This window comes from Homo sapiens, chromosome 15 (genome assembly GCF_000001405.40).
Source record: "Homo sapiens chromosome 15, GRCh38.p14 Primary Assembly".
In the NCBI taxonomy this organism is placed as follows: Eukaryota; Metazoa; Chordata; class Mammalia; order Primates; family Hominidae; genus Homo; species Homo sapiens.
The window spans coordinates 83,276,875-84,270,066 of record NC_000015.10 but is presented as its reverse complement, the minus strand read 5'-3'; the positions used below and the strand labels follow the sequence as shown (position 1 = coordinate 84,270,066).

Here is a 993,192-nt window from a genome sequence, read left to right as displayed (position 1 = left end):
GAATTCAGTCCAAAAATGTTTGCTCGAGCCCATTAAAATGAATGTATAAGAAAATTCACCTCTGGGGTGGCAGTGATTAACTTAATATACATCCAGCTATTAAAAATGATGATGCCAGGATATATTTACTGCCACAGAAATATGCCCAAAATATAGTAAGTGACAAAAGACTACATATTGTGATTCTACTTTTTAAAAGGTTTATGTGCAGAAAAACATATAAAAAGCAACAAACCAGAATGTTTTGAGTGGCAAATTTAAGATTTTTCTTAATATTTGTCATCTAAATTATTACAAAAAGAATGATTTCCTTTATAATGAGGGAGAACTGTTATTTTCATTTTTTAATTTAAATCTCTTTTCTTTTTCTGATTTTTTTCTCCTGTATGTATCCCATGTAGGCTAGAATCCCTGCCTCTTGAGGTAAATCAGCCCATTTTTGGGAAGTGCGCTACAGAAAGCTGCCCCAGCTTCCTTTTAAGAGACCTGGAGACATTTTTGTTTCAAATTGTTTTATTGTTCTCAGATTAGCCTAACTGGGAGGCACCCCCCAGTAGGGGCAGACTGACACCTCATACTGCCAGGTACTCCTCTGAGACAAAACTTCCAGAGGAACAATCAGGCAGCAGCATTTGCAGTTCACCAATATCCGCTGTTCTGCAGCCAACGCTGCTGACACCCAGGCAAACAGGGTCTGAAGTGGACCTCCAGTAAACTCCAACAGACCTGCAGCTGAGGGTCCTGACTGTTAGAAGGAAAACTAACAAACAGAAAAGGACATCTACACCAAAAACCCATCTGTACGTCACCATCATCAAAGACCAAAGGTAGATAAAACCACAAAGATGGGGAAAAAACAGAGCAGAAAAACCGGAAACTCCAAAAATCAGAGCGCCTCTTCTCCTCCAAAGGAATGTAGCTCCTCACCAGCAATGGAACAAAGCTGGGTGGAGAATGACTTTGACGAGGTGAGAGAGGAAGGCTTCAGAAGATCAAACTACTCCGAGCTAAAGGAGGAAGTTCGAACCAATGGCAAAGAAGTTAAAAACTTTGAAAAAAAATTAGACAAACGGATAACTAGAATAACCAATGTAGAGAAGTCCTTAAAGGACCTGATGCAGCTGAAAACCCTGGCATGAGAACTACGTGATGAATGCACAAGCCTCAGTAGCCAATTCAATCAACTGGAAGAAAAGGTATCAGTGACTGAAGATCAAATGAATGAAATGAAGTGAGAAGAGAAGTTTAGGGAAAAAAGAATAAAAAGAAATGAACAAAGCCTCCAAGAAATATGGGACTATGTGAAAAGACCAAATCTACATCTGATTGGTGTACCTGAAAGTGACGGTGAGAATGGAGGCAAGTTGGAAAACACTCTGCAGGATATTATCCAGGAGAACTTCCCCAATCTAGCAAGGCAGGCTAACATTCAAATTCAGGAAATACAGAGGATGCCACAAAGATACTCCTCAAGAAGAGCAATTCCAAGACACATAATTGTCAGATTCACCAAAGTTAAAATGAAGGAAAAAATGTTAAGGGCAGTCAGAGAGAAAGGTTGGGTTACCCACAAAGGGAAGCCCATCAGACTAACAGCTGATCTCTCTGCAGAAACTCTACAAGCCAGAAGAGAGTGGGGGCCAATATTCAACATTCTTAAAGAAAAGAATTTTCAACCCAGAATTTCATATCCAGCCAAATTAAGCTTCATACATGAAGGAGAAATAAAATACTTTACAGACAAGCAAATGCTGAGAGATTCTGTCACCACCAGGCCTGCCCTAAAAGAGCTCCTGAAGGAAGCACTAAACATAGAAAGGAACAACTGGTACCAGCCAATGCAAAAACATGCCAAATTGTAAAGACCATCGAGGCTAGGAAGAAACTGCATCAACTAATGGGCAAAATAACCAGCTAACATCATAATGACAGGATCAAATTCACACATAACAATATTAACCTTAAATGTAAATGGGCTAAATGCCCCAATTAAAAGACACAGACTGGCAAATTGGATAAAGAGTCAAGACCCATCAGTGTGCTGCATTCAGGAAACCCATCTAACATGCAGAGACACACATACGCTCAAAATAAAGGGATGGAGGAAGATCTACCAAACAAATGGAAAACAAAAAAAAGGCAGGAGTTGCAATCCTAGTCTCTGATAAAACAGACTTTAAACCAACAAAGATCAAAAGAGACAAAGAAGGCCACTACATAATGGTAAAGGAATCAATTCAACAAGAAGAGCTAACTATCCTAAATATATATGCACCCAATACAGGAACACCCAGATTCATAAAGCAAGTCCTTAGAGACCTACAAAGAGACTTAGACCCCCATACAATAATAATGGGAGACTTTAACACCCCACTGTCAACATTAGACAGATCAATGAGACAGAAAGTTAACAAGGATATCCAGGAACTGAACTCAGCTCTGCACCAAGTGGACCTAATAGACATCTACAGAACTCTCCACCCCAAATCAACAGAATATACATTCTTTTCAGCACCACACGTACTCCAAAGTTGACCACATAGTTGGAAGTAAAGCACTCCTCAGCAAATGTAAAGGAATAGAAATTGTAACAAACTGTCTCTCAGACCACAGTGCAATCAAACTAGAACTCAGGATTAAGAAACTCACTCAAAACCACTCAACTACATGGAAACTAAACAACCTGCTCCTGAATGACTACTGGGTACATAACGAAATGAAGGCAGAAATAAAGATGTTCTTTGAAACCAACAAGAACAAAGACAAAACATACCAGAATCTCTGGGACACATTCAAAGCAGTGTGTAGAGGGAAATTTATAGCACTAAATGCCCACAAGAGAAAGCAGGAAAGATCTAAAATTGACACCCTCACATCACAATTAAAAGAACTAGAGAAGCAAGAGCAAACACATTCAAAAGCTAGCAGAAGTCAAGAAATAAGTAAGATCAGAGCAGAACTGAAGGAAATAGAGACACAAAAAAACCCTTCAAAAAATCAATGAATCCAGGAGCTGGTTTTTGGAAAAGATCAACAAAATTGATAGACTGCTAGCAAGACTAATAAAGAAGAAAAGAGAGAAGAATCAAATAGACGCAATAAAAAATGATAAAGGGGATATCACCACCGATCCCACAGAAATACAAACTACCATCAGAGAATACTATAAACATCTCTATGCAAATAAACTAGAAAACCTAGAAGAAATGGATAAATTCCTGGACACATACACCCTCCCAAGACTAAACCAGGAAGAAGTTGAATCTCAGAATAGACCAATAACAGGCTCTGAAATTGAGGCAATAATTAATAGCTTACCAACCAAAAAAAGTCCAGGACCAGACGGATTCAAAGCCGAATTCTACCTGAGGTACAAGAAGGAGCTGGTACCATTCCTTCTGAAACTATTCCAATCAACAGAAAAAGAGGGAATCCTCCTTAACTCATTTTATGAGGCCAGCATCATTCTGATATCAAAGCCTGGCAGAGACACAACAAAAAAAGAGAATTTTAGACCAATATCCTTGATGAATATTGATGCAAAAATCCTCAATAAAATACTGGCAAACTGAGTCCAGCAGCACATCAAAAAGCTTATCCACCATGATCAAGTGGCCTTAATCCCTGGGATGCAAGGCTGGTTCAACATACGCAAATCAATAAACGTAATCCAGCATATAAACAGAACCAATGACAAAAACAACATGATTATCTCAATAGATGCAGAAAAAGCCTTCGACACAATTCAACAACCCTTCATGCTAAAAACTCTCAATAAATTAGGTATTGATGGGACGTATTTCAAAATAATAAGAGCTATCTATGACAAACCCACAGCCAATATCATACTGAATGGGCAAAAACGGGAAGTATTCCCTGTGAAAACTGGCACAAGACAGGGATGCCCTCTCTCACCACTCCTATTCAACATAGTGTTGGAAGTTCTGGCCAGGGCAATCAGGCAGGAGAAGGAAATAAAGGGTATTCAATTAGGAAAAGAGGAAGTCAAATTGTCCCTGTTTGCAGATGACATGATTGTATATTTAGAAAACCCCATTGTCTCAGCCCAAAATCTCCTTAAGCTGATAGGCAACTTCAGCAAACTCTCAGGATACAAAACCAATGTGCAAAAAACACAAGCATTCTTTTACACCAATAAAAGACAAACAGAGAGCCAAATCATGAGTGAACTCCCATTCACAATTGCTTCAAAGAGTATAAAATACCCAGGAATCCAACTTACAAGGGATGTGAAGGACCTCTTCAAGGAGAACTACAAACCACTGCTCAATGAAATAAAAGAGGATACAAACAAATGGAAGAACATTCCATGCTCATGGGTAAGAAGAATCAATATCATGAAAATGGCTATACTGCCCAAGGTAATTTATAGATTCAATGCCATCCCCATCAAGCTACCAATGACTTTCTTCACAGAATTGGAAAAAACTACTTTAAAGTTCATATGGAACCAAAAAAGAGCCTGCATCGCCAAGTCAATCCTAAGCCAAAAGAACAAAGCTGGAGGCATCACACTATGTGACTTCAAACTATACTACAAGGCTACAGTAACCAAAACAGCATGGTACTGGTACCAAAACAGAGATATAGACCAATGGAACAGAATGGAGCCCTCAGAAATAATGCCACTTATCTACAACTATCTGATCTTTGACAAACTTGACAAAAACAAGAAATGGGGAAAGGATTCCCTATTTAAGAAATGGTGCTGGGAAAACTGGCTAGCCATATGTAGAAAGCTGAAACTGGATCCCTTCCTTATACCTTAGACAAAAATTAGTTCAAGTTGGATTAAAGACTTAAATGTTAGACCTAAAACCATAAAAACCCTAGAAGAAAACCTAGGCAATACCATTCAGGACATAGGCATGGGCAAGGACTTCATGTCTAAAACACCAAAAGCAATGGCAACAAAAGCCAAAATTGACACATGGGATCTAATTAAACTAAAGAGCTTCTGCACAGCACAAGAAACTACCATCAGAGTGAACAGGCAACCTACAGAATGGGAGAAAATTTTTGCAATCTACTCATCTGACAAAGGGCTAATATCCAGAATCTACAAAGAACTCAAACAAATGTACAAGAAACAAACAAACAACCCCATCAACAAGTGGGCAAAGGATTTGAACAGACACTTCTCAAAAGAAGACATTTATGCAGCCAAAAGACACATGAAAAAATGCTCATCATCATTGGCCATCAGAGAAATGCAAATGAAAACCACAATGAGATACAATCTCACACCAGTTAGAATGGCAATCATTAAAAAGTCAGGAAACAACAGGTGCTGGAGAGGATTTGGAGAAATAGGAATGCTTTTACATTGTTGGTGGGGCTGTAAACTAGTTCAACCATTGTGGAAGTCAGTGTGGTGATTCCTCAGGGATCTAGAACTAGAAATACCATTTGACCCAGCCATCCCATTACTGGGTATATACCTAGAGGATTATAAAACATGCTGCTATAAAGACACATGCACACGTATGTTTATTGCAGCGCTATTCGTGATAGCAAAGACTTGGAGCCAACCCAAATGTCCAACAATGATAGAGTGGATTAAGAAAATGTGGCACATACACACCATGGAATACTATGCAGCCATAAAAAATGATGAGTTCATGTCCTTTGTAGGGACATGGATGAAGTTAGAAAGCATCATTCTCAGCAAACTATCGCAAGGACAAAAAACCAAACACCGCATATTCTCACTCATAGGTGGGAATTGAACAATGAGAACACATGGACACAGGAAAGGGAACATCACACACTGGGGCCTGTTGTGGGGTGGGGGGAGTGGGGAGGGATAGCATTAGGAGATATACCTAATTTTAAATGAAGAGTTAATGGGTGCAGCACATCAAAATGACACACGTATACATAAGTAACAAACCTGCACGTTGTGCATATGTACCCTAAAACTTAAAGTATAATAAAAAATAAATTTAAAAAACTTGTGCAATAAAGTCAAACAGCACCCAAAGAAAATGTATACCATTACAGGTTTGTTTAAAAAGCAATTTAAATTACATTGATCCACTAAACTAGAAAAAGCAAAATAAACAAAAAGGGGAAATAATTAAGACATAAGGAAAATGTGAGAAAAAAACTCACTAAATTTAAAAAATAAAACTAAAGGAGGATTCTTTCAAAAGCCTAAGATAATGAAACAGTCACGCCTCTGATAAGTGATCAAGATAAAGAAACCTTTGAAGAGAAAAGGGCATATAGCCACATGTGAATATGATGCAAAAAGTGAAAACTTTACACATCTTTACAACACCTTAGAAGTATGGGAGAAGTGTTCATTTCTTTTAAGAATCTACAGTTACGAAAACTAACTGAAGAAATGGAAAATCTGGAGACCAATACGCAGAAGAAGGAAAAAGACAGACTCATCCTCCAAATTGGACATTTATTTAAACCAGGGTTTGTCAGCCTCAGCAATATTGATATCTTGGGCCAGACAATTCTTTGTGAGGGTTCTCCTGGTGTGTTGTGGGACATTTAGTAACATCCCCTCTACCCACGGAATGCCAATAAGACCTCCCGACCGTGACCAGTTGTGACCACAAAAATGTCTCCAGATATTTCCAAATGTCCCATGGGAGGCAAAATATTCCTGCAGTTGAAAACTACTGTGTAAACTAGATCTACATCCTAGGTCTTAGGAAAAAGATGTAAAGCTTCCCGAGTTAGCCCTGCACACCGTTGATACTGAAATGAAATACGAAACTGAAAGGAAACAAACAAAACTATAATCTTATTTAATACAGAAATAAAAATGCAAAAATAAAATATTACCATAGCCATTCTAACAGTGTTTATTATAGGAATGCAAGGATGATTCGAAATTAGGAAAATTTCATCAGGTAATTCACAAATTATATTTCTCCATAGAATTGTAGGCACAATCATGAAAAACAAGGTAGCTCTATATGCATTAAGTCCACGTGATATTCAGTGAAAAACACAAGTTGCAGATGTCTTACAGAAAAAAACTGAACACTGAACACATATTTCCACCATCTGCTCTTTGTCCTGAGGCTCCACTAGAAATACAGTGAAGAATAAACAATATATAAACACACAATTACAAAAAAAAGAAATGGGGTTACCCACAGAAGAGAATTCACCTCCATTAGAAAATGACAGTAAATGGAAAATGGTTAATTAATGGAGCAAAGCAAAGCAAAGTGGAGGTCAGGGGGACACCGATAACAAGGAAGCTAATTTGTCCCACAGCAACCTGGAAAGGTTCTAGACTCAGACACCAGGTACCCCCGAGAGTGGGACTGACAGGCAAGACTGAAAACAGAGATTAACCAAAAGCCTATATAGAGAACACATTTTCCAGGCCCTGAAACACACTGCTCTCCCCCATCTCCTTAAGCAGAACCCAAGCAAACATATCTACCTCAGACAAGAGAATGTAGATTTCACCTCCAGAGAAATGGAGTAGTTCCAGCCATCATTTATGATTGCACTGGGAGATAAGATAGGGGGGTAGAGGATGACAATTAGGAATCAGCATACATTCCCCCTAAAAGCTATCAGTTGGCAAGTCTTGGCCATGAAGAACTCCCAATTTTTTATTTCTATTTTTATTTATTTTTTTATATATTTATTTATTTATTTATGTTTTTGAGACAGGGTCTTGCTCTTTCACCCAGGCTGGAATGCAGGAATGCAGCAGGATGATCACAGCCCACTTCAGCCTCAACATCCCAGGCTCAAGTGATCCTCCTGCCTCAGCCTGCCAAGTGCTGGGACTACGGGTTGGTGTCACCAGACCTGGCTATTTTTTAAATTTATTTTTTGTGAAGGTGGGGTCTCACTATGTTGCCCCAACTAGTCTTAAGCTCCTGGGCTCAAGTGATCCTCCCACGTCAGTCTCCCAAAGCACTGAAATTGTAGGTATGAGCCACCACGTCCAGCCTCCCAGTCTTTTAGTACCTCTCTCAAATATGAATGAACAAAAAAGGGAATTAAAAAGAACATACAGGCTGGGCACGGTGGCTCATGCCTTTAATCCCAGCACTTTAGAAGGCCAAGGTGGGTGGATCACCTGAGGTCAGGAATTCAAAACCAGCCTGACTAACATGGAGAAACCCTGTCTCTACTAAAAATACAAAAATTAGCCGGGCATGGTGGCACATGCCTGTAAACCCAGCTACTCAGGAGGCTGAGGCAGGAGGATCACTTGAACCCAGGAGGTTGTGGTGAGCCGAGATCACACCACTGCACTCCATCCTGGGTAACAAGTGCAAAACTCCGTCTCAAAAAAAAAAAAAAAAAAAAAGACTACAAATGATAAGCAACATAGAATAGATATTTAAGGAAAGGTTTTAAAAAGAAAAATAAGACCAAAATAAACTAAGAAAAAAATTTATTAAAGAACAAAGAGATGCTAGGGAGAAGACAAAAGAGTATCCAAATCACTTCATAAAGACACTTGTGAATATATTACATGAATAAAACAAAAATAGAATATGAATAAGGAATAATCAGAGAAGAAAAAGTTCTTAGAACTCAGGGTTCATCTTGGGAGTTGGTCCCCAGTGAGCCACACCTCCCAGCATCATGTCCTTGGACAGTCCCATCCCACAGTGAATCTGGGTTGGCCCCAAGATTCACTTTAACCTACAGAATTAGGTAGAAATGACACTGGACCTGTTCCAGGTCTAAGCCTTAAGAACACCTGGCAGCTCCACATCTGCGCTTCTAGTAGCCAAAATAAGTACTGACTAATCTCTCGGGGAAAGAGAAGCCATATGATGAGGCCAGAGAGGAAGGCCACATGAAGAAACACCAAAGCAGGTGACCTGTGGGTGAAGAAGCCGTCTCAGACATTCCACTGCAGCTGAGCATCCAGATGACCAGTGCCTGACACCATCTAACCGCACAGTGAGAGATGCCAAACGAGACCAGCAGAAAAACTGTCCAGCTATCCTCAGTTAACCCATACAGTAGTGACAGGTAGACAAATGTATAGTTTTATGCCATTAAGTTTTGGGAAAATTGGTTAAGCAACAATAAATAACCAAAACAAAACTTAACGTTGATTGTCCAAATAAAATTTCCTAAAAGTCAAAATATAAGAAAAATATTCCAGAACTTAAAATTTTTTTAAAAATTAGAAATAATGTGACATACAAGTCTCAAGACAAGAGGACTAAAATCCAATTAACAGACACTTCAGAATGAACAAATAAAGTGGAAAAGAGAAAGTTAACAAAAATATGACAAGATTCAAGATTCCAACTTTGAAAGAGCCGATCCATAGGCCTATCCATTCGGTATACCCAGCACAGTGAATGAAAAAAGACACACACTAAGTACAATGTTGTGCTATTTCAGCTCACCAAGGAAAAGACAAACTCCTAAAAGCTTCCAGAGAGAAAGTCATGCATGAATGAGTGAAACTCAGGATGGCATGAGGCTTCACCACCATGACTGGTTAGAAGACAACAGCACAGACTTTGAAATTCTAAGGTAAAATTATCCTCAACCTAGAAATACATAATCAACCAAACTATCAATCAAGTGTGAGGGTAGACTATGACAAAAGTGAATAGTGATGGGGATGGGCTAAGCACCAGGCACTGTTCTAAATGGTTTACATGTACCAACTCATTTAATCCTCATAGCTCCCTAGAAACATAGGTACTAATACTATTACCGGTTCCCCCATTTTGCAAATGGAAATTGATGCATAGAGCAATTAGGGAATCTGCCCAAGGGCATACAGCTAATAAGTAGTAGAACCAAGATTCAAATCTATCTCAGACTGGCTCCAAAACCCAAACACTGGATTGTATTTTTTCAGAAGCCAGAGATCAGAAAATATACCACTCCATGCTTTCTCAGGGTTTTACTTGAGGACATAGTCAGGTAAAATGACAAAGGGAAAAGCCAAGAAAGATGACATGGGATCCAGGAAACAATGGATGTACTCTAGGCGAGCAGATGAGAAAAACCTCAAGATGACATGTGCACAGCCAACCCGAAGAACAACCTGCCAAAATGGGCACAGAGGAGCCAAAGGCTTTGGAAGAGAAGGAGATCTCACAGAAAGGGCTACAACAGAATTTTTTAAATTAAAAATTACTATTATGAGGAAGACACTGCAAAACAAAAAGTTTGAGGGATGGGAGGAAGAAACTGAGATCACAGGGAAAATTGTAAGAGACATTCAGAAGGACAGGTCTTAGAAATTTACTAGTTTGGGGGGGCGGTCAGAGAACAGTTGTATATAAAAGAATATTAAGACAGTTCCCAGGTTTAGGCATATGTGACTAGATAGAGTGCTAGGAGATGGATACGTGAAAATTTAAATATCATCATTTTGAACACCCATGTCACTCCAAGCGAGATTCCCTAACATATATGATATGCAGACAGATATATGGGTTTGAAACTCCGGAGATGAATACAAATTTAGGAGTCCCTGGAACACAGGTCATGACTTAAGTAATGGGAGTCAAAGATTACTCAGAGAAAGCACAGAATGAGAAGAGAAGAAAGAAGTAGGACAAGGAAGAAGAGATCGGAGGAGACCAAGGCAGGGTGATAAGATCAAAACAGGAGAAAAGAATCCGATAGAAGTCTCATTCGATTATCATGTCCCTTCCCAGAGGACAGAGACATGCCTTTTTTGTCTTTTATACCCAATTATCACAGGTCCTGGTGCAGCAGACACACAGTTTTTTTTTTAATTGTGTTGTACTATTCACAGTTTCCTTTATCCACCAGGGGAGAAAAAAGTAAGTATAAAGAAGCACAGACACAGATGTTTTTACACTGTGTACTAAAGGGGTCAGATTATACACAATATTTTATGCCTTACTTTTTTACTTAATATATCTTAGAAGTTTGCACATGCTCTTATGGAAAGACTGGCTGCATTTTTTGGTCCACAACAGAACAACAGAATATTCTATTATAAAATTGTACACTATAATTTTTATTTAACCAACTCTTTATTGGTGGACATTAAGAATGGAGGAATGTTTCAACAAAGGAACAATCAACAGTATCAAAATACTGCAGAGGGGTCAATTTGGGGACTAAGAGGGGAGCCACTGGATTTGACAACTAGGAGATAAATTTTAGTGCAACGATGAAGGCAGAATCCAGATTATAATGAGCTCAGTGAAAAAAGGTGAAGACATGTAGCTTATTCTCTCAAGAAACTAGGCTATGATAAACTGGCAGAGGCTCTAAGAGTGGGAGGTGAGTTGTTTTCTCCTTCATGTAAATATATTTACTTTTTTAAACACTAGGCCCAGTTTTATATCCTACTTCATTTAACTTTATGAACATACTTATGTATGTATGCATGTATGTATGTCATGTAATGTTTTAGACACTGAAAAATAACTCATTTCTGCTATTATAAAACTGGTATCTTTAGATGTTCAGATGCAACTTCCTAAAAGGAGGTAGCAGTAATGGAGCTATGTCTATCAGTCTTTCCCATCAACCCCCTTGCTGGAGATGTAAACATGTGTCCATCAAGCCTTTAATTTTTACCTCTTATCTTCATGGCTCTCCACACAAAACTTAACTCTTTTTTTTTCTATTTGTATATGTATATTTACATGTATATGTATATTTATATGTATATGTATATCGAGAGAGAGAGAGAGAGAGAAAGAGTCTTGCTATGTTTCCCAGGCTGATCTCAAACTCCTGGGCTCAAGCAATCCTCCCACCTTGGCCTCGCAAAGTGCTGGGATTACAGGCATGAACCACTGTGCCCAGCTGCAGCCTGAACTCTTAAAATATCTTCAAACCAATATTCTTCTGTTCTAATTTTTAAGAATAGATGTGTTTAAACCAACTGTAACTTATTTTGACAAAAATTGGAGTTAAGACTCAGACTTCCTCAAATAGTTCTCCTAAAACCATTTACAGAATAATTTCTCTTTTCAGTATTAAGTTAAAATACCACCTCTTCCTTACACTAAATTCTCATTTGCATGACTCTGGTTCTAAACTTCCATTGACTTTATCTGTCTGGCCCAGGGCTAGTCCACAATATTTTATTTAATATCTGGTTGAAAGAGTCTATACTTTATTAATTTTTATTATTTATTCTTCTAAACTAACTTTAGAGTCGTTTTTGTCAAGTGTCAAAAATAAATCTGCTGGAATTTGTGCTGAAATTTGTGTATATATATATACACACTATATATGATATAAAATGTATATATACAATTTATATATATATATAATATGAAATGTATATATACAATTTATATATAAATATATATATAATATGAAATGTATATACATATATATATATATACACACACACACACACACACACACACTTTTTTTCTGCTTTTTTTTTTTTTTTTTTTTTTGAGACAGGGTCTCACTCTGTCACCTAGGCTGGAGTTCACAGGCATGATCTCGGCTCACTGCAACCTCTGCCTCCCAGGCTCAAGTGATCCTCCCACCTCAGCCTCATAAGTAGTTGGAACTACAAGTGTGTGCCACAGACACCCAGCTAATTGTCATCTACCTGCCTCAGCTTTCCAAACTTTTGGGATTACAGGTATGAGCCACTGTGCCCAGCAGAAATTACATTTACAAATTAATATGAAGACATGGTGATAACTAACATATTTATAACATGAAATCTGCTCATCCAGGAACATAGAATGCAAATCTTTCATTCCACTCAGCAAAATTTTGTCCTGTCCTTGATAAAAGTCCTGCACATCTAAGTTTATTCCTAGGTATTTAATTTTTGCTGAAATACCTGAAAAAATACTTCATCACTATATCTTCTATGTGATTATAAATAACATTTAGGAAGGCTATTGATTTTTATATAAAAGAGCTTTTAACCAGTAATCTTAAAAATTGTTTTTTTCAGTTGGTTCCTTTGGATATTTTTAGGTAAACAATCATGTCAACTGAAAATAATGATTGTTATTTTTCTATATAGACTACGACATCATGGGAAAATACAGTAAATACTTTTTAAAAGAATATAAAAGGGCTGGGCACAGTGGCTCACGCCTGTAATCCCAACACTTTGGGAGGCTGAGGCGGGAGGATCACGAGGTCAGGAGATTGAGACCATCGTGGCTAACATGGTGAAACCCCATCTCTACTAAAAAATACAAAAAATTAGCCAGGCATGGTGGTGGGCACCTGTAGTCCCAGCTACTGGGGAGGCTGAGGCAGTAGAATGGTGTGAACCTGGGAGGGGGAGCTTACAGTGAGCCGAGATTATGCCACTGCACTCCAGTCTGGGTGACAGAGCAAGACTGTCTCAAAAAAAAAAAAAAAGAAAAGAATATAAAACTATAGAGAATACGACCTCAACTATTTAAACATATGTATAAGGGTTATGTATTTTACTAGCAAAGAAAAAATATATACTGGTAGAAAATGGCCATCATGTCAACTGTCAATAGTGGTTATATTAGGTAGAGAATTTATGGGAGACTAATTTTTTTCTTTTTGCTTTTCTGTACTTTACTAATTTTCTCAACAATGGTTGCTTGTGAGTTTTATAATAAAAAAAGTTTTAAAAATTTTTCCAACATGGAAAGTTATATTTCTTTATAAACTAAGAACAAAAACAAAACTTCCTATTTGAATACCTTTGACTTTTACTGCAGACTTACAGACCCTTGAAAGAAAAGGCAATTCCCTCCCAGTAGTTTTGGTGTCATTCTCCCCATCTCTCCCTTCACTTCCACCTTGGTCTTCTTTCTACTTCCCACCTTGGCTAGTGGTCTCCACCCAAAATGCTTGCTTGGCTTAATGGTTAGAATTCAGGGAAAAAGAGATCCCAAATTGCTAATCTAAACTAAGGTTATACATGTGGGAAATAATAAAGAGAAACCAGGTAGTAAATAAGATTTGGAGGACTTAAAATACCCAGACTTTAATTCCTCTAAGTTTATAGTTATTAATCATGTTTTTTATCATATTATCTCTTAACATTTAATTTCTAAATATAATGTTTATAAGGAAAAGAGAAAACAGCTTGGCTTCTTTCCTCACCGAATTGTTGTTCTTAGCATCTTCTAGACATTCCAAAACTGATGTCAGATTTGGCTCATCAGAGTCCACAAACCATATCGGTGAAGAAGATGAATAGGATTCCTGTTTAACCCAGAGACACCTATGTTAAATGTTTACATACAGACTAACCCAAATATGCAATTAAACCACACCACTAAATGGCAAGATGACCATGGATTTAAACAAAATGTATGGGGGAAAAGGCAACACGTTTAAACCCATGTGAGGAGCTGGACTTCTGAGACAGCCATTCTCCTTGCATAGCACTGTCTGCTGCTACAGCTCATAGAAGTCAACAATTTTCTTCAACACTGGTAGGCAGCCTCTAAACGGCCCTGATCACCCTCACCTCCTGCCATTCACACCCTTGTAAAATTCCACCCCTGGACCTAGTGACTCACTTCTAACAAAGAGAATACAGCAAAAGTAATAACATCACTTCTGAGGTGAGGCTACAAGGAGACTACGATGCCTGCCTTGGTCACCCTTCTCCTGCTCTTTCCATTGCTCCCTCTGATGGAAGCCAGTTGCCATGTGATGAGGTGCCCTATGGAGAGGCCCACGTGACAAGGTATTGTAAAAGGCCTCTGACCAATAGCCATCTAGAAACGGAGGCCCAGTCCAGCAGCCTCTGAGATGAATCCTGCCAACCTGAGCTTGGAGACAGATTCTCTCCCTATCCTGCCTTGGGATGATCACAGCCACCACCAACACCTTCACTGCCTGGTGAGAGGCCAAGCCAGTGAACCCAAGGTAAACTGGACAGAATCCTGACCCACAGAAACTGTGAGATAATGTTTGTTGTTTTAAGCTGCTCAATTTGTTACAGAGCAATAGATAACTAATTCAAACACCATAAAATTCGTACATTTTATTCTATCACACAAACCAAGTAATACGAATAAATGCATTATACATATATTTTTGGGACACAATTACATGTGATTTTTTAAAAAGCTAATGAACTAAGCATTATGCACTTTCACCCACTAATAGACATTTACTCTGTTGCATTGTACTGTCTTCTATTAGAAATTGGCGAAAAGCAATTGTTATTATATATTAGCTTCAGAAGAACTAGGTTCAAGTCAAGGAAAACCAAGAAAACCAGAAAACCATGAAAACCACGGAAAACCAGAAAAACAAGTTGGCCGGGTGCGGTGGCTCACGCCTGCAATCTGGGCACTTTGGGAGACTAAGGTGGGTGGATCACGAGGCAGGAGATTGAGACATCCTGGCTAACATGGTGAAACCCTGTCTCTACCAAAATAAAAACAACTAGCCAGGCATGGTGGCTCATGCCTATAGTCCCAGCCACTCAAGAGGCTGAGGCAGCGGAATCGCTTGAACCCGGGAGGCAGAGGTTTCAGTGAGCTGAGATGCGCCACTGCACTCCAGCCTGGTGACAGAGCAAGACTCCATCTCAAAAAAAAAAAAATAAGTAAATAAAATAAAAAGGAAAAGAAAAACAAGTTGTATTGAAGGAGGACATCATTAACAGTCTATCTCTTCAATAATGATTTATTTCACTATTCTCATTCTTCTCATTCCTCTCTTACAGTGTCCCAAATCTTTTTACAGGCTAAAAGAAACTCTTCAGAATGAATCCTATTCTTTTTGTTTCGTTTTGTTTTTGAGACAGAGTCTCGCTCTGTCACCCAGGCTGGATGCAGTGGCACGATCTCAGATCACGGCAAGCTCCACCTCCTGGGTTCATGCCATTCTCCTGCATTAGCCTCCAGAGTAGCTGGGACTATAGGCACCTGCCACCACGTCCGGCTTATTTTTTGTTTTTTAGTAGAGACGGGGTTTCACTGTGTTAGCCAGGGTGGTCTCGATCTCCTGATCTCCTGATCCACCTGCCTCAGCCTCCCAAAGTGCTGGGATTACAGGTGTGAGCCACCGTGCCTGGCCCAATGCTATTCTTAAAGAATACCACTTACTGACTATTGCATTTTCTTCTTCAAATTCTTCAGCATACATTGGGAATACACCATATGGACCATTTTTAAATTTTTAGTTTGGGTTTTTTTTTTGGCTAAAGAAAATGCAACTAGATTTACGACCTCATTCTATTAGGTTAGTATTTGTCTAGTAAACTTCAGCATAAGCAAAGTAGAATACATGTTGCTGCTCTGGACTGAAACCCCTCAAAACCATATTTTAAAAACTACAAAAACATTAACTGAAATCAAGTTTTTAAAAATCTTGTAGATGAAAAGATATGATATATAGTAGGTTTAAGTACCTATTTCAGTGGTTCCCAAAGTGCAGCCCTCAGACCCCCAGGTCCAAACTGTTTTGACAGGAATACTAACATGGTGACATTTGCTGTAAGGGTGCAGATGCAATGGTGGGTAAAAATGCTGGTACTTTAGCATAAATAAAGGCAGTAACACCAAACTACTAGTAGTCATGGTATGACTACTGTGCACGGGAAAGGTTTAAAGGTGTAAAAAGGAAGGGAGGGCTGGGCACGGTGTCTCACGCCTGTAATCCCAGCACTTTGGAAGGCCAAGGCGGGCAGATCACCTGAGGTCAAGAGTTTGAGAGCAGCCTGGCCAACACGGTGAAAGCCCGTCTCTACTAAAAATACAAAAATTAGCTGGACATGGTGGTTGCATGACTGCAGTCCCAGCTACTTGGCAGGCTGAGGCAGGAGGATTGATTGAGCCCAGAAGGTTGAGGCTACAGTGAGCTGTGATCATGCTACTGCACTCCAGCCTGGGTGACAGAACAAGGCCGTCTCAAAAATAAAAACAATGTCTATGATGAAGCAGTGAAAAATTTACATCTTAATCCTTGAATATATCTTTTTAATATTTCAAGTGATGAAATGGGAAGTATACATGAGCACACCTACAGACTGTCAGAGAAAAAACCCTCATGAGACTAAGTCATGAAGTGAATTAACCACTTTAATGGAATATCATTTTTATTCCAAAAGATGGCTGACAAAAAATGTTATTTCAGCTTGGGTTTTGGGAGACATTTTCTCAAAAAAGGAGATTCTGTTATTTCAAGGAAAACAACAGACAGGCCATAATAAATTTCAACAATAAAATTGCTAATACTAAAACTCAAGCTTTTGAACAAAAAATTAGAATTTTAGAAAACTTATATCCACCATCGCTTTCCAAAAGTATTCTGATGAGACTGATGGTGATATTGATGAGTGTATTTTGATATTGTACAATCAAATGTATCAACATATAGAAGATCTCAGTGAACCATTATTTTTGAACTGAACTGAACAATGCATGATGTTATAATACCATGCAAGGGTAAAAGATCCAAAGTTCAAGAAAAATCAATTTTTGATGGAGTATCAAAAAAGAAGCCAAGGCAACATGGCAAAACTCTGTCTCTACAAAAAATACAAACAATTAGCTAGGTGGGGTAGTACACATCTGTAGTCCCAGCTACTCTGGAGGCTGAGGTGGGAGGATCACCTGAGTCCCCAGACACTGAGGCTCCAGTGAGCCGTGATCATACTACTGCATTCCAGCCTGGGAGACAAAGACCCAATCTCAAAAAAAAAAAAAAAAAAAAAAAGAAATATCCATAATGATCTAAAATGGCTATCTGTATCAGATTGGCCTTTGTTCACATTTTTTCAAGCAAATATCACACAATAAATTGAATGGAAATGCAAATGACGTATCAAACATCAACGAAATTTGCAAAAGGTGTAAGATTGTACTACTTTGGGTTTAGAAATTTTCTTTTCATAAAAGCATTTATAACAAAATTTGGTGAGCTTTTAAAGAATATTCTAAATATTTCTGATTTAATTTCTAGTGATAAATACCAATAGATATAACCTATATACAGAAAAGCTCCTTGGGCCCTCAATATACTTTTAAGAGTGTAAAGGAATCCTGACCCCAAAACTTTGAGAACTGCTGCCTTCCCCTCCACTTTCTTCCTTCCCTAGAATTTCTTCCTTGGAAGAAACATTCCTTTGCCATTCTATGTTAACTTACACAGTTCTATTGAGGCCAGTTTTGCTACCTCTCTCCCATCTTTCCACATCCCGCTCTTGACACAAAACCTGACCAAAGGACTCTACCCGCCCACCTCATTTCCAGTGATTAGCTCTCAGGTGGGCTAAGCCAAGAAAATCTGGGTTTTCCCTGAGACTAGACCTCTCTTTCTGGGAGATATGGAATCACAGGGACAAGATTGGCCACCTAGGGATAGTCAGAATTCATCTTGCCTAAATGGGAAGAGGTTAGGCAAGTTTCTAGAATGCCAGACTGCTTTCTAGAAAGTCAAAGTTAATTATACTTTCTGCCATGACTGTGAGAATGCCCATTTCATTGCACACTTTCTGACATTTTTACCAATCTGATAAATAAAAGCTGGTACCTAGAAGAAAAAAAGGCTGGGTGTGGTGGCTCATGCCTGCAATCCCAGCACTTTGGGAGGCCAAGGTGAGTGGATCACCCGAGGTCAGGAGTTCCAGAACAGCCTGGCCAACATGGTGAAACCCCATCTCTACTAAAAATAGAACAATTAGCCAGGCATGGTGGCAGCCACCTGTAATCCCAACTACTCAGGAGGCTGAGGCAGGAGAATCACTTGAACCTGGGAGGCGGAGGTTTTAGTGAGCCAAGATCATGCCATTGCACTCCAGCCTGGGTGACAAGAGTGAGACTTCGTCTCAAAAAAATGTTTTTTTCCATACAATATAATTTGTTCCATCTCTAGAAACCAATTCAGCAATGAGAACTGAAAGCGACCACAGGGAAGGTTTCAAAGATTTAGCTCTACCTATTGATGTCTAAAGCATTAGTTAAGGTAGAAAACACACACACACACACACACACACACAAACACAAACACTCACTCACTCACTCCTATGTATTCAGTACCAGAAAACGCGAATGACTAGATGGTATAGTCATCCAACACAAAGCACACAATAACTGAAGGCACTGTAGATGAGTAACTTATGACACGGATCTACAATATTGTTGAGTGAAAAAGCAGGTTACAAAAAAAATCTGATTTTTTAAGGGAGAGGGAACACACACAAGCAAAGGAGAAAAGAGATGAGCAGATGATGGGAAAGATACAAAATTCTGACAGTGGTACATTCTGAGTGGTAGAATTATTGGTATTATGTTCTAGTTTTGCCTAAAAATTTTCTAAATTTCTTAAGAAGTTTTTGTTATCCATATTATAAAATATCCATCACCCCAGGAAACTTAACCTTGAGCACAAACTCTACAACATGTTCAATGTTTTCAGTTTAATATTTAAGAAACAATCTATTTTGAAAGACATCTAAAATGATGACCAATATTTAAACCTATGCATTAATATTTTTCAATAGTATGCTTTATATTTTGTAATTTTGATAAGTTTAAGTTTTAGATCCATCTTGAAAAGATAAGTTTTCTATTTGTCTTTAAAATATTACCTATAATATGCCTGTTTTTAAACAGTGAATGATGCTCAAAAATCACAATATAAATTCAGGCAGTGTTCCTTCCATGGAATGTTTAAGTGTTCCTAACACTGTTCTTCTTCACCGATTATGAAAACACAGAACAATTATCTAAGCATCTGATTATTCAGGTCCTTTGTTTCTCCTCCATTCTGTTAGTTTTATACTAATTTCAAGGCCCGTGAGGATGAAGTTGTCTGTGACAGCTACCACAAAGGTTACCATCAGCAGACAAATTTCCAGCAAGTTTATCACCACTACCATCCCCACCATAAAACTGTCTCAATCAAGGGCAACACAATTCAAGGTTAGCCAAGACAACCTCTTTACCTGTCACTGCTTAAGAAAAGGATGTTTTGGTCTTATTTAGAAATAACTTTCTGTATCTATTTTTCTCCATAATTCCACTGAGACCAATGTGTGCCCCTATCTCAAGCACCAGCAAGCAAAACTGCCTGCTAGTATGTTCAGTTTTTGTATCTTTCCAAATGTAGGGCACAGCTATCTTTTGATATCATAATTTTTTGAAAACTGACGCACAAACTTCTTATTGAAAGTTCAGCCGGGCGCGGTAGCTCACGCCTGTAATCCCAGCACTTTGGGAGGCCGATGCAGGCAGATCACGAGGTCAGGAATTCAAGACCAGCCTGGCCAACATGGTGAAACCTGTCCCTACTAAAACTGCAAAAATTAGCCAGGTGCGGTGGCAGGTGCCTGTAATCCCAGCTACTCAGGAGGCTGAGGCAGGAGAATTGCTTGAACCTGGGCAGCAGAGGTTCCAGTGAGGCAAGATCGCACCACTGTACTCTGGCCTGGGTGATAGAGTGAGACTCCATCTCAAAATAAAAAATAAAAAAAAGAATTTCAGATATACAGCAGTTGTAATTCTTCTGAAGGCTGCTTATGGGACACATTACTTTCATACTTTGCTGTTCGATAAATGTGGGGTGGAGAATAAAGTAAATTGACAGAATTACCATATAAAATAAAATTCGAAGTCCTCTGACAACAAAAGAAACTTAAAATACACACACACACACACACACACACACACACACACACACACACACACACACAGACACACACGGTTTTCCCTGCTAATCATTTTACAACAACCACGTAGCTAACCCAGAGCCCACAAAAGCAGAGTCAAAATTCTAACACTTGGTAAAATAAAAATGCACATATATCCCTGTCATCTAAAAAAAATGCTTAAGTATTCAAAGACAGACAGCAGTTATAGCTACTGAGAACATCATTGTAAGCAAACTGAGGCAGAGAAAACAAACGTGCTGATGAGGATTTGAAACACCTAAGCTGCAGAAACCCACTAGGTGGTTTCCTAGGTTCCGAGTTGGCATTATCTTTCAGAACGATCTTCTAGAAGAGATCACATAACACTGTTACAAAGGATCTGGAGAAAGGGACCCTGGCTTCATCACTCTGGCTCTCCAGTCATGCTTTACATTTTCACTTCTTACACTCTCTTTCATAGGAAGTCAATTTACAGGCCTCCATCAAGCCCTTAGAGACCTTTTTGTACTATCCATGACAAGTTCTTGATGTTATGTCTGCACTTCTGACAAATTCTTAGCAGTTAACTTACAAGGCAGTTAAGATTTTTGTTCAAGCACAATATAGCTAGAATAGGCTCATACGTTCAATAAAACAAATATTTACCAAGCATTTATTGAGTGGAAGATAAAAAGCACAAAGCATAATTATATTCTCCCCTGCCACCATAAAAAAATTTTTTAAAGCCTTATAGAATAAGGCATAACATGACCAAAGCAAAAATAGTGAGGACTAAAGAGGGGAGGAAGGGGAAATATCAGCATGAATTAAATATGACCCAGAAGAGCCTTGATGGTCAGACACGTAAAGACAAATTGGGTAGGGTTAGGGGGTGGCTGTCAGGGGCACATTCTACAGGGGAAAAATAGATGATACAGAAGCCTGAAAGGAAAAGCGGGCAGAGCACCTGGACAGGACTCTTACCTGCCGCATCCAGGGTACAATGCGCCTTTCCAGAACACAGCAGCGACCCGGGGTAGAGGGATCGCTCAAACAGCACCAGAGGCTGCATTCCAACTTTTCCTCCATCAACGAGTCCGTTTTCATTGTTAGTTTCTCCTTAAACACGATTGGCTGAACATGCGGGAACAAGGAAAACCTGACTGAAGAACGAGGCATTTAAGCTTAAGGGCCTTGGATCCGGGCGCGGTGGCTCAGGCCTGTAATCCCAGAACTTTGGGAGGCAGAGATGGGTCATTTGAGGTCAGGAGTTTGAGACCAGCCTGGCCACCATGGTGAAACCCACTCTCTACTAAACAACACAAAAGTTAGCCTTCCTCTTCTGCTTTTCCCAGCAGGAAAGGCCCAGCCTCACCTATGCAACCTGCAGCCCCCCGCCAACCAGTTGAGGCTCCCCTCTTAGACTTATATGTCTATGGCCAGTGCCATCTGGCTACCTGCCCTCCCTGCCTTCCCTAGGGTCCCTCAGAGGACCCTGGGTTTTCTGATGGCCCAGAGGGGCCTCTGGCGACCACTCCAGCCAGCCATCCCTTATAGCTCCACCATTTTGGTTCAGGCAGTGTTCCTTCTCTATCAGGCCTGGTGGCTGTTGGATGGGGCTCTCCAAGCAAGAGGTGGCCCTGGGCCAGTGGGTTGGAAGACATGGGGACCACAGAAGAGGGAAGCCCGAGGGAGCTGGCATTGGTCTGAACTGTGGGTGGATGGGTGGATTGCCTGGGTTCCATGAGACAGGCCAGCGTGTGTGGGGTAGGGAGGGCCGCCGCAGTCCCCAGGCACTACCTATGAAGCTCCAGCTTCTCCCTCCATCTCCCTCCCCTTTTCCTTCCAGCCCCTCTTTTCCAGGAACCTTGCCACGCCCACACGTACGCCCTCCCCTCCCCGGCCCTCCACAGCTGCTGCAGCGCACCCATACTCTGCACTTGCCTCACCAGCTCTGGCTTTTCTCTAACCCGTTTTCTCTCTGCTTTCTCTCCAACTGCCAGCTGATCGGGTCAGGCAAGTCCATCCCATCCAGGGAGCCCCAGGCCCCACTTCGACGTCTAAACAGATCCCTCTTCCCAGAGACCTCCCTTTCCAAGCCTGCCTGGGCGGGTGTCCTGTGACTTGACAGTGGCTCCCCCAGCCCCAAAGCCAGCCCCCTTCATCTGTGACTTAGTCTGTTGTAGTGGTGAGCTGACACGTCCAGGTGTGACCGTTGCTGAAAACTTGTGCCTCCTCTGTGGTATGCCCCTGCCCTGTTCTATAGCTATAAATTCTCACACACACATACACAAACACACACACACACACACACACACACACATATATACATATATACACGTGGCCAACTGCCTCACCTCTAGCACTGGGAATCAGTCCCCGTGCTGTGCTTGTGGAGTCTTGTAGCCCAGCAAGAGGAAGCTGTCTCCTGACATCGCCCCTCCAAAGTGCACCACCTCCAGTGAGCTTCCGGGACATGCGCGGCCTGTGGAGAGCCAGCCCCCGCCATCCCTCCCGCCCTTCTGGCCAAGCATGGCGGTGCTGTGCAGGCAGCTGTGTGGCCTGACAGTCTCTACCAGTCCTGCTGTCCCTCGGCTGAGAAACCCATTTCTGGATGACAGAGAATGTGTCCTCTGCTGGCTGTGTTCTCTATGGAGCTCAGGGGATGGAAAAGGCCAAGCCATTTTTAGGGTGTTGTTGGGAACAGTGAAAAGGTCACACCCTTTTCAAGGGACACTTTTCCTGGAAAGTCCCTGGAGCTCAGCTGGCTCTTATCCTGTGAAGCCGGCTCTGGCCACTAGGGGACAGGGCCCTGAACTCAGCCTGGAAGGAGCCTGTGGGGCAGCCGGCACTCTGGAGGGACAGACAGGCCACCTGGTGCAGACAGGAACGGGAGGAGGGGGATGGAACGGAAGACACCTGGGGTGGATGGAAGTCAGTGCCCTTGGGCACTGGTATCTGTCTTCCCTGCCACAGCTAGATCAGGCTTCTCAACCTGTTGACTGTCAGGGCCGGACTGTACTCCGTAGGTGCCATGGCAGTCCCCGTGAAATCCACCAGGTGTCACCAGGCAGCATACAGGTAACAGGCCTGGAAGATTCCCCACAGCCCAGCTGGACATGCTGAAACACTCTGGGGCTCCTCGTTGAGTGGGACAAACTGCAGGACCCAGTGAGGGAAACGGGAACATAACAGGCCGAGCAGTATGGCTAAATCCATTTATTCCAAAATCAAAAGCAAAACAACAACAAACCAAAAACAGGAGTCCCATCACCAGGGAGCCATGACCCCATCCCCGCCTCCTTCCTCGCTCCTATGCTAGCAATAAATAAGTTTCCCAGCCGCGAATAATTATAAGAACCTCTTCCTCATATGCCAGCTGCAACCTCCGCTAGGTACGATACAGAATGTTACACAGCTACAGTATGTACACGGGGGAAGGGGGGCCACCCCCAGCAGCCTGTGCCCTGGCCTGGTCTACAGTTAACTCCACTGTCCCGCCTCAGCTGCCTCTCTGAGTAAGAAGATGGGAGCCCCCCTGAGGGAAAAGTTGCTTTGGTGAGAGTAAGAAGGCCGTCAGACCTCCTCCAAACAAACCAACTCCACCAACCTCTGGCTCTTAAATAACAAACATCATCATCCAGAAATGTAAGGACTCAGCCTTGGTCAAGGTGGTAAAGGGTCTGTTTGTCTCCCTCCATTAGACAAGGGTCTTGTCTTGCTACCCTAATGGTAAAGGGCTGACTGGGGAGGGGTTGTAGGGACATGGTGGGGGTGAAGACTCCAGACCCACTTCTCCAGGCTTATGCTGACAGGGGCCTGCTTTTATTTATTTTTATTTTTATCCCATGACTTTTTTTAAATCCTGTAACTAATTTTTCATAACTTTTTAAAATAACTTTTCATAAAACTTTTTTTTTACTTTTTTTCCACAACTTTTTTTTGCCACTTTTCCACAGTATTTTTTTATCCTGTAACTTTTTCATCCCACAACTTTAATTTCTGTTAACTTTTTTAGTTTGTGTTCTTTTAATAAACACACTTACATAGTTACAATTTTGTAAGAATAAAAACCGATTACCTCATGCCAAGCATGCCGAGAATTTGCAGAGTCTCAATACCCAATACTATAGTTTTCAAGACACACAAAATTTTTAGGCAAAACAGCACCTTGAAACAATTTAATAATGTATTACATTACAGTAGCATCACAGAAGCAGTCAATAATGCCACTTTAGACAAAAATCAGTATTTCCATTATGCATTCTGTGTATAAGAATTCATAAATCGGTAAAAGTCATTCTAAGAAAACTTGGCAAATACAGCTTTGGACTGGAATTGGCATTTCTTTGTCTACTTTTCCTTCCCCTAGATTCTTTGTTTTAAACTACAGTATTCATATTTTAAAATGTTTTAAATTATTTTAAGACGTTAATATAGCAGTTACATTTTTGAATAGTTATTTGAAAGTGACTGTAAGATAAAGTTTTAGAGAATCTATTATGGATAGGGTTGATTTACATTTTCACATTTTCTAAAAATCAGCTTTGGTTTTAGAACTGATTGTTTTTCATTTTGGGAAAACCTACCAGGTTTAATCAATTACTTTAAAAATAATTATCATATTTTGCAGTCTTTAAATAGGTGTTTTGATTCTTTACTCCCTAGAGAAATTCAAATTTATTCAGTTGAAGTCACATTTTAAAATTCTATGTTCCTGCTGAACTCTAACCTTCTAATGTTGCCTTCTAAGCAAATTAAAGGCTGCCTTATACTGAATGAGGTAGAGAACAAATACTTGGCTGAATGAGGTACTGCAAAAGACTGCATGCACTTTGAAGAAAGACTTGAGTTATTGTCATAGGATTTCCATTCTCTTTAGCTTTTTCTTAAACATATGACAAAATACCTACACAAAGAGTCGTATTTGAATTAATATAGTATATTTATTTTTCAGACTGACATTCATCTTAAATATGCCAGTATGTGATTTAATCCACAGGTACCTGATGAACACATTATTGTCAGATTGGTTACAGTTGCTAAACGCTATCTGAAGGTCATTCCTATTCATTTATACGTGTCAGGGTAAAAGTGAAGCGATTTGAACTATAAAAATACCTTTGAAATAATTTATCAATGTATTAGATAAGCTCAGTTTCAGAATGATAAACAAAAACTGTTAGACCAAATAACGTGGCTAATTAACAGTGGTACGATTTCTAGCCCGAGGGTTTAAAATGGAGTTAAAGTAAGTGTCTTTAAACTGAACTCAAAGAATGCAAAAGCGGCAAGTTCAGACAAGGCAAGAACAGGACCTTTAGTCCATTTTAAGCCATAAATATTACACAAAATATGCCTCTAACTGAAACTGAGAGGTATAAAAACATATTTCACTCTTCGTAAAGAACTTTGTGAGGAAATATAACTCTGTGATTGTATAGACACTTTCCTCATGACACTTTGACAGTCACAAACAGTAGATTGCGCTGCAGTTTGTAAACATTTTACGTTGCATAAACTGCTCCTTGATTTTCAAATGTAGTATAATACTGTCTACTAAAACTCCTTTTTGTTTCAACTAAGTACTCTCACATATATTAGTTTATAATAATGTTTGTTATTATTTTTAAAGTGTTCTCCATTCAAGGAAAAGAAGTAAATTCCTATGTCAGATGGTTGAAGACTAGCTATTAGCCAGAGAGGTCTAGATGGTAAAATCCATCTTCTAGCCTCAAATAAGCTCCATGAACACAGAGGAATGCCAGGTGTCACACAGCTTTCCTTCACTCGAATTCATTCTTGACTAGAGCCTGTATATGCCTGTTCCAGGGGCATTTAAACTCTTAAAGGATTTCTTCTGATCTTTACTAAATACATTAAGGAGAACGCCAACCAGTGCCCTTTTGTGTACTGGGACATGTAGTCATGTGATTAAAACAGGGAACATGAACGCTGACTTTAAAATGTATTGTAGATATAAATGCTCTCAGCTAGAAAAGGTTTTCCACATCCACAGTCATGATGGGAGCCTTTCATTCCTCAGAAATAATCCCTTTTCAGGTCATCAAAAAAGAGTACAACTGCCACAGCTCATGAGGCAGTATCTTCATGAGCCCAGAGCACATACAAATCCTAAGGGAACTACCGTAGTACAGCGCTCATTCTTGGCACCGGAACAAATGAAACATATTCTATCCTGCACACACCTGCCAAAGCAGGCCACTTTCCTCTTCTGGGAGATTTAAAAACCTCCCCAAAATGTTATTACTCCCATCCCCAATACACAGAAAAAGGGGGAAAGGCTGTTTCCAGTGCTCCACCTTTAAACAACTGTAAATGTCAGTACTCACAGTGGCATATTACAAAGTAATAGACCGCGCACTTGAGGGCAAACTGCATATTGAGCTAATGAAGAGCTCACTGTGATTAGGATTCGATCAAACATAACAGCAGAACATAAGGAAATTTTATCTGAATTCCGTAATGAATATACAGGCTGTACTAACATTCAAAAAGCATGGCAGCCTATCCCAAACCAGCAAGAACAGTTGTGTGCATACAGTGGGTCTTTGTGTGTTTGAACTCCCACCACATAAGGGCAAACTCGATATGCATGCTAACGTCCTATAATTATCAAATTAAAAAAATGCTAAAAGATGCCAGAGTGAACATGAGAGAAACACCCACTCTCATTTAACTTTTTACAAATAAATTTAAATTATAAATTAGAAACACAAATAAATTTAAACTATAAATTAGAAACACAAATAAATTTAAACTATAAATTAGAAACACAAATAAATTTAAACTATAAATTAGAAACACAAATAAACATAAGTGGCTCTAACATTCAAATGAAGTAAATGAATTGTGTAGGATATTAACCCCTTAAATGTTTTGTTTTTTTTTTTCAATTCCTTGACCCGCTCTTAGATGATGGTGATGTTTAGCTCCCTGTTCTCCGCAGCCCGAAAAGAATGGCATGCAGCCTCTCCTGCTCCTCCTGCCGCCTCTCCTGTACCAACAGCTTCTCCACTCAAGCCTGGGTGCTCCTGGGGAGTCCTGCATTAGAGGAAGCAGCTGCTGGATCTGCTGTGCAGTGGGGTTGTCATGGGGGAGAACCCTCCCTGTCCTCTCCCGGTGCAGCCTCCATGCTATCAGTGAGGCTCAGCCCACTAAGATCTTCAGAGAGAGGGAGGGGGGTGGGAATCTGGGCACAGTGCGAGCCTCCCCTGCTCCTGCCTGCCCACCCCGCCTGAGGGCTCTACTCACCACCCTGCTTGTCCGCACATCCAAGCTCCTTGTGGGACTGGGGCTCCAGCTACTGGTCTGGCTGCTGCTGCAGACTCGGAGCCTCTTGGCTCTTCAGCTCCACCTGCCGGAAGACCCTGGGCATGAGGACATGTGGTGGCTGGCTTCCAGATTCCTGGCCCATTAATAGGGTAGCGAGGACACTGTGGGGCTCTGTGGCCTGCCCAGGCCCCTGGCCCCTTGCTCCAGGCCTAAGAGACTGTCTCCCTTGCCTAGAACCCCATGCCTCCTTCCCTAGCATCAAATCTCACGCCCTTTTTCCCAGCATTTAAACTGTAGGCCACAGACTGGTGGAAAAGCAGGCGGAGCCAACCACCATCTGCTAAGTGTGCTACATGCCTAATGTTTCCACGTATTATCTCATTTAATCCTCAGCACCTCTGCAAGGAAAAGGCTAACTTCCTTTTGAAGTTAAAGAAACAGAGACTTAGAGATGCAAAGTAGTTGAATTATGACCAGTGGAACCGAGGCCGGAATCCAGTTTGAATCTAAGGAGTCTTTTTTGTTTGTCTGTTTTGTTTTGTTTTGAGAGAGTGTCACTCTGTGTCCCAGGCTGCAGTGCAGTGGTGCAATCTCAGCTCACTGCAACCTTCATCTCCCGGGCTCAAGTGATTCTCGTGTCTCAGCCTCCTGAGTAGCTGGGATTACAGGCATGCACCACCAGGCCCGGCTAATTATTATTATTTTTTTTAATTTTAGTAGAGATGAGCTTTCACCATGTTGGCCATGTTGGTCTCAAACTCCTGACCTCAAGTGATTGTCCTGCCTCAGCCTCCCAAAGTGCTGGGATTGCAGGCGTGAGCCACCACACCCGACATAAGGAGCCTCTTATACCACTGTCTCTTCCTCTGTGATTGGGGGGCTCCATGCCTCTAGCTGGGATGATGATGTCCAGACCTGGGAGGACCCCAGGGCTACCCACCTCTAAAAGTCAGAGGGCAGGAAGCAAGAAACAGTCATAGGACTGCCCCGGAGGGTGCTGGGGTCACCTGTCCCCAGGCTGCAGCTGCCTGTGGCCTGGCACCTCCCCTCCCCAGAGGCTGGTGCCCGCCTCCCACATCTTCTTGGATGGGTCGGAGGTTACAGTCTCTTTCAGCTCACCCGACTTCTTCAGCTCCTTTACTTGCTGCTCCAACTGCAGTGTGCTCTTGTTCTCGTTGTTCTGGACAGAGAGAAGCAATCAGTGGCCACCCACTAAAACTGGAGACCCCAGAACTTAGTGTCTGCCTCCCATGGCACCGGGAAGGGTGGAGGCAGGTTAGAAAAATATCCCCTCTCTCCCACAGCCATCAGAGCAGGGCTCTGGCTCACAGATGCCTTTAGAAGTACCATTTCATGTGAAGGCTACAATGCCCCATTTTACAGGTGGGGAAACAAAGGCCTTGAGGGCTAGGGAAGAGGGCAGCCTCCCCAGGTGGGGCAACGCACCAGCTCCTCGAAGCCGCTGCGTGGCTCGGCCCGCTGCTCGTACAGGGCTTCCCACCCCAGCTCCAGCATCCTCTCCAGCTCCCGCAGCCTCTCCAGCTCCCGCAGCCTCTCCAGCTCCTGCAGAGTCTCCTGCTGCCACAGCCTCTCATCCTGTTGCCGAAGCCTCTCCTGCTCCAGGAGCTCCTCCACCTCATCCAGGAGCTCCTCCACCTCGTCCAGCAGCCTCTCCCTCTCCAGCAGCCTCTCCTGCTCCTCCTGCCGCCTCTCCTGTTCTAACAGCTTCTCCACCTCTTCCAGCAGCCTCTCCCTCTCCAGCAGCCTCTCCTGCTCCTCCTGCTGCCTCTCCTGTTCTAACAGCTTCTCCACCTCTTCCAGCAGCCTCTCCCTCTCCAGCAGCCTCTCCTGCTCCTCCTGCCGCCTCTCCTGTTCTAACAGCTTCTCCACCTCTTCCAGCAGCCTCTCCTGCCCTGGCAGCTTCTCCTGTTCACACAGCCTCTCCTCCTGTTCACGTAGCCTCTCCTCCTGTTCACACAGCCTCTCCTCCTGTTCACGTAGCCTCTCCTCCTGTTCACACAGCCTCTCCTCCTGTTCACGTAGCCTCTCCTCCTGTTCATGTAGCCTCTCCTCCTGTTCACGTAGCCTCTCCTCCTGTTCACATAGCCTCTCCTCCTGTTCACACAGCCTCTCCTCATGTTCACGTAGCCTCTCCTCCTGTTCACACAGCCTCTCCTCCTGTTCACGTAGCCTCTCCTCCTGTTCATGTAGCCTATCCTCCTGTTCACGTAGCCTCTCCTCCTGTTCACGTAGCCTCTCCTCCTGTTCACGTAGCCTCTCCTCCTGTCTCCTGTTCAGGAGACTCAACATCTGATTGTTTTCCACCTCAGCCTGGAGCTGTCTTCCCACACTCTCTAGCTCCTTCCTTAGGTGGTTGGTCTCATCTTGTAGCTGCTCTACCTTAGATGGCCCTGCTGGGGGCTCTGGGGCCAGGGGTTCAGCTGAGAAAGGAAGCAGACAATAAGGGCCTCTGGATTCTCAAAAAAAAAAAAAAAATCCTCCCTTCGGTGCACAGCTCCTCCTCTCAGGCTTCCCAAACTTGGCCTCACTGCTAATGACTCCTCACACCCGGATGGTAGCCAGTCTTCCAAGTCACTTTCAGATAGAGAGCACTGTGGGTGGTTGACAATGGGCACTCCTCCCTCTTTACTGATGGGGACACTGAGGCTCATGGAGATGACAAGACTTGTCCTCCCCTGGCACAGACCTCTTTCCCTCTGCCTCAAAGCCCTTCCATCCACCCACCTCCCTGGGGCATTCTAAGTCACCCCCACAGCCCTCTAATGCCAGTCCAGCTGCCAGGTCATGCCAGCCCCATCTTACCCGTCTGGTTTTTGAGTTTGAACAAGCTCCTCCCAAGCTTCTGTACCAGATGTATCTCATGCTTCTTCTCCTCCTTAGATGTGCGAACCTGCCCAAAGCAAAGGGGGAAAAGGGCCCTGGAGGGAGGGGCTGGTGAACCTCCAGAGACAGAGTTTGAGAAGGGCCCACCCCCCTTCTGCCAGTTTGTGATTTAGAAACGTGCATTCATTCAATAAACATTTACTGAGCATGTACAGGCCAGGTACAGTTCTTCATAGCAGAGATATAAAACAGCAAAGGACAGACAGGAGCCCTTGGCCCTGAGGTTTCCATTCTAGGGGCCTTTAAATCTCTGACTTTCAGAGCTAACCGAGACCTTTGATACTCTCTACCTCCTCCAGAAACACGAGCATAAAGAGGAGAGATGGCTTGTCCAGACTCAAAAAGCAAATTAGGGACTGAGGCAGGGCAGAAATATGGACCCCTGACAACCAGTCAGGCTAGTGCTTCCCAGAGAGGTGACAACCCCAGGGCATGTGTGGCAAGGACTAGAGCAGGGGTGTCTGGAGAAGAGAGAGTCAGCAAAGAGGGCAGTGCAGAAGACCCATGCTGCATGTTCTGTGCTCTGGGGTCCCTCCAGGTGAGACCTGGGTGCCCAGCTCCCCATTTGCCCTTGGCATCAGGGGCCCCTAGCTCCTTTCTTCAGGGCCCCAAGAGGAAACTGGAGTCCAGGATTGACCAGCTGTAATCAGGGGACCCCACTGGACTCTTACCAGTGAATTGATGTTTTCAGTGAGTTGACTGATTATTGCGGAGCTTGAATCCAGGGCCACTGCTAGTTCTTGGTACTGGCTCTGAGGTGCATGCAGAGAGAAGGAGTTGGAGGAAGATTGTGGGGAGGGGTAGAGAGAATAATCATTAGGGCTGGTGGGGGTGTGTGGGCTGCCTCAGCTGGCAGAGGGGCAACAAGCCCCTGCTGTGGGAGGAGGTTGGAGGGCTGGCCTGCAGGGTCACTGCACCTCGGCCCAGGGCCTCTTACCTCCAGATCCTCCAGGGTAGTAGAGGATGCACGGCCCTCCCCGTAGATACCTGTTGCTGACTGCAAGAGATGAGAGTGCACATGGAGATGTTCTGTCCCCCCTCACTGTCTAAGCCCTCTGACTTCCTTTCTTCCCCCATCAACTGGCAAAAGCTTCTTTTCTGCCTATCTTGGACCCTTTTTCCCATAACTCCTTTGTGCCAACTTCTCTCGTGGTTCTTATCTCCCCACCATCCCACCCTGGGGCCCTTTCAGTGACTCCTAAAGGGACAGCCTGATGGCAAGTGGCTCTTCTCATTGGCCTGGCTTCCCCTTGAGACTGGGGATGAGGAAAATCAAACAGCAACGACCATTTCCTCGGTGTCCTGGGTGTTTGCAGCAGGCCATGTACTAAGGATTCACATAAAAGCAACAATAACGAATCTCATTTAAACTTCACAAATGGAAGTCAAAAAATACCACCTCTATTATACAGATGTGAAAAGAGAGGCCCAAAGACCTCAAGCAACTTGCCCTAAATCATATGCTAATCAATCCCTAATCAATTCTTAGCAGATGGAGAGGCAGGATTCAAATCCAGAATTCTTAACCAGTACCCAACAGTCCATCTACAATCTTAACAATTACCCTCTACTGCCCCTTGGGCCCCCTGTCCCCAGGACCCTGGCCCGCCGAGACTCACATCCCCAGGTGAGTGGTAACCACCAGAAGTGGCTGTGTCAGGGCTACTGCCATTGATTTTCTTTTTCCTGTTAGCTCCTGCTGGAATGCCAGGGCTCTTCCTCTGCCAATATGCTTTTAACTGTGGGAAAGAAGAGCGGTAACACTCATGAGAATGATCAGCCCCTACAGCCACATCCTCCTTTACAGTTTTGACAAAATACCCTTATATACCATCTGATGTAATGCCACCAACAACTGTACAAGGTGTTGTCACAATCACTTAGTGACTGAGAGGGATTGATATCATGGATAGAAAAAAAAAAAAAAGAAAGATCAAAAAAGGCAATACTGGAACTTAAACTCAGTCCTCTGACTCCAAGCTCTGGGGTTTTGCCATGAATCAGCAGCTTCCAGGGACCAAAACCAGGGGCAGAGGTAGAAAAGTAAACATTAAGCAGGCAGGAACTGTAGGCCGTGTGGTTTAGAGTCATACATCCTCACAGGTCTGCTAGCGTGAAGAAGCGTACCAGTACCTCTCACACTTTCATATCAATGTGTCCTCATGGCAGAAGGCAGCTTTTCTATTAAATCTGGGAATTTATCAGAAAGAGGACAACCCAAGCCTCATTTCAGAGCGAAGTCTGGTATACGCTTGGAAACCTATGTGTCTGTCATCCCTAAGTACATTAATGCATTTTCTCAAGAGAATCAAGGGAAAATGATGCTTCAGAAAGATGTCCCACATTTATCCTGTGGCACTCAAAGTACCCCAGGTTGAGACGATATGAGGAAGATTCAAGCTGTCAAGTTCAGTTTCCCAAGATCTATTCCACAGAAGATGAGCAAATCTCACTTCAGAGGCCACTGACTGAAGGGCAGTCTGGTCCCAGAACCGTGGAGAACTCAGAAAAAAATGTTAAAGTCTCTCTGGAAAGTAGAAGCCTGGGAAAAAACCAAACCAAACCCATTCTCCCATTGCCACCCAGAGATACTGTGAACATTTTGAGCTCACAGGGGAAGTGTAGGCTTTTCCCACTGTCAATGTCTATGTTAAGGGAGTAAGGCAGCCTGAAACCTCTTGCTCCTAGGTCCCATAGTCTCCACTCCCCTTCCAGCTGGAAATTTGTGCTGCAACCAGAGGAACCAGAAATGGGGTGAGAAAACTTAGGGGACTGGGTTGTAAGATCAAAGGCCGGTCTTGCAGCAGTAATGACAGTTCCTAGGGGCACTGTGACATCATTGCATTCCACTCCTCCCAGGGGAGGGGACCACATCAGCGCGATGCCCGAGTCGCTGCTCCACGATGGGGGAGGGAAACACACGGTTTCGACCCAGGTCCTCAGAGACGCCAGCCCAAGAAGCCTAGGGAGGTCGAGCTTGGGGCAGCAGGAGGGGAGGGCAGAGTCTGCAGTAGGGAGCCCCGGGAGTCACCAGCCCAAAGCCACCCAGGGATGACTGGTGAGGGCAGGGCCTGGGGCTGGGGGACCCAGGTCCTGGGAGACGCAAGCCCAAAGAGCCCAGGGAGGTTGGGCTTGGGGTGGCAGGAGGTGAGGGCTGATTATGGAGCAGGGAGCCCCAGGAGTCACCTGCCCAAAGTCACCCTGGGGTGATTGGCAAGGGCAGGGACTGGGCTGCTTGCTGAAGGGGTGGGGCTGACTGACTAGGCTTTGGTTGGGGGAGCCCAGAGGGGCTGGGGTTGGGGGGCCCCATCTGGTATGCCTCAGGAGTGGTATGGACTCTGGCACAGGTCTTGTCATCGGAGGGGATCTGTGGCTGGGTTGGGGGCCATGACCTGGTGTGTTTTACCTTTTTCTTGGCTGCGGCCAATTTCCCCTGTTGTGTTTTTTCTGACATCGCGGGGTGGGGAGGGAAGCGGGGTTGGGGCCACATCAGCGAAATACCAGTGAGCACTGCTCAATGCCTCCAGTCACCTACCAGGCAGCTGTGCAACTGAGCCACAGGTGGCGTAACCAGGGCACCAATGGAACGCAGAATAGGGGCGCGGCCTTAAGGCTCCAAGCCCATTGGTCAGTGAGAAAGATGAAAGGGAAAGGAGGCGTGGCCAGGCAGCAGCATGTCCAGAGGGACCTGTGGCATCATAAGGAAAGCTGCCCATGCAACCGCTGTCCCCGCCCACTCAGAGAAAGGGGAGGGGCCGCCCACTCTGGGAGAGGGGAAGGGCTGGGTTTTGCTTTAAAACTTTTAAAACTGTAAAAAATAAACTTTAAAAAATATATGTGTATATACTTTATATATATGTGTGTCTGTGTGTGTGTATCTATGTGTTCCTCCAGAGCTGTCTTCATTATGCAGCTTCTGTGCAAAGTCTGTGATTTTGGCCTATATTTTTCATCTTCAAATGGAGTACAAGAATTACCAGTATTACCTTAACTGAGATATAGATCCTATAAAAATGGAAAATCCATAGCATGCTTGATGATTAATGAAGCCGACTATAGTATCCGACATTCCAATAAGACAAAATAATCACAACAATTTCTCTTTTTTGGAAAAATGTTTGTCTTACTCTCCTACATTATTGTTAAGATTTCTTTTAAAAACAAGAAACATGTCTAATATCTTTAAAAACACAAAGCTTTTGGGCCGGGTGCAGTGGCTCACGCCTGTAATGCCATCACTTTGGGAGGCCGAGGTGGGTGGATTGCCTGAGGTCAGGAGTTCGAGACCAGCCTGGCCAACATGATGAAACCCTGTCTCTACTAAAAATACAAAAACTAGCCAGGCGTGGTTGCGGGTGCCTGTAATCCCAGCTATTTGGGAGGCTGAGGCAGGAGAATCACTGGAACCCAGGAGATGGAGGTTGCAGTGAGCCAAGCTCACGCCACTGCACTCCAGCCTGGGCGACAGAGCAAGACTCCATCTCAAAAGAAATAAAATAAAATACAAAATAAGTAAGAACACAAAGCTTTCAATTTAATAACCACTTAAAGCTCTTTACTGGTTTAAGAGAATTACAAGGCCCATTTTTCTAGAATCACCTGGCCTCTCTAAGCCTTGCAAATGAAGCTGAATTTCTCACTTGATACTTGGCTCTCACTTGCAGTCATGAAAACCAAGAATTTGTTATGTCACTGTGTATTGCTTGTTACCTGAAATCCACACTAGGCTGGGATCAAGGGTTGAATCTTTCATGATTTTCTCCATAACCTGTGTGCTTCTTATCCCACACCAAACTAAGCTTTTTTTCTAGAGCTCTGCAACTTACAGTTAGTATATGAGAGCAGTTCTCAAAAATGTAGTCTCTGGACTAGCAGCTCCAGCAGCACCTGGGAACTTCTTATAAATACACATCCTCCGGCCCCACCCTGGACCTGATGAATCAGAAACTCTGGAGTAGGGCTCAGCAATCTGTGCTGCAGTAATCCCTCCAGGTGTTCAAGAACCTCTGGCATACAGCAGGTAGAAAAATGTGTTTCCTTCTGTAGGTCCAAAACCAGGGATACTATATGTTTTCTCTATATGAAACAATGACGTGCAATTAAAAGACATAAATCTCCTTCCTGCTCCCACCTTCCAGCCAATGTGTTTTATTTTTATGAGTTAAATAAGAAAACAATCAGAGATTTCGTCTAAATCGCATATTTACAGGTATCAGTTCTCATCCAGCCTGATCTTATCCAATATCATTTATATTCTCTTACATGTGAAGTTTTAGAGAAGGATCTTCACAATGTAAGACTCAGGCACACTAGCAGTTCTGTAATAAAACACCAAGTAGATCAGAATGTCCAAACTTACTGGAGAAGAAAAGTGGAATCATTGGCTATATTTTCAAATTGCAATAAACAGGATATTAAAGTTTTGAATTTTTTTCACCTTCATCCTTCCACGTTAATAGAATTAAGCCAAAATACTTGTCTTCCAAAGCCTCTAGCCAGGCAAAATTTTACTATATTACTTCTTGCTTTTCAATGGCTATAAAGCAGACTCCTGGTAGGCACATTTGGTATACCTGCAAAGATGAAGAACTAAACAGTTCCATCTGTTCAATACTGAAACAAAAGTCCTGCAAACCTCGGATGGTGAGTGTAATACTTCAGCACTAGCACCAAAGCCTCAAATATGAAAAGATACCAAGAACACCACTAGCAAACAAAACTAAACTCTCGGCTGGGAGCTCTAGTTCATGCCGTAATCCCAGCACTTTGGCAAGCAAAGGTGGGAGGATTACTTGAAGCCAGGAATTCAAGACCAGCCTTGGCAGCATAGTGAATTCACACCTCTACAGAAAGTTTTTAAAATTAGCTGGGTGTGGCAGCACACTTCCTGGGGCAGATGTGCCATTGCTGGAAACTTCTCTATGGAGAGTACCAAGTACTTCTACCTGTAGCATTTTCCCTGGCTGGAATCCTGCAATTATCACAGTAGCCCGAGATCCAAGAAGGCAGAGCAGGAGCATCCTGTCCCCTCCCCAGCAGGTGCAAGGGAGGCTGGGGGGTGAGGCACAAGCCCGTGGGAGGGTGAGGAGCAGGAGGGATGCATGGTGAGCCTCTGTTGACTGCTTGCTGCCTCAGCTGGAAGGTCAGGACCAAATGTCTATTACAGGTTAAATTACAGAAGTATTTCAGATTTTGGATTTTTTTCAGATTTTGGAATTCGAAAATCTGAAATCCAAAATGCTCCAATGAGCATTTCCTTTGAATCTGGCCTTCGAACATCATGTCGGCACTCAAACAGTTTTGGATTTTGAAGCATTTCAGATTTTGGATTTTCGGATGAGGGATGCTGTATTATCTTCTGAATGAGGCCACTCATTCAGGAAAGCCCAGAGCTTGGGGACGTGGAGCTGCAGACCAAAGAGGTGATTTCTGTAGTGGCTTTCAGTGCGGAAGGGCCTACAAAGTGGTTTAAAGCAAGCCACAAAATAGGAAACCCAATATTTAGCTAATGGAACTCTGATAAAACCTGCTCAAGCTGTCTGTCTCTACTAATTCAGATGGAGCCAAGCCAAAGCATCATTATTATTTTAAAAAGGCACCAATCCCTCTGCAAAAGCACTGAATTATATCATGATACAATCATCAATTGTACCATGAATCACCATCAGCGGTGGTCTTTTAGGGATATGAAGAAGGGGTTTTCACAATACATCGCATGACACACCATCTTCCAAATCTCTAAACATTTCTCTCCACAGCCCAGTCCTCTCCATAGTTGTCCAAATCCCTCCCTCTTTTCTCTTGTTGTCTCCAAAACTCAAAACCATGCTCTGACTTTCTATATCCTGCCCTCCCCTTCTTGGACCATCTGGGAAGCCCCCTGCTTCCCCAGGGTGTCCCCTCCTCCCCTTCTGGGATCAGTCATCTTTCCTCAAATGGACCAGTTCGGCCTCTCTTAGTTTCTCCAACTCTGCATCTCAACCTTTCTCCCTTCACTACACAATAATGTCCAGGAGGCAAAGAGCCCACAAACCTGGGAACCTCCCTTTCCAGAAGGGAGGTTCTGGAATGACTACAAATATTTGGTTATGATTTTCTTCCCTGCCACGCCTGTTTTCATGGGCAGTGCTGAGCCCCGGTCCTGGCAGAGCTCAGAACCAGGCTCTCATGAGCTGGGGCAAGTGGGGCCTAGGGAACCTCTGGGTTGAGGACCTTGCACCCCACTCTGCAGCTGCCCTGCTGATTTGGCTCATGCAACCTCTCCTCCTGGGCTCAAGTGATCCTTCTACATCGGTCTCCCAAGTAGCTGGGATTTGGGCTACCACGTTTGGCTAATTTTTGTATCTTTTATACAGATGGGGTTTCACCTGTAGCCCAGGCTGGTCTCGAACTCCTGGGCTCTAGTGATCTACCCTCCTCAGCCTCCCAAAGTGCTGGGATTACAGGTGTGAGCCACTGCGCCCGGCCTTGTGCCAGCTTTTAAATATCAACAAGGACAAATTAGAGAACAGTGGAAGAGGGTGAGCAGCATGATGAGGTGATACAGAAATAATTTCACATGAAGAACTGGGCATGCCTGGCTTTTTTTTTTTTTTAAGCTATTCTGGGTTGGATGCTGAGGCTCACACCTGTAAGCCTGTAATCCCAGCACTTTGGGAGGCCGAGGTGGGTGGATCACCTGAAGTCAGGAGTTTGAGACCAGCCTGGCCAACATGGTGAAACCCTGTCTCTACTAAAAATACAAAAAATTAGCTGGAATTGGTGGCATGTGCCTGTAATTCCAGCTACTCGGGCAGCTGAGGCAGGAGAATCGCTTGAACCTGGGAGGCGGAGGTTGCAGTGAGCTGATATCGTGCCATTGCACTCCAGCCTGGGCAACAAGAGTGAAACTCTGCCTCAAAAAAAAAAAAAAAAAAAAGAAAGAAAGAAAAGAAAATATATCTATGCACCAGAGCTCAACACTAGGTTAGGAGCATTTCTGAGATTTGGAGCTATTCAACCATGGAAGTTCCTGGCACATACATCAGGTATTCACAATACCCTTTCTCAGGTGTTTGGTCACTGCTAGTGAGCCTGCCTGGATCAGTGTTTCCCAAATGGCAGTCATTTGCATCTTTGCATTTTTTTGGGGGGGGGGTTGTGGGGGTATATACCATACCAGATTTTTTAAAAATTGACATTAAAAATACATGTATAAAATGTGTAAAGTGCACTAATCTAAAGTGCACTGGATGTATTTTTTATTGATGTACATACTTTTGTTATCCATCACCCAGGTCAAAATACAGAATCAGCACCACAGAGGGTTCCCTCCTCCTCCTTCCCAGCCAATAATCTTCTCCTCCTACCTAACCAACTGTTCTTACTTCAATCACTGTCAACTAGTATTTTACATTCTTGAACTGCATATAAAGTGTCTCAAGTTTCACTTAACACTTTTCTTGAAATACACTTGTTTTTTGCCACTTTTTATTTGACCTAAGAAGTAACATTAATGAAACAATGATTTGACGTGATAGGCATTTCCCTCCTAATGAGCACTAAAACACTTAACTATTTGAAAAAAGAAGTTTCTCCGTGTACCAGCTAATATATTCTCCTCGGCCGCCGTTGGTACACGGACCACATTTTGTTTCTCAAAGCAATCCGATGATTTCTGAGGTCCTTTGCAGCTTGAACACGGAACGACTGTGGTGATCGAGTAGCCAAAAGTTCACGGAATGCACTGTCACAATTGTGATTCCGCCATAGCGCCGTGCATCCATCCAACACTTGTTTAATACCTATATTTAATACCTAATACCTTAGACTGTCCTAGGCTGTGGACACAGAAGACTAAACCCCACTTCCTGAGTTGAAGTGGGGGAAATAGAGGAGTAAATCATTTCACGATGTGTGGTTAAATGCTACAGCTCAGGTAACCACGAGCACACAGAGAAAGGGCAGTTTCTAGAAACAGGGCGGAGAGGAGACCGTGAGTGGGCATTTCCCAGAGCAGTCTCTGCCAGCCACCCTGCTGTGATCACTTTGCCACAGAGCAGCCCCGGCGGTCAACCTCAGCCTCCCTTAGCAACCTGAGCGCCCCGCCCAGGTGCCTTACTATTGGTCTCGTGGAGCGGGATGGGCAGCTCTGCCGTGCAATCCCAGCTCGCAGCCCTTGCTCCGCGTGTACTCACGGGAGGACTCGCAGACGTTACTGCCCTCTTGCGTGCCCCGGCCACCCCCGGGCGGCTTGTAGCCGGTGCGCGGGGTGGCTGGGGCTACGTGCAGAGCTGTCGCGGAGCCGGAACAGCAGCGGTGAAGCCCCTCGGCTCGGCCGAGACCGCCGTGCCCATTGCTCGCCTCGGTTGCCGCCGCTTTAGCCGCAGCCGCTGCTGCCGCCGCCGGGGGAGAGGCAGCCTATTGTCTTTCTCCGCGGCGAAGGTGAGGAGCTGTCTCGGCTCGGCCCGCGGGGGAGCCCCGGGAGCCGCACGGTGAGAGCGCAACTTAGTTGGCGGAGTTGGGGGAAGTTTTGTGATTTGAGGAGGGGTCGGGGTGCGGAGCGCGGCCCGTCCCCTGCGGCCGCTCGGTGGGGCGGGCCCCAGAGGAGGGTCGGGGGCTGCGCGGGGCTTCAGGGGCGGGCGGCACGGATGGGTAGCCGGGCGGCGCGGGGACCTCAGCTTTGCGGACCCCTCCTCCCTGCGCATCACCCTTCTCCCGCATTGTCTGCTTGGGGCTCGGCGCGCCTCCCACTCCGCAGCCCAACTTGGGGGCCGTCGCCGCTTTCCGGATGGGGGGCGCGCCCGGCGGCGGATGGCCCCGAACCCTTGCCCCGGGTCCCCGGGTTGGCGCCGCTGGGGCGGACTCACTCCTCCCCTGGGGCGGGCGGCCGCGGTGTGGAGTCCGCGCCGCGAACAAGTGCTGCGGGCGCGAGGGAGCGGTTCCCCGGGGCCGACGCGGACGGTAAACCTGTCCGGCGGCGCCCGCCTGCTGGGGCCTCTCCGCTGTTTCTCGCGGGCGCGGCCCGGCTGAAACTGCGACCGTCGGAGGCGAGCGGCCCTCTGGGACCCGTGCAGCCGGTCCACCTTGCAGCTATACTTTGAGACTAAACATTTTTTTTTTTTTTTTTTGCAAAGGCAAACCGGTATGTGAAGTTGAAAAAAGCAAAAACCCTCAAATTTTCCTTCTTTCTTCTTTTTTTTTTTTTTTAAATCAAGAAAGGGGGTAGATAGGTTTGTTTTGTTTTGGAAATAGTTTTTATAGCAGAGTGATACCGTCACATTTAATGATCCTACTGTGAATTCAAGAATTCACGATGAAAGTTGGATTGAGCGGTATTTTGGTGTTCATTCTTTGCTGATACTCATTAATGAAGTTAGTTGGAGAATTTATTGCTTCAGTACAGTAAAAACCAGTGTGCCTTTTTTTTTGTTACTACTCCCCCCTCCCCGCATTGTTTTATTTTTCGAAGAAGCACTTTATTCAGTTTTTCTAAGCCACGGGATTGCCCAGATGAGGACCAACGGTGCAGTTCTTGAAAGGTCATTATTGGCAAGTTTGTGAGGGAGCTAAGATGAGTTGAGATAAACCAGTGTTACTGTTCTTGTATTCTGTCGTGGACTCTTGGGGATTTGCAGGCTGCATTAAGTACAAGTCTGGTCCAGTTTTGGGTGCACGTATTCCACTGAATTTGGTTCGTCTGGCTTATTATATGAACATGATTCTGTTTCACTTCCCCAGATGGAACTAGCTTAAATGTCTATCATTTATAGTGACAAATGATCAAAATGGCTAGAGTGTCATTTATTAACTTCAGTTGTAGTCCTTTACCTTACCTTCTGCTAAATGAAAAAGAAAAATTTGACAAATACTGTGTGCGTCAGTTTGCTCTGAGTGATTTCTCGTGCTAAGTGAGTCCTTTGGAGAAGCGTTCCTGGGCTTTTCTGGTTTGGTGGGCCTTGTGTTATAAAACCAATTTTCTTCACCTGATGAAGCTAAAGACAAATTTTCTTCAGGCACAGGCATTGCCCTTTTAAACTACAGAGCCACTTGTAGGATTCACAATACTCACTCAATGGCTTCCCTTCCTGGCAGTGTGGTTTTGTGTGTGTGTGTGATTGTGGGGAAGGAGGCTGACAGAGGTTGGAAGGGATTGTCAGGGAGGGACATCATGTAAGCAAGTACTAACAACATAACGTGACGAGGGCACCAGTTGCTTTCCTTCTGTGGGCGGTGATGGCATGTTATACTGTAGGTACTATTGTTGTAGGATTTCTCACAGTTCGTTTGCCTTGACTAAATGGTAACTGCACACATACTATACTATAAATGGACTCCTCCTCTAGTCCTTTAACTCCTTGAGGGCTGTGATAGACCTTATTTAACTTTGTACCCTCTTTGCCAGTGGTTTTAACATAGTGCAGGCACGGTATGTGTTTGAATTGGGTAAATTACTTTTACTGCCTAGTGGTAGCTGGTGTACACAGGAGAGGGCCACCAACTCTGGGGACTTGTCCAAAATGACAATTCACTTGCAGATCTCTGATGAAATTTACTTTAAAAGGACTTCTAACCTTTTTTTTAATCTGTCGGTTATTTTTTGAAAAGAAGTGGGGCTTAACTAGTGCTCTAAGGATTTTAACAAGAGATTCCGATTTAGAAATCTGTTCCCCCTTTTGGTGAAATTCTTATTTTTTTTAGAGTCAGAATCTTCACTGTTGCCCAGTTGTCTTCCTGGGACCCAAGCCGTCCTCCCACCTCAGCCTCCCACAGTACTGGAATTACAGGCGTGAGCCACCCCACCCAGCTGGTGAAATTATTAAAATTGTAGTGAAAACTCTGCCTCCATTGTGAAATTGGAAAAAAATTAGAAATTTTAGAAAAAAGTACGCCCTTTGGAGCTAGGTAGAGTTCAGATCCCCACATTTCCATTGAGTAGTTGCATAGCCTCTCAGAGCTTCAGCTTCCTACTCCTTAAGGGTTAGTAACATGCTTTGCAGTGTTGTTAGGAATCAGTGAAACTGTGTGAGATACTTAACTGCAGTATCTAACATGGAGTAGGTAGCTATTTCCTGGTAGCTGTAATGATAATAATTTTGATACGTTTTTACATGACTTAAGCATTCTGAAAAGTCTGATGCTTCTGAGTATGGAGGCTTAGCTATTTCTTTCATAAAGAAGGGGCCCTGAGACTTGTGAGTCTTATCCAAATGCGTTTCTTCAAAGGTGTCAGATGAACTGAAGGATAATGGAAACAATAGCAAATTTATCTTCTCAGTCACCTGTGAGTCTTCCTTTGAGAGTGGGACTTGCAGAGTACTTGGTAGGGTAGAGCTCTTTGTGACTATGCTATTTAGGAAATGGTGAGAGATGGATTGTTTTCAGTACATCAGTCATAAGAGGATATGAGTGAGTTCCAACTTTCCTTATTTTACCTTAGTCTTGACAAATAACAAGTATGGATTATGTCTGTATTTCTCAGACTTGTTTAAGGTAGAACTGGACTGGGTGTTAACAGTGTTAGTTCAGCAGAGACATGAGCAAATCACTCACTTCCCCTTCAAGATAACACTTTAAAGGTGCCACCATTTGCAGAAGAAAGCAGTGATTTAAAGCAGCTATACTAGCACAGTTTAGAATACTTACACTAGCTGATGGAGTAGATACATTCTAGAAATATTTACCTGTAGTGGGAGTTGAACAGTGAGAACACACGGACACAGGGAGTGGGGAACATCACACACTGGGGCCTGTTGGGGGTTGGGGGGCTAGGGGAGGGATAGCATTAGGAGAAATACCTAGTGTAGATGACGAGTTGATGGGTGCAGCAAACCACCATGGCACGTGTGTACCTATGCAACAAACCTGCACGTTCTGCACATATACCCCAGAACTTAAAGTATAATAATAAGAAAGAAAAATAAATATTTACCTGTTAAGGACATTTCTGTGTATTTTATTCCATCTTTCCAATAGTTTTCTTATGAAGAGATTATAGTTAACCTTTGAACTTAACAGATTGAGAGGGTAAACCTTTAAAAAATATATTTGGTCACACTTACAGACTGAGGGTAAAAACATTCCTGACAAAGCTAGGCGAAGACACTTGGACTTTTTTTTTTTTTTGAGACGGAGTCTCGCTCTGTCACCCAGGCTGGAGTGCAGTAGCACGATCTTGGCTCACTGCAACCTCTGCTTCCCCGGTTGAAGCGAATCTTCTGCCTCTCCCGAGTAGCTGGGACTACAGGCACACGCCACCATGCCTGACTAATTTTTGTATTTTTAGTAGAGACGGGGTTTCACCATATTGACCAGGCTGGTCTTGAACTCCTGACCTCGTGATCCACCCACCTCAGCCTCCTAAAGTGCTGGGATTACAGGCATGAGCCACTGCACCCGGCTGAAACTTGGACTTTTGATGTTTCCTTCTTTTAAAGTTAACATCTAGCACTTGAATAGACTTGGTTATTACTGATGGGGACAGGCATCCATTTGGAAGTAGCTTCCCTCTCTCTCTCTTTCCCAGGTTAGGCTGTCTTATTGCTGTAAATGGGGAGAGAAGAGAAAGCCGTGGGTGGAAGAAAGTGTTTCATGGCCTGGTGCGGTGGCTCATGCCTGTAATCCCAGCACTTTGGGAGGCCGAGGCGGGTGGATCACTTGAGTTCAGGAGTTCAAGACCAGCCTGGCCAACATGGTGAAACCCCGTTTCTACTAAAAACAGAAAAATTAGCTGGGCATGGTGGCGGGCACCTGTAATCCCAGCTACTTGGGAGGCTGAGGCAGGAGAATCACTTGAACCCAGGAGATGGAGGTTGCAGTGAGCCGAGATTGCACCACTTCACTCCAGCCTGGTCGACAGAGCGAGACCTTGTCTCAAAAAAAAAAAAAAAAGTGTCCCACTCAGTTGCCCAGGCTGAAACGCAGTGGCAGGATCACTGCTCACTGCAGCCTTGAACCAAGCGATTATCCCACCTCAGCCTCCCAAGTAGCTGGGATCACATGCATGCACCGCCATGCCTGGCTAATTTTTTTATTTTTGTAGAGACAGGGTCTCTCTATGTTGCCCAGCCTGGTCTCAAACTCCCGGGATGAAGCAATCCTCCCACCATGGTCTCCCAAAGTGTAGGGCTTACAGGCGTGAGAGCCTGCTGGGGTTTTTGATTGACATTGCATTGAAACTGGAAATCAGTTAGGAGGCAACTGACATTTTAATAATGAGCCATGAACATGGTATATCTATTTATTTAGACCTTCTTAGATTTTTCGTCAGTGTTTTGTAGTTTTTAGCAGTTGGATCTTGCTTGTATTTTGTAATCTTACACATTTATTTCATGTTTGTGGTACTGTTGTGAATGATACTTCTCAATTTCCAGTTGGTGATTGCTAGTATATAGGAAGGTGATTTTATGTTATATGCTGACCTTGGATTCTACAACCTTGCTAAACTCATTTTTAGTACTAGAAGCTTTTTTGTAGATTTTTGGAATTTTGTGCATAGACAGTAATGTCACTGGCAAATAAGGGCAGTTTAATTTCTTTGTTTTCACTTTGTATGCTTTTATTTCCTTTTTTTTTTTTGAGACGGAGTTTCTCTCTTGTTGCCCAGTAAATTAGCCCATGTAAATATTTCTGTTTGTATCTCTTGAAAGTAAAGACTCTTTTAACCATGGATGAGTGTCTTGATCAAATCAACATGGCTTGTTCATGTCGATACCATTTGCTCAGAGGGGAAAGATTAAGGGAAAAATGGGGTTGGATTTGAAATGCCAGGACCTGTCTACTGGGTTTGTGATTTGTTATTCTCTAAAGTTGTAGCTCTTAAAACAAAGAAAGGAGTGAGTTTGGCCTATTCATTAACTTTTACTCTTTAGACAGTTCAAATGTTTATTGAGTTCTTCTACAGGGCGAGCCCTGCCTTCTTCATGCTTACCAAGAAGCATTTTTACGCGGTTTCTCTAATGTTTGGGTGAACGGTACCTCACTAAGTTGTTTTTCACGCACGTGCGTGCTCGTTCCTGAAGAGTCCTGTCCAGGTGCTCTGCCCGCTTTTCCTTTCAGGCTTCTGTATCAGCTGCCGTTTCCCTATAGAACGTGCCCTGACCTCCACCCCTTAACCCTAACCAATTTGCCTTTACATGTCTGACCATCCATCAAGGCTCTTTTGGGTCATATTCAGTCCATGTTGATATTTCCCCTTCCTCCCTTCTTTAGTCCTTACTATTTTTGCTTTGGTCATGTTTTCTTACACTGTATTCTGTAAGCCTGTTTAATTTTTTTATGGTGGCAGGGGAAAATATTTTATAATTATGCTTTGTGCTTTTTATCTTCCACTCAATAAATGCTTGGTAAATATTTGTTTTATTGAATGTATGAGCCTATTCTAGCTATATTGTGCTTGAACAAAAATCTTAACTGCCTTGTAAGTTAACTGCTAAGAATTTGTCAAAAGTGCAGAGATAACATCAAGAGCTTGTCATGGATAGTACAAAAAGGTCTCTAAGGGCTTGATGGAAGTCTGTAAATTGACTTCCTATGAAAGAGAGTGTAAGAAGTGAAAAAAAGCAAAACAGAGTAGATGTTTTACTCTGTTTGCCAAGGGATTTGTGCTATTTTTTTCCTGTTTTATAAATTTGTCCTAATCTTAAATAATGAAGGGAAAAGAGCACTCTTTTTCAACCAAGGAATCCTTTTTATACTTCTTTTCTGTGAAGCCATGTTATGAAAGATTGTTATACAAACTTAAGTATAGTTTTTCCATCTTCAGTAACAGACCTGATTGCCATCTAGTTACTGGTTCTGATCACACAAGAATGCAAAGCAGCTTGTTCTAATAACTTGTGCAGGCCTATTGGGAACTAGTATATGGCTTTGAGTCCTTTTGAAGTATTTAACATAATTTGGCAATTCCATTACGCCTTTTATGGACTTCTTGGCATCTATGAACTCTTGGTAGGGAATCACTGTTTTAGAATGAAAAATGTCTCCCAGAAGTAAATTAGCCGGTAAACAAATGAAACTTCATTTTTTATATGACTTGTAGAGCATAAATTATTACTCTTTCTGCATAAGTGGCTGCTTTCTAGGCTGCTTTTAGCGAGATTGTTAGAAACAAATGATTGGTGCTGTGAGGAAGAAGCAGCACTCAGGCAAAAAAGTTTTCTCAGCAAGACAATTTGCTTCTGCAAGTATGCTGCTTGCATTAGTCATGATTGCAAGAGCACACCAAACGGGGTGGAGCAGGGGTTCTTATCCCTAATGCACTCCCTACCTCTGTGTCATTCCAACATGGGCTGGGGTAGGACTGCACAATCTTAGCTGACTCAGCTGGATATTGTGAATATTTTCTCTAATAAGAAAGGGAGGGGGAATGTGAGTTACAGATTGGGGCTGGTAGGAAGAGTTGTTTACAAGGCAGGTTACTAAGCAGGTAACTAAGCTGGTAAGTAGGGTCGAGAAGGTACAGGGAAATTGTTCTTAGGAACAGAGAACAAGGAAGTTGAACAAGTTAAACCTTTGAAGAGGAACTTACTGTACCTAACAATTCCCCCCTCTTAATTTTTGTAATTCTTCCTCTTCAAACTTTTTTAGCATGTCTTTGCTTTGCTGTTCTGCTTGGTTTTCTAGAAGGAAAAGCTTATCTGAATAGGGTGGAGGAGAGCTAAGAGAGGTTTTGGTAAGTTCTGTGTCTATGAGTCTTTGCAGTAGTCCACAAATGTATGGTATGATACAGCATCCAACAAGAATAAGCACACCTATAACGATTGCAAGAGAAGTAAATATTGAGGACATTAAGCCTTTCCATTTTCCAGACCATTTCTCCATTAAACTTGTAAAGGGATCATTTATTCCAGAATTGCTTGCTAACTCATTGGATAAGGAGGTTAGGTCCTGCAAAGCTTTTGTTACTGTTCCGTCAGGGGCTGTGTTATTAGGAATAAAAGTACATCATTGGACTCCAATCATGACACAGACACCACCTTTTTCTGCTAGCATCGTATCTAGGGCTATCCTGTTTTCCCAGACTATTTAGTTAATGGGACCTAATTGGGAGGCTGTTCCCTTAATGGCATGTCTTGTGTAGTTAACAAACCTTTGTTGGTTGTAATAAATGTAGTTTATCCGATCTACATTTTTATTTACAGTTGACCACCAAAACAGCACAGATTCAAATCCTGAAGCTGTTTGATTTCGGGCCTTAAATTTATCTGGTACCCCTCGTGGAACTCCAGTAGCATCTTTATAAACGTGGGAGTCAAAGGACCCATGAAGGTCACTTCTTCTCTTCTGATTTTCTCTTCTATTATGTTAATGGAATGCTAGGGTGAAAGGGATGGCCAGTTGGACTAGAGCACAAGTACCACTCCAGTTACTTGGCAGAGTGTCCAGTAAGGGTCCACCACAATACCACCATACGTATGCTCGAGGATGAACAAGGGCAGACTGACTGGTAAGCTCTTGGGAGAGTTTAAGTTCACCGCATCCCTTTAGGTCTTCATGAAATGCCAAGTTTTCCCCTTGTTGTGAGAGACCCGAGGTAAAAATTGGTGTCAATAGATGGAGGCTGGATGGCCCTCAGGGACTGACCTGCAGGGTGTTGGACTTTAGGGAATAGCAGAGAGAGAGCTTGGCAAGATTCATTACCCCAGGCTGTGGGGTCTTGGAGAAGAGCTACCATACAGCTCATGCCCAGTTGGCTGGAAGACCATCCGAGTGGAAAGGGGACAACCTGGGCCTCTGGCCTACTGTGCGCACAAGTGTAACAGTTGCTTTTGTTTAGAGTGCGGACAGAATATTTAATCCATTCTAACCAAGCATTTGCATCTTGGTACCCTGTCTCAGTTGCTATGGTTTGTTTCAAATTTTTAACTTCTACAATGGCTTACCTTGATTTTATCCTTGGTTGAAGGAAGAACAGCGGTTTCGTTGAGAGAGAGTGTAGAAGGAGGTGGAGGAGGTGAGAAAGTAATGAAATGCATTTCAAAGGATTCTATAAGATGTGTCCCTGCTATTTTGGCTCCTATGCCGTATAAGCGACTTAAAGTAGGTTTAGGGTTGGCAGAAGTGGGGATAAGAATAGAAATTTGCACTGGATTACATTGGTTATACTGGCAGTCAGGGGGTGGGGAATGTTTCCTTTAACAAAGCAAACATGGTTTTAGAGACTTACAACTGCCTGTTGACAAAGCCCTGATGTTCAGTTGTCCACATAATATCATTCCAGCTGTGGCAGGCCTGTTTCCCTACATTTCTTAAGGAACAAGAGTCGTAATGGGGGAGGCTTTTGTCTGAAAGGGACGGAGATACTTCTCTGAGGCTGAGAGTTGCTTTTGACTTTGGAGATCTCCACAGGATATAACAAGGCAAGCATCAAAGGTAATAGTTTGGGGTGAGCTCGACCTAGTTACATTAATAACGAGAGGACTAGCAATAGAAGGGGAAAAGAAATATAGCATAAGAGGATCAAACCCGTTTTAGCTTTAACTTGGTTGGAATTGGCCCTGAAATAGCTGTCCATGATTCTGGAGTGGGTGGTGCTCTTTTGACTCAGGTATGGTGAGTCCATTCTTTTTCAGTGGTGTGGACGGCTGTCTCAGTCATTAGAAACACTAGATAATGTCCCTCCCAGGTGGGCTTGAGCTTCCTTTCTTTCTGACCTTTGATGAGAATGTGGTCACTGTCCGGGCTGGTGGTGGTGAACTGGAAATTCAAGGGGTGGTGTATGTGCCAAGAGGCCTTTAGTCCTAAGGAAAGAGAAAGTGGAGGATAGACCAAGTATATAGTTCTTGAGAAACAGATCTTTTGTTTCGAACGAGGAATGTCAGCAGTGGAGTGTAGATAAGGCAACTCATACAGCATTTCATAAGGAGGTGAGCCGACATCTTTCCTAGGGGCAGTTTGGAATCTTCACAAGACCATGGGGAGGCATTTAGTCCATGGCAACCGAGTCTCTAGGACTAATTTGGTTAGGTGGTTTTTCAGAGTCTGATTCATTCTTTCTACTCTTCCTGATGAAGGTGGGTGCCAGGGGTTATGGTAGTCCCATGTTATATCTAGTACTTGGGCTAGTTTCTTAAGAACATGTGCAGTGAAATGAGTCCTGTTGTCTGAATCAGCATTTTCTATTAATCCAAACCTGGGTATAATATTTTCAACTAATGCCTTGAGTACATTACTAGCAGTTGCACTTGAAAAGGGAATAGCTTCTACCCAATGAGTAAGGTGATCTATCACTAATAAATATTTTAAGTGACCAATTGGGGGCATTTCGGCATAATCAATTTGGACAATTTGGAACAGCCTTAATCCTGGATTTCTCCCTCCAACAGGTGGTTTTCTGAGGATCTGCTTATTAGTCTTCTTACATACTAGGCAACTATCTGTAACTTGTCTTGCCAAAATGTAAATTCCTATACATCTGTAGACCCCGAGGACTGCATCACACTTAGCTTGAGGTCCCTAATGAGTCCCTTGATGCAGATGAAAGAGGATTTCCCTCATGAGGGGTTTGGATAACATTTCTCTTTGGTCTGGTGACACCCATTTCCCTTCTGAATTTTCTTTGGCTCCTATTTTTATTAATTTTTCCTTTTCAGCGGGAGAAAAGATGGGGACTGCAGTCGAGGGAGGAAGGCAAGGGGCTAAGTGAAAAACAGGCATTTTCAGAGGAAACGGCAGTGTGTTTGGCTATTTGATCTGCTAGGTTATTCCTTCCGCTTTGAAAAGAAAGACCTTTCTGATGTCCTGGAACATGGACAATAGCTATTCTGGCAGCTGCAGGTTATCTAATACTTGGGTGATTAATTCTTTGTGGCCCAGGTCTTGGCCTTTGCTATTAATAAGATCTCGTTCAGTCCAAATTTTTCCAAAGGTGTGAGCTGCCCCAAAGGCATACTTGGAATCAGTATAAATAGTCCGTTCTTGGTTTTGCAAGTGCTTTAAGGCTTGATTTAATGCAAACAATTCATTCACATGTTTGGGCAGACCAATTATTTGGCAGGCTTCCTGACTCTACTTCTTCAAGTGCCTCCCCATCTACTACTGAGTACCTATTACGCCTTTTTCCTTCAATTACTTGGGAAGAGCCATCTATAAAGAAGCCCTGCCCCGTTTTGTAAGGGGTCTCTCTTAAATCAGGCCTAACTTTTGTATGATCATTAAATCTAAACACTCATGCTCAGGTCTCTTTAGATTTGAATCTCCAGTCAGGAAACCTCTGGGTTAAGTGAATTATCAGTGGTTAGTGTTAAATCATCTCTTTCTAACAGGATAGCTTCATACTTTAAAATTCTCAAGTCAGTAAGCCACCTTCCTGCCTTTTAATTTAAGATGGCTCTAACCTGATGGGGCATGTTTACAACTAACTTTCCCCCAAAGGTTAGTTTTCTGCTTTCTTTAGTTAACAAGGCGGTAGCTGCAATGGATTGAAACATTCAGGCCATCCACAGGTTACTGGATCTAAAACTTTTGATAGGAGATCCATGGGTTGCTGGTGACCTCCGTGTTCTTGGGTAAGGACCCCTAAAGCTACCCCCTTATTTATGTTAACAGAAAGGTGAAATGGCTTTTCTAGGGAAGGCAAAGCTAAAACAGAGGCAGTTATAAGCAGATGTTTTAGCTCCTCAACCTGGTGGAGTTCTTCAGAAGTCCAGAGGAGAGGGTCAGGCTTTTCTTGGGTGATTTTTAGGTAGAGAGGCTTTATGACAAGGGCATATGAGTCAATCCATAAGCGGCAATATCCGGCTATCCCTAGGAATTTTCTGAGTTCTTGTTTAGTCTTAGGCAAAGGTATGGATACAATCCCTTCAACCCTCTCAGGCCCTATCCTTCGTTTGCCGTTACTTATTAAGTGTCCTAGGTATTTAACTTCAGGCTCTATGAATTGAAGCTTTCTCTTTGAAACCCATAGCCCCTCTCCTTACAAATGGTTAAGGATATGGATGGAGAAAGCAGATACCTTTTCTATAGCCTAACCGGATATTAATAAGTCATCTACGTACTGGAGCAGACATATACATTTTGGGGTATAAACTTGTTCTAACACTTGTTCTAGAATTTGACCAAAGAGATTAGGGGAATCTGTGAAGCCCGGGGGTAGAGCTGTCTATCGATACTGTTGCTGTCATCCAGAATGGGGATCTTCCCATTCGAAAGCAAAAATGTCTCAGCTGTCCTCATCCAAGGAGCATGCTCAAAAGGCATCTTTTAAACCTATTACTGTAAACCATTGATGTTCATATGGAATTTTACTGAGAATGGTTTAAGGATTAGGGACAACAGGATGGGTAGTCTAGACTGTCTGGTTGATGGCCCAGAGGTCTTATGCTAGTCGACATGACCTATCTGGTTTCTTCACAGGCAGTATTGGGGTGTTATAAGGGGACATACAGGGTTCAAGGAGCCCATCCTTGATGAGGCTTTCAATTACAGGTTTCAGGCCTATTCTGCCTTCTAAAGGAATAGGATATTGCTTTCTTCTTACTATTTCTCCAGGGGTTTTTAACTTTATATGTATAGGGGGAATTTGGAGTTTTCCCCAATTTCCTTCCCTTGCCCAAACATCAGGATGAATGTATGTTTCTTCTGCAGTGGTGAGCAGGTTTAATGAAGTGTAGAATCCTTCTGAGCCAATATGTAAACCTATACCTAATTTTAACATTAAGTTTCTTCCTAATAGATTAGTTCCTGCCTCTGAAATTAACAAAAATTCAACATTAGCTGAGCAGTTTTTACATCTAATTTCTGTTTCTTTTAAAATTTTTAGTTTGATTCCCTCTCCTTTTACCCCTGAGACTACAAGCTCCTCTGAGGACCAGGTTATATTGTGGGGGAAGGTAACAAACAGAGGAGCAGGCTGCTCCTGAGTCTACTAAAAAGGTCATAAGCTCAGATTTGGGTTCCACTTCTAAATTTATCAAGGGCTCTTGGTGGGATTCAAGGTAAAAGAGACAGAGCCCCTAACCCCCCTATTCCTCCTCAAAGGTCGTAAGTGGGACGACTTCTCTTTCTGATTTTAATTTGGGACAATACCTCTTGAAGTGGCCTACTTTCTCACAATTGAAGCATTGATTCTGTCTCTTCTATTTTTGGGTTTCTCGGCTTTGCCTCCTTATGTTCTTTATATGGCTTAGGAAGTGGGGGCCTAGGATCTTTATAGGTTTTGGCTCTCGGGAGGCTTTGTTTGGGAGTGTGTGGGTCTCTGGGTAACAGAGAGTAATACTGGTGTGTTTTATCCTTTGGGGCCCCCTGTTGGAAGGTGGATAACATAATTTTCATTTTTTCTTTTTGCTTCTCCTCATCCCTCCTTACACACACTTTCTGAGCTTCTCTAAGAAGCTCGTTCGTGGGATGGTCCTTCCAATTTCCTATCTTTTGTAATTTCCTTGTGATATCTGGCTGTTAGTAACAAAATGAAGCTTTAACATTCACTGCCTAAGAGGATCTTCTAAATCTAGGCCAGCATATTTTCTCATTTGTTCTTTCAACCTGTCTAAAAGTTCGATAGGCCCTTCATCTTTCCTTTGTTGTATGTCGAATGCTCGAGTAAGATTTTGGGTTCGGAGTACTGACTCCCGAATCCCTTTTATTATCATTTCCCTAAGTTCTTGCGTATCCTCTTCAGTGGGCTGCGTTATTATTGTCCCAGCAGGGGTCTTGGTTGGGGAATTTTTGATCCGCTGCATGAATGTTTTGGCCAGGAGGGTGTTCATGTTCCCAGGCTACCATAGCAGCTCTACAGATGATGCTTCTTTCTTCCCCTGAGAAAAGGATGCCTAGGATGGACATTAACTCAGCCCAAGTATATATAACTGTGGTCCTAGAAATTGGTTAATTCGATCTGCTATTCCACTGGAGTTGTCTAATAGTGTGGCTTGAACTCTGTTTTTAGGTTTTGGACCTCCGAGCTGGTTAAAGGAGCATTTACAAAGTGAATACCTCCTCCTCGTAGGGACACCTCTCTTCAGGGGAAGAGAGGTGGAGCTAATTCTCCCGAGGTAGAGGGGAAGGGGAAGTTCTGAATATCCCTTTTACATTGCTCTATCTCACATTGAAGTCCTTTCAGGGAAGAGTACTTAGGGTGATAGTGAGCAGGCTGTTGGGACAATTCCCAAGAGGCAGGGTTATAAAGAGGGGGAACAATGTGGGTAGGAGAAGGGTCTGGGACAACTGCCTCTGCTTGAGGGGGAGGGAGGTTAGGGGTATTGGACGGGGGAAGGTGGTGGAGGAAGTTCCATGTGTTGGTGAGCTGTCTAGGAACAGGGACCTTATCTTTCTCAGAGGAGTTAATTTCTGACTTGCTTTTCAGGATTGATTCCTGAGTCCAAATGAAACAACAATATTTTATCATTTGCTGCTTTTTCTTGTATTTAGTCCTTTCACTCTCTTTCCATATTTTAGCATAAGCCCTAGGGGACTATCAGGAGGAATGTTATTGTTGCTAGCTTTATCCTTTTTCTCCCCTGCATTACTTGAGGTATTTCCCATCTTGAAAAGGGATTGGGGTGAGGCTCAATTTCCCCTACTAGAAATTTCTTCCCAGTTACGAGAGGTTTGTATAAGGCTCAACCTCTCCTACTGGAGATTTCTCACCTTTCCTTTCCTTTCCTTTCCTTTCCTTTCCTAGAGGCTCAACCCCCCTGCTGGAGGTTTCTTGCACTTTTCTCCTTTCGCTTCATCCTTCTCTGGCTGCTTCCCTCACGGGAACGTTGGTTTCCTCTTAGCAATGGCTGTTTCAGTAGAAACCCCTGACCCAGACTCCTTTACAGAAGGGCTACCTTAAGCTGTATAAGGTGACCACAGAACTGCAGATCTGGACTGAACACTTGCTTTGCACTCAATTGTGAGTCTCAACACACACTTTCAATCTCCAAGATATCCCAACCACCAAGAAAATACTTTGTCGCTCTTGTGATGTTTCTTACATTGGTCTGTGCACATAGTTACCTGGTCACCATGGTATGTGAGGATCCTTTTCTCTTAAGTTGTTGGTCTGTTCCTTTCCAGACTGCTGAGAGTCCGGGTTTATTCATCACACTGGGTGGGTCCTGATCCCTCACCATGAGGCCACCTCAATGAGGCAGTGGGATGCTTCTCCTCACTATTGGTGACTGGAGACCCTTTTCTCAGAGGAGAATGGGAATTCCGGACGAGCCCCCAGATTGTTAGAAACAAATGATCAGGCTGGGCGCAGTGGCTCGCCCCTGTAATCCCAGCACTTTGGGAGGCCGAGGTGGGCGGATCATGAAGTCAGGAGATCGAGACCATCCTGGCTAACATGGTGAAATGCCGTCTCTACTAAAAAAAAAAAAATACAAAAAAATTAGCTGGGCGCAGTGGTGGGTGCCTGTAGTCCCGGCTACTCAGGAGGCTGAGGCAGGAGAATGGCGTGAACCTGGGAGGTGGAGCTTGCAGTGAGCTGAGATCAAGCCACTGTGCTCCACCCTGGGCAACAGAGCGAAACTCTGTCTCAAAAAAAAAAAAAAAAAAAAGAAAGAAAAAAGAAACAAATGATCAGTGCTGCAAGGAAGAACCAGCACTCAGGAAAAAAAGTTTTCTCAGCAAGACAACTTACTTCTGCAAAAGAGTGCTGTTTGCATTAGTCACGAATGCAAGAGCACACCGAGCGGGATAGAGCAGGAGTTTATATCCCTAACGCAGTCCCTACCTCTCTGTCATTCCCACATGGGCTGGAGTCGGACTACACAATCTAAGCAGACTTGATTTGCTATCGCGAATATTCTCCCTAATAAGGAAGGGAGAGGGAATGTGAGTTACAGGTTGGGACTGATGGGAAGAGTTGTTTACAAGGCAGGTAACTGAGCAGATAACTAAGCAGGTAAATAGGGGTGAGAAGGTACAGGGAAATTGTTCTTAGGAACAAAGAACAAGGAAGTTGAACAGGTTAAACCTTTGAAGAGGAACTTACTGTACCTAATAAGTTTTTTTGATTGGCTAATTAAATGTCTATTCATTATTGCCAAAAAGTGCCTACCCCAACAACAAGATACCAAATTTTAGAAAATGTTGGAGCTCTCTCTGAATCTAGGAGGAAGTGAGTAGTTTAGCTTTTATTTAGTAGTTAGGACCTTAAGTAAATCACTTTTTTTACTGTGTTTCTGTATAACATAGATAATATTTTTTGCCCTGCAAGAGAGCATATAGAGGAAAGCTCTTTGGCAGCGATACTGTGCCCTATGAATAAAAAAGTGATGGTGTCATTTGTGGCTGAATAACAGTTTATTTTGAGAATGCTTTATAACAGCTTTTCATGGGAAATAAAGCAATGCTGTTAACTTCATCTTGCATTTTTCTCATTTTTACTATGATTAAAAGGTAGTCAGCTTGTACAAAGGAAAGAAACAAGCCTTGACTCAGGAGCCTAGGACTTTTTCTTTGGTTTGCCCTCCTGGAACAGATTACCTTTCCAAATTGAATTTGTGGAGGAGCATTGGGAAATATCAGAAATGTCATATTAAGCACCTCAGTGGTACTTTTAATAGAGGAGTTATTCAGAAATTATACTAGGCAGATAGAGAGGGTAAGGAGGCCTCAGTAAGGCTTTCCCTTTTAATAGAAACAACTCCAGAAACATTTCTTTTTCTTTTCTTTTTATCTTTTTTTTGGAGACGGAATCTCGCTCTGTCACCCAGGCTGGAGTGCAGTGGTGTGATCTCAGCTCACTGCAGCCTCTGCCTCCCAGGTTCAAGTGAATCTCCTGCCTCAGCCTCCTGAGTAGCTGGGACTACAGGCTGCCAAGCTTTGATATGCAAATGCCAGCGCTTAGAAACTGTGTCCATTCAACATGGAGATTCCCACCCTCTTCTTCTAGTCACCACCTCAAGGTGACACCTCCAGATGACCCCATGTGTGCAGGACAACATGGTGACCTACATTTGCATATTAAAAGGCTAGGGTGGGAGGGCCACGTTTTTCTCGGGCTACATGAATGACCTGCCTGGTCAAACCAATGCCCTGGGCCCTGTGCAAATCAGACACCACCTCCTCCAGCCTCCCAATATAACCGAGTACTGTTCTGCCACACACGGGGCTTTTTCTCTGTTCAGACCCCCTTTTTCTGTACCGCAGGGAGCCTTTCTTCTTTCTTGTCTATTAAACTTTCTGCTCCTTAAAACCACTCCTGTGTGTCCATGTCGTTTAACTGGCGTGAGACAAAGGACCCCGATGTTTCTCCCGTTTTCAGAGCCATATCACTTTGAGTCCAGAGGAATTATTTTCATTTATCTGACCAATTTATAATATAGGGTCAAATTCCTAGTGGTTATCCTCCCTCATCCCCATTTTTATACCCTTCCTTGAAAGGAACAGGTATATGAAGAGGAGACAGGTTTCCCTTTTGTGAATAGTATATCCCTTAGTATCTTGAATTTTTTTTGGTGGGGGTGGGGGGAGTTAAACTTACTTAGACCTGGTAAAGGGCAGTATTTGATAAATGTCAGCTAGTTTAGGGTTAGGGAATTGAGTTGAATGGAGATAGTCACTGCCAAATGTAAAGCATGACTGGAGAGCCACAGTGATGAAGCCAGGGTCCCTTTCTCCAGATCCTTTGTAACAGTGTTATGTGATCTCTTCTAGAAGATTGTTCTGAAAGATAATGCCAACTCGGAACCTAGGAAACCATCCAGTGGGTTTCTGCAGCTTAGGTGGTTCAAATCCTCATCAGCACGTTTGTTTTCTCTGCCTCAGTTTGCTTACAGTGATGTTCTCAGTAGCTGTAATTGCTGTCTTTGAATACTTAAGCATTTTTTTTTAGCTCACAGGGGTATGTGTGCATTTTTCTTTTACCAAGTGTTAGAACTTTGACTCTGCTTTTGTGGGCTCTGGTTTAGCAACTTGGTTGTTTAGTTGTAAAATGATTAGTAGGGAAAACCGTGTGTGTGTGTGTGTGTGTGTGTGTGTATTTTAAGTTTCTTTTGTTCTCAGAGCACTTAGAATTTTATATGGAAATTCTATCAGTTTACTTGATTCTCCACCCCACATTTCTTAAACAGCAAAGTATGAAGGTAATGTGTCCCATAACCAGCCTTCAGAAGAATTACAGCTGCTGTGTCTCTGAACTTTCAAGAAGTTTGTGCATCAATTTTCAAAAAATTATGAAATCCTTGAAGATAGCTGTGTTCTACATTTGGAAAGATACAAAAACTGAACCTTCTAGCAGGCAGTTTTGCTTGCTGGTGCTTGAGATAGAGCCACACATTGGTCTCAGTGGATTTATGGAGAAAAATAGGTACAGAAAGTTATTTCTAAATAAGACCAAAAATCCTTTTCTTAAGCAGTGACAGGTAAAGAGGTTGTCTTGGCTAATATTGAATTGTGTTGCCCTTGATTGAGACAGTTTTATGGTGGGGATGGTAGTGGTGATAAACTTGTTTGAAATTTGTCCACCTATAGTAACCTTTGTGGTAGCTGTCACAGACAGCTTCATCCTCACAGGCCCTAAAATTACTATAAAACTAATAGATTGGAGGAGAAACAAAGGACCTGAATAATTAGATGCTTAGATAATTGTTCTGTGTTTTCATAACAAGTGAAAAAGAGCAGTGTTAGAAGTACTTAAACTTTCCATGTAAGGAGCACTGCCTGAATTTATATTGTGATTTTAGAGCATCATTCACTGTTTAAAAACAGGCATATTGTGGGTCATATTTTAAAGACAAACAGAAAACTTATCTTTTCAAGATGGATCTAAAGCTTAACCTTATCAAAATTACAAAATGTGAAGGATATGATTGAAAAATATTAATGCATAGGTTTAAATATTGGTCATCATTTTAGATGTCTTTCAAAATAGGTTGTCTCTTAAATATTAAACTGAACAAACATTGAACTTGTTGTAGAGTTTGTGCTCAAGGTTAAGTTTCCTGGGGTGATGGATATTTGATAATATGGATAACAAAAAGTTCTTAAGAAATTTAGAAAATTTTTAGGCAAAACTAGAAAATAATACTGATAATTCTACCACTCAGAATGTACCACTATCAGAATTTTGTATCTTTCAGTCATCTGCTCATCTCTTTTCTCCTTTGCTTGTATGTGTTCCCTCTCCCTTAAAAAATCAGATTTTTTTTTGTAATCTGCATTTTCACTCAATATTGTAGATCTGTGTCATAAGTTACTCCTCTACAGTGCCTTCAGTTATTGTGTGCTTTGTGTTGGATGACTGTACCATCTAGTCTTTCGTGTTTCCTGGTACTGACTACATAGGGGTGAGTGTGTGTGTGTGTGTGTGTGTGTGTGTGTGTGTGTGTGTATATTTTTTTTCTACCTTAACTAATGCTTTGGACATCATCAACAGGTAGAGCTAAATCCTTGAAACCTTCCAAGTGGTGGCTTTCAGTTATTGCTGAATTGGTTTTTAGAGATGGAACAAATTATATTGTATGGAAACTTTTTTTTTTTTTTTGAGACAAAGTCTCACCTTGTCACCCAGGCTGGAGGGCAATGGCATGATCTTGGCTCACTAAAACCTCCACCTCCCAGGTTCAAGTGATTCTCTTGCCTCAGCCTCCCGAGTAGTTGGGATTACAGGGGCCTGCCACCATGCCCGGCTAATGTTTGTGTTTTTACTAGAGATGGGGTTTCATCATGTTGGCCAGGCTTGTCTCGAACTCCTGACCTCAGGTGATCCACTCACCTTGGTCTCCCAAAGTACTGGGATTACAGGCATGAGCCACCATACCCAGCCTTTTTTTCTTCTAGGTACCAGCTTTTATTTATCAGATTGGTATAAATGTTAGAAAGCGTGCAATGAAATGGGCATTTTCACAGTCGTGGCAGAAAGTATAATTATCTTTGACTTTCTAGAAAGCAGTCTGGCATTCTAGAAACTTGCCTAACCTCTTCCCATTTAGACAAGATGAGTTCTGACAGGGCCAGCCTTGTCCCTGTGATTCCGTATCTCCCAGAAAGAGAGGTCTAGTGTCAGGGAAAACCCAGATTTTCTTGGCTTAGCCCACCTGACAGCTAATCACTGGAAATGGGGTGGGCCGGTAGAGTCCTTTGGTCAGGTTTTGTGTCAAGAGAGGGATGTGGAAAGATGGGAGAGAGGTAGCAAAACTGGCCTCAATGGAACTATGTAAGTTAACATAGAATGGCAAAGGAATGTTTCTTCCAAGGAAGAAATTCTAGGGAAGGAATAAAGTGGAGGGGAAGGCAGCAGTTCTCAAAGTTTTGGGGTCAGGATTCCTTTACACTCTTAAAAGTATATTGAGGGCCCAAGGAGCTTTTGTGTATGTAGGTTATATCTATTGGTATTTATCACTAGAAATTAAATCAGAAATACTTAAAATATTCCTTAAAAGCTCACAAAATATTGTTATAAATGCTTTTATGATAAGAAAATTTCTAAACCCAAGGTAGTACAGTCTTACGTCCTTTGCAAATTTCTTTGATGTTTGATATGTCATTTGTACCTGCATTCAATTTATTGTGTGATATTTGCTTGAAAAAATGTGAACAAAGGACAGTCTCATACAGATAGGCATTTCAGATCATTATGGATATTTCTTTTTGCTTTCTTTCTTTTTTTTTTTTTTGAGATGGGGTCTTTCTCTGTCTCCCAGGCTGGAATGCAGTGCTATGATCACGGCTCACTGGAGCCTCATTCTCTGGGGACTCAGGTGATCCTCCCACCTCAGCCTCCAGAGTAGCTGGGACTACAGGTGTGTACTACCCCACCTTGCTAATTTTTTGTATTTTTTGTAGAGATAGGGTTTTGCCATAGGTATTCAAATAGAAAGTTTTGTTTTTGTTTTAGTATATAAAGAAATATAACTTTCCATGTTGGAAAAATTTTTAAAACCTTTTTTTAATTTTAAAACTCATAAGCAACCATTGTTGAGAAAATTGGTAAAGTACAGAAAAGATAAAAGAAAAAAATTAAAGTCTCCCATAATTTCTCTATCTAATATAACCACTATTGACTGTTGACATGATGGTCATTTTCTACCAGTATATAGTTTTTCTTTGCTATTAAAATACATAACCCTTACACATATGCTTAATAGTTGAGGTCATATTCTCTATAGTTTTATATTCTTTTTTTTTTTTTTTTTTTTTTTGAGACAGAGTCTTGCTCTGTCACCCAGGCTGGAGTGCAGTGCCGTGATCTCGGCTCACTGCAAGCTCCACCTCCTGGGTTCCCACCATTCTCCTGCCTCAGCCTCCCCAGTAGCTGGGACTACAGGCGCCCGCCACCATTCCCGGCTAATTTTTTGTATTTTTTAGTAGAGATGGGGTTTCACCGTGTTAGCCAGGATGGTCTCGATCTCCTGACCTCATGGTCTGCCCACCTTGGCCTCCCAAAGTGCTGGGATTACAGGCGTGAGCCACTGTGCCTGGCCCTTTTATATTCTTTTAAAAAGTATTTACTGTATTTTCCTGTGATGTCATAGTCTTTATAGAAAATTTATCATTATTTTCAGTTGACATGATTGTTTACCTAAAAATATCCAAAGGAACCAACTGAGAAAAACAATTTTTAAGATTACTGGTTAAAAGTTCTTTTATATAAAAATCAATAGCCTTCCCCAGTGTTAGCTATAATCACGTAGAAGATATAGTGATGAAGTATTTTTTCAGGTATTTCAGCAAAAATTAAATACCTAGGAATAAACTTAGATGTGCAGGACTTTTATCAAGGACAGGACAAAATTTTGCTGAGTGGAATGAAAGATTTGCATTCTATGTTCCTGGATGAGCAGATTTCATGTTATAAATATGTTAGTTATCACCATGTCTTCATATTAATTTGTAAATGTAATTTCTGCTGGGCACAGTGGCTCATACCTGTAATCCAAACAGTTTGGGAAGCTGAGGCGGGTAGATGACAATTAGCTGGGTGTCTGTGGCACACACTTGTATTTCCAACTACTTCTGAGGCTGAGGTGGGAGGAGCACTTGAGCCTGGGAGGCAGAGGTTGCAGTGAGCCGAGATCATGCCTCTGAACTCCAGCCTAGGTGACAGAGTGAGACCCTGTCTCAAAAAAAAAAAAAAGAACTAGAAAAGTGTGTGTGTGTATATATATATATATTTCATATTTTATAAATATTTATATATATAAATTGTATATATACATTTTATATTTTATATATAGTGTGTGTGTATTATATATATACACACACACACAAATTTCAGTACAAATTCTGGCAGATTTATTTTTGACACTTGACAAAACGACTCTAAAATTTGTTTAGAAGAATAAGTAATAAAAAGTAATAAAGTATAGACTCTTTCAACCAGATAGTAAATAAAATATTGTGGACTATCCCTGGGCCAGACAGATAAAGGCAATGGAAGTTTAGAACCAGAGTCATGCAAACGAGAATTTAGTATAAGGAAAAGGTGGTATTTTAACTTAATACTGAAAAGATAGATTATTCTGTAAATGGTTTTAGGAGAACTATTTGAGGAAGTCTGAGTCTTAACTCCAATTTTTGTCAAAATAAGTTAGTTGGTTTAAACACATCTATTCTTAAAAATTAGAACAGAAGAATATTGGTTTGAAGATATTTTAAGAGTTAAGGCTGAGGCTGGGCACAGTGGTTCACGCCTGTAATCCCAGCACTTTGCGAGGCCAAGGTGGGAGGATTGCTTGAGCCCAGGAGTTTGAGATCAGCCTGGGCAACACAGCAAGACTCTTTCTCTCTCTCTCTCTCTCGATATAGATATACATATAAATATACGTATACAAATAGAAAAAAAAAAGAGTTAAGTTTTGTATGGAGAGCCATGAAGATAAGAGGTAAAAATTAAAGGCTTGATGGACACATGTTTACATCTCCATCAAGGGGGTTGATGGGAAAGAATGATAGACATAGCTCCATTACTGCTACCTCCTTTTAGGAAGTTGCTTCTGAACATCTAAAGATATCAGTTTTATAATAGAAATGAGTTATTTTTCAGTGTCTAAAACATCACATGAGATACATACATACATGCATACATACATAAATATGTTCATAAAGTTAAATGAAATAGGATATAAAATTGGGCCTAGTGTTTAAAAGGTAAATATATTTACATGAAGGAGAAAACAACTCACCTCCCACTCTTAGAGCCTCTGCCAGTTTATCATAGCCTAGTTTCTTGAGAGAATAAGCTACATGTCTTCACCTTTTTTCACTGAGCTCATTATACTCTGGATTCTGCCTTCATCGTTGCACTAAAATTTATCTCCTAGTTGTCAAATCCAGTGGCTCCCCTCTTAGTCCCCAAATTGACCCCTCTGCAGTATTTTGATACTGTTGATTGTTCCTTTGTTGAAACATTCCTCCATTCTTAATGTCCACCAATAAAGAGTTGGTTAAATAAAAATTATAGTGTGCCGTTTTATAATAGAATATTCTGTTGTTCTGTTGTGGACCAAAAAATGCAGCCAGTCTTTCCATAAGAGCACGTGCAAACTTCTAAGATATATTAAGTAAAAAAGTAAGGCATAAAATATTGTGTATAATCTGACCCCTTTAGTACACAGTGTAAAAACATCTGTGTCTGTGCTTCTTTATACTTACTTTTTTCTCCCCTGGTGAATACAGGAAACTGTGAATAGTACAACACAATTAAAAAAAAAAAAACTGTGTGTCTGCTGCACCAGGACCTGTGATAATTGGGTATAAAAGACAAAAAAGACATGTCCCTGTCCTCTGGGAAGGGACATGATAATCAAATGAGACTTCTGTCGGATTCTTTTCTCCTGTTTTGATCTTATCACCCTTTCTTGGTCTCCTCCGATCTCTTCTTCCTTGTCCTACTTCTTCTCTTCTCATTCTGTGCTTTCTCTGAGTAATCTTTGACTCCCATTACTTAAGTCATGACCTGTGTTCCAGGGACTCCTAAATTTGTATTCATCTCCAGAGTTTCAAACCCATATATCTGTCTGTATATCATATATTTAGGGAATCTCACTTGGAGTGACATGGGTGTTCAAAATGATGATATTTAAATTTTCACGTATCCATCTCCTAGCACTCTATCTAGTCACATATGCCTAAACCTGGGAACTGTCTTAATATTCTTTTATATACACCTGTTCTGACCTCCCCCCAAAACTAGTAAATTTCTAAGACCTGTCCTTCTGAATGTCTCTTACAATTTTTCCTGTGATCTCAGTTTCTTCCTCCCATCCCTCAAATGCTTTGTGTGTGTGTGTGGTGGGGGAAGAGAGTAAAATTGAAATTTGTGGAAAACGTACTAGCCTGTCTGTCTGTCTTTCGAGGTGAAGTCTCCCTCTTGTCCCCCTGGCTGGAGTGCAATGGCACAATCTTGGCTTACTGCAACCTCCATCTCCTGGGTTCAAGCAATTCTCCTGCCTCAGCCTCCTGAGTAGCTGGGATTACAGGCACCTGCCACCATGCCCAGCTAATTTTTGTGTTTTTAGTAGAGATGGGGTTTCATCATGTTGGCCAGGCTGGTCTCGAACTCCTGACCTCAGGTGATCCACCCGCCTTGGCCTCCCAAATTGCTGGGATTACAGGTGTGAGCCACCATGCCTGGCCACTACCCTGTCTTGTTGCTTGGTATGACTCCACTACCCTGCTGCCTCTCTCCCCGTACAGCAGCATAATTTAGGAATCAGAGAGACTGAGGAGGATATATATTATTAGGTGCACTGGCCCAGTCAGATTAACATCTAAAGGACTGAGCCCTGAACAAAGAGTCAGGTTACCTTTTAAGCATTTTGTGTCGGTCATTATGCCGACAAGGTGTCCGCACTAAGTTCAGTATCAGTATGGTGACCTCCTGGGAACAGGGGGCCATCGGGTTGCCTAAGGATGGGAGAACTGGCTCAGGTCAGAAGGGGAGCAGGTCAGAATTCCTGCGCCAATCGGTAGTGGGACTGTGCCTGGGCAATATAGCAAGATCTTGGTTCTTAAAATTCAAAATAAAGAACAGCTCATTCCCCTCTGGGGAGGGGCTGGCTCAAGGTTACACAGTGAGTGTGGGGGCAGAGGCGGGCCCACTGTACCTCCCTTGTTGGGTTGTCTGAGGACCCCTCTGGCCACCCCCCACAGGAGATGGAGGAGGACATCTGGACAGTGAGCAGGAGGCGCCTCGGCCCATGCCGAACATCCCAGGGGACCTGGAGAGCCGGGAGGCCATGGTGAGCCTGACTTTCCCTGCCCCTACTTTGCCACCTTCCTCTGTGGTCCCTCCGAAACCCCCTTATGTTCTTGGTTTCCCCGCCTTCTGACTTCTGTGGACTTTCACTCCTCCTGGGAGCCAGTGGTCAGACACCATTTCACCTGTGACCAACAGGTGCACTCTGTGAGGCCCGAAAGGAAGGGGCTATGCTCCATCTGCCTGCCCCAGTTGTTATGTGTATACCCCTACAAGAATACTCACCTCTTGTCTTCAGGTGGCATTTTTCAACTCCGCTGGAGCCAGTGCCCAGGAGGAACAAAGGGTGTGCTGCCAGCCCCTGGCTCACCCAGTGGCCTCGTCCCAGAAGAAGCCAGAGGTAGCGGCCCCAGCCCCAGAGAGTGGGGGTGAGTCTGTGTTTGGGGAGACCCACCGGGCCCTGCAGGGGGCCATGGAGAAGCTGCAGGTGAGTAGGTCCTGGCATGGGCCAACAAGGGGGGCGGTGGGGCAGGACAAGGCAGGTGACTCCTGACATGTGACCCCATTATTTTGGCTCCACAGCGACTTTATGGAAGGAGAAGGTGGACCTGAAGGAGCGGGTAGAGAAACTAGAGCTTCAATTCATCCACCTCTCAGGACAGACAGACACCATAGTGAGCGAGAGGCTAGGGCACCGCTGGGGGGAGCTGCCAGGCCATCCGAGGGGCCCCAGCATCTGAGCCATGTCCTCCTGCAGGAAAGTACATCAGCCAGGGGGCAGTGTCAGAGACGCAGCACTGGGAGAGGAGGACATCGTCAGGCTGGCCCAGGACCAGGAGGAGATGAAGGTAGGGTGTGCAACATCTCGGTGGGGGTGGGGGTGGAGGTGGGGGTGAACGTGCGTGCCGGCACCGGCATGGCAGCTAACACCCCTTCCTCCAGGTGAACCTGCAGGAGCTGCGGGGCAGGTGTTGCAGCTTGTGGGCGACCACAAGGAGGGGCATGGCAAATTTTGACCATTGCCCAGAACCCTGCTGATGAGCCCACTCTAGGAGCCCCAGTAGCCCAGGAGCTTGGGTGTGCTGACGAGCAGGGTGGTGAGTAGAGCCCTCAGGTGGGGTGGGCAGGCAGGAGCAGGGGAGGCTCGCACTGTGCTCAGATTCCCACCCCCCTCCCTCTCTCTGAAGATCTTTGTGAGGTGAGCCTCACTGATAGCGTGGAGGCTGCACCAGGAGAGGACAGGGAGGGTTCTCCCCACGACAACCCCACTGCACAGCAGATCCAGCAGCTGCTTCCTGTAATGCAGGACTCCCCAGGAGCACCCAGGCATGGGCAGCAACCCCTGCATGCCATTCTTTTTGGGCTCCCGAGAACAGGGAGATAAACACCACCATCATCTGAGAGCCGGGAAGGGGAAGGCGTAGGTGTGGGCGTGGCAAGGTTCCTGGAAAAGAGGGGCTGGAAGGGAAAGGGGAGGAAGATGGAGGGAGAAGCTAGAGCTTCATAGGTAGTGCCTGGGGGCTGTGGCAGCCCTCCCCACCCCACACACACTGGCCTCTCTCATGGCACCCAGGCAGTCCACCCACAGTTCAGACCAATGCTCAACCCCCCCGGCTTCCCTCTTCTGTGGTCACCCCATCTTCCAACCCACTGGCCCAGGGCCACCTCTTGCTTGGGGAGCCCCACCCAACAGCCACCAAGCCTGACAGAAGGAACACTGCTTGAACCAAAATGGTGAAGCTATAAGGGATGGCGGGCTGGAGTGAGCGCCAGAGGCCCCTCTCTGGGCAGTCAGAAAGCCCAGGGTCCACTGAAGGGACCCTGGGGAAGGCAGGGAGGGCAGGTAGCTAGATGCCACTGCCCGTAGACTTATAAGTCTAAGAGGGGAGCCTCAACTGGTTGGCGGGGGGCTGCAGGTTGCATAGGTGAGGCTGGGCCCTTCCTGCTGGGAAAAGCAGAAGAGGGAGACTCCGTGGCAGGAAAGGCAGGTGGGCTCGCTAGGCGGAGCTCAGCTGGGCCAGCAAGCACTGTGGTCTCCTTGGCTGAATAGCACAGGTGACCCCTAGGAGCAACAGGCCAAGGTCCGTGAGTCTGCTGGCTGGCAGTAGTGCTTCAGTAGCGCTGGCCAGGGACCCAGCCTTCAGTCACACGCTAGCAGCTGTGATGGTACCTGGGAAGGAGGGAAGGGGGCTGTGTGTCCTTGCATGGCCTATGAAGTGTGTTGTGGGATAACCGTGTGTATTGAACTCTCAGGCTTTTATCCTAGATCACCACTGGATTGCTGACAGATAGAGGAGGTGGGACCCTGACTATCACCCCTAATCTGCAGTGGATTTGGCTCTCGGCACTCCCAGGCTGGGAGCTGGATACCTGCCCTGGCAGCATGGCTCAGACTGCATGACAGGTACGGCGTGCCCAGGATGATGTGCCCAGGCCTCTGGCCGCCTGAGTCCAGCCCCCCACACAACCCCCTCCAAGCTCCCAGCCCCTACACCATAAACCATGAGCTCTGTGCCCTCTCTGATGGTTCCACATCTGCCACCTTCGGCATGGAGCCTGTTGTAAGAGCCCCCAGGCTCAGCCATGGAGACCTTGAGCAGTGGCACTGAGTCCTGTGGCTGGCAGGGAGGGAAGTGAGACAGCCAGCAGCACAAGGACAGAAAGAGGAAAGAGCAAGTCTGCAGCTCTAGAAGGGAGGGGCAGGCAGCCTGGCTCTGAGGCTCCAGGTATGCCCCCTGTGTGGAGCTGGGGCAGCGGGGCAGGCAGACCATTCATGCAGCAGGCAGTGAGGCATGTACCTACCATGGCTGATGCTCCTCAGGGGCCACTGATAGTGATTCTGAAAGACAGCATCAAATCACATGGCAGGTCCCATGCATGGGTGGGGCAGGCCTGGGGGTGGCGGACACACGCACACGCCAGATTGTGCACACACATGCTGTGAGGCCCCACGGCCCGCATGCACACTCTAACACATGCCCACAAACAACACGCATACGTCGCCCTCTCCGCCACCTCCCGGTGCCCAGCACCCTCACCGGCCGGCACGTGCCGCATGGATCTGGGGCGTGCAGCCACTCGGCACACTGAAGCACATGCGTGGGCAGAGTCACAACACAGATGCTCACCCGCACACAGAGGCATTTGCACCAGCTCCCTGCACACTCGTGCCTGGCGTGCTCAGAGGACCACCCATGCTGCTCAGGGAGACAGGGCTTGCTCACTAATGTCCGGCTGTCATTTCTCCACCTAAGAGCCTTCCATGGCTCCCTACTGCCTACAGCATTGAATCCCAACAAGTCATACTCTTTGGACTTTGAAGGTTCTCCACCCTGTGCCCCACCCTCCCCACAGAGCTCTTCATTCTGTCTCTGTTCCCTGCTTTGGCCAGTGGCTATCCTCATTGTGACCCACACTACACCTCTGCCCACACTGCAGCTCTTTACCCAGTTACCCTCCAGTTCCTCACAACGTATGCCTATCTCCGTCATGCCCCGGACTGCATTGAAGCCAGGCTGCCTTGAAGAAGCTCTCCCAGACTGCCCTTTTCCCCAAGGCAGGGTCATGATTTGCCAAAGGTTTCGTGTGTGTGTTAGCAAGACTGGAGTCAGAGCAGGCATCAAACTTTACATCCCATATGTCACACCTCACCATAGACCTGGGTGCCAAATAGCCTGAAGAGTCTGAACTCACGTTGGCAGTTAGGAAAGTGCTCCTACAGACGCATCTACGGTTAACATAGCATCCCTATGGCCACTGTCTCCCTTGATCCCCACAGCCATTCTAGGAGAAAGGCAGAATGTCATAATTTGCTAAAAGGGATGCTGAGGCTCTGGGAGGGAAAGGGACTTGCCTAAAGCCCCAGGGTGAAGCAGCATCTCTGGACTCCCAGTCCAGTGATCTTGCCCAATACTTTGCTGCTTGCCTATACCCCTCTAACTTGGTCAACAGCACATCACAGGGCAAGCCCCAATCCCTGCTTCATTTTTATATATGGGCGCTGGTCCCACAGCCCCACTCTCCAGCCATTTGGAAACAAAAACAGATGCTATTGTTCTTCCTTAGAGAACGTGGCCAGTGGAGACGGCACACTGGAAATCAGAGTGAATGTTCTTGAAAGAGGGTCACGGGTCAACAAGGCCCAGCCAAAGGATGCAGTAGAACCATTTTCCTTAGAAATCTTTGGGAGTGAAGTAGGCTTCAGCCACTCCCATCCCTGCCCTTGCGGCTACCACTACCCCATTAGTTTAGACAGGGTCGGGCGGGGAGGGGTGTGGAGAAGAAATGAGCTTGCCTGTGGCCCCCAGGCTCCCTCTGTCCTAGCTCAGGTCTGGGTGCCATTCTTTACACTCGTGTGCTCGCTCACGCACACATCACACACCTTGCTGGTCACACAGTCACAGACTCGCCTCTGCTCCTGTGGTCCAGTGGCCGGACACCCCCTGGGATGGCTCAAAGGAGTCAGGACTTGGAAGTGGGGACATCAGGGTAGCTGAAGGAAATCCACACACCCAGAGCATCTCGGAGTTCAGACTCTCAGACCTGAAGTAGGCGCCCCCGGGACTGGGCTAGGAGTTGGACGGAATGGAGGATGGAGGACAGCGAGAAGAAAGGAAGAGAAATGCAAAGTGTGGGCAGCCGCCAAGAGTGAAAATAGAGGGAAGTGTCATGCAAGTGCTGGACAGAAGGCGGCAGGTGGGACGAGCCCCACAGCCCCCTCCTCAAAAACGACCACCTCCAGGACTCAGTGATCCCTGGGGGGCAGGCTCTGCCAGCCCTCGGCCACACGTGGCTCCGGCACCCATGGTCCCAGTGCCTTGGATGGAGACGGCCAGTTCTGGCGGCCAGATGTGGTGCTCTGGAATCCAGTCCCATTTCCTTCCTGGCCACGCCTGTCCAGCGGCCTCTTTGGCTGCATTCAGCCCCTACTTACCTGGGGACCCCGGCTGGGGCACAAGAGCACCAGGGGGGTAGGGCCCAAAGGGATCAGGGGAAGCCTCTGGCCTGGAGGGTATGGGGCACACTTCCCCAAGGGCGGACCCAGCAGGAGGAAGCCCAGGAGCTGGGTCCTGCCGCCCAGGAGCTGGGCCCTGCCACCCAGGCCGGGCTAGGGACATGGCAGGGCCTGGGCATCCTGGCGCTGGACTTGGGCGACCTGGGAGGCACAGGGAGGGGAGAGATGGGCGGCCCCGCCCCAGCGCAGTGCCGGCCACACCCATGCACTGAAGCTCCTCCCTGCCACACCCCAAGGCGGTTGCCGGAGCTTAAGCCCCGCCCCCAGCAGCGAGAACATCCCACCCCTCCCCCCCCCCCCCCCGCAGCCAGTGCTCCTTGTCAAGCTCCCCCCGTCACTCCAGGTGGGAGCCACCCCGGTGAGGGGGTGTGCCACTTGTCCCCAGGGCACTCCTCTGGGCATCCCGGGTGGGGGATTTTGGGGCCGTGGGGGGCAGTCTCTGGTACCTGTGTGCGTCAGGGATGCTCTGCACCTGCAACCAGGTGTCGTCCACGGGCGGGGGCATGGTAACAGTGGTCCTGTTGATGTCACCGATGATGCTGAGCGCCTCCTTCAGCGCGTGGTGCATGTGCAGCATCTCGTCGTGCTGCTGTGCCTGCTCTGCCAACTCCTCCATCAGTGTGTTCTGGTTCCCACATGAGTACATATTGGCCAGCGGCTCCGAGATGATGAACTCCGGGGTCTGAGAGTGGGCAAACAGGGAAGAAGGTTGGGACCTGGTGCCTGTGCCGCCCTGGCTGCCTTGCTGGGCCCTTCTGGGACTGTGCGCTGGACTTGGAGCCCCTTGGAGTATGGCTTTTCACACGGGCTTCTATACCGCTTCGACTGGAAGATCCACCTCCCCACTGCCTTTTCTCACTCAGATGGGGACACCGAGGTCCAGAGGAAAAGACACCTGTCAAATGTCACAGATCTGGGAGGGGACTTAAGACCTATCATGCCAAGAGGACACCTGTCTACTCAGTTTTTTTTTGGTGGGGCGGGGGGCGGTGATAGGGTCTCGCTCTGTCACCAGGCTGGAGTACAGTGATGACTGCTCACTGCAGCCTCCACCTCCTGGGCTCAAAGTGATCCTCCAACGTCAGCCTCTCGAGTAGCTAGGACTACAGGCACATGCCACCACCAAGCCCAGCTATTTTTAAAATTTTTGTGTGGAGACAAGGTCTCACTATGTGGCCCAGGCTGGTCTCGAACTCCTGGGCTCAAGTGATCCTCCTGCCTCGGCCTCCAGGAGTGGGAGTTGGAGTTGATACCTGGATACAGGAGCTCTGTGGGTGGGAGTGAGGCAAAACACAGGGTCCTGAGGTCTGGGGACCAAGCAATGTCCTCTGGTGAAAAAAATCCTGGACTTGCTGGCAGAAGTTTTGCCTCTTACTTGCCATGTGCTCTGAATACATTTACCTGCCCTCTGGGAGCTTCAGTTTTCTTATCTGAAAAATGAGGACACCTGACCCCTTCCCTACCCAGTTCAGTGTTGTGGGACAGGGTTGCTGTCAAGACAATACCCAGTCCTGCCCTCCTCCCTGAGTGGGCCAGGTAGCCCATGTAGCCTCTTCCCGGCTTTCCTGGGTGGCACTGTCAGCTTGGTGCCCATTCAATCTAGTCCTTCATCTTGCTGGAGCATGGGGAAGCTCTGAGTAACATGGGACTATAGAGTGCAAGAGGGTTGCTGATGGTCTGCGTCCTGTGCCCTCCTCATTCCTGGGCATTCTTGACAAAGGCTCCCAGCAAGTGAGGGTACGCAGCAGCTGTAGACACCAACCTGATGAATATCTCATTGTGGGAAGGGCACCATAGCAGGAGTGGAGCTCCAGGGAAATACAGAACCGAGGTCTGGGAGGTGCTGATGTGAGAGGCCCAAGAAACCTCGGCTTTGCACTTGCTGAGTACCATCTGCACCTCTCAGGAGGGAGAGCGCCAGGCTCAGGAGGTCCTTGCCGAAGCAAGGGAGCTTGAAAAGGGGGCTGGGGTGGGCTCTGCCATTTTCAAGGGCTGACAGGGGTCCCCTCTGGAGGTACTTGGGGCAGTGCTGCGGGCCGTGGCTCCTGAGTGACAGAGTCAGCTCTGCGCCCCACAAGACCGCTCCCTGCCCAGAACTCACTGTGATCATGTGCTGGGTCCAGATGCTCACGCAGCCTCCTGATGGGGGCATCAGGTGTGCTGCCTGCCCAGGACGGCCCACAAGAGTCTGCCCTGCCCTGCCCTGCTATGGAACAACTCCCATTCTGCCTTTGGGGAGAGGTGTTCATTTAAACCATGACTGGGCTGGCCCCCATGGCACAATTACCACAGAGAGTCTGCCACTACCCATGGCTGAGAGCTCTAGTTCTTCTCTGAAGCCACCAGGACAGATGAACAGTGGCTTCCCCCTTTTGGCCGACTCAGCTGCCTTTCATCAGCTCATCTGCTCCTAGGATCCACTCTTCCTCTGGCTGGCACCTGATCTGAGCCCGAGGCTCACACCTCTGCCCACAGGCCCCAGCAGCTGCTTCACCTCCGACTCCATCCCCCACCAAGCACTGCCCCTCACCAGCTACTGGGGTGCCACTAGTGCCCCTACATGGTTCTCCCTCTCCAGACCCTTGGGTCCAGCTCTAGCTTCCTTTGGGAAGCCACACCCCAAGACCCCAGCCCTGCTCTAGGGCCCTGTATCCCCGACTTCCTGCATTCTTCTCCCTCCTTCTGGGAACATGAACTTGCCCTGCCAGCCTGATGACGCCTAGAGGGCAGGACACCAGGTCCTGGACCATGGCAGGCCTGGGAGTGTCTGCTGCCGGTGATGCTGGAGCTGGTGCCCATGTCCACATGATGTCCATGGCACAGTGGCCACCTGAGGCTGGGCGCATCTGAGTGGTGGCTGCAGAGTGGGGCCCTTACCTCTGCCTGAGTGAAGTTCACCAGGTCCTCCCCTGTGCTGTCATGCTGGGCGTGGAAGAGCCGGCCTAGCTGGAGGCCCCGCACCACATGGTAGAGCAGGAGCTGGGGGTCGGTGCCTGCTGGCTCTGAGGCTCTGGCTGCTGAGTGGCTGGACGGACTCTGCCAGAGGCAAAAGGGGCCATCAGCCTTTGTGATCCAGGCCGAGGCCTGTGGCTGCAGAGAGGCAGTGTGACCCTGGCATGCCACCCTCAGCTCTGCCCCAGCCCCCTGCACCCAGGAATGCCCACAATCAGCACACCCACCTGGGCAGTCAGTGTCTGGCTGCCCTCCAGCGAGTGAAGCACTTGCTTCTGGGCCGTCACTCAGAAGCTAAGTGTCTGGAGGAAGTATGTTCACCGTCAGAGAGGCCAAAGTGGATGCCTCTGTCCAGGGCCCCTGGGGACAAGGGTGTTGGGTCCAGCTGGCCTGAACTGGCTCCCCACCTCAGGGTGCCCCCGTGGGCAGCAGAAACCTGGGGCTCGGCCCTCAGCACCCACCTCTGTGTGAGAACAGCACGAGCCCACCATCCAGCTGGGTCTGCATGAAGCTGCGCACCTCAGTGCCCGGCACCGCCCACCGCACTACCCACCCATTGCTGGGCTGCTTAATGGTGTACACCAGGTCCTTGGGCCCAGAGTAACCATCCATGCTCCTCAGAGCCTCTGTAGGGATGGGCACGGTGGCCCCCTCCCACGTCTGGGGACACAGGCCTGTGAAGGTTCTGCCCTGCCACACTTACCCACCCCTTCCTCCCCGGCCCTGGGCTGCCACCAGGGCTCCAACCCCACTGAGGCTCAGGCCCTCAGGTGGCATCAAGGCTGGCGCTGCTGTGGCTCCCCTGCACAAATGGCCTCCCTGCATTCACCTTCCCTGTCACCCCAGGGAAGGCCACCCTCCAGGCCCAGCATCCCTGCTCTTCATCTGTCCTAGTCCTGTGTGTCCCTCAAGACCAGCTTGTGTACCCAACCCAGGAAGGCCCTAGCTCTTACCCTCACCAAGTTCTCACCCCCAGAAACCCCCAGCGCTGACCAACAGTGCTCCTTAATCTGTCTCACTGGTGGGGCAGCAGTCTCCTTTCAGACCCTCCATGTGTGCCTGGCAGGGGCTGGGCACAGGTGGGAACAGTGATTTTAGAAACGAGCACTCCTTCCAGCTAAGGGAGGGGTGGGAGGCGCAGAGAGCTGAAGCCTGATGGTTGGCACTGTCCTGCAGCACAGAAGCAGTGCTGGGATGGGCCCAGGTGCTTCCAGAGCAGTTACGGGCCCTCCTCGTGTTGGGCAAAGGGGGCCCCTTTTCAGGCCTCCCACTAGCAAGCAGAACAGGCACCCGTTCCTGAGGTCCTGGTACCAGTCTTGCTGGGTCAATTACTTGTGGGCAGTGCTGCAGTGGGACTCACATGCCCAGAAAACAGCCCTCTGGCATTCCTGGGCTTCCTCCCCTGGCCGCAGGGAGCCCTCAGGCCGAGCCTTGGCAAGAGGGGCCATACTGTGGGAGGCAGGGCCCCATCACTGGGCTCCCGGAACAAACACGGGTAGATGGCACCACCTGGTGGCCGCACTGCCACAGAGCCATCCCAGCCTGTGGTTCCAGGGTGCTGTGTCCCACTCTTCTGTGGCCTCCGCACCATGAGGCCACCCCCTACAGGCACATCCTAGACCACCAAAGCCCCCCGGTGCCCCATGTCAGAGACAGCCCAAGTCAGCCCTCTTGCGGAACCTTCAGTGGCTTCTGCTGACTGGGGAGGACGCGCCCCAGAAGCTGGGGTTCAAAGCCCTGCCACTTGGGCTTAGTAAAGCCATGCCCTTTCTGTTCCACCAGAACTACTTTTGCAATCATGGAGAAGTTCCATCCCATGTCTGGGCCTCAACTTCCACCTTTGCCAAATGGGGGCCCTGCTCTGCTGTGGACAAGGGGCAGGAGTTTGGGAAGCCAAGCTGAGGCCTTCACTTGCTGGGGTGAAGGTGGGAAGCTTAACGGTCCCACCCTGACGCCAGCCCTTAAGGGCTTGTAAGTGATTCTTTCAGGTGTTCTGGTCCTAAGCCACAGGAGAAGGAACAGCAGAGCCACCCATGGCTGCTCAGAAGTCTGCCTGCCGTACTTGCAAATGTCCAATAACAAAACCTCCCGCCTGTGTTCTATTTCAGCACAATCTCACATCTCTCCTTCCAACAACTGCGTGAGGCACACAGTAGTGTCCTCATTTTGCAGAGGAGGAAACTGAGGCTCAGAGGGGGGGAGATCTGTGCCGGGAAGTAGGGGACATTGGCCTCTTTCTCAAAGCAGACATTGGGGGTGGTCCCAGGAATATGCTCACCTGCAGGCCTGAGTTTGTATGAGGTCGGGGGTTGGCCATTGACAGGCAGGATGGTGACAGTGAAGGCCACAGGATGGCTCTGGCGGTCCATCTCAGAGGCATTAGCCATCAGGACAAAACCGTCAGTGTCTTGCTCCCATCGTGCAGGTACTGGATCAGATGCTCTTCCACCTAGGGGCAGGCCCAGGGCTGGCAGTCAGACCCCAGCAGCACCCTTCATGTTCTGCCTTTGGGTGCAGGAAGAGACTGACCCTTTTAGGGCCTCAGCTTCCATTGGTGGAAAATGGGGACCATAAGTTCTGGTTCCCAGAGGAGTTGTGAGGAAGAAAGGGGATATTTTATTTTATTTTGAGACAGAGTCTCTCGCTCTGTTGCCCAGGCTGGAGTGCAGTGGTGTGATCTCGGCTCACTGCAACCTCTGCCTCCCAGATTCAAGCGATTCTCCTGCCTCAGCCTCCTGAGTAGCTGGGACTACAGGTGCGGGCCACCACACCCGGCTAATTTTTTGTATTTTTAGTAGAAACAGGGTTTCACCGTGTTAGCCAGGATGGTCTTGATCTCCTGACCTCCTGATCTGCCCACCTCGGCCTCCCAAAGTCCTGGAATTACAGGCATGAGCCACAGCGCCCAGCCCGAGATACAGCATCTAAAGCATAGGTCTTTCTGAAATGTGACTCCCTGTCTCCTCTCTGTATAACCCCTGGACTGGGAGTCCCCGGGGCTCCCTCCACTCTGCCCCCAGAGCTGGGCTGCAGCCCCTGGGCCTCTCTCACAGCCGTACCTCTCTCCAGCAGAAGGTGCTGAGGGTCCTGGCTTGAGGCCCATCCTCCTTCTGCAGGGCCCCATGCCGGGGTGGCTCCAGCACCTGCAGGCCAAGGCCCGGGAGAGTGGGGAAGTAGGACCTGGCAACGCGGAGCAGTGGAGGGGCCAGGGTGCAGCTGCGACTGTGCCCCCTCTACTGCTGAAGTTTTGTGCCCCCAGTGGGGATGACAGCAGGCAGCACCTCCAGCTCCACGTGACGTCCTCAAGGGGAGCACCCAGGCCGAGGCCACATCCAGCGAGAAGGCATGGCTCCGGGCCTCAGGGCGGGAGTGCAGGTAGAGGATCCTGCCTGTGTCCACTGCCTCTTGGGAGAAGCTCTGCACGGGGTCCAGGCTGGGTGGCTCATCTGCCAAGATGCCACGCAGCACCATCACCAGGTAGCCGGCACTCGGTGGGCTCTTCACTGAGAAAACGATGTCTGCTGGCGGCACTGCCTCCTGGGCTACCTGGTTAACAGAGGTCATGAGGACTCACAAGGGAATGCGCAGAGGGGTCTCAGAGGGGCCCACTGTGGCCCTAAGCAGCCAGAACAGCCTTGATCTTGCTCCACTTATTTCCCCAGATACCACTGCTCATTTAGTGACACACACACATGTGGGTTCACACACACAGCAGCCAGACATGCAGCTGGTCATATTTTTTGTTTTTTTGAGACAGGGTCTCACTCTGTCACCCAGGCTGGAGTGCTGTGGTGTGATCACAGCTCCCTGCAGCCTCAACGTCCTAGGCTCAAGGGCTCAGCCTCCCAAGTAGCTGGGACCACAGTCATGTGCCACCATGCCTGGCTAATTTTTAAATGTTTTGTGTAGAGATGGGGTTTCACTGGGTTGCCCCAGCTGGTCACATGTTAATACCCACCCCACACATGGTTACGGGGTGTCGGTCACACAGCTTGAGATGCACTCCCTCAGGGAAGTGCATAATCACATGTCCCCAGACTCAGTGACACAGACATATGAGTTCATCAGATGCCGATGCAGTCACACAGGTACAGGTACACATGCGTGTGTGCACACGCACACAGGCCCCCTGCTCAGGATCTGTTCAGGCCTGTGGCTGGTTTGCTGGCAGCATCCTCCCCAACCCCTGCTATTACCACCCAGGACCATCAGAGGGTGCCCTGCCCCACCCCACCCCACCCCTCCTAGAGGCACAGGCACCCCCAGCACAGGCCCTACAGAGCTCACACCCCAAAGGCCACATGGGCTCCCTCACCTGATGGGCCATCCACAAGAGGCTAAACTGCCTCCAAACTCACATTCCTGTTTTGTGCCTTCGGCCGGAATGTTCCTTTTGCATGGAATACCACTCCCCATTCTCTGCTCCTAATGGCCTGTACTCTTCAGAGCCCGGCCCAAACACTGCCTCCTCCCATGAGGCCTTCCTGATGCCAGATCTGCTGGCTCACCATGGGCCCCAAGCTCCAGATGCAGACCAGAAGGGTCTCCGAAATAAGCAGTGTGGAAGAGTAAGGCTGAGAGCGGGCAAGGACTGGCCTGAGGTCACAGGGCATGTCAGATCTCTGGAAGGCCCGTGGCTGCTCTGTGAGGTTCCTGGGTAAGCAGAAGCCCTTGACAGACCCTCCTGGTCCTGGTCTGGGCTCTGAGAAGAGAGCAGGCTACACAGGGGTCTGAGAGGCAGCGGCCTGTCTCCACGGCCAGCAATCCCAAAAGTTCAGGACCCGTGATGCCCTCCCAGGGAACTGACTGCAATGCAGATTCTCGGGCTCCACTTCAGAGATTCTGTAGGGCTGGGTGGCGTCCAGGAATCTGCATGCTCAGCCATGCCATGGACATGAGTGGGCACCAGCTCTAGAGGCACACACCACTCCCAGGAGGATGGGTGTACAGCAAGCTCCCCAGAAACTCTTGGGAACACAACATATATGGGAGCATATCTGAGGCACGTGCACACACGCAAGCTGGGACCACCACAGGTACAGCCCAAGTCACATGTGTTCCCGGCATGGAGGCTGGGAGGAAGGCCCTCTACCTGGTCCACACCCCGCTCACCACCTCCAGCTCCTCACCTCCAGCTGGTCCCTTCTGATCTCAGCTGCCTCTCCCTGGAAGATGTAGATCTTCTTGTGCTGGGCCAGCTTCAGTGGGGCTACTGGGCCCTCTAGGGCAATGGTCACTTGTAGGGTGGCATCTGTGTGCACTGGTCCCACATCCATTGAGAAGGCCAGGGTGTTGCAGGAGCTGAGGCTGCCATTGTGGCCATAGGGAACAGCCCCAACCAGCAGGTCCTGCTGAGAGAAGGCTGTGGCTGGCTGAGTGGCTTGGAGCAACTGTCCCCAGTGAGGGCTGTCTGTGACGTGGTAGTGGGCCTCATCCCTACTGCAGATGTTGAGGTTGGTGCCCAGGTGGAGCTCGGCCATGTTGATGGTACCCTGGCCTCCTTGAGGAACCATGAGGCCGGAGCCATTGGCCACACAGAGGTAAGGCTCCAAGGCCTGCACCTCCAGCACCGTGATGGCCTGGTGCTGCCCATCGGACACCTGCAGCGGGATCCAGCCGTGGTCAGCCTGAGTGTGTGAACAGGACTCGCCTCTTCCTGAGGCCCCTCCTGGATGAAGCGGCAGATGGGCTGCATGGGCTCATCCGTGGCCATGATACTGCCAGAGAGGAGGTCCTGGTGGGTCAGCACCAGCTGGGCCTCAGCAAAGCCCGAATCAGCATTGCTGAAGGCCATGTTGTCTGTAGTCAGCAGCCGCCACCTACCCCAGGCCACATGGAAGACGCAGCTGATGGTCTGCATAGGGGCGTGGTCATTCACAGGCTGGATGGCCACTCAGAAGACACCCCATACCTCCTCCCAGGCCACGTCACCACTGCTCTGGTCCTGGTGGCAGCAGGAAATGGGATATCATCTTCTGTGATCTCGGAGTCATCATGCTGCTAGACCAGCTGGCCATGCATCAGGTCTCCATTGGTGAAGGATGTCACCATAGTGATCTTGTCCTGTGTCCCACGCCAAGTCAACCTCCCATGGCGGGGCTGCTCCATGACCTCATAGAGGTACCTGGCACTGTTGAGACTCTTGATGAAGAGCTGGTCAGCAGAGAGGACACACTCACCACCCTCGGGCACCATGAGGACAGGCATGTCTGGGTCACCGCCAATATGGATGGAGAAGGTACAGAGTGGGGAGAAATATGGTGGAGCTGTGACATGGAAACAGAAGGTGTCCTCCACTGCCACTGAGGCACGTGCCATGGCCCCATAGGTCACCTCTGCAGCCTGTACGTCATCCTGGGTGAAGCCCTGACCGTCTGACATCATCGTGCCCTGTAGTTGAAGGTTGCCTTTCCTGGGAGCCTGAACCACCTCACAGTGGAAGGTTGGGGGGCTTGGGCCTGCCTCCTCCAGGGTGGCCTCCAGGTGGGCTGTGGTGAGGGCCTCCTGCTGGGTGTTCTGAGTGTGCAGTGGCTCCAGCTGCAGCATCCACACAGTGGCTCTCTGGATGGTCACTAGGAAGGACAGATTGCTCAGGATTTCCCAGCTCACCTGCACCTGCAGATCCAGGTTCTCCACGGTGTCCTCGGTGTAGTGCTGTGGGTCAGTGCTCAGGTATCTCACGTGGCCCTGCTCCACATCCTGCTGGTGGAACGCCTGTGTGACCCACCACTCAGCATCCTCCACCCCACCAGCCCCCTGCTTCTGCAGCTCCCTGAACGGCAGGCCTCCGGTGACATGGAACAGCACGGTCACATCCTGCCCCACGGCGCTGGTCTCCACCAACAGGTTGGTAGGCAAGATGGGCATGGCAGAGCCCTGGGCCAGATGCAGCCCTGTGCTGCGGTGGATTTGTATGGCCAGCTGGACAGCCACCACCTTCAGCATGGCCGGGGGGCTGGCCTGCAGTCCATTGCTGACCCGGAATGTCAAGTCCTGTGTAGGGCCACCGCAGTGGACATAGACTAGGCTGCCGGCCTCCAACTCCCAGCAGGAGAACTCAGTCACCGGCTCCCCAGGCTGGTCTCGGTGCTCCACGGGGAGGCCAGAGGGGGTGCCAAGGAGCTGGAAGGTGAGGCCCTCACAGGTAGAGTCCAGGTCATAGGCCTGGAGAACCTCAGGCCCCAGAGGCTTGTGTGTGTGTTCCAGGATCACCATAAGGCTGCCATGTGGGAAGATGATGTGGGGTGGGTCATTGACAGGGTTGACCTGGATGGGCAGGAGGTCTGTTTGGCCCCTCCGCAGGCATGAGGGCATAGGCACCCAAGCCATCACTGACACCTCCAGCACCAGCTGGTCAGAGGTGTCCTCAGGGCCATCGTGGATGAAGTGGGCCTTGCAGTTCACCACGTCCAGAAGGGTGAACATTTTTCATGCCTGGGCACCCAGGACATCCAGCTCGAGCTCGCTGTAGTGTGCCCCTCAGGTCACGCTGAACAGCACCTGGGATTTACGCAGTTCAGCCTCCATCAGTGCCAGCATGGGCTGCACATGCCACCACTCAAGCCAGGCTGTGCCACCCTCGGTCACCACCACTGCACTGATAGCAGCTGGATGAAATTGGCAAAGACAGGAGGTAGCCCTGGCTCAGGCACGCATGGCTCAGCTAGCTCCACGGACAGCCAAGCCTCGGGAGCCAGGGTGGAGAAAGCTTCATAATGGCCATAGGCATTGTCCTCATACTCCTCCACCTCCTCCAGTCTGCAGCCAGCCACCATGTTGTGCGTCAGCAAGGCTTCCCACAGCCCCTGCCTCTAGCCATTGACACTGAGGTCTTCCATGCAGCCAGCCCAGCAGGGAGGCATTGGCAGCCCCTGGTGTCAGGCCTGAGCGGTGTTCCTGGAGGTGACGAGAGGCCTCTGCACCAGCTCCCCAAGAAGGAGACTGTCACGTGGCTCCAGGTAGCTGAGGACTCCTCGGTTCAAAGTACATGTGGGGTACTGGTCCATGGAGATTTCTAGCTGGTGAATGTTGATGTGGATGCTGACCTTGTGGGGCTGTGCGTCAGTCACAGGCACACTGTTGAGGAGCAATACAGTACCCTGGCCCTTCTCAACCATGGACCACAGGTGGCCCTCAAATATGTCCACATGGATGAAGTCCCCATGCCAGCCTGCTGCCTGGAAGGCCAAGGGTGCCTGCCAGCTCTGTGTGGTGAGTGTAAACTCCAGGGTTCCTTCATCCTGAGTGCCCCAGGCAGGCAAGGCAGCCAGAGAGTGGGACCCAGAGAAGCCCAGGGCCACATCGTCATTGGCAGAAAACTCTTCAGCACAGCCCTCATGCTTATTGGGGGTCAGAGGCTGGAGGAGTCTGCGGCCATTGAGAGCGGCTGCATGGAGGCAACCCCTCAGGGGATGGCTGGTTCCCCTCAGGTAGGGCAGGCCAAGTCTCCCAGTGCTCCCAACAAAGAGCCCATAGGGGACTTCTAGGGGGGCTCCCAGGACTACAGAGGAGGCATTCAGAAACCCATTGACTGACAATGTGGGCCAGTCCTCTGAGACAGTCAGAACTGTGGTGTGGGGGACGGAGTCACTCAGTAGAATTTCTGCTGGGGTCTGCAGCCTCAGCTCCTCCTGGCCCAGGACAAGCCTGACCTGAGGAGAGACGGGGAATGGGAGATGGGGGGCAGCACTTTGAATCCATCATTTCCCTTATAAAAGCACAGTGGGTTCCCCACAGGGGGCCCCAGAGCAGAAAACCTAGGACAAGGGCCTCTGGTGCCACTCCTCTTGCCTTCCTGCCATCTCTTTATTCATCCTCCAAACACTCACCAAAGGAAACTCTGGGCCAGGCCTGGATGGGCTCTGGGGACCCTGGTGTGAATCAGATGTGGTCCTTGCCCACAAGGAACTGACATATAGCAAGATGCTCTTCTAGAAACCCAACCTGTATTTTTAAATTCTCCTCCTCTTTCCTTGAGTGAGAAGCACCAGAAATATTGTCTTGGAATCTAGATTTCACCCCTGGAATAATGGGTAACTGAGAATCCGTTGATCAGTCCCCCTAAGTTTGGCAAAGTTTCTCGAGGTCACTGAAGGAAGCCAGGCTAACTGTTCAGGGACAGGGAGCCCAGGCAGATGCTCTGTGTTCTGGAAAAAAAAAAAAAAAAAAAGCTGCCTGACCTGTGGTGGAGGAATATCTCAAGGAGAGATGAAGGACATAGTTCTGTCACCATGACATTGACACAAGAAATGGCTCTGGTATGGTGCTCCCAGATGCTAGAATAGGTGATGGCAGAGTATGGGAACTGCAGAACCAGAACACTAAGAACCATGATCTTGGAGTCCTGGTATGGTGCATCTCTGTAGGGATGTGGCATCACTACCTGCACAGCTCAGCAGCCATCAGCACCAGACTGCACCACATAGGTGTTCAACAGTGACACCTTGTGGCAATGAGCAGCAATGACAGCAGCAGACTGACCAAGCCCTAGTCCTCTTCCCACTGGGGTGTGGAAAGAGATGGCTGCCCCAAATTTGTTAATTTGTTTTTTTTTTTCCTTCTAAAATAGAGATGGGGTCTCATTGTGTGGCTCAGGCCAGTCTTGAACTCCTAGGCTCAAGTGATCTTTCCACCTTGGTCTCCCAAAGTGGTGGGATTATAGGCATAAGCCACTGCACCCAGCCTGCCCCAAATTTGGACTAAGACCCTGGGTTCTTAAACTCTTCCTGGTATGGGGTAAGACTCAAGTAGGAGCCACAAGACTCCTTGATAATAAAGCTTGTGGTGTCTTGAAGGATGAAATGGAAAAATGAAGCTGAGGCAGTACTGGTGCTGTTACTCTCATGGACAGACAGTGGTGCTGCAGATAAATTGGTGCAGTGCCACCAGGATGCGCAGGGGTCATGGGGGCCCAGGAGGGGGTCTCGCCGAGGAGGAGGGGATGCCCACACTGAAACTTCAAGGAGAGACTAGAGTTCGGCAGGTACAGGGAATGGGTGGGTCACACACCTGGCAGGAGGAGTGTGATGACCAAAGGCCTGGCTGCAAGTGACCATAAGATGGCCAGGAACTGAAAGCAGTTCAGTGTAGTCAGAGCACAAAGGGCCAGTGAGGGCTTGTGGTGGGAAACATGGTTGGAAGGAGCCGGTGGGCAGAGCCAGTTCATGAAGGATTTACCATTTCTGAGCTGCTGCTGCCCATCCCACAGTGGAGAACTTGAGACCCCAAGAAAAGTGACTTACACAAGGTCAACAGCCAGCTGGGGTTCACTCAAAGCTAGACAAGGAATCTCGCCCCAATCCCAGGGGGACGTCACTCACCTGCAGGTGTCCAGAGTAGAGCTGCAGCAGGAGGTGGTCAGCTGGGCCTGCTGCCAGGAGAAGGAGGGCTTCGGGTTGGGACATGGAGAACTGCAGCTGCAGGTCTATGTCAGTCAGAGCCATGGCCACAGTCACCTCCAGGTGGTTCTAACCAAAGAAGGAAGCTGTGTGAGAGAGGGAGCTGTGGTCAAGGCTCAGATTCTTGCCTGGAGGAGGCGAGGTGCTGCAGGGAGGGATGGGTGGGTTGCAGAAAGGGGTCCGTGCTGGTGCACCCTCATGGTTCTGCCATACGGTGCTGCCTCTGAGCACTGCCCAGATCCCAGCATTTCCTTGGTCCTGGCACCAGAAGGCACAGCCTCACCTTGTGTCCAGCCCAGACCTTGACTTGGCAGGAGGTCAGACCCAGAAATTCCCAGCAACTCAGGTCTCCTCCTTGGAGGTTCCTGGAGCCAGAGGCCTCTGCCAGCTCTGACTCACCTCCCCTGGGCCCCAGAGGAGTCTCCCTCCCAGGTCTGGCTCCCCGACCTGGCCCAAAGGGAAACATCACTGGCCTGATCACCTGGCTTGGTGGTCACAGCCCCGAGGAATGGAGTTTCTGGAGAATCACCCCCAGGCCAGATCGATCCCTGCTCAGATTCCTTCTCCTAAGTGCCCTTGTGCTTGGGCTCCTGTGCAGCACCTGCTGTGCCATGCCCCACCTCCATGGGTTGGCTGGGGCCACGGCTGGGATCTGGGGGTGATGTCACTGCAGCCCACCTATCCCTGCTTCTCCCTCAGGCCATTCTTCCAGCTGCCATTGAGGGTGGGGGCAGGAGCTTATTGGCCTGAGTTTGCCAAGGAGTAAAGGCTCTCAGGCCAGATGGGGACCATATGCAGTGTCAAACCAAAGTGGGCCCACACTTCCTCCACTACCCCTGCTGTTGCTTCCTGCTAGAGAGCTATTCACAGTCCCCGCTGAGCAGTCAGATCCGGCCCCATTGTTTCCACCGTGGCCAAGGAACCAGGGATGAGAACAGCTCAGCTCCCAACCTCCCCAGGCCACCACTCAGTCTGAGGCTGAAGACAGGGCCTAGAAGGGGCTGAGGGTCTGCTGAGCAGGCCAAAGAGGGCCTCCCCAGGCAGAAGGCCATGTCTGGGCTTGCCTGGGGTTAGTGGTTCTTATGCAGGGCCTGTTCTGTCCCACAGTGTGACTCCTCCTCTTTTGAGTTGCTGCTTCCTCCAGGCAGTTTCCCCAAATTAGCCTCCCTGACTTCCAACCCGATGCCATAATTTCTGGTCTATGCCTTTTGTGGTGATAAGAGCCAAATATAACTTTAACTTTGCCTGCAGATGTCCAGGGCTGGGGGGCAGACAAACACAGGTTAAAAACTGTGATTCATCCCTGTTGGGTTTCCCTCAAACCCCAAGAACAAGCACAGGCTGATGGCCTTGATGGGGTGATCCAGCACCGACCTCACATGCACTGGTCCCTAGCCAGCCTGAGCCAGCTGCCATCTGCTCGAGGAAGTAGCTTCAGCCATTGGAGGAGTTGGAAGTTTGTACACCCTCAGGGCAGCCAGCCCCACCTGGAGGGATATCCAGGAAAGATCCCGTAAGAGCCCCTCGGGTTGAGTTAAATCCCCTCTAGTTATCCCCTCCTCCTGCCAGCACTGCTGGCAACACCAGCACCTTGGCTGGGAAGCTAAGGGAATCAAGTAAGCCCCGCAGACCATATGCGCTGGGGTGGCCCAGCAGTCTCAGCAGGCACAGCACAGCTTGGTGCCAGCAAGAGACAGACCAGGGAACTGCAGGTGGTGGCCAGCTACTGGGGTGCCTTATCTGCAAAGACATTGATTCCTAAGAGCAAAACACAGCACACTAAAGTGAGGGTGGCCATAGCACAAGGGGTGGGGGCACATGGCCCTGCAGGATGGAGCCACCACAGTCACCGGCTGGAACGGCTCACAGCAGCTGCCAGGAGCCAACTGTTGAATTTTCAGGAATTTTGAGAGGCAGGTGATACTGCCCACAGTGGGAATATTTATACCAGGAAAAGAGGCAAATACTGAAAATCAGGGTTCCCTCTCCCCAAGAAAGCCCTTTGCGAAACATTTACCTACCCAGCACCCACGGGGAAGGGGGCACATCTCCCTGTGCCTACCCACCTGTGTTAATCAGGGTTCCCTAGAGGGACAGAACTAATAGGAGATATAGACAGATATAGATATAGATAATAGATATAGATATAGATAATAGATATAGATATAGATATAGATAGATATATAAAGGGGAGTTTATGAAGTATTAACTTACACAATCACAAGGTCCCACAATAGGCTGTCTGCAAGTTTGAGGAGCAAGGAGAGCCAATCCGAGTCTCAAAACTGAAGAACCTGGAGTCCGATGTTAGAGGGCAGGAAGTGTCCAGCATGGGAGAAAGATGTAGGCTGGGAAGCTAGGCCAATCTTACCTTTTCATGTTTTTCTGCCTGCTTTATATTCGCTAGCAGCTGATTAGAAAGATGGTACCCACCAGTATTAAAGGTGGGTCTGCCTTCCCCAGCCCACTGACTCAAATGTTTATCTCCTTTTACAATGCCCTCACAGACACTTCCAGTAGGTCAATACTTTGCAGCCTTCACCCCAATCAAGTTGACACTCAGTATTAACTGTCACACCACCCTTGCACTAAAGGTATACATACACCCACTAGGGCATGGTCAACGTCAGAGATCTGGGCCAGACAGGAACTGAAGTAGATGGTTGGCCCTAACCACTGAACCACCTGCCTGCGGCCTCCTCCCATCAGAAGAGAGTAGAGCCTGTTTGGCCAGAGTGGAATGGTGGCAGAAAGCAGAGGTACTTTCCGGAGCGCTGGGGTCTGAATGGGTCCATTGAGGCTGGGCCCTGCTGCTTCCTGTAGGGCTGAGTGGGAGAGGCTCACAGAGGCTGCCTTGTGCAGCTGGAGCGCATAGCCAGGGAGGCCCCCACTCCAACAGAGGCCTCTGAGGCCTTGCTGGCCGGGGCTTTGGAAACTCTGACAGCGCTGCTTCCCTCACCTCCTGATCTCCTTTTTCTGCCCCTCTTACACTCTCTGAGGGGCTGCAGTTGCAAGAATCCAGAATCTCTGTCTTGGAGGTAGTGGGGGGGGGGGGCAGTTGAAGAGGGGCTTTGAATGGAGAGGGTCTGCACAATAAAGATGTAATAAGCTAGGAGTCAATCCAGAGGACTTCCTGGAGGAGGTGATGGTGGTGTAGAGTCACAGAGAGGGAGGAACAGGCAGTCTCAGAGGACAGCAGCAAGGCCAAGTGAGAGACTGGCAGAGGTATACAGGTCCCCGTTGGCTGGGGTGAGGAGGGTTTCTGCTCCCTCACCCCCCAGAGCCTCTGGCTTATCACAGGATAAAAGCCAGCTAAGCTCCAGGGGCTTTCCAGGAAAAGTGTCTCTTGGAAAGGGTGTGACCTTTTCATCGGTCCTGACAGCACCCTAGAAATAGCTTGGCCTTTTCCCTCCCCTGAGCTCCACAGAGAACACAGCCAGCAGAAGACACATTCCCTGTCATCCAGAAATGGGTTTGATTCTCAGCTGAGGGACAGCAGGACTGGTAGAGACTGTCAGGCCACACAGCTACCTACAGAGCACCCCCATGCTTGGTCGGGGGTGGGAGGGATGGCAGGGTCTGGCTGTCCACAGGCCGGGCATGACAGTGGGGCGCACTGGAAGTGGCGCACTTTGGAGGGGCAATGTCAGGGAAGAGCTTCCTCTTGTTGGGCCACAAGACTCCACAAGGACAGCACGGTGACTGATTCCCAACGCTAGAGGCGAGGCAATCGGTCATGTGTAGGTGTGTGTGTGTGTGTGTGTGTGTGTGTGTGTGTGTGTATACACACACATATGTGTGTATATATATATGAGGGTGTGTGTATACATAATTTATTTATTTAGATGGAGTCTTGCTCTGCCACCCAGGCTGGACCTCAGTGGTGCGATCTCGACTCACTGAAACCTCTGCCTCCTGGGTTCAAGCAATTCTCCTGCCTCAGCCTGCCGAGTAGCTGGGACTACAGTCACCTGCCACCACACCGGGCTAATTTTTGTATTTTTAGTAGAGATGAGGTTTCACCATATTGGCCAGGCTGGTCTCAAACTCCTGACCTTGTGATCTGCCTGCCTCGGCCTCCCAAAGTGCTGGGATTACAGGTGTGAGCCACAGCACCCAGCTATTTATAGATATTTATAGAATATGACCTCAACTATTTAAACATATCTGTAAGGGTATAAGTACTTTGATAACAAAGAAGCAATACATACTGATAGAAACTAGCTATCATGTCAACAGTAGTTATATTAGGTAGAGAAATTATGTGAGATTTTTATTTTTTTATATTTTACTAATCTTCTCAATAATGGTTGCTTATAAGTTTTATAATCAAGAAAAAAAGGTTTCTAAAGTTTTTGCAAAATGGAAAGTTATGCTTCTTTATATACTAAAGACAAAAACAAACTTCCTATTTGAATACCTTTGACTTTTACTGCAGACTTACAGACCCTTGAAAGAAAAGGCAATCCCCTCCCACTAGTTTTGGTGTCATTCTCCCCATCTCTCCCTTCACTTCCACCTTGGTCTTCTTTCTACTTCCCACCTTGGCTAGTGGTCTCCACCCAAAATGCTTGCTTGGCTTAATGGTTAGAATTCAGGGAAAAAGAGATCCCGAATTGCTAATCTAAACTAAGATTATACATGTGGGAAATAATAAAGAGAAACCAGGTAGTAAATAAGATTTGGAGGACTTAAAATACCCAGACTTTAATTCCTCTAAGATTACAGTTGTTAATCATGTTTTTATATAATATTATCACTTAACATTTAATTTCTAAATATAATGTTCATGAGGAAAAGAGAAAATAGCTTGGTTTCTTTCCTCACCGAACTGTTCTCCTTAGTATCTTCTAGACGTTCCAGAACTGATGTCAGATTTGGCTCATCAGAGTCCACAGACCATATCGGTGAAGAAGATGAATAGGATTCCTGTTTAACCCAGAGACACCTATGTTAAATGTTTACATACAGACTAACCCAAATATGCAATTAAACCACACCACTAAATGGCAAGATGACCATGGATTTAAACAAAATGTATCAGGGGGAAAAGGCAACACGTTTAAACCCATGTGAGGAGCTGGACTTCTGAGACAGCCATTCTCCTTGCATAGCACTGTCTGCTGCTACAGCTCATAGAAGTCAACAATTTTCTTCAACACTGGTAGGCAGCCTTTAAATGGCCCTGATCACCCTCACCTCCTGCCATTCACACCCTTGTAAAATTCCACCCCTGGACCTAGTGACTCACTTCTAACAAAGAGAATACAGCAAAAGTAACATCGCTTCTGAGGTGAGGCTACAAGGAGACTACGATGCCTGCCTTGGTCACCCTTCTCCTGCTCTTTCCATTGCTCCCTCTGATGGAAGCCAGTTGCCATGTGATGAGGTGCCCTATGGAGAGGCCCACGTGACAAGGTATTGTAAAAGGCCTCTGACCAATGGCCATCTAGAAACGGAGGCCCAGTCCAGCAGCCTCTGAGATGAATCCTGCCAACCTGATCTTGGAGACAGATTCTCTCCCTATCCTGCCTTGGGATGATCACAGCCACCACCAACACCTTCACTGCCTGGTGAGAGGCCAAGCCAGTGAACCCAAGGTAAACTGGACAGAATCCTGACCCACAGAAACTGAGATAATGTTTGTTATTTTAAGCTGCTCAGTTTGTTACAGAGCAATAGATAACTAACTCAAACACCATAAAATTCTAATATTTTATTCTATCACACAAACCAGGTAATACCAAGTAAATGCCATTACTATACATATATTTTTGTAACACAATTACATGTGATTTTTTAAAAAAGCTAATGAACTATGCATTATGTGCTTTCACCCACTAACAGACATTTCTGCTGTTACTTTGTACTGTTCTCTATTATAAATTGGGGGAAAACCATTATTATTATATATTAGCTTCAGAATAACTAGGTTGAAGTCACAGAAAACAATTTTGCACAAACAACTTTAGGCAACACTGCTTTGAAAACTGTAATCTGAATTAAAGCTGAAGCCACAGAAACCAAATATTTACTGAAGGTTCCTTTTTAAGAAAAACAAGATGGGCCGGGCACGGTGGCTCGCGCCTCTAATCTCAGCACTTTGGGAGGCCGAGGTGGGCGGATCACGAGGTCAGGAGATCGAGACCGTCCTGGCTAACACGGAGAAACCCCATCTCTACTAAAAAAATACAAAAAAATTAGCTGGGCGCGCTGGCGGGTGCCTGTAGTCCCAGCTACTCAGGAGGCTGAGGCAGGGGAATCACTTGAACCCGGGAGGCAGAGGTTTCAGTGGGCTGAGATGTCCACTGCACTCCAGGCTGGCGATAGAGCAAGACTCCATCTCAAAAAACAAAAAAAAAAAAAAAAAGAAAAACAAGTTGTATTGATGGAGGACATCATTAACAGTATATCTCTTCAATAATGGTTTATTTTACTATTCTCATTCTTCTCATTCCTCTCTTACTGTGTTCCAAATCTCTTTACAGGCTAAAAGAAACTCTTCAGAATTACTCCTACAGGCTAAAAGAAACTCCAGAATTACTCCTATTCTTTTTTTTCTTTTTTTGTTTTTTTTTTTGAGACCGAGTTTCGCTCCTGTTGCCCAGGCTGGAATGCAGTGGCACGATCTCAGCTCATCACAACCTCCACCTCCCGGGTTCAAGCAATTCTCCTGCCTCAGCCTTCCTGAGTAGCTGGGATTACAGGCACGTGCCATCATGCCCCACTAATTTTGTATTTTTAGTAGAGACGGGGTTTCTCCATGTTGGTCAGGCTGGTCTCGAACCCCTGATCTCAGATGATCCGCCCACCTCGGCCTCCCAAAGTGTTGGAATTACAGGCGTGAGCCACTGCGCCCAGCCAATCCTATTCTTAAAGAACACCACTTACTGAGTATTGCATTTTCTTCTATAAATTCTTCAGCATACACTGAGAATACACCATATGGACTATTTTTACGCTTTTAATTTTGGGTTTTTTTTATTTTGGCTAAGGAAATTGCAATTAGATTTAGGACTTCATTCTGTTAGGTTAGTATTTTCTAGTAAACTTCAGCGTAAGCAAAATAAAATATGTGTTGTTGCTCTGGACTGAAACCCCTCAAAACCATATTTTAAAAATTACAAAAAAAAAATTAACTGAAATCAAGTTTTTAAAAACCTTGTAGATGAAAAGATATGATATCTAGTACGTCTAAGTACCTATTTCAATGGTTCCCAAAGTGCGGCCCTCAGACCCCCAAGTCCAAACTATTTTGACAGGAATATTAACATGGTGACATTTGCTGTAAGTGTGCAAATACAATGGTGGGTAAAAATGCTGGTACTTTAGCACAAACAAAGGCAGTAACACCAAACTACTACTAGTAGTCATGGTATTCTTCACTATGAACAGGAAAGGTTTAAAAAGGAAGGGTGGGTGGGGCATGGTGGCCTACGCCTGTAATCCCAGTGCGTCGGGAGGCTGAGGTCGACGGATCACCTAAGGTCAGGAGTTTGAGACCAGCTTGGCCAACATGGTGAAACCCCATCTCTACTAAAAATACAAAAATTAGCTCGGTGTGGTGGTGCATGCCTGTATTCCCAAATACTTAGGAGGCTGAGGCAGGAGAATCACTTGAACCTGGGAGGCAGAGGTTGCCTTGAGCTGAAATTGCACCTATGTAACTCCAGACTGGGCAACAGAGCAAAACTCCGTCTTCAAAAATAAAAATAAAAAGGAAGGGCAACAAAAGGTTAGTTTCATTTAAGAATGTCTATGATAAGGTTGGGAATTTTGGCTCATGTCTGTAATTCCAGCACTTTGGAAGGCCCAGGCAGGGGGATCCCTTGAGCCCGGGAGTTCAAGACCTGCATGGGCAACCTGGTGAAACCTCATCTCTACAAAAAATACAAAAATTAGCTGAACACAGTGGCTGCATGCCTGTAGTCCCAGCGTCTTGGAAGGCTGAGGCAGGAGGATTGACTGAACCCAGAAAGTTGAGGCTGCAGTGAGCTGTGACTACGCTACTGCACTCCAGCCTCAGCGACAGAACAAGGCCATATCTCAAAAATTAAAAAAAAAAAAATGTCTATGATGAAGCAGTGAATATTTTACTATATCTAAATCCTTGAATATATCTTTTTAATATTTCAAGTGATGAAATGGGAAGTATACATGAGCATTCCTACAGGCTGCCTGAGAAAAAAACCCTTGAGTGACTAAGTCATGAAGTGAATTAACCACTTTAATGGAATACCATTTTTACTTGAAAGGCTGACTGACAAAAAATGTTATTTTAACTCGCATTTCTGGCAGATATTTTCTCAAAACATGAGATTCTGTCATTTCAAGGAAAACAACAGACAGGCTATAATAAAATTCAATAACAAAATTACTAATAAAATTCAAGCTTTTGAACAAAAAATTAGAATTTTAGAAAACTTATGTCCACCATCACTTTCCAAAAGTATTCTGATGAGATTGATGGTGGTATTGATGAATGTATTTTGATACTGTACAATCAAATGTATCAACATGTAGAAGATCCTAGTGAACCACTATTTTATAAGTGACCAATGCACGATGTTGTAATATCATGCAAGGGTGGAAGATCCAAAGTTCAAGAAAAACCAAGATTTGATGGAGTATCAAAAAAGAAGCCTAGGCAACATGGCAAAACCCTGTCTCTACAAAAAATACAAAAAGTTAGCCAAATGTGGTGGTACACACCTGTAGTCCCAGCTACTCCGGAGGCTGAGGTGGGAGGATCACCTGAGTCCCCGGAGACTGAGGCTGCAGTGAGCTGTGATCACACCACTACCTTCCAGCCTGGGCAACAGGGCAAGACCTCATCTCAAAAAATATATATATATCCACAATGATCTAAAATGTTATCTGTATGAGATTGGTCTTTGTTCACATTTTTTCAAGAAAATATCACACAATAAATTGAATGCAGAAGCAAACTGACATATCAATTTGCTAATGACATGTCAAACATCATGCAAATGACATATCAAACATCAAAAAAATTTGCAAAAGGTGTAAGATTGTACTACTTTGGGTTTAGAAATTTTCTTTTCATAAAAGCATTTATAACAATATGTGGTGAGCTTTTAAAGAATATTTTAAATATTTCTGATTTAATTTCTAGTGATAAATACCAATAGATATACCCTACATAAACCAAAGCTCCTTGGGCCCTCAATGTATTTTTAAGAGTGTAAAGGAATCCTGACCCCAAAACTTGGAGAACTGCTGCCTTCCCCTCCACTTTCTTGCTTCCCTAGAATTTCTTCCTTGGAAGAAACATCCTTTTGCCATTCTATATTAACTTACATAGTTCCACTGAGGCAAGTTTTGCTACCTCCCTCCCATCTTTCCACCTCTCTCTCAACACAAAGCCTGACCAAAGGATTCTACCAGCCCACCCCATTTCCAGTGATTAGCTGTCAGGTGGGCTAAGCCAAACAAATCTGGGTTTTCCCTGAGACTAGACCTCTCTTTCTGGGAGAGATGGAATCACAGGGACAAGGTTGGCCACCTTGGGGTAGTGAGAATTCATCCTGCCTAAACAGGGAGAATTCAAACAAGTTTCTAGAAAGCCAAACTACTTTCTAGAAAGTCAAAGATAATTATATTTTTTGCCATGACTGTAAGAATGCCCATTTCATTGCACACTTTCTAACATTTTTACCAATCTGATAAATAAAAGCTGGTACTGAGATGAAAAAAAGGCTGGGCACAGTGGCTCACACCTGTATTTCCAACACTTTGGGAGGCTGAAGTGGGCAAATCACCTGAGGTCAGGAGTTCAAGACCAGCCTGGCCAACATGGTGAAACTCCGTCTCTACTAAAAATACAAAAATTAGCCAGGCATGGTGGCATGCGCCTGTAATCTCAGCTACTCGGGAGGCTGAGGCAGGAGAATTGCTTGAACCCAGGAGGTGGAGGTTGCAGTGAGATCACGCCATTGCACTCCAGCCTGGGCGACAAGAACAAGACTTCATCTCAAAAAAAAAGAAAAAAAAAGTTCCCATACAATATAATTTCTTCCATCTCTGGAAACAAATTCAGCAATGAGAACTGAAAGTCACCACGTGGAAGGTTTCAAGGATTTACGTCTACCTACTGATGTCTAAAGCATTAGTTAAGTTACAAAAAAATACGCACACACACACGCACGCACACACACACATACCCGTATGTATTCAGTACCAGAAAACATGACTGACTACATGGTAAAGTCATCCAACAGAAAGCACACAATAACTGAAGGCAATGTAGAGGAGTAAGTTATAACATGGATCTACAATACTGTTGAGTGAAAAAGCAGATTACAAACAAATATCTGATTTTTAAGGGAGAGGAAACATATATAAGCACAGGAGAAAAGAGGTGAGCAGATGACTGGAAAGATACAAATTTCTGACAGTGGCACCTTCTGAGTGGTAGAATTACATAGGTAATATTTTCTAGTTTTGCCTAAAAGTTTTCTAAATTTCTTAAAATAAGAAGGTTTTGTTTTCCATATTACAAAATATCCATCACCCCAGGAAATTTAACCTTCGGCACAAACTCTACATGTTCAAAGTTTGTTCAGTTGAATATTTAAGAGACAATCTATTTTGAAAGACATTTAAAATGACCAATATTTAAACCTATGCATTAATATTTTTCAATCACGTTTTAAATTTTGTAATTTTGATAAGTTTTAGATCCATCTTGAAAAGATAAATTTTCTGTTTGTCTTTAAAATATTACCTACAATATGCCTGTTTTTATACAGTTAATGGTGCTCAAAAATCGCAATATAAATTCAGGCAGTGTTCCTTCTATAGAATGTGTAAGTGCTTCTAATACTGCTCTTTTTCACCAGTTATGAAAACACGGAACAATTATCTAAGCATCTAATTATTCAGGTCCTTTGTTTCTCCTCCATTCTGTTAGTTTTATACTAATTTCAAGGCCTGTGAAGATGAAGTTGTCTGTGACAGCTACCACAAAGGTTACTATAAGCAGACAAATTTCCAGCAAGTTTATCACCACTACCATCCCACCATAAAACTGTCTCAATCAAGGGCAACACAATTCAAGGTTAGTCAAGACAACCTCTTTACCTGTCACTGCTTAAGAAAAGGATTTTTTGGTCTTATTTAGAAATAACTTTATCTATTTTTCTCCATAATTCCACTGAGACCAATGTGTGCCTCTATCTCAAGCACCAGCAAGCAAAACTGCCTGCCAGTATGTTCAGTTTTTGTATCTTTCCAAATGTAGGGCACAGCTATCTTTTGATATCATAATTTTTTGAAAACTGATGCACAAACTTCTTCTTGAAAGTTCAGCCAGGTGCGGTAGCTCACACCTGTAATCCCAGCACTTTGGGAGGCTGAGGCAGGCTGATCACGAGGTCAGGAATTCAAGACCAGCCTGGCCAACATGGTGAAACCTGTCTCTACTAAAGCTACAAAAATTAGCCAGGTGCGGTGGCAGGTGCCTGTAATCCCAGCTACTCAGGAGGCTGAGGCAGGAGAATTGCTTGAACCTGGGCAGCAGAGGTTCCAGTGAGCCAAGATTGCACCACTGTACTCCAGCTTGGGTGATAGAGTGAGACTCCATCTCAAAATAAAAAATAAAAAAAAGAATTTCAGATATACAGCAGCTGTAATTCTTCTGAAGGCTGCTTATGGGACACATTACTTTCATAATTTGCTGTTCAATAAATGTGGGGTGGAGAATAAAGTAAATTGACAGAATTACCATATAAAATAAAATTCTAAGTCCTCTGACAACAAAAGAAACCACACACACACACACACACACACACACACACACACACACACACACACACACAGCTTTCCCTGCTAATCATTTTACAACAACCAAGTAGCTAACCCAGAGCCCACAAAAGCAGAGTAAAAATTCTAACACTTGGTAAAATAAAAATGCACATATATCCCTGTCATCTAAAAAAAAATGCTTACATATTCAAAGACAGCAATTGTAGCTACTGAGAACATCATTGTAAGCAAACTGAGGCAGAGAAAACAAACGTGCTGATGAGGATTTGAAACACCTAAGCTGCAGAAACCCACTGGATGGTTTCCTAGGTTCCGAGTTAGCATTATCTTTCAGAACGATCTTCTAGAAGAGATCACATAACACTGTTACAAAGGATCTGGAGAAAGGGACCCTGGCTTCATCACTCTGGCTCTCCAGTCATGCTTTACATTTTCACTTCTTACACTCTCTTTCATAGGAAGTCAATTTACAGGCCTCCATCAAGCCCTTAGAGACCTTTTTGTACTATCCATGACAAGTTCTTGATGTTATGTCTGCACTTCTGACAAATTCTTAGCAGTTAACTTACAAGGCAGTTAAGGTTTTTGTTCAAGCACAATATAGCTAGAATAGGGTCATACATTCAATAAAACAAATATTTACCAAGCATTTATTGAGTGGAAGATAAAAAGCACAAAGCATAATTATAAAACATTCTCCCCTGCCACCATAAAAATTTTTTTTAAAGCCTTACAGAATACAGCATAACATAACCAAAGCAAAAATAGTGAGGACTAAAGAGGGGAGGAAGGGGAAATATCAGCATGAATTAAATATGACCCAGAAGAGCCTTGATGGTCAGACACGTAAAGACAAATTGGGTAGGGTTAGGGGGTGGCTGTCAGGGGCACATTCTACAGGGGAAAAACAGCTGATACAGAAGCCTGAAAGAAAAAGCGGGCAGAGCACCTGGACAGGACTCTTACCTGCTGCATCCAGGGTACAATGCGCCTTTCCAGAACACAGCAGCGACCCGGGATAGAGGGATCGCTCAAACAGCACCAGAGGCTGCATTCCAACTTTTCCTCCATCAACGAGTCCGTTTTCATTGTTAGTTTCTCCTTAAACACGATTGGCTGAACATGCGGGAACAAGGAAAACCTGACTGAAGAACGAGGCATTTAAGCTTAAGGGCCTTGGATCTGGGCGCGGTGGCTCAGGCCTGTAATCCCAGAACTCTGGGAGGCAGAGATGGGTCATTTGAGGTCAGGAGTTCGAGACCAGCCTGGCCAACATGATGAAACCCCGTCTCTACTAAACAACACAAAAGTTAGCCAGGCGTGGTGGCGGGCTCCCGTAATCCCAGCTACTCGGGAGGCTGAGGCAGGAGAATCGCTTGAACCCACAGACTGTCAAGAGATGGAGGCTGCAGTATGCCGAGATCGCTCCACTGCACTCCAGCCTGGGCGACAGAGTGAGACTCCATCTCAAGAAGCGCCTGCCACCATGCCCGGCTAATTTTTGTATTTTTAGTAGAGACAGGGTTTTACCATGTTGGCCAGGCTGGTCTAGAACTCCTGACCTCAGGAGATCCAGCTGCCTCAGTCTCCCATAGTGCTGGGATTACAGGAATGAGCACTGCGCCCGGCCAAAAAACCGAAAATCTTAAAGGCCTTTCCCCTTCCCTCACTGGGCTCAAACAACAGCGGGAGCCGCCCTGCCACTCCCCGTCGCGGTCCAGGGGAGCAGGCTAGCTGACTGAGGGCGATCATGGGCCCCAAAAGGTCTGCGGGCGACGCGGGCTCCCACCTCAGGGCGCAGCGACTGGGGCGAGAGGTGCCGGCAGCCCCCAAGCCAGCCCCGCGGCAAGGAGCCAGAGAGACGCGCCCTCCCCCTCCTCCCACGCAAGCCTCACACAGCGGGGCGGGCCAGACGCGGGAGAAAGGGGCGCGCTCGCCCCGCCTGGGGAACCGGGGCCTCTCCCGGGCAGGCTCGCCTTTGTCCCGGGACTCTGGGCGCCTCCTCTCCGCCCTCGCCCTGCCCCGTGAGGCCGCCACTGGGCGCCTCACCGTGATGTTGCAGTGGAGCGTGAGCTGCGGCGGCGGCTCCTGGTTCTTGTGGAAGATAGAGGCCAACAACTTCAGCTTGGCCTTGAACCCTCACACGGACATTTTACTCTCACCTCTGGCGGGAGGGGCGCGGAAGGTGAGCCCGTCGGGAGCCGCTGTCACGGCCGCAACCACCCGCGGGACCTCTCGGCGGCGCTCTCCCAGCTCCGCCTCTCCCTGATGCCTCAACTCTAGTCGGAGTAGGGCTGGAAAATGGCAAGGGGCACCGAGGCCTCTGCGGGGAGCTGTGTGGCGGCCTGGGCGGCTGCTCCCCTTGTAACAGACTCCACCGACAGGAGGCGCTGCTCCTGTCAAGCCGCAGCTTAAAAGGGCAACAGCACCACAGCCCCCGCTATCGCCTGGGAAAGGGCTGCCCCTACCCCGCTCCCGTCCCTCTCGCCCCTCACACCCGTCGCCCCTCACCCCTCAACCCGCGCGCCCCCTGCGCACCCGTTTCGGCGGCTGCAGGAGTCCAGAGCATGCGCGCGCTTCCGGCTGCCCCTCCTGGCCTTGACCCAGCACTGCTGGACCCATCTGGTCCGTTCTTCACACTCGCGGACTGGAGGCTCCGGGCAGCACAACCACCAACTCGTGTGTGTGTTGGGGTGGGGGTGGGGGGCAGAAAACCACCAACTCGTGTGTGTGTGTGTGTGTGTGTGTGTGTGTGTGTGTGTGTGTGTGTGTGTGTGTGTCTCCCAAGGGAACAGCACTGCTGAGTTCAGGCTATCAGCTCATGGACTGTCAGCAAAATACAGTCACAAGAAGGCTATGTGCTGTTTTGTCTCTTGCAGTGACGTCATGTTGCTCATGTTTTATGTTTTTCAGAGTTCATTAGTTTCTGTTTGCTCTCAGTTAATATCCAGCTCAATAGATTGTGTAAGTAGAATACCCCCAAACTGAAAGTCACCTACATAAAATATAGTGAAAAATATGTCACCCACTTAAACTATAGTTGAAAATATGTACTCATTAGTTTTGTGTAGCCAACACTGGATAATGGGTAAGGGGAAAGGATCCCAGGGCTAGACTGCCTGGGTTCAAGTTCCGATTTCCTGCTGGCTGTGAAATACTTGACAGCGTTCAGCCTCTGTTTCTTTTCTTTTTTTTTTTTTTAGCTTAATCCCAAATATGATAGTAAGTCTCAGTTTCTTGATCTGAAAAACAGAAATTATTCAATGACAGTCTATGTGAAAACTTTAAAGTTTTCAAAGCCACTATCTAGCTTAGGAAAGTCCTCAGCTTTAGGGGTTAAAGTTTTTAAAACCACTGCCTGGTTCAGGAAAGCCCTCAGCTGTAGCCATTATTAGCTATGATTATTATTGTGGTGGCTACACATACATTAATGAGGCAGGAAAATGCTCAAGGATAACAAGCAAGTATCCAGATTATCTCATCAGACCAAGACAGATGCATATGCATGCATGATCATGTTTTAGCTCAGAGCCATTTGTCTAAAAGGCTCTTGAACTCAGAGGCCCAGGAGTATCAACTTTGCTTTGCAGTGGAGCCATCGCTTTTGTTAATCAATGAAATTGACATAATGCTCTTCTTTTTTTTTTCCTTTTTAGCACCAACCATGTGCCTAGAGCTAACTGTGTTAAGAAGAGCATGCTTCAAGTGGCTGGAGTGAGCAATTCAACTTGTGGAGGAATGAGAAGTGACAGTGTTGAGACAAGCAACATAAAACCCCAGGGTAAGGTAGAAATCACTGAAAGTCAGGCAAAGGAACTGGCGTCCAGTAATGAGTCAGGCTTTGCCAGCCTCTGGCCCTACAGATGGCTCTTTGCAGAGGAAAAAATTAAGCCAGGCCCGAGGGCACAGATCCTAAGGGAATGCTGGCAGCTCTAGGCTGTCTATGAGAGTCCAGAGATGCTGCTTCACCCTGGGGCTTTAGGCAAGTCCCTTTCCCTCCCAGAGCCTCAGCATCCCTTCTAGCAAATGACGTTCTGCCTTTCTCCTAGGATGGCTGTGGGGATCAAGGGAGACAGTGGCCATAGGGATACTATGTTAACTGCAGATGCGGCTGTAGGAGCACTTTGCTAACTTCCAACGTGAGTTCAGACTCTTCAGGCTATTTGGCACCCAGATCTATGGTGAGGTGTGACATATGGGATGTAAAGTTTGATGCCTGCTCCGACTCCAGTCTTGCTAACACACACGAAACCTTTGGTAAATCATGACCCTGCCTTGGGGAAAAGGGCAGTCTGGGAGAGCTTCTTCAAGGCAGCCTGGCTTCAATGCAGTCTGGGGCATGACTGAGATAGGCATACGTGGTGAGGAACTGGAGGGCAACTGGGTAAAGAGCTGCAGTGTGGGCAGAGGTGTAGTGTGGGTCACATCGCGGATAGCCACTGGCCAAAGCAGGGAACAGAGACAGAATGAGGAAGAGCTCTGTGGGGAGGGTGGGGCACAGGGTGGAGAACCTTCAAAGTCCAAAGAGTATGACTTGTTGGGATTCAACGCTGTAGGCAGTAGGGAGCCATGGAAGGCTCTTAGGTGGAGAAATGACAGCCGGACATTAGTGAGCAAGCCCTGTCTCCCTGAGCAGCATGGGTGGTCCTCTGAGCACGCCAGGCACGAGTGTGCAGGGAGCTGGTGCAAATGCCTCTGTGTGCGGGTGAGCATCTGTGTTGTGACTCTGCCCACGCATGTGCTTCAGCGTGCCGAGTGGCTGCACGCCCCAGATCCATGCGGCACGTGCCGGCCGGTGAGGGTGCTGGGCATTGGGAGGTGGCGGGGAGGGCGACGTATGCGTGTTGTTTGTGGGCATGTGTTAGAGTGTGCATGCGGGCCGTGGGGCCTCACAGCATGTGTGTGCACACTCCGGCATGTGCGTGTGTCCCCCACCCCCAGGCCTGCCCCACCCATGCATGTGACCTGCCATGTGATTTGAAGCTGTCTTTCAGAATCACTATCAGTGGCCCCTGAGGAGCGTCAGCCATGGTAGGTACATGCCTCACTGCCTGCTGCATGAATGGTCTGCCTGCCCCGCTGCCCCAGCTCCACACAGGGGGCATACCTGGAGCCTCAGAGCCAGGCTCCCTGCCCCTCCCTTCTGGAGCTGCAGACTTGCTCTTTCCTCTTTCTGTCCTTGTGCTGCTGGCTGTCTCACTTTGCTCCCTGTGAGCCATGGGACTCAGTGCCACTGCTCAAGGTCTCCATGGCTGAGCCTGGGGGCTCTTACAACAGGCTCCATGCCCAAGGTGGCAGTTGTGGAACCATCAGAGAGGGCACAGAGCTCATGGTTTATGGTGTAGGGGCTGGGAGCTTGGAGGGGGTTGTGTGGGGGGCTGGACTCAGGCGGCCAGAGGCCTGGGAACATCATCCTGGGCACGCCGTACCTGTCACGCAGTCTGAGTCATGCTGCCAGGGCAGGTATCCAGCTCCCAGCCTGGGAGTGCCAAGAGCCAAATCCACGGCAGATTAGGGGTGATAGTCACGGTCCCACGTCCTCTATCTGTCAGCAATCCAGTGGTGATCTAGGATAAAAGCCTGAGAGTCCTATACACGCGGTCATCCCACAACACACTTCATAGGCCATGGAAGGACACACAGCCCCCTTCCCTCCCTCCCAGGTACCATGATAGCTGCTAGCGTGCGACTGAAGGCAGGGTCCCTGGCCCCTGCTGAAGCACTACTGCTGGCCAGCAGGCTCACGCACCTTGGCCTGTTGCTTCTAGGGGTTGCCTGTGCTATTCAGCCAATAGTGCTGCTGGCCCAGCTGAGCTCCGCCTAGAGAGCTCACTTCCCTTTCCTGCCACGGAGTCTCCCTCTTCTGCTTTTCCCAGCAGGAAGGGCCCAGCCTCACCTATGTAACCTGCAGCCCCCCGCCAACCAGTTAAGGCTCCCCTCTTAGACTTAGAAGTCTATGGCCAATGGCATCCGGCTACCTGCCCTCCCTGCCTTCCCCAGGGTTCCTCAGAGGACCCTGGGCTTTCTGATGGCCCAGAGGGGCCTCTGGCATTCACTCCAGCCAGCCATCCCTTATAGCTCCACCATTTTGGTTCAATCAGTGTTCCTTCTCTATCAGGTCTGGTGGCTGTTGGATGGGGCTCTCCAAGCAAGAGGTGGCCCTGGGCCAGTGCGTTGGAAGACATGGGGACCACAGAAGAGGGAAGCCCGAGGGAGCTGGCATTGGTCTGAACTGTGGGTGGATGGGTGGATTGCCTGGGTTCCATGAGACAGGCCAGCGTGTGTGGGGTAGGGAGGGCCGCCGCAGTCCCCAGGCACTACCTATGAAGCTCCAGCTTCTCCCTCCATCTCCCTCCCCTTTCCCTTCCAGCCCCTCTTTTCCAGGAACCTTGCCACGCCCACACCTACGCCCTCCCCTCCCCGGCCCTCCACAGCTGCTGCAGCGCACCCATACTCTGCACTTGCCTCACCAGCTCTGGCTTTTCTCTAACCCGTTTTCTCTCTGCTTTCTCTCCAACTGCCAGCTGATCGGGTCAGGCAAGTCCATCCCGTCCTGAGAGCCCCAGGCCCCACTTCGACCTCTAAACACATCCCTCCTCTTCTCAGAGACCTCCCTTTCCAAGCCTGCCTGGGCGGGTGTCCTGTGACTTGACAGTGGCTCCCCCAGCCCCAAAGCCAGCCCCCTTCTTCTGTGACTTAGTCTGTTGTAGTGGTGAGCTGACACGTCCAGGTGTGACCGTTGCTGAAAACTTGTGCCCCCTCTGTGGTATGCCCCTGCCCTGTTCTATAAATAGCTATAAATTCTCTCTCTCACACACACACACACACACACACACACACACACATATATACATATATATACGTGGCCAACTGCCTCACCTCTAGCACTGGGAATCAGTCCCGTGCTGTGCTTGTGGAATCTTGTAGCCCAGCAAGAGGAAGCTGTCTCCTGACATCGCCCCTCCAAAGTGCACCACCTCCAGTGAGCTTCCGGGACATGCGCGGCCTGTGGACAGCCAGCCCCCGCCATCCCTCCCGCCCTTCTGGCCAAGCATGGCGGTGCTGTGCAGGCAGCTGTGTGGCCTGACAGTCTCTACCAGTCCTGCTGTCCCTTGGCTGAGAAACCCATTTCTGGATGACAGAGAATGTGTCCTCTGCTGGCTGTGTTCTCTATGGAGCTCAGGGGATGGAAAAGGCCAAGCCATTTTTAGGGTGCTGTTGGGAGCAGTGAAAAGGTCACACCCTTTTCAAGGGACACTTTTCCTGGAAAGTCCCTGGAGCTTAGCTGGCTCTTACCCTGTGAAGCCAGCTCTGGCCACTAAGGGACAGGGCCCTGAACTCAGCCTGGAGGGAACCTGCGGGGCAGCCGGCACTCTGGAGGGACAGACAGGCCACCCGGTGCAGACAGGAGAGGGAGGCAGGGGGACAGAACGGAAGACACCTGGGGTGGATGGAAGTCAGTGCCCTTGGGCACTGGTATCTGTCTTCCCTGCCACAGCTAGATCAGGCTTCTCAACCAGTTGGCTGTCAGGGCCAGAGTGTACTCCGTAGGCGCCATGGCAGTCCCCATGAAATCCACCAGGTGTCACCAGGCAGCATACAGGTAACAGGCCTGGAAGGTCCCCAACAGCCCAGCTGGACATGCTGAGACACTCTGGGGCTCCTCATTCAGTGGGACAAACTGCAGGACCCAGTGAGGGAAATGGGAACATACCAGGCCGAGCAGTATGGCTAAATCCATTTATTCCAAAATCAAAAGCAAAAAACAAAAAACAAAAAACAGGAGTCCCATCACCAGGCAGCCATGACCCCATCCCCGCCTGCTTCCTCGCTCCTATGCTAGCAATAAATAAGTTTCCCAGCCGCGAATAATTATAAGAACCTCTTCCTCATATGCCAGCTGCAACCTCCGCTAGGTACGATACAGAATGTTACACAGCTACAGTATGTACACGGGGGAAGGGGGGCCACCCCCAGCAGCCTGTGCCCTGGCCTGGTCTACAGTTAACTCCACTGTCCCGCCTCAGCTGCCTCTCTGAGTAAGAAGATGGGAGCCCCCCTGAGGGAAAAGTTGCTTTGGTGAGAGTAAGAAGGCCGTCAGACCTCCTCCAAACAAACCAACTCCACCAACCTCTGGCTCTTAAATAACAAACATCATCATCCAGAAATGTAAGGACTCAGCCTTGGTCAAGGTGGTAAAGGGTCTGTTTGTCTCCCTCCATTAGACAAGGGTCTTGTCTTGCTACCCTAATGGTAAAGGGCTGACTGGGGAGGGGTTGTAGGGACATGGTGGGGGTGAAGACTCCAGACCCACTTCTCCAGGCTTATGCTGACAGGGGCCTGCTTTTATTTATTTTTATTTTTATCCCATGACTTTTTTTAAATCCTGTAACTAATTTTTCATAACTTTTTAAAATAACTTTTCATAAAACTTTTTTTTTACTTTTTTTCCACAACTTTTTTTTGCCACTTTTCCACAGTATTTTTTTATCCTGTAACTTTTTCATCCCACAACTTTAATTTCTGTTAACTTTTTTAGTTTGTGTTCTTTTAATAAACACACTTACATAGTTACAATTTTGTAAGAATAAAAACCGATTACCTCATGCCAAGCATGCCGAGAATTTGCAGAGTCTCAATACCCAATACTATAGTTTTCAAGACACACAAAATTTTTAGGCAAAACAGCACCTTGAAACAATTTAATAATGTATTACATTACAGTAGCATCACAGCAGCAGTCAATAATGCCACTTTAGACAAAAATCAGTATTTCCATTATGCATTCTGTTTATAAGAATTCATAAATCGGTAAAAGTCATTCTAAGAAAACTTGGCAAATACAGCTTTGGACTGGAATTGGCATTTCTTTGTCTACTTTTCCTTCCCCTAGATTCTTTGTTTTAAACTACAGTATTCATATTTTAAAATGTTTTAAATTATTTTAAGATGTTAATATAGCAGTTACATTTTTGAATAGTTATTTGAAAGTGACTGTAAGATAAAGTTTTAGAGAATCTATTATGGATAGGGTTGATTTACATTTTCACATTTTCTAAAAATCAGCTTTGGTTTTAGAACTGATTGTTTTTCATTTTGGGAAAACCTACCAGGTTTAATCAATTACTTTAAAAATAATTATCATATTTTGCAGTCTTTAAATAGGTGTTTTGATTCTTTACTCCCTACAGAAATTCAAATTTATTCAGTTGAAGTCACATTTTAAAATTCTATGTTCCTGCTGAACTCTAACCTTCTAATGTTGCCTTCTAAGCAAATTAAAGGCTGCCTTATACTGAATGAGGTAGAGAACAAATACTTGGCTGAATGAGGTACTGCAAAAGACTGCATGCACTTTGAAGAAAGACTTGAGTTATTGTCATAGGATTTCCATTCTCTTTAGCTTTTTCTTAAACATATGACAAAATACCTACACAAAGAGTCGTATTTGAATTAATATAGTATATTTATTTTTCAGACTGACATTCATCTTAAATATGCCAGTATGTGATTTAATCCACAGGTACCTGATGAACACATTATTGTCAGATTGGTTACAGTTGCTAAACGCTATCTGAAGGTCATTCCTAGTCATTTATACGTGTCAGGGTAAAAGTGAAGCGATTTGAACTATAAAAATACCTTTGAAATAATTTATCAATGTATTAGATAAGCTCAGTTTCAGAATGATAAACAAAAACTGTTAGACCAAATAATGTGCTACTGGCAACCCAGGTGCCAATGCAGGGAGAGCCCAGCCGGGCAGCCCTCAGCAGGGACAGTGTATTAGTCTGTTTTCATACTGCTATAAAGAACTGCACGAGACTGGATAGCTTGTAAAAGAAAAAGGTTTAATTGACTCACAGTTCAGCATGTCTGGGGAGGTGTCAGGAAACTTACAATCACAGCGGAAGGTGAAGGGGAAGCAAGGAAACTTCACGAGGTGGCAGGAAGGAGAAGTGCTGAACAAGTAGGAAAAGCCCCTTATAAAACCATCAGATCTCATGAGAACTCACTCACTGTCATGAGAACAGCATGGGGGAAACCCTTCCCATGATCCACCAATTACGTCCACCTGGTCTCTCCCTTGACAGGTGGGGAAAATGGGGATAATTCAAGATGAGATTTGGGTGGAGACACAAAGCCTAATTATATCACACAAGGACCCCCCATCATCCATAACCAAGCCCTACTGTGTCCCTGGCCTCTCTTCCCCACCTCCGTCCTCTGCTCCCTCTGAGGCTGAGGAAAAGGAGCAGGCTGGTCACCTTGGGTGAGGCCAGGCACCTCAAGCCTCAATTGCCCTGCCTCTCCTCCCTGTAGTTCCACCCCAAGAGTGCTGGGCCCTGCCCACTGGGATGTGTCCTCCAAGGCCTTGCCTGAGTCTGGCCCTGCCTCCTTCAGGAGTGTGTGAGCCCCTGGGCCAGGCTAGAGGCCACCTCCAGGGAACTGTGGCAGAGGCAGGAGCCTGGAGAAAAGGAGGGGGAGAGGAGGCCCGTGGGCAGATGCTGGGCCGCCAGACCTCTGAGAGGGGCCTGAGCCAGTGCTCACGCCTGGGTCTGAGAGTCCCCTGTAGGACTCCATATGGGGCCAGATGGCAGGATATGACAACAGGGTGTAAGTCAGGCACCAGACCTTGAGTCTGCAGAGGCCCAGACAGGACCAGGCGCTTGCTCAAGATACCACAGAAGGTCTGGCTGCTCCAGGGGAAGGGAAGCCTGGTGTCTGTAGGGAAAAGAAAGAGAGATCAGACTGTTACTGTGTCTATGTAGAAAAGGAAGACATAAGAAACCTCATTTTGATTTGTACCCTGAATAATTGTTTTGAGATGTTCATTTGTAACTTTAGTTTCAACCCTGTGTTTACAGAAACACGTGTTGTATAGAATTAAGGTTTAAGGGATCTAGGGCTGTGTAGAATGTGTCTTGTTAATAATATGTTTACGGGCAGTATTTTTGGTAAAAATTATTGTCATTTTTCATTTTTGATTAACCAGGGGCACAATACACTGCGGAAAGCCGCAGGGACCTCTGCCCAAGAAAGTCTGGGTATTGTCCAAGGCTTTTCCCCACTGAGACGGTCTGAGATACGGCCTCATGGGAAGGGAAAGACCTGACCGTCTTCCAGTCCGACACCCATAAAGGGTCTGTGTTGAGGAGGATTAGTAAGAGGAAGGCCTCCATCTCTTGTATGCCCCTGGGAACGGAGTGTCTCGGTGTAAAACCCGATTGTACATTCGTTTTATTTTGAGATAGGAGAAAACCGCCCTGTGGCTGGAGGCGAGATATGTTGGCGGCAATGTTGTTCTGTTACTTTTTACTACACTGAGATGTTTGGGTGGAGAGAAGTATAAATCTGGCCTATGCATACATTTACGCATAGTAAAAAAAAAATTTTTTTTAATTTTATTTTTATGGATAGGGTGATTTTAAGTTTTTATAAATTTGGTTTAGTTTTTTAGTTAAATTATTATTATAGGCTGGATTAATGGGCCAGATGGATGGGGCCTGCGAACACGAGTGAGTTTGGCCCATAGAATTACAATATAATTGGTTTTGAGGGGCCTAGTTTATAATAGTTTTGAATTTATTGTTTTGTAGTATTATTGTAGTATTAGTTATACATTTTTTTAAACTAAGACTTTTGGATCTTTTGATTTTTTAGGGGCAAGGTTTTTTTTTAGGTTTAGATTTTAATGATTTTTGAAAAGAAGAGTTTTGTAAATTATTTGTGGTTTGAGTGACATTTTACTTACTATGTGACAAGTAAATTTATTGGTATTGATAGTAGGTACTTTTACTAATTTTGGGTTGTAGGTATTAAATATTTTGGTGTCTTTTTTAGGCAAATAGGATAATAATATTTAATGGAAATATTTATATTATTATTATTTTTAGGTTGGGCAGGGCAACGATTATTTGTGGGGCCTGGTACCCATGTATTATTAATATATATTTTAATAGGATTATTTATTTATGTGACTGTTTGAATTAAGGGTGGGAAAGGTACATAGGCTTAGTATAATTAGTTGTAGTTGTTTTTGTAGACATGGGGATACTTACTATTGTTGATATAATTATTAAAGCCATAAACAGTATTTTTTTGGAGTTTGTGTCACTTTTGTGTTTTTTTGGGTTTTTTTTTAGTTAACTGTGTTAGTTTTTTTAATTGTGTTTAAGTTGGTGGCTTTGTTTTTTTGGTGGACGGCGACTTTGTTTTTTTTGATGTTATTATTTTATTTGGTGAGTTAATGATGCTTGATTGTGGTGTTTGTATTTTTGTGGAGGTGGGTTTTTGTATTTTTAATGGGTTTATTGTAGAATTTGAAATGTTTAGTGGGTATTTAAACAGGAAGTTGATTTTTTTTTTTTTGGTGAAACACAAGTAAAGCTTTTTTTAATGTTTTTATTTTTTATGTTTTTTAAATTAAATTAGTTTTTTTATGTGGGTTTTTTTATTAGTAAAATGTTGTTTTGTAGAAGTAGTGGTCTGATTTTTATATATGTTAAAAAAGTTTAGAGTGTTAGATTAAGTTGTATTGGGGGAGTGTTATGCTTTTTATTCTTTAATTGAGTTTTGAGTGTTAGTTTTTTAAATTATGGTTTGTATTTGGGAATTATAGGGGATTTTTGTTGTATGTGTAATTTTTTGTTGATTTAAGAATTTTTGAAATGTTTTATTACACTATTTTGGCCTATTATTTAATTTTTTTGGAACTTTTATGACAGTAAAACAAGATAATAAATGTTTTTTAATATGGGAAGTACTTTTGTTTGGTAGGTTGTTTATATAAAATGTGAATAAGTATTAACTGTTGTATGGACAAATGACAATTTTTCAAATGAAGGTACATGTGTGATATTTATTTGTCATAACGAATTAGGACATAGACTTTTGGGATTAACTTTTGTTTTTTGAGTGGGCAGGTGTAGAATTTGACACTGGGTGTAATGTTGTACAATATTTTTTGTTTTTATGTGATATTAAATTTATTTTTTAGTTTTGTTGTATTTATATGAGTTAAGGCATGAAGTTTTTGTGTTTTTATGAATGTAGATGATACTAGTAAATTAGTTTGTTTGTTTTAGTTAAAGGCCTTGGTAAATTAGTGTGTGTTTGAATATGAGTAATATAAAATGGGAAATTTTTTTTTTTACCGTTTGTTGTAACAAATTAAATAGTTGGTTTAACTGATTATATTTGATATTTGATTAGGGCTGTTTTAACTTTTTTTGTAGTTTGTATTATATATGTAGAATTTGATACAATGTTAATAGGCTGATTAAAATTTTGTAATATTGTAATGACAGTAGCTAATTTTGTTTTTTGAGTTAAGTGACATTGAGTTTTAATGACTTGTTTTTTTGGTCTGGTGTAAGTTGTTTTTTTATTGTTGGAACTATTAGTAAACACCGTTAGAGTATTTTTTAAAGGTTTATGTTTGGTAATTTTAGGTAAAATTTAAGTAGTCAATTTTAAAAACTGGAAGATTTTTGTTTTTGGGTAATGATTGTCAATAATTTTTTATAAAATTAGTAAGACCAATTTGTTATATTCCAGAATTGATAAAGGCTTGTTTAATTTGTTTTTTGTTTAAAGGAACAATTATTTTATTTGGGTTATTTTTATATAATTTTATTATTTGTAGTTTTGTCTAATTAATGTAGTCATTTGATTTAAGTACAATGTAAGTCTTAATTGTGCTATAAGGAAGGAAGGACCACTTCATAAGATTTGTATTTTGAACAATAATGTCTGTTGGAGAATGTGTAGTAGTAAAAATTAAAAGTTGGAGTGGGGCTAAGTGATTCATTTTATTTATTTGGGTTGACTGAACTTTTTTTAATTAATTTTTTTAGTTGTCTTTGGAGTTAATGTTCATTATTTAATTTTGGATTTTTTTTTAAGATAGAGAACAAATTTGACATGGCATAAGTAGGGATGTCTAGAGTTGGCCGAGTTTAATATTTTTTAGTAATTTTTGAAAGTTATTTAATGTTTTTAATGTTTAATTTTTATTTTTTGTGGTTTTTTTTAACTTACATTTTTAAGTAATGGAAAGGATTAGAGGTTTGAATTTTATTAGATATTATTGTCAGTCTTGTGTTGGTAACCTTTGCTTGTAGAAATGTGTAATAGTTAATTTGTTTTTGTTTTTGTAGTATACAAAATATTATTAATATAATGAATAACAGTTTGAAAACTTGTGTTTAACTGGTTGAAGAGTTTGAGTTACAAAAAAGTTTGACAAATAGTTGGACTATTAAGTATTTTTTGACGTAACACTTTTTACTGAAACCTGGTGGCTGGTTTTTTATTATTTATGGCTGGTATAGTAAAAGTAAATTTTTTTAAATTTTGTTTTGTCAGAAGAATGGTAAAAAAGTAATCTTTTAGATTAATTATAATTAAAGGCCAATTTTGGGGGATTATGGCCTGAGAGGGCAACTCAGGTTGGAGACTCTCCATGGGTTGAATTACGGCATTAATGCTTTTAAGTTGGTTAGTATGTGTCATTTGTTGGATTTTTTTTTTTTTGAATTATAAACATAGGAGAATTTTAAGGCGAAAATGAAGGCTCAATTTTTTTTTAAATTTTTTTGTTAATAAGTGTAAAGTTTTTAGTTTGTGTTTTGGTAGTGGCCACTGATTTACTTATATAGGTTTTTTTGTTTTTTAAGTTAATGGAATGGGTTTTGGAGGCTTTACAGTGGCCACTTTTAAAAAGGATACTTTATTTTTTTTTAATTTTTTTTAGTCTTAATTGAGACTTCAGTGTCTTTTTTTTTTTTTTTAGTTTTTTGTCAGGGAGATATTTCATTTTAGTCACGATTTTTTGACTTGTGGGGCTGTATAGGAAGGCTGGGATAGGGCAGGGATGGAGCTTGGAGGAGGGCTAGAGCTCTGAGGGGGAGGATCAGAGGGGCTTCCTGGAGAAGGAAGACACAGGAGGGGTCCCCAAGGTAGGGGTGTTCAGACAGGCTTAGAAGGGGAGGGCCACGAGCAGGACAGGCTCAGGCAAGGCAGGAGGTGGCCGGAGTCAGACCTCCTGATGGGGGTGTGTGGGAACTTCCGACCAGAGCCCGTGAAGGCCCCACTGATTGGAGAGTCCACTACTGACCTCCCCCTCCACCCAGGACAGAACCGAAACCAGTGCCAGCCTCATCCTGGCGGGAAATTCCTGTTATCCTAACATTCGGGTGAGGTTGGTCTGGGCCCCCTCCCTCCACCTCAGACTGGGGCCTGCAAGTCAGGGTCCTGTTTCACCCACAGTCATCCCAGGGCAGGGGTGGAGCCCCACCCCACCCTGGGCCCCAGCAAGCAGCCCTGAGCCAGATTTCCCCAGGTTCCAGCCTCCGTCAGCACAGAGCGGGCTCTTTGTAGAGGGCTCTCTGCAGCGGCGGGCTGGCTCAGGGGTGCCAGCACGGTTGGCAGTGTTCTCAGCTTTTCGCTCTTGCAGGGAGTGGTTCTCCCACCCAGCATGCTCCGGTGACCAGGGTGACCTGAGCAGCTGTGACTATCCTGTCAGCTGAGCCGCCAGGTGGTCACAGGAGAGGAGGCTGTGGCAGGCTCTCCCTCTGTCTCCCACAGCCCTGCTGCCCCTGGGCCACTCTGGCACCCCCGTCATGGGAACCGAGGGTAATGGTGGGGTAGCCCAGTGGACTTCATAGCCTAGACTGCACCATGTACATGGTACTTCATGGGAGGTAAGGAACATGCTGGAGCCAGCAGGCCCACCTGCCTCAGCCCCTCAAAGAAGGACCCCCCAAGAGGAGGGTGGGTCAGGCATAAGTCACCATCATAAAGAGGAATTTGTGAAACTCCAATGTTTTCGGGGGCTCAGCCCGCGCTGGGGAGGGAAACTGTCTGCTTGCAGGCTGGGTGCTTTGCATGTAAATGGGTCCTGCCGTTCTTCGGCTCCACAGAGGGAGAGATGCGCACTGTGTGGATAGGGCTCCTCGTGGTTTTTTTGTTTTTTGTTTTTTTGGGACGATTCTTGCACTGTTGCCCAGGCTGGAGTGCAGTGGTGCGATCTCAGCTCACTGCAAGCTCTGCCTCCGGGGTTCATGCCATTCTCCTGCCTCAGCCTCCCAAGTAGCTGGGACTACAGGCGCCCGCCGCCATGCCCGTCTACTTTCTTGTATTCTTAGTAGAGATGGGGTTTCACCGTGTTAGCCAGCATGGTCTCATCTCCTGACCTCGTGATCCGCCCGCCTTGGCCTCCCAAAGTGCTGGGATTACAGGCGTGAGCCACCACACCTGGCTGGCTCCTCGTGTTTTAAGAGAACTTTAAAATGCAGAATTTGTGGTGGAATCTCCCAGGTTTTAAATGTTGACAACCAGGTCAAATTTCAAAAGAACGTGTGGTTTAAACAAAACACATCCAGGAACCATACTGTGCGCCAGGAGATGGAAGCAAGGCATCCATGGTGCGGCCCAATTTTCCAGTGCTTCCTCAGCCCCGTATCAGCCTGTGCACCTGTGGGAACCCCGGCATGCCAGACGGGGGAAGCAGGCCTCAGGACCCCAGATCCCCAAAGACAAGGCACCACACTTTATGGCTCCTCCAGCATTTTCCAAAGGGTGGTCCAGAGAAACTTGTTCCTGGAGTTATTCATAGACATTCCTTATTTAGAGCCAAAACACTCTGGGAACCTCGGAGTTAAATAAATCAAAACAGACTTCTTTACTCCAGAACCTCTGGGAGCCTTTCACCTGTTACAGTGCCTTGTGAGTATCCGGGAGGCAGAGGCTGTGCAGTGCTTCCCAAACCAATTCCACATGGAACCCATTTTCAAGGCATACCTGTTAATTCCAGAAAGACGCTACTGCCCCATAGAATGCGGTTCTAGAAGTGGAGCTCAACACACCACTCCACCCATTTCACAGACTCAGCCATCCCAGGGTGGTGGGAGCCCAGGCTGGGGTAGGGAGGGGCAGAGGAGCTGCCAGACTGTCAGACGCTGGTCAGGAGGACAGCAGCAGCACCCAGGAGGAGCAGACTGAAGGAGCCAGACCCCCTAGGAGGCCCCTGCTGTCATCCAGGGGACAGGGAAGGGGTGGAGCCAGGCCTGAGGCAGGGAGGTGGGTGCAGAGTGGATGCCTCCCAGGGAGATTTTACAAGTGGAAGGAACAGTCAGAACTTGGTGACTGGAAGGCTGTGTGGAGTGTAGGGGAGGGAGGAGGCGAGGAAGAGACCGGGTGAGGGCTAAATGGGCAGAGCTCAGATGGAGACTCTGGGACCCAGGGGAGGGGTGCTCAGAGCCCAGGCTGGGGACCAGTTCCCTCCACCTCCCCTGACCCACAGCCCATCTCAGGGAGCTAGGCTCAAGCAAACTTCAGCCACCTGGAGTTCCCATGGCGACCACGGGAGAGGAGCCCCAGAGGACCTGGGCAAGCAGGAGGAGGAGAAGCAGGTCAGGGCACCAGGGGCTCAAAACCCGACCACCCACTTTTTGGTTAATCCCCACTGCTCTGAGCATTCTCACTAAACAAGTTAGGCTGGTGGTTAGTAGTCAGCTCTTCCCACCCTGCTACCGAGCCGGGCCTTTGTTCCGGTGGTTCTATTCTCTCTGGGATGTTTCCAGCAACCCTGGAACCAACCACACATTAAAATCTCACCTTGTGGCGCAAGTCAAATATCCCCCGCTACATGAAGCATCCCCAACTCCTCAGCCAGAGCTGAGTTCTCCCTTCCCTGCGCACCTCATGCTCCTTAGAGCCTGGTATTCGGGCATCTGAGGAGTCTATGTCTCCCCTATGAGACCCTCAGCTCCTCCAGAACAGGGTCTCAGTCCTGTTCGTCTGGTTCCCCCATAAGCCCAGCCTGGTGCTGGGCATACAGCAGGCATTGGTGCAGCCTGGGCGGGGTAGGTGGAGCCGAGGCAAGGGTCGACTGTGAGCAGGGCTGCTGATGCCATCTCAGTTGCTAGTTTGCCTGTGGTTGAGGCCCCTGCCTGCTTCCCACCCTGAACTAAGGAAGACTGCCTCACCCCCAGGTCCCCATGGCTCCTGGTTGCCCTGCAGAAGGCAATGAGTATCTGACCCCAGAGGCCAAGCCTAGGACATGCAGAACCTCTGGCCTGATCATAAACAACTCAGGCCAGACTGTCACCCTAATAACTTGGGGGACCCTGAGCTATGGGGGAACAGAACCCCAAGGAAGATGAAGAAGCCCATGAGAAGGGAGGAGAGAGCAGAGGAGACCCTGGGGAGCAGCCAGTGGGGAGAGGCCCCTGTTACCACTGCCACTGGAGGCCTGGCTGCGCACACATGACCCAGAGAACAGATTCGGGGAAGACCATTCCATTTAACTGGCAAAGTGGGATCATTCCCGCAGAGGGGAAAAGAGCTTTTCCTGCCACCCAGAGCCAAGGTGGGGCCCCCTCCAGGAAGAAGTGAGGAATAAGGGCTTTAGAGCCATTTTGAGGAGCATCCTGGGAGTTCCAGGACGGCCAGGCTGCTGAGGTGATGGGGGAAGGGCTGGGAGGAGGAGGCAGATCCAGAGATGCCCTGAGCTGGAGCCCACAGCCTGCACTCACTGCTGTGCTCCTGGAACTGCCACTGAGCTGATGCTGGAACCGCTGAGAGGCACGTGTCTTGCAGGTGCTGGAGCCTGCCAGCACCTCCTCTTGGAAGAACTGAACCAGGAGCAGCATGCAAGGGGGTGTGGAGAATGTGCCCCGCAGACGTCTATCCTGCCACCCAGATGGCACAGAAGGGCCAGTGTGGGGCCCAGAGCCAACAGCAAAGTCACCCGGGGAAGACCCAGAGACTCCACTGTGGCCTGCGCCCTTGCACCTGACGCGAGGACTAGGACAGACAGGAGAGCCTAGCAGCGGGGGAGCGGGGGCTGGCGGCTGCAGCACCTCTCACTTTCTGCAGCCACAGGAGAGCAGCCGGCGAAGGCTGCGGCTGACCAGGCAGTTGGCCTGTGGCTGTCCATCCAGGCACCTGGATGCCCTGACCTGTGGGTGTTTCTGGCAGAACAGGCCTGGAGGGCAGGGCCCGGGCAGGCATCACTCACTGTGAGGACTCTGCCTCAGAGAGCCCCTGTTGACAATGGGGGAGGGAAACATGAGAGAGGCAGGCAAGGAATAGGAGGCGCGGTTCTGCTACCCCCACCTCAGCCTCAGCCCTCCCTTCACGGAGCACCGCCCCGGCCCCTCCCCACCAATGCCACCTGATCCCAGCCCCTGCTCTGTGCAGGGCCCTGGGCCACTCAACCTGGCGTGTTCATGATTCAATGCCTGCATCCCACACAAACAGGTTCCACCCTCGGCCCAGGCAGCAGGTGGCTGTCCAGCCCCTGCCTCCCAGTGCAGCCTCCTGCTCAGGGCAGGGAAGCCCAGCCTCCATTTCCTGGGAAAAGGAGGCTTGGGCACCCTGGAAGGGAGAACGCTCCACACCCCCCAATAGAGGCTGGTGGCTTTCTGCTGTGGGAAGGTGAGTGCCCTGAACACAGAGTCCCAACCCAAAGAGAAAGATGCCCCTCAGCATGTGAAGGTGGCAGGGATCAGGGTGCTCAAGTCCCAGCTCCAGCTCTGGGAGGAAAGGCAGGGAATTGCCTTGGGGCCTCCATTTGTCTACTCATCGAGAATGAGCACATTCCTTAGACGGTGGAAGGTTCTGGATAAGCCAGCATAGGGCAAGACCCATGTCCTCTCAGGAGGATGTCAGAGAGAGAGCTGCCTGCCAGCGGGCCGTGACCTCCACCCCAGGTCCTGCTGCTTTCCCTCCAGGCTGAGGGCTTTGGGTGTGCTGGGCTGCGGCCAGACTCTTGGAGGCCACCATTGGCCATGTGCCTCTCCTCTCTGGCTTCTGGCCTGCTCCAGAGTGGACCCGGGTCTTGCCCCATGCTGGCTTATCCAGACCCTTCTACCATCTGTTTCCCTTGGGTGAGTTCTTAAGGGCAGGACCTAGGGTGTCATCTCTGCTTCGCAGCCTGGAAGTGCCCATGGGCAGGAATGGAATGCCTCTGATTTTATCCAAGTGCACCAGGGCTGGGTACACACCAGGCCTGACACAGATGTGGTTCCATCCCTCCCAAGCAAGGAGATGCTGGAGGAGGAGAAGGCGGGAGAGGCCCCAAAGGCCTAGGACGGAGCAGACCTAGGAATGACACACCCTGCCTTGCCCCACCTCACCCCAGGCGGTGGATCCCAAGGAGCCACTTCTCCAGGAGAAGGGATCCAGGTGGCCACTGGCGGTCATGAAGCCATCTGGAAAAGCCTCTTGACGGCCAAGTGCAAGTGCCCAAGCCCCCGCAGGTAGCAGAGCCGGTAAATTACGGCTGAGGGCTGCACACCCTCCCTTCTGTATTTATATCTGCCTTGGTGCCTGACAATGGATATTTATGTATTTTCAATATTCAGGGCAAACGCTCCATCACTCCATGCTCACGGCTGCAGCACACGACACCAGCCCCACAGCAACTTTCCTCTTTCACCTGGTTTGCCCACTCAGGGCCCCAGAAGGGAGACCCCCACCCCCATCTGCAGGCCCACATGACTCAGGGGAGTAGAAGGAAGAAAGGGACCAGGCCAGCCTCCCTGCGGAGCCTAAGGGCCCTCTCAGAGACAGGGCCGGTCCCCCTGCTTTATAAACCAGCAGCCGAGGCTCAGAGAGGTGGGGTGCCTGGGCGGGGTCACACAGCATCCTCTCTAGGCCAGGGTTCCTCGCTCACACCCCAGGCGAGTTGCCTCCCTCCTGACCAGGGAGAGTTACAGAGCCTGGCTGCCTTTCCTGACCCTCTGACCTTTTTTTGTTTCTCTTGTTCTTTCTAGCGTCCTCTCTGTGTGTCTCTGGGTCTGACTCTCACCATCCTGGCCCCTCTCACATCCTTCACCATCTCTGGCTTAGTGTCTCCCCCTCTCTCTCACTGCCCCCCATCTCCCTGTTTCACTCCCACCCGGCCCCACCTCCCCTCTCTCCTGGCTCACATCCTCCCTCCCTCTCAGAACCCCTGTCCTTGTCCACCTCCATCTCCCTGACTCTGTCTCAAGGCTGAGGTCAGGGCAGGGGTGGGAGGAGCTGTCCTGGTGCCCAGCAGGGGCCTCCCTGGGCAGCTGTGTTGCCCCTGCCCTGCACTTGTGATAGGAGAGCCCCCAGGGCCCTAAGCCAATGCAGGCACAGAGCAGAAGTGGGACTGAGCGTGGGAGGTTCGGGGTTGGGGGGCAGGTTTCCACTCGGTGGGAGCAGGTGAAAGACGTGTGTGCCCCATCCCCAGAGCTGTGTGTAGGGGGCACTGCGGGTGGACTTCTGCACCAGCCCCACCACTTGACCTTGAACGATCCGTCTGGTTCTGGGATCGGGGCTGAGTGATGAGGTCCCTGGGCCTGCCGTAAGCTGAAAAGGTTAATGCCTCTGGGCCCGGGGTCCCTCAGCCTCCTCACTGCCCACATCGGTTCCTCCCCACTTCACCTTCACCCTCCTGCTGCCCCTCTCCCCTCTCCTCTCCTCTCTGTCATTTCATTCCTCTCTCCCTCCTCCTCTCCCTTTCTCCCTCGGCTGGGAATGAGAAGAATTAATTAAATGTGTCCTCAGCTCCGGTCTCCTCACTTCCTCCAGGGAATTAGCCACTCCCTGCTCCTTGGGCCTTGTTAGATTCCAAGAAAAAAATAACTGGTGTGTGCTCTGCACGCATGTACGTGTGCACGTGGGCATCCCTGCACACACAGTGGTATGCCCCGGGCTGGTCTGCATGTTTGTTGACACGTACTCATGTGTGTACAATTCCATGCACACTCCGGAGTCTGGAGACAGGACTGTATGTGTGAATACACACGTGCATCTCCTAGGGTGCATGTGCACCTGTGTTCCATATGGGTCTCTATACGTGTGCACTGTGGGGCTTCACACCGAAAACCACCCCTGTGTGTACACGTCTCTGTTGGATCCGTGTGCTTGCACTGTGTGTTTGGGGAGTTGCGCGTTACTGTGCAAGTCTGTGTTGTGTGTGTGTGCGCTAGACTTATGTGCACACCTCTATTAATGCAATATGTGTGTCCATGCATGTGAGCATGTCTGTGTGTCTCTGTGTGTGTGTGCAGTGTACACGCACCCTTGCCACCCTACACACACATCTCCTTCCTGGCTCCCTTGAGCTAGCAGCCTTGTCCCCAACAGGAGGCCCATCATGCCGCATCTCTGGAGTGATGGCAGTGGTGGCAGTGGCAGTATGGGTGTCAGGAGGCTGCAGGTGGGCAGGTGGAGGTGGCGCAGGGGAAGGTGCTTGCTAATGAGGCCACCTTCCTTGCCAGCCTGAGAGCTGGTACCACTAATGATCTCTTCAGTAAGCAGCTCCCTGGGGAAGGGCTGCTGCCACAGCCCTGCTCTCTCTCTCCCCTGGGACCCTCCTTTCCCCACTTCCCCAAATGCTGAGGCGCTGCAGGAGCCATGAGCATGAAGATAAAGCACAGACAGAGCCAGGGGCCAGTGCCTGGTCCCACCAGGACCCAGGAGACCGTCCGCCTGCCCGTCAGCCTGCCACCAGGAAGCCCACCTTCCAATGAACCCTCTGTGTTAGGGCACAGTCTCCAAAAGGCCTCTGAGAGTCCACTTGTGCTTCTGGAGGAAGGGGCCCTGCACACCGCAGACAGGGAGTGTGCTTCTGTAAAAGGAGCACTCAGCTGGGAGTCAGGTGGGCTGGCCACTAATCCCAGCGCTGTGTGACTTCGGGCAGGCCCTGTACCTCTCTGGACCTTGGTTTCCTTATCTGTAAAATGGGGGAAGGCTAGAATGGCTAGTAAATGCTCAGCTCTGTGAACCATCTGAACCTGTTTTGTATCACCAGTAAGGAATCACCCATAATGGGGGGAAGACTAGAGCCACTCTAAACCTAAAACAGGATTAGATGGTATACGGAGCTGAGCATTTGCTATTTTAACTTTGTGTTTACTTTCATGGATATATTTCATGTGTATATTTTCACATATATGTGTATATGTATATGTCTGGGTGAGCATGTATGTGCACATGTGTATGTGTATATGTATATGTGTGCGGGTATTTGACTAGTATATCAGACCCTGATTTCTCAAATATGGCTAAAGAAGAGGGTAAATCACACACTTAAATTTTAAAGGTAAGCTGATTTTTAAAAAACACTAAGTAAAGAAGAATTCCAGTGGCATCTGAGTGTGGCAAAAGTCCTGATGAAAGGTGACAAATGGCTGCCTCCCTGGACTGAGTGTCCCTGTCCCCTTCCTGCCTAAGGGACAGTGGATTCGGGGCCCCGGCCTCCCTGGAATGAGAGATGCACAGACTGGGCCCTGATCTCCCACCGTGTCCTCACAGCCCCAAGACAGAATGCCATGGGGATTGGCAGGTGACCATGCTGTGAAGTTCATGGAGCCAACCCTCTGGGCCACAGGCCCCACGAGATCTCTGAGGCCACAGAGTGTGTCCACATAGGTGACCTCCAGGGTGATTCAGGCCAGGGCACAGGAATGGCCTAGGCAGAGGTGGCCTGGGCCTGGGCAGAGGTGGCTCAGGCTGAGCCTGAGGCATCCTGGGGGCTCAGCACTGCATATCCTCGGAGAGGCCATCTGAGACTGCTGGGCCCATGAAGAGGCTTCTTCCCAATACCCACCTGTCCTGCCCAGGAGAGAACAGCCAGCCCCACAGCCCCAAATGTCTCTGTCCTCCAAGAGGCCGGATGTGAATCAAAGGAATTTAAAGCCCGGCCTGGTGTGGGATTTATGAGTCTGCCTCCAGCCAGGACTGGCGGGGGAGTGGCCACTGTCAGCCCCCCATTGCCACTGATGGATGAGGCTGTTTCCTGCAAGACAAACTCCCCTCTGTGATAGGCAGCGGAGGGAGAAGCATCCGGGCCCTAGGGCCAGCCCCATACTTGTCCCAAAGCCAGATCGCTCATGCCTTCCCTTGGACCTGCCCAAGATGGGACATACCACACTCAAAGCCAGAATGGATCTCTGAGGTAGCCCAGAACACACACACACACACACACACACACACACACACGCACACACACGCATGCACATACATAAAACAGGATTAGATGGTACACGAAGCTGAGCATTTGCTATTTTAACTTTGTGTTTACTTTCATATTTCAAATTTTAAAAGTAAGCTGATTTTTAAAAAACGCACACACACAGTACACAGATGAGGAACCAGGGTCCAGAGAGGAATGGGCCTTGCCTGAAGTCACCCAGCAGCACAGTGGTGAAGCTGAGACCCCAGCCCACAAGCCCCCTGGACTGGTCATTTCAGTGTCCGGTCACAGTGGACTGTCATATGGCCACAGGGGTAGTTTTCACCTCCAAATGCGGGCACCTCTCCAGAGAAGAGACAGATCTGGGTTTGAGTCCCTGCCCCAGCACTCTGTGTGTAAAAGTCATAACCTCTCTGTGCCCATTTCCTCACCTGAAAAATAGGGCTCAAAATAACCCCAACTTAACAAGGTTCTTACGAGGTTCAAGTGAGAGGACGCAGGTAGAGCCGCAGGACAGAGTGGGCCCCTGACACATGCTTCCTGAGTGGTGATGATGGTTCTCCACCATCTCTCATGCCTGAAGGGGCTCAAGGCAGGTGGTTCAGTGGTTAGGGCCAACTGTCTACTTCAGTTCCTGCCTGGCCCAGAGCCCTGACGTTGACCATAATAAGGAGCTGGCAAGTAGAATCATAATAAGGGATTTTACTTTTGTTCCAAATATATATTCCAGGTCTTGAGTAATCTAAGTGATAATACTGATTAATAGGAGTATCTATTATACATGTGTTATGTATGTGTATTATTCATAGATATATAATACATGTATATCTGGATTTATTATATGTGTATATATACATATATATGTACGCATGCAAATTAACTTTAATATCTACAAAACACTTAAAAATGGATATTAGATCACAAGTACAACCTCAACAATGCCCCCAAAATATATATACTGTGCAGGCATTATTTTATTCTCCGTTTCTCCTTGATTTTTTTTCCATCTCATTGGCATCCCTACTGTAATCAAAAAAAGGAGAGTTTTTTTTGTCAAGAAATTGCTTAAAATTCCTTTCCATTGCCTCAGATATTTAAAGAAAACTCACAGTTTTCTTTGTCCCATCTTTTCTCCTTGGCTACTTCCCTACTTTTCCTTACAAATATTATGCATTATTCACATTGCAGTAAGTTACACCCATTCACTGTAAAAAAGAACAATACAACACACCCTGAAACCTTTGGGGCTACTAATTTCTAAAAAGGTTACTTCAAGCAGTAAAGTTTTCTTTTATAAAAAAGAAAGTTTAAAGTTTCATCACTCAAATGTAGCCTATCCAAAACACCTGGAAATGATTTCAAAGTTTCAAAGTCACTATTCTGATAGGTATTACTTCCAACCTAACCATTACTGGCCTTTGAAATATAGAAGCTAAAAGCAGACTGCACGGATCAAATACTATAGATAAAAGCATTTTGAAAAGCGTACCGTACTATGGAAACATAAGGTGGTAGTATTAAAAATGGATTTGGACATGAAATCCCAAACTCATTAATTTCAGTGATGCCTTAGTGCTTGGATGAGGGCAGAAAATAGTGAGACTTTCATCCAGATCCAGTTCAGCATCTTACTGGGATCATTTCAGGCCAGTCAGCTTTAATCAAATTACACTCCATCCATACATGATTAGAAACAAACTGAGGTTTTGGTCAAGTGCCACAGTTTTTCACTCAGGGCCATCATGCTCACTTTCTTGGAAGACACTTGGAAATTATGTGATCAAATCTGAAAGTAACTTTTCAAGAGGTGTGTGTGGTCTTTCTGACAAAGAAGAGCTTTATATTTGCGACTGAGTTAAAATCTCTGGCTGTAACTAATTAGTTAGTGATAAAATAACAGCAATGAACATGGAATACAAGCTAGAAGAAATCTTAGACTTTAAAACACGTTAACAGAATAAAACTTATAATATCACTCTCGTCTATCAAATATAGCCAAGAATATGGAAGAAAAAGAATTGTTAAAGATATACCTAGTAGGAATTTTTAAAAAACATCTGCTGAGACAAAGAAGCTGGGCATACTGTATGTAAAAGTAAAATTACAGGCCAGGCGTGGTGGCTCATGCCTGTAGTCCCAGCACTTTGGGAAGCTGAGGTGGGCAGATCATTTGAGGTCAGGAGTTCGAGACAAGCCTGGCAAACATTGCAAAACCCCGTCTCTACTAAAAATACAAAAATTAGCCCGGCGTGGTGGAGGGTGACTGTAATCCCAGCTACTTGGGAGGCTGAGGCAAGAGAATCGCTTGAACCCAGGAGGTGGAGGTTGCAGTGAGCCGAGATCGTGCCACTGCACTCCAGCCTGGGCGACAAGAGTGAAATTTCATCTCAAAAAAAAAAAAAAAAGTAAAAATACAGTAAGTAAAATCAGGTGTTTTGAAAACATATGGAACCTACTGAAATAATTAAAATATAAGCAGAGGAAGCATATTTTCCTTTAGCAGTGACAAAAATTAGAATTATTCATGGATAACCAATTCTTAGTAATCATGCAGTCATAGCTCACTGCTTTATGCTTAACTAAGTGCTTTAATAAACATTACATTATTTGGGTTTCACAACACCATGAGGTGGAAAGCCCTTGTGAACTTATAAAGAGAATAGCAACAGTAATGAATTTGAAATACAACAAAAGAGAATGTGAGAAATTGCCCAGGGACAGAGATTATACACACTCATAGTACAGTGGCTCTTGACACCACGTAAGCAAGAGCTCAATACATATCTGTTGAACTGCACCAAACTGATAATACATTCAATACCACTTTTATTAAAAAAAAAAAAAAGAAGAAAGAGAGGTAGGAAAAAAAAGTACAAAAGCACGTGTGTGAGGGGAGCACTATAGGAAAAACTATGGAAGGCTATAAGGTGATTTGTGATCAATGGTTGTATCAGAGAAGTGGTGGCAAAGATGAGGAGACTGTTATTTGGATACTTCTTTATTGTCTGGATTTTCACAATAAGCATGTATAACTTTTGAAATTCAAATGAGTGAAACCAAAATAAAAATCTACCAGCTAAATTTGTTAACAAAGAATGGGTATTGCTTTTAAAACACAAAAAATCAAATTACGTACTTTTTTAAAATGTAAGATAAAACACCCTAGGATTATGCTACAGTTTGTGACTACTGGATCCTGAAAATGGAACAGTTAATGATCAAATATACTTGACAGAGATCTTGGTGGAGAAAGAAATTTGGATTCCATTAATACATACTGAGCACCACCATCAGGTATTAGACACTGTATTAAGCAGCTATGCAGTAACTTAGGACTTAGAAAGTACCTGAACTCAATTCATGCACATCCTTCCTTATCTATAACCAATTATATCCCCTTCCAGCTTTATAGATAAGCAACCCCTATACTTTGAACACAAAGTCAAAGATAACTATTTTCTAGTTATCAAAGGCTTCTATTCATGAGAGTCCATGGCATTATTACATTTAAGAACAGTTAACTTGTCTTTATTTTGCCTAAGCTTGGAGGCACTTAGCTAGAATAAAATTTGGCAAAACAAAAAGATGACTCATTTTGTCAGGCACTGTAAACTGCCTATCAGAGGACAAGGTGTATTTTGCAACTTAAATTCTGAAAAAGGTCATTCTTCCCTCCTCTGGCTCGTAAGTGATTGACTGTTAGGGACTACACCTAGCTTTCTATTATATGTCTCCTTTAAATTAAGAGGACAAATCTATTATTTGGAAATACACATGGCTCAATCAATTGAATGTGCTTACAAAAATCTTCAACCTCTTTCAAGAACTCTTTACATGCCGTGCAAACTATTGTTGCATTTGGGCTCTCCCACCCAACTCGCCGCCTTCACTCTCCTCATTCTGGAAAACAGTGCTGTCACTAACATGGTGGGCAGCCACAGTGGCTGAACCAGGCTACTCTCTGTCTGTCTTTGCTTGGCACTGGAAAATTCCTTTGTCTTTATACTTAGCAGTAGTGTAATCTTAGAGAAAGAACTTTAATTGAAGAAGACTTTACTGAAAACTCACTTGGGAGTCCCTAGGTGAGTTTAAAACAGATCATTGAAATCTTTTCCACAGTTGGGTTTGGTCAGTAGTGCCATTGGGCGGATTGGATCTTCAGCCCAAGCACAATCCCAGTTCCTTTATCGGGAGGTATCTATACCATTCTAGACTGGACCAAATTTCGCTCTTCATTTTGATAAAACCAAACTGCTTCCTAAGATTCATTCCATAAATATTTCTTGAGTACTTTGTCCAAAGCAGATTACTAAATACTGCCAGAGACACAAAAATGAATCCGGCGCCATTCTCAAATAACTTATAATGTCTAAGTCTTAAATTGGTAGGACACAAAGGAGAACATTTCAGTACTGACTTACATTTAAAGAATGATCTGAAAAACACAAAAAGCAGCTATTAATAGAAATAAAATAGGATATACCTTCCAAAACATCAGAGAATTTAAAAATGCAGAAAAGTATAGTCAAAAATGCACTTACAGAATTATTAAAATCAAAGCATAAAATAATCAAGGACAGAATATATCAGTGATAATAAGGGTGACCACATAGAACTCATCATCCAAGCTAGGATTTTGAACAGTGAAAGGCGACACTATTAATAACTTCTCCAAGATGACAGGCATAAACCAGGATGTCCTCAGCAACCCAGGTTATGAGGCCTCCCTAGTTACGAAAATAAATAGCTTGCTTTCCTCAAAAAGAGAGATGAAGTTAATGGGTTCAAATGCTCAGCTTCTCTACTTTCCCACAGTCCTGTTTTCGGAATCTAGTAATCAATGAGGCAAAGAAAACAAAATAGAATACACAAAAAATTTCTATGATGAATACAAAGAACAAAACTATGGATCTGCTGTATTTTAAAATAAATTTAAACTTGGTAATGATTCGTGACCTTGGGAAATACTGTATTTTTATATCATGTATTGTTGAATATCAATACATTCAAATTATCATTATAATTATACAGTAAACTGTCACTTTCTACCTGTTTGGGCTTTTCTTAAAGACAATTTTATATTTTAGCACAGGTTTAACGAACTTTGTTTCAGTTATAAATTTGTCTAATCTCATAAGGGGAAAATTTTCAAATGTATTATACAAAAAACTCTGGATGTATCTGAATTATGTAGAAATCAGACTTTAATGAGCCAAACTCAAATCCAGAAAACACTCAAAGTTACTCTAAGGAGTGAAGATATTTAGAAAGACCTAAGTAAGACTAATGTTCTGTTACCCACAAACTCTTAGAGCTGTGTTTTCAGGCTGTGAACAGTGCTAGTGTATCTCATGTCTGGGCAGATTAATATATCTACTAATGAAAAACACACACCCAACCTCGTTGCCTACTCCAAGTTCTACACCTCTAAACTGATGTAGGCCCTTGGAAGAAATTAATTCTTGGGGAACACAGTGAACATTAGAATCAACGAAGATGTACACAAGCTGGTGGCCACATCCTAGAAACTCAAGTTTCCTAATAAGCTGGACCTCCAGTCTCTCTTTGTGATTTGCTGTCCCTCAATTTTCCCATATGTAACCGAGAAGCTAAATGCCAAAAAACTAATGAGTAACTGTAAGAATATCTCCTAGAACTTCCACAGACTCCATTTTCCTCCTGCTCAAACTTCTATTCCATTTCTGTGCTCAGAAACAGCACCTGGGAGGGGAGCACACAGTCATTCATTTATTCATTCCCACCCACACTTGAACATGCATCCTAGTAAAGTGCACCCAGGCTCAATGTCAGAGATATGCCTGAAGAATGAGGACCCTTGCCCCAGGAGCTCCGAGACACTAACTGAAAACACAAACAATGTAAAGGAATCAATGTTCTAAGAGAGATCTATTAAAAGAAGTATAGGAACTCAAAGGAAGGAAAGAGCCAGATGTATCTGTCTGACGCAGTTGGGGAAGGCTTCCAAGAGGTGACATTTGAGCTGGCAACGAAGGGAGAAAGAACACTTGAGGAGAAGAGACAGCGTGTACCGAGACACAGAGGCATGAAAATCGTGGTATATTCACGAGTGCTGAGAACTGAAGCACAGGAAGATCAGAAGAAGCAGACAGTGAAGCGTCTCTTTCCAAACTGAGCAGAACTGACAAATCCTCACTGTCAGCTTCTCTCTTCCTTTTGAGGAGCCCAGCTATTTCTCTGCCTGTCCTTTCCAGTGGTTTTGCCCCTTACAAAGGGAAAGACCTGGGTTCTATCAACTCTCAAACTATCAGCTGCCCAAGCTTGGAGGAGACCCAGCCTCTCTGTGAGTCTCACATTCTTTATTTATAGGAGAAAGGGCCTACAGAACCTATGAAACTCAAGGGTTCTATATGCACAGTGTCAAAAATCATTAGAGCATATTTTCATTTTTAATAATCATAGTAAGTGAGGAGAATCAGTAACAGTATTTCAAATAATCTCAGCTCTACAACTACACAGAAAATAAACTTATAGCTAATATAGCAAAATATAGCAATGGCTGGGATAGTGTAATTTGTTGAGCAAGTCAAAACCCTTTCAGTTTTTTAATATGCAAAATGAAGAGAAATTTACCACCAAAGTTTGTTTCAAGGCTTAAGAAAACAAACAAAACTGACTCAGGGAACATCTGACATGCAGTTGGTACTAAATAAACGTTGGTTAAATCTAATTTGATATATCTTCCAAGTGCATTAATAATTGTGGCATCGGCCAGGAGCGGTGGTTCGCGCCTGTAATCCCAACACTTTGGGAGCCCAGCCTGGCCAACATAGTGAAACCCTGTCTCTACTAAAAATACAAAAATTAGCTGGGCGTGGTGGTGGGTGCCTGTAATCCCAGCTACTTGGGAGGCTGAAGCAGGAAAATTGCTTGAACCCAGGAGCCAGAGACTGCAGTGAGCTGAAGTCGCACCACTGCACTCCAGCCTGGGTGACAGAGAGCGAAACTCAGTCACACACACACACAAATTGTGGCATCACTGTTAGTATCAGTTAACAAAATATATGCAAATATGGTGAAACCGATTACGTAAACTGTTTAGAAAGTGAAAATTTACTATTGTTTTAGAAAAATTGAAGACTTGTGGTTTTGAAGAAAAACAACCATTATACAATAAATCTACTAATTGCTTCTTTTGTTTAGAGCTAAAAAAAAAAAAAGTTCCTCTTTCCCTCCTACCCCTACCCCCAGGGGACATAAAATTTACCTTTGATTTCCAAAGCATATCAGATTTTCAGATTTTTTCCAGCCATTACAGAGTCAAATAATAAGACAAATTCAGATACAACAGTGAAGGAATAACAACTTTTACCTCAATTCTACACTTGAATCAATAGACTCAAATCCTTTGAAATATGATCATCAATGCAATTATGTGCTGAACTGCTAAATTAACAGTCATCTGGGAAACATAAAACAAAACTAGTGACAATGTGCTTCTAATTGCATGGGGGTTCAGGATATTAGTGATATTTTATATTCTGCTTCATTGTTCACTAAACAGCATATATTTTCATAATAATGCTTTTTCCAACTACAAACAACCAAAGGAGCCATAACTCAATTTCCAAGATGAAGAGAAAACAAAAATAAAAGAAAAGATATACAATTGAAACAATGCCTTTAGTAGTTGGAAGAGAGGTAGGAGGGGCAGGAGAATGAAAAAAAAAAGGCAAAAATAAATTTAAATGACTGCTTTGAAGTCATTCTTCAGGTTGAAACAGCAGGCTAAATCAATTTCAACTCCTGTATATTAATGATTCAGTCATCTCTAAGCCTCCAATAATAAAAAGTGCCTGCCTGCCTGCCTGCCTGCCTACCTGCTGCCTGCCCTACCTACCAACCTGCCTGCCTGCCATGTGTAAGACTCTGGGCTAGGCAGGGGGATATAGTCTATAACCTACACTGAGGAGGCCTGGGTTGTGTTAACGAAACTGTAGCACAGTGAAGCACAAAATCTACTCAGCATTCATATGCCCTTCACCCTGAGGCTCTTTATAAACAGAGTTACAGGCTACACGTTTTACACACGAGCACTAGTGTGGACAGAGCACAGGCTCACGCATGCGCTCACATTGAAACTGCACTCAATTCCGCTCTGATTTGACGAAATTCTGTGGGAAAGACTGCCCCCTTGTGTTCATCTCAGTGCAGTTGTGACCCTGCTAGAGCTGGAACATCTGGCTGCAGATGCATTTTACCATCCAATGATGGCTTCAGAGAGGGGACTTCAGCCTGCTCAACCTCTACCCAAAATCAAGGCCAGTGTAAACGAGAAAGTGCCAATGCTTCTGAGCTCGTTCAAGTCCAAGAAAGTCATTCTGGACCTCTCCTGAGGCACAGCCAAGTGAGCTAGTCCTCATGGATCCAATCAGGATAACTGTTTTGTTTTGTTTTGTGTAAAAAACAAAAAACTCCTGCTTATGAGAAGAGATCTTTGGAAGGATGGAATTCCTCTATGTCAAATGGCCTCTGGACCTCTGGCTGTCTGAATGTCACTTAAAGCAATCCACAGATAGAGAAGAGGGCACAGAGGGTACTGAAAACAGCAACGTAACTAAGAAATACAGGAAAACCCAAGACATGGGCAGTGGAAAAGGTGAGGAAGGATCTTGGAAAACCAACTAGGAGAGAAAGGAAGGCCATAGAGATTCATCTACCTCAACTTCCTTCTACACAGATGCAGATTCAGGTCTGGAAATTCCCACAAAGTGGCCAACTTGCCAGAGCTCCCACTGGTAAAATCCAGTGCTGCTTCTCCTACCAGAGGATGCCTTATTTACTAGTTTGCGATCAACTGTGAAGCACCTATAAATAATTTGGAAGACTAAGCACCCAGTATGAGAAACCTAACCTAGTGATCAATATAGAACCAAACAGTAAGCACAAAATAAATGGGAGTAAATGATTAGGGTACAAAATTAAGCCAATAAAGGTTTCATTTTTCAGAGGAAAAAAATAGTTCACTGCATATTTTAAAAAAAACCTGTTTTCTTTTCTTTTTAAAAAACTTTGGATCCTGAGAAAGGAAGGCTTATAAAAGACACCTTATATTCCTTCCTCCCTCTCTCACATCCCTCCACCTCCAAATCCCAACTCCAAAAACAGGTACAATTAGGGAGAGGCTATGTCAATGCAGGAAAAGGTCTTATCCAAAAGCCAAAAACTTTGAAAAATGGAACTAGATTAAAGGCCACCCAGGTATATTAGAATTAATTTATGACACTAAGATAGCAGTTGGTTGCTCCAGAAGTTGAGAGAGAGAGAGGGAGAAAGAGAGAGAGATCCTGGGCTTCACAAATATCCGAGAGTAAGAAGGCCAAGGGCAGAAGTCTTTGTCTCAGGGAAGACCCTCAGGCAAAAGTAGTTCTGGCTGCTGCCTTCTGGCTCAATTGGAGACAGCTAGGACTGCGGCCGGCAAAATAAGACCTTGTATGAAAATGGAAAAGGCCGCTCCCTCAAAAGAGACTAGTGCTGGGATGATTTTAACTGTTTCAAATCATTTATTTGGTAATAATAAAGAAACCAGAACAACATAATGCTGGGTTTAAGCTGCAGTCCCAGCTTTAGCTCCCTAGTGAACTTATTTAAATTCACACACATGAATTTATTTCTTACTATGTATGCATGTATTATGCATAGATAGAAGTCTGGAAGAATACACCGATAACACCTGTAGGAGTCAGCCCTAGGAAGGCAACTTGCTTAGCTTTTTCTATATAATTACCTTTACAGTAAAAGAGTGGTCATAATTTACTTCTGTAAATAAGACGTCTTAACATAGACATTTAATGTATCGCAGGAGATAAAATCATTTCAAGTTCCTATAGAATAAATGTTTAAAAATAGCCCCCAATTATTAAAGCTAAAAGTGACAGAACCAGATTCAAAAATGAATTATTGATACCCTCAAAATCAAACAATACAGGCTGGCAAATACATCAGAATAGAAAACAGCATCCAGAAACAAACTACAGTATGTGTGGGAAACGTGGTAGTGAAACAGCGGGGAAGGAAGCAGGGGCAGGGGCAAGTTTATCTGATATACTGTGCTGGCACAACACCTATGCATCGGGAAAAAAACAAACCTGAATACCCAGCTTATGCGTTACCTGGGTCATGCCCTAGAAAGGCTTAGCCAGGCACATGAGAGTTATAGAACGTAAAACATTCAAAGAAAAACGCAAGGAAGAGTACAAATGCCAAAATAAATGGTAGAAAATAAGAGAATTTTTTTAAAAAAGAGAGAAAGCAGTAGTGGAGCTTAAGTCTATACAGCACACCTATGAGAATACTATACAAAATAACAACTTTAGGCAGAGGCAATTGAGTCTTGCCTTCCCTTGGGAGCAACCTTAGCTCAGGAGACTGGAAACCGGCTCCAAGCAGCTTCTGGGGGGTAATCTTGGCTTTACAAAAGCCTAGGACAATGTTCTCCCCTCCTGTTGACTGGACCATGGCACAGAGAAAAGGACAGAAAGATACTCAGAATATTTCTGCTTCTCTAACATCAAACGGCCTCGCCTTTTTCAGTCCAGGACATACCTGGGAGCCTCCCAGAACACAGTGAGGGCAGGAAGAACCAGTTAGTTTCAGTGTACTATCTGAGCTAAACAAAAAATCCCCAGTGATAACATCATCTTGGCTCTGGGAGTTGAATAATCCGAACACATTAAAACATCACTACCCTGATATTCTTTAATAAGAAATGTTCAGACCAAGAAAGTATTTTGCTTTCATCTAAAATTCCAGTAGATTTATACCGAAAAGCCAATGTGTTCACTTCTTTTTTTTTTCTGAGACGGAGTCTTGCTCTGTTGCCCAGACTGGAGTGTGGTGGCATGATCTTGGCTCACTGCAAGCTCCGCCTCCCAGGCTCACGCCATTCTCCTGCCTCGGCCTCCCAAGTAGCTGTGACTACAGGCACCCGCCACCATGCCTGGCTAATTTTTTGTATTTTTAATAGAGACAGGGTTTCACTGTGTTAGCCAGGATGGTCTACATCTCCTCACCTCGTGATCCACCCATCTCGGCCTCCCAAAGTGCTGGGATTACAGGCGTGAGCCACAGCGCCCGGCTGCCAATGTGTTCACTTCTAAAGAAATATTTCTATACTTTCTATCTCCCTTATGTACTTGAGATTTTTTTTTTTAAGACAGTGTTCCACTCTGTCACCCAGGCCAGGGTACAGTGGCACGATCACAGCTCACTGTAGCTCCAACCTCTTGGGCTCAAGCAATCTTCCACCTGGGTAGCTGAGACTACATGCAAGTGCCACCATGCCTGTTTTTTTATTTTTCTATTGTTTGTAGAAACGGGGTCTCACTATGTTGCCCAGGCTGCCTGAGAATATTTTAAACTTTGAAGAAATAAATGATGAACACTAAATAGCTTCTGGCTGCTCATGTATTCCCTCGCCTAAGCTTATTAAGTGATTAATTGATTCATGCATTCAACCAATATACACTGAACACTCAAGAGATCTTCACCAGGAATAATTAAGTGTGAAGATTTGGGAGGCCCAGTCCTTAGGGAATTTGCAGTTAGTCCTCTCTAAATCAGCAGGTCTGGGTGTTAGGAAGGTAAAAGCTCTGTGCTCATCTACAAAGGAGAGGGGGACTTTCTTCCCTAAGCAAAGATAACTAACTCTCCTCACTCCATGTATAAAACCAGAAAAAGGCCAAGTATTTTTTTAAAAGACCATAATGTATTTTATTCCAGGAAGAATCTACGTGCTTTCAACCCCCTACTGCTCTTAATATAATTCTGGAGGTTCAGTTGAGGATTTTCCTTGTAAATGATATCTTAAAAATATATATATATATATCCTTTTATTTTAATAAAACAAATTATACTGCAATTGTGTGGGCTGCTTTGTATTTGTGAACCATTATTTTGTCAGAATATCATTTTAGAAGAACATATGCCCATTTTTATAGTTAATAACTTCTTGCAAAAAAAAAAAAAAAGAACTCAAACTTTCACTCTGAATCTACCCCACACAGCTAATGGCTTTGTTGAACAGGCATATGGCTTGTCAGAGAAGAATCTGGGACAATATGGTTACTACTGTTTCCTTCTCCACTTTGTCTGTAAGCTTGTATTAATACATATGCCTCCCAGTAGAAAACTCTCTCCCTCCTCCTACTTTAAGCCACAGGTTCTGCATCAGCCACTCCTCCTTCTCCAAAATGTCTACTTGCGGAGTCACACTCCAACCCGAATCTGGAGTGGGGCTCCAACATCAATGTTGACAATTCAGGAGTTTTAAGGATTCACTCCTTTTGCCTTGGTTCTCAGAAAAACTAATTCCCTCTATCACCTGTGCAATTTCAAACTTCCTCTTAAAAGCTATCAAAAAGTTTTGAATCTTTGCAACACTGAATAGGAATGGAGAGGGAAAGTCAGAGTTTCAGCAACAGACAGTGAATCTGATTTCTTTTCTACATATATTGCTGGAGGACGTCTTTCAGATCAACTTCACTAGAACAAAAGAGTACTTTAGTACTTTTCCCCCAGAAAAGTACTCTTTTCCTACTTTTCTAGTAGCCTACTTAAATTCTCTGGATAAAAAAAGAACTGCATTTAAATAAATGACATATTTTTTAAAAGTGGAAAGCATTCTTTAATCTTCATAATTAAGTGCTTCACTTACCATTTTCTTTCTTTATGTGTGACTTTGGAGGTCTATTTATTAATGATAATACTTCCCAAGGAAATCAATGATAACAATGACGTTGCTTAATTAACATTTTGCCTTTTGATTTTTTTTTAAACAAAATAATGTGCATCATCCCACTGGATCTTCAGAGCTGCCTTCCATGATCCTCAGCTCACAAATAAGAAACCAAGGATCGGTGAGGCAGAAGAGAGGATCAGAGAGGTTGAAGAGAGGATCAGAGAGGATCAGAGAGGTTGAAGAGAAGATCAGAGAGGCCTGTTGCCCCGGGCTACAAGGCTAAAAAGTTAGCTGAACTAGAAATTTAACCCAAAATATTCTATTTCCAAATTAAACACTTTTTACCTCTCCACTCAATTATATGGGATAAATTCTACAAGACAGCATCAACAATGTCAAGGAAATATACTAATATTATTCCTTAAATTTTTAAAGAAAAAATTAGATAATATTTAAGATATAAAAAAAGGTAAGGCCAGGTGTGGTGGCTTATGCCTGTAATCCCAGCACTTTGGGAGGCCGAGGCGGGTGGATCACGAGGTTAAGAGATTGAGACCATCCTGGCCAACATGGTGAAACGCCGTCTTTACTAAAAATACAAAAATTAGCTGGGCGTGGTGGCGGGCGCCTGTAGTCCCAGCTACCAGGGAGGCTGAAGCAGGAGAATCGCTTGAACCCGGGAGGCGGAAGTTACAGTGAGCCAAGATTGCGCCACTGCACTCCAGCCTGGCGAGAGAGCAAGACTGCGTCTCAAAAAAAAAAAAAAAAAAGGTAAAAGAAAACTAAAACAGACAATATAGGCCCACTACTCATCTTAAGGAACAGACCTTAACCAATATTTGTGTACTTCTCTGCAATCATGTCCTCTCTCAAGATACCCATTATCTTGTACTTGCTGTTTATCTCTCTGTGCATTTATTTTTATTACATATATATCTGTTCTTAAACAATATACAGCACTTACATGGTTTCATTTTTGGATTTTTTTTTTTTTTTTTGAGAAGGAGTCTCACTCTGTCGCCCAGGCTGGAGTTCAGTGGCGCGATCTTGGCTCACTGCAATCTCCACCTCCAGGTTTCAAACAATTCTCTGCCTCAGCCTCCCGAGTAGCTGGGACTACAGGCATCCGCCACCACGCCCGGCTAATTTTTGTATTTTTAGTAGAGACGGGGTTTCACCATGTTGGCCAGGCTATTCTTGAACTCCTGACCTCACAGTCTGCCCCCCTCGGCCTCCCAAAGCACTGGGATTACAGGCGTGAGCCACCACGCCCAGCCATATATTTTTAACCTTTATATAAATTGTCTGCAACTTGCTTGTTTTTAAAATTAATTATATTTGTGAGACTGACTGAAGTTGATACATATAATGTACTTCATTCATTTTCACGAATGTATAATATTCCATTGTGCACCATAATCTACTTATCCATTCTTCTGCCAATGGATATTTAGGGTGCTTCCCTTTTTCTGCTTTCATAAACAGTGCTACTATAAATATCTTTGTACATGTCTCTTTGTTCAAGAGTGTACTTAAAGCTCCTCTAAGATACACACCTAGAAGTGGGATTGCTACACCCTGTTGTCAAGTATTTTTTAAAGTGGTTATATCAATTTACAACAACAGTTTACAAATGTTTTCACTGCTCCATATCTGTAACACAGAACATTGTCAGATTTTAACATTTCTGTCATTTTAATGGTTATGAAAGGACATCTCACCGAGATTTTAAAATGCATTTCCTTGATTACTTCACATCTAATGTCTGCCACATGTCATGTTTCAGGTCATACTAGAAACATGTTTCTCTATCCAATATCACCTTTCTCCTAATCATATACTTTACATTTTCTGGAAAGACCGAAAGACCTGCCAAGTCTTTATAATAACTGCCACTACTCAAAATTCATACTTACTGTTATAACTGAAAATCACCTTTCCCCCAAGCTATCTTCATAGTCTTTAAAAAAATACCTTTCTTTTTGGAAATTAAAAAAAAATCTACTTAACCAATTTACCCCTGCCTTACAACTTGCACTCCAATCAGACTGTATCAATTTACGGGCATAAGAGAGTATATTTCCACCTTCTTCAAAACCCTTTTGACAATCACTTGCTTTTCTGTTGGAAAAAATCAAATCTGAACTTATCAACAAGAAGACCATTGTGTGAACCATCAAGGATATCTTCCCAACCTGCATGAAACCATATAAATGTCAAATTATTTCCCCATTCTGTCATGTGCTAAAAAATACTAAGAATAGAGGTCAAATGTCTCACTATCTGTTCCTTGAGCATGACCTTTGCTTGGCTCATTACCGCCCACCTACTCTTTCCTCCTTCCTATATCTGACATTTGACCTGCTAGTGTCTTATTAGTTTAGCTAAATTCCAGGCTCTGGCCTCTCTGGCCTGCCCAGTGTTCTCATGACAACTATGCTGATAAATACTCAACTCACGAAGTATGTTTCCAGCATATCTTTGGAAGAGAATATGATCTGCAGTCTATTCATTATTATGTGCAAGTTCTAAATACAATTGTTCACTTTTTCAACTACTGTACCTGAAATAGGATTAGTAGGGCCAAAACCACAGATGGAAATGAAGAAATTGCAACAAGCCTATCAGCTGAGTTTGCAGGAGGTGGCTCTATGGCAGGGCAGACTGTCCCCTCTTTCCCAACAAGAAGCAAGAGGACCTAATGCTTGAGAGAAGATGGTCTCACAAGCATTTTCTCCAAGCTTGTAACTAGGGAAGCCTCCAATCATGAATAGCCTATAGTCCCTCTGGCACTTTACTCAAAACAGTCTTATATTTCAATGTCTATGTAATGCTCACTGGACTCCCTATCTCTACTTCTTCCCAGAACCTCATTACCGTCCAATTTAGTCAAGGTATAATCTAATGATTTGCTAGCAAATGCTCGTTGTGGCTTTTCCATGCATCTACCAGTTTTCGGAATCTTATTCTGTCCCAAACCTTCCTTCTTCTTAACAGATTGTTATGTTTTCTACATTGTTGAGTTGGGAGAGACTATAAACCTTGTATTATTAATCATTTAAGTTTTTCACTGCATCTTTTATTTTTCCTCTTTTCCTACCTCTTTTCCACTGATACAACAAGTATAATCAAACTCCAGTAAATACAAAGACACACACACACACACACACACACACTCCTTTGACTCAACTATTCCTTCAAACTGTTAATCCATTTTGCTCCTTCTTTAACTGACAAATTTCAAAAAAACTGTTCCAATTATCTCTTATTTCATCTTCCCTAATTATCTGGTCTCTACATTGTTAAATGTCATTTAAGAGTAAAAGAGGAATGTACTCTTTGAAGATGGAGGGGAAGGTAATTCCCATCAAAGAATCCTTTGTTCTTATATAATATCTACAGCAGCAATGGGCTTATTAGTAGATAAACAGTCATTAGATTATGAAACTGTATTAATCTATGTATTCAAAAGAACTTAGTCATTGCCAATTACTTCAGACAGTGAAAATGAGAATTAATGGACACATCTTAAGTTGTAAAATAAGCATTTTATCAACCTGTATGCTAACAATCTGATCTGGGTGATAGACAAGGGAACTCCCACCTTCCCATAACCTGCTCAGCAGCTTCAAGAGCTAAAGAAATCAGTGGCTTGTCACATCTGTAAAAGGCAACTGTAATCCACTGGTTGCAAAGCGTTGAATAAGAGTACACATAAAAATATGATAAACAGAATATAGCGTATCAAATCAAAGAAATTCAGTCCAAATTTTACTAAGATTCAGACCATAAATGATTTCCTTTGAGAAGAAAACAAATCAAATCTAAATTAAAAATTAAAATATAAAATCATCTATGATAAGCAGGAACCAAGACTTAAAGATAATACATAATATACTAGAAGACTGTAATATATAAAGAATGGGGTCTTTAAGGGTAGAAGGAAAGATACAATGTAACAAATCATCAGTAAGACATCAAGAGAAAAGGAAAAAACTCAAGCAATATGGAAACAAAGAGTTTAAATAAACTAAAGATACAGAAGTAGATAAATATCTCATCTGAATAAATATTATTTTGGGACCATGAAAAGTTACTTAATCTTTGTGTCAATTTTCCCATCTGTGAAATGTATGTATCTCACCTGGCAGGGAATAAAGAAGATAATCACGTCCAAAAATTTAGTATAATTTCTAGCACATAGTAAGCCCTGATATTAATTATTGTCATGAGTATTGTCAGTATTAATACTGGTCTCCATTACAAATAAACTGGATAGTCAATCTGATTATCTGTGAGCATGAAGTACCAAAACTGACATAAGAAACAGTAAAAAGAACCTGAAAGGGACAATAACAATGAACAACTAACCAAATATAGCTGATTTCATAGATGCTAATATCCAAAATTTTAGGGACCAGAAAATTCCTATGCCATTTAAACAGAATAGATAACAATAAAACCATCCCCTAATTTGTGATTTGTTTCATGCAACTAATATAATGCTGATATCAAAACTCCACAAATACAAATATACACAAAAAACTACAGACCAAACTTACAAATATAAACATTTCACTAAACTACTGACAAACTGAGTTCACTGCTCAATAACATACTTGAAATACACTCACCTAATACTGTATTCCAGAAATAAAAACTGGCTTAATATTAGGAAATGTGTTAATATGATTCATGGCATAAGTGGATCAAAAAAAAAACACCTCATATGTGTCACCTGAAAGATGTAGAACAGACCATTCACTATCTACCCACATTTTAAAAATTAACCTAGTAAATAGAAAAAGGAGGATACTTCCTTTTCATTATAAAAAGTAGACATAATCTCAGGTTAACATACACACATACACACACACACACACACACACACACACACCATATATAGATAACATGTATATATAAATTCCTCTAACTTAACAAATGAAACAAAGATTCTTATTGCAGCGCTATTTAACACTGTTCTGAAAGTTGCAGCAAATGCATTTAAACGAAGGCAGGGAAAGCTATATTCAGAGAAGGGATTGTCTCCAAGAGAAAAATATACAGGTTAAAAAACAGTATACAAAGTATGATTTTTTAAATAAAAAAAATGCTACTGAAGTGCATACTTTTAAAAATAGTTAAGACGGTAAACTTTATGTTGTTTTCTTACCACAATTTTTAAAAATATGCACATATATGGACAGAAAAAGACTGATGGTTACCCCTATAGGTAGCAATAACTCTTATTTGGCGTATCTGCATTTTCAAAGTTGAGAATAACTGACTTTTTTTTTTTTTTCTTTTTTTTTGAGAAGGAGTTTCACTCTTGTCATCCAGGCTGGAGTGCAATGGCACGGTCTCGGCTCATTGCAACCTCTGCCTCCCCTGGGTTCAAGCAATTCTCCTGCCTCAGCCTCCTGAGTAGCTGGGATTACAGGCACCCACCACCACGGCCAGCTAATTTTCTATTTCCAGTAGAGACGAGGTTTCACCATGTTGGCCAGGCTGGTCTTGAACTCCTGGCCTCAGGTGATCCACCCGCCTCCGCCTCCCAAAGTGCTGGGATTACAGGCATGAGCCACAGCACCCGGCCTTATCTGCATTTTCAAATGCACCAATATTATGGCTTGCACTATACTGAAAGTTATCTTTTAAAAAGAACTTTAAAATGTTAACTCTATACAAAACTACATAAAATAACAAAAATTTATAATAAAGAAATAAAACAAGAAAACACAAATATACAAAACTGAAAATGAAAAAGATAAAGTTTACCAGATGGAAAGAATCAAGTATTTTATGCACCAAGCCCAGTTAGTTTTACAAGTGAACTATTTCAAAACTTTTGAAGAAAAGGTAATTCTTACATCATATACACATTTCTCAAGAGCAACACTATACAATACGGTAACCACTAGCCACACATAGTTATTAAGCACTTGAAATATGGCTAGTGCAACTGATGGGTAAACTTTTAATGTTATTTGATTTCAATCTATTTAAATTTAAGTAAGTGAATGTACCTAGTGGCTACCAAATGGAGAGTGCAGCTGTAGAGGGTAAAAAAATGAAAGCTTCCCATTTTGGTATTATGATACCAAGAAAATAATGGCCATTTTAACTTATAATGCAAGAAAAGTCTGGATAAAATGCTAGTGTATTGAACCTAACAGAGGTTGAAAAGAATATGCAATGATCGAGTGCTGTTTTTTTTACGTAGGAATTCAAGGATGCCTTAATAATCAGGAAATTAAATATAATTCATGATATCAATTACAGCAAGAAGAAAAACTCTATAACTTTGTCTTCAGATGCTAAGAATGCATCAATAAAATTCAGTATCCATTCCTGATTATTAAAAAAAAAATAACTTTCCCAGCACAATAAATAAGAGACACCATGAATCGACAGGCATCAGCAAACCTGAAACTAAAACACCAGAAGTATTCCCATTAAAGTCTGGAAGGAACTAGACAAAATAGCAACTGTAATTATTATTATGTACCATATTCTTATAAGCAATATGAAAATAAAAAGAAATATGACACACAACTATTAGGAAAAAAGAGAATAAAATCATTATTATCTGTAAAAGAAAAGCCATTAAAATCAGTTGAAACTCTTAAAACTAAGAAATGACTATTAGGTTTTCACTCATTAAAATAGATTATCTCTAAATGGAAATGTTGATAATAAAGTACATTTAAAAGAAATTCACTAGTAAGTGAATTAAAAACATTATAAAAGTATCATAAAGTCTTAAGAACTGAATACTACACTAAGCTTTCCCTTGAAATAAATTACATCAAATTTGCTAGTAAAAACCCTTCAAAGGTTTCTGACTCCTAGATTACCCCACGTGACTAAGGATTCTCACACACACACACACACACACACACACACACACACACACACAGATTATCAACACTGACTTCCTATCAACCCAGCAACCAACCATGGCAGACCTAAAACCAGTTCAGAAAAAGGCTAATTAAAATTTATTATTTTCCTCATGCTGTGAAAAGAAGAATATCATGTTTCCTCTCAGAATATGTCCTTGAACTTTTAAAGATTTAACCATATGGAAGAGATCTAAAGGAGTATATGAAAAGCCTAAAGATTTGGAATCCTAATTCAATTTCCCCTCACATTTTAATAGGAGCCTGCAGCAAACATTTATTTTTAGAGATATTCTTAGTAGGGAAAAGAACAAAAGGCTATTGTGTGCTAAACATGGTGAGGTCTCTCTGGTCCCATCTATACCAACTTTATAAACATCAGGTTAGAATTAAATAACTTTAAACTTTAAATCAACTATTTCCAGACCACAAAATCTATTCTACACTTATCAGCACATATAAGTTCTCTAAGTGACTTATAGCTGAGTTCAAATGTGAAATCTGCATTTTTCAAGTGCCAATAAAAGAACTTTCCTTTGGACTTTGACTGAATAATGCTGAATTGTCCAAGAATGCCATGTAATGTTTTCATTTCCTTTTCCAACAAAAATTTTCATCTGCACTTGATAAATTTACTGACTCCGTATCATTTATGATGAAAAGCATATGGGTACCAATCATATTGGTCTCCACTATTTTCCTATTACATAGGAATTACAACTTTTTAACAAAAGTAAAAATGACGAAGTTTACAGGCGTGCCCTGATCACTATGAACATCTCTTTATATGTGTCCTGTCATGAGTCTGTTAAAATGCAAAAGGAAACAAGAAATTACCTACGATTAGCAATGTGGTCGTTTTAAAACATATCCACAAATACTTTGACATGCCTCCCATCAAAAGGCAGAGTCAGTTCCCTCCCTTTGAACATGGGCCAGCTGCAGTGACTCACTTCTAATAAACAGAATGTGGCAGAAGTGGGGCTGAAGGCTTTGAAGGCTAGGTCATAAAAGGTGATATACCTTCCTCCTGGCTCTCCCTGTTGGGTCGCTCACCTGTAAAACTTAGCCACCATGCTGCAAGGAAGCCAAGCAGCCATATGGAAAGGCCTTAGTTCTACTCCCAAACAAGGTTCCAGACAACAACTGGCATCAGCCCCCAGACATGTGCTTGAAATACCCTCCATATGACTTTAGACTCCAGGCTTTGGGCCGTCTCAATAGACAGCACGTGGGGCCAGGCGTGGTGGCTCACACCTGTAATCCCAGCATTCTGAGAGGCCAAGGAGGGTGAATCACCTGAGGTCAAGAGTTTGAGACCAGCCTGACCAACATGGTGAAACCCTGTCTCTGCTAAAAATACAGGTGGTGGGCATGGTGGTGGGTGCCTGTAATCCCAGCTACTCGGGAGGCTGAAGCTGGAGAATCACTTGAACCCAAGAGGCAGACGTTGCAGTGAGCCGAGATTGCTCCACTGCACTCCAGCCTGGGTGACAAGAGGGAAACTCTGTCTCAAAAAAAAAAAAAAAATAGACACCACATAGAAGAGATAAGCTATTCCCACCAAACCACGCCTGAATGGCAGATGCTTGAAAAAATAAGGACCATCTTTATTTTAAGTCACTAGACTTTGAGTGTTTTATTATGCAACAACAGGTAATTGGAGCATATAGATTATTTCAGCCCAATGCAGCCATCTTATTCTTTCCATTTCAAAACTACCTGAGAAGACAAATCTGTTTCAAAGAAAAATAAAAACGTGCTGACATACCTGGTCACCATCAACTCACCCTAGAAAGCCAAAAGCTGGAACCCCAGCATTTATTACCTGTAGCTGGCAGCTAGCCTTCTCTTGGGCAGTTTTCTTCTTACCCCTTAATATACCAGACTCTCTGGCCTCTTCTGTCCTGTCTTAAACTTACTCCTAGCTTTGAAAAGTTGCTTTTAATAAACACCCTGGCTTGAGACTGCTGCTACTGCTAACATATGCTACATACTTTTAATCAAGGAACAAGTAAAATTTGCCTAAAAAAGTAATTCTATGACTTTGAGGCAGGTAACCAGTTCAAGATGTTTTAATGACGCCATTAAAATGGGTTATCAATCAACCCAGATAATCATATCAAAACATTTACTCTTCCTCCTAATAAACACTAGGGAGGGAAATATCCTAATTACTCAAATAAGGTTTTTCTTTAAGAAACACAGCCTAAATGTTAAAAGCTAGAAGCAATCTTGAAGATAATCTAGTTTAGAACTTTTTTCAAGCAAAATCCAAGGAAGATCTTCATGACTTAAGTAAAAAATGTCTACCTCACTCCATCTCCACCTAGGATGTCAACCTGCCATCATATAATGACAATTTGAAACTTCAATTCTGTTTGTATTTTACCAAAAAAATTACAAATACAATTTTGTTAGTATTTTATAGCTACAGCAATAAAATGTACTCCATGCAATGTTATTTAATGTTTTATCTTTAAAGTTTAGGATTATGACAAATCCCGGTTAAGATAAACAAAAGTATCCCTGGGAATCCACAGTCTTCTCATAAAAAATTAAAAGTGGCTGTTCTATTTCTATCATAAGAAGTATTAGTAATCATTGCCCTAGTCCAAATCATTTGGGAAACAAGCCCAGTAAGGTTACATAACTGGCCTGAGGCCATAAAACTAGTTAGTGGCAAAACTATGGCCAGAATTTTGGTATACTCATGCTTTCTAGTCATGCAGGGGACTCAATCAGATTTCAATTAATAAAAGAAAAACAATTACTATATGTTTCAATTCAAAAAGCCCCATCAAAGTGGCCGCTGCATTCCAATTCCTTCAATGTTACACTCAAAATCCTTCTGGTGGACTATCTTTCTCTTTAATGTAAAGAAAACAGAACCTTAATGGAGGCACCTCAGGCATCACCAGGTGAATGGAAGGCGAATGCAGCTAAGAGTGTGGACTGGCTATTCAAAAGCCATTCACAACCCCAATATCTTTTGCCTTAACTACAGAGGCTGGAAGAGTAAAACACTCAATCCCAGGCCTCCCCGGCAGGTAGGAGTGGACATATGACAAAATTACAAAAATGAGCATATATACAGAAGTCACTAGAGAGGCATTTCTTTCCAAATAAAAACATTAATCCTGTTAGAAGGTCTTGACCCTTGTGCTCTCTTCCTGCGAGGAATGTGGGTATGATTTTCAGAGATATAAGGCCATCTTGCTTCTACGGGGACAAAAGCCACATGCTGAGCCACTGGCTCCCTGATGACACAGAAGAGTCATGACACCAAGCCTGGACTGTCCACCCTTGGGCTTTCTACTGAGTGAAGTTTAAGACTATGCAGTTGGTTTTCTGGTTACTTGCAGCTAAATACAATCCTAACTCTTATAGGAAATAAATCTGGCTTTTCCTTTTCTATCCAAACAAAGTGGTTGTCCATCTGGCTTAGTCTTATATAAGTAAATTTGGTAAACAAAGATTTAGTCACCTTCATCCTTACCCCATGTTATGCTACCATCTCACTTTTTTAAAAGGTCAATAAAAGAAGTCAAGGTATATCTCTTCTCCAAGAATAAATGAAAAATTTTAGCTTATAGTAAGTTTGTCTCCCTGTACCATATGGCAGAGCTGAGGCTGCCTTGGGAAGCAGAAGAGAGAAGTGGTTTCTCTCCTTATACACCACTTAACCTCAGTCCTGGACAGCATCTAGAAATTCAGCAACAGAAAGAAAAAAGAAAACCAGAAACTAATGTATCCCTCATTCTCATCCCGTACTAGGGAAACAACACAAACACCACGCCTTAATTAGAGAAGATCGTATAAAAACCATTCACTCAGCAGAATACCTTTTCTTTCCCTTGAGCATCATGCTGGAGATCTTATACTTCATGTTCCATTTAATTTGAGCAATACAGTAATCTCAAGGAAGGCTTATGAACAAAAGTAGGGTGTTTTCCATTCTTCCAATGTCCTTTCTAATAAAGTTGACTGTGGCAGCTTAATAAGGTATATCAATTGTTAAGGTTAAACAGCATTTTCCAAAGGGATGGAAGAAAATAGGTAACACCGATGAGAAGCTAAGCATTCTACAAATTTCATGCCAAAAAATTAAATAAAGAAAAGAATATATCTCTGTAGGTGAACGGCAACATGCTTTGGCAAATTTCTTGGATTCAAGTCTATAAAATCCAGACAAACCATTAGCTATTCTGGACCAACAGACTAGACCTTTTTAAAAAAGTTAAACCTTTTTCTAAAAAGCGGAGAATTCCCAAACCAAGCAATCACTCAATAAATAGCTCTATAGCTGACAATGACCTTAAGGTTCAGAATCTAACAGTACAATGGGATACAGTATTCTATAATACACTCTGGATGCAAGAGAAATTTCTTAATCTGAGTCTTTAAGGTTGCACTAAGAAACTGAAAAAGTGAATTCTGCAAATGAGGGGCAGAAGTCAAACAAGTGACAACACTAAGGAGATGAAGAATAATATTTACAGATATAAACTGACAATCAACTAATCTTAGCAAAGCAATACTCAAAGGATAAAAGCAATGAGTTTAAATAGACCTTTACATCAGAATAGTTTCCAACAATTTAGAATCTAATCTGTAGAACCAGAAATGCCTTAGTCATCTAGATTGACTTTATGTGAACAGGAATTTCTCCTCTCACTCTGAAATAGATGGAACTCCAGCTTAGGCTAGAGCATTTACAAATTACTTAAGCAATACATTTTAAAAACAGAACTACTATAATTCACAGCAAGTAACTGATCTCCATGTTAGTTACTCAAATGTACTAAGTTAAAGATACCAGAAAAAAAAACTATCAATCTAAAGAATAAAGTTATTCCCTTCAAAAATTTCACTAAATTTTCAGTGACATGTTAGATAATCTCCTAGAATGGAGTAAGGATAAAATAAACAGCATCACCCTACCTAGCACATTTCCTGGAGGTACCTCCTCTAGATATTCCAGTTCCCTTCCCATCAGAAGATACAGGTTTTCCAGAGCACAGTATGCCATGTGGGGGACTTGGGGGAGGCCATCTGGTGGAGCTGAGAAGCCTAATGGTACCTGGGCAAAGAAAAATGATTGAAGACAAGTTAGGAGGCATTTGGAAGCATTAACTGGTATTTGTAAAGTTATTTTTATTCATCAGTAAGATATGGTATAGCAACATTTCATGTAAACCTGAAATATGAACATTTGAAATGGTGTGATAAAATATGCCTCACTTTATGAATAAAATTTGAAATACTGAAACTTCTCAAATACTAAAAAATTGTCTAGATTCCCATTTAATCATAAGCTTTATGGCTAAGTAACATAAATTCTGTTGTGACCTGGTATTGTCACTTTAGCTGATCCTCACAGTCCCTGGTTATTTATGTGAACCATGTCATACACCAGTTCTGGTGACTACTGTGCTATCATTTGAAAACTCATTATTACTATTATCCTTTCAAGTTGTTTTATTTATAATGTTCTTCAAGTATTCAACAAGGGCTGGTGCTAGTGCCAAGTAACATATAAAAATAACTTTGGAAGGGTAGTTAGATGTGATAAAAATGCCAAAAAAAAAAAAAGGCCTAACTGCTATTATATGCTATATTGTTCATATGGAAGAGCATGCTGTGATATATTAGGAACACTAATGAGAGGACAGAGTACATTTACAGCAAAAATATACAAGTACAAGTACATTAGATTTATTAGCTCCCCGTACATCATATTTATTCTTATGGAACTATTGTCTCAAATGATTCAAATTTTGTATTGTGTGACGTTTTCAGAAATATATCCACCATATAAATGCAAGTATCCAGAAAGCATTTCAATTAACCAATCAACCTATCTTTGGTGCTCATAGGCCTGGGGTGCTGCCCTAATGCTATGAAGAGAAAAAATGGCTGACATACAACATAAACAAAGATGATTAACATCACAAGCATAGGGTGACCAACAAAAAGGTAGTATAGGCAAGTAAATTCATAAAGGTTCAGAGTAAGGAGAGGCCCCTGTGCTAGGGTAGACTCTAGAAACTTCATGAAAATGATGACCTTTCAGGCACATGTTACATCTAAATGTATGTGTTCTGCTAAAATGACAACTCTCAAAGTAGCTCTAAAGATGGGCTGGAGGGATAGAAAAATTATAAGAACTGAATAGAAAGAAATGGAATTATCTACACAATATGACCATCCACTTAAAACAAGCTACAGATAAATTATAATTAGTGAGACAGCTTAGCAAGGTGGCAAAAATGCAAGATCAATATAAAAAAGTTAATTACACTTCTATAATTAGGAATAGAAAATGCATAAATAAATAGCAATAAATAGAAAATATGTAAATTTAAAACGATTTTTAGAATAGCAACAAAATATAAGATAGTGGGTAATAAATCTAATAACAATGATCAAAACTCTTTATAAATAAAACTATAAAACTTCATGAAAGACATTTAAAATGACCTAAATGAATAAATAAACCTAATACTTTAATGGATGGAAAGATGCTGTATTATAAAATGTTGATTCATGCCAAATAGGTGTATGGACATAAAGTAATTCCAATCGAAGCCTCAACAGGGCTTTTCATAGAAGCTGACAAGCTGACCATAAACTTGATATATAGGAGCAAATAGGAACAAACAAGACACTAACAAACAAAAACATGGTAAAGGGATTTGGTCTTTTTGATGTCAAACATTGAAAAATGAAGAAAGCATCGAACAGAGACAGTTAGAGACAAACAGAAAAAATAAAATTAGTCCAGAAACAGATCTATGTACATAGGTAATAATCTGATTTCTGAAAGAGTGGACAAAGCAAATTAGTGGATAAAGATAGACTACTCAATAATGTTGGAACAGCTGGACATTTATATGAGGAAAAAATGAACTTGGATCCCTTCTTCACAAACATTGAATCAAATATTTATACGTGAAAGGTAAAATATTAAACTTCAGAAGGAAACATAAGAGAAAGTTTTGTGACTTCAATATAGACTTAATATCAATTTTAAGATTTAAAAAGCAAAACCCATAAAATAATGATAATTTGACTATATTTAAATTAAGAACTTCTGCCTATTAAAGGGTACCAAATGGAAAGTAAAAACAAGCTTTACACTGGAGAAGAAATCTGCAAAATTCAAAACTGACAAGGAATTAGTATCCAGAATATACAAAAGACATCTGAAAAGCAGTATTTAAAACAATAAAGAAGCATAACAGAAAAACAGGGAAATGACTCCAAGAACTATTAATATCTTCACATGAGAACACAAGATTGATCAATAAATGCATTAAAAGAGTAATAAGAAAAATGTAAACTAAAACTCCAAAACACCATATCATACCCATCAGACCGGCACAAATCAAAAGCCTAACAAAACCAAATTTTGGTGAGCATGTGGAACAACTGGAACTGTTAAACACTCCTATTGGGAGTGTAAATCACAGCTACTTCAGAAAATAAATTGGAATTATCTTGTTAAGCAGATTACCAAGGCAACTCTGCTATAGGTATATTCCCTAGAATTTCTTGTAAATGTGCATAAGGAGATATATACAAAAATAATCAAGGTAGCATTGCTTAGATTTGAAAAAAAAAAACAACGAAAACAGCAAATATATAGTGACCAAAAAACTGTATAAATAAAACATACATTTAAGTAAAGGAATCCTATGCCACACTGAACAATAAACGAGCTACGGGAGGAGGCATTAACACAGATTAATCTCACAATGTTAAGTTAAAAAAAGGCAAGTTGTAGAATAACTACAGTAAAATTCCATTTATACAAAGTTTCAAAAGCATGCAAATGTGACAATATTCTTTAGAAATACATACACAGGTTGTAAAACTATAAAGAAAAACAAGAGATGTGGCAGACAGACTAAAGGTGCCCCTCCCATGATGCCTGCTTCCCGGTGTTCACACCTTTGTTTAGAAACCTCCTTCCCGAGTGTAAGTGGGACCTGTGACTTGCTTCTTCTAACAAACAGAATACAGCAAAGGTGATGAGATGTCACACTGTGATTCTATACCATCATACAGGACTCTGTCTTGCTAGGAGACTCCTTCCACTCTCCTATATGGCTTGATGAAGTAAGCCTCCAAGTTGGGAAGGTCCACATGACAAGAAACTGTAGGTGGCCTCTAGGAGGTGAGGGCAGCCAATGGCCAGAAAAAATCTGTGACTCTCAGTACTACAGGTGCAAATATATGAATTCTGACAACAACCTTTAGTGAGCTTGGAAGCAGATTCTTCATCAGTCAGTCCTCCAGATGAGAATGCACCCTGGCCAACATTCTGATTGTGGCTTTGTGAGACACTAAGGAGAAGATGCGGCTAAGCCATGTCTGGTTTTCTAACCCATAGAAACTGTGAGATGACAAAATGTGTAATGTTTCAAGCTGCTACATTTGTTGTAATCTGTAATATGCAGTAACAGAAAACTAACACAAAAGATGAACACAAATTCTAGGTAGAGGTTACTTTGAGGGTAGGTCTGAAATATTTCAGTTTTTTTTTAATCAGTTGGAATTAGGTTTTATGGTGCTCTGATTACTGAAATAAGAAGCCATTTGAGCTGTCAATGTATTGTATCATTCCTGCTTAAGATGTGAGACACATAAGCAACTGATTTCAACCTGTAGCAAAGACACATTATGCAGAGATAAATTGGATTGTTCATGGAATTTGTAATGCTAAATAAATCAATGTTTCACTAAATAACAATTTCTTGCTCATTTACCTTCACAAAAAAAGAAAAAAATTAACTGATACTTGCCCCTTACTGATAAACAGCAAACTATCAATTATGTCCAAGCCAAGATAATCATAGATGAGTTTTTATACATATCACTTTCAGACTCCCATAAAACATAACCCTATACACACCAAGTGCTGCGATCTTTCTTGCTAAATTAGAACATGCCATAGCTCAACAAGGACTGCTTCACTGCCACGCAGCAATGCACTCTCCAAGGATTAAACTGCTAAAACTCATGGAATAAGCATTCAAGGCAAAGAAAAACTGATGGCAGAGACTTACTTCAACTGCTACCTCCTTCTCTCTCACTTGTAGCCAAGTACCACAGCTTCCCTGGTTTATCTACAGACAGGCTGCTTCCTGCACAGAGAGGAGCATGTGTTTTTGTGCTCATGATGCTCCACGGTGCCAGCTGACAATTTCCTAGCTTACTGCTTTGTGCTGATCCAGACTGGCTACTTGGACCTCTGGCACTGTCTTCATCCTATGACCTCTATTATTTAATTATGATATAATTACATTGTATATATCTTGCTTACTTCCAAAAATGTTCTGAGACATCTCTAGCCTGTGATCTCTGTTTTGCCCCTTGGTTCAGGCATTTTTAGATGCTGCCTGCTCATCTACTTACAGACCCTCCTGTCCAGACTCAGGGTCTGTGTGCCATGCAACTCCTGCCTATTCCCTGCTCACTGCCCACACCTTTGGCCTGAGCCAGCTAGTTTTTGGATCTTCCTATTTCTCAGAGATTGGCCATTGCCCTGGCTCCAGCATGACATCTGCTCTTATCAGTTATTTTCTCTAACCACAAGGTGATTCTTGCCTAGAAGAGAAAAGCCTTATAATTAAATAAGGCCTGAAAATTTGGTCCACATATTGATTTGGTTTCCTAAATGCTACTAATTGAGACATATATGACAAATGTTATCAAAGCAACACAAAAGGAGATACACAGTCACTCAAGTGTGCCTTTCCAGAGACAAACTAAATCTACCAACAAGATGATCACCAGTCCCAACAAAATGTGAAAAGATATCAGACCCTTGAGAAACAATATATAAATATTTTACTTTCAATTCTTACCCTTCGTAAAAACTCAAGAGGACTGTATTTGGGCCCCAAGACAAAAATTTTCTTTCCTCTTCGAGCCACACCACTGAACACCCGAGCAAATGCAATAGAAGACTCTTGGTTGTTTTCTTCCTGGAGCACAGGTTTGGGGGTCATACTTTCCACCTGTTGCTCGTCACCTGACAGAAACAAAAAGATAATTAGTGCCAAGAATGCCCTCTTAATTCAAGAACTGTCTGGAAACACAGAAGGAAGAGCGAATATGATATGTTTGGTCTAGTTTCAGAAAAAAAAAAAAGAAAACAAAATACCAAGAATGAAAAGAATATTAATAAAAACTATGATTAAAGCTTAAAAAGCTCAAGAACTAAAGGATGAGTGTCCCAAGTTAAGCAAAAATGCAAACACTTTGCAACAGAGCCTACTTAGGAAAGCTATACCTCTTGGCTCCTCTCCTTTTGGACATGTTTCAATGGCACTCCCATCTTGGGTGGGCTCCAAGGGTGCCTGTCCCTGCGCTGCTGCAAGCTTCTCTGCATGCCTTTGTCTTGCACGCTCACGTCTCTGAGCAATTTCTTCTTGAGTGAGAGGCCTACAGGATATCACAAATATGTTATCATCTGGCAGCATCAAGCATCTCTCAGTTTATCCAAGTAGGGAAACAGCAAGTACTGACGTGGCTGGGTAAGATGAAGATTGGTCCCAGCTCCATTCCAGGCAGTTTTCTCTGAGTCCTCTCCCTGTCTGTAGCAATAAGAGAGGGCCTATCAGCCTCTCTCTAATAATGCTGTGTCCCAACTATTCTGAGCTTATGAACCGACATGCAAGAGCCCAAGTCCCCATCGGGAGCAATGTACAATAGTATGGAACCTTTCTCAGATACCTATATTCCTTCTGGAAAAGGCAAAGAACAGGAAGAAGGAAGGGAAACAGTGACAGATACTAGGGTTTGGAACGACTCTGGCAGGTAAACAAGCATAAGGCCTCAATAACTGGGGTTCAAGAGGAAGGGTTCAAGGTCAGGATGAGTACTGGCAATTCATCAGGACTAGAAGGTCAAACTGAAATATCAGCCACTGTGTTAGACCTAAGAAGTACCATCACAGAAAAGGCAGTGTGTGGGTATGTATGTGTGGTTTTCCATGGGGGTGAGAATGAGAAGGGGTGGGGGAGGTAATTAAGCTCTTTTTCCTAAAGAACTACCCTCATGTCTGTCAGGACACAGAAAAGGTATTTAGAGTTTTAATACTAAAAAGGTGTTGACAAAAGGGGAACACTAAGTCGAATACAAATTCTGTTTGGGAGTTTGGGTTTGGAAGGTAGAAACCAGGCAGGTAGACTGTTTCCTAGGACTTGGCTCCCTTCCCATGTAGGGGTCCTTATGAACCTACCTGCATGCTCAACCCCAACACATGAACAAGACCAAACCCTGTCCTAAGGCTGATAGATTAACAGCATCTTTTGCCCTATACTCTGGGACTGAGCATCAAAGCACTCAGGCTAATCTTCTGGTCCTAACTTTATGCTCCAGCTCTGGAAGCTGGACAACTCTTCATGGTCCCAACACTTTGTGCCTCTCTCCTGTGTTTTCCATCACCTTTAATATTATGATTCCTGCTTTATTTCCCAATCTCAGACTTCACACCTAACTGATAACCTTCATCCCCACTTTGCCATGCCATATTCCCCTCCTCTCTCCGTAAGCACTGGAAGCCATGCAGGTAGCTATTCTGCCTACTTGCCTTCCAAATGGCCACAGACCCTTAGGGCTCCTGATGCAAAGCGGCCTAACTCCTTCTACCTTTCTATTTCATGTAAGCTAACCTGCAAGGTGACTGCTTAAATCATTGACTGTCCACTGCTATACTCTTCAGATATCCGCCTGCTGGACAAGACTTCTCTAGTCCTAGTGTCCAGGACTAGACACTACTTCTGCCTTCCTTAGCACCTGTCCCTCAAAATCAATGAGTTTAGTTCCAAGAGTAGGCCCTTCCACTCACACCCACTCTGCTGCAGGTCACTGGGCTGTGCAATAGAATACAAAAATATGAGAAACAATCCTTGAGTCTAGCTTGGTCAGGTGTCTCGTCAGGCAATCAAAATTGCTGGCACTAGGTGGCCACACTACCACTGCAAGAGACAAGCTCCTCATTATAGGAAGCTCTAAATGTCAGAACTTTCAAATATAGAATGAACTCTGCTTCCTCACAATCTCTAGCCATGGCTGCAGTTCTCTCCTCTGGAGCAACATCTAACAAACCTACTTCCCTCTCCTTTCCTTTGAATCACCAGCATTCATGCCTTCCCCACCTTCCTTCTCTTCCCCAGGCTGAGCACTCTAGCCGTTCCTTCAACCAATCCTTTGACAACTTTCCTTGTTTCTAGACTTTTGCTAAAAACTCACATGAATATCTGAAAAGTGTGAATTAAAATATAAATGCAGAACACATTTTTATTATTAGAGTAGGAAGGAAAAAATACCAGAGGTACCTGCTAGCATCTAAAGAGAAATGGTCTCTTCCAACAGGTTTATCATGATTATCCAGAGACTGTTAATCACTTTACATATATTATAGCACATAATTTATCACAACAATTAAATGAAGTAGATATCATATTCCTATTCTACATATAAGAAAAGGGAGACTGAAAACTTAAGTAACTCGACCCAAAGTCACATAGATATTAAATGGAGGAGCCATAATTCAAATCCAGATCTGTATGGCTCTAAAGTCTATGCTCATTATCACCAGGTTATGTCTTTCCTTCAAGAGGAATTAAAGATGATAACATCATCATCTTAAGTAAATGTGATTTCACTTTAGTTTTAGTGAAAAAAGAAGTGTATTTGTTCACCTTGCAGATTAAATCCTCACCTGCCTAAGTTCATGAAGTGATCTGGAATAATCAGCATGTACAGTCATTAAGTAAGCATCAACTGTATAGATGCCTGCTGTCTATCTATGTATCTACTCATCCACCCATTGAACAACTACTGTGTGCCACGCATTGCTATGGGCACTGGGAATGATGGTAGAGGGGAACAAAGCAGATAGTAATCAGCAAGCATGTGTAAAAAGTACCCACTGTGTATCCAGTATTTGTTGAGAATAAAGAAATTTAATTACAAGAAAATGGGGCCCTACTAGTGAGGAAACAGTTGTGAGTGTTAAGTTATTTAGGCTATAGTTAAACTAACCATGGATGTTACTTCCTGAAGGGACAATAGTCACTAATACTGAGATGAAGGAGACCAGAGGTGAGAATGTTGACTGAAGATTCAAATGTCAGGTTGGAAGGTGAATTTGAAGAAGCAAAGAAAAGAGGCAAGAACACAAGAACAGAGGAGAAAGTCCTGTAACAGTCCCACACTTCATTTACAACCACAGCGGCACTGTTGAGCAGTGAGTAAAGGTCAGTGTTTTCATCAAGTTAGGGAAAAATTTTTTAGGGTTTGTGGGTGCCGAATCCTGTTTCCTGCCTTACTTTTCTCCCTGGCACATATCACTAATACATTGTACTCTATACTAAAGGAAAATAATACTCTGCTATTCCTGGCTTGTATATCTAATACAATGGAGATGAAAATGCTATCAAACCAAATTTCAATGATACATTTCCCCACATTTTACAAATAAAACTTAAATGAAAACAAGTCAGCTAGAAGATAGAAAAGAACAAACTAATGATGATGACCTTACCCAGGTATACCTGAAAACACTATATTATGATGTAACAATTGTTGAACCTGATATACTGGTTAAAAACCAATGACAAAAATAAAATCAGTAAAAAAACTTCATGGAATAGAATGGATTGCACTATCAGAAATATACTAAAATCAGAAAAGCATATGATGAATTATTAAGAAAAACATTCACAGAAAATGTAATTAATAGTAGAGGCATAATAATACTATTATTCATCAGCAAGAAATGGAGGATGGGTAGAGCTAGGAATTTTAAATGCTATAAATACATGTATTTCAAATATTAACAGCAAGTTTTCCAATTCTCTGATATTCCCTATGATTCTACCAGAATCTCTCAGATACTCCCAATGGCCAAAAAAATCCAATATCCTAAACTTGTTACTACAAGAAATTGTTACTACATGTAGCACTGAAATATTATCTGGGAGTAGCCTAGATACACAATTAGACATTCATTCATTCCATTATTCACTCATTTACTTACTCAGCCACTCATTCACCCATTCACTGACCTGTTACTCCCCCATTCGGATATTCACTCATTCATTCTTCATCTACTCACCCATCTATTCCTTTACTTATCCCCAGGGCAAAAATTATTGAATACACTTAATGTCCAAATCACTAGGGAAGTACTAAAAAACAACACATAACCTTTCCCCTGAAGGACAAACAGAATTTTATCAGAGGAAAAGAAGCCTTCTCAGATGGAGGAACAGCACAAGTACAGATAGGACATTTGTTCAGACACTAGTATATTAGAGAAACAGAAATAAAAATCTAGTGGAAACATGGTTTGGGGTCAGGTCACGGTGGGTCGGAAATGCCATAAGACAGGTCAAGTTTATTTCACGGGCTGATGATCTGACCTTCAGTCACTCACATATCATTTTCATGATTTCTGCTATATCTGCATATTATTTATTTAATACTTATTTAAATGCACAAACATTTTTAACTCAATAAAACTTCAAAATCTCATCACTGTAAAAGCTTTATCACTTGACATACACAGGCAATACACACAAATACACATTAAAATAAATATGACAACTAATTAAATTAAAACTTATTTCCCTAAGTACCACTGAAATCATCGCCAACACTTTACACTTGAATCAAAACTGCTCAAGACAGTGAGAATCATTAAGGGTTTTTGAGCAAGAGACATATCTTCATAGCTGAGTCTTATAAAGATCACTCTAAAGAAAGAATGGCAAGTGGATCAGTGGAACTAAAGATGGGGCAGGAGAACCAGCTAGGAGGTTGCTGCAACAACATCCACAAGAGATGATCAGAATCTAAACTAGCGGGGGAAGCAGTAGAGACAGAAGGAGGGGAACACACATAAAAAACAGGAAATGTAGAAGAGACAGATTCCCCAAGACTCTGGAACTTGAGGAATATCCCTCTCCTACACTCATCACACCTGTGCACACATAATACACACAAGGAAGCAGAGATCCTCATACATTCATAATTACTGAGGTAGGCAGAATTAGATGAGACAAGGCAGGCTTAGATTAGAACTCGCCTGACATGTTCAATAAAAGTTAATTGTTGCTACTACTGCTAACATACTCTTCAAACTTACATCACTTCAATTCAATATTCCAGAGCTGATTTCAACAACTTTCTCCTACAGAGGTATTGCAAAAGGATATACTACTGTATAAATTGTATGTTACCCTGGGGGTTGGCTTGATATGAATTCTGGGTTGAGGAGGAAAAGCATTATCCGTGCCCCCACTACCCACGGCCCAACTGCATCCCACCAAACATACACCATATTCCTAGCCCAGCCCAACTTTCCCCTTTCCCTTACCTTGGCTTATTCTGAGGCAAGGCCTTAGCATCAACTGCAAACATTTTGGAAACAAACATGATAACTGGAGCAGTGTCCTCACTTCCACATTTCATAAAAGCTAAACAAATAGGAAGTAAAAATGTCACTATTTTTCCCATTATTAAAAAAACAGATTTTTCTGGAAAACAATTAAATGTTTAGAACATGGCATCATCGATATACACCAGAAGTCCATAACTTTTTCCAACTAAGATAAAAATTTTAATTAGAAAAGGGTAAGATTGCTAGGAAAGAATAGCAGAGCAAGAGCAAACAGACTTGGCAGAAATAAGAAAAGAAAAGCAAGCAAATTTGACAGGGTGAGGGATCTCATATGAAAGCTAAAGCTATGCAATGAGGTTAACCACCTACCATAAGCACTAATACATTTTTCACTGTCAAGTACAGAAAAGACAGAATTGAGGAATGTTACCAAAGGCCAACAATCAACAAGGTAGCTTGTCATCACGATATATAAAAATCAATAGCTTTTCCAATCCCCCACAATAACAAATTAGAAAATAAAATGGACAAAAATACTGTATTATGATATTAACAAATTCTTAGAAATAAATTAAGATTCAATACTATTAAAATGCCAATTATCCCTAAATACATAAATTTTAACACAATTTCATATTAACATATGAACATTTTCCTTAACCTATATTGGAGGTAAAAAAACCATTGATTAATGAAATTTTTAAAAACAACTCCATCACCTCACATTAAAATAATTTGTATACAAAGAATTCAACAGTAAAATATAAACAAGAAAAAAGAAAACCACAGGAAGTAAGAATCAAACATGTATCAGAAGTCTTGCCAGTGGAAGCTTTGAATGAGGAACAGAATGACATGCCCTGACTTATACCTTAAGAGGATCGCTCTGTTTTGTCTGCAATATTGAGAAAACACTAACTGGAATCAACAAGCACGGATACTAGTTATTTTTTGTTGTTGTTGTCGCTGTTTGTTTGTTTTTTGACACAGAGTCTCACTCTGTCACCCAGGCTGGAGTGCAATGGTGTGATCTCGGCTCACTGCAACCTCTGCCTCCCAGGTTCAAGTGATTCTTCCGCCTCAGCCTCCCGAGTAGCTGGGACTACAAGCGCATACCACCACACCCAGCTAATTTTTGTATTTTTAGTAGAGTCGGGGTTTCACCATGTTGGCCAGGATGGTCTCAAGCTCTTGACCTCATGATCCACCAGCCTCAGCCTCCCAAAGTACTGGTATTACAGGCGTGGGCCACTGTGCCCAGCCCGGCCGGGATACTAGTTGTTAAACAATTAAAATAACCAGGTGAGAGATGGTGGTTTCTTGGCCCAGGGAGGCAGAAGTGAAAACATTGGGAAATAGTTGAATTCTGTATTTAAGAGGAAGAATAAACAGGATTTGGTGATGAACTGGATGTTGGAGTGTGAGATAAATATAAGGGCCATAGATGACTCCAAGGTTTTTGGACTGAGTAAATGAAAAGATTGAGGTCCCCCTAACTGAGATGGAAATGACTAGGTGAGCAGGCTTGGGGATAAGATAAAAAGTCCAGTTTGGGATATGTTCAGTTGAGATGCTTCTTAGACAACACAGTGTAGAGGGAGTTCTAGATATCAGTCCAGAGTCCAGAAAACAGACATGCTCTCAAGATACATAACTGTAGGAATTATGAGTATGTAGTTGTCATTTAAAGTCTTGAGATTGGACGAGATTATCAAAAGAGGGACTGAAGGTAAAATAGATGAGGATCAAAGACTTGAACCTTGCTTGGGGCACCCCAAAGTTAAAAAGCCAGGGAGATGAGGAGGAATCACAAAAAGAGATTATTAAGGATAAGCAGCCAGGGAGACACGAAGAAAAGCAGAAGCAAGGTAACGGAAGCAATGGAAGCCTAGAAGTCAAGGGAAGAAAGTGTTTCAAGGAGGAGGAGTGATCAACTGTGTCAAATGCTAGTGACAGATCTAGTCCTATGAAGACTGAAAACTGGCCATTAGATTTAATGAACCAAAAGTCAATAGTGATGCCAAGAACAACAGCGTAGTGGTTTGAGGGTAGGGTTACAAAAGCAATAGAACTGGAGGAAAAGAATTAGAGATAAGAAAATACATAGAGGCAAATTTCATGGAACGTACAAAGCCCAGAATGGGAGCTTCTTTTCTCATGAGAAGCATGTGTACAAGAAGTCGCTGGTCTCACCCTACTGGCTGAGCAAAATGGCTGTGACAAGAAAATCTTTGGGGTGAGGGTGGGAGGCAAAACTGGTGAAATGGTCATTTGTGAAACTGTTCATCTGTGGAAGTGGACATTTGGCAAATTGGCCATTTAGCAAACTAGCATTCAGCAAATTGGCCTAGAGCAGCCAGGATGGAGGACAGTCAATGACATGGTATATTCCAACAGGTCCATCTTTCCTCACCTGCTTTCAGTGCTTGAGTTTCTGGTGGAAGAGAGTCAAAAGTTTGTGATCCTGTGCACATCAGTCTCTCCATTCTCTGGGCTGTAATATCAAGGGGACAAGGAAGTTTCTGACATACCATAGCTGAAGTCTGTTGTTTAGGACTCAAAACCTTGAGCCAGTGCCTCCCCAAGGCGAAGATTCACTGTATGCTCTAAATATGGAGGTAACAAAGTCTGTCCATACACAAAATGCATGTGTTATATGGCAACACTGCTTTATGCATCACATCTCAAAACATGCATACAATTTCAGGGAGTTCACAAACTCCTTAAAGTTCAGAAAGGATCCTCATTGAACAGGTACTTTAACACTGAGGCCCATGGAACAAATGAGAACAGAGCTTAGCAGGTTGGCTACAGGTGACCTTGAAATGAAACAGTTATCTAACACAAACATCTAAATCATCTACTTATATTTAAATCTCAGTGTAAACATTTCTATTTTTACAGATTACTAAACAAACACAAAAGAACTGTCTTTCTAAAGAAGTTCATTAGTAATGTTAAAACAAATTAGTATTAGTGTATTAATTATTAAAGTATTTAATACAGTTTCATGGTAGAACACTAAATAAGCAGAGAAGACTTATTTTGGATTGAATGTTATTTCCAGAGAATTTCTTGGTTGCCATAATGCATTGTTTTTTCTAGCTTTATCAAAACTATTTCATTAAAAACCATTAGAATAAAGGATACCAAGAGCAGCATGGGGTATGGGTAGCCACTGACTGCAAATGGCGTTGATCTGAACTTTAGGGTCTGAATGTCGTGCCTCCCAGGCTCCAATTTTTAATCCTAAAGAAGTCACTATATTATCAATTTTGTCTTTGTCCCTATAGTAAATACAAGATTGGAGGGGGAAAAAGTCATACGCATATATAAACAGGCAGTGGGAGAAAGGAACCCAACATTATTCGGCATATTTTTACCCTAATGTGTTACTTTTTCAAAAAAAGCTAAAAATGATTGAAGGGAATCCTGCCACAGAAAAAGCCTCCTCAAGCTCTACTCTTACACTTTCAAGTGAATCCTTCTTTAAGATTTCCCAGGAAGTACTTCTCCACAATCTCCTCAAGCAAGCTATATCAAGTGGTAAAGCAGCCTTACAAATAAGTGCCAACAAGTTATTATTCCACCTCAGGAACAACTTAGAAAATAAATGCACTAAAGCAAACTTGTATCAGACAAGTTATTTCCCAAGTTCCCCATTAATGATCCTAGCTATCAAGCACCTTTTCTACTTTAATAACTATTTTTTAAACCTGGGTTTGGATAAACAAAAGCCCAATGTTTCTTTCCATCCTTTTATCTCTTCTCCTCAGCACTCTATAAAATATTGCTATCCTGTCCCTCCAGTATTGCCCTTTAGCTGGATTACATAGACTTCTTTAAATTGCTTCCAAGCCCTGTAATCAGCTCATCTGTAGAAGCTCTGTTCACTTTCTCAGTCCATCTCAGCTTTCTGAAGTATGACTCATCAAACTGGAAAGTGAGACAAATTATACTGCCTAAAGATGCCTAAAGGTAAACAATGTTAAAAGAGTCTTACTTTTTCAAGACAGCATCATACAAACTCCATAGATTTTCCAGGATCAACTGTACAAATAAAAGTTTCTTTCCTTTGGCCTGTACAAAAGAATATACGGGCTTAAGTTCCTGACATTTAATAGGCATTTGTATATTCCTTCTTGACATGCTTTTATTATCAATATGTTTCATTTCTACTTGAAAATATTTATTCAAAAATAAAGTAGATGAAAGTAGTTATAAGAATGCACTAAACTGCCAATAATCCACAATTAATAATAATCCACTGTTCTTTACTCTGGGAACCATAGACTTTACAAGTGATATGACCATTCGTGGGTCATATTACCATGGTTGCCATCAAACAAATACACACAGCACACAAGCCAAGAGCTAAAACTTCACTCTGCACATGTAGCCTCTTTCCATGGACTTCAGTCTAAAATTATGTTAGAAGAAACATAAAGCATTCTTAAGTATATTTCTAAAAGTTCGCAAGGATAGGAAAATTTTGAAAACCCAAAAAAACCCATCATTTCTCTTACCAAACTATGCAAAAAGTTAATAGCAAGAGCACCTTGAGGGGTATACGCTCCCATATACATGAGGTGGGATATATTAATAAATTGATACCTCCTTTCTGAAGAACTACTGGCAACAGTATTAAGAAATTAAAAGTCATTGGCTTAGAATGCTCAGTTTAAAAAAAAAGCATCATGAAGACATAAAACTTTTGCACAAAGACGTCTATTGTAACCCTACTTACAATATCAAAGCATTTGAAAAAAACTATTTCCAATCTTCAGAATGATTACATAAATGATAGTGCTCTCACAAAATAAAATAACAGGGTGCTTACTGAATTATTTCATAGAATCATAACTATCCTGTGAGATAAGTGCTATTATCTCAATTTTACAGATGAAATAACTGAGATAAAAGTCATAGAGCCAATAAGTGGTGGAGCCAAAATTCAAACAGAGTCAACTCTCAAGGCATGCTCTTTCCCACTTAGCTATATTCACTCCCTTTGAAATATATTGTTTATAAAAAAGCTTTTAATGGCAAGGGAAGATGTTCATGATATGACAAAAGCAAAAGGGCAGCTACGTTGTATAAACAGCATATCTCAACTGAGGGATGTATATATCTATGTAAAAAGGATGAAAGAAATTACAAACATCTACTAGCAGTGCTGGCTTCGATTTTTTTGTTTGCTGTGGCTTTATACTTGTGAGTACTTTCTCAAAAGCAATGTATATTATGATTTTCAATGAGAATAAATTTATGAAATCCTGGTTTTTACGTTAAAAAATAAAGCTCCAAGAAAAGTATCCTTTGAGGGTATATGACAGCATTCCTACACCACCTCTATCTATAGAAGGGGTTTCAGGGAGCACCCACCTCTCCCGATCTACACTGCACGATGACCAGCATGCAGTGAGATAAGGCCTCAGCTGAGACTAGAAGGACAGTGTGAACCATACAGGGATGTCTAAAAGAGACATCTCTTTATGGTGACAGATAATTGATAGTTAATCTCTTCACTAGTAAATGTGTCAATTATCTGTATGAAAATGATCCTTATGCCATAATTCATTTACAATAAATGTTATTTTATTGTTAATATTGCCAAACCTCTCTTTTCATTCATATTTGGTTGACATATCTGAGCCAAAGCTTTGTATGTAGCTTCTGTCCATTATGCTTTATGTTTATCTCTTTTATTTAGCAAACTTCTGGATTTATTTTTTTAATAAAATTTCCTTTCTAAAAAATATCTCCTTAGTAGGGGATTTCATACATTTATTGGTACAATCATTTATTGGTACAACTGTTTTGATCAGTTAGATTTCTAGTGTGGTTTCTTTTCTTCCGGGATTTTTTTAAAATATTGATTTGTGTTACCAGACTGTACTACACATTCTTTTATATTTTACAATGACATGTCAGATAAATATCCCGCTCTTAATTCTGGAAGTGGTAAACTTAAAGATTTTCATAAATAAACACTCCCAAAACCTCTATCAAAATCATAAATTATAGTAAGACACTTGCCCATTTGCTTAAGCTAGGCTTTTCTGGTCCATCATATAAAATATTCACACATGTGTACACATACGGGTACACAAATCTTTCAAAATCTTGTTTCTTGTCCTTTTCATTCTTTTTTATCCCGTAGTTACTACAAAATTTGCTTAACGTCAACCCATTCCACATTACTGCTAATGCTTTTATTTATTTTTGCCATTAATTAGTTACAATTTTTAAACACTGACAATTTCTAGCACTTCTCCATTCTTGAATTCTATTTTAATTCATTTCCTCTACAGAGTAACTGCAAACAAGATTCTAAGAGACGTGCAGAAAGATTTATATTCCAAGACTACTGATCTATTTGTTGCCTATCTTGCTGAATGACAACTCAGTCAAGTATGAAATTACTGAGCCACACACCCTTTTGCCCTCCAAGCTACCCAGTGGATTAATGTTAACTACTGAATTCTAAGACACAGTTATACAAAGACAAGTATATTTAATACAAAGGGCTTTTCATTGTCTCTTCTCTCCTGTCCCTCTTCTATAAGGTTGAGGACTCAGTTCTATGTATCTAAAACAAGAACTTGGATTCTTGATGCTACCCATCCAAGTCAATGTGCTTCTGCTTTTCAGCACAGACTCTCCCAGATTAACATCAATTAACAGGATAGATTTCGGGAGAAGACCTAGGTTCAGCCTCTAGTCACACTTCTTAATCCTTTCCCACTGCAGAGTTTATAGAATCTTCTTGCGAATTCTGGAATGTGCTCATTATCCACCTTTTGTGACACATGCAGCTGTCAACTTGGCCTATTCACTGACATTTTAGAGGAAAATGGGAAGCAAAAAAAGTCTCTGGTGCTTTCATTTCCACCACTACTTTCCCATAGATTCACATATCAACTTGTTGAGAACAGACACTAGCCAATCTCTAAATCTGACCTTGTCTAATACAGGGGAACATTCATTTATTGGCTGATAGTATCTAAAAATGTCAAAAGTAAGGGCTATGTAAATTACCCTTATTCTATCCATTCAACTTCCTCCCCATTCCTTTTCCTTCCACAATAAACCTCCCCCAGTTTGTGTGATTTAGACTAAAATTAGCATAAAACATTAAATTACTTATGAAAATCACTGTAAGAAAGGGACAAGCCTCCCACCTTGTGGCTTACTAGCAGAATGCTCACAAATCAGGAAATCAACAAGTATGACCCTATTATACGACTGAATGAATCACTGTGAATGAATCTGAAGAAAGTCTTGAAATCATCTTAGCCCAATATTCTTGTTTTTTCCGATAAGTAAACTGAGGCCTAGAAAGGTGATAATGACAATCCATCAACAATATATGAAAGTGCAAATTCTCAGCAGGTTCACAATTTCTATTTTCATCATATATGCATTACTTCAATTTATTTAGCTCTAGTATCATCTTTCGGGCATCAAATGGACTAAGATATCTATAATTTATTACAAACAGAAAATTATGATATTATATTACACTGCCCTGCCCAAGACAAAATCTGGTCAAAGGGAAATTGGAGAACAAGTTCCTGTAAAAAGGAAAATACATTTTAAAAAACGGAGCCAGAGATTTGTTAGGCTACTCCCAAGCCTTGCATTCTAGTCAGCTCCTGATCCTTTCTTTCTTTCCAATTCTAAGTCATACTGATATAAATTTCATGAAGAGACTCTGTTTTCTCCTAGTGCATCATTTCTAGTTCTATGATCCCTGCAAATTACATGCAATATCAAGCCCCAACTAAAGTAAAGGTCATTATGGTCCCACTATTATTTATCCAAACCACAGACATTTATCTCAAAGTAATAATCTTTTAACTACATTTGGATTTTTTGATTCCACAAGTCAGAAATTGTTGTAGTTGAAAAATGTGATCAATTATCTACTCCATTCTGAAATCCAAGGTCACTGTTAACACGGCCTCAGCATGTACAAATTCGGGAGAGGCAATAAGAAGAAATAAGGATCCTTATACCCCATAGGGAAGACCCCAGAGAAGAACCATGTCAAGAAAACACAGGCTTCAGACTCAGGCAGACTTTAATCTTAATATCAACTCTGCCTCTTAGCAGCTGAGTGATGTTGAACAAAAGTTACTTAATGTTCTTGAGACTTAGATAATAAATACTAATATCTATTTCAAAAGAGTGTTGTCAGAGTTTTTGGTGAAATAATTTAAATAAAGTGACTAACTCAATATTTAGCATACATACATCCTCAATAAAGCTAGACTAACTTTTGCTACTGTTGGTATCAAAGTTGATATAAATATAGTTGTTCATCTATGTATAAATAACTTTAAGAAGATAAACAAAAACTAACAGAAAATAAACTGATCTAAGGAATACAGTGGGATCCTTTTGTGGTATACATTTGAATTTATTCAAGAATAAAGTTAAAGTTAAAAATCAATTGTATATAAAATCTATAAAGAAATGCAAGACTGGCTCAATATTAAAAAACATCAATCAATGTAATATACCATATTAACAAGCTAAAGAAGAAAAATCATACAAATGTATTAATACAGAAAAGGTATGTGACAAAACTTGACACATTCATAATAATGACTTTCAAAAAAATAAGAATATTAAGGGACTTCCTCAACTTGATAAAGGACATCTAAAAACAGCCTGCAGCCCTAACATTATTTCTAATGGTGAAAGGCTTAATGCTTTCCTCCTAAGACCGAAAACAAGGCAAAGATGTCCACTCTCATCAATGTCAGTCATATAGTGCTGGAAATTCTAGCCAGTGCAATCAGCAAAAGAGAAAACAGCATGCAGATAGAAAAGGAAAAAAAATACAACAATTCCTGTTTGCAGACATGATTGTCTCATAGCAAATTCCAAAATATCTACAAAGGACTTCAAGTGAGTTCAGCAAGGTGACAGTATACAAGATCAACATACAAAAATTAATTGTATTTCTATATACTAGATGAATGTGTCAACACCAAAATTAAAAATATCATTTATAATCATTTCAGAAAAATGAAAAATTAAGTGTAAATCTAACTCAACATGCATAGCACTTATATGCTGAAAACTATAAAATGCTCATAAAAGAATTTTTAAAAATTTTAAATAAATGGAGAGGCATAGTGTTCATGGAATAGAAAAGATTCAACTTAGCAAATATATCAAAATTCTCTCCAAATTAACAGGTTTACCAAGCAATTTCCGTCAAAATCCTAGCAAAATGTTTTTTCAGATATAGGTAAGATTACTATAAAATTTACATGGAAAGGCAAAGGCCTTGAGCAGCAAGAGTAATTTTGAAAAATAAAAATATTGTGGACAGAAATAATCTACCTGATTTCAAGACTTATTATGTAGCTACACTAACCAAAATTATGTGGTACTGTTGGAAAGACAGACACACAGATTAATGGAACAGAACAAAACACTCAGAAGCAGACCCACACAAGTATGCCCAGCAAAAAATTGTGCATTTTGACAAAGGCACAAAAGCAATTCTATGGAGAAGAGATAACCTTTTCAACAAAGGGTTCTAGAGTAAATGGAAATCCATAGGCCCTCTCCCCCCACAAAAGAAAACCTCAACACAAGCCTCACACTTTATACAAAAGTTAACTCAAAATGGGTCATGGACTTAAATGTAAAAGGTAAAACTAAAACTTTTAGAAAAAAATGAGAGACAGTTTTTAGGATCTAGAGCTAGGCAAAGAGTTCTTCAACTTGACTCTAAAATCAAGATCCATAAAAAGAAAAGATGATAAAGGAAACTTCAGCCAAATTAAAAACTTTGCTCACTTTGATGGCTGGGCACGGTGGCTCATGCCTGTAATCCCAGCACTTTGGGAGGCTGAGGCAGGAAGATCACCTGAGGTCAGGAGTTCGAGACAAGTCTGGCCAACATGCTGAAACCTCGTCTCTACTAAAAGAAACACAAAAATTAGTGGGGAATGGTGGTGCACACCTGTAGTCCCAGCTACTCAGGAGGCTGAGGCAGGAGAATCGCTTGAACCTGGGAGGCGGAGGTTGCAGTGAGCCAAGATTGCGTCACTGCACTCCAGCCTGGGCAACAGGGCAAGACTCTGTCTCAAAAAACAAAAACCAAAACAAACAAACAAACAAAAAAACTTTGCTCACTTTGAAAGACCCTGTTAGAGTATATGAAGTCAAACTATAGACTGGGAGAAAATATTTGCAAAGCACAAAGGACTAGCGTTTAGAATAGAAAAAATCTCTCAAAACCCAGGAGTACCAAAAAAACACAATAAGAAAATGGGAAAGGATGTGAAAAGACTTTTCACCCAAGAGGACCTACAGATGACAAATCAACACATGAAAAGATGTTCAAGGTAAACCAGCTGTTAGGAAAACGCAAATTAAAACCACAATATCATATTAGTACACACCCAAAAGAACTGCTAAAATGAAAACAGTGACAACACCAAACGTGAACATTTGGAGAAACTGGATCACTCACGCATGCATTGCTGGTGAGAATATAAAATGGTACAGTCCGTCTGGAAACAGTTTGGTAGTTTCTTTAAAAACTAAACATACAACTACCATATGACCCAGCAACTGCACTCCTGGGCATTTATTCAAGAGAAATGAAACTTATGTTCACACAAACACCTACATACGAATGTTTACAGCAGCTTTACTCATAATGGCCCAAAAAGGAAAAAAAAAACAACACCAGATGTCCTTTAATGGGTGAGTAGTTAAACTGGGGTACATCCACACCATGGAATACTACTGAGCAACAGAAAGGAACCAACTACAGTATTAATGCATGCAATAACTTGGATAAGTCTCTAGAGAATCATGCTAAGTGAAAAAAGTCAATCCAAAAAATATTACGTATTTTTTTGGTTCCATGTCTATAATATACTGTTTTGATTCCATTTCTGTAATACCCTTGAAATGAGAAATTTGGAGATAAGATAAACGGTTGTCAGGGGTTAAAAAGGGTTTGAGGGTGGAAAGGAAGTAGCTGTGGCAATATAAGGGCAACGTGAGGGAGCCTTGTGGTGATAGAAATGTTTTGTATATTGATGGCAAATGGCAAAGTCCTGCTTGGTTATTGTACTACAGTTCTACAAAATGTTATCATGGATAGGAGGCAGTTACTGGGTAAAGGGCACCAGAGAACTCTCTGTATTATCTCTTACAACTGTAGGTGAATCTATAGTGATCTCAAAATAAAAAGTTTCACTAAAAAAAACCAATTGCATATAAAATCTGCAAAGAGATTTAATCAGATTCCAACAGACTTACCCAAAGCCCCACCCATCTATTGCACTGGTAAACACCACATTTCCCTGTTCTGGAGAGGAGTAAAGGTGAGAATCATCTGTGTCCTCCAAGCCAGTGCTCCAGTCATATACTTGCTCTCCTTGTTCAGAATTTGGATTCGCTTGGGATTCAGTCTCCCTCTCTGCTCTTTCTTCTAGGACTTTAGAAGTAAAAAGAGTCCCTGTGAGCGCATTAATCTAGGAGAGATGGTGAAATGGCAGAGCGTCATTCAGATGCTCAGCATGCTCACGGCAGGAGAAACACTGTTTAACCTGTGTTAGGGCTAGAATCATCAGTCAGTTTGGGCTCATTAAGCATACACGAATGGAGGTGACATTCACAATCAGTGAATAACTTAGATGTATCCATCCTTCCTAAACTCAGCGTAACTAAATTATAAGGTTTTTGGAAGGTTATTTTGTGATTATTATTATTAGTTTAATGTAAATGTTAGTGTGTCATATCCTTAATTTGTTTTTCAGTGCTGAGGCCTAGTATCACAAAGTACTCATGATTTCCAACCCCACAATCCTAGTTTGTAACCTTAGTCCACTGCCTTGCCCATCTTTCACATTGGTTGTCTGAAATGTGCACTACTCTCTTCAGGCCCTCTTCCCAAATCCTAATCCTCAACTACTTTCACTCCCAAATAGGCAGTAATCTTATGTCCTACCTCAGAAAGAAAATGGAACCTATTACTCGGATTTCCTTCAAGTGCCCCACATCCCAATCTACAAGCTCACTTATGTCTGCAAATACCACCGACCTTTCTCCTGCCAATGCAGGGCAGGAGTTATTTTACCTGTTCCTATTTCTACAGGGAATGATATCCATCCATCATTCTTTTTCACTGTTCTACTTTTATTGTTTCCTGCCTTTAGCAAATAAATATACTCAAGTTGCTCTCATCAATGCTTTCCACTGTCTTGAGGAAGAAATTTCAAACTCCTATGCATGGCATACAAGGTTCATCAACATCTAAATCCATATCCTTTTTCCCATCTCTTGTCACTGTTTAACATGATCTAATTAATCGGCTATAAAACAATTTGCAGCTCCTTAAATGAAACATTGTACTGTGCTTTTTCTTGCCTTTATGACTTTGCCTGTCATATTCTTCCTCTTTTGAATGTCCTTTTCCTAACTGCCTACCTGGCAAACACCTACTTTACTTCCATCTCAAGGTTTCCATTCTACGATTTCTAACTCATTCTTCCCTCTTGACCCAGATTGGGTTAGATGGCCCTTATCTATGCTGTCATATCACACCCGGGGCTTATCTCATTGTTCTCCAAATAGCTCTTTGTTTGTCTCCCCTACTATACTGTGAGCTCCTTGAAAATAGGGATTCTGACCTGTCCATTTTACATTCACAATCCCTAGTGCACAATGGACATTCGATAATTCATTTATTCAACGTATATCTATGAAATATTTGCTGAATAAATAAATGAATGAATGCTTGGGTAAAATTTCCTCTAACGACAGGTAATAAAATACTATAGACAGGTAATAAGATCTTAATATTGCTTCATTTTGGAACCAAGATACAATGTTTTAAACAAGACAGCCTGTTGTCCAAGCTTTATATGATGGGTGCTTCCAAGAGATGGAAGGGACTACTGAGAACATGCTTATTCTGTTGCCTCTGTTGTAGAATAACACCAACATGTATGAATCTGAAGTGGAAAAGTTCACTTTTCTGTAGCAATGGTTCATACCCAGCTCAGTAACTTCCTTACAACTCTTCTTCGAGGCTAAATTTTTTAGATACTAACAATTAAAATACCTGTTCTAAAATACTCTTAAGGTGAGAATAGGCCTCTTGTGGGGTAAATTTCAGTTCCACTATCAAGTGATCTATCTTATTAATCACTAAAACTGGATGGATGCTTTCAAGCCAAGCTTGTCACAGAACTGCCTGTGTCTAATAAAAACAGAAAGAAAAATGTAAAACTCATGATTTGAAATAATTAGAGCACATTAGAAAATATTGATTAATAACCACTCTAGACTATGCCAGCCACACAAAGGTATTCAATAGGCATTCACAAAGTATGTATACAGCACAGTAGCAAAGGACTATAGACAAGAAATCATCATTGCCTTTATGCAACTGACAGTTAAGAAGGATAAATAAGGCTGGGCATGGTGGCTCACACCTGTATCTCAGCACTCTGGGAGGCTGAGGCAGGTGGATCGCTTGAGGCCAGGAGATCAAGACTAGCCTGACCAACATGGCGAAATCCCGTCTCTACTAAAAATACAGAAATTAGCCAGGCATGATGACACATGCCTGTAATGCCAGTTTATGTGGAGGTTGAGGCATAAAAATCACTTGAACCCAGGAGGTGGAGGTTGCAGTAAACTGAGATCGCACCACCGCACTAAAGCCTGGGTGACAGAGCAAGACTCTGTCTCAAAACAAAAACAAAAACAAAGTATGTTAAATTAAAGTCATCATCTCTAAGATCCCTTCAGAACTCTGGTGATTTAACTCCTTCACAGACTGGAACGTTACCAAATGTGAAATATAAAACCAATGTTGTGATTGTCAGTGAAATGCCTAAAGTCAGTCAGTTCCCCCTCTTTCCTCACCCTTAACCATTTAAGTATTTTCTCACCACAATCCATTACCTGTGGACAGACTCCTTCCACAGCATCTACCACAATGATGCATCCATCACAAATGCGAACAGCGGTTGATACGTCTGAGGAAAAGTCCATGTGTCCTGGAGAGTCTATCAGATTAATCAGGTACTCCTCATTACCTAAAATACAATTTGTAAACACACATTTTCAGTTGTGCAGGTATACAATGTTCTTCCTCAGGCATTCTAGAATAAGAAAGCTGAAAGCTTCTAAGAAAAAACTGAGCAGAGCTAAAGGAGTCAAACACTCAGTCAAGAGCTATCATTCCAACTTTTCCCACTGATGGGACTACTGATTCCAAATAGCATCTATATAAAATGTTAAAGGACTTTAATATTCTAATAGTTACCACTTAAGAGCTTAGTAGGAGCCAGCCACTGTGATACTCACTTTTAATGTGCTAATCACATATTATTGAATCCTTACAATATCCCTGTGAGATACATATTACTATTCTCCTTTTACAGTTTAGGAAATTGAAACTGAAAGAAATCAATGCCCAAGAACCTGACAGTAAAAGCTGTTCAAAGGAACAACAAAGCAGTTGGCCAAGTTCTTCCCTACAATTTATCAAAGAGCAGTGTATGAATCGGCTCAATCAAGATTTAGATTTAGACTCAGTTCTACAAAATATGTAGATTTAGACTTAATGCTACAAAAGATTTAGACTCAATTCTACCACAACTTAAGGAGCAGTTACTATGTGCCAAGCAGTGCACTATGTGCTCTCCCATTAATATCTCCTTCAATAGTCTCAACAGACAAATGTATTAAACTTATAGTAGGGTGATGGCACATCCTGAGTTGTCTGGTTTTAGCACTGAAATTCCTACATCCAATCAAAGCCCTTAGTCCCAGGCAAACAAGAAAAAAAAAGATCATCTTAGGTTATAAAGAGTTATCATTAAACATAACTTAGTATACCATGCAGAAAATTAGTTAATACTTTAGAATTCTGTACTCATTCCCCATTATTGATAAATTTGATATAATTCTCTTTTAAAGGCAGAATAACTATTAGAATGCTCAAAGATATACTTTACTTTTGCTCCTCCCCTTAACTCAGTGTTTATCAACTTGAATGCACTCAAGAATGACTACAGGGTTGAGTATCCTTTATCTGAAATCCAAAATGCTCCAATGAGCATTTCCTTTTTGTGCCATGTTGGTATTTGAAGAGTTTTGAATTTTGGAGCATTTCAGATTTTGGATTTTCAGATTTGGGATGCTCAACCTGCAATTTATGGGCCATTTAAAGGATTTTCCCCCAATATAATTTTAATGACTTCGCTTGTGCCCTAGGTGATACTGATGATAAACACCACCACAACAATAACCACAACCAGCGCTTAACATCTGTGGACTGCCTATTCATGGCTGGCATTGTTCTAAGCATAATACAGAAATTATCTGATGTTTACTTACAACAATCCCCTGTAGTAGTTACAACTATTAGCCCAATTTTATATAGCAGGTAACTAAGGCACAGAAAAGTTAAGTATTTTTCTCAAGGACATCCAGCTAGAATCCAATTCTGAGGTTGACTAAGATCACACAATTCAAAATGATAGAGCATAAGTTCAAATCCACTTAACTCCAAAGACCATACCTCTAACCACTACACTCAGAAGGCAGTAACTTTCACCTCACATGCCAAGATTCCACTGCTAATGAATTCCTAAAACACTGGGTGAAGCATTCCCAAGTGTACTGAGGCTCAGTGGGAAAGACTGCCATCAGTTAGCAACAGACTGCCTTCTTCAGTACCACTCCTCCCCGCTGCCTCCTGGTCTTTTCATGCAAACTGCTTTATGAGGAACCATTGCTCTGCTGAAACCACCAGAGAAGGCTCCAACCAGAGAAGACCATGGAGATATCCAGTGAAAATCCAAGAAGTCAAATAACCAGAGCCCTGGAGCAATGGCCCACTGGACCTCAATCGAGCCTTTCACTGTCAGATCTCACACCAGTTCTCCTAGTCAACATTTTCGATAAGTATCGTGATCTCAACCAAGTACACCAGAGAAAAAGGAGCATGTCTAGTAGTGGTCTAGGGTCCTATCATACAAAATTAAAGCTGTGAGATTCTTAGAATCACTCAGCATTTTCTCAGCCTAAGCCTTTATTCCATAGAAAAACATGCTAACGCCCTCAAAAGGTAAGAGACTGACCCAAGGTCCCAAAAGAAGCAAGCCAGAAATACACCCAGGGCTATCGAACCATCTTAGTCACTTCTCGGGTCTTAGATTCCTTCATACTTTGCAACTGGGGAAACAACACTTGCCTATTCATCTGGCTAAACTCCAGACTTTAGAGTGGGAGAACTTCAAGCACTTTTCCATCCTTTGTGATACGACCGGGACCTGATACTGAAGTTTCAGAGACTGGGTCTCCAGTCAAGTTCTTTACAGAGTCTAAAAATGCACTCGTACAGACATTTCAGGCTTCCTATACAACAGTGCTCTTACCTTTTATTGGAGTTACAGACCTTTTAGGGAATAGTCAGAAAAACGAATACCTATCTACTTATCTATGCTCCCCTAAGTACGCGTCCATTTCCAGATTCTTTGAAATTCATTCAGGAAGGGCAGGTTCAGATCTAGAGAGGAACTGAAAGCTAATGATACACCAAGTGTTTCCACCTGAAAATCTACATCCTCAAAACTAAGTGTCTGATCAAATAATACAGCTGACAAATACAGCCAGCCTTGGAGCTCACATCACACATACATACTAAAGGTTCAGAGAAGCCCTGTGAGAAGTCTGTCCAACTCTGTTTAACCTGGAGTTTCTCAAATGTATTCAATGGTGAGAAAGAGGAAATGCCATGGTCAGTTACACAGCTGACAAAGGCTTGGCTCTGAGCCAGGCCTCCCAATTCCTCTTTCAACGCCTTTTTCATCTTAACCCTTTCCAAACAACTTTAACCTAAATTTCAAAGGTTGGGGAAAGAAGTCCCATATCCATTAGAGAAAAAAAGTCCACAAGCACAGCTCTTCTGCTGTGACTTCAGCCACATTATGTCTCTTTAAAAAATGCCATTTACCACTTTTGTGTATGTGTGATCAAATTAAAAAATACATAAAAACAATTACAGGGCTTATCATGCTAGATATTATTATTATTGCTAGTGGAAATTATTTAAAAAGTAGAAAATGCATAACACTTTTCAGGAGACAAAATTTTTTAAGCATGCTAAATGATCTTTCTGATTTGTAACAAAGTCCTGAAGCTACATATTGAACTAATCCCTGCAACAGCATTCAGGGACAGAATGCTGCTGCTTTACTTCCCAGGCATTCCAAACTAAACTGCTTCATTTCAAGGCACAGATCTAATCAGTCAAGCAACAATTCAATCTTTTTATATTCCAGGGAACTGAAAAAAAAATTGGAAGACCTGAAGTTAATTATGGGAGATATCTTCCAGACAATTTCTGCTGCTAATAGGGAGTTATGGGAAAAGAATTGCTCCCTTGCCCATGGTTTTAAAGTGCCATGGATAATTGTCTCACAGAAGGTGCACATTTGTCACTAGGACCTGCCAAAACATCTCTGTATTCAGTAAAACTTCATGTAAGGAGTTTAGTGTTCAACTTCCAAAACACTGGAAATGTTCACTAACGCATACATAGAAACCTGACGAGAGAAAACTTTCCATAAAATAAAAAAGAAACACTGAAGTTATGGAAGAAGATCTGAACCTCCTGAAAGTGTCCTTTATGTTTCAGTGTATGGTAGAGTATTTTGCCTGACAACGAAAATAACAGAAATACAGGCAGAACCTGAGTTATCTGAAGACATGTTCCTAAATTCCTTATGTATGAACTTATAACTATTATATACATAAGTTGTACACCAACTGTAACCAAAAGTCTCCCTCCACAGGAAATACCACTTTTATTTTTTAATTTTTTTTAAGATACGGGGTTTCACTGTAACATTCAGGCTGGATGCAGTGGCACAATCATAGCTCACTGCAGCCTCAAACTCCTGGGCTCAAGCGATCCTCCTGCCTCAGCCTCCAGAGTAGCAGGGACTGCAGGCACACAAGGGTAATTTTTATTTTATTTTTTGTAGAGATGGGGTTTCACTGTGTTGCCCCGGCAGGTCTCAAACTCCTGTCCTTAAGTGATCCTTCTGCCTCGGTCTCCCAAAGTGCCGGGATTACAGATGTGAGCCACTGAACCTGGTTACCTTTTATATCTTAATACTATGTTTTTACATTTTAAATCAATGTATAACTTTGTAAGTTATAAATCAACTAATATGGCTTATTTGACAGAATTGTAAAGCACAACTATAAAGCTGATACAGGTAACAGGATAACTATCTTTATGAGAAGACTGCCACAAGGAGAGGTGAAGGGTGGTTGACTCTGATGGTATGTGTCAAAACTGAGATGGGGTCAGGCACAGTGGCTCACACCAATAATCCAAGTGCTTTGGAAGGCCAAAACAGGAGGATCACTTGAGCCAAGACCAGCCTGGACAACATAACAAGACCGTCATCTCTATAAGAAATTTAAAAAATTAGCCAGGCATGGTGGCACATGCCTGTAGTCTTAGCTACTTGGGAGGCTGAGGCAGGAGGACTGCTTGAGTCTAGAAGTTCTGGGCTGCAGTGAGCTATGATCACCACTGCACTCCAGCCTGGGTGATAGAATGAGACTCTTGTCTTAAAAAAAAAAAAAAAAAGTGACAGGGGTTAGGAAAATGAGAGGAAAAATGATCTAGAAACAACTATGAATAGCAAACTGATTAAGTTTTCTTTTGCTGCACAAACCCAACCCGAAGACCTCTCCAGACCTTCCTCCAACATGAAACTAGACCACGTACAGAGCACTTCTGATTACATTTGGCCTCACCCGCTTTTGGTTTTTCTCAGTATGATGCCAGTCCACACCTGCCACCCAGTACTGTGGCCACACCCTGAACTCTGACATCACTGAGAACTTCTCCACCTTTGAAGGCCTGCTGTGTAGATAGTAAATCTAATAATTACACATCCACATTGTCTTGATTCCTTTGATCATTGGCAGTTTTGCTTGGAAGGGTATAAGAATAAGAACCAGAATAAGAAACCCTGGAGTAAAAAAAAGGTTGACACTTACTTATAATATCTCTATGCCTAGCATTACCCTGGAGAGTCATAGATCAAGGATCAATTTCACACTGCTAATGCACGTCATTAGTATAAGGTGCGGGTCATATCATCAGAGTAATTGAGAGAGTAATTGTAGTATAACTTTGACTAAGAAGCGGGAAGAGGAAACATGCAGAGGAATGTGGGGCTGAAAGAAGGATTTATGTATTTTTTAAGACAAGACAGACTTGAGCATGATTAAAAGCTGATGGTTACAAGCCAGTACAGAGGGACAGGTGGAAGATACTGAAGAAAAGATCATAAACAGAAGGTAAGTCCAGAGCACAGGTTTTTGCCAGTGACAGGAGGCAAACAAAAATGCCCATACCATTACGTTTTGAGGTACAGTGGCAAGCAGGTGAGAGTTCTTCTCTTTTCTGTGAAATAGAAAGTAAGAATGTCTGCTGAGATTGTGGAGGAGGGGATGACAGGTAGGCTGAAGGAGACCAGAAGGTTTAAAATAGCTGCTGGGAAGAGTAAGCAAGACCTAATAGAGAGAGAGATGGGAAATCTGCCAGCAGTCTGGAGGACCACTTGAGAACCTAGCCCAAATACAAGGATGAAGACGTGTAGAGAATTAACTTTATCAAGGGTTAAAGTTTTATTGGGAAAAATATGACAGAAAGTCAAGAACCAAAGAGACTGAAGATGCTGGGAAGACTGTCAGTGAAATGACAAATCTGGGCTGTATGAGGCAGGAAGTGAATGAAGAAAGAGGCTGATGGGAGTCAAAAAACTAGAGAACATTATGAAGTCAAAGAATGGGTAACTCATTAGTCAGGTGAAAGAAAGAAAGCTGGGAGAATCAAAGATTGTAGAGAAGGAAGTATTTAAATTTGAAATGTCAAAGATGAATAGCTCAAGGTGATGCTAAAATCCAGAAAGTAGTCATGACAACGGGTAGGTGAAGTGGAGAACCAATGTTGTTGAGAGGATAAGCTGTTGAAGAAGTCATTCTCAGGGATGGTAAAAGCCACCTTAGAAGATTCAGGTGAAAAGAACAATTATGAGGCTGGGTGCCAAAGTCACTAATGAACAGGAAACATCACCAGGAGCTGACAATGACTGGAAAGGTGAATAATTGGATGGTCTGAGTCTTGAAAGGAGAAGTTTGAAAACAAGGGTAGAAGAATTAACTTTTGTAATCAGATCTGGGAACAAAAAGAATGGCAATCCCATATGCTAACCCAGAGATACGTGGAACATGAACGAAGGAGTAGCATTCACTTGGAAAAGGTACAAGGCAGGCAATGTCATCAGAAGACAGCCAGGCAGAAGGGGGAAACGTCAATAAAAAGACATTGAGGATGTAGCGATGTTTGTTTCCCTTGGAATGTTTTCACAGTAAGTTTTGGTAAGGAGGGGAATAATGGGAGATTGAAAGAGGCTGACAGAATCACAGAGAAACATGGGGAAGAGACTATAAGAGGGCCAGATCATGTGGCTTGCATCGTGGGCAGTGACTGAAGACCACAGGGATGTAGGTAGTGTTGGCCACAAGACGTCCATAGCAATCACTAGTGGAAAGGAGATACTCAAGCCTCAGGAGGAATTTCCTCTAGTTGTGGCCTGACTTCCAAGAGACTAATGGTCCAAGTGAATACGCTGGAAATGTGGGTTCTAGGACTACTACCACATGCTAGAAATTACTCTGTCCTTGGGAAAGTGTCTTCACCTCTCTGAACTCCATTTTTGCACATGTGTAAAATCAGAGTAATACCCATCACAGAGTTGCTGTGAAGATAAAACAAAATCAGGCATACGGGACACCTAGCTCAGAAGTGAACTATCGTGTACCTAGTTTCTTACGCCTGGCATCAACTGAATACTTCACAAAGTAAAGCATTCATTGTCTGACGAGAACAAAATCTACCCTTCAGTCAAATGAGGGGTAATGGAACTCTTCCCTCCCAGCCTCATTCTGGAAAGAATAAGGCAAGTTAGGACCATGGGTAAACATTCACACAGCCAGAAGGAAAGGGAAGCTACTGCCTCTGAATAAGAGATGACTTTCTGCTACATGCTGGCCTTGTCTGTAATTAGATGGCATGAGTCAGTGTCTCCATGGCCTAGTCTTTGGAGTATAAAACCAGAGAGCCACAGAGCTGAAATCAACACATGCGTAAATCCTCCTTCTGCCCACAACCACTAACCCTAACAGAGGTATTTACAAAGTGATCAACTTGCATATGGACCTCTTTGCAGAAGGCTGCTATATCCTTGGTCTCCACGTTTAGAGGACAACCTCACTGCATATGGCTGACTCTTGGGTGAATCCCAAGTGTACCACTAGTCTATTAGCTAGACTATATGCCTGAGGTTACTAACTAAAAGCTCATAAGCTAAAGCCCACTGCAGTGTGTTCTACATGGTGTTTTACAATTTTTAAATAAGTTGCCGTCATTTTGAAACTTGGAAGATTTTACCAAAAATCTTGATGCCAACTTTTCTTGAAAAAAAAAAAAATTCCCACAGGGTATCAATCAATCAAGTGGAGCTGAATGATACTGGCCTTTATCCAGGAATTGGGGGAGGTATTCCATGAGTGGGCATAATTCACTCTCTAGTCCTTAACAGCCCCACCCAAACTGCCTCACTTATGCAGAGGTGTCAACACCATGTCAGCAATAATATTGTACTTAATAATCACATCTGACAGGTGTTAGAATAAGTAAGCTATTTGCGGGGGAAATAAAGTCAGATATTTACCTCACAGTGTGTGCATACACATACAACTTGCATTAAATATAAAAATTGAAAATATAAAATAACTGGCGGTAAACTGACAGTGATTTCTCTTCCATTTTTGTGTTTTACTGTATATTCTATAACACATACTAAATTTTCTATAGTAAATATGAACTTGGGCCAGGTATGGTGGCTCACACTTGTAATCCCAAAACTTTAGGAAATGGGTACAAGGCTTGCATCCAGGAGGTTGAGACCAGTCTGGGCAACATAGCAAGATCTCATCTCTACAAAAAAATTGAAATATATGTGTATATATATATAAATTGAAATAGATATACATATACACAATATATACTATATATGCAATATATATATACACGTGTGTATGTATGTATATAAACTTGTAAATTTATTTAAAATATTTTAAAAGATGAATTAGATAAAAACTTCAAAAGTTCAGCAACAGCAGTATTTGCTCAGGTATAAAAAATGGCTATACAGTAGAAATGACAGCAGTATTCCTTTTGATGAATTTCAAATTATTAACCCATGTGAATCTATTTCTGTCTTCTATATCTCAATTCTAGGCTAAAGGATTCAAAGACATTACATCCCCTTAGGATATTTTACAGAACGTATATTGTTAGGAATACTTCCTAACAAGATAAATGTGTGGTATTCTTGTGGGTAGGACACAAAGAGAGGTAAGAAACAGGCAAATAACAAGATTTAATAATATGATCCCAACATTTGTAGCAAATTTTGGTCACAAACGTCAAGATAATAGAGGCTCCATTTTCTCAAAGAATAATTAGGTTCCTGGAAAATGCTGAGATAGTGTATGACCTTGATGGTTTTCAGCATCACTTCTATAATGTGCAGGATTTATCTGTTTACCTTAAACTAGAATAAGACCCTATATTTCAACCCAAATAAATATTTGAAAATACTTTTGAAAGCTCGTTAAATTAAGAGAACCAGAGAAAGAGTTTAACTTGCATTTAGTACACAGATTCTCAAATAAGAGGGGATTCAAAGTGGGTGAGAAGGAGGGGAAGGCATGGTATAAATAAAAGTCACCTGTGGAGTTTCTTCAATCATCAGGTTTCCCTCTTTTTCTCCCATCTAGGTTCCCCTTCAGACGTCCCACCTTCAGAACAGGAAATACCCCATTCTGGAGAATCAGTACTAAGATACAGATAAAAACATATCTCATCTCTCAAGTGCTCTGAGAGGATATGTCCCAGTCAACATTCCTAACTTCTATCCCCATAAGGCTCTGCACTGTCAAGTGTGATGACTGCTCGGCCCAAATTCCCTTCTAGGCAGTAATCCCATGCTCACAAGAAACATGTTTGACACTTTGTGACTCCACTCCGATCACCACTGATTGGATTAGGAGGTGACTAACCAACCCAAGCGCAGCCAATCCATAGGTGCAACCTCTGTGATGGGCTGGCATGAAAAGATAAGCAGAGCCGCATCCTGCTCTTGAGCCTGTGTGCTCAGAAACACAAGAGATTGAAGCAGTAGGCAACAGAAATAAGGTGAAAACAGACAGGATAATAGGGTAAGAAGTCAGGGCAAGGTGAATGTACAAAGATGAAGACATGACAGTAGGCAAAAGCTATGAGACAGAGAAAAGACATACAGGATAATAGTGGAGATACAAACAGACACCCAAATCCAAGGACAACAGTGGAGTTCCAGAGGCAGGATCCATAAACTTTTACTGATGTGGTCTCTAGAGCTATCTTGGATCCAGAATGAAAATCTGGCTCCAATTTTTATGAGACGTCACTCCAATAAGACTCCTGTTTTTCCATTTTCATGAATATTATTTCCAATCTCATTTCACACATATGCTTTCAATAAGCTATCTCACCCCAACCCAAGCTAGCTTGTCTCTGGTCTGTGCAATCAAGAAAGCATACCTGGCCAGGTGCAGTGGCTCCCGACTGTAATCCCAGCACTTTGGGAGGCCAAGTCGGGCAGATCACCTGAGGTCAGGAGTTCGAGACCAGCGTGGACAACATGGTGAAACCCCATCTCTACTAAAAATACAAAAATTAGCTAGGCGTGGTGGCATGCACCTGTAATCCCAGCTACCCAGGAGGCTGAGGCAGGAGAATCACTGGAACCCAGGAGGCAGAGGCTTTAGCGTGCAGAGACTGCGCCACTGCATTCCAGCCTAGGTGACAGAGCAAAAAAAAAAAAAAAAAAAAAAAAAAAAAAAAAAAAAAAAAAAAAGTGAGCCGGGTGCGGTGGCTCACGCCTGTAATCCCAGCACTTTGGGAGGCCGAGGCGGGTGGATCATGAGGTCAGGAGATCGAGACCATCCTGGCTAACATGGTGAAACCCCGACACTACTAAAAATACAAAAAAAAAAAAAAATTAGCCAGGCATGGTGGCGGGTGCCTGTAGTCCCAGCTGTTTGGGAGGCTGAGGCAGGAGAATGGTGTGAATCTGGGAGGTGGAGGTTGCAGTGAGCCAAGACTGCACCACTGCACTCCAGCCTGGGCAACAGAGCGAGACTCTGTCTCAAAAAAAAAAAAAAAAAGGGTACCTAAAATAATCTGTGAGCAGCCAGGGTCACAGAGCTCAACCAAACAGAGTTCAGACCACTCAATTCCCAGGGTCCTATAGCAAATTCTCCTACAATACTACACCAGAAAGACAAATGTGAATTGGAACAGGTGAATTTTATGGTATATAAATTAAACCTTAATAAAGTGGTTAAAGGGGTCAGGAGAGGGGGACTATAGACAAAGTATAGAGCAGAAAAACTAAAACTGACCCCAGAGGAATCTTCAAATAAAAGCACACTAATAATCTGAGTAAAGAAGAAAGCAGCCTTCAAATCTCTTGAAGTCTATAAAATGAGATAAGAAATGAATAGACCCTCAACCCCATTCTCTGGATCACAGGATGAGAACATACCCTTTAAAATGTGAGAATTGTTTTTTTAAAAAAATGAAGTGTTACTTTAAACATTAAACATTGAGAATTCATGTGCCTAAGAGCTTCAAAACTGGTTTGGTACAAAAGCCATGCCCCACAGAGTACATCTTTTGGTGGCAGTGCCAAAGATATGACACTTGTGAAGGATGAACCACAGGTAAGTCCATTAGGGAAATAAAATTTATCTTTATTATTTTCTTCTAATTACAAAAATATACATTTTGTGTAAAATTTTCAAATACCACAAAAATAAATATTTTGAAAAGTGCAAGTTTTCCATAATCATAGCCCCTGCAGAGAGCTACTGTTAAGGGTTTGGTATGTATCCTTCCAGACACCTTTATCTGCATATATAATATATTTTTATTATCCAAACACATTCATATCTTACAAAAATACTCTGCAATTTGTTTTCTGTCTCTGAACATACCATTTTCCCCTGTACAATAACATATATATTAAACATTTGTTTTAACAGCTGCACAGTATTTCACCGCTTGGATGTATCAGTTTATTGAACCATTCTCCTATTGACATTCAGGTTGTTGGTATTTTTTTCACGAATACAAACTTTTTAGTGAATATCAGTGACATGTATCTCACACACTTACATGAATATTTCTGTCAGATAAATTCCTAGAAGTGTTACTATCAAAGTAGCATCCTCATTTGAGGATAGCAAGCTGGTACTGATCATGGCAGTCTACTTTTAAGTAAATAAGACTCCAAATCTAACATGCAGGCCAGGCCATGAGGCAGAATAGAAAGGCTGAACCAGCTAAAGTCCTAGGGCTCCTGACTTTCCTTGTGAAGGAATCCATATAATCACCTGGTGGAGGGGGCAGGTGTGAATTGCCAGTTCTTCTGCCCTCAAACCAGTCAGAGGTTTCCATCTGCATCCAAGCCTGGACAGCCTAACTCTGACAACAGGTCATGTGGAGACGCCAGAATAAAATATGTGGAATATAAGCAAAGAAACTGAGGCATGCAATTAATTCAGAAAGACAGAGGAGGACATGAAAGATGCAAAGCTGTGTTTCTTTAAAACAGACTGACTTACCTGTTGCATAATGTAGGGAAATGGCACTGGATTTCATAGTGATCCCTCGGATCTGTTCATCTTCTCTGCTGTCCATGTACCTTAACTGGAAAAATGCAACATATGCATCTTCACTTCCCAAAGAATTAAAATGTAACATTAAAATTTGCTAATTTAGATTTTTGTTTTAAATACTTAAATTTTTTATTTTTATTTATTTTTGTAGTGACGGGGTCTCGCTATGTGGCCTGCACTAGTCTCGAACTCCTAGCCTCAAGTGATCCTCCCACCTTGGCCTCCCAAAGAGCTGAGATAACAGATGTGAACCACCATGCCCAGGCAATACTTAAATTTTAAACTATACAGCGTCTCTTTTTTTTTTTTTTTTTTTTTTTTTTTTGAGACAGAGTCTTATGCTGCTGTCCAGACTGGAGTGCAGTAGCGCAATCTCGGCTCACTGCAACCTCTGCTTCCCAGGTTCAAGTGATTCTCCTGCCTCAGCCTCCCAAGTAGCAGAGATTACAGGCATGTGCCACTACACCTGGCTAATTTTTGTATTTTTAGTAGAGACAGGGTTTCACCGTGTTGGTCAGGCTGGTCTTGAACTCCTGACCTCAGGTGATCCACCCACCTCAGTCTCCCAAAGTACTGGCATTACAGGCATTAGCCACCTCGCCTGGCCCTCTCTCTTTTTTTAAAGATGATGAGGGGATGGAGAAGTGAAGTTAGTTGGCGGGAAGGGAACATGACAAATGAAAAACATTACCACTAGGAACTCATAAATGTATTCAACTACTGCATACCCTCCCCAGAGTGTTGCTCATCCAACTATCAGCCATGAATGATGGGGCAGGTCAAGAACAACTTACAGACAGTAGCATTTGGGGGAATTCTTTCTAAACATCAATAACACAGCCATTCTTTTCCTATTTATAAGCTGTTTGACAAATTCTGAGCAGAGACTGAAACAGAGGTCTCTAGAGGCAAGAGAAGTGTCTTTACCCCTTTCCCAAATTAACAGATTTTGAATATATCTTTTTTTAAAAAAGAATACAGTAGAAAATATTTGTAATATGACCATTTAATTGATAATTTTCCCAGTGATACCCACCAATGAGTGTCTACATCTCATTTTCTAGGCCTTGCAGTGCATCAGTACTGACAGTGGTGTCGTTTAAATGAAGATCCCATCCCTTTCCAACTCCTTAGCCCTAAGCACCAGACTAACCTCCTCCTCCTTTCTCCAGAATGATTTTCCCTTACCCTTCCTCCATTCTCTCCACTGTCAAACTTTTGAAAAATTCTTAACCTGTCTATTTTCTCCTTTCTTTCATTCAAAAGCACCAAGAATTATCGGTTGATATGAACTGCCACATTTATTCATCCACATTAATTCTGAAATTTTCAGAAAGGCTTCCATTTCCACAGCTCTGGCAAAATCAAAGTCCTAAAAGCTATCAATGACCTCTGGCCAAACGCAATAATCATTCTCAATCCTCATTTTTCTTGATTCCAGTGCAACATGACAGTTACCCTTTGTGTGCATGTGTGTTACATGCATATGTGAAATTCTTCCAAGAGTCTGAAACCTCTTAATTTACCTCCATCTCTCCTCAGATCCCACTGCTGGTTTCCCTTCACCTCTCCAACCTCTCCATCAGTCCTTCCTTCAAAAAGTCTCAGTCCCTTGTCAGTCTTCTATAATGTACGTTTTTAAGCACTGAGTTGGTATGAAACATGTGTAATACATAAATAACAACACAATGAACCCCTGTGTATGCACCATCCCATTTCAAAAGGAAAAAAAAGTTTGTTACTTTTGAAGTACCCTGTGCTCCTGGCTTATAGGTAACCACTATCTTGAATTTTATCTTGTTCATTTCCTTATTTTCTTTATAATTTTTAAAAATGAGTGTGTCACTAAGCAATATATCATGTAGAGTGGCAAGTTTTAAGCCTTCTATAAGAATCATACTTAATATATTATACTGTCATGTTTTATTTGTTCAATATTGTTTTCCTGAGATTCAGCCATATTGATGTAATTCATTCATTTTTATTACCGTAGGACTTCACCTCACAAATCTACCAGACCCATTCGTCCATTGCATTACTGATGGACATGGAGACCAATTCCAGTTTTTTGTAACTATTACTGTGCTGATATGAACAGTTGTTGGTCTCTTGTACACTCCCTACCAGTAGAATTTCTGAGTTATTAAATCTGCACATCCTCAACCTAACTTGATATTTCCAAATTATTTTCCAAATAGTTGGACTGATCCACGGTGGAATAGTGCTTTTTTTGATACATAACTTCAACAGCTGATATTGCTGGACTTTATTTTTTAAGATGGGTGATAAATAGCATCTCATGGTTTTAATTTACATTTCCCCTATTATTAATGGGATTAAGTATCCCTTTATAAGTTTCTTGTATTGGCCATTTAACATTCCTTTTCTGTGAACTGCCTATATAAGGCTTTTGTCCACCTTTCTACTGGTTGTAATAAAGATTTATTTTGTTTTGGATAGGAGTTATTTATAATCTCTGAATATTAGTCCTTTGTCAATTATATGTGTGTTATTAATATTTTTCACAGTTACCAGGCTTGTTTTTTCCATTTCTTTCTGGCATCTTTGATAAATATGTTCTTAATTTTAAGTAGTTTATTAACCTTTCATAAAATTGTTTGCACATTTTTGTCTTAAGAAATCTTCCTTTAAGGTCATAAAAATATTAGCCCATATTATTTTCTAAAAGCTTTACAGTTTTGCTTTTAAATATAAGTATCTTAACTGTGCAATTGATTTGTGTGTGGTGTTAAGTAGAGGTCCAATTTTTTTTTCCACATGGATAACCAATTGCCCAAGAACCATTTGAAAGGTTCATCTTTTTCCCACAGATCTGAAATGCCAGCCTACTATTCTAGGCCTACTATTCTGAGCCATCAGTCAATTTCATGCCTCAGCCGATTCCAGGCCACAGGTTACAATACATCAATACATTCATAATACGTCTTAGTTTTCTCCAATATCTTATAGGTTTTGTTGTTATTGTTGTTGTTTTTGTTGTTTTTGAAGAGATGGGGTCTTGTGCTATCCACCAGGCTGGAGTGCAGTTGCTGTCACAGCTCACTGCAGCCTCAAACTCCTGGGTTCATGCAATTGTCCTGCCTCAGCTTCCTAAGTAGCTGGGATTATAGGCCTGAGCCACCATGCCCAGCACAGGTACATTTTTTATGCTATTTAAATGGTTTAATGTATTTAAATTTCTGTATATTATCTATTTATTGCTCATGTATTCTTTTCAATGGTTTTCATATCCTGAAACCTGCCAAATTGTTACTAATATCCTAGCAATTTATCTACATTTCTTCTTCCTGTCCAAAATTCACACTTTTAATTTTTCTTTCCAGCTTTATCACTGCAACTAGAACCTCCAGTACAATGTAAAGTAGAAGTTATAACACAATGAGCAGAAGGGTGTGACGGCCATACTTGCCTTATTCCTGGCTATGAATAGAAAAGTTTTAACACTTCATCATTAAGCTCAATCTTCATTGTAGGTTTTTTACAAATATCCCACATCAGATTACAGAGGTTCTCTTCTGTAACTACATTGCAAAGAGGTTTTATCACAATAGATATTGAATTTTACTATGTCTTCTATATCTGTTGACATGATCATGATTTTCTTCCTTTAATCCGTTAATATAGTGAAATTACATGTTAAACCAATCTTGAATTCCTTGGGATAAACTCGATTTGGATATGAATAATCATCTTTTTATACTATGCTGAATTCTGTTTGTTAACGAGGATGATAATTTTTGCATCCATAATCACAAGGTTGGTATGCAATTCTCCTGTCTTGTATTATCCTTAACAGACTTTTGGTATCAAAGTTATGCTATCTTCATATGATTTGGAGAATACTGCCGATTGTTGGGTTTTTCTCTGCTATATTTTGCAACGGTTTAAGTAGGACTGAAATTATTTGTTCTTTGAATGTTTGGCAGAACTAGAGAGTTAAACCATCTGGGTCTTTTCTTTATGGAAAGATTTTTAACAGCCAATTCAATTTCTTAAATGACTATAGAATAATTCAAGTTTCCTATTTCTTCTTGACTCCACTTTAGCAAGTTATGTTTTCCAGACATTTTTCCATTTTAGCACTTTTAAGTTTACTGGCATAAAGTTGTTCATTATATCCTATTATTACCGTATTCACTTCTGTAGCATTTTTCTTTCTGGGTATCACTTATTTCTGCCTCCTCTCTTTTCTTCTTGATCATCTTGCTGGTGTTTTGCCAGTTGTGTTACCCTTCTTTAAAGTCATTCATTCAAAAGTATTTATTTATATATACTATGCTTTGTATATGTCCAAAGTACAGTGAGCCACATTGGGAACATTAGCAGGTCAAAAGTGTCAAATGTTCCTCAACAATGTCAATGAAAAGCAAAACAAAAAAGTTTTCTAGTCAAGACAATCAAAAATTGTCTATATTGCTAGTAATTGTTTACATTAATAAACTTTATATTTTTAGAGCAACTTTAAGTTCACGGAAGAATCGACTGAAGTTTCCCACATACTCTCTCTTCCCACCAACACATAGTTTCCCCATTATATCTATATTGTATTAGTATATAATGTGATACATTTGTTACAACTGATGAACCAATATGGATGCATTATGATTAATTAAAGTCCATAGTTCACATTAGGGTTCACTCTTCATTAGTTATGTTAATCTTATCCAAAAACAAACTGTGGCTTCACTGATCCTTTCTATAAAATGTCTGTTTACTATTTCAGTAATTCATGCTTTATTATTTCCTTTCATCTACTTTAGAGTTATTATACTTTCTCTAAATTCTCAAGTGGGGAAAATATAAGCATTTCATTATTTCACTCAACCTAGTTTTTTTCAGCCTCCTCTAGATAGTATCTTGGGCCAGCTTCCCTCCCAACCCACACATCAATTCCCAAATCGACCTTCAAGTCTACTGGATCTACTCTGTGGATTCAATTTTGCTTCTCCATCTCCTCTTCTCTCTATTCTCTGTCACCTGATAAACCCTGTTGTTCATATCCTAAATTCATTATAGAAATGAATATATTTTTATTTTTCTACTGCCAAGTAAATTATTCCAAGCCCTTTCAACTCATAGCTACAAATAAAGATCTCTTTATCTCCTCAAACACTATTTTCAGGCTATGTATGGTGGCTGACACCTGTAATTCCAGCGCTTTAGGAAGTCAAGGCAGGAGGATTGCTTGAGCCCAGGAGTTCAAGATAAGCCTGGGGGAACATGGCAGAACCCTGTCTCTACAAAAAAAATTAGCCAGGTGTGGTGGCGTGCACCTGTAGTCCCTAGTACCCGAGAGGCTGAGGTGGGAGGATCACCTGAGCTCAAGAGGGCGAGGTTGCAGTGAGCCGTGCATGATCACACCACTGCACTCTAGCCTGGGCAACAGAGTGAGATCCTGTCTCAAAAACAAAAACCAAAAAACCCATTCTTTTCATTATTTTCATCACAATCTTCAGGCATAAGCAGCTTTCCTTTGATACTTAGGTTAACTTTTAAGGTCTTCTATCATCTTATACATTCTCCCTGCCAGTGTGTTTTCTCTCTCATTAGTCTCTAGGCAAATGCTCCACTCAAAGCACAACACACAAATTAGCCTTTATCCATGTTATTTCCCACCACCTGATAGCTTTTCTGTCTTCTCCTCAAACCACCCAATTCGTTCACCTACAAAGAATCTTTTGCTGTGAAATCTTCCACAATTGGGTATCATTTGCTTGTTGCAAAAACTCACTTTTGCACTTACAAAATATTAATATAAAGCAATACAAACAATATAGAAGTAACTGTTTTTCTTGCCAGCAATTTTATCTTGCAAAATGGATTGGCAGCTTTTATATGCAAGAACTATATTTTATACCCTTTTGGATCGCTAAAGAACACAGAAAATAGTTCATCACATTGTTGACAGCTAATACTGAAATGCAACGAGTATTTATAAAATAATAACATACCTTGCCTGCTAGGTGGCTGGAGATGATTCCATTGCTAGATATAAGACAGTCAGCCAGAGTAGTTTTTCCTGTTAAAACAGCAACATCGATTCAAATCTATGTCTTTTTAAAAAGGGGTCATGGGATGGATCATACCTATAGATTTAAAATCTGGTCATAACAATTGGTTTAGTAAAGATTTTCTATTTACCTATGCTAGGTGAAAAAGACAAAAGAGTTTGATTAGACTCTTGAACAGACTATCATCTGGAAGGACACAGATGCTAGCACTCTCTAATGCTGGAATCTTATCTCCAACCCTGTGGATCTAATCAACCTCATCTGAAAGTTGTCAAGCAACTTTTCTTAAAGTAGAGAATTTTTCTTAAATTGAGGCAGACTTTATACAGAGAAAAACACACTTTTCCGTGATAGGGCAAACCACCAAACCAATCAAAATATAGAATACCTGATGAGTTTTACACAGTTACTATAATTTGTCCTCTAAGAATTTGATCAAGTTTATCACAATTACTACATCAATTATCCCATATCCAGAACCATGACCATGTTTATCAAATTAAGCCCCTGACAGCACAGAATGACAAAATGCAGTAATTTTTTTTTCTCTGAAACGCATACTGGGTAAAACATCATCAATAAACAATTGAACATACTCTTCTGCCATACTTCCCCATGCATGGCCTCAGCTGGAATTTGCTAGTTAAACTGTCTCAAGAAAACACTTATTTATCAAAGAAATTCAGGAACTTTACCCATATCTCTTACTGTTTGTAATATAGCCCGTGGAGGCCATAAACTATAACAACCAATGAAACCTAGTATCCAAATCTAAACATAGGAATCTACTTTATAGCAAAAGAATCTTTGTATATATTTATAGTTACCTTTATTAAACAGACTACATACAACTAAACTCTATGCAATTTTGTGTGGTATAAACAGGTGATTCTGTTTAAAGAATGTTATGGGTATGCATAATTACTACAACTGGGTTGGAGTAAGCAAATGAGGGTTTTTTCCTTCAAGATAAGTCTTTATTGCACTTTAGGAACTTCAGCAAAGCTATGCAATCTCTGTATAGTTCAAACCAGAGACCAATGAGTAGGAGAACTGAAGATATTTAACACTGTGTTATCTGTCTGCCATGTAAATATGTATTAGCATATAATCCTAGAGCATCACTTTCCTGCAACCCAATAAAGCCGAATTTATTCTAAGTACATCAAGTATATACTTCCCTAGGAAATAATTATCAAGCAAGCAGGAACTTTGCTTTACTCACAGCGGTATCCCTAGGACCAGAACAATGCTTTGTCATATAGAAGACCTTCAGAAAATACTTGTTGAATGAATCACAGGTTTTCTAGGATAGTACCAGTTTAACATAATTTTAAACAATACATTTAAAGTAATTTGTTACACCCCACTGACTTTCCACTTGATTAAATTCATAAAGAAAAAAAACCCTTTTATCAGCCTTCACATTCTCAAAATGTGAGCAGTAAAATTATAAAAACTCATGGAGGCAGGGGTTACTCACTGGATTTGTACTAAAACTCATTCTCAGCTGGCTTCACTTGTAAAGTGATCCACTATCTGTCTGTCTTTCAGTTTCCATACTCACATCACTTCAGCTCTTCTATCAATGACAACAGCCACCTATCCTCTGACTTTGGATCCATCCTAAGCATGTCCACCAGTCTAATCTTTCTCATGTTTTATTTGATTACATCAGTCCTGCTCCATGTTTCCCCTCAAAGGTTCCCTACTGCCTAATAGTAGACGTTAATAATCGTTTTCATGGTGAAGCATTTGTTCCCCCTCAAAGGTTCCCTACTGCCTAATAGTAGACGTTAATAATCGTTTTCATGGTGAAGCATTTATGTTCCCTCTCATTATTATCACATTTAATCCTATAGCCTATAAAGTGGGTATAGTTTTCATCCTGTTTTACAGATGCTGTATAATGAAGCTCAGGAAGGCAAAGTACGTAACTTGAAAATGGAGATCTGAACTCAGGTTGTCTAACTTCAGAGCTGGAGCACTTAACTCTTAGCCTAGTTCCTATGAAATATGACTCAGCCTGCTTCTTCACCTCGCCGACTAGTCCTTCACCTTTAGGATGGTAAATAGACTTTATTTCACATGCCCATCCCAATCACTTTGCTATGGCTACCTAAACTACGAAGGGGTTTGAAGAGGAGGCTTAGCACGAGGGAGCGCTATGGGGTTACAGCAGTATCGGTCAGAAGCACACACACCACGCGTTGGCTATCTCTGCCTTTCCCAGATGCTGGGCTTTGACCACTTACATTTCCTTCACCCCTTGATGACACATTCCCACTTGTAATGTTTATCTCCATTTGTCATCTTGAGCCACCTTCAAGTGTCATCTCTAATATTAATTATGTTGTGAGGCCTTTTCTTAATCCCTCATTTCTCAATCCTCTAGTTCTCCCGACATTAGAGTCTACTTTTTTCTCATGTTTGTCTCATTTTCCTCTGCTCCCCCTTAAATCCTCCTCTACAGCTCCAGCCTGGGCAACAAGAGGGAAATTCCGTCCTCCCCCAACAAAAAAAACCTCCTCTACAGCTGGGCTGGTGCCCTACTCATAAATCTCCACGTTCTGACATACTTGGCAAAATATCTTGAACTTAACAGACGTTTGATAAATATCTGATGAATTAAACAGGATTGCATACCACAGACTCTAAAGACGTTATGTTAAGGCTACAGACATTTTATACGTAAAGCCATTTCGAAAACAAAAAATTCAAGTTCTGGTTTAAAAAACAACATGACATAATATATAGAAGAATGCTACTCACTAGGTAACCGTGTTCATTTCAAATGCCTTATAGCAAAGCAGGCTTCCCTAACATCACAGAAAACTTTTAAAGGAAAGACTTGCTTCTTAGCAAACACCACTCTCAGCTGCCCACAGCTTCACTCCACTGAGGCATACAGAGACACACCTCCCTTATTTATCAAAATAAGCCATTTAAAAAGTATTCTTACCACGGTCAACATGAGCCAAAACACAAATATTCCTGATGTTGGCAGTGTTTTTCTGGAGTTGAATCATCTTATCCAAACTGTTGAGCACCATGATTATTTCCTGTGTCAAAAAATTAAATATGTATTACAAATGGCCCAGAGGCTAAAGGTTGGGGCAAAAGAAAAAAATAATAATAAACGCTGGGAGGTGGCAAGGCTTCTCAAACCCCTTAAACCAAGAACCCAGTGAATGTTTATTGATGAGATAGACCACCAAGGCCTAAGTCCAGTTCGAGCACTAAAGTCAGTATCCTACCACGATTATACTTAAGGAGTTTGCTCATCCTTCCGGATCCGAAGGCTGCGATGAATCACTCAGCTCGTGGGGGCTGGGTGCACAGTGACACCAGTAACCCTGCCGGTGGAGGAGTACTCCAGTAAACATCTCCAGGCCAATGACCACGTACAGGAAGGGTTGCATCCAGGAGGGAGAGAAAATGCTGAAGAAGATGCTCCCTTTCTCTCTTCAGTCTTCCCTCAAGTCCCTCATTCTGACATTCTCGCTCGTCCTCGCGCGAGGTCAAATACCCAGCTTTATTCCTGCCCATAGAGCCCCAACAAAGTTTTGGGTCACGTGCTTACTATCCAAGCAGGTGCACTGTCGGTCTTTCATTCCTTTCTAAATAAAAAGGAAAAACCTCTACACTACATGCCCTTCATTTCTGCAGGGTCCCGGATTCGTTCTATTTGAGGATCCCGGGTCTACACAGGCGACCGCCTCGGCCCCAGACTGGAAGCGACACTCCAGGGACCAAAGCTTCCAGCCCGCGCTCGGCCCCAGCCCCTGTTTCCGCCTCAGAGCCGCAGCGAGCAGGGTCCTGCGGCACCGCCCAGAGACTGGCCTAGGAGGTTCCAGCCCCCAGCGCCAGCACACACTCACCGGCTGCAGCAGCCCCACCAGCCCTGCTCCTTCTCCCGGGTCCCGGCCACACCAAGAGCTTCGGAAACGCCGAGAACTCTGCGGGTCCAGAACGCCCGCGCGGACGCTTCTCTTACGGCGCCGGAAGCCGGCGCCGAGTCTGTCACCGGGCATCCCTCTGTTGCCTTGACGACGGCGGGCGCTGTAAGAGTGGAGAAGCTGCAGGTGCTGAGGCGCGGTGAAAGAAACCCTGGGAGCCAAGAGCACGAGGAGCTGGTGTCTGTGTCACATTTGTACTTGCGGGTAAGAAACCGCTGGTGTAGCGGCGGGCCAGGGCTTGGGAGCCGACCTAGGGCCTAGGTGCACGGAGCGGGCTCCTCGGGAACCCTGAGAGTGGCCGTCCCCCGGAGATGAAGGGACGAGGGCGCAGCGACTTCCGCACTTATCCCGCCCCACGAATACTCGCTCCGCACCCGCCGGCTACCCGGGGATAAAACGTTTGTTCGTAGCCCCTGAGACTCCCAATCAAGGATGCAAAGTAAAATGCCACCCGGGCCAGGTAAATAATATATGTGAAGCAGCGACGGGATATAACGCTGGTGAGTAGTGGGATGTGATCCGACTGGGAGAGTGCATTTCCACCCCATAATCCCCCACCACAAAGATGAGAAAGAACAGTGCTCAAGGCCCTGAGTCTGCAACCCATATCACATTTTCTTTCATCTGCACCTTTCTATCCTCCCAGCCAGACCATATTCCCATTCCCGTCCAGGCAGCAGTTCTTTGGGATCCGCCTGACTGAAAGGCAGTACAGTAGTCCCCACCCTGAAACCTAGAATCCAACTGTGAGTCCTGCCTAACAACCTTCCATCACCTATGAACACAGTCTTCTCCTTACTTAGCTTCAGCTGACCCAGGGATTAGATCATTATTTGCTAAATAAATATGAACGTGTCAATCCCTTTGTATTTGTAATCCTCTTCAAAGAAAACACCTTCATGTTGATGGAAAGCAGTTTTTTTGATAGTCTCATAATAAACACAGTTTGTAATTAGACGTAGATTAAAATATCAACAAATTAACTTTGGGTGTATGAATCTGCAGACTGGGGTGCAGGAGAAAATTTTTACTTTTTTTCTAATTCATATTCAACGTAAGTTCCTTTAACTGTTAGGAAATTCAGTCTTCATTATGTTGAGGGCTACCCTTAGAATGGTGTGATTTTACTTTTTGTTTGTTTGTTTTTGGTTGTGTTTTTTTTTGTTTTTTAAGGGTTTTGTCTTTATTTTCTGATAATGCAATAAATAAATACACATGAGGTGTCATAAAAATTTGAGCAAAAATATCTATAATATTGTAAAACGCCTTCATAATTCTATCTTCCACAGATAACAAATGTTCTTTAAGACTTGTTTTACATATGCATTGATTTTTTTCTTTTATTTTCTTTTTTTTTTTTTTGAGACAGAGTCTTGCTCTGTTGCCAGGCTGGAGTGCAGTGGCACAATCTCGGCTCACTGCAATCTCTGCCTCCTGGGTTCAAGCAATTATCCTGCCTCAGCCTCTCGAGTAGCTGGGATTACAGGCACGCGCCACCGCACCCAACTAATTTTTGTATTTTTAGTAGAGACGGGGTTTCACCATGTTGGCCTCTATCTCCTGACCTCATGATCTGCCTGCTTCGGCCTCCCAAAGTACTGGGATTACAGTCATGAACCACTGCACCCAGCCTGCATAGATTTTTTTTTTTAACAAAAAAGGAGAATATTCTGAGCATACTATTCTTTTTTTTTATTCCTTTGAAGGTTTTTTTTTTTATTATTATTATACTTTAAGTTCTAGGGTAAATGTGCACAATGTGCAGGTTTGTTACATAGGTATACATGTGCCATGTTGGTTTGCTGCACCCATTAACTCATCATTTACATTAGGTATTTCTCCTAATGCTATCCATTCCCCTGCCCCCACCCCATGACAGGCCCTTGTGTGTGATGTTCCCCGCCCTGTGTCCAAGTGTTCTCATTGTTCAATTCCCACCTATGAGTGACAGCATGCAGTATTTGGTTTTCTGCCTTTGTGATAGTTTTCTCAGGATGATGGTTTCCAGCTTCATCCATGTCCCTTCAAAGGACATGAACTCATCCTTTTTTATGGCTGCATAGTATTCCATGGTGTATATGTGCCACATTTTCTTAATCCAGTCTATCATTGATAGACATTTAGGTTGGTTCCAAGTTTTTGCTATCGTGAATAGTGCCACAATAAACATATGTGTGCATGTGTCTTTATAGTAGCATGATTTATAATTCTTTGGATATATACCCAGTAATGGGATTGCTGGGTAAAATGGTATTTCTAGTTCTAGATCCTTGAGGAATCGCCACACTGTCTTCCACAATGGTTGAACTAGTTTACAATCCCACCAACAGTGTAAAAGCATTCCTATTTCTCCACATCCTCTCTAGCACCTGTTGTTTCCCGACTTTTTAATGATCGCCGTTCTAATTGGTGTGAGATGGTATCTCATTGTGGTTTTGATTTGCATTTCTTTGATGACCAGTGATGATGAGCATTTTTTCATGTGTCTGTTGGCTGCATAAATGTCTCCTTTTGAGAAGTGTCTGTTCATATCATTTGCCCAATTTTTAATGGGATTGTTTGTTTTCTTGTAAATGTAAGTTCTTTGTAGATTCTGGATAGCCCTTTGTCAGATGGGTAGATTGCAAAAATTTTCCCCATTCTATAGGTTACCTGTTCACTCTGATGGTAGTTTGTTTTGCTGTGCAGAAGCTCTTTAGTTTAATTAGATCTCATTTGTCTATTTTGGTTTTTGTTGCTATTGCTTTTGGTGTTTTAGTCATGAAGTCCTTGCCCATGCCTATGTCCTGAATGGTATTGCCTAGGTTTTCTTCCAGGGTTTTTATGGTTTTAGGTCTAACATTTAAGTCTTTAATCCAACTTGAATTAATTTTTGTATAAGGTGTAAAGAAGGGATCCAGTTTCAGCTTTCTACATATGGCTAGCCAGTTTTCCCAGCACCATTTCTTAAATGGGGAATCCTTTCCCCATTTCTTGTTTTTGTCAGGGTTGTCAAAGATCAGATAGTTGTAGGTGTGTGGTATTATTTCTGAGGGCTCTGTTCTTTTTGTTTTGTTTTGTTTTGTTTTTTGAGACGGAGTCTCGATCTGTCACCCAGGCTGGAGTGCAGTGGCGCAATCTCGGCTCACTGCAACTCCGCCTCCTGGGTTCACGCCATTCTCCTGCCTCAGCCTCCCGAGTAGCTGAGACTACAGGAGCCCACCACCACGCCCGGCTAATTTTTTGTATTTTTAGTAGAGATGGGGTTTCACCGTGGTCTCGATCTCCTGACCTCGTGATCCACTCGCCTTGGCCTCCCAAAGTGCTGGGATTACAGGCGTGAGCCACCACACCCAGCTGGCTCTGTTCTTTTCTGTTGGTCTATCTCTCTGTTTTGGTACCAGTACCATGGTGTTTTGGTTGATGTAGCCTTGTAGTATAGTTTGAAGTCAGATAATGTGATGCCTCCAGCTTTGTTCTTTTTGTTTAGGATTGTCTTGTCAATGCAGGCTCTTTTTTGGTTCCATATGAACTTTAAAGTAGTTTTTTCCAATTCTGTGAAGAAAGTCATTGGTAGCTTGATGGGGTGGCATTGAATCTATAAATTACCTTGGGCAGTATGGCCATTTTCACGATATTGATTCTTCCTATCCATGAGCATAGAATGTTCTTCCATTTGTTTGTGTCCTCTTTTATTTCATTGAGCAGTGGTTTGTAGTTCTCCTTGAAGAAGTCCTTCACATCCCTTGTAAGTTGGATTCCTGGGTATTTTATACTCTTTGTAGCAATTGTGAATGGGAGTTTACTCATGATTTGGCTCTCTGTTTGTCTGTTATTGGTGTATAGGAATGCTTGTGATTTTTGCACATTGATTTTGTATCCTGAGACTTTGCTGAAATTGCTTATCAGCTTAAGGAGATTTTGGGCTGAGACGATGGGGTTTTCTAAATATACAATCATGTCATCTGCAAACAGGGACAATTTGACTTCCTCTTTTCCTAATTGAATATGCTTTATTTCTTTCTCTTGCCTGATTGCCCTGGCCAGAACTTCCAACACTGTGTTGAATAGGAGTGGTGAGAGAGGGCATCCCTGTCTTGTGCCAGTTTTCACAGGGAATGCTTCCAGTTTTTGCCCATTCAGTATGATATTGGCTGTGGGTTTGTCATAAGTAGCTCCTATTGTTTTGAGATACATTCCATCATTACCTAGTTTATTGAGAGTTTTTAGCATGAAAGGCTGTTGAATTTTGTCAGAGGCCTTTTCTGCATCTATTGAGATAATCATGTTGTTTTTGTCGTTGGTTCTGTTTATATGATGGATTACGTTTATTGATTTGCATATGTTGAACTAGTCTTGCATCCCAGGAATGAAGCCAACTTGATCATGGTGGATAAGTTTTCTAATGTGCTGCTGGATTCGGTTTGCCAGTATTTTATTGAGGATTTTTGCATCAATGTTCATCAAGGTATTGGTCTAAAATTCTCTTTTTTTGTTGTGTCTCTGCCAGGCTTTGGTATCAGGATGATGCTGGCTTCATAAAATGAGTTAGGGAGGATTCCCTGTTTTTCTATTGATTGGAATAGTTTCAGAAGGAATTGGACCAGCTCCTCATTGTACCTCAGGTATAATTCGGCTGTGAATCCATCTGGTCCTGGACTTTTCTTGGTTGGTAAGCTATTAATTATTGCCTCAATTTCAGAGCCTGTTATTGGTCTATTCAGAGATTCAACTTCATCCTGGTTTAGTCTTGGGAGGGTGTATGTGTCCAGGAATTTATCCATTTCTTCTAGATTTTCTAGTTTATTTGCATAGAGCTGTTTATAGTATTCTCTGATGGTAGTTTGTATTTCTGTGGGATCTGTGGTGATATCCCCTTTATCATTTTTTATTGTGTCTATTTGATTCTTCTCTCTTTTCTTCTTTATTAGTCTTGCTAGCGGTCTATCAATTTTGTTTATCTTTTCAAAAAACCAGCTCCTGGATTCATTGATTTTTTGAAGGGTTTTTTTGTGTCTCTATCTCCTTCAGTTTTGCTCTGATCTTAGTTATTTCTGGTCTTCTGCTAGCTTTTGAATGTGTTTCCTCTTGCTTGTCTAGTGCTTTTAATTGTGATGTTAGGGTGTCGATTTTAGGTCTTTCCTGCTTTCTCTTGTGGGCATTTAGTGGTATAAATTTCCCTCTACATACTGCTTTAAATGTGTCCCAGAGATTCTGGTATGTTGTGTCTTTGTTCTCATTGGTTTCAAATAACATCTTTATTTCTGCTTTAATTTCATTATTTACCTAGTAGTCATTCAGGAACAGGTTGTTCAGTTTCCATGTAGTTGTGTAGTTTTGAGTGAGTTTCTTAATCCTGAGTTCTAATTTGATTGTCCTGTGGTCTGAGAGAGTTTGTTATGATTTCTGTTCTTTTACATTTGCTGAGGAGTGCTTTACTTCCAACTATGGGGTCAATTTTGGAATAAGTGTGATGTGGTGCTGAGAAGAATGTATATTCTGCTGATCTGGGGTGGAGAGTTCTGTAGATGTCTATTAGGTCTGCTTGGTGCAGAGCTGAGTTCAAGTCCTGTATATCCTTGTTAACCTTCTGTCTTGTTGATCTGTCTAAAATATTGACAGTGGGGTGTTAAAGTATCCAGTTATTATTGTCTGGGAGTCTTTAAGTCTCTTTGTAGGTCTCTAAGGACTTGCTTTATGAATCTGGGTGATCCTGCATTGGGTGCATATATATTTAGGATAGTTACCTCTTCTTGTTGAATTGATTCCTTTACCATTATGTAATGGCCGTCTTTGTCTCTTTTGATCTTTGTTGGTTTAAAGTCTGTTTTATCAGAGACTAGGACTGCAACCCCTGCTTTTTTTTTTTTTTGCTTTCCATTTGCTTATTTGATCTTCCTCCATCCCTTTATTTTAAGCCTATGTGTGTTTCTGCACGCGAGATGGGTCTCCTGAATACAGCACACTGATGGGTCTTGACTCTATCCAATTTGCCAGTCTGTGTCTTTTAATTGGGGCATTTAGCCCATTTACATTTAAGGTTAATATTGTTATGTGTGAATTTGATCCTGTCATTATGATGTTAGCTGGTTATTTTGCCTGTTAGTTGATGCAGTTTCTTCCTAGCATCAATGGTATTTACAATTTGGCATGTTTTTGCAGTGGCTGGTACCAGTTGTTCCTTTCCATGTTTAGTGCTTCCTTCAGGAGCTCTTGTAAGGCAGGCCTGGTGGTGACAAAAATCTCTCAATATTTGCTTGTCTGTAAAGGATTTTATTTCTCATTCACTTATGAAGCTTAGTTTGGCTGGATATGAAATTCTGGGTTCAAAATTCTTTCCTATAAGTATGTTGAATATTGGCCCCCGCTCTCTTCTGGCTTGTAGAGTTTCTACCGAGAGATCTGCTATTAGTCTGATGGACTTTCCTTTGTGGGTAACCTGACCTTTCTCTCTGGCTGCCCTTAACATTTTTTCCTTCATTTCAACCTTGGTGAATCTGACAATTATGTGCCTTGGGGTTGCTCTTCTCCAGGAGTATCTTTGTGGTGTTTTCTGTATTTCCTGAATTCGAATGTTGGCCTGCCTTGCTAGGTTGGGGATAATATCCTAGATAACATCCTGAAGAGTGTTTTCCAACTTGGTTCCATTCTCCCAGTCACTTTCAGGTACACCAATCAAACGTAGATTTGGTCTTTTCACATAGTCCCACATTTCTTGGAGGCTTTGTTTCTTTTCACTCTTTTTTCTCTAAACTTCTCCTCTCACTTTATTTCATTAATTTGATCTTCAATCACTGATACCCTTTCTTCCACTTGATCGAATTGGCTACTGAAGCTTGTGCATGCATCACGTAGTTCTCGTGCCATGGTTTTCAGCTCCATCAGGTCATTTAAGGTCTTCTCTACACAGTTTATTCTAGTTAGCCATTTGTCTAATCTTTTTTCTAGGTTTTTAGCTTCCTTGCAATGGCTTCGAACATCCTCCTTTAGCTCGGAGAAGTTTGTTATTACCGGTCTTCTGAAGCCTCCTTCTGTCAGCTCGTCAAAGTCATTCTCCATCCAGCTTTGTTCCATTACTAGTGAGGAACTGCGATCCTTTGGAGGAGAAGAGGCACTCTGGTTTTTAGAATTTTCAGCTTTTCTGCTCTGGTTTCTCCCCATCTTTGTGGTTTTATCTACCTTTGGTCTTTGATGCTGGTGACCTACAGGTGGGATTTTGGTGTGGATGTCCTTTTTGTTGATGTTGATGCTATTCCTTTCTGTTTGTTAGTTTTCCTTCTAAGAGTCAGGTCCCTCAGCTGCAGGTCTGTTGGAGTTTGCTGGAGGTCCACTCCAGACCCTGTTTGCCTGGGTATCACCAGTGGAGGCTCAGTTGGAAATGCAGAAATCACCATCTTCTGTGTGGATCACGCTGCGAGCTGCAGACCGGAGCTGTTCCTATTCGACCATTTTGGAACGGAAAACCCTGAGCATACTATTCTACAATCCAGTTTTTTACTATTTACAATCTCACCATCTTCCAGTGACCATGCATAAAGGCCACCCTCATTCTCTTAAATAACTCTACTGTATACTATTAGCTTATGTGATATATTGGTCAAGGTTCTTAGTTATGGATAACATAATCTCCTCTTGTTAGTTTAGGCAAAAGGGAATTTATTAAGGAGTATATATATAGTTCACCTGGAAGAACTTAAGAAATCATTTTCAAAATAAGCTTCCACAAAAATTTTACCACAGACCAGGACTGACAAGGGAGCCACTGCCTCTGCCATAATCAGAAACTTGCAACAGAGCTGTAGAGTCCAGAATCACTCGTCTCTTCCAAGGTCAAGAAGCTGCCAAGTTAGGAAACCAGCTTGCAAATCAAGATGCCACCTAACAACTTCTAGCTCCAATCTCTTGTTGCCTCTATTACATTCCATGCAAGCAAAATAAATGTTGTGCTTTGACTCTCTCCTTATGTAGCTCTCTTCTGAATCAAAGTATCATGTGAATACATATAGTAGGTGAAACCTAAATTGTATGTGGAACCTTTCTGCAAGAGCATGGGAAATTCCCTATTAGCTTTTCAGCTTCTATAGTGTAACAAGACACTAAATTGTTTGAGACACTTAATAGTTGTGTTTCTACCACATAGGGATAGACCATTATTTATTGATTGTTTTTATAAACACCATTACAGAGGAAACAGTTTTTTTTTTCAGTAAAGCTCTAGAATTTAGAAATTGTGAGTTTATTGGAGGTCTCTGATTAAAATGCAATTACAACACAAAATGTTTTTTAAGGTTAATCATCTTTCAGTTTGTTTTTTGCACAGGCGACATCCTTGTCCACGTGGAACCACAAGGATTTATGAAAATTCTGGGGTGTTTTGCCCTACAACTGAATATTTGGAAAAATATCCTATGTATAACAATGTTCTTCCACCTCAGAGTCTTAAACCCAAGCAAGAAATTCGAGCATGCCGTGGTAAAATGGAAGGAATAACTACATTTAAGTAAACATTTAGTAACTATTTGCTTTACTTATTTTTCTCGCAACTATTCTGGTGTCAATAAAATTTTCTAGCTATTTAATTACTGTTTCATTGATTTAAGTTGAACCAATCTAATAAGTAAGAGACTAGTTAAGTCACAACTTGAAAAAAACAGAAAAATGAGAATTAGGTTGACAAAGTGTGAGAAGAAAAAAGGGATATAAAAAGTTCTATTTTTTTTAACTTCCTAAAATATCTCATATTTATCTATTTTCCACTGTTTGTCACCACCACCTAGAGCAGGGTGTCCAATCTTTTGGCTTCCCTGGGCCACACTGGAAGAAGACTTGTCTTGGGCTACACGTAAAATACAATAACACCAACCATAGCTGATGAGCAAAAAAAAAAAAAAATCACACACAAAAAATCTCATAATGTTTTAAGAAAGTTTACGAATTTGTATTGGACCTCATTCAAAGCCATCCTGGGCCACACGCAGCCCATATGCCGCAGGTTGGACAAGCTTGGCCTAGAGGAATGCAGTCACTTTCTAAGTATCATATGTGAATCTACTCTAGTTTTTGCAGTTTGATCTGTTTTCAATACTTCAGCCTGCCCAAATGCAAACCAAATCCTATCACTTTTCTGCTTAAAATACTCTTAAACTTTCCCATTGTGTTTAACACAAACCAGAATCCTTACCAAAACCATGTAGAGGCATGGTTTGCTCACTACTTACTTCTCTAATTCATTTTCACTGTAGCGTCCTTTTCACTCTTTTATGCTCCATCCCATGGGCCATTTTTCATGTCTTTGAAAAGTGCCAGGTTTCCTTGTCTCAGGGTCTTCCAAGATACTATTTTCCCTACCTGCAATTTTCCTTCCCTCTCCTAGCTAATGCTCATTCAATCTGCAGATCTCAACTAAATTATCACTTGAAAAAGCCTTCTCTGACACTTTTCAGATTAGGTAAAAGTCTTCTATGTAAGCTCCCAAAGCACCTTCCTGTTATTTATCATTAGATTAGTTTCAGTGTTTCATGAAAGCAGAAACTAAGTCTATTGTTATCTCAGCATTCTATTTTTAGAAAAGGAATACAATGCCTACTAGCACATAGTAGGTACCCAATATTTTGTTCAGTGAGTGATGAACAAAAATCCTCTTAAGTCTATACTTTTCATTTGGACTTACCTTTTTTGATCTCTCTGTATATTGTCAGTTAGGTGGATTAAGTATTATATTTACTTATTATTTTATTTAAACTGTTAATGTATGTATTGTATTCAAGGTACAATCTTGGTGTTAAGTATAAAAATGTCAGTAAGTTTGTGAACCCCAAATATCTGAGATAGGTCTCGGTTTATTTAGAAAGTTTATTTTGCCAAGGTTGAGGGCGCATGCCGGTGACACAGCCTCAGGAGGTACCAATAATATGTGCCCAAGGTGTTCAGAGCACAGTCTGGTTTTATACGTTTTAGGGAAACACACATCAGTCAACATATATGTAAGATGAATATTGGTTCTTCCGGAAAGGCGGGACAACTCGAAGCTGGGAGGGATCTTGCAGGTCATAGGTAGATAAGAGACAAATGGTTGCATTCTTTTGAGTTTCTGATGAGCCTCTCCAAAGGAAGCAATCAGATATGCATTTATCTCAGTGAGCAGAGGGGTGACTTTGAATAGAATGGGAGACAGGTTTGCCCTAAACATTTCCCAGCTTGACTTTTCCCCTTAGCTTAGTGATTTTGGGGCCCCAAGATGTATTTTCCTTTCACAAGTTGAAGTTCCTGCTTTCAAGGAACTCAGACATATTTCTATAATTTGGAGTTTTAAAAATGCTCTGTAATAGCTTTAGATTTTGATGTTAGCCATTTTCATTTCATTTCAGATGTAGCTCATTCCTATTTAGCAAAGGTGGAGACTTTCAAACTTTTAGTCTAGTATTTATATTTTTAACATTTCAGGCATTCCTTGCAGTAATAATAGTTTGGTGACTCTAGTTACTAGTATAGGGGTATGGCTCTTCCACAGATGGAAGATTTTACTTAGTCCTCAGATTTTGGTATGCAGTAGTGCCATCTAGAAGTGTTAAAATTGCAGACTCCAGAGCTCCATCTAAAAGAGCCAGTAAATAGAGTGGGTCTCAGGAAACTGCATTTTTAACCAGCATTGGTGGTGATTCTGTTGCCACTGATTCAGTGCAGCAGGTCAGGAACTGGACTGCTCACTGAGGATGACATGGAACATAAAACAGAGAGGGTCTTTGCTTTACTGTTGTTTATAGTCTTGTGGGAAAGTCCAGAAATAAAAATATCAGATAAATAACTAAGATAATTATGGATTATGATAAATGAGATGAATAAATTGAATAACTGGTTGAGATTGATGAAATGGGAATGGTTCTTTTGTCTTCACTTTAATTTATTAATATTTCTTTCCTGATGCCTTAATGGTTCATATTAGAGATTTGAAATAAATTTTACAATATTTGTATTTATTGAACAAAGATTTTGCTTTTAACCAGTTCTAAATGTAGAAATTGAGAAAATTTAACCTGCCATATCTTTCTTTTAAAAGGCAGTTGCTTTTCAATTCTGGATTTCCCCTATTGTCTTATTCAAGCAAGCTTTAATAGTTAAAAAAAAAAAAAAAAAGAAAGCAATGTCCCAAAGGTCCAAAATGCCAATAAAACTAAAATATTCTTTTCTTAAATTTTCTTCTCTTCACTTAGTAAGACATTGGATCTTTTCTTTGTATTTTCACTGGGAAACTAGCAGTATCTCTAAGTCATAATCTAGGAGCTTGAAACTCTTGCTTGACTCCCTCATGTTGACTGTGTTGACTAAGCAGTAGAAAATGGATTTATCCCTACAAACAAAGAAGCTTTCTGTACCTTTGTATAGTACAGGAAGTGACTGTGTAAAGAGGTGTCTGAACTTGTACAAGATTTTGGATCCTTTATAGCAGTACAATTGTAGCTCACTTAGATGACTGCCAGAGTTGGCAGGAAGCCTGCCCTGAACGAGTAGGATTCTAGACACATCAAATGTTTCAGGATATATCAGATGAATAAGACTGCATTCACCCTCTATTACTACTCCATAGAAAGCGGCTTTGGGTTTGGAGGTATACTTTCTAACACTTGTCTAACCAGAGAAACTGAGAGTTCTAAGCTTTTGCTTTGCTTTTCCCTTCCTGATTCTCTCACTTCCTGACTGCATTTTAGCCCATTCCCCTCTAGCTTGTATTTGGAAAGAGCAAAGAACAACTCACGTGTCTTGAGAAGCAGAGGTATGTGACTTTTACTACTCTTCATCCATTAAATAAAAAGTTATTAAGCATTTATTAAGCATCAAGCACTATAATAGACACCTGGGATACAGCGGTGACCAAAAGCAGTCATGATCTCTCTATTGACAGATATTACAATCTATTAGAAATGGCAATCAAAAACATTACTCAAAATAACTCTAAAATTGCAACAGTGATAAAATCTGTGAAGGACAGGCACAGGTACCTTGACAGCCAGAACAAGAGTTTGACTTTATCAGGGGAATGAGAAAAATGAGTCAAAACCTGAAGGATGTTAAATTAACTGGATTAAGAGGGGGAAGGAAATGCATTCCAAGCAGAGAGAGAGAGAGTAGCATGTAGCAGGAAGGAGCATGGGAAGGAGAAAATTATCAAAGAAAGCCAGCTGGAGCAGAGAAAGCAAGAGGAAGCACAGTGAGAGTTGAGGCTAGTGAAGAAGGCCAGGCAGAGCCTTTAAACCATGTTCCATGTTGTCTATGTCCTTACAGTAATAAGCCATGAAGGTTTCTTTTCTGGCTTGTTTTTTTTGGTGGAGGGTGGAGTTGGGGAGGAAGGGAGGTAAGGAAGCGGCTAGGGAGAGGAGGGCAAGAATGACCTGATCAGATTTACATGGGAAAGAATTACTTCAGGTGCCATGTGGAGAAAAGACTGGAGGGAGAACTAGAGTGGATGTGGGTAAATGAGTTTCAAATTTATTAAAGAGATTCAAATAAGCTCTTGCAAAAACTGCATATTATGGTAGTGGCCGATGTGGAGAAAAGTGGTTAGATTTGAGAGATATTTATGAGGCAAAATTGACAGTAGTTGATGATGGACTAGATAGGGGAGAGAATTGAGGTATAAAGGGTGAGTCCTAGATTTCTGACTATGAGTCTGAAACGATGGTGATAGCGTTCACTTAAATAGAGAAAAAGCAAAAAGGACCACATTTATTGAGGGGAAATAGCGAGTTGATTTGGGACATATTAAGTTTTGAGTTGTCATTGAATATCCAAGAGACCATCGGAGATACTGGTATGGAGCTCAGAGAAGAGGTCTAAGCTGAGATGTAAATTTGAGGGTTATTTCGATCTAGGTAGTAATCTAAGCTGTGGGAGTAGAAGAGTTATCCTCAGGAGTGAACAGTGGATGAGAAGAAGAATGTGTAGGTAGGTCCAAGTCTTGAGGAACGCTAACATGTATTTAATGACTGAGTAGAGGTAGATGAAGGTGCATAGGAGACTGGAAAGAAATAATCAGGAAGTCGGGAAGAGAAAGTTTCCTAGAAACAGACAGTGTGGACAATAATGTCAATTACTGTCGGAGAGGTCAAGTAAGATGAGGACTAAAAATGTTCGATGAATTTAATCACATGGAAGACACTGTGAACCTTAGAGCTGTATTAGGGAAGTGGCAGTGCTGGAAACCAGACTGAAATGGATTGGAGCAGGTGAGAAAACAGTTAATTAGTCTAAGAAGTTATGTTGTGAATAGAAGAATTCAGTGAGGGTTTTGGGTTTCTTTGGGAAACTTACAGACATACGCAGCAAATATTGATTAACACAAGATAGTTTAATCACAAAATGAGTCATGTGCCAATAGAGTCCAGAAGAAAAAAGCAATCCATGAAGTCTTGTGGTAGTAATAGTAGTGGCTACCATATTGATCTTACCATGTACCAAGCAGTTTCCGGCATCACACTTTGTGATTTCATATTATATTACAAAGCTATAGTAACCAAAATAATAGGTAGTACTGGCATAAAAATAGACATATAGATCAATGAAACAGAATAGAAAACCCAGAATAAACCCAAGCATATTACAGCCAGCTAATTTTTGACAAGGGTGCCAAGAATACACAATGGAGGAAGAATAGTCTTTTCAATAGTGTTGGCTTGCATGCACATAGGCCACAGACCCTATAAAGCAACTACACAATCGAGACTACAAAGGAACTATGTATGACCGGAACAAAACCCCACATATCTATCTATCTATCTATATCTATATATAGATATAGATATTTTTTGAGACAGAGTCTCACTCTGTCACCCAAGCTAGAGTGCAGTGGCACAATCTCAGCTCACTGCAACCTCTGCCTCCCGGGTTCAAGCAATTCTCCTGTATCAGCCTCCTGAGTAGCTGGGACTACAGGCACCCACCACCATGCCCAGCTAATTTTTGTATTTTTAGTAGAGACCATATTGGTCAGGCTGGTCTTGAACTCCTGACTTCAGGTGATCTGCCCGCCTCGGCCTCCCAAAGTGCTGGGATTACAGGCGTGAGCCACCATGCCTGGCCCCCACGTATCAATATTAACCTTGAATGTAAATGGCCTAAATGCTCTTCTTAAAAGACCCAGAGTGGCAAATTGGATTAAAAAAAAAAAAAAAAAAAAACCACCCTTCCTTCTGCTGTCTTTGAGAGACCCATCTCACATGCAGCAACACCCATAGGCTCAAAGTAGAAGATGGAGAAAGATCTACCACACAAATAGAAAACAAAAAAAGCAGGAGTTGTTATTTTTGTATCAGATAAAATTGACTTTAAACCAACAACAGTAAAAAGGGGCAAAGAAGGGCGTTAATTACATAATAATAAAGAGTGCAGTTCAATGAGAACACCTAACTATCCTAAATGTATTATATATGCACTCAGATTTATAAAACAAATGTTTCTAGACCTAAGAAAAGACTTTGACAGTCACACTAAAACAGTGGGAGACTTCAACACCCCACTGACAGCATTAGACAGATCATCAAAACAGAAAACTAAGAAATTCTGGACTTAAATTCAACACTTGACCAATTGGACAATAGAGATCTACAGAATACTCCACCTAACAACCCCAGAATATACATTCTTCTCATCTTCACATGGAACATACCCTAAGTTTGACCACATTCTCAGTCATAAAGCAAGTCTTGATAAATTCAAAAACATTGAAATAATACAATTTATCTTCTCAGACCACAGTAGAATAAAAATAGAAATCAGTACCAAGAGGAAATCTCAAAACCACACAAATACATGGAAACTAAACAACTTGCTCCTGACTGACTTTTGGGTAAACAATGAAATTAAGGCAGAAATTTAAAAAGTATTTGAGGCCAGGCATGGTGGCTCATGCTGTAATCCCAACACTCTGGGAGGCCGAGGTGGGTGAATCACGAGATCAGGAGCTCGGGACCAGCCTGGCCAACATGGTAAAACGCTGTCTCTACTAAAAATACAAAAAAGTAGTTGGGCATGGTGGCGGGCGCCTGTAATCCCAGCTACTTGGGAGGCTGAGGCAGGAGAATCGCTTGAGCCCGGGAGGCAGAGGTTGCAGTGAGCCGAGATTGTGCCACTGCACTCTAGTCTGGGCAACAGTGCAAGACTCCATCTCAAAAAAAAAAAAGTATTTGAAATAAATAAAAATAGAGACACAACATACCAAAACTACTGGGATGTGGCAAAAGCAAGGGTAAGAGGAAAGTTTATAGTGCTAAATGCCTACATCAAAAAGATAGAAATATCTCAAATTAACAACCTAACCTAGCAACCAAAAGTACTAGCAAAATAAGAACAAACTAAACCAAAAGCTAGCAGAAGAAATAATTAAAATCAGAGCAGAACTGAATGAAATTGAGACCCCCAAAACCGTACAAAGGATCAATGAAGCAAAAAGTTCACTTTTTGAAAAGATAAACAAGATTATAGACCAGTAGCTAGATTAACAAAAAAAAGGCATCCAAATAAGCACAATCAAAAGTGACATCACAACTGATCCCACAGAAATACAAAAGATCCTCAGAGAATATTATGAACCACACAAACTAGAAATTCTAGAGGAAATGGATAAATTCCTGGAAACACAAATTCCCAAGATTGAATCAGGAAGAAAGAGAAATCCTGAACAGATCAATAACAAGTAAGGAAATTGAATCAGTAGTAAGAAACCTACCAACCAAAAATAAATAAATAAATAAATAAAATAAAACAGCCCTGGACCAAATGTGTTCACAACTGAATTCTACCAGACATACAAAGAACAGCTGGTACCAATCCTACTGAAAGTATTCCAGAAAATTGAGGAAGAGGGACTCCTTTCTGACTCATTCTATGAAACTAGTATGGTTCTGATACCAAAATCTGACAAAAACACAAAAAAGAAAACTACATTTTCCCTGAACACAGATGAAAAAATCCTCAAAAAATACTAGCACACCAAATCCAGCAGCAAATCAAAAAGTTAATTCACCACAGTCAAGTGGGTTTTATTCTTGGGATGCAAGGATGGTCCAACATATGCAAATCAATAAATGTGATTCACCACATAAATAGAATTTAAAACAAAAATCATATGATCATCTCAATAGATGCAGAAAAAGCATTTGATAACATTCAACATCCCTTCATGATAGAAACTCTCAACAAACTAGGCACTGAAGGAACATACCTCAAAATAATAAGAGCCATCTATGAGAAACCCACAGCCAACATCATACTGAATGGACAAAAATCTGGACACATTCCCTTTGAGAACTGGAACAAGACAAGGATGCCCACTCGTATCACTCATATTCAACATAGTATTGGAAGTGCTAGCCAAAGCAATCAGGCAAGAGAAAGAAAAGGCATCCAAATAGAAAAAGAGGAAGTCAAATTCTCTCTCTTGGCTGACAGTATAATTTATACCTAAGAAACCCTAAAGATCCTGCCAAAAGACTCCTAGACCTAATAAACGACTTCAGCAAAGTCTCAGGATACAAAATCAATATACAAAAGTCAGTAGCATTTCTATACACCAATAATGTTCAAGCTGAGAACCAAATCAAGAACATAATTCCATTTACAGTAGCCACACACACTCACAGTACCTGGGCATACATCTAACCAAGGAGGTGAAAGATCTCCACAAGGAGAAAGAAATCATAGACTACACAAATGGAAAAGCATTCCGTGATCATGGATAGGAAGATTCAATATCACTAAAATGTCTACTACCCAAAGCAATCTATCAAATTAGCAATATCACTTTTTTGCAGAATTAGAGAAAAACGATTCTAAAATTTATATGGAACCCAAAAAGAGCCTGAATAGCCAAGGCAATCCTAAACAAAAAGAATAAAGCCAGAGGCATTACATCTCCCAACTTCAAACTATACTACAAAGCTGCAGTAACCAAAACAGCATGGTACTGGTACAAAAATAGACACGTAGACCAATGGAACAGAATGGAGACCTCTGAAATTAATCCAGACACCTACAACCACCTAATTGTCAACAAAACTGGCAAAAATTAACAATGGGGAAAGGACTCCCTATTCCATAAATGATGCTGGAAAAACTGGCCAACCATATGCAGAAGGATGAAACTGGACACCTACTTCTCACTATATACAAAAATTAACTCAAGATGGATTAAAAGCTTAAATGTAAGACCTCAAACTATAAAAATCCTGAAAGAAAACCTAGGAAATACTCTTCTAGACATTGCCTTAGGCAAAAAATTTATATCTTAAGTGCTCAAAAGCAAATGCAATAAAAATTGATAAAATGGGACTTAATTAAATTAAAGAGCTTCTGCAAAGGAAAAGAAACTATCAACAACATAACAAACAAGCTACATAATAGGAGAAAATATTCACAAGCTATGCATCCAACAAAGGATTAATATCCAGAACCTATAAGGAAGTTAAATAAATCAACAAGAAAAAATAACATTAAAAGGTGGGCAAAGGACATGAAAAAATTCTCAACATCACTAACGATCAGATGAAAACCACATGAGTTACCATCTCAAACCAGTTAGAATGGCATTCAGCCAAGCAATCCCATTACTGGGTATATACCCAAAGGAAAATAAATCATTCTATCTGCACTTGTACGTTCACTGTAGCACTTTTCACAATAGCAAAGACATGGAATCAACCCAGGTGCCCATCAATGGTGGATCAGATAAAGGAAATGCAGTATGTATATACCATGGAATACCATGCAGCCATAAAAATATGAAATGTTATTTGCAAGAACAAGGATACAACTGGAGGTCATTATTCTAAGTAATTTAACACAGAAACAGAAAACCAAATACTGCATGTTCACACTTGTAAGTGGGAGCTAAACTTTAGGTATACATGGACACAAAGATGGAAACAATAAACACTGGAGATTCCAAAAGGAGAAAGGGAGAGGAGGGTGCAAAGGTTAAACAACTACCTGTTGGGTACTGTGTTCACTAATTGGATGATGGAATAATTAGAAAGCTAAACCTCAGCATCACATAATATACCCAAGTAACAAACCTTCACATATAATCCCTGAATCTGAAATTAAATGAAATAAATGGTATTGGGAAAACTGAATATCCACATGTGAAAGAATGAAATTGGAGTCTTTTCTTATTCCATACACAAAAACCAATTCAAAGTGAATTGAAGACTTAAACACAAGACCTCAAACCATAAAATTCCTAGAAGAAAACATGGGGAATTTCTTTGACTTTGACCTTGCCAATGGTTTTTTGGATATGACTCCGAAAGCACAGGCAACAAAAACAAAAATAGACGAATGGATTACACCAAACTAAAAAGTGTCTGTACAGCAAGCAAACAATCAACAAAAAAAATGCAACTTATGAATTGGTAGAAAATATGAGCAAACCATGTATCACATAAAGGGTCAATATTAAAAAAAATAAGGAACTTACCCAACTTAATAGCAAAAAAAAAAGTGGATTAAAAATTGACCAAAATACCTGAGTAAACATTTTTCCAAAGAAGACATACAAATGGCCAATAGATACATGAAAAGGTACTCAACATCACCAATCACCAGATAAATGCAAATCAAAACCACAACCACAATGAGATATGATGTCTATTATAGAAAAGATAAAAGATTACAGGTGTTAGGATATGGAGAAAAAGGAATCCTTGTACACTGTTGGTGGGAATGTAAACTTGTATAGCCATATGGAAAACAATATGAAGTTTTCTCAAAAATTAAAAATGGAACTTTCATATGATCCAGCAACTTCCCCTCTGGTGTATACCCAAAGGAAATGAAATCAGTATCTTGAAGAAATAGCTGTACTCTTATTTATTGCAGCATTATTCACAATAACCTAGATAAGAAACAACGTAAATGTGCATCGATCAATGAATAAATAAATGTGATGTGTAAATATATGTCTGAATATATATATAGTACACATATATTCCATTATATATTATGTAATAATATATATAATAATAATGTATACATCTAAAAGAGTTGAATACATAGAAGCACAGGATAGAATGATGGTAACCAGGGGCAGGGAAGTGGGGGAAATTGGGAAATATTGGGCAAGAGGTACAAAGTTGAAGTTGTATAGGATGAATAAATCTAGAGATCTAATGTACAGCATCATGACTCTAGTTAATAATACTGTACTGTATACTGGAAATCTGCTGAGAGTATATTTCAGGTGCTCTCACCACACACATGCACACACATGCATACACACACAAAGGTGACTGTGAGGAGATGGATATGTTTTTCACTTTAGTAATCATTTTACTGTGTGTGTATATATAAAACCTCATGTAAATCTTAAATATATACAATTTTTATTTAAAAATAAAATATGGACTATATAAAAAGAAACTTTATAATTGTGAATTTAAAAAAACAATAGCATGAAAAATGAAGTTGCCATACTATATGAGATATCATGAGGGGAAGACATAATTCACTGGAAAATTAGTGGAACAAACAGTACTTCAAGAATTTATACTTGGTGAGTTATCACTTCAGGCCAGGCTGGGAATGCATCAGAGACTAGTAAGTACTGACATATAGAAACAGGAGGAACTTTCTAAAAACTGGTATGAAATGAGTAAAAAAGCATAGAACCAAAAAATAAAAGTTATTCAGTACACATGGTGAGGACCAGAAGGTTTCAGGGATGAGAGATTGGGGTGTAATTCTATAAAGGTAGACTGAGATCAGTTTGGGAAGAACCTTGATTGCCAGGCTGAGGGGCTTGACATAAGTATAGATTTTTAAAAATCTTCTTTTAAGGGCACCAGACAGCTGTAGAAGCAAAAAACTAAAACTTCAGAGAGATAGGAGCCCTTCCTCAGTGAGTTGATATGGCCAGCCATTTACTTCTCTGGGAACACTTGTCAAGTCTAGGCCTATGCTGAGGATTGAGCTTGGCATAAGCAGAGAAACTCTAGTAGGGGAAAGAGAAAGCAGTGGAACACTTGAATGTGGGCTGATAGGACTAACTGAAATCTAGAAGAGCCCTAGATACATGGCTGGTTTTCAATGTGAGACATTCACTGCGTGTTTGCAGGGAAGGGAGTGTGGTGTGCTGAGAGGCTGGGCCAGAAAAATCCCACAGGAATATCCCACAGTCTTATTTGAGAGTAAATGCTTAGAAGAGAGTTCCACTAGAATGAGGGCCTTACTACAAACACACCTCAAGCCTTGTTCTTGAGACATTTGAAACTAGAGTAAGACTATGTCTAACTAAAGGTGCCATTGAGCCCTAATCTAGCTCAGACTCTGGTAAGAATGAGGTGATCTGCCCTGTATTTTACCATAGGAAAGAACAAATTGTCTCTGTTGAAAATAACACTGATTTTAGTTTTTATGATTCTCTTATACACAACATCTAGCATATAGTAAAATGTTATGAGGCCTATGAAGAACCAGGAAATATTTGAAGAGATAATGGTCAAGACTTTTCCAAAATTGATGAAAGAATCAGCCCACAGATTCAAGAAGCTCAGCAAACTCCAAAATAAACACATAGGAAACCACCCTAGACAACTATTGTCAAACTTCGGAAAACCAGGTAAAGATAAAGTCTTAAAAGTAGCAAGTGAAAAACTATACGTTATCTACAAAAAGAAAAAGTTATATCTGACTTTTAAACAGAATGATACATGACTTTTCAACAGAAGCTCTGGAAGTTAAATGACAGTGAAATGACACTTTAAAAGTGCTAAAGGTGCCAGAAGGATCTAGAATTTTAAAGCCAGCAAATCTGAGAATTATATATCTAGCAAAAATGCCCTTTAAAAATTTAAGCAAAGTAAAAATGTTTTCAGACAAAAAAGAAAAAGCTGAGATGCCTACTACAAATGTATTAAAGGGAATTGTTTAGTTAAAAGGAAACTTACTCCAGATAGAAGCATGAAATGCAGGAAGGAATGAAGCACACAGAAAGGGTAAATATGTGGGTAAATATAAAAGAATATTGACAACTGGAAGTCAAAATTACTATATTATGTTTTTACACAAATATGAAAGTAAAATATGTTAGAACAGTGGCACAAAAGGCAAGAGGAGTTAAATAGAATTAAATTGCTTACAGGTTCTTCCATGGTAGACGTGGTAAAAATGTCCATTTAAGTTTGAGCCAGAAAAATCTCATGACAAGTCAAAAATTCATTTTTATTTTTAAAACATAGAAAGATAAAATTCTAATAGTAAAGTAGAATAATAAAAATGCCATTTAGTAATACAAAAGAAGGCAGGAAATAAGGGGTATGGGAACAAAGAAGGGAAAAATCAAAAGCAAATAGCAATACAGTCAACTTAAGCCCAGCTAGATCATTACATTAAGTGTAAATGAACAAAATATTTTGATTAAAACTCAAAGAGTGATTTTTCACACATTAAAAAGATATTATTTTTAAAAATATGCCAATAATTTACAACTTACATAAAATGGATAAATTTTTTGAAAAATGCAATTTACCAAAAGTAACCCAAGAAGAAATAAAAATTCAAAATAGCCCTATATCTGTAAAGGAAATTGAATTTGTAGAATTGAAGGTGTAATTTTAAACCTCACCATAAAGAATTCCAGAATTTTCAGATTCTGTGTAGGATGCAGGAAGTCAGAAAGATTATGTCCCCAACATAACAATAAGAAAAAGCCAGATAATCTACAAAATCATAAATGTGTATGAATCCTTTAGAAACCTGAGATCACAGGTTAACCAATTAGCCTGACATTAAGGAAAAACAACTTCCACCCAGTTGAGACAGGAGGCAAGCACTGTTTCACCCAAAGCAGGGCATGGAATGAAGACTAGCTGTTACAAAAGTGGATAAAATAATTCATTTACATCTTTAGTTGCTAAAGACTTGAGTGTGAACTACTGTGAGAGTATAGAAGCTCTGAGAACTTCAGACACTAAAGGGGGAGTTCAAAACCACTCATAGACTCTTCCCTATGGATGTTCACTCTGTGATCATCAGAAAGATTGGGAGAAAGGCTGGAGGCCACAGAAAGTTTCCTTTGTAGTGCGGGCATGGAGAGAAGAATGGTTGTTGTTGCGAAAGAAAAAAATAGCAGGAAGCTCCATTTGAATGACTCTAACCTACAGAACAAAAGCATTAATCCACTGCGGGAGAGACATCACTCTGACAACCCCAATGAATAGCTGAAGATGTATTGTACCTTGAGGAAAGATAAAGGAAAAACAACAACAAGAAGCAAAATAAAACCAAACCTTGAACATGAAGAAAGAACAGGAAACTGTCTCGGGACCAACAATTAGAGACCTACTACATCAAGTGAAGGAGCAGGTGCACTGAGAGAGCCCTGCTTCTGAGGCCCGGGGGCACAGGGACTGCCTAAGACTGAAGCTGAACCAGGACAACAGAGAAACCACCACACACTCACCCTCCATTTCCCAAACACAAAATTCTAAATGTGTATGCCCTTAACACTTGAGCTTCAAATACACAAAACATAAACTTATAGTACTAACATAAGAAATGTAAAAACATGCATTTGTAGTTGGAGACTTCAACACTCTCTTTAAGTAATCTATAGAATATAGACAGGAAATGAATAAGGATATAAAGACCTGAAAAACACTATCAACAGTTGTCCAAATTGACATTTGCAAAGCACTTCTGTCAACAATAACAGAATACACATTCTTTTCAAGTGCACATGAAATGTTCATTCAGATAAACTATATTCGGAGCCATAAAACAAACCTTAACAAATATAAAAGAATTGAAAGCATGCAATGTGTGGTTTTGATCATAACAGAATTGAATTAAACATCAATAATAGAAAAAAAGTGGGAAAATCCCCCAATATTTGGAAATTACACAGCAAATTTCTAAATAACGAATGGTTTTAAGCAAAAGTAAAAGAAATTAGAAAGTATTTTGAATTTAATGAAAATATAGTATACCAAAATCTGAGAGATGCATCTAAAGCAATACTTTGAGGAAAATTTATAGCATTTAAGGTTCATATTAGAAAAGAAAGTCTTAAATCAACAGTCTAAACCTTCATTGTATGAAACTAGAAAAATAAGAGCAAATTAAATCCAAAGCAAAGTAGAAGGAAATAAATGAGGATAACAGCAGCAATCAATAAATTTGAAAACAGAAAAACAATGAAACCAAAAATTGGTTCTATTAAAAGATAATAAAGTTGATAAACCAAAAGAGAGAAGACACCAATTACAAATATCAAGAATGAAAGAGAATAGCACTACAGACCTTATAGACGTTTATTTTACATTGTGGCCTCTTCTTTTTTCTTTTTCTTATTTTTGACAATTTTATCAGGTTGCCATTCATTCCATGTTTGCTTCAAGAAGGAAGACATTAATATTTAGAAGGTAATATCAACAGTATTTGAAAACTACTTGAAAAGGAGAGAAGGAAATGAGGGAGAAAAAGTCAATTAAACGGAACCTTAGCCTGACTTGCCAAATTCACAACAGAAACTTTGTAGGTATGTTATTTTCTGGGGAACGTGAGTCTGAGTGAGATAATTAATTGGGGCATGCTAAGTTTTCATTTATCTGAGGGACATCCAAATAAAGATGTCTAGTAGGTGGATAAATATGTGGGTTGGTGTTTGAAGGGAGGTCTGAAGTAGAGATTCAAGTTTGGGAGTCACCACCTTACAGGTAGTATTAAAACCATGGGAGTAGATTGGTGATATGTAGATTGAAAAAGCTGAGGCCAAGGATGATGTCCCCTGACTTTCTAAAAGTAGTTTCCAATTCCTTGGTACCACAAGACACCACAGGGAGCAGTCCCAAGTACCAGGAAAAAGAGCTAGCATAAGCAACTCAAGACTTTTGTCCTCAAAGAAGAACCTAGAACAGCTCACTATATTAAAATGGGGTTGGAGCTGTGTATACAAATAGTGGGCAAGTGCATTCAGACACTTCTTGGACTTAAACCTGTTCAGAAGAGAATAAACTTTCTATCCAGATTTTAGTGGCTAGACATAAAAAGTGAGCTGAGGAAACATCTAACAAGGGCAATAGTGGAGCTGCCACATAACCAAACTGTATTTTTAGACGTGGACAGCATTGTTTGTTTTCTTGTTTGTTTTTTCCATAAGTATCATAAAACACTAAAAACAGATGATAAAGATTATGATGTTTTAAAGATGCTGCTAGAATGTTATCAAATATTCCATAACAGATAATAAATATTCCAGGCATATGAGCATAGGCATATTTATAGGGAGAAAATCAATTTTCTGCAATTATGTAGAACTTACATTCATACTATTGTATGCTATCACATCCATCTCTCAGTGTCCAAATTCTTGCTTCCATTTTGAAAACCAAAGCTGGTTTGGTGAGGGAGAAATATTCTCTTCTGTTTACTCTCTTATAATGAAAATCTTTTTTCTCTTGTGTGGTAGCAAGAATTCTCCCTATATGATTGTGTGGAACTATAAACCTTCGATAACATCTCTGATTCCTTTTAGTTAGTGAAAAATAGTGTTATACTTTTATACTTTAGTCTGCAAAGAAGAGAGATTCCCTCATGATACCTCAAGAAAAAAAGGCTCTGGTAAAGCTTCATGTGAACTGAAAATGGAAAGCTATCAGGTGCCCAGGGAGCTTGAAGGAAGAGCTTTTCCCTTCATCTCCGCAATGAGCTACATGATTTCTCTCACAGCATCTTCACTTCCCTTCACTCATCTGCTCTGATTGCTGCTTTACTAACTGGCCACCTCTGCCTAGTTATCATTTCTGTTTCTTTAAAGGTCTGTTTTGAATGTAACTTCAGCTTTCCATAGTTCTTCAGCTCTACTTCCTGGCATCCTTTTCAATTCTCCCATTTCTATCTCACTCATTATTTTCAATTTTAGGTTTACAAGAATAAGAATGCTTGATCTAGCTCATCTTTTCTGTCAGTTTGTCTTAAAGGTCTCTGCTAGCCTAAAGGTCGCCTATTCTTGAGTCAGGTGCAGTCTCTCATCCAGACATCAGTAACTTAATCATTTAGTCCAAAACTTGGCCATTTTGGCAAAAATGGCTAAGCATTTTTTCTCTTCAAAGAAGATATCCACATAATAAGTTTTCAAAGTTTGGCCTTTCCTGTAAATATTGCATAGACTTTAGTCCAGATTTTAGTACGTTATCTTGTGTAATAAATTTCTACCTTTTATAAATTAACTTTTGGTATTTAGAAATATATATTTTGGCGTGAAGTCTATTCTATGATATTTCCTAGCTTACTATCTTCCTCATGGAGAAATAGAAAACACAAATAATCCTTAGTTGAAATATAAACATTTTAGTTTTAGTGAAGTGTACCATTACCAACTTGTAATGGTGTTACAAGTCATCATTCTGTATACACTAGCGTGACCCAAAATGCTCCACAGTCTAGGTAAACTACAGGAAGTAAGCTTAAGGTTATTTAACTTCCAAACCCCAGATCTCTGCTCTGATGGTCACTTGAAATTCTACAATTTCAAACACCTCTGAAGACATTCAGTTAAGGCCTCTGGCCTCTAGATGGCCCTCTATCTTTTGGGAATGCCTTAAAGTCCATTTCATGAGGGAAAGTTGAAGCCAGTGATCTTTCTGGGATAGCACAAGTTACCCTGTATCTTTGCTCAAGGAATTCTTTCTGTAGGCTTCCTAGAGGATACCAGAATTAAATTTTTCTCCCCTTTGAAGAGTCTCTCCAAAGCAAGGAGTAATACCTGTATTACTTTTGCCCACCCATGAAGGGCACTTGATTTTATTTCAAGCCCTGGCTTTTAGACGTACCTTAGCATTTTGTGAGTTGTAATTAAAATCCCAACCTCTTCCTAGGAATACAACCATAATCTCCTAAACTCTGTCCTCACCTCCAACACAGTCCTTTTGGCTTTCAAGAACTATCCACAATCAGGCTCAGATGTGCTTTTCCTTTGTTATGTAATCAGATGAATCTGAAAGTGGAAAGTTACATGTATTAAAGTGAGGAGATGGGTAGAGGAAGGTGGAAATGAAGAAAAAGAACAAATCTGAAAGGAATCAGAGAAACTGTATTCTGATACTATTGTTTAGATTTCTAAAGGAAATGGAAAGATGTTTGGCAATGAGAGAAGTCAGTTATGATTTTTAGAAGATGGTTGTTTTCTTCAGCATTTAAAACTGTTTTTGCTTTGATATAATTTTGAAGACGATTATAAAGCTTGGGACCTTCGTAAAAGTGAACTTTATAAGCCAGAACGAACTTACCACCCCCCTACTGTGAAATTTGGAAATTCAACTACATTCCAGGATGACTTTGTTCCTCAGGAGATAAAGCCTAGGCAAAGCTTTAAACCCTTCTCTGTGGTCAAACGTTCTACAGCCCCTTTTAATGGTATTACAAGTAATCGCCTTGATTATATACCTCATCAGCTTGAACTCAAGTTTGAAAGGCCAAAAGAAGTTTACAAACCAACTGACCAACGCTTTGAGGATTTCACAACTCACCGGTATGACTTTTGGGGTCTTATTTGGTGAAACTGCAAAACTCTGCAGACCTGTACACACCAGAGTGACCCAGAATGCTCGGTTTGAAGGAAGCACTGAATTCCGTGAAAGTTTTCAACCATGGGAAATCCCACGACCGGAGGTCAAGAAAGTACCAGAGTATGTGCCTCCTACAGGTAGCATGCTGTTAAACAGCACAAGCCATCTTGACTATGTTCCGTATCAGGCCAACCGTGTTGTTCCCATCAGGCCAGTTTCTCGTAGAAGAAGTAACAGTTTTCCTTTCCAAGGAAAAAGCACCATGAAAGATTTTCCAGCATGGGAAAGTTGTCGTCAAGGACTTATTAAGAAGCAGCAGCAGATTCCCAACCCATCTGGAAAATTTGATGGTTTGAGCACTTTCAGATCTCACTATTTGCAACATGAATTGATTCCAACAGAGAGTTGCAAACCTTTAAATATTGCTTTTAAGAGTTCTGTTCCATTTGATGATGTAACCATGTACTCTGTAGAGTACACACCGAAAAAACAGGAAATTTGCCCAGCTAGCTATCCCTCTCCTCCAGGTTATATTTTTGAAAATACAAATTCCCAAGGTCATAAATTCTTCTGCAAGATTACTCCCGCAGTGAAGGCCTTCTAATAACCAAATTGTGCTTAAAAGGAAGCTACTAATAAGTTGTTGGTTTTCCAAGAGAAAACTCAATTTTTGTAGTGAAAAAAATTTATGATATAATAAATCTTTTTTGTTTGTTTGTTTTTGAGAGGGAGTCTCGCTCTGTTGCCCAGGCTGGAGTGCAGTGGTGCAATCTCAGCTCACTGCAAGCTCCGCCTCCTGGGTTCATGCCATTCTTCTGCCTCAGCCTCCCGAGTAGCTGGGACTACAGGTGCCCGCCACCACACACGGCTAATTTTTTGTATTTTTAGTAGAGATGGGGTTTCACTGTGTTAGCCAGGATGGTCTCAATCTCCTGACCTCGTGATCTGCCCGCCTTGGCCTCCCAAAGTGCTGGGTTAACAGGCATGAGCCACTGCACCCGGCCGATATAATAAATCATTTTTTATATTTTTAAACAAGAAAATTGGAAAATGTATCATAAATCAGAATCTTAAAACCATTTTGTATTGATATTTTAACCAAGATTGTTCTTTAATATGCATTTTGGAAGGTTGAATAATATAGATTCCCATACGTACCATTTTAATACTCAACATACTGCTTAGTAGCTTGTCCCCAGTCTATCATTTGTAATTCTGTTTATAATTATGGCAATTGTATGGTTATTCACATAGCAGCTGTCATTTATCAAGCACATCAGGATTATCTAGAACAACATTGAAAATGATACATGGATTCCTCTTCCAAGGCAACAGGATTCATTTTACTCAGACTTCACGGCATCTACATAGCATCCACTGAGTCAAGTTTTGGTTGGTGGTATACAGACTGCTGCACTGCTCCTCACCATGTTCAAGTTAGTAAGAGCCATTGTGGTGTGGCAAGGAAAGGCTCTGTGTGCTGGGAATCGAAGGACTTGAGTTCAAGTTCTGACTAATAATTATTATTATTTTTAGAGACAGGGTCTCACTGTCACCCATGCTGGAGTCCAGTGGCATGATCATGGCTTACTGCAGCCTCAGCCTCCTGAGCTCAAGTGATCCTCCTGCCTCAGCCTCCCAAGTAGCTGGGACTACAAGGGTGTGCCACCACACCCAGCTATTTTTTTAATATACTTTGTAGAGATAGGTTCTTGCTATATTGGCCAGGCTGCTTTTGAATCCTGCCTTGGCTTCCCAAAGCAGTGGGATTACAGGCATGAGACACTATACCCAGCCTAAGTTCAAGTTCTAATAATATAGATTTCTATTTGTACTACCTTAGGCAGTGACTCATATCTCTGAGACTCAGTGTCTTTGTTTGTAAAATGATGTCTGTTTTCAAAAACGTTTGTTTTGAGCATCAGACTATATGGTACATTTTAATCCTTAAAGTAAAAGTATAAATGTAGGGGATTGTTAAAAAAAATCACTCAGTCTCTTTTTGTACTTGTTTTCTCCTTTTCAAATTAGGATAATTACTTACCCAATCCTCATTTTCTGGCCTGTATCAAGGATTGTAAAATAACCTAATTTGTTTTGAGCTATGAGTAGTATGTGAGGAGTCTTGTCCTTTAAAACTTCATGAGCACCTGAGAAATTCTTAACAGAGAATGGAAAGCTTGGAATGGGGTAAATACAGTGGTTTGAATAACAGTATTTGCAGAAAGGAAAAAGTATTATTTGCTAGGGTAGTTTTAGGAAGACTGACAGCTCTGAAGAAATCTTTAGGGTAAATGTAGGTAATTTTGCACCTAATTGCCAGGCCAAGTCACTGTTTAGAGGAAGAACCAGCCCCAGCAGGGGGCATAATCACCTGGTTCACCTCTTCCGGTGTGAAGATAAGTGATAAGGTAAAGAATGATGCCAGTAAGTATAGTAGAAACACTCTATTGCATTTATAAATGCTAAAAATTTCTGAATGAATTAAACTCTTATTGGGTGGTTTCTTTTTTTAAAAAAATTAAATAATTGCATTATGGGAGAATATGATTTATTTTAGCATAAAGTGAATTTTAGTCTTTTATGGCTTCAGAATTATTTTAAAATGTATTTTATTGAAAATCATTAATATTTGGTTATTTTAATTGTTCAAAAGTAACTTGTTCTTATTTACATTTATTAGTAAAAGTATGGTGTGTGAAACTTTATATTTCTATGCAACATTAATAAAATCAATAAAAGGAACAGATTTTCAAGATTTCTGTACCTATTTTTTTTTAAAGACAGCATTTTAATAAAGTCCTGTCTAGGTTAACCTATACATAAGTAGATGTTCTTATTTTTAAATACAAAACAATAATGTATAACCAGAATTAAAAATAAGGAAATACTACAGCACTCTGTCATCCCGTCCCATATTCCGATGCTGGATATTCAAATCCCTTCATAATTTAATGGGGGTGGTCTCCTCCCTGGACAAAGGTCACCCTTAATAAGACATCTACTAGAGTTTCCAGAGGCAAATTGCCATCATAAGGATTGAAGATGAATAATGGCATTTCCCCATAATCTAACACTCAGTATAACAGGTGTGAAAATAATAGAGATTGAAACAGAGAACAATGTAAGACATTCAGCCTAGGAGTTCAGGAAAGTCTGCCTTAGGGAGAGGATAGACAGGTGAGCTGAATCTTGAAAGATAAGTAGGAAATTGCCAGATCAAGAAAAATGGGAAGGTGGGAACAGCATAAAAATAGTTACAGAGGGACCCTCTATCTCTGTGAAAGAGTTAAAGGGACTTCCAAGCTATGTTGGTGGAAAGCTAGCAATCCCTGAGTCATTCTCCTGTTAGGCCTCCTTGAAATACTATGCAGGAACACACACAAAAAAACATTTTAACAGGGCTGGAAACTAGTAATATTACTTAGCAATCTGCCAGATTCCACTACGCCAAACTTGGATAAATCTAATGAAGAAAGGAGGAAAATTCAGAGAGAAAAGTCGGTAGATTTCTACCCCAGCCCCATCCCATTCCCACCCTATCTCTCTGGAAACCCTTGTTGTGTAAAACGAGACCACAGACTGAAATTAGAAATAAAGGCTTTATGATTTATAAAAACTGCACAGACAATGTAAGGAGTGAACCCTAACCTACACTATGGACTTTGAGTGATAATGTGTCCATGTAAGTTCCTCAACTATAACAAATGTACCACTCTGGCTGGGGGTGTTGATAGTGAGGAAGGCTGTGCATGTGTGTGGGGAGGGGCATATAGGAACTCTGTACTTTCCACTCAGTTTTGCTGTGAACCTAAAACTGCTCAAATAAATAAAGTCTATTTTGAAAGTTTTCTTAAAAGCCCTTCAAGGCAGGAGGGAGGTGTTCAGTCAGAGGCTGGGAAACCCACATCCCAGCTTCTGAATATCTCACATTTGCAGGTTTGCTTCTATACAAAACTATAATCTAAGGCCTTCTCTGAGAATCGCTGTGTGAGAAGATCCTCATGATACTCAGGAAGCAGAGGGGAGACCTCTGAAAGTTAAACAGAGTCGAGGAAGTGAACCTTGCAATCATGAGTGAGTAACTTCAAAAACGCTGTTTAAAAACATGCTGATAACATGCTTTTGAAAGGGTTGCGGTGTCCAGTGAAACATCAGGACTCTTTCATTTTGTTCAGGTTTTTGCTTTTTTTCCCTGTCATTCAATGCTCTTTTGCATGCAAGTGCAGATTTTCACCCTGTATCAGACACAGGACTTTCATCAATACTATCCCTCCCCAGCCTTCTCATAAACACAGCACACAGCTTGATAGATGCTCTCTAGGGTGGCCAGGGGCATTTCTCCATCCCATCCAATATCTGTGTTAAAACTTCTTTTTCTTTTCTTTTTTTTTTTTTTTTTGAGATGGAGTCTTGCTGTGTCACCCAGGCTGGAGTGCAGTGGTGCGATCTCAGTTCACTGCAACCTCTGCCTCTTGGGTTCAAGCGATTCTCCTGCCTCAGCCCCAAGTAGCTGGGACTGCAGGTGCATGCCACCATGCTCGGCTAATTTTTGTACTGTTAGTAGAGATGGGGTTTTGCCATGTTGGTCAGGCTGGTCTCAAACTCCTGGCCTCAAGCAATCCAACTGCCTCGGCCTCCCAAAGTGCTGGGATTACAGGCGCGAGCCACCGCACGTGGCCAAGACTTCTTTAATTGTAGCCATCATGGAACTATAATGACTAAGAAGGAAATGTGGCTGGGAGTTGCTTACAGACAGTAAGCAAGCAATAGCAAAACCAAAGCAAACCAAACCCAACCACAAAAACATAGGTAAAAGTTCTAAACAGATACTTCACCAAAAAAGATATACAGATAGTGTCTTAATTTGCTAAGACTACTATGAAAAGTACACAAACAGGGTGGCTTAAACAATAGAAATGTATTATCTCTCAGTTCCAGAGACCACAGATCCCAAGATCAAGGTGTTGGCAGGGCTGGTTTTGAGGCTGTGTGGGAAAATCGGTTCTGTTTTTTTGTCCTAGCTTCTGGTGGTTTGCTGGTGATCTTTGGTGTTCTTTGGCTTGTAGAGCTCTGTCTTTATCCTCACACAGCATCCTCCCTGTGTGCATGCGTCTGTTTCCAAATTTCCCCTTTTTATAAGGACATCAGTCACATTGTATTAAGGCCCATCCTGATAACCTCACCTTAACTTGATCTTTTGCAATGACCCCATTTTCCAATAAGATTATATTCATAGGTAGTGAGGGTTAGAATTTCATTTTTGGAGGAGACACAATTCAACCAGAAAAGACAGTGAAGAAGCACATGAAAAGATGCTTAACATCAATAGTCATTATGGAAGTTCAAATTAAAACTGCACTAAGGTACCACTACATACCTACTGGAATGGCTTAAAGAAAAACAAAAACAAACAAAAAAACCACCGCACACACCAACCTGATAATACCACATACTAGCAAGGGTCTGGGACAACAGGAACACTCACATATTGTTCATTAGAATGAAAATGGTACAGCTACTTTGGAAATCAGTTTAACAGTTTCTTATAAACATGCACATATCATATGACCCAGCAAACTCACCTCTAGGTGTTCTTCAAAGAGAAGTGAAAATGTAGGTTTATGCAAAAATGTGTATATGAACGTTTATAGAACTTTATCTATAATCACCCCAAACTGGAAACAACCCACAGGTCTTTCAACTGGTAAATGAGTGAACATCTATCCATATATAAAGCCAGTTCAAGGAACAAACAACATTTTGTTGTTTCAACATTTGTTGATTCACCCAACAGCATGCATGGAACTTAAATGTATTTTGGTAAGTGAAAAAAGCAAGACCCAAAAGACTACATGTTATATTATTCAATTTGTATAAATTTCTGGAAAAGGCAAAACTGTAGGGACAGAAAATAGTAAGTGATTGCTAGGGGTGGGGGTAGAAGCAATTGACTACAAAGAAGCAGGACAAAAGAATGTGGGGTGGAGTGGAACTAAGAAACTGGTGGTAGATATACAACTCTGCATTTGTCAAAACCATTAGAAACCACCAAGTTAATTTTACAGTATGTAAATTATGAAAACTGACACCCAGGATGTGGCATTGAGAAGAAAGGAGATTACCTAAGTGATTTTGGACAAGTGATCATATTGGCTACTATAAAGCTAAAGACAAAAATAATTGTATATGAACATTGTACTCTAGTTTTTAATTTTTTTCTCTGACAGAGGTATGTGTTATCAATTCTAAACTATGAGTATAATAAGGTTGAACTGAGAAAATATAGTGTAAATAATGAGAGCCAGGCTTCTATCAGAGAAATAAGTTACAAATAAGAAAAAGATGCAGACAGCACCATTCACAATAGCAAAGTTATGGAATCAACCAAATGCCCATCAATGATACTCTGGATAAAGAAAATGTCATACATATACACCATGGAATACTATGCAGCCATAAAAAGGAATGAGATCATGTTCTTTGCAGGGCCATGGATGGAGCTGGAAGTCCTTATCCTCAGCAAACTAATGCAGGAACATAAAACCAAATACTACATGTTCTCACTCATAAGTGGGAGCTGAAAAATGAAAACACATGGACACCGAGGGGAACAACACTTACTGGGGCCTGTCAGGGGAAGGCGGTGGGGGAGAGCATTAGGGAAAAGAGCTAATGCAGGCTGGGCTTAATAATTAGGTGGTGAGTCGATAGGTGCAGCAAACCACCATGGCACACGTTTACCTATGTAACAAACCTGCACATTCTGCACATGTACCCCGGAACTTAAAATAAAAAGATGCGGATTATAATGAACCCTATGGTGTTGAAATAGTGTGCAGGGTCTCAGTATGAATTCATAGATACACAAAAAAATAGATGTGTGTGTGTGTGCATTCACAGGTTGGTATATATGCTCTGTATATATAGGCAGTTTAATCAGAGATGGAAATTGTAAGAAAGAACCAAAAAGAAATGCTATAGATTAAAAACACTGTAACAAAAATGAAGAATGCCTTTGACAGGCTTATTAGTAAACTGGATTCTGCTGAGGAAAGACATCTCTGAGCTTGAGAATATCTCATGGAAATCACCAAAACTGAAAAGCAGAAAAAGACTGAAAAAAATACAGAGTATGCAAGAACTGTGAGACAACTGCAAAAGATGTAACATACATGTGATGGGAATTCCAGAAGCAGAAGAGAAAGAAACAGGAGAAATAGTTGAAGCAATAATGGCTGAGAATTTCTCTCAATGTGAGACACCAAACCACAGATCCAGGAAGCTCAGAAAACATCAAGCAGGATAAATGCCTACAGAAAAACTACATGTAGCCACCTAAGTTACAAACTATGAAAAAAAAATTAAAAGATGACGAGAATATTCTGAAGGAACCCAGAAGAAAAAAAAAACCACCTTACCTATAGACAAGTCAAGATAAGAATTACATCTAACTTCTCAGAAATTGCGTAAGCGAGAGGAGAGTGGAGTGAAATATTTAAAGTGTTGAGAGAGGGGAAAAAAAAGCATCACCAACCTAGAATTCTATATTCTGTGAAATTACTCTTCATAAGTGAAGGAGAAATAAAGACTTTCTCAAACAAAAATTGAGGGAATTCGTTGCCAGTAAACCTGCCTTGAAAGAAATGTTAAAGAAAAGTTCCTTGGGAAGAAGGAAAATGATACATGTCAGTAACTTGGATGTATATCAAGAAAGGAAGAGCATTGGAATAAGAATAAGTGAAGATAAAATGAAAACTTTTATTGTTCTTCTTAATTTATTTATAATCAAATATTATTGCTAATTATTATTTTGAATAAACGATCTGTTTCAATAGAAGCACACTTTAACACATTTTTTTTCTTTATTATACTTTAAGTTTTAGGGTACATGTGCACAACGTGCAGGTTAGTTACATAGGTATACATGTGTCGTGTTGGTGTGCTGCACCCATTAATTCATCATTTAACATTAGGTATATCTCCTAATGCTATCCCTCCCACCTCCCCCCACCCCACAACAGGCCCCGGTGTGTGATGCTCCCCTTCCTGTGTCCATGTGTTCTCATTGTTCAATTCCCACCTATGAGTGAGAACATGCGACGTTTGGTTTTTTGTCCTTGTGATAGTTTGCTGAGAATGATGGTTTCCAGCTTCATCCATGTCCCTGCAAAGGACATGAACTCATCCTTTTTTATGGCTGCATAGTATTCCATGCTGTATATGTGCCACATTTTCTTAATCCAGCCTATCATTTGTTGGACATTTGGGTTGGTTCCCAGTCTTTGCTATGGTGAATAGTGCCGCAATAAACTTACATGTGCATGTGTCTTTATAGCAGCATGATTTATAATCCTTTGGGTATATACCCAGTAATGGGATTGCTGGGTCAAATGGTATTTCTAGTTCAAGATCCCTGAGGAATCGCCACACTGACTTCCACAATGGTTGAACTACAGTCCCACCAACAGTGTAAAAGTGTTCCTATTTCTCCACATCCTCTCCAGCACCTGTTGTTTCCTGACTTTTTAATGATTGCCATTCTAACTGGTGTGAGATGGTATCTCACTGTGGTTTTGATTTGCATTTCTCTGATGACCAGTGATGATGAGCATTTTTTCATGTGTCTTTTGGCTGCATAAATGTCTTCTTTTGAGAAGTGTCTGTTCATATCCTTCACCCACTTTTTGATGGGGCTGTTTGTTTTTTTCTTGTAAATTTGTTTGAGTTCATTGTAGATTCTGGATATTCGCCCTTTGTCAGATGAGTAGGTTGTAAAAATTTTCTCCCATTCTGTAGGTTGCCTGTTCACTCTGATGGTAGTTTCTTTTGCTGTGCAGAAGCTCTTTAGTTTAATTAGATCCCATTTGTCAATTTTGGCTTTTGTTGCCATTGCTTTTGGTGTTTTAGACATAAAGTCCTTGCCCATGCCTATGTCCTGAATGGTATTGCCTAGGTTTTCTTCTAGAGTTTTTATGGTTTTAGGTCTAACATTTAAGTCTTTAATTCATCTTGAATTGATTTTTGTATAAGGTGTAAGGAAGTGATCCAGTTTCAGCTTTCTACATATGGTGAGCCAGTTTTCCCAGCACCATTTATTAAATAGGGAATCGCTTCCCCATTTCTTGTTTTTGTCAGGTTTGTCAAAGATCAGATGGTTGTAGATATGTGGCATTATTTCTGAGGGCTCTGTTCTGTTCCATTGATCTATATCTCTGTTTTGGTACCAGTACCATGCTGTTTTGGTTACTGTAGCCTTGTAGTATAGTTTGAAGTCAGGTAGCGTGATGCCTCCAGCTTTGTTCTTTTGGCTTAGTATTGACTTGGCAATGCAGGCTCTTTTTTGGTTCCACATGAACTTTAAAGTAGGTTTTTCCAATTCTGTGAAGAAAGTCATTGGTAGCTTGAAGGGGATGGCATTGAAACTATAAATTACCTTGGGCAGTATGGCCATTTTCACGATATTGGTTCTTCCTACCTATGAGCATGGAATGTTCTTCCATTTGTTTGTATCCTCTTTTATTTCATTGAGCAGTGGTTTGTAGTTCTCCTTGAAGAGGTCCTTCACATCCCTTGTAAGTTGGATTCCTAGGTATTTTATTCTCTTTGAAGCAATTGTGAATGGGAGTTCACTTATGATTTGGCTCTCTGTTTGTCTGTTATTGCTGTATAAGAATGCTTGTGATTTTTGCACATTGATTTTGTATCCTGAGAGTTTGCTGAAGTTGCCTATCAGCTTAAGGAGATTTTGGCCTGAGACGATGGGGTTTTCTAGATACAATCATGTCATCTGCAAACAGGGACAATTTGACTTCCTCTTTTCCTAATTGAATACCCTTTATTTCTTTCTCCTGCCTGATTGCCCTGGCCAGAACTTCCAACACTATGTTGAATAGTAGTGGTGAGAGAGGGCATTCCTGTCTTGTGCCAGTTTTCACAGGGAATGCTTCCAGTTTTTGCCCATTCAGTATGATATTGGCTGTGGGTTTGTCATAGATAGCTCTTATTATTTTGAAATACATCCCATCAATACCTAATTTGTTGAGAGTTTTTAGCATGAAGCGTTGTTGAATTTTTTCAAGGTTTTTAACTTCTTTGCCATGGGTTCAGACTTCCTCCTTTAGCTTGGAGTAGTTTGATCGTCTGAAGCCTTCCTCTCTCAACTCGTCAAAGTCATTCTCCGTCCAGCTATGTTTTGTTGCTGGTGAGGAGCTGCGTTCCTTTGGAGGAGGAGGGGCGCTCTGATTTTTAGAGTTTCCGGTTTTTCTGCTCTGTTTTTTCCCCATTGGTGTGGTTTGATCTACCTTTGGTCTTTGATGATGGTGACGTACAGATGAGGTTTTGGTGTGGATGTCCTTTCTGTTTGTTAGTTTTCCTTCTAACAGTCAGGACCCTCAGCCGCAGGTCTGTTGGAGTTTGCTGGAGGTCCACTCCAGACCCTGTTTGCCTGGGTATCAGCAGCGGAGGCTGCAGAACAGAGGATATTGGTGAACAACAGATGTTGCTGCCTGATGGTTCCTCTGGAAGTTTTGTCTCAGAGGAGTACCCGGCCGTGTGAGCTGTCAGTCTGCCCCTACTGGGGGGTGCCTACCAGTTAGGCTACTCGGGGGTCAGGGACCCACTTGAGGAGGCAGTCTGTCCGTTCTCCGATCTCCAGCTGCGTGCTGGGAGAACCACTACTCTCTTCAAAGCTGTCAGACAGGGACATTTAAGTCTGCAGAGGATTCTGCTGCCTTTTGTTTGGCTGTGCCCCACCCCCAGAGGTGGAGTCTACAGAGGTAGGCAGGCCTCCTTGAGCTGCGGTGGGCTCAAACTGAGCTTCCTGGACGCTTTGTTTACTTACTCAAGCCTCCGCAATGGCGGGTGCCCCTCCTCCAGCCTTGCTGCCGCCTTGCAGTTTGACCTCAGACTGCTGTGCTAGCAATGAGCGAGGCTCAGTGGGCGTAGGACCCTCTGAGCCATGCGTGGGAGATAATCTCCTGGTGTGCCGTTTGCTAAGACCATTGGAAAAGCGCAGTATTAGGGTGGGAGTGACCCGATATTCCAGGTGCCATCTGTCACCTCTTTCTTTGACTAGGAAAGGGAATTCCCTGACCCCTTGCACTTCCCGGGTGACGCAATGCCTCCCCCTACTTCGGCTCAGGCTTGCTGCAGTGCACCCACTGTCCTGCACCCACTTTCCGACACTCCCCAGAGAAATGAACCCGGTACCTCAGTTGGAAATGCAGAAATCACCCGTCTTCTGTGTCGCTCATGCTGGGAGCTGTAGACTGGAGCTGTTCCTATTCGGCCATCTTGACTCCACCCTCTTCTTCACTTTAACACATTTAAAAGACTAGAAATCATACAATGTCTGCTTTCAGGCCGTGGTGGAATTAAATTATAAATCAATAACAGAAAGGTAACTGGAAAATCTCAAAATATGTGGAGATTAAACAACATATTTCTAAGTTACATGTGGATCAGAAAATCTCAAGAGAAATTTTAAAATATTTTGAACCAAATGAAAATGGGAACACAATTTATCAAAATTTGTGGGATACAGTAAAAACAGTGCTATGGGGAAATATAAGGCATTGAATACATATATTAGGAAAGAAGACAGATCTTAAATCAGTATTCTAAGTTTACACCTGAAGAAAGTAGAAAAGAAGAGCAAATTAAATCCAAAGTAGGTCAGGTGCCATAGCTCACGCTTATAATCCCAGCACTTTGGGAGGCCGAGTGGGGTGGATCACATGAGGTCAGCAGTTTGAGAGCAGCCTGACCAACATGATGAAACCCTGTCTCTACTAAAAATACAAAAATTAGCTGGGCATGGTGGTGCATGCTTGTAGTTCCAGCTACTCAGAAGGCTGAGGCAGGAGAATCGCTTGAACTCAGGGGGCAGAGGTTGCAGTGAGCCGAGATTGAGCCACTGCAGTCCAGCCTGGGTGACAGGGCAAGACTCCATCTCAAAAAAAAAATCAAAAAAACCAAAGTAAAGCACGGTGGCTCATGCCTGTAATTGGGAGGCTGAGGTAGGCAGATTGCCTGAGCTCAGGAGTTCAAGACTAGCCTGCGCAACATGGCAAAACCCTGTCTCTACTAAAAATACAAAATGTTAGCCAGGCTTGGTGATGCATACCCATAGTCCTGGCTACTTGGGAGGTGGAGGCACTAGAATTGCTTGAACCTGGGAGGAGGAGGTTGCAGTGAGCCAAGATCACACCACTGCCCTCCAGCCTGGGTGACAGAATGAGAATCTGTCTCCTAAATAAATAAATAAATAAATAAAATAAAATAAATCCAAAGTAAGACAAAGAAAAGAAATAATTAGAGCCGAAATCAATGAAATTGAAAACAAGGAATCAATAGAAGAAATGAAATGAAATAAACACTGGTTACTTGAAAAAAATCAATAAATTCAGTAAGTCTCCAGCAAAGCTAAGAAAAAAAAAACCAGAAAGGATACAAATTACTAATATGAGAAATGAAAGAGGAGACATCACTACAAATACTATGGGGATTAAAAGGATAATAGAGGAATACCATGAAGAACTCTGCCTACAATTTTATAACCTAGAAGAAATAGACCAATTCCTTGACACAATCTGTCAAAATTCATACAAAGAAACAATGTGCCAAAACTCACACAAAAAGAAACAGACAATCCAAATAGGCTTATTTCTATTAAATAAATTGAATCAATAATTGATAATCTTCAAAACCAGAAAGCACTAGGCCAAGACAGGTTCACTGGTTAATTCTACCAAACATTTAAGACAGAAATAGCAATTCTCTACAATCTCTTGAGGACAGAAGCAGAGTTAATATTTCCTAACTCATTCTATGAGGCCAGTATCACCCTAATACCAAACCCAGACAAAACATTACAAGAAAAGAAAACTGGCCTGGCATGGTGGCTCACGCCTGTAATCCCAGCACTTTGGGAAGCAGAGGTGGGTGGATCACCTGAGGTCAGGAGTTTGAGACCAGCCTGACCAATATGGTGAAACCCTGTCTCTACTAAAAATATAAAAATTAGCCGGCTTGGTGGCGCAGGCCTGTAATCCCAGCTACTCAGGAGGCTGAGACAGGAGAAATGCTTGAACCCAGGAGACGGAGGTTGCAGTGAGCCGAGATCGCACCACTGCACTCCAGCCTGGGCAATAGAGGGAGGCTTGCTGACAGAAAGAAAGAAAGAAAGAAAGAGAGAGAGAGAGCTACAGACCAATCTCTCATGAAAAAGGAAGGAAGGAAACTACAGATCAATCTTTCATGAAAATAAATGCAAAAATACTCAACAAACATTAGCAAGTTGAATCTAACAATTTATAAAATGAATTATACACCATGACTAAGTGGGATTTATCCCAGCTCTTGTAAACTATGGACTTTGGACTATGATGATGTGTCAATGGAGGTTCATCAATTGTAACAAATGTACCATTCTGGTGGGGGATGCTGATAATGGGGGATGTTATATATGTGTTGGGACATGAGGTATACATGGGAAATCTCTGTACCTTCCAATCAATTTTGTTGTGAAATTAAAACTGCTCTAAAAAAAGTCTTTAAAAAATTAAAAGGCTATTAGTACCGCTTGCTCTTCCAACTACCCCTTACTTCAATACCTGTTTCAGGTTGTCTGTTTGGGACTTCTTTCTTCTGCTGCTCTTGAGATTCTTTTAAAAATGATTCACAATATGTAAATGAGTAAAATGAGGGCATTAGAGTGAATCTTTGTGAGATCTGCTCTGAGTCTTGTAATCCACACTCTGAAGGACAGTCCAGGGAATCAAACCCACTGGGGTGGCTCTTGGACTGATGAAGGGGCAGCCACGATGACAAGACCGAAGGCTACCAAAAAATAACACACATAAGCTGCCTACATTTATAAGGATGCCACTGAATAATCAAAGTAAATTTATTTCTGAATTACATAAGGATCATGAAACAGAAACATTAACTCTCATGTTATAAAAACAGTAGTAAAATACAGTACACAGGAATGTCAATTGAATGACAACAATGAAAGTACAATAGCAAATGAAAAATAGTAACTTTTAACTTTAAATACAAAGTGAAGCAATTTAATATGAAATTTTGTTAATAAGAAAAATATATGTCCCATGTCTTTATTACATACTGTACAAAATAAAATATTGCACCTTTCATATAATAAATATATACAAAGAGTATGTTACAAATGATCTTTCTTTTAATTTAATAACCTTCAACAATCAGATGTGATTGATGATTAACAACTAATGGGCTGGTGTGTCCTCCTCACTGTCCCCCATCCATTCCCAATCACCAAACCCTCCACATACAGTAGTGCTCAACCCAGTGTCAGTGAAGCTGAAGTTAGAACAAAAGAGACCGTGTGCTCAGAATATGGTAGAGAAACTCAGCAAGCTTGTCCACAGACACATCCAAAGCCAAAATGCACTGTTCAGTTATTACTGACCAGGAACTAGGCTCAGCAGAGCCTGTGGCAGGTAACTTTGTTGCCAAGAAGATGTAGGCAGCAGGTGTACAGGCAGCTGAGACCCTGAATAAAGAAGTATGACCACTTATTTGGACTTGTGTGCCATCTAAAGACACAACTGGTAGTATACAGGGGAAAGACCCCATAACCAAATCAGCTTCAGAACTTACAATTTAATGCTAGCCTGAACTCACTTCAGCAACAACGCTTACTCCAAACCTAACCTCCATCCTGACACTATCACTAACACCAGCACTGGCCCCAATCTAAACCCAATCCAACCCTGACCTAACCTGGTCCTAACCCTAACCCTTAAAGACAACTCTAGCCTTAACCTTAACTTTCTTTCTCACCTAACCCAATTCTAGCTCTAATCCTAAAACTGAAACTAACCCTTACCCTTTTCCTCAAATCTTAAACTAAATTCTGATTCCAACCCCTGGTCCTTAGTGTAACTTCTAACCTAAGTCACTTTGGATTTACTGAAAAATCAGCCCAAAACAATTATTTACTATAAAAATTATTTTCAACTATCGTGTTTCTTATTTGGATTACTTTCTTATAAATTTTCCAAAATAAAGTTCTCAGGAATACTACTTTATGCATAAATTAGGTCTAATAAGGCTTTGGTTTTCTGTTTGTGTGCAATAGAATAGTGCTTAGAAAAAGTTTCATTCACAGCTCTTAAAAGAAAGCTCTGAATATACTACGAAATCAGTAGAAAAGGTTAACTTTCCCTCTTCTTTGACTTCCGAGATGCCTCATTAGGTCATAGATAAATTTCTGTAGTTGTATAAATGACAGCAATATCTACTCTGTGTTTTCTTCCATGGGTGTTCTAAAAGCAAGGACAAGATGCCATGCTTCCATGAACCCTTAGGTCAGTCAGTGTGACAGCCTATCCAGAGAGATGGTTTCTTTTTCACAGACTAAACCAAGGATCTATGAAAATGCCATTAATGCCAACATCTTAACAACTACTGGCCAGAGCTTCTAAAATGCAAATACCTTATAAAACTGTTGAAAACCTGCAACTTGAGAGAAGAGGAAGTCATGGGTTGCTGTGTTTCCCAAGTTTTTAGGATGTACCACTCTGTGCTAGTCTACATATCACAGGAAAGAGGCAGCACGTGAGGATGCACTCATAATCTTGGTGATTTCTCGATTCAACTGACATGATGAGGTCCCAAGTGCAGTGGCATGCATGCTATAGTATTTTGTTCATCCTTGAATACATCATTTTAAAAAATTGGAATATAAAACTACCATTGGAAAATTTCACTTTACACCTTAACAGTGGTGTTTTTGCATCAACCTCTGTTTGATCCATAGAATCTAGTCTTTTAAGAAATACATGTTTTTGAATCAGCGACATGGGGAAAAGAGCTTTTATATTCTACTTTTATCTTCACAGCAGCATCATGACCCCTCCAAAGGTTTATCCCTCTTGACATGACTGGCAGCACCTTTGTTTGTAGCGGTCTAGAGAACACAAATTAAGATGTTTTACAAACATACAGTAGTGAGTTGTGTCTGTGCAGTCTCCTGCAAAAAAGAAACAAATATCTGTAACATATAGCTTATTAGAGACCTAATTAAAAATTATTTGACTTTATGAAAAGCCATAAATTGAGATCACAGAGTGAGGTGAAGAAACCAGCTTTGGGTTAGGGCCATTGTTTTGCATGAGAGTCAGAAGTGCATTGGATTCCCTTTCAGCTCAGCCAAGTGACCTCTTGCTGCTCTCTGGACCCTCCCAGTCCCTCTGGCCCATGCTGCTCCTTTGAGTTCTCAGAGCAGCAATGCTTAACTTTTGCAGGGTCATGGACTCCTTGAAAAACTTATGAATGCTACACACCTACTCCCTAGAAAAATAAACCTACAGTTTTTACATATAACTTCAGGACATCAGCATACCTACCCAAGCCCATCCATGGAATCTTTGTCTTAGCACGTAAGACTACCAGGCAGAAGAGAAGTGTGTGGAGAGACTGACAGTGCTTGTCGGAAAGGCAGTAACCAATGATGCTGGCATGCTACTAATCCAACTGCCTTTTCTCTAGAGAACATGCAGCTGCACCCACATAAAGGAGTTCATCCCCTGATGTCCCAAGCTACCAAATCCATTCTGAATAGCCCCTCAGTTGGGACACTGATGAGGTAATCACTAGCAGGGTTTGGTGCCGTGATGGTAGCATCAGGATCTGATGCCATCAAGGCCTCTGGGGCAGTGGAGATACCTGGGAGGTGTACGTACTATCACAGGAGGGCCCAAGACAGTGCCGCCAGGAAATTGGTTTCTTTTTCTGTACACAGTGTCTCTTGGCCACAGGTTTGCAACTCCTTGTGTGGATACAGTCGACTTTCCGAGACTGGAAACCCCTGCCACAGGCTGCTGTACAGGGCTTCCAAGGGCCTGTGTGCCAACACACATCACAGGCCCCTGATGTGCAGTTCCTTCTTAAGGTGGGTCTGAAGTGAAAAATAAAACAAAACGGAAAAACAAAAAATAGGAGAGGCAGGGTGTAACTTTTTGCTGGGACCAAGCCTTTTTACCTTACTCTATACTACGTATTAAAGGTTGGATGGAGAGTCTAAGACCAAGACATTCCTCTGCTTTTATGCCATACAGGCTAGAACGACAGTGACAACATTCTCCACCACCTGGGGTGGAGTGCGCCTGCTTAGATGTGCTCTGATGAAGAGGGCATGGCAAGCAAACCATGTGTTTCCACTGACTTCCAACACCAAGTCAAGGCACACACATCCTGACTAGCTGGAAGAAATCAATTTTGGCAAGGAAGAGAATTATTTACTATAATGATCTACAATAAGCCACCTCAAATTCATTAACAAGACTTCAATTTTCTGTTTGTAAGCGCTCAAAACATACTGCGGTGTATGACTTTCTATGTGAGCAACCTTGTCTGCTAAAAGAAGTACTCTTTTTTACATTTAGGTCACACCAAGACTTGCAGTCAGAAACTACTGAAGACCATATGAGAATAAGAATCTATCTCTGATTTCCTTGCCTTTTAAAACAGAATGGAAAGTTAATACCCTCTGATTTTTGAAAAGACACATGCTAAAGAGGATAGAGCCAAACTTAGTGGGCCCACTTTGGGGTATCTGCCCTTGTTCCCTAAGGCAGGGCTCCTGAAGACATATTTGCACTGCTTGAGAGTGTCTTCCCAGTTCCAAAGATGACTGGAAGAGGGCCCTAACTTGAGCTGGTTGAAGAAATGTATTTCTCTTAGGATTTGGAGGTTGCTAGAACCAGGCATGCAAACCTGAAGTGTGGAGTATTAGGTGGCTATATTCTTCCACATCGGCCAGAAATATAGAAAAAAACCAGTTTTCATAAAGAGCAAATAATGAAGCAGAAACACACAGAACTGCAGAGATGAGAGAAGAGAAAAAAAACAATGACTTCCCATTTCTTAGTTGTAGTCCTTCCTGAGGTCTGACTGCATGCTCCCTGTTCTCCCTTTGGATTCTATGAGATATTTTTGTTATCCCATTAAAGGTTCCTTATCAGGGCACATAAATCCATAAGGAGTGTTTTATGGGAAATGTAATAAAATGGAGAAATTTGTGATATCCAAGAACTCTGAGAGTATTGCACGTAGTTGGAAGTAATCCTATCATTAGCCAGTAGGAGGAGACTCTATCAAAGGGTTTACTTAACACAGTGCTGTCCTACCAAACTGTTCATACGATATATGGAAGAGGTGGGTGTCCTGTTAGCTGCTTTTGTTTTCCCCAGTAGGTATGAATCTTAGGGACCAAAAATTGAGTCACTTTGAACAACAGAGAAGAGACTGAGTACTCCTCAACCATCCCTATATAGAGATCAGCCTTCCACTGAAGAAACTTGAACAAATATTCAAATAATATATTTAAAAGAATACCAAATTATTGTGCACAAGTTTTGGGTGGTCTTGTCTTATTAATAAATCCCTCACCCTTTTTTGCATAAATCATGCCAAGTTGACTTTTGCTTCTAGCCCAAAGGATTGTAAAACAGCCCCTTTTGCTTTGATGAAAGGCAGGGCCAGTGGGAAGTCAGACAGGACTATTGAGCTTTCTAAATACAAAGAATGAGAGGGGCACAGGGAGCTATGGACCAACACAGAAGCTGAAGCCCAGGAAAGCTAAGAGGCTGCTCACTAAGGATACAGTAGAAAAAATCATAATAAATAAAAAGCAAGGTCTGTCCAGTAGAGGGCGTAACTTCCTCCTGGCCAGGGACAGGACTCAGGACAGAGACACCTGAGCCAGGTGAATGCAGTCTGGGCACCTGCACTATGCACATAACTGGGGTTCATGTGTTTTTCTACATGAAGCATGAGTGTAGAAATGGTAGCAGAAATCATAAAGGAACCCTGTTTCTACTAGCTTTTTTCAATTTCTCACTTCTATTCAGTCTGGCTCCACTTCTGCCTCAAGTAACTCCTTTCACCATCAGCCAGATGGAACTGCTGATTCTGACGGCAGTAGATCCCAAGCCTGCCTGGTTATTCGAAGCAGGCAGAAGCACACAGCTTTAAAATGCTGTAGATGGCCAGGCAATCTCATGAAGGTTCTGATTCACTGCCTGAGGTGAGGCCCAAGCATCTTTATTTTACAGAAATTTCCTAGGTGATTCTGATTTCAGAAGTTAGAAATCGCCACTTTGAGAAACCAACTTTCTGTGTCCTCAGCATTCTATAGGTCCCCATGTTGTCACCTTGCCATAAGTCTGGGCTAGCTCCACCCTGACAATTCCCATTCCCTCTACAACTTTTCAATGGAAGCCACAGCTCCCAAAACCTTCCCAGGGCATATAGTAAACACTAGCAGACAGCCTGCCCACCACTGATCCTCTGCCCACGCCACTAATGCTACTCCTTCTACAACACTCTCTAACATTTCCTGAGGCCCTACTATGGCAAATGGGGGGTCTCCATTGCTCCCTGTCCACCCACTCAAAAGTGAGATCTAACACCTCACCTACCTACAGAGAGCCCATGGTCATAAACCAATCCAGCAGAAGAGGTCTGTGGGGAAAAGGGGGCTAAAACACTGCAGAAGAAACCCTCGACAGCTCTCTATACTAACCAACTTCATCCCTCATCCATAAACCACCAGATATCTGAGGAAAAAATATTAACACCATGAAAGAAAAGCATCAGGTTATAAAAACAGAACAGCCAATCCTGGAGGAAACAGAAATAAAAGAGAAAATGAATGGTAACTTGACTCCCTGCCACTCTGACTCACCCCCAGCTCTAGGAATTTTCTTCCATTATTAAAAAAAAGTCTACCCTTTAATTTCACTTTCATATCTCTTGGTCTAAAACCCAATTTAATCAGATTTTGAGCCTCTTGATAGATCCTTCTATACTCTTTATCTTCCGTATTACATTTTCTGCCTCTTATTTTTTGCTACCTTTGATTGGAAAGTATGTGACATATCTGAGAAACTGACAGAAGGACAGTGTGGCTGGAACATGAAGAGTGAGACAGCATGAGATAATGGATGAGGCTGTGAAGAAAAGTAGGACTTGAGCACGTTTTTTTGTTTGTTTTTTGGTTTGTTTTTTTGAGATAGAGTCTTGCTCTGTTGCCCAGGCTGGAGTACAGTGGTGTGATCTTGGCTCACTGCAGCCTCCACCTCCCAGGTTCAAGCAATTCTCCTGCCTCAGCCTCCCAAATAGCTGGGATCACAGGCATGTGCAACCATGCCCAGCTAATTTTGTATTTTTAGTAGAGACAGGGTTTCACTATGTTGGCAGGCTGGTCTCAAACTCCTGACTTCAAGTGATCTGCCTGCCTCAGCCTCCCAAAGTACTAGGATTACAAGTGTGAGCCACCATGCCCAGCCAAGCATGTGGTATTTTATAGGTCACATTGAGGATTTGGTCAATCTTCCTAAGAGCAAGTAAAACCTCTAAAGTAATTTTAGTCTAGCAGGGAGATGGGTTGTGGTGGTGGTAGGATCAGATTTGCATCTGGGAAAACTCACTCTGGCTGTACTGTGGAGACTGGGTTGGAAAGGAGCATGGATGGATGAAGGGGGACCAGTTGGACAGCTGTGACAGTATACCAGGTGAGATACGATGGTGGTTTGGCCAAGGGTAATGGTGGCAGAAAAGAAAAAATGAAGATGAGTTCAAGAAAAAAAATATAAGGAATAAAAAATCATATAAAAAAGTAATCAGGAAAGTACACATTACAATGAGATAAATTTTCATCCATCAGATTGGCAAAAATTTTAAAAGACTGCAAACCTATATCATGTTGATGAAAAGGGGGCAACTCTCACATATTGCTGGCATAGAAATTTTGATGGCAATTTGATAGCATCAAAATGAGCATTCCTACCAATTCAATTCCATTATCTAAAAATCTACTCTATAAAAATATTACCCTTTGTACCCAAAGATATATGTTCCAGGATATTTACTGAAGCTTAGTTTATAATAGCAAAAAGTTTGAAACTATCCAATGTCCATTAGCAACAGAATATTAAGTACAAAATTTAGATAGAATATTGAGTAGAATAGAGTATTAAGTACAAAATTAAAAAGAATAAAGTTAATCTTTACTTGATGGGAATTATCTATAATATATTCTTAGGTAGAAAAAGCAAGTTTCAGAAAAATATGTATGTGACCCATGTATGTATTTGTGCTTTAAGTATATCTTTGTGAATGCAAAGTAAAGCACCTGGGATGATGCATATCAATCTGTGTGTGGTCTGTATCTTCTCAGGAAAATAGGAAACTTAGGTTGTCTGTTGAGAATGAGAGCAGCCGTTCCAAACATTTTCCATTTGAGGAGAATGGTTTTGGCTTGAAATCACTTTGTGGGGAATAGGAAATGCAACTGACCCTACATTGCCAAACCTTACTGAAGGCTCAAAATGGTAACCCAGCCAACTGTCAAGGTCATCTCATTTTCTCCAGCAAGACTCAGGACATGGAAAAGGAAGAAATAGCCAGATATTGAGCATCTTCCATGACCCAGGCTGCCTCGTGTTTCACACTAAGCTAAATCATTAAAACTTTCTAAACATAAGTTCACATGGATGATAATATCCCACTTTGCAGATTAGGTGGCTAGGCAGTCCAGGGTCACACAGTAAGTGAGTGATATAATAGAACTCCCAAGCCCCCGATTAGTGTGCCTTCTAGGCTCTCTCCCCACTTTCTGCTGGCTGGGGTGCTGTTCTCTTGGATGGTAGAGCTGCCAGATGGAGGGCATCTGGATCTCTGGATGACCCCATGAAAAAAGCTCTTCTATCCCTAAACCATCTACCAGCTCAGACTTTTATAAAAGGAGGAAAGCAAACTCCACCCTTATTTAACCTCCTCAACAAGATTAAAGTTTATTTTACTATCTGCCAACCACTGTGACAATATCCTAATCAAAACATTTTCTAAACAGAGAAATAAAGCAGTTCATTAAAAGCATTAAGAAGATTTAATCTGTAAGCCTAAATGGAATATTATTAGGCTTGATTAACTTAGTATATAGAGGGAGAAGTATCTCCGTTTTCTCAATGATATCCTTTTCCCCTTTTACCACATAGAGTGGTGTCCCTTTATTGTTTAACATCCAAACAATTTATAGTTATAAATAGTGCACATTAACTAGTATTTCAGTATAATATATACTATTGAAGATGACACTAAATAAATCATAATTGAAAACTGTCAATTATGAGAGTTGGTAGAAACTAGAAAGGATTCCATTTTCAGGCAGTTATAATCATTGTCCTGAGTGAGTCAGGAGAGAATGTGTGCTGCTCTGGGGTGGGGCCCCTACCTCTTTCTGTCATCACAGTTGGAGTCAGAGCTGTTGTGTTGACAAGCTGTGTGACGCTGCTGCATCCTCACAGCACGGCCCATGCAACGTCCAGGACACTGGAACAAAAAAGCACAGTGCAGTGTAAATCCTGCAAGCTCATCCATGCTGTGTGTACTAAGATCATGTACTGAGGCAGGATAGCTGAAGACCTATTACAAGGGGACTGTAACCAACTGTCCCCAGGGGGGAGTTAAAGAGGATTAGGGTACAGCTCTGTGGACCAGACACCTCTTTTTCAGAGTCAGGAAGAAACTGCCTAAGCTTACCATCCCCTCTGTATTAGTCCATTTTCACACTGCTCTAAAGACATACCCGAGACTGGGTAATTTACAAAGGAAAGAGGTTTAATTGACTCACAGTCAGCATGGCTGGGGAAGCCTCAGAAGACTTACAATCATGTCAGAAGGTGAAGGGGAAACAAGGCACCTTCTTCACAAGCGGCAAAGAGGAGAAGTGCCAAGTGAAGGGAGAAGAGCCCCCTTTATAAAACAATCAGATCTTGTGAGAACTCACTCACTATCATGAGAATAGCATGAGGGAAACTGTCGCCATGATCCAACTGCCTCCACCTGGTCTCTCCCTTGACATGTGGGGATTGTGGGGATTAAAATTCAAGATGAGATTTGGGTGAGGACAAAAAGCCTAACCATATCATTCTGCCCGTGGCCCCTCCCAAATCTCATGTCCCTTTCACATTTCAAAAGCATTCATGCCTTCCCAACAGTCCCCCAAAGTCTTAATTCATTCCAGCATTAACCCAAAAGTCCAAGTCCAAAGTCTCATCTGAAATAAGGCAAGTCTCTTCTGCCTATGAGCCTGTAACATGAAAAGTAAGTTAGTTACTTCCTAGATACAGTGGAGGTACAGGCAGTGGATAAATACACCCATTCCAAATGGGAGAAGTTGGCCAAAATAATGGGACTATAGGCCCCATACAAGGCCAAAATCCAATGGGGCAGTCAAATCTTAAAGTTCCGATATGATCTCCTTTGACCCCATGTCTCACATCCAGACATGACCCCGTGTCTTCCATCATGCTGATGTAAGAGGTGGGCTCCCATGGCCTTAAGCAGCTCCTCCTCTGTGGCTTTGCAGGGTACAGTCCTCACTCCTGGCTGCTTTCATGGGCTGGTGTTAAGTGACTGTGGCTTTTCCAGGCACACAGCACAAGCTGTCAGTAGATCTACCATTCTGGGGTCAGAAGGATGGTGGTCCTCTTCTCACAGCTCCACTAGGCAATGCACCAGTGGAGACTCTGTGTGGAGGCTCCAACCCCACATTTCCCTTCTGCACTGCTGTAACAGAGGTTCTTTATGAGGACCCTACTCCTGCAGCAAACTTCTGTCTGGACATCTAGGGTTTTCCATACATTCCTCTGAAATCTAGGCAGAGGTTCTCAAACCTCAATTCTTGACTTCTGTGCACCTGCAGGCCCAACACCATGTGTAAGCTGCCAAGGGTTGGGGCTTGCGCCCTCTGAAGCAATGGCCTGAGTTGTATGTTGGTTCCTTTTAGCCATGGCTGAGACACAGGGCTCCAAGTGCTCGGACTGCACAAAGCAGCAAGTTCCTGGGCTCAGCCCAGGAAACCACTTTTTTCTCCTATGCCTCAGGGTATGTGATGGGAGGGGCTGCTGTGAAGACCACTGACGTGCCCTGGAGACATGTTCCCCATTGTATTGGCATTTTGCTCCTCATTCCTTATGCAAATTTCTGCAGCCAGCTTGAATTTCTCCTCAGCTCCTCAGAAAATGGGTTTTTCTTTTCCATTGCATCCTCAGGCTGCAAATTTTCCAAACTTTTATGCTCTGCTTCCCTTTGAAACATAAGTTCCAATTCCAAGTCATCTCTTTGTGAATGCATAAAACTGAATGCTTTTAAGAGCATCCAAGTCACCTCTTGAATGCTTTGATGCTTAGAAATTTCTTCTACCAGATACCCTAAATCATCTCTCTCAAGTTCAACATTCCACAGATCTCTAGGACAGGGGCAAAATGCCTCCATTCTCTTTGCTAAAGCATAGCAAGAGTCACCTTTGCTCTAGTTCCCAAGAAGTTCCTCATCTCCACCTGAGACCATCTCAGCCTGGACTTTATTGTCCACACCACTATCAGCATTTTGGTCAAAACCCTTCAACAGATCTCTAGGAAGTTCCAAACTCTCCCAAATCTTCCTGTCTTCTTCTGAGCCCTCCAAACTGTTCCAGTCTGTGCCTGTTACCCAGTTCCAAAGTCGCTTCCACATTTTTGGGTATCTTTATAGCAACATCCCTCTCTCTGCTGTACCAATTTACTATATTAGTTCATTTTTACACTTCTATAAAGAAATACCTGAGACTGAGTAATTTACAAAGGAAAGAGGTTTAATTGACTCACATATCTGCATGGCTGAGGAGGCCTCAGGAAACTTAAAATCATGATGGAAGGCAAAGAGGAAGCAAGGAACTTTCTTCACAAGGCAGCAGGAAGGAGAAGTGCCAAAGGGGGAAAAGCCTCTTATAAAACCATCAGATCTTGTGAGAACTCACTCACTGTCACAAGAACAGCATGGGGGAAACTGCCCCCATGACTCAATTACCTCCACCTGGTCTCTCCCTTGACATGTGGGGATATTGAGGATTATGGGGATTATAATTCAAGATGAGATCTGGGTGGGGACACAAAGCCTAACCATATCACCCTCCTTTCTCCCACAAAACTTAGACCACCTCTGGGGAGAAGGAAAAAATGACAGGGCAAATCTTGAATCAATTGGGTTTAAGTCCGGAAATGACTATGCTTAAAACCATAAATGTCTGCCAAGTTTGGGTTTTTCTGCTGTGAGCAAAAATGAAGACTTGTGTGCTAAGGTGGGTTCAATTACAGGAAAAAAATTTTAAAATTTTGACATTCAGTTCTTAAAATTTTTACTTATTTATAATAATACCTATTAATTTGTCCTTATAATTTATTTTATGCTTAAAAAGGTCTTTACTGTCATGATAGTTCTACTTGCATTTACTTACTGATACACTTAGCTCTTTAATCAAGTTAGAATTTATTTTGGTGTATGTTCTGAGTCTGTGCTCTGATTTTACTTATTTTTCTTACATTAGCTAGCCGATTTGTCTTATACTGCCTTTTTTCTTTTTTTGGCTAACCACTTTATTGAGATACAATTTACAAACTATACAATTTGCCATCGAATGTTAACGGAATTTAGAGTTGTATAACCTTTACCATAATCAATTTTAGAACATGATCATCATCCCCAAAGAAACCCCATACCTTTAACAGTCACTCCTAATTCCTCTGATTGCTTCTTTCCCCAAGCCTCGGCAACCATTAGTCTACTTTTTGTCTCTACAAATTTCCCTGTTCTGGACACTTTGTATAAATGGTGCCATGCAGAGTGGTCCTTTGCATCTGTCTTCCTTCAATTACCATAATGTTTTCAAGGTTTAGCTCTATTGTAGCATATATCAGTCCTTCATTCCTTTTGATGGTCAAATATTCAATTGTGCAAGCATACCACAGCTCATCTACTCACCAATTGTTTCCATTTTTTTTATTATTATGGGGTGTTGTTATTTGGGTTGTTTCTACTTAATGACATTGTGGTTATTATTAATAATTCTCCAACAAATATTCATGTACAAGTTTTTGTGTGGACATATGTTCCATTTCTTTTTTTCTTTTTTTTTGAGACAGAGTCTCGCTCTGTCGCCCAGGCTGGAGTGCAGTGGCGTGGTCTCAGCTCACTGTAAGCCCTGCCTCCCGGGTTCACACCATTCTCCTGCCTCAGCCTCCCAAGTAGCCGGGACTACAGGCACCCGCCACCACGCCCAGCTAATTTTTTGTATTTTTAGTAGAGACAGGGTTTCACCATGTTAGCGAGGATGACCTCATGATCCTCCTGCCTCAGCCTCCCAAAGTGCTGGGATTACAGGTGTGAGTCACCGCGCCCGGCCTCCGTTTCTTATTTGTATTTTTTTGCCCTAGGATATAGATCCTGAATGTTTCATTTCTTTTGGATACATACCTAGGGGTGGAATTTCTGGGTCATATAATAGATCTAATCTAACATTTTGAGGAACCGCTAGGGTGTTTTCTAAAGTGTCTGTACCATTTTACATTCCCATCAGCAGCATGAAGGTTCCAATTTCTCCACATCCTCATCAACATTTGTCACTATCTCTTTCACTAATGCCATCCCAGTGAGCCTAAACTTGTATCTTATTGTGGTTTTGACTTGCATTTTTTAATGACTAATGGAAAGCATCCCTTCGTGTGCTTATTGGCCATTTGCATATCTTGCTGATAGTTTATTTGTGTTTTTATTATTGAGTTGTAAGTATTCTTTACATATTTTAGAGATAATCTCCTTTTTGATATACAATTTTTAAGCATTTTCTCCCATTCTATAGGTTGTCTGTTTACTTTCTTGATGGTTTCCTTTGCAGCACAAGTTTTTAATTTTGATGCAGTCCAATTTATCTATTTTTGTTGTTGTTGCTTATGCTTTTGTTGTTATATCTAAGAAGCCATTTCCTAATCCAAGCCATGAAAATTTACACCTATATTTTTTTCCAATAGTTTTATATATTGAGCTCTTAAATTTAGTTCTCTGATTCATTTTATTTTTTCGTATGTGGTGTAAAGGGTCCAACTTCCTTTTTTGGAAGTTGTCCTGCATCACTTGTTTAAAAGACTATTCTTCCCCCATTGAATGGTTTCTCAACCTTATACAAAAACAATTGAGATATATATATATGGGTTTATCTCTGGACTCAATTCAATTTCATTGATCTATATGTCCATCCTATGTCAGTACCATACTATCTTGATTACTGTAGCTTTTTGGTAAGTTTTGAAATCAGAAGTCTGAGTCCTGCAACTTTGTTCCTTTTCAAAATTGTTTTGGTTATTCTGTGTCTCTTCTATATCCACATGAATTTTAGGATCAGACTGTCAATGTCTGCAAAGAAACCAGATAAAATTTTGATAGCGATCACATTGAATTTGTAGATAAATTTCAAGAGTATTGTGTTACTAGTAATAATAAGTCTTACAGCTTTCCATTTATTTAGATCTTCTTTAGTTTCTTTGAAAAATATTTTGTAGTTTTATATCTTCTATTTTTAAAACAATGTTTTCTCCTATGATTAACTGCCTTTAAATGTTAAAGTCAATCTGGTCCGTTTCTGAGCTCTGATTATACACCATAACCTGTGTCTCTTCTGCACTAATGCTGTACTATTTTACTCATGACAGTTTTGCATCATGCTCTGACATAGGATGAGGAAAGTCTCTCTATACCTCCAATACTTTTTTAAAATAAAAATTTATGTCTTTATTGTCATATTATCTCCCATGTGAATGCCAGAATTATCTTTAATTCCACAAAAAGTTCTACTATGATGTTAATAGGAATTGTATTACGTGCATATATTCATTTAAGGAAATCGACATCTTCGTAGTACTGAGATTTTCCATTCAGGAGTATAATAAGTCTTTTATTTGCTCAACTTTTATGTGTTTCAATAATGTGTTATATTTTTATTTATGGGTTCCTACACATTAAACTTTTTCCTAAGTATTTTTATTATAACATTATCAAAGGTGGCATTTGGGATGAAGATTCTGAGGCTTTTGTGCAGATACCACTAATGTTCCCCTCCTCATTTTCCTGAAGGCTACTTTTATTCTTACTGCCCTAAACTGGTCTAACTTGGAGCTTCTGTTATGGCATCACTGCATTCAAAGAACCCAAACTTGGTTCACTTTTGTACTGGAAGACAGAGATACTATGATTTCTAAATGTAAACCTTGAGGTCAAAGACATACATTCATTTCAGAGACCAGTCAGATTCCTGCCCCCCGCCCCAAAAGTAGTTTATTGGAAACAAGGTGATTATTATCACACTATCTGTGTGGACAGATAGTGCTGTCCACAAACTAGATGTGTTAGCTTTACCCGGTTCCCTGGTTCCCACTGAACACATGGATGACCAAAACATGGTTTTCTTCCCAGAGGCCGGTCTTTAGGGGCACATGCTCTTGGAGACACCACCTGCACAGTTCCATTGGCTTTTGTCCGCTTGCACGTCACCTGCCGACTGTGGTATCCTTCACCGCAAGACACAGAGCACTGTGACCACACACTTGTGAACCACCTAGGAACAAAAACTACAGGACTTTAGTAAGGACTGGTATGCCAGATCTTAGAGGGGGCGTCTCATCAAAGGAAAAAGCTGATCCCAACACCATGGCTATCTTAGGCTGTCACATGTCTCTATGGGAATGGGAAGCAGCACAGATGACTCCCAGCCTTTTTCTCAGACCTTCTTTAACTCGGGAGAAACAGTGTCATCATGTAGAGATGACTACTTTAGGAATGGGGTACAGCTGTCTTCAGGTTTATGAAGAGCTGTTACTTGTGTGGCCCTAGAGGGTAAAGCTGGGGCAAATTTAGGAGGAAATTTCCAAAAGGTGGAGTTCAACTCACTGAAACTAAAATGAAGAAAATATATTTCCAGCATCTAAGTGTTGTTTACCCTGCAAGATACTTACATGTTAGCTTGTATAATTCTCATGTTATTCCCATTCTTGTAGAAAAGAAACGGATGTCCACTGAACTGAATAACTTAGCTATGACCACATGACTAACCTGCCAGCAGAGCTGGGATTGGATTCTAGATTTATCTGACTCTAAAGTTCATGCTTTAATGATTATAGGAGACTGAACTTGGAGCTGGACACCTTTGAGATATTGAGTGCTTTGTCTGTTGGGACAAAGATGCTGTTGGGAGACTGCAGAGCAGGGGTTTCTAACATGATGTCCATGGTTATCCAAGGAAACCACATACTTGGATGGAAAAAGAATTCCGTCTTCATTGTCACTAAGCTCTAACTGAAATTTAATATTTCCTTCAATTATAGAAACATAGGCCACAAGTACAGTAGCATTAATAATACCTGTGATTTTGTTACCAATAGAAATCATAGATATTTACACATTACATTATGACAGGTATCTCAAAATATCATTTATATTCATCACCATATTAAAATTAAAGCACAACTATATCTTGTTATTTTTTGTGTTAATAGAGAAGTAAATCTATATCAGATCTTGTATGTTTGTTTGTTTGTTGTGAGACGGAGTCTCATTCTGTCGCCCAGGCTGGAGTGCAGTGGCGCAACCTCGGCTCACTCCAACCATTGCCTCCCGGGTTCACGCCATTCTCCTGCCTCAGCCTCCCGAGTAGCTGGGACTACAGGTGCCTGCCACCATGGCCGGCTGATTTTTTTGTATTTTTAGTAGGGACGGGGTTTCACCGTGTTAGCCAAGATGTTCTTGATCTCCTGACCTCGTGATCCGCCCGCCTCGGCCTCCCAAAGTGCTGAGATTACAGGCGTGAGCCACTGCGCCCGGCGATATATCAGATCTTTAAAAATATTTCACTAAGTGAACTTCAATATAATTGGTTTCCATTGTAATCAAATGTATTTTATTTTACATATTCAAAAACCTGGTTCTGAGACGGTATCCACAGGCTTCTCCAAACCACCAGAGGGAGCTGTGGCACAGAAATGATGAGAAGCCTTGATGTAGAGGGATCTGGGATTAGATGATCTCTATGGTCTCTTCTAGGTATGAAAGTGTGGGACTGTTTATCCTAGGAGTGTGCAAAGGTTTTAGAATATTCGAGAAACAAGACTGCTGACAGATTTCCCAATGTGGATTCTCTCCGCGTTTTGAAAATCAAGAAATGCCATAAAACAGCTTTCTCAATCAGGTTACTCCAAGTTACTGAAGCATGAGTTTGCTGCTTTCTGAGGGATGACCTTAACATGAGATCTTCCTTTTGAGAATTACAAAGGGTACTGGAAGACCTATCAGTTAGGGTGCCTGCAATATTGATAACCCTCCTAAGAACATGTCCTAAGGAACCTATTTTGCTTTACACTGTGACCCTGCCTCCCACTCTCCTCCAAGGCACTCTTAGAGACTGGATCTAGTGTGGACATCTGCCCAAGGGCAGTGAGCTATATAACATTAAACATTTCTCCAGTTTCTCATCAGTAAAATGTTAGTATCTTCTTCATTGGTTTGTACTCAACAAATGCTTTTTTATTTGTTAATTGTTTTTACTATGGATTTTGGTACTATTTGGTCAACTATCTGCTAGGGTCTGTGTTGTAATCATTCATTCATTGATTTCATAAATATTTATAGGGAGTATATGATGCAGCAGACATTGTGCTAAGTGCTAGGAATAAATTATTGAGCAAAATACCTGTGGATTTACTCCCCATAGAATTTACGGTCTAGTGGGAGAGCAAGACAGACAATTGTGGTAAGAATTATGAAGAATGATAAGGACATATAAAAATCATATAACATAAGGCGTGATTTACTTTGGAGGGCTAAGTTCAGGGATGGTTTCCCTGAGCATGTATTGAGGTATATATAGATGAACAGAAATGATTAAGTGAAGAGAGAGGGGACAGTGTCCTAGGCAGAGGGAGAAGTATGCACAAAGCCTCTGAGTCAGGAAACAGAATAGTATATCTAAGGGACAAAAAAAGACCAGCATGGAAGGAGATCAAATAACCAGTGTGGGAGAGACAAGCGATAAAAGAGATAGCCCAAGGCCCAAATATGAAGGGACTTCAATTCTTCCACTCATTTACTCAGTCAGTCAGCAAATATTTACTAAGCACCTACTATTGCTAGGCACTGTTTCAAACATGAGATAAAAAGATGTACAAGATAGTCACAACCCCAGTGCTGGGAATTTTGGCCTTTGTCCTAAGATAAATGTGTAAATTGCACATGGCATCATTTGCAAAGCAAAAATGTAAAATATATTTTTAGTTGGACACTCAGGATTACAGCTTATTTAAAAATAATTTTTTAAAAGTAGATATATTTACTGAGAACCTCCCAGGTGACAGGTACTGAGTTAGACACTTTATAATCAATTTTTCATTTAATTTTCAAGATCATCTTGTGAAGTCGATATTTTTATTTGCAGAGGTAGAAACCTAATGAAACTAAGAGAACCATCATGATGAATTTGTTTCAAATATCTTTATTCTTAGAGAGTGGACAAAGTACTCCAGAGAGGGAGATAAGAACCAGAAGACTCCTGGAGTAGTCCATGTAAGAAAAAATGACGGCTTGGACTTTAGTGGTAACAGTGGAAATGGACAAGAATGGATGGAAGTGAGAGAAAGAGGGGCATCTAGGATGTAGTCATCAAGATCTGAAATACTGGGGATGGAGTAAGTTTGCTGGAGACCATGAATTTGATTTTGGACATTTAAAAATTACTGATTTGTATTACCTATTGCTTAGAAAGCTTATTAATGGTTTTACCTCCAGGGATCAAGTCTAGAGAACTGTGTTTTTCACTAGTGCCTCTGGTGATTCTGGCCCACTGAATTATCTCCTAAGTAAACCCAAGAAATTAGCCTCACTAAAGTCTTAAAGAACTGACAGGATTGTGTGTGCAGGAAGCAGGTTTGGTTAGTGATTGAGAGCAGGGGCTCTAAAATCAGACTATCACCATTTGAATCCTGGTCCTTATAACTGTATGGCCTAGGGGAGTTTCCCCATCTACGAAACAGGAAATTAACAACATCTACCTCACAGGACACTGTGATCCATGTAAAGCACTTAGCAGGATGCCTAGTATACAGTAAGTGATAAAAAAAACTTAGCTATTGAATTATTATGTCCAAATCACTGCACCTTTCAAAACAAACAAAAACTTGGTGTTGATGAGATACAAAGAGTGACTTCACTTACCTCGCTGGGCAGTCCCGGATGTTACAGGGCTCAAACCCAGCCAGTGGCTTCTGGAGGTGATCACACAGGGCCTCACTCACTTCCTGCCCATTGGCCATCACACACTGGGGTCTCTGAATGCGGGCTCCCAAATGACCACAGGTGGCAGAACAATGTGACCAGTTACCAGGCTCCCAAAAAGGCTCTGCAGAAAGAAAACAAAATATCATGCCAGCCCCAAAAGAGAAATGACGACGAGCTGGAGAAGACATGGCCAAAAACCACCATGAGATGTTTTTTGGTTCTTTAAGTAGCATATGGAGAGAAAGCCATCTCATAGTGCAAGGGAGTCCTCTAAATCTTATTTTCCCTCAACTAATTTACTGTAATAACTGGTGAGAATGGCGGCCAGAATGGGGTCCTTGGACCACAGTCTGGAGAGGGACTATCATCGGCCAGCTGGGTCTGCCAGAAAAATCCCAGAGAGAGAGGAGGCACTCTCAGCAGTGGGCTGCCTCCTCAGTGTTCTCTAACCACAGCCAACAGGACAAGAGAGGAGGGCCTCTCTAGGGGATGCCCTAACGGGTTCAATTTCTCAAAAGTGGATCAGGCAGAGAAATGAAAGATGATTTAGCAGGAGGAACAGGGACTAGGGATTAAGCAGTAAGGTTAAAGATGCATTTGAGTTCTGTTCTTATTTTTCCATTAATTCTTAATCTAAACTTCAGATTGATCCTGTGACTGCATAAATAATTTGTCACAGAGACATCTGAAGAGATAAATGTAGGAGTTTCCTTTACAAGAGTAGAAGCCGACCACCTCCAGTAATCCCAGCTTTTTAAAAATTTTAATCCCTATTCCAAACAGCCTTTCCCTTCCCTGCTGACACTCAGCAAAAGATGAGGTAGGACATGATGATGATGGATTTGTGTGTGATCACAGAAGGTGCCAGATTTTCCTGTAATAATTACAAGTAATTAATAGCTACCAGCTGTGTCCACAGGCTCTCTCACATAGCAGAGTGATTTCTTTCACTTGTTTTCCACTTTTTCCTTCTGATTTTTGAAGTTCGTTTTAAGTTGTACATGGCATCATTTGCAAAGCAAAAATGTAAAATACATTTTTAGTTGGACACTCAGGAATACAGTTTATTTAAAAATAATTTTTTAAAAGTAGATACGTTTACTGAGAACCTCCCAGGTGACAGGAACTGAGTTAGACACTTTATAATCAATTTTTCATTTAATTTTCAAGATCATCTTGTGAAGTTGATATTTTTATTTGCAGAGGTGGAAACTGAATGAAACTGAGTACCTTGCCCAAGGTCTGTCACCTGTTAGCCGGACTGGATCCCAAGTGTGTCTGACTCTATTATGCCACATTTCACAAAGACACCTTGGCAGTTCAAGGCAGGACATGTGCATTTCTTTTAAAATGTGTGTGTTTTTTTAATTGAGGTATAATTCATACACAATAAATTGATTATATCTCAGGTGTGCAGTTTTACAAGGTTTCACAATTGTAAGCACTTACGTAACCATGATCCAAAGCAAGGGATGTAATATTTTCATCATCCCCCTCTTGTCTCTTTCCAATCAATTGCTCTCCCCTCCCAGGCAGCAACTCGTCCATTTCTATCAGTATACATTAGTTTTACTTATTCTTGTACTTCATATAATATGTACTCTTGTGTATTTGGTTTCTTTTTTTTTTTTTTTTTTTGAGACAGAGTCTCACTCTGTCACCCAGGCTGGAGTGTGGTGGCATGATCTCAGCTCAGTGCTGCCTCTGCCTCCCCAGGTTCAAGCGATTCTCCTGCCTCAGCCTCCTGAGAAGCTGGGATTACAGGTGTGCACCACCGCGCCGGGCTCATTTTTGTATTTTCAGTAGAGATGGGGTTTCATCATGTTGGCCAGGCTGGTCTCGAACCCCTGACCTTGTGGTCCACCCGCTTCTGCCTCCCAAAGTGCTGGGATTACAGGTGTGAGCCACTGCGCCCGGCCTTTGGTTTCCTACGTTGCTTAGCATAAGGTTTTTGAGATTCACTCATATCATTGTGCATATCAGTAGTTCATTTCATTTCTTCTATTGCTGAATAATGTTCCCATTGTATAAATCTACCATAGTTTTTAATCTATTCTCCTGTCAATGACTATTATCAATAAGTTGAACATTCATGAACAAAGCTTTTTGTGAACATTTTTTTTTTCGGGTAAATACCTGTGAGTGAAACTGCTAGGTCGAGGGTAGGTGTGCGCTTAACTTTTTTAGGAGCTGCTAAATCGTCTTCCAAAGTGGTCTAAACATTTTACACACTAAGCAATGCATGAGCGTTTCAGTTGCTTCACACTCTTGCCAAAATTTGGCATTGTCAGTCTTTTTGTTTTTAGCTACCCTACTGGGTATGAAATTGTATGTCACTGAGGTTTTAATTTCCATTTCCCTGATGCCATCTATATATCATCTTTTGTGAAACGTCTGTTCAAGTCTGTTGCCCACTGTGTGTGTGTGTGTGTGTGTGTGTGTGTGTGTGTGTGTATGTGTGTGTGGTGGGGGATATTCATTGATAACTTGTGGGAGTTCTTTATATATTCTAGATATAAGTTCTTCATCAGACATATGTTCTGCCAATATTTTTCCCAGTCTATGGCTTATGTATTCATTATTCTTATTGGTGTCTTTGATAAGGAGATCTTTAAAATTTTGATGCGGTCAGTCCAATTTGATAATTTGTTTTTGTTTTCTACTTAGTGCTTTTTGACACAAATGCATTTGAAAAGCAGATCATGCCATATCACTACCATATAAGACTCCTCAATGACCTCCCATGTTTTAGGAGTAAACTCTTGAGTCTTTACCTTGGACCTCAAAGCTCTGAATGATTTGGTCCTCAGCCACTCTCCAACCTCATCTCATATCCCTCTCCCTCTCCCTCAACTGTACCCTAGTCACATGAATCTTATTTCCATTCTGAGGCCACATTAACCTTATTCCAATTTTATGGTCTTTGCTTCTTTCTCATTTTTCTGCACAAATGGTTTCACCTCATCCTTTAGGTCTGGGCTCAAATATAACCTCTTAGAAGGCCCATCCCGACTGTCTTCACTAAAGTGGCTTCCTCCTATCACTGTGTATCTCATAGCCCTTACCACTGAGAAATATCTTAAATACTTATTTGTTTACTGGTTTCTTGTGCATCTTTCCTACTGGAATGTCAAGACCATAAACACCACCCTGTCCAACACTAGGACAGGGTATGTGAAATATTAGCCATGCAAGCAGTATTTGTTAAATTAATAAAGGAGTCTCTTTGAAATGCTAAGCTAAGGATCCTTTGAAGGGCTGGGACATTCCACAATGTGTGTGTGTGTGATTGTATATTTGGGCATGTGTTTGTGTGTGTCTGTGTAGGAGGTGGCAGAACAATGCAAGTAGTCCCAATAAACCAAGAGTTTGACTATTCCAAAGGCTTCACCTTCACCAATAGCTTCAGCCTCACACATATCCTTTTTGTTTTTCATTAATTTATTTTAGGCAGTTCTTTTGATCTTCATGTTCCATGCCACATGCAACACACCATGGTTTCTCTGACTGGAATTTCCTCTTTCCTCTTCCCAGAACAAACATCATGACCTACATGAAAACTCAGTTGACTTCTCTAGAGAGAGGTAGGGCCCCTTCCTCAGTGCTACCATTGTACTTTGGTCATCTTTTTATTATGGAACTTGTCCCAGTGCTTTACAGTATCTGTTTACGTGACTGCCTCCCTCTTCAGACTGTGAGCTTCTCAAGGAGGAGGTCATCTGCAACCCCAGACCTGGGAGGAGTAAGCACTGGGCAATATTTGTTGAATGTCCAATAAATGGATATTTGGGTATACAATAATGTTAGTATTATGTTTAAAAGAGGAGAAGAAATGTGTCATACAAATACTATAAGAGAATGATGTCATAAGTAACGTGATGGATTGCTGATTGGCAGCTCAACACTGTTTTCCCCTTCTGTGCTCTCTCTTGCACCTCAGGAGGTGAAAGCCTAGAAACTACATTTCTTAAAATCTCTACCGGTAGAGTTATATTCTGCATGATACATTATGCAAATGAGAGGCACTTCTCAAGATTTAAAAGGTGAAAATGACGTGGCCATTATTGTTCCTATATAACGAGTACAACATGAGGTTTAAAAGGAGTTTCTTTGTGGCCGGGCACAGTGGCTCACGCCTGTAATCTCAGCACTTTGGGAGGCCAAGGTGGGCGGATCACGAGGTCAGGAGATCGAGATCATCCTGGCTAACACGGTGAAACCTCGTCTCCACTAAAAATACAAAAAATTAGCCGGGCGTGGTGGCGGGTGGCTGTAGTCCCAGCTACTTGGGAGGCTGAGGCAGGAGAATGGCATGAACCTGGGAGGCGGAGCTTGCAGTGAGCTGAGATCACGCCACTGCACTCCAGCCTGGGAGGCAGAGCGAGATTCTGTCTCAAATAAATAAATAAACAAAATAAACAAAATAAAATAACAAAATAATTAAAAAAAGAGTTTGTGTCCTTCTGCGATTTACCCATTTTTGAGCTACAAGGAGCTGAGATGACCAGTAATGGTTTCCTGCGTTTCTAGCATTTCTGATTTTCTTAACTCTGCCTTGATCCCTTGGCCTTCTGCAGAGTTTTATAAGCTTGTAATACTTAGATTAGGTTCTCCTGATTAAGCACTGATGCATAACAAAGTTGGTGTGTATGGAAAACTATGTCTTGAAAAAAGAACAATTAAAAAATCAATTCCAATACTCATAGCAGACTATTAATATCTATTAATATTTACCAAATTGGCAATAGTTTTGAAACTGGAAATCAATATCTATATTATCACAAATAATAGTGCACATTTGAGATATGAGCTCTGTAGGCTTCCTCAGGAGTGGATTTTTCTAAAAAGTGTTTCAATATGGAAAGAATAAGTTGAACCACTAAAGACTGAGGGTCAAGAAAAAGGCTGGCCAAATGCCTAGAAATAATTTTACATATTGCAAAGTGAAAAATACAGATGGTCTTTTAGCTAAATCCTTTTCCTTACACATGCCTCACACATAGCAAATCTGAAAAGGTCAAAATCCCAGACCTTGAGGCGGGGGTTCTCCTGTTGGGTCATTGCTGTTGGTTCTAGTGTTGGTTGCCTGGAGAATGTACTTTTTATGTCCTTGCAGAAATACGATTCTACTCTCTGGCCATCTTCGTTCTGAGGAAAAAAAAAAGTAGCACTTTTACCAGTTAGACATTATCTAATTATTGGTCCAGCTTGGGTGTTCTTAAAGACAGCTATTAGAAAATGAGTCCTCTATAATAATACTGTGCTCCTGGATACTCAAGCTCATGACCACAGGTCTGGGAGGTGTGTATAAGTATGGACGTGTGGGGTGTTATAGAGTTTAGAGTTACTCACTGTGCTAGCATGTGGCATCTCTGCATGTTTCCAGGGTTTCTAGCCTAAATTGCAAGATGAAAAAAATGTATTCAGCAGAATTCCAAAAGGGACTGGAGGAAGCAGATTGGTTGGATAGAGCTCTGCCTCTTAAGAGGAATGCTGGGAGCAAGAGAACGGGCAATGTTCCCTAGGTTTGCATGGTGAGGAGTACGGGCTTTTAGGAAGGTTGTGAAGCTTGCACATAAGAGCAGAGGATGGTGGAGGAATGCCATGATTTGACCTCTCCATCAAGTTACCAAAGTCATGAGCTGCTTGGCTTGAGGGGATTCCTGAGAGAAGAGGTATGCCAGGTAGGAGTGAGACAAGCATGCAGATTCATGAGTGGAAATGGGCAGAAGAAAGAAACAAGGCTGGGGTTTCTCAGGGAGCATGGATAAATCATTCAAGAACCAGACAGGGTTAGCCTAGCCAATCTGTTGCAACTCTTCCATTCGAAGATTTTGGAAGATCACACAGAGGCTTTTTGGAAAGAGCCACGTGGTGGCACACCACTGCCTTTGTCAGTACTAAGAGTCCATGAGGGGTAGCAGGGAGAGCACCAAAAGAGCAGACTACATATTTGGGCACTAGTTCAAACTCTTTATGAGCCCAAGGCTCCTCATAAATACAATGAGATTAAAAAATACCACCCACAACACTGTGCTATCATAAGTATCACAAGAATTAACGCTCATCAAAATGCTTTGTGCATGACAGCTATTCCAACTCCCTGCATTGGCACCCCCTATCTCTTTATATCTCTGGGCTCCTCTAACTGCCCCAAGGAAAGCTATGGAGAAATCTCTTTCATGTTTTTTCCTCTTGGTTTAGCAATGGATTCTATACTCTTATACTAATTTTGCCAATGGTTCAATTTCATTCCTTCATGAAACCATTACTTAACACTAACATCTGACCGGGCGCAGTGGTTCATGCCTGTAACCCCAGCACTTTGGGAGGCCAAGGCGGGCAGATCACGAGGTCAAGAGATTGAGACCATCCTGGCCAACATGGTGAAACCCCATCTCTACTAAAAATACAAAAATTAGCTGGGCATGGTGGTGTGCGCCTATTGTCCCAGCTACTCAGAAGGCTGAGGCAGGAGAATCACTTGAACCCAGGAGGCAGAGGTTGCAGTGAGCCGAGATTGTGCCACTGCACTCCAGCCTGGTGACGGAGCAAGACTCCGTTTAAAAAAAAAAAATCACACACACACACACACAAACACTAACATCTGTGTTAGGTGCTGGGAATACGGGGTGGTAAAATAGGGTGTTAGAATTTAGTGCTCGTTTTTAAGCAGGCAGTGGCAGCAATGGTTAAAACCATCTGATGTCCATCTCGTTCACTCAACTCCAAAATCAACAAAACTGGGGCCTACTTTGTGCATATTACAGGAGGCACTTAAGGAGCAATAAGAATTTGACACTTACCCAGCAAGTGGAGTACAGATGTTGCCACTGCCTTTCCAAGAGCATTGGTGGCTATGCAGACGTAGGTTCCTTCATTTTCAAGGGAAACATTCTGCAACAACAGGGATCCATTGAAAAGCAAGGAAACATTGCCACTCAGAGATCCTCCTCTCTTCAACCAAGTTATATTAGGCTGAGGGACACCTTTGGAACAAAAACAAATATGACAAAGGCAATTCCTTTAAGAACAGGGCCACAGAACCACTTGACAAATACCATTCACTGTTTTGACCGTAAGTCAGCATATGGGTTTAATCATATATAATAGGAAAAATGGCTATTTCTATTTCTATAGCTACTCTATGGCAGATGGAGGATCCTCTTAAAGCAAAGGGCTTTGGTCTACAGGGCATGTGACTGGTTTACACATATAAGTTATGGAATGGAAACCAAGGAGTAGGATTGCTCTGTATTGGGAAGGGAGAGAATTTTGAAGGTGGGTAGGGTAGTGGGAGTGTGGTTGGAAAGAAGGAGTCGGTGAAGCTGGGGGAATGTGGAGGTAGAGACACAGTGAGAAACTCCCAGGGGGTAGGTTGTCACAAGGAAGTCTTTGGAAAACATAAATATTTCCTAGAGGTCTTTAAGTTGTTTGCTGTGCATAAGCAATGAAACATTCCTCCCTCAGGAAGAATATACAACATCCAGGGAAACAGAGTTCATTAATTCTTTGTAAAGGAGGATAACTTCAGGGAGCAAAAGTAAGTGCTGAGTTTCAATTCCGGGTCAATGCAGTGAGATGCAGGGACTGTAAGCAACATTGCAGGAGCCTGGACACAGAGGGGAACATGAGGAATTGAAAGAATTTCTTTCCCCAAGTCTTCAGAAGGCTTAGCATTTTGCTGGGCTTTGGAATTTAAGATTCAGAGGAATAGAGAAATTTCATTTGGTTCTTCTTCTTCTTCTTTGCTTTTTCTTTTTGAGATGGAGGCTCCCTCTGTCACCTAGCCTGGAGTGCAGTGGCACAATCTTGGCTCACTGCAACCTCCTGGGCTCAAGTGACCCTCCCTTCCTCAGCCTCCAAGTAGCTGGGACTACAGGTGCAAGCCATCACACCCAGCTAATTTTTGTAATTTTTGTAAAGACAGGGTTTCATCATGTTCCTCAGGGTCGTCTTGAACTCCTGGGCTCAAGCGATCCCCCGCCTCAGCCTCCCACTGCACCTGACCTCATCTGGCTCTTAAGAGCTGGAATAGCTTCAGATGATGCCAAGATTGCTCTAGACAACTGTTTTGGGGGATGTTTTCTCCTCTTACAGTGCTCTGGTTAGTGAGAATGGAGAAGCCATGGTATGGTTTTCTGACTTAAAAAATAGATGCGACCGCTATTATCATGACATGTGCAACACACCTTACAGTAGGCAAAATGCGTGCTCCATGAACATGGTGACACTTGAATTCTCATAGTTATTCCTATTTCCTGGGAGGCAGTCATTGTTAGCTGTATCTCACAATTGAGGAACCTGGTAAGCCTTTTGACTTCAGGTCCAGTTCTGTCCATTACATCAAGCTGATTATTCAAGTCTCTTAAGGAAGTCATTGTGTGGCTTTGGAGGAAACTGTTATCTAGAAATGCTTAAATTTACTTGTAGAAACCTAAGACTGATATTGGCACTGAAGTATTGCCTGAAAACTCAAGGTGAAAAAAAGACTAAATTTCTATTCAAAGAGGAGGTGGAAATGCATAGGGGGAGCACTATCTTGGCTGGGTTGGGGTGAGGCTTTGTTTTCATTCTCAATAGTTATTAGTTCTGTAGCCTTGGGCAAAGCCCTTTAGATTTCAACTGTGTCGTCTGTGAAAGGAATCTGAAAGAAGAGTAGGAACTTCATTATGTTCAGATATACTATTTGAAGTTTTCAAAATTGGAGTCTGAGATGGTTGCCCTTGGGACTTTTTGTCCTTAATCCTGTGGCTTTGTATGATCCAAGTATGGTAGGCAGAATTCTAAAGACATTGCCCCAAGATTCTCATCCTTTCATTACTCAATCAAATGTCAATCTAGGCACTGGTGTGAAGGAATTTGCAGATGTAATTAAGGTTACTAATCAGTTGGCCTTAAAATGGGGAGATATCTGGTTGGGCCCATTGTAATTCTATAAGTCCCTAAAATCAGAAGAGAAGGACAGAAGCTGTCAGGGACATATGGAGAAAGAGAAAGTAGGAGAGATGAGGCAGAAGAGGAGTTCAGAGAGATTCAAAGTGTCAGAGCAACCTAACCCACCATTGCTAGTTTTAAAGATAAAAGGGACCTGAGCTGGGGAGTGCAGGTGGCCTCTAAAAGCTGAGAGTGGCCTTCAGCTGACAGCTATCAAGAAAATGGGAACTTCAGTTCTAAAATGATAAGGGATTCAGCCAATAACCTGAAGAAGCTTGGAAGCAGATTTATTCCCAGAGCCTCCAAAAAGGAATGCAGCCATGCCACCACCTTGATCTTGGCCTTAGATACTCTAAGTGTAACAGTCAGTTCAGCAATTCTGTGCAACATAGGTGACATAATATATGGGTATTGTTTTAAGCTTCTAAGTTTGTGTTAATTTGTTACAGCAGCAATAGAAAACCAATACACCGAGAGATTTGTTTTAAATATTGTTATAAAAACTAGGCTAGCCCTAAATAGCTGAAGGAATGCTAATCACATGTGCATATATCTTTTTTAGCATTTTCTTCTACACATATACACATACAGAAAGTTTAAGCTTTCTGAAAGGTCACAGCTATTAAACATTGGAGCTGAGATTTATACCAATACAATTTGATTCAGAACCTTTCTTAACCACAACATAGGTAGATGTTATACATCTCTTAATATATTTATTCCAATGCATGTTATAGTTCTTTGTTGTTGCAGTAAACAAGATTTTAAAAAATGTATTTCATAGTTGTTTATTGCCAACACTTAGGAAAGCTATAAGCATCTGCATATTTATCTTGTTTCTAGTCATCTTACTGAACTTTATTATTTTGAATAGTTTTTCTAATTGATTTTCTTGTTTTTTAAGGTAAATAATTATATCATTTGCACATAATGACAATTTTCTCTTCCTTTCCAATATGTATACTTCTGATTTCTTTTTCTTGTCTTATTGTATTAGTGTCTCCAGAACAATGCTGAATAATAACCACTATAGCAGGTACGTTAGACTGAATATTTGTGTCCCTCCCCACCACATCTTGATCTTGGACCTCCTTCAACATGAAAAGCTTAATCTTGGACTTCCCATCCTCCAGAACTGTAAGAAACAAATTTTCTGTTGTTTATAAGCTACTCAGTCTATAGCATTTTTCTTATAGCAGCCCCAGTGGTCTAAGACAGCAGGCATATTTGTCTTGTTTCCAACTTTAATGGGAATATTACTAATGTTTCTTTCTTAAGCATGATGCTTTTTTTGGTATATAAATTTCCTTCTATTTCTAGCCTACAAGAAAATTTCTCAGTCTTTGAGTTTAACATTTAATTTGCTTATTTTAAAGTAAATCATTTAAAGCTGTTAATTTTATTCTGAGTACAGCTTTGGCTACATATCTTATGTTTTGAAATGCAATACAACTATTGCCATTATTTCATTCACTTGAAAAATGTTTATGGAGTGCCTACTCTATGTAAGACTCTGTGGCAATGCTAAGGATATAATGGTAAACTAAGTTCCTCACGGACCTTAATCTAGAGTGGGCCCATGCATCAAAACAGCCAGCTGCAATTCAAAGAGATAAGAGCGTGCAATAAAGGTAAAATACTGGATGCCACTGGAGCACAGAAGCTGTACCTCATGTAGACTGGAGAGAAAGGGAAGATACCTGCAAGGAGGAACATAGAGTGCAGATGTAGGAAAGCATGGGAACAGGAGCAGGAGCCAGACTTTTCATGGTATAGTGCCTTGTTTTTTGATTGAATGTATTACCTGGATCACCTATCCCCAACTTTTAAAAAGTTAATAATGGAGCTCAGAAACAACTTTGATTTAACTTCTTGTTAAATTTTCTCTTGGGGTCCCTTTTAGCTCTAAGATATGTGTGAGATCAATTCATTCATTCATCCATCTATTCTTTCATATATTATTTAATTCACTCTCATTATTCACTCTCTATGACCAGAATTCTTTTATAGCATTATTACTGCATTAATCTCAGTTCTCCACAGCAGATCATGAGTATAGGCCTGGCAAAGATTAGATGTGTGAATGTTTGCTGAATGCATAAATGAATAAACTAGGGAATGCATTTACTAGAAGAAAACCATATTCTATCCCAAAGATACATCAGCGTGACTTTTTTGGTTATTCATACCAATGCTCTCTTCCAAGCAGCAAAGATAATAAAGCACTGACTGTATAGTAAAATCCTCATAAACTCAGACACTATTATTTTGGAATCTATGGTAATTTAGAGAAGGGCTATACTAGCTAGGAAGAGAAAAAAATCTCCTTACATATTTGAGGGCAAAAGTGCAAATCATTTCAGAAATTCCTTCAAATACTTCACTGGCCTCCACAACATATACACAATTGTTATGTGAGTATAAATCGACATTTATAAATTAAAGTGGTTGCCTTTAAGACCCTAAGCAATTCTCGCTTAAATGACTGAACATTTCTAAAAGCAATTCATAGACTTGAAAGCATTTTACAATTCAGGGATGTTTATTAATTCAGACTTGCCTCTTACAATCAGTCCAAATTAGTGAGGTTTTCTCAAGACATAAAGCCTCTTACAGTGAAAGACCCTAAACAATCTCAGATACATTGGCTTATTCATTATTCCTCCACGGTAAGAAGCTGGTAAGCGGTGCTGTCAATTCTACATTGAAACAAGGTTTACCAGAGGCCTTCAGCCAGGCTAAACAAGCTGTGTGGAGATCTCCAGGGAGAGCATTTCCGGCAGAGGGAACAGCAAGTACCTTGGCCCTGAAACGGGGTCCTCAACCCGGGGACCATGAGACTCACGTGGGTCCACAGATAGGATTCAGGAGTCGGTGACCTTTTCACCAACTCTAGTTGAAATGTAGCACTTCTATCAATTATGAATGTAAGCACAGACCAAGGTAGTAGTATCTTTAACTCTCTCACCAATGGAAGTCACAGATATTTTCGTATCACATTACAAGTGTGACCAGCTCTCTCAAAATATTTTTTATGCCAACACTACTTCAAAAATATGGTAACTATTGGACCCAATGCTAGATTTTGAATTTGATGCATTAGTAATGAAGTACATATATTATTCGATCACACATTTGGTTTATTAATATTTTGATACCTATATTTTTATTATAATTGGTTTTCTTTAAATGCAGTATATTTTATTTTATACCTTTGAAAATATTATTTCAGAAGTAGTACCATAGGCTTCATCAGACTGGTCCAGGACACATTCCTCCAATTTTGGAGGAAAGTAAAAGAGCATGTGGCTGCAGGGATGTGAGCCAGGAAAAGAGCAGTAGGTGACAAGGTCAGAGAAGTGGCAGGTGGGGCTCAGGTCATAGCCTGATAGGTCATCGTAAGGCTTTGGTTTCTATTCCAAAGATTTTGAAGAATGGCATGAGCTGACTTGTGTTTCTAAAGGACTGCTTTGACAGCTATGTTGATTGCAGGGGGCAAGGGCAGAGGCAGGGAGACCAGTGAGGAACCTGTCAAGATAATCCAGCCTAGAGATGACGGTGACTTGGACCAGTGTAGTGGCAATGAACGTGGTAAGAGACGGTCAGATTCTGGGCCTATTCTGAAGGTAGAGCAGACAAAATTTGATGGGGGTGGGGTAGTGTGAGAGAGGAAAGCGAGTAAAAACCGACTCCAGGATTTGTGGCTCAAGCAAATTAAATAACTGCCTTGTCATTCACTGAGATGAGGGACACTATGAGAGAAGTAAGTTTGGGAGCAGAACTCAGGAGAGCAGTTTTGGACATGTTAAGTTTGAAATAACTATTACATATCCACGGAGAGATGCTGAGCAGGCATGTGGACATGTTAATCTAGAGCTTAGGGGAAAGGTCTGTGCTGAAAATATAAATTTAACAGTTTCCAGCATACAGATGTCATATTTGAGTCCTTCTGCAGGTATGGGACCAATAGGGAGAGAGTATATATAGAGAAGAGAAAACGTCTGAGGACTGAGGCCTCGGGTAGTTCAACTTAGAGATCAGGGACAAGAGGTGGGACAAAGGAGGCTACACAGGAACAGATACTATGGTAGGTAGAAAACAAAGTGGTTTCCTCAAAGCAGAGAAGGAGGGCGTAGCAACTGTCCAATGCTAGTGTAGTCAAACGAGCAAGTAAGGTAAGGCCTAAGAACTCACCACGGGGCCTGGTGTGGTGGCTCACACCTGTAATCTCAGCATTGTGGGAGGCCGAGGTGGGCAGATCACCTGCGGTCAGGAGTTCGAGGCCAGCCTGGGCAACATGGTGAAACCCTGTCTCTACTAAAAATACAAAAAACATTTAGCCTGTAATCCCAGCTTCTCGGGAGGCTGAGGCAGGAGAATTGCTTGAACCCAGGAGGTAGAGGTTGCAGTGAGCCAAGATCACACCACTGCACTCCAGCCTGGGCAACAGAGTGAGAATCTGTCTCAAAAAACAAACAAACAAACCTGACAACTGAAGTTAGCAATTCACACTTACATGGTAAGCTGTTGGTGACCTTGACAATAGCTATGAAGGTAATGGTATGGAGAATGTTTGGTTGGAGTGGATTCAAGAGAGAATGAAGAGAAATGAAATTGAAGACAGCAAGTATAAACTACTCTTGAGGCACTTTGCTATAAATGGAAATCAAGAACTAAGGCAATAGCTGGAGAGGGAAGTGGAGTCCAGGGCAGGGAATTTAGGGATGGCTTTGCTCACCTGGAATACTTATCTCATCTCCCTATTTCCACCCTTGCCTTCCTTTTACTCTCTGATTTTTTACAGTCTATTTTCAACACAATAGCCATAGTATTTCTTCTAAAAGGTAGCTCAGATCATGACACTCCTTTGCTTAGAATCCTCTAATGGCTTCCATCTCACTTAGAACAAAAAATAAACTGCTTATGATGTTTTATGATCTGCTAACATACATGGTCTTCCCTCAACCCTTGCCCACCAACCACCTCAAAACACAGAAAAAAAACAGAGCCAGAGAGAGATGGATTTTTATTTTTTTAGTGATGGGGTCTCACTGGGCTGGAGTGCAGTGGCTATGCACAGGCATGATCATAGCATACGGAAGCTTCAAACTTCTGGGCTCCAGGGATCCTCCCATCTCAGCCTCCTGAATAGCTGGAACTATAGGTATGCATCATTGTGCCTGGCTAAGGGGTGGATTCTTGACTAAATCATTTAAGTTCCTGAATCCAGATGTATCTAAAATTATGTCCAGAGTGTCTACACTCCAGAACTTTTCGGTTTTATTAGCCAATAGTTCCTCCATTTTTTCTTAAGCCAGTTCGAGGTGGTTCTCTGTTCCACGTGACCATGGGAGTCTAGACTAAAAACTAAGGTATGAAAACAACCAAGATGGCCAAACAGCCATGCCAGCGCAAGCTTCTCAGAACAAACTGACAAAGTTACATTCCAAAAGAAAATGTCAGAAATAGGAAGTTTGAAATGAAGAGCACAGGACCACACCAGAGTACAGGACCAAGTCCTTCCTTCACACTACACACTGTCCCAGGGGCCATTTCATCTACTTTGGGAAATATAGTGATAATTCCTATGCTGAAAACTCCCACATCTACCTATCCAGTCTTAATCTCTCCCTTGAATTCAAGACTCCTGGACATCTCCCATTGGCACAACATGTCCCACAGGCACCTCAAACTCCGTAAGTCCCATAGTGAACTCCAACTCCCTCTCCTACCCCACAGGTCTGTTCAGCACCTAGAAGCATCGTTACACGTGTAAACATTTTCAAAGAACTGAACAGGCCAGAGGAAATTCAGACAGATTTCTTCGCACCACTGCTCTTTATGGTGTTTCAAAATAACACATTTGCTCTGTTGCAACAGCTATAAAACGTCAGAAATAGTTTAAACTTATTTATCTAACCTTAAAGACAGGCTATTTCCCCCAAGACTTGCAGCTCTGATATATTCAACATTCTGTTTCCACAATGCTGAAATTGTTTTGGAAGACAAATGTTGTGGAAAAAAGTTCAGAGCCGGAGGGGCTGTGAAACATGTGTTGCAAAAAGTTTGCACCTCGGGGGTGTCTTTAAACTAGTCAGTGTTTAAAAACAAATTTCCTTCATCCTTGAAAGGCCCATGAAATATTCCACACTATAAATCCCTGGCCTGTTCAGACTGCCCTGAAATGCTGGATCTTTAAATAAATATATATTATACCTATATTTTTTTCTCATGTTTGTTTCTTCCAGCTACTCAAAACTCACTCAGAATTCTGCATTACTTTTTCATATACGACAAATGAAGATTTAAGCTACCATCAGTTATCTCTGGGGAATCATGAAGAAATGATGTTGCCAATTTATAAAAGGCAAATCAAACACAGGATAGACAAAGGGAGTCATCACTAATAAATGAAAGAAAGAAATAAGAGTTCAAGGGTTCAGTGTCAGAGAAAGTATCTCAAAGCTACTAGAATAATGAATGCACTCTTCTTAACTGCAGGGCCAATCTGTGCAGCAGAGTAAATTTTGTAAGGAACGTTCCTCTTCTGAGTTAACTGCATACCCTTTTGTTCTTTTTGAAAAATACGTTATGTATGCTTTTTGGATACAATGGACTATCCATCATTGATGCCATATCCAGAACTGTCTCCAAATAGAGGGCTCTGGCTTTTACTATTTACAGAATTCTCTTGAATAGCTGTTTAAGTACTTTCTTTTCTCTAGTAAACTCATGTTTAGATTGACATAATCTGTTCCCCAATCAATTTGATTTCTGAGGATTTAGAAATCATCTGGGTCATAGTATCTATTCCCAACTCCATCATTAAAAGTCCTTCCCTAAAGGTTTTGAACTGTGTTTCTTCTGACATGGAGAAGAGTGTCAACAAGTCCTCTTCCTGGTGTGGTCATTCTCATCTCTCACGTACCCTGGGCTTCTGCTTTGCGCGAGCCTGGGCAGTTCTTTAACGCCACCAGACATATCTCATGAGCACCACACAGTTCACTGCTGGATATTGTCCTCCAGAGTCTTATTTATAGGCTAGAAAGTGCCAGTGAAAATTATTATATCAAAACCAAAAACCTTCAGTAGTTCCTTGAAGAAGAAAGTCAAGAGTTGGTGCAAATCAAGCATAGCGATACATGCTGGAGCTATGCAAGTGGTGTAAACTACTGATTCCAGTAAAGGGGATAGGAGGAACTCCTAAACAGCAGCTCAAAGGGAGAACCATGGACATTCCTGAGGCCCTTCCTGATAATCAGCAATTCTGGTAATCTATCAAGATAACATTGGGATATAGATGAACAAATAGCTATTAGCCAGTTAAAAATATTAGTTATTTGGAGATCATGCACCAAAATCTCCAAGTGGATTCCACTGCTATCACCAGCAAAACCCCAGAGGACTATGTGTGGGCTGCTGGTGTCTTGGGGTGACATCTCAAGGCCGTGTTGATTCCCCAGGACTCCATTTCCTCTTTCCTTAAACCACTAACTCTTGCCTTTGGTTCTTCTGAGCTGCACCTCTCACTCTATTTCTGGGGGGTCTTTTCTCCTCAGGAATGGTAGGGAGTAAGAGTCAGTTTTCTTAGCTCTATAGCCTTTCCTGTTCTTGGAGGAGAAAAGCACAAAAGCCTTTTCAATTTAGGGGAGTCACTGCTAAGAACAGCTATCCTCCAGCCCGGGAACTGCACTGTTCTCCAAACACACCACACTGGCTGTAAAGCTGTTCTATGTGCTGTTCTCGCCATTGCAGATCATTTGCTATTCCCTTTCACCACCTGGAACATTTCTCCTCATTCTTAAAGACGCATCTCAAAATCACTTCCTTGATCCTCTTGGACATTGACAGCTGATTTCTCCTGTGTGAACCTTTGAACACTGAGGCATCAATTGTTGGCATGCCTGATTCTACCTTCAGAATGAGCCCAGAGCATGGAGCTGGGTTCTACCATTTAGCCCCCGCTTTTAGTTCACTCCCAGTTACCCACTCCTGGTTCACTCCTAATTTGAGTTTACTCCTGTTTACTCACTCCTGGTTAATTCTAGTTTACTCCTGATTACTCACTCCTGGTTCACTCCTGGTTTACTCCTGGTTTACTCCTGGTTCTAGTTGACCTCTGGTTACCCACTAATTCCTGAGGAAGAGTCTCTCATTTTGAGAGGATATTTGAGATAATTTCCAGGGACCTCTTTGGCCCCATTTACTGGCTAAATCAGTGGTTCTTAACCTTGGCTGCACATTAGAATCTTCTGGCGAAGCTTTAAAAATCCTTGGTTCTCAGGACATACTGCCGATGAATTAAATCAGAATCTCTCAGGGCAGGGCTGGGGAGATGTTGTGGTGTCCAGGCCTGAACTGACATTAACCAAAATAATAAAATGACCTGACTGTAGTATGTGTCAGTCATCAAAATGAATAACTGGGTATTGAATTAATAACTAGGGGAAATAAATGAATGAAAAGAAAAAAAACAGGGTTATATAAGTTGGGATGTTACTAGAGAGGCCAAAATTCTACACAGGTCCTATGGGGCTCTTCCCATAAAGGAGTGTTTTTCTTCCATTAACAAGGTCCTGCATGGTTTTCTCAGACTGTACTCAGAAGCTTGCATGCTTTCTTATTTCCGGGGGTTGAATTCCAACAAAATTCCCTTTCCCTCAGTCCCCACCCTGTGTGGGTGCTGTGGGCCTCTCGGTCTTGCTGTGAAGGCATAGTTAGGTCATAGCAGCCGGAATGAACTAGTGGGTCATTCAGGGGCTTCTGACGGTTCCCTGTGTTTTATAATGGATGCTGTTCCATGCTGCACACTTGTCCTGTGCTCTCTGCTGCTGCCTGGGGGTCTCAGCACACAGAACCAAAAGCAGAGAGTCTTGGAGGGCAGAGAGCAAGCAAAGGCATTTCTTACAGTATAAGTAGATTTGAGTGGTATAGGGCATTCAAAACCCTTCACTTTTACTGCCTGGTATGAAAAGCTTCCCAATTGCTATCAAATCTCATACAGGTTTGGGAAACTCCGGACTAGCCACTCTGGCTCCTGCTCTGACACCAATACGAGGAGCCAAGGGAACACAGGCCAGCCAGGAGGCACCACTCAGAGACTCATGGAATTAAAGCAACTCATTTCTTTAGAAGCCTGGACTTCAGAAGATCACTGAGGAAAGAGCTTCTGTCCAAGAGCAGAGGAGGATACGAGGCTCCTGCCCTGTGGATTGTACAGGTGTTTAGTGCACCATCTCACAGGCTCAACAGGACTGATCCAGGGCCATTTTATTAATGTTAAAACTTAGGGGAGCTAAATGAGTCTTAATATCAGAAATATGGTAACCAAGAAAAAGTGGGAGGCCAGGCACCGTGGCTCCCACCTGTAATCTCAGTACTTTGGGAGGCTGAGGTAGGAGGGTTGCTTGAGCCTAGGAGTTCTAAACCAGCCTTGGCAGCACAGCGAGACCTCTGTCTCTACAAGAAAAAAAAAAATTAGTCAGATGTGGTGGTGCATGGCTGTAGTCTCAAGGGGCTAAGGCAGGAGGATCGCCTTAGCACAGGAGTTTGAGGCTGCAGTGAGCTATGATCATGCCACTGCATGGCACTGCAGTGGCACTCCAGCTTGGGCAAGAATGAAGCACTGTCTCTAAGCCAAAAAAAAAAAAAAAAAAAGAAAAGAAAAGAAAAGAAAGAAAAAAGAGAGATTATGGAGGTGAAATCTATTTGAAATCTTAAATAAGATATCATTATGGAGTGTTCATATGTTCTTTTGGCAGTAGGAATCTGCCATGGTCACAGGAATCCATGACTTTCAAACATTAGTATCAGAACAAGTTCTTTAAAATTTTTTTTATAAGAAAGTCCGATTCATAAAATTGCAAAGCATAGAGGTCTTTTGGTTGGGTTATATGTTGGGGGACGGGGAACAGGTAGGGTAGAAGGGGAAGGCTGGGTCCTTGACAAGGCTCCATGGAATCTATAGTCTGAAAACCATTGGTTTACCCATTGGTCTAATGATGGTGCATGGAAGAAAGGTGCATGGTTGTTTGGAGGATAGGGAATGGGTGGGCACACAATGTGGAACTACATGATGACAATATATGGGGCCTTTTGGGTCAGTCTGTTGTTACCATGTGATAGGTTAAACATTAACATGGGGCTGAGTGACTGTGGAGTTTTCAGGACAGAGAAATGTACTGGTGGCACTGAAGACAGGGATGGGGTATAGATTTTGGGGATGAAAGCAGTGTTGTTAACAATAGGACTGGACCATCAAGGCTGTACTTGAATGCTTCAAGACATGGCGACACTCAATACATGTAGACCCATAAGCCAAAGCACAAGGTTTTTTGCAATGAAGTCTGAAATTTGATAGGTGTTTGAAGAGCCCCTCCTGTTTTTTCGTATTGCATATCCAGCTAACTTATTCTAGATTTCTTTCTACTTCTTGATTGTATACAGGCCCATGTTTTCACCACATGAGAAACTGAGATTGATAAAAAATGCAAAGAAAATCATTTTTTCAAGAAGCACTCAAAATAGAGCTTCAGTGAATCTTTAAAGAGCAGATAATTGTTTTATAAATGAGTCTTTTTAATCTGCTAAATCAATAATCCAAATACAAGTCCAAAGAGATTTGGGGCAAATATATTAAGGGTGAGGTGAGGGAGTCCATAGTCACTACCAGACAGTGCATAATTTGCCACATTCTTTCCCACTGCTGCAGTGATGGCAGAAGCATGTGTCAAGGTCATGTGCCTGGTTGAGCACAATGGGCCAACCTTTGGCCTGATACTGGCTGGCATCTTGTGGCCCAGCAAGAGGCCAGGCTCCCAGTGTACTCTCCCTGGATCTCATACCATGGGGCAGTCCTCAGGTGAGGTTGAGCCCTGGAGGTTGAGCCTGTTGCCCACCCCTAAGCCAATGACACTCTGTCACCAGGCTGCAGCACTTCCTAGGTTCTGCCTCACACCTCGCTTTGACAGTCTTCTCTCTGGTCAGACCTCCTGCGTGGTGCCTATTCTGCTGTCTCAAACACAGTTTCATTCTCTGTCTAGCTCCTTTGGAGTCACACAGGATTGGGTTTAAATCTTGGTATACACACTCATTAGGTACATAAACAAAGACAAGTAACTGTGTGTATCTGAGTTTGCTTCCTTATCTGCAAAACAAATATAATATCCACTTTGTATGCTGTTGAAGCCAATACACATTAGGAGCTCAAGTTATTGTTATTTTTGATGATGAGCTTTGATGGTTTTCCAACATGTTATTTATTGACATGCTGCCTATTAGCACATACTCCTCAGCTCTTTGCAATATGGCTGCCCTCCATGCATGACTCTACTTGTCAACACCCTAGCCCTAGCCTCGGGACACCTGTGTCCCACACCCTCAATTAATGACGCATCCGTTGCTAAATGCCAGATATGTCTGCTGACTCCTGGATAAATCAGATACATGTAACGTCAGCTTAATATCTTGAGTGACTGGCAGGCTTTTTGGGGTCCAATAATCCAATCAATGACCATTGATGCAATTTAGTTGCGTTCAATTTACAGCTTTCTGCAGCTTCTTTCTCCTCTAATTTTTCATCCATTTTGAAATACAGATTGGTTCACACCATTACCCTGCTCAAAATGTTTCTTGTCTCCTCTTTGCCAATAAAATGAAGTCCATCGGTTTCAGCATGACATTAAAGCCCTTCACATTCTGGTCCACACTTACACTTCCAAACCTACCTCTTCCCACTCCCCTTCACATCCTCTGCTTTAAGTCACACAGATCTGCTTGTGATGTTGCAAGTAAGCAGGGTGCTTTCATGTTTCCGTGCTTTTGCATATATGCTGCTTTGATTAAAATGCCCTTCCTTTTTGTTACAAGTGGGCTGGTTGCAATTCATCTTTTTAATAAACCTTTTCTGACTCCTTAGTTAGAAGCCTTAATTAGTCTCTCCTTAATGTGTCTGATACACTTCACAAACACTTCTATTTTTGCATTATGACATCATATCATAATTCCTTTGTCTATATAGCTGCAGAAACCAGATTGTATTCATCTCTGCATGCTAAGGAACTAGACTGGGCTTAGTAAATGCTTAGTGAATGCTTGTTGAAGGGAAGAAAAGATGGATGGAATTTCCAACCATCTATGATTGGCTGTTTGACTGAATATAGGGTTAAGAGAGGATAGTGGGAAGATTTCTGTATCATAGACAGAGGAAGGAAAAAAGGGGAAGGGGAGCCTTTTTGAGTAGGGAAAGACATTTTAAATATACATTTCAAAATGACAATTTTAGCTATTTCAAAGATTGTATATGAGTTTTAAAAAGAGATAACAGTATAGAAGAGAGGATATATTTCAAAAACCACAGATCAGGGGAAATAAATTCACTGTAATTTAGAATATAGTCAAAAGCACCAAAATGTCCAGTTCATAAAACAAGAGCAAGCAGATAATCTTAGATTTCTTTTTAAGTCTTCTGAAAAGTATATGCAAAAACTGGTGGGTAAATACATTTTTCTGGAGAGATAGTTCTTTTTTTTTTTTGGCCAAAGGGATTTATGACTTAAAGACATATGAGAATCACTACCATTAAATTCCACCCTATATAATATAAACTAGCAGTTGATAGGGGAAAATAATTGTCAGAGCAATGAGACCATGTTTAGGAATTTAACCACATAATCCTGCTGCACCACAAATATTTTCTCAAGATCCTCCCCTGAAAGGGTAATTGTTAAACCCAGTAAAGAAAGTTAATAATTCGCCTAGACATCAATAAAATTCTTAGGTATATTCCACAGCATTTTATCCCTTAAAAAAAATCCCGATTAAGAAAATCCTTTTAAGTTTATGTGATATGTTTCTTCTGAAACTGACCATCCTCCCATAGATATCAAAGGGCCTCCTTGCCTCCACATACCTCTTGGAGCACCAAGTGCCCTGCTTTGACCCAGTGAGATGCTCACTTCCCATCATTTGTTTGTGCATGCACCGTGTGGAATTAATCAGGAAACTGTAACTTCTACCTACCTTTTCTCATTCTCTCCTATCAATGAGCAGCAACAATGACAGGGGGCGGGTAGGGTTTAAAAATACCCCGCTAGTAGATTCAGACTTCCTAGCTGGCAATTTGGCGATAATGTATTTAGAATTCTAGACATTTTAATTTTAATGCCCTATTTAGTTACAAAAATGTTGAATGTCCTGTGACCTAACAATTCCATTCCTGTTACTCTTTTTTAAAAAAATAATCCAAATGACACAAAAAGTTATATGCATAAGAAGGTTTCTTACACTGCTGTATGGAACTGTAAAGAAGTACAAATGGTTTAAGTTTCCAAAAACAAGAGAAGGGTTTATTTATGCTACATTCACACAATGATACACTGGTGTGGCTATTAAATGATATTTATGAATTTTTAATAACATGAGAAAATTCCATGACTTAGAGAAAGGGTTACAGGAATATAACAAAATAGAAATAATGGTTGTGTCTTTGACAGGATTATGGGAATTTTTTTTTGCCTCATGATACTTTGCTATGCTTTCCAAATATTTTATAATGAGATGTGTTACTTTTTATGAGACAAGAAAACACACAAAAGCAGCATTCAGAACAGAAAGGGCACTAGCTTCAGAGGCAGTAACTGGGTTCGGAACTTGGCCTTGCCATTGTCTAGGCCTGTTACTTTGGTCAAGCCTCTTCTCTGGGGACCTTGTGTGCAAAACAGGGCTGGACTCATGGATTCCTAAGGTCCTTCCATATTTAATTCTCAAGATTTTATTTCAGTAAGATCTTATCTAGTTATCTCAGGGAAAATCTCTTTCCCTGTTTATTCTTCATCCCTTTTTGGAGGCAAGAAGGGGCCTGATCAAGGCTGGGAAACACAGGGCTGTGGCTGGCATCCAGACATCTAGAAAGAGCTGTGCGTTCTGAGGCCATGAGGACATGAACAAGACCTGAGTCATTTCCATCTAAGGCTGTTCAAATCCCCTCAAAGTACCCTTTCTACTTACTTTCCCCCCAGTGAACTTGTTTTACCTTCAACATTAGCTTTTACGTAAGTAAGAGGCTTTTTCAAATTTATCAAATTCTGGTTTCATTGATTTACAGACTCTTTTATTATTTGATTCCTTTCTTTTTTTCCTTTTTTCGAAATGGAGTCTCGCTCTGTCGCCCAGGCTGGAGTGCAGTGGCACTATCTCGGCTCACTGCAACCTCCGCCTCTCGGGTTCAAGCAATTCTTGAACCTCAGCCTCCCGAGTAACTGGGATTACAGGCATGCACCACTATGCCCAGCTAATTTTTGTATTTTTAGTGGAGACACGGTTTTACCATGTTGGCCAGGCTGGTCAACCCCTGACCTCAGGTGATCCGCCCACCTTGGCTTCCCAAAGTGCTGGGATTACAGGTGTCAGCCTATTTAGTTCCTTTCTTTTTACTACAACTATAGTTTTCAAGTCATCATATAGGTAACTGGATTTTTCATGGGCTGATATTGCAGCTCCAAGAACTCCTTTGTAAAGGACATTGTGTCTACGTATTTTGAGAGAGTTTTTTTGTTTTTTTTTTTTCTTCCTAGATTCCCTCCCAATACTAGGTGAGGACTCTTGGCACTCAGTTCTAAGTCCTGACTGGCCAGGTATCTTAGTTCAAGCACTTTTTCTACATTTACTTTTATTTTGTCCCAGATTCCTGCAAAGGACCAATGGTCCAAGATAGAATTTCAGGACTGGAAACAGTCTTCCTGGTCATCCCATCATAATTCCTCATTTTATAACAGAAAACCAAGGAGCAAGGAAACTATGTGATAGGTCCAAGGTCTTACAGGAAACAGGGCTAGGAGGTGAACAACAACAACAACAAAACAATGTAACTGATAACCACATGTCAAAAAAAAGTCCATTCTCCAAAATTAATGGACATTAATAGTTGCTATATTTGCTTAAAAATTAATGGACATTAATATTTGCTATATTTGCTTCAGTTTTGTTTTGTTTTGTTTTGTTTTTTGAGACGGAGTCTTATTCTTGTTGCCCGGGCTGGAGAGCAATGGCACAATCTCAGCTCACTGCAGCCTCTGCCTCCCAGGTTCAAGCGATTCTCCTGCCTCAGCCTCCCAAGTAGCTGGGATTACAGGCATGTGCCACCACACCTGGCTAATTTTTTGTATTTTTAGTAGAGACAGGGTTTCATCATATTGGCCAGGCTGGTCTCAAACTTCTGACCTCAGGTGATCCACCTGCCTCGACTTCCCAAAGTGCTGGGATTACAGGTGTGAGCCACTGTGCCCAGCCGCTTCAGACCTTTTTTAAGCAATAAAGGATTACAGCTAGAGCTAAAGTTCTATCCCCAAACTTTTCTTCTTTTGTCTCCCAGGAGAACCAACAATCCTGACACTGGTATGTATCCTTCTCTCTCTCTGCTTTTACAAACAATGTTACAATGCACTCTTGAAACTCTCTTTGCAAAAACAGGGCTATATCCACAAGTGAAATGTCTGGTTTTGAGCATCTTTGACTTGATCAGATTTTACAAAATTGTTCTCTAAATTGGTTCATTACATATACACTGTGACCAGCAGTGTATGATGTCCTATTTCTCCATGCTCTTGCCAACCCTTGGTAGTGCCAACTTTTGCCCAATAGATATGAAATGGAATCTCACTTCTATTTTAATTTCCTTAGCAGTGAGGACATTTTCCCTACCAGTGTGGAAATGAGAACATTTTCATATGCCATTATTGGCTATTAGGGTTTCACTTTCTGACAATTGCCTGTTCATATCTTTTGCTCTTTTTTTTTTTTTTTTTTTTTTTTTTTGAGGCAGAGTCTCGCTCTGTTGCCCAGGCTGGAGTGCAGTGGTGCAATCTCTGCTCACTGCAACCTCCGCCTCCTGGGTTCACACCATTCTCCTGCCTCAGCCTCCCAAGTAGCTGGGACTACAGGCACCCACCACCACGCCCAGCTAATTTTTTGTATTTTTAGTAGAGACAGGGTTTCACCATGTTAGCCAGGATGGTCTCGATTTCCTGACCTCATGATCTGCCTGCCTCGGCCTCCCAAAGTGCTGGGATTACAGGCATGAGCCACCGCGCCCGGACTGCTCATTTTTATATTGAGTGGTTTATTTGTATTGATTCAGAGAAGCTATTTCTATATTCTGGTACTATATAACAAATATTTTCTGCCAGAAATGTGGCTTGACTTTTAAATTTATTGACAATGTCTTTCAGGGATCAGAACTTTTATATCTTAACAGCAAAGTGTGTCAATGTTTTTTATAACAGCTTATTGAAATATAATTAATAAACCAAAAAGTTCACCCTTTAAAAGTATAACTCTGTAGTTCTAATATATTCACAGAGTTGTGCAACCCCATCATCACTATACAATAGATGTTTTACTTTATGACTTGTATTTTTTGTATCTTTTCCATTCCAAAGTCATAAAGACATCTCTTATATTTTATGATTTTTAAAAATATGTTCATATTTTAGGCACTTAAATCAATTAGAATTTATTTTTGGTTGAGTTTTTTATATTTATAAACAATTATCCTATAACAATTTACTTACTAGTCTGTCCTTTATTGGTTTTTAATTCTACTGCTATTAAATTTTAGTTTCCATATACTGTATGCTTGAATCTGCTGTGGGCTCCGCATTCTGTTCCATTTATTTGTCTATCCCTCTTACACTGCTGTAAGCCCTCAAGCTTTATGCTAAGTCTTTATATTTGATAGAGCAAATCTCACCCACCTTGTTATTCTTAAAAAATGTTTGGGCTATTCTCAGCCATATGTGCTTTCATATTAATTATAGGATCAGTTTGTTCTAGCAATCCTACAGGATTGCTTTTTTTATTGAAATTATTCTGAATGTAGAGATCCAAAACTTTGTATATTTTCTTTGCTTTTAAATGGGGATAATTATATTATCTATAAATAAGAAGAAATTTTTGTAGTTATTTTCTAGTTTTTATATTTCTAGTTTTGTATAATTTTTCTAGTTATCTAGTCTTGGTTTCTAATTTTCTAGTTCTAATTTTTCTATTTATTTTATCTTATTGCACTGGCTAGTGCTAACGCAGTGTTGAACAGATATAGTGATAAAGGGCATCGTATGTTTTTTCCTGACTTTAATGGGACTGTTTGAGTCTCACCATTAAAGTGAGTATGATGCTTACAATAGGTTTCTGACAGGCAAATCAAGGTAGAGATTATCCCTTCTATTACTGGTTTGCCAAGAGGTTTTCATATCATTTTCGTGTTGAAGTTTATCAGATGCTTTGTCTACATCTATTAAGATGATCCTAAATTTTATCTCCTTAAATCTCTGTGGTAGAGATGGAGATGCTCCACCCAAATCAACCTTCAAGGAGGAACTCAGTGTCCCTGCTCCTGGTAGCCTCTGGTTGTTAGTCCCTTCACAATCTGTCTCCGCCGACCCAAGAGCACATATGCCCCTTCCAGAGAGGCCCACAGCCAGTGACTGCAGGAGGCAGGGGCATGAAGGCCTGGCCACTGTGGGTCAGCCTGGGACAACTCTAATAAGTCACATATGTTTCAAGGGGGCTTGGTGAGACTTTGTGGGCCTGCATCACAGTTCTCCTTTGCCCTCTGTCTAATCCTGCTTGCTTCCTCCCTTCCACATATGTTGACAACTAATATACTATACAAAAACTCCTTCCAGGGCCGGATGCCGTGGCTCATGCCTGTAATCCCAACACTTTGGGAGGCTGAGGTGGGTGGATTACTTGAGGTCAGGAGTTCGAGACCAGCCTGGGCAACATGGTGAAACCCCCGTCTCTACTAAAAATGCAAAAAAAAAAAAAAAAAATAGCCAGGCATGGTGGCTTGTACCTGTAATCCCAGCTATTTGGGAGGCTGAGGTAGGAGAATCGTTTGAACCTGGGAGGCAGAGATTGCAGTGAGCTGAGATTGCACCACTGCCCTCCAACCTGGGCAACAGAGTGAGGTTCTGTGTCAAAAAAAAAAAAAAAAAAAAAAAAAAAACGAAAAAACAAAAAAACAGAAACAAACCAACAAAAACATCCTTCCAGAGAGGATTCAACCTGTGATGATCTGTTTAAAGTAGATATTTTTAAGTGTTAAAAAATTTGCATTCCTGGGAAAAACTCTCCTTTAGTCATCCACATGACTAGATTCATTTGGGAATGTGTTAAACTTGATTTATTTGCTTCTGCATTTATTGTTTAAGAGTCTTTTGTATAACCTACATGTACCTAGCTGCCTGGTGGGATGTCAGGTGCCATCCACAGTTGTAGAATTTTTCCTCCTAAAGGAGATGTACACCAGTGTCCTCTAATAGCATTCAAAGATGTTTTTATTCTTTAGCTTAGTTTTAGTTTAGAAGCATCTCTAATCTTTCCAGGCAGTTTGAGTTTGCTCTAAGAAGCAGTTGTCCAGTGCACCTTGTGTTTAAGAAATTTTCTAAGCTTAGGGCTGGGCCATTGATGGCTTTGCCAGTGCCCTTCATTTGGGAATCACCATCTAGCTCAAACTCATTACCATCTGTGGGCCAAGAGAGTTCCTTACAGACTAAAGAGGAGCGTGACACACAACAAAACACTTTAGAGAAGGGACTCACGTCAGCTGCATCTCTGATGAGCTTAAGGAATAACATAAACAACATGTAATACACAACAGAAAATTACAGGATAAGTAATGTTCTTACTATGCATTAACCTGAAAGAAAATAAAACATGCAGCAACTGATATTTTCTGGTGATTTTCCCCAGATGAGCTTTTCTTTCTTACCAGAAGGTGGCAAAAAAGGTGCGCTTTAAATTACCCCCACCCAAATGGACAGAAAAAAACTTTTTTTTAAAGAGCAAGGCAAATAACTCTCGCAAGTTAGAAGTTTTAACCTTTAGAAATAGGCAAATATGTGGACTTTTAGGTTCTGTTATTCAATATAGTTAAAAGAAATATCTCTAAGAATGACTAGGGATAATCCCTATTGATATCCATACCACATGGGTTGACAAAACATGTTTGGCTATAAAAAAAGATGAACTTCTCTAGAAGCTATGAATATGTGTTATGGGGTCTATAAAAATAAGTTCATTACAATTAGTGGGAAATAGTCTAAGGCAACTAAACAAATAAAAAAATTATATATGCCACTGATTTACAGAAATCCCAATTTGCAATATAAAAATGTAATTTGTAAAGCAGAGTTCAATTTTGTAAATTATGTTTTAATGTACTCATCTATAAGATGAAAAACTGAATTGGATGATAACCACAGTCTCTTCTTCTATTAATATAATATATTCCCTGCTTTAGAGATGAGGGAAGAAAGATATATGACTCACCTATGGTTACATACTAGCTAGTGACAAGACTGTCTGTAAAACTCAAGTTTTCTGACCCTTCATCAACTTCACCATCTGTCTTAAAAAAGATGAATTTCCCTAGAAAACTCCATTAGGTATGGCTTCTGCCCATAAGAAAACACTGTAAGTTCACTACAGGTTTGTTTAAAATGGCAAATAACTCAAAATGATTGTGGTGCATTTGGAGGCAGGTTTATTTTTAAAAGGAAAGAACTCATCAGGAGTTCTGGGGTCTGAGTCCATGGGGGAAGACTGCCAGATAAAGAAAGGCCAAATGGGACAATTCCTAGTAAGAGCTGAAAGGTGAGGGAGGAAGGGGAGAGATGAGTACTCCCAGTGCTGAGCTCCATCTAGGCAGCAGTGCTGCAGACCCATGGCCCCACAGCACAGGGCAGGAGGGCTGTGGGGCTGGGGAGGGTCAGAGATAGCCCATGTCTGACTGGGCCTGGATGAGAATAAAACTAGATGAGTTTAATGGTCTTTGCTGGAGGCTTTACTTGCAGTTTCCACCCAATCCAGTCTTTGACTTCCGATAGCAAATAATGCACTCCAATCCTTTTAATGGCTCATCTCCCTGAAAGCCTGATTTTCAAGTATTGTGGAAGTGAAAAATTTAGAAGTCATGTTGAAAGCTGAGGTTTCTCTTAATAGAAGTCAGATCTATTTTTCAGAATCCTCTGCAGGTATAGGGCTGTAGAAACTTTAGACATCTGTGGCTTGGCATCTGCAGAGTTCCGTTCTGCTTTTCTCCTTGCTATGGCCAGAGAATGCCGGCCCTTTCTGTAATGGTGGGTGTATTTTGCCAGAAAACTCACATATTTGTGGGTGGAGTCAGTTGGGAGCCTGGAGCAATTTTTCAAAAGTCTGCATAGGCCAAACACTGCAGGGATTTCCAAGGGGTGAAAAACAATATCTTGGGGGTTAGCAAATTTCCACTGTTTGTAGAGCCAAAGGTGCAGCTTTGGAAACATGGCAAGTAACTGATCATGACAGTGGAGGGAGAGCCTGAAAGCTGGATAAGTGTGTCCTGGGATCCCTCATTACATGCACCCTCACTGCATTTCTAAGAGCAGCAGCAAAAGCTCCTCTGTCACCCTAGGCAATCAGGGTCACAGCCTAGGCAAGACTCATCTTAGGTGGCTGCAACTACAGGTATCTAATTAGAACTTGGAAGCTAGGGAAATCAAAGGCATACGCAAAGTCATCTTAAAAGAGTATATCTCAATTTGGAGGAGTTCATAAGTTTCTCTAAGGAAGCAATAAAACGCTATTCACAAAACCCCCTCACTCCCACCTCTCCTGGCCCCTGTAAAATGTACATGTATATGCAGCATATAATATTTATCTACAGTTCAGAGATGCATGGGCCCAGATGAAGACTTAAGAATCCATGGCTTAATGAGACAGGATGGCCCTAGATTAAGGCAAAGTCAGACTGAAAGTGTCAATTCTGTTAAAGAAAGAGTGTGAACATTAGAAAGGAGGTTTGTCTGCAGTTGTAAACACGGGAGAAAGAGCCACTGAGGAACAGGCTGCTGACACTTACCCAGGGACAATCCAGAAGAGAGCCTAGGCCAGGGGACATTCTAGCTCCCCGATCTGGCTTTGCCAAGTGTAGCTTTTGTCTATCTAGAGGACATGTCTTACAATTTCCCACAAATCCCCTCCTCTGACTTTGTATTCACCAAGTAACCCTCTGACTAAAAGTTGGCCTCTTTTGTAGATCTACCCATAGGGACAGAGTGTTCTGGTCTTGCCAATATGAACATTCCAGTGTGCATGGCAGTCACAGTCCACACTGGAAACAAGTAACTTGGCATTCTGTTTTATACATCGGTCTCATGAGCCAGTATGACCTCACCCTTGAGAGTTAGATCCACTGTCAGTGTGCTGGAAAATCTTTTTTTTAAGCCTATCAGGCTGAGGTCTCGAATACCAAAATGCCAGCTGGTGTTTCCTGGCAACACTGGGATGGCCACACTTACCTCCCACTGAAATGGCCTCCCACTGAAATGACCACACTTACCTTTTACAGGACATCGGATTGTCACGTTTGCTCCAAGGGCTGCCTCCACGATGCCTCCAACCACAACAGACAGATGGTTGTGCTCTGGTTTGGTGATATTTCTTTCAACAGACAAGATGACAGGTGCCTCTTAATTCAAAGGGAGCAGGAAACTATGTTAGGTTCAGGCTTTTGCTCTTTGGTAAAACATATTGCATTTGGTAAGCTTTGTTGAGCCCTTTGAGGGCAGGAGTGGAGTCCTGGTTCTCTCTGTATCCCTCAAGGTGCACCGTGGGGATGTGCACATACATACCTGGAGGTGCTCAGTGGACATACGGACAGATGGATGAATGGATAGATGGTTCGATGAATTCAAAGGTACATTGCAACAACAGTATGTATAGACTATGAGGATATTTTGGTTTTATAACTAAAATTGAGGATAAATTCCTCTTTGATAATTTGAAAAAAAAAGGAATTCAGAAGCTCATAAGAAGCAAAGAAGACAGGCAGAGCAGGAATGATGTCTCTGCAGTGCAGCCATGAATGAATTAATGTAGGGCCAAAACACACTGGGGCTTGGGACTACCTGACTCTTTTTCTGGAAGGAGGGATGTGAGATACTGGGGGAGGGGGTTGATGAAGACAGGACAGAAGGTCCTGATCCATTCTGTTGTCCCTCATTGGGCCCAGCGTAATAAGAGGTTTTTTCCAATGTAAACATTTACCAAGTGTCCACTCTGTGGTCTGCACCTGGGTACAAGATGAGAAATACCTGGGTACAAGATGAGAAGTATCTCCTCTTTCGATAAGCACAAGGTGTAGGGGTGCAGAAGGAGATGTACACAGGCATTTTCAATATAAATGTGGTACCTAATCCTTATAAAGTTTTTCTGAATATGGTGCCACAGCCAGGCTGACATGTGGATGCCAGGATGTAACCACGGTTCAGAGCTCATTCAAAGCTGTACTGGAGAAAGATGAGACAGGTAGGAGGCCACGATTCTTGTTGAGCCTCTTCTAATAAGCTATATGTGTGCTTGGGCAAAATCTTCCCTCTCTGGACTTCAGTTTGAATCCCATTAAAAAAATGATTGGGTTAGAAGATCTCTTCCAACTGCAGTTCCCTCACCCAATGTGTGGTTCAGAGAGGCCCTGTCTGACCCTACTTAAATAAACTCATTTCAATCTAAAATAGAAAAGACTATTTAAAGACCATCAATTGCAAGGAGACCTATTTAAAACATTATTTACATCTCTACACTGCAGAAAGTCTCAAGAGAGAAAATGTCTGACTTCCCACTTTATGAGACCATATGAGGTTATTACAAGTGGAGCAGAACTGTCTGCAAGAAAAATGCAAAGTTAACGTTTAATTAATACGAAGCAAATACATGTATAAAATTTGCATGCAAAAATAATACAAACAAGGTCATAAAGAATCAAACGTCCATTTTAAAATGTTTATTTTCTTTGGATTTTGATATTTAGTTGCCAGATTAATTTATTCACTCACTCAGGAAGCATACTTTGTGCCTGAGCTGGACAATGGCAGTACTAAGTATTAAAAATGTTTCTTTATAATAAAAGCATATTTTAATATCCAAATGACATTGTCCACCTCCCAAGAAGACTCACACTACTTTATAGTTACAACTTCCTGGAGGTGTTTCTCAGGATTGGCAGGTATGCCACTGGGAGGTAATTGCAATCTATAAAAGATAATTATTCTTTTTTGTTGACTGATGGAACTTTAAAAAATGCAAAGTTCATTAATATCAACACTGCCAGTTAAACTCCATCTCATTATTTCCTGATTCTTAGAAAGTGAGTTCCTGAGCAGCTGTTTTCAGTGTGGTCCTCAGACCGGCAGCATTGGCATAACCTGGGCACATGTTGAAAATGCTGATTCTCAGACTCCAACCCAAACCTACTAAGCCAGAACTTCTAGGGGTGGAGTCCAGCAATCTGTATTTTAACAAGCACTCCAGATGATTCTGACAGCTGCTAATGAGAACTGCTGCTCTAGAATTTAATGTTAAAAACAAATAAACAGCCAGGCGCGGTGGCTCACGCCTGTAATCCCAGCACTCTGGGAGGCCAAGGCGGGTGGATCACGAGGTCAGGAGATCGAGACCATCCTGGCTAACATGGTGAAACCCCGTCTCTACTAAAAATACAAAAAATTAGCCGGGCGTGGTGGCGGGCGCCTGTAGTCCCCAGCTACTCGGGAGGCTGAGGCTGGAGAATGGCGTGAACCCGGGAGGCGGAGCTTACAGTGAGCCGAGATCACGCCACTGCACTCCAGCCTGGGCGACAGAGCGAGACTCTGTCTCAAAAAAAAAAAATAAATAAATAAATAAATAAAAATAAAAAATAAAGAACCAGGCATTCTAGATTTCAACAGTGGGCATTACCTGCATACAGCACAGAAGAACTTTCCACATCTGAACCAAGATGATTAGCTACAGAACATTCATATATGCCTTGTTCTTTCCTTGTAGGATTCTGTATCTGTATCTTCCCAGTTCCATCCAAAATTATTCTGTAGAACAGTTAGAAAGACGACACATTCATATAACAATTTAACTGACCTAGGGCTACAGTGAGTTGCAGAGAAAGAAGACTGCACCATTACAGGCTTTGGGCTGGCAAAGCTCACAAAGGATAATTTTGTCCAGCATCCTGCCTATAAGCAGAGAACTATATAGACCAGGAGGGTGGAGTGTTTCCTCTTGCTATAGGTTAACAGCAACGTTAGAGCTCAACAGTGCTTAGAGATCCAGTCTTCCCATCCCACTTTACATGAGAAAAGACTTTTCTGGTGAACTCAATGCTTAATCTGCCACATTTTAAAAAAAGACAACCTAGCAAACCTATTCATTTGCTGGATGTTAAACACTCCTTTTCTGCCCGAATCCTTCCTAACAAACTGCAGGTGTGGATTTTCTGTTTGGATTTTCATGCTGGAGGTGATTGGGCTTTGGCTAAGGCTGCTTTGCAATGGATTATGGTCTCATTATTCCTGTATGAAGAAGTCGATTGAGGTCATCATGCTAAGTCTGTGGCATACACTGGATTTGGACCATGCTGTTAAGAATTAGGGCTAACCTGCATGAGTTCATTATGGTTTCCCAATTACTGATATTCCTAAAATCCTGTGTGTAAATACCGCTTTGAGAATCAGAGTTGGTCAGGTGTAGCCTAACCAATTAGATAATAATTCAGAGATTCAGAAAATATATCTAAAGGTGAGAAGAACCTTTGTTAGGAAGGGAAGAGTGCTTGTTCTTTTATTTTATTTTATTCTTAATAATTTGAATCTGCTTCTAAATCACCCGGATCAGTGGTTTATATACTATTTTTCCCCTGCCCCATCTCACTTCATAGATCTTAGCAATATGGACTATTCTGCCCTCTAAATACTGTATGTTTCATCATGAAATGAACTGTGCCACTTCTTTATTTCCTGTCACTTCATGTCGTTCGCTCTATGCTTCAGTCATAATGAACCTTAACTGTTTCCAGAACATTCCATGATCTTTCATTACTGTGAGCTTTTGCATATGTTGTTCACTTCATTTGAAATGCCCTTCCTCCTTTCTGGCAAACTCAGACCCGCCCACTGAGTCCTGGATCAAATGTAATTTCCCCTGTAAAGTTTTCCCCAATACTCCTAGAGTTATCTTCTGTCTCCTCTGGGCTCCTTCTTCTCTGGTTCATATATTTATTTGATGAAATATCTATTTCTTCCCACTAGACTGTGATCTTTTCAAGGGCAGGAACCAAATCTTATTCACAGCTGTGCATACTCACTGCTTAGACTTTTATATAGCAAGTTCTCAAAAATCTTTGATGACTAAATGTATGAATGATTAGAATAGTATGAAATAATGGCACAGAGCAATAGTACCAAGAGCATACAAGCCCTGCTGCAGCACACATAAGAAATATACAAAAGCTGGCAGAAGTCAAAACAGCGAAAGTGTCTCAGAGCAACAAGAGTATGGCAGACCTCGCTGTTAGTAAGGCAAGATTTTCAGTGTCAAATCCTGATGGAGGAGAAATAGTTGGTTAAAAGCAAAAGTCTAACCAGTGACTACACATGAAAAATAAACATATTAAATCATTTTCTTAAATTATTTCATATATATGTTTGCATGATTTAGGAATTCTCAAATAATGCCTTTGTTTTGTAGGTTTCAGGTAACAGTCCAGTGAGAAATCATTGAGATCAGAAATAGCTGAGCATGCGTGAACCTTACATGACAGGTGGGGCCACTGGGTACCTAGCCTGGATCTGTCCTTGGGCTGGAGAACCACCAGGTTGAATTCTGTAACACATATGACCTTGGCCTCTGCTGCGTAATCTTACTCTTAACTTGAAGTAATAACAAAGTTGATCTTTCTATAGGCACCATCTCTAATTGATACACCCACAAACTTCTCTTCCTAGTTGAGATTTCTTACTCAATTGTCATCCGAACAGTACTCCATGCCTACACAGTTTCTCTCATTGAATGAGGCTTTCAGGAACATAATTCCATTTCTCAATTACTTCAACTGAAAAGATTTGTAAGATTCAGAAAGTATATTTAAAGATGAGAACATTTGTTATGTAAAGGGAATTAAACATAAATTGAACAAATTAATTGGGTAGGTTTTGGAGGAAAAATAGAAATGAAAATGGATCTTATTATCTTAAAAATTAAAAACAAAACCTTTTATTAGACATATGAAATTGCTTCTGTTTTGAATGGCTGATCTTTAAAGGATGCAGAAACACATCTAAGGAGGATGTACCATGTCAAAACTTCTTTATACAAGCTCCAGGGGTCTCAGCCTGATAAACTTATGTTAACGCCATTCCATCAAGTCAATCTATTTAAAATGAACTCAAATAAATATTTATTTAAACTGACCAGGCTCCTCTATATCATTGTAGTACTTATATGGCCATAGGTCAACAGATCACTTCAACCTTGTCAGCCTCTCTTTCCTTACAATTTATAAAATGGATTATTGAACCAAGTTAGCAGTCTTCAAAGCATAGTCCATGAACCCCCCAGAAGTCTATGAAGTCAAAGCTAGTTTTATAATAATACGAAGCCATTAATTAGCCTTTTTAAAAACGGTATTGACCTTTGCACTGAGAGTGCAAAGGCAGTGTTGGTAAGACTGCTGGCACCTTAGCATGAACCAAGACAGTGATATTGAAGTGTACCAGTAATTACTGTATTCTTGACTACTATGTTTTACTTGCAGAAAAAAAAAAAATGCCAGTTTCCCTTAAGAATGTCCTTAACGGCCAGGCGTGGCGACTCATGCCTGTAATCCCAGCACTTTGGGAGGCCGAGGTGGGTGGATCACTTGAGGTCAGGAGTTCAAGACCAACCTGGCCAACATGGTGAAACCCTATCTCTACTAAAAATACAATTAGCTGGGGGTGGTGGTGTTCACCTGTAATCCCAGTTACTTGGGAGGCTGAAGCAGGAGAATCACTTGAAACGAGGAGGCAGAGGTTGCAGTAAGCTGAGATGCCACCACTGCACTCCAGCCTGGGTGACAAAGCGAGACTGTCTCAATAAAGAAAAGAAAAAAAAAGAAATGTCTTTAATGAAGTAGTAAAAGGTATTAATCTTACTAAATCTTGACCCTTGGGTCCATACGTTTTTCATATCCCATACGACACAATGGGAAGTACACACAAAGCACTTCCACTGCATGCTGAAGAACTGGTGGCTTCTTTCATGGAATATGATTTTTACTTGAAAGAATGACCAATAAACTATGACAAAAAAGTCCACACTATGATTTAAAGTTGGGTATTTGGTAGATATATATATATATATTTTTTAAATGAGCTGGCCAATTCAATGACACAACTGACAGTATTTGTTGCCAATGATGAAAAAGGTTTGATGTGAAAATTAGAATTTTGGAAAACTGGTATCCACCACTGTAAGTCTGACAGCTTCCCAAAACTTAAAGACTTTTTTTTTTATGAGATACACGGTGATTTTTTTAAATGTGTATTTTTTTTACATTGCATAATGAAATGCACCAACATTTGGAAGGCCTGTATCACTCAGTGAGCCAATATTTTCCAAATGACCAATGTATGGTGTTAAAAAATCTTGTATGGGTAAAAAGTCTATTCAAAATGCAAGAAAAAAACAGCAGATTTCATTAAACAGAGTACCAACATTTCATTAATATAGTTTCAGATTGCACATTTCAACTAACCTTTGAGAAATGACCCTTTGTCTAGTTTTAGTGTAGAATTAAAGAGTATCCACAATTATCTGAAAAGATATTAAAATATTCTTTCTCTTCCAGCTAACACATTTGTATAGCACACATTTATTTTCTCCATATACTTTAACTAAAACAACATTTCACAACAGATGTGGAAAAAGAATCCAGCTGTCTTCTTTTATTATACCAGACATTAAAGAGATCTGCAAAGATGGAAAGCAATTCCACTGTTATCAGTAATTTTGGTGGCAGGGGGAGGGTTTTCAAAAAATATGTTATTTGTATGAACATGTTATAGGCCCATTATTTTTTCTAAATAGATTAATGGAGATATTTTCAATGTTTCTTGGTTTTAATTTCTAGTGAGGTAAACAGCAATAGATACAACTCACATTTACAAAAGCTCTTTAGGCTCCTCAATCATTTTTAAATTTTAAAGAGTCTAAAACCAAAAGCTCTGAGAACTGCTATGTTTTAAGGTTTATTCTACTTCTAAAATTTCATTGTACTCTTGTGTTCATAGTTCTAGCATTAAAAATTCAAAAATTAGATTTTTTCTACCTTTTTAAGATATAGCCTAATAGTTTATTATTTTAAAAAACTGAATTTTACCTAAGTTTTTTCTGATGTTTCACATACGAGGCTCAATGCACAAAGGACATGATAAAAGTAAAACTTGCATTTTGAAAGTACCTTGTGATATGCAAAACAGTTTCACATCTGCTGTGTTATTTGTGTCTCTTAACGATCTCTAAAGGCAGATAAGGTAGAGCTGGAGCTCTTACATGTGAATCAAAAGAAGGCACAATGTCTATAGTACTTTGTATACAAACAGCAAGATTTGAAGGCAATAAAGAATGCAAAAGTAAATTAGTATCTGTTATGTAAAATAAAGGAAATGTGACATTTTTACACTGGCATAGAGATCAGAATAATATGTGACTTAATACTGTGTTTTGAACATCTCAAAACACTATGATTCTTATTTTTGGATTGTATGACATTTAAAAATTGCATGATAATAGAAAACTACTTCAGATACCCAAGCTTTTGACAAGGCTACGTATTTGTGTGATACTCAAATACCACTGGTGGGTATTCAAGAGATACGGCCCTTGGTTCTGATTGGCCATGAAGTAGTCATGGGATTCTGCTTCTCAATTACCTCATCAGAAAGGTTAACCCCTGCCCTGCCAATCTCATGGGGCTGATGTGAGCTCAAATAAGATACCACATCTCCTAGACATGGAAGAGCTCTGTAAATTCTGATTTGCAGTTCCAACATAATGTAGGATTACTATTAATAAGCTTACTTTTAAAATGGCCTTATATTGATTTTATTTTTAAATGCCAAGTGCTGAGTAAAGGGGGAGTGTATATATGCTTAAACTTATTCTTGCTGGATCCAGTCATATCACACCTCTACGACAGTGATTGGGATGATATGGCGGTTGAATTTAAAAATTCCAACGTATATGTGAAAAACACATCTTAACATTTTTTAGTTTCTTTCCTAAAGAATCCTGTTGGAAACACATGCTTAGGAGAGGAATTTGAAAATATTTTCAAGAAAACTGGAATAGCCATTAAGAAGGTAGTGCAAAAATGAATACTGCATTTTTATTTTACTTACTTTACTGAGGGCTGTAACAAGGTTCCATCCTTGGTCCATGTATATGTGGCCTCACTGGGGGTAATAAGGTCACACAGTATATTGATGACCTCTGTCCTTTTTGTAATGTATACTGTATTTCCAATCCTGGAATTTATTGTTTTATTAAATGAAATTGAGGGAGGTTGGCTTTGCCTCATGAGAACAGGTCCTTTCGGCTTGAATGTCAGCTTGCCTGAGTTTTTTGCATGCGAGCTTTGGGACACACTCCCTGTTTCCCCTCTGAGCTGAGCAGCAGGAGGTGTCTCTTCCTGGATGCCCCGCCACTGCATGTGTGTTGGCTGTGCCTTGGCTAATTCGGCCACCAGCTGATATATCAGCTGGGACGCAAGATCATCGCTGACCTCTCCGGTTTCCATGAGCTGACTCATGTTTCTTATCAGCTCATCAAACTGGGCTGTATCCATGCTATATGCTCCTTGTTTAACTGCTGCTTCAAACTGCTTATTCTTCAACTCCCAGGAGTTGGTGCTTCCTGCAGAATTGCTGCAGTGGCCTAACAGAGCTCTCAAGAAAGGCTGGTTACTAATGTGGTCATCATCCAGATAAAGGTCATTTTTGTTATTCCACATTTGCCTCATTTTGTGCCATGTGACTCCCAAACTATTGGCTTCGCTGTGGTCCATCCCAGGATATTCCCTCATAGGCTCCCTGAGGGCTGGGCGTGCGATGAGCCGGTTGTCAGTACCAATGAGCTTGAGCACAACTGTTTCCTGTGCAGAGCCTGCAATGCACCGGTACACGCCGATGTCGGGGGCAGCAAGACCATGGATTTTTAGTGAGCCTGACTTGGTGATGCCAAGCCGTTTGGAGTTCTGCAGGCAACGGCCATCCTTCTCCCACTGGATCAGAGATTTCTGGAATCGTCGCACGGGGCACTTAATAATCACGGATGTGTTGGGCAGCAAATAGGCTCTGCTACCAATGGTCAGGTTAATACGCTTCTCTTCCCTTGTCTGAATGTAGACTCTCTGGACACTGAGGATCTGCGGACCCTGCTCACCAAGTTTTGTCTTCATCTCTGATTTGATTTCTCCAAGAAAAAAAAAAAGAAAGAAAAGAAAATACGAATAAACATCTCAAAAATACAGACTTTTTGACAGTAATCTTTCAAGGCTGATACAGGCTAACAAACGTATCTTTTTTACTATTTTAAAACATTCAAGAATAAAACCATGAATAACATTATACATCCACAGATTGGGGTAAATTTCACAACTATCTAGTACTTTAGTGGCAAAGAATGCAAGTGTGAATGAGGTGCATGAAAATGTGTAAGTGATTTGATAAAACCCTGGTTTGGGGAGGCATGAGGTTAAATGATTTGGTGAAATGTAGGGAATAGTTATTTCTAGATTTGAGGAATATTTGTTCTAGGCCATGCTCATATAATGGCTCCATAAATACCCAGCCTCTGGGTACATGTTTCCATCAATAAGGGTCTGATATGTCAGGTCTCTACTATCTGGCAGAGAGGCCCTCTGGCTTAGAGCCATGGGTACCCCAAATCTGAGGGAGGAAGTGAGAGTGGGAATGTGAGCAAATGTATTTGAAGGGTCTGAAAGGAGGCTGAGGTTGGCCAGCTGCAGAATATAACCCAAATATGTCGATTAAATTGGCATGGGGGTCTGAAGAAGCAATGGGTAGCCGTGATCAAAAAAGAACAGGTGGCATAGGCAGTTTGAAGTCAGATAAACCTGAGTTTGAATCTTAGCTCTGCCACTTGGACAAATTCTTTCATCTCTCTGAGCCTCAGTTTCCTCACCTGTGAAATGTGAATAATGTTAGTGCTTTCAATGGGAGGGAAGTAAAAATTAAGTCAGATTGTTTATATCAAGTGCACAGCACAGTAGCGGGCACATAATGAGCTCTCATATATAACTGCTGCCACCACTGATCTGGTGACAAGGGCAGGTGCAGCCAATGCACAGCAGGGAAGACTAAGAGGGAACAGAGATGGGGTTGGCTTTGACTTGTTCCTGGGCATCGATCGGCTCCTCTTAATGGGCTAGGCCCAAAGACAATACTTCTCAGATCCTGTCCCCAAGAGAAGTATTTCTCTCCCTTGTTTCACCTGAGAGAAGGCTCAATGTGTTCTGGGGTGATTCTGAGGTAGGCATGGGAGAAGGACAGTGATATGGGTGGAAGTCTGGATCCTCTTTGATGATGTATTTAGGTTCCTGAGCAGATTGTGGAGTGTAGGATGGATGGCTTGGAAGCACTAGTGAGTGGCAGAAGAGATACTGGACTAACATCAAGAATACCTCTGGATTTAGAAGGTCATGCAATGGGGACCTAATTTACCTTGGGGGACCCCAGTTACAGGTCCTCCTTGTTGTAGCACACGCTGGGAGAAGAAGCAGATTGAGACTTCTCTTTCATAGCCTTCTCAGGCCCTTGGCGCTGGCTACAGTGTGTTTACTGGTACCCTGAGAACTGAGAATAACTGAAGTCCTCTTGCACGCCTCATGAGCCCTTTGAAGTCTGGCTGCCTACTGGGGTTTCGTGGTGTCAACAGGTTCAGGGAAACAATGGAGGTGAACCCATAATTTCTGTGGTAGAGAATGTTCTCAGTGAAGGACATACATAATTTGTTTGTATACAAATTCCATACAGATGCAATTGGTAGGTCAGGCCTATTGATCTCAGGATGGGTCCAGGGTTCTGCTTGAAAATGCTCTGTCACATCATCTCTAAGTGGAGCTGGATGAACTGCCACATACATACTTTTACTTTTTGGGAGACAGAGTATCTACAAAGTATGTCAAATGGCCCAGCCAGTTAAGCCATGTAAATTTCCCCTAATTTGGCTAGAATACAATTTTGAACTTTCTACTGTTCAACAATCAAAAGCTGAAAAACATGTATGGAAGACTCCCTGGTAAATTTATAGTCAATCCATTACTATAGATAATATAGATGGTGTTCAAAATACTAAATCTTCACAGCAAGGGCTCAATCAACAGAATGTGTCTGGCCATAGCACTGGAATAGGGTCTTGGAGGCCTACTATGGTACGAAGTGTTAACCCCATAGTTGTTCGATTATGGACAAGTCAGGCGGTTACTGGCAGAGTGGCCTGAGCAGGTGAGAAATGCTCATGGGGTTCCAGCAGAGGCTGTTTACTAATTCTTTTTTTTCTGACCATATTTCTGACCATGTCCATACTGGTATGTGCAGGTTCAATATCAACTCTGACCACAGATGCTCTAAAAAAAATGGCTCTCAAATTTTGCTATTTGTTAGAATCACCTGTTATTGTTAGTATTCACTAATCTCAGTATCCTGGGTCCCATCCCCAGAAATTCTGACTTACGGGGTGCAGCCAGGACATCAGAATTTTTTAAAGTTCCCCAGTTGACTGAAATGTGCAGCAAAGTTCGAGGACCATTACCCCAGCATGTACCATGAATTAAGCCAAAGCACTAGAGAAAGGCATTCCTGACCCAGTTTCTTTCACTGAAAGACAATTTGACAGGAAGCTGCTGGTCAAGAGGGAAGGGAAAATAGGAAGCAGCATCTGTGTTGTCTATGAGCACATTCTAGTCTTCACAATATCCAGTGTCTTCTGCAAGAGGATCATGGGAGGATTTCTTTCTGGTTTTAGCATCAGAAATCATTATACTTTACTCTGAGTAATTAGCTCATTTCCTATCTAATGAATTCCTAAACTGCAATTGGCAAGGTTGCCTTTTTCAAGATGGCTGTTAAAGCAAGTTTGGAGCCAAATTAGTGCCTACATGTAAAAGGAATATAAAATTCAAGACACAATCACATATTAACGTTGTTTGTTCTCCTTTTTTTATTACTCACCTGCTTCTATTTTTACTAATTGGATTGCATGTTATGAATACTTAGAAGTAGCCTATTGTAACAAGGCAAGGTATGCCTACCCGTGTAAGTATCATTTTTATTTAAAAAGATCCAGGTGGACACTGTCTGGCTATGGGCCTTTCAGTGGTGGACAATATAAAAGATGGATGTGCACATGGATGGTTTTGTAACTCACTTCTTTGCAAGCAGAGCATAAACTGTGTTCAGTCAAACTTTTGAATTAATACAACTAAGGAATATGTGGAGATCGATTGTTTCAAGGTAGCAGTGGCTGCTACAGATCGGGTGGAAGCTTGAATGTTCTTGCTCTCACTGGGATGGTGCGGAAGCACACATGGGGAAACGTCTGGCTAAACAGCTCAAGCTGGGGATGACCTGATTCTAACATGAAACCCACAAAGCATCCTGGTGCCCTGGGACCAGCAGGAAAGTGGGTTCCAGTGATGCTCATTTCCACTGGTACCACATGTCCCTCAGCTGAGCTTGGGGCTTAAAGTTGATGGGATTCTGACTCCTTCTAAGGGAGGCCATGAAGCCTCAGGTGGTGGGCAGGGCATAGCCTTGGTGAAGAGCCTGCCCAAATGGTGGGGTGAACACAGAAGAAGCCCAGCTGCTCCCTGTGGCTGCATGCCCATTTACTGGAAGGCAGGCCTTGTGGCCCCAGATGGTCCCTTTCCCAACTCTGCTTTGGCCATTGCTCACACTGGGGTATGGGGCATTTTGACTGGCAGGTGTGCCTGGGGAGTAAACGGGGATTCCAGCCAGAGATCGGAATTCATGGGCTCTGCCAGGCTGCCAGGTTCCACAGTTTGAGCCACTTCCTTTCTTGGGGCTCCTGTGAGTTCCTTGAGAGCAATGCCTGGAACGTGGCATCATCAAACATAGTTCTTGGGCAAGAAACCGGTCTGGTTTGGGGTGACCTTCCTCTCTCATCTGGAGATGCCCCAAAACAGCAACACTGGCCAAGCCTGATTAGGCAGGGGCATCATGCACTCTGCAGACAGTGGCCAGGTACCAACTGCAGCACCCTCCTGAAGGGGCTGCTGGGCTGTGCAAGAGCATTAACCCATCCCTCCACCTCTCCCACTGTGCTAAATGTGAGAAATGCCACATTCTAGAAAATGAAATGAGCTTTCTTCTGTAACTCCTCTCTCTGGGTCTTTGTGCAGTCTGCCACACCCAGTCAAGGCCAGTTCTGGGTGCCCAAGGCCATCTATGGCAATGACCTCAGCTCCTTGCTTACTGGGTCCTGCCTTTACTCCAGTCATATCCCTGGCATGGCTTCAAGTCCTGGTGCCAGGCCAGGTTTCTACCCCAAGCCATCTGGCTGGATATTTCTGCATGGTCTTGGCAGCATTTGCTCTGGCCATGACACAGCATCAATACCTTCCTATTACCCTGCTGGAACCCTGGCCTCTCAGGAACCAGCCCTGAATATGGCTGCTGGGCTGGTGCTGGTTTCCACTCCTCCCAATAGGAGTAAAGATCTGAGAAGCTCATTTGAAGCTGTACCAAGAACCTGGGCAGATACTTTGGATTCTCTTCAGGCTTCTCTGAACACAGTGGGCTGAGAGGAGGCCACCAGGGATGCTGTGGGTGGATTCTGAAATGAGCAGTGGAGGCCCCTGAGGCCCATGGAGGCCCGGCTACAGTAAATTCAGGTTGCTTCTGTGTTACTCTTCCACCAATTTCAGTCTGGCTTCTGCTCCCAACACCACATTAAATGTTACTTGGAAGAGACAACCAAGGGCCCCCTAGTGACAAATTCAGTGCCTTCTCTTCAGTATTCTTACTTGACCGTCTTAGGGCATGTGGTAACTTTAATCACTCACTTCATGAAGAAGTCTCTCCTCCCCAAGATTTTTTTTTTACCTTTTTTTTTCTGGTCCTTTCTGACCACCATTGCCAGTACCCAGCTGGCTGTTTCTACCCCTCAGGTGCCAATGCACAGCCACTATCTCTCTTGCTCTATGCTTTTCCTTGGATGATTTTGTAGTTTTAACTAACAACTCTAGGTTAATGCCTTCAAGTTTATCTGTCTAGCCTAGATCTCTTTCTGGAACTTCAGACCTAATTATCCACTTCTTACTGGAAATCTCTTCCAGGTCCCTCAAGTTTAAATGATCATAATCTAAACCAGCAGTCCCCAACCTTTCTGGCACCAGGTACTGGTTTCATAGAAAACAGTTTTTCCACAAACCAGTTGTCGGGGTGGGGATTGGGGGCTAGATGGTTTTGGGATGAAACTGTTCCACCTCAGATCATCAGGCATTAGATTTTCATAAGGAGCTGCAACCTAGATCCCTCGCATGCGCAGTTCACAATAGGGTTTGTGTTCCCATGAGAAGCTAATGCCGCTGCTGATCTGACAGAAGGCAGAGCTCAGGTGGTAATGCCTGCTTGCCTCCCGCTCACCTCCTATTGTGCAGCTCAGTTCCCAACAGGCTATGGACCAGTATCCGTCCATGGCTTGGGGGTTGGGGACCCCTGATCTCAACATGTTATATGCCCCCTACCCTATCCCATCCCAATTATTCTCCTCTTCTTATATTCCCCAAGTTAATGGCGTCAACTTCTGCCAATTTACTCAAGCCAGAAACCAGGGAATCATCTAGATCATGGGTCCCCAACCACCGAACCCCCTGTTAGGAATCAGGCCTCACAGCAGGAGGTGAGTAAGGCCAGTGAGCGAAGCTTCATCTGTATTTACAGCCGTTCCCCATCACTGCCATTACTGCCTGAACTCCGCCTCCTGTCAGATGAGTGGTGGCATTAGATTCTCATAGGAACACAAACCCTACTGTGAACTGTGCACGTGAGGGATCTAGGTTGCGGGCTCCTTATGAGAATCTAATGCCTAATGATGTGTCTCTGTCTCTCATCAACCCCGGATGGGACCATCTAGTTGCAGGAAAACAAGCTCAGGACTCTCACTGATTCTACATCATGGTGAGTTATATAACTATTCCATTACACATTACAATGTAATAATAATATAAAGAAAGTACACAATACATTTAATGTGCTAGAATCATCCCAAAACCATCCCCTACGACTGGTCCGTGGAAAAACTGTCTTCCATGAAACTGGTCCCTGGTGCCAAAATGGCTGTAGACCACTGATCTAGATTTCCTCCTGTCCAGTGGTGTGCTGGCCCTGCCTCTCCCTGAAACACAAGTCAATGAGACTGCTAGCAACTATTCCCAACTCTGCATTCAATGACATCACATTGGTAGCTGGAAAACAGCTACAATGGGAGTATTTACACTATGGAAATAGGCGACCACAACAAATGATAGCTACCTCTCCCCACTCACCACCCTACTACCGAAGCCAGCTGTTCAATATTCACAAACCCACCACCGTCTCTGTCCTATAGCTCCCAACTCTCATCAGGCATCGGGAATTTAGAGGACACATGTGAAACATCATTAGAATTCATCCCCATTGCTTCTACTCTCATGCTCTCTCACCAAGATATTGTCATATCCCCTTCACTAGACTCCCAGCCATACTCTCATATTTCCCCAATATATCTATATAGCTCTTAGAGTAAATGAACTAAAATAAAACCTGACCAAGTCACTTCCTTCTTGGATACAATTTTAACTCCTTCACATGGAGTTCAAGAGTCTCTATAGCTAACTTTGCAAGCTCTCTCTTGAACCTATGTTCTAGTCCTATGGAATCTGCTGAAGTTCCCCCAAACTTACCACTCCATTTGACACCCCCTACTTTTATCCACACTGCTCTCCTTCCTCACATTCTTCTGTATCTACCCACATGTGGGCCCGATGAACAGACATGTCATTCAGAAGTCTGCTCAAGAGTTCCTCCTCTGTGAATTTCTTCCTGACCTCTAACCACCCAGTGTCACTGACCACTGCCTTCTGTTTGTTGAATGAATTAAGGCAATGAATGAGTAAAAGAAAAAGTAACACGTACGTCCTGGGACCCTGCAGGAAGTGCCGCCAGCCCAAGAGGGTGCTGGTGAGGTAGGCCTCTGCCTGGCTGGGTCTCTACGACTGTAGCTATGACAAGCAGGGATGGGTGTTACTGGAAGCAGCCAGAACTAGCAAAGCTAGAGGAGGAGTTAGAGCAGGGGAGACCATATTCTAATGGTAAAGTCCAAGAGGTGTGTAGGAGGCTGGAGAACTAAAGACGCAGGCTGGCCAGGTGCAGTGGCTCACGCCTGTAATCCCAGCACTTTGGGAGGCCAAGGTGGGTGGATCACAAGGTCAGGAGATCAAGACCATCCTGGCTAACATGGTGAAACCCCGTCTCTACTAAAAATACAAAAAAATTAGCCGGGCATGGTAGCAGGTGCCTGTAGTCCCAGCTACTCAGGAGGCTGAGGCAGGAGAATGGCGTGAACCCGGGAGGCAGAGCTTGCAGTGAGCTGAGATCGCGCCACTGCACTCCAGCCTAGGCGAGAGCGAGACTCCGTCTCAAAAAAAAAAAAAAAAAAAAAAAGACGCAGGCTGTGTGCCAGTACAAGGAGAGAGACCACAGGCGGGAGAGATGAGAGTAGATTTGAGATAGCCCTGGGAAGGGGCTGAGGCATATTTTTCTTGACATTTCAATAAAATAGGGCATGCCTGGGTTCCTCTTCCCTAATCCATCCTGATCTCAGTACTTTGGGGAAAAATAAAAATTCTTCTTTACCAAAGCTCAGGAACCCTAAAAGTCATAATTTAAAAAATCTAAAATCAAACACTACATATTTCTGTTATCCTTCTTTTCTACAGATGCCTGATTGGAAACCAAGATAGGTAGATTTCTAACAGCACTTTGAGAATGAACCACATCTAACATATTTAAAAAGAATGTCCATGAATACAATTCATTCTGATAAACATGTTGGGGGATTATATAGAAAAAGACAAAACAGAATATCCAGAGGTGCTGTGTACCTACCCCATACAAGCTCATACCCTAATAGGCCAGAATATACAACACAACTTACTTATTACATTTTATCCTGTGTTAAATCTATAATAGAAATGAGATAAAAAGACCTTAAAAATAATCAATATTTTTGAGCTTTTAGTGTGTGCCTGGCATTGATTCGAAGCACTTTATAGGTATTAATTCATGATTCTCAGAATGGTCCCGTGAGGTAGGTATAAAGACTATTCTCATTTTACAGATGAGAAAACTGAGACCCACATAGGTTAAATAACTTGCTCAGTGTCACATGATGAGGTACTGGAAGAACTAGGATTTGAACTCAGGTGAGTTAGCTCAACCACAATGTCATATTATCCTTCAGACATTAAGTGCGACTGAGAAAGCTTACTGGGGAAGGTAGGGTTTGTGTTGACCCTTCAGGAGCAGGAAGAACTTCAGTCACTAGCTATGGGGACAGAAAGAATTTGAACAAGGGGACTGTGCAGGGATTGTTTGGGGAGAAGCAGGCGGTGGGTGTCATTGGACTATAGGGTATGCTGTTGGCCTCTAGGGGGAGCAGAAGACATCTTTCCCACCTGACTTGGACCTGCTGCACACCAAAAGGGTCAGAGCCAAGAAAAATTACCCCTCCAAAGAGGATGGGTTTTACTTAAACCCAAGGCACCGATTAGGCCACATTTTCTAGAATTGAAACCTTGGTAGAAAATAAAGTTCACAGCACTACTGGGCCTGATTTTCTTGTCTACGGACCCCCTTCCATAATGGATGGAGTAGATCATACATTTCTAATCTGAGGAGGAGAGGGGGTAGATTTGAGGTGAAACAGAGAGGAAAATCACGACATTATGCCACTTTAGCCTTGATATTCCTAATGGAATGAAAGACAAGTTCATTGATAGAGAAATGGGTCAGTACAGTAGTTAGGAAATAGTTGCTATGGTGAATTTCTAGGGCATTCTTAGAAAATAGGGCACAAAGCCATTATTGCCCCTCTAAAATAGCATAAATATGAAACATATCAAATTAGCACGGTGATATTATTTTCTTTAGGAAATCCTGGTGGCTCAGGCTAGGGAACCAACCCACCAACAAACAAATCACTTGAAAGGTAATACCAGGGTTGAAGCTGAGCAGGGGTCAGTACAGGAGGTTAATGAAAGGTATAAAGATTTGGCGATAGAGTTGGTTAAGTGGAGACCTAAGGAATGCCGGCTAAGGTTTCTAGTGCAAGAGCAGAAACTGGGGATAATAAGGAGATATGGAAGAACCAGAGGTCATGGTGAGGCACTAACTAAATAAGCAGGAGTGAGTTGAGGGTAAGGCAGAACAAGAAGCTAATTCTGAGTGCCAAGTAGTGAGGAAGTCTAAGGGGTTACCATGCCAAGGTGATGGGGTCAGTGGAATTGATGAGGTTGGGAAATTGGGATATCAGGTGTTAGAAAGGTCATCATCACAGATATTGGTTGTCTTGGATGTTAGGAAACGTTGGAGAGAAATCATGGTCCTGGTGGTGGTGTGTCCTGAAGAAGGGTGAAGAGTGTCTTGTAGGGTCTGCACATGGTGCCTTTGAAGGTATGAGACGGGGCAATCTACGTGCTAAGTGTGTGAAGACAGCAGGGAAACGGTGTAGAGAGGATAAGAGAATGCCAACCTCATCTCTTGCTCTGTCATATGGTGGTGAAGAGGATGCTATGTGAAAGTGTAGAAGCAGAACCTACATTTCAGCAAGCAAGGGCTAGTGATCAAAGATTATGGAGTGAGGCGAGGCTACAGCTGAAGTGGGGGCCCAACTCAGGGTGCGTTGGCTGTGCTGGGAGCATGCATTCCTGTCTCTTGTCTACCTTCATGACCTACATGTTTGGCAGGCAGGAGTGGGGTGGAGTAAAGAAAAAATATTACTGTCTTTTTTTCTTGTGTTTTTTCTTTCTCCCTACAACTTGTAATTTTCTCTGCTCCTCAATGCATGCCAAAATAATTTATAATTTCATCTTGTACCACATTGGATGCCATAATAACCACGTTGTATTTCCACATGCTATTCTGTTATTATTTTAGAGGAAGCTGCCAGTATCACTTTAATTTCACTCTCCTCTAAGGCAGTTTTTACAGTCTAGCCACACTGCTATGCAACCATCCGCAATTAATAAAAATCAGATAGAGAGGCAACTTGAACGAAGCATGATAGTACGCCATATGCTACAGACACTCCTGAATTCCAGGAGACTTTACAACTTGGAATCTCAAGTTTTTGGACTCAAGATTTTGGAAATGTGTTCCTCAGGAAAAAAATGTTAATGTTGTCCATGAATCAGCATAGAGAGGCAGCTAAAAACGTGGGCTAAAGAATCAGACAGACTTGTGGTCAAGCAGTTCAGCTGGCAGCCAGGGAGCCTTAGGCAAGTCTCATGCCTTTTCTATGGCTTGGGTTTCTCATCTCCAGATGGAGATAGTATCTGCCTCACAATGTTGTTCAGGGGACTAAATGAGATAATGCATGCAAAGAACTCCACATAGTAATTGCTCAATAAATGTCACTACTTAAAAAAAACTTAATTATTTGTCTTATTTTGTTTTGTGAGTTTCTCCAGGAAAGGTGTTGGTAAATTGAAGTTTTATATATATGTTATATATCATATATATATAACATATATATAAAACATATATATAAAAGACATATATATATATATGTTTTCCTCTCCTAAGCAGCATTAAAATAAGAATAGTTCATTTTTAATTTTTTTCCTTACCAAACGTTCAGGAGGGTAACTGATATAATAAATGTTATTTCACAGGTGAGTAATTAAAGATAGTGAAAAAGTGGTAAATGAACTCCAAAGCTGTTATTTCCACTATGCCTGTTCCCTACCTCCCTTCCCAACCTCCTCACCACCACTCTGCTGCCTGCTTTTCAATTGCTGTCATGGCTGTCATGGCCGCCCTCGGCTTACATGTTTTAACACACAACTCTTTTTTTCTTTCTTTCTTTTTTTTTTTTTTTTTTTGAGACAGAGTCTCACACTCTGTCGCCCAGGCTGGAGTGCAATGGTGCGATCTCGACTCACTGCAACCTCCGCCTCCCAGGTTCAAGTGATTCTCCTGCCTCAGCCTCTCGAGTAGCTGGGACTACAGGAGTGTGCCACCAAGCCCGGCTAATTTTTTGTATTTTTAGTAGAGACGGGGTTTAACCATGTTAGCCAGGATGGTCTTGATCTCCTGACCTCATGATCCACCCACCTCAGTCTCTCAAAGTGCTAGGATTACAGGCGTGAGCCACTGCGCCTGGCCCACATAACTCTTATATGAAACATACATATTCATGTGTAAAAATATATTCTATCATGTACACTGAAAATACAGATGAATGCTACATGCATATTAGCTTTGGCTATAATGAAGCCATAATATGAACTCTTTATAGTAAGCTCATTATTCATAATTAATTGAGGTGTACAAACTGCCATTTTTAAATCAAAGTTCTTTCATGTTTTTATCCTTGCCAATTTTAGATTATACACAAGAAAAAATACTTGAATGCTTAAAAATACGTAGCTCTTCTACTTTTAATTAAGTCCAAATGCAATCCTAGCAAAGTGAACCAGGAGGTATTTTGGCTTAACTTCTACATGGAACACTCCTGAACTCTAAGCAGAAGGAATTATGGTAAAGTAGAGGACATAAATCCAAATGAGGAAGCCTAAAAGATGCATTTGTTAAGTGGGCGGACATTTCTTAAAACAGACTTTTCTTAGAACTATATCTTGGTCTTCCACGTTCTACTGATCGCTGCCGAAAACAACACTGAGTACAGCTTGAGTTGCCTTACCCACAGATTAGAAATCTGTTGACGTATGGAAAATAAAGACATCGGGACAAAATGAACAGAATCAGCATATCTTGGTGAAGCGCGGACACCGCATACTTACTACTGCACTCAGGCATCTGGCAAGATCTTACAAGAGGGAGCCCTGGTAGATCCCTGCACATCATCTCACTGAGGGGGATGCGCCGACCTTTGGCTGCCAGCCTTTGACACACCTGCTTTCTTCTCTGGATTCCAACACCACAACTGACAGAACACTGAAATGAGAGTTGTGCAACAGAGTCAAATGGAGCATGAGCAGGCAGACCCAGCCAACAACAGCAAAGTCTCCAAGGGTGAAACAAGAGGAAATTTTCAGTACGGATGTGCCAAGAAGAAAGCCATTTCCTAGGCTTGAACATCTTTTATGTCATGGAGAGTTTCTTCCTCCTCTCCTCCCCTTCCCTCCCCTCCCTTCTCTTCCTTTCTTTCTTTCTCTTTTTCCTTCAGTCATGTCCTCTCTACCGCCCTCCCCCTCCTTCCATCTCACTCTTTCTTTTGGAGATAGTAATTTCCAGTAATTTATTATCGTGGGATTTTTTTGGCATTGCAATTAATATCTAATTTATTTTTTAGCCATTCATTTTTTATTTTCATTTTTAAAATTTGACCCTTTTAATAGTTTTGTTGAGGTATAATTGATATACAAAGAACTACACATGTCTAATGTGTACAATGTGATGGGTTTGGGCTTAATGCAAACACCATATGACACCATTACCACAATCGGAGTAACAGACATATCCAACACTTTCCGAAGTTCCCTTTTGTTTTTTGTTGCCTGTTTGTTTTGTTTTGTTTATTTATGACTAGAACACTTCACATAAGATCTACCTTCTTAATAAATTTTGAATTGCACACTATCTATTGTTAACTGTGCCTATAGGCACTATGTTTTTCCGCAGATCTCTAGAACTTATTCAGCTAGTATAATTGAAACTTTATAACCATTTAACAACTCCCCATTTTCCCCATTCCCCCAGTATGGGGAAACCACTATTGTATTCTATGCTTCTATGAGTTTGACAATTTTAGATACCTTATGTAATGGAATCATGCAACATTTGTTTTTCCCTAACTGGCTTATTTCACTTAGCATAATGTCCTCTAGGTTCATCCATCTTGCAACAAATGGCAGAGTTTCCTACATTTTTAAGGCTGTAAAATATTTCATTGTATGTATATACAGTACCATATTTTCTTTATCCATTCATCTGCCTATGGGCATGTCCATTGTTTGTTTGTTTGTTTTTTGAGATGGATTCTTGCTCTGTCACCCAGGCTAGATAGAGTGCAGTGGCATGATCTCAGCTCACTGGAATCTCTGCCTCTCAGATTCAAGCGATTCTCCTGCCTCAGCCTCCCAAGTAGCTGGGATTTCAGGCGCCCACCACTGCACCCTGCTACTTTTTGTATTTTTAGTAGAGATGGGGTTTTATCATCTTGGCCAGGCTGGTCTCAAACTCCTGACCTCGTGATCCACCTGCCTCGGCCTCCCAAAGTGCTGGGATTATAGGCGTGAGAAGCCACGGCCGGCCTTTTTAAAATTATTATACTTTAAGTTCTGGGATACATGTGTAGAATGTGCAGGTTTGTTATACAGGTCCACATGTGCCATGGTGGTTTGCTGCACCCATCAACCCGTCATCTACATTAGGTATTTCTTCTAATGCTATCCCTTCCCTAGCCCCCCACCCCCTGACAGGCCCCAGTGTGTGATGTTCCCCTTCCTGCGTCCATGTGTTCTCATTGTTCAACTCCCACTTAAGAGTGAGAACGTGCAGTGTTTGGTTTTCTGTTCCTGTGTTAGTTTGCTGAGAATGATGGTCTCCAGTTCCATCCATGTCCCGACAAAGGACATGAACTCATCCTTTTTTGTGGCTGCATAGTACTCCATGGTGTTCCACATTTTCTTTATCCAGTCTATTATTGATGGGCATTTGGGTTGGTTCCAAGTCTTTGCTATTGTGAACAGTGTTGCAATAAACATATGTGTGCATGTGTCATAGTAGAATGATTTCCAATCCTTTGGGTATATACCCAGTTATGGGATTGCTGGATCAAATGGTATTTCTGATTCTAGATCCTTGAGGAATTGCCACACTGACTTCCACAATGGTTGAACTAATTTACACTCCCACCAACAGTGTAAAAGCATTCCTATTTCTCCATATCCTCTCCAGCATCTGTTGTTTCCTGGCTTCTTAATGATCGCCATTCTAACTGGTGTGAGATGGTATCTCATTGTGGTTTTGATTTGCATTTCTCTAATGAGCTTTTTTCCATATGTTTGTTGGCCGCATAAATGTCTCCTTTGGAGAAGTATCTGTTCATATCCTTCACCCACTTTTTGATGGGGTTTTTTCTTGTAAATTTGTTTAAGTTCCTTGTAGATTCTGGATATTAGCCCTTTGACAGATGGATAGATTGCAAAATTTTTCTCCCATTCTGTAGGTTGCCTGTTAGTCTGATGATAGTTTCTTTTGCTGTGCAGAAGCTCTTCAGTTTAATTAGATCCCATTTGTCAATTTTGGCTTTTGTTGCCATTGTTTTTGGTATTTTAGTCATGAAGTCTTTGCCCATGTCTATGTCCTGAATGGCACTGCCTAGTTTTTCTTATAGGGTTTTTATGGTTTTAGGTCTTATGTTTAAGTCTTTAATACATCTTGAGTTAATTTTTGTATAAGGTGTAAGGAAGGGGTCCAGTTTCAGTTTTCCGCATATGGATAGCCAGTTATCCCAATACCATTTATTAAATAGGGAATCTTTTCCCCATTGCTTGTTTCTGTCATGTTTGTCAAAGATCAGATGGTTGTAGATGTGTGGCATGATTTCTGAGGCCTCTGTTCTGTTCCATTGGTCTATATATCTGTTTTGGTACCAGTACCATACTGTTTTGGTTTCTGTAGCCTTGTAGTATAGTTTGAAGTCAGGTAGCATGATGCCTCCAGCTTTGTTCTTTTTGCTTAGGATTTTCTTGGCTATACAGGCTCTTTTTTGGTTCCATATGAAATTTAAAGTACTTTTTTCTAATTCTGTGAAGAAAGTCAAAGGTAGCTTGATGGAGATACCATTGAATCTATAAATTACTTTCAGCAGTATGGCCATTTTCACAATATTGATTCTTCATATCCATGAACATGGAATGTTTTTCCATTTGTTTGTGTCCTCTCTTATTTCCTTGAGCAGTGGTTTGTATGTAGTTCTCCTTGAAGAGGTCCTTCACATCCTTGTAAGCTGTATTCCTAGGTACTTTATTCTCTTTGTAGCAATTGTGAATGGGAGCTCACTCATGATTTGACTTTCTGTTTGTCTATTATTGTTGTATAGGAATGCTTGTGATTTTTGCACATTGATTTTGTATCCTGAGACTTTGCTGAAGTTGCTTATCAGCATAAGGAGATTTTGGGCTAAGATGATGGGGTTTTCTAAATATATAATTATGTCATCTGCAAACAGAGACAATTTGACTTCCTCTCTTCCTATTTGAATACCATTTATTACTTTCTCTTGCCTGGTTGCCCTGGCCAGAATTTCCAATACTATGTTAAATAAGAGTGGTGAGAGAGGGCATCCTTGTCCTGTGCCAGTTTTCAAAGGGAATGCTTCCAGCTTTTGCCCATTCAGTATATTGGCTGTGGGTTTGTCATAAATAGCTCTTATTATTTTGAGATACATTTCATCAATACCTAGTTTATTGAGAGTTTTTAGCATGAAGGGGTGTTGAATTTTATCAAAGGCCTTTTCTGCATCTATTGAGATAATCATGTGGTTTTTGTAATTGGTTCTGTTTATGTGATGGATTATGTTTATTGATTTTCGTATGTTGAACCAGCCTTGCATCCCAGGGAGGAAGCTGACTTGATCGTGGTGGATAATCTTTTTGATGTGCTGCTGGATTCAGTTTGCCAATATTTTATTGAAGATTTTCGCATTGATGTTCATCAGGGATATTGGCCTGAAATTTTCTTTTTTTTTGTTGTGTTTCTGCCAGGTTTTGGTATCAGGATGATGCTGTCCTCATAAAATGAGTTAGGGAGGAGTCCTTCTTTTTCTATTGTTTGGAATAGTTTCAGAAGGAATGGTACCAAGCTCCTCTTTGTACCTCTGGTGGAATTCAGCTGTGAATCTGTCTGATCCTGGGCTTTTTGTGGTTGGTAGGCTATTAATTACTGTCTCAATTTCAGAACTTGTTATTGGTCTATTCAGGAATTTGACTTCTTCCTGGTTTAGTCTTGGGAGGGTGTATGTGTCCAGGAATTTATCCATTTCTTCTAAATTTTCTAGCTTATTTGCGTAGAGGTGTTTATAGTATTCTCTGATGATAGTTTGTATTTCTGTGGGATCAATGGTGATTTTATCATTTTTTATTGTGTCTATTTGATTGTGTCCTCTTTTCTTCTTTATTAGTCTGGCTAGCTGTCTATGTATTTTGCGAATCTTTTCAAAATACCAGCTCTGGGATTCATTGATATTTTTGAAGAGTTTTTCATGTCTCTATCTCTCTCAGTTCTGCTCTGATCTTAGTTATTTCTTGTCTTCTGCTAGCTTTTGAATTTGTTTGCTCTTGCTTCTCTAGTTCTTTTAATTGTGATGTTAGGGTGTCAATTTTAGACTTTTCTGCTTTCTCCTATGGCCATTTAGTGCTATAAATTTCTCTCTAAACACTGCTTTAGCTGTGTCCCAGAGATTCTGGTACATTGTGTCTTTGTTCTTATTGGTTTCAAATAACGTATTTATTTCTGCCTTAATTTTGTTATTCACCCAGTAGTCATTCAGGAGCAGGTTCTTCAGTTTCCATGTAGTTGTGCAGTTTTGAGTGAGTGTCTTAATCGTGAGTTCTAATTTGACTGCACTGTGGTCTGAGAGACTGTTTGTTAAAATTTCCACTCTTTTGTATTTGCTGAGGAGTGTTTTACTTCCAAGTATGTGGTCAATTTCAGAATAAGTGTGATATGGTGCTGAGAAGAATGTATATTCTGTTGATTTGGGGTGGAGAGTTCTGTAGACGTCTATTAGGTCCACTTGGTCCAGAGCTGAGTTCAAGTCCTGAATATCCTTGTTAATTTTCTGTCTGTTGATCTGTCTAATGTTGACAGTAGGGTGTTAAAGTCTCCCACTATTATTGTGTGGGAGTCCAAGTCTCTTTGTAGGTCTCTAAGAACTTGCTTTATGAATCTGGGTGCTCCTGTATTGGGTGCATGTATATTTAGGACAGTTAGCTCTTCTTGTTGCATTGATCTCTTTACCATTATGTAATACCCTTCTTTGTATTTTTTGATCTTTGTTGGTTTAAAGTCTGTTTTATCAGAGACTAGGACTGCAACCCCTGCTTTTTTTTTTTTTTTTTTTGCTTTCCATTTGCTTGGTAAATATTCCTCCATCCCTTTATTTTGAGCTTATGTGTGTCTTTGCACATGAGATGGGTCTCCTGAATACAGCACACCTATGGGTCTTAACTCTTGATCCAATTTGCCAGTCTCTGTCTTTTAATTGGGGCATTTAGCCCATTTACATTTAATGTTAACATTGTTATGTGTGAATTTAATCCTGTCATGATGATGCTAGCTGGTTATTTTGACTGTTAGTTGATGCAGTTTCTTCATAGTGTTGACAGTCTTTACAATTTGGTATGTTTTTGCAGTGGCTGGTACCGGTTGTTCCTTTCCATGTTTAGTGCTTCCTTCAGGAGCTCTTGTAAGGCAGGCCTGGTGGTGACAAAATCTCTCAGCATTTGCTTGCCTGTAAAGGATTTTATTTCTCCTTCGCTTATGAAGCTTAGGTTGGCTGGATATGAAATTCTGGGTTGAAAATTCTTTTCTTTAAGAATGTTGAATATTGGCCCCATTCTATTCTGGCTTGTAGGGTTTCTGCAGAGAGATCCACTGTTAGTCTGATGGGCTTCCCTTTGTGGGTAACCCAATCTTTCTCTCTGGCTGCCCTTAACATTTTTTCCTTCATTTCAATCATGGTAAATCTGACGATTATGTGTCTTGGGGTTGTTCTTCTAGAGGAGTATCTTTGTGGTATTCTCTGTATTTCCTGAATTTGAATGTTGGCCTTTCTTGCTATGTTGGAGAAGTTCTCCTTGATAATATCCTGAAGAGTGTTTTCCAACTTGGTTCCATTCTCCCCTCACTTTCAGGTACACCAAACAAACGTAGGTTTGGTCTTTCCACATAGTCCCATATTTCTTGGAGGCTTTGTTTTTTCCTTTTCATTCTTTTTTCTCTAATCTTCTCTTCATGCTTATTTCATTAAGTTCATCTTCAATCTCTGATATCCTTGTTCTGCTTGAGCAATTTGGCTATTGATACTTGTGTATGCTTCATGAAGTTCTCGTGCTGTTTTTTTCAGCTCCATTAGGTCATTTTTGTTCTTCTCTAAACTGGTTATTCTAGTTAGCAATTCCTCTAACCCTTTTTCAAGGTTCTTAGCTTCCTTGCATTGGGTTAGAACATGCTCCTTTAACTTGGAGGAGTTTGTTATTACTGACCTTCTGAAGCCTACTTCTGTCAATTTGTCAAATTCCTTCTCTGTCCAGTTTTGTTCCCTTGCTGGCAAGGAGTTGTGACACTTTGCAGGTGAAGAGGTGTTCTGGTTTTTGGAATTTTCAGCCTTTTTGTGCTGGTTTTTCCACATCTTTGTGAATTTATCTACCTCTGGTCTTTGATGGTCTTTTGATGACCTTCAAGTGGGGTTTCCGGGGTTTCTGTGTGGACATCCTTTTTGTTGATGTTGATGTTATTCCTCTCTGTTTGTTAATTTTCCTTCTAATAGTCAGGCTCCTCTGCTGCAGGTCTGCTGGAGTTTGCTGGATGTCCACTCCAGGCCTGGTTTGCCTGAGTATCACCAGCAGATGCTGCAGAACAGCAAAGATTGCTGCCTGTTCCTTCCTCTGGAAGCTTCATCCCAGAGGGGCACCTGCCAGATGCCAGCCAGAACTCTCCTGTATGAAGTGTCTGTCAGCCCCTACTGAGAGGTGTCTCCCCATCAGGAGGTGCAGGGGTCAGGGACCCACTTGAGGAGACAGTCTATCCCTTAGCAGAGCTTGAGCACTGTGCTGGGAGATCTGCTGCTCTCTTCAGAGCCAGCAGGCAGGAACATTTAAGTCTGCTGAAGCTGCACCCACAGCTGCCCCTTCCCCCAGGTACTCTGTCCCAGGGAGATGGGAGTTTTATCTATAAGACCCTGACTGTGGCTGCTGCCTTGCTTTCAGAGATGCCCTGCCAGAAGGGAGGAATCTAGAGAAGCAGTCTGGCTACAGTGGCTTTGCCAAGCTGTGGTGGGCTCCACCCAGTTTGAACTTCCCAGAGGCTTTGTTTACACTGTGAGGGGTAAGCTGCCTACTCAAGCCTCAGTAATGGTGGACGCCCCTTCCCCCACCAAGCTGGAGCATCCCAGGTCAACTTCGCACTGCTGTACTGGCAGCGAGAATTTCAAGCCAGTAGATCTTAGCTTGCTGGGCTCTGTGGGGGTGGGATCTGCTGAGCTAGGCCTGGCTTCAGCCCCCTTTCCAGGGAAGTGAACGGTTCTGTCTCACTGGTGTTACAGGCACCACTGAGGTATGAAAAAAACCTCCTGCAGCTAGCTTGATGTCTGCCCAAATGGCTGTCCAGTTTCGTGCTTGAAACCCATGGGCCCTGGTGGTGTAGGCACCCGGGGGAATCTCCTGGTTTGTGGGTTGTAAAGACCATGGGAAAAGTGTAGTACCTGGGCTAGATTGCACCATTCCTCACAGCACAGTCCCTCACGGCTTCCCTTGGCTAGGGGAGGGAGTTCCCTGACCTCTTGCACTTCCCAGGTAAGGAGACACCCCACCATGCTTCAGCTGGCCCTCCATGGGCTGCACCCTCTGTCTAACCAGTCCCAATGAGATGAGCCAGTACCTCTGTTGGACATACAGAAATCACCTGCCTTCTGTGTTGATCTCACTGGGAGCTGCAGACCAGAGCTGTTCCTATTTGGCCATCTTGCCAGCCATGGCTGATTTTGATTTTATGATACTCATTACCAAGTATCCAAGAAATACAAATGTATAAAAAGGAAAGTTTTTAAAAAATCACCCAAACTGCCATATATAGAGTAACATGAATAGTAATAATCAGTGTGTATACATGCAATTTCAACTTAAAAATTTAATGCAATTTTATTAGATATATTAGAAAAAAAGACATTAAAGTAAAATTAGAGTTGTTGAATGTTTGATATTTTTTAAACCATGATTAATTCCCGAAAGAACACTCTAAAGTTAATAAAGAAGATTAAATAAACCAACAAGAGATTTGGATAGTTATTTTTAATGACAATTTGACTTAGGAGAGTATTTATTGACTTGCTACTAAGAAGGATGAGGAAATAAGCACACTTACATTTCCTCTACTGTATTAGTCCAATCTTATGTTGTTAATAAAGACATACCCAAGACTGGGTAAGTTATAAAGGAAAGAGGTTTAATAGACTCAGTTCCACGTGGCTAGGGAAGCCTCACAATCATGGCAGAAGACAAAGGAAGGGCAAAGGGACGTCTTACATGGCAGCAGGCAAGAGAGAATGAGAGCCAAGCGAAAAGGGAAACCCCTTATAAAACCATCAGATCTCGTGAGACTCATTTACCACCACGAGAACAGTATGAGGGAAACTGCCCCCATGATTCAATTATCTCCAACTGAGTCCCTCCCACAACACATGGGAATTATGGGAACTACAATTCAAGATGAGATTTGGGTGGGGACACAGCCAAACTATATCATCTACCTCATCTCTCCAAATCTCAATTAGTTTTCATTTTATTATTTAGATAATGTCAAGATTTCTGATATTTATGTTATGTTCTATAATATAATTGTTAGTTGATTAGTCTTAATCCTACACAAATGAATTTATTACTCATCTCCCACCTTTTTTACCAGGATCTATGCATTCCTGGATTCTCTGTTTTGAGTCATCTCTGTATCTCATCTTGGCCCTACAGCTTTTTCAAGGGCTTATCAGACAGTATTCTCTGACTGCCTCTCTGCTGTCTCTCTACATGAAGAACACAGGATGAAGAGGAAATCCTTGAGTCATGCTTGCTTTTCTTTAGAATTGTGTAGATCCTGCTCCATTGTCCTCTTGCATTGAATGCTCCTATGAAGATGAGAATTTTTAGTTTATTTGGTTGACTTTCTGTTCAAAGGGGGTTTTGCTTTATCCACGAGGTTCAGCATCTTACACAGGCTTAGTGGCGCATGCTGTGCTATTATGACTTGCAGATAAAAGCTTTTATTAAAGGGAATTAATTCCCCTTATTTTGTCTCTGAATACTTTTCTGTTCCATGTGTTTTGTTCTTCTCAACAAATACCAATTGTGTTTATGTTTGATCTCCTTTGTCCGTCTTCCATATCCCTTATGGCCACTAAAAACCAATTTTACATCTTTGTTCTTTTCCATATAATTTTATATGACTTATTCCAGTCTGTATCCCATCTCCCTTTATTTCCAGTCATTTCCTTTATTTTCTTAAGTTGTTGCTTGTAATGTAAGTTTTGTGTTTGCTATTTTTGTATCTGCCATTTAAAAATTTTTCTTTTTTCCTGACTGTTGCAGTTGTCTTTCCATCTCCTTCTGTTGTCTTATAGTCTCTTTTTTGAACTCAAACCTCACTTTAAAGCCACTTTTTCCCTAGACATCAAGACTATAACTTCCTTGGAAGTATAGAACCTATCTGTCTCAACTTTTCTCTGGGGAAAATCTTATGTTATCCATGTGACTCTTGCTTTATGCTCCATTCCCCCATCCCATGACTTCCTCCCTCCCTTTTGATTTTTCCCCCTAGTTTTGGTGCATAGATATTATGCTGGTGCTTTGAATACAGCTGGCTGTTTGTGAGTAACACGGGTGGGAGAAACGAGCTAGGAGACTTTACATCCATTTGTTGTCTTCAACATTCTGTCACCAAATCTCTTATTTCCTCTACCCACATCTCCTTTCAGATTTTCGAATTTGAATAGTTGATGAGACAAATAAAAGAGCCTCTTAAATAACTGGCTTACTGTGTAATAATCCAACAATTGCTGCCCCTCCCCCCTCCTTCTTTCATACCACTTCATCTCTGGCAGCCTTCCTTGGCAAGGAGGCATAAAAATATGCCTTCTCCCTCAGCTATGTCTCCCATCATGGTTCTGCAAGGGACATCCTCAGTTTTTTTTCCGAGGTACTTCATGATCCAGGATCTAGTCTCTGTCATCAAAGAACTAGAACAGGCCTTTCAGGACTGCCACATTTACTCCTAGGGAAATCTATACCCTGCTCGGCGCCTGAGGAAATATTTGTCAGCTCTCAGCCTTCCCCCTCATTCTGGTCCAGATTTTATGGTCTTTGGCAGGTGTGTTTCTTAATTTATAGTTTGGGATTGTGGCCATTTCATTGTTCATTGAAGACACAGTGTTCCTTCTCTTTCATTCTTTTAGTGGGTTTTTTGTTGGGTTTCAAAGGAGGAAAATGGAATTTTTAAAAATGCCTTTAGTGACATCTTTTAACAGAAAGCCCTAATTATTATTATTTTTCAGTATAGACAAAAGCTTTTTGTAAGCTTTTGAATAAATATTTTTAAATTACCATTACCATATTATCACTTTTTTAACAAGTCAAAACATCATCTAGGAGTTTCTCACATAATAAAAATGAATGTCAGCTTTTTATTAAACTACTATGTGAGTTACTTTTGTTCATATAAAAGTGGTTAAATAACTGCCAATGGCTACTCAGAAGACATTTTTAATGATACATATTTGACTTTTTCTCCCCATCCTGAATGGAAGGATGGTTTGTAAACCCTTTTTTCTGGAGCAAAGTCTTCTGTGACTGTGTGTCTGCTAAGTTAAAGTAAGCATGCCATCAGAGAATGTCCACAACTCACAGAGAGAGGAGATGTCATAATCAGTGCCATTAATTATCATTCACAAAGCAGCAACTTTATGCCAAAGCTTGTCATGGTTTCCTCTATAGACATCTCGTGGATTCCTCAGGAATTGCTCATGGGAACAATATAGATTGAGTTCTTGCATCTTCAAAACTATTTGCCTGTGGCCTTTAAACTTGAAAGTCAGTTTGGCAGGATATAAAATCTTTGGCTCACACTTTCTTTCCTTCAGTATCTTAAATATGTGGCTCCACTGTTTTCTAGTATGAAGTGGTATTGTTGAGAAGTCTAGCGTCAGTTTGATTTTCTTTCCCTAATAAATGACTTGATTCTTTTGCATAGATGCACAAATATATTTTTATCTTTTAGTAGAATATGTCCTTTTTTTGAGATGGATTCTTGCTCTGTTGGCACAATCTCAGCTCATTGCAAACTCTGCCTCCTGGGTTCAAGTGATTCTCCTGCCTCAGCCTCCCGAGTAACTGAGATTACAGGAGTGTGCCATTAAGCCCAGCTAATTTTTGTATATTTTTTAGTACAGACAGGGTTTCACCATGTTGGCCAGGCTGGTCTTGAACTCCTGGCCTCAAGTGATCCACCCACCTTGGCCTCCCAAAGTGTTGGGATTACAGGCTTGAGCCACTGCACCCAGCTGAGTATGTCTTGATATTGACCATTCTGGGTCAGTTTTCCCAGGTATATAGAGTGCCCTTTCAATATGGCAATTTGAGCCATTAAGTTTTGTTCTGTTATGATTTTTGGTGGTTTTCTTTTCCTGGGACTCTATATTCATTGAATTTTATTTCCTTGTCTTTTATATATATTATCTGCACTTGAATCTTTTTTTATTTCTCTTTGATTCTTGTCATTTCCCTCCTTTTATTTTGCTTATTACACTTTCTCTGCCCAGTCATTCTTGAGTTTCTTCTAGTGTTTAGTCTACATTCTGAGAAATTTACCCTTAGTTTTAAAAATTCTTTTCTAAACCGTCAGCTATCATTTTACATTCTCCTGTTATTTATTCATCTCATTTCTTGAATTTTCTATTTCTGATTTGTTTCTACAGTTTTCTTTTTGTTTCTCTTAGCTCATTTTGTAACACTGAGTATATTTTCATCTGTTTAAAGGCCAAATTTTCATTATGTTGGTATGCTATTGATACTTTTATCTTACTGTATCTTTTTGGAGGTTTGCAGATGTTCTTATTAAATGAATTAGATTGTTTTCTGTACTTTTAGGGAAAGAGAGTGTAAGCAGGAGGGAATATTTCAGGATAGTTATCTTCACTGTTAAGAGCTTCCTCCTCTGGTGTTAAAAGGAAGTATTATATGCAACAATTTGGCCACAATTCTGGGATTTGTATCTCTGGACTCCCCAACTCCCAAGGATCTGAACATCTCTTTCCTTTACCTCTTGTGTTCCTTCTCCACTTGGATTATAATTCTGACAACTTTTCTTGGGCACTTCTTAAGCCCTTTAGTGGTTCTGCACAATCTTTCTTGCATCCAATCACACTCTGGAACCAATCACACTCTGGAGTCCTTCCTCAATTTGGCTGATTGGTCTCAGACCTATTTGCTGAGGGTTCTACTCAGAGTAGGATCATTTTCTTGTCATGCTATTTATTCGTGACATCTGTGTTCCACAACTCTTGGCCCTGTCTCTCCTCTTTTTTATCGCTGCCCAGCTGCTAATTCTGCCATTTCTGAACAGTGTCTGCACTGTGTGGTTTGGCCTCACCTACTTATATTACTTTTGTTAAAATTACCTCTGTTGTTTTTCCTTTCCTTCTGCATTCCTAATTGCTCTGCTTTTTGTTTTTTAATGAGGGATTTGGGAATAGTAACTATGCTACTACCATGATTTTGCTTCACTAGAAGCCTTCAAATAATTTTTAAAGGGACTACTGTCAATAATATACTTTTAGATATCATGGTAGTCATCTTCCATGGTTTCAACTACCACATATGTGTTGATGATTCACGCAATTATAACTTTAATGTAGATCTTTTCTGAGCTGTAATTCTTTACTGATACCTTTATAGACTCTCAAACTACATGTATGTCTAAAATAAGCCATTTTTCTCTCCCTTTCAAGTCACTTTCTGAATATGCTTCTTCTTTCTAATTAATTTTAAAATTAATGTCGTCTCATTCATTAGCTTCCCAGGACAAAAATACAAAACACTCCTCTTTTTTGCTCATGTCCTGTCAATTCAATTGCCAAATATGTCAGTTAAATCTCCTACATATTGTTCAAAACCACTTACTACTCTCTATCCCAACTGCTTCTTCATTCTCTCTTGTTGATTTTATTCCAATCACCATCTAACAAGGTTTTTCAAGCTTCAATTCCTTCTTCCTCTAATACCTTATCCATAGTGCAGCCAGAATTATATGTCTAAAACCTTACATTTTACTTCCCCATTCAAACACCTTCCAACATGCTCTCAATGACTGTAGGGATAAATCCAATACCCTAAAGCCTTCACAATCCAGCTGTAATCTCTCCTTTCCATCTCACCTACCAGCACTTACTCAGTGCATCCTGTTCTCAAGCCACACAAGACTGATAAACTCTCCCAAATCTGTGCCTTTATATACACGCTTGTCACTCTAGAACACCCCTCTGTCTCATTTCCACACAGTTTGCACTCATCTCTTAAGACGCAACTCCAAAGCTGCATCTTATGCAACACTTTCCAGTGACCCAGGCAGACTTAAACGTTTCCCTTCAATTTTCACGTAGCTCTGTAGACAGAACACCTTTATTGGGCATTTTTTACATGGTTGTAAATGTCATTTCTTCTGCCTGCCTTTTTAAACAGTGAGCTCACTGAAAACTATTCTTAGTTGTCTCTGGTTCCTGGTGCCTAGGGTAATCAACATAGCAATGCTCAGTAAATGTTGATTAAATGAGTGAGTTTGTAAGGCTATGGAAATAGGCCTATTTAGAGTAGAAGAAGCTTTTATAAATCTTTATACTTCAGCCAAAAAGTGTTTACCAAGCACCAAGTGGGATACAAACATGTGCAGAAATGGGTCTTCCCCTCTGGCAGTTACTTTGGGTCAGGAAAATAAAGTGTATTCAGGTTATGTGTGTGTGTGTGTGTGTGTGCCTGTGCGGTGTGTGTGTGTAACTTAAAACACATGGAACAGATAGAACTACATGAATTTGAATCCACTGGGCATATTTTGGATGGGTCATAATATAAGAGTAAACTGTCAGATTCAGTCTAAAAAGACACTATTATTCCAGTAGAAGAGTGCTTAGCAAAAAGGGCAGAGCAAGATGGCAGAATAGAAGGCTACATTGATCATCCCCCTACTCCCACTACCACAGGAAAACTAAATTTAAACAATTATCTGTGAACAAAAAAGCACCTTCATAAGAACTAAAAATTGGGTGAGCCATCACAGTACTTGTTTTTAATTTCTTATCACTGAAAGAGGCACTGAAGAAGGCAGAAAAGATGGCCTTAAATCACCAACACCACCCCTTCCCCATTCCCTGGCAGTGGCTGCATGGCACGGAGAGAGAATCTGTGCACTTCAGGGAGGGAGAGCACAGCAACTGGGGGACTTTGCATTGAACTCAGTGCTGCCCTGTCACAGTGGGAAGTGAAACCATGTTGAACTCAGCTGATACCCACAGAGACAGCATTTGGACCAGCCCTAGCCAGAGGGGAAGTGCCTATTCCAGTGGCCGGAGCCTGAGTTTCAGCAGTCTCACCACCATGGGCTAAGGTGCTGTGGGGTCCTAAGTGAACTTGAAAGGCAGTCTAGGAAGGACTCAGATTCTTAGGCAAGTCTGATGGTGTTCTGGGGTTAGAGCCAGTGGACTGGGGCAGTGTGTGACCTAGTGACACACCAGATGGGGCAGCTGGGGAAGTACCTGCACTACCCCTCCCTCAACCCCAAGCAGCACAGCTTGTAGCAATGAAAGCAACTCCTTCCTTCTGCTTGAGGAGAGGAGAGAGACCAGTCAAGAGGACTTTGTACTTTGTCTTGCATCTTGGATACAAGCTCAGCCACAGACAGTGCACTGGGCAGAGTCGTGAAGCCCCCATGCCAGGTCCTAGCTCCTGGGTGACATTTCTAGACACACCCTGGGCCAGAAGGGAACCCACTGCCTTGAAGAGAAAGACCAAGTCCTGGCAGCATTAATTATCTGCTAACTAAAGAGCCCTTGGGCCCTGAATAACCAAAAGTGATATCCAGGTAGTATGCCATGGGCCTTGGATGAGACTTTGAGATATGCTGGCTTCGGGTAACAGCTCAGCACAGTGGATAGAGTATCTAGTGGGCTTCAGGGGTCCCTGAGTTCAGGCCTAGGCTTTCGGACAGCATTTCTGCACCTTCCCTGGGCCAGAGGTGGGAGCCTACTACCCTGAAGGGTGAATCCCAGGTTTGGCAGCATTCACAAGCTGGCTGAAGAGCCCCTAGGCATTAAGTGATCAGCAATGGTAGCCTGGCAGAACTCTCTACGGACTGCTGATGATGATGGCCATGGGGAGAGCTCCTCTGCCTGTGGAAAGGGGAGGGAAGAGGGGGAAGGATTTTGTTGTATGGTTTCAGTGGCAGCTTAGCCACAGGGTAATAGAATACCAGGTAGATTTCTAAGGTTTTTGACTTAAATCCCTGGCTCTCAGAAAGTATCTCTGGACATGCCCAGGGCCTGAAAGAACTTGCCTCCCTGAAGGGAAGAACATAAGCCTGAAGGGAAGGACATAAGCCTGGATGGCTTCAACTCTTGCTGACTGTAGCCCTAGGGCCTTGAGTGAACATAGGCAGTAACCAGATAGTGGCTGCAGTGGGTCTTGGGTGAAACCCAGTGCTATTCTGGCTTCAGGTCTGACCCAGGGCAGTTCCAGTGTTGGTGGCCATAGGGGTGCTTGCATCACCCCAATCCCAGCTCCAGGTGGCTCAGCAGAGAGAGAGAGAGAGACAGAGACAGAGGCAGAGAGATGCTGTTTGTTTGGGAGAAAGTAAAGGAAGAGAACAAGAGTCTCTTCCTGGTAATCCAGAGAATGCTTCTGGATCTTATCCAAGACCACCAAAGTGATATCTCTATGAGTGTGCATGAAGCACAGTGTTACTGGGCTTGGGGCCCAAGTCCCTTTGAATACTTGGAAAGGCTTCCCAAGAAGGACAGGCATAGACTGTAAAGCCCAGATTGTGAAGACTACAATAAATACATAATTATTCAATGCCCAGACACCAAAGGACATCTACAGGAAAACATGACTTCACCAAATGAACTACATCAGGCACCAGGGACCAATCCTGGAGTGACAGAGATACATGACAGAGAATTCAAAATAGCCATTTTGAGGAAACTCAAACAAATTCAAGACAATATAGAAAAGGAATTCAGAATTCTATCAGATAAATTTAACAAAGAGATTAATTTTTAAAATCAAGCAGAAATTCTAGATTTAAAAAATACAATTGACATACTGAAGAATGTATCAGAGTCTCTTGGCAGCAGAACTGATCAACCAGAAGAAAGAACTGGTGAGCCTGAAAACAGGGTATTTTAAAATACAGTTAGAGGAGACAAAAGAAAAAAGAATAAAAAATAATGAAGCATGCCTACAAGATTTAGAAAATAACCCTGAAGGGGCAAATCTAAGAGTTATTAGTCTTAAAGGGGAGGTAGAGAAAGCGATAGGGGTAGAAAAATTATTCAAAGGGATATCAGAGAACTTCCCAAACCTAGAGAAAGATATTAACATTCAAGTGCAAGAAGGTTATATAATACCAAGCATACTTAGTGCAAAGAGGACTACCTCAAGGAATTTAATAGTCAAACTCCCAAAGGTCAAGGGTAAATACCATAAAAGCAAAAAGAGAAAAGAAACAAATAACACACAATGGGGTTCTAATAAGTCTGGAAACAGACTTTTCAGTGGAAACCTTAAAGGCCAGGAGAGAGTGGCATGACATATTTAAAGTGCTGAAGGAACAAAACTTTTACCCTAGAATAGTATATCCAGTGAAAATATCCTTCAAGCATTAAGGAGAAATAAAGGTCTTCCCAGACAAACAAAAGCTGAGGGATTTTATTAACACCAGACCTGTCCTATAAGAAATGCTAAAGGGAGCTCTTCAGTCTGAAATAAAAGGATATTAATAAGCAAGAAGAAATCACCTGAAGGTACAAAACTCACTGGTAATAGTAAGTACACAGAAAATCATGGAATATTATAACACTGTGATTGTGGTGTCAAAACTAATCTTAAGTAGAAAGTCTAAATGATGAACCAATCAAAAAATAATAAATACAACAACTTTCAAGCCAGGATAGCACAATAAAACATAAAGAGAAACAAAAAGTTAATAAGTGAGAGGACAAAGTAAAAGTATAGAGTTTTCATTAGTTTTCTTTTTGTGTGTTTGTTTACACAATGTGTTAAGTTGTCATCAGTTTAATATAATGGGATATAAGATAGTATGTGCAAGCCTCATGGTAATCTCAAATCAAAAACCATACGATGGATACAGAAAAAATAAAAAGCAAGAAATTAAGTCATACCACCAGAAAAAAATCACCTGTACTAAAAAGAAAACAGGAAGGAAGGAAAGAAGAAAGAGAAGACTGCAAAACAAACGGAAAACAAATAACAAAATGGCAGGAGAAAGTCCCTACTTATCAACAGTAACACTTAATGTAAATGGACTAAACTCCCCAATCAAAAGGCACAGAAAGGCTGAATGGATGAAAAAACAAGAGCCATTGATCTGTTGCCTACCTACAAGAAGCACATTTCACCTGTAAAGATACACATAGACTGAAAATAAAGGGATGGAGTTAGATGTTCCATGCCAACGGAACCCCAAAAACAGCAGTAGTGCTATGCTTATATCAGACAAAATAGATTTCAAGGCAAAAACTGTAAGAACAGGCAAAGAATGTCATTGTTTAATTTATAGAGGGGTCAGTTCAGCAAGGGGATATAACAATGTTTTTTTCTTTTTTTTTTTTTTTTGAGGTGGAATCTTACTCTGTCGCCCAGGCTGGAGTGCAGTGGCACGATCTTGGCTCACTACAACCACCACCTTCCAGGTTCAAGTGATTCTCTCGCCTCAACCTCCCAAGTAGCTGGGATTACAGGTGCTTGCTACCACGCCTGGCGGGATATGACAATTGTAAACATATATGCACTAAACACTGGAGCACTCAGATATATAAAACAAATATTATCAAAGCCATATAGAGATATAGGCCTCAATACAATGATAGCTTGAGTCTTCAACATCCCACTTTAAACACTGGACAGATCTTCCAGGCCGAAAACCAACAAAGAACCATCCAATTTAATCTACACTATAGGGCAATAGATACAGAACATTCCATTCAGTGGCTGCAGAATACACATTCTTCTCTTCAGCACATGGATTATTCTCAAAAACAGACCATATGTTCAGCCCTACAGAAGTCTTAAAACACTCAAAAAACTGAAATGACATCAAGCACCTTTTCTGACCACAATGGAATGAAATTAGAAATCAATAACAAGAGAAATTTTGGAAAATGTACAAATACACGGAATTTAAACAATATGCTCCTGAATGACAAGTGGGTCAATAAAGAAATTAAGAAGGAAATTGAAAATTTTCTTAAAACAAATGATAATGGAAGCACAACATACCAAAACCTATGAGATACAGTGAAAGCAACACTAAGAGGGACATTTATAGCTATAAATGCCTACATCAAAAAAGAAGAAAAACTTCAAGTAAACAACCTAACAATACATCTTAGCTAGAAAATCAAGAGCAAAACAACCCAAAATTAGTAGAAGAAATACGATACAAACGATCAATGAACCAAAAAGTTGGTTTTTTGAAAACATAAATAAAATCGACAAAACTCTTGCCAGACTAAGAAAACAAGAGAGAACACCCCAATAAATTAAATCAGAGATGGAAAAGAAGACATTAGAACTGATACTGCAAAATTCAAGGGATCATTAGTTGCTACTATGGCAATTACATATCAATAAATTAGAAAATTTAGAAGAAATGGCTAAATTCCTAGACACATACAACCTACCCAGATTGAACCATGAAAAAATCCAAAACCTGAACAGACCAATAACAAGCTAACAAGATCAAAGCCATAATAAAATGTCTCCCAGTAAAGAAAAGCCTGAGATCCAATGACTTCACTGATGGTTTCTACCAACATTTAAAGAACTAAGACCAATCTTACTCGAACTGTTCTGAAAGATAGTGGAGGATAGAATACTTCCAAACTCATTCTATCAGGCCAGTATTAATCTGATACCAAAACCAGACAAAAACACATCAAAAAGAGAAAAAGAAAACTACAGGGCCTGATGAACACTGATGCAAAAATTCTCAACAAAATATCAGCATAGTGATTTCAACAACACAGTAAAAGATCATTCATCATGACCAAGTGGGATTTATCCCAGGGATGCAAGGATGGCTTAACACATGCAAATCAATCAATGTAATACATCATATCAACAGAATGAAGAACAAAACCATATGATCATTTTAATTAATGCCAAACAAGCACGTGATAAAATTTAACATCCCTTCATGACAAAAATCCTAAAAAAAAGGAGTATAGAAGAAACATACCTCAACACAATGAAAGCCATGTATGACAGACCCACAGCTAGTATCATACTGAATGGGGAAAAACTGAAGGCTTTTCCTGTAATATCTGGAAAAAGACAAGGATGCTCACTTTCGCCACTGTTATTCAACATAGTCCTAGTAGTCCTAGTTAGAGGAATCAGGTGAAAAAAAAAAAAAAGAAAAGAAAAGAAATAAAGGGCATCCAAATTGGAAACGAAGAAGTCAAATTATCTCTGTTCCCAGATGATATGATCTTACATTTGGAAAAACCTAAAGACTCCACCAAAAAACTATTAGAACTGATAAACAAATTCAGTAAAGTTGCAGGATACAAAATTAACATACAAATATCAGTAGCATTTCTATAAGCCAACAGCGAACAATCAAAAAAATCAAGAAAGTAGTCCCATTTACAATAGCTACAAATAAAATGAAATACCAAGTAATCAACTTAACCAAAGAAGTGAGAGATCTCTATAATGAAAACTATAAAACATTGATGAAAGAAATTGAAGAGGACTATAAAAAATGGAAAGATATTCCATGTTCATGGGTTGGAAGAATCAATACTGTTGCAATGTCCATACTACCCAAAGCGATCTACAGATTCAATGCAATCCCTATCAAAATATCAATGACATTTTTCACAGAAATAAAAAAATCCTAAAATTTATAAAGAACAACAAAAGACCCAGAATAGCCCAAGCTATCCTGACTAAAAAGAACAAAACTGGAGGAATCACATTATCTGACTTCAAATTATACTACAGAGATAATAGTAACCAAAACAGCATAGTACTGGTATAAAAACAGACACATAGACCAATGGAACAGAGTAGAGATCCCAGAGATAAATCCATAGATCTACAGTGAACTCATTTTTGACAATGGTGCCAAGATCATACATTGGGGAAAGGACAATCTCTTCAATAAATGATGCTGGGAAAACTGGATATCCATATGCAGAAGAGTAAAACTAGACCCCTCTCTCTTAATATATACAAAAATCAAATCAAAATGGATTAAAGCCTTAAGTTTAAGACCTCAACTAAGAAACTGCTACAAGAAAACGTTGGGGAAACTTTTCAGGACACTGCTCTGGGCAAATATTTCTTGATTAATACCCCACGAGCACAGGCAAAGTAAAAATGGACAAATGGGATCACATGAAGTTAAAAAGCTTCTACACGGCAAATAAAACAATCAACAAAGTAGACACAACCCACAGAATTGGAGAAAATATCTGAAGATTACCCATCTGACAAAGGTTTAAGAACCAGAACATATAAGGGGCTCACACAACTCTATAGGAAAAAAAAATCTAATAATCCAGTTTAAAAATGGGAAAAGATCTGAATAGACATTTACCAAAGAAGACAAACAAAGGGCAAGCAGGCATATGACAAGGTGATCAACATCAATGATCACCAGAGAAATGCGAATCAGAACTACAATGAGATACCATCTCACTCCAGTTAAAATGGCTGTTATCTAAAAGACAGGCAATAACAAATGTTGGCAGGGATGTGGAGAAAAGGGAACCCTTGTACATTGTTGGTGGGAATGTTAATTAAAACAACTACTATGGAGAACAGTTTGGAGGTTCCTCAAAAAACTAAAAATAGAGCTACCATATGATCTAGAAATCTCACTCCTAGGTATATACCAAAAAGAAAGGAAAATCAGATACTAAAGAGCTATCTATAATCCCATGTATACCACAGCCGTATTCACAATAGCCAAGATATGGAAACAACCTAAGTGTCCGTCAGCAGACTAATGGATAAAGAAAAGGTGGTACATATACACAATGGAGTACTATTCAGCCATAAAAAAGAATGAGATCCTATCATCTGCAACAACATGGATGGAACTGAAGGTCATTATGTTAAGTTAAATAAGCCAGGCACAGAAAGACAAACATCACATGTTCTCACTTATTTGTGGGAGCTAAAAATTAAAATAATTGAACTCATGGAGATAGAGAGTAGAAGGATGGTTATCAAAGGCTGGGTAGGGTAGTTGGGCAGGGATGTGGGGATGGTTAATGAGTACAAAAAATAGTTAGAAAGAATCAGTAAGACCTAGTATTTGCTAGCACAACAGGGAGACTATATCCAAAAACAATTCAATTGCATTTTTAAAATAATTAAAATAATATAATTTGGATTGTTTATTATACAAAGGATAAATGCTTGAGGGGATGGATACCCCATTCTCCATTTTGTGATTCTTACACATTGCATAACTGTTTCAAAGTATCTCATGTACCCCATAAAATATATATTTACTATATACCCACAAAAATTAAAAATAAAAAAATTCAAAAAGAATTGTTATCTGCCTAGTGATTCATAATAAAAAACTCATAATTAATAACACATAATAAAAATGAGTAAAAGAAGAGTTTTATAATAAACCTTAAGAGCTGAACTGGTCTTTTATTCACAGAAAGAATATCTGAACATACAGTTAATGCATTTAGATCAACAACCTTCGATCAAGACCAAATTAAATCTGTAGGATAATGATTCATAGAATGTATCTTCACCCAGAGGTCTGATATTTCCTGGCCCCAAGAAACACCAGTTATGAAGATAAAGATAAAAAATGTCTTAAGGAAGCCCAACCAAGTTTCTTAGACTTTGTATCAAAGAGCTCAGAGATGGGAGCTTCTTGAGGGCACTTCCATCCTAAGCACCATCGATAAGCTGAAAGTGTTTCATTCATAACTCTGTGTGTGTGTGTGTGTGTGTGTGTGTGTGTGTGTAAATAAGCTTTTGTGCACTTGTGTGCTGGTAAATGTTTCAAAACATGTTCTTGGAGGAAATAGCCATGATGGTTTTGCCAGTTTCTGTGGTGTAAATACTCCCATCATGGCTGATTTCCAGCTATCAACCCTATGTGACTGAGCACAAGTTGGGATGAGATCATAAGTGGTTCTCACTGGCCAGTAAGAACTGACTTCAACACACTACTTCCTTCACGAGTTGTAATTCATAGTTCTATGGAAAATCGGGGAATGCCATATTTTAAAATCCATGTATCCTGGACATATCTTGGGTTGTTCTTTATAACATTTTTCAGTTATAGAGATATTTTCCTTTTTACTTAGCATATTAGATATATTAATAGTTCAAGAGTTGAAGAGTTGGCAGATACGAATAACAATATAGGAGGTGAAGAACTCAGAGATGATCATAAGTGTTGGAAGACAGTGGTACATGGACAGAGACAGGAAGTGGGGAGAACTGGTTGGGAGAGAGTGAAGAGGCTGTCCCTTTGCTTTCCCACGATGAGGATATAAACTAGATGGAGAGCTGGAGACGTGGTTAGAAGGTTAGAGACTTTCTGGAGATTGAAAATCATCCATGGGAGTTAAAGAATTCAGGACACAGAATCAACCACAGTGGAAAAGTGTAGCAATGGAAAAGGATCAAATATTGGGCTTTTTGAGATTTGGAAGAAGAGAAGCCAACAGAAAAGACATAGTCAGATAAGTAGAAAAAATAAAAACACCAAGAAACATGATGAAGGAAAAAGGTGAAGATAAACAAAATAATCAAATGTTCCATCAAAGTACAGAAAATAAAGGAGGCTATTTCAGCCAAGAGGTGGGACACAAAACAGGCTACAAGGGGTATGTGGATCACAGAAATTCACCATTTGGGAAGATTGCCTGATATGAGTCAATGCTCCTTTCTTATAACTTCAAAAGCAGTGTAAGAACTGAAGGCTCCTTTCTGCCTAAGGCTTGGTCCAGATCTAAGGAACCAAGGCAAACTCATAAGCCAATGAATGGACAGAGCTTAAACATATCATGAATAGAGCTAGTGTCGGGGAAGAGGAAGATTCTGGCTGCAAGCCAGAGGCCTGGCTCCGTGAAGAATGGAAATTCTGGCGTGGCTGCTCAGCCTTTCTGTGTCCAGGGTTAGTGGCCAGTTTCAACGTGGAAGGACCTTATCCAGAACCACAAAATGGATGGCTGCCCCCAAGTGAGCCATCCCATGGCAGAAGGACTAGTTTGGCAGGAAGCTTTAAGAAGGGTGGCAATTTGGTATCAGAGTCTCTGCCAAAAAAAAGCAACTCTGATGAGAAGAAATTTTAACTAACAGGAGAAAGCTCCATCCAGTAGAAAACTAAAATTTCTGTGCAACAGGTTGTGTGCCTGACTGCGCTCAAGCCTCACCAATGGCTTTTGGTGTCACAGGCTGAGGCTGCCTCTGTTTTCTTGTGCGTGTATATACGCTTGCCCTTCCTCCCAGATAGGGGCTTCCTAGATGTGAGGTCATGACTGGAAGCCAGAGTGTCTTGTTTGAGTTTGGGCTGACCTCTTGGAGCACAGAAGAGCTTGCTCTTTGCCCTGATGAATGGTTGCCTATGAAACTAAACAGCCTCCAGTCCAAACCAGCTCACATGGGTAGCCTCCTCTTAAGTTTCCTTTTCTTCTTTGTCTCAACAAAAACCCCTCCAATGAACGATCTGCCTCTCCTGTGTTAGCAGACCTGAGCTCTTCTAAAGATCACTATTTCAACACCACTTTGGATTTTCTCTGACTTTGCAAAGACTGTTGAGGAATAGTATTTACTTGCTTAGAGCTCTGAACAACTGGAGGACCTGTTGGCAATCCCATGGCCACTGGCCTCAAGGACAATATAAACCAGATGGGAAGACCATGTGGATGCTCAGGAAATAGCTACCATTGCAAAACAGTAAAAATTAGGGTCACTGTGATTTAAAAGTCGGAAATGCTGGGTGACTTTAGGAAGTGGAAAACTTCACAGAAGAGGAAAGCTCACAGTTGGACCAAGGATTTGAAAGCCACAAGAGCAAAGACACACAAGTGGGCCCACATAGATGTGCAATGGTGTTACTTTAGTGATACGCAACTGGCAACTGTAAATTCAGTTATTCACTGAGAGAGCGGACACGGAGGAAAGTGGTGATGTCACCACTAGCCTCCACTCTAAGACACCAGTGACAACCGTTTGTTCCACCAGGCAGGATATAACTGTGAAGGCCTGTTTGTTCTTAGAGGAAAGAAGCAAGGACAGAAGCAAAGTGGGGTATTTTAGAGCTTGGCAGTGGTTCTAGGTGCTCCCTCGCTGCATCCAGAAACAAGCTGTCTGGTTTCTCCTCCTCAATATCTGCCCCTTTGCTGTTCTTCCCTTTTCTTGCCTCCTCCCTTTAGGTTAGGGCAGCACTTGATCAAAGAAGTCACTACCCAGGGCCATTCCTACCTTGGACACATGTAAGGGCTAACTCACCCAAACAAGAATGAGAGGCAGGTAAGGAAACACTTCTCACACTGCAAGTGTATCATTACAACACCCAGGGATCTTGTTGAAATGCAGACTCTGATTCCTTAGGTCTGGGTGGGACTTGAGATTCCTCATTTCTTATAAGTTCCCTGCTGATGTCAATTTGACTAGTCCTTGGGCCACACTAAGTGTAGCAAGGAGAATCACGCATCACAATGCCAAGATTCTCCCCACAAAATTGTGGCCCTTCCTTCTGTCCCTAACTTTATGGAAACAGTAACTGGAACCTTCATCTCTCCTGACAATGGGGCAAGGTAAGACTTCACTCTTGGGGCTTAGCTGGGTGATGGAATAAATACTGCCTACACACTAGCCCACCCAGGCTACCCACCTCTCTAACACCTTTGCCCAGCCCCCACTGCCTGACCTAGTCTCAAAGGAATTCCCAAAAGAATGATTCTCCCTTGGGCCGTCTATTGTTCCTTGTGCAAGTAGGAGGAAAATTAAGCAAACCCACTTTTGCACACAAAGCTCTCCAGACAGACCTTCTACCTGTCCTTCCCACCCTCCTTTGGGGTGGTGGTCTCACCTGGATCAGTCCTTTCTCTTTGTTTAGGACCTGACTGCAGGAGGGACTCCTGTCCCTCAAGTCATTGACCTATAGTATGGCAACTTTCCGGGGAGAGCTGTGGCCACTGGCACTGTCTCCAGCTGCTTGTGAGTTGGATAGAGGAAGTGGGTATTGGTGGCTGGATCCTAGGGCAACTCCTGCTCTGTAGACCCTGGAGAGATGGGTTCATCTCTTTCCTTGGGCCTCTTCTGAGGTTTCAGGGAAAGTTTATGTAGACCTTCAGTGGCCTTGATTGAGGATAATGACCTGTAGGTTTTCAGTTAAGACAGTTTTAAAATACTAGCACTTAACAAAACTACACGGTTAAAACAGGAAAAATCCCAATCTGGATATATGTACAGAAATACTGTTAATCCAACCTACAGCCAGAAATGTGGACCTTCTATCAAGGGCAATGGGAAGAGCCTACTCTACTAGACATTGCCATGTCAAATATCTTATGTTATCCTCACAAGAACCATTGCATTTAGCGAAAGTAAACGGAAGCTCAGAGAGGTTAGGTGTATTTAACAAGGCCACCCAGATTTAGGCTTTAGAGCTGGGGTACCAGCATGGGTCTGTTGGACTCAAAAGCCTTTTCTCTTGCATAAAAGACAGGAGTGTATACATGTGTAATAATTTTGGGTCACACAGGCCTGGGTTTGAATCTATCTCTGTCCTTGGGCAAGTTACTTAATCTGAATGAACCTCTGTTTTTCTCATCTATAAAAAGGGAGACAACGTCTGCTTCTGGGGCTATCGTAGGATGATATGAGAGGAGCAGGTCATGACTATGCCTGGCACTGAACCTAGGACTCAGAGCAGGTTGTGAATGTCACTCACTGTCCTTCCTTATTTCTTGAGGTTAGTTCTGATGTTGGGGTTGGGTCTCCACTCCAAGAAGATACCTACCAGTTAGCAGTGACTGAAGGTTACAAGACACTGATAACATAACTAATTATGTGTTTTGGAATCTGTGCTAAAATCTCAGCCTGCAGATGTTAAGGATGCAGCAAGACTGGAGCAAAGGGCTGGAAGAAGAATAAGGACTGGAGTAAGAGAGCCATGAGTGCAAGAAAGGCCCTACCAGCTATTCTGGGGAACATATACAATAGTCCCTTCTTATCCACGGTTTCGCTTTCCACAGTTAACTGTGGTCCAAAAATATTAAATAGAACATTCCAGAAATAAACAATTTGTAAGTTTTAGTTTGCATGACGTTCTGAGTAGTGTGATGAAATCTCTCACCATCTCGCTCCATCTGCCCAGGACATGAATCATTCCATCCATGCTACCTGCCTATTAGTCACTTAAGTAGTCTTCTCAGTTATCAGATAAAAAAAAACATAGGATATATAAAATTCAGTATGATCCACAGTTTCAGGCATCCACTGGGGTCTTGGACTGTATTCCCTGTGAATAAACTGGGACTACTGTACTTGATTTTGCAAGCAATCAGACTTATGGAAGATTCTGAACAAGCTGGAGACTTGATGGACACAGTGATGGGAACACTATGGGATGTTAGCTAGTCTGGAGATGGGAGAGTAATACAGAAAGATCAAGTGGGCAGTGTAATATAACAGAAAGAACTCTTGGAATAAAGTCAAAACAAGTGGATTCTGCTACTTTTCCAGCTGTGGAGCTTAGGCAGCTTACTTCAGCTATTGGGATTTAATTTCCCCCACCTGAAAAATAAGGCTTCATTACTAGACTGGGTCAAGCCCTGCCAGCACTGAAACGATCTACTAGAATTCTACTCACTGCACTAATTCAAGCTTGCCATGATGAAGGGTAAAATTAACAGCATAAGTGACAGAACACAGAGGAAGTTAAGGCATGGAAGATGTTCAAAATGTTGGAATGACGGGGCTTAATGAATGATTCCACATGGGAGGACACAAGGAAGAGAGGAACCAAAGTGATTCTGAGTTTATCCTGGGATACTATGATCCTGGTAGTTCCAAAAGAAGGGGCTGGTTTGGGAGAATGATGATGATAACACTTTGAATAATATTGAGTAAAAACTGGAAATGAATCATTGTGTGCAGGCCTGGACTACGGAACTTGCACAAACCCGAGAGTGAGTGAGCACCTCCTTAAATGTGGCCCCCTAGGACCCATACTCATCTCACAGTAGTTCCAGCCTGATCTTGTGGAAATATTTAGAAGCTGAAACAAAGGAGGGGCAGAAAAGAAGGGACTATAAAGTTGAGCCTGGCCCTTACCTTCGACCAGTCTCCCACAGCTAAATGTGGAGGACAGTCTGTCCTGGCACAGGACTTGTGAGACGATGCCTTGGGTCCTTGGCACAATTCATCTGAGAGATTCAAAAAGCTGCCATCCGTTAGCAGCTGCCGACAGGTGACTCTTCTGTTCTGAGTTCCCCCGCCACAAGTCCTGGAACACTAAGAAGACAAGAGGGGGTGAGGCGGCAGGCTTGGCCCACTCTATGTTAGTGCAGTGCAGGGCCTCTCACAGTCATAATCACAGAGGGCCCTGGAGTGGCCAGTCTGCCCTACCTGCTGCCATTCTTCAATGTGCCAGCCAGGAGGGCAGTCAAACTGATTGCATGCTTGTAAAGCATGGGGCTTTTCATCTCGGCACTCCTCAGGAGGGGCAGGGGTCTCCCCTGGGTGCAGGCAGTACACATCTCGGGTCTGAATTCCAACTCCACAGGTAGCTGAGCAGGGCCCCCAAGAGCCCACATGCCACCTAAAACAGAAAACAAGTGGGGAAAGTTGAACAGTCCAATAAACCAACGTGCAACCATCAGAGCATGAACAACGTGAAGCTCTCCTCTGGGCTTCCAGACTTCACACCCTGTATACAGATTCTACAGTCACAGCATCTCCATCAATATACGCAATTAAAACACAGAAATATAGTATTTAAAGGCAAGAAATGTCAGGAAAGTGTTTAAAGATCTTTCCCATTTGGGAAAGTCCAGAGTAAAAAGCAGCAGATCTGTTCCCATCCTGTCCTACCACTATATATCAAAAATAAAATCCTGGTTCTGTTTTGAATGGAGCCCCAAGGCAATGATGATTTATATAGGTGTCAAAAGAAATTTTAAATGTTTAAAAGCACACTTCAGGAAATCTTCAGGGCACCTGGCTTCATTATTTGGAATATCCCTAAGAAAATTCTTTAATGTTAGGATTGGATTTACAACATATATATAATGTGATTCCTTTCCAATAAGATCTTGGAAAAATCAGGTTTTCTCATAAAACATCTGTAAAAATGAAAAACCAGGGCAGCTGCTTTCGACACATATTTCCAAGTTGCCTTCAAGGAAGATTCTCCCAATTTACACTCCCACCAGAAGCATTTGAGAGCACCTAGTTGCCCACACCCCTAACCACATTGGAGAATATCATTGAGAAAAGTCTCTGCCCATCTGATGGCTGAAAAATTACACATTATGGTTATTTTAATTTGTGGATATTTAATTAGCAAACATGAATTCTTCACTAGTTACTGTAGAGATACATCATGAGGAAACCATTTTTAAATGTTTAAAATGTTCATAAAAGGATGCTGGCTCCAGGGTAGTGTGTAATAACAGCACACACACAAAAATTAAATTGAATTACATTTTACAAAATGGAAGGAAATCATATAAATGTTTAACAATATAGCAGAAAATAACTGTCCATTCATACAGCACAATGCTAGCAGCCATTAAAATAATAAAGTAGATGTATAGTTATTAACATAGAAATACAGTCATGATATATTTTTAATAGAAAAGAAAAGGTCATAAAATAATTTGTAGAGTATAATCCTATTTTATGCATTTATAAATGCATGCAGAAAAAAATCTGAATAATTATTCATTAAAATGTTGCCAGTGATGATATCTAACTATAGGATTTTTATTTTCTTTATTCTTGCTGATTTTTTCTCTGATTTTTATTAAAATAAGCACTCATATTGGAAAAAATATTATTTCTCTGAAAAAATTAATTAGTATTTAATCTAAAAATGATTCTCAGTTTTTCTCTTTTCTAATTTTCTATTATAAACACCTCCTACTTGTATAAATAAAAATAAAATGAAAAGTAGTATTTAATGCAGATATAATAGGACAAAAGAATAAAAGTTTTATTTATGAAGGAAAAATTTCACAATGAAGATATAATCATACAAGTATGGAGATTAAATATAAAACATAAACTTGTAAAAAGCATGAGCTATGAAGTATAGGAAAAATGGACAAAAAAAATTAAAAAATTTAAAATATTTAAAATACTTTGCTAAACCCTTGGCATATTAACAAGGCAGACATTAATAAGAATATAGGAGATTTAATAATATATTTGAAAATATGGGTAAAATAGATAACTTTCTAAGGAATTACAAAAGTTCCATTCAAGAAAGGGACTGGACCTCACTAGTTTTGTGGTCAAGTCCTACAAATTTTCAAGAAACAGGTGAATTCCCATATTATCTTAAATGTTCCAAAATAAGAAGATGAAAATATTTTATTTTATGCATATTATAAAGCTAGAAAAAATCTGAACACAAAAGCTGACAAATATATATAAAGCAAACTTTTGCATGTGGTTATATATCCTGAATCCTAAATGAAAGTATAAATTCTAAATAAAAAAGAAGCAAATTAATCAACAGATTAAAACAATACAGGGTCTGTGATGTGGTCTGAAGGTTTGTGTCACCAACAAATTCAAATGTTGAAGCCCTAAACCCCAGCATGATGGTATTTAGAGATGGGACCTTTGAGAGGTAATTAGGGTTAGATGGGGACATGAGAGTGGAGCCCTCATGATGGGATTAGTGCCTTTGTAAAAAGAGACACCAGGGAGCTTGCTCTCTCTCCACCATGTGAGGACACAGCAAGACATCTGCTGTCTGCAAGTCAGGAAGAGAGCCCTCACCAAAAACTGAACCCTTTAGTCTTGGACTTTCCAGCCTCCAGACTGTGAGAAAATACAGTTCTGTCTTCGAAGCCACCCTTACGGTATTTTGTTATGGCAGTGTGAGGTGACTAATTCAGTATATTTTCTGACCACAGTGGAACTAAATTAGATAAAGCCCAAATACTTAGAAAGTACGCTGTAATCTTCTAAATTGCGCATGGGCCAAAGAAGAAATCACAAGGGAAAGTAAATAGTATTTTTAAATGCACACTAATAGAAATATCAAATGTCAAAGTTTGTGGAATTTAGCTAAAGCCATGATTAGAAGAAAATCAATAGCCTTAAATGATATATTAAAAAAGTTTGACAATAATAATCTAAGTAACCATTTCAAGAGGTTAAAAAAAGAATAGCAATTACATCCCAAAAAAAGTAGAAGAAAGGAAGCAATAAACATGAGAATAAAATGAATGAATTAGAAAATGAAACAAAAAGTTGGTCCTGGCGGGGTGCGGTGGCTCATGCCTGTAATCCCATCACTTTGGGAGGCTGAGGTGGGCAGGTCACCTGAGGTCAGGAGTTCAAGACCAGCCTGGCCAACATGGTGAAACCCCATCGCCACTGAAAACACAAAAATTTGCTGGGTGTGGTGGTGCACGCCTGTAATCCCAGCTACTTGGTAGGCTGAGGCATGAGAACTGGTTGAACCCAGGAGGCGGAGCTTTCAGTGAGCTGAGATCAGGCCACTGCACTCCAGCCTGGGTGACAGAGCAAGACTCTGTCTAAAAAAAAAAAAAAAGTTGGTCCTTCAAAAGACCAACAAGATTAATAAATTATTGATAAAATATGGAGAAAAAAGAGAGAAGGCACACATTATAAAATCAGGAATTCAAGAAGGGACATTGTGGCATAAAAAAAGTACAATAAGTAATGAAAAACATTATGTCAATAAATTTGAAAGTTTACATGAACTGAAAAAATTCCTACAAAAACCAACTTATCAAAACTAACACACAAGTGAAGAGAAATCGGAATAGTCTTATATCTATTAAGTTAAATTTGTTATTTAAAGTATCTAAAATAAACTCCATGTCAGATGGCTTCCTTGGTGAAATTCTACTAAACATTTAAGGCATAAACAATTCCAACCTTATATAAACTCTCAAAAAAAAAAGAAGAAGAACTTCCCAACTCATTTAAGCCTATGTCACTCATAAACAGATTTAAAAATCCTAAATAAAATATTAGCAATCAAGTGATAAAGTGAAAAATAATGTTACATGGTGACCAATCTGGGTTTATTCTAGGAAGGCAAAATTGGTTCAACCTTGGAAAATCAATCAGTGTCTACGACATAGCAAACTATAGGAAAAAATTCATATGATCATTTCAATAGAGACAGAAAAACATTTGTAAATGTTAACAGATATTCATGATAAAAAACATTTTTAATTTGAATTAGCGCATCCAAAAAAGCAAGGGCTTGGGGGCGGGAAGGTGAGAGAGGGCTGGAGAATAGAGCAAAATATCTAATTGAGCACCCCTTTGTTACAAAAAATAGCAATACCAGTTAAAGAAAGACATAAGGGTAAGACATTCCCCCATACAAATGAAACATCTCAGTTGACCAGAAATCAATGTAAACACACAGTGCTAAAGCACTAAGAAAGTTATGAAACAGAATATGTAAAAAACAAAATATATATTTGAATGTACTGAGAGAATAAACTCTGATAGAGATTTTGAGAATAAGTTAATGATGGGATCATTGAAATTAGGCAAACAAAAAAAAAGTAAGGAGATTGCCAACTCCAGAGAAAAAACTTGCACCCAAAAGAAAATGTAACCATAACAAAAAATTAAATGTCTTCGCTGTGAAATGCTTTTTTTAAAATGACAGCTTTATTGAGATGCAGTTTACATAACATAAAATCTGCCCTTTTAAAGGGTAGCAATGCTCCTCCTATAAAATAGCTCTAGCCTAGTTCTAGGCGTTTTTAGATACTAAACACCTGACCATGGTGGAACACCTGACCATGACCCATCAGATGACCATGTGACAAGCTGCTTATCATAAAGGGGACATTATCTATCTGCAAAGTCATATAGTTAGATGTGACCAGCAGTGGCCCACCACCGAGTGGAAGTGGTATATGGGACCAGGCATTGGTGGTGAGTGCATCACCTATTTAACAACTCTAGACTTAACCAAAATCATTTCCATCTTAACAAATAGTATAAGGGCCTAAAGCACTTTAATTAATCAATCTCTCTGAGTTTTACAAGGTTTTGTTGGACAATATTTCTTTTTTCAAATTGATAAATCAGAAACTATTATTGATTTCCATAGTCAATAAACTTTTTTAGATTAAATATCTTTACAATGTGACAGTAATGGCCACAAGTGTCCAGAAATACCTAACCAGACATGACTTTGGTATGACTTTGTGTTTTCTTTCAATTTAATCTCCCTTAGCTCCTGAAAAATTTATAAACTTAGTTATCCAGCCTATTATTTTTGTGGACCACTTAGCATCTTTCTAGTAAGTTTATTATTAGCTCAAGTTAAGCACAATTAGTTTATACTGCTTATACCTAGGAACCCTGATTAATATAAGGTGATACAAGTTTTAGATTATTTTTGAATTCTAGAAATTTTACATTCAATTAACATGCAAAAAGACAAAATCAATACATAAATTAGTATTTCTGTTCATTTAGCACTGATCCTTGACTTTTAACATACGTAATGATAATTTTTAAACATTTTATTTTAGGTACATGTGCAGATTTGTTATATAGGTAAATTGCATGTCATGGGCATTTGGTGTACAGATTATTTCATCACCCATATAAATAAGCATAGTACCTGGTAGGTACTTTTTCAATCCTCTCCCTTCTCCAACCTTCCACCCTCAAGTAGACCCTGATGTCTGTTGTTCCCTTCTTTGTGTTGATGTATTCTCAATATTTAGCTTCTACTTATAAATGAGGACACGTGGTATTTGGTTTTCTGTTCCTGCATTAGTTCACTTAAGGTAATGATCTCTAGTTCCATTCATGTTGCTGCAAAGGACACGATCTCATTCTTTTTCTATGGCTGCATAATATTCCATGGTGTATATGTACATTTTTTTAAATCCAGTCTACTGTTGATGCGTATTTACATTGATTTCATGTCTTTGCTATTGTGAATAGTGCTGCGGTGAACATACGTGTGCATGTGTCTTTATGGTAGAATGATTTATAATTCTTGGGATATATACCCAATAATGAAATTGCTGGGTCAAACGGTAATTTTTTTAAGTTCTTTGAGAAATTGCCACACTGCTTTCCACAATAGCTGAATTAATTTACATTCCCACCAGCAGCGTATAAATGTTCTCTTTTCTCTGCAACCTCACCAGCATCTGTAATTTTTTGACTTTTTAATAATAGCCATCTGACTGGTGAGAGATGGTATCTCGCTATGGTTTTGATTTGCATTTCTCTAGTGATTAGTGATGTTGAGCATGTTTTCATATGCTTGTTGGCCACATGGAGGTCTTCTTTTGGAAAGTGTCTGTTCACATCATTTGCCCACTTTTTAAAGGGATTTTTGGTTTTTTGCTGAATTTGTTTAAGTTTCTTACAGATTCTAGATATTGAGCTTTCACTGGATGCATAGTTTGCTAATATTTTCTCTGATTCTGTAGGTTGGCTATTTACTCTGTTGATAGTTTCTTTTGCTGTGCAGAAGCTCTTTAGTTTAATTACGTCTCATTTGTCAATTTTTGTTTTTGTCACAATTGCTTTTGGCATCTTTGTCATGAAATCTTTGCCAGGTCCTATGTATAGAATGTTATTTCCTAGGTTATCTTCCAGGGTTTTTATAGCATAACTATAAATGTTTATAACAAAAGTCTACAGTTGTTCAGTATGTCTATCCTTTTATTGATCAAGATGAAAGGATTTCTCAGCTATCTTGAACTACTTTCATCTGTTACTATTGTTAAGAATTCTGTTTTTCCTGACTTTTCCATTCTTCTCATTCTAATTATTTCCTGTGTTTTTGTGAGCATTTATTTTGCTTGTTATAGTTTTTATTCTGTTTTCCCCTCTGTTATATTTTATTTTTAGGTTTACCCTTAGAATTTTAAAGGCCCTATTTAACAACTCTAGACTTAACCAAAATCATTTCCATCTTAACAAATGGTATAAGGGCCTAAAGCACTTTAATTAATCAATCTCTCTGAGTTTTACAAGGTTTTGTTGGACAATATTTCTTTTTTCAAATTGATAAATCAGAAACTATTATTGATTTCCATAGTCAATAAACTTTTTTAGATTAAATATCTTTACAATATACTTCGGTCATCATTCATTCTTATATCTCAGACCTTCCTTCTGGGATCATTTTCCTTCTTAATGAATACATTCTTTAAAATTGTCTTTAGTGAAAATTTGCTGATAGTGCAATTTCCTGGTTTTGTTCACCTAGAATACTTAACATAATATTAGTAAATATTTATTGATTACCTATGATGTGCCAAGCTCTTTTTAAAGTATATGTATTAACTCATTTAATTGTCATATAACCTTACTATAAGACTACTTTGTTGACACCTGCTGCATAAGGAGATACTATTACAATCTGAAAATATCCCTATTTCATCTCTAAAATGTTGTTTTAATAAGTATACAATTCTAGGCTGACAGTGAATTTTTTTTCTGAGCCATTTGAAGATAATGCTTCATTATTTCTCATGAGGAAAAATGGCAGTTTTTGTTATTGTTCCTTTCCTGGATCTTTTCTATATCTCTGACTTTGAGATTTTCTTTGTCTTTAGAGTTCTAAAGTTTAACAACAATGTATCTGAGTGTGTATTTTTTTTCCCGTTTGGGATTTGCTGTGACTCCCAATTCTTAGGTTTCATATTTTTTCATTAATTCTGAAATATTCCCTCTTATTATCTCTTTGATAAGTCTCTTTCTTCTTTTTAGAATCATGAAGTCCTTTTTATCATTTTTCACAGTATAAGGCACTTATTTTTTCTTTTAATATCATTATTTTTTAAAGGCAAAGGAATCACAAGTGAATGCACTAGTCATGATCCATCAGAATGACAGACGCTTATCTACAAGAACATTTCCTAACTTTTTTCTGAATCTGTCACCACTGGGTATTACCGCTATTTTTTTACTTAAAAAGTGGGAGAATTTAATATGATTCTCTCTTCTTTTTCAAAATTGAATTTGTAGAAATGTAAGGGGTACAAGTGCAATTTCATTACATGGATATATTGCAAAGTGATAAAGTCTGGACTTTCCCTGCAACCAACACCAGAATAATGTACATTGTACCTATTAGGTAATTTCTCATTCTTTACCCTCTTCCCACCTGTCTGAGTCTCCAAATTCTATTCCACACTCTATGTTCATGGGTTCACATTATTTAGCTCCCACCTGTAAGTGAGAACATGTGAAATTTGACTTTCGACTTCTGAGTTATTTCACTTAAGATAATGGCCTCCAGTTGCATCCATGTTGCTGCAAAAGACAAGATTTCATTCTTTTTTATGGCTGAATAGTATTCCATTGTGTACATATACCATATTTTCTTTATCCAATCATTTGTTGATGTGATTCTCTTTTCTTAGCATATTTTTGGGGGTATTTTTGGATGAATTATTTTACTTATTAAGTTCTGGAGAAAGGAGTTTAATTTTCATTACTGCATTCAATTATCTCCACCTGGTCTCTCCCTTGACACATGGGGATTATGGGGATTACAATTTAAGATGATATTTCGGTGGGGACACAAAGCCTAACCATATCATTTCATCCCCTCTCGCAAATCTCATGTGCATTTCACATTTCAAAACCAATCATGCCTTCCCACAGTCCCCAAAGCTTTAATTCATTCCAGCATTGGCCTAAAAGTCCAAGTCCAAAGTCTCATCTGAGACAAGGCAAGTCCCCTCTGCCTATAAGCCTGTAAAATGAAAATCAAGTTAGTTACTTCCTAGATATAATGGGGGTACAGGCATTGTGTAAATACATCCATTCCAAATGGGAGAAATTGGCCCAAATGAAGGGGCTACAGGGCCCATGCAAGTCGAAAATTTAGCTGGGCAGTAAAATCTGAAAGCTCTGAAATGATATCCTTTTAACTTCGTGTGTCGCATACAGGTCACACTGATGCAAGAGATGGGCTCCCATGGTCTTGGAAAGCTCCGCCCTTGTGGCTTTGCAGGGTACAGCCCCCCCTCCCAGCTGCTTTCATGGGCTGACGTTGTCTGCAGCTTTTTCAGGAACACAGTGCAAGCTGTCAGTGGATCTACCATTCTGGTGTCTGGAGGATAGTGGCCCTCTTCTCACAGCTCCACTAGGCAGTGTCCCAGTGGGGACTCTGTGTAGGGATTCTGACCCCACATTTCCCTTCTGTATTGCCCCAGCAGAGGTTCTCCATGAAGGCTCCACCCTTACAGCAAACTTCTGCCTGGACATCCTCTGAAATCTAGGCAAAGGCTCCCAAACCTCGATTTTTGCTTCTGTGCACCTGCAGGCCCAACACCACGTGGAAGCCACCAAGGCTTGGGGCTTGCACCCTCTGAAGCAATGGACTGAGCTGTATGTTGGCTCATTTTAGCCATGCCTGGGATGCAGGGCACCAAGTCCTGAGACTGCACAAAGCAGCAAAGGCCCTGGGACTAGAGCATGAAACCATCCTTTCCTCCTAGGCCTCTGGGCCTGTGATGGGAGGGGCTGCCATGAAAACCACTGACGTGCCCTGGAGACATTTCCCCCATTGTCTTGGCAATTAACATTTGGCTCCTTGTTACTTATACAAATTTTTGCAGCAGGCTTGAATTTCTCCTCAGAAAATGGGTTTTTCTTTTCTATTGCATTGTCAGGCTGCAAATTTTCTAAACTTTTATGCTTTGCTTCCCTTTTAAACATAAGTTCCAATTCCAAATCATCTCTTTGTGAATGCATAAAACTAAATGCTTTTTAAGGCACCCAAGTTACCTCTTGAATGCTTTGCTTCTTAGAAATTTCTTCTGCAAGATATCCTATATCACCCCCTCTGGTTTAAAGTTCCACAGACCTGTAGAGCAGGGGAAAAATGCCACCTCTTGTTTTCTTTTTGAAACTCCATTTTTATATATGATAAACCTTCTCAATATTTCCTCTGTATCTACCTTTTGTGGATATTTTACATATTTTATGTATTCTCCATGCTTTATTCTGGGTAATTTTTTCAGCTCTCTCTTCCATTTTACCTGTTTACTCCAGCACATAACTTTTGAATTTCAATCACTGTATTTTTAACTTCTAGATATTCTATTAGTGGAACCATATAAACTGCCAATATTTGACCATTTTTGACCAAATAGAAAGTTTCAGATGGTTCAATGTGATAATTGGTTCTTCTAAACAATCTTCCAAGTATTTTTGATAGTTTATTGTTCATAGCGTAGATTTTTAATTTCCTGTTTTATATATGTAAACATTTTAAATAAATACGTTTATATTCTGTACCTGATAATTCCAATTTACGATGCTCTGTGTATCTGATTCTGTTTTTTCCCCCACTGACTCTCACACATTGTTTCTTCATGTGTTTTTAAAAAATTTTGATTATGAGCTAATGCTCATTATGTCTTTGTGGGAATTTTAAGGTCTGGGTAGAAGATACATTCCTCCTTGCAGGATTTACATCACCTCTATCAAGACCAGTATGAATTAATTTTTTGGATCACATAGAGTGAATATAAACCCTACTCCTACATAAAGGGCTACTTGTAGCTCTTAGATTCTCAGGGGAGCCTTTCTGATTCCTTCCATTCAGAGGCAGACCTGAGACAGATAGTTCTCCTTGCAATCTCTCTTTACAGGATGGATTTCATTTTTTGAATTTGCCTTTCCATTGAGGTAGACCCTGGCTTTGTATGGGGAATCTCCATTCTATTCCTTACTTTCTGAAGGTCTAAGGACTTGTCTATCAGGCAAAAGATCTTAAAGCCAAAAAGTGTAGGTTACTGAGACTGACAACTGTCCCCACTAAGGCAATGCTTCAGCTTGTTTTTGTCTTCTGAGGATTTCTCTTACTTTCTTACAAGCTTAGTTCTGCATTTCAAGATATGTTTTACATATTTTACCCAGTATTTTAGAGGTATTTAGCAAAAAGCCTTTAAGGATATCAAGTCCATCATGTGGTTAGAAACTGATGTATACAGTCACATACTTGAAATAATAGTTCAGCAAGTTTAGCTCTATGGTGATCATGATATTCCCTCAGTATTCTGAAGATATTATTCCTTTGTCTTCCAGAAACTCCAGTTGTTGATAAGTTGTTTGTAGTTAATCTGTTTTTCATGAGTGGTAGCTTTTAAGATTTTCTTATCGTCCCTGATTTTCTGTAGTTTCACTATTTCATATCTATGTAGGGATTTATTTTCATTTGTTTCTCTTGATACTAGGAGTGGATATTTTTTCCTAAGTTTTAGTAAACAGTTTACTTCATATCTTCATTCTCTGACGTTACTTCCATATTTCTTAATTTTCTTCCCTTTCCCCAAATCATCAACTATTTTTCTTTTATCTTAGAAACTGAACTGTCATTTGCTACAATTGCTTTGGGACCTCAAGCTCCAAATAACCACAAGTGCAGCTCCATTCACCACCTCATGTTTCCATTCCTTTCCTAGCCCAGGTAGTTGTTTTCTTACTTGTGTCTTTGATAGGCCCCCTTTTATACTGCATCTACCATTGATCTGTATTTGGAACAGAATATGATGTTACAACACCATCTTAATTGGAAGTCTATCAATTACTTAGACTATAATTGATAATATCTAAATTCCAGAAGTTTTGAATGTGAGTGAAGTCACCGAAAGTAGATACATGGGTCATATTTGGATGACAATTGGACTACATAGCTAAATAATCAGAAGGTTTCTGTTTCATGATTAAAACAATTCAGCTTAAATTTGTAAGTTTATTGATGTGACTTCAGGATGATCATCTTTTGAGCAAGTGTATAGCTAGATAAATCAATTATAGTCACAAGGAACTGGAGATGGAGCTGTTTTTATTTAAGAAATGGGCAACAATTTCTTATTCACAGACAATGAACTCAATAAAGAATTGTTTTTTATATCAAGAAATAGGTAACAAGCTGGTACAGAAACACATCACTATTGCCTCTTGCTTTCCTCCTTTCTTCCCTAGCAGTGTTGAATCCTGTTAGAGAAGAAGGCTCTCCTCAGACTAGCAGGACCATTATGTAACCCAGCATGCTTCTACAAGCTGCTGGCTCTCTCCTGGAAAAAGCAAACTCCATAAATAGCAGGCACTCAGCAGTTATAGGATAGATCAGGGGGAGTAACCCCATAAAAGCAAATAAACATCCAACACCCCACCTTGGAGAGCCCAGGCTAATACATCAAATACATTTGCCTTTGGGTAAATAAAGATCCACTGGCTGTTCAACCCAATCTCAGTGGTAAGTTTCACCCTGGGGTAATATTTTACTGCTATTGCCCTTGGAGTCAGTAAATATTTGTATGGAAAATATTATGCAACACACTGTTCCTGTTATTCCTACACCACTAGTTTCTAGAACCTAAAACATTTTTGTAAACTTACCTTTATTTTGGCATCAAATCTTTGTCTCTGCTGGTTTTTTTCCAATATAACTCTCAACCTTTGAAAAGTTTATTAAATTTGCAACTTTGAAATGAGGAATAGTATTTCCTTTCACATAAAAACAGACTCTTAATTTTGCAAAGTGGCCAAGACATGTTGTCTGCTCTATTATTCCTAGCTTGGAAGCTCTGTGGGCAAGAGATTGCTGAGGAAGAGAATGTGTAAGAACTCTTGCTGAGGCACAGTGATGAGAGAAAGGGGATACAGTACACAGGCTGATGCATGAATAAACCAGTAAGCTTTCTTCAGTAAATTTAAGAAACAATTTCTAGATTTGTTGCTAAATCTTGTTCTGGTTTGGTGGGCAATGGAAGAGCACTGACTAAACTCAACCCTGCCTTGACCTCCTGGGCAGGTCAAACCAAGGCTGTCATCCTTAGAACTAAAACCCCAAGCACGTCACACTACTCAGGTATGGACATAAGGATTGTTACAAAAGGACTAGACATAATTTGAAGACATGAGTGAAAAATGCAACCTGAAAGCACTACTCAAAAATGAAAGACTGGAGCTTAGGGGACCTCGGTGATCATAAAGTCCAACACCTTTCTTCATTATTCATATTAAGAAACAGGGTCCAGAGAGCTAAGGAACTCACCTGAAATTCCTTGAGAGACGTGGAACTGAGGCTTTATCCCATGTCCCTGATCCATTTCCAATTTTCTTTTGACTTTTGAGAGTTCCTTGCTATCAAGTGTCTCAGGTAAGGATCCTATCTCACATTCTGTTGAACTTCATTTTACCAGTGAGAAGTGAGCCAATGATTACTTTTATGGGAGAGAATTAACTAATGTCATAGTAGCGAAGGTCTCTAAGAGGCAGAGGGCATAGTGTGTGCAAAGGTCCAAATGGCATGAATGAGCAGGAGTGTGGGTCATGGTGCATAATTTACTGTGGCTGCTGAGCAAGTTCCTTAGGGTGAGTCTGAGTGTGTGTGTGTGTGTGTGTCTGTCTCTGTCTCTCTGTCTCTCTCTGTCTCTCTGTGTGTGTGTGTGTCTGTCTCTGTCTCTCTGTCTCTCTCTGTCTCTCTCTGTGTGTGTGTGTGTGTGTGGTAGAGGTGACAGGAGATGTGGTTTAAGAGTTGGATCCAGGGTCACAAAGGCATTTATATGCTGTTATAGGTTGAATTGCCTTCCCACAAAAGATGTGGAAGTTATAACCCCCAGTACTTGTGACTGTGACCTTATTCGGAAATAAGTTCTTTGCAGATGATCAAGAGGAGGTCATTAGAGTAGGCCCTACTCCAATATAAGTGATGTCCTTATGAAAAGGAGAAGTGTGGACACAAAGACACAGAGAAGGAAAACAATATGAAATCACAGGGACAATGCCATTCACAAGCCAAAGAATGCCAGAGGTTACCTGCCAGGAGAAAGCCATGGAACCAAGGCTCTCTCACAGCTCTAAGAAAGAATCAACGCCGCGGACACCTTAATTTTGGACTTCTGGTCTCCAGATCTGGGAGATGATAAATTTCTGTTCTTTAAGCCACTCTGTTTCTGGTGCTTTGTTATGGCAGCCCCGGCAAAAGAAACACATGCCAAAGTAGAGAATGTGGGTTTTAATCCATAGATAAAGGAGTGTTGTTGAAGGTTTCATGCAGAGGCACACACAGTCATTTTGCAACTTAGAAAGATAAAGATCTTTCATAGTCGTGTGTGCACATGGATCAGAGCAGGAAACAGGAGAGTCAAGAGTTCATTTAGAAACTTGTGAAACAGTTCAGGTAAAACATATCTGAATTAAGGCAGTGGCAGTTACACATGATTAGGACAAATTCATCAAGTACTGAAAAGTAAATGGTCAAGAATCTCAAGTTCATATTATCAGAGAACAAAAACCATAAAAGGCCACTTTATGTGATTCCACTCAAAAAAGAAACTCAGGTTTCATGATAAAGTGGGGGAAAATGTTTGATTTAGTCTTGAAAATTTAAATTAAAAATTATAAAATCAAGTTATCTTATCTTGAACATAATTGTGGTTGTAATGCCAACTTTATGCACTAATTCTTAGAATGGCAGAGAATGAATTGTAAATTGTTTCATATTTTGGCTTTCTTTTCTGAAAAAATTATATGATGACACATTATGGCTACCTTCACTTCCAGAGCAAGAGTGGAACAGTTATTTTCACAAAAATAAAACTGAGAGTTTCATCAGTGTTCTTAGGGCCTCTCTTTTCATCCTGTGATATGCAAATCATTCTCATTTGAAGTGCCTTTCATGTTGTTATCATTTTCGTTTTCTCTGTTTTAGTTGTTACTTGGCTAGAAACAGGACAGAACTCTGGTGAAGACTAGCTTCATGTCAATCTGCAGTAAGATTTAAATCTAGAAATAAAATATACCCCAACATATTGGGTTGTATTTTCTTCTTTTTACTCTTCTTTGTTAATGGCTAGCAATATATCATAGCTAGCTGGGTGTGGTCACTCATGCCTATAATCCTAGGGGCTTGGAAGGTTGAGATGAGAGGATGTCTTGAGCCCAGGAGGTCAAGGCTGTAGTGAGCCATGACTGCACCACTGCACTCCAGCTTAGATGACAGAGAAAAACCTAATCTCTAAAAACATTTAAAAATTTTTAAAAATTAGTGATGCACATGGCTCATTCCTGTAATCCCAGCAACTTGGGAGGCTGAGGCAGGAGGATCACTTGACCCCAGAAGTTCAAGGCTGCAGTGAACTGTGATCATACCGTTGCACTCCAGCCTGAGCAACAGAGAGAGACCCTATCTCAAAAAAAAGAAAAAAAAAAAATCACACAGCCAAATTGTAGTCACAATTTTAAGTCTGTGTAAATTCGAAACCATTTTTTTTTAGTCATCTTTCTAGAAAGAGAGTACTGGCTAGAGTAGACAAAGGGGATGGCTAGTGGAGGGACTGGAAATCAGGAGACCAGCTCTACTAGTAGCATAATATGTGGGCTCCCACAGCCTCCATTTGGCCATCCAGAAAAGGCAGAATTTGGACTAGATGACATCTCATGAGAAATACTCCATGTTTGGGCTTTATGTTGTAGTATGCAATTTATTTAGTGTATGCTCATGGAGAAGTCATCAATTACCTAAAAATCCTAAATTTCAGTTTTCATATACAGAAAACAAGAGCCTTTATTCATTATATATTTATTAGCACATTTCTGAAAGAATGTGAAGCCATTAATAAGAATAGTACTAGCTACTTTTCACCAAAAAGAGACTTAGGGCAGTGATTTTCAAATTGTTGCACAGCAAAACACCTGATACAGTGCAGGTGTAAGTTGTGAACAGGTTCATCCATTGTTTTAAATAAAACAGTACATAGAAAAGGATTCATGGGCCAGGTGCGGTGGCTCACGTCTGTAATCCCAGCACTTTGGGAGGCTGAGGTGGGCGGATCACTCGAGGTCAGTTTGAGATCGGCCTGGCCAACATGGCAAAATCCCATCTCTACGAAAAATACAAAAATTAGCTGGGTGTGGTGGCATATGCCTGTAGTCTCAGCTACTCAGGAAGCTCAGGCAGGAGAATCACTTGAACCCAGGAGGCAGAGGCTGCAGTGGGCCGAGACTGTGCCATTGCACTCCAGCCTGGGCAACAGAGTGAGACTCCGTCTCAAAAAAAAAAAAAGAAAGAAAGAAAGAAAAGGATTTATGGATTGTAGAACTCTTAAAACTGCTCTGCAAAATACTGGAGCATGGGGGCCATGGTTGGGAAAGCAGTATTTCTGAAGGAGACACTGAGCATTTTTGGAAAAGACAGTAGAGGTGAACTGATATTCATGGCTACAAATATAGAAAGGGATTCAACTATTTTGATAAAGAATGTTGTTGGTGGCCAGGTGCGGTGGCTTATGCCTGTAATCCCAACATTTTGGGAGGCCGAGGCAGGTGGATCACCTGAGGTCAGGAGTTTGAGACCAGCCTAGCCAACATGGTGAAACCCCATCTCTACTAAAAATACAAAAAATTATCTGGGCATGGTGGCAGGCACCTGTGACCCCAGCTACTCAGGAGGCTGAGGCAGGAGAATCGCTTGAACCCAGGAGGTGGAAGTTGCAGCGAGCCATAAGATTGTGCCATTGCACTCCAGCCTGGGCAACAAGAGCGAAACTCCGTCTCAAAAAAAAAAAAAAAAAGTTGTTAGTGTCATATAAACAATAAAAAGGAAACGATGATATTTGCAGATTCACATGGAGGCAGGCTTTAAATCGAGGATGCTCAAATGAAATTGTGGTGGGCTGGATCCCTAGTTTTAAATAATTTTCTTAAAAGATTTATACTTGATCTAATTGTCTCCATTTTGTTCTCCCCATTTCTGTGTTTGAGTAATCTTTTTAAAATGTAAATCTGATGTACCACTTCATTGCTCAAACCCTCCAATGACTTCCCACTGACTCTCTGGATGAAGTCCAAGTGCTTACCGTGGCCCTTGCCCATTCCTATCTCATCTGATGACACACTGATTTCCTTTCTCTCCAGTTCCTTGAGCATACTGAGCTCTTTCTTTCCTTGGGGCCTTTGCACATACTGTTCCCTCTGCCCAGAGCACTCATTCCTCTACACCTCTCCTGGCAGATTCCTGCCTGTGTTTATGTCTTAAATAACTTCCTCAGGAATGACCTGCACCAACCTCCCCGGCTTCCCTGCCCCACCAATTTATTTTAGGTCCTCATAGTATTCGTGCTCTTGAGACGCTGTTTATTTAACATCTACCTCGTGCCCCATCCCCAGATTAAATTTAAGAAAACAGTTTACAAAATGATATAGTACATGATTCCAATGTCATGGGGAAATATGTTGAGAAATATAACTATGTTTTGCCCCCTCCCTGTATTTTCCCCTGTGCCTTGCTCCTGTACAGGAAGGTGGTCATCTGTTTCCATCTTCACTGCCTCAGGGAAGGGATGTAGCAGGGGAGGAAAACAGAAACCCCAGCTTTTCCAAAAGTATCTAATTCAGTGGTTCCAATAATAGAACAGAAAAAACTGAGAAACATAGATAAATAATTCGGATTACTACGTGCCATTACACAAGTGCTATTTCTCTAAAGATAGAAGGGTCATTCCAAGTGAATATATATTCAACACTGCTCCAATATATTTGCTATTCTTGGAAAAGTCTGGACATACTTGACAAAGTAGATGTCTTGACTCCTAGTTACATCAAACCTTCCTAAAACCCCTCCTTTATTGTCTCTTCTGCAATCTGCATTCTAGCGTGGATTACTCTGGAATGCTGTAAACCTGGGGGTGGGAGTGGGAGGTGGCAGGGAAACAGATTTCCCAGTGCTGTTTCTGGGCCTTGCTTTGCTCACCAAGGTAAGTCTACAGGCCTCTACTGCATCACCTCAACCACGCACAGCCAGATGGCTCTAACATAAGCCAACAAGCTCCCAGTACTTCTGTAGGTCTCAATGGAAGCGAGAAATATGGTAATGGATACAAAACACTGTATCCTACATTACATGGCGGGTGTGATTTCACCAAGGATGAGGCACACACTGGCCTCCTCCTGAGACTGTGCGGGCTGGAGAACAAGACTCTCAAGGAAGGGGTGCCCATCTCCAGGATGTGGAGGGCCTGATTTCTAGGGGGACCTAACGTATCAATCCCCACCTTCACCACCCTTATGCAATCAAGGCAGGAGAAACATCATAGCCAACAGATTGCATGGAATTAAAATCAGAAGGGTCAAGAGAATTCCAGAAGCACAACTTATTTTCTGAATAAACATAAAAGACACTTATCCTTAGACTAATACGGCAGGAGGACACAATAACCTCCCTCAATCACTGAGAGTCCTAAACATAGCAGAACTTGCTTTAGCAAATGAAAGGATTTCATTAGCGGGGCAAACGACTAAGAGGTAGGAGAGGCAGGAGGTTACTGGGAATGGGCTTAACATTTTCGGCAACTAATTCTTCTCGCAGAAGAGGGGTCACAAGATAATAAGGGTAAAGGAGAGAGAAAGGAAAAGACTGGGGGCTATATTCAGAAAGGTCTTGTGTGAGAAACCAATGATGTTCAGTTATCACCCTCTGTAGCCAGCAGCACCAGGGACACAGGAACATGAGAACAAGCTACTTCTCTTCTGATAAAATTCCTCAGGATCTTACCAGGACTTAAGCAAGGAAGCAGATTAACTTTTAAGGTAAACCTATCAGCCAAAGAGATCAAGAAGATCACCCTCACCTACTCATTGGGGTTTATAATATTATACCCCACAATCTGAGATCCAAGGCAAGTCAATGGGAAGGTAATAACACATCAGTATGAGTGCTAGATATCAAACAGGAGATTACACAGTCACTCAACAAATATGGATTAAGCACCTACTGTGTACCAATGTTAACTCTAATGCAAATCCTGTGCTTTCTGATGGGATATTAAGGGAAGAAGTGCCCTGGAGGAAACAGGGAGGAGAAAGAGAACAAATCCACTGATCTCATGGTTTTATGGGTAGCAGGCCAGTTTATGTTCATTCGTGTTCGATGCAAACAAAAGTCAGCCTGAAGAGCATTCCTGTGCAACATGGCTGCATCTGAGCACCTAGGCAAGAATCTGGCTGGAGCATAACTTGAGCAAAGAGAGCTCTGAAGCAGGCTTAGCACATCTACCTTGGGTGAAGCCACAAGTCTGCACTTAGGTGGGTTTCTCTGCAGGGAGGGTGTTACCACCCGGACACGGTATATACCAGGAACACAAGACAGCACATACCTGGGGGGACAGGGCTCTGTGTTACAGGCCTGGCTCATGGCTGGAGGACGGTGGACCATATCACACAAGCTGTCATTGACTGTCTGCTGGGTCTGGATATGTAAGCACACTGCTATGGCTTCTTGATGGCCTGCAGGTTAGAAAGAGGAAAAAATGCAAATGACATGGAATAATTTATTGTGGAAAAAAGAAAATAGAGTCTTAGGTCTTCTCATTCTTAGCATACTGCCCTTTTGACTATCATAGGGCTGCAGGCTGCATTTCAGGGTACACCTGGGAACAAACAACTTTGCATTATCCAAAGTCTCCTAGTTTATGATATTCCCTTATTCACCTTTTAAATTCAGTCCCTTTACTCCCTCTCTCCCAAATCTACTTACCTTGAAACATTCAAGAGCATCCCAACTCCCCATCCACCCTTGGACTTATCTGCATTCCAAATGTACTCAAAGCTAGGAGTTCCCCCAAATAAGCCATCAAGGTGTTCCTTCCAAACAGTCACAATAGTTTCCTTAAGAGGAATTTTTGAATCAGCTTCATAAGAATAACACTTTCTCTATATCACTGCATATGTGCTAAATCTGGCAGACACACAACTCCTCAAAATTTTAATTATGATTTGAGTTCCTGTTCACTATGACTGTAATTTGTAACGTTTCTATTGCTAGGAAAAACAATAACAATACCTCCTATTTGGAAAGTGTACAAAGTGCTTTCACAATAATCAGTGAGGTCAAAAGAATAGTATTATTACCTCCATTTTATTAATTTAATACTAAGGAAACTGAGGTCTAGAGAGAAACTAAGACAGCAAAAATGTGGTAGATTCAAGCCTAAAAATTAAATTCCCTGCCTCCTAATTCAGTGATCTTTCTTTTGTACATACTCTAGGGATTCTAAAATGCAATACAGCCAAAAAGTACAAGACTGCTCCTTGTGAAAATATGAAATTTCACAAGCATATTTTCCCTTTGGGGCCAGACAGGTCTGTCTGACCCCAAAGCCTATGTTCTCAACCAGTATTCTTTGTCCGCTGGGACAAAAAAAATTATTGGAAAATCAGACGGAACAAGATGTAAATCAAACTTTTGATTAAAAAGTCACAAACAAACTGTAATAGCAACTGACTATGTTATTTGAAATATGCAAATGCATTCATTTTCATGCAAGAATGTGTGTTCCATTATGTTACTAGGTTGTGGTTCTTTTTTCAAATGCCATGTTTCAATTCAACCATTTTACAGTATTTTACAGGATGTAGTATTGGCCAAAAATACTTCTAAAATATATATTTGTGATGTTCAGTTCTTTCTAATAAATTTTCTCCTGCTGTCTTCAGTTGTAATTTTATGTTCCCTGCCATGGCAGGATGCAGTATTAAATCTGCATGTATCTTCTATGAACTTTTAAAATAAACATTGGCTAACGTGAGATATAAGAAGGCATTGCTACAACTTAATAACTCTAGGTTTTATTTGCAAATATCAAAACGTAGTTACCTTGTAGAGGTTTAAGTGTTCATTTTCTAGTATGTTTCATTTTTTTTAAATCTGAGAAAAATCCAGTTAACTTTCAAATATATTTTAATTTATAACAGAAATTCTCTAGAAATTTTTATTACAGAGACTATTTTGGAACATTTTCTGAATAAGTGGGCCTTAAAGCCCCATTATAACCCATTCTGGGTGGAATTGTACAACACTCATGACACACTTTTCTGTCTTAAAGCAAGTTTACTGAAAATAATTTATAAGTTTAATAGGTGTTTAGGATACTTATTGAGGTAGAGTATATTTTGAAAAATGGCCACAAAATATCTCCCATCCCATACATTGGTCCTACAATGTTACTTAGACACTTCTCACCTTAAAAGATCTGATTAAGCATTTACTTTCAAAAATTAAAGTTAAAAAAGGAAAAATTATAAAAATAAGTTTACCTCATCTTATAACAAAATTTAGGTAATAATTACAACTATGAATTTAGGACATAATACATCAAGTGTTGAAACGTCAGCATCATTTTTTGAATAAATTCCTTTTGTAGCATGAGGCAACATCCCTTACTTCACATATGACTTTTGCAGTGTTATCATGAAAGTGCCTTTTTTTTTAGAAAAAGAAAAACCTATATAGCTTGTGGCAACATAGTGAGACCCCATCTCTAAAAAAAAAATACAAAAATTAGCTGGGTGTGGTGGGTGTGCCTATAGTCCCAGCTACTCGGGGGGCTGGGGTGAGAGGATCACTTCAGCCCAGGAGGCTGGGGCTGCAGCAAGCTATGATTGTACCAGTGCAGTCCAGCCTGGGCACAGAGAAAGACTCTGTCTCAAAATACATACATATTTTTTATCCTTCATCAAGAAATAAATTAATATTTAAAGGGTAAAAACACAGACTCCAAGAGAAGCAGCAGAGCCAATATATAAGCTGACATGTTCTTTTTGCTTGGTTGGGTTTCTGCCATTTGCAAACAACAGTCTTGACTACTTCAATATGTCAAATAACATAACACACACATACACACATAGTGTAAGAATACCAGGAGAGATTTTTTAAAATCCATAGTCAGAGCCTTTTATGTGCCAATCAGTATTTAATATGCCAAGTTGTAAAATAAATAAGGAAAAATAATTTGTGTAAGAAAATTATGTTGCTTTAAAAATCAAGTAGTCTTGGGCCCTAGAAATAGATACACTATGCTTTCTTGAAGCATCCGTGGAACATTAACAAAAACGGATCCTCTATTAGTCTAGGAAACTGCAGTAAGTTTCAAAAGTCATAAATTATGCAGGTAACATTCTCGGACTATAATATAGTCCAACATAAGTGAATAATAAACAATTGAACTCCCCAACTCCACACACTAGAATTTGTATAAAGTCCTAGGCCAAAGAGTAAATAGATTACACATTATTTGTGGCAGGAAAAGGGAGAACAGGGAGGCTTACAGCCACTTCAGACTCGATGAACAACTCTAGAAAATAAATTTCAGTATCCTCATGAAATGGATAGTTTTTGTCCCAAGTGAATCTAAATTATGTAATTTATTTAAAAATTATTATAAGAACTTGGATTGAATATAACAATAAGTGGGGGGAAACTTGAAAATAATGTTAAAGATGGAGCCATGATGCTCCCCCTCAATCCCAAAAACAGGACAAGATTTAGAGAGTTGTAGGAACTAGCACTTTCAAACATTTTAAACAGATGATTTCTATGATATAAACTATTTAAAATTATTTAAAGGTATAGAAAATGCCAGTTCATCTCACAAAACTACCAAAACCTGATGATACCTAAACCTATACGAGGAAAAAAGAGGTCTGCTTCATACAGTGTGGGCACGTATAATGCTATATTATATATAACGATGTTCTTTGTTTCCAAAATACACACATACACACAGGCCTAGGATCATATTTGGAAAGAACAGTTAATTTTTTTCTCTTTCTGCTGTTAGCTAGTTTGACTGAAGGGGTACTACTGTAAAGTCCCGAGTAATGAAAAAGAGTGAAGCATAATATTTTATGGATCCAAAGGTATCCTGTTTGGTGTTAAAATGCAAGTTTTGTAGCACTTCAAATAGGTGAGTTCTTTTTAGGAACCAATTGAGGAGACAGCTGCTAAAGATTAAGGATTGTTGAAAGCCATTTGGCCTTAGGAAGGGCATCATAAACCACTGGAGCCTGAGCGGAAGTGACCAATTATGTCAAGAGGAGCTGGAAGAAACTACAGCTCGAGGCCTGTCATGATTTGAAGGGATTTGGAGAAAACAAAACGGCAGTTGCTAATGTACCATGTCGGGAACACATCTCTATTGGGAGTATGCTCAAATGAGCCCATAGTGGGCCAATGCAATCTTTGTTCCCACGTTACCATTTGTAGAAAGGAATTCTTGTACTCCACTATGCAAAATAGAGTGCATTTACATGCATCAGTATCATTCATACATACATATATATATCTTAAATTAAATAATAGCATATTATAATCAGCAGTATATAATAAAATTACCTCATTACCTCAAACATCTGTCATTCACCTACCAATCACTTTCAGCAAATATTCATATGCACAAAAGCACAGAAACAACCAGATGGGAACTTCCTTTTATAAGCATACAAACCTACCTACTCTCATATCCTCACTAGCCTTTTCCCTGCTTATTACAATTAGAAGCTGCCCTTCCAATGATTTAAGACCAATCTCCACGACTGTGCTTGGAGTTTCACCCCCTTCAATCTTCTTAGAAAACTTATTGCTTTGCCTTTCACTTTCATTCTAGAGCTTTCTTGTTGCCTTTTAAATGTACCCAAGGGTCTCTGACATTAACACCACCCTTCACCCACACCCACACAGATCTGCCTCAACCCGCAAGGCCATCTTAGTCATCTCCTCCTCTGTTTTCTTTAACATGGCCAATTTATGCTGCAAAAAAAATCCCCTCTATTCATCTCCACTCTGTCACTTATCATTCTTTCCTCAACCCTTTCAAATCTGGTTTCCATCTCTGCTCCTCCACTGAAATGACCTTTCCTTAAGTCCCCAGTGGCTTCACATTCCTGAACCCAGTACCAGTGCTGAACCCTCACCTCTCCGCCTCTGCATGGCAAGCAACACAGCTGACCTTGGTTTCCACCACACCACAGACTTCTGTTTTTATCATATCTCGCTGATCTCTTCTCATAGACTTTTGCGGCTTAGTGTCCTCCACCCAGACACTGAATGTTGAATTTCCTCAAGACTTAAGTCCTAGACCCTCTGCACTCCTCATAGGTATTCTCCTGAAAATTCTTGTCCATGCCCCTGGCTTCAATCCTTGGATGCACAGATGATGCATAAATGTACCATTCCAGTTCAGACCGCTCCTCTTCACTTCAGACTCACACATCCAACTGACTACTTAGCATCTCCACTTGGAAGTCGAGAGGCATCTTAAAAGCATTATGTTCACAAATGAACTCATGGGTTCCCTCACCAACATTTAGCATTCACCAGCTCAGAAAATAGTCTTAGGACTCAGACTTGCCATCACACTCCTGCTTACCCACTCCACTGACAGATCCTTTTATCTCCTACATGTCTCTCAAAGTCATCCACCATACTCCATCTCTACCATGGTCACCATTCCGGTCTAAGCTCTTGTCTGGAATAGGCAATAGCTTCCTATGTGATCGCTCTCACAACATCCTTATCCTTTCCAATCCATTCTCTACAATACAGCTGGACTAACCTTTTTGAAATAAATAAAAATTTGGTCACATAACTCCCACTTTAATTACTTGAATGACTTCCCATTGATCTTGGGATAGACTCAAATCAACATAGCCTGTAAGGCCATAATTGTCTGGCCTCTGCCTTCCTGTCTAGCAGCATGCCACACTAAACCCTGTCTCATTCTCAGTACTCCAACTGTGCCTGGCTTCTTCCATTCCTGGAATGTACCATGCACCCTTCTGCTGGCCTTTGCATATGCTCTTTCTGCTGGAAATTATCCGTGTGCCACCCCCTCCAAACCCCCTTTTGTTTAGCTAATGCCTCACCTTTTAGATTTAAATTCAAGTGTAATTAGGTCAAATGCCCCTTTTCATAGCACCATATACTTCTTTTGCAATTGCTGTAACCAGTGGTAATTCTATATATGTGTGAGTATGATTATGTGATGAATGCATTTTTCCTATTAGAGTTCAGTTCCAAAGCTAGGAACTACTGAGTCACTATCACCTAGGCCAGTGCCTGGCACATAGAAACATACAATAAATATTTGTAGAACATTGTTTTAAAATGAAACAATAAAGAGATTTCTACTACTGCCAGGACCAAAACAAGGTTGGCATTATCCACATTATTTACAATTGTTCCTGGAATTCTAGACAAGCCAATAAAATGTGAAACTTAAATAACTATTGGAAAGGGAAAGATAAAATCACCATTAATAGCAGATGATCATTTACTTAGAAAACTCATAAAAATAAGCTGAAAAATGATTAGAAGTATTAAGGTGTTCAACAATTTAGTCAGATTTTTAAAAAGAGAAATAATCAATAGCATTCCAATATAAGAGGAATGCTCTATTATTATATTATAAAATAGTCATCCCACTAACATTTATTAATACAGTGTACCACACACTGTGATTAAACACTCTTTGAACATCACCTTATTTAATAATCACATTTAATTATTTCATTAAGCCTAATGAGGTAGGTATGACTCCTATCATTTTAGCAAAATAAACCACAACTCTACAAATTTAAACAAATGAAACAAAGAGAGTTGCAGAGCTGGGGTTCATAAAGGGGTCAGGTCTCAAATGTCCATATATATACTCCTAGCCTGTGTTGTTGGAAAACATAAAGGTAAAAAAATGAGGTCATAAAAACAACAAACAATATAAAATATAAAAGAAGAACTTCGGTAAGGAATGTTTATGATGTAATAAATTATAAAACCTTACCAGAGGGTACTAAAAAGGTAGGCATATCTTCCAGGATGTACATGAGTATGTGTGTGCACACACATGATGTATCTACACACACAGATACTGCTGCATGAGTACATGCATACATACATATACATACATACATACATACATACATACATACATACATACACACACTTTGGAAGCTGGAGATTGGTGTCTGGATTCTTCATGCTTTTAGGAATTAAAAAAGAATTCTCTGTTGCTACTCCAATGTGAAAAGAGACCTATGCAAGGATCTTAAGCATCAGTAATTACAACAAATGGATTTATTCTTATTTCCTGTATGATGTGAAGATAGGTTAGAAAATATAAGTATACAGAATATCAGAATGTGACCAAAATTTATCTTTTCAGAAACTTGTAATTTGTATATTACTTTTCCAGCAGAAATAAGAATGTTGAAGAAATAAATATATGCCTGTGTAAATTTCATTTTATTGTGGTTGTCAGTCATTGCAGACTTATCCTCTCTGCTATCCAGGGTGAAGGCTAAAAGCCCACATTCATAACTCACACATTAGTGGACTTATGGAAGCTGAACTTACTGAACCACGTTGAAATAGATCACAGAGGCAAGTACCACTGACTATAAGCAGTGTGGTTGGGACAGTCAAACCAAAACAACCAAAAGCTGTGCTCCATCAAGGCAAAGAATATGTTCTATTTATTTTATATCCCTGAAGATTTAGTGCAGAACTTGGTGAAGAACCATGGAGTCTAACACAGAGCAGGTACCCAATTTCCAGCCTTTATTTTATTTTTTTTCTAAAGACTGGGTCTTGCTATGTTGCCCAGATTGATCTCCAACTCCTGGCCTCAAGAGATCCTCCTGCCTCAGCCTCCCAAAGGTCTGGAATTACAGGCATGAGTCACCTCACCCACAATTTCCATCCCAGCCTTTATAAAGGATTTTGGTTTTTGCCTTAGCTCTTCAGTTTCATAGGCTTTGGTTATTTATTATAAGGAACTTTAATCTCAAGTTAATTAAAAATAACTTTTTTAACCCAAGAAATTAAAAATTTACTTTTTAACCCAAGAAATTAAAAATATTACTTTTTGTAAAGCTAAGAAGCTTATTACATGTACTTATAGTTCAGCTAAGTAATGAGAATCAAGTTATTCATTTTCTATTTTTGGCTTTATGATGGACTCTGAGTCTCAGCTTCCTCAACTATAAAATTTGGGTTAGTAGGTGTCCAAGGCTCATTTCAATAATATTATTACAGGATTAAATGATAAAATATACCCTTATAAGGCTAAATTGCTGCTTACCTGAGTAGTAAAAGGCTACCAACTTGAGCTTTTCTAAAATTTGTAAAATGTGTTCCTGATACACAAGAGTATATCATAAAGCAAATGGGCACCTTAACATCACCCACCTGAATACTGCATTGCATTTCTGACAGATGCAAGGCAGTTTCTCTTCTCATAGCAGGGCAAAAGGTGCGCAGTGCCACTAAGGATAATCAACCTCAATTAGTCAAGTGTCAAAAAACTTGTATGTTTTAAATGGATTCAAAGGTAATTCTATCTACTCCAAGGTATATAACCAAGATAAATAAAAACATATGTCCATATAAAATCATATACATGAACGTTCACAGCAGCACTATTCTCAATACCCTAAACATGCAAACAACTCAAATTTCTATCAGCCGATGAATGGGTAAAATGTTGTATATCCATATAATGGAATACCACTTGGCCATAAAAAGGAATGAAGTACTGAAACATGCTAAAACACAGATGAACCTTGAAAACACTACGCTAAGTGAAAGATCGCAGTCACAGAGGACCACATATTACATAATCCCATTACATGCAACGTCCATAATAGACAGTAGTGGTTTCCAGGGGTTAGAATTTGAGGGAAAATGGGGTATGATTGCTTAAGGACACAGTGTTTCTTTGGGCAAGTGTTCTGAAATTGATTATGTTAACGGCTGCACAACTTTGTAACTAGAAACCACTACATTGTATACTTTAAATGCATAAATTGTACAGTGTGCGCATTCTATCTCGATAAAGCTGTTACTGAAAAAAAACAAAAGAGGAATTTATCACATGAGTTCAGCCATCCTAGAGGTGGAATCTAGGGCCATCTCAGTGGGTACTGAGAACACAAGGTAGATTCTAGTATTTTAGTAAAAGGCTCCAAAAATGAGCTCTGACAGCAGTCTCTCTCAGCTGAATTAGAATTCACCTGGTCATCTCTCTTTGAGCAACTCTGATTGGTCTGCTGAGTTCCAAGTACCCAGCATGCTATGCTTTCCCAACTTGAGGGGATCTTGCCAGTCAGGAGAAGAAGATGAAACAGGGATTCTACCAACAGCACCTAAAAGCTTGAGATTACAAGGTAGATGTTGGGGTGTGCAAGCAACAGCTGGGCTTGCTTCTGCTCTCCTAATGAAAGACACAGCTCCAAGTCTCTAGTGAGACTGCAGCAATGTGGTGACTCAGAAGCAATGGAGACAGCTGGCATTTTGTAGACATACAGTAGGAAGTTCCAGGCATGTATTATTGTGACTGAATAGGGGACCATCTTTGCATCTCCGTGGCTATCTCTAGAGGGTTTCCCCAAACTCATCAAGAGAAAGCACCAGTTCCCAAATTGCCAAGGGCATGTTAGAGTTAAGGTTTCCAAGACATAAAAAAACCCACAAAAAACAAAAAACAAACAAACAAACAAACAAACAAAACCAAACAAACAAAAAACAACAAACAAACAAAAACGTGTCCAGGGTTCTGAACTCAAGAGCAGGCAGGAGTTTGGCTTGGGCAAGAACAGACACAAGGCAGTGTGGGGGGCAACCCAGACAATGTGCTGTGGAGGGAAGAGATGCAGCAGATGTTTAAGGTTCAACTAAACCAGAGAGGCTAAATTCCTAGCTAGATGGCATGGACTTTTAGCAACCAGACAGAAGCAAGTAAGGGGAGAAAGAGTCCAGAGGCAGCTAAGGCACCTAAAGTCCACATGTGCAACTCTGTCCGCAAGGCAGTAGTTTAGGGGCAGCCTGGGGGTAAGGCACATGCCACTTTAGCCGGGTTTACTGCCAGGCTAGCAATGTTATACAAAAAGTGGCAAGGATACGCAGGTATAGAAGTTGAATTAGACAGGAAAGAGAAAAACAGATACAATCAAGCCATAGAGACTGAATGATAAGGATTGAGAATTCAGGCTCAAGAGTGAGGGGTTCAGGCACAATGAATGGGCCATGAGCTCCACAACTTGATAGGGAGTTTCAAGTAATGGGCTCAAGACTGTTGGGAGGAGTAAAGCATGATCTTGAGCCAAGAGCTCTAAGACAGCATCTCCTTGTGTTTTTCCCACCATTGGCTGGATCAAGAGCAGAGCACATTCAGGCACCAAGCTCTTTACATAGCAGCTGGCTGGAAGGCACAGTCAGGGGTCAAAGGATGAGGGGACGGGGTGACAGGGGCTCTGGATTCCTGGTCAGACCCAGTCTCCTTCATGTAAGTAAAAGATATAGTTTTCTTATTTGTTATTTCTATCTTTTTACTTTCAACAGAGCCCTCAAGAGTGGCTCTCTGGACTCCTGTTAACCACTCCTTCACTCCCTTTTGGATCCTAGATTGTATAAATCATCAGGGGGCCAACTTCTCACCCCAAAGGGGTCACCTGGCTATACAACCACTTTCTAATCCTAACAGGGTTTCCTGGCTGTGTATGTCACCCTCTATGTACACAAACATAAATCATGGTGATTAGTTTGTTCCCCTAGGTGCTGGCCCAATGTGCGGATATGAACCCAAATATTTTCTGAGGACAAACTCTGATCTAGAGTTGCATCAGATATTGCAATTCCAGGCTACCTCAATCTATAAGACTGCTTTATGAACAAGATTGCCTTAACTTATCCATTCTGCATTTTCCTATTTATTTCATATGAACCATCTCAGTCATGCAGATTCTCAGGCAAACAAATATACTTTTTTTGGTTAGTATATAGTCCCACTCTCCTTTCTAAAATAATCACTACAAAAAAAAAAGAAAGAAAAAGAAGAAAAAGTATCATTTTCAGTTATTTGAATGACTTCACCTCCTTTAGACTTTTGCTAATTTGCATATTTGGCTTACCTGATTGAGTAATTTCTCAAACCACTAGCAACACACAACATAACTGTCCCTTAAGCAAAGGTTCAAATACCTCCCACGCATGTTGCTGTGCAAGGGGTGAACCCAGCGTACTCCCAGTCGTAAGTCGTCTCACTGTCCTCAGGGAGAGGGATGTCTAGCTCTCGGGAGGCCGGGCTCTCATCACATGCTTCCAGGAGGCAGGGCCGTTCGGTGGGCAGCTTGGGGCCTTCACACTCTTCCTCGGGCAGCTCAGTCTCAGTCTGCGTGAATGTGAGGAGCACACGGCACTTCACCTCACGGACCTGCACACCCGGCCCACACGTGGTACTGCAGGCTGACCAGGGTTCTGGAATGAACCTAGGGAAAACCAGGAAGCCACCAGAAAAGGACACTGAGGGTCATTAAATATAGGCCAGAAAAGGAGGAGTGACACATTCAACGAAGGCAAAAATAACCAGCTTCACTCGGTGGAATTCCACACATTTGGAATTTTATACTTTTGTTGATGGTCAGTAATGCAGTTAACAAACATTCAAATCTTACTAGCAACAGAAAGAGTAATTCACTAAACTATATTCTACTTTTACATCCATTTCATAATTCGAATCTGTGCTATGGCCTTTGCAAAATTATAAAGGTTTTCTTTAAGATTTAGTAATAAATAAACCATCATATGGAGATCATTTCTAATCTAATTTATTTTATAATATGGAGATTTTCACCAATATTTATTCAGTAAATTAGTATTGAGCTTATCCTCTGTAATGGGCAGAGTAGTATTAAACTGTCTCAAGTTTAGGAGCTAAATTTTAGGGTATCTTAAATACTTTCTACAGAGTGGATGAAGCCTTAATATTCTTTTATGTTTAATACACAAGTGCACGAAGCTTCTGGATCTTCTTCAAAACAAAAGAAATATTGCACAATCTTGCTGAACAAAGCATTTAATTCTTATTCCGGATTATTATCTACTAAATCAAAGGTCATCAAACTATGACTAGCAGGTCAAATCTGGCCCACCTATCTTTGGTACAACCTACCAGCTGAGAATCATTTTTATGTTTTTAAATGGTTGGCAGAAAAAAAGATATTTTGTGACATGTGAAAATTACATAAAATTAAATTTTACCGTGCATAACTAAAGTTTTACTGGAATATAACCACACTCATTTTTCCACCTATTGTCTATGGCTTTTGTGCTACAACAGAACTGAATATTTGCAATAGAAACCATTTGGCCTACAATGCCTAAAACATTTACTATCTGGTCCTTTACTGGACCCCTGCACAGAATTTTGAAAACCAGATTCCGTAGGGACAGATATATTTAAGATACTCTGAAAAAACACTTTGTATCTTGAGATATTAATAAGTGATAGAGGAGAAAGAGTTCAGTAATAGAATAAGTTTTGAAAACTCAGGGCTCGATAATGTTCAACAGATTTATTCACTGCAAAACTTTTCCAAAGACTATGAAATATAAATGCAAACTACAAATGCTTAAGAGAGAAATATTACGTGCATCATTTCATAAACTTAAGTGAATATAGACCCTTGTCCGTGGGATTATGTTCTACTAAATGACTTCAGAAAACACTGCTAAGATGTTTGTTTAAGATGCAGTTCCAAAGCTTAATATTTCTAACCTCAGAAAGACAGGGTTGTAAGGTTCTCACAGAGTCATCCAACCTTCTTTCCCCAGGCAAGACTTAAATATAGTTGTCCAAAAAAGCACACCCCCAATCAGCAGAATGAAATGCCATTACTATATACGTGTCCTGCAAAGAAACATCAATCAACACAAAACATGTTGTTCATTGTGTTGAAAATTGTTAGTGGGGAACCCTTCTCTCTAATTCTCAGATTCCATGTGAGGGCTTGCTCAACTCCCCAGGATGGGGCAATGCTGGAGTTAATATTTGATGTGTCTTTTCTTTCTCTGCTACTCTCATGGTAGAATTGGGAAGGAGACTGGTTAAAGACGAGAAATCCCGACAGTGTAATAATATGTAGTCATTTAAAAGGACATAGGTTTAGGTATGAACTGATAACAGTCTTCTCTTGAAGACTGTTAAATGAAATAAATACATTATACATATATGCTACATACACACAGTCTATAACATACACTATCTATATATACCTATATACTATTTTTTGATTTTAGAAAAAAGAGATCGTAGTACATGAACTGCCCCATATGTAGCATGTTTGTATGTATGCTGGTTTATGTATAATTTCTCTCTTCTGGAAGCAATTGAAAGTGTCAGGAACTAGAGTGTGTAAAGAGGGAGGTTTTTACTTTATATTTTTAAAAGGTTTAAAGTTTCTAAGCATGTGCATATTTTACCTTATGGTCATTAATTTTTTCTCTCTTTTCTCCTTGGTAATAAAAAATTAAAAATTGGGATTTTGTTTTAATGGGAAGTAGATATTTTCATTCAAATTGGACTTCTGTATCTTGGTGATTGAGAATCTCGAGAGGAGATGAGGTAAGAAAGTTCACCTTGGCCAGGCGTGGTGGCTCACGCCGGTAATCCCAGCACTTTGGGAGGCTGAGGCGGGCGAATCACCTGAGGTCAGGAGTTCGAGACTAGCCTGGCCAACATGGCGAAACTCCGTCTCTACTTAAAAAAAAAAAAAAAAATTAGCCAGTCATGGTGGTGCATGCCTGTAATCCCAGCTACTTGGGAGGCTGAGGCAGGAGAATCGCCTGAACCAAGGAGGTGGAGGTTGCAGTGAGCCAAGATTGTGCCACTGCACTCCAGCCTGGGTAACAGAGTGAGACTCCATCTCAAAAAAAAAAAAAAAAAGGTTCACCTAAACTCCCAGCAGGGCAAATAATGGTTATACTCAATGTCCTCCTAGTTTTTCTGTATATTTCAAGTTGGTTTTCAACGATCTTTTTAAAAGTCCTGTTAAAAAGTAAATGTTAGTTCTGTCCAAAGTAACAAGAAGTGACTTAAAGGTTAAAAAAAAAAAAAAACCCACGGCAACTAAAAAATAATTACACAGAATCCAGCATGATTTCCTTCTATGTATTATTTTTTATTTAAATTAAAGATATTATAGTGTTCATACAATTCTGAATCTTGTCTCCCCTCACCAATTTTTTTTTTTTTAAAGAAAGAAAGGAATACATTGAAAGAGCCATGTCTGGGCAAAACACAACCAGAGGAACAGGCTGTGTTACCTACGTCTTTGCACATGGAAGAACTTAAAAAGAATATCATTTCACTGATGTGAGAGTTTCGAGATGAGATGATAAAACAACAGAGTAAAAGGGAAAATGGAAACCAACTGTGAAACATAATAACACTATTGTCACAAGTCTAACAATTCATAACTAGGAAAAAACAGAAGAAACATGGCTGAAGATCAAATTAATGACACAGAGGCCAGACTTGGAAGTGAATGCAGTGTTGAGAGAGAGAGAAAGAGAAGCTGCAAAGAAAACTTTTGTAGGGATGGAAATGTTCTGGATCTTGAGTGGGACTGGGGTTTGAGGGGTACATACATCTGTCAAAACCCATCAGCGGGCGTGGTGGCTCATGCCTATAATCCCAGCACTTTGGGAGGCCGAGGTGGGTGGATAACCTGAGGTCAGGAGTTCAAGACTAGGCTGGCCAACATGCTGAGATTCCGTCTCTACTAAAAATACAAAAAATTAGCCAGGCATGGTGGTGCATGCCTGTAATCCCAGCTACTCGGGAGGCTGAGGCAGGAGAATCACTTGAACCCAGAAGGCAGAGGTTGCAGTGAGCTGAGATCACACCACTGCACTCCAGCCTGGGCAACACAGTGAGACTCCACCTCAAAAAAAGAAAGAAAAAAAACCACTCATTGATGGTGCACTTTAAATAGACACAGTTTATTGTATGTAAACTACATCTCTATAAAATTGATTTTCTGAAGCACAATTTTAAGGGACTAAGTTAAAGAGAACCTAGGTAATCCAATATTGAAGATAACTGGATTCTTCATGTAGAGATTCCAACGCATGAAACAGAAAAGCTGCTCAGAAATAAAATATGAAAAAAGTGACTGAAATACATCCTGAAAAGGTACACTGTCTTCCAGGAAAAAGTAATAAAAATGATGAACATAAAAACCTAGAATTGTAGGCAGAATAATGGCTCCTCACCCCTGCAAGTACTCCCATGCCCTAATCCCCAGAATGTGTGAATACATTACCATACACAGCAAAAGGGACTTTACAGGTGTGACCTCGAGATGGGAAGATAATCCCAGATTACTTTGGTGGGCTTAATCTAATCACAGACATCCTTAAAAACAAGGATATCACTCTGGCTAGAGTCAGAAATGTAAGTAGACTAATAAGCGAGAGGGATTTGAAGTGTAACAGGAATTTACCCACTGTTGCTGGCTCAAAGATGGATGAGACCATCAGCCAAGGAATGCAGGTGGCCTCTAGAAATTGAAAACAATCTCTCAGCCCACAGTCAGCAAGGAAATGAAGATCTCAGTTCTACAAATGCATGGAACTGAATTCTGCCAATTATTCAAATGAGCCTGGAAGCAGACTCTTGCCAAAGAAGACTTCAGACTGACAGACACCTTGATCCTGGCCTACTAGTAACTGGAACAGAGACATCAGCTGAATCTACTGGGCTTCTGACCCACTCAACTGTGGGATAATACATTTGTGTTGTTTTACACCGCTAAGTTTGTGGTATTAGCAGCTATGGAAAATGAATACACCTGGCTAACAAAACTTTGAGCATGAAGAAAGAATTGTCTAGGTGTCTAGGCACAAAAAGCAAGTCTCCTATAGGAACATAAAGACAGGGGTACCTCAGATGCACACAACATTCAAAACCAGGAAAAGATAGAGTAAGAGTTTTGAGAGAGAGACAGAATCAGAGTCCTATGAATATTATGTCCAGTAAAACTGTTATTCAAATACAAAGGTAATAATTTTCTGTAAAATAAGAACAATAATATTACCTACCTAATGGTATTGGGTGAGAATTAAATGTAATGATGTCTGAGTTAAAAGCTCAATAAGTACAATAAAATAAAAAAGTAACATCAGACATTCATTGCATTCTTATTCCTGTGAGACACTGTCTTCAGTGCTTCAAACAAATTCTATCATTTTCTTATAACAACAACCGTATCAGGAAATATTATTATGCCCACTTTACAGATGAGAAAACTGAGGTACAGACAAGTAACCAAAGGGTATACAACAGCTGCTAGCATTATTGTACACGGCCTCATCTGTATCAGAGGATACAGAAGCACTTAAACATCATCCAGGATGACAGCATATGAATCCAAAGACAATTTGACAATGCTCTTTTAGATAATTTATTTTTCTAATTCCAGAATAAGAAAACAAAGCACAAATATCCAACTGCTAAAATCATTCTTCAGCACAAGAGAAGAAGGCAGCATGTATTAGTGAAAGAAAAACATATCTTGGGACACTTAAACACTGTCAGTAGGAAGGTAAATTAGGACAACCTCCATGGAGATTTCTCAAAGACTTAAAAATAAAACTGCCGTTTGATCCAGCAATTCCACTACTGGCTATTTACTCATAGGAAAATAAATCATTATATCAAAAATATATCTGCATTTGTATGTTTATCAAAGCACTATTCACAACAGTAAAGATATGAAATCAACCTAAGTTCTCACCTACAGATAAATGGATAAAGAAAATATAGCCTATATACACAATGGAATACTATTCAGCCATTAAAAAGAATGAAATCTGGCAGGGTGTGGTGGCTCACACCTGTAATCCCAGCACTTTGGGAGGCCAAGGTGGGCAGATCACTTGAGGTCAGGAGTTTGAGACCAGCCTGGCCAACATGGTGAAACGCTGTCTCTACTAAAAATACAAAAAAAAATTAGCCAGGTATGGTGGTGCATGCCTGCAGTTCTAGCTACTAGGGAGGCTGAGGCAGAATTGCTTGAAGCCGGGAGGTGGTGTTGAAGTGAGCTGAGATCACATCACTGCACTCCAGCCTGGGTGACAGAGCGAGACTCCGTCTCAAAGTGAAAAATCATCAACAACAACAACAAAACAATGCCAATTTATTCATTTTAAACCTGGAGAAATCAGCAGAAATGGCACCATTCTAGATGTTTATGATAAAAATTATATAGGTTTGAGTGTGTTAAAAAAATGAAATTATAGTAGACAAATCTCCTGCTATTATAGAAAACAAATCAAGTTCATATAGCTCATGTAGGAAAACATCAGAAACAAGGAAACATTTAAAATGGAGACCAGAACTATCAGTAATAAAAAATCTATTTAAATGGATTAAACTTTCCTTTTAAAAATAGACTCTCTCTTTTTTTTTTTTTTTTTTTCCCAGAGACAGGGTCTTGCTCTGTCACCCAGGCTGGAGTGCAGTGGTGTGATCACGGCTCAATGCAGCCTTGAACTCTGGGGCTCAACCAAGTGAGCCTCTCACCTCAGCCTCCCCAATAGCTGGGACTACAGGTGCCTGCCACTGCACCCAGCTGGTAATTTTAAAACCTACAGATAATACAAATAACACAGAATGACTTCAGATATGTAAAAAGTAAAAGAATAAACAAAATGAGATAAGAAAAATACAAATGAAAATATAGTGGAAGAGCAAAAAAGCAGGTATAAATATTAGGAAAGAATAAACATAATAGACAAAATTATCATATTTGAAAATGACATAGCTATGAAAAGTACTAAAATTAACTGAAAAATTTTGGAAAAAACCAAAACAGTTCAATAAAGTAGCCCATAACTCTGTGTGTGTGTGTGTGTGTGTGTGTGTGTGTGTGTGTGTGTGTGTGTGTGTGTGTGGTGTGTGGCACTATATAAATATATAGATACATATACTAAAATTACCAGTTTTCCCAGAATTCAACCACATTTACTGTTAGCTGCCAGGCACTATGCTAAGCATATTACATGTATTATTTAATATAATTCTCGCCATGACCTTATGCATAAATATCATTATTTTCCTGATTTTACAGATGAGGAAAACTGAGGTATAAAATACTCAGGGGATTCTAAGCCTAAAAACCTGAATAAATGGAGAGACCACATGCCCCTGAATGGGAAGACTCAAAATTAGAAAGATGTTTATTCTCCCCTAATTAATTTAGAAAAAATGCAGTTCTGAGCCAAACGGCTGAAGCAATTTTTTGGGGGGGAAGTTGGAAACAGACAATACAACTCTAAAGTTTTATGTAAGGTTAGGTGAGAACAATCAAGAACATTTTTAAAAGGAATAACAATTACAGAGTACTTGCACAGTTTAATAGAAAAAAGTATTTAAAAGACACAGTAATTCAAATAATATGGTACTGGCACTGGAGTATTATTTGTACAATGACGTCATTTTAAAACCAAAGTGGGTAGTTTACTCAACAGATAGTGCTAGGGGCAGTTGGTTAATTACTTGGAAAAAATTGTTAGATTGAGATTACATATTACATGTGAAAGTAAATTTCCCATGGATCAAAGTTAAGTGCAAAACATGAACCATAAAAAAAACTACAAAATAACATTTAAAAAAAAAAAGATAATCTCCTGATTTTGATGAACGTATGGGGAAAAAGGCAAGCTGGAGTACTGCTGCTGGCGAGAGAAGCCAGCACTGATTTCTCTCTAAAAGGAAATTTGACAGTAGAAATTAAATGCTTATCCCTGGCCCAGAAATTCCACGCCAGAAAATATGTCCAATGAGACAATTAGAGATGTGCAATTTGGAATTCGCTGCAGTTTTATTTATCATTGTGAATAATTGGAAATAAACTGCAGACCACCAGAGGGATCTTTCAAAAATGTAATTGAGATTATGTCACTTTTCTGGTTAAAATCCTTACATGGCTCCCACAGCCTCCTGATAAAGTCCAAGCTCCTTAGTGAACCATGGAAGACCCTCAAGACTTGCTGGCTCCTCCAGCTGCATCCTTGCTGCCATTACTGCTCCCCGGGCCCATCCTCCTCGCCCCTCACCCACCTCAGACCACCTTAGCAACCTGCGTGGCCTACATGGGCCAGTGAGCCTGCACACAAGCCTCTATTCCAAATACCTGACATGCTGCTCTTCTGACATTGTAGGACACTCTAGGATCTCAGTTCATGTACCATCTATTTCCGGAAACCATCCCTGATCCCGAATAACACCATAACGTAATTATAATGCATTGCAACCTTACAATACCATCATGCAGTCACTCACTTCTCTGTCTACTCCATTAGATAAACCCAAGGATGGGTGAAACTTGAATTCAGGACATCTGACACGAAACTGCAGCTCTTTCTAGTCTTACGTGCCATAGAATCACTGTCCACCACTTAATATCTCCAAAACAATTCCTTTATGTTTCTACGCCTGTTTCCTCAGCCCCAAAATGAAAATAAGAATAGCACCTCCTCATAGGGTTGTTGTGAGCATTAAACAACTTAATCCACGTAGAACACTCAGAACAAGGTCTGGCACAAAGCACTCCTCAATATTAGTTGTTGTTATCATTGTTGTTGTTAGAAAAACAGATTCCTGAAATGTCACCTAATTTGACATTAGCAAATATAATCTCCACAAATGGAGAATTTAAGTCAGCAGTGAAGGAAACATACAAGGTGTGCTAACTAAGTCCACCCTATTTCCTTAGTTTTTGTATATGAAAAACGACAGCGAGGGCAACAAGTTTGCTGAAGTGTTAAGAATCCCACAGAAACAAACGAAGAGGCTCCAGGGAGGAATTTTAAAACAACCATGAACCAATGAACCATATCAACTGTCAACACATTCCACAGCTGAAAGCTAAGAAGGTCAGTACTGCAGTTCCCTTGGCTTAGATTTATACACTATAATTTTTATTTTCCTAATTTTAAAAAAAGCAAAAAAGCCTTTTGAACATCCGCTCCCTATGTAAATTCAGAACTCGAGCCATGGTAAACCACAGAGGCAGAAATATTTATCTCCTTCAGGCTGGCTTGGCAGGCTCTACTGGAGGGATGTAAAATACAGCTGCGTTCATCCTCTCCTTCACTGTCAACAAGCAAGCATCCCCAAACCACAAAAGACAGTGGTAATAAAAGGATGCACTGGAAGCTGAGATATGTTGCGGTTTTGTTTGGAAATCGAGGGAATGAATAGAGTCAGAAGTGGTGGCAGGAAAATATAAACTTCACACTAGATGGCCAGGACCAGGCCAGAAACTGCCAGGCAGTGTGAATTATGCAGGAAAATTGCAGAGCGACCACAGAGGGAGAGATGGCAGAAGGTGGGAAGAGGCAGCTGCTTGGGCCAGGGAACAGGTGCTGTCTGCTCAGTCTTCAACACGGGGGAAGAAAGGGTGGTGTCCTTCAGGAGTAAAGAACCTTTTGGCTTTGCTCTGTGAATACGAGGAGGAAGAAACCCCTAGCAAAGTCAGGTGGGGCTGACAGAAAAGGCAGGCTTGGAATGAATATGGGGCCTGAACCTCACTGTAGCTCCTTTTCTTTCTTTCTTTCTTTCTTTTTTCTTTTTTTTTTTTTTTTTTTTTTTTTTTGATGTGGAGTCTGGCACTGTCACCCAGGCTGGAGAGCAGTAGCAGGATCTCAGCTCACTGCAACCTCTGCCTCCCGAGATGAAGCAATTTTCCTGCCTTAGCCTCCCGAGTAGCTGGGACTACAAGCATGTACCACCACACCCGGCTAATTTTTGTATTTTTAGTAGAGACAGGGTTTTACCATGTTGGCCAGCCTGGTCTCGAACTCCTGAGTTCAAGTGATACACCCACCTCAGCCTTCCAAAGTGCTGGGATTATAGGCGTGAGCCACTGCGCCCGGCTGATATCCCCCTTTTCTAATTCAATAAAGTAAACAGTATTTTCTGAACTTTAAAGGGACCTTAGGGACGATCGGATCCAGTGGTTCCCAAACTTGGATATGCCCACTCCCCTGCCAAAGTTACCTGGGGTATTTGTTTAAAATGCTGGTGAATGAAAGAGAGACAGAAAATAGAATAGAGGTTACTAGAGTCTAGTGGGAGGGAGTAGGGAGTTATTGCTGAAGGTGAACAGAGCTTATGTTGGGGGGTGATGAGAAAATTTGAGAGATGGGAGGTGGTGATGGGTGCACAACAATGTGAGTGTGCTTAATGCCACTGAACTGTACACTTTCAAATGGTTAAAATGGTAAGTTTTGTGTTGTGTATCTCTCACCATGATAAAAAAAAAAAAAAAGATCTGGCAGCCGAAAGAAAAAGAAAATGTTGGTGATGGAGCCCCACTCCTACAGTATCTGACTCAGTGGGGCCTGGAAATCACCACATTTTAAAAAGCACCACGGGTGATTCTGATAGAAGTATTGAGGATAGCATTTCAAAAATGGTATTTTGATTATTTTTTAAAGACTTCTTTTTGAGATACATAATTATGAATGAAATGATGTGCTGTCTGTGTTTGCTTCAAAAATGATCAGGGGGTAGTGGCAGTGGTGATGGTTTCGATGAAACAAGGGTGGCCCTGGGTTGATAATTGTTGATACTGGGTTATGAACATGACATGGGGGTTCATTACACTGTTTTCTCCTCTTTTAAATAGGTTTGCAATTTCCTATGATTAAAAAGAAAGTTACAGAAAAAGACTTAACAGGTGGGGCCACTCCCAATTAAGAGGGGAGTGTAATTAAAGAGGAGGCAAGAGGCAGCTTGCTGTGGGCAAGAAACAGCCCGCAAGTCAGTGTGGCTGGAGCATCCCACTCAAGGCAAAAAAAAGGAGGTGGCCAGACATGAGGCTGGGGACCAGGAAAGGTAATACCCTGCCAAGTCCCATTGGGCATATGAACCCACATACATCTTTGAGTGATGGGGAGACATTTGGATATTCTGAACATTGCAAAGAAAGAATTAGACTTGGCCAGGTGCGGTGGCTCACACCTGTAATCCCAGCACTTTGTGGGGCTGAGGCGGGTGGATCACGAGCTCAGGAGATCGAGACCATCCTGGCTAACATGGTGAAACCCTGTCTGTATTAAAAATACAAAAAATTAGCCTGACATGGTGGCACATGCCTGTAATCCCAGCTACTCAGGAGGCTGAGGCAGGAGAATCGCTTGAACCCGGAAGGCGGAGGTTGCAGTGAGCAGAGATCACGCCACTGCACTCCAGCCTGGGCAACAGAGTGAGACTCTGTTTCAACAAAACAAAAAGAATTAGACTTGTGCCCTACCTAGATAGACTACTCTGGTGGCTGTGTTGTGTAGGGGTGGATTTGAGGGAAGCAATTCAGGAGCAAATTAGAAAGCTGTTGTAGGTGTCCTGGGAACTGATTTCAGGACCTGTACAAGGATGGTAGTTTGGATGGAAAGGAGGAGCTGGAACCAAGAAAGATTTTAGTAAATATAGTCGGCACAACTCAGTGGCTAATTACACATCAGAGAAGAATGAGAAGGAGCCAAGAAAGAATCCAGGCTTCTAGTTTGGGGAACTGGACGGACTGCAACCCTATTACCCAAAAGAGGACATACAGAAGCATTATCAACTATCATCTAACTGTGTTTTGAAAGCAAAAGATCTTGGTAGGACCCATCATTCTAGACAAAGGACTCTGTGACCTTCCTTCTGTGACAACTACACACTCTCTCTCTCAAGTGCCTCAAACCCTTTTCTTTCTATAGACTCCTTCCCTTACAGGATTGTAGGTGATCAGAGATGTGAGAAGGTTCCAGCAGCATTTAGCCTAATGCCTTCCTTATACAGTTGGAAGGTCTACAGATATTAACTGACTTGTGCAAAACCATATCTTTTTAATTTAAGATTGCCCTAACATCAAAATGAAAAACAACAAACACATACGTATACACTTTTCCATCAGCTTGACTACCAATCTTTGCTCCTTCTTTAGTACTTAAATACCCATTGCTCCGTTTTCTTCTTTTTTGGAAATTTATTTCTGAAATATCCACAATGTTTTATTCTCTACCCTTTGAATGCTACTACTCTAAAATTCACTGAAAAAGCCTTTCTTGTTAATCAAAGTAGGCTTTTCTTTTTCCTCATGGTTTTTCCTTGTCTTTCTGTGAGATTTGAATCCATCTGCTGCTTGCCTCCTTGCCTCCTTAAACTCCTTCCTCCTTTGGTCTCTGGAACAATAAGCTTTCCTGGGTCTTACTCCTCCCTCTCTCCACTACTTTACTCCCTTACCATCTTCCTCTTTTGATTCCCCCTCTTCCTCTAAATCTCCAAGCTTCTGTCAGGAGCCCAACACTCTTCTCTTTTTACTCAAATACTGTGAAGCCATTCCCCCTCACATGGTCCACAGTTTCTTCTGTGGTCATAGCCAGCACTGACAGTGGTCCACGTGGAGAAGTCTGTGCCTGTCATGAGTGTGATGTGCCAGCTATGTTGGCCCACATCACTTTGCCACATGTGCCTTCTCAAAGCAAAGTAACCCACACTGCCCTGGGGCTCACCACTGGGCTGGACCACAGTTAAAAGGGAGATTGACAAATGAGAGTGGGTTCTGAAAAGCACAGGAGGTTGGGAAGGGATCTAAAAACAACAGTGCATGAAGACTGCTGAAAAGGCTAAGAATGATGAACTTGGGAAAGACAAAGCTCTCGGGATCCATGGCAGCTTTCTTCATATTTGTGAAAACTTGTCACATGGGATGGGGCATAGATGTATTTTTTTTTCTGCTTCAGAGAACACAAATTAGGAGGTCTATTCTGTCTCATCAGAAGAAAAAGATCTTGCAAATAACGGGTTGCTCAACACAAGAATGAGGTGTCTCTTAATGCAGTGAACTCTGCCCATTGCTGAAGGTGTTGAAGAAGAAATGCCTGCTCCGAGAGGGAAAGTGGCCAGATTACTGCTGAGACCCCTTTTCCTCTGATGCTCTGGGAATTGCTCTCTTCATAGACAGCCTGTCAGCACCAAACACTTAACATGTTTGACATGGAATCAGCTGTTCTGTTCAATTACTTGAGTCTATCATTGGTACTGTTGTTCTTACAGATTCCTGGACTAGAAATCTCAGAGCACCTTTGATTTCTTGCTCTCTTTTTGTCCCTATATAACTGCCTCCAGAATGCTTCTTTGATTTCCTCTTGATTCTTAATTTCCACTGGCACTGTTACAATCCAGATCCATCAAATCACATGCAGATGGTAGTCATTGGATTTTTGAGTTGGAATGAACCCTGGAGAGATCAAGCCCAACCTGCTCCTTTTATAGGTAAGGAGAATAAGACACAGAAAAATTAGACTTGTCTTAGGTCATGTAGTTAGCAGGGGTGGTTCTAAGCTCCAATACTCTTAGTACCTTGTTCTTTCCATTTCCCTATGATCACTCAGGCGACTAATGCATTTCAACTTAATTGATTTTATAGAGATTGACCATGACTTACCCATGGAATGACTGGTTTATTTGTATGATACTATGATGGTTCATGGTCAAATCACATGCGTTAAAACCTAGAAATTATCCCCAGTCTCTTAAGTGTAGCAGACCACTGGATCTGCTTTGAGTTAAGTAACACTGTTCTTTTCTGTGCTGCTCAGAGAAACTGCCAAAGGAGGACTGCTGAATTGTGAAACAAAGAAAAATTCTAGCCAGCTCAAGCTCTCTAGAGTCTGTAAATCCAGGTCATTTGGATATTAAATGTATCACTGTACTCCAATGAGTACAAAAATTACATATATCATGTTAACTGGCTATGCCCTGATTATTCCTACAAAAGGTCCTGGACTCACGTTGGTTCTTCTGTTGCTATTCTGGTCTCTTCTAGTTCTTGTGCTTGTTTCAGCCAAGGCAATTTTGCTTCCACTGGACTTTTTTCTAAGAAAAAGAGAACATAAACAATGAGCCTAATTACTATTAATCATTAAGGAGTTGGATAGGTGATCATATTGGCTGAAGATTTCATTTATAAAGAGGTCATGTTTTTCAAATGCAAGTTGAGTTCCTTAGTACAATACATTAGGTGGCTGCTGGAATGAATTAAACACTTCTGCTGTATATTAAAAAAATTAATACATTATTAAAATGCAACCAAAATGATCACATGATACAGTTGAAAATGCTGTCAAAGTTAACATAAAAATGCCTTTTATAAATCAATACCAATTTCTGTTGTTCATATATTGAAGCTTTTACTTCAACCATATCAGCTTGCTATCTTTGGTCACATTTTATTTTTGCCCATGGAATGCAAACATTAATAGAGAAAGGCAAATAATATGAAAGTTAAGAAAGTTAGGGGGGATGAAGGAGTCTGTGTTATAGTTTACTCAGACTTTTACTGTTGTTGTAGTTGTTGAGGGAGATGATTACCAATTACATCTGGCATGGAGGAACAAACTGTTGCCCCCCTTCCTGTCCTTTGAAGCCTCCTTGATGTGAAGAAAGGAATAATCTATCTATGAAGTGAGAAATAAAAATAACTTTAGGGTGCTTCAAGGAAACTATGGACACAATGAAAGTGGCTATGAAAGTATCATAAATGCAGAAGGAAGGAAAAAAGACTTCACTGATGGAGTTAAGTAGTCAATGTTTGTACCTGTCATGGCAACTAGTGATTTTTCTGCAAGATAGACGTACTCAAAAATATTTATTGAATGGCTAATTATGAGGCTATTTGTATGAATAATGAACCCAGAAATAACAAAAGAGAGTTTTACCATCCTCTCTCAAGTACTAAGGAGGAGTCCTTCTTACTAATAGTTGGGAATAATCTTTTCTCCCATTTCAAGATGGAAGATACTTTTCATGAGGATGGTTAACATTAAAGAACATGGAAATAATTATGTACAGAGAAGATCATATATCAGAGAGCTGATGCCAAATCCTCCTATCCCTGGATGCTACCCATTTCTGCTCTTTCATGTGGAACAAATGTGAACTACTGGAGAGATTATAAATGCATCCATAGATCTCCACTGGGAACGGGAAGTTTTCATTCATTCCATGCATTAGTACACATGATAAAGATGACATCATTCCTCCCTCAAAAATCTTATACTCCAGCGGAGAGGTAGCTATAAAGAAGAATGAGAATCTTGGGAAAAGAATAATTTCCTCCTCCTCCTCTACTTCTTCCTCTGTTTCTTGCTCTTCTTTCTTGTCTTCCTTCTACTTTTCCTTCCCCTCCTTTTTTAATCTCTCCCCCGCCATTCTTCTTCTTTTTCTTCAAGGGAGGGACTGCATTTAATTTTCTTACGTCCACCAAGAAATGTTAGTATAAAACTAGATAGATAGGAGCTACTCCATCTGTACTGAATCAACAGGAGCTCAGTTTTCCCTCCAGATGAATAATTCACATATATCTAACTTCTTTATCTAGATGGGAAGGTCTATTGCAATCTGTCAATAAAACAATTTTTATAAGAAAGTAGTAAGTTGAAAGGGAAATGCTACAATATTGGAATGGGAGCTGGAAAATACCATTTGATTTGAATTTACAGTGCACCACAGACTTACCTTTTGGTTTATAACACGGGATGGGAATGACACATTCTTCTTTGATGTGTAACTTCAGTTGTGGATTGCAGCCCCCAACATGCTCTCCGCGGTGGTTAATACACAGAACAACCCGGTACCGTAACCCTCGGCCACAAGTCACTGTGCACTTCAAAGAAGAAAAGAGAAGCCAACGCATTTCTTTTAAGAGAACCACAAAGGCATTATTTTATCGAATGCAAAGGAGAGCCATTGAACTACATAAATGTTAAACACAAAAGACTTTTAGACAAATATTATGTAAGGAAGGGTACAGAGGCTAATTTTCTGTGATACTTGTATTTCAGGGCCCCTCTTTTGTACAACCTTGTTCCACTTCTCAATTCAAAAAGTATTTAAGGTGAGATCATAGTTCAAGAAATTAAAAATGCCCTGAAATCTTACTGCTCAAATATCAAAGAAACTTGTTACAAGTTTTCTCAAGTTTGATTAAACGTTTACATGACCCTACCCAAAATAATTTTTGAAGACGAATGAAACCTTTCTGAACTGTCAATAAAAATATAATAAAATTCTAATGAATTATGCCAGAGGATTATTTTTCTATTCTGTCTATAGAAGTCAGTCTTGCAAAACTGCTACCATATAACGAGGCCATCAAAGAGTATTCAGCCAAACGCTATAGAAAAAAATACTATAGATGTATCCCCATACATCTATAACTGCCTGCAGTTAAAGTTAATAAAAACATTATGCTATTATTTTTCTGAATTTTTGTGAAGTTTGTGTTGTCAGCATTTTTTTTCTTGGATTATTTGTTTATGATTTGAAAGTTACTCTTGCCTATGAGTGGAATGTTTTCATGTCATATAAAAATCTAGAATAGCTTTTCAAATTTATCTGTTATGATTTGGCTCTGTGTCCCCACCCAAATCTCATCTTGAATTGTAATCCCCATAATCCCCACTTGTCATGGGAGGGACCTGGTAGAGGGTGATTGGATCATGGGGGCAGTTTTCCCCATGCTGGTCTCATGATAGTGAGTGAGTTCTCATAAGATCTGATGGTTTTATAAAGGGCTCTTCCCCTTTCATGCTCTCTCTCCGTCTCCCGCTGCCTTGTGAAGAAGGTACTTGCTTCTACTTCACCCTCCACCATCACTGTAAGTTTCCTGAGGCCTCCCCAGACATGTGGAACTGTGAGTCAATTAAACCTCTTTCATTTATAAATTAACCAGTCTCTGGTAGTATCTTTACAGCAGTGTGAGAATGGACTAATATAATCTGCATGTTGGGGAGTGTATATATGTACGCATTAAAAAAAATTGATAGACTATATTTTTTGAGGACCATATTGGGTTTATAGAAATATTGAGCAGACAGTACAGACAGCGCCAATCTTCCCCTTCACCCCTTTTTCCCCCTATGATTTTCCCTATTATTAACATCTTGCCTTAGTGTGGTGCCATTGTTCCAACCGATGAACCCCTATTAATACATCATTATTAACATAACTAATACATCATTTAATATATCATTATTAAATATTATCAAGTCCAGAGTTCACAATGTGGTTGTTGTCAGCTTTCTAAAATTTGTAATTTCTTATAATTTCCTTTCTGATTCTAAATAAACATTCTCTTCAATACTCAATATTTGTGTTTTATATTCTTGTTTTTGAGGAGTCCCCTCCAATCTGTACAAACTTCAGACCCCACTAATTCTGGATCCACCCCAGGGAGGGGCTGAGGGTTCTTGGTTGCCTTTGGTTACCTGCTATGGGACAGGCACCTCCTTCATTTGTTATCTCATGAATCCTCCCGACCCACTTCCGGGTCAGTAGCTTCAGGCTTATTGAACAGATAAGCAAATGGCCCACCATCTAAGGATCTTGCTCAAGGTCACACAGTTCCTAACAGGCAGAGTGGAATTTCCTCCCAGAGCCATCTATTGCCAAAGCCACGGCCAAGCCACCGCTTTAAGGAGCTTGAAAATTATTTTCTGACCCCCTAAGCACTTTGTACCTGGGTGTTGCTAGGGACAAGTTTCAAAGATATGTTTCGAGGATATGGAGGCCTTTCTCAGTGTACACACATCAGGCAGAATATTGGGAAATCTCTCTAGTTCATGATGCCACTCTTGAAACCACTGAACAAATACTTTAATGAGTTCAGCGAAGCTTGAGATTACCCTGTTTTTGGAAAATTGACTCACCTACCCCCAAATTTATCAATTTGAGATATATATATATATAATATTGAGTGGCTGTTTTAGCCAAGAAAGAAAAAAATTCACCCAAAAAGAAAGAAAACAGTACAAGATATAACTATACTACAACTGGTTAATCCAAAGGAGTATCCTCTCCTTTTAAACCGCCGTTCTGGGAAGCCGGACACTTCCCCTAATGGCACTGTCACTGTTTACAACGGTTCCAGAACTCCTCTGTGGAGCTGCATATGTCCTCGATGATGGAAAATCCTCATCACTGAGAATATATTTGATTTTTGAAAAAAGTGAAAAGTATTAAGGGTGAAGTATGGTGAATGAGAAGAGCTAGTTAACATCCTCTATTCTGATAATATACATAATGATAAAGTCATGATATTTATGGGGATGGAGAGTGATATAAAAGCTCTAAAGCCAACATAAAACATATGGCTAGGACTTATGAGAGCTGAAAACAAGCTCTGCAGTTGTAGAAATAATGTTGATTGGGGGCTGAAAAAGTGAAAGTCCCTAATGTCTCGATAACAAATCCTTTTGCAGCTGAGATGATATTTTTTGCTTTCAACAAAATAGAAAGAGGACTTAAATTGCCAGTAGAAAGACCCTTAAAAATAATTTTTGATGATAGACCATCACATGAATTCTGGCACGTAACTCAAGAGTTCAAAGAACAAACCGACCTTGCTAAAATAAAATCCTTCCATCCCGGTCTATTGATTTATGTGAACAAGCTTTCCCAGTGTATACATGCAAAGGCAAACAAAACAAAATAAGAAACCAATAGAAAAAATTAACAATAAAATCATTGCTGAACACATGGCTCATTCTGATGATGAATATATGGACTATTTTTTAAGTTCCACTTATCTTCTATCAAGATATATTAATGCATGTACACGATGAACTAAGTGTGTATTCAAATGAAAATGTAATTTTTATGTGTTATTCTTATTTACCAAACTTTGAAATATATATATATATATGTTATTTTGACTGTGTATTAAAATTAACTCAATTCAGAGGAATATTTTAAATACTTAGGGCCTTATGGCCACAGGAAAGTAAAATAAATTAATTTCAATGATCATATATATTTTCTTGGAGAGAAGTAGAATAGTGTAATTAAAAAAAGACTTTAAAGCATAAAAATACATTATATTAGAATAAAATTCTGTGGGGAGAGTAGATTGCAAATGTGAGTTCAAAGGGAGAAATATGCTCAACATCCAAATTGTTAAAGAAGAGCTCGCCCCTGTATTTTTTAAATGAAAGATGGCAAAGACAGAAATTATCATGGCATTTAAATTCCACTAGACAGATTTTTTTGAATGCTGCAACACTCTTATTTTAAAATGTCAACATTCACAACATGTTGAAATGATATTCTTTGTAATTATTTAAACTTGTGATAGGAAATTTCAGATGTCAACCTAAATATATGTGAAGAAATACGTAATTCTCTAATCTTCTTTTTAGGGAGTATGTGACCAAAAATTAATTGGTAACTTCTTCCCCAGCAAGTTTGAATAAAGTTCTTACAGGGTGATGATGTTTAGTCTGGGGATATCAGAAAAAGATTAATATGGTCTTTACCTGACACTTGTCCTTCAGGTTCAAGTGCTACCTCCTTTCTGAAGCTTTCCTGACACCTTCAGATGGAGTGAATCATTCCACCTTGTGCCTCTGAAGTACTGGGCACATGACACTACTCATGCACAATACAATACTGTAACACAACTTTGTTTGCATGCATGTCTGTGCAACTAGATTCTAAGCTTTTGGGTGGTTGGAGCAAGTTGTATTTACTTCTTAGTATGGTAGCTGACCCATTGAATAAATATATGAATAGATATATTAATGCACATATATGATGAACTAAGTGTGCAGAAATCACTTAAGAAAGCTGGAGAAACTTGAGTCAACTACATCTCACTCTCTAGAAAATTAAAGGATTAAGATTAAATAATTAAATACCAATGTCTGCATTTTTCATCTTTGACTAATCCGGCTGCATTTTATTTGTTCTGGAGGCTTACTCAGTCATCTCTTTAGAAAGTGAAAACTACGCTAATTTGACATGAACCTTGTTATACCTCTGAGGTGTCTTCCTTCTTCTGTTTTCTTTTTTCATACAACTTGACCCCACGGATGATTTCTAAATAGGCTGCCCGCCTCTGGTCTTTCCCAATGTTAGGCTATCTTGCCTCAATTACTTAAAATATATTATGTCTTCACAAAAATTGTGAAGGTTCTTAGTGGCTACTGGATCAAGGACACACACTTTCATGTCGTGTCAGCATTTCCAACTTAATCTCCCAATTCTTAGTAACATGGGCCATCTCTTCAATCTCTTAATCTTCCAGTTCTTAGTATCATGGGTCATCTCTTCAAATCTTCAACTTTGAGTCACTTCTTGTCATTACTGCCTTTGCTCAAGCCATCTCTGTTTGGCCATCTCCCTAACACTAACCCTAACCCAGTGATGTTTCTCAGGTTCTTGCTTGTTTACATTCTTCAAAGAATTTAAACAATTTAAATTGTAATTCTTGCTTGTTTAAATTATTCAAAGATGGATTAGGCACCACAAGGGCAACAAATAATTCCTGATTGACTCTGCTTCAACATTTGTTCTTTACAGATTTGTTCTTTACAGTACTTAATATTAATTACGCTGGTAATTGTATGGAAATATTATTATTAATGTCCTTAATATTAATTATCCTTACCTACCATGATGCTTGTGGTCTTTCTTCCCTCGTCCTCCAACTGTCTTCCTAAGCTCTTTGGAGTAGGAACCATGCTCTTTTACCACTTTTTTTTTGTCTCCATGCTGTCTAGCACCATGGTGGGCATATAGAAAATATCCCTTAAAATATGAGAATTAATTAAAAGTGGCATATTCTCAAATCTTACCTGAGACCACTCCATGGCAATCCACTTGGGGCAATCAAACAGATTACAAGTTTGCATAACCTTGGGTTTGGGTGCGTACATGCACTTCCATTCTTCCACCTGCAATATCTCTCCATGCATGGATTCCTCTACACACACAAAGCTCCGTCTCTGAATCCCTCCTCCACAGGACACGGAACATGCAGTCCAAGGATTATGTTCCCAGCTCAAAAGCAAACAAATAAAATTATATTATTTATTTGTTGTTTGTTTGAAGTTTGCAAAGATGGTGGCAAAAAGTATGGCCTTAAGGTATCAATTGTGGTTCAGCTGAATGAGCCTGGGACTGGGAGTCATAAGACTTTATACTTTTTTTTGTTGAGACAGAGTCTCGCTCTGTCACCCAGGCTGGAGTGCAATGGCGCAATCTTGGCTCACTGCAACCTCTGCCTCCCGGGTTCAAGCAATTCTCCTGCCTCAGCCTCCCTAGTAGCTGGGATTACAGGCATGCGCCACCACGCCCGGCTAATTTTTGTATTTTTAGTATAGACAGGGTTTCACAATGTTGGCCAGGCTAATCTAGAACTCCTGACCTCGTGATCCGCCTGCCTCAGCATCCCAAAGTGCTGGGATTACAGGCATGAGCCACTGTGCCCAGCCTTTTTTAAATTTTAATTAATTTAGTTTTTTTTTTAAGATGGAGTCTCTTTCTGTCACCCAGGCTGGAGTGCAGTGGCAAGATCTTGGCTCACTGCAACCTCTGCCTCCTGGGTTCAAGCTATTCTCCTGCTTCAGCCTCTCAAGTAGCTGGGATTACAGGCACCTGCCACCAAGCCCGGCTAATTTTTCTACGTTTTAGTAGAGATGGGGTTTCGCCATGTTGGCCAGGCTGGTCTTGAACTCCTGACCTCAAGTGATCCGCCTGCCTTAGCCTCCCAAAGTGCTGGGATTACAGGCATGTGCCACCACGCCCGGCCAAGACTTTATTCTTAACTGCCACACACAAATTCTTGTCACAAGGTACTTAGCTCCTCACATCCGGGGTTTCTGTCAACTGGGAATAATATACCTTCCCTATTTACCCTTCATAAGACCATTGTGAAAATTAAATCAATTAAAACATACAGTGTGGCTGCATCTTCAAACTGCCTCTAAACTGTTAAATACTAATGGACAATATTATTAGAGAATCACAGAACCTCAGAGTCAGGAAGGACCATACTACTCATCTCGGTATAAAAGGGGATTAAAATTTCTGATTAATTGCAACACTTGAGCTCCTGCTATAATACTCAGTTGTCCAAGATATGCTTGACAGCTCTAGCGATGGGAAACATCATCTTTTGAGGCAGTCTATTCCATCTAATTCTTAGAAAGATTTTTCCTATTATTGAGTAGAAGTCTGTTTTCCCTTAGCTCTATAAAGTATTTAATATCTAACCCTCATACATTTTAGGCTATTGCTACAGATGCTACAGTTCCTTGCAAACTACTTAAATTGCAAAAAGGAAAAGGAAACATATAACTCACCGAGGAAGAGGTTGGAAGTGGTCATAGGGCATTATCTCTTTAAATCCATCACTACAAATGAAATCATTGTGAGAATATCATTTCTATAATAAATTAACACATTCATTAATTGACGAATATAATATTTGACATCCCAAGAGACAGAGCTCTTCCAAATTGGAAACTAAAAATATCAAGTGTTATCAACCATTCCCAAAAATTCAGCCACCATCTCTTTAGTTGTCAAGAATATCTACGACACAAATTCCCCAGTTCTATTTGAAAATGTAGAAAACTAAACTAGCAGTATATTAATCAAAGGAGAAAAGTATCTTGCAATTTCAATAAATTTATTCCTTTTTATAATCATTACTCTCTTAATATATTAGTGATATTAACACACTGTCCTATTAGTAGGCTCTTCAGAAAACCACTTTATTTCACAGAATTTGTCCTTTGAAAGGTCTCTATTAATAATTATGTTCAACCAGGCTTACAGGAAATGTGCAGTTCAGTAACAGGAAATGAAATCCACTGAGAACGCTTCCTTTTCCACTTGCACACTTCTTCCTAAGCCAGCTGGCAGATATCTGGAGGATTCTGGGACTTGATATTGTTCTGTTATTTTAAGGTATTGTAGTAAGCCAGGAAACTTCCCCAGGCAATCCAAGTCAGCAGGTACTAAATTATGCAATAGGATAGTTTACACATAGCTTTTTATACTTTGGCATTAAAACTTTTACTTCCTTGCACAATGCATTATTTATACTGAATTTAATATGAATACTTCAAAAGCCAAAAGATGATAATGAGTGACCCAGTTTAAAAGCTAAAGTGGTGAGTGAAAGATATTTATGATTGGCAGATGGACTAGACATTTTACTTGGATGAAGAGAGCAGGAGCTGTTCAAAAGGGTTCATTATAAAAAAACTTAGGAACACATAGCCCACGACAAGAGAAAGCTAGACTTTCATTCCTAATGAATGTGTCCTAATTCCTATGCACCATAGTTACAAATGTGAATGTAGGCACCTGCCGCCAGTAGACAAAGCCAGGAAATGGAAATGTATTGCCCTGCAAAGATTGATCAGTCTCAGTTGAAGCTGATTTGTTTCTTTTTGAAGTAAAAAGGGTGTGGACAATGACACAAACCTTGATGGGCAGGGATCCATGCTGCATTCCTTCAGTTTTGGTTTTGGTTTTACATTTTCAGGGTAGTAGTGACAATAATGGTCAGGAACTACCCTCTTCAAGCGGATATCCACACATTCAGCAGAATTGAGCTGATAACCTAAAGTGTTAGAAAAGGCAAGTCTGAATATTGCATCCGTTTCATTTTTACTTGGCAGAGTTATCACTTGCCACACACTTTTTTTTTTCCTCTTTAAGAAACTTAACTCAGTGGTTCTCAACCCTGGCTCTATAACAGAACCACATGGGAGCTTTTAATATACTCTAATGCCCAGGTTCCTTCATGGTCCAATTAAGTCAGAAGTCCTGTGGCTGGGATCCAGGAAAACAGTATCTTTTTAAAAAGATTCTCAGGTTCTTCTCAGATGACTAAAATGCGTGGCCAAAATTGAGAACGACAATTAATACCAACTGTGGTACTCTCAGCACTTCGAACTAAAAAATGACAATAGTCTCCTCTTAAGAACTGTTTCCAGCCCAGGTGCAGGAGAGTTATTCATTCTCCTGGGTTCATTGTCTTTTCTCCTCATTGTCACCACGGCACTGTGCAAGGCCCTTCTCTCATTTCCGTATAATCTCTCTTCTTCCCTTATTGACACTCCCATTCCAATCCCCGCAACACACCTATTTCGATTTGTTGTTGATACGTCCTGAAATATGCAACCGTCTTACGTAAGGTTGTTTTTTTGTGTATCTGTTTTTAACTTAATAAATGATAATGTGTTTTAAATCTTGTTCCGTTTTCCACTTTTTTCACTCAACATCATGTTTTTGAGAACTACCCTTGCGCTGGGTGGTTGCTGGGTTGAATATTTCTTTCATAACATTTTATGATATGCATACACAGTACCGCATTTTACTCCTCTGCTCCCCTGGGATGCCACAGGCACCTGCAATACCAATAAGCTTTCCAAATGGGGAATTAAGCATTGTCTATACAGAAAGGAACAAAATCCATCCCCGTATGTCACTCCCCAGCCCTCATCTCACAAGCCTTCAAACGGAAGGAATGAAGACTTATTCCTGATTCTATTAAATCTAATTTGTAGAGTTTCTGAGGAAAGTGAACTTTGCAAATAGATGAGTGCTATAAATTTAAAAAGCAAGTCACAAAATGATGCTTCTATTTCCTGAAAGATCTGATTCCAAGTTTCCTGTCACCACATAAGTGTCTTGTTAAAGTTAAACTTTTTCAAAAAAAGGTAATTTTTCAAAACTAGAATGAGCTCTTTACGAAAGAAAAAATGCCCAAAGCCAAGCACTCTGCCTCTGCCAGTTGGTCTAAAGGTCTAAAAATACATTTAAAGTCCTGATTGTCGAGAGGAATCTGATTTTATAAACCACTAGACAGCTTTCTACAAGACATGGCTTGGATGTAAGCTGAGTGCAGAAGGACGGACTGGTATGCATTATAAAAAGCAAGGTCGAAACCGCAAGAATGAAAATCCAAATGGAGTCAATAAAATGTTACTTGGGTGCCAATATCTGCCAGAAAGTCAACGATATCAGATGGCAATGGCAATCTAGGTACCTTCTCCAAATTGATCTCAAGTGTCTCACATCGACGATTACAGACGGGACTAGGAAAGTCCATTCAAGTACCCCCGGTACCTTAGAGACCGATGAACTAATTTTCTTGATTATCCAAAAAACTCTGAAATTCCATTCACACACATCACACAGATTTGATTACTAATATAATTAAATTTTGGTAATGTTTTCCTTGTGGGTTTTATGTGTGTGTTTTATTTTCCCCAAAACAAGTACAAAATGAGATTACAGCTCCTTGAGTCAGAAAAAAAAAATCTTTGTTCTAAATAGAAATAGACTTCTAAATGAAAACAGGGCATATACAGGTGTTTATAATTTGAGGAGAGACAATTAATTTTCCTCTTTTGTTTTATCACAGTTTAGAAATAGCAAAAAGCAAAAGAAATGAGGCAGATTGCCTTTCTATATCTTGAACAAATGTATTGAAATTCTGCCAGTGTATAGAAAACGGCAGGAACCCCAAAAGCAGCCTAAAATCTCCCTTCTGTTCTTACATCCACTGCTGTCTTTGGAGACGATCTCACTGCTAAGTGCTCATGCACATTTATAGTTCCAGCAGGACTATGTCTTTCCATGGGCACCCAAGTAGGAGAAACACCTATTTGCTTCCCAAGAATTTGATCAACTGGACTAAGCTGAATCCCACTATAAAATGTCTCCTCTGGAGTAGTAAGTGTCTTTTATCTTATGGATCCAAATGTGAACGTCTCTCTGAATGACTATGTGTAAGAACAAAGAAATAAAATTTAAAAAAAAATAGATGTTTGAGCCAAGCATGGTGGCACACGCCTGCACTCCCAGCTACTCGAGAGGCTGGAGTGGGAGGATGGCTTGGGCCCACCAGTTGGAGACCAGCCTGGGCAACATAGTGAGATGCCATCTCTACAAAATACTTTAAAAATTAGCCAGGCATGGTGGCACATGCCTGTAGTTCCAGCTACTCGGGAAGCTGAGGCTGGAGGATCGCTTGAGCCCAGGAGTTTGAGTCTAGCCTGGGCAACTTGGTGAGACCTGCCTCTAAAACAAACAAACAAACAAAAAGGAGAGAGAGAAATGTTTGTTTTTCTGCAGAGTAAGAGTACCCAAAGAGTCATAAGTGACTCAAAGATGTAAAGGAACCTTTGCCTCATAAAAATGCTTGTAACATTCAAGAAAATTCTGGAGGAATTGAAAATAACCTGAATGAATGTCAGAGCTGGTAGAAACTTGAAGATGACTTACTCCACTGGTTTGTTTTCACTGTATTAATTTTGTGATTGTACTCTATTTGTGACAAGGGATAGATTTCCACTTACGGTAGTACTACTAAATTCTTTTTGTTAATATGTTTATTTAAGTTGAATAAATGCCCCCTTAAAGAAAAATCCTTTAGTAAATAACAGTGCAGGAATAACACAGATATGGCAAAAATAGTGATGGCAATATGGCTCCAGCTGCTATCCAAAGACACTGGCTTAAAGAGGCAATGGTTCTCAAAGTGGAGTGTGTACCATCATCTCCTGGAGGATGAGCCACACTCTGGGGTTTCTGACTCAGTAGGTCTGTGGTGGGGCCTGAGAATCTGCATGTCTAGTTAGTTCCCAGGAGATGCTGATGCTGCAGGTCCAGGAAGCCCACTGTGAGAATCACTGCTGCAGGATCATAATCAAGTGGTCCATTGCCTCAACCCTGGCCCTGGGAAGAACTAGCTGGCGAACTGGGGAGATTCACTTTTACTTTCTTTCTGTGGCACTATTCAGTCTTCTCTTCCATTTCCAGGGACATAAACTTCTTCTTGGGCCTGGGCTGCCCAGTGCTTCCCAAAAAAGTGCCTGCCCTGTTGTTTTAGGGGGAGCCTAAATTCCAGAAGAGAGACATCTGCCTGCATATTCACAGCATATTCACTGACTGAAGAGCCCTCCTTCATATACCTGTAGTTTAAAGGAGAAAGGCCAGTTTCTGACTCTAAGTAAATTGATATGCGGTAGGCTTCAAGGATTGAAAAGATGTGGAGCTAGGCTGGGCTGGAGAAGGATTTATTCTAGCTCTTCAAACAAGACCATACCTGAGCCTGTATACCCTGATCTGGTCCCAGGTGTAGTAGGAGGTTTAGGGGAGGCAAAGGGCAAAGTCATTTAGAGCATGACTCTGACATCAAGCAGACCTGGCACCAGATCCTAGCTGCACTGTTTACTAGCTGAACAAGATACTACTGTATGCTCTTTACACTTTCTAAGTGTCAGTTTGTTCATGCATAAGACAGGAATAAAAGAGACCTTCCTTAGGGTTTTCGTCAAGAATAAATGTGATTATGAACATCTAACCCTTGGCTTGACACATGGTAAACACATAGTACCACTGCCTGGTACTCTAAGGGGAAGCTTCAACATAAATCCCTATTCTACTAAGTCATGGTTCCTGGGTTGCATGCATTTATTCTTTGATTTAAAAGGTCAGTTCAGAAAAAGAGAATTATTTTGACAGTAGCTCTAGTTGCCTCCTAATTTGCTCCAGAGAGTTGCCAGTTCTCCATATCAAATGGACAATTATCTTCCACCGGAGCATGAAAGATGCTGCTTTTGTAGCGTGTGTGTGGAGCCCTGGATTACACTTGTCCCCAAACCTTCCTCAACTGCCTATGAAAACCTTGAAAAAGGCTGGGCACAGTGGCTCATGCCTGTAATCCCAGCACTTTGGGAGACCAAGGTAGGTAGATCACCTGAGGTTGGGAGTTCAAGACCAGCCTGGCCAACGTGGTGAAACCTGTCTTTACTAAAAATACAAAAATTAGCCAGGCATGGTGGTGGGCACCTGTAATCCCAGCTACTCAGGAGGCTGAGGCATGAGAATCGCTTAAACCTGGGAGGCGGAGGTTGCAGCGAGCCGAGATTTGGCCACGGCACTCCAGCCTGGGCGACAGAGCGAGACTCAAAAAAAAAAAAGACCTTGAACTAAGCAGACAATAAGCAGGGCTTTCCCCTTAACACTTAGTAGGGACCCTTTCTCTTTTTAATAAGCTTATACTCTTGCACCTGAGGAGAGAAAAGTTGTAAATCTAACGTTAGAACCAACACACCCATTGACTCAACCAGGCTGGGCAAGTCACTCCATCTTTCTGCTTCTCAGATTTTTCATAGAAAATTAAAAATAATACGTACTTTAAGGGCAATCAAGAAGAGAAATGCAGTAACACATGAAAACAAGTTTGTTTACAGTTTTGTTTTGTTTTTTTTTTTTGGCTAAAAGTAAAAGGTATTTTCCAAATCCAGTTTTGCACCTGTCTTCAAGAATAAAGGCAAATGCATCTTCTTCATTAACACGATTGCATTCAGGCTGCTGAGTAAGGTGCTGTGTGATGAGACATCTCTAATCACCACACCAATTTTAAAATCAGCTTCAAAAATGTAAATGTCTAATTTATCTAACTCTGAGCTCTAAATATTCATGAACAAAGCCTGGGCCTCACCTCCTCCACACGTCACAGTGCAGGGAAAGAAGTCAGTTTGTCTCCACTGATGACTGATGGGCTGGTAAAAGAAGAACTGAACCACGCTGTCTTTGGCTGCAGTGTACCTGGTCTGGACAAAGAGAACTGTGAGAACACACGTGCAAACAAGGAGCTAGTGCTTTCCACACCTTTCAAAATAAGATAAATGTTCTTCATGTATGTAGACAACCACCCATCCATTAGAAAAACTATGGGGCAAGAGTCCAATAAGTTTAAGATGTGATGACATTTCATTAAGATTTGTCATAAATGGGGGCTCAGGTGATCTTCTGCAAATCTCCCTGGAGTCATTTTTCCAGATAATTCCATGCCTGTGAATGGATTCACAAAAAATGTAGGTAGACTTTTTTGTTTGTTCGTTTCACACTGTCTTTCTTCCTGAAACATTGGATTTTAATTTTGACGACACAGATTGAGAATTGATTTGGGTTTGCTCACAATATAGCACATAGTGGAGACTCTTACATTTTTAATAATAATATATTTAAGCACATCCTTCTGAAAAATTCTTCTAGAAGCACAACTGCAAGAACTCAACTTAAGTGTACAAATATATGGTGTTTAAACAGTCTAGTATCTAATTAAAAGGAAATGGGGGCCAGGCACGGTGGCTCACACCTGTAATCTCGGCACTTTGGGAGGTCAAGGCAGGTAGATCACTTGAGGTCAGGAGTTCGAGACCAGCCTTGCCAACATGGTGAAACCCCATCTCTATTAAAAATACAAAAATTAGCCCAGCATGGTGCCACATGCTTGTAGTCCCAGCTACTCAGGAGGCTGAGGTGGGAGAATGTCTTGAACCACTGTCTCAAAAAAAAAAAAAAAAAAAAAAGGAAATAGGGCACCAATGAGGTAACATATATGTTAATTAGTTCCATCTAGCCATTCCACAATATACACATATTTCAAAATATCATGTTATACACTATAAATATGTACAATTTTTGTCAATTAAAAATGCTAAGAAAAGATTAATGTGGCCAGGCACAGTGGCTCACGCCTATAATCCCAGCACTTTAGGAGGCTGAGGTGGGTAGATCATCTGAGGTCAGGAGTTTGAGACCAGCCTGGCCAACATGGCAAACCTGGTCTCTACTAAAAAATACAAAAATTAGCTGGGTGTGGTGGCATGTGCCTGTAGTCCCAGCTACTCAGGAGGCTGAGGCAGGAGAATAGCTCGAACCCGGGAGGCGGAGGTTGCAGTGAGCTGAGATCGCACCATTGCACTCCAGCCGGGGCAACAAAAGTGAAACTCCATCTAAAAAAAAAAAAGTAAAAGAAAAAATTAATGTGTTAGAAAAACCAGGCCAGGCACAGTGGCTCACACCTGTAATCCTAGCACTTTGGGAGTTCAAGGCAGGAGGATCACTTGAGGCCAGAAGTTTGAAATCAGTCTGGTCAACATAGCAAGATCCTATCTCTCCAAAAGAAAAAGTTTAAAATTAGCCAGGTGTGGTGGCATGCACCTGTAGTCCCAGCTATAGCTACTGGGGATGCTGAGGCAGGAAGACACCTTGAGTCCAGGAGTTTGAGGCTACAGTGAGCCATGATCACGCCACTGCACTCCAGTCTGGGAAACAAAGCAAGACTCTGTCTCAAAAAAACATGAAAAAGAAAAATCTCTAAAAAATGCAATTGAAAAAAAAAAAAGAAATAAAATTGGGATAAAAAATTTTAACAATAAAAATAAATATGGTGGGCCAGGCGTGGTGGCTGATGCCTGTAATCCCAGCACTTTGGGAAGCTGAGGCAGGCAGGTCCCTTGAGGTCAGGAGCTCAAGACCAGCCTGGCCAACATGGTGAAACCCTGGCTCCACTAAAAATACAAAAATTAGCTGGGTGTGGTGGCACGTGCCTGTAATCCCAGCTACTCGGGAAGCTGAGGCAGGAGAATTGCTTGAACCCGGGAGGCAGAGGTTGCAATGAGCCGAGATCACACCATTGCACTCCAGCCTGGGCAACAGAGTGAGACTGCATCTCAAAAAATAAAATAAAATAAAATAAAATAAAATAAAATAAAATAAAATAGAAATAGTATTATAAAAGATATTTCATATGAGAAATGCTATATTTAGTGGAAGAAACAGCTTATCAAAATAATACAGTTTAATTTTTAAAGGGAATTTTAATAAGGAATATCAATAAATCTGCTATATTTCTTTAAAAAATAGAGATAATAGACAAATAGAATGATGAAGAGACAATATTTAATGATATAATTGCTTAGAATTTCCTAGATTTTAAGAAAGACAGAAGTCTCTGTTTCAAAATGCTCATTGAGTTCTAGACATTTTAAAAAATAAAACAAAAAGCATAAACAAAAATCCTAAAAGTTATCACATACAAAAATATGATTACCTAGAAAAATGTGAAAAATCAGATTAACATCACATTTCTCACAAGCAATATTGGATTCAAGAAAACAAAGTCAAGTCCTCAAAGTGGTGAGGGACAAGAATATTGGATCTAGAATTCTATAACCAAGTTATTAATCAGTAATCAGTTATCAGCTATTCACCTATAATCAGATGACCAATCATTAATCAATGAAATAAATATATTTTCCGACACAAAAAGATTGTGAAACTTTAACACTTAGAGATATTCACTGGAAAAAAAGAAAAAAAACTACTAAAGAATGTACCTAAGAACTAATATAAATACAGAAGTGGTGAGATGCAAGAAGCAATAATGATTAAATAAATCAGTAAAGCTTATGAGAGAATCTAAACAAGGACTGATTTTAAAATAGTGGTTTTATGTGCTTAATTACAAAATGACATAAAAATTCCAGACACAAGATGTGTGTGTAGGGGAGGAGAGGCAGGGTTATGGTAACGGAGTGGAGACAGCACAGGTATTACAGAGATAGGATACACTGCTAAGGAGCTTTGTTTCTGGCTGTGGCAGGACTGCTTGTTTCTGATGAATCTCCCCAATGAGAATAAATAAAAATGCTGCCTAAAATTTTCCTTTTTCTTTTTCTGTCTTTTTTCTTTCTTTCTTTCTTTTTTTGACACAGAGTCTCGCTCTGTCGCCCAGGCTGGAGTGCAGTGGCGCGATCTCGGCTCACTACAAGCTCTGCCTCCCGGGTTCACACCATTCTCCTGTCTCAGCCTCCCAAGTAGCTGAGACTACAGGTGCCCGCCACCATGCCTGGCTAATTTTTTGTATTTTTTTTAGTAGAGATAGGGTTCCACTATGTTAGCCAGGATGGTCTCGATCTCCTGATCTCATGATCCGCCCACCTCCGCTTCCCAAAGTGCTGGGATTACAGGCGTGAGCCATCGCGCCCGGCCTTTTTTTTTCTTTTTTTGAGAGGGAGTCTCGCTCTGTTACTCAGGCTGGAGAACAGTGGTGCGATCTCAGCTCACTGCAACCTTCGCCTCCCAGGTTCAAGGGATTCTCTTGCCTCAGCCTCCTGAGTAGCTGTGATTACAGGCGCACACTATCATGCCTAGCTAGTTTTTGTATTTTTAGTAGAGATGCAGTTTCTCCATGTCAGCTAGGCTGGTCTCAAACTCCTGACAGCAGGTGATCCACCTGCCTCAGCCTCCCAAAGTGCTGGGATGACAGGCATGAGCCAAAGCGCCTGGCCCATAAAATATTTTTAGTGTATTTTAGTGCATCAGAAAACTACCATGCCAGTGAGGATTTGCAGGACTAAGACCAAAGACACAAAAGAAACTCAGAAATGTGAGCAAATTTGGCATGACATTTGGCTCTACCTTTTTGCTCAAGGCATTTTCCAGTCTGCAAGTGGTGGCTGAGCAGCTGAGAAACTGGACAGATCTGTCATCAGCCTCACGTAGTGGAAAGCGAACACTAGAGCTCAAGGCCTTCCAAGGTGTCAGGTGTTGGTAAACACCCCAGGTTCCCAACCCAGGACCCTAGAAAGTTCTATCATAGGAATAAAGTAAACTGGAAACACGACAACCTTCAAAGGGAATAAAGCCCTGGTTCAAGTTATTTCAATTCTTTGTTGGATAAAGATCACTGGTTGCTAACCTAGCTGTCTTCTAGAAGCAAAAATAAGACAGCTAAAATAATCCAGTTGGAAGAGTGTTAGACTGAAGATCTAGAAGCAAAAATAATCCGATAATAATTTTTAAAGGGGATTTTAACAGAGTATCAATAAATCTGCAACAATCTCAAATTATATCCACAACCTTTCTTCCACAATATACAGCACAAACTTTAAAAATAACCAAGAATAGAAAAAACAAAATTTAATGACAACCCAAAAAAGTGAAAAAAAATAGATATTATAAACATAATGACAGGAAATCCAGATATTGGTATTAACTGATGAAAATATAAAAACTTAAGTACACCATTACCACCTCCTGCAACCCTGGCCTTGGCTTCAGTCTTGTTTCCCCGCAGGAGGGGCCTAGCAACACCTTATGCTATTCCTATGATTATAACATAAGTATTGGAACACTTTGCCTCGGGCTCTGTTTTTCAGAGAACTTGGAACAAGATTAAAATGTTCAAGAAATCAAATTATAAGATGGGGAATTTCACTGGAAACAAGCTATAACTAAAATGGAAATTCTAGGAATAAAAGATGCAATAATTTAAATCAATATCTCAATGGACAAACTTAAAAGTGGATTAAAATAGACTTTGGCAAGTATTTTATAAAGAGCCAGATAGTAAACATTTTAGGTTTTCAGGCTACATGGTTTCTGTTGCAACTATTCAATTCTGCTAGTATAGTGCAAAAGTAGCCATTGACAATGTGTAAACAGATAGGGGTGGCTGTTCTGATAAAACTTTATTTACAAAAACAGTGATGGCCTGCTGGTCGTAATCTGCTGATCCCTGAATCAGACACACCTGAGCAAAGGATCAGTAAAATGACAGATAAAAAGAAAGTGGAAATTAGACAAATTGGATACAGGTAAAGGTATAATTACATATAAATACATAACAAAGAGCTTGGGACAGAAGTTAATCTGAAGAGATAATAAATGAGAATCTGTCAAAACTGATGGTGGATCTCAAGCCACAGATTCATGAGACACCTGGACCTCAAGCTGAAGAAAGGCACTAATTACACCATAGCCCAGTTGATGAAAACCCAAAACAAAGGGAACACACTTAAAAGCAGATGAAGAAAAAGGACAAATTACTTTCTAAGGAACAAAAAGAAGACTGATAGCTGACTTCTTCACAGAATAAACTGAAGTCAGAAGACAATGGGGAGATATCCTCAAAGTGCTGAAAGAAACGTTTTATAATAACAGAAGGGTCAATTCACTAGGAAGATGCAATGATTCTAAATGTGAACATACTTACCAACCTAGCCTCAAAATACAGAAGGCACAATGCACAGTCACGGGGTAGTTTTAGCACATCTCTCATGATAGAATAAGCAGACAAAAATCAGGAAGGTTATAATTTTGAATAACACAATTACTAAACGTGACCTAATTGACATACATAGAACATTGTATCCAACAACAGAAGACTACACACCACATTCTCCCAAACTTTGTTATATTCTGAGCTACAAACCAAGTTTTACAAATTTTGAAATATTGAAATAATATGGAGTATGTTCTTTGACCACAGTAGAATTAAGCTATAAAAATAAATTTTAAAAAGATTACTGGAAAATTCCCTCATGGTTGGATGTTATACTTCTAAATAATCTACAAGTCAAAGAATATATAATTATGAAACTTACAAAGTAATTTAACTGAATGATGAAGGAAAACATTTCATATCAAAATTATTAAATTAAATATAAGGCATGCATTGAGAGAAATTTATAGACTTAAATGTACATGTTTTAGGGAGAAAAGATGAAAATTAATGATTTCATAATCCATCTCAAGAAGTTTAGGAAAAAAACAGCCTATGGGATCTAAAGAAGTAAGAGTGGACATAATAAAGATAGGGGCAGATATTAATGATATGGAAAGAAAACTAGAGTAAAACAGTCATGAACCCAAAAGTTGTTTCTGCGAAATGTCTAATAAAATTGATAACCCTCTGATGTGACTGAGCAAGGAGAAGAGTAGGCACAAATAGTCAATGACAGGAATGAGAAAGAGGACATACTACAGGTTGTTCAGAAAGTGAACAAATAATAAGAGAATGCTATGAAAAGTATGCCAATAGCTTTTTAAAAGTTAGTTGAAATAGACAAATTCATTGAAACAAAACGGACATAAGAAATAAGAAAATCTAAAGAATCTGTATCTTTCAAAGACATTAAATGCATAATTCTAAACATTTCCTGGTGCACACTGCCAAACATTTAAAGAAAAAAAAAGGCATCAAACGTTTGCAAACTATTGCAGAGAATAAGAGGAAACACTTCTAAACTTGTTTTATAAAAGCAGAATAAAATGTCAAGACCTGAAAAAGGCATTCCAAGAAAACAAACAAACAAGCAAACCCTTTCCTTCACATAGGTACCAAAACAACAACAAAAACCTTAAGTGAAATAATTTAAAATCACATCTAGTGATATATAAAAGGATACACCTTTTAACAAACAATAAAATAATTAATATTAACAATGAATTCTATTTTTTTTTTTTGAAATGGCGTCTCACTCTGTCACCCAGGCTGGAGTGCAGTGGCGCAATCTTGGCCCACTGCAACCTCTACCTTTCAGGTTGAAGCAATTCATCTGCCTCAGCCTCCCAAGTAGCTGGGACTACAGGCACATGCCACCACACCCGGCTAATTTTTTGTATTTTAGTAGAGACAGAGTTTCACCGTGTTAGCCAGGCTGGTCTCAATCTCCTGACCTCGTGATCCGCCTGCCTTGGCCTCCAAAAATGTTGGGATTACAGGGGTGAGCCACCACGCCCGGCAACTAACAATAAATTCTAATTGAAAAGAATAATGACTAAGTAGGTTTATCACAGGAAGATACAGTTGGTTTAACATTTGAAAAATCAATGTCATTTATTACATTAAAAAGGAAAAAGGAGAAAACCATGTGATCATCTCTAAAGATGCAGAAAATGCATCTGATAAAGCTCTATGCTTGTACATAATGAAGCAAACTAGAAAAAGAAAAAATTCTTTCACCAAATAAAATATCTATAAAAAATTTTATAGTAAACATCATATACAATGGTGAATTACAGGGAACTTTGCTCCTGAAGTGAGATGCAAAACAAGGACAGCTGCCATCTTCATTATTTGCAGATGTCACAATTGCGTACGTATACAATCCAAAAGAATTCACAAACTATTAGTATTAATACATGAATATAGTAAGAATATAATGTCAATACACAAAAATCAATATTTCCACACCCCAGAAACAAATAGAAACTGAAAAAAATACCATTTATAGTAACATCAAAATAACCAACACCTGAAAATAAATGTAATAAAAGATATTAATGACATAGAGTAAAAATTATGAACATTATTGAGAGAAATTTTAAAAGAACTAAAAAATGTATGGATATGGCATATTTATGACTTAAAAGACTTAGTATTGGAAAATGTCAATTTTCCTTAAATTGACATACAGATCCAATGCAATTCCAATCAAAATCCAGCAGATTTTTAAAAACAGACAAGCTGATTTCAATGATATAAAAATGCAGTGTCAAGAAAAGCAAAGATAATCTGCAAGAACAAAGCTGAAACTTACATTTCCAGATATCAAGACTTATTTTAATGCTACAGTAGATATCTCACAATGGTATTGGCACAAATAAACAAACAGATCAATGAAACAAAGTAGGGTCCATAAATACATTGTTATTACCAGACTTCAGAGAAATAGGCAATGGATCATTCTTCACCTAATGGCTCTAGGTCAATTAAACAGTCATATAGAAAAAATATTGATTCTATTATACCTCACAATATATACAAAATAATTTCTAGATGGATTATAGCCTTTGGTGTGAAAAGAAAAATATTAAGGCTTCCAAACACAAACATAGAAGAATATCTTAGGGGATGGGCATGTATTCCCAGGACTTTGGGAGACCAAGGTGGGAGAATCGCTTGAGCTCAGGAGTTTGAGACCAGCCTGGGCAACACAGCTGGATCCTGTTACTACAAAAAAAAAATTTTTTTTGTTTAATTTGGCTGGGCACAGTGGCTCACACCTGTAATCCCAGCAGTTTGGGCGGCTGATGTGGGTGGATCACTTGAGGTCAGGAGTTCAAGACCAGCCTGGCCAATAGGGTGAAACCCTGTCTCTACTAAAAATACAGAAAACTTGCTGGGTGTGGTGGCATACACCTATAATCCCAGTTACACAGGAGGCTGAGGCAGGAGAATAGCTTGAACCCATGAGGTGGAGGTTGCAGTGAGGTGAGATCGTGCCACTGCACTCCAGTCTGGGCGACAGAGAGAGACTCAAATAAATAAATGAATAAATAGCCAGGCATGGTGGTGTGCACATGTAGTCTCAACTACTTGGAAGGCTGAGGTGAGAGAATCACTTGAGCCCAGGAGGTCAAAGCTGCAGTGAGTCATGATTGTGCCACCGAACCCCAGCCTGGGCAACAGAGCAAGACTGCATCTCAAAACAAAACAAAACAAAACAAAAACCCACAAACAAACAACAACAAAAAGAAGAATTTCTTCATGATTCTGGATGAGGCAGATTTCTCAACCAGGATACAAACAGCACTAAGTATAAAGTTAAAGGCTGATAAACTACATTACAGTAAAATTGAGAACTTCTGTATAGGCAAACTGATAGCCCTAAATACATTTAATGGAGAAAAAAAATGAAAATAGAATGAATTAAGAATTCAGCTCTAGCAGCTGAAAATATAATACCAAAATAAACCCATACAAAGATAAAAGAAGTAAATAAAAATTTATATAAATAGAAATGTAAAAAAAACTCTGAGTTAACGAACAAAACAAAAATGTAGTTGTTAGATGTCTCAGAGACAATGTTTGGATGGTCTGAACAAAACAACAATTACGCAAGGAACCAATAAACGAGTTTAGGAATGAAAGAGACATTGTTATAGGTAAAGAGGAGATTGTTTTTAACAATAAGGGAATACCATGATTACATTTGAAGAGCTAAGTTTGAAAAATGGATGAATTGGATACTTCCGTAGAAAAATGTAAATTTCAAAATTGGCTAAAATAATAAGCCTAAGAGAAACATAAATGGTTTCTAAGTCTTTTCCATTACCACCGAAAAGAAAAATAAGAAAAGAAAAGAAAAAAAGAGAGAAAAGGCATTAAGCCAGATGTGTTACAGAAAGAGAAATCCTTAGTGTAGTAGACACATTTCATTGCCTACCAGCATCCATTTCTCCTTTCCAGTCTACAGACACTCAATTTTGTTCTTGTTCATTCCTTCCTCCTGTGTCTTACACATACATCCTGATTGTTCTTTTTTTTATTTATTTTATTTTATTTTATTTTTTGAGATGAAGTCTCGCTCTGTCACCCGGCCAGAGTGCGGCTGTGCAATCTCGGCTCACTGCAACCTCCACTTCCCGGGTTCAAGTGATTCTCCTGCCTCAGCCTCCCAAGTAGCTGGGATTACAGGCGCGTGCCACCATGCCCAGCTAATTTTTGTATTTTTAGTAGAGATGGGGTTTCACCATGTTGGCCAGGATGGTCTTGATCTCCTGATCTCATGATCTGCCTGCCTCAGCCTCCCAAAGTGCTGGTATTACAGGCGTGAGCCACCGCACATCCTGATTGTTCTACGTGAATCACCATGGTCACATTTGCCTTGCTAGTGGCAGGACCCATGAGTGTTCTGCTCAGATACACAACTGCAAAGGGTGTCACTGGCCAACAGCCCCAGTTCTGGGTCAAGCTTCCCATGGGATGCTCCTAGCCAGTGACTAAGCACAGCAAGGGTACTGAAGGCAGAGCCATTCTTGGGAGACACTGGAGTCCTATGATGAATGACATTGGCTCAGGGTTTCCTCTCCAGCTTTGCTGAATTCTCCTAGAACCTACTGCATTTAATATGCTTGTATCCAACCTTCCTTCCTTCCCTCTCTCCTTCACTCATGGTCAGATTTTCAGTGCAAACTGACGGCTCTCTCAGCATCACCCTGCTTTCTCTCCCTCTTTTTTCTCACAGGCATTTCCTGAATAAATTTCTTTCACTTCTCATCCTGCCTTGGCATTTGATTCTTAGAGGACCCAGATGAACACAGTGGTGGATGGTATAGAGTGGGCACGTGACCCAATTCTTGTCGATGAGAGGTGGTAAAAGGTCTACTGTGGAGTTTCTGAGGTTTCCTCGCTGAGAAGGTCCACAAGAAAGACAAACGCCTACCGGGCTTCCGGAGATCACATCGTCTTGTTCACATGTGACACCTGGACCAGTGCCTTTTACTTTCAGTGCAGGGCAAATACACAGCAACTTACTCAAATCCATGCATGATATCCTCAGATGGGCCCTAATTGCTGCCAGTGAGCACACTATCTTTCCCCTAGTCCCTCGACACTGTCATTCTTGTCTTGCTGCACGTTCTCGGTGGTGTGGCTGGGACCCCTATCCAATCCTTGGCTGGCTTTAGAGCTCTGCATCTAGGGAGACCATCGGCTTTATTGTTCATGCCAGGATGGCTCTGAGAGTGAAAGGAGGAGCTACTAACAATTAAGCAGGGGTAACAGGCACAAACTGGGCCTTTTCTGAACAAAATAGGACCCATAGTCTCTCTACCTACACCTCTCCGCTAAAGGGTCATTTTGCCAGCACCATGTCACCCCCTGGCCAGTCAGGAGTACACTAAATTTTCTAGATGTCTTCCATTACCACTCAGGAACTGAAGGAGACTCCGGGGAGACTCAACCTGTGACTAAACATTTCATGGCACTAATTCCACTTTCACTCTCATGTGGCTTCTCTGGGTTGCTGCTGATGGAGGTGGGATCCCTATGAGGCGCTTTCCTCTGGGAGCTCTGCGTGGGATGGGAGCAAAAGCTCCTTTTCTGCTTTTGGCTTTCCCTGAAAGCCTCCCTGCCCTGGAGAGCAACCACCATCATGAATTTCATGGCTCGCTGCCCGCTTCCTTTGTCCTGGCGCCAGGAGAGGGAGAAGGCTTTCCACATCCTGGCTGGACATGCCCTGTGGTGCACATCCTCCTGAGGACACTAGACCGAGGTGCAGCCTTACTGGAGAAAGGAGCATCCTCTCCATGTTATAGAAGATGTGCTATGGGTTAGGACCCCGGGCTTGGCCCTGGAAATGTTATGGGGACTAAATCAATTTGGAAAATCTTCATCTCTCTCCACTAAGGGTGGCTGTCAAAACAAAAGACTAAGCTAAAAATAATAATAACCCTACTTTAATCATGAAAAGATGAGCATGAATGCTTTCTCTTGCACTCCTGCTAATCACTCACCTGCCATACCACTGCTGTCAAATCCGCAGGGCAAACAGCTCTGCTGACAAAGCAGATGGTGAAGTACAGAGAATGGCAAAAGAGAAATGCACATTAACATTTGCAAAAGTGTATTACCACTGTTTGATGAGGAAAATGAGTTTTATAATAAAAGTATGTGGCCAGCCATGGTGGCTCACACCTCTAATCCCAGCTCTTTAGGAGGCTGAGGCAGGAGCGTTGCTTGAGCCCAGGAGTTCAAGGCCAGCCTGGGTAACATAGTGAGACTCTGTCTCTACAAAAAAATTAATAATTAGGTGGCTGTGGGGTTGTGTGCCTGTAGTTCCAGGTAGTTGGGAGGCTGAGGCCAGAGGATTACTTGCAGCCTGTACTTGGCCTGGGTGACAGAGCAAGACCCTATCTCAAAAACAAACAAACAAAAAAAACCAATGGTATAAAAATGAATTCAAATTCAACTACTTGACTTGGCCACTTCAAAAGAATTCATTCTTCCATTTACTTTTTATTATTTATTTTTTTAATTACTATTTTTTTGAGATGGAGTCTTGCTCTGTTGCCCAGGCTGGAATGCAGTGGTGCGATCTTGGCTCACTGCAACCTCTGCCTCCTGGGTTGGAGTAATTCTCCTGCCTCAGCCCCCTGAGTGGCTGGGATTACAGGTGCGTGCCACCACGTCCGGCTATTTTTGTATTTTTAGTAGAGATGAGGTTTCATCATGTTGGACAGGCTGGTCTAGAACTCCTGACCTCAGGTGATCCACCCGCCTTGGCCTCCCTAAGTGCTGGGATTACAGGCATGAGCCACCACGCCCAGCCACATTCTTCCTTTTAAACATTATTTTAAGAATTAGATATTACAAAATGTTATCCCCTCTAAAATAGTCACTGTTGTTTTCAGTGTTTCCATTTTGAAATGTATCCTTCCAAATTATTTTTAAAAATATACATATACATATACGTGTGTGTACATACAAACTCATAGAAATATGCAGCTTATGTGTGTTTTTATAAATGGTGTCAATAAACAATATATTATTAAGATCTACTGATGCTGACACTGTAACCAAACAATATCTTGAAATACTAATCTTTGTGGGTACTTTCCTCGTTTCATCATTGTATTAATGTCTCCTATTCAGTCAAGGACCTCCAAGTTGACTTGAGAAGAATACAGATTCTCTGAGTAGTAATTAAAAGAGAACAAAAACTCTGTGTGTGTGTGTGTGTGTGTGTGTGTGTGGTGTATATTTTCTACTTGAGAATCACATAGGAAGGCCCTAAGGAGGGCAAGGAAAGCATAGAATTTATGTCATAACAATAGACCAGAGAGAGACTTTAAAAAAAAAGGTAATTATGGCTTCCCCAAAACCTTTCATAATATGACTGTCTAAGAAGACTATTGGATCAATGCTTTAAGGATATGACACAGAAGTCAGAAACATAAATGTCTGTGGAGGCTAGGCAGATGCTATAAATGCCCAGATCAGGATGAATGGCAACCAACCACTTACGCCTTTAGTGTTAGGGACACAATACACAGTGGTGTGGACCACGGCAGACCCGAGACTGGAAGGCAGCTGTTCCTCAGTTACAGTCACTTATTGCTATTGTAAAATGCAAGCTCTTCCCATTTTTACAGAGAAGCAGAAAGAAAAAAAAAACAAACCCTGATCTTTTGATGTAAAAATCTCTTGATTTTTAAGAGTTGATTATTCAAAATCCAAAGTTTCAGAAACAAAACAATACACTGTGCAGGCCAACGCTTGGCCAGTCCCACTGCAGGCTGAATTTGTATCTCAGGGATTGGGATGAGTCAGCAACTCTAATCTACCTCCGTGCATGTTCCTCTGCTGACACAACTGATGTCTCAGTGAAACATTCCGTGACAAATTAATATGTAGAACACAGACAGCTTTTTAAAGCTAAAGGGTTTTTTTCATACAGAAAAATATAACTGGTAATTGGGGCTATTTCCTAGCTTCCATTTACATTTTGGAATGGGTTTCTGAAACAGGATACGGCAAAACCACACACTGAACTATCTTTTTCATTTCTTAGGCATTTTCAAATTTATCAGAAGAGTTTCAAACTGTGTCACCTTGGAAATATATTGGCCACTATACTTCATGTCCTCTGAATGAGGGAAGATGCCCCAGCAGTATCCAGAGAGGGGACACAGGCTCATGGTTCCAGAGAAGAAGAGTTCTTCTGAAGGTATCTTGTGACAAGTATCTGTCATAGAACATCTGGGGAAGCAAATCCTGATCTTGAATCAGCCCACCGCAAGACTGCATGTTCTAAGGGCTGAAGGTCGAAGTAAAGACGCCTTAAGGATAACTATCTTAAAGGAGGCTAAGGAATGAGCCGCTGTTGTCTCTGCTCTCCTTTGCAAGAAGACATGCAGCGGCACAATACTGGTTTAGGATATGGTGCATTTAACCATCGGCCGTTTTCACCAAACTCTATCTAAAACTGAACACAGCTACTTGGGAGGTTGAGGCAGAAGGATCACTTGGGCCCAGGAATTCAAGGCTATGACTGCAGCTGTGAATAGCCACTGCAGCAGCCTGAGCAACACAGGGAGACCCTGTTTCTTAAACCAACAAACAAACTGAACAAAGCAACCAGAGATTATAAATACAGAATCAATCCTTCCCCCATAAAAGTGAAGTTTGTTTTTTAACTGTTAGGGTTAGGAGCAGAAATTTAAGAGTGCTGAACAATTTTTAAGAATGGACTGCCAAGATGGAAATATTGATGACACATGCTCTGTATAAAAAACAATGATTGATGACCTCTTGCTAAACAAACTCATTGTTTTAAAAATCAAGATGTTCTGGGATTCAGGTACATGAAGTTTATGAAGAGGATCATCCTACCTTGAAGATGAAATCAGCCATCAGAGGTCCTGGAATCTTAAAAGTTTGCCTCTCGGAGCCCCTCTGAAATTCCACTGTTGTGTTTTCTACGAGAAAGACGCCGGGGCTGTTAAAGCTGTGTTCTCCTTTGCTTCCTTGAAGTGTTTTTGATTCAATAACTAAAATTAAAATATATGATTCAAATAAGAAACAATCTTAAAGGTATTTTATTACAAAAGACATTTTAGCAAATACAATGTCAGTATATGATATCAAAACAATGTCAAAATAGCCACTCAGTTTACAAACATTCATTGATATTGGTGGAATAGATATATCAGATTTTTAATTGCCCGTAACAAAAGGAGCTAACAAGGGTGGCAGGCCCAAATAGTTCTACTCAAATATTTGGAGCCATTTCTAGCATAAGGGGAAAGAGAAAACTTTTCTTTCTTTATATGTTTTCATGATTTAGCTAATACTCAAAGTAAAGCTATGTTCACTCATTTTATTACTTGTTCAAAAGATCTTATGCCTACTCTTTTAGACAAAAATCACAGCAAATTTCAAATTTGCTTTTTATCAAACAAAACTTTTGATTTTGAAATAATTTCAGATTAACAGGAAGTTGCAAAAATAGTATAGAGAGGTCCTTTGTAACCTTCATTCCCTTTTGTCTAATGTTTACATGTTACAAAAGTATAGTTGAATATCAAAACCAGGAAATTGACACTGGTACAATATGTGCATATAGTTCAATGCCATTTTATCACCCACCACCACAATCAAAATACAGAACCACTCCATTGCCACAAAGACCTCCCTTGTGCATGAAACCCCTTTATGTGAATTTGCTTTCACATGAACAAAAGTGCTTTTAAGATTTCCTACAGAAAAAAAGTTTGCTTATCACAGTTTAAACAAAAAAACATTTGTACTTTATTTAAATTTCTGTCTTTCCTCCCTCTTTCTTTTCTTTCTTTTATTTTCTAAGTGTCACCACACTTAGTAGATCTGGTTTCATGTTGAGAGAGGCAACAAAAAATGTATATACAGCTAGGTTCTGGGGCACCTGCGTTTCTGGCCCCGTATTTTTCTCTAACTTTCTGCCTTGGGTTTTCATTGCCTCATACCTAAAATGAGGAGTCAGAGCAGACAATCTCTCAGGTCCAGCTCTATTCTAAAACCCACACTTGATTCAATGATATCATACCAGTCTTTAAAAATCTCAAACAAAGAACACAGAAGAACCAAAACTCCGTTGAGTGTCAAAAATGGAAAGCTGATAAAATGCAACAAAATCGTCCAGCATTAGGGAGCTTCCATCCATAGCCTGCTGGGCTTTGGTTGTTTTCATTTGCTGGATTTTTCTCTGTCACTGGAGCAGCTGCAGGAATTCAAGTGCCCTGGACAGACTGCATAACAGGCCTTAGGAGACATCCCTGATTATCCCTGACAGGCAGGCTGGGAACTTTTCTGGGAAAATTCAAAGGCTGGACATGAGCTACTTGATCTGGAGGAGTCATTAGTGGTCGAAGAATAATGCTGGCTACTTGCAGGCATACAAAACCCCAACCACTTTGGCCCTGATCTCCATGACCGCAATAGATTTTTGGAAAGTGTGAGATTAAATTCATTTCCTAGTTCCAATGAAGATATAAAACTGAGTGTTATAAAGTGAGTTGTCAGTAAAAATGAAATGGGGAACTAGAGATAGTAAATGGGCCCTACAATGGATGTCTCTAAAGTCCATGAGAAAAAAAAATGATAAGCAATAAGAGCATTAAGGCAATATTAAGATGCAAAGTTCAGTGGAACATAACACATCCTCACAGAAGGCATGCAAAATACAAGTTTCTAGACACTGATTTAGCCTGAAATGACTTGATTAAATTCAAGTAGCGTGCAATGGATTCCGCGGCTGTGTTGGAGTAGTAATTGCTTTACCATTGTGCTAACCTTCTGGACCACAGCGTTCCAAGTTGCAGATCGGGATGCAGAATTGGGGCAAGGGGTGTAAAAATCTGGGAAGGTGATCTGGGAGGAAGGGAGGACCAGTTGCTACGATATCCATTCCCTAAACCATAGGCCAGCATTTTTGTTAACTTGGTTTTGATACTTTGTTTTTAATACAGAATCTAGCCACTATTTTAATGGTGTCTAAGAGTCTCAGTGACATGGATATAAAAACACAAGTAGCAAAAACAATTTTCAAGTTCACATAAATTACCCAAACCACTCTGCTTCTCCACTAAATGGTACGCTTATTGTAAAATATTTTTAATTTGAGTATTTCAAAAGGCTTCCAGTTCTCTAAAGCACAAACACTGGTTGCCTATCTAGGAGGCAGAAAGCAGGTGTTTTGACCTCAATTGTGTAAATGGGTAAGCAGAGTCAAAGGTGGGTGAAGAAAGACTGGTGAAGTGATTTGGTGAAGGTGGAGTTTATGGATGCAAACAATTCTGATAATCTGGATTAACAAAGCCACTGTGCCCAATCCACAGCAAGGTGGAGGCCGATGCAGTTCTTTAAAAGTTGTCATTTTTATTGGTGGCAAACTTGCTTCTTTGTGCTGGTGCCTCTTAAAAATAAATGACAAAAAAAGGAGTTTGTGGTGTTTCAATCAACAATTCAGATGATGTATTGACTTATGGATACCTTTAAGTTTTTATTAATTTCCACCATTTCCCTATATTTACTGTAGCCCCATGTTGTTCACAATGTGTGATTCATAGCTAGTGAGAGCTGCATGCACAAGCCCTTCGGTTCTCAGAGGTTTCACTGACCCTCTGTGGTTTCCGCAGCAAGGTGGTTAGTGTGTAGGCGACCCCAGGAAGCCTATAAGCATCCCCACCAGAATTAAGGGAAGAGAGTGTGAGCCTTCTTTCCTGCTGCCCACGGCCCAACTTCTTTCTCCTCTCCAGACTTAATATTGAGGGGAGGGAGGGAAGTGTTGAGGAAGATATGATAGGTAGTCTCAAAAAGAGTAAAAATTAGAAATCAAGACTTTCTTGTATCCCAAAATCTTCACAACTCAGGTCTCTAGTGATGCCTTTAAATATTTTAATCCACTACTAGTTATTTGTAAAAGAAATTATGCCTAGAAAATGATGAATGCTTCTAATTGCTTCTAGTTGAAGGATCTGCACTGAGAAGTATCAGTTCAGGCTTCTTTCAAAAAAGGCAGGGTCATGGTAACCATCCCCAAGAGGTCTCCCTAAATTCTAAAGGCCATGAAAGTACTGTCAGGTAAATGTGGAATGAGTGTTTAGCATGGCTAACATAGTTATAAATACATCAAACTTATATGTACAGTAGAGCTGTATTTCTATAGCATATGCTAATTTCATTCATGTCAATTTCCTTTGACTGGTCATCAGGTACTGCATCCATGCTTATATTTATACATCTCTATATATGGTCCTCAGATAGGGCTTAAAGGGAAAATATTCTTCCAACTGAATTGGAGGTTTTTGGTTTATGACCTCTTGGCTTCTTAAGTTTACTGCTAGTTAAACACATTTAATGCTAAGGTTTTGCTACAATAAAATCTGTTTTGCAGGGATCTGCTTATTGCTTCCATTTTTGAAGGGATGCACTCCTGGAAAATTTGGGGCTGTGTGCTCCCCATAATGCTGTGGCCAGGCTTGGGACAGGACTGGAAATTCAGGATCTAAACAAACACCTCTAGGCAGTATGTAAGATGGATATTCTGTAATTAAAATTCACTTCACAGCAAAGAGACTGACATTGATGTTGCTGGGTATTTTCAGTTCTTAGTAATGCAGTCTTTTGGATAGTTATAGTTAATGTGGATATTAAAAGAATGATTTATTACTGCAAAATAAGCTTCATTTCAGAAATATCTCTTTTACAAATAAAAACTAAGAAAAAAGTTGCATAAATCCAGAAAATAAAACCACTTCTATATTTAGATATTCAGAAATGTTAACTAAGTCCTTAGTAAATGAAGCCAGTTCTATTCATCAGCAAAGAAGGATAACTTTCAGAAATACTTCTACTGCCAATTGTGAGATTGTTCAGAAAGGGAAATAGTCCAAGCAACAGATTTGTCACTCTTGGAGAAATGGGAACATTTCTGAGCCCTGTTCTTGGACGAGTGCCAGTCTTGAATATAAAGTTATGTTGAATATGCCAGAACATATACACATAAATGAATTTTTGCCTCAAAGTGTTCACCTTTACTTATTCTTTTTTTTTATTATACTTTAAGTTTTAGGATACACATACACAATGTGCAGGTTAGTTACATATGTATACATGTGCCATGTTGGTGCGCTGCACACATTAACTCGTCATTTAACATGAGGTATATCTCCTAATGCTATCCCTCCCCACTCCCCCCACCCCACAACAGGACCCGGTGTGTGATGTTCCCCTTCCTGTGTCCATGTGTTCTCATTGTTCAATTCCCACCTATGAGTGAGAACACACAGTGTTTGTTTTTTTGTCCTTGTGATAGTTTGCTGAGAATGATGGTTGCCAGCATCATCCATGTCCCTACAAAGGACATGAACTCATCCTTTTTTATGGCTGCATAGTATTCCATGGTGTATATGTGCCACATTTTCTTAATCCAGTCTATCATTGTTACACATTTGGGTTGGTTCCAAGTCTTTGCTTTTGTGAATAGTGCCACAATAAACATACATGTGCATGTGTCTTTATAGCAGCATGATTTATAATCCTTTGGGTATATACCCAGTAATGGGATTGCTGGGTTAAATGGTATTTCTAGTTCTAGATCCTTGAGGAATCACCACACTGTCTTCCACAATGGTTGAACTAGTTTACAGTTCCACCAACAGTGTAAAAGTGTTCCTATTTCTCCACATGCTCTCCAGCACCTGTTGTTTCCTGACTTTTTAATGATCACCATTCTAACTGGTGTGAGATGGTATCTCATCATGGTTTTGATTTCATTTCTCTGATGGCCAATGATGATGAGCATTTTTTCATGTGTCTTTTGGCTGCATAAATGTCTTCTTTTGAGAAGTGTCTGTTCATATCCTTCACCCACTTTTTGATGGGGCTGTTTTTTTCTTGTAAATTTGTTTGAGTTCATTGTAGATTCTGGATATTAGCCCTTTGTCAGATGAGTAGATTGCAAAAATTTTCTCCCATTCTGTAGGTTGCCTGTTCACTCTGATGGTAGTTGCTTTTGCTGTGCAGAAGCTCTTTAATTTAATTAGATCTCATTTGTCAATTTTGGCTTTTGTTGCCATTGCTTTTGGTGTTTTAGACATGAAGTCTTTGCCCATGCCTATGTCCTGAATGGTATTGCCTAGGTTTTCTTCTAGGGTTTTTATGGTTTTAGGTCAAACATTTAAGTCTTTAATCCATCTTGAATTAATTTTTGTATAAGGTGCAAGGAAGGGATCCAGTTTCAGCTTTCTACATATGGCTAGCCAGTTTTCCCAGCACCATTTCTTAAATAGGGAATTGTTTCCCCATTTCTTGTTTTTGTCGGGTTTGTCAAAGATCAGATGGTTGTAGATATGCGGCATTATTTCTGAGGGCTCTGTTCTGTCCCATTGGTCTATATCTCTGTTTTGGTACCAGTACCATGCTGTTTTGGTTACTGTAGCCTTGTAGTATAGCTTGAAGTCAGGTAGCGTGATGCCCCCAGCTTTGTTCTTTTGGGTTACGATTGACTTGGCAATGTGGGCTCTTTTTGGTTCCATATGAACTTTAAAGTAGTTTTTTCCAATTCTGTGAAGAAAGTCATTGGTAGCTTGATGGGGATGGCGTTGAATCTATAAATTACCTTGGGCAGTATGGCCATTTTCACGATACTGATTCTTCCTACCCACGAGCATGGAATGTTCTTCCACTTGTTTGTATCCTCTTTTATTTCATTGAGGAATGGTTTGTAGTTCTCCTTGAAGAGGTCCTTCATGTCCCTTGTAAGTTGGATTCCTAGGTATTTTATTCTCTTTGAAGCAATTCTGAATGGGAGTTCACTCATGATTTGGCTCTCCGTTTGTCTGTTATTGGTGTATAAGAATGCTTGTGATTTTTGCACATGATTTTGTATCCTGAGACTTTGCTGAAGTTGCCTATCAGCTTAAGGAGATTTTGGGCTGAGACGATGGGGTTTTCTAGATATACAATCATGTCATCTGCAAACAGGGACAATTTGACTTCCTCTTTTCTTAATTGAATACCCTTTATTTCTTTCTCCTGCGTGATTGCCCTGGCCAGAACTTCCAACACTATGTTGAATAGGAGTGGTGAGAGAGGGCATCTCTGTCTTGTGCCAGTTTTCAAAGGGAATGCTTCCAGTTTTTGCCCATTCAGTATGATATTGGCTGTGGGTTTGTCATAGATAGCTCTTATTATTTTGAGATACGTTCCATCAATACCTAATTTATTGAGAGTTTTTAGCATGAAGCGTTGTTGAATTTTGTCAAAGGCTTTTTCTGCATCTATTGAGATAATCATGTGGTTTTTGTCTTTGGTTCTATTTATATGCTGGATTACGTTTATTGATTTGCGTATGTTGAACCAGCCTTGCATCACAGGGATGAAGCCAACTTGATCATGGTGGATAAGCTTTTTGATGTGCTGCTGGATTTGGTTTGCCAGAATTTTATTGAGGATTTTTGCATTGATGTTCATCAGGGATATTGGTCTAAAATTCTCTTTTTTGGTTGTGTCTCTGCCAGGCTTTGGTATCAGGATGATGCTGGCCTCATAAAATGAGTTAGGGAGGATTCCCTCTTTTTCTATTGATTGGAATAGTTTCAGAAGGAATGGTACCAGCTCCTCCTTGTACTTCTGGTAGAATTCAGCTGTGAATCCATCTGGTCCTGGACTTTTTTTGGTTGGTAGGCTATTAATTATTGCCTCAATTTCAGAGCCTGTTATTGGTCTATTCAGAGATTCAACTTCTTCCTGGTTTAGTCTTGGGAGGGTGTATATATCAAGGAATTTATCCATTTCTTCTAGATTTTCTAGTTTATTTGCTTAGAGGTGTTTATAGTATTCTCTGATGGTAGTTTGTATTTCTGTGGGATCGGTGGTGATATCCCCTTTATCATTTTTTATTGCATCTATTTGATGCTTCTCTCTTTTCTTTATTAATCTTGCTAGCAGTCTATCAATTTTGTTGATCTTTTCAAAAAACCAGCTCCTGGATTCATTGATTTTTTTGAAGGGTTTTTTGTGTTTCTATTTCCTTCAGTTCTGCTCTGATCTTAGTTATTTCTTGCCTTCTGCTAGCTTTTGAATGTGTTTGCTCTTGCTTCTCTAGTTCTTTTAATTGTGATGTGAGGGTGTCAATTTTAGATCTTTCCTGCTTTCTCTTGTGGGCATTTAGTGCTATAAATTTCCCTCTACATACTGCTTTGAATGTGTCCCAGAGATTCTGGTATGTTGTGTCTTTGTTCTCATTGGTTTCAAAGAACATCTTTATTTCTGCCTTCATTTCGTTATGTACCCAGTAGTCATTCAGGAGCAGGTTGTTCAGTTTCCATATAGTTAGCAGTTTTGAGTGAGTTTCTTAATCCTGAGTTCTAGTTTGATTGCACTGTGGTCTGAGAGACAGTTTGTTATAATTTCTGTTCTTTTACATTTGCTGAGGAGTGCTTCACTTCCAACTATGTGGTCAGTTTTGGGTGTGGTGTGGTGCTGAAAAGAATGTATATTCTGTTGATTTGGGGTGGAGAGTTCGGTAGATGTCTATTAGGTCTGCTTGGTGCAGAGCTGAGTTCAATTCCTGGATATCCTTGTTAACTTTCTGTCTCATTGATCTGTCTAATGTTGACAGTGGGTTGTTAAAGTCTCCCATTATTATTGTATGGGAGTCTAAGTCTCTTTGTAGGTCTCTAAGGACTTGCTTTATGAATCTGGGTGTTCCTGTATTGGGTGCATATATATTTAGGATAGTTAGCTCTTCTTGTTGAATTGAACCCTTTACCACTATGTAATGGCCTTCTTTGTCTCTTTTGATCTTTGTTGGTTTAAAGTCTGTTTTATCAGAGACTAGGATTGCAACCCCTGCCTTTTTTTGTTCTCCATTTGCTTGGTAGGTCTTCCTCCATCCCTTTATTTTGAGCCTATGTGTGTCTCTGCACGTGAGATGGGTTTCCTGAATACAGCACACTGATAGGTCTTGACTCTTTATCCAATTTGCCAGTCTGTGTCTTTTAAGTGGGGTATTTAGCCCATTTACATTTAAGGTTAATATTGTTATGTGTGAATTTGATCCTGTCATTATGATGTTAGCTGGTTATTTTGCCCATTAGTTGATGCAGTTTCTTCCTAGCATCAATGGTATTTACAATTTGGCATGTTTTTGCAGTGGCTGGTACCAGTTGTTCCTTTGCATGTTGAGCTCTTCCTTCAGGAGCTCTTTTAGGGCAGGCCTGGTGGTGACAAAATCTCTCAGCATTTGCTTATCTGTAAAGGATTTTATTTCTCCTTCACTTATGAAGCTTAGTTTGGCTGGATATGAAATTCTAGGTTGAAAATTCTTTTCTTTAAGAATTTTGAATATTGGCCCCCACTCTCTTCTGGCTTGTAGAGTTTCTGCCAAGAGATCTGCTGTTAGCCTGATGGGCTTCCCTTTGTGGGTAACCCGACCTTTCTCTCTGGCTGCCCTTAACAATTTTTCCTTCATTTCAACTTTGGTGAATCTGACAATTATGTGTGTTGCAGTTGCTCTTCTCGAGGAGTATCTTTGTGGCATTCTCTGTATTTCCTGAATTTGAATGTTGGCCTGCCTTGCTAGATTGGGGAAGTTCACCTGGATAATACCCTGCAGAGTGTTTTCCAACTTGGTTCCATTCTCCCCGTCACTTTCAGGTACACCAATCAGACGTAGATTTGGTCTTTTCACATAGTCCCATATTTCTTGGATGCTTTGTCCATTTCTTTTTATTCTTTTTTTCTCTAAACTTCTCTTTTCGCTTCATTTCATTCATTTGATCTTCCATCACGGACACCCTTTCTTCCAGTTGATCGAATTGGCTACTGAGGCTTGTGCATTCGTCACGTTCTCGTGCCTTGGTTTTCAGCTCCATCAGGTTCTTTAAGGACTTCTCTGCATTGGTTATTCTAGTTAGCCATTCGTCTAATTTGTTTTCAAGGTTTTTAACTTCTTTGCCATGGGTTCGGACTTCCTCCTTTAGCTCGGAGTAGTTTGATTGTCTGAAGCCTTCTTCTCTCAACTCGTCAAAGTCATTCTCCATCCAGCTTTGTTCCGTTGCTGGTGAGGAGCTGTGTTCCTTTGGAGGAGGAGAGGTGCTCTGATTTTTAGAGTTTCCAGTTTTTCTCCTGTTTTTTCCCCATCTTTGTGGTTTTATCTACCTTTGGTCTTTGATGATGGTGACGTACAGATGGGGTTTTGGTGTGGATGTCCTTTCTGTTTGTTAGTTTTCCTTCTACAAGTCAGGACGCTCAGCTGCAGGTCTGTTGGAGTTTGCTGGAGGTCCACTCCAGACCCTGTTTGCCTGGGTATCAGCAGCGGAGGCTGCAGAACAGAGGATATTGGTGAACAGCAAATGTTGCTGCCTGATCGTTCCTCTGGAAGTTTTGTCTCAGATGAGTACCTGGCCGTGTGAGCTGTCAGTCTGCCCCTACTAGGGGGTGACTCCGGGGTCAGGGACCCACTTGAGGAGGCAGTCTGTCCATTCTCAGATCTCAAGCTGCGTGCTGGGAGAACCACTACTCTCTTCAAAGCTGTCAGACAGGGACATTTAAGTCTGCAGAGGATTCTGCTGCCTTTTGTTTGGCTGTGCCCTGCCCCCAGAAGTGGAGTCTACAGAGGCAGGCAGGCACCCCTAGGTGGAGTAGGTGGAGTCTACAGAGGCAAGCCTCAGCAATGGTGGGTGCCCCTCCCCCAGCCTCGCTGCCACCTTGCAGTTTGATCTCAGACTGCTGTGCTAGCAATGAGCAAGGCTCCGTGGGCATAGGACCCTCTGAGCCAGACGTGGGATATAATCTCCTGGTGTGCCATTTGCTAAGACCATTGGAAAAGCACAGTATTAGGGTGGGAGTGACCCGATTTTCCAGGTGCCGTCTGTCACCCCTTTCTTTGACTAGGAAAGGGAATTCCCTGACCCATTGCGCTTCCCGGGTGACGCGATGCCTTGCCCTGCTTTGGCTCAGGCTCAGTGTGCTGCACCTACTGTCCTGCACCCACTCTCCGACACTCCCCAGAGAGAGGAACCCGGTACCTCAGTTGGAAATGCAGAAATCACCCGTCTTCTACGTCACTCATGCTGGGAGCTGTAGACTGGAGCTATTCCTATTCGGCCATCTTGGCTCCACCTCCCTCACCTTTACTTATTCTATTTATTGCTTACTTATTCTGTTTTTACAATTTATAAAACTAGTTTTGGAGCTGAATTTTGGGGAATGGCCTTTAATATCATGAGAATATCAAGACCATCCATTGCATTTTTTTGTTTTTTAAGCATCTTTTCCATATATACTTTGCATGCCATAAACTTTGCCCTTTTAAAATGCATAATTTAATGGTTTCAGTGTATTCCCAGAGTGAAATCATCACAATAATCTATTTATTATTTGAAAATCACAGTATTCTGGGAAAACAGTGTCAGCCTTCAGGGACCCCTACATGGGAAGCTGTGATGTGCTAGCAGCAAGGCTTGTTCTGATCGGCCATATTCACTGATAAGGTTTTGTATTTTAAATTTTGTTTTGTTTTGTCCCACTTTGCTAAAATCTCCAGAACATTCCCAAATCTTACTTTACTCTCCATATACTATTATTATTTTAGAGACATGGTCTTCCTGTGTCACTCAGGCTGGAGTGGCAGATTGCAGTGGTGCAATCAGAGCTCACTGCAACCTTGAACTCCTAGGCGCAAGGAGTAGCATGGACTACATGCCTGTAGTAGCCAAGCTACTCCCTGGACTACCTCAACCTCTTGAGTAGCTTGGACTACAGGCGTGCGCCACTATGCCTAGCTAATTTTTTTTTTTAATTTTTCGTAGAGATGGGGTCTTCCTGTGCTGCCCAGGCTTGTCTCAAACTCCTAGACTCAAGTGATCCTCCTGCCACAGCCTCTCAAAGAGCTGGCATTACAGGCGTGAACCACCACACCCAGCCATCCTATACAAAAATAGTTTATTTGACATAAAATTTGGTTTTTATTCTCCCATGAGGGGATTAATCTTAAACAGGCAAATTTCCCATTGGGGTATGAGAACAGAAAAATTCAGGGTACAATACAGATAATTTCCCTGGTTATATAGACTATTTTGCCCACTACAGAATAGTTGGGGGTACCCAACAGGGTACCACCACCCCCATGAATGGAAATAAGGGAAAATCTTGAATTCCTTCAAGAGAAATTCCAGGCATCTAGCTAGCCTTGAGAAGTAATGAGCAACTTCACAGGCAACAAGGTAATAGTGGATTAAAACAATAGCCAGAAAAAGTTAGAGTCACAGGATGTATGGTTCCCTATAGAAACTGAAGATAACATTTTAACATATGTCCCTGGGTAGTTTTTCAGGAAATCTAGATCCCTACCAAATGGATCCACCGGCACAGAGACCTCCGGTAAGAGGGAACTGAGGCTGAACTCTGACTGCCTTTCTTTGTCCTACATTTCTTCCTGAGGCACCTGGAGGAGATCACGCCCAAGGGCCAGATCTAACATTCTTTTCTGCTGACTCCAAGTCTTTAGGCAAAACTTCCCTCTCTTAACCAATTGCAAATCAGAAAATATTTGAATCTACCTATGGTCTGTAAGCCCCCACTTCAAGATATTCCACCTTTTCAGGTCAAACCAGTGCGTAGCCTCCAGTATTAATTTGTGACTTTGCCTGTAACTTCTATCTCCCTGTCTTTAAAAATCCTTACATGTAACACATCTGGGAGTTCAGGTCTTAAGCATGAGCTGTTTGATTCTCCTTGCTTGGTGCTCTGCAATAAATGCCTCACTGTCTCTGGCTGCAAATCCTAATGTCAGTGTTTAGCTTTGCTGTGCCAAGTAAGTGGACGCAAGTTCAGTAACATTACCCATTAACTTAGAGAAAGTTTTTTTGCTTGTTGGTTTGGTTTGTGGGTTTTTTGTTTTTTGTTTTTTTTGGCTAACTAAACTTTCAGGATATTAAAAAATGTTAAGATTAAATTCTACTTACAGAGGTGGGCAGGTCCTTTCACTGTAATTCTCACACTTCGACTTCCCAAAGGAACAGCAATTACATTTTCTTCTCCTGGGAAAGAACAGAACGCAACTGCAATAAAACCAGTACACTAAAGGCCCATGAAAATGAGCAAGTCAATCAAAACTGGGGGCGTCTGCAAAATATTCTTAACTATATTTCATTTCTGTAATCCTAGCACTTCAGGAGGCCAAGGCAGGCAGATCACTTGAGGTCAGGAGTTCGAGACCAGCCTGGCCAAGATGGTGAAACCCCATCTCTACTAAAAATACAAAAATTAACCAGGTGTGATGGCGTGTGCCTGTAGTCCCAGCTACCCGGGAGGCTGAGGCAGGAGAATTGCTGGAACCCAGGAGATGGAGTCTGCAGTGAGCTGAGAACGTGCCACTGGACTCCAGCCTGGGCAACAGAGTAAGACTCTATCTCAAGAAAAAAATAAATAAATCTTTGGAAATCACAAACTATGTGTAAAGCAGATGAATATTACATAATTTCATTTAAATACACCCTTAAATAACATTAAAGAAACGTTTAAAGTAAATGCACTGCCTACCTCAATTACCTTTACTCTCATGGCCCAATCCATGTGCTTTGATGAGGGTCTGCAAACTGTGGCCCCTGGGCCAAATCTAGCCACATCTCTTCATTCATTTAAGGCTGTTTATGCTCTTCAAGGTAGAATTGAGTTGTAGTAATGAAGACCATATGGCTCAATAAGGCTAAAATATTTACTTTACTATCTGACTTTTCACAGAAAAATTTCATGATCCTTGGCCTAGACAATTACCTACTGGAAATCCTGGTCCTCAGAGATGTTTTTTCACACTGCTACATACACTGATAATTTAATTTCTGTGTTCACATAATAATCTAAGCTCATATATGATATTTTATCTCACTAGTCCCCTCTCTGAAGATTGTCTGTTTCTAAATGAAACTAGAACATTATCAATGATACGAATTACTTCAAGCAGATGTTTTTGTCTAACTTACGCAAAACAATTTTTTTTGGATAAACTCTCCAGAGTGAAATTAGTGAAGCAAAGGATATCAATATATTGATTGACTAGTTTGCAAGTTTTTATTAAATAGAAATACCTGTTTATTATTAAAAATTAGAAAATGTAGATAAACAAAAATACAAAATAAATCTTTTTCTAACCCTATTGCCCAGAGATAATCACTTCTAACACTTTGATGAATGTCCATTCCAGATTTTTTGTTTGTTTAACATGTATACATGTAAAAGGAAAGACTGAACCGTACCTAAATGTCCATCAATATGGGAAAGATTACATAAACAAGAACATCCATACTCAGGAATACTCTACAACTGATAAAAGTAATGATAAGAAGCTATATGACCTAACGTGGAAAGCCTGCCAATATACACATTGAAGACTTTAAAAAAGGAAGGTTAAAAAATAGGGCAGTGGTATCTTGGATATGACACTAAAAGCACAGGAAACACATGAAAAAAAACTAAATTTGACCAAATCAAAATCAAACCTTTGTGCACAAAAGGACACTATGAACAGAATGAAGAGGCAACCCACGGAATGGGGGAAAACATTTGCAAATCACATCTTGGAAAGGGGTTATTATCTAGCATATATAAAGAATACTTGTAACTCAACAACAACAAAAAACAACCTATTCAATAAAAAGGACAAAAGGACTTGGATTTCTCCAAAACAGCTATACAAATGGCCAATAAGCACATGAAAATGCTCAGTATCAATAATTATTAGGGAATTGAAAATCAAAACCACAATCAGGTACCACTTCACACCTATTAGGATGAGAATTACACACAAAAAAAATAACAAAACAAGCAGAAAATAACAAGTATTGGTGAGGATGTGGCGAAAAGAACCCTTGTGAACTGGTGGTGAAAATGTTAAATGGTACAACTACCATGGAAAATAGTATGGCAAGTCCTCAAGATATTAAACATAGAATTACCATATGATCCAGCAATTCCACCTCTAGGAATATACCCAAAAGAATTGAAAGCAGGGACACAAACAGACATTGGTACATTGATGATCATGGCAGCATTATTCCCAATAGACGAAAGGAAGAAACAACCTAAGTATCTGTCTATGGATGAATGGATAAGGCTGTTTTTGCTCTACAAAGGCAGAATTGAGTCATGGTAGTGAAGATCATACAGCTCAATAAACCTAAAATATTTACTGTGCTATCTGGGCTTTCACAGAAAAAATTCGTGATCCTTGGCCTAGACAATTACCTACTGGAAATCATGGTTCTCACAGATGTTTTTTGGTATATACCTACAATGGATTCTTATTTAGCTTTTTTTAAAAAAAAGGAGGGGGCCAGGCATGGTGGCTCCCATCTATAGTCTTAGCAGTTTGGGAGGCCAAGGCAAGAGGATGGCTTGAGCCCAGGAGTTCGAGACCAGTCGGGGCAACATAGGGAAACCTGGTCACTACCAAAAAATTTTATAATTTTTTTTTAATGTGGGTATGGTGGTGTGTGCCTGTAATCCCAGCTACTTGGGAGTCTGGGGTGGGAGGATCACTTGAGCCCAGGAGGTTGAGGCTGCAGTGAACTATGATCAACCCATTGCACTCCAGCCTGGGTAACACAGTGAGAGCTTGTCTCAGGGGGAAAAAAAAAAAAAAGGAAAGGAAAGGAAATGATGCATACTACAGCATCAGTCATTTTAAGGAGGCTAGCAAACAGCTCATCGTTTTTGAAAACTGGTAAGTAAAGAAAAGATTAATGCATTCATCATGCTTTGTTGTTTTTCTTTTGTTTTGTTTTGTTTTTGTTTTTTGAGACAGGGTCTCACTCTGTCACCCAGGCTGGAGTGCAGTGGCCTGATCTAGGCTCACTGCAGCCTCTACCTCCTGGGCTCAAGCAATCCTCCCAACTCAGCCTCCTGAGTAGCTGGGGCCACAGTTGCATGCCAGCATGCCTGGCTAATTTTTGAATTTTTTGTAGAGACTAATTTGAACAAACAAGCAAAAGTGATAAAGACTTCTGAAAAATCCTCTCCTCCATAAAATCAGTAAAAACATGGTCAGAACCAACATTTTTAAAACTCTGGAAATTAACCAAAGGCTTGCAACAATCTGAGCAGTAATTATCAAAGAAAAATGCTCAGTAAGAACAGTGAGCTTTGTGGCATGCTAAGCTGCCTATTTCCATCTCTCCCCATTCTCCACCTCCATGGTAACCTTGAAAACAACAGCCCGTAATCATAGTGCAAACCAGCAGCCTGGCAGACTTTGCAGGGGTAGAATGGGTTTGGAGCTCCTTCAATGCCCAATTCCCAATTATTATTTGACCTGTGTAGTGGTTCCCTGGAAGACTTCACTCACAAAGCTGTCTTTGGTTTATCTAACTGGGAGTTTGCCCAGTGTAAACAGCTTTTCCCCAGGAGGCATTTGTCCAAAACAATCAGAGATACTTATATAACATTGAGGCTGCATGAGGTGGTGGATAACAATTGGGGAAAACAATAAGCTAACCAAAAAGCTGGGAATGAGATGTCCACAGGTGGTTTTGAAAAACTCCAACATATTCCTGAAAATCTAGAAGACCGCATGTCTATGTGGGGCTCTGCGTATGCCAGAGCTTTGTGCATGCCCAGAAACAACCTGAGAAGGTCCTAAGCTGTCATCTATGGCTAACCTACAGACTCTAAGGAAGCAGGAAGTAAAGGCCAGAACAAAGTTGTCAATTACCTTGGCTGAGTGTTGAAGGTGTAACCCAACATAGACACATATGCACACACACACAGACACACACACACACAAAGTCCACTAAAAATAACCAACTCTCCATGAAAAACCAGGTAATGCCAGGTCTGGAGTAGGGAAAATTCAAGGTGGGCTTGGAACACCTGTTGCTCTAGAAACCAAGGCAATGTCTAAAATTCAATGGAATTATGACAAAAGAAGACAGTTTAAAGTGCTCCCACTGGCTACATTTTGGACAATTTGAAACCCAAAAAGAATATTGTCAGTAACATATAAAACATTAAATAAATAAAAATCTCTGAATACAGAGTGAGAAATTAAGAAACAGAAACCTTTTTTTAAAAACAGAAGAATGAGTGAAGAAGGAATGATAGAATTAGAAAATAACCGTTTGCAACTCTCTGTGTTAAATACTGTTTCAGGCAAGGATCATCAATGTACACTAAAGCCATTGTGTGAAAGACTGTTGCAAGCCAGAATATTTACACGTTGTCAAGGCATCACTCTGCAGATTTCTTACAGGGAAACATGGATCTATACAACACAGTATGTGTAGTTCACCACCTGTGTGAGTAATACTGGATCAAGCTGACATCATCAACTTCCTGATATGATGCAACATAAATCACGCATCACTTTTGATGTGCTGCTGCCACAAATGTTCAATCCAATTCTAATTAAACCTAAGACCTTGCTGATCAATTCACAGGAATTACGTGAGGGAGATCAACAAATTAATCAAATTAACAAATTTTGTCTGGATTAGACAAATCCAGAATATGGGACATGCTAAAATACAACTGGAATGAACTCTTTACAAAGTCGATACCATGAAAAAATAAGTGCACTAAAAAAAAAGAAACTAAAGAGATAGAAAAACTAAATGCAATGAGTGAGCCTTGACCAGTTCAAGGGGAAAAACAACTATAAAAGGAGAAATTTTAACATAGATTGGATATTAGATAATATTTAGAAATTATAATTTTTTAGGTGTACTAGTGAGATGATGTTATGAAGAAGATCCTTATTTTTAGAAGAGTCATGCTAAAGTATTAATACTTAGAAGTAAGTGTTGTGATGTCTGTAAATTAACAAGGGTCAGCTAGCTAGTTGGATGGAGGAATTAGATAGATAGATAGATAGATAGATAGATAGATAGATAGATAGATAGATAGAGATAGAGTGATAGGGATAATGAACCAATGTAGCAAAATATAAGTAATTAGTGAATCTAGTTGAAAAAATGTACAGTAGTGAATTGTGTTATTTTATCAACTTTTATGTATGCTTGAAAATTTTACACAGTACAATTTTGGAGATAAAACTACATTCCAATGTCATTAACATCTATTTGATACCAAATTCCTAAGTAAAATATTTGAAAAGAAAATTTAATCATAAATTTGAATTATGCACTATATACAAATGAAGTTTACCCAACAAATGCTAGTGTTGCTCAAATTTAGGAAACCTACTAATGTAATTTACTATATTAATAGACAAAGTAGAAAAGTTTGATTACCTCAAATAAGTTTCCAGCATTTAGTAAAATTCAGTCATTATTCCTGATAAAAATTCTGTATATAAAATAAAGTAAATGTTTGTAACACCATTTATAAATGCAAGTCATGATTAATATGCTTAATGCTTAAACATTAGAAACACTGCTGTTTAATTGGGGAAATGATGGGATACCAGTCAGCACCGTATGACTGAAGAGTTTTTAAAAGATTAGCCAAGGTAATTAGGCAAGAAAAAAATAGTCTAAACATTGGAAATCAAGAAGAAATTAATATTAAAAAATTATTAGATTTTAGAAATACCAAGAATAATCATTTAGAAAAATAATGGAAGAAAATGCCCCATTTGCAATGGCTAGAGAAAAGATAGAATATGTTGGAATGAACTTTTAAAAAATGGGCACAACCGGCTGCGCATGGTGGCTCATGCCTGTAATCCTAGCACTTTGGGAAGCTAAGGCGGGAGGATCACCTGAGGTCAGGAGTTCAAGACCAGCCTGGCCAACATGGCGAAACCCCATTTCTACTAAAAAACACAAAATTTAGCTGGGCGTGGTGGGTGCCTGTAATCCCAGCTACTCAGGAGGCTGAGGCTGGAGAATCACTTGAACCCAGGAGGCAGAGGTTGCAGTGAGCCAAGATCACGCCACTGCATTCCAGCCTGGGCGACAGAGTGAGACTCCATTTCCAGCCCCCCAAAAATGGACACAACCTACAAAAACAACATTTAAATCTCTCTCTCTCAAGATATAAAAAAATGCCTTGAGAAAATCGAAGGAAAATATTAATCATTTGAAATAAAAATTAAGCAAAATTAAATGTCAAAGAAGGAAAAATTATAATTATAGGCAAAGACTGTTTTCTTAATATCCAGAGTGTTTACAAATCAGTAAGAAAAAAACACAAATTAGCAGGAGAATTGATCAGACACTTGAAAAACTAGTTCACAGAAAAATCAAAATGTCAAGAAGATTATGAAGAGAGAAGAGAAATTACAGTATCTTTGAGAACTAAAAGCACATAAAGACATGCTTGCACAAAAGTACAAAGTTGTTGTAACACTGAGAGAAAATCTAAATGCTCATTGATATGAGTCTGGTTAAATAAATTATGTAATGTCCTTTTATATCACCAGTTAAAAAACAAGCCAACTGGGTGCAGTGGCTCACGCCTGTAATCCCAGCACTTTAAGAGGCTGAGGCGGGTGGATCACTTGAGGTCAGGAGTTCAAGACCAGCCTGGCCAACATGGTGAAACCCTGTCTCTACTAAAAAATACAAAAATTATCCAGGCATGGTGGCTGGCACCTACAATCCCAGCTACTCAGGAGGTTGAGGCATGAGAATTGCTTGAACCCAGGAGGCGGGGGTCATAGTGAGCCGAGACCATACCACTGAACACCAGCCTGGGCGACAGAGCAAGACTCCATCTCAAAAACAAAAAAAACAAGCCAAATTATGAGAACTGATAGGCAAAAAAACCTCAGTGAATAAAAAGAAATTGTAAAAAAGTTTATACCTAATGATCAATTCTGTATACTTCTCAAAAGCATACATGTTTGTATGGAAAGGTGCACACATACACATCCATAGGAAATATCTTAATAGAAGCAACCATTCATCCTGTTTAGACCTCTAAAAAGTGGAACTGGTTAGGAGTTTGTGGATGGTAGAGGGTGACATTTACTTTCCATTTTATATCCTTCTGTGCCATTTGAAGTTTTTGTAAGTTTAAAAAACTTTTTAAGTTTTATAAAAAGTATGTATTAATTTTACAATATAAATTATCAATATATGTTATGCATCCTCAACCACTTCACCTCATCCCCGGAAGGATACACACTAATATGATAACACATGTAATCTCTTGGCAGTGTGATTGAATACATGACATGTTTGTCAATTTCCTTGCCTGGATATTCTGGATTTTTTTTACAACACATATACAGCATATTATATATGTAATAAAAATTGTTTTGAAAATACATATAAATTAGAAAGCTTTACTGAACTGAAGAAAACCTATTTGGGCATATTGGTTGGGCTCTCTTGCAAAATCTTTGTGAATGTAGGCTGTGGTATCTTGGGGAAGCATTTGTCTAGGGGTGTGTGTGCATATATGTGTATATTCCAACCATTGTCCCATTGATAATTACACACTTTAATGAAACCCTGCAAATCAAATCCCTTGCAGTTGATTTTAGCCAAAAAGCCTCAAACTTGAGGAAAATGTTCTTCTGGGTGGAGCTGCCTACTATATAACTCTTGGAGAGAAAGCACACTGCCGAGCACCCAGGCAAAGCTAAGAACAAGGAGCAGCCTATAAGGATCATCTCCTAAACTGGAATTCCCTTTCATTTCTGTAACCCTCCACTAAAGTTTCATACATTTGTAGAAGTCTCTGTGATACGCTGATAAGGCAGTACTTCCCAAACATTTTACCTAAATATGAATCATCTAGAAAACTTGTTAAAACACAGACACCTGCTCCACCCATAGAAATTCAGATCCAGCAGTTTAGGGTGGAGCCCAAGAATGTGCCCGACCAGCAGCAGCCTCCCAGGTGATGCTGATACTGCTAGACTGTGAGCCACATTTTGAGCAGCACGGGCGCAGGATATAGAGAGGGAGAACTCAAGTCATAAAGGGCAGAAAGGGAGGACTGGTCCACAGTCACAAACTTTTCAGCATTTCTTCACTGTCCTGCAAGAGACGGCCCAGTTCTAGGTCTGACCAGAAATGAAGTGAGAATCCTGTGAGGCAGAGGATTTTAAGGAGGCAGGAGCCAGGAGTACCAAGTGCTCTGCAGATGAGGGCTTAAAAGTGCCTTTTGGATGAGCAGTAAAGAGACTGTTAATGTGCTTTGCCAAAGCAGTTTCAATCAAGTAGCTGGCACAGGAAGCTGTGATCTGAGGAATACATTGATGATGAAAAATTAGAGACAGCAAATGTAAACAGTTTTTTCAAGACTTGGCGATAAAGAGTAGGTGAAAAATTAGGGTCGTAGCTGGAGACGTGATTAAAAGAGTGTTCTATATATATATATAATTTAAAAATATTTTTATATATAAATATTATACACCCATATACATACACATATATAAACATACACATATATATACACATATGTATATACACACATATGTATATACATGTATATACATAGACATTTTTAAAATTATACTTTTATTTAAGATGGGAAGAGACCCGCTGGTCATATTAACCCTGATAGGAAAGAGACAGTGAAAGAAGATAAAGGAAAGAGAGGGGATGATGGGTGGAGTGAGTTCTCTGAGGACACAGAGGAGCTGGAATGCAGAACACAGATGGAGGGATTAATTAGTCTTGGAAAGGAAGACAGACATTTGTGCCTCCGTAGCGGGAGGAAGCAGGGAATGGATGGGTGCAGCTGCAGGGCGAGGTCTCTTCTGATGGTTTCTGTTTTACTTGGATTTTTTTTTTCTAATCTTCCTTGGAGCGTTGCATAGAATCAGTTTTTGTATTATGGTGCATAAATGTTTGAAAAGAAGGTATATTTCCTCACCATGCAATGTTCTGTTACCTATTAATGTAACATTAGTAATTATATTGCACAGATTCTTTATGTAATTTTCACTCACTTCAATGTATTAAAGTCTCTCAGAAGTTTTACTGATTTCAATTTCATCTTATATAACTACAGGGGATTTTTCTTTACATATTTTGATGTAATGGCATTTGGTTCACAAATTCTTCAAACTATTTGTTTTTTGATTATCAACAAAGTACTCATTTTGTATTTTTGCTTGAAATTCTACTTGCACTGATACAAAGACTATTACCCACGCTTTCTTTATCTTACCCTTCAGAATGGGCCATTCATAAATTGCAGACAAATGGCCTCCTGGTAAAGGACCCCCTTGGCCTGGAGGTAGACCTGGAGCTGGAGGCGATGATAAAGAGAGGAAGCAATTGTAAGTACAGTAAGAAAGAGCAGACTGCTGCTTGTGGTTCAGCACAAGCTCAGTATAGACTGCCTGAAACCTCCTATCAGAAGAATGCAGATGGCATTGCCAAGCAGGTCTGATTCTAAGCCTGCTTTGAAATCCTATATTTTCTATTGGTCTATAAGCCAATTATTGAAAACACAGCGGACGGTGGCTGGGCGTGGTGGCTCATGCCTGTAATCCCAGGACTTTGGGAGGTTAAGGTAGGAGATCACTTGAGGTTAGCAGTTTGAGATCAGCCTGGGCAACATAGTGAGACCTTGTCTCAACAAAAAATTTAAAAATTAGCCAGGTGTGGTGGTACATGCCTGTAGTGCCAGCTACTTAAGAGGCTGAGGCAGGAGGATTCCTTGAACCCAGAAGGTCGAGGCTGCAGTGAGCCAGGATTATGCTATTGCATTCAGCCTAGGCGACCGTGTCTAATTTAAAAAAGAAAACATATAAGATGGAGAGAAAAGGCTTCCTCTCCATCCCATCTTATGGTGTCGCTAACAGTAGGCTCATGTCTGGGACACCTAGATTTGTTGTTGATGGTGGTAACTGGTTCCTGTTGATCACATTCATTGTCTGGAATTATTCCAAAACTGTCTTATTGAAATTTGGTGGTAAGAGATTCTTGATAATCTCTTGGAATAGGAATACCTGTTCCAAGGGGTTGTTATGAGTGTTCAATGAGGTAATATATGCAAAGGGCTTAGAAAAGAACCTGGTGCCAATTAGGCGTTGGGTAAGTATAAGTTATTATTAAAACCATGTTGAGCACTTACTCTGCCACCAGGCAACATGCTAAGAAACTTGAGATAAGTTACCTCATTCATTCTAATGAAAACTCATTTCTATAATTAAGACAATTAAAATTTTATAAGGTTAAAGTGACTTGCCCAAGATCACGGTGCTCCTAAGCATTAGAACCAGGGTAAGGACCCAAAACTACACTTTTAAATCCTTCTACTATGAGACCAAGTGATGCTGTATAAACTCAAATTCACTCATCACACAGAGTTTCATTTTATGGGTTTCACTTGTTTGATTTTGCAATCACTGGACTGACCTAAGATTCACTGACTTTCCCTCCCACACATAAATGCTCAAGTCCAGCTGTTCCATCATATTTTTTCTATGTCTCATTTCCTGCTGGATATCACAGCTTTGCTAAGTAGCAAGATGTACAGGAAATAAATTGTCCACACAATATTAACTAATCAATAAACATCAGTTTCAGCCCAGAAGCACTGTAATTTATATCAGATCATTTATTTTCACTATAAAGTTCAACCGGAACTACATCAACCTAAATATATACATTCCAAGGTAAAACAAGGAAAAGGATGTCTTAGTGACTCTCACTTTGACAACCTCATCCCCACTTTCTATTTTTGTTTTGTTTATTTTTTTATTTTTTTGGTGTGTGTTTTTTTAGTTGGTTGGGTTTTTTTTTCTGAACAAAATTTTCTGTCGAGTATTTTTCATGTTACATTTATAGAACCTGCATTTATTTTCTCCTTCTGCTATTTAGATTCAAACACACACACACACCATTCCCAAGGCATAAAGTAGTTTTTTTAAAAAATAAGAAAACTTTTTAAATACATGCTAATGCTAATAATTTGAACCCTATAGAAAATTGCAAAAAAAAAATAGGTTTTATTTTTAAGGAATGCATTTTTTAAAATGAGATAATGTTGTGACAACATTTTGTAAACTGAAAAAAAAAAAAGTGTTTGTTAATTCCCTCACACACCCATAACTATTTGTCATCACTTAGACTAAAAAGAGTTACCGAGGCAGGGCATGGTGGCTCACACCTGTAATCCCAGCACTTTGGGAGGCTGATGCAAGTGGATCACCTGAAGTCAGGAGTTCAAGACCAGCCTGACCAACATGGTGAAACTCCATCTCTACTAAAAATACAAAATTAGCCGGGCATGGTGGCACGTGACTGTAATCCCAGCTATTCAGGAGGCTGAGGCAGGAGAATCACTTGAACCCAGGAGGTAGAGGCTGCAGTGAACTGAGATTGCACCATTGCACTCCAGCCTGGGCAACAAAAGCAAAACTCCATCTCAAAAAAAAAAAAAAAAAGTTACCTGGCATGGTATTGTACAGAACAGGGTCTGCACAATTTTTCAAAAGTAGGATAGTAAGGTTTGCTTCAAGCTCATCTGTCATTCTGTAGGAGCAGTGGGGGATTTTGGAAGGCGAAAAAAGGAAAAGTCAATGGGTAGCAACACTGATTCTGCAGCTGGAGGACTGTCTATACACTACTTTGCAAATGGGGGTGAGAAAAATGCAGTATGCCAGTAAGCAAAAGTAGAAAAAGCAAATGTAGGAAATTAACAGCAAATTTTTTACAAAAGAAGGAAGGAACACAGCAGAGCTTTGCCTTGTTGAGAACAATCGGCTGCAAACTGAAAACTGACCAGCATGCCTTGAGCTGTTAGGCCACATTACTAAAGTCTCTGATTGCTCAATCTGCAAATGAGTATCTTCAGCCCTTAGCTCCTATGCAGAAACATCTGCTCCCAACCTGACGTATGTTTATTTACTGGCCTAAACTGCCTTTACCTCAAAAGACCATGGTAACAGGCAGACTGACCAATAATGTATGCCTCTGTGCTTATTGGCAGGGCTAGCTTTGGAACAGCATGCAGGAGATGGGACTATGTCACACAGCATCTAATAACAAATATCTGTCCAGATGTTCTCGAGCATCATAGTGTAACTCTCATTTTCTGCCCTTTATAATACTGCCTCTAAGAAATCAGGAGGCTGGTGAGGATAAAACAGTCATCTGCCTTCTGACTCTGTAGTGGGGCATCAGACACTGAAAAGCAGAGGCGTTAACCAAAGGCATGCACCAGTGGCCACCTGGGAAGTTTGGCAACCTGCAATTGCCCAGATTTACCCCTCAAAATTCTAGGGTGGGGCCTGAGGATTAGAACATGGGACAAGTTCCCCAAGTGCTCCTGATGTGCACCCTGGGTTAGGAACCATGGAGCTGGCTGGGCTCTGCCAAGGGGAAACAAGGGGTGGGTTGGCTGAGGCAGCCTTTGCTCCCCTCTGACTCCATTTCTGTGCTATCTTTGTTCCCTGTCCCACCACTCTAAGCCTCGGTGCACCTCTCGCCTCATGCTCATCTCGCCGTCCTTGGAAGACACTTTGGGAGGGTGGTTAAGCACATGAACTCTGAGGTCAGAACCATCTTGACCACTCACCAGTTGTGAGACCTTGACCAAGGTGCTTAATTTCACTGAGCCTATTTCTCCATTTGTTAAATGGGGAGGGTATAGTAGTACCTACCTTGCAGGGTTATGTTAAGAATAAATAATGTCACACATAACAAATACATAGCACAGTGTAAGCATACAAACCCTGGGGGCCATTATTATTACTATTATTTTCCCAATAAGTATTTTTACTAATAATCCCAGTGCTCTCAGCTGGTCAGCAGGTGTCAGGTCTCCTGGGTGACCACGGGTGTTGCAGTGCTTGGCTACTAATAAGCTGCTTCTGATTTTAATTCACATTCCTCAAGGACTGCTTCCATAGGGATGCTGGTCTAAGTGGGCTCTTCAATTCTGTGTAGGTCAAGTCGACACACCTTTACTGGAAACATACTGGGTGCCAGGTACTGGGCCAGGTGCATGAGGTTCTTGAGGAGCTCACATACCAATGAGGGGGTCAGTGCAAAAACTAAACCTCCCTCTTGCAGGTTGTGACAATAACATGTTAAAAGGCAACCAAGTAGCAGTTCATGGGAGATAAGAGGAAACCTCACACCAACTCATTCTTGTGGTGTATCTAAAATTTCCTGGGCCCTTTAAGAATAAAGACAAGCCATCACTGTCAAGCCCTTTATTAAAAGTTTGGAAAATTGCTTCATATAAGTTCCTGGGACTTCTTTCTCTAAACTCCATTCAATCCTAAGATCTATTTTTTTTTAACAATGAACAAATTACACACACTTAATAGATTTTCAGAGCTAGAAGATTTCTTATAAATTGTCCATGCTCACTGTGCAGATGAAAAAGTTGAGGTCGCAGTAAGTGAAGCATCTTGCCTAAGAAGATAGATTGTCAGAGGCCAAACTGAGGTTATTACCCCAGTCTTTGGCTTCCAGTCCAGTTCTATTGCACAATATCATTTAGTCCCACTGAAATCATAACAGGAAGCAGAATCATCTCCAGCGAAGGCCATGTATTCATTTGTTCAACATTAACTGAGCTCCTAGGATGTGTTCAGTACTGCACTAGCACTAGGAATAAAATGGTGGACATCATAGACATGGTGCCTGCTCTTGCAAAGCTTACTAGTGGGAGAGGCAAACTAGACAAATAAATGAAATAACCACTTCTTTCCCTAAAGGCTAAGCAAGAACTAAACAGAAAAGAGAAGGGCCTACTTTACGTAGAGTGGTCAAAGAAAGCCTCTCTGAGGAGGCGACACTTGTGCTCAACGTTGAGAAAGAGGTAACTACGTTGAAGAGCAGGGAGACACATGGTCCAGGTTCAGGGATGGGTCGGTGCAAAGGCCCATCGGGGGAATGGGCACCTGACATTCTGGAATCTCCCAGAAAGCCAGTGTAACTGGGGATTAGGGAATGAGGAGCAGATGGCAGCACATGATGTAACACAGGGGCCAGATGATACAGGCTTTAAAGGCTTTGGAGAGGGACGCGGATTTCATCATAGGTGTAAGGTGATTCATGAAGAGGCCAGGGAGTTCACAGTCTGTCTGCTTCTCCATGTAAAATACAATCTATGACATTCCTTTGCAACACAGTCTACATGCTATTTTTCCATTATCTCTCTTCATGCACAGGGCCAGAAGACAAACAAAACCATGCAAAAGAGCTAGGCAAGGACTAGAACCCAGGAGTCTTTATTTCTAGTCACAGAGTCTTCCTTCCAGGCCACACTCTCCCTTGCTGAATTAAATGGAGGAGGGTGAAACTTTTAATTCCATTAAAAGGAACAGGGTCTTTGGTTTGAATATTCCTTTCTCAATCGCAGTTCTGATAGAAGAGTATGACCAGCCAGAATCTCACCCTAGAAAGACGAATGTGGAGGTAGAAAGAGATGATGTGGGAAGACAGGAGAATGAAAACCAATTCATGTTACCATGTTAGCAGACCCTTTATATCCTACACAATCTTCCTTGCTATGGAATAAGTTAAATTTGTAAATGGTTTTTGGGAGTGACAGTCAAAGGAGAAATGAACAGTGGATGAAGGGAAAAAATCTTAAGAATTACACTGTGAGGCAGCCCCATGATCCACCTAGCCCAGGATTCTATTTGTGTCAAGGAATGCATTAGAAGAGTGTGTGTTTATCTTCATACTGCCAAAACTTGAGCAAAATGCTGGTGTTCCCAGTTGGCCTTAGGTATCACTGTATCAATAGGCTTGGCTGCCACCATGTAAAAATGGACAAAAAGCTTAGAATAGACAAGCCGATCTTGTTTATTTGCCTCACACACGTGTGCCCTGATGTGGACAAGACCAAAATAAGGAACAAACCTGGAAATACAACTAAGTTTCTAAATGCCAAGTCAAGACTCTCTAAACAGATATGTTTGTTGTTGTTTTTACAGCTTTCTCTCTTTAATACCTGAGTGGCCTCTAGTTTCCTTTTCCAACATCCAAAGCTGTTTATGTTGGTTGTCAGTTCCGTCTCTCTCCTCCTCCCTCTGAACAGGAAATCTGTATGTTGTATCTGGATAAATTTCTGATATTTTTCATAGCAAAGGTTTTGGCTCCAGGCTCTTACACCTTGTGTCTGCCTCACTGCGTGATGGAAATGATATTCTGTGTGCAGCCTTGTGCACATTCTCCAGTGCAGGGCTGTGCCAACAGCATCTCGTTGCCATGTCCTGACTCAGGGTGAGTCCCAGGGAAGATTGGAATGAATTCTTGGCAAGGTGTGGATGTAGGAGCTGCGTAGATTCTGCAGGCTCCAGTGATGCACACTCAGGGGGAGACATGGCTTCATTTCCTACATTTCTTTCACACAAAGCATGATTATAGGGAAGTGCTTCCATATGGCCTAGGGAAAAAATCCCAGCCAAAAACAGCTTCAGCTGGTCAGTTTCAGAGCTGTAACAAACATGATGGGGCCATAATTAGAATCAAGATGGTGAAGGACTGTGTTTTCACGCAGGCAGGAATCTTTGCTACCTTTAGCCTTAGCTCAAGCGCATGCATACGGAACCTGATAACATGCCAGCATCCTGTGGGATGTTCCTGGCTTATACCATGTCACTCATGCCCTGCACTGAAGGATCTGTGCCCTCCAGTTCCCCTTTCTACGTAGAAATTGATTTTTTTTAAAAAAAAGGACATTTTAGGGGTTCTTAACCTGGAATGTCCTAAACAGGCATCAGGGGTCTGAGAACCCCACAAAAAAATCAGAATGGCAAATGTGGGGCTTATAAATACACATGCATTTTCCTGGAAAGAAAATGCATAACTTTTAATAGATTCTCAAAAGCATATGTAATCCAAAAGCTGAAAATCAAGAGACAGAGAGAGAGAGAATAATGAACTACCTTGCATTTCAGTACCTCTTCTGCACACTTCTCCAAATAAGACTGCCCTTTGGCACAATTTCATCTGGCATTTACCCTGGTTCAATTAGAATTATCTCAAGTTCTAATCTTTCTTGGACCCTGACAAAACGAGGTATTTTCTGATGAGATTTCCAAACTTTCTAAGGCCAACACTAACTCTACGTACTTCCATTACACCGGGATCTGGCTATTGTCTTTCTCCCTTACTCCCCTCATCCACATGCCTTCCTGGATGAACACTTCTCAGTATAGCCTCTCTTCAAACTGTGTTCACTGATCTGAGTCCTAAAACTTTGGTTTGTCCTACAATCACTCTGTTTTCACACTTTCAACGTTTTCCTCCATACCAAGCAGTAGCTCTCTTAAAATCAATCCCCAGACGGACTGATTGTTGATTTTCAAATATGTTTACAAATACCCACATTTACACTTAAAGTATGTAAGAGGTATTGAAAGGGGCAAAGTTCCCTTATCCCCCTCTCAGGGCATGCAACAGGAGGAGTGGCTTGCTTCTTCCGTGCCCAGCAGCTCAAGCCCCTAGGGGGAGCATGCAGACGGGCAGGTTATGGGGAGCTTGGGGCTCCAACCCCAAGGCAGCGTCTAGAGTTGAATGTTTACAGCTCCCAAAGTTCCAGCATGTGTTACAGTGTGCTCTTTCAGCTTAGCTGTCCGCAGGTGGCTTCTGTTAATCAGCTCAGTTAGAACCTCTGCCTTTTCTCAAGGACAGAGGGCTTTCGGTATCGCAGCGCTTTCTGTATCCCTTGCCACTCCATCCCCCTTCTGCCTCCTCATCCATCTGCTGAGAGCTACCTCCACCATTCAATAAACCTTTGCACTCATTCTCCAAGCCCATGTGTGATCCATTTTTTCCAGTACCATGGGCTTGGAGAATGAGTGCAAGGTTTTATTGAATGGTAGAGGTAGCTCTCAGTAGATGGATGGGAAGGCAGAAGGGGGATGGGGAGGCAGAAGGGGGATGGAGTGGGAAGGTGGTCTTCCCCTGGAGTCGGGTCGCTTAGCAGCTAGGATCTCGTCCGTCCGCCCTCGGCCAAATTTCCCCCTGAGTCTCTGTCGTTCCACTGTCAATGGCCTGTCGGCGTCTGTGTGTTCTTCTGCCAGTGTGTTCCTCTCAACATCCAGTCACTTGTGTGTGTGACTGCTAGGGTCTTGGGGTTTTTATAGACACAGAATGGGGGGCATGGCAGGCCAGAGTGGCCTTGGAAAATGCAACATTTGGGTGTGAGGACAGGGACTCTGTTTTCAGAGTCCCTGTCCTCACCCAGGCCAGTGGGCACAGGCCCAAGGGCGGAGCCCTAGCCAGGAACCCCGCCCTTCAATTTCCTGCCCCCCCTCCCGTATCAGTGTGACATCCTTTAGTATCCCAATGGGTAATATTTTTAACAAAAATGCAGCTAGCATTTACTGAGTACTCTCTAGTTACTACGCTATTTGGAGTTCTCAACATGGATTGATCTTTTAAATCCTGATAACAGCTCTACAAAGGCAGTACTGTTGTTATTCCCAGTTTAAAATTAGAGATCCAAGATACCCATGGAAGTGAAATAACTTAAATAACTCTGCACAGCTCATAAGCAACAGACCCAGGACTTAACCCTGGAAGGCTGGCGGCTCCGGACCCCAATTTCTTAACCACTTCCCAATATTTCCTTTCATAATTAATTATGGGAGATGTTTCTTAACATTTCTCATCCTTAGTTTCCTCATCTGTAAAATAGGCAGGACATTATCCAAATTATAATGTAAGAATGCTGGTAGAATTAAATGATAAGTCTGAAGAGAACTTTGGGAATTATAAAGCATTTGATCAATATTAGTAATAGCAGAATGGATAGAATGCTAACTACTTGGTTTCCTGCCTCCTTGGAAGCCAGGGTGTCACACACCATAATTCTGGTCAATGAAGCAAAATTCCCTGGGGAGAATATCCTTTCCTGGATAAAGAACACAGTATTTAAAAAAACGCTTTTCACACTATGTTCTTCCTTATTATCTGGGATGTGGATGTAACATCTCAATGTCCAATAATGACTTTGCAGCCAAGTAGGCAAAAGCCATCCTCTAAGGATGTGAAGAAGAGAGAAAGGTGCCTGGTTCCTGAAAGACACAGTAAAACAGCATCCCCAGCCTTAGCTGCCTACTCCAGGCTTTTTGTTAGAAAAGACTTATAAACTCCAATGTTTCTAAGTTGAGTTTTCTGTGATTTCCAGTAGGATACATTCCTCATTGGTATACCACCATTCAAAGCCACCTCCTTCATGAAGTCCAAAAATTGGAACCTCCATGAATTCATGGTTTCCCATCTCAGCTAGGCCCTTACAGCTACTCCTCTATCTTTGTACTGTTGTTGATGGTTCCTTCTTCTTTCCTTCATGGGAACAGGCTCAAGTCTCTGAGCCCTCACTCCTACTGGCCAACTCTATCTCCTAATGAAGAGTCAAATAAAGACAATAGGCTGGAACACCTCACGGTGTTCTCCAACCAACCCTGTAGAGCTATCCAGTTGTTGACACGGTGTTGGTCTGTTCCCCTCCTCTTGTCCTGAGCAAATCCTTCCCTCTATACATTCTCTTCACTTATCAATCCATTGCAATGAAGCTTTGATTTCAGCCTGAAGTTCATCAAAATCACTCTTGTTCACATCACAAATGACCTTCAAATTGCCAAAGACAAACTTTTGGGCCCTTATTCCAGTTGAACTCATAAAAGCATTTAACATTGCTGGCCACCCCCATCTCATTTTTGAAATTACTTATTCCTTTGGGGTCCATGGTACTGCTCTTGCTAAGTTCTGCATTTACCTACTTACTCTATTCATTCCTTCTCGGTTGGATTCCCTTAAACTTCTTCCCTGGCTAAATGCTTTGACTTCAGCTTTTCCTCAGGATGCAATTATTGGTTTCCTCTTATATTCTACATACTCTCTTTAGAGGAACTCACCTACATTTATAACTGAATACCACCAACAAGGGGTTTTGCTATCAGCCATGATAACCTAGCATGTTTCAGATAAACCCTCCAACCACAAAGAAAACATAATCAACATCTGTTTGCAGGCATCAGAAAGATACTTAGACATTGGATACTTATGGGGTGAAAATTTTGGAGAGAATAAAATTCAGGGAGGTGGAGTCTCACCTCTGATATGTGTCTCCTCTTCATGAATTCCTTACCCAAATGAATAGCAAACATGTCCACCGAGCTGCACAAGATGGAAAATTTGGGCCATTCTAGCTGCTTCTTTTCTCTTATAGCTGTCATTCAAAGAATTACCAAACTCTGTTCATTCTACATGCTAAAGATCTCTCCACCTGTTCCTTCCTCTACGTTTCCTCCCACGCTACCCTAGATCAAGGCCTCATGATTTTAAACACTCTTGAATAGCTTGAAAGACACTTCCTATTTGGACTACCTGCTTCCAAGCTCATCTGACAGGTAATCCAGCCTCCATATGCCACCAGAATTATTTTACTAAAACACTAACCTAACCATATCACTCCACTGCCTAAATTGCTTTGAGGGCTCCACTTAATCTGAAAAATAAAACACAATAACGAAGGCTTTGACTCCAAATGCCGTTCTGTCTTATCTTCTACCCTATTCAATGTACAGTCAGGCCTGAACAACATATTAGGAGTTCCTCAAAACACCCAGACTCTTCTCCAGTGTCACGCCATGAACTTTGTGTTTCCTCTGCCTGAAAAACCCTCCACCCCTCCCGCAATGCTTTCCCCATTTGGGAAAATAAGTAAGATGCCGACTTTACAAGTTACATCAAACTAAATTCAAAGGAATAAAAGATTTAAAATCAAATCTTTGGCGGAACTCACCTACATTTATAACTGAATACCACCAACAAGGGGGTATTCAGAAAGAATTATTATAAAGAAAAACAAAACCATAAAAGTACTGGCAGAAAACATACGTGAATAATTTTTGTTTCCTTTAAAGGAGCGGTTAACAAACCTAAAGGCCAAATTCAGCCTTCAGGCTACATTTGTAAATAAAGTTTCATTGGAATGTAGCCATGCTGATCTATTTACAGGTGTCTGTGTGTGCTTTTACACTGCAACAGCTGTGTTGAGTAGTTGAGACTATATGGCCAGCAAAGCCTAAAATATTTATTATCCATCCCTTTACAGAAAAAGTTTACTGATTCCCCAAACTAAAGGATGTTTTAAAGGACAGATATTATTAAAATGAAAAGATGGAAATTTCCAAATACATAATACTTAGAAACTTAGAAACTCTAATTACACAAAATTGAAAGTCAATTAACAAACTGGAACCATATTTGAAATAGGTATGACAGAAAAAATGTTAGTATTGGTGATATATTAAAAGCTCTCAACAATGAGGAAAAGATCTACATCCAAATAGGAAAATTGATAAATGGCTTCAGTAGCTAACTGAGAAATTAAAAAGTATAAATGGTCAATAGATACATGACAATATTTTCTACCTTGTTAGCAGTCAAAGGAAGACAAATAAAAGAAATTACTATTTCATGATTTACCTGAAAAATTGGCAAATATATTTTTTTAAAACAGTAATACCCTGCATTGGCAAAGGTTCAAAGAAAACGGGTCCTCTTCAAAGATATAATGGGAACAAAAGTTTGATACACACTTCTTGGAAGAAATTTCACTTTTAGAAAATTGGTACAAAAGCTACTTCCAACTAAAAAAGCTTAACATTCAGAAAATGTTATTCTAGCAATAGACAGTCTAAAATATATCTTGTATGATGGTAATAACGTATTGGGTTTAAAACCTACTTTTTTCAGGAGAAACGTGTGACTTTGATTGTCCCCGTACAAGCCTGCAGGTGGAGCCATCGCCGGCACAGACTCCACAGTTGTCCTCCTTGGCATTGCTTCCCAGTTGCCGATCGCAGCCCACTGCCTGCCAACAGAAGCATGGCAGTCAGTGGTGCCCAAAGCCAGGGGAGGGGGAGCTCTCTTCATTTCAGGAAGCTTAGTTGTGATGTAATCCTTAACTTTACAGTTTGGCTCTCTTTTATGAGAACATAGTTTTATAAATCTAAATAATATAATGTCTTACAGGATAGTATCATTTATATGATTCTAATGTAAGGCCGAAATATTAATATTAAGATTTGAAGCTGTCCCTCCATACCCCTCCCTTTTCTATTTATATTTTTATTCAGATTTCTGTCTTTTTTTTTTTTCAAGACAAGATCTCACTCTGTTGCCCAGGTTGGAGTGCAATAGTGGGATTGTGGCTCACTGCAGCCTCAACCTCCTGGGCTCAAGTGATCCTCCCACCTCAGCCTCCCAAGTAGCTGGGATCACTTGAGCCTGGGAGGTTGAGTCACAGGCCTGTGCCCCAACACCCAGCTTTTTAAAATTTGATGTAAAGACAGGGTCTCCCTATGCTGCCCAGGCTGGTCTTGAATTCCTGGGCTCAAGTGATCCTCCTGCCTTGGCCTTCCAAAGTGCTGGGATTACAGGCATGTACCACACTGCCCAGCCCAGGCATTTTTATATATATAAAATAAACAGAACATTACAGACGTTTCCTCTCTCCCCAGCCCTACACTTATCCTATTCTCTCATTTCCTCCCCAAAACAACCACTGTCCTAAATTTGATGTATAACCTTCTGGTTCATAGTTTTACTTTAAATATCTTTTTTTTTTCTGTTTTTACTTCTATCTCTAAATATCTATATCCCTATATTAATATCTGTCTATAGTCTTTATCTATATCTTTATATCTCCTTGTCTTTATCATTAGCTGTACCTATGCCTATGTATCTCCACCGCTGTCATTATACCTATATATTTATAAACAATTTTTAAAATATAAAAAATAATTAAAAGGAGAGATGTCTCATATAAAATACGTGTTTATACTGCTATCCTTCCTTCTCTTGTCATTTTTCATGTGTACATATGTGTGTGTATTTGCTATATTATAAGCTTCCTTATATGAGAAAAAAGGTCATGTCTTATATTTCTTTTTTATTTCTTAAGCATATATTTTACATAATGTGTAAACAACAATAATATCAACTGATCTGATGGTTTATCTCTTCCTTCCTTCCCATATTCATCTAACTTTATTTATAAATCTGGTGTTTAAGTGCAGGGACTTTGGAGGAAGAAAACACCCACGTACAAACCTGGATCCACTCACCACCCTTTCAAGCTGCAGGATGTTGAAAAATTCAAACTCTCAGAGACTCGTTTTCCTCAACAGTAAAATAGAGATAATAATACCAATATATACTTCACATAGGGCCTAGTGATGATTCAGTGAGAAAATATATGTAAAATTCTTAGTATAATGATTCAAACACTATAAAGGATTCAATAAAAAAGGGCCAATGTTATTATTTCTCTGTGTTTTTCATCTTATTTTGACTCCTGGGTAGCCCTCATGCTTCAGCTTGGAGAGTTGTTGAATCAGACTCTATATCCAAGCTGTTGAAGAAGAAATGAAACTAGAGGAAGTTGAGACAATTATTTATAACAATTCTTTCCAACATTTTGGTGTTGAAGGGAAAGAGAAAGATCAAGTGAAAATTTCAGGGAGAGATAGTAAGTTTCAAGGAAGTTTAGAGAATAGCTTATGATTAGAGATATTTTCAAATTCACAAAGAGCTATCATGAGGAAAGGGTCTACTTTTGTTCTGTATATTTCCAAATGGTGAAAGCTACAGGTTTAAGCATAATTTGGTTCAATATGAGAAAGTTTGAAAAGTCAGAGTTATCTAATAATAAGTATTCAATCATAGTCTAGGAGATCTCTTGGTGGAAAAATTGTAGGGGGGATTAAATTATTGGATGAGTAGCTTAATCCAATGACTTTTGAGATCCTTTAATCCTGATTATATGATTTTATAAAGATAGTAATACAATATTAATAATTGCTGATTTTTATTGAATGCTTAGCATGTACCTGGCATTATGCCATGAATATTGTACACATTATTTCATTTAATCTTCAGAGCAATTTTGTCATGAGGTGATACCTTTAACTCTATTTTATAAATAAGGAATCTAAACATTACTGAGTAAATGATTTGCCAATATTACACAGCTAGTATATAGTGTTGGTAATGGTTTTAAAACCCAAGTTATCTGACTCAGAATCTTAACACTACATTACAACTTCCTCTACCTTAAGTATCAGCAGATAGACAACAACAACAAAAGCCCAGTTACACAGGCCATTAAATTAACATTTACAAGTACATGTGGAACAACTTAAGAGTGATTGATTTTGGAAACACACTTGCATGGTCAAGATTCAATCAATGAGTAACTTGTGTTCATGCAACTTTCTCCAAGGGGAGTAATACCACTATTAAATTATAGAAACACTGCTCCTGGGCCAAACTCTGTCCTCACACATTCATGTCCCTGAGCACTCTGCATTTCATGAGAATGAGAATCACTCTCTATCTGGTCATCCAGGAAGGGCGTGGGCTTAGGAGCTAGGAGGGGCTTGTTTTGAAGAGTGTTTAAGGCCTTGCAAGATCTCAGGCAATTGAATACCTCCCTGAGCACTGATATTTGCTTCATAATTTTTTTTAAGTTACAATTCATCCAAATGTTATAGCAAAATAAAGCATGTGAAAACATCACAGAAAAATGATATTTGAAAAGAAAGTCTTGCCTTGTGATTCATAACGAATAAGCCAGAAATGCCTTTGAAATTGAGGGGCCACTGAATTTTGGCTTTCATATCCCATCATAATCAACAATAAGCAACTTTTTTTTTTTTTTTTTTTGAGACAGAGTCTTGCTCTGCCGCCCAAGCTGGAGTGCAGTGGTGCAATCTCAGCTCACTGCAAGCTCTGCCTCCTGGGTTCACGCCATTTTCCTGCCTCAGCCTCCCGAGTAGCTGGGACTACAGCTACCCGCCACCATGCCCGGCTAATTTTTTGTATTTTCAGTAGAGACAGGGTTTCACTGTGTTAGCCAGGATGGTCTCGATCTCCTGATCTCGTGATCTGCCCGCCTTGGCCTCCCAAAGTGCTGGGATTACAAGCGTGAACCACAGCGCCCGGCCCAACAATAAGCAACTTCTAAAAAATTGCCTGAAGTGTTTCCAACTTCTATGACATCATCTGAAGTCATGATCTCTAATTATAGTGATTTATTAACTACTAATTGACAGATATATCAATAAAATTTATTAACATCTATTAAATAACCATTTTCTATACTGCCAGACACTACAGAGCATAAATTAATAACATAAGATTCTTACCTTACAGTGTAGTTAATGAGACAAGTTACACAAGATAGTGGATGACATAAACAAATATTTAAAATATATGAGTAGTGCTTTTTGGAATAAATATTCATCTATAAATCATCACTTCAGCTAAAAATTATTTCACAGTTCCTGCATATGATTTCCTAATCAGCTAAAAGATGATAATACTTAAATAAGTGGCACTAGTCCAAATGAAGCAAAATATGAATTTTTCAGAGCAGTCAAATTTAATCATTCAAGAACAAAACAATTTTTTTTTTAAATCAACCGTTTGAAATCTCTGCAAATCAGAATCTAACTTGGGGGAAAAATCTGACATTTCTGCCTTAAAAATCAGAGTATATGGAGCTGTGGTAGTCAGTGGGGATACTCAGAAACATTTTGCTTCAGCCCACAGAAGGTCTGCACTTCTCCACCCCCTTTGAAGTTAGGTGTGGTCATTAACTAACTTTGGCCAATGAAATATGAGTCTAAGTGATTGATCTGTGTCACTTCTATAAGAAGATTTAAGGGTCAGTGTCTGAGTCTCATGTTCCCCTTGCACTATTGCAGTTATTATGTAAAAAATGTGTCCAAATAAAGCCTGAGTCTCCGAGACGTTCTAAGAGCTGAGGCTCCTGTCAACCACTGTTGGGCAAGTGGCATCAGCAAGAAGTAACCTTTAATTGTTTTAAGCTACTGAGCTTTGGGTGTTGTTGGTTACTGCAGGAAAACCCAGCCTATACTATACAGGACTATAATTTAACCATTAATGGATAAAGCACGGTTATTAACAGGAAGACGATTTTTAAAATTGGAAGTTTCACATTAAAATCCAGTTTTCTGGCTTCTCTTGACAAAAACAAAAACAAAACAAAACAAAACTTCCGACATGTTTATACATAGTTGCTCCCTTCACAATGAGCATGTATCCTCCAGTTCACCACTACAGTCACCAGCCAATGTGACTACATCTGGGCAGTTTCTCTCTGGGGCAGTATGTAGACATCTGAGTTTTAATCCCCGTACTAAGCCATCTAAGCATGAATCATCTGTTGAACTGACTGTTCTTTACCGAATTATATCTCATTTTCAGTTACAAACTTCAGCTACACTTGTACCAATATAAAAAGTATCATCAGTATAGCCCAATAATTAAGAAATTGGATTCTGGAATTAGGTTGCCTGGGTTCAAATTCCAGCTCTATCACTTCCTAGCTATGTGCTATAGACTGAATGTGTCCACACCCAAAATTCATATGCAGAGACCTAACCCTCAAGTTGATGGTACTAGGAGGTGAAACATTTAGGGGGTGGTTAGGTCATGAGGGTAGAGACCTCATGAATAGGATTAGTACCCTTATAAAAAATACCCTGGATACCTCCCTCATCCCTTCTGCCATGTGAGGACACAGCCTCTATGAACCAGGAGGCAGGGAGCAGACCCTCACCAGACACTGAATCTGCCAGCACTTTGATTTTGGACTTCCCAGCCTCTAGAACTGTAAAAAATAAATTTCTGTTGTTAATATGCCACCCAATCTATGGTAGCTAGTGACAGCTGCCCAAACTGACTAAGATACTGTACAACTTGGGCAATTTACTTAGCCTCTTCAATTTCCAGTTTCCTTATCAACAAAGTGGGGAATAAATACTGTACCTACTTGATAGGATTATGATGAGCTAACAGTAAAGGACTTCCACAATGCCTGATACCTGGGCTAAGCACCCAGTGTTAGTTGCTATTATTTTTATTTTTATTCTAAATTCTAAGTGGTTTCTTCATCTGCACAGCTATCAGGGAATTCAATAAACATGAATGACAAATCAAACTTGGTCTGCAGAGCTGGTACCAACCAGGTCGTGCCTCTAATACAAATCAGACCTCCAAAGCAGAAGCAAATTTCATTCAGTGAGCACCACTGTCTCAGGCTGTCTGCTGTGCTCAGGTTAATGGAAAGTTGTTCCCAAGAGCACTGTGACATGTTCATTTAAATGAGAAAACTATACAGACATTTACAAGACTTATGTGTAGTCTATGCCAAGTAGTCATTATGGCTCACATCAGTGATCCTGGGGCAAGCAGAAAGAATCACCAGGAAGCAGGAAGTAGGCCCTCACCAGACACTGAATCTGCCTAACTGATGCCCATGGCCACGTGGCACAAGAAAGGCAATTTATGTGAACATTATCCTGCTGAAGGAAAGATACTGAATTCTACCAAGAAGTGTCTAAGTCACTTCCGAGGAAGAACACATAATTATTTAATTCAAATCACCTAGCCAAAAGAGCATCCAGCTTTCAGCAACCAGGGTATCACTCCTCATCACCCAAAGAACTGGCTTACTCAGTAGCATCACAAAAACGTGATTAGAAGCACTCATTTAAAATGCACTAATTCATACTGAAACCACCTTTATCCTGCAAGCCCCTTTAAACCCTGGAAACTCCTGGAGTCAACTAAGCAACTGGATTTAGACCATTAATAAGAACAGGGGGTGGCGAGTAGTGAGCAGAAGGGTAAATGTGGGAAGGGGAGCTCATGTTGACTGCAGGCAAATAAAAGCTCATGTTGACTGCAGGCAAAAAAAGATGCCTTTGCTTTATATTTCACTCAATTGAGGCCATCAAACAATATCTCACCTTCCTGTCCATTCCCATACCAAACTGATCAGTGGCCCATATTTACCCCTTCCTACCTGCCTCAAGGGAAAAGGTGTCCCTCCTCCTTGTCCACGAGCAATCTGTCTCCTTTGTTTCTGTTATCAACTCCTTTGAAGAGCCCAGGAACTTCACTGCATTCATTGTATATTTCTACCTCTCAGTCAATACTCCACTCACCCACCTGCCTGGCAACATATATCCTTGCGCATTCATGGATTTACCATGAAGTTAATGAAGCTTAAGTTTCAGGGTCAACCACTCTCTCCTTTTCCCTCTGTCTTGCCCACCTGCTGTTCCCAGTCTGGGCTCCCACAAATGCTTAGAGTTGTGGGGAATTGAAGTATTTGAGGTGGGGAGGGGAAGCTGGGCTGCAACTGGGAAGGATTTCTACGGAAGAATCTGCCATAAATTAGCCAGTGGTGGCACACCTGTAGTCCCAGCTACTCAAGAGGTTGAGATGGGAGAATCACTTGAGCCCAGGAGGTCAAGGCTGCAATGAGCCATGATAGCACCACTGCACTCCAGCCTGGGTGAGAGAGACTTTGTCTCAAAAGTTAATAAATAAAGAGGGCACTTCTAATTACATATGCTTCAGGTACCCTAAAAACTGCATCTGCTCCAGTGCTTTTCCAAGTATCTCTGATCTTGAAGACATTCTTCCTGAACCTGACATCCCCTCTGGCTGTAGTTGTATCTTTCCCTCTATTCTTCTGATTCATACTTTTTGAAAAGGGGGTTTATGCTCATCATCCCTACTCATTTCAGCCTATTCATTCCTTACCATGTGTAGTGGGTTGACTTGTGCACTCCCCCCAAAAAAAGACATGGCACCCAGATCCTGTGAATGTGACCATATGTGGAAAAATATCTTTGCAAATGTAATTAAGGATGTTGAGATGAAATAATAGGAAGGTGTCCTTATGAAAGGAGGGGAAAACATAGAGATAGACAAGAGGAGGTAAGGTGCAGACGAAGGCAGAGATTAGAGTGATGCTTCCACAAGCAAGGAACACCAAAAATCATTGGCACAAAAATCTGTCCCCTTTGTTTCTGCCTATCAACTCTTTTGATTAGCCCAAACTTTACTTCATTAGTTGTATATTTCTACATCTAAATCAATACTCCACCCACCCACCCACTTGGCAACATATATTCTTGTTCATTCGTGGATTTACCAGAAAGTTAATGAAGCTTAAGTTTTAAAGTCACCCACCCTCCTCTTTTCCCTCCATCCTGCCCACCTGCTGCTCCCAGTCTGGCCTCCTGCAAATGGGCTCTTTCTAAAGACAAGCCCAAATTCCAGCACCAGAAGCTGGAAGAGAGGCAAGGAATGGATTCTCCCTCAGAGCCTCCAGCCAAGAACCAACCCTGCTGATACCCTGATTTTAAACTTCTGGCCTCTAGAAGTGTGAGAAAATAAACTTCTGTTGTTTTAAGCCACCAAATTTGTGGTAATTTGTCACAGCTGCCACAGGAAACTAATGCATCCTGCATCCCCTGCCAGTGCCTACTCCAACACCACACTGAGGCTGTGCCAGCTGTTGCCAGTGATCTTTAGTCAAAATGAAGTGGGTGGATTTCAGTTCTTACTGCTCTTGACTTCTCTGAAGTATGTGCCACTGCTAACCGGCCTTCTTAAATGCTCACCCGCCCTTATCTTCCGTTTTTCATGGTCTCGCTACTATATAGAAAGCTATTCTGTTCAGTCCCCATCAGGGGCACCTCTCCCTGTGCTAGTTCCTTCAATTATGGGCACCAGGACTCTGTACTTGAGAGTACAACCTGTCCTTCTTACTCAGTCCCCAATGACATTAGATCATTAGATTTAACCATGTGAGAGCCCCAGATCTATATTTCTAGTCTAGATTTCTCTCCTAAGCTCTAAATTCAAACATCAACTTAGATTGACAGGCACGCCCAGCTCATCACCTTTGCCCCATGCCCCCTGTTCTCACCCAATATTTTGTCTTGATGAATGGTCTCACTATCTATCTACTTAATCATGATATCAGAAATCTAAATATCATTCTCTCACTCCCCACATCCAACCAAACATTCAGCCGTAAAAGATCTGTTTCCTCTCCATCCCAAATCAACAGAATATACATTCTTCTCAGCACCATATCACACTTATTACAAAATTGACCACATAGCTGGAAGTAAAGCACTCTTCAGCAAATGTAAAAGAACAGAAATGATAACAAACTGTCTCTCAGACCACAGTGCAATCAAACTAGAACTCAAGATTAAGAAACTCACTCAAAACCACTCAACTACATGGAAACTGAACAACCTGCTCCTGAATGACTACTGGGTACATAAGGAAATGAAGGCAGAAATAAAGATGTTCTTTGAAACCTATGAGAACAAAGACACAACATACCAGAATCTCTGGGACACATTTAAAGCAGTGTGTAGAGGGAAATTTATAGCACTAAATGCCCACAAGAGAAAGCAGGAAAGATCTAAAATTGATACCCTAACATCACAATTAAAAGAACTAGAGAAGCAAGAGCAAGCACATTCAAAAGCTAGCAGAAGGCAAGAAATAACTAAGATCAGAGCAGAACTGAAGGAGATAGAGACATAAAAAAACCTTCAAAAAATCAAAGAATCCAGGAGCTGGTTTTTTGAAAAGATCAACAAAATTGATAGACTGCTAGCAAGACTAATAAAGAAGAAAAGAGAGAAGAATCAAATAGGCGCAATAAAAAATGATAAAGGGGATATCACCACCGATCCCACAGAAATACAAACTACCATCAGGGAATACTATAAACAGCTCTACGCAAATAAACTAGAAAATCTAGAAGAAATGGATAAATTCCTGGACACATACACCCTCCCAAGACTAAACCAGGAAGAAGTTGAATCTCTGAATAGACCAATAACAGGCTCTGAAATTGAGGCAATAATTAATAGCCTACCAACCAAAAAAAGTCCAGGACCAGATGGATTCACAGCCGAATTCTTCCAGAGGTACAAGGAGGAGCTGGTACCATTCCTTCTGAAACTATTCCAATCAATAGAAAAAGAGGGAATCCTCCCTAACTCATTTTATGAGGCCAGCATCATCCTGATACCAAAGCCTGGAAGAGACACAACCAAAAAAGAGAATTTTAGACCAATATCCCTGATGAACATCGATGCAGAAATCCTCAATAAAATTCTGGCAAACCAAATCCAGCAGCACATCAAAAAACTTATCCACCATGATCAAGTGGGCTTCATCCCTGCTATGCAAGGCTGGTTCAACATATGAAAATCAATAAACGTAATCCAGCATATAAACAGAAACAAAGACAAAAACCATATGATTATCTCAATAGATGCAGAAAAGGCCTTTGACAAAATTAAACAACCTTCATGCTAAAAACTCTCAATAAATTAGGTATTGATGGGATGTATTTCAAAATAATAAGAGCTATCTATGACAAACCCACAGCCAATATCATACTGAATGGGCAAAAACTGGAAGCATTCCCTTTGAAAACTGGCACAAGACAGGGATGCCCTCTCTCACCACTCCTATTCAACATAGTGTTGGAAGTTCTGGCCAGGGCAATCACGCAGGAGAAAGAAATAAAGGGTATTCAATTAGGAAAAGAGGAAGTCAAATTGTCCCTGTCTGCAGATGACATGATTGTATATTTAGAAAACCCCATCGTCTCAGCCCAAAATCTCCTTAAGCTGATAGGCAACTTCAGTGAAGTCTCAGGATACAAAATCAATGTGCAAAAATCACAAGCATTCTTATACACCAATAACAGACTAACAGAGAGCCAAATCATGAGTGAACTCCCATTCACCATTGCTTCAAAGAGAATAAAATACCTAGGAATCCAACTTACAAGGGATGTGAAGGACCTCTTCAAGGAGAACTACAAACCACTGCTCAACGAAATAAAAGAGGACACAACAAATGGGAGAACATTCCATGCTCATGGATAGGAAGAATCAATATCGTGAAAATGGCCATACTGCCCAAGGTAATTTATAGATTCAATGCCATCCCCATCAAGCCACCAATCTTCTTCACAGAATTTCTTCACAGAATTGGAAAAACTACTTTAAAGTTCATATGGAACCAAAAAAGAGCCTGCATTGCCAAGACAATCCTAACCCAAAAGAACAAAGCTGGAGGCATCACGTTACCTGACTTCAAACTATACTACAAGGCTACAGTAACCAAAGCAGCATGGTACTGGTACCAAAACAGAGATATAGACCAATGGGACAGAACAGAGCCCTCAGAAATAATACCACACATCTACAACCATCTGATCTTTGACAAACCTGACAAAAACAAGCAATGGGGAAAGGATTCTCTATTTAATAAATGGTGCTGGCAAAAATAAAAATGACTAGCCATATGTAGAAAGCTGAAACTGGATCCCTTCCTTGCACCTTATACAAAAATTAATTCAAGATGGATTAAAGACTTAAATGTTAGACCTAAAACCATAAAAACCCTAGAAGAAAACCTAGGCAATACCATTCAGGACATAGGCATGGGTAAGGACTTCATGTCCAAAACACCAAAAGCAATGGCAACAAAAGCCAAACTTGACAAATGGGATCTAACTAAACTAAAGAGCTTCTGCACAGCAAAAGAAACTACCATCAGAGTGAACAGGCAACCTATAGAATGGGAGAAAATTTTCGCAATCTACTCGTCTGACAAAGGGCTAATATCCAGAATCTACAAAGAACTCAAAACAAATTTACAAGAAAAAAACAAACAACCCAGTCAAAAAGTGGGCAAAGGATATAAACAGACACTTCTCAAAAGAAGACATTTATACAGCCAACAGACACATGAAAAAATGCTCATCATCACTGGCCATCAGAGAAATGAAATCAAAACCACAATGAGATACCATCTCACACCAGTTAGAATGGCGATCATTAAAAAGTCAGGAAACAACAGGTGCTGGAGAGGATGTGGAGAAATAGGAACACTTTTACACTGTTGGTGGAACTGTAAACTGGTTCAACCATTGTGGAAGTCAGTGTGGCAATTCCTCAGGGATCTAGAACTAGAAATACCATTTGACCCAGCCATCCTATTACTGGGTATATACCCAAAGGATTATAAATCATGCTGCTATAAAGACACAGGCACACGTATGTTTATTACGGCACTATTCACAAAAGCAAAGACTTGGAACAAACCCAAATGTCCATCAATGATAGACTGGATTAAGAAAATGTGGCACATATACACCATGGAATACTATGCAGCCATAAAAAAGGATGAGTTCATGTCCTTTGTAGGGACATGGATGAAGCTGGAAACCATCATTCTCAGCAAACTATCGCAAGGACGAAAAACCAAACACCGCATGTTCTCACTCATAGGTGGGAACTGAACAATGAGAACACTTGGACACAGGAAGGGGAACATCACACACCGGGTCCTGTTGTGGGGTGGGGGGAGGGGGGAGGGATAGCATTAGGAGATATACCTAATGTAAATGACGAGTTAATGGGTGCAGCATTCCAACATGGCACATGTATACATATGTAACAAACCTGCACGTTGTTCACATGTACCCTAGAACTTAAAGTATAATTTTTTTAAAAGTCCTATAAAAAAAGAAATAAAAAATTGTACCTGTGCTATAAAGCATGGTTTGATAAAAATTAAAAAAAAAAAAAAAAGATCTGCTTCCAGGGCCAGGCTCAGTGGCTCATGTCTATAACCCCAGTGTTGTGAGGGGCCAAGGTAGGAAAGTTGCTTGAAGCCAGGACTTGGAGATCAGCCTGGGCAACATAGTGAGACCTGATCTCTACAAAAAATGTAAAAAATAAAAATTATCCTAGCATGGTGGAACATTACTGTAGTCCCAGCTACTTAGGGGTGGAGTGCAGACTAGGTTGGGAGGATTACTTGAGCCCAGGAGCCCAAGGCTACAGTGAGCTGTAACCACACCATTACACTCCAGCCTGGACAACAAAGCAAGACCCTGTCTCAAAAAAAAAATACATCCTTAATCTTTAGAATTTGTCTCCATTTAATTCATCCTACCTCTTGCCTTATTTTAAGCTCTTGTTATCCCATACTTGACCTTCTACTGTTTGGCTAGATCCTGTCCTCTGCAAATAATCTGCCACTTTGCCACTGAAATGACCTTTCTAAAGACAAGCCCAAATTCTTTATAAAATTATGAAACAGCTCCTCTCTCTACTTTCAGAATAAGTTAATGATTGGTTTCCCACCTCCACTGGTAGCCTCATCTCCTAGCACTATTCCATGGGTATTCTCACCTCAACTCTACAGAATGCACTCCTGGACCTTAAACACATCTGCACCTGCTGTTACATTCCTGTCCCTTCTGCTTGTCATTCTCTTCCTCACCTTGGTTTATCTAACTTTTACTCAACTTTTCAAAACCTCAGTGTCCAAACATCACCTTATCCAGAGAGCGCTCCTTGAGGCCAGACTAAATTCCTTTTATTTATTTATATTTTTATTTTTTAGAAACAGGGTCTCACCCTATCATAGGCTGGAGTACAGTGGTACAATCATAGTTCAGTGCAGCCTCGACTACCTGGACTCAAGCGAATCCTTGCCTCAGGTACCTGAGTAGCAAGTAGCTAGGACCATAGGCTTGCGCCAACACACCCAGCTAATTTTTAAAAAGTTTTTGTAGAAACGAGGTTTCCCCATGTTGCCCAGGCTGGTCTCGAACTCCTAGGCTTAACGAACTCTCCTGTCTTGGCCTCCCAAAGTGTTGTGATTATAGGCAGAAGCCAATGCGCCCAACCTAAATTGCTTTTAATAACAATTCATTTTAATTATAAAAACAATGCATGATCATTGTCAAGAACTTGGAAAACAACAGCATAATCCCACTGAGAAGGATTACTATTATCATTTGGTCAAAGAGCCCAAACCTTAACTGATGGCAATAATGGGGAACAATAGACGGTTTATAAAATGGAAGAATTATATGGTAAGCTTTGACCTTTTGTCAAAAGTCTACTTTTGGTTGCCAAAAGTAGAAAGCAACCAAAGTGTCCTTCAGCAGGTGAATGGATAAACTGTGGTACATCCAGACAAGGGAATATTATTCAGTGTGAAAAGGAAATGAGCTATTGTGCTCACTTTGGCAGCACATATTCTAAAATTGGTATGATACAATTTTATGATACAATGCTAATGATACAGAGATGATTAGCATGGCCCCTGCGCCAAGATGACATGCAAATTTGTGAAACATTCCATTAATTTAATTTTTTATCTTAAATTTTTTAAATTAAAAAAAGGAAATGAGCTATCAAGCCATGAAAAGACACTGAGGAAACTTAAATGTATAATATATTATTACATGAAAGAATCCAATCCGAAAAGGCTACATACTATATGATTCCAACTCTGTGACATTCCGGAAAAGGCAAAAACTATGGAGACAGTAAAAAGATCCATGGTTGCCAGGGGTTAGCGAGGAGAGAGGGATGAAAGAGCAAAGCATAGAGGATTTTTAGGTCAGTGAAACTACTCTGCATTATACTATAATAGTGGATACATGTCATTATACATTTGTCCAAACTCATAGAATTTACAACACCAAGAGTGAGGCCTAATGTAAACTATGAACTTTGGGTGATTATGATGTGTCAGTGTAGGTTCATCGACTGTAATAACTGTATCACTTTAGTGGGGAATGTTGATAGTAGGGGAGGCTGTGCGTTTAAGGAAGCAGGGGGGTCCTATGGGAAAATTCCACCTTCCACTAAATTTTGTTGTGAATCTAAAATTGCTCTAAAAAATGGAGTCAGGCCAGGTATGGTGGTTCAAGCCTGTAATGCCAGTATTTTGGGAGGCTCAAGGCCAGCTGAGTAACATAGCGAGACCCCCATCTCTACAAAAATCAAGCAAAAAACTGGCTGAGCGTGATGGCACATGCCTTTAGTCCCAGCTACGTGGGAGGCTGAGGCAGGAGGATCGATTGAGCCCAGGAGGATGAGTCTGCAATGAGGCATGATCATGTTGCTGTATTCCAACCTGGGTGACAGATGAGACCCTGTCTCTTTAAAAAAAAAAAGAAAAAGAAAAAAAGAAAGAAGGAAGAAAGAAGAAAGAAGAGGAAGAAGAAGGAGAAGGAGGAGGAGGAGGAGGAGAAGAAGAAGAAGAAGAAGAAGAAGAAGAAGAAGAAGAAGAAGAAGAAGAAGAAGAAGAAGAAGAAGAAGAAGAAGAAGAGGAAGAAGAAGAAGGAAATGGAGTCTGTTTTAAAAGGGCAGGGAGGTGGATAGTGTAGGAAGAGCCTAAAGGAGATAGACAAGAATCCTCAATTTCATCATTAATGCAAGGACAAGCCATTGAAGGGCTTTGAGGAATGCAAGAATGACAAGCTCTGAATTACCTTTTAACATAATCACTTTGGCTGCTGTGTGAAGAACAGACTGGAGGGAATCATGGTGGGAGCTCGGAGAACAGAACAGAAAGCTGTTAATGCAGTTTAGATTAGCTAATAAGGACTTAGGCTACAAGAAAGGCAGTAAAGATGGAAAGACGTGCTAAATTAAAAGTAATCTTTGGGAGGGAAAATTGACAGGACGTGGCAATGGATCAAATGTGTGGGTTGAAAGAAAAGCAAGAATGATGTCAAAGTTTTGGGATAAGCAACTAGAAGCCATTTTCTAGATAAAGGGATGAACAAAGTTGAAGCTAGTTTGAAAAGCAGGATGAAGGTTCACCTTTGAGCACTTTAAGTCTGAAGCTCCTGGTAGTGCCCCACACTTAGCAGGTGGTCAGGTTGCTCATCTGCTGTTGTTACTATTGTTTTTGTTATGAGCAGAATAGGGTAGGTGAAATACTAGACACATTCATTATTTTTTAAAAATATTTTTCAGCTCTCCCTCTCCCTCCCCCTCCCCCTCACCCTCTCCCTCACCCTCTCCCTCTCCCCACGGTCTCCCTCTGATGCCAAGCCAAAGCTGGACTGTACTGCTGCCATCTCGGCTCACTGCAACCTCCCTGCCTCATTCTCCTGCCTCAGCCTGCCGAGTGCCTGCAATTTGCAGGCGCGCGCCGCCACGCCTGACTGGTTTTCGTATTTTTTTGGTGGAGACGGGGTTTCGCTGTGTTGGCCGGGCTGGTCTCCAGCTCCTAACCGCGAGTGATCCGCCAGCCTCCGCCTCCCGAGGTGCCGGGATTGCAGACGGAGTCTGCTTCACTCAGTGCTCAATGGTGCCCAGGCTGGAGTGCAGTGGCGTGATCTCGGCTCGCTACAACCTCCACCTCCCAGCCGCCTGCCTTGGCCTCCCAAAGTGCCGAGATTGCAGCCTCTGCCCGGCCGCCACCCCATCTGGGAAGTGAGGAGCGTCTCTGCCTGGCCGCCCATCGTCTGGGACGTGAGGAGCCCCTCTGCCTGGCTGCCCAGTCTGGAAAGTGAGGAGCGTCTCTGCCCGGCCGCCATCCCATCTAGGAAGTGAGGAGTGCCTCTTCCCGGCCACCATCCCATCTAGGAAGTGAGGAGCGTCTCTGCCCGGCCGCCCATCGTCTGAGATGTGGGGAGCGCCTCTGCCCCGCCGCCCCGTCTGGGATGTGAGGAGCGCCTCTACCCGGCCGCAACCCCGTCTGGGAGGTGAGGAGCGTCTCTGCCCGGCCGCCCCGTCTGAGAAGTGAGGAGACCCTCCGCCTGGCAACCGCCCCGTCTGAGAAGTGAGGAGACCCTCCGCCCGGCAACCGCCCCGTCTGAGAAGTGAGGAGACCCTCCGCCCGGCAGCCGCCCCGTCTGAGAAGTGAGGAGCCCCTCCGCCCGGCAGCCGCCCCGTCTGAGAAGTGAGGAGCCCCTCCGCCCGGCAGCCGCCCCGTCTGAGAAGTGAGGAGCCCCTCCGCCCAGCAGCCACCCCGTCTGGGAAGTGAGGAGCGTCTCCGCCCGGCAGCCACCCCGTCCGGGAGGGAGGTGGGGGTCAGCCCCCGCCAGGCCAGCCGCCCCGTCTGGGAGGGAGGTGGGGGGGTCAGCCCCCCGCCCGGCCAGGCGCCCCGTCCGGGAGGTGAGGGGTGCCTCTGCCCGGCCGCCCCTACTGGGAAGTGAGGAGCCCCTCTGCCCGGCCAGCCACCCCGTCCGGGAGGGAGGTGGGGGAGGTCAGCAACCCGCCCGGCCAGCAGCCCCGTCCGGGAGGTGAGGGGCGCCTCTGCCCGGCCGCCCCTACTGGGAAGTGAGGAGCCCCTCTGCCCGGCCAGCCGCCCCATCCGGGAGGGAGTTGGGGGGGTCAGCCCCCAGCCCGGCCAGCCGCCCCGTCCGGGAGGTGAGGGGCGCCTCTGCCCGGCCGCCCCTACTGGGAAGTGAGGAGCCCCTCTGCCCGGCCACCACCCCGTCTGGGAGGTGTACCCAACAGCTCATTGAGAACGGGCCATGACGACAACGGCGGTTTTGTGGAATAGAAAGTGGGGAAAGGTGGGGAAAAGATTGAGAAATCGGATGGTTGCCGTGTCTGTGTAGAAAGAGGTAGACATGGGAGACTTTTCATTTTGTTCTGTACTAAGAAAAATTCTTCTGCCTTGGGATCCTGTTGATCTGTGACCTTACCCCCAACCCTGTGCTCTCTGAAACATGTGCTGTGTCCACTCAGGGTTAAATGGATTAAGGGCGGTGCAAGACGTGCTTTGTTAAACAGATGCTTGAAGGCAGCATGCTCGTTAAGAGTCATCACCACTCCCTAATCTCAAGTACCCAGGGACACAAACACTGCGGAAGGCCGCAGGGTCCTCTGCCTAGGAAAACCAGAGACCTTTGTTCACTTGTTTATCTGCTGACCTTCCCTCCACTATTGTCCTATGACCCTGCCAAATCCCCCTCTGCGAGAAACACCCAAGAATGATCAATTAAAAAAAAAAAGAAACTCAGGGAGACAGACAGTAAGTGAAAGGAAAGAATAAAATAACCTCTGCTCACATTTGGAAAAAAAAAAATATTTTTCAGAAGTCAAAAGAATAGATGCAGAATCCTATAATTTCCCTGCCATCCCTGTCTCACAACCTGTCATAGTGTCTTTTTAATTTTTTTTTTTCTTTTTGAGACAGTCTCGCTCTGTCACTCAGACTGGAGTGCAGTGGCGTGATCTTGGCTCACTGCAATCTCCACCTCCTGGGTTCAAGTGATTCTCCCGCCTCAGCCTCCCTAGTAGCTGGAATTACAGGCACACACCATCACACCCAGTTAATTTTTGTATTTTTAGTGGAGATGGGGTTTCACCATGTTGCCAGGCTGGTCTTGATCTCCTGACCTCAAGTGATCCACCCACCTCGGCCTCCCAAAGTGCTGGGATTACAGGGTGAGCCTCCATACCCGGCCTAAAGTGTCTTGAATCCTTATACTCATTAAAAGCCACTGGGGTTTATGTCTCAGTCACATTTGTCACAGCTCTGCAGAGACCACTCTGAAAAATCTGCTGGAATGCATTCATGTTAGTTTTCAGTAAATAAATCATTGTGCCCAAAGATCCAAAACAATGAATTAATTTTAATAAGAAAGCTTAATTTAATAAGAGACTCTCTAGTATTACTCTTCCAAAACAGCGGTTCTCAAAGTGTATTCCCCAGACCCACAGCTTCAGTATCTCCAGAGAACTTGTTAGAAATGCAAATCTTTGGGCCCCATCCCTTTTACCTACTGAATCAGAAACTCCGGGGGATGAGCCCAACACTCTGTTATCACAAGCCCTCCAGGTGACTCTGATGCTTGTTCAAGTTAGAGAATCACTAATCGATGGCCCGGCGCGGTGGCTCATGCCTGTAATCCCAGCACTTTGAGAGGCTGAGGCAGGCGAATCACCTGAGATCAGGAGTTTGAGATCAGCCTGGCCAACATAATGAAACCTCATCTATACTAAAAATACAAAATTGGGATACAAATACAATTTGTATTTGTATTTGCTGTATAAAAATACAAAACTGGGATTATAGGTGTAAGCCACCGTACCTGGCCAATAGCAATATTTACATCTGCATGAACAAAAATACAGAAGAAAAGGGTTCTGTTTATTGACAGTAGGCGTGGCACATCCCCAAAGCAGGGGATTGGGAGGTAAGTGTGCTTACCTGACAGATGCCACTGATACACATGTCCAAGGAGTCCGTGTTGCAACGAGTTCCATCCAGTACCTTAGGTGCCAGCTCCACCACCAAGTTTTGTCCTTGTGCATGACACTTGAGTGCACACGGGGCAGCAGGATCATTATATCGTGGAAGCCATTCATAGTAATGCCCCTGATACTGGACATCATTGTAGGCTGAGCACTGCTGGGCTCTGAAATCTTCTGCATCTGGAGGGCAGTCCTGGGGGCAGAGGGAAAAGGCCACATGCACATCACCCAGTGAGAGAGGCCAAGAGAAGATGAAATAAGTTCACCAGAATCTCATGAGACCACACCTCACTTGCCTCTCTCTGGGAGTCACCTAATTCCCTCTTTTTTTTTTTTTTTTTTGATTCAACGTTGAATGTATGCTATGAAATTCCACAGAGATCACTGCAATAATTATTTATACAGGAGATTATCTCATTATTCTGATCATTCACCCACCCAGGTATTTTTTCCAGATAATTAGAGCCTACAAGACTTAGATGGCAAACTTTGCCCTATTTTAACCATCTTGAATATAAATTTTCAAATGCATTATCTAATCTCCTTCCTTTTAAAACAAGGGAAACCAAATGCTTTCAATTTTTCCAGGTGATTCAAGGATTCAAGGTCTTCATCAAAATTTAATTGTTATCCATGCCTTCAGGAGCCATTTCAATGTGAAGGATTATTAGCCCAAAACTGCTGTGCTCTGTGAGCACTTGTGGTTGTTTCTTTGTCATTGTTTTTTTTTTTTTTTTTTTGAGACGGAGTGTCACTCTGTCGCCAGGCTGGAGTGCAGTGGCTCGGCTCACTGCAACCTCCGCCTCCCAGGTTCAAGCGATTCTCCTGCTTCAGCCCCCCTGAGTAGCTGGGACTACAGGCGCCCGCCACCACGCCCAGCTTATTTTTGTATTTCTAGTAGAGACGGGGTTTCACCACGTTGGCCAGGATGGTCTGGCTCTCCCACCTCATGATCCACCTGTGTCGGCCTCCCAAAGTGCCAGGATTAAAGGCGTGAGCCACAGTGCCCGGCCTGTCGTTGTTTTTAATTCATCTGTCTTTCCTCCCGTCAGGCTCCCTCCCATCTCTTCACTGGTACCAAGTACCTGCCTTCAACTGGCTGTAGGATGGACGGCAGAAAACATAGCTTGTTCAAATTCTGTCTACAACAAAAGCAAATAAATTCTAAGTACATGCCTTCAGTTGCTCTCATAATAAAAAGTGTTTGTACAAATATTGATGACTCATCGGTCTTTTTACTAAATTACTGATTCCGCCCACCAGATATTTCCAAAGCAAGATACTAGTTGAGAAAAGTATTACTTTACTCATCAAAAATCTACTTTTGATATGCAAACTTCATAATTAAAGACAACAGGTAGAAAAAAGCAACATAGCCGCCAGGCGTGGTGGCTCACGTCTGTAATCCCAGCACTTTGGGTGGCTGAGGCGGGCCGATCACCTGAGGTCAGGAGCTCCAGACCAGCCTGGCCAAAATGGTGAAACCCCGTCTCTGTGAAAAATACAAGAATTAGCTGGGTGTGGTGGCGCATGCCTGTAGTCCCAGCTGTTCATGAGGCTGAGGCAGGAGAATTGCTTGAACCTGGGAGGTGGAGGCTGCAGTGAGCCAAGATTGTGCCACTGCACTCCAGCCTGAGTGACAGAGCGAGACTCTGTTGCCAAAAAAACAAAACAAAAAAACCACACCATAAAGTATTTTATTATTTTTTTGTATTATAAAGGTAATAAATATTCATTCTAAAAACTTTGGAAAATAGTTTCTACTCAACAAAAGAATAAATAACATAGATCTTTGTATCTAAATCTTCACACAAATCTTGATTATTTACCAAGGACTTCTTTCTGGAAATAAAATTTCTGAGTCCAAGGTTATGCACATTTTATAGACTATTCAAAATATTGCAAAATTGCCCTCCATTATAATTTTCTAGTTTTTTTTCCAATCAGAAGTATAAAATATAACTTCATTGTTTTCGTTTGCGTTTTCTTTTTGAAATAGAGTCTTGCTTTGTCACCTAGGCTGGACCTCCCAGGTTCAAGTGATTCTCCTGTCTCAGCCTCTCGAGTAGCTGGGATTACAGGTGCCCGCCACCATGCCCAGCTAATTTTTTTGTATTTTTATTAGAGATGGGGTTTCACCATGTTGGCCAGGCTGGTCTCAAACTTCTGACCTCAAGTGATTCACCCACCTCAGCCTCCCAAAGTGTTGGGATTACAGGTGTGAGCCACCGCGCCCAGCTTGCATTTTCTTTTTATTGTTTAATATATTTTCATGTGTATTTGCTTTTTGTATTAATTCTTCAAAAATGTCTTGTTTTATATCCTTTATCCATTGGCATTTTTGTCTTTTTATTATTTTCAGCAGATGAAACTATTAAACTTCATAGTGAAATTATCAACTCTTTGTCATTTCTGTTGGAAATATTTTCCCCATTTCATTTTGGTTTTGGTACTTTGTAAAGTCAAAAAGTTTTACATTTTCATGCAGTCAGCTCTATTAATATTTCCCGTTCAGGTTTCTTTCTTTTTTAATGGGCTTAGAAATGTTTTCCCACTCTGCTCTGAGAACAGATAAATACTTAAATGTATCTTCCTAGTTCCTTTACAGATTAGCAGTCATGTTTAACTATTTGTTATATTTGGAATTTATTTAGATGAATGGTTTAAGTTAGAAATCTAGCTTTTCTTTTTCCACAAATAGATATTGATAAATTATCAGCCAAGATTTTTAAATACAGTTTTCCTCTTTTTGCTACTTCACGTTTGTATTTTATTGTTTACACTTTTGGCCTTTATAAACTTCCTTAAATCCTTTTTGGAAGTAGATAGGGAATAGATAGAATATAATTAACAAACATTCTTCTGAGATTAGTTGTATTATTTTGCTGTGAAACATTCCAAAATCCTATATTGCATCCACATTTTTGTTGTCTTAGCAAAATTAAACCAGGTTACACTCCTAGAAGCAAGTCAAACTGAAGAAGACTAAAACTGGATGACTTTTTCTTTAGTCAGGGTCTTACTCTGTCACCCAGGATGGAGCGCAGTGGCATGATCATGGCTCACTGCAACCTCGACCTCCAGAGCTCAGGTTTTCCTCCCACCTCAGCCTCCCAGGTAGCTGGGGCTACAGGCACGAGCCACTACATCCAGCTAATTTTTTGTAGAGACAGTTTTGCCATGTTGCCCACGCTGGTCTCAAACTCCTGGGCTCAGGCAATCTGCCTGCCTTGGCCTCCCAAAGTGCTGGGATTACAGGCATGAACCACCGTGCCAGGCCAGATGACTTTCCTCTGTTGAAATGAGGACTGTATCCTCCATCTGGCCATAGGAAGGATCATCAGTTACAAAATTACATCACCTCCTCTTCCTCCAGCCACAGCTAGTTTTCTCTATATCTCACTCTTTGAAACCAACCAAAGGAAAGTGTCTAAGAGAGCAGGATGCAAGCAACTTCTTTGCATTAGGCTCAATGGCAAGCATTCTCTAGGGACTGAATGTGCCGGCTAGCTAACTCTCGACTCCCTTAAACATAAACCAATGAAGTTTCACAAAATTAACAAGAGTTAATTAGCGGAAGACACCTTAGGATGTCAGCCTCAGGGTGGCCAGATTTGTACATGTGACCAGCCCCCTTGGCCACAGCTGACTATCCAGAGGCAAACATCTGGTCCACACCAGGTCAATCTTTCCCAGAAATTTGCGATTGCAACAAAAGAGCTGGAGCTAAGAGAGCTAAGAACTCATATCAATCTGGGGTTGGACTGGCCATTTCTTTTATAAGATTCATGTTGAAGCAAAGCAAGCCAGTTCCCACAGCAAAGAAGAATGAATTCGGTAAGAAAGGAGGAGGAAAGACAGTAAACTATGCATTTAAATAGGAATAAGTAACCTGTGTTCCTCATTTTCTGATTTCTGGCTCCAGGCCCTCAAGGCCTGCTTATGCTTAAATTCTCTTAAAAACCCACATATCCATCCAGTGAATCCCCTTTGTCCTGAGCTAATCTAAGTGGACTTCTGTTCTTAGCATATGATGCTATCTGATTAAGGCAGCCTGATATCCGGATCATGCTTTTTAGTTTCCCAGGGGTAATCACTGACATTCTCTTTTTACCACCACCCTTTGAACTAGGTAGGTCAGGATTATTACCCTCACTCTATAAATGGAGAAAACTGTGACCTAGAAAGTTTTTAGCCACTAGTCCAAAGACACACACTAGGATATGACAAAGCCAAGACTGATTCTCAAAGTAACAAGCACTCTATTATAGAATACTGCTTTCTAGTAAATGTGGGGGACGCTGACTGCTTACAATAAATGCTTTCATTCACTTCACATTCTTCCAGTGTCAACGCTAAACTTGCCTAATCTGGCTCAGCTAGGTCCCATGTCCCAGCTCAAGACAAGCTAGGGATTCTTGTGTCTTAAACAGTCTATTTGACATTTAGGGAGCAAAATGCCAAACATTCTTCTGCTTTCCTTTCCCTAAGAAGCATTTTTTTCCTATCAGTTAAGTTGAAGACAACACTTATTTATGAAATATACTTGATGGGCTTTGCCCTAGGTCACGTGCTAGGGAGAACACACAAAAAAAAATATAATCCACCACTGTCATTCAATGAGCTTGTTATCTTATTGGAGATGTAGCTTCTATACGCATGAAACACACTGAACAAGTGTTATCACTGGTATTTGTAGACTTTAAGTAGGAATGCAATGAAGGGCACAGAATTGTTATCCAAGAGTTAAGTTGTACAATTGATTAGATGAAGTTAATAAGAATAGATTCCATATCAGCAAGACTTGACTCTAACCTGATAGAAGTAATAAAAAGGAAGTGTCAGTCAGTGCAGGTAGCCAGTCTGGGAAGCTCAGAAAAGAAGAAAGAGGAGGAGAAGGATAGGAGGAAGAGAAGAGGATGGAGAGGAGGAGAAGGGAAGAGAAAGGAAGAGGAGGCAGCTGCCACAGCCAACAAATGACAAAAGGCACCCATTTCCCAAACCATCTTGAAAACAAGGTCTCCTTCCCCTCCTAAAACCATGGGGATATGTAAAACCTGGGGGCAACTTATGTATAGAAGCCAGGAATGAAAGATTATCTAATAAACTGAGTACTTTTATGCAAGAGAGACAGGCCATTACCTGAGATTATTTATATAATAGGACTGGACCAAGCTTTCATGTAGATCAGACATTTAGGCAATCCCCCTCCCAATCCCCTCTCCCAATAACCAGCAAGTAGGGACTCAGGAGAAATAATATTGTTGCTACAAGCAAATTTTAAAATTTTATTTTAACTTCATATCCAAGTTGTACTATGAGCTAAATTTTGTGATTCTTTCATATAACAAATGACAACATTTCTAGCATAAAAATAAATTGTTGGTGGCCACTGTAAGCTAGAGTTGGCAAATAAGGAATTGTGGAAAAGTGAAATCTCAGATGGATTTAAAGGATGGTGTGATGTAAACAGGATAAGATTCGGGAAACGACGTAACAAAAGAGAAACAGCAGAAATAAATTCGTTATCCATAAGGAGCAGTGTGCAGCCTTGTCCAGAAAGGGTGGAAGTTGGGAGTTTAAATAAGAGATAAATCTTACCTGAAGATAAGAAGGTCCTTGAATGCAAGTGAGGAGATTTAAAAGCAATAAGGATCCACGGAGGGGACTAAAATATAAAAGATGGCATTTTAGGAACAGTATAATCGCAAGATGGCCTGGAAGTCTGGAGACAGACATGAGAGGGGGTGACTCTTGCCCAGAGTAGGACTAATGACAAGGAAAAGAAAAGAACACCTTCAAGAGAAATACTGAATGGAAAATTGTCAGATTCTAGCCATTCATAGGATCCAGGTATGAGGGATCCCGCAATGGTCACATCAAATGTCCCTTCTGTAAAGTCAAGAAGGAGCCCTGGGAGCCCCGTCTGCAAGTACACCAGGCCTCCCTCTGTGCTCATATAAAAATGTGTTCATGCCACAAAAACATCCTTACCAAATTATGATACACTTATCTTAAAATTATTTTCCCTTTGCCTCTTCCAGCATTGCCTTTAATCCTATAAACCCTGGTATAAAAACATGACTCATCAGTGAATTCAGGTATTAGACCTCCCTGCTGACATGCATGACTTCTCTTAGGAATTCTCCATTTGCTCCAAAATACCCCTGATAAGGATAATTCTTTATCTAGGGCTCAGGGGCCAGTCTCTGGCTATAAAGATATATGCTAAGTGCTGATCAGCAGGTTATGTCTGAAGACAGCAGTCACCCAGGAGCCATGGCACTGTACCCAGGCATGTTCTGTTCCATAATCTTTCAGGCCCAAAGCCCAAATCCCCATCTCCCCTGACAGAGTGAACCTGAGGAGAGCCACTGAACCAAAGTCTGAATTGTCAGGGAGAGTGGTGTGGTCCTCGTGGCCTGGATATGTCTTCCGCTCCTGCCATTTGAGGCATGATCTCCTGCACACCAGGAGTGGAATTTCTTCATCTTCATCTATGTGCTGTGAATGCATGTCCCTATTACAACTAGATTTCATAACAAAAGAACATTTGATCTTTTCTTGAGTGACTGAATTTTTTTTTCTTTAGTGTCTTCTGCTGAGGTGGGTAGAATTCTGAAATGCAACTGTCAGAGTCTGTCCTCGTTAAGTCAGATCCTCCCCTATGCTAGGGATCCACCCCAGGCTGCTGGAGTAGTGGAAAACGAATAGCCATGGAGGATTTCCTTTCTCTGACTCCCTTCAGTTGCGTCTCTTTCAGTTAATTCCCTGCTCTTCCCTGATCTCTGGCCCTTGCCAACTAAGATTATTTAGAAGGTCTGACCTACTGTTCCACAGTTAGATTTTCTACAATGGTATCTGGAAGTATAATGTGTCTCCAAAACCACAGCAATTCTTGTGCTCACGTGTTGCTAAAAGCTACCATGCTTTAGCTACTGCTGTCTGCACCATCATTTTATTATCTGACAAAGGTTACAGCCTTTCCATACTCTTGTACAGTGTAGTAGAGTGGTTAGGTGTGCACTCACCGAAACCTGACTGTCTGAGGTTAAATTCGGTTCTGTGACCTTGGGCAGGTTACTTAAATCTCCTCTGTAAATGTGGAAATAAAAATAGCACGTACTTCTCAGGGTTAGTGTGAGGATTACATTAATTTATACATGAAATGGCACTTAGAATAATGCCTAGCATTCAGGAAGTACTTAATAAGTATGAGCTACTATTATTATTACTATTTCAGTTAAGTGTGAGGAAGTCAACACGTATAGACAACAACCCATGGTCTTAAGGCTGACAGCCTGAGCCTTCAGGCATTCCCATGGAGAAACAGAACTTTTAGCAATCTCTGGAATATGATCCAGTGTTAGATCTCCAAGGCTCACTAACAGAAACACCTCCTTCTCCATACAGCAGACTACTCTGATAGAGACTGAGTTTGGCCATTGATGATGACATCTCTTGGATGGGACTGAAAAGACCCTGCCGTCCCTTAATACAGGGCTTTTACGGTCCTGGAAGTATAGGTGTAGGCATGTTTGAATCAGGGGGCAAGTATCCCTCAAAAGAACTCCTCATCTTAGAATCACTAAAGGCAACTTCCTTCAAAAGAGTGAATGACCATCCCCATTTCCAGGTAAAATGAACTCCACTAACCACTGAACTAGTGTGGCCAGTCTTCAGTAAGGCATTGAATGGCAGTGGGAAGGCAGTGAGAAGTAACAGCAGGGGGATGCTCATCAGAACTTGGTCCTCTCCCACTTGAGGTGGGGTGGGTTGCAGACTGGTCCCCACTCCTGCTATGGTGAGGTGGATATTTTGAGCCCCCAATTAATAAAGCAGGAAGCAGTTCAAGTAATTACATGGAAAAAAAGATACAACCATATTCATACTCCAAGTTCATTGTGGTTACATCCACTTATGGCACTCAACATGTTTGCAATGTTTCTATAGTATATTCAGGAATATACTTGCATAATCTCTCCTGTGCAGGAATGGACTCTTACAGATTATCAACACTGAAGCTGGGGCTGCATTTATGCACCTCTGGTTTGCAACACAGCTTGGGCGTGCACAGCTGCAGATACTGTGGCACGTGGAGACAAAGGGATGCTCTGGACACTTCCACTGCCACAACCTTCCCTTATTTTACAAATAAGGAATTTTGTTGGAAATTCTGAGTTTGCAATGACAAGCATAGCAACTGATGCTATATTCTTATGAAACCTCTCTTAGGACTCTCTAAGGATTCCAACTCTGAGAACTAAAAAGGGCAGCATTTGCTTCTCCACCTCCTTCCTACTCTACCCCAAGCATCTATTTCTTACCAACCTAGAAACATTTCTGCCGCATTCTCCCAGAGGGACCATAAATTAGAGACCACAGGTAACCCCCAAGGCCCAGAGAGCTTCAGGGGCATCATATCTTCACTCGAGTATACCAAAGTCCTAACCATTGCACCTCATGTGCATAATTTTAGCAGATTACATTTTATGTCTGTACTATGTGGCATAATACTCTAACACTTGTGTTGATAATAGGTTCCTTTTTGGAATTAGCTAGAGCAGAGTGATACACACACAGAGAAACTCTAGAATGAGATCCCAAAATGTAACACCTTGATCTGGGGTTTAAAATGAATTGTTTTAAATAGTTTCACAAATTATTGCTGGAAATCATACTGTTTTGAAATTTGTTCTTGAATGACTACAAGGAAATTGTCAGACCAAAGAAAACTTTAGCTATCCCATTGTGTTGGGCAAAATAATGCACCACCTTGGCCCACAAGATGTCCATGACCTAACCCCTGGAACCTGCGACTATGTTATCTTACATGGCAAAAGGATCTTTGCACATATAACTAAAGTTAGAGACCTCGAGACGGAGAAATTATCTAGGATTATCCAGGTGGGAGAACAATGCCCAGCTGTGGTCACAGGAAGATATGACTACAGAAAAATGTTCAGTCTGGGTGCGGTGGCTCATGCCTGTAATCCCAGCACTTTGGGAGGCCGAAGTGGGCGGATCACTTGAGGTCAGGAGTTCAAGACCAGCCTGGCCAATATGGTGAAACCCTGTTTCTACTAAAAATACAAAAATTAGCTGGGCATTCTGGTTAGCATCTGTAATCCCAGCTGCTCAGGAGGCTGAGGCAGGAGAATCGCTTGAACCCGGGAGGCAGAGGTTTCAGTGAGCTGAGATCGTGCCACTGTACCCCAGCCTGGGTGATAGAGTGAGACTCAGTCTCAAAAGAAAAATAAAAGAAAAAGAAAAATGTTCAAACAGATGCAGCATTGCTGGCTTTGAAGACTGAAGAAGGAATCACAAGCCAAGGAATATGGGTGGCCTCTAGAAGCTGGGAAAAAAAGGAAATTAATTTTTCCCTAGGCCTCCAGAATGATGTAGCCCTGCCTATATGTTAGTTTTAGCCCAGTAGGACCTGTGTCAGACTTCGGGCCTTCAGAACCGTAAGATAATACATTTGTCTTGTTTTAAGCCACTATATTTATAGTAATATGTTACCACAACAATAAAAACAACTAATGCACCCATGAAAAAGGTGGTAGAACTCTGAGGTTGCTAATGCACCCACATGCTTGTTTAAAAGGAAGGCTAGACTACGTTGGCACTGACATACTTGCCTTTGTGTTCAGTCTCTCTCTCTCCCTCCTACATGCCCCATCTGGACTTCCAGCATTCACAATGAATGAATGTTAATTCAGCATTCACAAGCAGGTGTGTTGCTCAACATCAAGTGTGATTCAATTCAAATCACCAGAGATGTGAAGCATTTGCATCGTGCTCCAAAATCCCTCTGAGGACTCGGTTGATAAAAATCTGGTTACTTCTGGCTAAGTGATATTTGAGTTTGAGTGCCCCAGTAAATAGGCACCCATTTTTTCCCATTCAAGTTTGGAACCAGTGGAGAGATACAGATAGAAATGTCAGCTTCATCGTTGATAGAAATGGACTGCAAATATGGCTTGAGCTCTCAGTCAAAAGGTGTTGCTAAAGACTGCCAGCTTTCTACTCCCATAGAACTCGGGGGCCTACCCACCAAGAAAAAACTTGATCCACAGATTAGAAACCCTTACCCAGGACTGATGTCTCACACTGGCTTGGGACAGAGAAGGGAGAAAGACAGACAAAGCTCCAGTAATTGATCTTTTAAAATAAATTAGTTACAGCCAATTGAGAAAAGTGGATAAAAATAAATCAATCTCATTTGAAATGAGATCTCCTGATTTTCAGAATTTCCTTTTAATTCCTGTCATTTTGATTTGGGTCTATACCACCAATGAGGGAAATGTTTTTAAAACTTTTAATAAACACATAAAATGTCATGGTTAGTGATTGCCTGGGGCCGACACATAGTCAGTAAAGGAATTTACCAAGACAGTAACGAGTCTGGAAAGGCAGATCTATTTAAAGAAAAGGGGAGATACACTGCCAGTGAGCAATGGGCAATACAGCAGAGGGAAGGCTGTCTGCTGTCTGCAAAGAGGCAGGGACTGCAAGGGAGTTTTTTAGGTTGTGCTACTTGGGCTGAATGTTTGCAGACAGGATGCTTGGTGCAGGTGGGCTGTGATTTGGATGCTTGTAACAGGATGCTTGGGTGCTAGTGAGCCATTTGCAGTTGACCCTATTTCTCAGAACATTTGTTCCTCTCTACCCCCTATTTCTGTTTCTGCCAGCTAAGCCCATTTTTCAGTTTTCTTTCAACTCCTTAGGGCTCCACAAATTGCACATATTTATGGGGTACAACGTGATGTTTCAATACATGTATACATTATATAATGAACAAATTAGGGTCATTAGCATGTTCACCACCTCAAAAATTTATCATTTCTTTGTGGTGGGAACATTCGAGATCCTCTCTTCTGGCTAAATTGAGATATACAATGTCTTGCTGTTTACTATAGCTACTCCACTGTGCAACAGGACACCAAAAATCATCCTTCCTTCCTAGTTGTAACTTTCTTGACTAACCTCTCCCAATCTCTACCTGCCCCCTGTCCTCCCCAGTCTCTGGTAACCACTGGTTTATTGCCTACTTTTAAGATATCAAGTTGTTTTTTTTTTTTTTTTGGATTCCACGTATGAATGAGATTATGTGGTATTTGTCTTTCTGTGCCTGGATTATTTCACTTAACATAATATCCTCTAGATTCATCCATGTCACAAATGACAGCATTTCCTTCTTTTTACGGCTGCATAGTATTTCATTGTGTATATATACCACATTTTCTTTAACCATTCATTCACTGTTGGACATTTAAGTTGATTCCATACCTTGGCTATTGTGAATAGTGCTACAATAAACACGTGAGTGAGGATGTCTCTGTGATATACTGATTTCATTTCCTCTGAATATATAATCAGTAATGGGATTGCTGGATCATATTGTAGTTCTATTTTTTAAATTTTGAGGAACTCCATACTATTTTCCACAAACACTGAACTAATTTACATTCCCACTAATAGCAATAAGGGTTCCCTTTTCTCCACATCCTCAGGAACACTTGTGTCTTTTGTCTTTGTGATAATAATCATTTTAAGTGGAATGAGGTGATATAGTGGTTTTGATTTGTATTTCTCTGATGATTAGTGATGTTAAGCATTTTTTCATACACCTGGGTTGGTATTTATGTTTTCTATTGAGAAATGTCCATTAAGGCCTTTTGCCCATTTTTAAATCAAATTATTTGTTTTGGGTTTCTTTGCTATTGAGTTGTTTGAATTCCTTATATATTCTAAATATTTCCGTGTCCAGCTGTCTAGTTTGCAAATATTTTCTCCCATTCTTCAGGTTATCTCTTTACTCTTGTTTCCTTCGATGTACGTAAGCTTTGTAGTTTAATATAATCCCATTTGTCTATTTTTGCTTTTATTGTCTGTGCTTTTGAGGTCATATTTTAAAAATCCTTACCCAGTCCAACGTCATGAAGCATTTTCTCTGTTTTCTTCTATCAGTTTCTTATTTTCAAGTCTTACATTTAAGTCTTTACTTCATTTTTAGTGGATTTTGTACACGGTGAGAGATAGGGGTCCAGTTTTATTCTTCTGCATATAGATATCCAATTTTCCCAGCACAGTTTATTGAAGACACTGTCCTTTCCCCAGTGTGTATTCTTGGCACCCTTGTGAAAATCAGTTGGCTGTAGGTATGTGGACTTATTTCTGGACTCTCTAATCTGTGCCACTGATCTATGTGTATTTTTTCACCAATGTCATGCTGTTTTAGTTACTATCACTTTGTCATATATTTTGAAGTCAGGTAGTGTGATGCCTCCAGTTTTGTTTTTTGTGTGTTTGTTTGTTTTTAATCAAGATTGCTTTGGGTGTTCAGAGTCTTTTTGTGATTCTATACAAGTTTTAGGATTTCTTTTTTTCTGTGAAGAATGTCACTGGAATTTTAACAGGGATTGTATTAAATCTGTATATCACTTTGGATAGTAAGGACATTTTAACAATATGAATTTTTCCAATCCATGAACACCTCTTTTTGCACCCTCTTTATTTCATTACTGTTTTGATTTATTTATTTATTGAGACAGTCTCGCACTGTCACCTAGGCTGGAGTGCAATGGCACAACCTCAGCTCACTGCAACTCCCACCTCCCGGGTTCGAGTGATTCTCCTGCCTCAGCCTCCCAAGTAGCTGGGATTACGATTGCCCACCACCACACCCAGCTAATTTTTTGTATTTTTAGTAGAGATGGAGTTTCACTATGTTGGCCAGGCTAGTTTTTGAATTCCTGACCTCGTGATCCACCTGCCTCAGCCTCCCAAAGTGCTGGGATTACAGGCGTGAGCCACCATGCCCGGCCATTAATGCTTTATAATTTTTAATGCAAAGATCTTTTACCTTCTTGGTTAAATTTATTCCTGAATATCTTACTTTTTTGTAGCTCTTGTAAATATAGCTATTGTAAATTCAAATGATTTCATTAAATTTTTTATCTGTGTTCTTCTGTATCTCACAAGTTTCCCTAAGATCACTACTTTGAATTCTTTTTCTGGCATTTTGTAAGTTTCCTTTTCTTTGGAGTTTGTTACTCAAGAATTATATTCCTTTGAAGGTGTCATGTTTCTTTGCTTTCTAAAGTTTCTTGTGTATCTACTTTGTTTTGTTTTTTGCTTGCTTGTTTGAGATGGAATCTGGTTCTGTCACCCAGGCTGGAGTGCAGTGGTGTGATCTCAGCTCACTGCAACCTCCACCTCTCAGGTTCAAGCAATTCTCCTGCCTCACCTCCCAAGTAGCTGGGATTACAGGTGAGTGCCACCACACCTGGCTGATTTTTGTATTTTTCGTAGAGACAGAGTTTCACCATGTTGGCCAGGCTTGTCTTAAACTCCTGACTTCAAGTTACCTGCCCACCCCAGCCTCCCAAAGTGCTGGGATTACAGACATGAGCCACCACACCCAGCCTTGTGTATCTACTTTGATATCTGTGCATCTGCTGAATTCGTTTTTGCTTCCAATTTTACAGAGTAGCTTTTATAAGGAAAGACTTTTCCCTAAAGATGTGTCCTAGGGTGTCAGTTGAGTAGTGTGAATTCACATTGGTTCTGGGTGGACACAGTAGTTGGGTCTACACACAGTTTCATCAGCTGTAATCCATGTAGTAATATCTGTGAGTGCTTCAATAGCCTAGGCTGCAGGAGTTTAGGGCAGTAGTGGTGCACCTTTGCCAGAGAAAGGGCCACCAGGCTGGTTCTTAAGCTGGAGGTACATGCACAACTGTGCAGGACCTGTTCCTTGCAGGGAAGGGTGCCATGTGGACTTGGATGCAAGAGTCACCACCATTTCACCAGGCCTAGGGTCTAAATAGCTAGGGTTGTGGTGCTGCAGTCATCTGTGGGATGGAAAGATCAGTGGTTACTGTCCCCTAGAGTACAGCACACTCTAGCAGTGGCTCCAGTTTCAAGGTGGCACTGTGCCATAACAGCCTGGGTCATGGGAGGTGGGCAGTGCACAATGTGAGCTCCTACTGTGAAGCAATGCAGCTGTGGGAACTCCAGGCAGCTCCCCCAAACTGGGCTCAGGGCCTGTGAGGACTGCCGCGTTCTCCTGTAGCAAGGACTACATGTGTCTGCAGTGGTAATAGGGGCTACTAGGGGCTCCCTGCTTACCTTACAGGGGAGATGGAGTAGTAGAGGCAGAGTACTTCGCCCTCCTCCCTATGCTGCCATCTTGAGTTACTGTGTGCCACAGGCATTCTGCTATTCCCTTGCTATATTCCAGTGCTCTCCCTCAGACACTCTAGTCTAATTGTAGTTGTTTATTTGTTGTTTTGGTCTTTTTGTGTATGAAGAGGCAAGTGTCAAGTACCTCTAGTTAGCCTCTTACTGATAACCAGGAAATGTTTTGAATGGAAAATAGAATGGATTCCTTCTGGTGTTTATTTTTTATTTTCAATTTATTTATTTATTTTTTTTTTTTTGAGACAGAGTCTCACTCTGTTGCCCAGGCTGGAGTGCAGTGGCGCGATCTTGGCTCACTGCAAGCTTCACCTCCTGGGTTCAAGCAATTCTCCTTCCTCAGCCTCTAAAGTAGCTGGGACTACAGGCACACATCACCAAGCCCAGCTAAGTTTGTATTTTTAGTAGAGATGGGATTTCACCACATTGGCCAGGTTGGTCTCGAACTTTTAACCTAAAGTGATCTGCCTGCCTTGGCCTCCCAAAGTGCTAGGATTACAGGCATGAGCCAATGCGCCTGGCCTTATTTTCAAATTTCTAAAGCAAGATATTTGAATTTTTATTTTTAGTGTTGACTGATGTAAAATAAGGGTAGGGTTTTGTATATTTCTGTGTGATTTGCTGATGGGTCACCTATAGCATTCCATGACACTGAGGTAGAAATAACAACAGACCAGTTCAAGTAAGTCTACTCTTCCTATGTGACCTTCAAAAAATAATTTTACCTCGGTCAGCCTCAGTCCTCTCACTCGCAAAAGAGAAATAGCTGCACCTCACCTGCCCAGAGACAGTGTGAAGGTCAGGTAAGATAATGAACATAAAAGCATTCTGAACTTTGAAGGAGCTTGCAGATATTATATTGTTTCTATGACTTCAGAAATTATTAAATACTTACCAAATTAGATCATGAATGTGATATGGCCTTAAAAGGTAGTATAAATGGAAGATATTTGATATACAAAATCTGTTGTCAATTAAAGAAATACTTAAGTTTTCCACAAAGGGTATTAAGAGACCATCAGTTTTAGAGTACACATTGGAATATTGTAACTTAAAACAAGCACATATTGTATTGGATAAAATAATTTTATTTTATGACTTACATGATTGCTGCATGTCTTGTACCGAATGTTCTGCCCTTCACAATTCCTAAAGGAAAAAAGAAAGAAGAAAGAAGAAATAATGATTTCATAGAAGAGGCAAGCATTAAAAAAAAAAAAAAAAAGCAAATACAAGGCATTGGTTCCCTGTAAAACTTTTACTAGTGCACATTACCCCAAAGATTCAAAGTTTAATTCTAAGAAACTAATTTTCAAGGATCGGGAGCCAAAAAGTCTTGTGGAAGTGTCACATTAAATAAAGAATGAATTCTTTAGTTAATAGTAGTACTCACATGCAATTCTTACCCAAGGGTCCATATAACCACTACAATTAATGTACAATATGTGTGTGTCTCATGTGTGCATATGTGTATTCTTTTCTATAATGAAAAGGGAAATGCTACATGTAGAAGAATTTGTGTAGCACGTCTCCACTAGGACATTTCTCTTCCCTTACTGAAGCAACTCAAGTTAGCAGGGCACTCACTGTCTTCCTTTAATTAGTACAACAGTCTTTGTTAGAAATTTGCTTGAAGTAATGCTTCCTTTTTTTTTTGAGACAGAGTCTCACTCTGTCGCCCAGGCTGGAGTGCAATGGCTTGATCTCGGCTCACTGCAATCTCCATCTCCCAGGTTCAAGCAATTCTCCAGCCTCAGCCTCCAGAGTAGCTAGGATTGCAGGCGCACACCCCCGTGCCTGGCTAATTTTTGTATTTTTATTAGAGACGGGGTTACACCATGTTGGCTAGGCTGGTTTCACACTCCTGGCCTCAAGCAGTCCACCTGCCCCAGCCTCCCAAAGTGCTGGGATTACAGGCGTGAGCTACTGCAGCCGGTCTATTTTGTTTCAACCACTGACCTTACCAAATGGGATTCTACCAAGTCATGTTGGAACAGTATTTTTGGGATGCTAATACTGGTAAGTTTGAGAATTTTCCAGGGATGACCACCACATAACCTATCTTCCTCTACAGCCACTAGCTCTGCGACCCTGCCACTCATTTTCCAGGCAGAGTTTTCCTTTGGGAGACTGGAATTCCATCCAACGGGTACTCTCCTCAGTCCAGTGCTTGTCTGTCTATATTTTACATAAACTCCTTAAAAATATCTGATCTCTTCATGGCACTTTTCCTAATTTTTCAATGGAGTTACATATTTTTTCCCTTTATGTTTTCCTGGTGAATTCAATGGCAAATTTGGAGCCAGGAAAGCTAAACACAGGCTTAAATAATCATTTTGAATTAAAAGTCAACAGATACTATTTCAATTGTTATTAAAATATTTATTTCTATGGGAATAAAAATAATTTTAAAGTGGATAGGAGGTCATTTTTTTGCCAGTATGATTTAAATATGAGCCTATATGAAATGACTGATAGAGTCAGCAATGTAAAACTCATTGCATATGCTTTCTGATGCTTCCATTTTTCTTGATTACAAAAGGAGTAAGTGGAAACCAGTAATGTGCCAAGAAGTATAGAGGTAGTCACTCAAAATCCTATCACCAATAACTTTATTCTTTTGTCATTTAATCCTCCACTGTTTCTGCCATTTATAGGATTGAAAATCATACTGTTAATTCATCCTAATCTAATATGATAAGCATTTTCTCATTTCAATGATAATTCTTTGGAAAAATTATTTTAATGATTACATCATAGTCCATTATACAAGCATTATTTTGGTAGCTTTAAATTTAAAATTTTAAAAATTGTGACAAAATACACATAACATAAAATTTACCATCCTAACCACTTTTTAGTGTGTGGTTCAGTGTTTAAGTATGTTCACATTGCTATGCCGATATTACCTTTCCTGATTATGTTGCTTCTCCTTTTCCCTACTTAAAAACTGACATATATTAAAATTCTATTTGGGATGTATACAATTTTAAGAGTTTTGACAAACCCATACAATTGTGCAACCACTACCACAACCAATATTTGGAACAGTTCCATCACCCCAAAAATGCTCTCAGGTTGCCCCTGTATAGTCAACCTCTTCCCCCACCCTCAGCTCCTGGCAACCACTGGTTGGTTTTGTCCCTACAATTTGCCATTTCCAAAATGTTATATAAATGGAATCCCAGCATATGTAGCTTTTTGAGACTGACTCTTTTTAGCATAATATACTTGAAAATCATTCTTGTGGTTGCAGGTATCTATAGTTTGCACCTTTTTAATTGCCGGCTGGCATTCTATTGCACATATGTACAACTGTTTGTTTATTCATTCACCAGCTAGATATTTGTTTTTAGTTTTGGGTAAGTATGAAAAAATGCTATAAACATTCACATGCAGGTTTTATGGTAACAAAGTTTTTCATTTCTCTTGGGTAAATACCTAGAAGTGGGATTTCTGAGTCCATTATTTTTATATAATATAAAAATTATTCGGTAAACATCTTTAGGTTTTCATTTTTGTCCATACTTACAATACATATTTAGAAGTATTTTAAAACAAATCCCAGTCCTTTCATAATATGAATTTTTCACGTATGAGTTTTTAACTCTTGGCTGGTTAAGTATTATTTAATTAGTTGGATGCATGGCTGGCTTATGATTAAATCTTTGCATTTCATACAGGAAAGGCAATGCTGCATGATATGATGTTACTTCTTTTTCCTCAAAGCTGTAAACACACTTCATTGACCCTTGATATTGAGACTTGCAGAGGAGAAATCTGATTATTCCTTTGCTTGTGTGTTTTATGTTTCTTCCTGAAAGCTTATAGTACTTTTGTTTTGTTGTGTTAGTACTTGATATAAAAGTTAAGTTATAATCAGGATGTATCCAGTCGTGTGTTTCATCAGTCTTTACTGAAAATGGTGAGCCTTTTTGAATGGAATACTCAAGGTCTTTATTTACAATGCTGCTGATTATTTTCAGATTATGATTTTGATTACTGCTCTTGTGCCATAAATGCCTATAATTCTGAGGCTGGAGCTCCCTCTCTCTGCATCTATTAGTTCTTCATTGGTCCATCTATGATTTCCTCATACATACATATATATATATATATATATATATATATATATATATATATATATTTATATTTATATATTTATATATATAAAATTTCATTGACCTTTTCTTGTGCTTATGAGAAATATTCTACAGATATTCCTCCACACTACAGATTTTAGTTTTCTGTAGTGGTTATTTTGCATTTTATTGTGTCCAGTACATTTTTAATATTAACTTCCACTCTTTTTCCTTTGCAGTTTTTCTCAAACTCTCCCTCCTCCATTTCCATTTCATGCCATCTTCACCTTAAACTTTCTGTTCCAACTGCAACTTGTACCCCTTGTCTCCTCACAGCTTGTGTTTTTGAGGTGGTACAATCCCTAATTAGATTTAGAAGGCTTTGGGAGAAGGACATTTTGGAGTGAAAAGAACAGCATTATAGCTGCCTCCAAAAGCGTTACCTAATTTGTAGTTAAATCGTATTTAGGTAGATGCGCTTTCTTGATTTGTGGTTCAGAACATCTTCCCAGATTATCACAATGGGTTGGCCATGTCTTAATATTTTGTAACACTGCATATTTCTGTTTTTAAAATTTTGTTATAGGTATTTGATTCTTAAATTTATTAAAATCTTGCTAAGAGTACGTCAAATTTTAAACATTCAAGCAGCACCAAACTGGGAGGATGGTAGAAAAAAATGTACTGGTGTGGAGAAGTCTTTCTCTTGGTCAAGGGGAAATGACTCCATTCTACTGGGAAACAACAGCTATGCCTATTGAAAAGGTCATTCACTTACATGGCCTACTTCATTTTGCTTTTTACGTATGAACAAAAGAAGAAAATAAATAATAGGAAAAGTGAAGAAGTAATTGAAATTACTCTCTTATTTTGGAAAAGCCCCAGTTGAGGGAAGTTGCTAACAGATTAGGGAAGTGATAACCAAAAAGCTTTTTGTACCATGCTGACTTGCAGCTGTAAAAAGCTTTTGATGCTAATTTCAAGGGAACAAGCAAATTAGAGAGTCACAGGTTAAAAAAAATATTTGAATTGATGGCAATACTGGAATACAAAACTTGTTGAAACTTAATAAAAATGGCATTTTCTTTAAACATTTTCAGAAATAATTTTTCAGATGCATTTTTAGTAGTTGCTTAATTTTAGCTATTTATATTAAAAACTGTTCTTGTAAAAAGAAACTTAAAACTAAAAGGTAAGAAAAGAATATATCAAAGGTATCTTATGGCTGTGTCTCAGGCCTTCAGTGTAGACCATGTGTAGAGCAATGGTCTACACTCCATTGCCACCTGCTGTGTCCTAATTGTAAGCTGAGTTTCCAGGAGTCACTGATTTGCATCTTGAGTGTTGAGCCTGAAAATATAAACCTAAAAAGTATGTACAACTCTCCTACAAATCCCACTACAATTGCAGCATGGTGATATGAAAAAGAGAGCATTTTATGTCACGAATTTTCAAAACATAATGCACCATTTTGGACTCATTCTTCCTTCAACAATGTCTTATGGTGAACCTACTATGTACCAGGATATGGATATAAAGATTCAGGGAGATTACTTCTCAGTTTCCTTTATAAGTCAGTAGCAACGTTTTTATTTTTAAACCCAACCACCTGGCGACCATTTTTAACATTCTATTTTACTTTGTCCAACCTAATACACAGTAAATCCAGTGACTGGCCTCTATTGATGTGGCTTGCTTTGGTTACAATTTAGTATGAAAATGAAAGACTACTTTATGAAACAGACATAAAATGAAATGCAAGTTATTTTAAAGTTAAGGACATTGGAATCCTAATTCCCCAAGCAGGAACCTGCCAGCTTATTCTGGAATAATTCCTTTGGGCCAAAGCAACTAAGCTGCAGAAATATTACTTACAAGTTTTTAATTTCAGTGTAATTAGTATATGCAAGAGCTAATGGTTATCAGGAGTATTTGAAAATTCAAGAACATCATTTCACAATTATGTATTTTCTATCCATTACAACATTCGTAACACCCTGTATTGAAGAGTTTTGAAGTCATAAATTTATGAATATATAAAAAACATATGTTGATTCCACATGAGGATATATTAAAAACATTAATAAAATTTCCCTGGAGTTCATAGCACTATAATTTATTATATTCATTTGATGATATATTGACTCAAATAATGGTGTCATAAAGCCTGAGAAGTATGTGTTTTGAAGAATAAAAATATATTAATTTTTAAAATAGTAGTTAACTTAAACCTGTGTTTCCCATGATTGGCACTTAACTAGAATATCAAGTTACACACTTCTGCAAGAGAAAGGGACATTCTGGCTGGCATATGGTTTGCAGTGCAAAAGAACTGACTATTTAAAGTAATCAAATTCTGAAATAACTTTATCCACAAGAAATATATGAGGAAAATAGCTACATTTGCTATTTTCCTAAATCATGAATGCCCTAAATCATGAATTTGAAGGAGTACACTGATAAAAAGGGAAGGCACTGAAATGCTTTCTAAAGCTTTGGGATGGCTTTCAGTTTGGTTTTATATGTAATCACCTCCATATTCCTCTTCCAAGAAAAACTGACCACAAGCATTCAATATTTATGAAGACTTAATAAGTCTCTAAGGCAGTTCAAGGATAAAGAGACCTGATAAGCATTCCAAGGGAAGTAGGTTTCCTTCTTAAAAATCTCAGAGTACTTCCAAAATGACAGTGAAAGTTCTTAATATGGGAATGGGTGAGGAATGATTAAGGTTTACAGCTGCCTAAAATGTGGGGAGCAGGAATGAGTGAATTATTAAAGAACCTGCTACCATGCTTCCGAAATAATCTTATTAAAGAACCTGCTACCATGCTTTTGAATTAATCTAATTTCATTATAGCCAAAAAGTGGTGTTATTGTCCTTTTTTTTTGTTTTTTTTTTTTTTTTTTGAGACGGAGTCCCACTCTGTCGCTCAGGCTGGAGTGCAATGGCGCGATCTCAGCTCCCTGCAACCTCTGCCTCCCAGTTTCAAGCGATTCCCCTGCCTCAGCCTCCTGAGTAGCTGGGATTACAGGCATGCACTGACCACGCCTGGCTAATTTTTGTATTTTTAGTAGAGACGGGGTTTCACCATGTTGGTCAGGCTGGTCTTGAACTCCTGACCTCGTGATCCGCCCGCCTCGGCCTCCCAAAGTGCTGGGATTACAGGCGTGAGCCACCACACCCAGCCTGTCCCTGTTTCTTAGACATGGAAAAAGTGGGTGTGCCACAGGCCTGACCCCATGCCAGGAACCAAGCTGGGAGAGCACATGCAATGACATGCACTTGTCTTACTTCTGAAACACCACAGAAACTATTATTCTCTCAATTTATGCACATATATGCACAAATACATATATACACATTTGATTTAGGATGTTTTCTACCCTCAGATACCTGTTTAAATTAGATGAGCTCAGGGAGCAGGCAAATTTGGAGATTCTCAGGCCTACAAGCAAATTTCAGAATGTAGGCTAAGGTTTGTGTAGAAATAGACTAAAGAATGCTATATTAGTCCTAAGAAATGAAAAAGTTAAGCAAATACTACATCAGAAATAGGAGAGGTAACTGAGTACATGGAATCATATTGTGCCAAAAACCTTCTGCAGTTTTTTTTTCTCTGAAAACTGTTTTTGAGAATATCCACGTTAACAGATGTAACTCTAATTCATTCACTTTTAGAGATCTGTAGGAATCCCATTTATAAATATACCAAAATTTATTGATCAATTCTCTTTATTCTTCATTGATCAATTTTCCTAAATGTTGATGAAAATTGTTCCAAATCTTCATTTGGCAGTTGGTTTCAAATTTTAAACTGCACCCACAGTTCTGCAATGAGCAATCTTAAACCACCATGTTAGGCATATTTACGCATTTCTCTGGGATATATACCTGAGCGGGGTTGTTCTCTTCTGGGTGTTTACAGCATCACTATTACCAGATATTGACAAATTGCTCTCTAACATGGACATACCAGTTTTCACCCTCATTACCAGTGCAGGAAGGTTCTTATTTTTATACATCTAGGTCAATATTTGACATTTTAAAACTTTTTTTTCCCAATATGAAGAATGTGAAATATGTCATTTCATATTCTTTTTTTCTTTTTGGGGTAGACAGAGTTTTGCTCTCTCACATAGGCTGGAGTGCAGTGGTGCAATCTTGGCTCACTGCAACCTCCGCCTCCTGGGCTCAAGCGATTCTTGTGTCTCAGCCTTCCGAGTAGCTGGGATTACAGGCATGTGCTACCACACCAGGCTAATTTTTGTATTTTTAGAAATGGGGTTTCGTCTTGCTGGTCTCAAACTCCTGACCGCAAGTGATCCGCGCATCGTGGCCTCCCAAAGTGCTGGGATTACAGGTGTAAGCCACCACACCCAGCCTCATTTCATATGCTTTTTCAGTTTTTTGTCAGTGAAATTATAATTCTCATTTGTTTTTTACTATGCAGATTCACCTTCTATGAATTTCCTGTTCATATTCTTTGCCCACTTTTCTACTAGCCTCTTTTTGCTTCTATTTTATTGGTAAGTAAAAGTTACTTAATATTTCAAATACTAGTCCTTTATTGGTTATATTCATTGTCAAGATTTTATTCCACTCTATGGCTTTTCTTTAGGTTTATATTTTTGTGATACAGATGTGTATTTTTTATTGTGCTTGAATTTATCCGTATTTTCCTTTGTAACTCAAACTTTTTGTATCTTAGTTAGCGAATATTTCACTCTCTAGAAATCACAAAGATATTCTTCTATATTTCTTTCTAAATGTTTCCAGACATTGTTTTTTACAAGTAGAGATTAATGCACTTGGAATTTATTCTTTACATGAATTGATATGTTCTAATGTTTTCCTCTGACTATCGATAATCATATCTGAGCACCATGTATTGACTATCCCTCTTTCCTGCACTGATTTACAGGGCCACTTTCAATATATACCAAACTTCCACATACGCATATATCTGTTTCTGGGCTCTCAATTTTGCCACACTTGCTACTCCCGCCTATGCCACTAGTATAGTTAAAAGAAACATTTTAATTGTCCAGGCAAGTCCCCTATTTTGTTCTTTTTCAAAATTATTTTCATTTCTTTGCACTCCTATATGATACTTAGAATTGAAATTATGCTTATAGATTAACATAGGGGAAAATTGGTATGTTTATGATGTTGAGATTTCCTATATATGAACATATTATAGCTCTCCTTTTATTTAGGTAAGCATCTAAATCTTCCATAAAGGTCTTACACATTTTTTATTGAACTTATTACAACATACCATATATTTTACTAGTACTGCCTTTTGAAATTTTGCTTTCTATTTAGTTTTTGGTACTGTGTAAGAGCACAGTCATTTGTGCATTAATTTGCTTCCAGCAATCTTTACTGAATTATTTTATTAGTTTTATTATTTTATGTACAAGTACTCTTGGATTTTTCTATCTGCACAATTTAGTAGTCTCTGAATAATGAGAGTTATCCTTCTATTTCATTTTTTTTCTAGCCTTACTACACTGACTAGGACCTCAAATACAATAATGAATACAAGCAATGACAGTGGGCATTCTTATCTCACACCTAATGTTAAGGTGAATGTGGTAACATTTTTACTATCAAGATTATCTACTGTACATTGAGAGTATACCTTTATTCCTAGTTTGCTAATATTTTTCAATTGAGAGTAAGTATTCATTTTATTAACTGCTACTTTTGCATCAATATAGATAACTGTATGGCTTTTCTCTCTTATATCATCAATGTTGTGCCTGCTGGTGCTTACTCCTCGCAAGTATTTCCTTGTGTGTTACATATTTTAGGATTGCAAGTTTGTCATTAGCAGGGCTCTATCGACAGGAATCCTATGCAGCCGGTTGGTGGCCTGACTCTCAAATCTTTCATTGCTGCCATACCTTAAGGATATCACAGGCTACAAGATCAATTTTCATATTAATTTCCCACGTAAATGTTTCCACAATCATATAGGATATATGTATTCAATGTAATATATATAATATGTATAGGCCAATATACATGCACTTCCAAATTTTGAGAGAACAGGTCCACTGTTCCAACGTGGAATTTTTTTTTCATATGGAATTAAGACTAAGATACTTAAATTCCCTATGCTGGTGTGTGGACATTTTCCCCCTAGTCCTTCTGTTAAGTGTCTGGACCTCAAGGGTCTTGCCTTTATCTTAGGGTTGCAGTTCCCATGGTGTGAACTCGCATACACTCAAGACTTGATCTGTGATTATGAAGGAATTAAAACTCAACAGCCTGAGTTTTTGAGATGATCAAATCCCATCTCCATCACTAGGGCAGGCACAGAATCAGTTATGCACTTACTAGTCTGGCATTCAGTTTACTCTTTGCTTTTTGGCCCCATGGATTTCCCTTAATTTCTTGTAGGTTCAACTTTAGTTCTGTTGTTGTTGTTGTTGTTGTTGTTGCTGCTGCTGTTGTTGTTGTTGTTGTTGTTTTAAATGTGTGTCCTATTTTGCCTGGCATTTCTAGTTTTTTAAAATTAAATTAAATCTTCTATTTAAAATAAATGTAGATCGGCTGGGCACGGTGGTTCACACCTGTAATCCCAGCACTTTGGGAGGACAAGGCAGGTGGATCACTTGAGGTCAGGAGTTCGAGACCAGCCTGGCCAGCATGGTGACACGCTGTCTCCACTAAAAATACAAAAAATTAGCCGGGCATGGTGGCGTGCACCTGTAATCCCAGCTACTTGGGAGGCTGAGGTGGGAGAATTGCTTGAATACAGGAGGCAGAGGTTGCAGTGAGCCGAGATTGTGCCGCTGTACTCAAGCCTGGACAACGGAGTGAGACTCCATCTCAAATAATAATAATAATAATTGTAAATCACATGCATTTGTAGGAAAATAATAAAAAGAGACCCCATGGATCCCTCAAAGGTATCATCTTGCAAAACTCTGCTACAAGAATACAACTAGGAGACTGATATTAATACAGGTAATGTACAGAACATTTCTATCATCACAAGAATCCTGCAAGTTGCCTTTTATAGCTGCATCTCCTCCCCCCCACCCTATCCTCTTCCTTAACACCTAGCAACTACTGTTCTCCATTTCTATAATTTCTGTCATTTCAAGAATATTACATAAGTGAAATACAGTATGTAAGCTTTAGAGATTGGATTTTTATAACTTCATTGTAATTTTCTGGAGATTCATCCAGATTGTTGTGTTTATCAATGGTTCATTTCCATTTACGGCTGTGTAGCACTCCCTGGTATGGATGTAACACCATTTGTTTAATGATTCACCCACTAAAGGGCATTGGGATTGTTTCCACCTTTTGGCCACTGTGAGTAAAACTGGCATAAACATTCATGTACAGGTTTTATTGTGAACCTAAGTCTTCATTTATCTGAGAAAAATGCCCAGGAGTGCAATTGCTGAGTTGTATGGTAGTTGCATGTTTATTTTTTTAAAAGAAACTGCCTATTTTCCAGAATGGCTGTATCATTTTACATTCTCAGAACCAATGTATGAGTAACACTCTTCCTCTGCATCCTTGCCAGTATTTCTTGTTGTGAACCTTTTGAAAGCTATTCTGATAGGTAGGTAATGATATCTTATTGCAGTTTTAATTTGCATTTCCTTAATAGCCAGTAGTGTTGAACATACTTTTGTGTGCTTATTTGCCATCTATGTATTCTCTTGGGTAAAATATCCATTCGTGTCCTTTGTTCATTTTCTAATTAGAATGTTTGATTTTTAATTGTTGATATTTGAGAGTTCTTAATAGAGATACTAGTCCTTTGTTAGGTGATTTTCAAATATTTTCTCCCGTTGATCTCATTTGTTTATTCCTCTGCCAATACCACTGCTCTCATTACTGCAGCCATATAGTAAATCTTGATATTAAGTAAGCTGATTCCTCCCACTCTATTCTTTTAAAATATCTTTTAAAAATCAACAGATACATACCCATAATCCCAGCACTTTGGGAGGCTGAGGCAGGCAGATCACTTGAGGTCAGGAATTCAAGACTAGCCTCTCCAACATGGTGAAACCCCATCTCTACCAAAAGTACAAAAATTAGCCAGGCATAGTGGCGCATGCCTGTAATCCCAGCTACTCGGGAGGTAGAGGAAGGAGAATCGCTTGAACCTGGGAGGCGGAGGCTGCAGTGAGCAGAGATCGCACCACTGCACTCCAGCCTGGGCAACAAAGCGAGACTTCATCTCAAACAACAACAACAACAACAACAACAACAACAACACACCAACAGATAAAATTGTATGTATTTATCGTGTACAATATGTGATGTTTTCAAGTATCTATACACTGTGGAATGACTAAATCAAACTAACATATCCATTATCTCACAGTTATTTTTGTGGTGATAATACTTAACATCCGGTCTCAGCAATTTTCAATAATACAATATATTAACTACAATGACACTGTTGCACAATAGTTCTGTTAAACTTATTCCTCTTACCTAACTGAAATTTTGTATCCTTCCACCAACATGTCCTCAACTCCCCTCCTCAACCATCTTAACCCCTAGCAACTGCCTTTTTACTCTCTTTTTCTACGAGATCAACTTTTTTAGCGTCTACATATGAGTGAGATTATGTGGTATTTGCCTTCCTGTGCCTGACTTACGTCACTTAAATACTGTCTTCCATGTTCATCCACATTGTCACAAATAATAGGATTTCCTTCATTTTTCATGGCTGAATAGTATTATATTGTGTATATATACCATTTTCTTTAACCATTCATTCACTGATAGACACTTAGTTGTTTCCACACCTTGGCTATTTTGAAAACACTGCAACAAACATGGAAGTGCAGATATCTCTTTGATATCTTGATTTCATTTCCTTTGGATATATATCCAATAGTGAGACTGCTGGATCATATGATTTTTTTTTTTTTTTTGAGACAGAGTCTCACTCTGTTGCCCAGGCTGGTGTGCATGGTGTGCAGTGGCACAATCTCGACTCACTGCAACCTCTGTCTCCCAGGTTCAAGCGATTCTCCTGCCTCAGCCTCCTGAGTAGCTGGGATTACAGGCATGTGCCACCATGCCTGGCTAATTTTGTATCTTTAGTAGAGACAGGGTTTTGCCATGTTGGCCAGGCTGGTCTCTAACTCCTGACCTCAGTTGCTCCACCCGCCTCAGCCTCCCAAAGTGCTGGGATTACAGGCATAAGCCCAACTGATATCTCTAGTTTTAATATCTTGAGGAACGCTTATACTGTTTTTCATAGTAGCTGTACCAATTTACATTCTCGCCAACAGGGTGCAAGGGTTCCCTTTTCTCTGCATCCTTGCCAATACTTGTTGTCTTTTGTTTTTTTAATAGCCATCCTAACAGGTGTGAGATGATACCTCATTGTGGTTTAGGTTGCATTTCCCTGATAATTACTGATGTTGAGCATTTGTTCATATATCTTTTGGCTTACATCACTTAAATACTGTCTTCCATGTTCATCCTATGTATATCTTTTAAGAAATGTCTATTTGGGTCCTTTGCCCATTTTTTAATCAGGTTATTTTTTTCTTGCTACTGAGTTTGTCATATATTTTGGATATTAACCCCATGGCAGATGCATAGCTTGCAAATACTTTCTCCCATTCTGTAGGTTATCTCTTCTCTCTGTTGATTGTTTCCTTTGTTGTACAGAAGCATTTTGGTTTGATGTAATCCCATTTGTCCATATTTTTCTGGCTTTTGGGGTCATGTGTAAAATAATCATTTCCCAGACAAATGTCATAGAGCTTTTCTTCTGTTTCTTCCGGATGCTAAATTTCTTACATTTTAATTTTTAATCTATTTTTAGTTGATTTTTCTTTTTCTTTTTTTTTTTTGAGACAGAGTCTCACTCTGTCGCCCAGGCTGGAGTGCAGTGGCGCATCTCAGCTCATAGTAAGCTCAGCCTCCTGGGTTCACGCCATTCTCCTGCCTCAGCCTCCCGAGTAGCTGGGACTACAGGCGCCCGCTACCATGCCCGGCAATTTTTTTGTATTCTTTTAGCAGAGATGGGGTTTCACCATGTTAGCCAGGATGGTCTCGATCTCCTGACCTCGTGATCTGCCCGCCTCGGCCTCCCAAAGTGTTGGGATTACAGGCGTGAGCCACTGCGCCTGGCGTTAGTTGATTTTTCTATATGGTATGAAATAATTTCATTCTTCTTCATGTGGATATCTAGTTTTCCCAACACCATTTATTGAAGAGACAATTGTCTTTTCCCTGTGTTCTTGACACCTTTGTAAAAAATCAGTTGGCTGTAAATGTGTGGACTTATTTCAGAGCTCTGTATACTGTTCCATCGGACAACCTGTCTGTTTTTATGCCATTGCCATTGTGTTTTGCTTACTACAGCTTTGTAGCACATTTTGAAGTCAGGTAGTATAACGCCTCCGGATTTGTTCTTTTTGATCAAGATTGCTTAATTTATTTGAGGTCTTTTATGGTTCCATACAAATTTTAAGATTGTTTTTTTCTATTTCTGTGAAGAATGTGACAGATTTTGACAGAGATTACACTGAATCTGTAGATCACTTTGGGTAGTATCAACATTTTAATATTATTTTTTCCAATCTATGAATGTGGAATATTGTTCCATTTATTTGTGTCTTCTTCCATTTCTTTCATCGGTGTTTTACAGTTTTCATTGTAGAGATCTTTCACCTCCTTGGCTAAATGTATTCCTAGGTATTTTATTAGGGTTCCTCTTTCATTAGCACATTGCAGTATTAGGCGTACAAGTCCTATACATGTTCTGTTAGATTTACACCTTAGCATTTAACTTTTCTGAATGATTATTAATGGCACTGTATTTTTAAATTTTGTTATCTATGTGCTCATCACTAGTAAGAGAAATACAATTGATTTCTGTATTTTTATTTTGTATCCAGGACCTTGCCAGACTCACTTGTTAGTTTTAGAAGTTACCTTGTAGATTTCTTGGGATTTTCTACGTAGACAAAAATGTCATCTGCAAATAAAGACAGTTGTATTTTTCTTCTCCTATGGTAAGAGTGGTGAGACAGACAACCCTACCTTATTCTATACCTTAGGGGGAAAGTGTTCAGTCTTTCACCATCAATTATAATATACAATATTAGTTAAAGGTTCTTAAATTTTTTATCAAGCTGATATCTGTTTCTATTTTTCTGAGAGTTCTTCATGAATTGGTGACTTTGTCAAATATTTTTTCTGTATCAATTGATAAGATCCTATACATTTTTTCTTCCTTAGTCTATTAATTAGCTAGATTACATTGATTGACTTTCAAATACTGAAACAGCCTTACATTCCTCTAATAAACCCCATTTGGTTATGGTCTATAATTCCTTTTATATCTTTCTTAATACTTTTGACAGGATTGTATTAATAATTTTTACTTCTATATTCATGAGATATATTGGTTTGTTGTTTTCTTCTTTATATAGTCTTTGTATGGTTTGGTATCAAAGTCATACTAGATCCATAAAATGAATTGGAAAGTATTCCTTCTCTTCTGTTTTCTGGAAGAAATTATATGGAATTGTTGTAAATTCTCCTTTAAATGCTTGGTAGAATTTGCCAGTGAAACCATCTAGGCCTTAAGATTGAGGAGAGAGAGTTTTTATACTATAAATTCAATTTTCTGTAATAATTATGGTGTTATTTAAATTACTTATTTCATATTAAGGATATCTTTTGATTTCTCAGCCCCAGAAAAAGGTAAATCCTAAGATGGCAGTGGGGAATTCCTAGAAGCAACTCAATTAGCTCTGCAGAACTCACAAAAGACTTCAGAAGTGGTAAATCAGATACTTTTGAAAGCAGGATAAAGTTGGGGTCAAAACAGTATGACTGATTGAAAGTCTGTTTAAAAAGAGATTAAATTTCCAGCTGACCTCCCTTACTTTGGCATGACTGTATGTTATTATCTAAAGAGGGTAAAACAGTAATTTTCTGGACCAAGAGATAACTGGGTACAACTAAGGGCAAGAGTACTATACTGAAAACAGGGATTAAATACAAATTAATGTATTTAATGCTGAGATCCCAGCTTTCTGCCTCACTTGGTTCCTAAAATATTGGACTCAGAAGGGCCTTCACTGGGAAATCAAAGCATTTCAAAATAGAACACCTAAAGACATCATCAGGCAATGAGATGTACTGGCCACATCTCCCTCCAGTTAAGCTCATAGCTCCTTTCCTTAAACTTGAATAAACAAACAAGGATCACCAGAAATCTCAGAAAGACCTCTAACCTTAAATACAGTGACAAAAAAAAAATTTAAAAGAAAACAGCAATTTGGGAGGAACTGAGACTATGCAAGGTGAAAAAAATTTTCCTCCCAAATGTCTATTCATACTCTCAGAGATGAAACAGAAGATACTGCATCTGGGAATCAGGGACAGAATTCTATTCCTAAAAATTCAAGGAACAAAAAATAACTCAGGAAAAAATATATGTATAGAAAGAGATAAAATACTTAGTAAAGAGAGTGAAAAAATAAATTTAGATAAATCTCCTGGAAGGCAGGGCAAATGAACAAAGAGAAAACTGGAAGATCTAATATCTGAATAATGGGAGTTTCAACAAGAAAACAGAGGAACACGGCTGGGTGTGGTGGCTCATGCCTGTAATCCCAACACTTTGGGAGGCTGAGGCTGGCAGATCACCTGAGGTCAGGAGTTTGAGACCAACCTGGCCAACATGGTGAAACCCCATCTCTACTAAAAAATACAAAAATTAGCCAGGCATGGTGGCACGTGCCTGTAGTCACAGCTACTTGGCTGGCTGAGGCAGGAGAGTTGCTTCAACCCAGGAGGCGGAGGCTGCAGTGAGCCAAGATCAAGCCACTGCACTCCAGCGTGGGTGACAAGAGCAAGACTCTGTCTCAAAAAAACAAAAAGAAAAAAAGAAAAGAAAATAGAGGAAAATGAATAGAAGAAATCATCAAGGAAATATTTCAGGACTGAAGAGAATGAGTTTTTATAGTGAAGGACTCTCTGAGTGTCCAATACAACAAATGAACATAGACCCACACCAAGGCATAACGTTAGGAAATTTCAGAACACTGGGGGAAAATGTATGTTTCTACATGCATCCAGAGAGGAGGAAAAAAGAGCAGGCAATCCAGATGCCTTTAGATTTCTCAGTAACATTACTTGATGTTAGAATATGGAGCAAAGCCTTCAAATTTCTGAGGGAAAATCATTTCTACATAACTATATATATGGAAAAATCATCATTCAAGTTTGAGAAGAAAATAAAGATCTTTTCAGATAAGCAGGAAGCTTCTGGAGAATGTATCCATAAAAATGAGGAGGAAAAAGGAAGGTGATTAGGAAACAGGAGATCTAACACAGGAAAGAAGTAAATGACCCTCCCAGGATGACAGAAAAATGAGATTCCAAGATGCCTCCTGAATTTCTTGTTAGACAGCAAGTAGCTCAGCTAAAGGTTAAGAATTCTCCAGAAGAAGGGTCTAAAAGAAAATTAAAGTGAATGAAAATTAGAAAAGTGAATGAAATTAGTGAAGTGAAAATTAGAATGATGACATTTTTCTGAATTAGTGATAAGCATGTAAAAACTAAGAAAACAAGCAAATAAAAAAGCAAGGTAATTATTGACTCTAGTGGAAAAAAAACTCAGGAAAGGGAAAATAATTGCTGTATATTACATGACATAGCTGTGAATAGTATAGAGGCATAATTTAATAACATGTCTTTATAATAATAATATACCTTCATAATAGTTTAATGAAGGCATTAATAATAATATGCCTTCATAATAATTTAAAAACTGCATATTGGCCCAGTCAAAGTTATATAAAACTCTGGGGTATGGGACTGGAAGACAGACTGGAGGGAGAGGTTGAGAAAGGAGAAAGAGGAGGGGGAGGGGGAGAGAGAAAGGAAGAGAAAGGAGCAGGAGGTGTGAAAAATTGTTAAATCTTCATCTATAGTATGACTCTAATGCGTAGTGCCTACAACTGAAAGATCAAGAAGCAGCAATATAAACATGTTATTTAGAAATGTGGATAAAACACCAAGAGAATCAGATAGAATTGTTAACAGTAGTTGCCCCTGGTGGGTGAGGAAATGGGAGGAAGGGAATCAAGAGGCTGTTGTTTTTCACCTCAAGCCTACATGAGTCATTTGGCTCTTTAAACTATATACATGTACATTGTTGAAAAAAATGATGTTTTTAAATATTTGTTAAAAGTCCATACTCCCCAACATAGTTTTCAATATTCTTCATAGAATTACCCATCCTTACCTATCCCACAGACCCATACTATAGTCATGGAGTTTTTTTATCAACCCAGAAATACATTACTTCATTTCTCTATTAATTTATGGAATAAAATGTATTAAATTTATACCATACATCAATAATCATGTGGGCACAGCATAAAGAGATGAATTACACCATCTATGCCACCTAAAATTTTGTCTCAATTGTGGAAACAGAAAAATAAAACAATACAGCGGAATAAACACTCTCACAACGGTATTCATGAGATCCTACGGAAACACTAGAAGAGTCGCCCCTGTCCTAGTAAAGAGTGAGAATTGCCAATGAATGCAAAAGGAAGAAATGAGGACTCAAAAGGCATTTTTATGATCAACCATGTGTCAACCAGAACAAGGAGAAAAGGATGATTTAGGCGGAAAGAAGAGCATTGGCAAAAGATGCAAGGCGATAGTGAGCACACACTCATTTATTTACTCCTTCAATAAATGCTATTTGGGTCCTCATCACATGTAAGAAACTATGTCAGATCTCGGAATGATGAAGTCATTATCCCTTCTCAAAAACAGGTCCTAATTTGCCAACAATTTTAGTACTATAATGGATGCAAGTACTATATTCCATTTAGTACTATATTCCATTTAGTACTATAATGGAAGCACAACACAGGAAGACCAAAGTTTAACCAGTCAAGATAGGCTTCCTAAAAGAGCATGACCTTGAAGAATAAGTAAGAATTAGCCAGATATCACACTAAAAATAGACAAAAAAATACAGGATAAGACGCAGGTGGTTAAAACAACAGACACATAAAAGCGGCAGGTTTGAAGCGAAGGAAAGAATATTAGGTAATAAATAATGCCATAGCAGTATTTAAAACGTCACTAGGTTGGGTACAAAAACATAGTTCAATAGAATGAATAAGATCTAGTATTTGATTGCACAATAGGGTGATTACAGTCAACAACCATTTATTGTACATTTTAAAATACCTAAAAGAGTATAATTAGAATGTATATAACACAAAGAAATGATAAATCCTTAAAGGGACGAATACCCCATTTACTTTGCTGTGATTATTATGCATTGTATTACTGCATCAAAATATCTCACATAAATATATACACCTATGTACCCATAAAAATAAACAAAGAACTCCACTAGAAGTTAACAGATCAGAAAAAAAGTTCAAACCAGGCGTGGTGGCTAACGCTTGTAATCCCAACACTTTGGAAGTCTGAGGACTGTGGATCACTTGAGGTCAGGAATTTGAGACCAGCCTGGTCAACATGGTGAAACTCCATCTCTGCTAAAAACACAAAAATTAGGTGGATGTGGTGGTGCACACCTGTAATCCCAGCACTCTGGGAGGCTGAGGCGGGCAGATCACTTGAGGTCAGGAGTTTGAGACCAACCTGGCCAACATGGTGAAACCCCATCTCTACTAAAAACAAAAATCAGCCAGGTGTGGTGGCACACGTCTGTAACTGCAGTTACGTGGGAGGCTGAGGCAGAAGAATCACTTGAATCTAGGAGGCAGAGGTTGCAGTGAGCTGAGATCGCACCACTGTACTCAAGCCTGGGTGACAGAGTGAGACTGTCTCAAAAAAAGAAAAAAAGTTCATATGACAGCTTGAAAATCACCCCTACGTGCACAGAAAAAGAAAAAAAAAAGAGGAAAGTAATTAAAGAGAACATGATAAATGTGAAAGACAGACAGAAATTACTGGTATTCATGAAGAAAAAGCCAAAACAAATGGGTAAGAACCAACAGTGAATAATATAATAGAAGAAAAATCTTCCTACCATAGAGAAGGATCTAAATCTGTACCAAAAAGTTGGTCACCATGTGCCAGGGTAAAATAAATATTATGACACTGACAGCTAGACATGGCCTTGTAAAACTCTTGAACTTAAGGGAAAAAATAAAGACTCCTATGGGCAGACAGGTTATCTAAAAAATAGGTTATCTACAAAAAAACCAGCTGGCCTGGGAGGTCTATAAGCAACACCGTACACCAAGCTTTATGGGAAAGGAACTACCAAGTCTTAAAAGGAAAAGGTTGTATCTTAGGAATTTTATACTCAAATAAGCCATTCACTGTTTATGTGTGAAAGCAAGAAAAAGTCATTTTCAGATATATAAGAACTCATAAAGTATAAGACCTACAACTTTTTCCTGAAATTAAAAAGTCTATAAAATTTTGCTGCTTGAAGTGTGGTCCATGGACAGGCAGCACTGACATCACCTGGGAATCTGTTAGAAATGAAAGCTCTTGGGCCTCATTCCAGATCTACTGAATCAAAGTTTGTATTTTAACAAGATGCCTAGGTGATTCATATGCACACTAAAATTCCAGAAGCACAGCTCAAAATGTATCTCTGCCAACAAAGCTATCATTCAACCTGAAGAACTGAATGCTCAAAGGAAGAAATGGGGACTCAAAGCAGCAATTGACAATCAGCATTGAAATAATGCTGCTTGTGTGCACACACACACAATTAAGATAGACAATGAGTGTTGAAATAATGTATACACACACACAATTAAGTTTCAACCATGCTTTGACTACCATGAAAGAAAAGATATAAAGAAAAAAACTGCCAATAAACTGAAGATAAAATCCCAAATTCTAATAATAAACTCAAGAAATGGGAATAAAGAAAAAAAAGCCTAAGTAATCATCATTTTACATAAGGAGAAATCAAAAGAAATTACTAATGACAGAGATAGTTATAAAATAATTATTAAAATGTGGTTTTTAAGTATATATTTAATATCAGTAAAATAAAAACAAGATATGTGTATAATTTCCAAATTAGCAGAGGTAAAATTTCAGGGAAAAATTTAAGGAAAATGGAGAGAGGAGGAAAGATTTTAAATAGAGATTGTAATCTGAGCGTATATATTGAACTTCCCCCTTACAAATTCCCATTGAAATGATAGTATGTTAATAAGTGAATAACTCTGTATCGTACCTGGAAATTCACAGAAGTTATACACAAGGCAGAAACTTTAGGTGATTATTGCTATACATAGGGTAAGCAAGACTGAATTAAAAGAGAGTACATAAACTATTCACTGTACATAAAGGAGAAGTCTGCCTTTGAAGTAAAGAAGAGATCCACAGGAGAATCCACAAATTCCCACTACATTAGAGTGGCAGATGATATAGCCAATTCCTGCCAATCAGTGGCATAGGGGCAGTTAGTCTAAGACAAAAGTGTAAGGGCACATAAGGTCTCACTCAATGAGGGTCCCTGTAAAACACTCAGTGCCTACGTGGGACAGGGTATTCTGGAGAGATGAAATAAAATGCAGACACTCCAGAAACTATCTCCAAATGAAGGAAAGCCACAAAATAATAAAAAACGAGATTCACTGACACAAAGGCAATGTTTTTTCTTGTGAATGCCTTCAACTGCAGCTTCCTATTCAGTCCCCATAATAACATAAAGCTGCAATAGGTCTAAAGCAGCAACTCTTTAGGCAGAAGAAGGGTATTTTTCCCACAGGCAGCCATAACTGAATTTGCAAGGGACTTGATCAAACTTTGACTCTAATCCAGATCCCTGATATTTGAAGTAAAGGAATGTGGAGACACACACACACACACACACACACACACAGAGTATATATGCAGATACTTTTAAAATTTGCTCTTCCTTTTTTTTTAACTTCTTAAATGGCAGCTTGCACCACTTTTTTTTTTCAACCAATTTTTCTTTTCTAATATGTGTATTCAGGGCTATTAAACTTCCGTATATGGGTGAATTTAGATGTATCCCCATGTTTTAATATATTTTCATGATTCCTCTATTTCTGCTAATGCTTCTTCCTTTAAATTCTACTTTGTCTGATATTAGTATAGGTATACCAATTTTCTTTTCATTTTGGTTCACATTATAGCTTTTTTCCATGCTTTTATTTTCAGTCTTTCGGTATCCTTGTATTTAAGGTTTGACTCTAGTAAACCACATAAATTTTGTTTTATAGCCTAACAATCTTTTGTCTTTTAACCAAAGTAATTAGTCCATTTACATCTAATGTAAAATATATATATTCTGGGGTTCAAATCTACTGTTTTAGAATTTGTCACAATTGCACTATGTTCTTTTTTCTCTCCTTTCTTGAACCCTTTTGGATCAATCAAGTATTTTAGCATGATTCTATTTGCCCTTGTGATATCTGAATAGTTATACATTGTTTTATTTTGCTTTTAATGGTAACCTTAGAAATTGAACGTGCATCCCAGACTTTTAAAAGTTGAAGGTAAATTGTCTATTTTACATTTTTCTGAACAATTCAAGGACATTTGAACACTTTAAATTAATTTTACTCTCTTCTGAATTTTATATTATTGTTTCTATGTTTTTAAAGTTCTACATACATTTAAACTCCAGAAAACATATTGCGCTAAACAGTATATATATATAATATATACGTATATATGTATATATAATATATATGTGTATATATAATATGTATATATATAATATATGTATATATAATATATATGTGTGTATATATACATATAATATATATATATATATACGCTATCCATTGCTCTTTCTTTTATAATTTAACCTTTATTTTAAGTTCAGAGGTACATGTGCAGGCTTGTTATATAGGTAAACTTTTCCCATGGGGGTTTGTTGGACAGATTATTTTGTCACCCAAGTATTAAGTCTAGTACTCATTAGTTATTTTTCCTGATCCTCTACCTCCTCTCACCTTCCACCCTCCAATATGTCCCAGTGAATGTTGTTCCCCTGTATGTGTCCATGTGTTCTCATAGTTTAGCTTCCACTTTTAAGTGATGACATGTGGTATTTGGTTTTCTGTTCCTGCATTGGTTTGCTAAAGATAATGGCCTCCAGCTTCATCCATGTTCCTGCACAAGACATGATCTCATTTTTTTATGGCTGCATAGTATTCCAGGGCATATGTACCACATTTTCTTTATCCAGTTTACAATTTGTTTTTTGAGGAGGAGGAGTCTCACTCTGTCACCAAGGCTGGAATACAGTGACATGATCTCTACTCACTGCAACATCCACCTCCCATGTTCAAGAGATTCTCCTGCTTGAGCCTCCTGAGTAGCTGGAATTACAGGCACCCGTCACCATGCCCGGCTAATTTTTGTATTTTTAGTAGAGATGTGGTTTCACCATGTTTGCCGGGCTGGTCTGGAACTCCTGACCTCAAGTGATCCACCCACCTCAGCCTCCCAAAGTGCTGGGATTACAGGCATGAGCCAGCACACCTGACCCCAGTCTTTAAGTGATGGGAATTTAGGTTGATTCCATGTCTTTGCTATTGTGAATAGTGCTGCAGTGAACACATACATGCAAGTGTCTTTATAATTAAATGATTTATATTACTTTGCATATATACCCAGTAATGGGATTTTTGGGTCTAACGGTTATTTCTGTTTTTAGGTCTCTGAGCAGTCACTACACTGTCTTCCACAAAGGTTGAACTAATTTACACTCCCACCAACAGCGTATAAATGTTCCCTTTTCTCCACAATCTCACCAGCATCTGTTACTTATTGACTTTTTAGTAACAGCCAGTCTGAATGGTGTGACATGTTATCGCATTGTGGTTTTGATTTTTATTTCTCTAATGATCAATTATGAGCTTTTTTCTCGTATGACTTTTGGCCACGTCTTCTCTTGAAAAATGTCTGTTCATGTCCTTTGCCCACTTTTTAATGGAGTTGTTTGTTTTTTTCTTGTAAATTTAAGTTCCTTTGTCAGATACATAGTTTGCAAAATTTTTCTCCCATTCTATAGGCTGTCTGTTCACTCTATTGATAGTTTCCTTTGCTATGCAGAAACTTACTAGTTTAATTAGATGTCATTTTTCAATTTTTGCTTTTATTGCAACTGCTTTTGGTGTCTTCCTCATGTAATCTTTGCCCATTCCAATGTCCATAATGGTATCGTCTTCCAGGGTTTGTATAGTATTGGGTTTTACATTTAAGTATTTAATCCATCTTGAGTTAATTTTTGTATATGATGTATAGAATTGATCCAGTTTCAATCTTCTGCATATGACTACCCATTTATCCCAGCACCAATTATTGAATAGGAAATCCTTTCTCCATTGCTTGTTTTTTTGTCAGGTTTGTCAAGATCAGAAGTTGTAGGTGTGTGGCCTTATTTCTAGGTTTTCTATTTTGTTCCATTAGTCTATGTGTCCATCTTTGCACCAGTATCATGATGTTTTGATTACTGTAGCCCTGAAGTATAGCTGTAAGTCAGGCGGCATGATGCCTCCAGCTTTGTTCTTTTTGTTTAGGACTGCCTTGGCTATTCAGGCTGTTTTTTGGTTCCATATGGATGTTAAAATAGTTTTTTTTTTCTAGTTCTGTAAATAATTTCAATGTTACTTGAATAGAAATAGCATTGAATCTATAAATTGCTTTGGGCAGTATGGCCATTTTAACAATATTGATTCTTTCTATCCATGAGCATAGGATGTTGTTCCATTTGCTTGTGTCATCTCTGATTTCTTCAAGTGGTGTTTTGTAGTTATCCTTGTAGAAATATTCTACCTCCCTGGTTAGCTGTATTCCTAGGTATTTTATTTTGTGTGTATGACAACTGTCAATGGGATTGTGTTCCTGATTTGGCTCCTGGCTTGACTGTTGGTGTATAAGAATGTTAATGATTTTTGCACATTGATTTTGTATCCTGAGACTTTGCTGAAGTTATCAGCTTAGGGAGCCTTTGGCCTGAGACTATGGGGTTTTCCAGATATAGGATATGTCATCTGCCAACAGGGATAGTTTAACTTCTTCTCTTCCTATTTAAATGATCTTTATTTCTTTCTCTTGTCTGATTGCCTCATCCAAAATTTCCAGCACTATGTTGAATAGGAGTAGTGAGAGAGGGCATCTTTGTCTTGTGCTGGTATTCAAGGGGAATGCTTCCAGCTTTCACCCACTTGGTATGATGTTGACTGTGGGTTTGTCATAGATGGCTCTTATTATTTTGATGTATATTCCTTGAATACCTACTTTATTGAGAAGTTTGTTTTTTTTTTTTTTTAATGGAGTTTCACTCTTGTCGCCCAGGCTGCAGTGCAATGGCAGGATCTTGGCTCACTGCAACCTCTGCCTCCTGGATTCAAGTGATTCTCCTGCCTCAGCCTCCCAAGTAGCTGGCATTACAGGTGCCCGCCACCATGCCCAGCTAATTTTTGTATTTTTAATAGAGACAGGGTTTCACCATGTTGGTCAGGCTGGTCTTGAATTCCTGACCTCAGGGGATCCACCCGCCTCAGCCTCCCAAAGCTCTAGGATTACAGGCGTGAGCCACTACACCCGGCTCATTGATCTTTCGAATGGTTTTTTTGTCTCTCAATCTCCTTCAGTTCAGCTCTGATTTATTTCTTGTCTCTGCTAGCTTTGGGATTGGTTTGCTCTTGGTTCTCTAGTTCTTTTAGTTGTGATGTTATGTTGTTAAATTGAGATCTTTCTAACTTTTTGATGTGGGCATTTAGTGCTACAAATTTCCCTCTTAACATTGCCTTAGCTGTGTCCCAGAAATTCTGGCATGTTGTATCTTTGTTCTCATTAGTTTCAAATAACTTCTTGATTTCTGCCCTAAATTCATTATTTACCCCAAAGTCATTCAGAAGCAAGTTATTCAATTTCCATGTGATTGTATGGTTTTAAGTGATTTTTTTAGTCTTGTTTTCTAATTTGATTGTGCTGTGGTCTGAGAGATTGTTTTTCCTTTTTTTTTTTTTTTTTTTTTGAGATGGAGTCTTGCTCTGTTGCCCAGGCTGGAGTGCAGTGTTGCGATCTCGGCTCACTGCAAGCTCTGCCTCCCAGGTTCACACCATTCTCCTGCCTCAGCCTCCAGAGTAGCTGGGACTACAGGCACCTGCCACCACGCCCGGCTAATTTTTTGTATTTTTAGTAGAGACGGGGTTTCATTGTGTTAGCCAGGATGGTCTCGATCTCCTGACCTTGTGATCCTCCCACCTCGGCCTCCCAAAGTGCTGGGATTACAGGCATGAGCCACTGCACCCAGCCGAGATTGTTTTTTATGATTTCAGTTCTTTTGCCTTTGCTGAGGAGTGTTTTACTTTCAATTGTGTGATCAATTTTAGAGTAAGTGCCATGTGGTGATGAGAAGAATGTATATTCTGTTGTTTTGGGGTAGAGAGTTCTGTAGATGTCTATCAGGTTCATTTGATCCAGTGCTGAGTTCAGGTCCTGAATATCTTTGTTAATTTTCTGTCTTGATGATCTGTCTAGTATTGTCAGTGGGGTGTTAAAGTCTTTTATTATTACTGTGAGGGAGTCTAAATCTCTTTGAAGGTCTCTAAGAATTTGCTTTATGAATTTGGGTGCTGCTGTGTTGGGTGCATATATATTTAGGATAGTTCGGTCTTCTTGTGAATTGAACCCTTTACCATTAAGTAATACCCTTCGTCTTTTTAAATTTTTCTGGTTTAAAGTCTGTTTTGTGTGAAACCAGGATTGCAACCTCTGCTTTTTTTCTGTTTTCCATTTTTTTGGTAGATTTTTCTCCATCCCTTTATTTGAGCCTATGTGTGTCACTGCATGTGAGATGGGTCTCTTGAAGACAAGCATACCAATGGGTCTTGGTTCTTTATCCAGCTTGCTACTCTGTGTCTTTTAATTGGGGCATTTAGCCCACTTACATTCAAGGTTAGTATTGATATGTACGGATTTGATCCTGTCATTATGATGTTAGCTGGTTATTTTGCAGACTTGTTTATGTGGTTGCTTTATAGTGTCACTGGTCTGTATTCTTCAGTATGTTTTTGTAGTGGCTGGTAATGGTCTTTCCTTTCCATATTTAGTGCTTCCTTCAGGAGCTCTTATAAGGCAGATCTGATGGTAATAAATTATCTCAGCATTTGCTTGTCTAAAAAGGATCATATTCATCATTCACTTATGAAGCTTAATTTGGCTGGATATGAAATTCTGGGTTGGAATTTATTTTAAGAATGTTGAATACTGGCCCAGAATCTCTTCTTGCTTGTAAGGTTTCAGCTGAGAAGTCTGCTGTTAGTCAATGGACTTCCCTTTGTAGGTGACCTGACCTTTCTCTCTGTCTTTAACATTTTTTCTCATTTCAGCCTTGGAGGATCTAATGGCTATGTCTCTTGGGATGATCTTCTTGGGAAGTATTTTACTGGGGTTCTCTGCATTTCCTGAATTTGAATGTTGGCCTGTCTAGCTAGTTGGGTTCATCCATGAAGTTCTCATGGATGATATCCTGAAACATGTTTTCCAAGTTGGTTCCATTATCCCCCTCTTTTTCAGGGACACCAGTAAGTCATGGATTTGGTCTCTTTACATAATCTCATATTTCTCAAAGGTTTTGTTCATTCCTTTCATTCTTTTTTCTCTATTCTTGTCTGACTGTCTTATTTCAGAAAGCCAGTCTTCAAGCTCTTAGATTCTTTCCTCCACTTGGTCTATTCTGCTATTAATACTTGTGATTGCATTACGAAATTCTTGTATGGTGTTTTTCAGCTCTCTCAGTTCAGTTACACACTCCTATACTAGTTATTTGGTCTGCCAGTTCCAGTATTGTTTTATAATGGTTTTTAGCTTCCTTGGACTGGGTTTCAACATACTGCTATAGCTCAAGGATCTTCATTTCTGTCCATATTCTGAACTCTGTTTCTGTCACTTCATCCATCTCAACCTGGTTCAGAACACTTGCTGGAGAGGCAAGGTGGTCATCTGTTGGAAAGAAGGTGCTCTGGCTTTTTGAGTTGTTAGGGTTCTTGTGCTGATTCTTTCTCATCTTTGTGGGCTTATCTTCCTTTAATCCTCGAGGTTGCTGACTTTTTGCATAATTTTGTTTCTTTTATCCTATTTTTTTAATGACCTTGAGGGCTTGATTCTAGTATAAGGTGGATTCAGCCAACTGGCTTCATTTATGAAAGATTTTAGGGGGCCAACACTCAGCTCCCAATACCTGGACTGGATGTTCTAATTCTGGGGTACTTGTATTGGGCCCCAACTTTGTTCTCTGGCTCCTTGATGTTAGGAATCCACTGCACTGCAGGGGCCAAAATGTTTTTGGACTGCCGGTCATTACACTCTGATGGCTGATGTCAGCCAAAGCATTTCACAGCTTGATGACAGTGGGATCCATACTCATTTGCACATATCAGCAGCAGTGGTAGTGGCAGCTACGGTGGAGTGCTACCAGGTGCCGGGGGTCCTGCCTCTCTGTAGGCATTCACCACAATGGCAGAGGCAGTGCAGCTAGGGGTGGGCAGGAGGCCCCTGTTGGTGACTGTGTGTTCAGTCATGCTGGAGGTGGTGTTGGCTCAGGGGCGGGGCACTGGCAGATGCAGGTCTGAGTGCCTTCTGTGTGCCCCACAAGTAGGAGTGGTTGCTCAGGGTGGGGTAGGATCCACTGTTCTCTGCACAGTGTTAGCCCAGGGTGGGATGCTGGCTGACTCTGTGCCCACCAAGGCTCTGTCTGCAGTGGCAGTCAGCAGGGGACTGCCATTCTGCTCACTCTCATCTAATTGTTCTGCAGGCATAAAAGGCTGTTTTCATTTCCTGCTTCAGGATACTTACATATGCTGCTCCCACTATCTGAACTTTTTTGGTCTCATAACCCTTCCCATCACATAACTGATTTCTTCTTAGCAGTAATATCTCAGCATAAACATGCCCCAGCACAGAGGGCTTCCCTGACCATTTTATGGATTTTCTTAACACAATTTTTTTTTTTTGAGACGGAGTTTCGCCCTTATTGCCCAGGCTGGAGTGCAATGGCGCAATCTCAGCTCACTGAAACCTCCACCTCCCGAGTTCAAGCAATTCTCCTGCCTTAGCCTCCTCAGTAGCTGGAATTACAGGCATGTGCCACCATGCCCAGCTAATTTTGTATTTTTAGTAGAGATGGGCTTTCTCCATGTTGGTCAGGCTGGTCTCAAACTCCTGATCTCAGGTGATCCACCCGCCTCGGCCTCCCAAAGTGCTGGGATTACAGGCGTGAGCCACTGTGCCTGGCCAGTGACATAATTTTTAATTATATATAATTTGATTGTTTGTTTATTGTTTGTCTCCTTAGATATAAGAACCTTGAAGGCAGGATATGTGTTAGTTTAATTCACTGGAGTTAAACTCCTTACCCACATCAAGGGAATTAAAAGGTTCTGGAGCCAGAGACTTACAGGAAGAACTTCTGAGGATTTCATTGAGAAAGGTGTGCTGTGAGCCTACCTCTCATTCTGCACCATCAAGGAGAAGGGATGAGGGCTTCAGTCTGCTAACCCCAAATCAAGAGGAAGAAATTTTAAGGATACCACTTGAAGAGTTCAATATGTGTCACCAACAGTTGCTTGGTGTTTAATTCACACCTGAGAAATTTAAGGGCTGAGAGAACAGCTGCAGCAGCCCATGTAAGCAGAGTAGGTGTTGCAGCACTGGCTCCCTGGACTTGAAGAGTTTGTTTAGCAAAGTTTACGTGAGGGTTTCCTGTGAACCAGATGTGGGCACGTGCATGAGTGCCAGCATGTGGTTGTCTTAGGAACTTACCAAGATGGCCACAGAGGGGTTAGCACATGTAAATAGGGAGAAGCTGGGGGCATGTCTAGCAGTCTCAGAGCTGAGGAAAGAGCAATATTACCAAGCCAAAGTGTTGTGAATAGCACATTTCAAGGGAATTGGACGCAAGAAATCCCAAGGAATTTGGGAGGGCAAAGGCAATTTCTCAGAAAATCCATCAAAGTGCTCACAACAGTCAGCTTAAGACACTTGCCAAACAGAGAACACCAATACCTGCTCTCAACAATAAAGCCAAGAACTCTCCTGCCTCCCTTTCCTCTCCTTTTGCCCAAGTCTCCCCTTCTGAGTACGAGTAGAAAAGATGGAAGAAGTTGAACAACTGCCCTTCCCTACCTTCAGCCTTCTGGAGATATATCACTTGGCAAAATTATGTTCCAAGCAAAATCAAAGAAATTTTAAAAATGAACCAAATAATAAATAAATATGCGAACATTTTAGTTGTATGACAATAGGATGAAAGTGGTTATTCATGGTCCTTAATATATTCCTCTAAATTCTCTTTAACAAACGCAAGTACGTACTAGAAAAAAAAAAAAGACCAATGCAAATAAATCCCACACCTTTCCCACTCTAACCCTACCACTAATTGCAAATTATTCAGACTTCTGAGACTTGAGGTTTAGAAAGAGATGTCAAAGTTCTCCCTTCCCCACTCATTCCCAGGCTGGAAACTTCTCCCCCATGTGGCTGGCCAGCAGTGGGAAAGAACTCACCCTTGACATAAGAAGCCCCCTGGCTGGGCATGGTGGCTCAAGCCTGTAATCCCAGCACTTTGGGAGGCCGAGGCAGATGGATCATTCAGGTCAGGAGTTCAAGACCAGCCTGGCCAATATGGTGAAACCCCATCTCTATTAAAAATACAAAAATTAGCCAGGCATGGTGGCAGGCACCTGTAATCCCAGCTACTTGGGAGGCTGAGGCAGAAGAATTGTGTGAACCTGGGAGACAGAGGTTTCAGTGAGCCCAGATCCCACCACTGCACTCCAGTCTGGGCAAGAGTGAGACTCCATCTCCAAAAAAAAAAAAAAGCCTCCTCCCCTTGCCCACAGGGTGTAGCTCTCCTATTGCAGCCTCCTTGGCAGAATAAATATATCCCAAAACAACATGATACCCCATCATTCTTCTACACAGCATGACACAGAATACCAGGGCCTATATCTGCTCACCAAGGTGGAAATATGGGGAAGCAGGCATAACACATTCTCTTTGCAAGAATAATCCCTGGATTTAGTTCTCCAATGCTTTACTGAAGCTTCCATGCTCTGAGTTAGAACTCGCCCTGGGGGAATGCTACCACAGTACCTCCAGCAACCTTCCCAGGCCTTCCTGGAGCAGACCGGTGAGTCTTTCTTCTCAAAGGCCACATGTACAATCTCTCATCTGCCCTGCTCTGCAATGTCTCAAGGAAACTGGAGGACATACTTGGTCACTGTTTAATGTATGGTAGAACAGTGACCTCAACAAAATCCAAACTCCAGCCAAAATATGCTCTCCCTGCATTTCTACTCTGTATCTTGAAGCTAATCGGCAAAGGCCAATTTACTCTTTTGCCTAACAATATCCCAAATCTGAAGATGACTGACATAATCTTGGAATCTTCTTTTGTACAAGACTAGCACATCAGATTCCATCAATCTGGGGCTCTCTCTTACCTAAGAGCTGATGCAAAATCCTTGACTGGGAATTAAACTGTCCCATAAAGCATTACCTTGAAGTGTCTCAAAAACAATGATAAGCACAGGCTTATTACAAATTTACAGATTTTTAAAAATAAGCTGATTTTACATTTTTGCAAACATTATTTAACATAAACATATCTAAAATGTGAAAACAGAACTTGCATCATGTTCCTAATCGACGGGTTGCTCAGAATAGATGAACAAGAACTGGACTAAGTTGCAGCAACCCAAGGGCAGAACTCAGAAGACTTGACCTCTTGCTCCAACTCTTGACAACTTTAAACCAGTGACTTAAAGTGCCAGGATTTCCTTTCCTCAAAGCCCAAAGTGTCCAGTGCTCCTGGGTCCTGTGCGCAACATGGCCACACCCACGAAAACGGGACCATGGCTGCTTAAATATGTTAACCTAGGTTGACTAATATTTAGACAAAGCAAACGTTACACCATCATCACAGTACATTCCAAAGCCATATAAAGTTATCTCTCCTCTCCACCCATCCAGAGGCACTGGCACATTCCACATGCAGGAGCAAGTGAAGCCACCACTAACCTTCCAGTCAAACATCTCCGCAGAGAATATGATGCTCCTCCCCCACAGGTCCGGGAGCAGTCACTCCAGTCGCCCCAAGCATCCCAGTTGCCATCTTTGTCTTCATCTGAACGAGTGTTTCTTGAGGTCTAGATGTTAAAAAGCAAACAAACAAAAAAAAAACCACACAATAAAGTATAGGCAAATGTGGTAGAAATATCCCAAATCTTCCCCAGTTATTCCAGAGTCACCTTTTTTTTTTTAATTGAGACAGAGCTTCGATCTTATTGCCCAGGAGTGCAATGGCACAATCTCGGCTCGCTGCAACCTCCACCTCCTGGGTTCAAGCAATTCTCCTGCCTCAGCCTCCTGAGTAGCTGGGATTACAGGCGCCCACCACCACACCTAACTTTTGTATTTTTAGTAGAGACAGGGTTTTGCCATGTTGGCCAGGTTGGTCTTGAACTCCTAACCTCAGGTGATCTGCCCGCCTCAGCCTCCCAAATCCAGAGTCATCTTCTAAGCTCTTCACAAAGACCAATGTTACCCAAAAATGCTTAGCTTTGGAATGACTGCATGAAAAAAAAAGACAGGTTTATATGAAAAGCAGTTGACACATGCATGCCTTTCCACCTTAAGGTTTTGTCGAGATAGCTTTTAAGCTCAGTATTATATCTGAAATTTTATCATTGCTAAATTTAAATAAATTGGCTAAATATCAATTATATTATTCTGTTTTCTAACTTACATAGCAGGGACCCTGCTTGAGCCTAAACCACGTCTACCAAAAATACAAAAATCAGCTGAGTGTGATGGTGCGTGCCTGTAATCCCAGCTACTCGGGAGGCCAAAGCAGGAGAATCACTTGAACCAGGGAGGCGGAGGTTGAAGTAAGCCAAGATTGTGCCACTGCACTCCAGCCTGGGCAGCAGAGCAAGACTCTATCTCAGAAAAAAAAAAAAAAAGAAGTGCTCATGAGTGAAATTCTGACTTGCTTGTGTGTCAGGCAGACTGGCGGTAACTCCCAAGAAACCTTGCATAAGGATTTGTGGAACCTCCTGAGAGAATCTCCATTCCTAGAAAACAAAGTCATATGAACATAGTTGGCCAAGTTATAAAGGTTTTGAATCCAAGAAAATAGGGAAGAGTCAATTATGAGTACAGTTTGGTTTAATTGGTCTCCTAGACTTTCCACCATTGACTTAATTCAGAATACTACAGAGAAGAAGGGAAATTACAAGTAAAAAGTACATAGATGTAGGTATAGACCTGAAAAGAAATAAAGCTCATTATTAAGTTACAAAACTTTACTAAGGGGTCTAAAATATACTTGAATAAATGAAGAAACAACCATAGTCCTGAATGAGTAGACTCAATACTGTAAAATGCTACTTCTCTCCAAGTTTATCTATAAGTTTACAGCAAGTCCCATCAAAATCCCCAAAGAAAAATTTTTGAAACATAACAAATGTTTCTAAAGTTCATCTAGTGGCATAAATACCTATAAGAGCCAAAGGAGGCCGGGCGTGGTGGCTCATGTCTATAATCCTAGCACTTTGGGAGGCCAAGGTGGGTAGATTTCCTGAGCTCAGGAGTTCAAGACCAGCCTGGGCAACATGGCAAAACCCCATCTCTACTAAAATACAAAAAAACTAGCTGGACGTGGTGTCACATGCCTGTGGTCCCAGGTACTCGGGAGGCTGAGGCACCAGTATTGCTTGAACCCGGGAGGCAGAGGTGACAGCTGAGATCGTGCCACTGCACTCCAGGCTGGGTGACAGAGCGAGATTCTGTCTCAGAAAAAAAAAAGAAAAAAAGCTAAAAAATTGTGAAGGAAGATAGAATTACTATAGAATTACTATATGATCCAGCAATCCAACTTCTTGGTATTTATCCAAAAGAACTGAAATCAGGATCTCAAAGAGATATCTGCACACTCATTGTTTGCAATAGCCAAGACATGGAAGCAACCCAATGTCCATCAACAGATGAATGGATAAACAACATGTGGTATACACACAACGAAATGCTATGGAGCCATTAAAAAGAAGGAAAGCCTATCACATGCCACAATATGGATGAATCTTGAGGACATTAGGTTATGTGAAACAAGCCAGTCACAAAAGACAAATACTGCATGGTTCCATTTATATGAGGTATCTAACATAGACCGACTCATTGAAGCAGAAAGTACAATAGTGGTTGCCAGGGACTGGGGTGATAAGGAAATGAAGAGTTACTGTCCAATGGGTATAAAGTTTCAACCATGCAAAATTAAAAAGTTCTAGAGATCTGCTTTTCAACATTGTACTTATAATTACCAATACTGTACTATACGCTTCTAAATTTATTAAAAGGGTAGATCTCATGTTACAAGTTTTTTTAAACACAATTAAAAGAACTCTAAAAGAAGTAAAATGAGAGGAAAATTGTCTCAATTAAGAGTAGAGAATTGGCACAGCAATAAACAAATGGACCTATTAAAATAAAAAAAAAAAAAAAAAGAGTCCAGAAACAGATCAAGTATAAGGACACAGTATAGCACCACAAATCAATGTGACAAATGTTTTGTGGGCTTTTTGTTTGTTTTGTTTTGTTTTTGACATAGAGGCTCACTTTGTCACCCAGGCTGGAGTGCAGTGATGTGATCTCAGCTCACTACCACCTCCACCTCCTGGGTGGGTTCAAGCAGTTCTCCTGGCCCAGCCTCCTGAGTAGCTGGGACTACAGGTGCCTGCCACCACACCCGGCTAATTTTTTGTATTTTTAGTAGAGATGGGGTTTCACCGTGTTAGCCAGGACAGTCTCGAACCTGATCTCATAATCCGCCCGCCTCAGCCTCCCAAAGTCCTCGGATTACAGGCATGAGCCACCATGCCCGGCGTGTTTTGTGTTTTTAAAAATCATAGATAACTTCTTCATAGAATATACCAAAATAAATTCCAGATCTATTAGAAATGTATGTTAAAATACTGAAACCATAAAATATTAGAAATATTATAGATTAATAGATTAATCTTGGATATACCTACACCAATAGTTGTATAGGAAAGACTATCTTAGATATAGCAATAAAAGTAGAAATTATAAGGGAAAAGACTGATAGGTTTAATTACATTAAAATAAAAACACATATATCATTTTCTATCTCTTCTCTACAGATAAAGCTATAGGCATAGGCGTATATACGCAAAATGTACCAGTAAAAGAACGCGTATGTAGGCTGGAGGTATATAGGCTGGAAACATACCAAATTAGCTCTAAGAATGGAGTAAGTAGGACTAGGAACGAATGTTGTTGGGAAAAGACAGGAAATGAACTTCAACTGAATGTTTAATTTTCCCTAGTCCCACCCAGAATATGATAAATTGTTAAATGCCAGTTTTATTACTATTTGAACTTTCATGGTTTTTGAAATTTCTATTTTAAAAATATTGGGGTGGGGAAAAAGACAATCATTAGATAATCATATTAAATCCATATCATTTTTCATGCATGTATACTTTGTACATGCATAGGGAGAGGAGTGAGAGGTTAATTAAAATATTACCATTGCTACCTCTATGTGTGAGGGATTTGGGTGACTTTAACGTATTTTTGTTGTTGTTGCTGTTTCTCTGCATTTTGTAGACTTTTCTTAATAAAACACATCATACCTTAATTAAAAACAAGGAAGCAAACAAACAAAAACCACATATTCTTGGTGTACAGAAAAGTTCAAGTCAGACAGAATTTAATAGGTAAGTTCTAAGCTGGAGAACAGCAAAGTTTATGAAAGAAACTGTGACATACTAATAAACTGCAGCATGTGACTGAACTAGATACTGCAAAGGTTTCCTTAAGCCCTTAGGCAAGTTACCTCATCTAACCAAAAAAAAAAAAAAAGAAAAATTAAATTAAAAGAGGGACCTGTGGAAAGGACCTTCAAAAGTGAAATGAAGAAATAATGACTGGAAGCAAAGAGGGGGTTTTCCAATAATTTTCACTCAAGTCTCACTGGTCAATGGGCTTTATGGCTTCTTGCCAAGCTACCTATTTATAGCACAGTAAGCAGTCCTGCTAGAGGCAATATTTCAGTAACAGTCAAGTGAAAGGAAAGGATAAATATCTGGTGACTGATCAAATCTGTCATCAGGAATAGGGGCTAATTAAACCCATACTATTTACTGTTCTAATTAGACCACTGTTCAGTTCAATTTTCTATAGTAAACGTCACCAAACATAACTGTGCCCTGTCTATAACATAATAAAAAATAAAGTTTTAATTCACAAAAGATACAATAAGCAGTTTAATACATTCATCTGGACTTTTAGGTTGGGTAAGTCCAAATCATTTAGGTAAATGTTTAAAATATACACAGCTGAAATTGATTTTTCATTTTGTCACTCGATATACCAAAAGGTTGAATGTGAAAAGTTGAAAAACATCATCATATATATTTTTAAATGAAAGTTGAGAGTTTTTGCAATACTGTTTTAATTTGTTTTTATTCCCACTATTCCATCTGTTCAGTTCATAGTTAGAATCAGGTTTCTTTCCATAACTTCTCTACCTTAACTTACAAAAAAAAAAAAGAATCTTGATTCTAAAATAACTAAAATAGGCATGTTATAAGTGCAAGCATTTGGCTTCTCTGATTGGATAGGTAAGATATTTTCCCTCTAAGAAAGTAGAGCACGAATGGCACCTCAAGAGGGGTCCTTGAGTGTTTCTCCTCTCCTCAGCCAGGAAGACGCTTGGATTTTGTTTTGAAACCCCAATGCCGTCTCCAGCAGCCAGCCCTTCTGCCTTTTTAATGTATTATTTCTCTGGAGAGTAATAGCAATAATATCCCAGATTTCCACCCAGTTCTGCTCTCTTCCCTTTCATCCTAGCAGCATAATGATAACACAGACATTCAGAAATAACTCCACTGAAGCAGAATGAAGCGCCACTTGGGCCATTGCTGAAAATGTATGTTTGCGTCGTCTTCCTTGCAGTGAAACAGAACCTGCTTCCCTGGAGCTTCCATGCCTCTAGAGCAGTGGACAGAGCCTTGATCCTCTTCTACAGAAGAGTCCTTCTCAAGCTTTCTGAAGGCCTCCTAGTTCCTTCTACGTTCCCAGATCCTTTGCAACTATGCTCTCTCTTGGCGCACATCGAAATTTGCACATTTTAAGTCTTAAAATGTAGGGTCCAGAATACAACACTGAATCTAAGAACACAGACTATACATTGCACCTATGATCCAGGTTTCTTCAGATAAAACCTAAGTTTCCTTCTTCTCTCCCTCCCTCCATTCCTTCGTTTTTCAGCCAGCCCATTTGTTGGAATCTGCTCTGGAGACAGCATCACATAATAGTTAAAAGCTGTTTGACTCTGAGTTTCTTAAACTTTCTAAAACTCATCTATGAAATGGAGATGATAATCTTTACCCAAACAAGATTTAAATAAAATAACACATATAAAGTACAGGCAGCATCTCCACGCATGCAGTTGGTGAGTATCTCAATAAGGGTAAGCAATTGTTTTTCCTCTTCAAAAATAATGTGTCTTTTTCAAAACAATGATGGGAGAACCAGCTCTCTCCCATTTGTACTTATGCAAGACTTAACATTCATCACTACTGAATTTCCTCTTGTTGGTTTTGGCCCAGAATACCAGCCTGTTGAGATCTGTTTGAACCCTGATCCTGTCACCCTATCTACGAGCCACTGTGCTCAGCTCTGCAGCTTCCGTGTCTTCACTCAAGTCCCTGATAAATGTGTGGGACATAGCTCTCTAATCTTACAGCATTCCATTAATGCATATTTCTGCTTTTTAAACTAGTAAGCCGACCATAATGCCAAGTAAGCAGCCAACTAATCAGACTTGGAGTCTGTGAACACAGTTTAATGTTACAATAAAAATATGAAATAATACCAATTACCGTCATCAAATGTCAGGAGGCAGAAAGGTTTGTGGGGAGGGAAGAAATCAGCCATCAGAAGGAACTGGATCCGGCAGGGTGGAACCTGTATTCTTGGGCTGCATGGTGGTGGTAAACCTCCTGAGAGAAGCGGTATGTAGCAGCTCCACATTGGTTAGCCCCAGCTCTGAAGGTTAATGACAATAAAATACAGCTGACTGATATCAGCTGGCTCTTTGGCCTGATTGTAACCCAGGTGAATGTCTGTGTTTGTCAGTTGAGTATAGCTGCTCCCAATTCCCCCTGTTCAAACATCTCTTTAGGTTGTCTCAAGTAATTATTTAAATTCCATGTTGTTATTATTTTATATGGTAAGTTGTTATTTGGACCCAATCCAAGTGTGCTTCAATCAATATCATGTCACTCTGTGACCCTGTCTGGGGCCAGAATCTGAGGCAGAGCATGGAAGAAGACCTGAACAAGCTTGTCCTACATAACGCAAGCACTGTTAACCATTATTAATGCACAGCGTGAGTACTGCCTGCCAGTACTTTTCCCACCTTCTCTCTAACCTTCTCAGCAAGCCCTTTAAGATAGATATCACCATCCCCATTTTGCAGGTGAACAACTGTGGCTTTGAGAACCATGTGTGTCCAAGGCTCATCGATAATTTCTTTTATTTTTCTTTTTGAGACGAAGTCTTACTCTGTCACCCAGGCTGGAGTGCGGTGGCACAATCTTGGCTCACTGCAACCTCTGCCTCCCCGGTTCAAGCGATTCTCCCACCTCAGCCTCTCAAGTAGCTGGGATTACAGGCACTCGCCACCACGTCCGGCCTGTTTTTGTATTTTCGTAGAGACAGGGTTTCACCATGTTGGCCATGCTGGTCTTGAACTCCTGACCTCAGGTGATCCGCCCGCCTAGGCCTCCCAAAGTGCTGCGATTACAGGCATGAACCACTACGCCCAGCCATCATCTATAATTTCTAATGTCATACAATGAACGTGTATAATTTTACAATAAAACATCCAATAAAAGTTATTTTCTTCTTAAAGAAGGGGCCTAGGCAGAAGCGCTTTCTGTCTTACCCCAGACAAAGCCTGCATTTTCTTTATGGACATCTGTGTGTTTTCCCCACTGATGCTCCACTTCCTTTCACGACCAGGAATCCAGTCAAATACAGCAGCCCAGCTATCATCACTCACAGTTAGCATTTCGCCTCTTGGATCAAATACATCTGCTGCTGTGATCTGCTTGACCACAACATTCTTTCGATATCTCTATGAAGTCTTTTACTTTTTTCCCCCTCTATATTGCAAGTAGAGCTACACTTCTGCTTTTCAAAAGTATTTCATTTTATCTAGCTTCTTTCATGAGGAATTCGCATTTCTGACTGATGTTCATGAACTCACATGCATTCGTTCATTTTCTCACACAAACTATACCAAGAGCTTGCTAAGTTCAAGGCTCTGTGCTCAGTGCCCTGTGAATACAATGTGGATCTGGCCCTCAAGTAGCTCACAAATCAATGAGCATCAGGTGAGAGGGACAAGGGCTGTGGTGAGGCAATGGCAACCTTTGGTTGTCAAGAGCAACAGACACAAGGGGCCCAGGGGAAGGAGACCCTGAAACAGGAGCAATTTGTACCTTGGTTAGGAGAGCTGGGATAGACTTTCCACTGAACATACCAACCCTGCTGGAAGCTGGAAGCACCTCATGTATCCCTATCACCTTCTTCCGTATGATAGGTTACATGTGAGTCCTTATTTTGTGCTCACCTCTGTTTTCTAATTGTGATGGAATTACAAACACTTTTTACTTTCTTCTTTTATGATCATCTATAATTTCTAATGTTATATGACAAACATGTATAGTTTGCACAATAAAACACCCAATAAAAGTTCTTTTTTTTTAAAGGGAAAAGGAAAACACTAAAAGGAAAGCTATGAAAACACTTCCAAAGAAGCAGTATGCACTTTGTGTTGTTTGGTTCAAATTATCAGGCTTAAGGATCTCTTAGGAAATCATATTTTCCTAAGTAAAGCTCTAGCTAGGGAATATTTTGGATGAAAAATTCCAAAAAAGATATTGTTTACTCATTATATAATAGGGTTGGTAAAAGCCAAAAATATTGTAGGAATAAGTATGTTCACCATCTCATAAAGACTCAAGTACTGCTTGCCTTTCTTGGATCCCCAGGCATAAATCAAATCATAAAATATTTTCCTGACAAGTTCTTAAATCTGTGACTTATAATGAATAGTACAGTTCTACTAGTCTTGCTAAAACATTAGTAATTAAACACAGATTTCACATATAAGGTCACTTATTGGAAATGCTATATTAACAGCTCCATATTAAAAACAACCCAAAATAAAATGAGTTCCACTGGGATATTACTTCCCAGACATCAAATAAATGTTCATTCCAATGTTACCACAAAGGTTATTTAAGGGGATCTCAAACGACCCAGATTTAGTTAACAGTAAATACATTCTTTCAGGTTAATACTACCTTAAGGTCTTTAACAAAAGAAATTTTAAAATATGAATTGGGTGAACGGCATAAAAATGTCACTCAAGCTGTCACACAGACTCAACAATTCAGTCTGACCAGGATATATTCAACACCCATATATCTAAAGCTGTGTGCTAGGTACTGTTGAGAAATGCTCCGTACCTCTGTGTTTTACTTCTCTCTTCTTCAGTCCATTCTACCCTCTGCTGCTCCAAAACTCATTACCCTGACAGTTGATGGCCTCTAGGATTTGGTTGACACTTTCCTAGTCAATGTGCTCCTAATTATTTTACCACCTTTAAAGCCCTTCACTAATTCCTCAGGACACACATTCTGCTCCTCTAGGCTGTTTGTGCCCTATCCTACCCTTTGTTCAGCTTCATCTCTGGTGGCTCCTGCTAGCACCACATATCCCATATGCTGAGCACACAACATTTTTCATTATTTCAGACACTAACACACTTGCCATCCTGCTTGGGAAGCATTTTTAAAACACGCTATTTACCAAGGTAGTGGACAGGGTACAGGGAAACCATGAAGCCTGGTGCAGCACCCTGGGGCTGGTGCCAGCCAGATTCTGTGGATTTGACGATTCTCATTATCTGCCTTGGCCCTGCACGCTAGATGGGGCAAGGGCAGGCAGGGGCTGTGTATACAGGGCTGCCTGAGAGGAACTAAGGCCTTCGGTTGAGAATCAGAGCCCACAGCAACCCACAAAGAGAGAGCTGGGGAAGTAAACAAACACACTTCTGTCCTCCCTCTCTCCAGTCGCCCTGCAGTGCTCGTTATTTGCCAAACCCAACCAGAAGCCAGAGGGCAAGGGAGACCATTGATGCTGTCCATGCAGGTCAGCTTCCCATTGGGTGGAGCGCGGGGCAGGGAAGGGTGGAGAGTGGATCTGGAGGGCAAAGAGAAGCTTTCCAGCACAGTAATTTATTGACTCACTGGACTATTTTTAAGCAGAGGAGTGACTTAGGCAGACTGTATTTTGGAAAACTTACTCTGGCAGGAGTGTGGGTAAGGACTGAGGGAGCAAAGCCTCACATCAGAGAGCATAGCTAGAAGGCCACTGACATGCAAGAGACAAGAGCCTAGACTAGATTTACCAGTGTCTGGAGGAGGAGAGCATAGATGCAAAGTTCAAAGGTGCTGGAATCAATAGGAGCTGGCAGCTGACCAGATGCAGGAAGAAAGGAGATGTTAGGATGACTCCCAGGCTTCTGTATTAAATGATTTGTGGCAAATGCCAATATCATTCAGGCTTCCCAAGCATCCTCAAGCCCACCCTTGAGGTAGGATTCTCAGCACCTGTGTGTACAGAATGAGAGCAGTTTACCTGATAATGGTTAAGATAAAGGGGGCAAGCTGTTGGTCTCTGGGAGGAATCTGGCCTGCAGGTCTGAGTTATTTAACAATGATTGTATATTCTGCCAAACGAGCCCCTAAAAAGAATTATTTCTTAGGCCGGGTGCGGTGGCTCACGCCTGTAATCCCAGCACTTTGGGAGGCCAAGGCGGGCGGATCACGAGGTCAGGAGATTGAGATCATCCTGGCTAACAGGGTGAAACCTCGTCTCTACTAAATATACAAAAAAATTAGCCAGGCATGGTGGTGGGCGCCTGTAGTCCCAGCTACTCAGGAGGCTGAGGCCGGAGAATGGCGTGAACCCGGGAGGCAGAGCTTGCAGTGAGCCGAGATCGTGCCATTGCACTCCTGCCTGGGTGACAGAGCGAGACTCTGTCTCAAAAAAAAAAAAAAAAGAATTATTTGTTAAGGTTTAAATATACGAAGATTTCACATAAAAATATAGATTTCTGAGGCCTAGAGTGAGACCCTGTCTCAAAAAAAAAAAAAATCTAGATTTCTGACTTCTCAGGAAAATAAAATAAAATTCACATCACAGCATGGCAATAATTAAAACTGAGTGTGGCCATCCGATTTTTAAAGGGCATGTGACCTCTAATATGCCCAGTCCCCATCCAGCCACTGTGAGGATTCGTATTATTTTCCTGGCCTCTGTAGATCAAACTGGGAGCTTGTTGGTGACAAATGACTGTCAGCTTGAAAGTAAATCAAGTCCAGGTGTGGTGGCTCATGCCTGTAATCCCAACACTTCAGGGGGCTGAGGTGGGGGGAATCACTTGAGGTTCAAGAGTTCGAGACCAGCCTGGCCAACACGGTGAAACCCCGTCTCTACTAAAAAAATACAAAAATTAGTCAAGTGTAATGGTGTGCACTTGTAGTCCCAGTTACTCAGGAGGCTGAGGCACGAGAATTGCTTGAACCTGGGAGACAGAGGCTGCAGTGAGCCGAGACTGCATCACTGCACTCCAGCCTGGGTGACAGAGTGAGACTCTATCTCAAAAAAAAAAAAAGAAGTAAATCAAAAGACATGTATATTTATAACTGATATAAGATTCTTCACAGTATTGCTATAGAACGGCATTATTTTCCAGAAGTAAGAAGCATACATACAACATGTAGCTGAAAAATAAAACAAAGGGCATTTGGTTTTTGCTATGGTCTGAATGTGTCCCTGGAAATTTATATGTTGCAAGTTGATCACCAATGTGATAGTATTAAGAAGTGTGGCCTTTAGGAGGTAATTAAGTTATGAGGGTGGAGCCTTTAGGGCCCTTATAAGGAGCTTGAGAGAGTTAGTTCCCTCTCTTCTGCCCTCCCACCGCGTGAGGACATAGCGTTCGTGCCCTCTAGAGGACATGGCAACAAGGCACCATCTTGGAAGCAGAGAGAAGAGCCCTCACCAGACACCAAACCTGCCGGTGCCTTGAACTCAGACTTCCCAGCCTCCAGAACATGAGAGAATACATTTTTGTTCTTTACAAATTACCCAGTCTCAGGTATTTCATTATAGCAGCACAAATTGACTAAGATAGTTGTCTTTACTGCACGCTAAGATCAGAGTGTGTCCACAGAAGCAGAATATATGTCATTCCATGAGGCCCAGTGTCTAAACTCTACTCCCTTTCCACATGTGAACTTTGCAGTATTTCAGACATAAGATATTAGTGTATTTAGGAATCATATTCTGGCTAAGCGCAGTGGCTCACACCAGTAGCCCCAGCTGCTCAGGAGGCTGAGGCAGGAGAATCACTTGAACCCAGGAGGTGGAGGTTGCAGTGAGCTGAGATCACGCCACCGCACTCCAGCCTGGTGATAGAGCGAGACTCCATCTCAAAAAAAAAAAAATCATATTCTGGGATGTACCTATGCAAGCACTAACACAAAAGAAACCACGGGCCCTGCAGGAGACCATCTGAGGAATCACATGTGCCACATCTCCAGTGACAATCCCCATACAAACCAATATCATGCCTGACAATATCTAGGTTATTTTTCCCTATTAATGCAATCAGTGTTTATACCTACTAGACAAGTAGCTTGTTCTTTTCTAAGAATCATAACCAGGTCCTCTCAGATTGTAGCAAGAGACAACATTCAAATACAATGACAGCTTTGTTTCATACTGACTTTATTTTTGTTAAAAATAAATTCTTAAACATAAAGATACTTTACATGAGGGAAGATTTAATAGGATATTATCTATGCTCTTGGGTTAGTCATCATGAAGCATATATAACACAACATCAGGTAAGATTAAAAAGAGAGAACTGCAGGTTGCCAAATTTAAAAGTCTGATGGAGAGGAATGGTGGGCTAGATAATACAGATCAACCATGCCATTGAGGACAACTACAAAAGCAAAAATGTCCTCCAGGAAATTAAAGTAAAAGAAAGAGATTGTCAGACAAAAGAGAATTCATCTTCAGCAGACCAGTCTTAAAGAAAATATTAAATGGTGTTTTTAAGATTAAAGGAAGCTTGGAGATGATGAAAGAAATGAAGAGCAAAAATAAGAATGGTAAACGTAGGTAAATTAAAAGAAAAGCAACTGTGTAAAACAGCAATTATAATGGATTGTGGAGTTTTAAATATTTATATGGAATTAACATACCTGACAATGACAGCCTATGAGTCAGAAGAGAGATAAATGGCCTTAAAGTATCCTAAGGTCCTTGTATCATCCATGAAGAAGATAAAAGAACCAATTAATATTCGACTTTGATAAGTCAAGGATAGATGTTTTAAGCTCTAGAGTTACCACTAAAAAAAACAGAAAAGAGTGTATGACTTCCAAATTAATGTATATGGGAAAAGATATAATAAGAAAACACATTTAATCAATCCAAAAGAAGGCAAAAATGGAGAGAAAAAGGAATGTAGGCAGATGGATAAATTTTAAAAGCTCAGAGTAAAATGGAAGATTTAAATGCACATATATCAATTACATTAAACCCAAATAGAATAAATCACCAATTAAAAGACAGATTGTCAGGATAAAATTTAAAAATTCAGTTATATTCTGTTTAAAAGAGACATTCCTTAAATATAATGGCCAGAAAGATTAAAAATAAAAGATTGAAAAAAATACTTACCATAAGCCTACTAACCAAAATAAATCTGGCTTAGTCACACTAATTAGACAAAGTAGACTTTAAGACAGAGAGATGCTACATACTGTTGGAAGTTTGATTTCACTAGGATGGAACAAATTCTAAAAGTGAAAGTACCTAACAACATAACCACAAAATATATAAAGCAAAAACTGACAGAACTGTAAGAAGAAATAGAAAAATCCATAATGATGGTGGGAGGTTTTAACACAACTATCATTAACTTATCAAGCAGGTGAAAAAAATAAGTAACGATACAGAATATGGAAACAATTAAATTACAAATTGAAACTATGTAACTGTATAGAAAGCTACAACTAACCATCTCAGAATATATATTTTTTGTATTTATGAAATGTTTATAAACATTTATCATGATCTGAGCCATATAGAAAAGTCTCAAAAATTCAAAGATTGAAATAATACAAGTTTTTTCTCTGACAACAAAGCAAAAAAGCAAGTTTAAAACTAGAAAATGTCCAAACACATTCCATAGGTTAAAAATTAATCACAATGAAAATTAGAAAATACTCTTAATGAATGAAGATGAATATATTACATACCAAAACGTGAGTAAAGCAGCTAAAGCTATGCTTGGAAGGGGATCTGTAGTTTTAAATGCACATATTTGAAAAGAAGAAAGATGAAAAAATCAATGATCTTAAACTATTTCAAGACAGAAAAATGACAACACATACAACCCAAAGAAAGTAGAATAATAAGGATGACAACAGCAATTATGAAATGGAAAACAAAAATATAAGCAAGAGGATCAACAAATTAAAAAAGACTAATAAAATTAAATTCCTTGGCAAGACTATGAAAGAATAAGAGAGAAAAGTCACTAAAAATCAATTTTAGGAATGAAATGTGGAATATCACTGCAGATTCTGTAGGCCCTAAAATGGTAAGAGGATGAAAAACATCTTTATGTTAATATATTTCATATTATGAAATATATTATGTTTCTTTATGTTAATATATTTCAAAATTTAGATGTAGGCCAAGCTGCCCTAAGGCAGGACAAACTCTTCTGAGTAATTTACCCTCCAGAGCTGCCACAGGATAGGCAATGGCTGAGATTCACCCTAAATCCCATCTTTGCTGTGCTCCTTCCTGTCTTCCACTTCTCTCACTTCCTTTTTGGGTTCCACTGGAATAAATCACTTGGATACGAATCTTCATCTCAGGTCTTCTTCTTAGAACCCAACCCAAGAAACTTATTAAACTATGTGCATGTCAAAACATTGATTTAAAAAAATACTGCTGGCCAGGCCCAGTGGCTCACGCCTGTAATTCCAGCACTTTGGGAGGCCAAGGCAGGCGGATCATGAGGTCAGGAGATCAAGACCATCCCGGCTAACATGGTGAAACCCCGTCTCTACTAAAAATACAAAAAATTAGCTGGGCATGGTGGCGGGCACCTGTAGTCCCAGCTACTCGGGAGGCTGAGGCAGGAGAATGGCGTGAACCCGGGAAGCAGAGCTTGCAGTGAGCGGAGGTCGAGTCACTGCACTCCAGCCTGGGCGACAGAGCGAGACTCCATCTCAAAAAAAAAAAAAATGTCATTCAAAAATGATAAAGTATTAACATGAGTTACTTCTGGGTATGGGTACACATGAGTTTATTATACTAGTCTCTTAACTTTTCTATTTCTCTATTTTTCTAATTAAAACAAAAAAAGGAAAGATGTGGATCAGAAGAATTTCTGAGATGTTCGAGCAGTGAAAGCAAGTGACCTGCAAGGGGAAAGGTCTGCCTTCTCCACAGCAACATCTAATGCCAGAACACAAGGAAGCAGTGCCTACAAAATCCCACAAGAAAAAAATCACCCAAGAATATTACAACTGCCTAAGCCCTATTCAAGAATAAAAGCACCTCATCAATATTAAAACCTTTGTGCATAAGAGGACACTATTAACAGAGTGAAAAGGTAATCCACAGAATGGGAAAAATATTTGAAAATAATATATCTGACAAGGGGTTAATATCCAGAATATATAATGAATTCTTACAATTCAGCAACAAAAAAAAGAAATAGCCCAGTTAAAAATTGGGCAAAAGACATGAATAGATATTTATCCAAAGAAGATATATAAATGGTCAATAAGCAGATGAAAAGGTGTTCAATATCACTAATCATTAGGGAAATGCAAATGAAATACCACTTTATACCCATTAGGGAAATGTAAAGGAGATACCACTTCATACCCATTAGGATGACTATTATAAAACAAACAAACAGGAAAAAAGTTAACTGTTAGTGAGTGATATGGTTTGGCTGTGTCCCCATCCAAATCTTGAATTGTAGCTCCCATAATTCCCATGTGTTGTGGGAGGGAACTGGTGGAAGGTAATTTAATCATGAGGGCAGGTCTTTCTTGGGCTGTTCTCATGACAGTGAATAAGTCTCACAACATCCGACAGTTTTATAAAGGGGATTTTCCCCGCACACATTCTCTCTTTGCCTGCCACCATGTAAGATGTCCCTTTGCTCTTCCTTCCTCTTCCACCAGGATTGTAAGGCCTCCTCAGCCATGTAGAACTGTGAGTCAATTAAACCTTTTTTACTTATAAATTACCCAGTCTCAGGTATGTCTTTATCAGCAGCATGAAAACGGACTAATACAGTAAATTGGTACTGGTAGAGTGGGGTGCTGCTGTAAAGATACCTGAAAATGTGGATGCAACTTTGGAACTGGGTAATGGGCAGAGGATGGAACAGTTTGGAGGGCTCAGAAGAAGACAGGAAAGTTTGGAACTTCCTAGAGACTTGTTGAATGGCTTTGACCAAAATGCCGATAATGATATGGACAATGAAATCTAGGCTGATGTGGTCTCAGATAGAGATGAGGAACTTGTTGGGAACTAGAGCAAAGTGACTTTTGCTATGCTTTAGCAAAGAGACTGGCATCATTTTGTACCTGCCCTAGAGATATGTGGAACTTTGAACTTGAGGGAGATGATTCAGGGTATCTGGTGGAAGAAATTTCTAAGCAGCAAAGCATTCAAGAGGTTACTTGGGTGCTGTTAAAAGCATTCATAATGAAATGAAAACAGAGCATAAAAGTTCAGAAAATTTGCAACCTGAGATGTGATAGAAAAGAAAAACCCATTTTCTGAGGAAAAATTCAAGCCAGCTGCAGAAATTTGCATAAGTAACAAGGAGCCAAATGTTAATCACCAAGACAATGGAGAAAATGTCTTCAGGGCATGTCAGAGACCTTTGCAGCAGCACCTCCCATCACAGGCCCAGAGGCGTAGGAGGAACAAATGGTTTCATGGGCCAGGGCCCAGGGCCCCCCTGCTGTGTGCAGCCTAGGGACTTGGTGCCCTGCATCTCAGCCACTCAGCCACTCAGCCACTCAGCTAAAAGGGGCCAAGGTACAACTCAGGCCATGGCTTCAGAGAGTGAAAGCCCCAAGCCTTGGCAACTACCATGTGGTGTTGAGCCTGTGGGTGCAGAGAAGTCAAGAATTGAGCTTTGGGAACCTCCACCTAGATTTCAGAGGATGTATGGAAATACCTGGATGTCCATGCAAAAGTTTGCAGCAGGGGCAAGCCCTCATGGAGAACCTCTGCTAGGGCAGTGAAGAAGGGAAATTTGGGGTGCGGGCCCCACACAGAGTCACCACTGGGGCACTGCCTAGTAGAGCTGTGAGAAGAGGGCCACCTTCTTCCAGACCCCAGAATGGTAGATCCACTGACCGCCTGCACCGTGTGCCTGGAAAAGCTGCAAACACTCAATACCAGCCTGTGAAAGCAGCCAGGAGAGGGGCTATACCCTGCAAAGCCACAGGGACAGAGCTGCCCGAGGCCATGGGAGCCCACCTCTTGCATCAGCGTGACCTGGATGTGAGAGATGGAGTCAAAGGAGATCATTTTGGAGCTTTAAGATTTGACTGCCCCACTGGATTTCAGACTTGTATGGGCCCTGTAGCCCCTTTGTTTGGGCCAATTCCTCCTATTTGGAATGGTGTATTTACCCAATTCCTGTTCCCCCATTGTATCTTGAGAGTAACTAACTTGCTTTTGATTTTACAGGCTCATAGGCAGAAGTGACTTGCCTTGTCTCAGATAAGACTTTAGACTGTAGACTTTTGAGTTAATGCTGAAATGAGTTAAGACTTGGGGGACTGTTGGGAAGGCACGATTGATTTTGAAATGTTAGGACATGAGATTTGGGGGGGGGGCAGGGGTGAAATGATATGGTTTGGCTGTGTCCCCACCCAAATCTCAAATTGCAGCTCCCATAATTCCCATCTGTCATTGGAGGGACCCCGTGGAGGTAATTTAATCATGAGGGCGAGTCTTTCTTTTGCTGTTCTCATTATAGCGAATAAGTCTCACAACATCTGATGGTTTTATAAAAGGGAGTACCCCTGCACAAATAATCTCTTTGCCAGCCACCATATTAAGATGTCCCTTTGCTCTTCCTTTGTCTTCTGCCATGAGTATGAGGCCTCCCCAGACATGTGGAACTGTGAGCCAATTACACCTCTTTCCTTTATAAATTACCCAGTTTTGGGTATGTCTTTTTCAGCAGTGTGAAAACAGACTAATACAGTGAGGATGTGAAGAAATTAGAACATGTGTTCATTGCTGGTGGGAATGTAAAATGGTACAGCCACTGTGGAAAACATTACGGTAGTTCCTCAAAAAGTCTGATGTATTATCATATGATCCAGCAATTCCACTGCTGTGTATATACCCAAAAGTATTGAAAGCAGGGGGCCAGATGCAGTGGCTCATGCCTGTAATCCCAGCACTTTGGGAGGCCAAGGCAGGTGAATCACCTCAGGTCAGGAGTTCGAGAGCAGCCTGGCCAACATGGCAAAACCCTGTCTCCACTAGAAATACAAAAATTAGCCAGATGTGGTGGCAGGCGCCTGTAGTCCCAGCTACTCAGGAGGCTGAGGCACAAGAATCACTTGAACCTGGAAGGCGGAAGGTGGAAGTTGTAGTGAGCTGAGATCATGCCACTGCACTCCAGCCTGGGCGACAGAGTAAGAATGTCTCAAAAAAAAAAAAAATTGAAAGCAGGGACTCAAACAAATGTTTGTACCACTCTGTTATAACAGCAGTATTCATAAAACCCTAAAGGAGAAGACAACCCAAATGTCCACTGACAAATAAGTAGAGAAGCAAAATATAGTGTACACATGCAGTGGAATATTATTTAGCTTCAGAAAAGAATGAAATTCGGGCACAGGCTACAACATGGATGAACTTTAAAGACATTATGCTAAGTGAAATAAGCCAGACACAAAAGGATAAATATTGTATGATTCCACTTATGAAGTGCCTAGGGTAGTCAAATTCACAGAGACAGAAAGTAGAATGGTGGTTGTCAGGGACTGGGGGAGGAGAGAATAGGGGGTTATTATTTAATGGGTACAGTAGGTTCAGTTTTGCAAGAGGAAATAAAGTTCTAAAGATGGATGGTGGTGATGGTTGCACAACAATGTGAATGTACATGATGCCACTAAACTGTACACTTAAAAATGGTTACAATGGTAAATGTTAAACAATATATATTTTACCACAATAATTTTTTAAAAGAGTACAGGCAACACCAAGGTGTTCAAATGTTAAAAAAAAATGGAAAAACTCAGTAAATACAGCCTTTCTTTCAAAAGTTGATGATGAAATCCAACCAGCTAGGAAATGATTCAAAATTTTTACAACAGGATTATAAAAGTCATATAAAAGGAATGGTGGTGAGCATTTAATCCATTTAAACATTAAACTTTGAATAAATAACAGGAAAATTAGGGTGTGGAACATATACGATATTAAATTAGCATATATAATAACATAACCAATATAAATCTGGAAGGTGAATGGAAGAAAGTTGTAGGGAAATTAAGTACCATTGACTAAAATTTAAATATGAAATTTTAAAACATAGTAACGCCAATCTCCTCACCTTTTGTGATACACTTAGAGGTATCTTTAAGGAAATAATTTATTCTGCTGTGATCAAACATTCATCTCAATTTAGCAAATCCTTCAGTTTTATTTCATTTCCTTATCATCTATTAAATTCACATAAAATTAAATATTTTTAATTTAAAATGGCATGCATCATGTAATGGCATTTCTATAGCCCTATGTCTATGTATTTACCTTATCCAAAACCCTGTTTGTGTATGTGTATGAAAATGCTTAGAATGCTATTTACCACATATGAACACTAGTTATTTCTAGAAAGTAGGATGTAGGGTGCTTTGTAGTTTTCTTTGTACCTCTTCCAAACTGCTGGATTTTTAAAACAACATCTAACATTTTTAAAATGTTAATTATTCTGACAAATAAATCAATCCAACCTGGGTGTAAAGAAGTCATCTCACTGTGCCTTCAAAACCTAAGGCCCAAATTCAGCTCTCTCCGGTGAACGCTTGCCAAGAAGCCTGTCTTGGTGGCTGGCATTCCTGCGAGCAATATTTATGGAAACTGCCTCAGGACATCCCAAGGCAGATCGAACAAGGCCTGCAGTCAGATGCTACAGATTATTAACTTCCAGCCTCACATATTTCAACAAACATTCTAGAATGGTGCTTTTCTGTCACACAGTTTTGCCCCCCAGGGAACATTTTGAGATGCCTGGAGACATTTATGGTTGTTGCAACTGAGGAGAGGGAGGTGCTACTGGCATTAATGGGTGGAGGCCTGACATACAGTGCCCAGGACAGTCCCCACCACAAAGAATTATCTGACCTAAAATGTCAACAGTGGTGAGGTGGAGAAACCTGTTCTTTCTAGAGGATGTGTGTCCACACAACCAAACCTCTTTACTCTCATGATGACTTATGAAGATAAAAATCCTTTCTAAATCATTATGACAACCACATGTTATTAAAATCTTCAACCTTCAGATAAAGTTATAACAACGCAAACTGCTTCACTTTCGTTTATCACATTAGAGCAAAATAGTACTCTACATGGATGTAATGTTTTTCATCCCTTCCAAGCAGGTTCCTATAGATCACTTTATATATTTTCTTGCTCTCCATTTACAACCACAAGATAACCATAGAAAGCTCTTAATTTCAACATACCCCAAACCATAATCAAAGCATTTATATTTGACAATCTACAGTAGGCTTCTCTTTCCAAGAAAAAAAAAAAGCACAGTTTTTCAAGTTTAATGATATCAAGTTTTCAAAAAAATTCTTTTTCGACTTTTCTTAGTGATTTACTTCCATCCATGGTTAGCCATTTCACATAGAAAAACACAGGGTTGTGCCAACGACTCATCAAGAATATTACCCAGACCACATTTTAGGGGCACAGGCTTTAAATAAACTCCCACAAGAAATATTATTTGACAGCTACCAAAGTAAGTAATGAAAGAAGCCAGTGCATTGTTTCTATCTCATACCTCTCCTTCTGGGATTGGTTGGTGGTCTGCATGCTCTGGACCACCTGCAGGGGTTGTGCTGCCCTAGGTGAAAAGAGAAAACTGGGACAGAGAATTCTGCACACCTGAGATCAGTAGCACAAAAAAATTGAAAAGCTGAGAGCAAAATCCCAATTCCTTGACTAAAAATGGTAGGTGAGTGTCCCTGGTTAGGTTAATAATGGCCTCATGTAGATGACTGCTGCATGGTTCAGAACCCTAACCATTCAGACCATCAAGTCTTCAGAAAGGTAGCCAGGGTTTTGCAGGTCAAGCAAAGTTAGAAGTCACTTACTGACTCAACAGCATTCACCAAGCCCCATTTAGTAGCTGCCCTCAAAAAGGTTAATCTCACTGGAAGATAAACGAAAACTCATGATTGCAAGCAGGCAATACACACTGAAAGAACAAGGAAGGACAATGACTCCTCAGCCTGTGAAGTCAGGGCATAATTCTCAGGGAAGGTGTCAATTGAGCTGAATCTTGATGGATGAGAGAGTTGAACAAACCTAAAGGCGAGCATATGAGCAAACGGTCTCTATAATTTTGGCAGAGGAAAAGAGAAGAAATGTTTGTGTAAACTTCAGTGGGTTGTAAATAGAGTTATCAAAGAAATATAGTAACTTCTACAGAGCTGTGTCATCTAAGTTATATTGTTATCTGTTTTCTTAACATGACCTTAAATTTACACTAGCCACATTTCAAGCACTTGTTATGCACATGTGACTACTGGCTACTATATTAGATATTGCAAATATAGGAAATTTCCATAATTACAGAAAGTTATAATAGACATTAGAAAGATATAAGTAATTTGGAAATAAGGTCACAAAGTTGAAAGTAAAGCCAAAGACTTTCTTGGGAAAGAAAATTTGTGCGTGTATGTATGTGTGTGTGTGTGTATGCATAAGCATACATGAACATTCACTTCACATATGGATGTAAAATAGAACTACACATTAAATTAATCATTTATTAGATTTAATCATATATTTTATAAATTTTAGTAATATCCAGTATGGGATTTTTTTAAATAGAATTCAAACTTTCAAAATCACCATAGAGAATAAATTTAAGCAATTTTGGTCTATTACAGCAAAGTATCAAAAGTAAAGAAAATGCTAAGGCTATACCAAAAAATGTGAAAACGATAAAGGAATAAACTAAAAATAACAGAAGAAGGAATATAAACCAAACAGAGCATCTTCTCTTTTTAGCACTTTTGTCTTCTATACCACTGATTTGATTTTCCACAAAGCCAATTTTGCTCTTCATTCTCTTTTCATTTTGTTGTTTTCATAACACTTAATATTTTCTTCAATTGCATCAGTAGCCAAAGCAAATGGTATTTAAAATGTATTGTTTCTCATAATAAATTGCATTCTGTAAATTCTCTCTTTACCTCTTTAGGGCATAGGTTGTTGTTATGATGCAGAATCTTTTCACATTTCTCACGCTACTATTGATGATTTTTACTCCTTGTCAAACAGCAATCTATTCTAGGCTGGTATTTGCCCCCAAACTATTGTTGGTGGATTCTCGTTGGGTGGAAAACTTTTTACTCCTCACTTGAACACTGTGGGAAATTTTTTCACACCTGGGGTTAGGGGATGAATGAGGAGCAAGTAGTGAATCAAGATGAAAGTAACTCCATAAAGAGGATGTCACCTCTGCAGTATCTCCTCTGCATTTATTAAAGATGCTGCATCAAAGGGTTAAGGCTTCTATATACAGTTTTCTGTTCATTCCAGTCACCACATCTCCATACCATATACATCGAATTTCCTGGCACAGCTGCCCACCTTCTTGGAAAGGACACAAACACACTGGAAAAAATTTACATCAGAAAAAAAGCACCAACACCCACAGATTTATATTTGGTGTTGCACCTCTTACGCTTGACTTACTTGGACCACAAGCTTCCAAATATTATTGACCCAGAGCAGCCAACAAGGCTCTAGGAAGAATTATGTCCATCCCCCTATCATTTGAGACTTAATTTCCAGGTCACTATTAATTTGGGCTCTGCTTCTAACCTAGAAAATGACCTCCAACACTTGGTTAAGTCAGTATATTGGTTTTTCTTTTTGTCCATAATAATATAAAATGCCAAAATTTTAATAACGTTGAAATTATATTCATCATTGACTCAAAGCTACAATTCATCCTCACATTGTTAACTTAGTCCACTGAGTTTTCATTCTTCAAATTTCAGCTCAATTTTCCTCAAAGAAGCCTTACCTGACTTCAGTCTGTAATTACAGAACAAACCATGTGACTAATGGATTAATGTCCATCTCGAACTAGACTACAAGCTCCATAAAATTTGGGATTTGATCTTGTTTTACCTACCAGTGTGTCTCTGGCAATTAGCATTGTACCTGACATACAAGAGGGACTTAATAATATATACTAAATTAATGCATGAATTAATAATTTAGTTAATGGACGAACAAATGCATAGAGTTAATACTTTCAGTAATAAATGAAGGAAAAGTCATGTTTTGAGTCAATGAATCAACGAATTAAAATGTCTCCCCCAGCCGGGCGCAGTGGCTCATGCCTGTAATCCCAGCACTTTGGGAGGCTGAAGCAGGCAGATCACGAGGTCAAGAGATCGAGACCATCCTAGCCAACATGGTGAAACCCCGTCTCTACTAAAAATACAAAAATTAGCTGGGTGTGGTGGCACGTGCCTGTAGTCCCAGCTATTCGGGAGGCTGAGGCAGGAGAATCACTTGAACCCAGGAGGCGGAGGTTGCAGTGAGCCGAGATCATGCCACTGCATTCTAGCCTGGCGACAGAGCAACACTCTGTCTCAAAAAAAAGTCTCCCCCATGCAAAAATCTGTCTGTGAACCATTTTGAAAAAGAAGGGGACCAGAGTTCTGATCAGTGAATTTATCTTTGTCATTTGTTATCTTTTGTTTTTCCCTAAATTATCTGCTGATTATGGGCATGACACCAAGCTATGATGCAAAACTTACAAGGGAAAAAGAAATATAATTTACTTAAGTCCTCAACAAGTATGGGCTCAAACTGGTTCATTTCTTTACTGCCAGGGTTAATCCCGTTTTCATTATTATTTAAGTAGAAACTTAGGTGAAGACAATCCATCCCTGTGCAATACGGAAAGCTAATTCTGTATTCCAGGTAGCTGTGTTGAGTTACCAGATATACTGTAATTGATTAAGAAACAAAACCCTTAGGCTTGTAATAGCTGATACGTGACTCTGGTTCAGCTTGAATCCATAATTCATTGGCTTCAAATTTTGTGTGTAAATACAAAGATTTGCAAGGCCATAGAGTGGAGGAATCAGTTAATAAACAAATATCCAAAATAAAGTTTCCAGAAGTCTGGTTTCACACTACACTAGTCTTCAACATCTTTCAATGAGCACGCAGTTGAAGGAACACAAACGAACAGATCACTTTAAGGTAGAACCACAAAGTGTTACATCTGGAAAGGGACTTCTGAGCTTATCATTTTTACAGATGGCAAAATTGAGGTCCAAGAGGAAGACCTACACAGTCAAGTCAATGACAAAGAGCTTGAATGAGAACTCAGTTATTTCACCTTGCAACCCAGGACTCTTTTCGAGACCCACCCTATTCGCTTTCATGAATTACTAGTCTATGGCCATCTTCCTGCCTTGGACCTCCTGCCACTACTATTCATCCTCTACATCTAGGCCAGATGTATCCCTTTAAAACACAATTTCACACCTTAGTAACACCTCCCCACTGCTCAGACCATCTAGTGTTTTCTTAATGTCCACAGGACAAAGTTCAGAGTCCTTAGCTGGGCAGTTAGAACCTTCCACCTGCGTCCTACTAACACTCTAACATCACCTCCTACTGCACTTCCAAATGTAACAGCCACTGCAGTCCAATTGTTCTGTCCATCACAGCTCATCAGAACTGTTCTGCATGCATTTGCTTATGCCATTCTTCCTATGGTGACATGTTGACAGCTGCCCAGAATCCCCATCAATAAAGCTCTCGTTGCCTTAGCTGCAAGAGTGTACTATCAAACAGCCTTTAGCCATCAGTCTTTTCGGTGGTTGACTTAGTTGCAGGAAGGCATCTCTCTGAGGGTCACATCCCTGGCCAGGGGAAAATTAAAAGCTAACCTTGGAGAATGTCCTTCAGCCAGAGTCATTTCCACTACTGCCCTGCAACTGTGAGAGAGGCACAGCATCCAGCCCTTCTCTCACACCTGTGGACACATTCAGTGACTCAGCAAAGCAGGGGTCTAACTTAGGACAGCTCAGTCCAACTTAGGACAACTCTAAATGCTATTCTTGTTCCAGAGTTTCTTGTGGGCTGTGCCAAGGCTTTCTTTGGGGCTGCATTTCAGTTTGACACCTCCCACTGCTCATCCTGCTTCATTCTCTTCCTTCCATGAGTGTCAATCCCAAGAAACTCCCAAGTAACCATCTTGCATGTTAAACTCCTCTCAGGGTCTGCTCCCTGGAAAACCCAGCATGCAACACTCCCAGCCCCCAAATACCGGCTCCCACTGTCTTTCAAGGTCTACTCCCCAGGCCACTCCTCTTTACAAGTCCTGTAGCAAATATAGATCAGTTCACTTATTTTACATTAATATGAACCACCTCATACCAATAATTCCTTCTTAGGTATGTGAAGTCACAAATGCATGCTGTGTTTCTTTCTTCTTTCTTTTCTTTCCTTCCTTGCTTCTTTGTGTGTGTGGTATTTTTTTTTTTTTTTTTTTTTTTGAGACAGGGTCTTGCTCTGTCACCCAGGCTGTTGTGCATTGGCACAATCTCAGTTCATTGCAGCCCTGACCACCCAGAGTAAAGTGATTCTCCCACTTCAGCCTCCAACTGGCTGGGACTACAAGTGCATACCACCATGCCTGGCTACTTTTTGTGTATTTTTTTGTAAAGACAGGGTTTCGCCATGTTGCCCAGGCTAGTCTCAAACTCCTGAGCTCAAGGAATCCTCCCACCTTGGCCTCCCAGAGTATAGGGATTACAGGCATGAGCCACCATGCCCAGCCTGCCTACTCTGTATCCCTAAGAACTAGCATCATGACATTGCTACACAGTGAGTGATCAATGAAGGATGACAATCTTGATAATGAAGATGTAACCAATCTTGAACTGACGATCCACTTCAACTAATATGTCATTCTTCTTTCCCTGCTAGACTATAGTTCCCTAAGGGCAGAGTGCTGCTATCCCCACAGGCTCCTTGTAAGAGGCACTGAAGAAAGGAGCAGTGTACTTTTGATGTGCTACTCCCTTTAGAATGAACGAGAATAAGTTTGATTTGTATTCTCAAACATGGGATTGGAGGTGAAGACAGAAAGGAGAAGAAATGTTTTCTTTAAGGGGAATGACATATGAGGAATGTTGTACAAGGTCTCTCTTCCATGCCAACAAGACTCCAGGAGACGCCAAGCAGACACTTGCTGAGAGCTGCCATTCTGGTGCCAGGGAGTCTGGACCTGCCAGATCTCATGGCTGCTCCACCCTGAGCTGCCCTCGTCCATCTAGGATGACCCATGTTCTGAAATAAGATCCGCTTCTCCATCCTTAAACAGCCAAGCAAAACTGTTCCTTTTGTTTCTTTCTCACAGAGAGCAATGGATGTTTGGGAGACATCGGTTTGTCTTAATTAAAACAAAACTGCACCACAGCCATTCTTACGAAGTAGACAAAAAGTAAACAAGGACCTATGATGAACAGTTAGGGCCAAATTTTGAATTTCATGACATGTGAACATGGTCTGAAAAGGAAAGATAAATCCTCTCGTCCTCCAGGGGAACACTTAAAAGCTGACCTTGGAGAATGTCCTTCAGCCAGGGCACAGGGTCACTTCCACTACTGCTCTGAAATGGTGAGAGGAACAGCGTCCAAGCCTTCTCTCACACTTGTGGACAGATCTGGATGGGTACCTGAGAGGAAGTCTAACAAATAGGAAATGGAAAAACTTACTGAAACCATTTCTCCTGCCAGAGCAGAAACTGACCAAAGTGGGGACACTACTACTGCCTTGCAGTGCCAAATAATGAAATGTTGTTTCAACACTCTTCCCAAGTGAGGAAAGAGAAAGTGAAAGACGAGCAGCAGAGGAAAGCAAAACAGGAACAGGATGCAAGTGTGGGATTAGGGAGGCAGCAAACCTCAGAAATGGCCAGAACTGGCTCTCAGCTAACTAGGATTTCAGACACTTGCAGCAAGAGGGCAGCCCAACACTTCCTTATCTAACCTAACTTCCAAGTGACACCTAACACCATATCATCTGGGCAGCCTTCTCTTAAACCCCATCTAACCCATCACTTCTATTAGTCTTGGCATTTTTCTCGATGTCCACACAGAGGTAAAGTATATGAAAGTTCTAAGTTCTAATCCTTTTATTCGCACTCCCCATAGAAAATCCATAGCAAAGCTTTGCCTTATATTATTGCCATATATTACATTATTGCCTTACATTAGTACAAACTGAAAAGTATTTATTCCATCAGTTTAATAAGTAAGAAAATTTCATTTTTTTTAAGAGGCAAGGTCACACTTTGTCACTCAGGCTGGAGTGCAGTGGTACAATCATGGCTCACTGCAGCCTCAACTCCTGGGCTCAAGCAATCCTCTCACTTCAGCCTCCTAAAGCACTGGGATTACAGGTGTGAGCCACAATGCCTGGCTGACTTCACTTTTTAAAAAATCAGAAACTACTTCCAACCCGAAGTATACTGTTTTCACAAGAGACTAGCTTCATCATGTAACTATCATTGTAAATATCATTCACATTACCCAAAAGGTTCCCAGTTAACTGCAAACAGGAACATGAGCAATAGACCGCAGTTGATGTATTAACTCTGTCATTCAAGAGCTGGTGATTTTGATCCAGTTATGTATTTAAATACGAACATTTTCATGGGTAAAGCAAACAGAGGATTTGTGACAGACACTGATAGTTAACACCCAATATCCACACCCTCCTTTCTTTTTTGCTAACAGAACCCCAGGTGGTGAATCATAAGTCAACAAGACTATAGTGTTCACACTTTCCCAGCCTCCCTTGCACTCTGAGTGGCCATGTGAACCAGTTACGTGTCATTGACCAGAACTGGTTCACATGGCCACTCAGACTGCAAGGGAGGATGGGAAAACTGGTCATTTTCTGTCGGTGCTTCTGGGCAAACATCACATTCTTGATTAATAAGACAAAGGGACATAGGCAATTCTATACCTCTTCTCTCCTTTCTTCCTTGGAATTCAATGTGGTGCTTGAAGCTGCAGTGCCATTTTGCAACCATAAGAGGAACGGCCAACCCACTGAGTACAAAGAACAGAGGGAAAGGAGCCTGGATTTTGAGAGCATCACTGAGCCACTGTCCCAGGCCTATTTGTTAGAACAGCCTTTGGCATGGCATTATGTTCCCTGCAGCTGACAACACTAATAACTGATAGAGGGTTGTTGTGGAATTAAAGAAGAGATTATGTGAAAGTCATTTGATAATGTACCTGACACAGCTTTGTCTGGTTCCAAAGACAGCCTCTTTCCATGACAACAGGCACTTATGAGATTGCATTTATTCATAACACATTTTGCCCAATGGCACCAGATAAACCAAGTGTCACTCTATGTACTTTTCACTTCATTGAATTAATGTAGATAGCTTCATCTTGAAACAGAAAATGTTTCCTTGACCCCCTTCTCGACTGGGAACTGGAGTGCATGGGTGCTAGAACTAGCCAGTCGCTTGGGTGCTGGCAGGGGTGGACTGCACTCTCTGGAACCTATTGCACTCAACCCCTCATGGAAGGAAGCACACAGGTGAGCAGGTGCAGGAGCCGGGGCAAGTGCTTTTGGGTGCTGGCAGGAGCAAAACTCCATTCAGACTCCACAGCAGTGTCTAGGAGGAAGTACCTATGACCCCTGAAGCCCCAGAAGGACTGTTACAGTCAGTGCTCTTTTAGCTTTGCCAGCTTAAGTGTTATGCCACTCAGTGGGCTCTCTGCCTTTTCATGTGAGGTGGTTGCTCTCCGCTAATGAGGACAGAGGGTCAGCATGACAGCCTTTAGCATCCACACAAATGGCACCCAAGCTCTTGTCCAGCGTCCAGGAAAAATCAGGTTGCATGAATGAATTGAAGAGTGGAGGATTTTATTGCCGACGAAAGTGTCTCTCATCAGGAAAGGGAGCTGGAAAGGGGATGGACCAGGAAGGTGATACTCCCCATGTGGACTCCTCTCTGAAGCAACGTTGTCAAGCCGCCCAGCCGAAGTCAAGCCGCTTCTCTCTGATGTCCAGTTGCTTCTCCTCTTCTCTGCTCTCTGCCAGCTGAGCCTGGGGTTTTTAGGGGTCCAGGATGTGGGGCAGGGCAGGCCATGGGTGGTTTTGGAAAAGGCAAACATTCGAGGAGGAAAACAGGAATGCATGTTCTCACTTTGGGCTGGGGTTCCAGGCTTGAGGGTGGGGCCTTTGCCAGGGACCCGCCCTCTTATGCCCAGAGTTTCCCTGCTTCCTGTCCCCATCGATATAATAAACAAACACACTCTTTTGACATTACACAAATGGCTTCTCTAGGAAGGCATATGTAAGACACCCCAAACACGACAGTCCTGCTGACAAACCACTGACTGAAAATTAATGCTCATTTGTGGGGAGGGTAGTAGGGAGATTTGGCCAAAGGATACAAAATTTAAGTTAGATAGGTAAAATAAATTCAAGAGCTCTACGGTACAACACAGGTGACTATACTTAATAATGATGTATTGGATTCTTGAAAATTGATAAGAGATTTTAAGTGTTCCCACCATAAAAACAATGATAAGTATGTGAAGTAATACATGTTAATTAGCTTTGCCAGTCCACAATGTATGCATATTTCAAAACATCATGTTGTACATCATGAATATATACAATTTTTGCCAATTAAAATTAATTAATTTTTTAAAAGAAAATTAATGCTCAGAGACAACATGTACTTGAGTGTCCATATGGCAATTCTTGCTCATTTTAGCTAATGGAGATAGAAAATTCTACTTTACACAGAGTGAGAATGAGAAAATCATGGAATCTGAAGTATGTAAATTAGAAAAAAATATTTTTTGGTGTCTTTGGCAAATATTAAGTCACGTGTGTGGTTTTATCTTCCTCTATATAGCAAAGCCCTGCTTTTTCTGGAACTATTAGAATTAAGTATGCTATATAAATGAACTTCCCACATGAAGAAAATTTGCCTTTTTTTAAAATAAAAAAGATATGGCCGGGCGCAGTGGCTCACGCCTATAATCCCAGCACTTTGAGAGGCCGAGGCAGGCAGATCACGAGGTCAGGAGATCGAGACCAGCCTGGCTAGCACGGTGAAACCCCGTCTCTACTAAAAATACAAAAAATTAGCCGGGAGTGGTGGCACGCACCTGTAGTCCCAGCTACTCAGGAGGCTGAGGCAGGAGAATGGTGTGAACCTGAGAGGCAGAGCTTGCAGTGAACCGAGATCACACCACTGCACTCCGCCTGGGCAACAGACGCCATATCAAAAAAAAAAATTAAAAAGATATATGAGTTAAGGAAATCTTTTCTTGTTGACTCCATTATTGGTATAAACATCCATTATTACACTAGATTGAAATACAGCCCTTTAAATATCTTCATCCAATCTCCTCATACAACTGCTGTCTATTCTCATATCTTCGGGCACAGTGTTAGACTCTGGTTACTCTTCTACCCTGTGGCTACTTGCCTCCCCTCCCCAGCCACGGCTGACAGAGAAATCAGACAGTCAAAAATGTCAAACTTGTAACAAACCTTGATGCTTTTGTGCAGGGAAAACAAAATGGTATACTCCTCAAAAGGCAAGGGAAAGCACACTTTTTTTTTTTTTTTTTTTTTTTGAGACGGAGTCTCGCTCTGTCTCCCAGGCCGGACTGCGGACTGCAGTGGCGCAATCTCGGCTCACTGCAAGCTCCGCTTCCCGGGTTCACGCCATTCTCCTGCCTCAGCCTCCCGAGTAGCTGGGACTACAGGCGCCCGCCACCGCGCCCGGCTAATTTTTTGTATTTTTAGTAGAGACGGGGTTTCACCTTGTTAGCCAGGATGGTCTCGATCTCCTGACCTCATGATCCACCCGCCTCGGCCTCCCAAAGTGCTGGAAAGCACACTTTTTAAAGCATTTATTCAAATCAGAAAAAGTAAATGTTAGACAGGTTCCTGATTTTGCTCTTTTAAATGCAAGGCAAATGGACAGAATGATAGAAGGGATAAAAATGGGATGATGAGGTCACAGACTCTTGCTAAGAGGGAGCTAGTGTAGTAAAGTTAGGAGGTAAGCGCAGTTACAATAACACAGGAATGTAAGTACTAGATATAAGCAATAACAGAACAGAAAATTCAAAAATCTGAATCACACAGAAACAGGCAAATATTAAAGCTTCTCTGCAAATGCTGATGGAAAGTATAATGAAATTAAAACAATGAGAGAGAAAATAACAGATGTGGAGATCAAAGAACAGTTTTCATTATAATATATAGACAGTGTTTCCAATTGTAATAGTGAGAAACTTTTCCAAGCTGAAGTCAGATCTACAAACACAGACCGAAGAAGGTGACCCCATTTTAGGCAAAATCATTGGAAAGGAACTCTCCCATAAACACAGCCAGTCAAAATTTCTGAAACAGAAAGATTTAGAACTAATCTTACTAGCTTCCAGACAAGAAAAGCACAAATGATTACAAACTACAAAATCATGCTGTCCAAAAATTACTTTATTATTTTTATCTTTTATTCCACTTGGTTATTCCTAATTTTGTGAACCTGTATTTCCTCATTTCTTTCTTGGTAGAACTAATTAGAAGTCTATCCATTTTGTTACTGTTGTTCCCAAATGACTAGGTTTAAATTTAGCCTTTTGAAAGCTTTAACTCTTCTAATTAACTGAATTTCTGCTTTTGTTTATATTAATTTTTTTCTTCTGAATTCCTTTAGGTATATTTTGTTTTTCTACTGTCATAAGTTGGAAGTTTAGTTTATTTCTATTCATTCTTTAATAGGAAGTTTTCTCTAATTAAAGCTTAGGCTGTAAGCCTAAGGTTAACATAAGGCTGTTTGAAAATTTTTCATTTTCATGGTTTTCTGAATAACTTAGAATCACACATTTTATTTTTCCTTTGATTCAATACTGCTGGCTTAGGAGAGAGGTTTATTTCAATTTACAAGTGGCTAGATTTATTTAATTGCTACTTTGGTTACATATTTCTAATTTTTGCATTAAGATAAAATTGTATATATCTCTTATATGAGAAATTTACTGACTTTTCCTTGTGAATTAATATATAGTAATTTTTTTCGAACTTTCCCAAGGGTTTTTTAAAAGAAGACATATTTTCTACTTAGAAAGCAGAAGGTTCGATATACATTTATTATAGTAACTCTATTGAATATATACATATTTTGAGACAGGGTCTCACCCTGTCATCCAAGCTGAATGCAGTGGCATGATCATGGCTCACTGCAGCCTCAAACTCAAGCGATCCTCCCACGTCAGCCTCCCAAGTAGTCTAGCTAATTTTTGATTTTGTTTGTAGATAAGGGGTCTAGCTATGTTGCCTATGCTGGTCTCAAACTCCTAGATGGAAGTGATCCTCTCGCTTCAGCCTCCCAAAGTGCTGGGATTACAGGGATGAGCCACCATACCCAGCCAAATATATTCTGATCTATATCCACCTTGCTGATCTCACCTTATAGTTCCAATGGTTTTTGAGTTGGTTTTCTTAAATGTTTAGATTGATTATAATTTCTTCAAATAATTACAGTTTTGTATCCTCCTTTACAGTCTTAATACCACTTATTTCTTATAATTTCACATGTCTTTCCTCATTTCAATGAAATGTTTCAATACTAAGTATGGTGCTAGTGGATGATATTCATTAGGAAACTTTTTCCTTATAGTCCTCAAGCATTAAAAAAATTTAGTAGTGTTCTATGTTGAATTTCATCACGTGCCTTCATGACAGCTGTTGAGATAATTCCACAATCTGTTAATGACTGACTTTTTAATGTTAATGACTGAAGTTTAAACCATCCTTTCATTCCTAGGAAAAAACCACACTTGGTGAAGATGCAGTAACCTAAAAAGAAAAAACACCCTGTGGGATTCCATCTATTAATATTTATTAATATAATATTTAGTGTATTATAATTAATATAATATTAACTAATTGCTATCTATTAATATATATTTAGAGTTTTAGTATTTGGTCCATGAGATTGGAGTATAATTTTATTTTTCTGTGCTATCTTTGATGTTTCAGTATCTGTATTATACCAGTCTTCTGGAAAGCTTTCTATCTCTTTCTACATTCCAGAAAAGCTAATATTACATAGGAAATACATGTCCTCTTGAATGCTTGTTACAATTCACATAGAAAAATATGTTGGCCTGGTGTCTTTCTAAGGAATAAACAGCTGGCTGCCTTTTCAATTTTTTCTACATATATTGGTTTACCCAGTTTTTCTGTATTTTTTAGGAATTTGGATTTTAAAGTATTCATTCTATCTAAATATTCAATTGTTATAAATTCATACAAAGTAACTGCTCATAATTTATAATCCTTTCTATATCATGTGAATCTATAGAATTTGTCTGATATTTATTTGTGTCTTTTTATTATTTGTGTCAGACTTGTCAAAAGATGTTATACTGTATTGGTCTTCTCAAAGGAAGAGCTTTTTGCTATACTGATGAGGTATACTGTGGTTTTGTGGCCGTTACTCTATTGCATCTTTTTTATTCTTATCTTTATGTCCGTTTGTGTTATTTTGCTGTCTTTTATACTTTTTAGTTGAATGTGGTTATTTTTATTTTCAATTTTCCCTGTCTTTAAGGTCATAAAGTTTTCTCTTAATACTGCTTTAGCAAAATCCAATGAGTTTTGATATGCAGTTCTCTTACATCTTTCATTTCCAAATAATTAGTAATTTTAATTTGGATTCTTCATCAACCCATAAAAAGGTATTTTTAAATTCCAAATGGATAGATTTGGTGTGATTTGAGTACTTTTTGGTGGTAAATGTATAATTTTATTGCACTAAGGTTGGAGAAAATAAACCATATGATTTCTGCTTTTTGAGATTTACTGAGTTTTTTGTGTACTAATACCCAATCAATATTTGTAAGTGTTCCATGAGTGTCTAAAATGAGCATGTATTATCTGTGGAAAATCAAGAAACCCTAAAGCCCTGTGCACTGGTCAGCCAGCTTGCAAATTTAGTCCAAGACGAGGTCAATGATCTCCTTGCCAATGGTGTAAGTGGCCACCGGCACAGTTACTGGCATAGGTATTCCTTACCTGTGATGCAATGCTCAGGGTTCAAGAGCTGACAATAGGTGTCAGTGTGAACTCTGTCAACAGCCATGGGTTCCAGGTCTACAAACACTGCCCTGGTCACATGCTTGCCAGTACCCATCTCACTGAAGAAGGTGTTGAAGGATGCGTCTTCTCTCCCACTGGTCTTGTCACTGGCATCTGGTCGTCAGGCAGGATGCTGTGTTCCAGGCAGTAGAACTCCCAGCAGGCATTGCCAATCTGGACACCAGCCCAGCAAATGTGGATGGAGATGTACTCATGCATGATGGGGACTTCTAGGGCTCCTTGGCACTGGAGGAGGTGAAGGGCTGGTGACAAGGATCTCCCACTAACAGACTACCAAGAAGTGCAGGGGAGACGCAATCCATGACTATTTTTTAATAGTACAGGTTGAGTATCCCTTATCCAGAATGCTTGGGACCAGAACTATTTTGGATTTCAGATTTTTTTTTGGATTTTGAAATAGTTTCATATACGTAAAAAGATATCTTGGGGATGGCACCCAATTCTAAACATGAAATTCATTTATGTTTCATGTATATCTTATAAACATAGGCTGAATGTAATTTTTTACACTATTTTAAATTATTTTGTGAATAAAACAAAGTTTTGACTGTGTTTTAACTGTGACCGTTCACATGACATCAGGTATGGAATTTTCCATTGTGGCATCATGTCAATGTACAAAAAGTTTCAGGGTGCTCAACCTGTATGAAATGCAAGAATCTTTTATCCAGATTAATATCTTTGGCCCTAAATTCTATTTTTCTAATACTAATATTGCTATATAATCTTTATTTTAGTTTACACTTGCATGATCCATGTTTTACCATCCATTTATTTTCCATCCTTCTGCATGATTTTATGTATCCCCTTATAAAAAGCATTTAGCTATTGTTTTTAAACATATCTCAGAGTCTACATGTTTATGAAGACATTTAACTCATATACATTTACTGTAATTTGGGGTATTTAGATTTTTCTGCTATTTTATTTTGTTTTCCTTTGACCACATTTTTTGTCTGGTTTCTTGTTTTTTTAATCCTGCATTTTGTTGAAATGATCATATTTTCTTTATTTTATTTTATTTTATTTTTTTTCTTGTGGACTGGAAATAATAACTAATTTCATTCTTCATTTTTTTTGGTTTTTGATATGGAGTCTTGCTCCATCACCCAGGCTGGAATGCAGTGGCAGAATCTCGGCTCAATGCAACCTCCACCTCCTGGGTTCAAGAGATTCTCTTGCCTCGGCCTCCCAAGTAGCTGGGATTACAAGTGCCTGCCACCATGCCTGGCTAATTTTTTTGTATTTTTAATAGAGATAGGGTTTCACCATGTTGGCCAGGCTGGTCTCAAACACCTGACCTCAAGTGATCCACCCACCTCAGCCTCCCAAAGTGCTGGGATTAAAGGTATGAGCCACCATGCCTGGCCTCTTATTTCATTCTTCTAACATACATATTTAATAAAATTTAACAACTTTATAATTAAATAAATTAAACAAATTTCTTCTCTGTGTCTAGGGTAATAAGTATCTATATCCTTGCCACAAACAAACAAAAGAAACAGAGCCTTGACAAATCTTCACAGAATTTTAGAAGGTTCAAAATATGGTATACTGCCATCTAATTTAAAAAGTGTAAGTGACATACATACATATAGATGCTAAATTGCTTATATACACATAAAATATCTCTAAAAGGAGACCCAAGAATTAATAACATTGGCTTCCTCTGAGGAGAAACCTACTGATTGGGGAAAGTGGGTGAGAAAGATTTATAAATACTCCTTTATACATTCTGAATTTTGAACTATCTGACATACTACCTGGTCCATTTTTTTCTAAATTTAAAATTGAACTTAACTCCAAGCTTTACCAGTTTCTTTGTTCATCCATCTTTCTTGCACCTCATGTTTTCCTCTTGTTAGATTCTTGTTTTTGTTGTTATTATTGCTTTGCTAGGTATACTCTGGATTAATTATTTCGGAGACAGTCTTGGGTAATCATCTTGTAGTACTTGAACAGATATTTTTATTTTACTCTCATAGTTGAAACACAGCCAGTGTAGGTGAGTTCAGTATTATAAATTAAAATTCGTTTTTCTCAGGGCTTAATAGTGTCTCTGTCTTCTAATACAAAGTATTACTAGCAGAAAGTCTGACACCAATTCTATTGTCATAAACAAAAGAGGATAATTTGCTTTTTGTAATATGAGTGTTTTCTGGATATTTCTCCTAATTCTTAACATTCTTAAATTTTAACACGATGTATCGGGGTATGTATATGTTTGTGTTTTCATCCCAATTGATACTCTCTGGACTCTTTTCATCTGAAGATTTGTGTATTTCTCCAGGTCTGCGAGGTTTTCTTCAATTGTTTGGTTATTGTATTAGTCCATTCTCACACTGCTATAAAGAACTGCCCGAGACTGGGCAACTTATAAAGAAAAGAGTTTTAATTGACTCATAGTTCTGCATGGCTGAGGAGGTCTCAGGAAACTTATAAGCATGGCAGAAGGAGAAGCAGGCATGTCATACGTGGTGGCAGGCAAGAGAGAAGAGTGAACAAAGGAGGAACTTGCCAAACACTTATAAAACCATCAGATCTCGTGAGAACTCACTGTCATGAGACCAGCATGGGGGAAACTGCCCCCGATCCAATCACCTCCCACCAGATTCCTCCTTCGACAGCTGGGGATTACAATTCAAGATGAGATTTGGGAGGAGACACAAAACCTAACCATATCAATTATAGTCTTCCTTCCATTCCCTTGTCTCATCTTTCTACTCCTAGATATATCTTAGAATTTTCTCTATTTTCCCCCACACTTCCCATTTCTAAGCCTTTTTACACTGTGCTGAATTTTCCAATTCACTAACATGACCTATACCTATTTCCATGCTGCTTATCAGCCAATCTATGATTTCATGATCAAATTTTTAGTGTACAAAATATCTAATTGTTTCTTTTCCATAATGTAATAGTTTCCTTAACATTACATAAGGATAGTAATTAGCTATACTTTAAAATATTCTTCTGTTTCCTTTGGTAGCTCTGTTTCTCTGGGTGTTAACTCTTCTGTTGTGTTTGGTCCTCCTCTTCCAGGGTGGGTATTGTGTCTTGGTTGTCTTCTTCTCTTTGTACTTAAGTATCCGTTTGTTTGACAAAACTGTTTACTATAGCCTGTAGTGGTCGTGGAGAAGTGGGAGGACTATGGTCTGGAAGAATATGTTGGTAATGTATCTTCTAGATTGGGGGCTTCCCATCTCTCCTAGAGGTCTCTGGCTACCTGGAGCATGAATTATTCTCTGGCCCTTGTTTTCCACTTACCCGCTACCTACCTAGGAAAGAATACAATTGTCATGCACTGCTCAGCTCCAACAGGGCCACATGCCAATTTCTCTCCTCTCACCTCCTTTTTAATTGCTGATTCAGTCCTTGGGACTTCTCAGAATGGCTTCCACCACAGAATTCCTCCTGAATGTATTTTGGGCTAGTTTCCTATAATCCTATTTATCCATGTATATAAACTGCCCACTTTTTAACCATTAAGAATTTCCCAGATTTTTTAGTTTGTTGGTACAACTTTGTCTTCTTTTCCAGGGCTATCACAGAGATATTGTTCTTTATACAACTTTGAGGTCATTTCATGAGATTTGCCATATGCGATGAAGTAGATGCAGAATTATTAGCTGTCATCTTGATCCAAAGTCCGTGTCTTGTCTTAAATTCTTAAAAATGCCTAATATTTTATTTTCTTTGACATGGTCTAATTTTTAAATTATAATTATTTAATCATTGAATATTCTATACTCCATGGCACAGTTAATATTGGAAAGGGGCCAAAGGCCAGAATTAACAGAAAAATCCAGTGTAATCCCACCAGGACTGCTGAGGAATAGAAGAACCACTTTCCCCTGTTTATGAACACTAGCTTATTACACAGGGTGGTATGTTGGATGAATCTGAGGAAAATTTGTACTTATGTTGCTAATTGGTATCTTGGCAATATTGAGTATAATAAGTTTAGTCAACTTCTTTTTTTTTCTCCTGTCCTTAGAATGGTTACTGCAGAGCAAACAGGATTATTTCTCCCTTGTTTTCACTGCAGGCTTATCTTTCCCAAATCTCTTCTGTCATGTAATTAGATTCAAGTAGCAGAGACTGGGGCATTTTCAGACTTTATTGGTAGCCTCTTTCTAGCCAGAAACTCCTTAAAATTTTATTTTACGTGTGTTAAACGTGGGGCTTCCTCTTTTGTCACCAGCAGTTAATGGATATCCAAATCCAATTTACTGTACTAAGTGTTTGATCCTGATGGTAGCTGACTTGACAAAAACTGCTCAGTGGCAAAAACAAAAAGCAAAACAAAAAAAAAAACCTTGAAGTTAGTGAGATTACCAACACAAGCAAAAAAATTGTATGCTTTAGTGTATTAAAAATCACCCACTGATCCCCCAAGATGACCTTATAAATACTTAAAACGAAATTCTTCATGGGAGAAGCTTCTGGAAAATAATTATTCAGGCTATGAATCTGGAAAGAAGATTAAAGAGACCCAACATTGAAATATTTCCTTTCAAAGTCAAGTTCCTCATCTTTGTGGGCTAAGGCTACTTTCTTACTGAAATCAGTAACTTTTTCCTTGTTAAAATAAGGAACAGTTGTGTTACTCCTGAGAAACACTGTTAGTTTATTATCTTATGAATCTGTGACTTCTGCAACTGATTGTGTTTCTCTCTCCCAGTTGGCTGCTAGAAAGCTCAGATCAAATCTGTGCCCCTGTAGTAAGTATGGAGAGCTCTATGGTGTGTATTTTTATTTTAGTCTTATTCCTGGCTTTATCAGATACCTTTATTCTTCTCTTTGTCACCTACTTCTGGTTTATTTTATTTCTGGTTAAATTTTCTTTCTTCTGATAGACTGCTTTGTTTAATAGTTGATTTAATTTTAAAAAATACTCTTATTCTACAAGATTTGCATAGTGAGGCTGCCTGATAGAGTTTTACTATCCATTAGATGAACTATTATAACTACAGGTGGTGCTCAGACAATAGTATAATCATATCTGAAAACTAGTATTGGAGGTTCGGGTTCCCTACTTTCTGTCGGTGTTCAAAGAGAGGCTGGATGACCATCTCAAGATGCCATATCAAACATGAGAACCCCAGCCCTCCCCACTAGCCCTCCCCACTAGCAGAGGAGAATCCAGAGAATATATGCTTCCACCATCGGCAAAAATCATCCCCAAGTTGAGAGTGACCCCTGGGGGCAATCTGGGCATAATGTCCTCTGGGGTCTAAAAAGGAAATTCAGTCTCCTTAGGCTCCACGATGGTTTATGGTTTGGAGAGAAATGTTCTCATTCCTTTGTGCCTTTAAGACTATTTGCTGAGCATCAACCCTCCCAGAAATGGCTACACCCATACCTGAACCGGCAGGTGTGAGTCAGCAGGGCAGCTCATCACAAAGCAGGCACACAAGTGCTGGGATGCTGAATAGCTACAGCTATTTGGTCAAGGAACTCCTACATGAACATCTGCAAACACAGGGAACCTGCACTTCCAACCCTGGCTTTCCTAGCTGTGTCCTGGTAACGCCAATAGCAACACAGTGACAACTCGTGGATGAAAATTTAAAACAAAAAAGTTAACATGGTTTTGTTTTAGATCATGATTCTTGCCAGTGTCATTAACTATCAAAATAATGTCTACAAATCCAGATTCACATAATAGGTAACTCAATAAAATCTTACAATTTTTGTGTTCACTCTGGTTCTGAAGGCTCAAGAGAGGGATCTTTTAAATTGCAAAATGTTAAATGCTAAAGACTTTTCCCCTTTAAAAAACCCACAAAAATACATCATAAATTGTTACCATAAAAATTACTATCTGGACTTAATGCCATTATGAGTTCATAGTCTATATTTTATAGCTAAAATGTTTCAAGCTGCAAAGCATCATTATAAAACACAAAAAATTACTTTTGTCTCAGAGACTCACTATTCCTTTTACGCTGAGAGACTCACCACGCTTCCCTCCTGTCTGAATACCAATCTTTAATTAAATGTCCGCCTGCATTGTCTATTCCTTATACGCCACTCCAGATGTCTATCCAGTGGGAAGGGGTCCCTGGGCCATTTTGTGGTTGATGTCCAAGTCACTTCCATGCTTTTACTGGGCACTACGCCAAATAAATTATCTAAGTCATTCAAAGTAGATGTCAAAATTAATAATTTTTTATTCATAAGAAATTCAGGATCATGTCCCCTATTTTATGAAACATGAGTGCTGTCAACAAACTAGAGGAGATTTTTAAATAAAGTCATTTCCCTGTAAATTTAATCAGCACCATTTTCTTCAGACAATGAGAGAGCTTCCTTCAAAGATTAGCAAGTACGGTGCGATCATTTGAAAGATTTGCACTAAAATGCAGCATATTACAGAGCGAGTTGTTTTCCAAACCTCTAGACCCACAAACTTTCTCTGGTGAGTTAAAATGACATTAAATTCCACCCATGTAATGCACACAGCCCACAAAAATGCCAAAGGACAATGAACCTAGCACCAGCCCCAGAATTCCAATCACATTGAGAAGCTGTGACTCACAGTCTCTACCCAACAGGGTCAGTACCTAATTTGTAGACACCCATGACTAAGTCTCTCACCCCCAGGAAGAGAACCTTCCTCTCCACTTCTATAGTCTCTGTCAACACCTCTACGATAGTATCACATTAGGATTAGTTTTGTCCATTCATTTCCCCTGCTGGGCTCTGGCCTAGTTGAAAACAGAAACTGTCTTGTTCCTCACTTTATTGCAGAGGGTTGGTGTATAGTAGGTGTTCAACTTGTCTTGATTGAATGGATGATTCAGTTCATTTTTGTTTCGGAGGGTTTAAGGAGATATTTTACATTACATTTTCCATTTCACTCTTGTGATTACACCCAGACGGTAAATTTAATGAAACGCAGAAAATGGAAATGATGTGGCAGGTTGTAATAAATACCAGCTCAGGAATTCCTTACAAGTGTGTTTCCCCAATACAATGCAGTATTGTGCTCTTTCCAACAGCCATAATTTACCCAGCCCATTTTGACAGATTCTAATGAACCAAATGTCATTTATGACAATATCCATTACCTGTGCTCACTGTAGTCTGACAGGAATCACATTCGGAATGACACCATATCCTAAGCTGGTGGTTTCTAAAGAAACATACCCCTTTAACACAAAAAAAAGATAAACAGGTATGTGTGACTTTCTGATGAAAATTCAACTCTGTGTATGAGGTAGAAAGATAATCTAGCACAAATGAGGCAAATTCAATAAATTCCATTTCCATGAAATGTTAACAGAATAAAAATAATGGTTTTATGGAATGTAATCAACTAGTTAAGACGGAGCTGAATATTGTTTATATAGTTTCTAATAGATTTCTAGAGTATTTCTTGTAATCCAAATTCATTAATAAATGTCAAAGCAATAGCCCTGGTATATATTATTGCCCATCATTATTTGACCAGAATTGAATTTTCTGGGAAAATCAAAATTTTAAGGAATACCATTCATTCCAAGCTGTTCCTTTAAATCCCACTTTTACTCGTGTATGTTTTGAACTGACAAAGGAAGCATCTGTTAGGCAGATAAATATACAGTGTTGACTCACTTATCTGACAGAATTAGGACACTTAGTTATTTTCTAGGTAATAAAGGATGCCCTTTAGTGTATTATTTTTAGCTTAACTTTTTAAATGGAAAACACACATTACAGTCTGGAAATAAGGTACCTAGAAAATAATTTAACCCCTTCTGAGTACTCAGAATCATTTTTGGGAACACCAATTACTATCAAAGCAATGGGTTTGTTGTGATTCTCTTTTAGTAAAAGCTGTACATATGTAAGAGGTACAACATGTTTTGATATACATATACATAGTGAAATGATTACTATAGTCAAGCAAATTAACATATCCATCTCCTCACATGGTTACTTTTGTGTATGTGTGGTGAAATTTACTCTCATAGCAAATTTCCAGTATATAATACAGCATTATTAACTATAGTCACTTATCCTACATAACTGCAACTTGTACCCTTTAACCAACATCTCCTCTCCATTCCAGGCCCTGGTAACCATAGTTCTACTCTCTGTTGCTATATAATCTTTAGATTTCACGTATAAGTGAGATCATGCAGTATTTTTATTTCTGTGTCTGGCTTATTCCACTTAGCATAATGTTCTCCAGGTCCATTCATGTTGTTGCAAAAGGCAAGATTTCCTTCTTTTTTAAGGCTCAATAATATTCATAATAATTCATAAAGAATAATATAGTTATATATATGTATGTACATCACATTTTCTTTATCCATTCATCTATCAATGGACACTTAAGTTATTGCCATATCTTGGCTATTGAGTATAACACTGCAATGAACACGGGAGTGCAGATATCTCTTCAAGACAATGATTTTATTTCCTTTGGATACATACCTAGAATCATGAGTGCTAGATTATATGGTAATTCTATTTTTAAACTTTTGAAGAACCTCCATACTGTTTTCTAAAATAGCTGCACTAATTTACATTCCCACCAACAGCATATAAGAGTTCCTTTTCTTCACACTCTCACCAACACTTATTATCTCTTGTCTATTTGATAACAGACATCCTAATAGATATGAGATGTTTTGTCATTGTGGTTTTTATTTGCATTTTCCTGATGATTAGTGATTCTGAGCACCTTTTTATATACCTGTTGGCCACTTGTATGTCTTCTTTTGAGAAATGCCATTTGCCCATTTTTTAATCCAGTTAGTTGGAAGCATCACACTTCCTACTATACTTCCCGATTTCAAATTGTATTACAAACATACAGTAATCAAAACAGTATGGTACCGGCATAAAAACAAACACATAAACCAATGAAACCAAAGAGTGAGTCCATAAATAAACCCACACATATATGGTCAACTAATTTTCAACAAGGGGCCAAGAATATACAATGGGAAAAGGATAGTCTCTTCAATAAATAGTGTTTGGAAAACTGAAAAGCCATATTTGAAAGAATGAAATTGAACCCTTATCTTACACCATACCCAAAAATCAACTCAAAATGCCTTGAAGACTTAAATGTAAGACCTAAAACCACCATAAAACTCTTAGAAGAAAACAGATGGGAAAGCTTTTTGATATTAGCCTTGGCAAGAATTTTTCAAATATGACACCAAAACCTCAGGCAACAAAAGTGAAAATAAGTGAGACTGCATTAAACTAAAAAGCTTCTGCATGGCAAAGAAAACAATCAACAGAATGAAAAGGAAACCTACATATTAGGACAAAATATTTGCAAACCATATATCTGAGAAAGGATTAATATCCAAAATATATAAGAAATTCACACAACTGAAAAGCAAAAAAAAAAATTATGATTCTAAATGCTCCTAACCATTATACTTTTTGGGTTCTTGAGGCTGGTTTTGCTTTGGTATGAAACTGTGCTTGGCTTCTTTTACACTATTCTCCATTCCAGCATCTGACCTCCGTTTTTTACCTCTTTCCATGGAGAGCAACCTGAGCACCACTCCGAGGAGGATCCTCTAGCTTTAGCCCTTACTGGTTCACCATCCCAGGTTTGGAATTTTGTTTCAGATTCAGACTTGCAGAGTTTATTCCTGTAGTTCCTCCACCTGTAAAATCCATTGGTTTGGTGTGCCGTAGGAAGTCAGTGCCCCTGGCCTCATCCACTAGCACCTTCTCTGGGCAATCAATATTCTTGAGTGATCCAGTGCCTTCTATAATGTTCCATGTTTCTTCTTAAGCATCAGGTTTTTAATTTCAGTTTTTAGATGTTATCCATCTCTTAAAGATAAAAATAGGCCCTTCAGCTCACATAGAACTCCACTTCGTTGCCTGTTCTCTGACACTTCTGTCCCTGAATCATCACGCTGAGTGGTCTTTTTCAAACTGAGATCCATAGAGGTATGGTTTTTATACCCAGTGGATTTTGCCAAGGTAGTACTTCTACAAGTCTGCTAGAGCCACAGGGTTATTGGGCTTGGGGTGCCCATTAAAGCAAGTATGGCTGCAGTGACCAAAGACTTAGATCACAATACCCAAGTCCCATCAAATACTTAGAAAGCCTTCCCAATAAGGATGGGTACAAACAAGCCCAAACTGAGAAGACGACAATAAATATCCAACTCTTCAATGCCCAGATACTGACAAACATCCACAAGCATCAAGCCCATCCAGGAAAACAGGACCTTACCAAACAAAGTATATAAGGCACCAGTGACCAATTCTGGAGTGACAGAGATATGTGACCTTTCAAACAGAGAATTCAAAATAGCTGTTTTGAGAAGCTCAATGAAATCCAAAATAATACAGAGAAGGAATTCAGAATTCTATCAGATAAAACTAACAAAGAGATTGACATATTTTAAAATAATCAAGCAGAAGTTCTGGAGCTGAAAAATGCAATTGACAAATAGAAGAATGCATCAGAATCCCTTAACAGCAGAAATGATCAAGCAGAGGAAAGAATTAGTGAGCTTGAAGACAGGCTATTTGAAAATACACAGAGAAGACAAAGAAAAAAAATAAAAAATAACGACATATGCCTATGGGATCAAAAAATAGCCTCAACAGGGGACATCTAAGAGTTATTGGTGTTAAAGAGAAGGTAGAGAGAAAGATTAGGGTAGGAATTTTACTCAAAAGGATAATAACAGAGAATTTCCCAAACCTACAGAAAAAATACCAATATTCAAGTACAAGAAGCTTATAGAACACCAAGCAGATTTAACCCAAAGAAGACTACCACAAAGTATTTAATAATCAAACTCCCAAGGGTTAAGAATAAAGAAAGGATCCTAAAGGCAGCAAGAGAAAGAAACAGCATACAATGGAGCCCCAATATATCTGGCAGCAGCCTCCTCAGTGGAAAATTTACAGGCCAGGAGAGAGTAACATCACATATGTAAACTGCTGAAAGAGAAGAAAAACCCTTTATCCTAGAATAGTATATCCAGCAAAAACACCCTTTAAACATGAAGGAGAAATAAGGACTTTCCCAGACAAACAAAAACTGAGAGATTTCATCAACACCAGACTTGCTCTGCAAGAAACGCTAAAGGGCATTCTTTAACTGGAAAGAAAAAGACTTTAATGAGAAATAAGAAATCATCTGAAGGTACAAAACTCACCAGTAATAGTAGCTACACAGAAAAACACAGAATATTATGACACTGTAATTGTGGCACATAAACTACTCAAATCTTGAGTAGAAAGATTAAAAGATGAACCTATCAAAAATAATAACTACAACTTTTCAGGACATAGACAGTATAATAAGATGTAAATAGAAACAAAAAGTTTAAAAGCAGGAGGATGTAGTTTAAGTGCAGAATTTATGTTGGTTTTCTCTTTGCTTGTCAGTTTGTTTATGCAATCAGTGTTAAGTTGTCATCAGTTTAAAATAATGGGTTACCAGATAGTATTTGTAAGCCTCATGGTAACCTCAAATCAAAAAGCATACAACAGATATATAAAAATTAAAAACAAGAAATTATACCACCAGAGAAAATCACCCTCACTAAAAAGAAAATAGGAAGGGGGCGGGGGGAACGAGGAGAAGACCAGAAAACAAATAACAAAATGGCAAAAGTCCATACTTACAAATAATAACATTGAATGTAAATGGACTAAACTCTCCAATCAAAAGACATAGAGTGGCTAAATGAATAAAAAAAAAAGACTCAATGATGTGTTGCCTACAAAAACACACTTCGCCTATAAAGACACACATAGACTGAAAAAAAGGGATGAAAAAAGATATTCCATGTCAATGGAAACCAAGAAAGAGCAGGGGTAGCTGTACGTAAACAAAATATATTTCAAGACAAAACCTAGAAAAAAGAGACAAAGTCATTATATAATGATAAAGAGGTCAAAACACCAAGAGGATATAACAATTATAAATATGTATGCACCCAACACTGGATCACACAGATAAATAAAACAAATAGTATTACAGCTAAAGACAGACATAGATTCCAATAACAATAATAGCTGGAGACTTCAGCACCCCACTTCCAGCACTGGATAGATCATCCACAAGAAAATAAGCAAAGAAACACTGGACTTAATCTGCACTATAGACCAAATGAACCTAATAGATATTTACAGAACATTTCATCCAATGGTTGCAGAATACACTTTCTTCTCCTCAACACATGGCTCGTTCTCAAGGATAGACCACATGTTAGGCCAAAAACAGGTCTTTAAAAAAAAATTTAAATTGAAATCATATCAAGTATCTTCTCTGACCACAATGGAATGGAACTAGAAATCAATAACAAGAGGAATTTTGGAAACTATGCAAACACATGGAAATTAAACAATATGCTTCTGAATGACCAGTGGGTCAATGAAGAAATTAAGAAGGAAATTAAAAATGAAAATGGAAACACAACATACCAAAACTGATGTAATACAGCAAAAGTAGTACTAAGAAATTTATAGCAATAAACACCAAAACAAAAACTGGAAAAGTTGTAAATAAACAACCTAATGATGCATCTTAAAGAACTAGAAAAACAACAGAAAACAAAATCCAAAATTAGCAGAAGAAATGGAATAATAAACATCAGAGCACAAATAAATGAAATTAACACAAAAAATACAAAAAAAATCAATGAAACAAAAAGTTGATTTTTGAAAAGATAAACAAAATCAACAAACCCTTAGCCAGACTAAGAAGAAAAAAGAAAAGACTCAAATGAAATCAGAGATGAAAAAGGAGACATTATAAGAGACACCAAAGAAATCTGAAGGATAATTAGTGGTTATTACGAGCAACTATATGCCAATACATTGAAAAATCTAGAAAAAAAAATGGATAAATTCCTAGACACATACAACCTACCAAGATTGAACCAGGAAGAAATTCAAGACCTGAACAGACCAATAACAAGTAATGTGATTGAAGCCATAATTAAAAGGCTCCTAACAAGGAAAAGCCCAAGACCCAATGGCTTCACTACTGAATTCTACCAAACATTTAAACAAGAACTAATACTAACCCTACTCAAACTATTCTCAAAAATCGAGGAGAGAATACTTCCAGACTCATTCTCTGAGGCCAGTATTACCCTGATACTAAAACCAAAGACACAAAAAAAAAAGAAAAAAGAAAACTACAGGCCAATACCCCTGATTAACACTGATGCAAAAATCCTCAACAAAATACTAGCAAACTGAAATCAACAATAAATTAGAAAGATTATTCATCATGACCTAGTAGGATTTATTCCAGGGATGCAAGGATGGTTTAACATATGCAAATCAATGTGACACATCATATCAACAGAATGAAGGACAAAAACCATATGATGATTTCAATTGATGCTGGAAAAGCATTTAATAAAATTCAACATTCCTTCATGATAAAAATAAAACTAAAAAACTAGATATAGAAGGAACATACATCAACATAATGAAAGCCATATATAACAGACCCAGAGCTGGTATCATACTGCATAAGGGAAAATTGCAAGCCTTTCCTCTAAGATCAGCAACAAGACAAGGATGCTCAGTTTCACCACTGTCATTCAACGTAGTACTGGAATTACTAGCTAGAGCAATCAGACAGAGAAATAAATAAACGGCATCCAAATTGGAAAGGAAGAAGTAAAATTATCCATGTTTTCAGATGATATGATCTTATATTTGGAAAAAACTAAAGATAACACACAAAAAAACTATTAGAACTGACAAATCCAGTAAAGTTGCAGGACACAAAGTCAGCATACAAAAATCAGTAGCATTTCCATATGCCAATAGCAAACTATCTGAAAAAGAAATCAAGAAAGCGGTCCCATTCACAATACCTACAAATAAAATAAAATACCTAGAAATAAACTTAACCAAAGAAATGAAAGATTTCTACAATGAAAACGACGAAACGTTGATGCAAGAAATTGAAGAGGACACACCAAAAAAAGGAAAAGATATTCCATATTCATGGGTTGGAAGAATCAATATCGTTAAAATGTCCATAATACCAAAAGTCATCTACAGATTAAATGCAATCCATATCAAAATATCAATGACATTCTTCACAGAAAGAGAAAAAATAATACTAAAATTTCTGTGGAACCACAAAAGACCCAGAATAGCCAAAGCTATCCTGACCAAAAATAAGAAAACTGGAGGAATCACATTACCTGACTTCAAATTATACTACAGAGCTGTAGTAACCAAAACATCATGGTACTGCCATAAAAAACAGACATATAGACCAAAGGAATAGAGAACCCAGATATAAATGCATACTTCTACAGTGAACTCATTTTCAACAAAGGTGCCAAGAACGTACACTGGGGAAAGGAGAGTCTCTTCAACAAATGATGCTGGGAATATTGGATGTCCATATGCAGAAGAATAAAACTAGATACCCATCTCTTGCCATACACAAAAATCAAATCAAAATGGATTAAATTCTTAAGTCTAAGACCTCAAACTGTGAAACTACTAAAAGAAAACACTGGGGAAATTCTCCAGGACATTGGACTGGGCAAAGATTTCTTGAGTAATACCCGACAAGTGCAGGCAACCAAAGCAAAAGAAGACAAGTGGGATCACATCAAGTTAAAAAGCCTGTGGTCCCACCTACTCAAGAGGCTGAGATGAGAGGATCACTTGAGTCCAAACAGGCATATGAAAAAGTACTCAGCATTATTGATCTTCAGAGAAATGTAAATCAAAACTACAATGAGATATCATCTCACTCCAGTTAAAATGACTTTTATCCAAATGACAAGCAATAATGAATGATGGCAAGAATGTGGAGAAAGAGGAACCCTCATACACTGTTGGTGGGAATGTAAATTAGCACAACCACTATGGAGAACAGTATGGAGGTTCCTCAAAAAACTAAAAATAGAACTATCATGTTCCAGCAATCCCACTCCTAGGTATATACCCAAAAGAAAGGAAATCAGTATATCGAAGAGATATCTGCCCTCCCATGTTTTTTGCAGCACTATTCACAATTGCTAAGAATTGGAAGCAACATAAGGGTCCATGAACAGATGAATGGATAAAAAAAAAATGTGATGCATATACACAATGGAGTACTCTTCAGCCATAAAAAAAGAAAGAGATTCTGTCATTTGCAATGACATGGATGAAACTGGAGGTCTTTATGCTAAGTGAAATAAACCAGGTACAGAAAGACAAACTTCACATGTTCTCAGTTATTTGTGGAAGCTAAAAAAAATTAAAACATTTGAACTCATGGGGATACACAGTAGAATGGTGGTCACCAGTGGCTAGGAAGGATAGTGGCGGTGGGGGAAGTGGGGATGGCTAATGGGTACAAAAATATAGTTAGATAAAATGAATAAGATCTAGTATCTGGTAGCACAACAGGGTGACTACAGTCAACAATAATTTACTATAGATTTTAAAATAACTGAGAGTATAATTTGACTGAACACAAAGAAAGGATAAATGCCTGAGGTGACGGATACCCCATTTACCCTGATGTGATTATTGTGTATTGCATGCCTGATTCAAAATATCTCACATACCCCATAAATATATACACTTACTAGGTACCCACAAATGTTAAAAATAAATGAATAGGCCAGGTGCGGTGGCTCACACCTGTAACCCCAGCACTTTGGAAGGCTGAGGCAGGCAGATCAAGAGGTCAGGAGATCGAGACCATCCTGGGCAACATGGTGAAACCCGTGTCTCTACTAAAAATACAAAAATTAGCTGTGTGTGGTGGTGTGTGCCTGTAATCCCAGCTACTCGGGAGGCTGAGACGGGAGAATCACTTGAACCCAAGAGGCAGAGATTGCAGTGAGCCGAGATTGCATCACTGCACTCCAGCCTGGCAACAGAGACTCTGTCTCAAAAAATAAAAAATAAAATAAAAATAAATGAATAAATAAAATTTAAAAATTAAAAAAAAACAAGAAGGGAAATCAGAACCAGGAGTAGAAAAAAGTGGACACTATTAAACAAGTATTGAGCCTTGGATGTCCATTCCCCCAATCCTTTCTTTGTATTAAAATTGCCACCAACCTTCAAAATATCTTAATTGTTAATTAACTACTGTTAATCCCTTCCCAAGTGCTTCTTCATCAGTATTTAGAAGGAATATTTTAATCATATTTTAATGATCAAAGTATTATATGCTCATTTGTAGTAAGCCTGGAGAATACATTTAAAAGAAAATTTAAAACACTCTTAATTCCACAACCCAGTGATAACCACTGTTATTTTTGCTTTTTCATGAGGTTTCTCTTTCTGTTCACATATAAATAAAATTATAGATTTCCTATGTGATTCTGTGACCTGATCTTTTAACTTAAGGATATCATGTTAGCATTTCCTGTTATTTCAAAAGTATAAGCATAATAAAAATTAGTAATATTCCATCTCAGAAATCCCATAATTTACTTGGCCATTCCCCTACGGTTTAACATTTAGATTGTTTCTGGTTGTCAAGTATTATAAATAATAATATCAATGTATTTTTGCAGGAAGCATTCTTTTTACTTAGACTATTCCCTCAGGAAATTCCCTGAAACAACATTTGCTGAGTCAAAAACTAAAGATATTTCTGAGGTTCTTAATACATGTTGCAAAACTGCTTATCAAAAGCACTGCACTTAGCAGTATTCAACAGCACAATATAAACTTGATCTCTGCCCATCACCATCACTAGCACTGGGTTTGCAAACTTCTTTTTTTGAAAGTAATTGCTGGAGGTGGGGGAGTGCTTTTTAGTCATTGCTTGGGTTTATATTTTATTGATTAGAAATAAAGTTGAATCTTTCCATATGATTATTAACCAGTCACTTGCTTTTCTATTACAACTGTAAAGTATTTTCCTTTACCTATTCATCTACTATCTCTTTTTTGTCCATTTGAAAAGTCTTTTACATGGTATTTTACAAAATTTGTATTACATGTTATCTTACTTTAACTTCTCATTTGAATGTTTTTCGACAAGTATTCATTTTAAGGCTTCTATGTAGTTAAATCCATCAATACATTTTACTTTCCATTCATTTGAAGCTTCTCCATCAGAAATTTGGAAGTATTTACTTTCATGGTATTTTTATGTTTTTATGGTTAAATTTTTTATTTAACTCTTCAATCCATCTGGAATTTACTATTACATATGTTAACAATTTAAATTAACTTTTTCTAAATTAACCAACTGTTCCAATATCACTTACTGAATATATTAAATGTTTACATTTTTGAAAGAATGTGAGGTCCTCTCAGTATAGACTGTAGTTACATGATAATTTCTGAAACGAATACTCTTGTTTTTGTTATCTTCTACATAATGTGTAATTATATTTTTCATTTCCTCTTGCATGAATAATTTCTTCAGAAGAGTGTTTTAAAATTTGTAATGTTTATAGGTTTTGATTCAAACCTCTTCACTTAATGTTTATTTGAATTACTTAGGCTCAGAGGATAAGGCCTATAACAATTTCTGTATCATAATTTTTTCTGTTTCTACATTTCCTAAATTCTAACTTGCTCCTTCCTATCTTTTTCCATTTTTTGAAATCAAAATGCAATACATCTTACAACTGACACATATTTAATGACAGCTTTGAATTTTTTTCACAAAAGCTTTTAGTAAATCAAAGCTGTCTTATAGCACTGACTGAATTTCCTCTCTTCCGTTTGATGTCTTCTCTCTTTTGTGAGTACTTACATTGGATGTCTGAGATCTGTCCAACATAGCTACAGTCTCCTCGTTGATTTTATTTCCCTGTCCTTATCCCCTGTAACTGAACTTTTCTGAATTTGTTTTCACTAATCTGATTCTCTGCTGAATCCAGCATCTCCCGCCTCTTGATTTCATTTGGAAACTATGCCTTTCATCTGTTTTCATCTTTGCTCATCTCAGTCTGTCCTGCCTCATGAGTTTAAGGCAGTTTCATAAAGGCAATGTCCTCTTAAAAACATAAATCTGTGGCCAGGTGCAGTGGCTCATGCCTGTAATCCCAGCACTTTGAGAGGCCAAGGCAGACGGATCATGAGGTCAGGAGTTCGAGACCAGCCTGGCCAACATGGTGAAACCCCATCTCTACTAAAAATAAAAAAATTAGCTGGGCATGGTGGTGCACACCTGTAGTCCCAGCTACTCAGGAGGCTGAAGTAGGAGAATCGCTTGAACCCAGGAGGCAGAGGTTGCAGTGAGCCAAGATCGAGCCACTGCACTCCAGCTTGGGCAACAGGGCAAGACTCCATCCCAAAAACAAACAAACAAACAAAACACATAAATATGCTAGTGTCTTGTGTTTCCTAGGTTTCTTGTTGTAAATCTACTTCAGAAGAAGGCAACATCTAAGAGTGTTTAGAGAATTGGAGGTCCCCTTCTCTCAAACTACGGAACATGTACTAGGCTCCGTGATATACTGCTTATACTTCCTTAAAGATGTTAATCTATGTAGAACTGGATTATAACTGAGTAGGAGTTAAACAAGGGGCTCTCAGAGACCCTCCAGGAAAGATACTTTGTTCACCCAAATCCTTTACTAAGAGGCTTCTGAGTCTGAAGCGTCAGAGTTCTCCCTGTGTGCAGATGGGACAATGTGACTGTGAGGTCCAACACTAATCAATGCTCATGAATGATAAGACATGCCAGATATTTAATAAGATTGCTGATGAACTCTGGTTGTTTAAAATAAGGTTTCCTGTGCCATGTGGCAAGAGTTAGGCCTAACAGACAGATATCAAGTCATGGCAAAATCACATCTGGCAGAGAAAATGGAACTTCAGGGTAACTTCCTATAGTTCTGCCAAACTGTTCCAATTCCAGGTAGGGCCAATTTTGCTAACTTAAAAAGTACATATGCTGCTTCTAAATAAAATATAACAAAAAATAAAAACATAAAAAATTGCTAACTAAGCTGGACAGAAAAAAGATTTCCCATACTCATCATCTGAACCTGGGGAAGAACAAAATGTCTTGTGCATTTATTTTTTAGACTTCTTATTCAAGTATTTTACAATAAAATTTGGCAAGTTTAATGAAATATTTTTTAACATAAAAACCATGAGTGGAATAATTCAAGGTTTAAAACTAAGAAAAAATATGCTTTAAAACATTTTAAAGGTTTGCCCCAAGTTCATGGCATTATAAATCCATGTCTTAAAATGAGTTGAATTGGGGACATTTATTTTATATTATAAAAGTACTATCCTGTAATGGGGCAGGAAATAAAGCTGCTTCAAGTTAGAACACAAAATAGACTCAACTTGTAAAATATGCTAATGGTAACACAGTTTCACTGCCAACAGCAGGGCATACTTACTGTCATTAAAATAGTTTAGTACTTAACATGGCTATTCAGAGTGTAATGCCCACTGACACATTCTAACCTTTGTGTGTGCTGAAAATTCTAAAAACCTTTTGTCACCAACCGCTAAATCAATATTTCTCAAACATGTTCTGGTGTCAGAATGTGTGAAGTATCACGGGGATGCTTTTACAAAGCCTCATGGAATACTCATAAATTAAACTTTAAATTACTGCACACATAAGTTTGAACTTAATTGAATATGATTATATATCTTATTTTAATGTGGCAATGAGGTCAGGGACCAAACATTTAAGAAATATCTATGGAAGAAATGTTTAATTGTAAAATGCTTTTCTGCTAATTAATTTTTTCTAGTGAATTTGATATTTTTGAAGTTGCATTATTTGATTTTAGGTATGCAATGTAGTATGGCAAAAAAGTGAACATGTTTTCTCTCTTTATTTATTTATTTTTTAAAATGAGACAGAGTCTCTCTCTGACACCCAGGCTGGAGTGCAGTGGTATGATTTCTGCTCACTGCAACCTCTGCCTCCCAGACTCAAGTGATTCTCCTGCCTAAGCCTCCTGAGTAGCTGGGATTACAGGCATAAGCCACCACGCCCAGCAATTTTTGTATTTTTAGTAGAGATGGGGTTTTGCCATGTTGGTCAGTCTGGTCTCAAGCTCCTAGCCTCAAGTGATCTGCCCACCTCGGCCTCCCAAAGTACTGGGATTACAGGTATGAGCCACCTCACCAGGCCAAATATTTTTTCTCTTGAAAAAGACCTAGGTATGAAATTGGCTTTGCCATTGACTGATTGTGTCCTGGTGAGGCTGTTAACTCCTCCAAGCCACAACTTCCTTATTAATAATATGGAATGACACTATCCAATTCACAGCAAAGTTGAGTTTCATTTTTGTTTTGTTGATGCTGTTTTGTTGTTGTTACTTTTATCTTTTACCTTTTACTATGCAAGATTTCAAACATACATAAAGGTAGACAGAAAAGTCTAATGAACCCCAAGTACCCATAGCCCAGCCCCACAATCAGCAACCCAAGTCCAAGCTTATTCTACTACTCACCCACTCCCACTATACAAAACATCATTTAATCAGTAAATATTTTTATGTGTATTCATAAAATATACTTTTTAGCATATTCACAATACCATTTTCATGCCTCAGAAATTAGGAGTTGACAACAAAATAGTAATTTTCCAATTTTCTTATAAATGTCATAAAGAGTGTTGTCGTAGGTTTTTTGTCTGTTTATTTGTTCATTTACATAAAGATCCAAATAAGGGCCATGCATTGCAGTTGGTGGATACATCTTTTAAGTCTCACTTAATCTTTTTGGTTCTGTATCTAGTTTTCTTTTTCTTTTGCAATTTATTTGTTGAAGAAATTGAATTGTTTGTCCTGTAAAGTTTCCCACTGTCTGGATTTTGGTGGTTGCAAACCCATGATTTAGTTTAATGTGTTTCCTTGTACACTGTAATTCTCATAAATAGGTAGTTAGATCTGCAGCCTCAATTTTCGGGAGGTCGAGAAGCACCATAGAAGGCAAGAATCCTACATGGGTAGTACTGGGTTCTTCCATCAAGAGATGTACACTGTTTGGCTGTCTCCCTTTTTGCGACTTTATTGGCTTTGATATTCAATGCATATATCAGTTCATTAGAGTTGCAAAATGATGACATTCTCATTCTATCATCCCTTCCTTATTTATTGACTGAAATATTTCTGTAAAGACAAATTTTCCTCATCTACTGTTTGGTTATCCAGTGATATTGTTCATATAGAAAAGGCAGAATGAATATTTGGGTTTTTTCCTTCTATTTGTTTTCAATGTAATGAGTTGATTCCTGAGCACCCGCCAACAGTGACTAATGCATTTTAGTATTATTATTAACTTAGTGATATAAACATAGTTGACATGCTTAAGTCCTTTGCAATTTTTGCTTTTATTGATGCTCAAATTTTGTCCCAATTTTTTTTTTTTTTTTTTGAGACGGAGTCTCACTCTGTCACCCAGGCTAGAATGCAGTGGCAGGATCTCAGCTCGCGGCAACCTCTGCCTCCCGGGTTCAAGCAGTTCTTGTGTAGCTGGGATTATATAGCCATGCACCACCACGCCTGGCTAATTTTTGTATTTTTAGTAGGAATGAGGTTTCACCATTTTGGCCAGGCTGGTCTCAAACTCCTGACCTCAAGTGATCTGCCCGCCTCAGCATCTCAAAATTCTGGGATTGCAGGTGTGAGCCACTGCGCCTGGCTTCAAATTGTCCCAATTTCTGCTTATAAAAGTGTTGACAAGCTGATTCCTGAGTCCTTCTGATGAGACTCTAGTAGTCTTGACAGCTTCCTTGCTACCTGTTAATTACATAATGTTCCAGGCTAATTTTGCATTGTTTTACCTCCAGACCCAGAATAAGTAATTTTGCCATGGAATCCTGGTTCCTTTTAAATGGGATATGGTGTTGAGAGACCATGACCTGGGCACTAGATCACTGCTATTAAGTTGGCCATTTGCTCATTGTTATTATGCCTTTTCAGTGAAGGGATCTGCAAAATATGTCCTGGTTTGGTTTTGTTTAAGATAAAAGACCTCAGGAGTTTTTACAGATACTTACAATTCAATTCTAGGACTATAGAGTTTTCACTTAATTTCTTCTATCTTTTTTCCCTGTCTCCTTTTTCCCATATCAAGAATACGGATTTTCAAGATTACCAGAATAAAAAACCAAATGATCACATTTGTATTGTTCATTTGCTTTGTCTCACATCACCCACACAGCAGTCTCATAACAGCAAGTCCAATGCTACCATCAACAATAACGTCACTGCAAAAAGTTTTAAATCTCATTTTTAGTTCTTTTATCCTTGGATATACTGACCTTCAGTGAAATTCATGTGTATTAAAGTCAATTAGAATAATTCTTCTCTATGTGGTTACCACCACCAATGGGAATCATAGGTTTTTTTGCTTTTATTATTTTATTTTTTATTCTTAGGGATTGTTCTTTTAAAATCTAATTTTACTTTACAAATATATAAAATATTTGCATGATCCCAAAGCCAAATGTGTAAGATAGGTATATACAGAGAAGCTTAGCTTCTGTCGCTTCTCCCGCACCTTCTTTTCTCCCTTCCCTTACAACTAACTGGTCTTTTTTAAAACTCATCACAAATTTCATATCATCCTTGTACAGAGGCCATGCTAATCTTCTCTGTATTGTTCATTTTAATATATGTGCTGCTGAAGCAAACACAGAGGAGCAGAAGAGTAAACTGTAATTATAAGGCACAGGGCATATCTCATACAGTTCTTATACATGCAGGTTGCTTAATAAAGGGCAACTGTAATCTTAGCCTTCAAAAAGAAAAAGCTCCTCTTCTCTAGTTTCAAGATTGAAATTGCAGGAATTACTTTGGATACAATTCTATCTCACATCACAGTATCATACACCCAGCATGATGCCACATTACAGAGATTCAATCAACATTTGTTGAGGGATTGATGGAATGAATGACTACTCCTTTAAACTACTGCTATTATCAGCTCAGATGTCAGTCTCCACTCAAGGTATTATAATTTTTCATGAGAACCATGTGTTCAGAATTAGGTTTTTAAATAGAGCATAGCTTTATTTAATGTATATTTACAATATATCATAGCTCTATTTGATAAATATATGTCTTAATGCAGTGTAAACCTAACGCAAAAGCAAAATTCTTAGTTAAAAATCTTGCCTTTTCCCAATTATAAAGAAAAATTTACTCAATCATTTTGAAATGTAAATTTTAAAAACCCTGTTAGCATTAAATCCCAGAGGGAAGGGATTAAGAGAAGGATTCATCCAAATGGACTAGGAATACTATTCCTTGTTGGTGGTCTGCCACGTGGAAAGCGTTGAGAATTGGAAGCAAGCAGCCAGGGTCCAAAACAAAGAACAGTCTGATTCTACAAACAAGCCTTTGGACTAACAGTATTTGGAAAAGAGACTATTACTTCCTCATAGTTGTAGGAAAAGAGTGAAAAATAGAAATAATTACAAACACACACACACACAACACACACACACACACAAAGAAATAAAGATAGGCTCTTTATTATCACAAAGAATAATTAACTTTTTTAAGAATTTATTTTCTTTCTTTCTTTTCCTTTTTTTTTTTTTTTGAGACGGAGTTTTGCTCTTGTTGCCCAGGCTGGAATGCAATGGCACGCTCTCGGCTCACTGCAAACCTCCGCCTCCCATGTTCAAGCAATTCTACCTCAACCTCCTGAGTAGCTGCGATTACAGGCGCCTGCCGCCATGCCTAGCTAATTTGTGTGTGTGTGTGTGTGTGTTTTTAGTAGAGACAGGGTTTCACTATGTTGGCCAGGCTGGTCTCAAACTCCTGACCTCAGGTGAACCTCCCACCTTGGCCTCCCAAAGTGCTGAGATTACTGGCATGAGCTACCGTGCCCGGCCTAAGAATTTATTTTATTTCTTAAAGCAAACTCAGAAATAAAAATTTAATTAGAATTTCTTCAAGTCTTGTCACTCCTGGAAGTAGATCTAGCTATTCCATGTCCATGGGAATTGCAGAAAAGTCATGCAGACTCACTCTAGATTGTTCTGACTCCAACAGGATAAGACATCCATGTCAATAATTACAAACCCAGATGAATCCTTAGGGCCATAAGCAAACATGAGTGACTATTTCAAAGAGCAGGAAGAAACGCTGTTAGGCTGAGGACTTCACTGAAAACTACCTGGAAGAGATGGCACTAAGCTGGACATCGCAGAAAACACAGACATTCAATAAAGAGCTTTGCACACCCTTGGCACAGGAAAATATCAGAACAGGAAAGGCATGGAGTCCAGTCTGGCCAGAGCACAGGGCACACAGAGAGAAATGGGGGATAAGGGAAGACAGGTAACCTGGGGCCAAGCTGTGCAGGGGCTTTAATACCGGTCAGCAGTTGGCCTATTTCAGAGGAGGAAACAAGGACCCATGTAAGGTTTTTGACAAGGGGTATAATCTTCAACAAATATATGCTCGTTGTGCATTTACTGTGTGCCAGGCTGCAGAGTACAATCTGGAGCTATAGTGATGAGAAGACATAGTCCCTGCCCCTAGGGGCTCAAAGCCTGGTGGAAAAGACAAAGGAGGAAATGTGCAGTGCTGGGTGCAGAGGAGAAGGACTTAATAAGAGAATCTCAAAGGGGATGAGAGAAGACTTGGAGAAAGTACCCAATCAGTTCAATCCAGCTCTGGGAAGGGAGGTGTATGTTATATATGTTAATTTCCACATAATCCAAATGTATTCATGTATGTAGCCATGTATTATTAACTTTTAGAAACAGAAACCTGTCCAAAATAATCATGCATGTGTGCATGTGCAGAATGATGAATGTAATTGAAATGGTTTCCTGGAAGAGGCAATATTAAGGGCCATCAGTCACTGTCCTGAGCTATCACTGCTGACCCCAGGGACATGAGGCTCAGCAGAAATTGCTCCAAGCCTCACATCCTGCATTGTGTTTTCTTGAAACAGTTCATGATGCAGCATCCCCACAGGGTTTGTTGTTTGGATAAGTAAGTCACCCAGACTAGCATGAGAAATCCAAACTGAGTGCACTGTTTGACCACACCCACCTTCTCTTCCCTCCTCACTCCCTCCCACTACAACCCATGAAGGTTACAGTGGGTCAGGAGGTCAAAATGCTATAAGAAAAAAAATTCCAAGATGAGAAAGGAAAGAAGGATGGAAGGAAGGAAGGAAGGAAGGAAGGAAGGAAGGAAGGAAGGAAGGAAGGAAGGAAGGAAGGGAGGGAGGGAGGGAGGGAGGGAGGGAAAGAGAGAGAAAGAAAGAGAGAGAGAAGGAAAGAAAGAAAGAAGAAAGAAAGAGAGAGAAAGAAAAAGAAAGAAAGAAAGAAAGAAAGAGAAAAGGGAAGGAAGGAAAAGGAGAAGGAGAGAAAAAGAAAGAAAGAGGGAAGGAGGGAAGGAAGGAAGGGAGGAAGGGAGGGAGGGAGGGAGGGAGGAAGGGAGAGAGAGAAAGAAAGGAAAGCAGGAGGCCTAGGAAGCAAGCAGGTGGACCTAATCTCACCTGCGCGTGTAAGTGAAGGTGGCCTTACTTCTTTGAGGAAGTAACAACTGAGCTGAAGGATATACAAGGGTTAGACGAGGATGGCAGGGGGAGGAACAGTGTGTACAAAGCAGAGGGGATGTTCCAAGCAAACAGGACAATTTATGCAAAGGCTGCAGTTGAAGAGCTACTTGAAGGGAAAGGAAACATACAAGCTTCATCAATAACACCTGGCCTAGAAATGTGCTGGACAGCAATGCAGACAGTGTTCCAGTGGGCATCCCTAACAGCTACACACCTGTGCCCCCACTTGCCCTTGGGATGTCCCACCAAGCACAACAGCTAGCAGGATCCTGATCTCAGGCTACCAGTTTCATTGAAGAACTCCAGCCCAAGAGTGGACATTAAAGTCCAAGCTAGAAGATAGGGTGGAAATTGGGACTGTCTCAGTGCCAGGAAAGCCAGGACAGTTGGCCACCCTAAAAAGGTTTACACAAAAAGCAGATTAAGAGTACTACCAAAGGTAACTAAACACAGAGAATAACACAACAGATACTTTCAAGATATTTATCTGCCTGGCCTCAGGTATCCATATGTCAGTGCCATTTTCCCAACCATCTGGAAGAGCCCTCAACACGTCTCAGCTCCCCAAAGTCCAGAACCAAGAAATACACTCCAGAGTGTTAAAACTCCAAGCATGAGCAGGCAAAGGTGTCCACTGAGAGACTCAAGCCCCATGGAGCCTTTACCCACCAGGAATCTCTTTGCAAACTGTGCCTACACTTTTTTGACGTAGGCTAGAATTGGCCAAACAAAAGGAAACATTTCTGAATAAGCCAATCAAAACATAATGCCTCAAATCCCTTGTGATAGGGAATAAATTCCATTACTGCTTCTACATCTGGTCCTTCAAAATTCAGCTTGCAGAGAATCGGCGAAGTCTTTTCTTGCCTGGCATGGCCCTTCTTTGCTGGCCAGCAAATTAACTTACCTTTGTTTTGAAATTCAGAGTTCATATGTGACATAGTCAATCAGAACAGCATGTACAGTTGCATGTGCATTATTCATGCATTTGTTTTATGCTGTAATAAGAGAAAAAAAAAAGATGTTCCCATCCAGTCCTCCACCTGCCATTACTCCCCATTCTTATAGCAAACCTGCAAGTCCAGTTTCCTGCATTTTCTCAAGATCACAAACACTAATAAAATCTACTCCCTTCACTATGCCTGAGGAGGACAGGCCACAACAGAACAGAAATCTGGCACTCGTTTAAGAAAAACACACATTCAGTCGCAGAGATGTTTAGTAGAAGGGGGTTGATGAATGCGGTCAAAATAAAGAATTAGAGATGATCAAAGGTGACATTGAGGGTTCCCCCACTACATGAGGCTGTATTTCATGGCTGATCGATCTTCTTTAGCAGAGCTCAGAAGGCCATCTAAGACAGAGAAAGACACCAAGTTGTAGAGAACCTGATAGAAAGTTCCACTAGGCTAGTGGGCCAGGAAAATCATGCATAGAAGGTGAGGGATGACACTGATAGAAGAGGCCACGTGGGTAGGAAACCTAGAGATGCTGAAAGGTGGCTGATCACCTGGGAGAAGTAGAGAGATAAGAGAATTAGTTGTCTCTTAGAGATTAAAAGGAATGCATGTAGTAGAAGCATGCATAGGAGGAGGTGAAGGAGAAGGGTCTGAGATTAGAGAGAGGCTGCAGGATTTAATACTTCTAAGGCAGAGTAGTTTGAAGAATGATATGGTCCAGTTTGGACACTTGGAATGGGTGACTGAAGTGGAAGGTCTGTGAAGGTCACTGGAGCCAGAGAGATGCAGAAATGACAGGGTTAGACTGAAGCTTGCAGAATGACAAATGCAATTGAAATGGTTTCTTGGAACAGGCAATTTTAAGGGCCATCAGTCACTGCCCTGAGCTATCACTGCTGACCCCAGGGACAGGAGGCTCAACAGAAATTGCTCCAAGTGTTAATTCTTGAACACTCCCCGGATCATGGCATGACCTTGGAAGGAAGGAAGTCATGATCAGGTCATAAAGGTTTTGGTGAATGCTCTGATCAGTGGTTTAGACAGATGACATGAGCCTCCAAAAAAGAGGAGCACTGAGATGAGAGAAGAGGACTAGCCAGGAAGTAGCAGTAGGGACTCCAAGAAGGTCAACCCCCCACCTTAGCCGTGTAGCACTTGGGTTGTGAGGTATGAGCAGCCTCCACTGGTGAGGCCTGCAAGAGAGGCAGTGAGCCTGGCCAAGGCCAGTTTTCAGTTGCAGCAGAAAGTTGGAATTCAGGACATGGGGTCCTGTTGACCATGAGGGGACGATGGAAAGCACTGGGAAGGGGAAATCAATAAACAAAGGATAAAACAGGAGGAAGAACAGAAAAGCAAGTCATAAAAGGCCACTGAAGAGAGGAGATGGTGGAGAGGAAAGTCTACTTGCTTTCTTTCATCCAGGGATTGTGACAGAACTGAGTTGCTCAAAACAACCTCATCTCAAAGCACTTGAAGGCTGTGAGGATATGTGAGTAGGGACTGATCTGATCTCAAAGAGAAAGGATGATCTGACGGTAAGCAGCAAGGGCCCTGTCAGAACAGAACTTATCTCTCAGTGTTCTTAAGGGTAGTGAGGGACTTTTAAGGAAAGATCCATTTGGGTCTGTCTTGAACATCCCCACCCTATACCCACCCCTTAACCCATAGGGTGTAAGTGATAAAAATCACCCAGTACCCCAAATATGAGTTTAGGAAGATGACACTGAAAGAGGAAAATGTCTGCATCCTTCAAAAGCTAGATATTAAATCTCTACCCACACAATTCTTTTATGCTTTCATGATTTGTGAAAAAGCTCAATGATAATGAAATTCAGAGTTCATGTGTGACACAGTCAATCAGAACAGCATGTACAGTTGCATGTGCAGTATTCATGCATTTGCTACACGCATGAACTGTGAACACAGTACAAGTTATTCCAACTAATTTGTTCTTGTCTTCTCTTAACAGACCATGAGCTTGCTTTCTTGTTAGATCGCTAAATCTTGGAATATTTAAGCAGCATAACTACATTTGACCGAGATTACTTACTAACAAAGGAATGAACTATTCAAACTCAAATGGCTTGCTGCTTAAAAATATTATACACACAGGCCAGAAACAACACAGAAACTCTCCTATGTGGAGAACATATAAGTTGCTCATTTTGGTCAGTGAAGAAGATGAAAATACCCAGTAGACCCATGGGCTATGTCCGTCTTCTTTCACCAGAAATTTCAGAAGTTGGTATATACTTTCCAACTAAAAACGATTACATAAATAACTTGGAAACGTCAAGTGATATTTCTGAGGGCTGCCAATAGTTTAACCACATTGAAACTCCTGGCCAAGATATTCATGAAAAGTTCGGAAGAAGTTACTTTGAGAGAGATGTACTCACAGCAAATAGATTTCTCCTCTTTAGAAAGAATGCATAAATCAATAGTTAAACGAGGAAAAGGAAAATTATGTTTATCATAATAGTATAAGAAAAAAGGCATTTAAAAGAAGTTTAGAAATAAGACTACACAGACTTCATTATTAATATATTATTGTTATTATTAGTATTAAAAATTCATTCAAACATTTCTCTCATACTTTTCCTGCCCACAGATTAGATGTAAAAATGTCTTAACTGAGCTTAAGGGCAAAGAACGGGCACTTGGCTTTGCTACTGCCTGGCTGTGTGATCTTGGACAAGACACTGTTCCTCTCCGGGGCTCAGATTCCTCACCTGAAAAGCCAGAATCCTATACTTTCTTTCAACTCTGACATGCTATTAATACAATTCCAGATGCTACCAAGGCTGCACATCCAGCCCTCTGCCTCCTTTGGGATGGAAACAGTAAAGAAAATACAATTTAGAGAGGCATATTGAAACAAGGAATCATACAAATAGGCAGCCAATGACATCCCAGGAAGGAAAGAGAAGAGTCAACTATGACTTCACCTATGATGTCATTAAGGCCTTAGGACTTTACAAACATGGAATTGTACCAACACAGACTTTTACAAATATAGGCTGATTCATACCAGAATATAGGTGTGACTTGAAGAAAGTAACTGAAATTCTTAAAAAGGATGCCTGTTGAAGGTGGTGGGGGGAGGGAGGTTGGAGGACATAGAAGAAGTTAGATTTTAAAGGTTAAAAATGAGTAGCAGAATGAGTAGCAGAAAGCAGCAAGAGACAGTAAGAATTTGAAAACCAAGTGGTCACTGAAAGCAATGGTAGATGAGAGTACAGGCAAAAGCATTTTTAAGTCTGGAAAAAAATCTCAAATCCTCTTAAATGTGGTCAGGAAGAGACACAGCAAACGCTAAATTAGTCAAGGGCAGAGGAGCAGGAAGTTTACCAGGGAGAAGGGATGGCCTGGTATGAATAGGTATAAAAGGACCTCTCCAACATGAGATCAAGGTAGTTCTCTAAATGGCTTCGAGCTTGCATTAGTGGGATTATCCTTGGTTAATTTTAGGAAAATCAAAACCCACTACTTGTCCTACATGCTTGGAATCCAAGGTATTAACCTTTTTTCCTGCCTTTTGGTGCCTAGTAGACTAAAAGTGGCAAGGTCAGCATTATTTTAATACCCTATATTAATATTAACAGGTACACACATAAAGAATTCATAAAACATAGGAAAGTGTGCATGAGGCCCAATTTCTAAGTCACCTACTGCTCGTGCTTAATGTCCTTTATCCTACGATGGCTGCCAGTGAGGAGGAAGCACATTACAGCAAATCCACCAAGTCTGGGAGGACACACCTTCCACCTTCCCCCATGCCTAACAAATGCTAAAAATAAAGAGAAATAAAAGAATATTTATGCAAAAAACAACTTTTCCTAACTCCTTAAAAAATAAATGACCTCTAACTGAGAAACACTGTGCTTGTCACAGGCTTTCAGTGACCATAATAAAGCTCCAAGTTTAAATCTTCAGTGAGTTGAAGCAAGGTAAGGATGGAAAACAACCACACCATCCCCCTTTCCCAGAAGGTGATCTAGGCAGAGAAAGACAGAGCAGATCTCCAAAAACTGACTTACTCAGCGATGAAAAGAACCATGTGCAGTGACCAATATCCAGCTGTTTGCCTATGAACAGGTCCTCTATGGGACAAAACTCCAAAACCACTATGAGGAATGACCAAAGAATCTACCCCAGAGACAGGCTGGCTAGTAACTGAAACCACAGCCTTCTTAGCCAGTCGTCCCAAACTAATACATTCTAGCTACTTCATGTACCTGATGCAACCAAGTGCTAGAACACCTTTATTCTAAGAATGTGCCCATCCAATAGAAAGTCAGTGCCATTTTAATTTCAGTTAATGTTTCACTCAAGCTTCAAAAAAAAATTGTGGCTTCTATTAAAAACTGGAAAGGAATAAATATGCTTATGAATGTTCTCCACATAGCTAATTCCAAATTCCTGAAGGAGATGAGAATGAGCTGATAAGGCATCCATTAATCTTAATCTTAATCTCTGGGGTCTATTAAGATCCCCAAAGCTCTACTAACTGTAAACAGTGGAATCAGGATTTTTAGGATAGGAGATAATTTTCTAGGTGGTTCTTCTGAGAGAAGCTCCTGGATATATCTCAGAGCAGGAGAGCCTTGGGTTTGGAGTGTAATGGTCTTAGTTTTTCAAATAACCACGGGTGTCCTTGAGTAAGTCATTTGCACATTTGGCGTCTCTGTTTTCTTGACTTGTAGAATGAGGCACTTGGGCCAAAGTCTCCACCAGCTGTAAAACTGTATAATTCTCTAAGTAATAGTTTACCGAATTGCTGGCAAGACTGCCTCAATAATCAGAATGATCCAATTAACACTCTGCAACGTGGAATATTCTATTTGTAGTTTCAGACTATTTTAGAGTGGAAAGAGTTCAGATCATGAAATCCAGTCACTTTGTTTTTTAAAAGAAATAAAGAATCCAAAGTCCAAAACGTTAAATAGTTCTGTTAGATTATAAGCTGATTAGTGGTAGAAGCAAGACCAGGCTGCCTGACTAGTCCTGTTTGCACTAAACCACATTGTTACTCAGTTGGCTTCAGACCACTTTCTTCACTAGAAGCTGCCGCGGCCCTCCGTATGATCCATAATGTGGCTTTTACGCCTCCCATTAAATGCAGCCTACATCACAGCTATGTGTTACTGGCCTCAGGGTTATTAGTTTTCCAGGCATCTAACCCAGGAGACATTTGAAGAATGACCTGAAGGTCTTCATGAAATGCGCCCAGGATAAAACACTTTAAAAAGTCCTGTGAGGTTCATCCAAGACAGCAAATATCTACACACCATCCATTTGCATCCCATTTTATCAAATGAGTACTCTATAGGTAGGAAGATCCTAGTGAACCCACATCTGACCCAACAGCATTAGAAACTAGGCTGCAGCCTCAATTGCATAAGTACTTTGTCACTCTGGCTTCAAGCCACTGTGACAGCAGGACAGCACCCCTGGCATATATATATGGAGATTCCACAGGTAGGTACCCATGCCACCTGACACAGGTTCTGCCCTGGCAGCCACTCACACAGACCCTGTACCTACTTCTGGCTGTGGAATGCCGGTGGCTGCTGGCATATAACAAAGGCTACACTGGAAAACTGTCCCCACCATTTCCCCAGGTATGAAATCTTTGGAGAGACTGCTCTGAAAACCTTTTAGGGACAACCTGGGAATTTCTGTGCAAGAGTAATGCTGCATGCCACCCAGTATGCTGCAATTTGTTCCAACATGAGACAATTTGTTCCAAAGAGTACAACTGGCTGCTAGACATTAAACCCTATATTATGTTGGATCCAGCAACTGGGTTGAATCTCTCAGACATAATGATGTGTGAAAGAAGCCAGACACAAACGAGTATGTGGTGTATGATTCCATTTATATAAAATCAAAAATAAAATTAAAAGCAGGCAAAATGAATCTGTAATACTGATAAAAGTCTGAATGGTGGTTACTTCTTGAATGTGGGATATTGATCGGAAAGAGGTTCAAGGAGCCTCCTAGGGTGCTAGAAATGTTCATTTTCTTGATCTAGGTAGCAACTACACAGGTGTAAAAATACTTAAAAATTCATCAAGCTCTATACTTCAGATATGTATGCGTTTTACTTACATATGTTATAGCTCAATAAAAAATTAATTGAAAATATTGCATGAGATCTCCTAAAGTAAGAATTAACTTCTTCCTTTCTTTTAGCATAAGCATATCTGAGATTCTTTGAATTGAGTGTTTGCAAACAACATTCTTAGTAATAACAATAGCTAAATTAAATGCTTATATGTACCAGGCCCTATGCAGGGAGACATGAATTAACGCCTACATAAGGTAGATACCATCCAAATCTCCATTTCATAGATGAGAAAATTAAGGGACAGGGAAGTAAAGTAACTTGTCCAAAGTAAAACAGCAAATCAAATGGCAGAACTGACAAATCAAATTCAAACCCAAAGCAGTCTGACTCCAGAGACTTTGTTCTTAATTGATCTTAATGTTTTGTCATATGCTGAAGGATCAGGGGATTTTTTAAAAGTTTGATAGTATTTGATTGGTTTTATCCTTTCCCCAGTGCCTGAGAAGCATGTTCAGCATTAAGAAAAAAGAGGATTGGCCAGGCGCAGTGGCTCACACCTGTAATCCCAACGCTTTGGGAGGCCGAGGAGAGCAGATCGCTTGAGCCCAGGAGTTTGAGGCCAACCTGGTCAACATAGCAAAACCTCATTTCTACAAAATACAGACAAAAAAAATTATCCAGGGGTGGTGGTACATGCCTAATGCCTATAATCCCAGCTACCTGGGGTGGGGGGCGGGGGCTGAGGCAGGAGGATCACCTAAGTGTGGGTGGGGAGGTTGAGGCTGCAGTGAGCTGTGATCATGCCACTGCACTTCAGCCTGGGTGACAGAACAAGACCCAATCTCAAAAAAAAAGAAAAGAAAAAAGAGGAAAGAGAATCAGGATTTGGTTGGTGGGTTAACAGTCTCTAGCTGATTAAATTCCTGAGGTTCATTCAATAGATAAACCTAGTTTAGTCCAAGCGCCTATTTTCTGTGCCTTTAGTAGAGGAAAGTGGGTGCTATTATTGGCTTGTTATAGTCTCAAATTATTCCTTTCTCCTAAAAGAAATACACAGTGGGGGCAACACAGAGTGTTTTCATATGCTAGTCACTGAGGCTTTCTGGAACACTATGTCCTAGGATGAAATTTCCACAGCATGCCACACACTTTTCAGATCTGCTTTAGACCTTTTGAAAAGACTGAAGGGGCTTGTTTTCCCCTTTTCCCAGCTTTTATATTGTTATTATGTTAAATATAAAGTATCTGTGGAACCTGGAGAAGACATTAACCACTCTTTAATTATAAAATGCATAGCTTGGTATTTTCCAGACACCCGCTTTTATCCTTTACGGCCCTCTCAATTAGTTCCTCTGAAGTTCTCATATGAAAACCTGTTGGATTATTGATTTCTGGATTAAAAGGAGCTATAAATTATAGACCCTCTCAAAATCCATCAAGGGAAGGGGGAAGGCAGAAAGTGACTTAATGATGTTTTAGCCCCTATTAGCAACCAGGCCCAAATGTTTGGGCTCTACAATGCAAATATAGAATTATTCCCCAGCCCACCCCTGCTCCCCACAATGACTAGTAATGCACTCACTCACTTTTAAAGTAACTTGAAAATATGATTGAATGTTGACATTTTGAGTAAGAAATTGGTCTCATCCCACTCTTGCCCCAATGACCAGTGTGGCTCCCTGCCCACAGCGGTCTGGAGGGTCACAGCCCTGACCTTCACCCCAGTCCCAGCTCTGGAATGAAGCCCACCAAGGGTAGGTCACTGAGCAGCAGCCTCAAGGATGGAGAGTGTGCAGTGTCTTCCCCTGAGCTGGGAGATAGAGGACTGAGCAACAGACTCCTCTACCTGCCCTCTATGCTCTAATCTCCGTCCTGCATCAGCCACTGATGCTCTGCAAGACTTTCATCCTTCTCCCAGCCCACCTCCAGCACTCTGCCTAGCTCCAGCCAGCCCTCAGAACAGGGTCCTACTCCCTGTGGTCACATCTTGGATCTACCCATGTTGGCAGACTGAATTTCTCAGAGCTGTTCCTTTTGAGTACTGTCTTTTGCACTCTGACTAGGCTTTACCTAAATCAAACCAGGATGCACTGGCCTTTGGCTATACAGCTGAGGAGAGCACAGCTGGCCTCAGTCACTGGGCCATCTCCCTCCACTCTATCACGTACCATGGGAAGGTGATCTTGCCCCAGCTCCTCACCTTCACTTGGGCCCTACAGGTGCTGAGGTCTGCCAGATCCACCCAGGCCCTACATCATCTTAAAGTCCACCCTGGTTTGCTCAACTGCCCCATAAATTCAGGCTTTACCAGCTTTGCATTAGGCAAAGTTGAAACTCTCTGTTTCACCAAGTTGTGAGTGATTTCAAAGATGGATAATCTTAAATGCTATTATGGCATCAAGGTGAATTGAGGATGGAAGGGAATCACAACTTCCAGTGCTCAGCTTACACATGTCAGCCAAGCAAGGCCTTCTTCTCTAGTTAGCCTTCCTAAAATGATTTCAACACACACACACACACACACACACACACACACACTCACAGACATATGCACACACAGGCATTCACACTGTGTTCCTTTCTGAAAAGTAATCTTGGGGAAAAAAGCATGCAACATTGGTGCTGGTAAAAGAAATGAAGTAAAAGCTGAGGGCAAAGAAGTAACACATAAGCAGAAAACAGAATTTTGGATAATTTCAGAATTGAATCATCAATGTGGTGATAGCTGAGATGAACAAATCCATCATATATTTCTGATGAAAATAAGAAAAAGTGACTTTTATGCAAATGCAGAGAAAGAACTGCACATTATATAGGAAATTACATGCAAACATGGGCAATCCACATATTCTGGGATCCTTCAAGGGTGTCAAGGGTCTGTTGTACTTGTATTGCAAAGAGGAAAATATAATTACTTTGAAGGTCTTTTAGAGACAGTTTCCTGACCACTGGCAAACAGCAAAGCCAAAGGTAGATCCTTGTCCAATGTTCTTACCTGGTCATCATAGCGATAAGTGAGGAACTGCTCCCCTGTTGTGTCTTCCAGAAAACTTCCCTGAGGAGAAAGTGCAAACTCGGGAAGGAAATAGGCTCCAGGAGATTTCTCAGCTGTGGTCTGAAAAACAAGATCATTTGGTCACAAATAAGGCTCCAGTAAGGACCCCCTGACAGGTAAAGTCCAAGAAGGCCATTCCAGGAGAATCCACCATTAATAGCTGTACCAAGAAACAAAAAGGGAAGTGACCTCTCTTGGCAAAGACCAGGGTGAGGCACACCAGGTGTGTCAGGGCACTGTTAGGCCAGGATATCACAGTGGCCCGAATCAAACTGGCAGCCATGGCATTTATTCTCTGACACCTGCCTCTCTCCCCCTCCCCGCTACCTCTGCTCCCCATCTTCCAGCAATTCAGTCACAGAGTAGTTAACTTTGTCTTGTTGTTGCAAATCTATTGTTTTTAGGATTTTCTTTTCTTCTTCCTTTTGTGTTTTTTTTTTTTTTTGGCAAAGGAGTGAGAAACAAAAATTTTCTCCCATACTACAACAAAAATGCACTTCATTGTAGAAACTTTAGAACATATAAATGAGCACAGAAGAAAATAAAATCACCCATAATCTTTTCAACCTGTAATAACCACTGTTAATTGTTTTGGTGTATTTCCTTTGAGACTTTTTCTTCATAATGCTTTGTTTAAAAATCCAAGCTTAAATAAACATGCATATTGTAGACTGTGTTTAGTTCATGGAAAGCTCATACCCCAGTCCGTTTTCATGCTGCTGATAACTACATACCCGAGACTGGGAAGAAAAAGAGGTTTAATTGGACTTAGAGTTCCACGTGGCTGGGGAGGCCTCAGTATCATGGCAGGAGGTGAAAGGCACTTCCGACATGACGGCCACAAGAGAAAGTGAGAGGGATGCAAAAGCGGAAACCCCTGATAAAACCATCAGATCTCGTGAGACTTATTCACTATCACGAGAACAGTATGGGGGAAACTGTCCCTATGATTCAAATTATCTCCCACCGGGTCCCTCCCACAACACATGGGAATTATAGGAGTACAATTCAAGATGAGATTTGAGTGGGGACACAGAGCCAAACCATATCACTCCACCCCTGGCCCCTCCAAATCTCATGTCCTCACATTTCAAAACCAATCATGCCTTCCCAACAGTCCCCCAAAGTCTTAACTAATTTCAGCATTAACCAAAAAGTCCACAGTCCAAAGTCTCATTTGAGACAAGGCAAGTCACTTCTGCCTATAAGCCTGTAAATTCAAAAGCAAGCTAGTTACTTCCTAGATACAATGAGGGTATAGGTATTGGATAAACACAGCCATTCCAAATGGGAGAAATTGGCCAAAACAAAGGAGTTACAGGGCACATGCAAGTCCAAAATCTAGTGGGGCGGTCAAATTTTAAAGCTCCAAAATGATCTCCTTTCACTCCAGGTCTCATGTCCAGGTCACGCTGAGGCAAGAGGTGGGTTCTCATGGTCTTGGGCAACTCCACCCTTGTGGCTTTTCAGGGTATGGCCTCTCTCCCAGCTGTTTTCACAGGCAGGCGTTGAATGTCTGTGGCTCTTCGAGGAACATGGTCCAAGCTGTCAGTGGATCTACCATTCTGGGGTCTGGAGGACAGTAGCCCTCTTCTCACAGCTCCACTAGGCAGTGCCCCAGTAGGAACTCTGTATGGGGGCTCCGACCCCACATTTCCCTTCCGTACTGCTATTGCACAGGTTCTTCATGAGGGCCCCGCCCCTGCAGCAAACTTTTGCCTGGGCATCCAGGTGTTTCCATACAACCTCTGAAATCTGGGCAGAGGTTCCCAAACCTCAATTCTTGACTTCTGTTGCAGGCTCAACATCACAAGGAAGATGCCAAGACTTGGGGCTTCCACCCTCTGAAGCCACAGCCCGAGCTCTACATTGGCCCCTTTCAGCCATAGCTGGAGCAGCTGGGACACAGGGCACCAGGTCCCTAGGATGCACACAGCCAAGGGACCCAGGGCCCAGCCCGCAAAACCACTTTTTCCTCTTGGGCCTCCAGGCCTGTAATGGGAGGGGCTGCCATGAAGGTCTCTGACATGCCCTGGAGACATTTTCCCCATAGTTCTGGGAATTAGCATTAGGCTCCTTACTACTTATGGAAATTTCTGCAGCCAGCTTGAATTTTTCCCCAGAAAATGGGTTTTTCTTTTCTATTGCATAGTCAGGCTGCAAATTTTCTGAACTTTTATGTTCTGTTTCCCTTTTTAAACTGAATGCCTTTAACAGTATCCAAGTCATCTCTTGAATGCTTTGCTGCTTAGAAATTTCTTCCACCGGGTACCCTAAATCTTCTCTCTCAAGTTCAAAGTTCCACAAATCTCTAGGGCAGGGGCAAAATGCCACCAGTCTCTTTGCCAAAACATAACAAGAGTCACCTTTGCTCCAGTTCCCAAGAAGTTCCTCATCTCTATCTGAGACCACCTCAGCCTGGACCTTTTCATTCATATCATTATCAGCATTTTGGTAAAGGCAATCAACAAGTCTCTCCGGAGTTCCAAACTTTCCCACATTTTCCTGTCTTCTTCTGAGCCCTCCAAACTGTTCCAACCTCTGCTTGTTACCCAGTTCCAAAGTTGCTTCTACATTTTCAGGTATCTTTTCAGCAGCACCCGATTCCACTGGTGCCAATTTACTGAATTAGTCCAATTTCATGCTGCTGGTAATGACATACTCGAGACTGGGAAGAAAAAGAGGTTTAATTGGACTTACAGTTCGACATGGCTGGGGAGGCCTCAGAATCATGGCAGGAGGCAAAAGGCACTTCTTACATGATGGTGGCAAGAGAAAATGAAGGGATGCAAAGTGGAAACCATTGATAAAGCCATCAGATCTTGTGAGACTTATTCACTGCCATGAGAACAGTATGGGGGATACCTCCCCCATGATTCAAATTATCTCCCACCGGGTCTCTCCCACAGCATGTGGGAATTATGAGAGCACAATTGAAGATGAGATTTGGGTGGGGACACAGAATCAAACCATATTACCTGGCATCTGAATCACTGGACATAAATCACAATGGTTGGAGTCTGAGGGGGTCAGAAAGGACACCCTCTTTAGGGGAATATGGCTGGGATATGATGACCCAATGGACTTGCTACCATCACACTATCACCCACCTCCTGGGAGAGCCTGTCCAAGGGAAGACTGAGGAGGTAGAGGGTTTACCAGGATCACTGCCTTGATTGCTTCAAGGAGGAAAGTAATAAAGGAGATAGAATCTGCAGAGCTTAGCCCCATCCAGTCAAAAATACATGGATCTGTGACTATACCCCCGACTGGATACCTCACTCCCCCTGCTTGGGAAGAAATGAGTCAGAAATAAATTAAGAGGCCACAGGTGTTACTCTAAGAAAATTGCTCTCTGCAAACAGGAGAAGCAGGGAGTAAACATATTCCTCTGACACCTCTGCTGCTCCAATGGACTCATTCTCAAACTGCAGCAGGAACTATAGTTTACGCTAAAACGTCCCTCTGAATACTGTGTTTTAGAAAGGGAAATCAACATCATTCTGTCAAGGAATATAGAAGAGATAACTCCACTAGACTAGATGGCTTAGATAGCACTAGACTGTTAAAATAATTTGAAGACTTTCTTATTAAATTTCATTTATGTGAGAGATTTAGCACCACTATTGCTAATTGCTCTTACTGGCTTCAATCATCACTTTATTTTTTTTACTTTAATTTTTTTTAGACGGAGTCTTGCTCTGTCACCCAGGCTGGAATTGAGTGACGTGATTTCAGCTCACTGCACTCTCCGCCTCACAGGTTCAAGCAATTCTCCTGCCTCAGCCTTCCTAGTAGCTGGGATTACAAGTGCCCACCACCATGCCTGGATAATTTTTGTATTTTTAGTAGAGACGGGGTTTCACCATGTTGGCCAGGCTGGTCTCGAACACCTAATCTCAGGCGACCTGCCCGCCTTGGCCTCCCAAAGTGCTGGGATTACAGGCATGAGCCACCGCGCCCAGCCAGAATCATCATTTTAAATACCTAAAGAGACCTTAGAAGTCATCTAGGTCAAACTCCTTATTTTAAAAATGAGTAAACTATAGCTCTGAGAGTTAGGAGACTAACCAATCACCAAATCTGACAGTGACTATTCCTGGCACACAAAAAAAGAACAAGTGCAAAAGCCCTAAAATAGAAAGGAGGTCAGTGAGTTTGAGGAACAGACGCAGGCTTACAGCCAGGGCTGGAACCTGTTAGCAGCCATGTGCCAATACCTGGACAGATCCATTTACCAGAGTGGAAGCAGTCAAAGATCGCCACCTTAAAACAGCTTCCCGCATATAGTGGACCTTCCAGTGTGATGCTTATATTCAGTTGACCATGCATTCAACACATATTTATTGAGCACCTAATATATGCCTGGCACAGTTCTCAGTGCGATAGATACAATGAGGAACAAAAAAGATCAGGTTCCTATTTTCATGGAGGTTACATCCTAGAGGTGGAGATACATAGTAAAATAAGTAAACAAATACATAAATAAGAAAACTAACATTCTAAGTTCTAAAGGAAATAAACAAGGTGATATGAGAATAATGTTGGGAGAGGACTGTTCAATTTTAGATAAGATGGTCAAAAAAGGCATCCATGGGAAGATAAGATTTCAGATGATACCTCAAACAGGAGGAGCCAGTTATGGAAAAAGCTAAGGATGAGTATTACCGGCAAAAGAAGAGCAAGTACAAAAGCTCCAAAGTGGAAAGGAAGTCAGTGAATTGGAAGAACTAGAGTGTGGCTGAATTCAGTGCGGACAAGTAACAGTGGCACGAAATGGATAAAGAAGGAAGGGAAAAGCCACCCAAGACATTTAAAGCCTTATGGTAAGGAGACGGAGAACAATAGAAGAGTATTTAAACAACACTGACTGCTTTGTGGAGACTGAGCTAGAAGAAGGTAAAGTGGAATCACAAAGACTAGTTGGAAGGCTGTTGGTACTAACCCAGGTGAAAAGGGATGGTTCCTTGGACTGGGATGATGGCAGTAGAGAAGGGGAGAGGTGCATGGATTAGAAGTAGAACCAACAAAGCTTTCCGATGAGGGAGGAAAAGGGAGGAATCAAGGGTGACTTCTGGGTTTTTGGCTTGAGCAATGGCTGTAAAGGAATTGTAATGGATGGATAGCCCTGAGGCAGAAACTGATTTGTTGGTGAGGATAGAGTCAACAGTTCTGTTTGAGTCATGTTAAGTTGGAGGTGTCCATAAAACATCCATGTGAAGAGCTTGAGTTTGCCATTCAATATGCAAGTCCAGAGCTCAGAAAGGAAATCTGACGCTGGAGATAGGGATTTGGAAGTCATCACTTAACATTTTCATAATGTATGTATGTATGTATGTATATTTACATATATTTACAACCATTATACCAGAAAAGCCACTCCCTAGAGAAAGAGTTTGGCAGGCAAGAGGGCTTTGCCTGACACCCTCAATTCTAATATTTGAAATTAAGTAGAAGAGGAGGAGCAAGCAGAAGAGACTAAAAATGAACATCAATTAGAGTAGAATAAAAAGGAAAACACCCTATATTAGGTCATGGGAAGATTTAGCGTCAAACAGAATAGTCAAGTGTCTTGAATGCTGCTAAGAAACTGAGGAAGATGAGGCCAGAGAAGTATCCCTTGGATCTAGCAACAGGGAAGTCAACGTTGACTTTGACAAGGGTAGTTATGGTGCAGTTTTTCTTAGAAAAATTGGGCCTTCCCTTAGGAGAAATGGCTGAGTTCACACACGGCTTCAGAAAGCAAGCATCATACCAAACATGCGTTGGACATTTCCAGCCAGATGGAAGTTGACTTCCTAAATGTCAGGAAGACTCAGTGGCATGTGGCCCTCACAGGATGGGGTGACCAAAGGGGTCAGGGCCCTTAAGTAGCAAAAGTTGGAGGGAAAGCAGGAGGAACAAGCCTGGATCAGGAAGTGTGCGATCTTCCCAGGGCACTGAGCCAGGCCTAGGAGAGAAGCTGCCAAAATGCATCATCTCCACCAGCCACTGTCCACAGCTGCTGAGTCACCAGGGACAAGGTCAGGAGGAATCCAGACAGCACCTCCAGGGACTATGAATATGAGACGTGGGGATACAGCTGTGTCTCCACATCCCCATCCAGCTGAAGGATTTGACTTGAGCAGGAGGAAGTGTATATGGGATGGCTAGTCAAGGACAAGAGTTGAGCATTCTAGACCTTGATCTACACATTGTAAAGGGTCAAGAATAACTATGAAAGCTGGGTGAAAGTTCTGCTTGATTGTGATATTATGATATAATAGAAATATATATGTGGCCTCTGACTAAGGTTCTTGACATAGAGCTCCTAAAATCCTTGTAATTTTGTGAGCAATAGGGGCCATAGGAGAATCTTTTGTTCTACTATTTGGTCTTTGACTGCAGTTCCTGACACAGAGCTCCTAAGGCTTTGTGATTTCCTGAGTGACAGGGGCATCTGACTCAGCCCCTAAATTCCTTGGAATTTCCTGGGTGCTAGAAGCATCTTTTGTTCTAATGAGGTTACTCTTGGTGGACCCCTGGATAGCCTCAGGATGGGGGCTGGTTGCCAGGGGAACCAATCAAGTGATTAGAGGGTTGGAACTTTCAGTCCTCACCCCCAACCTCTGGTGAAGGGAGAGGTGCTGAAAGTTGAGCTGATACTAATGGCCAATGAGGTCATCAACCATGCCTGGGTAATGAAGCCTCCATGAAAACTCAGAAGGATTGGGTTCAGGGAGTTTCTGAGTTGGTGAACATATCTGTGTGCCTGGAGGTGGCACACCCCAACTCCTGCACTTGGGACCTCCTTCCAGACCTCACCCTACGTATCTCTTCATCTGGGCATTCATCTTTATCCTTTATTCTATCCCTTTATAAGCTAGAAGATGTAAGTAAAGTGTTTCATTTAGCTCTCCAAGCTGCTCTGGCAAATTAGTCAAAGCCAAGGAGAGGCTCAATTTATAGCCTGTTTGTCAGAAGTATAAGTGATAACCTATACTCAACCTACTGCTTGAGATTGGCGTGTGAAGGGCAGTCTTGTGGGATGGAGCCCTTAACCTGTGGGGTCTGATACTATCTCTAGGTAGATAGTCTCAGAATTGAATTGAAATAGAGGATACCCAGTGGTGTCCAGTGAATAGCTTGCTGTGTGCAGAAATACCTCCACACAAGTGCTGTGTTGAGTGGAAAATGGACAGTATGAAAAAGCACTTTAGTGTTTTGTTTTTTCCTATTTCTCAGATTGATGTAATGGGAAGAGAGAGAAGCAGGGGAGAAGAGGGTATTCCTAGATTCAAGAGCAGAATCCAGTGTGCCTCAAAAGTTAAGCAGTCACCAGTTAAAACAAACACAATGTGATTCCCATTGCAATTAAACAAGCCAGTCTGAACACTTCTCCTAACCTGGTGTGAGCTCTCACACCCATCTCTCTCCAGAGCACAAACACAGCCAAATATCACACCGCTAACGTCTACAGAACCTCGGTCAGTGAAGGGACCTAGCCTTTCTCCCACATGCCATTGCTAAGCCATGTCACTGCACTCTGGATTGAGAACCCAACTGCACGCTTTCCTGCCATTCACTTTCTCTTTAGATTTGGCATCTCAAGACTGTTTTAGATCTGGACTCCATTTATCAGGATATGCAGCACTCTCCCCCTGCTTCACGTCAGCCCAAATTTGTGGGGCATGCTCACAATCTGCCTCCTTGTCACTGCTACAAACACTGAACAGGAATAGGGCTGAGGCCTGAGCCCTCTACCTATCCAGGCTGATGGCAAATTTGCCCAATTATAGTTCCTCATTTGACATGTCGTCATCTTGGCCACTAAGGATTCAAGGAATACACTCTCAGACGCTTCAAATCTACACTGACAGACGACACAAGAAGGTAAGATGCTAGATGGAAGAACTGAGATTCCAACAGATTTTAACAGGTTGGGCAAAGGCTAAATGCCAAGAAGGCAAAGCCCTGAGCCATTATTGCTGGACTCTTCCCATGACACCAGCGCTTAGCCAGACACCATGTAAGGTCACTGTCAGGAATATTAATGCATAGGTAGGCCTATCTCTATTAACAGCAACCAAAGCAGGGCGTGGTGACTCATGCCTGTAATCCCAGCACTTAGGGAAGCCGAGGCAGGAGGATCACTTGAGTCCAGGAGGTCAAGGCCGCACTGCAGTGAGCGGTGATCATGTCACCACACTCCAGCCTGGGTGACAAACCAAGATCGGCCAGGAAGACTTTAGTATTTGAATGGGAAGTTAGGATCACTCCTACAAGTGAAAGGTCCCTTTAAATGTCAATATTCCATGAGTCAGGAAGCGTATCTTCCAGGCAAATCAGGCAGAATCCCCAGGCTCAACGCCAGCCACAGTCTGCAAGGGATACATTCTCTGTATTCCTCTGGGGCCTCAGGGGCTATTCCCCCTGGCCTGGATGGCACATGGGACTTTACAGTTTGTAGCTTCCAAGGCCCATGAGGGAAAGTCAAGTTAACCAGCAGTACTTAAACTCAGTGCACCCAACACATTTTTCTTCAAAAAAAAACCATGATGTACATTTGGTTCCTTGAACCTGAAACAAAAGTTAAAAAATAAACCTTCCAGATCATTTTGGTTTTTCAAGTAGAATGCGGTCATTATGAGACTTTTCAGTCTTAAGTGTCCAAAACCTTCCTGATGAAATATAAAATACATTTACTTTGGCAGGATTGGAAGGGAGGGTTTAAAAGAAAAGGACTTTTCACATTTTTTTCCAAGATAAAAAAAATTATTTCCAGGGATTTAAGATTCTTTTTCTCTATTTACCATCAATTAATTATATGTTCTTCTAATATTGTTCATTTAAAAGACCTAACATTTGAATAAAGTCTGGATACACCTCAGCCAAAATACCATGTAGTTTTGAACTTCAGCTTCACTCTGGGTCACATTTTCAAAAGAAATATGAGCCCCGGGCCCTTCTCCTCCCCTCCTAGGTCAGTGAGGTGGGCAGGGCCTTGCGAGTGCTTCCCTTACTCAGAATGAGCTGTTTACATGGACAGGCTCCTTCCCGGAGTTTAAATCTATCACAGGAAGAATCTCTTTAGCAAACTGGAATTTTCATAGCACCACTCCTCCTTCTGCCACAAAACATGCATTTTCTCTGGAATTTTCTCTCTCCCTCTCTCTCCTTCCCTCCCCTTCTCAAAGACCCCACCACCACACACACACACACACACACACACACACACACATTACACACACACACACACACCACAAACGTATCATGCACATATCATGCACATCACATGCTACATACATACACACACACATACCTACACCACAAATATACCCCCACACACACACACCACACATGCACACATACCACACACACACCCCACACACTACATACATGCACACGCCACAAATACTCCAAATACATATACACCACATAGCACACACACTGACTCCCACATCCCTAGTTAGCATTGGCAAGCAGGGCCCAGATTAATCAGTGAAAAGATCTTGCTAGAACACATTTCACCTTTCAGTTCCCCAAAAGGAGAAAACCTAAACATGGAGTTGTATGACTTCTCTACATATCTGAACGTTCTTTAGTGCTCAGCACTGGGCTTTATACATGGAAGACCTTCAGTAACTAACATCTTTTGTAGGAAAGCCAGCCCAGGTTGACCCTCTCCCCGCAGAGCCTGCATGCCTGCTGTCTGAATATTCTCTGCACCACAGAAGGCCCAAAGGCTCTGGCTGAGTAGCATGCTGGCATTTCACAAGGGGTTATTTAAAAACTCAACTATTCCTCCGAATGGGGAGCGGAAAGAAAGCCTTGCCCTGCCAATATACACAATGCAGATCCTCTTTCCCTAGAGCCCGCCCCCCAAAAATTTTACTTAAGAGTCCATTTTTCAAGACCTTGAAGTAAGCTGACCTATTGGAAACAGCCTCAATTAGCAAAATGTCACATGGAAATAAGTCTACTTTAAAGTTCCCCAGGAAAAAAACTGAAAATAGTATTCTATGAACAGGGCTCCATTGCTAGAGAAAAAAACGAGGTGTTTGTCTCAAATCTTGATAAATTGTAAACTCCCTACCTCACTCTCCGCCAGCCTCCCCCTCCTCCTGGTCTAGCCACTCGGTGAGGGGTGACACCGTTCCGTTCCCACCAAAGCACCCAGGAGAGAGAGAATGCTGGTTATTTGTTATCCGAGGGGCATGAGTCACTGTTGGTGAGAGTAAGTGCTGTTTGTGAGAGCTACCAGAAAAAGTGCGGTGCAGAAGGGAGGTGTTTTCTGGTGGATCTTGGTCTTTCCCAAAAATCGCTTCCACGCCCTGACAGGAATTCCGTGTTGAAGAAGAACATGCTCTCAGGGCCCCATCTAGGCAGTGGAATCTGCACTTTGATCCTCCAGTGAAGCATGTATTTTCCCACAGCCTCTTCACCACTAACACTCATCATTATCTCTCTGGCAGAGAAAAGGCATCTTTGTCTTTTAAATTAAGTACAAATAAATATTTTATTTTACCCAAATGGTTGCGGGGGGAGAATCTCAAAAGAATGGAGTGTTAGGTTAATTCTTGGGGTTCACAGGACCCATTCAATCACTCAGCATATGTTTATTAAGCACCTACTATGTGCCAAGTACTATTTTTGCTACTGAGAGTTCAACAGTCAACAAAACAGACAAGAATCACTTTTCCCAAGGAGCTCATATTCTAACTTGGGGAAGCAGAAATAAACATAATAGAGAAGTAAATTGTATACTATGTCATATGGGAAAAGGAAATCCAAAGTGCTGGGAGATGGGGTATAAATTGCAGCTTTAAATAGAGTGTTCAGGGCAGACCAGAGTAGGTCTAGGTTCCTTAAAGAATCACTTTTTTTTTCTGATTATCTAAACTGACAAGTTGGATCTTGCCATCTTCCTTGGAGATTTCAAAGGGTCTATACTCTCTAGGAACCTGGCTGGGACCTGCAGGACGCTGGAGTCCATCTGCCTCTACCCAAGGCAGTAGAGTGACCCTTTCCTCCTTGGTCCAAGTACTCTGCCTCCACAGCCCTCCAGCTCCAGCCTGGCCAGGCCCGAGCATGGCTGCTCCCCAAGCACCTCCTGCCTCCTGGACCAGTGGGGGCCTCTGCCATCCTGCTGTCCCTGGCTGTTCTCCTGGCCATGCTTCTGCCCAGTGAGACATAGCCCAACAATGCTCACACCTTATAACACCAGTGCAACCGACATATGCAGAAAACATCCATGTCAACAACTGATTAATTATGCAGACATGACGTTCTTGTTGCCAACCTCAGAGACCATTACTGAGTATCAGACAAATCTGTGTATATTCTCACGCATGCATTTGTGTTAATTCAGTAGCAAAAAAAATAAAAAAGAAGAAAGAAAGAAAAAAAAAGCATTACCAGCTCTTCCCAATTTGGCAATGAGACACCTCCCAACCTGACAAAGTCCAGAAACACGTCGGGGACACATTCATGTTTATTCAAGGTCTTTCTCACCCCTACAGCTTTATTTCTTTCAGGAAACAGCTCGTCTGTGTGGCTGAAATCATGCAGGCTTTCAAAATGCAGCCTTCCAAGAGAAGAAAAAGACAGAAATGTGCTTTTTGCACATACTCCGAAAAACGTTTATATTCATCTTAAGCTGGTTTGTTTTTCTAAGCTTTTCAGGGCAGGAAGTGTTCAGTGTGAACACATCAGTGGAGCTGCCAGATTTGCTGTTTGGATGCTCATGGCTTTCAAAATTCTTTTTTTTTTTTTTTTTTTTTTGAGATGGAGTCTCGCTCTGTCGCCCAGGCTGGAGTGCAGTGGCGCGATCTCAGCTCACTGCAAACTCTGCCTCTCAGGTTCATGACATTCTCCTGCCTCAGCCTCCCCAGTAGCTGGGGCTACAGGTGCCCGCCGCCACACCCAGCTAATTTTTTGTATTTTTCAGTAGAGACAGGGTTTCACGGTGTTAGCCAGGATGGTCTCGATCTCCTGACCTCGTGATCCGCCCACCTCGGCCTCCCAAAGTGCTGGGATTATAGGTGTGAGCCACCGTGCCCAGCCTCAAAACTCTTAAACAAGCAAGACGATAGGAAGACAGAGATTTAGAGTCAGGGTGTCTTTGTTCAATGTATATAAAATGGCATCACTCTCATTTCTATAAACCACAAAAAAAAAATCCTTGGGGGTTAGCAGAACATATTAAAGACTTCTTAAAAACAAAAGGTGATGTTTTTATAATATTAAGATGCTAACATCAACCCCTGCAATACAATGGTAACAAAGCCATATTGGAGTCATAAATCAGCAGGAAAAAAAAAACTGTTACAAACATACTATCTTTTGTTAAAAGAAAAAAAAAAGAAGAAGGCAAACTACAGTCTATGATCCAAGCAGTGTGTTGGGTGCAATACAGGTTTCTGACTTTAAGTTGGCATATTTTAAGGTATACTTTAAATTTCTTAATATATGGAATTATGAATACTTTTCTTTTGGTTGCTTAAAACATCATCATACCATTCTATATTTATTTGACATTAAAATGTCACTTGGACGCTGGGCGCCGTGGTTCACACCTGTAATCCCAGCACTTTGGGAGGCCAAAGCGGGCAGATCACTTGAGGTCAGGAGTTCGAGACCAGCATGACCAACGTGGTGAAACCCGTCTCTACTAAAAATACAAAAATTAGCTGGGCATGGTGGCAGGCGCCTGTAATCCCAGCTACTCGGGAGGCTGAGGCAGGAGAATCACTTGAACCTGGGAGGTGGAGGTTGCAATGAGCCAAGATCGCACCATTGCACTCCAGCCTAGGCAATAATGAAACTCCATCTCAAAATAAATAAATAAACGAAGAAAAGAAAATGTAACTTGGTTTTGGGTTTGAATAAACATTGGACTCATTAGTAGTAGATATTTGGAAAATCACACAAACTAGACAAACTTGGAGACACTGGACATCTGTTATAATATATTGGTGATGGCTGCTCAAATTTCAAAAGGGAGCCAGGCTTGCAGTTGGGAGCCCAAGCGCCCAACCCACCTCTGCAAGAAAGTGACCATATGGCTCCTGACACGACCTTTCAGGTCTCCAGGTCTTACTCTCCACACTGCTAAAGGTGGGCAACATGTGTTAGATGAACTCCAAAATTCTCCACAGCGGAAGGAAAGCCAGGCAGGAGGATGAAGGTGCAGTAATTTTGTCTCTCTACTGTATATTTCTTAATTACCAAAGTAATACCATTGATGTGAATTTAGAAAAAAAGTTCCCTGAGGAGAAAAATACCCAGCAGTCAAAAAATAAAACTCTGGTATCCTTTGTCATGAGAATCATTGCATTTTCTTAAATCAAAAGGAGGCGCAGGAGAGAAAAACTGCACAGTGCCCCTTCACCGACTCAAAGAGCCCTCAGATAGAGCCACACTCAGCTCAGTGATAAAAGGAAAATGTAGAATAACCTCACGATAAAAGAATCAACATTGAACCCTAGCTTATTTCTTCACCCCACTGCTACTGGTGAGAGGAGGCAGCTTGCATATTTTGACAAGGCATATTTGTGCTCCCAAGGCTTCAGTTTCCTAAAATAATGTATGTGATAGTGTTCTTTAAACTGTAAGAAGCTGTACAAATGTATGATATTACGATTGTTGTAATCACAAAGTTCTAAAGGCAAGGTTTTAATGTAAGCCTTAGTACTACTGTACAAGCATGCGTCTTGTCTGGTGCTAGCCATGAGAGACGGAACAAGACACTCCATGCTCCCATGGAACTCACTGTCTGGGATTGGGTGTGGAATGAGAAACAGACAAGCAAATAGGCAATTCTGAAGCTATGTGACAAGGACTATCCAAGACAGGGAAGAACAGAGTGCTAGGGGGGCACAGGAGCGTAAGTGTCACACATGGCATTACAGAGGCAATGACCACAAAGCTGAGATGTAAAGAACAAGTAGGAATTAGCCAGAAAAATGGAGAGGACAGAGGAACAGATCTTCTAGAACAACAGGGGCATAATGAACAACACAGGCAAGGACAGGAGACGGGGGGCAACAGTCCAAGTTGCATGAACGGTGTGTAGCTCTGCAGAGCTGGATTTCAGAATGTGGGGGAAGTTGGGAGAAGAGAAGTTGGAGAGGTAGGCATGGGCTGGATCCTGAAGGGGCTCTGGAAGGCAGACCATGAAGTCCGTGTTCATCCTGAGGAAGCACTGGAGAGATATTAAGTAGAGAAGTGAAATTATTATTATGAAGAATGGATGGGAGGGTAAGTGATACAGAAGGCAGGGAAACTAGTGAGGCCGCTGTAACATTCCAGGAGACAAATGATGGGGCAATGAGGATTGAGAGGAAAATGAACCAGAACAAAATAACATATCTCAGAACTCAAGAAAAAATTATCCTAATATATTTGAAATATTGGGACAAGTGGCAAAGTTTCAGACAAACTATGTAATTAACCAAAACTGACTCCAAATAGAAGAGGAAAATCTCAATAGTCCTTTAACCAATAAAGAAATGGAATCCGTTTTTTACATTCTTTCCATAAAGAAAACAATACAACCACAAGGTTTTACAGGTGTGCCCTACAAAACATGTGTGCTCTACACAACATTCAAAGTATAAATAATTCTCATCTTTAAAAAAAAGAAAACTCTTTCAAAGAATAGTAAAAGAAAGGAACACCCAATAATTCATCTTATGAGTTTATTATGCTCTTGAAAACAAAACCAAATAAGAATAATAAAAGAAAAAAATCACATATCAGTCTCACTCTAAAATGAAGGCAGATTTCTAAATAAAAGACAAAATAAATCTAACATTTTACAAAAATAAACCATCAACAGTAGAATGAATCAATAAATCGTGGTGTATTTATACACTGGAATACAATAAAGCAGTAAAAATGAGTGAGCTCAGCTTCACAGGTCAACAGAGATGAAATTTAAAACTACAATACTGAGCAGAATAAGGCAAGGTATGATTCCATTTGTATAAAATCCAAAACAGTGACAGCAAAAAATGATATATTATTTAGGGATACATACTCAAATGGTAAACTATAAAGATAAGGAAGTATAAAAACTAAATTCACCTTTGCTGTGCATACATCTGAGCAGAGAGTAGGAGAGAGTAAGGAAAAGTCATACAAGAAGCTTCACAGGTATTGATACTGTTCCATTTCCTAAGCTCCACGGTAGGTACCTACATGTTCACTATGTCATTATTACTGAGCCATCTTACGTATTATTGTGCAGTTGGGCACTACACAAATTTATATGGCCATCTTCCTTTAAATATCACGTTATATGAATTCTTTTGTATATACATTTTATAATAAAATAAGTTTTAGGCCAGGTGCAGTGGCTCACACCTGTAATCCCAACATCTTGGGAGGCCAAGACGGGTGGATCACTTGAGCCCAGGAGTTCGAGACCAGCCTGGGCAACATGGTGAAACTCCGTCTCTACAAAAAATGCAAAAACAAAAACAAAAAAATTAGCCTGCTGTGGTGGCACACACCTGTAGTCCCAGCTACCTGGGAGGCTGAGATGGGAGGATCACCTGAGCCCAGGAGGTGGAAGCTGCAGTGAGCCAAGATCATGCCACTACACTCTAGCCTGGCGACAGAGCAAGACCTTGTCTCAAAAAAAATTAATTTTGTTTTAAATCAGGCATGTGTGTGTGTGTATGTGTGTGTGTGTGTGTGTGTGTGTGTATATATATGCATGTGTATACTTAACACTAGATAGTTTTTTTTGTATCAATGAGAAAGTGGTGAATTATTTAATAAATTCTTCAGCTCAATAGATAAATAAGGAGGAAAATGAGTAAACACAGATCCTCCCTCAATGCACCTAAAACAATTCCATAGGAATAAAAGAACGTAAAGGTTAAAAATATACAAATAAATATAATTTCACTATTTTCTAGAATTAAGAATTGCAAAAAAAAAAGAGTCTGTTATCAATCAGATTGTTTTCCCATTATGAGTTACTTTTCTTTCATCTGGAGTTTTTGAACATATTTGTAACAGCTGATCTAAAGTATCTGTCTAATATGTCCAACATCTGGCTTCCTAAAAGACAGTTTTTATTAACGGCTTTCTTTTCATGTTATGGGCCACACTTTGCTGTTTCATTGTGTGCCTCATAACGTTTGGTTGAAAACTAGAGAGTTTAAATAATATAATGTGGCAACTCCAGAAATCTTTTCATCTTCCTCCTTAGAAGTTAGAAATTTTACAGATTAAGTATATGTCTCAGTATGCGTCTTTTCTCATCAGTCCTGACTGTAAGCCAGAGAGTGCACCCTTTGAGATACAAGTCTTCCTTCATTCAAGGAAACTTTCTAACAGTTGTTTCATTATTGCCCCTTCTCCATCCATTCCTTTCCTCCTGCTGCTTCTATTGTTTGAACGTTAAGGCTTCTAAAACTGTTCTCCAAGTCTCTTAGCTTTTCCCTCATGCTTTACACTTTGTGGTTTTCCACTGTGTTAGATGGTATTTCCTCCACTTGGCTTTCCTTCAACTCATCCACTGAATTTTTGCTTGGAAAATCTCATTTGATTTTTAGTTTAAAAAACTGGTGTTGGGCTGTAGTGGAATCTCCTTACATACTCTTAGTTGGTGGCTGTTCCAGTTTTCCTCCATCCCCGCCATCAGTACTGTTTCAATAAGAGCCATCTGTTCTGGATATATGGCCTGTTATTCCTCCTTCTGGCTGCTAGGCCCCCTAGGTGTGCTGCTTTCATATTCTTTCACATACACAATCTAAGAAGTAATATTGAAGGATATTTTGAAATCATATGTAGCTTATCAGTATGTTAACGGGGAGGGGGAAGCTGTAGGCTATGTAAAGATTAAACTCTACATTGGTTATCTCCTTGCAAGCAAAAGAGGACAGAGGATGTAACAGCTAGCTGTGGTCTGAGTGATGGAAGGAACAAGATAGGGCAAGATATACTGATCCCACCTTTTCCCAGGAAGTCCTAAGAGCTGCACTGTTCAGTAGAGTAGCCAGTAGACACACGTGGCTATCATACATTCTAAATGCAGCTAGTCTGAATTGAGATGGGCTGAAAATGTAAAATAAGTACTTGATTTCAAAAGACTTAGTAGGACAAAAAGTAATGTAAAATATCTCATTTAGGATTTTCATACTGATTACATGTTGAAATAATATTTGGATATATTAAGTTAAATGAAATATGTTACTAAAATTAATTTTCACTTGATACTTTCAACTTAATTTAATTTTATTTTATTTTAGAGATAGAGTTTCACTCTGCGGCCCAGGCTGAAGTGCAGTGGTACAATCATAGCTCACTGCAACTTCAAACTCCTGGGCTCAAGGGACTCCCCCACCTCAGCCTCCTAAGTAGCCAGGACAACAGGACCTCCACTATGCCAGCTAACTGTTTGTTTGTTTGTTTGTTTGTTTGTTTGTAGAGACAGGGTCCTGCTGTGTTGCCCAGACTCATCTCGAACTCCTCAACTCAAGTAGTCCTCCTACCTCAGCCCCTCAAAGCACTGGAATTACAGGTGTGAGCCACTGAACCCACCCCTTTTAGCTTATTTTAATACAGCTACTAGAAAATGTACAGTTATATATGTGGCTTGCATTACATTTTTATGGAACAGTGCTGCTATATAAGATCCTGGAGTAGTTCTTACTTCCCTAAAAGTTCTGAGGAGAAGGAAAGGCACTGATTTAAGTCAGGCAAGTGTTTCCAATACATTTTACTCACCAAGATGCAGTCTTTGGTTCAAGACTAAGGAGATGATACCTAAAGGGGCTTCACAAAGGAATAATCAAGACCTCGTGGCATTGCAGACTCCATACCTAAGAAGGGCTCCCACCCACACATCAATTATTAGCTCTGCCACCAACCTCAAACCACTGTGAAAAGACCTAACTGCAAGAACACCACATAGAAGAATCCCACAATGAAACTGAACAACTAAATCATTTGATTCCTGAGCAGGAAGCCATAAAACAGCACAAATGTTCTAACTGCAATGTTGTGCATAATCCAAGACATGAAGTTTCTTCCATTTCTTCCATTTTTAGCAGCTGCAACTCAAGCATAATTCAAAGTGTGACTATATCTATTTCTGACACTTGGATGATATCTCATCATTACCACAAATCTGTTTGTCCCCTCCCATAGCAAGTCGCTGCCCACAGTAAAACACTGACCGATATGATTGGTTGTGTTCAGGAGTAAGTGAAATGCAAATGAATCACAAAGTTGCTTGTGAGAAAACCGGTCTATACCCTTCTTTAAAAACAGCTCAGTTTTGATGAAAAGCGTCTTTAAGTGTTCAGAAGGAAAAATGGTGTAGCTGCTTGCCTGCATCTACTCAGAGGTCTGTGACAGGTTGTAAAAGAGAGGCGTCTGCTACTTGGCTTAGGGCAGAAACCCAGGCTGTGGAGAAGAGGCCAGACCAGGAGAAGGAGGAGGGAGGACGAGCTAGCTGCCAGCAAGAGGCTGGAAAGAGCCCATTGCGGGGTTTCTCTACGTACCGGGGGAAGTCACAGGGAAAGGCAGTTTCATATTCCTGGGGCCTCACTTTCATTTTGCTGTCCTCAGGGAAGATAAAAGAGAAAGAAGAAACAGCTACCTTATTAAATGACTATGACATGCCAGGCATCTACTAGATGCTTGGCATAGTTTATCTAAATTAATCTCACATCAACCCTGCACAAGGAAGTTAGTATCATCTCCGTTTGAGAAAGAGGGAAAGAAATGAGGTTCTGGAGGTAAAGAGAGCTGTCTAATATAACAGTTAGAATGTGGCACAGCCCATTGGAAAACTCATTCATTTCCTCTTCCCAGAGCCATACAGGATATAAAATAATTTTCCTTTGGGCGAAAAACAAATGAAGTTAAACATTTAGAAGAAAATATAAGAGGAAATCTTTGTGGCATCAAAGTAAGAAGGGATTTCTTTAAAAAGACACACAAAAAGGCAAACTATAAGAGACAAGATCAGTAATCATCCTTCCATTCACTGATTCAACAAATATTTCTGAACATCTGACAGTTGTCACACACTGCCCCAGGCACCTAGGATACATCACTGAACAAAAGAGACCAAAAGCCCTGCTGTCCAAGAGCTTATATTTCTAGAGAGAAACTACAATAAATACAAATAAACATTTTTGTTCACCATTAAAGATAAAAAAAACAGGCCAAAGACTGAGAAAAGGTATATAACCAACAAAGAATTTGTATCCAGAATACATAAATGATGTGTACAAATAAACTAAAAGAAGGAAAAAACAAAAACAAAAAAACCCTTAAGGGCAAAAGAATAAGCAATTCGCAGAAGTAGAAAGGCAAACGCCAGTAAACATGAAAAGATGGGTATTTCACTAGTAATCAGGGCAATATAAATTATAATACTGAAGAGATACCATTTTATAACCATGAACTGGCAAAAAAGAAAAAGCCCGACAATATCAAGTACTGAAGATAATATGGTACAACTAGGATTCTTAATTGTTCAGTTAAACTATACATTGTTGCCATATTTTACCTAATAATTTTTCCAAAAGCTAGTAAACCTCAAGATGGGTGTATCATTTCCCCCAGCAATTCCACTCCTAGGTATAGACCTTAGAAAAATGAACATATATAAAGAAGATATATAGAATTGTTTGTAAAAAACAAAATTGAAAACAACTAAATGTACAACAGGAGAATAAATAAAGAATTCTGATGTCTTCATACAGTGAGATACTACACAACAGTGAAAATAAATGAATTAAAACTATATTTAACAACATGAATAATCTCACTAACATAATGCCCAGTAATTGAAGCACGTTACAGAATACTCACAGTATAATTGTCTTATATAAAGTGGGTTTTTTGGTTGTTTTTTTTCCCTAGAGATGGGGTCTTGCTATGTTACCCAGGCTGGAGTGCAGTGGCTATTCACAGGCACAACTATAGCACACTACAGCCTCAAACTCCTGGCCTCAAGTGATCCTCCTCCCTCAGACTCCCAAGTGGCTGGAACTTCAAGTCCTAGCCATTTATATAAAGTTTTAAAAGTACAAAATAACAATGTATATTTTGTTTAGAAATATGTAGCAAAAGTATAAAGAACAGGAAAGAAATTATAAACTTAAAATTCAGAATGGTCATTTCCTCTGAAGACAAAAGGGAGAGGAAAAGGAAAATGTGGCTAGGGTTTTGTGTTGACAAAGTTTTATTTTGCAAACTGGGAAGTGGTAAATGTGTGTGTCTGTATTATTTATTTAATCCATTTAATTATTAACAAACTAAGCAGAAATCTCCAAAAACTTATAATATCTATGAGACATAAGCAAGGATGCTGACAAGATAAATTAATGTTATCCTTGATAGGTTGTAAACAAGTAATCTTTGCTTCAGGTTTCAAATCTACTATGAAGCTCTAAGGTTGGAATACCAACGTGAAGTTTTTAGCCGGGGACATATGTATGGCCTAAAATACTATTATGCAAGGGAGAAAACATAAATGTTTTTACTAAAAGCAGAATGAGAAAACAAAAACAAAATGATTAAGTGTCAGGCTGTCAAAGCCTAAGCCAGATCTTTAAGATGTCTTAGGGAAAAACACAGCTGTATGAGAAAACAATAGCAGCTCCTATATGAGAAGCTCAGGTGTTGAAAGTATGAGACAAGTGTGGAAAGGGCCATGGAATGGAGCGCTACTGACCTTAGAGACTGAGGGTGTGAAGGAGGCGCCGGGTACAGTACTGGATGGACAGGGACTCCAGATGCAACAAGGCTGCCAGGAACTGTTTTCTGCTACTTAGGTCCTGTTGCCTACTTACCTCCTCAATTTGACGTGGACTTCTTCCAGACAGATACCATATGCTCAAATGAGTCTTCATTATGTCCCAGGATCTGCTCTAGATTGTGTGAGGGGCCCAAAGGTAAAATAGACATAGACCTCAAGGAATGGGGAAGAAAAGTCAAATGGGAAGTCCAACGAAGGAGAAAAGACATGTGTAGAAATAATTACATGATGGGATACAAAAACGGGGAGATGTATGCCAGTGGGAGGATTGGGAAAGACTTTGTGGATGTCTTGAGTGTTGAAGGATAGCTAGGATTAACAATAGAGGAGCAGGGAGGAAGGACTGAGAGGAGGGGAAAATAAGAAGAGGAAAGCATGGAGCAGTGCAAGTTCAGTTTGACTACAGCCTGAATACACAATTGGCCACACTATTTGGAGGAAACAACAAGCCACATGCAAGGGTAAAGTAAAAACTCAGTAATACCTATCTTCATGGCTGCACACAGAAGGTCTGAGCAAGTATCAACCATCTTTCATTCTCCCCACTAATGCTGGTTTCATCTTGGCTCAAAGGAATGACCAGTTTTGTTGAGCCAATGCCTTAAATTGAATTTGTGGCCAAAGTCCAAATATTTCCAAGTGAATTTCCTTGTACTCTTAAACCTCTGAAAAACATCAGGCAAGCTTTGATGGCCTGCCTGGGATGTCTTTCTCACCACTAGGCAGTTTAGTCCACCAGACAATAGGCTGGGTAATCACCCAGGGAGAAAAGTTAATGGGAGGCAAATCAGAATAGAGTCACATTTCTTTACGAGTTATAAACAACACATTTTTGTAACTGAAGAAATAAACATAGCTCACTTCTAAGAAAGCAAACATTTGTAGGAAAGTCATTAGATGACATCTGCTCTCTAATGGAAAATTTAAGGAAAACAGTGTGATTCAGGCCAAGCCAAGGGAAACACCAATTAGTATTATTTAGACTACGGCACTATCATGCTTCCTTGTACAATAAACAAACACTGAATCTCCTTACCCTTTAACACCAATGTTCTCCCATGAGACACCAACTTAGTTCCTCTTCCAATATACTAGTCATCAATCTACTCAGCCATTTGTGCCAACAGCAAGGACGAGTGACATTGGTAGGCTCTTCTGGAAGACCTAACATATCTCAGAGAAAAAGGATAAAAAGACATGGAATAGAAGAATGGGATGGTGAAAGAGTGACATACGACAGAGAAAGAGCAAAGGTAAATGCATCTAAGGTAGTGTGACAAGTAGAGTCCCCTACCTGCTACCTTCTGGTCTGGATACCACAGGTTTTCCAGAACAAGACATCTGGTGAGCTATAGGTGTAGATCTGCTATTAGTTCTGACCCTCACTTGTCCTGTGAACCTTGGGCAGGTCTGTCTCAGGCTCCATGATCTCTGATGCTCTCTTTATCCCATCCCTGAGTCTCTAAATCAACTGGCCAACCATAAATTATGCCAGAGAGAATACAGAGAAGCCTGCTACATACAGCCAAGAGCCCTCTCCCAGGGTCACAGAGTCAAGATGCCAGCATTCAGGTAACTAAGATACCCAAGCGTCTCTAGCCAGAAATTGTCCAAAACAACTGAAGAAAAACAGAACAAGAGAATATCAAAAATAGTTCTGAAATTGGAAACAATGCCAACTATACAACACAAATTTTAAGGTGTTTTTGCTAGATCAAGTACAGGTAGGATCAAATAAAAAAAGAAGTCACTAAGGACAGATTTTTAAATGTCCATTCTTAGGAAAAGAGGAGCAATGTTATGGGGAGTAAATAAATAAAATTCTAGAAGTATCCTTGATATGGAGGGTTAGCAGCTGAAGACCATGACAGGGCACAGGGGAGACGGGAACACCTTCACTTGAGGTCTCTCTCTTTCTCTTACCATGCACCGACAGCAGTTAGGGAAATTGGGAAAGCAAGTCGACCACATCCAATGTGAGTCTGTAGTTAGGGCTGTCCATGACCCCAGCTTCCACAGCCAGCCCTTTTAGAGTGCTATTCAAACTATTTAATCCACAGGCACTAACCAATCAGAGAAATGTCAACCAGAACTATTGATATGTCTAGGCTGGCAAATATTTGCCTAACATTAATCCCGAATCCATTCTTGATCACCTTAAAGATGAATTTCTAGGGCACAAAAGCAAACAACGGTGGATCTATGGTAGCCATTAGTGCTTCTCACTAAATATTTTCAGTTCTCCTCCTGGGTCCATGATAGAAGTGCACGACCCCATCCCTTTGAAGTTAAGTATGTCCACATGACTTATTTTAACTAACAAAATATAAATGACGTGTCACCTCTATTCAGAAGTCTTTAAGATCAAGCACCCAATTTGCCACATTTTCTATTTTCCTCTGACATGGAAATCTGCAATGTTTCAGATGGCAACAGCACTGAGGAGAAATGTGATAGATATGTAAATGAACAAGAAAAAATCCTTTCTGTATTATGTCACTAAAATATTTTGATTATTTGTTACTGAAGCATGATATAGCCTATTCTAGCTGGTATCAGATCCAAGGAAAAGTGTGCCTCCCAAGTTTGGGGAATACTGCAAATAGTGATAGGGCTATTGCAAATGCTTATTGAAGAATATGTAAACAGGAATAAAACCAACTTGAAAACTACGAGAATCTGTAGCATTAAAATAATAATAATGTAATCTGTAAGAGAAAATGTTTTAAATTTTTATTCTAGAAAATAAACTAAATTTTGGATAACATTTGCTTTGAACTCTTAAGGAAATTAAAGAAAACATGACCTTTGAAAAATAAGACATGAATAATACCATGAACAATATCTTATTAAGACAATAATTTGAAATTTAAAAAAGAGCTAGTATAAAAAAATAATGAAAGGAAATAATGTCTTAAAGCACCAGAAAAGGTACAGAGCAGAAATTACATTACAGAAAATTAAGTCAGTTAAGTAGCAGATCAGTGTGAGAATTAGGGATAAAAAGGAAAACACAAAAATTATAAAAGATGATTAAACAGTACAATATCTACATATGGAAAATTGATGTTCTTAAAGAAGGGAACAGAAAAACTAAAAGAGAAGAAAAAATATTTAAAGACATACTAGAAGAAAACATTCCTAAGTCAAAAAAAAAAAAAACAACAACTAAGGTGTGCCAATCAAAAATTAGGACCTAGTCATATCTTAGTAAAAGTATCGAAATTATCAAAGATTACAAAAAGGAATCTTGGATTATGGACAAAATGGTGTATACTCATGTCCCCCTTGCCCATCACCCAAATACAACTAAACACCCTGGACATAATCACACAAACCATCATAAGAAGAGCCTCTGAAAAGTAAAAAGAAGAGAAAAGACTGGCTAGGAACCTCAGAACTTAAGGAACAATATAGTGGTGGGTTCACTGGGTTTTCCTTTCACATTCCATATGTTCTGGACTGTGTGCTAGAGAACAATGCAACTCATAAATGCCAACAAGCAGAGACAAAAAGGAAATAAAAGCCTGCTCTCTCCAGTCAAAGGACTAGGAGACAGCCCAGCACAACAAACATCTTTTTGACAATAACCCCCTTACATCAGCCAAACACCATGGATGCCTTCCCCAACTCCTGCCCTGCAAAGAGTGAAAAGTCTGAATTTCTACACCCTAATAAATGGTAGTGGACACTCTGGGACATGCTACCCTCCCACCAATGGTGGCATGGTGTCAGCAAAGACCAAGTCAGGATTTTGGACTCCCACCTTAATCCTGGTAATAATGGGTAACACAGAGTAACACTCCCCTTAACCACTGCTGGACAATATCTGCTGAGATGAAGTGAGAAGCCTGGACTTCCACCCTTACCCAGTGGTGGCAGGCGGTGCTCCTCTCCCTCACAAATAGAGTGGGGGCTGGGGAGGCACAACTTGGAGAGAAGGGAGCTGGAGAAAGGAAATCCTTAAAACTTCACATAAAGCTCTAGGCAGACCCCTAACCAACTCACACATGAAACTGACCAGAATTAACAATACAAAAGGTTTGAGAACTGAACTACTGTGTGGAATACCACTGCATGTGAATGAAGCAGATCAGAGTAGCATTGCAGGGCACTAAAAATTAAACTCTTATAATTATGGCCTACGAAAGGAGGCAGGGACCTACACACTAGATCTAAACATGATCACTGTCTGCTGAAATAGAAGATAGATTTAAATTGAATCAAATAAGATCCAGAGTCTCATAATACTCAAAATGTTTAGGATATAATTTAAAAATCACTTTTTATACTACGAATTAGGAAAATAACTTAAATGGGAAAAGACAATCAACAGATACCTACACTGAAATGAACTCAGATGTTCAAATTATCTGCCAATGATGTTAAAGCAGCCATCTTAAAAATGTTTCTATGAGCAATTATGAGCACTCTTGAAACAAACAAAAAATAGAAAATCTCATAAAAGAAATAGAAGATATGTTTTAAAACCCAAATAGAAATTACAGAACTGAAAACGCAATATCTTAAATTTAAAAAATTTTTAAAACCTCACTGGATAGAGGTTTTTAGCACACTGAGATGACAGATCAGTATACTTCAACAAAAATCAAGAGAAATTACTTAATATGAACAACAGAAAGAAAATATACTGAAAATAAAATAAACAGAACATCTGAGGCCTATGGGAGAATAACAAAGGATATGATACTTTCACTATCACAGAACAAAAAGGAGAAGAAATATATATATATAAAATATATATTTCCTTTTAAATTCACTGAAGTTTGTTTTGTATCCAATAATATGGTCATAATATATTTATATTTTATATATATATTTATATATATTTATATTTTATATTATATAAATATATATTATATATACATATATATTAATGTTATATATATACACAATATATATATAATATATATATTAGGCAATATATATATTGCCTAAAATAACACTTGAAGAAATAATGGCTAAAATTTTCCCAATTTGGGGGAAAAGACTAAAACTAAAGATTCAATAATCTGAATTCTAAACAGCATAAACCCAAAGAACTACAAGAAGATATATCACTATTAAACATTTCAAATCTAAGGACAAACAAAAATCTAAAAATCAGCTAGAGAGAAACAATGCATTACCTACAGGAAAAAAACAATTTGAATAACATTAAATTTCTCATCTGAAACCACAGAGACAGAAGGCAGTAGCACAACGTGTTTCAAGTGCTAAAAAAGAGAGGGGAACTCTTAGCCTATAATTCTATATCCAGCAAAAATATCCTTCTGGAATCAAGACATTCTCAAATGAAGCAAAACTAAGAATTTGTCACCAGAAGGCCTACCATTAAAGAAGAGATAAAAGAAGTGTTCCAAAAAGAAAGGATAAAATAACAGAAGATGGCTTCAAAACTCTTGGAAGGAAGAAACAACAATTAATGGGCAAAAATAGGGGTGAAGATAATAGAATATCCTTCTCCTTATGAGTTTGTTAAACGTATTTGACAGTTGAAACAAAAATTATGTCATCTGATGTGGTGCTCAAACTATATTGAGGACATATTAAGACAGCTATATTCAAAAGGGTAAAGAATAAGGGGACCTAAATAGAGGTAAGGTTTCTACACTAAGTGAGGTGGTAAAGTTGGTATCAGTAGACTTTAATAAGATAAAGCAGGAAGGGGAGAGGCAGGGAGAGAAATAGAGAGAGACAGAGAGAGAGAGAGAGAAAATGAAAACTCCCATAGAAAAATCAACATCCAATCTTAAAAAAAAAATTCAAGTAACCCACAGGAAGGCAAGAAAAGGGAAACAGCAGAACAAAAAAAAGTGAGACTAAAGACAAAATAAGTTTAAAACTGGAAAACTGAAGTATTATTTAGTATAATTACTTTTCATGTAAATAGTCAAATTACAGCAAATACACTGATATACCAGATAGAGATGGGCAGAATGAATTTTTTAAAAACATGACTCAACCATATGCTCTCTATAAGAAACTCACCTCAAATATGATAATGTAGGCAGGTTCAAAGTAAACGATGAAAACACATATACTATGCTAATAATATATTTCATAGTAATTTTTAAAAGAAGTGGCTACATTCATATTAGATAAAGTAAACCTCAGAGTAAAGAAAAATATCGGAGACATAGAGCAAAGTTCTACCACCAAGAAGACATAGGAATTCTAAATGTGTATGCACCAAACAACAAAGTTTCAAAATATTTGAAGCAAAAACTGATAAAACTGAAAGAAAAATTATACTCAATGAAACTATACTTGAGGATTTCATCATCTCTCTCTCAGCAATTTTGAATAACTAGATAGAAAATCAGCAAGATTATAGAAGAACTAAACAACGCCATCAACCAACAAAATCTAATTGACATCTAAAGAACACTCCACCCAACAACAGCAGAATACACATTTTTTTCAAGAGTGCCCATGGAACATTCACCAAAACAGACCATATTATTGGACACAAAACAAACTTCAGTGAATTTAAAAGGATTAAAATCAGACAGAGTCTATTATTTGACCACAATGGAATAAAACTAGAAATCAGTAACAGAAAGGTAACAGGAAAATTTCCAAACACTGGGAAAGTAAATAACATGTTTCTAAATAATCCATGAGTCAAAGAGAAATTCTCAAAATGTCTTAGTCCATTTGGGATGCTTTAACAAAATATCACAAACTGGGTAGTTTATAAAAAACAGAAATGTATTTCTCACAGTTCTGGAGAGTGGGAGGTCCAAGATCATGGTTCCAGCAAGTCCAGTATCTGGTGAGGGCCTACTCTCTGGTTCATAGATGTGTCTTCTCACTGTGTTTTCACGTGGAAGAAGGGGCAAACAAGCGCCTTTTGGCCTATTTTATAAGGGCATTGATCTCATTCAGGAGGGCTTGCCCTCATGAGTTGATCACCTCCCACTTCCTAATACCATAACCTTGGAGGGTAGGATTTTGTTATTGTTGTTGTTGTTGAGATGGAGTGTTACTCTGTCGCCCAGGCTGGAGTGCAGCGGTGCAATCTCCGCTCACTGCAAGCTCCCCTTCCCGGGTTCACGCCATTCTCCTGCCTCAGCCTCCTGAGTAGCTGGGACTACAGGCGCCCACCACCAAGCCCGGCTAATTTTTTGTATTTTTAGCAGAGACGGGGTTTCACCATGTTAGCCAGGATGGTCTCGATCTCCTGACCTCATGATCCGCCCACCTCAGCCTCCCAAAGTGCTAGGATTACAGGTGTCAGCCACCACGCCTGGCCAAAGGGTAAGATTTTAACATATGAATTTGGAGGTGGATGGACACAAACATTGAGAACATAGCACAAAGGAAAGCTTAAAAATATTGTTTAATAAGAATGAAAATGAAAGTAAAACATATCAAATTTTGTGGTATGGCAAACTCAGTTACAGAGAGAGAAATTTATAGCACTAAATGCTTGCATTAGAAAAAAAAGAAAAGATCTCAAATCAATAATCTAATCCTACCCCCAAGAAAATGGAAAACAGAGGGAGAAAAAAAGTGACCAGAAGGAAGAAAATAATAAAGAGCAAAATTCACTGAAATAGAAAACAGAAAAACAACAGAGGAAATGTATAAAACAAAAACCTAATTCTTTTTAAAGATCAACAAAACAATAAGCTGACAAAGAAAAAAGTAAGCAATATTACAAAGAATAAAAGAGAAAAAATGCAAACTTCAAATATCAGGAATGAAATGGGTATCACTACAGATCCTGCAACCATTAAAAGGATAACAAGGAAATGCAACAAACAATTCTACACAGAAAAATTCAACAATTTGAAATAGACCCATTCCTTGAAAAACAAAAAATACCAAAATTCACTCAATATAAAATAGATAACCTGAATAATACTATATAACTGTTAAGGAAATTGAGTTCACAGTTTAAAATCTGTCAAAAATGAAATATCCAAGTTTCACTGGAGAATTATACCAAACATGTAAAGAACACCAATCTCTTCAGGAAACAGAAGAGAGAACACTCTCCAACTCATTTTATGAAGATAGTACTAAAACCAGACAATGACAGGACAAAAAAAAAAAAAAAGAAAACAGCACGTGAATATCTCTCATGAATTTAGATGCAAAAATTCTCAACAAAATATTAGTAAATAGAATTCAGCAATATATATAAAAAGAATGATAGGCCATGACCAAGTGGAGTTTATTTCAGGGATGCAAGGCTGGTTCAATACCTGAAAATCAATGTAATACATCAAATCAACAGCATTAAAAGAAAAAAAGATAAATCATGTGATCATATAAACTGATGCGGAAAAGAGCATTTCACATAATTAAACACCTATTCATGATTTAAAAAAAATTCTTCCATGGACCTTACCCATGGGAATGGATTAGGGAGAGAAACTTAACATTAAGCCATTCAAGGACCTCCTAGTTTCACCAGATATCAAGGCAGCACATAGTATTGGTTGTTAATTTTAGGTCTTATATCCCTTTGTCTATGTAGAGAATCCCAAGAAATCTAAAAAAGAACCCTTCCTAGAACCAGTATATGATTTCAGAAAGGTTGCAAGATACAAGATCAATACACAAAAATCAATTGTATTTCTGTGTATTAGCAACCAACAGATGGGTAATGAAATGAAAAACCCACCACCATTTACCATCACTCCAAAAAAATATAGAATATGTAATTATAAATCCAACAAGGATTGTTCAGAATTTTACAAAACATTATGATAGAAGTCAAGAAACAGCTACATAATGAAGAGACAGACCATATTCATGGATTGGGAAGACTCAACACAGTAAAAATGTTTATCCTCCCCCAAAAGCGACCTATAGGTTTAACACAATTCCTATCAAAATTCCAGCAAGATTTATATATATATATATATATATATGTATATATGTGTGTATATATGTATATATGTGTGTATATATGTATATATGTGTGTATATATGTATATATATGTGTATATATGTATATATGTGTGTATATATGTATATATGTGTATATGTATATGTGTGTATATATATGTTTATATATAGACAAGCAAAACTTACATGGAAATGCAAAGAATCTAGAAGAGTTAAAATAATTTTGATAAAGAATAATAAAGAGGAATCACTCTAAGACTTACTGTAAAGCTACAGTAATCAAGATAGTGTGACACAGTAGGACAAATAGATACATAGATCAATGGAACAAAATGAAGAATCTGAAAATAGACCCAAACAAATACCCTCAACTAATTTTTGACAAAGGAGCAAAAGTAATGTAATGGAGGATGAATGTCTTTTCAAGAAATGACGATGGTGCAATTGGACATCATAGGCAAAAGTGAGTCTTGACCTTAACCTCACACCATATAACGTAAGATGTGACCTTAACCTCACACTGTATGAACAAATTAATTCAAAATGGATCATTTACTTAAATATAAAATATAAAACTATAAAATATTTAGAAGAAAACATAGGAGAAAATCTTCAGGACTTAGGGTAGGCAAAGCATTCTTAGCCATGACACCAAAAACCATGATCTATAAGTGAAAAAATTTGATAAATAGAACTTCACCAAAATTTATAACTTTTCCTCTCCAAAAAAAAAAAAACATAAAAATAAAAAATAAAAACCTATAAGAGGGTAAAAGAATCAAGCTACATACTGGGAGAAAATATTTACAAACCACACATTTCATATTAAAGAAGCTAAAAGTCCGCAGTATACAACAACCTTACAAACAGAAAGCAGAGAAGAAGCCATGAATTCTAAATGCTGAATACAGATGAGGACTCCACTTGCACTTCTGGTGCCAACCCTAGTCTCATATTAGTTTCTCTTAAGATAGCTTTCTTTCTTGACCTTATCAGGGATTGTCAGTCAATGGATTCATTAATTGCACCTCAGAATTATGTGCTAATCCTATGTTACAAAACAGAGCTCTGAGGTCAGTGAGTACTTCCACATGACAGCTTAAAAAAGATGCCTATGTCCTGCGTGCCATGTGTCTTTTGAAGGACAAACTTCCCTTGGTTATTCCTAGAGTGGAAAAAAAACTGTTAACATCTAGGACACTACCCCAGGGCTGGCCAATGAAGCATCTTGGGAGCCAAGGCTTACTCAATGCACTCTGTGTCCTGGGAAGGGCATGAGAGAGGGTCAGCAGACAGCATAGAAAAAAAACCCAGCAATGATGCCAACAGACTGAGACACCACCTTGGCCTGTCACACTCTAGGGACTCACCAATGCTCTACTGGGGAAAAACTGAGGATAGCAATCAGTACATTATCTATCTTGCTCTGTGTCGTACAATTATGTATGTGTGCCTGTCTATTCGTTTATCAATTAACACTATAATAAACAGTGGCTAGTTCATTCCATGGTGTAGGCTGGGTTTCTCTCCCTCTCCCCAAAAGCTCTGTTATCTTTTAAAGTGTCTGGTTGCTAAGCGCACTGCTAAAGACCCACCAGACATCAGCCAGGTGCATAGAAGGCACCACCTAGGTGAACAGCCCTCTCACAAACAGGGCCTGAACAGCGCCTGCCAGATCATGGCCGCCTGCCACTCCATGCATTCCTTCTTTGCTCCATGCACCAAAATGCTTTCCTGGCTCTGACAATGGAAGCTGCTAATGCATCCCAGAAAGGATTTACAGAGGGTGCAGCATAAGTGCTCCACCTCTGGAGCTGTGAACAATGATGCCTGCCACATGCTGGACCTCCCAGGGACGGGAAGGAGAGCTCCAAGGTCAGCTCAAAGCCACCGGTCTACCTCCAAGATGCAAACCCACAAAGCCTGTCCTAAGAAGTAAGGCCACTGCTCAGGCCCCCAGCAAAGGCCTGACTGGGCTCTGGGAAGGTCTGTTTCCCTTGGAGAGTCATGGCACAAGGAAGCAACGTTGCAAATGTCCCACCTATCCCTGTTCTTTGGAAACGAGGCTCTGCATTCTAAGTGTGAAGTGTTTGCTTTGAAAGGAATTTGGGTTGAACAGTAAAGGGTGTTGGACTTGTTTCATCTGCCCATCCCACACCTCTTTTCTCTTCTCTCTCAACTGGAGGAATAATGATTACAAATGACTGCCAACAAATGGGCAACTTTCCTCCAGAAGGGCAGGCATGTCCCTCACATTCAGGCTGGCTTCTTTCTGCTACGATCTACAATCTGCACACCCAGCAAATGGGCAGTCATCCCTCAGCTTCACGGAGAATACCCATCCAGGCAGGAAGAGCCTCTTCACAGGCCCTGCCTTCACCTTAGCAAAAGATGTCAATAGTGCTTTCTCCTTTCCAAACACACTTTGAGTCCTATCTTCCAGACCCCCTGGAGCACCAGCAAGCTTTGCTTATGATTTACACCCCTGCTTCACTGACACCTTATTTTTGCATTCTAACATATATGGGTCACTCTTTTCACAAACTATAGACTCAGAGTATCCATTTTATAACATAGCTTAAAATGTACTCCTAAATGAGCTATACCAACCCTCAGAATTCTCTACTCTGATTCCCAGGGTGGTCACTTCTATTTGGATTTAAGGGTGACAGGGTTTAAAATGCCCAGGATTCTATGGAGTTAACATTTTATTAGTGACATCAAATGCGAGTGAGTATAGGTCGCAAGACACTCTCCCAGGCTACTAATGGTACAACTTAGTAATAAAGAGAAATGCTTGTTGCACAAAGGCGTTAAATATCCTTTATTGATAATATTGTAAAAACTAAAAAGCAACCCAGAGGCAAAATCAGCAAATTGGAAAGCAGAATTTAATCTTACCCAACAGCTAGGCCCATTATTCCTCTTAAGGAGAGAAGTATCTTTGCTTACAAAAACAGCTAGGCAAGCATTTGTTGGCAGAGCTCCTAAGGACACAGATCAATAGGAGACAAGAAAACAAAAGAGTTAGATTGCTCCCCACTAGAGCTAAAGGGGAATTAGTATGGGAGTGCAAAAGCAGAGGGAGAGAACTAGTAAAGAAGAGTCGGGGACAGCAGAACAATATTCTTCAATGCAGAGAATATAATTTATTGTCAAATAGCTGTGAAAATTTACAAAATGTCCAACTATCAAATATCCTTGGGATACACATAAAATTGAGCACCTTACAACATTTCAAAAAATGAGACTAAATAAAACCCACATTCTCTGAAGAGAGAATAAATCAAAATATCACTGCAAAATAACTTGAAAATATTTTAAAATAGTATAAAATATTTGCCTTTGCTGTCCAGAAGGCTTCTAGGAAAATACAAATTATCTTTTTGTATTTTATATTGATCAAATTGGATTAAAGAATCTGGAGAAATCCCGAACACACCAACAATTGTATAAAAAGTAAAGAGGACGTCAAAGAAGGGCTGCCCCCAAAAAGTTCTGTGCCCTCTTTATTTTATTGGCAAGTTCTTTCCAACCTTCAAGAAACAGGTTATTTCTGTGCAATTTAAACAGACCCAGGAAATGAAAATTATGAAAAGTACCCAATGCATTTTATGAGGTTACTGAAAATCTTGATATAAAAACCTGAAAAATATAGTACAAACCAACATCTCTTATGAATACAGATGTAGTAATTTTCAATAAAATATTTGCAAACCAAATCCAGCTGAATATTAAAAAAAACAATATATCATGGCCAAGTACAGTTAATGCCAGGAACACAAGGATGATTCAATATTCAGAAACCTATTACTATGTTTCCTCATGTTACTAGGTCAAAGGAGTGAAAGAATATGAACATCTAGATAGCTCTGAAGAACGCTAATTACTAAGCATGCTGGAAATTATAGTTGTATCTGCACACCATTGGCAATAGTTGGTTTAGCCCAGGAGATACCATCCCAGGAGAGCAGAGTTACAATAGACATCAGTTGACCAGAATCAGGCAGTTGTGCTAAGTGTCTCAGTTACCAGATACCAACCTCAATACACACACAGGTAGACAGAGAATGGGGTCTATTAACCAGAGCAGTATTTTTTCACACTGTGAATACATTCCATTAGTGGGTTATAAAATGAATTGATTAGGTCTTAGCCATTTTTTCATGGAATCAATTGGAATAGAATGAAATGAAATAGAATGGAAAAGAAAAACAAATAGGATTAAGTATTGTTTCCCAAAACTTTTGTTTAAGTATTATGAAAAACATACGTGTGCATATGTGTGTGTGTGTGTGGTCATAATATAAAATGCATTTCTTCCTGTGAGTCACAGTCAAAAAATTTAAATAACACCACTGACTTAGGGGATTAAGAGGAATTATTTTCTGGATTTCTACTGCTACAGACTTTGGTCTAGGGTTAGAGTTAGGATTATGAGTGAGATAGTAAATAAAGAATCAAAGCTTCTTCCTATAATTTATGAACATCTTTCTTTTTCTGTTCTTTTTTTTTTTTTTTTTTTTTTTTTGGAGACAGAGTCTCTCACTGTCACCCAGGCTGGAGTGCAGTGGCGCAATCTCAGCTCACTGCAACCTCTGCCTCCCAGGTTCAAATAATTCTCCTGCCTCAGCCTCCCAAGTAGCTGGGACTACAGGCGTGCACCACCAAGCTTGGCTAATTTTTGTATTTTTAGTAGAGATGAGATTTCACCATGTTGGCCAGGCTGGTCTCGAACTCCCAACCTCAGGTGATCTGCCCGCCTTGGCCTCCCAAAGTGCTGGGATTACAAGCGTGAGCCACCATGCTCAGCCCCTATGTTGTATAAACAACTATTTCATGAAGTAAGGCTGTGGCAGATCAGGGAGACCTGATTTGTGTCAACTCCTCCCAAAGTCATAATTTCATTTATGAGGGTTGTGAGAGTATAGTGATTAAAGCATGCTCTCTGGAACTAGGCTGCCTTAAAGAAAAGCCTGCCACAACAGTAGAGTAGATTATTTTTCAAAAATACTCACTCCTGGCCGGGCGCGGTGGCTCACACCTGTAATCCCAGCACTTTGGGAGGCCGAGGCGGACAGATCACGACGTCAGGAGATTGAGACCATCCTGGCTAACAGGGTGAAACCCCGTCTCTACTAAAAATACAAAAAAATTAGCCGGGCGTGGTGGCGGGCACCTGTAGTCCCAGCTACTCAGGAGGCTGAGGCAGGAGAATGGAGTGAACCCAGGAGGCAGAGCTTGCAGCGAGCCGAGATCACGCCACAGCACTCCAGCCTGGGAGACAGAGCAAGACTCTGTCTCAAAAAAAAAAAAAAAAAAAAAAAAAAAAAAAACCTCACTCCCGGCCAGGTGCAGTGGCTCACGCCTGTGATCTCAGTACTTTGGGAGGCCGATGCGGGCAGATCACAAGGTCAGGAGTTCCAGACCAGCCTGGCCAATATGGTGAAACCCCGTCTCTACTAAAAATACAAAAATTAGCCGCGCGTGGTGGTGCACAACTGTAATCCCAGCTACTGGGGTGGCTAAGGCAGGAGAATCGCTTGAACCCAGGAGGCGGAGGTTGCAGTGAGCCAAGACTGCGCCACTGCACTCCAGGCTGGGCAGCCGAGTGAGACTCCGTCTAAAAAAAATAAATAAATACTCACTCCTCCAACACACAGAGATACAGAAAATCTCCATGGGTGGAGCACACTCCCCTGCCCTAATAACATCGGACAAGGCTGTATAATTTGCTCTGCCCTCTGGCCTCATAGTAGGTAAGGATGTTTCCCTATTCCCTGACTTTGGCTTCAGCTGTGTGAGCTGCTTTGGCCAGTGGGATGTTAGCAGAAATGACATAAGCAGAAGCTTAAAAGACTCATGTGCATTTGGGTTTTTTGTATCTCTATCATTACCAAGAAAAAAAATATGTTCTGGTTAGTCTCTTGGTCCAAGGAGGATGGGAGACACACAGAGCAGAGCCCCATTAAGAAGAGAATACCCATCAGAACAGAATGTTCACAAGATTGATGCACACAAATTTTTAAAAATAGCAAGAAACAGAACCAAAATGTAGTCAAAGAACATGTATTACTAAATAAATTACTCAAAAAAAAGTCAAAAATACATTATGGACAACTTGATCTCCCTTTTTAAAAGCTCAGGTAGAAATATGAGTTTAAAGGAAACATTTCAAGACAACAGAAAAAGTGAGCTTAGGAAAAGAATAGCAAAAATAAAAATGAAAACATTACATATTTGATGACCCCATTTTTTAAAGTTACTGAAACACAAACACACATACACACAGAAATAAAAAATAATTTACATAAAAATTGTTTATATCATGTCCTGATATGACACTTCAGAATAAGGAAGAAATCATGTAGGTATAGTGTCAAAGTGAGAAAAAAAAAAGAGAAAATATCAGATTGACCACAGACTTCTCTTCAGTAATACTCAATACCAAAAAAACAGAATCAATATTTACAATGACCTGAAAAAAAAGAGTGAGAAAAGTTTTCCTTAATTATATTGTTGAATATTTTCTGTTCTCTTTTTCAAAAATATTAACTATGCATATGTTGGGCCTCCTTTGTCATCATTTTTCTATCACCATTTGTATATTTTTGTTTTTTACATTTCATCTTGTTGGGTGTATATTTTGTCTAGCATGTTCCCAATTGCTTATTCCATGGCACTTATTTTTGTTGTTTCAAGCTGAAGAGCAGCATAAAGAGGACATGGGGTACGAGACAGAAAATGAATAGAGTAGTCCCTAACTTCCACTATGCTTTGGTGTTTGGTTAATCCTATCACTAAATATGTTATTTTCTTTTCTCTGGAGTCCTATCTTCTCTTCATTTTCAGCATTCAAAAGTCATCAGGGATCTCAAGAGAGCCCCTAACCTACAGTCTCTTTGTTATGGAAAGGGTTGCTCTTCCACCCACCCACCCCTTCATCCCATTTCATCTGCACCAATCTCCCTCTGTAGGAGGCTGTTTTGTACAAATGGACAATCCAATTTTTGGTCAATAAGGGTTCCCTTTCAATTCTATGTACCATGTCATTTTTGGTGTCAAACTAGGCCTTTTTGGGGACAATACCTGCTTTTTCCAAGACCCACTCAGGGCCACCAATTTCACTGTTCTTTAAAAAGTTTATTACATAGGACATCCTTACAGAAATCTCTGTCCTGCTCAGAATCCAAGGAAACACATGTCAGTCTTCAGGATCCTCCCTCCCCTACATCCAAACTTCACAGTACTCAAAAAAAAAAAAAAAAAAAACCTTCATAATTTGTGTTTGGAAGCTGGCACCATTTCCTTGCTTCATTAGAGATAAACTGTTCTTTTTGTTGTTGTTTGTTTTACAAAGTTTTGAGAGAAGGAACTTTTGTTACTCCTCCATTATACCATATGCCATTTAAGACAAGAGAACTTTTTGTTCCTGGAATGTGACCAAAAACTTAAAGACCTGGACTAGTCAAAACTGTAATAATGAAGGGAGGTCTTGCCTTAGTGGATACCAACACATTACAAAGGTACAATAACTTTAAAAGTATGCATCAGCACAAGAAAAGACGGAAAGATTAACCGACAACATATATTCTAAAATAAAGATTTAAATATTTAAAAAGAAATATAAGACTAGGTGATAATATAGATATCCATATATTTTCTCCCAACATGAAGTTACTTCTAAGCATGACAAAAGTAGAGAGTTAAAAAATTAAGAGCCTCCTAGACTACTTAAAATTTTTTAATGGCAGTATATCCAAAACATAAACAAAAATAAAATGTAAATGACAAAATGGGAAAATTATTTGCAACATAAGATAAAAAATTAATACTCTTTGTATATGAGGAGTACTTACAAATTAATAAGATTCTCATAGAAAAATGGGGCATACATATGAAGATGAAAATTTATTTTTCTATTTCTTTTCTTTTTTTTTTTTTCTTGAGACAGGGTCTTGCTCTGTCACCCAGGCTGGAGTGCAGTGGCACAATCAGAGCTCACTGCAGCCTCAACCTCCCAAATTCAAGTGATCCTCTTGCTTCAGCCTTTCAAGTAGCTGGCACCACAGGCACACACACCACCACGCCCAGATAATTTATCTTTATCTGTTGTAGGGATGGGGGTCTCCCTATATTGTGCAGACTGGTCTTGAACTCCTGCAGTCAAGCAACCCTTCCACCTCAGCCTCCTAAAGTGCTGGGAGTACAGGTGTGGCCATTGTGCCCAGTCCTGTTATTCCATTTCTAATGCCTTAAGGAGACAACACACAAAAAAGAAGTAATACAAATGGCCCAAAGTATTTTTAATAACCTCTTACTAATAAAATTTCCTTAATCTTATAGTGGCAACTATTGCAAGGTAAGCATAGACATCAATGGAATTTTCTAAAAGACAATCTGTAGTATATATTAAAGGTCTTAAAATTTCACAAACTTCTTGACCCAAAAATTATGTGTCTTAACAAACATTTCTTTGAATACATTTCAACACTCAGTAGTGAAGAATTGGTCAATAAAGCATGACACATCCAAATGATGTAACAGCAGGAATACATTTAATATCATTATAGGAAAATATTTAATGACATGTAGAAAATACTCCTCATAATATTAAATTTTTTAAATAGTTATCAAAATGGAGTATAGTCACTGTTTAAAAGATACATATTTGTTAATATTCTAAGAAGAATATCAGAAATCTATACAACAAAATCCTAACAATTAGTATAATTAAAGGTGATGCTTATTTTCATCATTGTCCCTTCCTGTGTTTTCTACATTTTTATAATGAATATGTGCTGTTTTTAAATTTTAAAAAAAGGCAATTTCAAAAGAGAGTAAAGAGAATTTAGAGTCCTTTAATACTTTAAATATTCTTTTATTAGTAAAATAGTTACTCTTCTTTGTTTTTAAATTATTTTCAAAATAAAATACCGTTTATTTGTAAATGAAGGCTTGGACAATAAAAGCATTTCTGAGTATTTGACCACAATAATTTATAGCATACGTTGGCCGGAGCTGTTCAGTGCTGACAAATTCCAGAAAGTAATTCCATGAAATACTTGGAGAGGAAACTGCTTTATGCTTCCATGTTATTTATGGAAATTAGCATCTTTGTAAAAATAAACTGAAAGCAATCACAATCATAAACCTTGAAATGTGGTTTCCATAAGATGTTAGCTTTGGTGCTTTAAGATACATTAGTAATGCAATGGAGGAACACTGCCTAAGTTTTTTCTGTTATGAAACAATTACATGTAATTGGTTTTTTCCTCTTCTATCTTCAATCTCTCCCTTTCTCCTGGCTGCTTTCCTTTTAGAGTATGAATATACGGAATACACTCTGCTAAGGAAAACCTCTCTAATGATCCTGTTTCTCTCTCAAAGAGTAGTATATCCTTCCTTTATTCAGTGCCTCACCTTCCCCCGAAGGTGAGACTCCATGTAGTCCCCCAAACTACTCCTTCAAATGTAACCAATTATTTCCCAAGATCAGGGTGAATTTCCACCCTCACGTGTCCCTAACACTTGTTTGGAACCTGAAGGAATTTTGATTCCTCCCTCTCTCTCTCAAGCCCATGTAATCACTTACCAAGTTCCACTCCTTCAGGTTCTAACATCATCCCCACGTTCATATCCTCTTGTCCACAGCTAACTCTCCACCCAGTTTGCTCTTGAAAACTGAGTTTAAGGTCTCATCATTGCCCGCCTAGAAGAGGTCTCCCAATTATGTTTTGCTGAAGTGTGTCCCCATGGTCCAATGGTGTCGCAACGGTGCCTCCACCACCTCCTGATCAGCAACCACAGAACTCCATGTTACTAACTGAGTAAAATCCTTTACATGCTCTTCAAGGTCGTCCCCAGGGTAGCCACAAACTGCCTGGGCTTAAGCGACCCTCCCACCTCAGCCTCCCAAGTAGCTGGGACTACAAGCACAGCTATCATAACCAGCTAATTTTTTACATTTTTGGTAGGGATGAGGTCTTGCTATGTTTTCCAACCTGATCTCAAGCTTCTGGCCTCAACTAATCCTCCTGCCTTGGTCTCCCAAGGTGCTCGGATCACAGGCATGAGCCACTGTGCCCAAACACAGACTATCTTTGTTCATCATTATCTCATACTCCACGCTGCCATGTCCCTAGTCTTCAAACACAGCATCAATGGAAACTGAGAGGAGGAAACATTTAAAAGACATTTCTGAGATGGGAAAAATGGGAGTTAGTGGCTGAATGGGTACAGGGCAGGTACAGGAATAAAGAAGGCATCTACAGTGATGCCAGGATCTGGCTCAAATGGCTGGGTGATGGAGAATCTAGGCACAGCAAGAGAGCGCAGTGAGAGGTAAGGACTTTGGTTTGAGAAGCATTTGTGCTTGACACCACCAAGGAACATTCTGGTGCATGGTAGCTCATGCATATATTGGTCTGCAGCTCATTGAAGAGGCAAACAGAAGCCCCTCTGAGGTGCTGAGCCTCTTCCACTTTGGAGGGAACCTTGAGTTAAAAAAAAAAACGAAAAGAAAAGAAAAAGAAAGAAACAAGAAAAGCCAAAACAGAGTTATGAAGATTGTGTTTATTTTTAATGTTTACATTTAACAGTTAATGTAAAATAATGGACAACTTTTTATCTTTTCGGTATATATAATGCTATTTGAAGAAAACCTCAAAAGTTTACATTTGAGAGACGACATCGTCATGAGACCTGGGTCTCCACCTGATAACCCCCAGGCAGGAGCCTCTGGAGAGATGGAGGCTGCCTGGGAGAGCATGTGGAGGGACAGACGGGAGGGCAAAGGCAGAGCTCTGGAATTGAGGAGCATTTTTTAAAAGCCAGAGAGGAGCCAAAGAAGGAGAGTGAGATGGAAAGGTCAGAGAGGTAGAAAGAGAAAAAGGAGTGCCGGGATCACAGGCAACACACAAGGAGAGAGCTCCCATTCATTCTCCCACCAGATTCTCACTGGATCTAGCCAATAACTCTGTATTGCAGATTTTCAGGGCAACTTGGCAATAAAGCGGTGTCTGCATCCAAGACGACCCAAGATCTTCCTGCTCAGACTCCATCACCAGTGTCAACACAGACTGGAATATTGATCCAAAATCACTTGGGGGACAAGGTCATGGGAAGTACATTTATGACATAAAACCCGGAGTGCTGGAAAAGCTCTACACAGAACTGAAACAGGGTGAAAGGAGGAAGGCCACAATGTGTATCAAGTGTGTAGCAAAGCACAGTACACTAAGAAAGGATTATTCTAAGGAAATACTCAAGTAAGCAAAGATGTGAGCATGAGATGTTCATTTCAGGTGTCTGATGGTAAACACGAGTGAACAAACCATCCAGGAAGCAACCCAAATATTCAATAAGGAAATAATGGGTTTAAATAACACATAATGCCACTTATGCCATTATGGTATAACCATAACTACAATGGAACACAGCCATTAGAAATGAAAATAAAGAAAACGAGAAATACTCATAGAGATTGGGGGCGGCTGCAAGGAGAGAATGTCCGTCCACTCTACAGATGAACATCTGCTTAGACCGTGGGTCTGCTGATCTCTCCCTGGATCTATCAGAACAAGGAAAGGAGAACTGAAGGGAGTTGGCAGGACAGAGAGAGGAGGCAGCATTGAAGCATTCCGTCTTCTCACTGTCTGGCACAGTAAGAAGCATGCATTTCCTATGGGTCAGGTAGACTACACCAAAGGGAGCTGGGTTTGAACTCTCCAGCCTACACTCCATCCAATAAGGCTGCCTGCTAGGTGAGAAGACCCCGGCAGCAAGTGGCAAGCTGAAGCTGGACTACCTGCTGCAGGAAGTGTCCTGTGGAGCCCTCCAAAGAACTCACATCTGCTACCCAGAGGGCAGAGGGTTGAGGGAGAGCTGGAGTGGCAGTGACAACTACCAGAGAGAGGTATCCAGTTGAGTAAAGAGCTGATAGCCCTTATCCCCTTCCCCTTTCCTTGTTTCCTACCCTTGGAAAGCTAGATCCAGAAGAAATAAAAGGAAGAAGTATCTCAGAACCAGTGCCCACCACACCCGTACCATTCCATGGTAGAGGGAAAAGAGCCCTGTGCAACTTCAGGTACCTGAAGCCATGTGTCAAGCCCAGACTAGAGGAAAGGGAGATGAGATTTAAATCAAGTTGAGAATCAAAACTTTAAATGAACTGAACTTTTTTTTTTTCTTTCTTTCTTTTTTTTCTTTTTTTTTTTTATTATACTTTAAGTTTTAGGGTACATGTGCACATTGTGCAGGTTAGTTACATACGTATACATGTGCCATGCTGGTGCGCTGAACCCACTAACTCGTCATCTAGCATTAGGTATATCTCCCAATGCTATCCCCCCCTCCCCCCACCCCACCACAGTCCCCAGAGTGTGATATTCCCCTTCCTGTGTCCATGTGATCTCACTGTTCAATTCCCACCTATGAGTGAGAATATGCGGTGTTTGGTTTTTTGTTCTTGCGATAGTTTACTGAGAATGATGATTTCCAATTTCATCCATGTCCCTACAAAGGACATGAACTCATCATTTTTTATGGCTGCATAGTATTCCATGGTGTATATGTGCCACATTTTCTTAATCCAGTCTATCACTGTTGGACATTTGGGTTGGTTCCAAGTCTTTGCTATTGTGAATAATGCCGCAATAAACATACGTGTGCATGTGTCTTTATAGCAGCATGATTTATAGTCATTTGGGTGTATACCCAGTAATGGGATGGCTGGGTCAAATGGTATTTCTAGTTCTAGATCCCTGAGGAATCGCCACACTGACTTCCACAATGGTTGAACTAGTTTACAGTCCCACCAACAGTGTAAAAGTGTTCCTATTTCTCCACATCCTCTCCAGCACATGTTGTTTCCTGACTTTTTAATGATTGCCATTCTAACTGGTGTGAGGTGGTATCTCATAGTGGTTTTGATTTGCATTTCTCTGATGGCCAGTGATGATGAGCATTTTTTCATGTGTTTTTTGGCTGCATAAATGTCTTCTTTTGAGAAGTTTCTGTTCATGTCCTTTGCCCACTTTTTGATGGGGTTGTTTGTTTTTTTCTCGTAAATTTGTTTGAGTTCATTGTAGATTCTGGATATTAGCCCTTTGTCAGATGAGTAGCTGATAAGCAACTTCAGCAAAGTCTCAGGATACAAAATCAATGTACAAAAATCACAAGCATTCTTATACACCAACAAAAGACAAACAGAGAGCCAAATCATGAGTGAACTCCCGTTCACAATTGCTTCAAAGAGAATAAAATACCTAGGAATCCAACTTACAAGGGATGTGAAGGACCTCTTCAAGGAGAACTACAAACCTCTGCTCAAGGAAATAAAAGAGGATACAAACAAATGGAAGAACATTCCATGCTCATGGGTAGGAAGAATCAATATTGTGAAAATGGCCATACTGCCCAAGGTAATTTACAGATTCAATGCCATCCCCATCAAGCTACCAATGCCTTTCTTCACAGAATTGGAAAAAACTACTTTAAAGTTCATATGGAACCAAAAAAGAGCCCGCATCGCCAAGTCAATCCTAAGCCAAAAGAACAAAGCTGGAGGCATCACGCTATGTGACTTCAAACTATACTACAAGGCTACAGTAACCAAAACAGCATGGTACTGGTACCAAAACAGAGATATAGATCAATGGAACAGAACAGAGCCCTCAGAAATAACGCCACATATCTACAACTATCTGATCTTTGACAAACCTGAGAAAAACAAGCAATGGGGAAAGGATTCCCTATTTAATAAATGGTGCTGGGAAAACTGGCTAGCCATATGTAGAAAGCTGAAACTGGATCCCTTCCTTACACCTTATACAAAAATCAATTCAAGATGGATTAAAGATTTAAACGTTAGACCTAAAACCATAAAAACCCTAGAAGAAAACCTAGGCATTACCATTCAGGACATAGGCATGGGCAAGGACTTCATGTCCAAAACACCAAAAGCAATGGCAACAAAAGACAAAATTGACAAATGGGATCTAATTAAACTAAAGAGCTTCTGCACGGCAAAAGAAACTACCATCAGAGGGAACAGGCAACCTACAAAATGGGAGAAAATTTTTGGAACTGAACTTTTAATAACCAAAACTGGATCTTCCTAAGATTCCATTAGGGGATGGGAAAAGGCGATTTCACAAGGCATGGCTGGACCAGTGATTGGCTCCATATTTATACCTTACTGAAATGAGACTTCTCAATAAATCTGTGTCTTTCAGAGGCCCCAACTCTCCCAGATCACCCAGCATGGGGCAACACTCAGACACAAGGTTATGACTTGTCGAGGGGCCAAACCCAACCAAATCTAGGCTGACCTAAAAGGAATTATGTGCCATGTCAGAGTCAGGGCTACCTTGAGCTGATTTACCCACAGAGAAAGTTCCCTGAACCCTGACCCAGGACTACCTTCCTTAGGATTCCATCCTCACTGCCCATGATTGACATGATCAAGGGTGATAGCAATAGCAGGGGTAACTGGGGGAACTTGGATGGTGAAATTGCTATGGAGTGTGAGATTGCTGTAGAAGGTGAATAAGAGGCCTGGACTAAGCCACCAATACTCAAATGGCACTTCTTTTGTCCTCATGTCAATTATGTGACTTTGCCAGCCTCTCTCAGCCCCTATGATTGCACCTGGGTTACCGGAGGTGGAGAGAGGATGCCTGTGTTGGTGGCAGCAAAGAGGTCAAGATTCAAAGCCCACCCCTGACATCCTGTATTAGTTTCCTCTTGGTGCTGTAACAAATTACCACAAATTTAGGTCTTAAAACAACATAAGTTTATTCTTTTACAGTTCTGAAGGTCAGAAATCTGAAATGCATTTTTACAGGACTAAAATCAAGGTGTCACTACAGCCAGTTACATCTGAAGACTTGAGCAGAAAATCCATTTCTTATCTCTTCCAACTTCTAGAGGTTGCTGGCATGCGTTAGCTCCTGGCTACATTCTCCCAGTCTCTGGCTTCCATGGTAGCATCTTCTACTACCTCTGCCTCTGACTCTCCTGTGGCTCTCTTATAAGGACTGTTGTGATTGCATAATCCAGGATAGTCTCCCCAATTCAATATTCTTAATCACATCTGCCAAGTCCTTTTTGCCATATAAGGGAATATTTATGAGTTCCAGGGATTAGGACATGGACATATCTGGGGGTCATTAGGCAACCTACCACATATCCCAAGGACATCCACACTGTCAGCCTGGGAGCTCCACCAAATATTATGATGAAGGCAACAGGAGCTCAAAGGGCATCTACCCGAGGCCACCTGGCCTTCCATTCCCACCCTACCTCAAAGCCCTCTGTAAGATCAGCCTTCTACACTAGCCTCCAGCCTCAGGATCAGAAAAAAGAAGTTAAATAATTCTGTCCTATACTTATGCACCAACAAGACCCAGGGGACAGGATCGGAGCCAACCCAGATATTGCTTATTTTACAAGCTGTGTTTTGAAATTTTCAAAATCTTCCCTGCAGAGGAGGTCACCACAGACTTATAAGACCTCCCAGGACTTCTTCATCCAAATGTCTCCTGCCTTTCAAAACTGTGGCCTCGAGGGATCTGTTCCAGTAGATATCTATGAACTTGGCAGTGGAGACAGTCAAAGATCAAGTCATTCTTCTGAAAAGGCTATTCCATCCAGAGTCACAGGAAATGGGAGAGGACAGAATTTGCCAGAGAATCTAAACAGTACAGCACCTCCCGAGGGGCAAACACGGTGGAGGGCCATTCAGATATACACGAAGCCATCTTGACATGGTTGTTTAAAGAGATAATCGCAAGCCACATGACCAATGTTAAAACAGTTTCTAAAGGCACTTGGCCAGAGAGCTAGGAAGCCATCCTATGACAATTAAATTAGTGAACAGATAAGGCTGTTTATTCTTCTCATGGGCAAGAGAAAAAAAAGGGGGGGCACGTTGTAATTCAGGGCACAGTCAACACAGGACTCATCTTCAAGGTGTTCAGGATAAAGTTTGGAAAGCTCTCAAATACTCCAGGCTAGATAAAGTTTGGAAAGCTCTCAAATACTCCAGGCTGGATAAAGTTTGAAAAGCTTTCAAATACTCCAGGCTGGAAGAGAGAGTAGGAACAGCAGCTGCTGTCTTCTCTGGGAAAATCAGATCCCTAAGGAGAAGCCTGGAGCAACAGGAAGCTTCCAGGGCCTGTGAGACAGGAAGAGGGGAGGCCGCTCCAGCTGCCTGGATGAGGGGAACAGTGAGCTCCTCGAGGAATGGTCAAGAACGAGTTACAAAAACAAGGAACTACCAGCCTCTTACCTTGTTCTACAATCTCTCACAATTATTTGTGGGCAGTGAATATAAGAGTTTACATTTTAGCTGATTCAATAAAGAAAATATATTTGTGGACGGGCGCAGTGGCTCACATCTGTAATCCCAGCACTTTAGGAGGCCGAGGTGGGCAGATCACTTGAGGTCAGGAGTTCGAGACCAGCCTGGCCAACATGGCAAAACCTCATCTCTACCGATAATACAAAAATTAGCTGGATGTGGTAGTGTGCGCCTGTAGTCCCAGCTACTCAGAGGCTGAGACACGAGAATTGCTTGAACCCAGCAAGCAGAGGTTGCAGTGAGCTGAGATCATGCCACTGCATTCTAGCCTGAGCAACAGTGTGAAACCATGTCTCAAAAGAAAAGAAAAGAAAGGAAACTCTATTTGTTATTAATTAGTTGGCACATCCCTTGCTCCTCACAGCTCAGCCTCACACATCTAGCAGTTTTCTAACAACCACCTTGGTGGCAGCACATACGAAGCAAGGGTAGACGCCAGGGAACACCTTAAGCCCCACCCAAACACCAAAATCACAAGATACTTCAGAAAGGGCGGCCTTGAGTCAAACCCAGGCTGACCCTACGGAAAAAACAGAGCATCCAACCCACGGACAGGGACACAGGGCTGACCTACCACCCTTCATTAGAACCTTTTCTCAGGGCCTCTGGTGAGACAGACCTAGCCATGCCCACCCACACTCCCTGAAGATCAGGCCCTCCACAGCTGATACCTCTTGAGTGCCCCCTACAGGCTCTACACCAGAAAATACAGGCACTGCGCTTGCTTCAAGCTTCTAATGCTGACAAGCAGCAGCAACAGCAGAATGCTGACATTTATTGTACACTTACTATGTGCCAGACATTGTTTGGTTTGGTTTTTCACTTTTTTCCACTTCACAATGGATTAACTCTTCCAAACAATTCTGAGGTCTATACTAATATTATCTCCTCTGTATAGATGTGAAAACTGAGATGCGATGCAGAGACGTTTGCGTGACACAGTAATGAAGTGGTAGAGCTGGGATCCGAACAGTGAGTGGCGTGAATGATGAAGACTGCTGGTCTGAAATCTCCTTTTATGACCTTCTATGCACACTGCCTGGATACATGGAAACAGCACTGCCACAGGCACACAGATATGGAAAAATCCAAAAGAGGTCAGTGAGTGATTCAAGCTGGGCAAACACTGCCCTTGGCCAAAGGTCAACAGACTGCCTCAAAGCATATTTAAATTTTATAAGGTGAAAGAAGGCAAAATGAACACTGTGCCTTGAAGCCTCAGCCCCATTTGACCAGGAACAAATCTCTGAAGCTCTCAAAGCCTGTTTCAGATCCGCTGATGAGACAGAAACGTAAGTCTCCACGCTTTTACCTCAACAGTCATCTCGCTGGCCAGAGAACCCTAACATCATCCTGAAAAGACTTAACTTTTGTTCTAACAAAAGAGCTCTATTAATATGATTATGGGATAGTATCGATAAAATGGGATAGTGGGGAGAAGATGTACCTTGCTGACCAGTTCTTTGTGCATCACAGAATTCACAGGGCATTGGAGCCAAAAGAGGCTTTAGAGGCACTAAGTCCAAGAAAGTGAAACAAGAGGCAGAGGAGTCTGATTAATTTATCCCAGGGTATATATCTTCATTCATGGATGCATGTTTATTTAACAGACATTTAAGCCCTTAAGTGACAAGTCCCTTCCGAGACCCTGAGGGTACACAGGCCACCAAGCCATGTATTTGAGAAGCTATGTCTGCAGGGAGGGATTGCCTTGTTCTAATTCATAAGACACTGTATGGAGCTAGCAGCAGCCCTTGGGACACAATACTAAGATGTGCCCTGCCTTTAGATCTGGGGCTGCAAACTGCTTGGCTGAATCCAGGCTGCAAACACATTTATCTGCCTTTCAATACTTTAAAAACTGGGAAATTTTGTAAGAAGTCTAGATGATCCAGCTATCTTGAAAAATAAGATCTGGCAATCCTGGGCTTATGTCTCCACTTAGCAACGATCAGATGGAATTGAGTAGAGACTGCTCTTAATAGATGGAGCACGCGTTCTGCACTTTGCCACTGTCTCCGTTACTCTCTATTGTCTCTTAGGCAATGCTAGCCTCATTCCTTTGTTTGAGTCTGTCCTTTAGGCAAATAAAGATGCAATTCATGAGCCGGGTCCTCTCAAGTTGGTTGGAAAAGACAGCAGAAGTCTAAAGAGAGGACTGTGGGATAAAACAGTGGGATATGTGATGATAGATGTAAACTCAGAATATTTATTTAGCAGCTTAGCTAGGGCCAGAACCTGGCTCTGCCCATTGTTTCCTGGTCTCCAGCAACCCAGCCTCTGCTGGGCACATGCAGACAGCCATTCTAGTCTGAAATGACAGGGTCCATCACAGCCCCAGGTCATCACCGGTGTATGGTATCCACAGTGCTATTAAAGCCCTACTCAGGATTCAGAGAGGACCCAAGGGATCTGGATAATCCTTACAGCTAAGCCAACCAGAAATACCATTGGCTAGAGATAGGAAAGAAAGTCTGGTTCTCTGGTGTAGGATTAACACTAATCATGCCACATCTTAGGTGGTATACAATAATGCCTCTGAGTAAACAGAGGGATGTCCACCATTTCCCTTCCCCTCCCTATATGACCTTACCTGCGGGAGGGGAGAGTGCATGAAGACCATCCCTATCAGCACCCACCAGGGGCTCGTCCAGGAAGCCATGGGGTCTAGTCTCCTCCGGGTCTCAGTTGTAGCCTACAAACGAGGAAAGAGTTCATTACCAACCAGCTCTGGCCCCCATGGCAGTAAACCGTGACTTAAGCGACCCATTAGATGGAGGGACCCTGAAGCCCATATACTATTTTGGAAAGGTTTGTGTTGGCCCAGGTTGCCGCTGCCTACTGCAGGGTGCAGGCTAACTGGGCTCCCTTTAGAAGGTCCACAACAAAGTCAGGCGAGGGCTGGACCTGTCTCCAGTGGGCATCTCATACCTCCAGCTCTTCAGAAGCTGAGATATCCCTGCCCAAGCCTATCTGTCAGCAGCAGGGTGTCGCTATTGGCATTTGACTCAGGAAGCCAGCACAGAGCCAAGGTTTAGGCTAGCTTCTGCTGCTCGCGGCAAAAATGAGTCTAAGACAACAAAGCCGCCCAGAGAGGGAAAGGACCTGCCTAAGGTCACACAGCAAGATAGTGACATTTTAGGGCTGAAACGCAGATCTTCTGATAGTTCAAGGCTTTCCTCGCTAGATGACACCGTGCGCCCTCGAGGTCCGGGACCCACACCCAGAGAGACGCCTGAGAGCTAAGTTCAGGGAGGTTTGGAGGACACAGCCCCTGAGCCAGCCTAACACAATCTCCTAAAAGTAGGTGAGGGCCAGCCAGCAGAGGTCAGCTGAAACCAGGAGGGAAGCGGGGACTTTTTCCCTTACTTTTCCTGTCAATTTACAGGGAAATCAGTATGAGTCGAGACTGGAAAAGCCGAGGTCACACTCGACTCCCGCTTCGCCTCGCGGGCGCCTTGGCGGAGCTGGTGTCCGGGGGCGGGTCGGTGGCTTCTCTCCATCTGGAGAAGGCATTAAGGGCCTGGTCTAATGTGATCCGCAAATGTGCTGCTGTTTCCGACCTGAGGCGGCGACTCCTGGCTGAAGGGAGGCGGCCAGTGCGGGGCCCTGGGACTCTGCGCCACCCTCGCCTGCTCGCACCAGCCTTCCGAGTGCACACTCCTCCGACTACCCGCTGCCTCGAAGTCGCTCCTCCAGTGCCTCCGCCGCGTCCCGGTCACCCCCACGCCCACTTTCCACGATCGCGCGTCGCCTCAACCCCCGGCGTTCTGGGCGCTCGCTACCCAGTGGTCAACCGGCCGGACCTTCGGACCCGCGAGGTTTCTGCTTAGTAACTCCCAATCCTGAAAAACTCCAACCCTGTGGAGTTCCCCCATAATCAAGAACGCCCCTCAGCCCGCGAACTGCCGCCGAAAGACTCTCCCTGAACCTTCCGGGACGGCACGAAGCGCGCCCGACCCGAGGTGCCCAGCAGTGAGGAGCACCCCAGTCCTGAGGCCCCCTGGGGCCCGCGTGGCACGCCCCGACTCTGCTTGGAGACCCCCAACTTGCTTAGAGAGGCCACTGCTCCAAGTCTTACTCCCTCTGGGGAGCGCCTTCCCCCGACCCCTGAGGGGCCGCCCTGCGCCGAGCTCGGTGCACCCACCTTGCGCCGCAGAAGTATCTGGGACGTGCAGCCCCGGGGCCGCGCGGGCTCGGCGCGCGCTGGGGAGAAGTTGGCAGAAGCCGCCCGTCAACACCTCGTGCGGAATCCGGCACCAGGACCTTCCCCGACGCCGGCCTCCAGCCCGCGGCGCCGCAGTCGCCGCCGCCGCCGCGAAGTTAAATGGGGCTGGGACGGGGGCTGCCCCGCCTCTCCCGCCCCCTCCGGGCGCGCAGAGCGCTGCGCTGGCCCCGGCCCAGAGGCGGAGGGCGCGCGCCGCCACCTGCACCGCCCGGCAAGTGCACGGCGCGCCCAGGCGCCCGTCAGCCTGCGCGCCGGCACCGCGCCCTCGGCTTGAGCTGGAGGCGCCGGGGGCGCGAAGAGACGCCGTGTGGGGCCAGGCCCGGGCCGCTCGGAGCGCGCGGGGCCGCGGCGACGGCGGGACTCGGCTGGAACGCTCCTCCGCCCGCTTCCTGGAAGCCACTCCTCGCCCTGGGCCGGCCGCCAGGCGTTGTGCCAAGAGCCGGGATTGCCGACGCCGCCACCGCCGCCGCCGGCAGGCGCACTGGGGAAAGGCGGCCGCTGCGCCGCAAGCCAGCCTGGCCGCCCCGCCTCAGCCGGAGCCGGAGCAGGGATGCCGTCGCTCCCCCCGAGCCCACCCCCGGCCCCACCTCCCATAGCCTCCACCCACCCCGCCCAGACCCGGGCGCCAGCTCTGCAAAGTCAGGCCCAGCAGCCACACAGAGGTTTGCCCGGAACCGCTGGCTCGTGCCTAAGAGCCATAGGCACTCCTGGCCAGGCAGGACCATAGTGGAGACCAATGGCCCTCTCCTGGCCTGCGCCTCCTCCGCGCAGCATAGACGCCACACAAGGGACTGTGGAGCGCTCACTGCCCAGAGGCCTGGGACCTTTGGCAGCCAGGGACCACGAGGATCTTGCAGGAGCGCCTCTTAACTGGGTACCTGGCGCCTCCTTGTCTGAGCCGGGCTTGGGGAACTGAGAGCTCCACAGGTGCCAGAATCATGCCGTGTCCAGGCCTGGGATTTGGGGTTGGGGGGAAGAGTGTCGCGGACAAGAGACTGGGGTGAGTTGCCTGTGTACTTCTGGAGGTGAGGAGAAGTAAAAGGAAATGTTTGTCCCTGTCCTTGTCCTAGTCCCAGCAGGATAAGCCAAGGGCCAGGAGATTGATCTTAAAGGCTGCATTATGCCCCCACCTAAGTCCTACCACAGTCGCCATTTCCTTGGGTGTCTGTCGAGTACCAAGCTCTTTGTGTCTATCTGATCTTCACAGCAGCAGTAGTTCGAGCATTATCCCATTTCACCTAGGATAAATCTGAGGCTGGGAGGATAACTTGCCCACCATGAGTGGAGAAGCCAGGACTGGAACCCCTATCTGCCTCTCTCTAGAGCCTGGACTGTTCACCCCTAAAGTTGTTCTCCTGCCTTCTCTGTGGTTGCTGCGTTCCGGTTACTGCTAGAGCTTTGCCAAGAGCAATTGGCCCTGCCTGCTTTCCTCACTCATTCTTCCCTTACTTACTCTGGTGACTTCCTCTGACCAAGAAGAGGATCTTCAAGGCTGTCTCTCCACTCTATGTAAAATGATTGGACTTGTGGCAAGTGAGCAGAGGACAGGTCAGTGTGGAGACAGGAGAGGTAAGAGTAGCCAGTGAAGGGTAGGGAGGGCTGGGCTAAACTAGAACTAACTCATCTATGGACAATCGATCCTTTTTATTTACTGTAGTTGTGGTCTATAAAGTCACAGAACAACGAATTTGTGAATATGGAGCCATTGTTCCTAGGGGAAATATAGAGTTGGGTTCCTGCAAGCTCACAATATTTTTGTCAATCAATCAACACATTGCCTTATTTTATGCATGTTTCTGTTTAAAGACGCCTTACTTAACATCTATTGTTGATTCCTGAACACTGAGCTCACAGCCTACAGTGCTGTAACTCATGCCTGAATGAAGCTTATCTAACTTACGTATTTTCTCTGCAACACACATCCCAGCCTTCTTCCACTTAGGAACGCTAGACTTCACTTCAGCACTGTGCCTGGGGGGTGCTTTAAGCAGCAAAATCATCAAAAAAAAGACCAAAAAAATGTGAAAACATGGCAATGAAGAGAACTTTTGGGCCACTCATTTACAGTGTGAAAGCTGAAACAAGAAGACAGAGGGTTGACTGGTTGGACCTTAGCTTCCAACATGTGTCTCAAGAGACTCAAAACGTTCAGCACTGGTTCAATGACTTTGAAAGTGCTGCAGCTATTGATTATGAGGTGTTAAAATAAAAACTTTAGACAAATTTAACAGAGGTTAATTGAGCAAAGAACAATTTGAAAATAGGGCAGCCCCCCTCAGCCCCAAAACAAAATAGATTCAGAGCAACTCTGGGGCTTCCACATAGTCAGATAATATTTATGGATAGAAAACGGAATATGATGAACAGAAAACGGAAATGAGGTACAGAAACAGCTGGATTGGTTACAGCTCGGCATTTGCCTTATTTAAACATGGTTTAAACAGTTGACCGCCTGTGATTGGCCAAAACTCTGTGACTGCTTCAAGAGTAGGTTACAGTCTGTTTACACATCATCAGGTTACAGTTTACTATGTACAGAGAGACCTTTAGGCCGAACTTAAAATATGTAAGAAGGCAACTTTAGGCTAAACTTAATTTAACGGAGGTGACAAATAAATTTTACCCAGTAGCTGAATTCACAATAAGGAATCTGCAAATAATGAGAATTGATTTTTCGTGCTTCTCATATCAGAGTATCAGTAAAGGAATAGCCACATTAACATTCAAAACACTTAGGATGTGGCAGGCACTGTTCCAGATACTTTGCTTATACCGAGTCATCCCATCATCACAACAGCCTATGGGGTAGATATTATTTTTATTCCCATTTTGCAAATGAGGAAACTGAAGTGGAAAGGTTTAAATACCTCATGTTCTTAGCAACTAGACGATACCACTCCTCATCGTTCATATTCTAAAACTAGCCCCACCATATCATGGAGTCAAATGCAAAAAAGTCACATGAATATGCAAGATGAAATGGAGAATTCAAAGAAATATTATGCTTGTGCAGTGGTGGCTGCATTAAGCAGAGCTCCCGGTGTCTGCAACTCAAGAAGTCACTGAGAATGCCTCTGGAGTTGGGGGACTTTGCTGGGAACATTTGAGATGCACTGCTCTGTTTTAAGGTATTAATGGCTCAGCAGGACTTCCTGTCTCATCTCCCTTGGGCAATCTGACTCCTGAGCCAGCCTCCAAGGAGTGCCCCACACCAAGTACTAAGACCAGGACTGAGCCTTTCTCTCCCACAGGTTCCATCTAGCAGGAGGCCAGCCCCCTCAAAGAGCAGGTGTTCCAGTAGCGAAAAGTAGTAGAGAAAACATCACCAATACCTTTATAGAACTTTTGCCTTCCAGTTAACCCTAGCAGGTCAAGCAAACCTGTGTGAGTGGCCAAGGTACTGTAAGTTAGGACAACAAAGAGCTGCAGAGGACAGCCTCCACTGGGGGTGCTGGCTGGACTTCACAGATGTTATGCGCAGAATCATGGCCTCACCACCCCTCAGTCACCTCTTCCCTCACCCCTTCCCTCAGTCACTCACCCACACTTCCCTCCCATCCTTACTTCCTCACCTGAGGCTTGGCCCAAATGTTTAAATAAGACATTGCCAAAGGCATGGTGTGGTGGGAGATCAGGAATTGGGAAGAACAGGAATGAATAAACCCCAAAGCAGCTAATCTGGCTGATTTGGCTGTTGAGTGTAGCCACCTACCCAATCACTATCTGGGGAGGTTCAGGCCCCTCCCTGCCTACTTCCTGGACTTCCTCCCTGTGAGAACACCCACCACCTGGGGACAATGGCAATGCATTTAGACTCTGAAGGGTCGAGGAAACTGAGTTCCATTTCCTCCCTAAGATCCAACTTCTTGGCTTCCTGGCTTTCACTACCTGTCTCAGGACCTGCTTCTTCCTAGATGAATTTCAGAGATTCCTGCCCGCGCTCCCAGCTTTGCCTGCTCCCAGCTTTGCCTGTTGACCTCAACCCAACAAGCACACAGTACAACATTCACGTGAGAGATACACATTGAAGATCAGGAAAGGAACTATTGATGATGGTGGTGTTGGGGTGTGTTTAGGTTTTACCCTTAGAGACAAGGAATATCAATTCAGGCATCAGCCTTAATTTGTTCTTGAAACAGAAATGCTCTTTCTGGTTACAGAGTTGTGAAGTGGGCTTGGGAAGCACACTCAAGAACGCTGTGTTGGAGGCTTGGAGAAAAAGAGTACTTGGAGGCAAGTACTCCAATAGAAGTTACCATTGACTGCAGCAGACACCAAAGATACACTCTCAGCCAAGGCCACTAAGAGATAACACATCTGGGGCCAGGTGCGGTGGCTCATGTCTGTAATCCCAACACTTTGGGAGGCCGAGGCGGGCAGATCATTTGAAGTCAGGAGTTCGAACCCAGCCTGGCCAACATGGTGAAACCCCATCTTTGCTAAAAAATACAAAAATTAGCCAGACATGGTGGCGTGCACATGTAGTCCCAGCTACACGGGTGGCTGAAGCAGGAGAATCACTTGAACTGGGAGGCAGAGGTTGCAGTGAGCTGAGATCACACCACTGCACTGCAGCCTGGGCAACAGAACGAGACTCTATCTCAAAAAAAAAAAAAAGAACACATCTGGATGTTAGGTGAACATAGTGCCTTAGGGGCACAAAATTAGCTAGCGAGTGTTCTTCAGGAAAAACCTATGAAGGAGTGAGGGAAGCAGGATAGGTAAGGCGCAAGACTAGAGCAAGCTGTGACTGAGGTCAAGCCTAACCTTCATGTGATCCTCGGGGATCCTGGAACAGAAACCACACCATAGATTTGCCGTGACTTGAAGCACCAGGACCAACTGCTGACCCGGGTGCCAGTAAGTCACTGCCTCCACTGGAGCTGGGTGGTGGTATATGGTGGTATAACCTCCAAGGTGGCTCCCTGTGGCCAAGGACAATGCTCCAGGAATGTATCAGCTGTAAGCCTTTAGCTGCTGCACCAAATATATGCTGGGGATAGGTGTGCCTGCTGGTAAAGAAATCGGACAGGGCATCCTCTCCAACGGCATCTACCATGCCTGGTTTTCAGGACGTATCCCTAGTCCCACACAGGAAATATGCTCAGCTAGCACTGATGGTTTTCTGACCAGAGTGGGTCCTTCTTTTGAATAGAAATTTGCTTTATAAAATTTGTTCAAGTCTTTATCCAGTTGCTCATAAGCAAGAACAGCCCTTGGGAGGGAAGTGTAGTGACAGGAAGTGTTTCTGCTGAGTGAGGGGCTCTGTGTGCTTTGGCAGAGCCTCACTTTTGGGTTTTCCCCTCAGCCTGCACTTAGATCCCCAGGTCTTCATGAGTCTTAGAGGTGCCAGGTCTGCGATTTCAAGTCAGGAGCTTAGGAATTAGTACTGCTGCAGCACTGGAGGTCTGAGCCTATCAGAATCTCTGTCAGGAGGGCGAAGGTGGTGTTGGACGATCTCTTTCTAGAAAGTCCCCAGTCTTTAGGGTGGGGCAGGGGGAGCTAGAGTCCCCTAAAGTTCTGTGAAGGATAGCGTTGGGAATTGTTGAGCCTTCCCAGGACCAGCAAACTCTCCAGACCCCAAATCCGAGGACAATTCCCCTCTGGCCTTCAGGGCTAGGAAGGTGCTGATAAGCATGCGTGTGTACACCTGCCCATCTCTAGGTAGATTCCACTGTGGAACATGAGCAGAGCACAAATACTCTGGGGAGAATAGGTTGGCTAGTGCCTTGGGACTCATCTCACTCTGCCCTTCACAAGAACCTTATCTTCCCCTTAGAGGTGCAAGGCAAGTGTAGAGAGTACTGGAACTATAGTCGGGAAATCCAGTTCCAGTGTGGGCGTGGCCACAGATTGAGGGCTTCTAGGCAGGCCATTTTGCCTCTCTGAGCATCGACTTTCTCCTTTATATTGTGAAACTGTAAAAATTAGAAAGTTTCGGCCAGGCGTGGTGGCTCACACCTATAATTCCAGCACTTTGGGAGGCCGAGGTGGGCAGATCACGAGGTCAGGAGTTCGAGACCAGCCCGACCAACATGGTAAAACCCCATCTCTACTAAAAATACAAAAATTAGCCGGGTGTGGTGGCACGTGCCTGTAAACCCAGCTACTCAGGAGGCTGAGGCAGGAGAATGAATCGCTTGAACCCGGGAAGTGGAGATTGCAGTGAGCCAAGATCGTGCCACTGCACTCCAGCCTGGGCGAGAGAGAGACTCCATCCCAAAAAAAAAAAAAAAAAACAGTTCCTTCTGGTGTAATTTGTGAGGTTGTCTTTATACTTTGCTTGTGTATTACAGCAATACCTTGCAAACCTAGAACTCAACCCTGGGGGCCTCTCCTAGTTTCACTACAACCAGATTAGTAATAGAAAACACCTCTCAGCATCCAACCAACATCACAGATTTGAGCATATTGTATATTAGCAGACACTTAGGTCTCACTGAAGACTACTGATTCTTACTTTGCACACAGTTTTAACAAGTTTGTTCATCTGATTTTCAAGAGTAAATCAGAAGCTATAAATTAGAAAGGGACAGAATGCCTGCTAAGAGGCATACTGACAGGATAAAGGTGCTACAGAAAAACATAAAAGGCACCCAAAAAGTCAAAAATCACCATTGTTTGGTGCAGCTTAGTTCACCTCAGAGGAGCCTGAGAAGAAGGCACAGTACTGTGTTCATGCTCACGAAACCAGGTTATGAACCCATTTGTCCATTAGATTCTGTTTATGAATGTGTGAAAGTACGTGTTACGTTTTAGAAAAATATTCACATGCAAAAGACTTAAATTGAAGAAAAGGAAAACAAAAGCCAAGCTATACATATTCCTGTAAATATTCACCTTGGTTTACCAAAAAACTCACATCTAGAGCATCATCTCTGACAACTCTAGATCACCAGGATTTTATTCCAGAATTAATTTGAGCAAAAGAGCAGAGTGTAAAGTAAGAAATCTTATTCCTCCAAAGACAGCATCCGTTATTGTTTAAAAATGTGATATCGGTTTTCTGACAAATCGTCAAGAAGAGTCGCACACGAAAGCATTTTCTCTGGTGCCGCCTTGCGTGTCATTCCCTGTACACCGCAAAATGAGACTCGCCTGTTTAGTCTGCTTTCCTATGTGTTCCTTACGCTCTCCGCTTGGCAATATTTGGGTTGGAAGCACCACAAAGGAATACTTGAAAAGTATTTTTTCAAATATAAGTTCAATAAAAACATTTCTCTGTATTAAGTTTTGCAAAACACATTAACTTTGGGAGGGTTTTGATAGCCAATTAAAAATTTCTATCCCTTCTTTTCCCAGACTCGGGCAAAAATGTTCTATGGATGAGTGAAGAACCAATTTTCTTCAGACCCCACCATTTGCATCTGGTCAGCTTTAGACCTAAAGAACAATTCAATTCAACACAGTATAATGCCGTATATATTTATTGACAATCTACCTTGTGTCAGACATGTGCAAAGTCTTGGGAATACAATGACATGACAAGAGATAGCACCTGCCCTGCAGAAGCGGATGAGATACAGTGTGATAAATGTTCTCAGAGGTTTAAGGGCAGGAAGCTATAAATGCACTGGGTAAAACAGCAACTAATTCAGTTGTGAGGGTATTAGACATTTCTTAGGAAAATATTTCAATTGAGAACTAAAGTTTAAGTACAAGCACAGGATTTTATCATTATAAATTGTATTCTCCTTCTGTGATTTTTCTCCAGTCAAAACAATCTACAATCCCAAATACATGTTTTAAAATAATATAAATGGGCCAGACTCGGTGGCTCACGCCTGTAATTCCAAAACTTTGGGAGGTCAAAGCTGGAGGATCACTTGAGCTCAGGAGTTCAAGACCAGCCTGGGGAACACGGCAAAACCCTGTCTTTACAAAAAAAAAAAAAAAATTAGCTGGGTGTGGTGGTGCACACCTGTAGTCCCAACTACTTGGGAGGCAGAGGCAGGAGAATTGCTTGAGCCTGGGAGACGGAGGTTACAGTGAGCCAAGATTGCACCATTGCACTCCAGCCTGGGTGACGGGAGTAAAATCCTGTCTCAAAAAAAATAAATAAAACAAAATAAATGGCTGGGAGGTGGGGTATGTCTAGGAAAGAATGAATTTGTTCTAGAACAAATCCTATCTGCTCACTTTCATATTGTTCCCATATATGGGTTTCTGTGCACACACCTTCAGCCTAATAAGGAATTGAGGGAATATTGTAGGGTATCTGTGGTAAACAGATTCTAGCAGGGCCCCAATGACTGTCACCTCCTGGTATTCATACCGTTGTGTTTAGTGTGGCAGAGGCAAAGCAAAGTGTTCACCAAATGCTTTAGGAAGGTTACAATTCCCAGTCTTCTTGCAGTTAGGCAGAGCCATTGAGTCATTCTAGCCAATAAAATAAAAATGGAAGTGATCCGTATCACTTTCTGGTTGACGCAGTGAAAAGCTCACTGTGCATTCTCCGGGCTCTCTCTTCCCCTTGGGCAGTTAACACAGAGGGTGTGTGTTGGCATGCAGAGCCACAAGATGAAAGGATCCTGGCTCCCTGAACCACCCCATGAAGGACAGCTACCATGGGCAGTCAGCGAACCTATGCCAGCTTTCACATGCATAAGACATTAACTTTATCTGTTAAGCATCTGAAATTTTATTTGTTACTGCAGCATAAACCTAGTCTATACTAATGCATTTGAATCACAAAGTGAAAATGGAATTGGCAAGAGGTAAGTAGACAGGCCAGACACGATGGCTCATGCCTGTAATCCCAGCACTTTGGAAGGCCAAGGCAGGCAGATCACTTGAGTCCAGGAGTTCGAGACCAGCCTGGGCAACATGGTGAAACCCCGTCTCTACAAAAATACAAAAATACAAAAATTGGCCAGGCGTGGCAGTATGCACCTATAGTCCCAGCTACTTGGGAGGCTGAGACATGAGAATCACTTGAGCTGGGGAGGCAGAGCCAAGATCACACCACTACACCCCAGGCTGGGCGACAGAGCGAGACTCTGTCTCAAAAAAAAAAAAAAAAAAAAAAAAAGGTAAGTAGACAGAGGTAGGCAGGGGCCAAGTATTGAAGGCCACATATACCATGCTATCGGGTTTCAAGCTTTAAGAGCAAAGGGTTGCTTAGGATAATATTTGGCAGAGCAATGACATAATAAGACTGGCCCTTCAGAATGATTACTCTGGCTGTGTTTCTAGTAATATAAGCAAGAGCTCATGATAGCCTAACCTGGCATGAGTGACAGTGGGAATACAAGAAAATAGATGGATTTGAGAGTTGCTAGAAAGGTAGAATTGATAAGATGTGGTGAATGATTTAAAGAGTAGGGCACTAGGACAAGTTAAGGCTGACTTCTTGATTTCTGACATGTGAAATGGGCAGCTCGGTGTCATTCACTGATATAGGGTACCTAGGAGGAGGCATCTGTTAGGTAGGAGGGGGCACACAGAGATGATGGCTTCACTTGGGGCATTTTGAATTGGAAATGCCTTTAGATCTAGAACCAGGAAGATGCCTGGGCTGGAGATGTATATTGATGACTCATCAACACATATGGTTGATGCATGAAACCATGGAAGTTCATGGTGTAGATAAAAATAGCTAGCTACCTTCATCTGTCATCTAGTCATATGTCTACCAGGAAAGGAATTTCTAAATGTTACATAATATGCAAGTAATATGTGTATAATTCCCCCTAAACAGTGACAATATCAACATTTATTTCTCTTTCTCAGAAACCAAAATCAAGATGCAATCATTGTGAGCCACTTTTGATTTCAGCCTGGGTTTTCACCATTTGCTCATATGGCTCAGTGGCTCTGGCTTGAAGGAAGTTTTCCCAGCTCTGTTCTTTTGCTCTTCCATTGTGAACTTCAATTTTAAAGATACATCCAGAAGTCCCTGATTCCTCCAAGGCAAATTTGATATTTAATCTGAGCCTGGGTCTCTGGTTAACCATCAAAGCAAGAGTGGGACTTACTCGGCATTTCCCATGAAATTGGTAAATGCTATTTCATCAAATGTGTTCCAGAGCAGTGTATTTTTATTGTTGTCTTTAAAGACTAAGAAAGAAATCAAAAGACTTTATGAAAAAAGTATCCCCAAATTCATATATGGGGCCAGGAAAATTGAGAACAAACTATCCAGTGTTGTGCAAAGCCTAAATAAGGAAAATGGAAAAGAAATTTTAAAAAACTGATACTGACATGAAATTTCAGGTCACGTGGAGACTTCTGATCCCAGAGGATGATTTGAGCATTAACATTTTACTCAAACCAGCCATTCCGCACTGAAATTATCAAATAGATAAGATAAAAAAATTCCATATGAATGCTGGAAACTGGGGAAGATGATCATCCCTAGAACTGCAACTCAGGGAGGACTGATGAGATACAGCCCTGGTCATTGCTCTGGCAGCAGTGGCTCTCATGATGACAGAAGAGAGCTGTGCACTGTGAGTGTCCTTCTTCGACTCTACCAGGAAGGTAGGGAGAGCACTCTGGAAATAAATAGTGTAACAAGTATTGAAATAGAGAGAGTAACTAATACAGGTCTGCAATATTGCTTTTTCCTTCTGCCTTTAAAGATAGAGTGATTCTTTAGTTGTTCAGTCAGCCATGATTCTTCTCTTGGGATTAGAGTGAATCAGATTAATTTCTTACTTAAAAAATGTATGAAATCACCTAAAGAAGAAAGGATCTAGGAGACCAGAAAAAAAGAGAAACAGCCAGGCAGATGAAAGCAGTTTGTAGAGTTTGAGAGATCAGAAGATCAGAGGAATAGTTGCTGTGATAACTGGGATTTTGCAGAGAAGAATGTGAAAAGACAGCTTTAAGAAGACTTGAGAGAGTGATGTTAGCAAGATGGGAAAATAGGAGGTTCCAGCTCTCATCCCCCAACAGAATACAGGGTTTGGCAACTGCCCACAGATGAGAATAACTTTGGGGGAGCCCCAGAGCCTAGCTGAGGTCCCAGCACCCTGGTGGAGCAAATAGTCTGTGCATAAACACATTTAAAAGGATAAAAACAGTTTCACTTTATCTGCATCACCGCTCCCCCAAAGTGGCACAGCTTGATGCCAAGAGAGGCCCCCTTGGCCCATGACTTCTTCCATAGGGGAAAGGGAGAATGAAGTCAGTGCTCGGCTTCCCCGTCCTTGCAAAATGCTGCCTAGGAGGCCCACTTCTATCTGCCCCACCTAGAACACTAAGGGGATCAGCATGACTGAATTGTCTGTGGACAGCTAGAAGCCAGGAGAAGGGGAGGAAGTGCAGAACAACTGGCACACAGTTTTCAACAGCCAGTCATGGATCTTGTGAACTAACACATAAATTCTACCAAGCAGCCCTCCCAAGACTGCTCCAGGACGACTCACTCGAGGACTCCCCTGAACCAGCCAACACACTTCCTGAGCACCTCATGCAGCTCCCCATGGGATGGTACCGTATGCATCCCTGTGTACAGCCTGCATGAGTTCTCACAGACAGCACAAGGATCTCAACAGAAGGTGTGGATTTTTAGCAATCATCTCAACTTCACTGGCTTGGGTGAACCGCCACAATCTTGATATTTCAGGACACTGCCCTAGGGAAAATAAACAGGAGAATTTCAATACAAAATGTAGCTCTGCAGGATGAAGAGAAGATACACAATCCTAAGGCTTGTCCTCTAAGAGGGCACAAGAGGAGCAGTGTGGGTACATCCATAAAAAAAAACAGATAAGAGACACCCAAGATCTTTAGCCAGGCTCACTGGTGAAGTAAAGACTGGAAGACATGACTGCTTCTTCAAATGCAAAGATAGCAATGCAAAGCTTCAATGAATATGAAGAATCAAGGAAATATGATACCACCAAAGGAACAAAATAAAGCTTCAGTGGCTGACCCCAGAGAAATGTAGATCTATGAATTGCCTGACAAAAATTGAAAATAATCATCTTAAGCCCAGTGATCTACAAAAGTACACAGAGAAACAACTAAATGAAATCAGGAAAACAGTACATGAACAAAATGAGAGGTTCAATAATAAGATGGGAATCATAAAAAAAGAACCAAACATAAATTCTGGAGCTAAGGAATAAAATTTGTGAAAATTTCAATAGAAAGCTTTAACAGTAGACTCAGTCAAGCAGAAGAAAGAATCAGCAGACTCTAGGACAGATCATTTAAAATTATCCAGTTCAAGGAACAAAAAGAAAGACTTAAGAAAACTGACAGAATTTATGGGACATTATCAAATGAATCAATATATGCATTACAGGAATTCTAGAAGGATCAGGGCAGAAGAAAGGAGTGGAAAGCTTATTGAAAGAAAATGGGCTTGGCATGGTGGCTCACGCCTGTAATCCTAACACTTTGGGAGGCCGAGGTGGGTGGATTGCCTGAGCTCAGGAGTTTGAGACCAGCCTGGGCAACACAATGAAACCCTGTCTCTACTAAAATACAAAAAATTAGCTGGGCATGGTGGTGTACACCTGTTATCCCAGCTACTCAGGAGGCTGAGGCGGGAGAATTGCTTGAACCCAGGAGGTAGAGATTCCAGTGAGTCGAGATCGCGCCACTGCACTCCAGCCTGGGCGACAGAGTAAGACTCCATCTTCCCCAACGAAAGAAAAAAAAAGATGACAGAATGTCCCCCAAATCTGGAGAGGAAAATGAATATCCATATCTATGAGGCCCAAAGAACTCCAAATAATTGAGCATCAAGAAGTCTTCACTGAGACACATTATGATCAGATTGTCAAAAGTCAAAGACAAACTGAGAATTTTGAAAGCAGCAAGAGAAGAGTGACATCACATAGAATAGAACCGCCCCCCACCCCATTAAGATGATAAGCAGATTCTCAGCAGGTCGGGACAGTGGGATGATATTTTCAAATTGCTGAAAGAAAAAACTGCAAACCAATAATACTATACCTGGCAAAATTGTCCTTCAAAAATGAAGAAGAGATAGACCTTCTTAGACAAGCAAAGGCTGAGAGACTTTATCACAAATAGATCTGCTTTATAAGAAGTGTTAAAAAGAGCTCTTCAAGTTGAGACAAAAGGACACTAATCAGCACTGTGAAAACATATAAAGGTATAAAATTCACGGATAAGTTTAATGTCAAATTCAGAATATTCTAATATTGTAATGGTGGTGCATAAATCACTTTTAACTCTAATATAAGGTTAAAAGACAAAAATATTAAAATATGCAGTGATTTGTTAATGGTTACACAATGTAAAAAGCTGTAAATTGTGACCCTAATAACATAAAATTTGGGGGAATAAAAGTGTAAGGATTTTGTATGCAATCAAAATTAAGTTTTCAACTAAAATAGGCCATTACAACTATAAAATGTTTTATGCAAACCTCATGGTAATCACAAAGAAAAAAACTAAAAGCTGGTTTTTTGAAAAGATAAACAAAATTGACAAACTTTAACTAAGTTAAGAAAGAGACGACCCAAACAAAATTATACGTGAAGGAGACATTACTATTGAAATTATAGAAATACAAAGGATCATAAGAGACTATGATGAACACTTATATGACAGCAAATTGGATAACCTAAAAGAAATAGATAAATTCCTAGAAATATACACCTACCAAGAATGAACCATGAAGAAAGAGAAAATATAAACAGACCAGTAATGAGTAAGTAGGTTTAATCAGTAATCAAAAATTTCCAAAAAAAAACAAAAGCCCAAGACCAGATTGTTTCAATGTTACCAATCATTTTTAAAGAATTAATTCCCATTCTTCTCAAACTCTTCTAAAATATTAAAAATGAAGGAACACATCCAAACTCATTCAATGAGGCCAGCATTACCTTGCTACCAAGGCCAGCCAAGGACACTGCAAGAAAAGGAGAGCATGGGCCAATATTCCTAATTAATACTGATGCAAAAATCCTCAACAAAATCCCAGCAAACTGAATTCAACTGCCCATTGAAAGAATCATACACCATGATCAAGTGGAATGGTTCAACATACGCAAATCAATCAATGTGATATATAGTAGACTGCTGCAATTGCCCTGGCCAAGGGACCAAGCCCAGCAGTCTTGGCAGTTTGTGGATGGCTGACCCACCGCTCCTTTCCTTCTCACCTCCCTGAAGCCACCTGAGCTGCCACCTAGAGCCACAAGACTGTTGCTGCTGCAGTGGCTCCATCTGGATATCCAGCCCAAAAGCCTTGGCAGTCTCTGGGTGCTTGACCCACCACTCCTCTCCATCATCCCTCCCTCAAACCACCTGAGCTGCTCCTGCCATGATACCCCTAGCCCAGGGTCTCACCCTAGTGGCCTTTGCATTCTCTACTAGCTGCTGCCTCCATGGGTGATTTGGCCCTGGGACACAGCACAGCTACTACATGTGTGCCTGCAAACAGCTCCCAGGCACCCCCAGCACAGGACCCTATCCCACTGCCATGTGTACCCTAGGCTAACCACTGCAGCCAGGTTACTACATGCTGTCAGCCCTGGCTCCACAGCTGTACATGCATAAGCAGTTGGCCCTGCCCCCTGGCTCTTTCCCCCATTACTATGTTTGCACCCACAGCTGGCCCTTGCAGCTGTACGTGCACATACATATCCAGTGTGCCTCCCAGATGCACCCTTCTACACACATACAGACAGCCTCTAACCCCCTTCACCAGCGTGCACTTGGCCCCTGCACTTATGCATGTGCAATCTGCCAGCCCACCCTGCCATCTGTGCACTCATAGTTGGTCCCAGGCCCTTCCTCTTACCCCAGTTCTTGCCACCATGCATGAGATGAGCCTGCAACTGGCCTCAGCTGTCATAGATGTGCCTGCAGCCAGCTATCATAGCATAGCGTGTGCACACCACTGGCCCTGGCCCCTGGCCACTGGACCCAGAGGTGCAGCTGAGGACCCTAACAGCCCTCACAGCCTCAACATAATGAAGGATAAAAATCATATGATCATCTCAGTAGATGCAGAAAAATTTTAACAAAATTCAGTATTCTTTAATGCTAAAGACTCTCAATAAATTAGGTATAGAAAGAATGTGCCACATCATATATGGTAATAAAAATCATACATGATAAGCCCAAAGCTAACATACTCAACAGTGAAAAGCTGAAAACTTTTCCTCTAAGATCAGGAAGAAGACAAGAATGCCCACTCTCACCACTTGTATTTAACATCGTACTGGTAGTCCCAGCCAGAGCAATTAGGCAAGAAAAAGAAATAAAAGACATTTAAATTGGAAAATAAGAAGTAAAATTGTCTTTGTTTGCCGATGACATAATTTTATACATAGACTACACACACTGTTAGAACTAATAAATGAATTCAGTAGAGAAATATAAAATCAACATACAAAAATCAGTTGCATAATATACACTACCGATGATCTATCAAAAAAAAGAAATTACGAAAACAATTCCATTTGCAATAGTATCAAAATGAATAAAATATTTAGGCATAGATTTAACTAAGGAGGTGAAATATCTCTACACTGAAAACTATAAAACATTGATGAAAGAAATTAAAGTCAACACAAATAAATGGAAAGATAACCCATATTCACAGACTAGAAAAATCAATATTGTTAAAATGTCTGTATTATCCAAAGTGATCTACAAATTCAATGCAACCTCTATCAAAATTCCAGTAGAATTTTTCATAGAAATATAAAAAGACTCCTAAAATTCATATGGAACCACAAAAGACCCCAAATAGCCAAAAAATCTTGAGTAAGAAGAACAAAGCTGAAACAAAATAGAGAATTCAGAATTAAACCCACACATATATGGCCAACTAATTTCTGACAAGGGCACCAAGAATACATAATGGGAAAAGGATAGTCTCTTTAACAAATGGTGCTGAGAAAACTGTACATCTACAAGCAAAAGAATGAAATTGGACCCTAACCTTACACTATACATAAAAATCAACTCAAAATAGATTAAAGAATTAAATGTAAGATCTAAAACTGTGAAAGAAAACATAGGAAAAAGTTCCTTGACATTGGTCTTGGCAAGAATTTTTTGGCTATGACACCAAAAGTACAGGTAACAAAAGCAAAATAAACAAGCGAGATTACATCAAACTAAAAAACATTTGCACAGAAAAAAAATGAAAAACATACGATTTGGGAAAAAATACTTGCAAACCATATATTGGATAAGGGGTTAACACCTAAAATATATAAGGAACTCATACAACTTAAAAGCAGAAAAATAATCTGATTTTTAAGTGGGCAAAGGACTTGAATAGACATTTTTCCAAAGAAGATATGCAAATGGCCAAAAGGTACAAGAAAAGGTGCTCAACAACACTAATCATCAGGAATGCAAATCAAAATCACAATGTGATATCACCTCACACCTGTTAGGATGGCTATGCAGTGACAGTGCAATTAAAAATAATGATCATGCCACAGCTCTCTTAAAAAAAATCAGAAAACAAAAAAAAAAAGACAAGAGATAACAAAAGTTGACAAGGATGTGAAGAAAAAGGAACTCTTTTACACTCTTATTGGGAACGTAAATTAGTACAGCCACTATGGAAAACAGTATGGAAGTTCCCTCCGAAATTAAAAATAAAACTCATATGATTCAGCAATTCCATTTCATATCCATTCAAAGGATATGAAATCTGAATGTCAAAGAGACACCTGCACTCCCAGGCTCATCACATTATGCACAATAGCCAAGATATGGAAACAACCTAAATGTCCATCAACAGATGAATGGATAAGGACACTATGGCATATGGCATATAGTGGAATAGTATTCAGCCATAAAAAGAAGGAAATCTATGGGTGGATTATGTTAACTTAATGTTCACTTAACATTATGTTAAGTGAAATAAGCCAGACACCAAAAGACAAATACTATATGATCTCACTTATATGTAGAATCTAAAATAGTCAAATTCATAAAAGCAGAGAGTAGAATGGTAATTGGCAGGGGCTTGTGGAAGGGAGAACTAGAGAGGTGATGGTTAAAGGCTGCGAACTTTCAGTTATGCAAGATGAGTAAGTTCTGGAGATCGACTCTGTAGCGTAGTGCCTATAGTTAACAATATTGTGTTGCACACTTAAAATTGCTAAAAGAATAGATCTTGTATTGTGTTCTTACCAAAGCAACAATGCTACTAATAATAAAGGGAATGGGAGGAAAAAATACGTAATGAAACAGAAAGAGTAAGTAATTATATCTAAATATATTTTAAAAATCAGTATGTGTTAAAGGTAACATTTTAATTCAGTGAAAAAAAGTGTAAATTATTGGCTAGATATTTAGTGAGAAATGTTACATATCAACTTCCTTCATTTCTATAAAATAAATTCCAAATGAGTTAAGGATTAGTGTGCAAAAAGAAAAAAAGTGAAGTAGAAAGCTCAGTGATTTTATAATATTAGAGTTGAGAATAATGCTAGAAAATAGGAAGGAAATGAATGATCAATTTGATTATATGCATTTTTAAAATATTGGTATAACAGTCAAACAACACACACACGTATGCACACACACACACACACAAAGGCAACTGGCAAACTGGAGAATATATTTTAAATTCACATAATAGATAAGGGATCAAAGATAGTAATACATAACTCATTAATCAGAGGTAAATGCTAATAGAAAATTAGGCAACGAATATAGTAAGAACTAAAAATTGCCAATAACTATATGAAAAGATCAATGTCACTAGTAAGCAAAGAAATGCAAATTAAACAATAGGGGTATATCCTTTTACCTGTCAGATGGACAAATTTCAATAATTATTTTTACCCAGAATTAATAAGACTAGAAGCAAATGAATATCCACACATTGATATAAGAAATACAAACTGACGTAACCATCAGGAAGTTCAAGCATAATATGGAAGAGGTTAATTAATATACACATTTAAATATATCTAAGTTCAATATGTTTGTCATTTTGACCCATTTTTTTTCTATTTCTAGAAATGTATCATAAGGAAATAATTGAAGTTATATGTATAGATGATTGTTACTGGTTTGTCTATAATGTAAGAAAACTGGAAATGTGTAACAGTAGGAGGTTAGTTGGATAAGTTATGATATAGACATACAATAAAATACCATGTAGCCAATAAACCATAAGACTTAGGTCTACAGTTATTAATATAGAAAGATAAAATTATGATATGGAAGTCTCATTTGTATGAATGAATATATATATAAATACATAAAATATAATTATGCAAGGACAAAACTGGAAGAATATAATGAAAATGTTGATAATAGTAATTATTTTGAGGTTGTGGGATTAAAAGTGATTTTCACTTTCTTCTTATGATTTTACATGCATTCTGAATTTTTCTACAATATGCCTGTATTACTTTTATAATTAGAAAAATAAAGCTATTTTAATTTAAAAAATTGTTTTGACATCTAAAAAGTCATGGATATATTTTGGCTGGGTGTAGTGGCTCATGCCTATAATCCCTGCACTTTGGGAGGCTAAGGCGGGTGGGTCACCTGAGGTCAGGAGTTCTAGACCAGCCTGGCCAACATGATGAAACCCCATCTCTACTAAAAGAACAAAAAATTAGCTGAGCATGGTGGTGCACACCAGTAATCCCAGCTACTCGGGAGTCTGAGGCAGGAGAATCGCTTGAACCCAGGAGGCGGAGTTTGCAGTGAGCCGAGATCGCGCCACTGCACTCCATCCAGCCTGGGCAACAAGAGCAAAACTCTGTCTCAAAAAAAAAAAAGTCATGGATGTATTTTACAGAAAAGATAAAATTTGCATGACTCTTTCTAGAGACTGAAAAAAAAAGATTATTTGATTAAAGTTGTACAACAAACTTTTGGATGTAAAACTGTGAGAGACTTAAGGCAGGAGCACACAGTGCAGTTTTCTTTCTGATAGTTTGTTGGAAGTCAATGGGTGCCAACCCAGTGCCAGGAACCAGGCTAAAGATGCTGCCTGTGACCTTTTCCCTGGGTATCTTGTGGACGGTTCAGCATCTACTCATGCTAGATGAAGCCCTAGACCAATATCTACAGCTGTAGACCCAGATTATTGACCAGGTCTTGGAGCAAAAGTTGACTGCCCTGACTCTGGAGAGTATCGCTACTAAAGGTTACAGGCCTGCCTGTTTTCAGAGTTCCAATTGTTCTGCAATTGTCCTGGTGACAGAATAACTCGTACCAGGATATTTTTTCTTTTAGTCGGAGTCTTAACCATTTCTATAAATTCTGCTTTCTCCTGTTGCAGGCAATCCTGGTGGCAGAGCTTGTGGCTTTACAACGTGAATAATGTCATCATTTGACCTCTCAAGAGGGCTCTGGTCTCATCTAATCATGTTTGGTTGCCTTTGGTTTCCTGGAGTTTCTAAAATTTTATCAACCCAAATCTGTCTATCTCTCTATCTTTGCCATTGCCCTTGCATTTCCCTTGGGGCTGCTCTGATCTATCTATCTATCATCTATCTATCTATCTATCTATCTATCTATCTATCTATCTATCATCTATCTATCTATCTATCTATCATCTATCTATCATCTATCATCTATTCTTTGTTCTAAACTATAGGCATGTAGCTAGGCATGAGCTATGTATCTGTTTCTTATTCTGAACTACAGGCTAGCCCTATCTTCTCTCAGTTCACAGATAAATACATATTTGTGTTTCCAATTTATTTCTCCAAATTTAGCCTAGTGGAGTCACCTACAGAAAGACAGAAGTAAAATTTACAAAAGTGAAAATTCTAGGACTGCCAACAGCCTCCATTATTCAGTCAGTAGAGACAGTCTGGCTTTCTCTTTCTGAATTTTATCTAAAGTGTGGCAGATACTGCAAGGGGCCCCCCAAAATCTGTTATTCCTTTCTTCTAAAGAAATAGAGTTTGAGCTGGTTACCTGTTTTCCCAGTAAAACTAGATTTCTCAGACTCACTTGCATTTAGGTGTAGTGATGTAACTAAGTTCTTGCCAATGAACTGTGAGTAGAAATGATGATTCTGTTTCCAGATATGATGCATAATTCATTGAATGTACATAAACTTGCTCCTCTTCTCCCTAGCTGAAATGTTGATATGACAGCAACCCAACTTTGACCATGCAGATGATGATAACAACTTAGAGAATAGTAAGAAGAAAGGAACCTGAGAGCCTGAATGACTACATGAAGCAGTTTAGCTCTCATATCTGGATTGCCTGTATCAGGAGAGAAAAATGAAGTTCTGTATCTTTTAGTAGGAATATTATTGAATCTTTTTTTTACAGCAACTTAACTTTCACCCTCGTTAATACATACAGGGCATAGGTTTCTCTCAGTCCCACATCTAGCCCAGATCTGCCTGTCTTCCCTCTAGTTTGAGTCATCCTGTAATGGAAACACAGGTTCAGTTGCTCAGCATTTGCAGAGTCCAATTAACAAGAGTAAGATCTAGTATAAAGAAAGTAACTTTTATTCCAAAGCTAGGTTAGGGGGAGAAATACAGGCTTCCAGATTTAAGGGAAACACCTTGCTTCTAAGGCACAAAGCAGGGGCTTTTAAAGGAGGGACTTGGCATGAATGGCATACAGAGGAAACGGCAAGCAGGTGGGGGGCCCATGACTTGCTTTGGTGCCACTGGGTGGTTGAACTGGCGCCTTTGCAGTCAGAACTAGGTTATAAAAGTGACCCTTGTCTTCAGATATTCTCCAGGTGGGAGAGAGTTTCATAGCGGGCATACCATGGGTTGTAAGTTAACTCTTGTCTCTAGAGGCAATCTTCTGGTGGAAGAGGTTTCTACTCTGGAGCTTCTAAGCACATCGTTAGATAGCTTGCCCTGTAGGGAGTGTTTGAAGAAGGGAAGGTAAAGGGTCATAACTGCATTTATAAAGAGTTAAGTAGGAAGTGGGGAAAAGGAGGAAAGAGAAAAGAAGAAAAATAATAATTTTTAAAACATTAATTCTCTTTCTCTTAGAAAAATGGGGATACTGGGTTACAATCGCTTAGCATCCTAATCCTACTAATTTCTTACTATGTTCTCTCATAGCCCAGAGTGATATTTGCATTTTCTGTAATACCAAATCACCTTAAAACCTGCCAATAATGCCTTGAGTATTTTGCATCGGTTTTCCTATCCTCCTTTTCATATCCATTTACATTGTGTCATTTTACATTGCCAGCAGTGTACGAAAATTTCAGTTACTCCATTTCCTATCCAATACTTGGTATGGTAAATCTTTTCCATTTTTGCCATTTTGGTAGGTGTGAGGGTTAACTTATGATTTTAATTTGCATTTTTCTGATGCTGATTAATGATGTTGCACACTTTTTCATGTGCTTAGTGAACATTTATATCTTCTTTTGTGGCGTGTCTCTCCAAATCTTTTGACCATTTTAAATTGCTTATTATGAGAATTCTGTATAAATTTGGTACAGAAGTCTATTGTCACTGATATGGTTTGTCTGTGTCCCCACACAAATCTCATCTTGAATTGTAGTTCCCATAATCCGTACATGTCATGGGACCCAGTGGGAGGTAATTGAATCATGGGGGTGCTTACCCTCATGCTTTTCTTATGACAGTGAGTTCACACAAGATCTGATGGTTTTATAAGGGGATTTCCCCGACCTTCACTCATACTTCTCCTTCCTGCCACCATTTGAAGGACATGTTTGCTTCCCCTTCCACCATGATTGTGAGTTTCCTGAGGCTTTGCCAGTCCTGTGGAAATGTGAGTCAACTAAACCTCTTTCCTTTATAAATTATCCAGTCTCTGGCAGTTCTTTATAGCAGTGTGAGAATAGACTAATACATTAAATTGGTACTGCAGAGAGTGGGGTGCTTCTGCACACCCCTACAGGGCAAGCTATCTAATGATGTGCTTAGAAGCTCCAGAGCAGAAACCTCTTCCACCAGGAGATTACCTCTAGAGACAACAGCCAACTTACAATACCAAAAAATGTGGAAGCAATTTTGGAACTGGGTAACAGGCAGGGGTTGGAACAGTTTGGAGGGCTCAGAAGATGACAGGAAAATGTGGGAAAGTTTGGAACTTCCTAGAGACTTGCTGAATGGCTTTGACCAAAATGCTGATAGTGATATGGACAATGAAGTCCAGGCTGAGGTGGTCTTGGAGATGAGAAACTTTTTGGGCACTGAAATAAAGGTGATTCTTGCTATGCTTTAGCAAAGAGACTGGTGGCATTTTACCCCTGCCCTAGAGATCTGTGGAACTTTGAACTTGAGAGAGATGATTTAGTGTATCTAGTGGAAGAAATTTCTAAGTGGCAAAGCGTTCAAGAGGAAGCAGAGCATAAAAGTTTGGAAACTTTGCAGCCTGACAATACAATAGAAAAGAAAAATCCATTTTATGGGGAGAAATTCAAGCCACCTTCAGAAATTTGTATAAGCAATAAGGAGCCGAATGTTAATCACCAAGACAATGGGGAAAATGTCCCCAGGGCATGTCAGAGACCTTCATGGCAGCCCCTCCCATCACAGGCCCATCACAGGCCCAGAGGCCCAGGAGGGAGAAATGGTTTCATGGGCTAGGCCCAGGGCCCCCAACCGGCTCTATGCAGCCTCAGGCCATGATGCCCTGAGTTCCAGCTGCTTCAGCTCCAGCTGTGGCTAAAGGGTGCCAAGGTACAGCTCAGGGTGTTGCTTCAGAGGGTGCAAGCCCCAACCCTTGGTGGCTTACACATGGTGTTGGGCCTGGGGTGCACAGAAGTCAAGAGTTGAGGTTTGGGAGCCTCCACCTAGATTTCAGAGGATGTATGGAAACCCCTGGCTGTCCAGGCAGAAGTATGCTGCAGGGATGGGGCTCTCATGGAGAACCTCTGCTAGGGCAGGGCAGAAGGGAAACATGGAGCTGGAGCCCCCACACAGAGTCCCCACTGAGGCACTGCTTAGTGGAACTGTGAGAAGAGGACCACCATTCTTCAGACTCCAGAATCCACTGACAGCTTGCACCATGCACCTGGAAAAGCTGCAGACACTCAATGCCAACTGTGAAAGTAGCCAGGAGGGGTGCTATACCTGAAAAGCCACAGGGATGGAGCTGCCCAAGGCTGTGGGAGCCCACCTCTTGCATCAGTGTGATTTGGATGTGAGACATGGAATCAAATGAGATCATTTTGGAACTTTGAGGTTTAATGACTGTCCTGTTGGATTTTGGACTTGCATGGGTCCTGTAGCCCCTTTGTTTTGGCCTATTTATCCCATTTGGAACAGGTGTATTTACCCAATGCCTATACCCGTTAGTTACTAGGAAGTAACTAACTTGTTTTTTATTTTGCAGGATCATAGGTGAAAGGGACTTGCCTTGTCTCAGATGAGACTTTGGACTTGGACTTTTGAGTTAATGCTGGAATGCCTTAAGACTTTGGGGGACTGTTGGAAGGGCATGATTGTGTTTTGAGCTGTGAAGACTTGAGATTTGGGAGGGGGCCAGGGGCAGAATGGTATGGTTTGGCTATGTCCCCGCCCAAATCTCATCTTGAATTGTAGTTCCCATACTGCCCACATGTCTTGGGAGGGACCGGGTAGGAGGTAATTGAATCATGGAGGCAGTTACCCTCATGCTGTTCTCATGATGGTGAGTTCTCACAGGATCTGACTTTTTAAAGGGGTTTTATAAGGGGTTTCTCCCTGCTTTGCTCATAGTTCTTCCTGCAGCCATGTGAAGAAGGACATGTTTGCTTCCCCTTCTGCCATGAGTGTAAGTTTCCTGAGGCCTCCCCAGCCCTCAGGAACTGTGAGTCAATTAAACCTCTTTCCTTTATAAATTACCCAGTCTTGGGCAGTAATTTACAGCAGCATGAGAACAGACTAATACAGTCACAGATATGTATTATGAATGTTTTTTAGTCTATCTTTTTATTTTTCTAATGTATCTTTCTTTAGAGGAGCAAAAATGTTTAATTTTAATGAAGTCCAATTGATCAATTTTATCTTTTGGGGTTAGTGCTTTTTATGGCCTAAGAAATTATGAAGATATTTTCCTATTGTATTAGTCCATTCTCACATGCTAATAAAGACATACCTGAGACTGGGCAATTTATAAAGGAAAGAGGTTTAATTGATTCACAGTTCCACATGGCTGGGAAGGCCTCACAATCACGGCGGAACGCAAATCAGGAGCAAAGTCATGTCTTACATGGTGGCAGGCCAGAGTGCATGTGCAGGGGAACTTCTTTTTATAAAACTATCAGATCTTGTGAGACTTATTTACTATCATGTGAAGAGCATGGGAAAGACCCACCCCTACGATTCAATTACCTCTCACTGGGTCCCTCCCATGACATATGGAAATTATGGGAGCTACAGTTTAACATGAGATTTGGCTGGGGACACAGCCAAACCATATCACCTATATTTTCTTCCAAAAGCTTTAAGGTTTTAGCCTGTATGTCTAGGTCTATGGTACTTTATTTATTTATTTATTTATTTAAGACAGAGTCTTGCTCTGGCATCCAGGCTGGAGTGTAGTGTTGTGATTATAGCTCACTGTAGCCTCAAACTCTTGGGCTCAAGTGATCCTCCCACCTAAGCCTCCTAAGTAGCTAGTACTATAGGTGCATGCCACCGTACCTGGATAATTTTTAACTTTTTTGTAGGGATGGGATCTCACTGTATTGGCCAGCCTGGTCTTGAACTCCTGGCCTGAAGTGATCCTCCTGCCTTGGACTCCCAAAGTGCTGGGTTTACAGGGATTAGCCACTGCACCCAGGCTATGATACGTTTTGAAATAATTTTTATGTATGGTGTGAAGTAAAGGTCAAGGTTTATTTTTAGTTTGCAGAAAACAACTTTTATTTCCCCACTGAATTACCTCAGTACCTTTGTTGGAAATAAATTGACCATGCTTTTACATGTAAGTCTATTTCTAGACTCTTTGGTTCCACTGAACTATGTAACATAATGCTAATTCCACAGTGATTTGATGACTCTATTTTACACATCAGATAGTATAAGTTGTCCAACTTTGTTCTTCTCTTTGTTTTGGCTATTCTAGGACTTTTGGATTTCTGTATAATTTTAGAATAAGCTGGTCAATTTTGACAAAAAGCCCTGCTGGGATTTTTATTTGAATTACATTGAATGTATATATCAATTTAGCACGAATGGATAGTTTAACAATATATGGTATAACTCCATTTATTTAGGTCTTTATTTTTTACATACAATGTTTTGTAGTTTTCAGTATAAAAGTCTTGCATATCTTTTGTTAAAATACTTTATAAGTATTTTGTACTTTCTGAAGGCATTGTAAATGGCACTGCTTTTTATAGTTTTAATATTAAATGCTATATTTAATAATTGTTCCTGGTACATAGAAACATAATTGATTTTTGTATGTTGACTTTCTATCCCATGACCTTGGTAAATTTGCTTATAAGTTCTATTAGTTTTTTGGTTGTTTTTTTTTACAGATTCTTGGGATTTTCTACATATTCTCTCTTGTTTTCTGCACATAAACACAGTTTTATTTCTTGCTTTTGTTTTGTTTTGTTTTTGTTTTTGAGACTGAGTCTCGCTCTGTCACCCAGGGTAGAGGGCAGTGAATGGCGTGATCTCAGCTCACTGTAATCTCCACCTCCCAGGTTCAAGCAATTCTCCTGCCTCAGCTTCCTGAGTAGCTGGGATTACAGGCACCTGCCACCACTCATAGCTGATTTTTGTACTTTTAGTAGAAATAGGGTTTCACCATGTTGGCCAGGCTGGTCTCGGACTCCTGACCTCATGTGATCCACCTACGTTGGCCTCCCAAAATGCTGGGATTACAGGTGTGAGCCACCACGCTCAGCCCATTTCTTGCTTTATAGTCATTACTCCATGTATTGCTTTTTCTTGGTTTATCACATTGATGTAAACTTAAAAAGCAGTTATAAAGAATATGTCTTATATATAGTCCTTTTTCCCTTTCATATAGGTGTATTTTGGCCTCTGAAAACTTGAGTCTTCTCTGAAGTGTTATATGTTCCTCATCTTCATTCTCCAGAATTAGAGAAATACCTCTTCCCATTCTTCTAGTTTCTATAAGGAGGGATTTTCTCTAAACATTTCTGGCTAGTTGGATAGGTGGATGGAATTACCTGACTTGTGAGTTGGCTTAGAAACTGGGCATGTGTATCACAGCCCCCTCTCCCACTTAGAAGCTGGGCAGCCTGCAGAAAATGTGTGTTTGAGTGCCCTGAACCCTGTGGTAAGCTCAATGTTATAGGCTCTGTCCCTGTAGCAAGAGGTTGTGGTAGTTCAGCTATTTTTGGAATAGGTAGGTATATCTGATTACTTTGGGGTTCATTTAGTAGATTCTATAGGCCCTCATCCTAAGTAGCATACTATAACTTAACATTTTACAGCTCAGATCATATATTGGCTGTCATTTGTTCTAATCCTTGTTTTATGCCTCAGTTTGTTTCAAACTCAGATGAAAAAGAGGGGTGGCTTTATTGGAACAAGACACTCACAGTCAGTACTTCCCTATTTTATCGCCCAATATTGCCTAAGGCACCATTCTCTGTTTATCTAAAGACTTTTTCTCAATCATGGATGTACCTTAGGATCATTTGGGGGCTTTAAAAACATATCAAGGCCCAAGGCCCTAGCCTATCCCCAGTAAATTCAATCAAAATGTAGGGGTTAGGACCAGACATACCATAAAAAAAAAGTTGTCTAGATTCTAATGAACAGGGAGATCTGAGAACCACTCATCGAAACCATTTAAACTATTCTGCAGTGCTTCTGTCTCTACTTTAGATCCTTGAATAGTTTTTGGGTCACCCTAATTTCCAACACTAGGACATATGAAATACAGCCTTTTTACTAGTTAAGTAGAACATCCCTTTTCTTTTCTTTTTTTTTTTTTTTTTGAGACGGCATCTTGCTCTGTTGCCCAGTCTGGAGTGCAGTGGCGCAATCTCGGCTCACTGCAAACTCTGCCTCCCGGGTTCAACCCATTCTCCGGCCTCAGCCTCCCCAGTAGCTTGGACTACAGGTGCCCGCCACCATGCCCAGCTAATTTTTTGTATTTTTAGTAGAGATGGGGTTTCACCGTGTTAGCCAGGATGGTCTCTGTCTGCTGACCTCGTGATCCGCCCGCCTCGGCCTCCCAAAGTGCTGGGATTACAAGGTGTGAGCCACCGCGCCCAGCCCCTTTTCTTCTTATCTGATAATAAAGTCCACCACATTTCTATAGGTAAAGCTATAATCTGCATCTTCAGGACTGATAAGTATAATTAGTATGTGGGAGAATTAGAGCCACAGAGGGAATGTTGATACGGAAAGGTCATGATATTTCTGGATCAACCTGCCTTAGACCTGGATAAAAATCAGTGTTTATCATCCAGAGGAGAAAAATACCCTAATTGTTGATGGGCCTAACTGACAAAACACAATAGCGGGAGTAAAAATTGCTCAACTTGTATCATGTTTGACAGCTGAACACAGAAGCTATTCCAAAGTGGGCCTTAATGGAAATTACAGAAAGCTGTCAAGGACAAAGAGACAAGTGCCACATGCTAATGTCCAAAAACACATGCCCTAGTCCCACTGTGAGCCTCTACCAAGTGCTACTCTAATCCCTGAATTCCCTCCTACTTCATTGTCAAAGTTTCTGCACAAACATGCCAGTCGTTAACATTTAACAAGGCCCCAATTAAGAACCAACTGAGAAGTAAGGCAAAAGATAAGAAATCTGGAAACCAAAATATCATCTTATTCCTGGAGAAGCCAATACTGGAAAATGTGACTCAGATCTCTAGGCAAAGGGGCTTCTGTATTCTGAAGCTCAGAAACAGGCAGACTTACCTACCCAGTCATAAAAGGCTTCAGACCACCCCTGGCTTGACCCACAGAGCAGAATCTTTATCACTAAAGTCATGGCGTGGTCAGGAGTGATTCAGAACATGAGCTCTGCAGCTAGAGAAGAAGAGGAGAGGAAGTGACTGGCTGGCATGTGATGCTCTTTCTAAACCACTGAATCAGATTGTTACTTCTTGTGCTCTGGGATAGAGTTAGTGGGAGATGGGGAGAAGCAGGAGTCTTGTGGTAGTGGAGCTCTTTAGAAGAAAAATCTGGGACCTCTTAATGGTAAGAAAAAAAGTGAAAGTCACACAGTGTTTAAAAACAAAATATTGGTTGGGTGCGATAGCTCATGCCTGTAATCTCAGCACTTTGGGAGGCCAACACGGGCAGATCACCTGAGGTCAGGAGTTCAAAACCAGCCTGCCAACATGGCGAAACCCCGTCTCTACTAAAAATATAAAAATTAGCTGGGTGTGGTGGTGGGTGCCTGTAATCCCGGCTACTCGGGAGGCTGAGACAGGAGAATCGTTTGAACCCAGGAGGCAGAGGTTGCAGTGGGCCAAGATCATGCCACTGCACTCCAGCCTGGGTGACAGAGCAAGACTCCATCTCAAAAAACAAACAAACAAACAACAACAACAACAACAAAAATTAATTCCAACAGAAATAAGTTTAAAATTTAAGAAAAATACATTTTAAGTGATAGAAATAAAGGCTAAAATTAGTCATTACGTATACCTAAAGAGGAGAAAAAAATGGATAAAATCCCAATAAAATGACTTAAAATAAAAAATAACAGTAGATAAGCTATAAAAATAACATATAAAATTGAAATTTAGGTAGCTAGGTAAAAGAGAACAGAGGGAAAAAATGCTGGAATCAAACTTGGAATGATTATATAACCACAACAGCGAAAGGAAAATTCTAAATTCCTGGGGAAGAATTTGACTGGCCTTCTCTGGTTTGGCTGCATGTCCTTGGTCCAATTAGCTGTGGCCAGTGGGGTAGGGCCACAGTGTACAATGTGGCTGATAGTTTCCCTCTACAGTGGGTAAAGTAGAAGTTACATGCAGGACAGACACTATAAAAAGGTAAATATGACAGAGTGATAAAGTGGTACAGAAATAGCACGGCCTTCAGAGCACAGTTCTGATATTCATCAAGTTGCTTAACATCTCTAAGCCTCAATTTCTTCACCTGCAAATAAAAACATTACAACCTGACTTACAGTGTTAGTAGGAACATTAAACAAGAAAATGCATATAAAGTAAATAACACAGCTTCTCTGGGAATGTGCTGCCTCAGCCTCCCAAGTAGCTGGGAGTACAGGCGTGTGCCACCATGCCCGGCTAATTTTTGTATTTTTAGTAGAGATGGGGTTTCACCATCTTGGCCAGGCTGGTCTTGAACTCCTGACCTCACAATCCACCCGCCTCAGCCTCCCAAAGTGCTAGGATTACAGGCATAAGCCACCGTGCCTGGCCTGGTGCTCTCTTCTTAAGGAAGTGAACATAACAAATCCTTCCTTCAGGTGGAGTGGGAGATGAAAAGCGGCTCCTAAAAGGAACACTTCGGGCCTGAATCACTCCAAGTCCAAAGGTTCCCAGGGTTCCTTGGTCCCAGAGCAATCCCAGAAGTTAGAACAACTGTTGCTTGCACACCACCATGCCTGGCTAATTTTTAACTTTTTTGTAGGGATGGGATCTCACAATGTTGCCCAGCCTGGTCTCAAAGTCCTGGCCTCCCAAGGAGCCTTAACATCCCAGATATTTTATTCCTAGACCCCTGCCCTTGGCTTACCTCTGAAGCAGAGAGGAATCTTTATGTCAAAGGCCCAGTAATTCAGCATCTTAAAACACTAGACCCACTTCACTGTACTTGTCCTCAATCAGTCCCCTGACTCTATGCTCTGACATCTCTTTAATGGTCCTGCTTCTGCCCTCTGCAACTCACCTTGATGTTAATATTTGTCCCCGTTAGCTCGTCTCTTGTTGTTTCTCATATGAATAGGTTTTCATCCCCGCTTCCTGCTCTTTGCGCTTTCACCTGCGTCAAGTAGGATCACACTCTCCCTATCAGCCCCTTGAGCTGAACCCTGGTGTTGCTCATTGGTCAGATCTGTAGCTAGCCCTGCTCGGTGCCGTAGGGGGAGATTTGAATGAAACCCAGTTATACACTGGGGCCAGGCATAGTCTCATTAGGACAGACACTGGGTGAGTCTACTGGGACCCAATCTATTTGCCTCTATAGCAAAACAAGAGAGGAGAATTGAAGAAGAGGGTGCAAAGCTGAGGGATTAGATACCAATTTGAAGCTAAGCAGTGCCCACACTGAGGGTCAAACACATCCGGCAACATATGTAGATTTGGAAGATGTGCCTGTCAGGAGCCTATTTGGCCTGTAATCCCAGCACTTTGGGAGGCCGAGGTGGGCGGATCACCTGAGGTCAGGAGTTCGAGACCAGCCTGGCCAACATGGTGAAACCCCGTCTCCACTAAAAATACAAAAAATTAGCTGGGTGTGGTGGTGGGCACGTGTAATCCCAGCTACTCAGGTGGCTGAGGCAGGAGAATCACTTGAGCCCAGGAAGCGGAGGTTGCAGTGAGCCAAGACTGTGCCATTGCACTCCAGCCTGGGTGACAAGATCAAAACTCCATCTCAAAAAAAAAGCCTATTTGTTTGAGGGACAGGAACCTCAGAAGAAAAGAACATATCCTCAAGGAAGAGGAAGCCAGAGCGATAAGCTTGATGGAAGAATAGCTAATGGCTATTCATATTAGAACTGCAATACATTAATATCCCTACTTCTTTACCCTTTACCATGTAATGCTGAAAAACCCTCCCACTCCGATGCTGGGCCCAGCCTGCGAGATGGTAGCAGGCGCAGCCTGTGAGATGGTAGCAGGCCCAGCCTGTGAGATAGTCAACAGGGACTTGAGAAAGCATTTTGGCCTTTCCACCTGTGCTCCTGCAGCTCTGCCTTCGCCATGAAACCATGCCCAGGCTAGCCTGCTGGAGGGAGAATGTGGAGCAGAACTGAGTCAGCCCAGCCAACCTCCAGACCTGTGCAGCCCCAACCAACAGCCAACTATCCCCCAGTCCCGTGAGTGAGCCCAGCTGAGACCTGAAGAGCTACCCAGACTACATCACCAACTTGCAGACTTGTGAGCTGAGTAAATATGTATTATAGGTTAAGTCACTGATTTGGGGGGTGGCTTTTACACAGCATTATGTGGCAATACATAATTGAAACAGTAGCACGATCTTATGAGAGAAGGGTTAAGGTTTGGTGGTATCTACCTCCATATTCATTTTCTGGTCTAGCTTCTATCTGGACTCACACTTGAAACCTATATTGAGGACATTTTTAAGGCAGAACTGATAGAATTATTTGTTATTAGTCTGGGGGAAATAGCAGAGGATAAACAAACTTGCTTTAGGATCCCATCTCCAGGAAGCAATGCAGGCAGCAGGAGGGGCGTTCTGCACTTCCCAACAGAATATGGTGTCGCTTTGATGGTCAAAGTCTCCATTGCCTCGGGAGAAATGCCCTGTGGGCACCATCAGTCTGTGCCCAACAGAAGGGAGAGGAGGCCAGTAGGAGAGGCGATGCCAGAAGAAGTGATGTGCAAGGGTATAACGGAATTAGGAGTACTAGAGCCAGGTGAAGGGAAGACAGTGGCTACTGCCATGTTGCAACTGGCCCAATTTTTCCCTGAGCATGTGTGAGACACTATCTGGATGCAGACTCTGTAGAGACAACATCCTGCCCTATAGCTGAGGCCACAAGCCAGGGAAGAAACACTGTACATACAAACACTTCCATTTCAACTCACTGCCAGGTCATGATCCTTGCATCTCCTCCTTGGCAGCTATCTGTCAACAGACACAAGTCTCATTTCAATTCCATGTCAGTAATCCGATGTAAATTGCTGAACCTTTTTGTTGTTGTTATCATTAAAGTTGAATCTATAGCTCCCAATAAACTTCACTTACTATGTATTAACCAAACAAGACAGCTAAGCATATTATGGGCATTGAGAATAGTCTGCAGTTCTGATGCCCTTTGGTAAATTCCTAATGTGACATCTAGAGAATGAAAGCTGATGGAGGATGGAAAAGGGCTGCTTTGTGAATATACATGAACAGACACATTGTGGGATGTAGTAAAGCAGAAAAGCAAAGACTGTGGGCATGGGAGGGAGACTGGATTAGAATCCTAGCTCTGCCACTTGATTAACTGTATGACTGTGGACAAGTTACTCAGTGTTATGGCATCTCTGTTCCCTTATCTGAAAAACGGGCATAAGGTCTGCCTCAGAGGATCGTTAATGAGAATTAAATGGGTTTATTCAGGTAAAATGTTTGGAACAGCACCTGGCACATAGTAAGCACACAAGAGTTAGCCATTATTATTATCATTATTTGATTACAGACACTGAATGTAAAACTGTTCTGGAGAAGTGGTGTGTGTGTGTGTGTATAGCTGGCTGGAGGGAAAACATATTGTTGTGAATTTAGTGATGTACCGTGGAATCAGAAGACTGGGGAACCTGGCTTAGGTTACCTGATTTAGGTGATCAGTCTGGCTTCCGGGCATTTGTTACAAAAGTCAGTGATCAGCAGTGCCTTTCCAAGTGACTTGGGTGAACACTTAAGTGTGCAGTGAGGTACAGCAATCTGATTTCAAACTCTGCCTCTGCCACAACAGGGTTACGTCTTTTCATTGCACTTCACAGGTATAGTGATTTTTAGAAAGGTTTGTAAACTCTTCGAAGGTTTGCGGTAACCGTTTTTATCGGCGTTATTTTTTCAACAGCATGTGCTTTCTGTCTCTGTCACACTTTGGTAATTCTTACAATATATTAAACTTTTTCATTATCATATCGGTTATGTTAATCTGTGATCAGTGATCTTTGATGTTACTATTTTAACTGTTTTGGGGCACCACAAACAATGCCTATATAAGATGGTGAACCTGACTGATAAATGTTGTGTGTGTTTTGACTGCTCCACTGCCTGGCCATTCCCCCCTCAGGCTTCCCTATTTCCTGAGATACAACAATATTGAAATTAGGCCAATTAGTAACCCTACAATGGCCTCTAAGTGTTCAAGTGAAAGAAGAGTCACAGGTCTCTCACTTTAAATCAGAAGCTAGAAATGATTAAGCTTAGTGAGGGAGGCTTATTGAAAGCCAGGGTAGGCTGAAAGTTAGGCCTCTTGCCTCAGTTAGCTAAGTCGTGAATGCAAAGAAAAAGTCCTTGAAGGAAATTAAAAGTGCTGCTCCAGTGAATACATGAATGATAAGAAAGTGAAGCAGATTTCTTGCTGATATGAAGAAAGTTTGAGTGGTCTGATGATCAACCAGCTGCATTACCTGAAGCCAAAGCCTAATCCAGAGTTGAGAGAGGTGAGAAAGCTGCATTAAGAAAAGTCTGAGGCTAGCAGGGGTGGGTTCATGAGGTTTAAGAAGCCACCTCCATAACATAAATGTGCAAGGTGAAGCAGCAGGTGCTGATGGAGAAGTAAGTTATCCAGAAGATCTAGCTAAGATTATTGATGAAGCTGGCTAAACTAAACAACAGATTTTCAATGTAAACTATAGCCTTACATGGGAAGATGTCATCTGTGACTTTCCTAGTTAGAGAAGTCAATCTCTGGCTTCAATGCTTCAAAGGACAGATTAACCTGTTAGGCGTTAATACAACTAGTGACTTTAAATTGAAGCCAATGCGCACTGACCATTCCAAAAATTTTAGGGTCCTTAAGAATGATGCTAAATCTGCTCTGCTTGTGCTCTATAAATGGAACAAAGCCTGGATGACAGTATGTCTGTTTATAGCATGGCTTACTAAATATTTTAAGCCTACTGTTGAGATCTACCGTTCAGAGAAAAAGATTCCTTTCACAATATCTCTGCTAACAATGCACCTTGTCATCCAGGAGCTCTGATAGAGATATGCAAGGAGATGAATGTTGTTTTCATGCCTACTAACATAACATCCATTCTTCAGCCCATGGATCAAGAAGTAATTTCTATTTTCAAGTCTATTACTCAAGAAATACATCTTGTAAGGCTACAGCTACCATAACTAGTGATTCTATTGATGGATCTGGGCAAAGTAAAGTGAAAACCTTCTGGAAAGGACTCAGTATTCTAGATGCCTTTAAGAACATTTGTGATTCATGGGAGGAAGTCAAAATATCAACATTAACAGGAGTTTAGAATAAGTTGATTTCAACCCTCTTGGATGACTTTGAAGGGCTTAAGACTTCAGTGGAGAAAGTAATTGCAGATGTGGTGGAAATAACAGGAGAACTAGAATTAGAAGTGGAGACTGAAGATGTGACTGAATTCCTGCAATCTCGTAAAAAAGCTTGAATAGATGAGGAATTGCTTCTTACAGTTGAACAAAGAAAATGATTTCTTGAGATAGAATCTACTCTTGGTGAAGATGCTGTGAACATTATTGTAATGGCAACAAAGGATTTAGAATATTACATAAACTTGATAAAGCAGTGGTAGGATGAGAGGACTGACTCAAATTTTGAAAGAAGTTCTGTGTGTAAAATGCTATCAAGCAGCATTGCATGTGACAGAGAAATCTTTTGTGAAAGGAAGAGTCAACCCATACAGCAAACTTCAGTGTTGTCTTATTTTAAGAAATTGCCACAGACACCCCAACCTTCAGCAACCCCACCCTGATCAGTCAGTGGCTATCAATATCAAGAACTTCCAGCAGCAAAAATATTACCCCTTGCTGAAGGCTCAGATAATCATTAGCATTTTTTAGTAGTAAAGTATTTTAAATTAAGGTGTGTAGTTTGTTTTTTTAAGACATATGCTCCTACCCATTTAATAGACTACAGCATAGTGTAAACACAACTCTTCTTAAGTACCAGGGTACATGTGCAGGATGTGCAGGTTTGTTACATAGGTAAATGTGTGCCATTGTGATTTGCTGCACCTACCAACCCATCGCCTAGGTATTAAGCCCGACACGCATTAGCTATGTTCCTGATGCTCTCCCTCCTCCCCTCCCCCAGCAACAGGCCCCAGTGTGTGTTGTTCCCCTCCTCGTGTCTATGTGTAAGCACAACTTTTCTATACACTGGGAAACCCCCAGAATTTGTGTGACTTGTTTTATTGCAATATTTGCTTTATTGCAGTAAGTAGCCAGGAACAGAACCTGCAATATCTCTGAGGTGTGTCTGTATGTGGTCGTTTGATCCTAGGTAAGTCAGTCAATGAGGCTCCTTCTTTTCAAATGGGAAATAATACCTGCCCCTTCACATAATAGGATTGTAGACTCCAGTGGGCCAAAGCATGTAACTAGTGCGTACTGTAGGCAAGGCCAGGGGCTGGTTCACTGAGCCTAAGAGGATGTTATTGGGGACTCAATCAACTCTTGACCACACTACTTCCTGAGCACCCATAACACAACTTTCTGAAAAACCTATCCAAAATATGGCAGCAGCAGAAGCTTGATTTGGGGTCTTTTATAAATAAACTTGAAGGTAAGTAGAAGGGCTTTCCATCCCCCAGCTGGAAGGAGGATTCGTGTCATGTTTGAATCAGGTGGAAAGCGAAGGCTCCCATCAGGAGGCATCATCTAAGCATCTGCGCTGTGACACTTCGGTTGGCCATGGGGTGTGAGTTTGCAGCTGGAAGACTGTGCTTAAAAATCAACAATTCAACATTAAAAATAACCAAGGCCTTTTGCCAACACAGTGTGTCATGTTTATTGGGCTATTCACAGGTAAGCTTAAAATACAATGAAAAGAAAAGACCAGACGTCATCAGGAATGTCGAGAAACAAAATATTTAGCATTTCTTAGTTTCAAATGTTACCATTTCATTGCAGCTGAGGAATATAGGCCATTCGTTGACATAACTGCAATGGGTGAGACTTATTTTTAGCCACAGGAAGCAAATACATTTAACCAATGACTTTTAGGACAGGAAGCAAAAAAGAAAATATTTTCATGTAGCAAGGACAAGAAAATCATTTATACAAATTAAAGTGATATAAAATACATTATAAAGAGAGCACACATACAAAAGTCATTAAGTTGGTCAGAGAGCAAAGGATGTCACAGAACACCGCACTGAGAGCACACTGGTGTGAATTCATTTCAGTTACGAAAGTATGTCCAGAGTTTGTGTTACACATTTACTGAGGTAAAGGCACGATCACTTCCACGTAATTAATGGGGAAGAATCCCGATTCTCCGTGTATCATTCCTTCATACCAGTTTTCATCTATTTGATTGGTTAATGTAATGATGTCCCCTTCTTTAAATCCTAATTCTCCTTGGTTTTCTGGCTCAAAGTCATAGAGACCACGACAGCAGGGCTGGTCCATGGGAATGTTAGAACCTGTCCACATGATATGGAGACAAAAAGTACAGATGAACATGATGGATTATCCATGGGAAATTGGAAATGTGGAAAAGCTCAGAGAGACCCTTAACAGCAGGCCTTGCTTCCTTCCCACAAGGCCAGCTCCACCCAGCTCACGGTGCCGTTTGTGGTCTCTGGCTGCCTCAGCTCTCCCAGCTGCCTGCGCCAACCCCATGAGCCCAGAGTCTATCTTTTCAATACTCCCAGGCAGAGAAGTCGTGCCCAGCCCATCTCCCAAAAGCAGCCAGTCAGCTCCACCTGGAGCCCTAAGGGAGCGACAGAGGAATCACAGGCCCACCTCCTTCTCTCTGGGAGCTTACAGTTTCTTTGTGGGGATTAGAAAATACACGAGAAACTTTTATTTATTTATTTATCTATTTTTGAGACAGAGTCTTGCTCTGTTGCCCAGGCTGGAGTGCAATGGTGCGATCCTGGCTTACTGTAACCTCTGCCTCCCAGGTTCAAGAAATTTTCGTGCCTCAGCCTCCCAAGCAGCTGGGACTACAGGCATGCGCCACCACGCCCAGCTAATTTTGTATTTTTAGTACAGGTGGGGTTTCACCATATTGGCCAGTCTGGTCTCGAACTCCTGGCCTTAAGTGATCTGCTCACCTCAACCTCCCAAAGTGTGGGGATTACAGGCGTGATCCACTGTGCATGGCCAAAAATCTTTTAAAGAACAAATATGAAGTGTGTATCACTCATGGTTCAGGAGCTCTGGGGAGAGGGTAGTAGGGAGGACCTTGGTGGTCAGCAAGATCTTCCTAGTTAATGGGCAGGACAAGGGCCGGGAGGAGAGAAACCAGGACAAGAAAGGCAAGAATATTTACAGACCAGAATTTACAGACAAGAATATTTACTGACATCTAGTCCCAGAATAACATCAAAAACATTTTTTTCAAAACAAAATCATGCTAATTGTAAACAAAAAATACATGTATGCAAAGTGGAGAAAGAAAAGTCAGAGCTGTAAACCATTACCCCAGAGATAACTGGGCTAGCTTTCAGATTCCAGATGTCTTCATGATTATATTTGTGCATATATTTACATATAGTTGTTTTCATAAAAGATTCTTCTTGTACAAGCTAGGGTGAATATCTTTCAATTTTAGTTACTGACTAGCTGTCAGCTCTCACAATGTAACATTTCTTCAACTAATCTCCTATTGTTGGACATTTACGGTTCTTCTTTCTTTTCCTTCCTTCTCTTCTTTTCATCTCTTCTTTTCCTTCCTTCCTTCATTCTTTTCTTCCTTCTCCCTCCCTGTTTTTCTCGATTTCTCTTCCTTTTTCTTCATTTCTTTCTGTTGTCTCTTTTATTCCCCCTTGGCTTTTATAGACAATTCTTTGGGAAAAAGAGCTTATACATAAATATCTACAAATGTGCACTATTAATTTCTGAGGATAAATTCCAAGAAAAGGATTTCATGGTCATAGAACATGAATTCTTTCTAAAATATCTGACATTTAGTGTCAATTTATTTTTCTATTAGGTTGGTGCAAAAGCAATCACAGTGGCCAGGCGCAGTGGCTCACGCTTGTAATCCCAGCACTTTGGGAGGCTGAGGCGGGCGGATCACGAGTTCAGGAGATCGAGAACACAGTGAAACCCTGTCTCTACTAAAAATACAAAAAAATTAGCCGGGCGTGGTGGCGGGCACCTGTAGTCCCAGCTACTTGGAGAGGCTGAGGCAGGAGAATGGCGTGAACCCGGAAGGCGGAGGTTGCAGTGAGCCAAGATCGCGCCACCGCACTCCAGCCTGGGGGACAGAGCAAGACTCCATCTCAAAAAAAAAAAAAAAAAAAGCAATCACAATTTTTACCATTACTTTTAGTGGCAAAACCTGCAATTACTTTTGCACCAACCTAATATCACTATTTTTCTTAAGATGTTTAGAAGTCCCTTTATACTACACATATTTACCCTTTATCTGTCATTTCTGGTACAAACATTATTCCCAACTTATCATCTGTTCTTTTTTTTTCTCATTTTGTTTTTGAAGTTTGTGCTGGCAGTGGGGCAGGGAAAGGGGTTTCTATTTTGTTTTGGCATGAATGCACAAATTGAAGAGTATAAGCAGTCAAACTAATCAAACTTTCTATTCATGGTTTATTCTCCACAGTCCTATATAAAGACTCAACTAAATTTTATTCTAGTATTTTTATTTAATTTTTTTCACATCAGAACTTTTATAATCTATTTGGATTTTGGCAAAATGAGGTAAATATCTATTATATTTAATAATGCTTATGCAGTCATAACAACATACTTAAATAATCCATATTTTCTCCAGTGATTTCAAGTATTGCCTTTATCTTTATCATATATTTAATCATCATGGGACTTAGATCTATTTTTGGATTTTTTCTATTTTGTCCCACTGACTCATTTTGGTAACAGTACCATATCATTTTAAATACTGTGGCTTTATAATAAATGTTAACAGGCCGGGTGTGGTGGCTCACACCTGTAATCCCAGCACTCTGGGAGGCCAAGGCGGGCAGTTCACTTGAGGCCAGGAGTTTGAGACCACCCTGGCCAACATGGTGAAACCCCATCTCTAAAAATACAAAAGTTAGCCAGGCATGGTAGCGCATGTCTGTAATCCCAGCTACTCAAGAGGCTGAGGCAGGAGGATCACTTGAACCTGGGAGGCGGAGGTTGCAGTGAGCTGAGATCACACCACTACACTCCAGCCTGGGTGACAGAGTGAGACTCCATCTCAAAAATAAATAAATAAATAAAATGTTAATAACTAGTAAAACTAGTTCATAGTCATTACCCTTCTATTTCAATATTTCCTTGCTATTCTCATGAATTCATTTAACTAGGTATATTTCAGTATTAATATGACACATTTCTCTCACAAAAATCTCACTTCAATTTTGACTAGTTCATACTTTTTTTCTTTGAGTATTAATAAGATTAATCTTAGGAGTTTTTTTTTTTCTTAATAAGTGACTTTTGCCATCCTATTTGATGATTTCCATTTTTATTTCCTTTTTCTGTTATAAGACTTTTTCCTCCCTCTAGACTTCAAGTGAGAATTGAACAAGTTCTGCTAGAGATTATGTTCTTTCTCCACTAAGTCTTCTAGGTCCAAGTAAAGAGAATAGGTACGTTGGGGTATTTCTGTGGCTGGCCAAATGAGATGCCCCTTTGTCCTGGGGAGGGGTAGAGAGGTGACAGCATTATGGGAGGAGGAAGACAAGAGTTGGGGCAATGGAGATTCCTGTTGTGAGAAGGATTATATTATAGTTGTTTAGACAGCTTGAAATTCATGGAGTAGCGCCTATATCTCTAAGGAACAGGGCACTCTAAGGAGCCTTCATCAGCGGAGCTCCCCAGGTTGTACCAAGGTGGCTTCCTGTTGCCTTCCTATGGCAGTGGTTCTCAACTTGGTGGCACACTAAACAGCCCACTGCCCAGGGTGAACCCGGCATCAGTATTTTTTGTTTCTCAGGTCCTTCCTATGTCCAGGGTAGGTTGACAACCACCAGTGAAATGATCCTCCCCTCTCCTTCCCCTAAGGAAGCGTTAAAGGTTAAAGAGACTCAGCTGGCGAGGAAAGAGAAGGGGGTAATGGTAGGGGAGCTCTTCTTCCTCTTCAGGGAGGCAGCTCCTGTACTGGGTCGTGACTTTGAAACTCTGAACCCACCTGCAATATAACCTCTATGATCTACATGATGTTTCTAGCCTCTAGACAGCTCCTTCCGTGACAGACCCCACCCCTGCCTAAGTCTGTGTATTCCTCTTGTCATAATGATGAAAGCTAGGGGGTGGAAGGCTGTAAATATTGGGGATTAGTTCACTATTTTGAATTTGAACAGAACAACATTCAATGATTTCAAACAAAGCATGGGGAATAGAGGGCTTACAATACAGAACTTTTCATTTTCCTTGGGTCATGGAGTGTGTATATGGGTGGGCAGGTGGGGGCTGAGCACTGAAAACCAAGGGCAACCTGAGCTGTGAGTCAAAGTCTACTTTATTAATGTATAACTGTTTTAATGTGGATTATAAAAATAATTATTATTCTTTTAGCATTTCTCCCACTACTAGACTAGTTTTTAACAGAGAAGGGGTCAGGTGCCAAACCACATGGTAGTCTCGGGAAGCATTTCCTTGAACACAGAATGTTAATGCTAGAATGGAATTTGGCAGTCCTCCATGAGTCCTCTCCTTTTCCAAGAGAAGCCATCAATGCCTCTGAGAGGTCATAATGGCCTGGCCCCAGGGCTACTGGCTGAGCCAGAAACAGGAGGGCTCCAGACCCTAGGCCATCAGCTACCTTGCTCCATGTCACCTCGTACATGATCTATGACACCACTAAGGGTTGCCAAGACATTTCATAGGCTGACACACTGATTACAGGGCTAATGATAGATAGATAGATAGATAGATAGATAGATAGATAGATAGATAGATAGATAGATTTATATATTTCCCTCCCATTTACTCTATAAGCCACCTGCAATGACCAAAATGCTTAGTGGCAAGCATACATTTGTCCAAGTGTATGCACCACCTCCATGTGTAAACCAGGCCACCACCTCCATGTGTAAACCTGGGTTCTTGCTGCACACACACACAGAACAAATCATGGAAAAGCTGCATTACTCACTTCTCATGTCATTCATTCTTGGCAAGGAACCACTGCCACATTGCCCACTTTGATATTCTGAGAGCTGGAAAGAGACCAGCACTCATATCACACTCCATCAGCACCTAAACCCAAGGCAGGGCATCTCTCCAGAGACCACTGAGTAGAAAGACCCTGTTCAAGAACTCCCTGACTCAGGCAGTACAAGTGCACCTGGCCCTCCAGCCACCACTGGGCTGGCTACAACACTAAGAGCAATTGGCACTTGCTAAGTAGGCAGTTGGTAAATCCACCCCAACCAGAGCTCAGACTGGCTGCCCTGAATTATACATGCAGCCGGACGATATTCTGAAGTATCAATGCATTTTTCATTCTGGGTCATTTCTGTTGCCTGGGGCCCTCAACCCAAGGAGCTGGGGCTTGCCTCCCTTACTTGAGGAGGAGGGTGGAACCCAGACATGAACAAAGCAGTCAATGTTTAGCTTTTAAATTCCCAAATAATACCATTTCAGTTGTGAAACATTGTGAAAGCCAAGGCTTTTAGGCTTTCATGCTAGAGCCAGGTAGGCTTTTATAAGATTTAAGAGCGAGAGAGAGAGAGAAACTTCTGGGTTCCAAGAACTAGAGCTTGAAGAACTCAGAGCCTAGCATTTTGATTACAAGCCATGGAGAGGGAGGAGCTGTTTCCTGCCATCCAGAGAAGAGATACAAGCTCTTTCTGGAGGCAGGGAAGCAGGGAAGGGGCCTGCAGTGAGAAGAGGGTGAGCAAGAAAATTGAAATGCTCCTTGGATGCCACCCTGGGGAAGGGGGTCTTAGACTCCACTTTCCACAGAAATCCCGGGAGAAGGCAGCTGTCAAAGTTCTCTGGACTAACACGGGGGCTGGAGCCCAGTGGAAACCATGTGGTGTCACTAAGTACAGATGGGGCCTGAAGGCTGGTCGCTCCCTGTGAACTGTGAACAAATTCCCTCAAGTCCCCAGCAGGAAGTGCTGAGGGGCCACTGAGGCCAGAGGCTGCCTGGGGGCAGTGACACACGGCTCCAAATACAGAGATTCAGCAACCCAGAGAGGGAGGCCTAAGCCACAGATGTCAGCACAGATCCTGGCCCAGGCCCCAGGCCTCCTGTGACGAGTCACCTCAGCTGTGGAAGTGAGCCTCCCTACCTGCCACCATGATGTTCTGTAAACCCCCCTCACATCTAGGCAACATCTTAGGACTGGACCAGGGGGAGGAGAGAACCTTCAAGAAAAACCAACAGCCCTGATAGGGAATTTCTACTCTGAATTGACTGTGTTTAAATCTGGAATCGCCTAAGTCATAAACGGATAGTCTATGCTTTCTATTGGAAGAGACTGAGCTACCTTGAAATGGCAAGATTATGCTTTTTTCCACCATTAGAAGAAATGGAAAAAAGATTTTAAAGCTTTTTTTTTTTTTTGGTCAACAACAGAAATGGAAAAAAGATTAAGTTGTTTCCGCCATTGGTCTACATAGAGGCTTGCAAGCAAGTTCAGTTCAGCTAAAGAGAAATTAAGTTGCTGCCCGCCTGAGGGACAGTGTGTGAATTTTCCCTTGACACAAAAGTCACCATGGATGGAGCCCCAAAGTCCAGGCAGAATGGGCTGGATTTCCTCAATGGAGGCTTTCCAACTGTTAGATATAAGCCTCTCCAAGGGACCTGAATGCTTGGTTTCCCACCATCAGAAGCCAGCACCTCAGCTGAAAACGTCTCGTAAGAAAAGACTGATCCTACCCAGCGTCCCATCCCTGTTGACAACCCCTTCCCCTTGCCCCTGTGGTCCTGCAGCTGGCAGTTCCTCATCCACCTCCACCTCCTTGCTCTCTCACATTCAGTAGCTGGCACCTGGAATCGCTGGGCATAGTTGTGTAGGAGCTCCCAGGTGGCTGCTGTGGATCTCGGTGTCCTTGAACAGGCGGCTGAAACCCCTGACCCTGGGCTGTCCAGTGAGACGGCTTCAGCCAGCACTGCCCTCCCCAAGTGGCCTTGTGTTGATTTTCTCTTACTCCTGAGACCTGGCTTCAACGAAACGTGAGAGCAGAGGTGGGAAAACACAGTCTTCCTTGTTAAAGTATTGAAACAAAGATTATTTTAACAGAGAAAAGGGAGTGTCCCTGTTAAATATTTATTATTCAAGCTCTGTTCCACACCATTAGGAAAAAGAGAAAGAGAGAGAGAGAGAGAGAGACCCTACCACAAGAGTTTAAGACGGCTGGTCAGTAAGTACTGTATCAGTAACACAGTAGGAGGTAGGAAAACCACGTCCCCCCTGAAATAAACTGAACTTCCCCCTTGGCATTAATATGGTTCAGTCCCTCTTATTTTAACAGCAGGAACATTATTTGCGGTGCCCCTCCCCCAACTCCACTTATTTTGTCTCTATATATATATATAGACACACACACATACATTTATACACACACACATACATATTATATATATATATATATATTTTTTGGCTGAAGTCCCTGCTGCTGCAAAGGGTTACTTGCATATGCAGAAATGCTGAGCACATTTTATTAAGGTAGAGGCGGTCCAATCCTACAATTCCTCAGCCCTACTCAGCTACAGGGACGAAATAATAACTCTCAGGTGTTAGTGTTTACCATGTGCCAGGACAATATTTTAAGTGTCTCAGAGATATTAGTGGATTTATGGATTTAATTCCCAGAGAAATCCTATGAGTAGGTACCACTATTTCCCCCAATGTGAGGGATGGAGAAATTGAGGACACAAATTTAACACAATTAAGCCACAACACTGAGACTTGACCTCGGGCCAGGTAGAGAGTCCACGTTCTTGATCCCTATGCAATATACCCCCTGAAAATTGTTAGTTTGTGGTCTTATCCCCACTCTTTTTCTTTTTCTTTCTTTTCTCTTTTCCTTTTCCTTTTTTCTTTTTTGAGACTGTCTTGCTCTGTTCCTCGAGCTGCAGTACAGTGCCCTGCTATTGGCCTGCAGCCTTGACCTCCTGGGCTCAAGCAATCCTTCCACCTTAGCCTCCTGAGTACCTGGGACTACAGGCACCATCATGCCCGGATAATTTTGGTATTTTCTATAGAGGTGGGGTCTCACTATGTTGCCCAGGCTGGTCTCAAACTTCAGGGCTTAAGTGATCCTCCTGCTTTGGCCTCTCAAAGTGATGGAATTACAGGCATGAGCTACCACGCCCAGCCTTCTCCCACACCATTTCTGAGCCAATCCCATTCAATGGGGTGGCCCATCAGCTGGGCTTGGAATGAGCCTTTGGGTCCTCAGCTCAGCATACCTCAGGATGCTCCCAGGCCTTTGAAGGCTCTCTAAGAGCATTCTCTACCTAAATCCTACGCAGATCCCCAGGAAGGTCTGTCCAGGTCCCACCTAGCCTTGCCTGTCGCACTTGAGGGATAACTTCCAGGCACTTAGTCTCTGTCCTGCCTTCTTCAGCCTGAGTTCCAGCTTCAAAGTGAGCAGCTCAGGCTTCAGTTAAAAACAGTGCCCACTCCAGGTGGTGGATTAGACACCAGAGTAGAGATGGCATCAGAAGGGACTGGCGTGTCTGCAGCCTGGCCTTCTCATTTTCTCTCTCTCTCTCTCCCACATGCCAGGATCTGGAAGCCTGTTCTCCAGGGCTCCATCTCTAACCCTGACTTTAAGGGAGGTGAAGGTGGAAAGAGTGGTCAGTGGCGCAAGGGGCATCCTTCTCTCTGTTGCACTAAAACTCACAGCTCTTTTGTGGAACTTGGGTTCTTTTCAGACCACCGAAGGAGCCCACTGTGCTTGCTCCTTTGCTGGCCTTGACTTTGGGAACTTCATGACCTGGAAGCATTCGGTCAGAGCATCCCCACTGAAAGGCAAACTATGACCCCACCCCCATAGTTATTTCAAGGGGCAAAGGGGATGGAGAGAGAAGTAATTCATACAACGCTGTCAACATAAGTCCCTGTTGGGGTACAAGGTATGGAGTCTCCCAGAAGCTACTGACCTGAGTAGGGCTCTTTGTCTTTTAGTAAATCCCCCAGACTGCTGTGTCTTTTGAGTGTTTTTGTTCCTGCTTTTTATAGTTTTTCTCTTGCCTCCCTTGTAGTCTGGCTGCGACCTGTCACTTTTTCCTGCTGTCAATGGCCTTCCCGAAGCAGTCCCTTGGGCCTTCCTAATCTGCTGGTTCCAGTCTGCTGTAGGCTGGGAAATCAGATAACCGATTATGTAACATTAACAGCGCTGCATTGTGGGCTCCTACTCTGTACCGAGTCCCTTTCCCAGCACCCCTAATTCACAAGATCTAATTTAATCCTTAGAATAATCCTGTGAGGTAGCAATGAGAATCCGCACTCGTCAGATGACGAAATTGAGACCCAAAGGTATGAACTGAGCCAGGATCTGGGCTTCCCTCTGACTCCAAAGCCCACTTTCCAGCAAGGCAGGTTAACACCCCTTTGGGCTGGGTGGGCTTATATTCCGCTCACTTCCTGGCCTGAAGTCAGGAAATCCAAACATGTTCCCTTATTACTTACACCACTTGTAGAGCAGCTGATGAACAGAGAGGAAGGTAACCATTGATGAGGGGAGTCCATGCCCCAGTCAGGAATGGGACCCCAAGTCTCCTAGAAGCTTCGATCCCAGAACCCAGGTTACCCTGAGGTTTGACTGTACCTGCACCATCAGACTAGACAGTTCATCTCCTACCATGGGCGGGCGGGGGGAGTGGGGGGCGGGTAGAAACCCAATTTGGAACTTTCAGGTTTATTTCTGGTTCCAATTCATTTTCAAACTCTCACCGAGTGTTTGAAAGCATGGAGCCAGGAGCATGGAGCCAGGCACCGTGCTCAATCTGTGAGATACCATCTCCTCTGAGTTCAAACAAGCATATCTGGTTTAAACTCCCTTCAAAAGTTTCTTTTTTCCCATTTATAATCTCAAATTCTTATAGCAGAATTCATTTGAAGCACATACTTTCTCTCTATCTGACCCAGATACAACACTGGTGTCTAATGCTGATAGATACCACAGACACTATCTAGTTCAACATCTCTAACATATTGTTTTTGTCCATGGGTAAGAGCGCACTGGACAGAAGCTTCAGATCCCTGCATCTTTGCTATGGATTAGGTCATCTTTGGGTCCTGATTTCCTTATCTGGAAATTTGAAGTGTTGGTCTATGAGGGTTAAGTTGTGCACTACTAAGTAAAATCTAGTAAAAGTCAATGAACTGCTGTCTTTCTAGAAATAACAGCCCTGTATTTATCCACAGGAGATGTGATTTATTGAAATTACTTGTCAATGGAACTCAAGCTTAATCATTGAAATCTGTAAAAATAAGCATGTGTGATTTATGTTAACCTTAATGCCAATCTTCCTCAATTTACTCGGGTTATATTAGATGGGTTTAACTAATAAAGTTTTGCCCTCCCCCACCTTACAAAACAATGACTTGTCTATTGTGATGACTTTTGCAGATACCTCAAAACCTGCGGGCCATTTATTTATCAAAATAAACTTTCTGGCAGGTGACCCCTCTATTGCAACCAGGTCCAATGTGTGTGGGTTGTTTTTTTTGTTGTTGTTGTTTGTATTATTATTATTATTATTATTATTATTATTATTATTATTTGCCACTCTGAGTTCTGGAAAATGGAAATGCAAACAGCTGCCTTAATTAGAGTTGGCTTTCTGGCCATTGGCATAGTGATCAGCTTGCAGATGATACCTCGTCTGGCCTGCTCCTTGCTTTTTTACAATGTGGATTAGTTGCCAACATCTAAAAGTCAGGAGATGTCACATAAACATAGGGTTTCTGGCTTCTCTTGAAAAATCAGAAAGGCTAGCTATGATGGGCTCACATTCTCAGGCAAGGGGCGCTTGCCGTAGACTATCGGCCACCCCCTTCAGAAAGAACAAGTGTTTTCTAGTTGTTGAAGACACACCTCCCTCTGTCATGATCCTGACTTGGAAGCTTAGAGTCAGCCATTTATCACCAGCCTTGCACTATTTTCTTACACTTTTCCTATGTCTCTCATTCCTAAAATCTGGCATTCAAGTTTGCACTTGCAGCCACATCCACTGGACAACTCTAGGGGCTGTCATTCATATGGACTCAGAGTCCTCTGGATGGTGCAACATCACTGTTGCCTGGTTTGTAATCCCAGGAAACAACTGACTTCTACCGTATTTTTTAAAACAAGTACATAAATTAATATTTAGATGATGGTATTTTACATTTTAGCTTATGGATCAAATGTATCATTATAGAGTATATGTTAAGATTTGAAAATATGCAGCACTTGAGATCATTTCAGCAAAGTCAAAATTCCCACAACTAAGTTAGAATTTATGTCTTACGGCTTTTCAAAACTCTTTTTACAGACTGTTCAGAATAATTACAGAAAACCATTCCCTGCAGTGAGGAAAACTTCCCTCTCTAAATCTTCCTTCAAATTGGAAAATAAGAGAGAGACTCTTCCTGTTCACCGCACCAATGGCTACTGATCAACAATAATAATCATATTTCACACTTTAATTTTTAAAACATTTTTTAAAATATAGAAAATATTTAAATGTTCAACCTGTCCACATTTCAAATTATTAAGAATGCTAAGTACTCACAAAAGACAACTACTACAGCCACAGAATTTAGAGCTAGAAAGTACCTTGGAATGTATTAAGTCCAATCACTTCCTCTAGGAACAAGTTCAAATCGGTCTAGAGGTGCTAAGAAACTCACCCCAACTCATACAACTAAGAAGTTCCAGAATCTGAACTATAACATGGGACTCTTGTTTCCTTATTTATTTCTCTCTTGTCAATAACTCTGACTCTGAAGCACTACTTATAATATATAGAAATGGATCTGGGGGGAAGGCTATTAGTGGAGAAGGGGAATAGAAGAAAAGAGGAGGAAGGAAAGAAGAGAAATGTAAGAAACAACCTGCTGACCGAACAATCACCATTGTCACTGTTCTGTGAAATTTTAATTTCCTCTTCGGAAATGTAGGTTAAAAAAATTGCATATATTTCTATTTGCAAAGTGTTCATCTTTAATTTTCAAACTTCACATTTCACTTTTGAATAAATGTTTATTTTCTAATGTAATCCTAGACATTTTGTGCCAATGAGGGGAAGGATTTAGGCTCTAGAAATTATTTCCAAGCTGCCTTAGAAGTGTGAAGAAATTTATAAAAGTCTCTTTTATACCTAGAGAATTAGAAGGTCTTAATACAAGCCATTTGGGAGATTTATTTCAACTCACTCTGATGTGCCTGTAGCACACATTTGGAATACATATTTGTTAACTAATTTCAGCCTCCTATATGTTTAAAGCAGGTCCCAGTTTGGGGCATATTAACCCTTAGTTGTGATTACACAAAGTGGTACCCCTTTTAAGAGTTTCAGCAAGAAAAAAAAAAACTTCATAAAAAATGAGTTGATAAAATACACTTTGTCCTCTAGTCTTTAAATATATAATTCAGGAGGTGACAACCTGGGACCTGATACAAATTCCCCACAAGTGGGGAAGATACTTGAGCATGGGTCACAAATTCCTACACTATTTTCTTCAACATCAGTGGTTTTCTGGGAGCTACACAGGCACATGTTTCAACTCAAGGATGTTTCCTGGCCTCCTTTTCTCTTTGGGGACAGAGGGGCAGCTTACACTGATGAAACAGCATGACCCCACACTCGCGGGCTTGGACAGGCACTCGTTTCTCCCAGCCAGGACCTAGAGTTGGATTTTGTCTGCAATCTGTCATTTCAAGATGTGATTCTCCCCTTTCTCCATTTTGGCTCACTTTATTCATTCTCTTAACTACCTAGCAATGATATTATCAAAGATTCCATCTCAGTCCCACGATGCATTCTGCTTAATTGACTTATGTTCTTTCATCTCTCTCTTTTTTTCTTTAGAAAGAAGAAATGATGAAGAAAATGTTCTTGGAATTCATTTCTGGCAGAGTCTCATGAGCTTTGCTTTCATTTGTTAGTGAAATGCTTGACATTTTTCCTTCACTTTATAAACATTATGTGCAAATCATTCAGAATCCTAATGGAAAGTAATTTCCCATTAATGCAGGCTATAAATGTCATTTTCTTTTGAAACTGTGCCTCAGAAACAAACAGTACAGGACCCCCTTTACACTGGCAAATTCCACCCACAAATCAAGGAAGCCCAATGCTGGGTGTGTGAGACGGGAACTTGAAGCTACTACCGAGGGAAACTTAGAAGAAGCAGCCTGGGACAGGCACAGGCAAAAGACACACAGTGGCACACAGTAGAGTTTGCTGCAGTGGAGAATATGGGACACTGAGCCTTCTTAAAAGCCAGCTTCTGCACGTCTGTGATCTCTGTACATCGCCCTTCTAGGAACTTAATCTGTCTAGGGACCCAGCTACTGGCCAAGAAAGAGGGGACAAAGCACTGACATGCGTGGCCTCAATGAGGAAGCCAAAGACCTCACTGTCCTCTGTTTTTCCCTTCCAAGTCAGATGCATTTAGTGGGCTCCCTGTGCAACCACCTGCTGACCACAGATTCCCTGTAATCATGAATCTTGGAAATAAATCATTCCCAATGCTCTTGGCCATTTCATAACATTCCCCTAGTATTCCTTCTTAATGATATAACATGAAATATCTATAAGGTAAAGTACCCAGCTCTGCTACTTCCTGGCTCTGTGATCTTGAGAAGATCTCACTTAACCTCTCAGAGCCTCTACTTACTCATCTGTAAAATGGGGACTAAAAATAGTACTAGAGATGTATACAAAGTATTTATACAATATCTAACCCATAGTAAGTAGCCAATAAGTGTAGTTGCTATTGTCATTATCTTATTATGTGTTACTTTTTTTTATTATCACTTCCTTGGAGTACGGTTATGAGGATGAAATGAGTTATGTCTATGTCTACAAAGCACCAAATAATAACTCCTGGCATACTGTTGGCCCTCAAAGGCTAGGTCCCTATGACCTTAAGGGATACTTTAATTCAAATACCTTTTCATTTTTATAAGGCTTAACACTCTCTACACTGCCAGTCTGTGAGCTCAAATCAAAGGAAAGTTGAGTTCTCTTTGGTGGCAAATGAGAGAATGGTGTCTTGGGAGCTTGACCTGAGGTCCTGTCTCTAAGAACTACTCGGGTGCAAGCTGGAAAGATAGAGACAGTGGGGCAAGGACTGAGCCCTGGGGTCCTGGGTTCTCATTTCCTCAAATATAATATACTGGCATTGAAGGAGGGAGGCTGAGGTTGAACTCACTGTCAAAATTTTTAGTTAATTTGCTTATACCTAGCTTCTTTTTTTTTTTCTTTTTAGACAGAGTTTCACTCTTGTTGCCCAGCCTGGAGTGCAATGGTGCGATCTCGGCTCACCACAACCTCACCGCAACCTCTGCCTCCCGGGTTTCAAGGGATTCTCCTGCCTCAGCCTCCCAAGTAGCTAGGATTACAGGCATGCGCCACCATGCCCAGCTAATTTTGTATTTTTAGTAGAGATGGGGTTTCTCCATGTTGGTCAGGCTGGTCTCAAACTCCTGAACTCAGGTGATCCACCCGCCTCGGCCTCCCAAAGTGCTGGGATTACAGGCGTAAGCCACCGCACCGGGCTGAAACCCAGTGACCTGTTAGATTATGGCAAAACATTTGAAAAACTTTTTGCCTATAATAACTCTTAAAGCAGACCATATACCAGTAGCTCTAAAGAAAGAAGGTGAATAAAGCCAGAAGGTTGGATGTTAGCTAAACCTTGGTGTGTGTAGCAAGTTACTATAAGAAAGACAAAAGTTGCCCAGTCTACAAGCAAAGATAAAAGAAAGAGCAGAGGTTGGTTCCTAATGCATTGGAAAAGCAAACTGTTTCTGTACCCCAAAGAAAACAAGATAAGCAGATTGCTCTTCCAAATCATTCTCAGAGACCTCCCTAAACTAAAGGAACTCAGCTGTGTGGCAAAGACGCAACGAAAGGTGTCACCTTCCTACTCAAATCTGCTGTTTCAGGTGGTCTCAAGGTAGCCTCTGTAAGTTAAGAAAGCGAAGCATGGGTAAGACAAGGAAGGAAAGAAATGAAAGTCTTAAGAGCTATATCTAAGAAAGAACTTTGAATGTGTTTACAGGCACATGGAACTGCCTGGAGGTATATAGATCAGAAGCTCATTACGTTTTTTAAGAAATCAAGTTGTGGCCAGTGTGGTGACAGCAGTTTGGGAGGCTGAGGCAGGTGGATCACTCAAGGTCAGGAGTTCAAGACCAGCCTGGCCAACATGGTGAAGCCCCATCTCTACTAAAAATACAAAAATTGGCCAGGCGTGGTGGTGCATGCCTATAATCTCAGCTACTTAGGAGAGTGAGGCACAAGAATTGCTTGAACCTGGGAAGCGGAGGTTGCAGTGGGCCGAGATCCCACCACTGCACTCCAGCCTGGGCAACAGGGCAAGACTATCTCAAAAAAAAAAGGAAATCAAGTTGTGAAAAGAAGCATAAGCCTAGCCTGAAGACATCTGTGTCTACTAAACTGTAAGGAACCCACAAGGTCCCTGAGCAGCAATAAGTACAGATGTCAAAGAAGGTAGCCCTCCAAAGCCCACTTACAATGTGGTCTTGGAAGACACATTTCTCAGAGAGCAAATCTAGGAGCCCACAGAATAAAAGACAAAAGAGTCTCCCTGATCCAAAATCCAGAGAGCAGAACCAGGGTCTAATCAAGACACTTTCTTCACTGCCAGGGTAGGGGGTCCTTGAAATTTCTGCCCAGCAGGAGTCCATCATTGTTATGGACTGGTACATGCAGTGTATTTCCTATTTGCTATGGCCTGAATGTGTGTGTTCCCCCAAAACTCATCTGTTGAAACTTAATCTCCAATGCAATAGTATTAAGGGCTGGGACCTTTAGGAGGTGATTAGGTCATGAGAATTAGTGACTTGGGGGTAATTAGGTCATGAGTAGGATTTGTGCCCTTATAAAAGGGACCTGTGGGAGCTTGTTTGCCCCTTCTGCCATGTGAGGACACAGCTAGAAGGTGTCATCTATGAGGAATGGCCTCTACCAGGCACCAGTTCTGCTGGCACCTTGATTTTAGACATCTCAGCCTCCAGACTGTAAGTAAAAGCTACCCAGTCTAAGGTATTTTGTTACAGCAGCCCAAACAAACTAAGATGCCATTACAACTGGATAGCAGCTGCCTAGCTAGAGGTTGTACTTCCCAAGTTGCTTTGCTACTAGGTGTGGCTGTTTGAGCGCTCATCCCTGGAATGTGTGTGTCATTTCCACCTTGCGGGTGTAAGAGGAAATATCTAACCTAAATGTTTGTTCTTTCTCCCCTTCCTGCTGGCTGGAGTGGCAACAACTAGGAAGCCATATGATGAAGATGGCAGAGCTGCCATCAGCCTAGACCCCTGAGAGACTCTATGCATTAGAACCACCTATCTTCTTGGAATATTCTCCCTGGACTGTGGCAGGAGTGAGGAAATCCTATTTTACTGCATTTCGGTTTTATGTTTTGTTTTTTTTTTTTTTGAGACACAAACTAGTGTTAGCATAATACAATATAAAAAGTCTTCAGAGAAACCCTGAACAGACCAATAACAAGCAGCAAGACTGAAATGGTAATTTTAAAATTACCAAAAAAAAAAAAGTCCAGGACCACATGGATTCACAGCTGAATTCTATCAGACATTCAAAGAAGAATCGGTACCAATCCTATTGACACTATTCTACAAGATACAGAAAGAGGGAATCCTCCCTAAATCATTCTATGAAGTCAGTATCACCTTAATACCAAAACCAGGAAGGGACATAGAAAAAAAAGAAAACTACAGACCAATATCCCTGATGAACATAGATGCAAAAATCCTTGACAATATACTAGCTAAATGAATCCAATAGCATATCAAAAAGATAATCCACCACAATCAAGTGGGTTTTATACCAGGGATGCAGGGATGGTTTAACATACGCAAGTCAATATATGTGATACACCACATAAACAGAATTAAAAACAAAAATTACACGATCATCTCAATAGACACAGAAAAAGCATTTGCAGAATCCAGCATCCCTTCGTGATTAAAACCCTCAGCAAAATCGGCATACAAGGGACATACCTCAATGTAATAAAAACCATCTATGAAAAACCCACAGCCAACATAATACTGAATCGACAAAAGTTGAAAGCATTTCCGCTGAGAACTGGAACAAGACAAGGATGCCCACTCTCACCACTTCTATTCAATATAGTACTGGAAGTTCTAGCCAAAGCAATCAGACAAGAGAAAGAAATAAAGGGCATCCAAATCGGTATAGAGGAAGTCAAACTGTCACTGTTTGCTGATGATATAATTGTATACCTAGAAAACCCTAGAACCCTAAAGACTCCTCCAAAAAGCTCCTAGAACTGATAAATGAATTCAGCAAAGTTTCAGGATACAAAATTAATGTACATAAATCAGTAGCTCTGCTATATACCAACAGAGACCAAGCTGAGAATCAAATCAAGAACTCAACCCCTTTTATAATAGCTGCAAAACAAAAACTTAGAAATATACCTAACCAAAAAGGTAAAAGACCTCTACAAGGAAAACTACAAAATACTGCTGAAAGAAATCACAGATGTCACAAACAAATGGAAACACATCCCATGCTCTTGGATGGGCAGAATCAATATTGTGAAGATAACCATACTGCCAAAAGCAGTCTACAAATTCAGTGCAATTCCCATCATCAAAATACCACCATCATTCTTCACAAAACTAGAAAAAACAATCCTAAAATTCATATGAAACCAAAAAAGAGCCCACATAGCCAAAGCAAAACTAACCAAAAAGAACAAATCTGGAGGCATCACATTACCTGATTTCAAACTATACTATAAGGCCACAGTCACCAAAACAGCATGGTACTGTTATAAAAATAGGCACATAGACCAATGGAACAGAACAGAGAACCCAGAAATAAAGCCAAATACGTACAGCCAACTGATCTTCGACAAAGCAAACGAAAGCATAAAGTGGGGAAAGGACACCCTATTCAACAAATGGTGTTGGGATAATTGGCAAGCTATGTGTAGGAGAATGAAACTGGATCCTCATCTCTCACCTTATACAAAAATCAACTCAACGTGGATCAAGGACTTAAATCTAAGACCTGAAACTATAAAAATTCTAGAAGATAACATTGGAAAAACTCTTCTAGACATTGGCTTAGGCAAAGACTTCATGACCAAGAACCCAAAAGCAAATGGAACAAAAATAAAGATAAATAGCTGGGACTTAATTAAACTAAAGAGCTTTTGCAGAGCAAAAGGAACAGTCAGAGTGTACAGACAACCCACAGAGTGGGAGAAAATCTTCACAATCTATACATCTGACAAAGGACTAATATCCAGAATCTACAAGGAACTCAAACAACTTAGCAAGAAAAAAAACAAACAATCCCATCTAAAAGTGGGCTAACGACATGAATAGACAATTCTCAAAAGAAGATATACAAATGGCCAACAAACATGAAAAAAATGCTCAACATCACTAATGATCCGGGAAATGCAAATCAAAACCACAATGCGATATCAACTTACCCCTGCAAGAATGGCAATAATCAAAATATTAAAAAAAATAGATGTTGGCGTGGATGGGTGAAAAGGGAACATTTCTACACTGCTGGTAAGAATGTAAACTAGTACAACCACTATGGAAAACTGTGTGGAGATTCCTTAAAGAACTAAAAGTGGAACTACCATTGATCCAGCAATCCCACTACTGGGTATCTACCCAGAGGAAAAAGAAGTCATTATACAAAAAAGATACTTGCACACGCATGTTTATAGCAGCAAAATTTGCAATTGCAAAAATATGGGACCAGCCCAAATGCCCATCAATGAGTGGATAAAAAAACTGTGGTATATATATGTGGTAGAATACTACTCAACCATAAAAAGAAATGAACTAATGGCATCTGCAGCAACCTGGGTGGAATTGGAGACTATTATTCTAAGTGAAGAAACTCAGGAATGGAAAACCAAACATCATGTGTTCTCACCCATAAGTGGGAGCTAAGCTATGAGGATGCAAAGACATAAGAATGATACAATGGACTTTGGGGACTTGAGAGAAAGGGTGGAAGGGGTAAGGGATAAAAGGCTACAAATTGGGTTCAGTGTACACTGCTCGGCTGATGGGTGCACTGAAATCTCACAAATATCACCACTAAACAGCTTACTTATGTAACCAAATACCACCTGTTCCTCAAAAACCTAAGGAAAAAAATTAGAATACCAAAAAAATAAAGAAAGGAAAGGGGGAGTGCTTCACATGGGAAGTTGAAATTCTCCCCCAACTACAGAAATATAAAGCGCAAAAAAATAAGTAAATAAGAAGAGATAGAAAATTGGCACCAATGAATTCTACCTTGAAAATATATCTGCTTCATCAAAATCTTTAAAAACAAACAACAAAAAATAGTCTTCAGAGAATTGTACCTAAGTATCCTCTTGATACGTTTTTTATAAAATCAATTTTATTCAAATAACTTTCACTGAAACATTACATCAAAAAATGTAAACTGAAAACTAGTACCACATGCTATAGAGACTGTAAGCATGAAAATAATTACAATGGAAAATAGACAATTTTATTACATCCAAAAGATACATTCTGTAGTCTGTAAATGACTTTTAACCGGAGGCCTCTCCTCTCTGTTAAAATTGAACATTAAAAATACTCCAGCACAAAACTGTAGCTTATCTCCTTGAAATTGGAATGAATATAAGAGAATTGAAAAAAAGAATATTTTCTCATCATATGAGTCAAGATTCTTTGTCTCTATCCATTCAGCACCTAAAGCCATCCTGGGGAGAAGCAAAGATGCAACCAGTGAGATAAGTGGCATTGAATGTCTTAAGGGAAATTTCCATTAATATGGCACAATGAAGTACAGGACTGCAGCCTTCCTTTCATGTACCAAATCCCTATCACTTACAAAATAGGACTTTTTAAGGTTGCAAATAATGTTGGAAAATGAGACTAAATACTGCTGGTAGACCAGAAATTATGAGGAATACAAGAATGCCTGGAAGATGGAAAGCAGCAGATGGAGGAAATGAGGTTCAAAATGGCTCCCAAAGCGGAATGCTGTGACAGTGAAGTCTAAGGGCGCTCAAAACTCAGTGTAAGTGGATCCTGAAAGCTGGCTGGCTTTCTGAGAAAAGAGCAGCCAGGTGAGTCCACTCATCCTGGGTTTGTACCAGTGCCAGGAGCCCTGGCAACTGCCTTCAGGAAGGGGTACTGAGTGAGTGTGGGCATCTGAAACAGAAAGTCAGGGCAGTGCCATGGATGATAGAAACAATCAGAAAAACAGAAACCAGTCCACTGCACTCAACAGAACATCCCTTATTTCCCCTTAACCACAGGAGGCAACCTCATAAGCACTCTCAAATAAAAAGTTGTGCACAGAGCCAAGAATCATCAATGTATGAGAAACAACTTCATAAAGTAGACTCCAGATCCCAACAAACACTCAAGGAGATAAGAATTAAGTGGAGACTTTTTAAAAAGCATAATTAAGGGCCAGGCGTGGTGGCTCACGCCTATAATCCCAGCACTTCGGGAGGCCGAGTTGGGCAGATCACGAGGTCAGGAGTTCGCAACCAGCCTGGCCAACATGGTGAAACCCCGTCTCTACTAAAAATACAAAAATTAGCCAGGTACGGTGGCAGGCACCTGTAATCCCAAGTACTCGGAAGGCTGAGGCAGGAGAATCGCTTGAACCTGGGAGGCGGAGGTTGCAGTGAGCCGAGATCGTACCATTGCACTCCAGCCTGGGTGACAAGAGCGAAACTCCATCTCAAAAAAAAATAATAATAATTATAATAAAATAAAATAAAACTAAATAAATATAAAAATAAAAAGTATAATTAATATTCTCAGAGGAATATGAAAGGTCTAGTTACTTGTAAAATTTTTTAAAAATGTAAATTTGAACACTATCATGGTAGGCAGAGCAATAGCCTCAAAGATGTCCACTTCCTAATCCCCAGAACCTATAGCTATGTTACCTTACACAGCGAAAGGGAATGTGACGATGTGATTAAGTTACAGATTTTGAGATGGGGAGGTTACCCTGGGTTTATGTGGGTAGGCTCAGTATAATCACAAGGGTCCTTATAAGGCGGAAGCAGGAGAATCCAAGTCAGAGAAGGAGATCTGACAATGGAGGCAGGGAGATCTGAAGATGTCATGCCACCAGCTGGGAAGCTGGAGCAAGGGGCAATGAGGCAAGGACTGCAGGCAGCCTCTAGAAGGCAGGAGAGGCAAGAAAACAGATTCCACCCTGTGTGGAATGTGAACACCTTGATTTGAGGACTTCTGACCTCCAGAACTATAAAATAGATCATACATTGTGTTATTTTAGACCACACAGTTTGTGGTATTTCATTGCAGCATCAATAGAGAACTAATACAATTGGAGTAAGAAATTCAATAGATATGCTAAATAAATAACTGGATCAAAGAATAAAGTAAGAAGGTGAAATGTCCTCAGAGGGCAGAATAAAAAAACAGAGGTACAGAGAGCAAGGAGGAAAAGACTTTTTGTCCGAGGAAGGACAAAAAGTTTCAACCTCTAGTAGTTGTTTACAAGGGCAAAAAGAAAGGGAATAGAGGAGAAGGATATTTAAGATAGTAAAAAAAATAAATAAATAAATCAGTGGGGGTGCAGTGGCTCACGCCTATAATCCTAGCACTTTGGAGGCCGAGGTGGAAGGAATGTTGAGCCCAGGAGTTGGAGACCAGCCTGAGCAACATGGCAAAACCCCGTATCTTAAAACAAACAAACAAACAAACAAAAACACACTTTCCGTGTTTTAAAAAATGCAAGTAATCAGACTAAAAGGGTCAATGCGAATGAGGAATACGGAAGGGAATGTAGCCAACTTCCCATACTTCTGGATACAATTGCCAGGAGAAATAGACAAATCCATAACTATAATCAGAGATTTTAATACCCTCTGCCACAAAATTAATAGGAAAACATAGACCAAAAAATCAGCAAGAATATGGAAGACTTGAAGAACTCTATTAAATAATTTGACCTAATTGACATTTATAAAGCACCCTACCCAATAAGAATAGAATACACATTCTTTTCAAGTGTACACAGATCATTTACCAAGATGGATCATATTCTGGCCCATCAAGCAAGCTTCAAAAAATTTAAAAGGGTATGATTCATACAAAGTATCTTATTTGATAAAAAATGGAATTAAATAGGTATCTAAAACAGAAAGAGATCTGAAAAATATCCACATATGTGGAAATGATATAACACATTTCAGAAGAAACCAAGAGTTAAAGAGGTTATCAAAAGTAAAATTAGAAACAATTTTAAAGAGGATGAAAGGGAAAACTCAACACATCAAAATGCATGAGATGGTGCTCAAGTGGTACTTAGGGGGAAATTGATAGCGCTAAACACATATATCGGAAAAGGCGAAAGGACTCAATGACAACAGAGAAAACTCAATGAGACAGAGAGCTGGCTCTTTAAGATCAATAAAATTGATAAATCTATAGCTAAAATGATTAAGAAAAGAAAAAGACAAAAATTACCAATTTCTAAAATGATTGAGAGAAGTAAATCACTACAAATTCTATATATCTTAAAAGGATAATAACAGAATATTATGAACAACTTTATGCAATAAATTTGACAACTTAGATGAAAGGGATAAATTCCTTGAAAGACACCAACTTCTAAAGTTCACTCAGGAAGAAACAGATAACCTCAATTGCCTTCTATCTATAAAGACGTTGAATTTATAGCTTAAAGCCTTCATGCAGGAAAAAAAAAAAAAAACAAGGAGTAACTTTACAGAGAGCTGACAAATACTGCCTCAGCCAGCAGACCAAGATCAATATCAGCAGTGATTAATCTTGTTGATAGGGCATATTCTTTTTTTTTTTTTTTAACTTTTAGGTTCAGGGGTACATGCACAGGTTTTTTATATGAGTAAACAGTGTATCACAGGGATTTGGTGTGCAGATTATTTCGTCACTCAGGTGATCAAGCATAGTACAGGGTAGGTAGTTTTTCAATTCTCACCCTCCTCCCAACCTCCACCCTCAAGCAGGCCCCACTGGCTATTATTCCCTTCTTTGTGTCCATGTGTACTCAATGTTTAGCTCCCACTTACAAGTGAGAACATGCAGTATTTGGTTTTCTGTTCCTGAGTTAGTTCACTTAGGATCATGGTCTCCAGCTCCACCCATGTTGCTGCAAAGGACATGATCTCATTCTTTTTTATGGCCGTGTACTGTCCCATGGAATATATGTAGTACGTTTTCTTTATCCAGTCTGCCACCGATGGGCATTTAGTTTGATTCCACGCCTTTGCTATTGTGAATAGTGCTGCGATGAACATACACGTGTATGTGTCTTTATGGTAGAATGATTTATATTCCTTTGGGTATATATGCGGTAACGGGAATGCTGGGTCAAATGATAGTTCTGCTTTAAGTTGTCTGAGAAATTGCCAAACTTCCTTCCACAGTGGCTGAACTAATCTACATTGCCACCAGCAGTGTATAAGCTGTCTCATTACTCTGCAGCCTTGCCAGCCATCTATGATTTTTTGACTTTTTAATACCAGCCATTCTGACTGATGTGAGATGGTAGGTGATGGGATGAGAATGGCACTTTACCTCTGTGATCTTCTTCCCAGAAACTCATAACTCCAGTCTAACCATGTAAAGACATCAGACAAATCTCAACTGGGGGACATTCTACAAAATATGTAAACAGTACTCCCCAAAACTGTCAAGTTCATTAAAAACAAAGAAAGTCTTAGAAGCTGCCACAGCAAGAGAGGCCGAAGGAGATGTGAGGACTAAATGCAACGTGCTATTCTGGATAGGATCCTAGAACAGAAAAAGAACAGCAGGTAAAAACTAAGGAAATGTGAATGAAGTGTGGACTTTAGCTAATATAAATATATGTTCATTATATAAAGTAAATGTGCCATACTAATAAAATGTTAATATAGAAGAGTGGAGGAGTATATGGGAATGCCCTGTGCTATCGTCACAACTTTTCTGTAAGTCTAAAACTATTCTAAAATTTAAAATTAATTTAAAAAAACTTTCCCACAAAGAGTTTATCCTAGGGATGCAAGGTTGATTTAACTAACAATGTAATTCACCATATTAACAAACTAAAACTAAAAAATAAACGATCATCTCAACAGATACCAAAAAAAGGCATCTGACAAAATTCAAAGACTGTTTCTCATTAAAACTCTCTTCAAACTATTTATGACTAGAAGGGAACTCTCTCAATCTGATTTTTAAAATCTATGAAGGCCAGGCCTAGTGGCTCATGCCTGTAATCCCAACACTTTGGAAGGCCGAAGCAGGCGAATAGCTTGAGCCCAGAAGTTCATGACCAGCTTAGGCAACAGGGTGAATCCTCATCTCTACGAAAGATACAAAAATTAGCCAGGCTTGGTGGTGTGTGCCTATAGTCCCAGCTATGTGGGAGGCTAACGTGGGAGGATCTTTTGAGCCTGGCAGGTTGAGGTTGCAACAAGCTGCGACTGCGCCACTGCACTCCAGCCTGGGCAACAGGGCAAGACCCTGTCTCAAAAAGAAAAAAAAAAAATCTATGAAAAATCTACAGCTAAAATCATCCTTAATTATGAAGTATTGAATGCTTCTCCCCTAAAATCAGAGACAAAGCAAGGATGTCCACTCTAACCCTTTGTACTCAGCATGTTCTAGCAAGTGAAAAAAGGCAAGAAAAACAAAGGCATGCAGATATTGAGTAAAACTGTCTTCATTTATAGATGACGTGAACATCTATGTAGAAAAACTATGGAATCTATTAAAAAACTACTAGACCTAAGATGTAAATTTAGCAACATGGCAGGATACAAGATCAATATACAAAAATCAATGGAATATTATGAATGCTAGAAACAAAAATTCAGAAATGGAAATTTTATTAAAATGCTGTTTGCAATTGCATAAAGATATAAAATACTTAGAGATTGATGAAAAAATTTAAAAGACCTGTATATATTCTAAAAATAGTGAAACACTGCTGAGAGAAATTCAAGAAGACCTAAATAAATGGGAAATACAATAGATTGTGTTCAAGCCTGGAACACTCAATATTGTTAAGCTATCAATTCCTCTTAAATTGAGTTATAGATTCAACCCAATCCAAATAAAAATCTGAGCAGGATTTTTTTGAAACATTGAAAATTTGATCTCTAAAACTCACATGAAAATGCAAAGTAACTAGAATAGTCAAACAACTTTTAAAATGAAGACCAAAGTTAGAGGACTAACAGGGCCTGACCTCAAAACTTATAAAGCTACAGTCATCAAGACAACAATTGTACAAGAATAGAAATGCAATGATAGTGCACTATGTGATACTGCTGTGAATATTATTTCTGTGCTCATGACATTGTAAATAAGTGTTAGGCGATGTAAAAATGGAAGTTTTGGATGAGGCCCCAGAACTGTTTTTTTTTTGTTTGTTCTTTTTTATTAAACCGATGTGCAGAAGACAACTTATGCAGGATTTGGAAACAAACAAAAACAGAAGAGATGAGGGTAGCCAGTTTTATAACTTTTAATCCCAGCCTACATCTATGGCATAAATAGGTCAGAAGATGGAGATTAAAAAGGATTTTTAGAAAAATGTTGGAGAGAGTGTGGAGGAGGCAGGATGTGTTGTGATCTTTTCATTTCACACCAAATCAAGAGAGAAGAACTTTTAAAAGATTCCTCAGCGAGCTTAAAATACATTCTCTGGGGACTTAAGAACAGAAGGGGTAGATGGGGAAAGAGAAAAAGCCAAATACAACCTCTTCCCTGACACCAATGTTCCCACGGCAACAGGCCAGAGCTTGGGGAGGAGTGAAAGCCAAACTTTAAATCAAGATTATAGCTTTGACCATGACATGGGTCTTAGCATTTTGACTACTGCACGAGCCTGCACTTACACATTCAAGTGACTGGAGAACTTATGTGACCCAAGAGTAGTCAGAAAAGTCATGCAGCCTGCTCACATTTTCATCCGTGAGTAGGCAATTTAAAATAAGAGCAGGGAAAAAAGGGGAGGAGTGCATTTTAAGAGTCCCACATGATGGAAGTGATGATTACACAATGAATATTTATTTAACAAAAATAGTGATTATAAGTAAATTGGAAGGGTGAAGGGAGGGAGAAGTCTATGGAAGACCAAGGGTTAGGAAGCTAAGCCATTATCTTCCATATCAGGAAATCAATACATTTATCCAAACTGAAGAATCAGAGTAAAAAAAGAAATAGTAAAAAACAAGCACCATGAAGTTAAGTACCAAATAAATATGTAAAAGAGTTGAAAGTGTTTCCTCTGAGAGCAGAAAATAAGCACTGGGAAAGGAGTTGATGGGGAAACTGCCATTTCTCACGAAAAAGCTTGCACCATGTTTTTTTTAAAAATGTATACACATGGCCCGGCCTGGTGGCTCACAGCTGTAATCCCAGCACTTTGGGAGGCCAAGGCGGGCGGATCACAAGGTCAGGAGATCAACACCGCAGTGAAACCCCGTCCCTATTAAAAATACAAAAAATTAGCCAGGCACGGTATCGGGCGCCTGTAGTCTCAGCTACTCGGGGGGCCGAGGCAGGAGAATGGCCTGAACCCAGGAGGCGGAGCTTGCAGTGAGCCGAGATGGCGCCACTGCACTCCAGCCTGGGTGACAGAGCAAGACTTTGTCTCAAAAAAATAAAAATAAATAAAATAAAAAATAAAAAAATGTATACACATATACTCTGATAATTTGTAGTTTTAATAATGAGAAAATTCATGGGGCCTGCCCATGTTTTCACACAGAGGTAGAGGTAACTACATTTGCCTTTTTAAAACCACATACGTATATTACCATTTTCTTTTTAAACTACATACACATATTACTCTGATAATTTTTGTTTTTAAATGAAAAAAAAAAACCTTTAAGGATAGCCATAAGGTTGGAAGAAAATTCACACTGTGCAGCTTATATGAGCAATGTGTGTTTGAAAGGGCAATTGGACATCCATAGGCAAAATAAATGACTTAAGTCTCACATTTATACAAAATTAACACAAAGTGGACTTAAGAAAAAACATAGGAGAGGCCGGGTATGGTAGCTCAACACCTGTAATCCCAGCACTTTGGGAGGCTGAGGCAGCCAGATCATTTGAGGTCAGGAGTTCGAGACCAGCCTGGCCAACACAGTGAAACCCCATCTCTACTAAAAATACAAAAATTAGCTGGGCATTGTGGTGTGTGTCTGTAGTCCCAGCTACTCAGGAGGCTGAGGCAGGAGAATTGCTTGAACCTGGGAGGCGGAGGTTGCAGTGAGCCGAGATTGCACCACTCTACTCCAGCCTGGGCTACAGAGTGAGACTCTGTCTCAAAAAAAAGAAAAAGAAAAGAAAATATTTATTATTTAGGGCTAGGCAAAGAATTCCTAGACTTCACACAATCTATAAAACTAAACATGAATACATTGGACTTCATAAGAATTAAAAATTTTGATCTGTGAAAGACCCTATTAAGAGGATTAAAAGATAAGCTACAGAGCGAGAGAATATATTTGCAAATCACATATATAGAAAGAACCTGTATTGAGAATAAATCAAGCATTCTCAAGACTCAACAGTAAAAATGTAAACAATCCAATTAGAAAATGGACAAAAGACATGAAGAAACATTTCACCAAAGAGGATACACAGATGGCAAATAAACACATGAAAAGATATTCAACATCATTAGTCACTAAGGAAATGCAAATTAAACCCACAGTAAGATTAATTACACACCTATCAAAGTGGCTAAAATAAAAAACAGTGACAACAGCAAATGCTGGCAGGGATGTGGAGAAACTAGATCACTAATATATTGCTGGTGGGGATGTGAAATGGTAGCACAACTCTGAAAGATAGTTTGGGAATTTCTTTTCATTTAGAAAAATAAATCCTTATGATAAAGATCTAAATATTAAGAAAAGATTATTCAAAGTAGTAGAAAACTGTAGAAGAATAACTTCAGGGATAGGAAGACTTTTCACAACAGGGCACAAAATGTAATCATGACAGGGCACAAAATGTAAAGTCACAAGCAAAAGACAGACACATTTGACTACATCAAAATAAAAGCTTCTGTATACTCAAAGCAAAACTAAACAAAGCAAACAACAGCAAAAACAACAAAGGGACAAGGCACTCCAAAAACAAAGTTTAAAGATAAATGACAAACTAGGAAAAAAATTATTAATATCCTCATATGGAAAGAGCTCCTATAAAACAATAAGACAAAGCAAACTACTCCCAAAAAACACAAATAAATGACATAAACAGACAATTCAGACATAAGGAAATACAAATTAAAATATAGAAAAGAAAGTTCACCCTCACTAATAATCATGAAAATGCAAATTAAGACTGGATACCATTTTTTTCTCATGAGTGCTTGGCAGAAATGGAAGTCTACTGGCATGGGTGTGGGGAAGCAGGTGTTCATGCTTTAATAGTAATGTAGCCAGCACAGTGATAAAGGATACTCACTGTAGCAAATAACTGGAAAAAACCTTAACGTCCACCAATAGGGAAATGGTATAATAGAAAACTATGAAGCTGTTAAAACAGTGGGATAGATCTATATGCATGATATGGAAATAACTCGAAGAAACAGTGATACATTTTAAAAAGCAAACTGCCAAACAATATGCCTAGTATAATCTCGCATTTAAAAAACAGAAAAAAGGCTGGGTACAGTGGCTCATGCCTATAATCCCAGCACTTCAGAAGGCCGAGGCAGAAGGATTGCTTGAGCCCAGGAGTTGCAGGCCAGCCTGGGCAACAAAGTAAGACCTTGTCTCTACAAAAAATAAAAAAATTTGCCTGGCAGGGTCACATACACCTGTAGTTCCAGCTACATGGAAGGCTGAGGCAGGAGGATTGCTTGAGCCCAGGAGGTCAAGGCTGCACCGAGCCATGTTCATGCCATTGCACTACAGCCTGGGTGACAGAGCAAGACTTTGTCTCAAAAAAGAAAAAAAGAAAAAACAGAAAAAAATCCAAAACGCTGTTTATGTGTATATTTATGTACCTCAATAGATATGATAATAGTTATACCAAATTTTTTTAACAGTGGCTACATCTAGGAAGCGAACTGCGATGGTGTAGGTGATCACAAGAGACTATAGAATGACTTATACCATTAAATTTTTTTTTCTGTTTGATTATTTTACCAATTTTTTTCTGTTTGATTATTTTACTAAAAGACACATTTGCATCACTTGTTTAATAAAAAATAACGATGCAGCACTTAAGATAGTATCTAGCATATAGCAGTTGCTCAAAAATGCTAATTTCAACTTAAAAATAAATTAAGAAAATATTTTCAAAGAGTTAAAAAAATAAAGGATGATGTAGCCATAATGGTTCTATGGCCAAGGTTCTAAATGCTACATTATATAAGTGATAGAATTCTTCCCCAGGGAACAGAAAAAAGGGGCACGTTTAGGGGAAAAGGGAATTTACCAAACAACCAAAGAAAGATATCCAGGGTCTGTGTGTATTCACTGACCCAGAAACAAGCAGTAAATAAGTGTTTCTAGAAGTGCTTTACTAAAGGCACACTTAGCATATTAGAATGGTCAACTTACCTGTCGTCTTCACTACAGAGGTGGTGGAAACTCCATTGAGCTCACTAGAACTCCTTTTCACAGGCCTTGGCTTGTATTCTCGTCTGGGGACACTGGATGCAGCTGATATTCTGTAACACACATCGTAAGATGAGCCAGACATCTGATGTTGAAAGCTTTCCAAACACACATCCTCTCTGCCTTGTTGAGCACAGGAACTTAGGTTACAGCCAGTGGTCATGAAAGGGACGATTTTTACACACTGACTCTTGAGTAGCCCGAAGTGATGGAGGTGATATCACAAATGCAGTTTTTCAACTCCCTATTTGAGCTTGTGAGTGAAATTCATCTTGAAGAAGACTAATTGGGCCAGCCATGGTGGCTCATGCCTGTAATCCCAGCACTTTGGGAGGCCAAGGTGCTCACCTGAGGTCAGGAGTTCGAGATCAGCCTGGCCAACATGGTGAAACCCCATCTCTACGAAAAATACAAAAATTAGCCAGGCATGGTGGTGGGCGCCTGTAATCCCAGCTACTCGGGAGGCTTAGGCAGGAGAATCTCTTGAAACTGGAAGGTGGAGGCTGCAGTGAGCAGAGGTTACGGTGAGCCAAGATGGCGCCACTGCACTCCAGCCTGGGCAACAGAGCACGACTCCATCTCAAAACAAAACAAAACAAAACAAAAGACTAATTTTCTTCATCAAGTCTCTGAGGCATCCAGCAAGTGCCTGGGACGCGGTCGGCACCCAGTGATGGGAGCTGCCTTCTCCCTCACTCTACTCTTATAGATTATGATAGAATTATGAAAATACACTCCTGTCAGTAACAGGTAAACTATCTGCCTGCAGAAGTGGATGCTTCAGGGACTGAACACATCTTTGTCTTCCCTAGGTAACTACGTCATTGATTTAAGTAAAAATCCCTCCAAATTTATGCATTACCATAATCCTGTGTAAAACAATTTTCTGTTATCAAACCTAATTTAAAATATTTTAATAAACAGGGTTGCCATGCAGACTATATATAATATTACTAATTTTCAGAAAAGTATAGACTACATCTATGATTAAATTCACAAGGAATGCAGAAACCTTTCTTTGATTGTTCAGAAGATATTTTTGACTCTTTCAATACCTGTCAATATTATGAACACAGCCTGAAATTTGTCAATATTTTGACTCTTTCAATACTAGTCAATATTATGAACATATCCTGAAATTCGTACTGGTGAAGTGAAGGCACTACCTTTTTTTTTTTTTTTTTTTTTTACAGATATTTACATATTTTCCATACAGCATCTCACTTTTTTCCATAGCTCTGGATGTTTTCCATCCCTTTGTGAATGGGGAGTTAAACTCTCATCAAATCAGCAATGAAGCCAGGGTAGTTCTGTAGGGGTTGATGTCCCAGGTGGGAGAGCAACTTGGTTAGTTGCCCTAAACACGGGTCACAAAAAAAAGGGATTTAATGAAAAGAAAAAGGAGAAAAGCTGCCAGGTCCCTTTTCCCAGTTCTATCCTACTGGCCAAAGCCAGTACTTATTATCTCAGTCCCATCCCACATCCAACCATGAAAGCCAGTGAAAGAAAATTCAAAACAGAATGAGGCAGGGGAAGGGGGAGATGGAGAGATGGAGAGACAGACAGATGGATTTCAATAGATGTTACCTCCGCAGCCCTTGGCTTGTAAGAAACGTGGAGGTGCTTACCGCATCTGTAGCTTGCTCTGCAGCTCCTGCAGAATCTCTGTGGACTGTCTGTGATAGTCTAATGCTGCCTCTATGAACACAGCCAACTGGCTGACTTGTTCTACCTGCAGCAGAAGTGCAAAATTATTCCATGGAGGCCCGAGCCTGTGTAATGTCCAGAGAGAGAGGAGACCAGCAGCAAAGACCTAGCTTTGCAGGGAAGACCAGTGTCTGCCTTGGTCCATTTCATTTAATTTCATGTAGGAGCTCTGTATAATAATCATACAGGTCATGGTATGGAGCTATAAATGCTGGAAAAACATGTTCAAATTTATTTGTGATTATGAATTTGATTTAACTCAATAAAATGCCTGTTTTTCCAATTAGATGATGATTTTTCTCAGCAGATTTTCTATGCTATAAAGCTCATGGATCTGAAAACAGAGAGATAAAGCTCTTCCAGTTACAAACGAAGCCAACATTTAGCAAAAGAACTGCCTACTTTGTCAAGTGTCTCAACACGCACTTTCTAGCTAAGCCAAATCAAGACATTAAGTACATTAAACAGTTAAGAACTGTAAATGAAACAGATAAGAAAGGGGGCCAGGGAGCAACATGTGAACTGGGGCAAAGATTTCCCTGTCCCCTCTATGCGTTTTGTTGCTATCCACTCAACATATTTTCCCTGAAACATAGAGCTAAAGGGAATGAACTATAAAGACACTGGCATCTCTGTTTCCCACAAATCAAGACATTCATGAAATTAATGACTAACTTACAATGAATTTTTTAGAGCTGTGTCTCATAAGGAAAAACCTGGATGATATGGGGCTGTATAATTTGAGGAAAAGCAATCTAAGGAAGGCCTGAGAGCTTTCCTGCTCCCCCACGTGTCTGAGGGGCTGCTACAGGAAAGAGATTAATTAAGCTTATTTCTGAAAGCCCCAGAGGCAAGCTCCAGAGGGTTGAGGTGATGGGCCTCCCCCAGCAAGAATCCAATCAACTCTAGAGCTGGACAAAGACACAAATCAAAATCAATCCTACACTTCCCAGGCTTCCCCAAAGCCTATGCATCATTTCCATACTTCATTTTCTACTCAGCTTTAGGGCAAAGTCTGCCTGCTGATTCATTTATGCAATCTCACCCTGCCTAACCAACCATGGACTTAGCCTTCAAAGATCCAAGCTACTTTCATTTGTAGTTGCAAATCATTCTTTAGTTGCCTGTACTTAAATTTTTCTTACTCACTTATACTATTTTAAACACGGGCTCAATATGCATGTAAGAGACACATTGAATTCCATGTGTGCCAAGCTGTGATCAGCATCCGAACAATGAAATCCTGTCGGGTTTCATTTACTTTACCATGCTCTGTGGCTGGAAAAGCAACAAGCCTAGCCTTAAATTTCCAAAAACCCAATAAACAAAACAAAGACAGCCTGGCCCCTACTAAATCCTAAGGATTTCTTAAATTTCATCTCTTTGGCTTTTACACGTACTTTTAAATAAGTCCAGGGCCATGGCCTAGCACGATCGTAGTAGAATTTGTTACAGAAACAATTTTTCTTCCTTACAGTGCTAGAGTGGTGTGCTTGGCAAAATCTATGCTATGCCTCTCTGCCTTTAGTAAAATTTATTTGCCCTGTCTTATTACCCACTTTAAAAAATGCTTGCATTTTATAATTTTTAAAGAAATAGTGAAAGATAGCTAAATTAATATTTCTTGAAACATATTTGGGGTTGGGGAACAGGAAGGGGGCAAGGGGATTACCAGCTATCCTCCCTGTCGTGGCTAAAACACAAGGTGATGTAATCTAGAGATGCATTCGTAACTGCTCATTGGGTGGCTGACTTTGGGAAGGAAATGAATCCTGAAAACCCTTAAACCTTGGGAAACAATGGCAGCACTGCCCAATGCTTGCACCTAGCAGGTGCTCAGTACAAGTCCTGAAGGGCTGGCTACTAGGCTGTAAGTCTCTTGTTGACAGTAAAGACCAGGTGTGCTACGATAGATTATTTTCCTCTTGATTTCAGAAAATTGAAGCTTCCAGCTGTCCCCCAGGTCATGAGCATTGAGCTGTGTGCTGGGGACCATGGGGACCAACACAGGTACATTCAGCTTCCTGAACCACGATTAGAAATAAATACCTAGACAGGCAGAACCAAGATAAAGCAACAAACTCAGGCTTAGCAAGAGCCAAAACCTGACCAAAAGGTAAAACATTTCTTCCATTGTTGGAATTTCAGCAGTCCATCTGTTGAATCAGAGAAAGTCACCTGGGGTGGGAAGAAAGGTTTAATTCCACTTCCGGGTTGAGACCTGGGCTGACACTGTGCTGGTGCCATCTTGAGAGCAAAGTGTGACCTCACCCATGAAAATGTTCACGTGATATACGCCAAGGAACTGGATTTCCAGAGAATCCACTCCCTTTTCTGAAAGTGAAGCACTCTAGCTCCTACAGATGGGCTCACACTCAGCTGATGTTTGAAGTGAGAAACTCATAATGCAAGCTGACTTCCATGTAGGTTAGAGGTCAAGGAGGCACAGGCCTCGGTGGTTGACAAATGTGTGAAGTGAGGGCTGTGAAGAAGCAACTTGGGAGACACACAGAACCATAAAACCAGAGGGGGCCTGAGGTAGACAGAATCATGGAACCTGCAAAGATGTCCAAATATTAATTCCCCAAACCTGCAAATATGTTACTTTACATAGCAAAAGGGACTTTGCGGTTATGATTGAGTTAAGGATCTTAACATGAAGAGATTATTTTGGAACGTCTGAATGGCTCAATGTAATCACGAGGTCCTTTAAGGGGGAGACAGGAGTGCCAAGGTCAGAGAAGATATGACAATGGAAGCAGAGGTCAGAATGAGATACGTGAAGATGCTGTGCCGCTGGCTGTGAAGAGGGAGGAAGCGAAGAATGAGCCAAGAAATGCAGGTGGCCTGTAGAAGCTGGAAAAGGCAAAGAAGCAGCTTCTTCCTCAAGAGCCTCCAGAACAAACATGGCCCTACCCACACCTTGATTTTAGGACTCTAGGCTGGAAGACAATAAATGTGTGTTGCTTTAAGCTACAGTTTGTGGTCATTTGTTATGGCCCCAATAGGAAACTGATACAGAGCTGCTTTAGCCCATCCTCAAACTATGCAAAAACCTAACAATGAGATTAGTGCTGCCCAGGGACCCCCATTCATGGTGATGGGAGTTGTTGCCTGGAGACGCATAAGAACCAAGCTCAGGGGGTAATGGGCCCATCGTGGCTGGGCCTGGGGACTTCATTGTTGGTTTGGCTGTATCCCAGGGCTCCTCACTCTCTTCTGAGGGATAACCCCAAAACAGGAATTAACTCAATTTATCTCCCATGGCAGACTATACACAATAAACAATCCACAAGTGACACACGTGTGTCACCTGTGGATGCATTTCATTCCAAACCTCTCTATAGCTGGAAACCAATGGATGATTAGCAGCATATATGGCCGTTGGGAGTATCTTAGTCCTGGGGATGGAAACAGAGAATAGATGTCCCCAACTACAATGGACTAAGGATACTAGAAGTTTCTAGGAGTTATGGAAACCCCAGGGACACTTGCATAAGATCTGAGCCATTGGCCTGGCCTTGTGAGCCAACTGCAAAAGGCTTAGGCTGTACCCAAAGGAAGAATGGCTCAAAGGACTGCATACTGTAACCAAGGCTGTCTTAGGCCAACTCTGCAAGAGGACTATGGAAACTGGGGTGCCTAGAAGGAGCAGGGCTGGGAACCCTCCTCCTCTGACCCTTTAGCAATCCCTTACCAGGGGACTTGGTGAGCAGCCGGGTGAGTAAGCAGAGAGTAGCACACCCTGAAGCCCATGGCGAGGACAGAGAGAGAACTGTGATGTGAGTAGCTGATGCCTGTCCAGACGCCTGGGGTCTGCAAGTGTGTTTGGCATGCAGGAATAAAGAAGTGTACATCTTCAAAAGACGACAAGCCATTCTCTTTCACAACTGAAAAGGCACATTTCCCATAGAGGTCACCTTCAATTTACAGTGTAATAATACCAGTAATTTCTTGCTCTATCATATCAAAGACCTCTACTCTTTTTGGATTCCTCAGAGAAGCTGTGGAAAATTTCTCATGTATTTTGCAGTCTGGTCATAAACAGATGACTTTTCCAATGGGGCAAAAGCCTTTATTCAGAGTTTCTGAGAAAGTTTGAGTAAGGCAATTAAATTAATAACATGGATAATAATCCCTTACACTTTTATTCTCCACTTTATCCTTCTAAAGAATTTCTCAAATGCAGTTGTTAATTTGCCTGATACCAGTCAGGTGAAATGATTTTCCCAGAGGCTTAGCAGAAACAAAATCAGAAACAGAATTCAGGTATCTCACGCCTTGCTGGGTATGCTTTCTACAAGTTCAATACTTCCTAATGCATCTTATTCCACACATTACAGTCCTGAAACATTAGTAATAATATAATAATGTGACGGAATTCTGCGGTCAAATAAGTTTGGTAAACTGCCAACTGTATTTTCTGTTAGGAACCGCTTAGAGATTAATCTTTCATACTGTCAAATAAAGACTCTGAAAAGTCTTGTGATAAAGAAACTGTTTAGTTTTATTTAACCCAGGGTTTCCCAAACTTATGTGACCACAGAGACATTATTAATGCAAAACACACTAACATCCCATGGAATGGATTTTGGAAAATGCTACTCTAGACCAATGGAAAGACCTCAGGAATCTGGAATCTAGTAATTCCACTGGTCTTGGGAACCCATGAATGGAAGGAGGATCCCGTAGCTGGTGAATGTATACCAAGACAGCCAGTACTGCAGGTGCCTGGACTCACTGGACTGAAATAGGCATCTTCTATGGAATATCTCTGATTTCTGCTAATGTCAAAGACCTACATTTGCTACTAGTAAGTTGTGAGGAATAATGAGGAATAAACTTCTCTGCAAAGACAGAAGAGGTGACAGTGTGTTAACAAGCCTATGGGTGATATAGTGTTCCCAAGATACGGCAATGAAGGCTGGTAACCAGTCTGCTGACTTTCCCACACTTTCCTCCAAGAGGAGGGCTGCCCTGGTTACTTCTCAGGACCCTGCCAAGCCCAACTTGGCCTGGTGAGAAATCAGTCATGGGACTGCCCCTCTTGGATCCCTGGAAAGTTGGAGAACCAAAACACCTCCTGGCTTGCATCACTGCCTATAGAATAACGACACTGCTCAGCCTCAGGCAAGATGTGAAGAGATGCTCAATGTCTCTAATCCAGCTCCCATTCACAAGACAACCAAAGGCTACAGTGTGGGGCCGAAGGAGACTCTTCTTCATTCTCCCATTCCCAGTTCTGCCAAAAATAGATGAGAAAATAGATAAAACTTCTGCTTAGGAATGTTAGAGTTAGCATGTCATGTCTCTCTACCTCCCCTTCCTTTGGTGATTCATCTAACTGGTGAGATTACGGGAGTGGCACCCACTTGGCCCTAATAACCAGGGTACCTAGACACTGCAAGGAAAGGCAGTAGGGGCCTGGCTCTGGGCTCCGGATTTCTCAAGAAAGTGGGTTTGTGAAGTGGCCACAAGATCGTGTGTCATCTGGCTTTGTGGTCTCTGCACCCGCTCTCTCTGCAGGGGCTCCAAGGTCTAGACTTCAGGCCAGGAATAGCTCACTGGACTTCTACTGTGGGCCCAGGCCCAAGCTGCCCCTTCCAACATGGCTTTCTAGAGAGCCCTGCTCTCTGAGCAAGGGGCTGGCATGTGATCTCATGTGGCTCCCTGGGTTTGTTTCTCAGTTGGGAGAATGCAGAGGTGAGGACAGTGAACAACCACACCCTGGAAATCCCTGCAAATGGCCTGTTGGCCAGAAAACCCTAGGAAGTACTACATCTGGAGACCCAGGAAAGACCAAGTCTGTTAACTCCAGTCAGGGTTCTCCTCACATCAGTCAGAGTTTTGGCAAACAGTTTCTTTTGAGGCATTCCCCGGTGAAGCTTTTATTGCGTCTTAGCCAGGATGATGAGACATGAGGGCTGGAGAAGGCACCAGCTCTTCCCCCAGGGTGAGATTTTGGTCTTTGAATTGTCAGTGCCAAACAGAGATGGACAGGTAGCACAAGAGCACCAAGCACACCCATCTCAGAGGATTTCCCTTCATTTGCTTCTCTGCTTATTCACTTTCTCTTTGGAGCGAATGCTTCTAAGTCCTCTCGCCAGGCCCTCCTCTTCCTCCTCTTGTGGATGAGGTTGGGGGTGCTCCCTAGTTAGTAGGATGGGTTGCTCTGCCTCAGTCACTGGCTCTGCAGGGTTGGGGCCAGCAAGGCTCCCACTCACCCAGCTTCAGCGTCTCAGGCTGTATCTGGGTGGTAAGACAGGCGGGCTCTCCCCTAGAGCTGGCTGTCATCCACCGAAGGTGCAAGGAGGGGAAAGTGCCAACAGGACTTTAGGCCCAGGCCATGTCCTTCAGCACAGTTGACCAGGAGGTCTGTATTTTACAATTTTCAAGCATTCTCATCAGTTAAAGAGATGTCCCTTGATTCCAATCCGGCTTTTTTGTCACTTCCTCCATTGGTCAGAACCCAAAGGGTGAATGGCTGTGACTGACATCCCCAAACTTCCCACCACAGTAACAGAAGCATGTCCCACTTGTGTCTGGAGGAAGTGTCAGGGCCTCTGCTGCCTGCCACCAGGCTTCCCTTGCAGCCACTCATTTGACAGTTTGTGCACCTTGTCTCCAGCAGGTACCAGATCAGGTAGAAACACCGTCCAATCCATCAGGCAGCAGCACCCAAAGACCCACTGTGTTTGACATGGCGATTAGAACAGGTCCCAGCCATCTTTAGTTTCTGCCAGGAAATCCAGCCCTCCCCAGCCATCCCGAAGCACAGCTCCTCATGCAGGACTTCCCCACCAGGAAAGGAAGCAACATGGCAACAAGAGGTTGAGTGACCAAGGTTGGACGTGCGGGTTGTGACTCACAGGGAGCAGGAAACCAGAGTCCCATGGGCTACAAGGCCACCAGCTCTGGCCTGGTTGTTGGAGATGGGCCAAACACAGGGCCAAGGGTTCAATGTATGCCCCATCAACCATGTATTGGCATTTTGTCTTTCTCCCAACTAGTCACATTCTCTGTTTATCCCCAAGCACCAGGCAGTATCGGCATTGGCATGTCAGGTCCAAGGAGTGACCAGCAGGAGATTTTTCTCTAGCTTGTCTGGTCAACAGGAGAGGATGGTCAGACCACCTGGCTATGGCACAGACACACTGACATGGAAAAGGATCAGGTGATTCCCTCTGATCTAACTGCTGTTGACCCCAAGAAGAGAGTAAGATGGGCTTCTGAAGCCTAAACAATCATCTCTGAGTCTCCTCAGCTATAAACCTGGGTAGGAGAAAAGGTAAACGCACATGCACCATGACAGGGACCATCAACAGCACCCCCTTAGCCTCTTTATCATGGGGTGTCAGTGAATGGTAGCTCTTGTCATTGTCATCATCATTATCACCACTGTCTTTATCATTATCACGATCACCACCATTACCGCAAGAAGCAGCAGCCAGAGCACACCTAGCAGCCATTGCAGCTACAGATGGCAGGAAGCAGGAAGCAGGAAGGAGGGAAGAGCCTAGTTCCCGGGCAGCCTGGGCGGCCCATCTCCGTTTCATAACGTTGGTCTCCTCCCACCTCAATGGCAGAAGTAGAAGCCAGACAACCCCTCCTTGTGAAGGTGAAGACCCCAGGATCCAGGCTGAGGGAGCAGCCCTGACTCCCCAGAGCTGAACAGGGGAAACCTCCACTCACCTGCAGGTCAATTTCCCACAGGAAGCCTTGGAGGAAACACTGCAACCAGGCCGGAGCAAGGCCAGCACCAGAGCCCCTGCGGAGCTTGGGCTAGGAACCAGCTCTTACTTCTGCTGGGGCAGGGTGGGAGGACTTAACCCATTTGTGACAGGCAGAATACGTGTTACTGTCAAAACATGGACAAATGATTGAGCTTTTATAATGAAGGGATCCTTTTTGACTTTTGACTGATACTGAGGGGGAAAACTGAGGTCTCTTGGGTCAACTGCTAAGGCCGGCGTGGCTCAGACAGGCTTCCCTCATGGAGCACTTCGCAAAAACCCATCATTGTGGTTCCCGCATGAAGGCAGTGAATGGAACAAATGGGTCAGACGGCGCATCTGACACACAAGACACAATCTCAGAGTTTAAGCCATGAATGGGCCTGGAGCCAGCAGGGCAACATTCCATATGGCCCAACAAGGAGTATCTGATACATGTCACACTTCAAATACATTTTCTAAAGACTTCAAAACAATACGGCAATCTGAAACAAAACAAAATCGCTGTTGCTTGGGGACAATTTCAAGAGGAAATTTATACATTTAAAGAAAAACAGAGATACCAAACTGTCACACCTCCTCCTATTTCCCAAAAAAAATGTAAAAAAAAAAAAAAATTAAAAGAAGAAACACAGTAGAGTGTACTTTTCAGGCCTCAGTGGTTTAATGGGCATGGGAAATTTCAAATTGGCATTTCCAGTTGGGAGAATAAATTCTCCAGGATGAATGTCTTGTTAGTATTGGACATAATTCCTCCATACATCACCATGGTAAATAAAGGGTGCTCAATGCATTTTGACTTGACTCAAAGGATGTAAGACCTCAGTGTACCTTTAAATAAACTGTTATAAGGACGACATGGTCTTGAGGATAAATAAACCTCCTGACTTGTTCCCACAGGTTTAAAAACTTAACAATTAGGTCCCATACTAATGCTGGGGCTGAGACAGCTCCTGGCATCGCTGAAGCCAGGCTGAGGGCAGGGGCTCCGGAGGGAGGCAGGTGGCTGACACCTCTTCCACTCAGGCAGTCAAAGTGCCAATGGCCCCTTAAACCCAAGGCCGAGCAGGGAGGCCACCCCCAGCTGCGTGTTGCCTGGTCAGGAGTCACCGTCCTCCTTAATTCCATTTCATTTGACTTTACTTGGACAAATCAAATCAAAGCAAATGGCAGGAACCACAGTACAATAGAAGATTGGCACTTCTGAGGGATAAGATCCGAGACCTTCACAATTCCCGAGCCCACAAGCACCACTATGGAACAGCTGAAAAATTTGGGTCATGCTTTTGTGTCCTCAATGTGGGCTATGACAGGTAAAGGCACCAGAGAGCTGGGGGATGACAGCGGCTGTCCGCCCCCCAGATAAGAGAGCTGTTCTCCCTTAACCATCTGCCTTGCCAAGTACTTTTCAGTCTCAGCAAAATGGCAAATTACTACATGACCTCGACTTTTCATTCTCCTGTGAAACCATAAATCCTATGGCCTCACATACAAAAGCCAGTCTACTTAGCAATCTTCAGAGACAACCTCTGAAGCAATCCTGGGATAAACAGGACTCCTCAAGATTTAAGATATTGAGTCAGGGGCTGGCGTGGTGGCTCACACCTGTAATCCCAGCACTTTGGGAGGCTGAGTCGGGTAGGTGGCTTGAGCCCAAGGGTTCATGATCAGCCTGGGCAACATGGCGAAACTCCCATCTTGACAAAAAATTATCAGGGTTTGGTGGCATGCCTGTGATCCCAGCTATCCAGGAGGCTGAGGTGGGAAGATCGCTTGAGCCTGGGAGGTCGAGGCTGCAGTGAGTCACAATCGTGCCACTGCACTCCAGCCTGGGCAACAGAGTGAGACCCTGTCTCCAAAAAAAGATGTGAGTCAGGGCTTGCTGGATGTCTGAAGCAATCAATCTCTCAGGCAGGAGATAGGAGAAAATTCTAGAAACTTGCATAACAACTAAGGCTTTAGAGCAAGTTTGTCCAACCTGTGGCCCACAAGCCACATGTGGCCCAGGATGGCTCTGAATGTGGCCCAACACAAACTCATAAACTTTCTTAAAACATTATGAGATTGGACGGGGGTGGTGGCTCACACCTTTAATCCCAGCACTTTGAGAGGCCCAGGCAGGCAGATCATGAGATCAGGAGATCGAGACCCTCCTGGCCAACATGGTGAAACCCTATCTCTACTAAAAATACAAAAATTAGCCGAGTGTGGTGGTGCGTGGCTGTAATCCTAGCTACTCAGAAGGCTGAGGCATGAGAATCACTTGAACCAAGGAGACGGAGGTTGTAGTGAGCCGAGACACTGCACTCCAGCCTGGTGACAGAGCGAGACAGCGTCTCAAAAAAAAAAAAAATTATGATTTTTTTTTTAAGCTCATCAGCTATTATTAGTATTAGTGTATTTTATGTGTGGCCCAGGGAAGCCAAAAGATTGGACACTCCTGCTTTAGAGTTTTTCAACATGCCGATCATAGTCATATATTCAATGTTTCATTCATTTACATTAAAATCTCCTATTTGGTTTAAATACTTACATCATTTTCTAAAAAGTTAAACATGCTTCTTTCAGCCAACTCCTTTGACTCTTCAAATTTTTCTACCGCTTGTCTGACTTCTTCGTCTGGTATCTTACCTACTCGTTTCTTTTTATAATCGTAATCCAGGCGGCGGCCTTCCAGCTTTTTCAGGTGATGCTAAAAAAAGAGAATGGAGTCCCTCAGAGAGGTGCTACATTCAAAACCTGGCACAAAAAATTATTTCTATTAAAATGGTCATTGCTTTTTCTCGGCCTAGATTCCAGAGGGCAGGAACCCACCTTACACTGCTGTTGGGAGCACCTCAGCACCTGATGGAGGCTCCCCTCACTTCAGGTGCTCCAGGAATATTTGTGGAATGAATGAATGAATGGACAGATCGGTGATAGAATGAATGAGTGTCTTTATGGAATGTAATGATGCAGTAGCCATGCTCAGATATTATTTTCCAACGTTCTTTATACGATCCCTCACTTCAGCCTTCTTAATGTCCAGATAATTTCTAACCAGGTTAACCAAACAAAACACAGTAGGAACATTTCTTTTGGTACTATTGTCAACTCCTGACTAAGTAGTAGACTATAAAATCACAAACTTCTACAATCCCTTAGAATATTAACGGATCTCCGTAAAGTTCCCAAACAATCAAGAAATAAGTTGCGTAAAACGCTGTTAATGAATGCAAAGGAGAGAGATTCACAGACAACCTCTGAAACAGTAAAATTTCTAAACAATATTATAACCGCTTTAACAAAATATAACAGTTAGAACTGTCCACTCATGGAACAGGCTGCCTTGCGTAGCAGTAGGTTTCCCATCACAGTTTGTGTCCAAGCAGAGAGACCCCGTGTCAGAAACAGTGCTGAGTGGGATAGCTATACAGGACAAGGGAGGGGTCCCTGGAGAGTTTATGGCTATAATCCTCGGAAATCAGATACCAGGCATCGAAAGTGTATGTAGAAACTGATCATCCCACTGAAGCATGGGGATAGCTCGCACTATTCATTTTAGCAGGAAGCACTGCTTCTAACTTCCATGACTCAGTGAAAAGAGCACACAAGACCCAGAGAGTCAGAAACATCTCTCTCTTTGCTCTGTGACTTTGGGCTGGTCCCTAATCCCTCTGTACCTCTACATGAACACCTGAAAGTCAGCCGTATGTCAAATGAACAGGCCCCTGACCCCTGATTTCTGAGCGACACAGAGCATAGCTGAGACTATGAAAGGCTTCCTAAACCTTGGACTCTTAACTTTCCATCATCCACATAATTTAAGTTTAGATTTACAGTTCTGTATCAAACAGCAGCTGAGTAACAAGATGGCATTTAGAAAACTATTTTGTTGCATAGAGAACTGCAACATTTCAGAATAAGTGTGTTTTACACATTTCACCCACTTACTACTCAGGACCACATATGTGTCTGTGGTTGGCCAGGTGGAGGAGCAATGCTGACTTTTCATATGACCTTCCTCCATGATGACAGCACAAGAAGAAATAAAACTTGCTATATGTCAGCAAAGGAGGCATTTGGTTTTACAACTGTGCATTTGGGGGAGATGTTTTGGCATCCCCAGAACCCAGACTGTCACTTCTCTAGAATCAACCATTCAAAAATAATTTGCAAAAACATCTCCTGTACCCCACCAACATATACACCTACTACGTACCCACAAAAATTAAAATTAAAAAAATAAAATAATGTGTGAGCACAAACCACGTGGGAGGCTTGTGACTACAAGGAACAAACCACGATCACTCACCCCGAGGAATGGACTGCCCAACATGAGCAAAAGGTAAGCAACGGTGCTCATGACACAGAGGCACAGAAGGGATACCCCACGAAGTCTAGCGAAAGAACAAACAGCTTCCCAAAGGAAAGCACATCCGAGCTGAGGGGTGAGGTGACAGCCAGGAGAAGGGGTGAAAGGACAAAGACAGCAAATAGCGAGAAAGCACAAAGCAAAACGTCACCAGGGAGCTGGAAATAATTCAGTGAGGCTGGGCAGAGTTCATGTGGGGAAGGGGTGGCAATAAGGCCACAGAGGAAAGGAGGGGCCAGGCTGTGAAGGGCTGAGGGTCTATATCTTCACCCCACTGTCAGTGGGCAGCCAGGAAGGTTTGCAGCTCAGAAAGGGTGCCCTGGCTGTGGGCTGGAGAATGGACAGGAGGGAGTGAGATGTGACACCAGGGGTCAAGGGCAGCTGTGCTGTGTGTAAATGTTAACAGGAAGAAGCCAACAGACAGAAAGGGAAAGAATGAAGATACACCAGAGAGGACGATGGATGTCACAACGGCCCTGAGGAGGTGAGAGGTGACAGACCCTGCGGCCCAGAGGAGGACTGGCTTGAGAGCAACAGGGACATGTTTCCCCTGAGATGGAAGAAGAGGATGGTATGAGTGTCGGGGCCAAGGGGTGTGCAGGTGGGGAATGGGATGTTTAGGGAGCTCCTGAATGGATGCTTTCATTTCTCACTCAAACTTCCTGAATTCTCCCTCATACCCTTTGCTTTCAGCAGAAATTCTAAATACATTGCCTGGACAGGCATCCAGGGCTTTCCGTGACTCTCAGCCTTTCCTCCCTTCATTGCACCCCCACCCCTACACACCCTATCCCCTGGCCATATCACACAACCGAGGTCCCCGAGCCTGCCTGCTCTCACAGCCCTGGCCCTCTGGTCAGCTTGTGCTGGATATTTTGCCCACCCCAGTCTCCCAGTCTGCATTAGCCAGCTTCTCCTCCTCTGAGAAGCCTTCCCTGACCCATCCAGGCTGAAAGAGGTGCTTCTCCTTCATGTCCCTGGGCTCATCTCTCCAACAACTGTCAAAGTGCATGGTATCTGTTTACTTGTCTCTCTACCCTACACCTGTGAGCTTCACAAGGGCATGCACCAGGTCTTGTTTAGCCACATATGGCCAGTGCCCACCACCACTGTAGCAGGGCAGAGCAGGCTATACACAGTTGATGGATGAATAAATAAATGAACAAAGGAAGAACCAATAATCTGACATCCATCAGTTCCTTCTCTGGCCCCTGGAATATGGAGCCACCTCAAGGCCCACGGTCCAAGCAGGGAAGGCCACCCAAGCTCACACATCCCACCAGCCTCATCTCTGTCACATAGGCTAGACCAGTGGGGGTTCACACTTCCCCCTCGAGTTCTGGAAAGGATGGGCTGGAACAGTGGTTTCTGAACATTAGCGTGCATCAGAATCACCTGGAGGACTTTATAAAACACAGACTTGCTGGGCTTCACCCATAAGATTTCTGATTCAGGAGATAAGGGATGGGGCCCAAGAATTTGCATTTCTCACAAGTGATGCTGATGTTGCTGGTCCAGGGACCACACTTTGAGAATCAATAGGTCTGAAGAAGGGAAAACAGGATATGCCCAAGGCTCAAATGACCTCCAAGCTGAGATCATGCTGAAGGCACCTGGAGGAACATCTTCTGTACATATCCATAAGACGGTGCTTGTACCTCCAGAGTGGAAGTCACTGGTGGGGTAGAAGTCTTGGGGCTGTTTTTGCACATCTACAAAAATGCCACCATGCAAGTGGCATGCAATTATCTCCAGGTACCTGAAAATTCCCATGCACGCCATTTTTAACAGTTTTCCAAATGAAAAATTCAATTTCTAGGTATTGATCTTCTTGAGAAGTAATGGAAAATAATGACCACCAGGGCAACGCATCAAAACATGCAACTATGGTACGATTTTGATAATAAGAAATCCACTATAAAGTTATGTAATTACTTTGTTTAGCCTGGCTTAGAGCTGGCTTCAACTAAATACAGAATTTCCAGCTGAAAGAACATGGCTTACATTCCCTCCCATTATCCTGCTTCATCTCCAGGGCAGATAGGACTAATGGATCCTGGCACTCTTTCCCAGTGAGCCCAGGAAAATAGAACTGAGTCATTTTTACCCTACCCACAAGCATCATAAGATGATGCTTTCAGTCTGCTGAAACGTTCTAGTGATTTTAAATATAAACATCATCTTATGTAGCAACAGGTATATTTATACCCTGGAAGACTTACCCCGATCTCTTTTAAATCTTTATCTTGTAGTAACTGAAGTGGATCAATAAAAGTTTGCTTTACATTAATATCAAGAGAGTCTTTCACCTCAGCCATTAGCTTCATGGATTCACCAACTTCTATCAATGCATTGCCTTGAATAGAAAACATAAATACAAAAGGTTCTTTGGGAACACTACTCCAGGTTAACAGTGCTATTTATTTCATTCTTTACCAAAAGTGTGTGGATGATGGTGTAGCAAGGTCCTTGCTCCGGGACCTCTGAATCCTGGATCAGAATGAAAAAGAAAAAGCAAGGCTTCCTATTTTCTGTATTTTCCTCTCTATGGTCTGCACTTTCACCACTACAGAAAATACAACTGAGGCTAGCAGACCGAAGTACTTACCATTTGGACCACTAGATGGGGATAAAGATCCTTTCTAAAAAACTGGTAATTTGGGAAACTGGCACGGAGGGTTCCTTAGAAGCTTGAGAATAAAATCTCTTTGTAAACAATGAAAGGATTCACTCATGGGGCTAAGTGTTAACCAGTAAAAATTACAATAGAAATAAACCAACAAAACATCTCAGCTTCTAGCCGTGGGATCTTCTCAAGGCTACTCCCCGTATCCTTCTAGAAGGTTCTAAGCCTCCCTGCCCTCTCTGATGTCAAAGAAAGCCTGCCAGTGTCACATGGGACATCCTGTCAGCAGGGTGGGGTGGGGGTCTGCTGGTGCGTTGGAGCCCAGGCCAGCCTTCCTGGCTCGGGTAGTGGCAGGTAGTTTTTCCTGGATTACAGTGTGCTATCTCAGTCCGGTTAATCGGCAGTAATTTGCCAGATTACTGCAAACCAGGTGCCCTCTAGTTCTCTGTACAATGAGGGTTGCAGGGTCTCTAGAAAACATCCCTGGGAAATGCTGCACTAGAATGAACTATTTTTCCTATATTTGGGTTTTTCCAAATTGATCTTGTAAAAAGATGGAGATTGGGTTGCTCCATTTCTAGGCTTGAAGAAGACCGTAAAGCCCAGCCTAAGTCTGACCTTTGAGTTGTTTCACCCACCAGGTGAGGGCATGGACAACTTAATTACCTGTAAAATAGAGATGGCAACATGTGCCTCACCTCCCTTAAAAAAAAAACAGAAAGATACTAAAGAGGACCTTGCAAAACAGAAGTAGGAACCGTTACTCTAAACTAAGGCTTCCCAGGACTCCATACGGACCCAGTGGTAGCTTCATTCCTCCTTGGAAGCTACATTTCCTTAGCTCAACTCTCCAAAGTGTGTCTAAATAATTCCTAAATGAAGACGAAATGTCCCTTCCTAGCCTGTGGACTCTTTCCTGCCCAAATGGTGAGAAATGGTATTGCCTGACCCCCTACACAGCCCCTCTGCCACCAGTGCCAGTGTCTCACAATGTCAGCTCATTTCGCCTTGACAGAAACATTTTCAAATACACTGTAGACTCCAAAGATGATGCTCTGAACATGGGCCGCCACCTCCCTGGAATCAACATTCCCTCTCCTTGCCTGAGACTGGCGCTGTCGAATTCCACGGGTGTGGGGCTCAGCCTCCACCCACTGAGGTTTCTGTACTGTAGGAGGTCCCAGTATGTGGCCCCCCAAAAGAAAACATCCAACGGCACAGCCTCTTCCTTGGAAGAGCAGAAATCCATCTGTTCCTGATGCCCTGCTGACATCAGCTCTCTTCCTCATCCCAAGTTTTTTTCGGTTGCCGAGCACCTGGGAAGCTACCAAATTGTCTGGCTGTCGCCAAGGCCAGATGCACGGCAGGAGTGTCCTTGGATTTCAAGGCCTGCCTGGCAGTTTCACCTGCTCCCTTCACTGATGTGCCTTCAGAGTAAGAAATAGGCCATCTTGTCCCCATTGGCCCTTAGAATAAAATAAAATTCACATTATACTGCTCTGAGGGATAATATTACCCTTTGTCACTAATTAATTCGTGTTTTAATGCTTGAGTTTTAACATTTTTTTCAAAAGATATTTCCTCCAATTTCCTAGAATGATTACTGTGGCCAAATATTTGATTTCTCAACTTCCATCTCTTCCATCTCCTGCCTTGTTACCACTATATGAATAGCAAATATGCCAAATTCTTTGGGAATACTTAATATATTAAATCCAATTCATCCTCAATTTAATGTATTAATTTAAATGAATCTCAATCAAAATTTAATGACTTTTTTAAATAAAAGGGACTTAAGTTTCACCTGGAAAAATAAAACCAGTAAGTGTGTCTGTGAACTTTTTGCAATACAATACCTAAATTTTTAGTAAATAATATATTAAAGTATGTTTTAAAACTTCAATACTTAAAACAATATGACACTGAATCAAAACAGGATACAGATCAAGAAACGGAAGAGAAAGACCATAAACAAATTTAATGTATAATAATTTAGCCTATAATAAAAGAATCATTTCAAATCATCAGGAGAAAGTTGGACTTTTCAACAGTACTGAAACAAGCTATTTATTTGTTAGAAAACAAAATTAGAACCCTATTGCACTGTAGCTCCAATAAATGCAGGAGCTTGGAAATTTAAAGGCAATAAAAGAAAATACAGGATTCAAAAACAAGTATAAATAAACGTTTATATCATTTGCCAGGGAGTGGGATGAAAAAGATTTTCTAAACATGATTCCAAAAAGCTAGAAACCATATAGGAAGACTAAAGAGCTTCAGTAAATAAAAAATAAAAATCTCTCTCCATTGAAATGACCTTCATATACAAGGTCTGAAGGCAAATGCTTACCTGGGACAAAGCTTCATCAACATACAAGACAGCCAATGAGCAAATATCCTGACCATTTAAAGAGCTCATGAGACAGGGGGGAAAAAATGGACCTCCTGATGCAAAAGCAGGCTAAGGACACAAACACACAATTCACAAAAACAATGACAAACACAAATAAAAATTCCACCTCACACGTGATCCAAAAGATGGAGTTAAAACAGCAATGAGATATCATTTTTGTATACTACATATCAAATGATCAGTTATTTAAAAGTAAACTAAAAAGATAATCTCTAGGGTTAGGAACTATGTAGAGAAATATACCCTCACTCACTCCTGGCAACAGTGTCAAATGAGTGTAACCCTTCTGAAGGGTAGGTTGGGAATATGCTTTCAAAACCTGAAAAATAAGCATACTCTTGACTCAGCAATTTTATACTAGACATGTTATCTAAATTATGTCAAAGAATATAATTTTGGATATCCCCAAAGATTTACCTATGAAAATGGTTATTGTAAATGCTATGTAAAATGTTTTTACATAAAGAAACATTTATTTAGTAAATGGGATTGACTGAACAAACTATGATACATGGAATATTATGTAGCCATTAAAAACAATATCATGGAAGATTAATTATTTTACGATATGGATCATTATATAGTCAGTGTTACCAAAGAGTATATGTACTATAGCCTTACTGTAGTTTTTAAAAGTACATATGAATACATATAAGAATAAACAAGGCATAAAAGATACACAACAAGCCAAGTGCAGTGGCTCACTCCTGTAATCCCAGCAGTTTGGGAGGCCGAGGCAGGCGGATCACTTGAGGTCAGGAGTTCAAAACCAGCCTGGCCAAAATGGCGAAACCCTGTCTCTATTTAAAATACAAAACATTAGTCAGGCATGGTGGCTTGAGCCTGTAATCCAGCTACTCGGGAGGCTAAGGCACGAGAATCGTTTGAACCTGGGAGGTGGAGGCTGCAGTGAGCCAAGATCGCGCCACTGCACTCCAGCCTGGGCATAGACTTTGTCTAAAAAAAAAAAAAAAAAAAAGATACACAACAGAGTTTAATTGGGCCTATCGGTGGATATGGGATTATGGGTGATGTTAGCATTTTTCTTTATTTTACTTACCTATGTTTTCTAAACCTCCTGCAATTAACATGTATTACTTTGGTAATATGGAAAAATAACAAAGGTTGTTAGACTGAAGGGTTTGTGTATAACCTAAAACCATACTGGAGGAGTTCTCAGCTCCCCCAGCTGATCTCTGAATAACTCACCAAAGGTGGAGTCTTCCCCGAGCTCCTTCCCGTATTTCAGCATACAGTCCCCCAGCAAGCCTTCCGTCTGCGGGTATCCTGTGGTCTTCACCTGCCCTCGGATCTTCGACACAGTGTTCAGCATTCCTAGCTTAGCTCTGTATGCTTAAAAACATTGTCATTTGTAATTCTTTAAAGTTACAAGGTGGAGTGACAGGTACATAGAATTTAATAAACGCAGCTGCCAAAACTGAGGTCACCTTAAACAAAATGCCAGAGACCTGAGGCCTGAAACAATTGTGTGTGAACTATTTAATTTTCTCAGGTAATTTTCTAGGTTCTTTACCAAGGTGGGTGCTAAGTGCACTGTTCCGCAGCCACGATGAACCATAGAAATGATGGTGCACATCGGCTGGGCGCAGTGGCTCACACCTGTAATCCCAACACTTTGGGAGGCCGAGGCCGGCAGATCACCTGAGGCCAGGAGTTCAAGACCAGCCTGACCAACATGGAGAAACCCTGTCTCTACTAAAAATACAAAAAATTAGCTGGGCGTGGTGGCACATGCCTGTAATCCTAGCTACTCGGGAGGCTGAGGCAGGAGAATTGCTTGAACCCGGGAGGCGGAGGTTGCAGTGAGCCAAGATCGCGCCATTGCACTCTAGCCTGGGGGACAAGAGCGAGACTTTGTCTCAAAAAAAAAAAAAAGAAAGAAAGAAAGAAAGAAAAAAAAAAAGAAATGATGGGGCACATTGCTGACTTGAAATAATAGTGACCAGGCTTTCCTGAGCACCACCCCTCGAGTGAGACCCTTTGGAAAGCTTGCAGTTGCTGACACGTGAAGTCAGACACTGACACCTGTGTGACACTGACATGCTTTTTGTTTGTTTGTTTAAATGTAAACAAAAATAGAATTGCCGAGGAGGATATTTCAAACAACCAACTGGTCATTAACACACACCACATGCGCGCGCACGCACACACACACACACTCTGCTCCCAAGGACTGATTGAGCCTAATGATTTTCAGTATTATGGCAGGCAGGTGCTGCTGTTTAGGAGGCAGAATCATAGGAGGGGACAGACCACCCCACCCCTAGTGAACACTAGCCTTGTGTGGCTGGTCCCAAGGTGCAGCTCAGCCTCTGCTCCCTAGGGAGGTGATGCGCATCACTGCGTCTTACCTTCCTTTCCTTCCTCTGACTCAGGCAATGAGTATTTACTCATTGTTGCACTGGGCCCTGTGCAACAACACACTGTGCTCATTACTGGGACTCCAGAGACAGGCTTTGCCCTCAAGGAGCTCAAAGTCTAGTTACTGGGAGGCAGAATATACAGGACATAATTATGAAAATAAAGTCCAGTGTGGTGCAGGGCAAGGGAAAGGCGGCAATATGCTGAAGAAAGATGGAAAGATGCCCTAAAAAGTACAGAGAATGGTGTCAGTAACGTGTAGAAGAGGGAATACTGTGGCATAATCAGTGGACAAGGAGTAGGCTGGTTTGACCTAAAATGCTATTAATACAGGACAAAGTGGGAGATAGCTATGGGAAAATGTGACTATGAATTGAACACCAAGCTAAGGATTTGAGATTTCATCCTGTAGGTGAGAGAGTGAATCACATACTAGTTTGTGGTATTTGAGATACTTTTAGATAGTCAAGAGATACACTTTTTTTCCTACTTTAATAATTTTGTACTATTTTTAATGTATTTTAAATCAATGCCTCCAAAACTTTAATGTGTATGTAAATAACCCAAGGATCTTGTTAAAATGTAGAGTGATTCCATCGGTCTGGGTTGAGCCTAATTCTGCATCTCCAGCAATAGAATGCACTGTGAGTAGTGACATTCCCGTGCCAGCTGTGAGTGCCACTCACATTCACCTGACATTCACAGTGCCAGCCTTTTTTGTTGTTGTTTTGAAACAACAACTGTTGCCCAGGCTGTAGTGCAGTGGTATGATCATGGCTCACTGTGGCCACAAACTCATGGGTTCAAGCGATCCTCCCACCTCAGCCTCCTGAGTAAAAATAGGACTACAGACGTGTTACCACACCTGGCTAATTTTGAAAATGTTTTGTAGACATAGAGTCTTGCTACATTGCCCAGGCTGGTCTTGAACTCTTGGCTTCAAGCAATCATCATGCCTTGGCCTCCCAAAGTGCTGGGATTACAGGCATAAGCCATTGTGCCTGGCCAGTGCCGGACTTTTGAACCTCACATTTATCCTCAAAGCATTTATCCTCCAGGTCCCCAAGCCCAAAGGCTTCACTCTCACACACTACACACACACACACACACACACACACACACACACACACACACTCTCTCTCTCTCTCTCTCTGCCCATCTTTCCCACTGTTGGAGGGGGATGTGGGATGCAGCAGGTATGTGGGTGAGAGCCATTAAACTGGATAAGAGGTTGCTAGGGCTGCCTCTTCTCTAGGAATAACCAGAGACCTCTAGCCAGTGGTGACACTTTTATTGTTGGCCAACACTTCCTTATCCCATTCAAGAGTCAGCTGGTTGAGGGTGAAGTATCTGTCTGATTTCATAGTGTACTCCAGCACCCCGAAATCCTCTAGTGCAGAGAAAGCACATATTAAATATTTGTTGACTGATATATCAGGAAAAGAAATTTGTGTGGCTGATTTCAATCACTGATGTGGCCAGGGAGGAGAAGATATATTTTTATGGTTTTCAAAGCTATTATCATCAATACAATTGTAAAGAACTTTAGACCTGCCTGGATACACCTGATAAAATTTATATTCTTAAATTTTTACTTTCTCAATTTTCAAATGGTTAGGTTTGTGCTGATTCCTACAGTCAAGGGAATCACAGGAACTCTACGCAGATAATAAATTCCTAAAAAGGAAAGGTGGCTTTAGAAATCCACAGAACTCAAAGCTTGGGCGCCCTCTATTGGTTCCTATAATTTACAACCTGGGAAAATCTCATCAATAGATGCTGCTTGGGGACCTAGAAACCCAGACCTTCAGTGGAGAAGCTGATGTGACACTGGATTTAAGCAGCCTTTCGTATTCACCACATCTTGTTTCTCCAGCATTTAAGCCACAAAGAGAAAGCTTTTTCAAATTAACATATACCTTTATGTATATAGTACACAAGGGCAGAATTTTTAAAAAAATTATAAAGAGGAAATAAGGAAGAAAATATTTGCCAAATGTTTAGTGGCTTTCTGAAGCAACTCATAAAACCTTTGCTCAGTGCTCTCTTGTTGCTATGACCAGCACTCCATTCGGATGATGTCAACTGAAATTCACAAAAATAGCTGTTCTCTTTCTCATCAGTAGGACCGAATGCAACTACCTTTGGTCACTGGAGACTCAGCTTTAAAAACTGAATTTCATTATTGGGACACAGACGACATTGTTTCTACATTATGTCAACTAAACACCAAGTAAACATGGGTTATTAGAGTCTGTGACAGCAAATGAACAAGAGAATATTTCAACTTTACCTGGATTTGGCTGAAGATATTCAGTGGTTTTTGAAAGAATTTCTGCAACAACTTTATTGGTAACATCTATTTTCTTAAAAGCAAAATTTAAAAAAAGTTAGTAAATGACAAACTCAATAAAATCACAAAAGAGCAAATAGAGGAGGAATTTTCATTAATTTAATTCTTCTAACACGATTATGATGATTTTAATCCAAATGAACGTTTTCAACATTTTTGGGAGAGGTGATATTTTCTCACTTTCTGATTTTTGGAACATCATTTCCTTCAAGTGATGTTGGAGAACTTTACTTTCCCTTTAAACATTAAAATGAATATTAAGGTAATATTTAGAAAATCTGGAAAAGTTATTATGCTCCACTAGATTATTAGATATACTTGGAAGTCTCTCAAAACTAACACTAGATATGAACCAAACTCTCCTTATCTGCTAGGTGAACTTGAATTTCTATACTTATATAAGGATGCCACAGTAATGATTCATATTAGCAACTGCCTCAGTAATCAACACTAAAAGAATCATAATCATTAGTATTATATTATAATACAATAAACACATTCATTTGTGCTATGGTCAGAAGATGTTAACATCAAAGTTTTCCCCAAACGTTCCCTGAAAGTTAACCCTTTCTGGTTAAGACTGAATCTTTCCTTCTGCAAAACCATTCCTGGACTTTCTGGTTGTTAGTTAACCAGAGAGTTAATATGGGAATAAACAATAAAGTTAAAATGCAAGTTGCAATAGCTTTATTTATACCATCAGTAGCCCAAAAGAAAAAGATCTCATTCATAAAAGCAATAAAAATGCAATAATGAAGAATAACTATTATGAGAAATTCACAACACCTATTTGAAAAACCACATTCTTAGATGGGAAAACTCAATTTTGTAAAGATATGCATTCTTCCCAAATTAACATGCAAAATTCATTCAAATCCCATCATAATTTCAATTTTTTCTTTTTTTTGTTAAAATTTGGCAAGCTGATAGTAAAGTGAGTCTTCATACTATATACATGATTAAAAATATCAACCTAAAAAAATCAGACTATAAAACGACTAACATACAGACAACAGTATTTTGAAATACTGGAGTGGGAAGAAACTTCTAACCAGGACCTGAAATTCAAATGTCATAAATAAAAAGACCAAAATTCTGACTCCGTAAAAACTTAAAAACTGAACATGAAAAGACATAGAGTATGTGAAGTTTGACAAAAGTGGCATAATATTCTAAACTCCCATTTAAACAAACAAGAAAGAAGGAAAAGGCTGGGCACGGTGGGACACACCTGTAATCCCAGCACTCTGGGAGGCTGAGGCAGGTGGATCACCTGAGGTCAGCAGTTCAAGACCAGGCTGGCCAATATGGTGAAATCCTATCTCTACAAAAATGCAAAAATTAGCCGGGCATGATGACGGGTGCCTATAATCCCAGCTATTTTGGAGGCTGAGGTGGGAGAATCGCTTGAACCTGGAAGGTGGAGGTTGCAGTGAGCCGAGATCACGCCACTACACTCCAGCCTGGGCAACAGAGCGAGACTCCATGTCTTAAAAAGAAAGAAGGAAAAGAGGAAAAACACAAGCTGCCTACAAAGATTTGAAAAAAATATTCAGAACTGTAAATAAAAAGGAGATGCTTTACATTCTCCAGATTGATAAAAACATTTTTAAAATCAGTTATACTCAATATCAGGTATTATATGGGTGTGGAGTAACACACAACAGGAATGCAAAATGATACGTTTTTGGAGATCAAGGGAGAAGTGCTTATTAATGGGCATATTAATAAACCAGCTATTATACTTCTAAGGATTTGTCCTTTTAGAAACACACGAGCAAATTGCAGTGAAGGAAAAACATGTTTGTTAGGCCATTTTATGTAATATTGAAAATGGAAATCAACAGGAGACTGATGGATAAATTATGAAACATCCAAGTAAAGGAATACTCTTTAATCATAAGGAAAAAAAATAAGGAAGATCGACATTCAAAGTACATACATAGAAAGCAAGCAAGCTGCAGAATGATTTATAATAGAAGACAAATCATTTTTGTAATTTAGAAAACTATGATCCTGCCAGGGTCACAAGTTTGCAACCAAGCAATCTTATCCAGCCTGAAATCGTATTTGTTCCCCTTAGGTAAATACATTAATTTGGGCTAAATAAATTAATCTGGAGCCCCAGGAAAGTTTTAAAAGACAGTACAGAAATGATAAAAAAGGAGTCAAACCTATATTACTGATACTTGTGTGCTGTGTGTGCAAGTGGGCATGTGAGTGTGCGTTTGGCCTAGTAACAAGTTTTGTGACTTTGAGCTCTCTTTGGTATGTTCAGCTATTTGCCAAGATTGTTGAAATGTTTAAGAGAATCTGATTAACTAAATATGTCTTATTAGTCACAAGAAATGTAAGGGCTTAGGAAAATGCTGTTAATAGATTTTATGTAAAGTTTGAGGGAGTCCTGTACCTTGCCTTTGTGATTATAGCTTGAAATGTCTAAGGGAATTTGCTTAATTATATAACTGGTGGTAAATATTTAAGGATTGAATCTGTTAAGCTTATGTGTTAATTAATGCAACCTCAAATGAAAATTAACTATAATGATTTTCATCATATAGCAAAATTACTAAATTTGGAAACAAGATTCATAAGTTCAGTTTAAAGCTTAAGAAAAATGAGGATTTTAGATTTATAATGTAACAAATTAGATATTAATTAAAATATAACTTAGAGTGCTCCCTTTGATATATACAACCCTTTTTGGACATGAAAAGCCACCACAAAGCTAAGAGTCATCTCTGAAAGATGATGATGAGAGGAATTAGAATGGGGATATTTTCTACTTCAGATCTTTTTTATATCTTTTGAAACAAAAAAGCCCAAGAAACAAATGACCAAAAACTTGCAGGTACCTTGTAGGCCCTGACATGCACATACTGGAGCTGCCTCCACACCAGCCCAAGCATCAAAACTAGAAATAAACCCTTTACAAATTGAAGAGTAAACATATTGGCTAATGTGGAGTCAAGATGAGCATTCAAAACAAAACAAAAAAACAACAACAAAAACTCATGTAGCTTAAAAACAAAATCTCCCTCCTAGAATAACTAGGGACACTATAGTGTGTGTGTGTGTGTGTGTGTGTGTGTGTGTGTGTGTGTGTGTGTGTGTGTTGTGTGTGTGTGTCTGTTCAAGTCAACCAAATGCTATGCAAATATCCTGCCAAACCATTAAGAAAAATAGAGGGAAGCAGAATGGTAAAAATTATTTTTTGTGAAGTCAACCTGGTATGACAGCATCTTGGTTAGTTAAGTCTGGAATTTCTGTTTAATGCTGGCACCCTGCCCATGAGGTGTCCCAAGGCCTGTGCCACTGACTCCCTTAGGCCCAGTCCCTGAGTGAGAGAGCTGCTAGCAGCTCTCATTTCTGACACTTATTTACAGCATTCTCTTTAAAAAATGCTATCAGTGGGCATATCCTCTTTCTTCTTCTTTATGTAATTTGTTTGTGTTTTTCCTTTTTCTCCCTCTTGGCCTCACTTGGTAGAGGTTTGTTGTCTTACAGCTTTTCTAAAGCTCTTGGCTTCATTGTTTCGATCTTTTGTGGTTATTGTTTTCTATTTTATTAATCTCTTTTTTTATCCATATTGATTTCTACCTTCTACCTAGAGTGATTTAATTTGCTGTTATTTTCCTAGCTTCTTGGATTGCATGATTTATTCATTTTCTCCCAACATTTATTTTCTTTAAATACATTTACAGTTTAGCCACATATCACAGGTTTTGACATACAGAATTGTCACTCATGCCTAAATAATGTCATTTTACTTTCCATTTCCTCTTTAAACTAAGAATTATTTTTACATATTTTTAAATTTCCAAACATCCAGAATTTAGAAGCTCTACTTTCCCTTATAATTCTTATGTTCTATGGAATCACTTTGGGAAATTTATCGAGTTTTTTTTTCTATAACCTAGTACATAATTGATAACCATATTTGTTCCAAAGGAATTTGAAAAATATGCACATTCTCCATTTGGGGAATGCAGATATCTATATTTATTTATAATCAAAGTTATTAATCATATTTTATGCAAATCCTCCATGAGCCTATTGATTATTGTCAGTTTAATCTATTATTTTATGAGAGAGGTATGTGAAGTCTACTTCTATTTTTATCAACTGTCTATGTATTTCTGACAGTTTCTACCTTAAAAATTCAGATGCTATGTTATGTAGTGCAGAATGGTTCATAACTATTATAATTTCCTGATAGACTACATTGACTGTATCTTTTTATAATTAAAAAGCTTTTTTAATTTAGTGCTTCTCTTGCATCAAATTTTATTTTGATTTTACTATTGTTCCTCTATTTTTATATGGTTAGCATTAATTATAGAATATTTTTTCCCATTACTTTCTCATTTCTGTATCATTTATTAGGTGGGTCTAATACCATCTAATGCATCTCTTCTGGAAAGTTTTAAAACTTCTGGTCATGTATTATATGTTTCCATGCTTTTCACTGCTGTAATAAAACAGATAATAGACTTTATATTTCTTCTGTAACTCACTGGGGTTTTTGGAGGTAAAAGGAGGTAAGCAAGAAGGATCTCAATCCATCAACCAAAACTAAAACTCTGGAAAAATGCTTTTAAATTTAACATTTCAACTGAATCATTTTGTTAGTAACAAAGCTATACATCACCTATTTGTATATTAAGAGTTTTTTTTAAGTAATTTAAGGTATGTCAATGGTGTGAACATGTTTCCATGGTTTTAAGGTTCAGAAATTAAGTTTTCTTTCAAAAGCAAAAACAAAATAAGCTTTTCTCCCTCAAGGCATTAACATTTCTAGACATTTAATAGTTCTCATCCAGAAAACAGAGAACTCCCTGGAAGATGAGCTGGCCAGAGCCAAGGTATCCTGGGGAGATACTCTCCCAGGCAGTGCGCAGCCTGGGGCTGGACTTCCTTCCCCAGCACCTGCTGACATCTCTGCTACCTACTGTATCTGCAGCCTTGATGTTACACCTGAGGGTGGATGCCTTGCTTCATTTCCTCCCTCTCTCCTCTGGGGTGGGGGGTCTAATTATTAAAACAAGGCTATGTTTAAAGGGCCCAGACAATGAGCAAAGAAACAGTATGTTGTTAATACTGGTGGTTCTAGTTCTGCCTCCACCTGAGCAACTCCACACAGCTGACTGGGAAACATGTTAAGGGACAGAGATGATACCATTTTTCTTTGGAGCATGTTACAATCATTTCTGTCTCAAGCCCGTCATATTTTTTGTAAGTTATTTCAAATACGTTAATGTTTGCATAATTCTCACAAAATCCATGTGAGACAAGCAGGGCACACTTGTCATCTCTGTATCAGTTCAAAAAGATGAATTCACTTATCCAAGTTCACACTCTGGTTCTACAGGCAGAACCAGGATAAAAGTTACTTGCTATGCAGCTCCTGCAACACATGGGAGCAGAGCCCAAGTCTTCCACACGGTAAATAAATCATTCTGCATTTCAAAAAATCTTGTCCCAGAAATACATTTTGATTCTCCAAAACATATACTACCAATTACTTTGGCCTTGCAGTAACTGCCAAGATTGCCCATCTTTTGCACATTCTGACTTCTGGCCACTAGAGGGTACCAGTTAGCCACATCGATCTCATTACTCGACCTGCCCAAACTGCATGTGGCTACAGGGGGAGGATCTGATTTGGGCTGGGACGTGGGAAAGTACTGCCTTGTAGATTGCATAATCCACACCTATATTTAAACATCCTAGATTTCCACTCGAATATCCTTTACAATAGCAGTATATCTCATATCACAATGAAAGTCAGTTTCTAATCAATTTACATATTAAAATGCTCTTACCCTTTCCATGTCAAGAAATTCATCGTCTAGTTTAGTTCCTTCAGCACCACTTATTTTTTCACTAAATAGCTGCAGAAATAAACATAAATAATTGCATTGTACAATGATTTCTTGTCACAGTTTTTTACCTAAATTATTAAAAACAGAAACAAAAAAACTTGGATTCAACTTGTTGGATTTTTTGAACTAACTCCTTTAAGAAAATTGTTGGAAGGGGTAACCATATCTAAAGGCACAGGAAGACATACATTTCTCATGCAGTCAACAGATATTTATTATGCACCTACTATGTGTAAAACACATGGTAAGTGCTGTAGGACATAGACAAGAGAGATACTTGTCATCAAGGAACACACAGTTCACCCAAAGAGTCAACACACAAACATTCAATTAAAAAACAAGAAAAGAACAATAAGAACCATTAAAAAATAATAGTACTAGAGACAAATTACTGTAAATGAACTAAGTGGTAGTCACTTCAGTGATGCACAGAATGGACTTTGAGAGCCCACGGCACTGGGAGTAGGTTCATGCGGGATGTGTTTCCTAGAAGATGTGGCATTTGAGCTGGCATTTTAAGGATAGAGAACATTTCATCGGGCGGCACTGAAGGAAAGGCCTTCTGGGATGAGGCATGGAAAAAAGAGCCAGGGGCAGGAATGGATAGGACAGGTTTTCTCAGCCTCGGCTTTATTGATATTTGTAGCAGATAATTATCTGTTGTGGGGGCTGTCCTGTGCACTGCAAGATGTTTAACAGCAACCCTGGTCTCTGCTTGCTAAAGGCCAGTACTACAAGCATGGACACACACACACATATACACACACACACACACACGGTTGTAACAACCAAAAATGTTGCCCAAGAGCTGAGGACAATTTGTGTATGGCCAATGTGCTAAGAAAAAAAAACAGCAATAAATTGTGTTTAACTGTGAAAACTAGTGCACAAGGAAGAATGGAGGAAAATAAAATCTGAAAGTTACGCAACGCCCAGAGCACAGGGATTCTCAAATGCCAAGCTAAAGAGTACGAGTGAGAGATCCCTAAAGAGTCTTCATCAAACACAGAGAAACCCTTTAGAAAAGCAAGTCTGGCACCAGTAGGGTTGGATTAAAGAACGAGGAAGACAAATTGGAAGAAGAAAATAAGTTCAATCATTTTCTTTAGCAAAACACATTAACATAATCTACGCCCTTAAAATAGTAATATGAATATGCAAATCCACAGTAAGGGAGGTGCCATCAATTAAAGGTGAAAAGATGGCAGGTTGTTTTAAATACAAGTGTAGTTACTACTACTATTACACATGCGGTATTACTATTTAATAGGAAAAATATAAGTGGAGATAGTATTTTACTTAAATTCGAAGTGTGAGAAGGAATTTCTTGAAGACAACAGATACAGAAGACTACAAAATGGCCAGGGTTCTCCATCCTCCCTGTCCTGCGTCTTTACAGTTCCTCCGAGCTAGAGTTGGAGTCTATCTTCCCACCTAGTGAATCTGGGCTGGGCTTGTGACTTGTTTTGACCCCACAGAAACAAGCCTAGCTAGGCAGGAAGAGATCTTGTGTGCTTCTACTCACTCTCTAGAAACACTGTTGCTACCCTGTGAACAAGCAAGCCCAGGCAAATTAACTGAATGGAGAGAAACAAGTGGCCCAGACACCCACCAAGGTACAACCAGTCCATCCCCAGAATCAGAGCCACCCAGCTGACCTGCAGGTGACTGCAGTAACGTGAGAGACCCCAGCTGAGATCAGCCCCATCTGCTGAGGCATGGGAACAGGAGTCCAATAAACGGTATTGCTTTAAACCACTGAATTTTGGAGTGGTTTGCCACATAATAGAAGTTATCTGGTACACTGAACAAGAATCCTTACTTTTCAGGCTGAGTACAGAAGTCAGAGAGAATTAACCTAATGTCTTGATACAAGGCATAACTTCCAATAGAAAAAATGAAAAATTTCATTTCCACACACCAAGCAGTGTTTTAACAGATGTGTCCATCAGTTAACTCTCCTAAACATTTTCATTGTTGTTGTTCAGTAGTGAAATCATCCAACATATTGGTTCTCAACTTTGGAGGTAATAGCCTGAGGATCTAAGGAAAGTTACACAATCTCTCCTGGGGTGGGGAGTGGCACCTCCACGTTTTGTTGCCATGGTAGAGTACAAAAGTGGCCACAGGCTTTGCAGCTCCTCTCATTAAGAAGTCTATTTTTCCACGCTTCGACTTGCTTTGGCCAATAGAAGAGTGTAAACCACACTGTATAGCTATAAATTCCAAATCAGTACTCACAAAGAGGCTCTACAGATACTTCTGCTCACTCTGTCAGGTCCGCTGTGACTGCTTCCACCTGACCAAGTCTGGGCTGCCTTGTTGGAGAATGAAAGACCACGTGGATCAGAGATCAGCCATCCCACCTGAGCAACCTCGGGCCATCAAGCCCTCAGCTCACCTGGCAGCTGACCGGCAACAGGTGAGTGAGCCCAGCAGCGATCAACCACACCAGCACATCCACCCACCCAGTGCTCCCAGCCCAAATTGCTGACCCACAGAATCATAAACTAAATGAACTTTTTTTTTTGTCTTAAGTCGCTGTGTTTTCGGATGGTGTGTTATATAGCAAAAGCTGACTGATACAGTGGCCTGCATTTCCTGTGACTATTGAAACCACAGAAGCCCACATGTAGATCCACGTTTTAAAATAACCATTTGAAAATCCCTTTGGCTTGGAGAGTTGGACCCGAAATCCCTTTAATCCGAACGAGTTCGCACTTGTTCAGGTTTTACTTGTTCTATTTTCAGAAACCAAAATGTCTAATAGAAGGAGTAGTGTTTCTACTTTCAAGAACAGAAACTAGTGACATGAATATATCTTGTTTGAAAAGACAACATATGGGATCATTTTCAACAGGAGTCACAGGTTAAGAGTCATGATCATTCGTTTCTGCTTTTCCTGAATTTCCCAGTGGTGTTTACTGTTTTGATACATTAAGTATAAATACACATATAGCATTAGCTGTTTAGGCCACGTAATTATATTTCAGAGGTCAGTCAATGAACAAATATTGTTTGTTGAGCATCTACTATGTGCAGGGACATGACTGGTACTTGGGATAGAAAGATAAAAAAAGATAGACGTGATTCCTACAGGGCACCTGGCCTCCTTCCAAGGTTACAAGGTTATTTCCTCTAGGTGCTGGAAGCTAAATATAAATACTCAAGCTTCTATTTCTGGTGAAGATGACTATTCAAATTCAACTCCGATGCACTCCCTATGCTCTGAATACAAATCAAGGATAGATTAAATATCAAAATATGCACTCTTTATGCCTTGAATACATAGCAAGGATAAATTAAATATCAAAAAAAGAAAACCAGAAAGATAAGCAATGCTCAAAAACAGAATAAACATTTTTGTGAATCTGAAAATGAACAGAAACACAACATGATGAACAAGGTTGAAGCCTCGGGCCTGCTGGGCTTCTTGCCTGCACACAGGCTATGACAGCCAGCAGTCTGGTTCCTGCTGAGTACAAAAGGATCTAAAAGTGCTCCATGAGACCAGAGTCTGGGTTCAAGTTCTGCTTACAGCTGGGGATGGAAAAGCAAATGAGGCTGGGAAAAAAAATTCAGATGTAAACCCCTGTCTGATGCTACCACATGTGGCAATCTGCAGGCCCAAGGAGACTGAAGAACAAAGAATCAGTCAAGTCACATCCCCACCCCCTCCAGCTCTGTGACTGGATCCAGATAGCCCCAATATCACCACAGAACAGAAACCACGGTTTTGTACTGGGGCCTTGGGAAGCTGGGTGGAAGAAGCCACAATCACTAGAGAGAAGTGAGCACAAGAAGTTGGAATTAAAATTCATCCTAGATCTAAATTCCAAGGCACATGAATAAAATATAACACCAAGAAAGAGAGCCGACAAAATCACATAACATAACATGAATTCACTTCTAGAGAAAACGGTTTTATGAAACAATATAGACTTTTTAATGTGTGTTTAGGATATTATTAAAATGATAGATAAAGGAATAACTTCTATTAATGAAGAGCAAACAATTATACAAAAGGGAAGAAATTTTCAAGATAGACATAAAACATTAGAAACAAAAAGTATTATATAGTCATAAAAATGAAAAACCCAATAGATGGGACAAACTCCAGCCTGGGCGCAATCAGGAAAGAACTGGTAAGCTGGAAAATATTAAGGAACTTAAAGAACATAAAATAAACAGAGATGAAGAGTTTTTTTAAGGAAATATCAGTTAATAGATATGAAGGATAAGTGAGAGATTCCAAGATATATCCAACAGGCACTCCAGAAAAAAACAACAGAATATAGGAGAATCAATATTTACAAGTAAAATGGCTCTTTTATCTTCTGTAATTGAAGGAAAATAGGAGTCTACAGTTTGGAAGCACACTCAAGTACCATGCAAGATGAATATTAATTCACACCCAGACGCAGCAAAACCTCAAAAATAAACAATCCTAAAACTATCGCAGGGGAAAAAACATCCAAAGCAACAATAAGATTGACAGCAGATTTCTCTTCTGCAACAGCAGATGCCAGGGACAATGAAGGAATGGCATCAAAGTGTTAAGAAGAAATCGGCTAGGCACGGGATTACAGATCATGCCTGTAATCCCAGCACTTTGGGAGGTTGAGGCGGGTGGATCACCTGAGGTCAGGTGTTCAAAACCAGCCTGGCCAACATGGTGAAACCCTGTCTCTACTAAAAATACAAAAATTAGCCGGGTGTGGTGGCGCAATAAAAATCTAGAATTTTCTGTCTCCCTAAACTGTTGTTTAAGAGCAAGGCTGGGTGCAGTGGCTCATGCCTGTAATCCCAACAGTTTGGGAGGCCGAAGTGGTGGATCACATGAGGTCAGGAGTTTGAGACCAGCCTGTCCAACATGGAGAAACCCCGTCTCTACTAAAAACACAAAATTAGCTGGGTGTGGTGGCGCATGCCTGTAATCCCAGCTACTCAGGAGGCTGAGGCAGGAGAATCGCTTGAACCCGGGAGGTAGACATTGCGGTGAGCCGGGATCGCGCCATTGCACTCCAGTCTGGGCAATAAGAGTGAAATTCCGTCTCAAAAAAAAAATCAGCTGGATGTGGTGGCACGTGCCTATAATCTCAGCCACTCAGAAGACTGAGGTGGGAGAATGGAAGAATCACTTGAACTCGGGAGGCAGAGGTTGCAATGAGCTGAGATCACACCACCGCACTCCAGCCTGAGTGACAAAGTGAGACTCTGTCTCAAAAAAAAAAAAAAAAAAGAGCGAGAGAAAGAAAATAAAGACATATTCAGACTTCACAGACTCAAATAACAGTGATGCTAAAGTATTACATCAAGGAAATAAAAACCGAACCAAGAGGGAAAGTATGGACCATAGGAAACAACGGTGAGAATAAAAATTGAGAAACTATGGTGGTAAATTTACCATTGAGTAAAGGCAAACAAACAAGCAAAAACCAATGTGTCTGAGTTTACACAAGGGCAAAATTAAAACCTTCAGCAATAATAACACAGAAATGGGGAAGGGTGTTGAGTGGATATTTCAAGCACACTAAGATTCATGTGTGTTCAGGAGGAGGTGAGAAATGGGTATAACTTTAGACATCATTACAATAATGCACAGCAGGTATCTGTGTTATATAACTAATGGTAACTCCTAAAAACACAAAACTATGATACCCATATAGAACTATGCATGTTATAACATAGTATCCATACCAGCACACTGTTAGAAAACCAGTATTTTTCAATCCAAAAGAAAACAAGGGAGAATAAAGGGAGAGGGAGGAAGAAGGAATGGCAAACAGAAACCACAAAATCAGATAGTAATAAGTCTAAATAGATCAGTAATGATCATCTATATAATTGGATTAAATTCAACATACTAAATAATAATAGAGTGAATTTTAACAATCTAGCTATATACATCTTCTAAGAGTCACAACTAAAACACAACACATAGAAAGACTGAAAAGACAAAATGTACATACTAGGAAAATGCTAATCAAAATAAAGCCTGCAGCAGTAATATCAGACAAGAGCTACCTGTCTTTGTTTTTTGTTTTTTTGAGACAGGGTCTCGCTTTGTTGCCCAGGCTGGAGTACAGTGGTGTGATCTCAGGAGTAGCTGAGACCACAGGTGCACAGCATCATGCCTGGCTCATTTTTGTATTTTTGTAGAGATGGGGTTTCTCTATGTTGCCCAGGCTGGTCTTGAGCTCCAAGGTTCAAGCGATCCTCCTGCCTCCACCTCCTAAAGTGCTGGGATTTCAGATATGAGCCACTGTGCCTGACCTAAGAAATACCTTCCTAAGGCAAAGCATTAATAGGAATAGAGACTCAATGTAATAATAAAAGGAGCAATCCACCAAAATTTTTATAATAATGATATTGTTTCCACTATTAGTATAACCTCCAAAAAATATAAAGCAAAACTGAAATAGTGAAACTGATAAACCCACAATTACAGCAGGAGATTTAACACAACTCCATCAGAAAACTGACATATCAAACATGATAAAAAATTGAAAAAGATATTGATTATCTGAATGACCAAAATAATAACCTTGGTCAACTATTATGCACATATACCTATATCCCCCAGCCAATAAATTTAAAAAATGTATATTCCTTGCAAGTACAGATAGAACATTACAAAAACTGACCATATATTATGTTGCTGCAAAATATTATAAGTAGTGGCAAAAACCACAATTACTTTTGCACCAACCTAATACTACGTAACAAAGTCAATCAATACCATATAGAGCATGTTTATTAGGTTTTGGGGTTTTTTAACCATAATGCAATTAAGTTAGGAACCAACAATAAAAATAAGTATATCAGCACAAAATTTTAAAATTCTGTCCTAAATAACAGATTAAAAAGAAAACCCCAATAGAAATTACCAAAAAATTTAACAACAATAAAAATATTATACATCAAAATCTGTGGTATGCAGCTAAAGCTGTATTCAAAAATCATTGTATAACCTTAAATACATTTCAAAGAACACCTCAATTTAATGTTTCAAACTGACACCACGTCATTCAATCTAATTTCTGAAACATCTAATATCTCAGGTTGGAAAGTCTACCAACTGTGCCAATTTGCTAGAGATGCAAAGATCAGTCACTCTCACAGGCCCACTGGAAAGCAGAAACACAAACAGCAATCCACAATGAGATCAATACTATTCTGTAATAGAGATGCAGAACTTGCCATTAAAACCCAGATGGAAGGAAGCAATTATATAAATGAGAAGGTGCCAAGAAAGTTCCAGAACAAAGCCTAGTAGGATATATGGAGTTCACCAGGGAGATAAGAAGAAAAGTGGCATTTCTGTCAGAAAGAATAGTATAAGCAAAGAAATGGCTGATTAAAAAATAGAGAGTCCAAATAGATCAGTAATGATTATCTACACAATTGGATTACATTCAACATACTAAATAATACTAGAGTGGATTTTAAAAAATCCAGCTATATGCAGCTTCTAAGAGATGCACACAACATAACAGGAAACAGCATAATAATTCAGCAAGGGTAACAGAAGCTTAAATGAAAAGGAGCAGACAGGCATACACTCAGGGGCCAGACCATGGGGCTAAACTTAATTCTGGGGACAATGGAGACTTTTAGAAAGGTGAGTGATAAGAACAGATCTGAGTTTCAGAAAGATTAGTCAAGTGGGCCATGAGATAATGGACTGGAGAGGAACCAGAAGGTGGACAGGCAGATCGGTTAGGCGATGACAGGGGACACATAGTTTGAAGAGGTGGAGTGGGGAAAAATGCCAAAATTACATTCTAAAACCCTCTTAATTACCTTCTTCAGCTTCAAACACAAGCTACCCTCACTCACCTATTCAGCTTCCCCATCACAAATATCGCACCTGACCTTGGCTCACTAGACAGAAGTTGCAAATCAAAAATACAAATGGGTGGCTACTCAATGTGGCTCGTGTGTTCTTCCCCCAGTGGAAAAGAAGATTTATGCTGCAAATTAGACCTATCTCAGGTTGCCTTGGTGCTACAGTCAGAGATAAAATCCTTGTTCACCATCTACTTCTTGGCAGCTTTAATTTTGTCAATAACAGGAAAATGAAAACTATTTTCAAAGCCTACAACCGAGCAGTGACAAATTATAAAAGAAATTTATTTGGGAAACGTGAAGCTTTTGCATTTGGTGTTTTGTCTAGATGTGTTGGGTTTTTAATGGTGAATGTTAACACAGCCTTGGCTGCCTTCTCGTGCAAATATCTGTTTTCAAAGAAACCTTGGCGTCTCCATCTTCTTCCCTTTCATGAAGCAAGAAATTAAACAGCAAGAAAGCCGGAACCTAAGAGAAAATGTAAAAAAGCAAAATTTGTAACTTAGGATTTTAGAAAATGCTCCAGAATAGTATTTTCCAGTATGTGTGCCACAAAACACTAGCTCCATGGGATGTACCTAAGGGCCAGGCAAAGTAAAACAAACAAACAAACAAAAACAAAAACAGCTCTTGACTATATATATTTGGAAACACAGGGAAAACAAAATTAAGCAGATTTCTTTACTGAAACATTTTCAGAGGCTTTAAAATGGTAATGGAGGGCCGGGCACAGTGGCTCATGTCTGTAATCTCAGCACTTTGGAAGGCCACAGCAGGCAGATCACTTGAGGTCAGGAGTTTGAGACCAGCCTGGCCAACATGGTGAAACCCCATCTCTAGTAAAAATACAAAAATTAGCCAGGCATGGTGGTGCACACCTGTAATCCCAGCTACTCGGGAGGCTGAGGCACAAGAATCACTTGAACCCAGGAGGTGGAGGTGCGGTGAGTTGAAATCACACCACTGCACTCCAGCCTGGGTGACAGAGCAAGACTCCATCTCAAAAAAAATAAATAAAATAAAATGGTAATGGGCACTGTGGATTTCCAAAGGGGCACATATATGTAAGATGTGGCATTTCCTACAATTACTGGGCTGTGGACGTTGTCTAATAGGAAAATCTCCAAGGACTGGTGTTCTAAGGAACACATTTTGAGAAGCCCTGTGCCAAAAATGTCACCCTTTTGAAAGGTTCCTTTTTCTCCTTTCAACCAGTTGGCAGTCATGCTCTGTTGTTATCAGCTTGGAGAACATGGCAACACAATTTTAAGTATCAATAGTAAAGGTAATATGTAAGTTGTTAACATTAGGGAAAGACGAGTGAAGGGTATATGTGAACTCTCTGTACTAGTTTTGCAACTTCCTTTTCTGTAAGTCTAAAATTTTTTCAAATTTCCAAGTTTAAAGAGATCTTGAGGTCATCGGAGCAACCAAGACAGCCACAATCTGAGGGGCCAAAATCTGGAGGAAGGGAAATGCATTGAGGGGAGTGATACATCTACAGCTGACTGTTCTCTTTAGGAAATGTTCTGTCTTGCAACATAGGACATAAAGTCTGAGCAGAAAACACCAGCCTGGAACTTGCAGCAGTCTTACTAGGTTGTGTAAGAGAAAAATTGGAATACACTGTAACCAAGGAAACCAGGATATAAGAGGCCAAATTTCTGGGAAAAAGGGAAACATAAAGAAGCAAACCTGACAAGCTATGTTCAATTTCCTCTTGAGGCTTTTGACATTTCCTAAGCTGAATACACAAGGCAGATGATAAGAAACCAGCACAAAGAGGCTGCTAGAAGGCTAAATATCTAAGCAGGTATTTCTGCAGTATCACAGTGATCAAGAGACAGAAATTGGAGTCAGGACTCCCCAATAAGGAAAAACATCTGGGATTTTAATTCATCCCTGAATGCCTAAACCCTAGGAGTAAAAGCAAGCAAGGGGACATGCCCTCACAAAGCCTGGAATGCAAACTTGAATCATTTCAATCCACCTGTAGCAAGGTTACAAGCCTTTACCCTCATTATCCGCCAGAATAAAACTAGATAATCTCTGGAGGAAGATACATTACTCAGACCTGCTACAATTCTTCACACACAATATGTGCCATTCAAATAAAAATAATTTGGCATACCAGGATACTGAACCAACAATGGAAAACTAAGAAAAGAATTAGATGATCCAACAGGTAATCCCAGTATTGACATCAGAAATGATTTTTAATGTAACTATGATAAATATGTTGAATAAAATAAATGACAATGTAAAATTTTTATCAAAAATTGGAATACATAAAAAGAAAGCAAATGAAAATTACAGATGAAAATCCAATAACTAAAATTAAGAACCCAACAGAAGTGTTTAATAACAATTAGACGACAACTGAGAGAATATGTGAACTGGAAGTTCAGTCAGTAGAAAGTATCTAAATTGAAACATAAAGGGAAAGAAGATGAAAAACACAAAAAAGAGCACTATAAGCACATCAGACATGGTGAAAATACCTTAACACAAGTGTATTTTAGAGTTCAAAGAAATGAAAAGAAACAATATTTGAAGAGGAGATGGACAATAATTATTCAAAATAGAAAAAAGACACCAAGCTACAGATTGAAACTTCTCTATGAATACCAATCAGGATAAATATGAAGATAAACATACCTAGGCACATTATAGTCAAACTGCTGAAGACCAAAGACAAAGAGAAAGATACACATTGCATTCAAAGGAGCAACAAAAAGATTCTTAGCTGATGTTACAAGAGAAATCAAGGAGCTACAAAACAATGAAATCACATCTTTAAAATGCTGGCAGAAAATATCTACCAATCTTAGATTCTATTCCCTGTCAATGAATATATCCCTCATAAACAGGCAACATCAAAGAAATCTTCAGACAAAAGCATTGAGAGAATTTCTCACAACGGACAAACACCAAAAGAAACACTAAAGGGAGTTCTTTAAAAAATTATATATGTAGTGTGTATGTATTATATATATACACATTTATGTAATATATGTGAATTTATATATATAAATATATATAAATGGAAACACAGACACATATAATTTTTTATTATATATACACACACATATATAAATGGAAACAAATGGAAATAAGAAAATAGGGAAAGAAATGAAGAGCTCCAGAAAGATAAATCTAAATGAATATTCACAGCTTAAAATAAAAGTAATGTCTTGTGAGGTTTTAAATGTATGTAGAATTTCAAAAGCATAAAAATGATAGCACAAAAGCCACCACTAAGGGAGTTAAGTGAGACTCTTGTTGTATGGTCTATTCTATTGCTTGGAAGTGATACAGTACTAATTTAATGAAGACACCACCACATTAAAAAAAAGTGTGTTATAATTTCTAGTATTGCTTTTTAAATAATTATAAAATAATATATAACTAGCAAGCTACTAGAGTAGTAAAATGGAATAATTCTTTAAAGGGATTAATCCAAAAGAAGGCAAGAAAGGAGAAAGAAGCAAAGAATGAATGAGATAAATAGAAAACAAATAATAACATAGCAGATTTAAATGTAAAAATATCAATAATTACATTAAATGAAAATGGACTAAATATTCCAATTAAAAGACAAGAAGCATCAGCCAGCATTTAAAAAAAAAAAAAAAAGCTACACTATATCCTGCTAATAAGAGATGCACACTAAAGGTAATAACATGAAAGAAAAATAAACAGGTGCAAAAAGATACATCAGAAAAACACTAACACTGATTTCTGGAGGAGGAGGCAGAGCAAGATGGCTCAACAGAACCCTCCAGCAATCGTCCCCCCTGCAGGAACACCAAATAGAACAACTATCCACACAAGAAATCACCTTCATAAGAACCAAAAATCAGGTGAGCAATCACAGCACCTGATTTTAACTCTGTATCCAAGAAAGAGGCACTGAAGAGGATAGGAATGATAGTTTTGAATTGCCGACACTACTCCTCCTCCATCCCCCAGCAGTGCAGCATGGCATGGAGAGAGAATCTGTGCACTTGCGGGAGGAAGGGCAAAGTAATTTGGGGAATTTGCATTGGAACTCAGTGCTGCCCTGTCACAGTGGAAAGCAACACAGGCCTTTCCTAGTGTTTCCCACTGGCTTTGGCCAGTGCCCGTGGAGGGAGCACTTAGACTAGCCCTAGCCAAAGGGCAATCGTCCATCCCAGCAGTCAGAAACTGAGTTCTGGCTAGCCCCACCACTGTGGGATAAAGTGTTCTGGGGTCCTAAATAAACTTGAAAGGCAGTCTAGGCCACAAGGACTGCAATTCCTGGACAAATACTGGTGCTCTGCTGGGCCTACAGCCAGTGGAACTGGGGTGCATGCAACCCAGGAAACTTTATTAATAGAGAACTTTCCAGGGATACACCAGCTGGAGTGGCCAAGGGAGTGCTTGCATCACCCCTTCCCCAACTCCAGGCAATGCGGCTCACAGTTCTGTAAGAAGAGGGAAGTGTAAAGAGGACCTTGTCTTGCAATTTGGATACCAGCTCCGTCACAGTAAAATAAAGTACCAAGCAAAGTCCTAAAGACCCCATTTCAGGCCATAGCTTCCAGACAACATTTCTAGACCCATCCTGGTCCAGAAAAGAACTCTACCCTGAAGGAAAGGACCCAGTGTCACAGAATTCACTACCTGCTGACTAATGAGCCCTTGGGCCTTGAATAAACACCCCTGGGCCTTGAATAAACACCATCTGTAGCCAGGCAGCAGTCATCACAGGCCTTGGCAAGACCCAGTACTGTGCTGGTTTCATGTGTGACCCAGCACATTCTCAGCTATAGTATCCACAGGGAAAGGCTCCTGCTTGAAGAAAGGAAAGGGAAGTGTAAAAAGGATTTCATCTTGTGACTTGGGTACCAGCAGAGCCACAGTAAACTAAAGCACCAAGAGGATTTCTCATTTCCTCAGTTCCAGGCCTTAGCTCCTGGAGGGCATTCCTTAACCCACCCTGGGCCAGAAGGGAACCCACTGCATTGAAAGGAGAGACCCAGACCTGGCAGAACTCACCACCTGCTGAATAAAGACCCCTTGGGCCTTGAATAAACATCAGCAGTAGCCAAGCTATAGTTGCCATGGGCCTGAGGCAGTGATTGTCTGGGCAGAGACTCCTTCTGCTTGAGGAAAGGAGAGCAAAAAAGAGGTCTTTGTCTTGCAACTTGGGTAGCGGCTCAGCCACAGTACAGTAAAGCATCAAGCAGACTCCTGCAGCCCCCAGTTCCAGGCCCTAGCTCCTGAACTGCATTTCTAGATCCACCCTGGGCCAGAAGGAAATCCACTGCCCTGAAGGGAAAGATCCATTTCTGGCAGGAATCAACTTCTGCTGACTAAAGAGTCCTTGGCCCTTGAATAAACATCAGCAGAATTCAGGAAATAGTTGTAATACATCTTGGGCAAGACCCAGTACTGTTCTGGCTTCAGGTGTGACACAGCACAATCTCAGCAGTGATGGTCACAGGAGTGCTTGTATCACCCCTCCACTAACTCCAAGAAGCTCAGCATGGAGAGAGAGATTGCATTTGTTTGGAAGAAAGTAAGGGAAAAGAACAAGAGACTCTGCCTGGTAATCCAAGGAATTCTCCCAGATCTTACCCAAGACCACTGAGGCAGCACCTATACAAGACTGCAAGACTCAGAGTTACTGGGCTTAGGGCACTCCCTAATGCACATATAGCTGCAGTGACCAAAGACTTAGATCAAATGCTCAATTCCCTTTGAATACTTGGAAAGCCTTCAGAGGAATGATAGGTATAAACAAGCCCAGATTGTGAAGATTAGAATAAATACCTAACTCTTCAATGCCCAGACATGAATGAACATCCACAAGTATCAAGACCGTCCAGAAAAAACAAGACCTCACCAAATGAACTAAATAAGGTACCAGTGACCAATTCTAGAGTGATGGAGATATGTGACCTTTCAGACAAAGAATTCAAAAGAACTGTTTTGAAGAAGTTCAATGAAATCCAAGATAATACAGTGAAGGAATTCAGAATCCTATCAGATAAATTTAACAAAGAGATTAAAATCATTAAAAAGAACTAAGCATAAATTCTGGAGCTGAAAAATTCAACTGACAAACTGAAGAATGCATCAGTCTCTAAACAGAAGAACTGATCAAGCAGAGGAATGAATTAGCAAGCCTATTTGAAAATACACAGAGGAGACAAAAGGAAAAAGAATAATAAAGAATAGAGCAAACCTAACAAGATCTAGAAAATAGCTTCAAAAGGGCAAATCTAAGAGTTATTGACCTTAAAGAGGAGGTAGAGAATGAGATCAGCATAGAAAGGTTATTCACAGAGATAATAATAGAAAACTTTCCAAACCTGGAGAAAGATGTCAATATTCAAGTACAAAAAGGGTATAGAACACCAAGCAGATTTAATTTAAATAAGACTACTTCAAGACATTTAATAATCAAACTCCCAAAGGTAAAGAATACAGAAAGGATCCTAAAAGCAGCAAGATAAAAGAAAAAAATAGCATATAAAGAATCTCCATTATGTCTGGCAGCAGATTTCTCAGTAAAAACCTTTCAGACTGGAAGAAAGTGGCATGATACATTTAAAGAGCTGAAGGAAAAAGATTTTATCCTGGAATATTGTATCCTACAAAAATATCCTTCAAACATGAAGGAGAAATAAAGACTTTCCCAGACAAACGAAAGCTGAAGTATTTCATCAACATCAGACCTATGCTAATGGGAGCTTTTCACTCCCTAATACTCACCATGCTAATGGGAGTTTTTCAATCTGAAAGAAAAGAACATTAATGAGCAATAAGAAATTATCTGAAGGAACAAAATTCACTGGTAACAGTAAGTACATAGACAAATACAGACTATAATAACACTGTAATTGTGGTGTGTAAACTACTCATTAGCATTTCAATAAAGAAACATCAGACCTATTCTGCACTATAGACCAAATGGACCTCATAGATATTTACAGAACATTTCATCCAACAGCTGCAGAATACACATTCTTCTCCTCAGCAATCATTCTCAAGGATAAACCATATCAAGTGTCTTCTCTGACCACAATGGAATAAAACTAGAAATCAATAATAGAAACTCTAAAAACTATACGAACACATGAAAATTAAACAGTATGCTACTGAAGGACCAGTGGGTCAATGAAGAAATGAAGAAGGAAATTTTAAAATTCCTTGAAACAAATGAAAATGGAAATACAACATACGAAAACCTATGGGATACAGCAAAAGCAGTACTAACAGGAAAATTTATAGCAATAAGCCCCTACATCAAAAAAGTAGAAAAACTTCAAATAAATAACCTAATGATGCATCTAAAGAACTAGAAAAGCAAGAGCAAACCAAACCCAAAATTAGTAAAGAAAAAAAAATTAAAATCAGGCAGAAATAAATAAAATTGAAAAAGAAAAGGCAATATAAAAGGTCAACAAAACAAAAAGTTGGTTTTTTTGAAAAGACGAACAAAATTGACAAACCTTTAGCCAGACTAAGAAAAAGAGAGAAGACCCAAATAAATAAAATCAGGGATGAAGAAGGAGACATTAAAACCAATACCACAGAAATTCAAAGGATCATTAGAGACTACTATGAGCAACAATATGTCAATAAATTGGAAAACCTAGAAGAAACAGATAAATTCCTAGACACGTACAACCTACCAATATTAAACCATGAAGAAATCCAAAGTCTGAATAGGCTAATGACAAGTAACAAGATCAAACCTCTCATTTGATCTCGTTTGAAATACAAAGTCTTCTGGCAAAACAAGCCTGGGACATGATGGCTTCACTGCTGAATTCTACCAAACATTTAAAGAGGAACTAATACAAATCCTACTCAAATTATACTAAAAAATAGAGGAGGAGGGAAGACTTCCAAACCCATTCTATGAGGCCAGTATTACCCTGATACCTAAACCAGTCAAAGATACATCAAAAAACAAACAAACAAACAAAACAACAACAAAACTACGGGCCAATATATCTCATGAACATCAATGCAAAAATCCCCAACAAACTACTACCAAACTGAATTTGGCAACACAAGAAAAAGATTATTCATCATGACCAAGTAGGATTCAACCCAGGAATGCAAGAATGGTTCAATATATGCAAATCAATTAGTGTGATACATCATATCAACAGAATGAAGGACAAAAACCATATGATCATTTCAATTGATGCTGAAAAATCATTTGATAAAATTCAATGTCCCTTCATTATAAAAACCCTAAAAAAACTGGATATTGAAGGAACATATCTCCATACAATAAAAGCCATATACAACAGACCCACAGCTGGTATCATACTGAATGAGGAAAAAATGCAAGCCTGTCCTGTAAGATAAAGGACAAGACAAGGATGCCCACTTTCACCACTGTTATTCAACATAGTACTGGAGTAATCAGATGATAAAGAAAAAAAAGTAGCTAATCAGATGATAAAGAAAAAAAGGGATCTAAATTGGAAAGGAAAAAGTCAAATTATCCTTGTTTGCAAATAACATGATCTTATATTTGGAAAAATCTAAATACTCCATCAGAAAGGTATTAGAACCAATAAACAAATTCAATAAAGTTGTAGGATACAAAATCAACATACAAAAATCAGTAGAATGTCTATATGTCCACAAAAAACAATCTGAAAAAGAAATCAATAAAGTAAACACATTTACAATTGCTACAAATTACATAAAATACCTAAGAATTAACCCAAGAAGTTAAATATCTCTACAATGAAAACGATAAAGCATTGATGCAAAAAATTGAAGAGGACACCAGAAATAGAAAGATAGTTCATGTTCATGGATTGGAAGAATCAATATTGTTAAAATTTCATACCTACTAAAGCAACCTACAAACTCAATGCAACTTTTATCAAACTACCAATGACATTCTTCACAGAAATAGAGAAAATAATCCTAAAACTTATATGGAATCACAAAAGACCCAGAATAGCCAAAGCCATCCTGAGCAAAATGAATAAAACTGGAGTAATCACATTAACTGACTTCAAATTATACTACAGAGCTGTAGTAACCAAACAGCATGATACTGACATAAAAAACAGACACACAGACCAATGGAACAAAACAAAGAACCCAGGGATAAATCCATACATCTACAGTGAAATCCTTTTCAACAAAGGTGCCAAGAACCAATATATTGGGGAAAGGACAGTCTTTTCAATAAATGATGCTGAGAAAACTGGGTATCCATATGCAGAAGAGTGAAACTAGATCCCTATCTCTCACCATATACAAAAATCAAATCAAAATGGATTAAAGGCTTAAATCTAAGACCTCAAACCGTGAAACTACTATAAGAAAACATTGGGAGAACTCTCCAGGACACTGATTTTGGCAAAGATTTCTTGAGTAATACCCTAAAAGCACAGGCAACCAAAGCAAAAATGGACAGATGGGATCATATCAAGTTAAAAAGTTTCTGCATAGCAAAGGCTTTTCAACATCAACAAAGTCAAAAGACAACCCACAGAATGGGAGAAAATATTTACAAACTATCCATCTGACAAGGGATTAATAACCAGAATAAAAGGAGGTCAAATAACTCTATAGGAAAAAGAATCTAATAATAAAATTTAAAAATGAGCAAAAGATCTGAATAGACATTTCTCAAAAGAAGGCATACAAATGGCTAGCAGGTATATGAAAAGATGCTCAACATCACTGATGACCAGAGAAATGCAAATCAAAACTACAATGACATATCATCTTACCCCAGTTAAAATGGCTTTTATCCAAAAGATAGGCAATAACGAATGCTGGCAAGGAGAAAGGGGAACCCTCATACACCCTTGGTAAGGATGTACAACCACGATGGAGAACAGTTTGGAATTTCCTCAAAAAATAGAATTACCGTCTCTACTAAAAATACAAAAAATTAGCCGGGCGTGGTAGCGGGCGCCTGTAGTCCCAGCTACTCGGGAGGCTGAGGCAGGAGAATGGCGTGAACCCGGGAGGCGGAGCTTGCAGTGAGCCGAGATCGCGCCACTGCACTCCAGCCTGGGCGACAGAGCGAGACTCCGTCTCAAAAAAAAAAAAAAAAAAAAAAAAAAAAAAAAAAAAAAATAGAATTACCATATGATCCAGCCATCCCACTGCTAGGAAAGAAGACAGGAAATCAGTGTATCAAAGAGATATCTGCTGCCCATATTTATTGCAGCATTATTCACAATAGCCAAGATTTGGAATCAATCTAAGTGTCCATCAACAGATGAATGGATGGAGAAAATGTGGTACATATTCAGCCATAAAAAAGAATGAGATCCTGTCATTTGCAACAACACAGATGGAAGTGGAGGACATTATGTTAAGTGAAATAAGCCAGGCACAGAAAGACAAACATCAGATGTTCTCATTTGTGGGAACTAAAAATTTAAACAATTGAACTCATGAAGACAGAGAGTAGAACGATGGTCACCGGAGGCTGGGAAGGGTAGCAGGGGAGTAGAGGGAATCGGGATGGTTAATGGGCACAAAAATATAGTCAGATATAATGAATAAGAGATAATATTTGATATCACAACAGAGTGGCTACAGTCAGCAATAATTTGTTGTACATTTTAGAGTAACTGAGGAAGTACAATTAGAATGTTCATAACACAAAGAAATAAGTGCTTGAGGTGAGGAATACCCCATTTACCCTGACAATCATTACACATTGTAATAATCCTTACTTATTGTATGCCTGTATAAAAATATCTGATATATGCCATAAATACTTACGCCTCTATGTACCCATAGAAATTTTAAATTTAAAAAAAGAAAACACTAACATCAACAATAAAAACCTTTAGAATCTATACTAATATCCTACAAAATAGACTTTTATACAGAAAACATTATTACTAGAATAAAGAACATTTAAACAATTGTAAAAAGTCAATTTAAAAGAGACATAACAATCCTAAATCTTTAAGCACTTAGTAACACAGCCTCACGATGTATAAAGCATACTCTTATAAAACTAAAACTAGAAACAATTCCAAATATTTTTAAATATTTTAATACACCTTTCAGCAACTTATAAAACAAGCAGACGAAAACAATCAGTAGATTAACATGACTTGAACCATCATATGTAGAACACTGTAGCAAATAACTACAAAATAATGATTATTTTCAAGTAGACATGGAACATTTACCAAAATAGACCATATGCGGAATCACAAAGCACATTTCTAAAATTTCAAAGACCAAAATCATGCAGAGTAGGTTCTCTGACCATAAAAATTAATATAGAAATCAATATCTGAAAATGTTCCAATTATTTGGAAATTAAACAACACATGCATAAACAGCCTGAGTCAAAGATGAAGATTAGAGAATATTTTTAAATAAGGAATGCAAATATATAGATATAACCTAAGCTTACGAGATGCAGCTAAAGCTGTTGTTTGGGAATTTTATAGCTTTAAATCACCAGTTCTCAAATTCTCTGATTTCAGGTATCCTTTCTATTCTTAAAAATAATTTAAGACCCCTGCTTTACACCATACCTCAAAAATAATTCCTCACTGACCTTAAAATAATGTTTAAGGTAAAAATTTAAAGATTTTAGAATCTTATGATATCTACAAGATAACATAACCCTAGGATAGAAGATATCTCAACCAGACCCCAAAATACTAACTCTCAAGAAAAGGATTCATATGTTGTATTTCATTAAACCTAAGAGAAGACTGAGAAATATCAAGCCACAGAGTAGAAGATGTTTTCCACACATCTATCTGACAAAGAATCACATTCAAATATTAAAAAGAACTCTGATGAGTCATGAAGAAAAAGGCAAATAGATTCAATATTTTAAAAAACAGTCAAAGGAGCCTTGTATAGGCAATTTGACAAAAAGAAGATTTCTGCTATGGCTTGAATGTTTGCGTCCCCTCAAAATTCATAAATTGAAATTCTAACTGCCCAATGATACTATTAGGAGGTAGAGTCTTCAGAAGATGATAGGCCATGGAGGTATTATAGATCCCTCTGGAATGGAATTAGTGACCATATAAAAGAGACTTCAGAGAAAGCTCTCCCACTCTTCCACCATACAGGGACACAGCAAGAAGACTGCCATCTGTGAACCAGGAAGGCCCTTATCAGACACCAGATCTGGTAGTGCAGTGATTATGGACTTACCAGCCTCCAGAAGCATGAGAAATATTTGTTATTTAAACCATTTAGTCTATGGTATTTTTGTTGTGGCAGCCTGTAAGGACTAAGACAATAATCCAAATGGCCAATAAGCATAAGAAAATGTTTTCACCTAATTATAATCGTGGAAATACAAATTAACCACAATGAGATGCCACTACATTACTATCAGAATGGTCAAAATTACTTTAAAACAACAACAACAACACAAGTGTTTCCAAGGATTAATGGTGCAACTGGAACACTCATACAGTATTTGTAGGAGTATACATTGGTGCAACTATTTTATAAAACAGTTTGGCAGAATCTACTAAAGCTGAACATAAAAATAACCATACCCTATGACTCAGCAATTCTGCTGGTATCTACCCAGCAGAAATTCCTACATATGTGCACCAAAATCCATGTAAAAATAGTATTACTCATAATAACAAAAAACTAGAAACAAATGCCCATATTAATTAATAATTACATTGTGGCTATTTCTACAATACAACACTATATAGTATTATAATGAAAAAGAATTAACTGCTCCCATAATATGTAACAACATGGGTAAATTTCAGACATAACATTGAATGAAAGAAGCTCAATATATTTATGTCTAATTACATAAAGTTCAAAAAAGAGAACATACTGCATTATTCCATTCATACAATATTCAAAAACAGGAAAAGCTAATCTATGGTGATTGAAGCTGGTGTGGTAGTTACTTGTAAATTAAGGTTATAAGGGGTCCTCTTGGGTGCCACTAATGTTCTATATCTTGAACTGATCACATGAATGTGTCACTTTGTTAAAATACATCATACTGTACACTTGTGGTCTGTCACTTTCCTATATGTACATTTTATTTCAATTTTTAAAATATTAAACTACCCCTTCCATAAGCCCTGCATTCAATGTGTTTAATATTTACATTGATTGCATTTATCCTGATTTATTCTTCTAGAAGGAAGTTTAACAAGCAATGCTGGACCACTTCGTCCCTATCTGTTTGAATAGTAGAAATAATGTTCATGTCTGACAATCCGCATCTGGAAGTCTCTGTTTAGCAGAATCACAACAAAGCCATACAGAGTCTAATAACCTATACTCAAGAGAACAAAAATCCCAGGGGCTATTACATTGTGACTGTACTCCCTGCACGCTAAATGCTACTTCAAAATTTAATCATTATAGCAGCACGATAAAAAATTAATTAATCTCACTTCCAGGAAGTAAATCGATAAAACACATATAATAAATATTACAGAAATTGAATCAAGATGGCGGACCAAATACACACATCTTCTCTGTGTACCACATTCCTCTCTACATATATCTATATAGATATATCTATAGAGAGAGAGGCATATCCATAACATCTATAACAGGGCTGAAAAACAAGAAAGGGTGCCAGTGACAGATCATAAATGGTGAGAAATTCCTAGAAGACAGAGAGCAGATGGGATTAGAGAGCTGAGGATAAAGCCAACCAATATATGCATAGTAGAAAACTGCTCCCAAGATAAAAGTTGATACAGAGAAATTCCAAGTCTAAACAATGTAAAAATAAAAAGAACAGAGTGAGCCTGGGGAATCATCAGGGGACTTAATAAAATAACTGTATGGTGGAAAGCAATAAGGATCAACAGAGCCCCTCCACCCCCATCCCCACACGCCATCTCTATACCCAAAGGCAAATTCTTTAGTTAAAGCACCTTGATTGGAAATCTCTGCTCCACTGCAACTGTGAACTTCTCTGTGCTTCCAATTCCTTATCTACAAAATGTGGATTATAACAGTATCTGCCTTGTAAGTATTACTGTATGGAAAGTATTTAGAACAGTATCTGACACTGTTAAGTCTCATTAAATATTAGCCATTAATATTATCAACTAAGCAACAGGCAACTGGGGCATTTGTCCCCAGGCTGAAGACTGTACCCACACTCTAAAGAGAGTGGACTTTGCTGATGGCCCCAAAGTGGATGTGGAGATCTGAGAGAAGCTAGAGATCTTTCCCAACATTCCAACAGACAGAAGGGGCAACATGAAGAGGCAGCCCTGCCCAAGAGCAAAGCCCTGCATTCCAAGGTAAAACCCTTCTTTCCAGCCTCCCTGAGTCCCCCTTGGCCACTGACCCTAGCATAAAACTGATCACCACACCCACCCCTATACTCAGTCCTTCCAGTAGGGAGGGAAGACTGTGAGGTAAACAGACAAAAACCTACCCCAGCTACCTACAGTGATGGGTCTAGTCCTTCATTCTGATACACTGACAATCAGAAACCACAGAAATTTTAGGAAAACCAGGAGTGCGACAGGAAATGTCAAAGAGGAAACTTTAGAATGATCCAAAGGAAACAGAGATAATCAAAGTATAGAGGGGAACTTTTTAAAGTTTTCATTAATACCTAATAGGAAAATTTGAGACGATTTCATATGCACAAAACAAGAAAAGGCTACCATGAAAAATGAAAGGAGGAAAACTCAATAAAAAAGAGTGAGCACAGAATGGACAAAACTGAAATCAGAATTGCTTATTAAAAAGGCAGAGTTGGCTGGGCATGGTGGCTTACACCTGTAATCCCAGCACTTTGGGTGGATCACAAAGTCAGAAGTTCAAGACCAGCCTGACCAACATGGTGAAACCCTATCTCTACTAAAAATATAAAAATTAGCCGGGCATGGTGGCACATCCCTGTAATTTCAGCTACTCAGGAGGCTGAGACAGGAGAATCACTTGAACCCGAAGGCAGAGGTTGCAGTGAGCCAAGATTGTGCCACTGCACTCCAGCCTGGGCAACAGAGTAAGACTCTGTCTCAAAAAAAAAAAAAAAAGAAAAGAAAAGAAAAGAAAAAGAAAAAGGCAGAATCAAGGAAATGTCCCAGCACAAGAACATGAGACAGGAAACAGAAAAAGGTTTGGCCCCACCCAGTCTTGGCTGAGTGTGCCCAGGACCCCACACTTCCTGGATGCCCTGTCCACCATATCCAGAAAAAGTCTTGCTGTCCTCAGGCTCGGCTTTGGGCTTCCTGCAAATGATTGTAAGTGTGGACCCACTCTGGGAAAATGGGTTCCAACTAGAATAAATGTTCCCAATATGTACAGGGGCTGACCCCTCTGAGCTCTCACACATAGAAATTAGTAGCTGCGCAGTAACAGCCTGGTCTGGTAGGATTTACTTGTATTCACTTTTTGCATATCCTATCTTTTTTTCAGAAAGGATGTCTACGATTTGGCCCATGTGGCTTCCTACAGTTTGCATCATATCAGGCAGAACTTCTCCAAGTTGGGCAATGCCCTTCTCTAGTTTCCAGCACTGATGCCAGTTTTTATATATTTGTATTTTTTTGCCCATTTTCAATTACAGTTGACAGATGAGATTGATATCTTCCCCATATATCTCTAAAGTTTCCTAAAAAGCTTGTCAACATGTACCCAATGATCATGAATTGGAGGCCTCTATGAGTGTGACCTTTTAAAAAGTTTGATTCTGACTGGTATTTTGTTTTTGATTGATTTCATAGCAAAATGTGGTCTTTCAGAAGATTCTTTTTAGAACACCCTGAATGGTTAAGGCAGAACCTTTGAAAGTGAATTAATCATGAAGGCTGCTTTCTTTCTGGGACCCCGTGTTCCCAGATCTCAACAGTGTCTGGGGACCAGACTACAAACAGGTCCATGTAGGAACATGAAGTTTCATGGGGATTTGGGAGAGAGTTAATCTTTTCCTTTCTTCCTTTAGGGAGATTTATTCTGTTATGTACCTTTATCATTGACCTAGGCCTGATAAGGACAATGTCGAGTAGCTATTTAGATGAGTTTAAAAGATCAGATTGTATAATAGAATGACTGAATGGGTTCTGAGCCACATGAAATAATTTGGCTAGAAAAATTAATGTACGTCATTCTCCTCAAGCCATCCTGTCCAACCTAGGAAAGTTTAATCACCTTTAAAAGGACATAGAAGGTTGAAGCTGACAATGTTTTATTCTTAAAGTTCACCAATAAATATAGGTCTAAAGACTGTTCTGGCACAAATAATATACCTGAGTTTTTTTTTTAATGAATATGCAAGAACAGCTTGTTTTAAATAAAAAAACTGTATAATTAGGCTTTGATCTATGATAGTGTTTGCCTTTTTTTTACATAGATGGTATTTTTCAAAAACTAAAAAATACAAAATGTAAAATATTACCAAATTTTATTAAAACTTTGACTTCATTATAAGAATTAAGAAGTAAAGTTCCCTCCATTCCTGGGTTTAATCAGTCTGAGACAATTCTTTCCACCTTTTTCCTAAATTTACATATACAAACACATGTTTTTCTTTTACAAAAGTACAATGAGTTACACATACTTTTCTGCAACCATCCCCAGAGAAAAGACATTTGCATTCTGGTATTTGTTTAACAACAACAACAAAATTAGTGCCTTCTATGCATCAAGCTAAGTATGGTATTTGAGGGTCATTCTATTCCTTCCTCAATACTCTGGAAATATTGCAATTTCTGCTGCTTTCTGGCATTTAATGTTGCTGAGAACAAGTCTGAGGGGAACAGAAGTAGGTAACTATTTTTCTGAATGTTTTGTTTTTAGGACCTGGAGTTAATTTTTATTTTCTTAAATTTTATTCATTTTTCTTATAAAATATATTTTAAATTTCTTCTTTATGAAGTCAAGTGTTCTTTTCCCATTAAATTTGCTTGGTCTGTAGGGAGCCCCTGTGAATATCAGAATCAGGTCAATGGATCTGTGAACTTTTAAAAATACATAGACACAAAGGTTTCGAATCTTTCGGCCTAAGCCAACAAGAGGGAGGGAGAGAGGGAGAGAGGGAGAGAGAGGGGAAGACAGAGAGACACTGCTGCACTAGAAGTAACTCCACTCCTGTTTTGACCCATTTTCTGCTGCTATAACAGAATACCAGCAATTGGGTAATTTATAGAGAAAAGATATTTATTTAGCTCACAGTTTTGGAGGCCAGTAAGTCCAACAGCATGGCACCAGCATCTGGCAAGGGTAAATCCCATGGCAGAAAACAGAAGGGAGGAGGGAGCACATGAGATAGAGAGAAAATAGAGGCCAAACTCTCTCCATTCACGGGAGCAAGACCTCATGGCCTAATCACCTCCTAAAGGCCCACCTTTTAATACTGTTACAGTAGCAATTGAGCTTCCAACACAATCTATGGGAACATATTGAAACACAGCACCCCAAACATCAAGGCAGATCAAAGCCTGGTAAACCCTGGGACCAGAAGTGAGTCCCAAGTTAAGGAGATACTTCCCAAGAGGATCCTTAAAAAGTTAGTACCACCAGAAATAAAAACGTACATTGCATGAGTCAAGTAAATACTAACCAGAGGGAAGACAAATTGGCTCAGCAAGGAAATGGGACACCTGCGAATAAGTCAGCTCTGAACACCTGCCAGGGACCAGAGAGATCAAAGCCATACTGCAATCACCAAAGAAACAGAAACTTCCCTGCCCCACTTTCCCCTCCTTTCATCCTACACTCCAAACCCAGAGGGCAAGAAACTCTGGGGTAAGAGACTCAAAGGGAGCACACACCCTCCCTGTGGCAATGCCCTACCCGAGGCCAACCCTAGCTGGGGAGGGGGAGAAAATTAACATCAAGTCAGCATTCAACTTGTGATTATCACATAGAACTGGAAATGCTAATGACTGAACAGAAACTGTTATATGATTTAAAGCAGTAGTCTTTAAACTGGAAACACATGGATACTGAACATGGATAGTTTTAAATGACTGTATTTCCAGATCCTAAGCCTCTGTATATGCTCTTTCCTATTAACCGATTTGTCTTCAGAAGCTCCTATATGAACCCCTTCTGCCATTTTACAATAGAAAAGCACAGCCCTCACCCATCCCAAGTCTCTAGGTATTGTCCTGGGGTGTGAAAGCTCCGGTGCATCTTCAATCTCTCCCACTCACATCAACATTTACATGTACTCAAGCCTTTCATATTCTAGAATGTAACCTTCCATTATTTCCCCATATTCTACTCTGGCTACCACCCTTTCTAGTCCATACTCCTCAGAACTGCCTCTTAAGGTGTCATAGACATGGACTGTCCCCATTTTCTCACTTCCCATTCATTTCTCAACCTATGTAAGTCCAACACTGTTAGCTGGCCACTCAATAAACACTCTCCTCTTCCTCACTAACAGAACCCAAATTTTGCATACAGTGTCAATGGGCCCAGCCCAGGCAATGATCACTATGCCAGAACATTCCCTGCTTTCCCAGCATTCCTTGTGACTACAGGTAGTCATATGTCTCATTATGGGCAATGAGACCTAAGTAGTTAGCTGCAGGTGGGGATTTCTTGGAAATTACTGGTTTCCTGATTTGAAGATGCCACTCTTCCTCCCTTCTTCCTATCTTGAACATGAACATGTATGAGGCTGCATCAATCAGCTTGAGATTATAAGGAATAAGCTTCGAGAATTGCAAGAAGACCCTGATGATCATTAAGTTCTTGAACAAACACCAGCAGCCTCCCATCTCTGGACTTCATGCTAGATGAGAAAAATAAGCCTAGATCTGTAAGCCACTATGGTTAGGTTTTCTTTAACTTGCAGCCAAACTCATTCCTAACTGATACACCTTACAATCTGGCTCCATTAAAACTGCTGTCATTAATGACCATCCAATTCCTTCATACCCAGGATAAATTCAGGCTCCTAGCTTAGATGATCTGAGACATTCTAAATCTACTGTCCACTCCCACCTTGAAACCACCCCTTCCCTTGGCCTCTGCAGTCTAAATATCATCCCCTTCCTCCTTAGACACTTCTCAATTACCTTTATAATTTCTTTTTCTCAATTAGTGTTACAACCTTGGCCTTCTATCATGTTTGCCCTAAATAATCTCCTGGGATGATTTTGTCTATTACCATGAACTCGTTAATCACCTATTTTGCTACTGACTTGAAAATCCATAACTCCAACCCAAACTTCTCAAACTTCAATTTTTTCACATCCAATTGCCTTTTGGAAATTTTCTTTAGATATTCCAAAGATACCTCAAACACAATTTACAAACTCATCATTCTACTTATTTGCCTATCTTCCCTTCTCTCAATTAGTGGAATCACCACCCACACAGTTGATAGTCTGGAAACTAAAAGCTGTCCTAGACCTAAGAAAAATGTAATGGACTCTCAGAAGTATATATAGAATTCAGATGTTTTTAAAAACAGCCAATAAGTCAGCAACTTGTACATGCTGAAGTTTTCAGAAAAAAAGACAGATTCAATCAACACCTTCCAAATAAAAACCTTCAGAGCCACAAATGCTGCATAGAGTTCCCTAACATATATGTCTTCCATCTCTCTCATCTCTCTCTCTCTCTCTCATTCTGTCTCTCTCTCTCTCAGACACACACACACCACCCCAAGTGTTATCCACTCTACATCCCAAACATCTCTTGATTCCATTTTATTTTCTCCATTCCCATGAACATATCCTCAGTCCAGGCTACTGTCATCTCATCTCTGAACTGCTCTAACAGCCTCCTAACTGACTCCTCAAATTCTTCCTCCATACAACTGCCAATGAGTTATCCAAAACACCCGTTGAATAATGCTATTCCCCAAAGTGATTCAGTGATTCCATCACCTTTAAAATAAAATCCATACTCAACACAGTGTACCATCCTTCCACGATCTGCCTGCCACTTACCTCTCTCCAGCCTCATTCATTGCCCTCCTCATAAACACCTCACACTTCTCCATTCCTAAACTCTTGGTCACTCAGAATCACCCTGTTCCTTTCTGCCGTTTTATATGCTGTTCCCATTGCCTGGAAGTTTTTCCATATAGCTAACTCCTACACAGCCTTCAAAGGTCATTAGGACTCCTCAGACCTAGTTGGGTGCCCCTTCTGCAGATCTCCTGAATACATTAAAAGCTTACACAGCACTTAACCATTCTGCGCTGAAATTTATTGATGTGCTTCCCACAGTGGCCTATGAGATGCCTGGGGACAGGGTCTTATATTCATTACGGTCTTACTCATGAATATTACTCATTATGGTATCCTCAGCACTAGAATGGTGCACACAAAGTAGTAGGCCCTCTGACCAGCTACTGCTCAAGAAAATGAACTGAAGGATCCCTGAAATAATCTGTGGGCATGTTAAGGATTCTGTTTGAATTTCTAGTACTGACACTTTTCTCCAATAAAAGTCAAGGGAAATTGGATCTTGTAGGATAGCAAACATGATAATATTGTTTTGCTTGGGTATAGGTGTGGGTGGGGGGTTGTTACTATTTGCTGTCTTTCTTTGTGTTGGAAGGAAATAAATGTAATGTCTCTAACCATGTGATCTCCTGGCCTAGGTGCCTTCAGTAAAGTTTAAAAGGTAAAAAAGAATTTGTCATCATACAATTGCTAGATGGCAAATTAACAAATAATGGAAAAGATGAATCATGATGATTAACTGAAGAAAAGCCAACCTGTTGTTTTAGTAGTTTCAACATAAGAAAAAAAGCACAAAATTAATGACTGAAAATTTTGTCTAGATTGCCTTACAAGAATTATATGGGACATAATCCCAGAAAATTAAGGGGCAAAAATCCTCTTATTAAAAAAAAAAACAGTTGACCTGAGGAGGGGCCGGGGAGGTTCAAAATGACTGACTAGAGGTATCTGGCACTCACCACCTCCCCAAAAAAGAACCAAAATAGGAAATAGATAATCACATTTCAAATAGAACATCTAAAAGAAAACACTGGAATTTAGCAGAGAAGTGACAGGAAACACCTGAGGCACAGAAAGTAAGGGAAAGCAAGGCGGCCAGTTCAGCTGGCATCAGCTAGAAGCCTGGAGAGGTTCCCGGTGCAGGGAAAGGGTAAGAGATCCCAAGAAGTCCACATTCCCACCATTGACTCCTGTCATCTTAGCCATGGAAGAGCCTCTCTATCCTCCTGGGCCCTGAGACTAGCACAGGGAGCTGCCTAGAGATTGTGCAAAGGCCTTGCTCCAGAAAGAGAACTAACAGTGCTCTACACACTCCCCTGATACCTAAGCAACTGCAGAACAGCACCATTCTGAGTGCCTAACCTCAACCAGGGCATCCTGCCCTGGGATGCCATAGCCCCTGCATCTCGACATCCCTGAAGCACCACTAACAACCCCCTACACTGGAGGACTGCAGTAGCATGATGCTGGCTGGACCCAGCAGTGCAGCAGGGTCCCTAGCACTCTAGCCCACTCAAGAGTCCCACACCACAGGGAATGGGTGGTGTGGCACACCAGGGAAGCTGCTGCTGTGCTGCTGAAACAAGGGGAGCCAATGTGCATGTTCCCCAAAGCCTGACAGCTGTTTGCCTGCGTGGCCACTATGCACTAGCATGCACTCTGAGGACAGGCTCCCTGCCCACTGTCATCATTGCTGTTACTGCTGCTGCTAAGGACTAATGTGTACACTCCCAAGAGCCTGAAAGCTGCCCAAATGCCTAGGGTCACTCCCACTAACAGCCACCCCACCCCCGCCCCACCCACTGAGCAGCAGGGATGCTGCGCACTTATCTGCACCTTGGGGACAAGCTCTCCCCACCCACCACCACAGATTGTCCCACCACAGCCTGCACTCGTGCATACCATCAGAAGGTTAAGGACAGGACCACCTAGCCTGGCACAACCACCCCTGACTTGAGTGCCTGAGTACATCACCCAGGGGCCTGCGGATCACTCTACCCAGTCCACCACCACTGGTATCTTTGTACTCCTGGGGACCTGAGGAGGGGCCACCCAGCCCATCACAACCATCACTAACATCACTAACTGCCTGGAAGCCTAAGGGTTGTCCTGCCACTGGTACTACTATCTCCCATGCCACACACACTGCCCAGGGGCCCCAGGACCTGCCCACTCATCCAGCCCACTGCTGCCACTGCTGGAATCTGAGCAAGCCACCTGGAGGCCCAAGAATCAGCCTGCCTGGATCTGCTAACACTGGTGCCCATGTACACTGCCCAGCAGCCTAATGGCTGGCATAATTGGCCCACCACTGCCACCACTGGGCACAAAGGACTGGCCCACCTGCTGGGGCCAGCAAAGGCATCCCCAGCAAAGCATCACCACAGCATCCACTAACAACCACAGCCAGGCCACTGAGACAATCACAGACACCATGCTGTTCACAATCAAATAAATCATACCGAGACTACACCAATGCCTGCACCCAGAATCAAAGCTAAGGCACTATACCTAACCATCAACATAAACACATCTTCAGGAAAAAGTCTTCCCCCTCTAAAGCCAATCCAAAAAAATGGAAGAAGTGACTGTTACATCAGATGTGCAGATATCAACATAAAAACACAAGAAACATGAAAGAGCAAGGAAATATGACACCTCCAAAGGAACACAATAGTTTTCTAGCAACAGATTCCAATGAAATAGAAATTTTTTAAATATCAGAAAAAAATCAAAATAATGTTATTAAGGAAGCTCAGTAAGACACAACAGCACACAGATAAACAATACAAAGATACCAGAAAAACAATTCAGAATGTGAATGAGAAATTCACTAAAGAGACAGATATGAAAAAAAGAACAAAACAGAAATCCTGGAACTGAAGAATTCAATATATGAAATAAAAAATTTATTCAAGAGGTTCAACAATAGACTAGATTAAGCATACGAATTCCAGAACTTAAAGACAAATGTTTTGAAATAACCCAATCAGACAAAAAAGAAAAAGGAAAAAGGAATGAATAAGAATCAACAAAGCCTACATGACATATGGGATGCCATAAAGTGACCAAATATTCAAATTCTGGATGATCCAGAAAATGAAGAGAAAGACAAAGGCATAGAAAACGTATTCAACAAAATAACAGCTGAAAACTTCCCAAGTCTAGCAAGAGATTAAGACATCCAGATACAGGAATCTCAGAGATCCCCAAATAGATATGGATATAACCTAAAAAGGTCTTCTCTGTAGCATACTGTCAAAAGCCAAAGATAGACAGAGATTTCTAAAAACATCAAGAGAAAAGCATCTAGTCACATAAGGGAACTGCCCCCCATCAGACTAATAGCAGATTTCTAAGCAGAAAGATTACAAGCAAGGAGAGAATAAGCTTGAGGTTTATGTTCAAAGTGCTGAAAGAGAAAAAAGCTGACAGCCAAAAATACTATACCTAGCAAAGTTATCCTTCATAAAATAAGGAGAAATAAAGTCTTTTCCAGACAAGCAAAAACAAGATAATTCATCACCACTAGTCCAGCTCTGTAAGAAATGCTTAACGGAGCCCTAAATCTGGAAGTGAGAGTATGATATCTACCATCATGAAAACACACAAAAGAATAAAACTCACTGGTAGAGCAAACACCCAAATGAGGAAAAAAAAAGAGATTCAAATGTTACCACTACAGAAGACCTGCAAGTGGCAATGATAAACACTAAGAGAGAAAGAAAGGAACAAAGAACCACAAAACCAAATGACAATTAACAAAATTATGACAATAAGTCCTCGCATATCAATAATAACCTTGAAAGTAAACAGAGTAAATATTCCACTTAAAAAATATAGACTGGCTGAATTAAAAAACATTAGCCAACTATATGCCACCCATAAGAAACTCATTTCACCTGTAAAGACACATATAAACTAAAAGTAAAGGGATGGAAAAAGGTATTCTGCACAAACAGAAACCAAAAGTGAGCAGGAATGGCTATATTTATGTCAGATAAAACAGACTTTAAGTCAAAAACAGTAAAAGGAAACAAAGAACATCATTATATAATGATAAGGGGATCAATAAAGAAAATGAAATAATAAATCTAAATGTATGTGCACCAAAACCGAAGCACCCAGATATATAAAGCAAATATTATTATATCTAAAGGGAGAGTTAGACTCCAATACAATAATAGTGGAAGACTTTATCCCACTATCAACATTAGACAGATTATCTAGGCAAAAAATTAACAAAGAAACATTGGATTTAAACTACACTTTAGACCAAATGAACCTAACAGACATTTACAGAACATTTCATCCAATAGCTACATCCAAATTGGAAAAGAGGAAGTCAAACTGTTTCTCTTTACAGATGACAAAATCTTATATTTAGAAAAACCTAAAGACTACACCAAAAAACTCTAAGATCTGATAAATTCAGTACAGTTTCAGGCTACAAAATCAACCTGCAAAAATCAGTAGCATTTCTTTACGCCTATAATAAATAGCTGAAAAAGAAATCAAGAAGGCAATCCCATTTACAATAGTTACCAAAGAAATACCTAGGAATACATTTAACCAAGGAGGTGAAAGATCTCTACAAGGAAAATTACAAAACATTGATGAAAGAAATTGAAGAGGACACAAGCAAATGGAAAGACATCCTATGATCATGAGTTAGAAGAATTAATATGGTTTGGTTTTTTTTAAGTTCAGGGGTACATGTGCAGGTTTGTTATATGACAAACTCCTGTCACAGGGGTTTTTTGTACAGATTATTTCATCACCCAAGTATTAAGCCTAGTACCCATTAGTTATTTTTCCTGATCCTCTCCTTCCTTCAACCCTCCACCCTCTGGAAGGCCCAGTGTCTGCTGTTCCCCTCTAAGAGTCCATGTGTTCTCATCATTTAGCTCCCACTCATGAGTGGGAACATGCAGTTTTTGGTTTTTTGTTCCTGTGTTACTTTGTTAACGATAATGGCCTCCAGCTCCATTTATGCTCCTGCAAATGACATGATCTCACTCTTTTTTAAGGCTGCATTGTATTCCGTGGTATGTATGTACCACATTTTCTTTATTCAATCTAGCACTGATGGGCATTTAGGTTGATTCCATGCCTTTGCTATTGCAAATAGTGTTGCATTGAACATATGTGTGCATGTGTCTTTATGATAGAACAATTTATGTTTATCTGGATATACCCCAGTAATGGGATTGCTGGGCCAAATGGCAGCTCTATTTTTAGCTCTCTGAGGAATCACCACACTGCTTTCCACAATGATTGAACTAATTCCACCAACAGTATATAAGTGTTCCTTTTTCTCCTCAACCTCACCAGCATCTGTGATTTTTTTGACTTTTTAATAATAGCCAGGAAGAATTAGTACTGTTAAAATGAACATACTACCTAAAGCAATCTACATATTCAGTGCAATCCCTATTAAAATACCAATGACATTTTTTATAGAAATAGAAACATCAGTCATAAAATTCATATGGAACCAAAAAAGAGCCCAAATAGCCAATGCAATCCTGAGCAAAAATAACAAAGCTAGAAGCATCACACTACCTGATGTCAAAAAAATTACAGAACTATAGTAATCAAAGCATCACGGTATCAGCATATAAATAGTCACACAGACCAACAGAACACGAATAGAGAACCCAGAAATAAATCCACATATGTACAGCCAACTGATTTTTTACAGAGATGCCCAGAACATACATTGGGGAAAGGACACCCTCTTCAATAAATGATGCTCGGAAAACTCGGTATCCATATGCAGAAGAATGAAATTGGATCCCTATCTCTCACCATATCCCAAAATCAACTCAAAATAGATTTAAGACTTAAACATAAGACCCCAAACTATGAACTACCAGAAGAAAACTCAGGGGAAACACTCCAGGGCATTGTTCTAGGCAAACATTTTATGGCTAAGATCTCAGAAGCATGGGTAAGAAAAACAGAATTAAACAAATAGAACTATATTAAAGTAAAAAGTTTTTGCACATCAAAGGAAACAATCAACAGAATGAAGAGGCAACCTGTTGAATGGGAGAACATATTCACAAACTATTCATCTAACAAGAAACTAATATCCAGAATTTACAAAGAAACTCAACTCCACAGCAAAACACACACACACACACACACACACACACGCACAAAGAATCTCATTTAAAATAGCATATTGAATAGACATTTCTCAAAAGAAGATATACAAGTGGCTAAAAGATATATGAAAAAATGCTCACCATCACTAATCATCAGGGAAATGCAAATCAAAAACACAATAGAGATATCTTATCAAATTCGAATGGCTATCAACAAAAAGACAAAAAATAACAGACGCTAATAACATGAAAAAAAGAGAACTCTCATACACTGCTGGTGGGAATGTAAATTAATACAGCCATTATGGAAAACAGTATGGAGATTTCTCAAAAAACTAAAAATAGAACTACCATACAATCCAACAATCCCACTATTTGGTATTTATTCAAAGGAAAAGAAATCAGTATATCAAAGAGATACATGCACTCCCATGTTTACTGCAACACCATTAACAATGGCAAAGACACAGAATCATGTGTTCATCAACAAATAAATGGATAAAGAAAGTGTGGAATATATACACAATGGAATACTATTCAACCATAAAAAAGAATAAAATCCTGTTATTTGCAGCAACATGGTTGGAAATGGAGGTCATTATGTCAAGTAAAATAAGTCAGGCACAAAGAAAAACATCATATATTCTCACTCATATTTGGGAGCTAAAACAACTGATCTCATGGAGGCAGAACAGAATGACAGTTACTAGATGCTGGGAAGGGTGTGTTGCGGGGTGAGGGGATGAAGAAAGGTTAGCTAATGAGTGCAAACATACAGTTAGATAGAATAAGTTTTAATGTTCGATAACAGAGTAGGGTGACTATAATTAACAACAATGTATTGTATGTTTCAAAATAGCTAGAAGAGAATGACCTGAAATGTTCCCAACACATGGAAATGATAAATACAAAGGCGATAGATACCCTAAATACCCTGGCTTGACCATTACAGTATGCATGTAGCAAAATATTACATGTATTCCATAAACATGTACAAATGTTATGGATCAATAAAAATAATTTTAAGCAGTTGAACAGAAAGTTACATGTGAAAGGCATGGATCCATTTGATTTCACTTTGAAAATGAGAAGATGCATCCTTCATGACAACACAACTAAGAATACAGAATTTGGGTTAAAAGAAGAAAACAGCCAATAAGTCAGCAACTTGTATGTGCTGAAACTTTTAGGAGGAAAGGCTGATTCAACCAACACCTTGCAAATAAAAACTTGCAGGGCTGCAAGGCTCCACAGAGCTCCCTGCGTATAGTATCCACTGTCACCTTCTCTTACACCAACCATATTCACTTCCTAATACTGCAAGAAAAGCCAGACTTAAGCAAAACTTCCAAACAGGTGGAGAAGAAATCATCTGTATAGTATTACCAGTTCCTACTAACTTTCTTCACTTCCTCTGGGTTTTTGCTGTCTGTTTTTTTTTTTTTTTTTTTTAGATTGCTGAACACCAAATATGATCTTCCCCATTCACTCTTTTGGAGGATTTTGATGTTTGCAGAGGCAGTTGTTGCTTTTGCCAACAACACATTGTTTCCAGGGAGAAGAATCCTCACTGATTTCACACATTCATTTGTTTTTGGAGACCAGACCACTGGGAAATGAGAAGAAGGAAAGAAAGAAAGAAGAGAGAGAAGGAGGGAGGCAGGGGGAAAGGAAGACAGAGACAGAAAAAAAGAACAATAGTTTAGGCTATGTTGGATACATAAAATTAAGGTGGGATCTTCATCTAGAGATAAGGGCCAGAAATTTCCATGATTTCAGAAAAGCTCCCCAATCTCAGCCTCAGGGAGCCAAAAACTGCTAATGTGAACTAATTCCTAACTCAAAAGTTAAGGTGAGAAAGCCTCACTGCCCTCTGGGAAGGCTTGGGGATTTCCCCACCTCTGCCTGGAGGCCACATATAAGAAAAGTCAGTCTTGGGAAGCTTCCTGGGAGATGGCGTTCAGCCCCTTCTTGGTCTCTACTCCACACACCCTTCCCGGGCAGCCCACCCCGCACCACTTCCTAGGCAAACTCTCCCACAGAACTCTGCCCTTCCAAACTCTTCTGAGGGGCAGGTGTCTCTACAGTGCTCATTTGTTTCCACAGGGTCATTTTAGCTCAAGGTTAAAGGGCTAAAATCAAATGAGATGTCATTTGTATTGCAGCAAATAAATAGTAACAATGGAATATACTGTTGGTCTATTTTGAGATGCTGATAAGAAAAAAGAAAAGGTAGAAATAAATGTTATTCTTTTCCTTCTTGTGAAAACTTTCATGACTTTGCTCAACACTTTACAACTGTACTTCCTTCACAAGATATGTCCTTGAAACATCACATGTAAATCTATTTTTTATAATTGAAGACATTTTAAATTTACTTTAGAAACTGGCTTATTTAAAGGCACTATCAAAGAATACTTTGGTAAAATGAAAGGGTGTTAATGATCTATTTGTCATATATATTCAGATTTGGGTGTATCAGCTTTTCTTACAATGCTGACCATGTCTATGATTTAGGATGAAAGGTAATTATTTAAGTGTTTTTAAAAATAGGTTTTCAACTGAACTTGCTCTAGCCTACACAGACTTTTTCCTATAGTCACACAGTTTTAATAGGATATTTGGATCAGAAAAAGACCCTTCTGTGGTCTCAGAGCATGTTTTAAAGCCTGCATATATTTTGCCTCTTCTTTATCAACCTGAAATTATTGACTTAAGAAATTTAGTAATTTTGCTTTTCAAAAAGCAGCTATAATGACAAAGCAAGAAAAAGAAATTGTGATTAGTGGCTTAAACTCAATTCTAGAGTTAAATTAACGTAGTAACAGTATTGTGACCATGAGCATGGGAATGCCCAAGAAAGAGCCAACAGATTTGCCAAAATGTGGTCAGCAAAACCTGCCTCTTCCTTTATCAACAGTGCAGAGAAGAGAAGTGAAGAGGTACATAATCCCCACACCAGCACTTACGGAAGATGGAGTTTGAGGGAGACTATAAACAAACAATATTTTGGTATCTGGGTTTTAAACTCACATTATGGTTGTTCATTCCACTACAGTGCAAATAATACCAAAGATGAAAGTTTCAAGCAAATAATCTGCTTGAACGAAGTGATCTCCATTAGGATGAGCTCGCCTCTGCTGGCTCCTCTAACTTTGAAAATGTTGGTGTCCTCCAAGGTTTTCAACCCTTCCCTCAACTCTTCTCCCACATTCTCTCCTGGGAAACTGCATATACTCTCAAAGGATGTGCTTACCATCAAGCACCCAAATTGTTATCTTTAGCCCCAAATCTCACCCAAGAGTTCCAGACTCACGTTTCCAGCTGCCTCCTGGATGTCCCAATTCTGAACCCACTATTTCCCTCCCTTTCTCAGTGCCTGTTCCTCTCTGTGTCCTCTCCCCGACATAGCACCACTATTCCAGCAATAGGAAAAGTGGCGAGAATGAGACCTCAGATATTATGACCTCTAGCCTTGACCTCAAAAATGAATGCATATAAATCCAAAATTAATTCAGCTTGATTTTGGAAATTAATCAGACACAACACATAAGCAAACACTGCCCCAGAATCTCCTTTATTTGCCATTAATTCCCAACTGACCCACGGGCCACAGTTCCTAGAAGTAGCAACAAAATGAGCATTCCAATTTTCACATTGTTGTAGGAGGAGCTAATCTGAACGGTTTGCTGCTTAGACTCTGTGCTGGTTATTTGCCTATTGTCTCTCAGCCCCAACCTCCACTCAGTGATTCTACTCTGCAATCTACATTTCTCAGGCTTCCTTGCTGCTGGCTTCTGGTTATGTTGTGACAGTGGAAAGAAGGAGCTGGGAAGAAAGGACTGTGTTCCTGCTTTTAGCCTTGACGGTCATCCTTCCAGCAGCGGGTAAAGCAGGAGCGCTGTGGTATCTCCTGGGCCATTCCATTCCCAGCTCTCCCCTCCCCATCCTCAGCACCATCCAAGGTAGCTCCTTCTCTGAGCACCTAGATTTTATATTGCCACCTCTTCCCTTTTGTCACCCAGCACCTAAAGGTAGTGTCCATTTTTAATTTTTTCAAACTTTCAGACCCTGTATAGCCAGATCCCTGTATGAAATCCCTTCCATGTGAAATACTTAGCACGGTTCCTGTATCCTAACTGGACCCTGGCTAATGAAAGAAAATCTCCTTTGCTCTACGGTTTGTTTTCTTTTGTTAAAAAGTTGAGGTTTTGCTCACAAAATGTCACTTTCCATTGCAGATAGATCTACATTTGGTTACCAATTATTCTGCCATGGAGACTGCTTTTCAGACTGGAAAGGGAAGAATAAATATCAGTAAGAGGAAACACACCTCAGAAAGAGGCCAGCTGGACACGCAGGAATTCCAGGTGCATGATCCACTTCAGATTCTAAATTCAAATTTATACCGAGTATTTAACAGGTTAAGAGAAATACGGGCCTTTTTATTTTTTGCTTAATTTTTATTGCATATGTTTAAGATACACAACATAATGTTTTAATATACATATAGATAGTGAAATGATTACTACACTCAAGCCAATTAACATATCTGTCATCTCACATAGTTATCTGTGTTGTGGGGGTGGGTGGGAGAGGTAAGAGCATCTAAAATCTACCATCTTAGCAAATTTCCAGTATTCAATACAGTAAAGGCCTATTTTAAATGATTGTTTTTCCTCTCTAGGGACACAATACATTTTAAGACTCAACGAAGAAGACTCTTACTCCTGACACTTGTCCTTCCTTCAGCCCCTTCCTCAACAACCCAACAGCCCATGGAGCTCTGTCATCTCTGAAGCATGTAGCTCAGTCTGTACCCACTCCTCACCTCCACTGCAGCAACCTCAGTCTAATTCACCAGCACCTATCTCTTGGAAGACAGCTTTCTCCCACTTTTCCAAGGCATGATGCTGGGATAATTGAGTTTCAGCATAGAAAATGACGGAAATTACCTCTCACCACACGCAAATTACTAACAGGTGGATTACACCTTAGGGGAGACAGTTTTCCCTAAATCCCTCATGTTTCTGCAAGTCTTGAAGGCAGACACTCTGCTTTTTTTTGTTCTTTGCTATCTCTTCAAAGGATATTTGTATGGCAAACAGTCTTAGAAGATATAGTGTCTCTCCCCAAGGAAAATGACAGACTTGTTTACTGTCCAGTATATAAAGACAATTTCTCCCTCTGGGCAAAGGTCAGGCAAGCTTACAGCCCATTATAAAAGATTTGGGTTCCCTAGCCTCAGGGCTCCTCACCTCTAACACAGTTCACTCCAGGTGTACAAGTCACCTGACCCTCTACACATTTGCTCTGTAGGAATTTGGGCTCTGGGAACTGGCACAAGAAGATGCCGATACTCTGGCAAAGTCATTTGTCTCCGACCCTCTGACCCGGAGTCTTGTGTCTTCTGGCAACATTCGTGACACTAAGGCAGGCTAACTTGTTAGCTTGCAAGTAAGGCAAAATTTCAGACACTCCACAGTTCTTGACTTACAATACTAAATGTGAAAAACAAAACTATAAAGCTTTAGAAGATGAAATAAAGAGTAGCTTCATAATCTGGGATTGAAAAAGATGTCTAAAACAGCTACGTATAAACACTTACACGTATAGATACTTACCATATACGGAAAAGAAGGATAAACTTGACTACACTAAAATTAAGAACTTCCACTGACCAACAGATACCAGTAAGAGAGTGGAAGAGGAAGTCCTAGCCAGAGCAATTAGACAAGAGAAAGAAATAAAAGGAATCCAAATAGGAAAAGAAGTGAAAGTATTTCTCTTCACTGATGACATGATTCTATACCTAGAAAACCCTAGAGACTCCACCAAAAGGCTCCTAGAACTGATAAGCAACTTCAGTAAAGTTTCAGAATACAAAATCAATGCGCAAAAATCAGTAGCATTTCTATACTCCAATAACATTCAAGCTGAGAGCCAAATCAAGAATGCAATCCTGTTTACAACAGCCACACAAAAAATTACCTACGAATGCATCTAACCAAGGAAGTGAAATATGTCTACGAGGAGAAGTACAAAACGCTGCTGAAAGAAATCATAGATGATACAAACAAATGGAAAAACATTCCATGCTCATGGATTGGAAGAATCAATATCGTTCAAATGTCCAAACTGCCCAAAGCAATCTAAAGATTCAACACCATCCTTATCAAACTAGCAACATCATTTTTCACAGATCTAGAGAAAACTATTCTAAAGTTCATATGGAATCTAAAAAGTGCCCAAATAGCCAAAGCAATCACCAGCAAAAAGAACAAAGCTGGAGGCATCATATTACCCGACTTCAAACAGTACTATAAGGCTACAGTAACTAAAACATCATGGTGCTGGTACAAAAACAGGTATGTAGACCAATGGAACAGAACAGACAACCCAGAAATAAAGCTGCACACCTACAGGGATAGCTGGCTAGCCACATGCAGAAGAATTAAACTGGACCACCACCTTCCACCATATACAAAAATTAACTCAAGATGGATTAAAGATTTAAATATAAAACCTCAAACTATAAGAATTCTAGAAGAAAACCCAGGAAACACCATTCTGGACATCAGCCTTAGGAAAGAATTTATGACTAAGTCCTCAAAAGCAGTGGCAACAAAAACAAAAACTTGAGCAGTGGGACCTAATTAAACTAAAGAGCTTCTGCACAGCAAAAGAAACTATCAACAGAGTCAACAGACACTCCACAGAATGGGAGAAAATATTTGCAAACTATGCATCCAACAAAGGTCTAATATCCAGAATTTACAAGGAACTTAAACAATTGCACAAGCAAAAAACAAATAACCCCATTGAAAAATGAGCAAAATAAATGAATAAACACTTTTCAAAAGAAGACATACAAGCAACCAAAAACATGCAAAAAAAATGCTCCACATCTCTAATCATCAGAGAAATGCAAATCAAAACCACAATGAGATACCATCTCACACCAGTCAGAAAGACTATTATTAAAAAGTCAAAAAACAACAGATAATGGTGAGGCTGTGGAGAAAAGAGAACACTTATGCACTGTTAGTGGGAATGCAAATTAGTTCGACTGCTGTGGAAAGCAGTTTGGAGATTTCTCAAAGAACTTAAAACGAAACTACCATTCAACCCAGCAATCCCATTACTGGGCATATACCCAAAGGAAAATAAATCATTCTACCAAAAGGACACATGCACATGTATGTTCATTCGTAGCACTATTCACAATAGCAAAGATAGGTTCACATCGACAGTGGACTGGATAAAGAAAATGTGGTACTTGCACACCATGGAATACTATGCAGCCATAAAAAGAATGAAATAATGTCCTTTGCAGCAACACAGATGCAGCTAGAGGCCATTATCTTAAGCAAGTTAACACAGGAACAGAAAACCAAATACTGCATGTTCTCACTTATAAGTGGGAGCTAAACACTGGGTACTCGTGGACACAAAGATGGCAACAATAGACAATGGGGACTACTAGAAGGGGGAGGGAGAACTGGAGGTGAGGGGTGAAAAACTGACTTTTGAGTAATATGCTCAGTACCTGGGTGACATGATTAACTGTACCCCAAACCTCAGCGTCATGCAATATACACATATAAAAAACCTGCACATGTACCCCCTGAATCTAAATTAAAGGTTAAAATTATTTTTAAAAGAAGAGAGAGAGATCTGCAAAATAAATAATTTTGACATAAAACCGACAAGGGCTTATATCCAGAATGAATATATATTCTACAAATCAATAAGAAGACTGAAAAAGAGAAAAATGGACAAAATAGTTGGGCAGACCTTTCACAACAAGGGAAATCCAAATGACCAATAAATATACGAAAAGGTTCTCAACCTCAATCAAAATGAGGGAAACACAAATTAAAATGAAACTCATGGCCAGGCATGGTGGCTCACGCCTGTAATTCCAGCACTTTGGGAGGGTGAGGCAGGTGGATTACCTGAGGTCAGGAGTTCAAGACCAGCCTGGCCAACATGGTGAAATCCCATCTCTACTAAAAAATACAAAAATTAGCCAGGCATGGTAGTGGAGGCCTGTAATCCCAGCTACTCGGGTGGCTGAGACAGAAGAACTGCTTGAACCTGGGAGATGGAGTTTGCAGTGAGCAGAGATTATGCCACTGCACTCCAGACTGGGCGACAGAGCCAGACTCCATCTCAAAAAAAAAAAAAAAAAGAAAAGAAAAGAAAAAGAAAAGAAAGAAAGTCACATGGAAAACAATGTGTCATCATCTAGCAGTGAACACCAGATGACACATCAATTCTATTTTTAGATACAAGTCTTCTAGGAGACATGTATAAGTATGTTCATAGCAGCAATATTTGTAATAGCCAAAAACTGAAAAGACCCCAGAAGTCTACCAACAGGAAAATAGCTCAAAAAAGTATGGTATAGTTATACAATGGTATTCTATACTGCCATAAAAATGAACTACAGTCATACAGAACAACATGGATGTATCTTTAAAAAAAAAAATGTTGACTGAAAGAGTCAAACACAAAAGATACGATATGGCCCTAATTTTAGAAGTTCAAAAATAGGCAAAATTCAATTCACAGTATTTAGGAATGCCTCCTGATACAGTTTGGATATTTGTCCCCACCCAAATCTCATGTTCAATTGTAATCCCCAATGCTGCAAATGGGGCCTGGTGGGAGGTGTTTGATCATGAGGCACACCCCTCATGACTTGGTGCTGTCTTGGTCATAGTGAGTTTTCATGAGATCTGGTCATTTAAAAGTGTATGGCACCTTCCCCCACCCTTGTTCTGCTTTGCCATGTGACGTGCCTGCTGCTCCTTCGCCTTCCACTGTGATTGTTATCTTCCCGAAGCCTCCCTAGAACCCAAGCAAATGCCAGCACCATGCTTCCTGTACAGCCTGCAGAACCATGAGCCAATTAAATCTCTTTTCTTATAAATTACCCAGTCTCAGGTATTTCTTTATAGCAATGCAAGAATGGCCTAATACACCTACTTAGGTTGTAAAACTATAGATAAAAGCAATAAGTGATTGCCACAAAACATACTATAGTCGTTATTTTGCTGGGAAAGAGGAGTATGTAACTATAAAAGGGTACATGGGAGCTTCTGGGATGCTAGCAATGTCCTAGTTCTTGTCCTTGATGGGGTAACATTAGTGTTCACTTTATAAAAATCCAACAGTCAGTACACTTATGTTTTATGTTCACAGAAAAAGAGAGACTCAAGAAAGGCATGCTCATCATGAAATTGAGCCTTGCCAGTAATCCAGAAGCCCCCCATGTATCCCTCCCCCCTCCTCTCATAGCCTATTACTACACTGACTTTAATCCCCTAAGTGTACATCACTAAATACTATGATTTATCTTGGTCTGTTTTTTATTTTTCCAGGAATGAAACCAACTGAATATTTGCATTAGAGTCTGAAAACTGTTCTAGATAAATCAATTTATTACTGTGATGTATATGTTTCTTTCAACATAACGATATTTTTACAGTGAATTAAACAAGTCCAGCAGAAACAAAGATAATGTTCCATAACTTCACGAGTGTGTGTGAAAACACATTGAGAACATCAATTTAAAATCAGCAAAACGTTATCCATGACATTAACTCAGTGATGTTAATTTGAATTTTATTAGGTTTGTAATTTTATTTGCATTTAATTTGAAATGTTTGGAGTTTATAGTTGTCTTAAAGCTATAAGCATAAATTAACACTTAGTTTTATGTTTATACAGATTTAAGTAGCAATATAATAAAACTAAATTTAAGTCAATACACCAAAAAAGTCCCTTATGGAGAGGGGTCCTTAATTCACACAGGTTTGAGAAACCTGCCTAGGCATCAGCTCCCATTCCCTTCCCCTCCCCCCCCACCTGCATGGGCTCCCTTTACCCCAGGACAAAATATCTTGCTACATAAATCCAGGCACTGTCAAGCAAAGCACTTCCCAAAGCATCCATGACATCTCTGTGAGGTGATGTCAAGCACTCGACCTGCTAGTTCTGCAATTCATTCCGATTCCATTTGTCATACATGTGATCAAAGCTGGAGAACAAAATAAGACACAGGCAATTAAGCAAAGTGTGAACACCGCTGATTTGAGCCAGAGGACAATTCTTTGAAATGCTAATGACAATAATCCAGAACTCATGCCTTGGCCTCACTCTCACTTATGAACTCGGGCATAGAATCCACTCACCCAGTAGATTTGCTTCCTCTGGCTGCTATAAAAAATTACCAAAAACTTAGTAGCAAAACAATACAGACTTATTTTCTCACAGCTCTAGAGGTCAGAAGTCTAAAATCAGTCTTCCAGGGCTAAAATCAAGGGGCTGGCAGGGTTGGTTCCTTCTGGAGGCTCTAGGAGAGAGGATCCGTGTCCTTGCCTTTTCTAGCTTCTAGAGGTCATGTGCATTCCTTGGACCCTGATCTCTCCTTCACATCACTCCAATCTCTTGCTTCCATCCTCGCATTGCCTTCTCATATAAGTTATCACTCACAGGTCCTAGGGATTAGGACATGGACATCTTGGCGGTGAGGGGAATTTCCCAGCCTGACACGCCCAACAAGCAGAAGTCTGACCTATGACAGCTGCGAATAAGAGGAACCCACTTCTCCTTTGCTTAAATGTCAAGGGGTCAAAAGGTGCTCACAAACACCTGCCTCAAATGCAGTTTCTGTGTGAATGGATCCTAAACTGCCAAGCACTACCATTTATGCCTATAGATAGAGAAACACAACTTTTTTGCAATCATATCATCCTTTTAAACTGGGTAAGAATTCAAAGAATTTGCTTTTGCTTTTCAAAAAAACTTATTTTGAAATAATGTCTGGTTTACAGAGAAGTTGCAAGCATATGACAAAGAATTCCCCAATGCTACAAAGAATGCTCCAATAGACTTCGCCAGATTCCCTCAATTTTATCTCATTTATTTTATCAATTTTCTCTGTCTCTCTTTTGCTCCCTCCAACCCACCCTTTCCACCCTCTCTCTCTCTCTCCCTCCACTAAATCATTTTGAGAACAAATTGTGGATATGATGCCCCTTTTTCCCATAAACATTTCATTGTGTATTTCCAGTGCAACTTAGCTTCTAAGTGGGTTTGGAAAACAGAGGGCTGAATTGCCAGTGGGAAAAGTTTTTCAAGGGAGATGTTCTTCTTTAGGTCTGGAAATCCAAAGGAGACAAGTCCTTGTTCTGGAAAGTGGGGAGTGTCACATCTCATTATATTGCAAAAAATTATTTTTCACATAATATTATGCCAAACTCTAGGCACTGAGATTTTTGCCCTTGAGCCACTGATGAGCAAGTACTTATAATACACAATCTCTACCCATCCACTACAGGGAAGCTCAGTGAAACTAGCTACTGAACAGCACAGATGGAAAGAACAAAGCATGGAAAAAATCCTCATGGACTAGTTGTTTCTCCTTGTCTTTTCTATGTCCTAACCTAAAGTGAATTGAAACTCACTCTAGGATAAGAGCTATGCCATAGCTATCAGTGTTCTGCAATTTGTGTATATCCCATAAGCATTCATTTATGATGATTAGTCATTTATGATGATCATCCATTTACGATCCTTATTCATTTATGATTTTCTGCTCAGGTTGCTCTTGGGTTAGATGAAAAAATTCCATTCAGCAAAGATTTATTGAGCACCTACCATGCCCTGGGTAGAGTGGGAAGTAGAAATGAATGGAGGGTCATGATTTAGTGGGAGAGACAGATGCATCAACCACAAAGAGCAAAGCAGCATGAAGTACAGTCTGCGGTGGAGCATGAGGGAAGTGTTCTCAGTGGTAGAAAAGACTTTCTAAAGGAAGGAGGGCAGGGATGATGCCTTGAAGCAGCATTTGGGAAGTCTAGGAGAGGGTCAAGGGTTTTCCCAGATGAAAGAGAAGCCTGAGCCGAGGCACCACAGGATGCAGATGTCCAGCACGTCTAGGGACAGAGGGTGACACATCCAGTGTGGCTCAACAGTGGAGGGTTTGAGTGGAGTTGGGGCCTGAAAAGGAGGTGGAATAAGATCATGAAACCTCTTGACACCATGCCTTATCTTTCCATGGCCTTTATTCTGTAGCTACAGTTGAACTTTCAGAAAACAAATTTCCTTTTCATAGCCAAGTAATTAACATCCCACAAGTTAAATGCTCAAAACCTTGACCTCGTTCTAGCTCGATTAAAAAACTTCTCAAAGACCCTTCCAATCCCACGCCTCTCAGCTCCATGCTGTGATTAATGCATCACTAGTGGAAGGTAGGGCGGGAAAGTCATTGCAAATACACACAGCGGAAAAATACAGATTCACAGCAGGAAAAGTACAACTTTTGTGCAAAGCTGACCCAGACCATCTCATTATGCAGTCGTTGAAACCTGTCTGAAAAGGAGTATGTGGATTTGTCATGAGACCTATGTAAATATATTTCCAAAAGATTATTTTCAAATGGCTCTAAAGTTTAGAAGGAAAAAGAAAGAGATAACCTTTTTAAAATGTGGGAAGCAGGAACAATATTGCTGGCAGCTTATTCATCTAGTTAATGAGTACTCTAAGGGGTCCATGCAGAATAGCACCTCATCCGGAGGAAGCTGATAGGGAGAGGGAGGGAGGGAGGTGGCAGCCAGGCAAAGGTGGGGAAAACAGAGCGCTGACTACATTGAGAGTCTTGGAGGGGATGGAGGAGTAGGGAGGCCAGGGAGGCAGGGACGGGGAGGAAGGAAGAGAGAAGGAGGAGGGTGGAGGTTAGGGAGCGATGATGCTGCCCTACCACCACTCTGGCGCCTTTTGTTTGGCTCCCTTACAGGGGCAGACACAAAGAGGACCTTTCCAATTCTAATGTGCAGGAAAGCCCAATCTGAGAACCAGGAGTAGCTTTTCTGACACCAGGAGCAAAGAAAGCAGCGCGCTTCCAGGCTGTGACTGCCGCACAAAAGCAAATTCTTTGGGAATACCACAGGCACTTAAGAGACTTCTCACCCTAGGAGTAGTTTCGAAATGAAAACTACCCAGACCTTGCAGCAGCCAAGAATTAAACTGATATTAAATAAACGTGGAGTTGTTAAGGCAAATGAAAAGAGTATTAAGCACATTTTTGTCTTAATTGACTTAAACATCTTACACTATCAAGGAGCAAAATGGCAATGCATCTGTGTTACAGAAAAGCGATCTCACCCTCAGTCCCACCAAGACCTTGGCAATAAGAGTTCCAGAAGAATTAAAAAGTCACCCATTAATGGATAGAAGCAGGGATGGGGTCAAGTCTCCTTAAATAGCAGGTGGCATTTATCCCCCTTGAGAGGACCTGTCAAGGCCCCCCTTACCTTCTGAGGTGAGCTAGGTCTGAAGACCCTTGTCAATGCGAAACTCCCACTGCAGTGAGTTTATAGTGCTGACATGGTGCAAAAACTCATGGAGAGTGACTGTCCATCCAAGGCCTGGCTCCTTTTAGGTCCAGTATTGTTCCAAGTGTCAAACTCCCCTCTTACCCGGTATCCTGAAAGCTTGTGCAGCACTAAGTCCTGATACCATCCTAGCCCTGTCCAGGGTGGGGATGGTAGCAGGAAATGCCCAGGAAGCATGGTAAATGTCAAGGGTGTGGCTTCCTGGGAGCCAAGATGTACTGGGTGAGGGAACCAGCAGGTGCGCGGTACACTGGGAGAGAGAAAAGAGAGAAAATTGGAAATGTGATCCTGGAGACAAAGCAGCTGACTGAGATGCTGTAGAGCCCAAGAGAAATAGGAGTTTCTAGACTTTTAGATTTCATAAGCAGTAAATACCCGTAGTAGTAGTAATAGTGATTATTATTATTACCGTATACAAAGTGTTTTCAACTTTTTTCATTTCCCCAGGAAAGGACACAACCTTTTGAACTATTGCTGCTGTTTTCATTTTAAAAAGGAACTTTTAATACTAAAATTATAGGAAGAACATAATATCTGACGTCACGTAAATTCAGATTTGAAGGAAATTTACTTTTTTTCCTTATTTGTTCTTATTTTTTCTCATTTTGTTAAGAACCAGCGAACACTTTGAAGAAAGCCAAAAGTTTACATCTGGAGCTGGAGGGTTCTGTGACTGCACACCAGGCACTCTGCCAGCCCTACTTCTGCCTGTAGTCCTGCAGGTCACTTGCCAGAGGTGGTACTTTCTGCAAAGGGAAAAGCCTAAGGCACCATCATGGGGGTCCCAGGACCTACAGCATTCCTTTATTTAATCCGTTCTTCCGATTGGCCAACTTTCTTTTTTTTATTATTATTATACTTTAAGTTCTAGGGTACATGTGCACAACGTGCAGCTTTGTTACATATGTATACATGTGCCATGTTGGTGTGCTGCAACCATTAACTTGTCATTTACATTAGGTATATCTCCTAATGCTATCCCGCCCCCCTCTCCCCACCCCACAACAGACCCTGGTGTGTGATGTTCCCCACCCTGTGTCCAAGTGTTCTCATTGTTCAATTCCCACCTATGAGTGAGAACATCTGAGTGGCCAGCTTTCTTTTGGGAAAGCCCGAATGCCATACCCCTGCTTGGCGGTGGATATGCTCTAAGCAGTCCTTTGCAAACCCAGAGAAAGGATTAACTGATTGCCTTCCTTTTTCCACTTTGGCTGCCAGGAAGCTCAACATCAAATCTGAGGATCCACATAGCTGCTTCATGGACCCTTTTACATGTATATTGACACATAAATACACTCACACATGCCTCTACAAGCTTTGACTTTTCCATAAAATATTTATATTTTCTCTGATCATGATTTATGACTGTTATTTACATTGTATTTTTAATTTTTTGCAAGCTGCTTCAAATCTTATGTGGGACAAGGGAATAAATAACAACTTTTTAAAATTAGGACTATAGAATTTTGCTAAAGCAATTCATTGACAGGCAATGTCTGTGGCAAACACAATGTCTTTACATAATAAACAAACTGCAAAGCAAAAATTATTTAGGCCACTAGGTTAGACATTAGATTCCAAACTTATATAAGCAAAGCTAATTTTTCCCCCGAAATATGTAATATAGTGGGCCATCAGCTTAATTTAAAATTCACACAGCTTCCAAACAATAAGAGGCACTTTTCTCTTCCATGAACAAAGACGTTTTATTCATACATGAATAAAGCAAAGATTCTTTCTATTGTATCTACATGAAGCAATCCTGCATTTCTATACAAAATGAGGTATTTTGCACCAGGCAGAGCTATATTACAGAGTTGCTGTGCATTCTGGATGAAGTTGTCTGATGATGGCACAAGCATTGAATAACAAAAAGTACTTTGTATCAGCAAAAAAAAAAAAGAATCCTTAAGCCTTCCATGACACTCTCTTCTGTTTTTCCCTCAGCACAAGGCATTGATGGGTGAACACATACATTAATATATTCGCTTCGAATCTAGCACTGGGCATGCTCCCTAAAGGATGGCAAAAGTGTGTGGGCCCAAAGTGAAAGGACTAAATCAAAGAAATGAACTCCACACCAAACATATTTGCGCAGTGTTTTGGTTTAATTTTTCCAAGGGTATAATTTAAAATAGGCTTTGTGAAACTGGTGGGGGTGAGGGCAGGATTCTCTTCAAGGTGATTGTAAACTCTTTCAAGGCAGTAACCGGGTAATTTATACTTATTCTACAGTTAAATTCCTGAATTATTCATATTTCTGAATAATTAGGGAGGCGTCATAAAAATAGCATACTCTTTAAAGATCTTTGCCCTCTTCCTTTCTCCAGAAGTTTAAATCATCTTCTTAAAAGGGTAAATACAGTTCTTGTATCAGGAACCAGTACTGACCAACCTGGTAAATTTAACAGAAACCAGCATTTATCACACCAATAAAACTGGATTTGACATATGAAGTCTTAACCTGAAAACGAAGTTCTTCCTTTCTCCCACTATTGAGCAATAAATTACCGAGAAGTTCTGGTCTACTAAATAGTTAGGAAGAAGTGAGGTTGCAGAAAATATAAACCAGTTTAAAGCCAGAAAGCCACAGCAACCATTTAGAAGCAAACACGAACTTACGAGCTTCCTTCATCATAGTAGTCCTTGTCTATCCCCAGCCTCCGGTCCTCTCCAAAGTTGGTGGGACATCCAAGAACGCGCTCCCCAGATTCTGCCCTCACTCCGTGAGATGAGGCAGGGCATGCCTGCCCATTCCTCCCCTCCACGGCAGGTCAGCCTTCATTCCCCATCTTCTTTATCCAGGACAAGGCTTGACCAAAATGGCCTGTTCCAAAGGCAATTCCCCTGCTCTCACTTTTCTGTCCCATCACTTTCTCAAGAAAAATATGTATTTTTTAAATGTGTAGTTTCTTAATGCACGCTAAAATGCCCGATGTAGGTAAAAACATTCATTCCATAAGCCTTACCAATTGCTCAATGCACAGTAAGATCCTAGGTGAGGAGCGTTACAATCGCCTCTAATCAGTCTCCCTGCTTCTACCCCGGCCCCTCTAAAATCTATTCTCAAAGGAGCAACCAGAATGATCTTTTAAAAATGTAAGCCCAGCAGTGGCTCACGCCTGTAATCCGAGCCCTTTGGGAGGCTGAAGCAAGCGGATCACGAGGTCAGGAGATCAAGACCATCCTGGCCAACATGATGGTGGCCAACCAGATGGTGAAACCCCATCTCTACTAAAAATACAAATATTAAGTGGGTGTGGTGGCACCTGCCTGTAATCCCAGCTACTTGGGAGGCTGAGGCACGAGAATCGCTTGAACCCAGAAGGCAGAGGTTGCAGTGAGCTGAGATCGTGCCACTGCACTCCAGCCTGGCAACAGAGCGAGACTCCATCTCAAAAGAAAAAAAAAAGTAAGCCCATCTTGTCCCTACAATATTCCAGAACTCTGCAATGGCTCCTCTCTTCACTCAGTGTCAGTCTTTACACTAAGGCCCCATACAAACATCTGTCCCCTACTCTATCCCTCCCTAACCAACCTTGACTCCCTCACTCACTGCACTCCAGCCACACCCCTCCATGATCCTCGAACACCTCCAGCGTGTTTCTAAGGCCTTTGCACAGGCTTTCCCCTCTGCCAAGCATGCTTTTCCAGCAGATATCTACATAGCCGGCGTCCTTACCTCCAAGTCTTCGTTTAAATGTCCCCCTCTCAATGAGACCTATGGTGACCACGGTATTTAAAATTGTGCCTGGGCTGGGCACGGTGGCTCAAGCCTGTAATCCCAGCACTTTGGGAGGCTGAGGCAAGCAGATCACGAGGTCAGGAGATCGAGACCATCCTAGCCAACATGGTGAAACCCCGTCTCTACTAAAAATACAAAAATTAGCTGGGCGTGGTGGTGCGCACCTGTAGTCCCAGCTACTCCGGAGGCTGAGGCAGGAGAATCCCTTGAACCCGGGAGGTGGAGGTTGCAGTGAGCCAAGATCGCACCACTGCACTCCAGCCTGGTGACAGAGCAAGACTCCGTCTCAATCAATCAATAAATAAAATAAAGTAAAATAAAATAAAATTCTGCCTGGATCCCATATCCCACCTCTAGAACCCTTGATCCATTTTCTTTTTCTCCAAAGTAGTTACCGTATAATATACTCATTTTGAGCTTACCATATGATATACATGGATTTTGCTCATAGATATATTCCAAGCACCTAGAAATGTGTCTGGTACACAGTGGGTGGGCACTGAATAAATATTTTTTCAATAAATAAATGAATGAGGCCAGGCGCGGTGGCTCACTCCTGTAATCCCAGCACTTTTGGAAGCCAGGGCAGGCAGATCACCTGAGGTCAGGAGTTCAAGACCAGCCTGGCCAACATGGTGAAACCCCATCTCTACTAAAACTACAAAAATTAGCCAGGCGTGGTGACATGCACCTGTAATCCCAGCTACTCGGGAGGCAGAGGCAGGAGAATCACTTGAACCCAGGAGGCAGGGTTGCAGTGAGCTGAGATCATGCCACTTCACTCTAGCCTGGGCGACAGAGCGAGACTCTCTCTCAAAAAAAAAATAATAATAATAATAAAGGAATGAATACCTGGAAGATCCAAGATGAATCACTAAAAAAGTAATTAAAACCAACAAAAGATATCAGTAAAGATCATTCATTAAAAAGAAGTGTACACAGGCCGGGCACGGTGGCTCACGCCTGTAATCCCAACACTTTGGGAGGTCGAGGTGGGCGGATCACAAGGTCAGGAGATCGAGACCATCCTGGTTAACACGGTGAAACCCTGTCTCTACTAAAAAAATACAAAAAAATTAGCCAGGCATGGTGGTGGGCGCCTGTAGTCCCAGCTACTTGGGAGGCTGAGGCAGGAGAATGGCATGAACCCGGGAGGCAGAGCTTGCAGTGAGCGGAGATCGTGCCACTGCACTCCAGCCTGGGTGACAGAGCAAGACTCCGTCTCAAAAAAAAAAGCGTACACAAAAACAGGGTTTCAAACCTCAGTAACAACCAATCAGGAAATTTTTTTTTTTTTTAGCAAAAGAGAATGATTTCTATAAACAAAACCTGTTACGGTAAACAGATGGGGCAGAGCTGCGATGCTCCCCAGCCTTCAGCCACTCCTTGGGAGCCTTTATCGCTGAAGGAGTGGAGGTTTGAAAACCTATGCATCAGAAAACGCATAGGAGAAAAGGGCCAATTCACACCAGAAACAAAAAATTTTAAAAACTTAGAATAAGAATTTGCCAGACCTCTATTGAAATGAAACCTACAAAATTTTTCTGAGGGACATAAAAAGATTCAAAAGTAAATGGCAAGACATGCCACATTCCTAAGTGGGAACACTAATTTCTAACAAGTCACAGACAAATCTACAACACAGCCAAAAATAATTATGTTAATATTAAAGGGATCCTAAAGCTCATCTAGAAAACAAAAATGTAAAAAATGTCAGGACAATGCCGAAAAACAAGAGTAACGTGCAGGAGCAGGCCCTATCAGATGTGTCCCGCAGAGCACAACAACTACAAGTAGGTGTCAGAAAGTGCCAGAATCAACAGAATGAGCAATTAACAAAAGAGAAAGCTCAGAAATACAGCCAATATATAGGATCCCACTTCATAATACGGGTAGCATTTACAGTAGGAAGAGGTCAGATTATTCTGTAAATTTGCTAACCGTATTCATCACATTCAGGGAAAAAAAATGTTATAACCAAAGCTTTAAAAAAATTTCAGATGAATGGTTTAAATATTTTTAAATGAAAACATAAAAATAAAACCACCACATGTAGGTGAATATTTGTGTAATCTCAGAGTAGGGATGCCTTTCTAAACAGGATTTCAAAAGTCAGGAACTATAATGGCAAAGACTAATAAAATCAACTACGAAAAAAACCTACATGTTAAAAAACAAATATGGGAAAAGATTAATAAACCCTATTACAGTAAAATAATTTCTTTTATCAAAAGACATCATTAGGCTTTAGAGAGTGAAAAGATAAACTACAGAGTAAGAGAAGATATTTGTATAGCATATAACAACAAAGGGCTAGTGTCCAGAATATGTAAAGAACTGCTACAAATAAATAAAGACAACTAATTTCTTAAAAATGGATAAAATACTTGAACAAGCATGTCACTAAAAAGGAAATTCAGGCCGGACGCAGTGGCTCATGCCTGTAATCCCAGCACTTCAGGAGGCCAAGGCAGGCAGATCACCTGAGGTCAGGAGTTCGTGACCAGCCTCGCCAACATTTAGTGAAACCATGTCTCCACTAAAAAATACAAAAATTAGCTGAGTGTGGTGGCACACACCTGTAATCTCAGCTACTTGGGAAGCTGAGGCGGAGAATCGCTTGAACTTAGGAGGTAGAGGTTGCAGTGAGCCGAGATCGCATCACTGCACCCCAGCCTGGATGAGAGAGTGAGACTCCATCTCTCAAAAAAAAAAAAAAAAAAAAGGAAATTCAAGTAGTCAATCAATAAATGAAAGAGTGCACAACCTCTTGACTCCCAGGGAATGCAAAATTAAAATCCCAATGAGATATCACTTACATACTCACCAGATGGGCAAAAATCAGAAAGACCAATAATACCACGGATTGGCAAGGATGTAAAATAATGGGAACTTTCACGTCCTGCAGATTGGAGTATAATCTGGCATTATTTGATGAGGTTTGGCCATTATCTAGTAATGTTAAAGAAAAAGTGAAGATGCCGATGTCCTTTAGCCAGCGAGTGCACTACAAGGTCAACTTAGAGAAGCCTGTGGAATGTGCACCAGGAAACATGCCCATAATATTCACTGCAGCAGTTTTCATAATAGTCTCAAACCCAGGACAACACCGATGACCACGAACAGGAGAACAGATACGTATGTAAGTGGTGTATTCATACAATGAATCTCTAGATTGCAAATAAAATGAGCGCTGGCTATATGCAACTATAGGGATATGCCTAATATCGAGATAAGACCCAATTTTAAAATACATGTATAAAATAGGTAAAAATATGCAAACCTAAACTATCTTGTTTAGAGATGCATACATATTGGTGGTAAAATTGTAATGATAAAGAAGGAAATTATTATTATAAAAGTCAGAATAGTTATGTTAGTTGTCTATTACTCTGCTAAAAAATTACCCCCAAACTCAGCAGCTTAAAACAGCTCACATGGCTGTTATCTCACGCAGTTTCTGAGAGTCAGGAATCCAGGAGCAGCTTAGGTGGGTGATTCTGGCCCAGGATTTCTCATGAGCCTGCAGTTAAGCTGTGGGCCAGGGCTGCAGTCATCTGAAAGGCAGAGGATCTGCCTCCCAGCTCACCCACATGGTTGTTGGCAGGCCTCAGTTCTCTAAGGGCTTTTGGAAGGAGGGCCTCAGTTCCTGGATACCGGGGCCTCTCCACAGGGCTGCCTGAGTGTCGTCAAGACATGGCAACTGGCTTCCCCCAGAGTGATTCATCCATGAGAGAGTGAGCAAGCCCAAGATGGGAGCCACAGTCTTTTATAACCCAATCTGGAATACAACATCGCACTGTTTCTGTATATTCTATTGGTCGCACTGGCCCACCTTGGAACAATCCTGGGTGGGTATGAAGACCAGAAGGAGAGAATCACTGGGGGCCATCTGTGAAGCTGGCTACCACAATTGTGGCTTCTTCTAGAAAGTTGGGCATAGATTGTATCAGGAAGGAACACACAGGGAACTTCTGGGAAACTGGCAAGATTCCATTGCTTCAACTGGTGGTTGTACAGTTGTTAACTTCATAATCATTTGATAAGCTGTACATTTATATTCTATGCACTGTTCCAAGGTATGTCAGATTCCACAATAAAAACGTAAAAAGAAAAACCTATTTAAATTTCAAATGACTAACAGGAAAATTATTTGCAGCAATTCGACAATCATATGTAAAATGTATAAAGAGTTCTTAGAAACCAGTAAAAGACAAACACCACAATGGAAATAAACAGTGATTCATAAAAGAATTAAAAGGTGGATAAGAATGTAACATTTCATCTCACAATTAAAGAAATGACAATTAAAATAGTGATTTTAAAATACTATATTCAGCCTAGTGTTAATAAAGACATGGGGAAATGCGCCTTTTCTTACACTATTTGAGGGAGAAATTATCTGGAACATAACTTGGCGATGCATAACAAAAGTCCTTAAAATATCCAGTGCTGACTCAGCAACTTTATTTCAGGATTACTTTTTTTCCCTAGGAAATTGCCAAAGACAGTAGCACAGAATCACTAATTATACATTGTTCTAGTTGGGAACACAAATGTGAAATCAAGTTTCCAGGACTGGAATCCCAGCTGCAATACTTATTTTTCACTTTAGGTATATTATTTTGTGCCTCAGTTCCCTCATCTGTAAAACTGGGGGAGAACAAAATACCTACCCCGTAAGGTTGTTGAGGCTTAGGTGAAATAATGCATATAAACATCTTAAACTCATAATCTGAGACAGCAAACACTCAATAAATTTCACTTATTGTTATTAGTGAAAACTGGTAACAACTTAAATATCTAACAATTAGAAAACTTTAAATAAATTGTAGTTTTTCCATATTATACAACTTCTAAAAATTATGATGTGGATCCATATTCTCATAGAAAAATCATCACAATATATTAAGTGAGAAAAGCAGGTTAGAAGCCAGTACATTTCATTTTTGCATTTTTATGAACATATGTAAATGTAATAATATTGGGTATATATCCAATATTAAGAGTAACAATATAGGGTAATGAGATGTGGATAACAGTTTTGCTGGTGGTTTTTTGTATTTTATAATGTTTTTTTCTTTTTTTGTATTTTATAATGTTTCATCAATGAACATAAGTGATGTATGAAATACATGATTTATTTAAAAACAATCCAAAATAATGAACAGAAAAATCAAGAGGTGTGAAATAAATACAGTGGACTTTCATTATTAAAAGTAATTATGTTCTATTAAAAGCCACTACAAACACTCAATTAATGAATACTGAACCATTGCTCCTAAAGGAAATAGAAGTTAGGTTCTTTCAAGCCTCTGGTCACATAAGCCTCTGGTATATATATTGGGAGCTCATCCAAATTCATAAGAAAAAAACTAATACTCCAAAGGATGGCTAGGCCAAGGGTGTGAACAAGTCATAACAGGAGAAACACAATTAGCAAATAAACCCATGAGAAAACCTTGAGCCCCCAGCCTGGGCAACATAGTGAAACCCCCTCAACAAAATATATGTATTTTTTAATTAGCCAGGCAAGGTGGAGCATGCCTGTACTCCTAGCTACTCAGGAGGCTGAGGGAGGAGGATCCCTTGAGCCCCAGAAGGTCGAGGCTACAGTGAGCCATGATGGCACACTGCACTCCAACCCAGGTGATAGACTGAGACTTTGCCTCAATACAAAACAAAAACCCCAGGCCCATTCATTTATTCATATCCATCCATTTATTCATTCACACAGGCATATATAAGGTACCTCCAAAAGTCACAGATACAAGGCATTACATCCTATTCCTGGGTAATTTGGGAGACACATGCTGAATCCAGGAAGTATGCACACGTGGGTGTGGAGGCCTCGGCCTCTCCTGTCTCCTACTGTGGGTGGGATACCTCCACTCACCATTACACCAAACATGGCAGTGGTTACTCACTTGCCCTGGGGCACCCAAGGAAGGTGCTGCTGATGGTGATCACCAACTCGGCAAACCCTTAGGCTCTGGGATGCTGATCCGCTGTCCATTTCCACACACTGATGAGGGGAATGCATCCCACCCAGGTGAAGGTCATTCCTAAAAAGTCTGTAGACCCTTGGGTAAAGGCTATAATTTAGACACATAGTTGTCACTTGATCTAAAGACACACCACTTCTTCTAAGAACTTGAAACTATTCTTCTGATTAAAACTTTATATTATTCCTAGAGTGAAGCTTAGTCTTGGTTATACCTGTCTGAATGTGAAATAGCTGCAATTAACATTATTTATAAAACACCTATTTTTCTAATGGGTTATTAGGTTCCCTTCCTTTCCTGCAAACTGTGTCTAAAAAGAAGCCAGTAAGTCTTTTTTTTCTTTTCTTTTTTTTGAGACGGAATCTCACTCTGTCGCCCAGGCTGGAGTGCGGTGGCATGATGTCAGCTCACTGCAACCTCAGCTTCCCGGGTTCAAGCAATTCTCCTGCCACAGCCTCCAAGTAGCTGGGATTACAGGTGTGGGCCTCTACACCTGGCTAATTTTTGTATTTTTAGTAGAAACAGGGTTTCACCATGTTGGCCAGGCTAGTCATGAACTCCTGACCTCAGGTGATCTGCCTGCCTAGGCCTCCCAAAGTGCTGGGATTACAGGCGTGAGCCACTGCACCCAGCCAGAAGCCAGTAAATCTTAAAGGCAAGAAGGGTTTTCTCATGTGTAGGACGAGTAACTGAGATCTTGCACCCAAACACGAAATTGAATAAATTGACCTTTCAGTGTCTGTTCCTCTTGCGATGCCAATAATCTCACTCTGAATTCCACCTCTAACCTTCCCAAGAATATTAAACAGGATCATGATTAGCAAAGGGAATTTTTTTTAAATATATAAGTCAGGAAGAGAAAAATGTTAGCACAGAAAGTACTTTTATGATGTACTAATCATGAATCTAAAATTAAAGTTCAGCTTATGTATGAAATATGGCATAACTTGAGTCGCTTAAGTTTCATAAAATGTAAAAATACAGTTTTTCCAGACAATAATTACAAATTTAATCCATTTACTTTCATAAATGTTATAAAGTTGTTAATTATGCTATAAACAGTGTAACAAGCTGTTGGCCTTCAAAGAATTGCAGAGTTCTTGCTTATTTCTGATAAGCATACAACTTTGGAACACTAAAAACGTCAGGTGAAAACAATTTAAAAATATAATATTTTCTGGTCTAAAGGTCATTAAAAGCATAAGCCAATTCCAAAAAGTACTAAGTTTCAGGGATACACAGAGGACAAGAAATATTCCAAAATCCATGATTATAACTCTTTTCAAAGGGCCTTCGTAGCCCCTGTCTTCTAGAAAGCAGAGCCCGAGACAAGGATTAAAGTGACAATTTATTGTGCGAGTTACTAGCCCAGGTAAGAGTGAGGAAAGAGAGCAAGGCCAAGAAAGAGTCCAAGGATTGTGGGATAAAGGGTGTAACTGCACCAGCCACCTTCAAAACACTCCAGGCCACTAGGCAACCATGTCCATCAGCACACCGGACTTTCTCACAAAGAGCTGCAAGAAGAAACTGCACCTCAGAGTAGTCCCTGGAAGGGAGAAAGGAAGGGAAATTGATCTGCCCAGTGCCATCCTATCCTCTCCCATTGGTTGAGGTTCACCATAGGAGCCAAAGACCCAACACTTCCGGGTTTCACCCTCCAGCCCTTGGACAGCCACTCGAGAAGCCAGGTTCTAGGCCCCCAATGCAGCATCTCACCCAAGACCAATAGTGGAGAGAGATATGGCACTTGATAGGGCTCAGCATGTGGGGCCTGAAGGCCACATTGGTCCAGGGCTTCATTGATGAACTCCAGCCTGCTCTGTGAACTCCAGCAAAAGTGTGGTCCGGGAAGAGGGGCTCAAAAGGAGGCAGCAACAAAACACACACCTAAAAATGCCTGCAAAGCTTATTACTATCAATATATCTTATTACTATCATTATATCCAATACAGAAGCATTGACACCAGGGATTTATTTCCTTATCTCAAATTTCCAAGTAGTTCGCCCAATCAAGGACAGCACAATAACCACCTCAGGTCAGCTGTGGTTACCCCATAAAATACTGGGAACCACAATAAAGTCAAGCTCCATGTTACTGACTGGAGATTAGGGCCTGGACTCAGAATGTGAGTGCACCTTCCAGAATGATTCCATCTGAGCTGGCATTTGTTCAGCCCCTCATTATCATCAAATAGCTGCCACATCAGCAGTCAACAGGACTTCCCGACCCTCTCCCTTTCAGATGATCTTCTCCAGTGTCATGTGTCCATTTTTCAGCAGACTGGTACCTTTTCCTGAAATAATGCAGCTTTTAAATATCAGGGAGTTGCGAGGCTCTTGGGTTCTAGTGTCATCTTCCAGGATTTTATTCAGATCTCCTCATTCTGTGGCCAGGCCCTACTGTGTAATTGTTGTGTATTTGTTTGTTCTAAGGTCCTGTGTACTGATAGGATTTTATATACTTTACTCAGGTTGCAGTGACACTAGTTAAAACACTAATAATCATTTACTCAGGTTTACAGTTGGCACAATTCTCGGTATTTACCATTCAGTGGTCATTTCATTGACTATTAATCACTGAGTCTCCAAGCCTGGAGCAGTTACCACACATGCTAGGCACTCAGTAAACATTTATTTAGTGAATGACATTTGTTTCTTTGATCAGATTTGGATCTCTGTGAGAACTGGATGACTAATTGAACATATGATTACACGTATGACTACACTTTAAAATGTTTAAGGGAAATTAACAGAATTTATAAATAGTATTAATTGAGGGATTTAATTGGTTAAATTTATAAATTAAACACTGTTCAAAGATAAGTGCCTTTCTTTTTTTTTTTTTTTTGAGATGGAGTCTCTGTCGCCCAGGCTGGAGTGCCTTTCATTTTAACATAAATATCAGATTTACAAATGAATTTATAAAATTTGTAAGTTATTTTTTAAAGTTTAATGTAGAATCAGTTTTACATTTATGACTTTAATGAGTTAAGTATTTAATAAAATACTGCTAACTGTAAACCTCCTTTTCCAGGCCTTAGACATTAAAAAACCTAGGGGTAAGAAAGATAGAGCCCCTGATCATGAGAGGCAAGATATGTATAAAACGCTGTAAGAACACGGAGAACAAAGCAACCCATCCCCCACCTCAGCAGGTGGGGGAAGAGGAAGGAAACGGGTAAAAATTCCTAAAATTTTTACAGCAGCAGGTAATGCTTCAACAGAATCTTAAAGGAGGAGAAAGCAAAACACCAGGAGGACAATAGAAGGAGGTGGAGGAGAAGCTTATTTCAGCAGAAGGAAGAACATGGACCTGGTCCAAAGGGATAACCCAACAGGGCATAGTGTGCAAACTTCCAAGTAGCTCCAGATGGCTAGAGCTAGGCCAGCAGACACAAGGGCTTGACAACATGGAAGCAGTACAAGTTTATACTGAAGGGCCACTGAAGGATTTTCAGTAGGGGGTGACCATTCCTGTTTTAGGAAGATCCCTCTGGCCACAGTGAGGAAGATGGCCTGGAGCAGGAGAGAAAATAGGTGGGAGAGGTGGCAGTGTAGATAATAAGTAATGTGGCCCCACCCTGAGGAGTGATGGTGGTGCAGAGAGAGATTGACAGATCTTAGAGCACTTAAGAGGTAAAAATCTACAGAATGTAGAGAGATAAGGGTGTGGAGTGAGTCCCTAGCACAATGCCAAGTGAATCACTGAGGATACTCAGAAGCGTTGAATGAATGATGAATAGAATAATGGCAACAATAACAAAACACAGCATTTGGTGGAAGTTACTACATATTGAGCCCTTTGCCAAGAGCTTTGCCTTTATTATCTAATTTTATCTTCATGTCCATCCTTTAAGGAAGATATGCTTAATTTCCAGAAACTAAGACACATGGAAAGTGGATTACTTGCCCAGGCTCACCCAGCTAATCAAGAGAGGAGTCAGGATTGAAGGGGAGGTAATCAGCTCCAGAGTGCTATGCCCAAAGATGAAGGCTGGTTTTATAGTTTCTAGTAAATTGGAGTGATGAAAATGTTTGGATGGACTTAAAAAATATATTTTTTGAAAACTAATTTGAGGTGTGTGGGGGTGTCCAAGTAGAGCTGTCCAGATAGGCTGCCTAAAGCTCAAGAGAAATGTCAGGACAGGAATTATGAACAGGTGACCACATGGGTTATCATGAGAGTCATGGTATCATACACAAAACATCAACTGAGTGAAAAGACTAGATGACCAAGAGCAAACTCCTCGTGATCACTGATTTTAAAAAGTTGGACAGAGAAAGAGAGGCTGGAAAATAAAACATAGTGAACAGAGAGTTAAAAGTTTAACCAGCAGTGGTGTGGTAGGAATCATAGTAGACGATGTTTCCAGAAGGAGATGGTCAAAATCCACAACAGAGCAGAGTTGTCAAAAATAAAGACACAAATGCCTGCTGGATTCATCTTTTAGGAAGATGTTGGTAACTTAACTGAAGTAGATCCATTGTGTGATGATGGAGGGGACAGTAGATTACATTGGTTGACAGTGATACGTGATCAGGAAGTGAAAGCAGTGGGTAGAGATATGCTTTCTAAAAGTCCAGCAATGAAGAAAAGAGTGAGACAGGGGAGGCCTAAGGGGAGAGAGAGTCAAGGGAAGGATTTAAACAAGAGGCCAACTTGCTTAATTGTAACCTGCACAGACCTTAGGGGACTGAACAAAGGAGGATGAATGTGGGAATAAAGATAAGAGACAAAAAAATATGTTTGGAAGAAGGGGTCAGGGGGCACCTTGCCTCTAGTGGACAAGGGCCCTGAGCTTTACATAGCCCTCCATATTTATTGGTAAAAGAGATAGCGAGAAGGGGGGCGTGGAAGAAGAGGTCAGCTGCTCGGGTCCAGAGTAGGCTTGCAAGACTGCATTCCTCGAACAATAGGCTCTAGATGTCCCGGTAGATAACCTCAAGGTAAGTGTCAGTAAAGGAGAGCGTGAAGACAAGGGGCAAGAAGGTAGGACTACTACCACGGGGTCTTGGGGCTGTAACGGGTCTTCAAGAGCCATGACAAAGAGTGGAAGAGGAAGCCATTCAAGAACATAATAAAGGATTAGTGACTTATCTTGAAGCTGAAGCCATAAATATGTAACACCAGCACAATTACAAGATTTTCTCCAGCAGTTCCTGGCAGACCCTGTATAGCAGAGAAGACAGATGTTAGAGGGCTCCAGGGCCTGAGGTTGGCAGAAGACATAGGAAAGATAGTGGAGGGAGGGGTTTGCAGGGGTCTGTGAGAAAGGGAGCTGCCCTGCATGGGATCTGGGCAGGCAGGAAAGGAAGAGAAGTCCTAAGATATCCAGCTTGGGGAAAATAGCTTCAGGAAAAGAGCCAGGCCTCTCAACACTGCCGAGCTAGATGAGAAATAGCAAGTTGAGTGGAACTTTCCTCCTGACCTGGAATCACAGCTAAGGTCCAAAGCTAATGACTGAAAGCTCACAATAGTCCACAGTCAGAGTCACCGACAAGCTTCTAGCCATGATGCCAGCTACTACAGCACAACTTTCCAAGAGGTGTCAAAACTGGTCCCCTGCCCTTACCACTCCCCTGCCTCCCATTCAGTCAATATAAGAGAGGAAATCAATATAAAGAGAGGAAAAGAAGGACCCTTCAGCGTGACAAGAGTGACATGTAACACCTAAGCCCGAAAGACAAGGTTCAAGTCCTGGATCTGCCAACTTATAAACCGTGTGATGTAGGGCTATATATATCCACTCTAGTCCATAAAATGAGGCTAATGTCTACTCCAAATGGTTATCACAAGGATTAAATCAATTGAAATATTTAACATTCTTAGAACTGCACTATGTAAGTATTAGCTATTTTTCTTTTTTTTTTCTTTTTTTTTTTTTGAGACATAATCTCACTCTGTTGCCCAGGCTGGAGTGCAGTGGCACAATCTCAGCTCATTGCAACCTCCACTTCCTGGGTTCAAGCAATTCTCCCACCTCAGCCTCCCGAGTAGCTGAGACTACAGGCACGTGCACCACCACGCCTGGCTAATTTTTGTATTTTTAGTAGAGGGGGTTTTGCAATGTTGGCCAGGCTGGTCTCCAACTCCTGGCCTCAAGTGATCCTCCCGCCCTGGCCTCCCAAAGTTCTGGGATTACAGGCATGAGCTACTGCACCTGGCCAGTGGGTTTTTTAATGACATTAAATTTAATTCAAGGCAAATGGAAGACGCAAATCCATATACGTGTTTCTTTGCCTCCTTTCTCCTCCCCGCTCCTTTTTTTTTTAACAAGGGTTTTCTCTAATGACTATGTATCATGGGAGCAATTAAAACTGTACTACACATACACACACACAAACACACACACATATAAAAATTTGTACTTAGAATTGTTCAAATCCTTTGATGTACAAATTTCACATCACAGAGTGGAGTCTATCATAAGGAAAGTCCATTCCTAAATACAGACAGACAACCTTAACATGGAAAAAGATGTTTAGTGCAACATTTTTTTTTCTTTTGAGACCGAGTCTCAGTCTGTCACCCAGGCTGGAGTGCAGTGGTGCAATCTTGGCTCACTGCAACCTCCGCCTCCTGGGTTCAAGCAATTCTCCTGCCTCAGCCTCCCAAGTAGCTAGGACTTCAGGTGTGCATCACCACGCCCAGCTAACTTCTTTGTATTTTTGGTAGAGACAGGGTTTTACCATTTTGGCCAGCCTGGTCTTGAACTCCTGACCTCAAGTGATTCACCCACCTCAGCCTCCCAAAATGCTGAGATTACAGGCATGAGCCACCACATCTGGCCTATTAGCTACTTTTCTTATTCCCTCACATTCTCATGGGAAACTGATGAGGATGCTTTCCCTTTCTCAAAGCCAGTTCCGAGGGACTCCAAGAAAACCACTTGCAAAGACTAGAGTTGCCTTCAGTGAAGGAATACCATTCTCTATGGCCCTCAGAGGGTATGAAAGAAGACTCCAGTGGTTTCCCTGAGTCAACAAGAAGGTTCAGGTTGGGAGAGCAGCAGGAGAGGAGCCATGGCCTGTCCAGGCAGCTTCAAGGGTAAGGGAAATAGCACCAGGAAAAGAGGGTGGGATTATATACCACAGATGAGACCACAGGAAGACACAGGTGCCACACCAGCATCAGACAGAACCGGGGGGACCACAGCAAGACCAGGAACCCCCATACACCCTCTGCAGGTGGAAGACACATAGAACTAAGCCTCTCCACCTGTCCTTCCTGTGCCCAGCACCAAGGGAAGGAGCATCTGGAAGGGGGAGAGGGAGGAGGTGCACAGAGCCTGACCACAGCACCCTCTTCCGCTACCAGCAGCCAGGATCCCATCTCTGCCCATGCTGTTGAGGACAAACTGTCAATCAGGTTGGAAACTGATATTTTAAAAACAAAAAGCGGCCAGGTGCGGTGGGTCACACCTGTAATCCCAGCACACTGGGGAGGCGGAGGCAAGCGAATCACTTGAGGCCAGGAGTTCGAGACCAGCCTGGCCAACATGGTGAAACCCCATCTCTACTAAAAGTACAAAAATTAGCTGGACACGGTGGCACACACCTGTTGTCCCAGCTACTCAGGAGCCTGAGGCAGGAGAATCGCTTGAACCCGGGAGGCAGAGGTTGCAGTGAGCCAAGATGACACCATTGCACTCCAGCCTGGGTGACAGAGCAAGACTCACCTCAAAAAAAAAAAAAGGGGGACTAAGTCATACAGAAATAAAAAGGTTTTAAAACTTAACCATGACAGGAAATATATGGCCCTGGTCAAAGGATCCTCAAGAGTCCTACTCCACAGAAGGAGAGAAGAACTTGCTTCAGCACAGTGGAAAGCAGTGATTAGCAAAAATAAAACCAATTCCTATGTATGTGCAGAGCTGAGACCTCTCAATAAATAAGCCAAATATAAAAGATCTTCAGCCTGCAGGTTCTCCATGGCCACCCTCACCCAACCTGTTCCAGTGACCGAGCCCATCAGAAACTAGCCCCATGGGCACAGGCTCATTCCCTCCAGTGGCTGAGCTCTGCCATTCCTCCTGCCACCCAAAGCCTGGCATACCTGTGGCAAGCCTTGGGCAGGAGACCCACCTGAACCTGGCCCATGCATCCAGTATGCAGAATTAGCCTCCTGCCCTAGTTTCCTGATTATATCCCAGCTTCCCTCTGGAAAAGTCCTGGCCATTTGGCTAATGCCCTAACAACGACTCAGGCTTTCTCCAACCCTCTCTCCCTGAGAACTGAACTCTTCCTGTACTGGATCCCTCCCGATTGAAGTTTCTATTCTTCCACTTACAGCCATGGTGGCACTTCCTCTCCCAGTGGCTGCCCACCCCCCAATTATAACACCCCTGGGGTGTTTGGCCAAGGCCAAAGTCACAACAACCTCTTGGATATCCCACTAGAATTGCTGAAGACTCTTTACAGGAGAAGGCCCACAACCTGGCCTGACCTCTGTCTCCAGGCTCACCCTCCCTCCCGCCCAGCAGTTCTGGTACTTAACAGTCGAGACCACGTGGGTTATGATTGCATGGCGGGTTACAGATTGGAAAGTTGCTGCAATAGAACCAGAGGAATCGCTCAGGGCAGGAGCTCACAGGATGGAATTTAAGAACTCAGGTAAAAGCAGGTCTGGGTGATGCCAAAGGCTCCAGTCTGGCTACGGGATGGATGGATGCAATGGAGGAGGTGAAGGCCACCAGCATGGAGGAGGGCCATGAACTGAGACACTAAGGACTCACTTGCTGAGCCACTGATCCCCAAGACAGAGCCGATGTGTCACGGTAACATGGCTGGGAAGAGGATCATTTAATTTTGCCTCAGAGGAGGGAGACCAGAAAGGTGTACATGTGCTTTTTTTTGTTTTCTTTAACATTTTACTATGAAAGATTTTAAATACACCACAAAACCTCTGTAATGAACTGCCATGTCCCCATCACCCAGCTTCAACAGTTATTAAAGTTTTGCCCACCTTATAGTCCCCGGATCCCCTCCCTGGTGCCCCTCCACCTCCACCACCACCACTGGATTATTTTAAAGCAAACCACAGACATCGTATCATCTCATTTGTAAATACTGCAATGTGGATCTCTAGCAGATAAGCACTCTTTTTTAAAAAAATAACCAAGAAACAACAATCAAACCTAAAGAAATTAAAGAACGATTATTTAAAATCATCTAATATCCCATCTATGATCATGTTTCCACATTTAACTCATAAATGCCTTTTGGCAGATGGGTTGTTTGAATCCAGATGGAAATAAGGTTCACTTGTTCCATGGATTGATTTGTCCCTGTCCTACTTTGGTTTCCCCCAGAAACAGACCCTGGGGCAATGATTTCAGTGCAAATGGTTTAACTGGGAGGTGACCCCAGTGAAACTGGTAGGGGAGCCGGAAAGTGAGACAGTGGGAGGACCACCAACAAAGGGTTCGTTACTGCTGGGGGCAAATGAAGCTCAGTCTCTCTGGACAACTCTGGAAAACAGTGTGGGGCACCACTGAGAGTTTTCCCAACCCTGGGGGATAGAGGGAAGGAAGCTGGGGTATTTGTCCACCAGCTTTCCACCCATCTTTGGCTAAGCACTGCTTCCAGAGACATTAACTCTCTAGGCCATTAATTCTCGGGCACTCTGCTCCGCTTACCATGTGTAACCTTGGGGACAGAATAAATGCCCTAGGGGAAAGCGTCACAGGTGTTCCTGGCACACAGCCTCCAGCAAGCTATAGAGGTAGAAGTGGAGTGAAGGTAGGCAGAACATCAATTGCATCTGCCACAGTCCCTTCAAAGTTTCTTTCATTAACACCACTTCCCCCGTCTTTTTTTTTTCCATGTATTTACTGAAGAAATGTGGTGTGGCATCTTTTAGTATTTCCACATTCTAAATCCGATGGACTTCATTCCCATAGTGTTGTTTGATATGAACCCCTTATCGTCCATACCTTCCTTTTTTTTTTTTTTTTTTTTTTTTGAGAGGGAGTCTTGCTCTGTCACCAGGCTGCAGTACAGTGGCGATCTTGGCTCACTGCAACCTCCGATTCCCAGGTTCAAGCAATTCTCCTGCCTCAGCCTCCCGAGTAGCTGGGATTACAGGCGCATGCCACCACACCCAGCTAATTTTTGTATTTTTAGTAGAGACGGGGTTTCACCATGTTGGCCAGGATGGTCTTGATCTCCTGACCTCGTGATCTGCCGGCCTAGGCCTCCCAAAGTGCTGGGGTTACAGGCGTGAGCCACCAAGCCTGGCCTGTACTTTCTATAAATAGTTGGAAGATTGATCAGATCGCAATTCTATTTTTTGGCAAGAAACCTACAGGTAAGTCTGTGTCCTTCCTATACCACCACATAGGAAGTATGGGCTTCTAACAACTAAAGGTTTGCCCGGCTTGAAAGAAGCTTAAGCCCCCTCTCATTGGTTGGTTATGTTGCTTGATTCAGCATATTCCCAAGCCGACCAACTTCTTCCACATGCCATGGAAGCTGGACAAACACAAAGTGAACAAGTCAGGCTCTGTGTGACTCAAAGGCCTTGCCAGCAGATTTGAAGCAGGGTTTGCTTGTGACTTGGAACAAACATCTGAAGATGGCATCGATTCTTCCACTCCTTACAGCACCTTTCAAACACCAAGCCCCTTCTGAAACCAACTTGCACACCAGAACAGTGCAAGACCACGTGAATTTCTGACTTTGAATGTCAGATGTGTGAATCTATTTACACTTTAGCTACCACGAATTCCAAAGCAGAGAGGTGTTCAGATCCTCTAAATCTTATCCATACCACTTCACAAGAAAAGTCTGCCTTACTGCACTGTAATGCAGACAGTGCAGGCAAAAAAAGAAAGCCAAGACTCTTGAGGGAATGCTAACATTAAATTCAGAGGACAATTCAGTCCAATGAAGTATTTCATACAACACTGACATGTTGAAGTTCTTTAGCCATTGGTATTTAGGAAAGAGCTTCATTGCATTTTGGTTAATTTTCCAAGGTCCTTTCCACTTGCCTCCAATCAAGCTTTTTGCAGAATGGAGTCCGCACTGTCCAATTCACTCATGCAAGAGACACTTACTGACCAGGTGAGCTTAGGGACTCTGTCTCCAAAACACACATAAGGACTTCTAATGTCTTACTTTTCTCTGTACCCACAGGATTCTCGGACTCTCCCCAGCACACATTAGACATTAGACCTTAGGTCTTTGTCAATCATCACTCCTTGCTAATACAAGGCTTCCCACTTTTCACCATGAAGATCTGTACCTTCTTTCAGTGCTTCTGTGCTGATGAGAATGGCTTTTCCAAGTTTACTGTTCTTCCCCAACCACTCCCCCTTAACATTTTCCCATTTATTACCTGTTGGGAGGTCCAGGTAAGGCACCTATTAGCTTGATTGCATATTATCCCAGCAAAGATTCCATCCATTCATTCATCTTCTGATTTAAGAGAGTCCTCAATGTTTATGACACTGCTCATTGGGAAAATGGTCTTATTCACTTAAAAGCTCCTGTAATTAAAAGTGAACAAATTCCAAAGGATGATATTGCCCTTGTGAGAGCTTGGTCTGTTTTCCCTGATGTGCAGGTGCTATCCTGCCCAGATAGAAAGCCAGTGACCACCGTCATATACTGTGCCAGGCTGAACTAGGTTGTAGGGGGGCCAACTGTGACATCACGGAGGCAACACATCACTTCAGGGCCAAGAAAATGAGCACTCAATTCCTGTTTGTCTTCAGAGCACCCTCTGCCCTTGGTGGATATTTCAGACTCACAAATAACATTTCCTACCCATGACATTTACCAGAAAAAACAAATTGTAATCTGGCCACCTTGGCTTCCTCTCTGAGAGGAGGCTGAGTCCTCCTGATGAGCCCTCAGTGTCCCTCTGGCATTTACCCACCAGTGACTGGCATATAAGAAGTCACTGGGACAATGCAGTGTGTAAGAGCAAAACCTCTGCTAATGAGGGTCAGCGGAAAAAAAAAAAAAAAAAACGCAAAATCACTAAAGGGGCAGTGTTAACACAATCCCACAGCAGAAAGAAGCCAGCTTAGACCCACAGAGAAGGGGAGTCCAGACGCCAAGAGCGGAGACCCCTAAGGGGCCCCAACCTCATCCATCCCCCTGAGGTTGGTTCCCACACAAGGTCAACAACCTTCTCCCAATCTCTTAGCTGGCCTCTGTGGGCCATACAACTCTGTCACCAACGATGTGATTCCCCCTGCCTGGCAAAAATGCCCAGGCCACAGAGACAGTATTTGGTTCCCTTTTATCTATCTATTGATCTATCAAACATCAATTTATAATCTATCATCTATCTGTCATCTATCTATCATCTATCAATCATCTATCTATTATCTATCTATCTATTATCTATCTATCTATCTATCTATCTATCTATCTATCTATCTATCTATCTATCGGCTTCTGACAATTCCTACTAAACTGCACCAACAATAAGCACAAACCTGTCCCACAGGCTGTTCTCTATTCCCTAAATAGGTCTAACTTCCCCACTTGCTTTCACCTGGAAAGGGCATTTTGGTTCAGCCTCTTCCTTTTAAATAGAGATAGAGGCCCAGAGGGGTTAGTGACTTTCCCAAGATCACAAAGCAGAAGCAGGCTGAAATCCAAAAGCACTGTGCCCTAGGGACACTGGACTATTTAATACGAAAGGATCTTTACATTTTTAGTTATAGGAGAATAATGTCGTTTGCAAATACATAAACCTGCCCTTGGGCTGTCAAATGCTGGCTATGGATGGGGTAACAGTTCCCACGGGAGGTGGGGTGGTTAGGGAGAGTCGTTACCCCCATCAAAGGAAGCAGTAAAGATTCTGGAAAAGCAAACTGGATGAGGGTGGAAACAGGAAATGGGACCAGGATGGAGAAGTGGAGGGTCACAGCAGTTTTTCCTGTATCACGGAAATTTGAGGTGGTTTTTACCTTCTTCCTTTAGCTTTATGGTGCAGCTTGAGTTTTCTTCACGTGTAGGTATTCACTGACATGATTAGGAAAAGCAGATCAATGAGCATGATTCCCAGAGTCAAACCCAAGAACCAGCCTCATAACCTGGGAGTCACAAAAGATGTAACACCTGCCCGTCAGAATGCCGTCAGAAGAAACGAAGCCTTCCATAAACTGAAAAGCAGATGGCTATCTATTACAAGGCACCCATTCTGCTACACAAGTTAAGCTGCTATGAGCTGCTAGCACAAGCAATGCTGGACTCTCAGGACCCCCATTCAACCCTGATGCACAGCATCATAGCTTCAGAACTATCCAGGATCTTTGTCCAAAAGCCAACATGGTCTTCTGGGTCAGGGAGACAGATCAGCAACGGTGCCTGGATGCTCACTTAAGTCCCCATGAAAACTAATAAAAATGGAGGAAAGGGGTAGCAAGAGTTATGAAAAATAAAAAGTTGACCATATGCCCAAATCAGAAGGATCTTCTACTGACAGGAAGAGATTCAGATGTATAGTCAGTGGCTAGTGAACATCAGCCACAAAACCCAAAGTGGCTGCAGAGGCAGCTGGGCAGGGGGTGACAACTGTGCCACATGGAAGGGAGCACACCCTCCTGAAGCAGATTTGTGTACTTATCATACAATTTTCCAGCAGGCGGCTGTCAAATCACCAGCTCTAACCAATTCAGGATAGGAGAGTTTTCCCCCGCATGAAAGTAAAGTGTGTCGAGGAAGAGGCGTATTTTTCTAACTCATACAAAGAGCACCATGTGGGCTAACAGTGACCCACGGACACCCTGACTCCACGGACTGCTCCTCCACAAAAGCCTCAAGGAATCCCATCCAAACCACATAAGCACTCCCAGGTCAAGTCTCTTGGTCTCCTCAATAACTTTAGTTCTGCATTCATCACACATCTGCAGCTCCTAGGCAAGAACTCAGCCTGGTGCACAGATGCCCAGGCTAACTGCATTCTGAGGCATGCAACCTCCTCACCTGGGAGCAGCGCCTGCAGGCAGGTGTATGCATCCATGAAAGACTGGTTAGAGCTGGCCTCAGGTTCTGCAGGACCCACATCCATTTTTTTCATTTGTCAGAAACGGATAGTGAGAGAAGAGGCTGGGCACAGTGGCTCACACCTGTAATCCCAGCACTCTGGGAGGCCGAGGCAGGCGGATCACGAGGTCAGGAGATCGAGACCATATTGGCCAACATGGTGAAACCCATCTCTACTAAAATACAAAAAAAAATTAGACGGGCTTGGTGGCATGTGCCTGTAATCCCAGCTACTCGGGAGGCTGAGGCAGGGGAATCACTTGAACCCAGGAGGCGAAGGTTGCAGTGAGCTGAGATCGCGCCACTGCACTCCAGCCAGGCGACAGAGCAAGACTCCGTCTCAGGAAAAAAAAAAAAAGAAAAGAAAAAGAAAAGAAAATTAAAAAAAGAAAGAAAAAAAAATGGATAGTGAGAGAAGAGAAAAACTATGTCAGCCAAAAAGAGCTTCCTGGGATGGGGCCACAGACTAGGAATGTCCCATTGGTGGTGCCACCAGCTCAGCCCCTGGCCTCAGATATGAGAAGGCATTGTGCCAGGGTCAGTGGTACACTGCAAATGGCCAGTGTATCACATCTGTGTGCCAACACTAGGTCTATTCACAGATAAGGAAGGAGAAACACAACAGTCTGATGCCTATGACCAGAATTTGAAGCACAAGAGGACAGAAACCGTTCCTCAAAAAAAAGAGCAAAAACATTCTTGCACATAGATTTATTGCAGGAAAGTATAGAAACTTCTTTGGGTTCACAACAGAAAATAAGGGCACATTCCCCCAAAATAGTCCACATACCAAACAGAAGAGGCAAATATATCAAACAGTAAACAGACGGAAAAAAGAGACTGCAGAGAAAATAAAAACATGGTACCCAAATTATAAGACATGCAAGGCACAGAGGAACATACTGAAGAAGAACAAGAGGAAACAATCAGGCCAAGCCAAAAGATGGGACGACTGAACTAGTCATGTTATCAAATTGATGTCATTGCAGGAAAAGAACAAGAAGGAACAAGAAAGATAAAAAAAAAAAAAAAACAGGTAAACCGGTTAAAAATTCTTCAAGATTAAAACATTTAAGAATAACCCAGCAATTCCACTCAGGGTATATACCCCAAATAATTGAAAATATGATGCAAATACTTGCACATGAGTATTGTATGGACTGAATGTTTATGTCCTCCCAAATTCATTTGTTGAAGCTCTAACTCCTAATGTGGTTGTATTTGGAAGCAGGGCTTTGGGGAGGTTATCAGGTTTAGAAGAGGGACAAGTGTAGGGACCCCATGATGGGGCCGGTGTGCTTATAAAGAAGAGGAAGAGAGGCCAGAGTGCTCTCTCTCTCTCTCTCTGCCATGTGAAGACACAGGGAGAAGGTAGCCATCTGCAAGCCAGGAAGCGGGCCCTTTCCAAGAGCCAAATTTTCCAGTGCCTTGATCTTGGACTTCCCAGCCTCCATAACTGAAAAATAAACATCTGTTATTTAAGCCACCCAGTTTCCAGTATTTTGTTATAGCAGTCTGAGCTGACTAGGGTAAGTATTCATTGCAACACTATTCCCAATAACCAAAAGGGAGAAAAACCCAAATGTCCACAAAGGATAAATGAATAGACAAATTATGGTATATTTATACAATGGAATATTATACAGCCATGAAAAGGAATAAAGTACTGATACATGCTACAATATGGATGAATATCAAAAACACTGTGCTAAGTAAAAGAAGCAAAACACAAAAGGTCACATATTGTACAATTCCATTCATATAAAATATCCAGAATAAGTAAATCCACAGAGGCAGAGGATAATTAGTGATTCCCAGGAGATGGGTGGGGTGGGAAATGAGGAGTAACTGCTTAAAGGGTATGAGGTTTTACTTTGGGGTGATGAAAATGTTTTGGAACTAGATAGAGATGATCATTGTACAACACTGTGACTACTAAATGCCACTGAATTATTCATCTTAAAATGGCTAACTTTATGTTATGTAAATTTGAATTTAAAAAAAAGCAGTATAAGAGACATAACTATCAAATACAATGTATGGTCTTTGGTTAGATCCAGATTCATACAGGCTGGCCATAAAAGACATTTGGAGAATATTAGAGAAATTTGAATATAGGCTGGGCATTGGAGGACATAAAAAATCATTGTTAGATGTGATAGTGGTAGCATGGTTAGAGAAAGGCCTAAGAGAAAGGCCCTTATTTTTCAGATGTGCATACTGAAGTATTGGGAATGAAATGTTACGTGGTCTGTTAAAATGCTTCAGGAATAAAACAAGATAAACCAAAGATGGCAAAATGTTAATACCTGTTAATCTATGTGATGGGGTAGAGGTATTCATAGTATTTTTCTCTTTAGTTTTCTGTATGTATAAAATTCCTCATAATAGAAATTTAAAAAAACAAATCCACATGGTAGGCAGTAAAAAGTAAACTTCCGGCCAGGCATGGTGGCTCATGCCTGTAATCTCAGCACTCTGGGAGGCCAAGGCGGGAGGATGGCTTGAGCCCAGGAGTTCGAGACCAGCCTGGACAACATAGGGAGACCCTGACTCTATAAAAAAAAAATGCCAACAAAAACCAAACTAGCTAGGTGTGGTGGCATACGCCTGTAGTTCCAGCGACTTGGGAGGCTGAGGCAGGAGGATTGCTTGAGCCTGGAAGGTGGATGCTGCAGGGAGCCATGATCATGCTGCTGTACTCTAGCCTGGGCAACAGAGCAAGACCCCACCTCAAAAAAATAAATGAATAAATAAACTTCACACACTTTACAATGCTAAAAAATGCAGCCAATGGAAAAAGAGGAGAAATACTTCAAAAATGGAGCAAAAAATTACCTAAAAACAAAAATCATCGCAAAGAACACAACACTTTTTCATTATTCTTCCCCAGACTTGTTGAGGCACCTACATTAATATATGAAGGAACACAGAAGAAACATCCAACCCATGTAAAACTATTTCATCCCAAAATAAAACCCACACAAATAGTATCCAAACAATAAATAAGCACTTACCAGAAAAAAACACTTTCCTCAGTTGAAAACAGATTTCAGTTTGCATGGTTCATCATATATTAAGCAAAATTAATGGAAAGAGATTCACTGATAGACATGTTCTGGTGACATTTTTTAGTCTCAAGGACACATAAAGAGTCATCAGAATTCAAAGGTGAGAAAATAGGAGACAGAGAGATTATCTGCAAGGGAATACAAATCAGGATGGCCTCAATATTTACCCCCAACAGGAGGTTTTGGAAGATAATGCATCAATATCTACATTTTAATATTTAAACACTTGTGACTTTAAAACTACTAAATTAAGACACATTGTTGTTCGCAACAGAAGGCAACCAAAAAAAATGTTTTAAATATGCAAAGTCTCAGAAAACATATGGTGTATGCTTCTTGAAGAACGTATTTGAAAATGTGCTTCATGTCAGAGAGAGCTGGAAAACCTAAGAACTCAAAATGGCAAAGTGAGCATCAACTAAGTTTAATATAAATGCATGCATAATTCATAACAGGATTATGAAGAGAGACACAAAAGAAAATCACTGAGGTTATTTGTGAAATGCTGACTTGAATAGTTCTAGATTAGATTGCCAAATGTCTCAGGAAATAGAAGAAAAGAAAAGAGATACAAAAAAACAACCAAAATAAAGAAATGTGGGATTGTCTATCAGGGAGAGTGAAAAAAAAAACTATTTTTACTGACTTCAGCAATTTCATAAATATAGATTTAATATGGATTTTTTAAAAACTTAATAGGATCCACTACTAGAATTAGAAATGGCATAACTATGATCCAAACAAAAGTACAAGATAAAAGTAAATGTAATGATAATGTAAAGACAGGACTGAAAGCAAAAAACAAGGAAAACGAAATGGCAGATGACCAGACATACCACTGTGTCAATAGTACGATTTCCTCAATAAATAATAGGCAAAGACAATCAAAATTGGTTCAAACATAAATTACCTGCTTCTTAAAAACCCTTTAAAGTAACACCATAGTATTACACCAAAAGATGAGGGCAAATGTGAGGAAAAAATTAAATTGGGGGTAATATTTGTATCATTCTGAGTATAAGAAGAAGGCAGAAAATGGGATTAAAGAGGGTCATTTGAGATTGCTGAAAGATACAATCAGTAGTGGAGCCTCGTAAACACTGAAGCTTTTGCATCAAGATATAGTAAGCCATTAAAACACAGAAAGATGACAATAGGCTCTTGATTCAAAACACAGATCTCAGTTCTTTTCTCTCTAGCACCAACATTCTCCCTGGAATGGCCATAGGACTATAAAACTGAGAAGTATCTAGATCAGCTTTACAAACTAGGACAACTCCCAACTTCCTGGCAGCAGCTTTGAGAAATTTCTGAAATTCTTAGGAATTCCTAAGGCAAGGATGGATTGATCTCACTGGTCAGACTGGCACACACAGTAGGACATAAAAAGGGCCATGGGGATGGGAATCCTACAGATGCCCCTACCAACAGCACTTGTGGTAGTTACTGATGAGGGTAATGCGACTTCTCTAACTTTGGGCAGACCCACAGAAAGAAAAGGAACTCTTGGCATAGCAAGGAAAGAAGCCCTACCAGAGATTTCCCCTTGCTGCATCCATTAATTTCTATGAATATTGAGTGTCTACTGTGTGACAAGTACTGGGGCTGGGAACACAACAGTAAACAAATCACACAGGAAGCCGTCCTCATGATGACCGTGCTATCTAATACATAGCCACTGGCCACATGTGGTCATTTAAATTTATGTTTTAATTAATTAATAAAAATTAATTAAAAGTAAATAAAAGTTTAGAAATCCATCTCACTTGCACTAGCCACATTTCAAATGCTCAGTAGTCATGCATGGTGAGTGGCTATCATACCAGGCAGCTCAGATCCAAGAACATTTCCATCAGCACAGAAAGTTTGCACTGGGCCGCACTGGTCTAGAGCAAGGCCCTCCATTTGCAACCTTCCTTTCAGAAAGCTAAACTATCAATCTGAAGCTCTCCCTTCTCACCCTGTCTGGGCTGACAACAGACTATATCTCACCTGCTGAAACTAGACACACTAGAGCCACTTTCTTTGAAGAGCATAGGAGAAAATAATCCAACATATGAAGAAACTCAGTCATTTAAAATAAGAGAACCAATTGGAGAAATCAAAGTAAGTATGACCATAAGAAACAAACTCACAGAAGGCAAGGGAAGGAAAAGTCAAAACAGTGCACTGATTCTGATTTCCAGGTTGGATTCTTGATGGCATTGCCCCCTGGAAGAAGGACAAATTGAGATCAAGATTTCTATTCCTAGAACGGAACTGTTCACATTAAAAATGGTATAGCATAGAAAAACTAGCTTGCGTATCAAAGGAAACCAAATGAGAGACTTAGAAAACAAACTTAAGAAAATTCTCTCAAAACTTAAGAAGGCTCAGCCGAGCGCGGTGCCTCATGCTTGTAATTCCAGCACTCTGGGAAGCTGAGGTGGGTGGATCACCTGAGGTTAGGAGTTCAAGACCACCCTGGCCATGATGAAAACTCGCCTCTACTAAAAATACAAAAAGTTAGCCGGGTGTGGTGGTGCGCGCCTGTAATCCCAGCTACTCCGGAGGCTGAGGCAGGAGAATCGCTTGAACCTGGGAGGTGGAGGCTGCAGTGAGCCGAGATCACGCCATTGCACTCCAGCCTGGGCAACAAGAGCGACACTTTGAATCAAAAAAAAAAAAACTTAAGAAGGCTCAACAGACTAATATGCTTGTAGAAAGAAAAGAGATTTGGAAAACAAACCCTAAGGAGGCAGTATACATTAATAACAAGATTTCCACCGGTATAGAAAAGAACAGAATATATAAAAAGTAAAGCCTACTTTATATCCCAAAAAATGGATTTAATTTGTGACAAAAACTGCAAACTGTAAAACAATACACAAAAAAGCTTGCAACAACCACAAAGGATCAGCTAAATAAACCATTACAAGATATATGATGATGGATTAATATATTTCATATATAAAGGTAAATTTGAAAATGACAATTTAAAAATGGAAAATATCAAAAGGCAATTCACAAAAGAAATGCAAATGATCAGCACATATGTAAAATCAATATATACAAATTTTTTAATAGATCACAAGAGCAAACATTTCAAATGAATGGCAAGACCCAGTGTTGGCAAGGAAATGGCAAACAGGTTATCTGACAGAACACTATTGCTGAGAGGACAAATTGCTCATCTTTCTGTTAAGTAATAAATTGGAAATGACTCCCCCCTCTTTAGTGCCATCTTCTTTTAATAAGAAAATTTAAAATGACTCCTTCCCACAACAGATTTCAATGCCTCTCTAGTGGTTTTTTGTAATATTTGCCTTTCAAGTAGAACTGTCTCCAGTAGAAAATATTAACTCCAAGAGCACAGCCTCTTGGAGAGAGAAATAGCAAGAGTAGCTTTCTTTCAATGCAACCCAAATTACATATTTCTCTGCACATGTCAAAAGAGGTGTTTTGTCAGGGGAAAAAAACGATCAATCCTTTAGTCTCTAAAAACCTTTGTACAGGGTTAGGGAATGAAGTTCTGCCATCATAATGCACCACTGTGCTCTTTCAGATATATGATTAAAGATTGCATTGTTTCCTTTTGCCAACCTGAAATTTCAGCTCTTAAGAAATATTTTTGCCTGCTTTAATGTAACTCAAGTCAAGTACAAATAAAGTAAGCCATTTCTGAGGAGAACCAAACCAAACCAGCAGGGAGAAGTAGCAATTTAAATGCAGCTCCACCTCAATAAAACAAAGCTGACAAATTACTAGAAATCCATTGCCCACCTAACGTCCTAGTGTCAAATCTCCTGATTCCTAAAGCCATCTGTTGGAAAACAATTTCAGCAAATAATTATTTCAGCATGTTTCCGCTCCCTGTGACAGGAATTATTTCTCTTTTTTTTTTTTTTTTTTGAGACAGAATGTCTCTCTATCCCCCAGGCTGGAGTGCAGTGGCAGGATCTCGGCTCACAGAAACCTCCGCCTCCCGGGTTCAAGCGATTCTCCTGCTTCAGCCTCCCGACTAGCTGGGAATATAGGTGGCTGCCACCACGCCCGCTAATTTTTGTATTTTCAGTAGAGAGGAAGTTTCGCCATGTTGGCCAGCCTGGTCTCGAACTCCTAACCTCAGGTGATCCGCCCGCCTCGGCCTCCCAAAGTGCTGGGATTACAGGTGTGAGCCACCGTGCACAGCCAGGAATTATTTCTCTTAATCCAAAAAGAACAAACAGGCACCAGGCAAGAAGGCAGGCACCAATAAATGTACAGCTACCCCTCGGTATCCATGGGGGAATGGTTCCAGGACTCCCATGGGATACACAAATCCTTGAATGGTCAAGCCTCTGATGTAAAATGGAGTCATATTTGCATATAATCTATGCACATTTTTGCATATACAGCACTTTAAATTGTCTCCAGATTACTTATAATAGCTAATATAATGTAAATGCTAAATAAATAGTTGTTATTCTGTATTGTTTAGGGAATGATGACAAGAAAAAGTCTGCACATGTTCAATCCAGATGTTTTGGTGTTTTTCTCAAATTTTTCTGACCTTCTTTTGGTTGACTCCACAAATGTGGAACCCATGGATACTAAGGGCTGGCTGAACTTCCAAGCTGTATTCTACCTCAGCCACCGTGAGAGACACAGAGCAGAGGGGAGGCCCGAGCCTTGCAATCCTCCCAGGCTCATGCTGGCCCCACAAGGTAACAACTGTGTGATTTGAAAAGAGTTGCATAATGTCTGCATGCCTCAGTTTTCTCATCTGTGAAATTGGGATGGCGGCATCTTCTTCATAAACTGTGAGAACTTTAAAAAACCTGTAAAGTATGCTGGGTACAGGGTTGCTATTTTATTTTTAGAACAAACAGTGATAAAAACTGAGTTTTGCCATTATTTATTATAACAGTGTAGAAATATGAATTTATATCAACAGACTCCAAAGGAACAAAAAGATAAAAGTAATAATTGAAGGGTGATAGAGTTAAAGAGGATTTTTTTAACCCTAAAACAGATTGCGTTTTTGTTGTAACAGTTTTCAAATAAATAAAAATTGGGGAAATAATCTGATGCCCAAAGAAACAACTAATTAGTTTCCATCCAAAAAATCTTCATCTTATGTCACAGTAAACATGGTGAATTTTATTACACTGAAAAAGAACCTGAAGAAACTCAATGAATAATCACAAAATAATAAAAGTTAGCATTTATTTAGCAATTACGACATGGCAAGCATTCTACCAAGTGCCTTACACATATCAGTTCAATTCATTCCCATCACAAGTCTGGGAAGGAGGTATTATTATTATCTTCATTTTACAGATGAGGAAACTCAGGCATAATAAGTAGTGTGGCCAAGATCACAGAGCTGGTAGGTGGCAGAGACAGCCTTCCACCTTAGACAGGAGAGCAGATGCTGTCAGTGCCCCACTGATGGCCCCGAGGACTCAATTCTACAAGATCAAGTCTGTTACCACAAACACCTGCAACCTTCAGTCTGGAGGCCTTTTTACCCCCAACCAAAGGAACATTAGCCCATGTGCCAGGCAAATTGGAAGTGCCAGGGACTTAACGTCCCAGAAACAGTCCTCAGCCAATGATGGGCAGGGCAGTTGGTAGATAAATCCCCCAGCTTCCTGCCTTTGCTGGGATAACTCTCAGGTGGCTTCTATGCTGTCTGTGAGAGTTCCCTAGGAAGAATGAGCTCCAGTTACCATCCATGGTAACTAACTTGATTAATAGTGCACCTTGATTGGCTTCCATCTCCTCCCCGTCACTCTCCCTACTCACCAGCTAGTTTTCCCGGGATCACTGCAAGAACAACAACATCAACACCACACACACACACACACACATGCACACGCTCTACCTCTACACAAATCGAGGTCTGCTTACAGTGGAGTGCCAACCAAGAAAGCAAGCTACGCAGCCCAGATATACTAACCCACACTCTAACCATCAGGCTATACCTACTGTATGAATGAAACAACAGGGGATTCCCCCTTCAGAGTCAATCCCAAATATACTCAGCCTTTGAAGGCTGAAAATACGCACCTGGCCCTTACATCATAAATTAAGTGCAGACCTTAGTACATGCCGTACGACGGAAATGTGTGATATCATGGAGGGGTAGAGAGGATTTGAGAGACATAAGTCATCACCCAAGCAGGCGTTCTGCTCCCCAGGAACCCAGAGAAGAGTAGAAAGAGGACATTTCTAAAGGCAGTTGGTTTATAAGGATGAAGCTTATAACATTTGGTTTTAAGAAGCAGAATTTCATTTTCTGTTCCAGGCAGGAGGTCAGTGGAGAAAGTTATCAGCTAGCATTTATTACACGTTTATTATGGGCCAAGCCCTGTGCTGAGCACCTCATGTGCATTAGCTCATTTAATCCCCAAAGTTGAGTCCACCGTGTTGGAGCTGCTCTTTACCCTAGTATACGGAAGAGGAGAGTGAGGCTTACATAGGATATGTGACTCGTTCACCATCACACAGCTACCAAAATGGCTGAGCTGCGACTCCAGCCAGGTCTCTCTGATTCTGAACTCAACTCTTAACCAGTATACTAAATGATTACTATACTAAAGCTCCCATTAATTAAACCATATATCATATATAAAGCACTTGAGATACATAATTTCTAAGCTTCAGCACAACATTACAAGTTAGAATTGAGCCAAATAATTTGTAAGCGGCACAAACCCATCAGCCCTTTGAGGTATTAACTCCAATTTGCAGATAAGGAAACTGAAGCACTGAAAGACATTTCCCCAAAGTCCCCAGCAAGTGCCAGTGCAGACAGCCAACCAGACTCAGCTCTCCCTATCTGGCTGGGGCTTCCAGTTCCACTGTGCTCTTCATATTACCTGAAGAAAGACACTATCTCCTCCTCTGCAATCCTTGCTGAATCCCAAATCTCTGTGCTTAGATGTAACTATGACTCATGTACACCTTCTACCTGCTCAGAGGAAATCTAACAGTTGCCCTCCCGTAGGTTAAGCCCCTGCAATGATCTGCAAGTTCCCCTAAAGTCTGGTCTTCTCAGAATGACTAGACCCTGTCCCTTCAGCTTTCGGTTTAATGAACTGGCCCTCACTGTCTGTTCATTCCCTGGGACCCATGCCATCTCCCTCACCCACCTCACATCCACATACTCTCACTGCTGAAAGTGTCCCCAAAGAGGCCTAAGTGAGCAAATCCATGGCCCTATCAAAATAAAAGCATCTCATGGATTATATCCTCTTTTACCTAAGTCTATGGGGCTTTTCATTCTCAGAGAAGTAAATCAAATAAATCCAGTAATATTTGTTCCCGCAAAATCTATGCGGTCTTCTGATAGTACACTCCTTATTTTGATGACAAACTCCAAAGAATTTTTCAATTAGGACAATTTTGGCTGATTTACATTCCCAAAGAACCCCCTCTAAGTCTCCTAAGGAGAATAAATGCCCCACATTTCTTTAAGTATGCATGTCTGGCAAATCAAAAGGGTACCATCTGGTTCACATAATTTCTGCATAGAATTTCTGAAAAGCCTATAGAACATATATGGTCCACGCCTGCTCCAATAGACGCCAAAACATTCCATTACTATTGTACAAACTGACTGAAGTTAACCGAGGCTAAAACTGGCCACAGTCCTTTTAAAAGAATATGATGATGATCAATTAATTCCCTCAGAACACAGCTCACAAATTATAATCTACATACTTATTTGATTAAGTCATGTGAGAGAAGAAAGATAAACATGAAAATGACATCACCCCCAAGAATAATTTTTGAGCTCTGGGAAAAGTAAGTAGAGAATTGGCAAGAAAAGCAAACTGGGACTCTTTCAAAATGAAGCAAAGGAGAAGGCAAGATGAAGTTGGAATTATTAAAACAAGAAAGAAAAGATGATAGAAATGAAGTAAACCCAGCCAGGAGAGCAAGCAGTGTTTCCCTGGTGAGAAATTACAATGAAATGCACAGCAAAATGCCAGACAACCTGCAACCCAAAAATGCTTCTTGAGTTCCTCCCTCCAAGTAAATGAGAGTCCCCATCCAAGCAAACATACCACAGTCATTCTTCCCCAGTACTATAATATCTGGATAGAAGAGTTTGGTGTGTGATGGCCAAGTAAGGCATTAGCAGAGGTGACTTTTTGGTACTTGTAGCTCCTGAACTACAAAGTAAGAATGTATTCCAGAGTGAGGCCCTCCCCAGGTCACCAGGATGAAAAAGAACTGTTGAGCATTGGGGATCCTCCAAAAATGCACAACCAAACTGCATATTCAGACAAAACGCTTCTAGTGTTCTATCCAGGGCTTCAGAAACATGCATACCGCCATACTTCAATTGCCCAGACTTATAGTCCAGAAAAACTGTTGGCAAACTTCTTTGTAGGGACCACATAGTAGTATTTCAGGCTTTGCCCTCCATGCAGTCTCTTGTTACAACTACTCAACTCTGCCCTTGTAATACAAAAGCAGCCAGAGACAACAAGTAGGTAAATGAGCATGGCTGTGTTCCAATAGAACTTTATGTATGAACACTGAAATCTGAATTTCATGTAATTATCACATGTTTTAAATATTTTTATTCTTTTGATTTTTTTCAACCATTAGAAGAAATTATAAAAACCATTCTTAGCTCACAAGCTGTACAATAAAACAGGCAGTGGGCCATATCTGGCCCACAGGCCAAATGTTTGCCAACCCCTGTTTTAGAATATTCTATGTAATACAGAGTGTAAACAGGTGACATCTGGCTCCAATGAATGATGAAAGCACCTCAAATTTATATAAGGATTCAGAATCATGGAGAAAAGGTTAGAGAATTAGCAACAGATTTATTTCATGCAATGGTGACAAATACAAACACAAATATTTATCTCATGCGATGGTAACAAATACTGTACTGTACTTGCCTTGGAATCACACAAGCCTGCTCTTGAGTCCTGGGAAGATCACTTTCCAACTGTATAAACTTCAGCAAATTTTACTTGACCTTGCCAAGCCTCAATTCCCTCCTTCGTAGAAGGAGGATAAAAATAATACTATTTTAATCTACTTTTTGCTAGTTATACTATTTGACATACTATTTGACTGTTTATACTATTTTTTGATAGTTATGAGGATTAAATGAGACCTTTCCACTAAAACACTTTGTATAGCATCCACCACATCTGCAAAATAAATCTAATTAGTATTATGATCAATACTCACGTAATGGTTGATTAACTAACTGCAAAACATTTGTCCTGGATATGAAGATAAAATGTTTAGAAATCCTTACTCCTAATTATTTATTTATAAAAGACAAAGCTCCAAACAAAGTAGATGCCAGAGTTAAAGTCAAAGACTAATACAATAAAGAAAATTTTAATTTTGGTGCAACATCCCAACTCTTCAGCAACCAGGAGTCTACAGACCTCAGATTTCTGTGCGCTGTAAGTGCGAAGTCATGAGAAAAGAATGCAAGCATTCATTCACTCAGCAAGCATTCCTCAAGACTTGTATAAGCAGTATCTGGTAGACAGGCACAGGAAGTAACCAAAATAATTTCAATACAACAGGTGACAATTTGTTTTAGGCAATGACTGTCTTTTCTTGGAAAATGCACTTGGTGACACCAATGTGAATAGCAGAGATCCAGGATGGGTAAAATTCAGGAATGCTAGTTAACTTTTTATTTTTTATTTTATTTTATTTATTGATTTATTTATTGAGACAGAAGCTCACTCGGTCACCCAGGCTGGAGTACAGTGGCGTGATCTTGGCTCACTGAAATCTTTGTCTCCCAGGTTCAAACGATTCTCCTGTCTCGGCCTCCCGAGTAGCTGGGATTACAGGCACGCAACACCCCGCCCGGTTAATTTTTTATATTTTTAGTAGAGACAGGGTTTTACTATGTTGGCGAAGCTGGTCTCGAACTCCTGGCCTCATGTGATCTGCCTGCCTTGGCCTCCCAAAGTGCTTGGATTACAGGCGTGAGCCACTGTGCCCAGCCTAGTTAACTTTTTTAAAACGAATTTTTATATAAAATTATAGTTTTTTATATATAGTTATATTTATATAAAATTTATTAAAATAGGTTTTAAGATGCATCACTTTTACATTGAGCTAAGGCTCAATGAGACCACCAAGAAGGGGATTATATCTGCCTTATAACATTCGAGAGAATACCTATTCTTGCATCCTGTTCTCAAAAGATTCCTAAATAGGTCACTACAAGCAAAGCACTCCCTCCACCTCATTTCTTGCCAGCCTTTGCTCAGCCCACTTGTGAGGCTGCCCACCCATTTCAAAGCCTGCCTTCTGCTGCTCTGCCCACCCAGCATCGTCAAATCTGTATCATGACTTGACAGCTTTCTGTCCTTATCCCCGATCATGCCAGAGCTCTCACATTCTGCCAGCCAAGCTCCTTCAACGGATTAACACAACAGCACATGGGCAAGCGCTCAGTTCATTACTACCCAATCTGCCTCCCAATAAGGTTTACAGGAACATCCTCAGACAAAAAGCCAGGAGTTATCTCTACAGAGACCATATGCAGCTCCTGAGCAAATACTGGCCAAGCTATGGGTGAGCAGGTAACATCCTTCCACTATTCAAAAACTGAGAAAAAGGCAACCTGCAGATGAACTATCCAAGCAATATACGCTTACCTAAGACTCTGAAAAAAAAAAAGTGCCAGCCATTTGGCAGTGGATCATAATAATTAATCACACACATTTCTTTGGCCTGCACAGCTTTTTAAAAAATTAAATTAATTGCCAATATTTCAAAAGTAGGACATTTCATATAAAATCTGGATTTTTAGCATCCTCCCTCCAAAAAAATCAAGAGGATCTAGGCAAAGAACAGGCTGAAGGTAAACAGAAGCAGGACATTCAGGCCCCAATTCACCATCATCGCTACCTGCTGAATGTTCATTCGACATTTAGCATATAATTACTACACAACTACTATGTGCCAGGCAGTGTTTGAGGGACTTGGGATACCATAGGGATAAACAGGACAAGAGATTATCAGACAGTAACATCCGCTAAGAAGGGATTTAAAATTGGGTAGCACAGAGGACTTCTGCTTCAGGGATGATGGGGTAGATATACTTTTCTCTATTCCTCACACTAACTACAATTTAAAACCCCGGGCATTATATAGAACACAAACATAAGAAGACTCTGAAAGGTGGAGAGAAGAAGGCACACCAGCTTGGGACCCTGGGACCCAAGAAAGGACAAGGTCATGGGTTCTCTCAGTTTTCTTTTTCCCTCACGTGTCCAAGATTTGGAGCTGAAGAAGCCAGCAACACGGAAATGCGCATGGACATAAAAAAAAAAAAAAGCCCCAACAGGCCGGGCGCGGTGGCTCACGTCTGTAATCCCAGCACTTTGGGAGGCCCAGGCGGGCAGATCACGAGGTCAGGAGATCGAGACCATCCTGGCTAACACGGTGAAACCCCGTCTCTACTAAAAATACAAAAAATTAGCCGGACGTGGTGGCGGGTGCCTGTCGTCCCAGCTACTCGGGAGGCTGAGGCAGGAGAATGGCGTGAACCCAGAAGGCGGAGCTTGTGGTGAGCCAAGATCGTGCCACTGCACTCCAACCTGGGCGACAGAGCGAGACTCTGTCTCAGAAAAAAAAAAAAGCCCCAACAAATGTCTGCTCTCTCTAGCCAAGGGACCAAGCAAATGTCTGCTCTCTCTAGCCAAGGGACCAAGCAAGGGGCAGCCAAGGAAGAAAGAAAACTTTTAGACAATAACTGCTCTACTCCAGCCACAGACCACAGAGAAAACAAAATGTGGCCGTACCCTTATCCACACCAGCAAAGGATGAATGGGGGCCTAGACTTCTACCCTTGCCAGGCTGAAATGAGGTAACCAATAGCCCTCTCCCCTCCTCACCCCTGGGGCAGTGTCAGAGAAGGCCAAGTAGACCCATAAGGCAGTAACAACACCCACCCACCCCCCCACCCACCTTTGGTGGTAGTGGACAGCATGTGGGGAGCCTGAACTTTCGCCTCCATCAGCAGAAATGAGGTGCCCTTGCTCCTCCCCACTGGGGTGATGTCAGAGGATGCCTAGTGGAGAGTCAGAACTACCTGGTGGTAATGAGGCTGCCCCCGCCATGGTGTCAGTTGAGGCCAAGTGCAGAGCAGTAACAAGGCACTCATACCCCTCCCAACCAGAGAAGGGTAGGAGTGCTTTGTTATCAGTGGAGGCCTAATGGCCGGAACTCTCGCTCCCCCTCAGCAATAATGAGACCCCACCTTGAGTGTCAGTGAAGTCTGAGAGGAGACTTCCCCCACCTGGAAGTAACAAGGCAGTGCCCCCCATGTCCCCTACCAGAGCAATGTCAAAGAAAACAAGCAAAACCAGACAATGTAATTAAGATCCAGAGTCTCATAATATCATAGCCCCAAATGCCCAGATTTTAATAAAACAATAATCATGCCAAGACCCAGGAAGATTTCTAGTTGAATGAGAAAAGACAATCAGTAGATGCCAACACCAAGATCACAGAACCATTAAAATTATCTGACAAAGATTCTAAAGAAGCCAAGAAGCCACTGTGAAGATGCTAGAAGCAGTGAAAAATAGAAAGTCTTAGCAAAGAAATGGAACATATGAAGAAGAGCTAAATGGAAATTTTAGAACTGAAAAATAAAATAACTGAAATTAAAAATTAGCCTATATCTCACCCACAGAATGCAGAAACAGAGAAAAAAAATGTGAACTGGAAGATAGAACAATGAAAATTACCCAATCTGAACAACAGAGAGAAAATAAACTGCAGGAAAAAAATAAGACAAAGAACAAAGCTGCAGGGACATGAGGGACCATAACAAAGGACCTAACATTCATGTCATCAGCGTTCCAATAAGAGAAGGGAAAAGAAGGCAGGACTGGTAAAGCACTCAAAGAAACAGTGGTTGAAAACTTTCCAAATTTGGCAAAAGACAGCCTACAGATCCAAGAAGCTAAGTAAATGCCAAACAGGATAAAGCAAGAAATCCAGCCGGGCACAGTGGCTCACGCCTGTAATCCCAGCACTTTGGGAGGCTGAGGCAGGCGGATCACCTGAGGTCAGGAGTTCGAGATGAGCCTGGCCAACATGGCGAAACCCCATCTCTACTAAAAGTACAAAAATTAGCCAGGTGTGGTGGTGGGCACCTGTAATCCCAGCTACTCAGGAGGCTGAGGCAGGAGAATCACTTGAACCTGAGAGGCAGAGGTTGCAGTGAGCTGAGATGGCACCACTGCACTCCAGCCTGAGTGACAAGAGCGAGACTCTGTCTCAAAAAAAAAAGAAAAGAAAAGAAATCCACACCAAGACACATCATAGTCAAGCTTCTAAAATCTAAAGACAAAGAAAAAATATCTTGAAACCAGTGAGAGAAATGACACTTAACCTATAGAGAAAAACAATTTGAATTACAGCAGATTTCTCACCAGAAATCACTGTTAAATGAAACACTGTAGACAAATTTAATCAAGTTTATTTGAGCAAAGGGCAATTCATGAATCAGGCAGCACTCAGAACCAGAAGAGGTTCAGAGACCTGTGTCCGGTAGTATGAGAAGTGAACTTTTATAGGCCAGACACAGAAGCAAAGTCATGAAATCACTGGATTGGCTACAGCTAGGCATCTGCTTTATTAAAGCCTGGTATGATGAGGTATTTGCCTTATTTGGGCATAGTCTGATCAGCTAGCTGCCTGTGACTGGCTGAAACTTGGCTGTTTGTTATAGTTCTAAGTTAGCTTTTAATTTGTTTACATACTGTTTGGTTGTGGTTCATTAGGTAGAAACTCAAAGAATGAAAACAGCCTCAAGGTAATAACCTCCTGCTTATTTAATTTAACCTTACAAAAGCCAGGAGAAAGTGGCAGAATATTTTTCAGTTGCTTAAAGAAAAGAACCATCAACCCAGAATCTTATATCCAAAGTAAATATCCTCAGAAATGAAGGAGAAATCAAGATATCCTCAGATGAAGGAAAACTAAGAGAATTTGTTACCAGCAGACCAACCCTAAAAGAAGGGCTAAAGAAAGTTCTCTAAACTAAAAGAAACAATAAAAAACAGAATCTTGGAACATCAGAAAAGAAAAAAGTACATGATAAGCAAAAATATGGGTAAACATAATAGACTCCTTTCCATAAGTATTCTAAACTATATTTGATGGTTAAAGCCCAACTATAATACTGTCTAATGTGTTTCTAAATGTATATAGAAGAAATATTTAATGAAATTATATTATAAATAGGGAAGGCCAATGGAAGACAAAGGGAGGTTAGTTTTCTACACTTCACTTGAACTGGTAAAATGATGACATCAGTAGACTTTGATAACGTGTGTGTGTATGTATACACACACATGTGAACAGCCACGACAACTGCAGTACAAAGAGGTGTACTCAAAAACACTATATAAACCAAAATGGAATACTAAAAAATTTCACCTAACACACAGGAATACAGGAAAGAAAAGAAAATAAATTAAAAACAGAGTAACAAACAAATACCCCCAAAATAAAATGGCAGCCTTTAGCGCTAACATATAAGTAATTACATTAAATGTAAGTGGTCTACATGCACCAGTTAAAAGGAAGACAGGTAGAGTAGATTAAAAAGCATAACCTAACTATATGCTGTCTATAAAAAACAAACTTCAGGCCAGGCTCAGTGGCTCATGTCTGTAATCCCAGCACTTTGAGAGGCCAAGGTGGGCAGATAACTTGAGGTCAGGAGTTGGAGACCAACCCCTGGCCAACGTGGCAAAACCCTATCTCTACTAAAAATACAAAAATTAGCCAGACGTGGTGGCGCATGCCTGTAATCCCAGCTACTTGGGAGGCTGAGGCAGGAGAATCACTTGAACCCAGGAGGCAGAGGTTGCAGTGAGCTGAGATCACGCCGCTGTGCTCCAGCCTGGGTGACAGAGTGAGACTCCATCTCAAAAAAACAAATAAACAAAAAACTTCAAATATAGCAATATAGGCAGGTTGAAAGTCAAAAAATGTATATATTATGCGAGCATTAATCCAAAGAAAACAGGAGAAAAGAAAAAGAAAGTAGGACTGGCTATATTAATATCAGATAAAGTAGACTTCAGAGGAAAGAAAATTATCAGAGACAGGAACATTATATGATAGTAAAAGAGTGAGTGCACCAAGTAGACATAGCAATCCTAAATGTGTAGGCACCAAACAGCAGAGCTGCAAATTATGTAAAGCAAAACTGGTAGCAATGAAAGAAGGGAGACAAATCCATAATTATAGTTGGAGACTTATCTCAACAATTAATAGAACTAGACAGAAAATCAGTAAGGATATAGAAGAACTCAGTAACACTATCAACCAAAAAGAGCTAATCAATATTTAGATAATTTATTTGGAACACTCCACTCAACAACAGCAGATACACATCGTTTTAATGTACCCACAGAACATATACCAAGATAGACCATATCCTGAGCCATCAGATAAACCTCAACAAATTTAAAAGAACTGAAATCATACAGAAAGTGTTCTATAATGACAATGAAATCAAAGTAGAAATCAATAACAAGAAAAATCCCAAACACTTGGAAACTAAAAAAACAAACTTCTAAATGATACATGGATCAAAGAAAAAGTCTGAAGGGAAGTCAAAAATACATTGAATTGAATGAAAATTAAACTACAACATATCACAATTAGTGAGGCACAACTGAAGTGAGATAAAAGGAAAGAATATAGCACTAACTTTGTACCTTAGAAGACAGAAAAGGTCTCAAATCAATAATCTCATTTCCCTCAAGAACCTGGTGTGGAAGGAAAATATGCAAATAAACTAAGGAAGCAGAAGGAAGAAAATAATAAGGATAAGGGCAGAAATCAACGAAATTGAAAAGAACAAAACAATTGAGAAAATAAAACAAAGGGCTAGTTCTTTGAAAAGATCAATAAAACTGACAAACCTTTACCAGGACTGAAAAAGAAAAAGAGAAGACAAAAATTACCATTATCAGGAATGAAAGATGAGATATTACTATAGCCCTGCAGACAACAAAACAATAATAAGGGAATACTATAAATAACTCTCATGCCTAAAACTGATCACTTAATTGAAATGAACCAATTCCTTGAAAAACACAAACTAATAAAACTCACTCGATAAAAAACAGATAATTTGAATAACACTATATCACTATTAAGGACATTAAACGTGTAATTTGAAATTTCCCAAATGAGAAATCACCAGGCCTAGATGGTTTTACTGGAAAATTCTCTGAATTGTCTAAAGAATTAATACCAATTCTACACAATCTCCTTCAGAAAACAGAACAGGAAAGAACATTTCCCAGTTAATTTTATTAAGGTACCAAAACTAGACAAATTACAAAAAAAAAAAAAAAACACTACTAAAGACCAATATCCCTCATGGATATAGACACCAAAAAAATACAATAAAACGTTAGCAAACAGAATTGATCAGTATCTTTAAAAAATTATACATCATGACCAAGTGGGTTTTGCTGGTTCAGTTTTTGAAAATCAATTAATGCAATCTGCCACATTAACAGGCTAAAGAAGAAAAATTACATGATCATATCAACTGATGCACATTTGACAAAACTCAATACTCATTCATGATAAAAATTCAGAAAAGTAGAAATACAGGGAAATTTCCTCACTGTGGTTAAGAGCATCTACAAAAATCCTACAGTGAACACTACACTTAATAGTGAAAGATTGAATAATTTCCTCCCAAGATGGGGAACAAGGCAAGGATGTCAACTCTCACTACTCTTATTCAAATAATGCTGGAAGTTCTAGACAGTGAAATAAGGCAAGAAAATAAATAGCCTACAGATTGGAAAGGAAGAAATAAAAGTGTCCCTATTCACAGATGACATAATTGTTTACATAGAAAATCCCAAGGAATCTAAAAAACAAAAACAAAAACTCCTAGAACTAATAAATAAGTTCTGCAAGGTCACAGGATACAAGATAAACGTACAAAAACAATTATATCTTCATACACTAGCAATAAATACATGGACACCTACATTGAATATACAATACCTGGCAGGGCGCAGTGGCTCATGCCTGTAATCCCAGCACTTTGGGAGGCCAAGGCGGGCAGATCACAAGGTCAGGAGATCGAGACCATCCTGGCTAACATGGTGAAACCCTGTCTCTACTAAAAATATAACAGAAAATTAGCTGGGCGTGGTGGCGGGCACCTGTAGTCCCAGCTACTCGGGAGGCTGAGGCAGGAGAATGGCGTCAACCCGGGAGGCAGAGCTTGCAGTGAGCCAAGATTGTGCCACTGCACTCTAGCCTGGGTGACAGAGAGAGACTCCGTCTCAAAAAAATAAAATAAAAAAAGAAAAGAAAATACAATACCTTTTACAATCACTAAAAAAAAGGCATGAATACTTAGCTACAAATTTAATAAAACATGCACACGATCTATGTGCTGACAACTACAAAATGCTGATGAGAGAAATCAAAGAGCAAAATACACACAGAGATACACCATATCCATTGATTAGAAGACTTACAACAGGAAACATATCAATGTTCATCAATGCTTTCCAAATGGATATACAGGTTTAACGCAATTCCTATCAAAACTCCAGCAAGATTTTTTTATATAGACAAGAGTATTCTAAAATTTATACGAAAAGACAAAATAACTAGAATAGCTAAAACAATTCTGAAAAAGAATAATGTGGGACAAGTCAGTCTACCTGATACAAGACTTAGAATATAGCTACAGTCATCAAGACTGGATAGTACTGGCCAAGGGACAGATATACAGGTCAATGGAACAGAATAGGCAAGGCATGAGTAGACCCACACAAATATGCTCAGTTGATTTTGACAAAGATGCAAAAGCAATTCAACGGAGGAGGGATAGCCTTTGCAACACGTGGTACTGGAGTAAGTAGACATCCACAGGCAAAGAAAACAACCTAAGTCTCACACTTTATTAAAAAAATTAATTCAAAATGGATTACAGACTAAAATGTAAAACATAAAACTATATAACTTTCAGAAATAGACATAGGAGAAAATCTTCATGATCTCTGACTAAGCAAGAGTTCTTAGACTCCAAAAGTATGATCCATATGTGGAGAAATTCTTAAATTGGACTTCATCAAAATGTAAAACTTTTGCTCTGTAAAAGATCTGATTCAAGAGGATGAAAAGACAAGCTACAAACTGGTAGAAAACATTTGCAAACACATATCCAACAGAGGACTAATATCTATAATATATAAAGAATTCACAACTCAACAGTTTTTTAAAAACCCAATTAGAAAACAGGCTAAAGATATGAACAGACATTTTCCATAAGAGGAGATACTTAAAGCCAATAAGCATATGCAAAGCTATTCAACATCACAAGCAATTAGGGAAACGCAAATTAAAACCACAATGACATATCCCTCCACATCTAACAGAAAGGCTAAAATTAAAAAGAATGACAATAAATGGTGGAGAGGATGTGGAGAAATTGAAACTGTCACACATAACTCTTGGGAATGTAATATGGTACAGCCACTCTGGAAAAGAGGTTGATAGTTTCTTAAAAACCTAAACAGATTCAGCGTAGCATGCCTTTCCCCTTGATACCTGCAAAGTAGTACCTTTCCTCTGGGATAAATGTCCAGGAGTACAATGTTAGATTTTATATACATATATCTCCAGTTGGGTGGGTGTTTCCATCTTGGGGCCTTTGTGATTGCTGTTCCCTTAGCCTAGCATGCCTTTCCCCATATATATATATATATTCTAACAATTGCACTCCTGGACATTTACGCCAGAGAAACACACACTTACATTCACAGGAAAATCTGTGCATAAATATTTATAGCAGCTTTATTCATAATAACCCCAAACTGGAAGCAATCCCAAAGTCCTTCCACATGTTAATGGTTGAACAAACTGTGATACATCCATACCATGGATTACTACTCAGCAATAAAAAGGAACAAACTATTGATATACACAACAACCTGGGTGAATATAGTATTACGCTGACACTTTAAGCCATTCAGAAAAGGTCACAGACTGTATGATTCCATTTATATAATATTCCTGCAATGACAAAATTATAGAAATGAAGAAAAAAATAGTAGTTGCCAGGGGTTAAGGAGGGAATGGAGGCAGGAAGGAAGTGGGTATGGCTATAAAGGGTGACACAGGGGATCTTTGTGGTAGTGGACCTGTTCTATATCCTGACTGTATCAACATAAACATCCTAGTTGTGATATGTACAATAGTTTTTCATAGTGTTATCACTGGGGGAAACTGAATAAAGGATACAAGAGATTGGTATTATTTCTTATAATTGCATGTGAATCTGCAATTACCTCAAAATAAAATGTTTAATTAAAAGCACATAGAATAAAGGAACACAATTATATTGAAAAACAATTATCAAAATATCGAAAATATTAAAATATTTGTGATAGGAAAAAATAATCCACCCAACTGGATAACAGACAAGAAAGGGTAAATGTCTATTTGAATTGAATAGCCAGGGAAGCCCTCTCTTAAAAGGAGACCTTAATCTGTGCTATGATGTGAATGACAAGAAGGAACTACTTTGCAAGGATCAAGGGGAAAAGCATGCTAGGCTAAGGGAACAGCTACCACAAAGGCCCCAAGATAGAATGACCTTTCTTAGAATACCAAGGGAGCAAAAAGCGGCTAAACATCCTCAGGAGAGGAGTGGGAGAGGCCAAGTCAAGTGAGGTTTCACAGGCCCGAAGAGGAAGCTTAGGTTTTATTTTAAATTCAACTGGAAGCCACTGAAGACATGCAAGCAGAAGAATGACATGGTCTGAGATACATGTTTTTATTTTTTACTTTTTTATTTATTTATTTATTTTGAGACAGAGTCTTGCTCTGTCACCCAGGCTGGAGTGCAGTGGTGCAATCTTGGCTCACTGCAACCTCTGCCTCCTGGGTTCAAGACAGTCTCCTACCTCAGCCTCTAGAGTAGCTGAGATTACAGACACACACCACCATGCCCAGCTAATTTTTTTATGTTTAGTAGAGACGGGGTTTCACCACGTTGGCCAGGCTGGTCTCCAACTCCTGACCTCAGGTGATTCGCCCTCCTTGGCCTCCTAAAGTTCTTTTTTTTTTCCCACATGAGCTGTTTTTATTGCTGTTATTATTATTATTATTATTATTATTATTATTATTATACTTTAAGTTCTAGGGTACATGTGCACAATGTGCAGGTTTGTTACATATGTATACATGTTTGGCCTCCTAAAGTTCTAAAGGATTACAGGTGTGAGCCACTGCACTGGCCCGAGATACATTTTTTAAAACAGTATCCTGGCCATTGTGGGCAAATGAATTGTAGCTGGTCTGGAAATTGGTTAGGAGGCTACTACAATCATGGGGGCAAGAAATGATGGCCAGGACCAAGGTGATAGTAGCAGAGATGGAGAAAAGCAAACGGTTGTATTTTGAAAGTAGAACCAAGAGGAAAGGCTTGCTGATGAATTGGGAATAAGGGAAAGAAATGTCAAGGATGAGTCCTGGTTTTTGTTTTACTTTGGTTTGTTTTGTTTTGCTTAAGAGATCACAAGTAGAAAAACAGTTTGGGGTAGAGATAATTAAGAGTTCACATTTGAACATCTTAAATTTGAGATTTTTTAAATATCCAAGGAGAGAGGTGATGCAGGCACTTAGATTTGTGTGTCTGTATCCAGGAGAAGCATCTGGGCTAGAAATATAATTTAGAGAGAAATCAATGTATAGATTTTGTGTAAATCTGCAGCTGAGGAAGCTACCTTGGGAGCATGCAAAGTTAGAAAAGAGAAAGTACCCAAGCCAGGGCCTGGGGTATTCCAGGATTTACAGTCAAGGGCATGAGAAGGACCCATTAAAAGACACCTGAAGGAACAGCTAGTGATTCCAGAGGAAATCTGAGCAAGTACAGAAGGTGTTGTAAGCAGAGAATAGTCCACTGGGTCAAATGCTGTTGAGAGCTCAGATGGAGAAGTGACCATGAGATTTGACAATGTGGAGGTCACTCAAGACCTAGGCAAGCATGGTCTCAGAGCACAAGAAAAGAAAGCCAATTTGAATAGGTTGAGAAGACAATAGATAAGAAAGCAGAGGGCCTGGCGCGGTGGCTCAGGCCTGTAATCCCAGCACTTTGGGAGGCCGAGGCGGGCGGATCACCTGAGGTCAGGAGTTTGAGACCAGCCTGGCCAACATGGTGAAACCCCATCTCTACTAAAAATACAAAATTAGCCAGTGGCGCACAACTGTAGTCTCAACTACTAGGGAGGCTGAGGCTGGAGAATCGCTTGAACCCGGGAGGCAGAGGTTGCAGTGAGCCAATATCGTGCCACTGCACTCCAGCCTGGGTGACAGAGCAAGACTCTGTCTCAAAAAAAAAAAAAAAAAAAGAAAGAAAGAAAGCAGACATGGGACAACAAATAACTTCCTCAAATATTTAAATAGGACAGGGGTGAAGAGGGACCTAAGATCAAAGGAGGTTTTCCTCCTTTCCTTTTTCAAGACAGGAGATACTAGAGAGGATGTCTGCATGCTGATGGCATCAAGCTAAAAAAGACATCAGAGAAAATTATCTCCTAATTTAATGTATTTTTCCAAGAGTAAGTAAAAAGAACTATAATCTGGGCACAAATTATACTATATTATAATCTGCCCAGACTATAATATAACCTTACTATAATGTAATCTCACCATAGCACAGCTATAGTAAAGCCACAGATACACCCAAAGAGGAGATGGTAAGAGGAAGCTTTTATTGACAAAAAGGATAAGCTCATGTAAGCTGCTTGGAAAGAGTTCATTTTTTCCAGAAGCTCAAAGCCAGAGTCAGCGTCAGTTCATTGGTGGAGATGCCATTACTAGGCAAGGGTTCTTTCAAGAGCATCTTATCTGAATTGCTACAGTTCTAAAGAATGTCTAATGATAAACCTGGTCCTAGAAATGTATGCATATGTGCAGAACGTTAAGTCATGAAAAGAATGAGATATGTGAAAGCTGTGAAGGAATTTCTTGTGGAGTTATTTTAGAAAGTCCTTGAGATAGCCTTATCTCGGATATGCAAGCATGAGCCCTTCCCCTTCATGCTTCCCTGACTCAAATTTGAGTCTGACAGAACTGACTTTATCCTCATATCTGCAACTTTCACGTTTCCCCCTTTTAATCAAGATCTTTCTTTGGAGAAAGATTGATCAGCCTGTATTCAGGTTTTGAATATCCCTGGGTGCTAGGATGGACCTGTCCTGGATAGATATTCTTATACAACATCAGGGGCAGGTGATTATCAGCTGGAAGTCAGTATCAAGCCATTTTAGCCACATTTGAGCAACAAGAAGGCCATAAGGAGAAGCTCTCAGGCTTTGTTTGTCTGGATGTCATCAAGTTTGATTTTTGTCTGTTCCATTGATGTTGGCTATCATTTTAAGACACTAGACAAACATTACTCTATTAGAAGTTGCATTTCTGCAGAAATTTGACAGACATCAGGTACATATTTTTAAAAGGAAAATACAAAGTAAAAACAACAGGAGTATGACAAATCTAGTTTATGCAATAGTTCTGCCAAGCCTAAGGGCAATCAACTAAACAAATCAAAAGACCATGGAGAAACTGGGTAAGACTTGGCATAGCCATTGGGTAGTATTCCATGACTGGGTTAAATTAAAGCAGACAGTGCTAACTCTGTAAAAGGGCCCACTAGTACAATATGAACAAAAAGTTGTTAGGGATATTGCCAAAGCTACTCAATAAGTGGACTAAGGGATTTCTTAGATCAGCTTTTGTTAAGTTACTCATAATTGTTACTGATTGTGAAATTTTAATTATGGCATTATCCTGTCAAGTGAAGAAGGGAGGCATTACAAGGGGTAAGAATCTCATTATGATGTCTTGTTCCAACGGCCTTGGGAAACACTGTCCACAGTGTGAAGTCAGCAGTTTTGCAGTCTGAATGCCTCTGACTATGGCATCAGGCGGTTTGGTGAACTTTCTGTGTGGCCCACATATCAGGCACAAGGCTTGTCCCTTGTAATTTATATTAAGATGTTTAGTTTTAGCTTACAGCGCTTTAGAAAAGAATGGTTTCCATTGTTAGTAATTCTATTTAAAAATTCCATAGGAGAAAATTGGATTAGAGGAACCTAGAAGAATTTAAGATCCAGTCCCTTCTACAAGTATATAATAAAACCTGAAAACAACTCACAAGACTACAATCTAATAAAGGGTATATCACTGTCATCCCAATTTTACCAAAGTACTCAGAGCAAGACTAATTTGTATGTAAAATAAGTTAGTTTTATCAGATTTGTCCTGAGTATTTACATAAGTACAGTGAGAATAGTGATTGAATCTCAGATTGAACTTTTTTTTTTAACTTCTGAAGCAAGAAGGCCAAATCAAGGTGGGCTTCAGATTGTATCCGAAGTACCTACAAGAATTTTTAAATATGATGTCTAAGTCAAACCTTGCTAATATAATTAACATTTTAAATTGTATCTTGTTATTTAAAAAATAAATTTTTATCAAAATTATGTAAATACATTGTCATAAAATAAAAAATACTCACGAATAGTTTTTTTTAATTTTAGAGAGATAAGATAGGGAGAAAAAGCAAACATTTTAATATTATTCACAAGAGTATACATAACCAAATTGCTATAGGTACCTTAAGAAAAAAGTTTCCTTAAATCTGGAAAATAAAATATTAAAGAATTAGCAATATTTTAAATAAAAGTCATAAAAATTATAATCCATTATCAGTTTAGTCCCATGTAATTAACTGTTGCTCTGTTTGATCTTGGTTAGCAGTTTCATGAATATGTCAGTTATTTTAATTAGACTTTTGGAAATTTGTACTTAATCCATTGATTTTTAAGTTATCAGAAACATGTATTCAAGGCTACTTATTAGAGTCTTTTCCATGAATCTGACTGCAGATGACTTTATGAGAAAAATCAAAACTGTGGATGACAAAAATTTAGAATAGCTGTGGTTAAAAATTTGATGAGAATTCATTGTAACAAACAATTAACAAGGAAATTTAGTTACTTCTATTGTGTACAGTACTTTTTTTTTTTTTTGAGATGGAGTCTCGCTCTGTCGCCCAGGCTGAAGTGCAGTGGCGTGATCTCGGCTCACTACAAGCTCCGCCTCCCGGGTTCACACCATTCTCCTGCCTCAGCCTCCTGAGTAGCTGGGAATACAGGTGCCCGCCACCACGCCCAGCTAATTTTCTGTATTTTAGTAGAGACGGGGTTTCACCATGTTGGTCTGGCTGGTCTCGATCTCCTGACCTCGGGATCTGCCTGCCACGGCCTCCCAAAGTGCTGGGATTACAGGTGTAAGCCACCGCACCCGGCCTGTGTACCGTATTTTAAGATAACAACCAGAATCATGATTTACAGCATCATACCAAGACCATCAGACTCTTATACAGTTTACGTAGTTTTTAGAATATTCATATAAACACATCCGCACACATATAATTTTTTAAAGATGAACATCACTTATTAAAGATGATGCAGTTTTTCTAAATAATCAAAAAGCTAATAAAGACAGCACAAAGCACCATAAATTCTTAATAAAACATGAAAGTTCTGTTTCCCAGGCCATTTACTGAAAAGGCAAAGAAAAACCTCCTACGGTATGAGTACTTCTTCCTTTGGGAATCTCATTTAGATAAACTGTAAGTCGAACCTGATGAAACAGTATTTGAATTCAATTAGACACTGGAAAAGTATGTGTCGAAGGTCATGAGTATATACCACATTATAGAAGAATAATGTAAACAAGGAAACCAGTACCTTGAGCAGTGGAATGCATGGCTTTTAGAAAAATTAAAGACACATGAAATTGCCTGGTTACATGGAACAATTTAGACACATCAAGAAAAGCCAAAGCCAGGTGTGGCAGCATCCGTCTTTAATCTCAGCTACTTAGGACACTAAAGTGAGAGGATCCTTTGAGCCCAGGAGGTCAAGGCTGCAGTGAGCTATGAACACATGACTGCACTCCAGCCTGGGTGACACAGCAAGACCCTGTCAAGGAAGGAAGGAAGGAAGGAAGCAAGGAAGGAAGGAAGGAAGGAAGGAAGGGAGGGAGGGAGGCAGGGAGGGAGGGAGGGAGGGAGGGAGGGAGGGGAGGGGACGGGAGGGGAGGGGAGAGGGAAAGGGAAAGGGGAAAGGGAAGGTCACAATAACAGGGTGAGAACTGGGGGTGGGGGGGAAACAGCCACAGGAACTGATGAAAAAGTTGAGAGTGAGAGTCACCACTCCAGTTAAAAAGAAAATGTACCTTTTCAAGGAGAGAAGGAAGAAGAGCAGAAGGCAATGATGCATGACCTGCAAATTGTATGTCGTGAGACGTGGCAAAAAGCTGAACTCTTGAGATATGACTCTGGAAAGCTTTAAGAGCAAAACTCTATCTCAAGAAATGAAATTATCATTTTAAATGAAGAAGGCAGCACTTTCAATTTGAAATTAGGCAGAAACTGTATAACATGAAAAAGCTGTAGTTCAGAAGAAGGTTGAAAGTATAAAGAAATCGATTTCAGAATTAAAATCAAATCCTCTTGCAAGTTTTTACTAGGCGTAGATCAATATTCTGAGAAAATCTTGTTGCTCTGGTCCTGCATCAGTGTATCCCTGAAACCAGGGCTAAATTCTGAAATTCCTTTCCGGAATCCCAGCCAACCCAATTATACACAAAACTCCCTTTCCAAGACCCATCTTTCATAAACCCTCCATGACTCGCTTAGACCTGCCATCATTTTCTTAAACCCTAGTGTGATGGCTAACGTTGAGTGTCAACTTGATTGGATTGAAGAATGCAAAGTACTGTTTCTGGGTGTGTCTGTAAGGGTGTTGCTAAAGGAGATTAACATTTGAGCCAGTGGACTGGGAGAGGCAGACCCACCCTCAATCTGGGTGGACACCATCTAATCAGCCGACAGCGCAGCTAGAATAAACCAGGCAGAAGAATGTGGAAAGACTAGACTGGCCGAGTCTCCTGGCCTTCATCTTTCTCCCGTGCTGGATGCTTCCTGCCCTCGAACATTGGACTCCAAGTTCTTCAGCTTTTGGACTCTTGGACTTAAACCAGTGGTTTGCCAGGGGCTCTCGGGCCTTCGGCCCAGACTGAAGGCTGCACTGTCAGCTTCCCTACTTTTGAGGTTTGGGGACTCAGTCTGGCTTCCTTGCTCCTCAGCTTGCAGATAACCTATTGTGGGACTTCACCTTGTGATCGTGTGAGTCAATACTCCTTAATAAACTCCCTTTCATATATACATCTAACCTATTAGTCCTATCCCTCTAGAGAACCCTGACTAATACACCCTTCTTTGTCCTACAGTGAAATTTATCCAGGAGAGAAGAAACAATAGTGCAGAGAAGAGATGGCAACAAGAGCAAAGTCCCTGAGAAAATGAGAGGAGATGGGATTGGAAGCACAATGGTGTGACTAGCCAGGTGTGTCTTCCACTGTTGCACTGGAGAAGCACTGAAGCACTACATATGAGCTCACAAGACCCTCCAGAGTTTTGATTTGTGGCCCAGAAGAAAGAAAGGTGGACAAGGATGAGAAGATTTGACTCGGATATCAGATTCACTAGGGAGGACTCAAGTTATCCAGCCTGAAATATCAGCAGCCTCTACCACGGATGGATGATTTGAACAGGCAAAGTACTTAGTAGCATTACTGTCTGAGGAAGATGTAGCCAGGGACGGGGAAAAGACACCATTATCCACTGGATTTGGAAGTCAGAAGGAACAACACCTGGCTCAGGAAGGCCACTGGCTGCTGGTGCTGTGTGTGGTAAAAACATTGGGATGACCCTGGAAATTGGGAAGGAATTCCCATTGGGAAAGCATTTCAAAGAACTAGAATAGTTAGAACTGGAAACAATGCCTCCCTGATCTCATCAATAGTACTTCTCTCAGACTCTCCCCTCAGCTCAACACTTTCCCAGGTTTCTGTTGAAAAGCAAAATCTAACTGTCCACATTTTGCTGCTAAAGATTCTCCAGAATATGTTCACTATTTAGCCGAACAGTGTGTCAGTTGTTTACTGACAGTTCTATCTTCTGGGCAAAGCATGCCAGTAATAGCTTCCCCAAATACACATGAGATACCCACACACACACTTAACTTTGGGAAATTAATTTACATTCCGTTTGTTAATAAAGCTGAAAAATTAAACTAAAGCAATAGGGAAAAAAATCCCTGCTTTCAAATGCATTTTTAAATCAAATTCCAAGTGATACCATGAGTTACATTTACTTTATAGAACAAAAAGTCCTCAGTGGTAAGAAATATATGGATTGTATTATATCCTTAAGATATTTTAAAAAATCAAAATCAATCCATTTTAAACATCTATCTTCACACCCTGACTTTAAAAAAAAGGATTTATCAATTAGTTTATCAAGCAATCTATGTGAAAAGGAGCAAGAATGTTTTAGCTTTAATATATTTTCTGATGCGTCTAAGAGAAAAAAATAAATCATTATGGATTGTGCAAAGTGCATTTTATCTTTCTCTCTAATGAGATAGTGAAACAAGAGACATTCATTGCCTCCCTAGAGAATCTCATGATTTACAAAGAATATCCTTCTCTGAAGCATTTACCCCTAAATGGCCAGCCTGTATAGTCAGTGATTACAGGGAATACGTCCAGGCCCCTCATGACCCCTTATCATTTTTCTGGCTAATGCATTAAAAGAGAAAGGGGGAAAAGTTGTAAAAAAGCACTGTGTTAGAGGCTCCCCTTCTTTCTGCCCTACAAGCAGTGTCCTTTAACCTCTGGCATGTGTTGCTGAGTCACATGACAGAAGTTAAAAGGCATAAAGAAGTAAATTTAACATGGAGCCCACAAGTGTCATCAGTAGATGGTTAGTCTTGGGAGAGAAGGAGAGGAGGAGAAGAGATGAAACTGGTCCCTGGACTTTTATGGGATGCAGAACAAGGACCCTGGAAGACAAGAAGGTCCAGAAATGGAAAGAATATGACTATTAGTACTTTCCAGGTCAGAACACACATAGGTGTGCCCTGAACTTCCTTCTTCAACAATAAATGCTGTCAAGAAAAATTACTATGAAATAAGCATACAAATACAAATCAGTGAGTGGTAACACAAATGTAAATATTGTAAGCTATATTTTTATTGGTGAGGTACCACGTTTAACAAGAAACCACAATGCCATATCTATGCTATTTGTATTTATTTATAATAGCTCAAGCTACATCTCTACCAGAAGAGTAAACAGCTCTATCAAAAAAATCTTGTCAAGAGAAAAAATATTTAACTATGCACTTGAAAAATTTGGGTTCTGAGGGGAGGAGCCAAGATGGCCGAATAGGAACAGCTCCGGTCTACAGCTCCCAGCGTGAGCGACGCAGAAGACGGGTGATTTCTGCATTTCCATCTGAGGTACCGGGTTCATCTCACTAGGGAGTGCCAGACAGTGGGCGCAGGCCAGTGTGTGTGCGCACCGTGCGCGAGCCGAAGCAGGGCGAGGCATTGCCTCACCTGGGAAGCGCAAGGGGTCAGGGAGTTCCCTTTCCGAGTCAAAGAAAGGGGTGACGGACGCACCTGGAAAATCGGGTCACTCCCACCGGAATATTGCGCTTTTCAGACCGGCTTAAGAAACGGCGCACCACGAGACTATATCCCACACCTGGCTCAGAGGGTCCTACGCCCACGGAATCGCGCTGATTGCTAGCACAGCAGTCTGAGATCAAACTGCAAGGTGGCAACGAGGCTGGGGGAGGGGGGCCCGCCATTGCCCAGGCTTGATTAGGTAAACAAAGCAGCCGGGAAGCTCGAACTGGGTGGAGCCCACCACAGCTCAAGGAGGCCTGCCTGCCTCTGTAGGCTCCACCTCTGGGGGCAGGGCACAGACAAACAAAAAGACAGCAGTAACCTCTGCAGACTTAAGTGTCCCTGTCTGACAGCTTTGAAGAGAGCAGTGGTTCTCCCAGCACGCAGCTGGAGATCTGAGAACGGGCAGACTGCCTCCTCAAGTGGGTCCCTGACCCCTGACCCCCGAGCAGCCTAACTGGGAGGCACCCCCCATCAGGGGCACACTGACATCTCACATGGCAGGGTATTCCAACAGACCTGCAGCTGAGGGTCCTGTCTGTTAGAAGGAAAACTAACAACCAGAAAGGACATCTACACCGAAAACCCATCTGTACATCACCATCATCAAAGACCAAAAGTAGATAAAACCACAAAGATGGGGAAAAAACAGAACAGAAAAACTGGAAACTCTAAAACGCAGAGCGCCTCTCCTCCTCCAAAGGAACGCAGTTCCTCACCAGCAACAGAACAAAGCTGGATGGAGAATGATTTTGACGAGCTGAGAGAAGAAGGCTTCAGACGATCAAATTACTCTGAGCTACGGGAGGACATTCAAACCAAAGGCAAAGAAGTTGAAAACTTTGAAAAAAATTTAGAAGAATGTATAACTAGAATAACCAATACAGAGAAGTGCTTAAAGGAGCTGATGGAGCTGAAAACCAAGGCTCGAGAACTACGTGAAGAATGCAGAAGCCTCAGGAGCCGATGCGATCAACTGGAAGAAAGGGTATCAGCAATGGAAGATGAAATGAATGAAATGAAGCGAGAAGGGAAGTTTAGAGAAAAAAGAATAAAAAGAAATGAGCAAAGCCTCCAAGAAATATGGGACTATGTGAAAAGACCAAATCTACGTCTGATTGGTGTACCTGAAAGTGATGTGGAGAATGGAACCAAGTTGGAAAACACTCTGCAGGATATTATCCGGGAGAACTTCCCCAATCTAGCAAGGCAGGCCAACGTTCAGATTCAGGAAATACAGAGAACGCCACAAAGATACTCCTCGAGAAGAGCAACTCCAAGACACATAATTGTCAGATTCACCAAAGTTGAAATGAAGGAAAAAATGTTAAGGGCAGCCAGAGAGAAAGGTCGGGTTACCCTCAAAGGAAAGCCCATCAGACTAACAGCGGATCTCTCGGCAGAAACCCTACAGGCCAGAAGAGAGTGGGGGCCAATATTCAACATTCTTAAAGAAAAGAATTTTCAACCCAGAATTTCATATCCAGCCAAACTAAGCTTCATAAGTGAAGGAGAAATAAAATACTTTATAGACAAGCAAATGCTGAGAGATTTTGTCACCACCAGGCCTGCCCTAAAAGAGCTCCTGAAGGAAGCGCTAAACATGGAAAGGAACAACCGGTACCAGCCGCTGCAAAATCATGCCAAAATGTAAAGACCATCGAGACTAGGAAGAAACTGCATCAACTAATGAGCAAAATCACCAGCTAACATCATAATGACAGGATCAAATTCACACATAACAATATTAACTTTAAATATAAATGGACTAAATTCTGCAATTAAAAGACACAGACTGGCAAGTTGGATAAAGAGTCAAGACCCATCAGTGTGCTGTATTCAGGAAACCCATCTCACGTGCAGAGACACACATAGGCTCAAAATAAAAGGATGGAGGAAGATCTACCAAGCCAATGGAAAACAAAAAAAGGCAGGGGTTGCAATCCTAGTCTCTGATAAAACAGACTTTAAACCAACAAAGATCAAAAGAGACAAAGAAGGCCATTACATAATGGTAAAGGGATCAATTCAACAAGAGGAGCTAACTATCCTAAATATTTATGCACCCAATACAGGAGCACCCAGATTCATAAAGCAAGTCCTGAGTGACCTACAAAGAGACTTAGACTCCCACACATTAATAATGGGAGACTTTAACACCCCACTGTCAACATTAGACAGATCAACGAGACAGAAAGTCAACAAGGATACCCAGGAATTGAACTCAGCTCTGCACCAAGCAGACCTAATAGACATCTACAGAACTCTCCACCCCAAATCAACAGAATATACATTTTTTTCAGCACCACACCACACCTATTCCAAAATTGACCACATAGTTGGAAGTAAAGCTCTCCTCAGCAAATGTAAAAGAACAGAAATTATAACAAACTATCTCTCAGACCACAGTGCAATCAAACTAGAACTCAGGATTAAGAATCTCACTCAAAGCCGCTCAACTACATGGAAACTGAACAACCTGCTCCTGAATGACTACTGGGTACATAACGAAATGAAGGCAGAAATAAAGATGTTCTTTGAAACCAACGAGAACAAAGACACCACATACCAGAATCTCTGGGACGCATTCAAAGCAGTGTGTAGAGGGAAATTTATAGCACTAAATGCCTACAAGAGAAAGCAGGAAAGATCCAAAATTGACACCCTAACATCACAATTAAAAGAACTAGAAAAGCAAGAGCAAACACATTCAAAAGCTAGCAGAAGGCAAGAAATAACTAAAATCAGAGCAGAACTGAAGGAAATAGAGACACAAAAAACCCTTCAAAAAATCAATGAATCCAGGAGCTGGTTTTTTGAAAGGATCAACAAAATTGATAGACCGCTAGCAAGACTAATAAAGAAAAAAAGAGAGAAGAATCAAATAGACACAATAAAAAATGATAAAGGGGATATCACCACCGATCCCACAGAAATACAAACTACCATCAGAGAATACTACAAACACCTCTACGCAAATAAATCAGAAAATCTAGAAGAAATGGATACATTCCTCGACACATACACTCTCCCAAGACTAAACCAGGAAGAAGTTGAATCTCTGAATAGACCAATAACAGGCTCTGAAATTGTGGCAATAATCAGTAGTTTACCAACCAAAAAGAGTCCAGGACCAGATGGATTCACAGCCGAATTCTACCAGAGGTACAAGGAGGAACTGGTACCATTCCTTCTGAAACTATTCCAATCAATAGAAAAAGAGGGAATCCTCCCTAACTCATTTTATGAGGCCAGCATCATTCTGATACCAAAGCCGGGCAGAGACACAACCAAAAAAGAGAATTTTAGACCAATATCCTTGATGAACATTGATGCAAAAATCCTCAATAAAATACTGGCAAACCGAATCCAGCAGCACATCAAAAAGCTTATCCACCATGATCAAGTGGGCTTCATCCCTGGGATGCAAGGCTGGTTCAATATACGCAAATCAATAAATGTAATCCAGCATATAAACAGAGCCAAAGACAAAAACCACATGATTATCTCAATAGATGCAGAAAAAGCCTTTGACAAAATTCAACAACCTTCATGCTAAAAACTCTCAATAAATTAGGTATTGATGGGACGTATTTCAAAATAATAAGAGCTATCTATGACAAACCCACAGCCAATATCATACTGAATGGGCAAAAACTGGAAGCATTCCCTTTGAAAACTGGCAAAAGACAGGGATGCCCTCTCTCACCGCTCCTATTCAACATAGTGTTGGAAGTTCTGGCCAGGGCAATCAGGCAGGAGAAGGAAATAAAGGGTATTCAATTAGGAAAAGAGGAAGTCAAATTGTCCCTGTTTGCAAACGACATGATTGTTTATCTAGAAAACCCCATCGTCTCAGCCCAAAATCTCCTTAAGCTGATAAGCAACTTCAGCAAAGTCTCAGGATACAAAATCAATGTACAAAAATCACAAGCATTCTTATACACCAACAACAGACAAACAGAGAGCCAAATCATGAGTGAACTCCCATTCACAATTGCTTCAAAGAGAATAAAATACCTAGGAATCCAACTTACAAGGGATGTGAAGGACCTCTTCAAGGAGAACTACAAACCACTGCTCAAGGAAATAAAAGAGGACACAAACAAATGGAAGAACATTCCATGCTCATGGGTAGCAAGAATCAATATCGTGAAAATGGCCATACTGCCCAAGGTAATTTACAGATTCAATGCCATCCCCATCAAGCTACCAATGACTTTCTTCACAGAATTGGAAAAAACTACTTTAAAGTTCATATGGAACCAAAAAAGAGCCCGCATCGCCAAGTCAATCCTAAGCCAAAAGAACAAAGCTGGAGGCATCACACTACCTGACTTCAAACTATACTACAAGGCTACAGTAACCAAAACAGCATGGTACTGGTACCAAAACAGAGATATAGATCAATGGAACAGAACAGAGCCCTCAGAAATAATGCCGCATATCTACAACTATCTGATCTTTGACAAACCTGAGAAAAACAAGCAATGGGGAAAGGATTCCCTATTTAATAAATGGTGCTGGGAAAACTGGCTAGCCATATGTAGAAAGCTGAAACTGGATCCCTTCCTTACACCTTATACAAAAATCAATTCAAGATGGATTAAAGATTTAAACGTTAGACCTAAAACCATAAAAACCCTAGAAGAAAATCTAGGCATTACCATTCAGGACATAGGCGTGGGCAAGGACTTCATGTCCAAAACACCAAAAGCAATGGCAACAAAAGCCAAAATTGACAAATGGGATCTAATTAAACTCAAGAGCTTCTGCACAGCAAAAGAAACTACCATCAGAGTGAACAGGCAACCTACAACATGGGAGAAAATTTTCGCAACCTACTCATCTGACAAAGGGCTAATATCCAGAATCTACAATGAACTCAAACAAATTTACAAGAAAAAAACAAAGAACCCCATCAAAAAGTGGGCGAAGGACATGAACAGACACTTCTCAAAAGAAGACATTTATGCAGCCAAAAAACACATGAAGAAATGCTCACCATCACTGGCCATCAGAGAAATGCAAATCAAAACCACTATGAGATATCATCTCACACCAGTTAGAATGGCAATCATTAAAAAGTCAGGAAACAACAGGTGCTGGAGAGGATGTGGAGAAATAGGAACACTTTTACACTGTTGGTGGGACTGTAAACTAGTTCAACCATTGTGGAAGTCAGTGTGGCGATTCCTCAGGGATCTAGAACTAGAAATACCATTTGACCCAGCCATCCCATTACTGGGTATATACCCAAAGGACTATAAATCATGCTGCTATAAAGACACATGCACACGTATGTTTATTGCGGCACTATTCACAATAGCAAAGACTTGGAACCAACCCAAATGTCCAACAATGATAGACTGGATTAAGAAAATGTGGCACATATACACCATGGAATACTATGCAGCCATAAAAAATGATGAGTTCATGTCCTTTGTAGGGACATGGATGAAATTGGAAATCATCATTCTCAGTAAACTATCGCAAGAACAAAAAACCAAACACCGCATATTCTCACTCATAGGTGGGAATTGAACAATGAGATCACATGGACACAGGAAGGGGAATAACACACTCTGGAGACTGTGGTGGGGTCGGGGGAGGGGGGAGGGATAGCATTGGGAGATATACCTAATGCTAGATGACACTTTAGTGGGTGCAGCGCACCAGCATGGCACATGTATACATATGTAACTAACCTGCACAATGTGCACATGTACCCTAAAACTTAGAGTATAATAGAAAAAAAAAAATTAAAAAAAAAAAAGAAAATCTATAACCTTAAAAAAAAAAAAAAAGAAAAATATCCCATTTTAATAAAGGATAATGCATATTAGAAAAAAAAAAAAAAAGAAAAATTTGGGTTCTAGTCTCAAACGCTGAAACTTAGAATTAATTAAATTTTTTTGTTAACTTATATTCTTCTCATTTTAGCATATTTCTTCCTCTTTCCTGTTGGTCTCCATGTGCTGCCAAAATGATGCATAATCCCCAGGGTTTACGAGTCTTCATTCTCTGTAAAGTAGGGGTTTTTTCCCAGAGATAGGGAAGGTATCAGGAAAAAAGGAACAGTTAACCGGGTTATAGCTAATTTTACCTCGCTTATCTTTCAGAAAACTATCTCAGTTTGCCATGGTCCTGGATCCCTTCTCTGTAAAAGGTCCACTTTATCATCTTTGTCTTACTCTGAAATGCTTAACTTACTTAAGAATTTCAGCACTGAGATGTATACATACACACACACCCAGAGACACAGAGACATATTCGTATCACTTTATTGAGATATATTTCACATACCATACAATTCTCTTAAAGTGTACAATTCAGTGGTTTTCAGCATATTCACAGAGTTGTGAAACCATTGCCACAATCATTTTTATAACAGAAACATAGCTTCTAAATTCCCTGAGTCATCATACAGATAGAAACCAAGGTCCAGATGGGTTAAGTTATGTTCCCAAGGTTACAGAGCTGGTCAGTGGCTGAGCCAGACCTAGATCCCTGGAAATTATTTTAGCCATTGACATCATCTGGGGCTCCCTTCCCCTGCCCCAGGTAAGTTCTGTATGAATTAAAACCTGCTGTTAAAATGTTGTCTGAGAAAAACATCTGGCATTTTTTATTATTGAGCTCCCTCATATTATATTAAACCGGTCTGATTTCTCCACCAAATTGTTGCATTGCAAGATTTTTTAGAAAGACTTCTAGAACATATTAAAACATATCTACTGAGTACTTTTAACCACAAAACATGGCTATGAAGCCCAGAGAGAATCTGTGATGCCTCTCCTTTCAGGTAAAGTCATAAATTATTTCCGCTCATGCGAAAAAAAAAAAAAAAAAGACTAAATAAGACGTTCTGTTCATTTCATTTTTAATGTACTGATTACAGGTAGTTAAACCAAACTACCCATGACTAGCAAAATATTTCTCCAGTGCCAATAACTTCCAAGGATTTCAACCATTCATTCTGGTTACTGTCAGAAACCAACTTAAATCACCCAAGGGCTTACGTTATCTCTGAGATTTGCTTATCTTTGAGATTTGCCCCTGTGAAGTCCATACCCAATAAAGGAAAAGTTTTCAAAAGAGGAGGTTCATTTCCTGCCAGTGCTAAGGAAGCCAATGTAACAAGTACAGCCAGCGATTACTCTGGCACTGCTCTGCTCTGCTCTGCTCACAGCAGCACTCGGCCTCCTGGCTGTACCAGCTGAGGACACTCCACAATACCTAGCTCACTGAAGCACTTGTTGATTGCTCCTGCCTTTAAATGTCCCCCTTCCATGATGGTCTTCTCTCTCCTGTCATCTACGAGTTCTTTCTTTCCTGTGTTGTGCCACCCCAAAATTTCATCTATTCAATAAATATTTATTGAGTGGTCACTGCTCAACAATTACTGGGCTAAACATTGTCCCTAAATGGGGGTGCTGTCTAGAGTCTGCCTTTAACTCGCTGTGCCTTTTCTCACTTTTGTCTACACATACATTTTTAAATCTCCGCTTAGGCTGGAAATCACCAAAAATCTGTAGCTCCAGTACCAGCCTCACCCCCTGAGCTGCAGGTCAGGATATGCACCCCAACCCAGGCCAGTGACATGTGAATGTCCCAAAGACCCCTCAAAGTCCCTGGGTTCAGTGGTGAATCCATCATCTCCACCCTCACCTGAATAGCCTCTCCTCCAGGGCTCCTTAACACCTTGAATAGCACCACTGTCCACCCAGTGCCCCCAGCTAGAAACAGCATCACCCAGTTTCCATATGGAAAGAGTGTGAGTGAGGGGACAGCAGTGCCTTTCAGCCTGGAACTGGGGCTAGAAGAAGAGAATCTTCTAATTGCAGTTGCTTTCTATGGGCCAATTTGTGGGAGAAGCAGGATGAGACCTCACCACAAATGTGGACGTTGAATGAAATCTGTCTACCCTGGCTCTAGCAAAATGGGGGCTGGGGTTGCGGGGAGAGGTGGTGAGAAGCAACAGACCCAGCGGTGCTGGTGGGGAACAGGTTTTACAACGTGAGCTCTGCCATAGCTGGAAGAGCCTGCAATGTTGATGTTGAAAAACAAATTTGCTTGTCATCAACACACACACACACACACACACACACACACACACACACATCAATTTCATGTCTCCCCTCCTGTTTTCCTGTTTCCTCTGCTCAGAACGGCTTTCCTCCTATCATCCCACACCCTCAGCCATAATTCTTCCTCATACTTAATTCTCAAATGACATGTCTCCTCCTCCGGGAAGCTCTCCCTGACGCCCCCACTGTGTTATTTGTCATCCTCTGTGCGTGGAGGTGTGTCTAGCACTGTTTGTTTACGTGTCTGTCTCCGTGTCTCCCCTGCAGGCTGTCAGCTCTGTAAGAGCAGAAGCGTGATGCCCAGCCCCGGGCCGACACCGGGAAGACGGTGGGGAGGGGAAGGACCGCGGTAGAGAGCCCCAGCCGGGGAGCCGGGCACAGTCCAGACGGGGCCATTTCGATGCGCGCGCGGGGAGCTCAGCGGGACACAGCCAAGCGCCAAATACACAGCATCTCTGGAGGCGCCGGTGGCCGGTGGAGGATGGGCCCCCCACGAGGCTCTCCCAACCAAACGGCTGGAGACTCGGGGGAGGCCCTGCCGGCATCGTACTCCCTGTGGTCGTCCTCCCCTCGCGCGGGTAGGGGCCCCCCCACGCCCACTCCGTCTCCGCCTCCCGAGTCCCCGCGGCCGCCACCTCTGCCCTCCGCTCCGCAGAATCTCTCCGATTTACAACGGCCCAGGGCAGAGCCGGGGGCCAGGGAATGGGAAGGAGAAGGCGCCAAGACGCCGAGGAGAGAGCAGGCGGCCCCTCACCCCACCCTCGCGCCCTCCTAGGCGGGAAGAAATTGAGCCCCGAGAGAGGCCCTTCAGGGAACAGGAGTCCCAAAGGCCCGGGAGCCTCGGGGGGCCGCAGCCTCCGCGTCCCCCTCCCTCCTTCCCTCCTCTGCGCCTCCCTACCTGGCTGGCTTTGTGGAACTGCTTCTTCAGCCCGGCCACCGACATCGCGACTGCGACCGGCAGGGGCGGGGTGGTCTCAAGGCTCGGCTGGGCCACGCGGCCGCGACGCGCTCGGGGAGCGGGAGCCCGGGCCGGTCCCCCCGCGGCTGGGCTCCGCCGGGCCCGCCTCCCACGGCCACGGCCACAGCCACAGCCGCTGTCACACTCGCACACACGCGCGCACGCCGATGGCAACACTGCGTTCCAAAGCCCCTGCGCAGCCCATTGGCCAAGCCGCGGCGATATGCAAATGAAGCTGCTGGGGCCGCCCACGCTTCATTGTTGCGTGGAGACCTGGGCTACTTGAGCCGCGCAGAAGACCGGCCTGGGAAGCTGGGCGTGGGGATGTCCTGGGGGTCGGGGGAGTACAGTCACACAGTGCTTCTTGCTGGGCGCGGGACGATATAGATCTAGCTCTGAGATTGTCATGGGTACCGGGAGAGAGATCAGTTCTCTCTGCTTCTGTCTTGGTGCCGAACCGGCTTTGGCTCACAGGCAACATCGCCTCCCTCCGGCGCATTTTCGCTCGGTGTATGTTTAAGAAAGGAAGGCTCAGAAATGCGCCTAGGGAGGGACAACAAATGCAACTCGATGGGGGACCTGTGGTAGGAGGAAGCGGTCTGTGGGTGGCGGGCTTTCTTCTCTCTCCACGCGGTGCTCTGGGTGCAATCTGCTCAAATGATTTTGGTCTTCTGGGAGCCCTAGAGTTATGGAGTAATTTACTAATAAATACGGTGCTAGCTCACTTGGTGCTCTGAGCCCGCTGTCAACGGCACTAAAAGCAACCATCTCCAAGGTGCCATAAAGAGCTCGTTGCATATCCGGCGGAGTCCACCAGACCAGGAACCCAGCTCTCTCGGTAACCCCTACCAGCTGTGTCAGTTACAGAGTGTCCATTTGCACAGAGTCCAGAGGTCGACGCACTCACAGCTAAGCCCAGCCAGGGACATGGAGCATTGCGTTAACCTCGTGTTAGAGCTATCCCCAAAAGGTACAGCATCTTCGCTGAATCTGGCTTCCAAAGGTCCCGAGGATTCCCAAACCTAGAATATATGTTTGGCAACGCTTCACACTGAAAAACAAAAACATTTCCCACCTTCAGTCTCTTTTTGGGCCCTTAGCAGGTCCCATCTGGGGTGACGAGCAGTCCCTGTCTGCCCTGGACACTTCGGGTATATGCCTGTGCCCTGGTGTCCACCTGCCATAACATTTCTCCAGGACAAAAGTCATGCAGTTCCTCCCCTAGCTGTTAGCTCCCAGCGCCCAGTCGGGGCTAGTCCTAACCCTGACTTCATCCTAGTGAGGACTGGGCAAGTAAGTACACACCTCTCTGGGCCTTGGTTTCCTCACTTCTACTTGAAGCATGTAGACTGGAATAAACAGTGTTCCTCCTCTGATACTGGGGAAAAAATGCTTGAACTTAGTGGAGATCGTGGGATAAGGGCAGCCAGTCAGAGGGTTAATGAGCATGACTTGGGTGAGTGTTGTGGGCTTACCTGCCTGACACCAGCCACTGATAGATAACTAAAAAGTGTGAGGGTGGTGACAGCTGGGTCAGAATGGCGTAGCAAGATGACCTGTCCATACAACAGTTCAAATGCCTCTCAACAGTGGGCTTCACCGCAGGCCAACCACTACATAAGGCAGAGAGCCAGCTGCAGCTGGAGTCCAGGATTGGCAGGTCTCTCTTGTCCTAGGCTATTCAGGGCTGCTCAGCTTCCTCTTTCTCCATGCTCCAGAGAGGTTTAAATAGCACCGGTTCTATGGTACCTCCCCCTAGACCAATCCGGCTCTGTGCCCTTTGGGAGGAGGGGGGTGCTTTTTTTTCAAACAGTTTATTGGCATTTCCTCCACAGTCGTTAGTACATTCAAGTTTCTCACTTCAGTTGATTTTGGTAATTTATCTCCTTCATTAATCAAGTATAGAGTTGAAGATCATACTTTTTAAACTTCAGAATCTTTCATATACATTTTCTCCTTTGTAAAAGTTTTTGTGATTTGTCTTAATTTTTTCAGTGAATAGATTTATTGGAGGTTTGCTGATTTTATTGGTCTTTCAAAATATTTTTGAAGGTACTCATCATTGCTACAGATTTTTCTCTCTCATTGATTTTTCTTTCATTATTCTTACACATTCCTTCCTTCACTTTTGTTCAGAAGACTAGTGAGAGTTTGAGGGTTTTAACAATAGAAACTGACTCTAGCTAACATAAGCTGGAAAATATGTATTGGAGAAGGATGTCAGGCAGCCTGGAGATTCACAGGAGGGGTGTAGGGAACAAGGTGGAGGGGATGAGCAGGAATTAGGAATCTGAGCACTGAGATCCACAGGGTGTCCAGGAACAGCTTGATTGGGATATGCTGGCTCTGCCACTGAGCCCTGGCCATGGCTACCAGAATGAAGGCTGCCCTTTCAGGCAGTCACTCCAGCTGCATAGTAGCAAGGGCAGCATCTGATTGGTGGATTCACTCCATGGCAGATTTCCCTACTATAGGAGGAAGCTTCAGAGGTTAGGCAGCCAAATTTTATATATATATATATTATATCATATATTATATATATATAATATATACATTCTTTAATATATACCATGTTAGAGAATATATAATATATATTAGAGAATATATATAAAAATAATATATATAAGCAACAACAAATGCCCATTAAAGTGTATTTGGGTATCCTTAATCTCATGTCTTTTATTTATTTTTATAAAACTATAAATTTTCCTCCTGAGTATGGCTTTGGTTTCATACCTTGTTTTCATGAATGATATGGATCTCCTATTTTCTAAATAAAACTTGTCATTACAGTTTTGAGTTCCTCTTTGATCCAAATGTTATTCAGGATAATTTTTTAAAAAGCTTTTCTAGGCTGGGCATGGTGGCTCACGCCTATAATCCCAGCACGTTGGGAAGCCGAGGCAGGCAGATCACGAGGTCAGGAGAGCGAGACCATCCTGGCTAACACGGTGAAACCCCATCTCTACTAAAAAGTACAAAAAATTAGCCAGGCGTGGTGGCGGGCACCTGTAATCCCAGCTACTCGGGAGGCTGAGGCAGGAGAATGGCATGAACCTGGGAGGCGGAGCTTGCAGTGCGCCAAGATCGCACCACTGCACTCCAGCCTGGGCGACAGAGTGAGACTCAGTCTCAAAAATAAAAAAAATTAAAAAAATTAGCTGGTCATGGTGGTGCATGCCTGTAGTCCCAGCTACTCTGGAGGCAGAGGCAGGAGAATCACTTGAACTCAGGAGGTGGTGGTTGCAGTGAGCCAAGATGGTGCCACTGCCCTCTAGCCTGGGCGACAGAGTGAGACTCTGTTTAAAAAAAAAAAAAAAAAAAAAAAAACCTTTTCTAGGTGGTTTGATTTTTTAAAATTTATTCTATGTTAAATTCTAGACTTGTGATACTATCGTCAAATAACATGTCTTGAAAGGTTTTTTTTAAACATAGCCTGTCATGTTTCATTGTAAACACATATCATAGAGGTTTGAAATACTGTTCATTTTGTGTTTCTAATGTACAGTTTTTTAGTTCATCTGTAACAAGAGTGTGTATTCTACACAGCTTCTAGCTCAGAGGAAGATTTCCAACTCATGCTAGCTAGAGCCCCCTTGGCCAGCTCAAGGCTTTCCCCTTCACGTCACCATCACCCTTCAATCACTAAGGGCCCACAGCTCCTCTGTTTAGGGAAGGGGGGTACAAGTGTATACAAGTGTCCTGGACTGTTTGACAGATTTGTCTACATATGGAATGAAATTGATGGGGACTGGGAAGTGTCCTGAGGCACTGACACACATCCCTCTGAACTGAAGGATTTTTGGGCATTTGGTGGTCTTCACAAGTCAATGACAAGAGGGACACTGTGGTTGTCTCTGGCACTCTGCCAGATGGCCCATGTTCTGGCAGAGGTTTCAGTGTTCTCTTAAGCTCTTTTTCTTTTTTTCTTTTCTTTTTTTTGGAGATGGAGTCTCGCTCTGTCGCCCAGGCTGGAATGAGGTGGCACAAACTTGGCTCACTGCAACCTCCACCTCCTGGGTTCAGGTGATTCTCCTGCCTCAGCCTCCCAAGTAGCTGAGACTACAGGCATGCACCACCATGCCCAGCTAATTTTTTTTTTGTATTTTAGTAGAGACGGGGTTTTCCGGAGCTGAGGCAATCAGCCCACCTCAGCTTCCCAAAGTGCTGGGATTACAGGCGTGAACCACTGCTCCTGGCCTATGCTCTTTTTCTTGTGGCCTTTGACTCACCTCCAGGCCAGCTTTTGAGTCTAATGAGTATTTGCATTCCTTGTGTCTGGTTCTGTAGCAAGTGACTCATATCTATCTGGGGGGCATTGTTGGGGGGCAGAAGAATTCTGGGTAGGGGTTAGAAGGGGAGGGAAGCATGCTTATTAATGTTCAAAATATCCCATCATATATCTCATAAATCAGGTATGAGCATGTTCAAATGCTCTGTGTTCCAATATTTTTCTTTTTTTTTTTTTTTTTTTTTTTTTGAGATGGAGTCTCGCTCTTTCGCCCAGGCTGGAGTGCAGTTGCGCTATCTCGGTTCACTGCAAGCTCTGCCTCCTGGGTTCACACCATTCTCCTGCCTCAGCCTCCCGAGTAGCTGGGACTACAGGCGCCCGCCACCGTGCCCAGCTAATTTTTTGTATTTTTAGTAGAGACGGAGTTTCACCATGTTAGCCAGGATGGTCTCGATCTCCTGACCTCGTGATCCGCCCGCCTCGGCCTCCCAAAGTGCTGGGATTACATATTTTTCTACTTTATTCGTCAAAGAGAGGTACTATATTCTACTCTACAATCTCTTGCTACAATTGTGATTATGTCTGTTGCGTCTTATATTTGGGACTTTTGTTCTAAACATTTCAGTGCTATGGTATTCTGTTTATAGGTATTTATTATTGTCATATCTTCCTTGTCGATTTTTTCTTTTATCTGTAGAAAAAAACATATTTTGTCCTACTTACAGCTTTTTGCCTTCTATTTTACTTTGCCACATACCCATATTTGTATCCTTACTTTTTGTGTATATGTGCTTCTTATGTCTTAATTGGTCTTTTGGCCTTTCATTTTGTTGTAGACACGTGCTGCTATAAACAGAGTAAAATTTAATTTTGTTTCTGGACCAAAATATGTCTTTGCCGTTTCCTAGAGAGATTTAAGCATTTATATTTATTACAAAAAGAAAAATTGTCATTGTGTGGTATGTTATTATTTTTCTTCTACATAGTTCCTTTTTGGGTTTTTTTTGGGTTTTTGTTGTTGTTGTTGTTGTTGTTGTGTTGTTGTTTTGAGACAGGGTCTTGCTCTGTTACCCAGGCTCTGGAGTGCAATAGCACAATCATGGCTCACTGAAGTCACAACCTGGGCTCACGTGATCCTCCCACCTCTCCCTCCCAGGTAGCTGGGACCACAGGCACATGCCACCACACCAAGCTGATTTTTTTTTTTTTTTTTGTACAATGGGGTCTCACTATGTTGCCCAGGCTGGTCTCAAACTCCTGGGCCCGAGTGATTCTCCTGCCTTGGCCTCCCAAAATGTTGGGATTATAGGCATAAGCCATCATGCCCAGCCATAGTTCTTTCTTCTATCATTATTATCTATCTATTACTCAGATTTTCTTTGCTTTTTCTTCCTCTTTGCTTTTGGAAATTATTCATCTAATTTTTACTCAATGAGTGATTACCACTGACCTAAAATATATTTGAATTTATATTCTCTATCAGCATCAATAATTAAACACTTTATGGAAGCCACGGCATGACTAGAATGAGCCATGGTCAGAGCACATCCACTAGGGCCACCTCATCACCTCCTTCTACTCAGACCACCTCCTGCTCCATATGAGAACCCTCAGGCAGAGACCAGAATGGGCCCAGTACCTTTTTTCTGAAACAGCAAATGAACCAGGGGGAGACTAGGGTGCAGAGTGTTGGTTTTAAGACACGGGGGCAAAGATGGAGTGACGAGAATTTAAAAACAAGTTTTGAGATAAAAGAATTGTGAAACTGTTTGAAATTCAAAATATTTTCATAAGTATATATTTTCTATTATACAATAACATTTAGAGGAAATTTGGAAATCATCAAAAAATAAAAGGATGGAAAAACTACCTTTGGAATCATATTTGAAACAATCACTCTTAATATTTTGGTATATTTTTCTTGTAGAGTATTTTTCCTGTAAAATTTAAGCATAACAGTGACATGACTATGCATACTGTATTTTCTTTGTTCTCTTAGTTAACTGAGCATTTCCTATATTGTCTAGTCTTCACACACAACATTTTAATGACAACTTAAACCATTGTAGATATATCAAATTATATTTGATTATTTTCCATTAATACACATGTAAAGGTTCCCACCCCCCATATTTTTCCTGATTTAAATAATGCCACATTAAACATCTTTTTCCATATTAAAGTTTTCTTTCTATATTTAGGAATGGACTTTCCTTAGGATGGACTCCACTCTGAGATGTAAAATTAGTGCATCAAAGAATTTGAACAATTCTAAATACTATATATATGTATGTAAAATGCAGTTTTCATTGCTCCCATGATACACAGTCATTAGAGAAGCATCTTGTAAAAAAAAAAAAAAAAAAAAAAAAAAGGCGGGAGGAGGAGAAACGAGGCAAAGAAACATGGATATGGGATTTGTGTCTTCCACTTGCCTTGAATTGAATTTAATGTCATTAAAAAATTCACTGGCCAGGCGCAATGGCTCACACCTGTAATCCCAGTGCACTTTGGGAAGCCAATGCGGGTGGATCACTTGAGGCCACGAGTTGGAGACTAGCCTGGGCAACAGGGCAAAACCCCGTCTCTACCAAAAATACAAAAAATTAGCCGGGCGTGGTGGTGCACACCTGTAGTCCCAGCTACTCAGAGGCTGAGGTGGGAGAATCACTTGAACCTGGGAGGTGGAGTTTGCAGTGAGCTGAGATTGCACTACTGCACTCCAGCCTGGGCAACAGAGTGAGACCTGTCTCAAAAAAAAAAAAACACAAAAAACAAACAAAAACAACAACAACAACTCATCAACCTGTAGCCTAATACACGCTCCAGATTGCAGTGCCTGGCAGACCTCGGAGAGCCAAGTTCAAATACTGATGCCTTCTATTAACCTTAAAATGTTAGCTTAACCATGACCTCTCTACGTCTAGCTTTCTCTCTCTCTTTTTTTCCTGAAAAAAAAAAATCTCTTACCCAAACTTTCTTCTTAGGAGGCCTCCTGGGTTACTTGTGCATGAAAGGGTGGGGCTTTGGCCCACTAACTGCATAGCAGTTGTGCAGTGTGCCAAGTATTTAGATAAACCAGATCTAGAAGCATTATTTCTCTCAGTTGAATTCCCTCACATACCTGGCTGCAGCAGAAAGCTGAAAGCACAGATACTGTTTTTGCTTTCCTTGTAACTTCATAGGTGTTTTTTTGTTTTTTTTTTCCACATCTGGGAAAGATGTGTGCCCACCGATGAGGTAACAGCAGACATGATGAATCCCAGATGTTGAACATGGCAATTTGCCTTGAACTCACAAGATCACAACTGGGAACAAACGTACAGATTTTCTTTGCTTATTGTTTTACAAGAAGCTGAGGGAAAATCAATTGACAGTTAAGAAAAGGCCAGAAAGACTTTTCATTTTAAAATGTAGAGGAAAAATCTGAAGTATTTTTATTTGTTTAAAAATGAGGATGGGGCCGGGCATAGCGGCTCCCGCCTGTAGTCCCAACACTTTGGGAGGCCGAGGCAGGCCACTTGAGGCCAGGAGTTCGAGACCACCCTGGCCAAATAGAGAAACGCTGTCTCTACTAAAAAATATAATTACTTGGATGAGGCCGGGCGCGGTGGCTCACGCCTGCAACCCAGCACTTTGGGAGGCCGAGGCAGGCGATTCACGAGGTCAGGAGATTGAGACCATCCTGGCTAACAAGGTGAAACCCCGTCTCTACTAAAAATACAAAAATTAGCCAGGAGTGTTGGCGAACGCCTGTAGTCCCAGCTACTTGGGAGGCTGAGGTGTGAACCCTCAGCCTTGAGGAGAATGGCGTGAACCTGGGAGGCGGAGCTTGCAGTGAGCCGAGATCGCGCCACTGCACTCCAGCCTGGGCGACAGAGCGAGACTCCGTCTCAAAAAAAAACACACACACACACAATTAGTTGGGTGTGTGGGTGTGGTGGCACTTGCCTGTAAACCTAGCTTCTTGGGAGGCTGAGGCACGAGAATCACTTGAACCCAGGGCAGAGGTTGCAGTGAGCCGAGATGGCACCACTGCACTCCAGCCTGGGTGACAGAGCGAGACTCTGTCTCAAAAAAAAAAAAAAAAAAAAAAGGATGGGGTAAAGAGCACACTGCACAACTGCTATGCATCTCAATAGTAAAGGCAAAAGGGAATTAATGCATGTCATAGTTATCTACAATGCTTGACTCTGCTTTTCCGGAACCTATCAACAAACATTCAGTTAGAATTCTGGGCCATGCTGTAATTCCAATTAGCCTTTGTTAATTACATAGGTGCCATTTTACATTTCCATATTTTACCCTGGAGGATTTATTTTTCACTTCTACTAAAGAGATGCATAAAAGTTTGTGTTGGGGATGAGGAATTAGCCGAGCGACGCAGATGGCGTTCATAAACCCCTGCTGCCACCTTGTGGTGGTGTTGAGAAGCGACAGAGGTAAGCCTTTCTGAACTGTGAGTCTATAGTGGTTAGTTTCATGTCGTTTACTTCTAACTTTTAAAAAAGCACACTAGCATCTTGAGTCTTGACACAACAGCTCATTTTAATGGTGTGGCATGCAAAAATGTTGCCACAGAAATTTTCAGTTCTTACTGGAAGAATCTCAAGAAGAGCTGTCCCATCCCTATGGCATCAGCCATATAGGTAGAAGAACACATAGAAAATGGTATCATGCTACCAGAGGAGGAATTCGGAGAAAAAGGAAGTGACCACTAGAGTCAATGGTTACAATAGCAGTCCCCGGCTGGGCGAAGTGGCTCACACCTGTAATCCCAGCACTTTGGGAGGCCAAGGCAGGAGGATCACTTGAGCCCGGGAGTTCAAGGCAGGAGTGAGCTATGATTGCACTCCAGCCTGGGCAACGGAGAGAGACTCTGTCTCTAAAAATCAACAAAAACAACAAAAAGCACACAATGCCATCATTTTCTATCTATTCCCTCTACTCACTTTATTCCCTTCCATGGCACTTTATCTACCTGATATTTTAGTATATATGTATATATATACACATACATATATATGTTTTAGATTGTCATTTATCTCCCACTACCAGAGTGAGTGAAAGCACTATTAAGCAGCACTGCCCAGTTGAACTTTCTATGATGATGGACATGTTCTCTATCTGTGCTGTCCAATATTGGCAACCACTACCCAACTGTGGCTATCAATCACTGAAAAGTTGACAATGGATGCTTTCATTTTGAATTTAATTTTAATTAATTAAAATTAAATAGCCACACGTGGCTAGTGCTACTGTGTTGGACAACGCAGCTTTAGAAGGGCAAGAGAATTAATCTGCTTTATTTACTGCAACCTCCCAATACCAGAGAATAGCTGGAGTCCTAGAGCGGCTCAAAAAACATAAATATTCAGTTAATGAATAAATAAATAACCATGAATAGAGCAGACAAGCACCTAAAATAATGTATCAGATTTAACATGAAGTTGGGGGTGATGATTAAAGAGGAGTGGTGGTAAAAGTAGGTGGTGTTAAGGGCCAAGAAAATGTGAGAGGTCATTGTCATGTTGTGCATTCAGGGGGAAGTGAGCAGTGGTCCTGCTAGTACTGACCTCCAAGGAACGGTGTGTTTTCTCTGCAGCCAGAGGTTGCACTAACAGCTGGGAATCCTGCCGTGATGGTCAGCAGCGGAGGGAGCACAGGAAATAGGGTCTTCTCGTGGGGACATCTGGCCAGGTGTCCACAGCAGCTGTCACAAAAGATAGGAAGTTCCCATCTAATGTGGCCTTGTCCCTGATCTTGTGGGAGCCCTGGCCCCTTAAGAGCACTATGAGATTGATAACAATGTCCTCACAGGTGTTGTAGGACCTAAGGAAGCGCCGTTAAATGCACGAGACGTTTAATTAGTAGCATTATTACCTATGGCTTGATCCTTTCCTGGTCACTGGTCAGGGTTACATAGAAATCTCTGGCCTTCATTGGCCATGGGAGATTGTTGCCCTAGATCCCACCGGTCTAAGCTTGCTTAAACTCCTCTACCTGTCTACTCCAGTCACCAACTGGTACTAATGCTTTAACTGTGCCCATTGTCCCCATTCCCCTTTGAGAAAAAATGTCAAATTCTTTTTACAAAATATGCTAAATGAATGCATTGAAGACACCAGTCATCAAGACTCAGAGGCAATAGTTACAGAATTGTATTTTACTAAATTATTCTAAGAAAATCCAGAAAGAATGACACATTTAATTTTAAGGCCAAAATGCTTGCTGGGCCACTAAAAAGTGTGCTTTTTCTACCCATTTTTCTATGAGTCATAGAAAAAAAATAAATCCCCAGATTGACTTTATATTTCTCTTTTCAGTTGTCCTTGTGAAAAGAAATTGTGGTTCCCTTTTAGTGTAAGATGCTGCTGCATTTGCAAATGTAGCAGCAATGTACTTAGCATCTGGTATTTCAGGAATCTCCCCCTTGTGTTATGTGTGCCTCTAATCATACAAGAAAAGTTTAGACAGTGTCTATCCCTGAGTTGATTTGTATTTTAGTTAGTCTATTACTGTTAGGATTACGGTCTATAGGGGGCAGTGAGGGACCTGAAAGTAAAACAGCGGAGCTTTAAAATGCACACTGTCCAGGGTGATTCCATCGCTCTCTAAAGCAGTGCTTTACAATCTTTAATGTGCACGTGGATCCCCTGGGGCACCGGTTAGAATGCAGGTTCTGTTTCCCTGGGTCTGCACGAGGGCCCAAGGCCTGAGCCTCTGCATTTCTACCAAGCTCCAAGGTGATGACAGTGTTGCTGGTCTGGGACCACAGTTAGTAGCAAGGCTGTAGGTGACAAGTCCCCATCAGTCTCACAGAGACCCAGGATGCAGTTTTTCTACTTAACACACCTTCGTTACATGAATAGTGAACATGCACAGCCAACAGCTCCTGAGTTCGATAAATTGACTGGATGGAAAATAGCTGAGTACCAGCTATGTCTTTCCCTTGGCCATGGGGATGGCATTTTTTCTCTTCTGGGTTAGCATCTCTGCTGGTAAACTTTAGAGGCTGATATCATCATCACTTTGGCCCTGGTGGGTATAAAGTTCTGAGCCTGATTTTGCCAGATTTTGTCCAAGGAATAGAATATGCCCCAACCCATGAAGCACAGAACTAGTGGCCTGCAGCCACCTTCCACAGCCCAGGCCATAGGAGGCCCCTGGATATGCGAGGGGAAAGAATTCACAGTGTGCACAGAACGTGCCAGGCCCACGGTGCACTCTCATGGCCACTCTTTGAGATATGCGTGACCAAGTCAGGGATGAGGAGACAGAGCTCGGAAAGATGAAGTGTTACGCAACAAAATGTGATTGACTCGCCTCACAGGCTGTGGCTACAGAAGCCCGCACATTGGCCTGGAGAGAACCAGGACCTGGGTGCACTTGACTATTCCTTGCTCTAAAGCACACTAGGTTTCATTCATTGCTTCATTTATTTGACACACATTTATTAAGCACCTAAGAGTGTCTGGCCTTGTGCTGGGAGCCAAGTCAGTAGAGATGAAGGTTTTTATTCTATAGAAGCTCACATTTGAAACACATGGGCAGCTTTCCATAAAGTGTCCCATGTGGTCTTAGGAAAAGCAGGAGTCTAGAGAAGTGGCTGGAGTCTAGTGAGTCCCTGCCTCTGACTCCTTCAAGTGCTTTTCCCTGACCAGAGAAATGCAAGACTATTCATTTAGTATTACATGGTGTGTATTTGGAGACTGGATTACTTTGTGCCTTAATGTGATCTTTATTTCACTGTAGTGACGGATGGCTTTATTCTCCTCACTACCAGACCCTGAGCTGGAAAATTTGGCTTAGTAAGCCTGTGTTAGACTCACTGGCACTGTTCCATCCTTGTGGCTTTGCCTGACTCCTGACCCTTTCCTGCCCACTCCCTCTGGGGAAGGAGAGCCAGTGCAGCTGAAGTGATGGAGGACTTTCAGGGTGCCGACGCACACACTCCGCACCCAGCCTCCTCGTGCTCTGCCAGCTCATTTTGGTCAAGCTTCTGGAAGACAAAGTTTACCTTGCCCGCTTCTGTACACACACACCCCCCCCCCCCGCCCACGAAACTAGTACAGAACCTGACAAACTGCCCACACACAAAACAATTTTTGAGAAGCCACTGAATGACTTAAAAATCTTACCCATGGGTTTGCAGAGCAGGAAGGGACTGACTTCAAAGTTCATTTCGTTTTGGGCAAAACTGATGTAAGCTGTTAGAAATCAGGATACTGTTTACCCTTAGGAGAGGCAGTCCTGACAGGAACGGGTCACGATGAAGCCATGGGTGCCGCTAATATTTGAATTCTCAGTCTGTGTGCACACGAGGGTTAATTCTGTGAGTCCATTGAGTCCTAGTCTTAAAATATGTGCACTTTTCTATATGCATGAAGAAACTACATTAAGTTCATAGCTTTTGACTACATCTAGCAGAAAGTTTTAAAAGAGGAATTAAATAATAATGCTTAAATCAATGACAATGCACAAATGCCCTGAATTTTCTCCTTTGCAGGTCCATCACTTCTGTTTAAAAACAAAACAAATCACCAATCACCTAATCCTGGCCACCCCCGTGCAATACATTTAAGGCTCAAAACTTCAAAAACAACCCGTCCTCTCCTGTTTTCCATTCTGCTTTTGCCCTTCCCCCGACTGACACTTGTGGGATGACCTCACCTGATTTCTATATAGAAAATTGTGTCCAGCTGGTGTTAGTTCCCTCCAGCCCCCTCATCTCCACTTGAATGTGATCCTGGGAACCTGCGTTTTCCTCTCATACTTCCTTCTGATTGTGGGGAAAAGGACCCCCATCTCCTCTTCTCTCTGCAGCTCACTTCCAGGAAAGTGTGGCCCTCACACATCCCCCCAGGAGGGGAGCATGCCCGCCCTAAGGTAGCAAATGCTGGATGTTCCAGACCTGGCCCCAACTCATTTTCCAAGTTCTTCAGTTTCAGGAAAATAATTTGAGACTCTTCTCTACCTTTGAAGGACATTGGTAGGGTTGTCTCCTGGGATTTGTGAGTTTATCTTTTATACAATCTTGACCCTTTGATTTCTGTCTTACATTTTCTTGATTTCCCAATATGGGGTCTAATTTTAAGTGGTTCTGGAAGTTTGGATGTTCAGGCTCTTGCAAATAATTTGGTTGAATGGACTGAAACACTCGAGTTTCCCTGAATACCTGAAATTTCTTAACTCTCTAAACTGGGTACTTTGGCTATGCAGTCTCAGAGTCCAAGGTCCAGCTCTTGTTTTTCTGTTCTTCACAAGACCCAGATAAAGTGTGTAGGAGAGAAGTACCAGGTGCCACCCAATCTCGGTCCCGACTTGCTGGAGGGCCCTGAAGAAGCTGTTTGCATAAAAGCCAAAGCATCGATTCCCTTAACGACACATTTTTCTAAAATTTACAGTTGTATGATCTATTCTAGTTCACATGTGACATGAGATTCCCACAGGCATTTAACCTAGGGAGTGAAGTCTAAGTGTGCTTCCTTGAGTAGGCATCTTGTTCAGGGCACAACCCACGCTTTTGGAGATTTGGGGTAAGTTTTGATGTCTTTCTGATTCCTCTACTTTTGATCATATTAGTAACTATTTTTTAGCCAATCCTTCTAAGGGTACTTCAACTTTATTTTCATGTCTCTAGTACATATTTAACAAATTCCTAGAATTTATATCCAATATATCAGATGTATCTCTTTGAAGTGTCTTATTTCCACTTTGCTGCCTAAAAATTGATTTTATAGAACTTGGTGCACCATAGGAAACTATTAAGCAAATCGTGGCATACAGAGGGTTTATACCAAATTAATGAGGCCGCCCAGATAGAATGAAAAAAGGCAAGAGCTATAACATAACTTCATTCAGCTCCTTTGCACTTTTATTTATTTATTTGTGTACCTTTAAAAACAAAGAATTAGGGATCATAAAATTCTAATTGATACATCCAACATTATTTGCTTAAATTTAAAAAATATTTTTGTAATTTTTTTCCCTCCTCCATTTTCTTCCTAGAGCCCACCCCCTCCAGGCTAAGATAATTGAACAAGATGCTCATAATATTACCCAAGTCTTAGAAGAAGACAGACACTCCTCAGGATAATAAAACACAGGAGATATGCCAACAGCACAAGATATCTGATATATTTTAGGTAATCCACCTGGAGACCAGATGACCATAATGGCCTTTTTCCATCCCACCAGCCGGATCTGAGGCTCCCTTTACCCTGTCTCCAGCAACGGGTCTGGACAAAACAGGAAAACCCACTCCAAAGGGCTAATCCACAGACTGACAATGCATAGCCAGGGCCAGGGCCCAGGAAAAAGATGAGGGGTAAAAGGGCTGACAGCAAGAGATGGGACGGAAGAGATCCAAGGGCATCTCCTTCTGCTTCTGCACTGACAGAGTCATTATGGACTGCGAGTACATGTGGAAGAGATACTGAGAAGACAGAGAAATATGATTGACTATAAAGGGTGCCCCCAAGCTTGGAATAAGGCCTACTACTCAGAAATGGTACATGGGGATGAGCTGAGTAGACTATTCCTTAACCACTCCTTTTACTCCGAATACAATCATGACAAAACAACATTTTGGTTAATAACGGGCCACATATGCAATAGTGGTCCCATAAGATTTTAATACTGTTTTTGTTTCTTTGCTGCTTGTTTGTTTTTAGAGACAAGATCTCACTCTGTTACTCAGGCTGGAATGCAGTGATGCGATCATAGCTCGCTGCAGCCTCCAACTCCTGGGCTACAGCTATCTGCCCACCTTACCTCTCAATAAGTAGCTAGGATTACAGGTGCAAGCCACCATACTCAGCTAATTTTTAAAAATATTTTTGCAGAGATGGAGTTTCACTATGTTTCCCAGGCTGGTCTCAAATTCCTGGCCTCAAAAGATCCTCCTGCCTTGCCTCCCAAAGCACTGGGATTATAGGTATAAGTCACTGCACCAAGGCCTAATACTGTATTTTTAGTGTACCTTATTTATGTTTAGATACACGAATACTTACCATTATGTTATAATTGCCTACAATATTCAATACAGTAGCATACTGTACAGGTCTGTAGCCTAGGAACAATAGGCCACACTATATAGGCTAGGTGTATAGTAGACTAGACCATTTAGGTTTGTGCATGTATACCCTATGAAGTTTGCATGATGATGAAATCACCTCATGATGCATTTCTCAGAACCTATCCCCATTGTTAATTAAGCATGACTTTAGACCGATTCTATCACTTGAACAATGAAGTTAAGAATTGATTGAAGGAAGTTTTCACTTAACCAAGGCAGATGGAACACACATGTTTACCTCCACCTCTTCCCAAAACCTCATAGAAGGACACTAAAGGAATAAGAAGGAGAATGACAGACTACAGATGTCAATCAAATTTGTGAATATGTAAAGCAGTTGTATGAATGGTACAGACTTAGCTGTGAAAGCAGAAATCTGACTGCCTGCAGGGGAAGAGAAACTGGTAAAAAGAAACTGACTCCCAGCCCAGAAGCCTGGGAAGTTTCAGGAATTGAGATAAAAGCACTTGCAAAGGGAGAGGACAGGATGGGTTAAGCAGTGCGAGTGAGTTCCTAAAAGCAGAACTCACTCCAGGAGGGCTGTCTGTAAGGGAAAACCAGGAAACTCGGATGTTACTTGAGTGTGTGTGACAGCATCAGAAATGTGTAAGAGTTATTTCAGAATGTTTGGGGCTGAATCAGTGATAATTAATGTCTATAAAACTCAGGAAATAAAAAGTAAGACAATTATTTAAAATGGTATAAGTTAAGTAAAATCATAATACATGCTCTAGCTATGAATAGTATTTTCATAGTCACAATGACAATACAAAATCTTCACTTGACAAAAAAATGTGATATAGGTTGGGAGCAGTAGCTCATGCCTGTAATCCCAGCACTTTGGGAGGCCAAGGTGGGCAGATCACCTGAGGTCAGAAGTTCCAGACCAGCCTGGCCAACATGGTGAAACCCCATCTCTACTAAAAACACAAAAAGTGAGCCAGGCGTGGTGGCAGGCACCTGTAGTCCTAGCTACTTGGGAGGTTGAGGCAGGAGAATCACTTGAACTCAGGAGGTGTAGGTTGCAGTGAGCTGAGATAGTACCACTGCATTCCAGCGTGGGCGACAGAGTGAGACTCCGTCTCAAAAAAAAAGTGATAACTACACTGGGAGGACGGGGAGAGGGAATGTATGGTGGTTTAGAAAGTATAATAGAATTTCAGTCATAAAGTCGATAGATGATTTCTAAAATTTCAAAAATCATAAGCAGTAGTATAAACATGTTGTGTAGAAATATCAAGATTTTAAAAAGAGAGACAGAAGAAAAACTTAGAAGAGTTTTAAGGATTTCTTCTGAGTGGTGAAGATGGGAAGCAGAAACTGAGGTTCCAGGAGACTACAGTAGAGGACTGCCTACTTTCCTATAAGTCACTCAGTATCATTTGTCTTTTAAAATTATGCACATATATTGCTTTGGTCAGAATTAAATTACTTTTTAAAAAGGAATTTGTTAGGCTTTTTTTTTAATTAAGTGTGTGTGCACATGCGTGTGTGCTTTTGGTTGAGAAAGAATTAGACCACAACTTTACTGCTCCTAATCACCAGCAGATGTGTGGGGTTCTTCATGGTATAAGGGGGGGGTGGGATTGGAAGAGACCACAACATGTGACCAGCCTAGCAGCGGACCAGTAAGACTGATTTGGTCTGCCGGCTACTCCTTCCTTTCCTCTAACTTAAAGTGCATAGCTGCCTAGAATTAGAGAGCTGTGATGCAGGGTCTAGCTATATTTGTTTGAATTCCACTGAACTGAGCCAAGAGGTACCTGCTTTGGAAGCTAAACAGATTGGTTCTCGGGGATGAAAATAGCCCCAAGACATGTTGCATGGAGGGAGAAAAGACTATTTAGAGATAGCAGTGGTATCTGTGCTAGAGCTACTGAAAGTGCACCTGGTTTGAGAATAGACGTGTCAATTGAGGACTGGGATCACACCTTATTTTGCAACATGGAAGATGCTTCCCACACAGGCCTCCCAGAACACATGCAAGAGGAAGTAGCCCATAGAAACTAGTGGGTACAACTTCATTGTAGGGTGCAATTCTTTTTTGAAAGTTGAGTCAACTTTTAGAAGGATGGCAAATCTATAAACAAAATTGAGCTGGCCTTCCACATTTGCTGGTGTAGTGACTAAGTGGGCTTCTTGGGTGCTTAACTAGTGTTTACACAGTATTTTGTTCATCCTTAATTTTAACCCATATATATATCCTTGTTTTAAAGTGAGTTTCTTATAGATAACATATAATTGGTTCTTCCTTTTTAAAATTCAATCTGACAATATCTTTTAGTTGGAGCGCTTAGACCATTTACATTTAATTTAATCATTAATAAGGTTGGGTTTAAATCTACCATCTTTCTATTTGTTTTCTATTTTTCCCATTTGTTCTTCATTCCCTTTTTCCTCTTTTTCCATCTTCATTTGTGTTAATTATTACTTTTTAGGATTCCATTTCATTTCAACAATTGGCTTATCAACTATAGCTTTTTGTTGTGTTTTGTTTTAGTAGCTGCTTTAGGTTTATAATATTCATCTTTAACAACATCACAGTCTACCTACAAATAATATTCTACCACTTCATATATTATGTATGAAACTTACAACAGTGAACTTATATTTTTCCCTCCCATCCTTCGTGTTCTTCTTTTCTTACTTTTTATGTCTACATATATCATAAACTCCATAATATACTTTATTTTATTTGTTTTAAACAGTCAATTGTATTCAAAATAATTTTTTTAATGAAAAAAGTGTATCTTTTTTTTTTTTTTTTTTTTTTGAGATGGAGTCTCACTCTGTCACCCAGGCTGGAGTGCAGTAGCATGATCTTGGCTCACTTTAAGCTCTGCCTCCCAGATTCACACCATTCTCCTGCCTCAGCCTCCCGAGTAGCTGGGACTACAGGCACCCACCCCCACGCCTGGCTAATTTTTTGTATTTTCAGTAGAAATGGAGTTTCACCATGTTAGCCAGGATGGTCTTGATCTCCTGACCTCGTGATCCACCCACCTCGGCTTCCCAAAGTGCTGGGATTACAGGGGTGAGCCACTGCACCCAGCTGTGTATCTTATATTTACCCATGTTTACCATTTCCAGTGCTCTTTTTTTCTTTTTCTTTTGTCCAAGTCTCGATTTCCATCTGGTGTCATTTTCCTTCTGTCTAAAAAAATTGCTGTTATATCTTTTGTGGTGCAGGTCTACTGGCAATGAATTATCTCAGCTTTTTTGTGTGGGAAAAAATTTTATTACACACTTATTTTTGAAAGATATCTTCAGTGGATATAAAATTCTAGGTTGACAGATTTATTTCAGCACTTGAAACAAGCCATTCCATTTTCTTCTGGCTTGCGTATTTTATAACCAATAGTCTACAATTTTCCTTCTCCCAGCTTTGTTCCCTTGTTTGTAGTGTTCCTTTAATTTCTGGGGGTCTTTTGAATTTTTTTAATCCCTCATTTTCAGCAATTTTACTCTGATGTTCCTTACTGTAGTTTTCTTTGTCCTTTTTGGGGTTTGCTGAGTGTATTAGGTCAACAATATACCATAGATTGGTGGCTTAAACAAAAGACATGCATTTCTCCCTGTTCTAGAGGCTGGGAAGTTCAAGACCCAAGCTGCTGGTAGATTTGGTTCCTGGTGAGGGCCCTCTCCCTCATTTGCGGATAGCTAACTTATTGCTGTGTTTTCACCTTGAAGATAGAGAGACAGAGAGAGAGAATGAAAGAGAGGCTGCACATGAGAGAAAGCAAGCCCACTCTGGTCTCTCTCTTCTTATAAGGACACTAACCCCATCATGGGGGGCCCACCCTCATGAACTCACCTAAACCTAATTATCTCCCAAAGGCCTCCACCTCCAAATGCCATCACATTAGGGGTTAGGGCTTCAGTACATTCACATTCACATTCACACAGAACACATTCAGTACATAACACAAAACCTCTTGGATGTGTATGTTTACATTTTTAAATAAATTTGGAAAACTTGGGACATTATTGCTTCAAATATTTTTTATTCCCTCTCCCTTTCTGCAACTCCTGTTACACAATTCTCACAGGCTTTTTCTTAATGCGGTTCTGTCTGCCTTCTAGCTAGAGTGATTTTTTTCTTAGAATCATCTACTGAGTTTTCTGCACTATTTTTTTTCAATATTGTGGTAAGTTTTCCTTCCGCTTTTTTTTTTTTTTTTTTTTTTTAGATTGAGTCCCACTCTGTCACCCAGGCAGAGTGCAATGGCGCAATCTCAGCTCACTGCAACCTCTGACTCCCAGGTTCAAGCGATTCTCCTGCCTCAGCCTCCCAAGTAGCGGGGATTACAGGAGTGTGCCAACACACTTGACTAATTTTTTTGTATTTTTAGTAGAGACAGGGTTTCACCATGTTGGCCAGGGTGGTCTCGAACTCCTGACCTAAGGTAATCCACCCACTTTGGTCTCCCAAAGTGCTGGGAGTGCAGATGTGAGCCACTGCACCCGGCCTTTTCAAAATATTTTAATGAGAAGCCAGTAGAGACTGCACTGGGAATTGCTGACCAAACATTAATTTTGAACCAGAAGTTACCATCTTGCAGCCAGGCACAGTGGCTCACGCTTATAATCCCAGCACTTTGGGAGGCCAAGGCAGGCAGGTTATTTGAGGTCAGGAGTTTGAGACCAGCCTGGCCAACATGGCGAAACCCCGTCTCTACCAAACAATAGAAAAATTAGCTGGGCATGGTGGCACACGCCTGTAGTCCCAGCTACTCCGAGGCTGAGGCAGAATTGGTTAAATCTGAGAGGCGGAAGTTGCAGTGAGCCGAGATTGTGCCACTACACTCCAGCCTGGGTGACAGAGTGAGACTCCTTCTCAAAAAAAAGTTACTGTCTGCATTTTTTATTATTTTTAAAATTTCTATCTTCTGTCCAACAATTATTCAATGCATGGACTTCTATAATTTACTTCTTCATTGCAATTACACCATTTACTTATGTAAAAATATGTTCTTTGTTCCATTACAATTTTTTTTTTTTTGAGACGGAGTCTCGCTCTGTCACCCAGGCTGGAATGCAGTGGCGCAATCTAGGCTCACTGCAACCTCCACCTCCTGGGTTCATGCCATTCTCCTGCCTCAGCCTCCCGAGTAGCTGGGACTACAGGCGTGTGCCACCACACCCAGCTAATTTTTTGTATTTTTAGTAGAGACGAGGTTTCGCTGTGTTAGCCAGGATGGTCTCAATCTCCTGACCTCATGATTTGCCCACCTCAGCCTCCCAAAGTGCTGGGATTACAGGCGTCAGCCACCGTGCCCAGACTAATTTTATCATCTTGTTCTCTGCTTTTTACCTGCTAAGCTTCTTTATTGCTTCTTGAAATGCTCATTTCCCTCGAGTTCCATGTTTTTCTTCCTTCTCTGCTTGCTCCTTCTTAGTCTCATTCACAAGCTCCTCTTTCTCTATCCATTCCTAAAATATTGGGATTTCTCAGCATGCTTCCTTGGCTCTTTTCACTCTATATTCTTATTATTTGGAAACATCTCGTCTATTTCTTGGACCTTAATTATTATATATATACTGTTCACTCCAAAATCTATATGTCTGGTTGTGATAATAGGAAACTTACTTAAATCTCTTGTTCTCTGTTTCTTTGTCTGTAAATTGGAGGTACTATCTCATGGGGACATAGTAAGAATTAAGAGAATTAACAAAATATTCAAATTCATACCTAGCTCTTAATAAGTACTACATGAGCGTTAGGCATGATTAATATTGTTGTTGTTGTCATAGCTCTGAGCGATCTCCTGAGCTATAATTTACATGTGCGAGAGAGCTGTATATCACTAATTGGATGTTTCATAAGCATCTCAAACCCAACATGTCTGTTAATGACCTCATCATCTTCTCTCCCAAACGTGATTCTACTTCAGTAAATGTCACTGTCTGGCTGCCCAAACCAGAAACATGGTTTTCGCCATGACTGCCACAAATAAAAAGCCATAACTACAGTGAGTCTGCCCTACTTTGTACACTTTCCTGTGTGTGCACACATGTACATATGCACACATATGTGTAAATGTGTATGAACAGTAGGCAACTTTTCATACATATAAATTGAGTGAGGGGCCTCAGGTGGTGGAAATTATATTAGAAAGTTGGAAAGAGGCATGTTCAGGAAATGGGAAGTCGTTTAGAGGGAGAGAGCTGAGTAGAAAGTTCAGGATCAGGTTGAGGGGATTATAATTCCGGTAGGAGGAGGGGACTGTGATCCTTTAACCTGGTCCAATCTTGGTCACTTGTTATGCTAATATAGTTGCATCTACTGTAGCCTCATTTGGGTGAGTCTGGCAGTGCCAGCTGTTTAGTAGGTACTGCTTGGAGACAGGATTTGATCCATGGAAAAGGAATCAATAAAGTAAAAAAAAAAAAAAAAAAGTGGGATTAAGCACCTAAGTGAGGAGACAAACATCCAGATGACCTTCAAAATACTGTTGGAAGAAGCTCTCTGACTAAAATCTGCAAGGCTGGACCAGCCACCTATGTGGGAGGTTGTGTGGACTGTGTCTCTAGACTGAGAGCTCGCAGTGCTGTGAGCAGATGACTATGGGAGAGGGTACTGGCCCTCGTGCTTCTGAGGGCCCAAGACTGTGATGTCCCATATGAAGAGTGAATGAAGGCCAGACACTAGTTTAATGCTCCCATTCAGATGTGTAACTGTTCTCAGTAGACTCAGAGAAAATGGTAAGGACACTAAAATTTTAGAATGGAATAGAAAAATCTGACACCTAGAAACATTAATTTTCTGAGTTGGCGCTGTTCTTTCCCTACGCTATGTCCATTTATTTCTTGTCTCAGTAATTTGTCAAGACCTGCTTGTCCCATTCCAAGTGATTTCTGTCATCCCGCTAAGAGTTTAGTCATATAGGACTGCATTTGGGCAACGGCACAGTCAATTGCTTTTCTATTAAGGATGTGAGCATCCTTGCTTACATGTGCACACACGAACACGCCAAAAATACCAAACTCATTAAGCCCAATTAGCACGGTCCCTAAGGCGCACACACATGGTCACCTTACAGGTTTGGATGGATCATCCATTTTCCCCCATGAGTTTTCCTGCCTCCCTGCTCTACCTCTCATAACAGTCGCTGTGGCCTGTTCATTTCCCAGTGTGCCTTACAGGAAACTTTGACCTGCACAGTCTCAGAAAATTTTGTTGTCCATAGTGTGCTGCCTCTTCCTGAAGAAGGCAGCAATGTCCCAGCACAAACTCAAGTCCTCAAAGAGGGAAACATTCACAAGGATTTTATTAGATGATTTTGTTAGATAAAACTTTGCCCATTGTGAAGTCTCCTCCCAATTTCGTACATGTCCCAAGTCCTTAACAATGAACCAAATCCCATGAGCCAAACAAAGAACCAGGAGTGTTTAATTCACCTAATTTTCTTCCTTAACATTCCATGGCAGATGTACCTATCAGGCTTCCTGCAACGTTTTGCTCTACCTGCAACCCTACAACCTGATAGAGGCCTTATTAATTCAGCTGGGATGAGGACAATTCAGATCAACCCGATTATCTGGGCAGAGAAAAACCACTCTGTGAACAACCACCATAGGCTTTCAGAGGGAATACCAGACCTCTCCCAAGAAAGGGGGCCCACTTCAAATACTTACTTTCTCGTTGTGGAACCTGATAGGATTTGCTTCAATTCTGAGTAATCCTCCTTTAAGATGCCCTGCACCAGGTGGATGATGGTGTCTCAGTTTTGTCTCCATGGTTCACACATCCATGGAAAGCAGATTAGATGAGTGAGAAATACTTTTCCCATCAAGTATGCTCGCCCCTGCGTCCCAGTAGAGCTAAGAAATGATCTGAAAGATGGAGATTGGAAAGCATTGCAGGCAGAAGTAGAGCATGTGCAAAGGCCCCGTGGCAGAAAAGGCCACAGAGCTGAAGGAAAATCAGTGTCCTGGACCGCAAAGTCAGAGGAAGCATGGTATGATATGAGGCTGGAGCAGCAGACGGAGCCAGACAGTGTGGGTCCTCTTAAAGACCTGGGTCTGAACGCAAAATATAAAGGGAAATCATTGAAAAATTGTAAAGCAGTAAGCAGAGGAGTGGCCTGATCCTATTGGCAGCTTCTGTGGAGGAACTCTGGGATGGAGAACAGATTGGAGGGGTGCTGGTGTGAAGGCAACGTTTCAGACATTAGGGTGGGTGAGTTGAGCCAGGGCAGTCTGGGAGGTAGAGAGAAGTGGACGGATTCCAGAGACAGTCTCAGGTAGAAGTGACAGAATTTGGTGATGGATTGAATGAAGAAAAGGGGGTGTCAGCCATGATTCCTCACCCCTGAGGCTGCCAAGAGCTTAGCTCAGCTTTTCTCCTTCTCAGTTGCCTTTTCTGGAACAGGCAGATCCTCCAAAGGGAAAAGTCGCCCCAGATGCTAAGCTCATATTTCAGGTGTTCCTTTGCCTCCAAGATTTCGGCTCTGTCATTTTTCACTGCTTTTTGGGGGGTCTCCGATGCCTCAAGAAAACTTTAGTCCAGTTTTTCTAGTTGTCTATGGGAGAGGTTTGGCCTGAGTTGCCTGGCCTGTCCTTACCTGAAATGGAAGATGTAGCCTATGTAGTCTATGCCCAGCTCAGAGACTTCCCTCTCTCCCTCTCTTTCTGCTCCCTCACGGAAATGACTGAGCTCTGAGAATCAGGAGACACAAATCCTTGCCCAGACCCTACCACTCACCTTCCCCAACCTTCCCCAGGATCCTGGGCATGTGTGTCCCCTCCCCACTGTGAGCCTGTTTTCCCACGTGGTGTCTTCTTCCAGTGCCTCGTGGTGTGAGGTGGGATGCAAGTACACTGTGATGTTTGTTTGGGGTGATGTGACCCACGATCTATCAGACCCCTGTGTGAGCCATGTTCTGTAGTCTCTGCCACCAGCTCTGACTCCAGAGACTAAAGCTGGTCAGGCTCTATGGAAACTTTGAGGCAGCCACTCCACACAGTCTGATGTTCCCGGAGTCCCTTCCAGCCTCACAGTGGCAGATCCAGGTTTCATGGACCTGAAGCTTATATAACTTGAGAAAGTTATATCTCTTACATCCCTTTAAGAAAAAGAATACTACAGGACAAATACAAAGTCAGGTATAAAAGTGAATAGTTGGAAAAGGAAATGTCAACAATTCAAATTTAAGAGCTCATACATATCTGGATTAATCTAGGTTCAGACAGAAGGCACAATTCACAAAGGGATTTGGACAGGTAAAATTTAATATAAAGAATGATTAACTACTAAGGGCTAAAGAGAACATGAAAGAACACAGGGATCATGGTTAAAGGGCACAGCCATGACCTCCAGAGCTGAGAGTACTCATGGAAAAAAACAAATTTGGAAGAACCCCTCCAGAGCTGAGATTCAGACCTCGATAGAGAGTGCTGTGGGTGTGGCCCACCGATTGGTGTTGAAGTTTGCTGAGGTGTCACAGGCCCAGTCAGGCAAACAGTAAAACCACCTGCTAAAGTGTGGGCCAGACTTGCTGGGAAGCCACCCACAGTGGGTAATGGGAGGTTGCCTATCAGGGTACCAGGGTACCCTAGTACCACCCTCACAGACACACTCAGGAACAATACCTTGCCTCCTTCAATCCAATCAAGATGACTCAGTATTAACCATCACAAGTCTACCCCTTGTCTACCCAGTCAGAATCCACTGGAAGCTACCCACTGCGATGTCCCTGAAACTTGCTGGGGTAAGCACCATGGGGTATGGCCAAAAGCTCCAGAAATAAGAAAATAAGAAAATGCACCAGAAACAGGAAGAGAAGCTCCTTTGTCCTCCAGTGTCCCTCCAGCTTCCTTCTCTGGCAAAACTCCACATTATGCCAGCTGGTAAGGGAGCCACGTTAACAGGGTCCGGTTCCAGGATCATAAGGCAGAAAAAAGAAGGGTGGGTGAGAGCTGAGAGGAAATAAACTGACAACTGAAACAAATGCAAACCAAAACCACAATGAGATAACCTCACGCCTGGTGGGATGGCTACTATCAAAAACTCGAAAAATAAAGATAGCAAGTGGTTGGTGAGGATGTGGAGACAATGGAATCCTCACACACTGTTGGTGGGAATGTAAATTAGTACAGCCATTATGGAAAACAGTACTGAGGGTCCTCCAAAAATTAAAAATAGAACTACCATGTGACCCAGCAATCCCACTTTTAGGTATAAATCCAAAGGAAAGACAACCACGATCTCAAAAGATACCTGCACTTCCATGTCCATTGAGCATTATGCACAATACCCAAGATGTGGAATCCAGCTGTGTGTCTCTCAGTGGATGAACAGATAAAGAAATTGGGAGGCCGAGGTGGGCGGATCACTTGAGGTCAGGAGTTTAAGACCACCGTTGCTAACATGGTTAAACCCCGTCTCTACTAAAGATACAAAAATTAGCCAGGCATTGTGGCGGGCGCCTGTAGTCCCAGCTACTCGGGAGGCTGAGGCCGGAGAACCACTTGAACCCGGGAAGTGGAGGTTTCAGTGAAATGAGATCATGCCACTGCACTCCATCCTGGGCAGAAGAGCGAGATTCTGCCTCAAAAAAATAAAAATAAAAATAAAGAAAAGATGATGTGTACATACAATGAAATATTGGCCAGGCATGGTGGCTCACACCTGTAATCCCAGCACTGTGCAGATCACCTGAGCTCAGGAGTTCAAGACCAGCCTGGGCAACATGGTGAAACCCCGTCTCTACTAAAATACAAAAAAAAAAATTAGCCGGGAGCGGTGGCCCACGCCTGTAATCCCAGCTACTCAGGAGGCTGAGGCAGAAGAATTGCTTGAACCCAGGAGAAGGAGGGTGCAGTGAGCCAAGATGGCGCCACTGCACTCCAGCCTGGGCAACAGAGTGAGACTCTGTCTCAAAAAAAAAAAAAAAGAAGAAAGAAATATTATTTACCCTTAAAGAAGAAGGAAATCAGCTAGGCGCTGTGGCTCACGCCTGTAGTCCCAGCACTTTGGGAGGCCAAGGCAGGCAGATCACAATGTCAGGAGTTTGAGACCAGCCTGACCAACATGGTGAAACCCCATCTCTACTAAAAATACAAAAATTAGCTGGACATGGTGGCACGTGCCTGTAGTCCCAGCTACTCGGGAGGCTGAGGCAGAAGAATCACTTGAACTCGGGAGGCGGAGGTTGCAGTGAGCCAAGATCATGCCACTGCACTCCAGCCTGGGTGACAGAGCAAGACCCCATCTCAAAAAAAAAAAAAAAAGAAGGAAATCTTTCCTTTTACAACAACATGGATGAAGCTGGAGGATATTATGCTAAGTGGAATAAGCCAGACAGAGAGGGACAAATACTGCCTGATCTCACTTATATGTGGAATTTTTTTTTAAGTCAAATAAAAAAAAACAGAGTAGGATGGTGGTTGCTAGAGGCTGGGGGAAAAGGTGTTTGTCAAAGTGTACAAACTTTCCATTATAAGATGGTTAAATTCTGGAGATCTAATGTCCAGCATGGTGACTATAGTTAATATTGTATACTTGAAATTTGCTGGCTGGGCGTGGTGGCTCACGCCTGTAATCCCAGCACTTTGGGAGGCTGAGGCAGGCAGATCACCTGAGGTCAGGGGTTCGAGACCAGCCTGACAAATATGGTGAAACTCCATCTCTACTAAAAATACAAAAATTAGCTGGGTGTGGTGGTGTACGCCTGTAATCCCAGCTACTTGGGAGGTTGAGGCAGGAGAATCACTTGAACCCAGGAGGCGGAGGTTGCAGTGGGCCAAGATTGCGCCACTGCACTCCAGCCTGGGGGATGAAGCGAGACTCCATCTCAAAAAAAAAAAAAGAAATTTGCTAAGAGGGTAATCTCAAGTGTTCTCACCACATGCTCAAAAAGGTAACTATGTGAGGTACTTGATATGTTAATTAGCTTGACTGTGTTAATCATTTGACAATAATATATGTATATCAAAACATCACCATTTTGTTTTTTGGGTTTTTTGGTTTTTTTTTGAGACGGAGCCTTGCTCTGTCGCCAGGCTGGAGTGCAGTGGCATGATCTTGGCTCACTGCAACTTCTGACTCCTGGGTTCAAGCGATTCTTCTGCCTCAGCCTCCCAAGTAGCTGGGACTACAGGTTCCTGGCACCACGCCCAGCTAATTTTTGTATTTTTAGTAGAGACGGGGGTTTCACCATGTTGGCCAGGATGGTCTCAATCTCTTAACCTCGTGATCCACCCGCCTTGGACTCCCAAAGTGCTAGGATTACAGGTGTGAGCCACCGTGCCCAGCCGATAATGAGCTTTTTTTCCATATGTTTGTTGGCTGCATAAATGTCCTCTTTTGAGGATTGTCTGTTCCAACTTTTGCCACTTTTTGATGGAGTTGTTTGTTTTTTTCTTGTAAATTTGTTTAAATTCCTTGTAGATTCTGGATCTTAGACCTTTGTCAGATGGGTAGGTTGCAAAAATTTTCTCCCGATCTATAAGCTGCCTGAAAGACATGCACATAAGAAACAGTACAAGGTCATCAGGTGATAGGCTCCCAATTTCTTTTAAAAAGATCCAAAAATGAATTTGTACAGAATAGGGGCTTTTCACTCACCTTGGGCTTTTATACCTTTCAGAAAGAATAATGTGAGAAGTAGGATAGTCTCTTATTTAAAAGTAAAAGATGACTATTTTTGGTTGTCTGAGATTCGTAGACATTTTTCTTTGTTCAGGCAAACCCCTCTCACCCTTCCTCCTTATGAGGGCACCATCACCATCCCTGACTAAGTACCTTAGTGGTCTCTGAGCATCATTTGTATGTGCAAGTACAGGAGCCAAGATACTGGAAAATGACTTTAAAAACTCTTCTGTGGTACCAAGAAACTCACACAAACTCACAGATTGTATAGAAGAGTGTGTGTCTTGGAGCAGGGTTGGGTGAGGGTGTAGAATGAGAAGAGAAAGGGGCCTGCAGTGGGCGTGGAGAGGTGGTAACAAGGTTGATAATACTTGGTGACATATTAACCAAAACAGCATGGTACTGGTACCAAAACAGACATATAAACCAAAGGAAGACAACAGAAACCTCAGAAATAACTCCACACATTTACAACCATCTCATCTTCAACATCCCTGACAAAATCAAGCAATGGGGAAAGATTCCCTATTTAATAAATGGTTCTGGGAAACCTGGCTAGCCATATGCCAACAACTGAAACCAGACCCCTTCCTTACACCTTTTACAAAAATTAACTCGAGATGGATTAAAGAGTTAAATGTAAAACCCAAAACCATAAAAACCCTAGAAGAAAATCAGGCAACACCATTCAGGACATAGGCATGGGCAAAGACTTCATGACAAAAACACCAAAAGCAATTGCAACAAGAGCTAAAATTGGCAAATGGGATCTAATTAAACTAAAGAGCTTCTGCACAGCAAAAGAAACTAACATCAGAGTGAACACATTACTCTTAAGGAGCAGTTTGAGAAGTGAGGCGGCCTCTTGGGATAAACATCTAGACCCCTCCCAAGGGACTATTTGAGAGGCAACAGCAGTCACCACAACTCCAGTTGGTTATTTATTTTTAAGGACACGGTTTCACGAACACAAAGTCATATCACATAGAGATATTTTTATCTTCTTTCATCAACCGTATCACTTCTTTCAAACATAATAAAATAACTTTTGAAACAGGGACGACTGTGGTCATAATCAATATTTCTCCCCGAGCTGAGCCTACTTCAGAGAACAGTGCATATTGGCAGGCTCTGCTCGTATCTGACAATCACAGACAGCAAGCAGGAGGGCAACGAATGATTTTTCCAGGCTCAGTTCCTACCCTCACCCCAACCCATCCCGCATTACAGGATCTGCATTCGGGGCCACTCTCACTTGGATGGAAAACTGGAAAAGTTTGGCATGTTGCTAACTATGTTGTTATTCATGGTCCATCCTCCACCCACCCACCCCCGCCAGCTTTCCTATAGGTTCCTGGGTATAAAACAGCACTTACGGGTACTGAAAGTTTAGGGCTTTTTAAAAAAGTTACTCATAGTGTGGGCTTGGGGACAGGGAATGGGGGCAGCATCCATCACGTGGAGAAGGAAACAAGGCCCACAGAAGTTTACTTGCTTCAGCCAAGTCTCTGCTGGCCACCTGGTATTCTCAGGTCAAGCTATGCCAATCTCCCTACATACTCTGACACCTTATTTATATTTATATTTTTTCCTCTGTCACAAGAGAGAACTCAACTATCACTCAAAATCCAGACCCAATTTTAAAAATAATTAATTATAATTTTACAATTACTTTTTTAAATTGTATGTTTTTTTTTTTTTTTTTTTTTTAAAGACAAACTGGGCTAGGTGCAGTGGCTCACACCTGTAATCCCAGCACTTTGGGAGGCCAAGGCGGGCGGATCACGAGGTCAGGAGATCTAGACCATCCTGGGTAACACGGTGAAACCCTGTCTCTACGAAAGATACAAAAAATTAGCCGGGCGTGGTGGTGGGCGCCTATAGTCCCAGCTACTCAGGAGGCTGAGGCAGGAGAATGGCGTGAACCCGGGAGGCGGAGCTTGCAGTGAGCCAAGATCGCGCCACTGCACTCCAGCCTGGGTGACAGAGCGAGACTCTGTCTCAAAAAAAAAAAAAAAAAAAAGACAAACTGGAAAAATATTTGTAATTTTTATTACAGACAATGGGTTTCTATGCCTAATATATTGAGACTCTAAAAATTCTACATACCAACAATATGTAAATAGTAATGTACTAAGAAAAAAAAAAATACCACTTGCAGCAGCCACTGGTGCCTTGGAGCACCAGAGAAAGGCTGGGGAACAGGTGGAGGTGGGAGAATCCATGCGCTATGCTTTACCGCTGGGCCTTTGTCCTGGGCTGAACTCTTCCCACCTTCCCCCCAAATTCATATGTTGAAGTCCTAACCTCCAGTATCTCAGAAAATGACTGTATTTGGGATAATGTCCTTAACGAGTTAACTAAGTTTAAATGAGGTTACTAGGATGTGTCCTAATATGACTGATGTCCTTCTGAGAAGAAGAAACTTGGACATTCACATGCACAGAGGGAAGACCCTGTGAAGACTCAGGGAGAAGGCAGCCCTCTGCAAGCCACGGAGACAGGCTTCAGGCGAAACCAGCCCTACCAACACCTGCAGCGCAGACTTCAGCTTGGAGGACTCTGAGAAAATAAATTTCCGTTGTTTTAGGCCACCCACACTGTGGTACTTTGTGATGGCAGTCCAGGTAAACAAATAGAGCCCTGAAGCAGCCCTGTTTGACCTAAAGAATCACACAAGAGGCTGGGCGTGGTGGCTCACGCCTGTAATCTCAGCACTTTGGGAGGCCCAGGCGGGTGTATCACATGAGGTGGGGAGTTCAAGACCAGCCTGACCACCATGGAGAAACCCCATCTCCACTAAAAATACAAAAAAATTAGCCAGGTGTGGTGGCGCATGCCTGTAATCCCAGCTACTCAGGAAGCTGAGGTGGGAGAATAGCTTGAACCCAGGAGGCAGAGGTTGCAGTGAGCCAAGATCACACCACTACACTCCAGCCTGGGGAACAAGAGCAAAACTCTGTCTCAAAACAACAATAACAAAAAAAAAAAAAAAAAAAAAAACAAAAAACACATCACACAAGACTCTCTCACCTTCTATCTTCATGTCTCCCACTTGTTGGCTTTCCTGGAAACATGGCCACTGGCAGATTCTGTGTCCCAAAAAAGAGTTCTGGTAGGTCCAACATAGGTCAAATCTCCATTGATTGACCAGTCACTTGAAGGGTGTTGTTAAATGATTGACTCAGGTTGGGTAAAATGCCCACTCTCTACCAATCAAAGGTGCCACCTACCACTGACACTCAACTTGCTACTTTAAAGCAAGCCATAGGCTGGGCGTGGTGGCTGTAATCCCAGGACTTTGGGAGGCCGAGGTGGGCGGATCACGAGGTCAGGAGATCAAGACCATCCTGGCTAACACGGTGAAACCCCATCTCTACTAAAAATACAAAAAAAATTAGCTGGGCGTGGTGGCGGGCGTCTGTGGTCCCAGCTACTTGGGAGGCTGAGGCAGGAGAATGGCATCAACCCAGGAGGCGGAGCTTGCAGTAAGCCGAGATCGCGCCACTGCACTCCAGCCTGGGCGACAGAGTGAGACTCCATCTCAAAAAAAAAAAAAAAAAAAAAAAAAAAAGCCAGATTTCCCACCTGATATTTGCTACTCTCTGACCTTCCAAAGTGCCACCCTGAGCAGAGCCACTTACATGAACAGGTGAGAGAGTCAATGACCAGTGGACTCTGGAAATCCGGAAAGATATACAAGGTCCCAAAATGTCCCCCTTGACCGCAACCGTTCACTATGTCTCAAATATTCTCTTGGCATGTTGCTTTTTAGAGCATCTCCTGCTATGCAACTTCTTTTAAAAGACACACACTCCTGGTAGTGGTTGTAGGTGGAACTGATTTTTACTATGTTATTAATTTCTTGGTTGCCTTCTTTTTTCTTTGTAGGAGAATCAGAGAGTCCTAGAGACTGTGGGGAAAGTCCAAGCAAAAGGGAAGTGAGGTGCAAGAGTTTCACAAACTTAAAATTTTCATTGGACTACCTCTGCCTTTGAGCAGGACAAGTTCCAGGAAAGGAATTTTTCGTGTAAAATACAGAATCGTCATCAATATGTGGACTTCTCATTTGAAATGGCACCTTAATCTAGGGATCCTGATGTATTCCTAGATTTATAAAAAGCAAAATTCACAAGTTCTTTATAATTGTGCCTCTCTTGATACTGTAATTTAACTATGTTCCCCAAAAGAAAAAGCCAAAGAAATATCACAATATACAGCTTCTATCTCCTACCACCAATTTAAAGTTGGGTACAAAAGCCCTATCTTTCCCAGATCACCAGCTTTTAGAAGTTTCTTGTTTTCAAGGTTTTATTTGTGGCAGCCAACTTCATGAGGCCTGGTCATCCACTAGAATGGAGCTGTGGAAAGCAGGCTGAGAATGGACCTAAACCTAAATGGTGGTCAAGTCCCAGGAGAGCAACTTGGGCAAATGATGGCAAAGAGGGTGATGGGAGTGGGCAAGGGGTGGGGTCAAAGGAACCAGGGCTAAGAATTTGAGAAAACGAGGCCGGTATGGCAGGGACCCCCTTCTGCACCTGGCCCTGGCTACAGCTGTGTGCCGATGGGATTTGGCAGTGCTTCTAAAAATGTCTCCATGGATACCCTGGTGGCTTCTCATTCTCCTGGTTGACTTATTTAAAATATAGATTCCTGAGCTACCCCTCATCCAGAGCCACCTTCCCCAACCAGACTCACTGAATCCAAATCTGTAGGGTCAGGGCTCAAGTAAGAGCATTGTCACAGTACCCCCACAATAATTTTTATGTATGCAAATTTTTAGAACTTTTCTGAAGTAGAGGTTTGCACTTTCAGAGAAAGTAAGTAGATGCACCTAGGTAGGGGGGTAGTCTTGATATCAAAACAGCAATCAAGAGAAATACTTTTCCAGCTTAGCAGAGCTGGAAAATCTTGCCCATGAACCCCTGTTTCATGCCCGAAACTTAGCCTTTCCAAGCTCCCCATTCCTGGTCTCCTGGTACTCCTACCCAAGGCTCAGCTTGACTCCTGCATTCTAGACATGAGGTGGGAAGTCCTCAGATTCTCCTCCCACAACTACATAGGGACTTAGAGCAAGGTCACTCCTCCTGGAAGACCGGCCTAGGATGAGGTATTCCCATGCCAACGTGGGCTGTTTTCTCCAGCTTGTTGAGTGGGTTATTTGGTTATTTTGACTCCCATTCTGTGTGTATTTCTGCTGGTGCAGGGGAACTGACTCCCTGGTCTCGACTGCTGCCTTTTGGAATTATTTTCACCTGAACCATGTCGGGAGACTATTCTTTGCCTGGCTGGGTATTTGCTTGAGACTCCTTCCAACCAGTCTCATCCTAAGTGCCTATCAAGTATGAAACCTAGTACTTAGTAGTTGCTCAATTAAAATGTGTGGGAAGGATGGGTTCAGGAATGGGTAGATGCATCGATAGATGGATGAATTGTGGATGGGTTGATGGGATGAATTGATAGATGTGTTGCCCCTTCCCTTCTAACTAGCCCCTTTGCCCACCAGGTGGGGAGATGGCACTGATCTAAGGTGAAGTCACAAGACCACAGATCTGTATTCGTAATGCTGTCATTCTTGGGCAGCCTCTGGTAAACCACTTCCATTAGGGCAACAAGAACAGCTATGTAACTTTAGACCACCAGCCTGTGACTCCAGATGATGGAGATAATGGCTGTCAACCTCCAGATCCAGGCTATTCCTTTGGGTGGCTTACAGGGCCCATATTCAATAACAAATTGATCCCCTCTATGCTTCACTTTGATACCTTGAAACATGGCCTCATTCTGAGGCTTATTATGTAGCCAAATTGAAACTTTAGATCTTTCCACATGAAAATCACTGCAGTTACAAACATTAAGCATTTGAAGGAAACCAACCACACACTTACTCAAAAGAGCTATGTCTCATCTTCTCCATCTGTAAAACTAGGCCCAGTCCCCAGATCCCTCAGGATGAACCAGCAGCTCCCAATGCCAGGAAAGTGCTTCAACAACATCAGGTGAGCTGTACAAATGAGAGGTAATTTGACAAGTCAGCCAGCACAGAGCAGTCAGTCAAGTCAATGCAGAGTGCGCTAATGCACTTAAAAGCCCAGAAGCAAGCCCAGGCTGAGTAATAATGGCCTAAACACCACCAGGGATTTCCCAAGTCTAATTTCCAGCGCTGATGGCATGGTGTTCCATCTCCATTGGGCTAATTAGGGCCCGATGGAGACAGAATCTGACAGAGAGGCTCACCCTGGCCTTGGTCTAGATTTATGGGGAAGAGAAGTTGCCAGGAAGGTAAATTAGACATCAATGGGGCTTCCCCCAGGATGACAAGGTCTCAGGGGCATTAAGACTGTGAGATTGGAAGTGACTATAGATAGATGCTATGCAGAGAGACTGGGAGGTGTGGGGGTTAGCGTAAGGGCTTTCCCGTTTGCTAACCATGTGGTCACGGTCCACGTCACCATTCAAATCCTTAGTTCCTTCATCTGTAACATATAGCTGATGTTACCTAACTCAAAAGATTGTTGTGAAAAACAAAATATATGTAAAATGGTAGTATTGGGTCTGGCACAGAATGACTACCCAATCAATGGTGGTTATTTTTAGATTATGTTGTTGTTGATATGTTCTACTGCAGTGAAATATTCACACAATTGACCAGCCCTGAGAAGTGAAGATCTGTTTATCATTCAGACCTAAAGACTCAGCCTAGTCCTGAATGGGACATATGCTACTCTGGGGAAGACATATTTACATAAGATGTATCTGTCTACGATGGCCCCTTTTTTCATCAGCTTCCTGAAATAACCAGCCTCTTCAGCCAGAATTTAGGCCATTTATCTCTCCTCCAAGTATTCCATAATATCAGCTCTGGATGCTTCTCCCCATTTCTAACCATCCCTTTCCCACCAGTGGCATGAGTCACATTGGACCAACAGCTAGGAGAGCCAGGTCTTATGCTGCCTCCAAGTACAGAGGAGCCCATGCCTCTCTCCTCATCATCCTTATTGCCAACTTTTCCCAGAATCAGCGTATATACATAATACTCCTCTTTCTGATCCTCTGCTTTTATCCAGCTGCTGGAGGTTGCAGATATAATTTTCAGCTCAACAGAAGTAGAGCAAAGAACTTTCTACTGACTACAGCTGTCTACTGACTACAGCTGTCCAACATATACAGACATACATATACATACATACATACATACATATATGCATTGCAAGAGAGAAAGTCAAAGGGTCAAAGTCTGTAAGCTTGATGTAACTCAAGCTTACATCAAGTTCATACATTAGAAGACATTATTATTAAGATTTTAATTCCTCCCCAAAGTAATCTATAGGTTAATATCAATCAAAATCCCAAAGGACATTTTTGTGGAAACAGATGGGCTACTAATAAAATATATGCAGAAATGCAAGGACCTAGAGTACTTAAACCAACCTTGAAAAAGAAGAACAAAAGTTTGAACCCAGAAGACAGAGGTTGCAGTGAGCCAAGATTGCGCCACTGCCCTCCAGCCTGGGCAACACGAGACTCTGTCTCAAAAAAAAAAGAACAACGCTTTAGGACACACACTACCTGATTTCAAATTTTACTATAAAGCTACAGGAGTCAAGATGTGGTAGTCGTGCAATAACGGAAAAATAGGTTAATGGAAGAGAACAGAGTCCATAAATAGGCCCACAAATATAAAGACAATTGATTTTCAACCAAGGCACCAAGGTAATTCAATGGAGGCAAAGAAAGTCTTTCAATAAATGGAGCTGAAACAATGGGATAAATGTACAGAAAAACATATGAGCCTCGACCCCTACTGTATACCACACATAAAATTAAATTGAGATTGATTATAGCTCTAAATATAAAAGCTGAAGCTACCAAGCTTTTAGGGTTAAAAAAAATAGGTAAAGATTTCCTAGAAAGGACACAGAAAGCACTAAACATAAAAGGAAATTTTGATAAACTGGACAGCATTGAAATCAAACTAATCTGCTGATCGAAAGACACCATTGATCAAGACCAGCCTGGCCAACATGGCAAAACCCCTTCTCTACAAAAATACAAAAATTAGCTGGGCATGGTGGCGGGCTCTTGTAATCCCAGCTACTTGGGAGGCTGAGGTAGGAGCATTGCTTGAACTTAGGAGGCGGAAGTTGCAGTGAGCTGAGATTGCACTACTGTACTGCAGCCTGGGTGACAGAGTGAGACTCTGCTTCAAAAAAAGAAAAAAGAAAAGACACCATTGAGAAAATGAAATGAAAAGGAGAATATATGTATTGTAATGATTTTTCTCCACTGTACTGGAACTACTTTTCCGAGAAATGGTTATGATACATATATTTGACAAAAGACTTATATTCAGAATATATAAAGAAATCCTACAAATCTGTAGTGAAAAGGCAAACAACCCAATTAAAAACAGCAAAAGATAGAACAGACAGGCTGGGCACGGTGGCTCACACCTGTAATCCCAGCACTTTGGGAAGCCGAAATGGGCAGATCATGAGGTCAGGAGATCAAGACCACCCTGGTCAATGTGGTTAAACCCCGTCTCTACTAAAAAAAAAAATACAAAAATTAACTGGGCGTGGTGGTGCGTGCCTGTAGTCCCAGCTACTCAGGAGGCTGAGGCACGAGAATCGCTTGAACCCGGGAGGCAGAGGTTGCAGTGAGCCGAGATCACGCCACTGCACTCCAGCCTGGTGACAGAGCGAGACTCTATCTCAAAAAAAAAAAAAAAAAAAAGATTGAACAGACATTTCATAAAAGAAGATATGCAAATGACCACTAAGCATGTGAAAAGATGCTCAGCATCATTTGTCATCAGAGAAATGCAGTGACAGTCGTCATGAGATAACATCGCACATCCACCAGAATGGCTACAGTGAAAACGATTTACAGCTGCCGAATCTTGGCAAGAATGTGGAGCAACCGGAACTCTCATCCATTGTGGGTAGGAAGATACAAGGAAACAACTATTTTAAAACTGGTTTGGCAGTTTCTTATCATGTTAAACATACAACCATTCTATGACATGCTAGGTATTTACTCAAGAAAAACAAAAACATTTTTCCTTAAAGAATTTGTATGTGAATGTTTATAGCAACTTTATTTCAATAGCGAAAACGATGAAATGTCCATCAACAGGAGAATGGATAAGCCGAATTGTAATATATTCACATAATGGACTACGTCTTGGTAATAAAATTGAATGTAACAACTGATACATGTCACAACATGGCTGAATCTCAAAAATATTATTTTGCATAAACAAAGCCAGATGCAAAAGAGCACATACTATATTTTCCATTTATATGAAGTTCAAGAACAGGCATAAATAGGTGGGGTGCAGTGGCTCATGCCTGTAATCCCAGCACTTTGGTAAGCCAAGGTGGGAGGATTGCTGGAGGCCAGGAGTTCAAAACCAGCCTAGCCAACATAGCAAGATCCTGTCTCTACAAAAATTTTTAAAATTAGCTGAGCACGGTGGTGGGTTCCTATAGTCCCAGCTACTCGGGAGGCTGAGATGGGAGGATCACTTGGGCCCAGGAATTTGAGCTTACAGTACAGTCTCTATACAAAAATAGAAGAAACATAATTAATCTGTGGTGATAGAATTCAGAACAGTAATTACCCTTGGGGCACAGGAATTTACTAAAAGGAGGCATGAGGGAACTTTATGGGCTGATGGAAATATTTTATTTATGTCTTGATTGTATGATAGTTACATGGGTATAGACATTGATCAAATCTCATCAATTTTGCTGTATGTAAATTTTACCTAGAAAAGAAAAAGACCCTTAAACACATATTTAATTCTAATTAGCAGGTTGGCTTTTTCACAATGGGATATGTTAGCAATTCAGAAGCTACTTTCTGAATTCTAGGCTGGAGAAAATTAGTAAAAGTATTGAGGAAAATGGAAGCCAGATTTCTCACTGCTGAAGAGAGTTACAAATATGGAAAGGGAAATCCCAGAATAAATCTTGTAGTGTTGGATTGGAATAGAGGTATCGGTATGAATGATCTATACTATATGCCTTTTAATTTATAGATATAAATATAGAGCTAGAGATAGGTAGGTAGGTAGATAGGTAGATAGGAGAGGGGGAGAGAGAGAGAGAAATAACGGCTCCTTGGAGAAAGGGCTAATTTCAGGGGTGGGGCAGGGAAAGTGCAATATGGACCTGAAACATCTTGTTTCAACAGAAAAGACTGATGTGTTCTATATATGATGGGAACATGTCTAAAGGACACAGGAGCCTACCTGAAGAGGCTCCCACTGGCCAAATCTTAAACAACTTGGGAATCAAACTAAATAATTATGAGGAAACAGTTTGAGCATCAAATTGGATGAATTATTGCCCACTGAATACAATAAGAACCCACAAGTCCACTCTGATTTAAATATATATGCACAGACAGTGTTTCCTTACCCATAGAGGAAATAATAAACATGGAAGGAAAGACAGAGTTTTAAAATTATCAATGGATGCTGGAATTATTAGGTGGGAGTTTGGTAAGTAACAGGATATTTACATAATCTCAAAATATCTCCCCTAAATTACTTACTAATCACAAAAGGAAAATAATAGCTTCACAGGAAAAAAAAAACGTTGGTAGACACCTTCTTAACAAAGTGGTCAAAGTTAACATCACGAATACTGGGACAAACTGACATCGTGTTATGATACACAGACAGTAACACAGCATCATACTGTGGTGTGTCTGCCAAAAATGAAAAAACCTAGATCCAGTCACAAGGAAACAGCAAACAAACTTCAATGGAGGAATATTCTGCAAAATAATTGACCTCTACCTTTCAAAAATGTTGAAGTCACAAAAAGCACAAAAGACAGAAGAACTGTTATAGATTACAGAAACTAAAGATTCGTGACAACTAAGTACAAAGAATGATTCTGGATTAGATTCAGGACCGGAAAAGAATAGCTACAAAGGACATAGTTGGGACAACTGACAAAAGTGAAGGCGGACTGTGGATTGATAGATAATTTTATATCACTGTTAAACTTCCCTATTGTTATCACTATATTATGATCATGTAAGAAAACGTCCTGGTTCTTAGGAAGTGCTGAAGCATTTAGGAATAAAGAAGCCAGTGTGTCTGCTACTTACTCTCAAATGGTTAAAATAATAATAGTAATAAGCATATACATGATACATATATGAGACAGAGTGATTAAGCAAATGGGTGCAATATACAAACTGTTGGTGAATCTAAAGTATATATAGAAGTTCTTTGTACTACGTTTGCAACTTTTCTGAAAATTTGAAATTATATAAAAATAAAAAGTTTTTTAAATTAGTTCTTTTGACTCTGGATTCTGCATACATATAGCAAGAATGAATTTTTTTTTTTTTTTACTCCATTCCCATACCTCCAAACTCATGGGGGAAAAACTAAAGAAAAGAGGTGATCTTTGATGAGTCCAAGCTGTCCAAGTCTATCAATCTAGATAGAGACAAGAGATCCTGCAGAGAGCCACCATGTATCTCAACACATGAGAATCTCCAGCTGGGTCTCCCAGGAAGCAGAATCTGAGACAGCATTGAAAATACCGGACCTTGGTACGGTGCGGTGGCTCACGCCTGTAATCCCAGCACTTTGGGAGGCCAGGGCGGGCAGATCACGAGGTCAGGAGATCGAGACCATCTGGCTGACATGGTGAAACCCTGTCTCTAGTAAAAATACAAAAAAAATTAGCTGGGCCTGGTGGCGGGCGCCTCTAGTCCCAGCTACTCGGGAGGCTGAGGCAGGAGAATGGCGTGAAGCCGGGAGACAGAGCTTGCGGTGAGCGGAGATCGCGCCACTGCGCTCCAGCCTGGGAGAGAGAGCGAGACTCCGTCCCAAAAAAAAAAAAAAAAAAAAAAAAAGAAAGAAAAGAAAAGAAAATACAGGACCTTTATTGGGGAGTGTTTTATAGGAATCATCACCTGGGGAAGAGGAGAAAAGGGAGCAGGACAGGGCAGAGAAGGGAATTGAACTGTAATGCTGTCTTGACAAAGGCCTCATTTCTACCCACAGGGATCTCTGGAGTTGGGATGGCCCTTCAGAGATGTCCTGAGTTCAGGCGAGGGGGCTGGACTTTTTATTTGTTTGTTTATTTATTAAAGAGACTGAGTCTTGTTCTGTTGCCCAGGCTGGAGTGGAGTGGTGATCATAGCTCACTTGCAGCCTCAAATTCCTGGGCTACAGGGATCCTCCCACCTCAGCCTCCCCAGCAGCTGAGACTACAGGTGAGTGCCACCACACTTGACTAATTTGTTTTTTATGTTGTTGTTGTTGTTTGGGGGTTTTTTGTTTGTTTGTTTTGAGATGGAGTCTCCCACTGTCACCCAGGCTGGAGTGCAGTGGCGTGATCTCGGCTCACTGCAAGCTCTGCTTCCCAGGTTCACACCATTCTCCTGCCTCAGCCTCCCAAGTAGCTGGGACTACAGGCACCCGCCACCACGCCCAGCTAATTTTTTGTATTTTTAGTAGAGATGGGATTTCACCATGTTAGCCAGGGTGGTCTCGATCTCCTAACCTCGTGATCCGCCCGCCTCAGCCTCCCAAAGTGCTGGGATTACAGGCATGAGCCACCATGCCTGGCCGTTTATTATTATTATTATTTTTTTTTTTTGTAAAGCTGGGGGTTAGGGGGTGCCTACCATATTGCTGAAACTGATCTTGAACTCCTGGCCTCAAGTGATCCTCCTGTCACGGCCTCCCAGAGTGCTGGGATTACAGGTGTGAGCTATTGGGCCCAGCTGGGGCTGGACTTTTATATCCCTGCATCGACCACTCATTGGATACAAGCTTCCCTAGGAAGAAGGCATGACCCTGGGCATCACAACTCTCTCCAGACAAGGCAATTCCAAAGAAAGCTGACAGCTGAGGGCTGCTTGCCAGCAGCACTCCTAGCCACTGGACAAATAAGTCCTTTAGTCCTGAGCAGGGATCTGGATGTCCATTATAATGTGTTTTTTAGAACCTCTGAATGAGCAGAGTATATGTTCTCCCAAAAGTAAGTGTCATCATTGTGAAAAGGTCCTTTGGGATGGAGGTGGAGGTCCAGAGGGTTCTAGTTCAATGCCATGGGCCATTTCTATATCCTAAGTTGATGACGTGGCCAACAGGAAGAGGAAGGTAATAGAGGAAAGCAGGATGAAGGGAGATGGGGGACAGTGATGGTCAGATCACAACAGAGGGAGACTGGGACTTAAAGGACTGTCCATTAACAACCACGGACTCCTGAATGCTGATAGCTGGGGGGAGAATTGCCCCAAGGGCAAAAAAAAATTAAATGAGAGAAAATTGGAGACCCTAAAACTTTCTACTATATTTTGGTAGTTAGATAACCACATTCAAAGAAAAAGATGAAACATAAACAGGATCTTTGCATAAAAAATGCAAAGTAAATCACAACAGAAATTATCCAAAGACATAGGGGAAGAGTTTCTACAAACAGTCTTCCATTATCTCAATAAAATTATGGAACAACATGATTTCTCCGAAAAGAAAGAAACTGAAGAGAAGAGATGCAACAGACAGAAGCATTCAAGGTGGAAATGACAAGACAACAAAGAGAGATGAAAAATGAGCTGCAGACCTTGGGAAAGAAATGAAAAAAAAAAAATTACAGGGCCATGTAATTTTGGCTGAAATCTGGTAGAGTTCATGTGGATACATTTAAGGAAATCATCCAAAATGAAACAGAAAAAATAAAGATATTTAAAATTATTGCAGAAATATAGATATGGATAGCAAAGGAAATCAAACATGTAACTAATTTGGTGTTCCTAAAAAAGAGAACAGAACAAAATCAAGATATCAAAGAAACTTTTTACCTGCATTGAATACATAAATCTTGAGACGCAAAGACCCCCCCCAAGGGAAGAAAATGATACAGAATGACTAATACCAAGACATACGCTGGTGAAGAGCATAAACTTGAATTGTAAAGAAAGAATCTTGGCCGGGCGCGGTAGCTCACGCCTGTAATCCCAGCACTTTGAGAGGCCGAGGCGGGCGGATCACGAGGTCAGGAAATCGAGACCATCCTGGCTAACACGGTGAAATCGCATCTCTACTAAAAATACAAAAAAATTAGCCGGGCCTGGTGGCACACGCCTGTAGTCCCAGCTGCTTGGGAGGCTGAGGCAGGAGAATCACTTGAACCTGGGAGGCAGAGGTTGCAGTGAGCTGAGATTGTGCCACTGCACTCCAGCCTGGGTGACAGACAGAGACTCCATCTCAAGAAAAAAAAAAAAAAAGAATCTTATGGGCATCCAGATGGCAAAAGCCAATCATAAACACGGATGGATACAGGAAGTCAGGCTGTCCCAGTATTGATGATATTAACTTATGATCACTTTGTTAAGAAGGTGTCTACCAACTTTTTTTCCTGTAAAGTTATTATTTTCCCTAGAAACACTTTTTGAGAAATGTCTACAAAAGCGTAGAGAAAATAAAAGGTTAGTAACTAAGTTTATAACCAGCCAGAATGTCCTCTAAATAAAAAAGTAACAGAGCAACATTCTCAAGTATGCAAGCAAAAACTTAGGAATTATAATACCCAGGAGATGAGTCAAAAGAAGCAACCCAGGGATAGAAAAATATGTTGAGAGGATAGATGTTGAGCATAGAAATCATTTAAATAATAGTAACTAGTTAACATTGATTGACCACTTATGTGCTAAGCATTGTTTTGAGTTTTATAGGTACTAAATCATTTAATCTTTACATTAACTCCATAAGGTAGATACAATAACACCATCTTGCACAACTCCAGTGGATACCATTGCTCCAGACAGAGGGAGTTGTTTGTCATGTTTGGTTTTAGGGTTGGGGTTTTAGGTTTGTTGGTAAATAGAAAGGAACAAGCCAAGGCAGGAGAAGGAACAAGAGAAGTTACAGAAAACAGAATCATTAGAACAAATCCTCAAGAGAGACCCAATTCAGAAGGGGGTGTGAGAACAGACTTAGGAAGATGCAGATACATTTCCAAGCTAAGCAGGAAAGTGAAGATAAAGCACTTTTAAATAGCAGGCAAGGAAATCAGACAGTGGATTCATGGACATCTAAAAGCTTAAAAATATGTTTGAATTGAGACAAAATTCTCTGCCGTTCTAAATCCTAGTTCATTTTGTGACTTGTGAACATAGGTGAGTTTCTTTCACATGGTACAGAAGACACAGTAAGGAGCTAGACATGCCAGAGGTGGTGTGGGGTGAGGCCCTGACACTTGTTGGCGAAGAGAGGGCTTGTCACAAGTCCTGGCTGGGCTCCCAAACCCCATGCAGAGCGGTGAGCCTTTCCAACATCACAACCCAGCAAGCAACTTGTCTTGGAATCAGGACAATGTAGTAGCTCAGCTCTTGTCACTTTCCAGTCTGCCTTTGAACCTGAATCTGAGAGACTGGCAGCAGCCCATGTAGACTGACAACATTCTTCATGTTTTATCAATACATTTTTCTCTATTACTTTCTTGTATATTCAAGAATCTCAAAACTGATTGATTTTATCACAGCCAGCTAGCAACAAAAAGTGGCGCTGAGGGGAACAACATAATTCAGTCACAGTGACTGCCTGAGGTTCCAGGCTTTTCTTCACACTTGGTCCCAGCAAGTTTTACAGCAGGAACACAGCTTCCCTCCCTCTTCCTTAACAGGGCCCTCCTTCATGCTGTGGGGTACACATCCTATTTCAAGGGGTTGTGGATTTCAGTCCCTTTTAAAATCTTTCATACCGTTTTCTTCTTATGCCAGGGCTTCTTAACCCTGGCACTAATGACATCTTGGGCTGAATAATCTTTTTTTTTTTTTTTGAGACAGAGTCTCGCTCTGTCGCCCGGGCTGGAGTGCAGGCTGGAGTGCAGTGGCCCAATCTCAGCTCACTGCAAGCTCTGCCTCCCAGGTTCACGCCATTCTCCTGCCTCAGCCTCCCAAGTAGCTGGGACTACAGGGGCCCGACACCACGCCCGGCTAATTTTTTTGTATTTTTAGTAGAGACGGGGTTTCACCATGTTAGCCAGGATGGTTTCGATCTCCTGACCTGGTGATCCGCCATCTCAGCCTCCCAAAGTGCTGGGATTACAGGTGTGAGCCACCGCGCCTGGCCTGGGCTGGATAATCTTTCGTTGTGGCTGAGAGTGGAAGAGGTTCTGTCCATTATAGGATGTTTAGTACCATCCCTGGCTTCTACCCACTAGATACAAGAAGCACCTCAAATCCCACCAGTTATGACAACCAAAAATGTCTCCAGATAGTGCCAGATATCCCCTCGGGGCAAAGTTGCCTCTGGTTGAGAACCACCATCTTAAACTGAAATCTTACAAAACATTTTAAACATTTTGTAACTGTTACACACTCTATAGCCAGGCTATTTTCTACCAAGTCAAAGCTTTTGTAAAAACCTGGGGATGAGGTGTAATCCCAATGTTCAACTGTCTCCCTAGGCATCTGCCCATCTCTCTGTATTTGCAAATTACAATGCTCATTGATCCTTCCTCTCATAGATTCCATTATCCATTCATATTTTGACTCTAAGAGATGTTTGCTCGAATCGTGTCTGCTGTGTCTAATGGTCTCAGTAATTTAAAAGCTTCCTGCCAGCAGGCATTTCCCACTATTGACCGTGGTGTTCTGGAAAATGTATGTTGCTTTTGCGAGAGTATGGTTGGGTCCCCCACTCCATTCCAAAGCTTCAGATGTCATCTTTTCTACAAACAAAGTAATTGGGCATTGAGAGTTCGTATTCACTTTTTGGAATTTTAGTCTCATGGAGATGCTGAGCAGACAATTCCTCATGCGGCAGCTCCAGGATAGAAACAGCAGCAGCAAGGGGATTTCTGGATTGAAAGTAACAGAAAAAGATTATTACCCTTTCTCTGCCTTCTCCTTCCATTCCAAATGGGTTTTCTTTTCTTTTCTTTTTGGAGATGGAGTCTCACTCTGTCACCCAGGCTGGACTGCAGTGGTGCGATCTTGGCTCACTGCAATCTCCGCTCCTGGGTTCAAGAGATTCTCCTGCCTCAGCTTCCTGAGTAGCTGGGATTACAGGGTCGCACCACCACACCTGGCTAATTTTTGTATTTTTAGTAGATATGGGGTTTCACCATGTTGGTCAGACTGGTCTTGAACTCCTGACCTTGTGATCTGCCCACCTTGGCCTCCCAAAGTGCTGGGATTACAGGAGTGAGCCACCGCGCCCGGCCCAGTTTTCTCTTTTAAGTTGTTAGGATGTGTTTTAATTTCAAATAGATTTTGTAATTCTAGCAGTGTTTGGAAATCTACATTGCATTTTACTATATTAGCAAAAACCATTTTTTGTTTTCTTGAAATAACTTTTGTAATCTGTAAATTACAATCTTCCATATAGTAGAAGTGAGTCCCCTCGGTTTTTCTTAGAGAGGAAAGAAGAATATAATGCTTTGCAGCTGATTTGCCTGTTACATTAAGTGGATTTTGCAAAGGCTTCCCCTCTGAACCAACTACTTCTCTGTCCATTTTTTCTACCATAACTGGGTGACACGTACTGTGTGTTCCAGTCTTAACAACCAGGTCATAGCTGTGAGCATTATCCCTCTGTCTCTGGGAAATTTTTCAGTTCCTATGTCATTTTCTTTGTCATTCATTCAAGTAGATTAATCCAGTCTCCAACACAGAAGCAAAGTGTGCCTTTCAAAATACAAACCGACTTCCACCACACTGCCTACTTGAACATCCTTCGGGACTTCCGGTTGCTCCTTGGGGAAAGGTGAAGCTCTCTCCCATGACCTGTGAAGCCTGACAGTCTCCCCCTGTCCTCCTCTCCAGGCTCGCTTGCAGCAAGCAATCCCTCCTCTCCTGGCTCTCTCTGCCCCTCTCCTAGTCCCCCATGCCCAGTGTGCTCTTCACTGCCTGATGCTCCTAACCAGAATGGGCACCCCTTCCCACCTAAGCTAACTGCTTAATGAACTGCTACTCATTCTTAGGTTTCAGCTCAAGCACAACCTGACATTCTCTGAGAGTCTTCACTAGGATCTCTCTTCCAGTTGAAGGCCCTGATTGGACCAGATTCCAGGTACCATGGCAAGACCCACATAACACTTGTTCCTGTTGTAATTTTACCTTTATTTGTGTGATCATTTTGTTAATCTCTGTCCCCCCAACAGGATGATAACATCTGTAACAGCAGAGACTGTGTCAGTTTTTACTCATCTCTATATCCCAAGTGCCTCACTCAGTATGGGAAGAGTCTATCTTCTTAGCACTCAAATAGATCCACTTTTCCTGACACCACTCTCACCGCTTTAGCTCAGACCAGAATCTTCTCTCACTTGTGCCAAAGAAGCCAAGCTTTGGCTTGTTTGGATTATAATCAACTAGAGGAAGAAGGCAGTGGCTATGGAGAAGTTGGAGGATCTGGGATGGTATTTTGGAAATGGAACAACAGGACTTGAAAAGGAAGTGAATGAGGCAGGACGGAGAAGGGGAGGAATCAAGACCTTTCATTTCCCCCTCCAGATCCTTCAGTCCAAACTCCTTATGTGAAACCTTGCATGGGCCTTCAACCTCTGGCTCCTGATTGCCTAGAAAACCTCATTTCTCACCTCTTCCCTTGCTCCCTTTCCACATGCACTCCCCTAATGCAAGCTGTAGCCACAATGAACACTGTGCTGGTCCCTGGACTCTGCATGCTCTCTCTGTTTGCTGCACCTCACCCTTCATCCACTTAATGCTTACTGGTCCTTCATCCTCACCAGAAGCTGCCTCCTCAGGGAAGATGAGGCTGGACAGGTGCCCCTCCTTTGTGCTGTCTTCTGTCCTATATTGACTCTGTTGTCACCTACACCCTGCATTGGTATTTTCTGTTTATTTACATCTCCCCCACTAGATTATAAGTTCCTTGGGGGCAGGGATGACATCTTATTCATTGTCACATCCTTCAAACCAGCACAGTGCTTGACATGCAGTGAAAGTTCAATACACATTGCATAGATGCTTAAAGAATGGGGCTAACTAAGAGGCTCGGAGAAACTGCCTGACCTGCTCCAAGTCACTGGACAGAAAGTGGCAGAGCTAGAATTGAAATCTATATAAACAAAGATAGTCTATTTTCTTTCCTTTTTGTTTTTTTGTTTGTTTGTTTGTTTTGAGATGGAGTCTCGCTCTGTTCCCCAGGCTGGAGTGCAATCTCGGCTCACTGCAACCTCCACCTTCCGAGTTCAAGTGATTATCCTGCCTCAGCCTCCCGAGTAGCTGGGATTACAGGCACGCGCCACCACACCCGGCTAATTTTTTATATCTTTAGTAGAGATGGGGTTTCACCATGTTGGCCAGTCTGGTCTCAAACTCCTGACCTCATGATCTGCCCGCCTCGGCCTCCAAAAGTGCTGGGACTACAGGCATGAGCCACCGCGCCTGGCCTAGTCTTTCTATTTTCTTACCCCATCTCCTAGCGGTGAAAATAATGGAAATAAGGCGCCTATTTGTGGATAAAGGAGAGAAATTCTGGGAGAGCAGTTTAATCAGTCTCTTCATTCCCAGAATTGGTACTGACAGCCAAAAGGGAAGAACTGGGAGGAAGCAGATGTTGTTTTCCAGGAATGGTGGTCTGGGTGAAGAGCCAGTACAGGACAGGATGGGGGTCTACTGGCACAGTCTTGGCAGGCAGCACCTGGGGTCCAGAGCAGACAGGTTGTGCGGGAGGGCAGTGGACCCAGGGAACCACATCCAGTATGGCCCTTCCTCAGCCACATGCAGCACCTTGAGGTGGAGTGGAGGAGACAGGTGGATGTGTCAGACGCAGACTCTCAGACATCTCAGGCTTACAAGGTCTGTCCTAAATAGTTAGTCCAACCTCTGGCTCAACACCTGCATCTTATTCCAGCACTTATTGAGCATGTCCATCATTACAGGCCCTTTGCCGAGCACGTTTTCTCCCTTGGAAAGAAAACAGCCCTGCCGAATTGTGAAAAATAAAACACACACAGAAAAGACTTATTTTTATTCTGCTGCGAATGTACACCCAGCAATATGATTTTTAAAAATGATTGTGTATAGACAAGTAGTATACTGCCTTTATTCAAAGGCTGCTTTAAAACCCAGAGATCGGTGCGGTCACTCACGCCTGTAATCCCTGGACTTTGGGAGACCAAGGCGGGCAGATCAGGAGGTCAGGAGTTTGAGACCAGCCTGGCCAATATGGTGAAACCCTGACTCTACTAAAGATACAAAAATTAGCTGGGCGTGGTGGCACACGCCTGTAATCCCAGCTGCTCGGGTGACTGAGGCAGAAGAATCACTTGAACCCGGGAGGTGAAGGTTGCAGTGAGCTGAGATCGGGCCACTGTACTCTAGCCTGGGTGACAGAGCGAGACTCCATCTCAAAAAAAAAACAAAACCAAAAAAAAAACAGAGATCTATATCCCCTTTGGTTTTTGAATGTGGAAGTGTTTTCTTTCTTCTGTAGACATCTAAAAAGGTAAGACTCTCTGGCCCAAAAATTTCCACACATAATGCTATACTTCTAAATGGATTTATGAAAAGCCTCAGAACGTTTGCTTTCTTGCTGCTGCTAAAAGCTGCTGGCTATGATGTCTCTGCCCCGCAAAAAATGTGGGGTTTTATTTTAAAATTAGATCCTCTGGTTAATTTAAAGATTATGCCAAGTGTATGTTCCAAATCCCCTCATTCCATCTGACCTGCAGGAACACATCTGCTCTGTGTTCGCCCCACCCTGACTTCTGACGGTGGCATATGTCTGATTCCTTTGATTAAAGAGAAGGGTTTGTTAGGATGTCATGTACAGTATATCAAAGGAGATCAGGCACCCGTCTGCAAGTCAGATGACAAAAGGAGTGATCAGGCCGGGTATTCTAAGCAGACGCTGTGAAGAGCCAGCTCAGGGGAATGAGTCATAATTTGGAAAAGTGTTTGTTAGCGATGGTTTTGGTAATAATCACGCACAAGTCCCACGGTCTGCTATGTTCAGTAGAGTAAAGTAATTTCCCAAACATCCATCTGTCCCAGGTACAGAACTCCAACCAAATTGTAGAACAAGCATGGCAAGGGAGATTCCACAACATTTGGCAATAATTTTCCAAACTGAGGTTTGTCCAGCTGTTCGGTGGATGGATCTAGATTAAGAAAGTACCTTACCTTTAATCAAAGCATGATGAAAAGCTTTGTTTCTGAACAGCAAGGCTGCCTGAGAACATCATTTCCTTTGTATTCTAAAGAAAATATACATTTTCTATATTTTTTTAAATTTCTGTAGTAATTGGCTTCCACACTGGCCTATCACTCCGACTTTCTGTATCTCACGGGATGTGTGCTGTCCACCTTGGTGCTGAGAGATGAGAACAGAAATAATGCTTCCTGGCCAGGCATGGTGGCTCACACCTGTAATCCCATCAATTTGGGAGGCCCAGGTGGGCGGATCACCTGAGGTCAGGAGTTCGAGACCATCCTGGCTAACATGGTGAAACCTCGTCTCCACTAAAACTACAAAAAATTAGCCAGGTGTGGTGGTGGGCGCCTATAATCCCAGCTACTCGGGAGGCTGAGGCAGGAGAATCTCTTGAACCCGGGAGGCGGAGGTTGCAGTGAGCCGAGATCACACCATTGCACTCCAGCCTGGGCAACAAGAGCAAAACTCCATCTAAAAAAAAGAAATAATGCTTCCTGCACAGAGCTACATTTGAGACTGCTAAATCCTCTCTACTCAAAGTGTGAGGTTCTAAGTTTCCTGTGGAAACTTGTTAAAAATGCAGAACCTTGGGCCTCACCCCAGATCAACTGAATAAAAACCCACATTTTTTTTTTTTTTTGAGACGGAGTCTCGCTCTGTTGCCCAGGCTGGAGTGCAGTGGCATGATCTCGGCTCACTGCTCTGCCTTCCGGGTTCACGCCATTCTCCTGCCTCAGCCTCCCGAGTAGCTGGGACTACAGGCGCCTGCCACCACGCCCAGCTAATTTTTTGTAGTTTTAGTAGAGATGGTGTTTCACCGTGTTAGCCAGGATGGTCTCGATCTCCTGACCTCGTGACCTGCCCGCCTCGGCCTCCCAAAGTGCTGGAATTACAGGCGTGAGCCACCGGCGCCAGCCGAAAACCCACGTTTTAACAAAAGGTCAGCTTGGTAGGTCCCAAGATTGGACCTTTTCAGACATTCTTTACTTTTCGTGGCCTGATCTTTTTTATTAGAGGAAATGATTTTCTGCAATTTATTAAAAATACAAATCAAGTACTTTGTGAACTGTTTTTGTGTGCCACTCTTTTTTCAAAACATGTTTAGTAAGTGACTAATGACCAGGTGCAGTGACTCCCATCTGTAATCCCAGCACTTTGGGAGGTGGAGGCAGAAGGATCACTTGAGGCCAGGAGTTTAAGACCAGCCTGGGCAACATATCAAGACCACATCTCAAAAAAAATAAATAGCTGGTGTGGTGGCATGCACCTGTAATTCTAGCTACTCAGGAGGCCAAAATGGGAGGATCTTTTGAGCCCAGGAGGTCAAGGCTGCAGTAAGCCATGATCACACTATTGCACCCAAACCTGGGTAATAGAGTGAGACCTTTTCTCCAAAAAACACAAAATAAATATTAAACAGGTATTTCGTGAACTGTTTTTGTGTGGCACTCTTTTTTCAAAACATATTTAGAAAATTACTAGTATGTGTCAAACCCAATACTAGAGGTTGGGGTGAAACAATGACAGTAAAAGAATCTGCCCCCGGGAACTTCAATTCTACTACAATTGATGTATTTTAGAGAAAGCCTTTTTTTTTCTCTCTGCGACTTTAGGGTCACATATCTCTTCTAATGCTTCTGTGTCCTCTCTGTTTCCTGGTGGGCCATTTTTTTAACAAACAGAGTCGCAGAGTGGAGAGTGGCTGGGGTTCATGGCTGTCTGTCCTTGGCCCCTTGGGAGAGCTCCTTCGTGCCCCATGGGTGCTGGCTGCAGCTGCTGCCTTTCACATCTGAGGCTGGGGGCAAGTTTCCTGTTCTTCGTTCTCTGCAGGCCCCCATCCCAATTCTCTAGGCAACTCGAAGATCCTCAACCCAGCACGGCTAGGGAGAAATGCTCCCTCGCAAGTATGAATATTGTTTTCAGAATATCAGGGAGAAAAAGCAGAATGCTCTTCTGGGGCTTAAGTCCTGCCTGTGTGTAAAGCAGCAAGGAAGCTCTAAGGGTAGATTTTAGGTGTCTCCTTTATCTTAGCCCTGGCATCCTCTACTGAAGAGAACAGTCTGACCCTCCCACCTCCCCCTTCTTTGGCAGGGGCAGCCATTTACATGCTGCGGGAAAGCCAGAGGCAAGGCGCCGCTAGGAGGGAAATGGTTAGTCCTGCTGGCAAAGCAGTGAGCTACGGGCCGTTGGTGGGGGACCAGCCAAGGCTGTTTCTCACTTAGGGTTTTCTTACACTTAAAGGCACAGAGGAATTTGCTGTTAATCCAGCCCCATTGGAGTTGTATTCAGTACCAACTCCTCCCAGGTTCTGACACATGCTTAATTCTTATCCCGAGTTCCTGAAGCTGATGGAGATTTTGTTCTATTTATAAATCTTCATGGATATTTAATAGAAATATGGGAGAGAGCGCCCAGGTATTTTTACTTTACTCCATCCGTTTTTACAAAATCAAGGGACTGCCTTTAAAGAAAATAAACAAATAAATATTGATAAAAAGCACTTATTTAACACTTTAAAGAGTGTCTGCTTTAAAACAAAAGCCAAAATTACGTTAAATGGCAAAAAGCTAGAAGTAGTCCCTCTAGGCAAAGGAACAAAACAGAGATTCTCTATTTCCTTCCTTCATTCTTTTCTTCCTCTTCAACAGTTATTGAGCATCTACTGGCTCCCAGATGCTAAGTGCTGGGATACAAAGTCATATAAAAATCACGCCTGCTCCCAAGGAGTTTACTATCTACCAGTTACCATTGTCATCCATTTAGGAAATTTCTTCTGATGCAATAAGCATTAAACCTGGGAGACCAGATTTAAGACAAAGCTTTCAGAGAGCGTGGAGTCAGAGTGTAAGGATAGCAAGGAACACCATTCTTCGTTTCTTTACCAAGCCACTGGATCAAACCAGCCCTGAAGCCCACCATACTACTGCTGGTCTTCAAAAGTCAAATAATCCCTTTACTGTTTGGGCCACTTTCATTTGGGTTGTTTCCTGACCTTGAACAAAACTTATACACAGGGGATTCCTTCCCTGGAAAAGAGACAGGGCTAACTGACCTCTGAGGACACCTCCTACCTCCAAACATTTCACAGGCAAGTTAAACATACCCATCAAAGATCACACCTGAGCAAGCAAATTACATATTTTACTCTAAATTTAAGAAGCTAAAATGGATACTCAGACCCTGTGGGCTTTCGGAGTGCTTTCTCCTCAAATAAATATGTGTTGCTTAAAGGACTAAATACAGTCTGGGGAGCAGATAGAAGGAAGGAGAGGCTTGGCTAAGGCCTCTGAGATTCGATAGTTAACAATACACTTAATTTGCCCAGTGTTTGACACTGTCATAGCAATGCCCCATTTGCTTATAAATTTCGTCTTGTTTGGCAGCAGCAGCCCTGCTGTTTCTCAGACACGTCAGTATCCTGGCCATAAATGATTAAGGTCTCAGAAAACCTAGGGTCTACCTTTCCCTTAAATCCCTTAAGGTGACTTCCCAGTGTTGTAGGCAGCCTCCCCATCATGTGCATTTTGCACACAGGGTTCATGCCAGAGCCCTACAGCGGACTAAAAGAATGTTAAGTTCTGGGCCCCAAGATAACAGTTTTTGTTTGTTTGTTTTTGAGATGGAGTCTCACTCTGTCGCCCAGATTGGACTGCATTGGCGCCATCTCAGCTCACTGCAATCTCCACCTCCCGGGTTGAAGTGATTCTCCTGCCTCAATCTCCCAAGTGGCTGGGACTACGAGCGCCCGCCACCACACCCAGCTAATTTTTTGCATTTTAGTAGAGACAGGGTTTCACCACGTTGGCCAGGAGATGGTCTCAATCTCCTGACCTCGTGATCTACTCACCTCGGCCTCCCAAAGTGCTGGGATTACAGGTGTGAGCCACAGTGCCCGGCCTATTTTTAAAATAAATAAAAATAAGTGAAAACGTGATTGCCCACATGAATATTTTCCCTCCATCTTGGTTCTTTTATCTTCTCTGGCTGAGTGAACTGAATTCTGAACCTTAATTTCAACCTAAGTATGCTCGCTACGGTTCCCAAAACGCCGATGCCAGGTCCTATTTCTTCCACAGCATGGAGGTGGAGGGGAATTTTTCTCCCCCCACCCCGCTTCCTTCCTTCCTTCCTGCCTTCCTTCCTTCCATCCTTCCTCCCTCCCTCCCTCCCTCCCTTCCTTCCTCCCTCCCTCCCTTCCTTCTCTCTCTCCTTCCTTCCTTCCTTCCTTTCTCTCTCTCTCTCTCTTTCTTTCCTTCTTTCCTTTTTCTTTTTGAGACAGGGTCTTGCTCTGTTTCCCAGGCTAGAGTACAGTGGTGCAATCATGGCTCACTGTAGGCTTCACCTCCTGGGCTCAAGCAATCCTCCCTCCTCAGGCTCCCGAGTAGCTAGGACTACAGCCGCGCGCCACCACGCCTGGCTTTTTTTGTTTGTTTTCTTTTGTTTTGAGAGAGAGAGAGAGAGATGAGGTCTCACTATATTATCCAGGCTGTCATGAACTCCTGGCATCAAGTGATCCTCCTGCCTCTGCCTCCCAAAATGCTAGGATTATAGGCATGAGCCACCAGACCTGGCCGAATTTTTTCTCACCAGAAAGAATTCAGGGGGGTCCTGTGGGGATCCTGGGATTAACAGAAGACTTCAACAGAAACAGTAGGGAAGGTGTCAACACAACTTCAGCAAACTCCATACTTCCTAAATCCATACTTGTGCACTGGGACCTGAGGAGGGGTCCTTGGAGCCTCCAGGAGGTTCCTCTGAGATGGGAGTGCTCCTGTAGCAAGCTAAAAAAAGAGCTAACAAGCCGGTATTAGACCACAGCCTGTAGGCCCCTTGGTTCTTTCTGGGAAGATGAAAGATGGAGGAGAAGCTCAGATCATCAAGAATGGTGGAGCAGGCCAGGCGCGGTGGCTCACGCCTGTAATCCCAGCACTTTAGGAGGCCAAAGTAGGCAGATCATGAGGTCAGGAGTTCGAGACCAGCCTGACCAACATGGTGAAACCCTGTCTCTACTGAAAATACAAAAATTAGGCGGGCATGGTGTTGTGAGCCTGTAATCCTAGGTACTCAGGAAGCTGAGGCAGGAGAATCGCTTGAACCCAGGAGGCAGAGGTTGCAGTGAGCCAAGATTGCACCATTGCACTCCAGCCTGGGCAACAGAGCGAGATTCCATCTCAAAAAAAAAAAAGAATGGTGGAGCACAGGGCTGGCAGGCTTCAAGAGAAGCCATTTACTGTCCCCTATGTGGCTCCAATCACACATCCCTGCCTGAGAACCCCAAGACCCCTTTTCTTCATACAGCCTCAAACTGGTGGGCATCTGACTATAGTTACAGAGTAGTGACAGGCTGCTCCTAGGCAAAGGCTGGGATCATTCCTCCTGAAAGCGTGTTTCAGCCAAGCCTCAGCCTCATCCCCATCTTCCTCCCCTGTTCTACAACCAAAGCTATCTGGAATCTAATGGCTTCACATGATGCTTAGCACACTTTGAAGAGCTCAGAAATGCCAGCCACTGTTGCTGTTGTGTATATGTCCTTGCCAGCTGTACCAACACAAAGTGCTGAAGGTCACCAAGGATCTACTTGCACATGGATGGTTTTTCCCAAGCATGCTGCCTTGACATCTGTCAGTCATCTTCAACTCCCTTCACACTCCCATAGACAACAAATCACCAAAATGCAGATTTGCAAAAGGACCCAAAGATAACAATGTGAGCAAGCCCTTTCCAAGGTCCCTGTGCTATTCCCACCCCTGGTCAGCAGGTACCCCTGCCTTGACCTGGTGACTCTGATGGAAGGGAACTGCAGTTTGTCCCTGCAGAGCCCAGGGTCTCCTGTCTATTCCCTTCTCAGAAGACTCTATTCAGAGACCATATCTTGTTCCCCTCCCTGGCAGCTGCTGCGCCAGGGGAGTGGCTGCCTCTAGTGCCAGCCGTCACTCTGCTGCTGTAGGAAGTTGGGCTCTGCTGCCAAATGCTAAGGCGGGACGGGGTGGGAATCTGCCTGTGGCCAGGGAAGAACTATTCTACACCTTCATTCCCTCCAGAGAGCCACCATCTAATGCCTGTGGTCCACTGGGCAGGGAGGACACACTGTAGAGCAGAGGCTGCATCCTCAGCCAAAACAAGTTTGGGCCCTAGGAGACCGATATGAATACTGGAACATCTGCCTCAGGTATCGACTCCCTTGTACCTGCACTGAGGGAGGGCTGCAGAGGCACAGGTGATCCAAAATCGTGGCTAAAGGATAGAACTTCTGTGTGGTAATAATGTATGTTTGCCCTATGCTGAAATTGTATGTGCCCTGGAAATTCGCTTCAGATATAATTTTGGAGCAGGGAACCAAGGTCTCCACGTTTTCTATCCAGCCTCCCCATTGCGTTCCAAGCAAAGGGATAGAGAAAGAGGATGCACATTGATCCTTGTGTTCTAAGGTGTCTCCACCTGCACTTGAGTTAGAGAAGTTGATTTAGCACCCAAAACTTTAAGTGCATGTCCTACAGGTTTTAGGGGGATCCATAAATGATAGTCTCTTTTTCTCTCACAAGTACAGAACCAGCTGATAAATATAAGACAGGTGAAACAGGTGGATAGAGATTTAACCCATCAGCTTTATGATTGAAAAACGAATTGGAGAATGTGTCTTTAGATGAATGGCTGGAAGGGCATAACAGCACTCCCCATCTATACCCATCCATGTGGCCCCTGGCCAGACTTTGGGATCACCCATGCAGGGAACATTCAGGTCAGGAACAGACACCTCATCCAGGATGGCAACTTAGTACCTGTCTTAGGTGAGAAGGAAGGAGACAGGCAGAGCTTTTGATAGATTAGTTTCTTCCCATTGAGAAATGTGGACCAATGTATGTCAGCCTCCAATCAGATAACTCACTGCACCCTCAAGGACAGAGTAGGCGGTGGGCCTAGAGGCTGAGAGTGTCCCTCTAAGGCAAGTCCCTGAAAACATGAGGCAGGGGAAAGGAGGGCGCTCACCAAACACACGTGAAAGCCAGGTTTGCCTTATAAGCTGACAGAGAATTATAATGATTCTTCCAATAAGAGCTGTTAACATTTAGAAAGTCAGAGGAGTCTGTGGTCAAATGCTGTTATTCTGCTGTCAGATATGGGCAGAGCAGGTCATGGGGCAGAAGAGCTGAGTTACCCCTGGCACTACCGGACAGAGAGTTCATCTTTTTCCTTTGCACACCATTCAGCTCCAAGGTCATTACTCACAGCCAGGGCAGCTATGGCTGAGCCTAGGTGGGAAGCACAGAAAGATCTTATCTCTATGAGCACCTGCCTAGCCACCCTCCCAACTCTTCACTAAGTATGCATGGAGCCCTTTGGCAAGCACTGCCTTTGCCTGATAAACTCATCCTAATCCTTCAGTCTCAGCTCATTAGCTCATTGGTTACTTTCTCAGGGAGGCTGTCTCCTGACACCCTTACCCGGCCTCCTCAAGCCTTTGCTATCCACTGCCATAGAACTATGTTCCTCTCCTTTAGAACATTTATTTGGGATGTGGTTTTGTGTTTGCTGGTGTGATTCTTTGGTCAGTTTCTCTCAGCCCCAGTAGGCTATCAGCTTTGGGAGGATAGGGACCATGCTTGGTTTTGCGTTCTGTTTTAGCCCTATCAGAGTTCTTGGCACATATCATAGGCTCAAATAGTTGTGGAACAGTTGAATAAGTGAAGAAGTGAATGATTTTACTACCATGCCAGAGAATGGAGATTAAAACCAGTCTGTTAAAACACAGCAAGACTGGAAAGAATGACACAGAGGAATGGTCAAGAGCATGGGCTCTCAAGGCACTACCGGGATTCAAATCTCAGTTTTCACCCAAGATTAGTAGTGGAAGCTTAGGCAAATTCCAAAACATGGCCTCAGTTTCCTTTCCTGGTATCTGAGGAAAATCACAGGGCCCGCTTTATAGGGTTGTGGTGAGGGTGAACCACACATAAAGTGGTTAAAACAGTGCCCAGCACAGAGTAAACATTAAACACTGGTGATTATTGTTCTTCAAGGAGGGAAGCGTGATAGTGGGCAGGTGGAAGTTGAGAAATTTCCAATAGAACTTCTTTTTTTTTTTCTTCAAGAAGAAGGTGAGGTTATCTGTGGGTGATGGGGGAGATGAAAGAGATGGAGAAGGAGAATTGAAATGACTATAAGGAGATTGGGAGACGGAGCTTCAGGGCCAAGTTGAAGGCCCAAGGGAGGCTGAAGACCACGAATGTGGAGCAGGACTAACCAGTGGAAATGAATTTCCCCAGCAGCTCTCAGAACCAGAGAAGAGAGGCAGGAAAAGGGAGGGCTGAATTGGTCCAGGACTGGGGTTTCATAGGGTAGAAATCTCAGAATTAAAAACAGGGCAGAGACAGGATATTGGCAAGAAGCAGAATCTGGTACACGTAAGAATTTAGTGTATGATAAAGGTGACATTTCAAATAAGAAAGTAAAAGATTATTCAATAAATAATAGTGAAGCCATTGGGTAACTCTTTTAAGAAAAGGTAAAAGTAGATTTTTGCCTAATATAGCATACCAAAATAAATTATGTAGAAATTAGAGTTGAAAATGGAAGGAAAGAAGGAAGAAAACAAAACAAACTGTCGATGACAATTTATATGACCTTGGAATAGGGAAGGCCTTCCCAAGCACCACAGCCAATTCAGAAACCATAAATTAATACATTAATATGACTAAAGAAAATCAAAAGCCTCTGTATGCCAAAAAGCTATGAAAATTAATTCTTAGAGGACAAACTGGGAAAAACATTTGAACGTGAACAAGCAAAACTGGATTTGTAGCTTCAATATATAAAGTTTCCTTTCTTTTCTTTTTTTTTTAATTATACTTTAAGTTTTAGGGTACATGTGCACATTGTGCAGGTTAGTTACATATGTATACATGTGCCATGCTGGTGCACTACACCCATTAACTTGTCATATAGCATTAGGTATATCTCCCAATGCTATCCCTCCTCCCTCCCCCCACCCCACCACAGTCCCCAGAGTGCGATATTCCCCTTCCTGTGTCCATGTGATCTCATTGTTCAATTCCCACCTATGAGTGAGAATATGTGGTGTTTGGTGTTTTGTTCTTGTGATAGTTTACTGAGAATGATGATTTCCAATTTCATCCATGTCCCTACAAAGGACATGAACTCATCATTTTTTATGGCTGCATAGTATTCCATGGTGTATATGTGCCACATTTTCTTAATCCAGTCTATCATTGTTGGACATTTGGGTTGGTTCCAAGTCTTTGCTATTGTGAATAATGCTGCAATAAACATACGTGTGCATGTGTCTTTATAGCAGCATGATTTATAGTCCTTTGGGTATATACCCAGTAATGGGATGGCTGGGTCAAATGGTATTTCCAGTTCTAGATCCCTGAGGAATCGCCACACTGACTTCCACAATGGTTAAACTAGTTTACAGTCCCACCAACAGTGTAAAAGTGTTCCTATTTCTCCACATCCTCTCCAGCACCTGTTGTTTCCTGACTTTTTAATGATATTCATTCTAACTGGTGTGAGATGGTATCTCATTGTGGTTTTGATTTGCATTTCTCTGATGGCCAGTGATGATGAGCATGTTTTCATGTGTTTTTTGGCTGCATAAATGTCTTCTTTTGAGAAGTGTCTGTTCATGTCCTTTGCCCACTTTTTGATGGGGTTGTTTGTTTTTTTCTTGTAAATTTGTTTGAGTTCATTGTAGATTCTGGATATTAGCCCTTTGTCAGATGAGTAGGTTGCGAAAATTTTCTCCCATTCTTTAGGTTGCCTGTTCACTCTGATGGTAGTTTCTTTTGCTGTGCAGAAGCTCTTGAGTTTAATTAGATCCCATTTGTCAATTTTGGCTTTTGTTGCCATTGCTTTTGGTGTTTTGGACATGAAGTCCTTGCCCATGCCTATGTCCTGAATGGTAATGCCTAGGTTTTCTTCTAGGGTTTTTATGGTTTTAGGTCTAACGTTTAAGTCTTTAATCCATCTTGAATTGATTTTTGTATAAGGTGTAAGGAAGGGATCCAGTTTCAGCTTTCTACATATGGCTAGCCAGTTTTCACAGCACCATTTATTAAATAGGGAATCCTTTCCCCATTGCTTGTTTTTCTCAGGTTTGTCAAAGATCAGATAGTTGTAGATATGCGGCGTTATTTCTGAGGGCTCTGTTCTGTTCCATTGATCTATATCTCTGTTTTGGTACCAGTACCATGCTGTTTTGGTTACTGTAGCCTTGTAGTATAGTTTGAAGTCAGGTAGTGTGATGCCTCCAGCTTTGTTCTTTTGGCTTAGGATTGCCTTGGTGATGCGGGCTCTTTTTTGGTTCCATATGAACTTTAAAGTAGTTTTTTCCAATTCTGTGAAGAAAGGCATTGGTAGCTTGATGGGGATGGCATTGAATCTGTAAATTACCTTGGGCAGTATGGCCATTTTCATGATATTGATTCTTCCTATCCATGAGCATGGAATGTTCTTCCATTTGTTTGTATCCTCTTTTATTTCCTTGAGCAGTGGTTTGTAGTTCTCCTTGAAGAGGTCCTTCACATCCCTTGTAAGTTGGATTCCTAGGTATTTTATTCTCTTTGAAGCAATTGTGAACGGGAGTTCACTCATGATTTGGCTCTCTGTTTGTCTGTTGCTGGTGTATAGGAATGCTTGTGATTTTTGCACATTGATTTTGTATCCTGAGACTTTGCTGAAGTTGCTTATCAGCTTAAGGAGATTTTGGGCTGAGACAATGGGGTTTTCCAGATATACAATCATATCATCTGCAAACAGGGACAATTTGACTTCCTCTTTTCCTAATTGAATACCCTTTATTTCCTTCTCCTGCCTAATTGCCCTGGCTAGAACTTCCAACACTATGTTGAATAGGAGTGGTGAGAGAGGGCATCCCTGTCTTGTGCCAGTTTTCAAAGGGAATGCTTCCAGTTTTTGCCCATTCAGTATGATATTGGCTGTGGGTTTGTCATAGATAGCTCTTATTATTTTGAAATACGTCCCATCAATACCTAATTTATTGAGAGTTTTTAGCATGAAGGGTTGTTGAATTTTGTCAAAGGCCTTTTCTGCATCTATTGAGATAATCATGTGGTTTTTGTCTTTGGCTCTGTTTATATGCTGGATTACATTTATTGATTTGCATATACTGAACCAGCCTTGCATCCCAGGGATGAAGCCCACTTGATCATGGTGGATAAGCTTTTTGATGTGCTGCTGGATTCGTTTTGCCAGAATTTTATTGAGGATTTTTGCATCAATGTTCATCAAGGATATTGGTCTAAAATTCTCTTTTTTGGTTGTGTCTCTGCCAGGCTTTGGTATCAGAATGATGCTGGCCTCATAAAATGAGTTAGGGAGGATTCCCTCTTTTTCTATTGATTGGAATAGTTTCAGAAGGAATGGTACCAGTTCCTCCTTGTACCTCTGGTAGAATTCAGCTGTGAATCCATCTGGTCCTGGACTCTTTTTGGTTGGTAAACTATTGATTATTGCCACAATTTCAGGTCCTGTTATTGGTCTATTCAGAGATTCAACTTCTTCCTGGTTTAGTCTTGGGAGGGTGTATGTGTCGAGGAATTTATCCATTTCTTCTAGATTTTCTAGTTTATTTGCGTAGAGGTGTCTATTATTGTGTCTATTTGATTCTTCTCTCTTTTTTTCTTTATTAGTCTTGCTAGCAGTCTATCAATTTTGTTGATCCTTTCAAAAAACCAGCTCCTGGATTCATTAATTTTTTGAAGGGTTTTTTGTGTCTCTATTTCCTTCAGTTCTGCTCTGATTTTAGTTATTTCTTGCCTTCTGCTAGCTTTTGAATGTGTTTGCTCTTGCTTTTCTAGTTCTTTTAATTGTGATGTTAGGGTGTCAATTTTGGATCTTTCCTGCTTTCTCTTGTGGGCATTTAGTGCTATAAATTTCCCTCTACACACTGCTTTGAATGCGTCCCAGAGATTCTGGTATGTTGTGTCTTTGTTCTCGTTGGTTTCAAAGAACATCTTTATTTCTGCCTTCATTTCGTTATGTATCCAGTAGTCATTCAGGAGCAGGTTGTTCAGTTTCCATGTAGTTGAGCGGTTTTGAGTGAGATTCTTAATCCTGAGTTCTAGTTTGATTGCACTGTGGTCTGAGAGATAGTTTGTTATAATCTCTGTTCTTTTACATTTGCTGAGGAGAGCTTTACTTCCAACTATGTGGTCAATTTTGGAATAGGTGTGGTGTGGTGCTGAAAAAAATGTATATTCTGTTGATTTGGGGTGGAGAGTTCTGTAGATGTCTATTAGGTCTGCTTGGTGCAGAGCTGAGTTCAAGTCCTGTATATCCTTGTTGACTTTCTGTCTCGTTGATCTGTCTAATGTTGACAGTGGGGTGTTAAAGTCTCCCATTATTAATGTGTGGGAGTCTAAGTCTCTTTGTAGGTCACTCAGGACTTGCTTTATGAATCTGGGTGCTCCTGTATTGGGTGCATGTATATTTAGGATAGTTAGCGCTTCTTGTTGAATTGATCCCTTTACCATTATGTAATGGCCTTCTTTGTCTCTTTTGATCTTTGTTGGTTTAAAGTCTGTTTTATCAGAGACTAGGATTGCAACCCCTGCCTTTTTTTGTTTTCCATTTGCTTGGTAGATCTTCCTCCATCCCTTTATTTTGAGCCTATGTGTGTCTCTGCACGTGAGATGGGTTTCCTGAATACAGCACACTGATAGGTCTTGACTCTTTTTCCAATTTGCCAGTCTATGTCTTTTAATTGGAGCATTTAGTCCATTTACATTTAAAGTTAATATTGTTATGTGTGAATTTGATCCTGTCATTATGATGTTAGCTGGTGATTTTGCTCGTTAGTTGATGCAGTTTCTTCCTAGTCTCGATGGTCTTTATATTTTGGCATGATTTTGCAGCGGCTGGTACCGGTTGTTCCTTTCCATGTTTAGCGCTTCCTTCAGGAACTCTTTTAGGGCAGGCCTGGTGGTGAGAAAATCTCTCAACATTTGCTTGTCTGTAAAGTATTTTATTTCTCCTTCACTTATGAAGCTTAGTTTGGCTGGATATGAAATTCTGGGTTGAAAATTCTTTTCTTTAAGAATGTTGAATATTGGCCCCCACTCTCTTCTGGCTTGTAGGGTTTCTGCCGAGAGATCTGCTGTTAGTCTGATGGGCTTCCCTTTGAGGGTAACCCGACCTTTCTCTCTGGCTGCCCTTAACATTTTTTCCTTTATTTCAACTTTGGTGAATCTGACAATTATGTGTCTTGGAGTTGCTCTTCTCGAGGAGTATCTCTGTGGTGTTCTCTGTATTTCCTGAATCTGAACGTTGGCCTGCCTTGCTAGATTGGGGAAGTTCTCCTGGATAATATCCTGCAGAGTGTTTTCCAACTTGGTTCCATTCTCCCCTTCACTTTCAGGTACACCAATCAGACGTAGATTTGGTCTTTTCACATAGTCCCATATTTCTTGGAGGCTTTGCTCATTTCTTTTTATTCTTTTTTCTCTAAACTTCCCTTCTCGCTTCATTTCATTCATTTCATCTTCCATTGCTGATACCCTTTCTTCCAGTTGATCGCATCGGCTCCTGAGGCTTCTGCATTCTTCATGTAGTTCTCGAGCCTTGGTTTTCAGTTCCATCAGCTCCTTTAAGCACTTCTCTGTATTGGTTATTCTAGTTATACATTCTTCTAAATTTTTTTCAAAGTTTTCAACTTCTTTGCCTTTGGTTTGAATGTCCTCCTGTAGCTCAGAGTAATTTGATCGTCTGAAGCCTTCTTCTCTCAGCTCGTCAAAGTCATTCTCCATCCAGCTTTGTTCCGTTGCTGGTGAGGAACTGCATTCCTTTGGAGGAGGAGAGGCGCTCTGCATTTTAGAGTTTCCAGTTTTTCTGTTCTGTTTTTTCCCCATCTTTGTGGTTTTATCTACTTTTGGTCTTTGATGATGGTGATGTACAGATGGGTTTTTGGTGTCGATGTCCTTTCTGTTTGTTAGTTTTCCTTCTAACAGACAGGACCCTCAGCTGCAGGTCTGTTGGAATACCCTGCCGTGTGAGGTGTCAGTGTGCCCCTGATGGGGGGTGCCTCCCAGTTAGGCTGCTCGGGGGTCAGGGGTCAGGGACCCACTTGAGGAGGCAGTCTGCCCGTTCTCAGATCTCCAGCTGCGTGCTGGGAGAACCACTGCTCTCTTCAAAGCTGTCAGACAGGGACATTTAAGTCTGCAGAGGTTACTGCTGTCTTTTTGTTTGTCTGTGCCCTGCCCCCAGAGGTGGAGCCTACAGAGGCAGGCAGGCCTCCTTGAGCTGTGGTGGGCTCCACCCAGTTCGAGCTTCCCGGCTGCTTTGTTTACCTAATCAAGCCTGGGCAATGGCGGGCGCCCCTCCCCCAGCCTCGCTGCCGCCTTGCAGTTTGATCTCAGACTGCTGTGCTAGCAATCAGCGAGACTCCGTGGGCGTAGGACCCTCCGAGCCAGGTGCGGGATATAATCTCGTCGTGCGCCGTTTTTTAAGCCCGTCGGAAAAGCGCAGTATTCGGGTGGGAGTGACCCGATTTTCCAGGTGCGTCCGTCACCCCTTTCTTTGACTCGGAAAGGGAACTCCCTGACCCCTGGCGCTTCCCGAGTGAGGCAGTGCCTCGCCCTGCTTCGGCTCGCGCACAGTGCGCGCACCCACTGGCCTGCACCCACTGTCTGGCACTCCCTAGTGAGATGAACCCGGTACCTCAGATGGAAATGCAGAAATCACCCGTCTTCTGCATCGCTCACGCTGGGAGCTGTAGACCGGAGCTGTTCCTATTCGGCCATCTTGGCTCCTCCATAAAGTTTCCTTTCTAATCAGTAAGAGATGAAAGCACAAATGGAAAAATAGACAAAGGACATGCATAGGCATAAATTAAGGAGGAAATGAAAATGGTTAATAAACATAAAAAATCAAGGAAATATTAATCAAAACAATCATATCTTAAATCTTTGGAAAAGGGATTGAGTGCTCAACAAATAATGTTGAAAAACTCGGCCAAACTTTTAAAAAGCATTAAATTAAGTCCTTATCTATGTCAGACATCAAAATAAATATGAGAAAAATTAAAAGTTTAGGCCAGGCACAGTGGCTCATGCCTGTAATCCCAGCAATTTGGGAGGCCGAGGCAGGCGGATTACTTGAGCCCAGGAGTTCAAGATCAGCCTGGCCAATGCAGCGAAACCCCTCTCTACCAAAAATACAAAAAACTACTGGGGCATGGTGGTGCATACCTGTAATCCCAGCTACTCAGTAGGCTGAGGAATGAGAATCACTTGAACCTGGGAGGCGAAGGTTGCAGTGAGCTGAGATTGCACCACTGCACTCCAGCCTGGGCGACAGAGCAAGACTCAGGCTCAAAAAAAAAATAAAATAAAATAAAAAAATAAAAAAAATAAAAGTTTAAATGTAAATGAAAAAATTATAAAAATGAAAGGGGAATTGAACCTTGAGGACATTATGCTAAGTGAAATAAGCCAGTCACAAAATATAGGATTCCACTTCTATGAGGTACATAGAGTAGTCAAAATCATAGAGACAAAAAGTAGAACAATAGTTGCCAATAGCTAGAGTCAGAGAGGAATGGAGAATTACTATTTAATGTGTGTAGAGTTTTGGTTCTACAAGATGAAAAGGGTTATAAAGATGGTTGCACACATTATGAGTGAACCTAATATCACAGACTGTACACTTAAAAATAGTTAAGATGGGCTGGGAGCTGTGGCTGACATCTGTAATCCTAGCACTTTGGAAGGCCGAGGCGGGTGATCACAAGGTCAGGAGTTCGAGACCAGCCTAACCAATGTGGTGAAACCCTGTCTCTACTAAAAATACAAAAATTAGCTGGACGTGGTGGTGCACGCCTATAGTCCCAGCTACTCAGGAGGCTGAGGCAGGAGTATCGCTTAAATCTGGGAGGCAGAGGTTGCAGTGAGCTGAGATCGTGCCACTGCACTCCAGCCTGGGCAACAGAGAGAGACTCCGTCTCAAAAAAAAAAAAAAAAAAAGGTTAAGATGGTAGACTTTATATTGCATGCATTTTACCACAATAAAAAACATTTGGGAAAATAAATGGAGGTGGAATGGAAAATTATGTTCTTATATTCTTGATATAGAGGAAACCTTTCTTGAAGTAAGTTGATGTAAGGTTGATAATCTTGACTACATAAAAATGTAAAGCTTCTATAAGGCAAAAGAGTGTTTAAAGTTAAAAGACAAACAGGGATAAAGTCTTCATGACGTGACAAGCAAGGGGATAATATTATTATATAAAGAGCTCCTAAAAATTAATAAGAAAAAAACTGAACACACCTAGTAGTAAATGCCCAATGTCTGGTCAGCATAATAAATAATGATAGCAACAGTTAATTTACAGACTAAGAAATGAAAATAGTGAAAAGGTGTTTTACTTACCCTTACTAATAATCAAATAAATGGGAATTTAAACAATTAAAGATTATCATTTTCTACTTTCAAATTGACAGAAAGTTAAAAAGATGGAGAATACCAAATTTGGGTGAGGGTGTGGAGAAATAGGCATTCTCATGCTTTGTAGGTGAGGGTAGAGATTAAAACAATCTTCCTGGAGGGCAATTTGCCAACATATTTTAAAAACCTTAAAAATGAGCATACCATTTGACCTGTGACCAGCAATTATCTTCCTAGGAACTTATCCTAAGAAATTCATCATGTATGCGTGCGTACATTTGTTTATGGTTAACAGTTGTAAGCAAGCTTAATGTCCAATAGCAGGATTGGTTAAATGATTTTTGGCAGACTTACAGGAAGGAATACTAAACTACCATTAAAAAATAATGTAAAAGAAAATTTACTGCCATGTGAAAAGATTCATGATATATTCTTACATGGATAAAGTAAATTACAAAACAATATGTGTAACATTTAATGTAAAAGAGTGGTTACCTCTGGGGAGCCAGTTGTTTTTACTTTCTTTTTGCATTTTCTTTACATTGTCCATTTTTTAAATAAACAAATACTGATTTGTAATCAAAAGATACATAGTAAATGGTTTTTGTTTGTTTGTTTGTTGTTTGTTTTTTGAGATGGAGTCTCGCTCTGTCGCCCAGGCTAGAGTGCAGTGGCGCCATCTTGGCTCACTGCAACCTCCTCCTTCCCGGGTTCAAGCGATTCTCCTGCCTCAGCCTCCTGAGTAGCTGGGATTACAGGTGCCACCACCACACTTAGCTAATTTTTGTGTTTTTAGTAGAGACAGGGTTTCACCATATTGGTCAGGCTGGTCTTGAACTCCTGACCTCAGGTGATCTGCCTGCCTCGGCCTCCCAAAGTGCTGGGATTACAGGCGTGAGCCATTGTGCCTGGCCGCTATTTTAAAAATTACTATTGTTTGGAGATATCAAACATTTGAGAAATATAATGTCATATTCTTAAATATTCCAGTTCTGTAAGATCTCTTCAACCTGTGGTTATAAATGGAGACACATTATGAGTCATCATTCCTGTTTCAATGTCTCTGAAACCGTTTGCTGAGCTATTCTTCCTGGTTCCCTCAAAACCTCCTCATCGAGTTACTTCTGGGAGGAGAGTTGGGGTATCACAGAGACTTGCCTTCTTGCGCTCCATCCCCATCCAGGTCTGCTGCTGTGAAGCCACTTGAGGGCGCCTCCCCACTGTGACTGTGACACTGTGACCAAAGGGACCTGCCCAGACAGGATGCATGCCTGGGGACACTCTCTCTCTGAGCTCCAAATAGCAAGCCAAGGCACCTGGTGTCCTCACCTGCTGAGCCCCTGCCAGAAGTGAGGAGATGTCCCCCTGTCCCACTCTGGTCACACTTTGACACTTGGACCCCATTATCCCCCAGAATCCTACCACCTCCCCAAACATTCCTCCCACTCTTGTCTTCAGCCCTTCTCTTGATCAACCTCACACAAGGGTGCTGAAGTCCAGCCCCATCAGAGCCTCCTGTTTTTGAGACCTTCTTATCCTCCCTCTTGCCCCAACCCCTACCTCCCATACTGGCTTAAGACCCCTCTGTCCTGTAGCCAGAAAATACAGGTCACAAGCACTAGGAAAAATCATATGACTAGTCTCTCCCCAGTTTAACAGTGGACAAAGGTTTATTGCACTCCTACTGTGTGCAAAGGACGTTGGACATGGGGATGAGCACGCCCCCAGGAACTTCCACCCAGCTCACAACCCAGCAGGGAGGGGTTTGTGTCACATTCACCATCTGACTAGGGAGAGACAGAGTTTGTGGTGAATACCCACATTCTTAGCCTAAGATTCACCTGCTAATTGCATCTTCTAATGTTGTCCAAGTTTTGCTAGGTGACACTCCTCACTCCAAGGAAGCTGTGCCTTTCTTAGGGTAGCCCCCAGGGCATCTTGTTGCCAAAAGGCCTCAGTTTCCCTAGAGATCTCGGTTCCTACACTAACTGCCAAGCGCTGGAAGGGTGGAACCAAGATGAGGCACAGTGGGGCCGGTGCTCAGGAAAGCAGGCTCCTCTGGGGCAGAGAATGCCCGCCAGAGAACATGCCCCCCGACCTGGGCTCCCTTTCGGCCATTGATGAGGAAACCTGTCCCACGTCTGCGGCAGCGATGAGGCCTGGAGGGCAGGGCCTGGCGCTGCCTGGCAATGAGCGTCCCAGGTATTTGGTGAGTCCAGGAGCCCGAGGACTGGGCATAGGGTGGGGCCCGTCTCCAGTCAGTGTTGAAGGGACAGGAAATTCCTATTGGCAGGATGACCTCATGCTGACAGTGCTAGGGCGCGCCCGACAGGGGTTAATCTCAGAGACGCAGTGCCTTGTCCCGGGACAGGGCCCAGGCCACCGCCCGCGGATTCCTCAGAGGAGGGTGCGGGGAGCATCTTTAGAGGCTTGGAAGCTTAAATTACTTGCAGACTCCAGAGCACGGATGCCTTTCATTCGGGCCACCGCTCATCCAACTCCTTCTTCCATGCCCTCGTGTTAGATTTTGGGGCTCTCCTGCAGGTGCCTAGGGAAACTCGGATCCCGCACCCCACAGGGCTGTAAAACCAGCTCCTTCCCGTGCAGCCCAAGTTCCGCAGGGCTTGGAGGCAGGGTGGGTTCCCTCTGCTGGTGCACTCCCTGTCCTCGCCTTGGACCAGGCGGTTCCCCGTAACTCAGGAGTCCGCGATCAGGACTTGCTCAGCGCGGGAACGTCCCCTGCAAGACTGGGGACTGTGGCCGGGACACCTGGGCCAGGGCCAAGGGCGGGGTTGCGCGGTCTCCACGCTTGGCTTGGCCTGGGCCGCGCAGTCTGTGGTGTTGCCAGGTACTCCTGGAATCGCCCCGCGAGTGGTAGGCAAGGGGGTGCGGGTGGGGACGAGACGTGGTAGGGGAGCCTTCTGGAAAAGGCGCTCGTGTCTCAAGCCCCGCCCCCTCCCCCCACCACTCCCAGGTGCAGGTGGTGTGTGTGCCTCAGTGCAGACCGGCCCAGGCCTGTCAGGGCAAGCATCTCCCTCCTCCTCACCCCCACCCCGTTCCCCAGTCCTCCTTGGTCCCTCCCCTTCCCAGTGAGATGAGAGAAGCCACTGGGCACTAAGCATCGGGGCTGAATTGGGGGGCAGGGCGCAAAACAAGAGCCTTCCTTTCTCAAGTTGGGCTTAGAGAGCGCTACAGTTGGTGTGGGCTTCCATTCCATGTTTGTGATCTTTACTGGTATGCGGCATGAATGCAACAATAGACAGATGGGCCAAAGGATGGACGGATAGACTGATGCCCTGACTGTCCTCCCTGCCTCCAGTCCAGGTCTGGAGAGGTTGCGAAGCAGCCTCCCCATCTCTTCCAGTCCTGGAAGGGAAGAGGAGCCAGGAGCAAATTCCCTGACTCCCCCCAGAGCATGTAGGTGGGGCGGAAGTGGAGTCAAAGGTGACCTGACCTGGCAGAGGGAGGTAGTAAAAGCACTCTTGCTCTCCCAGGAAGGCAGCTCAGAACTTCCAGTCACAGAAAAATGGGAAATGGAGCATGGAGTGTCTCAGACTAGAGAAGGAACCCTGAGGAGGTTGATGCTTGGGCAGAGGTGTTAGGGGGAGGTGACTTTTAAGCCTTCAGACTTTGTCCGTTTAGTACTTGCTTTTGTTTATGGTTCCTTAGATGCTTAACCTGAGTGATGTACGTAAAAAATGTAACTCTTCTAAGCAATGAGGAAAAATAGGGAAGGAAACAGTGACTGAGATCTGAGCAAAGCGCCTGGAGAAAGCAAATAGGCCCAGCACTTGCCTGCAGTTTCCTGAGGCTTTGTTCACCTCTGTGTCTTCAGCAACTAGAATAGTGCCTGGCACATAAAAGACCCCCAGTAGCTATTTGTTGAATGAATGAATGAGAAGGGAGGAGAACCTCCAGACCCACCTGTTTCCATCTCTCAGCAGAGTCACCATCTTGCTGTGAGCCAGTCCCTGACTCAGCCCGGCTCTCTGCCAGGTGTCATTCCTTCTCATCCCCTCGGCCACTAATAGGAGGTTGCAGTGAAGGCCACTGCACTCCAGCCTGGGCGACAGAGTGAGACTCCGTCTCAAAAATAAATAAATAAATAAATGAATAAATAAATAAAACTCCACTGATGGCTGCCATGCAGCAGGAATGGCAGGTGGTGGGGCAGATACTGTGAGTCAGACAGAATCTCTGCCCTCTGGGCATTCCCAGTCCAGTGGGGAAAATGGACAAGAGGCAGATGTCATCAGTGGGGTGAATTGTGTGGGGAGAGGATGTGCATGCCTGCACAGGGGGACATAAGTGACAGGGGCTGTGTGAGCCCAAGGAGACCTCACCCATTGCTTAGGAGCAGGACTTTGTGAGTTCCGGGCAGATCCAGGCTTGAATGCCAGCTCCACCCTGGTATAACATCGGGCAAGTTACTTAAGCTACACTTCATTTCTTGCCTACCAAATGGACATGATGCCCTCTTCATAATCTGGTGTGAGATGAAATTGATATAATACATGCTAAATGCTCAGCCAGGGCCAGATACTGAATGTTAGTGATTCTTGTTAAGGGAGCATTCTTGTTAAGGTATTAAAGAGAAGGTGACATGGCTTAAAGGAGGACAAGGAGCAAAAAAGAGAGTAACTTGGTGATTCTAAGTGAAGTTATGGTAACTAAGCATGCCTGTAGAAGGAGAAAAGCTAAGAGAAAGGAGGGAAAGAGAAAATTCCCTCCGAGGGAAAGAGAAAAAGAAAGAGAAAGAGAAAATGTCTGATGAGAAGAGCAGGCTTGGGTTTCATGGGATGAGATGGAGAGGAACCTACCAGGAAAAGAATAAGAATTAATGGGATCTGTCCAGAGCCCAGTTATTAGGCTGAAAATCTAATATTTTAATGAGCCACTCAACAGTGTTCTAGTTAGGAGTGAGAGCTAAGAAGGCAAATAATGGGGCTAGTCTGAAAGTGGAGCTGATCGGGAGGTGCTGGAGGAGGAGACAGGCCTAAGAGAGAATCCTCAGTGTTTTGTTAAAGAGATTGACCACCAATTCAAGGACTTGGCACAGAGCCTGGCATGTAGTAGTGATCCCATAAATATTTATTGATGCCTGCTTAAAGAAATACAGGAGATAAACCTATTCTCTAGAAAACCATTGGAGACAGATGTAGGGGACTCTGATCATTGTCTACTAAACCTGTTTGCTAACAGAAGGACCCCAGTGCCTCGACCTCAGGACAAGCATCATGGTTGGCATAAAACATTTAGAGTAATGCTGTTCTCCTTTGTTTTGGTCAATGAGACATAAAGGAATTCTGGAGCCCAGACCTCAGTCAAAAGACATGGGTTTTTTTGTGTCTACTCTCTCCTTACACGTTGGGCCATTAGTGTCAAAATATGATACCTGAAGCTGCAGCAGCCTTGTTGCAACCGCAGGGAGACAAGCAATCGACAAAAATCCAATGTGCTGGGAATGGGACAGTATAGAAACAGAAAGACCAAGGGTCCTCGACGGCATGGATGAGCTGCACCAGTCCTGGCACCACCTAGCTTTAGACTTCTTGTTAAGTAAATGATAAATGTCATTTTTGATTAAGCCATTGGTGAGTTAACCGTTACTTCCAGCTGAACACATCCTAACTGATACAATGGGCAGGGCCACCGTGTTATATAATTCCTGTGGTAGTCTATGTGGAAGTACCCCAAGAGTTGTGTAGAATGGCCTCTTGTCAGCTGGTGATGGCTGACAGCCTGGGAATAGGACCTTAAGGTTTTGAGGACTTCGAAAAGTGGGTTTATAAGAACGCAGAAGACAACACTTCAAGCTCCGAGGTTCCCAGGATTTTCTCTCCTGGGGATTTTCACCACCTCTATTCCCAGGCCCTCCCTCGCCCACTCGCCGCCTACAGTTTCTACAGTTCAGCCAAAGAATTAAGAAGTCAATCATCTTCCTTTGCCTTGAACCTGCAGTCTTCACTAATGACTCTCTAGAGTCTCCATAACTTACTTTGGGGAGGTGCCCCTCCCCTTCCACATGGAGAAAGGCAGGCACAGCCCATGCAGACCATACTCCCCTTATGGCCAGCAACCTTCTCATGGCTCCTTCTGCTGAGGGGTGGAGGAGGAGGTAGTCTCCGGGAGCAGGATTGGTCCTTGCATTTCCCAAGATTAGTGGCCACCCTTGCTGGCAGCCCCCTGGATTCACTCAAGATTGAGCTGCTTATTAACTGCAATTCCAAGACAACAGGAAAATCCCTGTCTCTCATCTTCTTATTGCCTTGATTAGTTATCTTTTATACCTGTGGGTACATATTCAGAGTCACACTGGCTGCATGTTCAGCTTTCTCTCCCTACCAGATTAGAAAACTTGCAAGTTGGAGGTGCAACTATACAATATTTAATGACTATTTTAGTACTTGGGGTCAGATTTCTCTTCTGTATATATGTACCATGGGTCTCCTAACCCCACTTTAGAAAATTACTGTCCTACTGATCATTTTAGTCTAACTTTGGAATGGCTGTGGACTCTATGTGTATGTGTGTGCAGTGGGAAAGTACTTTTGGATTGTCTTAATTTTGTGAAGGACTAAAGTCTCCAGGGACCCTAGACCAGCCCAGATGAATAACGTAGTTCCAGTAGGAGGAACTGAAATCCTAACCACAAAGTAATTCTCCTGGACCTCCTGTACCTCCTGGTCCTCACTTGTTCCTTTCCTGTAGCATGTAGAAAGCTACCTTGTGGGCCTGGCGCAGTGGTTCATGCCTGTAATCCCAGCACTTTGGGAGGCTGTGGCAGGAAGATCACTTGAAGTCAGGAGTTCAAGACCAGCCTGGCCAACATGGTGAAACCCCATCTCTACTAAAAATACAAAAAAATTAGCCAGGTGTGGTGGTGCATGCATATAGTCCCAGCTACTCGGGAGGCTGAGGCAGGGGGATCACTTGAACTCGGGAGGTGGAGGTTGCAGTAAGCTGAGATCGCACCACTGCACTCCAGCCTGGGCAACAGAGTAAGAGACTCTGTCTAAAAAAAAAAAAAAAAACCCAGAAAGCTACCTCGTTGGCACAGGCCAAACCACCATTGCATCATCAGGACCCAGCACAGTGATAAGCACCCAGTAGGTCCTCAATAAATATTTAAGGAATATATCAATGTTGACATCAAGCTCATTCAGCAGTGTCAGAATCTGTGGTTAAAATCCGTTACTTTTCCTAGAGAGTATATTAATGATAGCTAATAATGTCATAGATAGAACATCCTTTGCCTAAGATACATAGAGATTAATTATTTAAGTCCATATAAAGAACTACAATCAAGTAGGGCAGGAGTTGAAAGGCATCATTAGGATATTTCAGCTGGAAGTCACTGTTGATCTGGGAGAGGGGCAGTTTCAGGAGGACTATTGAGAGAGGAGCTCAGATCTCTGTGGGTTGGGAGACAAATGGGGAACCAGAAGCTTAGAGAATCCAGGATAGAAAAGCCTTTGAAGATGCTTCATTGTGAAGGGAGAAAGGGAGCAGGATTTCTCAGGGCACCTGGCATTTTTCTAATGCCCTTCTCTTCCATTCCTTCCCCTACCTGGCATCCAAAACAATAGAAGTCAAGTCAGCTTAACAAAATGCACCCAGAAATATCACCCTGGTCCGACCTCCTCACCCCACCTGACCCCCAATAGAAGGAAGACAGCGTAGCAAAACATCATGCTTTGTATGAAGATACAAGTCTTCTGAAAGTTTCCTCTTTCCTCCCTTCAGAAAGTCCTACCTGGTCATTGCCTCAGAAACACAAGGGCAAGTAGTATTTGACCTTTTGGTCCAAGAACCCCTTGAGAACCTGACAGTAGCTATGGAAGGGGAACTGCCTATAATATGCAGATGCACAGAATATTACATCTATCAAACGGGGCTCAGACAAATCCCTGACCTCAGGGCTAGGAATCACGACTCTCGAACTACTGCAAGAAAGAGGGTGCCTTAAATACATATTGTCTGGAAGATTCCTAAGAAACCTCCTTCATTGCTCAAAGAAAGCCCATGGAAGGAAGCTTTATCAAATTCACAAATTTACTCTGCTTCCCTTGTTAAATCCATAAGGACTCCCTAGGGGAGGGAAAAGTTTAGGAACTGGTTCTCAGTCAGGCACAGGTGCGACTAGGCTCAGCTCCACGCCATCTCCTGAAACGTGGGTGGAGATGATGGAGGATTTCGTCTGGGCCCCCAGCTCTGAACACTATCTGCTCCACTGACTGAAAGGAGGCTCCCAGTCTGGCAGGGAAGCCAGGAACGGGGGCTCTGGCTCTGGGGCAGCTGCATGCCTGCCAGGTGGAGAGTTAGCATTACGCAGGGGTCCTGGGACCAAGTATACTGGCACCCCCCAGGAGAAGGGGATATGAGCACACCTTCATCCCTCTAAGCTACACCTTCACTGAGTCTTTGTACCTGCAAAGGCTGTGAGCCATGCAGTTCTGCTCTAATTCTAGCATGAGCCAGGCTGAGGGTAGCCCAGGAACTCAGCTTTGTTGACCTGAAGATTATTTTTTCCCCTCCAGTAGTTTTACTTCTGTCTCCTCTTCAAGCTAAAGTTTTCGGGTCCTTGGGTAGCTTTTTGGAGGCTTCTGTACAAATGTTTTTGGCAGTGAAAGCTACCCGTAACATCTCGAATTAGAAATGTATATTTTTAAATCCCTAATTGGTTCAATAACAATATGGAGAGACACACAGAGACACTCTGCTAAGTGGGACCTTTACTACTGGAATGTGGAATTTAATACGTTCATCATTTAAATCATTAAATTCTCACCAAAACATGTAAAGCAGCAATAGATTCTGTTAACCAGTCACTTTTCCTGATCTTGGAACAGCCCGGCTCTGAGCCTGAAAAGGTCCGCTGCTGTGACTTCACCCTTGTTCAGGGAGATGGTGTCATAAGGTGGTCTTAAAGTGCAGGTTGACCTTTGCTGAGTCCAAGCTCCAACACCCCCAGGTAGGAGTTCCTGGAAGTAACCTCCCCTCTCTGAGGCACAGTGTGATGGAAAGGACAGCATCCAGCTTGCAATACTGGATGAATTAAATCAGACGCAATCTACCACACACCCACCACAGTGCCTAGCATTTCAATAAGGGTGCTAAGTAGATGTGATTTCTCTCTAAGCTAGAAGGGGTTCTGTAGGAGTGCTGGACCACACACGAGGCTGGCTCAGGCATGCTTTTGCATTTGTGAGGCAGAGACAGCAGATGGCACAGCGCAGGGCAAGGCAGGGCAGACACGTGGTTCTAGTGGCTTAGCAGCAGGCAGCTCCCCTTGCCGAATCTCGGATCTCTATGTGGTTTGTGAAGGGACTGAGGCAGGAGGGGGAGGCTAGGGCAGAATTGTAAGAGCTTTGCCTTCAGCAACTAAAGAAACGACACCTCAATTAGAAAGAACTGTCTGGAATGTAGAAAGGTCAGGAACTTTGGGCGAAAGTAGTCGAGTCATTTTGGAATTTATAGTTGAAGCAAGTGCAGCCTGGGTTGGGTAGGGGAGGTTTCTGAGTGAAGCATAACTAGGCTTGAATCCCAGCTTGACCAGTTAGCTGAGGGAGGGTGAGTGTCGGTTGCCTTATTGGAGGAGAGAGAATAATAACACCTACCCTGGGGACTGTGATGAGATTGTGCAGACAAGGCACCTTGCTCAGTAGCATCTATCACTCTCAGGCAACAGTAGGTCAGGAATCCCTCGGGTCAGGAAAGCAGAATGCCAAACACTTTGGAGAAAACACAGGCTTAACCATGGCTTTACCTAAGGGAAAATATTTCTTGAAAAAGGAAATCCTGGAGGTAACATTTTGAATAATGCAAGTTAGTACCAAGTTAGGAAAGCCATATGGGAAGTTCTCTCATTAGCTCAGGTATTAAAAGCCCATGTCCCACAGATGGAAGGAGGTCACATTTCTTCTTCTTTACCACTCTACCATCTTCCAACTTGCCCTCTACCCTTCTTCCCCATTCAACTACCATCCCACCTCTCCCCTTACCTTGTTCAGTGACGTTTATTCAGTGTCTACACTGTCTACACTCACCTGCCACTTAATCCCGCCTCAACCAATCCGCCCACTCCCCCACCCCTCTAAGGCTGCCCTTGCCAAGGTCACACAGGGACCCACAGCCTCTCCATACATACTTCTTACCTTCTCTGGCCTGGGCAGCATTTCTGTTCAGTTCAGAAAACATTTATTATATACCTGCCCTGTTCAGGGCACAGGGAATCCTCAGGTGACTGTCTTCCTCTTTCTTTTGTTTTGTTTTTTGTCTTTCTTTGAGACGGAGTCTCGCTCTGTTGCCCAGGCTGGAGTGCAGTGGCGCGATCTCGGCTCATTGCAACCTCCGCCTCCTGGGGTCCAAGCAATTCTCCTGCCTCAGCCTCCTGAGTAGCTAGGATTACAAGCACCCGCCATCATGCGCGGCTAATTTTTGTATTTTTTTGTAGAGATGGGGTTTCACCATGTCAGCTAGGCTGGTCTTGAACTCCTGACCTCAGGTGATCCGCCCGCCTCAGCCTCCCAAAGTGCTGGGATTATAGGCATGAGCCACTGCGCCCGGCCCACTTCTTTTTTCTTAAAATTCCCTTGGCTCTTGACTTTTACAGCACTTTCCTTTCTTTCTCCCCTCTCTTCTGCGGGTTCATCTTGCCCAGTCACTCTTTAGGTGGACTTCCATCCTGACTCCCTTCTAATCCCAATTAACAGACTCTTTCCAAGAAAGTTCACCATCAAATCCAGCCCAGATCTCTCTCCTCAGCTGTTGACCCTCATTTCCTGCTTCCAAGGGACATTTTCAACTGAGATCAAGGGCACCTCAGATTCCACTTGTCCGATTTCACAGGCCCGCTGGTCTCACCACACTCTCTCATAGGTTTGGTGGGTTTTAGAGCTGTTTTCCTAAGGCCTGGGAGACCTAGGGCAATCTCCTGCTCTCTGCTCCCCGCTCCCCAGCCTCCCAGCCCCCTTGCCTGCTGCCCTTGTTGTCTAGAACAGGCTTCCTCCCTCTTAAACTGGCTCCTATTTGCCATCCTCTTGGGCCTCCTCGTGGAAGGCCCCTCAAAATTAGCTGGTTGGCTTGTTAGAAATGAAGGTTTCTTAGTACCCACCTTGAACATCTTTTCAAATTTTGAGAGGGAAGGCCCTGTTTGTACATTTTTACGAAGCTCCCCAGGTAATGACAATGCCCTCTCAAGTTGAGAACAAGAGAAAAAAGAGAGGATACATTCTAGATGAATTACAAGCACCAGTGGGTAGGATTTAACAATTGTCTGGATACAGAATGTGAGGGAGAGGGAAGAAAGAGAAGCCCTCCAGAATTTGAGACTGGGAGGATGACATACCAGTGAGTGAACTATAGGAGCCCTAAAATGATTTTTTGTGGGTGAAGACATTAAATTCGGTTGTTTTACCTTCAGTTTGCCACGCTAAGGAGACCTGAGTAGAAAATGAATGAAAAACATTGCCAAGGTCCTTTCTGAAATTACTTGTGTAAATTCAAAACTATCTTTTATTGTTTTCCTTCGCCTAATGTTAAAACCCAAGTTGTAAACCCAAATGAAGGGATAATACAAATGATCTTAAAGTAGACAGATCTGTGTCAGTGTTGACTAGCAAAAGGGGAGAATACCTGGAATTGAATTAAAGCATGAGCTGTAAAAGAAGCTGCTTAATTAGAGCTCAAACTTATCAGCACATCTCTTTCTCCAAGTATTTTCTAAAACAATTATCCTAATTTATGTTTTTGAATTGCAAAAGGAATAGGTACCCCTGAACTCTCACCTGCCACTTTCCAAAAAAAAATTAAGTCTTCTTGGAGAGTCTCTTGAAAATGCTGTCTTGTATTGGCACAGATGTTTATTTGTATTTTAAAATAAGACAACACAATGTATTGATAAAATCTACCTCTACAGAATCAATGCCATGGTCACTGAAATGCAAGATTAAAGAAAAAGTGTGTTTCCTAATTGTTTATACTATAAAGTTAATCCATTGAAATCTGAACCCTAAAATTATAGTTCAGTCTTAACACGATCTAGCAATATAGAAAATTATAACTGAATACAAGGTTTAAAGTTACGAAAGAGAATTAGAAATATAGCAACTGAACCACTGATGATTAAAGAAAACTCTATTGTAAAGACCCAACACTAAGTGTTTCATGTTAACATTTGCTATTTCAAGACTTGTGCTTTTATAGATACGAAAGTATTTAAATTTGCTGTTATATTCTTTATGGCCTTAAATCAGCAAAGCCCAAGCTTCTCCATGACCAGAACCAAATGTTATTTTCTAAAGAAAAGAGCTGCAGGATCAGGGAGGTGTCAAGCAATTCATCAGAAGGAGGAGGACAAGAAGCCAAGACAAACCTTGACTCTTTAGGGCATAGTGCATACTTAACCCTTTATCATAAAATATAAACACTTTTTTTAATGGAAAGAACATTTCTGAATTCATGTTTTCTTCTCAGTTTAAAGATAATTTGAAGTCCTAAATTCAAGTTTAATAACCAGAGATAGAACAGATCATTAGAGCTAGCAATCAATTGCAGGGTCCTCCTTTACAGATGAAGAGTGTGGGATGGGGCAACAGTGAGCCCAGGTCAGTGGCAGAGCTAGGAGCACCTCCCGGGGTCCCAGCGCCCTCCCGCATGTGAGCTCCCACATGTGAGGCCATCATCTGGAGCCTTCTACTTCCACGCATACTTTTTTTTTTTTTTTTTTTGAGACAGAGTCTCTCTCCTTTGCCCAAGCTGGAGTGCAGTGGCACGATCTCAGCTCACTGCAACCTTCGCCTCCCGGATTCAAGTGATTCTTCTACCTCAGCCTCCCGAGTAGCTGGGATTACAGGCGTGTACCACCACACCCAGCTAATTTTTGTATTTTTAGTAGAGATGGGGTTTCACCATGTTGGTCAGGCTGGTCTCGAACTCCTGAGCTCAGGCAATCTGCCTACCTTGGCTTCCCAAAGTGCTAGGATTACAGGAATGAGCCACCATGCCCGGCCTCCACGCATACTTTTAAACTGAATAAAAGCAGTGCTTCTCATTCTTAAGGTCTCCAATGGACACCATCAGAATTAACTTTAACACGTGTCCAAATCCTGGAAATAAAATATAGATGGTAAATTTTGCTCAATCAAAAATTTTGCTCAATCAAAATTTTAATTTTTTAAAGCTAAAACATTCTTCTCATGACTGAACAATTTTCATTTTGAAAAGTTCAGTTGTGTATGTGTGAGTTCATGATGTCATAATGGAGATTGGGTTCAATTCAATAAAGAGATATGAAAGACCTATGTATTGGCCCCATTCTAGAGACGGTGGAGGGCAGAGAGAAATGACATGGAACTAACCTTAAGGAATGCACTATCTAGCCAGGAGACAGACATACAGCCAAATATGTAAGACGGTGGGATAACTCTAGCGGAACAGTTGTGTGCTGGAACCAGCTAGCCAGAGCCCATCTCTGTAGTGAGTGTGCATCTCTTCCCAAGTCTGCTTTTAGCGTCTTCACATTCATGGCTTGAAGGTGGCCATGGTGGGAGTATTTACACCACAGAAATCAGCAAATGCTATGCATCAGGGCCCTAGGAAGGCCAATTATGAAACACCAGCATATGACAGGATAGAAGATGTCAGAGAAAAGGTGCGTTTTGCAGAATGGAAATCTCAGTTTGGCGAGAGCTTTGGATGGAGGAGTAGGCAGTAAGACGAAGGGATGCCAGCTAGAAGGAATACATATATAGAGGCATAGCATGCTTAGGAAAAAAAAGTAGATCAGTGGCTCTCAAACTTAAATGTCCATCAACATCACCTGCAGGACTTGTTAAAACACAAATTGCTGGGCGCTGCCCCCCAGAGTTTCTGATTTAATAAATCTGGGGTAGGGACTGAGGATTTGCATTTCTAACAAGTTCTCAGGTGATACTAATGCTGCTGGTTTGGAGGGCCCCACTTTAAGAACCAACAGAAGTAGATGATGGAATACTCCATGCCATGCCAAAAAAAAAAAAAAAGAACCTGGGATTTTCTCTAGCTCCTCACCTTTTAAAATGTGTTCCAGGGGCCAGCAGCATCAGCATTTCTGGGAGCTTATTATAAAAGCAGACTCTCAGGCCCCCACCTCAGACTTGTTGACTCAGAATCTACAGTTTAACCAGATCACCAGGTGATCGTTATGTGTGTAAAAGTTTGATAAGCACTGCTCTATCAAGCCCACTGGTTCCCAGCCCGGGCCTGCACATTAGAATCCCCTGGAGAGGCTTTTCAAATGTACTTGTGCCCAGGTCCCACTGTAATGCACTTGATTTAGGATTGCGCCAGGGCATGGGTATGGTTTCAGAGCTCCCCAGGTGATAGTAATGTGCAACCAGGGCTGAGAACCACCGCTATAGGCATCACCCTCAGTTAGGAGAAGAGCTCCCCATCAGGGCACTGTAGTGAACATTCTGTGATGGAAGTTCGAAAGAGCAGCCAAAAGCTGCAAAGCCATCACTGCCTGCTGAGAACAGAACTGGAGCAGGGGCAGGCAGATTACTCTCTTTCATGCTTCTCCCCTCTCACCTCACAAATCTCTCTTCCTTTTGCTTGCCTTTGACCTCCTATTCTTTTAGTTTCTCTTTCGCTCTCCCTTAATGATTATATAATATTAGTTAATTTAAAAATTGGTTATAATTATATAACTATATAGCTAATTATATAACTATATATTAATTATATAGTAGTTAATATAAAAACACTTTCCACATGAGCATATCATTTTAGTATGTAAAACACTGAAATGTATATAGTCGACCCTTGAACAACATGTCCACTTATAGGCAGATTTTCTTCTGCCTCTGCCACCCCTGAGACAGCAAGGCCAACCCCTTCTCTTCCTCCTCCTCCTCAGCCTACTCAGCGTGAAGATGACGAGGATGAAGGCTTGCCTTTTTGATGATCCACTTCCCCTTAATGAACAGTAAATATATTTTCTCTTCCTTATGATTTTCTTAATAACATTTCATTTTCTCTAGCTTACTTTATTGTAAAAATATGGTATATAATACATATAACACACATCATATGTGTTAATCAACTGTTTCTGTTATCAGGCTTCAGGTCAACAGTAGTTAAGTTTTGGGAAAGTCAAAGATTAAACCTGAATTTTCAACTGCATGGAAGTAGGTGTCCCGAACCCACAAGTTATTCAAGGGTCAACTGTATTTAGTTTTAACATATGGAATGTTATTAGATAATGTGAAAAGGAGATAGCTTAAAAGCCCTTGTATTCTGAAAGCTACGTGGCTTTCATGTGCCATTTTAATAACAAGTAAATTGAATGTTTTGGATTTCTGTCTCTGAAACAAAACCAATACAACTACTAGTTGAGAAGCTTTGTATTTGCATATGGCCCTTGACAGACCCGCCACCACCCCCATCCCCAGACACACACCTCAGAATTTGACCCTAATCGAAGTTCTCACCCTATTTTAGGGCACGTGTCTATGCAGTGTGTACTATGAGAGCACACTTAGTGCAGTTAGATTATGTAGTCTTCTGGGACAGTTTGGCCATTCTAAGGGGCTTTGCCATACAATAAAAGCCATTAGCACTGAACTTCAAAGACATTAGGCTAAGTGAAAGAAACCAGACACAAAAGACTACCTATTGTATGATTCCATTTGTATAAAATGCCCAGAAAAGGCATACCTATAGAGACAGAAGGTAAATTAGCGGTTACCTGGGGTGGGAGAGAGAAATAACTGCAAATGGACACTGCGGGTTTTTGGTGGGGGGAGGGGATAGAAATGTTCTAAAATTAGATTATTCCTATTGTGGCACAATTCTATAAATATATTCAAAAACTATCTAATTGTACTGGTAAAATAGATGCATTCATTGATATGTAAATTATACCTCAATAAAGCTACTTAAAAATAGCAAATAACTAAAAAATTAGCACTAAATATTTCTCCACCTTAAAATAAGTTCTTTCACCCTCGTCCTTTTCTAGTAATATCCGGTGAAGACGAAGGAGCAAAATGGTTTTAAGGCAGACTCACTTATTTAAGAGAAGTATATATTCCCATTGCCGGTGGTTTGATACCATTTTTATTTGCTTTCAAGTACACTGAGGTCTGGCAAGGCAAGGAAAGGAGGGAGAAGGGGGAAAAAAGGAGGAAAGTTTGAAAAGAAATAAAAGCTATCGAACTTTTTTTTTTTTTTTTGAGACGGAGTTTCGCTCTTGAACCTGGGAGGCGGACGTTTTTAAAAACAGCTGCCTGGAGAAGCGGCCGGACGCAGGGGAAGGCTGCGCTGCCGGAAAGGGTTAACCCCGCGGGCGCCGACATCTGGCAGGAGCGAGGGCGTTGGCAGAGCCCGGTCCGCCCGTACCAGTCTGTACAGGGGAACTGTCCCGCCTGCTGATTTATCATTCCCTAATGTCACGGGGATGGGATGTTGAAATTGTGGCTAGAATGTGAAATACGAAAAACACGAAGATTATGATTTAGCGTCTGGGGAAGATCAGCGTTAGCCTGCAGAACAGCTTGTAAACGGGAGGCATCCTTGGCCCTAGCTTGTGGTTTTTGACTCCAACACTCAAGCTGGGGATCTGGGCGGGCAGAGCTTTCTTGGGTTAGAGCAGACAGGCAAAAGTGGAATTAATAAGAGCAAAACCACTTCTGTGCTGCTATGGGGATAGTGCGGGCGAGCGCCAGGAGGACCAAAGTAAATTTTAATTAAACAGAGACCTGATGTTGAAGGATAAATAAAACAACGTGGGGTGTAAACAGCTTAAATCAGGGATTCAAATGACACCTGCGGGTGTCTAGACATGAGGTGCATCCTGATAATTTATAGTCTCGGAGAAGATGCAGATGAGTAGGATAATATCTGCAAATTTTGCTCCTTAAAAGAAGTAATAGCTTGAATTTTAAGGAGGTACTAAATAAGGGAACTAAGTGGGAGAATGATTTTAACAGTTATCCGTGGAGGAAAAGGGGTTAGCAAAGAAACACAAAACTACATGTGTGTAAATCTTGCATTAAAAAAAGTAAAAGATCAATGCTTTGTGTGATTTCTTGCTTCCCTCCAAGGATTTACATAGTGTGTTGAAGTTTTTCTTTTCTTTCTTTCTTTTTTTTTTTTTTTTTTTTGCATTTCCATCTTTCAGCATGCCCCTATTTACAGGGAAAAATGCAGTTTCCACATTGTTTGTTGGTTATCAAAATAAGCGTTGACAACCGCTCCCTCAATGCTTACAGTTTGTTTTAATTACTTCCTGTCATACCAAATGCATCTACCATATGGATTTTAAGAATTGGCCTCAAGACATGGGCGTGCTGTGTTGAAAGTTAAATAGGACAGCTTGACTACTGAATCTTGAGGTTCATTCATTTGTTCATTTATTTATTCATCCAGAAAAACTACTGCCCCAGGCACTGTACAGAAATGAACAAGTCTGCCTGCCTTCACAAAGCACGCTATCTGCTCAATGGGATGATATGAAAAGTGTGTGTGTCTGTGTGTCTGTGTGTGTGTGTGTGTAGCTGATAGCCAGCTAGAGTACTGAGTCCATTTTGCAACAATAGGTGGAAATATATATAAAGGAGTTATTTTTCTGTCCAGCAATATCGGGCAGTGGAACTTTGCCAGAATTCAGTACTTCAGATAACTGAGGATAATCATTCTTAAGAACCAATTAAAAATTGTAAAAGAATGTTTGCTGGGAATCACTCTAAAATATAGCACTTACTCCTCTGCCTTCCTTTCATTTGGTCATGATGACCCTTGACTACAGTTGCTTTGATACAGGGAGTCAGGGGCCTGGGAGGTTTTTGTTTACTTGTGTGTTTATTGTATGTCACAGTTTCATCCTTATTGTTGTGTGATTTGGGGCCATTAACCTCGCTAACTGTGCTTCTTCATCTGTAAAAGGAGGGGGTGGACTTCACTAGAAGTTCTTTAAAGGCCTGTTCTAGTTTTGATGTTTGTTGCTTACCTTGTGCCATCAGTAAAGTCCCAGTGCCTTTACACCGTGGAAGGTATCGCGCCCCTTTGGAAAACGCCCCTAGTATGTGATGACATGGGACCCTTGTTAGGATCAAGGCTGTGCTTGTTAGAATTGTGTCCAAGGTACCTGTAAGCATGTTCTGAGGGAGGCTGTGTGAAGCTCTTGGAGGTTTCCAGGTCATGAACTCGACGGCCGTTGTGAACTTGTTAGGATGCTCACAGGCTTCTTTTTTTGTTTGTTTGTTTCTCTCTCGCTCCTATTTATTTATTTGGCTTATTTTTGCTTTCGGTCATAGTCTGGAAAATTGAGGTCACTTTAAACCTTATCCCTAGATAAATGGGGTATAACTAGACATATACACCTTCCAGTTGTGCTATTACAAGGCAGAGGGAAATTTTTCCTACTGTGCATCTCTAAATTTCCAGAACAATGGCACAAAATACATTCCACTTTTCTGTGGGTCAGTTTAAGTTAGCTTCTTCTCTAAAACTGCTATCAAGGAATTCAGCAAACATTTATTAAGTAGGCACCTTCTCTGCTCCAGCCCTGGGAGAGTTGCTGAAAATAAGAGAGATGAAAAGCCTGGTCCCTAACAGGGTGAAGTTCCCTGGTATATGCAGCTCACTGGCATAATGTCATGACACAGCTCTGCATGGCCCGCTGGTCCCACCACACTCTCTCATGGGTTTGTAATTCAGATGCATTTGTATGTTTTGCCCCAGATAAAGACCTAAAAAGTGCAAGTGAAATCCCACTGTTCTGTTAAAATAGAAAACGTTTGATGTCGCCTATATTTATGCCTTTTCCAGATATTTTATAATTAAAGGGTTATTGTTATTTGCTATCATAACAATATGATGTAATACATGATTATTGTGGAAATCTTGGAAAATACAGAAAACTTGAAAAAAGGGAATACAAATCTGCATGAGTTGCCCCACTTAGAGGCAACTACTGGCAACATTCTGGCCTATTTCCTTCAGGTCTATATTCTTACTTACTGAGGCACTATGCTAGTGACACTGCAATGAATGACTGCATCCTCCTCTCAGAGCTCACAGCTTAGAGACCTTGTGTTAAGTGTGATGACCTGGAAGTACAAAAAGTAAGTAGGAGGGACTTGACCTCGGGGCACTTCCGTGGACTCTGGGTTTAGGAAAGGGTTTCCAGAGGGAGAGACATTTAAGTTGAGACCTCAGGGCACTTCCATGGACTCTGGGTTTAGGGAAGGGTTTTAAATTGAGGGAGGGACATTTAAATTTATACCTAAAGAATCAAGGGAAGTTGTCCAGGAGATGGAAAGGGTGGCAATGGGGGGAAGGTGTGAGTGAAACGTGGCTTTGGGGTGACTGGAGGGCAGAGGGCAGGGGCCTCGAGGAGGAGGAGTGATAAGAGATGGTGCTGCGGAGGTAAGCCAGGCCCCAGGCAGGGAGCTTATCAACCCAGTTATTAATATTCTGTAGCAACAACTTTGGGTCCTGAGTCTTTCTGGTTTTATTTCATTTTAGATTCTGCACTTCATACCATAGCATAAGCTTGTTTCATAATAATATAAATTATTTTAATGGATATATAATATTCCCCCAATGCATGAGGCGTCATTGACTTAACTGTGCCCCTTTTGTTGAATATGAATCTTCCAAGAATTTAAAACAAAAAAAAGAGTGTTTTTTTTTTTTTTTTTGGGCTTCACATTCCACTCCCCTTATAGTTCTCCATGGTCTCCAGGTAATGGTAAAACTGGAACATTCTAAGCAAGATAGATATATTCATGCTCTTTTACCCCAAATCAGAATTTCGACTATCAACCAGAATCCACTGCCTCATGACTCCTGGCAGCAGCTGTTAAATTCCCTTCCAGAAGTAGAATCAACACAGCTTTCATTTCTTCCTCTAAGCAACCCACTCCTGCATCCAAAGAAAGATAAATGCACAGAACCAGTTTCTAGGTAGTACCAAGTCCCCTCTTCCTTCCTCCACTGGTCTCCCCCTCCTCCCCTTACTCTAAAAAAAAAAAAAAAACAAAACTAGGATCAGAATCAGTTGACAAAATATCAACCTTTTATTAAATAAAACACTTTAGAAGAAAGAATCATCGCAGACAAAAATCGTGTATGACAAAACACACTCTTTCATCCCTCTTAACCCAGGAAAGTTACAAGCACTCATTCATACCTTCATTCATTCGTTTATTCAACAAGTACTTACTTGGTGTTAGGCCACCCTCTGAGTATAGAGTAAGGGCCAAAACCAACCTGGCTGCTGCCTTGCAGACCCTACAGCTGAGAAAAGAGTCTGACGTTCCACAAATAAACATATCAGCAAGCATTTTATGACCTACGGTGGTAGGTGGTGCTATGAAGGTAAACAGATGTGAAGGAAAAAGCATAGCAAATCTAAGGAATTGGAAGGAGGCTGTGGCTGCGCACAATGAGAGAGTGGGAGAATGTTGTCAAATGAGCAAAAAAGTTTTCTCATTTTTTTTCCTCTTTCTCCTTAACATAGCCATAGAACGTCCTGTGGGAGATGGAGTATTTCTGCCCATTTGGAAACTAAAATGTTCATCTTCAGATTGGGTGGGCTTGGCAGTGGGGCAGGGGAACACTTCATGTCACCTTCGATTTCTTCAGCCTCCTATTTCCTTTGGTCTTTAAGGCCCTGAGGGTCAGTAGCCTGGTTATGAAGGCAGCTCTCAGGAAAATTAAAATACTAAAAGCACACATGAATGAAGAAGTTATGTTTATGTAGGTGCCATTTATGTACAGCTCATTGGTTTCCCTTCTGTTGGTTGTTCTTTAAAAGTATATTGTGAAGATAGAATGTTATTGTGAGCACAGTTGTTAATATTAATGTTATATTTGTATTAGTTTGTTCTCACGCTGCTATAAGGACAGGCCCGAGACAAACCCCGGTAATTTATAAAGAAAAGAGGTTTAATTGACTCACAGTTCTGCATGGCTGGGGAGGCCTCAGGAAACTTTCAGTCATGGCAGAATGCACCTCTTCATAGGGCAGCAGGAGAGGGAAGAAGGCACCTCTTCACAGGACAGCAGGAGAGAGAATGAGAGCAGAGTGAAGGGGGAAGCCCCTTATTAAACCATTGGATCTCATGAGAACTCGGTTACTATCATGAGAACAGCATCAGGGAAACTGCCCCGATGATTCAATTACCTCCTACCGGGTCCCTCCCATGACATGTGGGGGATTATAGGATTACAATTCAAGATGAGATTTGGATGGGGACACAAAGCTGAATCACATCAATATCCAACACCTGCAGATTCTCAGGGAAGTAAGATTACCTTTAGACTATATTATTGATGTACTCTGCCTAACCAAAGCAGTTGGAACTCTTTTGGTTACAAGTGACAGAAAACCCAACTCAAGTTGGATTAAGCAAAGAGGGAATTTGCTGGCTCATGTGACTGGATAGTCCTGGGCTAGGGTTAAGTGTCAGGCACAACTCAATGTGGGGGTCAAACGATATTATTAGTACTCAGCACAGCTCTGTTCTTCCCATGTGTTGACTGTTCTCAGACAGTATCTCCCCTCGGGGTCAGAAGGTAGCTGCTGCAGCTCAGCTTTAAATCCCGTAGTGAAAAGGGAGCTGAAGACAACCAATGCCCACCCCGGGAGCTGGGAGGTGAGGGGTGGAAGGAAATCCACCCAGTGCATATGGCTGAGGGTGACGGAGGCAAGGGCCCTGCAGAAAATGCAAGGTATTGAACTTTTTTTTTTTTGAGACGGAGTCTCGCTCTGTCGCCCAGGCTGGAGTGCAGTGGCCCGCGGCTCACTGCAAGGTCCGCCTCCCGGGTTCACGCCATTCTCCTGCCTCAGCCTCCCGAGTAGCTGGGACTACAGGCGCCCGCCACCAGGACCGGCTAATTTTTCGTATTTTTTTAGTAGAGACGGGGTTTCACCGTGTTAGCCAGGATGGTCTCGATCTCCTGACCTCGTGATTCACCCGCCTCGGCCTCCTAAAGTGCCGGGATTACAGGCGTGAGCCACCGTGCCCGGCTTGAACTTTTCTTCTTAAGAAGAAAGGTAAATCCGTCTAAGACTCCTCCTGCCCCCTAAAAAAAAATCACTATACCTCAAACCTAAAGTCTGATAGGACCCATTTGTTACTTGATAGAAGAGAAACTCAAGAGAATGGGCCTTTGTTACTTTCTCAGGAAGCTGAGTTGCAAGTTGAATGTGGGCATCCTCCTTTCATTTTGTACCACTTATTTTCAACCTAACAGAATTTCCTTGAAATGTTCTGATATTTGCTGGGCACCCTTACCCAGCTACCAGTACCAATCCAGACTTACCCTATTTTTATGTATCTCCTATCATTTCATTTAGACTGGGAAGGAAGGGCCATGTCACCCTAAAAACTGAGTCTACCGTTTTTCGCTCATTCAACTTTGAAACACAGCTTGTCTTCCTGTTTGCAGTTGTGAGGGAGCAAGAAATGTAAAATTTTTTGCAAAACGTTTCAAATACTGGAGACTCACTAACATCCCATTTCTGGCAACACCTAGCGGAAAGGAGGACGCAGTAATGAGCAAAACCGTCCTGGGGAAAAGAGCACAGGAGATGAAGTGTAAGTCGTTACTCCTCGGTGATGCAGGGTCCAAGCAAGTCAGGGCTTCTGAGGGAGGCTGCTGCCAAGGGCTCTGACTTGCCTGCCCCGTGGGCCAAGGCTTGCCTTAGCCACAATAGTTTACTATGCCCAGACAAAAAAGGAAATTCATGAACAGAGAGCATGTCAAGTGTATGGCCACTGCCAAGAAAGAGAGCCAGAATCTCCCGGTCGGGCTTTTCCTTGGCCTTTCCGCTTTCACAAGGGTGGAGCCGGGCCAGGTGAACCAACCTGAGCACCTCTGGTACAAGCCTGCGGCTTGCTTGGGAAAGTGAGTGCTTGCAAGGGCTGTTTATGGCTCCTCAGCCTGAATGAGGATGCCCATTGTCACAGAGCTGTGTGTATGCTGTGTGTCTGCCCATCCAGGTTTGCGGGCAGAAGACATGCATGCCTTCCTTGGAGGGTGTGGAGGCTGGATGTGGCTTTCTCCAAACTGTTTTACCTTATTTTTTCCTGTGATGCCCGTCTGCATAGCATCTGCCCTTTTACTTCAAGAAGCTTGCTGGAGAAGATACTAAGGGGCCACATAACGAGGGTGGAGCCACACAGTGTCACTTAGAGCTTAAGGACAGTCAGCACCTCTGGGCTTAGACTAGACAGAACCCATTTATGTGATATGACAGAAGAGAAACTCATGGTATAGAAGGTCTTTGCTACTTTCTCAGGAAGTTGAGCATCTTCCTTTCCTTTCGTGCCAAATTCAACTTAATTTATGAATTTGGCCGAGCCTGACCCCTTACCATACCTTGCCCACTTTCAGGCAGACCATGCACCAACATGGGGAGGCAGGCACTGGAATACAGAAATGTTTGCTGAGGCCGTTTGATGTGCAGGAACATCCAAAGGATAAGCCTGGGGCCCTGATTCCTTTGCTAACTAGGTGGGTGGCATTGGGTGACTTTCTTTCCCTCTATGGGCCACATTCTCTTCAATAGTAAAATACGTAACGGTCAAAATGATTTTCATGGCCTGTATAATTCTGACATGCTAAGACAGGACAGTGCATAAAAACTCACAGTTACCTAAATCACCGTTCTAAGAGGAAACGGGAAAATGCTTGACCATTGGAAGTTCTCTTTCTCCCCCACCCAGGGCCATTGCACAATGCTAGAAGTGATGTCTGTCTCCCATGATAGAGTGAGCACCTCCCTGATGGGGCTGGGCATGGCATAGGGCTGCACATCAGCATGGAGGCCTGGGCTCCCTTTGTACTGGCAAAACACCCAAGGTTCGCTTGGATTCAGGGACCATCCCTAACCTGTCACCATGTGGGAGGTACCACATGGAAGACACAGAGATATAGAAAATACAGTCTCCACCCTCAGGATTTCTAGCTAATCTGAGCTTCTTCTAGTTATTCAATGCTTCTCCTTTTTCTTGTTTACTTCTAAGCTTTGCACATGCTGTGGTCTCAGCCTGAAATGCTCTCTTTGTTGCCCTGTTACTAGGACTGCTATGTACAGCTGTGCAAGTTTCATGCTGCATAATTCTAGATCTGTTTATATAAATGTATATGGTGCCCTCAGAGATGTGTAGTGTACAACTTATACAACTGCACAGCATGGCTCTAACTGCCACCTCCACCCCATTTCCCCTATCTGGGTGTAGCTCATACTCATCTGTTTTCAGCTTAGTTATTACCTTTCATTTCCTTCTGACCATATTCCTTTCTTCCTTCTCTCCCTCTCTTTCTTCCTGTCTCTCACATGTATTGACCACCTACTTTGTGCCAGGACCTGTGCTAGGAGCTGGGTATACAACTGTAACAAAAGAGAGTCCCTGCTCTTGTGAAACATTTATATTGTTCCCCTTCCAGGAAGCCTTCCCTGACTGCACCATAATTGTATCAGGTGCCTGCTGACTGACCAATGAACAGCTCTCACCTGCGGACCTTGTGCCCTAGAATATAGGGCCTCTGGTCTGAAGGAAATCTGAGGGTAGGAGGGCCTGGGGGAGACTGAGCTGGAGCTCAATTCCTTCCAGTTTCCTGTCCTTAGGAGTGCCCTGGGGCATTTATGAAGCTCATTAGTAAAGTATCAATTAATGTGGGGCCCAGAGCGTGGCTTCTTCCTGCCAGGGAGGCCACAAAGTTCCAGAACGTCCCAGGGAGGAATGGGGCACCACCCAGGCCTGCCTCCTGGGGCTGCAAAACAATCCCTAATGAGTCCTCTCCAGGGGAGGGTGAAGTCACCTGCAAGGAGGCAGCTGAGCCGAAGGTGTTCTCCAGGAGGCTTAAAATAGCCGGGCTCCCTCCACAAATGCCTTCCCAACACTGTTTAGGATGGCGAATGCCAGGAAACTAATGAATCTGAGCTTAGTGAATTAATTGTTGATGAAATAATGTGAATAGTGTGCTTCCTGTTCATCAGTCTGTACAGAAATTAATTAGCCCCACTTGGCAGCAAACAGGATCGAATTTTCAACTTAATTTATGAATTTGGCCAAACTTTCTATGGGAAATCTTGCCTGGAGGACCTTCCATGGCTGCTTCATGTCCCAACAGGCCTTGCCTTTCATAGAAGACATGATTGCTTTAAGAGAGTCCCAACCAGAGAAGAGGACGGTGGAGGAGGGAAGAGGGGAAGGTACAACTGAACAGAGGCTTTGATTGTGAGGCTCCAGCCAGACCCACGCTTCCTCCTGCCTTCCTGCCTCAACCCTCCCCGGTGGACCCCTCACCAGATGAAGGTCTGTTAGCTGAGCTGGGGGATGATGACTCAGAGGAACGGGGCTGACTTTCAGGCAAGGCCTGAGTTTGGTTTTAATTATGCTGCGCTGTGTGCATGAACTAAAATTGCGGGATGATGTGAAAGAAAAATAAATCTAATGAGAAGTGTATTTTTTGGACTATTTTTAAATTGAGTTTGGGGGCGGGGGGGGCATCTTCTTGGGTCTGGAGAGACTAATGTGAGGAATCGGCTCCTATGGGGCATGAATTAGGGCCTTGATCCTATATGCCCCTGAGTGGAACCCAGAAGAGATGCTGGCTGTCGTGAGTGAGCAGTCAGCCTTTGTCACCATGCAGGTCAGCCTCTCTGACTGCAGGTAGTGTGTTCAGGAATCCCAATCAGACTTCTCTGCTGGGCAGTCGAGAATCCCATGTAGGCCGGGCGCGGTGGCTCACACCTGTAATCCCAGCACTTTGGGAGGCTGAGGCGGGTGGATCACCTGAGGTCAGGGGTTCGAGACCAGCCTGGCCAATGTGGTGAAACCTCGTCTCTAATAAAAATACAAAAATTAGCTGGGCGTGGTGGCGGGCGCCTGTAATCCCAGCTACTCAGGGGGACCAAGACAGGAGAATCGCTTGAACCCGGGAGGCGGAGGCTGCAGTGAGCCGAGATCGCACCATCACACTCCAGCCTAGGGGATAAGAGCGAGACTTCGTCTCAAAAAAAAAAAAAAAATCCTATGTAAACCACCACTAAGCAGTGACTCCAGCCTCTCCAGTCTTGGAAACACTTATGTGACAGAGTGTGTGAATGCCTGTCTGTGTGGTGTACATGCTTTTTCTTTTTCTTTTTTTTTTTGACGGAATCTCACTCTGTCCCCCAGGCTAGAATGCAGTGGCATAATTACGGCTCATTACAGCCTCAACCTCCCAGGCTGAAGCAATCCTCTCACCTCAGCCTCCTGAAAAACTGGGACCATAGGGACGTGCCACGATGCCCTGCTAATTTTCAAATTTTTTGTAGAGACAAGGTCTTGCTACGTTGCCCAAGCTGGTCTTGAACTCCTGAGCTCAAGCAATTCTCCCACCTTGGCCTCCCAATGTGCTGAGGTTACAGGCATAAGCCACTCCACCCAGCCAGCACGTGCTTTTCTATGTTCCAAAAACACTAGTTTTATCATGGAAAGCCTGTGAACCACTGAGTGAAAATAGGAGGGAAACGAATGATGGAATGTGTTCTAATCTAACCAAAAAGTTCTCACCAGCCTCAAGAGTCAGGATGTGTTCCTACTACTTAGAATCATTTCTTAGAATTTCTACTTAGAATTATTCAGTAATTCTGCTGGGCGTGGTGGCTCACGCCTGTAATCCCAGGACTTTGGGAGGCCGAGACGGGCAGATCACGAGGTCAGGAGATCGAGACCATCCTGGCTAACACGGTGAAACCCCATCTCTACTAAAGTACAAAAAAATTAGCTGGGTGTGGTGGCGGGTGCCTGTAGTCCCAGCTACTCAGGAGGCTGAGGCAGGAGAATGGCGTGAACCCAGGAGGCGGAGCTTGCATGAGCCAAGATCGCACCACTGCACTCCAGCCTGGGCAACAGAGTGAGACTCTGTCTCAAAAAAAAAAGAAGAATTATTCAGTAATTCAACCATTCATTAAGCCTTGAGGATACAGCAGGGAATGTGCCCTTGAAGCTTAGAGTTATTATGAACACAGAAATAAGCTTTCAGTTCTGGTTTCCTATTCTATTAAAACTTAGGCACACGTACCCCCGATTCTAAAATTTTTTTAAAGGTAACACCCCCACAAAACCAATAAATACTAGATAATGGGATATATTGGAAAGAGAACAGGCTGTAGGGATAGGCTGGCTCTTCCCCCTACTAGCTATGTGACCTTGGACAATTTATTTACCCTGTTCTTTGGCAAAATGTTCTTTCTTTTTTTTTTTTTTTTTTTTTTAACAGAGTCTCGCTCTGTCGCCCAGGCTGGAGTGCAGTGGTGTGATCTTGGCTCACTGCAAGCTCCGCCTCCCTGGTTCACACCATTCTCCTGCCTCAGCCTCCCGAGTAGCTGGGACTACAGGCGCCCACCACCACGCCTGGCTAATTTTTTATGTGTTTTTAGTAGAGACGGGGTTTCACCATGTTAGCCAGGATGATCTCGATCTCCTGACCTCATGATCCGCCCGCCTCGGCCTCCCAAAGTACTGGGATTACAGGCATGAGCCACCGCACCAGGCTTACAAAATGTTCCTAATACCACTTAACTGTAAAGTCACAAGGATTAAACAGGATCCTAACCGAAACTGACTGTTTTCTTAGACCAAGGTTACCATAGTTTTCTTGCAAAGGGCCACAGAGTAAATATGTTATACTTGGTAGTCCTGTTGCAACTATTCAACTTCACTGTTACAGCATAAAAGCAGTCATAATACATATACACCATGGAATACTATGCAGCCATTAAAAAGAACGAGATCATGTCCTTTGTAGGGACATGGATGGAGCTGGAGGTCATTATCCTTAGCAAACTAACGCAGGAACAGAAAACCATGTGGTAGCATGTTCTCACTTATAAGTGAGAGCCAAATGATAAGAACACAAGGACACAACAGAGGGGAACAAGACACACTGGGGCCTGTCAGAGGGTGGAGGGTGGGAGGAGGGAGAGGATCAGGAAAAATAACTAATGGGAATTAGGTTTAATACCTGGGTGATGAAATAACTGTACAACAAACCCCCGTGACACAAGTTTACCTATGTAACAAACCTGCACATGTACCCCTGAACTTAAAAAAAATTATAAAAATAAAAGCAGCCATAGAAAATAGATAAATGAATAAGTATGGCTGTGTTCTAATAAAACTTTATTTATGGATGCTGAAAAAAACTTACTTTATCATGGGCTGCATTAATGAACTCTAAGTTCTATATTAGTTTCTGGGGGGGGTTTTTTGGTTTTTGTTTTGAGATGAAGTCTCACTCTGTCACCCAGGCTGGAGCACAGTGGCACAATCTTGGCTCACTGCAACCTCCGCTTTCTAGGTTCAAGCGATTCTTCTGCCTCAGCCTCCCACGTAGCTGGGACTACAGGCTCGCGCCACCACACCCGGCTAATTTTTGTATTTTTTCAGTAGAGACAAGGTTTCGCCATATTGGCCAGGCTGGTCTCGAACTCCTGACCTCGTGATCCGCCCGCCTCAGCCTCCCAAAGTGCTGGGATTACAGGCGTGAGCCACTGGCCCGGCCTAGTTTCTCTTTTTTAATGAAATGCACACTGCCTGACATACATGAACATCATGATTATCTCTCTCACATGCATGGCTATTTAAATTTGTATCTGTACAGATGACGTCAATTTAATCCAAAAAGGTTATCTACTAAAGGGAGCAACTGTTTCATGACAGATAAGGAACAAGAGGAAGCCTATTTGCTCATGACTTTGACGATTTGTAGGTGCCCTTGGGTCCCTGAGAGGAATCTCCTTGCAGGAAATTTGATTCTTACTGAGAACTCAAACCTAGATGCAAGGAAGGACTCTCCTGGGTACCCAGATCTGCTGCCATGGTCAGAAAAAGCATATTAAATGGAGCGTGCTGGAACCGGAGTAGGTGCCTACCTCCTTCCTGTAGGCGTTTGCAGCTGCAACCAGACTACCCTTCCCTTTAGGAATTTGTGATGTTATTACCAGCTCACTCTATGACCTCAGGCTGTGTCTGCCCTTTGTTTACCTTTGTTCTCAAACTGCCAGGTATATAATTCCATGGTTCCCTCAGGTAGCTTCTTGGGAGAAAGTAGATTGCATAAACAAAGGTGTGTATAGCGACGATGGGAGTTGGACCGGCTAGGCAAAGCATTTGATGTGCTAAAGGAACCAAAGCGTGGTCTTCCTTCAGTACAGCTTCCCAGCTAAATTGACAAGTCACTGTTCTGCAACAAATGTCCTTTACTTTCTTTCCCCACCCTCACCCCCATTCCCATGCCTTTACCGACTCAGGTCCTGTTGCCTGAACCTCCATTCCCTGCCTTCTCAGATGAAATGCCTCTCAGGCCCAGCTCACATGCTACCTCAACTCCATGAATGCTGCCTCTATGGTATTCTCTAGAGGTAATTTCTTTCTCCTTTCTGGCACTACATCACTCTCGAAATGCAGCCATTTGCATACTGTCTCACCTACAAATTGCAAAGTCCTCACGAGAAAGACTGTGCATTCTTAATCTTCTTTGTCCTCTATTGTCTTAACACTGAAGAAGGACTCTGTCTTATTTGTTCTGTCTACATCACCCTGGGAATATTTGAGGACAAATTACTGTTTATAGAATATGATGAAATTTAATGAAAGAGGTCTCAATGTTAAGTCTGATTGTGCTGAATATCTAAACATTTTTCTTGACTGAAAGCAAACAAGCAGAGTGATTCTCTTTAGTGCCCTACTGCCCAGAAATGTGACTTAGTAATGTTTCTCTGTCTTCCCTCCCTCCTTCCTCATTCTTTCTGCTGTTTACGTATTACTCCAGCATAGAAAATGGAGACCAGGAGTTGACAATAAGAGCCCAGAGACCAGGGTTCAAATCCCAGCTATGCCTCTTACTAGCTGAGTGATCCTGCACAAGCCATTTAATTTGCCTGGGCTTCAGTTTTTGAACTGTAAATAATGCCATCTGTCTTGCCTATCTCCAGAATGGCTGTGAAAGTTAAGTGAGATGGTGTACATGCAAGTACTTTAAAATGATGCAGTGTTTTCACCGTGTAAAAATCATTGAGCTGTATAGTTAAAACGTGGATGTATATTATATTTTAGTGAAAGGTTCTTTTTTTTTTGTCGCCCAGGCTGCAGGCTGGAGTGCAGTGGCACGATATCGGCTCACTGCCAAGAGCCGCTTCCCGGGTTCACTCCATTCTCCTGCCTCAGCCTCCCGAGTAGCTGGGACTGCAGGCGCCCGCCACCAAGCCCGTTTTTTGTATATTTTTTAGTAGAGACGGGGTTTCACCGTGTTAGCCAGGATGATCTCGATATCCTGACCTCGTGATCCGTCTGTCTCGGCCTCCCAAAGTGCTGGGATTACAGACGTGAACCACCGTGCCCAGCCAGTGAACGGTTCTTTATAGCATTTTGTTCAGACATTTTCAATTGCGTGGCTATTAAACTGATTGCTGAAGAAAAAGGTGAAAGAATGATTTAAAGTTAGCTTTAAGTCATTAATACAGTCTTGAATAGATATTGAGTTTATATGGGAACTAGCCATTTCACTGTACTGCGACAACTCCACATTTTGTTAATTATTACTTCATAAATAAATCTCAGTGTTTTAATTTTACCCTATTCAAATACAATAGAACTACCTTTTGGTAATCTGGGAACTTGTATTTGAAGTCAAATTTAGGAGCTCTTTGTGGAAAAGTATATGATAGAGTAAAGGATGATTTATTATGTTACTCATAAATTTTGTCTTTAAAATAATGCCTGGGATAGACGAGCTATTATAATTGTTTGGTTTTTGTTTGTTTACTGCTATATACTCAGTGCTTTGTACAGTGCCTGAAAAACTGTCCCCATTTATTTGAGAACTAAGGGGTACCCAGAACCCGGGACTTTCAGTGTTAAAGCTGGAAAAGTCCCGGGCAAACTAAGATGATTGGCACATGGAAGATGCTGATATATTCGTGGAAGGAAAGGAGGGAGGAAGGAAGGCAGGCAAGAAATTGGTGAATAAATTTTGGTACTATAGAACCCTCCTTTCCTTGAAATTTTCTAGAACTATATGTCATGTGTGCATATTTTAAATGTTTTAGTATTCATATTTGAAAGCCACTATGCTGCACTTTAAACATCATTACCTGGTAAAATGCCCTCAACAAAGTGGTTACTGTTTGGCAAATATTCCACGACTAGGACCACAGGCAGATGTAAAGATGCGGAAGCTACACACTTTAGACCCAGTTGTCCCAATTCTTTTCTCCTGAATTAAGGATTTAATTACTTAAAAAAAAATTATAAACCAGAGAGAAGATACCTATGTAGACTTTACTGTATCCATGGACAATTAAATTCTAAATGCAGAGTTTTGAGTTTCATGTTGTTCTCCTGGTTAAAGGCATGTAGGGCTGGAAGAGACCTCAGAAACCCCTCCAGCCCCTTCTATTACCAAAGGATAAAGTGAGTCCAGGGTGGGCCAGTGCTGGCCCAGGTCCCCTTGGCAAGTTGGTGGCAAGGCTGGGCTAGGATGATCCTCTGCTTTTCTCTGCAGGGTGCATACCACGTCCCCATATTGCCTCTTCCTTTGATTTTCACTGCACTTGTCCTCCTTGCCTTCAGCCTATGGCGCTTTGGATCAAATTATGAAATCACTTGTCAGATTTGAGGATTTCCTGTGCTTCCAGGGCATGCACACCTACTTCTATTTCAAAACTAGTTGCTCTTACCTAACCCAGCCTCCTAAAAACTCTCCAAAAAATTGGGTACTGTACAGGTCTAATGAGGGTGCCTGAGAATAAGCAATCTAAAAGTATTTTATCCATTAATCTCCAATGACCAGATGTGGGTTTCTACTCCTAATTTGGGGGTAAACACGGATGAATGGGGTCCTACAAATGGGCTGCCCTCTGAACCTGTGACTGATATGACTGTGAAGAGGAACAAATGAAAGTGGAGTGAATATACAGAACAGAGGTGAGAACCAAGCACAATAGAAGAAAGATTAACATAGCAAAACCAACAAGTCTCAAGACAAAAAGATAATGAGCTCAAAATTACAACATGAGTAATGAAATAGTGGACACCACTGTTATGGACTGAAAGTACGTGTCCCCCTAAAATGTATTATGTTGAAGCCCTAACCACCAATGTGTATTTGGAGATGGGCCTTCGGGGAGGTAATTAGGTTTAGATGAGGTCATGAGGGTGGGACCCCAAAGATGGAATTAGTGTCCTCAGAAGAAAATGAAGGGTGGCCAGAGCACCCTCTTTCTCTGCCATTTGAGAACACAGTGACAAGTGTCTGGCTGCAAGCTAGGAAAACAGCCAGACTTTGATTTTGGACTTTCTAGCTTTCAACACTGTGAGAAAATAAAATTTTGTTGTTGAAGCCAATCCACCTGTGGTATTTTCTTACAGCAGCGCAAGCAGACTGATGCAACGATATACACAATTCTTCCAACACCCTGGCCTCTTAGCTCCTTGACTTCTTATTCCCTGTGACCCTGCGTTCTAGCCTACCTAATCACCCACTGCTATCTAAATCACCTGGACCAGGGACTCTCCACCTTGACTGCACATCAGACTCACCTAGAAAGTCTAAAACTCAACACCTGGACATCACCACAGCCCACTGGAATCAGAGTATTTCACAGGGTGGGGCCTGTTATTTAAAAGTTCCCTGGGTGATTCTAGTGTGTGGCCATGATTGAAAAGCACTGCAAACACACTCAAGCAAGTTCAAATCAATAAAATGACAACCTTATATAAAATTAGGCAAAGAAGCCGGCGTGGTGACTCATACCTGTAACCCCAGCACTTTGGGAGGCTGAGGCAAGAGGATCGCTTGAGCCCAGGAGTTCAAGACCACCCTGGGCAACATAGTGGATCCCCATCTCTACAAAAAAATACAAAAATTAGCCAAATGTGGTGGTGTGCGCCTGTAGTCCCAGCTGACTACACTCAGCCAAGTGAGGTTGAGGTGAGAGGATCACCTGAGCCTGGGAGGACGAGGCTGCAGTGAGCTCTGATCTCACCACTGCACTCCAGTCTGGGCAACAGAGCAAGACCCTGCCTCAAAAAATAAAAATAAATTAAAAATTAAAAATAAGCAAAGAATATAAACAAGGAATTTATAGAAGAAATGCAAATGGTTAATAAATGTGTGGGGAAATGTTAATGTTTAACCTCAATAGTGATCAGGGAAATGTAACATTAAATATAGAGCTTTTATATTTCATATATAAATATATACATTTTATAAATATATTTAATATATTGTGCCATTTTAATAATGCAAAAGCCTAGTAATTGTAGAAAGTTCAATAATTGTGGCACATCCACATAATGAAAAATTATTCAGCTACTGATAGAAGGGAGTATAATTGTATGTATTGCCATGGAAAGATACAATATATATCTATACACACATGTATCATATGAGGAATAAAGCAAATCACAGAATAACATCTTCTATAATCTTACTTTTTGTTTTTTTTTTTAGAGATGGGGGTCTCACTACATTGCCCAGGCTAAACTCGAACTCTTGGGCTCAAACGATCCTCCTGCCTCAGGCTCCTGAGTAGCTGGGACTACAGGCACATGCCACCAACCCCAGCTAATCCCATTCTTGGTTAAAAAATGCTCTCATTACATGCGGAGAGACACATAGACTTATATAAGCATAGAAGACTGTCTTAAAAATCCTTTAATAGTAATTACCTTTAGGGAGTTGGAAAGGAAAGTGGGGACTTTCACATTTTGCTTTGTATTTTGTGACTGTTTTTACAATAAACAAGCATATGCTATTTTTGTAGTGTAAATAGTCTGCTGTGAGCTCAAACAGAAGCTTTACAGAAAAAAGCTTTCTGTGCCAGAAGGTTGGGGCCATTTCAAGGCCATCTTTTTACCATCATTTACCCTTAAAAAAAAAATCTTTCAGGAAATCTCACAGATAAGAAAATTTTTGGAAATGTGTTGTTTTCTCCAAATTCCTTTTTAGAATTCTCCTCATTTGGAAAATACTGCTGTACAGGTGATTTGTTCCTGGTATAGGAATTCCCAACCTGTATATTTTGCCATTGATGTTTCTGTTAAGGGGATGTGAGGAGAGTCCTCCATTGCTAAAGATTGAGGAGGAAAATAAGACTGTAAATGTGTCATGAACTGGGAAGAAATGTATGAATGCCACAGAGCTGGAGACTTATGTTCAAAGCATAAGGTTTCTGGCAGAAAAAATAAGGAGGCTGGGCATGGTGGTTCACACCTGTAATCCCAGCAATTTGGGAGGCCCAGGGAGGCGGATCATGAGGCCAGGAGATCGAGACCATCCTGGCCAACATGGTGAAACCCCGGCAACAAAGTGAGACTCTGTCTCAAAAAAATAAAAAAAGGAGCATGTAGAAATGATGCTGGGGAAGTAAATAGGTTTCATCTCACAAACACATACAATCCATGAATTGTGATGCCTGGCACTCAGGTTGGGAAGGCTTTAAGGCCATATTGTGGCTCAACTGTAAAGTCCTCAAGATCAACTGGTAATTTCTGCCATGGACACAGGAAGGGACAATGGGGATGACACATGTAGTATAGTACTCGTGGGAAAAAAAGCAAGAATTAAGAATGATGAAAGTTTACCTTTAGGGTGAAAGATGCAGTGCTGATTCCTTTTATTTATTTTTATTTTCTATTTTTTTGAGACGGGGTCTCACTCTGTTGCCCAGGCTGGAGTGCAATGGCACAATCTTGGCTCACTGCAGCTTCTGCCTCCCAGGTTCAAGCCATTCTCCTGCCTCAGCCTGCCAAGTAGCTGGGATTACAGGTGTGCACCACCACACCCGGCTAATTTTTGTATTTTTACTAGAGACAAGGTTTTACCATGTTAGCCAGGCTAGTCTCAAACTCCTGACCTCAGGTAATCTGCTTGCCTCTGCCTCACAAAGTGCTGGGATTACAGGCGTGAGCCACCATGCCCAGCCTGATTCCTTTTAAATTTTGTTCCAAAAAGAACAAATAAATGATACTCTGCTATAATAACTCAACAATTCAGAACTGTAATTGACAGTAATCAAATGACTTCTCTGTGCTCCACATCTAGCATAATGGTGTAATGCTGAGATTTGAGTTCTTGAAACAGCCACGTGCAACTTGAGAATGCTGATCTGCGTTCATATTTAATTTCGGTTCTCTTAATAAAGAGGTATTCAGAAGTTCTCATTAACTGGCTGATGAAAATGTTCATGGTTCTCTGTGCCAATTTAAGCAATAAATATTTATTTTTACTGAGTCCAAATTGCAAAAGAAAGGAAAGGATAGGAATGGAACCCCAGAGAGGAGGAGCTGATGGTCTGGAATAGGTACAGAAGTTCCCTACTTAAAAAAGATTTTCCATATGCTCTACACCAGTTAGATTAATCCAGTTGAAAATTCAAAAGCCCTCAGAGAGAGTCAAACCTCATTCCAGGCAGTTTGCTGATGTCAGCACTCAGAGAAGAGGAATTTTGATTGGGCAAAGAAGTAAGAAAGACTTCAACCTCACTTGGCCACCTTTGCCGCCACTGTTCTCCATTCCTCTCCATTCCCCTACATGCTAAGCATGCCTTGCTTCCTTGACACTTGATGCTCTCACAAGCTTCCACATTGTGACACGTGCGTTTCCCTCTGCCTAGAACCATCTTCTCTACTAACAATTTCTATTCGCTTAACTTCTCAGCAAAGTCTTGCCTGATTCCCCCCAAATATGAAGGACAGTTAAGAAGGAGAATACTTACTTTGTTTTCCCCTGAAGTTTTTTCACACTGTTTCCCAGGTCCTTTTGGAATAACACAAGCAGCTTATGTGCAAGGAACACTTAGCACTCCCTTGAGGGCGCAAGCCACTCAAGAGCAAGAGCATATCCTCATCCTCATTTCCTCACGATGCTTGGTGTGGTTTAGGGCAATAATCATAGACTCTCTTGCTGTGTGGGCACTCTAAAATATATTCTCAGCAAATGCAAACAGCCAGCTATGGTTTGGTTTTTCTGCAATATAAGAATTTACAAGGGGCAAAAGAGTGACAGATTTAACTGTATGGGGAAAAAACTTTGAGAAATAAAATAGCATAGATTTAAAAGGAAAGCCTTTTTTTTTTTTTTTTTTTTTTTTTTTTTTTTTTTTTTTTGAGACGGAGCCTTGCTCTGTTGCCCAGGCTGGAGTATGGTGGCCCGATCTCGGCTCACTGCAAGCTCCGCCTCCCGGGTTCATGCCATTCTCCTGCCTCAGCCTCCCGAGTAGCTGGGACTACAGGTGCCTGCCACCACACCCGGCTAATTTTTTGTATTTTTAGTAGAGACAGGGTTTCACCTGTTAGCCAGGATGATCTCGATCTCTTGACCTCGTGATCCGCCTGCCTCAGCTTCCAAAGTGCTGGCCTCCCAAAGTGCCGGCCTCTCAAAGTGCCACCGGCACACGCCCGGCCTAAGGAAAGCCATTTTTAAGTATTTATGATAGACTCAATTTTAAAAATAAAGACTGGTCGCAGGCAGTTTACTGAGTAGATACGCAGGCAATTTACTGAGTAAATAGAAGTTTCAAGACAAGTATATAAGACAATTCAGGCTACGTGATATAGTTATTAAAATTAGGATTACATAGACTAATAGAATGTTATATATATATAATTTTTTTATTTTTGAGACGAAGTCTTGCTCTATCACCAGGCAGGAGTGCAGTGGCGCGATCTCAGCTCATTGCAACCTCCATCTCCCAGGTTCAAGCAATTCTCCTACCTCAGCCTCCCGAGTAGCTGGAAGTACAGGTGTGTGGCACGATGCCCGGCTAATTTTTGTATTTTTTATAGAGACAGGGTTTCACCATGTTGGTCAGGATGGTCTCAAACTCCCGACCTCAAGTGATCTGCCCACCTCCGCCTCCCAAATTGCTGGGATTACAGGCGTGAGCCACTGTGCCTGGCGTGATAGAATATTTTTATGAAGTGATGTTAAGGGAAATAATACATCAATTATGGCACCATAGATAGAATTTATGCATGAACAAAGGGCATATTATAAAAGTAAGTCCCCCAAAATAAAAATAAAAACAGAGGTGTGTTTTTATTTAGAAGAATGAGATCATGGGTTATTAACTGCTTCTTTATTACTGTTGTTGGTATAATAAATAAAATTGGGGAGGAGGAACACAGTGAAAAATCTCACTAAACGAATTAACAGTTAATCATATCTGTGGTGTGGGCTCTTAGTTGAACCTTGTAAAAAAGGTATTTCTTTCCACTGGGGGTCAACTTACTCTTAATTTTTTGAATTTTAAATTCTTACATATTTTTTAAAGAGATAAAAATTCTCTGAAAAAGGATTTTCACTTCCAGCAAGGGGAGACCTGCTTAAAACTAGATAATAGTAAGGAAAATACAACCTGTTTGAAGTTGTGCAAGAGCCATGCAGGCAGTGAACCTGAGGGGCCAAGATCCCGGAGAGGAGGGAGACACAGACTAGCAAGCCTGGTGGAGGCACCACTCTTGCTCTTGTCAACTCTAAGGCAACAGCTGAGAGACTGGGCACTCGGCACTGCACAGAAAGCTGTGAAGGAACAACTGAGAAGCTGGGTAGAGCTTACTGCAGTCTCATACAGCTGGGAGGAGTAAATATTCGGGACCACCAGGAAGAAATGGCCATGCATGGTAAACACTCAGGATTTCATTTGAAGCACCTGAAGAACTGAGACTCTAGGAATAAAGGAGACTTGGAAGTAGGCTAGTACTCACCAAGACAAGAGCCCAGCCTTGCCTCATGGTAAAAGATACTAGCACGCTTCTTGTAGTAGTAACTGATAGAATAAGCAGACAAAACATGAGTAACAATATGGGAAGATTTTAACAAACAATCTGATTACACACACACTTTATCTAATAAATGCAGAATGCACATTCTTTTTTAAATTTTCATTTTAGATTCAGGGGGCACATGTGCAGGTGTCTTACAAGGGTATATACTTATGCTGTACTGATCTCATCACCCATATAGTGAACATAGTACCTGATAGAAAGTTCTTCAGCCTTTGCCCCACTTCCCTACCTCCCCTCTTTTGGAGTCTCCAGTGTCTGTTGTTCCCATCTTTATGTTCATGTGTACCCAATGTTTAGCTCCCACTTATAAGTGAGAGCATATGATATTTGGTCCTCTGTTTCTATGTTAATTTGCTTAGGATAATGACCTCTAGCTGCATCCATGCTGCTGCAAAGCACATAATCTCATTCTTTTGTATGGCTGCTTAGTATTCCATGGTGTATATCTACCACATTCTCTTTATCCAATCCACTGTTGATGAGCACCTAGGTTGATTTCATGTCTTTGCTATTGTCTATAGCAAATCCACATTCTTTTCAAGTGTACATGGGAATGCTTTTCCAAAATTGACCATATAATGTTGGTTCAAAAAAAAAATTTATTTTTGAGACAGAGTCTCGCTCTGTTGCCCAGGCTGGAGTGCAGTGGTGCAATATTGGCTCACTGCAGCCTCTGCCTCCTGAGTTCCAGTGATTCTCATGCCTCAGCCTCCCAAGTAGCTGTGATTACAGGCATGCATCACCATGCCTGGCTAATTTTTGTATTTTTAGTAGAGACAGAGTTTCACCATGTTGGCCAGGCTGGTCTCAAACTCCTGACATCAAGTGATCTGACCGCCAAGGCCTCCCAAAGTACTGGGATTACAGGCGTGAGCCACCGCACCCGGTAGGCTCAAAAATTAAGTCTCAACAAATTCCAGCATTTTGGGGTGTGTTTTTTGTTTTTGTTTTTGTTTTTGTTTTTTTGTTTTGAGATAGGGTCTTACTCTGTCACCCAGGCTGGAGTGCAGTGGTACAGTCATGGCTCACTGCAGCCTCAACCTCCCAGGTTCAAGCAACCTTCCCACCTCAGCCTCCTGAGTAGTTGGGACTACAAGTGCGTGCCACTACACCCAGCTAATTTGTTTTTATTTTTTGTAGAGACGGGGGTCTCCCTATGTTGCCTAGGTTGGTCTTGAACTCCTGGGCTCAAGTGATCCTCCCACTTCGGCCTCCCAAAGTGCTGGGATTACAGGCATAAGCCACCACACCCTACCCAGAGTGTTGAGATTATACAGGACATGTTCTAAGATCACAGTAAAAATTACCTATAGATTAGTATCAAAAACATAACTTTTTAAAACTCCCAAATGTTTGGACATTAAGTAATATACATCTAAATAACCTACAGGTCAAAGAAGAACCACAGTGGAAACTGTAAAATAATTTGAATTAAATGATAATAAGTATATGACATCACAATGTGTGGGATGCAGCTAAAGCTAGGCTTAGAAGGAAATTTATGATTTTAAATGCATATATTAGAAAAACAGAAGTCTGGCCAGGCGCGGTGGCTCACGCCTGTAATCCCAGCACTTTGGGAGGCCGAGACAGGTGGATCACGAGGTCAGGAGATTGAGACCATCCTGGATAACATGGTGAAACCCCATCTCTACTAAAAATATAAAAAAATTAGCCGGGCATAGTGGTGGGCACCTGTAGTCGGGAGGCTGAGGCAAGAGAATGGTGTGAACTCAGGAGGCGGAGCTTGCAGTGAGCTGAGATCACACCACTGCACTCCAGCCTGGGCGACAGAGCAAGACTCCGTCTCAAAAAAAAAGAAAAAAAAAAAGTAGAAGGAAGGAAGTGATGAAAATAAGAGCAAAAATTAATGAAGTAAAGAAACAAAGAACAGTTGAGAGATCAAAGAATCAAAAGTTAAGTCTATACAAAGAACAATAAAATTGATAAATCTGTGGCAAGATTAATCAAGAAGAAGGCACAAATAAATCAATATCTGGAATGAAAAAGGATACATCACTATAGTTGTCATAGGCATGAAAATTCTCAACAAGGTAATCTCTCAATCTAATGATATAAAATAATGATGCTAAATTTGAAAACATTTTAAATAGAAATAAAAACGGTAGAATTACTTGAAGACCTCAACAGCTTTTTTTTCTATCTTAAGATGGGAGCCTAGATATATAAATTTTACTTCATTAACCCTGGCTTAATAAGGTACTCAATATACTTCTCATGGCATATAATATCTGGTAAACTAGGGACATCAGCAGTTAGACTTCAGAAAAGATTTAACATTCCCAAAATTATACAGTATAGAAGCCCAAAAAGCTCGAGAGCCTCTTATCTGGACCTCACCTTTAAGGTTGACTATACCTCAAAATATTCGAGAAAAGACTGTAGCACCCCAAATTTCCTCAATCACCAATTAAACTGTCAGTGTAGCCTTGTAATTTTTTGTACATATTTCTGGTGATAGCTTAAATAGCATTAAATCTTTGCTGTGCTATGTGACTAATTTTGAACACCTCTGCAATTAAAACACAAAATGGAGCAGGATGTTTTGATTTATAACCATTGTAAGAGTACTTGTCACTGATTATTGTTCAAATTTTTGTTAACCACCTCATGACATTAGGAATTACAGTTTACAATCACACTGTTCATCAAAATGTTTAACTTGATGGGACAGTAAAGCCCTTTAGATCAGTAACCATCCCTTGAATATTTTAAAAACTCACCTTTTGAGTACAAAAAGCTAAATCAATTCCCTTTTAGCTCTGTGCTTTTCAGCATAGGGGTCCTCTTCTGAATAAAACAATAAATAAACTGAGGTAAAAAATAGCTGAGCAGTATGGTGTGTTCATGCTCGGTGCACTAGAGTAAGAACCTGACAATCAATTTTAGTTCTGATATGTAATTACCGTAGTTCTAAATGTAACTCAGCAAACTTGGGTAGGTCCCTTCCCCTGCTGGGCCTCAGTTTCCTCATCTGAGAGACCTGACAGGAACATTCCAGGTGATCTCTGAGGGAGGGGTCTACCTAAGCTCAACATCAGGGGCACATCCCCCCTTAGTGGAGAAAGCAGTGGAGACTCACTCCCTAAGGCTGGCCCCCAGGAAAATGGGCTCCCATAGGTATCTTGCTAGCCCTAGAGTTAGGTGGGCAGACTGGGGCATGTGAAAACAAAGGGCCCTCTTCCTTGTATTTAAATACCCTGATGTGCAGCAGTGTCATCAGGTGACTCTAAAGCCTCCTCACCCCTACTCCATTTATCTACTTCAGATTATGAGGAATCAGCTTGTCCCATTGTCTTAGGGGCCCTTATATTAGGGTTCTCCAGAGAAATGGGACATATAGAATGTGTAGAGAGTCTGAGAGATTTATTTATTTATTTTTATTTTATTTATTTATTTTTTTGGGGGGGGGGACGGAGTTTCACTCTTGTTGCCCAGGCTGAAGTGCAGTGGCACAATCTTGGCTCACTGCAACCCCTGCCTCCCAGGCTCAAGTGATTCTCGTGCCTCAGCCTCCCGAGTAGCTGGGATGACAAGCATGCACCACCACCCCGGCTAATTTTTGTATTTTTAGTAGAGACGGGGTTTCGCCTTGTTGGCCAGGCTGGTCTTGAACTCCTGACCTCAGGTGATCTGCCCGGCTCGGCCTCCCAAAGTGCTGGGATTACAGGCATGAGCCACTGTGCCCGGCTGAGAGATTTATTTTAAGGAAAAATAAATCTCATGGATTATGGAAGATGGCAAGTCCAAAATCTGCAGGATGGACCAGCAGGCTAGAGACTGAGGGAGGAGCTGATGTTGGAGTTCAAGTCAGAAGTCCATCTGCTGACAGAATTCCCTCTTGCTTGTGGGAGGTCAGTCTTTGTTCTGCTGAGCCTTCAACTGATTGGATGAGGCCCACCCATATTATGGAGGGTAGCCTGCTTTACTCAAAGTCCATTAATTTAAATGTTAATCTCACCCCACAAAAAAATACCCTCACAGAAACATCCACAATAATGTTTGACCAAATACCTGGGCACCATGGCCCAACCAAATTGACATAAAACTAACCATCACAAGTCTACCTTTTGTCAACTTGGCACCCATACACATTTCCTTAAACTATACTTAATCTCCAGATAAAGAGGGTAAAAAGTCATACTTCTACCTAACATGATACAACTATCCTGCATACAATCAAAGAGGCACCAACCCTTTCCCCAGAAGAGGATGCAGACTCCTCGAGTGATGTTTACTCTTCTCTTTGATATCCTATAACTTAAATACTATGATGGAAAGCTAACAATACTTAAATTCTATGATATAAAGTCAATACATCTTATGTTACATGATCAAAGAATAAGAGGAAGAAAGATATTTGTACACACACATAAACATATAACAAAATAAGAAGGAAATGCTTATAACAATTACAGTCCTCCGTTCTGTAACTGACCACATGGTCACAGCTGGTATTTATAACAACCTTCTTCCACTACTCATTCCATATTCCCTTTACCCTCAGCAAGCACCTCAGCTGGTCGTGGTTCTTTACCTGGTGATGGTGACTGAAACTTTCATTCCTCAAAGGTCTGAGCCATGAGTAGTCCTGCCTGGATTGGGTTTTTGTACGAATGTTCCTGGCTTTATAATGGGGCTCAATTTACAATGGGCTTATCTGCATATAGTCCCGTGGTAAGTTTAGGAAAGCACTGAATACCTATTGCTTTGCATGGTAAAGTCAAAAAGTCATAAGTCGAACCATCATAAGTCAGAGACTAACTGTAATTTTCTATTGACTTTAATCACAGAGCATGCTAATACTAAGACATGCTGTAAGGAATCTTACATATTCCAGACATACTCTTCCTTACCTCCATTATGGAGTAGCAGTCCAATCTCTCCTTTGTAGTCAGGATCAATCACCTCCACAAGCACAGTAACTTTCTTTGCCTGTTAATTTAGAGGTCTGAGAAGCCCAAAGTGGCCAGGTGGCAGTCTTAACTTCTTGTTGAATGGGATAATTGCTGTCTCCTGGTGGAAGCATTCCTCCACTTAGACCTAAGACATTTAGGCTAGCAGAGCAAAAGGTCACAGGGACAAAGGAAAAATTTTGTTAGTGGGTCACTAGGGGTGATAGTAACCTCTTGATTTCTGGACCTGTGATTCATGGCTATGGGAGAAAGAGTACTAATATTGGACACTGATTCTCAGCATATACAGCTTCCTGGAGAACCTTGCCCCAGTCCAACAAGGTAATGTCACCTACCTGGCACTGTGACTGAGTCTTCTAAAGGCCATTCCACCATCCTATCAATCCAGCTGCTTCAGGATGGTGGGGAACATGGTAAAACCAGTGAATTCCACAAGCATGGGGCTCATTACCACACTTCATTCAAGTGAAGCAAGTTCCTCAATCTCACAGCTGTGCTGTGTGTAATACTGTGATGTTGGATAAAGTATCCTATAAGTTCACAGATGGTATTTTGGCAGAAGTATTGCATGCAATGGAAGGCAAATCCATATTCAGAGTAAGAGTCTATTCCATTAAGGATGAAATGTTGGCCTTTCCATGATGGAAGGGGTCCAGTGTAATCAACCAGCTGCCAGGTAGGCAGCTGGTCACCCCAGAGAATGGTGCCATATCAAGGAGTCAGTGTTGGTTTATTCTGCTGGCAGATTGGGCACTCAGTGGTGGCTCTAGGCAGGTTGGCCTTGCTGAATGAAAGTCGTCGTTGCTGAGCCCATGCATAACCTTCATCCCTATCACCATGGCCACTTCATTCAGGAACCACTGGGCAATGACAGAAGGGGCTAAGGAAAGAGGCTGACTGATAGCCACAGACAAGTCATCTTAGCCACTTGATGATCAAAATCCTCTGCTGAGGCCACCCTTCGATAGGCATTAATATAGAATACAAATATCTTCACATTTTTTGCTCATTCATAGAGGTCTGTCCACATACCTCTTCCCCAAATTTTCTTGTCATCAGTTTTCTAATCATGTTCCTTCCAAGTTCCTGACTATCGAGCCAAACCATGGCCACAGCCATGAATCAGTATAGAATCACATGTCCGACCATTCCTCCTTTCAACCACAGTGAACAACCAGGTACATCACTCAAAGTTATGCCCACTTGGAGGACTTCCCTCCACCACTGTCCTTCAGGGATGATCCAGAAAGGGACAGGCACACAAGGCCCACCCTATTCCAGCCCCTGATTACTTCTCCAGCATCACCTGTTATCACTGCCCCTGAAATTCCCTGCTGGAGTCCCCAGAGACACTTCCTCTTTCCAGACTTTGCCATGTTCTTTAGTAACTCTAGGCCTTCATCTATTCATTTATTCATTAATTCATTTGTTCATGTGTTCAGTTAGTATGCATCATTGGTGGGAGGACAACTTGGTCTTCACAGAAAAAAATGTGTTAAATAAGTCAGTACATCAACAAACAATGACTGGTGAAATAGGGAATGCGCTGGGACCGGGGAACAAATACCTAATCTATGGGGTCAAAAAAGACCTCCCAGAAGAGGAAACATTTAAACTGAGATCTGAAGAATACGTAGGCATCAGCCAGGTGAAAAGAATCAGAAGGATGTTTTGCCAGAGGAGGCAGGATGTATGAAATCCTGGGAGTCAGAGCCACTGTGATGAAGCTCCAAAAACAAAAATGAGTGCAGCAAAACTTGAGTAGAAAATGCCAGGGAAGAACAGTAACAACCGTGGCTTAAGAGGTGGGTGGGGCCAGGCCCTACAGCCTTGTAACCCATCCTGAGCAGTCTCAGAAGCTATTGAAGAGCATTCAGTGGAGGGGATTGATATAGATTTGCATTTTAGAAAGATCTTTCAGACGTGTAGCAGGGAATATGCATTGGAGGAGGAGAAGGAAGAGGAGGACAAACTATGGAATAGGGAGACATGAGACATCTGGAAGCTGATATAATATTCTAGCCAATCCAGGCGCGGTGGCTCACGCCTGTAATCCCAGCACTTTGGGAGGCCTAGGCGGGCGGATCACGAGGTCAGGAGTTAGAGAGCAGCCTCGCCAACATGGCGAAACCCAGTCTCTACTAAAAATACAAAAATTAGCTTGGTGCGGTGGCACACGCCTGAAATCCCAGCTACTCCGGAGGCTGAAGCAGTAGAATCGCTTGAACCCGGGAGGCGTAGGTTGCAGTGAGCCGAGACCGCGCCATTGCACTCCAACCTGGGCAACAAAGCGAGACTCCGTCTAAAAAAAAAAATTCTAGCCAAGAGATAATAGAAGCCTGGGAGATATGGATAAATTTTAGAGATATTTAGTAGGAGACATACAAAAACTCGATGAATGATTAGATGTGGAGGCTTGGGGTCATGCAGGAATATTTCTAGGTTTCTGGTTTAGGCAACTGGCTGAAGAGTGAGTCTCTTGCTACTGAGGTGTTTGCTGTTTATTCCCAGAGCCTGGGAAATATTTATTAAATGAATCAATGAACGAATGGAAGAATACGGACAATCATTTTCAAAGGAGAGGAAATGATGTGTTCAGTTTTGGACGTGGTAGGCTTAAGGAATCTGTGGGATATCTGAGTGGAGAAATATCCATGAGACCGTTGTATCTGCAGGTCTGAGCTCTGGAGAGAAGCTTTGGGCACAGCCTTTGCAGTGCTATGCCCTGTGTAGAGTGGGAATAACAGTCCCTCCTCTGCTTCAGATCCCCATGAGAATCAAATGAGGGAAGACGACAGTGGTGCTCTGAAAATAGCCATATGTTGGAGGAAAGGTTTAGGCTTAGAACCAGCCAAACCTGATTTTAATCTGCACTTATCTCTTTATGAGCTGTGCATCCTTGGGCAAGTCAATTAACATCTCTGAGCCTTGGGTTTTCATCCACAAAATGGAGTAGATATCACCTCTCTCCTAAGGTTACCATGAAGCTTAGGTTAACTAAGCTTCCTTCGAATCTAGTGCTATGTAAAGGCTCAAAATGGTGTCACCACCATTACTGTTTTGCAATGTGTAGTAATGTCCTTAGTCCTGTCCTTTTTAATTATTTTGAGGAGTTGTAACTTTGAATCTATCTATCCTCCACCCACTCAAAATGTCACATGCACCTCTGTTTCAACAATCTTCTTACCTTTCTTCCTCATATCATAGCTCTACACAGTGTCTTCTTCCATAGGCCAACTAGACCAAAAATGGTAACATGTATGTGAGCTTCATATTGACATCCTCCATGAGGAAGAGATTCAAAGCTTAGGTTCTAAGGTCAAAAGAACTTGCTTCAAACACCCAACTTCACCACTTGTAGGTGGGTGACCTTGGACACATCATCTAAACTCTCTAAAACTCAGTTTCCTTGTCTGTAAAATGCAAATAATAACAGTGCTTACCTCACAGCTCATAGGAAGAAACAGAGAAGGCTAAGAAAATGTGGCACATATACACCATGGAATACTATGCAGCCATAAAAAAGGATGAGTTCATGTCCTTTGTAGGGACATGGATGAAGCTGGAAACCATCATTCTCAGGAAACTATCACAAGGACAGAAAACCAAACACCACATGTTCTCACTCATAGGTGGGAACTGAACAATGAGAACACTTGGACACAGGAAGGGGACCATCACACACCAGGGTCTGTCGTGGGGTGGGGGGAGGGGGGAGGGATAGCATTAGGAGATAATACCTAATGTAAATGACGAGTTAATGGGTGCAGCACACCAACATGGCACATGGATACATATGTAACAAACCTGCAGGTTGTGCACATGTACCCTAGAACTTAAAGTATAATAATAATAATAATAAAAGAAAAGAAAGTGGCTCACCAAGGAGTCTCAACTCATTGAAGGTGAATATTGTTTTATCTGTATTAGTCTGTTCTCACACTGCTAATAAAGACATACCTGAGACTAGGTAATTTATAAAGGAAAGAGGTTTAATTGACTCACAGTTCCACATGGCTGGGGAGGCCTCACAATCATGATGGAAGGCAGAGGAGCAAAGTCACGTCTTGAATGGCAGCAGGCAAGCAAGAGAGAGTATGTGCAGGGGAACTCCCCTTTATAAAGCCATCAGATCTCATGAGGCTTATACAGTATCACAGGAATAGCAGGGAAAGACCCACCCTCATGATTCAATTACCTCCCACCAAGTCCCTCCCATGACACGTGAGAATTATGGGAGCTACAGTTCGATATTTGGGTGGGGACACAGCCAAAGCACATATCAGTATCTAAAACCTGCCACTGATTATGTTCCATCAAACCCCTTTCCTGTTAGATAGTAGCACCCTTAATGATATTTCATTCTGGTTCTATAACTTCTTGGCCATTTTTTGTTTTCTCATTTTTATTGTTGTTGTTGTTGTTTTAAGTAGCCTTATTTCAATCCTTTGGATTAATTCTTATTCAATGAAAACGTACAGATTCTGAAAGCTGGCTGCCTGGACTGGAATCCTTGCTCTGCCACTTACTAGCTGAGAGCTTTGGGCATGTTACTTAACCTCTGTGCCCCAGTTTCCTCATCCATAAAATGGGGATAATGATAGTAGATACCTCATAGGAACACTGCCAGGGTTAAAGGGTCAATATGATTAAGGTGCTTAGAAGAATGCCAGGCACAGGAAGTAAGTGCTATGAAAGTTTTGCTATTAGTATACCAAACTCAAAGTCCTCGTCCTCTTCCCCAGGCAAGATTAGACCTGGGCTTTGTCTACTTATAGTTCTGGTGTTCGCTTCCATCATCCTTTCTTCTCCCTCAATATTACCAGAATAAGGCCAGTATTGGGGCCTGGAGGAAGAAGTAAAAGACAGTTGTTGTCCCATTTGACCCAGCAAGGAGACATTCTCTCCGACCCAGCAAGGAGACATTCTCTCCTATCCAGCAGTAATGCACTATGCATGGGCTTGATGCTGACCAGTGGTGCTTCCAATAGGCCCTCTAAGGAGAGCCCCCTCCTGTGTATCTCCCATAGCCATTGATGGTCCTTTTAGACTCTTGGCTTGTATCTTCCCGCCCCAGCTCACGGCATCCTGCTACATGCCTCAGATGTTCCACTCAGTAGTGGTCACAGGCTCCCAAACTCACCTACCCTTGGTAGCAAACTATTATGCCCATTGGCATATGTAGAATCAATTTTATGTCCCAGCTGGGACTGAAACTCCAGGCCAGGGGACAGGAAGATGGGTCTTGCCCTCTGTCTACCCACAGCCCTCACCAAAAAATAGCTCACCCCAGGGCTGTTCACCCATACCCTGGACCCTACTGCATCAGACTGAATTAAAGGCTCACTGGTTCCTAAACAAGCCAGGAGTGTACAGAACTCATATCCTGCCAACTCGACAAGGGTTTCCCAGACGGCTGCCTCCCTTGGCTTAAAAAAGGGAAGCAGCTCCCTTGGCTCCCCCAATAGGCCAGATCTGTCTTCCTCCAGGCCTTTCCTTACAGCCAGCATTACGGGGTTGGGGCTGGTGAAGTGATGCCTACACATTCTAAAAAAGTGGTTCCCCCAGTAGCCCCATGCCACAGTTCCCTGACGCTAGAAAGTAGGGTCCTCAGCCGGGTGCGGTTGCTCATGCCTGTAATCCCAGCACTTTGGGAGGCCGAGGCGGGTGGATCACCTGAGGTCAGGAGTTCCAGACCAGCCTGGCCAACATGGTGAAACCCCATCTCTACTAATAATACAAAAATTAGCCAGGTGTGGTGGCGCATGCCTGTAATCCCAGCTACTCGGGAGGCTGGGACAGGAGAATTGCTTGAACCCAGAAGGCGGAGGTTGCAGTGAGCCGAGATTGAGCCATTGCACTCCAGCCTGCGCAATAAGAGCAAAACTCCATCTCAAAAGAAAGAAAGAAAGAAAAATAAGAAAGAAAGAAAGAAAAGAAAGAATGAAAGAAAGAAAGAAAGAAAAAAAGAAAGAAAGAAAGAAAGAAAAAGAAAGAAAGAAAGGGTCCTTGATCCCTTTCTTAGCTGCAGGCTTTGGTTACCAATTTAGGTACATGACATAGGACACCATCCTGTGACATATAATTTTTTTTAAAAAAGAATTTGCACATTGTTTTCAAAGCATATTTGAATGAGTAAATGAATGAAAACCAGTCATATTATAAACCCAGATTATAAATATAATAATAAAGTCATAAACTGACAAAAATAATAAACTATTATAAATATGATCATTGTATAAATAATATTTAAAGGCCAGGCATGGTGGCTCACGCTGGTAATCCCAGCACTTTGGGAGGCCAAAGTGGGCAGATCACAAGGTCAAGAGATGGAGACCATCCTGGCCAATATGGTGAAACCCTGTCTCTACTAAAAATACAAAAATTACCTGGGCGTGGTGGCATGCACCTGTAGTCCCAGCTACTCGGAGGCTGAGGCAGGAGAATCGCTTGAATCCGGGAGGCAGAGGTTGCAATGAGCTGAGATCGTGCCACTGAACTCCAGCCTGGCGACAGAGTGAGACTCCATCTCAAAAAAAAAAAAAAAAAAAGAACTTATCCATGTAGCCAAATACCACCTGTTCCCAAAAAACCTTTTTATTGAAATAAAAAATAAATTAAAGAAAAAAAGATATCAGAGTCTCTGCATAGCTAGTTTTTAAACATTTTTGAGATCTTCCTATGATCAGATAATTGATGAATTTATAAATGTCACATGACTGAAAAGAATATAAAATCTCTGATAAAGTCAAAATGTTTCTTTTATATAATTATTAGTCCAAGTTTTTTATTTGTATTAATTTAAGTCCTCTTCAGTGCTGTCCAATAAAGCCACATGTTATTTTAAATTTTCTAGTAGCTACTTTAAGAAATGTAAAAATAAACTGGTAAGATTACTTTTAATAGATTTAACTCATATCTAAAGTATGATATTTTCAACATGTAATCAGTATTTTAAAATATTAATGAGATATTTTACTTTATTTTTTCATACCAAGTCTTCGAAATCCAATGTATGTTTTACAACTTAGAGCACATTTCAATTCGGACTAGCCATATCTGAATGGTCGATAACCTAGTGACTATGTGGCTAGTGACTACTATATCGGACAGTGCACCTCTAAATCCTTGGTTGTTTTTTTTCTACTTGTGCTTTCTTTATATATTTTGAAGCTGTGTACAAAGGTTCATGGATGGACAAGAACAAAACAAAAAAATTCTTCTTTGACCATTAATTCTTTAGGCTTTGAATTCATTTTCATCTCATATTAATATTGGCACAACTGTTTCTTGGTGCTAGCACTTCCCGAGTTAATATATACTTTTTCTTTTCTTTTTTTCTTTCTTTTTTTTTTTTTTTTTAAGATGGAATCTTACTCTGTCGCCCAGGCTGGAGTGCAGTGGTGTGATCTGGGCTCACTACAACCTCCACCTCCCAGGGTCAAGCGATTCTCCTGCCTCAGCCTCCCGAGTAGCTGGGATTACAGGCACCCCACCACAACGCCCAGCTAATTTTTGTACTTTTAGTAGAGACAGGGTTTCACCATGTTGGCCAGGCTGTTGTCGAACTCCTGACCTCAGCTGATCCACCTGCCAAAGTGCTGGGATTACAGGCATGAGGCACCACACACAGCCAATATATACATTTCCCACTCCTTTATTCTGCAACTGTCACTTTTTTAAAATGTGTGTCCCTTGTAAACAACATACAACTGCATTTTGTTTTGTTACCCAGAGAGTTGCTATCTTTTAATGGAAATATTAACCAAATTATATTGATTCTAAATAGTGGTATATTTGGACTTGTTTTGTTCATACACTTGTACTTTTTGTTTACTGTGCTTTCTTATTATTTCTTTTCTTTTTTTCCATTCCTTACTTTTGTTGGATAAATCAAGGGTTTAGGTGTTCTGATTTTTTTTTTTCTCTTTTGGCAGTTTAACAATGACATATCCTATTTCTATTCTTCCAGTAGTTACTGTCACGCATGTCCGTGTGAAGAGAGTCCACCAAACAGGCTTTGTGTGAGCAACAAGGCTGTTTATTTCACCTGGGTGCAGGCGGGCTAAGTCCGAAAAAGGAGTCAGCAAAGGGTGGTGGGATTATCATTAGTTCTTATAGGTTTGGGATAGGCGTACAAAGTACATTCTCAAGGGCAGGAAGAATATTACAAAGTGCCTTCTTAAGGGTGGGGGAGAATATTACAAAGTACCTTCTTAAGGGTGGGGGAGAATATTACAAAGTACCTTCTTAAGGGCTGGGGAGAATATATCGTATCAGCTAGGGTGGGGCAGGAACAAATCACAATGGTGGCATGTCATCAGTTAAGGCTATTTTCACTTCTTTTGTGGATCTTCAGTTGCTTCAGGCCATCTGGATGTATACGGGCAGGTCACAGGGGATATGATGGCTTAGCTTGGGCTCAGAGGCCTGACAGTTACCTTTTTTTCAGCAAAGAAAGCAAAAAGTTTTATGTCCAATTATATGTACTGTCAGTTGATATGATATGTGACTGTCAGTTGATAACTACTTATTTTGTACTCTTTTGTTATTGTTATCTTTAATTTTAACTAATTTTAAGTTACACATATATTTTCTCCCTGTGAAAAAAAATAAAACATTACAGATTTAGTCAAATTCCTCTTTGACTACATCCCCAATACAAGTCCCTTCTCAAGAAGTAATGGCTATATGTAAGTTTAAAATATATTTTATGACTATATATGTACATGTACACATGTATGTATGAGTGTATGTGTGAATGTATGTATATACACACAGTTATGTACATATGTGTGTGTATATCCATCCACCAAATGAAACATTTTCTGTAACTTCATTTCTAGGAATTTATCATGAAGAAATAGTTGAATAAGTTGGCAAATATAGATATAAAAGAACGTTTCATAACCACATTGTAAAATATTTTTATACCCTAAATATTCACTAACAGGGGAATGGTTAAATAAATTGTGGTATATTCAAATATTACATCAAAAATGATATAATATATTCTTAAATCCATTGACATAAAAAGATGACTAGAATATATTCTCAAATTTTAAAAATTCAAGTTACAAACACGCACACTCATGTGCACACCATCAAAAGGATATTCACCAAAATATAGTAATACAGTGATTACTTCTGACAGCTAAGATTGCAAGTGAGTTTTTACTTTCATATTCTTTTTTTTTTTTTGAGACTGAGTCTCTCTCTGTCACCCAAGCTGGAGTGCAGTGGCACGGTCTCAGCTCACTGCAACCTCCACCTCCTGGGTTCAAGCAATTCTCCTGCCTCAGCCTCCCAAGTAGCTGGGATTACAGGCACCCACCACCACACCCAGCTAATTTTTGTATTTTTGGTAGAGAGGGGGTTTCACCATGTTGGCCAGGCTGGTCTCGAACTCCTGACCTCAAGTGATCCGCCCACCTCAGCCTCCTAAAGTGCTGGGATTACAGGTGTGAGCCATCGGCACCTGGCCTGCTTTCTTCTTTAATATTTTATACTGATCAAATTGTCTAAAATGAGCATATATACATGTTATACTTAAAAAATTTTGTAACAAAATGGGAGAAAATTTTTGCAACCTGCTCATCTGACAAAGGGCTAATATCCAGAATCTACAATGAACTCAAACAAATTTACAAGAAAAAAACAAACAACCCCATCAAAAAGTGGGTGAAGGACATGAACAGACACTTCTCAAAAGAAGACATTTATGCAGCCAAAAAACACATGAAAAAATGCTCACCATCACTGGCGATCAGAGAAATGCAAATCAAAACCACAATGAGATACCATCTCACACCAGTTAGAATGGCAATCATTAAAAAGTCAGGAAACAACAGGTGCTGGAGAGGATGTGGAGAAATAGGAACACTTTTACACTGTTGGTGGGACTGTAAACTAGTTCAACCATTGTGGAAGTCAGTGTGGCGATTCCTCAGGGATCTAGAACTAGAAATACCGTTTGACCCAGCCATCCCATTACTGGGTATATACCCAAAGGACTATAAATCATGCTGCTATAAAGACACATGCACACGTATGTTTATTGCGGCATTATTCACAATAGCAAAGACTTGGAACCAACCCAAATGTCCAACAATGATAGACTGGATTAAGAAAATGTGGCACATATACACCATGGAATACTATGCAGCCATAAAAAATGATGAGTTCATGTCCTTTGTAGGGACATGGATGAAACTGGAAATCATCATTCTCAGTAAACTATCACAAGAACAAAAAACCAAACACCGCATATTCTCACTCATAGGTGGGAATTGAACAATGGGAACACATGGACACAGGAAGGGGAACATCACACTCTGGGGACTGTTGTGGGGTGGGGGGAGGGGGAGGGATAGCATTGGGAGATATACCTAATGCTAGATGACGAGTTAGTGGGTGCAGCGCACCAGCATGGCACATGTATACATATGTAACTAACCTGCACTTTGTGCACATGTACCCTAAAACTTAAAGTATAATAATAATAAAAAAAAAAGAAAAAAAAATTTGTAAAAACCTCATTCCCTTCCTTCCAAAAAAATCTTAAATAAAATATAGAAAGAAGAAAAGAAAGAAAGAGAGAGAGAGAGAGAGAGGAAGGAAGGAAGGGAGGGAGGGAGGGAGGGAGGGAGGGAGGGAGGGAAGGAGGGAAACTCCCCAAGGCCACACAGCTGTAAGTGCCACAGCGTGAGTGTAAACCCAGGAAGGCTGGCTTCACAGATGATGCCCTTAATGGCTGCACTACTATTCAGAAGCAGTGATCCAGTAAACATTTAGCTTCCTATGTAGGGCTTTGCCATTTTTATTCCAAATTCAGGGGCAGATTATGAAGCCAAACCCTGGAGGACAGAGACTCTGAGCTCAGCAGCAAACAATGCCCTCAGGCAAAAGAAATAAGGCACAGTTCTCCCTGGATGAACATACTGAAGCAGACATGGCATCATTTCCTCTAAAAACATCTTTTCTGCCCATCTCCTCCTTGTCAGTTCTTCCATCAGGAAAATGGGCACATATTAATACAATGTGCACCCATGGCAATAGATGCAAGAACTAATTAGTGCCTGAAACGTGTGTCAAGATTCTCTGCTAGAGGTGCTATAATAAGGGCAAAGTATTCTCATATAAATTCCAGTTTTGCATCCTGTGGCCTGTTCCTCTCTGGGCAGGAGGTGGTGCCCTGTCTTGTTGAGATCTGATCTCTAAATGCAACCATGTGTTTTCTTTCATCCAAATGACTGTGCTCATCTCGGGAGCAGCCTTTAATTTTCTTCTTGGAACCGACGACCATCCTTACTTACAGCAACAAAAGGTCCCCAGGACGGTGAGGTAAGATTTGAATTAAGATACCTTGGCATATTCCACTCCACAGCAATTAAGAGGCAACAGGTTTTTAGCAGCACCCACTCTCTTCAGAGCAGCTACCTTTTGTCTTAAGAATCCCTGTCTATCATGTTATCAAGTTGTCCTGATTAAGCAGCCCCCAGTGGCTGGCTCTCTGCAAGGTGGTAAACCAAGTAAATGTCACAGATGGGACCTCTTCCTCCAAGGGCCCACCCTTATGGGGTAGCCATGGGATTATCGGCCTGGCTCCACATTGGTGACTTCAAGTACAGCCATGGCCACATGATTCAGAGGGGATGGCTATCCAGTTGGCCCATGATCCAGTTTCTTCCTTACTCTCACCTGCCACTTGGCCACTGTTGTTCATTAGCATCTCTCCCAGGAATAGAGGAGAAAAAGGAAAGGAGAGCCAATATTTGCTTGTCCATCTGGCTCCCCATCAGCAACTCTGGTAAGTGTGTAATCTGATGGAACCATGGTCCAAGGTAGAATTTGGACTCTTTCCCTCACCCTGCCCCTTGTCAGGCATGTGAACTCCTGTTATGGCTTCAAGTCCCAGCCTTCTCTCAGGCCCCCAGGCAGTCAGAAGTTAGTCACTCCCTCCCTGGCTCCTGGAGACCCTCTCCAGGACTTGAGAACACTCATCACATTGTGTCGTAATTATCAGGGCCCTCGTCTGTCTGCCATTGGATGGGAGCTCCGCGAGGTTGGAGCTGCATTCTTTCATCAGCTTAAGTCCCAGAGATTCTGGGCCCAGTGCTTGGCCATGACTGGAGTGTAAGAAATGTATGTTGAATGCACAAATAAACCCAAATGGCCCTTCTTTGCCATTTTCTCAGAAAATCAAGAGTTAATACTCCAAGGGATTTTATTTTTTATTTTTTTTGGCTTGTTTGTCTGTTGCTTTTAAGAAAACAACATCTCAGGATTTCTGGAGACAGGCAGGGTGTTTTAACAAAATGATTCATCTCATTCATTAAGTGAACATTTTTTGACTTTCTGTGAGTACTGGGCACTATCTTTGGTGCCAGGGAAGCAAAACAGACAAAAACCTGCTCTTGGGGTACTAACATACTAGTGGTGATATTTTTTCTCAGGTACTGGCATTCCTCCATAGTTTCCTACCTTATATTTACCTCTCTAGCCCTTTTCCCTGAAGACAACAAACCATCTAACCAGTTTCCACCAAATAAACAAAATAACCAGGGTACAACTATAAAATAAATACATATGTAAAATAGTAGGCTCCCCTTTTGGAGCTTTCAGTGCCCCCCACCAAAATCCATGCTGTTAACTAAGGAGCTTTTTAGGAGACAAGGTGTCAGAGGAAGGCAGCAACCTCAAAGTGCAGGGAAAGCAGACAGTAGGACAGTGAGTGAGACCTTCCCCGAGCTCTGATCACCTCGTTAGACACAATGGCAGCCAAAGATGGTTTGGGTCACCCAAGGAAAGACAGGGTACTGCCCTCATCCCATGCCCTTCAGGGTTCAGGCTTCCAGAGCCTGGACATCTCCATTTGTACTCCCTGGAATGTGGAGACATGGGCCTCCCTCACTGCAGTCCAGATGGAAGCTGATCTCTGAGAGGCCACTCATGGTGAGTGAGTGAGGCCTCCAGCCAGGCGGTGAGGTTGAGCTGAAAGAAGAAAGTTTCCTAAAAGTAAAACCCAGACCTTCGCCGGGCATGGTGGCTCATGCCTGTAATCCCAGCACTTTGGGAGGCCGAGGTGGGCGGATCATCTGAGGTTGGGAGTTCGAGACCACTCTGACCAACATGGAGAAACCCCCGTCTCTACTAAAAATACAAAATTAGCCAGGTGTGGTGGCACATGCCTGTAATCCCAGCTACTCGTGAGGCTGAGGCATGAGAATCGCTTGAACCCAGGAGGCGGAGGTTGCGGTGAGCCGAGATGGCCCCATTGCACTCTAGCCTGGGCAACAAGAGCAAAACTCCATCTCAAAACAAAAACAAAAACAAAAACAAAAACCCAGACCTTCTTGAAGACTACTTTGAGATCTTAAAATGCATATGCATACAGAGAGGGGGAAGAGGGGCTGTGTATATTGTCTAGGGAGGACAACAAAAAGAAGACCTGGCAGTGGAGATGGAGGAAATAGACAAGTTGAGGAAATAGGAATGGGAACTGTGTTCTAATAGTCAGGGTTCTCCAGAGAAACAGAACCAATAGTGTGTTGGGAGTGTGCGGGTACATTAAGAGATTTAAAGAATCGTCTCACGTGATTGTGGGGGCTGGCAAGTCTGAAATCTGTAGGGCAGGCTGGCAGGCTGGCAACTACAGTAAGATTTCTGTGTTAGTGTTGAGGCAGAACTCCTTCATCTCTGGGAAATCTGTCTTTACTCTTAAGGCTTTCAACTGATTGAATGAGGGTACCCAGATTATTGAAGGCAATCTCCTCTACTTAACGTCAACTAATTGTAGATGTGAAGCATATCTACGCTAGTGTTTGACCAAAGAAGTGGGCACCATAGCCTAGCCATGTTGATACATAAAATTTAACCATCACATGTGAAAATTAAGTGAAGTCCTATGGGTATTAACAGCATGAAAAGGAGTCTTGGGATGATGACAGTGAGGAAACAGAAACTTGTAGATAGGGACCCATGGGATGGGGGTGGGGAGCATGAGAAAAGGTTAACTATAAGCTCCTCACTTTGCAGATTAGCTGAAACTCTAAAAGGATTTATTCAGTCCATTGCACCTAGGTGATCAGGGAAGCTCCTCCTAGGCTGGCATCTTGCCTCTAGCTCCAACGTGTCTGAATCCAGCGTGCAAAGCCTGGTTTTGAGTGGGGAGGCAGAACAGGAGACTAAACCACCTTTGGTTCTGCCTGAGTCAGGTCTTTAAAGGGAAGATCATTTAGTTTATCTAAAGAGCTGTGAATTCCCACAGCCTTAGGCAGACTCATATTCCAGTGTAAGCACAAAAACAAATTCTAAAGCCAAGTAAATGACTGGTGATGAGCCACAGGTATGTATTATCATGACCATTGCTTTACCCTGTGAATTTTCTCTGTGAAGGGAGGGGAATCCACCCCAAAAATATGAGGTTTAGACAACTTTTTGGGGACTGTTTTTAGTGCTTGGTACTGAAATGGTGACTGGCAGACAGGTCAGTGCACACAGTGTACTGCTGATGACCTAAAGGAAAGAGATACATTATGCATGACAGTTTCTCTGGTGCTTGCAGCTCTAAGGATCAGCTTTTAAGCAAGCAGAGCTGTGATTTCTATAAAGGAAGATCTCTGGGTAGACAGGAAGGCCATAGTTTTTGATGAGGTGAAGTGATGACTGAAGTAGATTTGACTTTCCCAGCGTCTAGGTAGGAGGAGAACATGTGTGTGTGTCTTTGCCAAAAATGGCAGCCTAACAAGTCTATCGATGGTGTCCTCATGCAGTATCAGTGAATTCTGCAGAGGCTGGGAGGTCTGCAGATGAAAGCACTGTGGAGTAGAGCCCTCCATGGCCTGGTTTCTGAGCAATTGGTGTGAACAAATGCTAAGAAATGTTTCCACATCTGCCCAACCATATTTGCCCATGAAAACTACGTACCATGACTTCTGCCTCAGTACAATATTTGCTGCTATTGGCCAACCAAGGGGTTGTGGGTATGTATAGGCTGCCCTGGGATGTCTCTGTCCTTGTCTCTTCATCCATGTGTCTTTCTCTGAACGACATTATGTGTGGTTGCCTGCTTCCTCTCAAACACACAGAAGTGTGTGTGTGTGCACATGCACTTGTGAGCAAGTAGGCATACACATTTCCTTCTTTGTAATCAGAGCAGGTAGGATTCTTGTAAAGTCTGTCTCAGTCAGTTTAGAACATTGGGACAAATTCTACACTCAGATCTTTCTATAAAGGGGAGGGGCAGGTGGAGGCCTTGGAGGCTTACCAAGGGGCACAGAGGGGTATCCTTGCAGGCAGCATGGGCTCCTGGAAAGCCACACCAGGACACAAAACTCAGTCACTAAACAGTTTTTCCCAAACAGCCTGCCATGCAGTTGCATTTGCGATTATTCAAAATAACACGGAGCAAAAAGGCACTGCACCCATGTTCCCTGGCAGCTCACTGAGGTCTCTTGACACACTGCTGGGTACAGGAAGGGGCGTTTCTGCCACTCCATGTAGTTTAAGCACAGATGTTCCAGGCAGCCTCAGAATCAAGCTGACACATCCCACAGCATGACAACTGTGGCGCGAGGTTCTCAGGAAGGGCTGAGTGTGAGCATTAGGTCACTGAGCTCTGTTACTGTTTAACCAGCCTCAGCCTGCGTCATGGTGACACACATCTGCTGACTGGACGCATCGGTGCATCGTGCTGTAGGCTGACTGGTGGGCCATGCTTGAAAGACTCCTGGCATGTACCCCTTCCCGCATTCTTCACTCTTGACTGAAAGCATATGCTCTACACAATTGGGATAGTGTTAGCATGTGGGTCCGAGGCAGCTTCCTACACATCTGGCTTAGGCTGGTTGAATCGCTTCCCCTGGGAGGGTGGCTTCCAGCTCTGTGACATCTGGCCAGTGGCAGGAAGTGTCTGGATTCATCCCAGAGTGAATTTTATCTCCACATGCTTTTCCAATTTCATCAGGGCCTCCATGCTACATTCCGAATGACATGTCCACATTTGCCATGGACAAGAATGACAGATGGAGAAAAATCATCTTTGACCCTTAAAAGTCAGTCACATTTTATAAGATAAGAGCTTGGGCACAAAAGGTATTATAGGAGAGAACTCCAGAGATGGCTTGAAATATTACATAAGTTATACATGATTTAGCTTTTGGAAATAAAAGCGCCTACCCAAACTGCTGGCATAGCAAAGCAATGAAAACAGCATTTAAAATTTTTATTTTTCTTTTTTTATTGAGGCATAACTTACATAGAGTAAAATGCACAAATCTCAAGTGTGCCCCCTGATGACTTTTTAATTTTTACACATGCACATACCCAAGAAGCCACCACCCAGACCAAGGTTTAGGACACTCCCAGCACTCCAGAGACTCCCTTATTCCCCTCCCTTCACGGTGGACAGCCTACCCGCAAAGGTTCTCACTGTTCTGGTCTCTATCACCATAGAGGCATTTTTATTTTGGGGTCTTACTGGTTTAACAGATATCTCATCATAACACTCTGTAAACTTCCATGCACTTGCATGAAAAGTCAAGTTTCAGAAGAAAAGGTTTTGTAACACTCTATGCTCCAGCATGTGGCGATCTTCTCTTCCTATATCCAATGTTTCACAATTGAAGAAGAACCTATTCCTGGAGGAAAACTTTTTTTGCCTTTAGCTATGAGGGAGAATTCTGGATTTGTTCTTGTTTCTGAAGCCCATCAGTATCTTGCAGCTGTGTTCATGCATTTGTAAATGTATAGCCACATGCCTTTAGGTCTCCCCTCTTTGAAGGACACCCAGGCCCCAGGCCAAGAACCCCAGCTCTCAGCCTTGCTCTGCCTCTTCCCGGGTCTTGCACCCAACCAGGAATGAGGCCCTCGTTGCAGCTTGCTCCTCTCCAGTTAAAAAAAAAAACAAAAACGCTTAGTCAGACCCAAAGCTAGTTGCTGCAGGCCCCATTCGGTCCTCAGGAAATACCAAGAGAAAAGGCTGCAGGAGAGAGGATTAAACCCTTCTAAGTGTTCGGATACCGTATATCTAACTTCAGCAGCTGTTTCATTAGATTCAGTGGGCACAGCTCCCCACTTTGCCTGACCAGCTGCTCTCTCTCAGAAATCCCCATTGTTGCAAGGAACTGACTTGAGGTATACTCATCTTAGCAACATGGACACACCTTTTCTGGAGGATTAGCCTCTTTGCCACTCTTCTTTTATTTTTAGATGTGAAAGCAACCACTGGGAAGGATCTGGGTTGAGTTTTGGGGGGCAGGGGAAGGAGGCCTTACCCACAGGAAGGAGGCAGTGCTGATGGAAGAGACCTGAAGAAGGAATCTCCATGGAACCGGGGCTGCTTCTGCCCAAGTACAGCACTGACGCTCAATGGGACCCTGGATAGGCCACAGTTTCTCCACCCCCAGTTCTCCATCTGTAAAACGCGGTGCTTAAGTGAGACCAGGCTATTGTATAAAAAGACTAAACGCAGAGCTCTTTGGCTTAGAGTAGGGAGTGTGGGTTTTTGTACTTCCACTGTGTGTTTAGCACCTCCAGGAGGACTTAGGCAACATGGGACTCCATAGATAACCAAAAATTCCTACAAATAGGAGGGAGAGGGCATGCTTTGCCATGTGTGAAAAGGGTAGTCTTTTCCTTCTTGGTGGTCACTGTCCACACATGCCAACTGCCAGCAGAATGACTTTCCAGAGCCTTGTAGTATTTCAGGGGCTGGTCTTTTGGTAAGACAAGAACATCCCGGAGAGAGAACATTCAGGGATGCTCCTTGTTGCTGTATCATGGGATCTTTACTCTCAGACCAGGGCCTTGCCAGCATGCCAGTCTACATAACGGGCTCTGGTCACTGAGCAGAGGCTATCTTGTTTAGAACTACTGAGACAGAACTTTGTCAGAATTTTAAAGGCAGCAGAAAGAATTACTCCATTTGGTCTTTTTATCTATCAGGCTGCTCTTATCCAAGCACTTCATATTACTGAGAATTAAATTCATCTTTTAAAATGTGCCCCATGCAGCTTCCAGAATGATTAATCCTATTTATATATATATGTGCTGTAATGCAAATGCTCTACAACATAGTGGGTTCTGATGTTCACATCCACTTTTGCCCCCACTGAGGCTCTCAGCTGTATGTGGAAGGAGAATTCTCTCACATGCTGGTTGCATCTTGTTCTGTCATTGTCTTGAGTTTACATCATCCCCATGTCCTCTTCTGGCCCTATGCCATGCCACATTCCACATGGATAATATGAGAAAGTACTCCTCCTGGTTGTTCACTGCTTTCACATCAATAGCAAGGGGCTCTATCTCTCTATCCATAATTGCTCAGAGTTTACACTCTAAGCACATCTTCATCAACACAATTCATATAGCTCTGGGTAGACCCATACCTAATGGCTACTGTGCACATGCCACGAGTTCTGGTATGCACAATGCAAAATGTCCACTACATGGCTCCATCAGTGCTCTGTCTTTGTGCCATTCACTTCTTGCCCATAAACACTTGCTTCATTCAGCAGTCTACATCTCTGATTACCACTGTGACCATGAGGGAGGTTTTACAGCATCTGTTTTTTTGGTGGAGGGAACTATTTCCAGGCTGAGAACAACTTGAAAATGTCTCCCCCACCGTGCAGATATCATCAACTTTACCAAGCTTCCTGTGGCAAACATTCCCAGGAATTTGTTGCTTAACCATTTCACAACCACCCTCTGTGGGCTGCAGTACTACGTAAGATCGTTTGGAATTGGTTTGTTTCGGACCATCCTTCATTTACTTTCATCCTCAGTGGTGTGGGACAGTGACTTACACATAGAATTGATATTCAATGGATGAATGAATGAACTTAGCATCTTTTAACTTAAATCAAATCTCAATTTCAGATGATGTTAGTGAAAAATAAAGCTGCATCTGAAGTTAGGTTTATTTACTGTAGAAAAAAGCCGCCATGCTCTTTAACAACGGGGATGTTGGTGGGAAGAGTGCTGGATGAAGACTTGTTTTTAATTCCTCTGATATTCATCAAATCATTTTAATGAAGTGGGCTATTTATAGATAATGCCAACCTCTGTGACTTTTCTCATTTCCATTTCATCCTCAATTCTGAGTGTCTACTTATGTCTATTATCCAGGACCCACCCTCCAGGAACCCCTCCTTGATCTCCCTGAACTCCCCTCATCAAGGTATCTCCTCGACTTTTATGGCATTCTGCCCTACATCCCAGCCCCCAGGGGTCCTTGCCCTTTCCGCTTGCTATGCTTGAGAAAACTCCTGGAGAACAGGGCAGGGTTCAGAGCTTTGCACACCATGGGCAGTCAGTGAACAAGCAGGAATTAGTGGTTCCAATGGGAAGCATTTCGTGCTGCCTTTTAGTAGAAGTAATTCAGATGAGCTACTGGAAACATTTATTTAAATTATTTTTACAACTTTCTGTTTCTTCTTTTCCATATTGGAAAAGTAAACCATAGAAGATAATCTGCATATTTGTTTGTCAATCTTTGGATGTACGTATCTTAAAACTTATTTTTATGTGTTCCTAGTTGAACTATTTGTAATAGGCCAAAACTGGAAACCATCCAAATGCCCATCACTAGTAGAATGGATAATAAGTAAACTGTAGGATTTCACACAATAGAATAACTGCCCCTGTAGGGCAATTATAATGAGCAATCTACAATTACATGCAACAATTTGGATACATCTCATAAACACAATGTTGAGTAAAAGAAGCCAGGTACAAAAGAGTATGATTCCAGTTATTCCATTAAGGAATAAAACAGGCAAAACTCTTTGCTGCTAGAGGTCAAGATACCCTTTGCAAGGGTAATGACTAGAAGGGGGCCTGAGGGGAGTTTCTGGGTGTAATAGTGAATTTTTTCTTGATTTGTGAGCTGGCTACACAAATTTTCAGTTTGTAAAGACTTGTTGTATGTAACACTTATGATACAGGTACATCTCTCTGAGAAGATCTCTGCCACATACACTGTCTCTGGAGAGATCTTGGCCTGGGTCCTCTTTCCAGATAGATGTCAAGAACCAAAAGGTGTCAGGACTCAAACTCTGCCAAAATGGCACTGTATCCATGTGTTATCTATTGCTGTGTAACAAATTACCCAAACACAGTGTTTTAAAATAGCAAACATTTATTATCTCATAGTTTCTGTTGGTCAGGAATTTGGGAGTGACTTAGCTGTGTAGCTCTGGCTCAGAATCGCGCATGAGATTGCAGTCAAGGCATTGACGAGGGTTACAGTTATCTGAAGACTTAACAGGGCATGTGGAATCCACTTCCAACAGGACTCATTCACATGGTCAATGGCAGGAGGCCTCAGTTGTTCACCATGTGGATCTCTCCATATGGCTGCTTGAGGGCTCTCACAACATGGCAGCCGGCTCCCCCCAGAACAAGTGAGAAGGAGCACAAGGAATAAGCCACAATGTCTTTGATGAGTTAGTCTCAGAAGCTACACACCATCTTTAATACCATATTCTATTCATTAGAAACAGGTCACTAAGTCTAGCCCACCCTCAAGGGAAGGGAATTAAGGTCTACCTTTTGAAGGGGAAAAAGTATCAAAGAATTTGTGGACATATTTTTAAAACCACCAAAATCCACCCTCTGACCACAAATTATTTACATTCTTCCCATATGTAAAAGATACTCACCATCTTCCAAGGCCACCAAAAGTCTCATCCCATTCAAGCATCAGCTGTAAGTCCAAATCCCATCATTTACATCAAGTCCAGATGCGGATGAGGGTCCTCAGTTGTAGTTCCTTAAGTACAGCTATTTGGGTACAAATCCTCTCAATCTGAAGACCTGTGAACTACAGATACAGCTATCTGCACCCCCATCCACACACACCCAACATACATATGATGGTGGGACAAGCATGGACACCCACTAGAGAAGCTCCTGTTCAAAAGGGGGTAAAACAGGAGGCATGCAGAAGTTACTGGTCTGTAGCAGTTCTGAAATCCAGATGGGCAAATGTTGGAAATTCCTTGATTAGGATTCAGTTCTATTGCTGCTCAATGGGGATTTTCATGACTTTTGGCTCCATTCTCTGGACTCTTGGTCCCACCCTCTGGTTTTCCTTCCTTTTTCATGAGAAGTAACCTATGTTTGCAGCTGCATAGTTATCTCAGCTTGCTTCTCACCAACAGAATTCTTGGAGTCTAAAAGCCTCTTTTTATTTTGTACTGTCTCTGTCCCTTTCAGTCCAAGTGTGATTTTTAAACCAAAATGCAGTAGAAGTGATGCCATAGCTCCTGAATCTGAGATGGAGGAACGTCTCTCCTGAGACACAGGCCTCTAATGTGAATGTGCCACTCTATTTCAAAATGGCATCTGACCACCACACCCCAATGCACCCTCTCTTGACTTGTCACTAACATGCCCATGAAACATGGGAAAAGACTTTTTCAAAAAATTTACAATGTTGAAAACAAAGACAATAAAAAGACAAAACCTTGGAATAACAGATATTAGACATGGGCAGACAGAGAAGAAATTGTATAACCTTACTTTAGTTTTCAGCTCATGGAATGATCTGGCTTTGCTTCTCAAAACAGAGAGTCTAACAAAAATAAAAGGAAGATATATTTGTACCTTCTTTATCATCACCAGAAAGCCAGGAAGCTAGCCCTCCACCTATGTTGGGCACTGCCCAGTAAGGGCTCTTCTGCCTTTGCACACATGCGTGCACAAACACACACACCATCCAGTACAACCATCTCTGCACACTCATACAGATATGGATGACCCTGGCAGTAAGGGTACCGGCACAGGATGACACATATTGTAAGTCCGGAGATGTGATTTCCACAAGTGAGGCAATGGAGACAAAAGAACCCTGGTAAAGGCCGGGTGCAGTGGCTCACGCCTGTAATCCCAGCACTTTGGGAGGCCGAGGCAGGTGGATCACAAGGTCAGGAGATCGAGACCATCCTGGCTAACATGTTGAGACCCCGTCTCTACTAAAAATACAAAAAAAAAAAAAAAAAAAAATTAGCCAGGCGTGGTGGAGGGTGCCTGTAGTCCCAGTTACTTGGGAGGCTCAGGCAGGAGAATGGCATGAACCCAGGAGGCGGAGCTTGCAGTGAGGCGAGATTGGGCCACTGTACTCCAGCCTGGGTGACAGAGCCAGACTCCGCCTCAAAAAAAAAAAAAAAAAAAAAAAAAGAACCCTGGTAGAGGTGCATACTGCGAATTGCAGTTTTTCTACTCTGTAGTAATTCAGAGTTTGAAAGAAAATCAAGAGCACAAGAACAGGGAAATTATGATAAGCCCTAAAACTAGCTAAAATAGAGAAACTTATAAATAAAATAAAATTGGATAGAATCTACGTCTTAAAAAATAATAATCTAGATCTAAAACTCCACACTGAGTTTGTAAATGAGAGAGATAGAGGCAAGGATATTTTAAAATATCAGTTAACTATTGACCCTAACAATAAAAAAAAAAGGGTGGGTAAAGGAAGACTTCAAGAAGGCTTTAACAACTTATAAAATTAGAACCTGGATATATGTTCCAAAACACTAGACTTCAGCCAGAAGAATTAATAAACGTAGAAAAAAAACAGGACAGTGTTAAAGAAGTGTAATAAGGTATATCAGTGATTCTCAAAAAGTTGTGCATCAGAGTCACCTAGAAGCCTGATTAAAACAGATGGCTGAGCCCAGGCCCACAGGTCATAATTCAGTAGGTCTGGAGTGAGACCTGAAATTGGCAGTTCTAACAAGTTCTCAGCTGATGCTAAAGGTCAGACCACACTTTAAGAATCACTGAGATACACTATGCCCCACTAGAAAGTGTATTATAAAATTACAATAATTGATGAATGGATAAACAAAATACATCCATACAATGGAAACTATAAAAGGAATAAAATATTGATTCATTCTACAGCATTGATGAACATTGAAAACATTATGCTAAATGAAAGAAGCCAGACACAAAAGGCCACATATTGTATGATTTCATTCATATGAAATATCCAGAATAGGCAAATCCCAGAAAGCAGATTTGTGGTTTTCAAGAGCTGGGGGTGGGGAATGAGGAGTGATACTAATGGGCATAGGGTTTCTTTGTGGGGCAACGAAAATGTTTTGGAATTAGATAGTGGTGATGGTTGCACAACCTTGTGAATATACTAAAAACTACTGAATTCTACATTTTAAAATGGAAATTTTTATGGTATAGGAATTAGATCTCAATTTTAAAATGTACCCATACAGATTACCAGAAAAAATATAAGGTAGCTGGCTATATATTCTTGGTGCAAATAAAGATTGGAAATAAAAAGGAAAAGAATATAGATTAGATGCCATGTGTTTAAAACAATTAGAACAAAATTAAAATATAAATAGTAAACAAAACAATATTTGCAACAAATATGACAGCATTAATAACCTGACTCTTTCAGAGTTTACAAATAAGTACAAAAGAAAGAGACTAACCCCTCCACAGAAAAAACAAACTAAGGACATGAATGGTAGTTCTTAAAAGCTAAAATATACATGGCTAGAAAACATATTTCATTTGTTAAAATTTCAATAGCTTTAGGGATACAAATGGTTTTTGGTTACATGGATAAAATGTATGGTGGTGAAGTCTGGGCTTTCAGTGCACCCATCACTTGAACAGTGTACACTGGTACCCAACAGGTAATTTTTCATCCCTCACTGCCTTTCCACCCTCCCCGCTTCTGAGTCTCCAATGTCCATTATACCACTCCATATTTTAAATATTCAATCTAGTTAGCTATCAAAATATAAATTAAACTGGGCCAGGCACAGTGGTTCGCACCTGTAATCTCAGCACTTTAGGAGATTGAGGCAGGAGGATTGCTGAAGGCCATGAGTTTGAGATCTGCCTGGGCAACATAGCAAGACCCCATCTCTACAAAAAAATTTAAACAAATTAGCCAAGCATGCTGACCTGCACCTGTAGCCCCAACTACTAGGGAGGCTGAGTCATGAGGATCTCTTGAGTCCAGGAGTTTGAGGCTGCAGTGAGCCACTGCACTCTAGCCTGGATGACAGAGCAAGACCGTGCCTCAAAAAATAATATGTTAAACTAAGATACTATTTTGCTTAATAGGTTGGCAAAGAATTAAAAATATATATATTTCATAGGTGAGAGGTTCAACGGTCCAGACTTCGAGGGGGACAATCTGGCAACATGCATCTGAAACCTTAAAGTGTACATATAGCCTTTGACTCTGCAATATCACTTACATGAATTTCTACTAAGGAAATTGTTAAGGATATGTCCCAGTAATCATCCTCCAGGTGGTTGATGGACAACCCTGTTGAAGATTTCAAAAATCAGAAAGGAGCTGTGTGTTAAACAATAAAAGTTGTGTTAAAAGATTGTCCGTCTAGTAAATAAAGTATTATCCAGTCATTAAAAATGTTGTTGATTAATATCTATTGCCATGGGAGGATGTTCGTGATATATTGTTAAGTGGAAATAGAGGTAAGAAAATAGTAAATGCAGGCCGGGTGTGGTGGCTCACGCCTGTAATCCCAGCACTTTGGGAGGCCGAGGTGGGCGGGTCACGAGGTCAGGAGATTGAGACCATCCTGGCTAACACAGTGAAACCCCATCTCTACTAAAAATACAAAAAATTAGCTGGGCGTGGTGGTGGCCGCCTGTAGTCCCAGCTACTGGAGAGGCTGAGGCAGGAGAATGGCGTGAACCCAGGAGGCGGAGCTTGCAGTGAGCAGAGATTGTGCCACTGCACTCCAGCCTGGGTGACAGAGCAAGGCTCCATCTCAAGAAAAAAAGAAAAGAAAAGAAAAGAAAATAGTAAATGCAGTGTGAGCCAACTTTTGTCATAAAAGCTGTATATGGGATGTAAAAGATCCAGAGGGCAGTACACTTAGGCATCACAGAGGGTGTCTCTGGATAACGAGAGTAGGATGAGTTTTTCTTCTTTTAAGCTATCTGTTTTTTCTGCAAGTACTGCATAGTGCTTTTGTAATACAGAAGCAATTACTTTCACTTTTTAAAGGAATGGAACACAAAATTGAGGTGGATACTGCATTTTGTGGTATGACACTGATGCACAGAAAATGGAGACCAGGAGCAATGCTGCAAACCACACAAGAAAATAGGGATGGCCTTAGGAGTCCCATTCCTTCTGCTCTATTCCTACAGTAATAGCCCATGATTCTGCCAGCCAAAGATGCTCTGCTCCTGAGAAAGCTTGTCAACTTTAAGGAAAAGATGCTAAAGAGTTATCATGTGTTCTTAGAGAGACTTCTGTTTCTTTGGATAGAATTTAGAGACCCAAAATCACTGAGCAAAGGAGTGGATAACAATATCAAATTTGAGCAGTTTAATGAGATTCAATTTCCACTAACAACAGCTTACAACAGTGGAAATGAGACTCAATTTCCACTAACAGCAGCTAACATTTATTCATCACTTACTACTCGCCAAATATTTCACATATATTAACTCATATATATAATCCTCACCACAACGTATAAGCTAGGTACTGTTACTATCCCTGTCTTAGAATGAGAAACAGACACAAAGAGATTAAGTAACTTGCCCAAGCTCACAAGATTCAAATCTAAGCATTCTGGTTGTAGAGTCTTTTTAGAATCTCTCTCTTTTTTTTTTTTTTTTTTTTTTTTGAGATGGAATTTCGCTCTTGCTGCCCAGGCTGGAGTGCAATGGCACGATCTTGGCTCACCGCAACCTCTGCCTCCCAGGTTCAAGCAATTCTCTTGCCACAGCCTCCCAAGTAGCTGGGATTACAGGCATGCACCACCACGCCCGGCTAATTTTTTTTTTTTTTATTTTTAGTAGAGACAGCGTTACTCCATGTTGGTCAGGATGGTCTCAAACTCCTGACCCCAGGTGATCCGCCCACCTCAGCCTCCCAAAGTGCTCGGATTACAGGTGTGAGCCACCACGCCTGGCCTAGCATCTCTTTAACCACAACTCTAGACTTCTGGGTTCAAACAAACATCTTGCTATTATAATTTGGGCAAGCTTCTTTGCTTCCTCAAGGACTCTTCCTGATTGCCTAGAGAAAGATCCTGCATCATCTCTAATCTATCTGCTCCTGATCCTGGAAATATGGGATTCCTTGGATCCCTGTCTTCTTTACTATCCCCCAATCCCATTGCCCCATGGGTTCACATCTGAGGAGCAAGATCGGGTTGGGAACCACTGGGCTTTTGGGGTGATGAACCTTCACAGGACAGTATCCTGGCAGGGGGAGTGGGGGTATCAGAATTTGCAGATGAAGTCCCCAGTCTCTCTCATCACCTGCAACATGCTGGACACACTGAGAATCAGAGCCCATTATAAATCCCAAGCTGGTCTTGAATTTTCAGTTTTGTCTGAACTTTCAGAAAGTAAATTCATTCCATGACAATGTAGGGGGAGCATGGGAGCAGCCCACCTGGGTTGCAGGGAGTATGAGGCTGCGTTGTCCTGTAGAGAATTTAAAAACAATAAAAGAGCTAACTAAAAGTCTCTCTGCTTTTTATTATCTCCATGCACCAATTCTGAATAATATTAGCAATAAAAGACCACTTCTACCGACCCTTCCCATCTTGGTACACTATGACTTTCATTTCTAGCTTTTCTTTTGTCCTACCGTTTTGTTAGTCTGACCATCAACCCCCAATACCCTCATTCTTCACTGGGGTTCTTGGTATCTGAAGTGATGAATGAAGAGAATACGAGTCTTTATTTGGGAGGAAGAAAGAGGAGTGGTCTTTAAAGCCCATGTCTGCCCTCTTTTCTCCCCACAGAGATGTCTGGGAAAGAGGAGCTGGGAAACCAGGCATGGGGCCCAACTTCTGTCTTTTCCCTGAGGGCAGACATTGTCCCCAAACTTGGAGTGAGGCTCATGCTGGGAAAGGGAGTGTCTCTGAGGCCCAGCCCTGATGTCCCAGCTTTTCTAAAACTTTCCCTGTGCCCCAAGGCAGAGTTAGTCACTTCCTTCTTCTGCTCCCACAGCACTTTGTACATACACCCCTTTGTTGGAGCACTGGGCACATTGAGCACTCTTAGATCACCCCACTCTCCAGGGAGCTCCCTGAGGGCAGGAACTTACGTGTTCATCTTTGTTCCCTGGTTCTGACACACAGCAGATGCTCAAAAATGTTCAGTTGGATAGAAAATGCAATCACAGGCCAGGTGCGGTGGCTCATGCCTGTAATCCTAACACTTCGGGAGACTGAGGTGGGCGGATCACAAGGTCAGGAGATGGAGACCATCCTGGCTAACATGGTGAAACTCCGTTTCTACTAAAAATACAACAAATTAGCTGGGCATGGTGGCACGTGCCTGTAATCCCAGCTACTCAGGAGGCTGAGGCAGGAAAATCGCTTGAACCTGGGAGGCGGAGGTTGCAGTGAGCCAAGATTGCACCACTGCACTCCAGCCTGGCAACAGAGCGAAGACTCCGTCTCCAAAAAAAATAAAAATAAAAAATAAATGAAAAAGAAAATGCAATCATACATTGTATCTATCTTCCCTCATGAAACCCTGTCTGCTATCAGCTCATGATAAATATGGTCCAGAGTGAGGCATCATTCATTCATTCATTTATTCCACTTATACTTGTTTCTTCTTATGTAACTATCATTATAGTAAATTGCTTTTTACTGTTACTGATCTGAGTGATTTCATTTGTTAAAGATAGTAATTTGCAAACTGATAGAGGAATAGCAATTCAATACAAAATGAGGAAGTTTCCGGAAAGAAATTCAGAAATTACAGAAGGGAAGTTGATGATATTAATTTGCCCTGTAGGGACTATGGAGACCTGCAGAGGAAATGGAAGAGGAAATGGAGTTTGGATCATCCTCACCCAGGGGCAAAATCTGATGGGAACTGTTGTGACCCTGTGATAAGGACTTTGTCGAGGCCTCAGTGCAGTAAGAGAATTACTTACTAATAACGGGTGGGGATAAGCTGGGAGGAAAATGTGACAGGACTCGTTCAGCCTTGTCCAGGCCACACCCAGTTTAGTCAATGACTTCTGAACCCTAAAGACATTAAAGGAACACAGTGGAGGTTGTACTTGGGACAAGTGGCAGGTAGTCAAGTGAGAGGCTTAAAAATAAAAATATCACCCTGCTCCTGCAGAGGAATGAATGCAATCCTCTTTACCCAGTAAGAAACATCCCATGCTGCTGCAAAGATTGTCTTGAAAAGAGAGCTGTCCTGAAGAACATTTGATGGTTTTGCTTAAAGAATGAGCAGCTGACCTGATCTACTTCCTTTCCTTTAAACAGAAGAACTTGTACAATAGCTTCAACAATAGCCATGTCAGCAATAATCACTGTGAAAAACTTTTTGCCAAGATGAAATTCAAACCTTCATAGGCATGTGCTGTGGTAGCATTCAAAAATATATTTTCTAGGTATCTGAAAAGAAATGTAAAAACATGTAAAATAAGTACACAAAAGCCAATTAACAATAGCATCTGGGGGAAAGAGAATGGAATGTAGGGGAAATCCTTGGGAAGCACACAGCTGATAGCTTCAGCAGCATTTCCTGAGCTTTGGCTTTGACCTATTCTGAGAACCTTCCGGGGCCTCTCAGGCAATATTACCACAGACAGGTTTTGCAAACCAATGGCTTATGGGCCAAACACAGCTCACAGCTGTGTTTCATTTGGCTGGAACAGTGAATTCATTTTTTAAAAAAATGTTTTTAATTGATATATAATCGTTTTACATATTTTGGGGGTATATGTAGTGAATTCATTTTTTTAAGTTGAAAATCTTTAAATAAGACAGGTGCTTTCCAGTTTACCACAGGTCTTCCCTGCTCCCAGTTGTCTGACACTAACTCATCCACATGACCTGCCAGACCTCTGTGGGCATCTAGGACTGTGACCCCTCCATGCCCTAGACTCTGGTTCTCAAACTTGACTGCCCACTGGAATCATCCACAGGAGCTGTAGGAAATACCCATGTCTGGGTCCCAACCCTGAGATCCTGATATAACTCACCAGGAGTGCAGCCTGGGCAGCAGGAATTTTAAAAGCTCTCCAGGTGATTTGAATGTGCAGCAAAATGTAAGAATCACTACCCTTGAGAAAGGAAACTAGCTGAAAATCTATGACCCAGGGTGTGTTCCACAAGGCACGCTTTTCTCTAAATTAGCTGTTTCCCTTTACCTGACGCTAGGCCACATGGACAATGGAAGGGGCACCTACTTCACCAAGACCCTCACATTCAACCTACCCTGATGGACTCCAGGCCAAACTCCCCAAACTATCCCTGGTGATTTGGGAGATAATGATCCCTTTTGAAATGATGGGTTAGGGCCATTTTCTAGAGCTTTTAGTAGTTGACAGGTGATTTGGCCACAAGCACAGAGTCAATCATCTTGTATTAGGCATGAGGTGCCTTTTCATTTGATTCATATTAGATTTATAACAACATCATGAAGAAGGTATTACTCTCCCATTTTATAGATGGGAAAATGGTGACACTTAGCTCTGGGGCTATAAAAGCTTTACTGTACACTCAGTAAGTCAGGCTATGGTTGATTTTATTTCAATAAACATTTGGTGGCTGTTATGATGCCTGTGGAGAGCTACATCCCAGAACAGCCCCGACAATTGTTTACAGCCAGCATGTGCTCTGATTGTTCAGTTCCTGTGTCACATTGGACAGTAAATACTTGAATTTAGAGTCATTGGACTTGTATTAGGCACCAGGCAGTTTTATCATGTCTTTTATAACTAAAGTGATAAGATGTGGTCCCAGTGCCTCAAGGCTCAAGCATCGAAGGGGAAACAGACACTGAAAACTTTGCAATAGGATGTAATGCATCATAGAAAAAGATGGAAACTGACCAGACGCAGTGGCTCACGCCTGTAATCCCAGCACTTTGGGAGGCTGAGGTGGGCGGATCACCTGAGGTCAGGAGTTCCAGACCAGCCTGACCATCATGGAAAAACCTCGATTCTACTAAAAATACAAAAAAATTAGCCGGGTGCGGTGGCGCATGCCTGTAATCCCAGCTACTGGGGAGGCTGAGGCAGGAGAATCGCTTGAACCCAGGAGGCAGAAGTTGCGGTGAGCCAAGATCGTGCCATTGCACTCCAGCCTAGGCAACAAGAGCGAAACTCCATCTCAGGAAAGAAGGAAGGTAGGAAGGAAGGAAAGAAGGAAGGAAGGAAGGAAGGAAGGAAGGAAGGAAGGAAGGAAGGAAGGAAGGAAGGAAACTGAGTGTTATGAGAGCATCAAGCATCTATCTCTACCTCTGCAACACCAAAGAAGTCTCCACACAGCAAGAGATATTTAGACCTACATCTTGAAGGATGAGTAGGAGTTTCTCAGGCAGAGAAGTGGCTAGGTGGGTGAAGGTACTTGCTGAGCAAAGGCACGGAGGTACACCAACGCACGGCATGTTAGGAAAACTTGGCTTGGAGTCAGGAAAAGAATTGCAGATTCCCTTGAAGGTCAGTTTATCCTGCTTATCTATAAACTTAATGGTTCCGAATGGCCTTAATTATTTTTTCAGTATTTGGACCGTCAGGTCTGTTGTAGATGAGTTTCCCAGCTGCAGAGATAGAACTCACTATTGTGGCAACATCCCTAGTCTTTTACTGAGCACCTTTCTCCTTTCAAATAGCATTCCAGAAATCTGAAAGTGTCCCTTATCTCTAGCAGAAAGTAATCTATTTTTCTCTCCCACTACAGTCAAGAGTACAGTGGCATTGCCAATTATCTTATATTAGCTGGTGCCAATGGCAGCATTATTTTTTAAAAAAATCATAGGAAGAGATGGAAATCTCAGAAAAGGAACACACAATGTAACACTAATACTTTGGATATTTCTTTTTTTTTTTTTTTTTCTTTTGAGATGGAGTCTCGCTCTGTCACCCAGGCTGGAGTGCAGTGGTGCTATCTCGGCTCACTGCAAGCTCCATGTCCCGGGTTCACGCCATTCTCCTGCCTCAGCCTCCTGAGTTGCTGGGACTACAGGCGCCTGCCACCACACCCAGCTAAATTTTTTTTTTTTGTTTGTATTTTTAGTAGAGACAGGTTTTACCGTGTTAGCCAGGATGGCCTCGATCTCCTGACCTCGTGACCTGCCTGCCTCGGCCTCCCAAAGTGCTGGGATTACAGGCGTGAGCCACCGTGCCCGGCCTGGATATTTCTTTAAAATTTTCTTGAGACGACCATAATCTGTCATTCCACTAACACATTAGTGTCTGTAATTCCTCTTAGCATGTCTTTTAAAATCCATCCTTTGTACCTTACTGTGGACATCTTTTTTAATGCTATGGAATACAGAAATTGTGGATTTTTAATATTCAGACTTAGTGAATTATCTAAATGAGCTCACACAAGGCTTTCACTTGATCTAATTATGGTTACACCTTCCAATGCATCATCAGAAGTAGCATTGTCCAAGATCAGCCAAGACATCTGTGCATGAGCCTGCTCTCCCCTTTTCACGTGCATGTGTTTTAGCCTGGAGTGATGTACATGACTTTGATATTCTTCAATATTTTCAAGCGGGAAGGTCTGTACAAGATTAATTACAAACTTAGGGCCTAGTGTAACCCAGTCTCTCATTATCATTAATGAACCTCTTCTTCTGTACTAAGAAGAGACCTCTAATTGGGTTTATTTCTTAGAGTAGATATAAAGGTATCCCTCAGAAGTTTACTGTGATGACCCATTATGTGAAGTCAACCTGCTAATCTATGCAAACTGGAGGATCCACTGAGAATAATAATTTTTTGTCACATTAGTCTGTTGGGGGAAGCCACAATGAAAATCTACTGCATCATAATATATACTTGGTTGATTAATCTGTAAGTACAACTTGGCTTTAAATTATTCATGATAATAGCCCTTAATATACTAGTTTACTGTGGCATATTTTGTATCAGTAATGGAGATCTCAATCCTTTAAGAACATATTACAATTCTCCACTATTAAATCTTCCCTGAGAGGTGGGGTAAGAGCCTGACCAGGACTTTCATGGGAATGTCATGTTTGCAGCATAATAATCAAGCTTTACTGTTCTGAAGAGACTTTCATCCTAAGGATCTCAAAGCACTTTATGAGCCTTCATTAGTGCCAGGAATACCCTGAAGGCACCAGCGTTTTACTATCTTCATTTTATAGGTGAAGAAACAAGACCAGCTGATGAAGTGACTTGCCCAAGGTCACATACCCTATCAAAAGGACATCTTGGAGGGCACAGGTAGATTTAAGTCGTGACTGTTTTTCTTCAGCCTTACAAGACACTATTCATGTGTCTTTTGAGCTAGAGAACCATGGCCATGGCTTTCAACGTTTAGGTGACCTTCATCCATCCTCAATCCCCTTAATAGGCCCTCAGTGCCTGCTGAAGGGAGGAATAAACCATAGTCTTACTGGTGCTTCCAAGTCCAAAAAATTCCTTATTAGTTACTCAAACTCTTTTATTTGAAATTTCTCTCCCACTATGTATGGCTTGAGGAAGACTCTTGTGAAGTATGCTAAATATGCCACTGCTATCACTTTCACATTTGCACACTCTAAGAAGAATGGAGTGTTTGGGAATGCTTATTCTTAAGAAAAGCGATTTCCATCTCCCATACATATTATTATAGGATTGTAATAAAGGACTTTTGCTTAAGTTATATTCTGCTGTTGCGTTGGAAAGTTCTAAATAATTAAGTGGTAGGTTTCTCCTTATAAATCTGGCTCTTCTTTCTAAACCCTCAAGCTTCAAGAAAACTGAGGAGCTTTTTAAAAATTACTTTTTATTGCTGGTGACATCTATAATATGGGTCCTACTTTGAGGTGGGGGAGGGGATCTTTTTTGTTTGTTTTGCTTTAAATGTGTGTATTTGATCCCAGCTCAGCTTTACATTTAAACATTTTAAAAGTGCATGCACTCCCAATTGTGTGGAATGCCAGGAAACGAGTTCATTCTGCGAGGAATGAGCTTTCAGCTCTGTCCTTTGTGACAGATTCCAGAGCGTCTCTACCTTAAGGCAGGCGGGTCACCGGGCCGCTTCAGTGACCCCCCCCTAACCTGTACCAGGCTGCCGGCAAGCACTCCTGTCAGCTCTGTTTACTCTGGCAAGACTGATGGCATCCAGGTGGATTTCCCAACCCCCGTGCCTCCTCATTCTCCGCCCCCACTTCTCCTCTCCAGCCCACGACCACGGCTGCATTTGCCAATGGAATAGTTAGGCAGTGAGTTGCTGTGCAAAACTCCCATCTGTGAAAGCGGCTTTTCTCCTGAGTTAAATCACTTGCTTTGCATTTAATGTGTGTAGGGCCTCCATCTGATTCCCTCCTATCCCCATCCCCACCCTGAAGTGTCCTCTGAGCTTTAGGAAAATGTGTCCTGGTGCTTGTTACTGCTCCTGCATTTCCCTAGATGAAGTCACTCGCCTGGGAGGGCTGTGCTGTTAGGCAGATAATCCTGTTAAGCATCTGGAGGGCCTGGTCAGGAGATGTTCAGCTCAAGAATGTCAGAAGTAGATAGAATGGTGCTGGAGGTGGGCTCCAGGGGCAGTGCTGAGGGTAAACAGGCTGCTTCCCTGCTGGACATCAGCCTTGGGTCTGCCAGCTTCCCATTGCCAGCGACAAGCTGCTGACCATAAGGAATCGTGATTAGTGGATGACTGTTACATGTTAAGCTAGCCCCTCGGATGTGGCACTAAGCCCTAGAGACTCAGACATGAGTAAGACACGGTTCCCAGGTAATGTGTGTGGAGGTGGGGGAGGAAGCGGTGAAGTGAAAGGGCAAGGTAGCAAATGGGAAATGATGTGTTGCGGAATCCAGAAGGGATGATCCCTGAGGAGTGGAGGGGCTAACTGAAGGAACAAAAGTGATCAAGGCCTGGGGAGAATGGGGGTGTTCCGGACAGGAGAAATTACATAAGCAAAGGTGCTGAGGCGGGAATTAATATGCTGTGTTCAGGGAACAAGAGAGGGAGGGATATGGCTGGGGCAAGAGTTCACACGGGGGAGTAATGGAAGAGTAACTCTGGAGCCAGGGTAGGGCCACATGAAAGGGCCTCAAGTGCCAGGCAGAGAGGTTATTCAGCAAGCAAAACTAAAAAAAAAAAAAAGAAGTTCTAGAAGAACTAGCCAGGAAGGTGGGAGGGTGACATGATCCAGGTGGTGTTCTAGAAAAATTAATCTGGCATTAGCTAGAGACTGAAAGCAGGAAGCTGTTTGACTGTGGTAACCCACATAGGGCTTGATATGGGCTGGGCAGTGGCTGCTTAACTTATTCGTGGTCCCCCTTGCTGTCTAGTGTGTCCTTCAGCCCCTACCCTCTATACCCTTCTGTGGCTAACTTCATTCATTCCTTAGATCTTGGCTGAAATGCCACTTCCTCAGGGGAGCCCTCTCTGACTGACCCCAGATATATTCCTACAGAAGCCCACTTGCTTTCTCATAATACCCCATTGTGTTGTTTTGTGTTTTAATTGTTTAAAAAAAATCATAATCTAAAATTTACCATCTTAAACATTTCTAAGTGTAGTCCAGTAGTGTTAACTGTATTCACATTTTTGTGCAACCAATCTCCAGAGCTCCTTCATCTACACCCATTAAAGCACAACTCCTCATTTCCCCCTCCCTCTAAGCCTCTGGCAGCCATCATTCTACTTTCTCTCACTATGAATTTGATTACTCTAGGGACTCATATAGTATTCGTTTTTTTGTGGGTGACTTATTTCACATAGTTCAATGTCCTCAAGGTTCATTCATCTTTAGCATATGACAGGATTTCCTTCCTTTTTAAGGCTGAATAATATTTCGTGGTATGTATATACCACATTTTGTTTATCCATTCATCTGTCAATGGACATTTGCAGACTTTTTTTTTTTAACAAAACAAACTGCTAGATAGGACAGAACAGAATTAAATTATCAGAGTACCTTCTTGTAATAGGGATAAATATTGAGAGGGAGAGTCACTTGTCAGAACTCCAATATAATAAGATTAGCAAAATAGGGAACAAATTTTATATCATATACCCAGAATTTAGGGACACAAACCAATTCCTTTTTCTATCCTGTATATAGTGCAAGTATCAAGGCAGGTATTGACGAACTTATACATCTAACTCTTCTTACCTTAAACTGCCACAGTAGAAAATGAAAGTGAATTGAGGAGTGAAAAGTACTATTTCTCCTGGCCACATTTTCCCAGGCATTTTTCATTCTGTGACGTTCGCATCCTGGCTAGGTAGGCCCAGTCCTCTTAGCTGTATGACTCTAGAGGCTCTCGGAATCAGAATGCAGTTCTCTGTTACTCAGCTTCATTGACCACTGAAGTCTGGGCTTAATTTCTAATATGAGCCCCAAAGTTCTTTCTTTCCCAATGCCCTTCTGATCTGTGCCCCCAGCATCTTATGTTAAACCTTGGACTGGCATCCTCCCATTAGAGGAAGGGGTCTAAGACAACTCTGTGATAAGTTTTTGCCTTGCAGCTACAAGTATTTAATACATAAGCATGAAGGAGGACACACACATTCATACATACACACACACACAGAGGCAGACACGCATACAGCCTGGGGCCTGTGAAGCAAAGAGGAGACGTTGCAACTATTCCTTGGTGACTGTGGGAGGGAAAAGAGAAGATATGGGTGACCATCACCTTAAATCTTTCTTCTATTCATCGGCAGAGACATCATTCTTCTCCACCCCACTCCTATACTACCACCTTGTTCTGGCTGTTACACAGATGTTATAGTGGACACAGAATAACAAATGTGCACTGAGGTCCAGAGGCTTTCTTGGTGCAGAGGAAGCCTCTGCTAACTTATTTCTAGCACACTTGATTGGCCCTAGGCCCTGGTACTTTACTCGTCCAGGAGCAAAGTCATCAACAAACATCTCTGCCTGAGAGACTCAACCAAATCTGTATAAACAAGAAGAACTGCGAGCTTGAAATAACTTACAGTGGTAGTTGTTTAATATAATGGTCACATCCCTGGACATACAGTCACAGTTCAAAGATTCATAAGGCATTTAAGTTTATATCTAAGCAGTGGTTGGGAGGATAATGTGTAATATGATTATGCTAATTTTCAATGCAGATAATAATAAAGTCAAAATTAAAGAATTATATCTAATGCTTATTGTAAGTGAATGCTCAAATTGTTATTGGAAATCAGAACATCTTATTGAAATGTAGAGACACTGAAGATATGAAATTGATACTGAAATTTTAATACAAATTATGCATTTGGAAGCAGGAGTTAGTCAAAGCTGAGTTGTTTCTACTCTGAGCCCCTCTCCAACTCTAAACACATGACAGTGATAGATAAAATGTAAAAATAGAATACTAAAAATTTATAGCCATGCTTGAAAGGAAAATAAGCACCTCCATGGACTAGAAACTTATGAGAAATGTAAGCTTATAAGTGGTAAGCAGAGTTGGTAGGTTGAAAATTACTGCATGAGAGATGGAGAATTGAAGCCAGGATTATTGCAGAACTGCACAGATCCAAACACTGGGCAATGAGATGACTTTTCTCAGGTCCCGGATGTAAGGTGAACTTTTCCCCATCTCCATAGGTATGTTACTTTTTAAGAAACCATAGGTTCTGGTGGCACGCTTAGTATTTTTTTTCAGGCTTAATGAGTAGATAAGAATGTCCCACCTTAATCTCAGTTTTACGTGGTGATCTTGGGTCTGGTCCCCACTCTTGCATGAAGTTCTAAATCAATAATCAGTAGGTGAATTCATTCCAGTGAAATGACAATAATACAGCTCTCTAAAAATGACATTAAAATACCATTTTAAGGACTTCAAAAAAAGTGAAGAAATAACATTCATAAAAGAATAAAAAGTTATGAAACAAAACAGGCAGAAATAACATAACAGAAATATGAAAAATAATTTATAATAAATCTTAGAAGTAAAAAAAAATTCCTTGATGTAAAAAATAATTGGGTCTAATGGACACAAAAAGAAAAGTAGCGGGAGATAGTACCAGAAATTTTTCCAGAATTCAGCACAGAAAGATAAAGATAAAAAATAACCAGCAGCAGTTCAGAAAGCCAAGTAGAGAAGTTCCAGCATATGTCAAGAATAGTTTGGAGTAAGAGGGTAGAGATAATAAGGGAGAGTAATAGTTAAAGAAGTTTTGGCTGAGAATTTTTCCTAATATCGTATAAGCGCACCAAATGCCAATCAGAATAACTCAAAATAAACCATTCCTAAACATATCATTATAAAACTGCAGAAAACCAAGGATATAGAGAAAAACAATAAAGCTATGTAAGAGGCAAGACAGACTACTGGCAACAGAACAATGGTTAGACCAAGAGCAGAGCACTCATCAACAATATCAGAAACCAGAAGATTTTTTTTTTTTTTTTGAGACAGCGTCTCACGCTGTCACCCAGGCTGGAGTGCAATGGTGTGGTCTTGGCTCACCGTAACATCCACCTCCAGGGTTCAAGTGATTCTCGTGCCTCAGCCTCCCAAGTAGCTGGGACTACAGGTGTGTGCCACCATGCCCAGCTAATTTTTGTATTTTTAGTAGAGACAGGGTTTCACCATGTTGGCCAGGCTGGTGTCGAACTCCTGACCTCGTGACCCACCTGCCTCGGCCTCCCAAAGTGCTGGGATTACAGGCATAATCCACATCCGGCCTGGAAGAATTTTAATGGAAGAATTGTCTTCATCAGTGTGCTGAAGAAAAAATACCATCAGCCGGGTACGGTTGCTCATGCTTGTAATGTGAGAACAAAATAAAAATCTACTCAGAGTTATAAACTCTAAGGGCATTTGTCATTCACAGATCCTCACTGAAAAGACTACTAAGGGATTTACTTCAGCAAGAAGAAAAGTAAGCCCAGAGGAATGGAATAGGATGTAAGGAAAGACAGAAAGCCCCAAATAAGAAAAAATATATTGACAGATTAACTATTGACTGTACATTTGGACCTGAAGTTACCTGAAGAACCATAAGATAAAAAGTTGAAACATGAGCCAAAACAAAGAAATAATTCATCAGCATTATTAAGAAAGAACTTGGTATGCTCTAGATTCTCTTTGCTCAGCCATGCGGCAGAGAGATGTGTGACCTGCATCTATTGATTGATATACTCCAGTCTTATTCCCAGAAAGATTTAGGTTAGCTAACCTGCAACTATTCCTAGTCTATCCTTCATTTTCAGAACCAAGTGCTTCCTAGGGGAGTCACTGGCAGCTTTTGATTGAACCTTTGGCACTAGTCCCAGGGAGAGCTCTCCATGTTCAAATGAATCATGGGATGTGGGTTCATTTTTTTTTTCCAACAATCCAGTCCCTCAAGTCTTCCAGACAAATACAGTAAAGACTTTTAGAAAAAAAATATGCAAAGAAAAAGGGAGCATGGGATATATGAAAAAATTTTGCAGAATTAAAGAATATGTAAGACTTCCCCAAAGGAAAATTTTCCTCCTAAAGTAGGTTAACCTGAAGATAAACCTGCTTTATATTTCAATGAGATATAGGAATTCATCACATCAATCAATGAACAGGTCAGCATAAAAGGAGAATGCAACAAAATTATATTCATAATAGCTGGAATTGGGTCTCCATAAAAAGCAGAATTAAAACTACAGAAAATCTTTTCATCCAAATAAATGATAGTGTCAAGAATGTTATGCCAAACACAAAATAAGTCAATAAAATATTTTAAAAGGAATAAAAGAAGACAATAGATATAAAGAACAGGACACTGACCTGATAGCCAACCTGTGGATAAAACATTCCTGATAAAGAGAAAACAAATGGTTAAGACTTAATTATCAAAGTTTTCAGAATTAGGGGTCTGGAGGGGGAATCCTGATATTAGAAATCAAGAGGACTTACTGTATCTGAGATAAGAGCAATAAAAAGGGAACAATATTAATATAAATTCTAGTGAATTCTTAAACCCAAGAGATAAAAATACACCTGTAAGTTGGTAAGAGTTTGGGGAGGGTGAACAAGGATTTAAGATCAATCTTGCTGCCTTATATATCTCTTCTGAAACTGTCAATGTTAAACTATTAGTTGGGAAGTTATGATTGAAAAGAAATAGTGATGGTCACTGATATTAAGTTTCAGAAATAAGTATAAAATGCTCATAATGTTTTTACAAGTAACAGGGAAAGAGTATAATTGGTGTCTAAAATAATTAATACAGATATTGGAATAAAAGGAAAATGACTTTGAAAGAATAGAGACAGGAAGTTTTCTACTGTGGTACGCAGCATCTGAGATGGCTCCCAATGATTCCTTCCTCCTGATGTTCACCCTTTGTGAAATCTCCCCTGCAGGGTGGGCTGGACCTACACCCTCTTCTAACAAATAAAATACAGCAAAAGTGATGGGATGTCACTTCTGAGATTTGGTTACAAAAATATTCTGGTTTCCATCTTGCTTACCATCTCTTGCACTCTCTTGCTTGCGCTCTCACTTGCTCTCTCTTTTTGTATCTCTTCCTGCTTTCTCTCTTGCTTGCTCTAAGCACTGCCATGTTGTGAGCTCCCCCATGGATAGACCCATGTAACAAGAAGCTGATACCTCTGGCAAACAGCCAGCCAGAACCTGATGCCTTCCTGCCAACAGCCATGTGAGTGAGCTTGGAAGTGGATCTTCTGACGCTGCCAACAGCCACATGAGTGAGCTTGGAAGCAAATCCTCTACTTGTTGAGCCTTGAGAAGACTGTAGCCCCAGCCAACACCTTGATTGCAGACTTACTAGCGACCCTGGACCAGAGGACCCAGCAAAGCCACATCCCAAGAGATAATAAATGTTTGTTGTTTTAAGCCACTCAGTTTTAGGATAATTTGTTACACAGCAACATATAACTAAAATACCTATTATCTGATTATATTTTAAATTTTAGAAAAATGGGGAAAGGGAGAAAAAGTAGAGGGAAGCCCTGAGGGGCACAATATTTCTTTTTTCCGTGAAAGTGAGCCAAAAGATACCAGTTTTGATTAAGCACAGAACGAAAAATGTCTAAGATGTTTTAAGAAAATTATTACTAGGTTAGCAATATGGTGATTGGCTTCCAAATAGCTAAAAGTAAACAGAATATATTGCATATGCCAGCATAAAAATAGAAAAGAAACACTGAGAGAACAAGTACCAAAATCTCTGAAGTCAGAGCAAGTGAAACAATTAGGCCAGGTACCAAGGAATCTCAGGTTAGTTTTAAAAAGAGGATCCAATGATATTTACTTATTTGATGAGCAAATAACTACTGAGTGACCACTGAGCTAACTGTGGTAAACAAGTCTGATTCAATCTGATGGAAAATATAAACAAGCAATTATAACACAGAATAGTAAGTGCAACAAGAGGGAAGTACAGGACAAATGAAAAGTTGATCAATGTAACTTTTCCTATCTTAGTATTTTTAACCCCTTTTGTTTTAGACCAAGCTTGTCCCACAAGTGGCCAGGACGACTTTGAATGTGGCCCAACACAAATTCATAAATTTTCTTGAAACATTATGAGACATTTTGCCTTTTTTTTTTTAGTTTATCAGCTATCGTTAATGTAAGTGTATTTTATGTGTGGCCCAAGACAATTCTTCTTCCAATGTGGCCCAGGGAAGCCAAAAGATTAGACACCCCTGTTTTAGATTATGTCCATATCAGCACCCCACTTCCAGGGAGCCTTCCAAGATTCCTAAGCCCTAACTATAAAACACACACACACATACACACACAGATGACTGCAGTGAAAATTTTAATTCATTGTTATTGGGCTGTGTCAGATTAAATAGAGTACGTACCAAAAAAGAATTAGAGAATATGAACAAAATAATTTTAAAGTACAATTAATAAATTATACTTTATTACTTTATGAACAAGAACTTATATTTTTAAATAAGACTCTCTCAATAAATTCAAACAAGTAGAAATTATATTGGTCATAATTTCTGATCATATGTAATAAAGTGAGAAATCATAAAGCTTAAGACAAAAAAGTCATTAAAAGATTGAAAAGCCTTATACCACATCTGGTTCAAAAAAATAATAATAAAGATATTTTAGAAAAAATGATTATGGAAACATTACATAAGCAAATACAGGAAATGTGGTTAAAGATATACTCAAAATTGAATTTATGAAGTGATTTTTTAAAAATAACTTAGCATTCAATTTAAACTTCTAGAAATAGAACACAAAAGAAATCCTAAGAAAATAAGAGTAGGGAAATAATAAAGATAAAAGAAGCAGACTTGTTGAAAGAACAAATAAAACAAGCAATATAGTAGCCCATCTAAGAGAAAAGAAGGAAGCAAAATTAGAATTTAGAAAATTGATATAACAGTAGCTACAATGTTTTTTTTTTTTGAGACAGAGTCTCACTCTGCCACCCAGGCTGGAGTGCAGTGGTGCGATCTCAGCTCACTGCAACCTCCACCTCGCGGGTTCAAGTGATTCTCCTGCCTCAGCCTCCCAAGTAGCTGGGACCACAGGCACATGCCACCACACCCAGCTAATTTTTTGTATTTTTAGCAGAGACAGGGTTTCACCGTGTTATCCAGGATGTTCTTGATCTCCTGACCTTGTGATCTGGCTGCCTCGGCCTCCCAAAGTGCTGGGATTACAGGTGTGAGCCACCACGCCCAGCCTTAGAATATCTCTTTAAGTTGGTATATAATTATGAATTTTGAGTTTTGAATTTAAAAATAGCAATTAGGTGATCATTTCTCCCTAAAAATAAAATAATGAAAGTATAAGAAACAGAAAATTTGGAAAAGTGTAATAGAGGAAAACAAATAGAAAAAAAAAACTATTAAAAAAAAGTTAAAAACACTCTATCCCCACTACCAGTATCAGGAATCCAGGTGAGCGCTGTCAAATCTTAGAGAAAGATGATTTCCATGTTTTAAAAACTTTGCCATAGCATTGGGAAAATGGGAGATGCCAAATGATTTTACAAATTAAACAACAAATTAAACATGTCAGTGGACTCCAGGCTTCTTTGACTTGATTATAGACCAATTTCACTTATAAATACAGATACGAAAACCTCAAGTAGGATAGAATTCCACAGGACATTAGAAAGAAAGTCTACAATTCAGTCTTTGAACAATCTTTTCTTGAACAACTATTATTGGGCACAGATGATACACTGAGCACTATGTTAAACCCTGGGAAATAACAAATTAGTAAGATATGGTCCTTGCCCTCAAGGAGTTCAGATTCTATTGGAGAGGGGGACACATAAAAGAACAATTAAAATAGTTAAACGCAAATGAAATCTACTCAGAGTACAGCCATGGACTGGAGTCACGTAGCCCATGAAGGAAAGATAAAACGGGTCTATTAGCAAAGACTTCTCAGAGAACAGTGTGTTTGAACTAAGTTTAAAGGAGGAACAGGAATTAGCTAAAAGGGAAGTGCAGGGAGCATTGTTCCACCTCAGCAGGTGAGGCTATTGCCAGTAGAGGAGATAGGAGTAAAAGCATGGAGGCAAGAGATTGTTTAGTGCTTACAGAGAACTATTAAGTGTTCACTGACTACAGGCCTAGGACTGTGCCTATTTTTCATACTGTACTCATAGGATCTAAACCAATGCCCAGCACCTAGATTTGTGGATCATCAGTTATGGTTGAAATCATACAACAAATGAGATCACCAAGACAGCGTATGAAGTATTTTTTAAAAAAAGAAAAGAAAAAGGTAGCTGAAGATAGAACCTGAGCCTGAGGAACACGAAAAGAGCAAGTGGAGGAAGAGGAGGCCATTAAGGTAATGGAAAATGTCCAGTGAGAGAGAAATGAGGAGAATCAGGAGGCTAGGAGTCATGGAAATCAGGGAAGAAGTCCCCAGAGACTAGTACAGCAGAGAGGGGCAGTGCAAACAGCTGAAGAATGCCTATTAGATTAGAAATTGGGGAATCCAGGCATCATGGATAGACTACTTCCAGGCTGGGCGTGGTGGCTCACGGCTGTAATCCTGGCACTTTGGGAGGCCAAGGCGGGCAGATCACTTGAGGTCAGGAGTTCAAGACCAGCCTGGGCAACATGGTGAGACCCCGCTCCCCCCCACGTCTCTACTAAAAATACAAAAATTAGCCGGGTGTGGTGGAGTGCGCCTGTAGTCCAAGCTACTTGGGAGGCTGAGGCAGGAAAATTGCTTGAACCCAGGAAATGGAGGTTGCAGTGAGCCGAGATGGCGCCATTGCACTCCAGCCAGGGTGACAGACAGAGACTCTGTTTAAAAAAAAAAAAAAAGGATATAGACTATTTCCAGAAGCTTAGCCAAGAACAGATAGAGAGTGAGGTTAAAGGAATGTTGTTTCTTATTTTTAGGATTGCTTCAGTTATCTGCTTCTGCCCAGCAAACCACCTTGAAACATATGACTTTTTAAAACAAAGATTTATTATTTCTCAGAATCCAATCAATTAACTAAGTAGTTTTTCTTCTGGTCTCTCCTTTGGTCACTATTCAGACTACCTTTAGCTGGTAGGCCAACTGTTTGGGCTAGTAGGGACTCGAGGTTTCTCTCCATGTGCTCTCAGAACCTTCCTCTCAAAGTGGTCTCTCACGCTCTGGAGCCGATTCCACATGGCCGTTCTCTCCATCAGGACAGCCTGGACCTCTCACAACATGGTGGCTGGGCTCCAAAGGGAATAATCCAGGAGAGATAAGCTCAGTGTGCAAGCAATTACTAAGCCTCTACTGGCAGCATACCTGCTAATGACCGTTAGCCAAAGCAAATTACATGATCACGGCTAGAGTCTACACAGGAAGGAACACAAGGGATGAATTGCAGGGGGGTGGTTGTTTATCCTTTTAATTGTCCACTATATAAGGGTATTTTAGAATTTAAAATGTTTATAGGCTAAGGAACTAATTGAAAGGGAGATGCTGAATGCACAATAAAGAGAGGCTATTACTACAAGGGTCCCAAAAGGTATGGTGGATGGGAGAGGGGGATGAACACCATCCTCTGAGCCTGGTGGAAGAGAGATTTAAAATGGGTTATGTATGTATTTCAGTTTAATCACTGAGGGGAACAGAAAAGGGAGTTGTTCATGGAAATGTAGCCCTGGGGTAAAGACTTGGAATTTGTGGTAACACCAATTCTGCCATCATTTTGCTTCTCCATCAATACTCAAGTGTGCATGTTGAGGCTGAAAAGCCTGATTACAGCATTGATCCAGGTTTAGAATTTGGTTGGTGGGTGCTGCAGAAGGATAATGGTGCCAGGAATCATGGGTTATTGGCGAGGGTAATTTGATAGAAAATCCAGGAATTGGGTGCAGTGGCTCATGCCTGTAGTCCCAGATACTCAAGAGGCTGAGGGGCAGGAAGATGAGACCACAGCCCCAGATGAGGAGAGAACAATGAGATGTTGGCAAACTGGCTAGAATAACACTACAGGACCAGCTTCCTTGGATGTGCCTTGAAAAGACACGCGGTGTATTTCCAATAAGTAAATCCCTCTAGGCATTGAGTGCAGGAGTTCAAATCCAGCCTGGGCAACTTAGCAAGACTCCACCTCTAAACAAACAAAAATGAATGTTGTTAAAAAAAAATAATAAAATTCAGGAATTAATAAAGGTTGAAGGGGGTTGAGTGTTCTAAGCCAATTCTCAATGACTGCAGTGAATGATGGAAAGTAACCAGGAAGTGATAGTGCTGCTGAAGGGCTGCTCATGAGTACAAGGACTGGGTCCATTGTATCCTCAGATGCAAATACAGTGCACACAGAAGATACTCAATATTAGGCCAGGCGAGGTGGCTCATGCCTATAATCCCAGCACTTTGGGAGGCCGAGGTGGACTAATCACTTGAGGTCAGGAGTTCGAGACCAGCCTGGCCAACATGGTAAAACCCCATCTCTACTAAAAAATACAAAGAAATTAGCCCAGCACGGTGGAGCACACCTGTAGTCCCAGCTACACGAGAGGCTGAGGCAGGAGAATCGCTTGAACCTGGGGGGCAGAGGTTGCAGTGAGCTGAGATTGTGCCACCACACTCCAGCCTGGGTGACAGAGGGAGACTCCATCTCAAAAAATAAATAAATAAAAATAAAAATACAAAAATTAACCGGCATGGTGGTACACACCTGTAGTCCCAGCTACTTGGGAGGCTGAGGCACAAGAATCACTTGAATCTGGGAGGTGGAGGCTACAGTGAGCCGCGATTGTGCCACTGCACTCCAGCCTGGACAACAGAGGAAGACTAAGTTTAGAAAAAAAAAAAAAAAAGTCCCGGCGTGGTGGCTTACGCCTGTAATCCCAGTGCTTTGGGAGGCCGAGGTGAGCAGATCATGAGGTCAGGAGATGGAGACCATCCTGGCTAACATGGTGAAACCCCGTCTCTACTAAAAATACAAAAATTAGCCGGGCGTGGTGGCGGGCGCCTGTAGTCCCAGCTACTTGGGAGGCTGAGGCAGGAGAATGGTGTGAACCCAGGAGGCGGAGCTTGCAGTGAGCTGAGATCATGCCACTGCACTCCAGCCTGCATGACAGAGCGAGACTCCATCTCAAAAAAAAAGAAAAAAAAAAAAGAAAAAAAAGATGCTGTTCAATATTAGTAATAATTTGTGGAATAAACAAATAACTTTAATTCATCTCCTTCATTTTACAGATGAGAAAACTGAGGCCCCCAAAAGGGTAAATGTATTGCTCAGTCACCAAAGCTAGTGTACACCTAGCCAAGGCTTCCTACTTCCTGACAAAACCATACCCAATGTGGAAGTCCTTCTCAGCATTCCCAGAGGCAGCTCATTATTTTATTATCTCACAACCATTTAAGTGGCATTTGTCATTGTTTGGTTGATGGGATGAAATATCTTTGAATGAATACAGTTGAATGAATAAAGGGAGTGGTGAAAATGTTCCTTGAGGCCTAGAGGGATTTACTTATTGGAAATACACCACATGTCTTTTCAAGGCACATCCAAGGAATCTGGTCCTGTAGTGTTATTCTAGCCAGTTTGCCAACATCTCATTGTTCTCTCCTCTTCTGGTACTGTGGTCTCATTTTAAGACTCAGAAAATCGGGAAGAAACACACACACACATATCAGCTATCTACCCATATTCACTATGGATTTTTCCAGACTCCCTAGGATTAAAGAAATTAATGAACTTTCAGCTGAATAGGACAGAGGCTTTTAAAACGTTACCAACTACTATCCTTAAAGAAAAATGGAAACATCTCCCCCAAAGGCTATTGTCAGTTATGGAATTCAACTTAAGGAGGAAGGTGGTGACATGCTCCTCTTTCCCACTGGACCAAAATTTCAAAGCTTCAAATGTGTGGTAAATCCAACCAAAGATAAAGATTTGCAGGTGTTTTTTGCATAAAAGCAAGAAGGGCAGATGTATCTGAAACGTGCTTCTAACCAAATACGACATCTGCAATCCATTAGGGGTGTCCTGATGAAGGAAAGTGAGAGGAGAGGTTCAGGCAGAAAGCCTGCTCTGCACAAACATCAGCCTGAGGATGTGTCCAACCCTCTGTCAGAATCTCAGGACACCAAGGTCCTAAAAAAGGTGACCTTTCCGGGGGAAACTTACATTTCTGCCAAATAACCCAGTTCCTCTTCTTTCTTGCCTTCTATCAAGTTATCTTTGAAATGTCAGTGCTTTCTCTTTACTCAAGTACACCTACATGTTTTAGTATTTAAGACTTGGCAGCCACCTCAGATAAAGAGAACACTCCCTGCTTTGAGTGTGCAGACCTTCCTTTCCCAACACTCACGGAGAGCGATCTGTGTCCTGATTCAGCTACTTACACTCCCACAGAACAAAGCAGAATTGTCACCACGAACATTACTTGCAGGTTACTCAGTGGTTGTTATACGCCTGTCCTGGACTCCCAAGAAAAACCACTAACTTTTATTAAAGTGTTTGTAGCAAAGCCTGTTGCAAAACATCCATGGCTGTGAAAATGACTCCAAGTTATGTGATTCCTAGAATGGACGTTCAGAAGGACCCTCAATTTTGTTCATATGTAGGATCCATGGTCAGGGCTTGCTTCAGACCTCCCTTTGCAAGTCTTACCTTGAGCTTCAGCAACTGGGCTCAAATTAAACATAGCATGTAATTGGAGTGCTCCTTAAATGAATTCTCTCAATGAGCATACCAAGTCTGTTTCCTGTATAATGTCTCTTACTTGCTTACTGGCCTTTTGATAAACCATTAGAGATGGAGCATTTTGTTAATTACTAAACTCCTGGTGACAGACAAAACTGGCCTGTTAAAACCTGTGCTGTAATTTGAGGATTAAAAGCCACACCTCTGGGAAACATCAGTATCAAAACTGATTTGGTGTTGGAGACAAGGTGTAGAAGCCACAGTTTGACAAAGTAGATTTCCAAGCACAGTTACCAATTACATTTTTAGAAGTCTTCTATTATGCCATTTACAAGAAGGTACTTTTAAGGAGCTACAAGTCAGGAATATGTGTTTAAATCTCTTCATTTATAAATGTATAGGTAAAGCCCACATTTAAGAAGCACCTACAGTGTACAGAAGAGCACTGTGCTAGATATAGCAAAAATCAGCAGTCCTGGGCCGGGTGCGGTGGCTCATGCCTATAATCCCAGCACTTTGGGAGGCCGAGGCAGGCAGATCACTTGAGGCCAGGAGTTAAAGACCAGCCTGGGCAACAGGGTGAAACCCCACTTCTACTAAAAACACAAAAATTAGCTGAGTGTGGTGGCACACACCTGTAATCTCAGCTACGTGGGAGGCTGAGGCATGAGAATCGCTTGAACCCAGGAGGCAGAGGTTGCAGTAAACCAAGATCACACCACTGCACTCCAGCCTGGGTGACAGAGCAAGACTCTGTCTCAAAAAAAAAGGCCGGGCGCGGTGGCTTATGCCTGTAATCCCAGCACCCAGCACTCTGGGAGACCGAGGTGGGCAGATCATGAGGTCAGGAGTTCAAGACCAGCCTGGCCAACATGGTGAAACCCCATCTATACTAAAAACACAAAAATTGGCCGGGTGTGGTGCTGGGCGCCTGTAATACCAGCTACTCCAGAGGCTGAGGCAGAATTACTTGAACCTGGGATGCAGAGGTTGCAGTGAGCCCAGATCGCACCACTGCACTCCAGCCTGGGTGACAGAGCAAGACTCTGTCTTGGAAAAAAAAAACAAAAAAACACAGTCCCTAACCTCCTAAATTTCATAATCCAATGAAGAAAATGTTATTAAAAAATCAAAGTATGTGGTCAGTGCATTTCTGGAAAATATTTTACTTAATAGTAAGGAAAAAACTAATGATTACAGCATCAATGTACTTTGATTGGAAAAATCTCTTCACTTGACCCAGCGTTTGTGGATTGAAGGTCTGTGTCAGGAGGTTCTCTCCTAATCCTCCATCACCAATGTCATCTAAAAATGCAAATAATGAACAAAGACTGTTATGACAGAGAACAGTTGGTATGTCACTTATCCTTCCTTCATCCAGAATAATCTTCCAGTAAAACTGAAGGTAAGTTTCTATATCAGTTGAGAAGCTTTCTCTTAAAAATAAAAAAAAAAAATCTCAAACTGGCTTAAGTGACAAAAGTGATTTAATTTTTCACAGATCCATGAAGCCCAAAGGCTTCAGGCGTGAATCAGAGCTCCAGCTGAATTTCTCTACAATTCTCTGAGCTCTCATCTCCACATGTCAGCTCTATTCCCAGCCCGATTTCCCTTTATTATTCACAAGATGCCAGGAACAACAGGGATTACATGTTATCCTTCTTCACCCCCTATGGGAAAAAAAGAACTCGGCATTTCATGCCCATCAAACAAAAGTTCTGAGTTTTAAGCTGATTGGACGACCTGGAACCAATTCCTGTGCCCAGGAAAATACCTTGGTGCTGATTGGTTTAGGCATGGGTCACCTGAGCCAATCACCTCTGGGACTGGGGTTGATTACCCAGAGAACATAGCTGCTACACTGCGGAGAAGGAATGAAAGGAAGGGTGAAGAGGCCAGTCACACATCATACTGCCTGCTATAATCTTTTTTCATGCACAGCCTGGATTGCTAATTAATTTTTTTATTCAATATCAGACATAAACTCTATAAAGGGGAATCTGTTTTCTATAAAATTTCTAAGTCAGACATTTAAAGTGGTTTTACTTTTTCAAAAACAACAAAATGGGTAACTCAAATTTTTTTTGCAGAGTTCTCTCTTCCCTTAAGAATATACAAAAATTATCCCCCTAAAAATGTTTTTACCATTTGATATCAGTGAGTGAGAATGATTCAAAATTTGTCCTATAGCCCATCTTCCCTAACCCTTTTATCCTCAGTTTCCGAAAGCAATATGACCTAACCAAATATATCCTCCTTCACCTTGGATAATGGATCATTAAATCTGCAGAAGACACCATGTTCCAAGGCATAATGAACTTTAAAAGTTTTCTGATATATGTTCACCAGCCTCCCAAAACCCATCCAAGCAGGACCTGTCCTGTCCTCATGAAACTCGCCCCAAATTCACCAACTCAATCTGTAAAGTGCCTAGTTTAAGGGATTTTCACCAACTAAGTATTTCTTCCACATGTGTAGTACTAAATCAGGGATGTCCAATCTTTTGGCTTCCCTGGACCACATTGGAAGAAGAATTGTCTTGGGCCACACATCAAATACACTAACACTAATGATAGCTGATGAGCAAAAACCAAAACAAAACAAAAAACAAAAAAACTCGTAATGTTTTAAGAAAGTTTAAGAATTTAAACTTTGAATGTTGGGCTGCATTCAAAGCTCTCCTGGACCACATGTGGCCCACAGAACTTAGATTGGACAAGCTTATTACTAAACAAAGTGTCCAGGGATAAGTTAACCTGTGGTATTTTCTTCCCACTGCCTTGGTGATGAAAGAATGAGTTGTCTGGAAGGCAAGCCATTGCCTTCTTGTGACTGTTGCTGACTGTTTAAAGGCCATGGACAACAGCCTAAATGAGAAGCTAACTTCACACACCCCAGACATACCAAAACAATGGTAGCCAAACTTTCAATATTTGCTCCAAGCATTCCACTTGAAAAAATCATTATAAGCCTTCGTCTGTTTCAGAAATGAGAATTTTCTGGTTGCAGAAGATGCCACTGAGGCTCACAAGTTGCATCACTGGCAGCCACATTCAGGCAAGCAGTAATTACGAATCAGGCCTGGGTTTGTTTTCACTTTGGAATTTACTATTGTATTTATCACTTCCTCGCTGACACCAACTCCCACCACCCCCTTGAGATCTGGCAATCTTTGGCAAAACCCAAAATGCCAGGCACAGTGCATTCGCCTCTGTGTAGCACGACCTGCAGGGTATTTTGCTCCCTTCAACCCCAGGCCTTGTGTGAGAAATTGAGGAACAGGAACAATCTTTTGCCACCAAAACCCTGGGCCACATTTGGGATGGCCTCATGTCCTCTCCCTCAAAAGGGAGCAGCCCTGGAGCTGAAGAGGGGAAATTGTGACACCTGTGCCAGGTTTGTGGTAGGCCAGCCTGTCCCCCAGCAGACAGCTGCGTGGGGGGGCCAGTTTGGCCCAAGTGCTGCTTAGTCAGGCTCTAACACCGAGCCAAGCTGCAGATGTGCCCAGACCTGCCGCCACCAGGTGTATGTCTCTGGGCCGGGAGGTGACGGCACAAATGTGACTCTTGCCTCCTGCTGTTTCCTGACACCTCAGAGGAATGTGGAGGACTCAGGAGAGGACACCACAGAAGGCCGACAGGGCCACTGCTCTCTGCCCACCCTGCTATTTCAAAAGGCCTGCCCTGACCCTTTGGCCCTCACCCTGTCTTTCTGCCAACAGCCCCAGGGCTGGCTCCTCCTCCAGGCCACTGGTGGGCTCAAGTGAGAGGCGGCTACCTCCTTAGGCAGATTACCTGCTTGCCTGACCTGCTGTAGTATCATGATGTTCCCACTGTTAGTGCCCAAACCTCTACAGCTAAAAGGTGCTTTTTTTTCTAATACGATTTCCATGATTAAAAATATTCTTTAAAATTTTTTTCAAGCTCATCTGTCCCCACTGGGGAAAAACTGCTTGTGAGATTTAGTTTCCTAAGAAGAGGCTATTCTGTATTTAACAGAATTATTTATTGACAACCAGAGGGGGTCTTCTAGGGTGTAAATATTAGAAAGGTTTACCTGCCCATTTGCGGACTTCAGATCCAACACAAAAGGTTGTGTCTAATCTCAGTGTGTTTTTCGAGAATTCCATTTAAAACTTAGGGAAGTTATAAGCTGTTCTCCATCAGGAGTGATGTTCACACTACAAATATTTATTGCACGTCTATTATGTGCTACAATCCCAGGCCTCAAGAAGACATCACTATATAGCAGAGTGTGGAAATGAATAGCACATTGGCCAGATTCAGCTCGCAAACATTTTCTTTGACTCATACTGTATTTATCAAAAATTTGAATTGGTTGCCAACTTTTAAACATCAGAACATTTACAGTTTCTCTTGAAAACGCAAGAAATCTGGCAAAACTGAGCCCACATTCCTGGCTGATGACAAGTAGAGTTAACTACTGCCCACTTCAGACAGGCACTGGCTCTGGGTTCACATGGCCCCCCACCTCCCCACTTCCCCCTGACTCAGCCTGCCCAGCCCCTCAGCATTTGTCATTGATTCTCAGGATGGAGAGTGACAACACATTCACTCTGGGAAATGCCTCAGTCAGAGACACAGCAACCTAATCAAGCCCTGCATCTCAGAAGAGCTGATTCTTACCTCCTTATCATCAGGTCACAAAGATTTCATTATTTTGTATCTTCTCAATCTTTCCAATTTTAATAAAGTTTCTTTTAGTACTTGATAATGTAAAGTTAGGGAAGACAATCTGTTTTTATCACTTGCCAAGACAAAGAACTTGCCACAAAAGAAAATGGCAAGGTTGAAACATAGAAGCAAAACGTGAGGACTTTGCAAGAGCAGGATGGGCTCTCAGAGATGCTCTCATTTGCCAGATGAAAAAGGTGAGGTCTAGAGGAGGGAAAGGCCATACCAGACCCCACTGGTAACCAGCAGGAAAACAGGAAGATGGTCTGGGTAGTCTTTACCCAGCCAGTACCACACTCCTGTCTACAGGCACAGGTGGTTTCTCTGTTCCTGTTTCTACTTAACATTTCCAGGGAATGGCAGAGAAGCCCATCAGACCTGAGAAATAAATTTGAGGACTGATGTCAGAGGTCACATGGTACTATCAGGTACATGATTTAAAATGAAACTGCAAAAGATTAATTAGTAATTTTTATCTCGACCTACTGATTCCCTATATGTCGGTCCAAATTGTCACATTTGAAAAAAATGTATCTGTCGATCCCAACAGTACATGTTGGAAGAGGCAGCTTGTTTTCATGTTTTCAAATTATGTACTGCCAGAATCCTTCTTGTGTTTGTAGCCAGGAATAGAGTTACACAGTTGATTCTGATATTTGTTGCTAGCAGAAAGTTTTACTAAAACACATATAATTTAGTTGCAATTAATATAAAGATAATGACCAAAACTTTCAATTGGACAGATTAAAGTTATTGAAGTGGGCCACCGCCTGGGACATAGACATTGTGGTGTATTTATAATAGGCATAGGTGGCATTCAGTAATATTGTCATCAAGGATCTCTCTTGGTTACAATATTATTGTAGGTAACAAATTTAAGTTAATCCAGAAATTGGTTTTAGATGCAGCAGAAAGGAAAGGGGGAGAGGGTTTGCAGAACAGAGACTATTTTATTTAGTCCTACCAATCTGGCCTGAGACAGGCTTTCATATCTGCTTTTATAGAGAAGAAAAGAGGGGCCAAGAAGGCTGACTTCCTCAGCCAGTTTCCAGTTGCTAGGAATGAGCTATCCCTGGGTCACTATGACTGCAAAACCAGAGGTTTATCTGCTACCGTATCTCATAGCACAGAAGCCACTAAGATGAGTAACCACCAAAGGAATTAAGACAAGCACACATCACAACTAGGCTACACAATGCTACTGGCACGATGAAAGAGGCAGAAAAAAGTGCCTGGGGGTCACAACAGGGCAAAAGCACATCGAGTGGAGGCTTGGTGGATCAGGGAAGGTTTCTGAGATGTGGTGACATTCCAGAAAGTCCTTCAAAGATGCACTGTGTTACAACAAACAGAGAAGGAGGTGTTAGAAGAAAGGCCTCAATACGGGGGCACGGAGGAATGAGAGGTAAGCAGTTTAGATGCGGAATGAATCTAGCAAAGCTACATCAAGAAGTTAGCCACGTGAAAAAAAAAAAAAAGAATCTCCTCCCACGGCAAGGTCCATCACGTGAGGCCAGGAGACTTCAAGCCTACAAGGAAAGGCGCCACACATCAGGCCCAGGACACTCACCTGTGTGTCCACCCCAGGAGAGGCAGAAGGACCCGCTGGACCCCAGGACGCCAGGACGCCCAGACACCCACACATTCTTCCTCGTACACCTTGTTCCCTCCTTTCCCTTCTCTTCCCTTCAGAAGCCTTCCACCTGCCTGTGCCTTCCATAGCCACAACCAGGCACACTCTGGGTGGCTGAGGGCAACTCACTTCATCTTCCTTTTCCTCTCAGAGAGGGAAGGAAGAGCTTTGTTTCCTTTTCAAGGATCCCCACCAGCAGCAAGGCAGGTGGAAGAAACTGAGGGAAGAGGAAGCAGGACCCCCGCCGCCCCCCCAGTCTAGCCTTTACAGACTCCTTTTAAGGAGCTGAAGAGGTTGGGAGAGGCTTGCCCTGCCCCGGGGCAGCAGAAACCCGGGCGCTGCTGCAGCAGCTGTGGGCGATCTCCGTCAGCTCCTGGGCTCCAGGATCCTGCGGCCTCAGCCCCTCCGCGTCTACTCTCGGGGCCACCACCTCCAGTTGGCTTCTCCAGGGCACTTCATTTCATTCCGTCCCTAGCATCCAATAAGACGCGAAAAACTTAATCCCATTTTACAACTGAAGCCACTGAGGCCCAGAGAGCAAAGCCATTTGTCCTGGGAAAGTGGTCAAGCTGGGACTTTGACTCTTCAGACCACCCAAGGGAAGGGGTGTGTGTGTGTGTGTGTGTGTGTGTGCGTGTGCGGTGGGGGGCGCTTGTTTTGAGTTCTTAAGAAAACCTCCTGGCGACCCCCTTCTTCCACATCCCAAGACGCTCGTCCCGCACTTTCTCGGGAATGAGGTTTCTGCAGGCGAGGGCGGCGCTGCCTTCTTCCTCCGCGGCAGTGAGACCCCGAGGGCGCCCCAGGGTAGGAGGGGAGGCCGAATCATCTCCTGAGAAGAGCGCCAGAGAACTTCAGAGCGTTTCGCCCTTCCCCGGGAGAGGCAAACACCGACACGTCTGTGTCTTTTACCAACAAGTGCCTTCAAGCCCGGCGGGGGCAGACACCTCCGCGCCGGCCGCCGGCGAGGTCTCCGCGGTCTGCGGGGGCCACGGCCTCGCCTCAGCTGCGCTGATTTAGGGCGTTATCCGGTCCCGGGGCGGGAGGCGGCCTCCCGGGCGGCGAAGCAGCGCCCGCGGCGTGGGGCGACCGCGCGGTGGGCGGAGGGGCAGGGGGAGGGGCGGAGAGGCGTCCCCGGGGCGCAGGGGGCGGGCGTGCGGGCACACGCGGTGCGCGGCGGGGGCGGCCATCGTGCTGCGCAGCCTGGGCGCTTGGGGAGCCGCCCACTTCGCCGGGTCGCGCCCCGACGGCCGGAGCGTGGATGCGGCGGCGCCCGCCGAGCCGGGGCGGACGCGGGGCGGCCCGGGCCCGGGAGACGCGCCGGCAGCCCCGGCACCGCAGCGGTCGCAGGATGGCCGAGGTAAGCGCGGCGCCCTCCGCGGGCGCGGGGATTCTCTGTGCGCGGAGCAGGCGGCCCGGGACGCCGCTGGGCTCCGGCTCCCGTGGGTACCCGAGGGCCACCTCCCGAGGGCCAGCTGGCTACCTGCGCGGCAGCGCGGCCCCGAGGCGCGGCGGGAGGGACCGTGGTCTCCGGCCGGGAGGCGGCGGCGGGGGGGTTGGGGCTCTGGGACCCGTCCCTGCCCGACGTCCCGGAGCTGGCAAACGGTCTCCGCGCCGGATCTGCGGGCGCGTCGGAGGTGCCGGCGGGCCAGCCTGTGGAAATCGGCGGCGGCACTCGGCGGGTACCCTACACGCCACTCTCTGCCGCCCGCACCCCAGGCTTCAGCCCAGGACGTTAGGACTTGCTGTTTCCACCTGTGGGGGTCGACCCCTTCTTTTTTTTTTTTTCTTTTACCTCAGAATTTGTGAAACAGCTGATATTTCACACTGGCCGTCTTTCTCTCCGGGGATTGTTTCTCTGGAGAACGGGGCGCGCGGCAGCCTCCGGTCACTGAGGAGAACTGCGGAGACGGGCGGGCGGCCGTGAGGAGGCTCCCGTCCACTGCGGGACAAATCTTTTGTAGAGCAACAACAACAACAAAAAACAAAACAAACCCACAAGAACAAAAAACCCACGACTGAAAGTCGCTATTTAGACAGGTCCGGTCCGAAAGCTTCCGGGACACAGACCGAGCGTTGACCGTGTGCGGGGCAGATTTGACCAGCTTCACTGCGGACCCTGGAGTCCTTGTCGCGGCTCCGCGCGAGGTGGCCCGTCTTTCAGAAAGCGCTGGGACGGGGCTAAGGCGCTTGGGCTCTGGGCTGGAAGCCGGGCCGAGCCGCGTCCGCCGCTCCGAGGTTTTCCTGGAGTGACAGGAAGTGGGCCTGGGCTGCGGAGCCCGCGGCTGCGCCTGCCGCTTCCTTCAGGGGTTTGCATGGGAAGCGCCGGGACGGGAAGCCCCCGGCCCCCGACTTCGAGCTCCCTTAACAGTCCCGCCCAGCCTGGCCTTGGGACCTGCGAGCGCGTGGCTCGCCCGTCTCGGGAGCGCCCCGTCGGTTCCGTGCTGGGAGCCGGGCGGCGGCGGCGAGGCTGGGGGCCGCGGGCGGAGAAGGAGGAGGCCGCTGCGGGGTCTCCCGCTGCTCCTCCGGAGCCGCCGCCCAGACCCGGAGCCCCGCCGCCGCCTGGCTTTGCCGGAGTTCCTCGGGATTTGTCAGCCAGATGTGACAAGATTGTGGCGAGGCGAGTGAAGGAGATCTGATATTAATCAGCGCGTAGCTCCGAGCCAAACTTTCACAAATGCGGTGTAGAAACATGTTCTTCTCATTTAAGGCATCTCTTTGTGGCTGCGGGGCTGCCACCGCTCCGAGTCTGACAGTTAAGTGGAATGCCATCTCCCAGCCTTAATTGTGTGAGTGAAGTTGTGTGTGGTTGGGGGGCGGGGGGCATCAGACGCTCGGGGGTTCGGTAACGTCCCCTGGTTTTATGGCTGTGCTCGCCTCAGTCCTCTGAAGGCCAGGGCATTTAAAGCGGCCCAGACGCCTGGTCTCAGCCAGGCCTCTTGCTGTTAACACTTAAGGGGCCTAAAAGAGGCCCCACCGGTGTCCTGGGAATCCCTGTCAGGGAGAGAGAGAGTGTGTGTGTGAGGGAGAGAGAACATGTGTTACTGCATAGGACCACAGAGCAGATGTAGCAACAATTTTTTTAAAAATATATTCTTTTCATCAAAGCGACAAGATTTTGGCTTGACAGTAAGTGAATTGAAAAACAGCATTTGGCAGATTTTTTTTCATTCGCTGTTTATTTAATTTGCTATTCGATTTTATGGGATCTCTTGATAAGATTCTAAGTCTTCGACCCTGAGTTTGCAAATACGTGTTAATGTATTGAAACTTTTGTTCAGTGATGGATACACTGACTCTCTTTTCATTGATCCCTTCCCAGATTCGTTGATACATATTAAAACCTTGTTAAAATAGTTTGTCAAAATAAAATTTTGTACATCATATAAAAGAACATTACTTCAGATGTTACAAATTGTACTGGATTTGATTTGCTCTTTAAAGAGGTGTGAAAAGATGGCTTCTCCTTTTGTGATGATGAATTTTAAGAAATAACTTTATTCTTTTTGGCATACTTTCAGATGGTTAAAACGAATAAGATACGAGTCATCGTTTGATTTCTCATCTAATAAGTTTGCTAACTAATTTCACCAAGAAACTATTACTATTTCAAGTCAACTGTTGGTTGAACGTGTTCCTGTTGTAGTTAAATGCTGAGAAGAGGTGGTGAAATCTTCACCTAGCACACATGATGCTCACACTTTGGGAACTCGTAATTATGTTCAGGCATCTGCATAATTTAATTTGAATATCATCTGTACCTATAGTGTCCCTTCAGACTAGTAAGGATTTAGGGACATTCTCCTCCTTCAGAAAGTGGTTAAAGTTCTTTGGCCATTGATACCTACAGTGATCTGTTTGCTGTGGTTATAATTCTCATTAGAAATATTGACTAACATGAAGTAATTGCCTTGGAAGCATGAGATTTACTGGAGGGCTATTTTATGTTTTATTGCATCTCCCCCATGTAGCAGTTAGGCCTGCATCCCAGGCCCATGCCCACTTTCTGTACCTCAAGATCATCAGATTGGAAAGACGATCCAACCCGATAGATGAGAGAGAAAAGCCATACAGGTTTCCCTGTGGAACAAAGTAGTTGTCCCTAAGCACACATTTGTCATTTATGAATGCCTAGGGATAAGTATAAACAGGGAAACATTTTAAAAGTTCAATTTGTCAGTAAAATTAAACTGCAGCTTATGGAGTGGGGGGCAGAAGTGTCTTTTAGCTTCTGTATGTGGCTTTAGAAGTAATTTTGATGTGGCCATTAAAAGGGATGCCCTGAAGGTTCCACAGGGTAAATTACTTACAGGAGTGTGCTTCACCCCAGGGTGAATTTTCTCCTCTACAGATGTCATTTAGAGTGGGTTACTTTTGTCAGAAACTGTCCTTTTTAGAAGGAACTGAAAATACCTTAGCTAAGGTAAAATCTCAATGATGAGCCACCCATCTTTTTAGTATCTAAAATCAAGATTTTAGGGAGTTGGTACTTTTCTTTTAATTACGTAATTCCAAGTGTTCTACTGCAGAGTTTTTGTTTCTTTATTTTTGATGACTTCTCTGAGAGATGTTAAAGATAACTGGATTCTGCTCAAAAGAAGCATCTGGAAAGCATTTCTTTTTCCTTTTAAACTGGTTTCCACCTGAAAACCTTATTTCTGCATATCTTGTCATTCTTTGAAGTCCTTTTCCTAATTCTGGAAATTCCAAGCTTCCACTGTGGCACCATTTCTCTGCACGGACACATGCCTATTTCAGCCGAAGAGGGTGGGTATAAACAGAGAACAGACTTGTTTCTCCAGGGTCCAATTTTGGGCCTTCTCAAACCTCACATAGTTAGTTATCGGCAAACAGACTGTCACTCTTGCCGTCTACACATGGACTCATTATTATAAACCAGCCTAACAAATCACAGGAGGACTCTGCCTTGGGGAAATGATAATTTCATTCAACTAATGTGAAACAAAAGAGAGATGGAGAAATAAAATGTGAGGGTCAGGTCCAAACAGCCCTGTCCATAGGGAAATAGTTGCCTCAGGTAAACTCTTAATTCAGGGTTCTAACATTTTTTCATATAGTTAGATTAGTTTGATGGTCTCCTACAGATTATTTGTGTGATCCTACCAAATACTCAAACCTCAAATTTCTTTTCTAGTTGTACATCAGCTTCCGGAAGTGTTGTCCTTTTTCTGTAGTCCTCTAATTGTTTCTTGCATTATTCATTATGAAGGTAAAATTTTTATACTGTCAACTCTTAGCATTTCATGATACTTCACACTGAATTTGAAGCAAGGGATCAGGATGGCATAATTAACTAAGTTTGATCTTTTCTTTTTAAAAACTTAGTTTCAAAAACCTAGTTCTCAATGAGTCCCCAAAAGAATGTTTTACAAAATCTTACTTAGAAATGTTCACAATTTCGTCTTTATTTTGTATCAGCAGCAGTAGTGAAGTTGCATTGCTTATGTAACTTAGGTAAAATTATGCTAAAGTGTAAGTGTTTTGCTCTGTATTTTTTTCCTCAGGCTGATTCAACTATGTTCGGAAAGTTCCCTTTACATGCAATTAATATCTTTTGGTTTTTTGTTATCAAAGGTTTCTAAAGATTACCTCTGAGGTTTCCCAAATTAGGTTATAAAGGAAAAAATATATCCATATAATTTACATTTCTGTACAGTTCTTAAATTTTTTTAAAGAAGAAATATTTGGCTTGGCTTTTAAGGTAGTGTTTGCATGTTTTTCAGCTATTTCATAGATTTTCAGTTTTTGAAACTAATAATTTTAAGAAAAAAAGCACAGACATTAAATTATTTTGGCACACAGTTTATACTTTGATTCATAGACATCAAAAGAACAAGTATTTTCCCCATCACAGTCTTTGAACTAAGCAGCTAGAGAACACTACAAATGTGTCATGCATACTTTAAACTCACAGGTAGACTCAGCCCAATCAATATCTGTCACTTGAAGGAGCTCTACCTCCCACCTGCCCTTTCTCTGCCAGACCCTTCTCCATGCCCTCAGTCTTTGGTCTCTCATTTCATCCTCATACTTGGAGTGAGAAACCAGATTTTGTCCATTCTCCTTTAGTGTTGTGTTTATATTGCAAATGCTGACTACCTGGTTTCTGAGGCTCCCCACATCTCCTTTTAACCATGCTTGTGGTAAACAGTGCCTCCCCATTGTAGAAAGCCAATGATCCTATGAACCCAATAAAGAGACTCCTGGCTGCTCATCTGGACAGCCCAGGCCCACCTTATTTTGTCTTTCAAGGTAGGTCTCACTGCCCGTAACAGAGACCTGTGCTCTGTGGCCCAGGCTCCTTGGCCTGACACATATGTACATGTTAAGCTTTACATTGTACCTAGGCTTGTGGTATTTCTTGCATGCACTGATGAGAGCATGCCTTCTTCCTGGAGGAAGCCCTCTCTGGCCTCTCTGTACAACCTTGACTTCTCCATTTCTCCTATCCCACTCAAACTATTTAATTTGGGGGAGAGTAGGAGTTTGACTTATTTTTTTCACTTTTTATTATAGAAGATTTCAAACAATCAAAATTAGAATGAAACTTGATGTAATATGTGCTTGGGGATTCAACAGTTACCAACTTTGGGCCAGTCTCATTTCATCTGTATTTCCTACCCATCATAACCAACACTAGATTACTTTAAAGCAAATCCTAGGCATTATATAATTTCATTCATATATATTATAATATGAAGCTCTAAAATACAAAGGCTCTTTTTTAAAAAACCAGGGCAATATACCATAGAGCACCTAAAAAATTAACAATAACTGTAATGTCATTAAATTTCTAATTGGTGTTCAAATTTCCTTGATTACCTGACAAACTTTATATTACAGTTGGTTTCTTCAAATCAGGATTCAAGTAAGGTCCGTACATTGTCTTTTTTAATATATAGGTTCATACTTTACTTTTTTCCTTGCAATTTATTTGTTGAAAAAGCTGGATCATTTGTCCTGTAGAGTGCTCCCTGGTCTGAATTTCAATGATTATTTCCTTGTAGTATCATTTAAACATTCCTGTATCTCCTGTATATTCTTAAATTGGAGTTGAGTAAGAGGCTTGATCCAATTCAGGTTTGAACTTTTTTATCAAGAACACCATATGTGTGGTGGTATGTATCCTTCAGTCCAGAGACAAATGGCCTCCTATTTTTCATTAGGAGTTGCGGAATGGTGATACTCCAGTTCTTCATTTATTTGATCCACATTCAGAGATAATCTTTGTCTCATCAATGATTTTTTTACCCTGAAATACAGGTTATATAGCAAAGGATACACATTTGATTTTTTTCCTTTGTTTACCAATTTTCAGAATAGTTAGTTGGTTTCCTAGCATTTTCTAAAAGTGGCCAATGAGTTTTGTTTGTTTTGAGTATATTTTGAATTCCTAGATTTTAACACAGTGAATGACTCATGCTAATTTTTGACAAATCATATTCTCTACTCTGCTGTTTTTGACCAACCCAGTTGTGTGATTTTTTCTTGCAGTCATTCAAGTCTTCCCTAGTGTCAGACACTGGCAATTACTCATCTTTGTATCTCCATGAAGCTCCCCATGGTTACCAAGTACATAGTAGATGCTTTAGAAACAAACAAATAAAAACCTTGTTAAATAAATGATTATCATTTTCTTAAACTATTAGTGGAAGATGATGGCATGATGTGTTGAGTGTCTGCCCCATGTGTGTTTCTCAAGGTCAGCTAAAGTCCGACACTCTCACCTGCAGATAAGCTGCCTCACATTAAAGGACTTAGTGGGCTTCACCTCTCTTCTTCCCGGTTGTCCTTATTACCTATTTGGCAAAGGGTGATACTATTTTTCAGAATCCTAGTTGTACCTCTGTGGGTTTTCATATGTAAGAAAAACAATGGGAAACTTAAAAAGAAAAAGTGAAAGGAGTGAAAAGTGAGAGGTGGGAAGGTAAGGAGAAAAAAAAAATCCAGTTCTAATAAGGAAAGTAAGAAGTGCAGAGGCAAAGTAGCTCCAAAGAGCAGTGGGGTAGAGAATTAACTCCCACCCTTGAATGATGCAGTTTCCTAAACCAGGAAGGCTAGCTCTGCAGCCACAGAAAGAGTAAGAATGACAATTTCACAACAGGTTAAGTGAAGCCAGGCTCTCCACCTAGACACCAAAGGTAGCCCAGCTGCTTTAAAAGATGTCTTGTTTTATGTGTCCTGATTGGCAGTTTTTGATATGCACGTTAGCAACAATTATCTATATTCAACATTTAAAAAGTACTACTTAGAAAAAACTGGCCAGGCGCGGTGGCTCATGCCTGTAATCCCAGCACATTGGGAGGCCGAAGTGGGCAGATCATGAGGTCAGGAGATAGAGACCATCCTGACTAACATGGTGAAACCCCATCTCTACTAAAAATACAAAAAGTTAGCCGGGTGTGGTGGCATACATCTGTAGTCCCAGCTACTCAGGAAGCTGAGGCAGGAGAATCACTTGAACCCGGGAGGCAGAAGTTGTAGTGAGCCAAGATCCCACCACAGCACTCCAGCCTGGGCGACAGAGCCACACTGTCTCCAAAAAAGAAAAAAAGTGAATCAGGAGTTCAAGACCAGCCTAAGCAACATAGTGAGACCCCCGTCTCTATAAAAACATTTTTTTAAAAATTAGCTGGTTATGGTGGCATGCGCCTATGTGAGATTTGGGAGGGCGAATAAAGTGGGAGGATCCCTTGATCCCGGGAGGTAGAGACTGCTGTGAACAGTGATCACTGTCCTCCAGCCTGGGTGACAGAACAAGACCCTGTCTCAAAAAAAGAAAATCCTGAAGCATTTTTATTGTAAACTTGGTGGCTGTTAAAAAGTGATTTGTGGTTTGCCAGACTGGGTTTTTAAATTTAAAGTTGAAGAGTTACGATTTTTTTCCACTGAGAATCTGGCATAGCCTTAGAATCTCACACGTAAGAGAGGACCACAGACTCTAAAACTTAACTTCGGTGATCTCTGCTAGTGAGTCATTTTCCACGTGGTTTT

The 993,192-nt window shown here is 41.3% G+C and overlaps 5 protein-coding genes, 5 long non-coding RNA genes and 13 pseudogenes across 56 annotated transcripts in view, besides 50 other annotated features; 9 read left to right on the top strand and 14 right to left on the bottom strand.

The window, feature by feature from the left end:
* Nucleotides 14,035-21,649, bottom strand: UBE2Q2P8 (UBE2Q2 pseudogene 8; annotated as a pseudogene).
* Nucleotides 23,455-23,594: an enhancer, noted in NCBI's record as "active region_9981". NCBI's record gives its function as "activates an Ori minimal core promoter by ATAC-STARR-seq in GM12878 lymphoblastoid cells {active_cell/tissue: GM12878}" and the evidence as "EXISTENCE:reporter gene assay evidence [ECO:0000049][PMID:35858748]".
* On the bottom strand, nucleotides 24,709-34,294 carry GOLGA6L4 (golgin A6 family like 4). Of its 3 annotated transcripts, none has more exons than XM_017022482.2 (10): nucleotides 34,149-34,294; nucleotides 32,362-32,481; nucleotides 31,680-31,739; nucleotides 31,414-31,494; nucleotides 30,662-30,749; nucleotides 29,729-30,279; nucleotides 29,285-29,572; nucleotides 28,958-29,018; nucleotides 27,818-27,920; nucleotides 24,709-27,607 (listed from the first exon to the last, which is right to left on the bottom strand). In XM_017022482.2, the coding sequence occupies exons 1-10, from the start codon at nucleotides 34,230-34,232 to the stop codon at nucleotides 27,475-27,477; spliced, it is 1,569 nt and encodes a 522-aa protein (XP_016877971.1). In that variant the 5' UTR covers nucleotides 34,233-34,294; the 3' UTR covers nucleotides 24,709-27,474. The 3 variants fall into 3 exon arrangements, with proteins under 3 accessions (XP_016877971.1, XP_016877970.1, NP_001254465.2); XM_017022481.2 differs by having other exon boundaries at nucleotides 29,285-29,585; nucleotides 29,742-30,279; NM_001267536.3 differs by having other exon boundaries at nucleotides 29,285-30,279.
* Nucleotides 39,619-40,118: an enhancer, noted in NCBI's record as "H3K27ac hESC enhancer chr15:84898701-84899200 (GRCh37/hg19 assembly coordinates)". NCBI's record gives its function as "activates a minimal SCP1, AML or CMV promoter by ChIP-STARR-seq in primed H9 embryonic stem cells {active_cell/tissue: H9 hESC(primed)}" and the evidence as "EXISTENCE:reporter gene assay evidence [ECO:0000049][PMID:30033119]".
* On the top strand, nucleotides 39,899-71,219 carry GOLGA2P7 (GOLGA2 pseudogene 7; annotated as a pseudogene). The gene is made up of 7 exons (NR_027001.1): nucleotides 39,899-40,215; nucleotides 65,092-65,280; nucleotides 65,376-65,467; nucleotides 65,551-65,641; nucleotides 65,736-65,890; nucleotides 67,047-67,197; nucleotides 68,859-71,219. The product of NR_027001.1 is annotated as a GOLGA2 pseudogene 7 (transcript).
* Nucleotides 49,176-55,203, bottom strand: LOC105376724 (uncharacterized). The gene is made up of 2 exons (XR_007064745.1): nucleotides 54,662-55,203; nucleotides 49,176-49,461 (listed from the first exon to the last, which is right to left on the bottom strand). It is a non-coding gene; the product is annotated as an uncharacterized LOC105376724 (long non-coding RNA).
* LOC440300 (chondroitin sulfate proteoglycan 4 pseudogene) lies at nucleotides 60,773-78,219 on the bottom strand (annotated as a pseudogene). The gene is made up of 8 exons (NR_033738.1): nucleotides 77,889-78,219; nucleotides 75,819-76,305; nucleotides 75,038-75,208; nucleotides 72,685-72,843; nucleotides 70,254-70,489; nucleotides 69,203-69,361; nucleotides 67,596-67,632; nucleotides 60,773-66,963 (listed from the first exon to the last, which is right to left on the bottom strand). The product of NR_033738.1 is annotated as a chondroitin sulfate proteoglycan 4 pseudogene (transcript).
* RN7SL331P (RNA, 7SL, cytoplasmic 331, pseudogene) lies at nucleotides 64,367-64,613 on the top strand (annotated as a pseudogene).
* CSPG4P11 (chondroitin sulfate proteoglycan 4 pseudogene 11) lies at nucleotides 77,888-83,247 on the bottom strand (annotated as a pseudogene).
* Nucleotides 84,453-85,395: an enhancer, noted in NCBI's record as "H3K27ac-H3K4me1 hESC enhancer chr15:84853424-84854366 (GRCh37/hg19 assembly coordinates)". NCBI's record gives its function as "activates a minimal SCP1, AML or CMV promoter by ChIP-STARR-seq in naive H9 embryonic stem cells {active_cell/tissue: H9 hESC(naive)}" and the evidence as "EXISTENCE:reporter gene assay evidence [ECO:0000049][PMID:30033119]".
* Nucleotides 87,838-96,132, bottom strand: UBE2Q2P7 (UBE2Q2 pseudogene 7; annotated as a pseudogene).
* UBE2Q2P16 (UBE2Q2 pseudogene 16) lies at nucleotides 87,848-97,632 on the bottom strand (annotated as a pseudogene). The gene is made up of 3 exons (NR_166151.1): nucleotides 97,482-97,632; nucleotides 95,910-96,059; nucleotides 87,848-88,085 (listed from the first exon to the last, which is right to left on the bottom strand). The product of NR_166151.1 is annotated as a UBE2Q2 pseudogene 16 (transcript).
* On the top strand, nucleotides 96,581-98,592 carry LOC124903544 (uncharacterized). Its single transcript, XM_047433425.1, has 2 exons — nucleotides 96,581-97,128; nucleotides 97,857-98,592. The coding sequence occupies exons 1-2, from the start codon at nucleotides 96,694-96,696 to the stop codon at nucleotides 97,929-97,931; spliced, it is 510 nt and encodes a 169-aa protein (XP_047289381.1). The 5' UTR covers nucleotides 96,581-96,693; the 3' UTR covers nucleotides 97,932-98,592.
* A 490-nt stretch (nucleotides 98,593-99,082) lies between these two features.
* On the top strand, nucleotides 99,083-103,520 carry DNM1P41 (dynamin 1 pseudogene 41; annotated as a pseudogene). Its single transcript, NR_033787.2, has one exon. The product of NR_033787.2 is annotated as a dynamin 1 pseudogene 41 (transcript).
* Nucleotides 113,952-114,558: an enhancer, noted in NCBI's record as "H3K27ac-H3K4me1 hESC enhancer chr15:84824261-84824867 (GRCh37/hg19 assembly coordinates)". NCBI's record gives its function as "activates a minimal SCP1, AML or CMV promoter by ChIP-STARR-seq in primed H9 embryonic stem cells {active_cell/tissue: H9 hESC(primed)}" and the evidence as "EXISTENCE:reporter gene assay evidence [ECO:0000049][PMID:30033119]".
* Nucleotides 116,832-117,332: an enhancer, noted in NCBI's record as "H3K4me1 hESC enhancer chr15:84821487-84821987 (GRCh37/hg19 assembly coordinates)". NCBI's record gives its function as "activates a minimal SCP1, AML or CMV promoter by ChIP-STARR-seq in naive H9 embryonic stem cells {active_cell/tissue: H9 hESC(naive)}" and the evidence as "EXISTENCE:reporter gene assay evidence [ECO:0000049][PMID:30033119]".
* Nucleotides 125,782-125,891: a silencer, noted in NCBI's record as "silent region_6765". NCBI's record gives its function as "represses an Ori minimal core promoter by ATAC-STARR-seq in GM12878 lymphoblastoid cells {active_cell/tissue: GM12878}" and the evidence as "EXISTENCE:reporter gene assay evidence [ECO:0000049][PMID:35858748]".
* On the bottom strand, nucleotides 143,466-189,880 carry EFL1P1 (elongation factor like GTPase 1 pseudogene 1; annotated as a pseudogene). Its single transcript, NR_036652.1, has 10 exons — nucleotides 189,741-189,880; nucleotides 188,822-188,921; nucleotides 185,800-185,867; nucleotides 179,774-179,858; nucleotides 167,903-168,036; nucleotides 156,360-156,440; nucleotides 153,923-154,022; nucleotides 148,826-148,977; nucleotides 148,398-148,564; nucleotides 143,466-143,605 (listed from the first exon to the last, which is right to left on the bottom strand). The product of NR_036652.1 is annotated as an elongation factor like GTPase 1 pseudogene 1 (transcript).
* On the top strand, nucleotides 216,010-217,072 carry LOC642677 (stabilizer of axonemal microtubules 2 pseudogene; annotated as a pseudogene).
* Nucleotides 226,684-227,277: an enhancer, noted in NCBI's record as "H3K27ac-H3K4me1 hESC enhancer chr15:84711542-84712135 (GRCh37/hg19 assembly coordinates)". NCBI's record gives its function as "activates a minimal SCP1, AML or CMV promoter by ChIP-STARR-seq in primed H9 embryonic stem cells {active_cell/tissue: H9 hESC(primed)}" and the evidence as "EXISTENCE:reporter gene assay evidence [ECO:0000049][PMID:30033119]".
* Nucleotides 226,684-227,949: a biological region, named in NCBI's record as "CDK7 strongly-dependent group 2 enhancer GRCh37_chr15:84710870-84712069".
* Nucleotides 226,750-227,949: an enhancer, noted in NCBI's record as "CDK7 strongly-dependent group 2 enhancer chr15:84710870-84712069 (GRCh37/hg19 assembly coordinates)". NCBI's record gives its function as "activates an origin of replication core promoter dependent on BRD2, BRD4, P300/CBP, MED14 and CDK7 cofactors, with strong dependence on CDK7, by STARR-seq in HCT116 cells {active_cell/tissue: HCT116}" and the evidence as "EXISTENCE:reporter gene assay evidence [ECO:0000049][PMID:35650434]".
* On the bottom strand, nucleotides 230,225-615,944 carry ADAMTSL3 (ADAMTS like 3). Of its 12 annotated transcripts, none has more exons than XM_011521823.3 (31): nucleotides 615,791-615,944; nucleotides 614,237-614,338; nucleotides 565,559-565,678; nucleotides 496,417-496,544; nucleotides 465,372-465,417; nucleotides 450,020-450,256; nucleotides 431,852-431,978; nucleotides 420,345-420,425; nucleotides 411,227-411,301; nucleotides 399,108-399,265; nucleotides 384,855-384,966; nucleotides 379,820-379,958; nucleotides 378,688-378,738; nucleotides 377,179-377,383; nucleotides 372,062-372,209; nucleotides 370,336-370,420; nucleotides 356,689-356,975; nucleotides 346,034-346,163; nucleotides 327,279-327,471; nucleotides 326,985-327,164; nucleotides 299,430-299,583; nucleotides 286,723-287,794; nucleotides 281,249-281,376; nucleotides 278,853-278,981; nucleotides 255,343-255,525; nucleotides 253,568-253,684; nucleotides 248,474-248,657; nucleotides 244,631-244,829; nucleotides 238,635-238,732; nucleotides 233,063-233,294; nucleotides 230,225-232,367 (listed from the first exon to the last, which is right to left on the bottom strand). In XM_011521823.3, the coding sequence occupies exons 2-31, from the start codon at nucleotides 614,303-614,305 to the stop codon at nucleotides 232,329-232,331; spliced, it is 5,106 nt and encodes a 1,701-aa protein (XP_011520125.1). In that variant the 5' UTR covers nucleotides 614,306-614,338; nucleotides 615,791-615,944; the 3' UTR covers nucleotides 230,225-232,328. The 12 variants fall into 12 exon arrangements, with proteins under 12 accessions (XP_011520125.1, XP_016877923.1, XP_011520124.1 ...); XM_017022434.2 differs by having other exon boundaries at nucleotides 230,225-232,304; XM_011521822.3 differs by having other exon boundaries at nucleotides 233,080-233,294.
* Nucleotides 232,274-232,443: an enhancer, noted in NCBI's record as "experimental_41724 CRE fragment used in MPRA reporter constructs". NCBI's record gives its function as "activates a minimal promoter by MPRAs in K562 erythroleukemia cells, with activity observed for both the introgressed and non-introgressed 15:84706461 variant alleles {active_cell/tissue: K562}" and the evidence as "EXISTENCE:reporter gene assay evidence [ECO:0000049][PMID:34662402]".
* Nucleotides 247,474-247,643: an enhancer, noted in NCBI's record as "experimental_41714 CRE fragment used in MPRA reporter constructs". NCBI's record gives its function as "activates a minimal promoter by MPRAs in K562 erythroleukemia cells, with activity observed for both the introgressed and non-introgressed 15:84691261 variant alleles {active_cell/tissue: K562}" and the evidence as "EXISTENCE:reporter gene assay evidence [ECO:0000049][PMID:34662402]".
* Nucleotides 277,184-277,453: an enhancer, noted in NCBI's record as "active region_9980". NCBI's record gives its function as "activates an Ori minimal core promoter by ATAC-STARR-seq in GM12878 lymphoblastoid cells {active_cell/tissue: GM12878}" and the evidence as "EXISTENCE:reporter gene assay evidence [ECO:0000049][PMID:35858748]".
* Nucleotides 277,684-277,733: an enhancer, noted in NCBI's record as "active region_9979". NCBI's record gives its function as "activates an Ori minimal core promoter by ATAC-STARR-seq in GM12878 lymphoblastoid cells {active_cell/tissue: GM12878}" and the evidence as "EXISTENCE:reporter gene assay evidence [ECO:0000049][PMID:35858748]".
* Nucleotides 286,155-286,344: a silencer, noted in NCBI's record as "silent region_6764". NCBI's record gives its function as "represses an Ori minimal core promoter by ATAC-STARR-seq in GM12878 lymphoblastoid cells {active_cell/tissue: GM12878}" and the evidence as "EXISTENCE:reporter gene assay evidence [ECO:0000049][PMID:35858748]".
* LOC105370935 (uncharacterized) lies at nucleotides 308,710-325,840 on the top strand. The gene is made up of 3 exons (XR_007064744.1): nucleotides 308,710-324,460; nucleotides 325,490-325,620; nucleotides 325,748-325,840. It is a non-coding gene; the product is annotated as an uncharacterized LOC105370935 (long non-coding RNA).
* Nucleotides 341,509-341,708: an enhancer, noted in NCBI's record as "active region_9978". NCBI's record gives its function as "activates an Ori minimal core promoter by ATAC-STARR-seq in GM12878 lymphoblastoid cells {active_cell/tissue: GM12878}" and the evidence as "EXISTENCE:reporter gene assay evidence [ECO:0000049][PMID:35858748]".
* Nucleotides 341,729-341,898: an enhancer, noted in NCBI's record as "active region_9977". NCBI's record gives its function as "activates an Ori minimal core promoter by ATAC-STARR-seq in GM12878 lymphoblastoid cells {active_cell/tissue: GM12878}" and the evidence as "EXISTENCE:reporter gene assay evidence [ECO:0000049][PMID:35858748]".
* Nucleotides 350,495-350,544: an enhancer, noted in NCBI's record as "active region_9976". NCBI's record gives its function as "activates an Ori minimal core promoter by ATAC-STARR-seq in GM12878 lymphoblastoid cells {active_cell/tissue: GM12878}" and the evidence as "EXISTENCE:reporter gene assay evidence [ECO:0000049][PMID:35858748]".
* Nucleotides 397,785-397,834: an enhancer, noted in NCBI's record as "active region_9975". NCBI's record gives its function as "activates an Ori minimal core promoter by ATAC-STARR-seq in GM12878 lymphoblastoid cells {active_cell/tissue: GM12878}" and the evidence as "EXISTENCE:reporter gene assay evidence [ECO:0000049][PMID:35858748]".
* On the top strand, nucleotides 445,114-445,204 carry RNU6-1339P (RNA, U6 small nuclear 1339, pseudogene; annotated as a pseudogene).
* Nucleotides 484,090-484,259: an enhancer, noted in NCBI's record as "experimental_41638 CRE fragment used in MPRA reporter constructs". NCBI's record gives its function as "activates a minimal promoter by MPRAs in K562 erythroleukemia cells, with activity observed for the non-introgressed 15:84454645 variant allele {active_cell/tissue: K562}" and the evidence as "EXISTENCE:reporter gene assay evidence [ECO:0000049][PMID:34662402]".
* Nucleotides 487,788-487,957: an enhancer, noted in NCBI's record as "experimental_41636 CRE fragment used in MPRA reporter constructs". NCBI's record gives its function as "activates a minimal promoter by MPRAs in K562 erythroleukemia cells, with activity observed for both the introgressed and non-introgressed 15:84450947 or rs12910446 variant alleles {active_cell/tissue: K562}" and the evidence as "EXISTENCE:reporter gene assay evidence [ECO:0000049][PMID:34662402]".
* Nucleotide 487,872: a transcriptional cis regulatory region, noted in NCBI's record as "Neanderthal adaptively introgressed variant 15:84450947 (GRCh37/hg19 assembly coordinates) or rs12910446 in the experimental_41636 CRE". NCBI's record gives its function as "modulates activity of the experimental_41636 enhancer by MPRAs in K562 erythroleukemia cells {active_cell/tissue: K562}" and the evidence as "EXISTENCE:reporter gene assay evidence [ECO:0000049][PMID:34662402]".
* Nucleotides 493,591-493,760: an enhancer, noted in NCBI's record as "experimental_41632 CRE fragment used in MPRA reporter constructs". NCBI's record gives its function as "activates a minimal promoter by MPRAs in K562 erythroleukemia cells, with activity observed for the non-introgressed 15:84445144 variant allele {active_cell/tissue: K562}" and the evidence as "EXISTENCE:reporter gene assay evidence [ECO:0000049][PMID:34662402]".
* Nucleotides 493,857-494,026: an enhancer, noted in NCBI's record as "experimental_41630 CRE fragment used in MPRA reporter constructs". NCBI's record gives its function as "activates a minimal promoter by MPRAs in K562 erythroleukemia cells, with activity observed for the introgressed 15:84444878 variant allele {active_cell/tissue: K562}" and the evidence as "EXISTENCE:reporter gene assay evidence [ECO:0000049][PMID:34662402]".
* Nucleotides 493,857-494,071: a biological region, named in NCBI's record as "ATAC-STARR-seq lymphoblastoid active region 9974".
* Nucleotides 494,022-494,071: an enhancer, noted in NCBI's record as "active region_9974". NCBI's record gives its function as "activates an Ori minimal core promoter by ATAC-STARR-seq in GM12878 lymphoblastoid cells {active_cell/tissue: GM12878}" and the evidence as "EXISTENCE:reporter gene assay evidence [ECO:0000049][PMID:35858748]".
* Nucleotides 511,841-512,010: an enhancer, noted in NCBI's record as "experimental_41626 CRE fragment used in MPRA reporter constructs". NCBI's record gives its function as "activates a minimal promoter by MPRAs in K562 erythroleukemia cells, with activity observed for both the introgressed and non-introgressed 15:84426894 variant alleles {active_cell/tissue: K562}" and the evidence as "EXISTENCE:reporter gene assay evidence [ECO:0000049][PMID:34662402]".
* Nucleotides 525,001-525,170: an enhancer, noted in NCBI's record as "experimental_41616 CRE fragment used in MPRA reporter constructs". NCBI's record gives its function as "activates a minimal promoter by MPRAs in K562 erythroleukemia cells, with activity observed for both the introgressed and non-introgressed 15:84413734 variant alleles {active_cell/tissue: K562}" and the evidence as "EXISTENCE:reporter gene assay evidence [ECO:0000049][PMID:34662402]".
* Nucleotides 529,868-530,283, bottom strand: TUBAP4 (tubulin alpha pseudogene 4; annotated as a pseudogene).
* RNU6-401P (RNA, U6 small nuclear 401, pseudogene) lies at nucleotides 552,545-552,640 on the bottom strand (annotated as a pseudogene).
* Nucleotides 553,794-553,963: an enhancer, noted in NCBI's record as "experimental_41598 CRE fragment used in MPRA reporter constructs". NCBI's record gives its function as "activates a minimal promoter by MPRAs in K562 erythroleukemia cells, with activity observed for the introgressed 15:84384941 variant allele {active_cell/tissue: K562}" and the evidence as "EXISTENCE:reporter gene assay evidence [ECO:0000049][PMID:34662402]".
* Nucleotides 559,836-560,005: an enhancer, noted in NCBI's record as "experimental_41592 CRE fragment used in MPRA reporter constructs". NCBI's record gives its function as "activates a minimal promoter by MPRAs in K562 erythroleukemia cells, with activity observed for both the introgressed and non-introgressed 15:84378899 variant alleles {active_cell/tissue: K562}" and the evidence as "EXISTENCE:reporter gene assay evidence [ECO:0000049][PMID:34662402]".
* Nucleotides 561,693-561,862: an enhancer, noted in NCBI's record as "experimental_41575 CRE fragment used in MPRA reporter constructs". NCBI's record gives its function as "activates a minimal promoter by MPRAs in K562 erythroleukemia cells, with activity observed for both the introgressed and non-introgressed 15:84377042 variant alleles {active_cell/tissue: K562}" and the evidence as "EXISTENCE:reporter gene assay evidence [ECO:0000049][PMID:34662402]".
* Nucleotides 576,210-576,710: an enhancer, noted in NCBI's record as "H3K4me1 hESC enhancer chr15:84362109-84362609 (GRCh37/hg19 assembly coordinates)". NCBI's record gives its function as "activates a minimal SCP1, AML or CMV promoter by ChIP-STARR-seq in naive H9 embryonic stem cells {active_cell/tissue: H9 hESC(naive)}" and the evidence as "EXISTENCE:reporter gene assay evidence [ECO:0000049][PMID:30033119]".
* Nucleotides 576,711-577,211: an enhancer, noted in NCBI's record as "H3K4me1 hESC enhancer chr15:84361608-84362108 (GRCh37/hg19 assembly coordinates)". NCBI's record gives its function as "activates a minimal SCP1, AML or CMV promoter by ChIP-STARR-seq in naive H9 embryonic stem cells {active_cell/tissue: H9 hESC(naive)}" and the evidence as "EXISTENCE:reporter gene assay evidence [ECO:0000049][PMID:30033119]".
* Nucleotides 617,306-617,475: an enhancer, noted in NCBI's record as "experimental_41546 CRE fragment used in MPRA reporter constructs". NCBI's record gives its function as "activates a minimal promoter by MPRAs in K562 erythroleukemia cells, with activity observed for both the introgressed and non-introgressed 15:84321429 variant alleles {active_cell/tissue: K562}" and the evidence as "EXISTENCE:reporter gene assay evidence [ECO:0000049][PMID:34662402]".
* Nucleotides 636,247-822,726, bottom strand: SH3GL3 (SH3 domain containing GRB2 like 3, endophilin A3). Of its 24 annotated transcripts, NM_001301109.2 has the most exons (12): nucleotides 822,489-822,726; nucleotides 781,771-782,006; nucleotides 780,753-780,878; nucleotides 779,165-779,315; nucleotides 710,746-710,814; nucleotides 704,861-704,933; nucleotides 701,395-701,538; nucleotides 697,369-697,502; nucleotides 693,326-693,484; nucleotides 682,981-683,084; nucleotides 681,296-681,405; nucleotides 651,324-651,985 (listed from the first exon to the last, which is right to left on the bottom strand). In NM_001301109.2, exons 4-12 carry the CDS (start codon nucleotides 779,231-779,233, stop codon nucleotides 651,780-651,782), a joined length of 1,068 nt encoding a protein of 355 aa, NP_001288038.1. In that variant the 5' UTR covers nucleotides 779,234-779,315; nucleotides 780,753-780,878; nucleotides 781,771-782,006; nucleotides 822,489-822,726; the 3' UTR covers nucleotides 651,324-651,779. The 24 variants fall into 24 exon arrangements, 13 of the variants coding, with proteins under 13 accessions (NP_001288038.1, XP_011520191.1, NP_001311113.1 ...); XR_007064483.1 differs by lacking the exons at nucleotides 651,324-651,985; nucleotides 780,753-780,878; nucleotides 781,771-782,006 and adding exons at nucleotides 636,247-636,673; nucleotides 660,601-660,797; XR_007064484.1 differs by lacking the exons at nucleotides 651,324-651,985; nucleotides 780,753-780,878; nucleotides 781,771-782,006 and adding exons at nucleotides 636,247-636,632; nucleotides 660,601-660,797.
* Nucleotides 644,952-645,121: an enhancer, noted in NCBI's record as "experimental_41543 CRE fragment used in MPRA reporter constructs". NCBI's record gives its function as "activates a minimal promoter by MPRAs in K562 erythroleukemia cells, with activity observed for both the introgressed and non-introgressed 15:84293783 variant alleles {active_cell/tissue: K562}" and the evidence as "EXISTENCE:reporter gene assay evidence [ECO:0000049][PMID:34662402]".
* Nucleotides 645,635-645,804: an enhancer, noted in NCBI's record as "experimental_41541 CRE fragment used in MPRA reporter constructs". NCBI's record gives its function as "activates a minimal promoter by MPRAs in K562 erythroleukemia cells, with activity observed for both the introgressed and non-introgressed 15:84293100 variant alleles {active_cell/tissue: K562}" and the evidence as "EXISTENCE:reporter gene assay evidence [ECO:0000049][PMID:34662402]".
* Nucleotides 656,520-656,689: an enhancer, noted in NCBI's record as "experimental_41540 CRE fragment used in MPRA reporter constructs". NCBI's record gives its function as "activates a minimal promoter by MPRAs in K562 erythroleukemia cells, with activity observed for both the introgressed and non-introgressed 15:84282215 variant alleles {active_cell/tissue: K562}" and the evidence as "EXISTENCE:reporter gene assay evidence [ECO:0000049][PMID:34662402]".
* Nucleotides 656,817-656,986: an enhancer, noted in NCBI's record as "experimental_41539 CRE fragment used in MPRA reporter constructs". NCBI's record gives its function as "activates a minimal promoter by MPRAs in K562 erythroleukemia cells, with activity observed for both the introgressed and non-introgressed 15:84281918 variant alleles {active_cell/tissue: K562}" and the evidence as "EXISTENCE:reporter gene assay evidence [ECO:0000049][PMID:34662402]".
* Nucleotides 675,226-675,395: an enhancer, noted in NCBI's record as "experimental_41536 CRE fragment used in MPRA reporter constructs". NCBI's record gives its function as "activates a minimal promoter by MPRAs in K562 erythroleukemia cells, with activity observed for both the introgressed and non-introgressed 15:84263509 variant alleles {active_cell/tissue: K562}" and the evidence as "EXISTENCE:reporter gene assay evidence [ECO:0000049][PMID:34662402]".
* Nucleotides 739,971-740,471: an enhancer, noted in NCBI's record as "H3K27ac hESC enhancer chr15:84198348-84198848 (GRCh37/hg19 assembly coordinates)". NCBI's record gives its function as "activates a minimal SCP1, AML or CMV promoter by ChIP-STARR-seq in primed H9 embryonic stem cells {active_cell/tissue: H9 hESC(primed)}" and the evidence as "EXISTENCE:reporter gene assay evidence [ECO:0000049][PMID:30033119]".
* Nucleotides 813,533-814,137: an enhancer, noted in NCBI's record as "NANOG-H3K27ac-H3K4me1 hESC enhancer chr15:84124682-84125286 (GRCh37/hg19 assembly coordinates)". NCBI's record gives its function as "activates a minimal SCP1, AML or CMV promoter by ChIP-STARR-seq in primed H9 embryonic stem cells {active_cell/tissue: H9 hESC(primed)}" and the evidence as "EXISTENCE:reporter gene assay evidence [ECO:0000049][PMID:30033119]".
* Nucleotides 822,871-823,030: an enhancer, noted in NCBI's record as "active region_9973". NCBI's record gives its function as "activates an Ori minimal core promoter by ATAC-STARR-seq in GM12878 lymphoblastoid cells {active_cell/tissue: GM12878}" and the evidence as "EXISTENCE:reporter gene assay evidence [ECO:0000049][PMID:35858748]".
* Nucleotides 856,635-856,724: an enhancer, noted in NCBI's record as "active region_9972". NCBI's record gives its function as "activates an Ori minimal core promoter by ATAC-STARR-seq in GM12878 lymphoblastoid cells {active_cell/tissue: GM12878}" and the evidence as "EXISTENCE:reporter gene assay evidence [ECO:0000049][PMID:35858748]".
* Nucleotides 870,574-871,773: an enhancer, noted in NCBI's record as "MED14-independent group 3 enhancer chr15:84067046-84068245 (GRCh37/hg19 assembly coordinates)". NCBI's record gives its function as "activates an origin of replication core promoter dependent on BRD2, BRD4, P300/CBP and CDK7 cofactors, and independent of MED14, by STARR-seq in HCT116 cells {active_cell/tissue: HCT116}" and the evidence as "EXISTENCE:reporter gene assay evidence [ECO:0000049][PMID:35650434]".
* Nucleotides 885,509-886,138: an enhancer, noted in NCBI's record as "OCT4-NANOG-H3K27ac-H3K4me1 hESC enhancer chr15:84052681-84053310 (GRCh37/hg19 assembly coordinates)". NCBI's record gives its function as "activates a minimal SCP1, AML or CMV promoter by ChIP-STARR-seq in primed H9 embryonic stem cells {active_cell/tissue: H9 hESC(primed)}" and the evidence as "EXISTENCE:reporter gene assay evidence [ECO:0000049][PMID:30033119]".
* Nucleotides 889,694-890,893: an enhancer, noted in NCBI's record as "CDK7 strongly-dependent group 2 enhancer chr15:84047926-84049125 (GRCh37/hg19 assembly coordinates)". NCBI's record gives its function as "activates an origin of replication core promoter dependent on BRD2, BRD4, P300/CBP, MED14 and CDK7 cofactors, with strong dependence on CDK7, by STARR-seq in HCT116 cells {active_cell/tissue: HCT116}" and the evidence as "EXISTENCE:reporter gene assay evidence [ECO:0000049][PMID:35650434]".
* Nucleotides 889,694-891,333: a biological region, named in NCBI's record as "CDK7 strongly-dependent group 2 enhancer GRCh37_chr15:84047926-84049125".
* Nucleotides 890,503-891,333: an enhancer, noted in NCBI's record as "H3K27ac-H3K4me1 hESC enhancer chr15:84047486-84048316 (GRCh37/hg19 assembly coordinates)". NCBI's record gives its function as "activates a minimal SCP1, AML or CMV promoter by ChIP-STARR-seq in naive H9 embryonic stem cells {active_cell/tissue: H9 hESC(naive)}" and the evidence as "EXISTENCE:reporter gene assay evidence [ECO:0000049][PMID:30033119]".
* Nucleotides 901,351-905,029, top strand: LOC105370934 (uncharacterized). 3 transcript variants are annotated; one of them, XR_932547.2, is made up of 4 exons: nucleotides 901,351-901,454; nucleotides 901,548-901,699; nucleotides 902,945-903,013; nucleotides 904,049-904,199. It is a non-coding gene; the product is annotated as an uncharacterized LOC105370934 (long non-coding RNA). The 3 variants fall into 3 exon arrangements; XR_932546.2 differs by lacking the exon at nucleotides 904,049-904,199 and adding an exon at nucleotides 904,266-905,029 and having other exon boundaries at nucleotides 901,351-901,699; XR_932545.2 differs by having other exon boundaries at nucleotides 901,351-901,699.
* A 14,451-nt stretch (nucleotides 905,030-919,480) lies between these two features.
* On the bottom strand, nucleotides 919,481-924,425 carry LOC105370933 (uncharacterized). The gene is made up of 3 exons (XR_932544.1): nucleotides 924,389-924,425; nucleotides 923,816-924,066; nucleotides 919,481-919,676 (listed from the first exon to the last, which is right to left on the bottom strand). It is a non-coding gene; the product is annotated as an uncharacterized LOC105370933 (long non-coding RNA).
* A 26,978-nt stretch (nucleotides 924,426-951,403) lies between these two features.
* Nucleotides 951,404-986,055, bottom strand: BNC1-AS1 (BNC1 antisense RNA 1). Of its 2 annotated transcripts, none has more exons than XR_932541.3 (3): nucleotides 985,973-986,055; nucleotides 967,459-967,572; nucleotides 951,404-951,650 (listed from the first exon to the last, which is right to left on the bottom strand). It is a non-coding gene; the product is annotated as a BNC1 antisense RNA 1 (long non-coding RNA). The 2 variants fall into 2 exon arrangements; XR_932542.3 differs by having other exon boundaries at nucleotides 951,404-951,643.
* Nucleotides 958,912-959,457: an enhancer, noted in NCBI's record as "NANOG hESC enhancer chr15:83979362-83979907 (GRCh37/hg19 assembly coordinates)". NCBI's record gives its function as "activates a minimal SCP1, AML or CMV promoter by ChIP-STARR-seq in primed H9 embryonic stem cells {active_cell/tissue: H9 hESC(primed)}" and the evidence as "EXISTENCE:reporter gene assay evidence [ECO:0000049][PMID:30033119]".
* Nucleotides 984,242-984,742: an enhancer, noted in NCBI's record as "H3K4me1 hESC enhancer chr15:83954077-83954577 (GRCh37/hg19 assembly coordinates)". NCBI's record gives its function as "activates a minimal SCP1, AML or CMV promoter by ChIP-STARR-seq in naive H9 embryonic stem cells {active_cell/tissue: H9 hESC(naive)}" and the evidence as "EXISTENCE:reporter gene assay evidence [ECO:0000049][PMID:30033119]".
* BNC1 (basonuclin zinc finger protein 1) overlaps nucleotides 985,403-993,192 on the top strand; it is a 28,781-nt gene continuing 20,991 nt past the window's right edge. Inside the window, exon 1 of one of the 3 annotated variants that reach the window (NM_001717.4) lies at nucleotides 985,403-985,537. In NM_001717.4, the coding sequence (NP_001708.3) occupies nucleotides 985,439-985,537 (99 nt within the window). In that variant the 5' untranslated portion in view covers nucleotides 985,403-985,438. Of the gene's footprint in view, nucleotides 985,538-985,971; nucleotides 986,967-993,192 lie in introns of those variants that run through there. The other 2 variants (XM_011521893.2, NM_001301206.2) reach the window with 2 other exon arrangements.
* Nucleotides 985,512-986,012: an enhancer, noted in NCBI's record as "H3K4me1 hESC enhancer chr15:83952807-83953307 (GRCh37/hg19 assembly coordinates)". NCBI's record gives its function as "activates a minimal SCP1, AML or CMV promoter by ChIP-STARR-seq in naive H9 embryonic stem cells {active_cell/tissue: H9 hESC(naive)}" and the evidence as "EXISTENCE:reporter gene assay evidence [ECO:0000049][PMID:30033119]".

Excerpts from the sequence above, each read along its gene's own strand:
- GOLGA6L4 (NM_001267536.3), bottom strand. The coding sequence starts at position 34,232 with ATGTGGCCCCAACCCCGCTTCCCTCCCCACCCCGCGATGTCAGAAAAA. Across the intron at positions 32,482-34,148 it reads TGGCCGCAGCCAAGAAAAAG|TTAAAAGCATATTGGCAGAG; the intron begins GTAAAACACACC and ends TCTTTCCCACAG. Across the intron at positions 27,608-27,817 it reads ATGTGCGGACAAGCAGGGTG|GACTCCCCAGGAGCACCCAG; the intron begins GTGAGTAGAGCC and ends CCTCTAATGCAG.
- LOC124903544 (XM_047433425.1), top strand. The coding sequence starts at position 96,694 with ATGGGCCCCAAAAGGTCTGCGGGCGACGCGGGCTCCCACCTCAGGGCG. Across the intron at positions 97,129-97,856 it reads TGGCGGGAGGGGCGCGGAAG|AGTTCATTAGTTTCTGTTTG; the intron begins GTGAGCCCGTCG and ends TATGTTTTTCAG.
- ADAMTSL3 (XM_011521822.3), bottom strand. The coding sequence starts at position 614,305 with ATGGCTTCCTGGACGAGCCCCTGGTGGGTGCTGATAGGGATGGTCTTC. Across the intron at positions 378,739-379,819 it reads ATGGATCCCTGCCCATCAAG|TGATGGATTTAAAGAGATAA; the intron begins GTTTGTGTCATT and ends TTTCATTTGTAG. Across the intron at positions 248,658-253,567 it reads AGGAGAACCCCCGCCTCAAG|AGCCTTTTTGGGAGCCTGGT; the intron begins GTCTGGGATTTT and ends TTCTTTCTGCAG.
- SH3GL3 (NM_001324182.2), bottom strand. The coding sequence starts at position 822,533 with ATGTCGGTGGCCGGGCTGAAGAAGCAGTTCCACAAAGCCAGCCAG. Across the intron at positions 697,503-701,394 it reads CGGGGAAGACTCCACCTTTG|GCAATGCATTGATAGAAGTT; the intron begins GTGAGTTATTCA and ends TTTCTATTCAAG. Across the intron at positions 651,986-658,479 it reads ACTATGCCCAGCGATTCCAG|GTTCTAACATTCCCATGGAC; the intron begins GTGCCAGCTACT and ends TCATGTGGACAG.